We start from the raw sequence: 1,132,535 nt of genomic DNA on the forward strand, positions 1-1,132,535 counted from the left end.
GAGGGGAAGGGTCTGGGGTGGTCAGCGCAGAGGGCCTCCTGCTGAGATGTCCCACACAACCAGCGACATCCCATTCTCTCTGGGATTCAGGCCCCCCAGCCCCACGGTCCTGGGATCATCTGGGAAAGCTTTTGTTTGCTTTACTACTACTAATCCTGCCGGGGCGACCTAAAACAATGAGGCCAATCTCCCAAATTCCTCCAAGATGGCAAATTTCATGGTTTTTCTTTAGGATCTCAGCTTAAATGCCTTTTCATCAGGAAGCCTTTAAAAAAAAAAAAAAACAAACACCAATAAGTTAATTTGGCTGTATAGGGTCTTAGTTGCAACAGGCAGAATCTCTGTTGCAGCGCTTGGACTCTCCATGGGCTTAATTGTTTCATGGAATCTTACTTCCCTGATTAGGGATTGAACCCGTGTCCCTTGCATTGTGGATTCTTAACCACTGAACCACCAGGGAAGTCCCCAGGAAGTCTTTTCTGAAGAGACTGAAAGAGAGAGTGGAACAAACAGACCATTGGCAGGAAGAGAAATCCAGACAGCAAGGCTAACAAGGGACTGTCTGGCTGGGGCTGAGTGAGCCAGGAGAAGGAAGAGCTTAGTGAGCAGCCACAGACTGGGCCACACTGGGCCCCTGGACCATGGGGAGGACATCAGGTTTTATCCTAAGTGTTGTTAGGATTTGTTGGTGGCTTTTGAGTGAGAAAGTGACATGATCTGGCTGCCATGTGGAGAGAGGTGCCCCTTCGGCACACATCCCTCACTCCTCAGAGCTGTTTTCTCTGAATCCTATTTCATTGTCTTTGTCTAGCCACTGTATGTTTTCTGCCTTGGACTCTGGGAGATTTCTTCTGCTCATTACTTCCTGCCTAGAAGCAAAGCTTTTGGACAGAATCCTCCCTCCCACTTGCTTAGATCAGCATCATTTGTCCATGTGTTTGTTCCTCGCAGTTCAAATCTGTACTCTGCAGCAGTCGGACTATGTCTTATTCCTTTGTGATACATATACAAATACAGTGTGTGACACACAATTGATTCTTATTTAGCTCATTGTTCAGGATGAACAAGTGAGTTTTAGGTAAAGCAAAAGAAAAAGTCAAGAAGGTCATCCTACTCACAGGATGGATTCCAAGATCTAACAATACTTTAAGGTGATCTAATTTGGATCATCTGTGCCTAGCTTCCCCTCCACTGGGAAACTGTTCAATTGTTCTTGCAAGTGTATCTGTTGCCTCTAAGAAATCCCATGAGACAGGAAGGGCAGACCTGTACCTACTTTGTAGATGCAGACGGAGACCCAGGGAGGTTAAAGGTCAGGGCCACAGCCAGATGGCTAGTGGAACCGGGCTTAGCTTAGTCCAGCCCAGTACAGATTTACTGATACCTCTCATGGTTCAGGGTCTGAGTTTTCACATAGAGAAGTAAGGGGTCCTTGCCCTCAGGGGCTCACAGTCTTACAGCGGAGACTGATACTTGAACCCAGCATTTGCTCTCAGTGGGGAAATCCCTGACACACTTTTCTGATCCCATGAGCTGCCTCTGACCTGATTCAAGCAGTAAAAACAGTGTCAGGCCAGACCTGCTGCTGCTGCTAAGTTGCTTCAGTCGTGTCCGACTCTGTGTGACCCCATAGACGGCAGCCCACCAGGCTCCCCCGTCCCTGGGGTTCTCCAGGCAAGAACACTGGAGTGGGTTGCCATTTCCTTCTCCAATGCATGAAAGTGAAAAGTGAAAGTGAAGTCGCTCAGTCGTGTCCGACTCTTAGCTACCTCATGAACTGCAGCCCACCAGGCTCCTCTGTCCATGGGATTTTCCAGGCAAGAGTACTGGAGTGGGTTGCCATTGCCTTCTCCAGTGGACCCCAAACCTGATGGATCTTTGGAAACATCTGGACAGCTTTTAAAAAACACAGATTCTAATTTACGGGTCTAAAACGGAGCCCAGGAACCTGTGCTATTGAAAACCAGATAATAGGGGACTTCCCTGGTGGTCCAGTGGCTAAGACTCTGCGTTCCCAAAGCAGGGACCCCAGGTTTCCATCCCTGGTCAGGGAAGTAGATCCTGGATGCCGCAACTAAAGATCCTGCGTGACTCAAAAGACCGGGCACAGCCAAATAAATAAACGTTAGTGCCATTCAGTCGCTCAGTTGTGTCGGACTCTTTGGGACCCCACGAACTGCAGCATGCCAGGCTTCCCTGCCCTTCACTATTTTGAGGAGTTTGCTCAAACGCATGTACATTGAGTCAGTGGAAAAAAGAAAACAGGTCCTACTGATGGGCAGGCAGGTTTGAGGCCCTGTGGTGTAGTGGGTTTGGTTTCAGGACAACAATCATCAACACCCCCAGGTGTTCCGAGGGGGAAGAAGGTACATTTCCCACGGCCTCAGCTTGCTAAACCTCCCCGGGGACTTCTCTTTCCCGGACCGCCCCAGCCGTGGGATGCTCCTGCCGGCTCCCTCAGATGTCCCCTCCTCTGCTCTCTCGGGCCCCACTTACATGCTTTCCTCATATTACTGGTCACACCCACTAGTCTTAGGCTTCTCCCCCAGGTTTCAAGCAATGAAGTGCTTTTGGGGAGCCGTTCCAAGGATAGAGTCACGCCCCTTCTTGGGTGACAGCAGGTTCTAATCATTTCCTCCTCTGAATATCCACCACCCCTCTGTCTGGGGTTTCAAGAGGCTTCGGCTGTTAGGATGTTTGTGAACAAGTCTCTTCTCCCGTGGAGCCAGTAAACGCCTGGAAGGCACATCAGTTGGGGGTTTATGTTTGGACCCTTTACCTCCTTCAAGTCTTGGTTCCAGTGTTACCTTCCCAGAGAGGCTTTCCCTGACCACCTGCTTAAACCTCACCCCTGCCTCCTACACACTCCATCCCCCTGACTCTGCCCAAATTCCCCCATGGCACCTACCACCTTCTATGTCATTCCATCACTTGTTTATTCTGTTCCTCCTCTCTTTCCTGACAATCGGGGATAAGCTCCCAGGAGGCTTCCTAGCTCCTCTGTCTGGGGATGTAAACCTAGCACCAGCGCAGTACCTCACCCCAAGTAGGTGCTGCAGGAAGACGTGTGGGATGAATGGATCCTGAGTAGTCCCTAGCATGCAGTGGTGCTCTCTAAATGCTGTGTGGTTGGTTGGTCGGCTGATAAAGCCAGCCAAGTTAATAGAACAAATCCATCTCCTCTTCTGGAAGAGGCCCTGGACAGACAGCCGAGGCTGGCAGACACTCATTTCTCAAGGCTGATAGAGGGAGCCTTGTTGAGATTGTCGCAGCCTTCCCAACTGGACTGAAAAATGCCTTTGGAATCAGATGCTGGGGAGCAAGACTCCAGCTCCAAGACTTCCCAAGGAGCTGGAGTCAGAGCTGGCTCCCCAGCCCGTTCATCAGCCTCGGCGCACAGAGGAGAGGCCTTTGGCTGCCAAAGACTTTGTTTTATTGTCACTGCAGTTGGCTCCTGTCTTCGTGGGAGCTGCCAGGGCAGCAGCCATCAAGCCCAGGACGCCGGGCTGGGGTAATAATAGCAATTCCATAATTCTTGCTCGATCCGCAGCTGAAAGGAGGGATGGCTGGAAGTGGCTGGGAAAACAGGAGCCCAGCAGCAGCAGCAGGAAGGGAAGCTGGTACAGGCTGTTCCTCTCCCTTGCAGACCTGGCCTTGGGACGTGGCTCACGGACCTGCTTCCAACTCACTCTCAGTTCAGTTTTTCCAAAGCTTGTCACAGAAAGAGGGCTGGGATGTTATTCTTAAGTCTTGGGGACAGTGGTGGGCTCTCAGGCAGGAAATTCTAATATCATCTTGCAGACCCCATCGCAGACAGCCTGCATCCCAGGCAAGAGGGTTTGCTGCTGAGGATGCATCTGAAACCCTACTTCTCTTACATGTCCCTTTTGGCCATTGCTCTGAGAAATTCCCCCAGAACATTTCTTGCCACCCCTGGGCTCTGAGGCTCCCACATGTGTCTAAGATACCCCTGGGGTCTAGCTTTGGAGTTGGCAGGCCTATTACACCTCCTGGCTATCTGGGAGTTGCTGAGCTGTTACTCTAGCTCCTGGTTTAGGAAGAGGAAGTAATGTCCTAAAACCCGTCTTGTCAAAAAGCCTCCCTGAGGCACCTGCGGCTAAAGCCAGAATTGAGAGCCCAGAAGATTTTCCAGCTAAAGTGTCCGTCCCAGGTGCTGGACAGGAAGGCGCAGATGAGTGAAAACAGGTCTGCAGAGAACGAAGCAGGTGGCTCGAGTGAATATCAATTATGTCACTGTAGCCCTGCAAGCCCACATCTAAGGTGGAATAACATTCCAGGTCACTTCCTCAGCTTCTATGGGACAGAGAGACTGTCCTCCTATGCGAAGGGGGCAGATTTTTGTGACAAACATGTTTTTAATAGTTTATCACACAAGTGTGCACCCCTCACACTGTGGCTTAATTTTTCCTATGTCTTTGATACATCTTTTAGCTTCTCTTTTAATTTAAGCATTCCTCCCTGGTGCCCTCTTTTCCCTTGTCATGTATTTGTTGAAGAACCACGGTCATTTGCCCTGTAGGGCTTCCCACAGCCTGGATCTTTTTTTTTAATATTAACTTTTATTAGGATATAGTTGATTTATAATGTTGTGTTAGTTTCTGCTGTACAGCAAAGTGAACCAGTTATATATATATATGCACATACACATATATCCACTCTTTTTAAAAGTCTTTTCCCATATAGATCATTACAGACTATTGGGTAGAGTTTTCTGTGCTATGCAGTAGGTTCTTATTGGTTACCTGTTTTACATATGGTAGTGTGTATCTGCTAATCCCAATCACCCAATTAATCCCTCCCCCTCCCCCTTTGGCACCATCAATTTATTGTCTATATCCATGACTGTATTTCTGTTTTGCAAATTAGCTCATTTGTACGATTCTTTAGATTCCACATATAAATGATACCATATTGTATTTGTCTCTCTCTGTCTGACTTCACTCAGTATGACAATCTCTAGGCCCACTCATGTTGCTGCAAATGGCATTAATTTGTTCTTTTTTATGCCTGAGTCTTCTTGATTGCATCCTCATGGTGTCATTTAGCCTGTCCCTCCACCCTGTCTATTTCTGCCAAATTAGTAATTGGACCTAGAGGTTTGATCACATTCAGTTTTGATTTTTCTCCCTAGAGGAGAGGTGGCTGTATGCTCTTTCATCAGAAGCCTCACCATATCTGGTTGTCTCTTTTTTGTGATGTTAGTAGCTGTGGATCCTCAATGCCTAGATTGATTTATCCATTCATGCTTTGTTCTGATGTCTCCAGGCTCTGCTCCATGGCCTTGCATCTGCCTCTGTCTCTATGCTCCGCTCTCTGGAGTGACATGACTTTTCCTGCTCTCCCTAAGCAACACCCTCTCAGCCTACATGTCCAATCTCAGTCTCCTGTCCAGGAGACCGAGTTCAGGTCAGAAAAAGTTTGAGAAGTGAAACTTTCCTAAGGGAGAAGGAAGGAAGGCAACTCTATGAGGAGAAGATGCTGCTTAGACTAGCAGACATCCTCTCGTCACCACTTAGATGGGATCTGAGGTCAAGCTCTTAGAATCTTTTCTTGACTTTTGACCATGTTTGGGTATGTGCAGAATTCTTGCCTGATAGACTTGAACTCTTATGGAAAGGAAGGCTCTTGTCCAAACTCATCTCACTAGCTTGCAGATTTGCCTACGAGTCCCCTCTGCATGGATCTGGTCATAACTAATAAAGATGGTCAGGGAGACCATCCTGAGCTTACAGGAAGGAACACTGTAGGACAGCTGGGATGCTGCATAAAGATGCTATTGTGGGATGCTGCATAAAGATGTTGTTATTGTGGCCGCTAAATTCTGCATCTTCATAGTTGCTAACAGAGACTACCATGTGTTCAGCAAAACATTTTCTTTGTCTCCTGGCCACAGGAGGCCTTGTTCTTCCAGCCTCTTTTGAGTTAAGTGTGTCCCTGTGACTGAGTTATGGCCAATGGAATATGGCTAAATCATATCGCTCAGGTCTGGCCCCTAAATGTCACTGTGATTCCATAACCTTCCTTTCTTATCTGCTTGCTGGCTGGAAAGTGCCCAGGAGAGGACTTAGAGTCCTAAGAGTATGGCAGAGACACAAGGTGGCAGGACCTTGGGGTACTGGATGGCTGTGTAGAAGGCTGCCCACTGGCTAGGAGCATTTGCACTGGACTTTGTGGGAGAGAGAAATGACCTTTTATCTACTTATATTGATTATTTGCTGCATCAGGCCTTAGTTCTGGCACATGGAATTGTCACTGCAGCACGTGGGATCTTTTTTATAGTTGCAGTGTGTGGGATCTAGTTCTTCAACCAGGGATCGAACCGGTGCCTCCTGCATTGGGAGTGCGGAGTCTTAGCCATTGCACCACCAGGGAAATTTCTGAAATGACCTTTTATTGAGTTAAGCAATTTTAATTTGGGGGGTCGTTTGTTACAGCAACTAGTGTTATTTACCCTGACTTATATAAACCCTTCGGGGAGTGAGGAATTGGCTCATGATGAAAGTGGAAGAAAAGAAAGAAAACCCTACAGAAGTTCTTCAAGGGAGAATGATTGGAGCTTGACCGCTTCTAAGTGAGTTCCGTGTAGTCTTCCGTGTAGGAAGACCATATGACGTCTTCCTCATATGGTACTGCCCTGCCCCAAAGGAATCACTTCTGAAAGCCATGGCTCTCTGAGTTATCTGAGCACCCCTCATGTGTGAGGTGCTCATTTGATAGAAGAGGTAATGAATCACTAACTGGATAATGTCAGGGCTCCTTCTGAGGCTGAAGAGATGTTTATAAAGAGGGCAGAGTAATAGAATCACAGCTTCTCTATCCTGGGAGTGGCTAGGAAATGGGGACCCTAAGTCACTGATGGGACAGAATTTGGCACAGATAATGGGCAGGAAGTTATTACATTAAGAGCTGTGACAAAGATGGAAATAATGCTAAGATTTGAGAAGGACCTGATAGAATGTATCACAGGGTCTTCTCTGATGGTCCAGTGGTTAAGACTCCATGCTTCCAGTGAAGGGGACCTGGGTTTGATCCCTAGTCAGAGAACTATATCTCACATGCTGCAACTAAAAAGATCCCACATGCTGCACCCAAGAACCTGGTGTGATCAAATAAATTTTAAAAAGAGAGAAATCATTACAGATCTGAAGTCCCAGTCTCACTAACTGACTCTGTATGTTCATTCATCTGTGCCTTGGGCTGAGAACACTCGATCCCACACAAGAGGTGATCATAGGATGTCTGCTACTCTGGGTACCATCTTCTCATGGAGTTGTCTTTCTTCCTTCTTCCTTGGGAGAGCTTCATTTCTCAGACTCCTACTAAGACCCTCTCACCTTTCCAATGATATTTCAGCCTTTGGAGGACAGATGGATACTCTGGTTTTGGCCTTATTTAATCATCTTTACCCTTCAGACTTTCAACCATTTGATGATTTACAATCAGGAGAGACGAGCATTTTAGGTTACTGCTTTGAATAGTTCCTGCTGCTTTTTGTTATACACACATACATGCACACACACAGAGGTGTTCATCCTCTAAAATATTTCGATATAGTAGTTAAGAGAGAGTCCTCTGATTTGCAATAACTACTCAATGGAAGAAGAAATAGTGTTTTCAACAAATGATGCTGAGACAACTGGATACTTACATGCAAAAGAATAAATTTGGACCTCTAGCTCATGCCATATCAAGACCTAAATACATACAAAACCTAAAACTTTTAAACTCTTTAAACAAAACCAAAAGGCAAATCTTGATGTGCTTGGGTTGGGCAAAGCCTTCTTAGATACTATATCAAATGCACAAGCAACAAAAGAAAATAATAGATAAATTGGACTTTCTGAAATCTAAAACTTTTGTGCTTCAAAGCACAGCACCAAGAAAGTAAGGAGAAAACCTACAGAAGAGAAAATATTTTCAAATCATTTATCTGATAAGGGACTTGTATCCACAGAATGTATAAAGAACTCTTACAGCTCAACCCATTTTTTAAATGAGCAAAGCATTTGAATAGACATTTCCCCAAGGAAAAAATATATATACATGATCAATAAGCACATGAAAAGATGCTCAACATCATTAGTCTTTAGGGAAATGCAAACCAAAACCATAGTAAGGTGCCATTTCACATCTGCTATGATGGCTATAATCAAAACAGTGGAAAATAATAAATGTTAGTGAGGATATGTAGAAATTGTAATCATCATGCATAGCTAGCTAAATGGTTAAAAACTGTAAAATGGTACAGATACTTTGGAATTTGCAGTTCCTAAAAACAAACAAACAAAAACAAACCACCAGCACAGTTAACACATGACCCTATGGTTCCATTCCGAGGTATACCCAAGAGGAAAGAAAGCGTATGTCCACACAAAAACCTGTACACAAATGTCGATAGCAATACTATCTGTATCAGCCTCCAAATGGAACCCCAAGTCCATCAACTGGCGAATGGACAAACAAAAGCAGTGTATCTATACAATGGAACATTACTTGGTCATGAAAAAGGAATGGGGGCACTGATATATGCTAAAACATGCATGCATTCTGAAAACATGCTAAGAGAAAAAAGCCAGTCATAAAAGGTCATATTTCATGATTTCATTTATATAAAATGTACAGAACAGGTAAATCCATTGAGACATAGTATAGATTAATAGAGCCTGAGGGGCTAGGAGATGGAAGAAATTAGGAACCATCTGCTAATGAATACAGGGTTTCTTTGGGGGTGACAAAAATGTTCTGGAATTAGATAGTGATGATAGTCACACAACTCTGTAAATGTACCTGAAAAACACTGAATTATACACTATAAGAGGGTTAATTGTACAGCATATGAATTGCATTTCTTTAAAGCTATTTGGAAAAGAGAGAGGGGAGAAGTCTTTGGAGCCAGACTGCTTGAGTTCAAACCCTCGTTCCTCTGATCACTCCCTGATGAATGATCATTTATCCCTGCTGTGCTTCACTTTCCTCCTGTGTAAAATGAAAATAATAGCAATACCAGCCTCATAGCATTGTGAGGGTTACATGAATTAATGGAGCAACTCCTGGCACAGAGCAAGCACTCCATAAAGTGTTAACTGCTATTATTATTATTGCTATTTTATTATTATTATTTTTGGGCCACACCATGCAGCATCTGGGATCTTAGTTCCTTGACCAGGGATTGAATCTGTGCCCCCTGCCATGGAAGTGCAGAGTCTTAACCACGGGGCAGCCAAGGAAGTCAATGTTGTTTTTATTATTAATGACCTATGCCCTTATGTACAATGATGCTGGTCATTTGTACATAAATCAAGAGCCAAAGAAGACTTGTGAGCAGGGAAGGCTTGGTTCAGAGAGATGTCCACAAGCAGAACCAAGGCTTGGAGATCTGAGTAGCTCCCATGTTGAAAGAACCACTCATGAAACTCGTAGAGCACTTAGCACATCCAAATACACATAAATACAGAGTCTGGCTCCAGATTTTTGGCTGGAGTCCATTGAGAGTTATGAATCCCTCTTTGAACAATGGCAGCTATTATTAAAATCTAGAGGCTTTGAATTGGATGCTTTCTCCAGCCCAGACACTGATTCAGAGCTGCAGCATTCTAAATGGCGAGGCTAGAAATTGATGCTGCTTTTGAGCTGATTTATGGAGAGGTTTCTTGATCTGGGTCAAGTTCCTGCAACATTTGGAAAGTGACGACTATAGCATCATTATTTCCCCCAAATGACCAAAATTACAGCCGGTAACTTGAGGCCAGTAAATTTCCCTGCAGCAGATGTTAAACTCTTTTAAAAAGATGATTAACAATGGGAGACTTGGGCTGTATGGCAGAGCAACCAATGGGGTGGTGTGGCTGAAGTCGACGTGTGAGGTAAGAGGCACATCCAGACCCCCGTGGCGTGGTGGGGAGCCCAGGCTGGAGGCTGTAAGAGCCCACAGGTCGTGATGTAAATCAAGCCTGTGGTCCTGGGTGGCTGGACATGTGGTGCTGTGACAAGAGACCTAGGCTGGCTGTTGGGAGACCCCGGGCTCGAGGCTTCCTTCTGCCAGCAGTGTGACTCAGGGCTAACTATTTCCCTGCTCTGGGATAGAGTTTCCCCTTGCTTTAAAATGAGAAGGGACCACATTCAGTGATCTCTAAGGTATTTCGTGAGTTTAGACTGATTTGTTTGATTACTTAAGAAGAAAGCAAATAAATCATTTGTTAGCTGCTTAAGAATCTGTGCTTTTTTTAGATGACATGACTGCAAAAGAACCAAATGAGTTAGTTGTACAATTATGATGATGCTTGTTTCACATCACCACTGCCAGAAAGTATGGGAGTGAAAGTATGAGTGTACTCATATGTATACTCAGGAAGTATGAGTATACTCACTCGTACCACCAGTGACTTTGCCAGAAAGCATAGGGACGGGTTCCCCTGGTGGTCCCATAGTGAAGAATCTGCCTGCCAATGCAGGGGACATGGGTTTGATCCCTGGTCCGGGAAGATCCACATAATATGGAGCAACTAAGCCCATGTACCACAACTACAGAAGTCCCTGCACGGAGAGCTCCACAACAAGAGAAGCCCACTTACTTCAACTAGAGAAAGCCCTTGTTCACTGCAATGAGAGAAAGCCTGTCTGCAGCAACGAAGACCCAGCACAGCCCCCAAACAAATAAATTTTTTAAAAAGGCATAAGGATGGATCCAAAGAGGTTACCCTGGGATACCCAAACCAGGTTTCTGGATTCAGACACAAATGTTTGCTGCCTGAGGACAAGGCTCCATCCAAGTCTCCTTGAGAAATGTTATGTAGCTTTTACTCATCTTTCCAGTAGATAAGTTCTCTACCTGTTCATCTCTCCTCCCCTTTCCTGAAGGTTCGTCATCTACCCAGGAGATTTGTGGATCAACTACTTGATATGTATACCCATGCATATACACATTTGTTGGGGAGAGTTGAGTGGTCTTCTAATGAAATTCTCCAATGAGGGCACCTTGAGACCCCCTTCTTCAGCATTCCAAGCTCTCTAACCATGCTCCCAGCTTGAGTCCACCGGGGAATGAAAAGGAATGAACCCAATGGATAGGATCATTGAGACCCTTTAGAAAAGTTCCAGAGGGTCTTTGCTTTTTTATTCCTTTGTCTCTTCCCCCAGCACTAAGGGGGAAATGGCCCAGATCCTATACCTCATAGCATTTCAGCCACAGGGCTCTGGGGAGTAGATTTGAGTTGGTCCAAACTCCTACTTAAGCGTTAAGGAAAGGGCTTTGTTTGACTGAAGCTTCTGAAAAGCAAAAACACTTTTTTTTCAATCTTAGGACAGAAAATCCCAACAGAATTTATCAGCCCTGTCCCTGTCTCATAAGAGGACTTCTATAGAGAGGCAGCTTCAGAAGCAGCAAGGTCTTAGGCAGAAATCAGGTAGAATGCCACTGTCTCTTTCTGAAATTCATCTCTTGTCGATTTTTCATATAACCTAGTCCAACAAATGTCTGCTTTGTCATCATCAACTCCTTCTTGACATTTTTGTAAATGGTAAAACTTTATGATAATCGTTAGTCACTAGACACATGGAGTTCACTTTTTCTGTGGATCCTTGCTGCCTCCAAAGGGCTACATCTGCAGTTGCTTTAGCTTTGCCCTGGGTTTGCTTTCGCGTCTGACTAGAGTAACTCTGGGGGTGTGAAGTAAAGAGAGAGAGGGCGGAGCTCTGCTGAGTCCTGATTGGCTGAAACCTGGCTGCGCTTTGGAGGGCAAATGTCCATCAGCCTCACATTCAAGGCAGCTCATTGTGGGGTGACAGCTCCAGAAGGGAAATAAAGCTGTGCTTAATTTATCTTTTACATAGCGTAAAGAAGCTCTTAAAACTGTTCTAAGCACAGAGCCAAAAATGTCTGGTTCAATAGATTCTGCACTTGTTCATTCCGTAAAACACAATGGCTCTTCTTAAAAGAAGACAAAAATATAAAGGATACCTAGATCGTGCAGTCCGTGCAAACTGCCCTTTGTGAATGGCGTGGAGGATGATGCCCGCGAAGGGTGGACGCTCCCCATTCCGGTGCTGGTAGAGCTGGGACCGGGTTTACTAAGGCCTGAGGTCTGCAGTTGCCTTGCACACCTTACAAAGAGTATAGCCTCTGATAGTGAATACAGCTGAGTCTTTATTGAATGACTGAGTTACTTAGAGATAGAATTATGAACATAAATAATCCCTTAAAGGAATTATTGAATTTGGGCTGAAGGTGAACTGACCCCAGGGTTTATTCTGGAAGCTGAGCTTTTAAAGAAAATGCAGACCATTTCTCTGGAGAGTGGAGATGTCTATCATCTTGATTTCTGGCTACTTGAGGGTTTTATTACATTGAAGAGTTGGAATGGGTGGGAATGGGTGGTTGTAGAACTAGAAACACAGGCAAAAGTCAGGTGTAGACATAACTAAGAGTAGCCTTGAAAATGTATAATAGGGGATTTCTCTTGAGCTCCAGTGGTTAAGACTTTGCCTTCGAATGCAGGGAACTAAGATCTCACATGCCCTGTGGCCCAAAAACCAAAACATAAAGCAGAAACAATATTGTAACAAATTCAATAAAGACTTAAAAATAAATGAGAAGAGTGTTAGAATTATAGATTAATTTGCAGGGTAGGCTTACCATAATAACATAAACAATAAAACAAACAAAAAAAGATGTATGATAAACGCAGCCTCCTCTGGCATGGCCCTCTCCCTGCCACCCCATCCTTGGTTGCACTGGGGGGATGTAACATTCAGAAGAATTTACCAGCTGAATATACCACAGCGCCTACCCGAACCCCAAATACAGAAGAGAACTTCCTTCAGAGAAACTAAACAGGAAAGTGCCTCATATCCCATTAGGGTCCTATGTCTCTGAGACAGTTTCTGCATCTTGTTTTTTCTTTCCTTCTGGAACTCTGATTAGAAATGTTAGTCCTCTTTATTCTTTTGTTGTTGTTGCCCTGTGAGGCATGTGGGATCCTAGTTCCCTGACCAGGGATGGAACCACGTCCCTGTGTATTGGAAGCATGGAGTCTCCCAATACAGGGATCGCTAGGAAAGTCCCAGCCCTCTTCATTCTATCCTCCATGTCTCTTAATGTGCGCAAAGGTGATCCTCTGCTCTAGACTCCTACGCAACTTCTACTTTATGCTATGAAGTGGGGTACAGACATCATTTCTTCTGCCATTGCACGTTTTAGTCTTGACTCCCTAACTTGACTGCAAATCCCTTGAGGACAGAAAACCCGTCTTATGTGCCATTTGTATTCCCATAGCGTTTGGCTCAGTGCTTGATACAGTAAGTGCTCAATAAATGCCTTGTTGATACAGGCCCATTTGTTCATGCTCCCCAGCTGTCCCTAGCCTGGGCTGACGCATGTGACCTCATGGGATCCAGATGGGAGCACTGGATCAGGGCACACCCATCCTTTCTCCATCAGCCCTTGGAGGGTACAGTACTCTGCTCCACTGGCCTCAACTGACTTCATTTTTTTTTTAATATTTATTTGGCTGCGCCGGGTCTTAGTTGTGACACACGGGATATTCGATCTTTGTTGCAGCACGTGGAGCGTTTGGTTGTGGCATGTGAACTCCTAGTTGCAGCATGAGAGTTCTAGTGTTCCTGACCAGGAATCGAACCTGGGCCCCTGCATTGGGAGCATGGAGTCAGCCACTGGACCACCGGGGAAGTCCCAGCTGACTTCCTTTGGCTTGCACCTTTACCTGCACAATCTTTCCAGCCCAGGGAACTTACCTCATGGGAACTCAACCTCTTGTCTCCTCAAGCCAGCTCTGTTTGGCTGCCACCCAGAGTCTTAGAAATACGATCCCCAGGGCACACCTTAAAACTGTGAACAGCTGAGGCCTACTTCTGAACATCAAGTTAGAGTTTGACATGTGACTCTACTGGCTGTGAGACCCTGGGCTCAGAGCCTTAGTTTCCTTATCTGTAAAACAGGAATGATGTGGCGAAAAATAATAGAGGTAATGAAGATGAAAGTCCTTGTCAAATGTTGGGTACAATTATTGTCTGCAAAGCAACATTAAGTGATGGCTGTAACCATTAGACACAGGAAACAGAAACTAGTCTGTACTGCAGCTTTGGAAAAATAGAGTTAAACTGTATTGTTCAGTCTGTCTTTTAAGATTAGATAGAGTTTAAAAAACTCTATCAATCTGACTTTGATCAAAAAGTGCTGAAAGGAGAAAAACCAGATTTTTTTCTGAGCTGCAAAATAAAAATTTTTAAAAAGAGAATTGAGTGGTCTATTTAAAACTGAGCACCTTGAACCTATTTGAAGCCCCATGTTCCCTTTAAATCACGTTGCTCCCGAGTTAATAGGTAAGATTACAGTCAGGAAGAATAGAGTAACAGGAAATAAGGGAGAGGATTTAAAACATAAAAAGTGTCAGGCTTCAGAACTTCAAGAATGCTGAATTCCATCTCAGGTCCCAGCATCCTGCCCACTAAGCCTTTGGTGAGGCCACTGCCTTTGCGAGGATCATCTTCTCTCACAGGCTTGAAATCAAAGCCACATGCAGACCTTGCTGCTCCACCTCGTGCCCTCCTCCAGCTCTGCAAGCCAGTTCCCACTCTCCTTGGGGGCGGGGACACCCGAATCTCAAAGCTTTTATAAGAAACAAGTTCATCCTTGGACACTTAGACACTCTTATGGGAGCAGAGATACAAAGAGCGAGGACACTACAATGGATGCCCTTTGCCTTTTTTTTTTTTTTTTTAATGAGTCTTTGTTACAGACTTACGCTCATTTCTTCCCAACAAACTAGTGCTCTGGGAACTGAATAGGAGAGATTAAATTCCCATTTTACAGATGAGGACACAGAGACTTGCTGAGTCCCAGTGCTGGTAAGTAACTGATGTGGCATGATAGCTCAGGTTTCCATCTCTTACTCTCCTGGGATTATTTGGAGTGCAGTTGCAGCACCACCACCCATGAAAAAATGATCCTAAGAGCAAGGAGATCCAACCAGTCCATTCTGAAGGAGATCAGCCCTGGGTGTTCTTTGGAAGGAATGATGCTAAAGCTGAAACTCCAGTACTTTGGCCACCTCATGCAAAGAGTTGACTCATTGGAAAAGACTCTGATGCTGGGAGGGATTGGGGGCAGGAGGAGAAGGGGACGACAGAGGATGAGATGGCTGGATGGCATCACTGACTCGATGGACGTGAGTCTGAGTGAACTCTGGGAGTTGGTGATGGACAGGGAGGCCTGGCGTGCTGCGATTCATGGGGTCTCAAAGAGTTGGACACGACTGAGCGACTGATCTGATCTGATAAGAGAAGCAGCTGCAAATCCCATTTCATTGATAGGAACACTGAGGCCCAGGACTCCCTTGGTGGTCCAGTGGTTAAGACTCTGCTCTTCCAAAGCAGGGGGCCTGGGTTCGATCCCTGGGCGGGGGACTAGAATCCATATTCCGCAACTAAGAGTTTGCAGGCCCCACAACTAAGACCTGGTGCAGCAGAATAGATAAATAAATAAATATTTTTAAAAATGCCTGTAAGAGAACCACATGTATATTCCATTTCACTGATAGGAACTGAGGCCTAAGCACTAACTCACGGACCCACCCACAGAGCGTCGTTTTCAAATCTGGATTTTGTGACTTTTTTTCCACCCTCGAAATGGATTTAATGTTATGGATACCAATTCTTCTATAAAGTAGAAACCCATGCTTGATATTTCTGTTAACTAGAAGAGTTACTTAGCAACTGAAATTGTAGCTTTCAGTCACCGAGTTCTCCCCATTCTACAAAGCCCTTTCGAATCCTTTGTCTTATTTGGTCCAGACACTCCAGTGCCCATGGTATCAACTAACCAGGATGTCACCCATCTTCATGGAAACTGGGGATCTATGGTGTTTTCTACAAATGCTCACATTTCACAGACTGAGTGGCTGGAAATAACAGGAATTTATTCTCTCACAGTTCTGGATACCAGAAGTCAGAACTCGTGCTGGTTGGGCACTCTCCTCCTCCCCTGAAAGCTCTAATGGGAGAGTCCTTCCTGGCTTCTTCCAGCTTTTGGTGGCTCCAGCCACTCTTTGGCTCATGGCTGTATCACTCCAGCCTCTGTCTGTGTCTTCCCATGGCCCCTTCTCTGTATGTCTCTTAAGGATGCTTGTCATTGGCTTTAGAGTCCACTCTGATAATGCAGGATGGTCTCGAGATCCTTAACTTAATTTCATCTGCAAAGGCCCATTTTCTATACAAATCCACGTTCACAGATTCTGCCGATTAGCACGTAGGTACATCTTTCGGGAACCACCATTCAAACCCTTGCAGTGGTTTATATGTGTTACACCATCCAATCCTCAAAGGGTGGTTACCCTGTGGGATAAGTAATAGCAGTGTCCTGGTTTTACAGACAAGGAAGCAGGCTGAGAAAGGTCTGTAAGTGTCAGAGTTCTATGGCCAGTCAGATGCAGGGCTGGCATATGAAACCCAGTAGATGACCCAGGCTCTGCCTGCTACTCAGCACATTGCAATTAAAAAAAAATTATTTTCAGTTGGAGAATAATTGCTTTTCAATATTGTGTTGGTTTCTGCCACACACCAACATGAATCAGCCATAGGTACATATATATCCCCTCCCTCGTGAACCTCCCTTCCACCTCCCATCCCATCCCACCCCCTCTAGGTTGTTATAGAGCACTGACCACCATGAGATTCTGCCTCTTTGTGATGTCTGCCAGAAAATCACTCCTGATAAAGAAACCAGGAATTTGGAAACTGTCCTTGGCAGGTGGCGGTGGTGGTTGTCCTAGAAAGGAGAGACAATTTGGCCACGGAGGCAAGGCTCTGACAAAAGGGAGGACCAGGCCTTGGGGGGGATGATGCTTGTTCTGACAGTGTGAGTGTATGTGTGTGTGTGTGTGTGTGTGTGTGTGTTGGTGGCTGGCTGGGCACACACTGCCCTCTGGAGCAGTGAGGTCTCACCCTGGCTTTGGGTGGGTTCCTGGCTTGATCTTTTCCCTGCCATCTGCCACAAGAGCAGGTGTGGATCCGTGGTGCCCTGAGGAAGGGAGGGGAAGCCACGGGGGTCACACGGGGCACTGAAGAAGGACAGCAGCCAGGATGGGTGTCCTGGGGACAGGGCACTTCCCAGGAGTCCCTGGATCCCGGGGGCAAAGCTGCCCCCACCCTCCCACGCTCACACGGCATGAGACTGGAGCCCTCCGTGCGGCCTTTAGGGGAGGGCCCGGTGGTTCAGGCCCCAGGAGGTTGGAGGAGGTCACCTGGGATGTGGAGGGGCCCCTCTCCTGCGTGGCTGACTGAGGGGACCACCCTCCTGGGAGTGTGGGGAGGACGTGCCCACAGGAGAGGAAGCAGCCCTCGCAGCTGGCCGTCCTGGGGCCGCCGGCAGCTGCAGGGAGCCCGGGAGGATGCCCTTCTCTGCCCTTCTCTTTCCTTGCCCCCTGGGCTATTCTGGGAAGGAGAGGATGTGAGGACTGGAGCTGGGCAGGGAGAGAACTGGCTTTGGTTTTCTCGGCTTCATCTCCCTGACGTGCTGTCCTCCCATTTTTTACCCTGACTACCACGTTGGCCTCCAAATGGGAAAGTGACCTTCCCAGAGAAAGGTGAGGATGCCCCAAAGAAAGCCTCCCGGGCCCCTGAACCTCTCCTGGCTCCTCTGGGTTCTCACTAAAGGCTGCAGGAGGTCACCTACAACGGGATTTTGTGGAAAAGAGAATAAGTTTTGTGACAGCCCCTCGTAGACCCCACGGTCCTATGCACACGCCAAGTGTCGAGGTGTCCCTAATAGCTGGCCACCTGGTGCAGTTACCCTGGGAGCCGGGCTCAATAGTAGCAGGGGAAGTCAGGGGCAAAGGTCAAAGAGACCCAGTGGCTCCATCTCACTCTGGTCTCCACGATGTTGTCCCTGCGGACCTGGATCCTGGTGCCACTTGTCTGGCCATGTGGCTTTCCTCTCTGGTGGTGCCTTATCCTGGATAGAGCAAGCTAAGGGGCTCACCTGGCCCCATGCTAAGGGGAATCTTGACTGCTGCCCCCTCCCTGCTCACCCCAGCAAGGCTGCCTGGCTCCTGTGTGGGAGGTGGGTGGAGGAAAAGCAGCTAATGAGTTAACATCCTGAGAGTTGGCAAATAGGGCAGAGATGAGATGGTTTCTCCAAAGGCTATAGCAATTCTGGAGAGCACATAGTCCAGGTGGGCTAACTGTGAGATGGACAAAGACTGGCTAACTGGACTGGAATGTTCCTAGGGAGAAATAAGCCTTTTTTGTGCTAAGTCATTGAGAGTTGGAGGTCTACTTGGCTGCTAGCATTTAATGCCTTGATGAATATAATCATTTACATCAAAATAGCCCTTTCAGTTACATAATATCACTTGCTTTTCAGAAAAACCCTAGGAAGTTTAGTTTCCATTCTTCCCATTTTGCTGCTACTGCTGCTGCTAAGTCGCTTCAGTGTGTCCGACTCTGTGCAACCCCATAGATGGCAGCCCACCAGGCTCCCCCGTTCCTGGGATTCTCCAGGCAAGAACACTGGAGTGGGTTGCCATTTCTTTCTCCAGTGCATGAAAGTGAAAAGTGAAAGTGAAGTCACTCTGTCGTGCCCGACTCTTAGCGACCCCATGGACTGCAGCCTACCAGGCTCCTCCATCCACGGGATTTTCCAGGCAAGAGTACTGGAGTGGGGTGCCATCTTCCCATTTTACAGATAAGCAAACTGTAACAGAGACTTGCCCAAGGTAATAGAAAATAAGCAGACAGGACTGTTGAAAGTTAAGGGAACATGTGGAGGGGGTGATGAAGTTACCCACTTCTTAGAGATCTAGGTAGGGGGCCAGGTTGATGGTGAGGTAGAAGAAAGGAAAGAAGGGGGAGTTTCAAGGAGAATTTTGGCTTCTTCTTCCATAGCCTTAGCCTCATGGCCAACTTGGGACACTTGTAAGGCAAGGGTGAGCCTTGGGAAAGACCCCCAGCACCAGGGAGGTGGGACCATAAAAGTGAGTCTCTGGGAAGGCATACGCCTGGTTCTCCGGATAGGAAGATGAGTGGCAATAAAACCATTGAGACTTTGCACAAAATGAAACATGGCAGAACGAAGTGTGCAATGAATGCATTACCCTGATGGTGCTCCCAGTTCTCACCAGGCTGCCATTGCTCAACCTGCTTTGGGGCCCTCTTTGGGGTGTGCCTGTTTGCAGCCACATCCTTTATAGTGAAGCCACGTAAGTGCTGGTTCTGTTTTTCTCTTTCTGTACTGTTTTAAATTTATTTTTTAAATAGATTACATATATAAGGGTCAAACAGATGGCTCAGTGGTAAAGAATCTGCCTGTGCAATGCAGGAGATACAGGAAGATGCTGGTTCAATCCCTGGGTGGGGAAGATCCCCTGGAGAAGGAAATGGCAACCCACTCCTGCATTCTTGCCTGGGAAATCCCATGGACAGAGAAGCCTGCTGGGCTTCAGTCCATGGGGTCACAAAGAGTTGCACAAGACTGAGTGACAAAACAACAAAATAGGGTTTAAACATTAAGAGTATTTAAAGGTAGAGAATAAAAGGACATCTTCCACCCACGACCCCACCCTTCCCTCTGACAGGTCACCACCGTTGTTAGTTCATTATTCCCACTTAGATCTTATTTTGGAAACTTGTGGGATAATTGAAATACATATTATTTTTATCCTTGCTTTTCTTGTGAATACTGTGACACTATGCTACATCCTGCTTTTTTTCACTTCTTACATCTTGAAAGTATTTCCCATTCAATAACAAAGAGCGTAAAGATGGCTGCCTCTCTTTTCAACAGATGTATATGTTGTAAGAAGGCCATGGTTTGTTTAACTAGTTCCCTACTGATACACATTTAGGTTGCTTCCAATATTTGCTATTACAAATCTTCATGCAATGAATATCTTCCACATATGTCATCTTGCAGGTATTCAAGTACACTTGGAGGGTAAGTCCCTAAAAGTGGAATTGCTGTGTCAAAGGATATATGCATTTTGTATTTTGACAGATACTAAATTGCCCTCTCTCGAGGTTTATTGTGACAATTTTTATTCCCATCATCTGTAGGTGAGAGTGCCATTTTCTGCACAATTCTGCGAACAGAACGTGTGTTCAAACTTTCAGACTTTGGTCATTCTGATAGGACAAAAGTGAAATGGTGTTGATTATAATACATTTCTTTTTTTATGAGTGGGTTTTAATGTGTTTTCAAATGCTTAAGAGAGATTTGTAGTTCTTTAAAGAATTTTTTTTCTGTTTCTATCCTTTACTTATTTTTATACTGTGTTGTTTGTCTTTTTCTTAATAATTTGAAGGAGCTCTTTACTTATTAGAGATTAGCTCTTTGTCAATACTACCCGGGGATCGAACCCACATCTCCTGCATTGGCAGGAGGATTCTTTACCACTGAGCCACCATAGAAGTTCAGTTTATTCCTAGTTTGACTTAAAAACAGTCTTCTTGCTTAGAATCTGTTTTTTGTCTTTTTGCTGCACAGAAGCTTTGATTTTTATATAATCAAATCACACTTACTTTTTATAATATGGATATTCTAATAAAGTTAGAAAAGCCTTCTCTAACTCCCAGGTTTTTAAAGAATTCCCCCATGTCTCTTCCTCACAGTTTTATAGATTTATTATCTTTTAAGTTTTGGATCAATTTTGAAATTTTCTAATTGAGGGAGTCCAAGTTTACTTTTATCCAACTTATTAGCAAAATATTCCAATGCCATTTATTGAATAATCTAGCTTCTTCACCAATGATTTGAAATACCAGCTTTATCATAACAAATTCTGTTATTTGGACCCATTTGTGATCTTTCTATTCTGCTCTATTGGTTTATCTATTTATGTGCCAGTACCTCAGTCATTTGAAACACTGAATATGTTTTAACGTCTGATAGAGTAGAACCTTTTCATTTCTCTTCTTTTCAGCTATTTTGATATTATTCCTACTTATTTATTTCTTCACATGTAATTTAGAATCATATAATTGGTTCAAAAGATACACATCAGCATTTTCTTGGGGAATACATTAAATTAAAACAGTAATCGAGGAGAGATTGACATTGCATTTTGATACTGAGTCTTCCTCTCCGAGACTGTGCTGTGAGTCTCATTTGTTTGAGTCATCCTTTCGCCTCTCTCAGTTTTAGTCCTATTTACAGAGGGAAGGCCTTTAGGAGAGGAAAACATTTTCAAATCCACAAGTAGGTCTGATGGGTTCATCATGACAGCAATGGCTAAGGGCCTGGCTAAGTCTCCATTCATTTCTCTCTGGGCCAAAGCTCACTGGCTTCTCCCTCATGTGGTGTTGGGTTGGGGTTTTGTGGGGAGAGAGGAGGGTCTGTCAGCAACAGATAGAAAAAGACACAAGAGGGGGGGTGATGGAGGTGGGGAGAGAGACACCATCTGGGTATCCAGAACTGAAAGTCAGCAATGTCGGACAAAGATAGAAAGAAAGGGCAGGCGTGGGGGACTGCGGGTTACCGGTGATGTCTGCAGGAAGGTGGGGAGGAAGAGAAACTAGAAGGGCAGCAACAGCAAAGGATGGGTGAGGAGGGGGAAGAGGAGAGGGAGGAGGGGGCAGGAGAGGGGATGGAGGTGGGGAGAAGAAGAAAGGACATCTGGTCAGGAGCACACGCCTGTGAGGCCCTAAGTTCACCATAGCCCTTCCAGGACTGGGGTGGTGTCTTCATGTCAACATCTTTTCTTATATGCGGTAAATAACGTACATATAGAGAAGTGTATGGACTTCCCTGGTGGTCCGGTGGTTAAGAGTTCACCTAACAATGCATGAGGCACAGGTTCAATCCCTGGTCCAGGAAGATCTTACATGCAGCAGGGCAGGTAAGCCCATGAGCTCCAACTACTGAAGCACAAGCCTAGAGCCTGTGTTTTGCAACAAGGGAAGCCACTGCAATGAGAAGCCTGAGCACCGCAGTGAAGAGTGGCCCCCAGCACTGCAACTAGAGAAAGTCCATGTGCAGCAGCGAAGACCCAGCGCAGTCAGAAATAAGTACGTAAATAAAATTGAAAAATTAACCTTTATAAAAGGGTTTAAAACATATATACACTGTTTACTGAATGGATATGAAGTCAGCTTCCTTTCAGCTACCACCAGGTCAAGAAAGGGAGCATTTACCAGCATCCCAGAACCTCCGTTTATATGTGACCACTGTCCTGAATTTTTATGATCAGCAGACAACTGCTGTTATAATAAAGAAAAAAAATGTTGAAAAATTCAAGACCAAGACTGAAATGTGCTAGAGAGGGGACTGGAAGCCAGGCTCTGAAGGGATGCTGTTTCCAGGACATTTTCCAGCTCCGGATCCCTCATGTGTTCCAAGCCTTGTCTCCCTTCCCCAGAGAGAGATATCTGAGAGCTCTCCCTATGTGGGTTCCATTCCAGGCCACTGAGCAGTGCCCCTGGGCCCAGAAAGCCCACCTGATCCCCGGAGGCGGGGATTGCGAGTAGAGCTTTCGGCAAATTATCTGACACAAAGGGCACAGGCAAGGCCCCTGGTGTTTGTGGGCAGAACACTGGTGTGTGTGTGTGTGTGTGTGTGTGTGTGTTAGTCATGCAGTCGTGTCTGACTCTTTGCGACCCCATGGACTAGAGCCCACCAGGCTCCTCCGTCCATGGAATTCTCCAGGCAAGAGTACTGGAGTGGGTTGCCATTTCCTTCTCCAAGAGCATTGGTAGTTCTGAAGTTTGACTGGTCCCGGGAAGTAACTGGGAAATTGCTGAGGCTCAGTTTGAATCACTTCTGCCACAGGGAGCATGTGGGAGGGGGGCCACATGAGCAGCCAGCACCCCTGCTCTCCTCTCATGGATCTATCTTGGGACTTTGTTTCTTGTTGAAAGAAAACCTTCCAAAGAGAAAGCGTGGCTTGTAATCTACAAGGTAGTGACCTGGGAGTGGGAAATAGGTGCAGACAACTCCTGGTTCACAATGCCTGGGGCCTGTAAAGACACTTTTGCTTTTTTGGAGTTGGAGCATTTGTATCTGTGCTTGACTAGTCGGGGGAAAAAAAAGGATGTGGCCCCGCTGTTGGAGTTGTAGGAACCTAGACAGAGGCGCCAGGCCAGGTGAGGTCAAGGCAACAGAGACAGACTGAGGATGGCGAGAGTGCAGTCGGGCAGGGAGGCGGCTCTGGAACAAGAGTGTGCCCGGGGCCAGCCTGCCTGGGTGTAGCTGGCCTCATGGTGAAGGGTCTGGCCTCTTGCTTAAAGAAACCACCAGGGACAAGGTTGGGGCCCGTACTCTCCCGCACGAGGGCATTTAGGAAGGAACTCTCATTTCTTTTTAGGTAACGGAAGGACCAAAGTCATTCAGTTCCTTCACATTTCCATGCTGACCTGAACTGAGGACAGTCCGTGCCTATGTGGTGGTCTGTGAAGAATCTTTGTGGGGTTCCAAAAAGCGCCCCCTCCCAGGCTCCTTAACGTCTCCCATTACCCTTTCAAAATCTGAAAATGCCCACCCAAAGTGAAATCATTGGCTTGGCAATGTTTCTGGAAAGCCCGTAATCAATCAATCCCGTGTTCAAAGCCACATCGCAATGAGGTCCACCTGACTGCTGTGTTCAAAGCTGTGTCCAGTCACTGGAAACTTCCAATTCCCCTTATCCTGCCCTATTTTATTTTTATGCCCTTAACATATAATACGGGAGAAGGCAATGGCACCCCACTCCAGTACTCTTGCCTGGAAAATCCCATGGCCCGAGGAGCCTGGTAGCCTGCAGTCCATGGGGTCGTGAAGAGTTGGACACGACTGAGCGACTTCCCTTTCACTTTTCACTTTCATGCGTTGGATAAGGAAATGGCAACCCACTCCAGTGTTCTTTCTTGGAGACTCCCAGGGACGGGGGAGCCTGGTGGGCTGCCGTCTTTGGGGTCGCACAGAGTCGGACACGACTGAAGCGACTTAGCAGCAGCAACATACAATACCCTTTTCCTGTTCATTATTGTCTCTCTCCTCCTACCAGAATATATGCTTCAGGAAGGCAGAGGTTTTTGTCTACCATGTTCATGGATACCTCTGCAGCCCCTAGAAAAGAATCTGGCATGGGGTAGGCATCCAGCAAAACTCTGTTGAATGAGCTGAAGATCTAGAAACTGAGAATGTTGAAGTTGGGATGGAGCTTTTGTAGTATTTTAATCCACGACACCTAACCTTTTTTTAACGGGTTTCTGTGGTGGCTCAAACGGTAAAGAATCTGCCTGCAAAGCAGGAGACCCAGGTTCGATCACTGGGTTGGGAATATCCCCTGGAGAAGGGAATGGCAACTCACTCCAGTTTCTTGCCTGGAAAATTTCATGGATAGAGGGGCCTGGTGGGCTACAGCCCATGGGGTTGCAAAGAGTCGGACATGACTGAGCAACTAACACACACACACACACACACACACACACAAAACCTTTTTTAAGTAGGAAGGCTTCTTTTAAGCTCAAAACATTTCATAGATACCTGTGTAACAGAAGCTATGCTTGAAAAGTACAAAGTACTTTTAAATGAATTTCTCCTTTATTAATCTATAGACATTTGAGAAGTTGTATGTTATATTCTCTATTTATGTCCATTATGTGACATACCAACGTTACCTGACATATGGATTCACAAACTGTTTGCAACAACTCCGAGGGAGCAAAGGGTGTGTAACCCAGAGATAAGGCACATGTTTACAGAGGGAAGGCCTTGGGAGATGGAAACATCTCCAAATCCATGGTAGGTTTGATCTGTTCAACGTGACAGCAATAGCTAAGGGCCAGGCTTGGTGTCCATGCATCTCCCTCTGGACCAGAGCTCACTGGCTTCTCCCTCATATGGTGCTGGGCTTGGATCTGGGGGGAGAGGGGAGGGTCTGGCAGCAACAGATAAAGAGACCAGGGATGGGGTGGAGGTGGGGAGAGAGACACCATCTGGATATCCAGAACCGAAAGTCAGCTGTCTCTGACTAAGCTAGGAAGAAAGCGGCAGGCATTGAAACTGTCAGAAACTGTGAACAGTTGAGCACTTTCTGGCTCTTAAGCTATCAGAGAGCAAGACACCAAAGGTTTAGAAAGGCTGACAATTATGTTTTGAGTGGAGGGATGAGCCTGGGCTTTGGAGCTGTCAAGATTAGTTCAGATTTTCACTCTGACAAGGACATTTACGTGATCAGAGAGATACTTCTGTCTTTGCGTTTGGATCAGAGAGAGGAAATGTGATGGTGGTGTTAGGTGCCGAGCGGAATACCTGGGATGTCCAGATACTCAACAAGTATTCCTTCTCCCTAAATGGTCTGAGGGAGGAGCACTGTCCAGGGAGGCCCCCGCTGAAGCAGGGATGAGGAGGTGCTGAACGATGGGTGGAGGGTGTCTTTTCCCGGGCAGATGGGGTGACCTTCAGTGGTTCAGGGAATTGGGGCTCTCGGGGTGGGGGGTGCAGGAGAGAGTTTTTGCCTGGTTCTGGAAGTATCAACTTTGGGCGGAGAAGCCGAGTCCCTGGACACATTTGCAGTGGGTGAGGGACGCAGCAGTCCCCACAAGTGGGAACCATGTGTGCCATGCTGAGTAGCTGATGAGACTCAGTCCCCTAATTAGAGAGAGAGAGTCCTGTTTGAAGCCTCAAACTGAGACTCTAATTCTAATCAGTATTTTAATTCCAGTACATTTGGCAAAATAAAAACAGCTGTGAAGAGAGCCAGGGAAAAAAGACAAGCGAGCTCTCTTCCTTGCCTTTCAACCCTCCAGCTTTCGGAGTCATTTGGCCATTTGGGCTGCTTGCCTCTCCCCCCCTTCTCTTCTAGATTTGCCAGGGAACATGATACCTGCCCGCAGGCCTGTGCTCCCATCCCTTGACCTCCAAGAAACCCTCCAGATTCCCGATGGGGCCAGTCCTCTTACGTTGCTCTGTACGAGCGTCTGTCATTTCAGATGGGCTCTCTGTCAGGCCCAGTCACACAGATGTGAGCCACAGGGATGGCAGCAGGTCTATTTTCAAGAGCTTGGGCTGTGAGTGAGTCACAAACAAAACCAGAGAACACGGCCCATCGCCTCAGAGCACCACTTTCCAGCTACTGATGGGTTTGGCCTTGGTCCTCTCTGTTTTTGTGGGTCAGGCGAGAAGTGTCCACTTACAGAGGATGTGATTTTAAAGAGCTCAGAGATGTCCAGCTACGCCTTGGCCTGAAATAGTAATTCTCCTCCTAGGAGACATGACTTCAGGTCAAGAAGGCTCTTGTCGATTAGGGAACGAACTTATGGTTACGGGGGTCGGGGGAGGAGGGGGAAAAATGGGGGAAGTGATAGAGAGTTGAGGATGACATGTACACACTGCTATAGAAAAATAAAAGCATGAAAAACAACAACCAAAAAAAAGAAAAAAGAAGGCTCCTGTCGAAAAGGAACAGCTGTTTTACCATGAAGAGGAAGCAACCTCTGAGCAGGTTTTTATATTTTTGGAGGGGGAAGGTCCATGGTAAAGGGCAGGTAACACAGGACAGGAGCTTTTTGACATGCAGGCAAGCAGAGGAAAATCCCTGCCAGTGGAGGAAGTTTCTACTGAGAGGAGCAGCTTGGGTACCTGGTAACTAGCAAAAGTGTGTTGAGAATTACAATACACTTTTGGAAGAGAAGGGGACGACAGAGGATGAGATGGTTGGATGGCATCACTGAATCGATGCACATGAGTTTGGGTGGACTCCGGGAGTTGGTGATGGACAGGAAGGCCTGGTGTGTTGCCGTTCATGGGATCCCAAAGAGTCGGACACGACTGAATGACTGAACTGATACTGATTGAGAATTACAGAGAATTACAGAAAGTGCCAACTTCACCAGCTTCACTGTGTTGGTCGGCTGATTGGATTCAGGGCCATGCACTGGTCCAGAAGTTCATGAAGCCAATCCTTGATGACTCTGCCAAAGCTCTCCTATTGTTCTACTATGTTCTACCAGGGAAGTGGAAATCCCCCTTCCATCTCCCCCAGATTCAACCTAAACCCCGGGACTTAATCCTTTCTCAAGGCTCCATGTTAGAGGGAGGGAGATGACTTTCCCCTTGACCATCCCCGCAGGGTCGGGGCAAAAGTAGGGTGCGTGCCCCTTGGTGTGTTCTCAAGTGGGCAGAACCTGGTGGTCTACAGTCTATGGGGTCGCAAAAAGTCAAACACGACTGAACGACTAACATTTCCACTTTTTCAAGTCAGTGAATCTGCAACCTGGTTTTGCTCTACCAGGGAAATGGGGCTTCCCTGGGTGCTCAGGTGGTGAAGAATCTGCTTGTAGTGCAGGAGACCTGGGTTCAATCCTTGGGTCGGGAAGATCCCCTGGAGAAGGGAATGGCAACCCACTCCAATATTCTTACCTGGAGAATTCCATGGACAGAGGAGCTTGGAGGGCTACAGTCCATGGGGTTGAAAGAGTCGGACATGACTGAATGACTAACACACACCAGGGAAATTAATTCAGCACAGAGAGCTTGAGCTGGCTCCTGCTTCTTTGGTGATATAAAGTAGGACCCTCTCAAAACGAGGGCTTCTGTGGTGGCTCAGCCGGTAAAGAATCTGCCTGCAATGAGGGAGACCTGGGTTCAATTCCTGGGTTGGGAAGATCCCCTGGGGAAGGGAACAGCTACCCATTCCAGCATTCTGGCCTGGAGAATTCCGTGGACTGTATAGTCCACGGGTCGCAAAGAGTTGGACACAACTGAGAGACTTTCACTTCTCAAAACAAAGTGTGTACTTTTTCAGCTGCTAAGAGGAAAGTAAATCCATCAAGGAAAGAATATTTAAATATTCTCAGCATTTCTCCTGTGCAAAGTTCTGTTGTTGCAGCCCTGAGGGGGATATAGGAGGAATAGTAGTTGTGGGTGGGCGGAGCAGGGGGGCACACTTCCTATTGCTTGCAGTGGTCCTGGCTTATACCTGTAGTTCTGATGTAATTTTTTTTTTTTTCCTTTGGTTTTAAGTTTCTGTGTTTTGGGATAACTGGTCACATAGCAGTAGATAACTAATATAGGAAGTAAATGGGAAAAGGAGAAAAACATGTAACAGAATCTGATGTAATTATTTTTTAAAAAACTGATTGATTAATTTCTTTGGCTGTGCAGGGTCTTCCTTGCTGCACACGGGCTTTCTCTAGTTGCAGTGAGTGGGGGCTACTCTCTAGCTGCGGTGTGGGGGCTTCTCATTTCAGTGGCTTCTCTTGTGGAGCATGGACTCTAGAGCGTGGATTTCAGTGGTTGTGGTGTATGGGCTTAGTTGCCCCAAGCCATGTGGGCATGTGGAATTTTCCCTGACCAGGGATCGAACCCACGTCTCCTGCATTGGCAGGTGAATTTTTAACCACTGGACCACCAGGAGAGTCCTGATGTCATTCTTATTAGCTCCTCCTTTTAACATCAGGGGCTCCCTGGCTTGGACCATACACTGTATGTTCATCTGTAGTATGAATATGCTGCTGGGAGCTCACAATGTAGTGAGCTCATGTTCCTGGAATGAGTGAAGTGAGATAAAGCTGGACTGTGAGTGGGGAGTGGCTTATTGGGAATCCATGTGTGTCCAGAGAGGGTACCGGCATTCTGCCTTCATTAGCTACTCAGATTCCCGCAGGACCTCCAGGTGGCATGGCTGCAGGGCTTCCTAAGCATGTATTCCAGGTTGGTAGCACCCTCTGGAGACATGTCTAGCATATGTGGTGTGAAGGGTGCCCCCTACAGCTGTGCATCACGGTGCCCTGGGTCTTGGGTTTGAGAAATGCTGAGAGGGCATCGTCTTGTTCCAGCTGTTCACTCTCACCTGGGAGCCTGCCCTGTGCATCTTCACACATCATGACACAAGTTCATGCAACAGAGCAGTTTTCCATTAAAGGTGGATTGAATAGCGCCATATTTAACCCCTAACATGAGCCCTTGAAAGACCTTCATGGTCTGACCCAGTGGTTCTCAACTATGGCTGGGGAGACATTAAGGTGATTCCTGTTCCTTTTAAATTTATATTGAGTTATATTAGCTGTTTATATATTATGAATATTAACACACTATTGGTCATATCATTGGCTGATGTGATTTCTATCTATCTCTATCTATCTACTAGTCTATCCATCTATCATCTATCTATCTATTGGTCTATCTACAATGGAATACTTCATGCTCAGATGGTCAGTTGTTTCTGACTCTTTGTGATCCCATGGACTGTAGCCTGCCAGGCTCCCCTGTCCACGGAACTTTCCAGACAAGAATACTGGAGTAAGTTGCTATTTCCTACTCCTGGCGAGCTTCTTGATCCAGGGACTGAACCCACGTCTCTTTCATCTCCTGCACTGGCTGGTGAATTCTTTACCACTACACTGCCTGGGAAGCCTGACAATGGAATACTGCTGCTGCTGCTGCTGCTAAGTCGCTTCAGTCGTGTCCGACTCTGTGCGACCCCATAGACGGCAGCCCACCAGGCTCCCCTGTCCCTGGGATTCTCCAGGCAAGAACACTGGAGTGGGTTGCCATTGCTTTCTCCAATGCACGAAAGTGAAAAGTCAAAGTGAAGTCGCTCAGTCGTGCCGACTCTTGGCAACCCCATGAACTGCAGCCCACCAGGCTCCTCTGTCTATGGGATTCTCCAGGCAAGAACACTGGAGTGGGTTGCCATTGCCTTCTCCAATGCATGAAAGGGAAAAGTCAAAGTGAAGTCGCTCAGTCGTGTCGGACTCTTAGCGACCCCATGGACTACAGCATTACCAGGCTCCTCTGTCCATGGGATTTTCCAGGCAAGAGTACTACTCAGCCATATAAAGGAAGGAAATCCTGCCATTTGAACTCAAGCGGGCAGGCTCCAGAACCCATGCTTCGCTTCTGTCCAAAGGCAGAGTTTACATCAAGGCTAGAAAAGAACTGTACGACCTGGGACACGGACACGATTTGCCGTGGAGCCCGTCTTCTCCCCTCCGGGGGAGATGGTCCAGAGACCCAGGACTCTTCGACTTCTCCATGTTCCCACTCCTTGGCTCTGCTGTGGCTGGTGTGGTTATAGGCACTCTCAATACATCTTCTCATCAAATCCTCCTGACAACTCGTGAAGGTGAACATCCTCTCTCTCAATTTACAGATGAAAAACAGCACTTTTTGGGTCATGCAATATGACTTTCTTTTCCTCAATGGTCATGTTTTCTGGTGAGGGGTGGTGGCAAATGATGTTCTATGTCAGAGAGCAGTGTGAGCAGAAACTCAGGGGCATCACTGCCCTTTGGGGAATCTGCAAGTGTTACGAGGCTGGCGTGTGGTCAGAGAAGACCTTGGGGAGAGACATGGCCCAGCCTGTCCTCTCTTTGCTCAGTCCAAGCCCAGAAGGCTGTGGTGACCCTGCTGGTCCCTGTACCAGCTTCCCAATAGTACCTCATGTACCTGCCCTGCTTACACAGTCTTCCCATTTATCCCTGGGTCTGCAATCAGAGTGGGTTAGGGAGACTAGTGGGCCCGAGAGTGGCGATGGGGGTTTTCGAGGCCTGAATTTCCAGCCTTTCCTCTGGGCTACAGTGAGATGTCACCCAGTCTCTAGTGATGCTGTGTCACTAGAGGTGAGGGTGTGAAGGTACCTCTGGTGAAGAAGCAGCTCTTGGGAGGGGTTGTTAGATCCAGGTATCTTCTAGGAGGGGGCTGGGCTACCTGGGGGCAGCATGGGGGTGCTCGGAGACACATGGAGGCAGAAGATGGAGTAGTAGGTTGTCTCTAAGGGGGAGGAGGTTGGCGGAAAATGCAAGAGGTCACGGCTCCCTCCTCATTCCTGATCTAAAGGTTCTTAAGTTGAGTGAGGCCTAACCAGTCAGGCCATCCTTGCTAGCTCCTGTTTTTTTTCTTTTCTTCTTTTTTTAGTGTATATTTATTTATTTATTTGGCTGTGCCAGGTCTTAGGTGTAGCACATGGGATTTTCAATCTTTGCTGCATCACGCAGAATCTTTAGTTGCAGCACATGGGATCTAGTTCTCTGATCAGGGATCCAACCCAGGCCCCCTGCATTGGGAGCTCAGAGTCTTAGCCATCGGACCACCAGGGAAGTCCCCCTAGCTTCTCTTTGAACTCACTTCTGTGGGTTCCTTCCTGGCTCTCTAGGGAGAATCCACGTGATGGTTATGAGGCTCTTACCTTCCGGTTCTGAGTCTTTGCCTCCGTGATGCAGAACCTCATAACCCAAAGACCCAAAATTTCCAGCCGATTTCTGATCACCTGATCTCTGCTCTGAGGTGGAAAACGTACAAGTTTGATTATTTCCAAAATGTCCACGTTCTTCCTCCCTCTTTCCTAAAGAACACGAGAGTCACAGGTGGTGGCTCCGGTCCTTGCGTCTTGGTTGGGCCAAGCCTTCATCCTCGATTCAGAGGGATCCTGGGGCAGCCAGTCTTCATCCCAGAATTTCCAAGAAGTCTCAATTTCAAACAGTCTGCTGTGTTGGGAGGCCACATGTCAGGCCAGGGCCAGATGAATGTGTCCTGATTTATGTTTCAGAAAATATGCTCAGGATAACTGGGGAGAGAGAAATTGGAAAGGACAGTAGTTGGAGCCTGGTCCTGGGCATGAGGTCGAAACCACAGAGAGGCTCCATTTCAGTTTGCTTAAGCAACGGTAGCTATCACAGCCTATCAGGGTGGAGGGGCCGTCAACGTCAAGGTCGTCTGGTTCAGCCTGGGTCTTTCCATAAACACGTCCTGGTGGCTTTGAGCACCGTGTAGGCAAAGCTACACCTGGCTGTGCTACCTCCTGACTGTGACCTTGGACAGGACTCTTAGCTTCCAGGTCCACAGCATGTAGACCTGGAAGGATAACGACACCTATGCTGCAGGGTTGGTTTGAGGGCTAAACAAACAAAGGAATGGAAATGGGTTAGCCCGGCACCACCATCCTCCTCCTCTTTCTCGCTGTGTGCCCAGCACTGTGGAGACACCCGAGTGAGCAGGATGTGTGGTAAACACTGCTCATTGCCTGCTCTTTATCCACCCTTTCTCCCATTTCCCCTTCTCTCCTTCCCAGTCCTCACTCTCCATCCCTCTCTTTCTTCCTTCCATAATGGACCCTGGTTTATTCAGGGTGGCAAAGTATTCCTCTAAAGACCACTATGTTTCAATTTTTTTATTGACTCTTCCAGGTGGTCATGTGACATGTAGGTGGAAGTCAGTGGGATCTAGCAAGATTCTCTAAAAGGAGATCATGGAGTAGCCACAGGTGGAGTAGCCACCTGTGACAATGATGTGACAAGCATGATGACAAAAGCCACATGCTAAAGCAGAGCAGGAGGAGAGAGAAGGATTTGAGCCCTTAACAGCAGAGTTGGACAAGTAGGAACCATATGTCAAACCTGGCCTGCCATCTGTTTTTGTTAATAAAGCTTTATTAAAACACAGCCATGCCCATTCCTTTATGCATTATCTGTGGCTGTTTTCACATTACAATGCAGGATGGAGTAATGTGCCAGAGTCTGTGTGACTGGCAAAGCCTAAGTATTTATGGTCTGATTTTTTCAGAAAAAGTTCATTTTAATGGCACTAATGCATCTTGAGCCAATTCTGGATTGCTTATCTCCGAGTGTCTTATTGGTGGCAATATAAATCCTTGCATAAATCATTTTATTTAGTGGGTATTTTGCTTTCTGACTCTCAGATGAAATAGGAAAAAGTGTACCACCCACAGGATTGCTTTCAGTTCTGCCAAGATGTTGCAACCTTCTGCTAGAAGATTCAAAACAAGTGTATCTGTGAGGATACAAGTAACAGAAAGGTGGCAAGTAACAGAAACCCCCTCTAACTGATCAAAGCAGAAAAGATATTTTTAGACAGACTAGGAAAGGTTTGAGAACTAGTGTGAAAGAGGGCAGGTACTAGGCAGTTCAGGGCGGGTGGGGGGGGGGTACCAGGAATCACTCTCTCCCTGAGGCTGGAGGTAGAGTGATTGATGGAGCTCTTGGCTATGGCAGGGAAGCACCTCTGTTAATGGTCCCTTTGCATAGTTCCATGGGAGAAAAGTTCATTTCCCAAAAAGGAATTAGGATGCTACTGGAATGCCAAACCAGTGAGGGGCCAGCACAGGGAGGATAAATAATCTCTGCCTCCAAAATCACCCTGTCATCCTTAGGCAGAGCCAGTTGGTTCCCTCTTCTCTCCTCTCCCACGATCATAAAACCTCCAATTTCTCAGCAGGTTGCATGGCCACCCAGAATAGGGATGAATTTCCCAGTTTCTATTGTAGCCAGAAGAGGGCTTAAGACTATGTTGTTGACTCTGGGATGAGAGTGAAGGCGATATGTTCAGTTTCTAGGATGTGAACTGAAAGGTTGTGCCCTTCGCCCTTCCTGCAGCTGTTAATGTGGATTTGCTTCTCCATCTTGGACCATGGGGCCGAGCGCCTCAACCATGGGGAGGCAGTGCATCAGGAAACCTGGATCCATGATGTCATGGAGCCTTCAAACCAGTCCTGGACCACTCGCCTCCACTCACATTCACCATAACAGACAGACACTTCTCTCTTGTTTCAGCCACTGTTAGTTTTGGTCTCTGTTATCACTGATCATTGACTTCCAGGAAACAATTACTCAGACGGAGCTGAGTGATGAGTTTTGATAGCCTCCATCCAGTAGATCTCCCCTTGGGAATGTACACGTTTCTAAGTTCTCTTCCAAAAGACAGTCCATCAAGTATTTCCCAACAACCCCAATCCCCACAACACCGCTGTCTTTTCAGCCCTAGTTTCTCCACTGTTATCTTAGGACACATTAGTCTCCTTTGAAAGCACTCTGCTTGTCTTCACATTCCATATGCCTCACACAACATAAATGCAAGCCAAGCAGGGAGGATCCAGGAGACTGCCACCTACCTCACTTCAGATTCTCCACTTCAGTTTCCCAACCAGCTTTTATAAATTGTCAATGAGTCAACATGTACCCTAAAGGCTATCAATTTAAAAAAACTTTTTATTTTGTATTGGATTATAGCTATTTAACAGAGTTTTGATAGTTTCAGGAGGGCGGTGAAGGGACTCAGCCATACAAATACATGTATCCATTATCCCTCAAACTCCCTTCCCATCCAGGCTGCCACATAATATTGAGCAGAGTTCCCTACGCTATGCAGTAGGTCCTTATCCATTTTAAATATAAAAGCTATCATTTTAATCTTTCCTTTAGCCCCAGTAAAAACATAGTGCAGTATTAGTTTTCTATGGATGCTGTGACAAATTACTAGAAAATGTGACAAAACAAATTTATGCTTCTACAGGTCTGGAGGTTTGAAGTATGACATAGATCTTGTTGGGCTAAGATGAAGGTGACAGACAGCAAGATTGCATCCTGGAGGCTCCAGGGGAAAATCTATTCCTTGCTCCTTCCAGTTTTGGCCACATATCTTGCCACCCGCATTCCTTGGCTCGTGACCCTCTTCTTCCACCTTTAAAGCCAGCGACATTGGGCCAGGTCTTTTCATGCTGCCATTTCTCTGGTTCTGACTCTTCTGCCTCTCTCTTCCACCTTGAAGGATCCTTGTGATCACATAAGGAGCTAATCCAGGATAATCTTCCCATTTTAAGGTCAGCTGATTAGCAACCTTGATTCTGTCTGCAACCTTCACTTCTTTCTACCATGTAGCACAACATGGTCACAGGTCCCAAGGATGTCTTTGGGGGCGGGGGTCATTATTTTGCCTGCTGCACAGATTGATGGTGGTGACCATGGCAACCACTTGTAGAAGCTTTCTGCATGCCAGGTGCAGAGATGAACACTTGACATGAAGAGTCTTATTTAATCCCACACCACTTTGGTAGGTAGACTTCTAAGATGGCCCCAGAGATCTGCCTCCTTGTACACACATCCTACATCCCTCTTCTTTTATTTATTTGGCTGTGCTGGGTCTTGGTTGCATGAGGGATATTCACTGTTGAATGTGGAATCTTGTTCCCTGATCAGGGATCGAACCTAGGTCCCCAGCACTGGGGGTGCAGAGTCTTAGCCACTGGCCCACCAGGGAAGTCCCTCCCTCTTAACTGTGGGCAGAACTGTGAACAGGACAGAATGTTAGTCCTGTGATTAGGTTACATAATAAGGCAAAAGGGATGGGCTTGCTGATCCCATGACCAGGTTTTATAAGACTTTGACAGGGAGAGAGTCTCTCTTGCTGGCCTTGAAGCAGTGAGCTGTCATGTTGAGAAGGGACAGTGGGGAAGGCAACATTGGCAAGAAGCTGATGGCAACTTTTAGGAGCCAAGAGCAGTCAGGCCCGAGAGCCAGCAAGAATACAGGGACCTCAGCACATAGCTGCTGGGAGCTGGGTCTGCCAACACCTGAATGAGCTTGGAAGAACATTCTTCCTCAGAACCTGCAGAGCAGAACTCAGACTGGCCAACGCCTTCATGTCAGTCTTGAGACTCCCTGAGCAGAGGACCCTGCCTGGATCCTGATCTACAGAGACTGTGAGATAAGGATGTCTGTTTGAGGCCACTCTTTGTGGCCATTCCTTATGCACAGATATAGAATAAATACATCTCAGTTGGAGAGAACCAAAGCTCAGAGATAGTTGGATGCATCATTGACTCAATGGACATGAGTCTGAGCAAACTCCAGGAGATAGTGAAAGACAGGGAAGCCTGGCGTGCTGCAGTCCATGGAGTTGCAAAGAGGAAGACACAACTGAGTGACTAAACAATAACAACAAAGCCCAGAGAATTTAAGGAACTTGTCAAGGTCAGAGTGCTAATAAGATGCAGAGCTGGTATTCAAACTAAGGTCTATCCCCAAATCTGAATGTTTAACTTCTGCTGCTTCCCAACTGACAAACATGAGTAAGAGTTTTGGTGGGTTTTTTGTTTCTTTGTTTTTTCAGCTCTTCTGGCATGTGGGATCTTAGTTCCATGACCAAGGGATAGAACCTGTACCCCCTACATTGGAACCACAGACCACCAGGGAAGTCCCAAGTTGTTTAAAAAAAATTTTTTTTTTAATTCTACAATTTAATTGTTAAGCTCTTCACTTGTGCCTGATAGAAACAATTTCTTTTCTGGCTTTCGGAAATGAAATAATGACTTTTTAAAATTTTCTGTAATGAGATAGTTCACCCATTCTGTACCAGTTGAGCATTTCTGAGCTTCTGCTGGGCTTCCCATTGTAAAGTGATTCTCTTGTTTTGAACACCGTGGCACCAACATTTAAATCCTGAAACAAGCTGGATGTGTGGCCAGATTTAGGGTAGAGACTTTCATTCTTTCAACCAGACTTCAAATTGACAAAAGCTACAAAGATGTGCCAGTGAGTTCACTCAGTAAGTCCATAGAGTAGGCAAGCCAATGTCTTGATCTAGACTTAGAGCAATATTGACATTGCACAGAGTACATGACAGATGTGGGTCCTTCGGAAGGAGCCAGACACAAATCAGTTGAAAATGTCACTGAATTTTCAGTAATTTTTCATTGGGAGGAATTTTCTCTACCACAGATGGGAAAAACATGACCACTATCAACAACTTCTATGTTAAAAAGAGGCCCTCCTGTTGCAAAGTTGGGACTCCTACTCCTCAGGGGTGGGGGTCGTGGAAGCCCACCTCTGCCCTCGCAGCCAACAGCTGATTAGAAAAATACAGGTGTTCTCTTGTCCGGGATTCTTTGCTCTGTGGCCTAGGTCTTTCCTCTTTGCAAGATGTGCCCATCAGCCCTTCTGATATCAATACCACCTCACAGTTTTCTGGAAGGGAGGTTTGAACGAAGTCATTGGGTCCTCTTGAGTGATTTGTGGCTTACCTGTTGGGGTGATTGGGAAGCTTGTGAGAGAGCAAAGCTTCTCAGCTGATGGCTGTTAAGCCCTGTTAGGCACATAGTAAGTACTTGGTAACCTCCAACCTGGCTTCCCGAGTGACTCAGAGGTAAAGAATCTGCCTGCAATGCAAGAGATGCAGGTTTGATCTCTGGGTCGGGAAGATCCCTGGGAGGAGGGAACGGTAACCCACTCCAGTGTTCTTGGGATTACTCCTGGGAAATCTCATGGACAGAGGAGCCTGTCAGGTACAGTCCACAGGGTTGGAAAGAGCTGGACATGACTGAAGTGACTGAGCATGTAGGCAGGCATGCACAACCCCCAATCCAAGGGAGTGACTATAAGATGGATAACCCATCTGAAGCACAATAGGCCTGGTCTTTCCCCTACAATGACTTGTTCCTTTAGGGCTTGGAGACACTAATGATAATTAAGGGACCCACCCCAGCTGACTCCCTTTAAGTTCCTCTGTTTAGAAATACCACATTTGTGGCTTCAAATATATCAAGAGAACCTGAAAGATAGGCAATTTGGCCAGATTTCAAACCCACTTAAAACTCTGGCTCTAAATTTAGCTGTGATCTGGAAACTTGAGTTTCAAGTTCCCCTTGTGTTGGGCAAAGGTTGAATTTCAAGCTATTGAACATTTTATCTGTCCTCATCTTTTTGACGTGCCTAAACTTCGTGCTCCCTTTTCCAAACTGGTCCCCTGGCTGTTGCATCTTTCATTTGGCCACTGCTGTGACTTCTCTGGAATTCTTGCCAGTTTTTCATGACTCAGACCTTGTAGTGTGTGTCACACACAGTCACGCTTGTAGTGTGTATTGCTGAGTGTGTCACTCAGTCTTAACTCCTTGGCTAGGCGGCAGAGCCCTGTGGGCGGGAGCTGTCCTTAGGCCGCTTTCTTTCCCCTCAGTGAAGCTTGCCCAGGGTCCAGCCCATCGAGGTCCCAGTTAAGGCTGGAGGGTTGTCCTGTTGTAAAACTAGACACTTGGAGAAGGTGTGTTTCAATCAGATTTCCAGAACCTTGGTTTTCTGATTTGATTAGTTAAATCATCGAAAGTAAACAAGTACACAAGCAATGCCAAGCTCTGGAGAACAGTGGTTTGAATGAAGAAGTTTACACAATCTAACACAAGTTTGATGAAAACCAAGCCAAAATGCAATCCATTCAAAAAATGCCTTCCCTCAGTCCTGCCATGCCAGTACTGACTGACCTGTTTGTCTCCATTCGGTGGGAGGTAAGGGACTTATAGGTTAGAATTTGGCACATGGGCAGGTCTAGGGTTCAGTTCACACGTCCTTTTCACACCTTTAATCAGCTTTTACGTATTTATTTGGCTGCCCCAGGTCTTAGTTGCAGCACGTGTGTATTCTTGGGTCTTTGTTGCAGCGGGATATGTAGTTGCTGCATGGGAACTCCTAGTTGAGTTGCAGCATGTGGGATCCAGTTCCCTGACCAGGGACTGAACCTGGGCCCCCTGCATTCGGAGCGTGGAGTGTTAGCCTCTGGACCACCAGGGTAGACTTCTTCACTCTGCTTTTGAAGACAGAGAGGATATGCGTTTCCTACGGTTGCCATCACAAAGCACCACAAAGTGGGTGGTGGGGGGTGCTTTAACAACAGAAATGTATTGTCTCCCAGTCCTGAGGCTGGAGTGGACCAAGATGTCTGCAGGGTGGGCTCCTTCTGAGGCTGGGAGGGACCATCTGTCTCCTGTTTCCCCTCGCTGCTGGTGGTTTTCTGGTGATCACCCGCGTTTCTTGGCTTGCAGGGTGCTGCCTTAATCTTCACGTGGTGTCCTCCTTGTCCGTGTCCACATTTCCCCCTTTTCGTAAAGACACTAGTCGTATTCGATTAGGTTCATCTTAGCCCATCTCAACTGATCCTGTTCATAGCAAGCCTGTTTCCAAATAAGGCCACATTCTGAGGTACCCTTGCCATCACAGGAGCACTACTTGGAGTCCTATTTGCATGTATCCTCTGACCCACCTCAGAGGAGTCAGGTCTGGGTTCAGAAAGCAGCCTTGCCATTACCAACCCAAAGCCCCAGTGACTGCTCCTTTTTGAGCTTTGGTTTCTTCATTTGTAATGGAGCAAACACTAGAGCAGAGCCTGGCACCCAAAAGACCCTTGAAAAATGGTTATTAATGTTGTTACTTGTGAGTGAGGTGTGGAGAGAGGGAGAATGTGTGGAACTAAGACATGTCTGCTGACTTCCAGGAGCTCAACACGAGACACTCCCCAGGTGGGAGTCCAGACTGTCTAATAAACACCATGTCTTTTGATCTGTCCTCATGGCATCTGTGGTGCTAGCAAACACTCTGGAGAGTCCCTTGAACAGCAAGGAGATCAAACCAGTCAATCTTAAAGGAAATCAACTCTGAGTATTCATTGAAAGGACTGATGCTGAAGCTGAAGCTCCAATACTTGGGCCACTTGATGTGAAGAGTTGACTCACTGCAAAGACCCTGATGCTGGGAAAGACTGAAGGCAGGAGAAGGGGGTGACAGAGGATCAGATGGTTGGATGCAACATCAACTCAATGGATGCGAGTTTGAGCAAACCCCAGGAGATAATGAAGGACAGGGAAGGCTGGCATGCTGCAGTCCAAGGTGTTGCAAAGAACTGGACACAACTGAGCAACTGAACAAGAACAACACAGCAAGCTATGATTCTTGGAAACTGGATCCCTCTGAGAAGCTAATTGAAGCTGTGGACTCTCTTCCCCAAACAGCATATATACATGGACTGCATAAATTTAAAGATGATTTCAAAAGGTTTATGGCTCCTCTTCAGCTCATCCATGGAGGCTAAGACCCCCACTCGAGAGGCAGCAACCTTAGAAATACCTTTGTTCATTTAGTAAACATTTTCTGTGTGGTTGTCACACGCTGGGTGCTGTGGGAGGGGAGTCAGGGAAAGGGCAGGCAGGCAACCTTTCCCCAAGTTGCTCACGGGCATCCAGAACCATAATAAGAAGTAGAAACGATTCACCCTTTGGGGAGAAGTGTAGCTATACTTATGTGAGAGTTCAGAGCACAGAAATCGTTTCCAGCGTGGGGGCGTATGAAATAAACAAGTGTGTTCAGTGATGGGAGGGACATTGTATTGGAAAGTGAAAGAAGAATAAGAGGTTGACCTCAAATGATATGTTGGCTTTCCCAAGGTACATGCTCTGACAGTTCACACAAGGGCACACGTGTTGCTTGCTTTCACCTGGGTGTAACAAGTTGGCAGATTCTCTCTGATAGGAAGCCAGATACAATTCATGTTGGCTTCTTTGCATATAGTCTTCTAACTCAATGTCACCTCCATCACTGAAAGCACAGGTCATCTTCTTGCACAAAACACACAGGACACTGGAGTTCCTTCTGTCTTCAGGCTTCACCTCTGTTAGGAGGGAGTGTCTCACCAGCCCCTCCTCTCCCCAGGGTCAATGCCACGGAGGAGCAGAGAGCTCAGCTTTCTCTCTCCATCATAATCAAAGGTCTCAGATGCCCTTAGATGGCTTGGACCTGGGAAGGGCACTAACCCCAGTAGCTGAGAATCACCTTCCATTTCTCTCTACTGGGAGAGAGTTTTCTTCCTACCCTGACTGCCTCTCTTCTTTATCCACATCCCACGAGTGGCCCAGAGCTGGAACTTCTTGGGGTCAGAGATCATTCTGACATGCTGGGTTTTTGGAGGCCCATTCTGGTCTGGGTTTTACAGGGTGGTCGTTGGCAAGATCTGTATCTCAAGTCATCCCAGAGCGAAAGGGCAGGAGGATGTGGTCAGGGAACCCACTTCATGGAGAATTTGGAGACGAACACAGCAGCAGCAAGCTGGCTTTAAATAGAAACTACAGTGTTAGGTTCCCACTGTCAAAATGAGTTTGGGGCAGCAAGAAGTTAGGACAATGATTTCTGCTTCGGGCTTGGCCACAGATTTACAATGTGACCCTGGGTAGGTCAATTCCCCTCTCTGGGACTCAATGCCCTTATGTGTAAAATAAACCAGATGATGGCTAAGGTACCTTTCAGAGCTAAAACATTATGATGCTATGAAAAGGACTTTATTTTAAATTAACTACGAATCTAAGGAAAAGACTCAAAGTCTCCCTTCCCCAGGTACACTCAGTTCTTCTTTCACTAAATTTGATCTCTTCCGTGTCCCACTCCCAAACATGACGCTCATTAGAAAGCTGACTTAATGGCTCAAGCAGCCTTCCGGGATCCCATTTCTGTTTTAATGCAGGCCTTGGATATCATTACCCAAGGTCCCTTCAGTAACCGGGGTTGTGTAGCTGAGTTGCAGGCAGGCTCCTGGGTCACAGAACGGTCCTCCCTTCTCCCTCCTTTTTTGCCCCTTCTTTCCTTTCAGCAGATCTCGAATTGAAAGCTTCCTTTGCAGGAAGCCCTGTGTTATGCCTGGGCTTCCCAGGTGGCTCTAGTGGTAAAGAACCTGCCTACCAATGCAGACGATGACATAAGAGGGGTGGGTTAGATCCCTGGGTTGGGAAGGTCCCCTGGAGGAGGGCATGGCAACCCACTCCAGTATTCTTGCCTGGAGAATCCCATGGACAGAGGAGCCTGGAGGGTCACAGTCCATGGGGTCACAGAGTTGGACACGACTCAAGCGACTTAGCACAAACAGAAGGGAATGTACCCCTTCAAGGTGCTAGAAGGCAGGACCCCTTTCCAGCAGGAAACAGTGGAGCCCTCTGAGTCCTGCTGTGATCCTGCTGGGTGTGGGGGCTGGAGGAGTTCTAGAGAACTTCATCTGGAGTCCCCAGGTATTCCCTACCTAGCTACAAGGTATGCTAGGCAAGTGTTTCTCACACTTGAAACTCCCCCTTGAATGAATAAAAGGCTCTCATTCAATTTCGATATTTTAAATGAGAATCTATCTACTTTTGGTTTCTTGCTTCTAGACCTTCTTAGCTGGATATTGTGCACAGAATCAAACCTTCACCCTAATGCACATTAACTCTCATGCCTCAGGTTTTCAAGGGTAAACTGGGGAAAGGCAGAGCTCCCTCTCAAGGCCCACCTGAGGCCCAGTGATTTTTTTAAGTAAATGGTTTGCCTGGAAAGAGCTTAGTTAATAACAGTTATTATTCTATAAATCACCAATTGATTATATCATTGATATTTTCAAGGCGATTGATTTATGGAGAGCAATTGCCCTTCCAGGAAGTGGTGCCTAGACTGTCAGGCATGCTAATTTCCTGGATGTGAATTAAATAGTTTCTCTTCCTCTGGTTTATCACTGGTGGCAGGGCTTGCACCTGATTGGGGTGGCCTTCGCCCCGTCCTCCTACCCCCAACCTCCCTTGACTTTCTTCCTTCCTCTTTCCCTATTTATCTTTTTTGAAGTTTATTGGGAGTTATTTCAGTATTAAGAGACTACACACACATTACAGATAACTTTAAAGAAGAAAACAAAGTTTAAAAAAAGTAGAAATTAAAAAAAACAAACACCCATGGCATCCAAAGAAAAATGCATTTTGGAATACCCCATCTTTCTATTTTTTCATTGTTTTGAGTTTTGCCATTTCCTTCTCCAGGGAATATCATCTATCTTGGCTATAAATATAGCCAGTTGGAGGAGGGCATGGCAACCCACTCCAGTATTCTTGTCTGGAGAATCCCCATGGACAGAGGAGGCTGATGGGCTACAGTCCATGGGGTCGCAGAGAGTCTGACGTGACTGAGCGCCTAAGCACATAGCCAATTGACAGGGCACAATGCTATGGTTTAACATGCCTCCCTTTAAGGCTGATTTTACCTTCTTTCTGATAGGCGGTGGCTGGGCAAACACCCACCAGGCCTGTTAGAATTGCATGTAAAGTAAGAATTAATCGGACTTGCTATCTTTTGGGAAGGCCTGAGGGGCTTTCCTCAGGAACTTTGGGTTTGACTTCTGTGACACATTCTTCAGCCTCTCAGAGGTCCCCTTTACTTTTACATTTTCAGTTCTTGATTGAGGTCTGTATGGTTGAGATGATCAAATAATTGACCAATGGAATATTACTGTACTAGTAAAAATGCTAAAATCTGCCTTTCTCCCTTTAGAGAAATTTTTTTCCGTAGAGAGGTAGAAGAATGCAGTTATTAGGATCTGCCTGTGTCCAAAGCCCAGCTCTTCTGCATCCTGACCGGTTAACCTCAAGGACCGAAAGCAAGTTTCAGCCTCTTTGGGCCTTGGCCCCCCTCACATGGGATGGCAGTAGCGTCTATCTCACAGGATTCTGGGTGGTAAATGAATTAATCCAGGTAAAGCTCTGATGCTGGGAGGGATTGGCGGCAGGAAGAGAAAGGGCGCCAGAGGAGGAGATGGATGGATGGCATCACCTACTCGATGGACGTGAGTTTGAGTGAACACCGGGAGTTGGTGATGGACAGGGAGGCCTGGTGTGCTGTGATTCATGGGGTCGCAAAGAGTCGACACGACTGAGCGACTGAACTGAACTGACTGAACTGAAAACACTTAGGAGAATGCCCAGAGCTCAGTAAACTCCAGTAAGTGTTTGCTCTTCTTTTGTCTTTGTCTGTAGACAGCATTGTAAAGTTTCTTATTAACATCTCTGATCTTACATTTAGGTCTTTAATCCCAATGTTCACTGCAGCATTATTTACAACAGCCAAGACATGGAAGCAACCTAAATGTCCACTGATGGATGAATGGATAAAGAAGATCTATACACATATGCCTCTATACAATGGACTATTACTCGGCCATTAAAAAGAATGAAATACTGCCACTGGCAGTAACATGGGTGGATCTGCTGATTATCATACTAAGTGAAGTAAGTCAGACAGAGAAAGACAAAAATCATATGATATCGCTTATGTGGGAAATAGAACAGAAAAAAGTGATGTAAATGAACTTGTTTACAACACAGAAACAGATTCACAGACTTAGAGAATTATGCTTACTGGGGGGAGAAGTGGTGGGGAGGCATAGATTGGGAGTTCATGACTGACATTTATACACTGCTAGATTTGAAAAAGATAACCAACAAGATTTTTTAAAAACCCAAAGACAGAATATGAGTCATTTCTTCATAACATATTGTGACTTACTATGCTTATATACTATGTTAAGCATTTTCTATACACAAAAATTGAAAGAGACTAGTTTATAGAAAAGATACTTTTGAAGGTAGTTGTTCTTTCCCTTATTGTTTATATTCATATATTAAAAGAATACGTATTTTCAAAACATTTTTCCATTGTCTGTATAGGCTTTTTCTCTTTTTTAATATTTTTTCAATTGGGGTGTAATTGCTTTACAAAGTGGTGTTAGTTTCTGCTGTACCTCAGAGGGACCCAGCTATACGTATACACACATCCTCTCTGTTTGAACCTCCCTCCCACCGGCCCATCCCACCCCCTAGGTCATCACAGAGCACAGAGCTGAAGCCCCTGTGTTGAAGCAGGTTCCTACTAGCTATCTACTTTATATATGGTAATATATAATATCAGTGCCAATCTCCCAATACATCCCACCCTCCCCTTCCCCTCATGCATCCGTCTCTGTGTCTGTGACTCTATCCTTGCGGGTTTTTAAAAGAGTCTCAGCAGCAGAAGGAGGAGGCAGATTCAAGGGCAAGGCCTGCAGAGAGAAGGAGCAAGGTGGGGAGAGCAGGGCAGTGGGCCCAAGGTTGACATGGGGGCACATCAGCCTCCGAGGCCGGGGAATGGGTGGTGCTCTCAGGGCTCCCTAGACACCACCCAAATTGGGCCAGAAAGTGAGAGTCAAGGCCCAACAAGGGATAGGGGATGAGATCTGAAAGTCAGACTCTGAAGGAGGAAGGGGCTGGGATCTGCCCTCCCCCTACAGGGTCACAGCCTAGGAGGTTGGGCAGTGCAGCGTCTTAGGGGGGTGGGTGGGGGAAGTCTAACTATAGAATTTGCAGTTTTCCTTGCAAGAGATCCAGCACAGTTGCACTCTGGTAATGGAAGCAAAATTTAAAATATGAGCAGGAAATAAAATTAATTTAAAAATATCTGAAAACATGTATTCTGTGACTCCGTCCAACTGGCCGAGCTCAGCTGGCTTGTTTTTTCCCCAGACCGACTGATTAATAGGACAGAAATGAGGAGGTGTGAATTTATTTTGGACCCGGGTAGAGAGCCAGGGGGGCGCTGGCATCAGCCCACTCAAGCTAAATCTGCATTTTCAAGTCCAGGAGGGGTGCCCTGCCCACCTACTGGATATCCTGGGGAGGCGGGGGGTGGGGGAGTTGGAAGGGCAGCGTGTAGGACTGAGCTCCTTCTCAGCAAGCTTCTAGAAGCAGTCTGTTCTCTCCCTCTCTTCTGAAAGTAGAGTCGTGCAGGGCCAGAGGCAGCCGGGAGACCGGTGTACCCTGGGGGCCTTTCCCTGGCCAGGCCATGGACATGGAGCTGCCTCAGGAAGGGAGGCGCAGACTGTCGAGCCTAAAATGCTCCCTGGGATGAGGTAGGAGGACAGGCGGGCACTCAGGGAAATAAAATAAAATCCCTCTGGGCTGTTTTATTCACTGAGCATGGAGAATCATTTAGCAGCATGAAGGGTGGTTGGGAAAAAGTAAATTACCTTCCAATGGGGAAAGGCTGCTGTCTGGAAAGTGGAGAGTCAGGCTGCAGCACAGAGCATTTGATCTGAGTTGAATCTCTGAGGAGAGGTTGATTGCGCCGCAGCCCAGGACATGGATAATTAAAAACAAAGACATCTTTAAGACAGATCCAAGTCTGCCTCCCTGTCCCTCTCCTTCACTCTGCAAGTCCCCACGTCCATCACCCTCCCCTTTCTCCTTTTCCTGGAAAAGGCCAGGAAAACACCTTCCAAAGTGAAATCATTCTAATGAGAGAAGACCTGTTCTTCAAGAAGCCTTGGCTTAGAGTTCACAGCTCTATAAGACGTCCCACATTCAGGCACTAAGTTGAGGGCACATAGTTGCACTGTGAGCATGGTCTTCTGTGTGATTAGTTTTACAACATCCTCAACGAAATACAGATTTTCTGCTGCCTGCTTCTGACTGGACGAGGGGCTCTAGTGCTTCTGGATCTTTCGGCACACACACCCGGGTACAGGGAGGGATCACGATCGAGCAGGACACACCTCATCTGCAACACGTGCTGGAGTGGCTGCCGCACGGGGCACACGTGTGCCCCCAGGAGAGCTGCCTCTGCCAGAAACTTCTTCGTGAGAGACAGATCTGCTCTGCTTCTCTGTTACTTCTTTTTTAATATTACTTATTTAATTGGCTGCATCAGGCCTTAGCTGAAGTATGCAGGTGCTTTCATTGCAGCACTTGGCCTCTCTAGTTGCAGGGCACAGCCTCCATAGTTGCACAGTGGGGCTTAGTTGCCCCAGGACATGTGGGATCTTAGTTCTCTGACCAGGAATCGAACCCACACCCTCTGTTGCAAGGTGGATTCTTAACCACTGGACCACCAGGGAAGTGCCTGTTAACTTCATTTAGATGATTGAAATTTTCCTCAACCCAAAGGGTAGGGACAATGGTCTTTTTTTGGATATCCCAGAAATCTGGAAGAAAACATGATGATATAAGTTCATTTATTTTGGGCTCCAGAGAAACTGATTGTCGTGCATGTGTGTCTCTGTGTGTGAATATCTGGGTGCGTCTGTGTGTGCAGGCACGTGTAGGCATGTACGTTGGGAGGGTGCGGAATCCTGAGAACTTCCAGATGCTCCGTTGCCCTTTGTCCCAGAATGGCCAGGGCTGCCCAGCATTGATTGGGAGCCATTCGCAGGATAAAAGGGCTGGTTTTTCGGTCTGTAATGACCAGCCCCTGCCCCATCCAGCATACGGTGGGCTCCAATGAGGGGAGCTGTTATTTGCTTCCCCAGGTCAGTTTAAGAGGCAGTAAGGAAAGGCAGAGCTCACCTCACCTAAGCAGGCAAGCAGGGTAGGTAGCACAACAATCCAGGCCTCAAAGGTGTAAACCCAGACTTGAATCCCCCGGCCACTTTTCTGGCAGTGCAATCCTGGGAAAGTTCCTTGGCCTCTCTCAGCCTTAGTGTTCTCATCCATAAATTGGGCCAATGACTTCCATGCTATGAATTCATAGAAGTGCAGAGTAGGAGAGAGAGTGTGTGCTCAAGGGAGGAGAGGCACCACATTCTCCTCTTCCACCAAGTCCTCCAGGTTGCTGCTGCTAGAAATGGATTTGGCAGAAGGAAGGCTTAATTCCCTTTTAGGAAGCCTCTCTCCTAGACCCTGGCTGCCTCCCTGGCCTTCCACCCAGCACTGGGAGCTGGTGGAGTCTGTCACTCAGGTCCAGGAAGGATCTGGAGTAGGTGTCCAGTAGGACAAGAGGCGTGTGAAAGCTCCACCTGGCGGGGCACCCGGTAGGGCATCACCTCGCAGCCTGAGGGGGTGGGCTGCCTCAGAGACAGACTCCTGCCCACTTCTCAGCATTGCTCAGAGCCAGCCCTGGGTCAGTGGAGTTCGCCCACCTCCAACACAGATGTTCTCAGCCCTCCACACCCCCACGCGGACTCCCTCATCCTCTGGAGAGCTTCCTTTGCTCCAATCTGATGCTGTGACTGCCCAGAGCAGCCCCACGGGGACAGTTCTGACACTGTCCCTTAGCAGCCGGCAGTTTTAGATGCCAGCACTGGTTGTTCTTGGAACTGCCCTTTTGCGTTTTGTCTGATTTCCCCTGGAGCCCCTGGGACCTTGGCACCCAGGTAGGGCTGTGCCACCCTGGAAGAAGGAAGCCAAAAATAGGAGTCCCTAAACTCCAGTACTTTGGCCACCTCATGTGAAGAGTTGACTCATTGGAAAAGACCCTGATGCTGGGAGGGATTGGGGGCAGGAGGAGAAGGGGACGACAGAGGATGAGATGGCTGGATGGCATCACAGACTTGATGGACGTGAGTCTGAGCGAACTCCGGGAGTTGGTGATGGACAGGGAGGCCTGGCGTGCTGCAATTCATGGGGTTGCAAAGAGTCAACATGACTGAGAGACTGAACTGAACTGAACTGACCCAGGAATGGTGGAAAGGCACACATAGGTGCTCGGGAGGTCTGTGGGGTTAACGTCGATGGTTTGAAGTCCAAACCTGGACCTTCGGATATTGAAACTTAGTCCATTGTCAAGTATTTTCAACCCGTATTTCTCCACAGAAAACGAATTGGATGTAAAACTTCCCTCCCACCCTTCACCCAAACTTCTCTGAAGTTGGGCATTTGACACTGATTTTCCCAGCTCAGTATCAACTATAGCATCGCTGAAGAGCACGAAACTGCTATTTAGACATTTTAAAGATGCAATTTGAGTTCCAGGCAGGGGAAAGGGGTGGATAAAAAGAGATTATATGATAATGATATGGCGGTGGGAGCCTGTCAAATAAAGTGCATTTTCTCTGGTGGGCAGGCTATTTCTGGAGCTGGGCATGGGTCGCTCTGCTGAAGGATGTGTTTATCCTAATGGGAAGCAGGGCTGAGCTAGGCCGCAGCTCCCTGCACAGTTCTTAAAGTCTTAAGATACCGCAAAGACATCTGTGGTATCCAGAAGACGCATTTAGTCTGCCCTGGCCCTTTCAGTGTGTGCTGACTTGGCTCTGACAGGAGCCAGAGGAAGGCAGGGGAAAGTCTAACAGCAGAAGTGGGAGAACGCGGGTCTATTCAGACCTGCCGATTAAGGTGCTTTTGGTTACAAGGAACAATGCAGTTTCCTATAGGATCTAACAGGTGGCCCAGAGCCAGGGCTCCAGGTAGGGCTTTATCAGGGCACTAACTCCTGTAATGCTGCCTGCCCTGCCCTCTTGTGATTCTTTTCTTTAGGCTGACTCACCTCATGGCTGCAAGGTGGCTGCCGGCAGCAGCTCTGGCACTTGCTTCCTTGGTCATATCCAGACGAAAAAGACAGGAAACCTTTTTCCTTCAGTTTGTGATCAATTTAAGCCACACCTTGGACTAACAGCAGCTAGTTGGCTGACATCTTGGGTTAATCAGTCGGCGTTCCGAGCCCAATGCTAGCAAAGAGACTTAAGTCTTTGTTAACCCTAACTGCTGGGATCAGATTCCCCAGAGACTCAGGTACTGCATGAGGGTGGGGCAGGGATGGGGGAGGCTTAATTGGACTCTGTAAGGAAGGCAGGGGAAATGGTGAGTTGATAATGAAAGCAGTTAAGCAATGGACAGTATTCCCAAGCAGAGAGGCAGAAAACTTGTTCTAACAGAGACCTGGTCTGGTCGGGCCTTCTGTCTCACAGAGCTGTCAGAGTCAAGAAGATGATGGTGGGACGTCTCTGGCAGTCCAGTGGTTAAGACTCCATGCTTTCACTGCAGAGGTCTTGAGCTTGATCCTTGGTCAGGAAACTAAGATCCCGCATACGGCACAAAGTGGCCTAAAGAAAAAAAGAAAAAAATTCCAAATAAACTCTTTTCAAATTCTGTTAAAAAAAAAAGAAAGAAGACAGAAAATAAAAATGTGAAATAGATGTAAATAATGTGTTATATAGATAAGATACACTAAAGTATAAAATATATGTATATGAACTTCATGGATGAATCACCTCATACCTCAGTTTTCTGTTCTGTAAAATGGACACAGTAATACTGACTTATCATCCTTTGCAAAGGGTACAAAATTTCATGGATTAATTCCAGCCTTCCTAGGGACCTGCGAGATGACTCTGACCGAGGCTTGTTTTCCCCACAGTGGGATGGTGATCACTCCAGTCCCATGGTACCATCTCCCCATCCCACCCCAACCCAGTTGGTCTCAGCAACACTCCCTTCGAAACGTATGAAAATCAGACTTCTCAGTGTTGTCAATCCCTGTCCCAACTACCACACTGGGAGCTCTGCCTCCTGGATCTAAAACACAGAGGCCTTAGACTCACAGGGAGGACCCGCCTCTTCCCAAGAGTTCCAGGGGGGCATTGCTCAGAGCCAGTCACAGTGATGAAGCCTGGCTGTGAGCCCGAGATGCTATGGATGGGACGGGCTGGAGCCTGCTGGCTGAGTCCCAGGACAGACCAGCACAGGTGTCAGACAAAGGGATGGAGGAGGGGTGTTTTAGAGTGTGAGGCCCAGCGTTGGCTGGGGGGCCTGGGAAGACACAGGTGGGTGTTCCCGCCCTGCAGTAGGACACTCTGCTACTGTTGTCACAGGCAAGGCTCACCCCGAGCTGAAATAATGGCCACAAAGCTGCAGGCTTCCTGTCCCGAGGGCCACCCCTGGAAGTGGAACTGGTTGCTCTGCAAGGCACAGCCTCCATTCTCATGGGAGAAAGCCAGCGTTTTTGTTTCCCCAGATGCCAGCAGGCCAGCTCCTCTGCACCTTTCCTCTTCCTCCAGGTCTGGTCTCTTCTCAGAGGGGAGTAGGCACTATAACATGCACTCGCGTGTGTGCGCACACACACACACACACACCCTCTCCCAGGTCTTACCTGCTCTGCCCCCGGCCACCGCACATGGAGAGATTGCACTCTGCTGAGGACGTGGAGGGCAGACACAGAGGACACGCGTTCCCCTTCTCTGCCTACAAAGAGACACCGACCGTGGGAGTTCTCAAAAGGGAGAGCAGTAAGGCTCTTATGCCTCAGGCCCATTCAGGGTATAGTCTCTCTGCAGCTCCAGCCCGGGACTGAGGCCTTTGGGGGAGCTCTTAGAGCTTCCCGGCCCCCGTGGTGTCTGGTACAAAACAGTGACTGTAGAAACTGGAAGGAATCTGGGGGAGCCTGTGATGCCAGGACAACGGCGGCTCGGCAGAGAGGGAGGGGGCCCACACAGGAGTCTCCTCCTGCCACGTGGCCCGTCCCCTGGAGCCTGGTCCAGGGCGCGCTCTGGGGGTGGGGTAGGGTTGCTGAAGCCCGAGGGAAAGAGACAGTACCCGAGAGGAGCCTGGAGAAGCCCGAGGACTCCGAGCCCCACCTCTGCTCCCCACAAGGTGGCAACAGCCCTTTGTAGGAGCCCCGGCTTGGGGTGGGGGTGATGTCCAAGCTCACTCTGAGGACCAGGTCTCACCTCCTGTGTCCTGATGGTCTGAGGAGTCCTTCGAAATCTTCAGGTCATTTCACCTGGGCCTGGGTGTGCCTCTCCTTCCTGTTTTAGTGCCTTAACTCCTCGGACTGGCCCCTGCTGACGGGTTCTGACCTCCCCACTCCCCTTCAGCTCTTCCATAACCTCTGTGGGAGTGGGGGCAACACCAGGACACAGGTCTACTCTCGGGACTCTGAAAGGGCCAGTGGGAAGACGAGCCAGAGATCAGCTCCCCACTAGACCATAGATAAAAACATATAAGTTAGTACCTCTGGCTGGCCTGACCGTGTGTGCCCAGGACACAGCTGTTCACGGATGTCCAAGAAGTCGCCCCTGCAATGTGGCCAACAGCCATGAGGAGCCTTAGCATGACCTCTGCCTAGTGCTGTCTCTGTTCTATGGGGGTCCTGGCGAAAGGTGGGCTCTCTTATGTGAAAATGAGCATCTCTACCCATCAAAGGCATGGTGAGGGACCCTCTGCTTGCTGCCCATGAGATAGACTTTGCGGGCAGATCTGTGGTCAAAGGCAAACAGCAAACATGTTTTTTCTTTAACTTCAAAACAATACATATGTTGTTATTTTTCAGTCACTCTGCGTTGTGTCAACTCTTTGCCACCCCATTGACTGCAGCACGCCAGGCTCCTCTGTCCTCCACTATCTCCCAGAATTTGCTCAAATTTATGTCCATTGAATCAGTGACGCTATCTAATCATCTCATCCTTTTGCAGCATCAGAGTCTTTTCCAATGAGTCCAATGTGATCCCCTTCATGGATTGTAGTCTTGTGGCAAAGTGGCTTGTGTAAGTCAATGAAGCTATGAGCCATGCCGTGCATGGAGAGTTCTGACAAAATGTGGTTCACTGGAGGAGGAAATGGCAAACCACTCCAGTATTCTTGCCGCGAGAACCCCACAAACAGTATGAAATACATATGTGTGTGTGTGTGTGTGTGTGTGTGTATACACACATATCTAATTTTATTTATTCACCAATTCCATTATGTGAATTTGCCTACTCATTAAAATTTATTTGTAACCCACAAGTTAATAGACGTAGTATTTTTGCAGCCATTTGAGGACATGGGCAGAGGGGCAAAAAGATTTGAGTCACCCACGGACACGTCCCCAGCTGAGGTCAAATTAGGTGACATTTTATACTGTTAACAAGGATCCTCGTCCATTTAACATTTTTGCGTTTTTTTTTTTTTTTTTGGTTGGTGATTTTGTTGTTTAAAATGGCTCCCAAACATAGTGCTGAAAAATCTGCCTAGTGTTCCTAAGTCAAAGAGGGCTGTGATGTGCCTTTCTGGAGAAAAAAAAAATGTGTTAGGTTAGTTTCATTCAGGTCTGAGTTACAGAGCTGTTGGCTGTGAGTTCAGTGTTAATGAATCAACAAAATATGTTAAGTAGAGTGTCTTTATACAGAAACACACATAAAACAAGGTTATGGATTGATTGGTTGATGAAAATATTGTGACCAGAAACCTGACCCCACATTTCCCCTAGAAGCAATGGCTCAGTGTTCTGTATTTCAGTGTTTGCATTGATTTTGTAGAACATACCTACCGCAAATAATAAGAATTAATAAGAATTACCTGGAGATCAATTTATTCATACATATATTCAGTATAAAGATGAAAATAATATAAATGCATATATAAATATAAAGTCATAAAATACATAATCTCCCTTTATCCACTTTTCTTCTCTAATCCTGCTCCTGTCTCCTAGGAAACCATTATTAACCATTTGGGATATATCCTTCCATACCTTTCTTTATTAAATTATATGCTGAAATATATGTATTATATATAAATTTTATAAGTCTATTTTATGAAAGGAATTATGCATGTACATATGACTTGCCTTTTATCAATTAGGTGATGGTCAGCAAATTTTTTTTCTGTAAAAGGCCAGATAATAAATATCTTCTGCTTTGTGAACCAGATGATCTCTGACACCCGTCCTCAACTTTGCCACTGCATTTCAAGAAGTCAACTGTAGACAATATGAAAGTGAACAGGTGCGACTGTGTTCCCATAAAACTTTATTTATGGACACTGAAGTTTGAATTTCATATGATTTTTATGTATCATAAAATATTGCTCTTCTTTTGATTGTATTTCAACCATTTAAAACTGTAAAAACCATTCTTAGTTTGCAGGCAGTACAGTCACAGACGGGCTGGATTTGGTTTATGGGACTCACTTTACTGACCCCTGATGTAGATTACATGTTGAAGATCTCTTTCTGTTAATACATGGCTATATACCTCATTGTTTTAATGGCTGCCTTGTATTTCCATTCCATGAATGTACTTCAATGTATATAGCTATTTTCCTTATTGAAGAACATGCAGATTATCCTCAATATTTTGCTATAACAGAACATCCTTGTGCATACATCTTGAGGCCTTTGTGAGTGTTTCTATGCAGTAGAATTCTAGGATTGGAGCTCCCAGTCCATCCCTCTGCATTCTACCTCTCTCTTGGCAACTGCCCATCTGTGCTCTTTGTCTGAGAATCTATTTCTGTTTCATAGATAAGTCCATTGGCTACCCTAGTTTTAAGCAGGAGAGCGACATGGTTGAATCTGCTTCATTTGGCATAATTTTTTGTTACGAGAATAATTTTAGATTCAGAGAAAAGTTGCAAAGATAGTACAGAGGTTTCAGTTTAGCCAGTTCCTCCTATTATTAAGGACTTATACGGGTTTGTCAACACCGTGAGAATCACATAGATATATCATTATTAATTATGCTTCAGACTCTATTCAGACTCTCCCAGTTTTCTCTACTGATGTTCGTCTTTTTAAAAAAATGTCTTTAGTTTTGATTGTGCAGGGTCTTCATTTCTGCATGAGCTTTCTCTAGTCGCAGCAAGCGAAAGCTACTCTTCCTCGTGACACGTGGGCTTCTCATTGCAGTGGCTTCTCTTGTCGCAGAGCATGGGCTCTAGGCACACGGGTTTCAGTAGTTGCAGTTTGCAGGCTCTAGAGCAGTGGTACACGGAACTAGTTGCTCCGCGGCATGTGGGATTGTTCCAGACCTGGGATCGAACTCGTGTCCCCTGTGTTGGCAGGTAGATTCTTACCCACTGCAGCACCAGGGAAGTCCCCAGTGCTCTTTTTGTGTTCCAGGGTCCCATCCAGGATCCCACGTTTAGCAGGTCTGTTTTTAGGAAGATAAGCAGTAGTTGTGGTCTGCAGAGTGGACTGGAGAGGCCCAGGTTTGGAGGCCAGGGGACCTTGGGGGAAGTTGGCCAGGAGCCCGGTGTGGGGGCTGGTGGTTGAGGCCAGGCTTTCCAGTTGTTGCAGAAGGGAGCCGTGAGGGGAGATACAGACCTGAAAGGTTAGTGATTATGTTACGAGGTTGACCCAGTGGGACAATCGATCTAATAAAGTGAAGTTGAAATATCACCATGTGTGGCTTCCTGCTAAATCTCATCTGGCAGATGATCACTGAGCCCCTATCAGATGGCAGGTCCTGATGTTCTCCAGACACGGGGCTCTGGGTTCCACCTGCCACCCTCATCTTTAGCCTGGTTTTCCCATTTCACTGCCTAGGAGTACGCTAAAACCAAACTCTACTCCTTAAAAGAAGTCCAACACTGAAAAAATTTTCACAGCCTGTCCTTGCTGCTGCCAAGAATATATATTACCAATTTCCAGTGGAAGCTCAAATGTCCTTTTGCAATAACCTGGCCTCCAGGCACGAAGTTCAAGGGGTCACTACAAGTTGGGACTATGCCTGGGGGACTGATGGCCATGGTGCCTGGTGAGAGCTGTGGAGGGGAGGTAGGTACCAGGCAGGGATGGACCCTGAGACCCAGGGAGCCCTGGATGCTCACTGCCTTGGGCTGCAGCCCGGGGTTAAGGAAAAAAATCCAGAGAAATCCTGGTTGGCATGTTTCTAGCCCAGATGGAAGAGAAATAGGACAAACTGCTAAAAAGGTTCCAAAACCAACACATGAGAAGTGCCTGCTGCCAGCAAATTCGAGGTATGTTGGCACACACAGCAGAAGAGAAATGTATTCACCCCTTTGGAAAGGGGAAGACAAGAAGACGGAGGGCTGTTGAGAGAAGGCGGGTGCTCCTTGCCAACCGCCAAACGCCAGCTCTGGGAAAAAGCCGCTGCTTCCAAACGATCGAGCAGGACTGGGGCGAGCCAGAAGGAAGGGGCGCAGACAGCCAGGCGACAGGCATCTCGCGATGTGGGGCTCGTGGCTTGTCAGCCCCACTCCCCTCGGCAGTGCCCTCAGCCACTCAGTCCGTCTCTCCCCACAAGCTCAGGAGGCGTCCTGTTCCCACTTTCTTCCTGGCCTGGCCCTGCCCTTCCAGGGGGCGCTAATGGTAAAGAACCCGCCTGCCAATGCAGGAGACGCAGGAGACTCGGGTTTGATCCCTGAGTTGGGAAGATCTCCGGGAAGAGGAAATGGCATCCCGTTCCAGTGTTCTTGCCCAGAAAATTCCATGGACAGAGGAGCCCGGCGGGCTACAGCTACCATGGGGTAAAGAGCTGGACAAGGCTGAGCGGCTGAGAACGCACGCCCTTCCTCAAAAGGGCTACCTCTCTTCCGTCTTCTCCTGATTCACACTCTGCCCATCTTTGGGGGCACGTCTCTATGCACTATCCATACATGTAGGATATCTCCAGCATTACACATCCTATGTTATCAAGGGGACTTCCCTGATGGCTGAGATGGTAAAAGCGTCTGCCTACAATGCGGGAGACCCGGGTTCAATCCCTGGGTCGGGAAGATCCCCTGGAGAAGGAAATGGCAACCCACTCCAGTATTCTTGCTTGGAAAATCCATGGATGGAGGAGCCTGGTAGGCTACAGTCCATGGGGTTGCAAAGAGTTGGACACGACTGAGAGACTTCACTTCACATCAAGGGAGAAGCTAGAAGAACATCTCTAGATGCCAGTCCCTTGTGTTGTGCTAGACGGGTCCACACACACCCCAGTCCTAACCTTGACGTCACCCAGTGTCACTTCCACCGCACACTGTACCTCAGTGAGTTAGGAGTGAATTACAGAGCTGGCTGGATTCAAAGGGAGGGGAATGAGGCATCATCTCTTAATAGGAAGGGAGTAAAGAATGTAAGGATATGTTTTAGAATCACTGCAGACTCCAACTTCCAGAGAGTAAAGTGATTTCCCCAATTTACATGGCTAGTGGGTCAGTGAGCAGGACCAGGATTGGAGCAGGGCAGCCAGTGGCTCACTGCCTTCCTAATGCCCAGCGTTAAAATATTGAGAGAGCGACCTCTCTGGTAGTCTAGTGGTTAAGACTCCATGCTTCCTAGGTAGGGGACAAGAAGTTAGTTTCCTTCAGGTCAGGGAGCTGAGATCCCACGTGCCCCATGGTGTGGCTGGAAAAAAAAAAAAAAAGTTTGGTTAAAAAATATTTAAAAATATTGAGGGAGAGCCAGATAAGGGGGTCTGATTTGGAGGGTTTTCTTTAGAGGGTTACCTCATTTTTAAGCTACTATAGACCCTTTGGACAGGAAGATACCCAAGGATAGCTAAATAAATAAGCAAACGAATGAACAAACCAGGAGACAAACATACACTTAATGAATCATTGCTATTGATAACGCCTTTTTATATTTGCATAACACATGGTCTAGTCCCATGTTGAACGGCTTATCCACGATCCTAAAGCAAGTCAGTTCAAAAACAGAATTAGAGCTGGAACTAGGGGTCCCAATTCTTTTTTTAATTTTATTTTTGATTTATCTTTGCTCTGCTGTGTTGGCAACCCCCCTTGGGTAACCCACTTACTACTTTATGAGGATATTCTTACAAATATTGTGTCTTTTCTTGAAATAGCAGCAGAGGTGCCCATCGCTGACTCCTGGGCAACTGCAAACAGGATAAGCGCTGGGTAGCATGGCTCTGGCTGCTACCAGGCAGAGGAAGGGTTTGCAAGGTTAGGGGAACTGCAAGAAGCACTGGAGCTATTAATAGCTCCCCAATCTCATAGACTCAGAAACTAAGGCTGGGTGGGCTGATGGGCTATTGCTTAAGTCCTTTGATGAGTTAGAGAAGGCTAGCATTCAAATTCAGGTTTCTTAATGTAAAATCTAGATTCTACCCCACCCCCTCTGCCTGTATCTTGGATTCCTGTGTGTTTTTGAAATGAAAAGCAAACTGGTTTTGAAAAAGCTAATCATCATTGCTCCTTGCAGAGACCCTGGAGGGGGTATTACTTTGGACAACTTACCAAATCAATCAGTCAATATGTAATTGTTGACCACTGTCTTTGTTTTTTTGATGCTATGTGTAAAATAGATAGCTGGAGGAGGGCATGGCAACCCACTCCAGTATTCATGCCTGTAGAATTCCATGGACAGAGGAGCCTGACAGGTTGTGGTCCACACAGTCTCAAAGAGTTGAACACAACTGAAGCAACTTAGCACTCATGCACACACATAAAATAGATAACTAATGAGAACCTACTGCATAGCACAGGGCGCTCTGCTTAATGCTCTGTGGTGACCTAAATGGTAAGAAAATGCAAACAAGAGGGGATACGTGTATATGTACAGAGATTCACTCTGCTGTACAGGAGATACTAACACAGTAGTGTAAAGCAACTGTACTCCAATAAAAATTTTAAAAAATAAACACTATTTTATTCTTATTTATTTTATTTATTTAACAACTTTTTTTGGCCTTTCCGCATGGCATGTGGGATCGTAGTTCCCTGACCAGGGATCAAACCTGTACCCTTTGCAATGGAAGTATCGGATCACCAGGGAAGTCCCTGACCATTGTCTGCCGACCCAGTTTGTGCTAGGTATGGGTGATCCTGCATATAACATCTTGGTTTTTACCACTTTTATAGTGATGCTTCCTGGCTTCAAAGCACTTTATGAATCCAACCTCACAGAACATGGCATTCTGTATTGATCATGCGGATGACCCAAAATAGCCTAATTTCGCAGAAATCACACCTCCACCAGTACTTTCTAGGAAAAATAAATAATTAATAGCAGCTTGCATTTCTAAAAAACACACATACATATGACGGCAGTGAACTTAAGCACTATTGGAAAATCCGAAATGTGTGGAGGTTTTCTAATTAACAAGATTATTTCCTGCAAACTCAGATGGAATATCCTTTCCCCTGCTTCTTCTTTTTTTTTTCCCTGTAAAATAAACTCTCTGCAAGAAATGTGAAATTTATTATGAGAGGGAACGTGCTAACTATCCAAACATCCTCGTCAGTCTGAGGAAACGAGGCCATGATGACTTGGAAAACATCTCCCTTTACACACACACAGCCATTCACACGCGGCCAGGCTCAGCCCATCACCCTGGCCGGAGTCGGCCCCTCAGCAGACTCTGTCAGCAGGGGGCATGTCTGCTGAATCAGAGCAATGCCCATGCAAATCACCTCCTGGGTCTCTTGCTCCCACCACCAGACTAATCCAAACTGCAGCTCTGTCTATAGTACATCCTCCATGACTTTTCCCAGCCAAGGTTTCAGTGACTCAAGTTCCACCATGTTCCCTGGAGGGGTTACGCTGCAGCCAAATAGAACGAACTCACCATTTGGAATTTTTTCCCCTTTGATTGAATCTAATTTTTCCTTTCCTTCTTTTCCTACTGTCATGTTCTTGCTGGATCCCTCTGGACCACCCACTGTGCCTGCGCTTTAAATGTGTAGACTGGAATTTCCCAACGTTAGTTGGTCTCTGACACACTTTTTGAATTGTCAGCAGTTTATGGCTATGGCACTGCAGTCCCCTCCCTCAGATTCAGACAGGTTCCAGGTTCAGCCCTCTGTCTGCCCACACTCTTGATCCTCTAATATGTACACATGCAAACATTACCTCTTTGTGCCATCAGCTCTCCTCTCAATCCTTGAGCCAAATTTAGCGTGGCGGAGTAAAAAAAAAAAATGCAGAATGTGGCAAAACAGGAAGAATGTCTTTTGAAATCCAGAAATGGTTAGGCTGTCCCAGCTGAGAATCACTGTCAAATATGAATCTAAAGAAAGCTAAACTCTAATTTACCTAATTTTTCCCCTTAGGCATTTTTATTCTTTCTTTAGACATCCTGCTTAGCACATTTTGAGATTGAATGACAATTTTCTAAGTCTTCTTTTCAAACTTGAACCCAAAATTAACTCTGTCTGGGCTCAGATAGTAAAGAATCTGCCTGTAAGGCAGGAGACCCAGGTTCTCCCTTGGGTTGGGAAGATCCTTTGGAGAAGAGAATAGCAATCCACTCCAGTATTCTTGCCTGGAGAATTCCATGGACAGAGGAGCCTGGCAAGTTAGAGTCCATGAGGTTACAAAGAGTCAGACATGACTGAGCGACTAACACACACTATAATCATAGGAGAATACAATCTTTTGGCTGCTTAACTTAATCATAATATGGGAAATAAGCCCGATAAATGACCAAAATATAAATGTTTGCTGTTGTTGTTTAATCACTCAGTTGTGCCCAATTCTTTGTGACTCCACGGACTGTAGCCCACAAGGCTCCTCTGTCCATGGGATTTCCCATGCAAGCATACTGGAGTGGGTTGCTGTTTCCTCCTCCAAAACATATGTAGTCTGGTTTAATTCCAAGACATAACACAGAGCCCCTTGTACAGTTAAGAAAACTGATGCTTAAAGATGTTAAGTAACTGGTGACAATCATAGACTTAGAGTTCAGATAACTGGAAAACATAACTGCTACCAAGAGAAACAAAATCATCTTGGAATGGAGAAGGTAAAGATGGAGGTGGGGGAGGAACCAGACACACCCATGCAATTCAGCATGTCTGAGTTTCTGTCTGCTGTTCCACCACACTACACACAGAACCATATGACACATTTTCAGGTCCCAGGGACAGCTGTTAGGTCCAGATGTTCTCATGTGCACGTCACTCACATAATGTCAACACTGCATCACAATTGGCTGGTCCAAGTCATCAGGTGTAGGCGGTCATGGGTAATTAGAACTTTGTCTAAAGAGACGGCATCCAGACCTGAGCCCCAGAGTGGTTTTGACTTTGCTTTTAATTTTGAAAGTCTCATCAGGGCTGGAAAGGAGGCCAGTGGCTCCATCCATCACTGCACTTGATATATCAAACACATAGTGAGTATGAATGACTGGATGAGTTACCCAAGAGGTGCCTGCCCCGAGATAGACAGAAAGAGCTCCAATTCTGGGACTGCCACGTAACTTTTGCAAAACTCTGTTTTCAGAATCTGTTCTCTGTGCTTCAATCCCCCAATCTATACAATGGATCAGGATCAAAACTATCTCTTCTCTCCCTTTCTTAAAAGTATATTGCCCCCAAAGAACAAAATGGAGCTGTTCTGCTGTTTTTGCTACGTCATCTGGGAGCAGGCATGTTTCCCATTGATTCTCCATTGGAGGAATGATGAGGTTTTGGGCTTCAAAGCCCCCCTGAGGCTCTGAACCTCCTTTCAGTCCCAGGAGACTAGTGCTCAGGGTGCCTGCCCCATCAGCACACTCTGAGGTCTGGCTTCTTGTCACGTGCCTCATCTCTGAGCATCCAGATTCCTCACTTTTTATCTTTCCAGCTCAGCTCACATCCCGAATCTGTGGCTTGGTGTCAGTCCTAAGTTGTGGTCCATTCTCAGCCCTTACGCCCCTGCCCCATTTCCTCTTTCCCTACTTTTTGAGACTCTGATTAGACAAATCTGGGACCTTTTCACTCTATCTTCTATGGCTTTTAATTTCTTTTACACTTCCCACCTCTTTATCTCCTAGGGTTGCCTTCTGGATAATTTCTCCAGTTCACGTGGCCTTCCAGGTCACAAAGTTTCTCTGTGTGCTGGTCTGCTGTTTCATTGTCTCCACTGAGTTTTTGGTTTCTATTTTATTTCATTTCTAGACTTTTATTTTCTAGAAGTTCTCTTTTATTCTTTTACAAATCTAAGGACCCTGAACTTATATTTTAAAGGTTCTCTGCCATTTATTGAAAATCAGTTCTGTTTCGTTTGATATTTCTCAAACCAGAAGTGTTTGCAGCCTGATTCCACTGTCTGTTGCTGCTGGCTCTCCATCTTGGTACCTTGTTTCCTCATATTGGGGCTGAATTTTAGTTGCAAGCTTCTATTCTTCTGTAGAAACTGCTGGAAATACTTAGCAGCCTCGGGAAAAGGTGAACACCTTCAGATAGGATTTCTGTTTGCTTCCTCCTTAGTCGTCTAGTCTTGGATCCCCTGGAAAAGAAAATGACAATTCACTCCAGTATTCTTTGCCTGGAGAATCCCATGAACAGAGGAGCCTGGTGGGTCACAAAGATTTGGACACGACTTAACGACTAAACAACAGCAATGCAGAGTGAATTCAGGCTACACGAGATGTTTGGCTTGTAGTTCTCAGGAGAGATATTTCCTCCTTTGCTCCAATACTAAACTTCAAGATAAGCAATTTTCCTTGTAGGTATTTCCTGCTCCCCAAATCCGGGGAGGAGGTTGGATTTTTTTCCAGTCCTTCTTTACACTAAATGTATGGCCCTTGGCTGTTCTAATTCTATGAGACGTCTCCTACTAGACTGTCTACCTTGGACAGACCTGGTTTGGTCTCCTACCCACCAAACCTCATAAGGCTCCAAATGTCAACTTTCAGGTTCACTAGGTCCAGAAAATTCCTTCAAGGCAAATGCTGGCTTCAGTCCCCATCTCACCTTCTGAGTTTTGCCTTCATTTATTTATTTTTTTAAGCCAGAGTATTCTATACTTTCTTGCTAACTCATGGAGAATTTGAAAATAGTAAAAAGAAAAAAGAAAAAAAAAATTTTCCCCTGCCTGTGTTTTAAGCAGGAGGGCTAGCCTGAACATCTGGTCTACCTTATTGCTAGAAGCAGCAGTCTCAGTTTAAATCCTACCTTTTCTAGGAAGCATTCCACAACCCAGGATTTATCTCAAGGATTCAAGAGTGATTCAATATCCGCAAATCAATTAATATGGGTAGCACATTTCGATACTGACATGATAAGAATTGTGGTCAGAGTGGAGACTTCTGTGTTTAAGTACAAACCAATGCCAAATTCTAAATGTAAAGAAAGAAAAGTGAATTGAACGAATCTTAGCCCTCCATGACATGAATTACTGTGCTCTGTAAAAAGCTGCCATTTGATTAGACACGTGAAAGAGCTTTGTCTGATATCTTTCCAGGATCTTCAACATTTACTCACTTTAAAAAACCCATTGTGCACCCTCTACATGCCAGGCATTGTGCTAGTCAGGGGGTCCAGTGGTGAACAAACAGACATGATCTTTGCTCTTGTAGGGCATGCAGTGTGTGCATGTATTCATGATGGGATTGGGACATGAGACTGGACAAGGGCAGGGGATGGCCAGGGAGTGGGTATGGGGTGTGTGGCTGAGTCATCAGCAAGAATAGCAGGAAGCCAGTGCCTTCTCAAAAATACCTAAGCCAAGCCCCACTCTCAGAGAGTATGGGTGGCCTAGGCACAGGCATTTTTAAAAACTCCCCAGATGATTCTAGTGACTAGCCAAATTCAGGAACTACTGATGAATTGGTGATTTAGGGCAGACTTTCCAACAAGGGGTCCTGGGAATGGGTCACAGAGTTCCTGGTTCTTGGTCCTCTCGACCTCACTGCTGAGCCTGGTGTGGGGTTGCCAGAGTCCCCAGAGTCCACCTCAACAAGGAGCCTCATCTATTTGCCTCCCTGCGCCATGCCAATGTTGCACTTCCTATGTGTGCCATCACATGAAAAAGGTTGGGAGGGTTTGAGCTGGAATGTCTGTACTGTAGGATTTGGCTGAGATTGGCAGAATGATCTAGTGAAAAAAATTAAGAATTCTGGGTCAACCACCCAAGAACTGTGTGAGCTTGAACAAGTTATTCAGTTTCTCTTGGCCTCAATTTCCACATCTGTAAAATGCATCTGACACCTACTTTGCATGCTTCTTATAAGGATTAGAAATAATACCTGCAAAGCACTTAGCCCAGGAGCTGGTTCATACAGGCCTGTGTTTAATGTGGTAGCCACAATCATTGATATGGTTTCTATGGTTGGAGAGTTCTACCCAAACTTCCACCAAGGCCAGAGGGAAAATTCAGACTGAAAGAGGAAAAGATGGAGCTGGGCAGGCATATGGGAAATGGGTTCCTTGGATCGCACAGTTATAGACTGTCCCAGATGTGTCTCTCTAGGGTCTTTGTGGGGTCCAAGATGAATGCAACAACAGGAGTATTTGTGGGACATTTCTGCCCAAGCCTGCCACTCCTCTGCGGTTTCTAGCATGTTCTTATTTCAAAGACACTGGAGGAAACCTGAGAGTCGTTCTTTTCTCTGGGCTGAGCCTGGGGGTTGTGGAAGTCACCTAGGGTCTTCTGAGCCAGGCTTCCTAGCATCAGGAGAAGATGGTGAGAATCTGGGCAGAAGCTGCAGGTCCTGAACAGGGTCTGGTTCTCCTCTCTGGGACAGGAGAGAAGAAAGGAGACGTGGGCCTGGGGCTGAAGCTATGGGCTCCACAGCAGATCCAGCCGTGGGGCAATTTCTGGAGGAATGGCAGCAGTGAGACTGCAGGCTTCCCAGGTAATCAAGTCTCCCACCCAGACACTGACTGCAGTGTCCTAGGGCAATGACGGCCTGAAAAGCAGAGGTGATCCGGAATGCCAGGACACCTGCCCTGATTCTGAAGGACTACCAGGGGGCGTTCCCAAGGGGATGATGACTGCTTGCTTGGCAGAAGGAATTGGTCACATCACAACCAGATTCATGTCCATGGCAAGTTGGGCCTCTGCGGTTCATCTAGTTATTCATGGGGTTGTCTTTGTCTTCTTCCCATCCCTGATGAACCACCAATCTCCAAGGCCTCCGTTTCTTCTCTTGACACATCCTTTGCATCTTTCTTGGTCTCTTTTTTTAAGATTTTTTTTTTTTTTGATGTGGACCATTTTAAAAATCTTTATTGAAGTTATCACAATATTGCTTCCATTTTTCTTTTTGGTTTTTTAGCCATCAAGCATGTGGAATCTTAGCTCCCCGACCGGGGATTGAACCTGTAGCCCCTACATTAGAAGGCAAAGTCTTAACCACTGGACCACCAGAGAAGTCCCTTGGTCTGTTTCTTCACCTGTTATATGACGGAGATAATCATGACACGGTCTATGTAGGTGCTCACCCCATACAGGGTCCTGCTGAGGCTCCAGTCCACATTTGGACTCCCAGGCTGTGCTCCTTCCTAGACCAGACTTGTCTCTTCAGGAAGACCGTGAGCTTCTCGAGGGCAGAGACTACATCTCCCGTGTCCTGGGCGGCCCAGCACCATCTCCTGTTGGAAACAGAATCAGCCACGAGTGTTTCCTGTGCTCCTGCCAGAGACGACGGCCAGCAGCCTCCCCGCCTTCACAGAAACCTGCTCTTTCTCGAAATAAGTCTGCTGGACAGCGGGAGTCTCGCCAGCTGGGGGTGGCCAGGCTGGGGTCTCTTCTGGAGACACTGGTCAGGAGAGGGGACCACCATAGTTGGCCGAGATGAGCTAAGCCCCCTCCCGTGCTTGGGCGCGTCTTCCCGTTTCCATGGCACGTCCTTGGTGGGGTTCCTGGGAGCCCTCGGGTGGACAGTGTAATCGCATCCCAGCCTTGTCGAGGGCTTTCTCATCCCTTCTCCTCTTGCTCTTTGATAGTCCTGGGACCCATGAATGGTTTTTTTTTAATTAAAAAAAAAAATTTCCTGGCCAGAGCATTCTGTCTTCCAGGAAGGCTCTCCCATGGTGCGCAGGAGTGGGAAGCTGCCCGGGGGGCCTGCCTGTGGTCAGTCTGCTCTCTCTCCTCCTGGAAGCCATCGTCTTTGACTCACCTCTCCCTCCAGAGTGACTTATACTTGCCTTGACCAGCCAGACCCCATGGGAAGAAGTCTCGAAGAAGCCCATGGCTTCCAGTAAGCTGAAAAGATACCTCAAGAGGGTCTTGGCCAAGACTCCCTCCATCCCTGGCCTGGCCCCTCACCTGCTCAGACCTGGGAGTGGGACCAGGCTGGAACCTCCACGCTCCACCTGGAACCCATTTCTCCTTCTGATTAATATTAAAATCCCAGGGCTTCTCTCCGTACCCCGAAAGGGTATGCTGAACAGCTCTAGTTAAGAATGGAGATTTTTGTACATGGGTGGCTTCCTCTGGCCCAGCACTTGGGCCCCCTCTAGTCCAGGCCCATCAGCCAAGAAAAAGCTGTAGAGCTGCTCTTTCTGTGTCTGAGTTTGTGAAAACCATAGTCTCTTACTCTTCCTACAGGATGCCTAACAAGAATTTGGGAGAGGACAGTTGACCCTCTCTCCCTCCTGGAGAAATGCATGGAGGAGGCTGGGGCAGGGGCCCTGGGAGATGGGGCTCTAGGCAGGGAGGAGCCCCAGAACCTGAGGTTCCCCGGGGCTGCACTGGGAGAGGCCAGATTGGCTCTGGAAGGCCGAGCTTCGCTGGGGGGTCAGCTCACAGGATCCAAGTTCTGCCCCCCTCCTTGCCCTGTCCTCGGACCAGTGGGGCCAGAATGACCAGAGAGGGTTTGAGACCCCACATGGGAGGCCAGGAAAAGGAAGAGATGGGACCCTGGGGGAGAGAGAGCAAAGGGCCCAGGCACAGAGAGGCCGCAAAGGGAAGAAAGAGGGCCTCCCACAGCCCTGTGGACTCTTGATGCGACTGGAGCTGGAACTCAACCTTGGAGTCAAGATGGTGAGGTCCAATGAGGCTTCCAGTTCAAGCTTGACGAGCGGCAGCAAGGCTGTTACACTCCCTCGAACGTCGGATCCTGTGATTCCATGTCTGTGCCCCACGCTGTATTCCCCACTCCCGCCCTGGGGAGTCCAGCAGGCCTGCGTCCCCCTCCCCCAGAGAACACACAGTCTACAGCTCTGACAGACTTTGTTCTTTGATCCCTGAGAAAGTCTCAGGTTTCCACGGTGTCTTTCTCAACCTCACCGTGGCCTTGGTTTCCCCGGGATGTTATAGATGGGACGTGCCCTGACATTGCGCAGTTGGGACCCTTGTCTACATCCCACACCCTTGAAGCTCTCCCCCTCCCCAGTCACACTGGCAGTGGCTTTGCCACCAGCCACACAGCCTCTGTTCTTTCTGCTTTCCCACCGACCATGGCCTTCACGGAGGCCAATCTAAACCAAAGACCCTGCTCTGCGTCTGTAACTGGTGATCCATCTCCCTGTTGGCGCCCCTTGATCTACAAACCAGCACCCCCACCCCCACCCCCAACCCAATTCAGGGCTTCTCCACTGTTGAAAATGAAGTGGGTATTTGAACAACAAAATAAATATCACTGTATTAGATTACAAACCAAAGTCTAAAATAAATCTCCATGAGTCCATACTTGTATAAATAAATGACTGAGTAAGTAAATAGATGGGGCAAAGAGACAAATCTTCCTACAGAAAAACTCCAAATACAACATAGATGTTCCCTCCTCCTGGAGGAGGAGCTTAATCTGTCCCCTTTTGGGGTGTGGGTGGCGCAGAGCGTCAGTGAGGAGGGGGCCACTTTACAGTGGAAGAATGTAGCAGACACCACGGTGGTCGAGCTGAGGTCAGCCTCACCAGTGGCGGTCATGGTGGCAGTATGCGGCCCTGGGGTGATGGCTCGAGGAGGCCACCTCACCTCTGTGGTTTTCTCCCACACCCAGAGCCCCCGTCTAGTCATAAGAAAACATCAGACAGACCCAAATTAGGGGGCCTGCTATAAAAGGCCTCCCACCGCTCTTCAGAAGTGTGAAGGTCATGAAACAGAGACAAGACCGAGCAACCAGCACAGCCCAGAGGAGTCGAAGGAGACAGGATGACTAAACGCACTGTGCTGTCTTGGATGGGATCCTGGAACAGAAAAAGGACATTTGTAAAATATCTGGTGAAATCCAAGTGGCGTCTGGAGTTTGGTTAATAGGGATGCACCAGTGTTTCTCAGTTTTGACAATTGCACCATGGAAATGTAAGATGATAACCCAACGCCCAGTGAGAAGCGCGAGGGAACACTCTGTGCTATTTGGCAACCTTTTTTTTTCCCCCAGCAAGTCTAAAATAATTCCAAAATAAAAAGTTTATTTAAAAAGACGAGGTGGACTAAACAAGAGCATTTCTTTCTTTTGTGCGTGTGTTTGCTTTCTTACACAATTATAGAAACACAATCTCATTAGACAGGATTCAAACAGGCAGAAGTTTACAAAACAGAACCTGAAGGTCTCCCTCATCATTATCCAGCCTTCCAGTTACATCCTCAGAGCTGATGCTGTCGGCCGTGGCTCAAACCTGGGAGCTGCATCACCGTGTGCTTTAGTGACCGCACTGTCCTTACAACAGTCCTTTCAGGTAGGCACTGCAAGTCCCATTTTTAAAGATAGAGACGCTGAGGCACGTGTCCTGGAGATTAAGGACATTGGTCAGGGTAGGTAGTAGGTGATAGAACTGGGAACAGAGCACAGGTAATTGAGTACCAGTACCCATGCTTTAAGCACTTAGAGAGGAGACACCACTTCCACTGTTTGCACCCAACCCTTGGACACACACACACATCTTGTTATTGGGACTAACATCCATGTTGTTGACAACTTACTTTTTAAAAGTCATAACTCACTTCCATTGCTGTGCTCCTTCTGAGTACGTGTCCAGACCTACCACCATCTTCCCTAATTGCTCTATGCCAGTGGTTTTCAGCCAGGGCACTTGTGCCCCCAGGGCTCACCTGCCAAAGTCTGTTGACAGTTTGAGTGTGAATGCTACTGGCATGTAGAGGGATGCTGATGAGCATCCTGTAATGCACAGGACCGTCTCCACGTTGTTATTTTGGTCCTGGATTCAGATCAGATCAGTCGCTCAGTCGTGTCCAACTCTTTGTGACCCCATGAATCGCAGCACGCCAGGCCTCCCTGTCCATCACCAACTCCCGGAGTTCACTGAGACTCACGTCCATCGAGTCAGTGATGCCATCCAGCCATCTCATCCTCTGTCGTCCCCTTCTCCTCCTGCCCCCAATCCCTCCTGGATTATCTGGCCCCAAATGTCGATGTTGCTGAGGTTGAAAAACCCTGTTCTATGGCATTCTGTGGAAAAACCAGACAATTCCTAAGGTTCCTCCCAGCTCCAACGTGCCATGTGAATGCATATCCTCTCATATACACTCCAACTCTCTCTGCTTCCATCATTTTCTGTGGTGAACTCACCTGCTCAACATTCCTCACAGAACCAGGGCACTTCTCAAAACCACGCACCTCTTGCTATGCATCTCACTTTATCCTCAACTGAACTGCAAGCTCTTGAACAACACTCATGGTATCCATTCCTGGATCCATCTTTGGGGTCCAGCACGCTATGCATGGTGGGAGAATCAGGAACTTAAATCACTCTGCTTCTGAAAGAAATCTCACTATTAAAGGTAATATTTTAACGCAGGACCTCCCAGTCCTGGCTCCAAGGTAAAGTCACCTAGAGCTCGAAGTAAATAACAAAGATCCAAGCCCCTTCCCAGCCATCAGTAGAATTACCATCTCTTGGGTTGGGTCTGCACTTCCTCATTTTCAAAAAGTTCCCTCGGTGATTGTAAGGCACAGGAAGAGAACCAGTGGGCTGGTGAGTTACCATTGCAGTTATCACAAACCTCTGAACTGGATTCTTATGGTGCTTAAGATAATGCCTGGTGATAAATTTGTGTCAAGGAAGGGGTCATGCCCAGTGTCCTTTCTCTAATCCAGGGCTTCTCACTCTGTAATGTGCCCATGAATCACTTGGCATCATGTTAAAATGCAGACTTAGACTTCGAAGGTCTGGGGTGGGGCCCGAGACCCTGCATTTCTAACAAGTTCCCAGGGGAGGCTGATGCTGCTGGTCCAGGGACCACACTTTAAATAGCAAGACTTTCCTTGCAGTGTCAGTGGCTAGGAGGCCTTCAGGCTGCTTCCCAAACTTAGGCTATGAAATGTTTGCTCATTCCTTGGCCAAGCACCCGGCCACCCTCTTGGAAAACTCCACTCAAGCACAGCAGAACTGGAACAAGACTGAGGAGGAATGGCAAATGTTTACTGAGAGTTAGAAAATAAAACCGAGGAATAAAGCAGGAATGTGACAACTCCTAAAGCTTAAAAAAAAAAAAAAAAAAACAAAAAACAACAAACCCTGAACAACCCAACCAGAAACTTCAGGGCCCCTTCCAGTTTTAACAGCCTCGACTCCATGTCCATTAGAATGTCAGCTAAGATCCATCAAGAGCGCAATTTCCTCTCGCAGACCGGGGACCTCGTCTCTGCTGCCGCAGCCACACTCTGTTCTCCATCAGTGGGATTTACGCATATGGAACCGAGTGTGGAATTGGGCCCATTACATTTCACTTCCTACATCTGACATATTTAATACCTACTTTTCAAATAAATGAAATCCCTGTTTAGCGCTCGCCTGGAAAGGTACAACCGGTTAACGGGGTTTTCACAGGCAGTTCTGGCCGTACAAGGTAGTTCTGGCCGTACAAGGTGGTTCTGGCCATATGAGGTGGTTCTGCCAGACCCAGTGGTCTCTTGAAGAGTGAGCAGTAACCAGCCTTCTGGAAATCGAGGGATAAGGTTAGAGTGGAACAACTTTTATGGGCCAAGGACTTCCCAGGTGGTGCAGTGGTAAAGAATCTGCCTGTCAATGAAGGAGACACAGGAGATGTGGATTCTGTCCCTGGATCAGGAAGATCCCTGGAGGAGGGCATGGCAACCCACTCCAGTATTCTTGCCTGAAGAATCCCCTGGACAGAGGAGCCTGGCGGGCTACAGTCCGTGGGGTCATAAAGAGTCGGACACGACTGAACACACACGCCCATGCCGCACTTTAAAAAAATTATTTACTTATTTCATTTTTGGCTATGCTGGGTCTTTGTTTGCAGTGAGCGGGCGATACTCTCTAGTTGCGGTGCTCGGGCTTCTCACTGAGGTGGTTTCTCTTGTTGTGGGGCAAGGGCTTTAGAGCACTTGGGCTTCAGCAGTTGCAGCTCACAGCCTTAGTTGCTCTGGGGCACGTGGTTTCTTCCCGGAACAGGTATCGAACCTGTGTCTCCTGCATTGAAAGGCAGATTCTTAACCATTGGACCACCAGGGAAGTTCCACAAATGCATTATTTTAATAAAGTTTCACTATAAAAAGAGCTGCTTTGTGTCAGAAATACCATCACTTATGCTGAGACAGGTATGTGTTTCGAAATTGCTCTGAGGGAAGTTGCTAGAAGACACTGGGTGTACGCACCTACTTTCATGATTACTTGCCTTCAAGATCCAGAAAGACTCCAGGATCTTGAGTTTGCAGAATGTAATAGTGATGGCTTCCCTGGTGGCTCAGAGGTTAAAGCGTCTGCCCGGAATGCGGGAGACCCGGGTTCGATCCCTGGGTCGGGAAGATCCCCTGGAGAAGGAAATGGCAACCCACTCCAGTACTCTTGCCTGGAGAATCCCATGGAGGGAGGAGCCTGGTAGGCTACAGTCCATGGGGTCACAAAGAGTTGGACACGACTGAGCGACTTTACTTTCACTTTCATAGCTGGCTTAGCCTGAGTTGATCCTTCAGGTCTTCACAGCTGTTCTGAACTGATCATCAGTGAGTGACTTAGCTCAGGGGACTGGGGCTTGGATGTAGGTGCCCAAGGGTAGAGGTCATCACCCTCACTCATTCCACCCTTGCCGACAGGGGTTGAGGTAGGTGTTCCACAGGGTGTTGGGCTGGGCCAGCCTGGCGCTGCAGAAACTGGAGCTTTTGGGAAGAAGAGTGAGGCAACTCCACTCCCTGTCCTCCACCCCAAGGACCTGTGGGCAAGAGCTTATTTGTGTAGAGTCTCAGTTTGGGGCTGATAAGGAAGTGACATGTGGTCAAGTCAAGGAGGAGAGAAAAGTAAACAGTGGAGGGGATACCATGTGTTCCCTACTCTTGATTTCCTAGAGAAATCAAGGTTTCCTAGAGAAATCAAGGTTTCCTAGAGAAATCAAGGTTTCCTAGAGAAGCTGAGAAGCTCTTTTCCAGACCTGCTCTGTGAGCTCCCGGGGCTCAAGACCTGCTGCTTTTGAACCAGGAGACAGGACAGGAGAAGGCAGCATTCACCATACCTCCCTTTTATTTCTAATTCCAGAAATTTCTAGCCAGAGCCTTTCCTGCAGTGGCAGAGGCTATGTCCTGGCCAAGCCTGTCTTTAAACCCAGTGTCTGGGCTTTGGGTCCTGGAATGGGCCGAGTGAAGGTGAGGTGGTGGTGGGGTGTATCCCATGGGTGGGCAGGGGGAACTCTGTGCGAAGAATCTGGTTCTCTGCTTTGGAATATGTCCTTTTGGTGGTGCTTCTAGGCTAAGGACACACCAGAGTTTCTAAGAACAGCATACTTAGAAAAATCAAAAGAAAAACCTGGACAAAAAGTCATCGTTGTGATGTTGTTGCTGTAAATGTCCTCAAAACCTCATTTCAAGTTCAGGGCTCCCCTCACCCACCTGCAAGTTTCCCATCACCTGGCCGCACTGGTCCGGTTCCTATTCCTTCTGCAGCTGGAGGTGCTGGAACCATCGGAGCGGCTCCCGACTGGAAGACAGATGGATGGGCCGCCCCGCCCCATCCCAGCCCCGACACAATAACAAACAGCCCTGTAAAAAGCACTTACATTTATGAACTGTTTATAAATTTACCGACATTGATTTATGACCTTTGGCTGGACCTGACATTAGACTCTTTAGGGGTATTTCTTTCTTTCTGTCTTTCTCTTTGGGATTTTTTTTTTTAAGCGTTAATGTTACAGTTCACATTCTTAATATAGCCGCACGCCTGGAACTAGGCGGAAGACAGCTGGGAGCCCAACCAATGAGCCATGGGCAGGAACCGAGATGTGATTTATGCCCAGGGCTGGGGCTGGGGCAGAAAGCCGCTGCTGGTTGGTTCAGAGACCAGCCTCTGCTCCAGGAGAAGATGCCTGGGTTCAAGGGGTATTGAGAAAAGCAGGAAGGGGACAAACTGGATCTAGAGTTGTGTGGACCTCATCACTTCCTAGATATGTGACCGTAGGCAAGTGACCTGACTACCCTGAACCCCAACTTCCTCATCTATGTAATAGGGGAAGTAATTCTGACTGGCATAGTTGTTATAAAGGTACAGGAGGTGATGCCGGTCAAATTCCTGGCTATGCCTCCCCTATAAAGGGGCTCGGTAAATGGGGATGAGCATTATGGGGCAAAACTCATTTGAGCTGGGCACATTGGCCTCTGGAAAACTTTTCAAACAAGGCTTACTCCACAATGACTTACCTTATTATTTATTAGCCGGTTAGTGTAAAGTCGGGAGTGAAGCATGCCTTTAATCTCTCCAACGGAGATGTGATCAGAGTCACTACACACAGTTTGGGTTCCTCTTCCCAGACCTGCAAAGGCTGAGAAGCTTGGAGGAAAGTGAGAATGCAGACTTCCCTTCACCCCCACCCCCACTATAGCTCTGCCCATCCCCACACACACACTAAGAAAAAAACAAATATTACTTTCATTGTGTCCTAAACTGTATTACCTATGTAATCATCTCTATCTCCCTATGTCTGCTGAGGAAAGGAGGAAATGACATTTATTGAGCACCCTCAGTGATCAAGAACCTGGCAGGACTTTTGATTTTAAATCTCATGGACCCTCTTAAGTGGGTATGCTGCTGCTGCTGCTAAGTCTCTTCAGTCGTGTCCGACTCTGTGCGACCCCATAGATGGCAGCCCACCAGGCTCCCCCGTCCCTGGGATTTTCCAGGCAAGAACACTGGAGTGGGTTGCCATTTCCTTCTCCAATGCATGAAAGTGAAAAGTGAAAGTGAAGTCGCTCAGTCGTGTCCGACTCCCAGCGACCCCATGGACTGCAGCCCACCAGGCTCCTCTGTCCATGGGATTTTTCAGGCAAAAGTACTGGAGTGGGGTGCCATTGCCTTCTCCGCTTAAATAGGTATAGTTCTCCCTTTTTTCTCAGAAAGAAACTGAGGTTCGGAGAGGTGAGAATAACTTACTCATGATCACATAGCTAGTAAGTGGCTGAGATGAGAGGGAAACCCAGTCTGGCTCCTGTTGATCCTTTAGCCCCAGATTTCCTTTCTCTCTCTCTCTCTCTCCATATATATAATGTTTCTTTAAAACAAAAGAAAGCACTGACTAGAGGGGGAGAGTCTCTCGGCTTCCCAGGTGGCACTAATTGTAAAGAACCCACCTGCCAATGCAGGAGACTAAGAGACTCGGGTGTGATCCCTGGGTCGGGAAGATCCCCTGGAGGAGGGCATGGTAATCCACTCCAGTATTCTTGCCTGGAGAATCCCATGGACAGAGGAGCCTGGTGGGCTGCAGTCCATGGGGTCCCAAAGAGTCGGACACGACTGAAGCGACTTAGTACACACAGGGGGACTCTGAAAGTTCCGTCTGCCCTGTGAGAAGCAGCCCAGGGCACAGAGTGTCCGCTGGGGCAGGAATGTCCTGTGAACAGGCTGTGCCTGTTCCCCTGCTGTAATCCAGGCTGACTCCACCTCTCCCCACAGAACCTAAAAGAAGAGCAGGAAAAACAAAGACAAAAGCAAAAAGCGAAAACCTCCTGTTCTTTCTGCTCGGCCAGAACCCACCGGCAGTGAGGCTCTTGGACACCAGGTGGCGCCCAAGTAAGGCCGAACGAGGAGCTTCGGGACAGGCTCGCTCTGAGGGGAAACAGCGACCACAAACTCAGATGGAGAGGATTAAGGTGATGGACGGCCAAAGAGACGTGTCCTGGCTCTGGTAGGGTGATCCTTTGGTGAGGGACTACGTGAGAGAGCGCTGTCTCAGCATCAAGCCCCCGATGCCATTCTCCTGCTGCCCCAGGCGGAGTGACCAGGCAGGAGGTGTGGCCACAGGGTCCTCCAAGGCAGATGAGGGGGACGGGACACTGAAGGTGCGTGGTGCGAAGCAGTCCTATGGTTTACCTAAGACATCTCATTCCCGGTCCTTCTTCAGCTCTGGGTGACCCTCCGTGGTGCCCTGGGTAGACACCAGCAGATAGATGCATGTGGTTACATCCGAGAGGTCCTCCTTAGACCACAAGCCTCATTGCAGTCCAGGGAGGTCAGGAGAGGGGCTGCCCCTCTGGAGCAAGGCTTTTCTATCTGCCTCCCCCTCCCCTCTCCCATTGTCCACGGAGCCCTGATTCTTGACTTCCGCGTGGTACCATGTTTGGGTGCTAACATGGACATCTTGGGTCCAAGGGACATCATAGCCCTAAAACATAGCAACGTAGCTCAAGTGGAGAAAGGACAACTTGGTGTGTCCATATTCCCCCCTCTTTTCCCCATCACCCCATTACTGGCACTACTTCAGCCCTTCCAAGACATGTTAATTTCCGACATCCCAGTTTTTCGCATAAATCACTGAAAATAGTCTAGAAAACGTGATAGTCAAGATGATGTTTCCCAAACAACTTCTCCTGGCCAGAAATGGGACTGAGGTCCTCTGTCAGCCTACATGTTCTAGGGTTCGGTTTAGGTGATAAGATCGCCCCACGTGCATCTTACTTCCTAGGGGTTGGGGGCAGGGGTGGTGACTCTCTTCCACCATGGCATGCCCAGAAGGACAGGCCCCTGCCACCTAAGTGTCCCAGTCTGGAGACCCTTACGTTCCTCTCCATCTTCATGCTGTGGCTTCTAGAACCAGTCTTCTAGTCTCAAAGAGAGACTGAGTTCGTTTAGAGACTTGTTAATTACACAGCCAAGAGAAGGAAAGGGAAGGAGAAAAACTCATGAAAATGTTCATTTAAAGTTAATTGCTGCCCATACTGTTACTAATTGAAGTTGCTCCACCGGTTTTCACTTATGTACCTGTGTGTATTTAAGATGGGATATTGCACAGTATAAACTAAGCCACATCACAACCTAACGATCTGGAAAATCTCGGTTTAATAAACAAAGCTGGCTTTGAGTTACTCAGGAGAAACACCCGTGCGCGCACGCACACACACACTCACACACATACACACACACACTCACACTCCCAAAGCACCAGGATCTCAAACCTTCTGTGCACGTCTTTTCCTCCTTCGTTCAAATTACACACAGTCTCCATCCCTTGCTCGCTCTCTTCCACTCTCTTTCTCTTATTAAATTTATTTTTAACAGCACCTTAAAAAAATAAACACACCCCTCTGTGCCACTCCTATGCCAGGTGCAGCCAGGGGCAAATTTTTACAGCTGAATTACATGACCTGAAATATGGAGCACATAATGAGGACATTGAGGGATACCCATCCATAGCGCGGGACCAACGGCTGGTGTATTAACATTCCTGGATAGAGCAGTAGCCGGGGCAGCAGTGGAGTCAGGCCTGGAGCCCTTACTCAGCATGAGGAATTATATATATCTTGGAACTCTTTCCTGAACCTAAACATTATTGCTGAGAAAGGGATAACAGTGTGAGCAGCCACCGCTCTCCAGCCAGGGCTCGCTTACTGCCACAGATGCGAGTTTGCACGTGAGGCTGAAGGGAATCCACCAGACCCAGCTGTGGTCGGGACAGGGGCAAGGATGCAGAAGAAGTCCTTGGGAGGTCCTTGGCTCTGGAGTAGGGTTGACGTGGCAGTGGGGATGAAGCCTGGCCCCCTGCAAGCCCAGGCTCCGTTACCCAAGACCCCTTGAAAGTGTGACGGGCTTCTGGCATCTTGTGAGCCTGCTCACTGTAATGACCAGGCATTGCCCTGGAACCTCTCGTTATGTGGAGTTCAGATCAGAGGCCCCTAGAGCTCAGCCATCTGTGACCACCGCAAGAGCTGGGAGAGATAGGGAAACCATCAAGCTACAGGAATTACAGAAATAACAAAGATGGCTTTTAGCGTGTGGCTCTTCCTGCTGCTGCTGCATATAAGTCCCTTCAGGCGTGTCCGACTCTGTGCGACCCAATAGACGGCAGCCCACCAGGCTCCCACATCCTTGGGATTCTCCAGGCAAGAACACTGGAGTGGGTTGCCATTTCTTTCCCCAAAGCATGAAAGTGAAAAGTGAAAGTGAAGTTGCTCAGTCGTGCCTGACTCTTAGCGACCCCATGGACTGCAGCCTACCAGGCTCCTCCGTCTGCGGGATTTTCCAGGCAAGAGTGCTGGAGTGGGGTGCCATTGCCTTCTCCAGTCACCCTTCCTAGATAGACATTATTTATTTGAACTAAAATTCACAGGTGAGTGTGTCAGTCACTCAGTCATGTCAGACTCTTTGTGACCCCATCTGTCCGTGGAGTTTCCCAGGAAAGAATACTCAACTGAATTGCCATTTCTTACTCTGGGGGATCTTGCCAACCCAGGGATCAAACCCATGTCTTTTGTGTCTCCTGCACTGGCAGGCTGATTCATTACCACTATATCACCATAGCATAAAATTAATCACTAACCACTTTAAAATGAACAATTCAGTGGCATTTAGTACATTCAAAATATTGTACAACCATCACTTCTGTCTAGTTCCAAGACATTTTGATTACCCCAAAAGGAAACCTCTTACCCATTGAACAGTCACTCCTCACCCTCTGCTCCAGTCCCTGACAGCTTCTGGTCTACTTTCTGTCTCCAGACTTACCTGTGCCATATGTTGCTAACATATGGAATCATACACTGTGCAACTTCTTATGTAAGATACAGATTTTCAAAACTTTCTCTGGATGTATAACATGCATACAGCCATGGATTCTAACTATACAACTTGACAAATTTTCATAAATAGAGCACACGCAAGTAACCACCACCCAAATCAAGAAACAGAATATTATCAGCCCCCAGGAGCCCTTCATTCTACCTCCCAGCCCTAACTCCTCAGGGAGAACCATCCTCTTGACTTCTGTGTCCTGGATTACTCCTGCCAGTTTTTGTACTGATGTTTGGGGGTGTGGTGGAAGATTTTCCATCTTCATGGCTGTGTAGTATTCCACCATGTGGCTACATCAGGATTTATAGATCCATTCAATTGCTGATTAACATTTGGGTACTTTGAGCTTCCAAGCTATGTATTTTTTTTTTCTTGGCTACAGTGCACAGCATGTGGGAATCTTAGTTCCTGGATCAGGGATCAAACCTGTGTCCCCTGCAGTGGAAGCATGGAGTCCTAACCACTGGACAACCAGGGAATTCTCCCAAGCTGCGTATTTTTAATTGACATTCAAGTCCAAAAGCATGTTGAGTGGATTTCTCAGACAGTGGCAGTTGAAAAGCATCAAATCAGAGGAGGTGGGGATGTATTGGTAGAGGGGGTTGGACCAACTGGTCCCTGAGGTTTCCGTGGCTTGGACACAGTATGGTCTGAGATACAGTGAGAGAATGCAGAGTAGAACCGAAGCACCTCTGAGCATCCTCTCTCTCAGTAAACTGGGGACCTTTATGGGGAAAGGGTGGTGGAGTTAGAAAAGCCCAGACCAGTTTCCTGGCTTCAGTCACCGTCCTCCCAGCCCTTCTGGACCCCGGATAGACACTGCTTCCTCTGTCCACAAGGGCAGATCTCCAAGCCTGCCTGCCCGTCCTGTCCTCTGTAATCTATGTCATGCTAAGGGACAGAGAGCTGGGCACACAGTGGGGAGGAGCTCTGACTGATTGGATAAATAGCAGTCTGGGGGCTGCTAGGGCAGTGTGCTGTGAATCTGGGTCTGCCCCAGGCTCACAGTCCTTGGAGAGAAGACATGCTGTGAGTCTGTTGTCCATCTGGCCTTGGCCAGACCCAGGGAGACACAGAAGGTGATCTCCAATACATCCCCTTACAGTGTGGCTAAGGCACATTCTCAAATTACCCCACTTTAGAAATCAAGAGCACATCAATATACATATATTTATATATATGTCATATATAAACGGTCATATGGTCATATAAACCATATATATGTCATACATATATATGACATTGAATTGTGCCTTTTCCTGTTATATAGTCTGTTCCGTTAGCTGCACAGCTAAGGCAGGCTTTTCATTTGCAGGTTCTGCCTGGTCCAACTGTATTTCTGGAATGAAGGTTTGGGGCAGCCACTTTGAAAACAAACAAAAGATTCAGGTGAAAGAATTCTAGCCTGCAGGCATTCAGACCCCTCACCTCCCGTGTCTATGCAGTTTGGATCAGGGACCCCTGGCTCTTTCACGTCCATCCTCTGTACTAAGCACAGTATGTATGGGGAAGTGGATTAAATGCCCCCTGACCAGAAAATTTCTTCCCGGTATTATTCCCTTTGTGGGGAGGGAAGATGACTTTGGGTGTAGATTTCCCAAGACTAATTTCCTTTCCCATTATGGATGCTGTAGGATGACCTCACTGCCTACCATCCCTGCGGACATTACATCTTATCTCTCTAGGGAGCAGAGGGAGAGCCCAGAGCAGAGGCCCGATTTCTGGGTGACCTTGGCTCTTCCCACTGTTTTGTCTACTCTGCTCATCCTTCAAGGTACAACTTGTCTCCGTTTCCTGGGAAACCTGTTCCGCTCCACCTTCTGCAGCCTGGCTATCCCTGGTCACTCCCCTGGCCCTTGGAGTGCACTGTGGTTTGTCTTCCCTCTGTATTTCCTTTCTCCCTCCCCAAATCATAAGCCCCTTAAGTTGTAGGAGGAGGGGTGAGTGGGCCACGTCTTCTGCTGGTAACTCAGCTCCCATCACAACCCTCAGCAAGCCACAGGGCCTCAGTTAACCTTTCTTAAAAAAAATTAATTTTTAAATTTGGCTATACTGGGTCTTGGTTGCAACACTTGGGATCTTTAGATGCAACATGCAAACTCTTATTTGTGGCATGTGGGATCTAGTTCCCTGACCAGGGATTGAACCTGGGCCCTCTGCATTGGGAGCGTGGAATCTTAGCCACTGGACCACCAGGGAAGTCCCTCAGTAGACTTTTTGGTTGTTCATAACAACAGCACAAAGTAATGGTGTGCTTGGGGTTTTCTATGGTGATACGTTTTTTAAATTTATTTATTTTTAATTGAAGGATAATTGCTTTACAATATTGTGTTGGTTTCTGCCATACATCAACATGAATCAGCCATAGGTATACATATTGCTGATCGAGGCTTTTAAATTCAGCATTCCGGGAAACTGAAGGCCAGAGATGGTAAGGAGTTTTGAGGCCAGTATCATTTCCTCTGATGGTTTATGGGGGCCTGGGACCCTCTGTTGAGTACCCCTAGTATGGCTGTGTCCCAGTGGGGAAGGATGCTTGGATCAATTATCAATGTCTGCTGTGGGCAGAGTGGTAGGGAGTAGAAAGTATGCCACAAATTTGCCATGCTTGATCTCATCCAACTGCTTCATCTTACAGTGGAAGAGACGGAGGTGCAGAGAGGGGAAGTGACTTTATCCAAGGAAAATCAATTTCCTAAAAGGACTTTGCGCTCTGGGCGATGAGCTAACACGTTGGCACTGTTCACATGCGGCTGTCTTGAGCACGGTCTCCCTAAGACCGTCTTCCGCTTCCCTTTGAGGTGGTGGATTTTGACACGGGAAGACATATTAGGAAAAGGCATGACTCAGATCTTCTGAAGCCGCTAAAGAGCATATTAAGCCATCGACAGCTTTTTCTGATTTTCGGTTTTCTTGCAGTAGTCGAACTGATTTTTTTTTTCCTTTTTAATGTAAACAGATTTTCCCCTCTGTAGCCAGCCAAGCACCCCCCAGTGAATCTGTTGGAGTATGGCGGCTTTTATGACTTCAAAACCCAAAGACTTGAAAAAAGCAGCTAGATGTCATAAGAATTTGTGCTGCTTCTGCTGAGATCAGTCCCTAAGGTATCAGCTGGGACTTTGCTCCCTTCATTCCTCGAAATTGGCCATGCCCTGTCACCTTGCCTTGAGTCTACTTAGCCTTGACTTTATTCTGAATTATTTTCACAACGATTATCTGAACATCTCCTGCCCCAGTGGACAGTGAACTTCTCAAGAGCGTGGATCGTGACTTATTACCATGTTTTTCCCACAGCCCAGCAGACTGCCTTGAACTCTGCCCGTTCATGAATTTATTCATTCATCGATGCCCACATGCGGAAACCATTTATGGAGCGCCTACCTTGCACTGATTAGATTCTCTATGGAAAGAACTGCTGGGATGAGATGTGCCATGCAGACACCATTAACTGTTAAAATTCTCATGGGGCAAGGGCTCAGCTGAATGTGATGTCTCGTCACATAACTTGACGCCTTTTACGGTGGTGAGCGCATGAACACAGGGTCCCAGAGGGACCTGATTCAAGGGCAGATTTGGAAAAGCTGGGGAGAGAGCGACAGTAGTTCTTTGAGGCAAAAAAAAAAAGAAAAAAAAAATCCAGCTTCAGAGTCCCAGCTACTATTTGCCTTCTTTTTCTGTTTTTGTTTCTTTTATCTATTTTTATGGGAAAACTTTCAAACACACACAGAATAGAGGGAAGAGTGTAATGAACTCTGTGGCTCTATCAGACGTCAGTGAGTTTTGGCTTCCCAGGTGCTCCCACTGCAGGGGATGTGGGTTCAATCCCTGCCCAGGGAAGTTCTGCATGCCACGTGTGTGTGCTCAGCCACTCAGTCGTGTCTGACTCTTTGTGACCCCATGAACTGTAGCCTGCCAGGCTCCTTTGTCCATGGGATTTTGCTGGCAAGAGTACTGGACGGTGTCACCATTTCCTTCTCCAGGGGATCTTCCTGATCTAGGGATTGAATCAGGGTCTTCTGCACTGGCAGGCAGAGTCCTTCCCAGTGAACTACCAGGGAAGCCCTCTGTATGCTGTGAGGCAGGGCCAAAAAAAAAAAAAAAATTACTTAATTAAAAAAAAAAGAGAGATCAATGATCTTTAGCTCATGACGAATCCTATTTCATCTTTGTCCTACTGTCTGTCCCCTGCTCTGGATTATTTTGAAGCAAGGCCTGGACACCCTAGAATTTGATTAGTATGTTTCAATAAACATTGATAAAAGAAAAGGGATATTAAAGATACTTATAATTCTGTTACATGGAAAAATTAGCAATGATTCCTTAATAACCTCAAATATATAGTTCTGTACTGTCTCATGAATGTTTCCTTTTTATTTTTAAACAGTTGAATTTTTACTTGCTTGACTCGGTATCCAAATAAGGTCCATATATTGTGACTGGTCCGTATGTTTTTTAAGCCTCTTTTACTTCATAGCAATAGTTCTTAGCTAAGGGAAACTTCCACAACAAACTGGAAAATTCTTAAAGAGATGGGAATACCGGACCACCTGTCCTGCCTCCTAAAATATCTGTATGCAGATCAAGAAGCAACAGTTAGAACTGGACATGGAAAAACAGACTGGTTCCAAATCAGGAAAGGAGTATGTTAAGGCTGTATATTGTCACCCTGCTTATTTAACTTACATGCAGAGTACATCATGAGAAATGCTGGACTGGATGAAGCACAAGCTGGAATCAAGATTGCTGGGAAAAATATCAATAACCTCAGATATGCAGATGACACCACCCTTATGGCAGAAAGTGAAGAGGAACTAAAGAGCCTCTTGATGAAAGTGAAAGAGGAGAGTGGAAAAGTTGGCTTAAAACTCAACATTCAGGAAACTAAGATCATGGCATCTGGTCCCATCACTTCATGGCAAATAGATGGGGAAACAGTGGAAACAGTGACAGACTTTATTTTGGGGGACTCCAAAATCACTGAAGATGGTGACTGCAGCCATGAAATTAAAAGATGCTTGCTCCTCGGGAGAAAAGTTATGACCAACCTAGACGGCATATTCAAAAGCAGAGACATTACTTTGCCAACAAAGGTCCATCTAGTGAAAGCTTTGGTTTTTCCAGTAGTCATGTATGGATGTGAGAGTTGGACTATAAAGAAAGCTGAGCACTAAAGAATTGATGCTTTTTAACTGTGGTGTTGGAGAAGACTCTTGAGAGTTCCTTGGACTGCAAGGAGATCCAACCAGTCAATCCCAAAGGAAATCAGTCCTGAATATTCATTGGAAGGACTGATGCTAAAGCTGAAACTCCAATACTTTGGCCACCTGATGTGAAGAACTGACTCATTTGAAAAGACCCTGATGCTGGGAAAGATTGAAGGCAGGAGGAGAAGAGGATGACAGAGCATTAGATGGTTGGATGTTATCACTGACTCAATGGACATGAGTTTGAGTAAACTCTGGGAGTTGGTGATGGACAGGGAAGCCTGGCGTACTGCAGTCCATGGGGTCACAAAGAGTCGGGCACAACTGAGTGACTGAATGGAACTGAAGGGAAACTTTGCATCCAAGGGGTACTTGGCCATGTCTGGAGACATTGTCGGTTGTTGTCACTGGTTGGGGTTAGGGGGATGCTACTGGCCTCTAGTGGATGGAGGCCAGGGATGCCGCTCACATCCTACAATGCTCAGGACGGCTCCCGTGGCAAAGAATTATCTGGACCCAATGTCGAGAGCATTGATATTGAGAAACTCTGACCTGAAGGTTCCACCTCTCTTCCTCTTTTTTTCTTGTGATTTCTTTGTTGAGGAAACCAGTCTGTGGAGGCCTTGCAGAGACCCTTGCTCTGTATCTGCTTGATATAGTTCAATATATCCTTCTGAACTCTGAATGTCCTACAACTTGATTCAATTTCCCCACATGTTCTCAGGGTGGATTCTGTGCCCTGGCCCCTCCCACACAGAGACATGGTCCTCAGGGGTACCTCAGTGGTAGAACCCGTTGCCCACATTCTGCTGGGTCCTTGTGCTGTTGGCTGTCCTGCCTCACACACGGGGTCTGCCTGTGGATACCACCACAGGAACCCTCTGGTCACAGGAGATGCATTGGCAGAGGGCTCGGGCTCTCCTGGTGGCCCCATTTGACTTCCCTGTGCATCCTTCTCCCAAGAGGCCAAGTCATCCTCCAGCTTAAGCAAAACATCTGTCCTTTTGCGGTTTTGAATTTGACACTAAGAAACTTGACATTTCAAAGCAGGTTCCAGGAATTTAAGTTATTCTTCATTGAATTAGCCCTTAAAACAACCTGGAAACTGGTTTCTGCAGTGGGCACTCTGTTCCTCGGTCCCCAGATCTAAACCAGGTATTTCGCATACACCCCACCCTGCATCCCCACCACTTGTCCAAAGCTGGCTTCCAGTCACACCAACACTTGAGGACAAAGCCACGGAGACAAAAGAGGAGGACAAGACTCCTGCATTGTAAGCGAAGCAGCTCAGGGCTCCACAATTTAGTTTTTAAGATGGGAGAGGCCCTCACCCAATAATTGGACATGAAATAAGACAGTCAACAATAGCGAGAGGTGAGAACTAACAGCAGAAGAACAAACAGGACTATTTTAAAACCCCAATGGTCTGAGCCTATTGAGGGTGGAGATAAATAGCCTTACTCATGTAGCCCCAGGGCTGTAATTACTACCACCCATCATCAGAACTGAGGGCGCTTTTTCAGGTGAAAGAGTAAGAAAGGAAGGGAGATGGAGCTTACAGGATGGAGGGCTAACTGGTCTTCACTGTTCTGGGTGCTGAGGAGCAGAGAAAAAGAATAGCCTTGGCCCTTAAAAGGTTCCAGTGGGCACACAGGCAGAATTCTAGTAGATCGTGATGAATTTCCTTAATGAGGAAGCCCCCAAGCGGGTGAACCGAATGCAATCTCAGAAAGCTTCCTGGAGGAGGTTGAAGAGGAGTAGCCAATACTTTGGCCACCTGATGTGAAGAGCTGACTCGTTGGAAAAGACCCTGATGCTGGGAAAGACTGAAGGCAGGAGGAGAAGGGACAACAGAGGATGAGATGCTTAGATAGCATCACTGACTCAATGGATGTGTCCAGGTGAAGGACAGGGAAGCCTGGTGTGCTGCAGTCCAGGGGGTCACACAGAGTCAGACGCGACTGAGCAACTGAACAATAGCAACAAGCCAAGTCAAAGAGAGATGGAAAGACCCAGCCGCTCTGACCTGCTGGGAGTGTGGCCTGGAGGGAAGGGTCAAGGGGGAGGGGAGCTGAGCTAGGATGCTCTTTGCAACACATAAAGCACTCAAAATTGGTCCTCAGAGCGAGAGGGAACTGTGAAGACTTGAAGCAGGGGAGAGACGGAGGGTGATTTACATTTTGGAAAGGTTATTTTGGCGGAAAGCATCAAGGAGAGAAGAGGAACAAAACAGAGGTTTACTTAGCGGTTGGCGGTGACCCACGCCAGCAAGGGAGAGTGTGCTCGCAGCGGGTGGAGACCCAGTGGAGGGAGAGGGGATGACAGGATTGTCTCGTTTCATCCTCCCCACGCCCCCCGGAGGTCAGAACCTTCCCTCTGTGAGGAGGCAGACTCCTGGAACTGTCAAGGTCGGAGATATTAGGACACAGTCTGGATCTGAACCCAGCTCTGACTCCCAGCCCTAAGTCTGCCCCAGGCCACCAGGGCCATACTTCATTTTATGTCTTCAAGTTCAATTGTGCTCAACACAATCAGTATGCAGGAAATAAGGCAGAAACACAGTCTGTTTTAGAAAGATTTCCATAAAGCAAAATTTCTAAGGGCATCGTGAGAGGACTCAGGAAGCTGGTGTTTCCAGGCTCAGTGGGGATGGTAGAAGCTAGATTCCAGCCACTGGGAGCGCAGGTGGCAGGGGAATGACAAAGCCTGCCATTCCTGGGGCAGGAGGGGGGCACTTCACTGGGCAGTGAGCTGAGCCCCCGACTAGAAGGCCTGTCCCTGACCTAGAGACTCATGGAAAGCTGAGAATCCTTTGGGAGAGAAGGCCAGTGTGGGTGGCCTTCATGGAAAGCACAGACCTGGGTCCTGCTGTCCCAGAAGGGGTTTCCCTGGCAAAATCTGCCTCCATCAAACCCACCACCCAAGGGGCTCTTATTGGAAAGCATGGTGGTGCTGTGGGCAGAGAAGAATGGTATGTTTCAGCCTCTCTCTCTCTCTCTCTCACACACACGCACACACACAAGCACACACACACAATCTTTGAAAATGTAAAAAGCAAGGGGAAAATGTCTCTTTGCACCATCTGGCTTGTTCTTTAAATAGCTCATTCCAAGAAAGAACTATGCTCTCCTTGCCTTAATTTATGTTTCTACCTTTCCCTTCCAATAGGCCTGCAGGAGGGAAGGGGAGGCGGGGGCAGGTCTGATGCCGTGCGAGGATTCGGCAATGGCTTTGGTATGCTGCTGCCTACACAGCAGTATTTAACCCAATTACAGGATAATAAGGGCTCAGACAAATTATCTGCAAATAGATATGTCTATATGTAAACCCTCACATTTGGAACATGCGTCTGGGGCCAAAGAAAAGTTAAGCGCTTAGCCAGAGAGGGACTGAGCTGAGCTCACAGCTTCCCCCCTCCCAGCCCTGTATATGGAGATATTTGAGTTAGATAAATAAGAAATCCCAGGTACAGACTAGACGGTCCAGCCTTGACGCTGTCCAGATGAACAGTTTGGCTCTGAGACTGTTGGTATGGCGGGTGGAGGGGGTTGTCAGTGCCTGCCCAGTGACCCAGGGGATGGACGGGCTCTGCCGCTTGGCCCAGGGTGGCTCTCACATGGACTGCAAGTCCCCACCCCACCAAGGCTGCCCACCCCCTCCCAGAGCCACTACATGGACCTCTCCAGAGAAATGCTCACGAGCTGTCCCCAGTGGACTGGCTTCAAGCCTTATAAGCAAAGCAGCGGGCTGGACTGGGAGGGCACAGGGGCAAAAGTGGAAAGTGCAAAGCAGCTGAAGTTTGCATTTTATGGTTTTAAACAATCAACCAATGTTGCAAGAGCTTTAGAATTTCACTTTACAGTAGAGCAGGAAACTGAGGTCCAGAGAGAACTGACTCACTCAGGCCACCCAGCTGGCGAATGGGGAAGCTGAGACAGAACCCAGGCTCCTGGGCCCCAGTGCCAGGCCCTCTGCAGGACCCATGCTGCCCTCGAAACATGGTTGGGGTGCTTGAAAATGGTTCTGGGCAACATGACTCTGTTCTGAGAACACAATTTAAATTTGAAACCGGAATACACTTTCGTTTTTTTTTTTCCTAATCGTTTACACCTAGAGGAAAAAGATTTTAAATATGAAGTATATGATGTGCGGGCTTCCCTGGTGGCTCAGTGGTAATGAATATGACTGCCAGTGCAGGAGACGTGGGTTCAGTCCCTGGGATGGGAAGATCCCCTGGAGAAGAAAACAGCAACCCATTCCAGTATTCTTGCCTGAGAAATCCCATGGACAGGGGAGCCTGGTGGGCTACAGTCCAATGGGGTCACAAAAAGAGTTGGACACGACTTAGCGACCAAACAGCATATGTACAATAAAAGTGGAGATTGCATGAGGCAAAATTCCTTCGTTACCATGTCAGGGGCATGTTTGCATACGTGTGTGTGTGTGTGTGTGTGATTGCATGTGTGCGTGGCTGCATGTGTGTGTGTGTGTGTAGGTCTGTGTGTGTGTATGAATGGGTGTTCCCCTTCCACCCAGCGCTGTGATGTGTGAACCATCCTGTGGGTGTAGCAGTTCACACCTCCAGCGCGTGTCTCCATCTGCCCCACTGCGGCTTGCCTGCCCAGAGTTCTCTCCATTATGATATATTCTGCCGCACCTTGAAAACTGTTTTCTTTAGACGGGCTGTTTGCTGTTTTATGTGGGGCAATTGACACCAGCCCACATCTAGGCCTTGGAAAATAGTTTTGGTTCCCAGAGAGAGGGAGGCAGGACAGCTTTAACAGGCAGCCCAGCGGTCGGGCTTCTCCTGCTAAAGACACCTTGACAGTTTCCCCTGTCATTTCCAGGAATGTCTTAGATCAGTTTGAACATCTGTCAGGCTTTGAGGATGGTCGTGGCAGGGTCTGGGGGTAGGCTGGAGGAGGTGGGGGATGGTGGGGGAAAGGAGGAGAGGAGGGAACAAATCCAGAGGCCCAGGCTCAAAAGTCCCCCAACCTGAACTCTTGTAAGACGACCCCCCCCAAATCTGCCCAGGCCTCCTCTTGCTGGCTTCTACCACCTGCTTTTAGTCCCAGAGTTTTCAGTGCATTTCAGTTTCCAGAGAGCAGGCCCTCAGCAGAGCACGGAGCAGGCCGGAATGGTAGAAAGACCAGGGTGCTGTGTTTGTAGACAGGAGGCCTGGTTTTTGTCGGTCGTGAGGAGGTGCCCAGGTGTTTTTGTGTAGCCCCCAGTTCAGGCCTGGCTGGCTGGAGTGGATTTCAATTCTCCTTTGCCAAACTACACTTCTGAGAGGTGTCAGATATCGAAAACCTCTCCCCCAAGCCAAAGCAAGCATTTGGGGGAGGAGGGACTCAGGAAGGGGGCTAGGGACGGTAAGAGAAGATGCCGGTTTAAAAAAATAAAAAGGAAAAAGCAAAAGCAGAAAGAAAAGTCTCTTCACATAGTGTTCCAAGTTGGCTGTTTCTTTTTAAAATAATTGGTTAAGCCGTGCATAAAGCCAGGTAAGTCTGCTCTGCATTGCAAAGGAGCCTGGGCAGACCGTTCTTCCTGGCATGGCTGGGGTTTGGGGAACCAGAGCTCTGCAGGACAAGGGAAGGGGCTGTGTCTGGTGACCCAAGGTGACCCGTCCCTTAAGGGACAACCAGGGGGAGAGAAGTGGCAAGAGAGGGTGTAAGGAAAGTCCTGGGAGGGAGGGAAGGATGTAGAGGGGAGGAAAGGAAGGGGAGAAGGAGATAAAGGAGGAGGGGGTAAAGGCGAGGGTCTCAGGCCCATGCCTGCAGGATGGGACCCCAGCTAGATCTCGTGTGTGCAAGCCTCCTCCAAGCCTCAGTCCTTAAAAATCACTAACTGTTGACTGCTGCCCTTTCCATAGGGTTCAGAATTCTTCCCTCTAATGACTCATGAAAGCATAAAATTAAGACATTCTGGGAAGCCAAAGGAATCTGGTTTAAAATGTGTGTTTGGGGAATGGAAGGCATTAAAAGAATGCTCGTGTCTGGACCATTCTGTTGTTTTCTTCTCTTGTTTTCTCTTCAAATTAATGAATGAGTCACGGTCATCTTTAGGCCCGTAAAATGCTGCAAAAGGGAGCGTCGGGGAGGGCTGGGAAGCCGACAGTCTCATTTTCTCTGGCTTTTCCGACTCTTCAGACCCGCTGCTGTTTCCCTTTTCCTCTTTCTCTGTCTCCTGAGAAAGTCCCCTTCCCATTAATAAGCAACGCGACTCAAGCCCCTTTCTCCTCCCTCCTCCAGGCCCCAGGACCAGACCGCCCACCTTGAATAAAATCCAGCCAAGTTACAGGGATGTGCAGCCGGGTTCTCCCAGGCCAAACCCAGACCTCACCAGGGAGGGTCTCGCTGGAGCCCAGATTCTCACAACCAGCTCTGCTTCCTCCCCTGGGTTCTGCCTTCCAGCAGCTCCCCAAACCAAGGGCACCCCTTGGAGGGGGGCGGGAGCAGGACTGGCCCTATTCCACCAGAGGGTTAAAGAACAACCCCTTAGCTTCCAGTAAGTGCAGAAAATGTCTCTCTCCTGTATCTTAAAGACACCTCCATCCAAGCCCACTCTCTGGACCTCCCAGCTACCAAGACTGCCCCTTGCCCCCAGGCATCACTCAGCCACTGGGCAGTTCAGAAATAGTCCCCATGGACTGTAGCTTGCCAGGCTCCTCTGTCCATGGGATTTTCCAGGCAAGAATACTGGAGTGGGTTGTCATTTCCTTCTCCAGGGGATCTTCCTGACCCAGGGATCGAACTGGCATCATTGCATCTCTTGCATTGCACAGATTCTTTACCACTGAGCTACCAGGGAAGCCCCAGAAATACTCCACAGTCCATAATTATTTCTCGAGGGAGCCTCTTCTTTCCTCTGCCTCCACAAAAACACCTCTTCCCTTACGGCTGGCATCAGGAATGACTCTGATAACCCGAGGGGAAGAGGCAGGGCTCACACCTGAACAGCCCCATAGAGGACTCCTCAGTAGAGCTTCCCCAAAGCCCTGTGTCGTTACTGCTGATGACATCCTGGGCCTGCCTCCTGCCCGGTGGCCCTGATCTTGCTGATGGGCTTCTGCAGCCTCTTAGCTTCTCTGGGGATAGGAGGGTGAGGGGACCACAGGCTTATTTTATGGAACACCCACCATGCGCCCAGATTTACATCTTTTTTTTTTTTTTTAACATTAATATAATTTGGTAATGAGTTTGAGGTCCTTTTAATTTAATTTTTTGGCCATACCCTGTGGCATGCAGGATCTTAGTTCCCCGACCAGGGATCGAACCCATGCCCCCTGCCTCGGAAACTCAAGAGTTTTAAGCTCTGACTCATTGTCCTTCTTCAGAAGGCAGAACTGGTAGCATCCAGAGCCCACTGTCCTCAGGGACGTGGGCCACAGCCTTGGCCCAAGGAGCGTATCTTGGAGCTGAAATCGGGCCTCTGTACACTGGTACCAAACTGAATCTCGGAGACAGAGTTTTGGGTGAAGTAGAAGAGACCCCCACAGAAACCTGCTCAGTTTCAATCTTAGCTCAAGGCTAGGCAGCCTCCTTTGCCAGGATCAGACCTGCTGGGAAGGGATGTTGGGGGAGAGGACGTGGGGGGCCAAAACCCTCCCCCTTCTCTCTCCCACTCTCCCTATTCCAGCAGATCTCCAAAACCCTTTGTGTTGCTGTGCCCAACATTTACAAAGAACGTTTATGCCTTATTACCAAGTTGCCCTGCAACAACTATGTAAATGATTAAATATGTATCAGATTCCCCGTGCTGTAAGTTTGATCTAATTACAACACTGCAATTCTACATACGTCTATTCTGTTTTTGTAGGTTCTTGCCTGTTGAGTATAGTCATTTGCTCAAAATAAATTGAGGGAACACTGTTTACATATGCCAGTTGCAGAGCCAGGAGAGAAAAGCTGATGTTTATGCAAGTTGTGATTATAAAATAATGACTGTGTTTTTTCAGCAAACAGACTAGGACTCCAAAGACATTCCACTGGAAAGCTCCCTCCTGTTCCAGGGAGGCTGCCGTTGCTCAAGTACGGTGTGGCATTGCTTTTGGGAGGGCCTTCAGAGTCCATTTGTGTGGGCCACGCGGAAAAAAATAAACCGCTCCGCCCCACCTCGTTATTGACCGAAAAATTCTATTACCCTGTTTGATCACTCACCTAATTCCCTGGGATGGGCCTCAAATGGCTTTCAATTGCTTCTAAATATCAGATCAAGCCTCAAATAATGAGAACTAGCAATCTTTGGAGGACACTTCCAAGAATGCTGAGCAGACTCCGGGAGCCATTCCAAAGAACTGCAATCCTAGCAGCGGGGTTGGAGGGTGAGGCCAGCGTTGAGCTGAGCCTTGAAGGGCAGGGAAGCTTTGAGTGACGATGCAAGCCCTCAGCAATTTACCAAGTGCTTTTCCCACCTATTCGTTCTTGGCAGTCTCACAATCAGGGCAGGTGTTATGATGATCACTCTATGATAGATGAGGACTTTAAAGCCCAGGGGAAATCATATGTCTTAGTTACAAAACTTGCAAATAAATAATAGAATCATGAATTGAAGTCAAGGCTTTATGTGCCTGCATGCACAGCACCCACCATCCCCCTATGCCCACAGCATCTCAGGAAGCAGAAGCTAGTCATCTGGGCCACCTGGAGGAGAGGGTTCCTACAGGAGGAGAGCTAAAAGGCAGGCCAAGGGAGCAGGTTGAGCTGGCTTCTGGGAGGTCTTCAGAACAGATCAACAAGCATGGCAGACACTGATGCTGTAGCTACTGGCTAGAGACCAGTGCTGGGGACCACACAGGTCCTGCAGACTGACATGTTTTCTCCAGACTTGGATGCCAACCCTGCAGTCTGGCTCACTAAACATCTGCTCCCCGGCCTTCCTGAATCCTAGGATCTGACCTGTTATAGCCAGAGTTTCTGATGATGGCTGAGGTATGCCAAGTGGTGGTTCATATATAAGGCATGGAAGACAGCCGTGAATAAGGTGAGGTTGCTGCTGGATGTGGGGACATCAGATTCCCTGGAGGAGGCATTTTTTTTTTTCTGCAACCATCCTGAGTAGTCCCTAACATCACAGGTGTGGAGTTTCCACAGAAATTGTCCTGTGGCGTGGGTGAGTGTTGCCTCAGTCTGCACTGTTCCCAGCTTGGTTCCCTGGCCTTCCAACACATTTTAAAAACTCTCCAATGTTCTCTAATACATCCTTTTTCTTAAAAAATTTTTTTAATTAAAAAATTTCTTATTGGAGTATAGTTGATTTACCATGTTGTGTTAGTTTCAGATGCAATGCAAAGTAAACCAGTTATACATATTCATGTGCTGTGCATGCTCAGTCACTGAGTTGTGTCTAAATCTTTGCGACTCTAGGGACTGTAGCCCACCAGGCTCCTCTGTCCATGGGATTCTCCAGGCAAGAATACTGGAGTGGGTTGCCATGCTCTCCTCCAGGGAATCTTCCCAACCCAGGGATTGAACCTGTGTCTCCTGCATCTCTTGCATTGCAGGCAGATTCTTTATGCACTGAGCCACCTGAGAGGCCTATACATATTCATATATTCACTCTAATAAATCCTTTTTTGTGTGAATCAGCTAAAGTGGACTCTGTTGTCTGCAACCAAAACCAACTAAACCCTCAGATCAATCCATCCTCCTGTTCATGGCACAGATTTTTCTTCAAACGATTTATTCAGCATTTACTGCATTGGCAGGTGGATTCTTTACCACTGGCACCATGTGGGAAGCTTGTGCTTTGCTGTACATTTTTATTTGATATGACAATTGCCTTGTGATATAATTACTCTCACTTAGAGAAGAACAAACTGAAGCTCAGAGAGGTTAAGAAATAGGCCACACAGCCAGATGTGGACAAGATTTTTAATTTGCCTATCATGCCATGACCTAAAACTTGCAGGGTAGCTTTGAAGGACTGGTGGATTGGTGATGGAATGAAGGCATGTGTATCTTTTAGAGAGAAGAGGTCCAGTATGCCAGTCTGGGAGCATTTAAGGGGTCCTGGCTGCACAACGTTTAGAGGCCAAGGAGCTGAGGGAGGGACTGGAGAAGAGGCTAACTGAAGCCACTGTCCTGGGGAAGTCATTCGATATGTGCTATCTTTGGGTATGTGATCAATTTTGTAAAAAGGGGACCAGATTCCTGCGAATTGAGACCTATTTATTTTTTGGTGATGCTGAGTGGCATGTAGGATCTTAATTTCCCAACCAGGGATCAAACCTGTGCCCCTTGCAGTGGAAGCAAGGAGTCCTAACCACTGGACCACCAGGGATGTCCTGAGACCTATTTTAAAGACCCTGGGAGGGCTCATTATTCCCAGGACAGTTATATAACTTTTCTCTTTGTTACAGAGAGCCTTCTGTAATCATGCTGGCCCCTGAGTTCTCCTTTGCATTGATAATTCCAGATTTTCACAACCAGGGACCACACGGGGCCCCTTTCCTCCTCTGGAGTCTTGCCCAAGCCCTTTCCTTTGTTCTCTGGAAAAAAGACTGAGGCTAGAGGTGTGTTAGCATTTTCATTCCAAAACTTGCCTTCTCCCTGAAGAGGGTGAATTCTCATGTTTCTGGAACAAGGATCTTGAAAACCCAGGGCTTGCTTCTTCTGATTAAGTGACGAGGAACTGAAAATATGGAAAGCAAAGATTTACGTCAACAGGCGCTGTGTTCTCACTCCTGGTTTCTTCCCCCGAGCCCCTGCCCAGCAGGTGTGGGGCTGGCCGACAGTCAGAGGGGCACTTCCGGAAGCTGGCTGACCTGGGGTAGCCCTTGGGAAGGCACTTTTCCCGGTTCCTCACCTTCTTGGTTCCTCACCCTCTTCATTCCCTTGCCCCCTCACCTCTTTTGTGGGCTTTCCCTCCCTCTTTCCCTTACTCTCTCACCCCTCACTTTCTGAGTCTCTTTAGCTCTACTCTCTTGTCCCTCCCTCCCAAAATTCTCATCCCCATCACATCCCTTACTCTTCTAATGACTCCCTTACTCCTTGGGCCCTTCACCCCCTCAGCCTCCTCATCCTTCACCTCCCTCCCTCATCCTTCACTGCTCACACCAGCTCCCTTGGCCTCCCTGCACCTTGGGCCCTCCCCTGGGCTACTTCTCCCCTTCATCTGTAATCTTCTGTTAGAAACAATACACCAAAGCCAACTTCTTGAAGATTCTGGCTATGATCATTTCTACAGCAATTTTGAGAAAACCCATCTCAAAAATGACCTGTGAAAGTCTTTCAGTCAGGTCCGACTCTTTGCGACCCCATAGACTGTAGCCCGCCAGGCTCCTCTGTCCATGAAAATTCTCTGGGCAAGAACACTGGAGTGGGTTGCCATTCCCTTCTCCAGGGAATCTTCCCAACCCAGGGGTCGAACTCAGGTTTCCTGCATTGCAGGCAGACTCTTTACCATCTGAGCCAGCAAGGAAGTCCAAAAAATCACCTGAAGAGTAAGGAAATAGTACATTAAGGAGTGTAAGGCCTGAATTGGTCAGCCTTCATGAGTGGTGTGATCAGGATTATGTCTCCATTTCCCTGTGATCCTCTTGGCTTAGCTCTTTTGGATGGCTTGGTTTCACTGAAGCATGATTTTCCAGATGGTGGCAAAACAGCTGCAACAGTTCCAGGCTTCACATCCACATACCACACCATAGAGAGCAATAGATAGAGCTCTCCTGCCCCACCTCACCCCTAGGTATTCAACATGAGTCCTGTACTTCACTCTAATTGGGCCAACCTGAGCCAGTCACTGAGGCCAGGAGGAGAAGGTTGTGCTTTCATTGGCTTAGGCCTAGGTTTCTTCCCAGCCCTGAGCAAATCACTGTGGAGAGGAGAATGAGACTGTGCTGCTTGGTTTATGGATGTGGGAGATGGAATACTTCCCCAAACAGGGTTGCCCCATGTGGGAGAAGGCTGGAAGACCATCACATTGTCCACCTCCCCAGGGAGCTGATCTTAGATATAATCTGATCCAGAGAACGTGGGTTTTAGGTCCTGACAGACCTGATTTGAAGTTCAAATCACTGAAGCTTGAACCATTTGGTCAACTACTCTCAGGTTAAGGAAGATTTAATAAGTCATTTAACCACAATGAGCCTTAGTTTTTTCAGCTGTAAAATGGGTATAATTCTGCCTACCTTCCAGAGAAGTAATATATGCAGATCTGTATGATGTCTGGACACCACGGGCATCTGTAGATGGTAGTGATAACACAGATGTTTTAAGCTCCTGAGCTCAGGAGCAGTCTCTGTCCCCTGCCCACCCCGCTACTGCCCCCTGCTGGAAGGAAGAAGCCCTTTGAGTTGCATTTGAGCCAGTCAAAGTGAAAGTCACTCAGCTCTGTCCGACTCTTTGGGACCCCATGGACTGTAGCCCGCCAGGGTCCTCTGTCCATGGGGATTCTCCAGGCAAGAATACTGGAGTGAGTTATCATGCCCTCCACCAGGGGATCTTTCCAACCCAGAGATCGAACCCAGGTCTTCCGCATTGCAGGTGGATTCTTTACCAGCTGAACCAAGGAAGCCCAAGAATACTGGAGTGGGTACCCAATAGCGGATCTTCCGGATCCAGGAATTGAATCGAGGTCTTCGGCACTGCAGGCGAGTTCTTTACCAACTGAGCTACCATGGAAGCCAGATGCCAATACAAAAAGCTCCAGGGAACCCCCTGAGCCTTTCCAGTCCTTCTGGCATCCGGTGAGTCAGGGACTATGGAGACAGACCTGATCCCCTCATCTGGCACCTCAGGGAATCCAGAGAGAGGTTATTCCACGGGACACGCTCAGAACTGGCAGGCACGAGACTGTGAAAACCGTGCTTGCTTCCAAAGTACCAAGCTAGGTTCTGGGAAGAAATAAAGGAGCAGTCTTGAGCCTGGACATGGATGTCATGCTTCAGTAATGAGATGGGCTTTGGGCGTGGAGAACCCTGGTTCCAGTTCCTACATGGGTTTGTTGTGAAGACTGAGTACAGTAAAGCATGCAATTAACCTATGACTATGTTAAGGAATAAAAGATTACAGATAAATGTTATTTTTAATTATGAACAAGTGCAAACAAAATATTTGTATGTTAAGGGTCTCTTTTCATTACATCTCTAATATTCTAGGATCTTTTTTTTAAATTTTAGGATCTTTTTTTTCAAATTAAATCTGGAGTTCACTGAGATTTATAAAATGCTCATACTATCTTCTCAGTTCATTGGAGTTGCATCAATATATATTCATTCAACCAATATTTACTGAGCACTTACCAGTGACAGGTACTCTGCCAGGAGCTGGAAATACCATGAGCTGCCATGTACGGTTGTGTAAGCTGTGCACTGTTCCATTTCGCGTGTCCAGTCACACCCTAATGTTTGTAAGTGAGCCCCCGCTCCCGGAATTGTGCTGTGCACAACCTGTACAGCCACACAAAGTGCTCTACACTCTCTATTCAAATCGTCCACCATTATATAATGGAAAACTCAGATTCATGCAGCAATGGAAAAGTAAGGAGTACGATGAGATTTTTATCAAAGGAGGGCTTGGAGTGAGGGCCAAACCATGCAGGATCTATTGATTGGGTTAAAAAAACTGGGTTAAAAACTCAAAGCCTGAGTTTTTATTCCTGAAGCAATGAGAAACCATTGGAGGATTTTTTAAAGGGGAGCAACATGATCAGATTTGCATTAAAAAAAAAAAAAAAACCTGCTGATTGCCATGGAGAGAATGCATTATCAAAAGTGCAGAAACAGAATCGTCCGTGAGGCTTTTATGGGAGAGACATGGTCATGGCTTAGATTAGGATGGCAGGAAAAACAGAAAGGAGGGACACATTCAGAAGTCGACAAGTGCTAGGTTGGGAGGGGACAGGGAGGACTCAGTGGAGAATGGTGAGGAGCTTTTCTGAGAGGAGAAACCTGGGAGGAGGCTCATGATTGCCAGACTTCCTAATAAGATCTGTGAAGGTCTTTACGCCCATCGTTGTATTCCCATGCAGCTGAAGGTTGTCGTTCAGTCACTCAGTCTTGTCCAGCTCTTTGCAACCCATGGACTGCAGCACGCCAGGGATCCCTGTCCTTCACCATTTCCTGGAGCTTGCTCAGACTCACGTCCATTGAGTGGGTGATGCCATCCAAGCATCCGTCCTCTGTTGTCCCCTTCTCCTCCTGCCTTCAATCTTTCCCAGCATCAGGGTCTTTTCTAATGAGTTGGCTCTTCACATCAGGTGCCAAAGTATTGCAGCTTTAGCTTCAGCATCAGTCCTTCCAGTGAGTATTCAGGACTGATCTCCTTTAGGATTGACTGGTTTGATCTTCTTGCAGTCCAAGGGTCTCTTAAGAGTCTTCTCCAATACCATAGTTCAAAAGCATCAATTCTTAAGCATTCAACCTTTTTTATGGTCCAACTCTGACCTCCATACATGACTACTGGAAAAACGGTAGCTTTGACTATATGGACCTTTGTCGGCAACGTTAATGTCTCTGCTTTTTTATACACAGCTGAGAGACCTGAGGTCTAATGGGCGAGCAGACTGAGAGGAATATGGAAGGACGCTCGGGGGCAGAACCCCAACCCAACAGCCCTGCTTAGAAAGACGCTATGATCTCAGTGAGGTCAGGATCATGCTTCTGTCATGATCTGTGCTGAGAGCCTCAAACTGAGCAGCAATCCTCACCCACAGGAGACAACAAAGCCAGCATCTGAATTCCCCAAAGTGCCTTTATGGAATCCTGCCCAGGGTGATGGAAAGATGAGTCAACCCCAGGCACCAGAAGTCTGGGAGGATTGAACCAGCCTCAGGAGTTTACCTGTTGGAAAGCCTGTTATTAGACTCCTAAAAGGCCTTAATCCAGCCTGCAGAGGCGCACCCTACCTGTATGCAAATCTCCTTTCCATCCTTTACTCTGGGGCCATTAGTCACTCATGTCTCCTGGCTTCCAAATGTAGTTCTGCTCGGCAGAAATGACCTGCGGTGGAGCTGGCACCTCTGAGGACAAAGGTCACACACAGATCAACTGCTCTGCTTCTCTACCCACGAGCTTTGACAGAGGACCACTGCTCAGGACCTGGCAGACAGGCCACCTTCTCCTGGCCAAAGGCTGGATCTCTGAACACCTCTCTTTCTGAAGCACGGCTGTGGAGATGCTGACTTAAGCTTAAGAGCTGGGCTGGGTGGAGGGGGCCTGCTGGATGCTAGACAACCCAATGGATGATATTTCCAAAATGGCCTGCACTCTGGCACCTCCAGGGAAAAAAAGAACTCCAACTGTCAGAACCATGCTTTACCAACAAGTTCAATCTCTAGAAAAGAATGACAGTAAGATGTAGGCTTTTAATGAAAGAGTCCAAAGCACTTGCCTTTTACTGTGTATTATTTCTCAGTTCATTTGTTTGCTCATTCACTTACTTGATCATTCAGAAAACACGATGGAACACCAAGTGTGTGCCGCGTAGCGTGCTGGAGAGAATGGGTGAGTGGAGGCAGCAGGGTTTGTATCCCAGCACGCCAAAAGCAAACAGCCTCTCGGCCCAAGGTCTGTAAATTTCCACCTGCTGGCCATATATGTCCCTGTCCCTGTTCCCAGCCATGAGGAAAGGTGCTTTTTGATGTTTTAAATGAGCAGTACAGTCCTTAGTATAATAAATAGCCACCCAACAGGAATAAGAGGTGCTTTTGGAATATGTAGCCAAAGAAAATATCAACCACGAACTCCAGACCCTGCAGCTAGGGACTTCCCTGGTGGACCAGGGGTTAAGAATCCGCCTTCCAATGCCAGGGACATAGGTTCGATCCCTGGTCAGGAAACCAAGATCCCATATGCTGGAGGACAACTAAGCTGGTGCGTCACAACTACTGAAGCCAATACACCACAGCTAGAGAGTCCCTGAGCCGCATCAAAAGATCTGCACTATGCGATCAACACCCCACATGCTGCAGCTGACACCCAACACAGTGAAAGAAATGATATATTTTTAAAGAGACCCTGTGACCAGGTTTGTAGAATGGATTATTAAGGGAGGGCTTTTCCTATATGGCAACCCACTCCAGTACTCTTGCCTGGAAAATCCCATGGATGGAGAAGCCTGGTAGGCTGCAGTCCATGGGGTCGCTAAGAGAGGGGCACGACTGAGCGACTTCACTTTCACTTTCCACTTTCATGCATTGGAGATGGAAATGGCAACCCACTCCAGTGTTCTTGCCTGGAGAATCCCAGGGACAGAGGAGCCTGGTGGGCTGCCATCTATGGGGTCGCACAGAGTCGGACATGACTGAAGCGACTTAGCAGCAGCAGCAGCAGAGAAAGTGAAATGAAAGTGAAAGGGTTAGTCACTCAGTTGTGTCAGACTCTTTGTGACCCCCATGGGCTGTAGCCTGCCAGGCTCCTCTGTCCATGGGATTCTTCAGGCAAGAACGCTGGAGTGGATAGCCACGCCCTCCTCCAGGGGATCTTCTCAACCCAGGGAATGAACCCGTATTGCCCACATTGCAGGCAGACTCTTTACCATTTGAGCCCCCAGGGAAGTCCCATATCTAAAGAAGGAAGTAGTAAAAAGAATAGCTCATACTTGGGCTTTCCATGCTCCTTCAAGCCTCATAACCACCCTATGAAATGGGTACCATGGTTACTTCAACTCTGCAGGTGAGGTTTAGTGGGGCAGAGAGAGGTTAAACAGCTTGCCTGGTGAGTGATTAAAACACACAGCCCAACTCACTCTGAGGGGGCCCAGCAGCAGGGCCTGAGCCCTAACCACTGCACCACACTCTCTCCCCCCAAGTGCTTCCTGGAAGGAGCCTGACCGTCCAGGAGCAAGTATGTCAGTCCATCCATACTGTCTTCCTTGGCTGAGTTCCAGGATGAGCACATCAGTAGGAGAAGAGACTGCGTTTCAGGATGAGACTGAGAACTCTATCCACGTGCTGGTACAGTTGGGTGGGAGGGTGACTGTTTGAACCACTGTCTTCATGGGGATGCAGTGACCGGATGGGTGTCAACCCAGAGGGCACTTTCTGGAGGAGAGCCACACTCTAGAATGTTGGGAACAAGCATTCTGGCAAAGTTGCCCCCAGCTCTGTCCTACTGAGCGTTTCCATTGGTGGCTTGGATGACAAGTGGAGTGGCTGTCCCTATGAGCCAGTAGAGATCAGATAGAGAGCCAGTGGGCCACGGAGATCTCTGGTCTTACCAGTTGGTGGTCTTCCTGGAGGAGGAGGAAGAGAGGAGGTGGTTAGAAGCTTTTATGAGACAAGTTTTGGAAACAAAGTCAGTCACCACTCAGTATAAGGGGGCATTTACTGGAAGGTTGACCCTGGCTGGATCCAGTGAGGATGCTGGATTTGCGGTCTCCTGTCCAAGTCCTAGACACTCTGGAGCCTGGGTTCAAATCCCATAAGACCTGACTGAGTCAGCAGAAAGGGTGTCTCACTCAGCCTGTAGGCGATTTCCGGTAACTGGATCTCTCAGCAGTGATGCAGACGTGAGATCTGTAAGCAGAGGCGAGGCTGGGACAGGGGGTCAGCCCAGATGGCTTGCTTGCACCAGCACCCTGACTCCTGAGAACGCCTGCAAGTCTCCTGCTCAATCCGCTCCAAAGCCTCGGCCCAAAGACAACTGGGTCACTGCCATTTGCAGATTAGCAGGAATTAGTTTAGGCTGTAGAAATGTAGAATGGAGAGCGGGTAGTGTATTTTTTCTGTAAGGTTAAGGAACTAACCAGGGCGTTGGCTGCCATCAGGGTCCTGCAAGCCAGCTGGGAGGATGTATCAGTTCCCAGTGCTGCTGTGACCAAACACCATCCACCCTGTGGCTCGAAGCAACACCAGTGATTACCTCCAGTTCCCTAGGTCAGAGGTCCAACACATGGCTCATCTGAGGGCCTCAAAGACGAGGGCTCATCTTTGGCCTCAAGGCCAAAGTCAAGGTGTCTGTTGATCTAGGCTCTATGTGGACCTTGGGGGAGGTTCACTTCCAGGATCATTTAGGTTCTTGGCAGAATCCATGTCCTTGCTGGATGCCAGCTGGGAAACTTTCTCAGCTTCTTAAAGCCACAACTTCCCCATCGTCACGTCTCCTCCACCTACAGGTGACAAAAGTGGGTCAAGCTCTTTTCATGCTTCGAATCTTTGCCTTCTTCTGCCCCACTTCTTAGACTCCAGTCAGAGAAAGTTCTCTGCTTTTGAGAACTCGTGACTTAGAATGGGTCACTCTGATAATCCAGACTCATTTCTCTGTTTTAAGGTCCCTGACCTTAGTTACATCTGCAAAGTTCCTTTTGCTACGTAACAAAGCATATTCACACATGTAACATTAAGAATGAAGGTCATAGAGGCCAAAGTCCTGCTCCCCTGCTCTCCAAATTCTTACTTCTTTTGTGACCAGTTCATGGTTCAAGCCTTCTCAGAATGTAGGCTTCTTGCTTATTTAACAGTTGGGTATACTGTATCTGTTAAAATGCCCTTTAAAAATCCACCTCCTCCAGGAAGCCTTCCCTGATTGCCCCAGCTCTAGCTCGGTGCCCTATTGTTTGGTGTCCTTTAGCAGAGAGGCTTTCACTTTCTACCTGTGGGGTTGGTTGCTCTGTAAGCAGCCTCAGGTTAACTCACAGATGTGCAATCAGACTTGCCAACATAAGCTTCTCAAGGTCAGAGAGTACATCTCAATATAACTATTATTATTATCATTAGTATTTGTAGCTCTTTAAAAAGGATAAAATGAGGTTGGGCACTTGGTGACAAGACCTAAATCCTTAGTCAATTACTGTAAAGATGTGACAGTGAATTCTAAAAAGGAGGCAGAAGAGGGGTGGTGTGAACTTGGTTATTTTTATCTCCCTATCCAAAGTGAGGGCTTCCCTGGTGGCTCAGATGGTGAAGAATCTGCCTGCAATGCGGGAGACCTGGGTTCGATCCCCAGGTTGAAAAGATCCCCTGGAGAAGGGCATGGCAACCCCCTCCAGTATTCTTGCCTGGAGAATTTCCATGGACAGAGGTGCCTGGCGGGCTACAGTCCATGGGGTCGCAAAGAGTCAGACACGACTGAATGACTAAGCACAGCACATCCAAAGTGGGGATGCTGGGGACAGAGTTATTAAACTCAGGCCCAGTCTTGGCTTCCCAGATCTTTCAATGACCTGCTGTGTGGCCTTGAGCATTTTATCCTAATCTCTCTCTTCCTCTGAGCTTCATCTTTCTCTTCCCTGAATGAGGACACCAAGCCCACCTCAATTAAATGAGAGCACCCAGGGGTGGCACCCCGCAGGCACAAGGCTGCTCCGAGGCTCTGACTGCGGCCCTGTCTCCTCGCCCCCACATGAAGCCACATTGTTTGTTCTTGGACTTTGTTTTGCTCGTGGTTGCTTCCCCAACATCGAGACCAGGCTCTGCACACAGTAGGTGCTTAATTTTTGCTGAATGGAGAGACCTGTGGTGCATCCAGCTGTCAGAGAGTGATTTTCACAAAAGCAGTGAGTTTGCCGGGGGCCTGTCCCACCCCCTTTCTGCGCCTGCAGCCCCACATCCAGCCGGGGCCCTTCATTCATTCCCCAGCGTGGGCTCTGCCCCCCATGACCCAGGAGCTCCTGGGCATCCCCCCGGCCAGGATTTATGCCCCACTGCCTGGCCCCCCGCTGGGCAGGCTGCTCTTTCAAGTCCATGCGCATTCTCTGATCCAACTTGTCCCTGTGCTCTGCTCCCAGCGCTGTGGTCGCTGGGTCATCCTGTGGTTTGCTGAAGGTCAAGCCTGAAGCAGTCTACATTTTCTTAAGCAGAATCCAAATGCTACCAGCTGAGAGACCTCCTGGAGGTCACTGGCAGTGAGTCCTTCCTTCAACTGGGGCCCACCCCTACCCCACCCACATGCCCGCAGGCACCCAGTGTGGAAGGGGCTCCTCTCCTTTGATTTCTTACACTGCAACTCAATCGTGTGTCAGCTGCTATCCTGACTCCGGAGAGGCAGGCTGGGCCAGCAGACCTGGATTCACTGGGGGTCCTACATCTTTCTGGAGTCAGGCGGGGCACCTTCTAGTTCCCCAGGAGGACAAGGGGAGCCCTCAGCCGAGGTCGGCCCTTTCCTCACAAGCTTGATGGCAGCATCCTTGGTGGCTACCGCCAGCTCTGTCCATCCTGGGGAGATGACTGGGAGAGCTCCTTGGCCGGAAGTCAGCGACGCCCCCCACCCACAGCCTTCAGATCCACTGCGCCTCTGGGCTTGCCTCTCCAGCGGACAGCTGTCACCCCTCGAAGGCCATCGACAGCGGCTCCGGGGATGGGAGCCAAGAGGCCAGACCCAAGCTCTATCCAGGTTCCTGTGTGTCAGCTCCTGCCCCTCCGCCTTCTCGTCTCTCCCTCCCGCCCTCTGGCTTGTAGAGCCAGGGCTGGACTCCAGCCATGACAGACTTGTGACCGGAGGGCCAAGCAGCCGAGGTGAACTCCAGTCAGTGTGACATCACCCTTGGTCTAAAACCTCCGCTTTGGCTCCTCTGACGAGTTCACATCCACTTTAGGGTTTGGCTCCAGAGCCACTGGTCTTACTTACTCCATATTACCTAAAAAGAGCTACTTAAGTTCTGCAAACCTCCCCAGCCGCTGAGGTCAACTGCAGCTCGTGTAACGACCATTCCAGCATTCTGGGGGAAAGGACAGGGCCCGTGATGCTTTTGGCTCCTTGGAGCCCTTCTGCGGAAATCCCTGCAACCACCAACCAAGTATGTCTCAAATCTTCTTTAAATATGTTCGTATTTTCAAAACATAGAAAGCAACAGTGGAGCTTGGCTGCTCGCAGGCCGCACCAGGAGGAGAGAAGCAGAACTCACCCCTTGCCACTTTTATCCCTCCTGTCCACAGGATCTTGTTTTCTGCCTGGAGCCACTTATTGCTGTGCGTGTAATGAGCTTCATATGATCAGGTACTTGGCTGGTGGAAGGTTTGATTCTTATCTTTGGGGAGGGGCCAGTAAGGCTACAGTAATGGTAATAAAGTAATATTTCTGTAGCTCAGAACTGTGACAACCCAGTCCCAGGTCTCTCCCCTAGCTCCTCTATTGCAGTCATCCTGGCCATTCGGTGACATCTTTTTTCTTAGTTGCGGCATGTGGAATCTTTGATCTTCATTGCGCCATGCGGGATCTTTAGTAGTGGCATTCAGACTCTTAGTCACAGCCTGTGGGATCTAGATCTGTGATCGGGGATTGAACTCCGGCCCCCTGCATCGGGATCACAGCATCTTAGCCCCTAGACCACCAGGGAAGTCCCTCAGTGACATCTTGTGTCTTGGCCACGTGGGTCTCTGGCTCCAAGGCTGCTGGTTCAGGTGGAGACTGAGGTGACTCAGTGTCTTTTTCACTAGCGGCTCTTCTCGTGACATTAGCCAGGAGCTCCCAGATTGCTACCCTCTCTCCCAGCCCGGGCTCTGTCCTGAGTGCTGATGGACTAAAGTGAGCAAGCATCCTTTCCCCGCTTGACGGCCCCACGGTGACCAGTCTTGACCCAGTGACACCATCCTTTTTCTCTCCCAACCTCCTTTCTGTGGAACTCCGGTCTGGGGTGCAGGTAACTCGTGTAAGAGGGCTGTGTTGGAAGGCTTTGGGTAAAGGAGCATGAAAGGAGAGGACGGTCTGAGTTATACACATTCTAATTGTTTTAACAATTTCCCTGCTCCTCTGGACATAACCCATTGTCTTTGCACCAAGCACATATATTTGCATCTCACTTCCCTTGCAGAAATGAAGTGAAAGTTGCTCAGCTGTGTCCGACTCTTTGCGACCCCCATGGACTATATAGTCCATGGAATTCTCCAGGCCGGAATACTGGAGTGGGTAGCCATTCCCTTCTGCAGGGGATCTCCCCAACCCAGGAATCGAACCCAGGTCTCTCACATTGCAGGCAGATTCTTTACCAGCTGAGCTATCAGGGAATTTGTGGAAGTGACACTCAAAAGTGACCCGTAGTAAGAGCCCCTGGGGGGATTTTCAGCCCTCCCATGCTCACATGAGGTCTGCACTCTGGATGAGTGTGGCAAACAGTCCTCTTGCCTACAGTGCTAAATGAACTCTTGGTATTCAGCACCACTCAGGCCCACATCTCTGGAAGGCAGGGCTGGAAGCCTGTGAACTACATTTCCCAGAATCCACTGTCAGCAGGCATCCCATTTATACTCTGCAATGACACACTCATCTGAGAACTGGAAGAGAGAGGGGAGACACTGACCACATGTTTCCTCCAGCCGTGGTGGGCAGTCACATTGGTTTGGGCAGACGGGGTTTTGCAGCCACCTCTGGTTTTTTCCCTGTGAATCACCTGCCTGCCTGCTATGGCTAGTTCTAGTAGCCAGAGCTCTAGAATTAGTGGTGGTTTCCTGTGGTAGTAAATCTCTGATGTCCTAAAAGCTGGCAGTGGATGTACAGCCAGTGCCAGCCTTCCCTTCCCTGCTCATCTTTTCAACCGTCTTATACACACTCAGTTCCCTGTATCCCCGTATCAAATCCCTCTTTCTGCTTGAACTACATACATTGGATTCTGGTTTTCTGACAGATACACACATTCTATATCCTTCACACCTTCTTCTCTATGAATAGAGTCCCGATTTTAGCAGGGCAGACATGTCCAAATGTTATTCTGACCAATTGTTGTTGTTTAGTTGCTGAGTCATGTCCAACTTTTTTGCGACCCCATGGACTGCAGCCGGGCTCATCTGTCAGTGGGATTTCCCAGATAAGAATACTGAAGTGGATAGCCATTCCCTTCCCCAGGGGATCTTCCCAACCCAAGGATGGGACCCACATCTCCTGCACTGAGAATTCTTTCCCAACTGAGCTATCTAGGAAGCCCATTTGGACTGATGCTGCTAAGTTACTTCAGTCGTGTCCGACTCTGTGCGACCCCAGAGACGGCAGCCCACCAGGCTCCCCCGCCCCTGGGATTCTCCAGCAAAAGTCTGCTGGAGATTTGGAGGAAACATTTTGCTTTTCTGATACAAGTATTGCCTCTTTTTCTTTGATCTTCATTCCTATTTTCTACTTTCTGGTTATAATTTGAACTTAGTGGCTGTCGGTTCAGTAGCAATGTTGTGACCAGCAGGGAAAGGCCAAGGAAATTGCTGAGAACTCGGCCTTGGAATCCTTAACCCCTGAACTAATACTAGGAAATTTTTTTTCTGGACTTCTTGTTTAGAGAGGAAAAAAAGTTCTCCTTAGTTTATGTTAGTCACGGTTGACTCATGATTTCTGTTACTTTTAGCTAAGCTCAGTCCTCGCTAACACTAAGAGGTGCCCAGCTACTTCATCTCTTCGGGAATCCCTGTCAGACTGGGCCTTGTTACTTCAGGCGTGTTCAGATAGAACTTTACAGAGAATTCCTTCCAGAGGCTTCTTGGCTTCTCATCTGAATAAGCCCTCTCAAGCTGCTTCAACCCAGGCATGTCCAGGCAGGTTTGCATCCACAGGATGTGGGCTTCTTAGACAAACTTTCCAGCATTACAGCATGTATGGGATTTATCTAGAATCTCTTAATCAAACAAACTGAACTCTAAAATAGAACTTGTCTCTTTCGTTGCTCCAAGGCCAAGGTCTACCTAACAATCAGAATAATCTGTTATATATAAACCAGGGGCAGAAATCTATACAAATAGACAAAACAACAACAACAAACCAAATCCCCCCACCCTGCCCCCAAAAGCTACTCTTTCAGGTCTTATCATAAAAAAGAACCGGCTTACTTTGGAAAAAGTTCTAGTTTATATGGGTGATTAACATAGGAGTAATAATGACAGAGAAGTATGTATGCTTTTGCAAGTTGATGATTCTGCTCATTAAGGGAAAAAAAGTAATTTTGTCCTAAAATGCAGAGTTTGATGGTTCCAGACATGAAAGATGGTGAAAGGAGAAGACCTCTATGAATGGAGGAATTAGTAGAACCTTTGTGAAAAGAGAATTTTATTTGCCTTGCATTATAATACCTACAAATAATGAGTATCAAAATAGGCAATGAAAAGTAAAATGTAAAATTTTGCCAATACTGGCTAAGTTTTATGAGCTTATTCATAAGATATTTTTAAGAAACAGAAACCTGTTATGCATTTACTGCAAATATAATATTAATGCAAAAGTCAGAATTTTGTTTTCTTTCTACCGTGGTGACAAATTGGTCTTGGAGTATCCAGTCTGCTTTTAACATGTGATATAAAAGTTTTTTTCTTTACCTAGAGAGTAAAGATTTCATATTTCAGAATGGCTTTGTGTACTTAGTGCTTCCCTCCTCCCCACACTTTTGATTGTTTTTAAACAGAGTAAACTACAAGACTTTCTTATTTTTCGAAACAGCTAAATTCTCAAGACTATCTTCAAGTTTGCTGGTTTGTTAGAACTCACAAAACTAATAGCAGATTATAATCACAGCTAAGTTTTCTTACTGAAAAAAGGAAATAGAGGGTTTCCGTGGTGGTTCAGTGGTTGAGAGTCTGCCTGCCAATGCAGGGGACATAGGTTTGATCCCTGGTCCTGGACGATTTCACATGCCAAGGGGCGGCTTAGTCCGTGCAGCACAGCTCTTGAGCCCACACACCCTACAGCCCATGCTCCACAAGAGAAGCCAGCACAATGAGAAGCCCGTGCACCACACCTGGAGAACGCCTACACCCAGCAAACAAGGCCCAGCACAGCCAAAAATGAATAACAAACGAATACATAGTTTTAAAAAAGGAAATAGAGCAAGACAATAGGAAAAAGACTACTTACTGTCGATTTAGAATATTTTACAGACCCATAAAGACAAGCATTAACTTGTATAAAATTAAGATTGACACAAATGATTTTTGTCCAAAAGCAGTGTAAAAGATTTTGGTTCAGAGGAGATACAACTGTTTCTGTCTTGCAGAAAAGAAAACTCCAAAGGTTACAATGTTTTTTTGCTCTGTGGATTATTAAGCAGTTATGTTTCTAAATTAGTGGGTATAAATAGTTTGCTCACTCCAGTTCTCTTTGAATCAGTCTTACTGTCTTGCTGGTTCCGCTGATACGTGCTCACTTGAAAGCAAACAAAAGCCTGAAGACTCAGAATGAAAACACATCAAAGCTCAGATAAGTTTTCTAATGCTCCTTTGAAAAATATCATACATGTGAATCTTCTGACTCTGCAGGAAAAGAAAGAAGATAGGATATTAATCATCAGCTGTAACCTGGAACACCTCCCAACCCCATGCAACAAACCCAAACAGAATGTCTTATGAATACTGTTGAAATATTGATACAAAATCAACCAGATAATTTACATTGCTAGAGTGGGAAACAATTTACAATTTGTTTCAACAAAAATGTGACTAGCTTATTTTGCTAGTATTGGAAATGGGGGATGTAAACAGTGCTCAGAAGTTGCACCATTAAGAACTGAAAGTGCTAAACACTTAACCATATAATCAGAATGGCAATTCTCTTCCATTCAAGTTCAAGATCCCAATAAAGAAAATTTGAGATCATCAGGGAGGAAGAAAGTAAGAGATTATCAGGGGTCAATTTTATATTAAAAAAGCATTTGGAACCATCAAAATTTGTGGAAAAAAGTTTATCAATGACTGTCAATAAAGAAGCAAAAAATTAGGAATTACTATTAATTAGAGTTGGTAGCAATATCAAGTGGTTATTTAAAATATACCCAGAATTTTCAGATGTAAAATATCTAATAGACTTCAGAAACAGTATTTTCAATAAGATCATATTATTATAGTCTAGTTTACGGTCCTGCTTGTTATAAAACATTTGCCTACTAAAATATGTAATTGCTTTTTGGAAAACTTATGCATCAAAGCAGTAAAATGTCAATCATGGTTGACAAAGCTTTAGCTCTTTCACACTGAAGTATTGTTAAAAATTTACTTAAATATGTGAAATTTAAGACTTTGAAATTAGTTTAATAGATTTTGTCTGTCTTATGGAACTGAAAATAGTGATGTTTGAAGTAATATATCTAACCTTATCATCAGTGTTTGAGAAGAATGATTTTTCACTGAACAATAGTTATATAAAAATCTCATTGGATTTCGTACAGAGTACCAGTATAATGCTATGGAAAGTTTGTGATATTTCAACCAAGATTTTAGGAGAATTTCCAGTCTGATTTAAGTTGGTAAGTCACTGTGTTCAGTTATCTTTGAAAGATGCAATGGAAGATGTAAGTAAGATAAATCACTTTAAATCTTTCTACCATAAACTTTTATTCTTCAAAAAAAATACAGTTAGGGGTTTAATAATACATTCAAAGAGCTTAGAATTTAGAAAATAAAAACTGGAGGAGACCTCGAGGGGCCTCCTACAGTTTAAGAGCTACGAAAGGAGGTTGAAAATTGTGTCAAGATTTGGATTTTTTTGAAGAGAAATTATGGAGAGCAATAATCGAATATTTTGAAAATAATTTTTTAGAGATTCAGATTTAATAAGTGATATCCTAATAAAAAAGCCAACATTTGGCCTCTCTACATGGCTTGTAGGATCTTAGTTCACCAGCCAGGGATTGAACTCCTGCCCTCTACTGTGGAAGCCCAGAGTCCTAACCACTGGGCTGTGAAGAAATTCCCATACCAATTCTTTTTTGAACTTTATAAGAAAAAAAAAAGTTTCTGTGATGGTTAATTTGGGGACAGTATATTCAGATAAATACAAGAAACTAAGGGAGAAAAGCGGAAGCTGTCACAAAGTGGGTGACCCTCTGGTTTGTCCCCAGAGATCCTCCTTCCTTCTCTGCTCTGCTCTCTGTTTTGGCAAACCTGACCTGATGGGCTCATCCTGCTTCTGGGTACTCAGCCTGCCCCTGGGGTTTGGCAAGTTGGAGAATCAATAAGAGGTCTGAGAAAGGGAGGGTCTGAGTCCAGGGAATCATAGCTGGTTCCCTCCTGGCCTGGGGGTGGCAGGGGTTGGTGGTGGAGGGGGGAGTCTCACCAAGGCCAGCAGCTGCTACTCCTGCACAGTTCTCTCCAGAGATGCTGGCGTCTGCTCATGCCCCCTCTGGCCTGGGCTGGGTGTCTCCCCACTGTGACCAGCTCTTGGGTGCTGCACTCCTTCTTCCTGGCCACCCTTCTAAGAGTTGCTTCATTAAACTCTCCCCTATCAATCACCCAGTTTGCATGTGCCATCTGTTTCCTGCTGAGACCCTAACTGATTTGTATCCATTTGAAGCAACAAAAAAAGAGAGTATCTATTCCAAGGGAGAAAGAAAAACTACTAGATTTTAAAAAATTATTTATTTTTTCTTTGGAAGGAGTGATGCTGAAGCCCCAATACTTTGGCCACCTGGTATGAAGAGCTGTCTCATTGAAAAAGACCCTGATGCTGGGAAAGATAGAAGGCAGGAGAAGGGGTTGACAGAGGATGAGATGGTTGCATGGCATCACTGACTCAATGGACATGAGTTTGAGCAAGCTCCAGGAGTTGGTGATGGGCAAGGAAGCCTGGCGTGCTGCAGTCCATGGGGTTGCAGAGTTGGAAATGACTGAGCGACTGAACAACAACAATTAAAATTTTTACTTTTTATACCACTTGAAAGGTTACTTTCCCTTTACAGGTATTACAAATATTGGCTATATTCCCCATGTTATACATTACGTTCTTGAGCCTGTCTTACATCCCGTACTTTGTACCTCCCGCTCTCCCACCTCTTTATCTCCCCACGATGGTAATCACTGGGTTGTTCTCTGTGAGTCTGCTTCTTTTCAGTCATCTTCACTAGTTGGTTCTATTATTTTAGATTCCACAAATAAGTAACATCATAGTGTGTTTGTCTCTGTCTGACTTATTTCACTTAGCATAATGCCCTCAGAATCCATCCATGTTGCTTCAAATGGCAAAATTTTCTTTTTTTATGTCTGAGTAGTGTTCCATTGTATATGTATACCACATCTTCTTTATTTATTTATCTGTTTATGGACACTAAGGTTGTTTACCTATCTTGGCAATTGTAAATATTACTGCTATGAATGTTGGGGTGCAGGTATCTTTTTGAATTAGTGTTTTTGTTCTTCTCAGATATATACCCAGAAGTGGAATTGCTGGGTCATATGGTAGTTTTGATTTGAGCTTTTTGAGAAGCCTCCATACTGTTTTCCAAATGGCTGCACCAATGTACATTCTCAACAGTGTACAAGGGTTCCCTTTTCTCCACATCCTCACCAAGATTTGTTACTTGTGTTAGATTTTTTTTTAAAGTAAAACTGTTAGACTGTTTTTAAAAGGGAGAAAAATATCTATTGTTTGACAACAAAAAGTGAAAAATATAATGAATGTTTATGTTCTTTCAACTGATCGAATCCTGAAGTATGACCAAATAAAATTTGGGTTGATGGTGAGTAAAACTAAAAAGATGAGGCCAATTAATTAAATATGACATTCCAATGAATGATTTCATATGATTTTTTCAATAATAGAGATGTAAAATGCATAACAGTGAGCACTACAGTTATAATGTATAATGATTGGTTGTATATTTTTAATAGTGTCCAGGCATCTACCATAACCATCCCATCCCATATTAGAGGGTGTTCCTAATATAATAAACGATAGATGGTAGAAGCCAAGTTAAGTAAGGGAGTGCATGTTCTTAGTCCCTCAGTCGTGTCTGACTCTTCGTGACCCTATGGACTGTAGCCCACCAGGCTCCTCTATCCATGGGGATTCTCCAGACAAGAATGCTGGAGTGGGTTGCTATGTCTTCCTTCAGGGGATCTTCCCAACCCAGGGGTTGAATGCAATCTCCCACATTGCAGATGGATTCATTACCATCTGAACCACCAGGGAAGCTTAAATTAAATAATACAATCCATACTTTTTTTTTTTTTTTACAAAGCAATATTCCGGTTTCTTTTAGTCATTGTCTGGTGTTGACTCATAACCAGTTTTTCATAAAATGTAGGAAACAGTCAAGGGAACAGGATCCATGTTTTCTTCCAGGCATAGGTCCCAAGGGGTAAATGGACTCACCATCTTCTCTGGAAATGGAGACCCCGGACTTCAAGCCCAGGGTACCGTACATGGCTGTAGGGGCAGCAGGCCTCCTGGGATGGCAGAGAGTGGACCCGGAGAGAATCTGCTCCCTAGTTTTCCCTGGTGGCTCAGTTGGTAAAGAATCCACTTGCAATGCAGGAGACCCAGGTTCAACTGCCTGCAATGTGGGAGACCTGGGAAGATCCCCTGGAGAAGGGAACGGCTACCCACTCCAGTATTCTGGCCTGGAGAATTCCATGGACTGTATTGTCCATAAGGTCACCAAGAGTGAGACACAACTGAGCGTGTCCTGAGAGTGTGCATGGCTGTAGGGGCAGCAGGCCTCCTGGGATGGCAGAGAGAGGGCCCCTAAGAGAATCTGCTCCCTAGGTCTCTAGGAATGAAAACACCTTAAAATCGGTGATACTGCCTCACCACCTTGCTTCTCCTGGGAGACCCATGTTCCAAGTCTGGGAGAGTTGTCACGGGCCATGGGGATACCGCCTGCTCTGTCAGACAGGAACCTCACTCCAGCTTCTTGTTGGGTTCCACCAGCTCATGGGGAACACCCCACAATCCTGGAGTGCAACCTGGAGGGACATGGGCCCACCCCGTCCTCCCCGGGGGCAGTGCACACCGGAGGCTTGTCTGTAGCATAGACTCCACCAGACCTGCCAGGTCTGATGAAGTGTCTGAGTAATGGGGGCTCCCGACACATGGACGCTTCTGATGCACACACAGTGCAGGAGGCATGGGCAGAGCAGGGGGCACTAGGGCGGGGAGGGGGTGTGCCCGGGGGTGCAGGCACACTGGCTGTGCTGTGCCTGCGAGGCTGGTCTCCAGCTATTCCCTTCCTGATGGCCAGTCCTGGACCCCACAGGGATTCCCTTCATGCTGGAGTGTCGGGATCTTGAGAAATGAAAAGCTCATCACAGGCAGGACCAAGAGGAGAACAGGACCCTAAGGAGAGTTCGCACACTGCTTCAACTCTGTCTCCTACCCTGGGAGGCTGGACGGATGTATTCCATGTATTTATGACTTAGTCTCCCTCCTCCCTGCTCCCCCACCCCACACACACATCAGTCACGCTCCCATTTTGAGAATGTTGCTTACAAGTTGCTTTAATGTGGCTATGATGATGACATCCTCACATGCTGGGAAGGGATTCTCCGGGGGGCCCGGGCAGCTGGAGGGGGTAATAGGAGAGGGCCGACAGTTGTAATCCTCCCGTGACTCCCGAGCACGAAGAAGCTGTCGGCTCTTTAGGAACCGTGGTGACAGACAGCGGCTGCCCCACGAGGAGGCCCGGAGACAGTTCAGGCAGGGCGGCCCAGGCCCGTGGTTTGGAGATGCGTCTTGGCTGAGCCTGCTGTCGGCGTCCAGCCCTGGCGTCAAACCCCCTCAGAGGTGGGCCAGGGCTCCTCTCCTCAGGCTGCTAATTCTTACATCACCTCTGGAAAGAAAGGCAGACGTGGGCAGTGGGGCAGTGAGCTCCCCAGGGTGACTCTGCTGGGCACGCGTGACTCCTCTCTCAGGGGAGGGAAGTGGCTGGGGGGACAAGGCATCACCTCCACTCCCGGGTGACAACCACGGACACGAACGTGACTGCCTGGCTTGGTGGGCGTGGAGGACGGGAGTAGAGGAAAAAGCCGCCTTCTCTAGCCGTGGCCCCTGTTCCAGAAACCTGCCCCCGTTTGTGATAGCAGCTTGGCTGTCACACCCTCCCCCGCCTTCTCCAGGACCACAGTATCCTTTTCCTCACAATAAGGACCACAGCCTCCACCCTGCACCAGGAACCTCCAGGGACCACCGACTCACATCTCCCTCCTCAGCCTTGTCTGCTCTCCCTCCACCCACTCATTTATTCAGCATACTCTTTGAGCACCTACTGTGTACCAGACTCAGCACACTTATTGAGCACCTACTGCATACTAGACCCAGGAGGACTAAGCCTTGAAAACTCATGAATTCCGACTGATCTAGGTCCAGATTCCAGTTTGGCTGCTTACAAGATGTATGACTCTCAGCACTGCTTAACTTCCCTGAGCCTCGAATTTCATAAAAGGGGGACCATCACACGTGCCTTAGGATGCAGTTGGGAGAATCAAGAGAGATGATACTTGTGGGGTTCTTGGCACAGCCGGCAGCTACTCTTTCTTCCTCAGTTCTCTTTTTCTTCCTTGAAAGAGATGAGGTGAGACCTCAGATGATGCCTGGTGACAAACTGGGATAAAGGAACCTATGTGCCTCGTGCAGGGGGATCTCGCTGCACCTTGATTGTGAGCCTTAGGGTTGGAGATGTCTTTGGACACTGTCACTGTTTTTTTTCTTTTTCTTCTCTCTCTTATTTGCAAATGAGCCAGTCAGGACCCGGGGAGGTGGCAGCTTGCCAAGCAGTGGAGCAGGGAGCCTGTTGAATGAGGCCAGACAATCTGGTTCGAATCACTGATAGTGCATGGGTTGCAAGGGTGCTGGTTCTCAGGGTGTTACCCGCTCAGTGTTCACCCAACTCTTCTGAAGCCCGGTGCTCGTCCCTGTTCTGTCTGCTCAGTAAGATTGTTGGCAGGGGACAAGGCACCAAATGCACAGGACTGAAATGCCACGGAGCTTTGGCAGGGGGGTCTGTCATTGTGATTCCTCCTTATTAAGCCATGGGCACCTTTGTGCTGACCGAGACGACTGTCACATTGGAGAGAACAGGAAGCAGGATGTTGGCAAAACTACTAAGTCACTGAGTGACCCTGGGCACATCCTCTCCTGCTCTTGGAGCCCAGAAGCTGTGCCTGGCAGTCATCACGTTCCTCCAGGATTTGAAGGTGGATAATATTGAAAAAGCAAGAGAGTTCCAGAGAAACATCTATTTCTGCTTTATTGACTATGCCAAAGCCTTTGACTGTGTGGATCACAATAAACTGTAGAAAATTCTGAAAGAGACAGAAATACCAGACCACTTGACCTGCCTCTTGAGAAACCTGTATGCAGGTCAGGAAGCAATAGTTAGAACTGGACATGGAACAACAGACTGGTTCCAAATAGGAAAAGGAGTACGTCAAGGCTGTATATTGTCACCCTGCATATTTAATTTCTATGCAGTGTACATCATGAGAAACACTGGGCTGGAAGAAGCACAAGCTGGAATCAAGGTTGCCGGGAGAAATATCAATAACCTCAGATATGCAGATGACACCACCCTTATGGCAGAAAGTGAAGAGGAACTAAAAAGCCTCTTGATGAAAGTGAAAGAGGAGAGTGAAAAAGTTGGCTTAAAGCTCAACATTCAGAAAACGAAGATCATGGCATCTGGTCCCATTACTTCATGGGAAATAGATGGGGAAACAGTGTCAGACTTTAGTTTTTTGGGTTCCAAAATCACTGCAGCCATGCAATTAAATGGAATTAAATGCAGCCATGAAATTAAAAGACGCTTACTCCTTGGAAGGAAAGTTATGACCAACCTAGATAGCATATTGAAAAGCAGAGACATTACTTTGCCAACAAAGGTCCATCTAGTCAAGGCTATGGTTTTTCCAGTGGTCATGTATGGATGTGAGTGTTGGACTGTGAAGAACGCTGAGCACCGAAGAATTGATGCTTTTGAATTGTGGTGTTGGAGAAGACTCCTGAGAATCCCTTGGACTGCAAGGAGATCCAACCAGTCCATTCTAAAGATCAGCCCTGTGTGCTCTTTGGAAGGAATGATGCTAAAGCTGAAACTCCAGTACTTTGGCCACCTCATGCGAAGAGTTGACTCATTGGAAAAGACTCTGATGCTGGGAGGGATTGGGGGCAGGAGGAAAAGGGGACGACGGAGAATGAGATGGCTGGATGGCATCACCGACTCAATGGACGTGAGTCTGAGTGAACTCCGGGAGTTGGTGATGGACAGGGAGGCCTGGCGTGCTGCGATTCATGGGGTCTCAGAGAGTCGGACACGACTGAGCGACTGAACTGAATATAGAAACCAGGCAAACCCACTTCAACTGTAGACCATCTGTTGGCTTTGCGCTCCTTGGCTGCTTTAGGCCAGACTCTCTTGACGGTTACCCTAGGGGTGCCTGGCAGGTGAGGGGTGGCTCAGGCCCTTGGTACAGCCCACATGCAAGACAGCTGTGGGGGTTGAAAGCACATCTTTGAGAGGAAAATCATTTTCCTTCGACACAGTCTGGCAGCTGGAGGAGACAGAGGTCTCTGACCCAGGGGTTTTCCAAGCCGGGTCAGACTTCTGACTCCTACGCCTACTCCTACTCCTACATTTCTGCACCCGAAAGGCAGTGAGGGAAACCTAATTCACCCACTCACTGTTCTCAGTTGGGGCTCTTGACAAACCACCAAGTTACCCATCTTTCCGACCTCTTCCTGGTGTTTTATGCTGTTTTGCCTGTCAGTGGTCCCACATCACATCCCAACCCTATAAGGCATCACAGAAAATCAAGGGGCTAGCAAGCCTCTGCACTGGAAGAATCAAGAAGCTTGATTCCACTGGTCTTTAACATTTTTCAGTGGTTTTGTCAAAAGAAAATGAAATAACCAGAAATGGCACTTTTAAAGTTCAATTTTATAACATTGGTGTATTATACAGCCCATAAATGAGCACAGGGGTGCTGTTTTGATGGACTTGAGAATTGAAAATTCAGGATTACAGCTGACGGTTATAATCACATTGACATCAGCATTCAATTTAATTCCCAACTGTTGTTGTTGTAGGTGATTAAGAAGATAAGTAGTTGCAAATAGTAATTGTTTTTAATTGGCTTCAATCTTAGGGTACCCTTCAATTAAACAGAGATGGCTAAGAAGCATCATTTGAGGTGTGTTTAAAAACAAGTTCACCTGTCTCTCAGAGAGTTTGGGTGAATTGGCAAGTTTGGAAACCACAGACAAGTTTACTCAGAGTCATAAACATGCTTTTCATGTCTGTATATCTCAGTGCCCAGCACAGCACCTGGCTTGTAGTAGCAGCTCAATAAATGTTTGTTGAATGAATGAACAAATGGTCAGTTTGTTTGATGTTTTAATCCCTAGTCTGTCTTCCTACCAAGCTTTCCACTATATCCTCAGTGAAGATGATGATATTGATAGATAGATAAAAGACAGATAATTGATTGATAGAGAAAATAGAGGATAGACGGATTGATCGATGATAGGTAGATAGATGTTTGGTTGATAGGTGATAGGTAGATGATTGATAGATAAATAGGTGAGCGATGATTGACTGATGGTCGATAGGTAGACAGATGACTGATTGATGATGGACAGATAGATAGATAGGGATGGCAGGTGGTACTAGTGATAAAGAAACTGCCTGTCAATGCAGTTAGATGCCAGAGACAAGGGTTCAGAAAGATCCCCTGGAGGAGGGCATGGCAACCCACTGCAGTATTCTTCCCCAGAGAATCCAATGGACAGAGAAGCCTGACTGGCGGGCTATGGTCCATGGAGTCACAAAGAGTCAGACACGACTAAAGTGACTTTGCATGCACACACACTAGGAGTATCTCAGAGTCATCCTTGGAAGAACGAACTCTCACCATCTAGTGCTGTCAATGAAGAGCCCATATGTACATGTTCATACAAAACCTTAACCTCTGCAGTAGACCTTCATCTTACTAGAAACCACATTGCCCAGCCTCCCTTGCAGCTAGATGTGGCCACGTAACTAAGTTCTTTGGTAGAATATGAGCAGAACTGAGGTGTGTAACTTCTGCATCACTTGCTTACACGAAAATAAATTGTCCCCCCACTTCTACTATAACAATAAGTTGCCTTGTTCCCTGTGAGTAAGAGCTCTGACCACCTGGATGAAGACAACTCTCCAGAGGATGGCAGAGCAAAGCAACAAGACAGAAGGAACCTGGGAGCCAAGTGACTGTGTGGAGCAGAGCTTCCCTGCTGGCCTGGACCCTTCACCTCCAGGCTGTCACAAGACAAATAGCCTTCAGTCCAATTAGGCTCCTGGTTCCAGCAGCTTACACAGACTCCATCCTATCTACTACCCCAGTCTGGGATATACTCCTTAATTACAATTACTTTTGCAGAGGGTATATTTTGCTAAAACTATGAAAGGCAAAGTCAGGATATGGTATGTGGCACCCAAGTGGAAAGGGCTTCCCTCCTAGCTCAGTCGGTGAAGAATCTGCCTGCAATGCAGGAGACATGGGTTTGATTCCTGGATTGGGAAGATCCCCTGGAGAAGGAAATGGCAACCCACTCCAGTATTCTTGCCTGGGGAAATCCCATGGACAGAGAAACCTGGCGGGCTACAGTCCATGGGGTCGCAAGAGTCGGACACGAGTGAGTGACTTTTACTGCTACTACTACCTACTACCCAACCAGTCCCTCCTAAAGGAGACCAGTCCTGGGTGTTCATTGGAAGGACTGATGCTGAAGCTGAAACTCCAATACTTTGGCCACCTCATGCGAACAGTTGACTCGTTGGAAAAGACCCTGATGCTGGGAGGGATTGGGTGCAGGAGGAGAAGGGGACGACAGAGGATGAGATGGCTGGATGGCATCACCGACTCGATGGACATCAGTTTGAGTGAAGTCTGAGAAATGGTGATGGACAGGGAGGCCTGGCATGCTGTGATTCATGGGGTTGCAAAGAGTCGGACATGACTGAGCGACTGAACTGAACTGAAATGAACTACTACCCAAGAAGAAAAATTGGACCCCTCTCAACCAGGAATCACTCTTTCCAGAGATGTGTAGAAAGGACCAAGGTGGTGAAACACCAGCAGAAGAGCAGGTGGTCTTCAGGGATAAGGAAGAAGAACACCCTGGTGGGGGCGGTCCTCATGGGTCTTCCATAATCCACAGCTCTGACTACTCCCCTCAGTCCTAACCAAGTTCTAACCTCAGAAGGGACAGGACAGCCTTTCAAAGAAGCAGTATCTTTAAGTCCTTGTCATCCCAGAACTCCCCTCTGAATTTCCGAGCATTCTCTCTTTATGCAGAGACAGAGTGTGGGGGCATGTGTGCGTGTGTGTGTACATTGTGTGTGCATGTGAATTGGTACATGTGTGTTTGTGTATGTGTGGTGCTGTAAGCGCTTGCTAGAGAGAACTGAGGTAGAGGATCTAAGAGGCCGCCCTATGGAAGCTGTGTTCTAACTTCCGTTCTCTAAGTGTGCCAATGACCCAGCTATTCTGAATGGTGACTCTCACGCCAGACTTGGCTTTTCCTCAGACCTCAGCGGACAGCACCATTGGGTAATGCCCCTGGGGTGCAGGTCTGCTCTGCCCAGCAGGCAGCCCCTTCTTGGCTTCAATGTTCCATCTCCAACATACAAGACCATGGAGCTAGCCCAGTTCTCTCTCAGGTCCTCATGACTGTTCCTTTCCAAGGGCCTAACTTTCCCTTTTGATCTTTCTGAAGCTGACACAAAACCCTGGGACATCCATCAGGGTAATAGAATCAGGCAGAAGGAGACAGTAACAGAACATGCTGACAAGCCTTTTCGGCTGGCTTTGGGGTTGGATGTTTAATGAGAGCAAATGCTGGAAAAGCCAGGAAATAAAAATGGAAAGATGTAAATAGGCAGAGATTATCGCTGAATCCTTGTAATTGTCTTACAAGTCCCTCTGGAGGGGCAGACAGTGACTAAGGAGGGACCCTGCCATGGGATGACGATTAAGCCTTGGCAGGCGGAGGTGTGGTTTAGAGTTGGTCCTGAACGAATAAATGTTCCAATCCAGTTTTTTTTTTTTTCCTATCACTGGTTTTGTCAGTTTTCCTCCTCCAGCCCCCGCCCCACAAGCTTGTCAGGCGTGAGTCAGGAAGAGGGTGCTGTGGACCTGGGGAAGCGGGCTGGGTCCCTCCCGCTTGGCTGATCCCCAGGTGGAAGGGCTGAGTTGGTCCCAGATCTGCCCTAACCAGTCACAGGAAGGGACAGAGCTTTCCTTCCACCTCTGTAGGCCTCTGTCTCCTCGTGGGAAGGGTGATTCCAGTCACCTCTCACCATCCCTGTTTGCTCCTTTTTCCTTTTACACGTGTGCCTGCCCCGAGGTGGACCCCAGCTATGGAGCTCGCACAAAGGGTCATCTCAAGGGTCCTGCTGAGGCTATGAGACCTCCTGCAACCCAGGGAGCAGTGTCCGCCCTGTATCTGGGGTTGACCTGACTTATCCGTCTGGGTGAACTTGGACATGTTACTGAGCTTTAGTTTTTTAATCTGTAAAATGGGAGTTGTGAGTACTAACATTTATAGCAATGTGGATGGCCCTTGAGGACATCACGCTAAATGAATCGTCAGGCGGAGAAAGACAAATACTGCAAGGGATCACTTCCATGTGGAATTTTTAATTTTATTTTTGACGTGGACCATATTTAAAGTCTTTACTGAATTTATTACTATATTGCTTCTGTTTTATGTTTTGGTTTTTTGGCTGAGAGGCCTATGGGATCTTCAATCCCCGACCAGGGATGGAACCCATGCCCCCTGCATTGGATGGCCAAGTCTTAACCACTGGGCCACCAGGGAAGTTCCTGGAATTTTTTTTTTTTTTTTAAATTCAAATTCACAGAAACAGAGAGTAGAAGTGATCGCCAGGGAATGGGGTGAAGGAAATAGGGAAAGGTTGATAAAAGGGTACAAATGTTCAGCTGTATGATGAATAATGTGTGACATGGTGGCTGTAGCTGATAACACTGATTATATAATTGAAAGTTGCTTAGAGAGTAGAACTTAAATGTTCTCAACCCCTAAAAAAAAGAAAACCAGTGATGGATGTGTTAATTAACTAGATGGGAGGAATCCTTTCACAAGGTATATGTATATCAAATCATCTCAACGCACACTTTACATATCTCACAGTTTTATTATACCGCAATAAAGCTGAAAAAAGCGGGTTGTGAGAATTAAATAGAATGTTCCACATAAAATGTGTAGCATAGTGCTTGGTTCTGAGTGAGCACTCAATTCACACTTTATACTACAGCTATTTTCCCCTGACTTCTTCCCTCTTGACAACCAGATACGGCCTCTGGCTTCTTTAGCATCTCCTTGGCCTCTGACTCTGAAACTCAAAGTTGATTTTGGTAAAGATGGTGTCACACATTTTTAAAAGATTTCCCTCCCATGCGGAGCTACCGAGCATTGCAGAAGCTGCTTTGCATCCATATTCACAATTATTTCAGCATTCTTACAGGTAAGGCATTCAGTTCAGTTCAGTTCAATTCAGTTCAGTCGCTCAGTCATGTCCGACTCTTTGTGACCCCATGGACTGCAGCATGCCAGGCCTCCCTGTCCATCACCAACTCCCGGAGTTCACCCAAACTCATGTCCATTGAGTCAGTGATGCCATCCAACCATCTCATCCTCTGTCGTCCACTTCTCCTCCTGCCTTCAATCTTTCCCAGAATCAGGGTTTTTTCAAATGAGTCAACTCTTCACATCAGGTGGCCAAAGTACTGGCGTTCAGCTTCAATGTGAGTCCTTTCAATGTACACTCAGGACTGGTCTCCTTTATGATGGACTGGTTGGATCTCCTTGCAGTCAAGGGACTCTCAAAAGTCTTCTCCAACACCACAGTTCAAAAGCATCAATTCTTCGGCGCTCAGTAAGGCATTTATTTTTTCATTTTATAGAAAAGGAGACTGAGTATCAGTGAGAATAACTGAGCTGACCAAGGCCACACACTTAGAAAGTGCTGGAGCCAGGATTTGTGCCAGTTGGGTCTGGTGCCAAAGCGCACAGAACACCATTCCCCTCCATGGGTACCAGGTGGGCCCTTCCAACTTCACTATGCCCTCTGAGACCAAGTGTGCAATGGCTGACTTGGGTCAAGTGCACAGGACGGGGCTTATGAGTTTGAGGGGACCCAGCAGGCCAAATGCCTGACTCTGGGCCTATGGACCTCACGCTCCAGGCAACGGAGCCAGCCTGCAGGCTGGAGTCCTCCCAGGAACACTTGGAGAAGAAATAAAGACATGATTGGTGACATCAAGCCACAGACTCACAGAAAGATGATGGAGCTTCATTAAGGTGGAATTTTAAATTTGGACAGAGGCTGGCAAGGAACTGTATCTTATTGCTATCTAGAAAGAACTTGCCAAGCAAATTAACAATGTAAACAGGATTTCCCCAAAGAACCTTTAATCCATGTAATCCTTTCCAATTCAATAAACATTTCATAAGTGCGTTGGAGATACAACACCAAATGAATCTTTCCCTTTCAAAAGGAGCTCACAGTCCAGACCAGACACAAGCATCTAAGTGTTGATACACACTCCTCTCTCTCTCTCTCTCTCTCTCTCACACACACACAAACACTACATTAAAAAAATTTTTTTTAATGAAAAAAAATCAAGCTGTACATGAGCACGGTGATGAGAGGGATGAATTGGGTTTGGCAAGGTCGGAAAGAACACACTCCCTTAAAAAAATCCCTTTAATTTGAAAGATCAACTTAGCAATTAGAATTATTCCCATCAAGTTGGATATCAAAGCAGGAGATCAAAGGGCTGATACCACCTCAACTTTAGTAAGCTTAGTAGAAATTATTGCATGAGCTTCAAATAATAGGACTTCCCTCTCCTAGGGATATTCTAGAATGTAGATCCCTATTTAGTTCAAACACATGGTCCCCTCAGTCCAAGTTAGTGCAGCTTTTCTGTGGGCCATGAGTAAAAAGCTTCTGTTTTCCATTTCTTAGGGGGTCCCAGAGCACTCTTTTGCAATGAACATTTCCCAGGAAAATGTGGAGAATATGGTACAGAGGGATTCAGGGTTAAGATCAATTGGAGGGACTTCCTTCAGGTCCAGTGACTGAGACTCTGTGTTCCCAATGCAAGGGGGCTGAGTTCAATCCCTGGTCAGGGAACTAGATTTCACAGGCTGCAACTAAAGATCCTGTGTGTTGCAGCGAAGATGGGGGATCCTGCATGCCACAACTAAGACCTGGTGCAGCCAAATAAATAAATGTTTTTTAAAAGAAGGATCAAATGGAGAGCATATTGGATTGTACCGAAAGAATGGGAACTGGACCACGAACTTGGCATTTAACCAGATTTCCTGGAGGACAGAAGGGAAAGAAGCTGGGTGAGGATGTTAGTCAACAGATGTCCATGTCTGGAGGCAGAGTTGGCAAAAGGCAAGACCAACAGAGCAGGAAGAGGCTTTGGGTCTGAGGGATCTACTTTGGAAGGTTGTTGGGTGGCCATGAATCCTCCATGACAGGATATTGGAGCCACAGGAGGTCGGCACGACCAGTGGGCGCCCTCAGTGGTTACCACCCCCCAACTCCACCCCCCGCTCAGCCCCACATGTCTGCTCCACACGCCCCCTCTCTCAAAACCCAACATCCCTCCTTGAAAGTTCACCCGAACCCTACTCCACTGACTCAGCAGGCCACGAAGCACGGAGAAACCCTTTGGGGGAAATCCAAGGGCCAGAGCTTCTTATTCTGAGAACCTCCCACCACCGGACGGAAGCAGAGATCATGACACTCAGCACTTTCCAGCCACCATTCCTCTCTCCCGAGGTGGCATCCGTGGGGGTTGGCGACTCTGCAGCTATTTTTACCCTCAGATTTCCGGAATTGCCGACTAATCTTGGTTACAGGACACCACAGTCAATGCCACTCCATCCACAGCAATCACAAGAAACCTCAGGCACAACGTGCAGCTGTGCATGGCCACACTCATCCTTCCCCGGACACACGGCCCCGGCTGTGGAGCCAAGTGCCAAGGCCTCTGCTGGATGGAGAGTGGGAGTGGCGGGGGTGGGCAGCTCCCTCGGGGCAATCTAGCATCAGATGTGATATGACACACGTCGTAGCCAACAACTTCTGCCGGTCGGAGGAGGACCCCAGAGTCCAGGATTGATGTTTTCAGTTTTCAAAGGACCTCTAGGTTGAGTGTTCCCATGGTTTGTGGTGGAGCCAGTTCAGTACCCACAAAGAGCCACTTTCTTGCTCCAATCCTGTGTTAGTGATCACCAACTGGACAAAGGTTCCTTGCCCGCCTTGACCTCTCACCTGTGAACCTCCGAGCATATTACCTTTTGTTTTCCATCTTCGTGTGTCTTTCAGTCTACAGACCCTCTCAGAGGTCCCAGAGGCTGGTGTATTTTAAGAAAGAACTACTTTCTCGGTGTAGATGGAAAAATAATGTTAAAGCTGGAGAAAAGTTTGAAACCAAGATAGGATTTTCCTTTTGCCTGAAAGAATCCTATGAGTTATAAACTCCCACTCAAGGCGCATTGGGGCCAGCAGCGAGGAGGTGCTGAAGGATAATGAGAATCAACATTGTAATCTCTTCTCCAACGGCAGCTGAGTGCTAATGGCTAGAAAACAGGCAAAGAATAATTTCCTATAATTGTTAATAATGGCAATTATTACTGTAATAAGGATAATCCTGTCTGAGGCCAAAAGCTGGCCCTGCTGTGTTCTCAGCCTTCTCCTGGGAGGAGGGCCTCATACAGAAAATTTCTCTAACTCTTCATGATCAAAATATTGTCAACCAAAAGCCACTGAGTATCCAAACCACCATCTTCTCCTTCTGCTATTGACCAGTGTTGTTTGTTTAAGTCTCAAAACACCCCTAAATTACAAGGCCTTTCCCCATCGGATTTCCCACAGAAAATTAACTTGGATCAAGAAGGATTCAGAGTGGGTCGGACTCGAAATCCGCCTGGCTCGGACTCGAAATCCGCCTGGCTCAGGGAGCTCAGATGTTGGCCCATGGCCCCACTTTCGCAGGTCCACTTCCGGTGACCGTTCATTGCGGGATTTGCCGGGCAGACGTTCTCCGTTTCAGTTACTGAGCTGGGACACGCTGGCTACAGAGATATACCAACTCACCCAGCAAGGGCATCGCAGGGCTGAGAAGGCCTGGCCTAGGTGGGGAGCGAGGTGGAAGGAAGAGAGAAAAGAAAGTTACAAAAAAAAAAAAAAAAACGGACTTGTTAGACCCACTATTTCATCATGCAATATTCAAATATTAGAACCTTGGCCCAAAATAGCTGCTCACTTACTGCCTTTTCCCTTTGCCTTGGCTCCAAGAAACACGAAACGAGAGGTAGCTGAACAAAATGCCTCATTCATGAGAGTCTGGCGGATGCAAGCGAGTTCATGACTTGATAATCCCCGACAGCCCTCATTAAATCAGGGAGCCGCAGGTGTGAAGGCCACTGGGGGCGGGAGCTGGAATCCGGGCCAGAGCCGCAGGACGCTGTCAGTTGAGGGACCTTGTCAGGCTGGGGCAGCTTTCCAAGTTGATAAGGGAACAGTGCCAATTCGGAATGAATGCTTAAGGCAGAAGTCTCTTTCCACGGCAAGAAGTCAGAGGCTGTTCTCTTAATCTGATGTGTGTGCATAAAGGCTTGGTTTCTTCAGCAAAACTGAACTCCAGACACCCTAAAACTGGTAAAAAGGGGGAAAAAAAATCTCCTGGTGGGCAGGAGTTCGTAGCTCTTCCAGGCTTGACCCTCATCATTCAGAACTTACCTTCCTCTTAGGGATCAACGTCAACTGCTGTTTCCCGCACACCCGCTTCAGGAGACAGGCTTCTGCTTTGGCCAGCGAGAGAGCACCTCCACCCCGGGAGGAGAGCCTCCCGCAGGGACCCTCCCTCCTCATCCATCTCAGACAGAGTTTTATTAGGGAAGGGAGTGCACTTCAGGGCATGTTTGTCTGACAAAGGAACAGGTTTATGGGGTGAGTTGGGTGGACAGGATTAACTGCCACTATTGTCGTGTGATTTTAGGAATGCCTTTAGGAAAATTTGAGGTCAAAACCATTTCTCCCATACTGCCTTTTTGTCACGGATCCCTGAAATCCCTCAGCTGAGGATTTTGGTAAATTACAAGTACTAGTGAGAATTGAAACGCCCAAGGCTATTTCTAATATTACAAGGTACCAAGGGGGAACATCAAGGAGTGAAAGAAACCAGGTCCCCCACTGCAAGCTTTGATTGACAAGGCACAATCACAAAAGAGAACTGACGTCTAAGACAGCTTTTGACAACCTCTTTGAGCCTTAGTTTCTTTATCTGTAGAATGGGGATGACGACAACAAAAATAGGAACTAGCTCCAGAGCACTGTCAAGAAAATGTAATGATGTCCAGAAATCTGCACGATCGCTTCAACGTTATACTAGCCAAGTGGAAACTTCCTATGACACCATTTTCCAGGGCAGAACAACCTTCCAAGTGGTTTTGGTTATTGACCTATATTGACCCAGCAGAGGATGGGCCCCAAAGATTTGACTTTTGGGAGGTCTCAAAGTCAGTTGCTCCAGAGAGGAAATACTGGCCACTGGGTCTCTTGGTACACAAATTGTCTTGTATCTACGGGAACATCAGATTTGCAACTTCAAAATATACTTTTAAACCTATACTTAGTGAAAATGCCTATTACTAATTAACTCATTCACCTGGTTACCTAAGATAGCAACCAGTATTTGAGGAACTGGGAACAAAAACACAGGAGTCATTCAAAACAATCCAAACCATTGAAATTCAACCACCATGGCAACACACTTTGCAAGCAGACAAGAAAAATGTAAAACTGAAGCTCTTTCTAATGGCTTTAGCTAAACAAAATAAACCTAGAGGGGAAAATAAAATGATTTCTTCCAACTAGAGTTTTTACAAGGAGAGCAAAATCAAATGCTTTCCTAAAACTCTACAAAGCAAACACAACCCTTCAAAAGTCCATGAGAAATGGCAGGTATTTCACTGATTAAGTTTGAGTGGACAAGCAAGAAATGTTTCTGGAAAACTGTGGGGAAACGGGCATGGGCAGCCCTCGTCAGAATCATCAGGGTTTGACAGTATTAGAAATGCAAGCCTGGAGCTACAAACTTGAAACCCAGGACTTGAAAACGGAATCCATTCTTGCCCCTACTCTCACCTCCCAACAGAATAAAACCCTAATGTCCTCAGAAAGCTATAATGTTGAGAAATAACAGGCAAAATATTTGAAATCATTAACATTTACTGGGCTTTCCCTCTCTGTTTTTCTAATTGGCCTTTGTGTCTTTTGCTAGGGCTGCCATAACAAAATACCACAGACTGGGTGGCTTAAGCAACAAGAAGTTATTTATTTTTCTCACAATTCTGGAGGCCGGAAGTCCAAGATCAAGGTGTTGGCAGGTCTGGTTTCTCCTGAGGCCTCTCTCCTTGGCTTGCAGACAGTTGCCTTCTTCCTGTGTCTGCTGCTGCTGCTAAGTCACTTCAGTTGTGTCCGACTCTGTGCGACCCCATAGACAGCAGCCCACCAGGCTCCCCCATCCCTGGGATTCTCCAGGCAAGAACACTGGAGTAGGTTGCCATTTCCTTCTCCAATGCATGAAAGTGAAAAGAGAAAGTGAAGTCGCTCAGTCATGTGCGACTCTTCGTGACCGCATGGACTGCAGCCCACTTGGCTCCTCTGTCCATGGGATTTTCCAGTCAAGAGTACTGGAGTGGGTGCCATCGCCTTCTCCCTTCCTGTGTCTACATGTGGTCATCTTTCTGTGTATGCTCATCCCTGGAGTTTCTTTGTGTGTCCAAACTTCCTCTTACAATGGCACCAGTTAGATTGGACTAGGGCCAATCCCGACAGCCTCATTTGAACTTAATTACTTCTTTAAAGGCCCCATCTTCAAATACAGTCACATTCTGAGGGTAAGACTTTTAACACATGAACTCGGGGGGACACAATTCAGCCCCAAATACCCTATTCTTAATCTCTCTATACCTTTGCACTGGGAAAGTTCTGCTGGAGGCTCTCTTGCCTATTCTCAAATATCTAATAAATAATTTCTATGTGCCTGTTTTAAGCGATGGCAACAGAAGAATACTATTCTTGCCCTCAAGGGATTTTTATTCTAGAAGTTGGAAGGATCAGTTCAGTTCAGTTCAGTTCAGTCGCTCAGTCGTGTCTGACTCTTTGCGACCCCATGAATTGCAGCACGCCAGGCCTCCCTGTCCATCACCAACTCCCGGAGTTCACTCAGACTAACGTCCATCGAGTCAGTGATGCCATCCAGCCATCTCATCCTCTGTCGTCCCCTTCTCCTCCTGCCCCCAATCCCTCCCAGCATCAGAGTCTTTTCCAATGAGTCAACTCTTCCCATGAGGTGCCAAAGGACTGGAGTTTCAGCTTTAGCATCATTCGATATGTGACTTCAAATGCACATAATTTAAAGGCAGTCTGTGATAAACACCATGAAAGACTAGGGCAGAGACTGACAAACTTCAGCCTGAAGTCCTAATCTGGCCTGCCACCCGTTTTTATAAGTTTCTACTGAAACACAGCCATGCCCATTTATGCATATATTCTTTTTTCAAAGTTACGTAGAGGGTGTGATAACCCACTCCAATATTCTTGTCTGGAGAATCCCACGGACAGAGGAGCCTGGCGGCTACAGTCCATAGGATCTCACAGAGTCAGACACGACTGAAGTGACTTCATGCGTGTAGTTATGACACAAAGATTTTATTATCTGGCCCTTAACAGAAGCAATTTGCTGAGCCCTGGACTAGAGTAAAATTTGATCTGAGATGAGAGATAGAAGGAAGCCCATCTGACTGTTGTCCCCAGAATGTGTGATTTAAGCTGAGCTTGGATGGATGAATAAGTTCAAGCAGCTGAGGTGGGAAGGGGGTTCTAAGCAATGTGAAGAGCATGAGCGAACGTGTGAGGGGGTGGGAATTCAAGGCACGGTTGGTGTCTGAGGGTCTTCACCCTTAGACATCAAGATAGGAGCCTGGACCCCTCTCAGACGGCTCTGGAGCACCTTGGAGGGTTTTGGCCAAGGTGCTGACATGCAACTAGCCTACCGTGTGAGAGGCCTGACGTGAAGAATTAGACCCAGTTCCTGCAATAAAGTTATGACTCTAATAAAGGGAATAAGGCAAGCGTCGGAACAATGACAGGACTGGGCAGAATACTGCCTCCGTGGGGAGAGCTTACATTCAGAAAGCGAGGTTCAAGCAAAGTTGATGATCATGTTGAGGATGGATTATTGATGATAGTAATGATAGTTCAGGGACCTCCCTGGTGGTCCAGTGGCTAAGACTCTGTGCTCCCAATGCAGGGAGCTTGGGTTCGATCCCTGGTCAGGGAACTAGATTCCACATGTGGCAGCTTTAAAGAAAAAATCCTGCACGTCACAACTAAGACCTGGTGCAGCCAAATAAATTAATTTAAAAATCAATATTAAAACAATAACGATAGTCCAGGTTCACTCAGCCTGTCGTGTAAGTCAGGTCCTCTGTCACCTGGTCTGCACTCACTGCAAGGAGCTCCTCATATTATTCCAATTAAGTGATGAGGAAACAGAGGCTCAACTGAGAAGGATTCACACCCAAGGTAGCTGCTGCTGCTGCTGCTAAGTTGCTTCAGTCGTGTCCAACTCTGTGAGACCCCATAGACGGCAGCCCACCAGGCTCCTCCATCCCTGGGATTCTCCAGGCAAGCACATTGGAGTGGGTTGCCGTTTCCTTCTCCAATGCATGAAAGTGAAAAGTGAAAGTGAAGTCACTTAGTCGTGTCCAACTCTTCGCGATCCCATGGACCGCAGCCTACCAGGCTCCTCCACCCATGGGATTCTCCAGGCAAGAGTACTGGAGTGGAGTGCCATTGCCTTCTCCACCCAAGGCAGAGAGAGAGCCAAATCACTATGGTAAGAGGGGAGGAAGGGAGGCCCTGATAAAAGACTTTTACAAAAATCCATGTTTGCAGGGCTTCCCTGGTGGTTCACTGGTTTGGAATCCACTTGCCAATGCAAGGGACATAGGTTCGATCCCTTGTCCAGGAGGATATACCACATACTGCAGAGCAACCATGCCCAAGTGCTGCAGCTACTGAAGCCCGTGCTCTGGAGACTGCAAGCCACAACAACTGAAGCCCATGTGTCCTAGAGCCTTGCTGTGCAACAGCTAATGCCACGATAGTGAGAAACCTGAGCCCCACAATGGAGAATAGCCCCCACTCGCTGCGACTAGGGAAAGCCCTTGAGCAGCAACAAAGACCCAGCACAGCCAAAAATAAATATAAATTTAAAAAAAGTCTATGGTTTGCAGAGAAGCAAACAGAAAGATTTAGGATTCATGGTTTATAGTTAGTATTTGAGTAGTCTCCAGTTCTTGAAAAAATTTTTCAAAGCGTAGAAGGATGATCGATATGTCTCAGTGTGTGTCCTTGGCTCCAAAATGTGGTTTGTGAAGAACAGATTCCCTGCTGTTCCTGTGGGTGTGACATGTGCCTCTGCTTTACACAGGGCCACAGTGCTTCCGGGAGAGATGGGCAGAAGAAAAAGCTAGTCCTTCCAGGGAGAGTTCAAAAGAGATGTAGTCCTCAATTCCAGGCCAGCAGTGTGTGCTCAGGCCAAAATACCTTCTGCTTATGTTTAAATGGAAAAGTCCATCTGACCACTCCCATCATCCCTGGGGCTACCCTGGAGGCTGCCATGGCTCCTAGAGACGCTTCCAGAGGCTTGTGCTGGGGGTCAGCGCATCAGTGAGGAGGTCCCCCTCTGGGCAGCGACTGCAGTTGGCATTAGAATAGATGCCGCACAGTCCAGAAAAGAGCAGAAAGACAGCAGGGCCACTTGGCTCCACCACGGTCCTGATCGGACGGTCGGGAGCTCCCCCCATGGCCCTAAGGGACACAGAGAGAGGACCAAATGCGGGAACTGAGTAGCTCTTGGCTCTCCACCCCCCCTCCTGGGTTCCTCACATACCACCAGGTCCTAAATGACAAGCTACAATTACAGGAAAGCGCTGAAGTTACAAGTTGTTCTAAACACTCTTCAACAAAGAATATTCAGTGAAAAGGAACCCCAGGCAGTTATAAACCTTTTTAGCTGTGTTGAAACCATAAGGTTTGCATCCAAGAATGTGTTGTCTGTTTGAGGCCAGCCTTTATTCTTTCCGTCGGGTGCCAGTGGCATGCATTTCAAATGAGCGGTTGTCTGTGGCCCCAGAGTCTGTGGCCGAGGCATATCTAATCGGGTTGAGCAGCCGTTCATCCCAGCTGTCAGCTCGCTGGAAATCAGAACACTATCTGCAACCACACACAACTCGAGGAGAAGGTTGGAGCTCGGAGCCCTGAGCCTCCAACTCCCCCCTGGCCCGACTGGGGCGGCCCCTGGTTTTTCCTTTTCTTACATGACTATGTACAACAGTAGCAAAGCTATTTTAGGGATTAAAACAGCTAATTGCAGATTTCCATCAGGGCCAGCCGCTCAGAACCCAGGTTTGGAGAGCACGTTGGTGGTCTTTGCCTGTGGGATGGTTTTTTTGGTTTGTTTGCTCGAGAGGTCGTTGGTCCACACCCCAGACCCACAAAGCTGTTAATTGGAGGCTCTTCCATGTGAGCTGCTTGGTTCTGGGAGTGAGGAATTTGCTGGAATTTAGTGTGAAATAGCGTGTGATGTTTTTTTGGCCCTAAAAGCATGGCTGGAAGGGCCTTTAAAAGTCGTCTACTCAGCCTGCTTATTGGATAGATGAAGAAACAGCGGTTCAGAGAGGCCCACAGCCAGTCAGGGGGCAGAAGTGGGAGGAGACTCCAGCTTGGAGGACTTCCTTTCTGGTGCTCTCTCTTCTGAGATGTCTGCACAATTCTCTCAGGTCACTTAAAAGCTTCAGAAAGGTAGTGAAACAGGCTGGTTTACATCTCCAGGCCCTTCCATGTGCAGCAAACAGTACGACCTGGGGTGAGTTATTTAACCTTGCAGAGCTGTGCTTGCACCATCTATAAAAAGGGCATCATAGGTTTGCCTATCAGGTCGGCCAGTTACTTACATGAGATCTTGATACTTAGTGGTCCCTTGACAGTGCTCAGTGGCCATATTACACATGTTGCTCTACGTGGCTGCTTTTGCTGAGACTGACTGCAGATTCTTCTCCTGGAGAGGACGCACTGGGAGTTGGTTTTCCTGCCGTGACCCCCTCCAGCTTCCAAAGCTCTTCCTGTCTTTTCTGAGAGGTGATCTCCACAGGGTCAAGGAACCCAGTCCTGGGAAAGCTGGGGCCCTGGGGGTATCAGAAAAATTCAGGAGAAAAATATGTTATTTTCCACCAAGAGATGATGAAGGTCTCGTTTATTTTTTATTTTTTTAAAGTAATTAACTTTTAAAATTAATTATTATTATTATTATTTTTTGGCCATGCCATATGGCTTACAGGATCTTAGTTCCCCGACCAGGGATTGAACTCAGGCCCAAGGGGGTGAAAGCACAGAGTCCTAACCTTTCAACTGCCAGGGAATTGGCTGAACTGAAGGTCTCATATATATTCCAATGAAAGTTAGACCTGTGACTTCCGGGCCTGTCTTTTCTGTAGAGCAGCGTAGATGTGCAGGATAACGTGCTTACCTCCTGTTTAAAGTTCACGGCCTCTCAGAGGAAGCAGTTTGCATCTCTCCCTTATCAGCCTGGGGATATACTTCAGAGTGCAGCAGGCAGTGGCCTGGGAGGGCGTCCCTCTTCCAGAAAAAAGCATTGCTTTTTCAGGAAAGGTAAGAACAGCTTCCTGCTTTGCTCTCTCCATCCTCCCCCGCTGTCTGGGGACCCACAGCAGGTCCGAGGAGCCTGGAAAACCTGGGCAGGTACAGGACATGGTGGAGACCACTTGCCCCCTCCACTGCCTGAGGACAAGGTGAGAAGTCAGCCACCTGCAATCCGAAAGAAGGTCTTAACCAGAACCCGGTCGCTCTGGCACCCTATTGTTGAATTTCCAGCCTTCAGAACTGTGAGAAATATACTTCTGTTTTTCATAAGCCACCCAGTCTATGCTCTTCAGTTACAGTAGCCTGAAAAAATGAAGATAACCTCTTATAAACTAGAAAGAGATGGGTACTCCCTCAACCTGATAAATGTCACATACATCCAATAGCTATAGTAAACATCATATTTAATGAAGAAACTTTAGCGATCCCCTTTAATACTGGAACAAAACAGGGATCCCACTATTGGTGCTGTGACTTAGCAAAGTATGGAAAAAAACTGCAAGTACCCCCACCCACCCAAAAAATATGCACAGTGGAACAAGTCAACAGTAAGAAAAGGCATAAAGATTAGCAGTGAAGAAATAGCTATCCTTACGATAAAAAATAAAAATGAAAATCAGCACACAAAACTGATAAGGATGGTTCGCAAAGTTGCTAGATAAAAGTTTAACTTATAAAAAAAAATCAACTAAATAGCATTTTATGCTAATAGACAACTAAAATATAAGAGAAGATTAAACATGATTGTTACTAACAGAAAAATTGAAATATCTAAGACTTAATTTAAAAAATATGCCATGGAAGAAAGTTAAAGTTCTTTTAAGAGATACCAAAGAAAATCTAAATAACTGGGAACATCACTCCATACGCTTGGTTAGGATGGCATAATATTATAAGGCTGAAATATCTCTTCCAAATGATCTATAAATTAAATATGATCATAATATATAAACATTTGTTGTATTTTTTAAAAACTCAATATATGTATTCCAAAAATTTCTTGGAGACAGAGATGTCCACAGATAATTATGTCAACAAAGGATGAACAAAATAGAGACTTGCCTGACCCAGATCAATATGTATTACAAAGGAAACCCAAATAGAAAAAAAATAGACAAAAGACGTGAATGAGCAATTTACAGAAAAGGGAGACCCAAATGACTAAAGAAACATGGTGGGTAGGGAATGCTCAAACATCAGGAATTAGAGAAATTCAAATTGAATCAATAATAGTGTATCACTTTACACACCCTGGGATGTCAAAACTGAAGAGCTGGTTGATGCCAAAGTTGCATGGACTCCTGGTGGAAGTGTGGCTAGGCATACTCATGCTGGAAAACAACGAGCAACACTTAGCCCGTGAAGTGTGTTACGCCCCAGGTCTCAGCGGTCCCACTCCTGCCTGTGTCCCCAGGGAACTCATCCTCCAAATCCGTAAGGGAACACGTACGAGAATGTTTACCTCAGATTGTCATGGAAGCAGGAGGTGGAGGTAACCTTGGTGCTGACAAGAAAAATGGGTGGACACATGCTCTGAAGTACTGCATAGCAGATAAGCATAGTCTGGTGCGGCTATGTCTTAACAACATGGTGTTTAATGGGAACAAATGCTGGGAAACAGAATGAGGTTCTCAGACCACATTGTTTATATAAATAAATATTTGCACGCTTAAATACAGCACTGTGCATTTAGAAGTGTGCATACACATGCATGGACGCACACGAAACACGTTAGAGAGTTGCCTCTGCGGAGAATGAGTTGGGGGCAAGCAATGAGGAGTCAGTGGACCCAGGGCGAGACCGCGCATATGTGCCAATGACAGGTGCTGAGAATTGAGTGTGATGCTCTGCACCTGGAGTCTCTAACAAATTCTAAAACTACTTCTGTTCTTAGATCCTTGAGTGAGGGTCTCTGAGTTATAAAATTCTCCTAATCTCTGGATTATCGGAAAGATCTCTATTTTACTTCCTTGAATGATAGTTTTTCTGTACACAGAATTTTAGGTGGAGTTATTTCCCATTAACAGGTTTAGGATATTGTTGCATGTTTTCTAGCCTTTATTGTTGCTTAAGGAAGTCTACCATCAGTCTGTTATTTCTTTAAAGGTATTTCCTTTCTAGTTGCTTTTGTTTTATTTTCATTGTCTTTGGTGTTCTGGGTGGTAATTTATTTTTGGCTAGCTTGCTTGGAACTCTGGTCCATTTCAGGGACATAATACAGACACGCTAGTAAGACCTGGGACCTAAAACAAGATCCCCCCTCCTTGACCCAGGCTGGGACAATGCTGGATGGTGGGGGTCATGGCATGCATTGCATGCATGGCACCATGGTATAGTTGTGGTGTGGGTACCGAGGAAGGAGCTTCCATGCGAGAGTTGAGAACCGGGGTCATGTGAGTACCTGGATTAAACAGGCCTGGCGTGCTGCAATTCATGGGGTCGCAAAGAGTTGGACATGACTGAGCGACTCAACTGAACTGACCTGAAGGGGCAGACCTGTTTTGAATCCTGAAGACCTTTCACCTTGGGCCCATAGAAGCCATCCCATCTCAGGAAGCAGCATGTTGAGCTAAATTTAGAAGAGTGAATTTCCAGTTTGGGATACCTTGCAGGAGAAGTGGATCTTTAAGAGGGGAAACTCTTTTGGAAAGACAATTTAACTAGAAAGAGAAAGGCGGGAGCTGTGAGAGCAGGAGAAACACAGCAGACCCTCTGGACAATGGGCTGAACCAGGAGGACATTAGGGCTGAGCTGGGGCAAAGATCTCGGGAGACCATCTCCCTGCCCAGGGAAGCCAGCCGAAAGCTCCACCTGGTTTGTGCTGCTCGGACTTTTTCCAATCGCCATGTGGAACTGCCAACATTTTCCACATTAAGAACAAATCAAAAGAGATTTTTCACTAAGCGTGAGTTAGGGGGAGGGAACGAGAACAAATCAAATTCATGCAAAAATAGAGGAAATTAATTTTTAAAAAGTCCAACCAAACACCCTGTAATTTTTAGTGATTTCCTTTCAAGGAAACTGACCACTGTCACTATAAACAAAACAGAGAATAAATAAATAAAAAGGGAAAGAAGGTTGTGTTTTTTTTTTTTTTTTCCTCCTGGCCTCCCTGATGGATGGTTTATAGAGGCCTCAGGATAAAAGTCAGCCTCTAATTGTTCCCAGATGGTGCCCGCTTCTGCCTGCTTTGGTGTTTCCCCGAGTCTCAGCCCCAGCCTGGCAGACACGCTGGTGGTGACGGCTGCTGGACCCTCGTCCCCTTGGCGGTGACCACAGCCAGAGGCAGAGGGGCAGCAGAAGGTCGGGGCCCTTGGTGGGAGGGGCAGATGGCCACAAAAAACCCTATTAACATCATGGAAATGACAAGCCACGAGCCAGTGCCCTTCAGAGTGGCTGGGCTCCTGCCTCTGTCCCTCCCAGGGGCGGTGTGCCTCCTTCCTCGTGGGGTGGCCTTCCTCACTTGCTCTTCACCATGCTCTGGGGGCCCACGAGGTATGGCCACTGAGGAGGGGCATGGCCAGGCAGAGATCTTCTCCTGACTTGGGAGAATTTTGCCTTCTTTTTTAATGCTCAAAAAGTAATCTAACCTCCTAGAGCCTCAGTTTTCACGTCTGTAAAATGGGGATTAAAAACACCTACCCCTAGGGTTCCAAGGAAGAAGGAAGGTGAAGTGAGTAAACAGTGGTGGCCTCTGGACCGGTTATTATGAGCAGCCTCCAACCCTTTCTGAAATAAGGCAAGGTATTTGTCGTAATTCGAGGAACCATCTCATATCATCTTTGGTCCTGTGGGATGGGGGCTGGGGGTCTCCATGAATCACCCTCAGCTGGGACCACCCCACCTTCTAGGAGCCACCCCTGCACCTCTGCTGCTTTAGCACGTAACTCCTGGGTGGTCACTTGGGACGTGTCTGTGTCTCCCTCCTGCACTCCTGACCCTGCCTCCCAGGAATGCAGCCCGGAACCCCGCATGAGCTGGTCCCCTCCTGATTCCTCGATGAGTGGGACCTTAGTAAGACTGGGGGGTTAGGCACACAGTCAGGGTCTGAACCTCTATTCTCACCATGTCGGCTCCTCTCCTGACTCTGTTTTAGGGATTCAGGTGCTTTGACAAGATCAGACGCTCTTCTTTGCCTAGGAAGAATTTGAAAATAACTTCTTAGTTGTTGAATATCTCTTGCAAAACAAATAGCATGATGAGCTGGGGTAAATGAATCAGAAACAGATGGATAACATTTATCTGAAATACATAGAATTTCAACCCAGAGGGAAGGGGTGAGGAGGGGTAGCATTTGGGGTTTCCATGAGCCCAGATACAAGGAAAGGGGTTCGAGCCACATGAGGGATCTGACCGGCTCATCCGGGAGCCTCCAACCCAGGGTCTACAGAGGCTGTGCGTGCGGACCTCCGAGGAGCGTGGTTATCAAGGACCAGAACTGCTATCAAGTTTCTAAGACATGGCTTCTGAAAATAAGCTGTTCTAATTTACAGTATACCTTCTCCTAACAACGCCCCCGCAGCACATGGCCCCGTGGGAGATGGAAATCATTTTGGAGATAGCCAGTTGCTGAGTTTGGCATCCGATCTGCAGCCGTTACATGTGTGGAGAGAGGCCGTGATTGGTGGGACTGGGAGTGTGCTGGGGGGCGGGGGCGGGGGTGGACACATCAGTGGTTTCAGCAAGAATGCGAAAATACTATATTTTGTGACAAAGTTGCTCCAGGGCAGGCAGATTGCTCACAAATCGGTTACAGATTTCCCTGAAATATGTATGGACTTCCATGCAGAAGGAAGGGAGTTTGGGGCCCAAATGCATTTGGGGTTTTGTTGGGCTCAAAACTGGGAGTGGAGTCGGAGACAATGGCGTGGCCCAGCAGTGGTCCCTGGGCCTGCCCTCGCCCTTCCTACAAGCGGGGCCGTGCCGGTCCCATATCCTCAAGAGAAGCTATTGCCCTCTTGGGTCTCCAGTCCTCCAGGGTGTTGTTCAGTCACTCAGTCGTATCCAACTCTGCGATCCCATGGACTGCAGCACGCCAGGCTTCCCTGTCCTTCACCATATCCTGGAGTTTGCTCAAACTCATGTCCATTGAGTCAGTGATGCCATCCACCCATCTCATCCTCTGTCATCCCTTTCTCCTCCTGCCCTCAATCTTTCCCAGCATCAAGGTCTTTTCCAGTGAGTTGGCTCTTCCCATCAGGTGGCCAAAGTACTGGTGCTTCAGCTTCAGCATCAGTCCTTTCAGTGAATATTCAGGGTGAGTCTCTCCCAAACCCACCCGAGTCTGTGACTACTGCCACCATATGCCACCTTCATCAGAGGAGAAGCCTGCTTTCCAGTTTGGGATGTGATATTTTGGAAAGGATGGCAGAATGGAAAGTGCTTGGAGGATCACTCAGAATCTGTCCTGAAGTTAACGTTCTACTGAAAATTTTAGATACTCCTTCCCAGGCTCAAGTGTGGTCCTTCCTAGAATGTCAAACGTGAACGTGAACGTGACGTGAAGTCGCTCAGTCGTGTCCAACTCTTTTCGACCCCATGGACTGTAGCCTACCAGGCTCCTCTGTCCATGGGATTTTCCAGGCAATAGTACTGGAGTGGATTGTCATTTCCTTCTCCAAGGCATCTTCCCAACCCAGGGATCGAACCTGGGTCTCCCACTTCGTAGACAGACGCTTTACCGTCTGAGCCACCAGGGAAGTCTTAAGTGTTCATCAATTGATTGGTTCACACTGAACACATCTAAACTGGGACTCTGCTTTCTGCTACTGTCTTACCTTTTTATCTAAGAGTTGTTTTTTTTTTTTTTTTTCATAACCTACACATGTTCTCTCATATACTTTATTTTGTTTCATTTTTTTGGCTGCCCTAGGCCTTTGTTTCAGTGCTTGGGCTTAGTAGTTGCAGTCCAAGAGCTTAGTTTCCCCTTGATATGTGAGATCTCAGTTCCCCAGCCAGGGATTGAACCTACCTCTCCTGCATTGGAAGGTGGATTCTTAACCACTGAACTTCCAAGGAAGTCCCTCAGATTCCTCCTTGATTGTTCCCTCTTGCTCATTCCTCAGATCCAGTCTATCAAGGAAGCCCCAGAAGTGTAACTCCCAGACCCCCAGTGTTCTTGAATCCTCCAGGTCATCAGCATCTTCTGCCTGGACAATCTCGATCCCCTCCGAGATGGCCTCCACCATCTCCACCTGCTGTTCTGCCTGCCTTTCTGCCAATGCACCCTCCACACAGCTGCCCCAGGGGCTGCTTCTATTCTCAAAACATAATTCAGATCATGATGCATTTTATGCATTTCTCTGCACAAAATTGCTTAGTGGCTTCCTATTGTCATTAGAATTAAATCCAAACTTCTCACTGTGATGGTTAAACCTCGTATGTCCCAGCTTTTGCTGGGAAGAGTTCCCCTCTGTGCTTTACCCTGGCTTCCCTGGGACCCAGCTACACCCCTCTCCTTCCATCTGAAGCCCTCTCAGACACACAACACTGGTTCTTCCTACTTCCTTTGAGTCTCAGCTTAAAGGATTTCTCCTATTTGTTCATGGCAAATAATAATGATCCAAAGCCCCAAGACCTTGATGGAAGTCAGCCACTAATTAGAGTACAAAATAGGTAAGATTTCTGGCTGCTGATCTTAATTTCTGTTTAGTCTTTGATACTTCTTAGCACGAGGGTGTTTTTGCATGCACACCCATATGCATGAACACACAACATCAACTCATGACACATACATTAACTGCTGTCCCCGGTGAGGACAGCACTGCTGAAAAGGGGCTGATGAGAGCAGAGCTGGGGCTGGTGAACACCTACTCGCAATGGAAACAACTGTAACCCTGGACCCTTCTAGTCCAGGAACCCCTGCCATGGTGGTCTTATGAGTGAGGGCTTCTCTGCTCTTTCCTGATAGTGGATGATCAGGTCCTGGGGCCTGGCTGGTCACTGGTAAGTGAATTGGGAAGCATGTACACTCTGCTGCACCCAGGGGAACAGGACCATGTTGTCCAATCTGGATCAACCCTCTGGAGCATGAAGGGGAGAAAGACAGGACGGGAGGAAGGCTGACCTAGGACAGATGAGGAGCAGGGAGCCAACAGGGCATTTGACTCTTTCCTCTATGACTCTATACCCTAAAAAATGTTACTGTCACCAAGAATATCACGATTAAAGGGGTGGATTCAGCTTATCTTTCCCCTATGATTGTCAGTTTATCTCTCATAGTCAATTATCACACACCATTACACAGTGATTAACAAATTTTGCATGAAAGATTTAAGATTACTTTCTCAGGATAGATTAGATGGATTCTTTAGATTAGGCTAGTTATTTTAACCTGTAATTTCACATTTGTTTAGTTCATTGTGGTCAGTAATGATTTTTAAGCCTCTTTCTCTCGATCTCCTTTTGTTTTCCCTTGATTCTTTATAAAGCAACTTTCTAATGGTTGCAGGAGGTCTCAGCAAGATGTAGCTGCTCAGCAAAGTCCTTTCTCTCCTTCTTCCAGGACACAGCTAGACCCATTTCCCAGCTTGCCTCACAGGGGAGATGTGTCACTTGGTTGAGTTTTAGCCCATGCAATTCAGAGGAAGTGAGGCCTCACACTTCCGGGCCTGATGGTTAAAGTCTCCCATGTATGATTCACCATAGTTTTCTCCTTCCATGAGACAGAAGGAGCCTGGGCCCCTGAAGGACATGGAAGAGAATCACACTGCCTTTCTGAACAGTTGTGTTTAAGTGATCAAGAAATCAGCGTGGGGACTTGCCTGGTGGTTCAGCAGTTAAGACTTCGAGCTTCCATTGCAGAGGGTATGGTTCAATCTTGGCAAGATCCCATGTGCCAAGTGGCCAATAAATAAATAAATAAAGCAATGATGAGTCAAATTTAAGGAGAGAGAATTTTCATTTAAAAAAAGAAATAAGCTTGTATTGTGTTGAGACAGTATGTGTGAAAGAAGTGTTAGTCACTCAGTCATGTCTGACTCTTTGTGATCCCATGGACTACAGCCCACCAGGCTCCTCTGTCCATGAAGTTCTCCAGGCAAGAATACTAGAGTGGGTTGCTATTTCTTTCTCCAAGGGATTTTCCTGACCCAGGGATAGACTTGGGTCACCCACATTGCAGGCAGATTCTTTACCTTCTTAGCCACGTGGGAAGCCCTGAGGCAGTATGTGTTAGTCACTTAGTCATGTCTGACTCTTTGTGACCCTATGGACTGTGGCCTGCCAGGCCTCTCTGTCCACAGAATTCTCTAGGCAAGAATACTGGAGTGGGTTGACACTCCCTTCTCCAAGGATCGAACCTGGGTCTCCTGAACTACAGAAAGATTCTTTGCCACCTGAGCCACCAGTGAAGCATGATTTGTGTCTAATTGTTATAATTTAGCCCATACTCACCAATATAGACCCACCAATATTAATGTCCAATGTTCAATGGTTCCAAGCCCCTATTTATGTGAGCGGAGGACCTTACCCTCCTCACCCAGGTGTTTCTGGAAGTCTTGATCTCATGCACAGGAATGATTCTGCTCACCCTTAACCACCTACCTCTCCAAGGAATCCTCTCTCCTTCTTCAAGGTTAATAAAGCATACTTGTTATCAACCACCCAGGGGTGTGTGTGTGACCTTGAAGTTGAGAGAGTCTGGCACATGCTTTGATTTCTTCAGGGATGGATATTACTGGAGGCTCCACCTGGCCAAAGGTTTAGGCACCTCTCCTGAACTGCCCCCTGGGAGGGGCTCCATGGCCCAGAAAGGACCCAGAGACTGCTGGACAGAGCCAGGGAGTTCTCAAGAGCATTGCCCAAAGCAAACACCAGGCCTCCTTGGGCTTTCCTGATGGCTCAGCAGTAAAGAAACCACCTACCAATGCAGGAGACAAGGGTTCGATCCCTGGGTTGGGAAGATCCCCTGGAAGAAGAAATGGCAACCTACTCATATTCTTGCCTGAAAAACCCCATGGACAGAGGAGCCTGGTGGGCTATAGTCCACGGGGTCTCAAAGAACTGGACGCGACTGAGCAGGAGCCCTAAATAAAACCAAGCCTCCTTAAGCCTCCTTACAGAGAAGCAGGTGCAGGGGGGCAATGAGAGCCAGAGACGCAGCAGGGGAGGGCGATGAGCAGAGGAAGGCAGCGCCCTCAAGGTTTCCAGGAGCTCCAGAGTGGGGCCTGGGGCCTTGCTCACAGGAGCTGAGGGGTCTTCCAAGGTGCCAAATCTGTTTAAACATGTGCTACAAAATTATAAGCTGCTATTTCCTGAGCTGCCTCATTTAAAAGCCCACATCAATGAGTGGGTAATAAAAATATCATTTCATATTCCACATATGATGAAAGCGTCCTCAGTGCCAATGTTTCCGCTGAGAAGCCTCTTGCCCTGTCCGACTTATGCAGCTTCCCCATCCGCCCCTGTCACAGAGGGAGGTGCGCTGAGCTGTTGGATCCAGCTCTGGCGGCTCAACAAGTCACGGGAGACTTCATCTGTCACCTCCCGGCATCCCAGGTTCCTCTTCCATAAGATGGGGACGAAAGTGGAACCTGTCTCATAGATATTAGGAGGATGGAATGAATAAAATCATCCTAATCCCCTGAAAGACAGCTCCTATTCTAAGAAATAGGCTTTCTCTGGCTGAATTCTCCAGTTTAACACAGACTCTGACCTTATACTTACCAGATACCTGAACCAAGCAAAATAACCGTCCGATTTGGAGAGCACTTTTAGGCTTTGTTTTTGTTCCAGTTCAGGTTTTTAATTTTAAAAAATTTAGACAGGTCCAATTATTCTCTTTTTTTCAGAGTAGGTTTGCTGGGCTGCTGGAAAATCTTTGGTTTGGTTAGCGGGCAAACTCTGCAAACTAGCTTTCGGGTTTGGTTTGGCTTTCAGCTGAAGGGAGCAGCTTGGGTGGGTTCGGGGGTGCACAGTTTGGCTCGGCTTAAAGCCTGAACGTGGGATTTTTGATCCTCTTTCTCTGCTGCTCACCAGAGTGCGCCCAAGAAGAAGGCAAAGTGATGCTCTAGAGAGAGAGGTCGGCGTGTCTGCAGAGCCTGCTGGCTTTGCATCAGAAAGTTCCTTGAAAATCATGGCTCCTTTGCATCTTGAAACATGATAGCCTTAGAGGCCTCAGAATATCGCGTCCATGGCCATGGAAAGACCATGGCAGAGACAGTTTTGATTTTGCCGTTTATATATAGATGGAGCATAAAAGCTTTACTCCCAAACCCACAGGTATCTGGAAGAACTTGCAGCAGAACCAGGTCTTAACCTGAAAGTTCAGCAGATGTTTGCTCTGCATTCATGTCCATAGACGTATTTGAACTTCCAGCCTCACACTATGTGAAAACTGCTGAACTGATAGGAAATGTTGGCATTATCCACTAAAAAAATTGCTTCTAGACATATTTTCCCAACTACTTTGAACCAGAGAGATTATGTGAATTTCTAAGTCATCATGCAGCACATGAAGGCATGAGGCATACCTGCGGAATTCCTCCGGTCTGCTCTGACCTCCACCATTTCCTTGTCTTCAGGAGGGTGGATGCTGGTCTTCATAGGATCCCTTAGTTCCTTGGTAAGTCCATGATGACCGATCACTCAAGAGAGAGTTTTCAAACTTTCTTTTTGGGTTATCTCAAAAACTGAACAGAGATTTAGGTTCCCAGCAGAACAACAATTAGTAAATGAATGTGCTGTGGTTTTATTTACATCACGTTCCCAGGGCTAATTCTTCTCCCCCAGGGATTCCTGTGTCCCCCAGGCTATAAGCACAGAGGGAGGAAGGCCAATGAAAGGTAAGAGCCCAGTCCTACTGGCTCTCACCTCTGTTTGTCAGGAAGGACCCCCTCCTAAGTGTTTCTGGGAGTTGTCCCCACGGACACAGCCCGTGCCCTGCAGGGCAGCGGTTCCGTCTCCTATGGGACCATCGAAGGCTCCCCCTTGCTGTGCTGCCTCCAGGTTTTGTTGGTGATACATCTTCTGTTTGCCTTTAGCCTTCTATCTTCTTAGGTCCCAGAAGTGAGTCAGTGTGTATTTCACTGGCGACAAACCAGAGTCACAGATTTCACGCTCACGCTCTTTCAGAACCATGGCTTCCCTCCGACTCCAGTGGGTGTTTTGTTAACTGGGTCAGGTCGGTCCCCAGTAGCTGCCTTGTCTCTTGGGCTGTGTTCCTTCAGGTGTTCCCTGTGGCCACAACACCCAGACGACTCCCAGTTGCTCCTGAGGCCGCCTCTGTGTGTCCTGGTGAACGGCAGAGTGGAAGGTTAGTCGCTCAGTCATGTCCGACTCTTTGCGAACACACGGACTGTAGCCCGCCAGGCTCCTCTGTCCCCGGGATTCTCCAGGCGAGGATACTGGAGTGGGTTGCCAATCGTGCTTGTGGGTAAATAAAAATACCATGCACTTAGAGCCTGAGCTACCAGCTTATGAGCTGGATTTCAATCTACCGTATGAGATAAGTGATGATAGAGCATGGTGTAAACTAGCCATGTTCTGCCAGTTGCAGACTGATTGGCCAGAAACCCATCTGGCGCATACTCTCCTGGCCTGCATTTCCCACCTTGCTGCGGTCCTTATTTGGAAGGTGTTGGAGGGTCTCTGGCCCCTCATCTACTGACAAAAATCAGGTTTCTTTTAACTACTTATACATACATATGTTGCTCAGTCATGTCTGACTCTTTGTGACCCCATGGACTATACAGTCCGTGGAATTCTCCAGGCCAGAATACTGGAGCGGGCAGCCTTTCCCTTCAGGTTCTCTCCTGCCCCACAACTGCTCCTGTGTCCCACCCTCACCCACACCTGGGAGCAGCCCTCAAAGCCTCCTCTCATACTATCATGGATCCTGCCAGTTTGGGATGTAATTGTCATTTCCAGAATGTTGTCCAGGGGTGAGACTTATTCTTTTTTTAAAAAACTGTTAAATTGTATAAGAAAACACTAACACCAGTATTTTTAATATGTAGTTGTTTTACAAGAGCTTTGAAATTTTCAGTTGAAAAATGACTACAAAGTATGTCTATGTGTCTGTCTGAGTTATGAACTAATCTGGCCCTGGGGTGCACGTGGGGTCTTATAAGACTATAATCATCAGAAGTGGTCCTGAAGTGCATTCAGATCAGATCAGTCGCTCAGTCATGTCCAACTCTTTGCGACCCCATGAATCATAGCACACCAAGCCTCCCTGTCCATCATCAACTCCCGGAGTTCACTCAGACTCACATCCATCGAGTCAGTGATGCCACCCAGCCATCTCATCCTCTGTTGTCCCCTTCTCCTCCTGCCCCCAATCCCTCCTAGCATCAGAGTCTTTTCCAATGAGTCAACTCTTCTCATGAGGTGGCCAAAGTACTGGAGTTTCAGCTTTAGCATCATTTCTTCCAAAGAAATCCCAGGGCTGATCTCCTTCAGAATGGACTGGTTGGATCTCCTTGCAGTCCAAGGGACTCTCAGTTAGTTCGAGGATATTAAAGCCAAAACATGCAAATATTTGGATATTAGATTTCTTTTCCCTCTGTATTTCTTTTTAAAAAAAGATTTATTCTGATTGGGGTAGATTGTCTACAAATACAATCAATAACGACTCTTTCCATATGGATGGGCAGTGAACATGCATGCTCAGTTTCTTCAGTCATGTATGACTCTTTGCAACCCCATGGACTGTAGCCCACTAGGCTTCTCTGTCCATGGGATTCTCCAGGCAAGAATACTGGAGTGGTTTGCCATGCCCTCCTCCAGGTGATCTTCCCAACCCAGGGATTGAACCCACATCTCCTGAATCTCTTGCACTGCAGGAGGATTCTTTACCAGGGAAGCCTGTGGGTGGTGATAGGGAGGGTCTATTCTTTCTCCCTTGAATCTGGGCTGACCTTGTAGAAGTGCCATTCCGGGACTTCTGAGCTGAGGCTTCAAGCAGCCTGACAGCATCTGCTGTCCTGAAACTCTGGACCACCCATGTAAACTACCCTCCAGAGAGAAAGGTTCCATCAGCCCCGTGGCTGTTCCAGCTACAGTGCCTGAAGGGTCCGGCACGTGAATGAAACTTTCATGGTTTATTCAGCCTCAACTCAGCTTCTAAACTGTAGAGTCATGAGCAAATCAGTGCTTCTTGTTTTAAGCCACTAAAACATGGGGTAGCTTGTTTTGTAGTCAAAGATAACGGATACACTATCTGTAGCAGGCTGATTGCCCTGGCAGCTTGCCTATGACTTAAAATTTACCAGGATGATGTGAGAAAATTTGCATAAGGAATTCAGGGGCTTGCTGGGAGAAACTAGAAGGAAACCTCAGTCCCTCTACGCAGAGATGTCAAGTTGTGGACATTAGTCAGGATGGACTTAAACCCCAGGCTATAATCCAGGGACACAGGAGTGTGTAGCCTCCAGAAGTAAAACCAGTGGAGAAGCTGTGAACAGGGTGCAGGACCCTCATTAACAGCCACAGTGCTTCCTGCACGAAGGCAGTGGCCACAATCACAGGGAGTCTCTCAATCCCTACATAGCTAGGATGTGGCTATGGGAGCAGCCAGACTGACATACTGGAGTTGCCTTGACATACAGGGAAGGGAGGTGAGAGAGGGAGGGGCTTGAGAGGCAGACTTAACATGCTGCAGTCTCAAGCACTGCCTTGGAGACACTCCTGGGGGGGGGGGGTGGTTGTATTTTGACTCCTAAACTGTGAAGTCAGCTATTCCAGGTGTATTCCTATGACAATTTTCAGGTTAATTTTTCATCTTGAGATACTTCATCATGAGGAGGAAAAATCTATTGGAAAACAAAACAAAACAAAACAAAAAACAGAACAGTAGCAAGTTGTAAAGAAATATCCTCCTGTTCACAAACAATGTCAGTCTTTCTTTCCAAATACAGAGTGTGTGGAACAGAACACAAAGAAATAATTTTTACTATATGAGGAAAATTGTTTATACCATCCCACAGCCTAGTGTTTGAAAATTGCCCTCAAAGGATACATGAATGGTTAAATTATTAATTTTTTTTTAAAAAAACAAAGACTCCAAAAGATGAGTGATTTAGGCTTTTCCTCTTCTTTACTTTCTCCCCACCTCCCCACCCCCAACCCAAATCAGCAAATCAGAACACACCTCCACCTTGCTAAACTTGAACTCCAACATGCTTAAGGGAGACAGGGCTGACAGCCCAGGGACTTGAGGGTCCCATTAGCAGTCATCCACACCCATTACCCTGTCTCTCTGGATTTCCTTTTATGCCAGAGTTCCAACACTCCTTGCAAAGGCAGGATCTGAAATTTGAATGCAGATCCTTCTTGATAGTAAAAATGCTTCAAGATGTGGTTGGGAGGACTGAGTGGCTGACTTCTGAAGCTTTGAAAGGCCCTTCCTGGTCTGGGCCTCATTTCCCACAGTGGAGAGGTATCCGTGGTCTGTCCTTCAGAAGAGCAACCCTTCACCTCCTCTACAGTGAGGGATTCCCAGAAATGACCATGTGACCCGGAAGGTGATGTTCTCTGGAGCACTTGGAGGCCAAAACTCACAGCAGGGGGTGGGGAACAAGGGACAGCAGAGGGCGGAGTGTGCGAACCCTATAAATTCTGGTCTATGTCTCGCATCCCGGCTTGAGTTTATCCAATGACCAAAGATGGACTCAGGGTAATGGGGAGGACATCTACCTGCCACGTCATCAGCATGATCGGAAGGTTGACTCACATATGTTAGATCTTTTCCTTTAGCTTCAACTGGTCAAGCTTCTAGGATTCTCTCCAACAGGGATGTGTCTCCAGCACAGGGCTTCTTAACCTGCAGTTAAGATGTCAAGGGGCCCCCAGTTTGGATAAGAAGGAAAAAAACATTTTTTCCTTTTCTCACCTCAAATTGAAGTTTAGCATTCTTTTTCTGTTTTTAGTTGAGATATAATTGACACAACAGTATATTAGTTTCAGGTGCATAATCTGATAATTCCGTATTTGTATGGATCATTTGAAATGATCGCCACAGTAAGTCTAGTCAACATGCATCAAACACATATTAATACATGCAAAACTGTTTTCCTTGTGAGTAAGAAATGTTAAGATCTGATCTCTTAGCAACTTTCAAAAACACAATATAGTATTATTAACTATAGTCACTATACTGTCTATTACATCTCCAAGGACTGTCTAATCCAAAAACGAGGGTGTCCAATTTCTTCTGAAAGCATCCTATACAAGAGAAGGTCACTCCTGGGGTCAGCCTGGTTTATAAATTGGTCTAAAGCTACAGGACATGAGATGTTGGGGTGTTGGGGCTGGGGCAGAGGTGGAGGACCACCTGAGAGACAAAGGTGGCGGCAGGGACACGATCAGGTACCACTATGTCTGTTTCAGAAAGTCATAGTGATGTCCTGGCAAGTCCCATGGATCCTTAATCTTGTGATGCCCAGTGTCCCTACCTCCTCGCCTCCCAAAGTCAAGGACGAAGAAGAGACTTTCACTTCAGCTATTCTTTTTTTTTTTTTTTTAATACAGAGACTACAGGTTAGTGCAGCCAACCTCAAAGACTCATTGCTTCTTTTAAAAAGAAATTATTTTTTATTTTTTTGACTACACTGGGTCTTCACTGCTCTGTGTAGGCTTTCTCGAGTTGTGGTGCTCAGGCTTCTCATTGCGGAGGCTTCTCTTATTTCAGAGCTCGGGCTCTAGGGAGTGCAAGCTTCTGTACTTGAGGCGCTGCTGCACAGGCTTAGTTGCTCCATGGCACGTGGGATCTTCCTGGACCAGGGGTCAAACCTGGGATCGAACCCGTGTCCTCTTCGATGGCAGGTAGATTCTTTACCATTAGATCACCAGGGTTGTCTTACTTTGGCCATTCTGAATGGGGTGGTACTGCCGGCCTGTGGTTCATGACTGGCACTTAGCAGGTGGTGGCCAAAGAATGCCTGACGCCTGCCATTCCCGAGAGTGTCCCACAGAATGAATTGGTCCTTGGCCTGCACAACGGGCAAGTGTCCAGCTTGGATAGTCATTCCTGGAGGTGAAAAGCCTGCTTTTCTCATCTTATACCAGAACCCATTTTTGCATGGTTTCAGAGTACATTGAATGTTTTTCAGGAATGCGACAAGTACCTAAGATTGTACTTCAACAATGTTTAAGATTAATTAAAATTTGTCCCTGATAGAAATGCAGATGGGAGTTTTTGAACCTCAGGATGACCCACTCACATACCCGTGGCTCAGTGTGGTGGGGGTTTGAGAGACTAGTCACGAGTGCTGTTTGTGTGTCCTCTGGGCTTTCAGAACAGTCTTGCCTGGGCATTCACATGTGGCAACCCACAGTAATTTGTCATAAATTGCTTTCTTTCTTTCTTTTACAGTTGAGATGTTGACCTTTTGCAATTTTGTGTGTAGATACAATTACCTTTTCCCTTCCTTTTGGGGCAGTAAAGGAACATTATGAAATATTCGTAATAGAGAAGAAGCATTGCATCTGAGAAGGTTGAGAAGCCCTGCTCTGAGAAAATGGCAGTTTCCTTCTTTTCCTAAGAATTGCTGGATTGCAGGATTGGAAGTGAACTTGGTCACCTGGTCCTGCCCCGGCCTCCATCCAGTGCTCAAATCTGGACGGCTGGAGTGAGGAGTGGGAGCCTTCCCATCACCTCCGCTTCCTTCCTCTTGTGATGCGGCCAGGATAAAGCAGATCCTGAGATGCCCCAGAAGGACCAAGGACCCAAACTCCAAAAGTTTTACAGGGTCTCAGCAGGAGGTGTTATGGCTACTTGGGTCCAAGAGCCACTTCAGATGTCCACTGGAATCTCCAGGCACCAGTGGGAGAACCCAAGTCTGCTTGCCAAATGGAAATACTCAATTCTCCAAGGCTCAGTTCTTATCAAGGATCCCAGAAATCCAAGCTGTGGACAAAAACCCCATGGCTCAGCACAGCTCCAGGTAACCAAGTTCTAAACGACACTGAAGTCTGATTCTCAAGAAGCACTGGGCTGGGTGGAACTGAGTGAACAGATGGGCTGAGGTCAGTGCCAGCTAGAGAGCAACTAAGCAAAGTTGTCAACTCTCGGTAGTTTAATCTAGAGTCAAGCAACTCCAACTCCATATTCTAGGATAAGGGGACTGTGTCAGAAGGGGGGCTTCTGCCAAGGCTTAGCCCCATGTTCTGCTGACTCAGTGACCCCAAAGCTGCCTGGACAGGAGGAAGACACTGGAAGAAAACACACCTTCTGCAGTCTGACCGTGTCAGCTCGCTGCACCCTGGTCCACGCTCCGTCCTCCCCCATCCTTTCTCCCCTTGCCCCCTCCACCCCACGAGTTTGCAACTCTCTCGTCCTGCCCCACGCCCTGTGTGCTTTCCACGGAGGCTGGACAGCCTTCTTCCACCCCTTCCCACCGCCCCCGGGCTGACACAGAGCCCTCTGTCTTCCTGTGGAATGCAGTAGTGATTCCGAGCCTGGTGTCGAACAAGGAGTCCAGCTCCCGCTATAAACTTTTTATAGCTTAGGAAAATAAACATGTGGTTTAAGGTCTTTGCATAGGCAGTGCTCACCGAGTTTGAGCTTGCTTTACAGAACTACGAAAGAAAATATTGGTAGAGCTAGTAAATTTCCGAGCCAGCCAAGGGACAGTAGTCCAGAAATCTAGGGGAAGGTTGATGGTTTAAGAGATAAAAGGAAGAATTATCTCTGCAGCTGTTCATCTCTTCCACTCCTGCTCAGAATCTGCCTGCCTGAGTGATGGGACCAGGTTCCCATGTTTCCTGGGGCTGGGAGCCAGTGAAGGGATGGGGAATCACAGTATTTCCCGGCTGCTGCCAGAGCCCTGGGAGATAACTTTACAAATGGGGAAAGAGGCTCCAGAGAGGAAGCGGAGGAAGTGATCTGCGAGTCACACAGCTTATTAGAGCCTGGGACTGGCCTACTTCTCCCTCAAGCAGCTTTCCAGGCATCTGCTGTGTGTGTGTGTGTGTGTGAGAGAGAGCAGGTAGCACTCTGAATGCACATGCACGGAGCAGGGCAGCAGGGCTCTTTCTGAGGTTTACTTCCCAGGCGTGTGGAGGACCAGAGACCCTAGGAAGAGGATGAGTGACCAGGAGGTTTCCAATTCCAGCCTTGGGTAGTAAGGACAAAAATAATAATCAACCTTGCTCCTATTGCCATGTATTAAGCATTGACTCTGTGTCAGGATCCGAAGTCACTTCCCTGAATCCTCACAGCCCTGAGAGGCCAGGATGACCACCCCTATTCAGCAGCTGAGCAACCCTGGAAGTCACTTTCCCAGCATCATCTGGCTGGAAAATGGCAGAGCCAGGGGTCAAATCCAGGCTACCAGACTCCAATGTCTGGGCCTCAGGTTGCCCAGTCAGTAGGAGCAGCCCGAGGGGAAGACAAGGAGGTCAGGTTATCAGGTTAGACCCAAGACGATGCAGCCCTCTCTGGGACGGCCAGGCAGAGGTAAAGGTCCAGGTGGGAGATAGGCATCAAAGCTGGGCATGTGGATTTGGGTTTACCTGTTACGGAGTGAGAACGCCTGGTGTGTAGAGAGAGCTGCTGGAGGGTAAGGTGGAAACCTGGGCACATCAGCAGTCACAGGCAGGCAGAAGGCTCCTCGGGCTTTGGAGGGGACTTTGGCCTTGCTTACTTCCTGGGGGAGACGGGGAAGGCCACACCCAGAGGATACATGCAGAGGGTATCCAGGCTCTCAAGGCCAACACCATTGCTCTCCAGGAAGGATACCAGGCCATCCCTGTGGCCCATGAAGACATGGGAGGGCATATATTTGTCCCTCTGCTCCTGTGCCTTCTAGGGACACTCATTCTATGCAGGCCAGTCCAGGAACATCTGAACCTCTGTGTGTGTGCACACTTAGCTGCTTAGTTGTCTTCGACTTTTTGCGGCCCCATGGACTGTAGCCCGCCAGGTTCCTCTGTCCATGGAATTTTCCAGATAAGAATATTGGGAGTGGGTTGCCATTCCCTTCTCCATGGGATTGTCCCGACTCAGGGATCAAACCTGTGTTTCTTACACTGGCAGGAGGATTCTTTACCACTGAGCCAATTGGGAAGCGATATCTGAACAAACAACCCTAACACTGGGCCTGCCCTCTGCACCTGGCGTGCCCACTTCTAGGAGTTTATTCAGAGGATGTAATCAGGGACATGGTGAGGATATTCATCACAGGAGAAGAGACGCATGAAAACTTCCAAATCTTATAAACGTTTCATGATAAGGGATCCTTCAAAGAATGAAACACATGTAGCCTGTAAGATAAAATGGTAGAATGCATATGACCAACATTTTGGTCAGTGTTAAGTTTTATGGACAGACTGTGAACAGTATGAATAGCTTGAGACAATTTTTTGGGCAGAGGAGAATGGACATGTGTGGAATTTCAGTGCCCTTGCCAGACAGTTAATAGACTTCTCTTTGGATGTTGGGACTGTAGAGAGTGAGGTTTCTCTTTTTCTCTTTCTCAGATTTTGCAAGTTTCGTTCGTTTCTTTTTTTATATCCAGTAGATATTATTTTTTGTAGCTTCCCAGGTGGCTCACTTGTAAAGCAGGAGACATAAGTGGGGTGGGGAAGATCTCCTGGAGGAGGAAATGGCAACCCACTCCCGGATTTGTGTCTGGTAAATCCCATGGACAGAGGAGCCTGGTGGGTTACAGTACACTGGGTTGCAAAGAGTTGGATACAGTTGAGCAACTGAGCACTCACAACACATATATTATTTTTGTAAGTTGGAAAAAGATCTTTCTGGAGGATTCAACATAAATAATATTAGCACGTGCTTGCCTGGTGCTTATTTCTGACCAACGCTATTCTGAGTGCTGTACAGGGATTCAACCCTCAAGACAATTCAGATGGTGGACTTGGGGCTCAGGAAGCCCGGGCAGGTGCCTGGGCAAGTTCACAGAGCTGGTGCGTGGCAGAGCTGGAGACTGAAGCCAGGCCATTGGTCAGCCAGGTGCAGGCTCTTAAGCTCTGCACGATCCTCTAGCTTCCTAAGGACCACAGAGTGTGGGAGGAGCTGCACAGGCTGCTGGTGGTACTGCTTCTGAAAGCTCGGCCTCGCTGTACACCGGCACCAAATCAAGTCCTGGAGACAGAGTTTTGGGTGAAGTAGAAAAGGATAGCTTTATTGCTTTGCCAAGCAAAGGGAGATACACCAGGCTTCTGCCCCCACCAAAAAAACTGTGTGTCTCATCCCCAGAGAACTTGATGAGGGTTTTTATAACATGGGTCAAAGGTGGGGTCTCTGACAAGATTAGGGTGTGAGCAGGGTTTGCACCCCTTTATCGCATCTCAGATGATTGGTCTCCTAGTCTTGCTGAGCTTCTCTTTGTTCCTTTCAGAGGTAAAGAATCTGCCTGCAATGCAGGAGACCTGGGTTCGATCCCTGAGCAACTCAGAGATCACAAAAGCTCATGTCACTGTAGAGAGGATGGAATTGAGGCCCAGAGCTGAGAAGGGCTTGTTGGAGGGTACATGGGTTTTGGAATGCCTCATTACTGGGGCCAAGAAGCCTCAGTTCCCACCTCAGTCTCTTCCTGGCCCCCAGTGGGGCACTCCAGTTCAGAGCTGCTTTGGTGGCCAAGCCAAGCTGGGTGGAAGGGGACAGCTCCAAGCAGAACTAAGAAAATGCACATAGCTGAAGCAATGCTATAAACATTAATCTCTGCCTCAGAGGACACGCAGCCCGCTGCGTGAGTGTGGACATCAATCCCACTTGAAGCAAACCATGTAAAGCCATCCTAGGCTGGGTAGAGGAGGAGGGGAGTTCTTTCTGAAAGTAGTCAGCCCATCATTTCCTCTCCTTCTTAGTTGATTTTTAAATGTTTATTTATTTTGGGCTGTGCTGGATCTTCGTTCCTGCACCCCAGTTTCCTCTAGTTGCGAACAGCAGGGGCTACTCTCTAGCTGCAGTGCTCAGGCTTCTCATTGTGGTGGCTTCTCTTGTCATGGAGCACGGGCTCTAGGGAGCCAGGGCTTCAGTAGTTGTGGCTCACGGGCTCAGCGGTGGAGGCTGCTGGGCACTTGAGTTGCAGTTGCAGTTTTAAGTTGCACCTGAACAGCAGTTGAGTTGCTCCAGGGCATGTGGGATCTTTCTGGACCAGAGATCAAAACCCGTGTCTCCTGCATTGTCAGGCAAACACCAGGGAAGTCCTTCTAGGAGATTTTTAATCCGAGTATGTCTTCCAGGGAGCCTTCCCTTCAGCACACATTTGAGGAAATGTGTGTTGTGCACAGACTTACACATTTACAGGTGGCCTTTTCCCCACCTGGCCCAGCCAAACCTGAAGCAGGGAGAGGGACCCCCTGGCCTCTGGGACCTCACTGCAGACACTGGGCCCACATGTCCTCCCTGAACCCATCCATCAGTCACTTCTCTCCGTTTTCCAATTTCCTTCCTGGGACCGAGTGAGGACAGCCAAGATTGTGGGAAATCCTGTGAATCTAAGAAACATCTGGAACAGGCTGGGGGGCCTGGGAGGCCATGGAGCCCAGCATCATCATGTCACATGTGCGGGAGTGGAAGGGCAGGGTTTTCTCAAGGCCTGGAGCTGGTGGGCTCCCTGCCAGGAGATGCTCCTGGCAGGTGGGTGGGATGAGTCGGGTCCCGAGGTATTTCCCCCACACAAGGTTTCAGTTCTCAGGTTGGGATCTTGGCTCCCGAGGGGAAACTCTGGTCCAAGCTGCTAGAAAACCCTCAGCGGCTGCAGCCTCGCCCTCGGATCAGGCGTGGCTGGTAGGAAAGCAGGCTGCCAATAAATGATTTACAGCCTGTTCCCTCATGTTTTACAGTTTCATCATTTCATGTTGCAGCCCAGTCTCCAGTAATGGGATCTGCAGAGGCATCCGGCTCCCCAGACCGCTGCCCCAGGGAGAAGCCTGGGGGGATGTTCACTGTGGTCCTGTCATGTCTCAAAACTGTGTCCCAGAACTTTTATCATGACTGCCTTCCTATACCACCCTCCTACCTGGAGGGGGTAGAGGGAACCCCTGGCCTCTGGGACCTCACTGCAGACACTGGGCTCACATATCCTCCCTGAACCCGTCAGTCAGGGAGGCTTCCTTCTCACCTCGGACTCTGGGGGGCCTCTGAGCTCACACTGTTCTGGGCACTGAAGGCAAGGAGCTTGGGAGTCCTGGGAACACCACGCAGGAGCCCCATCTCAGGCTTTCACATATCATGCAAAACCCCCAGAGGAATCCTCCTCTACTGTCCATCTGAGGATTCTCAGAACCTTTCCATGGTGGGAACATAAATGATGCAGACCCTGTGGAAAACATTTCAGTACTCCTTCAGAAAGTTAAACATAATGACTCCCCTGGTGGCCCAGTGGCTAAGATGCTGCACTTCCAAAGCAGGGGGCACAGGTTCTATCCCTGGAGAGTAAACTAAGATTTTATATGCAGCATGGCACAGCCAAAAAAAAAAAGAGTTAAACGTAGAATTATTGTTGGACTTCCCTGGTAGTACGGTGGATAAGAATCTGCCTGCCAATGCAGGGGACATGGGTTCTATCCCTGGTCTGAGAAGATTCCATACGCCATTGGCAACAAAAGCCCATGAGCCGCAACTTCTGAAGCCCGTGTGCCTAGAGCCTGCGCTCTACAACAAGAGAAGCCACGGCAATGAGAAGCCTATGCACCACAGCAAAGGGGAGCCCCCGAGCACCCAACAACAGAAAACCTGTGCAGCAACAAAGACCCAGCACAAACACAAAAAACAAAGAAGTAATTTTTTTTTATTAAAAAAAAGAATTACTATGTGACCCAACAATTCCACTCCCAGGTATGTAAGAATTGAAAGCAGAGACTCAAACAAATACTTGTACAGGCATGCAGCATAATTCACAGCAGCCAAAGGTGGGGGGAAAATGTTCAACAGACAATGGATAAACAAAATCTGGTATCTACATACAATGAAATATGAATCAGCCATAAGAAGGGATGAAGTACTGACACGTGCTACCACATGGATGAACCTCAAAAACATTACGCTCAGTGAAAGAAGCCAGACACTAAAGCCCACGTATTGTAGGACTACATTTATATGAAATGTCCAGAATACGTAAGTCCACAGAGACAGAAAGCAGACCAGTGACCACTGGGGGCTGGGGGTCAGGGGGCAGGGGGTGACTGCTTAAAGGCTGCAGGGTTTCCTTTCGGGATGATGGAAATGTTGTTCTGGAACAACAGATAGTAGTCGACGCAGGATAGTGTGAATGCACTCAATGCCACTGAATTGTACCCTTTAAAATGGTTCATTTTATGTTATGTGAATTTCACCTTAAGAAATTTTTAATCAAAAAACTTCTCCCACTGCCTCCAAATTTCACTGCACCCTGGCGTATACATATGTCGTCATTCATACCTCCAGCTGCTCACCCAGAACTCCAGATTCACGATAGGAGGTGGCTGCGGAGGCTGTCAGGGAAGGTGTTCGGGATGGGCCCGTAATGAGGCTGGGGGAGGGGGCACAGGGCTGTTCTTAGCCAGTGAGGGCGCGGAGGCCGGCCCAGGGCAGCCCCCGCCTCGCTGGCTTCTCCTCTCTCCGTGTTCCGGGCCCACTGTCACCTGGCTCTGTTTTGGGTTTGTCGTTGTTGGTTTTTGCTGTGCCGGTGGTCGGCATGTAGGACTTTAGTTCCTTGACCGGGGATTGGCCCCGCGCCTCTTGCATTGGGAGTGCAGAGTCTTAACCGCTGGACCCCCAGGGAAGTCCATCACTGTGTTTTGAGGGAGAGTTAGCACATGTAACATTGGTGGCTGAGAACTAGCGGAACAGAGAAGGCCTCAGGCACATTCTTTGTGGCTCACAGGGGGACTATTTGAGGCTAGACATTTGGCTTGGGTTTCCAAGCTCAATGGCTGGGTCCCCTAACTCCCTAATATCACCCACCTCTTTCAGGAGGACACACTGCCCCTCCCCTTGTCACTCTTCTGAACTTTTAAGGGTTGTTACTACTCCCCTGGTGGAGTCTCCTCCTCCCTGACAGGCCCTTTCCTCATTTTCACAAAGAACCACCTCCTCTGGGAAGACCCCCTTTCAGCCTGGGCCTCCTTCTTGGTATTTACTCCACCCAGATGGGAATGGAGGTTGGTCATCTGATTTGAAAACTCCAGGATCAGACATGCTTTGCATTTGCTCCTTGAGAACGTCAACTTCATCTTTTGCATTTATTATATCTTTTGTGCTTGGTCAGTATTCAATAGATAATAGTTGGTATTTAAATGCAGACCTTCATGTCAATGTATGGCAAAAACTGCTACAATATTGTAAAGTAATTATCCTCCAATCAAAATAAATAAATTTTAAAAAATAATAAAAATAAATAAATACAGACCTGCAGTTTGCAGCTCACTCATCTGACAGGGTTTCACGTTGAGCTTGTCAAATGGGTGATATGACCTGGGCCTGTCCCTGAACTGGTGCATACCACATCTTTAGGAGGAAAGCATCTCCCTGCAGGGCCATGATGGCAAGAAAGATGGAGCAGGGAGGCTCCATGGGGCAGGGGATGTGCCAGGGACACCCCTATCCAATCTCGGGGTGAGCCCTTCTTGGCAGGGCTCTCAGACTCCCCAGAAGAAACCCCCAGAGAAAAGTACTGCTTTGGGGACTTTCCTGGCGGTCCAGTGGTGAAGAATCCACCTTGCAGTGTGGGGAACTCAGATTCGATCCCTATCAGGGAACTAAGATCCCACGTGCCAAGGAGCAACTAAGCCCACACGCCACAGCTAGGTCTATATGCTGCAACAAAAGATTCAAAATGCTGCAGCTAAGACCCAGCGCCCAGTGCAGCCAAATAAATAAATAGAAAGTACTGTTTTCCAGGAGGGCTGAGAGCAGAGGACTGAGCTGCGGGGGAAGGTTCCCATATTTCCCTCTTTAGATTCTTAGTTATGCTTCCTATGACATCAGACTTTGGATTTGGGAAAAGATGGCCTCCACGTGAAGATGAACGAGGAGGCAGATGGGCCTTGGCAGAAGGTGGCACACCAGAGCACTAGAGACAGCCAGCCTCTGGGATATCCTCTCTCACGCAGTGGTTTTGAAGTTGGTTTTCCACTTAGGAGGAAAAAGTCCTTTGGCTGCGCTTGAAACTAATGCAGAGAATTCATCTCGTGGGGAGAAAGGGTAAGACATGCAGCTCTGTCTCTCTTCAGCTTCCCGTGTTGGGGGAAGGGGTTTGGACTGGTGGGGGGCGGGGGGAGCAGGCAGGCGGAGGGGACAGAGCGGGTCGGCCCAGGCTTAAGGCTGTCACCAAAACAGGGGTTACTTCCTGGGGGAGAAACACGGAGATGCAGGGCATGGGGTGGGAGGGGAGGAGAGAAAAAGGAAGAGAATGGGGGAGGGGTGAGAACCAGGAGGCCTAGCCCCCCTCTCCCCCACTCTGCCCTCCAGACACTGACTCTTGGGCTTCCCTCTCACATATGGGCCTAATTCAGGTAGAGTGAAAACTTGCATTGCTCTGGTTAAAAATTATTGCTTCGGATAATGAAATCTTTGTCATTGGAAACTCCGAAAGAAAAAAAATAAAAAGGCCTTTGGAGCTGTGACTTATGGGCAGCGTGGTGATGGCAATGAATTCATCATCCCATTTTCCTGCATCTGAACTGGAGGACAAGCTTGATTCATACCCGGGCGGTGTGTGCGGGTCCCCGGGGGCAGGGTGGCGGCAGGGCTGGCAGGGAGCCGGCGTGGAGGAGCTCCCGGGACCACGCTGGGGGCCGGAGAGCCAGCGATAAGCATCACCTTGGCACGCTCAGGCCTCGGGTTTCCCTGAGGATTTGCCCAAGCTGTCAAAACATTTCAGGGCGGTGCAGAGGTTGTCTGCTCCTATGGAGAAAATTCCATAATAGCTCCATGAAATGGCTGTGTTTTCCCTTTAAACCGTCAACCTCACACCCACATAGAAATCTCCCAGACAAAGCAACGGTGACCTGCAGGGGCGAACAGTCCGACTGGGACTGGTCCTCTGACTGTGGCGCTTTTCATCTGAGATACACAAGTGCGTACAATTTCTTTTTTCTTTTTTCATTGATCTCCGCGTCCCTGCAGGCAGATGAAGGATCCCTGAGATGAGAAACTTGTGGAGAGTTAAGTTCTCCCTGCCAACCCTCCCAGGCCTGCTTGCTTCCTTCCTCCTGACTCCTCCACCCTGAATCCTGTTGCTTGGGGGCCATGCCTGGCCTTCTGTGCCAGCCCCCTCACCCCAGGACCGGGCCGGGCGGCCTTGGCCCAGATACCTGCCGTCAGTTCTGTAGATCTCAGGATTGCCTGCTCCCTCCCAGGTTCCCTGGGTCATGCAGACTGCTTCTAGGACCCACCTATTCCTCCTGCTGCCCTTTGTTCCTCCAGAGCAAAGCCTCAGCCAGGTTTGGGGTCAGCCCAGGAGGAAACGTAACTTTGTGTGAAGACAGATCCCCATAGGATCCCAGCTCTGTTTCTTGTCTGCTGTGTGACCTTGACTAAGTTGCTTAGCCTGTCTTAGCCAGCCCAAATGTCCTCATCTCTAAAGAATGGTATTTTCAGGGACTTCCCCGGTGGTCAAGAAGCTCAGACTCCATGCTCCCAATGCAGGGGGACTGGGTTCAATCCCTGGGTTCAATCCCTAGTTCCCACATGCTGCAACTAAGGCTTGGTGCAGCTCAATAAATAAGTAAATATTTTAAAAATTAGTAAAAAAAAAAAAATAGAACAGTACTTTCAGAGGAAGAAAAGAAGCATTTCACCACAACCTTCTTCAGTTTCACTTAGGAAAGGAACAATCTTAGTTTGGGAAGACGCAAAGATGGGGCATTAAGGGTGGGGGCTCCCCAGGGGAGGCTGAAGGAAGAGGAAGACTAGAGAACATCTCAGTCTATATAACAAAGGACCAGGAGGTGGTGATGGGCATAGGTGAGAGAGGGCTGCAGCCATGAGGACCTGAAGCTGAAGGGGAGGACAGATTCCAGGCACTTCTTAAGCACCTTAAATCCCACTGTTTATTTTCTCTGCAGTTTGGAGTGAGATATATGCTTCTTTCTAGTGCCCCTGAGTCTTCAGAAAAATCTTTACACCCAATTTCCATGCCTGATTGTATGCAGAGACTTGGGGTTCAGGGGAAAGGGTCTTTCTACTTCTGGGTCAGTGCTGGGGAGACATCCTGGGAAGAGCAACAAAATGCAGAGAGGAGGACATTGCAGCCAAAGCCCATAAGCAGAATCAGAGGAGGCAGAATAAACATGAATCTCCAAGAACTCCCAAAGGCTTGGGATGGACGGGGTGGTGGGGTGGCACCAGACAAACCTACCAGGTCTGCATCGTAAGGGGCCGGTGGCCCTAGGGGACACCAGGGTTATGCCACCCTGCAAATCTTGGGGGGATTCATGGGCAACTGGTCAGTCCTAAAGGAAATCAACCCTGAATATTCATTGGAAGGATTGATGCTCAAGCTGAAGCTCCAATACTTTGGTCACCTGATGCGAAAAGCTGACTCATTGGAAAAGACCCTGATGCTGGGAAAGGTTGAAGGTAGGAGGAGAAGGGGACAACAGAGGATGAGATGGTTGGATGGCATCACTGACTCAATGGACATGAGTCTGAGTAAGCTCCAGGAGTTGGTGATGGACAGGGAAACCTGGCGTGCTGCAGTCCATGGGGTCGCAAAGAGTCGGACATGACTGAGCGACTGAACTGAATAGAGGATGAGATGGTTGGATGACATCATTGACACAATGGACATGAGTTTGAGCAAACTCTGGGAAATAGTGAAGGATAGGGAAGCCTGGTGTGCTGCAGTCCATAGGGTCGCGAAGAGTCGGACTCGACTTAGCGACTGAATGACAGCATGGGGATTTGTATTTAACTGCACAGCCATTGTCCCACCTGGGACTCTGGGGGTCGAGTCCTTTCATTGTCTCCCTTGCCTGGCCTTGGCTGGACAGTGGGGTTCTGGCAACTTCTGTGAGGGACAGACAGCTGTGTGGGCAGCTTTCCCAGAGCTGGGGATTCTGGCTGGTGCATTAATGCCTCCTGACAGCTCAGTCCCCGCACTGCGGCTGGTGAGTGTCAGGCCGAGTCTCAGAAAACAAATGGAAGTGATTTCTGCTCATTCCTGCTGAGGGCTGGCACACTCCAGGACCTGCCGGTTATCTGAGCAAGTGAGAGCCGCCAAGGAATTCCCTCCTGTCCGAGTGTTTGTCAGGCAGGGCCCCTCTGAGGGGCTGAGCAGCCAGCTTCTGAGAGCGAGCTGAATCTCCCACTCCAGCTGCTATGGGGGGCAGGGGGCTTCCCCTTGCCCTGGAGGATGGGGTAGAGAGGGCAGCCCTTCATGGACACAAATATCCTGGGTCCAGGCTCGGTGCTAAGAGGGAAGCCAGGTGCTCAGGCCCTCCCCTCCCCCATGGCTCTGAGCCTCCAGGAGGTCTCATTTGGTCTACTGTGCAGACAGGACAGAGGGGAGGAAGGCTTGACACAGAGACAGAAAGAGACAGCAGACAGCTCTTGGCATAGAAGGACCATCAAACCCCATTTGATTTGCTGTAAATCAAATTGAGTCTGACCCCTAGTCTGCACTGTGACTTGGATAAGGGGGTGAGTTTCTATTGAGCTGACACAAGGATCACGGAGTTTATAGAGCAGAAAGTGGGGCAGGGTCCTCTGTAGCTCCTCTTGATTGTGGCTCAGAATAGGAGGCTCTCACGTCAGGGTCAGCTGGGACATCTGCTCCGCCCAGGGTGAATAGCTTGTCCTGGTTTACACAAGAATCCCCCAGTTTAAGCTGTGAAAGCCCTTTGTCCAGGGAATCCCTTCATCTCCGGCCAAACTGGGATGGTGGGTCACCCTCTGTCCATCTCCATCACCTAGATGCGCTGGGTGACTGTCTCTCTGGGCGGTCCTGTCACCTCCGTGGGGTGGGGGTGGCAGGCTGCAGGTCCTCCTGCCTAGACGAAATCCACAGGCTCCCTGTATGGGCCCCCCCTCCCACTGCCTGATCCCCTTAAGTTTCTCCAGCTTCTGGAAGGCAAAGGCTCAGAAGATGGATTGTTCCCAAACAACCTACACCCCCAGCCTGCATGGTCACCCTCTCCAGAGGGGCAGGAACAGAGAGGCTGCCTACCTGCCACCAAGAGGAATAAGCACAGCACATGTGAATGTCCCAGCAGCTTTCCCTTGCATAAACCGCTTCAAATGGCTCAGACCAGATTGTTCAGTTCAGTTCAGTTCAGTCGCTCAGTTGTGTCCGACTCTTTGTGACCCCATGGACTGTAGCACGCCAGGCCTCCCTGTCCATCAACAACTCCCGGAGTTCACTCAAACTCATGTCCATTGAGTTGGTGATGCCATCCAACCATCTCATCCTCTGTCATCTCCTTCTCCTCCTGTCTTCTATCTTTCCCAGTATCAGGGTCTTTTCCAATGAGTCAGTTCTTTGCAACAAGTGGCCAAAGTATTGGAGTTTCAGCTTCAGCATCAGTCCTTCCAATGAATATTCAGGATTTCCTTTAGGATGGACTGGTTGGATCTCCTTGCAATCCAAGGGACTCTCAAGAATCTTCTCCAACATCATGGTTCAAAAGCATCAATTCTTCGGCGCTCAGCTTTCTTCATAGTCCAACTCTCATATCCATACATGACTACTGGAAAAACCATAGCTTTGACTAGATGGACCTTTATTGGCAAAGTAATGTCTCTGCTTTTTAATATGCTGTCTATATTGGTCATAACTTTTCTTCCAAGGAGTAAGCATCTTTTAATTTCATGGCTGCAGTCAACATCTGCAGTGATTTTGGAGCCCCCCAAAATAAAGTCTTTCACTGTTTCTCCATCTATTTGCCATGAAGTGATGGGACCAGATGCCATGATCTTAGTTTTCTGAATATTGAGTTTTAAGCCAACTTTTTCACTCTCCTCTTTCACTTTCATCAAGAGGCTCTTTAGTTCTTCTTCGCTTTCTGCCATAAGGCATCTGCATATCTGAGGTTATTGATATTTCTCCCGGCAACCTTGATTCCAGCTTGTGCTTCTTCCAGCCCAGAGTTTCTCATGATGTACTCTGCATATAAGTTAAATAAGCAGGGTGACAATATACAGTCTTGACATACTACTTTCCCTATTTTGAACCAGTCTGTTGTTCCATGTCCAGTTCTAACTGTTGCTTCCTGACCTGTATACCGATTTCTCAAGAGGCAGGTCAGGTGGTCTGGTATTCCCATCTCTTTCAGAATTTTCCACAGTTTGTTGTGGTCCACACATTCAAAGGCTTTGGCATAGTCAATAAAGCAGAAGTAGTTGTTTTTCTGGAACTCTCTTGCTTTTTTGATGATCCAGTGGATGTCAGCAATTTTATCTCTGGTTCCTCTGCCTTTTCTAAATCCAGTTTGAACATCTGAAAGTTCAAGGTTCACGTACTGTTGAAGCCTGGTTTGAAGAATTTTGAGCATTACTTTACTAGTGTGTGAGATGAGTGCAATTGTGCGTTAGTTTGAGCATTCTTTGACATTGTCTTTCTTTGGGATTAGAGTGAAAACTGACCTTTCCCAGTCCTGTGGCCACTGCTGAGTTTTCCAAATTTGCTAGCATATTGAGTGCAGCATTTTCACAGCATCACCTTTTAGGTTTTGAAATAGCTCAGCTGGAATTCCCTCACCTCCACTAGCTTTTAGCGTAGCGATGCTTCCTAGGGCCCACTTGACTTCGCATTCCAGGATGTCTGGCTCTAGGTCAGTGATCACACCATCGTGATTATCTTGGTCGTGAAGATCTTTTTTGTATAGTTCTTCTGTGTATTCTTGCCACCTCTTCTTAATATCTTCTGCTTCTGTTAGGTCCATACCATTTCTGTCCTTTATTGAGCCCATCTTTGCATGAAATGTTCCCTTGGTATCTTTATTTATTTATTTTTTTTGAAGAGATCTCTACTCTTTCCCATTCTATTGTTTTCCTCTATTTCTTTGCACTGATCACTGAGGAAGGCTTTCTTATCTCTCCTTGCTATTCTTTGGACCTCTGCATCCAAATGGTTATATCTTCCTTTTCTCCTTTGCCTTCCACTTCTCTTCTATTCACAGCTATTTTTAAGGCCTCCTCAGACAACCATTTTGCCTTTTTGCATTTCTTTTCTTTGGGGATGGTCTTGAGCCCTGCCTCCTGTACAATGTCAGGAACCTCCATCCATAGTTCTTCAGGCACTCTGTCTATTAGATCTAATTCCTTGAATTTATTTCTCCCTTCCACTGTATAATCATAAGAGATTTGATTTAAGTCATACCTGAATGGTCTAGTGGTTTTCCCTACTTTCTTAATTATGTCTGAATTTGGCAATAAGGAGTCTGTGCCACAGTCAGCTCCCGGTCTTGTTTTTGTTGACTGTATAGAACTTCTCCATCTTTGGCTGCAAAGAATATAATCAATCTGATTTCAGTATTGACCATCCGGTGATGTCCATCTGTAGAGACTTCTCTTGTGTTATTGGAAGAGGATGTTTGCTATGACCAGTGCGTTCTCTTGGCAAAACTCTATTAGCCTCTGCCCTGCTTTATTCAGTACTCCAAGGCCAAACTTGCCTGTTACTCCAGGTATTTCTTGACTTCCTACTTTTGCATTCTAGTCCCCTATAATGAAAAGGATATCTTTTGGGGGTGTTAGTTCTATAAGGTCTTGTAGGTCTTCATAGAAGCATTCAACTTCAGCTTCTTCAGCATTACTGGTCGGGAGATAGACTTGGATTATTGTCTACAGACTAGATGGAGTGTGTGCTAAATCACTTCAGTCATGTCTGACTCTTTGCAGCTCCAAGGACTGGGGCCCACCAGGCTCCTCTGTCCATTGGATTCTCCAGGCAAGAACACTAGAGTGGGTTGCCATTTCCTCCTCCAGGGGATCTTCCCCACCTAGGGATTGAATCTGCATCTCTTATGTCTCCTGCATTGGCAGGTGGGTTCTTTACCACCAGCGCCACCTGGGATGGCTGCGATTTAGTGTTGTCACAAAAAGGTTTTTCTTGGGATCTGTAGGGGCACAGCTCTTTGAACCCAGGGCTTAGAGAAGGCTCTTAAGCTGCAAAAATGTCACCTCAGGGGACTCCAGCCTCCTCCCTCAACACTCCACCTACGAGTGGTGTTAACTCACTCTCTGCCTCTCCCCTGATCGCATGGACACAGTGCTTTAAAGCTCTCAGAATCAAGACCAGGAACCTCAGTCACGTGTGTTTTATTACTGATTAGAGGAATAATCCACGATATAAGACAGTTCTGGACAAGGTGCAGAAGCGAGCCCAGAGAGGATGATGCTTGTTAGCAGAGTAACATCACGGCTAGTGAGAGCCCACGGGGGGGCGGGGAAGGGGCAAGGCCTTGCCTGTCCACTGACAGCAGATGGATGTAAGGGGGAAAAGCTGGAGGGGAGCTGTTTAATGCACTTAAGAGAACAGATAGCTTTTAAGCCCTTTAGACATGTTGTTTCCATGTGACTAATGGATGTGTTCATTCCACCTTGGTCTTTATTGTTGCACCAAACGCAGCACTAGGCTGTCCTTTGGCCGAAGGCCTGTGTCAGGCTCCTTTCTGTCCTCGGAGCCAATAAGCTGTGTCTCTTTAGACAGTGTGTGATTGCTTTAAGAACAGTCTGCAATTGAGTGTCTTTACACATTCATTTCCAGTGGTTCACAGGCAGTAGGCCCATCACCATGGCCACCCAGAAGCCCCAGGGCCCCTCTGGTTTCCAGCAGCATGGAAGGGTGAGGGGGACATGCTGGAAGATGTGGTGACATCACCCTCAAAGGGTGAGGGATGTTTCTGCACACCTATAGCTTCCTGACTCTCGGGCTTGCAGGCATCACCTAAGAGGTGAAGGGATCCTTCACGAGTCCCCAGCCAGGAGAACCTGGTTCCCCTCCTCTGTGGAGGAGATGTCCTTCGTTTTACTTTCTGAACTCAACTCCGCAGTCCCCACTGCAGAACTTTTCATACTAGACTCTTGGGGGCACTGGAGGTGTGTAATGCAGGCTGGTCTGCCCTCCCTAGTCCTCACCCCACTCAGCATCATGTCTGGAGGAGCCGGGCCCCAGGCTTCCTGTCCTCTCCTCACTCTTCTCGCTCAGAGCTGCCCTTCTCTAAATGAACCACAGGCCAGTTCTCTGGAACCCGATAAAAATCACTCAGCACACTGGCTGGGATTCCCAATTCTCCTTCCAGTGCCTGGGAGGGTTACAGGTCCCGGCCCCGCAAAGCCAGACTCGGCCAGGTGATGCTGAGCGAACTCAAAAGGCACCTGTCACTTGGGGTAGAAGCATTAACAGCCAAGCCGTGTGATTTCCATGCCTGAGCGTCCCCTCTGCTGTGGTGACCACCACCATGAGAGCAGGAGCTGGGGAAAGTCGCTCAGCCCCCCAGGGGACAGAGTCTCTGAAGCTCACTCCTGACCTGGATGAAGAAAATAATGAGAGACAAAGAATCTTCCAGAGAGCGGATCCAGAGCTCTCAGAGAGCAAGGGGAGCTTCTCCAGAGAGTGAACTCCGGACCTAAAGGGGACATGACCCGTCAGAGGGTGGGTGCCCTCAGGCTGGGGCCCCAGCATCCGCTCGGGTCTCCCTTTGCTCCCATCAGGGTTGCAGTGCCATTGTGCCCCAGGCTCGTGGGTACCTTGGGGATGTGGGGCAGACAACTCATCAGGTTATCAGGAAAAGCCACAGAGCCCTGGCGAGGAGCTCCCATGCATCACCCAGAGCCATGGGCCTCCACCAGACGCCTGTAGGGGACCTTCCGTCTGTCTCCCCAGGGAGGAGGGGACTTGATTTCTCGTGCGATGAGGAGGGTGGGTCAAACATGCTGTGAGCATAAATCAGACTACCCATGACAAGTATTTCCCGACCTCCTTCTGAGCACCTCAGGGTTGTTCTCTCCTGGTAGTGCAGCCCCGTGGCTTGCACTGGTCAACAATGCGTGAACGGAGGTGAGGAGGGACCCTCCGGGGCAGCGCATGCTCACCATTCTCCAGCTCTTCCTGTGTGGTGATGGCAGGCGCTGGTCCAGATGATGGCTGCTCCATCAGCCTGAGTCCAGCATGGTGACAGTTTAGAGCTTCTGGCCCATTGTTTTATGAGCAAGAAACAGTTGTGCAGTACAGCTTGTGGGATTTTAGTTCCCTGACCAGGAATCTAAACCAGGGCCCTTGGCAGTGAAGGCATGGAGTCCTAACCACTGGACAACCAGGGAATTCCCTGGGTTTGTTCTAAGCCACTGAGATTTTGGTTTTATTGGTTACCATGGCATGATCTAATCCATTTCGACTAATACTAACACGTACATGTCGGAGAAGGCAATGGCACCCCACTCCAGTACTTACTGGAAAATCCCATGGACGGAGGAGCCTGGTAGGCTACAGTCCATGGGGTCGCTAAGAGTCGGACACGACTGAGCGACTTCACTTTCACTTTTCACTTTCATGCATTGGAGAAGGAAATGGAAGCCCACTCCAGTGTTCTTGCCTGGAGAATCCCAGGGACGGGGGAGCCTGGTGGGCTGCCGTCGTAGGGTTGGAGAGAGTCAGACACGACTGAAGCGACTTAGCAGCAGCAGCAGCAGCAACACGTACATGTACTGCTTCATTGAACAAGTGCTGACTTACTATGTGTCATCCTGAGTCCAGAGGACATGGAGATTAATCAAACACAGTCCACTGCCTTTCAGGTGTGCAATACACACACTCTCAGGGGCTCACCGTTTGGTAAAGGAAACAGAGCAGAAGACACATATTTTCCGTTATCCTTCCACCTGAGACATGTCTGCAGTAGACATTAGCACTCTTCGGCACTTTTCTGACTGTATTCTGGTCATCTCTGCACATCACCCTTCCATCCAGATGCAAAGATCCTGGAGGATGGGGAGAGGTTAGAGGATGCATAGATGGGTGGATGGAATCAGAAGGAGCTGGTCTGATTGAAGAGGCATCTTCTCAGGGCCCATTCTGTATCCTTTCTCCACCCTCTATCAAACTCCACAGCAATAGGGACAGTGGTGTGGTCTTTCTCAGGTATTAGCAAGCTTGATACTATTGGGGAAATGTGTGTTGTGCGTGGCCTTATGCATTCACAGGCGACCTGTTTCCCTCCCGGCCCAGACAACAAGGAGGGGGTGGCGGGACACCCGGCCTCAGGGCCCTCACTGCAGACACTGGCCCCACACATCCTCCCTGGGGCAGCTCCAGGGAGCCTTGACTCTCTCTTCTCTCCATAGTTGCTTCTGACAGGATGGGAAAGTCTTTTAGGTTGGACAAGCATATCAGCATGTAATTTTTAAATGTTTTGTTTGCTTCTGAACACAGTTTGAGTCCATTCACTATAACAGTATGTTCTGCGGTAGATGTTACAATAAGAACAAAATCTTGAGGGATTTTTGAGAGGCTGGTAGGATAATTTCAGGTGAGACTGAAAGAAAGTGAAAGTGTTAGTCATTTCAGTTATGTCCGACTCTTTGCGACCCCATGGACTGTATAGCCTGCCAGGCTCCTCTGTCTGTGGAATCCTCCAGGCAAGATCCCTTCTCCAGGGGATCTTCCAGACCCAGAGATCAAACCCTGGTCTCCCACATTGCAGACAGGTTCTTTACACTGTCTGAGCCACCAGGGAAGCCCTTGGGTGGGACTGGATCTCAGATAAATCGTGAAGTCTAAACCATGGTCTGCACTTTTTCTAATGGTTTCCCCAATCCATGCTGGGTGCTGGAAATGATATTGGGTGGGAGATCAGGAAGTCTGGATTCTTTTATCTAATGGTCTTTTTCATTTTTATCTAATGGTCTCCCCAGTCCATACTGAGTACTGGAAAGGATACTGGGTGGGAGATCAGGAAGTCTGGATTCTTCCAGGATCCACCAGGAATTAGCTGCGTGTCACCATGTGACCCTTGACCTTGATCTCCTCCTTTGTGGGAGTCCAGGGTCATAAGTGATGCCCTCTCATGGACAGGCCCAGAAGTCTAAAGTTTTGTGATTCATAACAAGAGTAATATTTTAAATTTCAAATTGAATGTTACTTAATGACTGAGCAGATAACACAGGCATGTGGTTCAAAACAGAATAATATTGGACTTGCCTGGTGGTCCAATGGTTAAGAATCCGACTGGCAATGCAGAGGACCTGGGTTCAATTCCTGGTCCAGGATGATTCCATATGCCATAAGGCAACTAAGCCTGAGAGCCACAATTACTGAGCTTGTGTGCCCTAGAGCCCATGATCCACAACAAGAGAAGCTACCGCAAATGAGAAGCCTGTGGACCGCAATGAAGACCAGCACAGCTACACGTAAACAAAGTCAATAAAATTCATCTATTAAAAAACCAGAATAAATGAAAAGATATGCCGTAAGAAGCCTCATCCTACTCCATCCTTATATACCACATTCCCTTCTTCCTCATCAAGAACTGTGGAGGGTCTTAGATTTTACTCTACTTGTGAGCTAACAAGTAACTCTGCCACTTTTTTTTTAAGACAAACCAAATTTATTTATTTATTCATTTATTTACTTGGCCACCCGGCACCCACATGGGATCCTAGTTCCCTGACCAGGGATCAAACCTGTGCCCCCTGCCTCGGAAGCAAGGAGTCTCAACCACTGGATTGCCAGGGAAGTCCCAACTCTGTCACTTTTCAATAGCAGAAGACCTGTGACAATTGGGGGAAGGAGGCAGTGAGCCTGCTGCTCACACTGGTCCTCCACACCCCCCAGGTGGATGCTGCACACGCTGTGGGTTTGCCTCACAGTTGAGGAATCCCAATCTCTGATTCTGGGCTGAGAATAACACACCTCCCAATCTTTGCCCTGCTGGGAGACTTTATCTTAATATTATTAATATCAGATAGCAAACGAACTTCTCTGGAGAGGGACACCACCTCTATCTTCTGAGGCTATTTCTACACAAACATCTTTGAAAAAATAATTCACAACGAAACTGCATCCAACCTCTGGTCAGAAGATGTGCAGAAATTTGTCTTTCAACACCTTCACTCCAACCATCTGGGTAACGGCTCTTCCTAGTTACTTTTGTAAAAGATATTTTTGATGTGGACCATTTCAAAAGTTTATTGAATTGGTTACAGTATTGTTCCTGTTTTATGTTTTGGGTTTTTTGGCCCTGAGGCATGTGGGATCTTAGCAATTGGACCAGGGATTGAACCTGAACGCTCAGCACTGGAAGGAGAAGTCTTAACCAAGGGCCCAGCAGGGAAGTCCCTCTTGCTAGTTTCTTGTGTATCTTCTCAGGGTTTCTATAGGCAACTGTAGGCAAATATGAATGTGTTTTTGAAGCTTAACCTGTTTGCTGCATAAAAGCAGGTCACTGTACCCATCATTATGCACTTGGCTTTTTTTAACTTACCAATCTAAGTTTTTCCTCATTCTTTTTTACTTCTGTAGAGTAGCCACTGTATGCATATTACTTAGCCAGTCCTCTATAAATGGACATTTTTTGCTGTTTCAAACGAGGCTACAAGAGGTGATCTTGAACACATGCCGTTTAGAATTAAAGAGGGGTTGACTAGTAGCCCAAATGGTCACTGTATTGTAATTTAGTTAGATATTTTTAAATTGCTCTACATAGGCATTGTTCCATCTTGTGCTTTCACCAGCTTTGTCAGTCAACAGCCAGGGCAGTCCTCTAGAGAACAATAAACAAGCAGGAAGCAACGGGGGGCAGAAGGAGCAGGGGACCACCGAGGATGAGATGGTTGGATGGCATCACCGACTCAATGGACATGAGTCTGAGCACACTGCCGGTGATAGTGATGGATGGGGAAGCCTGGCGTGCTGCAGCCCATGGGGTTGCAAAGAGTTGGCTGCGACTGAACAACAACAACAAGAGCTTCTCCTCCCTCTTCCAATCTTGCAGGCTTCTTCTAGTGCCCCTAATGGAAGAAGCTGAGAGGGAGCAGCTGGCAAAGCCCAGTGTCAACAAAGTGGAAGAGAGAGCTGAATAACTTAATAACTGGCTGACCTCAAGGCATGTTGTCAAACATTTGCCTCTTTGCCAACATGACAGGTGAGAAATGGTATCTCAATGGACATTTCTCTTACAATGAGTGAGACTGACCACTTCTTTATGTATGTTGTAGTTACTGTTTCAGTCGCTCAGTCCTGTCCAACTCTACAGCCCCATGAATTGCATGGGGTTGTAGGACAGGCTTGAAGCACAGGCTTCCTTGTCCTTCGCCGTCTCCCAAAGTTTGCTCTAATTCATGTCCATTGAGTCAATGATGCCATCCAACCATCTCCTCTGTCATCGCCTTCTGCTTCTGTCCTCAATCTTTCCCAGCATCAGGGGCTTTTCCAATAAATCGGCTCTTTGCATTAGGAGGCCAAAGTATTGGAGCTTCAGCTTCAGCATCAGTCCTTCCAATGAATATTCAAGGTTGATTTCCTTTAGGACTGACTGGTTGGATATCCTTGCTATCCAAGGGACTCTCAAGAGTCTTCTCCAGCAACACAGTTCGAAAGAATCAATTCTTCGGCACTTAGCCTTCTTTATACACATAGCGACTCTTTATATTCTCTTTCTGTGAATTTGCTGTTCATACTCTTTGGCCATGTTTCAGTTGAGTTGTTTCCGTTGGTAACCTCTTAGTTCAGGTAAGCATGGGTGGCTGAGCAATTCCCCACCTAGAGTATGTTCATGTCAAGAGGGAGAGGGGGACTTCTGTTGATGCAGTGGTTAAGACTTCACCTTCAAATACAGGGGGTGCAGGTTTGATCCCTGATCAGGGAGCTAGAATCCCCAAAGCCAAAACCTAAAACAGAAGCAATATTATAACAAATTCAATAAAGACTTTTAAAAATGTTACACATTAAAAAAAAAAAAAATACAGGGACAGGAACTCAGGGGAATGAAACACTTCTGGGGGAATTTTGGACATGGTGAAACCCAGCCTGGGAGACCATAAAGGCCTCCAAGTGGTCCCCACTGTTCACTCTCCTAGTTCAAGACTATGTTTCTTGTGTCAACAGGCCCTGACCTGGAAACTGCCTGTGACTGCCCCCTTCCCCCACTGGAGTGGTCCCTTACCACCTTGGTCTGTGGCTTGCATGGTGGTTTGCACGCCTGTGGTCTCCTAGGTGAGCCCTTCCAAGACACACGCCGGCTCCTTATTTGGATGTGAAATACAGGTGGTCTTGGCCAATGCCGCTTCCTCAACTGACTCACCAGGGTGGGAAATTCTTTCACAAAGCAGGTTTTTTTTTTTTAAACCTGGAAAGTCCTGGAGAGTTTTACTCAAATTCAGGGCTTGTGGCCTTGGAGGTGAAACACACTTTCCCAAGGGGAACAGAAACCTGCCCAAAACGGTTAAGTCACGCAACAAGCTGGGAACCCCCGGGACTACTCACAGCTGGGAACCAGGGAGGGGGCAGAGAGCCCATGAGCCTCTGAGAGTCCATGCATGTCCCTCACACAGGGAACCTCAGGCCTCCAGTCACAGCCTGCTCACTCTCCTGGAGAAGAGCTGCCCCTCACTGAGTGACTGCAGTGAGCACTATGCGTCACGGGTTCTGTTTCTCATGCCTGATGCCCCCGTGAGGTGGTGTGCTTATCCCCATTTTATGGATGAGAAATGGAGGCAGGCCCCGTAGAATCATGTGACCTGTGCAGGAAGCCTGCAGCCAGGTCCATTGCTTGGGATGAAGGCTGAGGGGTAATGAGTGTGCTGAGGGAGGAGTGGGGTGGTGCTCAGTGAAGGAAGAGACTGGGGCCTCACTCAGGCAACCCCAGGGGACTTCCCACAGGCAGTGAGGCTTAAGTGGGGTCTGCATCAGGGAACAGGGGAGAAGATGGACAGGTGAGCCCTTGGGGTGAAGGTGAGAAACTTCCGGATGAGGTGGTCACGTACCATCTGTGTGCGGTCAGGCCTGGTGCTGCCCATGGGGGCTCCAGCACGGCCGGAATTAGTGCTGCCTGGAGGGGCTCAGCACCACGCAGTCGGAACAGGAACCGAGGGGACGTGACCTCCCGACCCAGAGCTGGCCAGAGTTTCAGCCAGGGGTGGGTATCCTGAAGCCCTCTGACCTCGGGTGTGAGGAAGGGCCTTTTATTCCCATTTCACCAGTGGGGAAACTGAGGCTTTGAGAGAATAAGTTAGGCTGCCCAGGTGATGTTAATGTGGACTTTGAGCCCTTAGTCATTCTGATAGGCTGTTGTTGGTCAGACATAGATACAGCTCTGTGATCCATATATGATCTTTATCTGATGTGTCTCCCTTTATCACACCTTACTTTCTCATTTGACAATACAAGATGCCTATTTTCCTGTATCAGTAAGTTTTAATGTTAGCATTTGGATGCATGATTTACTAACCAGTTTCCTGTCATTTCAATCAAATCCCTTATGATTATACAGTGGAAGTGAGAAATAGATTTAAGGAACTAGATCTGATAGATAGAGTGCCTGATGAACTATGGATGGAGGTTCGTGACACTGTACAGGAGACAGGGATCAAGACGATCCCCATGGAAAAGAAATGCAAAAAAGCAAAATGGCTGTCTGGGGAGGCCTTACAAATAGCTGTGAAAAGAAGAGAAGTGAAAAGCAAAGGAGAAAAGGAAAGATATAAGCCATCTGAATGCAGAGTTCCAAAGAATAGCAAGAAGAGATAAGAAAGCCTTCCTCAGCAATCAATGCAAAGAAATAGAGGAAAACAACAGAACGGGAAAGACGAGAGATCTCTTCAAGAAAATTAGAGCTACCAAGGGAACATTTCATGCAAAGATGGACTCGATAAAGGACAGAAATGGTATGAACCTAACAGAAGCAGAAGACATTAAGAAGAGGTGGCAGGAATACACAGAAGAATTGTACAAAAGAGATCTTCATGACCAAGATAATCACGATGGTGTGATCACTCACCTAGAGCCAGACATCCTGGAATGTGAAGTCAAGTGGGCCTTAGAAAGCATCACTGTGAACAAAGCTAGTGGAAGTGATGGAATTCCTGAAAGGATATTTCAAATCCTGAAAGATGATGCTGTGAAAGTGCTGTACTCAATATGCCAGTAAATTTGGAAAATTCAGCAGTGGCCACAGGACTGGAAAAGGTCAGTTTTAATTTCAATCCCAAAGAAAGGCAATGCCAAAGAATGCTCAAACTACCGTACAATTGCACTCATCTCACACGCTAGTAAAGTAATGCTCAAAATTCTCCAAGCCAGGCTTCAGCAATACGTGAACCGTGAACTTCCAGACGTTCAAGCTGGTTTTAGAAAAGGCAGAGGAACCAATATTCACTGGATCACGGAAAAAAGCAAGAGAGTTCCAGAAAAACATCTATTTCTGCTTTATTGACTATTCCAAAGCCTTTGACTGTGTGGATCACAATAAACTGTGGAAAATTCTTCAAGAGCTGGGAATACCAGAACCACCTGACCTGCCTCTTGAGAAATTTGTATGCAGGTCAGGAAGCAACAGTTAGAACTGGACATGGAACAACAGACTGGTTCCAAATAGGAAAAGGAGTACGTCAAGGCTGTATACTGTCACCCTGCTTATTTAACTTCTATGCAGAGTACATCATGAGAAACGCTGGGCTGGAAGAAGCACAAGCTGGAATCAAGATTGCGAGGAGAAATATCAATAACCTCAGCTATGCAGATGACACCATCCTTATGGCAGAAAGTGAAGAGGAACTCAAAAGCCTCTTGATGAAAGTGAAAGAGGAGGGTGAAAAAATTGGCTTAAAGCTCAACATTCAGAAAATGAAGATCATGGCATCTGGTCCCATCACTTCATGGGAAATAGATGGGGAAACAGTGGAAACAGTGTCAGACTTTATTTTTTTGGGTTCCAAAATCACTGCAGATGCTGACTGCAGCCATGAAATTAAAAGACGCTTATTCCTTGGAAGGAAAGTTATGACCAACCTAGATAGCATGTTGAAAAGCAGAGACATTACTTTGCCAAAGGCCCATCTAGTCAAGACTATGGTTTTTCCAGTGGTCGTGTATGGATGTGAGAGTTGGACTGTGAAGAAAGCTGAGCACCGAAGAATTGATGCTTTTGAACTGTGGTGTTGGAGAAGACTCTTGAGAGTCCCTTGGACTGCAAGGAGATCCAACCAGTCCATTCTGAAGGAGATCAGCCCTGGGATTTCTTTGGAAGGACTGATGCTAAAGCTGAAACTCCAGTACTTTGTCCACCTCATTCGAAGAGCTGACTCATTGGAAAAGACTCTGATGCTGGGAGGGACTGGGGGCAGGAGGAGAAGGGGACGACAGAAGATGAGATGGCTGGATGGCATCACCGACTCAATGGACGTGAGTCTGAGTGAACTCCGGGAGTTGGTGATGGACAGGGAGGCCTGGCGTGATGTGATTCATGGGGTTGCAAAGAGTCAGACATGACTGAGCGACTAAACTGAACTGAACTTCCTGTCATTGTTTTCAACTGTTTTCTCATATAAATGAAGCTGCTGGAAACACACCTTTAGCCAAAGCCCTGTGCACATCCAGGACAATTTCTTTACAGCAGCCCTGTTCAAAGGCTATTGATATAAACTGCCAAACTGCTGGGGTTCCCTGGTAGCTCAGTTGGTAAAGAACCCACCTGCAATGCAGAAGACCCCTGTTCGATGCCTGGGTCAGGAAGATCCCCTAGAGAAGGGATAGGCTACCCACTCCAGTATTCTTGGGCTTCCCTGGTGGCTCCTACTAGGGCTGTAACAATTTATTTTCCTGCTTCCAGAGGAACAGCTATCTTACAACATCCTAGCCCATACTAGATTTATATTTCAAAATAAGCCCAATGATTTGCTGGGTGAAAATCGGTGACTTGTTTAAACTGGGTGTATTCTACTCCCAGTGAGGTGGGACATGGTCCCATAGATCTGTGGTCTGCACTTGGGTCGGGGTAGGGGGGTTCTCTCTGAGTCCCTGTGTTTCCTACTCAAAATGTGACACCAGATACCTTCCCGGGTCAACAGAAAACTCCAAGTCCCCACATTCTAAATGCCCCCAGAAAACTCTCCTAATTAGGCCCCAGGTGGAACCACTGAAATGTTCTTTGCTTGGCCCCTCTGAATTTTCTTTGTCTTTAATACAGGATGAAGCAAATTCACTGTTTCTCTTGGGGCTTATCCACAAATTGTCACCAGGCACATAAAGTATCCGTTGCATACTCACCCATAGGAAAGAAGGAAAAGAAAAAGAAAACGGAAAACAGGTTTTGCTCTCAAAACTCTATGAGATTCTTGAGCAAGGACAAAGTGAATGGGGAACGTTTGGAAATGAGGTCCTTTCCTCCTTAGGGAGGGCACTCGGAATTTTCCTCCTCCTTCTCAGGAACTGGATTGTGGCCTAGGAGGTGAGGATGGAAACTGAGTTAGAGTAGAAAATGCTGGGCTCCGCCTCCGCTGGCAGGCCCACTGTGGGCAGCTGCAGAAATTACTGTCCCAGGGCCCCCGCCGAATGGTCCAGGCTCCACGCTCAGTGTCTCCTAGGGTAGAGCTGGCCCTGGCGGCAGAATCCTAAAGTGGTGCTAACGTCCTCCGGCTGGAAAGGACGCAGCCTGGTGGCACAAGGGGGACAGTTCTCCCTTGACCTTCTCTCTGTGGTGGTGTTTGCCTCTCTGGAAGCTTCCACATCCGTCTGGCACACATTCATCACCATGCCCTAGATGGGTCCCAGGATAGCAGGGGCACAGGCAGTGAGTTAATGGAGGGGGGACTCTCCTGCTCTCCTCTCTGCCTCCCTGGGGCAGGGCTGAGCCAGCTACCCAGAGCAACGTGGGCATCTGCCAGCTGCTCTTAGTGAAGGATGTTGACAACTGATTCCATCTAGTAATATTCCTGGCTCAGTGGACAATAGTGTACAGTAGTTGAGGACGAGCTACATCACTTACTACCTGGGAGCTTTTCAGCAAGCAACTTAAACTTTCAAATCTCACTTTGTTCACTTGTAAAACATGATAGTAAAGATTCTCAAATTCTATGCAGGCTGGCCATCTTGGTCAGTGGTAACTTCATTCCTCCAGTTTGCCTGGATCAAAACCTTATTGATCCGGACTTCCCTGGTGGTCCAGTGGTTAACAATTCACCTTGCAATGTTAGGAGACTCGGGTTTTATCCCTCGACAGGGAACTAAGATCCCATAGGCTGTGGAGCAACTAGGCCCGCATGCCACAACCAGAGAGCCCGAGTGACGCAGCTACTGAGCTCATGCGCTACGACAAAACAGCATGCAAGACGCAACCAAGATCCTGCCTGCTGCAACTGATAGCTGACACAGCCAAATAAATAGATACATAATTTTAAAATCAGCTTAGAGACTTTATATACATATTCTAGACCCTTCTCTAGGATTCCTTATCCAATATATCAGTACTTCTTATCAATCCTCTTACCGAATGTAGCCAGGATCTGAGCATTTCCATGTCCACTGCTTCCTTTCTGGTCCAAGCCAACATCATCTCTTGCTCACATCACTTTATTAGCTTCCTAATAAGTCCCCCGTTTCTGCCCTTGGCTCCCCACACAACCAGAATGACCTCTGTTAAAGTGTAAGGTTAGCCTCTCTCTTGTGTCACTTGCTCCAGGGGAAGCCAGCTGCCATGTCAAGACGACATTTAAGCAGGCTGAGGCAAGAGCCAAGAGGTGAGGAAGGCAGACTCCTGCCAACACCCACGGAGGTGAGTCATCTTGGAGACAGGTCCTGCCATTCCAGGCACCCCTTCTAATGACTTCTACTTCTGCTAATATCCTGACAAAAACTACATGTGAGGTACTGAGCCAGAACCTCTCAGCTGAGCTCCTTCTGAATCCCTGAACCCCAGAAACTATGTGATAATAAATGTTGGACTCATGGAAAATCAATAATTAATACTGATTTGGGGTACCTGGAAGAGGGGGGTTGCTATAACAAATATGTACAAATCTGGGCATGGCTTTGGAACCAGGAGGTGAGGAGAAGCTAGAGGACATTGATGAGAGTGTAAACAAAAGCCTGAAGTGCTTGGAACAGTCTGGATGTTGAGGAGGATACTGGTGAGAGCTTAATGGGACATGAGGAGCATGTTAGTAGAAACTGGGTGAAGGAGAATCCCTGATACGTAGAGGCAGAAGCTCAGCAACAGTGTCACATGTAGTCATCTGTAATAGAGGATGCAGCTGATGAGCTGGGCGAGTGAACCATTTCCAGCTGGAGTGATAGAAGTTTCCCTGATTCTTCCTGTTTGTACTAAAATACACAAGGAAGCAGAGGCACCAGAGGAAAGATTAAACCAAAAGGAACTAAGATTTGCTGATTTAGAAGTTTCCAAGAAATTCCAGCAGGGAATTCCTGCTGTTAGGACCTGTGGTTAGGACCCCGCACTTTCATTGCTGAGGGTCCGGGTGCAATCTCTGGTCTGGAAGCTGAGATCCCACAGACTGTGTGGTGTGGCCAAAACAACAACAAAAACTTCAGCATCCAAATGATTATAAAATTAAGAAATATCTTTCAACTAAAGAGCAAATTGGACTTCCCTGGTGGCTCAGACGGTAAAGAATCTTCCTGCAGTGCAGGAGACCTGGGTTCGATCTCTAGGTCAGGAAGATCCCATGGAGAAGGGAATAGCAACCTGCTCCAGTATTCTCGCCTGGAGAATTTCATGGATGGAGGAACCTGTGGGTACAGTCCACCAAGTCGCAAAGAGCTGGACAAGACTGAGCAACTAACAAAGAGCAAAGTATGCCAGAAAAGCATGGTCAAAAAACAAAGCCGTGAATGTGGCTGTAAAATCCTTTGGCAAAACTTCAGGAAAATTGACGAGAGTGCCTTAGAGTACCATTCAGCTAGACCGAAGGTGTTCTAAAGTGTTTAAGGATCTGTCTCACAGATCCTTTCCATCCAACAATGGGGCTTCTAAGAAGCTTACGTGCAAACTTACTTATTGCAATAGAAGAAGCTAGAGAAGAGCTTATCTCAAAAGGATTTGTGTGTTTGGCTTTTGTCTATGGAGAAAAACCCCAAGATCATTCATAGGAAAGCCACAAATTTTAAAGGATAATTACACTCACAAAAATATCTTCAGGTTGGACTGAAATGGACAGAGAGTACAAAATAAATAGAGGTTTGGACCTTTAAAGTTCTACTGGCAGGAAAGAAAAAAAGATAAAGCATGACTCAGAAGACAAAGTGGAGACCTCCAGAGAGTAGAACTAAGAGCCCAGACAGTAAGAACTGTGGAGAATCATTTCCTGGCAGAACTTGGACTGAATTCTTATCAGGAAAATTTCTTTATTAATTTTTTTTTTTCTTTTTGGCCATGCTGTGCATGACCAGGAATAGAACCATCATCTTCTGTATTAGAAACTCAGGATCTCAAACACTGGAAGTCCCTCAGGAAATTTTCAAAAATTTCTCCACTGGATTTCAGAATTGCTATGGGCCACTGACTCCTCAGTACCTCCCATTTCCCCCCTTTTGAACAGGATTGCCTGTAGTTATTCCTACCATGTTCCAACATTGTATGTTGCAGGGAATAACTTGCCTATCCTGTTTGGAGATCTTCAAATAGAAAGGTATTGTGTTCAAGGAGCTTACCTAAGGAATTACATTCAGGAGTCTCATTTGTACTTAGCCCTCATTTAGATGATGGGATTCTAGACTTTAACCAGATGCTTTCTTGGGCTTGAGATGTGTAGGAATCTTGGGAGGGGATATGGATTTGGGGGGAGGGCAAAGGGAAGGTTGCAGTCACCAGTCTCAAAGATGCCCGCCCTGTTAGGAGGCACGTTGCCTGAAAACGCCTGGAGTTTGTTACACCTGCCCTAGTGGGACTCATAGTACCGCTGACTGATACTGTGATACAGAAAGATCATTTCTTTGCCTCTAAGAGGCATAGATAACCTTTTGGTGTCACTCATACTCCAGAGCTCTTCATGGGATCAGAGTGAGGTTGGACTTCAGCTGGACCCATCTTTTTGCTGAGCTTCTTCCCCTGTCCTAGCCTGCATTATTCATTCCCTCAAGAAAACACATCTGAATAGAATCCTTGTCTCATGCTTTGCTTTGACGAAATACAATTTACAATACCTAATAATTATGGCAGAAAGTGAAGAGAAACTAAAAAGCCTCTTGATGAAAGTGAAAGAGGAGAGTGAAAAAGTTGGCTTAAAGCCCAACATTCAGAAAACTAAGATCATGGCATCTGGTCCCATCACTTCATGGGAAATAGATGGGGAAACAGTGGCAGACTTTTTGGGGGCGGGCTCCAAAATCACTGCACATGGTGATTGCAGCCATGAAATTAAAAGACGCTTACTCCTTGGAAGGAAAGTTATGACCAACCTAGATAGCATATTCAAAAGCAGAGACATTACTTTGTCAACAAAGGTCCATCTAGTCAAGGCTATGGTTTTTCCAGTGGTCATGTATGGATGTGAGAGTTGGACTGTGAAGAAAGCTGAGCACCGAAGAATTGATGCTTTTGAACTGTGGTGTTGGAGAAGACTCTTGAGAGTCCCTTGGACTGCAAGGAGATCCAACCAGTGCATTCTAAAGAATATCAGTCCTGGGTTTTCATTGGAAGGACTGATGCTGAAGCTGAAACTCCAATACTTTGGCCACCTCATGTGAAGAGTTGACTCATTGGAAAAGACTCTGATGTTGGGAGGCATTGGGGGCAGGAGGAGAAGGGGACGACAGAGGATGAGATGGCTGGATGGCATCACCGACTCAATGGACATGAGTGAGTAAACTCCAGGAGTTTGTGATGGACAGGGAGGCCTGGCATGCTGCTATTCATGGGGTCGCAAAGAGTCGGACATGACTGAGCAACTGAACTGAACTGAATAATTATAAAATGGTGCTCATCAAGATATGTTCACTCTGTGATGGGATTTTGGGACATTTTGTGAAATCATCATGGATACTAAGAAGAAGAAGAATGAAACAGCCTTGAATGTCAAGTTCAGGGAATTCTCATTGAGGTAACATTGGCAGTCTTTGTTGGTTTTGTTTTCCTTGTTAGACTTCAGGAGTGGGACAGAGGTAATCACGAGCTCCAGTTCACGGTGCACCATCTTTACCAACCTGAGCAAGACCCTTCTCATTGTATTTTATTCCATGTCCACCTTCTCTCTGACTCACATTTTCATTCATTTCCAATATGTACTCACTCCAATGTGTTGGATCAGTTCAGTTCAGTCGCTCAGTCACGCTGGACTCTTTGCAACCCCATGGAATTGCAGCATGCCAGGCTTCCCAGTCCATCATCAACTCCCAGAGCTTGCTCAAACTCATGTCCATTGAGTCGGTGATGCCATCCAATCATCTCATCCTCTGTCGTCCCCTTCTCTTCCTGCCTTCAATCTTTCCCACCATCAGGGTCTTTTCCAATGAGCAGTTCTTCGCATCAGGTGGCCAAAGTATTGGAGTTTCAGCTTCAGCATCAGTCCTTCCAATGAATATTCAGGACTGATTTCTTGGATATCCTTAAATGTGTTTGTTTTTCTGATCTGAATGGGAGGGCTTCTGGGATTTCAAAGGGCACCTGGGACTTCTGCAGCTTCTTTGTAGATGTTCTTTGTCAGACTTAAGAGTTCTATTCCTAGTTTACAAAGAGCTGTTGCTTTCTCATTACGAATTTTTGAATTTTCCCTAATGCTTCATAAAGAGTTCATCTTCCTAGCCTCCTCAAAAAATTGGAGCAGAAGGAATAAATGTCTCTTACTCTATTCCTTGGTTTATACTGGAGAGGACTGACTCTTAAATGACTTACTGAACTCACCATAAAGCCTTCTGGACTGATGTTTCTTTTTGAAAATTAAACTAGTGATTCAGTTTCTTTACTAGTTAGAAGTTTACCCAGATTCTTAATCTCTAAGCCACTTTTATCCATTTCATCTGAATTTTAAAATTTGGACATGAAGTGCTTCCTGATACCTCCTATCTGTTTAATCTCTACACTATCTGCAGGTGTCTTGTTTTTCCCTCCCAAACAAGACTGGTGAGCTTTCAGGTAGCAACAGAATGCCTCCACGTTCTTTCCACTACACGATAATGGCATCTTCGTGGAGACAGGCTGATCCTGGGACCTGCCCCACAGCTGACTGCTGGCCCAGGCGCAAGGCCGGGATGGAGCAAGGATAGAGCAGCTTGAGCAGAGTCAGCTTCAAAATTGTGAATCCAAGCACGAGGCCACACAGTGTCTGCGGACAGCCTGCAGCCTCGGTTTGGGGGTGGGGAGGGCTTGTCTGGGGGCGAGAGGAAGCTCAAGTCCCAGGCTCAGGCCTCCAGCCTCTTGTCTGGTGCCACCTAGTATTCTGTGCAGCGCCTCATCTTCCCCTCTCATGGTCCCCCTTTTGCATCACTGACCCTCAACTGACTCATCTCATTCCCACCTCTGCCCGCCCTGCTCAGGCCCCCTCCAATTTCCCAACATCACTGATGACTCAGCTCATGCCCAGATGCCCCCTGTAGGGCCACCAGGGGTCCAGCATGAGCAGAGGGACGGGCAGGATGACAGGGCAGCCCCAGGGGCAGCTTCCTGGAAGATGTTTGAAAGACAGAGCCCGACTCCCAAGCTGGGTCTCCTGTGATCTTAATTTGTGGCTTTGTCTGATGGGATTCGCTTCCCTCTGCATCTTCGTCTGGTTTTTTATTTGGGTAAAGGATATTCTCTGCCCTTTCATGTCTGAGTGGTTTCCTCCTGCATATGTGTTCGCTGTGGGGTCTTCTGCATGCCTGGCCCTGGCAGGGAGGGGTTGGGTGGGTGCTTCTTCCGAGAAGGGAGCCCTCAGGGGGCGGAGAGGTCAGACAGACCTTCCCTGGGGCTGCCTCCTGGGGGGCCGCCCCTGCCCTGTGGACCAGCCCCACACATCTGAGTGAAACTCTCGCAGATTTCCTTGGACTTGGGCTAATAAGATTTTTCCTTTGAAAGGAACTTTCCATTGTTTGTTTTAAAAGTGAAATGAGCATTTTTTCCAACCACAGAGGCGATGCTGAAGGAGCCTGTAATTTCTAGGATCCAAGACTGGAACTTAAAAACAAGAAGAAGAAGAAAGGGAAAATTAAAAGAGTTTTCCAATTAAAATGGGTCTCTCCCTTCCCCGCTTCAGGCGCTCCCTCGTCTTCCGTCTCTTTCAGGACAGCAGCAGGGCTGGCGCTTCGCTCTTCCTGCCCCAAACTCTAATGAGCTCTGTCTTCCATTCCTTTGCAGTGCCATTCCCTTCTCCAGGGGATCTTCTCAACCCAGGGATTGAACCCGGGTCTCCTGCATTGCAGGCAGATTCTTTACCACGTGGGCCACCAGGGAAGCTCAATAAAGAGGCACCTGTGGCTAACTAGACATAGGGATGGACTTGAATCTGAAACTGACATACCAATGCCACCCAGTTCAATGCGCACCAACAAAGTCTGTTCGGCTCCCACTGGACACTTGTCCACCACAGGGCCCCTGCTCTCTGGCAATGTACAGCCTAGTAGGGTAGCTCAAGTCTCTTTTTTTATTTGCTAAAAAACTGTAGCAGATATTCACCACATGGAGCGACTAGAGCAACAGCACAGAATAGGAATAAATGGAGGAGCAGGAAGACAGCCCAGTAACAGTTGTTTGGTGTTTTTGTCTTTTTCCCTCCCAGAGCAAACCACTGGGTGCTCACTGGGCAGCATACCAGGGTGAGGAAGATGCAATCCCTGGCTTCAGGGGATGACAGGCTTTGGGGATCATAGATCCACCCACAAGTTTGGATCACAGCAGCCAATGAAGCTCTAAGCACCACGACAGAGATGAACACGGAGGCTGAGCAGGATTCGGAGGAGCCCAGGGGTCTCCTTTGTAGGGAGAGGGGCAGAGGACACAGAGTTGGGATCGGGAAGGCTGGCAGGGCATCAGGGTGGCTCGGTTGGGGAGAGAAGTGAGGACCCTCCCCAGAGCTGAGGGCGCTGCCAGTCACTGTTCAAAAGAGCCCCAAGCCGCCCTGAGCTGAGTGCTCAAGTTCATTACCAGGCTCGGTTCTACCTTCCAGAGTCTGCCGTTTGGCTGGAAAGTTTATGAGAACTGGCTTATTCTCTGGTGTCTTGGCACTTTCCCTTCATGTCCTGATTGGAACCAGGGAGGCTGTAAGTGCAAACGTTTTTGTACCTTAGAGTAAATTCTATCTGCTTTCCTGGAGGAGGCCGCGGTGAAAGTGTCTCTTGTTTCCAGTGGCCTGGCTCCCCTCCTCAGGAGACCTGAATTCCAGGCCGGCGCTACTATAAAGTTGATGAATGCGTGCCAGGCCCTCATCCAACCAGCAGCTCCCCATCTCTCCTCCTCTCCTTTCTTCAGGGAAAGGAAGCTGGATTTTTTTAATAAGGTAATAGCACCTCTTTTATATTTTCCTTTCATAAATTAGAAAGAATTGAAAGCAGAATAAGGCAGCAGCTTGGCATAATGGAAAGATTACTGAGCAGGGTGGGAGTGTAAATTGGTACAACCACTTTTGGAGAGCGAATTGGCGAAAGCTAGCAGAGTTGAAGCCATGCCTATCCCAGAGCCCAGAGCTTCTCCCAGGAGAAGTCCTGGGAGAAACTCTGGGCCATGTGTCCAGGAGATATTATAGCACTGGTGGGGATAGCAAGGCATTGGGAAAAAAGCATGGGTGGGGGATGGGAAAATTGTGTCCCCCGAATGCTTATTGCAACATTATTTATAACAGTAAAAAAAAAAAAGAGCTTAAATGTCCATCAACAAGGAGATAAATAAATCATGTGTCTGAGTAGTTATAGTGTTTGAACCAGCCCGGCATTTATCATCATGGTTCAATCTCAAGCCCATAACAGCAAGATGCAGGATGTGTGCAGTGTTACGCTGTTTATATCAAGTTTAAAAACATACAGCATGAATCTATGTACTGTTTATAGATCTACACGTGGGTTGCAAAAGTATAAAAACCCGTGGGAATGAGAACATCAAATTCAGGCCACGTGACTCCAGCCCTCCAACCACAGGTGTAGGTAGGCTCTTGACCAAAGCTGAACCAGTCGGACTGTCCACCCCGGGCCTGAGGACTCAATGCAGTGACTCAAGGTGATGGATCTGTCCATGCCTTTGGGTCCAGAGTGGCTGCTTTTGTCTAAGTGTAAGAGGGGTGTGTTTCATCATTGTCTTCACTTAGGGAAATCTCCTGGACCGTTCAGTCCCATGTAAAGGGAGGTATCGGGGGCCATTAGTCCAACGCCCTACCTTTGCTGTGTCACTTCTGTTTGGGGAACTCCTGCATGTCTGGCACCATTAGATCCACGTAGGATGTGGCTGAGCAGTGACTTGGAGCTGGAAAGCTGCTACCCACGGAGATACTTGACTTGAATGAGACTCCCCAGTGGGCTTCCGGGCAGGTGATGGGGACCCAGGCGTCTTGGGAGCTAGTTTGGCTGCCCCTAGGTAATGAGCTCGCCTCCATCTTTTCACTCTGGACCCTGCCAGCCTCCCCTTATTTGTCCCATCCGTTTCCCAGCCTGTGGATCAGCTGATCTCTGGGATCTGGTGGTCTCTCCCTCTCCTAATCATCTAGGCCATCCATATAGGCTTATAGCATAGGAGCTCTTCAGGATTTTGCCCTTTGTGTTTCCAAAATCTGGTTTTTGGAGCCCAGCAGACTCTTTTGCTCCCACAAGAGCTTGACTCTCACCAATCAAAAACCCCACCTTTCAGCACCAATGTTTTTGTTGTTAATGTTAGAAATCTCTCTCCCCCAAACGGGCGTTGATGATTTCTGTTTCCCTTCCTTTTGATGAACAGAGCCCCAGTACTTTCTGAGACAGTGGATGCCACCTACTGAATAGAATCCAGTCCAAGGACAGCAGTTTGTCCAGCATGTTATCACGCCACGCAAGGGAGAGAGTGCTGGGACTCTCCCTTGTGGACTGGCAGCAGGAACTTGCTGTGCTTTTCCAGTTAACTTGGTCCCGGCGGCGTCCCTCATGAGGTCTGTGCTGGTTACTGCCCTGACTCCTTATCCCCAAACTGCCCCTTTCCTTTCAGCCAGTTTGAGTGACTGGAGAAGGCAATGGCACCCCACTCCAGTACTCTTGCCTGGAAAATCCCATGGACGGAGGAGCCTGGTAGGCTGCAGTCCATGGGGTCGCTAAGAGTCAGGCACAACTGAAGCGACTCAGCAGCAGTTTGAGTGAATGTTTACTTTTTTCCCCCACCTGAGGTGGTGTGAAGGGTCCAGGTGGCTCAGTTGACTGGAATGGGTGCCAGCCAGGCTGGTGACCACACACTTTTCTTGGGGTGAGGTGCAGCCACTGCTGGATGGATACAGATTGTTCTCCCTCTCAGAGACAAGTCAGACCTCACAGTGACCTCCGCCACCAAAGGAATGTGTGATGTCAATGAGCAGGGCTTGAATTCCGCCATCTTTCTGCTGTTGTTTCTGTTTCTTTTGCCAAGAATACAAGGACTGGGGCTTCCCTGTCGGTTCAGCGGCAAAGACTCCGCACTCCTAATGCAGGTGGTCCGGGTTTGATCCCTGGTCAGGGAACTAGACCCCACATGCCACAACTAAGAGCCCACATTCTGCAAATAAAGATCTAAGATCCTGAGTGCTGCCACTAAGAAACAGCACAGCCAAATAAATAAATATTAAAAAGAAAAAGAACCCAAGAGCTGCATCTAGGGGTCAGTACCACGGTAGATGCTCAAGAACCATTCTGTCAGTGAGTGATTTATTTATTCTAGAGAGAGTCCTTCACTCCCGGTTTGGTCCATACAGAGAGCATTCAGCACCACCCTGGCGACTGAGCACTTCTCTAGTCCACGTAACGTGCCGCTCTTGGTGGCCTTTGGTCAGAGACCTCTGACCTCACGCTGTACCAGTAAACCACCCTGTCCTTGGAACTCTTCCTCCCCGCACCCACTCCCCACCCTTCAGTCATTTTTAAGAATCCTTTTATTGTGGAAATTTTCAAATGTAGAAATAAAATAGTATAGTGAATCTCAAAGTATCTGTCAATGTCAACAGTTATTATTATTTCTTTAACCTTTCATCTATTCTTCACCACCTTTTTTTTTCCTATAACATTTTAAAACAGATCTTATACACATATGTTTTCATTTACTGTTGCAACAAATGACCAAAACCTTAGGGTTTAAGACAAATTAATTGATTATTTCATAGATGTTGGCAGGGCTGCGTTTCTTTCTGGAGGCTTTTGGGGAAAATCTGTTTCCCCACCTTTTCTGGCTTCTAGAAGCTGTGCACATTCTCCAGTTCTGGCCTTCTTCCTCCATCACTTATGTGAGTAGACTGGACACACTCAGCCTATTCTTCTATCTAAGGATTCTTCAGTTAGTCGTCCCTGCAAAATCCCCTTTGCCAGGTAAAGGGATTAGAATCTAAACATTTTGGGGGACTACTATTCTACCTGTCAAATAGGGACATCATTTAATTTCATCCTAAATAATTCAATGTCCATCTCTAACTCTTAAAGTATATCTGTGTGACATCATCACATTTTAAAAGTTTTAAATTAATTCTTTAATATCAGTAACAGCCAGTCCATATTCAAAGTTCCTTGATTTGCTACAGTTGATTTGTTCAAATCCAACCAAGAGCTACACATTGCGCTTGGTTTTCATATCTCCCATTTTTTCATTCTCCATTCTTTAAAACCTCCACTATCACCACCCCACCTTTTAATTTTTATAATTACTGATGGGACTCCACCCATATTCATGTGAGCCAATATAGTATTATTTTTCAAAAATTCTGGCCATTGTTACTTCAAAAATATTTCTGTTCTGTTCTTGCTTTGTTCTCCTTCTTATATTCCAATCACGCATATGCTATTCCTCTTGAAGTTTCCCTCCAGTCCACGGATATTTTATTCACCTCTTCATTTTCTTTTTTTTCACTCAATTTAAAAAACCAAAAGTATAAACAAAAACAGTTCACCTCTTTCTCCCAGCCCCAGTCCCCACCTCTGGCAACCACAGATGTGTACCTTTGATGTCTACAAGTTTTTTTCATTTTGGCCATACTGCATGGCACGTGGGAACTTAGTTCTTCAACCAGGGATTGAATTTGTGCCCCCTGCAATGAAAGCTCAGAGTCTTAACCACTGGACCACAAGGGAAATCCTTCTATAAGCTTATTTTTAAGAATTCCATACAGATATAAGAGAGACCATATAGTATTTGTCTTACTAATCTTGTCTTCTCTGATTTATTATTATGCTTATTTCACTTAATGCCCTTGAGGTCCATCCATAATGTTACAAATGGCAAGATTCTGTATTTTCTTTGAATAGTATTTCTTTCTCTCTCTGTATCGCAGTTTCTTTATTCATTCATTCACCAAAGGCCACTTAGGTTGTCCCCCTCCCCGCCTTCTTAATGCCATCTGTTTGGTGGAGAAACCAGGTTGTTTGACCTGAAGCCCACATTTTCGATGTGGCTGATTACTCTAATTTTTCCCTCCGTCTCCTGAATTTCCTGTACATTGGTAATTAGAGCTACAGACTCAGAGTCTAATGTGTCTGGTGACTCTTCACAGGGGCACATCACATTGTGAAACCCACCATGTACAGCTGCTCCACCTTTAGGGATGTGAAGACTGACCAGGGGCTGGAGGTGGTGCCAGCCTGACTCTCCCATCATAGAGCTCCCCATCAGCCTTTATATGTGATGTACTTGATCTTTCTGACGTTCATATTATCCTTAGGCCAGCAGGCGCCCTTTCAAGTAGCCTCTCTTATGTTCTGTATTCTACTGAATAGACACATTAAGATTAGTCTTTGGTGGTTTCCTTGCTTTCTCATGCAAGATATCCAAAGCTCATCTTGTATATTCCTTGCCTGAGACCTGGAATTAACCATTTTGCCATGAATTTTTGGCTCCCTTATTGTGGGTCTCTAAATCAGATATAGAGACCACAAAAGTAGGAACTTATTGCTACTGGGTTATCAGCTTCTAAGCCTTTTCAATGGTCATGGTTAGTCGCTCAGTCGTGTCCAAGTCTTTGTGACCCCATGGACTGTAGCCCGCCGGGCTCCTCTGTCCATGGATTCTCCAGGCCAGAATACTGGAGTGGGTTGCCACACCCTCCTCCAGGGGATCTTCCCAACCCAGGGATCACACCCAGGTCTCCTGCACTGCAGATGGATTCTTTACTGTCTGAGCCACCACGGAAACCCTTTCAATGGTTAGAGCTAGGAAATATGTTATTTCTTAAGAGAAAAAAAGAATTAAGAACTCATTAATTTTCCAATGTAACTTTCAAATTATAAGAAACCTACTAAATAAACATTAAGATTTCTTTACAGTTCTTATTGTCCTGTGCATATATCTTACACGGGATGTATAATCAGAATGCTGCTAAGCTGCTAAGTCGCTTCAGTCGTGTTCGACTCTGTGCAACCCCATAGACGGCAGCCCACCAGGCTCCCCCATCCCTGGGATGCTCCAGGCAAGAACACTGGAGTGGGTTGCCATTTCCTTCTCCAATGCATGAAAGTGAAAAGTGAAAGTGAAGTTGCTCAGTCGTGTCCGACTCTTAGCTATTTAAAAAATGACCTGAAGCAATTCTTTTCTCTGCATGACTGTTTCACCATACAACATACAATTAAGTTTCTTTCTTTCAGTTTGAGTACTTTTAAGTATTCATTTATAGGTTCAATCATATATCTCCACAGCAGCTATTACTCTTGGGGACTTACCTACTTCATTGTTAGTTATTATTGATATTCCCCCTTTAGCAGGTAAGCTCCACAAGAGGAAGGTCTTCTGTCTGTTTGCTGCTTATATCCAGTACCTAGAATAATTCCTGGCACATAATGCACTGTCATAAGATGCCTACAGTGTAGTAATTGCTCACATGAGAGTACATCATCCCAACAACGAGAAGTAGGTACTTTTTTATTTTTAAAGTCTTCTGGCCACGTGCCAAATGTGATCTTAGTTCCCTAATCAGGGATCGAACGCTTGCAGTGGAAGCTAGGGGACTTAACCAGTGGACTGCCAGGGAAGTCTCACAGAAGTAGGTATTCATATCCCCAGTTCATTAAAAGATGAGGAAACGAAGGCTCAAACAGGGTAATCACTCATGCAAGCCTTCACATGAAGTAACAAGACTTTAGTGGGGCTGGGCTGGTGGATGAGATCTTGGACTTGCAGTGATTCCAGATGGGGATGAATTCCACTACTGAATATAGAAACAGAGGCACTAACTCTTTGTATTTCTGGAAAAGGAAGTGGTTGCAAGAGGCTTGCAAATGATTACAGGAAGCAAGGCAGCATTGCTGCCCCACTCCCATATCCTGGGCCAAAGTCAGAAACCTTCCCTCTTGGATTTGCTACCAGAAAGAGGAATTCTCCCAGAAGTTCCTTGCAGTAGAAGGAGCACTGATGTGGAGTTGGAGACCTGCTTTAGAGATCTGGCTTCATGGATCGGCTGTGCGCCCTGGGTGAGCCATGCAATCTCTGCACACCTTGGCTTGGTCATTTGTAAGATGGGGTGAGGGGTCTCAGCTCTGAGCACCTCCCAGGGCTTCTGGGGGCTGAGCTGAGGCTGCAGGTGAGGAAGCACTGCATCTGGGAAAAGGGAAAGGCTCTCTAGGTATATTGTCACTCCCTCCCTTCTCTTTCCTGCCAGCATTTAGTAGAAATATGGTCCTCTCTGCCAAAGGTTTTGAAAGAAGTTGGTGAGGGATACACTCACCTGGGAGAAAGGCAGAATACTTTCCTGGTGGAAATCATTAAACGAAAAACAAAAAAAACAAGAAACGGAGTGGAACAGAACATTTGCTTTTTGGTGATGACTTACTGCAGTGGGAAGAAAAGAATCTTCAGAATAAACCAGAGAGTTAGAGAGATGCTGATGAAAGCTGGAGGTGGGGTCACAGTGGCACCACCTCAAATCCTGCGAGGTAGGAATTATCACCTCCACTTGACAGGTGAGGAAACTGAAGCTCCAAGAGGTAATGAGATGTGCCCACGTGCGGAGAGTTGACCAGGACCAGAGCATAATGTAAAGCCTGGAGGGAGGGAGGCTCTCGCTACTTCACCTTGCTTCCACATCCAGGGACGTTCAGCCGACTCCGTTAGGTTGTAGGGCTGAGAGAGTCACAGAGCAGTCTACGTTGAGGTCAGCTTCACTTGACTTGACTGAGCAAACACTGGAGAAACTGCATCCTTCCTGTGCTGTGTGGCGTGGTACTTGGTGCATTGAGGGCTCAAGGAATAGAACAGAAAAGGTGTTTCAGAGGGGTTTGGATGATCTGCAGAAGATGGAGTGATGGCCATGCTTGCAGATACTGGGAACAGCCACAGGAGCTTGTCTTCGGCCAGTGGTTATATTTGGCTTCATGGCCTGAAGGCCAGAAAGGATTCACAGTCTCAGAGGAAAGAGGAGAAGCCTAGAGAGAGTCCATGAAAGGCTACATGGAAACACGCTGGGAGGTGTGGTAACAAATTTCACTTCCCCATCCTTGGACCAGGTGAAAGACTGATGCTCCTCCTCTTGGTTCCGTCACATCCAATTTCATGAGAGCCGGACCAGCTTGACAGGGGAGACTTGTTACAGGTTCAGCTTCAGCACAAATTTATGATAGTGCCCCCAGGCAAACCCACAACCCAGTGCAACTATAGCCAGATGCAAGATCACGGCTGAGTGCTTTCTAAGCTCCCTTGGAGAAGGCTGAGCTCTGTGGCCAGGTTCTATTATTTATTTGCTTTTTAGCCATCTGACAGTAGAGGGATTTGCTGTTGTTATTGTTTTTAACCTCTAGCTTTGCCTACATGATCCCTCGGACTCCCTTTTCTGTCTGAATCCCATAGGGATCTCCAACTTATTTCACAGTTCAATCTGTGTGGTCCAAAACCTCCCCCCACTGCTGCACCCCAGACTTCCATCTGTAAAGTAACTATCAATCTCAGAGGCTTGTTGTAAGGATCAAGATACAGATACATATATTTGTGTGGGTTGATATTTTAGATAACATTATGTATAATAGATGGAGAAGGTAATGGCACCCCACTCCAGTACTCTTGCCTGGAAAATCCCATGGACGGAGGAGCCTGGTAGGCTGCAGTCCCTGGGGTCGCTAAGAGTCAGACACGAATGAGCGACTTCACTTTCACTTTTCACTTTCATGCACTGGAGAAGGAAATGGCAACCCACTCCAGTGTTCTTGCCTGGAGAATCCCAGGGACGGGGGAGCCTGGTGGGCTGTCATCTCTGGGGTCGCACAGAGTCGGACATGACTGAAGCGACTTAGCAGCAGCAGCATGTATAATAGATGAGTTCTTTTAGATAGCCTTCTCTCTTCACTGGAGAAAATTCTGTCCCATTTTGATTCCCTCTTTCCCACTGTCATCAGAACGCAAGATGACAAGAGTCAGGTGGTACCTGGAACTTCTACATCAGAAATCTGAACCTGCAACCACAATAAGGAGAAATGTTTTCCTCTGCTTTGAGAGAAAAAGAACAATGAGTGCAAGTGACTGGGGTTTAATTATTATGTTTAAGTATCTATTCGTTACATAAAAATACTTGCATAACTTTAGTTTTGCCCTTGTTATTGTTCAGTTGCTCAGACGTGTCTGTTTATAACCCCACAGACTGCAGCAGGCCAGGCTTCCCTCTGGTTTGAGCAACCATCTCTTGGAGCTTGCTCAGACTCATGGCCACCGAGTCAGTGATGGCATCCAACCATCTCATCCTCTGTAGTCCCCTTTTCCTCCTGCCCTTAGTCTTTCCCAGAATCAGGGTCTTTCCAGTGAGTTGGCTCTTCACATCAGGTGGCCAAAGTTTTGGAGCTTCAGCTTCAGCATCAGTCCTTCCAACGAATATTCAGGGCTGATTTTCTTTAGGATTGACTGGTTTGATCTCCTTGCAGTCCAAGGGACTCTCAAGGGTCTTCTCCAACACCACAGTTCAAAGGCATCAATTCTTCATTGCTCAGTCTTCTTAAGGTCCAACTCTTACATCCATACCTGACTACTGGAAAAACCATAGCTTTGACTAGACGGACCTTTGTCGGCAAAGTCATGTCTCTGCTTTTGAATATGCTCTCTAGGTTTGTCCATAGCTTTTCTTCCAAGGAGCAAGGGAGGGCAAGGAAGTTTTGCCTTAGAGGAGAATAAGTGACTTGCCTCTCTTTCCATCTTTTTCCTGATTGAGAGTTTTGCTCAGTTGACCTCCCTGTATATTTCTCTCTTACATATCTCAGGCGATGAAACCTGGGGGTGGAGTGAACAGCTTGGGGAAGTTTGGGGCTTCTGCGGAGAGCAGCAAGCTGTTGCTAGGGAGGCTGGAGGGAGTGTATTTGTTTAACATCGTTCCTCCTACCTTGTCGTGTCCAATGGCATGTTATTTCCACTGGGTGGGAGCCAACGCCGAGTTCCTCCCTGTTGTGTCCAGCCTTGAACACTGCTCTGTGATTATGTTTCATCCAGGGATTAGCAAAACGCAGAGGGGAAAAAACCTGAGAAGGTGTTTGGCACGGGGCTCCATGCTGTGTTAGCACAATCCTCGGGCATCCTCGGCTAATTGCAGAATGGCAACAAGCAGACCGGCTCCGACGCTTGCAGGAGCGCTTCGTCTTGGATTACCATCAGTGGTTTATTTATCCAGTGTCAGGCTTTTGTGTGTGTGTTTTTGTTGTTTGTTTTTTATAACCCCCTGAGGAAATGCCAAATAAACAAGCAGTTTGCACCGCCTCACCCTGTCTGCACCATTTCTGAGTGACCAGAAAATCTGGGAGCAGGGAGCAGGCTGCTAAGGATTCTTCCTTTCTGACTTGCCAAGGGTCATTATTCAGTCTTCAGCGAATCTGGAAGCAGTATTTTCTTCTTTTTAAGGGGATACCGCTTTGCTTAGCTGGTAAAAGCAGAAGACACAGCAATTTGTAGAGACTCCTGAAAGATCAAGTTCTGCTACCAGAGACCTGCTTTTTTTCTGGCGAAAGAAGTGCAAAGGGAACATTGCTTCTTCTTCTTATTATTTATACATATTTTTAAGTCTTTATTGAACTTGTTACAATATTGCTCCTGTTTCCTGTTTTGGTCCTCTGGCCAGGAGGCATGTGGGATCTTAGGTCCCTGATCAGGGATTGAACCTGCACCTCCTGCATTGGAAGGTGAAATCTTAACTACAGGACTGCCAAGAAATCCTAAAGGGGACGCTTCTGAATCAGCCTTGGTCTGCCCGAGGCCATCTCTTCACAGCTTCAGACAGCTGGGCTGAGGGCAGCGGATGATGTATGAGGGGATGGGCAGCGCGCAGGGCAACTGAAGATGCTTCAGATTATTGGCAGAGGAGAGCCTGCAGACCCCTCCTCCTGTGGGCCTTGATTCTTGGTAGGGACGCAAAGTAAGGCCTTACCCATAGCAAGAACGTTTATTAATGATAAGGGAAGAAAGAAGAGAGAGATCACCTCAAGAGAGAGGTGGGCCACATCAAGGGAGGCAATGGCCCTGGAGGGCTGTGGTACAGTTTTTAAGGCAAGGTCATTTGCATAATCCATAACTACTGACTGACAATCCAGATTCACAGCTGCACGTTATGTAACAGGTTGCTCTACTGTGCATGTCTTTCCCATAATTCAGTCTATCATAATTAGATACGTATTCATGGAATCTTTATGCACAGTTAATGAGTCTAATTAAGAAGAGGTGGCAAGAATACACAGAAGAACTATACAAAAAAGATCTTCATGACCCAGATAACCATAATGGTGTGATCTCTCACCTAGAGCCAGACATCCTGAGAGCAAACGTCAAGTGGGCCTTAGGAAGTATCACTACGATAAAAGCTAGTGGAGGGGATGGAATTCCAGTTGAGCTATTTCAAATCCTGAAAGATGATGCTGTGAAAATGCTGCACTCAATATGCCAGCAAATCTGGAAAACTCAGCAGTGGCCACAGGACTGGAAAAGGTCAGTTTTCACTCTAATCCCAAAGAAAGGCAATGCCAAAGAATGTTCAAACTACTGTGCAATTGCACTCATCTTACATGCTAGCAAGTAATGCTGAAAATTCTCCAAGCGAGGCTTCAGCAGTATGTGAACCAGAACTTCCAGAAGTTCAAGCTGGATTTAGAGAAGGCAGAGGAACCAGGTCAAACTGCCAACATCCACTGGATCACAGAAAAAGCAAGAGAGTTCCAGAAAAACATCTACTTCTGCTTCATTGACTACACTAAAGCCACTGACTGTATGGATCACAATGAACTGTGGAAAATTCTTAAGAGATGGGAATACCAGACCACCTTACCTTCCTCCTGAGAAATCTGTATGCAGGTCAAGAAGCAACAGTTAGAACTGGACATGAAACAACAGACTGGTTCCAAATTGGGAAAGGAGTACATCAAGGCTGTATACTGTCACCCTGCTTATTTAACTTTTATGCAGAGTTTATCGAAATGCCAGGCTGGACGAAGCACAAGCTGGAATCAAGATTGCCTGGAGAAATATCAATAACCTCAGATATGCAGATGACACCACACTTATGGCAGAAAGCGAAGAAGGACTAAAGATCCTCTTGATGAAAGTGAAAGAGGAGAGTGAAAAAGCTGGCTTAAAACTCAACGTTCAAAAAACCTAAGATCATGGCATCTGGTCCCATCACTTCATGGCAAATAGATGGAGAAACAAAGAAACAGTGAGAGACTTTATTCTGGGGGGCTCCAAAATCACTGCAGATGGTGACTGCAGCCATGAGATTAAAAGACGCTTGCTCCTTGGAAGAAAAGTTATGACCAACCTAGACAACATATTAAAAAGCAGAGACATTACTTTGCCAACAAAGGTCCATATAGTCAAAGCTATGGTTTTTTCAGTAGTCATGTATGGATGTGAGAGTTGGCTATCAAGAAAGCTGAGTGCCAAAGAACTGATGTTTTTGAACTGTGGTGTTGGAGAAGACTCTTGAGAGCCCCTTGGACTGCAAGGAGATCCAACCAGTCCATCCTAAAGGAAATCAGTACTGAATATTCATTGGAAGGACTGATGCTGAAGCTGAAACTCCAATACTTTGGCTACCTGATGCAAAGAACTGACTCATTGGAAAAGACTCTGATGCTGGGAAGGATAGAAGGCAGGAGGAGAAGGGGACGACAGAAGATGAGATGGTTGGATTGTATCACTGACTCAATGGACATGAGTTTGAGTAAACTCCGGGAGTTGGTGATGGACAGGGAGGCCTGGCATGCAGCAGTCCGTGGGGTCGCAAAGAGTCAGACATGACTGAGCGACTGAACTGAACTGGACTGAATGGGTCCCATGGCCATCAAAAGTTACTTTAGCGCACGATGGTAGGTGCGCATGTGCTAGACTAGGGAAGTCCCAACAGTCAGCGGTGGGAATTTTTCCCATTCCCTGACTATTTTGGAGTACTGATGGGAGGGGTGTTACAAGTGGGGCTGGTAAATTGCTTGCTGGGATTAGGCAGCCTTGGGACCTTTAGCAGAGGGGGCTGCCTCTCAGTGCTCTCAGCTAACCTCCTGCCTAATAAGACTCTTCTCCTCACCCCAGACCTGGCCCCGCTTGCTGCGTGGCTGCTGGTCTTACACGCACATTCACACACGGTGCTTAGGGAAGGAGGCTTCAGAACAAACACGTGGCAGGGAGGAGGAGGGAGGGGGCCGTCCCCTGTGGGCCCAGGAACCTGTGTGCAACCGTCTCTGCCCACCTCTCAGAACTCTAACCTTTTACAGCCCTTCTGCGGGGCATGGGTGGGGTGGAGGAAACGACACTTTAGCAGGTACTCAGCTGCCCCCAAGCTGCTCCAGACCCAGGAGCTCCAGGGCAAATTCTCATTAAAGCTCCGAGGCTGGTGGTTGTGTTGAAATGGTTTGCAGCACGGCTGAGGGGTGTGTGAGGTCACCAGCTGGTCCCGTAAACACTGGATGGGGGTCACGGGCCTGAGAAAACACACCGACAACCCTGAGAGGCCGACACGACACGAGGAGAAGTGGGGAAGCCTTCGAGGTGCCCGGGGCCGGTCTGGGATTGGAATGTGTAGCCGGAGGTGGGAAATGTGACTGTGGAAGGGTTTTGTTGTTTGTCTTTGCAAGAAGGATGTGAGTTTGGCAGGTTAATTTGGTAAATCTATAAATCAAGAATGGGATTTTGACTTGGAACCATTCTATTTACTGCATGTTAGTTTAACAGATTCCACAGAAAGAATTCACCTGTTACAATGATGTTTTTATAAACATCAAAGACACATCGGCTTTCCTTTCAGAGGCCACCTCTCATGCACTAATATTTTATTATTCTTGTAATATTACAAACTCACTGAAGACAGAACCAGGGCACCATCCGATGTGCCATGGTGTCCTCTGCCCCAGAGTGTGGCACAGGATTCAAACTGGGTGACAAGGAGGTCTGACCACTCTCTTGTCCTGACAGACTTCTCTGAACTTCTTGTCACTTGCTAAGTAAGTGACTGAGGGGATGCAAGGGAACCCCCCTGTCTTTTGCCAACAACTGAACAAGGTGGTTATTTCCTAAGACAAATATGGGTAATGAACAGAGAAAGGCCAGTGGGCCAATCGAGTTCTATAAGAACCGCATGCCAAGAGCACACCCTTCCATGACACACACTCACGGGGAAGACAAACTGAGTGTGTGAGATGTGTCCTGGGTGGGGGACTCTGTGACCCTTGGAACGCCGGCGGGAGGCGCAGTTTGGCACAAACCGCATCTCAGATGAGTTTCATTTCCCTCCGGTGCATCTCCAGTGTGCTGGTGAACTAGCCTGTCTACTTGTTTCTTGCTTCTCAGCACCAGTGACATCACCACTTAGTAAGTCAGGGACTCACAGCCACATTTCAAAGAATCATTCAGTTTTCTCATTAAGTTTCTATAGGATTCCCCCCGTGCTCCCCCACCCACCCGCAGCAAAAGCCTTGTCAAAACAATGTTAAAAATAGACCTGGTAATACATTTCACATTTGTAGGCAGTCATGAATGTTTAACAGTGTATATGTCCAGCAGATGTACATAACTTTAGAATTAAGCACTGAATTTTACAGAGTAATACAGAGGACATATACTTGTGAAAAGGATTTTTCAGAAAATGAAGCAAAAGACAAACCTTAGGCTTGGTTTACCTAAGGGAAGCAAAACTTGTTAGCCGCTTGATTTTCTTGTAGGAAAGTGTTTGTTCAATGCATAGAGCATTTAGGGATAAATATATATGTAAAATGGAGAAGGGCATGGCAATGCACTCTAGTATTCTTGCCTGGAGAGTCCCATGGACAGAGGAGCCTGGTGGGCTAGAGTCATAGGGTTGCAAAGAGTCAGACGTGACTGAAGTGACTTAGCATGCATGCACGCAAGCACTATGGTAATTTTCTGACCAGCCTTGGCTAGAACTTTTTAATCTCTAGGAGTCTATCTACCAGTGAAAGTTTTCTTGCTTTTGGGGTAACCATAGAGATGGAGATTAACCCTCTTCATCCCCCAGGCTCTAAAAATTATTTTGACCAAAATGTTTAAGTCAGGGGTTTTCTGTAGCTTAAATGAGTCATTAAGAATTTTATTGGTTAAAGTAGGCATATTTTCCCCTAGTAGACATAATGACATAACAGTAATAAAAATGTAATATTCAAGTAATTGCTGTAATGTAATTATAGTTTGGGTTATAAAGTAAGATTAGAGGTCTAGGATGGCTATTTTGTGGGTGTGTGTTTTAATGTCTGAATGTTGTCTTCGAGGGGCCTGTCCCGTCTCCCTGGAATGCTGGTGCAGTCCATCACAGAACCAGGTGGCCAGGAGCCTGGCTGAGCCAGCAACATCTAGGGGTTCTGACACCCCGCCTGCCCTCTCTGGACATCAGCCTCCTGCCTGTCGCAAACCCCTAACCATCATAGTAACTGAAAGCAGTGTTTCTGGTCTTATGTAGACAGCAAAAGGGGAAGTAAAGAAGGGCAGGATCCTCACTAGGGGGACCAGATGCAGTTCAGGGGCCAACCTGGAACAGCCACCACTCTGCCCAGCCAGTGCTGTAGCTCTCGGGTTCCCTTTCTTATCCAAGAGTTTGGTGGGGTTGGTTCTGCTTCTCTATGTCTCTGCTGTGCTGCAGGGTTAGCCTGATCTGGCTGTTGGATGGGAGAACAGTTTCATTAGGTCTCAACAAAAAGAGCTTGATTAGGTGTTTACCCAAAGTATATCTTACCAAAGGATTTGTCATCGTTGGAAGCAGTCTTTGAATGGTTATAAGTGAATTTCTGTCTGCATTTCTTATTTGATGGCATGACCTTGAGAAAGATAAAACTCCAGACAATGAAGTGCTTAACTATTTGTGAATCAAAACAATGAAAAATTTAATTAACAATATTTACACTGAACCATTGAAAGAACATCAGATTTTGTTGTTGTTACTAGTTTTCCTTTGTAACTAATAAGGAATTTGTGGGAAAATAACCTGAGACATTACTTTGCTGACAAGGGTCCATATGGTCAAAGCTATGGTTTCTCCAGTAGTCATGTAAAAAGAGTTGGACCATAAAGAAAGCTGAGCGCCGAAGAATTGATGCTTTCAAACTGTGGTGTTGGAGAAGACTCTTTTGAGTCCCTTGGACGGCAAAGACATCAGATCAGTCAATCCTAAAGGAAATCAACCCTGAATATTCATTGGAAGAACTGATGCTAAAGCTAAAGCTCTAATACTTTGGCCACCTGATGTGAAGAGCTGACTCACTGGAAAAGACCCTAATGCTGGGAAAGATCGAAGGCAGGAGGAGAAGGGGACGACAGAGGATGAGATGGTTGGTTGAATGGCATCACCAACTCAATGGACGTGGGCGACTGAACAACTTGAGACTATGCAAATTTCTACTCATCAGTCTTTCTCCCTCAATGACGATCTTTTAATGTTATGATTCCACCTATACTTATTAGTTGGCGATTGATGGCAAAAAAGAGCTTTCACTTTCTCCTCTACTTATTTATTTACATTGTATGGACTCAAAACTATTTCTTTTATTCTATGGGTGATAACTCATTATTATAATCAGATTTTCCCAGATTCAGCCAGTGGTAGCCTCTTGATGTTCCCATTTTTGACATGTCCCTCTGGTTCTTTGAGCAATTCTTTGTCTTCTGGTGAGTTAAGATGTTTCAGGCTAATTTTTCAAGGCATCTTTCCCTGCCTCACTCCTGGAATCAGTTGTTTCTCCAAAAAGCTTCAATATCAATGGAGAATGCTTAGAAACTAAGATCTGGGTCCTAGACATGAAAGAACATCACTTGTGCAATGTGTGAAATTTACTCCTCAGTCTCGAAGAATTTAGGGTGCCTATAAAAAACCAAGTATCCAGAGGTAAATGCTATTTTAGGATCTTGAAAGTTGGAATTCTAAAAGGAAACTAGCCCCTCATCTTCATATTACAGACCTGTCACCGGGATGCCAATCAGTCTCAGCAAACTGATAACATCTTTAAGCTTTTCTCCCTCTGAGCAAATGCTGTTCTCTTGGGACTTCCTAGGTGGTGCCAGTGGTAAAGAATCCACCTGCAAACGCAGGAGACACGAGAGACTGTGGGTTTGATCCCTGGGCCAGGAAGATCTCCTGGAGAAGGGCATGGCAACCCACTCCAATATTCTTGCCTGGAGAATCTGGTGGACAGGAGTCTGGTGTGTTACAGTCCATGGGGTTGCAGAGTCAGACACGACTGAAGCGAATGAAGCAAGCTTCTAATAGCTCTAGACATGTGTTAACTCACGGCTGAATCACAAATCAGCTATGTAGACCATTTCACAAATTTAACATCTTGACAATATCTGTGACTTTAAATACCCGTGTCTCTAAATGTTCTCTTTTTTAGACATAAATCTCACACCGACAAAGGCTGACTGTGAACACAGGTAGCTACCTGCGCATGCTCCTGCCTCTCGGCACTGCGTGGTGTCCTCTCAGTAAACAGTGCGGAGAGTCCCGTTCTGCACCTTGAGTCTGTGGCCCTGTTTTCTGCAGTGGTGACCCCTGAGCTGGGGCCTCGGGCAAAGAGGAGGGCCAGAGAGTTGGGTGTACAGCATTTCCTCTTTAACTCCTTTGAGGGAAGTCGAGGGAGGGCAAAGCGTGGGATTTGACTGATCCAGGAGAGTTGCTGGCTTTTACTTGGCATCTATACCCTCAGTGCTTGAAAAATGTTATTTTTTCCCTAAACTTCTATCTCATTAATCTTGCCTTAGGAGTGGTCTAACCCTGTTAGTTTGGTAGGTTGCTTCTATTCCAATTAGCATATATTTCCATAAGTGTTGAGAGGAGAAGGGGATGGAAGAGGCAGAATTTCTAAACTATTGACCTTGGAAGGACTTGTAGGAAGGTGTGTCTGACATGAGTGTAATACAACTGAAAAGTGTAATACAACTGAAAAAGCTCTCGTAAATGGTAAGTTATGGTTGGCTCTGATGATTTATGCTAAGCAGAATAAACTATGATGGAAACATAAAATATTTCTAAGCTTACACTTTAGTCACTCAATACACATAACACTCAATTTTCCTCCGTAAAAAATAGACACTTAGAGCACCGAGAATCTCCAGAGGAAACAGGGTTATTTACTATCTCTGTGTTTGCCCATGTCACACATTCCAAGTTGAAGAGTTGGAAATGCTTTCATATTCTCAAATGAAAGGGCCTGTGTGATGCCCCCATTTAAATATAAATCCTACTATTATTAATATATGATCCCTACCATTACATTAAGTGACTTTCCACTGACAATTTGAAGGGGGAATGTCAGAACAGGGCTTCAGCAGCCAAACTGTTTCATTGTTCAAGTATTGACAGGCCAGTTGCCTAACCAGAAAATGCAGAATTAAACCAAGGAAGCTTATTTTGAGAGCAGGTCTGTCGCCATCTACAATATAGGACCAGGAGGTAAACAGGAAGTACTGAGCTGTCTTGGTTTACTTCTACAGGCACAGATTAAATAAAATCAGTGTTTACCGAATGGGAAAGCACAAAGCTGGTACAGAGAGAAATGCTATTTTCATGCTTCTAAAAAGGTATTACAAATAACACAAAGTTTCAAACCTATAATTAAAAACTTATTTTTAAAAAGCTTTGATTAGGCTCCTTTCAAAAATAGAATTCTAGGTGGAAATAAATTTCTTAAAGGTTGACTTCCACGCTCGTTTCCCCTAATCCATTCTAATGCCCTCTTTCAACGACAGACTTCAAGGGTAAAAAGTATGTCTCAGAGTCACTGAGTAGAAGTTCAGTGCTCCCACTTAATAGATGGGGAATCCAAGGCGCCAAAGTTAAAGTCATTTATAAAGTGTCGAACAGCCAAGTAGGGGCAGGGGGAATTTAGGATCTGAGTTATTCATGAGAAAAATTATGGATAGATTTAATTGCTTAGTGTCAGACACAAGGACACGATCCTGTGGTAAAGGGGCTAAATGTATTTATTGTTGGTGTCCTTTTGGCCAGAAGACAAAACAGTGGTCCTGTGGATTCAAACTGCGCAGGCACTCCCACCCACCTTCAGGAAGGACAAGACCCTTTCTTCTTTTGGTGTCAAAAGCCTCAACTGAAAAATGAGGTGATTCTGCAGTTCTAATATTGTGAAGTTGAGAAAACAAAGAACTGGAAAAGGTGATATGACTCAGGGAAACAGAGAATAAACGAATGAAAATTAAGATACATTATTTTGGGTGAGAGTAATTCATGATATTTAAAAGTCTAGCAGGGTTGTTTGAGGTCAACTAAACTTTTAATAAGCCAGTTTGCAGACAAACATCAACACGCAAACCAGGAAGAGCCTAAGAGAGAATGGGTAAAGTACAAGGTCAGGCAACTCAAAGAACACAGATGCATGGCCAATCAGCTCAGTTCAGCTGCTCAGTCGTGTCCAACTCCTTGTGATCCCATGAACTGCAGCACGCCAAGCTTCCCTGTCCATCACCAACTCCTGGAGCTTGCCATCCAACCATCTCATCCTCTGTTGTCCCCTTCTTCTACCTTTGATCTTTCCCAGCATCAGGGTCTTTTCCAATGAGTCAGCTCTTTGCATCAGGTGGCCAAAGTACTGGAGCTTAAGCGTCAGCATCAGTCCTTCCAATGAATATTCAGGACTGATTTCCTTTAGGATGGACTGGTTGGATCTCCTTGCAGTCCAAGGGACTCTCAAGAGTCTTCTCCATCACCACAGTTCAAAAGCATCAATTCTTTGGCACTCAGCTTTCTTGATAGTCCAACTCTCACATCCATACATGACTACTGGAAAAACCACAGCTTTGACTATATGGACCTTTGTTGGCAAAGTAATGTCTCTGCTTTTTAATATGCTGTCTAGGTTGGTCATTGCTTTTCTTCCAAAGAGCAAGTGTCTTTTAATTTCATGGCTGCAGTCACCATCCGGAGTGATTATAGAGCTGAAGAAAATAAAGTCTGTCACTGTTTCCATTGTTTCCTCATCATTTGCCATAACGTGATGGGACCGGATGCCATGATCTCAGTTTTTTGAATGTTGAGTTTTAAATCAACTTTTTCACTCTCGTCTTTCACTTTCTTGAACAGTATGAAAAGCCATGGCCAATAAACACATTCAAAATGTTCAACCTCAGTGGTACTAAAAATGCAAATAAATGCAGTGGTCTTCAAATTAGAAAATTAGAAAAGATTATAAACGGTAATGATATCCAGTGGTGGTGCAGGCACAAGGAAACTGACTTTCAAACATTGTTAATGAGAATATAAACTGGGAAAACCTGACTGGAAGACCATTTGGCAAGCCACAAAGTCAGGAAGTTCTACAAACTGCAAGAAAGATAAATTGAGAAAACAAAAACACTAATTCAAAAAAATACATACACCTCAGTGATAATTTTGCAATGTAAATACACATCAAATCACTATGTTATACACTTGAAACTAATATAATGTTGTATGTCAGTTATAGTAAATAAAAAATCAATGCAATGTATCACCCCCCCAACCCTGGATTATCTCCAAGTATGCAGAAACTCCAGTTGATAAAATTTAATATCCATTCATTATAAAACACTCAGGAAACGGAACTTCACTCAATATGATAAAGAGCAAAGAAAATCTTAGAGCTAATTTAATGGTTAAAGACTGAAAGTTTTTCCCATAAATTCAGGAAAATGTAAGGATGTCTGTTCTCACCATGCCTATTCAACAGTATACTGAAGATCCTAGCCACTGCAATAAGGCAAGAGGAAAAAATAAAAAGTGTATTGATTAGAGGGCTTCCCAGGTGGCGCTAGTGATAAAGAACCCACCTATCAATGCGGGAGACATAAAAGACAAAAATTCAATCCCTGGGTTGGGAAGATCCCCTGGAGGAGAGCATGGCAACTCACTCCAGTATTCTTGCCTAGAGAATGCCATGGACAGAGGAGCCTGGCGGGCTACAGTCCATGGGGTCAAAGAGTTGGGCACAATGGAAGTGACTTAGCGCACACACACACACACACATACAGATTAGGAAGAAATAAAGCTGTCTTTATTCGCAAATAACATAATCATCTATGTAGAAAATTCCAAATAATATACAAACAGAAACCAAAACAACCCTCCTCCCCCAACTATTATAGTTAATAAGTGAGATCAATAAGGTTATAGAATAAAAGGTTCACATAAAAAATTGATTTTATTTCTATATATTAGTAATGAACCAGAAACTAAAAAAATTTTAATCTTTCTTATAGCATCATATATGAAATATCTATAGATAAATCTAATAAAGTAAGTACTGGATTTACATTCTGAAAAACTATAAAACATTGATGAGAGAAATTAGAAAAGACCTAAGTAAATGAAAAGCTATTCCATATTCACTGATTAGAAGACCTAGCATTAGAAAGCTGAAGGATTCATAAGACCCGATTACATGACTTAGTAATCAAGACAGTAAGGTACTATTTAAGGATAAGCATACAGATTAAAGGAACAAAAGAGAATCCAAATGGACCCACACATATATGGACAATTGGTTTCAGACAAAGGTGTCAAGATAATTCAGTGAAGAAGGAATAGTCTTCAAACAAATGGTGTTGGAAAAATCAGATATCCATGTGCAGGGAGAAAGAAAAAATCTTAAACCTTACTTTGTACCATATACAAAAATAAACTCAAAATGAATCAGATACCTAAAAGTAAAAGCTGAAATTTAAAATATCAAGAAGAAAACATCAGAGAAAATCTTTGTGAGCCTGGGTTAGATCAAGATTTCTTAGATAAGACACAAAAAAGTATGATCCACAAAAGGATAAAAACTGATAAATCAAACTTCTTCAAAATTAAAAATTTCAAATCTTCCAAAGATACTTGTAAGAAAAGTCAAGACCCATATAAAACATGTGAAAACCACATTTCTATATCTAGACTATATGAAGAACTCTAATGCTGTAATAAGGAAACAAACAACCAGTTTTTTAAAAAATGGACAAAAGATTTGAACAAACAGTTCAACAAGGAAAAGATACAGATGATAAATGAATACACGCAAATGCTTAGTATCATTAGTCATCAGAGAAAAGCAAAGTAAAGCCCCAGTGAGTTACCACTCTTTGCTTATTAGGATGGCTAAAATGGAAACAAAACAACAGAATAGATCACACCAAACGCTGGCAAAGACAGGGAGCAACTAACCAAGTCAAGGGAAGGCAAACGGTTGAGGCACGGAGTCAGACAACAAGCCGAGACAGAGGTGAGACGAACCAGAGGACGATGGCATGGGCATATTGCTGCAAGAATCTGCAGAGTTAAGGACTGATCAATCATTCATGCGTGTTGGAAAACACTGACGGGACATGCACTGGTGTCGGCCCCTGCTCCAAGTGCTGAGCACGCAACAGTGGGAAACCCTGGACAGTTTACACTCGGAGGGAGAAGATAATGAGCAAAACAATAAGTCTGTCAAACGGGTATGGAAATATTAGTGAAAAAAGAAAGCAAGGAAGCGGGATACGGTATGTAAGGTGAGGCTGGGGCTTCAGTATTTAAAAGAGGTGGGGGTCAGAAAAGGCCTTACTGAGAAAGCGGTGCTTGATGCGGGGGAGGGAGCCAAGAGGAGAGCTTTTACAGGCGAGTGCTATTAACACTGAGTTCTCACAGGGTGCTCAGCTAACACCCATCCACTTTGTTGAGATCCATTTAGTTTCCACAATAATGACATAAAAAGATACCATTTAATGTGATAACTGGTTATGACAGTTTATAAAAATGATTTATGGGATAAATATAATCTTCATTTCAACTGAACAAGAAACATTAGAAATTCAACTGAAAGAAAACCACACACTTCAATTTACTCTGAACTATTACTTACCCCTCCTGTCTCAAACCTGCCCCTCTTTCAATTTTCATTTATATGTGATTCAGAGAAAGCTGAGTGGCACAGTTTAATATTAATAAATTTTGGAGTATTAGCTGGGAAAGTGGGTTAGAAAAAAAACAGGAGGAAATAGCCTATTCATATGAAAATAATAATCACATAATATTTATTGTCTGGGATTGAAATGTTTCAAACATGCAAAGCAATAAAATGTCAGGAAAAGCAAAACTTCCTAATGTTAAAAAGATCATAAATTTTCCCCAAAATAAGACATGTGAAAAAAAGTTCAGGTGATACTTTATGTCAAAAAAAAAAAATACCCTCAAATCCAAGCTGCTGCTGCTACTGCTGCTAAGTCACTTCAGTTGTGTCCCACTGTTAGCGACCCCATGGACTGCAGCCCACCAGGCTCCTCCATCCATGGGATTTTCCAGGCAAGACAAGCTTAAAACCTTCAGAAGCACAACTTACCACTGAAGGGCTATGGAGACAATGGCAGTTACTGTAAAAGCACAGAAAGCAACAGTTATCTTTTTTTTCTTTTTGAGCTTGAGAATCACTTTATAACAGGAACAAATTCCCTGACCTAGGCATTCTGTAACATGTACTTTTGCTATGTCTTGAGTGAAAAAAAGACACGTAATGTCAAAAAGCTACCAGGATTTCAGTGTCATTTAAAAATAAAAATTTTTTAAACATTTATTTACTTGTCTACACTGGGTATTTGTTGCAGCACTCGGGAATCTGATCTATGTTTCCGTAGTGGCAGCCCGTGGGGTCTAATTCCCTGACCAGGGATTGAACACAGGCCCCAGGATTAGGGGCATGGAGTCTTAGCCACTGGACCAGCAGCGAAGTCCCAGTGTCAATTTTAAATGAATTTGTATTGTATAGATCACAGTGGCATGTATGCAAATGTCTAAAGTAGAGTCATACTTACGTTGGCAAAACATGTAACATACTTAGTCTATGGATAATTTAATCCACGTGTCTCTTGCTTCCTTAAATCCCTTTGGTAATTCCTTGGTTTCCCCCATATCCTTGTCTTACTGTTTGGGAACTGTCAATCCATGTTGATTGCTTTGGATTTCATAGGTGCTAAAATTTGTTTTTGAATCAATGAATGAATGAATAGGGATAAAGAAAGCAGACATTCTAACTGTCAGCTCCTTTTGAAAAACTGTTGCTTCCTGTTCACAAAATCCCATTATTTCCAATCTAAATAGATCTTCGCATTTACTTTAAGTTCAGTGGACACATTACCTTAGGGAAACCTCATCCTAAAACAGCTCACTGTCTTTGCAGTAAACCAGTGGGAGACCCAGCAGGTTTTTAAGGACAGTGCTACAGACAAAAATGGCAAGTGAGTCTGTAAGTCTAGACTCAAGCAGGCGCGAAGGTTCTGAGGTCTTTAGTGGTATGTAAGTGTAAAAGGTTCCCTCCCTCTCTGAGGTCATTAACCCCTTCAGATCAGACTGCAGTCAGAGTGTGTGCTCAGTCGATCAGTCACGTGCAACTCTTTGCAACTGCATGGACCATACATAGCCCACCAGGATTTTTCCAGGCAAGAATACTGGAGTGGGTTGCCATTTCCTTCTTCAGGAGATCTTTCCGACTCAGGGATTGAACCCACATGTCTTTCGTGTTCTGCATTGGCAGGAAGATTCTTTACCAGTGAGCCACTTGGGAAGCCTGTAGTCAGATCCGAAAAGCCACAAGAAACCTGACCCGTGGCCTGCTTTGAAGTGATTTCTCTTGAGATACTATATGACTGTCATTACGAAAAAGGCTGGGATCATCTATAGTTCTTGAGATTTGAAGCCAAAGGCAAACAAGTATCCATAGAAGATTAAACATAGACTTAACCAAAAAAAGAAAAAAACGATGTTTAAATGCCCATTTTCTTTTCTGTCAACCAACCAATAGATGTTTATTGAATACCCAATATGTGCACGTGGTGATTACAAACAGGTATAGATTTAAGACTTTCCCTCAAGAAATTCTTAATCTGGGGCAGGCTACAAAGTACATGGACAGACGATTAGGGACAGAAAACAGAAACTACCGAGACCAATAGGAGCATAAAAAGCTCGGAAGACGCAGAAGGCACCCTGCCCTGAGACAGGCAGGAAGCTTTAGGGGAAAGAGCTGGGGAGGAGGCCACCTTGCAAACGGCAGACGGATTTTCCACAGGTTCACGGACACGACTCTACACATTTCAGGGGAAGGCACCCTAAGACCTTTCATGTTTCAACATGGGCCACTTGGCAAGGTTCCACCTCGCTCGGCGATGGTCCCACCTCCCTCGGCGATGGTCCCAGGGACATGACAGGACAGCCAGTCTAGGGAGGGGCTGCCACAAGGAATCATCTGCCTCCCTGGTTCTGGAGACACATGACATTTTCCATCTTGACCTCCTTCTGGGTACGGATAAAGCTGGAAAACTGCTTGGTGGTTTAATTAGAGTTGGCATTCCATGACTCGGTGACCCACCACTCTAATTTTCTGTCATCTGGCCCCTAGATTTGGTATCTTCCTGTGGGAATAGGAGCATGGAAAGTCTTGTTTGTTTTTTTTGCTGTGCCAGGTCTTAGCTGTGGCACATGGGATCCAGTTCCCTGACCAGGGATCGAACCTGAGCCCCCTGCATTGGGAGCATGGAGTTTTAACCACTGGACCACCAGGGAAGTCCCAGGACAGTGAAAAGCTGACACCATGCTGATCTTGCTTAGGCTGCCACGTAAGTCCCAACTTCCAGCACCACCTGGGCTCACTGTCTCTTTCCAGGCCAAACCTATGAAGTGTGGCCAGCCAACCTGCAGGAGTCACTGCTGCTTAAGCACTGCTCAACGGATTGGCACACACAGTCTGGAAGGAGTGATGGGAAGAGGCCAATGTACTGGCAGGTGAACTGACTTCTCCCAAGTAAAGTGGTTGGCAGAAGGAAATCAACGTCGTTCGCAAAAGAAACCTGTAGGTATGTAATGCCACAGGCTGAGGCACTGCTAGTCGACACCTTAACAAATATAAATTTGAAAGTGACTTGTTCTGAGGCAGAACAGACCTCGGGCTGAATTAAAGAAGCTGCTAACGAGAGAGGAAAACCATCATTTATAATGCAAATTGTGTTCAGCAACTTTTGTTCCACTTCCTTCCTTATCTCTGTCCACCACTATCCCACGTACACAATTGCACATCCTGGGCTGGGAGAAACAAAAGACTGCATCACAATTAACAGGCAAATACCTAAAAGGGGCATTTGTATAAAGTTACAGGGGGTTGCTGCATGTACTTCTGGATCGGCCACTGCAAACACATGTAAACACGATGGGGACTGTTTTATAACATGAAATAGCTTGTATGAAAGCATAAAATAGTAGCCTGTGTAATGAGAGCCTTCTAGAGAAATCTGGTCCCACAAAGGAGAGGCTTTGTACACATGGATCTTGGGGAAGTTTTCCTCATAATTTGTACAGGGATTCTTAGTATGTGCATTGATCCTATGTATTTATCTTAAGGTTCAAGACATTACAGAGGACTTGGCATCATGCTATATAATTATAGTCTGTTACACATTATATGATATTCTATTATATACATAATACTTGGCCTCAGGGAAGGAATGTGAAGTTAAAATTTTCTTGTAATCAAGTTTTTTGGTATTGAGAAATACTTCTAGGTTCAGGGCAGCAATTCTGTTATCAGAAATCTTTAGCACAGTACAAGTGGTATAACACTGGTTTAGAGCATGAGCTTTGGGGTCAAAGTGTTGTGTACTAACAGTAGCTCCATCTCGGGCACTTCTGCATCAGGCACGGGACCATCCTCTCTTTTTTTCACTTATCTATTTCTGGTTGCACGGGGTCTTTGTTGCTATGCGTGGCCTTCTCTAGCTGTGTATGTGGGCTTCTCATGTTGCAGAGCACGGGCTCAGGAGTTGTGACACACGGGCTTAGCATGTGGAATCTCCCCGGACCAGGGTTCAAATCTGTGTCTCCTGCACTGGCAGGCAGGCTCTTAACCATGAGACCGCCAGGGAAGTTCGAACCTTCTGTTCTTAAATTTGCTTTCTACCATCTACGGGCAACACAGAGAATGACAACGCATCTCTCATAGTGGGGTTGTGAGGATTTAATCAGATAATCACATAAAGTGCTTAGGGTACAGGGTGGCACATGGTGTCCTACGATTATTATGTGAAACTATGATTATTATGTGAAACATTATTAAAATGCTGATATAATAAATTATTTTGATAGCAAGTAAACTGTTCAACAGTTATATAAGTAAACATCTTGCTTCTTGAGTTTTCCTATATCTTTTTCTAGTTTTATACTCTTTGGGGAAAAAAAAAGGAATAGTAAAGATTGGGTGGTGATGAGCAGAAAAGAGAACATGAATATAATACCCTATACAGAGTTACAGTGGTTTCCAACAATGAAATATTGTATCTGGGTTTCTCATGACTTTGTAGGAATTGATTGTTTTAAAATATGCTTCAATTGCCAAAACTCTCATGACTTACGACAGCCTGAATATTTGATATTTTCTTCCAGAAAAAAAATGTCTCTTTTTTTTTCTTAAGTGCTATGGTATCACTATCCTAGTCCTGACACTAGAAACTTACTTTAAGAGATATGACTTTTTAATATTTGAGCTTTTAAAGCCATCTGGCCCTTATTTAACCATCACATTTACATCCAATTCCTGCAGGCAGAGACTTGTTGTTTAAGCTTGGCTTGACGCCCTCTGCAGAAAGCCTTTCCTTTAATGAACTCGACTCCACTAAACCTGCTAGCTAGAGTCCCCTGGTCTGCCCGTGTTCCCCACTCCCACCAACTATACAATAAGCACAGAACGTTTCATCTTGTCTTCCAAACAAGAACATAAAAATAAGAAAATAAATCGATGAAGAATCAGCTTAATGTGGCCGCCACTGCTATGACATATTCAACTCAATGCCCTTATATTATTTGCAGAAGTGTTTATGTACTATGAAATGTTCAGCCAGAGCACACAGGAAACTGTAAAATATTTTATAAGATGTATACATGGTTGATGGTAGAATTTTAAATGCAACTTGGGAAGGTTCTATCTAAATTCCAGGAGAGCAGATGAGGGAGTATTTTCTCTGTAGTGACTCAGTTTTACATAAGGGGTTATATGAACTGGAAAGAAATGCCTGATTTGGGAACTATATAAATTTTTTTCATAAAACTAAATTTTATAATTTCTAGACAAGTAAACTTGTTTACTCTCAGACCAAGAATTACCAGTTATGTTTATCTGTCTTCTACATGGTAAAAGCATTAAAAGCGGATTGTTTACTATTTTATAGGAACAAAGAACATAGAGTAATAAATGAGGAATTCATCCCAAACACAGAAATTATATACACCATTAAAAATAGTTATGCTTAAATAACAACTCTTGCCTCTAAAACTGGAACATTATTTTTGAATCTCAACTATTGCAATATGTGCAGACAGAAGGTTAATGACATATCCTCAAAATGGCATGTTTAGAAAGGTGCATTTGCAAATTCAGGTGAAGGGAGAAATATTTTTTTTTTTAATTTATTTTTAGTTGTGGGATACCTGCTCCACAATACTGTGTTGGTCTCTGCCATACATCAGCATGAGTCAGCCATAGGTACACATGTGTCTCCTCCCTCCTGAACCTCCCTTCCGCCTGCCACCCAATCCCACTCTTCCAGGTTGTGAGAGAGCCCTGGTGGAGTGCCCTGAATTATTCCGCACATTCACACTGGCTATCTGTGTTGCACAGTAGTGAACATGTTTCCACGTTACTCTCTCCATTGGTCCCACCCTGTCCTTCCTCCCTGCACCCTCCCCCGGGTCCGTAAGTCTGTCTTCTATGTTTACATTCCACTGAAGTCAAGTGAGGTCGCTCAGTTGTATCCGACTTTTTGTGACCCCATGGACTATAGCCTGCCAGGCTCCTCCGTCCATGGGATTTTCCAGGCAAGAATACTGGAGTGGGTTGCCATGCCCTTCGCCCTTCTCCAGGGGATCTTCCCAACCCAGGGATCAAACCCGGGTCTCCCACATTGCAGGCAGACTCTTTACCCTCTGAGCCACCAGGGAAGTCCTTAATTGCTGCCCTGCATATAGGTTCATCAGTAGGTCTTTCTAGATTTCATATATATGTGTTATTATACAATATGTTTTTCTCTAACTTCACTTTGTATAACAGGCTCTAAGTTCATCCACCTCATTAGAACTGACTCAAACATGTTTCTTTTCATGGCTGAGTAATATTCCATTGTGTATATGTACCACAGTTTCTTTATCCATTCATCTGTTGGTGGACATCTAGGTTGCTTCCATGTCCTGGCTACTGTGAATGGTGCTACAGTGAACACTGGGGTACATACGTCTGTTTCAATTTTGGTTTCCTTGGGGTATATGCCTAGTAATAAGATTGCTGGGTTATATGGTAGCTTTATTCCTAGTTTTCTAAGGGATCAAAGGGAGAAATATTTCTATTTCTTTTATCCTCATGTCTATAAAGCAGCATCAATTTCTCATAAGAGACGTTATTTATTTACTTACCTGATTTATTTATTTTCAAATTCCATCTCCTAAACACAGAGCTACAAAAATAGAAACTATTTTGATTTACAATTGAGCCTGACTTTTTATATTGTTTAGCTATAACTTTTCATTTTATGTTGGAGTATAGTTAATTTACAATATTGTGTTAATTTCAGGTATATAGCAAAGTTAATTAGTTGTACATATACATATATCTATTCTTTCTCAGGTTCTTTTCCCACATAGGTCATTAGAGAGTGTTGAGTAGAGTTTCCTGTGCTATACGGTAGGTTCTTGCTGATTATATTATTTTGTATACTGGAGTGTGTATGTGTTAATCCCAATCTCCTCATTTATCCACTGCCCTCCATCTTTCCCTGTTGGTAACCATAAGTTTGTTTTTCTGAGAGTCTGTTTCTGTTTTGCAAACACAATCATTTGTATGATTTTTTAACTTCCACATATAAATGATACCATATGATATTTGTCTACTAAGTGACTTATTTCACTTAGCATCCTCCTGCAATGCGCGAGTCCTGGGTTTGATCCCTGGGCTGGGAAGATCCCCTGGAGGAGGGCATGGCAGCCCACTTCAGTATTCCTTCCTGGAGAATGCCCATGGACAGAGGAGCCTGGCAGGACACAGCCAGGCGACTAAGTGCAGCACACAGGATAATCTCTGGGTCCATCCAATGTTGCTGCAAATGGCATCACTGTTCTTTTTTATGGTGAGTAATACTCCATTGTATATACGCACCACGTCTCTATCCATTCATCTGTTGATGGACATTTAGATTGCTTCCATGTCCTGTTTATTGTAAACAGAGCTGCAATGAACACTGGGCTGCAGGCACCTTTCTGAAGTATGGTTTTCTTCAGATACAGGCCCCAGAGTCGGATTGATGGGTCATACGGTAGCTCTGTTTTTAGTTTTTTAAGGAACCTCCAGAGTGTTCTCCCTAGTGGCTGCACTAATTTACATTCCCACCAACAGTGTACGAAGGTTCTCTTTTCTCCACATCCTCTCCAGCACTTACTGTCTGTAGACATTTTGATGATGGCCGTTCTGACCAGTGTGAGGTGATACCTCATTGTGGTTCTGATTTGTATTTCTCCAATAATTAGTGATGCTGAACGTCTTTTCATGTGCCTGACTTCTTTTTAAAAATTGAGGTACAACTGACATATAACACATTAGTTAATTAATATCACAGCCCATCTGAAGATTTTAATCTAATGCTTGTGCTTTAGAATATGTCCATAATTAGAATCATTTAAAAAATAAGAGTTTGGGGGCTTCTCTGATGACTCAGAATCTGCTTGAGATGCAAAAGACAGATCACAGGTTCAATCCCTGAGTTAGGAAGATCCTAATGGCAACGCACTCCAGTATTCTTCCCTGGGAAATTCCATGGACAGAGGAGCCTGGTGGGCTACAGTTTATGGGATTGCAGAGTCAGACACGGCTGAGTGACTAACATTTTCACTTTCACAAAATAAGTTTAGGTTATTGTCTAAGATAAACATGCCATAAAACCCTGACATGTCTTGGTGACATCTAAGGCAGATCCAGAATGGCAAAGTATAAGACTAAGCTGAGAATTAGGGACAATGAGTCTGGTCTCTGGTCTGTCACAGCCACTGTTGAGTGACCTTGGGAAAGTCAGTTTCCCTCTCCAAGCCACCATTTTCCATCTGTAAAATGAGTGGATGTAGTCAATGATCTTTAAGACCATCTTCTACTCTTGACATTTTATGATTCCACATAATATTTTAATCTTGAAAGAACAATTTATTTAAGTCCCCATTTCTGAAACTTTCCTTTTATAAATCTTTTTCCCCCCATACTCACTGCTTAAGGAAATTTTATTTCACTTCAAATTTAGCGCTGTGGAAAGAGTCAGAAAAAGAACCTAAGTGTAGACAAGAAAAAAAAAGAATTACAAATATTAATATTGAGCAATTACGGGGACATCTAGGCTGGTTCAGGACAGACATAAATGACCTTGTTTTATTCTAAATTCAGCTCACTGGCTTATGATGAAAAGTGAAAGGTTATTATATGGACTTACTGGGCAAAACCAGATTTTATAAATAATTACCTGTCAGACTGTTCAAGATAGACAAACATACGCCAGACCAACAAAAACATAGACCTGTCATATTTTTGAGAGAAATGTACGTTGAGTCTTCCTTCTCTGGGACTATAAGGAGATCAGGTAGAATAAAATGAAGGGGAAAAAACCTAAACCTTATATTTTCTGCCTTGTGCATACTTTAAAATGTATAATGTGGGACAGGAGGAATTTTGATGTGAAAAATCAGCTCCTGAAGATTTTATACATCTATGAGCCTGGCACAGAAACCAAATACAATAAATGCTGTCATTTAAAAAAGTTAGGATGTTTACTGCAAGCTTATAATTTTCTGTGATTAGGGACGCCAAGAAAAATAAGAATGATGATAAAAAGAAAAGTTTAATCATCCATTTCACCAATCACAGATGGAACATCAAAACCCTTCGGCAATTTTTTGATATTATATATCTGTACTTTGTTGTTGTTGTTGTTGTTCTTGACACGAAGATTTCTTCCAGAAGGACTAACACAAAACAGGTAAATGACAGTTCACAAATGTGAATGAAAAAGTGAAAGTGAAGTCGCTCAGTCGTGTCCGACTCTTTGTGACCCCATGGACTGGAGCCTATCAGGCTCCTCCGTCCATGGGATTGTCCAGGCAAGAGTGCTGGAGTGGATTGCCATTGCCTTCTCCAGGGGATCTTCCAGACCCAGGAATCGAACCCAGGTCTCCTGCATTGCAGGCAGACGCTTTACCGTCTGAGCCACCAGGGAAGCTATTGTGGCACAATCCCATTAGCTGAGCCTCGCTGTGATCTGGTCACAGCAGGAAAATCCTTCACGCTTCTCATTTCTATTTTTATTAATTCTTGACAAAGGCTGTCTCAGTGTGCGTAGAAACCACAATAAAAGCAAAATTATGCAAAACTCATCAAGTGTGAAAGAGATAACTTCCTTTTTTTGCAATTCAAGTTGAATCAAGATAGGTATATTACTGCTATATTCGAGTTTGTTTCCAAGAGTGACAGTTCCTCATTTGCTGGAGAAAGTACAGATGTCAGAAGGATAACTCAGCTGCTAGAGCAGGGAAGGGCCCAGCCCACACGCAGGCTAGGTGCTAGCACTTTGGAGTGAGAAAACCGATCACTCAGCTGCCCTTCCACTGATTCTAACTGCTTGGCTTCTAAATGGGTATGGTGTGTGTGAGGGGTGGGCCTGGGGATCCAAGGGACAGGGGAAGGCGAGAAATAAAGACGGGAAGAGTTCTGTGAGGGAAAAAACACACCACAGGCAGATACTTGGAAAGTAGGGAAGACGCCATAAGAATGACAGATGTACAATACGTGGGGTGAAGGGAAGAAAAGATAGGAACAGACAGTTCATCGGGCCTATTAGGTCTTTGATTAGTCTGAGTTCATAAGGTGGACATGTGTCTGTAAAATACATGAAGATCTAGTCACCAAATGTCAGAAAGTAGAGTTGGTGGGACAGTGCAAGGGGAAATGTGACTGTCCTTTTAATTGTGTGTCCTTTGTCCCAAACCTGGATTACAAAATGCATCAAATAAAACACAGACTAAACACTGAGAAAAAAAAAAAAAAAGACACTGCTTTTAAGTTATGTGAGCTGAGAGCAGCTCTACTCCAAATTCAAATTGCAAAATTGCATTCTTGTCCACCTACACACCACCCTGAACATCCTGCCATTAATTGGCTAAATGGCCCATCCAGTAAACAAGACTAAGCGCTGAGGGGGCTGGAAAAGGGCTGGAGTCAGTCAGTTGATAGTCACAACAAACCAACCCACTCCCAAGGCTGTGGAGAGGGTAAACTTGTATTTTATTTTGCCCAAGGAGGGGAACAGAAATCACCTTAATATAACATTGCCTTTCCTGTTGTCGCAGTCCCAGTCACATCAGCAGGCCAGAAAAGCCATCCCGTTCCTGCGGTAGGCACTCTGTCAAAGAAGAAGAAATCTGCAGTGAATTATCACATCAAGTCAAAGCAGGAAAGGGGGCAAAAGAGCAAGCAGCACTTTCTTCCTGTTTTGGGGCTTGGCTGGCTACAGTCTAGTAGGGTGCTTCATCTGAACATTGCTGGTGGCCAAGCATTAGCAACTGCTCTGTTAAAAAGTCAGTGTGGTTAACAAGTGGTTAGTGATTCTATTTCGGGGCAGTGGGAGAAATGTAAAATAAGACATCCCATTTTGTTAATTGATTGGGCTTGGTTAGGCCAAAGACATGTTGTGTTGAATCTGTTTGTCCTTTAGAAACATGTGTTCTCTATTGGACATGCCCAGGAATCACTTCTAACTAAGTATCTTAATAGTCTATAAATTACTGACTCATTATATCCTTCCCAGGCCTAATTTATAGTCTCAGTAAAAAGCTATGGGAACAGATAGTAATAGAGGCCCCCTTGCCCAATACGGTGCTAGAGTTCTGTACATTATAGGCATTACATAAAACGTGAATCTTACACAATTTTATTATGCATAGATAGATAGATAGATATTCATGATGGGATAAAAATACACCCATAAAAGAAAAATGGGAAAATAAATACTAATTGTAATAATGTAATATACTCCAGCAAAGAAAGTAACACGGCATAATAATGTAATATACTCCATAAAGAAAGCAACATTTCATCCCAAGAGACATATTTTGCGTTTCAGAATTGGGAGAATTGGGCCACACAGGGCCTTCCACAATGAGACTCAGAGTGAAGCAGAACTGAAATCCAGGATTTAGGAATAAAATTCCTCTTTTCACCACCATAGTTTTCATTAGTTAAACTTGGACCAGCCACCTTCAGAGGATTTGTAACCCTCAATTAGATGAAATTTTTATATAATGTATTTTCAGAAAAATGTGAAAAAGACAAATCCTCATAACATTATGAATTTTTTGTTCTTTTAAGCTAATAATTCTGGGGCTGTTCTGGAGTATATAAACTTTCAGTCCAATAAATTTACCTTCAACAGCCATCTTACAGGAAATACAAAATAAGCTTTTATGATTAAGATAATGTTAGGAATGTGCAGAAGAGTTTAATTCTAAAAAATGATTATTTTTAATTATACAGAAAAAAAAAAGAAAAGTAAAACCCAAGTTTTTTTTTTTTTTTTTTTTTTTGTGTAATAAAGTTTTATTAAAGTATAAAGGAGATAGAGAAAGCTTCTGACATAGGCATCAGAAGGGGGTAGAAAGAGTACCCCAAAACCCAAGTTTTTGACAAAGACTTCTACCAACATTAGGTGAAACAAAAATGGTTTTCCAAATAACTTTCTCTTAATCATAAAATTCAACTAGCTTCAAAACCTTCCCTCCAAATCTCCTGCTTACACAGGATTTACTATGGTTGTCAGGCTTGGGAGCCCTGGTTGAAATTTCATTAGTGGGCTGTTACACAGTTCACTCTGGATCAGCGTATCAAGGATGAGAAAACAGGCAGATCCAATAGAGCCCTTCTTTGGGGCTCGCTCTGTGAGCTCCATCTTACCAATGGACTTTCTGTGTCATAGGGCACTTCTGGACGGAAGCACACGTGCGAACAAAGGCTAGAAAATTCCAACTTGAGCTCCTAAGACCGTGCACAGGAGAACAGTGGAAAATGAGCTCCTTGGAGAGCCACAAATAACTTGCAGGAACGGATAGGGTGTCTTCCCACAACCACAGGCAGGGGAGCCTCAGGCCCTGAAATAGCCCCTTCCACCACGGCTGCCTTCGAGAGGCTCACACCAAAGTAATACTTTCTGCTTCTTACCCTTGATATTTCACGTTTTACAACCACTGTGACAACCTTCAACATAACATAATATTTAAAGCCCAGGGATGGTTTACATGGAGATAAACAGACCTGGGAGTAAAGCTGGATTCCTCTTCAACATAAATGGTTGAGGTGAGCCTTGCTTGAAAAAGTAACCTTGGCTCAGGAGAAGACCAAAGTTTTGGCTGAGCCCACCTGAGAAATTACCAAATTTAATCTTTCCAGGGTGGGTGATATGAGATGGTTTACTCCAGTGTTGAAAAGGTCTCTTTTCACCTTCATAGGTGAGTTGATTAATGCTGTTTGCAAACAACTAAAAGATGACAGGCTTACTGAATAACAGAGGCCCTCAAGTTTAGTAAGAAAACCAAAGTTTAGAGCTGACCCGGATTTCTGGAATAAGTTCTTCCTATTCTAATTCTAAAATAAAGAAGGAACAAACAAGCATGTGTAATTAGTGAAGAGCAATTTCAGCAAACCAATCCCCTAGGGTCCTCCACCCTGAGTCACTGCTCTTTCCTTTTGATGTATAAAGGATGTATGTTGTCTGTCTGTGTAGGGCAATTATGGGAACGTCCCAAATTTGGCATCCCTTCCAGAGTAAGCAACTTGAAAGGAAGATGGATGGAGACAACTCATCTTTGTGTCAACTGTGAATTTCTCTCTATTTGTGCTGCGAATGCTGAAACTAAATTTAAACATTGCTTGGTGTGAGGGCCTTCCAGAGGCCACGTTCTCATGAAGCACTCTGCATCCCACTCACTCTCTATTGTTAGATATTGTGAACAATTCACAGACACTCTTAGTACAACCCAGACCTTGAGCAGAAAAAGCCAGGACCTCCCCAACTACTGAAAAGTATAAATTAATTAATAACACAGACTCCCTCTCCTCAAACCAGCTCTGACTTGCTATATACCACTTAAGCTTCATTTCTGACTTAACAGAGCTCTGTTCTCAACTACTGTTTGCTTCCATGTAAATGTATTGAAAAGTTCAGATATTTTAGTATCTCTCAAAGTACCAGCAAAGAATATATGTATACATATACATGTGTGTATGTGTGTGTGTGTATGTATGTGGCTTCCCTGGTGGCTCAGATGGTCAAGAATCTGCCAGCAATGCAGGAGACCCCGGGTTTAATCCCTCAGTCAGGAAGATCCCCTGCAGAAGGGAACAGCAACCCCCTCCAGTATTCTTGCCTGCAGAATTCCATGGACAGGAGCCTGGCAGGCTGTAGTCCATGGGGACACAAAGAGCTGGACACAATGGAGCGACTAACACTTCCACACACACACACACACACATATATATATATATATAATATGTATTTTTATTTTTTTTAAGGACCAATTGTAGTTCTTAGGTATTTTTTTCTAAAATTGAGTATCAAGTTAGTCCCCCTGTTTTTGACATTCTTTTTTATTGATTCAGCTCCAAATTATGACCTGTTACTGGAAGCTCAATCTACCTGGATAAGCAGACACAGACTCTACCTGCTGCACTGGGCACTGGTGGGATGTTAACTCATAAGTGTGACCTTTACAATGGGAAATTAACAAGTCTGTGTGTGCACGGGCAATGAACAAACTAGGGAAAACATTTAAATCCCAAACTGGTTTACTTCTGCTTTTATGGTTCATCATAATTGGACATTTTAAGGAATACAAATTAACATTAAAAAGGCAAAAGTTAGTAAGTATCTTAAGCAAAAAGAAGATAAATATGCTACAAAGCATACCCTGCAGTTCCAAGTTGAATATGATTGTGTGTATATGTGTTGTTTCGGAGAAGGCGATGGCACCCACTCCAGTACTTTTCCCTAGAAAATCCCATGGACAGAGGAGCCTGGTGGGCTGCAGTCCATGGGGTCGCTAAGAGTCGGACACGACTGAGCGACTTCACTTTCACTTTTCACTTTCACGCATTGGAGAAGGAAATGGCAACCCACTGCAGTGTTCTTGCCTGGAGAATCCCAGGGACGGGAAGCCTGGTGGGCTGCCGTCTATGGGGTCGCACAGAGTCGGACACGACTGAAGTGACTTAGCAGCAGCAGCAGCAGCATGTGTTGTTTGTGCCAGTAGCCTAATTAGTAAGACTTTAATTACAGATAAAGCTATCGCCTTCAGTTCAGACCTACACATATTCTCACTACTACACTTCCTGATTTACTCGCTTTTTAAAGTAAAATAAAACAAGAATTTCATTGTAGGGACTAACCTCAGCAAGATGGCAAACTAGGAGGTCCCAAAGCTTGTCTCCCCAACAAAACAATAAACAACTACAAACAGTCAAAAAATAGCTCCGAATTACAACAAAAAAGTATGACTATACAGAAGAGTGTAGGAAGCATTTTATTTGCATTATTCACCCATGCCAGTCCAGAGCAGCTCAGTACAAAGAGTGACCCTACCTTGGAGGCATATCATCCCAGAGGAAAAGGAAAGCAGGAGATTCCCTGCAAACCTCCCCTCCCCAATGCTGTGGACGTTTGCTACCAAGCACCCCCACAGTCTTTACCAACAAAGAACCCAGTCATCAAGCTGCATGGAGTCCCCACTGCTGTGTTTCCTTGCTGGGGCTGGAGCTGTCTCCCCTGTGCCTCACTCTCTGGGATCATGATGCCATAGCATCTCACCATTGATGGGAGTGAAGCTACTGCTGCTCTCTGTGCCCTGCCTCCAGGGTTCTGCAGCTACTATCAGCGGGGCCCAGATGCTGCTTTCTGTTCCACTCCTGGATTCTAAGTCATGGCATTGCTTGCCATCACTGGGCTACACTGATACAGCTCTGCGTTCTACTCTTTGGGTCCTGAGTCATGGCTTTGACCTGGCACTGCTGAGGCTACGCTGCTGCTGCTCTGTGCCCTGTGCCCTGGAGCCAGAGGCAGGACTTTGACCCACCATCCCCAGGGTGTGCCGTTGCTGCACCCCCCAGTTGGTGCCACTACTGTATCTCCCCATCCTGGGGCCACAAATCACTGTGCTGAGTCCCAAGGACTCAGACCCTGGCTCCATGAAGACGTGCACACGCCTGCACCTCAGGCACTGGTGCACCAGGACCAAGGTACTTCCCCATGCGCCTGACTCCAAAACCCCGGCTCCACCGCCACTGAGCACCAGCGCACTAAATCTGGCACCAAAAAGGATCCCTTTGGCTAGAAATTCCTCCAACAGGCAAAAAAGGAAGACCCCCGGCAGCCTCTGTCATTGAAGACCCCAACAGCTGTAGATTCTACTGCCACTGGCAGGACCTCTGTGGTCTGGGCCACTGCAGAGCCCTGCAGTCTTTGCCAAAGTTGACCTCAGCTGCTGATGGAGCTGCCTGGAGACTGTGCCACTGTGCTTTCCCCAGAATCAGAGCTGCTGAACTCCAGCCAACCAGAGATCTCACAGACACTTTCAGGTGAAAACCCTCCTCTTCCAGAGTCAGTCTGAAAAGGCGGAAAAGAGATGACTGCTCCCTCAAATGTGCAAACATCAACGCAAAGCTCCTAGAAACAGGAAAAAGCAAGGAAACATAACACCACCAAAGGAGCTCAGAAATTTTCCTGTGACTAAGGCCAAAGAAACAGTTATCTGTGAGGTACTTGCAAAAGAATTAAAAATGATTATCTCAAGAAATCATTTGTCTGTCAGAAAGCTGACAGACTGAGTTGTCTGAGTTCAATTCAATGAACTCAAGGAAACAATGCATGAACAAAATGAGAAGTTCAACAAAGAGACAGAAATCATAAAAAAGAGTGAAACAAAAATTTGGGAGCCGAAGGATGAAAAATGCAAGAGAGAGCTTCAAAAACAGACTCAATCAAACAGAAGAAAGAATGTGCCAACTTGAAGAGAGATTTTTTGATATTATCCATTAAGAGGAGAAAAGAAATAAGAATGAAAAAAGTGTGATAAAAGTCTGTGTAAATTAGGGGATATTATTTAAGTGAAACAATATAGTCAGCTCCCATATGTTAGTCACAGAGCAAGGTTTAACAAACTTAAGAACACTGAAATCCTATCAAGCGTATTTCCCAAACACAATGAAACTAGAAATCAATGATAGGAGGAAAGCCAGAAAATTCACAAATATGTAGAAATTAAAAAAGCCCACCCACATGGACAAACAATGGGTCAACAAAAAGTCAAAGGGAAATACAAAAATTTCAATATAAACAACAAAAAAAGCCCTATAATATACCAAAACTTATGGGATGCAGCAGAAGAAGTTCTAAGGGGCAAGTTTATAGTGATAAATGCCTACATTAAGACAAAAGGAAGATTTTAAATAAACCTAGCCTTATATGTTATATAACCTTATATGATTCAATTATCCCTCAATAAGGCTGGAAAAAAATGGGGAAAAAAATCTCATTATAGCAGGTCTCAAATTCACTTTTAAATACTTCATTTCTCAAAGGTCTAAGACAGAAGATTTTTGTCCTATTATTTGAATTCTTATAGATTTGCAGAATTTGATTTTAACAACTCTACTGAGTTCCAACTCCGCGTAAGCCACTATGTGCTTGGTGGTACGAAGGCCTCAAAGACGAGTGACACGGCTCCTGCAGCCACTGAAGCTTCCAACTGAATGTTAACAGTTTAACCGCCACAATTAAAATGCATTGACAGGTCATTTTCAAGGGTGGGGAAAAAAATAAGGCAGGCTTTTTGTTTGCTCTTCTACTTTTAATCACAATATTTAATTTCAGATAAAAGGCATGAGATTTGTATATTTCTTAAAGCAGGGGTTCAGTTCAGTTCAGTTCAGTTGCTCAGTCGTGTCCGACTCTTTGCGACCCCATGAATCGCAGCACGCCAAGCCTCCCTGTCCATCACCAACTCCCGGAATTCACTGAGACTCGTGTCCATCGAGTCAGTGATGCCATCCAGCCATCTCATCCTCTGTCGTCCCCTTCTCCTCCTGCCCCCAATTCCTCCCAGCATCAGAGTCTTTTCCAATGAGTCAACTCTTTGCATGAGGTGGACAAAGTACTGCAGTTTCAGCTTTAGCATCAGTCCTTCCAAAGAAATCCCAGGGCTGATCTCCTTCAGAATGGACTGGTTGGATCTCCTTGCAGTCCAAGGGACTCTCAAGAGTCTTCTCCAACACCACAGTTCAAAAGCATCAATTCTTTGCTGCTCAGCCTTCTTCACAGTCCAACTCTCACATCCATACATGACCACAGGAAAAACCATAGCCTTGACTAGACGGACCTTTGTTGGCAAAGTAATATCTCTGCTTTTGAATATGCTATCTAGGTTGGTCATAACTTTCCTTCCAAGGAGTAAGCGTCTTTAATTTCATGGCTGCAGTCACCATCTGCAGTGATTTTGGAGCCCCCAAAAATAAAGTCTGACACTGTTTCCACTGTTTCCCCATCTATTTCCCATGAAGTGATGGGACTGGATGCCATGATCTTCGTTTTCTGAATGTTGAGCTTTAAACCAACTTTTTCACTCTCCACTGCAGGGGTGGCAAATATTAAAAAAAAAAATACTATACTTTTTAAGATTGGATTATGAAGTATTCAATACTTTCATGTCCATATCTAATTTAGCCATTGCCACAACTATTAAAAATAAAGGCCTTATTATTCTCCTTTTTAAAGTGATATGTTTAATGAGTGATCAGTAAATTTAGGATTCAAAATTCAAGACCTGTATTCTTTTCATTATACCATTGTCTTACACTAAACAAAAGAAAACAACTCCCCACCCCCCAAAGTCTACCTTAATTTATCCCATCTAGATTAGTGTAGACATATCTGTTCTCCTAGTCCTAACAAACTCAAGTCTTGCTAAAGGTCACTTAAATTAAAACTGTACTTCAAAGATTTAAACTAGATTAGCTTGGCACAATCCCTGGAGTGCAGAGATGGGACCTTAATCTAAATCATCTTCAGTTTGGAGGCACTCTCAACTAGTGCTTATTTCCAGAGTAATTTAAAGGTTAGTATATAATAATAATAATAATAAAACACTGTGCGTCCAAATAACTTGGGGGAGCTTTACAAAAATAACAGATACTCTGGCTTCACTTCTTCCAAGTCTATTGGTCTGAGTGGAGTTCGGGTTTGGAACGTTTTAAAAGCAATCCAGGGACTTTCCTGGTGGTCCAGTGGTTAAGAATCTACCTTGCGATGCAGGGGAACGTGGGTTCAATCCCTGGTCGAGGAACAAAGATCCCACATGCCCTGGTGCAACTAAGGCCACAGGCCCCAACTACGGAGCCTGTACACCACCACAAAGATCCACATGCCGCAACTAAGGCCTGAGGCAACCAAGTAAATAGATACATTTTGAAAAAAAATTCTTCCCTATGACCTGGATGCACAACAAGGGCTGAGAACGATGGTGGAGTAGGTGAGTGCACCATGAATAGGACTCCAAAATGGTTTTGTCAACAAATAGAGAATTGTTTCAGTCTGTCACGATCAGACAGTATTTCATAATGGGAATCCTAATCTTAGCATTTAATACAGAAGAAATAGAAACTAAGGTTTTCAACTGCTACATTTAACATGGATAACCAACATGGACCTACTGCACAGCACAGGGAACTCTGCTTAGTGTGATGTGGCAGCCTGGATGGGAGGGGAGTTTGGAGGAGAATGGGTCAAGTACAGGTGTGGCCGAGTCCCTTCACTGTTCACCTGAAACTATCACAGCCTTGTTTGTTAATCAATTCCACCGCAACACAAAATACAGTTTTAAAAACTGAGGTTTTCAGACGTGCCTCTTACGAAGACAGCAGATGGGCTACCTGCGGCTCTCTCACTTCTGACTGGGGCCACGTGCAGACCAGTCACTGTTCTCCTTCCCAGGAGCTGGGATGCTGCTGTGACGGAGCACAGCCCTGCAGCCCGCCACACCACGTTTAATTCCATAACGGCAGAGGGATTTGGAAGCTAAGCCTACTAAACCACGTTGAACAAGTCTTTTGCTTACATCTAAAATCAAGGAACAATAAAACTTTGGAATTGGGAAGTGTCTTTGAGAACTCCTCTAGTCCTATTCCTAATCTAACAGATGAAAAAACTGCTGCCCAGAGAGAGACACACAGACCTGTGGGCACGTGGCGGATAACCCAGGACGGTTCTCATTCTGCCCAAAGCTGTATGTTCAGCTTCTCCGACCTTAATGGGGAAAACAGATGTCGGGGGAAAAATTGTTTTTCCAGATAAAGAATCCTTGGGAGCAGAAAAGTTAAGGGGCTGGAGGGAGGGAAGGACTTCATTGCCCAAAACAGGACAGCTGAGTAGTTAGAACAAGACACGCCATGATGAGCTTTCAGTGCTATGCTTGCCTCTTTGGCATTCTGATTACCTCTCCCTTGGAAAATCACTTAATATCCCCGAGTGCCCCCAATAATAGTTTTGATAAATAGATGAACTCTGTAAATAATTAAGATCAACCTGGCTGAAAGGTTCTGTGGCAAAAGCACGCACCTTTAGAAGCTTCACAGGAATGACACACCATTTATTTGCGCTCAAGTCTTTCTAATAAGTCTGTGTTCAGTGTCTGATTTAGGGTCAAGCATACAATGTGGCCTGCCTGGGTCAGCTTGGAGTTGGCCAATTTGGGCTAAATCCAGGAGAGAAAGGACAATAAAAAGATTTGGAGCCTACATTCACCCTTTCCCAAACTACTGTTAACTCCCAATTAACTAAATGTAGGGTAGACTCTGCGTTTTGGATGATGTGCGGGCCACAGGAGCCACCCTGGTTACCAAGGGCCTGGTGGTTTCTCAAGAGCTCTCTTCTGCTCCATGGGGATGCGAGGGTACCGAGGGCAGAGGTTCTATGACTACTGGCTTGGCTTTGCTGGAGGATGTGGTGGGGGAGGCAGGGGGGTGAACTGAAAGCAACAGGCTTTCCCTGCATGTGTGTGCCAAGTTGCTTCAGTCGTGTCCGACTCTCTGTGATTCTATGGGCTGTAGCCCACCAGGCTCCTCTGTCCATGGGATTCTCCAGGCAAGGATACTGGAGTGGGTTGCCATTTCCTCCTCCAGGGGATCTTCCCCACCCAGGGATCGAACCTGTGTCTCCTGAGGCTCCTGCATTACAGGTGGATTCTTTATCACTCAGCCACCGGGGAAGCCCACAGGCTTTCCCTAGTCTTTATTAATGAGGTTAACCTAAGTGTTCCATTTATTGGACTATTCAGTTGAGTAGGGGCTGAGGGTATGTACCTCTCTGAATTTCATGTATAAAAATGTTAATTTCATGTATAAAAATGCTGTTTCACAAGACAGCCACATTAGCCCACCTCACTCCCCAGTTACTGTCAAGACCAACGGTGCTTTTATCTCCCTTTTTCTATCTCTCTTCTGGCAGCAACACTGGAGACTACACCAGTTTGTTTCAAATTCCACGACCCCCATCAGCCCCAATTCAGCCCTGCCCTCTGTGGGGTCACTGGATTCAGAGTCCAAGCCCCCTCCCAGCTCCTTCACTTGCTGAAGGAGGTGACTGTGCCCTGAGAGGCATCTTGTTTTGCTTTAATACTATAAATCTTTGAACCCCTGGAGCTTCATATCAAAGCTATGTAATAGCTCTTTAAAAGATAAAATATGCCCCCTTTTCTTGCTGCCCTTGTGTCTGCGTGTGGGCAAGAGATTTAATTACAATGAATAAAACTGAATGGTGGTCTGAGACTCTTAAAATCAAAGTGGGGATCATGGCTGAATTTCATTAGCAAACATAAATACAAATAGGCACATCTTGTTTGTACCAATGCCATGTGACTTTCCCCCTTTTGATAATTTCAATCTAACTCTGATAAATTTCAGAAAATCTAAACTGAACCATATGATGTATAGCACTGTAATATGCAAAGCTCTTCATTAAACATTTTCCTTTTTTGGGTACTTCCCCATGTTATAAATATCCTGTGAAAATCATGGAGGACAGTTTGTCAGACAGCAGAGCCTTGATTTAAGACAGTGGAGGGAGCCCTGCCCTCTAAATAAGAGGTCTTCTCTGGCTGGCAGAATGGGAAAAAGACATAGCATTAACTTCCATTCTATTCCAAGTAACTGTGAGCCTATAAATCTTACGGAATGTGTCATTTTATGCATGTTTTTGTCTAAGTCTGTATCATATTCTTCTTAAAAGTTATTTCAGCATTCTGGATATAAACATCTCTCAATTAAAATTAATTATTAAAAATTACCATTTCTAATTGCCCAAGTCATCTCAATCAAATTATATGAGAGATGTGTTAATTTCTTTGCTGTCATTGAGCAAAGTAATTACATGGTTGATGCAAACAGCACAGTATTTTAGAGAAAAGTTTTTTGTGAATGTTATTTTTAGCAATTTTATATGAGTCTAAATAGAAGTGTACCATTTCTATGCTTAAACTATTCTTTCCATGATACTGTATGCACTTAAATACACTTATGGTAGTAATAATTTAATGGCAATAATATTAAGCTTTTTTTCCCCTTACACCTAAATTATAAACAATTAAAACACAAATTTCCAAACTATTCCAAGCTGCAGACACATGTTATGTATAAACAGTACCAAATTGGCAGAAGTTAGTCATCAAAATCCCCATGGCAGGAAGGGTTGGGGAGAGAGGTGCTCAGTATAACAACAGTTAATTCTTATTTTTCTTGTTTGATTCAAAGCTCTCCAGGAGGCAGGAAGTTACTATTTTATTTGTCTCTGTATGTCCAGGGTACAATCCAATGCATAACATATAAGTAGGTGCTCAATAGACAATCATCTAATGAATGAATGCATTTGATTTGCAAATAGCTTAGTTTCCTCTGGACAATGAGAAATGCTAACATGTATTCACCATGACAGTAGGGGCTGAGATATTGTCAGCTCCGAAAAAATCAGGTTTAGACTAAATACTTATCATTTCACCAGATAATCGTCAGCAGCAATTAGTAGGAAAAATAAATTAGTGACCTTGATAATTCAGTCATAAACAATGCTGCAAAGAGTCACTCTGATGTTAGTTCTCAGTTCCCACTGGGAGTGTTTCTGGGCTTCTCATTACTGTTATCTGCCAGGAGTAAACACTTTTGCATCAATGGAGCCAACTGCCTTGTGTGCCAGAAAGAAAGAATCCAAGTCATCTAAAACAACACTATTGAATTGTTTTGTTGCATCGAAACACTTTAAGTTCCAACATTCTTTTATGGAAAAGCTTACAGTAGTATAAAATAATGTTCTAAAAGTCTTGGTTGGGTGGCAGTATTACTCAATTGTATTTTCCATTTTCAAAGTTGTCAACAATGATATAATAAAAATTAAAAGAAAACACTGCCTCAGTGGCCTTTGCTATGTCAAAAAATACAACATGAGGGATAAGTACATGAATAGCAACAGCTGTTTACCAATGGTCAAGGCACCAATTTAGAACAGTAAACAAATTATAATTAAAATTCTCAAGAATTTTTAGAAGAAAATGAATAATAAAATTACAACACAGAACTATCAGGACACAGTCACTAATAATGAAAATCACTGTGGTAGCCACCTGAGAAGGTATACTTTTGTATGAACCTATTGTCATTCATTCATTTAATAACATAGGTTGCGAGATGCAGTGGCTACAGCTGTGATCAGAGAAGTGGTTCCTGCCCTTCACGTTGAACAGCCTAACGGGGGAGACATATTGAATGAAAAATGACAAAGGTAATGGGAATCACAAAATGAGAGTAGAGTATAACGGGAGCAATAAGAGCACAGAGAGGTGGGTGGTGATCAACAGTGTTTCTCGAAGGAAAAGACACTCAGCTGAGGCCAAGCTGGGGATGGGGGTGAGTGGTGAAAGGGCAGGACAGAAAAATGTTCTAGGTTAAGACCCAGAGGACAGATAGCCTGACTTATTCCAAATGCCAGTCTATAGGCTATGCTTGTCACAATAAATAGCAAGTCTAAGACACTAACCCACACCACCTACCACTGACGGGTTTATCAACATTCAGGTAAAAAACGATCATGTTATATTACTGTTCAACTAATTCTTTTCAATCACTGCTTTAGAGCCTGATATAAACTCTTTACATCAAACTGGAAGAACTGGAGGACTTCTGGTTTCTGATCCAGCATGGAAGAAGTCTGGAAGTTGCTACTCTGTCCTTGTTTACTCAAGTGAAAGTTGAACAAAGTGAAAAATCAAGAACTCTTAGATCCAAAGGAGAAGTGAAGTCACAGGGCAAACCACTGTCCTTAAAACAGAGAGACAGACAAAGAGTCACGACTTAATGGAACAGAGATCTATAAGCAAAAACCGCTGTGGGAACCAGTGCTGGGGTGGGGGACACTGAACTGTAACTGACAGACTGCTAAAGCTCAGTGTGGACAAACCTGGGGCTAAAACCCAGGGGGACTCAGACACGGGTGGTGGGGTGGGGATGGGGAAGGGAGCCACGCTTTTGTGAGTTTTAGCTCCTGGAGGTTAACTAGGTTCTCACAGTGACTATCACAGAAAAACCTCTTCATGCTTCCACTTTGAAATACACCAAAGCATTATGTTCTTCTTAATAAGGTCTAAGTACAAGAGAAATAATTTAATCAGAGCTTAACCTGAGTAAGTTTTTAAGCGCGTAACTGACCTGGGCAAAGGGAAACACCCGACTGTCAGTCCACTGCAGTCATTCTGTCTAATAGTTTGGTGGGTGGGTGGACACTACAAAGCACTCGTGTGCTTCACAGTTCAGAGGCACAGGCTCACCGTAAGACTGAGACCTACTCACGGTTGCATACAATGTCTCCCCTCTGCCCACATTTTACCATCACAATAATAAAGGCCTATTTTTACAGCAGTTCCTTTAACCCAGTACATCATGTCTGGCTACTAAGACAAAATTACAAGGTATAATAAAAGGCAGAAAAAAAACAGTTTGAAGAACACAGCAAGCATCAGAACCAGACCCATTTATGACTGGCATGTTGGAATTAACAGACTGGGAACTTTTAACAACTATGATTGAGACGGTTGGATGGCACCACTGACTCAGTGGGCATAAATCTGAGCAAACTTCAGGAGACAGTGAAGGACAGGGAAGCCTAGTGTGCTGTAGTCCATGGGGTTGCAAACAGCTGGACATGACTCTTAGCAACTGAACAACAGCAGCAACAATGATTAGGATGCTAGAGGCGCTAACGGATAAGGTAGACACCAGGTAAGAACAGAAGAGCAATGCAAGCAAAGTGATGGAAATTTTAAGAAAAAGTAAAAAAGAAATGCTAGATATAAAAACTCCATTGTAACAGAAATGATGAATGCCTCTGATGGGTTTATTAGTAGACTGAATAAGACTGAGGAAATAAGCTCTGAATTTGAGGGTACTGTACGAGAAACCTCCAAAACTGAAAAAGCAGAGTGAAAAAAACCCAGAAAACACAGAAAAAAATATCCAAAAACTATAAGACAGCTACAAATGGCATAACATATGCATAGCAGGAATATTAGAAGAAGAAGAAAAAAGAAAAGAACAGAAGAAATATTTTTAAAAATGACGACTTAGAATTTTCCCAAATTAATGTTAGACATCAGACCATAGACCCAGGGAGCTTAGGGAACACCAAGAAGGATAAATAAAGACAAATAAAGGAGAAATAAAGATCTTTTCACACAAAGAAAAACCGAGGGGATTATTTTCTAGTAGTTCCTTGCTTATAGGAAAATGTTAAGAGGAAGTTTCCAGATACAGTTCAGAAACTTGGGTATAAAGAAAGAAAGAACAATGGAGAAGGAGTAAGTAAATCGGTGCAGTCACTATGGAGAACAGCATGGAGGTTCCTTAAAAACTAAAAACACAGTTACCATGTCATCTAGCAACCCTACCCCAGGGCATATATCCGCAAAAGATAAAAACTCTAACTGGAAAAGATCCATGCTCCCCAGTGTTCACAGCAGCTCTGTTCACAGCAAACAAGACAGGGAAGCAACCTAAACGTCCAGCAACAGATGAACAGATAAAAAAGACGTGTGTGTACCAGTTCAGTTCATTGCTCAGTTGTGTCCGACTCTTTGCGACCCCATGAATCGCAGCACGCCAGGCCCCCCTGTCCATCACCAACTCCCGGAGTTCACTCAGACTTACGTCCATCGAGTCAGTGATGCCATCCAGCCATCTCATCCTCTGTCGTCCCCTTCTCCTCCTGCCCCCAATCCCTCCCAGCATCAGAGTCTTTTCCAGTGAGTCAACTCTTCACGTGAGGTGGCCAAAGTACTGGAGTTTCAGCTTTAGCATCATTCCTTCCAAAGAAATCCCAGGGCTGATCTCCTTCAGAATGGACTGGTTGGATCTCCTTGCAGTCCAAGGGACTCTCAAGAGTCTTCTCCAACACCACAGTTCAAAAGCATCAATTCTTTGGCGCTCAGCCTTCTTCACAGTCCAACTCTCACATCCATACATGACCACAGGAAAAACCATAGCCTTGACTAGACGGACCTTTGTTGGCAAAGTAATGTCTCTGCTTTTGAGTATGCTGTCTAGGTTGGTCATAACTTTCCTTCCAAGGAGTAAGCGTCTTTTAATTTCATGGCTGCAGTCACCATCTGCAGTGATTTTGGAGCCCCCAAAAATAAAGTCTGACACTGTTTCCACTGTTTCCCCATCTATTTCCCATGAAGTGATGGGACTGGATGCCATGATCTTCATTTTCTGAATACTGAGCTCACACAATGGAATACTACTTAGTCATAAAAAGAATGAAATAATGCCATTTGTAGCAATATGGATGAACCTAGAGATTATCAGAGTATGTGAAACAAGCCAGACAAAGACAAGTATCATATATTACTTATATGTAGAATCTAAAGAAATGATACAAATGAACTTACTTACAAAGCAGAAATGGACTCACAGGCATAGGCATAACTTATGGTTACCAAAGGAGAAACTGGGGAGGGTTCAACTAGGAATTTGAGAGTAATGGATATAGCACTATATATAAGATAAACAATAAGGATACACTGAATAGCACAGGGAAATATATTCAAATATCTTAACCTATAGTGGAAAAGAATCTGAAAAAGAATATAACTGAGTCACTTTGTTGTACACTTGAAAACACTGTAAATCAACTATACATCAAAAAATAGAAAAAAAAACTTGGACCGTTGGGTACTGACTGGACAGTGACAGGCATGCCTTCTCCATGCCTTTGTGTCTCCTTCCCTAATTAAGTGTGTAAGGCACTACGAACATACTTTTGAACATATTAATTGCCATATTTCTATAATGGAATTGTGTTAATGGAATTTCCCACAGACATTTACAATCTACCTCAGCCATTAAAAAAAAAATCACCTTCAAGTATCATAAATAACCAAAGTGTGTTCTCTAGTGAGAAAGATTAATTTGAAAAGAGCTAGCATATTAAATGATTAAATCCCTGAGGTATGGAATCATTCCAAGTCAGATACATAATCTCTATAGCAGCGACAGTGCTCATGTTAGTAGGCATTATTCTAATAAACCCTAAAAGTAAGCTATCTGGGGATTCCCAGGACGCACTAGTGGTAAAGAACCTGCCTGCCAATGCAGGAGACATGAGATGCAGGTTTGGTTCCTGGCTCAGAAAGATCCCCTGGAGGAGGAAATGGCAACCCACCCCAGTGTTCTGGCCTGGAAAATTCCAAGGACAGAGTAGCCTGGCAGGCTACAATCCATAGAGCCACAAAGAGTCAGACATAGCTGAGTGCCATAAAGGGCAGGCTATCTGGGTCACAGTAACTGGAATACTGCGCTGGCCCAGACTGGCCTTGTTCCATCCTTGTTCGACTCTGCTGTTTACTGGTCCTATTGTTACAAATACTGAGAGCGTGCAGGTTTAGCACAGTAAAAAAATGTTCTTAATTTTACTTTAAACAGTTATTACCATAAAAAGATACTTTATCATAGAATATTTTGTTTTATTAGTCACCAGATAAATTAAAAAACAGGCCTTCAGAAGGCCTATGAAAAATTTAGCACCAATCCTGGACCAGGGAATGAAGACATTAGTTGACACTCCTGTTGGCGAAAACTGAGATCAGAGACATCCTTCCAAAAGACTGTGGCTGTCATTATTTCAAGAACTCTTAACCGTGATTTCTTTAGGAAAGGCTGAATGAATTCTACCTTTATGTATTCTATTCGTCGAGCGCTCCAATGTAAGCAGGCATTCTATAAAGTAAAGCCTTGGGATATATAATCTTTACATTGAAATTAATTCAATGAATCATTTCAACCAGGATTTAGGAGAAGGAAGGGAAAGCTCTTTTGCACATGAGTTTTTGTCTGTCTGTCTAGCGCATGTGGTGATATCAGGGACCGAATGGGCAGGTCCCACCACTCCCAGGGTCCACTGGCCTCCAGTGCGTGCGGCTGGCCTCTTCTTGTTCCCCATAGCCGAGGGAGGTGAGGGGAGGTAAGCTAATGCATGAATAGCTGCCAGGAGAAAAGATGGGAGGGAAAAAAAGCTAAAGAAATATAGTATTTCAATCAAAGTCTGAAATTTGTAGAAGTGGTTTTGGTCTCCATATAGTAAAAATATTTATCCAAGAAACTCCTACTCGGGTGTGAACATCCTACTTCTAGTGGGATTTTGCTTGGCAAAGGGCTGTGAAAGAGTGGAAGCTAATACAGAACATGTCTATAAACAAATTTATTTAGTTAGTACAGACTGACACATTCGCTAGAGGATTTCAGCAATTACATGTGTAAAACTATTTCCTACAGTGGTTTCCTTTTGTGATTTTGCTAATTTATTCAATCTAGGCCATTTTCATGCACTGACTGTTATAAGCCATTTAGCCACACAGGCCGAAATGAACATATGGAGACTATGCCTTCTTTCCAATTCTTCATGTAAACATAATTACATGGTGATATTAAAGAGTCAAACTTATAATGAAAAAAGTGTCAAGCAAGGTTGTAATATCTTAAAACATAATGTTGTAATCTACCTTTGGAGAAGAGAATCTTGGAAATTTTGGCTATGGTAATATATATCAAAGTGTTTGGTAAAATGTGAAGCCTTATGTAAGGGTAAGGGTGTTTACATTTATATTCAACATGTATTATTATTCTGATTATAGCTATCAGTTCAGTTCACTTCAGTTGCTCAGTCGTGTCCGACTCTTTGTGACCCCATGAACCGCAGCACACCAGGCCTCCCTGTCCATCACCAACTCCCGGAGTTTACTCAAACTCAATGGCAACCCACTCCAGTATTCTTGCCTAGAGAATCCTGTGGACAGTGGAGCCTGGTGGGCTGCTGTCCATAGGGTCGCACAGAGTCGGACAACAACAGAAATGACTTATCATGCATGCATGCACTGGAGAAGCAAATGGCAACCCACTCCAGTATTCTTGCCTGGAGAATCCCAGGGACAGAGAAGCCTGATGGGCTGCCATCTATGGGGTTGCAGAGTCGGCAATGACTGAAGTGACTTAGCAGGGGCAGCAACAGCAGCATGTCCATTGAGTCAGTGAAGCCATCCAACCATCTCATGCTCTGTCATACCTTTCTCTTCCCACCTTCAATCTTTCCCAGTATTAGGGTCTTTTTAAATGATTCAGTTCTTTGCATCAGGTGGCCAAAGGATTGGAGTGTCAGCTTCAGCATCAGTCCTTCCAATGAATATTCAGGACTGATTTCCTTTAGGATGGACTGGTTGGATCTCCTTGCAGTCCAAGGGACTCTCAAGAGTCTTCTCCAACACCACAGTTCAAAAGCATCAATTCTTTGGCACTCAGCTTTCTTTATAGTCCAACTCTCACATCCATACATGACTATTGGAAAAACCATAGCTTTGACTAGACGGACCTAACTGTTGACAAAGTAAAAAGGCAAAAAAATAGGTCACTGAAAGATGAACTCTCCAGGTTGGTAGGTGCCCAACATGCTACTGGAGATCAGTGGAGAAATAACTCCAGAAAGAATGAAGAGACGGAGCCAAAGCAAAAATAATACCCAGTTGTGGATGTGACTGGTGATAAAAGCAAAGTCCAATGCTGTAAAGAGCCATATTGCATAGGAACCTGGAATGTTAGGTCCATGAATCAAGGCAAACTGGAAGTAGTCAAACCAGAGATGGCAAGAGTGAACGTCGACATTTTAGGAATCAGCGAACTAAAATGGACTGGAATGGGTGAATTTAACTCAGATGACCATTATATCTACTACTGTGGACAAGTATCCCTTAGAAGATATGGGAGTAGCCATCAGAGTCAACAAAAGAATCCAAAATGCAGTACTTGGATAAAATCTCAAAAATGACAGAATGATCTCTGTTTGTTTCCAAGGCAAACCATTCAATATCACAGTAATCCAAGTCTATGCCCCAACCAGTAATGCTGAAGAAGCTGAAGTTGAATGGTTCTATGAAGACCTACAAGACCTTCTAGAACTAACACCCCAAAAAGATGTCCTTTTCAATATAGGGGACTGGAATGCAAAAGTAGAAAGTCAAGAAACACCTGGAGTAACAGGCAAATTTGGCCTTGGAGTACAGAATGAAGCAGGGCAAAGGCTAACAGAATTTTGCCAAGAGAATGCACTGGTCATAGCAAACACCCTCTTCCAACAACACAAGAGAAGACTCTACACATGCACATCACCAGATGGTCAACACCGAAATCAGACTGATTATATTCTTTGCAGCCAAAGATGGAGAAGCTCTATACAGTCAGCAAAAACAAGACCAGGAGCTGACTATGGCTCAGATCATGAACTCCTTATTGCCAAAGTCAGACTTAAATTGAACAAAATAGGGAAAACCAGTAGCCCATTCAGGTATGACCTAAATCAAATCCCTTACAATTATATAGTGGAAGTGAGAAACAGATTTAGATCTGATAGACAGAGTGCCTGAAGAACTATGGACGAAGGTTTGTGACATTATACAGGAGACCATCCCCAAGAAAAAGTTATAGCTATAACAACATGAAATCATATGCTTGGAGAATTTTAACTTTAACAAATGTATGTTCATTGAAATGCATATTCTCAACTCTAGAAGCACTTGGATTATAATTCTCTAATTATACATATTTCTATTTGAGAATGTTAATTTAATTCATTATATGAATTAATAACTCCTACCTTTCAAACTGTGTTTTGGTCATTATTATTGTAGATCCCACAATGTCTTACATTTAGAAGCTCAATAAATATTTGGTAAATAAGTAAACTCCATGTAAACTTGGGTAGTCCTCATGTAAAGAAAACCAATACAGATGGACACTTAGGAATTAATTTATTTCACACTAATTATCTTACAGATTGAGAATTTTTATTTCTCATATATATATTTGTGATTAATAAGAAAAAAAGGCAGAGTAAATTTTCTTAACTAAAGGAAGGATACCATGTGAAGGCAGACACGAGACTGGAGACATCTACAAACCAAAGAGTACCAAGGATGACTGGCCATCACACAAAGCCAGGAGACGCGGGGAACAGACACCCCTCTGAGGGAACCTGCCCTGCTGACTCCTTGATTCCAGACTTCTAGCCTGGAGAACTGGGAGATGACTCACATCTGTTGTTTCAAGCCGCCCAGTTTGTGGTACTTTGTTAACAGCAGTCTTAAAAAACTAAGGCAACTCTCTTACATTAACTATTTCCTTTTATCGATCTGTATGGTTTTCACCAAATGGCCTGGGAACTAAGGTCCTCGCTGAAATCTTTAAAAACCTGTCAGTCTAGTTAGTAGGAAAACAGCTGCTTTTGTGGGAAAAAACCCACTACTTTTCTGGCCTGAGAGGGTCAAATGAGATGAGCTCTGCTTCTACTTGGACAGAACTTTTCCCTTCTGGTTTTCACAGCAGGTATGGAGTGGGAGTGCTGTAGTCACTTGAAACAAAGTATATTCTTAAGCAAGGCTTTCCTAAATGATAGATCTAGGGCAGAAAGAACTTAGTAATATTTTTCAAGACAGTGGCATTTTCACTTCAAACCCTGCATAAAAGTATACGACGAGAGAATATTAAGGTACTGGCCCTCAAAGGAAAAAGTTGAGATATTTTAAAAGTGAAGTTCCTGATAATGGCCATCCATCACACCACAGTCCTTTGCGTCAAGGCTAACCTAATAACTGAGATCAAGTTACTTTATTTTTGGCCTACTGAAGCCTAGGATCAGTAATTCTCATCTTTATAATGTGTAAGGGAATACTAAACACATATATTATGGCAAAAAAATTTGTGTATGGGGAGATACTTGAAAAAATTTAAAACACATATGGAAATTCTCCTTCTGGTAGCCACTGACTGAGAAAACAGGTACTGATCAAACTCCTGCAATGATGGGTTTAGATGAATGTTATTTACCAGAACAGTACCTACAACAGTTGAACACATTACGACGTATCAGTTATCCTTTCTACAGACAGTGCTTATGTGTCTTGGGGTCTGGGGATGTGCCATTCTAACTGTAAGGCTCTTGGGGAATGCAGGTTCGCAGGTTTGAAAATGCCTCCCCCACCCCCTCCCCCAAAGAGGGGAGGATGAGCTGAGAGAGTAGCGTTGACATATATGTACTACCACATGTAAAACAGATAGCTAGTGGGAAGCTGCTGTAGAGCACAGGGAGCTCAGCTCTCAGGGCTCTGTGATGGCCAAGAGGGGCGGGAGGGAGACTCAAGAGGGAGGGGCTATATGTGTACTTATTACATATAGGGGATGTATGTATACTTATGATAAACGTTGTTGTACAGCAGAAACCAATGCACACTTAAAGCATTATCCTCCATTAAAAACAAATTAAAAAAAAAAAAAAGAAAATGCCCCCAGCTTACATCTGTTTATTCATTAGCTCACAAGTATTTACTGAGTGCCTATGATGGCTCAAGTAGTTACTGTTCTATGTGCTGGGGGCTCATCATGAAGATAGTAAATCTGACTTTCTTGTGAGTAAGACAGTCCATAAGTAAATAAATACATAAACATAATGCCAGTCGTGTTGAGTACTATGAGAACAAACAAGCCGGGGTCGGGGGACAGACAGCAATGGGGTGGGAGCAACGTCCCCCTAGCTGGTGACATTCAGATGCAGGAGTGAAGCAGAGGAGGGAAGCCGTGCAGACACGGAAGTTGGACAGCTTATGGATTGCAGCAGCAGTGAGGGGTCGGGCAGAACTGAAATCGTATTTGGAAGGGAAACCCCTGTAAGACAGTGGCAACACTGAGAATATCTTATCTTCTTTTCAGCATTTTCTGTGCATGTGCTGAGTGAAAGGTACCCAGTAGGCTCTGAGGACCTGAAGCAGTGATCCACTCACAGTTCTCGTCACCAGGATCTTGCTTTGGGTCAGGGGGAGGGAGTGGGGAAGAGTCACTTACGACGTATACACGTACGCATGCGCATGCGCACACATAAACTATCAAACGTGACCTTTTCTAGAAGGATGGTCACAGCCCAGCTTAGTCCCAGGTGAGTGATAGATCCATAGTTTACAAAAAAAATAAAAGCTGTTTTCTGGAGTCTGTTCTAATGCTCATGCAAGGGCTGACTGTGAGCTCGCTAATAACACATTTGCAAATAAAAAAGACACCATCTCCCAACGAATTTCCAATTAAAAAAAAAGTCCCTCAATACAAATCAATCCGTTAACATATCTTTCTTCAGAGAAGTTCAGATTTTGGTGATGCATTTTCCTCACAAAGTCCCTTAAACCAACCAGTGCCACGTGGCATGGGAACATCTACACACCAAGAGGGAAAACGTGCATTGATCTCATCTCCATGGTGAAATCATTCGGGAGGAAGAGATGGTGTACATCTGGGGCACTTATTTGAAACTCTGACTTAGAGCAGCATACAAAACTCATTTTATGAGGAACTCAAAGTACATCACACATTGTGCAAGACCTGCCACTTTAACTGAGGTCTCAGAGCACGCACTGATCCACAGCAACTGAGACAAACTCAGCAAGAGGCGCTGCGCGCTTCAGCAACTGTTGAGCATGCCAAAGCATCTGAGTTAGCAAGTCCTATCTAAAGTAGCTTTCCTTAAGTAATAAACGTGAAAGTTCTGCTTCTAGGAAAATGGGTAACTGGTATCAGTTTAATAAGAAACCTGTGAGGACATGAGATCACGAGGCTGCTCAATGCTCCCCAACAGGAACTATTTCAATATAAGGAAATGACTGGACAGAGAGTGAGAGAGAGATCACCAGCCATAAATCAACCAAAGGCTTCTCATGCTTTCATATACCTGTTTAAAAATTATATATATGCGTACGTAGATTAGAAAAAATTTTAAGTGTTAAAAATGCTAGCCATATAAGAGCAGTCTGATGGTCAAGGAGATTTGATTACCGTGTGGTGACAGACGGGCCTGCTTATCCAGTTTCCTCTAAGATACGAGGGGCCCATGTATCACATTTCCACACAGCAACAAGAAAGGCTATTATGGTAGTGACTATGAATAAATGCTCACAGCAGAATGAATCATAATAAATGCACAATGATGTCACTTGCTTTCGGTGTGATCAGAGAGACAAAGCTCAATGAAAAAGACCCAAGTTCACTGACTTTTGAAAAGAAACATGCTTGTTGTGGAAGAATATTGTTACCTGGGCACATTGTGGCCACTGAGATGACAAGATGAGATGACAAGATGAATTAGATAAGAAAGTACCCAATATTGCTAGAAACTTTAGAAATATTAACAAATAAAAGTCTGGTTTCTGGACCGTTATACTTTGGCATGGTAACAAAATACTTCTTGGTGGCAGAAATTATTCTAAGTTAGCATCCTAATGATACACACAGAAAGCCTTAGAAATTCCAAGAAGGCATATACACATAAACAGAAATAGAATAAAAACAATAGTGTTTCTTAATCTGATAAAGGACATCTTACAGCTAACATCAAAGAAAAATCCACAGCTAACATCAATTTTAATTGTGTAAATTTGAACACATTTCTCGTAAGACCAAAAACAAAGCATGATATCTACATTCCTATTCACAATCAATACCAGTGAAATAAGAGACATACAAACTGGAAATGCTTCAATAAAGCTGCCTCTATTTACAGACAGCACGACTGTCTATGCAGAGAACAGCAAAGAACCTAAAAAAAAAAAAACATAGATACTAGAACTACTGATTTTAGCAGGATTTCAGAATATAAGGTCAATATAAAAATGAATTTTATTTATGTATGTTAGCTATGAACAAGTAGAAACTGAAATCAAAAACAGTGAAAAAACATGAAATACACAGGAAAAATTTTAATAAAATACATGCAAGACCTGTACAATGAAAATTACCAAATACTGATAAGAAAAATTAAAAAAAACACTAAATAAATGAAGAGCTATGCCATGTTCATGGATCACAAGGCAAGGCAGTATTGTTAAGATACTCTCCACAAAGGTATCTACAGATTCAGTATAATTTGCTTCTGAACTCCACCAGGCTTTTCTGTAGAAAGTGATAAGCTGATTCTAAATGAAAAAGCAAGGGACTTTAAACAGCCAAAAAATCTTGAAAAAGAATGAAATTGGAAGACATATACTACCTGATCTCAAAACAAGTAGAAAGCTAAATTAGTTAAGTCAGTGTGGTAACAGCACATATACAAAGATGCAGGTAGAACAGATACAGGCGTGTCAGATATAGTCTATGTATGTGGTGCATTTATTTTCATCCAAGATAACTCAGTGAAGGAAAGGATAATCTTTCAAAGCTCAAACAACTGAACATTCATATGCAACGCCCCCCGCCCCAAACCCTTGATCCTTACATTATACTAAATACAAATAGTCATCCCTTGATATAAGTGGGAGATTTACCAGGAACCCTGCTGCTGCTGCTGCTAAGTCACTTCAGTCGTGTCCGACTCTGTGAGACCCCATAGAGGGCAGCCCACCAGGCCCCCCCGTCCCTGGGATCCTCCAGGCAAGAACACTGGAGTGGGTTGCCATTTCCTTCTCCAATGCATGAAAGTGAAAAGTGAAAGGGAAGTTGCTCAGTCGTGTCTGACTCTTAGCGACCTCATGGACTGCAGCCTACCAAGCTCCTGTGTTCATGGGATTTTCCAGGCAAGAGTACTGGAGTGGGGTGCCATTGCCTTCTCCAGGAACCCCTAAGTATGCCCAAATTCGAAAATGCTCAAGTCCTGTAGCTGAACCTCAGTGTCCATCGGCAGATTCAAGCAACCTCAGATGGAAATTTAGATCTTTGGTACGTTGACTCCTCAGATATGAAAAATACACAAGGACCAACTGTATACTATTGAAAAAAACTGCATATAAATGGACCCACACAGTTCAAAACCTATTGTCCAAAGGTCAAATGTATTAACCAGGAATGAATCACAGACCTAAGCATTAGAAACTATAAAACTTCCAGAAGAACAAAGGGAAAAATCTCTATGACCTTATGATAAGCCAAGATTTTTTAGCTAACACACTTACACACAAAGACAAAAACGGACAACTTGAACTTATAACAAGTTTTGAACTTCAAAACTTAGAGACACAAGAGAACTGAGAACATGCCCACATAAAGACTTATAGTGTATGCTTATATATCTTAATGTAAACTTTATTTATAATTGCCTCAAATTGGAATTATCCAAAATATCTATTAACATAGATAAATAATGATTATGGATTCACAAACAACACGGATGGGTTTTAAATGCATTGTGACAAATGAAATAAGTCAGACTCAAACTGGTACAAATGTAGGATTCCATATTTATACGACATTCTAAAGGCAAAACTATAGGGTCAGAAAACACACCAGTAGTTGACAGGGCTGGGGATGGGAGCGGAAAAGATTAAGACTTTTTTTTTCTGCAGCAGTGGAAATTCTCTATATCTTAATTGTGATGGTTATATGAATATATATATAGTTGTCAAAACACATCAAACTATATACTTTTAAACAATGAATTTTATTGTATGTAAATTATACTTCAGTAAAATAAACAAACAAAAAACCCCAAATAAATATGGCTTTTCTGGGGATGGTCAGGATTTCTACATCACAGGCAGGAGGAATATTTGAACTTGAACAGTGTCAGGAAATGAAAGATGACACTTAGTAAGTTTCCAAGTTTTTGACATGGCAGCATTCTATGTTTTCATTAGAAGGGTGTAGTTGAACAGAAAAAAATATGTGGCTACAATTATTAAAACCAAAGTTAAATGTGTACATATTTATAAAGTCAATTCAATTTGGCAAACACTAATTGAATGCCTACCATGTATCAGGTACTGGCTGAGGCACCAGATGGGAGGAAAACAGATGTGGCATAAAACAGCATGTCCAGGGACACCAACGTGGTAGATTGAAGCCATCCATTCACATTCTGCCACTGGAAATTATTAACAGCCAGTAAAAAGCCCTGAAACTGTATCGCTTGGTGGAATGCCTGAAATCTAATTCTGGATAACTGTCCTTTGATACAAAGTGCATGAAACACCAGGTTTTGAAAAATTGTTCTGGACCATCTCTGACTCTTGGTGCTTTTCACCAATCTGCTCTCCAACTTTGCTCCTTTCTGCACGATAATTTTTGACATGACAATCATGAACTTTTCCTCAACTTAATGCTAAAGGCTAGTTATTAATAAAAATACGGCAGCTGGGTTCACTGATCTCTTCAAGAGGCAGACTTAAATATTCCAACAAGTGAACCACAGATGACAGTGACAAGATGCTCAATAGTTTAGACACTGGTGAGGAGCTTTAGAGCCCAACCATAAACCATGTGGAGCAGACAGCAAAAGAAACAAAGAGAGCTTTCAGAATCCAAGAAAACTGGGGAAAGGAGGTAGGAAGACGGACAGAAGCATATATACACTGCTGGGAAACGAGAAAGGTCTCTGCAGAGAACAGGGGAGGCCTGGCTTTTCTGAATATTTTGGTCTTTCCCCAATCGAGAATATTTTTCAAAGAGTAAAGAAAGAATAACTTTACATACCAGGAATGGAGTTTTTAGCATTACAGTTTCTTTGACTTTCTTGGCTTTTTCTGTGTTGTTTAAAAACACATAAATGTGACTTTTTCTGGTAACTGATGTTAAGGATCAGACTGAACCTCTGGGCATAAATCAGGACAATGCTCTGGGCACTGGACCCTGAGCACAATGAAAGGCAAATACTTTGTTTCTTGTATCTTATTTTGGGACTGTGCTAACTACTATATACTTTTCCAAATGCTGATACAGTTATTTTGCTAAGCATAAAATGCCACTGTCTTTCTTGCGGAAAGATTTTTTTTTGGCATTTCTGTAAATGACCTGAGACTACAAGTCTGGTCACAATCATAGTGTCTGCACAATAAAGGGAAACCGGCCATGATTAGTTCTAACAACTCAGATTAGCCGTTAGATAAATATTTACTAGAGGGAACAAGAATTGTGAAAATAACACTTAATGCTCATGTTTATGTATACCTATTGCCACTTGACTCACTCGATAGCTATCGTATTACTGGCTGAAAACTCACTTTTCAAGTGGAAACTTAATCTGAGAAGAGTTTTGTCACTCCCCTCTGCTTTTTCTTCTCCTGCTCTGATTTTCCACCTGGTGAGCTGTCAGCTAAGCTCCTATAAGATGATGCTTGGAGGCCTGTCGGCCCCACCCATTTTCATTAGACACATAGACTCTTCTACTGTTGATAGTTATCTCTTTGGGTCCATAAATTCCACCTTTGTACCTAGACTTTTGGAGACCTTCTTTTTTAATCTCTCTAGCACAGTGATTTTTCTCACTAGCAGCTGATGGTGCCTTAGAACCACCCGGGAATCTTGTAAAATCCTATGGCCCAGATGGCACCCCTAGATAACAGATTTCTGGAAGTGAGGGCGGGGCATCAATTTCAACATTGAATCTGAATGGAGAACCACTGATACAGGAGGGGGAAACAAATCAAACCCTCTTATGTCTTTCAGGATCATTCTGAGTTTTAACTCCTGCTACCTGCATCCCTTGTGATTCAACAAAAATATTAAAACATTACAGTTATATTCTGTGTACACGGGGGCTTCCCTAGTAGCTCAGTTGGTAAAGAATCTGCCTGCAATGCAGGAGACCTGGGTTCAATCCCTGGGTTGGGAAGATCCTCTGGAGAAGGGAATGGCAACCCACTCCACCACTCTTGCCTGGAGAATTCCATGGACAGAGGACCTGATGGGCTACAGTCGACGGGATCGCAACGAGTTGGACACGACTGTGCGACTAACTTTCCTTTCCTTTCCTTCTGTGTATACTGTCGTGTGAATATCTGCAACTGGCTTTTTCTCACCAGGGTTTTTCTGTCAGTTGGCTAATAAGAGAACCTTTTCCATTATATATTAAAGCAGTCCAAACTGCTTGCTCGAGAGACGTTTTCCTTGACCGACGCTCATCATTTAGTTTGAACTGGCACCAGCGTGTTTTATGTGCCTCTTTGCACAGTGGTTTATGACTGACAAGGTTCTCCTAGAAGCATTTGCTCATGTGCACCCCACCACAATTGTGGATAGCCGGTGGGACTATTAAGCCCATTTTAGATGAGATAACTGGTGGAGGGAGGTTAAATGACTTGTCTAAGCCTCAGAGTTCAGGAAGGACTAGGACACAGACACAGGCAGGACTAGAAGCCAGCACATTTAACTCCCCGCCTGGTACAACTTCTGCTTTCACTCCACTCGGCCTTCCTCTGAAGAAGAACAGAGGTGAGTCAGAGACAGCTTTCTTGTTATCCTCTGACTCATTTCAATTCAAATGTGACATCAGAAGCCAAGTTACAGCTGAAGCACTGGGTGCCATATATGGAATCAGTCTAACATAATTTAGTGAGGTGCCCGGAATACAGTATGTGGTCAACAAATATCTGTTGAGTAAATAAATACACAAAATCCTACTTACTTGTGGCAAGGTATATCACCTTTCTATAGAGAACAGCTCTGGAGATAAACACTCCAAATGAATCCCAGTTTTCATCTTGGTTTGATCTGCCTATAACCCTAAAGATCTGGAGACAGGCTTAGAAAAAGGAATTCAGCAGGTTGAATTAGTCTTGGAGGAAGACAGAGGCCGACTAATGGACAATAAGACACACAGACACGGTTCTCTACTCTTCCTGTCTGGAAGAATAATCTCAGGAAGTAACTAAATGTATGCAGGAGGAAATATTAACTGACAACAGCTTATAAAAAGCTACAATCAAACTCACTGTGCAGGAAGAGTCAGGGAGAACTATTACGGCAGGTCAACCAGATACACGACGTGAAGCACAGCTGCAGAGGCTGCATGCTCATATATTTACAAAAGGTATTTCACAGTGCTGGTGATGTATTTAACAGGGGAGAAAATAGTATATATTTGTAATAATGCCCCCAACACACCTGGCCAGAGGACCACCACTGACTGACATCTAGAGGCATGCCCAGATGCCACTTCCTCTTCAGACATTTCCACTGAGAAGTTGAAAAGTGGATATGAGGCTAAGAACTGGCCAGAGATGATGTGAGTATCAAAATGCTAGTAATGATGGGGCAACTTCTAAGAAACTCAGTCAACAATTTTGAAAAATTATTATAGTAAGATGTATGAGTTTCCCAGGCCAGGTGGCGCTAATGGTAAAAAACACGCCTGCCAATGCAGGAGTCTTAAGAGACTTGGGTTTGATCCCTGGGTCAGGAAGATCCCTTGGAGGTGGGCACGGAAACGCACTTCAGTATTCTTGCCTGGAGAATCCCATAGACAGAGGAGCCTGACGGATTACAGTCCATGGGGCTGCAAAGCGACCATGGACACAACTAAAGTGACTTAGCATGCAAGATGTATGAATGTTCAGATTGGATAGTAACAAGGCAAAAAGTGACTTAAAGGGGCCTAAGGATTGATCTCATTACTGAAAAATAAAACAAACTAAACAGAAAATTGTTTGACTCATGTCTCCCCACGTCTCCTTGCTCGTTTTTCTTGCTTCTTTTCAGTTTTTTTTTTTTTTTTTTAGTCTTTCAGAGTTTCTGGTGGGGCTTTGGAGAGACACACACTTCTTGACATATATTAGGCAGGTCCAATCCAGATGTATGTTTTTTGAATTAAGACGGCTTATTTAAAGCAATAAGAAGCTGCCACAGAGTAGCCAAAATTATAGATATTAGGGATGGAAAGGACCTATTAGGTCATCACATCTGTCTCCAAGGGCCAGTGCCAGAGAAGCAATCAAAAGAAAATGACCCAGTTGCTCCAACTGCTCTCTGTGGTTAGCAAGACAAAAAAACATTTTCAAATAGAAATGAGTCTTGGAAATTTATGACTGAAATATAGACTGCTCTGTCTTTTTTTAAAAATTATCTTCATTGTCAATCAAAGTCTGGGGAAGCTGGGCTTTTTTGTTACTGGTTTTATATACTATCCATCCATTTATCTAAATGCATCTGTATTTGTGTGTATACAGAACACATACAGGCACTGTGGAGTCACCACTTATGGCTTTCAGTAACCTCTTGCATAGTCACATATATATTCCTAATAAGCTACTGACTCATCTAGAGGTACAGATTCAGATTATGTTCCAGATTTGCTAGTCCAGGAATCACTTCCGTAGACTAAGTCTTCTCTTTTCTGGGAACTCAAGATTTAAGGAGGGCTCTGACCACTGGCAGGTGATGCACACAAATCCTGAACACAGATCCTGGTATAGAATTCTAATAGATACCAGCGTCAAGGTCATGAGGATTTCTTCCTTGGGCAGAGACCGGAGCAAGGAAGAGCTGTTAGCTTTCCTTGCTGGAACACTTCCAATCATTTTGAATGACACCTTTCCATGGGACTTTTTAGATATAATATTTTTGAAGAATTTGCATAAAAATTTACATAAATACAAGAGTAGGATAAAGCAACATCAGTATATAGGGATTAAAGAGAGTCTCCCACACTGGCTGGGATGAGTAGAATGTGGGGACACATGAGATTCTTTTTCACTGGGAAACAGGAAGTCTTGAAAGAACCCAGATGTGACTCAGGGCATTGAGTAGGCCTGTGTTAGTATCTACCCCAGTTATGGCTGGCAGCACAGAAAGAGGTAAGGCAATTATGGGGAAATGAATCCAACCTCAAACTGTTCTACCAAAACACTCATTCTCTAAAACCTGTGCCGGCTATAACTGAATTATCAGTGAGAAAAGTGTGATTTCTTTATTAAGGAGCCATTGCTAAGTGGCTCAACATCTCATCGAGGAAACTTGTCAAAATATTCTCTAAACAGTCTTTTAAATTTCCATCCTAAGGTAGACATATTGTCGCCTTCTAGGTCCTTAAAATAAAAATGTGATAGAAATAATTTTTTTAAAAGATTCCATATGGTTTACTATGCCCTTGTAGTAAAAATACATAAAAGTCTTGAGTTATGAAACACTACAGCCCCTTCTCTAATTGATTCAGTTGGTGAAATCTTGGTGTCTGGAGTTATTTCTATAAAAAGCTGGGCATCAAGCCCTTGGTCAAGAATATAAACTCCTACTGAACACTTTCTATGGGAAAGTTTAATACTGACTCACACCATTTTGACTTGTCAGGTCTTTTCCAGGAACTTAACCTGCCAAAGGGATGTAGACTGACTCCTGTTTAAAGAAGAGGGGCGCACAGGCATTTCCTGTGAATCTGATGCCAAAGGAAATGGAAAATTCATTATCCTTGGACATTTGAAGACCAATCCATGGTAATGATACCATATCTTCTATTTTCTAGCCTTGGGAAACTCAATAGACCTTTGCTTCTAGTTCTTATTGTAGTCAAGTGAGGAAGGAAGAGGCTCAGAATCAACTATTTAGAAGCAGTTAAGCCAGAAGAGGAAAATGGGCACCTGAGGAAAAGTAGTTATTGGTGACACCAAACTCCCCACTACAGTCACTCTTTCCATTTTGATTTATTTTACCTGTCGACTAGTTCCACTCTTCTATTTTCCCCCTAATTATGCACAACGCATGGCTGTGACATGCTCAGACTCTGGTCAGCTTCATTAACCTTCCTGAAAGCTACACTGTGGAGCTGAGAGTCTATAACACGGCAGCCATCTTAAAATGGCTTTAGAGGTCGAGTTTTAGCAAGGCTTCAATTTTGCATTTTGAACTTAACTTTTGATTGTAAGGTTATTGAAGGACTGAATCCTTTGAAAAAAACTGAATGGAGAAGGAACCCTCTCGTCTCCCATGCCTCGGCTTCCTCTCTCTACACTCCCCTTCTACAAGAAATAGTATTTATGAACATCAGAAGAGAATAAAGACATTTTAAAAGTGATGTTATGTTTACCCATTTTTCTGGTTTGGAGAACTTTATTTTCACAGAAGAACAGTTATGATAAATTCTCTATTTTTTTTTTTTTACCTTTTAGTGTTTTATTAAACAAAAGGACGATTAGCACACAAATAGTCTTGTGCACCCACAAAATTCACAATTAATTTGCATAAAGTAAATGCTGCCTCCTAGAATTTTCCTTCGTGAGCTGACCTTCAAGGAGCTAGAGGGAACGGATGCTGGAGCACTACTGCTCTGCCCAACAATGGGATTTCAACCCTTTATCTTTGGGAGGTTCCCTTCCACTACCTGGTTCAAATTATCCTGAACAGAAAGCTTTAAGTTGATATCCTAAATATTTCTAAATAATGTCCCAGTGGCTGTAGAAAGTATTTTACCCAGTGGTTGCCTTGCTCTTCTGGAGACAAGAGAAATATGCTTTGTTTCTTTATGATAATTATAAAGGCTAGCATACTGCGTTTCCTCTGTGCCAGGCACTGCTCTGAGCACCTTACTCATATGAACACACTTGATTCTGACAATAATCCTATGCAGTGGGTGCCACCAGGAAGACTATATAATGTGCCCAAGGTCACTTATCCACTGAGCAGGGGAGCCATGATGTGAACCTAGGCAGCTGCTCCAGAGTCCATATTCTCAAACTGGATGTCATCCTGGCCTTGAATCACTGACACCTCGGGAAGCTCTAAAATAATCACAGAAACACGTACTCACTGAATGCACGCATGTAACGAACACATGCTGAGTGCTGATTCCGTCCCTAACCTTGGGCTGCGCTCTAGAGACAGAAGCGTGAACACGACTCAGACACCACTGGCATGGTGCCGGTCATTTCAACCAGTGAACAGGTACACCGTGCTTGGGGCTGGGATCTGCATGTAGGGTTGGCCAAAAGGCTCACTTGGTTTTTCTATAAGATGTTATGGAAAAACACGAATGAACTTTTTGGTCAACTCAAAACAAAAGTCAAAACAGAGGCAGCCCCAAGTAGGGGAATAAAAATGAATGCAGAGATGGCAATAACAGGCCAAAAAAGAACTGGCTGCAATCAACTTTCCCAAAGCAAAATACACTGTACCAACAACTCTCTGCAGACTCTTAGAGTAACCTCTGAACTTGTCTCCCTTGTTTGCTTGTTTCTGGCTTAGGGGACATTCTCTTCACAGCAGTCATCCATCCTTTATCATCTACTTGGAGCAGGTGAGAGTCAGTGAGTGATTACTCACTGACTTGACTGATTCCAGTCGTGAGTCAGGAAAAGCTCACACCAAACAGTAGATACCATGAGTCATTCGGTTTCTCGGCTGAACCTGGTTACTACGTGGTGGGACTGTGCAGGGGGTTTGACGTCATCGAACAGCTTCCCCTGCAGAGGGTCTTCCCCCTCCCCATCTGCTACCTCCCCTGGCCAGGGGCCGCCTTTCTTCTCTTTCTACCTCTGTAGATCTGGCTCCAACTGCCAGTCTCTCTCTGCACCCTGTCCCTACCCCTGTACAGGACCAAAAACTGCAAGTGTAGGCATTTAAAATACACCTAAAGAGTGATTTAGAAAAATATTATTTATAGAAAAGATAAAAAGAAACATTTACCATTTAGATAATTCTTTTATCTCTTAGAGATTTTTCTAACAGAATCTGGGAACAGGATCAGTTCAGTTCAGTTCAGTCGCTCAGGATAGCTCTCTTTGAATACCTGAAGGTCTAGCTTAGGAAACAGGATTAGCTATCTCCCTGAAGTTCCAAGAACCACCTCCCTGCCCCACCGCCCTGCCCCGAGATAAAAACAGTATTTCCTTATCTGAAAGATAAAAAATGAACTCGAGGAAGCACAAAATGTGTTCTTAATGAGGAACGTGTTAGAATGAAAACAACCACGGAGTGCATTCTCTTCCATTCAGCTCCACAACCCGCAGTTCTTGGGCTATCAAAGCACACTCAGGCCTGAAGGAGAAACTCAGGCTTTGTGATTTCAGCACTGAAGCTCCTCCCATCACGTGGAGTTGCGCATAAACATGCTGCACTTTCTTGAGGGGTCAGAGGACACTGCATGCTGAACCCTGCCCCCTTTGGCCTGGATCGCTCTACCCTGGAGGAGGGAGCCGGGTGGGCTGCAGCCCCATCTCTCGGGCTGGCCAGTTCTGATTGGCAGATGCTTCTTTCTATCGAGACGGTAGTTTTTCACCTCCTGGGCTTGATGGCCCACACTGTAACAGATAAGGGGCAGCAGACATCCTGTCTCTGGGCACTCAGAAATGAATGCAAACTAATGCAAAACAGAATCAGAAGGCTCTTTTTTTTCCCCCTTATTTTGCTCTCCTAATGAAACTGTCACTTTTAGTCATAGAATGGTTTCTTCATATCTTTCCACTACTCCTACTGTGCAGCCATAGGTACTGACTTGAAATGTGTTGTATTTGACTCTTCGTCAGTTCCAGTTTCTCAACTATTGCAGGGAATCAAAAATTAATGTACAGCAAAGGCCACTATGACAGAGATGGTGTGTGTATGATTTTGTGAGCATATGTACATAAGGCAAATAGATGTCAAATATTTTCATACATCATACACACCCCTTATATAAGTGTTCACATCCCCGCCCCCCCCCCCCCCCCCATTTTGGTTTAAGGACTGCCTTTAGGTCCCTACCCACTGCGTTTCCTCTGATCAGGGACATTTCTGATTGTCTAAAAGGCAGCCATTTACATGACCATGATACTTAATAAAGACTGAAGAGCGTCCTCCTGTCTGTCACTTGGCCTACTCAAGCTGACCGTCTTTTTAATAGTTTCAGTGAAAGTTGTGTGAGGAAATAATATTCTACGGTTCGTGGGTCCCTGGGGAGGAATATGGTCATTCCCAGAAGAGTTTCAGACTTTGCTGAATCTGCTACTTTAAGAGTAAAACAGGAAGTTCAGTCCTCTTTTATTGTACCTTTTTCGTTTTTGAAAAGCTGCCCAAATAGTTCCAAGTCAACTTGAAGCAAAGTTATTCATGTCAAGAAGCCAAGATCTTTCTCCATGGTTTGCTGAATGAGGAAGGAAGAAAATGGTTTGCACTCAGCTGTCCTTGGCTTCTTCGGCTTGGGCCAAAGCACCAGGAAGGAGAAGGAATGAATAAGTGAAAGAGCTGGTGTTTATCTTTTAACGAAATCATGATGTTCTGCGCTCAGCTCCGGCAGTCAGATGTGGCCGTTGCATCTTTAAGACAGGGAGTCTCTCCTCAGAGAGACAACACCCTAATTATAGTGCTGCTGCCGGAGGGAGCTCACACATGCAAACCATTATGTAAAATATAATTTCTTTTTCTTTAGGAACACTCAAGATCATTAGACATGGTTTCTTCAATGCTAGAAAATCAGGCCAAAAATGAAAACAAACAGTTTCAAGTATTTGCAACATAATTCCCGCATGTATTTATGGAAATAGAGTAAAAGTGCCCTAAAATGTGGTTTGACATTTCATGCTGCCCTGTTATTTCTATTTTTCCAATTCCTTAACATGTGTCCTCTTATCCTATATCACTTTAGTTTCACTGTATTTCAAATATTCACTGAGCAATAGCCACAGTTATTACCAAATAGCTGTGCTTCGAGGGAGCTAGTGAACAACAGGAAGCAGCCCAGAAGCTTGTTGTAAATTAAACAAACTCCTTGTAAATTAAACACAGTAACATATGAACACAAATGCAGGGCATGACAACATGACATAACTTTTAAAAACAGCAATTAAATGCATAGCACTGCTTTCCCTAATGATGTGCTATGCTAATTCAAGGCTAAGGTGATGATTCTGTTGATTTAACAGTTTAACATGGAACTCATAAATGAGAATAAAATCTGTAATAAAGAAATCTTGGAGACTATAGCATTTATGAGGATAGAATTAGGTATGTTATTATATAGGAGAAAGATATACATTTCAATTCAATCCATTTTCTATATCATAAACTAACCCGAAACATTTCAATTTTCTGTATCATAAAGTATCCCAAAACATTTAGGCTGAACAGTAAGCAGTCTTTTCAGACTGAAACAAATATATCCCTTTCTTAAATATTCAGGTTCTCAATGGGATATTGATTGGCAAATGATCTTTTTCATTTTTCTTGTCTGTTTGCTTCTTTCACAATATTTACCTTTTTAATCTTTTAAAAATAGATATTCTGAAAATACAATAGAAAAGACATCATTTATAACATTAGTATCAAACATAAAGTACCTAAGGCACATGCAAGTTTGAGCTCAGTAAGAGGACACAAGCGGAAAGAAAAACATATTCTCTGAACATAGATGGGTTTGCTGAAAGAAAAGAAGGTTCTGTTTGGGGGAACAGCCTTGCTGGAAGGGACCTGCCTACAGCAATCTTTTGCATTCAGTGGTTTACTCTGCCCTAGAGGAAAAAAATATCCAGATCAGTCGGGTTGATGTCCATGTTTTTAAAGTCCATGTTCAGCTCAATGTTAACTGCCTTTGTTTTTTTTTTAATGTGCCTGTTGATTTATTCAGATAAATAGGTCATCCAGCTTCTACAATCACAATGCTATAGCTATTATGATGTGGCATTCTGAACAGATTTTCTTTCCAAGTCCTTTTCTTTATTCCACAGGTCAGTTTTCTTTAGTTCATTTTTCCTACCTAGGACCTTTGATGTATAAAAACACCTTTACACATGAAGCCACTTCTGTACAGGACAAAAGCATTATATTTAGAATTCCTTGATAAGAACTCTCAAACTAGCTGAAATGGCAATTGGCAATAAGCTCCTATAAGATGGGTAGAAATCAAATGAGTTTCTGCTGTGGTGGCAACAGATGAAACGTGCTATGGATGGGGTAATAGGTAAAACAAGGGAGGGAATCAGTGACTTTGCTTTCTGTTCCCTGCTTGGGCCACATTTAACTACTGGCAGGTCTCAGAACACAGGCCACTGTCTCTTCCTCAGGCCTCGATGCTTGATAATCATGCTGATGAGGATGATCCTTCTGGTTTCCCTTGACTAACTTCCACTAGTCCTTTGGGTTTCAGCTTGGATGGTTACTTCCTCCAAGAAGCTTCTCTGACCATTAAGACAGAGATCTGCTTCACCTATGTGGGTCTCCAGTCCCTGATGACCCTACAGTACCATTAACCACATTCCATAAGAATGGCCACAGACATTCCTCTAAGCTCCTTAGGGGAGGGAATACGGATGGCCTTTTCGGAAATTTGGTTCCAGCAACAGACACTCAGCCGCCCATGTAGTCAGATACCAATAAATATTTGTTGAACAAATGAGTAAGATGCTGATAAAGACGACAATGCTTTATGATGTCTTCATTTACTGGGTGCTCATCATATGCCAGGCACTGTTCTACTAGGAGCTTTACATTTAATGCTCACAGTGATCCCAAAAGGCAGGCACCGTGACCACCCCCAATTCATGGATGAAGAAACAGAGAACCCTCTGCATCTTTTTGAGCTGCTTTGTTTGGAAATGCCTTGTCAATTTAGGTGTATTTAGCTAACATGCCAGGGAAAAAAGCTGAACTGAAAGATAATGGCTGATAACAGACCAAAATAATTATTAGATTGAACCATATGAAACAGTTGACATTCAATTTCAATTGGTTTTGACTTACAAATACAGCAGTATCATACGGTTCAACCTCATACATAGAGTTCAGCTACAGCTCAGTCTTCATCCACACGCCCCATCCCATTTACCCACAGCTGGGAAAAACACCACACCCCTCCGTACTGTCATGCTCAAGAGTGACAGGTATATGGACAGGGACCACAGAAAGCATTTACGCACAGGATTCTTTTTAACTGTGCCAACGAAGCCTTGTATCTATGGTTGTCTGAGACGTAATGATCTCTTTGCCGTATATAACCCTCTGTGAACAGTGACACTGGTCGTAACACATTCTGCCTATGTAGACAAAGTCAAGGGCCCCAAAAGAGGTAAACTCAGTGGCATGTTTTTCCCTAGTTTTAGGTCATATATGATGACATAAACCCAAAGGTAAAAGAACAGAAAATAGAATCTGGAGTTGAAAATGATTTAAATTTGCTAGTTTCCAGCACTTTTGGAATATAGCCAGGGTTAATTTGGATTAGGTCTGCATTGCTCTAACCTGAAGTGGCCTAAAAAAATAGACTTGATAGAAAGAGGTTAAAAAAAAAAAAGGAAAAAGTGCACCTTTTTTTGAGTTGTGTGTAACTCAACACAACTGACAGTCTGTTCTCCAGTGGCCCAGCCCTGCATCCGAATGTTTTATTTGTGTCACTCTAGAAAAGCGTGATACTGTGTCTCAGTGAAAGGTATTTGTGATGAAAATAACTTATAGGCTAATCCTAGACTCCGTAAGGCAAATGCTCACAGGAGGGAATAGACCTGTTTTCAGGGGAGAAACATTTTTAGAGTTTGCTGGAGATTTTTATTTCAAAATCTCCAAATTCAACAATTCTTCAGCCTCTGTAAACTTTCAGATGGAAAGCTCCAATATTTAGAGTAAATAATGTCTAAGCTTCCCCTTCACAGCAAGCTTTCTTTTTCTCCCCTGTCATAAGAGTGTTATATCCTGGCAACTGAAATACAGAACCCCTTTGTAGTAAAGCTATCACACTATACCACTCAGAATGTGTTGCTAATGAGGTTATTGCTTAATAGAACCATAGAAGGACATTGAAAAAAAAATACCCTGACAAATGTGTTGACCAAAGGATGCCAACAACTCTCCCAGGGTTCTGTCCGAAATTCAGGGATTTTTTTTTTTTTTTAAGTAAAAATGAACTTTAGTGTATGTGAAAAATCATAACATTGAAACATAAGTCCATTTATCTTTTAACTATTTTTCTAGTTCTCTTCCAAAATTTTACTGGTTATTAAAACACTGCTGTGTAAATAAAAATGTTCTGCTTTATAACTCACCCCCTATTTCTTGTCCTTACAATATAATAATGTCATTGTTTGTTATATCACACTTCTCCTTAAAGTAGTAAGGCTTGATGTGAAGGGCTTTAAATAGCAAGCTGAGGAAGGGCTCGTGTAGGAAAATGAGACTGGGGGATCAGATACAGAAGTGGAGTTCAGAGAAGGACTCTGAAAGACTTGTACAATTCTGAGCCTGGGAAGAGTTTCTATATCACGATTTTCACAGAGATGAGCAGAGCTCTTCGTAAACGTCCTCCTATCTGCTAGGTGGGCTGTCCAAGGCTGAGCTGTCCATTCATAAGGTCATGGGGAATGCATTACCAGAATTTCAGTGAAGCCATTCCAATTTCCAAATTGGGAATATAGCTGCAAATAATTTAACCCATTTCATTAGCATATATCCTTTGCCTAGATGAGTAAAAATGCCCACTTCTCTTTTGAGAGATTCACAATCAGTTTCTTCCTGTACCCAACTTGAGTCTTTAGGACCACCAAAAATGAGAGCTCGTGGCAGTCTATAAAATGTCAACACTCTCCAAGATAAAACACAGGCGTTGTAATTAGAATCACAGACTGGAGGAGTCGGAATGGGCCTTGGAGGTAATTTAGTTCAATCTTCTCATTGTACAGTTGAGCTTGAGTGACTTTTCCAAATGTTATCCAGCCAGTTAATGGCTGGACTGGGAGTAGAACCAGGTCTCCTGACTCCTACTCCACCGCTTTTGCCATTAGGACAGGCTGCAGCCATGATATACGATTTAGACAAGTCAGTAAACCCAGGCACTATCAAGACTTAATGGGAAGGGATTCTAGTAACAAGGGGCCTAACAGAAAACTCCCTGTATCTAATTCCTACATGTTTAAGTTGAGGGCTAACTTGGTACTCTTTCAGCATGAAAAAGCAAAGGGAACTGTATAAACTGGATCCAGTTTTAAAAGAATCTGAAATGTTAAAAAAAAAAACTTGCATAAAAATTAATTTAGCATGTATTAAATGTAGAAATGATGCTAAAGCTGAAATTCCAGTACTTTGGTCACCTCATTCGAAGAGTTGACTCATTGGAAAAGACTCTGATGCTGGGAGGGATTGAGGGCAGGAGGAGAAGGGGACGACAGAGGATGAGATGGCTGGATGGCATCACTGACTCGATGGACATGAGTCTGAGTGAGCTCCGGGAGTTGGTGATGGACAGGGAGGCCTGGCGTGCTGCAATTCATGGGGTCGCAAGGAGTCGGACACGACTGAGTGACTGAACTGAACTGAAATGTAGAAAATTGACTCTACCTTGGACATTTTCTTTGTCTCATATATTGCACCTGTGTTAACAGGAGTGAGGAATTTCTGTTGCATGAGATAGTTTTTCTCCAGTGAATGTATGTTATAAACTAAACTCTCTCCACTGAAGGCTAACTTTGGAATCAAGAGACTTGGTTCTGTTCTGGGCTTTTCCATGAATTAGTTTAGATACTCTTACTTCCTGAGTCCCAGTTTTCCAGTCCATAGACTGAAAAGGTTGTTTTTTTATTTAAGTGTATTCAGAAATGGAGGTTCTATGACACTGCCTCAGGAGTTGACAAGCAGCCAGGGGAAGAGTGTGGGGGAGGCCAAGCAGGGAAGTTCTGAGTTTTCCACCCCAACCTCAACTGGGCAGTTCTGCTTTGATCTGCTCTTGATATTAAGTTAATACGGAAGATTTTGTTTGAAGAACAAATTAAGTGGTAAAGTTTCAAAACTATCAAAAAGTTGAGTACTACAATATTCCTTCTAACTCTGTTGGCCACTCCCCAGCTTAAAAGTCCTGCAACTGCACCCCATCAAAGATTAAGTCCAAGTTCCCAAACACAGCATTTCTCCCTGCCTCAGTCCCCACCTCCCCTCTCCTCCTCATCTCCAGTCATTCCCACATATGCTTCATGTGTTAATGTTTTCAAGTTGCTGGTCATTTTCTGACCAGGCAGTGCTGTTTCACACCTCCTGGGATCTCTGTTTTTGCTCATGTTCCTTCTGCATCTCTTCCTTCTGCTTGACTAAACTCCTCTTACCCTTCAAATCTCAGCTCAGGTAAATCTTCCTTTATGAAGGCTTCTCTGAAATGGGACCAAGCTTGCTTCTGAAATGGGACCAAACTTGCTCCCATTTGGTCTTATGAAAGATTATCAGAGCAACTAAACATTATAAAGAAATTATATAATTCTACCCTGTCTCTTTCAACTGGGCTGTAAACACCTCATGAGCAAGGCCTTTCTCTTGTACATTTATTAAAACTGGAAGAAGAAATAAAATAACTTGAACTTGATCAAAAATTTTACTTTCAGAAATTCTGAAAAAGGCTTTGATGATGCATAGCTTATTCTCTTGTTAAAAAACCTATCCAAGCTAATGAAGAACTGAGTCTCCACAAGGATATGACTGGTATTGATAAGAAGCAGTAGGAAGGTTCAGCCAGAGATAACAGCACTCTATTTACTAATAAAAACTGTTTTAAAAACTTTCCTCAACGGAAAAAAAAAACACTGGAAAAATCACTAATTAAAAACAAAACTTCCCTGGTTAGAAAGCCTACTTGATCTTACATCTCTTTCATTTTTCCTTTTAAATCAAAACAGATCACCCACCTGAGATTGTGAGGGCAATCTGGAGCTTGGTAAGAGCTGTCAGTTTGGTACAGCTCCCACTGAAGATGCTAATGACACATAAACTTTCGTATGTCCTCACTTCCTCACCCCCAATGTAAGGGGTGTGTGGTGTGCTTAGTTGCTCAGTTATGTCTGACTCTTTGCTACCTCATGGACTGTAGTCCACCAGGCTCCTCTGTCCATGGGGATTCTTCAGGCAAGAATACTGGAATGGGTTGTCATGCTCTCCTCAAGGGGATCTTCCCAACTCAGGGATCGAACCCAGGTCTCCTACATTGCAAGGGGATTCTTTACCATCTGAGCCACAAGGGAAGCCCAAGAATGCTGGAGTGGGTAGCCTATCCCTTCTCCAGGGGACCTCCTGACCCAGGAATCGAGCTAGGGTCTCCTGCATTGTAGGTGGATTCTTTACCAGCTGAGCTACCAGGGAAGCCTGATTTAAGGGGAGATGGCATAAAAGTCTACATGAGTCATGTTTTATTGTTGAACTGGGCAGTTAGCAAGAAAGAAAAGATTAACAATGATGAAAGCAGAAGGTTTTAGTGTGAATCACAGGAAGTTCAGTCTTTGTCTGCACCAGCTGAGCTGACAACTCCATTTATGGTCCAGAGGAAGCGCGAGAAGACTTGAAACCATCTGCTCGACTCCTGTCCTGAACAGTGCTCTGGCCGCATGTACTGACTATTCCCCACAGCCTTCAGAGGTTGCTTGAGTGGAAGTTCTAAATTATTCCCCAGTTGGTAAAACATTAGCTCCTCGTCAGGCAAGTAGGAAGGAGTGATTAAAATCAGTATAGACACAAATCATTACCTGGGGCTGCTCCTAAGTCAGAGGAATAACACGTTCAGTCAAGAGAAATTCCTCAGTTACAAAGAATATCCAAATACCTAGATATTCTTAGGTATTATGGAGAAGACAGTCAAAGGAAGCGTTATCACGGTCCTTTAACCACAGTCATTAAATAGTAGCAACTTGAAGATTCTATTTCTCAAATAAAATAAATTAAAAGTCACTATAATTACTGAAATTCAGGCCACAGATGATTAATCTTCAAAGAACCTTTTAGCTTGTTTCTTATAAAGGAAGATGCAACTTTTATTTTTAGTAAAATATACAAGATAAGTATTTACTAAATGGCCCATCTTCAGTTCAGAAAAAATTAAACCTCTTCCATTACAAGAAGATCCAGCTAGTCTGAATTCTAACCTCCCTTGCTATCTCTTCTCACAAGTACTTTTTTTTTTATTTTTTAAGAGGTAATAAGCAATCCCACCCCAATGCTGATCTGTAGTCTCAGCTTGCCTGTGCAAGCCTGTGTCACACACGTGTGTGACACATGGTGGAATCTCATTGGTTCACAGTCCTGCAAAAACCACAACCCCCCAACTTTCGAGAAAGCAAAGGCCTCTTAACCTAAGTGCACATTAGCTGCTGGCTCGGGCAGGCTGGATGATATGGAGGCCTCTGCAGCGGGCAGGCGCACCACGGCCAGGCCCTCATTAAGCTATTGAGTTTCATTCCAGTAACTGTTAAGTACATTCTTCGTTGTACCAGAAAGTGTGTTTGTTTGATACTGGTACTTTGATGTCCCCCCATCTACTCTTCCTCCATACTCCCTCATCCCTGCACCCCTGTTTTGGTACTTTTTCCTATGCTAACACGCAAAATATCAGTAATTCTCAATGGGTCTCCTGGTCATTAGTGCAAATTAGTGAGGTTTTACTGAATATGGTCAGGTTTGATTTGCCAAGTTCTTTTCCCGTTAAGGTTTTAAACCCATGTGTATTTCAAGGGAAATCTAATTTGTAGGTTTCGGATTCATTTACACTCAACTCACAAACGTGGTTCTGTGAGTGCCTCCATAGCCAGTGGACAAGAAGCCACAGGAGCTGGTTTCCCTTCCTTTTAACAAGTTCTTGTTAGAATGTTTGCTTTGAAGTAGGTATTTGGACCATGCTGGAAGCAAATAGAACTAAACCCCAAGAAAATGTAAAGTAAAATTTAAAAACCAAGTTCAAAACGGGTGTTTCTTGCCCCCAATAATTACACGTTTTAAAGACAAAATTCTTAAGCATGGAACCATCCATTTCAGCCTTTTAAGGATGATGTCACCACCTGCCTGCCCAGAGGAGGCCACGCTTCATGATGCTTCTGTCTTACAGGATGACAAGGGAATCATCTGTGAGTAGGTGACTTTCTCTGCTCAGCCTCTGCCCCATGAACTCTGGGCAGGCCCTGCACAGCTGCTGGGCCACCTGCTCTGCTCCACCGTCCCACTGGGACTTCACTGGTGGCATCTTCTCAGCCGCCATTTCTGCCCATGGGCGTTCCCACACCTACTGACTCCTGCCTGTCTCCCCTTCATCTTAGCTAGCTCCTTAGTTCCTTCTTAGCTCCTTAGTCGGAGAAGGCAATGGCACCCCACTCCAGTACTCTTGCTTGGAAAATCCCATGGACGGAGGAGCCTGTTAGGCTGCAATCCATGGGGTCGCTAAGAGTCGGACACGACTGAGCGACTTCACTTTCACTTTTCACTTTCATGCATTGGAGAAGGAAATGGCAGCCCACTCCAGTGTTCTTGCCTGGAGAATCCCAGGGACGGGGGAGCCTGGTGGGCTGCTGTCTGTGGGGCCGCACAGAGTCGGACACGACTGAAGCGACTTAGCATAGCTCCTTAGTTGTTGGACTTCACCCCAGCCACAGCTTCCTGTGCCCCACCTCCCAACAGGACAGAGTCCTTGTCATCCAGTCATAGATCCCTAATCTGCTTTTTGTCTGAGGTCCTCAACTGCGGACCAACTGCTGCAATCCTTGGCCCTGGTTCTTTGGCTTCCCGGCTGGGCTTCTGTGATGACGGCCTCCTTCGTATCCACCTATACCACCCCACATGGCAGACCACTGCTGGCTTGGCTTCCTGTGTGTCACTCTGGTTTGCTCTGAATAAAAGGGCCAAATCTCACTGATGTTTCTACTACCCATTTCCATCAGCAGTAGGATGGGAGTCTTCAGGAGACTTCTTATCCTTGCAGATGGCAAGAACAGTGCTTAAAAAGGCAGACCCTCTCTAGCTGTGTCAGCTCTTGTCCAAACATCAAAAGTAAACAATTCTCCACACTGAGAATATGTTGGTTTGCCTCCCCACCACCCCACTCCAAGAGTGTCTGCCTGGAATAGCGTATCACACCCCAAGAAGTGCGGCAATTCCAAACATCCTCTACCAGCTGTCTCCTGTACAAACAATTCCTTCCAGGCCTTGGGAGTTCACTTCAAGTGACTTTGGAGAAAAATTGCCCTGGATGCTGCTAAATACTGGCATGACTCATTAAGACAGTGGTGAGCTCTGAGTGGTGAACAAAGAGCTGAGATATGAACCACTAAGAGCAACTAAGACTCCAGCAGATTCAGACAGACTTTAAATTGCAACTGCTCTGAGAAATCTACAAATAATTCAGGGACTAGCAAACAAGGCCCGTGGCTATATAACTACAAATATATATATATATATATATATATATATATATATATATATATATAAAACATTTAGCTGTATTATATAGTTGTGTTATATTATTACTATAAATAAAAGCAAAAAAAAAAAAAAAAACCCAAAAAACTAAGCCAATTATGGATGCCTACCTATGAATGAGCAGTCATGTATGGATGTGAGAGTTGGACTGTGAAGAAGGGTGAGCGCCAAAGAATTGATGCTTTTGAACTGCGGTGTTGGAGAAGACTCTTGAGAGTCCCTTGGACTGCAAGGAGATCCAACCAGTCCATTCTGAAGGAGATCAGCCCTGGGATTTCTTTGGAAGGAATGATGCTAAAGCTGAAACTCCAGTACTTTGGCCACCTCATGCGAAGAGTTGACTCATTGGAAAAGACTCTGATGCTGGGAGGGATTGGGGGCAGGAGGAGAAGGGGACGACAGAGGATGAGATGGCTGGATGGCATCACCGACTCAATGGACGTGAGTCTGAGTGAACTCCGGGAGTTGGTGATGGACAGGGAGGCCTGGCGTGCTGCGATTCATGGGATCGCAAAGAACTGGACACAACTGAGCGACTGATCTGATCTGACCTGATGAATGAGCAGGGCTTCCCCAGGTGTCTCAGTGGGTAAAGAATCTGCTTGCAATGCAGGAGACACCGGAGATGCAGGTTTGATCCCTGGGTTGGGAAGATCCCTGGAGGAGGGCATGGCAACCCACTCCAGTATTCTTGCCTGGAGAATCTGATGGACAGAGGAACCTGGTGGGCTACAGGCCATAGGGTCGCAGAGTCAGACGTCACTGAAGCTATTGAGTACACAGGCACACATGAATGAACAAGTCCTTTACGAATCTGCCTGGAATCCTTTACTCTCACACTTTTAGAGAAGGCAGTGCATGATCCATCAGAAGACAATCATTATCTCACAGGCACCAGGTAAAGAGTCTCCAGAAAGGACTTTCTGATGCTAATGCTAGTCATTCACTCATCTTCACTCATTCACTTCCTTATTTATCCATGTTTACAAGGTGACAACCACATGTTAGGAGACACTTGAGATTCTCTCTCTTGGTTGAGAAAGAATTTCTAGGGATAAGAGTACAGAAGAGAAATATCTTTTTCCATTTCCCAACCCTCACATTTACAAATCAAAGCAAAAGTGGAAAGCAAATTATTTTGAAGTCCATATATGTATATAAAAGTACTCAAATGCCTATAACCTGTTTTTTTCTAATCTTCTGCTAAATTTGCTTTTTAAAAAAGAATTGTGACATTTTTCATTCTCTTATTTCTCAACTCTTTTTAGTGATTTAAATAATGATGCTTTCACAAACTAGTATATGTTATAACTAGCTTCTACTAATGGAGCAATGCCCCTTTTTTCACAACAAAACTCTTTCAATTTAACATATACAGAACATACTGCTAAGTCGCTTCAGTCATGTCCGACTCTGTGCGACCCCATAGACGGCAGCCCACCAGGCTTCCCCATCCCTGGGATTTTCCAGGCAAGAACACTGGAGTGGGTTGCCATTTCCTTCTCCAATGCATGAAAGTGAAAAGTGAAAGTGAAGTTGCTCAGTCGTGTCCGACTCTTAGTGACCCCATGGACTGCAGCCTACCAGGCTCCTCCACCCATGGGATTTTCCAGCCAAGAGTACTGGAGTGGGGTGCCATTGCCTTCTCCATACAGAACATAGCATGATTTAAAATGATGATCTAAAAGAAAAAACATTAAACATCAGTAAATAAGATGAATGCTTAGGTAGTGGTGTTTGGAACTTAGTTTGAAAAGCTTCAAACAAAAAAGAGGTGGTTGATGAATGGAGAGTGGACAGATCTGTAAGAAAATAAGAAGAGTAAAAATATTAATTGTGGATACAGGTGGTGGGTATACGGGTGCTCACCATAAACTTCTGTCAACTTTTCTGTAAGCCTGTGTGTTTTATGCTACAGTTTCCATAATAAAATAATAGGAAAAAGGTTCATCAAGAAGTCATTTCCACTTCTATTTCTTTTACACATTTGTTGAGGGTACATTTATTATTTCTCTAATTTTGGAAGCTCGTGAAATTTAACATTGTTTTCTTTATAACCTACAAAGGAGGATAGTGAGTACAGAGCACTTGAAATGAAGAGAGGTTCTAGAGTGAAATATCCAGAGGAACTGCTATGGATTAAATTGTGTTTCCCTCTCAGAAATCCTATGTTGAAGCCCTAATGCCCAGTGTGACTGTTTTTGGAGGCAGAACTTTTAGGAAGTAATTAAAGTTAAATGAGGTCATAAGGGTGGGGTCCTAACCCCTAGGATGGGTGGTTTATAAGAGGAGGGGAGTGCGAAAGACCATGTGAGGTTATAACCAGAGAGTAGCTACATGCAAGCCAGAAAGAGAGCTCTCACCAGGGGCCAAGCTGGCCAGCACTTGGATCTTGGACTCCAGAACTGTCAGAAAAGAAACATCTGTTATTTAAGCCACTCAGTCTATGGTATTCTGTAACGGCAGTCTGAGTTGACTAATACAGAGCCTGGAAGTTAAACATCTGTGGATGTTTAAGAAGTCTGCATGCAGTTAACACAGAGGGAGAAGAAGATCTGAATCAGTTCATTCAGAACTAGAATGATGGAATGTTAGAGCTGGAAGAGGTTTTAGCAACCATGTCATCAAAATGCTCATACAGATGAGGGAACAGAAGCTCACAGAGGTCAAGTGATTTGTCTGAGATCCTTCAGGGAGATTAGTGGCACAGCCAAAGACTTTAAGCCCAAGCCTCTTGACTCTTGCTCTTTTCGCCACATGACACAGCTTCAGTAAATCAACCCCCCTTGAGCCAACTGTTAGCAGCCAAAAATCTAATTTCTTTTCTCCTAGTGAAATCTACTTCAAGAATTCAGCCCCATTTTTTTTTGACTTTGTACTTTTCTCTCTACTCTTACATTACAAATTCCCTGGTGGCTCGGATGATAACGAATCTGCTTGCAGTGAAGGAGACCTGGGTTTGATCCTGGGGTTGGGAAGATCCCCTGAGAAGGGAATGGCAACCTACTCCAGTAATCTTGCTTGGATAATTCCATGGACTGAGGAGCCTGGCGGGCTACAGTCCATGAGGTCGAAAAGGGTCAGACACAGCTGAGCAGCTAACTCAATATACCCTACAGTAGTCCACATCAATTTACTCATACAGACTTCTACAGAGAAGTCTTCTGAACAAATACAAAATGTGTATGGTTTTCCAGGAGTCACATATAGATGTGAGAGTTGGACCATAAGGAAGGCTGAGCACCAAAGAATTGATGCTTTCAAATTGTGGTGCTAGAGAAGACTCTTGAGAGTCTTTTGGACAGCAAGGAGATCAAACCAGTCAATCCTAAAGGAAATCAACCCTGAATATTCATTGAAGGATTGATGCTGATGCTGAAGCTCCGATACTTTGGCCATCTGATGCAAAGAGCCAATTCACCAGAAAAGACTCTGATGCTGGGAAAGACTGAGGGCAGGAGGAGAAGAGGGTGACAGAGGATGAGATGGTTAGACAGCATCACCGAGTCAATGGACATGAATTTGAGCAAACTCTGGGAGATACTGAAGGACAGGGGAGCGGGGCATGCTGCAGTCCACAGGGTACAGCAAATAGTCAGACACAACTTAGCGGAAGAACAACAACAAATACAAAAGAAAAGTACACACACAAAAACCAACATTTAAATTGAGAAGATGGTGACTCAATTATTCATCTGCAGGAGAGGCCTGTGTGCCCAAAGATAGCGTAGGTGTACACTGGAAGGAATCTGACTTCCTAATGGTCGCCTATTGTAACACATCAAGACATTCTACAAAATAATAAAAATGTATTTGTTTTCCAAATTAATCATTTATAGTCTAATTTAGCACAGTATTACATCTTTATAACATTTAAAATATCCATTTTGATAAAACATTCTCATAAACAGGCCAAGAAAACCAGGTTAATAAGCCTGTGTGTTTTATAGGGCAATAAAATAATACATTTTTATAACATTTAAAAATAATATAAAATATAAAATTGAACAATATAATAGTTGAACATTATTTTGTTAAAAAAGTTATTATAGAACATTTTATTTAACTTTCCACTAGGTAAATGAGAGTATGTGAAGATAAATACTCTTAATGATGTGGATACAATGGAAATATGCCAATGACGTCCAGAAATGGTAATAACCTATTAGTACCAGTTGATATTTAAAATTTTTAAGCAATTTTTTAATTTTCTGCATCAACTTAGCTTCAGCTACTGAACTGGGCCACAAAACAATCCATTCCATAATTTTTCTTTTTATATTTATGTGTACAACTATATGGTGTGTTTGTGAAGTAACTTGATTCATCGCCACTGAATCTTTTCAAAAGAATGTGTTGCAAGCTCTGAAGATAATTACCAGAGAGTAATTTCAAAAATATTTTGAGTGAAGACAGCATTGTTTAAAATTGGAGAGCTACTCAAGGACATTTTGTTTTGAAAGACACAGCCTTTGAGAAATAACGCCTTGGTTATATTTGAAAACAAAACAGGAAGAATAATAAAACTGGTCAAATTGCTTCTAGTTTCCCCTGTCTTTTTAACATGGCTGAGATGATGCTGGCACTGTTTGGGAGTGTGGTGTATTCCTAATGCAGTAACTGCATAGAAGACAATGAGATCTTGCTTTTCAAGCATTCACCCAAAGCAGAACAACACTTAGTGGAAAAGACTGGAGAACAAAGACTTGATTGTAATCTTTGCACTGTGCAGCATGTGGAATCTTAGTTCTCTGACCAGGGATCGAACCTGCGGCCCCTGCATTGGAAGCACTGAGTCTTAACCACTGGACCACCAGGGAAGTCCCCAAAGAATCTATTTTAAAACCAAACCATTACTTACTGCTTTAACAGCCTGTACAATAAAAAATGGAATTCATGCCTCCTATCCAAATAAGTAAGAAATGAGAAGATGTAACTGAGGTAGGGTAAAGTGAGTGAGTATCACACAGGCAGTGTCAGCGGAAGTGAGGTAGCTCAAAGAGTTCCTGGGAATTAAGTAGGATTCTCTTCCACCCTCCTAGGTGGTGACACCCTGGTGGGACCTAGTTTTGAAGGAGGTGTTGCTGTATGTCCCACAGACTCAAAATCCTAGGGGAAAATACCATCCCATCTTTCTCATTCCTCACTTTTTTCTGTAAGACAGTCTTGGCAGCGCTGTTTAGATGCTGTGAGAATCAACTCTATATTTAAAAAATAGACAAGGTCTGAAAGATATATGCACAAACAATGTGGTTTAGTAGAAGACCTGAATTCAAGCTTCAGCTCTCCTACTGTGTTATCTCAAGAAAAAAATGAAGACCTTTGATGAATCACAGCTTCCTCATCAGCAAAATCATCATCATAAACATCGTCATTGCCATTGCTAAGACTTACGGAGTTCTGACTGCATTCCAGGCAATGCTGAAAGGGCTTTCACATATTTTAACTCACTTAATCCCTAACAAGTCCATGAGAAGGTACTGTTACTAGTCACATTTTCTACATGAGGAAGCTGAGTCATGGAAGTAAACTGCCCAAAGAGAATTCTTGTTCCCTAGGGTGGCTGTGAGATCAAATACAAAATTACTAAGATGATGATGGATGAGAGGGATCTTTAAGATCATCTAGCCTTAAAAAGAAAAAGGGGGTGACAGAGGATGAGATGGTTGCATGGCATCACTGACTCAATGGACATGAATTTGAGCAAACTCCAGGAGATAGTGAGGACAGGGAAGCCTGGTGTGCTGCAATCCATGGGGTCACAAAGAGTTAGACATGACTGAGTGACTAAACAACAAAAAGCCTTAAACTCTAACATGAGGCCTCTGAGGTTCACAAAAGAGCTGGTTAACTGAAGCCATTGAGCCTCTTCCAGATCTTATTCTAATGGCCTTTTAAAAGCACTTCTCTCCTTTTTTCTAAATAATTTTCATGTATTCTTTCACTTACATGTATAACATTTCTCTAGAGTAGAAAAGTCAGAACGAGTTGTCTTCTGCTTTTTAAAAAACAGGTTAGAAAACTCAGCATGCCTCAAAGTCAGCGTGGAGTACAGCTGGACAGGTCAAGGTCAGATGTGAACAGTGATAATGACAGCACAATCAGGATGACTCTGATTACCACCTCATTAATTGCACCCTGATTCTCGTTAGGTCACTGTCCAAAGCCTCTTATGCACACTCTCTCATTTACTGCTAAGTGGGCCTTTGAATGCAGAACTTGAAATGTTACTAGTTTTAAAATCAGAGAATGGCTGAGCCTGAGGTTGAAAAAACACAGACTTTCTGGAGTCAGGATTCCAAATCCCAGTTGTGCTGACTCAACCCAAGGTCCTACTACAGAGGAGAAACTGAAGGCTAGGCCGATGACGTGGTGTGGGGTTTGGGCTGGACGTGGAGAACAGAAACCTCCTCTCTGTGGAGGAGACACACACAGGTCCTAACTCTTTAAGCAGCATATCAGCTTTATTTGTCAAAATGGATTTTTAAAAACAATGGCTGGATTACCCTACAGTTCATTAGTCATCATACAGAAATCCACTGTGATAAAAATGTTCACTTAAGATTTAGTGGAGGGGAAACGGAACTTGTTCAGCAATTCTTGGCTGTGGTGCTTTACTCAACAGAAATGCCCTCCTTTAATAGCACCAGCTATTGGAAGTAATGTGCCCTCATCTTCAGTGTTCATACGTTTGGAGATGAGATGAAGTTTCTGACTTGGTGTCCTGTTTTTGTTGTTGTTTGTTTTGTTTTTAACTGAGTCCAAATTGCTCTTTTCCCAAAGACTGTATCCTGCATGGGTTGCTGTGCAGCCAGCTTCCAAGACAGTCCCTGGTAATTCTTGCCCCTTGGTATTCCTGCCCTTGCATGGCTCCTCCCACACTGAATCAGGATTGGTAAAGCTATCAGCATGACCCTTAGGTAGGGTGCAGAAGGCCCTTATGATTTTCTCCATGCTCTCTTGGGTTTCCAGCTCTGGAATAAGCCAGTTGCCATGCAATGAGGACACGTAATCTCACAGAGAACTGAGGTCTCCAGGAAATGGCCAGCACTAACCGTGACAGCCATGTAATAAGTGAGGCACCTTAGAAGGAACCATCTGACTTCAGTCGGCACCTGGCTGACAGTTGACTATAATCTCATGGGAAATCACAAAAGGCAGGCTCAACCCTACTGCTCCCAAATTCTGGGCCCACAGTAATTATGTGACATCAAATGATAACTGTTGTTTTAAGACACTAAGTTCTGGGATTGTTACAGACATCACAGATATGACACAGTAGATAATGAGTACTGTTGCCAACCTTGAGAGCAAGCAATGGCTTACTGTGATTCTCTTATCATCCATAAAACCACCATCATTCCATCAGTTATTACAGACCCGACTATTATTAACAATTGCAGCTGGCCAAAAGGTCAGCAGTTACATCATTACATTCTGATCTATATTTGGTGTAACAGGCATTATTATTTGGGGAGGTGGTATTTTTCAAGATGATCATATACACGATATGGCTGTCTCCATTTTCTGAGATGCTGACTTCACGGGCTTGCAAAATCCCCAGTCTGATACAATTACTGGTGATATATGTTTACTGTGCTTTCTCCAATGTTAAGTTTTAAAAAAAGAGAAAAATTGCTTAGTTTCTACCTTTTTTGAAGATAAACTCTGACATAGCGGCTCTGACTGTAGGCAGTGAGGAAGGACTGAAAAGAAGAGACTTGGAAAGAGCAGCAAGAAACAAAACTCTGCCATAATGCGTTCAGCAGTGACTTCCCAAAGCAAGACCTTAAACAACTCCCCATGTGTTCAAAGGGCTTCATTTCAACCGGTGCAGAAAGGTAGCAAGAATTTCAGAAAGATAATTTAAAACGAAGCACTGGGCACTGGATCTCAATTCTAGACAGTAAAGAAATGCCACACATGAATTCACGGAACTCACCTGGCTGCCCAAAGTTTGATATTTCACCTTGGTACTATGGGGAAAGTATTTAAGAGGACTGCCAACTCGGCCATCCTGCATCTTAAATTAGACCCATGTGATAGTCAAGGAAAGCTACCTTCACACTCCAGAAACTCTTCACTACAAGCCAGTTCTGTGCCTGGGACTGGGCAAAGAATTGCATTGCAAAAAGGTAGGTTTATACAACTCCTGATACATTAGATACCAGTGCACTAAAATACCTGAGTGAAACCTTAAAAAATCATCAAGATACTTTATTCGTAAAAGTTCCCACTGGCCTGGCTTTTACTCTGAGCTTCTATTTTCTTTAAAATATTTTAAAACAGGTAATACTTGAAATTGGTCTAAAACCTCAAACTATGGCAAACGTTGACATTAGCTAGTATGCCTCTCTCTTATCACTGACCTTGTCAACAACTGTGGCCACCTTCCAGATGATTCTCTGCATACAGAAGCATCCAGTCCAGTCTCGTGTTAGTCGCTCACTTGTGTCTGACTCTTTCTGACCCCATGGACTGTGTAGCCTGGCAGGCTCCTCTGTCCATGGAATTCTCCAGACAAGAATACTGGAGTGGGTTGCCATTTCCTTCTCCAGGGCATCTTCCTGACCCAGGGATCAAACCCAGGTCTCTGGCACTTCAGGCAGATTCTTTACCATCTGAGCCACCAGGGAAGCCTATTATATATAACCATATGCATACATAAACATGTATAGATAGAGACAGATACTTTCCTCGATTACTCCTTTTAAATAATAACAGAATATACCTTCTTGTTGCTTTATATATTAGGTGTTTTTGGTGGTTGTTTTGGTTTGGTTACAAACATAATTTTGGAGACTATTTTTCTATTTTTATTGTATGTTAAATTCACCATCCATATTTGGGTATATTTTTGTTCTTTTGAGGTTTCTCAATCTATTTATATATCAATATTGAATTGTGAGTTTCTAAAGCTTTGTACTACGTTTTAATACTTGTCCTACCTAATTAATACTCCCTCTCCCAATTATAACGGGCTTCTCTGGTGGTTCAAAGGTAAAAGAATCCAACTGCAATACAGGAGATGGAGGTTCGATCCCTGGGTCAATAAGATCCCTGGAGAAGGAAAGGGCAACCCACTCTGGTATTCTTGCATGGGAAATGCCATGGGCAGAGGAGCCCGGCAGGGCTCTAGTCCCTGGGCATGGGGTCGCGAAGAGTTGGTCATGACTGAGGGACACAACAACAATAACAACCCCAATTAAATTTTTTGAGAATTTTCCTGACTATTCTTAGATATTTCACTTCTAACCCCAGTTATAGCACTTCTAGCTCCAGTTTTTAAAACCGATATTTGAAGTAGGATTGGTTATTTAGTCCACTCCCTACTTCAAATTTCGATTTTAAAAACTGGGGTTAGAAGTGATATGGCTTTATTTAAGCCTCACACAATCTTATGAGGTAGGTACTCAGGTTATGTCTTACCATGTGAGTTAATATATAGGCCAATTATCTTAAAATTTACATTTATCTAGCTTACAGTTATAAATGTTCACTTTTATCATCTCCTTTATTCTTCTTAACCTCTCTGGGACCCAGAAGGTCCTGTATTGTGACTCACATTACGGATGGAGAGAGGCTCATGGACTTGTCACGGTGGGGGCAAGACCAAAGGCAGACAGCACTGGGATTCTCCAAGGAATATTTTACAAACAGGGATGGTTTTCGTTTTAGTGCCATGCCACATTTTAGAAATGTTGGCAGACCATCAAATTATTAAACTTTTAATGATGTTTAAAACTTAATAACACTGGCATGAACACAGCAAAATCTGAACTCTCACGAACTGCTGGTGGTAGAGTAACCTGGCACAGCCCTTTGAGAGTGCACCTGGGCGACACATACTAGAGGTCTTCAAAGTGTTACAGAGGAAGGAGAGGACTGCGGCTGCGCTTCTGGGCCAAAGCCCACCCCGCCCTCCACTGTGAACACGGATCCTTTCTGCAGCTGGGCCTGCTTCCCCATTGGCTTCTGAGTGCCTGTGGCCACGGCTCATCTCTCCCGTCTGCTGAACCTCTCTCCTCTCCTCCCTCCTGGCTCTTTTCTCCTAGACCCTGACCTCAGTGAAGTCTCACTTCTCCTCTTTCCCAACCTTTCACATCAGTTTCTAATTTTTACGTGCTTCTCTCCCTGCTTCCCAATCTGATAGATTCTTCCAAAGTTTCTCCACTACATGTCCTGCTGGAGACAACTGCTTACTTCGTGTAGTTTATATGTCAAATGAATAAACACTGTTCCCCAAGTTCAAATTAAGTGAGAAGCTTTTTCAGACAATGCCTATCCCCTTCCTCACTCCATAGAATTTACCTAACTTTTCTAGAAATAACAACAAAACAAATAAGAGATTCATTGAAATGATTTTCTTGTAATAATAACCCTGATCTATAATAAACAGAAAATATTTTCTATAGAAATCAGTTTTAAAATGATTTGTGAAAATTCTCCTTTGTAATTAGGCGAGTATTTTCATTCCTTTGTTCAAATTTGCTTTTGATTCAGAAAACAATTTTCTCTTAAAAAAACAACTTTTTTTAATAAGTGAATTAGCCAAATTTAGATATAACTTTTGGATAAGCTTTGGCTAGCATTATTCAACAGTTCATACCGAGTAACTTGGGGACAGTGCAATTTAAAATTGATTTTATTTTCCTTCACAGACCTTGATTTATTCTTGATCTGAGAAACTTGTGTTGGTCTCTTTATGGTTCATCTTATACCTTCTCAAAACTAAATCAAATCACTTCATCTGTTCTTAGTCAGCATTCCCACCATATGTTTGACAGTGATTGCAAGGTCAAATTTGATATCTATTTCATCAAGATGTTCTTTCTTTGGGTATATCCAGAAAAAATAATAAGTAACCTTCAAATTGTTCCAAAGAATGTCACTGTTATTGACAGAGTTGTGACCACAACTTCTAGTAACAAATTTGAAAAACTTTGCATTGTACAAAGCACAAAAAAACACCACTGGCATTTCCCCCAAATTCTAGCCTTGTATATCTTTTCCTTTACCAGTTGTGTGAATACCATTATGATGGGCCTTGCCCTTGATATGTTTTTAAAGTATTTAAATCAAATTAAAATTTATATTTTAGCTTTTTGAAAATTTAATGGAATCATATTATATATTTTATTAAAATAAATACATTTGCAATTTGAATATTTAATGCCCATCTAATTAGTTGCTAATATACAGAAAAAACTATTATGTTTCATGTATTCATTATCTGGATCTATAATACATATATACCAACAAATTTAAGAGTAATATGAGTCATACTGTTTTTTAAGTTTATTTATTTGTACAGGCTCTAGGGCACTAGGCTTCAGTAGCTGCAGCTTCCAGGCTCTAGAGCAGGAAGTTCCAGGCTCGACAGTTGTGGTGCAAGGGCTTAGTTGTGCCACGGCATGTGGGTCTTCCCAGACCAGGGATGGAACCGATGCCTCCTGTGTTGGCAGGTGAACTCTTCACCACAAGCTACCAGGGAAGCCCCAGTCATACTCTCAGCCAGCACATGCACCCACCGTGGACACTGTGTCAGTTCATGAGTGTATACTGAATTTTGAATTAGAACGTGAAGAGAAGAAGGATTTGATGAGCGAATCTACCTTTTCTCTTACTTAAAAACTTATGCAGCTCAAATCCTCCGCTAACTCAGACTTATATAACACCCACCTAAGACTCTGGCTACAGCACAATCCATAGACCTTCGTGTCATTTGGCAGCAGCTGCTTTTTTTTTGGGGTGAGGACAATGAAAAAGAAATATATATATATAACAAAATATTTGCCACTGTAACCATTTTAAATGCATAATTCAGTGGCATTATGTTTACAAAACTAAACAACTATCACCACTGTTTCCCCAAAGTTTTCATCACTCCAAACAAAAGGTCTGTACCCATTAAACAACAATTCTCCCTCTCCTCCACCCCTGGAAACTTCAAATCCACTTTCTGTCTCTGTGAATTTGTCTTTTTTAGCTATTTCACAAAAGTGAAGCCATGTAATATCTGTCCTTTTGTGTCTGGTTTATTTCACTTAGCGTGTTTCCAAGGTTCGTCCATGTGGTAGCAAGGATCAGCACTTCGTTCCTTCATGGGCTGAACAACAGTCCATTGTCTGCATAGACCACATCTGCTTACTCATCCATTAGTGCCTGCCTTTTGGTTCAGGGCGTGGCGGTGAAGGGGGCCTGAGCAGTGTTTGTGATAGGAGGTTCTGCACACAACGCGGGGTCGAGGGCAGGAGGCCTTCCCACCAGGCCTTGGAGAGCACAGAGACGCACAAGAATCCCTGAGGGAGACTCTTGATTAATCCAGCCGTACAGTTCCCTCTGAATTCCAAAAGCAATGAATGAGGTAAAGTTAACACTTATCTAAAGAGGGAGTCACTGTTGCCCTCCCCACAACTGAACGTCAAGCTCTCTTTCTAGTCTCAGGCACTGGTGCTGGGAGTTAACAGAGGTGCAGATAAAGACTGGCTCTCGGTGTGCCCGTTCTTGTGAGAGGTGCTGGCACCCAGCAGATGTTCATTTTTTTCCTTCCTCTCTTCTCCTGTGTCTAACATGGCACTAACCACATACCAGGAATTCAAAACTACAGCTGCTTAATTAATTAACTGGAAAATGATTTCTTCTGAACAAAATATGAGAATTACTCATCATCTTTATTCTTCCTTGTTCATCAGGGGAATTGATTTCCCTGCCCAGTGAGAAGAGTCAAACCAAACACACCCCTCGGGAAAAAGACAGAGGCTGCAGAGAAGTGGGTTTCCTAATTACACACGGGAGGGGTGATTTCTTCTGTCTTCCTTCCCAAGTCTTATCTCCATCTGCCTATGGAGAGGAACCTCCATTCCTTTAGCTGGCAGCAGTACATCAGGACATATTCCTTTGTTACTATCTTGCTGTTGTTTAGTTGCTAAGTCGTATCTGATTCTTTGCAACCCCATGATCTACAGCTGGCCAGGCTCCTCTGTCCATGGGATTTCCCAGGCAAGAATACTTCAGTGGGTTGCCATTTCCTCCTCCAGAGGATCTTCTCAACCCACGGATCAAACCTGTTGATTGGCTCGATCGGCAGGCAGATTTTTTACCACTGAGCCACCAAAGAAGTCCAATCCTGAGAATTCTTTTATTTCTCTCAAAGCAGAATTGCAGCATCCCTGTGGATATCTGCTTTTCTTTGGCATAAAAAGAAAGACGACTTCTCCTTCAGTGAGGAAATATGAAGCTGCATCTTTATACTGCAGGTGACCAGTGATTTTATTTAGCCTTACAGCACAAAATACTATCTGCTGGGAATGAATTTCTTAATGGGGCAAGAGAAAGGTTCCCCACTAAGAATGCAGACAACTACAGTCTGTGTGGGAACCTGACATTTTTCATGACAGCATGTGAAGCTGTTATCCAATGAGAAAACAGTTCTTCCAAATTTGAAAACAAGATGTCTAGACTCTTTTCCTAATTGATGGCCATGCATAAAAATGTATCATAAAAATGTGTCTGAAACTGTACAGCAGCATACCACTAACAAAGGGACTTTTATCAGAAAAGTTAGGCTGTGTCTCTGGGAATTCATAATCATCTCAGTAATAGCCGTTCTTAATATCCAAATAATTCGGCTATTTTGGGTTCTTCAAATCTTGTTTTCTAAGTGGTTATTTCTGGTGCCTATAATTTTTCAGTCAAAAGCTTCCTGAATGGATAGTGATGATTCAGTGCCACCTCTATCAGGGGATAGTTTCATATTTATAATTGCTGTCATTAAAAAACCTATCTATTGACTATCAACTGTAGCCTGCCTTAAATGTTATCAGTTTAATCGCTCATAAAATAGCCATACCAGTAAAATCTGACTTCACCCATGAAGAAGGATTTTCTATAACAAGGTCAACTCCAGAGCCCAATAATTAGACAATGCTTTCTTGGATTTAAACAAAACAAAACCCCCCCAAAGCAAGAACCCTGGAGGTCCAGTGGTTAAAAATCTGCTTTTCAATGCAGGGGATGAAAGTTTGATCCCTGGTTGGGGAACTAAGATCCCACACGCCACTGAGCAACTAAGACCATATGCTGCAACTCCTGACCTCACGCACCACGAGGACAGAGTCTGTGCGCTACAACAAAAGCTTCAGAGTCAGCTCCATTATGGCTCCAGCATGATGCGAGGAGCTAAGCTCCATACTTTCTCAGTGCCCAAGGATTCTTCAAAACATCTGGTATGTAAGTACCCACTGAAAATATTCATTTTAAAATAGATACTGCTCATGAGGTAACTTGGGCATGATTTTGCCTGAGATTCCAGGGGAATCAGTGATTAATGCTGGACACTAATAATGAAGCAGCCATATCATTTTTATGGCTCTGCAGTGATCTATATACTGTTTAATCAAAAGTAGTGGAGTATCCATGTTTTTCCAGTGGTCATGTATGGACGTGAGAGTTGGACTATAAAGAAAGCTGAGTGCCGAAGAATTGATGCTTTTGAACTGTGGTGTTGGAGAAGACTCTTGAGAGTCCCTTGGACTGCAAGGAGATCCAACCAGTCCATCCTAAAGGAAATCAGTCCTGGGTGTTCAATGGAAGGACTGACGTTGAAACTGAAACCCCAATACTTTGGCCACCTGATGCAGAGAGCTGACTCATTTGAAAAGACCCTGATGCTGGGAAAGATTGAGTGCAGGAGGAGAAGGGGACGACAGAGGATGAGACGGTTGGATGGCATCACCGACTCGATGGACATGGGTTTGGGTGGACTCCGGGAGTTGGTGATGGACAGGGAGGCCTGGCGTGCTGAGGTTCATGGGGTCGCAAAGAGTCGGATACAACTGAGTGACTGAAATGAACTGATCCAGATCAGGATATACTAAGTTGACCACCTAAAGCTGACCACGGAGATGAAGATTAGACTTTGTCCATTGGAGGGTTGTTCTCTCTTCAGACCATCATTTCGCTCATCTGTCCGTTCACTCATCCATCTTTTATGATGAGCTCCAAATAAGCAAAGGCCAATGTAATTCACTGAGGGAGATACAAAATGATTAAAACACAGTCTCTTGGTCTATCTGGGGGTAGGGAGACCAGGAAATACAAAATATCTCGGGGAAAGTGGGTCAAGGTTCAAAATTTGTCTCTGAAGAAGAAAACAGTTCAGAGAGAGTCAAAGAAATAAGGAAGAGGAGGGATTTGACACTTCCTACCATACCCTGAATCACCAGGAGCTCCCTGGGCCTAGCTCTATCCAAGTGTGAAGAGGTTTCCTTCTCTAGACCTTGACCCCTAAAGGAAGTATGGGCGTACACAGAAGCTGTCTCGAGATTAAAGTGGAGACAGTGACAAACTTCTTCCAAGCAAGTGTGAGAAACACAGCTACCAAAATTAGAAAGGACCTCAGAGAGTTTGTTCATATCATATTATAGGATTTTTCTTTCCACAAAGGAGAAATAGAGAAAAATTCTCAGTTTAGGTTGGAAGAAAAGAGTGTAAGGATTGGATGCTGAAATAACTTGGGAACAGTGATTTCACAGTTAAATCCTTAGGAGGTTTTAGAAAAACAGTATAAATTCTCATTTATCTTGAAAAACTAAAGGGAGGCAGGTCCTACTAAGATGGACTGAGAGAACGGACAAGGACTACAACTTAAAGTATCATCACCAAATGATTTTGTTGAATTATGAATCCTTTCACCCAGATACTTGAAATTAAATTTTCACATGGGTACAAGACATACTTTAAGAGAGGTCAGTGACTGCTAGCTGGAGGTTAGGGTTTAGGGATCAGTGAAAGCAGGAATAGGAACCTTTCTAGGTAAAGGTCCTTTCTTGATCCTCAAGCTGGAAACTTGAAATTAAAGCCAGTTTGCGATGTACCATATCTTTCATTCTTTCAATCTAAAGCTTCCAACTTCTCTAAGCTCTCATTCCTGGAAAAGCTTTTGGCAGTCACTTTTTGCAACCCACAATTTCTGTAGCTTTTCATCTTTTTACCATACCCTTTTTGCGTCTAAGCCTCACTTCCCATATGTGGTCAGTAATGCCACCACCACCGGAAGTACAATGGTCCTCAACATGGGCCTGTTTGCCCACACGGGGGCAGAAATGTGGGGCAGGAAAGGAGTCCAGCGGTCATGGAGCTCAAGATACTCTGAAACTATAAAGAACACATTATTACCCACTTTGTACACGTGAATGTAGACATGAAAACAGCAGGGAATTCTCTGAAGACTACAGAGAAACAATCAGTGGGTCTGGGTCTCTGCCCCATAGTCACATGTCAGACTGGATCTCCTCTGCACTTTTCAGAAGGGCATACTAGCCATGCCATTTCTACTTCTGTGTTCTACGAGGATGACAATGATTTAAACAAAAAAAAACTGTGTTTGCTTTGGGGAGCACGTTCTCTATTTTAGGCATAGTGCTAGGAACTTTCAAGTGTTACTACTAAATATTTGCTAAAAAACAGTTATTTTCATAACTGATTAAACTGGGGTTCAGGCCAGTCATCTGACTCCAACCATCAAAGACAGTAGAATGTCAAATGGTGACTTACATGAAATAGTGTCAGTGAAATTTTTGGTTCATTTAAGATAATCTTTTAATGTTTATTTATTTAGGATAGTCATAATTCTACTATCTTTTAGGCTGTTGGAATGATGAAATGGTATTATACATTTAAGACCCTTAGAAGACAAGTTCTAAAATGAGGCTACTTATGTGTATACATGCACAAACACACATAAATTCTACCTGTCTAAAAGACTACACAGATACACATATACATTTTGAATAAAAGTGACAGTTTAAGGCAAATACTGCGCTCACATACCTGGCGCTGATTTCCCATGCAGTCCCCCACATCTCTGAAAAGCACACCAGGAGGAGGACTGACTAGGCTGTGCCAACGTGACTGACTGCTGAGCTCCTGAGATGTCTTTCGCCTCGGCAGGACAGAGGGAGTGCCACATAAACTCTCAGGAGGATAAATGAAGCCTCTTGAGTATTTTGGAATAAACTCCTCCAGGCTTGCTGGGACCACAAGTAAAGCTGCCTAGAAGCTTGATCCTTTGCTTCCAACACTTTGTGAGCTATGACACTGAGATCCGTGTAATCCAAGCATCTGAAATGCTTCCATGCCATTTCAAGTGTAATCGTGAAATTTAAAAATACTCCCCTATCACCATATAGAACAGAAAAAAGTCATTCTTTGCAAAGCTTTTTTAATTTAGATATTTGCATATCTAAAAGCTATTTTAAAATTCTATCAGTATTGCTTTACGCTGTCAGCATACTAACCTTCCCAGTTATTAAATATTAAGTGATTAAGAGTACCCTCTAAAGTATTAAGATTACCCCCATGGAGAGAGCTGGTAACCTGCAAGATCAAGTTAAATGGCATATTCAGTGACCAGTGAACTCCTAGAAAATTAGTTTAAAATGATGCATCACTTTGTCAAACCCTTTTAAGAACTAGCTTTTTAGGATCTCTCTTTAGAAATATGAAACCCCTCAAAACCATTACCACAAATAGCCAATATCTAAAATAACTGCCAAGCCACCTGCTTTTCTCCAGGAAACACCATAAAACTCACAAGTTAGTAAAGCTTTGTAGAGCCTACAAAGTCTCGATCTTTCTGATGAAGTTTACTTATTCTTTGAGAGACTTTATTTCCCCTTTTCTGAGCCATGAAAAGTCCCCACACCAGGTTCAGTTCAAGACACAGGCTTATGTGTACAAGAAGGTCTCTGGGCAGAAGGGGATGCTGAAGAACACCTCTTTGTCACTTTGGTCTTGGCACAGTGTTTCAGATGGTATTCATCTGGAATAAAGAGATCGATGACATAACACCCTCCTCTCTAAGTGGCTTTACTAGAAGTGGGTAAGGGCAAAAAGATATAAATTCATCTGTCTGTAGGCAACCCAAAACATATCAGCTCGTCTTGGAGTAATTTAACCAATAAGATGATTTAGAGGACAGTTCAGTGGCACCATTTTTGGAAAGTAAAAGCTTAGCAGAAGGAACATAAATCAAAGGTGACTGGCAGGTAAAGGATATATGCAGCAATCAGCCAAACCATGTGCACACTGGCACCAATTCAATAAGATCATTTATAAAATTTTTAAGGCAGGAGTATACAAAAGGGGGTCTGGTGCTAACTAAATCCACAGATAGCTTACATGCCACTGAAATAAACACTTCCAGATGCGGGTGTACAAAAACCTTTCACAGAAAGCAATGTTTTCTTTCATAAAGCTGAAGGAGGGACTCGTAGTGGGGAAGGGCAGAAAGTCTGAGACTGAGCTTCTTACAGATGGTCGTGTCGGTGAGCAGGGAGTGCAGGGTGAGGATGAACTGAGCATAGTGCGTCTCCACTGAGAAGCATCGCTATCATCGCTAAGACTGGATTTCTGTTAAAACAAGGTAAAAAGGCTAACGGTACACCATTCCTTCATCCTCCAAAATCTGCTGTCCAAGTCAGCGTTGTTCCCATTACTTCCCTGAGACTTTATTTTGGGGGAGGTGATGGAGATAACAGGTTCACACAGAGATGAACGCCACTAATCAACGTTTAGAAAAAAGATGCTCTGGTTATTTGTACCAGCGCAAAGCTATTGGGGGCATGGCTTTAATGATGAAAACATTTCCAAAATCTGGCCAGATTATAGTCATCTTTCAGGAATGCACGACCAAATTCATTAATGGCTTAGAAAGTCAATTTGTTCACCCAAACTGCATAATAATACATGGGACTTTCTGGTTATACATCTAAACACTCCCAGAAGTTCAAACAGAAAGTTAGAATGCCTGTTTTTTTTTTTAAAGGTTCAGGTGAGCCATGCATTGAGCTGTCCCTCCTTCCCCCAAGGAAAACCCCTTGAAATTAGTTTTCTTGTTGAATCTTTAAGCTAATGCAAATTTTCTGTAAGCATCTGGGTAGAGAGTTTATTCTTGGGACTATTTCTAATTATCTGCTTTATGCACTGACCTAAATCACAAACTTGTCATCTATCATTCTTTCATTCAGGATCTTGTTCTACTTGTTCTTTATGGCAAATGTCTCTTGAATAGAGCCCCATCTTCTCTGCTCTCAGTGTCACTGCCTCGGCAGAGGCTGTTCTGTCTTCTGGCCTGTAATACTGCGGTGGCCACCTGATCAGTCTCTTGGCCAATTACATCTCCTAACCCCAAACCCTCCTCCATCCCATTAGCTGGGTTACTTTTTTTTTTCTTCCCAGAATTCATGTTTGTTCATATGAATGCCTTGCTCAAAAACTCTAAAATTGCTCCCTGCTAACCGTACCTGTTGTTTACAAACAAATTTTCCAAATAAAATCTTCCTGAAAACTCAATATATATGACAGAGAAAAGCTGATCTGTACTATTTAGGGAAAACGCTTTATTATTCTGCAGAAGACATGTAAAATAATCTGGGGTTTCTGTAAAGCATGATTAGATAACCGCTGGCCTGCGTGATGAAGTCCATATAAACTGGCCTGGGATTCAAAATCCCTCTCAAACTGTCATCAGCCGACCTTCGACGCTTCGCCTGCTCAGTGCACTCCAGACTCAGTCCCTTCAGTTCAGTTCAGTTCAGTTCAGTTCACTCAGTCGTGTCCGACTCTTTGCAACTCCATGAATCACAGCACACCAGGCCTCCCTGTCCATCGCCATTTCCTGGAGTTCACTCAAACTCACGTCCATTGAGTCGGTGATGCCATCCAGCCAACTCATCCTCTGTTGTCCCCTTCTCCTCCTGCCCCCAATCCCTCCCAGCATCAGAGTTTTTTCCAACGAGTCAACTCTTTGCATGAGGTGGCCAAAGTACTGGAGTTTCAGCTTTAGCATCATTCCTTCCAAAGAACACGCTTACCCTGGTCCAAACAGCCATTCTATCTTCCTACATTTTATTTTCCCTCATTTTATTCCTGCTCTTCTTTCTGCCCGAGCTGTCTTTTCACAGTTCTCACTCATTTCCTTTACCTCCATCTCATAAACTCCGTTTAAATGTTAGTGGCTCAGCAGCCAGTGGCCTCTTTTGTGTGTTCCTCCCCCCTGCCCCCACCCCCGCAACACCAACCACAGGGCACGGCTTACACGCGCAGCTGAGCATCTCCTTCACTGTATGGAACATCCAGCTCCTCATCTCCATACAGTATAGCCCCCTTTCAACAGATTTTTAATACACGTTTAGCAACTTTTACTGAACTATTAAATGGAGACACCAGAGCTGTAAGGATCTCAGGCCATGTTGGGATGGTACCCAGCAGCACTTCCACTTCTAAATCATGTCTAGTTCAATCGTACCAATAAGGATTCTATCAGATGAACTGCTACCATCTAAACCAAACTAAGAAAGCAAGTGCTGTCCTTTGCATGTGAAGGGTACCTCATGCTATCAGGAAGGCATATACTTCAAGTTGTTTTTCCAGCACTGGCACATGGCAGACTGACTTGGAGCAGTGCAGTATTGTCCTACCTCCTTATTCATTTTGCCTTTAACCACTCGTGAACTGGTTGTGTGGGTGCAAGATGCTGCTGTCACCAAAACCGGAAGTGAGGTTCATTCACTCACGTGAGAATCAATTCCCAATACCGTCATCTTTAGACAGTGGCTTCAGAGAAAAGCTCAGTGTGCAGCTCGGGACTGCTTTTTCCTCCTCTCCTCTCCCTTCTTTTTCCTCCTCTTCTCCACACCCCGTCTTTGCGTTAAACACCAAAAGCTTGCTTCAAGGAGGAATGCTTGTCAACTACAACTTATTTACTTATTAGGCTCTTAACCTAATTAGTCCAGCATATGGGAATGGGTGGTTCAGGTTAGATCAGGAATGCAGAATTAAATCAGGGCCAGAAGAACAGTCCTTAACTTCTCTCCTGGAAACTATAAAATCTGCACAAGTGTTTGAATTGGAATTGACAGGAACCTGCAGTCCGGGCTGTGAACTTCTGAAGCCAGAGAGGCAACTCAGATACTCCTCCCCTGGTCTCTCCAGCAGGGGCACAGTTGCCCAACTGTCACCTTGAATGCACCTAGGCAAATTCAGAACCTGACCCTGGGCTCTGCCCTCGTGCCCTCTGCCAACTCATCAGCCAAAATACTTCCAGATCTGGAGAGCCTACTCCATATCTTGGGTATACGCCCAGAACTGTGAACGCACTCCAGTCAGGTGGGAGAGCCTCTCCAGGTGCCAGGGCAAGAATTAACATCTGACTGACATATGGGCTATGAATTTTCTCTTCTCACAGCTTGGGGTCATACAGAGGCGGTGTGTGGGAGTGGAATATTTGATCTGTGCATACACAGCCTGGGGGATTTGGTTTAAATCAAATCATAATTAAAACACCAGTCAAGAAAACAAGGCATAATTATTTTTTTCCTGCATTTTTTTCCCTACCTTGCATACAGTCTTAAATATATGTTGGGCACAATAAGACCCAGGTATCAGTTTCATTTTTGGAAGGTGTAAATTTTCCACTAAAAACAATCCACTTATTATGTTGTAGGAATTAACTCTACAACGACATCAGTAAATTAAGTGACAGTTCAATGATTGTATTTGGGTGACTAAAGTATGTAACCCTATTTAAGAAATCATCAAAAAGTAAATCATCTCCACTTCAACAGGCTCTCATCATGGTTGTCTGGAGGGAATTTTTGTCACACTATCAATAAAACAGTACACGAATGTTTTACTTAAACCAAACACGCTATGACTATTAGATGTTTCTGGCAATGGTTAATAAAGAATCTATCCCAATAAAATTAATGTGTTCTTCTCTAATATTCAACTACTTTAGATATGAAATATTAACTGAAAAATTTAAATGATATTTTTGCTAGGTGAACCTTGGCAATTTAATATATTGAGTTTATGTCTAACTCAATGTTTACAATCTTATTTATAGACTTAAAAGGAAAATTTCTTGCCATTTTTAGGCCATACTTTTTAAGCTCAGAAATATCTCAGCTTAGTTTGGTTCCTCCCAACTAATATTTTTGCTGCTTTCATGAATTTATGAGTTGAAAGAATCCTGTGAATTTTTAAAAGAAAAAATAATTTCCTGTCGGGAGTCACTCAAAATATTTTTCTATTCTCTCTCCATTCTCTCAGAAGATTGCAAAAACCTAGGAAGTACAATAACACATTCAAATTTCAAGATGTGGTCCTTTTAGAATATTCTGCTCAAAAAGCTTCTCAGTTGTCAATTACTGCTTCTTCCGTGCACTCACGTTCAAATTCTTCCTCTATTCTCCACCACACAGCCTGCCTTTTACGATGAATAGAGATAAGTTAACTTCTTAAACTACTTCAAGTCCACGACCCCCACTAGAGGACTCTGACTGTCTCTTTTTCAAATTATTTTCCTGAAAATTCTAGGATTCTCTGCAGGATTTCTAGGGGCCTCTTAGATGTCTGATGTGGATGCCCATTTACAATTTTTTGTGCTACTCAAAATAAGGGTTCTGTCATCTTGTGTTTTATATTTGAACTTCTTGTAAATATTTTGTTGTTTAGGAAGTTATGTCTTGGAATTCTGGCCTTTCAGGTTCTTGTTTGTTTTGATATTTAAAGCAGTCCAAATAAACACTCTAAAACTGCAAGGCAGTATGTCACCTTTGGGTGTATACAGCTCACGCTGAACTAAGTGTGAGGTTATTACTGCTGATATTAAGGCAGAAACAAAGCAAAATGTCCCTGTTTACTGAAGAGACAAACCAGCTGTTAATAACACCAGAATTTTTCAAAACGGAACTGGGTAACTCTTTGTAGACAAATTCATGGGCTGTCCCAATGTAAGCTGTTACTGCAGAATGCTCAGATGACATAAGATCTCTTGTCCCTTCTCCCTGAATTCTGTCTGATGATTAAGAAACATTAAGTAAACATATAACATGATTATGCCAACTCTACTTAGCAATATAGAATAAGACGTTGTGCTTACAACAGTAGAAAAAGTACCGGTAATGAATTCACCAAACCTGGCTTCAAGAGGCAAAGCCAAACAAATCCGACACTGAAACTCTGAACTCCTGGAGAAGAGAAAGGTGTCCCACTCCAGTATTCTGGGCTAGAGAATTCCATGGATTGTACAGTCTATGGGGTTACAAAGAGTCAGACACAACTGAGTGACTTTCATTTTCACTTTAAATAGCTTATAGAGTTTTAAGACACCTTAAAAATATTTCCAGAAAACCATGAAGAGTTATGCTTGAATAAGAAATCCATATATTGATCCCCTTTAAACATAATCAGTTTAAAAATGTCAGCACTTATTAGATACTGTTAGTGAAACAATTTTTGAGCAAAAATTTCTTAGTATTTCTCCTTTGAGGCAAGACTATTACAGGTTTGTGTTGATCATTATTAAAAACTGTTATATTTGTGAACTGAAATTTCTTAATGCTTAAATAAAATAAAATGTGGAAATAAAGTAGATACTGTGATGAATATAATGTTACAACATAACTTTGATTTTGAAACATCTTCTCTATTCCTACTGAATGAGATTTTCAGAGTGGATCTTCTACATATAACAATCAGATTTCTGGAATATTTGATAAAGAAACCCTTCTCTTATGGAGCATCTTTAAATTCCTCTTAGAACACTTGTCTTCTATGCAATGTAGTTTAGGAAATGCTATTTCACATTTTCACAATAAGACCACTTAAACAGTTAAGAATAGAGGCCAATCTGCAAAGAGGGAGTTAATGAGGAAGATTAGTGAGGATTCATTGAAGCCTGTGGTCCCTGTGAGCCACAGAGTATTTCTATTTAGCTCTTGTCATGATGTAATCTTAAACTGGTTTCCTGATTTTTCTCTAAATATCAATTTTCTTACCTATAAAGTGGGGAAAACAACACTCATCTTGCTGTGTTGTAAGAATAACACAAAATAAATGAAAAGTTCCTATACAAATATTGTATGTTATTAATCAACTAATACTTTTCTGATTCTAATGACTCTCTCTCAAGAAGTCTTCTAGTATTTTTACTACTACATTTCAAACGTTCTCTCCCGAAGTAATCCGCAAGTGAATACTGTGTTAGTTGGATCATTAGATTTCTAATATTCAACTGCTTATGACCTAAAGAAACCATTATTTCACATAATTTGACACAATAAATCTTGTAATTAACATTTCTGCCCCACCTTATTTGAAAATTAAAAACTAAATTAAAAATTTTACCCCTTTTCTAAACAATGCTCAATTTTAGGTTATTCTTATATGATAAATATGTGTGTGTGTGTGCTCAGATGCTCAGTCATGTCCAACTCTTTGTGACCCCATGGACTGTAGCCCTCCAGGCTCCTCTGTCCATGGAATTTTCCAGGCAAGAAGACTGGAGTGGGTTGCCATTTCCTCCTCCAGGGGATCTTTCCAACCCAGGGATCGAACCTGCTTCTTCTGCGTTAACAGGCAGATTCTTTATTTACCACTAGTGCCACCTGGGAAGCCCCATGTGATAATAAATATGCCACACATCAAATTTGTTTTCTGAGAACCAGTGGCCCATACCTATGAAAAGGTACTTGGCTCCAACCTACATGATAGATTTAGTACTTACAAAAAATAGACTGAGAAATTTTTACTTCCAGTTAAAAAATATTCTTAAAAATATTTATGAATTCATCCACAATTTCTACTTGGTATTTACATTTTAAAATTAATATTTTATAACATTTTATTTTCCAGGTTGAACACATAAGATGCAGACAAATTTTATGTGCTCAAGACATAAGAATTATTCATGAATGTGAAATTCTATATTAAAATAGTCAAAGCAATATGCTATGCCACTTCTGTTTTTAAAAGTTTAACATGAGGATTTCTTAAAGGAAATTTCTTATTTTTGACTCTTATTTGTCTATCGTGAATATTTATGAAGAGCCAATGATATGAGAGCGTCTCCAGCATCCCTAATAGACATAACATATCAAAGTAAATGGCCACAGGGAAGAGTAGTCAGCCTAGAGTCCAGAGGCTGGATTCCAGAGCCCGCCGGGTCATTCACTTACAAGGTGCCACTGGGTACAAGGCAAAGCTTCTCTGAGACGGAATCAAACAACTTTCTCAAGTCTTTGTTGCTGTTCAGTCACTAAGTCATCTCTGACTCTTCTGTGACTCAATGGACTATAGCTCGCCAGGCTCCTCTGTCCATGGGCTTTCTCAGGCAAGAACACTGGAGTGGGTTTGCCAATGACTTCTCCAGAGCATCTTCCCGATCCAGGGACTGAACCCTCGTCTCCTGCATTGGCTGGCAGGTTCTTTACCACTGAGCCACCTGGGGAGCCCTTCTCAAGTCTTAGCCAGTTTTAAAATGCTCAGCCAGATGTCTCACAATTTAAGACAGCCGAGTGGGTTTTGAAGCCGCTCACTTCTAGGGACACACTTAGGTACCATTCAGATAAATGACCATGCTTAAATGAGAAATTTTAGTTTTACTATTCTGCTTCAATGGAGAGCCACCTGGTAACATGTAAGTTCAGGAGGATGAGATAGCTTTCCACTGTGAATATCATTCAGGAGAAACTAATATATTTAGGCATTACACATGGGATTATGTCACCCCCTTGGTGTACACAGTTTGCTTTCTCTGGCTTTCAAAATTACAGACCCGGTTTTCTGTCAGCCATTTCCAGCACTTCTCACTGAGCATGGGACTGCGCTTCAGAGGAGGCAACCAGGGGCACCACCCACTGCTTGTACACAGCCGGGGTCTAGAGGAAACACATGTCTGACCATCTTTTTCGTGATAGATAACACAGCCCGCTGAGTTATTCTTTGCAGGTGTTTTCTTCAAGAGAAAAAAACAAAATGCTCTAATTGTAAAATCTACTTCATTCACATTTTAAAATGCTTTCTTGTCCTTTGACCTGAACAAGAATATTCCATGATTTTTTTTTTTTGAAAACAAACCATTACCAAAAGCATCTGAATCTTTAGGCTGCAACGAAATACTCTTCTGTTACACAATTAAATTCAATTAAAACAATTAAGTACCAATTAATTGTCTGATAGAAAAACTCATTTAAAGCTTTTGCTATACTGTCTTTTTAAGGCCCTAAAAGTTTCTTAATATAAGTTTTATTTTATCCTTTACTTTTTTATATTTTAATTTTCTAACATACTAGCATTATTTTCATAATTGGTAAAATGAGGAAATTTTAAAAACTGAGAAAAATGAGACTAGTAATAATTTATGCTTAAAAATCATACCAACTTTGATACATACAACAGTCTCTGAAAACCTTTTTACAATAACTTACACAAATATATAAATTCATATAAACTGAATTTGATGAAGCTTTATAAATCTGAGGCTGTGCCATTTGTTCCATAGATTTCTGTTTCACAGGAGCTAGTAAGCAAAACCTAAATAGTAAGCAAAAATCAAGTGGAAACTATGTACACTCAGTTGCTGAGACCTTGTTTTTTAATATGACAGTGGTGGTAAAAAAAAAAATCCATTAATGTTCTTCAGTTCAGTTCAGTCGCTCAGTCGTGTCTGACTCTTTGCGACCCCATGAATCGCAGCACGCCAGGCCTCCCTGTCCATCACCAACTCCTGGAGTTCACTCAGACTCATGTCCATCGAGTCAGTGATGCCATCCAGCCATCTCATCCTCTGTCGTCCCCTTCTCCTCCTGCCCCCAATCCCTCCCAGCATTAGAGTCTTTTCCAATGAGTCAACTCTTCACATGAGGTGGCCAAAGTATTGGAGTTTCAGCTTTAGCATAATTCCTTCCAAAGAGCACCCGGGATTGATCTCCTTTAGAACTGGTTGGATCTCCTTGCAGTCCAAGGGACTCACAAGAGTCTTCTCCAACACCACAGTTCAAAAGCATCAATTCTTCGGCACTCAGCTTTCTTCACAGTCCAACTCTCACATCCATACATGACCACTGGAAAAACCACAGCCTTGACTAGACGGACCTTTGTTGGCAAAGTAATGTCTCTACTTTTTAATATGCTATCTAGGTTAGTCATAACTTTCCTTCCAAGGAGTAAGTGTCATTTAATTTCATAGCTGCCATCACCATCTGCCGTGATTTTGGAGCCCCCCAAAATAAATTCTGCCACTGTTTCCCCATCTATTTCCCATGAAGTGATGGGACCAGATGCCATGATCTTAGTTTTCTGAATGTTGAGCTTTAAGCCAACTTTTTCACTCTCCTCTTTCACTTTTATCAAGAGGCTTTTTAGTTCCTCTTTAACCACGATCAACTTAAAAAGTGAAAATGAACATTAATTTATTCTCAGGGATAATAATCTTTAAGTAGCATTTATATCTTAATGGTATAAACTATAAGTCTGTAAAGAAGTCACATTATAATTCAAATTTTAGTTTTTTCTAGGATTACAAAGTGAGGCTTCTGTGTGTGTGTATCTGTGTGTTTGGTGGTGGGGGAAATGGTTTCTACTTTATTCCATTTGTATTTTTACCTGATTTTTTTTAGAAAATACACTCCAGCTATTACTGCTACTTCCAATACTATTACTTCTACTATTATTAATGAAATACATTAAGAGCTCATCACTTGTCAAGTTCACAGTACCCCTTAGATTCTATCATGAAGTATGTTCTATTATTATGCCCATTTTACAGATGAGGTAACTGATCAATAGAGAGGTTAAGGAACTTCCTTAAGGCTACTTTGCTAGTAGGTGCGGAGCTGGGATCTTAATCTTGGCCATTTGGTTCTAAGGTCAATCACCATGCAATATAATTTTATATAATGCCAACTACAATGCATAAAAGGATAAGATGACAAGCATCAAAATGTCTCAGGATACCCCAGTTTGCTAAGTACTGTAATGACTACAAGTCACAGGCTCTGAAGTGATTTTCAGAATTATTTAGGAAAAATCAATAGTTAAAAAAAGGTAAACTAGTCTTTTTAAATGTTCTTAAGTATTTAAGATAGATACAGAAGCTAAGTCTCCACCACAGAAGATCAGGTATACAGCCATGGGAAAAGTTGCAAAAAAAAAAAAAATCTAACTTAAATTAACCTCAGCTTAATCTCAGTTAATCTTTTAACTTCTAGGTACGATACTCTCTTCTGATCTTCTGCAAAGGATTGAGAATAAATGAAAACACTGAAAAGAAAGAAGTCACCGAGTAAAACCAACATGCCAAAGGCAATATAGTTGTAATTGGCTGAGTGGGGACTGGAGGTTTGTAAGTGTCTCCACAGCCTTGTATGAATGGCAGGAAACTGCTGTTCCGTCACACTGTCCTCTCCCTCTCCAACACAGCAGCTCCTCAGTGCAAAGCGCTGCTTGTACTCCTTTCTCCCCTCCACCTTCCATGGCTTTAATCACTCCTTTCTTCTACCATTTCAACTTATTATTCCAAGGGGAAGAACTCACTTTCAATTCTTCATATAATGAACCGCATTCCTGAAATCTATAATGGTGTAAATTTGTACAATCATTTCACAAGTCATACAGTAGAAGGCAGAATGATGCCACATCAAAAGCACAATTTTTTGGCTTTACTGGTTGACGCTGGAATTCAGTTTCCAAGTAACCTACTGGTTGTCATTTTAATTCTCCAAATTAGTCTCATAGTTTTAGGAATAAACTATGTATCAGTCAAGTTATGGGTAATCTAAATGAGATATCTCATTTATATACACCATTAGACAAGCACTTTATGTTCAGAATGACATGCTGCAAAGACAGAATCTCTATGTTTCATAAATATAAACTAGCTGCTAATGGCGATTTTAGTTTACAAAGGAAATTTCATACTGGAGGTAAGTTAGCTCAGCCTTTCTGCATAATTTAGTTCCAGTCTAAGGTTGCTAGAAAAGCAGCCCACATGCCTCCTCTCCTTTTAGGAGCCACAGCCCAAAGCCCAGGAAGCAAAGTGTGCCTAGAGCAGCATCATATATCACCTCAGGGAGTGGACATCAGGGAACTTAGCATCAGCATCCTCCCAGCATCAGGAGCGTCTCCTCTTAACACTGAAGGTACGAGGGAACCAGGATCGGTGCTCACACTGTTAGCATATGTAGTCTGCAAATCTATTCTACTTTAAAGAGAAATTTAACTTTAAAAGGCAGATTTCTGTATTGTAATACGTAACACTGCCTGATCCTACTACTCATGACAGACATTGGAGTGGGCGTCTACAGCCCTGTGGGCCGGGCAGATCCTTAGGCAGATCCTTACAGTCCCGGGTAATGGAGTAGACCATTCAAGGCCTGAGGCGTGAAGAAGACTCAGTGTCCGCCCATGCTGGCCTTCTTTCCCATCTGCTGTTGACGCTGTTCATCTGCTCTGGCAGTGGTTAAGCGGGCCTTCAAGATCGTGGCTTATTTGTTCTATTTTCCAGATCTATTTACACTAAGCATTTTTAAATTGAATTATTAGTTTAAAAAACCATATTGGTTATATGTTTATTAGACAAAAATCATCTTAAACTATATTTGAATACACACACACACACACTGAATATTTCAAGTATATTTCCTGCCACATACTACAATCTTGGATTATAAAAGCAACAATACATGACTATCAGGTTAGACACGGAGGAATGAATATATAAGTATACACAGACACACAGTGTCATCAGCCAAGATGGTTCTCAGGTGATCTGACCAGTGTTTTTAAAAACAAAAAACTTGAAGAATTAATGAGCTTACCACCACCACCACTTCTGTGTGAAGAAACATCACAGACCTTGTGATTAGGAGATTTCCCCTTATAGTAGATACCTTTTCCTTTATGTAATTTTACCCATTACTTTTAGTAACCATTTTAGGTTATTTCTCAAAACCCCTGTCTCTCTTTGCTACCCTTTAATTAGTTCTAGATTATTATCAACTCTGCCCTTTTCTTCTCTCTCTATTCCATTGCCTCAGACTATTAGTCATTATTTGGCTCTTATCTATGGATCTGAAAATTTTAATCCTTTGTTATAAATTGGTTCTTTCAATTTCAGTTGGTTTTTAAACTCTTCCAATCAACTCATATTTCTCTAAATCTCATCTTCCTTTTGGCTAATCACATAAAATAGTCTCACTTGTCATGTAGGAGAAAAATACAACAAGAGATACAGACTTCATTCTTTCAATTGTAATAACCTAAAAACACTCATGCAAAAGGATACACTGCTTAATCAGTAACATATGATTAATATAAATATGATGAATCATATATATGACAAATTTAATACATTAACCAGAAGTGAAAATAATTGTCACCATTATAGAAAGCTTCTAGAGACAAAGAAGCTCTGACACATTCTCGTGGTCATATTGATAATGCATATGATTAACAATAACCAATGAAAACAAAGAATGCTAAGAAAGCATTCTCTTTAACTGAAACACAAGAAAAAAGATGATGAGATAATTTTGAAGAAATTATGACTTCTATCAACAGATAACAGCAAAATCCACTCAGGAAAAAACATATGCTATGTACGTACGTATGTGTAATGTTACACATACATATTCTGCTTTAGTATGTTAAAGTAGATGTGAATACGAAAAAATGAAACAAATGGTGAATTATACTGTGCTTTAGTCATAAATCAAACCTAGCTTTCTGAAAATCAAACCAATCCCTTATAAACAGAGAAGGACTTGGAGAAAGTTATATTAACATGAATAAAGATTTTTCTTAAAAGAGCCATAAGATGAGCATTTAATTAACACACATACACACACTCTTTCTTTAGGCTGTTGAAATATAAAGTCTTTAATTCTCCATTAAAAAAAAAAACAAACCTTGATTATAAGCTTTAAAACCATTTGAAGATGTGGAAGACTGTCTGCCTTTCAGCCTACTTCAAAGCCAGTAGAGAAATCATTTCTTCTTCTTCCAACTCAAAGTATGTTTAGGAGCAGAACATCTGATAGAAGTGGTATTGCCAATCTAACCAGTTTTAAAATATAAAGTGCTTCTAGCAATATTTGGATACATATAATTTGACAAAAAAAGTTTTATAAACCTAAGCTTTGAAAAATAGAAAATATAAGCCCCAAGGAAAAAAAAAAGCATAATTTGTAATTGAAAGAAAATAATATTTTGTAGAGAAAAAAACTGTTCTTCCAAAAAGAGACAAAAATGACTAACTCTTATTTCCCAAGAGAATTATGCCACTTTTATACAACAAAATTACAGCTACCACAAATTGCTTTCAACAATTCCACTGCTGCTTCATTTGACCACTTGAAAATCAAAATTCTTTCAGATTATAAATATAACTTTTTATAACTCTGTTATTACGTACTGTGAATGGGGAAAGGGGGCCAATCTTGTGGCCGTAGCGTCGGATGGCCTCTCTGATGTGGCTGGGCTGGATGGCATCGCTGTGAGCCTCAACACCACAGGCCGCAGTGCTCTGCGACAGAAAAACACATAAATTGTTACTAAATCAAAAACACACAACACAACTACAGTGTATAAAATATGAAAATAAACTTTTATAAAATGGACGGTTTTTCCCTTAGGATGCACATCAGTGCTGCCATATACTACATCTAACAACAACAAAAAAATTCCATTAGCAAATCAAAGATGACTTTTACATGACCCCTTCCAAGCAGACCAACCAAATGCAATTTTTATGCCCCCAATATTTCACCTAGGCCTGCATGTCAAGGTACAGGAGAATAGAGCCGGTTGTGAACGGTTGAAAAGTGTCATGTGAGCTTGCTGAAAGAACTACAGGAAGCTATTTTTTTAAAAAAAAACATTTAAACATTTATTACTATAAATGTGTCTTGGGAGCTTGTTGGATGTATTTCTGAAATAACCTGAGAGTCATCAATTTTAAAATAAAAAATGTAAAACTGCTATATATTTATTTATAATACAGGGGATGGCCATAGAAGATCATTTCAACCTGGTTCCTAGTTTTCTAAGTGTCCTCTGTGATTCACTTTGATATTTGGCAAAACTAATACAATTATGTAAAGTTTAAAAATAAAATAATTTTTAAAAAAATAAAAGAAAAAGAAAAAAAACAAAAAAAAACAAAATAAAACAGAAACTATTACTTTAATCTGCCTCATCTGTAAAAGACAAGTTTGAAAGTACACAAAGACACAAGAATGAAAAAGATTATTTGCAATAAGAGTATGGATCTCAACTCAAGAAATGTATGTAACATGATTTTAAAAAAATGAAATAGAGGTATTATATGTTTGTGATTTAGTTGTAGGCTCTGGCTTCTCAAATACCTTGGTCTAGATCCCAGCCATCTCAGTTACCAGTTCTGTCAAGTCATGTAAGATACCTGTATTTTAGTTTCCTTATCTGTAAACAGGATAATAATTTTAACTGCTCTATAGGGTTGCTGTGAAAATTAAATGAGTTGATATGTTTAAACTCTTAGAACAATGCCTGACATATGTTAGCTATCAACAGCAGTAGGTTATTATTTAAATTAAAAACAGCACATCCATGTTCTTGAAATGATAAGCTAATTTACTTAAAAGTGCAGTAGGTACCAGATGCCAAGTCATCAACATTAAAGAATCAAGAGAAAGAAATAGTAGCCCATGTATTACTTATCACTCTCATTGCAGAAGTACCATGCTCAGAATTCCTTATAGAGGTATATCTAGCATGACCTCTACTGAGAGTGAAATGGCAAATCTTATCAAAATGAAAAAATACAACCATGTTTGATCCAACAATTTCATGATTTCTAAGGATTTATCCTGCAGATATATTATTATACAGGCAAAAAATAATACAGATAGCTAGACAGTCACTGCTGTACTATCTGAATTAATGAAGCAAATGTTCATCAAGGAGAGAACCATAAAATCAATTATGATACATTCATTCAATGCAATAGAAACCACAGCAACCACCATAATGAAGGAGGCAGCTCCATATAGATTCCTATGGAGCTATCTATAAGACACTGTTTGAGAAAATGCCAGGTGTACAACTGGATAACCATGTTATCAGCTTTTGTTTTTTTTTTTAAAGGCTGAACAGTACATGCTCATTTAAGCATAGGTTATTTCTGCAAAGACACCCTGAAAATTAGTAACAGTGCAGAATTTCTTTCTCTTGGAGTACAGATGGGTGTCTGGAGCATACGGGTTAGAAGAAACATTTTTCACTGTACATCTTTCTGTGCCTTTTAAATATATTTTTTGTGCCCTTTGCATTTTTTTTTTATTATTATGAACTAGTAAAATAATTAAAACATTCCTACAAAGAGCATCTGCTAATTATTCAAGTTGAACCTGAAATAAGACTAAAATATAAAACGAGAGCTTGATTATTTTTAATTATTTTTAACAAGACCTGAAATAAGCCAAATAGGAATATACTCTAGAGTATCATTCTCAATTTCATTCCAACAATACCCTAAATAACATAACTGCTGTGCCCACAATAACAAGGATTAAATTATCTTAACCCCTCACTTTGGCACTCATATAAAAGTGCACACATAGTTTTTCTTTAAAAAGAAAAAATGCTTTCTTGATTCTTATCCCAAGTACTTTGTTCCAGTTGGATTATATTAGAATAAATGCAATTATCAAGTACCTGGTGAGGCTAAAGACTCTTTTGTGAGTTGGGCTGGCCAAAAAGTTTGATCAGGATCTCATAGACAAGTGAGAACAGACATTTTGGCCAACCCCATACAACATGGGGACATTCAGTTCAGTTCAGTCGCTCAGTCATGTCCGACTCTTTGCGACCCCATGAATCGCAGCATGCCAGGCCTCCCTGTCCATCACCAACTACCAGAGTTCACTCAGACTCACGTCCATTGAGTCAGTGATGCCATCCAGCCATCTCATCCTATGTCGTCCCCTCCTCCTCCTGCCCCCAATCCCTCCCAGCATCAGAGTCTTTTCTAATGAGTCCACTCTTGCATGAGGTCGCCAAAGTACTGGAGTTTCAGCTTTAGCATCATTCCTTCCAAAGAAAGCCCAGGGCTGATCTCCTTCAGAATGGACTGGTTGGATCTCCTTGCAGTCCAAGGGACTCTCAAAAGAGTCTCCTCCAACACCACAGTTCAAAAGCATCAATTCTTCGGTGCTCAGTTTTCTTCACAGTCCAACTCTCACATCCATACATGACCACTGGAAAAACCATAGCCTTGACTAGACGGACCTTTGTTGGCAAAGTAATGTCTCTGCTTTTCAATTTGCTATCTAGGTTGGTCATAACTTTCCTTCCAAGGAGTAAGCGTCTTTTAATTTCATGGCTGCAATCACCATCTGCAGTGATTTTGGAGCCCAAAAAAATAAAGTCTGCCACTGTTTCCCCATCTATTTCCCATGAAGTGATGGGACCGGATGCCATGATCTTCGTTTTCTGAATGTTGAGCTTTAAGCCAACTTTTTCACTCTCCACTTTCACTTTCATCAAGAGGCTTTTTAGTTCCTCTTCACTTTCTGCCATAAGGGTGGTGTCATCTGCATATCTGAGGTTATTGATATTTCTCCCGGCAATCTTGATTCCAGCTTGTTAAGAAGGCAATATCCTGCAGACAAAGAGGGTAAGGGGTTTTCCAGCGCTTTCCTCTGTGAAAGCTACTTTCTATCTGAAAAGTGGATTTATTTCTTTGCTACATGGCCATTGCAGAGGGACTCTTCCTTTACTTTCCCAAATAAGTTCTATTTTGGTATAGAATATGTTGGTCAAAATCTCCCAGAACTTCTGGCATGGAGATCCAATAGACTTCAGAACACTGAAGAAGGAAGTGTAAGTTAGAAACCACTTGTGGCCACTATTTGTAAGATGGCAGCAAGTAAGCCATCCTGTTTGAATCATGTTATCATTGCTAAAAATAAGAAGTTACCTTATATAAAAATAAGAATATTTAGTTTTGTGAAAAATGTCATTAAAATTTCTCTTTTGCCCATTTCTGGTTTATCTGCTATAATTATGCCATTGCAAACACCAGCATAAGTTACCACATGTGCTTCTTCACCCTCTTGATTTGCCCACTGAGTTCTTTGCAAGGAAATCTTTAAATCTCAAATGTGTCTGCAGTATTGTTTTCATCTCAAAAAATACCTTCTCATTTCTGTAAACATCCCTTCCCTCACCAAAGTACTAGTAATCTGTTTAAGTTCAAAATTCATATCAAGTTTAGAATTTTTACTTCAGCAGTGACTTCATAAATTTTCTAACAGTCTTCAAAACTGTTACAGAAGGATTAGTATTAAATTTATGTATTTGCTACACTAATAAAAATATTGTGTTATAAATACATATGAAGACTGTTAGATTTATATACCAATTTAGCTTTCTCATTCTGCTTGAGCCCACATCTTGGAATATTCTTTAAATTTTCAAAAATGAAACCCACATGTTTGACAAAATACTGAGTCTTGTTGTCTATAGTGTATTTATCAGAATTTCTGTGGGGACTAAACTCCTAATTTCCTAAAGTCAAGAACAAGGTGCTTGATAAAATTCTTCTTCATGTGTCAGCTGCCCTTCCCCCGGCTGTATTCATATCCCATTCTTGGATTCTTCCATTTCGTTTTTAGTTATGTCTTTTTATTCAGAAGCTGCTGCTCAACACTGGAAGTGGAAGTATCACACGGAGTTCTCCATACTTCCTGGATCTGGGCATTGTCTCTCTTCTGTCCTTGCTGGCTTGAACTGAATAAAATTCTTCAACAGTTTCAACTCTCAACTGCAGTACAAGAAGTTACCCTGAAACTTCGGTTGCACCAGGATCTCTTATCTGACTCTTTTCTTCCCAACATAAAAGCTGTTGGGAAGAAACAACTTTTTTAATCCTTTCTCAGCTTTCCCCTTGCCAGGTAATCTAATATTTAAGAAGGACCTGGAATCTCAGATAACCCTCTTACTCTTTTCACGACTACATCTTCTGTTAAACTTGATACTTTAGATTCTACAGAGGTGTAACAGAGGAGTAATATGTATCTCTGATCAGAGCAAGGGAAAGGTTAGTAGCCTTAATACTGACTTCTGTCCCTCACTGACCACATGGATTGATGTATGACCAGAGTGGGCAGGCAAGTGTCTTTTTTCTTCTCACTCTTGTACACAGAGCTCTCTCAGTTCTTTGAGTTTATAGAGGATTTCCCTTCAGATGAAGTTGGGCCACTCCTTGGCTAAAGGCTATAGTATAATACAGTTAAATACAGTTAATTTTCTCATTCCAAAATTTAACTGAGATGTTGTGTAATCTGTCATTCTATGTAAGTAGGAAGTGATTTTTTTTTAAACTAAAGAAATTAACTAGAAAAGGTATTTGAAAAGAAGATAATAAAGAATCACCAAATTCAAAGATTCATATATTATAAAATTTGGAAAAAACACAAGATATTATCTATTCTAAACTTTCCCAACTCCCCACATTATAGGTGATACAGTGAAGATAAGGGACACTCCCAAGATTAAAATGACAGTATTAAGATATGATTATACATCAAGTTCCTTGGCTTTCAGTACCATCACAGCTGAGGTTTCCAGTGAGTAAAAAATCAAAATATAGCAAGAGCTTGAATATGGAGTAAGAAATGGTAACCCACTCTAGTATTCTTGCCTGGAGAATTCCATGGACAGAGAAGCCTGGCGGGCTATAGTCCACGCAGTCTCAAAGAGTTGGATACAACCAAGCAACTAACACTTTCAGTTTCCTGAATGTAGAAGATGCGAATAAGTAAATAAAAATAAATAAATTACTTTACATATGCATAATTACCACGTTAATTATAAATTTCTACGTAGTTTGTAAAGCAAATCCACTGAGGAGGTCCTTAAGTAATATTTTACACTCTAGTTTTAGTTACTGAATGAGTTGGAAAGCACTATAGCCAAAATTCTTTAGAACTACTTTACAATACAGAAGTTCTTTATTGTTCGGAGTTTCCCTTAATAAAGAAGCACTGAGCTCTGTCACTTTGAAAATAGAAGGGGGAATCCAGATACGAGGATGAAATTTAAATGTGCTCACCATCAGTTATAAGATGATATCTTGGCACAGCTCCACTACTAGTAGTGGCAAACAGTTTCTCTTGTGCCAACCAACGTGTAGAGAAAAGTATACATTTTGGACAAATTATAAAAAACAAGTACCTGAAAGCAAAAGAGTGATCTCACCCGGACAAAAACTGAAAGGGCGAGTACTATATATAGGAGGAGGGAATGGCTGTGGGTTGGTTTTCTGTTTTTCTGTTTTAGCCTAAGGGTAGGCCCTAGTCAGTACAGGGTCACGGGGCCTTAGAAGCATGAAGAACTGTAGCTCAGAGTTCAGGGCAACCACAGTAGGTGTAAAGAGAAAAAGAAAATCCCAAAAAAGGACAGAATCAAAGAAAGGAAGACAAATATTCAGTGTATAAATTTTACCCAAATCTTTGACTAACTTCTAAGCTATTCCTTCGTGGGACTGAATCCAAGAAACCAAGGTAAAACTAAATAAAGGAAGAGAGCGTCTAGCTGCTGAAGAGGCATTTGAGTTTGAAGTTTATAGAGTTCCATCTAGAAGAGTAAACAGTCTGCTTAACATACATATGAACATACCACCAACACCACCTCTTCTCATAGGAATACTACAGAACCTGAAATCTCTACAATATATTACTCACAATGTCCAGCATATAATTTAAAATTACTAGACATGCAACAACACAAGAAAGTGTGACTTATACTCAATGGAGATCAAAATAATCCAGATAGTTAATTTATCATATGAGAGTTTTAAAACAGCTATTATGAAATAAAAGAAGTTAAAAAATAACAATAAACTATAAAAAGAAATCAAAAGGAAATTATAAAACTGTAAAACAAAATATCAGAAACAAGACATTAATGGATGAGTGTTAAGACTGAACGGACAGTAGATAGAGTTTGGAACATAAGGGAAGATCAACAGAAGTTATTCAACCTGAAGAACAGGAAGAAAAGATTGAAAAGGAAATTCAACAGAGCTTCGGGCACACGTTGAACAATATCAAAGTAACTAACGAAAATATACCTGGAATCTCGGAAGGGGAGAAGAGAGAACATGAGGCAGATAATAGAAATAATAAGAAATAATAGCTGATAATTCCCCCCTCAATTTAAAAGTATTCAATTTTCAAGAGGCTCAGAGGATTCTAAACAGAAAAAATGCAAAAGAAAACCATATCTATGGATATCATGGTCAAACTGCTTAAAATCAAAAATAAAGATATGATTTGGAAAACATCCAAAGAAAAATAGAACATTACAAACACACAAAAAAGCTACAAAATCTTCTGACATGTGATTAAAAGCAGTGGCTCTAATATTTTCTTCCATTCTGTGGGCTGTCTTTTCATTTTGTTCATGGTTTCCTTCGTTGTGCAAAAGCTTTTATGTTTAAGTGGGTCCCATTTGTTTATTTTGATTTTCATTACCCTATGAGGTAGATCAAAATAGATCTTGTTTATATCAGGCAGCGTTCTACCTAGTGTTTCCCCCTAAGAATTTTATATATCTTGTCTTACATTTAGTTCTTTAATCCATTTTGAGTTTTTGTGTATAGTGTTAGAGAGTGTTCTAATTTCATGCTTTTACACATAGCTTTCCAGTTTCCCCAACATCACTTATTAAAGAGACTGTCTTTTCCCCATTGTATTATATACTTTTGCCTCCTTTGTCATAGATTAGTTAAGCATAGGCACGTGGGTTTATCTCTGGGCTTTCTATCTTGTTCCATTGACCTATATTTCTGTTTTTGGGCCAATACCATTCTGTTGTGATTACTGTAGCTTTGGATAAAATGATATAATCATTTGGGAAAAAAGTTCTTGTAGTTTCTTTAAAAACTGAGCACATAGCTACTCTATGATCCAATAATTTCATTTCTAGCTAGTAATTTCATTTCATTTACCTATGAAAAATGAAAGCATTTGTCCATAAAGATTTGTACTATAATGTTCATAACAGGTTTATTCATAATACCCTCCAAACTGGACATAGCCTAACTATCAAAATGAGAATGAGTAAACTGATATACAAGCAACTTACTCATCAATAAAGAAGAATAAATTACACTTGTACTTAAAAACATAAACTTTAAAAATACCCTGAGTGAAAGAAATTTCACACAAAAGAGTATACATATTATATTCTCTTTGTATGAGGCTCCAGAAGAGAGAAAACTAAAAAGTCAGAACTGTGTTTGCTTTTCTGGGGATGGTGACGGGATTGCCTGGAAGAGGTGTGAAAGAATTTTTGGAACTGATAGTAATGTTTTTTGTAATCTTGAGAGGGTATCAGAAAACAATGTATTTATATATCTGTCAAAACTCAGCAAATGGTATACTTAAGAATTGAGTGGTACACTGTATATAAACTTTACCTTTTTTAAAAAAGTATAATGTATACATTATAAACTTCTTTATAATGTATACATTATACAAAATTATGTGTTCTGGCACAAATTATACTGATGCCTGCTGCTTACCTTTTAATGTATCAAAAAAAAAAAGAACTGGTGGATGGATAAAAGAATAATCAGATATACATATAAAGTAAATGTAAATATAGTAAATATATTAAACATAGTAAAATTTTAATTGCAGAATCAGATGATAGATATATGGTATTCACTCTACAATTCTTTTAACTTTTTTGTATGTTTGAAAATTTTTATAATAAAGTATTAGAAAACATCAATATCTTGCTGTAAATTGGCTGTTTCTAAAATCTGATTAATGAGAAAAACAGAACACATGTTCCGTCCCTGTGAACTCAGTAAGCTCTCCCTGTGCTGTGCTGAGTCACGTCTGTCTCTTTGTGACCCCAAGGACTGTAGCCTGCCAGGCTCCTCTGTCCATGCGGATTCTCTAGGCGAGAATAATGGAGTGGATTGCCATGCCCTCGGGGATTTCCTGACCCAGGGATCAAACTCAAGTCACTCACATTGCAGGTGGATTCTTTACCATCTGAGCCATCCAGGGAAGCTCCACTCCACTGGAGTGGGTAGTCTATCCCTTCTCTAGGTGATCTTCTCAATCTAGGAATTGAACCAGGATATCCTACATTGCAGGCTGATTCTCTACCAGCTGAGCTACCAGGGAAGCCCCAAGATCTCTTTTCTTTGCACCAAAAAGAAAGAAAAAGAAATAGAAGAATATATTAACCTTTTTTCTTTTCCTTTGCTTGGTCTTAGCCGAGTCTTGTCCAGCACTCCCATTCCCTAGGGATCCTGATGTGGTCTTCCCCGAGTGCTGTGAGCCTGCTGATGGAGCTGTTGGTGTAGGAGGAGGTGTGTTCTCAGGAGACTCTGGATAGGGCTTCATGCAAGACCCCTGTTCAAAGACATGTGGCTCTGAAATTAGGCAACCAGAACTTCTACTAACATTTTATTTAGATAGTTCATTAATTCAGTAATATTTGAAAGTTACAAATATAAAAACCCCATTTATTATTATCCAGTCCACAGAAATGATGCCATCATCTTGCCCCTAAGGGTCTAAATATATTAATTTCTAATCTGTCTGATCATTCAGATAAAAACTAGGATTCCTCAGATACAGCTTCCAAAATATCTGCTGATTCAGTCAGATAGATATTTTTACTGAGAAGTTTTGTCAGTATTTCAAAAGCACTCAAAAGGAAGTTCTAAACTTTCCCCCCCGAACAGGATGCCTTTCAGACATTCTCTGTATCATGGTGACCGGCCTTCACTTCAGGGTGAAATAACTCACACTCAGTGCTTTAGGGTCACTGCAGCTTTATCCCTAGCTCCTCCAACACCTAGTCTCTTCCTTCCTTCAGAACATCCCTCACATCTACCTGCTTTCTTTGACTATGCCTGCAAGTCTGTTCTCTCTCCCTGGTGGAGGTCCTTCAAATATTTGAAGACTGTCTATCTCACAGCCTCTTCTCTTCTACAGGTCAAGCACCTTAAGTCCCTTCTACCACTTATTATGAGACGTGCCTTCGGGGTCCTCCTCCCACCCCTATTACTCTCCTTTAGATGGCCTCCACTTTGTCAATGTCCATCCTCTCAGATGGTGCCTAGACACTGAAACAAAACAAAAGATATTGTGATGTTTCCTTTTCAGTACCGTCACAATATTTATTATTTATCATTATAAGAAACTTATAGGCAAATAAGTCTTTTTCATATATGGTATTATAAATCTATATTTTCCCGATCCTATCAACTGTAATAACTATGCTATCTACTGACCTATTTAAAAAATTATGCTAAACTTTGTAAAACATTTTGCTGAAATTCAGATACTGTTTTCAAGAATATTTCTTTGATCTGCTTGCCTAGAAACATCAAACAAGAAGGAATAAAGCTAATGTGGCATGAGTTGCTCTTAGGAAAAACAAGGTAATTCTTAGAGATCATTACTTCCAGAATATAAACCATGTGTTTGAAAAAAAAACTCTGGAAAATTAATTCAAATTAATATTAACCTTGATAATCTGAGAAACCTAAGTTTAACTAGCTCACTTCTTTATATGGCTAGTGTTCAAGAATGACAATTATTAAAATAGAATGCATGTGATTAATTCCATGCCTTGTGTTTCCAATTCAATTGACTGTACATAGCACCTCCATTTGGATCTTCTTAAAATACCCTTTTGAACTCATCACTCTTTAGCCAAGAAACTTTCAATTCTTCCTTCCCGAAGTGTCTAAGGCCTTTATTTTCTAATTTCCTACTTCCCTTCTCAATGAATCCTTGGCTTGAATATTTTAATCAGGTTTTTTCCTCCCTGTACAACTGCACTTATGCTGCCTCCAAAGCCTACAGTATTTTCCCCACTTTTATCATCTCATCAAAGTTTTATCTTTTCTTCAACACTCAACTTCTTTTCTGAAGTCTTCTTTCATTATAATTAGGGAGCTGCTTTTATCTCTGAACTTTCTGTCTATGACATTCATTTGGAAATCAGTACATAAAATCTTGAACTGTCTGTTTGTTCATTTACCGCTTTGCTTGTTTTGCAGAATGTTCTGTCTCCCTGAATACAGATCATATTAGTCTCCAGAGCCCCCACTGGTTCCTAACCTGGTAAAGTCCCTAAAGCAGCCCCTTAATTGTGCTTGCTGACCTGCAATGCTGATGAACAGGAATTCCTGGCCTAGAGTGGTCATTGTGTGTTGAGTTAGGTAATAAAGGGCAGAAAGACTTCGAGTCCCTCCAAATGTTCATTTTGACCACTAGTCATATTGGAGGAGGGGTGTCTGGCCGGCCAGGGAAATGCTGGAGGCCTGTATCAACATATTTAGCCAGGATGCTTTCTGACACTCCTGCTCCCATCTCCCAGAGAGCCCAGGAAGTTCAACACATACAAGCCATCTTTCTTAACTGCTGGGTAGCTGGGAGCAGCAGCTGTGGTTGTTGAGCACTGTCCAGGGCAGCTTGGCCACCCTGGAGAATCAAGAAAGTGCGGGGTGGAAATACAGTTTTCCTAGCCACGTAAGCAATCCCTTGAATGTTATGGGAAAACTAGGCTTGTTATGTTCACTGTAAATTTCTTTAATTAGAAATGTTACAACAAATTTGTCTGATGTTAATGAAAAGCATACTTCTACACATATTCATAAAGTGAACACGTACCAAAGACAGTTTAAAGGGTGTTCTTTGACATCATAATTTGGGTTTGTAACATAAAGAAAACAAATACTGTTTAATCAACTGGGTGTGCTTTAGGGACTTTTGAAGCATGTTCACTGATAATGATGTATAACCTTTTTCAAGACAAAAATGGATTTTTAATGGGCATAAACATTTTAATTCCTACTTTAGTTCTAAGCCAATTTGGTTCCACAAGGGGCATAAAAAAGATGTCATACTTTTGGCTTGTAATAAGATACAGGCATATATCTTTATATATCTCATAAGTATCTCAGAGCAGAGACACTTAAACTTGGAGTCCAGTGGGTTCACAGATCCTTTATATTCATGGAATGGTTTCAGAGAGTCTCTGAATGCCCTGAAGTTGTATACAAAATGTGCAAATGTATTTATGGAGAAAGGATTTACAGTTTTCTTCGGATTCTCAAAGGGGCTTAGTAGCCATTTTCAGGTTATAGGTTTCACCTAACTTGATCTGAGGCTCACTTCATATTATACATGTGAATGTTAACCAGACCTCCTTGCTGCCCTCTTTATGGTCATTAGGTTGAATTATATGAAACTGATGTTTATGTTAGTGTAAAAAAAAAGTCAGATTATTTGCAAATTCATTAACTAGATGTTACATTTATGGTTTTTAGGCACATGCTGTTTACAGGAATTATTTTTTATGCCAAAAATGATACACACTTATTATACAAAGCCTTAAAGTTGGAAAGAAGACTCCACAGTCCCCACAGGTGGGGATCCCAGCAACAGAAACTGAATATAGAAAGGATCTGATTTTTGCATGATTGGATCAATCAAACCCCAAAGGATACATGGAGCCGTATTTCTTTAGATCATGTTTAGAGATGGATCCATAACTGGAAAGTCCAACCATCAATAATGCCAGGAATTATCATTACATGAATAAAATAATCCTTTCATCTTTGAAGCAAAAATTAAATACATAACTTTTCTCCATGTTATTCAGTTAACTAAACCAAGTGTTCATCTCCCATGGAAATGAGAGGTACTCTTTCACTGAAGGGCCAGGAATACTAAATAAGGCTAAGAGAAGGTGATAAAATCACTGCATTAAGTGGACTGTTAGGGCCTGAAACATAGTAGGTATTTGTTTGAATGTTGAATGTATTAAGATTCTGTGACTGAAGGCTATATATTCCTACATAATCTTTTTCTTAGAACTACTAATGTAAACACCAAACATGAGGGGAAAAAAAAAATCCCACAGATGTGTCAAAGCCAGATTTTTTAATACTCACCTCAGCAGAGTTGTGGTACTGAATGAAGGTGGCAGAAATGGCATGGCTGAAGGGGTCTCCTGCCTTGGTTACCATGTCCTGCCTCACAAGAAGAGCCAGATCCACCAACTAGAAGATCAGAATAAGAAAGTTACAGAGCTGGAAACAGTCACCAAGGTGACTGAAACGGTAACTACATACAAGCAATTATATCCCAAATGTTATTAGTAAGATGGTCTGCCTAAAACATCTGTATTGTGGACATAAAGGTATGCTTTCATGGCTGGTAAGTGGACCTACTCATGAACACAAAGGATAAAGTCTGACTTCCTAGTGGAGTGGTTCTCAAAGTTTATAATCTCCAGGAAAACATTTTTAAATACAGATTTCTGGGTTCCATGCTCTGAGAGTCAATAATAATTCAGTACAGCTGCTCTAGGATGTAGCTTAGAAATTTACATTTTAGACAAGAACCAAGGTGAAGCGGATGCTTGCAGTCTGAGAACCAGGCTCTGAGAAACTACTAGAGGACAGTGATTCCAGACTCAGGTTTTGGGAAGCACTCAGTGGATTGTACATTTCTAGAGAGGTATTTTTCAAAGTCCAAAAATAATCTCTAAGCAAGAGAGATGTGTACTTGGAATTCAGTGTTGACGAAAACTAGGCAAGGATAGTTTCTGGTTTGGCTAAAGTTGCAAGAAACAGTCACTTTTGCCTAATACCCACTGGAGCTGAGGATGCAGAGAAACATAATTGGCCTGCTGCTGCTGCTGCTAAGTCACTTCCGACTCTGTGCGACCCCATAGACGGCAGCCCACCAGGCTCCCCCGTCCCTGGGATTCTCCTGGCAAGAACACTGGGAGTGGGTTGCCATTTCCTTCTCCAATGCATGAAAGTGAAAAGTGAAAGTGAAGTCGCTCAGTCGTGTCTGACACTTAGCGACCCCATGGACTGCAGCCCACCAGGCTCCTTTGTCCATGGGATTTTCCAGGCAAGAGCACTGGAACGGGGTGCCATTGCCTTCTCCATAATTGGCCTAAATTTCAGCAAATACTGAGATTATCATAGAAGAGAACTCATGGCTGTTTTCAGTCCTGGTAGAGCAGCAGGTGGAAGGGGAAAGCAGCTACATGCAGCTTGATACGACAGATTCAAGTTCTTACCTGTGCCACAGTTTCATATGCTAAATATGCTAAAATTTCCATAGCAATAACATTGGGCTTTATCTCCATACTACCGCAGTCCAACCAGTCTCGAAATTTGGACCCTTTTTTGGCTAGTCATTAAAAAAAAAGTAGAGAATATTTAGTTTTTGAAGTGTTTTAATACTGCATATTACTATCACAAAGTGAAAAATATATCTATTGAAAACAATGTGCATAAAATGTAATTTTTAAAAAATCTTATTAGTGTCTAGATATATTCTAGTCCCAAGAATGCCTTTACACATTTGCATCTTTCATATCTTTGCTGCCTAAAAGTATGTTAAACCACTGAATGCTTAGCACTTCTTACAGTGTGTTAGAATAGCTTATCACTGACCATAGATTCTGTTCTAACAACAGTCAGAAGAATCACTTGCTTGATGTAACTTTATTCTTATGGAAAGAAAATCCTGGAAGAAAGAACCTGTGATGAAAAAAGGAACACACGAAAATGTATTTTTCAATTCAGTTCAGTCGCCCAGTCGTGTCCGACTCTTTGCGACCCTGTGAATTGCAGCACGCCAGGCCTCCCTGTCCATCACCAACTCCCAGAGTTCACTCAAACTCATGTCCATCAAGTCAGTGATGCCATCCAGCCATCTCATCCTCTGTCATCCCCTTCTCCTCCTGCCCCCAATCCCTCCCAGCATCAGAGTCTTTTTCAATGAGTCAACACTTCGCATGAGGTGGCCAAAGTACTGGAGTTTCAGCTTTAGCATCATTCCTTCCAAAGAACACCCAGGGCTGATCTTCTTTAGAATGGACTGGTTGGATCTCCTTGCAGTCCAAGGGACTCTCAAGAGTCTTCTCCAACACCACAGTTCAAAAGCATCAATTCTTCTGCACTCAGCTTACTACCTTTCAAAATAGGTCTGTTTCTTGAGTAGGCTCGAAGTTGTGAATTTAGAATTAAATGGAACAAACTGATATCTGGCCTGATCTAAGTCTGTGCTTACATTTTCCTGATGAAAAATGTGTCCATATTCTTAAGTGTGATTCTCAAAACCACCCAGAATGATTCCAACCTTCCTTTATATTATTCCCTAATTAAAATGTCACCTGGGCTTGAATTAATCTTCTTTGTGTTGACCCCTGCATGGGATACTCTCCTATCACTTGGCTTCATTCATATGAATCTTGCCCAGGGCCACAGACACACGTTCCCCATTCCAATCATTTACTGAACACTTATCAGAGATCCTTCTGTGTCTGCTCGTGATTTCACAAGCCACATTACAAGTTTTGTGGGTCGACACCACGCATCTCATCTCTCTGCATACCTACCAGTACTGAAAACACAAGGAATCTTCTGTTAGGTATCTCGAAACTGCCACAGCACTACGCAGTCTAATGTGACATAGGGCCACAGTAATAAGATATCACCTATTACTATTAATATATTATTAATAAACTATAAATTATATAAATAAATTATAATTAATAATTATAAATTAATAAATAAGTTATTATTAATATATTGTTACTTATTAATAGTAATAAGATATTACTAACTTAACTAGTAATCTAGAGGAAAAGATTGATAGTCAAGATTTTATCACATCTATAACATAATCATCTTTAAAAAATCCACTGATTATTCTTTTGGTTAATCTGGTCCTACAAGTCTGTGAAACACTTAATGGTAACTCCAAGCATGATGTTTTGATCCTGATAGATACAGTCCTCCTGGATTTCACATACAGAGAGTTTTCTGTGAAATAAATCACAGGAGACATTAAGTCCTGCTATTGAAGCACGTATCCAAAGCTGTCAGCCGTGGCCGAGTTACGGTGATCCCCACTGAAGCTATCTCCCTAAAGGAACCTATCTTCCCAGTGCTCTCTGACATGTAACATTCCATCTAACTAGGAAGCTGTAATAGCTCACCAACACTTGGTTCACATCTGCGGAATACTTCTGAAGTTAACAGGCAGCAATTTGGCAAGATCAATAAAATGCACCTTATTCATTTCTCCCTTTGACAGACAGTTACAGGGAAACTGGTTGGGCCACAGACTTGGATTACCATGATACTGAATGGTTTGCCTTAGAAATGAACAGAGATCATTCTTTTGTTTTTGAGATTGCATCCAAGTACTGCATTTCAGACTCTTTTGTTGACTATGATGGCTACTCCATTTCTTCTAAGGGATTCTTGCCCACAATAGTAGATATAATGGTCATCTGAGTTAAATTCACCCATTCCAGTCCATTTTAGTTTGCTGATTCCTAGAATGTTGACATTCACTCTTGCCATCTCCTGTTTGACCACTTCCAATCTGCCTTGACTCATGGACCTGACATTCTGGGTTCCTATGCAGTATTGCTCTTTACAACATCAGACCTTGCTTCCATCACCAGTCACATCCACAACTGGGTGCTGTTTTGCTTTGGCTCTGTCTCTATATTCTTTCTGGAATTATTTCTCCACTGATCTCCAGTAGCATACTGGGCACCTACTGACCTGGGGAGTTTATCTTTTGGTGTCCTATCTTTTTGCCTTTTCATACTGTTCATAGCGTTCTCAAGGCAAGAATACTGAAGTGGCTTGCCATTCCCTTCTCCAGTGGACCACATTTTGTCAGAACTCTCCACCATGACCCATCTGTCTTGGGTGGCCCTACATAGCACGGCTCAAAGTTTCATTGAGTTAGACAAGGCTGTGGTCCATGTGATTAGATTGGTTAGTTTTCTGTGATTCTGGTTTTCAGTCTGTCTGCCCTCTGATGGATGATGGTGAAGGAAAAGACCCTGATGCTGGGAAAGATAGAAGGCGGGAGGAGAAGGGGACGACAGAGGATGAGATGGTTGGATAGCATCACTGACTCAATGGACATGAGTTTGAGTAAACTTTGGGAGCTGGTGATGGACAGGGAGGCCTGGCGTGCTGCAGTCCACGGTGTCGCAAAGAGTCAGATATGACTGAGTGACTGAACTGAACAGTGACTTTGCTCTGAACACTTGATTTTAAAAGTGAGGGAAAGGAGAGCTCTTGGTCAGATCTGTGCATCTACGCAATAGAATGGGCACCTTCCTCATTAGCTCTTCCACACTGAGAAGGCAGAGGTGAGGACCCTGGGTGTGTCGTGGTATCCTAGCACCCAGAATAGTGCCCGGCATTAGTGCACTCACCATAAATATTTCTAGAAGAAATGAGTGAGTGAATGAATGAAAGAACAAACAAATGATAGATAGTTCTTTAGTAAAAGGACAGGATCCAAACTGCTCCATACATCAGAAAAGATGCACAGAGGTCCCATAAGACTACTTGGTGTCACTAAGTTGCATCTGACTCTTGCGACCCCATGGACCGTATAGTGCACCAGGCTCCTCTGTCCATGGGATTTTCCAGGCAAGAATACTGGAGTGGGGTGCCATTTCTTTCTCCCAAACCGCTTGGGTTACTCCTATTCCTGCAACAGGTGAAGATTCTTAGGTAATTCTGTCCCTGACACATGGGAAGGACTGTTTTAGAGATGGATCCTGCCAGGGTAAAAGTGGGTCCAACACAAGATGCATAGAGACCTCCAGTCATGATGGTGTGTTTTTACCAGATCTGAGGAGGGCATCAGACTCAATGAGTTCCTTTTCCTTCATCCCTTTTCTCACTGTATCAGGATTAATCCTAGAAATTTATCAACTTATTCAGAATAATAATGATCGATAATAATGATCAATAAATTTATCAATTTATTCAGAACCTTGACCAAAGGTCAAAAGTTCCTAGGATCATCCTCCTTCTGATACTCCTTGGTTTTTAGCCTGTGCTGGAAATAAACTTTATATAATAATTTCATATGGAAATGTAAGGTTAGTTAATTCTCATATACTTTGTCTTTCTCGTCAGTAACCGGGGCAAAAGTCATTCCATTCTCACCTCTCACCCCTCCATGTTATTTCATTATTTTTTCCATATCCCTTTTCACCAGCCCTGCCAGTCCTGACCCTTCCCTCAGGGCCCTCTGTGATGCTCACTGTACTCTGAAGAAAGCCTTCTGCAACTTCTCTCTCTGCAAAATCACTGTTATTTGGGTGAATCAAAAATAGCCTTCCTAAGAGGGCATGGTTTTCTCTGGAATTTTTTCTTTCCCTAAGATTTTTTTTTTTTTTTTTGATGTGGACCATTTTTAAACTCTTTAGTGAATTTGTTACAATACTGCTTTTGTTTTATGCTTGTTTTTTTGGCTATGAGGCATGTGGGATCTCAGCTCCCTGACCAGGGATCAAACCCACACCCTTTGTGTTGGAAGGTGAAGTCTTAACCACTGGACTGCCAGGGAAGTTCCCTCCCTGGAAGCTTTTATAGTAGGGGTTCCTTCTTTCTTTCTTTTTATACCTATTTATTGATCAGCTATAAATAGGGATGGTGGTCATAGCTCAGTTGGTAAAAAATCTGCCGGCAATGCAGGAGACCCGGGTTCGATACCTGGGTCAGGAAGATCCCCTGGAGAAGGAAATGGCAACCCACTCCAGTATTCTTGCCTGGAGAATCCCATGGACAGAGGAGCCTGGTAGGCTACAGTCTACGGGGTTACAAGAGTCGGACACGACTTAGTGACTAAAGAGAGAGAGAGACTGATCAGCTGCTGCTTGCCAGCCTGTTAATTTCCCCATATACTGTAGGGCCTGGCAGCAACATCTTCATTCTTTTCTTTTCTCCCACAGGGAAACCATAAAACAAACAGACATCAGATTTCTCACCAACAACAGAGGCAAAAAGACAATGGAATCATGTTTTAACCAATAACTATTAGTCTACAATTTCCTACTTAACTAAACTATCAGTTAAATATGAGGACAAAGTAAAGCCATTTTTTTTTTTAAGACAAAAAGGAGTGCTTTAAAGTACTTTCAGAGGCTTGGGAAAAACAAAATTAGGCTGAGATGGAAAGTTCAGATACAAGTATACCTTGGAGATACTGTGGGTTTGATTCCAGACCACCACAATAAATCATATATTGCAACAAGACACATTACATGAAATTTTTGGTTTTCCAGTGCATATAAAAAGCTATGTTTAAAGTATACTGTAGTCTATTAAGTGTAAAATAACATTATGTCTAAAAAAATGTACACAGCTTAATTAAAAATAATCTTGTTTGAAAAATGGCACCGATAAGACTTGCTTGACACAGGGCAGGGCTGCCACAAACATTCAACTTGTTAAAAAAACACACTATCTATGAAGCACAATAAAGCAAAGATCAATACAAGGTATGCCTGTACTTACCAACTTAAAGAAATTTTAGGCCAGGAATGTGCTTTAGAAAATTTAAGGATAGCAACTAAAATAATAGCAATAGAATAAGTAATACACAAACTGGTTTGTGAAAAATGGATCAAGAAAAGACCATCAATCCAAATAAAAGGAGGAAAACCAAATAAAAAAGCACAGTAAATTCAAAACATAAAATAAGATAGCATATATAAACCCCAATGTATAAGTAATTAAATACATATAAATTAAACTCATCAATTACAATACAATACTCAGATTGATTAAAACGAAAATTTAGGTATTTGTTTACAAAAACCACACATGAAACAATGGGGTTGAAAAGACTGGAAACAGGTTTATCAAATTATAACTAAATTACAGCTTTGTGAATTAATATCAGATTTTAAAAGACTTTTAAAGGGAAATGATGATCTGACTTGTATAAATATAAAACCAAAATACTGGTGAACGGGATCAGTGTCCTAATTGTAAAGCTCACCCTCAGCCTTTATAAGTTATAGACAGGTCATTTTTAAATGCACCAGCAGTCTCAGCTAGTGAGTACTATGATTAAATATTTAAAAAGACACAAATGGCTGGATCGCAATTCCTGTACCTTGGTCATGTATCAGCAAAGGCATGAAGAGTCTAGTTCTGGAACTGCTGAGCCCCTTGGACTGAGCATTCCCAAAGACAGTACTGTGGCACAGAAAACAGATTCTCCCACTAAGGTTTCATGATGAAGTACTGTGGCACTATATGAAGAAATATTTTTCAATGCCAAGTCCCTCTTCTTTAAAGAAAAAAAAAACTGAGCATAAGATACTGTTTATACTATAATTATTTTATACAGAAATGGAAAATATTAATTTTTAATCTACTACAGTTTATTATTGTTATGAACCAAAAAACTCACTTACGAAAAATCAGATTTTTAAACAAAAGAGGTATCAGGACACTACATGTTTTAGTGTGAAATAGCACTTGTTTCTTTAAGTAAATTAAGAATGATTCAAAAAAATAGTTCAATAGCACTGAATGTTACTTTATAAAATGGAGATTTATACTTATAAAAGACTTGAATGCCATTTTTAAACCTAAAATTTACAATACAAAAACCTCTCATTTGCTGAAATTGCCATGATCTGAAGTGTCATTTACTTAATGCTTCACAGATGTATGATGCCAAATTGTTAGTCAGACTGCAAAGTATATTTAGTCAGGAGAAAAAAAAAACCTCCCCAAACATGTTGTCCTATATTTTCCTGACATTTACATGGGGTGCTGTTTGAAATGTGTCATTTATTTGCACTTTATGATCTATAAATGAAGCTCTCATTTTCTTTTTCCAAATTGAATACGCTGTTATTGTGACCACATAATAGCTTGTTGTTTAAAGACACCATTGTGTCTATGATTTCTCAGACAAGGGTCATGTGCTACTTTGTCATATTTTTTAACTGGACTTTTCATCACACTTACTCTTTGACCTTTACCCTGCAAGTCTTAGTCATCCCTGAACTGTTGCTGTAAGGATGTTTTTCCTACACAGTCTGGCCCACTGTTTATCACAAGCCTTTATGTACTCTTGATGAGCTGTGTGCAGGGGCGGGGCGGCACTTGTTTTACCAAAGGTACAAGGTGGGGACTAATGACCTTGGCTAACAGGGAACACAGCCTACAGCAGGGGGTTACAGACGAAGACAGAAGAGACTGCTGACACATTCTGTTGTGGCAATATGAGTATGCACGCGCGAAGGGAAAGTTCGGTATTTATTAACATTGCGGGCTTTTAAATGTCATGAGTGTGCTACCACAGCCCACTACGGTCAAGCACAACCAGCAGTACTAGTGCAAACATGACTAAGAAACCGAAAAAGAAAGTTAGATGGGAATATTAAGAAAAATGGAATTTTTCTGACTAAAAGTAACGTGAATAATTAACATGGCTCTTTGTGTATTACCAGCATCCTTTAAAACCTCTTAATACTTAGAACTGCAAAAAAGCAGAGTGGGTTAAAACCTTTTATGGGTTCCCCTACAATGCAGAGGTTGTTTCCATAACAGTTATAACTATGCATACATGTATTAAATTCACCAATTTCTAAGGAACAGAGATCGTGTTGTACTTTAGTGTATCTGTAACACATAATCTCTTAAACATATAATGAAGCCAAGTTAAATGCTTACTTACAGAAACTTAAGTGTCGACTTTCACAGAATTCTGCATATTGAGCTGAATCCATAACTCGAGTTTGTCTTTCTGCTCTCTGATAGATGAAAATAAAAAGACACACACCCAAATTTAAATCAAGCGGAGTATTATATGTTTTCACAGCTAAAACTCAAGAGCATAAATTCCATTTCCTTTCCTTACTTTAGGTGAATACTTTAGTACCACCTTAAACACCATGATACACAAAATTTTGTAAGTAACAGTAGTTTTGAAGCTTGCGTGTTTTATAAGTAAAGTTTAAAAAACCATTTTCCAGTCCTCTGTTAATTTTACTATATTGGAAGAAAAAAAAACTAAAGGACCTTACTTAGACTGTGCACTTCTGAATTTTCTTTAACTGTACCGTCCTCTTAAAGAAAAAGATAACTGTGAGGTGATAACAAATTAAACAGAAAATCTGTTATTAACTTTTACTATCCATCTGCCTTAAAGCTAAGGTTTTTCAACATTAACATAGGAGTCAACAAATGGAACCCATATATTTCCCCATAGAACATGGAGCCAGAGCTAAAAAATCCATATTTTAAATGGCAAAGAAAATCAAGAAAAAGGTAAACACAACACAAATCCTTTAATCTGCGTCCAGGTATGATTCACAGTTTGGTATAGTTTCATTCGTGGGGTTTTGGATTCAGTATAGCAGATGTTTGCTGCTTCACTGTCCCACCAGAGGTAGGATAATTATAATTCATCCATAGTTTGGTGGGAAAGAATATGACCGCTTCCGCTTCCTTGGCAAAGGAAGCATTTTGAAATGAGACAGGCTGGTACTTCTTGGAATGAGTTTCTGGCCAGTAAAGGAAAAAAATTCCCTGAGATTTAAAAAAAATTTTTTCTGCTTTGGAAGGACTTTTAGCAAGTTTTCTTTATCACAGTTGGTAGAGTACATTAAGTACCACTTCTAATGTCTGTGGGTATTTTTATATTTTTTAGGAACTGAAATTATTCTTTTTTGCATTTTGTTAGATTTGGGTGGGCGGACAACTTAATTCCAACAATCTAGCTGCAGCGCCATACAGAAAAGATTGTGTGTGTGTGTGTGCGTTTGCGGGGGGGGGGGGCGGTGTTAAGGCAAAATTTACTGACTACTGTGGTTCCTTCTAAGACCACCGATTATTTTTTCCCTTCCTTCTCTTCCTCTTCTCCTTCCTTCTCGTCTTTCCTTCCTAATCTCCTTGATACATACTCACAAACATATATATGTACTGACACAAACCCAGGCTTCTCTATCCTCTCGGTTCAAGTATTCTTTTCTGACACTTACAAGTAAATATTACACCCACAGCCATGCATGTATGTGTACATGTATCCTGGTGTGCATGTATCTGATCATGTTTCTGGAAGGGTATATTACTGAATTTTTATGTACTCAGAAGTATTTTTTTGATGCAATTTAGTTTTGTCCTTTTTAATGTATCTGATACATGACTCAATATACATTTACTAATGGAAAATGGGAAGCAAGGAAAGGATAATTATGTGCTTTGAACATTTCAAATTATTTACCAATGTGTTTTTTTACAAAAAACCCTCCCTCTGAGACTGATATCTTTAATGCATGTATATATTATGTATGCAAGTCGGTATGTACATCTGACTGTCTGTGTCTGACTATAGCAGGAACTTCTCAGGTTTGAATTTATAGCTCCTAGAAAATATCTGACACGTGGTAAATGAGAATAAAACACTTGTGGAATAAACAAATGCTACCATAATTGGTCTACCTTGTGGGCAAATTACCATAATGCCGCCAGTCCTTGATTATCCATGTGTTCTCCAGGTCTCCTCTGCTACCCTCCAGCTAGACAGCCTCACCCACCAAACACACACTAGACAGAAAGGACTCAGACAACTACATAAAAAGCTCCTAATGAGATTTTTAATATTAACTTTTCTTCTAGAAGTTGAACATTCAAGACCTGTCACCTACATACAGGCAGGCCTAGACAGTGACAGTTGATGTATTTTTTTTAACAATTCCTTTAGCATCAATGCAGAAACTTTCGGTTGGGAGCCCATGAAGCTACTAGACCATGTATAGAAATTACTCACCAAGCGCTTAGCATACAGCAAACACTCAATGCGAAGCAGTGGACTCCACAGCAAAGATTTATAGGCAGTATAAAATCATGGCATATTAGAGCTAGAGAGCAGCTTAAAATTCTTGTTCAGTCTCCCTCATTTTATACTTGATCTTAGCCAAGAAGTTAAGAAAGCTCTCTCATTTCAAAGATAAGGAAATTGAGGTTCAGAGAGCAATGATTTGCCAAAGGTGATCAAGTGAGAATTGAAGTCCAGGACTCTCAATTCCTTGAAGCAGCCGATTTTTTTTTATTATAAAGAGTTGCCTCAAACCTACAGTAGTTTTTAATCCAGTATTTTTCTTTGGGATCATCCTCTATACATTATCTTCCTAAAATGTATCATGGAGTCACTGCCACCAACATGCCCAAACTGTTCTTAAGAAAATGAAATCATGAGGCCCTGAGCGGCTAAACCACCACCACAGTCACTCAGTCGTGTCCAGCTCTCTGTGACCCCATGGACTGTAGCCCGCCAGGCTGCTCTGTCCATGGGATTCTCCAGGCAAAAATCCTGGAGTGATTGGCTGCTTCCTTCTCCAAGGGATCTTCCCAACCCAGGGATGGAACCCGCGTCTCCTGCATCACAGGCAGCTTCTTTACCGCTGAGCCACCAAGGAAACCTGTACTTACCTTGGTGTGGCATATCGCTTTAAAATGTTATCACTTTCTACGTGCCTCACAACATGAAAGGGGTTGGGAAGCACTCCTACTAACACCCTCGGAATACACGTGATGAGACACCGAAACTCATGCTTTTCACAGCGTGGTCAAGTGTGATCAACAGGAAATTAGAGATGTTTACTGGGAGCTGAGGATGAAGAAGATGATTCAGATTCGCCCCTCACGCTAATTTTTCTTTACTTGTCTCTCTTCCCAAGGAATTGTTTCAAATAACCAAAAAAGGGGGACAAATGTGACCTCATGAAAGCATCCAAATGGTTTAGCATCTGATTATACTATCTCCTAATCTGACACCATCACCTTAAACACTGGGAAGTCAGAAGGTATCTAACCTTCATGGACTACATATTCTTTGCTTCCTTAATCTCAGTGTTGGCCACTGCTTAGCTTGGACTCACCTGGGCCTCAGTAAGCATTTGCTGGCTGGCTAAACAGCTGGGCAGATGGACAGGTGAACTGAGGCAAAAGAAATGCATATAAATCCTTGCTGGCTGATCTACAATCAGGAACTGTAATATCTGTGATCCAACTGTACAAATTTCCGAAAGAGTAGGCAACTTTTTTGAAGCCAAAGACCCATAAAAAACAAGATGTTGGCCAACAATGAACTAAGGCTGGCTCTTGTTTTCTGTGTTATCTTAATTCCACTTTCCCTTCTGCTTCTCTTCAGAGCACTCTCTGTAGTCCACACTAAAGTGCACATTGGCAGTCCCTTTTCTATTCCTGGAACTTTAAGAAATCTCTGCAAAAACATGCAAGGGGGGAAAAATCATAAGCCTAATAAGTAACATGATCAAAAAAAACAATGCCTGCTCTTTACATAGAGCAGCACAATAACCTTTAGGATAAACAGTTTTCATAGCTCCATTTTACAAGCTGAGCACACTGAGATGTAGACAAGTTAAAAAAAATTAAAGCATAATGTTAATAAAGAGGCAAAGTGAGAGGTAAATCTTGGGGGGGGGGGCGGTCCTGAATGTCCTACTCTGGGGTGTTATCACTAAATAATCTTAGCAGATTAATCACAGCTTTTTTTCATCCTGAACATCCTCAAATGACACACGTTCTCCTGATCTCAAGACTCTCACATGAATGTCAGGTCACGTCTGCATTACTCATGCTTCTGTATCTACAAGTCCAGTTCATCTTCCACTTAATCTGGCTCTTGTTCCCACTCCTCCCTTTCTCTAGGAATCATCAGTGCTCCGAACATTCATAACAACATGCTTCATACTCAGAGGCTTTTCTGAAATTGAACCTTACTAGTACTACAACATTGGAGAAGGCAATGGCACCCCACTCCAGTACTCTTGGCTGGAGAATCCCATGGACGGAGGAGCCTGGTAGGCTGCAGTCCATGGGGTCACAAAGAGTCGGACACGACTGAGTGACTTCACTTTCACTTTTCACTTTCATGCATCGGAGAAGGAAATGGCAACCCACTCCAGTGTTCTTGCCTGGAGAATCCCAGGGATGGCGGAGCCTGGTGGGCTGCTGTCTATGGGGTCGCGCAGAGTCGGACACGACTGAAGTGACTCAGCAGCAGTACTACAACACAGCAAAGCATTACCAGGTAGGGGCATACGTTTGAAAGAATTATTACCTTGAAAGAATTACTTCTAAACTCTTCAAATGCCCAACAATGCTTTAAAATCTAAATGAAATCACTTTTTAAAAAGGTAAAAGAGAATAGTCATGCTAACAATCATTCACCTCATTATCAAGCTTACTGGTCTTTCTGGTTATTGTAAAGCAGAAGGCAGAATTGCAAGGCAGGTGAATTTACTTTCTGGGTCCTACTTGAATGAAAACAGGGGAGCAAATATCCCTACAAATGTAGTATGTAGTATAATTTGTTCAGTACCTGAACGCAACAGACTCTCAGTATATATTTGTTAATGCAGTTTCAGTGAAAAGTTTTTACTTCAGTTGATGAGAAATTGCTTGCATCTTTGAAAAACACTTTCAATGACAGCAATGACAATCACCATTTGCCCCTGCATGTTTCAGTTTGAGGTATGAGGCTGGATTCCTTCTGTAGCACGCAGTTCCATTCAAATTCTCTCATGCTTTCACTGACGCATACGTAAAGGTTATAGAAGCTAGGCACTGGCATATCTCTTGGCGGCTTCTCAAGACACGTGACTTTCTTCAGCAGCACAGAATCACAGAACATAACATTTAAACCAAGATGAAAGCTTATCTGCTTTCACTTCTACCTTGAATTTTTAAAAAAAATCTTATTTTGATGACACTTAGAAGTCTTAACATCACTCATTATCAGAGAAATGCAAATCAAAACCACTATGAGGTACCATTTCATGCCAGTCAGAATGGCTGCAATCCGTAAGTCTACAAGCAATAAATGCTGGAGAGGGTGTGGAGAGAAGGGAACTCTCTTGCACTGTTGGTGGGAATGCAAACTAGTACAGCCACTATGGAGAACAGTGTGGAGATTCCTTAAAAAGCTGGAAATAGAACTGCCTTATGATCCAGCAATCCCACTGCTGGGCATACACACTGAGGAAACCAGAAGGGAAAGAGACACGTGTACCCCAATGTTCATCGCAGCACTGTTTATAATAGCCAGGACATGGAAGCAACCTAGATGCCCATCAGCAGATGAATGGATAAGAAAGCTGTGGTACCTATACACAATGGAGTATTACTCAGCCATTAAAAAAAATACATTTGAATCAGTTCTAATGAGATGGATGAAACTGGAACCTATTATACAGAGTGAAGTAAGCCAGAAAGAAAAACACCAATACAGTATACTAACGCATATATATGGAATTTAGAAAAATGGAAACAATAACCCTGTGTACGAGACAGCAAAAGAGACACCAATGTATAGATCAGTCTTATGGACTCTGTGGGAGAGGGAGAGGGTGGGGAGATTTGGGAAAATAGCATTGAAACATGTATAATATCATGTATGAAATGAGTCGCCAGTCCAGGTTCCATGCATGGTACTGGATGCTTGGGGCTGGTGCACTGGGACGACCCAGAGGGAGGGGAGGGGAGGGAGGAGGGTGGAGGGTTCAGGATGGGGAAAGCGGGTATACCTGTGGTGGATTCATTTCGATATTTGGCAAAACTAATACAATATTGTAAAGTTTAAAAATAAAACAAAAAAAAAATAAAAAAAATATAAGACAGAATAAAAAAAAAAAGAAGTCTTACAAGTGAATTGCAAAGTCCTTTCTGGATGGAAAACGCTAAATGCCAATGGTAACCAACCAAATACCTTATGTTAGACAGGAATTAGTTGCTGAACTTGAAAGCTACATACAGAGAGATTGCAGCAGCATCCAGCAACATGATAACACATGAACTGTGGATGCTGACGGTGCTCATGTTTGTCCACAGCAGAAGGGGACTCAAAGATCAGTAAACACCATGGCATCCTGAAGAATTTCAGAAACCACATACATCCCCAACTCACTGTAAACAAGAAATCTGAGGTCCAGAAAGGTTATGGGGCTTTATCTGGATTACTGCAGAGGCAACCTGGTGACCAGGTGAGTGCTGGCTCTGCTTGCTGGGTCAGTTTGTAATTTACTGGATTCCCTTCCCAAGAGTTTAGCATGTTTCCTGCAAAACATCTGGTAGATTCCCCTGCTTTTAATTGCCCACTGCAGTGCTCATCAGTTTGGGCCTGGAGGACTGCAAGAGGGTTCTGCTGGTGCCTTCCAAATATTTTAACTCTCCCAACCCATCCGGATACAATCACTTTAAATAAAAACAAAGAGAAAAGACCTGGGCACAGAGGTCACCCTTCGTCACATCTGCCATGTTCAGCTATCCCCTGCCCCTCCCTCATGACTGTGCTGGACATCCCCTCTCCCATCCTCATGGCACCTTAGCTCCTTTCCTTTCAGCATAATCCTCTGCCAAATTTGCCAACAAGATCTACCACCTGCTTTAGCAAGTTTTCCCTCAAGATCCCAGGTCACGTGGATTCCTCTCCTCTAAACCGTACATGCTCTTCTGGTATCATACCCCATGTACTTCTCTGTGTGCTGCTTCTGTCTCCCCTCAGGGATTATAGCTGCAAGAATGTATCATTAACTGAAAAAAATCAAGTTCAGAATTAGAATGCTGTGTGTCTTGATCCCATTTATGTTGAAACACAAAAGTGTCTGCACACAACATACATAAAATGTTTGCAAACATCTGGAAGTATACACATTATGCTTTTAATAGTATTCATCTCTGGGAGCAACATTAGAGGGAACTTTTACTTTTTCAGATACACATTTCAGTAATTAAAAAATTTTTTTCTTAACTGAATTACAATTAGGAAAAAAAATTTTTGGAAAGTAGTGAAATCTTGACTTACAGAGGGTCATTAAATAAATGTCCATGTGCTAAAAAATTATCAAAGCGGTGACTCAAGAGGCAGAAAGTCACAGAGAGACAGCATTAGTTGGGGTATATGTTCTCAGAGAAAGTGAAGGAGGATGAGAAAGGAAATGTCACTGTGATGTTAAGGGAGCCAGTTCAGAATCCTGGTTGATATAACCTTGAAATCAAAAGTTCATTTAAGCTTGACCCAAAACTTTCTCTGAATTATATAACTAGTAAAGTGAAAGTGAAGTGACTCAATCATGTCCAGCTCTTTGTGACCCTTTGGACTGTACAGTCCATGGAATTCTCCAGGCCAGAATACTGGAGTGGGTAGCCCTTCCCTTCTCCAGGTGATCTTCCCAACCCATGGATCAAACACAGGTCTCCCACAATGCAGGCAGATTCTTTACCAGCTGAGCCACAACGAAAGCCCAAGAAGAACTGATTAAAGATACAATATATTTCCTAGCCTAAAAATAAAGGTTTCCATTGATATTGATTTCTTCCCCCAGAGTGATTTTTATAATCCACCAATTTTATATGCCCAAGGTATTAAGAATGTATTATACTAGTCAAATGAAGTTTCCTGAAGAAACAGCTGTAGATTCTAGGAGAACATTCAAGGAATTTAAAAAGAATTTTAGTGCTAAAAATAAGTCAGTAATTCTAAGTATAAAGCATCAGTGATTGAGAAATACATACTCAGAAGGATATTTGTGATATTAGTTCATAATAGAGTTGTTTCAAAATATTGGATTTTTTGGTCTGTACTCTGGGTCTAAATATATTACTGTTAATATAGGAGTTTTTTCTTTTTTCTGTATTTTAAACTATGAAGAATGAGCATGAATGATTATATAAGGAAAATATAGTTGTTATCAAAATCAAAATACTACATTTTAAATTGGGGTAATGCCTGCTTCACATTTTAAAATCTGAATTTATTAGCTAGTAGTGGAGAAAATTATTCTCAATAAAACATTTCCTGTCTTGGGATAAAATGTGTGCTAGGAAGAGTATCACTTTTTAAAAAAAAATGGAATATAATTGCTTTACAATGTTGTGTTAGTTTCTGCCGTGCAACAACGGTATCATTTTTTCCCATTAACTTAATACCAAACCACCTAAGCCCACGTGTAGTTGTAGACTCTCATGCAGTATTAGTACTAATGCTCACTGATGTTTCCCTGAAATTGTAAACAGCTTTGTAATAACTGAGCTGGCAAATAATATAAAAAGCTATGTGAATTTCCACCCAAACTAGCTCTTTAAAGTGACAGAAGATGGACCTCTTTTTTATTTTCCTGATTGAGAATTCTATAACCTTTTTTGTGGTTTCTATTTGGCTGTATACCCAAAAGTGAGCATATTAGATTAATATATGTAAGCTCTTTAGGTATTCTGAATAATTCTTCTAGCAATTCTCATAGGTTTATGTAATATCCAGATGAGTCGACATGACTTTTTAGAGTCTAGCAAATACACGAGGACATAGTGAAATATGTTGGTTGTTTCACAACTGGAAAATACGTATGTTTTTTCCAACTATTGCACAAAATTTACTTCATGCTTTCTCTTTAACCTTGAGTTAGATCAAATTCTTGAGCAGTACAACATATGTACTGAACTCAGGCCAGCTTCACTTACATATTTTTAAAAATAAAATCCTGTGAAGCAGGGAGACTGTCATTGCAGCAAAGGCCTCACATCCTTGTCAAGGATATATGGAATTCTATATAGAGCAAGAGAGCCTTCCTTGGAATTTCCCGGTTGTTACTATGTGATACATCTGAGTATTTTCAATGAAGATTTTTTTAATATGTAAAAAATTTTTTTAGCTACTTAAACCCTTCTAAGTTCCAGGAGTTTTGCCTTCAAAATATACCTGGAACGACTTTTCATCACCTTCCACTTTCACTCCTACTACTCTCGTCCAAGCCATCGTCCTCATCTCTCCCTTGGACTATTGCAATAATCCCCTTGTGGGTCTTCCTGCTTCCACTCTTCCTCTGCTCCTATCCCCAACTCTGAGTCTTTTGACTGAGCACTAGCCAGAGTGATCGTTCAAAAACTGAAAATCAGATCATGCTATTTGTGATCAGAACTTCCATGCGGCTATTCTTCCCAATATAAAGTAAAATTTAAAACAAAAACTTCCAACAGCTTCTCATCACATACAAAATAAAAACCAAAATCCTCAGAATGGCCCATAAGCCCCTACACAATCTGGTTCCCTATTACTCTCCGACCTCACCTCCTACCACTCTCCTCACTCCAGTTACTCTGGCCTATCCTGAAGTTTCTTGAAACCGTCAAATAACATTCCCATACCAGGGTTTTTGCACTTACTACACTCTGTCCAGAATGTCTTAACCCCGTATCATTGTCCGGCTTGCTCCCTCAATTCCTTCGGTCTCTGTTCCAAAGTCACTTTATACAAACTGTTTATGGCCACTTAATCTAAAATAGCAGCTCCCTCAGGTCACTCTCTGTCCATTACTATGCTTCATGTTTCTTCATAGCTCTTACCGCCATCTGCCACAGTAATATTACTCTCTTATTTTATTGTCTATTTCTTTCCAACTAGAATGTGAGGTACCTGATGGCAGAGATGACGTCCACTTAACTCAGTACTGAATTCCCAGTCTCTACAGAGCTTGACGTACAGTAGTGTTGCATAAATACTGGTGGAACAAACCCATATATACTTTTTTCTATATTCTTCTATAATTATTTTTTTAAAAAATGTTGGCTGTGCCATGAAGCATGTGGGATCTTAGTTCCCCAAACCAGGAACGGAACCTGAGCCCCCTGCAGTGAAGATGTGGCGTCTCAACCACTGGACTGCCACGGAAGTTCCTTTCTACAGTCTTTATAGAGAAAAGTTAATACTAAGGCAAGGCTTCTCAGTCTTGGTAGTACTGACATTCTGAGCTGAGTAATTCTTTGTTGTGAGTCTGTTCTGTGCCCTGAAGGGTGTTTAGCGGCATCCTTGACCTCTGCCCACTAGATGCTGATACCATCGGCCCACCACTTTGTGGGCCGTGAAAACTAAAAACCAAACATTGCCAAGTGTCCCGCTGGGAGCAAAATCCCACCAGCTGAGAGCCACTGGTCTAAGGCAAAGAGGACTAACGCTGGTTGGCTCACCACTATGTGTGTGTGGGTGGCACACTGGTCTTTTCATTATCTCTTTTAATTTTTCCAATAATCGCAATGGGCAGATATGATTCCTGTTTTTAAAATGAAGCATCTATGATCAGATACATTAGGTAACCTCGTCTAAGCTTGCTAAGCAGGAAAGAGGCGTGTACACTCTGAAGCCAGGTCTGTCTTAATCCAAAGTCTATGCTGGTTTTTTTCCTACCTTAAAAAATTTTTTTATTGGAGTATGGCTGCATTACAAAGTTGTGTTAGTGTCTGGTGGGCAGCAAAGTGCATCAGTTATACTTATACACAAATTCCCTCATTTTGGGATTTCGTTCCCATTTAGGTTACCACAGAGCTCCGGGTAGAGTTTCCTGAGCTATATGGTAGGTTCTCTTAGTTGTCTCTTTTATATATACCAATAATTGGACTATAGGCTTTTAGTATTGCTCTGTTCCATTAATTTGGTTCTCCTCTTTGAGGGGTTCAGTATACAGCTGTAGGAATTTCTCTGACTGTCTTCTATGCCTGTCACTTTCTCTTAAATCTTTTTCATGTCTTTCATTTCTTTTGGAATTTTGACATTTCCGCCTTTTAATATTCTATTCCTGTCAAGACAGTTCTTTTACTCTGAAGCCTCAGTAATGAAACTGCTAAAGCGGAGGTGACGGAGGGGAGGAAGGAGTCTTAAGGGTCTTCAAGTTCCTTCTCCTCTACAAGGTATGTTTCAATCAAACACCAAAACCCACAGGGCAGAACCTGGAAAGCACTGGGCTCTCCCACGCTGCCTGCCCTTCACGGGACGAGCACTGTGCCTCCACCCTATGGTTTCAAAACAGGGGCCACACCACGCCTGAGACTCACAGGATGGCCACCATACTAAAGGAACAACTCACCCCACACATCAGTCAGTGACCTTTCAAAAATGTATTCATGTGCCGTTTCTATCTAACTCCTCTTTAGTTCTGACATCACTGTGAGGTACTGCATGCTAAGACGCTTCATTCATGTCCGACTCTTTGTGACCCTATGGACAGTAGCCCAGCAGGCTCCTCTGTTCAAGGGATTCTCCAGGCAAGAATACTGGAGTGGATTACCATGCCCTCCTCCAGGGATCTTCCTAACCCAGAAATCAAACCCAAGTCTCCTGTGTCTCCCGGATTAGCAGGCAGGTCCTTTACCACTAGCACTCTGTTGGAAAAACGGCAGGCTTTCTTGTAGAGCACAGACAACACAGAGCTCCCAAAGCAAGGGCGAGAACAAATGCTGCCCCTTTCAATCCTTCTGAACGAAAACTCCAGGACCTACCCTTGCCCCTCATCACTACTCCCTATTGCAAAGCTCCACTATTGCTGCCAGAAACGTTGAAAAGTAGCAGAGAAAACTGGCTCAGTGGTGGATCAGAATAACCAGTTCAGTCTCTGCTTCCTACAATTTATGCTGATGCTTTCAATCTCTTAGTTTATAAAATAATTTAAAAATTGGCACTTCATATAGTAAACCTTAAGTACTCTAGCTAAGAAGGTATTCTAATAAAATGGTTAAAATTTTCATTTAGTAATTTTCATCTGAAGGAAAACAGTGCTGTAAAAAACTGTGACAAATAGGGGTGTAAAAAACCATGTACAACAATAAATTTGAATCACACATGCTTTAAAAAAATCCAAAAGAAGAAACTATGAAAAGATGAATAATGAAGTCTATTAGGCACCAGTGAAGAAACAAAGTCATCAGTCTAGGAAAAATTCTCAAGGGACTATGTGACAGAAGAAAAAATAGGCTTTTACAACTGGACGCCATCTGAGTTAAGATTAGAAACAAGACAAACCAAATTAAATTGTTTATTTCCCTAAAGAGAATGCTCTTAACCATTTTCAAGCTGACGTTTCTTTTCTCATAATTGGCTGAGCTGTTTTCGTGAGTCAGAAATGAGCAAGTTCATCAACAGAAATCTGCCACAAAGACTGATGTAGCTGCAAGCATGAGTTAACCCCAAACAAAAAGAAGAAAAGGATTTCCTGACTATGCCAAGATTTAATCACTGAAGAAACCCAGAAACAGACTTGACCAAATATGACTCTGATGAGAATACAAGAGCAATCTTGGCTATCCCAACTGCTTTGGTTTCAAACGTGATAAATGAAAAATTCTTACATTATTAACAGGAAAAAGCAGAAATATCTACACATTCAAAAAATTAATGTCTATTTTTACTCCTACCTTAAAAACTCTTACCTAATAAAAAAAAACTAAACAAAAACAGAAATCACCTTTAAAATAACTGCAGGTTCAAAATCTTGGAAAGATAGAGTCCCGTAGGGTCTTATCTTCTGAAGAAGCCTTGGATGTACTTAAATTAGTATTTCAAGCAGCCTGAAAACTATGATAGCCTCTTGGGCTTCAAAGAATGCAGAACAGCAAAATCCCCTAGAATCATAAATGTAAAACCTATAATTATGGTTATTTAACAAAATGGTTTCTATTAAGATATTTGATGATGAAATTCCCATACTCAGATGTCGGTGCCCAAATTTTAATCAGCCTTTACTCATGAGTAAATGTATCGTAACTGTTATTTGATTAAATGTCAGTGGCCATTAGGCTGGGTTTTTCAGAAAGAAGGCTTAAAGAAGGCATGTCACAGAGGGTGTGGAACGGATTACAAAGGAAGGAAGAAAGAAGAATTGTTTTTGTAACTGGTCATGTTCGGCAGTGCTTTACCTTATGAGAAGTAACCACAAAGACTTTAAGAAGCAAAGACAACCTTGGCAGCAAGAAGAACGGGAAGACCGGAGGTGGTAAAACGGTGATGTCAAGTAAGGAAGACTCAGCACAGAAGAGCAGCATTTTTGAGTTTTATGTGTATTGCTTTACTTGTTGATTCTCTTGAGAACTGTCTGGGGTCAGAAGGTCAGCTATTATTACCATCTCCATTTGACCGATGAAGACACTGATGTCACTGAACCTCTGTGGCTTCAAAAAAAACAACAACCAACTAACTTCATATTTTGAAATCATTTTAATTTACAGAATACTTACAAAAACAGGACAGAAAATTTCTGTGTACTTTTACCCCAGCCTCACCAGCCCAAAGACTCCTTGTCCCTTCCGACCTCAGAAGCCAAGTGGGGTTAGGGTGCGTTCACTACTTGGATGAGAGTATTGTGGCTTTTCCTTAAGGTAAGGCATACTGCTAGGGAGTTAAGACTCCTTCTTTAAACCAGGACTTTTTCCACTATGATACTGATTGCTAGAACAAAACTTGTCCCTCAAACATTTTCTGTCCAAATATAGATAGAATTCTCCAAGTAAATTTTACCCAAGTAACATCACCCAAAGAATTCAACTGGACATTAGTGCTGCTCAAACTTGAGCTATGTGTAGCTCTGAGAAGACTTAGAAAAGCATTCTAATGTGAGCAAGACATTTAACAAGATACAAGTGGACAAATATTATGGAATTGTCTCATATAGTCCCTTCTGAAGATACATGCTACATCTTTAGAGTCATTCTAGTGGGTGAGAGCAGTCACTGTCAGAAAACAGCCCAATAATTTGATCTTTCATATATGCTGTAAACTCTTTGACTGGTTCTGTCTCTGGTCACTATGAAAGGAAGACTGTGCCTAAACTATATTCCATTTGTATGCATATGCACAGGAATTTAGCCTTACTGTACATTTTTATAAAGATTTTGTCAAAGACAGATACTATTTTTTAGACACACATGTGCTGGGCACTGAACTAGGTACTTTACATGTGTTTTCACAAATCCTCCTCAACAGTTCTAAGATGTGGCTTCAGTTAAGGAATCTGAGAGTCAGAAACATTAAGCAACTCATCTAGGATACTAACAAAGATACCTGGGACAAGATAAGGCATGGAACCGTGACTTGAGTGCCAAGGTCTGTCTGACCTCAGAGCTGATGCTCTGGTCATAATACCATGCAGTATGAAGAGAACCTCAGAAGGAAGACAGGCGCGCTGCAAACAGCTTGGTAAAAGATTTTTAAAACATTGTCATTCTGTGATAAAGGCTTTTTACTTGTTGGTGATGACTGACATCACTGATTCGGAAAATGATGCCAAGGAAAGAAACACATTGATAAGCACTTTGAGAATATACTGTGTGTGTGTGTGTTTAGTTTGTAGGTTTTAAGTGAGAAACACACTACAGTGACCTAAGCATGTTCTCATCTGTCTTGGAAGGTCAACCCTCTTCCAAAGAGTAAGAAGCAACAAGAAAGCTCAGGGTGAAGGTGAGGAGGGGAGAACAGAATTTAATTAGCTGGTCAGAGAAGTCCAATAACCCTGATGGTTACTGGGGCAACAAGTTTCATAACCAGATTGCTCAAATGTTAGAGGTGAATTAAAAACACAACCAACAACACACAGACAAAGTGGAAATGAATGATGACAATCCACACAATGAAAATATGACCTTAACGAAATAACATTAAGGTTCTTCACAGGACAAAAGTGTCCTCTAGGGTTGTTTATATTGTTGCTTTCTTGGTACATTTACAATATGATGAGATAATCTGATTTGTATACAATTTTTTTCTTTTAATTTTATTGAAGTATATGGCCAATTTACAATGTTGATTTCTTCTGTACAGCAAAGTGACACAGTTTAAAAACAAGTATATTCACGCATACATTCTCTTCCATTATACTGTGTCACAGGATATTGAATACAGTTCCCTATGCTGTATGGTTGGAGAAGGCAATGGCACCCCACTCCAGTACTCTTGCCTGGAAAATCCCACGGACGGAGGAGCCTGGTAGGCTGTAGTCCATGGGGTTGCTAAGAGTCAGACACGACTGAGCGACTTCACCTTCACTTTTCACTTTCATGCATTGGAGAAAGAAACGGCAACCCACTCCAGTGTTCTTGCCTGGAGAATCCCAGGGACGGGGGAGCCTGGTGGGCTGCTGTCTCTGGGGTCGCACAGAGTCGGACATGACTGAAGCGACTTACCAGCATGCTGTACGGTTGGACCTTGTTGTTCATAAATTTTTATGGGGGCTTCCCTGCTGGCTCAGTGGTAAAAAATCCGTCTGCCAATGCAGGAGATGTGGGTTCAATCCATGGGTCGGGAAGATACTCTGGAGAAGGATGTGGCAACCCTCTCCAGGATTCTTGGCTGGGAAATCCCATGGATAGAGAAGTCTGGCAGGCTACCATGAGGCTGCAAACCAGTCAGACACGACGAGTGACTAAAGAACAACAATACCAATTTCTAAGTAATACTCCTATCATACCACCTCAGGTATCCTGTAAACATAGTTAAATGAAGTGTGCCTTTGCATAACCTCTTTTGCATAATGTTCTTTAGAGGACGTAGAAAAACACACAACCCAGATGGTACTTATTTTCTATAGCACAGTATTTTAATTAAAGTAGCAGGATTGATATTTTGATTAACAAACAAAAAATCTAAAATCAAATCTTTTCCCATATTTTCCTCTGGAATTTCAGCAGCAGGAAACATAGTACTAAATGCTGAATGACTTCTTCGATCTTTTGATGTTGATAAGTTTTGATAAACAAAACTTTTAATTAACATGAGACTTATGCTGAAACACTTGTCATGGTATTAAAGTATTAACACTCGTTGCATGGCTATGACAATTCTTTGAAAATCACAGGCCGCATGACAGAATATTCCTTCAATATGAAAAACAGATTTAATCACTTTCTAGATATCCTCAATTTTATCAAAGTCTCATTCACAGGTACTACTAAGTGTTTTATAATATAATACAATTACAAATTATAGATGTTTAAACAAAATAGAAATTTATTTTTCCTCACATAAGTGAATTCTGGAGACAAGTAATTCAGGCTTAACATAACTGCTTGCTGATGCTGTGAGAGCCCCAGTTACTTCCAACATTGGTTCTGACATTTTCAAGCTGTAGCTTTTTATTTTTTTCCACGCTTTAAAAGTTATTTATGTATTTATGCATTCAGTCATTTGTACATTCATTTCTTGCCACCTCATCCCTGCTTCACTGAGATATAATTGATGTATAAAATTGTGCAGGCTTTAGCTTTATCTTCATGATACAGAATAAGCCCTGAAGCTCCAGATAATCACATCTGGATCAAGTAATCTAACATAGGAAAATAAGAGGTATACCCCTATAGCCCTTCTATTTAAGAAAACCAAGAGAAGTCCAAATAGAAATTTATGCTTACATTTCACTTGCCACAGCCCAATGGTACGACCCAACCTAGCTGCAAAGTAAGAAGAGGGGTGTGGTACTCTGTATGCCAACAGCTACAAACCAGGTCCATAGAGGAGGATGGAGAGCAGGGATACGGCATGGTGAGCAGCTGTCTCCATTGTGCTGGTGTATATAGTTATTACACATTTATGTGATCTATTATATGATTTCTAGACCTGCTTTTTAGCAGTCATAGTGGCCATGAATGAGCTTAAGAGTCAGTATTCTCTCTCATCACAATACTCCCCAACATTTTTTTGTAAATGCAATTTATATTTTTTTAACTTCAGGGAATGCTTTCGAGGATAAGGAGAGGACAACACGGAGTCAAACAAATAACTAATAATATTATCCTAACTCCAAAAAGACTGAGATACTCCAGTCTAAAAAGAAAAAGATTTACTTGCATTTATCTACTTGCACATGACAGATAGCATAAAACAACTCAAATGAAGGTGAATGACTTAACAAGGGGCTTGACAAACGATTCACTACAATGGGTGCTTCTTCAATACTTACCATTTTTAATCTACACATTCTACATAAATGTTGACTGGCAGGATAAGGACATTGTTTTTTTACCTGTCTTGTTCTAACAATTTACTGGAATCTTAGCTACAGCCAATGAAAAGCCATCCATCTCAAACTTCATCAATGAGAGAAAAGACAACTGAAGCAGACTTGGGTGTGGGATGCAGATGGCTGAAGTGACCTTGAGAACAGTGAAACTTGAAAGTAATAAAGAGTATCTTGAGATGGATATAAGCAAATGTAGGATGGATTTTAATGAAGACATGGACCATGGTAACTGAAAAATACTGCTTTGCATCTTAAATGAAAAACTTAAAATTGAAAAAAAATAGTGCATACTTCTTAGGAAGTTCTCCATTTATGCACTGTTTTATTTTGATGATAAAGATATAAACAGAAAGCAAATAAGATGACATTCGAGGAGATGTATTTGAAAAGGAATGGATAGGGTATATTATAGGGTTAATACAATTCCAATCTAATCTCTATATCCTCTAAATCAGTAATTCTGAGTGGTAACAGCTTTTAATCATAATCTAAAGCTCTGATATATCTTCTTATACGACCTGAGATACATTCTATTCCATCGGAAAAATACTGGAGCGGCCATAGAAGAGAATGCTGACCCATGAATCAGAAGACCTGTATTTCAGTTCTTGTTTTGTCTCGAACACAAAATGGGAATCTCCAGGTTAAGCTGCTTCATCTCACTGTGACTGAGTTCTGTCTCCTCTGTATTGTGCTGATGTTCTGTGATTCTATGTGTATCCTGTACCTTGGTGAAGTCCTGAAATCTTCAGAAATACTTCAGAGCTATAGATTCTAAGATTCAAGAGATCAGACAACTTGTGCAAGTCCAGACTAGAAAATAGCCTCAGTGTATTTGCAGTGATTCTTATATAGAAGAAATATCACTGGAAGAAGCCACGAGGTTCCTAACTCCTGGGAAATAGCCAGGCATTTCAAAATGGAAAACGTGTGTGAATCACTTCTCCTGCAGCACTGATGTAGCTATTTACTGCATCAAGTTTTGCTATGCCTCCCCTGACTCAAACAGAGGGGCTTAGGAAGTCAGCAGGTCTCGTGATATGGATAGTTGAAGACAGACTGTGGCATTCATAATGATCTGCACTTTCATTATAGATGGAGAAAAGAAAAAGAATTCAAGGTACATTTTTTCAGGGAAGTTAAAGGTTAGGAAGATCACTAGCACTATGGCTTCAAATACCTCCCCCTCAAGATGCTCCTTACTGTAGTGAATCAGGTCTAATACAAGAAACCTAACTTATATGCAGAGTACATCATGAGAAACGCTGGACTGGAAGAAGCACAAGCTGGAATCAAGATTGCTGGGAGAAATATCAATAACCTCAGATACGCACATGACACCACCCTTATGACAGAATGTGAAGAGGAACTAAAAAGCCTCTTAATGAAACTGAAAGAGGAGAGTGAAAAGTTGGCTTAAAGCTCAACGTTCAGAAAACGAAGATCATGGCATCTGGTCCCATCACTTCATGGGAAATAGATGGGGAAACAGTGGAAACAGTGTCAGACTTTATTTTTTTGGGCTCCAAAATTACTGCAGATGGTGACTGCAGCCATGAAATTAAAGACGCTTACTCCTTGGAGGGAAAGTTATGACCAACCTAGATAGCATACTCAAAAGCAGAGACATTACTTTGCCAACAAAGGTTCGTCTAGTCAAGGCTATGGTTTTTCCTGTGGTCATGGTATGGATGTGAGAGTTGGACTGTGAAGAAGGCTGAGCGCCAAAGAATTGATGCTTTTGAACTGTGGTGTTGGAGAAGACTCTTGAGAGTCCCTTGGACTGCAAGGAGATCCAACCAGTCCATTCTGAAGGAGATCAGCCCTGGGATTTCTTTGGAAGGAATGATGCTAAAGCTGAAACTCCAGTACTTTGGCCACCTCATGCGAAGAGTTGACTCACTGGAAAAGACTCTGATGCTGGGAGGGATTGGGGGCAGGAGGAGAAGGGGACGACAGAGGATGAGATGGCTGGATGGCATCATTGACTCGATGGACATGAGTCTGGGTGAAATCCGGGAGCTGGTGATGGACAGGGAGCCCTGGAGTGCTGTGATTCATGGGATTGCAAAGAGTCGGACACGACTGAGCGACTGAACTGAACTGAAGGTGTACTCATGAAATTTGCAAAAAGTACAAACCGCTATGCAATTCATGTGGAATTCATATGCCTGTAAATTAAAGAATAAGTAAGTACATAGTGAAAGCTATTAGTTCTTTTAAGAAAAGTATGTCTAAAAGACTATAATATTCAAAGATATATACATGTTCTTTGAAAATAAGAACCACATTTTCAAATGGATGTCTGATCACATAAACATAGATGAGCATAAAGGGAAACCCCGTGATCGAATAAATTAGTGTAGTGTGATACTTTGTCCTTGTACTAGTCTATACAGCGTCGCTTGTTAAACTGGACACTCTATGAGAAAGGTCATTGATAATTTGATTATAAGGAAATAACAGTGAGGCTTCAAAAACGTAGGCAAATGCAATGGACACGTTTTAAACTTCCTTTAAGAAAGTTAATGTCTACTTCCCAACACTAACAAAGGCAGTAGATACCTTCTGTAGACAGGGAATGTGAATATACCTTTGCATATTCCTTAAGAGAAGCATATCCTTTACCATTAACTGAAGAAAGAATAAAATCCCTAACAAGTCCCTATTAAAAAGAAGTCAGATTTGGTACGTCTGTGACAGTTTAAAGACCATATTATGTGGGAAAACAAAATCAACATTTAACCTGGCCAGTGAAAATGGTTTTGGAGTTTCAACATTTGGCAGACAGGTGGAATTAAATTCAAGTCAAGTATTCAGAGAAACTAATATAGTATTTAAATATTTGCTTAAGTAATATAGTATTTAAAATAACATATTTGAAGAAATGTTTTTGTTGAAATGTTTTACAGTTTTAAGTGAGGATATTTTTAAGAGAAAAGGCTTGACTGAAGAATATTTTACTTTCTTTGTCATTCTGGGAACTTGAGTGGGATTTTTATATTTACTCTTTTATTAGCCATGTTCTTTTAAGTCTAAGATAACTGGAGAGTATCCCTTGTAGCTTTTAGAAGGAAATTATATTTAGATTAAGATTATATAATCATTTTTGAAGGAAGACACCGAGAGTCTCAAAGTTGGATCTAGCGGATGTGTGTGCAGGCTAGATATGACGAGTGGACGAGTGGAGGGCTGCCTGGAGGCAGTGAGCGTACAGGGCACTGGCTGCCTCCATTGCTGCCAGCTTGCCCTACAAGCCTGCACAGCAGAGTGGTTACTGTGCGGCCCTGTCTTCCGCCATGTGGCCAGGCCCCTGCCTGGACACCCAAAAAGAACCAGATCAATCAGAGGCCATGTACTGAGATTTGAGATTCTTATCCCAGAGGGTTGGGTCTGTCTCTTTCCAGGTGAAGAAGCTAACTTGGGAGCACCTGCTGGCAGAGCGTTACCCAGGTGGTAAAAAATGTCAATCAACTCGAAAAGAAAAATGAAGCCTATGCAGAGAGAGAAGCAGGAGGTCAGAAACTGTGAACAGAACGCTGATTTCGTTGGTGTCTGCTTTAAGCTCCCGAGGCCCAGCTGTATTTCCGTTGTTGGGTTGCTTAGAAGATACAGATCCTCTCATGATAAAATTTGTCTGTATGCAGAGCTCAACATTTTTTTAAGCAACATATCAAATGGGTTATAAGTGAATTTATAAATTTAGCTTGTCATTGCTTGCCTCTGAATGAATCCATGATGTCTATACACTCTGTACACCAATTACAGAAAGAAGAGTGGCAACTCTTATTGACGTGTAACTCCCAGGATAACTTTGTACTGTCATCCTGAAAAAAAGTGATCTCTTTGCTGTATGTAACCAACACTTCTTTTATTTAATAGCACAGTAAATTAATATACATCTTTAATTTACCATCAGAACATTGCCAGTAGCTTGGACATAAATTATGTAAAGTCTTAAATTAATTATGAAGTCCTTTACTCAGTAGGGAATATGATCATCCTAAATAATCTTATAAAAAAATCAGGTAGAGGTGCCAAAATTTTTTACTGGCCTCTAATACCAGCAGTTTTATTACCAGAGAAAACAAGCTGGATAAAACAGTTTCTAGAGATGATAAGCAGTTCTATTGCACTGAAAATTCGTGAACACGTAAAACTTAACTTTTAAAACTAAAATACAAAATCCTCCAACTTAAATCCTAAAAGTGTGTTCTGAATTCAGGCTGCACCTTCTCATAGAAATATTGTCTTAAATGGTGGGTAGGTTCTTAAGTAATCTTACAAAAGCCTCTTTAACCCATATGTATCTGGACTGTATCCAGTTTATGGAAGGATCAGAAGAGGCATAATTAATTAAGAGAATTTGGTCCTTGTCCAGAATTATGCAAAATTATAAAAACACAAAGCTGACGTCTTATTTTATTTCTGAAATATCAACCTCCTAGAATCTCTCTAGAATCTTCTTTCCCAAAGACACAGAACACAGCACGTCACGTACTGTCCTCTACCCTTAAATTTCTCTGAAATTCAAACTGCTTTACCTTTACCCCTTGCTGACCAGAAGTCTTTAAAGAAAGTCCCTTTCAGCAGATGATTAAGAGGTAAGCAATGTCATTCACATCCATATGTAAATAAGCAAGTGTCCTTGGCCCTGCAAGTATTTTTAAGCATTTTGAAAGAAGAAACAGTGATCTCTCATATCAACCACGGTTTTGAAAATCATGGATTTAAGATAACAAAGGTTCACATTTGTAACACAAATATGATAAATCTCTTATCTTTTAAAATGTGTGATTTTTTTCAGCCATTACCTGAAATAGCCAAAGAAAAGCAAAAGTAAAGCAAATAACCTTCTTTGCCTTGATGCTCGGGAGGCGAGTAACTATATACAACTCAAGGAACTGCTTTCAGATCAATTTTTCCAAGTTGGAAGAAATATGACACTTTTCTGCTATTTTTCTTTTCCAGAATAGTGCTTGCACCCATGAGTTTTCCTTCCTAGCATTTTTGCCTTTTAACTGTGATCTTCAGCAAGTGCTTTAGGGTCCTCATTTGCAAACAGAGGATAATAACAGAACTGACTCCAAGGGTAGACATGAGCTGATGTCTGTGTCAAGGTTTAGAACAGTGTTTTGTGTGTACTAAGTCTACACAGGATTCTGTAGTTATTACTACTATACTATTTCTCTGGTATATTACATGTTTTGTCAAGGAAACAACTGTATTGTGAATACCATGTCCCCACGATCTAGTACAGGAGCTGGCACAGACACACACAAATAAAATTAAAAAATACTACTTCACTTTTATGGGTCATAAACTGAGACGTACAGATTTATGATTCCTCAGAATTTAAAAATAACCACTGAAAGAATTACGTATAAGTTAACTCTGAAATTACAAATAAAAAAGAATTAATGAAAACAGGTGAGGAAGAATAAAAAAAGATAAAAATGCATGTGCTATGGAAATACGGGTAATGTCATCAATTGAAAGAAATTAAAGGAAAAAACATTAATATACTGTTAAAGACAATTATACCCAAACTAATTGGTTCAGAAAGACTAACAGTAAAGACAGGCAAAGTTGTAACAAACTTAGGTATTCACTGGAACAAGAGGCCCAGACCTGGACCTGATGAAGGCTCTATCGACAAGACGTGACAGAGCAAAGATGGAGATGCGAGATTTCCATGCCGCAAGAAAGTCAACAGTAACTTAAAAGGCATCTACAAATTCAAACTGTTTTCTAAGTGGAAATCAGCCAATAACTAACAGAACTGTCCAGAGAAGTATTTAATGGATCAGAGAAGTGAACAAGTATGTTATTATTTGAAGATGCTAAATTGTAAAATCTTATAATAGCAAATACACAAGAAGTGCATAACATTTATTGCCGAATGTTCTGAACTGACAACTAGAGGCAATGAACCAGTGGTCACAGATGCTACTGGTCCATTTGAAAAAAAATCTGGTCATTAACATTAGAACTGATGCTTAGTATCAGCCTGTAGACATATCTGAACACTGCGGGTAAATATTGAAGCAGTGTGGTTAGGAGAACTTCTACAGCTAGAACTGTGGAAAAGCCACCACTCTGATTTAAACAGGAAATTATTCAAACAATGAAAATTATTTGCAACTGGAAGGCACCTTAAAAGGTGTGTTGAAGAATTCCTGGTATAAAACCTTCATAAAGGTATATATAGCTTCTTTTGTAATCCTATGTGAATGAGAAGAAAAGACTAATTTTATATACCTGGAAACTGCATTCTTTAAGCAGAAGAGAAAAAAATTCAGGTTGTCCAAAGGATAGATTAATAGTATTTGCGTATATCACCTATTACTTCCCCTTATGTGGACAAACAGTTAATGAAAGTTTATAATGTTCAAGGCACTGTGCTGGGTAAAGACGATATGAAAGTACAGTATGTCCATGCTCTCAAGGACCTTATTTAGTAAGTCAAACTAAGCAAAAAACATCTAGTTATAATCTTTCACATACTAAAATATCAGAACTGAGATGCGGCCAGATGGAGAAAGATTAACGGAAGGGAAGAAAAGACGAATGCCTATTTAGGGAACTGCAAGTTCAAGGGACTCCTTAAATAGTGTGGGGTGGTGATGGCGGTGTGTGTGTGTGTGTGTGTGTGTACATGTGTGTTTCGGGAAGTAATATGGGTAAAGAGGGGGAGCAGGAATGATGGGAGATGAACATGAAAAAGTTTGTTGGGGCCAGATTATAAAAGATGCATGAATAATGTGCTAGGGAGTTAAGACTTCTACAGAAAACGGAGAGTCAGGAACAGCAGAAGCCTGGCAGGATCTGATCTGCCCTTTGAACCAATCCTTAATAAACAGGAGAGTTCCCAACAGCCATCCACATGCAACAGATTACATTGATCACTAAATGTTTACAGCTTACTCCAAAATTCCTATTCTAAATGAGGAATACAATGATCTAAGAATAAGTCTAATTGCATTAAACAGCTTGATTTGCATGATTTACCATAAGGTGGTGGCAACAATAAGAACTGATCTTAAGGCAGCTCCTTAGCAAGGATGCAAATAAAGGAACAGAAGGAAATTACCTAACCACACAATCAATGATAGGCTAATTCCACTCAATAAATGATGGCATTGAGAAGACAAAACTCTTTCCACAGAATACATTTATTTTCATATTTAGAAGGACTGACTTGTTGAGATTAAACCAGTAAAGATAAATAAAAGCCAGGCTACGTAACAACAATCTGCCCACCTACTGTGGGGAATTTGGGTGAAGGAGAAAGAATAGGGAAACATAATCTACAAAATATTCAGGACAAAAATATTTTGGTTATTACAACAGCCACAATTTGAGAACTATAAACATTAAATGTAAATTAGTGGTAAGTCCTGTGGTGTTCTTAAACTCGATGATATTTTAAAACTCTTCTCTGCCAAGGTGTTTTATAAACAAGCTAGCGGACTGATCTCTAAGGAAACCCTTGAAATGTATCTTTTAAAAGTAAAGGATTTCATTTTCAAAAGGTTATGGTGAAATTCTTTGAGAAAGAAAATACTGATTGATTCTATTAAAAACTTAATTGGACAGAGTCATTAGATGTGTTAGAGGAAAATCCGCTTAACAAGACTGAACAGTGCGGTGCAGCAAAGCCAGGGAGATACGGATGGTCAGTGTGCATCACTGGTGTGCATCTTTCCCCCTGGCAAATGATGCTCTGCTTTACTGAAGCTGACACTTCTGGTGAGGAAGGTGGAAGTGGATGGCAATCACTGTTTCTATATTTTACTACCAAGGCCAGATTTAAAATACATACGCTGTCTCCGAAACGAAAGATACCAATGGACGTCGGATTGCAAGTCCTGATTTGGGTTAAGGGAAATATGACTACTATGAATACTGCTTCAGTTCTGTCACCGTGTATCTTGCTCCTTAATAGACTAGGCAGGGAAGAGAATTTTTTTTTTTTTTTCAATTTCACCCAGACATTAAATAGTAAAAAATCTTCAACGACTCTGAAGTTAGAAGATGATACTTGGAATGTGATACTAAATTTTTTTATCATAGAGACGGTAGTTGTTTATTTGATTTTGCTCTAAAATTTTTCTACAGCAAAGCATAATCCAAGAGATTAAGCATCTTAAATGCGAGAGAATGATCAAAACACTGCTACCATCACCCAATCACTTCTGGTTTCACACCTGGTACATGGAGCACTCTGAGGAAAACAGAAGTCTGACTTTATACCCTCAGTTCACAGCTCATAGTTCACATGGATAAGAAAGCCTGAAAGAATTCCTTGAGGAACATCTGTCAAATATGATGTATTAACCTACAGGATGATAAGGACGTGGGTAAGAGTTAGGGAATATTCTATTGTTATAAGATTTGTAACTTACTCTTCATGTCATTGATTGAAATGTGTCTTCTCCAGATGTTTTACTGCAATGAATACACAGGTCTCTACCATTCCATAATCAGTGTTAGTCCCTCAGTTGTGTCCAACTCTTTGTGACCCTGTGGACTATAGCCACCAGGCTCTTCTGTCCCTGGGATTCTCCAGGCAAGGATATTGGAGTGGGTTGCTGTTTCCTTCTCCACGGGATCTTCCCGACCCAGGGATCAAGCCCAGGTCCTGCATTGCAGGAATATTCTTTACTGTCTGAGCCACGAGGGAAGCCCAATAATCAGAGGTGGGGATAAAAAGTAGTTTGACAGAGCTGGAAATCAGTTTCAGAGTTATATATCATATCAACCTTTGGGTTCTCCTGAAGTCAAGTAACACTCCCTGGTCTGCAGTTTCTAGGCCAGAAAAATATACACTAAGTTACATTAATTCTTCTCTGTGCCAGCTAGAATTACCAAAGATTTTGGGGGGTATTTCTATTAGTATTCCCCGAAGAACAATTTCACAGAGTACTTTTAAATTGAACAAAAGTTACCTTGAAAAGAATAAAAAAGACACGGTGATGTGTTCTTTTGATGAATCTCTTTCAGAAACGAATCCTGACTATCACACTATTTTATGTTTTAAAATGGACCCTAGTTCTTTTATTCTGTTTTGTGTCCTCTTCAACAAACCACACTGAAGCTAGTTCTATAAACCACTCTGAAGTTAATCATAAAATATTTCTTGAAGAAGACATGCAGTTTACTTCAGAATAAACAAAATCTCAAATAAAATAACAAGTGAAATAGAATATACATGTCTTCATCACACAACCAATAATCTACTAAGAAGGTTCAAAATTCAAGACAAATATTAGTCATAAAAATGGCAACCATTTATTGAGCCTGTATTCCCCTACCAGTGTACTCGGCTAGCTTTTGATTTGCCAGTTATTACTAAAGGCCTGTGAGGGCAGAAACCATACTTTGTCTTTTTTATAGTTGTAACTTCAGGACCTAGTACAGTGACTGATTTACAAAAGAAGCTCAGACAAATGCTGAATGAATTAAAGAGTGGAAGGACAGATGGATGGATGGTTTGCTTGAATCCAAAGAAAATGATTTCCACTCGTTCTAACACGCTGTCTCTATGGGAAAAAATCCCAGAGATCTGAGCAGAGTTGAGATGATGATGCACTTCCTCTGCCAATTCTTACACATAAGGAGAGGTCCTTTATCCTAAGGACCTTTGTGTCTGCCTTTTCAGCACCTATTCCTTCTTCTTAACGCTGCAGGGACTCACGCTTTTACAGAGGTTAACTGCTTCCTCTTTGGAGATGGAGCATATGACTTAAGCTAAGCCAATCAGAGAATGGTCATCCTATCAGTACAATTCAGATGGCACATGAGGTCTTATTCAACTTTCAGTCAATTTTAAACAATCTTTAAGCTGTCTTAAATTTTATGTATTCCATTCTACTTTCTTTCTAGATTCCAGGATTAGGCCTCTGACTTAAAAACAAACAATAAACAGTCACTGGGGATTTTCAGCACCCTAAGCTGTTTAAAGGCTGCCCTTTGGTGAGCTCTGAACTTTGGTCCCTGTTTATTTTACCTGTTTGAGGATTAGTCAGAAAGTAGAGAATTCACTCAATTTTCTTTTTAGTGTTCCTTATTTACACCTCCTTCACAAACCGTAGCAGCTCATTAGACAGGATATTTTACTTGGTTAATGAGTAGAGCAGCAGGGTCTTAGGTGAGGCTCTTATGTGAGTGATGACAGGTCCTTTGTTAAGAAAATACAAAGCTACCTGCAGGCTTTAGTGACCCTTTCTTGGCCTTGGTTGACAGTCACATTTAGTTGATTAGATCTCAAAAGATTGGGATGTAAGAAACAGGATCAACAGTCAAACACACCTGGTTCTTTCTGGTGGTGGGTAGAGGGGGTCTGAAAGGTGCTTGGAGGGCAGTTGTAAATATTTAGATGTATTATGCTTATCATTTCCCTGCTTCTCTTTCCCAGTCTCTCAAATATACTAAAGCAATTCTGAACATTGTTTAATCTACACTTGATAATTTAAGAAGGATCTTCAGAGGTCATGGATCATAGATCTCTACTATTCATACACCAAAGTGTTGGTGATGGGGAAAGATAAATGGAGTAAGAGTTAGTTAATATGATGATGGACTAGCAAGTAGATATAAAAAATGGACATAAAAATTCAGACTTTTTTATATTTCAAATATATAATATCTAACGAAGCAAATTATGAGTAAAACACAAAGCCAGGCACACACACAAATCAGCTGAAAACAACAGGAAAGAACTCAGTTTTTCATATGCTTCCTCAATGTTTTGAGAAAAAGCTAGGATCCCAAGAGAGCTTTTATGTCTATAAATTTCTTTTTCTCTTCTAAATTACATTTAAATGAAACAAAAAAACAAAGAAAAAACAATAATAAGCTTTGTTGGTAGGTCTATACCATTTTCATACGTTCGAGGGGAGAAGGGAGTAAACAAAGTTTCTACAACTGTAAGTGATGCTTAGAGGAAAATTCAATCATTGAGTGATGCCAGGACTGATTATTCTACTGCACTTTAAAAGCCAGGGATTGCAGTCTGTGAGTCCAAAGTGGTTTCATATGGACTGCCACAGTTGTGGTTTACGCTTGAAACTATAACCTGTCAAATTAGAAGCAGGCAAGACTATGCTCTTAACGGTTCCACTTTCTACTGTCTACAGTTTTGTCTACAAGTTCAGCGTTTTTTATCCAGTTTAAGTTCTGTTATTTGGATGAACAGAATCTCAAAACTACTCTTTGTTATTTTGGTTAGAGATTTTAGTTATGATTCAAGGCTTAGAGAAGCTGGCAATCTTAACTTTTCTTGTATAGATGAAGCTGACTTTCACTGCAATTCCTTCTATCAACTATTGATATTTTATTATCCTGGTCACCACTATGCAATATATAATATAACTATAGGGAAGAGAAATTTAAACCGTATGAGCTCCCAAGCTTTTTCTGCCCTACATTTCCAAATATTTGATTCATTTGAACATCTACCTTACTGACTCATCAGTTTTCCAGGCCCACAGTAGCCTGCTATTATGAGCTTACTGTTACAACATGCTCCATTTCTCTTCTTCTCCTTGATTATGGAATGCCCTTCTGGGCAATAGGCTTGGTTGACAGAGACTTTCCTGTCAAAATTGAAAGAGCTACTTGTTCAATTTCACTAATGTTTTCTGTAGAGTCCTTCATTAATAAATTTTTCTTAATGCCCATTTGTATAAGGTAAAAATGTTTAAAAAATAAAGCATAAACAATATTTGCTCTCTGCATAATGCATCATAAGTAAAACCATGCCACTAAACAATCATATCCTGTTTAGGCCATAATGACATCAGAAATATATGTTTATCATCTGCTTTGGACAACTGAGCATGTTTTTGGCCCAAGGCAAAGTTGAACTAAAATCATTTGCAGTTGCCCCAAACCAAGATAACCACACATTTCTAAGGTAATTGATACCTAAGAAGAACACTGCCTTTAGATCACAGCTCATGATCTAAGCATACTAATTCTTGAAAGAAGGCTGTTAAATTTTATAAAGCATGGATGTCTACTGGACTTCCTCCAAAATTTAACATGAAATAATTATATTTTTAGCATGCATAGAGACTATGATAAAGTCAGCACTTAGCACAATCTTTCAGAACTCTGGAATTACCTCTCTTGCCCAATTTAAAGAGAAGGGGAAAAATGGAGTTTAAAAAAAAAAAAACAAAACCATGTAAAAGTATTATAAGAATACAAATGATAAGAATAACGCCTTATATTTTGAAAGGCACTCAAATGAAATCAGTCACTACTTTTGTTTTTCCGAAGTACAATATTTAAGGAAACAATTTTATGAATAAATAGCTAGGGTAAATAGAAGGCATACAATTTTTCTTATCCATTGTTAAAACATGCCCAGGGAATCCAAGCGCTTGTCACTGACATTGTTTTACAGCAATATAAAGCATGTAATTGCCCTGGATACTACCTTAGCTGGTGAGGCCAACCATAGCCTGTAACTACAGGCTGAAAAATATAGCTCTTCATACCATAAGTCAACACAAAAGCAGTAAGAATTAGTTTTGCCCACAAAGATAACTGGACAGTTTGGTACAAAAACTAAGTAAATTATTTAATTATAAACTAGCTTTTATTGAAGAAAATAATATCAGTAGAAGTAAAATCCAGAAGGAAGCTTAGGGAAATCTACCCATATTCAAAGGTGGAAACAAAGAAACGGGGGACTGAAGCTGTCTCCCAAAGTCAGCTATGAAGGCAGAGCTGGACATCCTTTCCAGGACTACCTCACTGCACAGCGCTGCTGCAGACATGTCCACTGATGTGGACAATTCAGACAAACTTTTAAAGGACATAAGAATAGACTACTCCAATATTATACACACGGCAATGGTTCTTCTGTTACTCTAACAAGGGAAGCATGTACTATACCTCCATTCTTTCTTGTTTAACTTCATCAATTTCATCATCTTCAAACATTGCCAACAGTTCTCCTGTTTGGTCAATAGAGTTGAGAAAGTCTTGAGCGATTTTTTGTCTTTTGTTTACATTATTGCTGCCACTCAATTTGTCTTCATGAAGATAAAGGAAGGAAAAACAAAATATTCTTAAATAGGTTTACATCAGTCCTAACCATTGTTAAGTATGGAATACTGCATGTAAAATTCAAAACTGGAATTCTCTCAAAATAATCTTCAAAAGGAGAACCCTTGTATCCAAAATAAAGCATAATGTCTTACAGAATTGAATCACCTACTTATGTCATGAATAAGATTAAGTGAATAAAACCAAATAATCAATTACTACAGTAAGTATTTATAGACTGATTAAAATTTCTTACCAAAAAAAAAAAAAAAGAAGGGCTATCAGATTTGGAAAAAGAATCCTGCTATGGCAAGCCCAATTGAGAAAATAAAAACAAAGACATAAATAAAGGCATTAAGATTGCAACTTGAAATTAAAAGAAGAAAATACTAGGTACATTACTATGACAATATATGTAAAATCTATGGGATGAGATTTTACTCTTTTTCTCATAAGATATAAAACTATCACTCTTACTTAAAAGCAAAACAAAACTCTAAGAAAAGTTACTGCAAAAAGTCAGGAAGGAATGTAACATACAATACATAATTAGTACAGTTTATTACACAAAAGTATCAGTGTGACTTAGTAAGAACTGGATTATTTTTTAATGTGACAAATTACATACTCATATACCAAATAAAGACAACCCTAACATTTTAGAGTGAGAATAAAAACTGTCATTCCCTGTTCCAATACAACTTTGTTATCATCCACCTCATTTGTGTTGCTACTGTCAAATATACTACATATCTGTATGCTACAGACTCAACAGTACAATTATATATACTAATACAATTACTAACACAGTTATATTTTCTTTTATATTTACCTACATAATTACATTTATAGATACCCTCTGGGAGGTGTGTGGGTGTGTGTGTGTATGCATGTGGATTTAATTTCTACTTGTTTCTATTAATATAATTTCTATTTCTTAATTGGTATTCTCTATTTTGTGAGACACTGTAACCATACTTTTGTTATATTTACTATGGTTTCTTTAAGTTTTTTGAACGTATTTATCAGTTCAGTTCAGTTCAGTCACTCAGTCATGTCTGACTCTTTGTGACCCCATGGACTGCAGCATGCCAGGCTTCCCTGTCCATCACGAACTCTCAGAGCTTACTCAAACTCATGTCCATTGAGTTGGTGATGCCATCCAACCATCTCATCCTCTGTTGTCCCCTTCTTCTCCTGCCTTCAATCTTTCCCAGCATCAGGGTCTTTTCCAATAAGTCAGTTCTTTGCATCAGGTGGCCAAAGTATTGGAGTTTTTTATACTCCAAAATATTTAATGTATTTATAACAGCTATTTAAAGTTTTCATCTGTGAAGCCCAACATCTGGCCCTCCTCAAAGGTACTTTGTCTTATCTGCTTATTCTTGTCCTTTTTATGGATCATATATATCTGTTTTTTTGCATGTCTAGTATTTTGTTGTTATTGATGAAAATGGATATTTTAGGAAATATACTAGAGCAACTGTAGATAATTCCCTTTCCTTCCTGGGGCTTGTTGTCATCATTCGCTTGTTTTTTTTTGTTTGTTTGTTTGGTTAGTGACTTGGCTGGACTAGTTCAAATAAGTCTCTTTCCCTCTCAGTGTGTAGCCTTCGATGTTGCTCTTCAGACAGCACAGCCTTGAGCGTGTGAAGAGCTTACTCCACCACCAGGAATGATTGTGGTTTTTAAGTCAGGTTCTTTTTTGCTGTCACTTTTCTCTCCATTAAGTTTCTGGCTGGTCTGACTCTATTTGTATCATACACAGCTGTTAGCTTCCACTAATTGCTGGCTCAGAGTTCTGCTGTTTGAATAATACTATTGAGCACAAATTGCTCCACGGACTGATCTAAATAATTTGGGTCACTCTGCAGAGTCAAGGTTGACCAGCCTGTAAGTTTTGCTCTGACCCCAGGAGGGGGGTCTTCTTAGCTATTGCTCTTCTTAGCTACTGCTTTCTTTTGTTAAAACTTTAAGCTGGTGCACTGTTTTCTGTGTTGTTATTAGTATTAGAGTAACCAGCTTCCTCTTAATGGCTCACCACCAGGGTCTCCATTGTTTTAAAACACTCTTAGTCAAGAACTTCCAAATGCTCTTTTCCAAAGAGTCAGTCCCTGCAGGAAGAGCTGTAGAGCTCTCTGCTATTAAGGCTCTCTCTTACTGGCTGAATCTTTGTACTTCTGTACTAGAGCTGGAGTTGGGAAGAGCAATCAGTAGTCCAAGAAAGCCTGTCCTGGATCTAAGAGGGGGGACCTCATTAGAGATGGCAGACTCCTGTCTTCAAGGCTTGTCTCTTCTGGTGTGAAGCTTTATTCCCTGTGAGCAAGTCAAGATGTGGAGAAGGCAATGGAACCCCCCTCCAGTATTCTTGCCTGGAAAATCCCATGGACAGAGGAGCCTAGTAGGCTGCAGTCCCTGGGGTCACTGTGAGTTGGGCACAACTGAGCGGCTTCGTTTTCATTTTTCACTTTCATGCACTGGAGAAGGAAATGGCAACCCACTCCAGTGTTCTTGCCTGGAGAATCCCAGGGATGGCGGAGCCTGGTGGGCTGTCATCTATGGGTTTGCACAGAGTCGGACACGACTGAAGAGACTTAGCAGCAGCAGCAAGTCAAGATGGGGCAACCTGAGAGCTTGCCTATTACTAGAGGATGAGTGACAGTCACAGTCCTTTTAGCTGTGCTTGCCTAGCTCTGAAGTTCTGCAACACAGAGCTGAAGAAGATGAGAGATGCTGACCTCCTGCCCTTCCTGGGTGAAACTGTCACCCTAGATTAGCGGGTAGAGAAGCAGGTGTCCAGTGTTCTTGGACACATTTACCCAGAGTGAAGCTTGTATCATTTTGAGCTGGGGCACTCTGAGCTGGAAGGGAGGAGACAGGTGATGAGAGCAGACTGTGGCTCAAATGCAACAGGTTCTCACTGTTTTTAGTGAGATTTAGTAGACTGTCTGAATATGTTTTTCCATTTGTTCTCTGCCCTTAAGAATAGTTTCTAGAGATTTTAAACTATTATTTTTCTTAATGCTCATGAATTAAATGTGTTTCTCTGGGCAAAGAGTCTACCACAGTCCTCACACAGCCATTCCAGAAGACCCACTTCAGTATTAAATGTATTTTACCTGAGTATTTTATTTTATAAATTGTATGAACTACAGTGCACCCTTGAAGAACACAAGTTTGAAACACGTGTATCCACTTAAACCTGGATTTTTTTTTTTTTTTTCACTAAATGCATACTACATGACTCTACGTGGTTGGAGAATATGGGGACACAGAACAGTGTATATGAGGGCCAATTGTAAAGTTTTTGGCAAATTTAACTGTACAGACAGCTAGCACCTCTAACCTCCATGTTGCTCAAGGGTCAACTGTATTTTAGAAGTTTATATAAGGCACACAAAATTAGAAAATTTAAATGATGAAGTGGAGAGGTTTGAGATAAACTAAGGAGGAGAGGGCATCAAACTGACACATGACAGTGTGAGTGAAACTGAGTACTAGTCTGAGCTGCCCGGGGCTCAAAGCATCCTAACAGCCACCACTGATGCAGTGGCAGCAGTGTATCCGCTGCCCTTCATATGTCATAGTGAACTGCAAAGGCCAGTAATATAATTTCTGACTTTCAAATGAGAAAAGTGACCCTCAATGATGCTTCCAGAAAGAAAGCAGAGAACCGGGATTAATAGGAATTTAGGTCTGTTTGCTCCAAGTCTTTGTTTTTTATGCTCTCCATAAATGAAAGCATTTAAATTCATTTGGAGAACTATTTTGCAGGAGTTAAATTGTATGAGAACTGTAGGAATATGAAATAGACAATACTGATTAAATGTTTGATCAGTATTTTTTTTTTTGACACAGCTATTACTCTTGCGGATCTGTTGAGGATCAATGAAAGTAACTGGTTCTCTTTCAAAGTCAGTTAACTCTTTAGTTGGTTCTGAGCAATTTTCTGGAATTGTCCTTAGTACAGTAGAGTTTGTTTAGCTACTTTATCACTAGCAAAGGATACCACTATACAGTGACCATATTCAATAGAAAGTAGATGTGTTATTTCTAAAAACACAAACATTTATTTTGATTAGTAATATTATTTAGTAATTATCTGTTTTCAGCTTATCAGTATTTGATTTTTGCAACATAAATATTTTTTCTAAATATCCTAAAATAGGGAATTAAGTTGGAAAATCAGCTAAGGAAAAATTCCCACTTTGTGTCAGATTTTTTGTTAAGATTTCAAACAGCCCAGAAATAATACATTAAAATGATGTGACTTTACATTATAAAATATATCAGATACTTTCTATAATAAATTAACAAAAAACCATACGTGTCAATTTCAAAGATACAATAGTTCAGGCTCCCTATATTCACAACAGAAAAATTATGTTTTCTAAAATCAATTATGTTTTAAGTTGGCACAATTTTCTCAGTTTCATGATATTCTGATGTAAAGCAGGTTATTTTATTAAAAGAAGAATTAAAATAACAGATTACTCTGAAGTCACACAATTGGAAAATCACAAGATTTAAGTACCAACTATATAAATATTTGGACAGTTACTAAACTACATATTTAATAGAAGGACATATATTGAACTCTGATGGGAGTTATCTACCTTGATTCTATATAAATGTGTCATCAGCAAACAGGAGTCACATAAGTTTTAGTTTAGTGCTTTAAGTTACCTTCCAGAAGATCATCCTCGTCAATGCCTTTGACAATCTTTGATTTGTAGTCTCGGAAAAACATGTATTTTAGCAGTCTTCTAAGTTTTTTCTATTAAAAATATGAAATAAGTAAAGAAGAAACCTTACACATACATTCATTTTAATGATTAAAAACTACTATGATAACTAAATCCCCTTCATGGGTCACAGCCTTGTCGTAGTGAAAGGGCTTGTGTAACTCCAAGAAGCCATGCCATGTAGGGCCATACAAGATGTAGAGGTCATGGTGGAGAATTCTGACAAAACGCGGTCCACTGGAGGAGGGAACAGCCAACCCATCTCTTGGCAGTATTCTTGCCAAGAGAACCCCATGAACAGTATGAAAAGGCAAAAAGATCTGACACCGGGAGATCAGCCTCCCAGGTTAGAAGGTATCCAATATGCTACTGGGGAAGAATGAAGGGCAATTACTAATAGTTTCAGAAAGAATGAAGCAGCTGGGTCAAAGTGGAAATGATGTTCAGTTGTGGATGTGTCTGGGGGCAAAAGTAAAATCCGATGCTGTAAAGAAAAGGTCAGGGGAGCATGGCGTGCTGCAAGTCAATGGGGTTGCAAAGAGTCAGACACAACTTAGTGAATAAACAGCAGCAACAAGAAGAGTGATAACTAAACAGAATAAACTTGTACCCCAGGACCACTGGAGAAATACAGCAATTCTCAGCATAGTACTATGAATACAAAACTTAGTCATCAAATTAAAGATAAAGGCTAAAACACAAGCATTTTTAAAAGCACATTTGAAAGTATTCAGATACTCCAGAATCACAATTAATTTTGTTTTTTTCTGGGTTTTTTTTTTTTGGGGGTTAAATTCCTTCTGAAGATTGCAATAAATATCACACTCTCCACACTAAGCTGACAATACCGTCTTTGCGGAATTTTGTACACCTTCAAGACCAAATTTCATTTTTTAAAATGATTTATAAACACCTATACAAAAGTTTGCAACAACTGTTTTAAGAAGTCAAGCACTTTCCTTTTTTATTTTTTTTAATTCCCTGAGAATCTTTTATTTAGAAGAGTTGGTTTATGTTTTATATTTCTGGAAAACATCCTGTAATCTGAGAAACGTTATTTTTTATGAAACTCAAAGCTGATGAATGATAGCTGAGGCTTTTTTAGGTTTATTAGAAGACTACAATACCGCTTAACTTTAAAAGTAACTGATGTGTGTGCTCAGTCGTGTCTGACTATTTGCGACCCCATGGACTGCAGCCTGCCAGGCTCCTCTATCCATGGGATTTTCCAGGCAAGAATACAGAATTGGTTGCCAGTTGTATGCTTACACTTAGAGTAGATGATTACTGGTTTCTGGTCTTCAGGTTTAAGATTCCTAATGACAGCTGAAACATATTTTACAAAGCTCTTTTACATGCATTTTGATATTTTTGATAGCCCTGAGATACAGACAAACATTATCATCTTTTTTCATATATAGGGAAACTGAGGTTCAAGATAGTCTCACAATTAGAGCCAAGCAGGGCCAGAAGGAACACATAACCTTTGAACCTCAGTCTCCTTATTTACAAGGTAAGTAAAGTACTTACCTTAGAGGAACATTGTGAGAAATAAATCAGAAAATGAGCGAAGCTGTCTAGTGCAGTATGTAAAATACAGTGGGCAGTCAACAACTTCTACTTGAATATAAACCGGAATTATTAAGAGGAAAAAACATATACTTGCATCCAGGTCTTTGCTATCCCTCCTTTCTCTTTGTTCTGATTCCATTCAGTACTTTAGATTTGATTTTGTCTTATATTACAGTTGTGTAAACTACTTTAAATTCTGTTTGGAACATGTCAGCATATAAATAAAATTATTATTTTGAGGAGAAAGATGAGAACACTGGCAACTATCCTATTACAGCTATGTTCCTGGTTGCTTAAAAGATTCTGATTAAGAGTCCTCTGGCCAGTAGAAGGGCTTTGACAATCGGTGTATGTTCCTGAAGGGTCCATAGGATTTAAAACATTGACTCCTCCAAGAGGCAGGAAAAAGTGTCAACGCAGACTACTTTTTGTGCTGGCCTGTTTACCTCTGTTGATGAAAAAGAAAAAACGACTGGAGGTATTCTGCTAACTCCAGTTACCCAGCTGTCTCGGTCCCTGCTTCTCCAAGGGCACATTCAGGCTCCTTCCTCTCAGCACCATTTGCTGTATGGTGCCTACTTCTCCTTTGTCTTCCTAGTGAAGTCACTAGCTCCTGAATAGCCTTACTCTTCACTATCTTGCTAAAACCTTCCTTCGTATTCACTTCGAGAGCCATCACACTAATCATGATTTGCCTTGATTACTAAGCCTGAACCCTGGTTGCTGCTGCTGCTGCCAAGTCGCTTCAGTCATGTCCGACTCTGTGCGACCCCAAAGACGGCAGCCCACCAGGCTCCCCCGTCCCTGGGATTCTCCAGGCAAGAACACCAGAGTGGGTTGCCATTTCCTTCTCCAATGCATGGAAGTGAAAAGTGAAAGTGAAGTCGCTCAGTCGTCTCTGACTCTTCACGACCCCATGGACTGCAGCCCACCAGGCTCCTCCGTCCATGGGATTTTCCAGGCAAGAGTACTGGAGTGGGGTGCCATTGCCTTCTCCGGCACCCTGGCTAGTTCCATTCTAATATAACTGCATGAGTTTCAACCTAGGCAGAAAACCTCCATTCCACCACATTCTACAGACTCTCCATCTAACCACACAACCTTAAAATAATCAAAAGGCTCAAAATGCTTCTTCACTCAATGATACAGATTTCTTAAACCAGATTATAGCTTCTTGATAGTAAAGACATTTCTTTTCTCTTTATAGTCCTCATAGCACGTAAGAGTCAATGAACTAAAAATTCATAAAATTTCATGGTAGACTGGTGGAGGTGCAGTTTGTATATCCCATGGCATAAAGAAGAGAAAATCCTTCATCCAAGTTTAGTCAATCTTCAATCAATCAGAAGGAAAGGTTTTTATGAATACAAAGTAATGGGTATCAGAAAGCTATGTTCACAGGATATCCTGAGGGTCAGATGGGATGCCTTCTGATAAAAACTTGAGCCACAAACATACAAAAATGGTGAAAGAAAAACAGGTAAGTGTAATTAAAAGACCAGGGGAAAAGAATAGAGAAATGAAAGCTGGAGCATTAGGAACTAAGCCCTGGGTGCTCATCTGGGTTAGCAGCTACCATAACATGCTCTGGTTACTCAGCTCGTTTCTCCACATATAACAATCTTTTAGATGAAAACTACTAAAAACACACAGAAAGTCACAAAATGTTTTCAACTAGCTACTCATGGAAGATAGTTATGACAAAATTATATGCTTAAATAGTTTAATATCAGAGTTCAAAGACAGATTTCTAGCAAATAAAAAAAACTCTAAGTAATAGAGTGTATATTTTGTGCTATTGCAATATTCATCTTGATTGATTTGCCTTTTCCTATTAACCAGTGTCACAGAAAAACTTTGTATTTCAAGAGAAAAACTACTCTATGAACGTCTACAATCCTGTATAAAATTAGAAAAATAAATATGCCATTTAGTTATATCCCAGTTACCAGAACAAAGTACCCAGTCAAGATCTAGTGAATTTTATGTAGCAATGAAAATGTCTAAATAGATATGTTAAGGATAAGTGAGAATTAGTTGTCAGCAGTTTTACATAAGTGCCCTTGTCCATGTAAAAATAAAAATAAAAAAAATCAATTCTGTTGTAGTAAACCACTTTGTTGTGCAAACTATGAGGACCCAAACATGAGTTCAACACTTATGATTCCAATATGAAAGCCATATAACAAGGGTAGCTTCCTTACATAAGTGTAATTAAACACAAAGTATGGCATTTCAATACAGTGAAATTCTTTTACATTACCTTATCCTTGCGCATCAGAAACAGAAGATCTTCAGCAGAGATTACTCTTGCTCCCCGAAGCTGAGAAACTTCAGCAGCTTGCTGTAACTAACAACAAAGGAAATTTTTCTTAATAATCTAAATTAAATATACTACAGTCACGGTGTCTCAAGAGAGATAAATACACTAAGAGTTAAAAATCTTTGGGGATAACCCAGCAATCACATTACTGCTTTAAAAAGCAAAATGTCTTATGTTTAATGGTATAAAAAAATGCAATTAACTTATATGCCCACCTGTAACTGATACAATAAACAGAAATCCTTGATTTCTTTCATGCAAAAGAAAAATCAAGTGCAGCTTCCAGAAATGCATTAATGCACCTGAAAATAATTTTATGAAATTTTATCCTTATATCCATGTGAGCAATGGTTTTGCTCAGTATCACTGGTTGAATAACTATATTATTAATCTGAGTTCCCATGCTGGTATGATTTGAAATAGACCCATTCAGAACTTTAAAAGATCAACAAAAACAGTAGCTGTTTCTAATATCCAAAGGAAAAAAAAATAGTTTTAGTTTTGGCAAGTCTTCAGTGGGCAAAGGATTCAGTCCATAAATCATAATACTGGACTGCATTAATTTCTTTCCACACTAATCACATACACACAAAAAGTTAACTGTATCTGGAATGCACAACACAAAACATACTGCATGAAAAGTTAGATTCCCCTTGAAATGTTCATCTGGGCCCTTCTATCTACAAAGTTGAGAGTTTTCTGGAATTCAGAAGTCCCAGAAACACAATCTTACTTGAAAATGACCTGGAAAATAAAAGAATGTGAAAAATGATAGTTCTATTTTTTTGGCACAGGCAAAACCAGTTTCTTATTTTGATTAGTTAGAAGGAATATAAAATACATCCAGCTGAAAAAAATAAAGATGCTGGAGAAAACAGTACAAAAATGTGCCTGTAAGTTCTTCCAAATTTGATCAATGGTGATTGCAGCAAACCAACTCTATCCAATATTATAAAAATATTTACATACAAAAGCTGTTCCTGAATGCATCCTTCTTTGAAAGGAATAAATCTAACACATATTCCTAAGAACTAATCTTTTAAAAGTGACACACTGTTATCTTAACAATTACAAAGAAATCAAATAGTGCATTTGTACTAAAGAAATTCTGGATGTTCAAGCAATTTTGCTAAGTAAGCTTCAAACCTCGTCTAAATACACAGACTATGAAACAGACTATAAACTCCCTATGTGTCAGCCTTACCGCTGAATTTCCTGGATACTGGTGGTTGGTATATAAACATAATTCACCTAAATATAGAAATTTAAATTTAACTGTGAACCATTTAAAAAGAAATCTTGGGGGAGAGGTTTTTAAAAAGATGATATATCTGCCCAGAAAGAAACTAAGTTTTCAGTAGGAAAAACGTGAACATATTTTTCTAAAAATTGGAAGAATGTCAGGGAAATACGTGTGCATGTGTTTTTTCCAAAGAAAAACATTTCTGTCACAGCATAAAACACACACAATCAATGTGGAGCAGAATATGGACTCAGTATCCACTTGTCTGGACACATACAGAGAACTAGAAGGCCACACCATCAGGTAACGTTTTTATTTTCTCAGACGAAGGATGGTATTGATTTGAAAACTTGAAAATACGACACAGATATAAGCAATTTTTTCTCATGTTGAGGAAAGATCATGATAAGTATACATCCCTAAGTAGTCTTCCCAATAAATCAACTGTTTATCAACCCTACATATAAATAATCTGTATTTATAACACTCTCCAAAATGTTAGTTTACAAACACACTCAACTAGGGAAAATGAAAATGGAAAATAAAGACTTGGAAGAGTCAGCCATTTAAACACCCTTTCAATACCAGTACACAACTATCATGGGATCTGGAATTTATGTCTCAGTTATGTTGTCATAATTAGCAGGAAAACTTTATCTTTAGGTTTTGTCTATCTTATTTACTGATTTCCCTCACCTAACCTGTACCCTCACTAGCACTGGCTCTGCTGGGCACCTAACCTAGTACCCTCACTAGCACTGGTTCTTCTGGTCACCTAACCTAGTATCCTTACTAGCCCTGGCTCTGCTGGGCACCTAACCTAGTATCCTCACTAGCACTGGCAATGCTGGGCACCTAAACTAGTATCCTCACTAGCACTGGCTCTGCTGGGTACCTAAACTAGTATCCTCACTAGCACTGGCTCTGCTGGGCACCTAAACTAGTATCCTCACTAGCACTGACTCTGCTGGGCACCTAACCTAGTATCCTCACTAGCACTGGCTCTGCTGGGCACCTAACCTAGTACCCTCACTAGCACTGGTTCTTCTGGTCACCTAACCTAGTATCCTTACTAGCCCTGGCTCTGCTGGGCACCTAACCTAGTATCCTCACTAGCACTGGCAATGCTGGTCACCTAACCTAGTATCCTCACTAGCACTGGCTCTGCTGGGCACCTAAACTAGTATCCTCACTAGCACTGGCTCTGCTGGGCACCTAAACTAGTATCCTCACTAGCACTGGCTCTGCTGGTCATCTAAACTAGTATCCTCACTAGCACTGGCTCTGCTGGGTACCTAAACTAGTATCCTCACTAGCACTGGCAATGCTGGTCACCTAACCTAGTACCCTCACTAGCACTGGTTCTGCTGGGCACCTAAACTAGTATCCTTACTAGCACTGGCAATGCTGGTCACCTAACCTAGTATCCTCACTAGCACTGGCAATGCTGGTCACCTAACCTAGTATCCTCACTAGCACTGGCTCTGCTGGACACCTAACCTAGTATTCTCACTAGCACTGGCTCTGCTGGTCACCTAAACTAGTATCCTCACTAGCACTGGCTCTGCTGGGCACCTAAACTAGTACCCTCACTAGCACTGGCAATGCAGGTCACCTAACCTAGTACCCTCACTAGCACTGGCTCTGCTGGGCACCTAAACGAGTACCCTCACTAGCACTGGCTCTACTGGTCACCTAACCTAGTACCCTCACTAGACTGGCTCTGCTGGTCACCTAACCTAGTACCCTCACTAGCACTGGCTCTGTTGGTTACCTAACCTAGTACCCTCACTGGCACTGGCAATGCTGGTCACCTAACCTAGTATCCTCACTAGCACTGGCTCTGCTGGACACCTAACCTAGTATTCTCACTAGCACTGGCTCTGCTGGTCACCTAAACTAGTATCCTCACTTGCACTGGCTCTGCTGGGTACCTAAACTAGTATCCTCACTTGCACTGGCTCTGCTGGGCACCTAAATTAGTATCCTCACTAGCACTGGCTCTGCTGGGCACCTAAACTAGTACCCTCACTAGCACTGGCTCTACTGGTCACCTAACCTAGTACCCTCACTAGACTGGCTCTGCTGGTCACCTAACCTAGTACCCTCACTAGCACTGGCTCTGTTGGTCACCTAACCTAGTACCCTCACTAGCACTGGCTCTGCTGGGCACCTAACCTAGTACCCTCACTGGCACTGGCTCTGCTGGTCACCTAACCTAGTACCCTCACTAGACTGGCTCTGCTGGTCACCTAACCTAGTACCCTCACTGGCACTGGCTCTGCTGGGCACCTAACCTAGCACCTTCACTAGCACTTGCACTGCTGGAGCTCCACAAGAAGCCTTGAACCTCATGAAGTGAGTCCTCCAGATGAAAGTTATCACTGTTAGTGCAACAAGCCCAGCTGACCCCGACATGTCCCATGCTCCAAAACAACCTTGGCCACAGTCTCACCTCCTTTTCTCTGCCGACTAAGGAGGGCAAGCTTGTTAACTAATGACAGTGTTTGCACTCAAGTGTGTACTGCCCATTGGCTAACTTCAAGAAATTTTACGAGAGAGTAAAGCTCCTCTTCGACAACACAGGCTTAAAAAGCAAGTCAGCAGGAGGCTGGTTCAGTTCCACCGGACACTGAGCTCAGGATCAAGTGCATTCAGTGTGAAAACAATACTAGAAACAGGAAACCAAATCACAAAATATTTCTAATACCTTCAGTGTCAAAAAAAAAAAAAAAAAAGCTGATTCTATATGGTAAGAATCCCTTAATTTTTTTCCTTGAAAATAAATGGAAGTTGTACTTCATCATTCACTGTGGCAAGTCAAATATTTCTGGCAGTATTGAAAATGACATGATAGTCCATTTTATGATTTTTTATTACAATGGAAGTAGCATACATTTAACTGCATTATAAAATATATAAGAATTGACAGAACATGGGAATATTTTAAGACCAGTAACTAGTTGAATGAGTATACAGAATAAACTTTCTTAACTATACAGATAAAGGGATGGTGACAGGAACCTTACAGAGATTTACTTGTAACTCAGTAAAATATTTTGCTAAAAGATATTATTCTGCAATAGCAACTCATTTAAAGCATTGATTTTTTTCCTGATAAATATTATTTCCATTCTTTCAGTTCAGTTCAGTCACTCAGTTGTGTCCAACTCTTGGCAACCCCATGAATCACACCACGCCAGGCCTCCCTGTCCATCACCAACTCCCAGAGTTCACTCAAACTCATGTCCATCGAGTTGGTGATACCATCCAACCATCTCATCCTCTATCGTCCCCTTCTCCTCCTGCCCCTAATCCCTCCCAGCATCAGGGTCTTTTCCAATGAGTCAACTCTTCACATGAGGTGGCCAAAGTACTGGAGTTTCAGCCTCAGCATCAGTCCTAGCAATGAACACCCAGGAGTGATCTCCTTTAGGATGGACTGGTTGGATCTCCTTGCAGTCCAAGGGACTCTCAAGAGTCTTCTCCAACACCACAGTTCAAAAGCATCAGTTCTTCAGCGCTCAGCCTTCTTCACAGTCCAACTCTCACATCCATACATGACTACAGGAAAAACCATAGCCTTGACTAGACGGACCTTTGTTGACAAAGTAATATCTCTGCTTTTCAATATGCTATCTAGGTTGGTCATAACTTTCTTTCCAAGGAGGAAGCGTCTTTTAATTTCATGGCTGCAGTCACCATCTGCAGTGATTTTGGAGCCCAAAAAAATAAAGTCTGACACTGTTTCCACTGTTTCCCCATCTATTTCCCATTCTATTCTTTAGTGTAAACTAAAAATACTATATTTAACTGTTTAAAAGAAAAATATTTCCCCTAGCATATTAACACTTATCATGTTTGCATTTTAAATATTTTGCAATAGTTTATTTATAGGCTGAGGATAAAGTTTAAACTTTATATGACATCTTAAATGCCTCATCTTTGATCCCACAAATAAATCTCTTCTCAACTTCTCATTGCCATCAATGATGCTAACATTGGAAGATTCTTTCTCACTCTCTTTTATTTTCACTAACTTCCATTGATTTTATTGTTTTAATTGGCTTGGGGTCTTGAATTTGCTGTCTGCTTCCACAGTATTCATTTGAACCTAGGCCTCTGGGGTTTTTGCTTTGTTGTTATCAAGTCATGTTCAACTCTTTGCGACCCCACGGAATGTAGCCTTACAGGGTCCTCTGTCCATAGGATTTCCCAAGCAAGAAGACTGGAGTACATTGCCATTTCCTTCTCCAGGGGATCTTCCTGACCCATGTCTCCTGTGCTGCAGGCAAATTCTTTACCGTGAGCCACCAGGAAAACCCTGGAGTTTTTGCTTATTGCTTTCTAAACTTCAATGTCTCCAAATGGTGATGTATCTTAGATTAAGTGTTAACATGATCTTCCTCAAATATAATGCCCACAACTTGTGTTCCGGGATCTGTGATAATCCACTGTTATCTGACTTCAATGTGGTTTATAAAGATCAACTCATAGATATTCCCTATACTTCATTCTTATTAAATTTGTTTTTCTGTCGTATTTTTCTACATTTATTCTCCGGTAAGTTCCATTCTGTGTTTATGCCTTTGTGCACTTATGACAGTTCATTTTATGTGTCACCCTAACTGGGCTACCGCGTGTCCAGACGTTTGGGCAAACATTCTGAGTGTGACTGTGAGGGTATTTCTGGATGAGATTAATATCTGAATTCCTAGGCTAAGGAAAGCAGATTGCCACTCCTCTCCACCAGCCCCTGCTAATGTTAGTGAGCCTCAACCAATCAGCTGAAGAGGGATCTCCTTCTGCTTAACTGCCTTAAATGGGGACTTAGATCTTTTCTAGCCTTTGGACTTGGACTAAAATATCTCCTATTTCTCAGGCTTTTGGACTTGAACTGCAGTCTGCCTCCCCTGGGTCTCTGGCTTGCCAACAATGGAAATTGGGATTCTTAGCCTCCACAGTCATGTGAGCCAATTCCTTATAATAAATCTATGTACACACACATACACACACGTGTACACACACACATACATGTAACCTATTGGTTCTGTTTTTTCTGGAGAATCCTAGTATAATACTATACTCAAGTTATAAGAAATTCTTGATTATTTATGGGATACAATTTCATTGTTTTTGTTTTTCCTCAGAGACTCATCAGGAGTCTGCCAGATTCTCTTTAACAGTTACATTCTGGATTTTTGTTCTCTTGATCTCTTTTGTTTTCACTTAATTTATTTTCTTTCTTTCGGTAGAGCACATTCCCTGGAAGTTTCTCTCTTTTGTTTTTAAGCATAATCATAATAGCTGCTTTATAAAATCCCTGTCTGCTGTTTCAGCATCTGGGCCATCTTATAGTCAGTCACCCTGTTGTTTTTACTCTTGGCTATGGATCATGTTTCCTTGTTACTTTGTATTTTAAGAATACTCTGATTTTATCTGAGCTATTGTAAATGATACATTGTGAGGACTCTGGGTTCTGTTATATTCCTCTAAAGAATAATGATAACTTTTTTTTTTGTAATGATACATTGTAAGGACTCTGCATTCTGTTGTGTTTCTCTAAACAATACTGATAACTTTTTTAAACAGGCAGCTAACTAAAATGAATTCAATTTGTAGTATTTACAGTCTTCCTCCAGTGGTGGGATACAGCTGAAAAATACCTCTCATACCTTCCTGAGAAAAGATGTGTGGAAAACAAAAGTTTTAAAGATTCTATATGTCCAAAAAATCATTTATGCTACCCCGAGATTCAATTTATAGTCTACCCAGGTATAAGATTTGAGATTTAAAATAATTTTTTTTCTCAGAAATTTAAAAACACTGTTCTATCATCTTCAAACTTAAAATGTTACTGCTGAGAAATTCAGTTTGTTTGTTTGATTCTGAAACTTCTGTGATTCCCCCACCAGCCCCCTTCCTAAGAAACTTTTACTATTTTTCTCTTTGTACCAGAATTTATTGCTGGTACCAGAATTTCATGCTGTTATGCCTTGATGAGGCTCTTTCTTCATATATTTTCCTGGACACAGGGATATTTTAACTCATATATTCTTGTCCTCCAAGTCTGGGAAATTTTCTTAGATTACTGTGAAAATTTCCTGTTTTCTGGATTCTTTCCAGAATATCTATTAATTGAATGCTGGTGGTCTTTGTGTGTGGGGTCTCTGAGTTCTTTCTGTTCAGTCTCTCTGGAACCTACACTGTTTTGTCAGAATGGCAAAGGGGAAGCTGGCTGCCTGCGTGGTTGTGGCAGGGCATGGGAATAAAACTGCTCCATGACTTTTTAGTGATGATGCTCTCGTGTTTCCAGAGGTATCCTGAATCCTGATTTGTGCCCCCCTGTTCCAAGCTTTCATCTTCTTCAAATCTGTTAAACTTTTAGCATTTCTATCCACTTTTAAGAGTCCATAATTACTTGACATATCTCATCTGCTATTTAATATCCCATTTTTTTGATCTTGATAGATTTATGCTTTTAAAAATTATTTTGCTGGCATTCAGTGGGTTTCTGAGAAGGTTTGAAGACAAGCAATGTCTTACCCATGTTTAAATGAAAGCTGATGTTCTCTTTACATGCTGACATTTACTAAATGTACTATCCCATGCTTCCTGCCTTCTACATATCATCTCATTTAACCCTCACAACAAACCTAAGAGAGATGTCAAGGTACATAAAACTTGGACTAAATAATAAATGCTCAACATTAAGCCATTCATCTTTCTCTCCAAGATTAATTTCTTATTCAGAACACAGGAAGGTATGATCACTAAACAGTCTTACATTGCATAGAAAATCTACCCACAAAAACATTAATTTGCCTTTGAAAACATTTTCACTGCTGGCAAATAAATGATGGCAAAAAGAGGTTTGGATCAAAACATTCACATCAGTTGCTTCATGGAGACACAGCTTAAGGACTGAGAACTCAGCAAGTGTTAGAAAGGAAATAGATTTGTAACTAAATGCAGTCAACATTCAGACTATTATAAATGTAAGATATTTGACTTAATCCGTTCCTATCATATGATCTCCTTGTTCTATTTTGGTAACTAGTCTTCCACTGTCTTAGACATTTGAAACATAAACAAGTGCATAAACTGGTTAAAAGATGTGCCAAATTTTTTAGAATTTCATTTTAACTCTTCTTTTTAGAAGACTAAGTCAAACACAGTCAAGTGTTTAAAAAATATGATAAGGCTATAATTACCAGTATCTCATGATTCAAAGAATTCATTTTTATTTATATATGCATTTGAAAGAATGACCAATGAAAATCAATATAAGCTTGGAAAGCTTAAAAAAATGTCCAATAAGAACAGCAATCCCGACAAGAAACTAATTCATTGGTTATTCTTATTTAAATGTGAAAGTGGCAGAACAACAACCATTTGAAAGTTTTCTTTTAAACTATTTTGCATGTAAGTTATTTGTAAGTAAATTTCAAGTTTAAACAAATCAAATTTTGAAGGCAAAAAGATATTTTGAAAAATTTTTAAAGTTGAAATTAAACTAATAAACTAGACTATACTTTAAATATATGATGAAAAATTATACTATACTCACAATTGCACTCATCTCACACGCTAGTAAAGTAATGCTCAAAATTCTCCAAGCCAGGCTTCAGCAATATGTGAACCGTGAATTTCCTGATGTTCAAGCTGGTTTTAGAAAAGGCAGAGGAACCAGAGATCATATTGCCAACATCCGCTGGATCATGGAAAAAGCAAGAGAGTTCCAGAAAAACATCTACTTCTGCTTTATTGACTATGCCAAAGCCTTTGACTGTGTGGATCACAATAAACTGTGGGAAATTCTGAAAGAGATGGGAATACCAGACCACCTGACCTGCCTCTTGAGAAATCTGTATGCATGTCAGGAAGCAACAGTCAGAACTGTACCTGGAACAACAGACTGGTTCCAAATAGGAAAAGGAGTACGTCAAGGCTGTATACTGTCACCCTGCTTATTTAACTTATATGCAGAGTACATCATGAGAAATGCTGGACTGGAAGAAACACAAGCTGGAATCAAGATTGCCGGGAGAAATATCAATAACCTCAGATATGCAGATGACACCACCCTTCTGGCAGAAAGTGAAGAGGAACTCAAAAGCCTCTTGATGAAACTGAAAGTGGAGAGTGAAAAAGTTGGCTTAAAGCTCAACATTCAGAAAACAAAGATCATGGCATCCGGTCCCATCACTTCATGGGAAATAGATGGGGAAACAGTGGAAACAGTGTCAGACTTTATTTTTCTAGGCTCCAAAATCACTGCAAATGGTGACTGCAGCCATGAAATTAAAAGATGCTTACTCTTTGGAAGGAAAGTTATGACCAACCTAGATGGCATATTCAAAAGCAGAGACATTACTTTGCCAACAAAGGTCCGTCTAGTCAAGGCCATGGTTTTTCCAGTAGTCATGTATGGATGTGAGAGTTGGACTGTGAAGAAGGCTGAGCGCCAAAGAATTGATGCTTCTGAACTGTCGTGTTGGATAAGACTCTTGAAAAGTCCCTTGGATTGCAAGGAGATCCAACCAGTCCATTCTGAAAGAAATCACTCCTGGGTGTTCTTTGGAAGGAATGATGCTGAAGCTGAAATTGCAGTACTTTGGCCACCTCATGCAAAGAGTTGACTCATTGGAAAAGACTCTGAAGCTGGGAGGGATTGGGGGCAGGAGGAGAAGGGGACGACAGAGGATGAGATGGCTGGATGGCGTCACTGACTCGATGGACGTGAGTCTGAGTCAACTCCGGGAGTTGGTGATGGACAGGGAGGCCTGGCGTGTTGTGATTCATGGGGTTGCAAAGAGTCGAAGACAACTGAGCGACTGAACTGAACTGATACTTTAAATACTATAGTATGCTAGATTATAGTTAAATACTATACTATTAACTAACTACAGTTAATGTTATTTAAAATTTAACTATTTACTATTTAACTATTAAAACTAAAATACTCTCTACTTAAACTAAAATATGATTAAAATTGTACAAATGTGGCAGCAGATCTTGAAGCTGTTCAGTATTACATACAGCTATCTTTCCATTAGTTGATAACTGAAAAACGGTACTGGTACAAATATGTACGTTTCATTTGCATTTCTTAAAATTATAGATGCATAAAGCTTTTTGGCAGCCTATAAAATGTATACCTTCCTGGTCTACATTTCATGCCTTGTTTTTTCCCTCTGCTTATTTCCTGCCATCTTAGTGCCTCCTTCTGTTCACACTTCTGAAAAAGGCATCTACTGAAAGAACTATAGTCATTACTTATTTCTCCAAAGGACAAAATAATAACAGATATAAGACTCAGTTAATTACTTTTCTGCAGAACACTAGCTAATTTTTCCACATGATAACTTGGTTTCATTTCACCCTAGAATGTTTAGGAATAAACATAGGTCTTGTCCTAAATCTTCATGTTTAGGTCAGGGTATTAAAAGCACTGAATTACACCAGACCACACACAGGCCAATGTAATGACTGGAAAAACTACCAAATGGAAAGAATAATGCTAAAGAATAATCATGAGGAAATGAGAAAAACTATTTTCTAATTTTATCTCTATTGCTATCACCATTGTTTTTACAAAAGCAATTTTATCATTTTGTCTTTTTGTTGAGAAAATATAGGGACAAAGTGCCAACTTTACAATTTCAGAACTGCAGCTTTTCACACTGGGTCTCAGAACTCGAGCAATGAACAAGGAGGGCAAGGGTCTGCTATGAAATTCAGTTAAAGTTTGGTTTTCTCTGTCAGTACGGTGTATCTTGAAGAGAGTTCCAGAGAATTCCGATTACTCCCTCCATTTTAAAGTCTCACTCAGTCAGCAGATTGTCTCCACGCAAGGCACTACACCACTGACTCCACAAGCAGTTCAATGAAGAAGCTGTAGAAAATCATTACTTTAAAGAAGTTTCCAAAGCCACCTTCAGTTCTTTCCTCTCAATGATGTTTAAGGGAGGTAATAACGTGCAGTATACAGTAATCCCGTAGTCACGGCTATCTCCACTTAGAAAGGAGAAATTACATTTTGGTGTCAGCATAAGAAAATTTGTAACTTTCAGGCTACCACTGGACTATAACTTAGCACTTATGACTTATTTTACTGTAAACAAATTTAGGATGTAAATATTTATGTGGATAAATTACATGTATATTATTTATATACATGTAATTTATATATACACATGCATATACACATAGATGTATATTTGTATGTATTTACACTCTCATATATATGTGTGTATATATCATTAGAACCACTTCTTTACAAGTTTTAAGAAAATAATTTTACCTAGAGTTCAAGTGGAAAACTAGATGGACTTCTTTTGATAGAGAACTAATAGTTTCTCTAATAAATTCTCTTGAATCAACTTGCCATGAAACACACTGCACGTGTCAGTGTGCATACATTCTGAAGCTACAGTTTTGAACGGAATAGCTGATCATTCTAATTCTCAAGTTCTTCAAGTGGGAACTGAACAGATGTGAACAACAAACGAGCTCCAAAGAGCCTCTGGCCTTTCCTTTCTCATTTTAGTATTTAACACTAGGTATACTGTACTTCTGGCTGCATAATTAGCACTTGCATCAATGAGAGAAGAAATAAAAAAGAAGAATCACAAGGAGAAATAGTACAACTTAGTGAGAGGCACATGGGAGTCGGTTTTCAAAGCAAAGTCCTCTTAGTTATACCAGTGGAAAGGACAACCCATCCAATTAACTGAGTGTGGCAGGAAGCAGGAGGTTGGACTATTATTTAGCATTAATGACTTATTTTACCATAATGTTTGCCATGGTACACAAATAAGCAGGTGATATAATTATTCCAGCATCCTACTCAATAGTTCCAGATACATTTGAAAGCCAAAGCCAGTTGCAAAATGGGATTAAAGCAATGCAATTACTAATGTGTAGAAGAGACTCCTCTCTTTCCATTTCCAGTGTGCGCTATGCTTTTATCATGTGATGAGCAGAGGTAATTTGTATATGCTTCCCCCTTGGTCTGTCAGAGAAAGTAGCTCTTATTCAAATTTTGTATCCGTACACTGCTTGCATAGGAAAACCAATCAAGGTTGTATATAGTATTTATCAAATTAGCTGTAGGACATGCAAACTAAATGAAAAGTCAAGTTTCCTAGGCTCAGATATCAGTCCTGTGTTCCACTCAAGAATTTTAGGAGTTACTAAAAAGGGCTTGAGAAGGTGATACACTACAGATCTTGTTACACTCCCAGACCACTGTGAAGGTTAGATGAAAAGAGGTGGAGCACATGCTTAGAGAGGGCTTCCCAGGTGGTGACTTGGGAAGATCCCCTGGAGGAGGGCACAGCAGCCCACTCCAGTATTCTGCAATGGAGAACCCCATGGACAGAGAAGCCTCGTGGACTATGGTCAGTCCACAGGGTCACAAAGAGTCGGACACAACTGAAGCAACTTGGCACACATGCGCATTCTTAGAGACCAATTAAGCACTCTACCACCACAAGATACGGTGTGGGGATGGATAATGTGGAATAGCAGCCTACACAAGAAAAGAAAAAATTTCACTGTTAATTCAGCAGGCAGAGAACATGTTTCAGATTTGCGGCAAAAAACCAAACCAAGATATTCTCAAAGGAGTCATTCATATCAGACATAAAATGGTACAAACTTCAACAATACTCACACCATCACATCCTGAGAAAGCAGATAGCATAGAGAAGACAGAACCCTCGTCCTTCAAAAATGCAACCCACCCTGGAGCAAAGACCTAACCACTCCCTTCCCACTGTGCTTCCTGGGGTCCTTGTAGGACTTCAGCCCGCTTACTCCTTATCATCATCCTACTTTGTAAAGATCTCTTCACAAGAAAAAGGCTTTCCTTCCAGAAATGGAAGGAAACGTTCCATTAAAAGGTAAACTCTCCATTAAGACGTATTAGAAATAAGTGAAAGAAACTGGCACGGGGACTAGAAGGCTGAAGACCGCTGATCCTAAGGTGAGCTCTAAGTGAACGTGGCCGATAACCAAACACCACGGAGACTGCGCTAACCAAAACAAACACACCCAGGAATAATACCTGTTCTCTTGCAGGGATGTTAAAAGGAACGAGTGAGGAAGACAAAGTAAATGTAGAAAAGATAATGCCTAAAACAATTATCAGGCCCCCAAATACTAGTCTTTTATTTCCTTCTGTGGACTCACAGGGCAGTGATTTTACTAAAAGAGAAGTCATGGAAGGGTAACTCTTCAAACTGCAGTCACACAGAATGAGGTTAAAATGAAGTAAGCATGGTTAAAAACCTATGAGTTAATTGAATACTAGGCCCTGGTTTGTTCAAGATGTATTTATTGAGCACCTGAAAGTGAAAGTCATTCAGTCGTGTCTGACTCTTTGCGATCCCATGGACTATCAGTCCATGGAATTCTCCAGGCCAGAATACTGGAGTGGGTAGCCCAGCCCTTTCTCCAGTGTACTTCTTGACCAGGCATTGAATTGAGGTCTTCTGCATTGCGGGGGGATTCTTTACCAACTGAGCTATCAGAGAAGCCATTAAGCACCTAGTGTATGCCAACCACTGGGCTTGGAAGTGGATATTATGCTAATTAGAAGTAAAGCAAGCAAGCAAACAAGAAAAAAAATCAAAACATGGTTCCTAAACTCATGGATTTACAGATCATGCTTATTTTTTTAGTAAAGATGCATAATAAATAAGAGCAGATGTTACACAATTTTGATTTAAACGAAGTTAAACAAGTTAATGCTGAAAATCAGAGCTGAGTGGTAAGTGCCATAACTCGTACCCTGTGTTGAAAAGCACAGGGTCCAGCTAACACCTTGGCGAATGCTGCACAAGGAAGCCACACACTACACTGAGGTTACTCATCTGGAAGGAGTCCCAGGACAGTGCTACGGATTATGGAAAATATAAGGAAGAAACCTAAAGAAAATATCCCGAATAGTTCTGTCAGATATTAGCCATGATTAGTTTCCAGCCTAAAGGCAAATCAAATCGCCTCCCAGTCTCTAAATCAGGACTTGGAGAAAAGCTCATATTTCAGAACTTACCTGGCGGAGTCTCAGCTAACATATGCGTGCCTGCAGCATCTCTGGGGATGACCCATATGGGATCATTGATATTTACTTGAATACGCGTTTGTCAGTCAGGGGGTTGGAATGAAAAGATTAGCAAGTTAAACTGGGTAACTAGAGAAGAGAGGAACTGCTATGAAGTAATTTTTAGCAAGAGAAACAAGATGGAGCAATGTATAATATAGACCAATTTTTTATTTTAAAAAAAGCAACAATAGGGACAAGCCTTGTATGTGTTAAAGTTTCTATATATTTATACATACGTAACTTAAGCATACATAAGTATATGCTATAATATACATGTATAACTTAAATAAGTGAAAGTAGCATCTAAGATAAAAATATAATTTGAAGAGGAGGTATGATTTTTAAAAGTTTTAAGAATCTGTTTCTCTTGTTATAAAAGCTGAAACTTACTTGATAAGGATTAAGTTGGCAACTAAATTACACCTCACTGTAATTTTTTCAATGTTATTTTTAACATTTTTAAATGTTATTAAAAATCTTAGCATTATTTTCAGTGTAGCTTTTAACTTAGATTTAACCACTAGGTATTTCCAGAAAAAATTATGTTTCTGTTCTTTAAAGTGCATTTTAATTAACATTCATTTTCCAAGAACACTGATTTGAAAAGGCTATTTCACTTCCCTCTAGTGCAGAGAAAGGATCCCATTTAAACTTTTGAAGGGCACAGAAAAAAATAAACAAGTCTGCTGAACATAATTTCCCTTTTATTCCTTCTGAAAAGTTATGAAATAAAATCTATTATTTAATTACACTGGATCAAGAAACAGGAAGAAAAGGATGCATTTAAGTCACAACACTCCTAAAAGAATAAATTACTATACTTCCTCTGGGAAGAAAAGTGTTTTAATATATGGATAGGCATTGCCTAAATATTTCAAATCTACTTTCCTAAGGTGTGAAAGGCTTTCAACAAAAATCAACAATAAAACAGCCATGTAAAAATTGAACAAAGAAATAAAAAAAAACAAAACTGCTTGCTAGGATTGATTTATAAGTGTCCTGTAGTATTAAAGAATTTAGGTTTTGCTCTGAAATGTTTCTATCAGTTTACTTTAAAATAAAAAAACCCCTCTGATATGCACAGCTAGGAAAATTTTATTAGACAAGTAGGGTTTATCTTTGCTGTGCTTAAGTAAAATTTACAAGAGGTACCAAATTTACTACAATGGCTATGGAAATAAGAATAAAGGCGTTCAGTTTTTTTTTTTAACATGCAGTAGGATTCTGGAGTTGATCAGACTCCAGCAGGGCACCAGGCATAATGAGCAGATCAGACAGGATCACTGCCTTCATATGATCTGCAGCAGAGGTCAACAAGCTCTTTGTGTAAAGTGTCAAACAGTAAATATTTTCAGCTTTGAAGGCCACTCTGTTGCATCTACCCAACTTTACCCAACTTAGCACACATCTAGCTACATGTTCTATGAATGAGCATGGCTGTGTTCCATGGAAATACCATTTATAAAAACAGGCAAAGGGCCAATTTCATCCATGTATCTTGGTTTGCTGGCCCCTGGTCTAAATTATTATGGAGAAAATATAAAAATGATACTGTGTTACAAAAACAACGCTATTCTATAAAGTAAAACAAAATAAAAGTAGCACTCAAAACCCAACAAAAACTTAAAAGAGTTTAAATACGTGCTTCATATATGGAAATGCAGATACAGAATAGTTGGAAAAACACATGATTAGTTATATTAGCTATTCACAAGTTTCGATGTGATCTTATAAAGTATTTTATTAAAATAGCATTTGGAGCTTTTTTTTTTTTTTCCTTTTTTTAATTTATTTTATTTTAAACTTTACATAATTGTATTAGTTTTGCCAAATATCAAAATGAATCCGCCACAGGTATACATGTGTTCCCCATCCTGACCCCTCCTCCTTCCTCCCTCCCCATACCATCCCTCTGGGTCGTCCCAGTGCACTAGCCCCAAGCATCCAGTATCGTGCATCGAACCTGGACTGGCAACTCGTTTCTTACATGATATACATGTTTCAATGCCATTCTCCCAAATCTTCCCACCCTCTCCCTCTCCCACAGAGTCCATAAGACTGTTCTATACATCAGTGTCTCTCTTGCTGTCTCATACACTGGGTTATTGTCACCATCTTTCTAAATTCCATATATATGCGTTAGTATACTGTATTTATGTTTTTCCTTCTGGCTTACTTCACTCTGTATAATAGGCTCCAGTTTCATCCACCTCATTAGAACTGATTCAAATGTATTCTTTTTAATGGCTGAGTAATACTCCATTGTGTATATGTACCACAGCTTTCTTATCCATTCATCTGCTGATGGGCATCTAGGTTGCTTCCATGTCCTGGCTATTATAAACAGTGCTGCGATGAACATTGGGGTACACGTGTCTCTTTCCCTTCTGGTTTCCTCAGTGTGTATGCCCAGCAGTGGGATTGCTTTTGATCTTTACTTGCAAAGTGTATACCTGTAAAATCCTATCTTCTAACACTTTTACACAGGCTATAAGCACCTAAAACAAAAACCTTTTTCAAATAGATATTTGTACTCTTGAGCAACACACTAAATGTTGTATTTCTACTATATTCTCCTGATATGATCAATAATTCTGCTGAATTATGGAGAATCACAACTTTAAGATGCATAATTAATTAAATATATTGACAGTGAGAAGGAATCCAGAACACAAACCCATAAAGAGCCAACAGCTTTGGATTTGTTACAATGAAATTAATTAGCCCTCCTCCCTTGAGAGATTTTCCCTTCCTTTGTATGTGTGGTCAAAAAGTTGGATGTCAATCTCTTGATGTGTAATTTATTTCTTCCATTTCAAAAGTGAGTTAATTTTAGCCAAGTCAATTTTAGCCAAGAAATCTCAACAGAGAACAGGTAGCTATTTCGTGCCATGTCTTACAGAAGCAAGACTAAAGCAAGCTCTGGCCTTCAATTTGTCTTCAATTTGTCATTCATTCTCTCAACAAATATTTATTGAGCGCCTCCTGTACACTGTACTCTGTGCTAGGAACTAGGTGGCCATATTGAAAAAAATAGCCATGGTCTGTCTTCAAGGAACTTCCATTATGACCAGGAATGAATAAATCTATATGTTAAAGATTTATAAGTCATAATGAATGATATAAGGAAAAACTGGATTGTTGACACAGGAGACACCTATGTTACACAGGGGTGTCAAGGAATGCCTCTCAAACATTTTAGACGTTCAAGCTGCGAACTGAGACCTCAAGGATGATAGGAATCTAGTCATTCACAGAGCACTCACTGGTGAGAGTGGTGAAGAGCAGCATACAGGCAGGGAAAAACATGTTGAAAGACCCTTCGACAGCAAAGAACTTGGCTTGAATGAGACGCTGAGACATGACGACAGTGAGCTAAAGAAGAATAAAAATGAACAAATGAGGACATGAAAGGGCAGTAGTCAACTCATGCGGGCCATTAGAAGATGTGTGAATTTATTCTAAGTATAATGGACGCCACTCAAGAACTTTATGCTGGTTGACCACATTGATTTATCCAAATTGGGACCTTTTGTTACCATGAGGGTGTTATGAATAATTGCACCTGGATAACTGACTCAAATGAGATTGTCCTAAACAGAACAGCTACCAGGTCTGCCTGCATCTGAAGAACTCTTGCTGCTGTGAGGAGAGGGATGGCGGGGGGCAGAGGTGAAGCCGGGAGGCCCTGGCTCCGGGCAGTCAGGAGAAGGGATGGCGGGGGGCAGAGGTGAAGCTGGGAGGCCCAGGCTCCACACAGTCCTCTAAGGGAGGGTGGGGAGTGACTGACGGCACTGGGAATGGAAGCAGCAGATGGGTATTTTGGAGGAAGACTCAACAGAACTTCTTGATGTTTCATCAATAAGTTTATTCAAGGATAAAACTGTAAAGTGTGAAGTACTACTGATAGGGATGAAGGAATATGTGGGGTATACCAATGACTAGACAATACTTTAGAACTTTTAAAGATACAATGATTCTACCACATAATATAAAACATTATAAAACTATAAACCAATATGTGCATACCATCTTCAGTAATTTTCCTTTTAACTAACCCCTTGTATACCCAAAGTAAACATTTATGCCAAGTACTAGCAAATGTTGATATTAAAAACAATTTTAAGGAAAAGTGATATCCTTATGTAAAGCTAAACTCAGGTTTCCGGATATCTATTTCCTTAATCTACAAAGATAAATGTCCTCAAAAACAGATAAGGTTTTCTTAGATTTGCAATACTTCATTAATTTACAAGTCTGTAAGTTCAAAGTTTAACTCAGACGCATTTCTTTATAAAACTTAAAAGTTAATAAATTAAAAATGGCAAAATTTAAATCAGAAAGATGCTTATGAAATGGAAATTTCAGAGAACACAAAATGCAAAGAGAAAACATTGTCCTTTCACTATTAAAAGACTTTTAAAAAGTCAAACTTACTTAAAAATTCATTTAGTCTAAGTCACCCTTATGGTGGTAAACACAAGTAGAACGCCTAGGACATGGTTTAAGACTGCTTACTATCTGCCTAGAATAGGGAGGGCACTCTATGTAAGGTATTATTAGGGAAAACTAGCCTTTAGTGCTTAAGAAACTACTAGTACTAAGTTATATACATGTAACTATTTTTATTAAAGAATTATCCCATATTCAACATTTTGTGCTAAAAAGGACTTTACGAAATGGCATTATCCACCTTATCCTCTTATGTATCTCTACCATCTAATATTAGAATATACCTTCAAAATATTTTTGCTGAATGAATGAATGAATGTATACAGCATTATTCTAGAATTATTTCAACATGGTATATTAATGCTTCAACATTTTACAAGTAATTTCAAAGTTGGAAAATAACTTGATTAAAGTCTCACAGTTACTAGGTGATGGCATCAGTAATAAATCCAGGCCTGCTGCTGGGTTGTAGGCCAGATTATCCTACACTGTCAACTGAAAGTATTAGCTTAGGTTCTCAGATGTGATTTTTCCAGTATGAAAACAGAGGCACCACCCTCTAGCCAGATGAAGAATTCTTTTTTTTTTTTTTGAAGAATTCTTATAAAGCATGCAAATCAGCATTTCACTTAAAAAAATTATTTTAGTGTTTCAAATGGCTAGTGAAGGCTTTCTCAAAGCTTTAGTAATCACACAGCTTGCTATCTCTAAGGCAGCCATGCTCAGTTTCACTCTGGATTATTTCATGAGAGGAAAAAAGAATGCATGGACCACCAACCCTACCTATACTCACTTGCCACTGAAAAAAACCTCATCATTACTCATGGGAAGAATGGCATCTGAGAAAATACTTTAGAAATATCATTAAGCAAATTATTAATCCAGGCCATAAAACAGACTAGAGACACTGTCATATTACAAGCCTTAGAAGAAACCAGCTGGCAGACCACCCAGAGACTCCGAGGAGCCCATCAGCGGTCTGTGGGGACCACACTTTGAGGACCAGTGTTACAAGAAATGAAACTGCTTCCTCTTCAGTAATTCAGGAACTCAATTTTTCCCCTCTTAGGGGAACACACTGTCCTTGTACGCCAAAAACATCAAAGTATTAAAGACCTCTAAATTCTTCTAAAATACTGTCATAACCCCAAACTACCTTGTTTATGGGATGTAGTTTTACAGTTGTAATTAATAAGGCAGTGAACTTCTAATACATGTGAACATGTATATCTGTATAGAACACAGACACATAAATGCAGTTCTTACTTAGCTTTTTAAATTTCTGCTTTAACAGTGCAACCATCATTATTCTGGAAAAACAGAACTTACTATATAATAAATGAATTTTATTAGATATACCTAACAGAGTCATTGGCAGGATATACTGCTAAATACTAAAAAACAACAACAAAAAGGGGCCAAAAGTATGTAAGAATACTATCTTTGTGAAGATATCTATATTATTTATATAATATACATACATATATATGTGTGTATATATACACACATATATATATCCGTCTATGAATATGTGCATATGCATGCGTTATACAGGCTTCTCAGGTGGCTCAGTGGTAAAGAATCTGCCTGCCAATGCAGGAGACACAGGTTCCATCCCTGGGTTGGAAAGATCCCCTGGAGGACAAAACAGCAACCCACTTCAGTATTCTTGCCTGGAGAATCCCATGGACAGAGGCGCCTGGCAGGCTACAGTCCAGGGGGTCACAAAGAGTTACAACTGAGCGACTGACGACACGCATACAATAGAGATATATCAGCATCGCATTATATTTGTAATTTGCATTTCCCTAATGACTAATGATGTTGAGTATCTTTGCGTGCACAAACACAAGTGCTCTTTCATGAAGTGTCTTCATGAGTTTTCTGGCCCATTTTTCATTGGATTGTCTGAATTTGTTTGAAGAAAAGGAAAATGTCTTAGGTAGAACACAAAGGGGAATTAACAGACATGCAAGGAAATGATTACCATGAAATCTAAAAACAGTCAGGGATAAAGGCAGGTGTTGACTGGAGAGCAGAAGAGTTTAAAGTGAAATCGTAGAGGGGGTTCAGTCATTGTTGTCAAGGTCCCAGGTATGACCATGGGGATTCTGGCTGAAGCAGGCTGGAGGACAGTATCATCAGAGGAGAGGAAATCAAAGTGAAGGACAGGGTATTGGAAGGATCGTGTATATAACTACTAAAAAGACCAAGAACTGTCAAAGGAGTATGGTGGACAGAAGGAAAATGAACCAGATCTTTTAATATATCAGAGGGAAGAACCTAGGTACTTTTTATGGAATAATATTTTAGTCATAATAAGGAGGTGAAAAAAAAAAAGGTTTTTTGAGGTGAGTCAGTGAGAGAAGATTTAAAACACATTTTCTGAAATGGGATAATTAATAGGGTGGGAGAATTATGTCATTGTGGAATTCTGAGTTTAAAAAAGTGTACTTAAAATAAGGTTGTTATGTTTGCTTTGTCATACTTGATTCATTCAGAAATTTAAATTAATATTTTAAAAGATTTTATTTCTCAGAGGTGTTAAGAGCTAAGAAAGATTGTTAAACAGATAGATGTTCATACCAAGTTTCCCTGAAAGGTTGTTTAGAAACATGCTGAATATAATTCCCAAATTATGGCATGAATATCGTTCAGTGGCTCTGCAAAAATTCAGTCATCCAAATGGCAGAATTCTGTACAGACTGCATTTCTCAGGAGATGATGACCGTCAATATAATTAAACACCGTTGACGCAGACACTCTTATTTAACCAAGTTTAAAGCAATAGCAAAACAAAAACCTCTACATAAATACAGCTCTTAGAAAATGCCCCGTTATTACTAACAGACATTACCTTAGTCCTACTGTCAGGAGAAACAGACCCATAGACGACTGTACTTACCTCATGCTCCTGAGAAGGTCTCCAGGGTACTGGACACTACACCAGAGGCTGGGAATGCAAAGGCGATTAAAATGTGGTCCTCATCCTTAGGGAGGTCATGTTTTGATGTGCAAGACAGACCAGAAAAAGAGGGGTGGGAGAAGAGTATGAAGAAGGAGAAGAGCGCTCTAGGCAGAAGAAAGTATAAGTAAGGCACAAGACCTAAGTGTGTGTGTGTGAGTGAGTGAGTGAGTGAGGTGCAGGCAGAGAAAGTTGGGAGTAGGAGGGAGGGGAATGGGGAGAGAGAAGCAGAGAAAATAAGAAGTCGAGGATGACTTTATGGTTTGCAGTTTTATTGACGTGGTAAGAGGCAGTATCCTCACATGAGAAATTAAACATCTATAGGCAAAGAGGAATTTGAAGGATAAGCTAAGGAATTTGGTTTCAGATGCATATGTGAAGTGCTCACAAGCGTCTAAGAGTAGAGAGCGGACTCAGACACATCATAACATAGATGGTAGTAAGAGCAGTGCCTGACATTAAGCATTTAGAGCCTATACAGTGTTTGACCTCAGGGAGCAAATATATCTGAAAGGCCATGTTAGAAGCACCTGCGGAGATCTTTGAAACCTCACACATACATATACATTTCTTTTATTTAATCCTAAGGTCCAACCCCTTCGGACTAAAAGAAGGGCATAACTGTCATTGAGAAACATGGAGAAGCGTAGAGCATGACTCCAGCTGCTCTCCAGTGTCTTTACCCTTTCCCCCCTCATTGTTCTTAGCTCCAGCCAAACTCATTATTCACTGCTTACTAATTTGTAAAGTTGTTCAAATGCACATATTCACACCTATCTATTTCTCTTGGCCTTGAATGTCTGCCCTCTTCACTTATCCATCTTTTCACTCGAAATCTTATTTAAAACTCACCTCCGATTTCTTACACATTGTAAAGATGTTTTTGATCTTTTAAGAACATCTGATCTCTCCCTTTGCTGAGTATCTAGGTACCTTGAATTCTTCTATTCTACTTATATTTATTGCTATAGTGTTTCATAGAAATGAGACAAGAACCATCAGGAAGGTAGGATCTGTGTGTGCTCATCTGTGCTTTGTTTTCCTTCAACATTTAGCACAAGTTATAGGAGATTGAACTGGAACACATTCTATTCAGAAATTAGAAATTAGTGATACTTTTAAAACTAGAATTTATTACAATGTAGATCCATAATTTTTATTATTTTAAGTTTTTGCAATGTCGTATGTGCAGAGCACTTTAAAAATCCAATATATATGAGTCTACAAATCAATATTAGACAAATATTTTAAATAATATTCACATTTAAAAGAATTCTAGCCACGCTATTACTCACTATTCTGAGTTGTTAAATTCTGAGTTACATTTCAAAATCAATTGTGGTACAGTAAGCTTTTTATCCTGGAGGTGCTTTTTTGGCAAGGATTCAAATTCTAACTGAAGGGGATTCAACTGGGTGATATTATGTTGTATGAACATCTATACACTGTTAAAATGAAAGTGCTACTGCATATCTAAATTTTCTTAAAACAATTTAAACCCACAATTTAAACCCAATTTAAACAGTACTCAGAATCAATCTTCTTCCAAATACAAAGCATGCAAATTTTCATGTGAATATACACTATACCCTGTGTTTGCCCTGAAGTCTGACAGGGCAAAGGACACGGATGGATCGTTTAACCTAATCATTCAATCCAGCCCATGACAAACTCAAGGTCACTGCAGCACTTTTTTAAAAAGTTGAAACATGTATCTTACAAAGTAATTTATAAAGTACGTACAATATAAAGTAACACACACCATACTGCAAAAATTAAAATGATACAATGAGTACACTGTAATAAGTGCAACTTAAAAAAAAATAAACTAGAGCATGATGTAAATATTATAAAATAATCATTCTTAGATAAATATCTCAGTGCTATGAGATAGTAACCAACATTACAGCCAACAAACTTTAAAAGGGAGAACTGAAATAGTGCAGGCTTCTTAGGAGCGGACTTTACTGCTTTTGCTGTGATTCCTCTATGTAATTCCCAGTGCCCGGAGCAAAGCAGAGGGTCAATAAATACAGAATATATGAATATAAAACACTGAATTAGAAACTGTGGAGATAAAGACAATTACGGATCCTGTCACCAAAAACATTACAGAGACAGTAAAACAAGGCAGCAAATTGTGAATATCCACAATAGCAACACAAACAAAGGTGTTACACATAGTAAAGCAGAAAGTGTTAAACAACAGTATTACATTCTGAGCAGGGGGAGAGGGTGGATGGGGTGACATGTTAAAGGCTGTGTTTATATATTAACAGCATGCGTTAGAAGGGGAGCTAGAATTGAAATCCAGGTATCATCACCACATGGACTAATTTTAAAACAGTTGTAGGAAGGGAGTGAGAAAGAAGGATGGATCTGTGGTCATAATACTACTTAGATTTATAGACCTTGTAAATTGGCACAGCATATTTGGCTTGGTTTAGGAAGCTTGGGAGGCAGAAAATGTAAGTATGATTCATATAAGTATATGTAAACTATTGGAAGGAAACAGTATACTTGAAGCTGCCTCTGTATTTCCTAGAAAGTTCCTGTTAATTTTTTTTAAGAGTAACTGCTTCAGCATTATACCAAAAGAATCTGAGATATACGAGTAGAGTGGGAGGAAACCACAATAAAATCCACAGTTTAACAAAATTATATTTTGTAGAGAACCCTGGAAAAAAGTCACCGAATTGGTTTTATTTTTTGAACAATATCTGAACAGTAATATTGAGCTACCTTCTCCTCTGAAGGTTTTAGGTAACTTTGTTTTCGTTGTTTAGTCGCTAAGTCCTGTCCAACACTTCGTGACCCCATGGACTGCAGCCAGCCAGGCTCCGCTGTCCATGGGATTTCCCAGGCAAGAATACTGGATTGGGCTGCCATTTCCTTCTCCAGGGGATCTTCTTGACCCAGGGATAGAACCTGGTTCTTGTGCATTGGCAGGCTGATCCTTTACCACTGAGCCACCAGGGAAGCTCTACTCCGACACAGGAACAACACAGTATCTCCATTCCCCCTGCTTAATCATGCCTAGAGAGGAGACTACCAGTAGCTGCTGCTGCTGCTACCAAGTCGCTTCAGTCGTGTCCGACTCCGTGCGACCCCACAGACGGCAGCCCATGAGGCTCCCCCGTCCCTGGGACTCTCCAGGCAAGAACACTGGAGTGGGTTGCCATTTCCTTCTCCAATGCATGAGAGTGAAAGTGAAGTCGCTGAGTCCTGTCTGACTCCCAGCAACCCCATGGACTGCAGCCCACCAGGCTCCTCAGTCCATGGGATTTCCAGGCAAGAGTGCTGGAGTGGGGCGCCATTGCTTCTCCACCAGTAGCTACTGGCAGCAGTATTTGTTAACTGCTGGGAGAGGGAACTTGTTCAGTTTCCTTCAGCAAAGTTATTCAACAAAGTAGTCACATGTCAAAGAGCCATCAGATCAATGCCATGTATCAATACACCATGTTCCGCTGGTACTAACAGTTTCCAAGAAAGGACCTCTAACAGATTTTCAGGTTACTGAATACATAGAAGAAAATCTGCTCATTTTCCTTGGCTATGAATATACTAGCATATCATTATTTATTTCATATAATCTGGAAATTTAAGAGGAAAAAGATCACTGCTTATCCAACAAACCCATGTTATCCAAGAACAGTCAGTATCCAGACAGGAGTTAAAACATGTTGAAATGTATGAGAATATATAGAGCCTCCAGATCAAAAAGTAGATTGCTCATCTTTTCAGACCACCCCAAAGCCAGTCTGTAAACTACAGGATCAATCTATTCTAATTCAGTGTTCAGAGACATAAGTTTCTGCTGAAGGGGTTGCATGCATGGATAACAGCTGGGAAAACGAAATCCTTTCATCTCAAAATGGAAGCAATTTCTTTTTACAAACTGGAGTGATGACACGGAAGCAACTGTCACATCCAGTGTGCAGCAGGACGCCGTAAGTTCAAAACCACCAATGAAATCACAGGAAACGAAGCAGATGTATAAACAGCAGACATCTGAGCCACACAACAAACCTCCTATTCCTATGTCTTCTCTTGCCATTTATTCTTAACGTAATTAGTATGTTCACTATACTTAAAATAAATATGATAAAGAGTAATAAACCCATGATTGAAAAAGAAGTTCTCAGTATTTTATTTCTGCCCACTCTTCTAGAAAATGAAATGAAGAAAAGTGGATAAAGTAATAGAAAGATATGTATCTTTATTTCAGGCAGGTTCTTATTTGGCAAGAGTTTCAAGTTTTATTGAATGACAGGAATAACAAAGCCCTGGTTAGAAGATATATGGGAAATCCACATTTTTCTTTATTCTGTAGGACAGTGAACTGAGGATTCTGAAGGTCAACATCAAGAAGCTCTAATCTACATTTTAAAATTTTTGTTCAGGAACACTTAGAAAAAGCTGCAAATGTCACAAGTGAGGAAGCTACCTAACCAAATAACTTATTATTTGCTGTTTTTGCTTTGCCCCATGATATCCATCAAAGACTGTTAACCTGCAAACTCAGTCCTTCCTAGGCATGGAGCCAATGCTATCTTCTTAGGCATAAGCCAGAAAGGGTAAAAGAGAGGTAAAAGAGATTATCTCTCTTTATAGAGCTGGCTATCAAGCACCAATAAATTCAGGTTTAATTCAGGAAATACCAACAGCCTCTGAATTTCTTCTGTAGGTCTAGGCATCAGGCATCTTTGTCTGATTAAGCAATATATACTAAATATTAAGCAATATATACCAAATTAAGCAATATATGCCAAACATCTAACACTGCAAGTAAGATCACCATTATTTGAGCACTAAGAAAAAATACATACTGCCAATTAAACTGATACAATGCTCTCTTATCTGTGCTACTCAAAATTCGGGCCCTGATCAGCACCAGACCACAAACTGCTGTCAGTATTCAGCAAAATAAGAAGAGAAAATGAGTGTTTAGAAACTTTTATAATATTGTGACATCACTATGATTTTTTTAGTGTATTTTATAAATGTGGGAAAGGTAAAAAATACCAACAATAAAAATAAAAACCAGACTTTTACTCCAAATAGTTTAAGAAGCACGGACTTAGAACTTTGACTCTTCTGAATCTATTTTTGACGCAGAGTCATCTGGACTCATGTTCCTCTGTTATCAAGGCTGCACCACAATCAGCTCCTGGGTTTTAATCTCAGACAGGGACAAGCACTCTTCAAACTTGGATCCCCTCTCCATCTTACCAGAAGGATTCAGACAATGACAGCTGTGTCACTATACATCACCATACATTCAAACATCAGAAAGCTCAAAGTTAAAGAAAATAATCTCAGAGTTCAGAAAACAATGGTATCAATTATTACTCTGTCATCTTTAAAATTTCTTGATGCTCTCAACTCTATTTTTCCCAATATAAGTTTGAAAAAAAATTACTTTGCCCCTATGTCTGTTTTTGTCCCTTGTAAACAACATTCTGGCGGACACCTCAGCAGACCTCTTCATTATGTACATAGAAGATGTGTGGGGAGTCCACAAGCAGCATTATTTAAATATACAGATCTCTGGAGCCCAAACAATGTAATTAATCACATGAACTCAATGCATTCTAGAAGCTCCATTTTCTCCATCTTCTACTTATACTGATTTGAAAAATTCATTAACCAAATTATCCTAATATCTAAATATGTCCTATTCATTAATTAGGCATTGCCAAAAGTTTAGAGGACATAGTCTACTCTTGGACATTATTAATGGCTACTTTTTGTTTCCAAGTTATATATAAAAGCCATACACATTTATCATGGAACATTTGGAAACTATAGAGAAGAACAATAAGGATAAAAATCACCCTTAATCTGAAGATCAAATTAATTATAATTAGGTTATAAATAGGGTAAGTCTAGGGTGAAAATAGACTACTCAATAAAACAATTATTTTATTTGAAAAACTAGAAATCAATGTTTTCCTAACTTCACTTATGAGAGTCATCAAAATGTTTCTAAAATGAACACAGAATTCTAAGAAATCTTATAAAAGAAAAGCAATTGGGCTTCAATCATCACATTATACTCCCACACCTAAAATACATCGGGGCAGCATGTTATATAACAACTCAGCTAAATAATTTTAGAAAATACCTAAGATCTTACAGCTTGTGGGGTTTGTGTCTTTACACTTCATTTTGAGAAACGCAGGAAAAACAGATTAACTGAGACTCTGAGGAGAACTTTAAGATAGCAGTTAGATACAAATTCACCAAAAGTCACTCCATATTGACAAACAGGAGTAACTGGTCTAAGAGTACACAGATGGAAGAGAACAGAAAAGTTGGATGCACGATGACACCAGCTTGCTGAAATGTTACGGGCAGGTACAGTTTAATGAATTCACTAGCAGACAAAGTGCAATTAAATTCAAAGGAGCGAACAGAAATGCATATTGATGAATTACACAAATTAATTTAAAAATCATATGGTCTTTTATCCAGTACCCAAAATGTTGCTGAAATAATGGGTAACAAATGTGGATGAGAAAAGCAAGCTCCAATATCTACCTTATTCCACAAATAAAAATCAATTCAATGTACATCACAGATTTAAGCATAAAGTCAATAACCGTAGAAATATCAGAAGAAAAACCTGAGAGAGAATTGTTATGACCATGGGATACACAAAGATTCATCGGACAAAGCATAAGAAGTACAAATAATCCAATAAAAACAGGCAGAAAACTGAACAGATATGTCACAAAGTGAGACACATGAATGGCCAATAAACATATTAAAAGATGCTGAATATCATTCATCATTAAGGAATTAGAAATAAAAATCACAGTGAGATAACATTACATATCCACTAGAACATATAAAATAAAAAGACTAACAAACCCCAAAAAAGCTAGATACAAGGGTACATTCTGTATAATTCCATTTATATGAAATTTAAGAAAACACAAGTTAATCTGTGGTGATAGAAATTGCCTGGAGGCAGCAGGCAGGTTGTGACTGGAAATGAGAATTTCCTGAAGGAATGCAAATGTTAGTCGTAGTTTGGGGTAACAGTTACATGGTAATGTAGAATTGCCTAAGTTCCCTGACTGAGGAACTAAAATGTGCATTGCCTTGTGCTAATTTTATATGCACAATTATGTATATTAACATATGACATACATATATGCATTTATATACACTATCTCTCTACATATATATATAGTCTAAGAGAAAGACTGAATTTAATTAAGTCTTCTTTGCATAACGACTAATTTAATCGACAAACATACACTGAGTTCCTAGCAGATGCGACATCACTTGTTTTTGTGTTAAACATGAACATATCTTAATCTGACTTAAATGTTCCAATACAAATACTATGTTGAAAGTAAAACACTCTGTAAATCTCCCTCCTAAGGAATGGTAACTTGTCAGTTCTCTGATGACAACACTGTTCAGTGGTTTTTCTGCATCCAAGATATCCCCTATCTTTTAAAAACAGAATAAACTCCTATCTGCAAACATGAAAACTACAAATACAATACTTTAATAATTATGAATGCTTGCTGTCAATTACTCTGTATTTATGTGCTTATATATTTTCAAATACTTTTCTAAAGCTAGATAGTTAACCAAGGTCTGAGAAAAGATCTTGTATAACAGATTGTCAAATCTTGGTCACAATTGAAATGGTGGTATACTTGGATGGTCAGAATTGACCTTGGCTTCTCTGCCTAAATGATGTTTGTGAGCAATACTTAGGTTTCCACAGACTAGAACATTTTCAACAAAACAGTGCTAATCACTTGCAAAAGAACCACTGAATTTCAACATTTTTCTTTGGTAGAGAAATGCTTACTGTCTCCCACCTAGATTGTAATGCTTGAGTCATTTCATTATCTGCTGCATTTTCTTGATAGGAAATTCCATTTCATGATAGCAAAAATCCTCAATGCTGTTGTTAAAGATATTTCAAAATTATGTGCTATGACAAACTCATGTGCTTCTTTGTGATTTCGAAATATCTATGTGTAAAACAAGTGCAAGTTCCAGGCAGAAGAAAATATTACTAAACATACACGACATACCAAAAGTAGGCAAAATATGGTCCAGAATGTTCTCATTTTTCTAAATTTCTTAGTTCTTCAGAATTTAATTAAAGGAAAAAGTCATCTTGATTTAAAGTTCTCTGAATCATTTCTTATCATAAATAATAATGATCTAAAGTTACTGTGCTTGCATATATCTAGAATTATAATAAATGCCATGTGTCAAAGAGAGTATTACTAGAGTAATTTTCATTATCTATAGAATTAGTTCCTATAATACATTTAATGGCCTGTTATATGTTTAGCCGGCAAGTTTCTACATCTACTAACCCCATAATTTTATATTAGAAAATTATATATCAACCTACTGTATTTATTTTGACTACATCCAAAATATATTAATTGTGGCACATACAGTCAATAAATGAGCCATTATTCTCCAAGGTGTATAAAATACATGCATAATGATGCCAACTGCATTAAATTTCCCTGCCAAACAGGAAAACAATTAAAGTTGTGTTAACTATAAAATCAGGATTACATTTATTTTAATAAAAGGAAAAGATTTACCTTATTATTTTTTTTCAACTTCAGATATGCAGTTATGTGAATGGTAACCTAATGCTGACTGTATAAAATATGAACTATGCAAAGGTTTTACAGCTGGTTTTGATCAGCTTCCTTTGTTTAACATTAAAAGTTAACTTCCAGAAGATACATACAAGCTACAGGTAATAGTTACCAGATGGAGATGTTGTTCCTGTTACTGTGTCTGATATCATAAAGAATACGCCGTAAGAAGGGGAAAAAAAAACAACGTGGGCAGAGATTCTGATGTTTTCTGTGATAAAAATAGGCTCTTCCCAACTAACGCTGGCCAGCAAAGTCAAAGACCCTTTACCATCAGAATGCTGTTGTACTTTTTTATAAGAGTACAATAAGGTTACATTCAGCATACATGGCAAAACTTTTACAAAATTTACATAAACACTGTTAATTATTAGCTCTTCTTTCCTGTCAAAATAATTAAGTTGCAGGCTATTGAGTAACATTAATGTTTTATTACTCACAATCAGTTCAGAACAAAAGGTTTGCTCCCCACTGCATATGCCAGGCACCCATGCCATGTCCTGCAACCAGCTAACTTATCGTCAAGCCCTGGGAGTCGAAATGCCCTGTTTCCTACCAGGGGCCCCAGCAAGAGTCTCTTGGTCCCAAACTATTGCATGTACTGATATTAGGCTATTATCTGAAAACAGCATGAAAAATAAGGTCAAAACTTGAAGAGACTCTCAATTTCTTTTAAATGTGATCTCATAGTTTAGATTTTTAAATTTCATTTCCTTTCGCTTCAAGGATGATATTATTTTCTTCAAAATGAAATACTCATTTTTCTCGAACTATTCTATCTATAACTTCTACTATCTAACGCCAAAATTATTTCCAGTCTCTATGAGATCAGATATCACTAATTCCTAAGCCAGCACAAAAATTATTTCCTTCATAAGGCTTTTCCTGATTCTTAGAGGAAGAATTAATTTTTCCCTCATTGAACAACTATAACATCTCATATATTACATCTTCATTAGTAGTATATTCATTTCATAATTTATCATATCCACTGCTGGACTATATATAACCTCTCTAGTAAGGCAGAAGGCATCAGATATGGTACTTTTTGAAGGTTTTAGCCCTCACTGTACCCCTAAAGTTCAATATAAGACATTCTGATGAACTCAATACAGTTGAGCAAAGGAAAGACTTAAAATAAGGTATTACTTGGCTTTTTGAGAATGTCTAAATTATAAAATGAAATAAAAATTAAATCATTTTGTAGTATACCAACATACAATGAGTATCAGAAAAGTAAATCATACTATATTAAAATTCTCATCCTAAGTATATCCAACAAAAATATGCTCATCAAAATACCTGTACAAAAGTAATAATAATAGCTCTAATTGGATTAACCATAATATTTACTAAAATTAAAACTGGTAAGTTAATTGTGCTGAATTTGTACAATGGATGCAGCACTATTTTACAATAGCTAGGACGTGGAAGCAAGCAACCTAGATACCCATCAACAGATGAATGGATAAAGAAGTTGTGGTACATAATACACAATGGGATATTACTCAGCTATAAAAAGGAGTGCATTTGAGTCGGTTCTAATGAGGTGGATGAACCTAGAGCCTATTATACAAAGTGAAGTAAGTCAGAAAAAGAAAAACAAATACTGTATATTAACCCATGTACATGGAATCTAGAAAGATGGACTGATGAGCCTATTTGCAGGGCAGCAGTGGAGACGCAGACAGAGAGCATGGACTCACGGACAAAGAGGAGGGTGGGATGAATGCAAAGAGTAGAACGGAAACACACGCGTTCAGTTCAGTTCAGTCGCTCAGTCATGTCCAACTCTTTGCAACCCCATGGACTGCAGCAATGCCAGGCTTCCCTGTCCACCACCAACTCCTGGAGCTTGCGCACACTCATGTCCATTGAGTTGGTGATGTCATCCATTATAATATGCAAAATAGATAGCCGATGGGAATTTGCTGTTTGAGTCAGAGCTCAAACCAGAGCTCTGTGACAACCTAGAAGGGTGGGATAGGGGTGGCTGGAGGGAGGTTCAGGAGGGAAGGGACATATGTACACCTATGGCTGATTCATACTGATGTATGGCAGAAACCAACACAGGAGGGTAAAGCAATTATCCTACCATTAAAATAAATTTAAAAAAGTATACAATGGAATGCCATTGAGCACAAGAATAAATAACAATTCATCACAACAATTGTGATGAATCTCACATGATGAGTAAAAGCAGCTAGATTCAGAAGAAAATACACTGTAAGCTTTCATTTATATTATTAGATCCATTAGAATAATACTTATCAGGTTCAATAAACTCCTCCCTTGATCCCAAACCCTCTCTCAGTCTTTGACAGTGAACAGAATGCTGATAACAGTTATGCCGGGATGACAGGCACCAACTAGGACTTCCTGAGCAAGCCAGGACGCATTCACATTTTACAACAAAAATCCTCTCTAGCTTGAGTATCACATCTGCCTTCACTTTCTCATCTCCAATTCTCTGGGTAATTATTTTGAAAAAGACTTTTTTTCTCCCACCATTGAACTGGACCTATTCTTGCCACATCTTATCAAATGTAATAATCAAGTTTCCAGTTGGTTCAAGGAGTAAAGAATCAGCCTGCAATGCAAGGGACACAAGACACTTGGGTTCGATCCCTAAGTCAGGAACATTCCCAGGAGAAGGAAATGGCAACCCACTCCAGTTATTCCTGCTGGGAAAATCCCATGAACAGAGAAGGCTTGAGGGCTACAGTCCACTGGGTCGCCAAGAGTCGGACAGACGCATGACTAAGCAGACGCACGCATTTACGATTTAGACTTAAGTCTTCATTTTAGTCAACTTCTCAGCAGGATCTGAAACATCCTCCTCATTTGGCTACTAGCTCGTATGGATGGGCCACCTGGCTCTGCCCTTATGGCTTTAACCTGTGAATCTTAGGATATCTTCTGCAGCTACTCTCCAGTCCTCTGTCTTTTCTCTTCTCTTCCTAAGTGATCTCATACTATGTTATGACTTTAAATATCATTTATATGCCAATGACTCCAAAATTCTTATCTTTAGTGCCAATCTCTCTCATGAATTCAAGTCCTCTATTAAACTGCCTACTGCACTCCTTCACTTAACTGTCAACTACACTACTATACAAAGGTTCATATACTCAAACCTATGTTTTTTCTAGTAGTCATGTATGGATATGAGAGTACGATCATAAAGAAGGCTGAGCACTGAGAATTGATGCTTTTGAATTGTGGTGTTGGAAAAGACTCTTGAGAGTCCCTTGGATGGCAAGGAGATCAAACTAGTCAATGCTAAAGGAAATCAACCCTGAATATTCACTGGAAGGACTGAAGCTGAAATTCCTATACTTTGGCCACCAGATATGAAGAACTGATTCATTAGAAGACTCTGATGCTGGAAAAGATTGAAGGCAGGAGGAGAAGGAACAATAGAGGATGAGATGGTTGGATGGCATCACAGACTCAACAGACATGAGTTTGAGCAAGCTCTGGGAGAAGGTGAAGGAAAGGGAAGCCTGGCGTGCTGCAGTCACCAAGAGTTGGACACGACTGAGCGACTGAAGAGCAGCTACTTAACTTTAACACAATCAGTGAATTTAACATATAAATGCTAAATTTTGGCCCCAAACCACTATTCACCTAGCTGCTCAGACAAACATTCTAGACGTCACTTTGATTTCTTCCTTATCTTCACATCTAATAATCCTGTCTGTGAACAAGTCCTGCTGATGACACCTTCAAAATAAAGCCAGACTGGATCACTTTTCACCACCAGTGCGAGCTACCACAAACCACCTGAGAAGCTTCTTAAAACTAGTTAGTCTCCCTGCTTCCACTTTGAAACTCCTACAGCCAGCTGCTGCTGCTAAGTCACTTCAGTCGTGTCCGACTCTGTGTGATCCCATAGACGGCAGCCCACCAGGCTCCACCGTCTCTGGGATTCTCCAGGCCAGCTAGAGTGATCTTTTAAAAACCTTAAATCATCAAGAAAGTTCTGGGGATCCATTGTACAACAATGTACCTGTGATTAAAAATACTGTACTTCAAATTCAGAAATTGTTGGAATGATGAAACAATTAGTGAATTTTCTTCCCTGGATAAAAATACTTTTGAAACCCATGTGCTTAGTTTCAAATTCTAGAAGATAAAAAAAATACCTGTAACTGAGAGCACAAATCCATTCCCTATTTATAAACTTCAGTAGTTTCCTATTAGACTTTGAACAAAATGCAACTCTTTAGCAAGATTTATCAAAGTAAATCAAACCTTTTAAAAGCTTCTGCCCTATACAAAGTTGAAAAGGGAAAGTGACACAGAGAAACACAATGCCTACAGAATCATGACCTTGCTTACATTTTACACCTCCTCATCTAGCATTTGACCCCACTTCCTCCACTCCAAACACCCTGAGATTTGTTTCTGAAACACATTTCAGTCTTAGGAACTTTATACCTCCTGATCACTGTGTCTGGAATGACCTTCTCCTAAAAGGCTATGGTTTTTCCAGTGGTTATATATGGATGTGAGAGTTGGACTGTGAAAAAAGCTGAGCGCACAAGAATTGATGCTTTTGAACTGTGGTGTTGGAGAAGACTCTTGCAAGTCCCTTGGACTACAAGGAGGTCCAACCAGTCCATTCTGAAGGAGATCAGCCCTGGGATTTCTTTGAAAGGAATGATGCTAAAGCTGAAACTCCAGTACTTTGGGCACCTCATGCGAAGAGTTGACTCACTGGAAAAGACTCTGATGCTGGGAGGGATTGGGGGGCAGGAGGAGAAGGGGATGACAGAGGATGAGACGGCTGGATGGCATCACTGACTTGATGGACGTGAGTCTCAGTGAACTCCGGGAGTTGGTGATGGACAGGGAGGCCTGGCGTGCTATGATTCAAGGGGTCACAAAGAGAGTCGGACACAACTGAGCGACTAAACTGAAATGAACTGAAACTGCTGTATGGTACTCTATTTAACATTATGTACTTTTTTGCTCAAATTTCACCTCCTTCAAAGTAATATAACTTTCCCTTTCCCTTTCCTTATCCTTCATGATTTTCTTTATAGCAGTTAATATTAGCTATTCATTTATTGACATTACTTATTCATTTATTATCTTTCTTGAACACCAAATTATCTTTATTATTTATTCATTTATTATTTTATATTATTTATTCATGTATTATCTTTCTTGAATACCAAAATACAAGCTCTATGAGGGCAGAGGCTTTGTGTGCCATTATATCCCCAATGCCTGAAACAGCGCTTCTGCAAGTTTCATCAGTAAACCTTTGACGAATCAATGAATGATGGAATCCCTGTGAAGCCAACAATTCCATCCAGTCTACGTCTACCTTGTTATACACAGCATAATTGAGGAGACCAGATTTTACTTATTTCAGAATCCACATAATTATACACTATTTTTAACAGAGTTCTACCTTAGGAGTAGCAATATAAAATTGCAGTAGTTGTAGAATATTTTACTCTTGGGCCTGATAAAACATTAAACCAGAAAGTATTCTAACATAACTGCCTGTCCCAGCCGTTTCAGCCAATTTTTGCACCTGGAACAGAAAGGGAAAAAAGCCAGGTGAACTTTCACTCAGTTACATGTAAGTGTGGTGCCTTTCTTTAATTTTATTGGGTTTCTGAATGAAGCAAGTGATTTGAATAAAAGTGGTGCCAACGAGCTTACAAAGTAGAAAAGTACAACATGCACTGTCTTAAAGCTTCTGTGAAAAAATGTAATTTGAAACTTTACTGTCCTGATTTAAAAAAGAAAAACTGAAATATTTCATTAAACATTCTGAAATATCTCTACACAGAGAATCAATATATTTATGGACATAATATACTACTGCTCCAGTTTTCATTCAACATTAATGTATGCTAATATTCTGAATTAAAATTTTCAACCCATTTAAATCAATGGAAAACTATGTACTCCACAATGGTTACCGACTTCATTACTCATTTTTGTTTTATCTGACAAGGTCCTTTCATGTCACACGTGTTAGAGTAAAATTAAAGGGACTGGGCACCACTTTTCTAAGAACCTGGGTGATCTGGAGCTGAACTTGATAATCCTGAAAACACAACTTGAGAAATGTACTGAAATTCAACCCCTAAAATAATGTGAGAAATTTACTGGAAATTATCAAAAATTTAGAAATGGTAATAAAAATTCTTTCCTAGTTTTTTTCTGTATTTCTCTAGTCTTATCATTTCTGTTAACCAAAACATTACGAAGACCTCATTAAACACCTTTTTCCTGCATCAAAAATAGTGTCCATCAAATAGCAGACAATAAATTTAAGTTATGAATATTAATTATATAATAAAGATGTGTTGTGCTATGTATAAAAAATAGCTTATGAGACAGAGTTCCCCTTTCAAAGTTCTTCAGTTCAGTTCAGTTCAGTTGCTCAGTTGTGTCCGACTTTTTGCGATCCCATGAACCACAGCACGCCAGGCCTCCCTGTCCATCACCAACTCCCGGAGCAAAGTTCTTAGATTACCTAAAAACATAATTATTATTAACAATAAATCTAATTCAATTATGATTACCTCCTATGTTTAAAATGTTTGATTTTTACTTATGAGAAAAATCACAGTTCACTGAAAGATACATTTTGTTACTCAAACACTCTGAAATCTGTAGCAAATTAGGAATGACTTGAAATTTACTCTTTGTCACTGACTTTGTAGATACTTAAGCAAATTAAATGTTCAAACTTATTTAAAATTTTCAACTTAACCAATAATATCATTCCCTACATTCATGAAATATATAAAAAACAAAATGAATAAATTTCATTATGTGCACTGACCACCTGGATTTCTGGTTTAACCATTGCTTACTACATAAATAAATTTTCCCCAACTTATATACATGTTTACTTAACTGCAGATAATTTGATACTAATCTTCTAGATCTTTAAACTTTATTACCAGAAAGATTGGAGTATTTAAAGCATCCTTAGGACTTCATAGGAAATAGTAAACATATAATATCACAAGGTCACTCATTCCCAAAATTAGAGACTATACAGCGTGGTAACTATAGTTAATAATACTGTATTGCAAGCTGGAAAGTTGCTAATAGAGTAGATCTTAAAAGTTCTCATCACGAGAAATAGAAAAAAAATTGTTTTAACTATGTATGGTGACAAATGTTAACTGGACTTAACTGTAGTGATCATTTTGCTATTATTATGTTGTACATGTGAAGCTAATATAATGTATGCCAAATATACCTCAATAAAAAAATCAGAAACAACTCAATCTTGCTTCATTCCTGTCCAATGAATAATATCAAATCTTCAATGCTTACATAATTAAATGTGATTTGTTACCTCTATTGCCTAGGAACCAAACTCACATAAACAAAATCATCTCCTTGGACTTGAAGGAACTGTGTACATAGCAAAGCACTGGGGTCTTAAGAATTTTGGTTTTAAAATCCACCTAAGTTCCTCTCACCTTTAAAACTCTATCCTTCATTGAGTTTTGCTGTGGTCAAAACAGCCTCAGCAATTGAGTCATGTATATAACTAGGAAAAACTATCTCACTGGTGTTGGAAATAGGAGTTATTGATTTGTGAACAGGTGCACTGCTTAAAAACATGTTTTTTTATAATTCTAGTTCCAGAGCTATTAATAATTAAATAGTTCCAGAGCTATTAATAACTACATTTTGATATTTAAGATATCAGGAAGAGTGAACACTAGGTGTCAGTGTAAGAAATGGAAAAATATTTTAAAAAACTTGTTTCCAATCAGGTGTATAACAAAGAAATCAAAAACAGCTGTGACCACATTTACTTATAATTGCATAATTCATTTAACAAGCCAATCTTTCTTTCAAACAAAAATTCCTGTTCCAAAACTATCAAGAGTTTAATATCAGATTAAGCTGATTATTAGAAGTTACAAGTCTTTTTGTAACTTCAGTTACATAAAGCACAGAAAGTAATTTTACTTTTACGGATACATATTTTGAAAAATGGTGTTAAATACAGGTATAAGCCTAGAAGTATTATGTTGCACGATTTCAGTTGGTGGAAAAACTATTTTAAAAATAATAAAGCTGGATGATTATTTTTAAAATATTGAATTTTAACTTTTTCTCTGAAACCTCCTACATAAATGCCAAGGTGTTAGAAGGTAAAACGCATAAGGGTTGATTCACAGAAAATAGAACATGGGAAGGATGTTTGACTCTCCCCTAATCTTGGCACCTGGAGGTTATAACTTAACTCCGAAGGCAAATTTGTTGCTACTGTTTAGTCCCACAGTCGTGCCCTCCTCTTTTGAGACCCTGTGGGCTGTAGCCTGTCTGGCTCTTCCTGGCAAGAATGCTGGAGAGGGTTGCCATTTCCTTCTCCAGAGGATCTTCCCTACCCAGGGATTGAACCCACATCTCCTGCATTAGCAGGTAGATTCTTTACCACTGTGGTACCCAGGAAGCCCATGAATGCTAATACTGATAATAAAAATTGCATCTATTAACTCTAACAATATTTCAGATAAAAAGCTTTATATTTGGTAAAAAGCTTTATTTTCAGAGTAAAGACTTTCAAAACAGGTTTTGAAAGATCATTATTAGCAACAATAATAAATATAGTGCCTCATATTTTAAAAGGTATATTCATAGTAAATAACTGATTCTGGCCGAATAATAATTATATAATAAATTAGCACAGTGCTCATTTTGGGGCCTTGGACTTTCGTTTCTGTCCTCTGAACCCTCTCTCACTGACCCATTTATGCATTTCTCTGCACTATCTCTCCAGCTCCATGGTACAACCTACTTCGTAAATCTTTCCATGTGTTTTTCAGGCATGTTGGGTAAATTTTTCATACAATATTTTGCAAGTTATTCATTTGTGGGAAAGGGAAAAAACTAAACATAGTAGTCACAATAAAATACAAAATGCTGGGACTTGAAAAAGCATTTAGGAGAGCATTCAAAGATTTGATGGAGAAAAATAAATGCTTTCAGTCAACATCATGCTCCTGTTTTTACTTCTAGTTAAGTTACGATTTCGAATTGCAGTCATTAGATGAGAAAGCATGAAGTTTATGGAAGTCTTCTATGCCCCAGGATTCAAACAAAGGCAATTTAGACCACTTTGTATCTAACAATTTCTTCTCAGGGATATAATGTTAGATGGGAATAGACAAGGAAGGAACAGGGAAATCCACATATAACAAATTATCAAAACTGATACCTAAGAATTTTAAGATATCCAAGCATACCAGAGTGAGAGGTAGGAGAAATCAAGACAGAAGAACTGTATGTAGTGTGATATTCAAAGTCAGGAAAGTGGCCCCAGAAATACATACAAGCTCTCTTTTGGCTCTTTAGTGTCTCTGCCTTCAACATTGTTATTCCAATTGTACAGATTTATGATTAAATTTATGGCTGGCATTAATGAAATCATGTTTTCATCAACAGTATCAAGAGCTAAATCATTTATATACATCATCTTATATAATGCCTATCAGGTAGGTACATTCCTACAGATGAGTAAACCAAGTTTCAGAAAGATTAATAATGCTCAAGGTTGCACAACTAGCAAGTTATGAAGCCAAAATTCAAACTGAGGGCTATGTCTCCAAAAGCTTTCCACTCTACCAGTATTTCCCAACTGAAGGTTCAAAAACTCTTGTGGGTTTTGCAAAAGTAACCAGGAGAGTCACACTTAAAACAGTGATTAGTAAGTGAGAATATGTCAAATTGGTACATCTGAATGTACTAAGAACTCATACTTCTATTAATTTTTTATTCAGATAAACACTGATATCCGTCATAACAGATTTGATTGATATTTTGTTTTGAATGTATTTATTCTTAAAGATATGGGATTTAATTTACAGACAAAATAGATTACTGTTTACAGATAGCAAATATAGTACAGAAACCTGTAACCATCCAACTCAGAGGTGGTAACATTCCTGCCTAAATATTAATATTTCAACATTCTCCAAACAAACCCTTCTGGAAGTAGCATCTTGAGTCCTTCACTGTCCTATATAAAACAGCCTGGTTATTCTTCCACTTTCCCGACTGCTGCTTTCTAAAATTTTCAATGGCCCCAGCAACCAAGAGAGTTATATAAAAATTTCTGAGTTTGAAATTTAATGACCTTGAATATTTAGTCCCAACCTTCTTTTTCTTTTTTTTTTTAATTTTTTTTTCCAACCTTCTTTTTCATTCCTTTCTCATTTCTTACACATTTAAGAAACATTTATATTCCAACTAAAAATCCACATAGCTTGATCAAGGAGATTTCATATAAAGCAATGGCTAAATTTGAGTTCTGGGCAATTTATCTGACATTTAAAAATTGGAATCCTACTCCTGACAACATCTAGAACTTAGTTTCTTAAAGCCAATGATCAACAAGCAGCAAATGGTAAATTCCCAGAAAAGTTCACATTTTAAATATTTTTTTGAGTATGTTTTAATCTCTTCTTTCTTAACATTTAATTACCTTTGTCCAGAGATCTATCAAATGATGCCACTTTAATGTTATAAAATTATTCATTGTGCTGAGAATTTTTTACTGATTATATGACCATTTCTCACGTTGAAGAATGCTACTTTTTCTCTTTATAGATTTAAAATATGAGATATCTTTAATGGAGACTTGATACTAAAGTTTTATTTTCCACAAGAAAAGAAGACTCTGCTTTTTTATCTTGGGGCTCCTCTCTGCTAACCATTTCTTTTTGTTCACTATTCTCTGCAAACCTTCTGCAGAATATGAATCTATTCTGGAAACAATACTCTTCACTGCAGAGAATCACAGAATACTTAAAATTAGAAGGGACCTTAGAGACAGACAGTAAATTCAACCACTAAGTATCCATAAAAGAATTAGAATTTTTCATCGTCCCCAAACTCTCTGAAGACGAAATCATTTGAATTTCACATTTCCTACTTTATAACCTATGTGACTTTTGTCAAGTTGCTTAATCTTTCTGTTCTTCAGTTTCCATGCCTACAAAATGAAGATATTTTTTAACTCCCCAGGTTTACTGTAAATATTAAGTAAAATGTTGATTTTTAAGAGATGTCATTCTGTCAATGTGTGCACAGATTGAAACTTTAAAAAGAAAATATATTTTAAAAATTTCATTAAGGAATTGCTAAATCAAGGAATTCTTATACAAAGTTTTGGGGGGAAAGGTTTTCGATCTTTTAAGAAATCTATGCTATATTATACATAACTAGATTTCCAGATTAAAAAAAATAAACTTTTTGTATTGAGAGACATCTTTCTAAGTGTATCACATGCTATCTTTACTTTCTAAAGAGTATTGTGAATGCATCAACTTTTTCTACTTGTTTCAAGCCTTCATTTTGAGTATTAATCATCACACTTGTTATATGTAAGAGTGGTTGTCTCTGCAACCGATGAACTTTATTAGGAGATGTTAGGTATTTCAATACATACTTTCTGGAACATAATTTATAAACTGTATTCTTAGACCAATTAGATTCCTATAATTTTGTTTTTAAAGCAATCATTTTCTCTTAGCTCCGACACTTTCACGACCTCTTGCTGCTGCTTATCGGCACCTGTCTTAGTAACTACTTGCCTTGATCCTCACCATTTCTGCTGCATCTACTCTACTGGAAAAAAGAAAAATCGATAAACTTTTAGATTAAAACCACTAAAGATTCAGTGTGATTGATTTTAGTGAAGTGAAGTCAGATTTTTAGCTGGATTAGAAGTGCAAAGTCAGTAAGATTTTATTGATAATAACACATTATTTTCAAAATTAGCCTCAAAACATTCTTAATATGTTCTCTAAAGCCTTTTCTAATTGAAACATTTATTTGGAAGACCTTATTTCTCTTTCCATTCTTTTTAAAAATTTAAAATCAATTTTATATCAATCTTCAAACAGAACTAACATCTTTTGAGTTTCACATTATCTATGTGACTTAGAATCTCAACTTACTCTAGAGAAGTATCTAAAGATAGTGCATTCTTAAGAAACAGAATGTGATTTATAAATTCATCAAGAGACATAAAAATGACTAGAAACATTTGAAGCTATCAGCATAAGCAAACTGTTCCCTATCACAATCAGTAAAATAATATCCCTAATAAAAATGAGGATGAATGTGAGTATCTGAAGGGATAAAAACATTTTAAAAAATGAACTATAATATATTTTTAAGTGTAGACTAATATATAATACTGGGATCTGAGAAATAAAAGTGTCTAATTATATCTATATAACACATAAGGCAGAGTTAAATTGTGTTAAACTAAGTTAAAAAGCTATACAGAAATTATAATGTGATTTTTTTTTAACCCTGGAAAATGGACTATATATTTACAACAAAATAATACATAAAAAAATTTTTAGGGCATTGGTTGGCACACAGTAGATGTTAACTAATTTTTATTTCCTTTTTCTCTGGGTAATTTTCCATTTATCAAGAGAAACAGCAACTCCATTAAAAGATCTAGGGTTACAAATAAATAAAAGACTTTCAAAGACCTTGGGAAAGATACTAGAGGATAGGATTTCTTGGTTCAGATACAGAAGAGAACACAAAATCTGATGGATGAGAATAGAGCAGCTGGGAGATATTTGCCAACGTAAAAGGCATTACAAGTAGAAACAGATACAGAAGGAGAGCTCACTGTCTGCTCATCTAGATGGGAGGTTAGTCAGTCACTCATCATACAGGCAAAGCTTATTCTTATCTAATTTACATAATTAAAGATTATTAGAATAACTCTGTGGAGAAGGCAATGGCACCCCACTCCAGTACTCCTGCCTGGAAAATCCCATGGATGGAGGAGCCTGGTGGACTGCAGTCCATGGGGTTGCTAAGAGTCAGACACGACTGAGCAACTTCACTTTCAGTTTTCATTTTCATGCACTGGAGAAGGAAATGGCAACAAACTCCAGTGTTCTTGCCTGGAGAATCCCAGGGACGGTGGAGCCTGGTGGGCTGCCGCCTATGGGGTCGCACAGAGTTAGACATGACTGAAGTGACTTAGCAGCAGAATAACTCTGAAAACCAATTCATATATTGAAACAAATTTCAACAGACTACATGGTTTACTAGTTGGCTGATAAATTTATATAGTGAAAACATAGTATGACTTTTAAATGGAATGCTAATAATTATATTCTATGTATAAAACAAAAAGACCTTTATGATATTTAACTGTGAGTAAATAGGGAATTAAAAGTAGCGATACAGTCATAAAAAAACATGTTTTTTTTTTAAATGCACTAAAAATGGATACTATCAAAAGCATAGTATTGACAGCATAAAATATCAAGTCAGTCACACAATTTCTAGTTGGCACCAATCTGTACCTATTTTAATTCAGTGATGCAAATCAATCTGTAGAGAGGATATTTTATGAAGGGGCTGCCTGTGTTTGGTAAATCTGAAATTCTTGGAAACTATGCACTAGGCATTTAATAGGAATTTCAGCCAGAACTGAAACTTTAAGCACAGGTCAGAAATCCAAACTTGGCACAGGAGCCAAGTAGCCAAGTAGAGCTTTGCCTGAGTTAGATAATAGGATTCTAGCTGACCAGCAGGAAATAAATGAAGAACACTAAAGGAAAAGCCTTGACACTCATGGAAAGGAGGCAAGGTACTGTTTTATAACTCTGCTAAGAAAACCATGTAATATGAAACAGTGCTTTAAACTTACTGGAACTGTAAACAGTGTATACTCTGAGATTCTCTTACCTTGAATTCAATAATTGACTATCAGCAGAATAATATTCTAGTAGTAGAATGAATACGTCAAGGCTGTATATGGTGACCCTGCTTATTTAACTTATATGCAGAGTACACCATGCAAAATGCTGGGCTAGATGAATCACAAGCTGGAATCAAGATTATGGGGAGAAATATCAACAACCTTAGATATGCAGATGACACCACCCTAATGGAAGAAAGCCAAGAGGAACTAAAGAGCCTCTTGATGAAGCTGAAAGAGGAGAGTGAAAAGCCTGGCTTAAAACTCAACATTCAAAAAACTAAGATCATGGCACCTGGTCCCGTCACTTCAGGGCAAACAGATGAGGCAACAATGGAAACAGTGACAGACTTTATTTTCTTGGGCTCCAAAAATCACTATGGGTGGTGACTGCAGCCATGAAATTAAAAGATGCTTGCTCCTTGGAAGAAAAGCTATGACAAATATAGACAGCGTATTAAAAGGCAGAGACATCACTTTGCCAACAAATGTCCAAATATTCATAGCTATGGTTTTTACAATAGTCATGTATGGATGTGAGAGCTGGACAGTAAAGAAGGCTGAGCGCTGAAGACTATGTTTTCGAACTGAGGTGTCAGAAAAGACTCTTGAGAGTCTCTTGGACAGGAAGGAAATGAAATCAGTCAATCCTAAAGGAAATTGACCCTGATTATTGAACTGACTATTATTGAATGATTTATTATTGAAAGGACTGAAGCTGAAATTCCAATACTTTAGTGACCTGATGAGAAGAGCCAACTCATTGGAAAAGACCTTGATGCTGGGAAAGATCGAGGGCAGGAGGAGAAGGGGACAACAGAGGATGAGATGGCTGGACGGCATCATCGACTCGATGGATTGAATCTGAGCAAGCTCCAGGAGATGGTGAAGGCCAGGGAAGACCGGTGTGCTGCAGTCCATGTGGTGTCAAAGAGTAGGACACAATGGAACGACTGAACAACAACAAGTAGAACGAACATACTACAGCAGGAGAAAGGAGATATGCTGAGAGTAGAGAAAGGACTGGAAATTCTTTCCTTGTTGGTGCTCCTCTAGGTTATGCTGCAGCAACTACCCGGGGGAACTGATGGGAAAGTATAGCTAAATAGGCAGTCCACTGAGAATATGCCCATTTTGTGTAGCAGATTAAATATCTGTCAACTGCAATACAAACGTTCTTTTTTTAAAAAGAGGAAATATAATACTATATCTGAAGGCATGAGGTAGTAATACATGAGAGAAAATGACTCATTAAATAGAAAACATTAAGAACAATCAGAAACAAGTATTGTTCAAAACAATTAGTAAATTTTCCACAGTACATTCTTTAAAAAGAAAACAAGGAGGAAGTCGATCACGTTTTCACGGCATACTGTGCTCTGTGTTGTGAGCCGCTCCGTGTGTACGAAGTCGATCACGTTTTCACGGCATACTATGCTCTGTGTTGTGAGCCACTCCGTGTGTACGAAGTTGATCACATTTTCACAGCATACTGTGTTCTGTGTTGTGAGCCACTCCGTGTATACGTGTGCACGTTATGTGTGTCCCACAAAAGAGGTGTACTTTCAGAAAGTTTATGCTAAAGAAGTGGTACTTCATTTCCTCAACAGTAGAAACAGACAAATAAGCCAAGAATTTTTTTCCCAGAGGGTATTTGTGAACTTCTCTGTCCCATCCATGTAAACACAGATGGTGTTCCAGTGTGCTGAGCTACAGCTCCACACTCTGACTTAGCACAAAGTCTGAATGTTTAGTCAGCGAGAAGACTGTTTCCATTTTGTGATTCATTAGGTCCCCATGGTACCTCTACTTCCTTTATTTTATGCAATCACAAATTATATTAGTTTGTCTTATTTTGATAACCCTAATAATTGAAGTTCTGCACAGGAAACTCTTACTACTATTTTAAAACATACTCATAAACCATGGCTGAGGTGACGTAAGTGACAGCCCCACAGAAGTGGTGATGAGAACTGAACAAGTGCCCTGCATTTATCCTCCAGGAAGATAAAGTGTCCAGTGAAAAAGCATTACAAGTAAGTGGAGTCGGGAAGGCACGACTCGGTGAATGCTAATACAGATGGGAGATGTAAGCAATCACTTTGGACACACACAAACTTGCTATTAGTTTTTGTAACTAAAGACCTTTAGAATAACCCTGAGAAACTGGTTCTGATATGAAAACACAGTACAACAGACGGAAGAGCTTACTAGTTGCCTGGTAGATTATATAGTGGAAATCCAATGTGATTTTGAAGTGGAATGGTAGATAGTTATACTTTATGCATAAAATGAAAAGGGTCCCCTGATATTTAACTTTGAATGAATTAAAAAAAATGAAAGCAGCTACATAGTCATCAGACATCATGACAGTTTGGGAACTTGAAAAAATGTTATTATTGACAGCAATCATAAGAGCAAGTCTGTCGCACAATTTCAAGTTGGCATAAATCTCTACCTACTTCAAACAGAAGTGTAGCTCACCCTGTGGAGTGGGAGAAGATGGAAGATTAGGATATGAAAATGTCTGCATCTTTCTGGAAAATCTAGAAGAACATTTCAATGAATTTTTCAATTCATTTCTAATCTAAATCCTGATATTAAACAGCCCTGTTACCTTATCATATCCATTATAGTAGCAACCATTTACTAACTTACAGAAAGTTAGTAATAGGAATAATAAAATTACGAACACCACTGAGTGACTAAGCACACATGTATAAAATCTATAACTAATTGAGAAACTACTGCACAGCACAGGGAGCTCTGCTCTCTGCGGTGACCTAAACCAGGAGGAAATCTAACAAAGAGTGGGCGTATGGATACGTAGGACTGATTCACTTTGCTGTACAGCAAGAAACTAACAAAACACTGTAAAGCGACTGTGTGTGCACGAGCGTGTGATCAGTCATGTCTGACTCTTTGAGATCCATGGGCTGTAGCCTGCCAGGCTCCTCTGTCAATGTGATTTTCCAGACAAGAATACTGGAGGGGGTTGCATTCCAGGAGATCTTCCGGACTCAGGGATCAAACCCACATCCTCTTGAATCTCCTGCATTGGGAGGCGGGTTCTTTACGACTGTGCCATTCCATTCCAATAAAAATTAATAGCGAAAAATCCTGTGGCTTTAATAATCTAACATGCTCTCGAATATAGTCAGAAGTTGTATACAGATTTTAAACTATATGTTTTGGATTTTCTTCCCCTTTAAGTTTCAGGTATGACCTAAATCAAATCCCTTACGATTATACCATGGAAGTGACAAATAGATTCAACGGATTAGATCTGACAAATAGATTCAACGGATTAGATCTGATAGAGTGCCTGAAGAACTATGGACAGAGGTTCGTGACGGAGGCAGTGATCAAGACCATCCCCGAGAAAAAAATGCAAAAAGGCAAAACAGTTGTCTGATGAGGCCTTACAAATAGCTGAGAAAAGAAGAGAAGTTAAAGGCAAAAGAGAAAATGAAAGATATACCCATTTGAACGCAGAGGTCCAAAGAATAGCAAGGAGAGATAATAAAGCCTTCCTCAGTGATCAATGCAAAGAAATAGAGGAAAACAACAGAATGGGAAAGACTAGACATCTCTTCAAGAAAATTAGAGATACCAAGGGAACATTTCATGCAAAGATGGGCACAGTAAAGTACATAAATGGTATGGACCTAACAAAACCAGAAGATATTAAGAAGAGTGGCAAGAATACATAGAACTATACAAAAAAGATCTTCACAACCCAGAAAACCATGATGGTGTGATTACTCACCTAGAGCCAGAAATCCTGGAATGTGAAGTCAAGTGGGCCTTAGGAAGCATTACTACAAACAAAGCTAGTGGATGTGGATCAGAGAAGGCAATGGCAACCCACTCCAGTGTTCTTGCCTGGAGAATCCCAGGGACGGGGGAGCCTGGTGGGCTGCTGTCTATGGGGTCACACAGAGTGGGATACGACTGAAGCGACTTAGCAGCAGCAGCAGTAGTGGAGATGATGGAATTCCAGTTGACCTATTTCAAATCCTAAAAGATGAAGCTGTGAAAGTGCCGCACTCAATATGCCAGCTAATCTGGAAAACTCAGCAGTGGCCACAGGACTGGAAAAGGTCAGCTTTCATCCCAATCCCAAAGAAAGGCAATGCCAAAGAACGTTCAAACTACCACACAATTGCACTCATCTCACATGCTAGCAAAGTAACGCTCAAAATTCTTCAACCTAGGCTTCAACAGTATGTGAACCGTGAACTTCCAGATGTTCAAGCTGGATTTAGAAAGGCAGAGGAACCAGAGATCAAAGCGCCAACATCCACTAGATCATCAAAAAAGCAAGAGAGTTCCAGAAAAACATCTGCTTTATTGACTACACCAAAGCCTTTGACTGTGTGGATCACAACAAACTGTGGAAAATTCTTAAAGAGATGGGAATACCAAACCATCTGACTTGCCTCCTGAGAAATCTGTATGCAGGTCAAGAAGTAACAGTTAATACTGGACATGGACAACAGACTGGTTCCAAATTGGGAAAGGAGTGTGTCAAGGGTGTATATTGTTACCCTGCTTATTAAACTTATATGCAGAGTACATCATGTGAAATGCCGGGCTGGATGAAGCACAAACTAGAATTAAGTTTGCAGGGAGAAATATTAATGACTTCAGATATGCAGATGACAACACCCTTATGGCAGAAAGCAAAGAAGAACTAAAGAGCCTCTTGATGAAAATTAAAGAGGAGAGTGCAAAAGTTGGCTTAAAACTCAATATTCAGAAAACTAAGATCATGGCATCTGGTCCCATCACTTCATGGCAAATAGATAGGGAAACAATGGAAACAGTGACAGACTTTATTTTGGGGGGCTCCAAAATCACTGCAGACCATGACTGCGGCCATGAAATTAAAAGACGCTTGCTTGTTGGAAGAAAATTATGACCAATCTAGACAGCATGTTAAAAAGCAGAGACATTACTTTGCCAACAAAGGTCCATCTAGTCAAAGCTATGATTTTTCCAGTACTCATGTATGGATGTGACAGATGGACTATAATGAAAACTGAGCACCAAAGAATTGATGCTTTTGAACTGTAGTGTTGAGAATCCCTTGGACTGCAAGGAGATCCAACCAGTCAATCCTAAAGGAAATCAGTCCTGAATATTCACTAGAACGACTGATGCTGAAGCTGAAACTCCAATACTTTGGCCACCTGATTTGCAGAACCGACTCATTGGAAAAGACCCTGATGCTGGGAAAGATTGAAGGCAGGAGGAAAAGGGGATGACAGAGGATGAGATGGTTGGATGGCATCACTGACTCAATGGACATGAGTTTGAGTAGGCTCCAGGAGTTGGTGATGGACAGGGAAGCCTGGTGTGCTGCAGTCCATGGGGATGCAAAGAGTCAGATAGGACTAAGCAACTGAACTGAACTCAAAGTTTCAGATTAAGGCATTAAGTAAGGGCCTTCAGGAAAGGAGAACAAGTTTCTTCTGGTTTCTTCTATATTATGTATTACCTTTGACAGTACACTATCAAAGCATTTTGATAGATCACTCTTGCATTAACAATGCTAAGTCATGGGAGAAAAAAAGCATATAACATAAAAAACTTCTTTATTATTTTTGTCTATGAACATCAGAGATGTATATAATACTCTTCTCACAGTTTTTCAAAAAAATTCCTTTAAAAAATGTCATTTTCTTCCAAAATTAAAAAGTATGTTTTTCCTTTTGAAAAACTGAAACTGGAGATGGGGAATATGACAACAATATGTTGTATAACTCCATCAATGCTGAATACTTTTCTGGTTAAGTATTTTCTGGTTTTCACTGGTTAAAAAGCAGTCTGTGAAAAGACTTCAGGTAGCAGTGGCTCCTAAGCTCAGATTTCCATTTCAAAATTCATACCTATGTTGTCAAACATTTCAATTTTAATGTTTCAAGAGAAGCCAGAAATCCTAAGTTTTTGTATAAAGGTGATCTAATTTTAAAATGTTGGCAACTAAATTTGTATCTTAATATACTGCAAATGAAATTTGTAGATTCTACCCTACATCTTTGTATAGCTCAAGAGCTTATTACCTCTATCCTGATGCTTACTTTCCTGAGTTAGGTTTAATAAATATATGTTGACTCTTATGAAAGATTTAAAGTATGTTTTTTATAGAGATGAGTATATACAAAAGCATGAAGAACTCTAGACTAGAGTTGTGCAAACCTGTATCTATGTGAATACTACCATTATCAGTTATGATAATATTTTAAAAATTAGTTTATTTTTAAAATAAAAAAACATCAGTTTATTTAAACTAAAACAAAAACTGTTCATTCCATTCCACTCCCTGACACTGTCAGCCACCAATCTGTTTCTCTGTATCTATGAGCTTGATTTATTTTTATTTTAGATTCCAGCTAGGAGAGAGCTCTTATGGTACTTGTCTTTCTCTGTCTGCCTTATTTCACTTAGCATAACAACCATGGGGTCCATTAATAGTACTGCAATGACAAGATTTCATTATTTTTTGTGGCTCAATAATATTCCATTGTGTAGCTAAACAATTTCTTTACACATTCATCCACCTATGAATACACACCTTGTTTCCATATCCTGGCTACTACAAATAAACTTGGATGTGCATATGTCTTTTTGAGTTAGTGTTTTCAGTCCTTGGATAAATACCCAGAACTGGAATTGCTGGATGATATGGTATTTCTGTTTTAAATTTTCTGAGTAACCTCCACACTGTTTTCCATAGTGGCTGCACCAAGTTACAGTCCCACCAACAACGCACAAGGCTTCCCTTTTCTCCACCTCCTCATCAACATTTGTTGTTTACAGTCTTTTTGACAACAGCCATTCTAACAGCTATAAGGTGATATGTCATTGCTTTAGATTTGCATTGCCCTGATGGTTAATAATGGTGAGCATCTTTTCAGGTACATGTTGGCCGTTTTGATGTCTTCTTTGGAAAAATGTCTATTTAGATTTCTTCCCATTTTATTAATTGGATTGTTTTTTTTTTCTTTTCCCACTGAATTGCATAAGTTCTTTATATTTTTTGAATATTAGTCCCTTATTAGATATATGATTTGCAAACATTTTCTCCCATTTAGTAGGTTATCTTTTCATTTTATTGAGAGTTTCCTTTCCTGTGCACAAGCTTTTTAGTTTGATGTAGTCCCACTTGCCTTTATTTTTGCTTTTGTTGTCAGATTAAAAAGATCATCACCAAGGCCTATGTCAAGGTTTTGGTCTGTTTTCTTCTAGGCATTTCATGGTTTCAGGTCTTTCATTAATTCTTTAATCCATTTTGAGTTAACTTTTATGTATAGTATAAGGGCATCCAATTTCATTCTTTTGCATGCAGCTCTCCAATTTTGGCTTTTTGTTAGTTTGTTTTCATCACTAAGTTGTGCCCAACTCTTCCAACTCCATGGACTATAGCCCGCCAGGCTCCTCTATCCATGGGATTTTCCAGGCAAGAATACTGGAGTGGGTTGTCATTTCCTTCTCTAAGGGATCCTCCTGACCCAGGGATCAAACTCGAGGCTGCTGCATGTCTCCTGTACTGCAGGCAGATTCTTTACCACTGAGCCACCAGAGAAGCCCCAAAGAAAACAAACAAAAACTCCAATTTTGTTTACTTTTCTTGTACATTAATTGACTATGTACATGTAGAATATTTCAGGGCTCTAATTCTGTTCCACTGATCTGTGTCTGTTTTATGTCAATACCTGGGTAGGGCTATTATGAAAAAGGTATGAAATAACAAGTGCTGGTGAGGATGTGGAGAAAAGGGAACCCAGTACTTTAAATCTGTTGTGCTATTTCCTCCTAGTCTTTGTATTTTCATAAAAATTCTGTGGTCCTTCAAATCATTGTTCCTCTATAGTAATAAATCTGGGTGCTTTTAAGATTTATATTATTTCTCTCATAGTCAGCAGTTTGAACATTCAATCTTTGGGCTTATCCATTTTCGGAGTTTGCTCAGCTCCTTGAGACTACAGATTTATGTATTTCAGTAAATTCCAGATGCTTTCAGCCATTATGTAATTATAGATAAAGCCTATTTCCAATAGCAAATAAGAAGATTAAATACTTAGGAATATATCTAATAAGAAATACATGAAGCCTATAGAAGAAAACTATCAAAACACTCATGAAAGACACAAAAATAGCCTTGGCAAAATGTAGACATTCCCTTTCCTTAGAATGAGTCAACATTAAGATACAGTTCTCTTTAACTTGATTTAAAAGTTCACACAATCTCTATAAAAATACCAACAAGCTATTTTACAGAGCTAGAAATTTTAAAACTGAAGTTCATATGGAAAAATAAACATATAAGAATAAACAAGAACATACTGAGGTAACATTAAAAGGGGTGTCTAGTCATGAGAATCTTTAAGATATACCACAAAACTTCTGCAATTAAAAATGTTTATTAGCACATGCACAGACAAATAAGCCACTGGTATGGCTCAGTTGGTAAAGAATCTGCCTGCAGTGCAGGAGATCTGGGTTCGATTGCTGGGCAGGGAAGATCCCCTGGAAAAGGAAATAGCAACCCACTCCAGTATTCTTGCCTGGAGAATCCCATAGACAGAGGCGCCAGGTGGGCTGCAGTCCATGGGGTCGCAAAGAGTCGGGCATGACTGAGCTACTAACACTTCAACACACAGAACATGAAATCAGAAATAGACCCCAAAATACATGCCAATCTAATAAAGACAGTTCAGTTCAGTTCAGTTCAGTCGCTCAGTCATGTCCGACTCTTTGCGACCCCATGAATCGCAGCATGCCAGGCCTCCCTGTCCATCACCAACTCCCGGAGTTCACTCAGACTCACGTCCATTGAGTCAGTGATGCCATCCAGCCATCTCATCCTCTGTCGTCCCCTTCTCCTCCTGCCCCCAATCCCTCCCAGCATCAGAGTCTTTTCCAGTGAGTCAACTCTTCACATGAGGTGGCCAAAGTACTGGAGTTTCAGCCCCAGCATCATTTCTTCCAAGCAAATCCCAGGCTGATCTCCTTCAGAATGGACTGGTTGGATCTCCTTGCAGTCCAAGGGACTCTCAAGAGTCTTCTCCAACACCACAGTTCAAAAGCATCAGTTCTTCAGTGCTCAGCCTTCTTCACAGTCCAACTCTCACATCCATACCTGACCACAGGAAAAATCATAGCCTTGACTAGACGGACCTTTGTTGGCAAAGTAATGTCTCTGCTTTTGAATATGCCATCTAGGTTGGTCATAACTTTCCTTCCAAGGAGTAAGCATCTTTTAATTTCATGGCTGCAATCACCATGTGCAGTGATTTTGGAGCCCCAAAAAATAAAGTCTGCCACTGTTTCCCCATCTATTTCCCATGAAGTGATGGGACCGGATGCCATGATCTTCTTTTTCTGAATGTCGAGCTTTAAGCCAACTTTTTCACTCTCCACTTTTGCTTTCATCAAGAGGCTTTTTAGTTCCTCTTCACTTTCTGCCAGAAGGGTGGTGTCATCTGCATATCTGAGGTTATTAATATTTCTCCCGGCAATCTTGATTCCAGCTTGTGTTTCTTCCAGTCCAGCGTTTCTCATGATGTACTCTACATATAAGTTAAATAAGCAGGGTGACAATATACAGCCTTGATGTACTCCTTTTCCTATTTGGAACCAATCTGTTGTTCCATGTCCAGTTCTAGACAGAGGCATTTCAGATCACAAAAGTAGGTACTTTCTAATAAATGATGGTTAGGAAACTAAATGTTAAAAATGAAACCACACAGGTACTACAAGACAGTATGGATGAATTTCTCTTTAAACTCAGCATAAGAAAGATGTCACTAACTATAATTCAAAATACAAAGGAAATAAAAGATTGATGCATTTGACTAAATTAAAATAAAAATACTTTATGCCCCCCAAAAACACGTTTTATGTTTTTTGTCATAAAAACAAAGTCAAAAGAAAACTACACAGCAGAAGAATATACCTGTAGCATATGCCTCAAGCAAAGGACTGACATGCATAACATTTATGAGATACGGGACCAAAGATTTGATAGGAAAATGAGGAGAGGACATGAAATCAATTCTAATGGCCAATGCTGGAACGAACTGAGCAATAAAAATAAATTAAAATATTACATAATGATTATAAGAGTAAAACTTAAATATACATTAGTCCATACATATGTACATTAAACATTTATTAAGTAATGGTGATAAAGGATAGCTATTCCTTTCAGAACAATTGCAACTTAAAAAGATAAAAGGAATGAAGGAAAAGAAAAGCATATACTCACTGATGAATGTTAAATAAGCAATTTTTTTCAGAGAAAGAGTGTTTGCATAGTCACAAAATATCTCCGACAAGACACTTATTAACAAAAAAAGGAAAAAAAAAAAGTAATCTCATCATAGCGGAAGAACTCAGCATATAACACCTTATCCAAGTTATCAAGGTTAAAATTGTAAAAAAACATCAACAACATGAATCCATTAACATGATACACAGAGAAGTCCATCATTTCTGTGGTATTACCACCAAAAAGGCACAGTCACATTCTAACCTTAAGAAAGTATCAGAACAATTGATAAAGAAGAGCATTCTACAAAATAACTGTTTTGCAATTTTCAAAAATATATATGTCACGAAATACTCTAAGAAAAGACCGACCACAGACAGAAGACCACAAAGACCCAACAGATCACTGCAGTGAGTTACCCTGGACTGGATCCTGGAACAGAAAAGGGCCATTAATGGGAAAACTGAATAAGGCTGGTATTTTTATTACAGTATGATACCAATGTTATTCCTGGTTTTGAGAACTGTAGTACAGTTATGCAAGTTGTTAACAGAGGAAGCTGAATGCTACCTGAGAATTACCTGTACTATTTGTGCAATTCTTCATACATCTCAAATACAGAGAGAAAGATCATTTTTAAGTTCTTAAAAAACTATACTGATATAATGATTTAAAAACAGACCAGCGTTATCAGGAGTGGGAGAAAAGACTGATGACACAGGGGTACAAAGAAATGTTTCTGGATGATGGAAATATTTCTATATAATGACTGCACTGCTAGTCACATGACAATCAATACTCAGTTGACAAAACTCATTGAATCATGCATTGGTGAAATTTTGTTACATGAAAATTATATCTCAATAGAGATGACAAGAAAGAATTTGAAATGTTTTTTTAAAAAAGATATTTAAAAAAATGTTGGGTTGCAATGCCAGTATAAGCAGAACACAGAGCAGAGCTACCAACTAAGAGTACATGCTCTTACCAGATTAATTAACTGTGTGTGCACTACATCTTCTACCAAAACTGCTGTTTCATGAAGAGGCCTCCGAGCATCACCTAAAGAAAACCTGCAAAGAAAATCAATATGCCAAACATTAAGAACTGTAAAACTGAAAAATATCAATTATAATACTCTGCTTAATAAAGTACAGATTGGTCTCTCAAATGACAGAGTAGGCATATAATTTTCTATGACAAAGAACTGCAACTTTCCTACGTAAGCTGAAACTTCCAGAGAAAAGAACAGTGTCATCAATGTTATTTCTTGATTCGTGTGGGCATCTTTGAGGGCGTTTACTATTTCAAAATGTAAAATTTTAACAACCAATTCATTATATTGGTAACCAGAAAATCATGTTACCATACTCAAATAACCAACACAGTTGGCCCTTCATATCTTCACGTTCTGTATCCTCAACTAAACATGAATCAAAAATACTTGAATTTAAAGAAACAATTCCAGAAAGTTCCAAATAGCAAAGCTTGATTTTGCCATGTATTGGCAACTATTCACATATCATTTACACTGTATTTACAATTATTTACATGACATCTACTTTGTACTAGGTATTGTAAGTCATCTAGAGATGATTCAAAGTATACAGGAAGATATCTCAGGTTAAATGGAACTCGTTATTGTTAACAAGGGCTTCTCAAGTGGAACAGTTGGTAAAGAACCTGCCTGCGGGTGTAAGAGATGCAGGATCGATACCTGAGTTGGGAAAATCCCCTGGAGTAGGAAATGACAACCTATCCCAGTATTCTTGCCTGGAAAATTCCATGGACAGAGGAGCCTGGGGAGTTACAGTCCATGGGGGTCTCTAAGAGTCGGACATGTCTGAACACACGTGAGCGCGTGCACACACACATACACACACGTTCTTAACATGTTCCCCACCATTATGGAACAGATGGTCTGACGGAATGATGAAATGACCTTTTGAAGGCTGAGCGACAGTGCCAGTAAGGTGGTAACACCTTGTAGAGCAGGGGTAAGGTTTTCCAGAAGACTATACAGCCTATGAATCAGCATCCAATACATGGTGTGGTTTCTCCCACGCACAGAATTCACAGGTCTAGGAATTAAGGGATGGAAAGGGAGAGGCACCATTCATCGTTACTTCTAAAGACCCACTAGCAAAATTGTTGCTTCCTGTTCCCATGGTCTTATGAGTTGCTAGCCTAGAGGTCTTAATTCCAGAGGGAGGAACGCTTTCACATTTATTCCATTGACACAACAATTATTCCATTGAATGAAACTTAAGACTGCAGCTGAGTCACCCTGGGTTCCACATGCTTCTGAATCAACAGGCAAAGAAGGAGTTACTGGGTCGGCAGGGGTGAGCGATACTGACTCCCCAGTGGAAACTCTACTGGTACTCCACAGTGGAGGTAAGAAAGAGTATGTCTGGAATACAGGAGATCATTCAGGGTGTCTCATAGAATTTCCATGCCCTGTGATTAATGTCAATGGAAAACTACAACCCAATCCTGGAAGGGCTACTAATACCTCAGATCCTTCAAGAATGACGGTTTGGGTCTGTCCACCAGTTAAAGAACCACAACCAGCTGAGGTGCTTGCTAAAGGCAGGGGAATACAGAATAGGAAGTGGGAGAAGGTAGTCATTAATGCAAGCTACAGTCATCTAACCAGTTACATAAAGGGCATTGTAATGGTCATTTTGTTATGAATACTTTTTTGTGTGTGAATACTTCTTTGTGGGGTTGTTAGGGAAATATCTTGTTTCCTTCCCTCTCTTACTCCCTCATCATGTAACATAAAATGTGTTGGACTTACAGCATTTATATCATAGTATTTAAGCTAGGAATATTAAGGAGAAGTATAAATGTCACTCATGGACTTAACCTCATCTTCTAGGAAAGGGATTAGTGCAATTTCAACTGTGTGCTGGATAACTGTATCATCTTAGGCACAATTGTGACCCTGTTACTATCTTTATTTGGAGACTAAGTATATTTTAAGGAGATATGGGTGCCAAGTTGATACGGGTGATGGTTAATTTTACGTTTCAGTGTAACTGGACCATTAAGTGCCCAGATATTTGGTTAACATTCGTTTGATATGTATTTGAAGTTATTTATGCATGAGGTTAATTAACATATGAGTCAGTAAACTGAGTAAGGCAGATAGCTTCTCCAATGTGGGTAGGCATCATCCAATCTGTTGAAGGCCTGAATACAACAAGAGAGGAGTAAAGAAGAGTTCAACTTCTCTACCTTCAAGCTGAGACACTGGTCTTTGACTGCCTTTGAACACATTTTGGGACACCATCAGTTCTACTGTTTCTCAGGTTTTTATACTGCAGTTTTACCCTCCCCTCATCAAATTCTTCCCCAGCGGCTTAGATGGTAAAAAATCTGCCTGCAATGTAGGAGACTCAGGTTCATTAGATCCCTAGGTCGGGAAGATCCCCTGGAGAAGGGAACAGCTACCCACTCCAGTATTCTTGCCTGGAGAATTCCATGGACAGAGGAGCGTGGCAGGCTATAGTCCATGGGGTCACAAAGAGTGGGACACAACTTAGTGACTAACACTTTCACACTTTCATCACATTTTTTATTTCACAGTATACATTTTTTTACTTTGTGTATCATTAACAAATTATTGTAGTTATTATTTCTACTACTTTGGTCTTATAACCTTCATACTAGATGTATAACTGATTTACCCACCATTAAAACATTTGTGTATTCTGAATTTAACCAGTAGAATTTGTACTTTTATATATTTTACTACTACTAACTAGTATCCTTTCATTTACTATCAATGAAGTTGCTTTAACATTTCTTATAGGCTAGTCTAGTGGTTATGAACTCCTTCAACTTTTACGTCCCTGGAAATTCTTCATCTTTCCTTCAATTCTGAAGGATTACTTTGTTGAGCAGACTTCTTTTGGTTGTCAGGAAAACAAGAGTAAACCACAAATTTATTAATACAATTAACTACATAAAATCTGAAAAAAGAAAATCTAAATGATCATCTCAATATATGTGGGAAAATCACTAAACAATTCTTCACTGGGACGACCCAGAGGGATGGTATGGGGAGGGAGGAGGGAGGATGGTTCAGGATGGGGAACACATGTATACCTGTGGTGGATTCATTTTGATATTTGGCAAAACTAATACAATTATGTAAAGTTTAAAAATAAAATAAAAAAAAAGAAACTTCATGCTAAAAAAAAAAAAATGAGGAATAAAAAGAATTTTCTCAATCAGATGAAGAGAATCTACCAAAAACCAGATAGGAAATAACTTACTCAGAAGCATTCAAACCTTCTGAAATCCAAACCAATATAAGGATTCCCCCTATCACCACTTTTAGTCTATATAATACTAAGATTACAATTACAACTTAAGGCAAGAAAAAAATTTAAACTATATGAGCACTGCAAAGGAAAAACTAAATTGTTTTTATTCATATAATCTGAATATCTACAAAGAAAACTCAAAATAATGGGGAGACAAATTATTTCAATTAATACTAGTCAGAAAGTTTTTCAATTGTAAGAGCATCTAAATAGCTCTTTAACACAAAGAGCTATTTGTTAACACATCATTAACACAAAGGCAGAATGAACTCACTGAAACAAATAATGGAGTGTTGGGAGCGAGGGAGATAGGAAATGATCCTTAAAGGGTATAAACCTCCAGTTATAAGATGAATAAGTTCTTGGAATGTAACATACAACATGTGACCCAGTATTGTATTACATGCTTCAAAGTTAAAAGAGAGTAAGTCTTACATATTCTTACCACAAAAATGAAATAGTAATTGTGTGATGTGATGGAGGTGTGAGCTAAAGCTATGGTGGTAATCGTTTTGTAATAAACAAGTGTATCAAATCAACATAGACTCAAGCCTACATAATATATCAATCATATCTTAATAAAGCTGAGGGAAACAGCACACAAAAGCACAAAATGCAATTAAAATATATATAAATTGACTCTAAACTTTCTGTGAGAGAGTCAAGAGCCAAGAATAGTTAAGATATCTATATATCTATTTTATGTGGACTATTTTTAAGTCTTTATTGAGTTTATTAAAATATTGCTTGTTTCATGTTTTTTGTTTTTTTGGCCACGAGGCATGTGCAATCTTAGCCCCCCAACCAGGTATCAAACCTACAACCCCTCTACTGGAAAGTGAAGTCTTAACCACTGGACCACCAGGGAAGTCCCAAGACACTTTTGAAGTATAAAGTGGGAGGAGATATCCTACAAGACTTACTATAAAGCCAGAATAATTAAAGATACTGTGTTACTGGTAAAAGGACAAACAAATCAACAGAAGAGAAAGAGCATAAAAAGTCCCCATCAGAGGATAAACGCCACAAAGGCAAAAATCTTCTGTTATGTTCACTGACATATTCAATATTTAATTCTTTGGACTGCCTAAACAAAGTTTCCCTTTGGTTATTTTAAGGTAATTGAAATCTCACACAAAAGAACAAAGTTATCAAAACATCCACTTCTGCTTTATTGACTATGCCAAAACTTCTGACTGTGTGGATCACAGAAAACAGTGGAAAATTCTTAAAGAGATGGGAGTACCAGACCACCTTACCTGCCTCCTGAGAAATCCGTATGCAGGTCAAGAAGCAACAGTTAGAACCAGACATGGAACAACAGACTGGTTCCAAATTGGGAAAGGAGTACGTCAAGGGTGTATATTGTCACCCTGATTATTTAGCTTCTAAGCAGAGAACATCATGAGAAATGCCAGGCCGGATGAAGCACAAGCTGGAATCAAGTTTGCAGGGAGAAATATCAATAACCTCAGATATGCAGATGACACCACCCTTATGGCAGAAGCGAAGAACTAAAGAGCCTCTTGCTGAAAGTGAAAGAGGAGAGTGAAAAAGTTGGCTTAAAACTCAACATTCAGAAAACCAACATCATGGCATCCTGTTCCATCACTCGTGTAAATAGATGGGGAAACAATGAAAACAGTGACAGACTTTATTCTCTTGGGCTCCAAAATCACTGCAGGTGGTGACTGCAGCCATGAAATTAAAAGACGCTTACTCCTTGGAAGGAGGGTTATGACCAACCTAGATCGCATATTGAAAAGCAGAGACATTACTTTGCCAACAAAGGTCCATCTAGTCAAGGCCATAGTTTTTCCAGTAGTCATGTATGGATGTGACAGTTGGAATATAAAGAAAGCTGAGCACCAAACAACTGATGCTTTTGAACTGTGGTGTTGGAGAAGACTCTTGAGAGTCCCTTGGACTGCAAGGAGATCCAACCAGTCCATCCTAAAGGAAATAGGTCCTGAATATTCATTGGAAAGACTGATGCTTGAGCTGAAACTCCAATACTTTGGCCACCTGATGCAAAGGACTGAATCACTGGAAAAACCCTGATGCTGGGAAAGATTGAAGGCAGGAGGAGAAGGGGATGACAGAGGATGAGATGGCTGGATGGACTTGATGGACAGGAGTTTGGATAAACACCAAGAGTTGGTGATGGACAGGGAAGGCTGGCATGCTGCATCATGGAGTTGCAAAGAGCTGGACATGACTGAGCAACTGAACTATCAAAAGGAAATAATTAACTCAAAGATAAAATAATGAATTCAATTCACATCTCTAGTAAAAAGAATATTTTTAAACTACTTTTTATATTATTAAAATGTACAAATAATTACCAAGTTTTATCTCATGATTTTATAAACTTTTCTTCTAAAAATGATCGTCATTAGTATAAACATGTGAAGTATCAAATCAGCTAAAGATATAACTAGGGATGTGACTTTGATGAGTATATTAATTTTCAGGGTTTTTAGTTCTCCAGCTTTAATTTACATGTTTTCTCCTATTACTTCTGCCAACTTCTTTTCCCCACATATAGAAAGCTAGATATTGTCCTAATGGTTTTTGTAAGACAGAAATGAAAGCCACTGTACCTAGCTATGCTGCTGCTGCTGCTGCTGCTAAGTCACTTCAGTCGTGTCCAACTCTTCTCGACCCCAAGGACTGTAGCCTACCAGGTTCCCCATCCATGGGATTTTCCAGGCAAGAGTACTGGAGTGGGTTGCTCCATTACCTAGCCATAGTCACCTCTTTTTGCTCTGCAGCACATATAATATTTTTCAATCACTTAACGACAAAATCCAAGTAACTGGTCAGTCAGTCAGTTCAGTCGCTCAGTCGTGTCTGACTCTTTGCAACCCCATGAATCGCAGCATGCCAGGCTTCCCTGTCCATCACTAACTCCCGGAGTTCACCCAAACTCACGTCCATCAAGTCAGTGATGCCATCCAGCCATCTCATCCTCTGTTGTCCCCTTCTCCTCCTGCCCCCAATTCCTCCCAGCATCAGAGTCTTTTCCAATGAGTCAACTCTTCGCATGAGGTGGCCAAAGTACTGGAGTTTCAGCTTCAGCATCATTCCCTCCAAAGAAATCCCAGGGCCAATCTCTTTCAGAATGGATTGGTTGGATCTCCTTGCAGTCCAAGGGACTCTCAAGAGTCTTCTCCAACACCACAGTTCAAAAGCATCAATTCTTCGGCGCTCAGCTTTCTTAACAGTCCAAGTCTCACATCCATACATGACCACTGGAAAAACCATAGCAAGTAACTGGTAAACTTACACAAATCTTTTTATTTTCTACCCCCATTATATCGTACTACTCACTGATGCCTTGACTGACTTGTCTTGGGACTATTCCCAAGCAAAAGGGTCTGATGTTCAATTTCTTCACATACTGCCTAGATGCCTATAACACCATCAATGTTGCTGGTGCAGCTTCCACTAAAGGTCTTTCAGGAAACTTTCCTGAAAAAGTTGTCTCTCCCTTCGTCTTCTACAGTAGCTTCACTGCTGTAACACACAAGTTTCTATTTTAGTTTTCATGTAACTTTGATAACTATGGTCACAACAAGCAAGACAGTGGGCTTGCCTTCTCACCCAAACAGGTCTGGTTTTTATTCAATCCCAGAATACAGTGTCTCAGTGGGCAGCTGGACTTGAGCAGCAGATTCTGCAATTCCCAGTGTACAATGGAAGTATGAAAGAAGCATGACTATCCATAAGGTGAATTTATTCTTCTTATTCTGTACACTTAGACAGAAGAAAGCATATGCTGAACAAAACCATGGGACACCTTTCCAAAAAGTCTGCAGAACTTACCACTAAGCCTTTCAGTACTTTTGTGTGTCATGTGTAACCCTAACACAGTCTAAAATGGGAGATATTCTTTATATAGACATCTATTAAAGTAAAAAAAAAAAAAAAAAAAAAAAAACTATTATTAGACAGTGCCGAGTAAAATAAAGTAAGAACTAGTTACAGAAACAGTTCCAAAATACAGAAAACAAAGGTTTAAAAATATACACTGAGTATTACTCCAGTCAGTATGTGTTTCCAAAAATACAACAAAACCTTATTTCGGTAGTTTCTAACCTCAGTTTAAAAAAAAATTGTTTTTTTAAAAAGGAAGGAAGATGCCAGATATTTGCTATCTTACTCTATGTTAACCCCTATTGACATCTTTGATTAGTAACTTATGCCAACATGTTTCCCAAGCATGGTGATACACTTTCAATGTCTCGGAAATTTCTAATACATTATTATTAATCATAATCTTGGGCTAACTTCCAGATCCTATGTAAATGTGTATATCTGATGATGTATCTATCTACTGACCCATTCTCCTAACATCCACTTATTACCAACTGCTGAAAACAAATCAACTCTAAATTCTGTTTTTTAAAATAATTATAGCAGACTTCAGCTTTTAGAGCAGCTAAAGAAAAACAAACTGGAAACTACAGAGAGTTTTCTTATATCCCCTCATCTCTGCCTGCATCCAGTTTCCCCTATTATTCACATTTTGTATTAGTGAGCCAGTATTGATTGTTAAGTTGTTATTGAGTCTATAGTTTACCTTAGGGGTAACTCTGCGTGAGATTCTCTATTAGTTTTGACAGATGTATAATGATATGTATCCACTATTACACTATCATATAAATGGTTTCACTACAAAGCCACTGAGGTTGGCCTATTCATCCCTTTGTCTTTTGTAATCCCTGGCGATAACTGATCTTTTCACCGTTTCCGTCGTTTTGTCTTTTCCAAAACGTCATATAGTTGCAAACACAGAGTATGTGATCCCTCAGATTGGCTTCTTTCACGCAGCATTATGCATTTAACATTCCTTCATGTCTTCGTGGCCTGATAACTCCTTATTTATTACTAAATAATATTTCATTGTTTGGATATAGCATGGTTTGTTTATACACTTATCTACTAAAGGACATCTTAGTAGCTTCCAAGTTTTAGCAATTCTGAATAAAACTGCTATAAACACTCATTCAAGTTTTGTGTCGGTGTAAGTTTTCAAGGTCTTTGGGTAAATAACAAAGAGTGTGTTTACTGGACCATGTGATCAGAGCGTGTTTAGTTTTGTAAGAAACCGCCAAGCTGTCTTCCAAAGTGTCTGTACCATTTTGCATTCCTATCAGCAATGAATAAGAGTTCCTGTTGCTCCAGATCCTGTCTGGTATTTGGTGTTTTGGATTTCTGTCATGCTAATAGCTATCTAGTGGTGTTTCATTATTGTTTTAAGTTGTAATTAATTTATTAACAATGTACGATGTGGAACATTAACACCAAATTCTTTTAACAGCTGTAACTGTAAGAAAAACAAATTTTTTCAGCAAGCATATACAATGCGTATATTTATCTCTTTTTAAGTCATATAAATATACATGTAATATAAGTACAATGACATAGCATAAAACAAACACAAAAGAGAAATTTCAAAGAGGTAAAAAAGGATCAAACAATATTTTTTAAATAAGTATTATTTTATTTGGGCTTCTCTTGTGCCTCAGTAGTAAAGAATCTGCCTGCCAATGCTGGAGACGCAAGAGACATGGGTTCAATTTCTGGGTCAGGAAGATCCCCTGGAGAAGAAAATGGCAACACACTCCAGTAGTCTTGCCTGGCAAATCCCACTGATAGAGGAGCCTGGCAGACTACAGTCCATGGGGTTGCAAAAGAGTAACAACTTAGCAACTAAACAACAACAAGTATTTTATTTATTAAAATGAGAAAAACAATTTTGCTCTGATTAAAAACAGATATAAATAGAGAATGAAGTTATGGTTGCTGATATGAAGTATGAGGGTAAAAGATAGTTACGGAGTTTGGGATGGACATGTACACACTGCTATATTTAAAATGGATAACCAACAAGGACCTACTATATAGCACAGGGAACTCTCCTCGATGTTATGTGGCAGCCTGGATAGGAGGGGGCTTTGGGGGAGATTGGATACATGTATACCTATGGTCGAGTCCCTCTGCTGTTCACTTGAAACTACCACAACACTGTTAATCGGCTATACCTCAATACAAAATGAAAGGCTAAAAAAAACCATGTAGATTATTAGCTTTACCAACACTTCCAGTTTGCCTGAGACAGGGATTTTGCAAATTATTTTCTACCAAATAAATCAGGTTAATTAATACTAAAAGCCAGAAAATTTTATTTTTTAAGGCAATGAATGAATAATACATAAAGTTTGTATACTATTTACTTTCAAACAATTATCCTATTATTTTAGTTCTAGAGTCCCAAAAAAAGCACGTGGGGAATTTACCCCTTCATTTGGAGATTAAGTTTTTCCATGTTGTGGAGTTGAAGACTAAGTTCATGGTAGTCAGTGGGGGAGGAGTAGAGACCCAGATGAATGTCACTGTAGTCACTGCCTCCACTCAAAGAAGAAACAGCACCCAGCTGAATGAGGCGCCAGAGACGTGAGCCGAGAAAAAAACAGATACAATTCATATGGCCAGTACCCAATTAGGAAGATTACAATAATGCAGCTAAAAGTCCCACTACATCCTGGTCATCAGCTACAAAGAAGAGGCAATCAGTTATGATGAAAAGAAATTAGACTGAAAGTTAGATGACCTGGTTCTGGTTCCTACTCTGTGGCTAAGAAGTACTGTAACCTCGGGCAAGTAACATTTCTGGGGACCTCGGTTCCTCAACAATGAAAGGAGGGGACTGGATTCAATGATTTTTAAGATGCGTTTTCATATATTTACCTCGGACTATGAAAGCAGCTATAATCCTTCAATAACTCAAACTTCTATCTTCAAGAATTGCAAGAAAATTATATTTTAAGAAAATCACTTTTATAACTCTTGTAAGAAAATTAAATCTTACTAAACTGAGTAAACTGGGCAAAAATCATGAAATTAAGAAAAAAGAAAAAAATTTTAATGGGTAACAGAATGAAATAAACAAATAAAAACAATTGGAGGAAGAGCAATAAAGCTACAGTTTATTCCTGTACTATAAGTGGAAATATTTCCAAGAAGCATTCCACTGCCCCCTTAAAAGACCTATACTGAGGGAAAGTACCACAGAGTTTTATATTATTCTTTTTTAGTATATTTGACAGGGTCAGCTTTTGAGTCTAAAATATTTGTTTTCAAATTTTCAAGCCCTGATTAAGAACAGGACTGAGTAAGTTCTAATTAAAGACATTCTTCGATTAAAGAGATCCTTTCCCAATTTGTATGTCTGTCAAGGCATTACACTGGACACTTTAGCTTACAATTTTGTCAATTATACTTCAGTAAAGCTGGGGGTTGGGAGGAGAGTCTGAAAAAGAAGCCAAGGAGGTAAGTTTAGCAAAAATCTGTGACAGAGAGCCTGCTAGAGCAGTCCAGAAGGACACCAGGCCCACAGGCAAATCTGCTCTTAAAGACCCAGGAACCAGACTTACAAGGACAAAGAGGCACTTCTTTACCGCCTTGTGTGCGTCTTTTTGGACGCTGAGTTGCTTTCAGTACTTACCACTGGCTACAAACTCTAATGTGGTTAAATTATTCTGGATACTGTGGTTAAGTAATTGCTGTGGTCTTGGGAGCTAGATGCTTTTTTTTTTTTTAATTACTTCTGGTTTTCTGAACATTTTCTACCTCAGGTAATCGACATTACGTTGGAATGGACCACTGTGACTACTGCATGGTATTAGAAGGCCCTGGGTGACGTTCTGTCCCCCAAAGAAAGTTTCCTTTTTCTCTTCAAACCACTTATTTGATTATACTTTTATAGGCTAGGTATTACTATAATACCCAGGAATTTCTCCTAACTGGAATTAGTGAATAGCAGGCTAGAGCGTGAGCACACACTCAGTCAGCCAACCTGGCACTAGACGGCACATGCAAACATGGACGTCACGCCGTTTGTGTCATTCCTACCCAGTATTTGCTGAGACTGATTTACCCTCTGTCCAAACGGCGAAAAAAAAGTACACAAGTTTGACCATGAGCAGTCATTTAAGGCAATCAGACAGTCATAAACACATGCAAATTGTCCTTACTCTTCAATTTTTAACACCACTAACCTTTATAACTCTATGATTTTATCTACCTGTTTTCCAACAGAAGAAATGAATTCAATTAGCAATGGCTCTGAGAAAGCCAAAGTGACAAGTAAATTAAAATAATCAAACAGCTAAGACAACAGTTTTTCTAGATATGATGTTTTTTTCATTGCTTGCTTGATTTTCAATATCCATGCTCTTGTCCTTTACTTTAGCATATATTCACATGTAACTAAAATGAACTTTGAGAATTATTTTTAGCATTTTATAACCTTCCATGAAGTAAATATAAATATCTTAAGATAAATGGGCTTCTCTGGTAGCTCAGTGGTAAAGAGCTAATGTAGGAGACCTGGGTTTGATCTCTAGGTTGAGAAGATCCCCTGGAGAGGGAAATGGCAACCCACTCCAGGATTCTTGCCTGGGAAATTCCATGGACAGAGGAGCCTGGTGGGCTATACAGTCCAAGGCATTGCGAAGGGTCAGACATGACTTAGCAACTAAACAACTACTTCTTAAGAAATAAGAAAAGCAAAGATTTTGAAATTATCGTTATGATGTGAAATTTACAATACTGATGGGGAAAAAGATATAAAAATACATACATTTGTTTAAAGTAAAAGTTAATACAGGCTAAAATTCTGAAAAAGCATTTAAATAACCTACAAGTATTCACTACTGTAGGTATTAACACCCAATCAACAAGTATTTACTGAGGGCCTTGAATGTGACAGGCACTATTCTACCTGCTGAGGATACATCGATGAACAAAACAGGTTAAAAAAAAATGAGTAGAGTTTGCATTCCAATGAGGAAAGGATACAACAAACAATATACATGATAAATTACTAAGTAAATGGCTTATATGATAAAAAAATGACAAAGGAAAGAAGAAAGCATAGAACAGAATGAGGAAATGGGACATGTGGGACACCAGAAGGGAGACAGTAAATATCAAAGTGGACATTTATTAGTTTCTGACATGTGAAAGAAATGGCTTTTAAGAAATAGGAAAGAGAAAAAAATCAGAAAACTAGGTAAAAACCAAAACCCACCTAGGAAAGCTCCTCTAGAGTTATGAGAGCATGAGATATAGAACTATGCCTCTGAGGAAGTTTATGAAAATGGCCTCATATCTGTATGAATTTCTTCTAACAATTCACAGAGCAATTTCTCTCACGTATGCTGCATTCTGAAGAAGCAAATAGCCCTGTATTCAAACTCTAATGCACAACAGCATAAAGCAACAGATTATAAGCACTCTTTATTTCAGGACAAAAAAGAGAATGAATGAGAAGCATACCAATCTCTGCATGTTAGGTCAGGGAAGGACCTAAAAGATTGAGTCCATCTTTTCTAAAGAGAGGGAAAATAAAGGTCAGAGAGGTCAAATAACCATCTCAGGGTCACAAATCCACTTACAGGTTATTTCACCCAAAATTCTTTTTCTGCAATACCATGTTAAATGTATAAAAACTGTAACAAATTAGACAACTTAACCTTCAATGCTCATTAATCAAAGATTATGATTAACAAAAATGATATAAAGGAAATTTAGTTCAATTACTTTATAAAACTGATTTTTTGAAGCTTTTAGAGAGATATGTAGTAACTTCAAGCAAGTTATTTTTAGTCCCTTAGGCTCTCAAAACATTAAATCACACAAGGATTTAACTATCTTATTATTGCCGAAATTTAACAGTAAAAATTAACTTTCTATAAGATTGGATATAGACACAGCTTAATAACAAATTTCACCCAAATTTTCAAGCATATTTCATGGACTGGGTATCAGAGATTTAAGAAAGTTAGAGATTTTGCCTATGGCATTAGCCATAGTAAACTTGAGAATTACATGCTGTAAGATGGTCACTTAAAGATAAGAGAATTTTGCACTATACAGATATTAAAATAACTAGCAAAATGTGGCATACTATTTCTAGCATCTCCCTAATTGATGTTGCCCATAAAAATAGTAATCTGTAGTTAAATAAATTTATGAAATAACTTGTATTTTATTCTTTTCTAGATTTGCAATGCATGTTCCTATTTTAGATACTCTGAAGAGTTCTGGAGGAAAGAAACTTTTGGTTTTTAATGTATTTACTGTGTATGTAATCATTTTTCTAAGCCCACTTAGTAATAAAGCATTGAAAATCAATTTAGGCAACACTGACATAAGCAGAAAGAATCTAATATGACTTAAGAACTTTAGTGATGGGATCCAAATATGCTGCAGGCTAAGGTGCTAGAACTTCAAGGCTGCTCAATTTCAAACAAGGAAGTGATGGTGCTGATAATAACAAGTAGTTGGTTTCTCTGATTTAATCCCTTATTTGACAGATGCTCATTGCAGTTCTCTACATTAGGCACTGTGTGGTACACAACTGTGGTGCTGGAGAAGACTCTTGAGAGTCCCTTGGGCTGCAAGGATTTCAAACCAGACAATCCTAAAGGAAATCAACCCTGAATATTCATTGGAAGGATTGTTGCTGAAGCTCCAATACTTTGGTCACCTAAGGCGAAGAGCCGACTGGAAAAAACATTGATGCTGGGAAAGATCCAGCAAAAGGAGAAGGGCCGGCAGAGGATGAGGTGCTTAGATATAATCACCAACTCAATGGACGACAGGGGAGGACAGAGGAGCCTGGTGTGCTACAGTTCATGAGGTCACAAAGATTAGGACATGACTTAGCGACTGAATAACAACAACATTAGGCACTGAAATTTACACTAGCTGAGAATTTTTAAAGTTACCACAAACTAAGGATTTCTCTGTAGCTATGGTAAGGAGCCACCAGAATCAGATTAAAACTCATCAGATCACCTAACAGTGGCAGGTCCTCACTTCTGAAAGTCAATTAGGAATAGACTTAACTTGCCTTTAATGTGCCAACCAATGCACATCAGTCTCATCTGAGCAACCTCGTCTACAGATGACGTCAGCCTCCAGAACAACACTGATCCCTGAACTCCGTGCGTCCCCAAAACTCTACGTAAGGTCAGTCATCTTCCCTGCTGTGGCACTGTGCTGGACCGGCATATATACCTCTCTCCTCTGTGGTCATAAAAATAAATCTAGTTTTCTCGATTTCAGATACTGAATTTGAACAATGGTCTCATAACACTATCACATAGTGTTGAGAAAGACTGCTTTCATGACCATGTGAGCCTAACCCCTTATGCTCTCATTTTCCTCCTTTTTATTTGGAAAGATTTCAAGTCAACAGCAAAATTGAAATGAAAGTTCAATGGATACCTAAAAATCCTTCAGCTAGTAGTATCACTGTTAACACATTAGCACATTTGCTTTCTCACACATGGTTATACAAATGCACACAAATGCACATTACACACTATACACATAACGTACTTGAATCTATTTTTCTTTGAACAGTAAACACCTCCTGAGTGCTTTACCTGTGCCTGACATATATTATGCCATTTAAGCCTCTTAAAGATGCAACAACCCCGTATCACTATGCCAGTCCCTTCCCATCTTGGAGAGACATTTCTTACAGTAAGTGAGGTTCTATTTGCTCACTTCCATACACTGGGCTTACTTTTGCAATCAAGACCTAGATAAAATATCCAATCTATCTTTTACATAACAGATTTTTCAAAAATATGACAAAAGCTTACTTAAAAATTTTTTCAGGTAAGTAGAATTTTTTAATAGTTTGAGATATCATTTTTATACCATAAAATTCACATATAAAGTGTACGATTCAATGATTTTTAGTAAATCTGCACAGTTGTACTACCATCACCATAATTCAGTCTTAGAACATTTGCATCATTCCAAAAAGATGCTTCCTGCTGAATTACAGCTAGTCCCCACTCCCATCCCTGGCCCCAGGCAACCACTAATCTACCCAAAGAAACCTTGCACCTCCCTCTACTGTTCTTCAAGGTTAAGGATTCCCCATTTCTTATCATTTAGGTCTCTACTTAAGGGTCATATCCTTGGAAAGACTTTTCCCAATTACCATCACTTCCAATCCTCACTTGAATCAGAGCAATTAGGCATTTATGTGACTGATACATGGAGGTCCTATCCACGATGATTTCATCTGATGAAAAGGTTCCAAAATTTTTCAATAAACAAAAGGAATGAAAACCTCTAAGTTAAGTGTTTAACAAGTTATAAGCCAAATATTAAGTCCTGTAATCTAAAAGATATCCTGAGACAAAAGATTCACTAAAGAACCCCTTGTGAGCCAGCAAGAGTTGAACCAACTATCAAGCTGCCTTTGTCTGGACTATAATTCTCCATCTTATCCATAAGAACATCTTGAAATTTTGTACTCTACTGCCATGGCATTACTCTATCAGGAAGGGAAATTATTTTTACTCCAGTATGAATTGTTAATTCATGTAGGTTCCTACTCATTACAGATCCCAGAATTTTATTGAGATTGATGTCAAATTCACTAGGGTGTAATGACTAGAAATCTCCCTTCCCCCCTCATATTTTTAAATGAAGCAAACTTGTGCCAAAATTATAACTTAATTACACTTCCTTAAATAGCATTCTAGAAAAACCACCTGGTAATAATTAATACCACTGTTGTAAATAATCTCACTCCTAATGTACTTTTATTTCCAGGATTTAATTTATCGTCCCAAACAATAGCTTCAGTCTCATATACTATAATACTGACTAAATAAATCTGTAAATTAAAAAATATGGAAAACAGTACAAAATTGTTATATTACCAATTAAGCAACTCAGAAATTAATTGTGCAAATATTCATGACTGCCAACAGGAAAATACATAATATATTCCAGTTGCAGTGCATAATACATTCCATTTGCTCCCTCACAAAGGGCTTCAGTTTCAATCAGGAAGTGTACAAGACAATTGTCTTTCTTGAATATGTAAACTGGCCAATGATCAGTCACTTTTGTTCTGACAAAACTAAGAAAAAATTTATCTCTACTTTCCACAATTTTCCTCAAATCAAAATCAAACTTAGTATGCCCAGAAAAAACATATTTTAAGTCTGTTTTCAAGAATATGGATAAAAAAGTGATAGTGAAAAATGTCAAGACAATTATATATAACAATTCTAGCAGGAATAAATGTATAGGATATAATAAATGATCTTCTGGCTTCACCTTAACATTTGGCATGTATAAAGAAGATCCTTTTTTATAGATATTTACACACGTTATCAGTGAAAGTTGTTATTCTTTAAATAAATAACATTATGAAAATCTTAGTCCATATTTCTAGTAGCTTACAACAAATAATGTGCAGTCTTCTAAATGTGCTAAAAATATTAATGAAAACGTACATGATGTACCAGCTACCAGCTGATATATTATTAAGTATCTTCACAAGGAGTAGTTCCATAAAAGCAAATAAAAATAGTTAAGGCTTCTCTGATGCCTCAGAAGGTAAAGAATCTGCCTGCAATGCAGAAGACCTGGGTTCAGTCCCTGGGTTGGAAAGATCCCTTGGAGAAGGTTATGGCAACCCACTCCAGTACTCTTGCCTGGAGAATCCTATGGACAGAGGTGCCCAGCAGGTTACAGTCATGGGGTCACAAAAAGTCAGACACAACTGAGCGACTAACACACACAGACACACAATAACAATATCAATAAAATACAACTTAACACCTAGGGTGAGAACCATCACAGAATCCCACAACTTTAAAACTCTTTGCTTTGTATATAAAAACCTTTGAAACGTGACTCTGCCTTTTGTTCTGGCCTTACTTCCAGCCATGCATTCTTTGTTCCCATGTGATATATCAAAACTATTTGAAGACAGCTGACCATACAATGAGTGTCACATCTTCTGGCCTCTGATTCTTCTTTCATTAAAATAATTATTCCAGAATGTAGTTCAAGGGGTACCATCCTTGGAAAGTTCTTCCTAATCCCCATGTAATTTAGGTGCTTCTCTGTGGTATATTGCATTGGTAGCCCTACCTTTACCACACACTATATCCATTCCCATTGCAAGAAACTTCAAGTACTTTTATACTATAACTCTGAGCTCAATCACGTTGTATGCTTTGGCCAATAGGATGTTAGCCACCAGAGGTTAAGGAGCATTAAACATTTCAAGTTGTGCTCTTTGTACTCTGCCAGTGCTATGAACATGTACCCAGGCTAGTTAGTGTGCTGGTAGACTAGAGACACAGGGAGCAGAGCTGAGTCAGTCCAGGTCTCCCAGCAGAGGCACCTAAGACCAGTGAGATGGCAGGAACCAGTCAAGACTGGGCGAGCTGCAGAATCTACTGTCCGAGACATAAACATGTGTGCTGAGGTTTTACTACTGACGTACTATGGCTTTTTGTCATGCAGCACTACTGTGGCAGTAAATAACAGGTCCACCCTCCTAAATGCTGCCACAGCTCTTATCATAGCATATATGATATCACACGTTCATAGTGACTCACTTACCTTTCTCCTCTAGACTTTAGAGGAGAGTAAGTCTTAGTTAAATCTGTATTCTCAGTACCTAACACAATGCCAGATGCATGTGGACATGAAATACTAGTTTGGGAAAATAGGGGGGGGAAAGCAAAGTAAAAGGAGGGAAGCAAAAAGGAAGGAAGAGAGGGTAAGAAGGAGAAAGAAATAATCAAAAGGATTATTGTGTTGAAGAGGAAAAGCTTCTTATGGAAAAGCATAGAGGTAATGAAGAAGGACAGCTGTTGAGATAGGGTTTACCTCCCATCTGATTACACTGGGATCTCAGATTCCCAAGAATCTTCTTCTCCATTCTCCACACTAAACACTGGTCAGTTCAGTTCAGTTCAGTCACTCAGTCATGTCTGACTCTTTGTGTCCCCATGGACTGCAGCACACCAGACTTCCCTGTCCATCACCAACTCCCGGAGACTACTCAAACTCATGTCCATTGAGCCGGTGATGCCATCCAATCGTCTCATCCTCTGTCATCCCCTTTTCCTCCCACCTTCAATCATTCCCAACATTGGGGTCTCTTCAAATGAGTCAGTTCTTTGCATCAGGTGGCCAAAGTATTGGAGTTTCAACTTCAGCATCAGTCCTTCAAATGAATATTCAGGACTGATCTCCTTTAGGATTGACCGGTTGGATCTCCTTGCTGTCCAAGGGACTCTCAAGAGTCTTCTCCAACACCACAGTTCAAAAGCATCTATTCTTCGGTGCTCAGTTTTCTTTATAGTCCAACTCTCACATCCATACATGACCATTGGAAAAAACCAAAGCTTTGACTAAAAGACCTTTGTTGGCAAAGTAATGTCTCCTCTGCTTTTGATATGTTGTCTAGGTTGGTCATAACTTTTCTTCCAAGGAGCAAGCGTCTTTTAATTTCATGGCTGCAGTCACCATCTGCGGTGATTTTGGAGCCCAAGAAAATAAAGTCTGTCACTGTTTCCACTGTTTCCCCATCTATTTGCCATGAAGTGATAGGACCAGATGTCATGATCTTAATTTTCTAAATATTGAGCTTTAAGCCAACTCTTTCACTCTCCTCTTTCACTTTCGTCAAGAGGCTCTTTAGTTCTTATTTGCTGGTAGAGCAGATCAAAACTGGAAGGCACATAGGTAGCTCCCTCTTAGATGAAATAACTACAATTCATGTGACTTGTGAATATGATGTTGGCAGGAAAGAGCCAATAACTGTAGTATTCTGGCCAAGAGCATGGAGTGGTTTTACATATGTAGTAAAAGATTCCAGGGCAGAGAATCAAAGGGTGTATGTTTGAAATCTTAACGTTTTCACATGTAGACGTAGTAGGCAGAACCGCAAAGATGCCAAAGGAAAAGGGCCCCCACTTTTCATTTTCTCCTGTAAACCCACATACTATGACTTCCACAGCTTTGTCTCTAGGTTTGGTTGTACTCCCTCAATTTGCCAGCACTTTTTATCACCTGTTTAATACCATTGTATCTTTTAAGGTCTTGATCAAATGTTTCCCCTTCTATGAAATTATTTCTAACACCTACCCAAGGAACAACTAATTATACTATTTGAATTTATACATGCCTATTTATAGCATAAGAACATTATACTAGTGGTAATGGCAAGATAATGGAGACTTGATCTTTCTCATCAGTATGAAATGAAAGAGCATATACTGGAAACTCAATAATGTTTACTGAATAAATTAGCACAAAGAAAAAACATTAAAAATTGCATTATAGTTGGTATGCTTTGAGAAATAGGTAAAAATTATTCAAAAAAGTGTTCAGTTCAGTTCAGTTCAGTTGTTGTCGTGTCCGACTCTTTGTGACCCCCATGAATCGAGCACGCCAGACCTCCCTGTCCATCACCAACTCCCAGAGTTCACTCAGACTCACGTCCACTGAGTCAGTGATGCCATCCAGCCATCTCATCCTCTGTCATCCCCTTCTCCTCCTGCCCCCAATCCCTCCCAGCATCAGAGTCTTTTCCAATGAGTCAACTCTTCGCGTGAGGTGGCCAAAGTACTGGAGTTTCAGCTTTAGCATCATTCCTTCCATAGAAATCCCAGGGCTGATCGCCTTCAGAATGGACTGGTTGGATCTCCTTGCAGTCCAAGGGACTCTCAAGAGTCTTCTCCAACACCACAGTTCAAAAGCATCAATTCTTCGGAAACTCAGCTTTCTTCACAGTCCAACTCTCACATCCATACATGACCACCGGAAAAACCATAGCCTTGATTAGATAGACCTTTGTTGGCAAAGTAATGTCTCTGCTTTTCAATATGTTATCTAGGTTGATCATAACTTTTCTTCCAAGGAGTAAGCGTCTTTTAATTTTCTCACAGCAACAGATACAAAAAAGAAAAAAATCAATGCATCTGAAAGGACATAAGATTTATAATTACCATAATAATAGAAATGAGGAAAAGAACAGTGAAAGGTATTTATAATACATACTGAGGATTTACTATTTGTTAGACATTATTAAGGGCTTTCTAGTGGCTCAGTGGTAAAGAATCCACCTGCAATACAGGAGACTCAGGTTAGATCTCTGGGTTGGGATGATGCCCTGGAGAAGGAAATGGCAACCTACTTCAGTATTCTTGTTTCAGGCTTCTCTGGTGGCTCAGATGCTAAAGAATCCACTTGCAATATGGAAGACCTGGGTTCGATCCCTGGGTTGGGAAGAATCCCTGGAGAAGGGTACGGCTAACCACTCCAATATTCTTGCCTGGAGAATTCCATGGACAGAGGAGTCTGGCAGGCTACAGTCCATGGGGTCACAAAGAGCCAAGACACGACTGAGCTACTTTCACTTCAGACACTACTGAACTGACTTATATGTCAAAAAGGCCCATGGAGTAGGTACTATTATTTATATTTCTATACTTTTAGAATTTAACTAGGTTATCCAAGGTCACACATTTAATATATGACAAAAATAGGATTCCAATTCTTACCAGTCTAACTGCAAACTTTAAAAATCAACCCATGGACCGTAACACTGTCTTTCACAGGAACTGAAGGGACCTCATATGTCATTTATTTAGGGCTTCTATAACAATAAAAAACAAAATAAATAATTTTAGATGATGTAAGCATATACCCAATTAGGGTGCTTGAAGTAGGTTGCTGGATGACATGTACATAAATTATGAATGACTTTTTTGATAATTAAGTGTGGAACATGCACAAAAATAAACATATAAAAGGCTGTAACAGTAGTCAGTTTAGAGGATTAAGAGGAAAAATGGAAAACTGGAACATCAAATGCTTTTTATATCAAGATTAAGAAAAAGAAATCTAGAGGATGATTAAAAACAAACATACAAACAAACTTCTAAGTCAAATGCAAACCAATGGCTTTTTTTTTTAATTTTATTTTTAAACTTTACATAATTGTATTAGTTTTGCCAAATATCAAAATGAATCCGCCACAGGTATACATGTGTTCCCCATTCTGAACCCTCCTCCCCCCTCCCAACCCCATACCATCCCTCTGGGTCGTCCCAGTGCACTAGCCCCAAGCATCCAGTATCGTGCATCGAACCTGGACTGGCAACTCGTTTCATACATGATATTTTACATGTTTCAATGCCATTCTCCCAAATCTTCCCACCCTCTCCCTCTCCCACAGAGTCCATAAGGCTGTTCTCAAACCAATGGCTTTCTATTCAAATTGTTTATGACATGAAATTCATCTTTTACATCTCAAGATATTATAGTGAATATTGTGACTGCATAACTAAGAAAATCCATGGCCATCTTTATGCATAAATCACGAACATATAAATCACCAGAGTTCTGGAACAAAGTTTAGAAGTCATTGTACCAATTAATGCAACATTTTCCCAAGGCTAAAACCTGATGAAAATTACGATTTAATACAGAAATACTAAAACAGTAAGAGTAAGGTTAATTTCATCATACTAGATTTGTCATAATAAAATTACAGAGAATAAAAGTGATATTTAGAACAGAATGATTAATTCAGTTTGGTTCAGTCGCTCAATTGTGTCCAACTCTTTGCGACCCCATGAATCACAGCACGCCAGGCCTCCCTGTCCATCACAAACTCCCGGAGATCACTCAAACCCACGTCCATCGAGTCGGTGATGCCATCCAGCCATCTCATCCTCTGTTGTCCCCTTTTCCTCCTGCCCCCAATTAATTAGGTATATAATTATTATTATACTCACAGTGAAATTTTCCTTGAAGCTTAAAGATATTCAGTTTAGTCGCTCAGTCGTGTCCGACTCTTTGTGATCCCATTGACGGCAGCACACCAGGCTCCCCTGTCCATCACCAACTCCCAGAGCCTATTCAAACTCATATCCATTGAGTTGGTGATGCCACCCAACCATCTCATGCTCTGTCATCCCCTTCTCCTCCTGCCTTCAATCTTTCCCAACCTCAGGGTCTTTTCCAATGAGTCAGTTCTTTGCATCAGGTGGCCAAAGTATTGGAGTTTCAGCTTCAGGATCGGTCCTTCAAATGAATATTCAGGACTGATTTCCTTTTGGATGGATGGGTTGGATCTCCTTGCAGTCCATGAGATGCTCAAGAATATTCTCCAACATCACAGTTCAAAAGCATCAATTCTTTGGTGCTCAGCTTTCTTTATAGTTCAACTTTCACATCCATACATAGTTCCCCCCATCAGATCTTACAACATGCTCTCTTTGTAATCAGATCAGATCAGAACAGTTGCTCAGTCGTGTCTGACTCTTTGCGACCCCATGAATCGCAGCACGCCAGGCCTCCCTGTCCATCACCAACTCCCGGATTTCACTCAGACTCATGTCCATCGAGTCAGTGATGCCATCCAGCCATCTCATCCTCCGTCGTCCCCTTCTCCTCTTGCCCCCAGTCCCTCCCAGCATCAGAGTCTTTTCCAGTGAGTCAACTCTTCACATGAGGTGGCCAAAGTACTGGAGTTTCAGCCCCAGCATCATTCCTTCCAAACAAATCCCAGGGCTGATCTCCTTCAGAATGGACTGGTTGGATCTCCTTGCAGTCCAAGGGACTCACAAGAGTCTTCTCCAACACCACAGTTCAAAAGCATCAATTCTTCAGCACTCAGCCTTCTTCACAGTCTAACTCTCACATCCCTACATGACCACAGGAAAAACCATAGCCTTGACTAGACGAACTTTTATTGGCAAAGTAATGTCTCTGCTTTTGAATATGCTATCTAGGTTGGTCATAACTTTCCTTCCAAGGAGTAAGTGTCTTTTAATTTCATGGCTGCAGTCATCATCTGTAGTGATTTTGGAGCCCAGAAAAATAAAGTCTGGCACTGTTTTCACTGCTTCCCCATCTATTTCCCATGAAGTGATGGGACCGGATGCCATGATCTTAGTTTTCTGAATGTTGAGCTTTAAGCCAACTTTTTCATTATCCACTTTCACTTTCATCTTTCCACTTTCACCAAGAGGCTTTTGAGTTCCTCTTCACTTTCTGCCATAAGGGTGGTGTTATCTGCATGTCTGAGGTTATTGATATTTCTCCCAGCAATCTTGATTCCAGCTTGTGCTTCTTCCAGTCCAGCGTTTCTCATGATGTACTCTGCACAGAAGTAAAATAAACAGGGTGACAATATACAGCCTTGACGAACTCCTTTTCCTATTTGGAACCAGTCTGTTGTTCCATGTTCAGTTCTAACTGTTGCTTCCTGACCTGCATACAAATTTCTCAAGAAGCAGATCAGGTGGCCTGGTATTCCCATCTCTTTCAGAATTTTCCACAGTTTATTGTGATCCACACAGTCAAAGGCTTTGGCATAGTCTGAAAACAACAAGTTACAAAGCCCTTGGTGAAATGGAAGGACCTCCTCTCCAGACAATGGAAGGGTCCTGACCCACTATTAACTAGCGGTCGAGGATTTGCTTGTATTTTTCCACAGGATGCAGATTCTCCAATTTAGATCCCAGACAAGCTGATTCACCATGTTGCAGTCCCCCAGACATCCGGTTCCCCCATTGCTTCGATCACAAAAGACGAGGGGCATTCCTCCACCTCTGCCGCCATAGCACAGAACAGCCGCACGTCAGGAGCCGCTGGCCGGACCAGCCTGGCTGTCAGGGCCCAGCACACAGTGCTCGCAGCTGGTCGCCCTGCCAGTGTCTGTCTGTGCTCGCTTGGTTGCCGCTGAGCCCAAGGCTGGTTCAGCAAGGGAGCGGGGGCGGCACCCGCCAGCAGGGGAGGCAAGATAAACATCAAGATCCCAGCAAGACTGACGAGGCTGCTGCAGCGCGAACTCCAACCAGAAAATAATTCTACTTATTCTGTTTTGGCTTGTCTACCCTCTCCTTATGTTTTTCTCTTTATCAACGATTCTGGAAAACTTAATGTACATATGACTTTCACTGGTGGACCCAGTGTAGTGACTTGTGAACAATGTATGCTCTCATCTTGTTTAAACCCTCAATATAACGTTTGCTCCTTTGTAGTGTTACAACGTCCACCTTATCTTATGATGTAACCACTTACTAATATGATAATTATGGTTTCACTGTGTTACAACAACTACAAGATTTAATGTGACAACGGCGATTTGTGGGCTTACTTATTTTAGGAATATCAGCTTTAATAGCAGCAATCACTTCTTTTACTGTGGCAGCAATATCATTGACTCAACAAGTACATACTGCACAATTTGTTGATACCATGTCTAAAAATGTTTCTGTAACTCTAGCAACCCAAGAAGCTATAGATAGGAAATTAGAGGTGAGAGTAGACACCTTAGAAGAGACAATAATGCATACTGGGACTGAGTTACAGGCTTTAAAAGTGAAAATGGCTCTGTCATGCCACGCTGATTACCGGTGGATATGTGTGACATCTTTGAAGGTAAATGAGACAGATTATGAATGGGAGAAAATTAAAAATCATACTCAGGTGTTTGGAACAGCTCTGACATTGGCCTGGACCTAGGGAAACTTCATAATCAAATACAGACCTTGGAACACTCTCGACTGGATTTTACCACCGCTGGAGCAGCTAATGACTTTTTTCACACCTTCTCTAACTTCATTTCACAAAAAAACATTCTGTCTAATATCTGTAGTTATGCTGCTGTTGGTGCTCTAATTTTGCTTCTCATAATCATTCTTCCTTGTATTGTCAGGATTCTTTTGCAGAACATTCAGAGGCTCGCGACTGAGCTGCATCTGGCTGTTTTAAGAAATAAAAAAGGGGGAGACGCCAGAAGCCAGCGTGAGGAACTCCGCCCGTGGCAAAGGTAATGAGGAAGGAGGCTCGGCATACACAAAGGCGGGATCGAGCCTCAGGAGTCCCCCTGGAAATTCTCGAGCACCTACCCCAAAAACCAGAGTCTGCCTACTTTACTGCTTTGTGCTCTCACCTACACCTCTGACTTTATGTCCCCCACCACCTCTGAAAAAGAGTTAACTTACAGCTCCAGTTGATAAAGTTCCTGGGCATGACAAGAGTGTTTCAACCTACAAACTCCTTTGGAAGTCGTCTAGCCTGCCTGAACAGGTTCTTCTGGCCACATGTGATTGTTCACAGCCTCCCAACTGTGAGAGGCATGAAATGTTCTAAACTGTCTAAATACAGATTCCTTTGAGCAGTTAAAAGATTGATTAGAAATTGTATTGGTGAAGGGTTTTTCACTTGTTGGGCCAATGTTTGCTGCTAAGTTTCTATATCCCTTACCTACTGTGTCCCTGGCAGTGTATTGATTAATATAATTAGTATATAGGAATGTAAGTAGTAGCTTTAATGTTTGTAACCTTGGACCCTTGAGTTAATTCTTTTTCTTATTATAGCCCACCACACCTTTGCCCTATAGGAATGCAACTTTATCTAATGCTTTCAGAGGGTGGTGCCTGACTTTAGAATAATCATCTTTAGAGAAAAATAACTTTTCTGAAGAAAGGGTCATAAAATGTTAACAGGCCTCTTGGCCAGAAGATGATGTAAATCACCTAAACTTTTGCATATGATAAGTTTGCAGGAAGAAAGCCTGGCTTACCGCTGACTCTACCCCTTCCCCCATTATACCCTATGCACAACTTAAGGTATGAAAACTACTTTGGAAAATACAAGTGCGGGCCTTGTTCACTGAAACTTGGTCTCCCCATGTCGTTCTTTCTCTCACCTGCTGGCTGAATTCCCATCTGGAGCATGGAGGCTCGTCAAGCCTACTAATTATGCCTGGGCTTCTAAGATCTGACAGGGGAGGCCTTAGTGTCTCCTCTCCTTCGGGAGAACGGGAGGATGCCTGCAGCCTACATAGGTGATGTAAATTCCTTGCCTTGGAATTTTACTAGCTTTCCACGTAAACCAAGTTATTCAGCCTCTTTTCTCCACTGAATTTTCCTGCTGAGTTATCCTTACTCTATTACTCTTTATATCTCTAATTAATATTTAATTAAAGCTACTGTATCCAGTTCGCCGACACCGTCCCCACTTCGAATTCCCTGGATCCACCAGGGCTGGACCCTGGCACATACACGACTACTGGAAAAACCATAGCTTTGATTATATGGACCTTTGTTGGCACAGTAATGTCTGCTTTTTAATATGCAGTCTAAATTGGTCATAGCTTTTCTTCCAAGAAGCAAGCGTCTTTTAATTTCATAGCTGCAGTCATCATCTGCAGTGATTTTGGAGCCCAAGAGAATAAAGTCCGTTACTGTTTCCATTATTTCCCCATCTGTTTGCCATGAAGTGATGGGACCAGATGCCATGATTTTAGTTTTCTGAATGTTGAGCTCTAAGCCAACTCTTTCACTATCCTCTTTCACTTTCATCAAGAGGCTCTTCAGCTTCTTTGCTTTCTGCCATAAGGGTGGTGTCATCTGCATATCTGAGGTTATTGATATTTCTCCCAGCAATCTTGATTCCAGCTTGTGCTTCATCCAACCCAGCATTTCGTATGATGTACTCTGCATATAAGTTAAATAAGCAGGGTGACAATATACAGCCTTGACGTACTCCTTTCCCTATTTGGAACCAGTCTGTTATACCACTCATGTAACAAACACAGAGAGTTTGACAAACAGAGTAATATCCCAAAAAACCTCAAACCATAAGAACTTGGCTTCCCCAAATAACTTGAGGTTCCCACAGAAGAATTCGCGCTTCTTTTGTCGTACACAAATTTCGTATCTCAAACGCCTTGGCAAATCTCTGCTTAGCCTTTACAGACAGAGTTCTTAGGCAACTCTGAGAGGGAAAAAGGGAAAGTGTTATGCTCTAGGGGCTCCCCAGTGACTCAGTGATACAGAATCCACCTGTAATGAAGAAGACACAGGAGACTCAGTTTGATTCCTGGGTCAAGAAGATCCCCTGGAGTAGGAAATGGCAACCCATTCCAGTATTATTGCCTAGAGAATCCCACGGACAGAGGAACCTGGTGAGCTACAGTCCATGAAGTCGCACAGAGGTCAGACAAAACTGAGTGACTGAGCACACACACGTGATGCTCTACGCCCTGGAGCCCAGAGGTTCCCAAGATTGAAACAAGTGTAACATCTGTCTCCCTCAGCAGTAATAAGGAATCAGAATATTGGATGACACAATCTAAATTCTCTCAGGTTCAGGAAGTTCCCCTCCACATTCAAAAGATAAAAGCTAAGAAATTATGGCTAGGTGATTGTCAAAATGTATTTCACATGTGGGTGACTCAAAATAATACTAAACATTTCAAATTAAATTCTTCATACTGTACTATTCAATTTTTCATTAAATTCAGGGAGCTTGTTTCTACTTAGGGATCTGTTCTTAAAACCTTAAGTGGAAAAAGTTAAGTGAAAAAGAGAGATTTCATTTTTTAAAGATGAAAGAGATTTCATTTTTTAAAGATGAAAGAGTGCCAGAGTACGAAAACACTATTTTCTGTATATATAAACTTTAAAAGGAAAATGCCAAATTAATCTGGTTACTCTTACTACATTTTCATATAGGTATATTCACTATACTTTACATCTTTATTATGCTGTTAAAATGCAATCGCCTACAACAATCTGTTCCAGATTGGGGTGAAAGATGGGAATTGGTGAGGAAGTAGCAAACGAACAAGGTTGTCTGTAGCACTTTTAGTAAATGTTACAGAAATAACATATAACAGAAAAAACCATGGTTCAATTTAGTATAACTACCTCAATTTTCTTAAACTGACATACACTTTACAGCTAAAGGTCTTACACATTTTCTCTCTAAAACACTTAATTTAAGAACAATTTGGCCACACTTCTGGAGTAAAAATAATATTTATATTTATAAAAATATGTATGTATTTAAATGTATAAAATACTGATATTTAAAATGTCTCTTTTTAATCTATTTGCTAAGAAAACAAAAAATTTCAAAAGGGCACTAAAAAAACCATCATTAATTTTATGCTGGCAACTAAACTTCCTCCTAATGTCCTAAGGCTAAATCACCACATAGATAATTAAAACAGCAAAGATAGAGGAGACAGTTGCTCTTATCCTCATAGAGGAGTTTTGCTTTTAATTTTTGTGAAAAAGAAACAAAATGGGTGTAATGTTGGAGAGGAGTCCCATCAAAAGGAGGTATTTTTCAAATTTAGACGAGCAGGAGCACTTCGTGTGTACTTTCTAAGTTTAAATCACATTGAATACTAAACTCCCAGATCCAGTCGACAGAATAACAATCATGAGAACTTCACTAAATTCTTTCATTCTGGATTGTGTACTGAAGACGAAAAGAGGAAATTTAAGGGCCTATATGTGCTCTTCTTTCAGCTTTATCATTAATATGTTGGAAGACCTGGTGTAAATTTATTTCTATCAGCAAAATATTCTAGGTATGCTACTTAGTTGTTCAACACACACACACACACAGAAACATCTTCATTTACAGATAAATTTAATTGCTTAACAATATTCAATGAACTATAATCATTCTCCCACTAAAAGCAGAGAAATAAATGTGAATAACACCGAGTCCTTACGAACTCTAAAAATATATATAGCAACTGGCATATGAACATAAAAATATACAACTGTCCCTTTTAGTCAAACATAAAATTATTTTATCTTTTTCTTTCATATGTGAAATAGACTAATAAACTATTGAGAATAAAGCACTGGTAAACAGAGGGTCAGCGAAGTTTTTCTATATAAGGCCAGACTGTAAATATTTTCACCTTTGTGAGCCACGAGGTCCCTCTTGCAATTACACACCTGCCACTGTAGCACCAAAGCAGCCACCGACAATCCAGTAAAACTTAACAGTCATTAAAATTTGAATTTCACATAATTGTTAACATGTCACAAGATACTATTATTCTTCAGACTTTTTCCCAACGGTTTAAAAATGTAAACGGCATTCTTAGGTATACATGATATACAAAAACAAGCAGCTGCCAGCATGTGGCCCTCAGGCTTAGTCTGCCAACTCTTGTATAATCAAGTGCCAATACCAAATATTAATAATATATGATTCTAGAGTGACTCCAGTAGGTACTGACTATAATTGTTACTGGTGTTGAGAGAGGAGAAAGGAATACAATTGAACAATGAAGAAATACTCCTTTGAGTAAGAACTTGAGCTAGGACTTGAGCTGATCTAATGGTGAGAATTCATTTACTGCAGCTCCAATCTAGTTTACATGTGTAAGAAAGCTGTTTCACTCTCTGGGGAAAAAAAATAACTGTTTACTCAAAACATGCAGAAAACAACAAGCAATTAAGCACAATACTGTTCAAGCTGTATTTAGAGCTTACCAACTTTTAAAATATTGTACATTCACATTTAAAATGACAAAAAAACAAATGGTCAGGGGTTATCAAAAAAGATATGTGGAAAAAAAGAAAATTAAAAAGATATGTGTAGGTCCTCAATCCCAGCACCTCAGGATATGATCTTTCTTTGAAATAGGGTTTTTACAGAGGTGATGAAGTTAGAATAAGTTCACTAGGTAGGCCCTAATTCAGAATCCTTATAAAAGGGAAAAATCTGGACAGAGAAACAGATACACCGAGGGAAGACCATGTGAAGACACAGGGAAAAGAACACTGTGACCGGATTACTATGTCTGCATCCTAAGGCATGCCCAGGGCTGTGGGCCAACACCAGCAGCTACAAGGGACAAGGAGAGATCCTCCCCGAGAACCTCCAGAGAGAGTGCACGGTCTAATTGACACCTTAATTTTGGAGTTTTAGCCTCCAGAACTGTGGAACAATGAGCTTCTGTGCTTTTCAGCCCCCCAGTTTCTGATATTTGTTAAAGAAGCTCTACAAAACTAAAATACAAACATAACGAAGTATTAAGGACATTTTTCATTTTTTAAGACTATCATTACAGTACTCAAAACACATCATCACATAATGAACAAATAAAATATTAAGTCTGAAATAAAATAAATGCTGCATTAAAACTGTCATGTTAAAAGTAAATCGACTTTCTACTATACAGCACCTGGAACTCTGCTTAATGTTATGTTACAGCCTGAACAAGAAGGGAGTTGGGGGAGAATGGATATATGTATGTGTATGGCTGAGTCCCTTCACCGTTCACTTGAAACTATCACAACATTGTTAATCAGCTACACCCCAAACAAAATAAAAAGTTAAAAAAAAATAAAATGGACTTTCTTTGCATGATGCAGATACCAAACAAGGCATTCCTTATTTTGTTTTTTACCTCAATACCTCAAACCAGATGTTCTTTGGCTAAGGTGGACAGCTAACAAGCAGACAGAAAATCAGAGTCATACTTATTTAGCTTGCTGCCTCCAGATGTCAGGTGAAAGCTTCCTGAATGAAGCAGCTGAGTAATTTAGCTGCTGCAATTAAGAGCCTTGGTGTCCTCAATGTCCAAATGGTATATTTCTCATTAGGCATGGGGTACTCCTGAGTAATTAAAGAAATGACCACTAATACCACCTTCTTTTCAAATGGGGATAACATAAGCAACCAGGAAATTCATTTGGATCCAAGTCAATATTTCTCTTTTTCAAGATGGGGCTTCACATTAATGAATAAAAGAAACCTTTTCCTCAAGCAAATAAAAGCATAGCTACCTTGCCCAGGAGCTCTTTCTTGCATAAGTTATGCCATAACATTTTCATTAAATGGTCTGTTACTGCTTTAAACATGAGCACCACCATACTTCTTTAGGAAAAAAATAATAATAATCAGGGTATTGTCTTGGATCAAGGCCACTCAGTAAAAATAAAGTCGGTCAGCAACATCAAGGCTACCACAGAGTTCTTAGACTGCCTTTTTGTTATTTAAGAGTGTACATTAATCATTTAACTTTGGCTTATACAATGTAGAATATTTTAAGAGTATTAACAAGAACTCAAATTGTAAGATACCACTTATCATCTTCACCCTATGTTTTAACAGAACATCTCTGAAAATATGAGTTTATGAAGAATGTTAAAGAGAAAGCTGATGGATCTAGGCCAGATTTAGCTGTTAAAACTCCTCATGCTGTTTTTCCTTCTCAGGTTTCCCATTTATACCAACACTTTATGAGGAATCTTTTCTAATCTGTTTTCCCAATGTACTATTTTCTATAATGTGTAGAATTAAAACAATGTGGTAGGTTCTCTCCAAGCCATTAACCATGGTCCCAAGATTGTAATGACCTGTAATGTACTAAGATAAGAAAAACTTCTCAGGGCAAATATTAGAGTTGGGAAAATATACAGAAAGACCCTAGTGGTGGTAAATTGTAGAGGGATACAAATTCGGAGACACAGATTCTGTTTCTATTTAAAGTAGAAGTGAGGGTTTCTATAATCCATCAATAAAACTTATACTTGAGTTCAACAGGATTATCTTAAGATGTGGTCAGGGAGAACTCTACCCTGAGACTCAATGTCACAAACACAACTACATCAATACTCATCACAGGCCCATAACCCAAATCACCCACTCTCCTGAATAACACCATTCAGCCCTGAGGGGAAAACTTCTCCACATTTCTGAAAACAAAAGACTACTGCAACAGAATGCCACGCAAGTCTGTGGGTTGTGTTACTACTGACATGGGAAATGCACACTGCTCTGGGGAGTCAGGGAGATCAATTGGTAGAAATGCTGAAGTTCTCAAATCTTCTTAGACAGCGTGAATGCAAAAGATTCTGGCACTACAACATACTATTTTCACAAAGTGCCAAGGATTCATTTTCTCGCTTCTCTTCCTGTTCTGATTTGTGATTTTAGGTATATTTATGATGACACGTGGTACATGGGCCTTCATTTAAATTCTTACACTATGCCCTACACATTTTGGGGGGCAAGTTTGAACAAAACCTGAATCAGACACATGATGGTTCAAATAAGGTACAATTTCTATCTCATTTCTAGCACAGATTCACTGTCTGGTAAGTAAAAAGAATGAAGTATGTTTAGAAATTTGGGGTGAAAAACATTAAGAACTATTGACCCTAATTTATTCCAAAAAAAAAGGATATCTTTCCTGTTTTTAAAGATTTCCAGTAAAAGGTAGTCCAAAGCTGTATTATTATTTATGATAAAGTTTTCATTTCTAGTTTATTTGTATTTCATCCATTTTAAAACATGTTTGAAAAAGCAGATTCGCACAGAATGTTGGCCAAATTTTCAAAGAGACCCAAACATGATCTCCCAAATATGATCTTACAAACTTTCTTAATGTCTCTGAAGTCAGATTTATGCATTTCAATGTCATTTAGGAGACCAAATTTAAATTTCTGGAATGCTTATCAAGCATAGTAACTGAAAACTTGAACTAAATTCACAAGTGTGCAAAGAAGTAAATATCCATTGGAAAAAAAATCCTGATTTACAGGGTGGCCCATTTAAAACAGTTCCTATTTAATAATGTGGCTGTGTACAGGGCCTCTTTTAAATGGGCCACCCTGTATGAAGCTTAAGTCCAAGATAAAAAATGTCCTCCCTTGAGAATTTTTAAAAACCAAAAACACTGTAGGTTTAGTGGTTATTTTTAAGGTTTTAGATGGTTTCTTTGGACTCCTTTAGAACTGAAAAAAGATGGATACACATTTTAAAAATGAAATGTTACAACCACACATCTGTAATGAGAACCAGTGCCAGTGGATATTTTTAAAGCAAATTAAAATGGTCAACTTTTTTTTTTTTAACTTAGGCAAACAGCTGCTACACATACAGCGCACAGTAACTACTTTTCAGCAAAAGTTCAGAAGGAATTTCCTAATGAAGATTTATGGGATGTTCTGGGATTGATAATTAAAGGTTCCCCAAAAAAGATATGAATGACAGCATCAGAAATGTGAGGGTTAAGGGCACCGAACACGCCTGTCCTCTAAGGGAAGGGCCTGGATAAAAAATGCACGGTAGTCGGCACAAAGGTAAATTAGGATGAAACAGACGTGGAACAAATTTGTACTGAATGCTTTTCTCTACTGAATTCAAAATGTTTCTGGAAATTCTACAGTGATTTCTAGTGTTTAAATACCTCTGTAATTTAATTTTGTCTCTTAAAAAGGGGAGAGAAGAAAGAAAAGGCTTGCCTGAAAAAAATTAGGTAAAAGAAGTTGTGGGCTCTAAAGATTCTGACTTCCATCCTGTACCTGATTTTAATAATGCTTTTCCCTCCAAATCAATAATAATAATAATAATAATAACAACCATGAAGCCTGCCATCATACTAAGTGCCAAGCACTCTTCCTACACACCTGACATCATTAAGTTCTTTGATGCCTACAAGAATATTGTGCTATGAGGTTAATACTACTATCTCCGTTTACAGGTAATCTCACTAAGCAATTAAGTGATTTGCTCAGAGTCACGCACACAGTAAAACTGCCTGTTATGACTCAGGTTCCAGGGTCAGTGTTAAGTATCAGGCTATTCTAGATCTTCAAAAAGAACAGAAGTTGCACAGTTCCTTGAAACTATCATTTTGGCAGAATCGTATTCTGAACATGACATACTATGCCTCCTTTGAAGGAAAGCAGCCACCACATTCAATTTCATTCTCAGAGGCAGCTCATTTATTCAACAAAGATTTAGTGAGCATCCTATTGTCACAAGTCATAGGGCAGAAAACAATGAATGAATGAAACAGGAACTCACCCTGATAATCATAAGAGTACTCAGGTTGTACCTAACTGGGACGAATGCTTAACCTTAAAGGCAGGTATCTATCGACAAGTCAGCAGATAATAAGGTGGATGCACGTTATCAGCTTTGCCATACATAATAAAGTACTACCCGATTATATTTATTCTCTTGGAAAGTTGACAAAGTCAACAGGAAGTAGAATAGGCAAAGTAAAGAAACACAAGAGTGAAAGCAATTCAACCCAAGTAAGCAAAAAACTGCAAGACAGAAAAGAAGACAGTGAAGTGGAGGACTGCAGCAAGAGAGAAACCACAGCAAGCACGCAGAGAACCAGAGCGCTAAGAATCTCAAGAATCCTGAGGAACTGTGCAACCTCTGCTACAAGGTGTACACAGTGGTTCCCCGTTATAGTTTCAATTGACATTTTCCTGAAGATTAATGGTGTTCAGTAGTTTTCATGTGCTAATTGGCATGCCTTCCTTTGTACAATGACAAGTCTTTCGCCAATTTTTTATTGGTTTGCTTAATTTTTTTTAATTGAAGTGTGATAATTAGATACTCTGAATACAATTCCTTTGTCAGACAAAAGAACTGCAAGTCTACATCTCCTCTCAGTCAGTGGCCCACCTATTCATTTTCTTCAGAATGTGTTTTCAACAGATCCAGCACAATTTGTTAAAAGGGTATCCTTTCATGGTTGAATTACCCTGGAATCTGCAGAAAGTCAACTGGCCATCTACGTGCCACTATTTCTGGACTCTCCATTCTGTACCACTGAGGTACATATCTATCTTTCTGCCACTACACACTGTCTGGATTACTCTAGCATTTCACTTTTTAGTGAGTCTAGAATTAGAGAGTGGAAGGCCGCCAACATTATTGTTTTCAAAAACTATCCTGGCTATCTTTTGCAGACATAGAAATTTTAGAATAGTCACGTCAATTTCTATTTGTAACAAAGCCAACTGTGATTTTGATTGAGATAACATTCAACTATAAATCAATTTGGGGAGAAGTGACAATAAATTGAAGGGGTGTAAGTCTTCATTACTTTGCCTTTTTTCGCTCAGAAATATTTTGTAATTGTAACTATATAAATCTGTCATATTTTGAATTTATTTCTATTGTATGATCTTAATGCTATTATAAATGGGCTATATTTTGAACTTTACTTTTAAAACCACTTTACTGAGATATGACTTATATTAAAAAATCTATACATATTTAATTCATTCAACTTGATGAACTAGAGATAAGTATATATCCATGTTAGGGAAACCATTCCTGCAATCTATGCCATAAACACACACATCATGTCTGAAAGTTTCCTCCAGTCTTTTTCTTACTTTTTTTGATGACAAGAACACATAAAACAAGATCTATCCTTTTAGAAAAAATTTAAGCATACAATGCAGTATTATTAACTATAGGCACTATGCTCTATAGTAGATCTCTAAAAATTATTTTTATAATAAAAATTCTGTACTATTTGATAATACCTCCATGTTTTTCTCTCCTGCCAGTCCCTGGCAATCACTTTCAACTTTCTAGGTCTATGAGTCCAGCTGTTCTAGATTCTTCATATAAGTAGTATAATGTAGTATTTGTCTTTCTGTGCCTGGATTATTTCACACAGCATAATGTCCTCCAGATTCAACCATATTGTTGCAAATGGAAGGATTTCCTTTATTTTTAAGACTGAATACTAGTATAACTGTATGTATGTCTTTATCCATTCATCTATCAGTGGTCATTCAGATTGCTTCCACATTTTGGCTATTATAAATAATAAATCTCATTTACTGATTCTATACTGCTTGGTTATAAAAATATATGAATTTTCATTTCTGAACTGTATACCCTGTGATCTTAATACATTCTTTTCTTAGTTTCCAGTAGTCTTTAAACTATTATTACAATCATTCTTTAGCATTTTCTATATATAAGATTATATAATTTGTGAATAAAAGCAACTTTACTTTCTTCTCAATTAGAATGTTTCTTTTATCTTCAGGTGCCTTCCTGCACTAAAACATTGAGTATTACATCAAATAGAAGTAGCAAGAGAAAAACATCATGCTTGTGCTCTTGATGCTACAGGGAAAATGTTCTAATATATTAACTATGATACATGCAGTTTTCATAGATAATCTTTATCAGTTTAAGCATATTTCCACTTATATTTTTTCTATATCAATTAAAATGATTATAGTTTTTACCGTATGTAGTATTAATATAGAGAAATATACCAATATATTTTCTTAATGTTGCAACAAATACGCATTTATAGTCTTTACATATATATTGCTGGATTAGATATGCTGACATTTACCTAATAATCTTTGCATCTTATGTTCAGGAGAGACAGTAATTTCTAGTTTTCTTAACATATTTTGGTTTGGGTATCAGGATAATGGAGTAGGCAACAAAAACAATGCTAAAAGGCAAATTTATAGCTAAAAATACCTATACTAAAAACAAGAAAGAACTCAAATCAATAGCCTCCCTTTACAACTTCAGTAACTAGAAAAAGGACAAACTAAACCTCAAACCAGCAGAAAGAGGGAAATAATAATATTTAAAGCAGAGAATAATAAAACAGAGAACTCAAGGGGGGGTTCCCTGGTGGCTCCATTTGCCAATGCAGGAGATGTGGGTTCGATCCCTGATCCTGGAAGATCTCACATGTTGTGGAGCAACTAAACCTGTGTGCCACAACTACTGAGCATATGCTCTAGAGCCCATGAGCCACCACTACTGAGTCACACGTGCCACAACGACTGAAGCCCACGTGCCCCAGAGCCCGCGCTCCACAAGAGAAGCCACTGCAGTGAGAAGTCCACACACCGCAATAGAGAATAGGACCTGCTCCCATAACTACAAAAAAGCCCTGCAGCAATGAAGACTCAGCATTCCCAAAAATAAAATAAAAATTTTTAAAAAGTCAATGAAACCAAAAGTTGGTTCTTAAAAAAAGAGAAAAAAATCAAGAAAACTGAAAGCCCTGAAAGTAGACAGAAGAGAAAGAGAGAGAGAAAAGACTGAAATTACTAAAATCAAACGAAAAAAGTAGAGACACTGCTACAAATTCCAAAGAAATAACAGGGATTATAAGAAAGTACTAAGAATAGTATGCCAATAAATTGGGTAGCGTAAATGAAATGAAAAACTTCCGAAAAACATAAAACCTATGCAGGGTAAATCATGATGAAAAAGAAAATGTGAATAGGCCTGTAACTAGTAAGGATATTGAAAATTAATCAAAAATCTTCCAACAAAGGAAAGTCCTAATGAGTTCTACCAAACATATAAAGAACTAATGCTAAACCTTATCACAACTTTTCCAGAACTTTAAAGAAAAAGAAACACTTTTAACTTGTTTTATGAGGCCAGCATTATCCTGATAAAGACACTACAAAAAAAAAAGGAAACTACAGACCAATATCCCATATGAACATTGTTTGCAAAAATCTTCCTCCCCAAAATAGAAGCAAACAGATTTCAGCAGCATATAAAGAATTATATGCATCATGACCAAGTGGGATTTATTCCTGGAATACAATAAAGTTCAACAAAGAAAAATCAATCAATGTAATATGCTATATTGACAGTATGAAAGGAAAAATAAAAACATATGACAATCTCAACTGACGCAAAAAGAAAAAAAGTACTTGACAAAAGTCACTAACAGGATAAAAACACTCAACATAATAAAATCCAATACAAAAAAAACGCACAACAAGCATCATACTCAATGGTGAAAGACTGAAAGCATTTAATCAAAGACCAAGAATAAGGCAAGGATGTCACTTTCACCATTTCTATTCAACATAGTACTAGAAGTTCTAGTAAGAGCTACAAAGCAAGAAAAAGGCAGGAAAGGCATGCTAATTGGAAAGGAAGAAATAAAACTGTATTTCTTTTACAAATGGTATGAGTTTATATGTAGAAAACCCTAAAGAATTCAAAAAGAACCTGTTAGAACTAATAAATGAATTCAGTGAAGTAACAAGACACAAAGTCAGTGTACAAAAATCAGGTGCATTTCCGTATGTGTGTGTGTGTTTCTCTGTGTGTGTGTCTGTGTGTGTTTCCGTGTGTGTGTGTGTGTGTATGTGTGTGTGTGTTAGCTGCTCAGTCATATCTGACTCTTTGTGACCCCATTGAGTGTAGCCCGCCAGGCTCCTCTCTCCATTGAATTCTTCAGGTGAGAATACTGGAGAGGTAGTCACTTACTTCCCAAGGGGATCTTCCTGACTCAGGGATCAAACCTGGGCCTCCTAAGTTATAGGCAGATTCTTTACCATCTGAACCATGAGGGCATTTCTATACATAAAGAAAAATAATCTGAAAAGGAAATTATAAAATCATTTCCATTTATAACAGTCTCAAAAAGAATAAAATACTTAGGAATTATCTTAAGGAAGCAAATTAAAGACTTGCACAATGAAAACTCTCTTCTTGCCTGTTCACTTGATACCAGTCCCTGTATGCCAGCTGTTGCACTACACTACTATACTTTTCAAGGTACTGTACTATAAGATTTAAAATGTTTTTGTTTTTATGCATTATTGTGTGAAAAGTATTATAAACTCATTACAGTATAGTACTATATAGCCAATTGTGTTACTTTGGTACCTAGGCTAACTTTGTTGGAATTAGGAACAAATTGGACTTACGAACACCCTCTTAGAATGGAACTCATTACTTACTGTATTATTGAAATGTCAATAACACCTAAAATGACCTACTTTAAATACAATCCCTATAAAGTTCTAATGTTTTTACGCAGAAATAGAAAAACCCATTCTAAAAATTGTATGGAATCTCCAGAGGCCCTGAACCGTCAAAATAATCTTGAAAAAGAATAACAGGGGAGGATTCCTGATCTCAAAACTTACTGCAAAGCTACAGTAATCAAAGCAGTGTGGAACTAGCATAGGAAAAAACACATTAGACCAATGGAATAGACAATCTAGAAATAAACCCTCACATATACAGTAAATTCAATAAAGGTACCAAGACCACTCTATGGGGAAAGAGCAGTCTTTCAACAAGCGATACTGGAAAAGCTGGATATTCATATGGTAAAGCATAAAGGCAGATCCTTAAACTATATACAAAAAATTAATTAAAAATGGTCAAGAACATAAGATTTAAAACAATGTACACCATTGGCAGATATGTAAAATGGAAAACACTATGGAAAACAGAATCGTGTTCCTCAAAAAACTAAAAACAGAATTATTACATAATTGAGCAATTCCACTTCTGGGTATAATCCCAAAAAAACTGAAAGCAGAGTCTCAAACAGATATTTGTAAGCCTATATTCATAAAAGCATTATCCACGATAACTGAAATATAGAAACAAACCAACTGTTCATCTACAAATGAATGGATAAGTGAAATACGGTATATACGTACAATGGAATGCTATTTAACTTTTAAAAAAGGCAGGGAAATTCTATAGTAAGCTAACATGAATTAACTTTAAGGACATTATGCTAATGAAATAAGCCAGATGTAAAAAAGACAAATACTACAGATATTTTTATGAACAACTTAGTAGTCAAAATCCTCATAAACACAGAAGGTATAATGGTAGGTAGCAGGGTCGGGGGAGGGGAGAATGGAGCTGTCACTTTGTGGGTACAGAGTTACAGTTTTACAAAACGAAGAGAGTCATGTGGGTAGATGGTGGTGATGGTTACACAACAATGTGAATGTATTTAATACCACTGAACTGCATACTTAAAAATGGCTAAAATGGCAAACTTTATGTTATATGTATTTTACCATAGTAAAGATACACATACAGGAAAATAGGAGAAATGCAAAATACATACTTTCAGATATAAAGGCTATTTATTATAAAGATGTTGATTTTCATAAAGTTAATACATGAATTCAATATAATTTCAAACGGAAGCAAAATGTATACAACTACCATAGAAGACTTTGAAATAGATTAATGAGGAAAGGACTATCTTACACAAAAATACAGTATACTTAAAACAGTATAATATTCAGAAATATATAAATGTTTTGTAGTAACCTTTCATGGCATTAAACATCTCTCTCCTTTGCGGCACTTGTAACACTGGCAACTTTACATTTATTGAATGGCTGTCTCAACTGCAAAGGTATTCCTACTTTGCAACATATCATCTGATACACAGTAGGTACTCAAGACCTATTTGCTCAGTGAATGAATGAATAAATAAATGAAAGGTAATGGAATACAACAATATCACCATGTGTATATAAGAACAATACATGTATCCTCAAATGAACGAGGCAAGAATGCACTATTCAATTAGTGGTACTGATGAACTGACTAGCAACTTGGGAGAAAAAAAGAGCTCATAACCATACATCATTTATAAAAATATTTTCAGATTGTTGGAAGATCTAAATGTCAAGATAAAACTATGGGCAAAGAACAAAGTCAAATACCATTCTTAACTCATTACTTTTTAACAATTGTAATTTAGCTAAACATACAGAATAAATATAATTCCCAAGAAGCAATGTGAAATAGAGAAGAACAAGTAAATTACAGCTTTAGTTAAGTATTATTTCATCGTAATTACAGTGACCAGACATTTCAGGCTGGTTGGAACAATGTTGGATTTATTTTCCAGTCCTAGGTACTGGCAATTTCAAATCTCCTCTAAAATTGGATCTCTGTATTCTATGGAAGCAGCCCAAACTGAGAGGTAGGAAGTTTTGCCTCTTCAGACTGTTTGCAAACCTCTCATTAACTGTGATACACAAACAGACTGTCAGATAATAGTAAGGCCTTTTTCATTTCTATTTTCCCCTTCAAAATTGCTTCAAAAGATGACTTCAAATGGCTCCATGTCTGTCTCCATACTAAACAGGAACAAAAGCAGGAAAAAAGCCATAGAGCTCATCTACTTCAAATGTTTTCCCTAATGCCTGATAGCCTACTCCAAAGTCCAACCAAGGAAGGAAGTGACAGAACAGAACAGGACAGAAAAAGAACCCTCTTTTTTTCTTCTTTCTTTCTTACATTTCTCTTTGACCACTGGACCTTTCCTGAGACCAATGGACTTTATATATTACATTATCGGAAAAAAAGTGCTGATTGAAAATTGCTGTAATTCTACAAAAGACTTATCAGATTAGCATTTCGTCATTGGTGACTGTTCATGCGGGAAAAAGAAAACAAATCCAAATGTACTGGCACCCTATGCTTTGGAACACCCTGATACCTGATGCAGCCAACTCATTGCAAAAGTCCCTGATGCTGGGAAAGATTGAGGGCAGAAGGAGAAGAGGGCATCAGGGGATGAGATGGTTGGATGACAGTACCGATGCAATGGACATGAACTTGGGCAAACTCTAGGAGATGGTGAGGGACAGGGAGGCCTGGTGTGCTGCAATCTATGGAGTCCCTAAGAGTCGGGCATGACAGGGCAGCTGAGCAACAACAATGCACAGTGAATTATCTGAATTCACAAAAATAAACTTTAGGATGGAATTTAAATAATGCACCTGAATCCATACAAGTAAATTTAGGAAACAATTCCTTTCTTACAGGACTTCTGTTTGCTTTTCAAAATTATTCAACACTGCCTAGAGAAGTATCAGTCAAGAAATTAATAAAATTGTAGCAATAGAAACACTATAATTCAATCTTAAGAAAATATGAAAAAAAAAATGGTATGACTGTTATCATCTCTTTTCAAAAAAGAAAAGTAAGACTTAGAAACAGAAGTCTCATGAATAATAGAATGGTGAGGGGGAGCAGTCTCCTAAAAGTAAACACATACACACAGTTAGTGGTTATAATCTTCATCTGCTTACTTTCAGCCCCATTCTACTTCACTGCTCAGCCTGCAAGACTCGCTTAAATTGAGGAGGCAGTGCAGAAGTTCTAAACCTGAGGAACAAACGATTTGAAATAAATTCTGTTTTTTCTTGCTAATACTCCATATAACTTCTTCAGATCCTCAATCCAGATAGTCTCCTGCAGTCCTAACTTCAAAAAGTGTTTTGAAATGTAAATTAATAGTCTTTCCCTTCCCTAGTGGAAATTTTCTTCCAGTATAGAATATTCAGAGAGCAGGAGAGGATAGCCACACAAACCTGAATTTCTGATTATCTATCATATTTGAATCATTTTCAGTCTGAAAATGAACTGCACCATATACTTAGTTAAAATGCTAATGGGGATTCACTCCTGTATGATAGGAGAGCAACAAGTCTTCTGCCATCTCCACCAACTATACAGCTTAACAGAAGTGTCAAAACAACCATTTCAGCATTCAGAAAATAAACCACAGGCTTACAACAGACTGAGAAGTGGCTGTTCATAAAAATCACTGCACTATGAGTAAGAAAAGCACAAGAAAAGCACAAGGTGATCTTCCTGAGGCTTCTGACAAGCTCTCAGCTCTGTATATGCAGTAATTCAACTAGGGCAAAACAAGGTAAGTAATTGGAAATTCAGCTGCTGCTATTGAAGAGGATCTAAAACATTGTCAATGAAAATGGTGATCTTAGTGACACACGAAGGCCACTCTCCCCTAGTCAAGGTATTGTTGTTTTTCAGGTAATCAGTCAACAGACTGGCAGACAAGCAAGGAATTTAATAGGTAAGTCTGGGAGGTGAGACAGCCACAAGGGGCTGGATGAGATCAGTAAGTATCCTGCACTGCACAGCAGAGAGTGGAGGGGGGTAAGCCACTCATACATCTTTAGTAAACAGAACCTGAGGTAAGGCACAGAGAAGACACAAAAGAACCCAACAGAATGTAAGAGCCAGGAGAAACTTAAAAACGCAAGAACACTGAATGTACCCTCCAAACAACGCAAAGATCCAAAACTAGACAGGAAGCCTTACTAGCTCAAACTATTTGAGCACAATTTCTGACCAGGAGCTGACTGAAGAAGCAGCTACGTAGAAACAGAGGAAAACATTTAGGCAGCCAGGCTTAAAAATAAAGAGAGTTGGGGGAAAAAAGTTAAACAGAGATCAGTGGCCACACAGTTTGGGTGGAGATTGAAGAAGAAGCTACGTAGAAACAGAAGAAAACATTTAGGCAGCCAGGCTTAAAAATAAAGACAGTTGGGGGAAAAAAGTTAAACAGAGAGATCAGTGGCCACACAGTTTGGGTGGAGATTCAGTCTAAATAATTACCAGACACACAAGCAAAGAGAACAACAAATCTCAGGAGAAAACCCAGGTTATAAAACTGCTACGAAATATTATCTAAAATGTCCAGTATTCAACAAAAAGAAATTATAAGGCACACAAAGAAACAAGGAAGTATAACCTACTGACTCAGGAAAAAAAAAAAAATCAATTGAAGCTACCTCTAAACGCTGGGTTTAAGAAATAAAGATTTCAAAGCACCTCTTTTAAATATAGTCACAGAACTAAACATGTTGTCACCATGTTTAAAGAAATAAAGAAAAGTATGACAACAATGATTTACTAAATAGAAATTATAAGAAAATATTACTTAATAAACAATGGAAATTCTGGTGCAGCTAAGTACAATAACCGAAATGAAGAATACACTAGAAGGATTCAATAGCAGATCTGAGCATTCAAAAGAAAAAAATGGGTGACTTTGAACTGGTCCTACATAAATTACCCATTCTGAAAAACAAAGATTGATAAAAAATTAACAGAACCTCAGAGAACATAAAGTATACTAGTACAAGCATTAAAAAAAGTACCAGAAGTTGTTAGAGAAAAAGAAAACAAAAATATCTAAAGAAATAATGGCTGAAAACAAAATTTGATGAAAAACATTAAGCAATACAACCAATCTCAACAAACTCCACACAGGATAAACCCAGAGATTCATAGCTATACATTTTGTATGTCAAAGACAGAGAAAATCTTAAAATACCAAAAGAGACATGACTAGTTCCATATGATATTAAGAGCTGATTTCTCATTAAAAACAAAAGAAACAAACAAACAAAAGAATGATGCCAGAAAGCAATGGAATGCCATGCTGAAAGTTTTAAAAGAAAAAAAAAATCAATCAAGAATTCTATAGCCAGTAAAACCATTTTTCATAAATAAATCTCTAGATAAACAAAAACTAAGAGAATGTGTTGCTACCAAATCTGTCTTATAAGAAATAATAAAAGTAAAAAAGTGAAAAGGAAACCTACAGAATGAAAGAAAATACTTACAAATCATATATCACATAAGGGGTTAATATCCAGATATACTGATACAAAGAATGTGTACAATTCAAAAAAAAAAACAAAACCATGCTGGTTTTTATAAAAAACAAAGAAACTTAATAAATATTTTGCCCTAGAGAAGACACACAAATGGCCAACAGGTACACACCAAGATGCTTAACATTAGTAATGATCAAAGACTTGCAAATCAAAGCCATGAGATATCACCTCACACCTGTTAGAATGGCATCATCAAGTGGACAAGAGATAAAAAGTGTTGGCCAAAGTATACAGAAAGAAGAATCCTAGTGCACTGTTGGTGAGAATGTAAATTGGTACAGCCATCGTGGAATATAGTATAAAGATTCCTCCAAAGTCAAAACCAGAACCAGTACATGATCCATTAATCTCATGTTTAGATATACATCCAAAGGAAATGAAGACAGGATCTTGAAGAGATTTCTGTACTCCTGTGTTTACTCTTTATTATTCATAACAGACAAGACATGAAAAAAAACTGTCTTTTAATGGATGAATAAATGAAGATATAGTACATATATCACAAAGGAATATTATCCAGCTATGAGAAAGCAAGAAATCTTGTCATTTGTGGTTCTGGATGGGCCTTCAGAGTATTAGGCTAATGGAAGTAAGTTTGATGAAGAAAAACAAACATTACATATTATCAATATGTGGAATATTAGAAGGCCAAACTTATAAAAAATAGAGTAGAAGGTGATTCCCAGGGGCTTGGGTCTGGGAACTGGCAGGATGTTCTTTAAGCATATAGGGTAGGGGAACTGGGGCGATACTGTTTAAGGGTACAAACTTGCAATCAGTAGATAGCATCAAATGCACAGTATGTGATTACAGGCAACAGTATTGTATCATAGATATCAAACTTGCTAAGAAATTAGACCTTAATATTATTACTCACACACACACACAAAAAATAATAATAATTATTCAAGGTGATAAGTGTTAGCTAACACTACAATGATAATCATATTCCCATGTATCAAAGCAAAAGACAGGGAGGAAAGATGCTCTCCAGTGAAAAGAGGGAAAAAGAACTTGAATCTTAACAGCAAATTAGGAACCTTGGCTAAGACAAGAGCTGGTGAAAAGCCTGCCAGAGCTTGTCTTAAAGTCTTAGAAAAGCCAGAAAATAACACGTCTTGAGGAACCTAGTACTTAAGGAGGGAAGGGGAAGGAGCAATGTTCTCAGGACAGTTCATGGTAATTGAGAACTGTAAGAATGGCTTCCATTTATTGAGTATTTACTCTGTGCCAGGTACAATTCTAAACACTTGACAATTACCACTTCCTTTAATCATCACAATATGCCTATGAGGTAAATGCTATTATTCTTCTCATTTTACAGATCAAGACACTATGGCACTGAGAAGTTTGGTAAACTGCCTAAGGTCACCAGGCTAATCAGTGGCTGAGCCAGGAATCCAACCAAAGCAGTCTGGCTAGAGATCTGGTGCTCTTAACCACTACATTATACTGCTAGGATATTTAAAAGACTTTGCCCTGGTTGTAGAAAAGAAAGGAATCAGAAGTTAAGTTAGACAATGAAAGATAAAGGCTGAAGTGAATTACTTACTGACAAGGAACCCAGGTGTTCAAGTTTTAAAATCCTAATTTACATTTGGCTACATGTTTGTTTCCTCTTTCCTTCATTTTAATTCCCTGCTGCTGCTGCTGCTAAGTCGCTTCAGTCGTGTCCGACTCTGTGTGACCCCATAGACGCCAGCCCACCAGGCTCCCCCATCCCTGGGATTCTCCAAGCAAGAACACTGGAGTGGGTTGCCATTTCCTTCTCCAATACATGAAAGTGAAAAGTGAAAGGGAAGTTGCTCAGTCGTGTCCGACTCTTAGCGACCCCATGGAGTGCAGCTTACCAGGCTCCTCCGCCCATGGGATTTTCCAGGCAAGAGTACTGAGTGGGGTGCCATCGCCCTCTCCATTTAATTCCCTAATACTTATCAAACATCTAGTATGTGCTAGACCCAAGAGATAACAAAAAATCAAAATCTCTGAGAACAAAAGGCTTAGTTAGACTTCTATGAGGCCATAAACTGGAAAAAATTAAACAGTGTAATTGCTGTATGAGGGACACACGTAAGACTGGATGGGAACGGAACAGATACATTCCAGAACCTCCAGCAAAACGGGCCAAGAACTAGATCTTCCAGGATGTCTGCAGTATATGGTGTCACAGAGGCAGATGGCTTGAAGGTGAGCAGAGAATTCTGAGCAAGCCAATGGTCTAATCATTTTGTTGCTTTGTCAGCTAAATGGACGATGGATAAACCACGGCAATGTAGGAAGAAGTACATCTCAGTACCAGGGACAGGGCAAGAGGCAGAAGACAAAAGAATCCAATCCCATATGGTAACACTATAGATGAAAGATTAAGGCTCAACCAAGACAATGGAAGTAAAGGACAAAAGAAGATGAAATAAATAATGTCAGTTAGCTAACAGAAAGATATGCTATTTTAATGAAGAAATTTATCATTATAAAGAAAATTAAGCAATAATCCACCTACAATGAGGGAGACCTGGGTTCGATCCCTGGGTTGGGAAGATCCCCTGTAGGAGGGCATGGCAACCCACTCCAGTATTCTTTCCCGGACAATCCCCATGGATAAAGGAGCCGGGTGGGCTACAGTCCATGGGGTCACAAAGTGTCAGACACGACTGAATGTCTAAGCACAATACAGCAAGCAATAATCACACACAAACTTTCTACCATGTAGTCCCACAGGAAAGCAAGGCACTACTATTGATAACAACTGGAATTACCAGCATAGGCTTAAATCACCTTGCTTGCTTGTCCTTCTGCTCAGTTGAGACTCCATGGACTGCAGGCCGCCAGGTTCTTTTGTCCATGGAACTTTCCCAGGCAAGAATACTGGAGGGGGTTACCATTTCCTACTTCAGGAGATCTTCTGGACCCAGGGATTGAATCAGCATCTCTTACATCTCCTTCATTGACAGACGGATCCTTTACCACTGCCCTTGAGTCACCTATAAACAGCTAAATCTATACTCCTACAGCTATATGTAACTAGACAAAAACATGAATTTGCATATTTTCAGTTTCCTCAGGGCAATTTCTGCAGAGGATATAGGAAAGTGCTTCATTTTTAACAAACATATATCATATTCTAAACTTAGATGTACACATTCACTTAATCCTCTCCCAAACCCTGTAAAAGTTCAACACTATTATCCCCTATTTTGAGCTAAGCCACTTCAGTTGTGTCTGACTCTTGTGACCCCATGGACTATATAGCCCACAAGGCTCCTCTATCCATGGGATTCTCCAGGCAAGGATACTGGAGTGGACTGCTATGCCCTCCTCTGGGGGATCTTTCCAACTCAGGGATCAAACTTAGGTCTCATGTCTCCTGCACTGGCAGTTGGGTTCTTTACCACTAGCGCCACCTAGGAAGCCCACAGGAAATCAAGGCTCTGAAAGGTTATGCCACGAGTCAAAGGTCATTAGACAATACAGTCCGTTCTGCTTTAACCCTTATTTTGAGAATGTAAATGTGTTTCAGTGAAACTGAAATAGCAAGGAACAATGTGAGCATAACTCACATTTCGTATTTGCTTACAAGCAAGTTCATTCAGAAGAAATATACAGTAAATACAGAAAACTGCACCCCATTTTCTTTGCCCCATGGCACAGAGCCATGCTGGAATACACCAAAAGCACACACCACAAACATCTACGTACCAGCTACCAGCCCACCATGTGAGATGTGAATCACATCCACTCACATCTGGTGTTACCTCTCCTTTAGATTTCAGTCAGCTTCCTTCCATTACTCACAGGAACTCACAATCCTGCAACCGCTTCCACAAGGGAGTAACGTATTTTGCAATATTAAGTGTCAAATGTATTGCAATATTTATTTGTTAATCTTTTAACATTTATAACTTTTTCACTATATCACTGACAAGTCTCTGAGTGTTGAGCTATAATCTCATTTTCTTATAAATCCTATGGCTTTCCGTGTGTGATTTTGCATAGCACGATGATTCCTTTTAGCAACGAATATGTTGCATTATGGCAAAACTCTGCATTATAGCAGAAACTCAGTGGCATCTAAGTTTGCTCATATCAAAGTCAATGATCTTAAGTTACAGGGGTCACCCACCTTTATTTATACACTCACCCCAAACTGTTAACACATGATGCGCTTTGTGAACATCTTAAACGTCCGATTCTCTTTTACATGAACTTCTGTGACTATACACATTCCTTCATCCAATTCTTCAATCCAAAGGCCTTAGAATCAATTCTGACTTTTTTCTTATGGTCCACATCTGATATGTTAGTAAATATTGCCAAATACCTTCAAAACATTTCTAGAAATTGATCACTTTTCACATCTCCAAATGCTACTGCCCTAGTCCAAGCTACCATCATCTCCAGCCTTGGCTCCTACAATAGCCTCCGATCTGGCTTTTCTGCTTACACCTTTGTCCCAGCTCATGTCTTTCCTTCACAGCTGTGTGTGCTTAGTCACTCAGTCATGTCTGATTCTTTGTGGTCCTATGGACCTGCCAGGCTCCTCTGTCCATGGGGATTCTTCAGGCCAGAATACTGGAGTGGGTTGCCATGCCTTCCTCCAGGGAACCTTCCCAACCCAGGGATCAAACCCAGGTCTCTCTCAACGCAGGCAGATTCTCTACCATCTCAGCCACCAGGGAAGCCCTCCTCCACAGCTAGAGTGAGCCTTTTAAGAACAAACACATTCCTCCCCTAATCAAAGTCCTCCAATTAAAAAATAATAATAATAATATATATATATATAAAATCATATATATATATATAAATAAAATCACTACTCCTGGCCATGGTCCACAAGGTCTGGCTTCTTGGCTCTTATCCACTTTATTCCTTCTCTCTTACCAAACAGTCTTCTTACTGTTCCTTGAACAGTCAAAACATGTTCCTACCTAAAGGCTTTTATATTCACTATTCCCTCAGACGGGAGCTGCTCCTTCCCTAAATATTGGCATAACTTCATTCAGATCTCTGCTCAAATAATCACCTTTCAAATTGGTCTTCCTTGGGTGGCCACCATACTGAAAGCAGTCACTTCTATCATATTGTATCCCTTTGGCCTGCTTCATTATTCTTCCTAGGACTCAGCACTATCAGATGTATCATATATATACTTATTTGCTATCTACCTCTATGACTAGAAGGTAAGCTTCATGAAGACAGAAACTTCATCGTGCTCACAACTATAGCCCCAGTGGCATGGAAGGTATACAGTAAAATTTATTGAATGCATTAGCTCTTAATTAGGACATTAATAGAAACAGACTAGTCAGAACTGGTCACTTAACAGGGACCAAGAGATAGACATCACACTATATTTCTCACATTCATTAAACAACTTTAATAAAGCATACTAAGTAATAGAATATAGAGAAACTGGTGATTAAACCTTCATAGGAACTATATCTATATTATTCATTATTAAATGGAAAATGTGCATATTCGTATTACAATAAAGACAGGTCAAAATTCACTGATAAATATTTAGAAAGTACCCTATTGTGTGAATTGCCAAGTCCTTACTTTCATAATTACAACAGTTTCAAAAATTCACTTACTCCATTAGATTTAGTTTTTTCCTTACTAACATGAGACGGGGATTTTTTATAACCCCACCCTGTCTAACCATGTAGTTCCATGAATCATCCTTCAGCATACAAAATGTACTCAGACAATGACTGGTAAACATGAATATCCTTTATATAATTCATCTACTTGTTGTTGACATGATATAGAAGAGTATATCCATCACATAATTGCAATTTCTAGAAAATTCAATTTGATTTCATTTTCATATTTAGAGTCATCTTCGAATAACAGACTCTTTATTATGAGGAAATTATGAAAAAGAGAGGAAAAGAAAAGACTATAAAGATTATCTAGCCCAGTGATTTTTCCTTTTTAAGCAGCTGGAATCCTGTCCTTAACTGGAATCTTACATGAAAAGCCCAGTATGTAAAACTTAAACAGATACATTTCAGGCATGGGGATGGAGGGAAAAGGATGAGTCGAGAATGCAGAGGGACTCTGAAATCTTGACTGTTTATTCCCCTAGGATTCAATATCCATCCTATTTACTATGAGTATCTCTAGGAAACTCCACAGGACAAAACACCTCTTCTACTCAAAGTGCTGGTTTACAGGTGGATAAGGAAAAGGAGGTTCAAAGATGAGGAGAGGAAATTAATTTCTCATAAAGAGTAAGTAGATTTTCTATTACAAACAAGTGATTGAGAATGTTGTTTTTCAATGAATAAAACAAAAGAAAGACTAATGGACAAAACTGAGATCCCAGGATCAACCACGCATTAGGGCAATGAAGTTAGCTAGTAGCTAGTATGAGGCATTCTGCTGAGGAGCATCAGGAAAAACTGCCTTCAGTACCCATCAGAGGCCATTCTACCCTGAAGTGGTCAATTTGCAATTTTAAAATATTCATTATAGCAAATAATTCATCTCCCATTGAAACACAATAAAAATAAAACCAAACAATACTTCTGAGAGTAAACAAAATATTTCTAATTCTTCAGCATGACCTAGCTACACTCTAGCCGAAAAAGCAAAACAGAACATAGCTTGTCACAAAATGGTCAAGAGAACAGACCTCATGGCCAATAATTATACTACCAAGCTACATGGACCATAAAAAAACCAGCTCCTTTTGCATATGTAACTTGTTTCCCTCAGTGCTCCAGACTAGCTCAGCCGAAGAAACCCACATCCTAAGCCACAGAATAGAGCCACCTGGCCTTGTTCTTATCACAGGATGACAAAATGATTTCAATCCCCTAACGTCACGCAGACATCCTCAACATTTGTATAGAGTTTTTTAACTAACAAAACTGTTGCATCCTTCCTGAGTTCAAGAATGGTCAAAAGGCTCGATGCAAACACTTCTTTGGACAACATTTATTACCACATTTAAAGGCACAGGCTCAACGACTGACATACATTTCAAAACACTATCTCCATTTTTTTTCCCCTTTTCTGTTCGGCTTCTTGCATGAGAAAGCATGAGTTCAGAAAGTTTCTGGGATCTCTGCTTCTAAAAATGTTTAAATCAATGCAGCTTTACCTTACTCATTCATCAATCCAAATAAAATATTAACAATTTTATGAGCATGACAAGAAGCAAGTTTTTTTTTAATGTTCCAATTCCATGATAGGATCAGAAACAAGTATGAGAAAATACACAACATAAAAAAGTATCCAGGACTTTTCTAATATATGTAATAGAATGTGAATTTTTTGACTTTTGATGAGAAAGATTTTTGGAATAGCTAACTTGAAAGAATAATATGCAATTTTCTTGGTTAAAAAGTGTAAGTAATTCTGTGGCTTTCTTTTTTAGCTACTCCACATGGTTTGCAACATCTTAGTTTCCTGACCAAGGAGTGAACCTGGGCCCATGGCAGTGAAAGCACTGAGTCCTAACCACTGGACTTCCAGAGAATTCCCCACTGTGACTTTGTAATACCCTAATTTCTACAGTACTATGAAAAGAAAACACAGGATTCAAAATGTGTACAAGTTGAGATACAAATACAAAGAATTTAATAGCCATCATCATATATCCTGGCCTCTGCTGTCTTGGCCAGAGAATACTAATAAGTAAATGGAATTCCATTTCTAATCATTTTCAATGAAAATGCAATTAGCTGGTGAAAGTAAGAGATTTTTTTCTGTTAAAAATAACAAGGGGGACTTCTTTAGTGGTCCAGTGCCTAGGTTCGATCCCTAGTCAGGGAATTAGATCGTGAGAGTGTGTGTGTGTGTGTGTGTGTGTGTGTGTGTGTGTGTGTTAGTCACTCAGTCATGTCCGACTCTTTGCGACCTCACAGACTGTAGACCATCAGGCTTTTCGTCCATGAAATGCTCCAGGCAAGAGTACTGAAGTGGGTTGCCATTCCCTCCTCCAGAGGATCTTCCCAACCCAGGGATCCAATCCTTGTTTCCTGCACTGCAGGCAGATACTTTACCATCTGAGCTATCAAATCCTGGGGGCCTAGGTTCTATCCCTGGTCAAGGAACTAGATCCTACATGTTGCACTTAAAGATCCTGCATGGCCAAATAAATAAATAAAATATTTTTTTTAAATGATGAAAATTACATTTTTCCTTCTTTCAACTTCAAAGCATTATTATTCACTTCTATTACATTTATAGATAACCATTGTTTTTAGAAAGGAGTTTTAGTAATGTCATAATAATTTAAAAGGCTTTACAATTAATACAACTCAAAGTGTGGAAGTCGCTCTAAGTGTGGAACTCTTTGCAGTCCCATGGACCGTAGCCCGCCAGGCTCCCCTGTCCATGGGATTCTCCAGGCAAGAATACTGGTGTAGTTTGCCATTTCCTTCTTCATGGATCTTCCCGACCCAGGGATCACACCTGAGTCTCCTGCATTGCAGGCAGATTTAGCAACCTACTCCAGTACTCTTGCTTGGAAAATCCCATGGATAGAGAAGCCTGGTAGGCTACGGTCCATGGGGTTGCAAAGAGCCGGAGATGACTAAGCGGCTTCACTTCACTTCTTTACCATCTGAGCTTCCCAGGAAGCCTTGGAAGCCTTAACTCAGAAAAAGGAATGTCAATTTTTATGTTTTAAGATGTCATACTATTTTAAAATGCAGTAATTAAAATCAGTTTCCAAAAATAAATATATGATTGAACATTTAACTTATAATGTAAGTAAAATTTTCTCATTCTGGATGAGTCATTCTCAAACCTTACTGCACATCAGAATCACCTAAAGATCCAGAAACACACAAGTGCCAGAACTCCAACCCTAGGACATGCTGATTCAGTTGGTCTGGGTAGAGTTCAGGCATCAGTATGCTTAAAAAACTTTTTAGGTAAATCTAATATTTAGTCAATCATGAGAATCACTGTTCTAGATCCTGACCAGCATTCTAAGATTTAGCTTTCTAAAATTATAACTTTTGAAAACTACTTAATATATTTATTTTATAATCTCAATCTGTAACGCCATCACACTTCCCAAACTTTGATCTACGTTCATTTCTTAACCTCTACATTCTTTGTTATCAAATAAAGTAAAATGGATTATTTAATAAGAATCTTCAAATATCCTTTTTTGATTATACAGTGTACACATTTATGTATCTAAAGCGGTTCTGTAACTGTTACACAAAATTCTTTCTAAAAAATTATCTAAGTCATAATACCGTTAAAACTTTCATTACTAATTCTTCCTTTTAAAATTGAAGTACAGTTGATTTATAATATTGTGTTAGTTGCAGGTGTAGAGCAAAGTGATTCTGTTATATATCTATTTTTTTCAGATTGTTTTCCATTTTACATTATTATAAAATGTTGAATATATTTCCCTGTGCTATACAGTAAATCCTTGTTTATCTGTTTTATGTATGCTGCTGCTACTGCTAAGTCGCTTCAGTTGTGTCCGACTCTGTGCGACCCATAGACGGCAGCCCACCAGGCTCCCCCGTCCCTGGGATTCTCCAGGCAAGAACACTGGAGCGGGTTGCCATTTCCTTCTCCAATGCATGAAAGTGAAAAGTGAAAGGGAAGTCGCTCAGTCGTGTCCAACTCTTCGCAACCCCATGGACAGCAGCCCACCAGGCTCCTCCGTCCACGGGATTTTCCAGGCAAGGGTACTGGAATGGGGTGCCATATAGTAGTTTTTTAATCCCATACTCCTAATTTAGCTCAGCCCCCTCTTCCTCTTCAGTAGTAATAAGTTTGTTTTCTGTATCTCTGAGTATATTTCTATTTTGTATGTAGGTTCATTTGTATTCCTTTTTTATATTCCACCTATAAGTGATATAACATCTGTATTTCTCTGTCTCACTTAGTACAGTATTCCGTACTAAGCAACTAGGTCAATCCATGTTGCTGCAAATGGCAATATTTCATTCTTTTTTATGGCTCAATATGAATCCATTTTGTGTGTGTGTGTATCTCATATCTTCTTAAACCAATTGTCTGTTGTTGGACTTGCAGTTATTTCCATGCTCTGGCTATGATAAATAGGGGCAAAAGGCCTAAAGAGACATTTTTCCAGTGACTGCCAGCATCACTAGAAGCTAGAATAGAAGCATGGGACAGATTCTCCCTCCCAAAGCTTGCAGAAAAAAAAAAAAAAAAAACAAGCCTGCTGACACCTTGATTTAAGACTTCAAGCCTCAAGAACTATGAGACAATAAATTAATCTTCTTTTAAGCCACCCAGTTTCTGGTACTTTGTTACCAGCTGCCCTAGGAAACAAACACAGTACAATTACAGCTTATGAAACAAAGTAGTATAAGAAGTATTTCATATTTACAAAAAGAGGGAATTTTTTTTTAATTAAGAAAAAGAGACAAAAAGGCAAATAATAGGGATCCTGATGAAGTTCCAAGATATACTTGTTGATTCCGTTTCTGCAGCTATAAAACAACAACTTCTTTCAGGGTAGCTCAGAGTTGTGAGAGCTGCTGTGAGGACAATTTGATTCTCACACACAACACATACAGTTATTCGGTGTAGTTATCATAATGTTGAGAACTGCTCTTAAATTATTCCGTGTGAGTCTATCACTCCAAAAAGAAGTATAAATTTCCCAAAGACAAGAATTATATTTGTAATCCCTACAGAAACCCAACATAAGGCTGAGTAAAGACTCGATATAAAATAAATACTTGATTTAAATTAAACAATCAAGTCAGAGCTCTTACATAACTTATCCAGCAAACTATATATGGTGGTGGTTTAGATGCTAAGTCATGTGTGACTCTTGTGACCCCATGAACTGTAGCCCGCCAGGCTCCTCTGTCCATGGGATTCTCCAGGCAAGAATACTGGAGTGGGCTGCCATCTCCTTCTCCAGAGAATCTTCCCGACCCAGGAATCAAACCCAAGTCTCCCACACTGCAGGCAGACTCTTTACCAACTGAGCTACTAGGGAAGCCCCAAGTGTGTGTGTGTGTGTGTGTGTGTGTGTGTGTGTGTACACACAAGGGAAGCCCCAACTGTGTGTGTGTATACACACAGTGAAAAACAGCTCTCACAATACTGTCTCAATAAACTCACAGTGTTCTATCTGCATTGCATCTTTTTGATCTTGCAATAATGTTCAAGTTTATCTGACACACACACTTAACAAAAACATACACACGTTTTACCATGAAGTTAATGAAATTAAGCTTCATGTTGCCTCATTTGTATTGACTCTTTGCATGGGCCTGGTGAGATCTAAAAAACATGGTTATATGGTTTCATTTAAAAATCAACATAAGTAAAGCACTTTCATGATAGTCAGTTAAGAAAGTTGTCACCTTCCATATTAACTTCCCTCCATCACAGTTCCCTCTTGTTAGTGACTCTGAAGTGGCCACAGGCAGTTTTAAGAAGCTAGCTAAGGGAAGGATGAAATGGGGGTACCCTTTGTTTGGGTTAGTGTGATACATTTAGTGGTTAACAGTCACTTCCTTGCATGGTTACTGTAGTTGTCAGTGTACAGCAATGGCTTCTATAAACAGTGCTGTATCCCACTGTACTGATTCCTGTGTGAAGGTATGAAGCCAGAGGTCATATCATGATATAACCACACTGAATAGCTCCTGGCACCACGATGTAGACAGTGTGAGAACAACAACACACACCCCACCACAATCAGTCACCCAGAGGCAGACCCTACTAGTTACTGGGTTCTCTCACTGGGGACAGTGGCTTCAATCTCAAAGAAGTAAGAGCATGCAAAGGGTTCAAATCCAAGTGGTAAGTAGTGTGGCTCTCAACTTGACTTGGTGTCCATCTCTAATGCCACATTTCACAATCCATAATGGAGTATGTAAAAAACTCTATGCAACTGTGCTGAAGTCCTGCTTCCACATCCTTACCCTCCCATTCCCATTGAAGGGTAGACCAAGCTGTCCAGTTCTCCAGTCTTCTGGCAGGTGGCCAAGCCTCTAGCATTGAAGGTCAGTATGCCATCTAATATGACAGCATGCCAGATTGGCTCAAGCTTGTTGGCACAGTAACAGGCCCATTTTCCTATGATGCACGGCAGTACTGAACCTGGTGAAGCCGCCCTTCCTTGTGGTGAAAGATTACTGGGACTGTTTGAAGGTACTGGCTCACAGTATGTCTTATGAAGTCACGATCAAATACCTAACTGGCTGCCAGTGGAGCACCTAAAGCTCCGTAGTCAATGATAACTTTCAGATATCTGCAGATCAAAACTGTCATCCCACGGAAGGGATCTACAGAGAGGCTGTCACCATCCCTGGATCTACCGTCATCTATAGCCTCACCCAACGTCTAAACATCAAACCTTCTTCAGAGACAGGTGTCACGGAGACTAGTGAGACCCATAGAGATTCTCCCATAAACCCACAATTCCCACACTTTCCAATCAGCTAGCAATTCCATGTTTGTTTAAACAGACAAAAAATGTTTAGTTTCCACATAACTCTATCAGAAATTTACAATTTTTAATTGAAAGTATTTTAATTCTTCTCTTTGTTTCACTAATAACACTGAGATCTATATTTACTTGTTGTTGTTCAGTCACTCAGTCATGTCTGACTCTTTGTGACCCCGTGGACTACAGCAAGCCAGGCTTCCCTGTCCTTCACTATCTCCTGGAGTTTGCTGAAACTCATGTCCATTGAGTCAGTGATGCCATCCAACCATCTCATCCTCTGTCACCTTCTTGTTTTGCCTTTGATCTTTCCAAGCATCAGGGTCTTTTCTAACCAGTTGGCTCTTTGCATCAGGTTGCCAAAGTTTTTGGGCTTCAGCTTCAGCATCAGTTCTTTCAATGAATATTCAGGGTTGATTTCCTTTATGACTGACTGGTTAGCTTCTTCCGAATATTTTTTATTGGCTGCTGGTCTTGTTCTTAAACAATTTTACTCTAAGCTTGCTTCAGAAATGTAAGATAGAAATATTCATACATTTCAGTTTGGTTCAGAAAAGTCAGGAATTTTTTAAAAACAATGATTACTCTAAGCCTGTTCCTTGAAAGTAGAAACAGTAGCAGCAGTTTAAAACACACATAGGCACACAAAGTATAAGAAGATGGTCCAGTTCAGTTCAGTCGCTCAGTCATGTCCGACTCTTCACGACCCCATGAATCGCACCACACCAGGCCTCCCTGTCCATCACCAACTCCCGGAGTTCACCCAAACTCACGTCCATCAAGTCAGTGATGCCATCCAGCCATCTCATCCTCTGTCGTGCCCTTCTCCTCCTGCCCCCAATCCCTCCCAGCATCAGGGTCTTTTCCAATGAGTCAACTCTTCGCATGAGGTGGCCAAAGTACTGGAGTTTCAGACTCAGCATCAGTCCTTCCAATGAACACCTAGGACTGGTCTCCTTCAGGATGGACTGGCTGGATCTCCTTGCAGTCCAAGGGACTTTCAAGAGTCTTCTCCAACACCACAGTTCAAAAGCATCAATTCTTCGGCGCTCAGCTTTCTTCACAGTCCAACTCTCACATCCATACATGACCACTGGAAAAACCATAGTCTTGACTAGACGGACCTTTGTTGGCAAAGTAATGTCTCTGCTTTTTAACATGCTATCTAGGTTGGTCATAACTTTCCTTTCAAGAAGTAAGTGCCTTTCAATTCCATGGCTGCAATAACAATCTGCAGTGATTTTGGAGCCCCAAAAAATAAAGTCTGACACTGTTTCCCCATCTATTTCCCATGAAGTGATGGGACCCGATACCATGATCTTAGTTTTCTGAATGTTGAGCTCTAAGCCAACTTTTTCACTCTCCTCTTTCACTTTCATCAAGAGGCTTTTTTAGTTCCTCTTCACTTTTTGCCATAAGGGTGGTGTCATCTACATATCTGAGGTTATTGATATTTCTCCCAGCAATCTTGATTCCAGCTTGTGCTTCTTCCAGCCCAGCGTTTCTCATGATGTACTCTGCATGTAAGTTAAATAAACAGGGTGACAATATACAGCCTTGACGTACTCTTTTTCCTATTTGGAACCAGTCTGTTGTTCCATGTCCAGTTCTAACTACTGCTTCCTGACCTGCATATAGGTTTCTCAAGAGGCAGGTCAGGTGATCTGGTATTCCCATGTCTTGCAGAATTTTCCACAGTTTATTGTGATCCACGCAGTCAAGGGCTTTGGCATAGTCAATAAAGCAGAAATAGATGTTTTTCTGGAACTCTCTTGCTTTTTCGATGATCCAGCAGATGTTGGCAATTTGATCTCTGGTTCCTCTGCCTTTTCTGAAACCAGCTTGAACATATGGAAGTTCACAGCTCATGTATTGCTGAAGCCTGGCTTGGAGAATTTTGAGCATTACTTTATTAGCGTATGGAATGAAAACTGACCTTTTCCAGTCCTATGGCCACTGCTGAGTTTTCCAAATTTGCTGGCATATTGAGTGCAGCACTTGCATAGTATCATCTTTCAGGATTTGAAATAGCTCAACTGGAATTCCATCACCTCCACTAGCTTTGTTCATAGTGATGCTTTCTAAGGCCCACTTGACTTCACATTTCAGGATGTCTGGCTCTAGGTGAGTGATCACACCATCATGATTATCTGGGTCGTGAAGCTCTTTTTTGTACAGTTCTGTGTATTCTTGCCACCTCTTCTTAATATTGGAAGACAGTCCAGCATCCCTCAAATTAGTTATAGGTTTATAAGTAACAAAAGAAATTTGGGTCCGAATGATTCATTTATGTTCCAGTCATCAGAGAAATGAAATAGAATTGGAAAATATTCTTTGAAATGTAGGGGCTCTAACAGCTATTATCAAGCATAGCAGGTTACTTCTTAAATAGTTAAAACCAAGGTCATTAATGAAGACACTTAATGTGTTTCTCTTAAACAACCATCTGGCAGGCTGAGATGTGTCCTTTATGTTCTTGTCAAGTAAGATACAAACTTACTAACTGCTGATTTTGAAAAATTGTTAATATTTTAGAGGTAGGTCTCCAAACAAGGGAATTAAAACTTTCTGGAATGTTAAAAGGGGCTTTAACAGAAAGATAGATCTGTGGCAAGTATTTGAAGGAATAGCACAACAGTAGGGCTTTGGAGCAGAAGAGAAAACATTTTAAATGCATGACCAAATGTTTTCTTGAAAATTGGTCTAAAATTAGATGACCAAAAATATAAGTACTATGTCTACAGTCTAGAGATATAAAGATTTTCCATAAAAATGAATGAGCACAACACACATAGATTCTGCAAGCCTAGCAAAATCTGAAACTAAAAATATTGTTTTAGCTGGTAAAAACATTTTTTATATGTAAGTGAATTATGGTGCGTTTCCTAACTGCCTGAAATGAATACCGAATTGAAACAAAAATAAAATTCTGTAAAATTTGTATGTTTAAATGAGAAGAGTAGAATAAGAAATTCAAGTAACTACAAAAGAAAAAAAATGAAGACAGTAAAACTATTCACATACACAAAGAAGGTATAATTCATAGGAGAGACAATGCTTTCGTTATACACGGAAAAATCTAGATAACTAAAGATTCTAGTCTAAGTCTTGATGAGAAACACTTTATACAAACAAAATCCTTTAACCAGTCCACAAATTTTCCTCCCTCTGAAATAGGGTCATGTTTAACTGATAAGTTATGGAGTCAAGAAGGAAGCATTACCTGGGCCTGGCTTGATAAACATGACTCTTGGGCCACAGAAAAGGAACCCTGGTTCATAACCACATTATAAATTCTGCATTAGCTCCACCCAGCTCAGGAGACCTGACAACCAAGCAGGGCGGTGCTTTTCTGCAAGCTCACACACCAGTGATCTCTCCCTGCTGTGAGGATGGGGTCAGCTGCTCACCAGGGATCACCTTAAAGTTTTGCTCTTCAGCCCCATGCTTGTCACCAAGTTGTCAGAGGACTACTGCCACACTCTGCAACTCAGGGCAACACTCACCTCAGAAGAAAAAGAGGCATGTGGCACTGGACACTGTGCTACCTTTATCGAATACAACAAAAGCCCTACAGGAGACTTTCACTTACTACTTATTAGCTAGAACTCAGTCACCTACCCGCCTCTGACTATTAGAGTAATTGGAAAAGTAAACACAGTTGATCCTCATATTTCACGGATTCTGTATTTGTGAATTCATCTACTCACTGAAATCTGTTTATAATTCCAAAATCAATACTTGCCGTGTTTTCATAATCATTCACGGACATGTGCAGAAAAATCTGAGCTGCCGATACATGAAACCCCGGCCGAGGTCTAACAAGGTGAACCTGTGCCTTCTCTTTCAGCTCGTGCAGAGGTGACCAGAGGATGGGGACAGAGCGGGGTAGAGGAAAGCAGGGCGAGCTGGGGAGGGTGTGAATCTTAACTCTAGGGACCTTCAGTGGGGAAGCCTCAGGGAACTGAGTTAACACTCGGAGGCTCATTTTCTTTTTTATAAAATAAAGAAATTCGACTCTACTAAGATCAGTAGTTTTTAGGACTTACGATTACAGTCTGTGTGAGGGGTGTGCGTTCACGTGTGTATTTCGCTAGGAGCAACAGCTGAAGGTTTCTGACAAATTTATAGAACCCACCTTTTGCCAATAACAAGAATCAACTGCATTTTTCCAGCCACTTCTCTATTGAGGTAGGCACGGAAGGGGTTTGGAAACGAGTGCAACCTAAAAGTGTCTACGTCACTGATGACTCAAGAATGCTTTAAGGTAAATTTTTCTGCCTCTGTTGTTTGCTCGGCTTATGATTCACTGCTTCTCAAACTTTCCACAGAAGCCCCCTCCCACCTCCTCCGTCAGAGGAGAAGAACATGCATGCTGGGCAGTTTGAGGAGTATGCCACAAAACAGCTTGCCATCAACAGATTATTTCTCTGGAGATTCATATTTTATCATAAAAATTCACCCCAACATATAAAATTTATTTTGGAATTCTGCTTCTGCTTTAGGATGCAGGGAACCACAAGAGAATGTTATTCCAAACTGAAGAATGAGAAATCTCCAAATAACCTATAAAATCATAACTTTTCTTGAGCCCATTAGAGAACTGAGGTTACAAGGCACCAAGTAAACAAATTCCAAAGAGTAACCAGAGCCTCTCAGGAGAGACAGGATGCACACTGTCTCAGCCCTGATGGAGCACAGGAGAAAGAGGCAGCCCCATAAAAGTCAGTAGAAAGAAAACAGGTAAAATTTTAATCCATTTTAAAGGGTGAGTATGGGCCTCAGGCTATGGCCTCAGCCCATAGCCCCACCAGGGCTTCCCAGGTGGCGCTACTGGTAAAGAACCTGCCTGCCAATGAGGAGACCTAAAGAGACCTAGGTTCGATCCCTAGCTGTGGAAGCTCTCCTGGAGGAGGGCATTCTCCTGAAGAATCCCCATGGATAGAGGAGCCTGGCAGGCCATAGTCCCTAGAGTCACAAAGAGTCGGACACAACTAAAGTGACTTGGCACACACGCACGCACACACATGGGCCTCAGTGGTACACACAGAAAATCCCATTCACCTCCTCAGACCATTATCTTAAACCAAACAAAAACTCACACTACTAGGGAGAAGCAGAAAACCCTCTTGGGCCCAGACTTCAGTGTCTGCTAAAGCCCAACACCGCACAGATACAAACAATGCCAAGTCTGAGTCCACAGGAGGGTGTGCCGGTACACAGAGAAGGCCACATCCTCAGGTCGATGTGCACAGGGCCACCTAAGATTAAGGTTGCGCAAGAAGAACTGAGAAACTTCCATCCTGTCCCCACCACAAGCCCCACAGCCAGTAACAAGAAAAGGCATTCTACTGCAGGGAGAAGAGAAGAGACAGAGAGAGATGTCTTCTCTGTGATGCAGGCATCTCTGTGTTGAAAGAAAAACCCAGCAGCACCACCAGCCCCACAATAAGCACAAGGGAACACCAGCTCCCAGTGGAGGAAATCGAAGGCTGGGGACCTAAAGGTGGGTATGCTCACTTATGTCCGACTCTTCTCTGCTTCTCTCTCTGATTTCAATTCATTCAATCAGTCGTGTGATTCGAGAATCTTACTGTGGTCTGTAAGCCATTTTTTGTTGTTGTTTAGTCGCTAAGTTGTGTCTGACTCTTTTGCGACCCCACGAACTGCAGCCCATCAGATTCTTTTGTCCATGGAATTTTTCTCTGCAAGAGTACTGGAGTGGGTTGCCATTTCCTCCTCCAGGGGATCTTCCTGACCCAGGGATCTAACCCACATCTCCTATGCCTCCTGCACTGCAGGCAGATTCTTTACTGCTGATCCAATGCGGAAGCCCAAAGGTGGCACAGCCACAACAAAATCCAAACTCTGTTTGATGGCTGGTTGACTCAAGCACCCATTCGTAACAGGAGAAGAGGTGTGCCCATTTCTAGGAGCAAATACCTAGTTAGCAAACTACTACTGTTCTTCTACAAGCAGTATACGGTATTCAATCACAATTATGAAACACACAGTAAAGCAATTACACAATAACCAACTGTCAAATAATAAAGCAGACAACAAACCCAGGATCAGAGATGATACAGATATGGGAAACACTACACAGAAACTTTAAAATACCTATAGTTGTATGTTAAAGGTTCTGGTGGAAAAGAGCACAACATGCATGAACAGATGGGGAATTGTAAGAGAGAGATGGAACCTACAAAAAAAAGAGTCAGGTTGGAGAGCTAAAAATAGAATAGCACAGATTAATTCCTTAGTTGCGTTCATCAGCAGTAAGGACAAGAAGAATAGCTAAGGTAAGAATCAATAAACTTGAAAAGGTGAACAGAAACTAGCCAAGCTGGAAGACAAAGTGGGGGGGAAAAAAAAAAAAGAGAACAGAGAACCCTAGAGCAGTGGGATACTATTCTATGGTCTCACATACATAGAAGTGGAGTGAGAGAGAAGAAGCAAGTTTGATACTGAGGGGAAACAGTTGCAAAACACATACATGATAAAGAAAGAAAACTTGTATCTGGAATATATAAAGAAATCTTACAATTCAACAACAAAAAGACCACCTTCTCCTCAAACACACACACAAATAAAAAGAAAACCAATAAAAACTGACCAAAGGATGTGAACAGACACTTCACGGAAAAAGATTTTCAAATGGCCAGTAAGCACAAAAAATGATGCACAGTATCATTACTCATTAGAGAAATGCAGATGAATACCATGATTATATGCCATTACATATCCACTAGAATGGCTAAAATTCAAAAGCCATAATACCAAGCACTGGCAAGAATGTGAAATAAGTAGAACTCTCATGTCCTGTTGGTGGGGAAGTGAAATTATATGACCCCTTCCTTTGGAAACTACGTTGGCAGATTTTTTTATATAGTTAAACACACACTGCTTGACCAAGCAATGCCACTCCTAGGTTATTTAACCAATAGGATAACAAAGGCTGTTAAAAAACAGCCTTAAATTTGAATTGTCAAGAGTACACTAAGATCTCTGAGAAGAAACAACCCTGTCACCTAAGACAGCTCCTGGGCAAGATTTTCCAAATGGGTTAAAAGCTTTGAATGAATAGGAATTGCAGGCACTCTTGAAAGTTATGACCAACCTAGATAGCATATTCAAAAGCAGAGACATTACTTTGCCAACAAAGGTCGATCTAGTCAAGGCTATGGTTTTTCCAGTAGTCATGTATAGATGTGAGAGTTGGACTATAAAGAAAGCTGAGTACCGAAGAATTGATGCTTTTGAACTGTGGTGTTGGAGAAGACTCTTGAGAGTCCCTTGGACTGCAAGAAGATCCAAACAGTCCATCCTAAAGGAAATCAGTCCTGAATATTCATTGGAAGGACTAATGTTGAAGCTGAAACCCCAATACTCTGGCCACCTGATGTGAAGAACTGACTTACTGGAAAAGACCCTGATGCTGGGAAAGATTGAAGGCGGGGGGAGAAGGGGACGACAGAGGATGAGATGGTTGGATGGCATCACCAACTCAATGGACATGAGTTTGAGTAAAGTCCAGGAGTTGATGATGCACAGGGAGGCCTATTGTGCTGCAGTCCATGGGGTCACAAAGAGTCGGACATGACTGAGTGACTGAACTGAATTGAAACCTAGCCAAAGACACTCCTTCCTTTCCACCTTTAACCTCACGCTATGGCAGGGAAGGAGAGAGAACGAAGTGATGAACACAAAAAGTGTGTGTTTCAGATATACCAAAGTGTGATACTCTCTTGGAATTTCCCTTGAAGTGTGTGTTTCAGATATACCAAAGTGTGATGCTCTCTTGGAATTTCCCTTGGACCTTTACATCTGGCCCCACTGCTTGCAGTGGGCTTGCTAAGTGATAACTAAGCACCTGTCTTCCCTGCCAAGCTGCTAAAATCTATTAAGAAACTTTATAAGGGTCAGTTTTGGTAATGTGGCCAAAAAAGCAGCAGGTAGGTGAGGAGGGGTGGAGAAGGCAATGGCACCCCACTCCAGCACTCTTGCCTGGAAAATCCCATGGACGGAGGAGCCTGGTTGGCCACAGTCCATGGGGTCGCAAAAAGTCGGACACGACTGAGCGACTTCACTTTCACTTTTCACTTTCATGCATTGGAAAAGGAAATGGCAACCCACTCCAGTGTTCTTGCCTGGAGAATCCCAGGGATAGGGGAGCCTGGTGGGCTGCCGTCTATGAGGTCGCACAGAGTTGGACACAACTGAAGCGATTTAGCAGTAGCAGTAGCAGCAAGGGAGGAGGGGAAGGCTTGATGAATTTTGTTTTACTAATCTTTTCTGCCTGTGCTCATGTGCTAAATTAGCTGCTTTATATTTCTAAAGTCTTAATCATTTGCATCTTTTGGTCAAACTCAACATTTATTACTTTAGGGATTTTGGCATAGAATTTAAAATCCTAGGAAGGAAGAGACTGGTGATTTTGGCTGATTTTTTTTCCTTTCTGGCTGGAATAAGGAAAATTTAGAAGATGGTGAAAACACTGAGAAATGTGTACTGAACTTTTTGATGAAACATAGCAATAGCCTGACTCAGGTCTTGATTCTGACACAATTAAAGCTCCCTTCTCCCATCATATGAAACTGCATCCCTGATCATAGTATTAACAATACCTTTTGGTATTAGTTTGTGATTAGAGCATTGTTTCCCTGTGTTCCTCAAGAAACTACTGCTTTCTAGGACTTCCACAATTTATGCTAAGAAGTACTTCAGTAGAGCTGAAATTGTTCATAACTTTGCTATCATAAGTATTTACAGCATGATTAACTATCTGAGAATTTTCTTAGCCCCATGCTTCTCAAACTGGAACAGAGGTACTTCTATCTCCCATGACAACAGAAATTCATAAAACAGCAATGGCATACCTTCAGTGGGCCTCAGGTTTACTCGTTATGTAATTTACAAGGAAGTTTCTAAAGCCAGATTTAGTGAGGTATAATTTCCATGCAGTAAAATTCACCTTTTTAAATGTACAGATTGAGTTCTGACAACTGAATATTGATGTGTAAATGCCACCACAATCAAGACAGAAAACATTTCCATCATTCCCACAAGCTTTTTGTGCCTTTTATAGAAAATTCTTGCCCCTATCTCTGCTGACCCCTGATCTGTTCTCTGTTCCTAGAGTTTTGCCTTTTCTAGAATGTCATAATAACAAAATCACAAAGTATTCTTCTATGGCTACATTTTTTCATGGAGCATAATGTCTTTGAGATATATTCATGTTGTGGTTATCCATAATTGGTTGCTAACCTGTATACAGATTCCACTGTACACAGGTACTTTGTTTATTCTTTTATCAGTTGATGAACATTGAACTGTTTCCAGTCTGACAAATTATGAATGAAGTTGTTATAAAGATACACTTCCCTCTGCCCCTAGGATATCCTTATGTCTCACTCCCGTACTCTTTTCAGAACTTTGCTCTAGTGTCATCTATTCAAAAAGGTTTCCTTCGACTCCTCTATTTGAAATAGCACTTCTCACTTCTCACTCTCTGGTCCCTTATCTCCTGTTTCACCACATGTAAGTACTCAGCATTACCATCATTTGCATTATACTTCTTACAAAAAAGAAAGACAGAGATCATATTAGTCAGGGGTCTCTGGAGAAACAGAGACAATAGGATATGTCTTTACACAGATATAGAGAAACAGAGCCAACAGAATACAGTTACATAATTTTAGACCTGAAATCTAGCCTAATTCATTCATTTACAGACAGAGAAAACCTAAGCCTAAGACAGTGATGTCACCTAACATTAAGTCCACTACCCTTTTAACTACACAAAGGTGATCTTACTATATGAAACAACAACTATGCACAAAAAGCAAAACATTTATTCTGAGAAGACAAAAATCATTCTAAATTATAAAATTATTCTAAGTTATGCAGAAATTATGTGGAAAAGGATATTCATAGCTAATATTGTAAGAAAACTCCCTGAAGACTGATTTTTATTCAATAAATATTCTTGAACAGTAGCTAGAACCAAAGGTGTTACATATTACAATGTTTAGAGTGTAACTGGATGTTACATTATTCCAAATACTAAGCATTTATAATTAATTAAGTGAATCACTAGTCATTTAATAGGCACCTATCAAGTGCTTATAATTGCTCAGAGGTTAAAAAAAATGTTACTATCTTCAGTCTCTATCTTGAAGTTACTTAAAAGTTTTTGATATTGGAGCAAAAATCTTTAAGCATTTGACATGACCACAATCTCACAAGTTTGAAACAAGTGAGAAGAAAAGAGAATTTTCCAGTATTAGTGTAAACATCCAAACTGGGAAGTGACTATGATAAAGTAGGGAGAAAAAAAAAAACCCATGGGGCCTGAGGCAGGAGACCATGTCTGGGCCTTGCTTAAAACAATTAAATAAAGTAGTTCTTTACTATGAGTGTTGATCACAATCATCTCAGAAGCTTTATAACAATGTGCCATGTGCAGGAGCCACCTCAAAACCACTCAATCAAATGACCTGGAGAAATCTGTGGAAAAGTCCTTCAGATTATTCTGCTATGGCTCTCTGGTCAGCAACCTACGGTTCTTTCCACCCTCTAACAGACTCATTCTGTGAAACAGGGTTTTAATATTTTCTAGCCAGAACAAGAATATATTTGAAATCTCTTTGCTTCTTTCACAGTAAATAAGACTCATCCTAGTATATGAAAGTCAAAGTATATGAAAACTGACAAAAATCATTTAAGAAGAGAATCATTTAGATACCCTACAGTGGAACTTATTTTAATTTACAAAGTTAAATTTCAAGCCAGTATATAAAGTAGATGCTAAATAGAATTATTTACTTTGAGTCTGGCAACTCAAAATAGATCCCTAGGGCACAGTCCCAGGAGGTGGGAACAGGAAACCGACCCCTGGTATGCTTTGAAACTTCCCACTCCTATCTTTCAACACAGAAGTATCACCAGTTGCCTCATTGTGATTAAGGAAAGGCTATGATTTGGAAAACAACTCTTGGTAGACCGTTAGGGAAGAAATATACCCTTTCATAGGGCATAGTGGCAATAACGTATTTGCTACAAAAGATGGATTAGTGGAAAAAGAAAAAAAATCATTTTGAACAATATTTACGAACAGTCCTACACTGGGCACAAACTGAGCCACATGGACCAGCAATGAATGACTTTAGGCAGGATCTGTGTTTCCTTACATTCTTCCCGACTAGAACAAATCAGGGGGCTTCCCTAGTAGCTCAGCTGGTAAAGAACCCACCTGCAATGCAGGAGACCCCAGTTCAATTCCTGGGTCAGGAAGATCTGCTGGAGAAAGGACAGGCTACCCACTCCAGTATTCTTGGGCTTCCCTACTGGTTCAGCTGGTAAAGAATCCCCTGCAATGCACGAGACCTGGGTATGATCCCTGGGTTGGAAGATTCCCTGGAGAAGGCGACAGCTACCCACTCCAGTATTCTGGCCTGGAGAATTCCATGGACTATACAGAAAAAAATCATAGCCTATGAAATTTTCTTCAGTCTCCATATGTAGAGCACTTCTCCTCTACAGAAAAACCTTTTTGACATCTCTACCCAAATGAAATGTTCACGTTCATTGACTAAGTCCACAAATCTTTTATAGGTGAAAGGAGTTCAAGGAAACTCTGAACTATTTTTTCTGGAAATTAAAGCAAATCTGTGCAATTTATCATAATCTTTAAAAAGTTTATTAGTATAGCATCACTGTCTTTAAAAGCATATTAGTATAGCATCACTACTCAGAAAACTGGTGATTTGGTTTGGTTAAGTTTTCTTTTCCTTTAAAATGCTGACTATGAAATTCTCACTTAGTTTTCTGTCCAGAATGTGAAAATAATTTTCTTTTACTTAAGGTGGATCCTACAATTAGTTATATTTCCACAGGGCCTCACACTTCCCCAGCACCTCTACAGTTGTCACTTCCAACTAGTAACATAAGAAAAATGGGGAACCTTTTGTTAATTTTTTTTTCCAAAATGCAATGGAAGATCATACAAAATAATTCTAAGATATCACGAGCTCAATATTCATTAAGATTAATTTTTAAAATAAAGACATGTTCTTAGAGAATGTAGACAACAACATGGAACTTGGAGCCTAACATCTTGTTGGTATCACTTACTAGGTGTTCCACTCATACGCAAGTTAATTAAGATAATAACACTCCTGCATCAAACTGATGGTAGGATCAAGAGGACACTCTACATCGCCACTGCTGTTCTGTTGCTCAGTCATATCTGACTCTCTGAGACCACATGGACTGTAGCCCGCCATCCTCTGTCCATGGGGTTTTCCAGGCAAGAAGACTGGAGTGGGTCTCCTGAATATCAGAAATCCTCATATCTTAGGGGAAGTCGCTAAGGCATGTCAAACTGTTTTGCAACCCCATGGACTACAGCCCTCCAGGCTCCTCTGTCCATGGGATTTCCCACACAAGAAGACTGGAGTGGGTTGCCATTTCCCCCTCCAGGGTATCTTCCCAATCCAGAGGCTGAACTCACGTCTCCTGCACTGGCAGGCAGATCCTTTACCACTGAGCCACCAGAGAAGCCTATCCTGCACACACAAGGCTCTACAAATAGTAAGCTATTACATACATGTTAGCTGCTGGTAGTTTTTAATTTTATTTCGAAATGAATCTTTAATAGTCTCTGTCCAATGAGGATTATCAATAGTAGGTTCTTACAGGTTTTCTTCAAATCTCAATATACCCAAATAAGCCCACTCCTGTAACATCTGATTGCACTATGAACCCTGAGTACTGTGATCTCCAGGAGAACTGTTCACATGTATAATCTCTATTTAAATTTTTTAAAAACATTCAGTTTTTGTGCCTATATTAGTTTTAAGCATCAGCTTTAAGGCAATCAAAACTGCAACAGATTTTAATTAATCTCAGGACTCTATCAGCAGTTCAGAGGCACAGAAAACAAAACCAAAAAAAAAGGCAACTTCTCTGATACTATTAGCAAAAACAAATACCTTATTTAACATGTTATAAAACGTGTATGAATTCATACCTTTAGTTTTGCTCTTTCTGTTTTATAACACAAACAAGGCAAAATACACTTAAGAAATATTTTCTAGAAATAAAAGCAATACTAACATTGAGTAAATGTAAACAAATATGGCAAGCAAGCCTACAGAGAAATCAGCACACTCTATTTTTAATCAAAACCCCAAACCACCATGGCATTTTTACAGCTTAAAAATGAAGAGGACCTTTCAAACCAGTGCCCCCAACTCGAACAGTGAGGCACTTCAAGACTGATAAAAGATCACAATCTCCGGTAAGCTCAACACATTGCTCTTATGAAGTGTAGACAACTCTTTGAAATTATCCCTTCCTTGTAAGGCATGCACAAAAATGCCACTTGCTTTTTTTTTTAAGTGATGGGATGGGATTCCAACAGAATATGGTCATTTATTTTCTTATTTTTATTATGTACAAAATATTATTCTTAAGTTACCCTGTATATATCTGTACTACTCTTCTTCATCTCAGATTTTAAACTGCTTTAAGCCAAGGGTTCACAACTTTCTTTTGATTAACAATGGACTCAATATATTAAAAAAAAAATTCTGAAGATATTTTTAAAAATTTAGTTGTTGAGCAATTGTACTGGGAATCCTTCAACTCTGATGAAAGAAGCTATCTAAAATTATTAATGAGACAAGTTTATCAAAAACTTTCTGATCCAAAGACGTGATGAAATAAAAATATGCACAAAGCATACAGATTTCCAGCTGTTGGAGAGGGCGCACACGAACAATCACATGTTAAACACCCGGATGCTGCACACTCAACTCTAGGGGTAAATTCTTCATGGTTTTCTCAGAAAAACACTGTTTAATATCTATTTACCAAAATAGGACTCCTCTTAATTCTCATTTCTTCACGTGTCTAAATTTATGGTTGCTACTGGAAATACTATAAGTCTACATGAACTTAAGTAAAACATCTTCCCAGCTATTTTGAGCACAAATTTAGCACCATTGTAACATGTACTAATATAATATTTTGATAATTACAAACATAGTTAGGTAAGGCTCATTTATTAGTAAAAACAGCTAACCACCCCACAGTACTCAGTATATGCCAAGCACTATGCTAAGAGCTTTGTAAGCATAACCTCATTTAATCTATAAACAGTAGTGTCCCTGTTTTACAAAGGTTTATCCACTTTATCGACGGTCACATAACTGCAGGATCCAGGTTCCATTAGCTCGGTTCTACCTAATTCCAGACCTGGACTCTTACCACCACAAGACAAGCTGTTTTTCACTCAATGTCACCCCCTGTAGGGTATGACTCTTCTTAATGGTTCTAAACCAACTGTAAACCGTGCTTTCTCAGTGGGGGCTTAGAATCTTGGTAGTTTGGGGAGAACTACTGTCAGTGTCCGAGGCAGAAAGGACCACAAATATATTTCAAAAGTCCTACAGATAAATGCTTTAGAGACGATAACACACCTTAATGACGCCAAGAGAAAATTCAGCTTAGCTGTCTCTTTCGCGGGGCAGGGGTCGCTGACGCCCTACTCGTATCACTACCACAGGCTCCGTCGTGCTGCACTGCCACCATCTACTTTACTGTTCTCATCACCCCCTGCCTTCTGCCGTTCTATCTTTGCACTTCCCATACCTTCACAGTTTACTAGAAAACAGAACATCTGTATCAGACCTTCCTGGCCCAAGTATCAGACAGTCAAGATTCCACAGTTTTAATCTCTTATCCTACGCCATCACAGGCAAAACTATCCGGCGATAGCAGACTGCCTTAAGGTTGGTTGCGCCTTAAGATCATAAGGGTATTCTAATTCTAAGTACATTACCTCAAAAAGTTTGACCCCTTTCTTGCTAAACTGTAATACATGCTCTAACCCTAAGAAGATAGAGACCATGATGCATTTTAAGAAACGCTGGGCATAAAAAGGGAGGTGAGTAAGTGGAAAACAGACCCAGCATGAACATCAACTGCCATCATGGTGCATAATATAATCTGCTTAAATGGGTTTTCACTTTTATAAGCTAGCAAACAAAATACCACCCTTGCAAAACACTCTAAAAGAAGAACACATGAATAGTTTGTAGTAACAGGCTCTATTTAAAATAAACATTTATAAAAATGGGTTTTACATTATATTTCACCTTCCTAACGTTCTGAAACTGAATTATATTCTCCAAACGTTTTGACAAACTAACTTTAAAAATATATATGTATAGGATGCAAATTTCATATTATATCTGTTTTACCACAAATTAAAAGGATTAGAGACACTCCTTGTCTGATGAGAAAATAATTCAGTGATTCCAGGGGAAAAAATGCTAGTAAACGAATCATAATCCAATGCAGAAGTCGGTGAAATTCTTACCGGAAAATATTTTCAGGAGATACTACTCCACTATAATAAGAACAGTAAATTTTAAGTGTTGCCGTGTTGACAAAAGCAGTATCTCAAGGGACTCCGGTTCTGTCATGAAGGGAAGCTCCATACCTCCCAAGTCTTTCCTCTCACAACTAAAAAACCAGAGATGTCACACACACAGCAGCATAGCAAGTGTTCCAACGGTGGAAAGAAGGCGGCTGCCTAGAGACCTCGCCCCTGGAGGAAAAACATGGCGGTGTGTGCCCGGGGCCTTCTGCTGGCCCCGGTGTCGCAGGCAGGGCACGGCAGGAGACAGCCTGTGGGACCTCCAAGAAAGCTTCTCCTCCACCCAACACCTGGCCAAGGACCAAGAAAAGGGCGGGCCAACAAGAGAACCAATCACCCTCCTCTTACCAATGGAGAAACCGCTTTCCCCTTCCAGCAGACCAAATGAGCGGTGCAAGCTGCAAACCCCACCCAGTCTACCCTTGTCACCAGAAGCAGTCACCCCGTCACCCACCAGTGGTCAGTCAGACAGCTGGACAGGCAGGCGGACCGTCATCGTCCCCCAGGGAGAACCAGGGGTGCAGCAACCGCCCTTCTGGCAAACGGTCAGTGTTGATCCTTCTCCTTAGGCCCTAGAATGCCTCCAAGGAAGGAACATCTGCAAGGAGGAGCAAAAAGCTGAGCCTCCTCCCCTCCCCAGCAGCAATGAGATGTACTAAGAAGGCAGCCTGAACAGAGCTAGTCACCAAGATTAATGCAGTCCAAGAAAAAGCAGAGCCTCGCCCCGCACAACTGATGAAATTGACCAAGACCGCACAAGGGGGGACCCACCCCTGCTCCACCTTCCCCGGGCTCCCAGGGTCACTGAGGCCCAGTGGGGAGCTGAATCTCCACACTCACTCCGCAGTACCGAGCAGGGCTGGTCAACATTCCTACTCCCCACTCACCTAGGGTCAGCAGTGCCCGGGGGAAGCAGAGCCCCAGCGCTACCGTGAATTCACAAGGCCAAAGGAAGCAGTGGATGCAGACCTGGTTGGCACGCCACTCCCTCCGGCTCTGCCCTGGTGGTGGCAGCAGGCTCAGCAGGAAACTGACACTCAAATCTCCAGAAGGAGAAGGTGAATATCCAACCTACCCACTGCTTCTACTTTTGCTACAGGGGTCCTGGAGTATGGAGTCGGGGGGAACCTAGTGGGCACGTGAACATACACAAACATCCAACCCTCGTCCACGTCAACAGGAAGCCTAGCTGATTTAAAAATAATAATAATAATAATTAAACAGGTTCAAGAGTCTCATAATACAAAACCAGGATATAATTTTAGAAATCACTGCCATACCAAGAACCAGGAAAGCACAACAGGAACAGGGACAACAACAGCAGTTACAGCCGAGATGAATCACATGTTGAAACTGTCTGACAGGATTTTAAAGCAGCTGCAACACAGGCTTCAACAAGCAGTTAAAGTTTTGTTAACACAAATTAATACGATTTTGAAAATAATGAAACACAAAGTATAGAACTGAAAAAAAATGATAAAAATAAACTTATTGGATGAACTCAATGCTACAGTTAACATGACAGAGAACATCTTTAAGCCCAGATGGTTTCACAGAAGAATTTTATCAAACATTTAGAGCAGAATTCATATAGATTTTACATAATCTGTTCCAGAAAATTAAAAAGGAGGGAAAATGTGCACATTTATTTTAAACTATTATTCTGATACTGAAACAAAAGGAGTCTAAAGCACAACCAAAACACAGTATTAAAAACGGAGGGGGAACTATAAACCAGTATTTCTCATAAATTTAGATATAAAAATTCTCAACAAAAGATGCGCAAACCAAGTCCAGCAATATATAAAATGAATTTTACACAATGACCACTGGAGTCTATTCCAGGTACACAAAGCTGGTTCAATATTTGTAAATCAATCAATGTAATCCACCATGGACTTCCCTGGTGACTCAGTAGTAAAGACTCCGCCTGCCAATGCAGGAGATGTGGATCAATCCCTGGGTTGGGAAGATCCTCTAGAGAAGGAAATGCCAACCCACTCCAGTTTTCTTGCCTGGGAAATCCCATGGACAGAGAAGCCTGGTGGGCTACAGTCCATGGGGTGGCAAAGGAGTCGGACACAACTTAGCAACTAAACAACAAACAATTCACCATATCAAAAGACTAAATAAGAGAAATTAGAAGATCATGTAAATTGATGCAGACAAAGCATCTGACATAATTCAATATCACTTCATACTAAAAATTTTCGTGAAATGCTTTCCTCCTAAAGTGAGGAACAAGGCAAGAATGTCTGCTCTTATCTGTCTGATTCAACATAGCATTGCAAGTGTTAGCTACTGCAATAAGACAATAAAAAGAAAGAAAAGGAATACAAATAAGAAACAAAGTATCTTTAATTGGAAATGATCCTTTACATAGAAAACACCAGTGGATTTGCTGATAAACTCTTACAACTGTTCTAAGTTATTTCAGCAAAGGATACAAAACTAACACAAAAAAATTAAATTTCTATTTGCCAAAAAGGAACATGTGGAAACTAACATTAAAATATTATGTATAATCACACAAAGAAAAGGAACTATTTTTCTATAGGGTTAACAAGAATGGCATCTATATGCAGAAAATTAGAAAATGCTGAGGAAAGAAATCAAAGAATACTTAAATGAAATGGAGAAACACATCATTTTCATGTATGAAAAGATACCATACAGCAAAGATGTCAATTCTCAAATTAATCTTTAAGTTCAATGCAATTGCCATCAAAATCCCAACAATGTTACTTGTAGGCATACAATACAAGCTAATTCTAAAATTTATATAGAAAGGAATATGCCCTAGAATAAACCATTTAAAAAACTAATAGAGTGAAAAAAAAATCACTCTCTCTGCTCTTCATGCCTACCACATGAAGCAAAGCAGTATGGAATTGTCAAAGAAATACATGTGCTAGGCAATGGAACAGAATCTAAACCTAGGAGTAAACACACAAAAATATGCCCAACTAATTTTTGAAAATGTTGCAAATACAATCCAATGGAGAACAGACAAATAGCCTTTTCAACAAATGGTGCAGGAACATTAGAGAATCCGTTGGCCAAAAAAAAAAGAAAGAAATTTCAAACTACACCTCATGAAACTTAACTCAAAGGGGGCCATGGACCTTAATCTAAAACCTAAAACTATAAAGCTTTTAGAAAAATAAATATAGGAGAAAATCTTCAGAATAAAGGACTAGTCAAAGAGTTCTTAAACTTCACACCAAAAACACAATTCATACAAGGAAAGTTTCATAAACTGGACTTCATTCAAAATTCAAAACTTTCTCTGCAAAAGGCTCTGGTAAGAGGATGAAAAGACAAGTTACAGAACTGAGAGAAAAATATTTGTGAAGTGCATATCTAATAAAGGATGACTATCTATGAAGAACTCTTAAAAATTCAACATAAACAATAAATAATCTAATAATAAAATGAAGCAATCATTCAACAAAGAGGAAATATGGGGAAAACAAGCACAAGAAAAATGCTCTGCATCCTTAGTCATTAGTGAAATGCAGATGAAAGTCATAAAGCGATGCCACTACACACCTATTAGAATGCCTAAAACAAACAAACAAAACAAGAGCAGCACTCATTGTAGGAAAAGCTGCCAAGAAACGAAATCCTGGTCATCAGCACCTGCATCACTCACACATTACTGACTGGAGCGAAGAGCGGTACAGCCACTCTGGCTAACAATCTGGCAGTCCCTAGTAAAACTAATCATCCAATTATTATGACTCAGCAACTGTATTTCTAGGCATTTACCTCAGAGAAATGAAAACTTGTGTTCACACACAAAAAAATCTGTACACAAATGTTTTCAGCCATTTTATATGACAGTCTCAAACTGGAAACAATCTGGATGTTTTTCAGTAGATGAGTGATTAAATTAACTGGTGCAATGAAATACTATTCTGCAATAAAAATGGACAAATACTGACAGATGCAACTTCAGCTGCTCCAGGAAATTATAGTGAGTGGGGAAAAAAAAAATCCCCAAAGATCTCATATTGTATGTTTCTGTTTATATACAATTCTTGAGCTGAAAAAACTGTAGAAATGGAAAAGACCAGTTGCTGGGCGTAGAGCAGATGAAGGGTGGGAGCTGAGGCAGTGGGTATGCCTCTGAAAGGATAACTAGAGGGGTCTTTGTGGTAAACCTTGGTTCTGGACCTTATTTTGCTAGTATCAGTATGTTGAACTACAATTTTGTAAGATTTACCACTGGGGAAAATGGGTAGAGGGTGCCAAGGATCTCTCTGTACTATTTCTTTAAACTGAATGTGAATCTATTATCTCAAAATTAAAAGTTTAATTTTAAAGCTCCAATATAAGTTTTAAAGCCATAATAAGATCTTAACATATAATGTTCCATTATTAGCTTCACTAGAAGATACTTATAAAATGGGACACGCACTGTTATTTTGGGTAGGAGAGTATTCTCATTCTTTTTTTTCCTTTTTTTTTTTTACTAAAAAAAGTGGGGAGGGAAAAATGGAGAACATTTTAGAGCTACAAACAGAGCCAAATCATGCATTTGCATAAGTCTTCAAAAATTTCAAAGGTCTTGAAAACATATAATCTATGAAGAGCTTTATTAAAACATTTGGGTCTTAAAATTAGAGGGCAGATAATTTAATTCTAATCAAAAAAATTAACAGAAAAGAAGCAACTTGACCAAAGTTGGTGGCAAAGCCAAAATTAGATTCAAAGTTTACAAACAAGGCTATTTCTAGTTTTTTTTCTACCACATCAATTTCTTACTTTTAATTCAAGAGCAATATTGTTCCATAAAATACATGTTTCAAGTATATATTTTGTTAATAGTTGATTCATTTAAACAAAAAAAGAGTGTCTTATTTGTATTACCACATGTTCTCTAGGCAGCTGCTGCTGCTGCTAAGTCGCTTCAGACGTGTCTGACTCTATGCGACCCCATAGACAGCAGCCCACCAGACTCCCCTGTCCCTGGGATTCTCCAGGCAAGAATACTGGAGTGGGTTGCTATTTCCTTCTCCAATGCATGAAAGTGAAAAGTGAAAGTGAAGTCGCTCAGTCATGTCTAACTCTTAGTGAGCCTACCAGGCTCCTCCATCCATGGGATTTTCCAGGCAAGAGTACTGGAGTGAGGGTGCCATTGCCTTCTCTGAAATTATTCCTGAGTAAACTATAAATAGAAAATAACTACAATGTAACAACACTTTATAATGACTTAAAAGGGCTATTTACATTTAGAGTATGTATTTTAAATATTATCAAAACGGAACTTAAAAATAATATATCAACTTTATTAATTATATGTACATAATTTATACAAAAATGTTAAGGATTTTCCCCCCCATGATTATAAGGACACCTCTGATCAACTTTTTTATAATTAGCTGATACACATTCATATAATACTAATTAATTTTATTAGCCTAAAAAACTAAGTGAAATATAACCCCAAATAATCACCATCCACTTAGAAAAACAATTAAAATACTATCTAGGCAGAGACATTCATAAACATCACAGAAAATACATGTGCATGCAAAATGTGGAACTCCACAACTAAATTTTACTCTAAGATTGTTAAATGTTACTTTTAAACACACCACTAAAAAAGATAAGTCATATTTCTCCTAAAATAGAGGCATTGTTGATTAATAGAAACCATTGATTAATAAAAGTTACTAACGTGAAATACAAACAAATAGCACTTTAAATAGATTTAAGGGGCATTTTACCTTTAATAAGTTAAAACAGATGTCTTAGAATCAAGGATATATGATATTTTACAGAATCCTCTAATTCTGGAGTTGAAAAAAATTAGTGTTCTTTATTCTAGGCAAACGTGAAACACACATCTCAAATAGGTTAGACAATCTGCCCAGTCACAATCACAAATCAATTAGAAATTAGAAACCAAGGCTCTTGACTCCTAGCACCCAGTGGAAAATTTTTTTGTATGAAACAAATACTTTAAAAGATACATCTTTTAAATGGTTGAACCAATGTCTTAAAGTACTTCCTATAAAGTATTCTTAGTGTCTCAGTTCTATTAAACACTCTGGGACATTTTCTCCAGTGAGTTCTTTTTAGCAGACTGCCAAGAATGATGTCAAGGAACTTATAAACTATGTGTTTTCTTTAGGGGTTTTATGGCTTAGGTCTTATGTTTTAAGTCTTTAATCTGTAACAAAAACCTATGGTAGATATAAAAAAGATTCAGAGATGAAGCAAAGAACAAAATACTGGGCCTGTACTCTTAGCTTACGTTCTAACAGAGATAACAAAACAAGTGAAGAACAAACAAATGTATTAAGATAATGACAGGCAGGAATAAGTGCAATGAAATAAAATAAAACAGAGTTATGGGCACACACACTGAGGAAATCAGAATTGAAAGAGATATATGTACCCCAGTGTTCACTGCAGCACTGTTTACAATAAATAGGACATGGAAGCAATCTAGATGTCCACAGGCAGACCAATGGATAAGGAAGTTGTGGCACATACACACAATGTAATATTACTGAGCTATAAAAAGGAACGCACATAAGTCAGTTCTAATGATGTGGATGAAACTGGAGCCTATTATACAGAGTGAAGTAAGTCAGAAAGACAAACACCAATACTGTATATTAACGCATATATATGGAATTTATAAAGATGGTAGCAACAATCTTACATGCAAGACAGCAAGAGACAGAGATGTAAAGAAAAGACTTTTGGACTCTGTGGGAGAAGGTGAGGGTAGGATGATTTAAGAGAACAGCATTGAAATATGTATAGTACACATGTAGAACAGATGACCAGTGCAAGTCTGATGTATGAAGCAGGGCACTCAAAGCCGGAGCTCTGGGACAACCCAGAGGGACAGGGTGGGGAAGGAGGTGGGAGCGGAGTTCAGGATCGGGGGGGACACATGTGCACCCGTGGCTGATTCATGTTGATGTATGGCAAAACCAATACAATATTGTAAAGTAATTAGCCTCCAATTAAAGGAAATAAATTTAAATTTAAGAAAAACAACAAAAAAATCACAATATTGTAATTATCCTCCAATTAAAATAAATTAATTAATTTAAAAATTTTTTAAGGAAATAAAGTGAAAACCTTCCTGGGAATTAAAAAAAATGAGAATAAAAAGTGATGAGTATTATATTAAATAAGATGGTGGTTAGGGTAGTAATTTCAGAAGGGGAAATACTAGGGAGAAACCTGAGTATAATATCACAAATATTGGAAAGGATCGACTAGGAAAATTCCAGGAGAAAGAAGCAGTAAGTACAAATGTCTTTGGTGGAAAGTATGCTAGATGTATTTTAGAATCTAAAAACCAATTTTATTGTACTCGTTCATATCTCTTTCCACTGTGGCACAGCATATACTTCAGAGCTTACCACTATTAAACCACGTTACTCATTCTTACAAGAAATTTGAATTCATCTTGTAGCAGTCTTTTTATTCTGTTTTATGGGTGGGAAAAAAAATTCACTGTATAATAAATCCTCTAAGTGGCTAATTACATTGGGACTTTCTTAGAAGGAACTCTTAAAGAAAGGTCAAAGGTCATTTGCCTTTTTTTTTTCCCAAACAAAATAAATTATATTAAACAAAAGCAATTTGTATGTTAAAAACACTGAGAAGAAAAATACAATCCTTTAGATAATTTACTGTATCACTTAAGGCTTTGGTGGCTCAGACGGTAAAGAATCCTCATGCAATGTAGGAGACCCATGTGCGATACCTGGGTCAGGAAGATCCCTAAAGAAGGGAATGGCAACCCATTCCAGTATTCTTGCTTGGAGAATTCCATGAACAGAGGAGCCTAGTGTGCTGTAGTCCCTGGAGTTGCAAAGAGTCGGACATGACTGAGCTATTAACACTAACTTAAGGCTCTTACCTAGCTCTAATACCCATTTGATAAAAGGTTGAAATAAATAAAGGTTTCTATTTCGTCCTTTAAGAAGCAATTTTTAAAAACCAATAAAACATAAACTCAAAATGGATTAAAGATCTAAACATAAGACCAGAAACTATAAAACTCCTAGAGGAAAACATAGGCAAAACACTCTCTGACATAAATCACAGCAGGATCCTCTATGTCCCACACCTCTCAGAGTAATAGAAATAAAAGCAAAAATAAACAAATGGGACCTAATTAAACTTAAAAGCTTTTGCACAACAAAGGAAAATATAAGCAAGGTGAAAAAAACAGCCTTCAGAATGGGAGAAAATAATAGCAAATGAAGCAACTGACAAAGAATTAATCTCAAAAATATATAAGCAACTCCTGCAGCTCAATTCCAAAAAAATAAATGACCCAATCAAAAAAATGAGCCAAAGAACTACACATTTTTCCAAAGAAGACATACAGATGGCTAACAAACACATGAAAAGATGCTCAACATCACTCATTATCAGAGAAATGCAAATCAAAACCACAATGAGGTACCATCTCACGCCGGTCAGAACGGCTGCTATCTAAAAGTCTACAAACAATAAATGCTGGAGAGGGTGTGGAAAAAAGGGAACCCTCTTACACTGTTGGTGGGAATGCAAACTAATACAGCCACTATGGAGAACAGTGTGGAGATTCCTTAAAAAACTGGAAATAGAACTGTCTTATGACCCAGCAATCCCACTGCTGGGCATACACACCAAGGAAATCAGAACTGAAAGACACACGTGTATCCCAATGTTCATTGCAGCACTGTTTATAATAGCCAGGACATGGAAGCAACCTAGACATCCACTGGCAGACGAATGGATAAGAAAGCTGTGGTACACATACATAATGGAGTATTACTCAGCCATTAAAAAGAAGACATTTGAATCAGTTTTAATGAGGTGGATGAAACTGGAGCCTGTTATATGGAGTGAAGTAAGCCAGAAAGAAAAACACCAGTACAGTATACTAATGCATATATATGGAATTTAGAAAGATGGTAACGATGACTCTATATGTGAGACAGCAAAAGAGACACAGATGTATAGAACAGTCTTTTGGACTCTATGGGAGAAGGTGAGGGTGGGATGATTTGAGAGAATAGCATTGAAACATGTATATTATCGTATGTGAAACAGATCGCCAGTCCAGGTTCGATGCATTGAGACAGGGTGCTCAGGGCTGGTGCACTGGGATGACCCCGAGGGATGAGATGGGGAGGGAGATGGGAGGGGGGTTCAGGATGGGGAATACATGTACACCCATGGTGAATTCATGTCAATGTATGGCAAAACCACTACAATACTGTAAAGTAATTAGCCTCCAAATAAAAGAAAAAAAAAAAAAACAATCATTTTCAAACCATCCTCAACTAGCTACTACAACATGAAAATAAGTCCAGTCCAGGTTCAATGCATGATACTGGATGCTTGGGGCTAGTGCACTGGGACGACCCAGAGGGATGGTATGGGGAGGGAGGAGGGTTCAGGATGGGGAGCACATGTATACCTGTGATGGATTCATTTTGATATTTGGCAAAACTAATACAATTATGTAAGGTTTAAAAATAAAATAAAATTAAAAAAAAAACACATAATGTATATACTATAAAAATTTATATATGCAGTAAAGGCAAAATACTCAAAGAGAATATGCATATGAAGAAATGCAAAGAATATTAGATATAAATTAAATATTTAAGTTTCAAAAGCATAAAATGCTCTAAGAGATAATTAAAAACCAAAAGAAAGATGTTCTAGTTTTTCCTCACCATGTTCATAAATCGTAACTTGGCATTACAGGCTCAGAGTCTTCAATCAGAAACAAAACCTTTGAAATATCAGTCTCTAAAGTAAAAAATATAAATTTTAATGTGGTTATATTTCAGGTTCATTTCAGTTCAACTAATGAAAAATGTTAAATTTCTCATCAGTCCAAGATTTCAGAGAAACATGGTTCCTGTTTTTCAAAGAAACCCTCAGAAAAGCTCACGTGCCAATTCTACTCATTTCAGCAGATCTATAGAGGAAACCATAAGATGGGGTTTAAATAAGAGAACTGCAGTTAACTACTTATCAGAAAAGGTAAATTAATATTTCTGTATCAATCCCCCAGGCTAAAAGACCACCCAAAGACATTTTCACTGGACAAAACTTATAAAATCAAAGAGGAAGTCCTCACCACCAAAGAAAACAATACTCTTTCAAGGAGAATTTATTTGTGAGACAAATCAAAACCTTTAAGCTTCAGACTCTTTTTTTAAACAAGAATAGCAAATGATTTTATTTTGATTGGAAAGCCATTAAATACTATGTTCCTTGATATCAAAAGCTATATGTAACACAACTAAACACGGACAATAATAACAGAATTTTAAAATTCCTGTATTCTCATACTAAAAATTACACATTTTAACTTTTTATCTTCCCTTTGGCACTAGGCCAAAAGAATTTTCCAGTGCATGCAACCTAAGGGCATCATTTTCCTCACTACTCTTCTGGTAGCATTGTGAAAGCTGAAGCAAATGTTCTCCCAGAAAGGTTCCATCATGGAAAACTGCTGGGATCACTGCAGTAAACAAATAAAATATGTTTCTTTACTATAAAAACTTGCTTTTAAAGATTTAATATGCATTGCTAATCAAGTTCTAAGATAAAGTATGAAATGTATTTCCCAAAATATATGACAAAGGAATAAAAATTTAGTATGTAAAAAAATCTCTATATATCTTCAAAAATATTCAAGTTTCCTGGAATATAGTTTGAGAAATGCTATCAAAAGTGCAAACTAAGAAGGATGAAAAATTCTAACTGGCCCACAGAAATTGGTAGGTTCAATGTAGGGCTTCCCAAAGTAAGACACAACAAATGGCTTTCGCTGTCAAACTTTTAAGAATGTTTGACATACGTAAACTCTGTAAATAGGCCAATTCTTTGTGCTAATCTTTGTGAAAATATACTTCATAGTTAAGTAGCAGACTTTCTTGGGTCATTCTTAACAAGTTAAGAGTAGATACTTTAGAGAGAGAGATTTTAAAAATATGTAGACTGTGTGAGTGAAAATTTTTAAAATGTTGAAAGGCAAAGAAGAGACAAGCCCCATTCTGTGAGAAAATCTTTGAATGATACGTATGTGCTAAAGGACTGGTAAGCACAAAATACAAAGAATTCTTAATACTCAATATTAAGAAAACAAAGATTTCAACTTAACAATGAGCACAAAGACCTAAACAGAGAACTCAACAAAGAAGACATCCAGATGTCACACAAGCATGTGTTACCAGGGAAACGCAAATCAGAATGAGATACCACCACGCACCCATTAGATTGAACAAAGTTCCAACCCGAGTGCTGTCAAACACCAAATGCTATTAAGGACGAGGAACAAGGAGAATTTTCATTCACTGTGGGTGAGAACGCAGTACGACAGAGCCACTGCAGAAGTCCATTTGACAGCGCTTCACCAAACTAAACATACTCCCAGCACGGGATTTAGCGATAGGTTCCTTAGTATTTAACCAGTAAGGTGAATACTTACATCCAGAAGCTTTATTCATAACTACCAAAACATCAAGGTAACTAAAGTGTTCTTCACTAAGTGCCTGGATAAACAAACTGTGGTACATCCAGAGAATGAAATATTATTCAACAATAAAAAGAACGAGCAATGGCGCCACAAAAAGACATGGAAGAAACTTCAATGCGTATTACTAGGTGAAGAAGCCAAACCAGAAAGTCTACATACTATATAATTCCAACTACATGATATTCTGGAAAAAGGTAAAACTATGGAAACAGCCAAAAGGTCAGTGGTTGCCAGAGGTTCAGGGGAAGTGAAGGGATGAACAGGTAGAACACAGAAAACTTTCAGGGTGGTGAAACTACTCGGTAATGATAGATAGCTGCCATTATCTGTGCAATATAAGTTAAGGACTTTAGTTTATAATTGTGTTCTTTGGAAGAATGATGCTAAAGCTGAAACTCCAGTACTTTGGCCACCTCATGCGAAGAGCTGACTCATTGGAAAAGACTGATGCTGGGAGGGACTGGGGGCAGGAGAAGGGGACAACAGAGGATGAGATGGCTGGATGGCATCACTGACGCAATGGACGTGAGTCTGAGTGAACTCCAGGAGTTGGTGATGGACAGGGAGGCCTGGCGTGCTGCAATTCTTGGGGTCGCAAAGAGTCAGACACAACTGAGCGACTGAACTGAACTGACTATCTATCCGGGCTTCCCTCGTGGCTCAGTGGTAAAGAATCCACCTGCCAATGCAGGAGACACGAGTTCAATCCCTGATCCAGAAAATTCCTCTTGCTACGGAGCAACTTAGCCCGTGCACCACAACTATTGAGCCTGTGCTCTAGAGCCTGGAAGCCACAACTACTGAGCCCACGTGCCCTAGAGCCCATGCTCTGCAGGAAGAGAAGCCACCGCAGTGAGAGCCCACACAGTACAAGGAAGAGGAGACCCCGCCCGCTTCCACTAGAGAACGTCTGTGCAGCAACAAAGACCCAGCCCAGTCTAAAATAAAATAAATAGATAGAATTATATATATATATATAAAAATATATATATATATATATATATATATATATATATATATATATATATATATATATAAAACTGCCCTTTCAATTTTAAATGAAATGGGGGTCAGGGAAGCAGTGGTGGTAGAGGAGTATATGGCAATCCTCTATACTTTCAGCTTAATTTTTCTCTAAACCTAAAACTGTTCTTAAAAAATAAAGACTATAAATTATTAAATAACACAACAAAATAAAAGCAAGCAATTCAAGTGAGAAAAAGTTATTTCTTTTCAAATTTTATGAAATTATTACTTTTAATGAATCACAAATTCTACAATAAGAGTAATTTTTAAATATTTTTGTCATCTACTCTAGCAGAGTAAGAAAGAATATCATCCTAGTGTCCAAGGATCAAAACAACTCAGGTCATGAAAGTAAAACAATAAAATAAAATAAAATAAAATACCTAGTGTCTTAATTAGTGTCATCAAATCATTTTACACCTGCTGTATGTCTCTGACACTTTTACTGCAGTCGCCTCATCTTCACTTAATTTACTAAGTAAACAGATGTCAGAGACACTGCTACATTCAAAAGGGTAACATCAATTCAAAGGAAAAGCTACGACACAGTAATAAATTCACTTGTCTCTTAATCCAGCACTCCCATTCTTTAAATCATTTCTATTTAGATTTTTTATAAACATTTTTCCCAGGGTCCTTCCAATAACTTCTGCAGACAGACATTTGAACTCTTACTCAATTTAAATGAGTCAATTTAATTCTCTTGGTCTTCTGATAAAGGGAGAAATCAATGTTCTAATTATAGCATTATAGAACACAGTTCTATAATAATATTAACTTGGGTCAACAGGATTTTGCCATCCAAGTGCTTATTGTATCGGTGATAACCTATTTACCACCAAAAAGAACAGAGCAAAATTTTCAAACACGTTACAATAAAAATGGTTTACTTTCTAATGCCTTTATAGGTACATGCAGCAAAATATTTTAGTTAAATACACACATATATACACAATCAAAATCAGTTATCTAAACTGACATCAAAGCTACTATAAATACATATTTGGTTCTAGTAAAAATATATCATGGTTGTATGCAACAAAACTAATGAATTGCAATACAAAGTTAAGCTGATTCTGCAGCAGTGCTTTTATTACAGTGACTTAACCCCATTTAAACCCAATCTCATCCTGAGTAGTATTCATCTAATTTCACACTACTTCATAATTTTTACTCCAAAAGAGGTTGACTACTCATTTAGGAAATTTATGTGTCCATGATATCAAGTCACAACAGATATACATTAAAAGGTTTAAACTACTGTGGAAAGACCTGTAAATAGCTGAATAGTGTTTAATGGAAGACAATGGACCTAATTCTTGGAAACTTGCAAGTTCCAGTAATTTTCCTGCATGATTAAATTTTTGTGTCAATAAAAAATAATGAAGTGGCAGCCAAAACCTGTTTAACTGTAGTGTGATAATGGGAAGTTGGAAAAGGGAATGTGGGATGATACTAACTCAATATGCAAATAATGGTCAAACAGGTTCAAGATACAACTCTAGACAGACTTCATAATAACTGGAATAGAGAAAAGTCACAGGAAATTGGGTTATCACAAGGGAAAAGACAGCAATGATCAGAGCCTTCCAACCATGTCCTTTGTATCTCTTATGCAACTGGGTGTAAGTGCATAGATTTCAATCCCCTCAGCCTGTGGAATGGTTGGCTAGGGCCAGGGGTACTCAGGCTCCCCACCGCCTGTCGTCACCTGTCAGGACCAACCTTGTGCTTTTACATTCCATGGCCCTATGAATACTAATATTTTTACTTGTGGTGTGATGTGCAAAAATCACTGCAAATGCCTGAAATAATGTAACCAACTCTTACACCACAGCAGTCACACTGAGGAAGGGGGTTTTTCCAAGAGTGAAAAATCTGTCACATTAAATTAAGACCAGTAATTTGACTGTTATTGGTATTATGGATTTAGTTTTAATCTCTCAATTTGTTTAAAATGTATCATTGTGTAAGATTTAAACACAGTAAGAAGTTGCTGTGTATATATGTTTATCTGTATATGTTTGTATGTATTTCAGGAATGTTAGCCTAACAATGCTTCACATTAATAGTGGGGTTGGGGAGGATTTCCTTCCCCGTTTTAATGGGATCTGGACTAAACACAAGGTTGAAAAGCACTTGGTTAGTGGGTCTGGAGTTAAACAGCTTGAAGCTCTGGCCTAAGCTAAGCTAAGCTGTCACTTCAGTTGTGTCCGACTGTGCGACCCCATAGATGTCAGCTCACCAGGCTCCCCCGTCCCTGGGATTCTCCAGGCAAGAACACTGGAGTGGGTTGCCATTTCCTTCTCCAATGCATGAAAGTGAAAAGTCAAAGTGAAGTCGCTCAGTTGTGTCCGACTCTTAGTGACCCCATGGACCGCAACCTACCAGGCTCCTCCATCCACGGGATTTTCCAGGCAAGAGTACTGGAGTGGGGTGCCATTGCCTTCTCCAAAGCTCCGGCCTACCACTTACAAACTTTGTGATTCTAGGAAAGCTATTTACCTTCTCTTTGAGCCTCAGTTTCTCTATTTGTAAGATAATGATAATTCTTATCCACAGAAGGGTCTTTGTGAGGATTCAAGTCTAAAACGTGATTAGCCTGGTATATTCTTTAATTAATTTATTTATTATTTAAGGATACTTGCTTTACAGAATTTTGCTGTTTTCTGTCAAACCTCAACATGAATCAGCCATAGGTATACATATATCCCCTCCCTTTTGAAACTCCCTCCCATCTCACTCCCCAGCCCACCCCTCTTGCTTGATACAGAGCCCGTTTGAGTGTATATTCTTGACAAACATATGCTGGTTAGCAAGGAGAGCTGACTTTAGAATGCTAAAAGTACGTTTCACATATAACGAAAGCATAATTTTAATTTAATTTATCCATCTTAGATAAAATACAATGGAAACCTGACTATATATATGTGACCATATTCCGTCTTTAAAGGGGATAGGGGACAGCAATATTGCTTTAGAAGGACTCCTACCATTCTAAAAATACTGTCCCCGCAGCTGTTTAAAATTTATTTTTTTAGACCATAGCACCACTGTTTGGTTGTTTCCAATTTCTAAAACCACAAATAGTAAAAGTGTACTCAGTCTACTGCAAACATAAATAGCAAATGCACGCTTCAGCACTTTTTAAAGGATATGGAAATTGGCAACAAAAATGCAGTTCATGTTGAAAATTTATGACAGCCCTGCCATATTTCTTCAGAAATACAATCAGGTAAAAATTAGGAAGATCTCTACCAGCTGGGTGGTATTTTTATGTTTTTTTACTTATATTTTCACTAACTGAAAGACTTTCATTATGCAACTTCTGGCACTTGATAAAATAGAGCAATAGTACCTTTGCTAAAACCACAGTTTCTTTGGTTATGTTTAGCATTACACAAACATCTTTCACCTTAGATATCCTTTTGCATTAGAGTGTTTAATTTTAAATTGACTAAAGGGAATTTCTTTTTTCAGAATATTATGCTTTCTGGATATCATTAGCACAAGAATTGTATTTTTATAACTTCTCGAAAGATTATGTGTGTGTTACAATTATTAGGCATTTGGTTCCATAAAAATATTGTGAGAACTACTGCTAAAAGATGAAAATATGAAAGTGATTCAGGGAAACACAGACAGGGCTGATTTACTGTGATACTATAAATCACAAGAGAAAAAAGTCTGTTTCAGAAAATATGTAAAAAAAGAACAACATGGATTCAGTGTCTCTTCCCTGATACGGTTTATCTAATATAACATATCCTCAAGCTTCTGAGACAGAGAAAGAAAAGAAAATCATTCTTGTACCAAAGGTTGAAATAAATAATATTTACTGTGAAACTCAACAATGGAGAAAAGAGTTTTGTCATTAGGACAAATTCTTCACTACTCTATTTCTCATCACAGTATTTAAATTCCTGCTGCTACATACTAAAACTGGTTTTTAAATACCAGGGCTAGGAAGAGTAAAAGATCATGTGTTAATCTTTTGATAAAATTTTTTAAAAAGCTGAATTAGTACTGAGTGAACAAATGATTAAGTAGAGGAGAAAATGGCACTTGGTCATTTCAGATAACGTTTCCTTTTAATGAGATTTTTTTAAAAGATCAATTCAAAAGTTGATGACCAGTTACTCTACACTTTCTTCTTAATTGAAAGAAAAAAAAAAACTGCCAAGGAACTTTTTAAATGGCTCTTCTTTTTCATGGTGGTCCCTCTTTATATGCATTTTTACTAAAAATACTATGAAATATTTTTAAAGAGTCACTGAATATATGGCTTATTCAATTGGATGAAAACTACATATCTGTTTTATATGTTTTATAAAGCCAAAAAAAAATAAGGAAAAATTTAGATTAAAATAGGCACTGTAACAAAACTACAAACTGAATGAGAAAAACAAAAGTTCTGTGATATTTGCAGAAAACGAAACTATTATATTTCTTAGTTTACTGAAAAAAAATAAGAAAGTTAAGACTATAAAACTATTATGCTTTGAATTTTTAAGTCCCTATGTGTTATGTAAACATTGCTCTTTCCCCCTGTCTTGTAAAGGGCATCTGATTTTTGCGAGACAATTGCTTTTCTTTAAATTTACACACTGGGAAGTGAACCTAACTGCTAACCAAATCTAAAAAATACTCAAATTACATCATAAATTAAGAAACTTACTATATTTTTCTCATCTACAATCAGAACTTACTGAAACTGTGAACTTAAAAAAGCATTCAGACTGAATTTCTTACTTTGAATGCTATTTAAATACTATGAACTTTATAATACTATATCATTACATTTCTAGATATCATCTAAAAACATTTCAAAGTTGTCAACTTATCTAATATCTTTTCTGCTGAATAAGGTATTATCTGAAAGGTTAGTGACTTTGAATTGTCCATTATTACTTTAAGATGATACTTAATCATATTTTCCTAAAATAAGAGATGGTTAAATCAATATGAAAGCTACAAAGAAAATAATATTTTTAAAAATAGCTTTTCAAAATAGGAATACATATTCTACTGATGCAATTTTCTGATTTGAAATCGGATCACTTTTACAAAAAATTTTAAAAAACTGATTGTCATTTTTTCTTCACCAAAAGTAGAAAAAAGACAATAAAAGAACAAATGTCCACCTCAGTTGCTACAGCCGCGAGTTCTGAAATGGAAAGAAGTTAAGAATCAAACAGTAGCAGCTTCTGGAACATATAAACACTGCAATTTAAAACTACAAAGTCTCCTAATGTAACAGTTTTTTATTAAAAAACATTTTTACAAAATTGACCAAAAGACAACAGAGAGAAAAAAGAATGAGTCTTTACATTGCAATAATTTGCTGAAATTTTCATTTCTGAAACAAATCAAATTTTAGAACTTGGGAGTAACCACATACAATGAATCAATGTGTCATCTATAATAATACTGATACACTGAAAAAAACTTTCATTCTTAAGTTGTGAAATAACTTAAGATTTTGAGGAAAATTTGGTTGATCTTATGTTAATTACAACAGCCTACATGACTGTTTTTTAACTACATAAAGAGCTATAACTTTTTAAATTCTATAGATACAGTCCTTGAGTTACTCTGAGTGAAATCATACTATCTTAAATGATAATGTTTGGAACATTATCTTAAACATATCATTTAAGATATGTTTCAGTTATTGCAACAGTTCACGTATTCTTTTTTGAGTAGACACATTAATTTCTAATCAAATCTTTTATTCTAAGCTCTAAATAATATGGAATTAAATAATAGAATAATCCAAGGGAATCACAACAGACAGACATTACAACAGTTTATTTTCTGTACTGTTACTTTTTTTACAAATATTTGTGGTATTTTGTAACATTAAAATCAATCATAAGAAAAGAAATATTAAGTGCTTATTAAGGCTGCTGTCATGGGATATTAAGGGATGGAATATCCTAAAAATCAGAAATACAAATAATTTTATATTTCAAAATTTATTAACTAAGGATAATAAGATGCATTTATTAAAAAAAATATTTTAAATGTTGTTATATTGGATTAGAGTACGTATATAGTTAATGAATACCTCTAATACAGAGTTAAGTCTATTTTTCCTTGTCAGAAAAAAAAAAAAAGACTTCAACTTAATTTTAAACAATTTTATCACACTATTACACAAACTTAAAGCGTGTACCAATAATGTAACCTGAAACCTACTCTGACATCTGAGGAATTACTAATTAAAGCATGAATCTTCACAATTCAGCAGCACTTTAAATATTTTTATGAAAAAAAAACATTATTTGCACATTTACTCTTTAACCACATGAAAAACATTTCCTGGGCTTCTTATAGCGAAAAAAGTCACTTGTTTTGGAATAAAGTATATACCCAAAATACTTGGTAATCCAATAGACTATTTTTCCTACATTATGGTCAGGCAAGAAACCCCACCAAATATTGAAGATTGACATTCGTAGGTAATTCAATAGTCAGATGATGATTCTCCAGTAGTTTCACAGTAGCATAATTTTTCACATTACTTGAAACCACTGTTAAACCTATAACACATTTTCTGTTTCGCTATGGGTATTTTTTCTATCTTTAACTCTAGAAGAAATATCTTTTATCTGTCTACAGTACAAAAAGCATTCATAATTCAGAAATGTTTTCCTCTTTTGCAATGCATGACTTTGAACTCAAGATTTCTCAAAGATCAGTTAAACATTAAAAAAAAAAAATGTTTCTTTAAGACCAGAGCCTTATTTATGTGAGTCTGTGGCTTAACTGACAAAAATTTTTCTGTTCCAAGCAAAGTCAGTCAGTTTACATCTTAAAACACCGTAATCTAGCTTCAATTCATAGAGATATCTGTGAGGGAAGACAATAAAATGTTGCATACCCTTCTATCAAATCACAGACTGTAACAAACATTAATTACTCTGTGTGACAGACAAGAGATAAAAATAAAACAAATTGACGAGAGGAAATAAATACTTATAGTTTTAAAAAGTAATCAGCAATAATACATCTATATATTTATATAACACATTTATGCAACAGTTTCTATTTAACTCAGCAAATATTAATGAATCTCTAATATGTGAACATGGTGAGTGCCATGTTTGATCAAATGCCATAGGTGATCATTAATAAGCATCTAGAAATTTGTTCTCTAATTAGATTATTATACAAAATACTGTCCATATAATTGTCATGTATATTTTATTGCCTTCTTAGAAATTAAAGTGACCAATATTAAGTGATAGCTAAGCCACCCAATGTTAAATGAAAACAAGTATAAATTAATACATTAATGAAGAACATCCACAATCAAAATGTCCAGTAAAATAGCTGAAGCAGATCTAATTTTGACTTATAATTTTTAAAATTTACAAATTTTCAAGATTCCAAAATCACATATTTAAATGCAGCTAATATAACAATCCCACATTTTTGTTGATAGCACTTATTACATGCAAGGTACAGATGTTAAACACTTTGTATTTTTGCACTTAGTTAATGCTCAGAACACCCCTTCATTTTATAGATGATGAAAAGTAAGTTGCTCACCTAGAAGTGAGTAACTTACTAAAGGTCACACAGTTATTAATTGACAGACTATTGGTTTAGAAGTCCATGCTCTTGAGGTCTATCCTAATAAGTAAGTATCACAGGAAAATTTGACTTTTTAAAGTTGGAAGAAAAAATGTGATATTCATTTACTTAATGCCTGAGTCCAATATCTAATAGATTATTACATGAGCATACATACACAGCTTAAGTCTGATATAAAATTATTGTACAGTTCTTGTAACAAATGGACATTCTATACATTATTTATTTTCTATATTTATTTATTTTTTAATTTTATTTTATTTTTAAACTTTACATAATTGTATTAGTTTTGCCAAATATCAAAATTCTTAAATTTGAATAGTTCTGATCTAAACAATCATATATGCCCATATACACACAAGCACATATATACTAACTTCCTTAACAGAATATAAGGATTTCAATATAATTTTAATAAACTTATTAAATTCAAGAATAAAAACATTTTCTGATTAGTAATTTAAATAAAATGATTAAATATATATTAAATTGCATTTTGTTTACTGAAATTCTAATATGTACATTTAAATGAATAATAACAGATAACACAGTAATCATTCACTTTATTTTTTAAATTTTATTTTATCTATTTATTTATTATTTATTTATTGGCCCCACAGTTTGCAATGTGGGATCTTAATTCCCCGACCAGGGATCGAACCCACGACCCCTACACTGGAAGCACAGAATTTTAACCACTCTCCACCAGGGAAGTCCTTCAGTATAGTTTTAATGTGAACTATAAGTTACCCTTTTCAACTCAGTTATCCTGCAGTTAGAATTAGAATTTAAAACAAGAATTGCTAAATGCAAATACTCTTGTTCAGCAATTCCCCTGAACATCTTATTCAGCAAGAATTCATTTCTAATTGCTTCACTTAGGTAAGGCACTTACTTTTCTTTGCAGTGAACAATGTTTCGTGTCTGGCTAAATATAGGAAGTTACACCACCAATGGAATGTGATTATCTATAATGAGAGTAAGTTACTCCATATTCCCATTTTGAAAAATAAATTAATGTATCAACACACTCTATAACATTTATATAAACTTTAAAATACTAGCTAGCTAAAAGTGAAAAGAACATATAATCGGGCTAATTTCATACCATGCATAATCATTCCTCACAGAATTTTTATTACACAGTATGGAATGGATTATAGTAAATGTATTTCACACATGCTATTTCTTATTCAAAAGGAAATACAGAATAGGATATAGAAAAGTTCTAGCCAAATCTTCATTCAGATCCAACATTCACGGACGCCACTGTAATTGAAAGACATTTCCAAACAGATAGCTGTGGACCTCATTTTCCTTTAAAATAATATGTCTTTCACATCTGTTCCAACTAAAACATTCATGTTCTTAAACTTCACCAAACTGCCTTATGCTTAGTTTTTAAAATATTGTAGTTTTATTTTGTTTTACTTTAATTTACAACTAGTTAAGCTCATAAAATAGAGTTCAAATTTTCAAATTATGTTAACATGTTAAAAAATAGTATCATATGCATACCTAATCAACGTTTTACATCAGTTATTTCCAATGTTTCTGAAACTCCACTTGATTTTAACTGACCTTCATACAACTTCCTAAAATGGGATACATTATATATTTTAAGATCAATGTGAATTCACTTTTAATTTCCCTTTGAATATATCTTCTCAAATAGAGACAAAGTTTGCAAATAAAGAGGCAAAAATGAATTCGATCAGTTTTCAAAATTTTACTTTTCTTTTGACCTACTCAATAATTATAAATTAAAAATAAATATGCAGTATTAAAACATGGCGTAGGCATCTTTGAATTAACGATGATACTATCTCTGGAATGTCTACAAAATTATCATATTTCAGATAATTAAGAAATGAGTTCAAAGAAGTTTCAGATTGAAGGTGTATTAAAATCAAAGTAATTATTATGAGAGAAAGGATAAAGAGAAGAAAGGAAAATAGTGAAGGCCTTATGCACTTCTTGATGAAATATTTTAAAAAGCAAAAATCTACAATAACAAAAATTTAAGATTACTGTTTATCTAATAGTAAATTCAAAAGTTTTTACAACATTAATGGAAACTTACTCAGATTGATTTTAAACAATTACCTTTTCCAGAAAGCAGTCAAATGACCAGTTTAAGAAAACTGACTAAATACCTTTGTCCATAAGCCTTTCTTAACAGCTAACTTCATAAAGTCTTGTATGCTATCACCTCTCCTCTCAACAAAATCCCTATTTTGAAATACTTTTCTATTCAATTTAGAGTATTTACCTAGATAAGGAAATTAGTGGTTCTCAACAACATAAATACAACATTTATAAACCAGATAAAATTGTATGTAATGTACTGAAGAATGAATTGTTATAGCAGAGGGGTATTTGTACTTTTTACTCTGATTTTCAGATGCAAATATTCATAAAGCAGAAGGAAATTACAATGCAAACTGGGGACACCCTACAAACATATACATGTGCATATAATAACAGAGAATCTTACAGAGTAACATCAAATATAAGACAGTAAGATAGAGAATACACAAATACTGATAACATCATCAAGGATGGTAGACTCCAAGATGGAAGTTTTGTACCATGGTGTGGAGAAGGTTTCAATTTGAATTAAAACCCAGGAAAAACAGTCATTTTAAGTGTGTAGAAAGTGAAAGTATTAATTGCTCAGTCATGTCTGACTCTTTGCCACCCTATGAACTGTAGCCCTCCAGGCTCCTCTGTCCATGGAATTCTCCAGGAGTGGGTACCTTCAGGGGGTCTTCCCAATGCAGGAATTGAACTCAGGTTTCCCACAGTGCAAGCAGATTCTTTGTTGAGCCACCAGGCAGAGAAGGTCATAAAGGTATGGAGGAGATGGTGATGAACAAAGGTACGGAGCAGAGAGAAGGAACAGAAAAATGACATGTGAAAGCAACATGAGAAACAAAAAAGGAGGCACAGGCAATGAAGTTAGTAAATGACATTAACATTTATCCACCTATTCAGATCAAAATCTAAGGTGTCATCAATGACATGTTCTTTCTCTTACAATCTGCAGCTGAACTGTTACCAATTCCTGTTAACTCTGCCTCCCAAATAGATCTTAAACCGGTGCTCATCACTAGTTCCCCAGTACCAGCCCCATGGCTCAGACACAGCATCTCTCAGCTGAACTGCTTCTGTGGTCTCCCAGGTGGTCTCCCTGTATCTCCTGGTCCCCATTTCCATCTCACCCTCACAAGAAACCAATTCTCTGCCAGGCTGGTCCGTTTAAAACATAAATCAGGTCATTGTACCCCCTCACTGAAAAACCTTTCAGCGGATTACCAGCACTCTCAGAATGAAGCCTACAATCTTCAACATGACAAGCACTGATTTGGTGCTTATCTGTATTTTCAGTTTGACCTTGTTCCTCTCCAGCCTTACGTGAGCTCCTGCCCTCCCATGAAGGACTCCTCTGAGTTCCTCAGACAAAACCTGCTCTCTTGTCTATCTCCAACAAGCCCCACTGTAACATTCACAAAGAAGTCCTCCCTGATCACCCCTCACCTGAGTCCCTCAACAAAGCGAGATATTCTTACAAGCTCAGATTGACTGGTACTTCTCTGTCACAACACTCTATGGATTACACTTAAGAGTTATTTGATGGCTTTTTATTATCTTTTAAGTGGTGGCTTGCTATAACAAACTGCAAGGTTTCATTGAGAAGGGACTCTAGTATTCTACCATTCCCCAGGGATGACACAAAAGTGGGAAATAATAAAGATTTGCTAAATGCTAAGTCAAAGAGACACAGGAAGATGTTGCCAACCAGAAGATTCAGAGGATATAACAGACTCTCAGGTCACCAAATATTCAATCTAGAAGAACATTTACAGATGATTTACTTCAATGGTTCCTGACTCTACTCATCAGAGTCCTCAGATTCAACAAGATGCCTCAAAGACCAGGAGGAGGACCAGCCAGCAAGGTACTGGTGTCATCTATCACCAACTTCTGCCTTGGCTCAAACCAAATCAGATTCACTTTCATGCGTTTTTACATATTGTGTCTTTATATAACACTTCCTTTGGGAGGGGGGGAGAAAAGCTTGAAATCCTCTGCCCTAAATAACTTCTGAATCTTAACCCATATACTCCATCCATTCATATTAGAGTCCTTCCTCCAGCCACTGCTTCTAATATCATAATATCCTGATAGAAAGTGCCCTGGTAACCCTGGTTAAAACCTCAGATCATCTTAATTCTCTGCTTCCTTCATTCTTCTACATCCAATCAACCACCAGATCCTGGGATTCTTCCCTCCTCTCATCTACCCCTTCTCCCCCATTACCACTGCTGCCAGACTAAAACAGACCTAGATCCTTTCTGTTCCTGGAATTACTACAACAACATCTTATGCAGCTTATGCTCAACTGCTCAGTCATGTTCGACTCTGTGACCCCATGGACTGTAGCCCGCCAGGCTCCTCTGCCCATGGAATTCTCTAGGCAAGAATGCTGGAGTGGGTTGCCACTTCTCTTCCAAGGGACCTTCCTGACCCAGGGATTGAATGTACATCTCTTATGTCTCCTTCATTGGCAGGCAGGTTCGTCACCTGCTGAGCCATCTGGGAAGCCCTCCTATGCAGTTTACTTAACTCCAATTTCCCCTTCCTCAAAAACACCCATGTTGGACTCTCTTCCACATAGTACTTTCATTATATCCGTAACAGAAAATTCCCCTCCCTGATTTTAAAATCCTCCTTACCTGTCCAAACCATCTATTTAACCTTCTAGACTTCCTATTTCTTATCTCGGTTTTCTCAAAAGTCCATCGTCATCACTCAAGCAGGATGCTGACAACTCTCCTGTCCGCCTATCTAAACCAGAGCTCCAAAGCTGCATGGCCTAAGTGACCAAGGTGCATTCGACACACTGAAGCAGAATTTTGTGTTCTTAGTTTGACTAATGTAAACTATAGGAGCAATCTTTATATTGGATGCATTCTTTGTACTTCTTAGGTACATTAAACCTTGGCAGAAAACCTCACAATTACACAACGAAAAATTACTAAGGTTATGAAAGAATTAGATAACATAGAGCCTACAGTCTGCATTTTACGGATGAGGAAATGAAACTCAAAAGAGTAAGCCATTTGTTCAAGGTCACACAGCAAAGTTAAGGGTAGGCCAGGAACTAGACCACTAGCAGCTCTGCTCATCCCTTTTTCTTCTAGTCTGGCTCTATCCCAACTATCTTCACAGGAAACTTCAGAGTGCACACTTAGATCTATATAACTGGGCTCTAGACTTGGGCTGCAGGAATTTTAATATAGGTCATATCATTTACTAGGAAAGAAAAAAAGCAAAAAACCCTGATTCTCCATTATAGTAATTTTTAGCTATTGTCTTCCTACCTGTGTGGAATGGTAACATTCATTTAACAAAGAGTTACTTTGCTCCTAACAGGTGCCGGGGATAGAGCAGGGGACAGAACTAACCATTCACTTCATGAAGAAAATACTTCAGTAGGGTAAACCAATATGAATGAATAAGTTAAATATTTACAGTGTCAGACAGTGATGAATAAGAAAAATAGGTGAGGAATAAGGAAGGGAAGGGTATATACTTCATAATCATTCAGGGGATCAGGAGATGAGAAGCAACCAACAACCAAGCGATGAGCAGGAAGTGACTAAACAAGGTAAAAGAAACACCAGAAGAGTGAGGTTCTTCCGGATAATGAATAATGTCTTTCAACAAGAAAGGTGATCAACTATGTCAAATGTTATAGGTCAATGAAGGTAAGCACTAAAAACTGACCACTAGATTTAGTAATGCAGAGGTCATTGGTGACCCTCAGAAGCACAGTCTGAGTGGAGTGATAGAAGCAAAAATTTGAATGAAGTGGCTTCAAGAGAAAGAGAAGGTAACTGGAGACTGTGAGAACAGACAACTCTGAAAAGTTCTGCTAAAAGGGGAGCAGAGCAATGAGAATATTAGGAACGATGCACGATCAATATGTTGTGGTTGCTACTGTTGTTTATTGTTTGAGAGTAGAGGAAATTTATGCAACTCCAAATGCTGTTGATTAGCAAAATAAAAACTACAAATTCTGGTGTAATGTCTTTGAGGAGGTGAGAGAAGACAGAATCAAATGCATATGTGCAGGGCGTTGGCCTTAGATAGGAGCACAGATAGTTCATCCATAGTAACAGTCCAGGTCGTGGGCATAGACAGAGATGAAGATGTATATTTGGTGTTGGGAACTTATTTAAATTTTCCAGTAAATAGTTTTATCATCTCAGTGAAACAGAGAGTAAAAGTTAGCAACTGACAGTTATGCTAAAGAAGAGGTGCTGAATGTTTAGAAAGAAAGGAGAATGTATAAGAGGGCTATTAAAAAAAAAAAAAACAGAATAGGGAATGAACTGGGAGAATCAAAAAGTTTGCAAAGTACAAGCTGAAATTAGTGGTCATGATATAAATCAGAAAAGTCAGTATCAAGTATTTTCTTCAGACACACTGACTTGTGCCTATGTAGAGCCAGCCTAAACACAGAGTAGGCAGGAAGGTGAAGTTAATTCAAGGAAGGAGGGAAAGAGGAGCAAAACAACTGAGGAGGAAGAAAGCAGAATGAGCAAAAAAGAGTTGCAGGTACTTGCATTGTGATGATTATAATGACAGTGGAGACTAGAGGTACGTAAAGGAGGAAGACAAGAATTCAAGAAGGGTAAGAGAATAAAAAAGTTTACAGAGTAATGGGTTTTTTAAGTTGGGATAGTAAAGAGGTGTGCTATGAAGAGAAACAGTGCTGATCAAAGAGGGCAAGTCTTGAAACTGAGTTTATAAAATGGTTGCCAATATTGACAATAACAAGATTAATAATGGGACCAGAGAAACTGGTAGCTAGGCAAAGGACAAGATGTTTGGACCTAGAAAGCATCCACTTGTTTTCTCAAAGTTCTAACCAATTCTTCACATCTCTAATGTCACTGTTTGAACCTACACAACCAGGGACCTATCCTGAACCATATGTTTTAAAGAATCTGCTCTGGCCCTCTTCCGGTTAAGTCTATGGGAACCAAGAAGACTTGCTTGACCCAAGCCTTCATCCCCCTTTCTAGAATATGTTCCAGATACCAGGACCCTCAAACACCTTGATCAATGTCCAAAGTCCAGATTCAGAACCTATGCAAGTGTCCTGCCCAGATCCACCTTCCTGAATACTCTCTGTACCGCTCCTTGATGCACCATTAAATCTGAGGGACAGCCAAGCGGAGACACAGGGCTGGGCAGAATACGAACATGTCAGCTGGAGTACTCGTATCCATGCAAGCAAGGTGCTCCAGGACTGGGAGGGAGAACGGAGCAGAGTGGGCTACAACATGAACTCTTGTCCTGGAACCCACAGATATTTCTGTTAGACTCACACACCTTAGTCCATTCTGGCTTATACTCCCATCACTCCATAAAGTATTCTCTCCAAAGCCACAAGTAACCTTTTTTTTCTCCCAAACACAAGGTGACTTACCACCTTTTATTTTATTTGATACTACTGACAACTTCCACTCAGAAAATCTTTCTTGCTGGGGTTTTGGGACCTCTCTTCTGATATTATTTTCTACTCTCTAGCTATTTCATTTTGATTACTTTATTGACTTCTCTTTCCCCAAATGATTCTTAAACATTGGTGGGCCTTTGGAGACTTCTTTCAGTTTTCTTTTCTCCCTCTACATGTTGTCACTGAGAAAACCAACCGTGGCCATGGCTTCAACTGCTATCCATAAACTGATGATTCTGAAACATTTATCTTCAGTCCCTAAATATCCTTGATCCATATTTTGACTGACTACCAGACTTTTGGAAGTCCTAACACATATTAAATTTTGCTTGCCTCAAACAGAAGACACCAACTTACCCTGTAAATGGGCAATGACTTTTACATTACCTATTAAGGCTGATAGCATCACCACCTCCCAAGTCTAAAACTCATTCTAAACTTCTGAGTTCACAGCCACTCACCAGTCCCATGAATTCTTCTTCTTCAGTATGTTTCAAATTGGTGCATTTTTCTTCAATCCAGGTGATGCCAACTCGATACAAGCCCTTGGCATGTCTCACCTGGGCTTTTTAGATACGGTCTCATAACTGGTTTCCCTGCCTCAAAACCCATATGGAGCTGCCAAAGCAATTATTCTGGAAACTCAGATCTTGAGCATGTCCATTCCTCTAATAAAACTCCTTCGATCCTTTTTCTTACCTCTAACAGTGCTTCCCTATCTTTATGGCGTTCCTGGGTATTTCACTAACAGTTGAAATAATCAGTCCCTGGCACTACTATTATCACTCACACGCTCCAGGGTGATGGGGCAAACTGTTTGGGAAGCTCTGACCTACAAATGAAATCCAAATTTAAAAAAATTTTTAAGTTTTTAATAAAGTTATAACAATTTTAAAAACTTAATTTAAAAAAGAGTTTACATAAGGTTGATCAAGAAAAAGGAAGATACAATATTAGCAATGAAAAGGGCAACATTACCACACAGAGAGAAAATACCATAAATACCTTTAGTAAGATGTATCTAAAACCAAGACAAACTGGACAGTTTCCCAGAAAATAGCAATTTTAAAAAATAAATAAAAAACAAATAGGAAAACAGACCCACGGCTGTTCAAGACACTCGAGCTGCAGTTAAAAAATAAAATCAAACCAAACCCTTACTCCTCTAATAAACACAAACATACAGACACACACACAAAAGCCGTAGACAATTTTATAGCTGAGTTCAATAGAACTGTCTACAAATAATCTCGACCTGATATCAAAAGTTCTAGAGAGGCGCTGAACGGGGAAATTTCCCTTATCTACTAGAACTGTATGTGGCTGTCTAAAAGGGAGACTTGCACACATAAGGGTTTTGTTTGGTTTGTTTTGTGTAATGAGAAGTCCAGAGGTGGGTGACTGCTGATATTGATTAATGGCTATATTATTCTCCTACTGTTGCTGAAATAAACGGGGAGGCTTAAAATAACACAAACATAGTATCTTAACAGCTGTAGAGATCAGAAGTTTAAAATGAGTTTCAATGGGATAAAATCAAAGTGACAACAGGCCTGCATTCCTTCTAGAGCTTCTAGCTGCCATTCACCAATTCTAACGCTTCCTGTGTGCAGTGCTATGGAAAACAGTATGGCAGCTCCTTAAAAAATTTGAAAGAGAATTATCACATGACCCAGTAATTCCACTTCTGGGGATACATCCAAAATGATTGAAAGCAGAGTCTCAAAGAGATATTTGTACACTCATATTCACAGATGCACTGGTCATAGCAAACACCCTCTTCCAACAACACAAGAGAAGACTCTACACATGGACATCACCAGATGGTCAACACCAAAATCAGATTGATTATATTCTTTGCAGCTAAAGATGGAGAAGCTCTATACAGTCAGCAAAAACAAGACCAGGAGCTGACTGTGGCTCAGACCATGAACTCCTTATTGCCAAATTCAGACTAAATTGAAGAAAGTAGGGAAAACCACTAGACCATTCAGGTATGACCTAAATCAAATCCCTTATGATTATACAGTGGAAGTGAGAAATAGATTTAAGGGCCTAGATCTGATAGATAAAGTGCCTGATGAACTATGGAATGAGGTTCGTGACACTGTACAGGAGACAAGGATCAAGACCATTCCCACAGAAAAGAAATGCAAAAAAGCAAAATGGCTGTCTGGGGAGGCCTTACAAATAGCTGTGAAAAGAAGAGAAGCGAAAAGCAAAGGAGAAAAGGAAAGGTATAAACATCTGAATGCAGAATTCCAAAAAATAGCAAGAAGAGATAAGAAAGCCTTCTTCAGCGATCAGTGCAAAGAAATAGAGGAAAACAACAGAATGGGAAAGACTAGAGATCTCTTCAAGAAAATCAGAGATACCAAAGGAACATTTCATGCAAAGATGGGCTCGATAAAGGACAGAAATGGTGTATGGACCTAACAGAAGCAGAAGATATTAAGAAGAGATGGCAAGAATACACAGAAGAACTGTACAAAAAAGATCTTCACGACCCAGATAATCACGATGGTGTGATCACTCACCTAGAGCCAGACATCCTGGAACGTGAAGTCAAGTGGGCCTTAGAAAGCATCACTATGAACAAAGCTAGTGGAGGTGATGGAATTCCAGTTGAGCTATTCCAAATCCTGAAAGATGATGCTGTGCAAGTGCTGCACTCAATGTGACAGCAAATTTGGAAAACTCAGCAGTGGCCACAGGACTGGAAAAGGTCAGTTTTCATTCCAATCCCAAAGAAAGGCAATGCCAAAGAATGCTCAAACTACTGCACAATTGCACTCATCTCACACGCTAGTAAAGTAATGCTCAAAATTCTCCAAGCCAGGCTTCAGCAATATGTGAACCATGAACTTCCAGATGTTCAAGCTGGTTTTAGAAAAGGCAGAGGAACCAGAGATCAAATTGCCAACATCCGCTGGATCATGGAAAAAGCAAGAGAGTTCCAGAAAAACATCTATGTCTGCTTTATTGACTATGCCAAAGCCTTTGACTGTGTGGATCACAATAAACTGGAAAATTCTGAAAGAGATGGGACTACCAGACCACCTGATCTGCCTCCTGAGAAATCTGTATGCAGGTCAGGAAGCAACAGGAAGCTACTGGACATGGAACAACAGACTGGTTCCAAATAGGAAAAGGAGTACGTCAAAGCTGTATATTGTCACCCTGTTTATTTAACTTATACGCAGAGTACATCATGAGAAACGCTGGACTGGAGAAACACAAGCTGGAATCAAGATTGCCGGGAGAAATATCAATAACTTCAGATATGCAGATGACACCACCCTTATGGCAGAAAGTGAAGAGGAACTCAAAAGCCTATTGATCAAGGTGAAAGTGGAGAGTGAAAAAGTTGGCTTAAAGCTCAACATTCAGAAAACGAAGATCATGGCATCGGGTCCCATCACTTCATGGGAAACAGATGGGGAAACAGTGGAAACAGTGTCAGACTTTATTTTTCTGGCCTCCAAAATCACTGCAGATGGTGACTGCAGCCATGAAATTAAAAGATGCTTACTCCTTGGAAGGAAAGTTATGACCAACCTAGATAGCATATTCAAAAGCAGAGACATTACTTTGCCAACAAAGGACCGTCTAGTCAAGGCTATGGTTTTTCCTGTGGTCATGGTATGGATGTGAGAGTTGGACTGTGAAGAAGGCTGAGCGCCGAGGAATTGATGCTTTTGAACTGTGGTGTTGGAGAAGACTCTTGAGAGTCCCTTGGACTGCAAGGAGATCCAACCAGTCCATTCTGAAGGAGATCAGCCCTGGGATTTCTTTGGAAGGAATGATGCTAAAGCTGAAACTCCAGTATTTTGGCCACCTCATGGAAAGAGTTGAGTCACTGGAAAAGACTCTGATGCTGGGAGGGATTGGGGACAGGAGGAGAAGGGGACGACAGAGGATGAGATGGCTGGATGGCATCACTAACTCGATGGACGTGAGTCTGGGTGAACTCCGGGAGTTGGTGATGGACAGGGAGGCCTGGCGTGCTGCGATTCATGGGGTCGCAAAGAGTTGGACACGACTGAACGACTGATCTGATCTGATCTGATTCACAGATGAGTCATTTGTAATAGATAAATCATGGAAACCACTCAACTACCCATCTAGAACAACAGAATAACATTCAGCATTAAAAAGGAAAATTCTGACACATGCTACAACACAGATGAACTCTGAGGCCATTGCTGCTGCTGTGTCACTTCAGTCGTGTCTGACTCTGTGCGACCCCGTAGACAGCAGCTTCCCCGTCCCTGGGATTCTCCAGGCAATTAAGCTAAGTTAAATAAGTCAGTCAGAAAAAGACACATACTGTTATCACTTCACTTATATAAAGTACTTAAAGGAGTCAGAATCATAGATATGCAAATAGAATGGTGGCTACCCTCCTCTGGGGGAGGGAGAGGATTGGAAATTATTGTTTAATGGGTTTCAGTTTTACAAGATGAACAGTTATAAAGATGTATGGTGGTGACAGCTGAGCAAGATGATGAATGTACTTAATAACACTGAACTATATACACTTAAAGATGATTATGGTGAAATTTTATGCTATGTGCACTGTCACGATAAAAAAATTGAAGAAAAAAATTAAAAAAAATTCATACACACATAAACCAATTTAGTCATACAAATGCCATTCTCCTCAATATTGGAAAATAGAAGAAGAGTCAGAAAGAGAAAGAATTCTGTTTGCCACGTAATTCGATTATGTACAGTCAGAATATGCTCAGCTGGATTCAGTCCTCTCATGTTTCAATTAGCTTGAGAATCTCACCACACAACTTGTCTATAGATTATCCTTTTTTCAAACAATAGGAGCCCTCAACACAAGCATTCTGGTGTTCAACTGAATCTAAAGCAAAGTGCTAGAGAAGACTAAAACAAACATATATTACAAAATGGGTTACTGTCTATAACATACAAAAAGTCATTTAAATTTAATATGAAAAAGATCAATGCCTTGAAAGAATAATGAACTGTTTGGAATTCACAGAAGAGAAAACATAAATAGCCAAAACCTTTGAAAAAATGTTGAAGTTCACTAAAAAATTTGTAAATTAAACACACAATTATTCTACACCGGTGATAATAAAACAGATAAACACTTGTGCTGGTAAAGCTGTTGCAGAAACAAGTTTTCATAGCCACTATTTTAATGAATATAAACCGATACATTCATAAAGCAATTTGGTAGCATTAACCACAACATTAAATGATCAATCTTGTAGAAACAGTGGTTTCACTTCCAGGTATATACCCTATGATAGTAAGTTGAACAAATTATTAGGAACAAAGAAGCCTATTAAGTGTTAGCTAAATATTTAAAAGCTGGAAACAATCCAAATGTCCAAGAGACTGCCAAGAATAAATAACAGAACTATGTAGACATAAAAATAACAAAGGAGAGTTGTAAGTAATGACAAGGAAAGATGTCCACAACCAACACATGATTTTAAAAGGTTTTTTGCTTTATGTTTTTGCTTCCAAAATTAAGTTTATTTACCTTTCAGATTATAAAGATAATTTTGAAATTATACTGAATACTGTGTACAGAAAAGAGTAAAAGAAAAAACCATCCAGAATTCTTTTTAGCAAATAATCTTCCTGGATCACTAGGAAGATTTTAAGTCATACAAAAATTACTCCAAATCGAGAATTAAAATAAAACTTGCCTTTATTACAAAATCACTAGCGTTTTAACCTAAAGATCTCTTAAATTCTCATACAAATTAATATACTATGGAGAACACTGAAAGCTGGTACTAAACAGGATTTATCTCAAAGTTCTAAAATTCACCTAAATTTACAAAATTTACCAAAGATAAAAATCCCATCAATAACGTGAATAACTATGTCAATACAACAGCATTCAAAAGACTTTTGAGATTGTGAAACTTTAAAAAAAAAGTCAATGGACTGAAAGCAATTAACTCCAGGAAGAGATTTTAAACAATAAAGCAATGTATAAATGAGCAAGCATAGCTCACAGCTACAGTATCAAACGGTTCAGTGACCACCCAAGGACATAACAGCTCAGAAGAAAGAAGCGGGTTTTCTACAACACCTTATGAAAAAAATTTAAATATCTGACCACACACATTCCCAACCCATGTAGTTATAGAGGAGCGAAAATAACAGGAAAAATGATATAAAAATGAATAAAAGTATAAATTAAACCAAATGGGAGAATGATTTGATAGATGACAATCAGAAAATTGATGATTAAAAAAAAACTAATGAAAGGAAATCAGCATTAACTGAAAGAAATACAGAAACTTTTGTCTAGACATGAATTTATTAATTTAAAATATTAAAAATACAGAAATTTTGATCATAAAGACACTCTGAAACAGAGAATGCTATCGCACTCCAGACATTTGTGAAAACTCAGAAAAAACACATGTGTGAGAACATTAAGAATAATCAATACTATCTGTTTATAAAACTGAACGGAAATCAAATGCTTTCATGACATGAATATCAACAATTTATATAATCATAACTTACTACCAGGTACCAAAATTCACAGTTAACTATTTACAAAGTTAACAGCCATCACCTTACATAGATATATTGTCAAAGAAACAGAGCACCAGTTAATTTAAGAAACTCCAAAACAAGAAAGACCTTTAAAAATCACACTATTTTTTGACATCTCAACTGGAAAATATTACTCTTTCACTTATACGACAATTGGTGGAGAAACATTATAGATTAAGTATAAACTGTGTTTATTATTAAGAAGAATCTATTAGTTGAGATCAGCACAGATGAACATACTAATTTGCAGTCTGATTACAACACTTTGATCTTCCCTTAGTGTTAAAAAATGTATGGAAAATAGCTATTACTCATTCTTGCCATCATTATTTCATCATTATTATTAGAACTGTGTAATCAGATGTGTTCTTCCGGCACTTTCCTACAACCCGAAAATATTTTTGTTCATTGTCATCAAGTACAAAATATCTCATTTGTCTAAGAATATGTTTTAATATTCCTCATACCACTAAAGCATATAATGTCTTTAGTATATACTACATTTACTTTAAAAACTTAATCTCATATTTAAAAACAATAAATGAAGGAATGTGTCCTTGATAATTGACTAAAGAAAGTCTGTCAAAAATAAAAATGAAAAAGAAGGAACATTAGAGTACAAGTAAGGAAAAAACAGAAAAAGCAAAACTACAGGCACATACAGTAGGCCATCACCCCCCCAAGTTTTATAAATCATACTTGATTTACAACAAAATCTTTACCACCGTCTGATACTAAATTTAAAAAGGAGAAAGGTAAAGGGGCCTAAATAGAAATAAGGCTTCTACATGTCACTTGAAGTAAAAAAAAATGTTGTTAACAGTAACTTAACACAGCTCATGTAAGTATTATCATACTCTGAGCAACTGCTGTGAAAATCATAAAAGTTATGCAAAATACACTCAAATACACTCAAAAACACTATCTAAAAACCAAGATGGAGTCCCCAGAAATGTTCCAGTACATACAGGAAAGTCAGAAAAGAAAACAGAGAAATGAGAATAAGGAAAATAAACAAAAGTAAGAAGAAAGAAAAGCTATTACACATTAATAATTAACTTAAATGGAAATGGTAACAATTCACCAAAATAGCACAATGTCTAAAAACATGAAAGTAATTCTTTGAAAGCAGAAGCTTGAAAAAAGACATACCAAGTAAACATGAGTCAATAAAAAGGAGGAGTAACTGTATTAATATCAGATAAACTAGATTTTAGAGCAAAGAAAATGGCAAGAGGCAAAGGAAGATACTACATAATGACAAAAGGATCAATCCGTAAGGAAGACAGAACAGTCCTACAGAAGTTCTCACATCGAAAAACAAGTGTCTCAGAACATTTTGAGGAATCTTATTTTATACTGTAGCACTGAAGTAGATAAAACAATCTTTAAAAAGAGGAAACAAATTGTATGAAGACTCATTCTACATGATATTAAGGACTATTTTTAGCTACAGTAATTAAGACACTAGGATACTGGTACACAGAGAAACACAGAACAATGGGCTGGATTGAAACAGGTAACATGGAAATAGACACAAACAAATATAGCCTATAGTGAAGTGAAGTCGCTCAGTCGTGTCCAACTCTTTGTGACCCCGTGGACTGGAGCCTACCAGGCTTCTCCGTTCATGGGATTCTCCAGGCAAGAATACTGGAGTGGGTTACCATTTCCTTCTCCAGGGGATCTTCCCAACCCAGGGATGGAACCTGGGTCTCCTGCACTGGAGGCAGATGCTTTAACCTCTGAGCCACCAAATACAAATCATATCACGGAGAAATTACAGCCATTTTAACCATTTTAACAACTGCTGAGAGAGCATTTGGACACAGCAGGCAAAACAAATATACCTCAACCTCATGCCTTAAACAAAAGTTAACTCAAGCCCAATCACAGTACTAAACAGAAAACATCAAAATGTAAAGAAAAAAAAAATAGGAGAAAATCTCTGGGATGCAGGGCAGACTTGATATCAAAAACATGATTCACAAAAGGCAATATGATAAGCTGGACATCATAAAAACTAAATCTCTTGCTTTATAAAAGACTCTACTAACAGGATAAAAAGACAAGCACAAAAAAATAAAAAGGGGGGAGGGAGAAAAATATTTGTGAACCACATATCTGACAAAAGAACTAGTATGTACATCTGAAAAGAACTCTAGTAAAACCACAAATAACGCAATTAGAAAACAGCAAAGGGTATCACTTCACAGAAAAGGATATACATAGGGCAAATCAGCCCAAGAAAAGATGTTCAACACATTATCCATCAGGAAAACACAAATGAAACCCCAAGATTATCACTGAATGTGTATTAGAATCTCTAAAATAAAAAGCAGTGTCAATACCAAAGGCCGGCAAGGATACAGATACATCACAATGTGTCACTCACATACTGTTGATGGATGGTGGCTGCAGCCATGAAACTGAAAGACGCTTGCTCCTTGGAAGAAAAGATATGACAAACCTAGACAGAGTATTAAAAAGGAAAGAGATCACTTTGCCGACAAAGGTTTATATAGTCAAAAGCTATGGTTTTCCCAGTAGTCATGTATGGATGTAAGAGCTGAGCCATAAAGAAGGCTGAGCACTGAAGAACTGATGTTTTTGAACTGTGGTGTTGGAGAAGACTCTTGAGAGTCCCGTGGACTGCAAGGAGATCCAACCAGTCAATCCTAAAGGAAAACAACCCTGAGTATTCATTGGAATACTGAATTCATTGGAAGGACTGATACTGAAGCTGAATCTCCAATACTTGGCCACCTGATAACAAGAGCCAATTCACTGGGAAGGCTCTGATGCTGGGAAAGATTGATGGCAAGAGAAGTGGGTAACAGAGGATGAGATGGTTGGATGGCATCATCAACTCAATGGACATGAGTTTGAGCAAACTCCGGAAGATAGCAAAGGACAGGGAAGCTTGGTGTGCTATAGTCCATGGGGTTGCAAAGAGTCGGACACGACTGAGTGACTGAACAACAACGATTTACAGAAAAATAGTATAGATACTCTGGAAAACAGCTTAGCAATTTCTTTAAAAAACAAAATATGCAGTTCCCATATGATCTAGCAATGCTTTTAACATAATTGCTAGATTATATGGTAAGTCACAAAGTAGCAAATATTTTAAGCTTAACTTTAAGAATGCATTTACTATACTTGCTGCACAAAAATATTAATAAAATCAAATCTAGCATTCTATTTAAGAACTTACTATGAAGCTCAAAATTCCAAGTTTATTTTAAATCTCTTAACCAAAAACATTACTATAATTTTAATGATGCTAAATGAAAAGTTACAATTTTATGAATATCACATATTTATCAAGATTAAATTACACTGAAAATCATAAAATAAGCCTAAATATCTGAATTGAAAAATATATACTATATACATACTGAGTTTAGGAGATATAACTGATAATCTACCAAAAACAAAATTCTTGAACCAAATTGCACAAAGAATCAAAGTTAGATTCTTTAGTTAATTTAGTTAGAATTCATCATAGGATTCAAACATAATATACTCACATAAAACATAAATATGTCATCTTAAAATTAATCAACAGCATTCTAACCATACACTATTTCTGAAGCTTTCCCCTTTCCACTGTATAGCCTAATTAAAAATGTTGTCGTTACCCATATGTAAGCATTCCCCTTAAACAGCATGAAATTCTCTCAGTAGGATTATTAAAGGATCTACACTACTTCATGGTTTGAGTAGAACAAACTATGACATGGTAAAAAAAAAAAAAGTTTCTCCCTGTGTGGTTCTGCCACCACCCACATACAAAATTTACTATTAAAAAAGAAAAAAGCACTGACACTTCACACTACATAGCATCTTGGCACAATTAATCTCAAACAAATTAAATCTCTATATGTTATTGTCATTTCACAAAAGGACAAATAGGGCTACAACAGTCAATTAAAGCTATACCAGATTTTACAGAATATGAATAAAAGCAACAAAATTTGCTTACTATAATGTCTATCATATACATTATAATAAATTTTGAATGAGGAAAGAGCAAAAAGTTATTCATAATTATGTATCTTTTTGAACATATACAACTTTCCAACTGTCTGATTCATTTTTAAACAATTTTTAATAATCTACACTGTGTAAAGGGATGTTTATGTTCTTTACTACTAGGCCAAAAGAACATTTAGGCAAAAATAGCTACCTTATTTAATCTACATGGTATGAAATTTCTTATATGCCTTAATTTTCAAGGCTGGGGTTCAATACCAAAGCACGCTAAGAGCTATTCAGTCATACTGTCAAAACTAATCCCAACTGTGATCACTACTGTTTTACCATTTATTACAATTAAAACTTAAAAACTTTTGTATGCATTTCAAACATGGCGAGAAATGAGCTGGTTGGAATTTACCACTATCTTTTCCCCTCTATCTTCCTCTTCCTCATCACTTAATAGGTACTCAGCTAGTATTTATTTTTTAACCCTGATAATTACCAATCTTGAAAGTTTGTCTCAGGTCATTTATTAAGAATGCATAGTACAATTCCACTTCTTCACAGAAACTGCAACATGGTTTTAATATACTTTATCTTCATCATACTCTTAAATATGCATGAAAACCTGACTATACCCACATGTCAGATACGTCCCCAAAAGACACACAGACATACAGCCTGCCCTCCCCCTCTTTCCACACAGCCATGGTGGTTTACTAGTGAAACTAAAATATACAACTAAAAAACTTCCTGTTTTACATAACCGGTAACCACTGCAAAGTACTTAGCACCATTGGAGGGAGTGTAAATTCATTCCGGGGTGGGGGGGCGGCCGGAATGAAAGACTATCACCTTCATGAGACTTCAACATAACAAAGTACTCATCAGATATGTGACAGTAGCACTAGGTTTATTGAGCACTTACAACTACCTAGACCCACACCCTTTACTTGTATTAACTGACTTTATTCTATCAATAAGCCTATATACTATTGCTATCATTTCACAACAGATATATCAAATCCAGGAAACAGTGAACTCTTTTGAGTTGAGTGTATTAAAACTACAAATTCTGCTGCGAAAAATATTTGTTTTAAGGCAGTGAAATTATTTTAGCTTTCTGTCATCATTGAGTAGACACTATGACTTTATGTAAAGTCATAGTTTTTTTATATATATATATATATATATACACACATATACACATATATATGTCAGACATGACTGAAGCGATTTTTCACTTTTCACTTTCATGCATTGGAGAAGGAAATGGCAACCCACTCCAGTGTTCTTGCCTGGAGAATCCCAGGGACAGGGGAGCCTGGTAGGCTTCCGTCTACGGGGTCACACAGAGTCGGACGTGACTGAAGCGACTTAGCAGCAGCAGCAGTGGAGAAGGAAATGGCAACCCACTCCAATGTTCCTGCCTGGAGAATCCCCGTGACAGGGGAGCCTGGTGGGCTTCCATCTATGGGGTTGCACAGAGTCAGACACGACTGAAGCAACTTAGCAGCAGTAGCAGCATACACACATATATATATATATATGTATATGACTCATTTACTCAAATACAGGGAAAAATAAGAAAAAGTTTAAACTGCATGATGATTGAATCTCTTTAATGGTTTTTAGTTTATGAAATGAAAAAATACTTAAAATACTCTCCAGCTATACTATTATAAGCCTATTTAATTAAATGAAAAGGAAACAGTGAAAGAAAATACCTATTAAAAGCAGAGCGATACAAGGACAGTTCTACATACTATATCCATACAGTTGCTCCAAGAAGCCAAAATTTTTACATTTTAAAAACAGGTTGACTTTAATCCATTGTATATTCTTGCCTCCTTTGTTGAAGATAAGGTGTCCATATGTGCGTGGATTTATCTCTGGGCTTTCTATTTTATTCCATTGATCAATATTTCTGTCTTTGTGCCAGTACCATACTGTCTTGATAACTGTGGCTTTGTAGTAGAGCCTGAAGTCAGGTAGGTTGATTCCTCCAGTTCCATTCTTCTTTCTCAAGATTGCTTTGGCTATTCGAGGTTTTTTGTATTTCCATACAAATTGTGAAATTATTTGTTCTAGCTCTGTGAAGAATACTGTTGGTAGCTTGATAGGGATTGCGTTGAATCTATAAATTGCTTTGGGTAGTATACTCATTTTCACTATATTGATTCTTCCAATCCATGAACATGGTATATTTCTCCATCTATTAGTGTCCTCTTTGATTTCTTTCACCAGTGTTTTATAGTTTTCTATATATAGGTCTTTAGTTTCTTTAGGTAGATATATTCCTAAGTATTTTATTCTTTCCGTTGCAATGGTGAATGGAATTGTTTCCTTAATTTCTCTTTCTGTTTTCTCATTATTAGTGTATAGGAATGCAAGGGATCTCTGTGTGTTGATTTTATATCCTGCAACTTTACTGTAGTCATTGATTATTTCTAGTAATTTTCTGGTGGACTCTTTAGGGTTTTCTATGTAGAGGATCATGTCATCTGCAAATAGTGAGAGTTTTACTTCTTCTTTTCCAATTTGGATTCCTTTTATTTCTTTTTCTGCTCTGATTGCTGTGGCCAAAACTTCCAAAACTGTGTTGAATAGTAATGGTGAAAGTGGGCACCCTTGTCTTGTTCCTGACTTTAGAGGAAATGCTTTCAATTTTTCACCATTGAGGATAATGTTTGCTGTGGGTTTGTCATATATAGCTTTTATTATGTTGAGGTATGTTCCTTCTATTCCTGCTTTCTGGAGAGTTTTTATCATAAATGGATGTTGAATTTTGTCAAAGGCTTTCTCTGCATCTATTGAGATAATCATATGGTTTTTATTTTTCAATTTGTTAATGTGGTGTATTACATTGATTGATTTGCGGATATTGAAGAATCCTTGCATCCCTGGGATAAAGCCCACTTGATCATGGGACCACTTTCTAACACCATACACAAAAATAAACTCAAAATGGATTAAAGATCTAAACGTAAGACCAGAAACTATAAAACTCCTAGAGGAGAACATAGGCAAAACACTCTCCGACATACATCACAGCAGGATCCTCTATGACCCACCTCCCAGAATATTGGAAATAAAAGCAAAAATAAACAAATGGGACCTAATTAAACTTAAAAGCTTCTGCACATCAAAGGAAACTATTAGCAAGGTGAAAAGACAGCCTTCAGAATGGGAGAAAATAATAGCAAATGAAGCAACCGACAAACAACTAATCTCAAAAATATACAAGCAACTCCTACAGCTCAACTCCAGAAAAATAAACGACCCAATCAAAAAATGGGCCAAAGAACTAAATAGACATTTCTCCAAAAAAGACATACAGATGGCTAACAAACACATGAAAAGATGCTCAACATCACTCATTATCAGAGAAATGCAAATCAAAACCACCATGAGGTACCATTTCACACCAGTCAGAATGGCTGCGATCCAAAAGTCTACAAATAATAAATGCTGGAGAGGGTGTGGAGAAAAGGGAACCCTCTTACACTGTTGGTGGGAATGCAAACTAGTACAGCCACTATGGAGAACAGTGTGGAGATTCCTTAAAAAACTGGAAATAGAACTGCCTTATGATCCAGCAACCCCACTGCTGGGCATACACACTGAGGAAACCAGAAGGGAAAGAGACACGTGTACCCCAATGTTCATCGCAGCACTGTTTATAATAGCCAGGACATGGAAGCAACCTAGATGTCCATCAGCAGATGAATGGATAAGAAAGCAGTGGTACATATACACAATGGAGTATTACTCAGCCATTAAAAAGAATACATTTGAATCAGTTCTAATGAGGTGGATGAAACTGGAGCCTATTATACAGAGTGAAGTAAGCCAGAAGGAAAAACATAAATACAGTATACTAACGCATATATATGGAATTTAGAAAGATGGTAACAATAACCCGGTGTACGAGACAGCAAAAGAGACACTGATGTATAGAACAGTCTTATGGACTCTGTAGGAGAGGGAGAGGGTGGGAAGATTTGGGAGAATGGCAATGAAACATGTAAAATATCATGTAGGAAACGAGTTGCCAGTCAAGGTTCGATGCATGATGCTGGATGCTTGGGGCTGGTGCACCGGGACGGCCCAGAGGGATGGTATGGGGAGGGAGGAGGGAGGAGGGTTCGGGATGGGGAACACATGTATACCTGTGGCGGATTCATTTTGATATTTGGCAAAACTAATACAATTATGTAAAGTTTAAAAATAAAATTAGAGAAAAAAAAAATAAATAAAACCTATTTGACAAAAAAAAAAATAAAAACAGGTTGATACTCAAGTTACATTTAAAAGGCAATTCAACGACTGAAGGAGACTACAATGATGTCTTCAAAACAGAAGAATTCTTAGAATTAAAATAGTTACAAGATTTTATTTGTATTATATATCCTAGAAAAAAATTCTCCTTCCTCTTAATATTTATAAGATGTTAATTAAGTTCATGTTTTCTTTAATCCTATTAAGTTCATGTGCTAGTCCCTTCAGAACTATGTTAGGCTATTTAACTCAGTTTAGATCTCAGCCTTAAAAACATACAAATGATTATCAGGAAACAAGATACTTCTCATTAAAAAAAAATAAAATTTGTGGGATTTCAACTACTACGTTTTTCTGCTAGTTTTAGACTGATTCCAAGAAAAAAATTATATTTTGCTTTCAGTTTTCATTTTGCCTTTCACATTTAAAACTTAAATATTAGGGTAAGGGAAAGATGGACCAGCCACTTGTTGCATTCCCAGATCACAATTGGATTTTTAGCGAGATAAGATACCCAGAGCCACCTGGCAGATTTATGCTATGAATAGATGAAGGTAAGAAATAAAAAGACAAAAACACAGGTAACTGGTTACATTACTAAATAGCGCAATGTAACTATTCCTTAATTTACCATTTTGTCTGCCAAGACTAATTTCTAAAAAACACACTGAAGTTATATTATAGATCACTTTAGGTAGGGTAGTACAGCTAATGTTTTCAGATGGGACGGTGGAAATTTGGTGGGTGGAAGGAATATATTCCAAAAAAATAAAAAATCTTATTTTTAATCAAATAAGATGGATGAGGAAGAAAAACTAAAGCAGAACAAAATATCTACACTTTAAGTACATCTTAAGCCTCTGACAACTTGAAACACAATTTGAAAACACACAGTAACAACGACGCCACGGCAACAGCACATGTGAAGGAGCGACCTCTACAACTGAAGCACCTTCAGCTGTTCCTCAAGCAAAAGCAGCAAGTCAGTAACTTGCTTTTACTATTTTCTGCTTATCTTCTATGATGGTTAATTTTGTGTGTCCATTTGAAGGTGCCAGGAGGTGCCCAGATATTAAATTGAACATTATTCTGGGTGTTTCTGTGAGGATATTGTCAAATGAGATTAACATTTAAATTGGTAGACTGTAAAAAGCAGAATGCGCTCCATAATGTGGGTGGGCTCCTGCAATCAGGTGATGGTCCCAACAGAACAAAAGGCTGACCCTCCTGCAAATAACAAAAGCTTCTCCCATCTGATGGCCTTTGACTTGGGCCTACCCTCTCCCTTCCAGAGAGCCTTCCAACTGAAACATCTGCTGTTCCCAGTTGTCCTGCAGCTTCCAACCTTACTTGCTAGCCCCCAACAATAACATGAATTCCTTATAATAAATCTCTTCCTACACATACATGGACTATTGGTTCCAATTCTCTATAGAACCCTAACACATCTTCCAAAAATAAATTCTTTACAATCAGCTTATCAACAGGATTATTGAAGCTTCTGACACTGTGAGAAGAAATAATTCTACACAAAAGTATTTCACTTGAGTCAATGAATTAATAAGCACTCTTAAATGTGCTAGGATGAATACTAACATTTAAAAAAAAGTAACATTAAAAAAAATCAAAATTATTGCCTTTTGTTATATAAAAAGTCATGAATTTTAAAAAGAGTAAGTTTTTAAAGATATTACTGATTTTAATTTTTACTTATTATTATTGCAGTAACTATTTTCACTGAAGTAACTACTTGTTTAATAAACTTCTTGAGACTCTGTTATGTATCACAGCAGGGGCTACAAACCTTTAAAATCATTATTTCTCCTAGGAGAACTATAAATCCACTTACACTGAGAAAGCAGTTTTCTGATTTAGGTGAGGGTTTCATTGAGAAGTGATATTGCCTCCTGAGCAGGTATACACAGAATGAGGAATATATACATAAGTCACGCATTTGGCTACAACAAAATAATATTTGACACATACCTAAGCACTTACTAGAAGTCCCTCCAGATACAGATGGTGTTCTAAAAACTTCATACTTATTATGTCATCTATCTTCTTCAACAGCCTCCAACCTTGATGACATCATCAGCCACATTTTCAATATTAAAAAACTGAATTCAAACACCTCTTTTCCAAAAATACACAGCTACTAACTGGCTAAACCGCCATTCAAATTTCAGATTGACTTTAAGCTTACATTGTTCACACTACACTACACCAACAATTACCCCAGAGAGAAATATGTTACTTTCCAGTAAATCTTTTAGAACAGTATGACTGAAATTATAAGTTACTTTCAAAATTGCCTCCCTTTATTTTGTACTCAGGGACATCACTTTAAAAAAAAAAGAGACACAATCTCAAATATGTCTTACTGTTCAAAAAAATGGTTTGGCACTCCTTGAAAGATAGTCAGTATATCTGTACCAAATTCTAAAACAGCTATGAAGTTATAACAAGTATTCTCTTCGTTGTAAAAAGTTACAAAAACTCTATAAACATTTTCCTTTAAAATGGTCCTATGTATTTTCAACTCTTGGATAAAATACATTACTGAGTAAATGGTGATGTACTGTTCAATTATTTAAAATTCTTTAATCCTCTGGTAAACTATACCAAAGTTGTTGAATAAAAGTAGATATAAGATGCCAAGTTTCTTATTTTTTACGGAACTGAATACTTATTTTCAAATTTAACAATTACCGAGACTTCCTTAATCTTTGGTAGAAATACTATATATTTGTTTTCCTTGTTCGCCTAGCTTAGTCACTATCTCTACAGCGAAACAATGTGATATTATTACACTTGAAGATTTTAAAAGTGTAAACAAATTATAACTGGGTAGCAAGTTACTACCTTACTATCGAATTTATAATATTCTTCATTTAAATGACAAGTTTTCTAAGGAGATCTCCACTGACTGGAAGCTTTTCTAGGGTACAACAGATTTGTATAAAACTGAATAGCTGCATGTTTTTAAAACCCTTAAAAGCAGTTCAGTATAATACAAAGGCCTTCTTAATTAACTATAACAGCCAAATAAACCAGACATCTTGCAAAATTCTGCCTTAATATCCTCAATGGGAAAAATATCTCCCTTGGGAATTATTTTTCAAATTTAAACAAAGGAAACAAACACTTTCTTATAAAGTGAGAAAGGGGTGAAAAGGTCCTAGGAAAAAAGCCGCAACAGAGACCAACTAAATGGCTAAAAACCAAAAATTTCTCCTTATAAATACTTACAAATACTTGTAATACCTGCAAAGTTTAAATTATTAGTAAAGGACAAACTACATCACATCCTCTATACGTATTTTCACTTGATGAACCAAAATCCAGAATAAATTCTCTACTGAAACCTGAAAGGCTCAAAAAGCATCACTTCTGAGAAAAAAGTCTGTAGATCCTAATTTAAATATTATTAGGGAAAAAAAAAAACAACTTCTCAGAAACAGTAATATATTTTTGGTTTTCGAGGAACTACCACACCATTTTCAACAACTGCACCATTTTACATTCCTACCAGTAATGCACAAGCGTTACAATTTCTTCACATCCTTGCCATGGCTTCTCTTCTCTTTCTCTTTTTGCCTTTTTTTGTTGTTGTTGTTAATAGCTATCCTAGTGGACGCAAATGGTATCTCGTTGTGGTTTTGATTTGCATTTCTCTGATGATGTGTAACGTGGAGCATTTTTTCATACTCTTACTGGCCATCTGTATATCTCTTTGGGAGAAACGTCTATTCAAGGTTTTTGCCCAGTTTTTAACTGGGTTGTTTTATGTTTTTTGAGTTTTATTAATGGGAATTCTTGATATTTACTTCTGCATATTTACTTCTTCGCATATATATGACTTGTAAATCTTTTCTTCTACTCTGTGGGTTGTCTTTTCATTCTATTGATAGTATGCCTTGGTATACAAAAGTTTTTAATTTTAATGAAGCCCAATTTGCCTCTTTTTTCTTTTATTACTTTTGGTGTAATAACCAAGAAAACACTGCAATAAATTATGATTCATCTCAGGAATGCTACTTTGGTTTAACATTTAAGTATCGGTTAGGGTTGGAAGACTCACTATCAGTTCTGTTCAATTCAGTCGCTCAGTCGTGTCTGACTCTTTGCGACCCCATGAATCGCAGCACGCCAGGGCTCCCTGTCCATCACCAGCTCCCGGAGTACACTCAGACTCACATCCATCGAGTCAGTGATGCCATCCAGCCATCTCATCCTCTGCCGTCCCCTTCTCCTCCTGCCCCCAATCCCTCCCAGCATCAGAGTCTTTTCCAATGAGTCAACTCTTTGCATGAGGTGGCTAAAGTACTGGAGTTTCAGCCGCAGCATCATTCCTTCCAAAGAAATCCCAGGGCTGATCTCCTTCAGAATGGACTGGTTGGATCTCCTTGCAGTCCAAGGGACTCTCAAGAGTCTTTTCCAACACCACAGTTCAAAAGTATCAATTCTTCGGCGCTCAGCCTTCTTCACAGTCCAACTCTCACATCCATACATGACCACTGGAAAAACCATAGCCTTGACTAGATGGACCTTTGTTGGCAAAGTAATGTCTCTGCTTTTGAATATGCTATCTAGGTTGGTCATAACTTTCCTTCCAAGGAGCAAACATCTTTTAATTTCATGGCTGCAGTCACCATCTGCAATTATTCCCAGATTAATCCATAGATTTAAGGCAAACTCAATCAAAATCTCAGTAGGAATTTTTACACAAAAAATAGAAATAGATAAGCCACTTTTAAATTTCATACAGAAAGGTAAGGAAACTAGAATAGCCAAAAAAAATTGTTAAAAAAAAAAGACAATAAAACTGGAGAATTCATCTTAAGAGGTTTTTGAACTTATTATAAATCTACAGTAATCAAGATGGTACAATAATGGAGAAAGGATAGCTCAAATATCAATTGAGCAGAAAAAAATCTAGAAATATACCCACACAGCTATGGTCAATTGGTTACTTACAAAGGTGTAAAGGCAATCCCATTTAAACAATAACAGACTTGTCAACAGTGTTAGAACAAATAAATATCCACAAGCAGAAAATAAGCAAACCTTATTTCATACTTAACTCATATAAAATTAATTCAAAATACACTTAAACATATAACAAGTGTTTTATCAAATTATTAGACAAAACAGTTAAAAATGCTTGTAATCTTCAGATAGGCAAAGAGTTCCTGTATATAATATCAAAAGCATAATACGTAACAGGAAAAAGTGACAAAAGCTGGACTTAGTTGAAATTAAAAACTCTGTTCTGTAGAAGTTACTGTAAAAGACAAGAAAGACAAACTCAAACTCGGAGAAAATATTTTCAAATCACATTTTAGGCAAAAGACTTGTAAAGGACTGATATTCAGGATATATGCTCAAAACTCAAAAATAAGAAAAGCCTCTAACATAAAAGAAGGTAACCAGAACAAAGAGGATAAAAAGGAAAGCAAATGAAGCAGAGAAAATAAAGGCTCTAAAAGAATGTTTTACATAATCATAAATATTTTTGTGGAGATACGATATCACACCCACCCATTAAGAGGAAAAGGAGGGCTTTTTTTTTTTAATAAGTAAAAGAAACATTCAGGGAATCAAAAAAGCTCTTGGAAATTAAAATTATGACCAAAACTTTTTAACTGAATAAAAAGTTTAGAAGATGAAGTTAAGGATAAACTCCTAGAAAGTAGACCAAAAGGGTAAATAGGATATAAAAAAGGAAGAAAACTGAAGGACCAGTTCAAGAGACCCAACAGTTGAATAACAGCAATTCAAGAAAAGAGGGAAATAAAGCCTGAAAGTTGAGGAACAGGTAGAGAGAAGGAAGGAAGAAAGAAAGAGAAACAGAGACAGAACACTAAGCAGGGAGGGAGAGAGAGAAATTATCAAAACAATAATTTAAGAAAATTTCTAAGAACTGAAAGAGTACCCAGCTAAGTGGATGAAAAAAGATCCATACTATACCAACATTATCATAAAATACTGGAACACAAAAGTTAAAGAAAAGATACTAGAAATATTGAGAGTAAGAGGAAAAAATGGTCAGATACAAAGGCTCCCAGGGCTGAATGACATGAGACTTGTCAGTAGCAACAACAGCTGGAAAATAGTGGGAGAAAGGCTACAGGATTTTAAGGCAGAACGGTTTGCAACTCAAAACCTACATCAGAAGATCTGAAAACTATATGCAATGATCCGAAAGGTATGTGTGTGTGTTCCATTCTCACTTGGCTTTAGAATTCATGTTTATCTTTCAACAACAGTTAACATCTAAATCATGTTTTTCTAAAACCAATGCTGAAATTAGTCTCTTCTTTAAGTGGATTCTAAATGACTACGAAGGAAAGCTGCCAAGAAAAGTGCTCAATGCCAGCTGAAAGACACAGTAAGATTAAAAATTTGTTGTTGAGTAATCCCCATGTACAGTTCATTACGGAGAAATTTATGCCTGTCAGATTCCATCAGAACATCAAGCCAGTGACAGAATTTTCAAGTCCCTCAAAATCCTCTTTATAATAAAGGCTACCATGGATAGATTTGATAGAAAAGATGAGCTTTTCAAGTACAACAGAAAAGGATATGCTTCATAAAATATGACCATCTGATATTCATAAAACTTAACAATTATTTCTTTAAGAAGATCAAAGTAGTTCTACATACCTCACACAGGTATGTGAAGCCAGAAGGCTTCATATTACCATTGACATAAGTCAGGTTAATTGAATGAATGGCCATGATGATAAACTATAGTGTTTCTTACACTGCTATATGGCTTCCAAAGGTTTAGATATTAACTTTTCTTAAGCATAAAAGACAGGGCCTTAAGATAATAAAGACCATCTAAAACAGAAGATAATCAGACCATTATCTCAAGTAATCTACTTCAATAAATTATATAAATAAACATTGTATAGGGGAGAGGAATAGGGAGTGGAAGTGAGAGAAGAAAAGAAAAGAAAAAAACCACTAAGTGACTGGTGGTTTTAATAAAGGTTTAATAAAGGGACATGCCTAAATTTAACTCTAGGTCCCAAATTAAAAGGAGATTGGTTACAACAACATGTAAATATTTACTTGTTCTCACCTGTGTGCCAAATACTGTACTACAGACATCTCCCTCAATCCTCATCAACAGCCATTAGTTCCATTTTAGACAGGAAATTATAATGAGACAGGCTAAGAAATTTGTCCAAGATCACAGTTAATAGGGAGAGGAAGCTTCTGATTTAATTCTACAGCTGATGTTCTTCTGATCTGAAGCAAATTTATACACAATGTCTAAATGAAATTTTATACTTGCACGTGAATATATGTTTATATTGCTGTGAAAACAGTAATACGTCTACCAAAATAATGAAATAACAAAGATGGAAGGAAAGTGGTATTGCTGGTTGTCTCTATGCTGTCTTTCACTCAATTATCAGTTGAGTTCAGTATCTACGCATTTCCTGCTAAATGATAAACACTGCTCTGGTGCTCAAAGTTTTCTCCAGAGGAATTTCAGACCTGGAAATGGCAGAGTAAAACTTAAAACATGTAAACGGAAGGACTAAAAATTCTAAGTACAAACTGGCACCTAAGCGGGAGCGGGGGGTTTTCCTCTCAGAAAAGGGATACCAAAAGATATGACTCTTAAACCAGTTCATGACATTTATTTATCCATTCAAAAGCATTTCCTACCACCCTATTTTATGTCAGTCACGCTTAGTGGTAAGTAACAAGATGGATACTAGTGAATAAGTAGCATTGGGATTATGAACAAGAGAACAAAATCAAGAATAATGTATCAGAACGTAAGAAAATAAGCCAGGAAAGAAAATATTCTAAATCTTATAAATTATTCCTGGGAGAACTGAGTTCAAGGTCTAATGAGCATTAAAGGAGACCAAAAATGCAACATGTGAGCCCACCATCTTCAATGAGATATTCCTATCAGCTATGAGGCGACTGAAACTAATGCCATCCAAAGTATTCACCAACCAGGAACCAAAGTCAGAAAACCACGAATGATCATGTTATATGTGACATAAAGATTTTAAAACTTCTGAATGACTATCGTACTATAAACATGCAAACGTTATTTCAAATAATAAACTTAAAAAAGCGTTGAAATACAAAATGGAGAGAGTTAAAAACCTTCCCTTAATACACGGGGTTCTTATAACTCAATAAGGAAATATAAACATCTCTATCTCTTTAAAATGAGTAAGAAATAACAAATAACTCACAAAGAAAATAGTCTGTTTGAAGCAAGTGCTGGAATCTCTGTCTTTCTCTCCCTCTCTTTATATATGTATGTGTGTTTAACACACATACATACCCATACATAGATACACATACATGCACACACACACACATTTATATCTATACCTATATCAATATTTGAGCAATATACACCAAACAATAAAAATTATTTTAAAATGCTGAGCTCATTAGTATTTTGTACTTAAAAAAAATATTTTAGATCTGCCTTTTCTCTATAAATATATATGGACTACTTTTATAATCAGGAAACCATAATGACTCCCTCTCTATACAGCAACTGAGGGAAAGGACTGAAGCAGGTAGAGAATAGCATTCTAAACATTTTTCTACTTCAAACAGAATCTACAGAAACCCAGGTTGTAGCAAATCTACAAAGAGAGGCTTCAATCGCAAAGCACTGACAAGCACAAGACAGAAGCAGAGGAAACGAGCATCAAAAGTCAGTCAGTTTTATTGCTGTTACTGAAATTGTACATTAATCAGAAAATCAAGAGTACAAACAGAGACATACCAGAACAGAATCATGATGGAGCATCTGTAAGTTGCTATACACAGTTTTTGATACAGATTTACAGCTTAGTTTTAACAGATCAATACATTATTCTGTTTGCAACTGAAACTGCTTATTTTTATTTTTTTATCTTTATTAAACTTTTATTAGATTATAGATAATATAATCTTGCCAAACAAGTTGAAAATTACAGTTTTTAAAAAAGGAAAATTGAATGTATTTTTTTAATTTAATTTTATTTTTAAACTTTACAATATTGTATTAGTTTTGCCAAATATCAAAATGAATCCGCCACAGGTATACATGTGTTCCCCATCCTGAACCCTCCTCCCTCCTCCCTCCCCATACCATCCCTCTGGGTCGTCCTAGTGCACTAGCCCCAAGCATCCAGTATCGTGCATCGAACCTGGACTGGCGACTCGTTTCATACATGATATTATACATGTTTCAATGCCATTCTTCCAAATCATCCCACCCTCTCCCTCTCCCATAGAGTCCATAAGACTGTTCTATACATCAGTGTCTCTTTTGCTGTCTCGTACACAGGGTTATTGTTACCATCTTTCTAAACTCCATATATATGCGTTAGTATACTGTATTGGTGTTTTTCTTTCTGGCTTACTTCACTCTGTATAATAGGCTCCAGTTTCATCCACCTCATTAGAACTGATTCAAATGTATTCTTTTTAATGGCTGAGTAATACTCCATTGTGTATATGTACCATAGCTTTCTTATCCATTCATCTGCTGATGGACATCTAGGTTGCTTCCATGTCCTGGCTATTATAAACAGTGCTGCGATGAACAAGTATGAGAAAGCATTCAAAATAAAGTACCTTACTCTACAAAAATAAAACATCAATTAAGATTATTTCAAGAAACCTAAATCACTTCCTTCTCTAATTAACGAATGATTAACCACAAACTATTAGCAACCACAGTCCTGTTCTCAGCAGTATAAATGACATTAAAATTTAAAACACAGCCCAAGCTATAAGCAAAGAATTTTTAATTCCATGATTACATACAAACCCAAATGAGACATACAGATATTAGCATACACAAAGGCCAAAGGTAGTCAAGTCTCTAAGTATAAACAGAAGATGACAGCTAACATGCAATGAGACAGAGCAAGTAGATCATTGTGTGCCTAGTCACTCAGTGGGGCCAACTCTTTGCCACCCCATAGCCACCAGGCTCCACCATCCATGGGGATTCTCTAGGCTAGAATACTGGAGTAGGTTGCCATACCCTCCTCCAGGGGATCTTCCTAACCCAGGGACCAAACCCAGGTCTCTCGCACTGCGGGTGGATTCTTCACTTTCTAAGCCACTAGGGACGCCCAAGAACATTGGAGTTGGTAGTCTATCCCTTCTCCAAGGGATCTTCCCAACACAGGAATCAAACTGGAGTCTCCTATATTACAGGTGGATTCTTTACCAGCTGAGCTACCAGGGAAGCCCCTAGTAAGATCAAAGAAGGTGTTATATCAATAAGATGACTTCAGCTTCAAGAGACAGATTAGAATAACACAACTTATTTTATCACATAAGTAGCCCCAAAGCAAGGTAGCCCGAGTTCTTTCCAACTCTAGAATCTTCTCTCTTCTGAACAGTGTCTCCCTCCTGACTAGCTACAGCTCAGGGCTATAATTAAATTTTAGCATACTCTTCATTATTTGAACTCTTGCTATAAGCCAAGCACTATTTTAAGAACTTTAGCTCATTAATTTTATTTCTTACAACATCCTATAAGGTAGCCTCATTTGCACCAGTTCTACTGAAATATAACTCACATATCATACAATTTTCACTGATTTAAAGTATACAATTCAACGGCAGTCATCATTATAGTCAATTGTAGAAAAAGAACCCTATAACCTTCTTAACAGGAAAAACTGTGGACAATTCTTAAAAAGATGGGAATACCAGACTACCTAACCTGCCTCCTGAGTAATCAGTATGCAGGTCAAGAAGCAACAGTTAGAACCAGACATGGAACAACAGACTGGTTCCAAATAGGAAAGGAGTACGTCAAGGCTGTATAATGTCACCCTGCTTATTTAACTTATATGCAGAGTACATCCTGCAAAATGCTGGGCTGGATGAAGCACAAGCTGGAATCAAGATTGCCAGGACAAATATCAATAACTTCAGATATAAAGACGACTCCACCCCTATGGCAGAAAGCAAAGAGGAACTAAAGAGCCTCTTGATGAAAGTGAAAGAGGAGAGTGAAAGAGTTGGCTTGAAACTCAGCACTCATGGCATACCGTCCCATCACTTCATGGCAAATAAATGCAGAAACAATGGAAAATAAGAGACTTTATTTTCTTGGGCTCCAAAATCACTGCAGATGCTGACTGCAGCCATGAAAAGACACTTCCTCCTTGGAAGAAAAGCTATGACAAACCTAGACCACATATTAAAAAGCAGAGACATTACTTTGCTGACAAAGGTCTGTATCATCAAAGCTATGGCTTTTCCAGTGGTCATGTATGGATGTGAGACTTGGACTATAAAGAAAGCTGAGCACTGAAAAACTGATGCTTTTGAACTGTGGCGTTGGAGAAGACTCTTGAGAATCCCTTGGACTGCAAGGAGATCAAACCAGTCAATCCTAAAGGAAATCAGTTCTGAATATTCATTGGAAGGACTGATGCTGAGGCTGAAGCTCTATTTTGGCCACCTGATGCAAAGAAGTGACTCATTGGGAAAGACCCTAATGCTGGGAGAGATAGAAGGCAGGAGGAGAAGGGGACGACAGAGGATGAGATGGTTGGATGGCAGCACTGACTCGATGCACATGAGTTTGAGTAAGCTTTGGGAGCTGGTGATGGACAGGGAAGCCTGGTGTGCTGCAGTCCATGAGGTCACAAAGAGTTGGACACGACTAAGCGACTAAACTGAACTGAACCTTTTTTATTACCTGGAAACGAAACTTTCTGTAACCTTTAGCTACCACTTCCCATCCCCTGTCTTATTCTACCCACAACTCTAAGCAACCACTAACCTATTTTCCATCTCTGTAAATTTCCCTTCGTATGAGCGGAATAGCACAGCATGTGGTCCTTGGTGACTGGCTTCTTTCATTTTCCACGTTTTCAAGGTACAGCCATGTTGTGGCATATATCAGTACTTTGGTCCTTTTGTGGCCAAATAATATGTTGCACTGATACACTGTGTTTTGTTTATCCATTCATCCTCTTTGCTATTATGAACAATGCTGCTATAAACATCTGTATAAAGGTTTCTGTGCTGATGTCTGTCCTCAGTTCTCTTGGGTATATACTTAGGATTGGAACTGCAAGGTCATTTGGTTAACACTACATTTAATAATTTAAAGAATTACCATACTATTTCCTAAAGCAGTTAAACCATTTCACATTCCCATCAACAGTGTATGAGGGTTCTCATTTCTCTGTATCTTCACCAATATTTGCTGTTGTCTGACTTTTTTGTTTCAGCCATCCTAGTGGGTGATGAAGTGGTATCTTGAGGATTTACATTTCTCTAATTACTAGTGATAATGATTTTTCCCTAATGAATGATGTTCCATGTGTATTAGCCCCATTTTTACAATAAGAAAAACTGAGATACAGAGAGAGAAAATACACTTCTCATGGCACAAAGCTAGGAAGGGAAAAGCTGGGGTTCAAATACAGGCAGCGTGGTTCCACAGCCCAATGTCTTACACTATAACGCTGTATAATTTCATGCTTTCGTAGACTATGTTTTGGTCATACAATTCTTCCTCAACCAATTACTGTAAGAAAAGAGTCATCATTACTGGTTTAGATTATTCAGGATTTTTGTGTGAAATCAGAACTCTTTAAGAAAGAAAGAAAGAAAGAATGGCTCTTAATCAATCAAATCAAAAATATCTGCTACAAGTATATATGGAAAGAAACAAAACTTCTGATTTTCTTGTTTATACAACCTCAGAAATGAGTGAAGTTACCAGGTTTACAAGCTGGAATCAAGATTGCCGGGAGAAATATCAATAACCTCAGATATGCAGATGACACCACCCTTCTGGCAGAAAGTGAAGAGGAACTCAAAAGCCTATTGATCAAGGTGAAAGTAGAGAGTGAAAAAGTTGGCTTAAAGCTCAACATTCAGAAACGAAGATCATGGCATCCAGTCCCATCACTTCATGGGAAACAGATGGGGAAACAGTGGAAACAGTGTCAGACTTTATTTTTCTGGGCTCCAAAATCACTACAGATGGTGACTGCAGCCATGAAATTAAAAGACGCTTACTCCTTGGAAGGAAAGTTATGACCAACCTAGATAGCATATTCAAAAGCAGAGACATTACTTTGCCAACAAAGGACCGTCTAGTCAAGGCTATGGTTCTTCCTGTAGTCATGTATGGATGTGAGAGTTGGACTGTGAAGAAGGCTGAGCGCTGAGGAATTGATGCTTTTGAACTGTGGTGTTGGAGAAGACTCTTGAGAGTCCCTTGGACTGCAAGGAGATCCAACCAGTCCATTCTGAAGGAGATCAGCCCTGGGCTTTCTTTGGAAGGAATGATGTTAAAGCTGAAACTCCAGTACTTTGGGCACCTCATGCGAAGAGTTGACTCACTGGAAAAGACTCTGATGCTGGGAGGGATTGGGGGCAGGAGGAGAAGGGGACGACAGAGGATGAGATGGCTGGATGGCATCATTGACTCGATGGACATGAGTCTGGGTGAAATCCGGGAGCTGGTGATGGACAGGGAGCCCTGGCGTGCTGCGATTCATGGGGTCGCAAAGAGTCGGACACGACTGAGCAACTGATCTGATCTGATCTGACCAGGTTTAAAAAGTTACGACTTAGCTACTACTGTGCCAGTGTTATCTGTATGAGTGAATGGATAATTATAATGTCAGTCACTGAGTAAAAGACTTCAATAACAAAGAAAGCAAAGAAACCAAGACTTGCATTAGGCTGAAATCTGACTATGGAAAATTAAGTCTTAACTATAGAACCAAAGGATTAAATATGAAACATTTATTTGTACATTTTCAAACAGCCAAAAACTAAATTAACTACAGTTTAAAGCTGGAAAATTGCAAACAATCATTAATAAAATGTAACATTTTAAATTATAAGGCTTCTAAGTCTCTCTTCCAATAAAATGCCACTATAAAAAAGTTTTCATTAACTTTAAGGTTCTGGGAGGCTCAGATAAGCTTTCCTCAAGAATATAAAGTTTAACTTCAAATAATTTTAAGTAGTATTTTATATTACTTTAGCAACTATATTAGCAAATAGATTTCATAAATCATATTTTAAATGTAGTATTAATTCCTAATGGACAAATGGTTTTCATTTTCCATACTTTTTATAATGTATTACTTATAAATTAGAATGTATGTTCCAAAAATGATATTATACATATTAGCATTTGCTCCTTGGGAAGAGATCAGAAAATAAGATGAGTTTACCAGATCATACAAACATATATTAGAAATACTTTCAAAGTATTTATGTTGATCCCTCACCAAAAACAAAAAAACATTTAAAGTTGGGGGAGAAGCTGAATAAATAATTACAAGCCATGGCTGCCTTTAGATAGAAGGTTTATCATTTAACTATAATGCTGATCATTTAAAAGTATCCAAAATGTCTCCAGCATTTTAAAGAGCTAAGCAGAGTTATTTTTAAAATCAAACATATGTGCTTTTTCTGTTTATGTCTTTGGAAAGAACATTCTGTATAATGAAAAACACGACCAGATTTTTCACAGTACATCACTATAAAACCCTGTAATTGACTTTTGGGGTTGGTTTACTCTATATCTATTTTTGACCACATAGAAAACAGCAATGATGTGGTGAAAAGCCCAAAATGTAAGTCCCATTGCAGGATAAGACTCCATCCTGATTAGTACAGAAGTATCATATTTATGCTGGGAAATGTGCCCATTTGAAAAGAGAAAATTTCAGTGCATAGGAGCCTCCTCTTTTTTAATCAAGCCATGTAAAAACTAGTAACTCTGAGGCCTGGTCTGGGTCTTAGCTGGATGCTGCTGTACACACCAATACTTCCACTGAAGACAGCTTAATATTGATGCTCAAAACTGACACCGGAAATAACAGGTTCATTTCTACTGGCTAATCTAATGGAAGATAACACTGTAAATTAACTATTAAAACTATAAATTAACATTGGAGAGTTACTTTTCCCCTGTCTTAATAGAGATTATATGAAGAATCTTAATAGAGATTATATGAAGAAGTAATCCCCTCCTAAAAACTCTGCACTTACTCAGTGACAAAACTAATTTGTCATTCCTAACAAAAGCACTGTTTTCCTTCACTGAAAAGAAGTCTAAAATATCTCTAAATGAGCTCTCCTAGCTTCGTTAATAAAATTTACATATTAGCAAGTAAAATAAACTAAAAGAGGGAGATGGTGTGTGGCTTAAAAATCAGCCTGTAACACCTACCACAGATTTATCTCCTGTGAGTTGACTCAACCATTCCTTTTCTCAGTAAATAAACTACATTCTATGCAGGGTACTGCGGGAGAGGTTTTCAAGAGCCAAGTAAAGGAATATGTTTTAGATGGAATCTTCCAAATTGACATCCTGCCCACTTTTGGTAGGTATTAAAGGGTCCACAGCACTTTATGAATTAGTTGTGGTTTACCTAAAAATCATGGCCAAAGCCAGCATGGTCACTGCACGTTCAATCTATTCCTATCAGAAATCAGTGTGCCTTAAAAAAAAAAAAAAAGGCTTAGCCTATTTAGAAAAAAGTCAAGCTAAGTGACAGCATTCTAGCAGCACTGTTGACTGAATGGCAATGTACCATTGTAACGTATAGAAGTATACTGAATGATAAGTCAAATTTGTATTAATTTTTATTGTTATATTTAGGTCTTTTATAATATAGATTATTTGCCTTTTATTCTACATTTTAATTGAACCAATAAAACAATGAATTAACACTAACTGTGTATGAATATTTAATAGCTTTTGCCAACTTCTTGGGGAGCGGTGGCACAAAGATGTTCACAGAATTGTCACTAATTTATGAAGAACAGAAAACCCCTGAAAAATCCTTCAATTAATTACCTATACAAAAGATCACCTGAACAACAGAAGAATTTCTTACCAAGCTGACTAAATAGCCAAACAAAAATATCACAATCTGACATCTGATTTTCCAGAAAGAAATATGTGAAAGGCTTAACTGAGCCACACGGGAAGTCACCCAGATGAGAACTGGTGGCAAAGCCCTGACCCAGTCTGTTCAGTCCTGGTCCAATTCCTTTCAATAAATCCCTCATCTGAACAAATGAAATTGTCCACCACTACATTACCTGCATTACCAGATAACCCAGCTTTTGTTTAAAGTGCTTTATGCACATTTTTAAACTGTTGTGGTGAAGGAAAATGGCAGAAAGCTCACCAGTCAACTTTTCTCTTTCATTTGCTAACTTTCTCAAGAAAATCAAGCTAATACTAAGGAAGGAAAAAGAAAGTATCTTCTCAATAAATGACTTAAGAAGAGTAATAAGTTGGACTAAATAGTTTCTTCAAAATCACTGCACTGGGCCTTTTACTGGAAAACCTTCCCACTATATTAGCATTATATTTTATAACTAAAATTTGATTATTATAAAATTATTATGACATTATTAAGTCTAAACCAGGAGCCTGGAAATGCCTAAATTTCAACTGAAAGAAAACTCAATCTAACTGCTACAAACTTGTAATGTTACCAAGACATTTTTACTTTCTCCATGTACACACTACTGTGTATAAAGCAGATGAACTACAAGGACCTACTGCATACACAGGGAACTATGGTTAGTTAGTGTCTTACAAAAACCTATAAATAAAAAGAACCTGGAAAAGAATATAGATACATAACTGAATCACTTTGCTATATACGTGAAGTTAACACAACACTACAAATTAACTATATTTCAATTTTAAAAATGGCTAAGAAAAGTCCTCTTACAATGTAAGACAGAAGTAGAAAGAAGAAACTATAAGACTTTTAACAACATTATAAACCAACCAGACCTACAGATACCTATAGACCAATCCAACCAACAACTGAATGCACTTTCTTCTTCTCAAGACTAACAGAACATTCTCCAAAACAAACAAAATGCTAGCAACAACACAAAATAAGTCAATATATTTTAAACAGGTAACATCATACACAACCACAATGAAGTAAAAATGGAAATCACTAAAATCAGTAAAAGACAGAAGCTTGGAAAATACATAAATATGTCAAAACTAATCAACACGCTTCTAAAGAGCCAATTGGTCAAATTTATAATTTACAATAAAATGATAATGTTAGGTGTCTGTTGTGTGCTCTTTTGTATTGTACGTATTCACTTACAGAATACAACATTAATCAAAAATAAAAATTCTCTTGAGGAAATCTTAAAATAACTGTATATATGTCAAGGAAAACTTGAATTACAGCAACTGTCTTCTCAGTCAAACACATCATAGGGGAAATTTCAATTCAAATTAATTTTTCTGTTAATAGATAAGTTCATTCTATTTTCATTTATCATTCTGATATAAGCAAATCAGGTCTTCTCTCACTTAAAAATATATTTTTTTAAACTGGTTTTTATATTTTCTAAATTCCCACCCCTTTCCCCTTTCTCTCTTTTTAAATTTCCCTGGAGAATATTTCTTGCAGAATAGGTCTGCTGGTGATGAAATTGCTTAGTTTTCCTTTGTCTGAGAAAGTCTATATAGTATTCCCTTTTTACTTGGGAAGGAAATTTTTCTGGATATAGAATTCTACAATGGTGGGTTTTTTCAACACTTCAAATCTTTCACTTCTTTCTCTTGCTTGCATGATTTCTGATAAGAACCCTGTCCATTCCTATCCTTGTACCTCTATGTATTTTTTTCTCCTTGCCTTTTTCAAGATTTTCCCTTTGTTTTTTTTTACACACTGATTTTTGTGTTGTTTCGGTGTGACATACCAAGAGGTGTGTGTACGTGCATTTTATTCTTCTAGATACACTCTGGGCTTCCTGGATCTGTAGCGTGTTGTCTGTCACTAGTTTTGGAACATTCTGGCTATTATCACTCGAAATATTTCCCTGTTCTCTCTCCACCTTCCAGTGTTTCAATAAGGTGTGTGTTCTGCCTCTTGATATTATGTCACATTTCTTGGATGTGGTGTTCTGTTTTTGCTTTCATGCTTTTTTTTCCCCCTCTTTGCATATCAGTTTAGAGAAATTCTATAGACCAATCTTCAAGTTCACTGATTCCTTTTTTGTCTCTGTTGCATCTACACGAGTCCATCACAAGATTTTTCATTTCCTTTACAAAAGTGAATTTCAGTTTCTTTACCATTGCATTTTGATTCTTTCTTAGAATTTACAGGTCTGCTTGTGTTACCCATCTGTTCTTACAAATTGTCTACTTTTTCCATTAGAGTCCTTAACATGTTTGTCATAGTTATTTTAAATTATTTAAATACCCTGTTTCATAATTCCAATATCTATGTCATATACAAATTTGTTTCTGATGATGGCTTTTTTTCCTCTGTGTTTGTTTTGCTTTGGCATGCCTTGTAAATTTTTCTTGACAACAAGACATGTCATATTTGGTAATAGTTACTGAAATGAATCAGAGAAGGCAATGGCACCCCACTCTAGCACTCTTGCCTGGAAAATCCCATGGACGGAGGAGCCTGGTAGGCCGCAGTCCATGGGGTTGCTAAGAGTCGGACACGACTGAGCGACTTCACTTTCACTTTTCACTTTCATGCATTGGAGAAGGAAATGGCAACCCACTCCAGTGTTCTTGCCTGGAGAATCCCAGGGACAGGGGAGCCTCGTGGGCTGCTGTCTATGGGGTCGCACAGAGTCGGACACGACTGAAGCAACTTAGCAGCAGCAGTAGCAACTGAAATGAATACCAATACATCCTTAATATAAGAGTTTGACTTTGCTTGCTTTATTAGTAGGTGCAAGAGACTTCAAATTATTCTAATGTTCATGATTTTGTCTCATCTTGAATTTGGGCTTCCCTTGTGGCTCAGCTGGTAAAGAATCCACCTGCAATGTGGGAGACCTGGGTTTGATCCCTGGGTTGGAAAGATCCCCTGGAGAAGGTTAAGGCTAGCCACTCCAGTATTCTGGCTTAGAGAATTCCATGGAATATATAGTCCATGGCTTTGCAAAGAGTCAGACACAACTCAGTGACTTCACTTTCAGTGCTGCCCCTTATATGTCTGTTTCTTGGAGCTGTTTTACCTATAGTCTACTGTTGTGATATTGGTTATTGATTTGAGATCTTTCTTCCTTTTTAATGTATTTACAACTGTGAATTTCTCTCTGAGCACTGCTTTTGCTTTATCTCAAAAGTTTGATACTGAGTTTTCATTCTTGTTCCTCTAACACAAACTTCTCTTTGTTTTTGTTTTGAACAAACTTCACTCTGTTCACCTAATTTCTCTTGTTGTAAGCACCTATTTATTCTTTCTCATTTTAAAGTAGTACTCCCAGGAACAATGACTAAACTTGTACTGAATTTCCTTTTTGATTCTAAATATAATATTTTGGTAGAGAAGGGAGACATAAGGATACAAGTCTTCTTAGCAATCATAACTTTCAAGTAAGCAAGAAAAGACACTGAGCAATACTGATATCTTTAAGTGCATTAAGGTTAAAGTCAAGTAATTTTTAAAAACCGTTAACTATACAAAGCACACCAAATTACGGTTTCTACCTCCTGTCTTTGCAAATAATTTTTCAGAAAAAGTACAAATGATGTCACACGGTCATGAAAAACCACATAAAATTTGTGTGGTCCTTGCAGCAATCCAATGAAAATTATAACCATTTCTTTTAGTGGACATTTTGAATGTATTATACATGCAGCAATATTATGTTTGATCAATTAATACCTTGAAAGTAGTTAAAAACAACACTACACCAAAGGAAAAAGAACAATGTGTATGTCAAGAAGACGGAAATAAGTTAAAATCTACCTTCTCAAGGTGATCAAAAATGAACTTATGTATGTCTTTTGCCCAAATATAAATCAAACTTCTTTTCTTCACAAAATTATCCTTTAGAAAAACAGAGTTGTAGCATCTTAGAATCCTAACAAAGGGTCTCCTGCTGCAGATATTTTATTTAGAATCAAGAAGTATAATTTGGGAATCATACAGAAGCCTGAATCAATCTCACTCAACACTAGTTCTGGAAGCTTATAAAAGCCACCTAACAAAATTAAGATTTAAAAAATAAAGAGAGAGAAGCAACAAAGAAATTCAATATGAGTTTAGTCATTATTTCTGGGAGTATTACTTTAAAATTAGAAATGCTAAATGTTACTGTAAAAGAAAAAAAACTAATGCTAAAAAATGTGAAAGTACTTATCATGTAAATATCACAAAGAATAAATAGGTACTATGACACAGTAAAAATTTCTAATTATTACATTAAATTATGCTGTACCTCAATCAACAATGAATAAAGATCATATACACTGTGTGTGAAATCTTAAAAACATCTCTAGCACTGATGAAAACATTAAAGCAGGTGCATGTGAACAATTTGAAGATTTGTAAAATTTAAATGGGAAAAATTACATTTTTAATTACTTTTATTTATATATTAATTTAAATTCTTTTCAGTCTTCTCACACAGTGAAAAGGAAATCTGCCTTATATCCAAAAACACTATACTCAGCTATACGCACTAATTTAAAAGCGTAAGATAAAAAGTATATTTTCAAACATAACCGATAGCCATCATGTAAATCCTCTTTACCAAAACTGTTAATAAATTTAATACAATAGTATTAATGAAAAGGCTGACTATGTCACACATATTTCAGATTCTAATTTATAAAACAGATCTAGAATGAAAAAAAATTTTTCTTTAATTCTCTACCATATTCATACATAAATATTAATACATATATGCAAGTTTTTACACATGCATGTAAGTGTAATGCTTTTATTTTAAAATGATCCCAACATAAATTTGACAGTGTCAGGGTAGTTAATTGATATTTATTCAATTAAAAATATAAATTAAAAAACTGAGATATTAAGGGATGGTGACTAGGGGAATTTAGTTAATATTCAAATCACTAAAGAGTCTAATTAATTTATCTCCCTTAAACTCTCAAACTGTGGTAGTTTACATAACAGGTTCCATGTTTCCATCCACAACACTGACATGGCCTCACTATGGGTGGAGTGTACTTCCCTGCCTCTAGACTTTTAATCGGCCATGTGAACTTTTTTTGCCAGTTGATAAATGGGCAGAAGTGACAAAATGTGCCAATTATTAACCAAGGCCTTAAAAGGCCCTTTTGACACTCTGCCATCACCAAAATAAGAACATTCCTGAGGTACCTCATAAAATAAAGAGGAAAGTGAAGGGGACTACAGCCATCACCCCCAACCCACACATCTACAGTCAGAATCAGAGCTGCCTAAGCCCAGTCAAAAGACCCAAACAAACAGGCAGTAATAAATAATTGCTGTCACTGAGTTTTGGCATGTTTGTGCAATAGCAAAATGATTTATAGGTAGAGTCCTTATACTCTTTGGTGCCAAGTGAAACATCAATATAAAATTATTCTCCTTCCATAGAATCAAATACCTTGATTTCCAAAGTTATAACCAAACGGGAATAAAATCATTAAACACACCACTGAAAAAAATGGACTTTTCCTTTCTCTATCTCTCATAATTGGACGAAGTCATAATCCTGCTACTGTGACAAACAGATTCAGAAACCCAAATAATTTATTTCTTATGACTCCAATAAGGGCTTCCCTAGAAGCTCAGATGGTAAAGAACCTGCCTGCAACGTGCGAGCCTCTGGTTCGATCCCTGCGTAGTCAAGATCCCCTGGAGAAAAGAATGGCTACCCACCCCAGTATTCTTGCCTAGAGAAATCCAAGGACAAAGGAGCCCGGTGGGTACAGTCCTGAGGCTGCAATGAGTCTGACACAAGTGAACAACTAACACACACACACAATTCCAGTAAAAACTTTTAGAAGAAAATCAGAGGTATGCAAGCAGCACTGTAATTAATAACTGTACACCATCTGAATTATGAAAATCCAAGCAAACTTTAACAGTATGTGATGTGTTTTTCCATTGCTTAGCATCCAAGTAAACACATGGTTTGTAAATCTGCCTAACCTGGTAAAGGAAAAAGCACCTCATCCCACGTAAAAGAATATTTTTAAATGAATGATTAAGGCAAACTGGAGATCATTTGAAATATAATTTCTCAAACATAACCACCACACATTCTTATAGAAGACAACTGACATAGGAATTTTTCTCTCATTCTAGCAATGAGCAATTATAGAAATGTGCAGTTCACCTACTTTCAAAAAAGTATTTAAACTATTAGAAACAGATAAAACCCCAAACTATTCAACAAAACTAAAAAGCTAGATAACTAAGAAAATAGTTGTGATAGTTTCAGAAGGAAAATTCTTTCTGATAACCTAGTCTGGGTTTATTAACTGAACACAGATCTTTCTTTTGAAAGTTATGTCAGCTAAAGTTAAGAGAAAAGCATACTGGCTCCCATTGTTTTACCTAATAAAATGAAGCAGAACAGTCAGGAAATATAACTTTTTTCCAAATCTTCAAAAGGGCAGTGTCATGCAGGCCTTTTTGACAGAGAAATGGGAGCATTATAACTAAAGGTCGTGTGCTGTAAAGTCATTCATCTAAGGACCCAAATAAGTAAAGCCTGGGTATGTCCTACTACCATCAATATACCTGAGGAAAAGATAAAGAATGAGAGTAGCATTTACCCTAACGTGCTTCAGGGTGCATAAATGCAAAACACATTAGTAGGTATAGAGAAAACAAAAGATAACTAAGGTTGGGAAACCCAGAATTAAAAGTCTCTTTACTGCAGGACTGCTCAGAGCCTTTAACAGAGTACATACAGTGGCAAGCACCAAAAATACCACCTTCCTCCAACTTACTTAACTTGAACAACTTTTCTTCAAGAAGCACTTGAAGGGACGCTTTACTCAGGGCACATTTAAGAAAAAATTAATGTAGAGGAAAGACTAGTTCCTCAGACTATGCCACTTTAATAATTAAAGTCAACATTATTTACTACTTTAACATTAATACTTTGGTTGTCAGGAAATTATATTTTAATTATAATACCTCTAAAGATAAAAAGCTTTTCCATTTTCCATCAGTTTTTCTTATCTTTATATTAAACTTGTAATCCAATGTGACATTATTTAATAATCGTTCATTCTCATCTTATGGTTCTTACAGTAAATTTTTAAAAGCAATTGAATCTAGTTTGGGACTCTCCATTTATCCCATGGTTTATTTTCAGATTATTATTACGTAAAGATAAATTCTAATACCTCATAGAATTTTCACTACTAGAAATACCTTCCTACATTATATATAACTTTTTATATTACTGCGTAACAACACTATACTAATTATTTTTCCTTTACAAGAAAAGGACAATTGGATCAGTCACCCAATATCTAGAATTAGCCCTTCTCATCTGTCTGGATGATGAGGCTAAAATAAATGTAGAGACTTCCCTGGTGGTCCAAGGGCTAAGACTCCACTCTGCCAATGCAAGGGCCTGAGTTCAATCCCTGGTCAGGGAACTAGATCCCACACACCCCAACTAAGACCCGGCACAGTCAAATAAATAAATAAATATTTAAAAAAAAAATTTTAATAAAATAAAAAAAATTTAAATAAACATACAGTTTATGAGCTACAACCCTGAAGAAGAAACAATTCAGGCATCAGTAAAAAGTAGATGGGAATGACTGGGAGAGTTGCTTCATACCTCTGCTACCTATTAATTTTCATCACAAGTGGATCTGGAGGGGCAGACACCAGAAGAGAATTTAAAGTGATATATAGTGATGCAACAGGAATTCAACCAGACAGAGATTACATGGATCTGATTAGCTTATCAGCTTACAGGGACTTGGGAATACAGTTCTTGGTAGAATTCAAATTCTGTGTGCTGAGATTTATGTACACAATACTGTACACTACTTGGGCTCTCTTATTAGTATATAAAATTAATAATATTTCAAGTCTATAGAGGTATTTTTCTAACTATGATATAAAATACAAATCAAATATTGACCATATTAAGTATGAACTGTTGCCCTTTAAAAGTTCCATCATTTAATTCCATGAAGGTATTATCAACTATGAAAATAAGTAGGTGGGAATGTATAATTTGAAAATATTTGGTCAAAGAAAAAGCCCAGTATGACTAAAACAAGATGGCAAATGACTTCATCTTCTTTTGGAAAATGACCTCATAATGACAACTAGCTAACCAATACTAGCTTCCAAAGCCACTAAGAGTAGCTTACAAAGTCACAGCTGTTACTTTTTCTAACAACTAGAAGTTGATTTCATTTTAAATGTCATTTCAAAAGAACTGAATGATTTCTTCAAAGCACTACAACTCATGAGCAAGAATTATATTGAGAAGAGGACAATGATAAGTCTGTGACTTGTTCAATAAAGATGATTGTAACAAATGACAGAACAATCCGTTAAAAAACACTTGGCTGTGGCATTCTTGGACAACAAGCAGCCATACTGAGGACTGTAAGTCACTCATGAGTAAGACAGTAAACACACAAAGTGCTTATTCTGACCTTTAAGCAATAGAAAAATAATTGAACTGACAGATAAAAATTTTTGATAACTAGTTTATTTCGTAAGTAAAACTGATGAAGATTTGAGTAATTTTTCTGGAAAAATGATTAAAATAATTCTTGAAATTTAAAACGTTCAGACCCCAAGTACAACTGTCACTGATTAAAATTCTGTGGAATTCGGTTTCTCAATTATTTAAAAGCCCGACCTAATGAAGCTCCTAATATGTCTGTAATTCATCTTCGACTACTTGCCCACCCTGCCTCTACTCCCTCCATTCAGAGAGATGCAAATGAAGGTAGGTGTGGGGATAAATTGTGACTTAAATGTAGACCAAGGCAACAAACACAGAAAGATTACCATCCTTAAAACAACAGAAGATTTCAGGGTAATGCAAGCACAGTACACGAAGTCTTTCAGTATCTAAAACTATCTGCTTCTCAGTCTCATCGCCCACCAACCTTTCACATTTATCAGTCAAGTGCCCAGTGTAGATCCTGCAGTTCCCTTAGAGTGGCTGTGCTCTGTCAAGCCTCTACAACTGCATATGACATTCTATCTAGACAATGCATCTCTCTGGAGTTCCCAAACTTATCTCCCTGAAAGACCCCACAGTGACCCCACGTCCCCACATGTGTCACAACTCTGTCTCTTATCTCAACCCTGGGACCCCAAGAGTCCTCAGATACAATCCAGCACAATGTTTAAGAGCACACAGACTTGGGGGCCAACTACCTGAGTCTGAATCTTTATCACAAACTGCACTAAATCCTGTATCATTCTGGCAAAGTCCTCATCTCTCTGTGTCATGGTGTGTTTATATGTAAATCTTGATAATGACAGCTTTCATATAGAGTTGAGATGTAAATAAGTTAATGCATATAAAGCCTTAACAAGTATGGAGCCATTCAAGAAACACTTCAAGTGTTAGCTAGAATTACTCTCTTAAAATTCAGTTTAAGTATCGCATCCAGCCCAACTGTTACCCCATGAAGCTAAGTCAAGTACCCCATCTCTGTCATCCTTATAATGTTTTGCTCATCCATGTATCAGCACTACCTAGTCGACTTTAATGTGCTTTATCCACTCTATATCTCCATCACTGAGCACAATTACTACCATATACTGTAATCAGTACAATGAATGAATGAAAAAAAATTAAGCAACAGAATATAAGGCACATGGTTTTAAAGATAGGAAATACAGAAACAAGCAGGACTATCAAGCATGGTTAGAGGATTTATACCCTGCACAAAGCACTGGCTAAGAGAGTAGGTACAGGCTGAACCACCAGGGGTGTATCCTTGTGCAAGGCAATGAACACAGGATAAGAGAGTGGTGGTGGTTTTTGCTTTTTAATACAAAGATGTCATCTTCTTGTCAGTCTGTACAGTCAAGCGTTTTTAGCCCAGAATGGGACTCTTTCTAATTAATTTGCCCCAAAAGAACACATTTCCTAATTCACAGAAAGGATGAACGGACAAACAAAATATAGTACATACATATCATGGAACTCAGCCTTTAAAAAAACACTTGTGAAACACACTACAACATGAATGAATCTTGAGGACATTACACTCAGGGAAATAAGGCAGTCACAAAAAGGTAAATATTGTATGGTTATACTTATATGAAGTACCTAGAACAGTCAAATTCATAGAGAAAACAGAACGGTGGTTGCCGAGGGAGGGAGGAAGGAGAAGTTACTGTTTAATAGGTACTGAATTTCAATTTGAGAAGATGAAAAAGTTCTGCAGATGGATGACAGTAATGGTTAGACAACAATTCAAATGTACTTAAGACCACTGCACTATACACTTTAAAATGGCAAAAATTATGTATAGAGAGAGAGAGAGAGAAAGAAAGAGAGGTTTGCTGCAATTTTTAACAGTTTATGATCATTAATAAAAACTTTTGTTGTGCTGAGAATGTTTTTTTCTTATATTATTTTTTGGTTAAATGACCAATGCACAACAGAGATGAGTGTTTCTTTCATCAGAAAGAACAAAGTTATGACATACTAGTCTCAATGGAGGGGGGTGAGAGAGTTAGCGTTTGTCACTATTTTTTCTCAATTTTTAAATTTTTAATTGGAGGATAATTAGTTTATAATATTGTGTTGGTTTCTGTCACACATCAACAAGAATCAGCCATAGATATACATTATGTCCCCTCCCTTCGACCTCGTACCCCATCCCACCACTCTAGGTTGTCACAGAGCACTGGATTTGGGCTCCCTGTGAACATTAATAAAATTTAAGTCAAATTTTTCTTATTTCCAAAATTAAACTACATCTTCCCAACTTAAACTGATTTATTCTATTACCTGTGGCAAATTTGCCACAAGTAATTAGTTATTACTTGTGTATCTTGTAACTTTTTAATAAGCATTAATTTTGTACATTAAAATAACACACTATTCAGAGTTAGATATGCTGCACAAAGCTTTCCTATAATTTTATCTTTTTATGGCTGAGAAAGACTGTTACATCTGCCTTAAAAAGTTTCCAGGTTAATATTACAATGGTCATACATTTATTATACAAAATTGCGGGGCCTCAAGTACTTGTTTCCTACTAGAATTTATGTAATACTATTTTCTAAAGAAAATCCCTGTGCTGCCATCAGGTCATTCCTAAGCTCACCTCCCTTATCTGGCACATCTAACCTCCGCTCCTCAACCTTCATGATATGATGTCAAATGTATTTCACCTTAACCTCAAGGTGCGAGTCACTACTCAACCAGCCACCAAGGCCTGAAACCTATATACCTTTTAGGAATCATGCCTGAGATCTGAAAGTAACAATACCTATTTGTACTCAGTTTTCTAGTCCTATGCGAGAGGTTCTCAGGTTTACTGATGGCAAACTGTAACAAGAGCTAAACTTCTATGTTTTGTATGCATTTCACATACAAACCTAACTCCCAAACCCCATCCTCTTTTCCTACTTTATATTCCTTTTGCCTCATTTTATTACTCATTCTTAATGTATTCTATCTTGCAAGGCTGTTTCCACTTTTAAAAGTCATTTAAAGTTCTTTTTGGAACAATGAAGGATATAAATAAATAACGCAGCTTTCATGAAAATATAAACTAAAATCTGAGATCTGGTCCTGGCTCTGGGAATTACATACACAAAGGGACTTGAGTCACTTAAGTCTGAGGGGGTGAACATGGAGGATCTCACCAAATGTAATATTTTGCTCTTATGATGACTATGTACATTCTAAGAATGTAATCTATGAAATACTACCTAATCATTGTGTGCATGCTAAGTCGCTTCAGTCATGTCTGATTCCCTGTGACCCCGTAGATGTAGCCCACCAGGCTCCTCTGTCCATGGGATTCTCCAGGCAAGAATACTGGAGTGGGTTGCCATGCCCTCCTCCAGGGGATCTTTCCAACCAGAGATCAAACTGCATCTCTTACATCTGCTTCCGACTGGCAGGTAGGTTCTTTACCACTAGCACCACCCAGGAAGCCCATCTAATCATTAATGGTATTATATCCAAAGGAAAATTTATTGAGAAGTCAGATAATATATTAACATAGAAATCTTAGAAAATATTTATGCATACTTACCTTATGCATATAATTACCTTATCTTTAGTTCCAAAAAAAGAGGTAACTTTGAGAAAATATCCATCAGTAATACCCAAATTGTGTTATGTGTGGTGAGTCTAACTGCTGAGGGGGATATAATAACTAAATATGCTTGCTGAAAATTTTTAAAGAAAAACTATACAAGTCAGTTGTTAACACCAGCACCAAGACTGAAGTATGAATTTTTAACAGTAACAATTTCTTACTTAAATATTAAAATACAATTGTCTTTCTTTGGACAAATTCTATCTCAATTTTAAAATTATTTGGGAAGTAAGAAGGACTCTTGTTTTCAATTGTAGATAAAAAGGAAGACAATGACTGAGCTAATATGACCTGTAACTAGCCCAGAAGGAGTGAGACAGACTGTCCACCAGGCACAGACTGTACTACATCTACAGCAGTGTAGGCAGTCCTGAACTGCAACATCCTAGAACCAACAGAACCACTTCTAGACAAGGATAGGACGCTGAAGATTTCATAAAAAGGCAGGAGTGGGAAGCAGAATGAGAGAAAAGGCTCACATTTATTTTCCATGTATTCTCTTAGCTGCTGTTTTAAATAAAATTATCCAATAAACATCAACAAAAATACTGCGGTAGGTCTTCTCTCTTTTGAAAGATAAGGATAAGCAAACAACTAAGTTTCCAAAAACTTAATTCATTCAAAGCTGAAAAGTATGAAGAATTATACCAGACTTCAAGTCTATCCAATTCCAAACTCTCTGCATACTACTGATTCTAATGTCAAATCCTAACAGTGGCTAACACTAACTGAGGGCTTATTCTACATCCCTAACCACCCCACAGTATGATATCACAAAACCCCACTGAGAAAGAGGCCATGCTACTCCCAGTTGACAAATGAGGAACTAGAAGGTCAGGAAAGTGAAGTACCCAGCATTCAGTCCCACAGACTTCCCCCAAAAGTCTTATTTAACCTCTACACTGCCAGCAAAAGAGAGAAACGGCAAAGACTGGCCTTCAGAAAATAAAATCTATGAGAGATATCAGAAACGCTTTCTGGTCTAAATTCCACCTAAAACATTATACAGAATTCTAGTTAGCAAAGAAGGTGGATGGATCTGGGTTCCAATCCTAGACCCACTACCTATTGGCTGTATGAGCTGGGTCAATTCTGGGCTTCTGCATCCTCATTTGCAAAACGGAGATAAAATGAGAAGCTTCACAGCTGACAAAGCAATGATATAATGAATGAATGCCACATCTACTACGAGCTAAGCATTATGTTAGGGGGTATTAAACTTAATCTCATTTTAGCCTTACAATAATCTTTCATGATGCATTATCATCACTTTTAATGATTTCAGATAGCAGCTCAGAGGTTATGTGGTTTATCCAAAGTCATAGTTATTAAGTGATAGAAAAAAAATGTAAATGATACCCTTCAGAATTCAAAGATAATACAGCTTTCCTTATATCAATGGTATCACCAAGTAGAACAAAGAGTTCTCAAAATATTACTTGTTCTCTTAGAAGTCAATCTAAACCACAATTAGATTATCAATCTTATGACCTTTCAGCAATCTAATAGTAATTCTGGATATACAGTATTTCACCAGACTCTCTAGACTCTTGAGGATCAGCAAGTATTACTGATAGGCCAATTCCTCTCAACTGCCAAGGAAAATTCACTATGATTCTCTCCCCTTGCCTATTCTTCCATGTAACAAACATCTGCAGTAAAAACAACATGGATAAAACTTTGGTGATACCAGAAACCACAAACTCAAAGAAGGCAGTGAGAGAGGTAGGTGACAATGGCAGCTGCTTTTGCTGCCATTACCAACTCCTAACTGCAAAACTGTGGATTAGTCACTTAGCATTCATGTACTTCCATTTCTTTATCTCTTGTGGTGTTACTATTGAGGACCTACAAGAGCACTGTGGCCCTGTGCTAACTGGCTTACATACATTACCTATTCACATTCTTAAGATTGAGGCCAGGAGGAGAAGGGAACGACAGAGGATGAGATGGTTGAATGGCATCAACAACTTGATGGACATGAGTTTGAGCAAGCTCCGGGAGTTGATGGACAGGGAAGCCTGGCATGCTGCAGCCCGTGGGATCGCAAAGAGTCAGACACGACTGAGCAACTGAACTGAACTGAGAGGAAGTACTCTTAACCCTATCTTATAGATGAAAACAGTGAGGTTGAGGTTTATCAACCTAAATCACACCATCCTAAAGCTGCTGCTTCTACTAAGTCGCTTCAGTCGTGTCCGACTCTGTGCGACCCCATAGACGGCAGCCCACCAGGCTCCCCCGTCCCTGGGATTCTCCAGGCAAGAACACTGGAGTGGGTTGCCATCTCCTTCTCCAATGCATGAAAGTGAAAAGTGAAAGTGAAGTCGCTTGGTCGTGTCAGATTCTTAGTGACCCCATGGACTGCAGCCTACCAGGCTCCTCCATCCATGGGATTTTCCAGGCAAGGGTACTGGAGTGGGGTGCCATTGCCTTCTCCAATCCTAAAGCTACCCTGGTTTAAAAAAATCTAAAGATTCGTTCATAAACATTCTATATAGAGTCTCTTTAGCTGCAGTAGGAACAGGCCTTTTTGCTGTTCAAGCACAGGTACTTTTGCTTTTATTACTGAAAATATAAAAGACAGTCCTACTTTCTATCACCTTCATAACCCCTCTCACTTAAATTATTAATGATACATATAATTTTAAAATTTCAACATCTACTTCCCTGTGTAGCTCGTCACCTAGAGAAGACCCAGCACATCCAGACATCCCATACATACTGAACGAGTGACACAGCACAATTTACTTAACCAGTTCCTTGTATTAGGCACTTTAGAAATATTATCTAATTTAATTTTCACAATATTCATAAAATGATTATGCCCACTGTAGAGATGAAGCAGCAGAAAATTCCAGAGGTTGAATCACAGAGTTGATCATCAGCAGAGCTGGAGCTAGAACACAGTTTTGACAAAGTCCAGATCGGTTAGGTTTCTATAGCCTCATGCGGCTCTCATTCCGAAATTCACTCAACAGTTTTACAAAAAGGTAGGGTTTATGAAAACTTGAAGGATGACCAGGACTTCAGAAAGTGGAGACAAGGAAGCCAATGAAATAAAAGGAAGCACAGACAGCAAGAAACAACTTCAGGATATAATGTTTAGTGCTGTTACCTAGAACAAGCATGTAACCTAACTATATATAAGTATATAAGCGGTCTGTAGTAATAAAAGTTTAAAAGTACTAGAGTGCATAAATTTAGAGACAGAGGAATGAGGTCATAATTCATAAGACCAAAGTAGGGAAGTTCTGAGTCTAAACCAAGTTGGAAAACTGGAAGGAAAAGAAAGGATACAGAAAAACAAGGGATAAGGATTAAAAAAACAGAGTCAAAGACAAAACAGCAAACTGAATGACTGGAAGAATGATGGTGCCAATGAAAAATTTTGTTTTCTACACTTCAACAAAGTACATGTGTAAGTTTCATAATCAGGAAAAACTAAAATTCTTTATTTAATTTTAGTTACTTAAATGAAGGAAAAATGGATTGAAGAGAAGAATTAAAGATGTTTCACAGTTAATTTCCACACATCTGTGACTTGATCTATCTGTAAAATATCAAATCATTTACAAAAACCAGAAACAAATCTTACAAGATATGCCTAACATATCTAAAGAATATTTATTAAAATGTAATCTAATTCTTCGGAGAAGGCAATGGCACCCCACTCCAGTACTCTTGCCTAGAAAATTCCATGGATGGAGGAGCTTGGTAAGCTGCAGTCCATGGGGTCGCTAAGAGTTGGACACAACTGAGCTACTTCACTTTCACTTTTCACTTTCATGCATTGGAGAAGGAGATGGCAACCCACTCCAGTGTTCTTGCCTGGAGAATCCCAGGGACGGGGGAGCCTGGTGGGCTGCCGTCTATGGGGTCACAGAGTTGGACACAACTGAAGCGACTTAGCAGCAGCAGCAGCAATGTAATTCTTAATGACAAATAACTCAAAAGTCCAAAATAATACATAGTAAAACACACACAGCTACTTGGTCTGCTCAAATGAGAAAAATACATGACTGAAGATTAACAGCATACTCATTATTTTATGAACTAAATGATAAATTTTGAAAATCTTATATATTGCAAACTAAACCAATTTATTTCTCAAAACTCCCTACCAAAATGTCAGAATTTATCAAAATTTTTTGAAATCTCCAGTTCTGTATTTAAATTTCCTAACTTTACCTTGATCTCATAACACATCCACATTATAATTATATTTTTAAAGTTACTTACTCAAACTTAAAAATGATGCTTCCAAAATATGGTTCATTTTAATCTTATGGCTTTTGATTATCCCCGGTAAAAAGCCATAAAAACCACAGAAGTTTCCAGTTTTAAAAGCATCAAAATAAGTAAAGATGCTTCATTGAATTATACAAAGTAATGATATTAAACTGGTGACTATTTAAAACAAAAGCAGTAACAGGTTCTAAAACAGGTAGCCCCTGAAATAAAAGAAACCTTAAAATAATTGAAGATCCCAAACACCAAAAAAAAAAGGTGTTAAATATACAAACTAGAAAAATAATACTTCAACCATATGAAAATGCTATAACACCTACAAGAAGGAATACTATGTAGCAACTAAAATGGTATTACAGAGATTTCTTATATTTAGAAAACATACCACAATGTTAACTTAAAAATTAAATTAAAGCATCACATATATATATACATACGTATGTATCAAATACATACAAAAAGAAAAAAGACTGATTTAAAATTTTATCTCTAGGAAAAAGAATTACAAGTGCCTATGTTCTTCATATTATGCAACATTCTGCCATTTTTCTAAATTAATATAAACATGATTTACAACAAAGCCTACCAATGGCAAATTTTAGTGAATGCAGCCCTTCAGCCAACAAACAGGCACTGAAAATGAAATAGATTCTCAGCCATCTTATACAGAAACTGTTATCAAGAATAGTATATTTTAAAAGTAAAAAGGGACAACCAAAAACTTAATACTGTAGGCTTCAATTAGTTTTCCCAATGGTTGATCATAATCTAGTTTTATGATTCCCTTTCTATACACGTCTTGTAAAAACTAAGAAACATACCCATGATTTGAATCCAATTTCAGTTTGAACTGCACATCACAACATAAAAAGTAAAGATAAATGTATGATACTCTGTAATATGCCAAATATTTTATCTGCCAAGTTATTTAAATGATCCTTACAATCTTAGGATGAGTGTTAGTTCAATTTTAAAGAACACTGTGGTTCACAACCACAAGGCTGGCCACAATCAAAGAAAAGAAAGGAAAAGAACAACATTCACTGGATCATGCAGAAAGCAACAGAATTCCAGAAAAACATCTACTTCTGCTAAAACCTAAGACCGTGTGGATCACAACATACTGTGGAAAATTCTTAGAGACAGGAGTACCAGACCACCTGACCGGTCTCTTGGGGAAACCTGCATGCAGGTAAAGAAGCAACACTTAGAACTGGACATGGAACAAATGACTGGCTGAAAATTGGGAAAGAACTACAACAACGCTGTATACGGTCACCTTGTTTATTTCACTTAAATTCAGAGTACATCCTGTAAAATGCTGGGCTGGATGAATCACAAGCTGGAATGAAGATTGCCGAGGGAAACATCAACAACCTCAGACATGCAGATGATACCACTCTAATGGCAGAAAGTGAAGAGGAACTAAACAGCCTCTTGATGTGGGTGAAAGATGAGAGTGAAACGCTGACTTAAAACTCAACATTCAAAAAGCTAAGATCATGGCATCCAGTCCCATCACTTCATGTCAAATAGAAGGGGAAAAAGTGGAAGCAATGACAGATTTTTTTTTTTTCTTGGGCTCCAAAATCAGTGCAGACAGTGACTACAGCCATGAAATTAAGATGCTTGTTCCCTGGAAGGAAAGCTATGACAAAACTAGATAACATATTAAAAAGCAGAGACATCACTTTGCAAACAAAAGTCCATATACTCAAAACTATGTTTTTTCAGTAGTCAGGTACAGATGTGAGAGTCGGACCATAAAGAAGGCTGACTGCTAAAGAACTGATGCTTTTGAACTGTGCTGCTGGAGAAGACTTTTAAGAGGCCCTTGGACTGCAAGATCAAATCAGTCAATACTAAAGGAAATCAACCCTGGATATTCATTGAAGGACTGATGTTGAAGCTGCATCTCCAATATTTGGACTACCTAATGCAAAGAGCTGATTCATTGGAAAGACCCTGATGCTGGGAAAGACTGAAGGCAAAAGGAGAAGCGAGTGGTACAGGATGAGATGGTTAGGCAGTATCACCAACTCAATGGACACGACTCTGAGCAAACTCCAGGAGTTAGTGAAGGACAGCCGAGCCTGGCGTGCTACAGTCAACAGGGATGCAAAGAGTCAGACACAACTTCACAACTGAACAACAAAAACAAATCAGAAAAAGCACTCTTCATTTCTTCTACAGTGGTGGCTTCTTGTTACCTTATTCTCTTCCTTAAATTTTTTTATATAAAAGCATGCCCTCAGTCACCTGCAAAGAATTCTCATCTTAGACTACTATCAATTCCTTGAAAGACATAGGTTACCAAAACTTACACAATGAAAAATAGATCATCTGAATAGGACAATATCTATTTTAAAAATTGAATGAGTAATTAATAATTTTCCAAAACAGAAAGAGCCAGACCCACATGGTTGCACTGGTGAATTCTAGCAAATTTAAGGAAGAAATTACCTGCAATTCTCTACAATCTGATCCAGAGGGAATACTTCCTAACTCATTCTATGAGATCACCATTCTCTATTACCAAAGACATTATAAGTAAGGAAAAATACATAACAACATCTTCCGTGAATATAAATGAAAAAAAAAAAAAACCTCCATAAAATTCAATAATGTATAAAAAGAAGTATTCACCACAACCAAATGGGAATTATTTGAGAATCAACATATCTAATCCATCATACCAAAAGACTAAAGACCATATGCTCCTATAGATAGATAAAATTTCACAAAATTCAACACCTTATTAATGATAAAAATTCTCAGCAAATTAAAGTTCTTCAACTTGATAACAAATATATGCAAAATATTCCACAGCTAATGTCATACTTGATGGTGAGAAACTAAGCTTTCCTCCCTAAGATCAGCAACAAGGCAATGATATTACCTTTCATCACTCCTATTCAGCATCACATGAGAAGTTCTAGCTAATGCAATAAACCAAGGAAAGAACATGAAGGTATAGAATGTTCAATTACAGCATTATTCACGATGACCTAAAGGTAGAGATAATTCAAGTGTCCATCAACAAATGAATGTATAAACAAAATGTGGTATATACAAAAAACTCTTAAAAGTCAATTTAAAAATTTTTAATTTAAAATTGGGGAAAGATCTGAACAGATACCTCCCTAAGAGATATAAATGGCAAATAAACACATGAAAAGTTGCTTAACACCATTTGCCATTAAGGAATTACAAATTAAAACAGTGATGAGGTATCACTACACACCTAGCAGAGGAGCTAAAATCTACAACACTGCGAACAGCAACAGCTGACAAGCAGGGAGCAACGGAAGCTACTACCTTTACTACTATGAATACAAAGTGATACAGCCACTCTGGATGACCATTTGTCAGTTTCCTACAAAGTTAAACATGATCCAGCAGACAATCTAGAAACTGCGTTCCTAAGTATTTACTCCAATGATTTGAAACTTACATCCATAAAAACCCAGCACTCACATTTATAGCAGCTTTATTCGTAACTGCCAGAAACTGGAAGGAGCCAACATTTCCTTCAGTACGTAAATTGATAAACTGTGGTATGTCCATACAATGAAATATTTTTCAGAAGTAAAAAGAAGTCAGCTTTTAAGTCACAAAAAAACCACAGAAGAAGCTAAAATGAACACTGCTAATTCAGCCTGAAAAGGCTTAATTTTGTATGATTCCAACTTTATGACATTCTGAAAAAGCCCTATAGAGAGAATAAAACACCAGTTGCTAAAATAGTTAAGACGTTAAATTTTGTTATGCATATTTAACCAAAATTTTGTGGCAATTTCTAGAAAAAATATTCTGTACCATACTATAATAATGGATACATAACATGAGACATTGGATCAAGCCTCAGAACTGCACAATATAAAGAGTGATGCCTAATATAAACTACTGACTTCAGGAGATAACGTATCAACACCGGTTCATCAACTGTAACAAACACAAGGCCCCGTGAAACTCCAATACTTTGGCCACCAGATGCAAAGAGCTGACTCATCTGAAAAGACCCTGATGCTGGGAAAGATTGAGGGCAGGAGGAGAAGGGGATGACAGAGGACGAGATGGTTGGATGGCATCATTGACACAATGGACATGGGTTTGGGTGGACTCCGGGAGTTGGTGATGGACAGGGAGGCCTGGCATGCCGCAATTCATGGGGTCGCAAAGAGTCGGACACGACTGAGCGACTGAACTGAACTGAATATTAGCAATGGAAATTGAGGGCTGATGGAAGCATATTAGGAACTCTATACCTTCTGCTCAAATTTCAGTAAAAATAAAAATGGCTCTAAAAAATAAAACCTATCAAGTTTTTAAGTGGTTCTTTCTCACATTTCCAGTGTTAAGCTTTATAAAGATTTCATGCAGTAAATACAGATCAATGCTGTCATATATACCAATTACATGGAATAATCTCTATGCTCTTCCAGAAACATGCAACCTTTAGGAGTTCTAATATTTTAAAAAATATTAGTTGATAGCTAAAAGGACAAGAACTCCAGAAATTTAAAATTGTACAAAGAGAAAGCAAAACATAATAAATAAATCTGTATATGATCATTAAATTTTAGGTCAGGTTTTATTCCTCAAAAGTTAATCTTCCTATTAATGAACATTATAACTTTAAATGCCAAAACTGTTACGAATTTTGGATAAAAATCTTCTCTAAATAATTCTTTAACTTTTAAAACAAAGTAAGGTTAATAAACTGTTCCTCCTGTTTAACTACTTTCAAAACAATGACACCTTTTAAAAACTATTAAAGTAGATAAGGGAGTTTGAATCCATTTAAATGACCTTGGAGGATGCTTTTTGAGGCTTCTGTTTACCTCCCAGACAGGCTAGTCTCATGACTTGCCATGATTTATGTGTCTGTCTTTTAATTAAATATTGGGGAAAAGGGAGTAGTGTAAAAACAATCATGTTAGAACTTTATAATAAATGAGGATAAATAGGCAAAGACCAAGAGCTTACAGAGCAGAAAAAAGGGAGGGAGACTGCTCCTTTACAATAAAATTTTATGAGATTTATATAGTACTAATTTTTCAACTGTCTGATCCTTAGTTAGGTATGTAATAACTGGAATTGCTTAAAATAATCGTGGCTAAAATAAGGTGTTTAAGAATATGAACTGTAAACTTTTCCTTAAAACTATATCATCTTGGGACTTCCTTGGTGGTCCAGTGGCTAAGACTCCACGCTCCCAGTGCAAGGGGGCAAGGTTGGATCCCTGGCCAGGGAACTAGATCCCACATGCCACAACTAAGACCTGGGGCATCCAAATAAATAAACAAAAATAAATACTTAAAAAAAAAAAAAGACACTCATTTTATATATACTTCATTTATTTTAAAGTATTAACACATATTTTAAGTATTTATATACTAAGTATTAACACATGTATTTTAAAGTATTAATACACTATTAATTTGATACACTATCAAGTTCAGATCAAAATATGGGTTCAACTGGTCTTTACCAATGAAAAACAAATAATGGGTCCTTTTCCTGCTCATTTGTTGTAATCATCATCATCACCCAATAGTCAGTCTAGCTAATGTAGATGAATCCTCAGAAAACTAGTTTACTTTGGACATTATATACAGTGATGGGTAAAATGAATGTTTTAGAGATTAAGTAATATCAAAATTAATTATTCCTTTACTCATATTTAAATTCAAATATAAATGAAAAAGAAAAAATAGTTCATAATCTCTAACAAGATTTTTTAAATATTTTATGCTTGGGCATTAAATCCAGAACAATCTGAAAAGAAAATAAATCTGTGGATAAAAGTCACAGGAATATTATCATTACTTTTAAAGGCATTTTACATAGTTTAGAAGCATCCAATTAATAAACAATGACATAGTAACAACATGTTTATTTTAAGGCTCAAAAACCTCTAGTTTATTGGTCTAGACTTGAGTTACTGCCAACTGCCAAGTCACTTCAGTCATGTCAGATTCTGTGTGACCCCACAGATGGCAGCCCACCAGGCTCCCCCGTCCCTGGGATTCTCCAGGCAAGAACACTGGAGTAGATTGCTATTTCCTTCTCCAATGCATGAAAGTGAAAAGCAAAAGTGAAGTCGCTCAGTCATATCCAACTCCTAGCGATCCCATGGACCGCAGCCCACCAGGCTCCTCCATCCATGGGGTTCTCCAGGCAAGAGTACTGGAGTGGGGTGCCATTGCCTTCTGCAGACTTGAGTTACTATAATACAAAAGTGTAATTTTTTAGTTGGCTATTTTCAAATTTAACTTATCTGAAGAGTATATCATGCAAAATGCTAGGCTGGATGAAGCACAAACTGGAATCAAGATTGCAGGGAGAAATATCAATAACCTCAGATATGCAGATAACACCACCCTTATGGCAGAAAGCGAAGAAGAACTAAAGAGCCTCTTGATGAAGGTGAAACAGGAGAGTGAAAAAGTTGTCTTAAAGCTCAACATTCAGAAAACGAAGATCATGGCATCCGGTCCCATCACTTCATGGCAAACAGATGAGGAAATAATTGAAAGAGAGAAAGACTTTATTTTGGGGGGCTCCAAAATCACTGCAGATGGTGACTGCAGCCATGAAATGAAAAGACACTTGCTCCTTGGAAGAAAAGCTATGACAAACCTAGACCGTATATTAAAAAGCAGAGACATTACCAACAAAAGTCCATCTAATCAAAGCTATGATTTTTCCAATAATCATGTATGGATGTGAGAGTTGGACTATAAAGAAAGCTGAGCGCTGAAGAACTGATGCTTTTGAACTGTGGTACTGGAGAAAACTCTTGAGTCCCTTGGACAGCAAAGAGATCCAACCAGTCAATCCTAAAGGAAATCAGTCCTGAAAATTCATTGGAAGGACTGATGCTGACACTGAAACTCCAATATTTTGGCCACCTGATGCGAAGAACTGACTCAGTGGAAAAGACCCTGATGCTGGGAAAGACTGAAGGTGGGAGGAAAAGGAGACGACAGAGGATGAGATGGCTGGATGACATCACTGACTCGATGGACATGAGTCTGAGTAAGCTCCAGAAGTTTGTGATGGACAGGGAAGTCTGGCGTGCTGCGGTCCTTGGATTGCAGAGAGTCAGATATGACTAAACTACTGAACTGAACTGATTTTCAAAAATAATTTACCATTTCCAATTTACATTTGCCACATATAAATTTGTGAAAATTATTTAATATGAACAGAATTCCAAAGTAAAAACAAAACTATAAACTAAAACCTAAAATTGCTATATATACCCCAAGCTATCCATATTCATTAAAAAAAAAAAACTTACTATTATACAAATAAATTAATTTTCCCCATCTATCTGATTTCAATTTGAAATCAAATCCCCATATACTTTTCCTATAAAATGTTTCACCTTTCAGAAGTTATTGTTTAAGATGAAAAAGAGTAAATTTGTGCTCAGTTGTGTCTGACTCTTTGCAACTCTTTGGACTGTAGCCCACTAGACTCCTTTATCCATGGGATTTTTCAGGCAAGAATACTGGAGTGGGTTGCCATTTTCTCCTCCAGAGGCTCTTCCCAAACCAGGGAGCAAACTCGAGTCTCTTGCATTGGCAGGCAGATTTTTTACCCACTGAGCCATCCGGGAAGCCTAAAATAAACAGCAAAAAAAAAAAAAAAAAGTCCTTCACCTGGACTCACCAATTGTTAACATTTTGCCACATCTGTTTTCTGTATGAATTTGATTAAGTATAGTACTGACTTCATGAAAATAACTCATCACGTACCTTGTTAAGAGTAAAGATATTTTCCTTTGAATGTGCACAGCATGATCATGCTTAATTAACATTCCATGGTATCATCAATATCAAGTCACATTCCAGTTTCCTCAAATATCCTAAATATGACTTACAAAGCTTTTTTTAAAATCTAGCATCCAATCAAGGTTCACATACATGACCAGTTTCTGAGTGACAAGGACCAAATTTTTCTTTAAATAGTCTTTTGGGGTATACTATCTTCTCTCTTCTTTCCAAAAACTTGTTCTCTAGAAAAGCTGTAGGAACACAACTTCCCCAGACCTTTCCTGCCAGAACCATTAGAAATGAAAAGGTATTGGGATAATGATGGGAAGGAAACTGAATTTCCAATTATCTCAGTAGATTCTGTTTTCACTATGAAAATATTTAGAATGAAACCACAGTCTTATCATAGTTGATTATATTTTTTATAAATATATACGTAGCCAACATCCACTGATCAAGTGAAAAGTCTTGTCACCAAGACATGCCAGGACTTAAGAAATTACGTTTTAATACCACTATCAGGAATAATAGGAAATCATGAATAACTAACTATCCAAATACTGTATCATCTTATAAAAAGAAGCAATATTTTATAAAAGCCTAAAACATGCTCTTTACCGGTCACTGAAAAAGCCAGTTTTAGAAGACAAAACATGCTTTTTTAAAAAACATATGGTGAATTTTTAGAGTTCACCAAGTTAAATAAAGTTTTAATCATCCCATAAAAAGACTGAATAGCTTGCATATTATGCCTATGCACTAAGAAACTGACTTCTTTGGCAATTTGTTTCAAAGTTTGCAAGCTTTTATTTAAGCACAGAACTTGTATTTTGAACAATGCTTTATTATACCAATATTATAGAAATACGTACTCCTGAATAGCACGGACCACAAGTTTTTTCTTATTATGAATACAAGTCAAGTTTATAAATATTTTCAAATTCTTTCATAATTTATTTAATCTTAAAGTACAAATTGAAGCAATTTTTGACTATAAACTGACTGGGAAATTGAGATTTCCAAGGGGAATACCATCAAATTTATAAAAACAAAAAGATCAGTATTCTAGTGATTCATTTTCAATATATTCTCTGCATTGTTAATTATGGCTGAACTCAAAGTATTTTCCAGTGTAAATTATACACAAGACTTAACAAATAGAGAGACCTAAATCTGCAACTCCCTTTACAGAAACCAATGAAAAATCTATACACAGCGATAAAATTGGCATACAAATAAAAGAACTGTCAAGACATGTATCCCTAAAAATAAGCCTACAATAACTATTTTAAAGGCTGTGTGTGGTCTCACCCATATACTTTGGCAAGATGCACTTTCTCCAACCACAGCTAGATTCATCCGAATGCAGTGGCACTGGAGAGCCTCTGTCTCACCTGTCAAAGCTGAAGAACGTGGTTCCAAAGACCACCATGAGTCCATGGAGAAAAGCCACAGCGCTACAGCTGTTATTGATAAGCAGTCTCTACAGGAGAAAACACTTCAAACAATTAAGCAACCCATCCTTAACAAAGATACAGACAGACAGACAATATACTAACGTTTAAATGGTGAGATGACAAATACCATGGCAGGTCTGAAACAGCAGCATTTACGTAACTGGGAATACTAAGAATCTTTCAAAACTAACACTAACTTCATAGTCTCTTCTGTTCTTTATCTCACACAATCTCTATACATTATTTACCAATTTGAAACCTCTCTCATCTTCCCTTATTTAAATATTTGAAAATCTCCCTTATAAAATCTCAAAATTCACCTAAATTACTAATGTACTAAATTCATCCAGATTACTAAAGTCTGACAGTTAAGAGCATAAGAAATTAAGACTTAAAACAGAAACTCTAAGGATATTAAAACCTGTTTTTCTTTTACAGAAGATATCTTCGTATCTTTTTCAATGACATTATAGAAGCAGTTTTTCTGCTTCAGACTAACCTCCCTTTAGTAAAGCATATAGACTGGCCAGGTAAGCTATAGGTAGGTTACGATAAATAAATAGCAAGAAAAACAATTACTTTGGAAAGAAAACTGCCTCCAATGAACACTTAGAATCCCATGTCAAATCTGGCAATAAAAACCAACTTAAAATGCAAAGAAATATACCTTGCTGGGTAAAGAGTTTATACAAATATGATGAACATCTCATAATTTACTTTTCTTACTAGATGACGATGTTCTCGAACCTTGTATAATACTGCAACGATTCAATCAAAAAAGAAAAAAAGGTGCCCTTTTGTGCCTTTTCCAGGAAAGTGAATATCCAAAAAGTTCACATTATAGGAGGGTTTCACCTACAAGCAAGACCCATAGCACAAAGGCTCCAATGTGCTATGATGCCCCAGTTTCATTTACTACATTCTCTAAGTACAAAGGTTCCAAAAAGATTAGTTTCACTTTTCCCTAGATATATTTAGTACGTTAACTAGTATCGCAGGGATATTATTTTTCTTTGGTTTTGTCAGTAGCATGTTTGATATAAATTTTATTAAGTGGTAGTATATGTAACATTGCATTGTGGGTAGGAGTTTCCTGCTTTACCCTAGCCACATCCTCAGCTGTCATATGAGCATGTTTCCCATATTTTCTGCAAGTTCTCGCCTTTTTTTCTCCTTAGAAAAGTGACAGCAATAGAAGATGAATTGTTTTAATAATTATAAGAAACATGATTTATACAGTAACATTAAACAAGTATGGATCACTATGTACTTTGAAAAACTGTCCAAGGGAGAAAAAAGTAATCCTCACAATTAAAGTCCTAAATTCGTGTGAAATAATGTTAAAGTAAATTAACACTGAGGAAGGACTTAAAATTGTTAAAAGAAAGAAAATCTCTGTAATCAGATGCCAATACCACCTAACAAATGAGGTGTACTATATCAAGCTATAACGATAATTCGCCTTGAATGTTAGAAGCTGCAGACCTCCTACATATTCATTAGTGAAGATTAATGTCAATATCGCCTACAAGGACCTTAAGAATCTACTCTGAGATTTTACAGAAATGTCAAAACAGAGAAAGAGAAACCAAAAAAGCCTGGAGGAGAAAGGGAAGAAAGTGGGAGGAGTGGAAAGGGAAAGAGAAGGGGAGAGAGAGAGAGAGACAGAAGTTAACTACTTTCTCTTTTGGCATCCAATTTCCACATCATCTCAAGGTCAGCCAGAAAGCTGCTTATACCAACCAAATGAAGTTGTTCAAACAATCATGGATATGGCAGTGTTTTGGGTTTTCACAAAACTGAAAGACACTGCAGAGGAAAACAAACAGTACTCCCATTACAAAAAAATATCACATTTTATACAATACATATATATACACACACCACATAAATGTTTTAAAGTACCACAAAATAATACCTTGCACATACATACAACTGCACATATGTGTGCAGTTAACATGGATATATATTCCATTAAAATAAGTAGAATTAAATCTCTCATAATCATAATTTAAAATATTAATAAAATTATATGTATTTTACTAATATAAACATTTTTCAAAGCATCAATATAAGATCCAATAAATTCTATATATGTCTCAATAGCTATACATTAAATCCAAAAAAAACTGTCCAAAAAATTGCCACATACCACGCTGAAACAATAAGAAAATTCCCTGCTAAAACCTCGTAATCAATGAGAACATTTTAAGCCAAAATAGGATTTCTACAATTTATACAACTCCTACATCAAACCTATTTTGCTGCTTCTACTGTTCTCAACTAAAAGAAAAAATAGAGTAGCAACAAAGAGAAGTTTAAAACAATTTAAAAAAAACATAGAAATGGGCACAAGACTGATAGTGATAAAATGATTGTATTATAAAAGGATCATTAATTCAGAAAATTTTTAAAATGATTCAAAAGGTAACAATGAAGCTATATGTAGTATTTAAAACATTACAGTGTTATATCATCTAACAATATACAATATAAAAAGTTCAACCAATGTTGACAAACTTATTAAATATAAGGTAATGGGAAGCAAAATTACTTTTGTGAAACTGTTTTCAAGTTCAAAGCTATAATTTCCATGGCATTATAATACATAATTTATACAGCAGAGTTAAATTCATTACTTACTTCAACATAACAAATACTCATATATCCCCCGAAAAAATGAAGTTTTGAGGGTCTTTAAAAACCAGACAACAACAAAAAAAACCCTGTGGCTTTCACTTCTGATGCGAAGCATAATCAAGGGCTTTATCTGCAATGACTCTGCTGAGTCAGTCCCTCTTCATCATATGTGGTAAGCTATTTCTAATGAAACAAACTGTCAATTATCAAATGTGTACCCGTTATCACTATTGTTTTTAAATTTTTACCCCAAAGTAATAGTTACTCCAAAGAGGATAGATTTTCAATTTAGAAAAAGAAAAAAAATATATGTATGTGTTTTTGTGTATGCAGATAATGAATATGCAAACTTTAAAGCTCATGACCTCATATGTTCTCCAGTCAGAATGAGATGGGCCTCACCCAGAGCAGAAAGGTCATAGTCAACAATATCTACTAAGCTATTAAGCAGTAAGAGTGCTTTACTCTGACCTAAAAATTATGTGCAGAAGGGTTACCTGCAAAAGAGAACAAGCAGTTAAGAGACACATAGATGTTAGAAATTATTCAAATACATACACAGTTAATTTAGAGGATCATAGTACACTTAATTAAAAAAAATATTTTAAGGGAGAAAACATTTAGCAAAAAGTTGGGGTTACAAGATGTCACGGAATCATAACTGGAAAAAATCTGAAAAGAAAAAAAGTTTATACTTATCAGACTACTACATTTTTCTCAATTGCCTAATTCTGTGCTATTGCATGAGCATATGGAATTATGCTTGAAAATTCCACAAATTATATGGACAAAGTTGTCCTTTAACTTACTTTAGATATTAATTATAGCTACGGATCCCACTGCACGCCTTATTTAAGAAAGAGAATCAATGAATGACTTTTCTCTTTTTGCACGAATAACTGCACGATAAATGAAATCTTTTAGTTTTCAATGTAAAATCTGTTTACATACATGATGAGGCACGACAAATCTGTATTTTGAATAAAACACTAAAATGTATTTCTTTTATCACTAAAAGTTTATTATGGAAAAGTTCTAGACATTTGAATAATAAAGAATTAAAGCCATTTCAATGTCCTCCCAGTGTATTTTGGGGAAATTATTTTTTTCTAAGAAGCTTACGAACATATTAGTACATTTATCTTTACCGAATATAAACCAAAAGCAGATATTGAAGTAGGCTAGGATGACCACACGAAGGGACATTTTGGCTCTAATATCTTCCTTACTATTTCCCAGCCCTACCCCATTATATACCCTGAATAATGTTGTGTAATTCACTGTCTCCGCCCACCCTCCCAGTCATTTACTTCATGCCACTCCTGGTTACTATCACACCAGGAAGAAGTCTAACATGCAAATTCAGAGTGGCGTGGATAACTGGCCAAAAAATGCCTAGAAATTGGTCTGTTCAGCTTGATAATTTTTGTTGAAAAATACCCCATCGCTCTCAACTGATGAAAACAGGAAGCTCTATTCATAAATATGAAATTCTCTGCCTATGATATATAATCATCCTAATAAGAAAATGAGTTCTATACATACATGTCCAAAGGGGCAAAAAAGGAGATAGTTTCCCAAAGATGTTTCCAATTTTCTTCTGAATCAGAATTAGCAAATCGAGACGACTCACATACTCTGTGTGCATTATTCCTTACTACACACAGCATTTTGTAATTTATTTCAAAGCTTCTATTATAAACAAAAAATACAACTTCTGTTAACCCACTCCATTCTGAGCTCAGAAAAATCAATAACATTTAACAATCTACGTTACAACATAAGAATTTTACTTTATATTTGTATAAGATTTGCTATCAAAGGCTCTGTTAAAACTAATATCCAAAGAAACTATTTAAAGGATTATACAAAATGAGTATATTTCCTTGAAAAATAAAAAATTATTACAGGCATAAAGAAAACTAAGATCCATCCAATAAACTATGCTATAATTCTTGCTATTCATTTTTATAAGATACTCAAACTAGCCATGAGATAAAGGTAAATGTAATACAAAATGTACTAATTATATTTCATCTTTATTGTAGGAGCCGGCATCCAGTATTGATCATACATAAACTAGACAGACATGATTTAATATTTGTAAAGGAATTCCCAGACTAACACTTTCATGACAGCCAATTTACAGTCAAGCCCAGCAAGCAGTTTGCAACCAGACCTTAAAAAAGGTAAACTTTTTTACAATGAGTTACAGATTCACGAGTTTAAGAAGACAAGAAAAAGAAAAACAGGACTCCAATCACCCAGCAAATATGAAGCAGACCCCAGAATGTGATACAGTCCAAAGATGTAAATTACTGTAAATCATCACTGTTGTTCAGGACTTCACACACCGCCTCTTGAGCCAATTTTGCTCACTTCTCCACAGACACAATAATGAACTAAATAAAAGGAGGAGGCACCAAAAATATAGGGGTGGGGGATAGAAAAGAAAGCCCCCAACTGCAGAGCTCTGCTCCACAGACGCTTAACCTTACAGGAGTTTGGGCTCCTTCAGCATTTGTATTCTATCCAAATCCTCATGAGTCACAAAAATTAAAAAGCTATATCCTTCTGGATGCCAGGAAGGGCCTTACCACAAGCCTTTTGTCAGAGGGAGAGAGAGAAAGAAAGAGAGAGCATGAGCAAGGGGGGGAAGCCACAGTGGTAGGCAGTCCCACTTGACTGTGAGTACTGTGAGGTCACAAACCACATGATTCTGTCTCTCCAGTAATAGTGCTTGCAAAAAAAAGGAGTTTGAAAGCTTTTGCTTTTTTGGATTGTGTGAATGCTTCATTCGCCTCACAAACAACCACAGAACCACAAGTGCGGTGCAAACTTTCTCCAGGAGGACAGCAAGAAGTCTCTGGTTTTTAAATGGTTAATCTCCGCAGGTCCCTACCAGCCACCGAGACCAACAGAGTCAGTGAGTGCTCTCTAAACCACAGTCTATGCAGTAATAGTAGGTCCTTCCAATATTTGCTCATTCTCTTTTTTGTTTTGTTTCCTTGCTTTTCCCATGCTACCAGCTACATAATTTCTTGACAGAAAAAAAATAAATATCAAGTCTATGTACTGCAGGCATACTGTAAAACTAAAACAAGGTTTGGGTATGGTTTGTGTTTTCAGTTTAAGGCTGCAAGCAGAATTTACAACAGAGGGTACAAGTTCTATCTGAAAAAAAAGGAGGGACTATGGCATCAAACAGCCTCTTCAGCACAGTGACACCATGTCAGCAAAACTTCTTTTGGGGTAAGTGTTATCATATTTTAAAATCCTATCAGAGATGAACCTGTTAAACAGAAAGGTATGTTGCTCGGATAAACTTGCTAGCTTCGCCGGCTAACATTATATGAAAGGTCATAATGATGCTGTTTTGTTGCACTGAAAGCTGAAAAATGAAATTGCAGTACAAATGTGCTTCTGGCATCTGTAACTTATCTACTTCTCGGGCTAATGACTTGAAATAGAAAAAATTAAATTATCTCACATTAGTCTAAATGTTTTCTAGGGTTATAGAAATGAGGTAGCCGAAACAGTAAAGCAAAGTTTAATATTCTCATTAACCCTCACTGAAATAAAATTAGACACTAAATTAGTCAAAGTATTGTGAAAAGTATTCATTCCGGCAGCTCCCAATATTTGAGCAAACTTTAAAAAGGAAGCAATTTTACAAAATAACAGACCACAGAAGTATCTTGACATTATACTCAAGCATGCAAAACAGAGAAAGAAACCTGCAGTATAACTAACATTTTAACCAGCTCAACTAAAAGATATCTATTTATAATTTTAAACTGCATCATAAGCTATCTGCACAAGCTTGTTTCTAAACAATTTTACAGAACTAAAGCATATATTCAACAGAAAAAAATTATGATAAGTATTTAACAGCCATTTTTAAAAACTCTTTATAGTTGCCCAGGAATCCAAGATATTAAAAAGCTCACAGAAGTCTTCAAAAACTTACAAGCAATCATAACTTTCTATACAATTTTCATTTACATCTATACACTATTACCCACATGTAGAACTTGTTATAAACACACAACAAACATCAAAACGTCTAGGATTCTTTTAATCATACTCTTGAACCTACCAAATGAGTTATCGTTTAGTATCATAAAAAAGAAAATTCTGTAAGGATACTCTGCATGATTTAAAAGAGCCAGACCAATTAAGTCATGCTGGACTTCAAATAAAACAGGCATAATATAGTATTAATATTTAATTTCCAGTTAGTGTTGATACAAAAAGTAAACTACTTTAACATTCATCAGCTAAAGTGGTAATATAGTAAAACAGCTAAACACTTACAAGATTCTCTTTATGATGTCCAACATGTTCTATAAGACAAGTTTATAAAATTTTCTTTTATCCCTTAAAATAAATCCTTTTGCTGCGTATACCTGTATTAACTTTGCTTTATCACTTACAACTAACGATTGGAGTTTCCTTTACTCCTCCTACTTCACACATTTTAACTGGCTACCAGAGGATCAGTCTTAGTTTCGGTCAAAGAGAAATAATTAAACCTGAAGGAGAAAAAAGGTTTCTCTTAAAAGGGTGAGGAAATGTACTATGTATTTTACCAAAAAATGTAAAACTGCTGTAGTGACTCCTCAACAGCTCTAAGTGGGCCCCCTCAGATATAGCACATCCAATATAATAATCACAGATTATTTTTTAATGTAATGGAAGGTAATAAGCATTACTGTAAAAACTTCTGCATTAAGGAAGCAGAACATATACACAACTAGACTGCATTAACAACTCTTGTAATTATAGTTTCTACATGGAAACTTTTGCTGTTCCTACTCAAAAAGAGGGGTAAAAATGCTTAAAACAATTGTTGTATGGAGGGATAACTTGAAACAGGCACCTCAAGAAGTTAAGTTACTCTTCACAATATTACTCTGCTTTAAGAAAATAATGACTTTTCAAACCAGATCAGGAACACAAATTTCAAGCACTATTTCAGCATTAGATTTAAAGTTATTAATATAGTCACAAAAAATATGTTAAAATGTTCTTTATTCTATCATGTCAGGGAGTCTTATATTTCTGAAACATCTTTAATAACTATTTCTACAGTAAAATTTTCAAAACTTGATCAAGTTAGAAACAAGGCATGTAACAGTGAATTAGATAATCTTCTATCACATGTCATATATGCTTATACATCATAACTTAAGTCTTCCTCTTCTGCAAAGTGGAATTTACCCCTTCCCACACCCAAACAGTATTGGAGAGCCTGGATAGAGAACATAAAATGCACCCACTTCACCGGACTAATTACAGGTGGGCGGTGGACAGAAGGTACAAGGGTATCATCACACTACAAACATTCCCCTTCTGGGATCCATCTGAAGCCTGAAACCTCACTTCAGGCTTTACATTTTTACCTAATTGACCACCAAAATAACCTAATGAAATGTCAAAAGTATGTACTCCGATTTTGTAAAATACTTTTAAAAGTTCGGGCTCTTCCTAGGTGAGGGACAAAGCTGACCAACTGCTTCACCTCAAAATAATGAGGGAAAACAATGTGAGTGTATGTGTGAGTATGTGAGAGAGTGTGTGTGTATGAATTTTCAATCTGTGCTACTCAAAATCTGTTCATTATTTATCATAAATGAAGTCTGTTAAAATAAATAGATGTAACTCATGGAGGATCTTACCATTAAAAACTTACTTATGAAAATATATCAGCTGACAATTTCTACATAAAACTTTGCAACTGATCACAGTGCCCAACAGAACGTGATGTGTGAACACTGACTTCCAAAACAATACTTGTGGTTCATACCAATGATAGTGACTTTATAGTTTCAAGACTGACTAGCAACAAAGTGTCACAACTTGCTTCTAAAATAAGAGAGCTAAACTCCAAAATCCAGGGAGATGATTTAAAAAGAACATACATAGAGGATCACTCCTATTAAAAACTAACAAGGTTGATGCAATTTCCAAACATACTTATTATGAATTATTTTACATAAGAGTAAATAAACATAATTTTACATGAAAACTGGTAAAGATTTCACATTTAAACATTATAATATTTTAGAACATAAAAGATTTAAAAGAAATCAGAAAAAAATTTTTGTTAGTCTATATAAACCTGATAGTCTTTAAATCACAAGAAAGCATGAAATACACATGGTTATATTATGATATATTCTAGTCATTTTAAAAGAAGAAAAAATTAATCTATTCGATTACACCCTTCAAGCTAATCACTGATAGTTTGACTTATTTAAATCAGTCATGCTAATGCTAAATTCAGTAAGATAGAAATGTTCCAGTTTGTTAAAAGAACACTGAAATATTTGATGGTTAAATAAACTGCAGAGGGGGGAAGAAACTAACTCATTGAAGGCAGTAAGATTTTATCAAACACACAGAATTAATCTTTATTGAATAGAACCATTCACAAATCAAAACTCACTGTACTTCAATACTTCCAAGCAGCGCTAATCAATTACAAACCTTTTCTAGCTCATGTGCTTTCAATTTTATACACTGGTGGTCCTCAAGTACTGTATTGGGCCTGAGTTAAGACATTCTGTATCACAACTTTTTTTCCCCAACAAATATTCATCTAGAGGGCTTTTTTTCCCTTCTCAAGAGCTGCTCACATGAAAACTGTGGTGATATTTTTATACTGTACTTCTTTGTTGAAGCAAAAGGTTAGGGGTTACCTAAATACCTCAACTGTATATACAAAAAAGGGAAAAGGTAAGTATTCATATAAAAAAATCCAATGGGACTGGATTATTTATTTTTGCATTTCCTATGATTAATGATGCACCCATGCATACTTGAAAACTAATGGCAAAACAGGGTAACATCTCAAACTCCTCTCCAAAGCATGCAAAAAAAAAACCTTGCATGCTGTTCTAACCTTTGTTCCAAGAAACTTAAATGGGACAACTCTAAGTCAACAGTGAGGTCATACGAAGCTCCTCAAAAGAATTAAGATTGCAAACGCAATTAATTACCTAACAAAAGTCTTTAGAGATAATTTCACATTAAGGTTCACTGGACAGTCTACCTCTACACTGTGCCTCTGTAAAAATAATAGACGTGGTCAAACAGGCAAATACCTTCAATATGAAGAAATCCTTCCCACGAACAAAAAACTATAATATGACTAAAGCATAACTATTTTTCCTAGCTATTTGCCATGCAAAATTTATTAGTAAATGGGTGCTAGCAAAATCAATGCTAATTTACGCAGTCTTCCTATGAGGTAACCAAAATGCACTACCTTTTTCTCCTAGACCAGTGAATCCACTGAATACAAATTTTTATCCCCCCCGCAAAAAAAGTCATTAGTCTCCCATAATAAGGATAACAACAAACTCCATACTCAAGTATTTTCTAAGGAGCAAAATACTTTAAGTTGTCTAAAGTACATGGAAATGCTTCAAGAAATATGAAACAGTTTTAAAACAAATTTTCAGAGAAGGAAGTCTCACATAATGAAAATATACACCTTGATACAATCTATTGCCATTTCAAAGTTTATGGAATTCAGTCAATACGTATTTTGTTTAATGTGTTACAATTCAAAAAATAACGGGGAAATTCTATACCTTATTCAAAGGGAGCCTCCTTACAATCTTAACCACAGCTGACCACAAGCTTTTGTCCATTTAACAGCAAGCACACATACATTCCCACATAATTTTTTAAAGATCTGAATAGCAACTGAGATTAAATGCTCTTTTATTACATTGTATACAAAAATCTTCATCTTCTGTTGAATTCTTCGGAATGTCTCTCCTTTATATTATTTACTGAAGACGTAGGATTCAACCTTGGTGCAGGGCTGAATGTAAGCGACACGGTCTCAATCATTCGGGTGTTTACTGTTGTTGTTGAACAGGATGTTGACTCTAAGGTATATTTTTTCATAAATATGCTGTCTTACATAAATAAAAACCTCATCATTCATCAGGATATCTAAGATAATTCAAAAATAAAATGAGCTGTAGAACTGAGTCCTATATAAGCATTTAATACATGCAGCGAAAAAAAATTCATTATTTATACATCTCCACTAAATACTCTGTGTTCTTGTTACTACTCATAAGTCCAACATCCAATATGCAGTTCAGGACTAAAACTCATACCAAGTGTGATTTTAGCTCTAAGTGATTTTCAATTTTCCAATCAACTGTCCACAAAATAAGGATTTCTGCACTACACAGACATACACTAAGTGAATGCAATTTTAATGATATTTAAGATACCTTAAAATTAGATGTAGTGATGTCAGAAAATTTAAAAAGCTGCATTATTCCCAGACGTGTACTTAAGACTATGGTGGCCATTAGTTTAAAGTCTGTTCTCTGCATGACTTCTATTACCATCCCTTAAGAAATTATACATAAGAGTTACATTAGAGAAGTGACAGTCCTAACAAGGCACACCTAAATAGCCTGTGCAAGGTCAATAACTTCTACCACAAAACCAAACAATTTTACTTTACTTTTCAATTTTATTATCAGTGGTATCTACTGAAATTATTATACCCTCACCTATAAAAATATATTTACATAAAAGACTTAAAAGTTTAAAACTCAAAATTTCAATACACATTTACAGGTTTGTGAAAATTATATGGCCCACGAGCATGCCAAACTTTGTTTATACACTCCTTATTGTTAGATACATCTTGCAGTCAGGTATCTAGCAACTAAATCCATTGTATGGTTTGGTAAAAGCACAAGCTGAAAAAGGAAATAAAGGAAAAACGCAAGCCAAATCACAATAACAGTAAGGTTTAAAAAATGTATATGCACTCTTTCTTTAGAAAAATTCTAATAATGATGTTGCAGTATTCCACAGAACTTTCCATTGATATGGACATAGTTCTATAGCGAGGCGTGTATTTGCCATGTATATAAAACTTCAATTTCTTTCAATTATGAAAATTTTAATATGTAGTATATGAATTTGCCTGGGCATATACATAAGTGACTAGAGAAACTTGGGATAATAACTGTAAACCAGGAAGAAAATAATTATAAATTAGTTAGTTAAGGTATGGTTTGAGGTTCATTTGGAAAGACAATCAATTACTTTTTGCATGTACACTAACAGAGAAATGTTAATCTGTAAAACCAACAATAGAGATTAGGCATCTATCAGGCAATACAAGATTAAAATACACTTGTAAAACACAAGGATGTTATTTCCCAGTTATAAATTTACATTAAAAACTGGTATCAGTTAAACAAATTACTATATTTCACAAGGGAAAATATGAAATGCAATTAATCTGTTAACAAATACCCATTTACACACATTATATCAAAGAATAATTCTGGCCTGGTGCTAAACAGGCATATTTTCTACATATTTACTCACTGACAATATAATCTAGGTAAACAATTTGGCACTATATTAATTTGGTTATTTTGATAGTAATAATTATAATTAATTTTATTTCTAATTTTTCTACTGAAGTTCCCAATTTAAACTTCAAATTTCCAGGACAATCTTCAAGTGAAAAGGTATCATCATTTCTACCAAATGATTAAAAACTACTTAAATGGATCTAAATAAAGTGAATTCATTCACTATGAAACTGAAAAAAAAAAAAGCTGTATTTTATAATTAATATTTTTTATCCCATTGGTTTTACTGTATTAGCGTAATCTGATCCCAGAATTAGACACAAGGGTATCCAAAAGTTACAGTGTGCATGTTCCTTTTAATCAATAAAAATTTTATTATAAGAGTTTTTTGTAAATACAGCTCAAAGAAACCCTATTTTTTGAAAAGTGAATTCTCAGTTTATTTTATAAATTTCTATCAGATTACAGAAATCTGCATTATACTAGCACAGAAAGAAAAGTTCTTTATGCTAAGAATCTACATTATCAATCACTGTGCTTTCCATAAAACATATAAATGTAAAACTATACAAGCACTTCTTACAAGGACCTTAGCACCCAATTCAAAAATAATAAGACATCATAAGAAGATGTCTACAAGAAATTTCCATTAAGGCAGTAGCATCCAATATCAGGCAAGATAGCTGGTTACAAAAGGTAATCTAGCAAGATTAATTCTTTACTTCTCATGAAATTTGTAAAGCGTTTCAGGTAATTCAGCTTTTGACAAAATGCAGAAAAAACTGCTACTTCTCTTACAGAGTTCAACACTAAAATAAAAAGATTTAAGAAGGGAATCCATAAAACAGATAGACTGACAAAGACAATGCCCTACAGAACATCTGTAAAGCAATATAAACCTGAAAGTCAATGTAATCCAAACCTTTGATCACTAATCCAACCTTCTCTCCATAAGTAGAAACTCCTCTTTCTCATATTATTAAAACTCCAGTGTTCACACAGAATTCTTTACATTCCCTCACTTGTTAAAACTAAACACATATAATATGTTCTCTATTTTAGGAGGAAAACATATAACCTTTTTAAAACTTTTTACCACAAGTGTCCACCTTATTTTTAAAATGCCATTATCTAACCTAGATAGAGATAATCAGTATTGTCAGAAGATCATCACCCTTAATTTAACAATAAAGATTTAACAATATATTTCCCTTATAATATGTGCGAGCGGATTGCAGAATATTTTAGTGTCCCAACAGGACCAAGGAAAACACCTAAGGAGATTTTTTTAAAATTATCATACACAAGTATCTAGAGAGAAAACTGAGTTATGTGATTATTAGCTTATTTTATTTTCATAAATATTCTTATTTTTAATATAATGATAAATCAGAATATATCAAGAGATAATAACTTTTTAAGAAAGCAAAATATTTGGCTTAAATTGCTAAATTATTTCATTATTAAGTGGTTAACCATTCTATATAAATTTATATAGATAAAAAAATTTTACTGAGACACGTTCAAACTATTTTCTTAGCTACGAAATGAAATCATGTGTTCCAACAAATAACAGTATTTTCGATAAAGCAGTTATGCACAAAGTAAATATATGTTAACATGTACAAGATTAGAAATTTTGTATAACGAAACTACATTACTATATGTAACTCAAATTCTCCACTTTGATTTAAACCTTATTCTGCCAAACACATGGTCAATTCATTGTGCTTCCATGATCAGAAAACATCCAATATCCTGAATGCTGTTTTAAAGGAAACTTTAAGAAAAATTACCTTATTATTATAAGCTGACAGTTATTTTTTGAAAAGCAGCTGTGAAAAGAGTATGATCTGAAAACTTACATATGAACTTAAAACTTACACACTCAAACATGAAATGAACAAGAGAGCAGGAAGCAAACGCATAAAATAAAACCCTAGCAACAATACCACACTAAGAAGTCAACACTGAGCAAAGGAGAAGCACATACGCTTTTTAAAATAAATGCTCAAATGTAAGCTTGCCTTCTGAACTGCTCAAATGAACAGATAACATCCCAGTGACTACGGAATTTTCTTCTAAACTGGCAAGACTAAAAAGAATCACATCTCGTTCCTAATTTTGCAATTATAATGTGCGAATCTTTCTTTACTCATAAGACTACCATTTATTCTAAACTGGCTGGAAAGGCTCGCCCATTGCATTTTTCCTGTACGTACCTCTTCCTTATCAATTATGGTGTATCTTCAGCATTCGGAGAAGAGGGAAAAAAAAAAAAAAAAACGCTTCGAACTTGGAGTTTAAAACATATCATTAAATCAATATTCACAGGGCTACCCTAAAAATATTCATTTCTAGAAGGTCAGAAAATCTTGCTTTTTTTAAGCTGATGCATCTACACATAGAAAGCAACTTTTAGTAAGTTCTTTTGCTACGCCATAATGATCTGCTCCAGAAACTCAAGGGTACCTAAAACAACGGGCTACCTGTTCTAGCCATGCTTAGGAATGTGTCCAAATCATTTTTATTGATTTAACCTTTATAGGAATGCTACATATCCTCAGAGAAAAACATTTTGAATGTATTTATAATATGATACACTTCTGAGAAACCATGAAAAAGAAAGCTAAAAACAAATCTAGATACTCCTCCACCCTTGGTTGTTATGGGTTTATTTTTGTTTACTTTAAACACTATCAACAGACCTAAATATTACATAATTTTATTCAGTAAAACTTACTTTGGCACCCCTGTAAGTAGAAATAAAAATTTATTTTGGAAAAAAAAAGTGCATTTAAATAAATTCTGACTTTAAGAAATAAAATGCCTGATGACAATGATGTCACATCTACAAATTTTAACAGATTCTAAATACACCTTTTATACTCGAGTTACACATTAATCATGGAACCTACAAACATATCAAACTTAAAGAATTTAGTCCTTATTGAATAAGCTAGGTTGTACTCTAGTTTACATTCTGAGAGTTTACAGAGAAAGTTCTGTGTTGCCTATCTCTCTAGCTTTCTGCAAGTAGTACTTTATTAATGGCTTCAGCAGCTAATGCCTGCATTAGTTATGTTTGCCAAATAATAATTCACAATATTATGCTTCCTCACATTATGGTTCATCATTCGTTAACTTGAACCTCACCTCTAAAGGAGTTATACTTTCACTGCAAACTGTTCTCTTAAAAAGGCAAACAACTTTTGAGCATTTCCAGATGTAGCACTCAAAAAAGAAAAAAAAAGAAAAATCATAGGCAAATTCTCAAAGAATTCTAAAATTATTAACAGAAATACAGTAAAACTGAAGTTACTACTTATTACTTCAATAATCATCCATAAGTTTAAGAGCTGAATGTACTCCTTATCAAATTAAGAAACTTTTGATAGAGGACTAATGGTTTCAAATAGCTGCCAGTAGATAAAATAAGCACAGTTCAGTTTGAGACAAGATTCAACTGAACTGGAATTTCTGAAACTCTGACAATCACTGAACATGCAAGAATAAAATCATAATGTTATCTTTTTCCAACAGTGAACGGATTTTTTGTGGATAATATAAATTTGGGTTTGGCTACACTACTTTCATTGTGATTATTTTTATGAAACATTCAAGCATGCATAAGATTATGCTAAACTGAAATTAAAATAATTTATATGCAGTCTACTTCTCTGGAGCAGGGCTGGAAGAGAGTGAGGCAAGCAGGCAGGCGCCTGGGGTTCAGAATTTTAGGAGATCCTAACACACAGCCCTGGAATGAGTGCTTCCTCAAACACTGTGCCCTGGGCACCGTGCTTGCCTCACTCTAAGCCCAGGTCTGCTCTGGAGCCACACGAGCATAAACCGTTTCATGACATATGTTCTAAGCAAGGTGTCATAAACAGAAATTTGGTAATATAAGAGTAATAAAATTATAAATAAGATTCTATCTTTATCTGATTTACATGTTTCTAAAAAAAGAAAAAAGGAACCACTCCAACTTAAATGTAAATACTTTTTAAATGATCATATTATAATGAGTAGTTACAGTTCTGAGATGGCACAGATTTTCTTCAAAGGAGACTTGTATTTGCCATAAAAACCTTTCAAAGTAAACTAAGCTGCCTTATTGCTTAATTTAAAAAAAAAAGACTAAGTATGTTCCATTTAGGAGCTCATAGTGCTACACTTGAGTTGGTGCAGCCCAGTGACACCCAGGTCTGACTGATCAACAGAATCACTTGAGGAACAGGTCTTGGGAAGGGGAGAGGGGAAGAGAAGGTCTTGGAAAACTTTTTTAAGCCAAGCTTCCAGGTAAATTAGCCAAGTCTGGGAGCCAACAGTCAACTTATAATAAGCTTAAGACACAAATAAGTTATTAAGACAAGTGGTACATATATAAATTTCCAAACTGTCTCCCCTGTAAACATTTGTAAAGTTTATTTCACAAATCAGGTAATATTCAAATTTCAGTTTGTTACTTTCCTGCCTTTCCTTCAAGTAGAGATATTAGTCAACACTGATGTGTCCAACAGGTAACATCAAAAAGGAAAATGAAGTCAGAAGCACAGACAATTCAATGAGATGAACAGCCCCCCAAATTAGTATTTATTTTTAGGTTTAAATAAATATTCTAAGTATATAATTTCAATCTATTGTGAAAATCTAATATTTTAAACTTTAAATTCATTTAAGTTCACAGTAACATATTTTAAGAATATGTATGTGCCCAACATACCTTCATGATTTTTAATTGAAACTCTATTTTGCTTTTATGTTAGCTTTTCTTTCTTGAGTGTTTATTGTGCAGGGCACTACGCCCCTTTATAAACATTATTTCCTTTAATTCTCTCAACTCTCTTAGATAAGATGGGTATTGTAATTATTTACAGATGAGGAAACAGAAAATGAGGTAATAAAATCTGCCCAAGTCACACTATTGAAGACCCGGGATTCAAACCCAAGCTTCTCACTCTTAATTACCACCTTATAATGTTATTCACAACCTTAATGAAGTCAATTCATAATCCCCTGTTTCATCTGTAAAGGTGTTACTTCTCAGTAACATGAAGTTTTATTAAATCGACAAAATACAAAGAGAGAATCTTTGCATCTCTGAAGTCTCCGAAAGTGTAAGTTTTAGTAATACTGATCAGTGAGGATCAGATATCAAGAACAAATAAAACTGAAGAGGATACCAAGTGATAAGGTTAGGTCAGGTTTAATCAGAAGATGAAAATTCCAAGGCAATAAAGAATTCTTAACCTATTATTAGAATCAAAAATCTTATTTAATGTCCATACCACACAGTATATACTTCACGTGATATGAACATACCATTTTAGGAGTTAAAAATTAAGCTGTTAAATTGAATATAAGGAATTTACAATCTTTCTTCTTTATAAAATTTAAACAATAATAATTTTAATCACAGGCTTTGGTGTCTGTCAGATCTGGAGTCAAATCCTAGTTCCTGTAACTATCCACAACATTCCCTTTACCAGACCTCGCTGTCCAACCTAAAAAGGCCTATATGACCACAGTTAGGCTAAGTGACCAAGGTAACTTTAATTTCTAAGTCTTAATTTCTAACCGTAATTTCTTAAACTCTTCCTTGATCTCTTACTTGAATCTTTGATGCTCCCAAACATCCACTCTTAAGGGTACATTTTTCTTTACCTATCAAAGAGATTATGTACATGATTCTAGGAAGTAAATCTTTTGACATGCACTGTTCATCCCAATTAGATCCACAACCATTTCTCCATTATTATTTAAGACAAAAAAATCTTAGAGAAGCCACAAGAGAGCTCTAGCTGCTTTTTTTCCTGGCAGAGGGTAGGAATAAAGCTGTGAGACTACATTTCTCAATCTATATGGCTCCACTGAGAAAAGATGCATTGACCAGAAGCCATAGGTGATGACAGGTAGATGAGACATTTTTGAGAATAACAAACCAAGAAGAGAAAGCTGTTTGAGCATTTACAAATGTCAAGAGACTTCTCCAATCTTCTGCAAACCAACAACTTCACAAAGCCTAAATAAGGCACGAATCACTTAGTAAAATTAAATAAACACATGCAAGTATAAAATCATAGATACTACATTAAAAAGGAAACATGCAAACTGGTACCCTATCTCGCAATGGTGCCAAGTTAAAAAAATTTTTTTTTAGTTAGAAATAAAAGCTAACAGGGTCAGATAACTTTATTGACTTTAAACTGCACAAGTATTCACACTGATTTCATTAAAGTTACTAAAAAGATGTAAGAAAAGACAAAAGGTTTTATGTGCAGTCAAAACAGTCAACCAAGGAAGCAGAAGAGAATGAATTGAAGAATTACATGGTGATTTAGTCACTATTGACTAGTAGAAAGAAATCGAGCCTGGATGTGAAAAACACGGGCAAGTTAAAGAGAGAACACAAAGAAACCAGCAGAATTTGGCAGCAATTATTGGGAGGGGCAAAGAATAAGGACAATGTGACTGTAGCTGAAGAGAGAGTGGTGAAGTTGTCAATGATTAAGAGAAAAAATGGAAAAGGGTAAATTAGAGTTTCGCTATGTCATGATTAAAGTTGCAGTTAGTAGGAAAAAAATAGGTGTACACAACACAATTTCCATTTTTAAAAAATTATACATGGGTGCGCATGTATATCAGAGGAACTCAAAATTATGTTTAGATAATAGAATTATGAAAAACTTTGTTTTTTTACACTTGTCAATATTTTTCCACTAAAAAATGAATAAATATTATCATTTTTAAAATTTAGTTGACAGTATGCTTTAACGTTTAAAAAGCTTATTTTCCTGAACCCACAGAACAAATTTGCTACTGGGAACAATGTTGGGTTGGTTTTTTTTATCCCATGCTCAAGCTGTTTAAGAAATGAAGTAAATTCCCACAATTTAAAACTCTTTTTATGTGCGAAAAAATAAGTTTTACAAAAACAATAGAATCTCATGGAAACATGACAGATTTAGCAAAGGTTCTGATTCTTTTAAGTTTAAATCCCAGTCACACCAATTACAAAACCATGAGCAAGCTACTTAAGCTCCCTGTGCCTCAGTCTCTTCATCCTAAAAATATTACCACCTACCTTGAACGTTTTCTGTGAAAAGTAAGACAACACATGGAAAGTACCTACAGCCAATTAGAAAAAAAAAATCACTGCAGTTATTACACATAATCAACTTTCCAATTCTTAAATCCTCTTCAAAGTCTAAATCTGACTACTCAGTCTAAAGGGGTGGGCTGAGGGGAGGGAAGGGAGACTCAAGAGGGAGGTGATAAATGTATAATTATGGCTGATTTGTGTTGTTGTATGGCAGAAACCAATACAACACTTATGTAAAGCAATTTTTCCCCAATTAAAAAATTTTTTTTAATTTTTTAATAAATAAATTTGACTACTCAAGAGTGTGGTCCACAGATCAGCAGCATCAGCATATATAAATATGCAGAACTTCAGGCCTCAATCTTCTGAATCAGAACCTGTATTTTCACAAGATCCCCAGAAAAAACAGAATGTGATAAGCCCCATTCAAAATAACATTCAATGAAGGTGTTACCAGCTCCCTGAAGTTGTCCACTCCATTTCTGTTCCACAGTTTGTCTGATGCTGAGCGAAGAGCACCTCCTTGTTCACTCCTAATTACTAATTCTGAGAGACTTGCAAGAAACTGACAGAAAGACTAATCATTTCCACTTGTAAACATAACTTTTCAAACCTAAAGATAACTCTCGTGTTCACCCTTCAATTAATCCACCTTGCCTGAACATGAAGCGGACCTGTGGTACAGAACTCTCTCTTGTAAAACAAGGTCTTTATGAATTCGACAAATTCAAATTGTTTAATAACTCAATAATTACACTGTATAAATTATTAAGCTGCACAACTGTATTAACTAGATTTCAGGCTGTATTTACCCATGCTGTACACGAAGTATCACCACAAACTTCTCAGTTCCTTACTGAAGATTAAAAACACTATCTGGCCCATGTTCCTGAGATGGCTCCCCAGCACCCTAGCTGCGCAGAGCTCGTGAGGCATGGCTATTGCTGAGGGCAACTGTTGGGCTTCTAGTATTCACCTGCTAGGCGGCTCCTCAGTCCGGTTTTTAAGAACCCATTATAAAATCTCAGAGGCCTCAAACTGACAGGGCTTTAGACTCTCATTTTGAAAACTAATTACTCTCTTGATATTTTTATACTAATATTTACTGTTAAGTATTTTAAAATTGCAGGTGCCCAGTAGGGTTTTTTTTTCCATTTCCAATCAGCTGAATGAAACAGGCAATACAGAAGACAAATTGTCAGATGAAATAGCAACTGAAGGTCCTCAATTTAGAGAAATAAAAGGCAGTAAGAAGTAGACATGAAAAAGGACGTCTGCAAGGTCTGGGGCATCTCCTAGATTCAGCAGCACACTAACAGGAGTTAGACTCTTACAGAGCTCCTAGAAATTCATCTTCTCTGAAGGATTTCTTAGGCTACTTTGAATAGAATTGTCAACTCTTTTACTTCTTATACAGTTGAGAACTCCCTCAGTGACTCAGACTCAATTTCCCCTTAACTACACACTTATCCTTATTCTCCACCCTTAGAAATGACGTGCCCTTAGTTGCCCATTCAGGTCCTGCTTATTTCTTCTCATTCTCCTATCTGAATCCTCTTTTCATTCATGTCCACATGAGCACTGGCTCAGATTTCAAGCTTCCAGTGGAAGGTCCATACATGTACATAAATTTCCTAGAGTGGCAACACTAGGCTCGGCACGCCAGTAGTGATAGAGCCCACAAAGAGATACGCTTACCACAAATTTAAAATCCATTAAAAATTAAGAACAGACAAAAGCATGTCAACTTTTCAGGTAAGGAAGTGGTGTAAGATTCAGCATTTTACTCTTGGCTGGAAAGAATTAGAGAAAAGAAACCTGCATACGAAAGGTGAATTGGCCTTAAAGACAACAAGAGGAATATACCAAGTGAATAGAGAAAGGAAGCTCATTTAAGAAATGAAGAATGTGATGACCTAGACAAGGGAGACAATAAAACAAGCGGAAGTTGAGAATTTTTAAATTTGAAGTGTAAGGGACTGTTTGTAAGCAGGGTAGTTTAGCAGTTGCCACATAGTATTCTCTAAAGCAGGCTTCATTCTTAGGAGTATCAGAACATCTCCACTGAACCTAATAGAATCAAAATCAAACTGATCAATGCTAGTAAGAGGGCAGTATATTAAAATGTTCCTCATGATCAGTATCTACTTCCTCAGCATACCTGTATATCTAATAGGTAGCCCCACAAAACTGGAGAAGGAAATGGCAACCCACTCCAGTGTTCTTGCCTGGAGAATCCCAGGGACGGGGGAGCCTGTTGGGCTGCCATCTATGGGGTCACACAGAGTCGGACACGACTGAAGAGACTTAGCAGCAGCAGCCCCACAAGGAAACAAACTTAAAAATACAAAGCATGATACCCAGCCAGGATATCAGAAGTTCACAGTGAAAGATTAATTACAGTCACAGGACATAGTCTTAATAAATTTTTCCGTTTGATTTCTTTACAGGGTTCAGTTTTCCTGGTTTTTTTTCCAAGCTTCCAACCTCACCCCCAATTTTTCTAGTATGATAGGATTTTTAAAGGACTAAGCCACAAATGTAAAATCTACTTACAGAGTCGTAATGATATAAAACAAAACAGTTTTTCAGAGTTTCAGTTTCATCACTTATCATACTGAACTGTATATGGCTTTTCCAAACTCTCTATGGCTTTTCCAAATTCTGTGTCTGCCATATTTATTACATTCTGGAGAGAAGATTATTTTTAACAGTACTTCCTGGCTAGCAGAAGGCTGTTCACAGCAGACATTATGGTAGAAGGCATTTTTTTTCCCACTGAGACCCTGCATAACCACAATCCTTCTCAATTCTGGTCTTTAGGGAGCCACTAATAAACAATAGGAATCTGTACAAGCTTTTCCACCATTCCATGCCTGAAGGTTTATCCTTCCATTTAAAATTCAATTTCTTCTTCCTAACTTTCATCTAACTATGCTCATTGCTACTGAATCCTGACATCTATCTTTTGAGTTTTTCCTTCTCCAGCCCTAGATGTATGTTTTAATAAGGCACTAACAGAGGGCAGTGATAAGAAGTAGAAAAAGTAATGAAAAAGACAAGCAGATGGAAGAACTTAATTCTAGAGCATTCTACTCTCCTGTATGGCTTTAAGAAAACTAAATGGTTTTTAGACAATACCTCCTCATGCCTTAGTTTCCCCATCTGTGAAATAAGAGGAAAAATCCATCTTACCTGCCCTGCCCTCCATGGATATTTTGAGATTTTAATGAGATAAATATGTCAAAGCTCAAATAAATATCTCAAGAATATCATATGAAGTCACTATGATTTAGTACTATTAAAAAAAGATAAGGTCAAACCTGAATATGCCACACACACACAAAAAAGCTTGTGCCTTTAAATGGCAATAGAGGACATATGAGGGCTTCCAGGTTGGCCAGTTTGTTGTTGTTGTTGTTGTTTTTTAACTAAAGAATTAAAATTTAAAACTTTCAACAAACCAAGCAGTTTTGAAGACTAAATTTTGTGATACAATATTATCTCAAAGTTACTCTATACATTCCCCTAGCTCAGTGGGTCTCCTCCCTTTTACAATATAACCATCAATAAAATATACATGAAATGACTACCATTGTACATTTGTTTATAAATTATATACATATAACCTTTTATTTACCTTATAAATTAGTCACAAAAAGAGAAAATTTAAGACATGAAAAAAACACATAAACAGAAGTCACTTAGTATTTTTTCTCTGAACTCTACTTTAGATATCACTGCCCTATGTCAGTAGTTTCAAATTTCTTTAAGCTATGGACCTCTCTGTTCCAACATCAGATTTTAAAATGCAAATCCAATCTATGAGACAAATAAAGGCAGAGCTACTCTGACTGAAGTGGGAATAAGGGAACAGGAACCTGGAGGTCCGTGATGAAGCACCTACAGTTCAAGAAAGCACAATTTGAAACAACTAATCTTGAGATCAGACTTTCCATTAGCCTCTTTAAAAATAAATAAATACGCCTTTACTTAATAGTGCTGTTTCCTTAGCTGAAAGTCAAAGATGTTATGAAGAATCAACTGGATACTCGATATTATATTTACTGTTGGTATCATGTGTTATATCATGGACTGTGAATCTAGTTTCTTTTGAGACGGTATAGTACACTAACGTTATGCTTTCCTATTTTCTAGGAAGCTTAACAGTAAAACTTTTGCCCCAACTCAGCAAACAGAGAGGGACTTTATTATACATATCTCACTGCATTTTTACCACCGGTACTAATTTTGCATCTCTTCTCCATTTAGGTTTAATCTTGATTCTCGTTTCTTCTATTCTATTATAAACAATTATGACAAACTCCTCTAATTGTTTTGGGATCAGCTAAGATACAAATGATAAAACTCAACACTCAAACTTGCCAGCTGGCACCATCAGTTTCTAATTCTTCCCGAATAGAAACCCTGGAATTATCTTTGGTATCTGATGCACTAATTCCATCAGCCCTCAATACCTGCAATCTAGCCTCTGCATTATCACTTAAAATCATGTCCTATTCTTCAATCCACTGCCATTACCACTGAATTATACTATTACAATGCTATTTCCATCATGCTGTTTTCCTTACTCATAGTGTTCTCTACCTATCCTCACTGCCAGCCTCCCTCCAGATTCCCACAATGCCAAACATTAGCCACCCTTGACGACAGAACACAGATGACATTATTTTAACAAACTCCAAACTGAAAATCCCCTTAACCTACCTCTGTATTCCCAAACTCTAGTATACCTGTCATTTTTCACATATTCATCTATCATTACCTGTTTCTGTCTATGAGACTGCTTCTCTACGCACACATACGTGTAAATATACAATTCTTCTCGACCAGTGACCCTGAAGTTTTTTTTTTTAGCTGTAAAGTCCATTTTTCACATAAGATGGTATGGGAAGGCCTAGTAAGGAAAATGGACTTTTTTAAAGGTGCTTTTCTGGTTGCAAGGGAGAAAGGCTAAGAAGATAGCTAAACCTCACACTCTGCAGACATCTTCACAAAGCACAGAGACCACAGCACACCAAACCATAGCCTCTGTGAAGACCAGGAGTATACTCAATTTATTCACCATCTCCCATGTAGGAAGGCAACACTGTGTAAGATCAGATAGTTCTGGGATCAAATCAGAGCTCTGTTCTCTATGCAAACCCTGAACCTCTCTGAACCTCTTCTGTAAAATGGAAAACCTATCTCATGTGACAAGAGATAAGACACATAAAAGTCACACTTCATACCAAACACATACATCAGTGCAGAAAAATTCCCATTCTGTTTCCTCCCCATACTTTCCTTCCATATCATGTACCCAAATGTCTGTTATATAATGGGAATTAAATAATCATTTCTTGAGTGAATTCATGAATAAGTGGATGACTTAATGAATGAATTGAGTAAGTGGAATAGGTGAATAAATGAAAAGTTGTCTTAACAAAACATAAAAAGACTTGGAAAAGGGATTTGATAATAAGAACAGAAAAAATACTATATAAAATACTACATAAATAGAAAAATACTATATAAATACTGTAAATACTGCATAAAATATATATAAATACTATACAAAAAAGGAAAATACCTCACAAATAACTTTGAAGTCTAGAAAAGAAAAAAAGCAGTATTTTATATATTTAAAACTAGAGACTTTTCAATAAATATTTGCTATCAAGGAAAGAAGCTAAGATTTTTAAGGCTCATGTGTGGGTAATACAATATCTAGCTAATACCTAAACTCAATTTACATCCAAGAGCTTAGAAATAAGAGTTATACTACGTTAAACTATAGTGAACAAATATCATGTTTTTTAATGAATTTTATCTCAATGATTTATGTATGACTGTTATGGAATGATGTTCCGATTTTTTTTTTTAATGTGTTTCCTCCTTTCTCAAGTTACAAATCTAAGGTTCTGCAATTGTATTTAAAATCTTTTGGAGGTAGATACACACAAAAGAAATACCTCAACACAAATCACCATGACACACAACGAACCCAAAAGGAATAGGCATATATCACTAACGGCAAGATGTTCAGTTTGATAAAACAAAATCTGACCTTTAATATTTTTTAAAAGTGGTTAATAAACATAAAATGTGGCAAGGCTTAAGTCCACATATTTTTAAACTCTTCTGGCATCCTTGGGGGTCTGTCCACAAAAACCAAGCAGTATATACAAGCTAGAGACAAAAAAAAAGTCAAACAAAAAGAAACATAAGCCTGTGGGACTGTCGTTTAAATATATGGCTGAAATCTAAATGATTTTTCCGTATTCACAAAACACTCCCAAGAAATTTCATGCAATGTATAAAAATCAATAAATGAAAAGTAATAGTGTAAAAAAAAAAATAGGGACACTATTAGCACAAAACTCTTAAGGATAAGCTACAAATCAAGATTTCATCTTCTTCCTTAAAATTGAAAAAAACAGATCAGCAATTAGATTATAAGTCTCTCTTATAAAAACTTCACTCCATCAGAGCAACAAGGTTAAAGAATGATTTACCAAATTTGACTCCCAAAGATGACTCTAACAGAATGCTTTTAATCTGATTTCATGAAATATGTAAAACCTTCTCACTACTTACATAAAGTCTAAAGTCAATACATTATGAAATGAAACTATAATAAAATTACTAGCATTCCAAAAACAGATGTAGATATCACTTGAACATTGTAGGTCTATTTATCAGTAAGTAATTTTGTATACAAAGTATGATTACAATTTTTAAAAAAATAACAAATGCCTAAATACTGAAATAAACATAACAAAATTGTCAAAATGGTTATCTCTGAATGATGAGATTATTTCTTTTTTCTTCTAAAGATTTCAAAATCTCTCCGAAGTGTTATCTTTACAATAAAAAGTAATAGAAATATAAATACCTATACATATCTGAACATATGTGTCTGTAAATGTCCCAGTCTAATTTATAGAAACAGCAGGGCCCTGGTGCAAAATGAGAAAAAATAAAATAAGAAAGTAGCTCATGTAATCTGGTAATTTAGAAAATATCCTCAAGTCTCCCTAATGTAACATGGTAGTTAAGAGTCTGGCTGTAGAATCAGAAAGACCTACTGAAATCCCAGCTCCACCACATAATAATTGCGAAACTGTGGCAAAGTTATTTAACTTCTTTGATCCTCAGTTTCTTCATCTGAAACTTGGGAAAAATATTATCCAACTAACAGGGCTAGTAAATGAAGTAATATATGGAAAGATATGAGTGCATAATACCCATTAAGTGATTCAGTGATGATAGTAATATTTCCTCTTTCTATAATCTTTGTGGAGCCCAAACTCCTACCAGTCCTTCAGAGTGCAGCTTATATGAACTTGCTTAGAGAGGCTTTCCCCGAATTAAGTTCCCACATTTCACAATTTCAGAGTGACCTGTGCATTTTCTTTAATAATCGTCAAAATTTGTAATTACTTATTTATGCAAATGAATCTATCATGCATAGCATACCATATATATTTAGTAAATTATAAACTAAGTTATGAATAAAAAAGTTTAAATTTGTAATCTTCCCACTGATACCATAAAACTGTGTCTCTATATAATCAGTGGGATCTTGATTACAAGTATTATTGATTGTAATATGGATGGGGGATATACATTTGAGTTTAGTACTTCTGCACGACTACAGGTAGGAAAGAAAAGAACATCCCATCACCAGGATTTCAGTCTATCTCTACACACTTAATCACAATGACAGAGTCACAGTAACCCTCTACATTTTATCCTTTATCTTCCATTATTCAGTCTACTAAAATAAGGGTTAAGAAAAGTGCTAAGTTTCTTTGCTGGCTTTTAGTTTATACACAGTTTTCTTTTAGTCCTCACCTGCTAGAACTGTGATTAAATCAACTAGTCACTGTAAGTCAGAGAGCACTGAGAGAGAGTGTGCTGGCTCTCAAAGTGTGGTTTCCAGACCATCCATACCTGCATCACCTCAGAATTTACCAGAAAGGCAAATTATTGGGCTCACTCTAGATTCACTGAAATAAAAAGCCTGGAAGTGAAGCCCAGCAGTCTTATAGTTAAGCAAGGCTTTGAGGTGATTCTAATGCACACTGAAGCTTGAGAGTCATCACATTAGAAGATCTAGTCTTTGTAAGCAATAGACTGTTTCACTGATTTTCATCAATTTAATTTGCCAGGCTTTATAGTTCATTATTAAAATTCTAATATTGGAGTATAATCTCTAAAATCTGAGAAACAGGACATGTGTCAGAAATATAAGACAGGTAATCAAAGAAAGATTGCTTAATACACTGTTCTGTCCACATAAGTTGCATAGTCAATTCATGATGTACCTGTTCCTTTTCATTAGAAAGTAACTCCCTCTACATGTCCTCCTAAAAAGATTCTTCCTTCAGAACCACTAATTTCAAATAAAGTCAGAAGGTGACAAAAAATACAAACTGTTGTCAAAGGTTTTGTAAGTCACAGGAAAGAGACAATGAGCTAAGCAAAAAATGTGATTATTATTCTACAGTATTACTTCTGTATGTAAAAATAGACACAATGAAGTCAAAGCTTCAAGTGGGTTCTAGATTAATCTTTATTTTAGAGATATAATTAATGATAATAAACTTCCATAACAAGATTATAAACATGGTTTAATGATAGAAAACTTGCCAACATATTAGTAGGTCAAATGTGAAAAAGGCATACAATCATCTCAAAGATAACCTTTCTGGCATCTGATAAAACTCAATGCCCTTTCATTTTCTTTTTTAAATTCAGAAATATAAAACTACTTCCTCAAAGTGATTTAAACCATTTTAAACCAAAAGTCAACATTATGCTTACCAATGAACAAGAAAAACATTTCCATTAAAATCAGGAATAAAAAGATCCATTATCCTCACTCTTAATTATTGATGTTTTGGAAGTTCTGACTTAAACCCGTGAGCGCATGCTCAGTTGCTCAATCGTGTCCAACTCTTTTGTGACCCCATGGACTGTAGCCCACCAGGCTCTTCTGTCCATGGGATTTCTCAGGCAAGAATACTAGCTACGGTTGCCATTTCCTCCTTCAAGGGATCTTCCCAACCCAAGGACGGAACCCACGTCTCCTGCATCTCCTGCACTGCAGGCAGATACTTTACCACTGAGCCATCAGGAAAGCCTGTCTTAAACCCTTATTTGTGGATAATACAATTCTCTTCCTAAAAAGCTCAGGAGAATCAAATAAAAAATTAAGTTGATTAAACTTTAAGAATTTCTTCATAGCAGTATTACCACATATGTAAACATACACAGAACGAAGTCACAGGTTCAAGTACATAAGACTGTAAACTGAAAAAATACAGTTTTAATACAAAAACAACAGAACGTCTGAGAAAAAAAAAAAAGAAATAACAATGGTATTTCTAACAGAACTGGAACATAAACTCTAAAGAGATTGGGGGTGAGGAGTAGGGGTGGGGGTTATTGCTGTTGCTTTATTCACTGCTATATCTTCAGCCCCTAGAAGTCTGCTAGGAAATAGTAGACACTCAAAAGAAATTTGCTGAATGAATAAATGAAAAGCATTAGCATTCAATAATCCTTTATATCAAATGAGTTCTTCCTATAAGTGACAGAACTGCTTATTAGGAGTCCACAATGAGACCAAGAGTTTGCACCAGAATGTACATTACTGTGCACATCTTTTAATTTTGCCAGTATCACAAGAAAACTATCTCAATGAAGAAAGCAGGGGACTGGTTTACAGTCTGGATCAGGCTACTTACCTTATAAAAGACAACAAGGAACAGTTCTCATACTGGTTACACTGAGTGGCAGGCACCTCTTTGGACTAAATGTTGGGAGTTGAAAGGGGGAAAAAAAAAAAACTAACTTCAAACCAAAGAATAATTTGTAAAAAATCATGTCTGGCTGCTGAAATGTGGTTATAATTAGGTCACTGTGTCTCTTAAAGGATACTTATGAAACATGAAAGCAACAAAAAATTTTAAGGATAATTTTTTGTCAACTGAATGTCAGGTTCTAAGCAGGAAATTCAGGCATCCCAGTAGTGTCTAAATGAATGAAGCCTTTACACTTTCAGAGCAGTTTATAAAAATGATCACAGGAATTAAGGCACATGAGAAGATATGCTCTAAATCAATATAAACACTTCAAGTATATGCCTCACTCCTCACTTTAGAGTGGGTCCAAGATTGTAGTGTCATCTCAAATAAACAAGTAAAACAAAAACTGAGTCAGTGCTGGTGGTTTAAAAAATGAAGAACAAGTGAAGAAAACAAGTGAAGAATAGTCAACTTAACACTGACTTACAGCAGACAGGCTCTGGAAAAGTAAACTGGACTGATATTCAGAAGACCAGCTATATAGCCCTTGAACACCAAACTAACCTACTGCACAGTCTAGGGCTAATCACCTCACCTCGCTGTTCTTCAGTTTCTTCAGGAGTAAATAAAAAAAGACTCTAAATAAAAAAAGACTCTCGGATCTTCCATTCAGTCTAAGTAATGGATACTAGCCAGATTCCCTTCTTCCTGAATAAAGGCACATAAGCGATCCTACAAAAATATGGTGAGGTTCAATTCTATCTATAAACCTACAAAATCAAACTAATTTAAAAAGTATAGACATTTTATATAGAGATCTGCACTGAACACCTTTCTATCTTCTCTGTAAATGATTTATACAATCTGGTTCAAGTCACAAAAGACATCTTGAGAGATGTATATGTTTATTTGAGTTTTACAAATAAAATTCTCAGCAATATAAGAAGTAGAATTCATGGTACTTACTCAAATTTATATGACTCCACAACATCATCCTTTCTTCATCAAACCAGATGTGACACATAGCCATAATTTTCTAAGGAAGCAGCAGAGGTTTCAAGCAAATCAGACACTCAAAATACAGAATTCTACACACACACACAAAAAATGTTTTTCATGCAATGAAGATGAAGAAGAAACTCAAGGTAATGTAGGAAGAGAATAAAGGGAATAATATAACTTCCGCTCTAAAGTTAGTAAGAAAGCAAAACAGACAAGGGATGAGGGACATAAAAATATAAATTCAGCAAGTTATAATCTCCAAGACCCATGAAGATTGTCCTCCTAAATTATACTATCCCACCCTGAGCACAATTTCCTATTCATTCTATTAAATATAACACCTATTAGGTACCTAACATATACCAGGTACTGTAAAATAGGAAAGTTAAAACAAGCTCTGGATTCATGAAGCTTACAGTGGGGAGAGAAACAGACAAGTAAACAGATCCCTGGAATATACTAAAGTAAGGACTTCCTTAAAGAGTATACTATTAATACAAGGTGCCATGGCACACAGAAAGGAATTAACAAGACTGGACAAGCCAGTGATGTCTTCTTGGGGGATGAGCTGTCCAAGCTGATATTTTCCATTTTATTGTATTTCCTATTCCTCCAGTTCTCTCAATTAATCTTATATTTTTCTGACTTTTAGATTTCATTGAACTCTCCAAACCCTTCTCCCATTGTTCAACAAATTAATCAACTTCACTCCTTTCTATTCCATCCCTCCCCACTAGCCTAGGCTCAGTGATTAGAACCTCTAACACCTTGAATTTCAATATTCTTCTGTTTTATCTGCCTTTCAAATTCCTAAATCAACCCAATCACCTTTCTTTTCCAGTCCTATGCCCAGCAGTTGAGCACCGCCACAGAGAAGTATACAACCTTGCTGTTAGAGCCCTTCTATGATTCAATGGACATGAGCTTGAGCAAACTCAGGGAAATAGTGGGCAGGGAAGCCACGCGTGCTGCAGTCCGTGGGACCACAAAGAGCTGGACACGACATAGCAACTGAACAACAACAAAATGAGCTCTGCAGAGCCCTGGACAACTTAGGCAACACTAAGCATATTCCTGATGAGCTTTCTCTCCCTAACTCCCCTGCTGCCATTACAAACCTTCACCACTCTCGAGCTTCCCTACCTCCCCCTCCCTTCCATGCCAACTCCAGTCACTGGCCCTGCCTGCTTCTTCAAAATGGTATGAATGATAATTACGCATAGCTGAAAATATGACTTTACACTACTTTTAAGGGTTAAAAAAGTTATGTGTATTGAACTAACCCAGCAATCTAACATTCTTAACATTGTTTCATTATGAAAACAGATTTGGTCCCAACAAAGGACTTGCAAATAAACTCTGACCTGCTACCTGAACAATTTCAGCTACTAAAATACAACCAAAACACAAAAGTAATAAGTATACCAACTCTCAAAATTGATAATTAAGTTTACACACCAAAGATCAAGTGACTTTTCTCGGCAGAGAACATGTATCAGGCTTTCCTAGAGTATGACGTATTTTAGGCACAAATCTGATAAATTTAATTTCTAGTCCATAGTAGCCAGAAGCAGCATTCAAGCGTGGGGGTGGGGAGGGGGACGGGGTGGCAAGGTGAAACCCTGCCAGAGTACAGCACAACAGCAGCAAAATTAGCTGATGCAAATGAGAGAGAAACCATAAAACTCAACCCCCCAAAATTATAAATTCAAATAGCAGATCAAAGTAGGACTATTGATCACAGGAGCAAACTACACTTTATGCCTCATGGTATCCTAGGGCATCACAATGGTACAAGTGGGCTATAACACCTGACATATTTTATAATGAAATTTCAGTTAAAAAAAAAAAGTTCAAATTGTACCTGGTATTCCATCTGTACATAGTCATAAACATGCTATAATAACCTTACTATAGAAATATTTTCATTAAAATGGTCAAAATAAAATCCATTTTATCACTTAGATTACCTCATGTATTTATAAAATAAATATATTAAATATATTTATTCACTATGATATATATGGCATAGATGCCCTGGTTTTTAATTCTAATAGAATACAGTTGTAAGCTAGTCTTTATTACAAAAATTAAGCTAGTTTTTTGTTTCCAATCATGCTCTTCACTCAAAAATAAGACAATAATTGTATAATTGAAAATTGAGACAATAGTCTGGCTGATTTTTATACACTGCAGGCACAGCACAATTCTACATTCAAGCAAGTAAAACAAACACTAAAGAAAACTGAGTTCTCAGCATCTCTAATCACACAATAGTTAACCAAGTCACTCGTTAGTCAGTTTCTATCCAGCACTGTTTCAAATAAAATTTCTAAAAGTAAAATTATTTCATTAATTGACTTTAAAATAAATCACACAGACCAATGTCTGAAATTTGAGTATACAGCAGAAAGCATAAAAAGAAAAGAAAAATGAAACTGCTTAAAATTTGCACTTAGAATTTGCTTTGGAACTTGATAAAATGATCCCTTAAAATTCATGTGGAAGAATAAAAATAGGAAGAGAGACAAGAAATATTTTAAAAAGAGAAGTTATGCAGGTGACCCTGAACTGTAATACCAAACATTAAAACATATTAAGAAGCTATAATAACTAAAGTAATGTAGTACTGGCAAAAGAAGAGACAATTCGATAGACAAAGCAGAAAACTCAAAAATAATAATTCATTATCTGATAAAGGTAGCATTTCAATTCTGAGAGAAAAGGGAGGTTTATATATTTGTGGTGGTGAGACCACTGGCAAGCGAACTTAAAGTAAAAACTGTTTTGACTCAGAACCCTCCCTGGCACTATATGACAAAATAGTGGATTAAATATTAAACTGTAGAAACTAAATGCCTGAAATATGAAAAGTACATGATGATTTGTGCAAAAGTTGTGGGTAAGACTTTCTGTCAAAGCGAAGTAATAAAACAAAGGCAGATTTAACTACATTGAAAATGAAAACAAACGTTAAAAAGAAATAAACCTTATGGAAACCAAAAGATGAAGGGTATGAGGGGTTGTGCGGAGACTTCTATATTATGATCAATAATGGCTTTATGTCTTTAATATATTAAAAGCCCATAATAATAAACAATGGGAGGAAAATGAGAACTCGGTAAAACTGTGCTCAGAATGTGAACAGACACCCACAAATGAAGAAATACAAATGGCCCAAATAATTCCAAACTCAGTAGTCAAAGAAAAGTTATTATGTAAAATAGTTAAAGAAAAGCACAATGTTTTTCCTGTTAAAATGTCAGAGATGGAAAGGGGTACTCTCACAACTGTTGGTAGGCATGTAAAAAGTCCAGTTTCCCTGGGGGATAAATTAAGAAACTACTATCAAAAAAGCTTTTAGACTCAGAAAAAATCTTCTTCTAAGACTTTTATATAAGATATTAAGCTTTCATTACATCATTTTCAATTGCTGTGTAAAAACTGGAAATAACCAAATGATCCAATAACAGAGGATTAAAAACATAATAGATATCCATATAATGAGTTGTTTACATTCTGTATCAACAGAATTTCTTGTAAGGAGGAAACATATAATCATAGGTAAAAAATTGTAATTTCCTACCCAAAATTAGTAACCACTCTCTAATACATTTTCAGCATTTATGAATCCATTTTTATTGAGTATCTTTTTCAAAGATTAATTTTGACCTTCATATATTTAAAAATAAGTTTTCAAAATCTCAGCATATTTACAATAAAAATAATGAACTGACAGAATGCTATGCGACATACTGCTAAATTTTATATAGCTACCAAAAGTTTTGCAAATCCAGCTACGTGAAAACAAGCACCCAAAACTCACAATGCTGTTATACATTCAGTTACACAACTGGTGTGATAATTAAGTGCAATATAATATACCCAGAGCAATAATCACAGAATTTTCAGAAAGACTAAATATAAATATGGTAAGTAAATTCACAGAACATTTTTAATATTCAGTATTATCCAGACTGCCTACGAAATGGAATATGAAAATAATATTAAACCTCCCCATCAAATTTGACCTGTCAAAGTAACCAAAAATTAACATCCCCAAATCACTGAAAAACTGTGAGACAATGACAACCCAAAAAAGGAGAAATAAAAAGTTAATGGATGACAGTGTTAAGAATAAATATAAAACAAAATCATGTAACATGTAAAATGTATCTTTCCAATTTCAACAATATAAGCATACCAGAAAAGAAGTATTTCATGTATATATTTTCCATATTTCTTTTGTATTGTCCAAAATGGGAGCCATTTACTACATGTAATTATTTAAATTTAAACTAATTAAAACAAAGAGCAGAATTCAGTTGTTCAGTTGCCTCACTCAGTTAATGTACTCAAAAGGTACCTGTGGTTAGTGGCTATCTACTGGCGAGTACAGAAACAGAAATTTCCATCACTACAGAAAGGTCTCCTGGACGGCATGGTATAATATAGACAAATTAATTTTTCTCTATAATTATAAAAATTTTCTCCACAAAACTGCAAACTTTTCTCCCTACATCTGAAAAATTTTTATAACCTTCCTAAATCAACAGGTTGATGATTATAATCATTCTTTTAAGTACAATGATGATAAGTACTAACAGCACATCGTTTATCATGTGCCAGGAACAATAAACATGGGCCAGTGTTTTTCATGTGCTCTCAGTACCTCACTTAATTTTCATATAAACCGTATAAGGTAGATACAAGTCTACAATGCCTTATCTGAAAGAAGTATTCCAGAATTCAGAAGTTTTCAGATTTTACAAAGCTACTACTACACAAAAGCCATATACTACATAACTCTTGAGGGAAGCACTCAAGAGCACAGTAGAATGTATGAATATTAACATGAAAGGTAAGTCAGCCAGTAAATAACCATCAGTTAGGTCCTGGTGCTGCCATCAAAGTAGTTCAGAACAGGTGTTCCCACTGACCAGCATTAGCAACTCGCACTGACACAGTACTACAATCTCAGAATGACAAATCCATGAATTCTTCCCCACAGGCCCAAGGATTTTCATCACAGAATTATTAAATGACTCTTATCTCCCTGAATTTCAAGAATTCATTTCTAAGACTGAACAGAATTTTTTCCCTCTAGTAATTATGTATCTTAAAATAAAAGGCCTAGCTATCTTCTTTTCATGAAATAATTGATAGAGATATTTAAATACAAATTCAAAACTGTATTTTGTCACATTTATAAAACAATATGCTTTTTCAGTGCAAGTACTTAATTCAAATGGATAACCATTACCTTACTTCATTTCTAAAAGGAAGAAAAGTATAAACCTTCAGCTTCACAGTGCTTTTATGTTCTAAATCAACTTTTGCACATTTTCTCACTTTCAGGAAAGATTATGACCAATTTTATGTTACAATTTGAAAATGTTCATTATTCTTATATTTATAAACTAGTGTATATCTTAAAGCATTCCAAACTGATGAATTTCACAGAAAGTACTACGTGTAATTTAATGAAATTTAAATATCAAGAATTAAAATAAATCATTTAATAGTGACAAAATACAAAAGTAGGACAGATATTTAACTATTCAACAGTGTGGCCATGTTTATTTCAAAATTATGAAATATCACACATATAACCATCCAGTAAGGAGTATATAAGTATTAAGTTTCTATGAAAAATTATACTTTTTATTGGTTCTGATATGGCCTTGCTTAAGAAGATCTGGTGGTTAGACATAAGAAATTGAAACAAATGCTATGATAATATGAAAATACAAATTAATCCAATATTTATTATAAAAATTAGACCTCATCACAAATAACAGTAATTAACCAATTATTCACCTTTCCCATTATTACTTCCTTATACCACACTAGTGACACATAAGTTGGTAAAATTTCATTTGTAAACTAAATTTTGTAAATCAAAATAAGTTTTATTAGTTGAAATGTAGTTTAGCATAATTTGTTAAGAGCACGGACTCTGGAGTTAGACTTCCTGTTTCAAAGCAAGATTTTACCACTTGCTACAATGGCAATTTTTGGTGTTACAAACACCTGTGTCTCAAGTTTCTTCATCTATAAAAGGGAACAAACAACACTACCCTCAAAGGGTTGTGTGAGGAGTAAATGATAATGGTATGTGGAAGTGCTCAGGAGAATGCCTGGTACACACGACAGCATTTGCTATTATCATTGGCCTTATTAAAGCATCTCTGAAACTGTAATAATAATATTAATGTTACCACTTATCACGGTTAAGAATGTCTTTGCTCCAGCCTCCTGAAAAACTTAAATACACCAGGGAAACTCAGTGTTTGAAGGAACCCTGTGGCCATTTAATACATATCAATTATCAATTCATATATTTTTCCGTTAGATCCCTTGATAGTCAGATTAAGATATGGATAGAACTAGGAACACATGCTTTCACAACTCATTTCTTAATGTTATATAATAGCCAAATGATACCATTTCACATACACAACTGTGCCCGTACTCTACTGTAGCAATGTATATATGGTTATTGCCATTTATCCCAAAATTCCCAAGAGAAGAAGCAAATCTTACTGAGAAAATTACACGTTCATTTTTGGACACACTAAGTTTGAGCTGCTAACAGAATACTTAATGGATGTTCCAGAAAGCAGTCAGGAGTACAGACCTAGTTCAGGGAGACCACACTCAGATCATCACTCCGCACCTTGTACTACCATGGGATTTTTCACATCCTACCATGTGACGTTCATTCACCTCCACAACCCTTCTCCACTGCTAGACTATCTCGAAAGCATTCAGGTTTTGCCATACAAGGGCTCAATAATGTTGCTTTTTTTAAAAAAAATGTAAAACTTGCAGAATAGTACAACTAAAAGAGTGAATTTCATTGTCTATAAAGAAAACTCTGATTTAGAAAACACTTTTTTCACCCTGTGGATTTTAGAAAAGGATGAAATTTCATTTGGAAGAGTTCTTAGAAAATATAAGGAGCATTCAAACAAAATCCTTTTTTTTTTTAATTTGGTCACATGAGAATTACTAAATGCTACCAAGCAGTGAAACCTGACATTATCACCAGGCCTATAAACCTGCATGAGTACAATATAACCAGGCAAAGAAATTTATAAGAGAGTAAAATAAGGAAGAAAAAACTCAATGAAGATTCCTTGATGTGTGTTTAAATTAATTTAATAAATCATTCAAAATACCTGCAATGTGGGTTGAAAAGATTTTACTTTCTAATTTACAGGCTACTTGAGTTCAATAACTTTAAATGAAAAGCCTCTGGACCCTTCTTAGAATATATTATTCAAAAAGCTATGATAAGGAGCATAGAGCAAAAGTGTTAAGTTACAAGCATGGTAAGGTAAAGCTGCTGTCATTTCCAACCCCGCCAGGAACTGTTTGACCGCCAATCCTTTAGTTTAAAATCAGTAGAAGCATGTCCTAGAGAATGCTGCATTCAAAGTATTTCTCACCCAAACCTAAAATATGGTCAGTCCTATCAAGCCTCTCTAATAGGAAGACAGACCAGCTGCCAGCTCTGTATTTAATAGCAGATCCTGACAATTCCATTTGTGCCTGACAACTAGTCACCTTTCAGTGAAGCCATTCCCTGGAAATGACACTACAACATTGTTACTTATTTAGAGGTCATGGAGTCAAGAAAAAACAGCTCATTTGTGGTGAATGGCTGGGGAAGACAGTAGCTGGAGAGGATTAAAAGAAGCAACACAATACACACTGGCTTAGAAGAACTGTGAAAATGCAGAGGAAAAAGAGTAAAGATTCACAGAATCAAATTCCTACAACATGAAATAAACACAGAGACTTAAGGCTGCATTTTCTCATTTAAAATCATATAAGCAAGGATCAAATGCATATTGATTCTAATTTTATATAATCAAAAGCCTGAAAACATTATGCTATCAGAAAATATTGATAAATTAAAAAAGGATTCCCCTAATCTTGGCCCCATTTTTCTGTTCTATGAAGCAATTCATAAGAAGAAAAAAATAACTTCAGACTATAATGATGAATGTAACTATTAGAGGTAGCCTCTCTATGAGGTCTGAAATAGAAGGAAAATGTACATTTCTTCCAAAGCTGTGGCCAACAATAACTTTTGCATTCTGAATCCAGCTTAAGCACATTAGTTGGGAAGATGTTTGCAAAAGTATTTAATAAGAAAGTGCTGAATTTAGCTTTTATTTTCTTTTTTTCCTCAGTTTTCTTAAGTGGCATACAGTCTATCCAATGCACTAAGTAGAACCTCTTTTAAGTATAAATGACAAAAGGAAATACAGCTTTCTTCTTACAGAAAGCTGTTTTTATAGATCAGGGGTCGTCAAACTTTCTGTAAAGGGCCACAGAGTAAATATTTTCAGCTTTACAGGCCATGTGGTCTCTGTCACAAATACTCAACTCTGCCATGAAGCATGAAAGAAGCAATAGATAATAGATAAACAATGCCTCTGACTGTGGTCCAATAAAATCTCATTTTTTAAAATAAGCAGCCAGTCTATGGCTATAGTTTGCTGATCTCAGCTATGAAGCATGTTTTTTCACCTAATAATAAATATACTATTTTAATAAATAATACCAAATTTGAAATATGATAGCTTAGAGTTGCTTTAAAATAATTTCATTTTTAAAAAGTGAGGACTAGGGGAAAAGGTTAAAGAAGACTGGCAAAACAATTACCGTTAGTCTGAGGATGGATGTATGGAGTTCACTATACTATTCCAATGATTTTATGAGTTTGAAATTTTCAAAATTAAAAGATTTTAAAATGACAAAGTAAATTAATGAACTGGCTCTACAGGAAAATGAATTTCCTTGCTTTATATTATAAACATTCTAAAACACGTTTAGTAGTTTTTAAACATAATTAACAGTACAACATAAAATTTTAGCGTACAGCTACTATACTACAGCTAAAATCTTTAAATATACAAAGTGTATACAAGCATAAACCCTTAAAAGTTTCCATAATTTAAAAGACAGCCTAACTTCATACAACTCCTAAATTAACACATTTAATTTAGTCTTATCTTTCCTAACAAAATGTGTTACCAATTATTGGTTTTAGAATATAATTATTTTATAGGGTATATATTACTTATGTTAACATATCATAGGCTTATTATTTTTCACATGAATCATTTTTATTAGTTTTAAACTCTAAGCAATGAATAATAATAGAAACAATTCACATAAACAAACACTGCTTAAGGTCTTCAATAACTGAGAGTTTAAAGGCATCCCAAGACCAAAGTTTGAGAACCTGTGACTTAAATGTTTCCAATGCTGTTTAAAGTATGTTTACCAAGCAACTATTAAATACATGCTCAAACTCATTTTTCCATTTTTCCTCTGAACGATAATCATCTCACAAGGGAGTTAATCCACTATGAAGACTATCAATATACACCCACTTAAAACTTCAACAGAAACATTCTTTTAAAATTGCTGGGTATGTCATGAATAATGTAGCCACAGGAAAAGAAGAGCTCTAATGTGCTGTCCCCCATATGCAGAAAATTGTCTCCTGAACCAATAATAAAGAAAAACTAATATGTGCCAGCAGACATTTCTAATAAATCTGCTACCTCTCATCAGATCAAGTTATGCAGTCTCAATGAAAGAAGCCAGAAATCAAGCTGAAAAGAGCCTTAGGAAAGAAATCTTAATGAATACACAATTTCTCAAAAAAGAAATAAATGTGTTTTTTAAATGTCCTAAGTTTTTTCTCCAGTTCTGAAACACAGAAGTATTATAAAAACTGAAAACCAAATGAGGTTCATGGAATTATTATGACGGACATTTGAGAAAAACTTGAGAACTCTGTGAAAATATTTCCAAGTATTCAAGAATAAAATCAATGTCAAAATTTTCTAGATCTAAAGTACAATAAACAATCCGTAATACAGATCTAGGTAAACGGTAGCTAGGCACACATGTCTACATGAGTACGCATTCTTTTATGAAGATGAGCCATACTTTTGGAACAGCGGTATCACCGCTGCATTTTTAACCAATCTGCCCCTTCTGTACTTGGCTATTTAAAATGTTATCAGACTATTTCATTCTTTTACTTAAGTACAAATTTGCAAGTTAAGTTTTATAAATCTGGTTATTTCTGCTGTCTTCTGTCAACATGAACAAACTTAAAGAGTAGTAAGTGAGACATACAGCCATACTCACATCATACTCTGCAGTTCTGCAGTGAAACTTATAGACTTCCCTGTGCTTCTTCCACTGCTTGAAGTGGCAGCAGACATGGGGCTGGCTGCAGTATTATTCATCTAAATAAAAAAGAGAACCCAGCTTACAAAATGTATTTAGCTATAAGTAAATGCATAGAAAAGGGAAGCAATTATAAATTACTTCAAAAATGACAGAAATTTTTTAAATTCTGATTTGTCTTATGTAAAAATCTGATTTATCTATACTTGTTCTTTATTAAAATCAAATAAAGGCAAGGTAGAAAACTGCTTCGTCAAATATGATATCAAAAAACTGCTGTGTGATAAACTTTTCATTACATATTTTACAGTAAGTATTGGGAGAAATATACTCATTAAAGTATTTTAACAGAGCTCAGTGGTTTTCAAAATGTGTTCCAGGGAGCCCTAAGATTCCCTGGCAATATTTCAGCAAGTTCCCAGTTTCAGTGAGCTCCCACTGGCCATCCTGAACACAAGAACTCTGATTTTTCTATTTTATATATTGGGGTTTCAAGTAACACTTTATTTAAAGAAAAAGTTGCACAGCTATAAGATACAAAATTACAAAACCAAAACATGACCTAATTCCCATTTGAACCACAGCCAAAAATACGAATAATAGAAATAAAGCCAATCAGTAGATCAGAAGTTAGCACTGTGATATGTTATAGTCTTATGGTTAAATAATACCAATTTAAAATGTGATTTCTTTTCCCAATAAAAATAAGCTGATGCATAATGGGGAAACTAGATGCCAATCCTAATATACACCATTTTATTTACTGTATGTGGCAGTCCATTAAATAAGAATTAGTGAAAATAACATTTAAGTAATAAAAGTAGATAAAAGCCTTGGCTTTTATCTCAAGGACACAGTAAGTGCTCAACAAATGTTAGTTACTATTTTATGTTTATATAAATTTTTCAATACTATGACTTTCTTTACAAAGTAGTTTTCAGAGTTAAAGAAGAATGAACAAATCTAAAATATATAATAAAATTAAGCAGTACTAAGAAATGTAAGTATAATAAAAATAATGAGGAGTCAAGAGTCAGACCGCTAAGGTTAGAAGCCTAGCTCCACTAATTTACTAGCACTTGGGGCAAGTTCCTTAATTTCTTTATACCTCAGTTACCTCATCTGTAAAATGGTAATGATGGGTTGTTGTAAGGATTAAATGAACTAACATGAACAAAGCATCCAGAACAGTTCTGAGCAGTCAGTATACAATGTTAACTATTATAAACAGAAAGAACTCAAGAATTCTCCCTTTCTTGATGTGCTAAGAACTTTTTTATCTTTTTTTTTCTTTTTTTTTTTCACTTTACAATATTGTATTGGTTTTGCCATACATCAACAAGCATCCACCACGGGTGTACACGTGTTCCCCATCCTGAACCCCCCTCCCACCTCCCTCCCCATACCATCCCTCTGGGTCATCCCAGTGCACCAGCCCCAAGCTTCCTGTATCCTGCATCGAACCTGGACTGGCGGTTCGTTTCTTATATGATATTATACCTGTTTCAATGCCATTCTCCCAAATCATCCCCCCCTCCCTCTCCCACAGAGTCCAAAAGACTGTTCTATACATCTGTGTCTCTTTTGCTGTCTCGCATACAGGGTTGTCGTTACCATCTTTCTAAATCCCATATATATGCATTAGTATACTGTACTGGTGTTTTTCCTTCTGGCTTACTTCACTCTGTATAATAGGCTCCAGTTTCATCCACCTCATTAGAACTGATTTAAATGTATTCTTTCTAATGGCTGAGTAATACTCCATTGTGTATATGTACCACAGCTTTCTTATCCATTCATCTGCTGATGGACCTCTAGGTGGCTTCCATGTCCTGGCTATTATAAACAGTGCTGCGATGAACATTGGGGTACACGTGTCTCTTTCCCTTCTGGTTTCCTCAGTGTGTATGCCCAGCAGTGGGATTGCTGGGTCGTATGGCAGTTCTATTTCCAGGTTTTTAAGGAATCTCCACACTGTTCTCCATAGTGGATGTACTAGTTTGCATTCCCACCAACAGTGTAAGAGGGTTCCGTTTTCTCCACACCCTCTCCAGAACTTATTGCTTGTAGACTTTTGGATCACAGTCATTCTGACTGGTGTGAAATGGTACCTCATTGTGGTTTTGATTTGCATTTATTTGATAATGAGTGATGTTGAGCATCTTTTCATGTGTTTGTTAACCACATCTGTATGTATTCTTTGGAGAAATGTCTATTTAGTTCTTTGGCTCATTTTTTGATTGGGTCGTTTATTTTTTGAGCTGCAGGAATTGAGCTGCAGGAGTTGCTTGTATATTTTTGAGATTAGTTGTTTGTCAGTTGCTTCATTTGTTATTATTTTCTCCCATTCTGAAGGCTGTCTTTTCACCTTGCTTATAGTTTCTTTTGTTGTGCAGAAGCTTTTAATTTTAATTAGATCCCATTTGTTTATTTTTGCTTTTATTTCCAATATTCTGGGAGGTGGGTCATAGAGGATCGATCCTGCTGTGATGTATGTTGGAGAGTGTTTTGCCTTTGTTCACCTCTAAAAGTTTTATAGTTTCTGGTCTTATGTTTAGATCTTTAATCCATTTTGAGTTTATTTTTGTGTATTGTGTTAGAAAGTGTTCTAGTTTCATTCTTTTACAAGTGGTTGACCAGTTTTCCCAGCACCACTTGTTAAAGAGACTGTCTTTTTTCCACTGTATATTCTTGCCTCCTTTGTCAAAGATAAGGTGTCCATAGGTGTGTGGGTTTATCTCTGGGCTTTCTATTTTGTTCCATTGATCTATATTTCTGTCTTTGTGCCAGTACCATACTGTCTTGATGACTGTGGCTTTGTAGTAGAGCCTGAAGTCAGGCAGGTTGATTCCTCCAGTTCCATTCTTCTTTCTCAAGATTGCTTTGGCTATTCGAGGTTTTTGGTATTTCCATACAAATTGTGAAATTATTTGTTCTAGCTTTGTGAAAAATACCATTGGTAGCTTGATAGTGATTGCATTGAATCTATAGATTGCTTTGGGTAGTATACTCATTTTCACTATATTGATTCTTCCGATCCATGAACATGGTATATTTCTCCATCTATTAGTGTCCTCTTTGATTTCTTTCATCAGTGTTTTATAGTTTTCTATATATAGGTCTTTAGTTTCTTTAGGTAGATATATTCCTAAGTATTTTATTCTTTTCATTGCAATGGTGAATGGAATTGTTTCCTTAATTTCTCTATTTTCTCATTATTAGTGTATAGGAATGCAAGGGATCTCTGTGTGTTGATTTTATATCCTGCAACTTTACTATATTCATTGATTAGCTCTAGTAATTTTCTGGTGGAGTCTTTAGGGTTTTCTATGTAGAGATGATTATCTCAATAGATGCAGAGAAAGCCTTTGATAAAATTCAATATCCATTTATGATTAAAAAAAACTCTCCAGGAAGCAGGAATAGAAGGAACATATCTCAACATAATAAAAGCTATATATGACAAACCCACAGCAAACATTATCCTCAATGGTGAAAAATTGAAAGCATTTCCCCTAAAGTCAGGAACAAGACAAGGGTGCCCACTCTCACCACTACTATTCAACATAGTTTTGGAAGTTTTGGCCACAGCAATCAGAGCAGAAAAAGAAATAAAAGGAATCCAAATTGGAAAAGAAGAAGTAAAACTCTCACTGTTTGCAGATGACATGATCCTCTACATAGAAAACACTAAGAACTTTTATATGACAAATTTAGATTATCCTTACTTCACCATCACAAAGTTTAAGTAACTTGAATATTTTCACTAGAAGACCTCAATATAATTCAACAAATATTAATCAGTTTCCTTATAAAATAAGTTCTGTTTTCACACTGACATCAGTGCTGCTACTAGTCAGCCTGGCTCAAAATCTCAAGTCATCATCTTTGATTCCTTCTCCTGCACCCTTAAATTTGCTAAGAAGTCAAATAAATTCTACTTTATGTTTCTACCTCCTCCCTTTCTTGTTGAGTTCTATTTATAGCTTCTTTCTTGCATCTCAGTGTACTCTCCACACTGCTTTCAAACGTATTTCTTAATACATCCTCTAACCTGACCACTTTGGTGGGCAATGGAGACTAAAATTGATAAAGGAAACCTGAACCAGTCATTCACTGACGGCTGAGATAGAAAGGCGGAGCTCCATGAGTGAAAGAGAGTGGGCTTCCCTGGTGGTTCAGAAGGTAAAGAATCTGCCTGCAATGCAGGAGACCTGGGTTCAATCCCTGGGCTGGGGAGATGCTGCCAAGAAGGGAACGGCTATCCACTCCAGTATTCTGGCCTGGAGAATTCCATGGACTGTATAGTCCATGGGGGTCACAAAAAGTTGGATGCGACTGAGCAATCTTCACTTTCACTTCCATGAGTGAAAGCTCAAAAAATTAACTACTACAAACTACTGTCTGAGATGGGCCACATATGAAGCTTCTGATAAGGCAAAAGGACAGAGACCTAAGGCAAGCAGCATTCTAGCTGGGTGGCTAGATCTGGAACATCCCAATAGCATTCTGTGGCAGGACCAACTCTATGCCAACAAAACCCCTCTCTAATCTGAGGGGCCTAAGGGCCAGGCAAAATTCATTCAACAGAGAATGTAAGAGCAGAGAAAGAAGAAGGTTTCACTCAAACTGAGCCTGAAAACCAAAATTCTAAAGAAGTTATGAAAAATCATCGATCTTTTTAAGCCTGAATTTGTCCTGTTTGTTCACAAAGACTTTTGGTGGGGGTGGGGGAGGGGGAGATAAGTACTTTTTTCTACAAATATTAGAGAGAAAGAGGAAACACCATTTGGAACTCAGTTTAAAAAAAAAAAATTATTTTATCATCAGTCCAAGACGGGAAAAATAAGACAGGAAAGCAAGTACTTCCAGGAACAGTCCTACAGAATCAGAATACATTGATTAAAAAAGGAACTTGGCTATCCCATTGAATTTAGAAAATGTTTCACTTGTCCCAAGAGAAACTGACAAGAGATATGACATCCTGGAGAAGATGTTAAACTTAAAGATTACATGTTAACCCCATTCTCCAAAAGCAGTCATGATTTAGGCTGACTCATGTCAGATCTGAGGGCATGCCATTCTGTGGGACTCTTCTGAGAGACTGCCAGAGTAATTTTCATTTTGCAAATCCAGTCACCTTGCTTTAACACTCTCTGAAGAGACATTTCAGAAAGTAACTTCATAGCAAAACTCCAGCTTTCTTAGATTGTGCCCCTGCTGCAAATGTTTCATATCAAGAGTATTTATTAGTAAGAGGGAAAAGGTCCCAATTCTAGTTTATTATAACCATGATCATCCTTTCACAGTCAAGTTATTTAATTCTTAAATCAAACAGGTGGATAACATTTTTCTTGACATGATGAGCTGATAGTGCATTAGAATCTTTAAAATTATTTCCTGTGCCCACATTTTGTTTGATGATGGGGATAATTAACTTCTTTAGACATTAACTTTTTTACACATCAAAGTCCTATCATTCCAATGCTTTATTTCCTATCTCCCAGACATTAAAAAAAATAAATGTCGGTTAAAAGCAGAAGCACTCAAGTCAATTTTCTCTAATAAATATAGTTAACATGGAACTGAAAACCTACTGTAATCTTCTCAATGGGTTAATGTCCTACAGTTGTTTTAGCTTTCAATTGAAATGCAGCTGTTTGCCATATTTTACAAAATGAATTCAGATGTGCAGATGGAGACCTAGATTATTTCAACATGCCACAGTTTAAATGTGAACTCAAGGAATAAGTTCATCACTGATTAATACTTATATTTAAACCTGATCATTCAGCCAATAGCCAATATTACATCACATCTGTAAAATTCTGTGCCAGAGTATAAAGACTGGTATCTTTTAATAAAAATAATGGAATTTGAGGATATACCCCTTTTCTTAGAAAATATGACCAAAAAAAATGTTTTAATGTAATAAAGTTATACATCACAAATGTGAATTAAGGAAAAATGTAATGAACCTGTTACTCGGTTTCTGTTTATAGCTCCTATTTTTAGTGACTTAATGACCAAAGAAATACCATGCAACATCTTTAGCCTAAAATACCTCAGAGTTGAAAACTTTATTACTAGTTAAAACACCTTCAAAACAATGTCAAAATCTGGATTGTGAAATCCATCAGTCTACCCATTTATTAAAAGATAGCAGAATTTTTTGTTTCATTCTTGAGAAAAATTAATTCAGCAGACCTCTGTACTGATTCTGAGCATCTAAGAGTCTCAATTTCAATCATTTATAATCTGAGCATCCTACATAATATAAAGTAATAATCCCAAATAATATAAAGTATAATGTTCTGTTATAATCAGAACATTTTCATTTTTATAGAACTCCAAAGGCAGGAAGAGATTATGGTTAAACCAACACTATTACACACATTTCAGCTTTACTGCCTAAAAAAAAAAGCTCAAGTTATATCATGATATAAATTTCCTCCTGCTGTGAAAAATACCACCAAATGATCAATCACTGAGAATATAAAAAATAAAAAAAAACAAATTAAAATGTGCAAAATTTTAAAACTTCTATGTCTAGTTGGGGATAACACAATAGTAATTCCAATATATTTATATACACCCCAATTCAAGTTAATACCTACTATAACTTGGTAGTAACAGTCAACTAATCTCTCGTTTAGTTTCTTGATATGTCAAGAATAATTTATCTCAGAGGTGTATTGTAAAGAAGGCAGTGGCTACAACATATGAGCACTCAAAAAATACACTTGAATTGAAAATATCAAAACACTTGTAAAACACGAAAATTCCCTCTAGATAGATTATAAACTACACTTACATATCTCAGTTGGCTACATGAGCAATTTTTTTTTACCTACTGACAAAGAAGCTGTGACACAATGGTCAGAGACACGTGAAGTTCTATCTTTTCTTTAGTTTCATATTAATGTAGGTTTCTACTCTATGTGCTTTCTTTTTTTTCCCCATGTGTTTTCATATACAGTACTCTCCTTAAGAAATACTGAGTTTCCTAAGTATTAACTCTTAAACGAGTTTCAAACAAATTTTTATTCTTTGCAAAAATGTTTCTTACACACAGCCAATTTGCCTGTCAGATCATCCTAAAATACATGACATCCAAAACCCTGAGAAAATGGCAAGCTCACTTTTCCAATATCAAAAACACTTGTTTCTATATAAAATAATACACAATTGAGTGACAATGGTTAACTTTCCAGATATTTGGAATCAATTATACTTCTAATAATAAGAAGTAAGTATATTTGACAAGGATGTCAAAAAAGGAGATCTCTTAAACATCAAGATTCTCTTCTAGTCCAGACTCACATTTTAAAAATATTAACTGTTATGAGAAGTCCATATTAAGTACAAACAATTCAATAAAATATCTCATGTGGTTAAAAACACACTTAACGTGACTAAACAGAAAAAGGAGGGGGACATTTTCTGGAGGCATGTATAAAAGAGATGAGTTTGCATAAGCATTTCAGAATTTATAAAGGATCTTTCACCTGTATTAGCTCACATTTGTTCAAAACCATCCTATTAGGCATGTGTTCCCCCCAACTAACAAAGAAGAGTGAAAACACTGGGTGAAGGCCACAAATCTAACACACAAAAACGCGCTCTGATCTTAGATAACCCACAATAGCCAGTCCACCTACACACATACAAAAATTCACCCATCTTCTACCTTAGTGCCTAGTTTTAACACACTAAAATATGAATTACTGAGAAGTAGTACCAGGGAACTTGTCATTACGTTTTCTTAGAGACTGATAACTTTAAAAATTAAGTTCAGGAATTCTTTGCTTAAAAGTAAATCTCAGGCAAACAGATAAACAACTATAACTATAACGGGCAAAGTATAACTATGCACGCTGGCAGGCGGAAAAAAAAAGTGAAAGTGTTAGGCGTTCAGTCGAGTCCGACTCTTGGCAACCCCATGGACTGTCGGGAGGGGGGACCAAAGACATCTGAAGTTCAGAACTACAGTTTGAAAATCACTAATTTCATCCAAATCCCTCATTTTTCAGGTGAGGATACTGAAGTCCAGAGGGGTTTCTTGAACTGCCCAAGGACACATCACTATTTAGCGATACAGCTGGGATTAAAACTGAGGTCCCCTGACTTCTGGTCCAGAGTTCTTTCTACTATCCCACAAGGAACACACAAATAAAAGTTGGTTATAATTAACTCACAAGTCCTCCACAATGTGTTTGTCATAGTGAACTTTGTTGTGAATTATCTGTCTATGCCAACTCACGGTTTAGCAGGTAAAGAGCTAGGCTCTGGAGTTCAAATACAGGCTCTAACACTTACCAGGTGACCTTGGGCAAGTCACATCACCTCCCTGCCTCAGTTCCCTCATCTTTAAAAAGGAGATTAAAAGTACTCCTCTCATAGGCGACATCAAGTAATGTACACAAAGCACCAAGGACAGTGCCTGGTACCTAGAAATACTCAGTTCGTCATGATGATGACGATGATGATGAACCCAACAAAAGTACAGTTTCTTGAAAACATATCCCAAAGTACTACTATTAAACATGCATATCCTCAGAGAAAGAATACTATGCTTAGGAGTAGTCTTTTAAAGATTCAGAAACAAATTAATATGAAAAAAAAAGTGAAATATAAAGGATCCAGTCAAAAAACCTCTACAGCATTTGAAATAGCAAAAGTATACTTTAAGCTTTGTAAGTAATGTATATTTGTATATTTTATAATTTTAGAAGTTCACATATTTACTGCCCTGTGAAAATTCAAGGAACACAACAGTTTTTCAGCAACTAATACATACTATATGCCAGACAGAATGTTATTTTCATATTCATAAACTTAAACTTCAATATCCACTATTAGATATTATCAGAGGCAGCAATGTAAACAAGAATCTTACATATCCATTCCAGAAAGTAAAGACTCATCAGTACCACCTATTAAGGGGGAATGACATCTTTGGATAAATAAGATCGAGCATTAGTTTGGAACACATGAAGTGCCCATGAAAACATTGGTTTTTCCCTTAGCAGTTAGTATAGAGTTGTTTGGGGCAGGGAATATACTGGAAACAGATCAATTAAGCACCATTGCTGGGACTTACAGTATTATTTGTAAAAGAGAATGATCTTACGTATGTGCTGATTCACAAATTAAAATACATGCAGTTTTTGCATATTTAAGGCCAGTCTTTACTGAAGGTAGGAGGTAGACCAGTTGAGACTCAACCAGTTAAATTAACGTCTGAAAGACAATTTACGCAGTTCTCATCTGAAGCCTCCAGTAATCCTGTGAGGAGGTAGGTTAAGGTTAGGTCCTAATCCTATTTTACTGATGAGGAAATTGAGACTCAGAAAAGTTAAACATCTCAACTGAAATCATAGGGCAGAAAACGTGTACACCTGAATTTTGGAATTAGTTAAAACTAATGCAAAATGCATCTCCAGATCCATTACTTGATAAACTTAAGGCTAGAGCAGCTAATACTTGCTGAGTACTTCTGTGCTTTACTGCACCCAGCACTGCACCCAACACATCACAGGGGTTACTGCATTTAACCCTCAGCAGTGAGGAATCAAACCAAATGTGTTTGACTCTCAATAAAGTATTTTAATCCACTACACTATAAATTCAATTAACACAATAATGCATTAGATTGAACTATTATTCTTTACTATTTAAGTGAAACCAGTCTTTAACGTGGTAAGCAGATTTCTAACTAATTTCATCGCTCAATTTCACCATACAGTAAAACAGGTATTATTTTCAACAAGAATACTCAGTGTTCTGATTTGACTGGCATGGTCCAACTTTCTTTGCAGATTTTACAACAAAATATTTTTTTAGAGAAAACCAACAATCAAAGTACCCAAGATTGCTAGCCAATTATACTGAGAAAAGTAGAAATTTTTAATTATCAGTGGCTTAAGTGGACAGGTCACTTGCTGGCCTTACTCCAGACAGCTCATGTGTTATTTATGCACATAAGCAATATCTGTCACTACTTCAAAGTGAGTACATTTCTGAGACCACAGTACATTTACTCCTCCTAAAATTATATACTCCAGATTTCAACAAGCTTAAAAGGAGGGTGACCATATTATTATGTGGACCCAACTGGAACATTTTTTAAAATGAAAGGGTCCCTATTAATAATTATGCAGAGACAAACAGGCTCTAAACCATGACTGACCCAAAAAAGCAGGGTATACAGTCACCCTACACAAGAGCAATCCATTTGATTTGTATGTTATGGGGTATTCTCTGTATATGCTTTATTTATGAGCTTCCAGTTTTTGTTCCAGATCCAAGGATTATCATCAGCCTTGAGACAAAGGGTACCACTCTACAGACACCAGACCAGAGTTAAGGGTGTGTTATCTATAAATAAAGTGGGGTTTTTTTTAAGGTTTTCTTCAAAACTTAACTTTATAAACATTTGCTTAAAAAAAAAAAAAAAACTATATTTCAAAGAAAGCATCCTTGCAAAATACTGCCAAATTTCAGGCTTCTCTCTTCAAGAGTTTTGAATACCAATAACTACAAAACTATTGCAATGGCCCAATGCTCAAAGTTTACTATTATAGTTAATGAAAAACACCATCTTTCAAACTGAAAAAACTTTAGGAATAAAAGAGTTGAAAGGTTTTCACTGAAAACTAACTAAAGTGATAAAAGATAGTGGACACCCAGTCACAGTACAATAATGGTTAAAGGAAACTCCACTTCGTATTATTACAACTCTCCAGATGAATCTGGCATTAGCTGTACAACCTAGGAGTCAAAAGAATGCTTTACTTTAATTTGCAAGCTGTAAATAAGTATTAACAGACCCAAGCTTTGAACTACAGTATTTGAATGAAAGGTATTATTTGAATATAATTATGATTCCCTAAGGCAACAAATGTTCTAAGAACTGGCTTCTCCAACTTAAAATTCAACCAAATCAAGAATTGGAAAAGGTCTCAGGGCCTAGATTCTAGACCTATGCTGTCCAACAAGGCAGCCACTAGCCACAAGCCGCTATTTATATTTCAATTAATTTTGTTTGCTTAGTTGCTAGGTCCTGTTGGCTTCTTTTGCAAACCATGGACTGCAGCCTTCCAGACTCCTCTGTCCATGGGATTTTCCAAAGAATACTGCAGTGGGTTCCTTCTCCAGGGGATCTTCCCGACATCAATTAATTTAAATAAAATTAAAAATTAAATTCCTAAGTGCACTAGCCATACTTCAAATGCTTAAGAGCAACTTGTGTCTAGTGGGTACCATATTAGGAAAGCAGAGATTACAGAATATTTCCGTAACGACAGGAAGTTCCACTGGACAGGGCTGCTCTAGATCTTTTCTTAAATGTTCCCAGAGACAAGAAACGTGCAATAGCACACTAAAGGGCACTTTATTTTTGCAAAATAGTAACTATCAGGAAATTTATTCATAACAGTCAAATCCATCCTCTCTCAAACATCCACCAGAAATTCCACGAGTTCCGTACTCAATTTGGTCTTCAAGTAAATCTTCATAGACAAATTTAATTCTACTTCCAAAGTTCTATCCCTCACATACACTAAGACTCTAGATCTTCCCCTCCCAGATAAATTCATCATCATTTCTTTGCAAGGAAATATTGGTAGCTAAAGTCTTATAACCTCAGGGAGTTAAGCTCATTTATCCCCGTGTACATTAATAACACATTTCCAGGAACGCCTCTGAGCGCCACATATTACATTCCACTGCCCCCTATAAATTGAGGCCAGTTTCATTTTCTCACTTAGAAAGCCAGGTCACAGTCATTCTGAATTCCTTAAAACAGAGAGATAAAAATGACAGGTAATTAATCAGTGCTCAGAGCTTGCAATAAGCATTTAACCTGTATTATCTCATCTAATCCTCACATTTCTGAGATAGGCTACTACTACCCCCATTTGACAGACCAAAACACCCAGCCAAAAACACGCTAAATAATTTCCCCAGGGATAAGAGATGTGGGGAGAGTCAATCTTTTCCCTTTCCAGGATGCTATACCTCTTCTAACACTACCTAACTCTTCTTTCACCTCGCCCATAAAGCAACAATTTCCTTCTTTAAGAATTATTTCCCCCTAAACACGGCCTAGATGACAGGCGGAAGGTGCTTCTTAACACACCCAGCGGTACCCGCTCTCACCCGCCCGCCCAACTCCCCTGGCCCCACGCCCACCCGCCAACGGGGAGGAGTCAAGGCCAACTCCACACTCCGCGGGCGAACCCGGGCGCCTCGCGGGGCCGGCGGCTCCGGAGACGCTGCTTCGGTTCTCCCCTCGGCCTCCGGCGCGAACGCCCGGGACCCACCGCGGCCGTCCCCCGGGGACAGGGGCCGGGGCGGGGCCCAGACACGTGGGTTCGGCGCCCCTCTCGACCCCAGCCCTCTCCCCCGTCCTCCCCCGTCCCGCCCCCGATACCCCCTACAACCTCTGCTCTAAGAACACTTGTAGACACAGCTGGGCGTCCCGCGTGGAGAATGTGGGGTTAGAGATGGTGCGGTTTCTGCGGCGGCGGCCCGGGACACGCTTGGAAAAGGGCGGGGTGGGGGGCTGAAAGTGTCGAAAGGGAAAGGGTGGTTCAGCGGGGACGTAGTTGGGGTGGGGGTGGGGGGGCAAGATGGCGTGAGCCCGATTCTCACTGTGGGGCGGGGGTGGCGGAGGTGGAGGAGGGAGGGCTACGATCGCCCCCACCACTCTCGGCGCGGGCGCTGGCGCATGCGCGCTCGGCCAGGTGGCGCGCGGTCTCCTTTCCTGAGCCAGCCACTTCCGCCACACTCGCTGGGGGCGGGGCTTCGCGGCGCGCGCCTGCTGCCGCTTTCCCTGAGGCCGTGGTGCTTTGATCGCCTGGCCGGCGGGCGGGCGACCCCGAGCCACGCCGCGGCCTTTCTAGGACGAGGGCTGCTGGGAGAGGGGTGGGGATGAACAGAACTGGAGGATGTTCAGGGCCATTCCTTTAAGAATGAGCTGAGAGGGCTGGCGTTTTCGAGGGACGGAGGAAGTTTATTTTCAATTTCAGGGCAGAGATTGGCCTCTAACGGTTTCCTTCAGAATTGAGATGAACCGGAGTCCCAGCGGGACTGTGCCTTTAGGATGGTGCAGGGAAATGGAAAGATCAGAAAGGCTTGCTTCCCCAGAGGACCGCTCACGGTGCCGGTGTGAGGACAGGGGACAATTTCTGAGACAGTGAAACATCCGGTCTTCCGCCGGCTCCCGCGTATCACCACTCCATCCTTCCCGTACAGGCAGTGGAAGATGATACCCCGCAGCGACTTTTCCCCCATTCCTCATTTTAACATTTAACGACTACGTTTTGATTGAAACCTTTTTGCTATTTCAAGGCTTCTTGATGCGTGATCCTATATTTATTTTTCCTTAGAATTTTAGCCTGCTTCTCCTTATTTTTAAATCTTGACTCCCACTTTTGAGCTGTACATCCTGTCCTCAGGATTGATACAGATATATTCCTTTAAATAATACAGTCATAAGAGTGACTTGAGTTGCTTTCTTTATTTTTCAAAGATTTAACTACTAACCTTCCAGTTTTTTAAGCGTTGCTACTTCGGTTAGTTTCTTGCCGGTGAATATTTGTGTTCTGAAATAATCCCTTCCTTCTTCCTATTTGCTTACATTGTTTAAAATAGCAACTTATTTGATTATTTCCTCTGTGGATTGTAGTTGAGTTCTCTGTTAATTTCGTGTTTAGGTCTCTTCAACCTCCCCAATGCTTAAATACTTGCCAAATAATTAAAGTTTCAAAAGAATAAATATGTTTAGGATGTAAAAGCTCACCATAATGTGTAAATCAAGGCTCAGTTCATTGGTAGAAAAAGTGTAGACTTTAAGGGAAAGTAACAGAGAAAATTGTCATAATTTCTTACGAAGGAAGACTGGTTTATAAAATTGTTGAAAAACCCTTTCAAGTACATTAGCAAGAAAATAGAGAATTAAGAGAAATATTAATATTAGATCTACAGAAATATAACCCAAAGGAGATCATTTCAATTAAAATTATGTTCCATCAGTGTTGCCATACTCATATTTTCATGGGAGTTTTACCTGCATCACATGGGGACCAGATATAACCTAGTTTTCAGAACAGTACCCAGACTTTACTCTCAAGCCACTGGTATCTGACCTACAATATGATCACACACAATAGGAAAGGTGTCATGGAGAAAAGAAACTAAGTTAAACAAGGTTCTGGTAGAGGGAGCTCAAAATTTCACTCTTAGGAAATTGTGACATGCTGTTCACAAAGATCTTACCTTTGAAGTCACATGAATTATCTTAATGTTCCTACCTCCTGGAATCTGTTAAAATCTATTTTAAAAATTTGGCTTAGCTATAATTTTGTTTGTAGTTTGAGAGCATTCCTGTCCACAGAGTCAAAAATACTTTCCATTCAATTAATACCAAAGATCCTCAGTTATCAATACTACTAAAGTATCTTCATTATAACAATGCTAAAACAATGACACCAGTGCCGATAAGAAAATGTTGATGACTACCAGCTTTCAGAAAAATATGTGATTTCCAAACATGTGGAGAAGACACACCAGGAGACCAAACTGAATTCATCACACCACAAAAAAGTCTTCATCCCTTGAACAAAGCCAGCTGCTACTGTAGACTTTTACATTCCTCTGGCATATTAACCTTAATATAGACTCACTAATGCAAACAGAAAGGAATATATATCTAAGCAAAAATACCTCTTGGCATCTTAAAAGATGACTAGATTAGATAGGTAAGAAAAGAAGCCCTAATCCTCCAAATAATAGCAGAGGCCATGCATACTATGGAACCATCTCTGTGAGAAAGTAACTTCTCCTCCTGTGAATGCCATAGAACAATTCACTTCAGGTGACCTGCAAATTCTTAACTCTTTTGTGACCCATGACTCTTAATTATTTATTAGGATGCTTGTGGAGCCATTTTATCATTTTATCAATTATTTTATCCTTTGCTTAATTTGCTTTTCTAGTGTTTATGTAGTCACCATGGAAACTGCGTAAGACTGCATATTGTTTAGAATCCCATATTGTAATTTTTGCTATAGTCAATTAATTTCCTTATACTAAGAACAGGTTTTCAGTGGCAATCTCACAGTTACCTTGTTTTAATCTTAGAAGAAGTTCTGACCAAAACAGTTATTCAGTTCCGTGGTACCTGGTAAAGTCATTTTGTATCTTGGAGGCTCAGTTTTCATAAGTGTAAAATAAGGCAATCAAGCCAAGTAAAATACAATCTTGTAGCCCTAAAATTCTGTGCTTCTTTTAAATAGGCATGACCAAAAGATGGATCTTAAAGGTGTGCAGAATAGTTTTAGCTTTCATATTTATGCTTCCAAAAATTAAATACGATAATTAGCACCTGTTACTAATTCTCAACTCTTACTAACGTTGTCAGACTCTTGCTTTAGGCCAGTTTGGATGTTCAACTATGTGCATTTTAAAAGACCAACAGGGAAAGGTATATATTAATCAAATTTATTGATACACTGGAGGTGTAGCACATAATTATTCATAGTGTAATCAAATTGGCTTCCCAAACCTTCCAATTATATTCATATATTTCAAAGTAGGAAGAGTAGCAAAGTGATGAGAGAAGAAATACTAAAATCAGCTTGTAGAACTGTAATCATGATCCATCCTCTTAGGAAACTCTCATTGCAGGTTTAACATTCCAGGATCTTTTAAAATTAGTGCTTGGCTGCTAGAAAATGATCATGTTTTCAAGATTCCGATGGGAAGAGAATCAGAGAATATCAGGGTTTCATCAGGCCCCTGACCTCTCTAGACTTATGGAAACTTAAGTTGTTCCATTCCCATAGAATCTACTATATAATACCTCTTGTATTGGAAACAAACAACTTTTACATTTCTACCTTTGAAAAATAGGGTCTATTTGTTGAGAGTTAGTAATAGATGCTAATTATCATATTTACTCAGCAATTATTTATGATGGGCCTACCTGGGGTCGATAGAGTCGGACACGACTGAGCGACTTCACTTTCACTTTTCACTTTCATGCATTGGAGAAGGAAATGGCAACCCACTCCAGTGTTCTTGCCTGGAGAATCCCAGGACGGGAAGCCTGGTGGGCTGCCGTCTATGGGTCGCACAGAGTCGGACACAACTGAAGCAACTTAGCAGCAGCAGCAGCATAGTGTGCCTGGCACTATTCTAGGAGCCACAGATATAGCAGTGGACAAAACAAAACTCCATGCCATCATCAAACTCACATTCTAGAAGGAGTTGGACAATAAGCAAAATGAATACTCAAATTATATATTAAAAGGCCATTAGTGTTAGAGGTGGAAAAATTATACAACAGAAAAGAGATTATGGAATGAGATAAAGCACAAAAGGAATAAGAGAATTGTGATTTTTATATTCGACTAGCAGGGTAGGGCTCACTAAGGAAGTGTTATTTGAATAATGACTTGAAGAACGTGAAGGCGGTACCTGTAGTTGTTTAAAGAAAGAGAATTCCAGACCATGAGGACAATGCACGCGAAGGCCCTGAAGTGGGAACAGGGTTGGTAAGTTGCAGGAATGTCCAGAAGGCCATTTTAACTGAAGAAGAGTGACCCAGAAAGAAGAATAACATAATGTGAGGTCATAAAGGAACCAATGCATGACTCTCAAGTGTTCTGAAACACTGGAAAAATGACTTTGCCGTTAACTGAGATGGAAAGGACTGGGGAGAGAGTATCTTGAGTGTATGTACGAGACCAAGAATCCAATTTTAGGCATAAATAAGTAATGAAGTACAGAGTTTGTATTATCTTTAGCATTTTTGCCATCCTAAGTTCTTATGAAAGTGAAGGAAAGTTTGTACCTCTTTTAATAATAATTCAATTTTTAACCCTGCTCACATAATAGAAGCCCATCTAGACCTGTCTAATATATGTCAAAGAATATTTTATTTTTGCTTTAAGATGTGAGGAAGAATTCCCTGGCAGTCCAGTGCTTAGGACTCTGTGCTTCCACTACAGGGGTCACAGGTTCGATCCCTGGTCAGAGAATCAAGATCCTGAAAGCACATGGCATGGCCAAAATAAAGGAATAAAAGAAAACAATACTTGTTTTTCAGGGGATGAGGAGAGAGGGTCTATCAATACCTGAAAATAAAGTAGAGAATTCAGTTGAGACAAATATACAGAAACATTCAGTTCGACAAAGTATTTTCATGGAGATATTTAGATGTAAGTAAAACTGGATCTAATTCAGGGAATTGTTTGAGTAACTGTCTCCATTTTCTATTATGCATATGCATTTATTTTTCTACGAAATGTGGAAAGAGGGAGGAAAATTAATCTGTACCATGAGTGAAGTAAACCATGGTATAGATAATGCAACCTGCTGTTCCTAGTTCACATTCTGAAGCTGGATGCAAACCTGTATTGACTAAAGAATGCTCAGATCAATTGCTAGTGACCAGGAGTGAAAACTGAAAGTGTTACCTGCTCAGCCATGTCCGACTTTCTGCAACCCTGTGGACCGTAGCCCACCAGGCACCTCTGTCCATGGAATTCTCCAAAGAGAATACTAGAGTGTGTGGCCATTTCCTTCTCCAGGGGCTCTTCCTGACCCAAGGATAGAACCCAGGTCTCCTGCATTGCAGGCAGATTCTACCATCTGAGCTATCAGGGAAGCCCAGTGACCAGGGGTTTATATCAAAAATTTAATCAAGTTAATTTACTTTTATTTTTAGTCTTTCATGGATGCAGCAGAAGCTATATCCTCTTTCCAGAGTATACTTAAACTCATTAACCCAAAAAATACGGGCTTCTATGCCACCCTAATCCTAACACTAAACTTTCCCACTGGCTCAGCTGTAAAGAATCTGCCTGAGGGAGACCTGGGTTCAGTCCCTGGGTTGGGAAGATCCCCTGGGGGAGGGCATGGCAACCCACTTCAGTATTCATGTCTGGAGAATCCCATGGACAGAGGAGTCTGGCGGGCTACAGTACATACGGTCCCAAAGAGTCAGGCAATACTAAAGCAACTGAGCACACATATGCCACTTATTAGTATAATAATTTGTATTGAGAATGATATAAACTTCAGAGTTTTGTTGTGATGATTGCCTGAAAATGTACATAAGATGTCTGGCACATAAAAAGCCCTTAATATGTCTTCTTTTTCATTATTACTATTAAGAAGATGGATGACTCAAAAAACCCAGTTTTGAAAAGTGAATAATAGTTGAACAAAATGAAAAAGGGTAATTTAGGCAAAGGGAGTAACATAAGCAAAGCCAATGTGTTAGAGGGAATTGCAACCCGTCCAGCACACTGGGATCACAGTGTGTAAAAATGGGAGCCAGAAACTTGGGAGGGGACAAATCAGAGAAAGTCTTGGGCGTTGTTTTATGGAATTTGGACTTTATCTGATAAAAAATGGGGAAACTTGGAAATATGTATTTTAATGACATTATTAAATTTGCCTGTTACGAGGTTGGCAGTGATGTGCAAGAAATATTGGAAGGGTGAAAAATTGGAAGAAGTTAACTCAAGAAAGAGATGATATAGGCTAGAGCTATGTCAGTGGACTAGGAAATGATAGAACATGACGGATGGAAGAAATACTAAGGAAGTAGAATATAGAGGACCAAAATATAACTAACTGGTAAGATATCAGGATGGAGGTAAGCCCCAAGAAATAGAATGATTCCAAATTTCCTCAAGTTACCGAGAGGCAAGTTAGTCATGTTAAGTGTAAGGTGACCATATGAAATCGCAGGTAGCTATAAAGCAGTAGCCAACTGGACACTTCAGACAGAGTGGTGGAGATAGAAGCCAAAATCAAGTCTGGAGTTCAAGAGGGTAGATGCCCATTGGGAAACAGTAGCACACAGTACGTAGCATTCCACACATGTCACTTAGATGTGGAATTTAGCCCTGTACCAGCTTTGGCCTGAAAACGTTCTCCTAAAGGATCTGTGGACACAACTGAAGCCAAGAGAGACAATGAAATGCCCAGAAGAGTACGCATAGAACAAAGACTGGATTCTACACACCCACATTCAGTAGGACAGGGAGAGGAAGAACTCGTGAAGTACACTAAGGAAGCAGTGTTGTCATGGAAACCAGGAGGGCCAGGAGTTTTAAAGAGAGATGAACAGTACTAAAATGAGTTAGTTGGATTTAGCCCGTTCAAAACGACGTTTGGCAAAGCAGCTCCAATACAGTGGTAGGATTCATAATTTGTGCTCTCTCAGTCATGTCCGACTCTTTGCAACCCCTGGACTGTAGCCCTCCAGGCTCAGCAGCTCTAGGCAATAAGACAGGAGCAGTTTGCCATTTCCTCTTCCAAGGGATCTTCCTGACCCAAGGATCAAACTCTTAGTCTCCTGGGTCTCCTACAGTGGCAGATGGATTCTTTACCACTAGTGCCACCTAGGAAGCCCCTAGTAGGATATGTGGGAAGTCTCTGACAGGATTAGAAATTTGATTGTGGTGACTTGAAAAAGGAAGAGTAGATAAGGAAGTTGAGAATTCAACTGTGTTATTCTTTCCAAGAACTTGGACAGTGAAAGAAGCAAGAGAGTAGAGAAATATTCGAGGTCACAGAATAGATTTTTTTTAAGTTCAAGACCTTGAGTTTGCTCAAAAACTTTGGAGAAGATATCAGTAAAGAGGTTGAACACTTGATGTAGAGGAGGGACAATGGCAAAAATATCTGGGACATAAAGATGACAGTAGAACCTGGAAGAAATGGGAAGGTTTTTTTTTTTTTTAACTTTTTATTTTATATTGGAGTATAGTCAATTAATAATGTTGCCATGGTTTCAGGTGCACAGCAAGGGGACTCAGCCATACATATACATGTGTCCGTTCTCCCCCACACTCTCCTCTAAACAGGAAGGTGTTTTTCTTTTTTCTTTTTTTTTTTTTACCTTTTTATTTTGTACTGCGGTATAGCTGATTAACAATGTTGTGATAGTTTTCAGGTGAACAGCTAAGGGATTTAGCCATACATATACACGTATCCATTCTCCCCCAAACTCCCCTCCCATCCAGGTTGCCACATTCAGCAGAGTTCCATGTGCTATGCAATAGGTCTTGGTTTGTTATACATTTTAAATAACAGTGTGTACATGTCTATCCCAAACTGCATTAACTGTCCCTTCCTCCAAGAAACCATAAATTCCAAACAGGAAGTTTTTTTTTTTAATTTATTTTTTTACTGAAGGATAATTGCTTTACAGGATTGTCTTCTTTTCTGTCAAACCTCAACATGAATCAGACATCAGTTCAATTCAGTTCAGTCACTCAGTCATATCTAACTCTGCGAACGCATGCACTGCAGCACGCCAGGCCTCCCCGTCCATCACCAAATCCTGGAGTCCACCCAAACCCACGTCCATTGTATTGGTGATGCCATCCAACCATCTCCTTCTCCTCCTGCCCTCAATCTTTCCCAGCATCAGGGTCTTTTCCAATGAGTCAGCTTTTCTCATCAGGTGGCCAAAGTATTGGAGTTTCAGCTTCTACATCAGTCTTTCCAATGAACACCCAGGACTGATCTCCTTTAGGATGGACTGGTTGGATCTCCTTGCAGTCCAAGGGACTCTCAAGAGTCTTCTTCAACACCACAGTTCAAAAGCATCAATTCTTTGGCGCTCAGCTTTCTTTATAGTCTAATTCTCACATCCATACATGACTACTGGAAAAACCATTGCCTTGACTAGACAGACCTTTGTTGGCAAAGTAATGTCTCTGCTTTTTCATATGCTGTCCAAGTTGGTCATAACTTTCCATCCAAGGAGTAAGTGTCTTTTAATTTCATGGCTGCAGTCACCATCTGCAGTGATTTTGGAGCCCCAAAAAATAAAGTCAGCCACTGTTTCCCCATCTATTTGCCATGAAGTGATGGGACCAGATGACATGATCTTAGTTTTCTGAATGTTGAGCTTTAGGCCAACTTTTTCACTCTCCACTTTCACTTTCATCAAGAGGCTCTTTAGTTCTTCTTCACTTTCTGTCATAAGGGTGGTATCATCTGCATATCTGAGGTTATTGATATTTCTCCTGGCAATCTTGATTCCAGCTTGTGCTTCATCCAGCCCAGCATTTCTCATGATGTACTCTGCACAGAAGTTAAACAAGCAGGGTGACAATATGCAGCCTTGACGTACTCCTTTTCCTATTTGGAACCAGTCTGTTGTTCCATGTCCAGTTCTAACTGTTGCTTCCTGACCTGCATATAGGTTTCTCAAGAGGCAGGTCAGGTGGTCTGGTATTCCCATCTCTTTCAGAATTTTCCACACAGTAATCATACATCCCCTCCGTTCTGAACCTCCCTCCTTCTCCCTTTCCATATCACCCCTCTAGGTTGATACAGAGCCCCTGTTTCCTGAGCCATACAGCAAATTCCCGTTGCCTGTCTATTTTACATATGGTAATGTCAGTTTCCATGTTACTCTTCCCATACATCTCACCCTCTCCTCCCTTCTCCCAATGTCCATAAGTCTATTCTCTATGTCTGTTTCTCCACTGCTGCCGTGTAAATAAATTCTTCAGTACCATTTTTCTAGATTCCATATATATATGTTCAGTTCAGTTCAGTTCAGTCACTCAGTCATGTCTGACTCTTTGCAACCCCATGAATAGCAGCACACCAGGCCTCCCTGTCTATCACCAACTCCCGGAGTTCACCCAAACTCATGTGCCTCAAGTCAGTGATGCCATCCAGCCAAAATATATGTTAGAATACAATATTTATCTTTCTCTTTCTGACTTGCATCACTCTGTATAATAGGTTCTAGGTTCATCCACCTCATTAGAACTGACTCCAATGTGTTCCTTTTTATGGCTGAGTAATATTCCATTTAAGGGCCTAGATCTGATAGATAGAGTGCCTGATGAACTATGGAATGAGGTTTGTGACATTGTACAGGAGACAGGGATCAAGACCATTCCCATGGAAAAGAAATGCAAAAAAGCAAAATGGCTGTCTGGGAAGGCCTTACAAATAGCTGTGAAAAGAAGAGAAGCAAAAAGCAAAGGAGAAAAGGAAAGATATATATAAAAAAAAAGGAAAGATATAAACATCTGAATGCAGAGTTCCAAAGAATAGCAAAAAGATTGGGGCTGGTGCACTGGACGGCCCAGAGGGATGGTATGGGGAGGGAGGAGGGAGGAGGGTTCGGGATGGGGAACACATGTATACCTGTGGCGGATTCATTTTGATATTTGGCAAAACTAATACAATTATGTAAAGTTTAAAAATAAAATAAAATTAGAAAAAAAAAAAAAAGAATAGCAAAAAGAGATAAGAAAGCCTTCTTCAGTGATCAATGTAAAGAAATAGAGGAAAACAACAGAATGGAAAAGACTACGGATCTCTTCAAGAAAATCAGAGATACCAAAGGAACATTTCATGCAAAGATGGGCTAGATAAAGGACAGAAATGGTATGGACCTAACAGAAGCAGAAGATATCAAGAAGAGATGGCAAGAATACACAGAAGAACTGTACAAAAAAGATCTTCACGACCCAGATAATCACGATGGTGTGATCACTCACCTAGAGCCAGATATCCTGGAACGTGAAGTCAAGGGGGCCTTAGAAAGCATCACTACAAACAAAGCTAGTGGAGGCGATGGAATTCCAGTTGAGCTATTCCAAATCCTGAAAGATGATGCTGTGAAAGTGCTGCACTCAATATGCCAGCAAATTTGGAAAACTCAGCAGTGGCCACAGGACTGGAAAAGGTCAGTTTTCATTCCAATCCCAAAGAAAGGCAATGCCAAAGAATGCTCAAACTACCGCACAATTGCACTCATCTCACGCGCTAGTAAAGTAATGCTCAAAATTCTCCAAGCCAGGCTTCAGCAATATGTGAACCGTGAATTTCCTGATGTTCAAGCTGGTTTAGAAAAGGCAGAGGAACCAGACATCAAATTGCCAACATCTGCTAGATCATGGAAAAAGCAAGAGAGTTCCAGAAAAGCATCTATTTCTGCTTTATTGACTATGCCAAAGCCTTTGACTGTGTGGATCACAATAAACTGTGGAAAATTCTGAAAGAGATGGGAATACCAGACCACCTGACCTGCCTCTTGAGAAATTTGTATGCAGGTCAGGAATGGACATGGAACAACAGACTGGTTCCAAATAGGAAAAGGAGTTCGTCAAGGCTGTATATTGTCACCCTGCTTATTTAACTTATATGCAGAGTACATCATGAGAAATGCTGGACTGGAAGAAACACAAGCTGGAATCAAGATTGCCGGGAGAAATATCAATAACCTCAGATATGCAGATGACACCACCCTTATGGAAGAAAGTGAAGAGGAACTAAAAAGCCTCTTGATGAAAGTGAAAGTGGAGAGTGAAAAAGTTGGCTTAAAGCTCAACATTCAGAAAACGAAGATCATGGCATCTGGTCCCATCACTTCATGGGAAACATATGGGGAAACAGTGGAAACAGTGTCAGACTTTATTTTTCTGGGCTCCAAAATCACTACAGATGGTGACTGCAGCCATGAAATTAAAAAATGCTTACTCCTTGGAAGGAAAGTTATGACCAACCTAGATAGCATATTCAAAAGCAGAGACATTACTTTGCCAACAAAGGTCCGTCTAGTCAAGGCTATGGTTTTTCCTGTGGTCATGTATGGATGTGAGAGTTGGACTGTGAAGAAGGCTGAGTGCCGAAGAATTGATGCTTTTGAACTGTGGTGTTGGAGAAGACTCTTGAGAGTCCCTTGGACTGCAAAGAGATCCAACCAGTCCATTCTGAAGGAGATCAGCCCTGGGATTTCTTTGGAAGGAATGATGCTAAAGCTGAAATTCCAGTACTTTGGGCACCTCATGCGAAGAGTTGACTCATTGGAAAAGACTCTATGCTGGGAGGGATTGGGGGCAGGAGGAGAAGGGGACGACAGAGGATGAGATGACTGGATGGCATCACTGACTCGATGGACGTGAGTCTGGGTGAACCCTGGGAGTTGGTGATGGACAGGGAGGCCTGGCGTGCTGCGATTCATGGGGTTGCAAAGAGTCGGACACAACTGAGCGATTGAACTGAACTGAACTGAACTGAGGGTTAGTTTTCTGGTAGTCTAGGGTCTTGGAGGCAGTGCTCCCACTCCAAAGGCTCAGGGCTTAATCTCCATTTCAGCACTGAGGGAATCTGGAAATAATTTCTGTCCTTTTGGTTTTGTAGTCCATGAATTGGGCCAAAGTGTCAGTTCTTAAGTTGAATTTCCATTTCTATGGTTATTTTCTCTTTCGGCATTGCTGCGTAAATGTAATTTTGCTGCAATGGAAGCACTGGTTTAAGTAGTTGGGGAGTCCTGTGGGATTAAGTTAGAGCTGGCATTGTGGTACACTTCTCAGATATAAGAGTTGATAGCCTTGGAGCATCCCAGTGAATGGCTTGTATATGAGTGCCTATTAGGGGCAGCTCTTAGTTTTCGTTACTTTGTCAAAAATCTCGTTACTCTCCTTAAGACTGTCTCTTTGACAGCAAGGTATCACTCACTTGTCTGTCCACACCTCCTCATTCCCCAAGCCTCTGCACCTTGCATTCTCACCTCCACAGCCGAATCCCCGCTGCAAGCTCCACTCCTAAACAGGAAGTTTTTGATCAAAAGTCCAGGAAGTGGAATGAACCTTAAAATAGAAAAGGATTAACTGGAAGAAAAGAACAAGAACTTGAGGCAGTTCATACCAATGACCCCAATTTTGAGATTCCCTAATATTTGAAAATAACTTCTACAGAACTTGTGACTTCCCCCAACTAGAAAGCAAGTGATAAAGCAAAAACTAGGCTACTCAACCATATTCTAGTCATTTTTTAGTTACATTTTTCATATCATAGTGTAATATATTTATTCAGAACAATATCCTTCAAGATTTAAAAACTCTGCTGGTTTCTCTCTGGAAATGGATGTCATATGTGATTAAAAAATCTGAACCAAGAGAATATTTTGTTTCAAGTTTTACCAAGAGAATTCTGTTAAAAATTTTTGCTTCTCTACTCAATTTCTACTTTTATATTAGAAATAAAATTGTTCTTAACTCAGTCAAAAGTATTCAGTAACTCACTGTATAGCAGCAGTTCTCAAGTATGCTCCTGCAATAATCATCCCATTCTAATTAATGGTAGATGGGAAGAAAGCATACAAATTGAATTTTCTCAATTTTAAGTTATTCTTCCATAAATTTTTCTTAACCTTTTGGCCCTTGTAACTGATTATTTTGCAAAAACAAGTGCTAATAGGTTACAAAATAAGTGAACAAATAGTAAAGTAATATTAATAGAACTTGAAGTTAGCCAGTCATACTTCATTCAATAATTTGTCTATAATTGGACACATGTTCATGGTTATAATTTTTATACTGCATACCAAAAATACAGTCCATTTCTACTACCATTGTTCCAACAGTGTTGCCTTTGCTCAAATACTTGGAACCTAACTTAGAACTACTTTTGGGATCTGGAGAGATGTTCTTTTGAATACCTTAAACAATGGGAAAGCCAACAGTCACAATCTGGAAGAATCTTAAAAACTTATTTTATAGCCAAGTAGGTAGGTGGGTGATAAGGCTGATTTATCCAGATGTGCCTTGCTTTAAGAAATATGAGGCTCCCCTGGTGGCTCAGTGGTAAAGAATCTGCCTCTCAATGCAGGAGACGCAGGTTTGATTCCTGGGTCAGGAAGATACCATGTGTCATGGGGCAACTAAATCCATGCACCACAACTACTGAGACTGTGCTCTAGAGCCTGGGAGTTGAAACTACTGAGCTCACTCCCCCTAGAGCCAGTGCTCAGCAACAAGAAAAGCCACTGCAATGAGAAACCCACTCACCAGAGCTAGAGAAAAGCCCTCTCAGCAATGAAGACCTAGCACAGCCAAAAATAAATACATACATAAATAAAACATTTTAAAAAGAAATATGACATCATATGTGGAAATCCATATGTACAATCTATAGGTGCACAGAGCAGATGACAATGAGGTGTTTCTGTAAGTACTGATAAGACTAATCTCTGAAAGTTAGTTTGTACAATAAACAAGTAGCAGATCACAGAAGGGATATAGATCAACACAAGCCTTAATTGTAACCTGACTACAATACCAGATCCGAAAATAGGTTAGTAAGTTTCAAAGCACAGAAAAAGCAGAATTAGAATTAGAAATTGGCATAGCATATTTTTATATGGTGGAGGTGAATGGGAAAAGAGAAACGAGTTAGGCTATCAGAGTCCTAACATCATTCAAGGAAACAAATTAGGTAGCTAACTCCTCTTATCCTGATTCTGTTATGATCAGCAATCTTTGGATATTGTTCCAAATAATATTATGATCAAGCTGATTGTTGTTGTTCAGTCGCTCAGTTGTGTTCAACTCTTTGCGACCCTGCGGACTGGAGCATACCAGGCTTACCTGTCCTTCACCATCACTGCTCAAACTCATGTCCACGGAGTTGGTGATGTCATCCAACCATCTCAGTCTCTGTCGTCCCCTTCTCCTCCTGTCTTCTATCTTTCCCATCATAAGGGTCTTTTCCAATGAGTCGGCTCTTCCCATCAGGTGGCCAAAGTATTGGAGCTTCAGCTTCAGCTAATAGGATCAAGCCGATAGTATGGTTCATTCCAACCAGCAGTTATATTTCCTCACTACAAATTGATAACTCAGCATTTCAGTTTTAATGCTGGTCTTATTTGAGTCAGGGTGAGTCAGCTTGGAAACAGGGATAATGTTACCTGGTAAGGGTCGGGACCAAACCCCAAACTCCACAACTCTACAGTGAGAGGCTCAGACAGCCCTCCTTGGCAGCACCCCAACCTGGAACCCTGCCTTCCTTCTGAACAACTTCAGGAAACAGATAAATTAGCATGTGCTTATTCACTTCATAAAAGGATCAGTTGCTTTATGAAAATATTTTAAAGCCCAAGGAACTTAAAGTGGATGTTATTCAGTCACTGAGAAATGACTTCTGAGTTCACTCAGAAATTCTTTAACCTTCACATAACTAGTCTTGATGGTGCAGTGGGATTGAAATGAGAATGTATTCAACAGTCGCACATTTGAGAAGTTCAGCCGTTAAAGAAAGGAAGGAAACAAGATGGAAGACGGAAACGGTTATGGTGCAAGTGGAAAGAGTTTTGGTTCTTTTTTTTGGGGGGGGTCTCCCCCTCATGTAAAGGACATTAGATTAGGAAAAAAGAAAGAAGGAGCTGACAGAAACCTGTGAGATAGCCATTGAGTAGATGAAGTGGAATTCAGGCTCCCTAAGAAGATTGGGTTTGTGTGGCAAAGGATGCAGGCATATCTCTTCTCTGGGAATAACTCCTTCAAAATTCCTCTGAAATATTAATATAATATTTAGGCACTTCTTCTAAATGCGTAGCTTTATTACTAGAGAATGGCTTTAGACTCTCTTTTCTCTGATCAGGTATCTCTCAGCTTTTTATTTACCAAATATGATTTAAGTTTCTCTCACAGTTAAAAGAGGAAGAAAGGTGTGATTCCTGTCCTAGAGGAACTTACCCCCTAACAGGAGAAATGGATTTGTAAACAAATCATTTGGGGTTTCATAAAGGTGGAGCATACTATGGGACCAATGAGTTTTACTTTTTAAATATATAAAGAATACTTTAAAACTATTTAATCCACTCGATTAGAGGCTTTTGTCTTTCCCAGCTTCCAGTCTTAACCTGCAGGTCTCAGTGTAGTTAATAGTTAAGCTTTTACAGATAAGTCCAATCAGTTAAACAGCAAGCAAGTCATTTGCTTCAACAGGATAAACAGAACTACACACTCTAGTGAAAGTCGCTCAGTCGTGTCCGACTCTTTGCCACCCCGTGTACTGTATGTAGCCTACCAGGCTCTTCTGTCCATGGCATTCTCCAGAGAATAATGGAGATTGAACTCAGGGATTCAGGGATTGAACCCTGGTCTCCCGCACTGCAAGTAGATTCTTTACCATTTAAGCCACCAAGGAAGCCCACATACACTAAGGGATTCAGAATTATGTTATTGGGCTTTCCCTAGAGATCAGTTGGTAAAGAAGCTGCCTGCAATGCAGGAGACCTGGGTTCGATCCCTGGGTCAGGAAGATCCCCTGGAGAAGGAAATGGCAACCCACTCCAGTATTCTCGCCTGGAGAATCCCACGGACAGAGGAGCCTAGCAGGCTACAGTCCATGGGGTCACAAGAGTCGGACAGGACTTAACTACTAAACCACCACCACAATCCCTGTCTTCAAGAAATCTGCAGTTCATTTGGAGAGCTAAAGCTAATAGAGCATTTTATTTTTTGTTGTTTATATTTAAATATAATTTCCTTATTAAAGGGGGAAATAATTTGGCTGTACAGCCCCCTGCGACAATTCTAACATATTCTCCAGACAGGAGAGATTTTAGGTCAGTGGAGGGGAAGTCGGAAGAAAAAGAAGGGAAACCAAGTAGTTGTCGTATTAATTAGAAAAAACAAAACAAAAAAATCCTTTACACTTTGGATCCATGCTCCAATCTCCCTTTGATTATCTGCAGTGTGATTACAATATACCTAGGTGTAGATTTGGGGATGGGGTGCTAATTCTTCTGCTTGGTGTCCTCTGAGATTGCTCTGGTTGGTCTGTGGTTGGTGTCTGTCATTAATTTTAGAAACTGCTCAGCTATTATTCAAGTATTTCTTTAGTCTCTCTCCTTGATCCTTCTTTTTCTGGTTTTCCCATCACAGTTATGTCACATCTTTTCTCCTTGTCCCACAGTTCTTGGATACTCTGTCTTAATTTTTTCATTCTTTTTTTTCTCTTTGTTTTTCAGTTTTGCAAGTTCCTAGTGACATATTTTCAAGCTTACTGAAATCTTTGTCTGTTCTGCTGAGCCCATTAAGGGCAGTTTTCATTTTGATTGCAGTGTTTTTTAATTTTTTTTTATTTCTAACAATTCTTTTTTAATCTTTCTTAGCATTTCCATTTTCCGACTTACATTAACTATCGGAACTTACATTGTAGTCCACTTTTTCCGTTATAGCCCTTAGTGTATTAATCATAGTTATTTTAAATTCCCAGTCTAATAATACCAAAAATATCTTCGTCATATCCAGATGCCATATCTTTGTCTGGTTCTGATCCTTCAGATCTCTTCAGATTGAATTTTTAGCCTTTTAGTGCTCCTTGGAATTTTCTGCTGAAAGCCAGACATGATGTACTGGGTAAAAGTAAGTGAGGGCATTCAGTGTATGAAGTTTTCTGTTTAGCTAGGAGTTAGGTTGTGTTCACTGGTGCTGCAACCGTAGTGTTAGAGGCTAAAATTCCTCTAGGGTCTTTATTTTTGGATCCCCAAGAGATGCCTTCTTCAGCAGGGTCTGAGGCTTGCAGTTCTTTGAGTTGTAATTGTTTGACTGTATGTTTGTGTGTGGTCAGTCATGTCCGACTCCTTCTGTCCATGGGATTCTCTTGAGCCCATGTCTCCTGCACTGGCAAGTGGCTTCTTTACCACTTGAGCCACCTAGGAAGTCCTATAGCCTATGATTACATTTCAGGTTTTCAGTGAGCCTGTGTCCCTAGGCTGTGACCTTCCAGAGAACTCATCTTTTCCTCCCCAGCTTTGCTGCTGTTCAGTTGCTCAGTCGTGTCCGACTCTTTGCAACCCCATGGATTGCAGCGCTCCAGGCTTCCCTGTCCTTCAGCATCTGCTAGAGTTTGCTTAAGCTTCTGTTCATTGAGTCAGCAATGCCACCCAGCCATTGCACTCTCTGTTGTCCCCTTCTCCCCTTGCCTTCGGTCCTTCCCAGCATCAGGGTCTTTTTCAATGAGTCAGCTCTTTGCATCAGGTGGCCAAAGTACTGGAGCTTCAACTTCAGCATCAGTCCTTGCAATGAATATTCAGGGTTGATTTCCTTTAGGACTGACTTGTTTGATCCCCTTGCAGTCCAAGGGACTCTCAAGAGTCTTCTCCAGCACCCTACTAAGTAGCTTAGAAGGACTAGAGGGATCTGGAATTGGGTATTTCCCTTCCTCCAGATACACAGCTAGAGGAGGCTGGAATTAGGTATTTCCTTTCCCTCAGGATTTCCCTGGTGGCTAAACTGGTAAAGAATCCACCCGCAATGCTGGATACCTGGGTTCAATCTCTGGGTTGGGAAGATCCTCTGGAGAAGGGGAAGGCTACCTACTCCAGTATTCTTGCCTGGAGAATTTCATGGACTATAGTCTATGGGGTTGCAAAAAGTCGGACATGACTGAGCGACTTTCACTTTCACTTTCCCTCAGGTCAATTAGGCTTTGGTAAAACATTTTATCTTGGGGATAAGCTAAACCATCTGTCTCTCCAGTGTTTGGGGCAGTGGTTTGACCTGCAACCTCAGTTCTCTGATGGATCTGTGAAGAAGTGTTGATTTTCAATTATGTTCAGCTTTTTTCTATTGTTGTGAGGATGGGAGTGACAACTTCCCAGCTCTTTATGTGTCAGACTAGAGACTGGAAGCCTACTGCAATTTCATATATAGAAATAATCTATGAACTGATGTTGCTGTTGTTGTTTAATCACTAAGTCATGTCCGACTCTTTTGGGACCCCCAAGGACTGTAACCAGCCAGGCCCATCTGTCCATGGATTTCCCAGGCAAGAATACTGGAGTGGGTTGCCATTTCCTTCTCTAGAGGATCTTCCCCACCCAGGGATGGAACCCGTCTCTCCTGCATTGGCAGGTGGATTCTTTACCACTGAGGCACCAGGGAAGTCGAGCTTATGAACATTAGCCCCTAATTTCTATCAGTTGAAGCCACTCTAGTATCCAGTGGTAGAAAGACACACTGTTTTATGCTCGGATATAATTTTTAACCTGAATGCTGAGTCTCCCAATCCACTTGAGCTCTATTTACTCAATTGTAAAATGAGGGTAATATTCACTCTTCCTAAATCTTAGGCTTGCTGGAGAGTAAAGGAAGACTATATGAGAAAACCTTTGGACAAGAAGGATATGTCACAAAAATTCAATGAAAAAGGAGACAGTTTCTATGGTTCTTTATACTATAGCCTATAAAGGTAAATATTTCAAAAGTCACACACTATTTAACCCAAGAAATTTTTAACCACTATATTAATTATAAAAAGATTATTTGCTTTATGAAACAACTTCTTAATTCAATAATTGCTTTGAAATTAAGATAGAGTTTAAAGCTGAGTAGATATGATCAACTGATGGGTAATTATAAAGCTTTAGTACAGGAAACTCCCATATTCTAATTTATTCCATAATTACATATATGATAATATAAACTTTAATAATATGTATAATTATTATGTTATTGAATACATTTGTTTAAATATTATATAAAACAAAAAATAGAGTCCATATTAATAAATAAAATATCTGAGATTATCGGTTACATATTCATCTAGGATTTTTTCTTAATGTTTTTAAAAATTTGTTTTTTGTTTTGTTTTATTTTGATTAGGATTTTAAAATAAATCTTATTGAGGCATAATTTGCATATCATAAAATACACTTATTTTTATTGTATAATTCAATGGTTTTAAGTAAATTTACCATGTTGTGCAACTACCACCATAATTGAGTTTTAGAACATTTCATCACCCCAATAAAATCCTTTATGTGCATTTATAGTTAATCTCTAACCTTAACCCAACTCTGATCCCTACCTGTACCTTGTGCAAAACTTATGCTGTCCCCAAAATGCCTGCACGGTCCAGGAAGTTGATAGTCTTGTGCTCACCTCTAGTTCTGACTTCCCAATTCCACCAGATTTGACTCCTCCCCTTTGGCCTGTATATTCCTTTATCTCAGTTTCTGCATCTATTTACCCTTGGAAGTCAGCCGCTTTTTTGGACTTCTATTATCTAAAAACACCATTCTTACAAGGCCTCTTTGTGTAGAGTGAGCTCTACTAAAGTTAAGGAGACATGAGGAATTACAGGGCTACAACACAGATAACTTAAAATTGAATACAATACATCCCTGTTTTGAAAATGCCTGCAGCTGTATGGTCTGCAATTTACTTTGAAATTCTTTTTTTTTAGAAAGATGAACTGCTGGAGAGATAGAAGGATGACAGAAGTACAGATGTGTGATAAAACACATGTAATAAAATATTAATATAGAACAGAGAACATAGGTGGGTAATTAAATGGGTGTTTGCTATAAATATTCTTTCAACTTTGCTATTTAAAAAAAATTTTTTTTCATAATCAAATATTAGGCAAAACAAAATCCCTTAAGTCTCTCTGCCAAGTCATTCAGCCATTCATCCTACTCTCTCTGATTCTGGACTATCTCTTCAGTGGGAAAACCCTGCCAAAATTTCTGTTTACTTCTAATGGAAAGAAGTTTAGCCTTCTTTGTTGAGTTATCTCTTACCATTCGTACTCTTAATGTCTTTTCACCCAGACTGCTTAAGATCTTCTCCTCAACAGTGACCTCCTTAAGAATTCTTTAAGAGTAAGAACCATCTTATATATATTTACATAATCTCTGTGTGTGTGTATATATATATATATATATATGGGCTCCTCTGATGGCTTAGATGGTAAAGCATCTGCCTACAATGCAGGAGACCCGGCTTTGATCTGTGGGTCATGAAGATCGCTTGGAGAAGGGAATAGTACCCACTCCAGTATTCTTGCCTGGAGAATTCCATGGACAGAGGAGCCTGGCAGGCTAAAAACCTGGAGTTGCAAAGAGCAGGACATGACAGAACAACTAAACAATGAAAAAACAACAATATGTATATATGTAAAGCACTGTGTAATTTTTTTTGATGTGGACCATTTTTAAAGTCTTTATTGAATTTGTTACAATATGCTTCTGCTTTATGTTTGGTGTTTTTGTTATGAGGCATGTGGGATCTTAGTTCCTCAACCAGGGATTGAACCCACAGCCCCTGCATTGGAAGGCAAAGTCTAACCACTGGACCTCCAAGGAAGTCCCTGTGTTTATATACTCTCGAACACATCTAACAATTGCTTATCTAAAAGGGATCTTGAAAACATTAAATAAGGACACACATTAAATTAGCCTAAAAATGTTGGTTTAAGCCCTGACTGTCTCACTAACTGTGTGACCTAGACTCACTGCATAACTTCTCTGAATCCATTTCCAAGTTTTCTAATCTGAAAAAGAGGTGTGGTTTTTTTTTTGTTTTTTTTTTTTGATGCCTAGCTCACAGAATTGCCCTAAGAACTGAATTGGATAATGTGGGCTTTTAAAAACTAGAGCCAATAATTGAACAACTGGATAATTAAAAGAGGGCAGAACCTGTTTATGTGTCTGACTGTTGAGGGTCCCTGCCTTTCTGGCTAATGAACAACAGGAATTCAGAAACCAGTATATGTTCCTCCTGTGACAGCTCAACCTCTTCCGGGGCTTTCCTTCTCCCTTTCCCATTTCCAAGACTGGTGACAGCTGTCTTCAATGAGCTACTGTCCGGATGGTTCTAGTACTGTTACTGTCCACAGTGCCCACTTGGCACAAACAAATGTCATACATCCTTATCAGTCCAAACAGTGGTAATGTGGATACCCAACTTCCCTTTTTCTTCAGCTTCAGGTCCTAGTGCCTTGGGTTCTAGTAGTTACTTCTGGAGCATCAAAAAATATCCAACTCAACATTTTGAAGCATTATGAGAAATAACTAGGTGATATAAGGTATTGGTTAAAGTGAAAACAATTTAAAGCATCCCTTATCCTCTTTTAACTTGGCTACTTCCTTAGCTGATTTGTATACAAATGGGAATTTTAAAATAATTGTTCCCACAGCAACCAGCAAATTTTGCAAATTGCCTTTACTGATCTTGGAGTTGCCAGAATCATGTATCACAAGCTGAATTATGAAAGACCAGTCAATATCAGGATGTCTCCCAGAGACAGTCATTTGAAACCAACATTTTAAAAGAAGAATGTAAAAGAGGTTAAAGGGCCCTGAAATGACTTTACCTAAGTTAGTTAATACATACTAACATTTTATGTATTTCTCTGTGAATATTTTAGAAATTATAAACCTTCTTAGAAAATGTCAAAAGACAGTAATCGGATATATATAGCATGCTTTTAAAATATGGCATATAAAAATCAATACTTAAATATCAATTTAGGAGTCTTTTTTGCTAAGTCACTTCAGTTGTGTCCGACTGCATCAATATGGATTGTAGGCTGCCAGGCTCCTCTGCCTGTGGGATTCTCCAGGCAAGAATACTGGAGTGGGTTGCCATGCCCTCCTCCAGAGGATCTTCCCAACCCAGAGATCGAACCCATGTCTCTTCTGTCTCTTTTTTGGAAAGGCATAAATGTAGATTTTTTTAAAAAAAGGACCTCTACCACAATGTCTGTAAAACATTTTGGTGGACCTATGAGATTTTAAAAAGTGGCCCACGAACTGACAGGACATTTTTCTTCTTAGGGTTATAAAATAAAAGGATATAATCATGACAAATGTATAGTATGGATCTAAGTTCGTTGCACTACCTGTGTCATTAACACAAAAATGGGATTGAAGAGCTTCTTAGTTTTTCTTCAGTGACTGGCAGTAGGCTCAAGCTGTCTTCTTCCATACTTATTAATTTTGATTTTCCTTATAATCAATAGAGGTGTTGCATCTAGCTGATCAGTGTTAGAGATGTAGTCTATTCAAGGAACCAGAGATGTGACATCTCTGCCACATTTGATCATCCATATTTGAATACTTGTATTCAAACGAGTATTTATTGGGTGCCTGCTGTGTGTCAGGCACTGTAACAGATGCTGTGGATTCAAAACAGACAAGACACTCTCATGGAGCTGATGTTCTGATTTACACATTTGAGTTGGGGAAAGAGGGAAGATGGATTATAAGGAAATAAACAGGTAAACCAAGTGCTGAACTAGTTGTTGTTGTTCAGATGCCCAGTCAAGTCTTATTCTTTGTGACCCCACAGACTGCAGCACACCAGGCCACCCTGTCCCTCACCATCTCCCAAAGCTTGCCTGAGTTCATGTTCATTGCATCGGTGATTCTGTCCAGCCATTTCTTCCTCTGATGGCCTCTTCTCCTTCTGTCCTCAATCTTTCCCAGCATCAGAGATTTTTCCAGTTTTTCATCTGTTTGCATCAGATGACCAAAATGCTGGAGCTTAAGCTTCAGCATCAGTCCTTCCAGGGAATATACAGGGTTGATCTCCCTTAAGATTGTCTGGTTTGATCTCCTTGCAGTCCAAGGAACTGTCAGGAGAGAAATGGATAAAAATAACCCAGGAGAATGGATATAAGAGCCAGCTGGTGAGGTAAGGGGTGGGGAAAGAATTGCTATTAATACATACAGTTCTGGGGAAGCCTCTCCGAGAAGTGACATCTAAAAGGATGAAAGAGGGAATTCCTCAGTGACCCAGGGGTTAGGTCTCCTATCCTTCACTGCTGAGGGTGTGGGTTCAATCCTTGGTCCAGGAGCTAAGATCCCACAAGCTTCCCAGTGTGGCCAAAAAATAACAAAGGACAAGGGAGTGATCCATGTAGATATTCTGGAGAAAAGTGCTCTGAGCATAAAGAAATACAAGTGCAAAGGACTCACTTTCTTCAGATTGTCTCTGACTCTGAGAGATCTACATCCTCAGTCTCTGACTCAGCTTCCTCTGCACATTTCTGTGGTGTTTCTCCTTCTCCCTGTTTAGAAAAACAGCCTGTATGCTGAATATTTTTTGCTTCTCGCTCTTAAAGAGATCATCCATTCTTTTAAATGTCAATTAATAAATTGACATTTATTAATTCATTCTTTAAAATATCCATGCAATGGAACAGAATTTCCAATTCTTAGGGTATCTGTCAACATGCTAGACAATCAACATAACAGACCAACTTGATTAATTATTCACTGCATAAAAAAAAGGATGTGCAATTCATATCTTAGCCAGAGGAAGATTCTCTGCATTCCAGAACCAGAACATAGCATTTTGAAAGATTAGATTTCAATACTTCTTTCATTAATGTATTTTAAGATCAAGAAGGCTAAAGAGTTACAACTATAAGAACTAGCAAACTTGGAAAAGATTTCAAAAGGTCATCCAGTTCATCCCCCTGCCTCTTGGTGGATCAATGTTGAAGCTGATCCGGTCACTGAAAAACTTTTCATTGAGAGGTTCTACAATTTCCTTTTGTAGTCTGATTTAGCGAACTGAGCTGATTTCGAAAAACATTAATTCACTTACTAGCACTTTTTATTCATGTCCACACCCCTCTTTAGAATGCGTTTCTCTTCATCCACACAAATTCTGCAATGATTTAATATTAACTCTCCATAAAATCTTACTGGCCCATAGAGTCCACTGCTATTTTTTCCACCTCTAATCTATACTATTTATTTGATAATTAAATGTGAACTGTCATTTCTTTTATAAAGTTACATGAAGTGAAGTGAAGTCACTCAGTTGTGTCCGACTCTTTGCAACCCCATGGACTGTAGCCTACTACGCTCCTCTGTCCATGTGATTTTCCATGCAAGAGTACTGGAGTGGGTTGCCATTTCCTTCTCCAGAGGATCTTCCTGACCCAGGGATCAAACCCAGGTCTCCTGCACTGTAGGCAGATGCTTTACCATCTGAGCCACCAGGGATGTTGTTTTATTCAGCATTTCACTACTGTAAATATTGTCTCTCCATTCATCCTATAACTACCAGAAAGGCAAGAATTGGAACCTAAACAATTGTCTCGCTTTAGCACAGTACTTCTTGTAGACAATAAGCACTGATAAATCATTGTTCAACTTTGCACTAGAGCTGGTTTGCATCATTTCATTCTGCTAGAGCCGATTGTGCAGATCCCTTTCCAGCCCAGTGTTGGTAACATCATGTTTGTAGCTTAAGGCCAGTTGTGATGGAAGTATTTACAGTATAGAAATTGGCAGATGCTACAAATCAATGGCTTGGGTTTGCATCCGGCTTTACACTTACTAGTCGTATGACATCAGGTGAACTATCATTCTGCCTCTCAGTCATCTCTCACTACTCTCAGTTTCCTTCATCTGAAAAATAAGGATGTTGAATTATCTACATATTTCATATGAATTATCTACATATTTCATAAAGTTGTTGTAAGGAGTGTATGAGTTCTGCATGTATACTGCTGCTAAGTCACTTCAGCTGTGTCCGACTCTGTGCGACCCCATAGATGGCAGCCCACCAGGCTCCCCCGTCCCTGGGATTCTCCAGGCAAGAACACTGGAGTGGGTTTCCATTTCCTTCTCCAATGCATGAAAGTGAAAAGTGAAAGTGAAGTCGCTCAGTCGTGTCCGACTCTTAGCGACCCCATGGACTGCAGCCCACCAGGCACCTCCGTTCATGGGATTTTCCAGGCAAGAGTACTGGAGTGGGGTGCCATTGCCTTCTCCAGCATGTACACTACTTGGGAAAAATCATGGTACATGGTAACTATTCAGTAGTTGATAGCTTAATTTTTATTAGATCGTCTAACGACCTATCTCATAAATTCTCAACTGCTCTGTGAAGCTTTCCAGGAATTCTACAATATAACCATGCTCTATTTATGCAATATCATTTCCCACAGTGTCTCTGCTGTATAGAGTAGGACACACTCTTTGCTGCCTCAGTGAAATCTTCTTCACTTACTGCCTCGATCAGGGAACCTGACATGGGATGAAAATGTTGCTCCCTAGATACTTACAGGAGAAGGATCACTGATTGAGAGACTGGGGCTAAAGCAGTAGCTGGTTATGTTCTAGCATCCTGACTTCTCAGGCAAAAGTTAAGCCTCATTTACCACAGAATCAGTGGAAGAATATAAGACTCAGTATTATATTTAGTTATACTGCAGGTTAAATAGGCTTTCCTGGGCCTGATGAGAATTCGACCAATATTTATAATATTGTTTTATGAGAAAAAGTGGTCCCAACTCCCCAGAATCCTTTTGCAAATAAAATTTGGGAACACAGTTCTTTTGAATTGTAAACTTGGAAACTAATAAGTTGATTTTTCTGGGTTAACTGGTTCATGTAGGATTTGACTAAAACCTTTCCTTTTCTAAGGTACTGAATCAACTAATAGAATAACTAATAGTATTTAAAGATAGGAAAAATAATGACAGATTTTCCAAACCAATCTGCAGCCCAACCCAACAACTGGGAAGTATACATGCTTTAAGTTATAGACTTTGGCACTCAGAACCATAGAATTTTTTTAAATAACTTTGACTTCATTTTTATAAAATATTATGGCATATACAGAATAGCAATACAATGAACAGTTGTGTACCTACCACCCCGCATATGAAATAAACTGTTACTGATATCTATGAAACCCTGATCTGGTCACTGATCCACTTCGGAGATAACCACAAGCTTGAATTTGGGACTTATTGTTTTCTTGATTATAATTGTAACAAATGTTAGTTTCTCCAATATATTATTTAATTTTGTGTGTTATTGAATTTCATATAAATAGTATCATACTTAATAATTCTTTAGCAGATGACTGCTGCTTTCTTTTTGAACTTAATTTTGATACATGATATATATACAGAAAAGTGTGCACATCGTGTGTGTGCTGGTTGTAGAATTTCTGCAAGTTATTATATCCATTTGACCTTCCCTGAGATAGAGAAACAGAGTGTTATCAGCATCCCAGAAAGCCTACAGACAATACCATCATTTCTGCCTGGGGTAACCAGTATCCTAACTTCTAATCTTGCAGATTAGTTTGGCCTGGTTTTGAGTTTTTTATAAAGAAAAACATATAATATGTACTCTGTCACTTTTTTTCCCATTCAATATTTTTTATGAGATTAACCCTATTTGTTACATATAGATTGAACTTAATTCATTCTCATTGCTCATAGTATTTCACTGTATCAGTAAATATACTTTATTCATTCTACTGTTGGTGTTGGTTGAGTAGTTTTCTTTCTGTTTATTATGAAGAGCATGGCTATGATTATTCTCCTCTGTCTTTATACTCAAGCAATTTGTTGTTTTAGTTCAATATTGGTTTCCTGAGTCTCATCTATATGTCCTTTTTGTGCTCAGTCACATGTGACTCTTTGCAACCCCATGGACTGTAGCCCTTCAGACTCCTTTGTCCATAGAATTTTTCATGCAAGAATACTGGGGCGGGTTGTCATTCCCTCCTCCAGGGGATCTTCCCAACCCAGGGATCAAGCTTGCATCTCTTGCATCTCCTGCGTTGGCAGATGGATTCTTTACCACGGCACAACCTGGGAAGCCCCATTATTGTGTGTAGTTGTTGTCTGTTCTTTTTCACTGTAGACGGTTCTACGGCATAAATATTCTATTATATGTTTATCCTTTTACTGTTAATGTTCCTAGTGCTGCTATGAATATTCATTCATCCTCCTAGAGCACATAAGCACAGGTTTCTTTCAGGAATAATTTACAAACTGAAGTACTCTAGTTCCTTTCCCCCAGTATATTTCGAGTCCCAAACTTTTGTGATTTTTTTTTTTTTTTGGCTGCCCAGCATGACATGAGGGATCTTACTTCCCCAGCCAGGGATTGAACTCACGCCCCCTGCATTAGAAGGTAGAGTCTTAGCCACTGGACAGCCAGGAAAGTCCTCAGTCATTCATTTTGTAAAAACTTTAATTTAATTAAAAACTGAGATAAAATTCTATTACATAAAATTCACCATTACAATACAATTCAATGGCTTTTTAGTATATTCACAAGGTTGTGTTATGATCACCACTATCTAATTCTAGAATATTTTCATCACTCCATAAAGAAATACCATACTCATTGACAGTCACTCTCTTTACCCCTCCCTCCAGCCCCTGGCAACATCTAACATACTTTCTGAACTCTGGACATTTCCTATAAACAAAAGCTTACAAGAAGTAGTCTTTTGTGCCTGGCGTCTTTCACTTAGCATTATGCTTTCGAAGTTCATCCATGCTTGAGCACGGATCGTTGCTTCATTTCTTTTTATAACTGACTAATATTCCATTGAATGGATATACCACATTTATGTATTTATTCAACCGTCAGTAGACATTTAAGAACTTTCCACATCTTGACTATTATAAATAATGCTACTACGGATATGTGTACAATTTCTGTGTGATTGTATGCTTTCTTTTCTCCTGGGTATAATTGCTGTGTTTTATGGCAATTTTATGTTTAACCTTTAAAGAAACTACCAAGCTGTTTTCCACAGTGGCTACACTGCTTTACATTCCCATCAATGTTCTAATCTCTCCACATTTTCTCCAAAATTTGTTGTTGTTCATTTTTTCTATCAAAGTCATCCTACTGGATGTGAAGCAGTATCTCACTGTGGTCTGGATTTGCATTTCCTAATGACTAATGGTGTTGAGCCTCTTTTCATATGCTTATTGGCCATTTGCATTTCTTCTTTGGAGAAATGTTTCTCAGGATACGTTGCCTATTTTTAAATTGAGTTGTTTTGCCTTTTCTGTTGCTTTGTTGTGGAGTTATGAGTTCTGTGTATATGCTAGATTCTAGACTCTTATCAGATATATGATTCAGAAATATTTGTTCTCAATTTGTTAGTTATCTTTTCATTTTCTTAATAGTGTTCTTCAAAGTGCACAAGTTTTTAATTTTGATCAAGTCCAATTGTGCTAGTTTTTCCTTGGCTGCTTGTCTTTTGGGTGTCATATCTAACAAACCACTGAAATCCACAGTTACAAATACTGATACCTGAAGTTTCTTCAAGAAGCTTATGGTTTTAGCTTTGACACATAAACCTTTGACCAAATTTGAGTTGCTTTTTGTATACAGTGTGAGATAGGGATCTAACTTCACTTTTCTACATACTGCTTACTCAGTTTTAGGTTCACACCTGTGCTGGGCACTGACCTGTCTTTCCTTTCCATATTCTGCTGTGTATTTAAGGGAATTACTTTTCCCAGGCTCTCTAACCATTCTAACCACCTGGCTCCCAGTAGGGTCAGCCACTGGAGGCACTAGTGGGATTAGAGAGCTTCCCACTAGCACTGCTCATAAAGAATCCACCTGTCAAGGCAGAAGATGCAAGAAATGAGGGTTCAATCCTTAGGTCAGGAAGATCCCCTGGAGAACAAAATGGCAAGCCACTACTGTATTCCTGCCTGGGGAATCCCAAAGAGTTGGATGCAACTGAGCATGCACACACGCATGCGGAGGACAAATAGGAAGGGAAGAAGCCAGAAACTTCTCTCCTTCTCATTCAGCCTCAGGTAGTACCTCTAGCAGTCGCTGCATTGCCCCTGTGACTCCATCGTACACTAAACAAGTCTTCCCTTTGGGTTCTACATCCTCAACGTGGTCCCTCCATGCTTCTGACTGCTAGGTGGCCCTGCATGCTGTTAACAAAACCTACTCTTGCTGTTGCTATAGTTTTGGGTTAGAAGGAACTCCTGCTGTTGCTAACCTCTGAACTGCTTCATATTCCCTGTTGACTTCTCAGCTCTTCCACAGCCTGTAAATACCTTTATTAAATTCTCTCTGTTGAAAGAAATACCTGGGAATGTTTCTGTTTTCTTCACTGGACTTTGATAAAACATCTAACATTTTCTATTACAGGCTTAAATAGCTGTCAAAGATGCTATTTCCAGTCTATTGTGATTTTTTACTTTGAAAAGAAAACCTATACATATAGGAATATATCTTTCAGATATATTCAGTGCAAGATAAATGTCATAGTGATCTGAGACCATTTATATGAAAAGGATCCTTGTCAGTCAAAAGTTTTACACAGTTTCTTTCATCCCACTTCTATTACACATCCTATACAGAAAATGTCTTAATGTAATATATTTTATGCTTTTAAGTCTTCAACCAGTCATGCTGGACTATTTTCAGCAGCAAAAACAGGTACATAATTAATAGGTACATAAATTAGAAATTGTTAGCTTCCTAGGATCTCCACAAACTGTGGAAAATTCTGAAAGAGATGGGAATACCAGACCACCTGACCTGCCTCCTGAGAAACCTGTATGCAGGTCAGGAAGCAACAGTTAGAACTGGACATGGAACAACAGACTGGTTCCAAATAGGAAAAGGAGTACGTCAAGGCTGCATATTGTCACCCTGCTTATTTAACTTACATGCATCATGAGAAATGCTGGGCTGGATGAAGCACAAGCTGGAATCAGGATTGCCAGGAGAAATATCAATAACCTCAGATACGCAGATGACACAACCCTTATGGCAGAAAGTGAAGAAGAACTAAAGAGACTCTGATGAAAGTGAAAGAGGAGAGTGAAAAAGTTGGCTTAAAGCTCGACATTCAGAAAATGAAGATCATGGCATCCGTTCCCATCACTTCATGGCAAGTAGATGGGGAAACAGTGGAAACAGTGACAGACTATTTTCTTGGGCTCCAAAATTACTGCAGATGGTGACTGCAGCCATGAAATTAAAAGATCTTACTCCTTGGAAGAAAAGTCATGACCAGCCTAGATAGCATATTAAAAAGCAGAGACGTTACTTTGCCAACAAAGGTCCGTCTAGTCAAGGCTATGGTTTTTCCAGTGGTCATGTATGGATGTGAGAGTTGGACTATAAAGAAAGCTGAGCACCGAAGAATTGATGCTTTTGTACTGTGGTGTTGGAGAAGACTCTTGAGAGTCCCTTGGACTGCAAGGAGATCCAACCAGTCCATCCTAAGGGAAATCAGTCCTGAATATGCAGTGGAAGGACTGGTGCTGAAGCTGAAACTCCAATACTTTGGACACCTGATATGAAGAACTGACTCATTTGAAAAGACCCTGTTGCTGGGAAAGATTGAGGGCAGGAGGAGAAGGGGACGACAGAGGATGAGATGGTTGGATGGCATCACTGACTCAATGGACATGAGTTTGAGCAAGCTCCAGGAGTTGGCGATGGACAGGGAGGCCTGGCATGCTGCAGTCGATGGGGTCCCAAAGAGTCGGACACAACTGAGCAGCTGAACTGAACTGAACTAGGTCCATGCGTTTCTAATTGTTAAAATACTTCTGGTTTGAGTTATTATACTATTAGTATTCTCCTAGTATACATTGATGAAAACAACATAAATATATTATACTCTTTTACAAATAATTATTGAACATGGCTTCCCTGGTAGCTCAGTGATAAACAATCCACCTGGCAATGCAGGAGATGCAGATTTGATCCCTGGGTCAGGAAAGTCCCCTGGAGAAGATAATGGCAACCCACTTCAGTATTCTTGCCTGGGAAATCCCTTGGACAGAGCAGCCTGGTGGGCTATAGTCCATGGGGTCGAAAATTAAGCAATGACTTGGTGACTAATGGAATGCATTGCTTATGTCAAATGAAGTGTTGCTTTTGGTGTCTTGATTAATGAAAGTGCCGTGTGGCAGCCAGGAGATTTTTAATATGCCCTGGAGCAAAACACAGTGGGAAGGGAAGATGGCCAGAATGTGTCTTTTCATTTGTGAAGTAGGGAAAGGGAAATATAAAGAGAGAAAATGGGAAGCACAGGCAAGTTCCCAGGCAGATTGCTTTTAGGAAGAAATACATATTTAAAATCCTAAAACATGATGCTGTTAAAGGAATGCACTCAATATGTCAACAAATTTGGAAAACTCAGCAGTGACCACAGGACTGGAAAAGGTTAGTTTTCATTCCAATCACGAAGAGGGGCAGAGACAAAGAATGTGCAAACTATCATACAATTTCTTTGCTAGGAAAGATTGAAGGAAGGAGCAGAAGGGGACGACAGAGGATGAGATGGTTGGATGGTGTCACCAACTTGATGGATATGAGTCTGAGCAAGCTATGGGGGTTGGTGATGGACAGAGAAGCCTGGCATGCTGCAGTTCATGGAGTCGCAAAGAGTTGGACAGGACTGAGTGACTGAACTAATCATACAATTGCTCTCATTTCACATACTAGTAAGGTTATGCTTAAAATCCTTTAAGGTAGGCTTCAGCAGTATGTAAACCAAGAATTTCCAGATGTACAAGCTGGGTTTAGAAAAGGCAGAGGAACCAGAGATCAAATTGCCAATATCTGTTGGATCATAGAGAATGTAAGGGAATTCCAGAAAAACATCTACTTTTGCTTAATTGACAATGCTAAAGCTTTTGACTGTGTGGATCACAACAAACTGTGGAAAATTCTTAAAGAGATGGGAATACCAGACCACCTCACCTACCTCCCGAGAAACCTGTATGCAGGTCAAGAAGCAACAGTTAGAACTGGGCGTGGAACAACGGACTGGTTATAAAAATTGGGAAAGGAGTATGACAAGCCTGTATACTGTCATCTTGTTTATTGAACTTATATGCAGAGTACATCATGCAAAATGCTGGGCTGGACAAATCACAAGCTGGGATCAAGATTGCTGGGAGAAATATCAACAACCTCAGATATGCAGATGATACCACTCTAATGGCAGAAAATAAAGAGGAACTAAGGACTTCCCTGGTAGCTCTGATGGGAAAGAATCTGCCTGCAATGCGGGAGACCTGGGTTCAGTCCCTGGGTTGGGAAGATCCCCTGGAGGAGGGCATGGCAACCCACTCCACTATTCTTATCTGGAGAATCCCATGGACAGAGGAGTCTGGTGGGCTACAGTCCATAGGGTTGCAAAAAATTGGACAAGACTGAGCAACTAAGCACAGCACAAAGAGAAACTAAAGAGCCTCGTGATGTGGGTGAAAGAGGAGAGTGAAAAAGATCCCTTGAAAGTCAGCATTCAAAAAACAAAGATCATAGCATTGGGTCCCATCACTTCATGGCAAACAGAAGGGGAAAAATTGGAAGCAGTGATAGACTTTATTTTTTGGGCTCCAAAATCAGTGCAGATGGTGACTGCAGCCATGAAGTTAAAAGACATTTGCTCCTTGGAAGAAAAGCTGTGACAAACCTAGATAGTGTATTAAAAAGCAAAACATCACTTTGCCAGAAAAGGTCAGTATGGTCAAGCTATGGTTTTTCCAGTAGTCATGTATGGATGTTAGAGTTGGACCATAAAGAAGGCTGAGCGTTGAAGAACTCATGCCTTTGAACTGCGGTGCTGGAGAAGAATTCCCAAAAGTCCCTTGGACTGTGAGATCAAACCAGTCATTCCTAAAGGAAACCAACCCTGAATATTCATTGAAAGGACTGATGCTGAAGCTGAAGTTCCAATACTTTGGCCACCTGATATGAAGAGCTGACTCATTGGAAAAGACCCTGATGATGGGAAAGACTGAAGGTAAAAGGAGAAGAGGGCAACAGAGGATGAGATAGTTAATAAGCATCACCGACTCAACGGATATGAATCTGAGCAAACTCTGGGAGATAGTTGAAGGACAGGGAAATGTGGCATGCTGCATGCTGTGTATGGTGTTGAAAAGAGTTGGGTGCGACTTAGCGACTAAACAACAACAATAATATATGACTTTGAGGATATTGAAATTAATTCTTAAGACAATTTGTGTTCTTGGAAAGTTCTCATTTCCTGCAGGGGCACATGTAACCCAACATTATATGGGAGATTACCTTGATGCAATGGTAGCCTCTAAGAACAATAAGAGAAACTATTTATCACTAAACTAAAGGCTTGTGCTGTGCTTAGTCAGTCATTCATGTCCGACTCTTTGTGACCCCATGGACTGTAGCCCACCAGGGTCCTCTGTCCTTGGGGATTCTCCAGGCAAGAATACTGGAATGGGTTGCCATGCCCTCCTCCAGGGGGTCTTCCCAACCCAGGGATTGAACCCAGGTCTCCCGAACATCTTGTGGACTTTTTACCTCCTGAGCCACCAGGGAAGCCCAAACTAAAGGCTTACAGACCACAATAAGATTCTTGAATCACGCAATTGTTTGAATTAATTGAAATCGGAAGGAGAAGCAAGAGGACAGAGACGGTGTGGATTGTTACACTTTAGGGTAGGGTGCATTGTTTGAAATTATGCAAAGCTTGTGTATTCCATCTCTTTTTCTAATGCTATAACATTCTGCCAACCATATGATTACCAGTCAGAGTTGAGGTCTGTGCAAGAGTGTTCTGCAAGAAGGAAGGTAGCTAGAATCAGTACCCACTTGCTTATTGGTACTTATTGGTACTCCTGGCCATTGTTGTAGCTCACCAGTTAGATTGATGGGCAGCTGCTGAGTTTATTGGGCAGAGGACACATGGGCCAGAATGAATGTCATCAATGGGATGTCCGTTTAAGATCTTGAGAATATTGAGTGCCTCATATTTATTTAGCGTGTTATGAAAATTTGATGCTGTTGATCATTCTACCCCTTCCAGTGGATGTTAAGCATGTTAAGCTCTGTTTCCTTTATGTCTTACATAAAGAAACATGTCTTTGTTACATGTCTTACAAATGACTAACTTCTATATTGTTTCATCTATCCTTATTTGTTTCTCTTATTTTCTAAAGCAGGATGAGTATTTTTAAATATTACAGCAAACAGCATTACACTGCTAGTTTGAAGACCACCACTACAGCAGAAAGTATTGATCCCTGAGCACTCAGGACACAGGGCAGTGTGAGGTGGCGGAAGCTCTGCTTCCTTACCTCTGAGCACAAGCCTTTCATTTCCTTACTCCAGAATAACATGCAACATATCATTATTTACTATGTGTCTTCTAACTAAGGTAGATATTTAGGTGTGGGGTTGCAAAGTTATGGAACATATGTGCAGTTTCAGCTTTACTAGACAATGCCAAACTGTGATTCCCAAGTCTTTCCCCGAAATTTATGTTCTCAGTAAAGTATCTGAATGAGCTGTTCCACATCCTGATCAGTATTTGATCATTTCAGACAGAACCATAGGATTTAATAACACAAAAGTTCCTATTTTATTTACTTTGTTAAATTAATTTTTATTGGAGTGTAGTTGCTTTACAATGTTGTATTAGTTTCTACTGTACAACAAAGTGAATCAGGTATATGTATATACACATCCCCTCTTTTTTGGATTTCCTTCCCATTTAGGTCGCCACACAGTGCTGAGTAGAGTTCCCTGTGCTATACAGTAGGTTCTCATTAGTTATCTATTTTATACACAGAAGTATGTATATGTCAATCCCAGTCTCCCAATTCATCCCACCCACTTTCCCCCTTTGGTGTCAATTTGTTCAAAATGTTCCTATTTTATTTATTATTTTTTATCTATAAAAGGTTCCTATTTTAAAGGACAGAAAACTCAGGTCTAAATAGAAATTTCAAATAAGTTTATTCACTGACTCATGTAAGCAAATAGTTATAGGCACTTATTGTATTCTGGACATTACGCTAAGTGCTGGGGATGAAGAATGAACAAAGCCAAGCCCTGCCCTCAACAGCAAAGGAGAGTAGGAGATGTATGGAATGGGGTTTTTCATAAGATATGTTTATTTTCAAATTTGGGTTTCACCTTTTACCCCTGTGCTTGTGGCCAGATGGTACAGTGTTTTATCCCTTGTCCCATATAATAGCTGATATAGAACCACTGAAGGGTTTCAAGCCAGGAAATGACATGGTTGAAATTGTATTATAAAAAGAGACTTCTTTGGGAGGGAGGTCCAAAAGGAAGGGAATATCTGTATATGTTTGGTCGGTTCATTTTGCTGTACAGTAGAAACTAACACACCACTGTAAAGCAACTATAATCAAAATTAATTAAAAACATTTTTTTAATTAAAAAAAGAGTCCTCTAATAGGAACATAGAGGATGATTTGGGATTGAGGTGGGTATGAATGGCACCAGGAAGCTAGAAATCTCTTGCAGTTGAGATTCAAGGTGATAGAGGCTTGAACTAAGGTACTGGTTATGGAGATGGAAAGAAAGTAGATAAAATCATACTTAGAAAGTAGTATTAATAGAATTAGGTGAAAGAGTAGAAGTGGAAAATGATGGAGAAGACTAGCTTATCTTGATACCCAAGTTTCTGCCTAATGGGGAATATTCATTCATTCAGTCAACTCATGTATACTGGTCACATACTACTAATATAAGCCAGGCTTTATGCTCGCTGCCATATGCTACCATATTATATCACTCCAGGGAACATTATTCACATTGTTATACATGGACTACAGTAGGAATGGAATTCCCTGGATTTCTTCAGTGGTGTGGTTCCGGATTATTTGTGAGCCAAACATAGTCGCTATCATTATGGAATTCACAATCCTGTGTGGAGTGGGAATATTAATAAAGATGGAGAAAATATAAGGACTGTGTACAGTGGGCTTTGGCAGCATAAATGTCCCTTGTTTCCCTTTCTGCTTGGAACAATGAGCTAGGTATACTGGACATATTGACCTTGACTGCTTGCAGAATGAATCTTCAAATGGAAATTTCTGTGAGGTCATAGGACATGTTGTTCTGGAGCCCTTGTTACAGGTTTTATGGGGAGTTAGCTAAAAAGATGTGCCAAGTACACTTCCCATTTTGCACTGCTACCCTCTCTTCTAAAATACGCTGAGAAGAAATATACTTACATGTGGTCCTGTTGCTCTGCCCCTGGAAGGGAGTTCAGAGGGAAGAGACCAAATCTCCACTCCAATATAAACCTTCTGAAAGTTTTTTTTTTTCTTTCAGTGGCTCCAAATTTCATGCTCCCTGACCAAGAAGAAAAGAAAGTTGAGCAACTTGTATTAAAATTATCAAGGCCACATAGATTCTCACATAATACAATGATTTTAAGGGAGAAGTGAATGAATTAAAACAAATCTCTTTTTCTTTTCATATATGTGTAATAAAAATCACTGATGGACTGTTTAGACTTTAATTTATTTAGATATAAGCCATCCCCCTTTTTCAGTGACAAATGCAAAGCAAATTTCCAACTATTTTTTCTTCCAGTTTTTAAAATTTTTAACACTGACAGTTGGAAATATTCTATAGAAACTTTAGCTCTGAATGGAAATGTTTTTGCTGGATCTCTGATGAGAGAGAAATTCTATGACTGAGTTTATAAAAGTTTGTAAAACAAAGTTGAAAACTGAAAAACTTTCAAATTTTAAGGCTGACTTTAAGATGAGTTATGGTTCTTATGTATCATACCTCTTGTAATTCTCTCCTTATTAATATTTTTTCACAGTTCAAGTTTTATCATAGATACTTTTGAAAAAGGTATTTTTTTTCTGTGAATAATACTATCAGTAGTAGAGAAACCATGATTAAATCTCAAATGACAATACATAATAAACTGTAACACCTCAAGTCATTTCCATGTTTACAGTTATGGGCACACTATAATAAAATGCCCTTTAATAAGGATAAACTGCTGTGAAGAAGTTAAAAACAGAACAAAGGTGATGTTCAATGAAACTACTGGATGCAACCCGCATTTTCAGCAATCTTAGAGAAGAATAAGCTTTAAACGAAGTAAATCAGATAAATATCTGAAACAATTCATCAGTTTCTTTTTTACTTGACAGTAATGAGAATAGTGTCATCTAATAGGACTTTTAGATTTGTTGATTAGCCAGGTTCATATAAATCTGACCTAAAGGCAAAAGTCAACATCTTAATTAAGATCTGCCAGGAATAGTCAAGTAGAAAGTTTTAAAGCATATGGAAAACTGCTATTTCAGAATGCTTAAGAGTCAACAAGCCATGGTTAAGTCTTAAATCTGGTCATAAAAAACTAAAGAAAAGTTAGAGATTTTACTTAGGAAGTAGAAATAAATATATTCTCTGGGCAAAGATGTAAATGAACAGAAAAAGAACTGTATTGAGAGAGGAAAGAACAGTAGCCAAGTAAGCTTTTTTTTAAAATGTCTTAACTCTCCCACCCCACTACCGCTTTGCGGAAAGTTTATCTCCACCACGTTGGCACTAGTAGGAAATGTCTTTAATACAATTCTTATAAAGATTTGATAATGGAATCCATTTATTAAAAGAATCCAATGAATGTAACACCAACACAATACTTACAGAAATGAAAAATAACAGGCTTTAACTGTATTGTGTTTGCAACATATTTAAGTAAAATTGAAGATAGTTCTAAAAACAGAGTTAAACCCCAAAGTAGGCATATTTTTGCCTTTTTTAAAATTGCATAATAAAAAGCAGATGATTTGTATTTTTGTTGCCACAGAGTGATAACCAGGTATACACAGATTTACCCTTACATATTATTATATTTTTGAAGGTCAAACTCTTCTGTTTTATCTGCTATTGAAACCTCAGTTAGGTACTGAAAGTTATAATGTGTGTTCTTTTCTGGGAGAATGTGGAATTATTGCAATTTGTATTTGCCTTTAGAAATAGATTTTAAAAAAGGAAAGATGGTGACAAAGCAGGAAGGTCAGGAATCGCTCTGTAAGTTTCATATCCAAAAGAGCTGGGCTAGGATTAGGATGAAAGAAATTGAGGCCCTGGCCTTGAATAGAAAATTTGAGGGCATTCCAAGAAACCATTATTCACGATAATATTTTCATGCAGTATTCTTAAAAATCAAATTTAATACCACAAAATCCACAATAAGCAAAGTAAGAATCAAACTTTAAATAAACATAGGATGGGGACCACCCTGGAGGTCCAGTGGTTAAGAGTCCATGCTCCCACTGTAGGGGGCACAGGTTGAATCCCTGGTGGGGGAACTAAGATCCCACATGCCACACAGCATGGCCAAAAAATAAAATAAAACGGGATTGGACCCTGTTTTGCAGGCTCTTCTGTCTCATCCTCCTACTGGCCTTGCTCAGAGAAATTTCCATTTAACTCTTCTGTTTGGACCGAGAAGGATGAATGGTCTAGAATAGCAGGATGAGGGACCGAGAGCAAGGCTTCTAGAAGCAGCTCAAATATTCTCCTTCCTGTATATGTGTACAAAGGCAGGCATCACGGTACCAAGGCCCTTTGTGACCTAGCTGTAAGTAGTTTAGCCAACTTTATTTCCCTGCTACGTTACAATATTCCCTTCTAGACAGGATAGCCCCTTTAACGTTGCAACAATTTTTTTCCACTTTGACTTAACACTGGATATTCTAAAAATACATCAAAGACCTCTAAATCTGCTCAGAAGCAATAATTAAGTGAATTTGGGAAATAGTATGTTCTGGTTTCTTTTCATGGAGTTTCAAGATGCATATAACATATTAAAAGCTGGGAGAAAATTGGCAATACCATGTCTATTTATTTTGCTTCATCCAGTGTTTGTTGGTTATTTTACAGTAGAAAGATAGCATTGCCTAGTCTCTGACTTCAAGTACAATAAGTCAGCATCATCTAATCCGGCTCCCTGGCTTTCTTGGGTTGGTAGCATTTCGCTCTCCACATCTTGCAAGATACCTATCCACCTACCCTAACGCCAGCTTTTTATCAGATGTGGGCATGGGGCAGCTCTGGAATTTTTGTGTGTGATTTTATTTATGTATATCTTTTTCACATGAGTTTTTATTTGAGTGTGGTTGCCTTACAATGTTGTATTAATTTCTGCTGTACAGTAAAGTGAATCAGTCACACATACACATATATTCCCTCTTCCTTGGATTTCCTTCCCATTTAAGTCACCACCGAGCACTGACTGGAGTTCCTGTGCCCTACAGTTGGTCCCCATTAGTTATCTCTTCCATTCATAATAGTGTACATATGCCAATCCTAATTTCCCAGTCCATCTCATCCCCTACTTATTCCTTCAGTATCCATACACTTGTTCCCTATGCCAGTGCCTCAATTTCTGCTTTGCAAATAAGTTTATCTATACCATTCTTCTGGATTACACATATATGTGTTCATATAGGATATTTACTTTCTCTTCCTGACTTCACTCTGTGTGACAGGAAGTCTCTAGGTCTATCTGTGTGTGTGCTAAGTTACTTCAGTTATGTCTGATTCTTTGTGACCCTATGGACTATAGTCCACCAGGCTCCTCTGTCCATGGGATTCTCCAGGCAAGAATGCTAGAGTGGCTTGCCATGCCCTCTTCCAGGGGATCTTCCCTACCTAGGGATCGAACTTGAATCTCTTATGTCTCTTGCATTGGTAGGCGGGTTCTTTACCACTGGTACCACCTGGAAGCCCCTAGGTCCATCTACACCTCTGTAAATGGCACAATTCCATTCCTTTTAATGGCTGAGTAATATTCTGCTATATATATGTGTACCACATTGTGGACTATGGGATTTCATGAGAGACAGCAAGAGGACTCTGGGTAGAAAATATAGACCCATTTAACCTATACTCTCTTTCCATTCCATACCTTCTCTTAAAAATATACATCGTTTTTTTTTTTTTTTTTTGCAATCTCTTAAAAATATACACCTTTTTTTTTTTTTTTTTGCCTCTCTGTGCAGCTTGCAGGATCTTAGTTCCCCAACCAGGGATTGAACCTGGCCCTAGCAGTGAAAGAGCCAAATCCTAACCCTCGGATCACCAGGGAATTCCTAATGGCTTCTAAGTGTAGCTTTATCATACCTCTTAGGTAGAGATAAATTAAATAGATGTAATGTAATGTTGGAAATGCTCATCTTATAATGACCCAAATGGAATGACCCAAAATGGAAACCACTGTGAAGAAGTACATTTTGGAGGATAGAAAATGTAACCCCTACTCTATCAGTCTGGAAAAATTGAGGAAAGCAAGACCACAAAGCACTTTTTAAGAAATTCAAATATTTTGTATTTTGCAATAAGCTCTTTTAAATTATGTTCACATAGTAATTTGAACAAGGAAAGTTTACTATAAGGAACTATTGACTATAACAATGGATTGGAGTCACAAGAAATTGGCTAGGAACAAGTCAAGAGAATTCTTAAGACTATAGGAAGAAGAGCATCCACCACCCTCAGGACTGAAAGAGCGTAACCAAGAAAGAGCCGCCCCTCCCCACCTCCCCAGGGGCTGAGATACCGATCTCATTGGGAAAGCACAGCCTTGACTCACTGTGGGGCACAGAAGTTGCATTGGTGGAACTTGCTGGAAATCCACCCTCTAGGGTGCTAGGGAAAGCTGTTTCCAAGTAGGTGTCTTGCCAGGGGCATGCCATTACAAAACAAAGGTGGAGGATGCTGGGAGAAAATGCTGGGTGCTGCTGGCATCTGGCTGTGCACAACAGGAGCCTGGCCCTGGAGAAACCAACTTTGCTAGGGCAGCTGAGCCCCGGGGAAGTGGGTATCGCAGGAGCTGTGAGCTGAAGAAGCTATACTTGCTGGGTTGTGGCAATCTGCTCTGTTGAGCATGAGAGAACCAGGAAGCAAAACCATTTCCCTCTGTAACATTTCTCCAATGCCCTCTACTGACAACATGTTGATGCCAGTGGGTAAGAAGAAATATTTAAAGGGCCCAGATCCATTTTCACAGAGCAGGTAAAAAAGTTGAATTTGGACCTGAGAGGCAATACGTTGATTATTGGCACCCTCAGGGAAGGAAAATGATCTAGAGAAAAATCGTGACTTATAGGAGTGTGATGAACAGATCTCACCCAACAGCTTCCTTGGTGGCTTAGACCTTAAGGCATCCACCTGCAATGCAGGAGACCTGGGTTCAATCCCTGGGTAGGGAAGATCCCCTGAAGAAGGAAATGGCTACCCACTCCAGCATTCTTGCCATGGAGAATTCCAAGGACAGAGAAGCCTGGCAGGCTACAGTCCACGGGGTCTCAAAGAGTCACACACGACTGAGCAACTAACACACACACACACACACACACACAACAACAACAACAACAACAGGATAATTTAGGTGAATCATGTGAAATGAAACGAAAAGAATCATCGAGTACTGATCATGGCTAGATGGGAAAAAGAAAGTGCTTTTTCTGAGAAAAGTCTAGTTCAGAAAATCCTGGGGGAAAACACTGGAGCAAGAGTTTCTGGGTATGAAATAAAGAGGAAAAAAATAATTAGGATGGTGACCCAGAACTGGCATCCCCTAGACTGCAGCTAAGAGAACCAAGTTGGATCATTTCTATTCTGCTCTTTTTTCCTCTTCTATTTTTCTTGACTCTCTTGTTGGGAATTCAAATTTCTCAGACTGTGCAAAGGCTCATTTTGTACTTCTTTATACAGACTAAGACTGTTTCGATTTATATTTCTTACCCTGATGGAAAGTTGGAGAGAGGGGACAAATAGTTCAGGCTACCATCCCAAAATCTAGAGTGAAATTCAGAATTGTAGGCAGTGGATTAGAGTTGGATAGCAACATGCCTTGGTGTCCAGAAGGTAAAATGCAAGCATGTCAATAAAGACATAGATTACTATGGGAAACCTTTTTTTACGGTGTTTTTAGGTGCTTCATCACAGAGTTTTATAAGGTTTTACATATAATTTTCCACTACTTCTTGGAGACCACTGCCACTGACACAGGACAAGTGCCAACATCAAAATACTAAAGGGCTGATTTAAGAAAATAAGTTTTATTTCTCTGACTTCTAGGTAATAAATGAGACTCTTCTTACAAATTATGTTGTCACCTCAGGTAGAGAGGGTGTCATTTAAGAAGCTGATCTTTTTGTCAAACATAACATGTACCAACCGCTCTAGTCCGTGTCGCTCCTGGCATACAATTAGGCAGGTGCTCTATAAATGTGGAAGATCACATGGCAAGCATAAGCCTTTTTATGACGATGCTGCACTCTCTTATAAATGCCTGAAAATGGCCCATGGGAATGCTAACTGGAGCAACAAGGAAAAGTTTACGATGCTAAGCCCCCCAACTACAAAACACTTCATCTCTTGTTACAGCCATGCAAATTTTTATAGGTTCATTGACAAAGGGAAAAACTGAGTGAGTTTACAACAAATCAGACAGTACTGAACTGTATAAAACTTAAAATTTAAAAAGTCAGAAAGCTTTGGGATCACATAAGTTATAAAGCTAACTGTCTTAAAAATATAAACGTTCTGGGCTTAGTCACGTCCGACTCTTTGCTACCCCATGGACTGTAGCCCACCAGGCTCCTCTGTCCATGGGGATTCTCCAGGCAAGAATACTGGAGTGGGTTGCCATGCCCTCCTCCAGGGGACCTTCCCAACCCAGGGATTGAACCCAGGCCTCCCGCACTGCAGGCTGATTCTTTATCATTTGAGCCATCAGGGAAACCCAAGAATACTGGCGTGGGTAGCCTATCCCTTCTCCAAGGGAACTTCCCGACTCAGGAATGGAACCAGGGTTTCCTGCATTTCAGGCCCTGTGAAAATTCTAGTATACCAGAAAATTCTTGGTAAGCTCATTTATGTTTCTTGTGTAATCATCTGTAAAACAGATGGAATAAACCTATGCAAGCCTTATGTAATTTTTTCATGTTCAGATGACATGTAAATTTCTTTACCCCTTGCTCATCTATGCAGTTAATGTACTCCCACTATGAAGGACAGTTGAAGATGCTGACATATAGAGGTGTGCCAGAAGAGGGTGCTTAAACAGCTAGGGAAAAATTATTAACTCCTCATTCCCTGTTTTAGCACATCCAAAATGATTAAGTGAAAAATATTAGTCTAACTAACAATTTATACAGAAAAGAGTAAGCTACTCTAAAAAGTAGCTTACTCCTTTCAGCTGCTGTATCCTTCTCAGGGCAGGGATTGGCAAACGTTCTCTGTAAAAACAAAACAAAACAGATATTAAATATTTTAGGCTTTGCAGGCCACGTAGTCCTTTCCATAACTACACAATTGTATGAATAGAGCTGTGGACACTGAAATTTGAATTTATATCAGATTCATATGTCACGAGTATTATTCTTCTCCAAATTGTTTTCTATCTGAAAATTCAAAAACCGTCCTTAACTTGTGGATTATACAAAAATAGGCATTGGACCAGATTTGGCCTATGGACGGTAATGTGACAATTTCCGGCCTAGTGGCAGTGCTACTTCTACAAGATCTGAGTGAATTTCATTCTCACAGTCCAAAGGATAACTCTGTAAAGATGGTTCTGTGTATAAGGTTTTCCCATCCAACCATTCAACACTTTAGCGATCATCAATATGTCATGATTTTTCACTGCATGTCTGAAAGGTTGTCCCACTTCATCAGCTGACCCACTGAAAACTAGTTTACGATTTTACAGTGACTTTTTCACTTTTTATCAAGAAAAAGCATATATAAAATGATTTAGCAATTAGAAGAGAAAACCTGAATGAAAGAAGCACAGCTTCTGGTCTTGGTTTTGAAAACTCAGTTATTTGACTAGATAAGTAACTTGACTGTTTCACATCTCATTTTCTTTGTCTGGAAAGTCAGGATTTCCAGGTGTTGTTACTAAGCAGTTATATTAAATGTTAAAGGAGATGGAGGGGAAAATTATGCCTGTATTTTCTGGAATAGCTACATGTTCAGAAAAATGTGTGTGTGTGTTTTAAATGCCATAATGTACAACAGAAGAGAGGCATATTTCTGGAGAGGAATCTAGTGGGTGATTTCTTCTGAACATTTTGAGGTAGAAAAAAAAAATTAAGCCCAAGAGTGAGCTCATGCAAACTATAGCATAAAATACACACATGTAAAATTTCACAGTTTCCCTCTGTGCCTACTATTACCAGGAGAGGTTCAGTTTAGGGGTCTGTAAAAATGTTTTCTTCCTTTAAGAGTAACTCTCTGAGCCAAGACATCATCAGTTCCAGGCTCAGTCAGCTCCAGTTGAAAGTGTGAATGTTCAGCAAGAGGATATTTTTGAAACGAGACTGAAAATCCGCTGTGCCAGATACCTGAAACGTTGTTAGGGTATTCAGTGGAAAATTTCATTTCCACATTATAAATAACTGTAGGATATTTTAAGGGATCCAAGACTAGTAACTTCCAAGAGTTGCTTATATTAGCTCCACTGAAATGTGAAAAGAAGGGAGGATGTCCAAGGACAGGCTATAAAGCTGAATTACGGATATGATTAATTAAAATAAATAATTCAACATTGATTAAATCACCCTTAAAATCCCCAGTCAAAGCACCCAAACATTGAGGCCTGCATATTTTGCCATCCACTAAGTAAAACAAAACAGCAATGAAGAAAGAGGAAAAGCCCCCAAAATGATTACTTAAGTTCAACTGCCCTAGAAGTTCTTATTCAAAAAAGAACCCGTCTGGTCGCCCATATTCGAAATACTGACTGTTACTTAGCGTCACACTTTCTGGTAGTCACTGGTTCTGCGAATTTCCAGGGAGAAGGACAACCCCAGAGAAGGCGGCATAACACCGACTGTGGTATTAATAGTTACTGAAATTTTATCTCCCTTGACCACAGAAATAATCAGCTTCCGGTAACTTCTCTCTTCCTTTGCAGCCCCTACACATTAAAAAAGGCAACAAACCAAATCAGAGATCTTTGATAGACTGAGGTACAACGTGCCCGAAATAAAGCTGTCCCGCTGAAAGGCAAAAAAAAAAAAAAAAAAAAGAAAGAAAGAAAGAAAGAAAAAAAGCCTTGTGTATGAGTTGTGTATGTGTCTTTCTGTATTGGCATGGAGATGTGTGAGCGTGTGCCCCAGTGCATGTGACTAAGTGGAGGCAGCGGTGGGGGGAATAAGGTAGAAAATTAATGCAAGCAGTCTGGTCTCTCTTCTGTCTTTCTGAAGGGTAAGCCTGGCTTCCCTTTGCTGGTCCGCTGCGTGCGGCTGGGGAAGACCCGACCCTCGTGCGCGCAGGCGGCGCGGCGGTGCCCAGGGTTAGAGCTCTCCCCTGTGACCGAAAAGATAATTAGAAATCGCACGCGCCGGAGACAGCACCGTTCCTCGCTGCGCATCAAGTCCGTAGTGATAAGTGGGTTCTCTCATCCCGCTGGCGCCCGGGCTCGGAGCCAGTAGTTTGGGGTCGAGGAGTAGGTTGGGCAGGGGGGTGTCCTAGCAGGTAATGCAGAATGAGTTACGCAGGGGCGCGGCGGCTAGGCTCGGGGTTTGGGGAGGAGAGGCGGGAACGCGGAGAGAAAATTGGGGAAGAAGTCGGACGAGGGAGGCGTGGAGTTGTCGATGGGGAAAGGGAAGGTAAAAATAAGCCCCAAAGAGGAAAGACGGAGCAGTGTCCCTTGAACCCCATCCTTACCCCCATGAGGGAGCTCGCCTAGCCTAGCCATCCCCGCCCCCGCCTCCGCTGCCACGGTTGGAAGCCCCTTAGTCGAAGGAGCATCTTTTTAGAGGGCATCCCTTCAGTGGTCCCCAAGCAGGCAACTACAGCCCTTGATGTTCATCTTGCTCTTGAAATAGGCTCCAGAGTCCTGGACAGGCACCGGGTCTCCTCTGCCGCGGCCCCCACGCTCTCTCTTCCAGGCCCTTTCAAAGGCGCAGACCACCCCCCGCCCCCACCAAGCGCCGGCTGGGCGCGTGGAAGCGATGTTTTAAAAACCAGGAGGGAGGGTCGTGGCAGGTCGCTACCAGCGTGAGAGAGGCGTTTGCGCAGAGCAATAAAAACGCCGATTAATGGGTATGTGAATTGGTTTAAATAAGATGGAGGGGGGTGAGGATGAGTGATGACTCAACTATCTTCCTGAATACTCCGAAGAGGAGGCACTGTAACTTTTCATTTCTTTTACAACGTCGCTTATTACTGTGTAGTGTCAGTTACCCTGTTAGGCATCTTTGAAACGTTGGCAACGGATGATTCTTACAGACACGTTTTCAAGCTTTGCGAGGTTTAAAGGAGATTGACAGCCAGGAACTTAGAAGTACAGTTCGAGGAGGGGAAACAGCCCGGTGCCCCCTTCTTAGGGGTGCAATAGCCTCAAGCGGATTTCCCGGCTTCTGCGGGCGCCGCACATTGTTTTATTTGTTTTGAAGGCTCAGAGTTTGAGGCTGGTCGGAGACACCCACGTGCTTCTGACTCTCATCAGCGTAATGATCGCCTTAGCCAGAGTCGTGTCTATATAAACCACAAAAACCTAATCATTAGAAATCCCAGCCTCCAAAAACCACATTTTAGGTAAAACTGCTGCTTTTTTTCTGCGCTCCTTCATCCTCTCGACCACAACTTTTTGGGGGATCCAAAGTCGCTTTTTAAACCCACATTGGGAAATAAATACATAAATAAATAGCCATTGAAACATTTTGAATATTTTATTTTGTACTTTTAATTTTTTTCCCCCGGGAGTGGTGGGGGAGAAATTAAGACCTTAGACCTAGTTTTAGATGCAGAATAGACAATAAAAGTTTGAAATTCATGGAAAACTGCTAGGGTTTTCCCCCAGCGAGGGTTTTTGCAACTTATTTTAATCATCAAGCTGACAGTTTCCAGTGCTTAAAAAAACTCATCCTTGTTCTCTAGGAACGACTAGTTTGAATATAGAAGAAAAAAGTGTCCAACACCCACTTGAGTTTCTAAAACTATTTTGACAAGTGTCCCCTCCATCCCAATTTTTTGTGTCACTTAAGTGAAAAAAAAAAGAAAGAAAAAGAAACACACCCAAACCCTGCAAAATCTTTTTTTTCCCTCGGGAGCCGCTCCGGCAGAGGTGGGGGGGGGGGGGGGTAGGGTGGGGGAAGGGTGAAGAGTGCTGAGAAGTCAGCACAGACGCTCAAGAATTTTCCTTCCTCCTCTCCTGAAGTTAAAACGAAAAATAACGACAGTCAGATCAGCCAGCGGCTCTCTGGCATCTCAGCTTCAATCTCCCTGGACCAAGAAGGGGGTTCCTTGTCCTGGGAGGAGAGGGCGAGAAGCAAGAAGACGCGACCCGGCGAGATCCCGCTAGCCCGGGGCCGCCTCTCTCGGCTTCCGAAGCTGCGCGCGGCGTCCCGGGGGCTCCTTCTCGCGGCCGGCGGGCGGCGGCAGCGGCTGCGATTCGTAGCCTCGAGATCCGTTGCCCCGAGATCCGCTGCCCGCGACTTACCTCCTGGCACCTCGAAGCGCGAGGGTCAGGGGAGCTTTGCAAGTAGCAGGAGGGAGTGGATGCGAGGAGGTGGCGGTGAGAGGGCGAGAAGAGGAGAAGGGAAAGGAAAGAGCCGGACCGGGGAGCCGGACTGGCAGCCGCCGCGGGAGGAATCTGAGTGCGCAGCCGGCGCGGGGGGAGCGACGGCCGCCGCGGAGGAGGAGGCGGCGGCGGCGGCGGCAGCGGCGCGGGCGGGCGGGCGGCGGCGCGGACGCCTGCAGCCGGGTCGCTGCGCGCGGCGCGGAGCGGCGGTGGCGGGCAGCGCGCGGCGATCCTGGCCTCGGGGCTGGACTGCTGAACCCACTGGGCTCCACCGCTGGACTCGAACTGGGAGGGGGCGCCAGCGCACCCAGGACGCGGTTCCCCAGGGGGCCCCACTCCAAGTTGCTGCAGACTGAAGCCTCCCGCCTGCCCGGGCCAGACACGTCCCGGTGCCCGTTCGCAGCTGCCACCCCGGGTGTTCCAAAGGCTCCACCAAGATCTGCGCCTCTCGGGTCTCCCCAACCGCCAAGCCGATTGCTCCGCAACGCCGCCGCTGGCTCCCGTCAGACTCCGCCCGGCAGTCGGCTTCATCGAACTTGATTTCTCACCTCCTCAGCCCCATCACCTCCAGCCCCTTTTCCCCCGTCTCGCCTCCACCCCCCCAATTTCCTCCTCCTCGCCCCTCATTTCCACCCTCCTCCCCCTCCCCCGGCCACTTCGCTAACTTGTGGCTGTTGTGATGCGTATTCCCGTAGATCCGAGCACCAGCCGGCGCTTCAGCCCCCCCTCCAGCAGCCTGCAGCCCGGCAAGATGAGCGACGTGAGCCCGGTGGTGGCTGCGCAGCAGCAGCAACAACAGCAGCAGCAACAGCAGCAGCAGCAGCAACAGCAGCAGCAACAGCAGGAGGCAGCGGCGGCGGCAGCGGCGGCGGCGGCGGCGGCAGCGGCGGCCGCGGTGCCCCGGTTGCGGCCGCCGCACGACAACCGCACCATGGTGGAGATCATCGCTGACCACCCGGCCGAACTCGTCCGCACCGACAGCCCCAACTTCCTGTGCTCCGTGCTGCCCTCGCACTGGCGCTGCAACAAGACCCTGCCCGTGGCCTTCAAGGTAAGAAACTGCGGCTGCCCCCGGCCCCCCCTCCCCCGCCCCCGGCTCAGCGCCGCCGGACCTGCCCGCAGGCGTCTCCGAGCCTGCGGGGACCCGGGTCCCGACCCGGGAGACCTCCAAGGCTCCGACCTGAGGGACCCCCGTCTGGCCCTCTTCCTCGGGATCCCCCAGCTGGGCTCGCCGCGTTAGTGGTCCCGCACGGATCCTTCCCTCTCCCACTTGTGCCCGCAGCCACCACCTCCGCCCGTGTCCCCTCTATCCGTTCATCACCCCTCGAGCCTCTCGGCCAAAGTCCCGACCCACTCCTCTGAGCCGATCTCCCCTCCCACAGGAATCCCCCGGTGCCCACTCTCGGAGCCGCCGCCGGGACGAGCTCCACCCCGCCCCCTACTCCACCCGGGCGAGGATCCGCGGCGTTCTCCCCTGAGACTCCCGCGCCCCGGTCCCCGGCATCCCGGCCCAGCCCGTACTGCGGGCCGCTGCGCCGCCCCTTCTCGGGATTCCGCGGGCTCCTACCCTCTCCTCCCCTCCCACCCAGACGCCCTTCGCCCGTCTTGGCGCCCCCTTCTCTGACCGGCTTGCGCCTTGGCTGTCCCGGCCTCTCCCGGGCTCGGGGGCCAGTGTTCGTGGGGTGCCGGCGCCGGGCGTTCGCGCCCGGGGCGGGGCGCCGGGTGCCGGTTGCTGGCGGCGGCGCGTGGGCCGCATTACGGGTGTCCGAGAGGGTCCGGGCAAATTTAGGGACTCGAGGAGCAAGTGATGGGAAGGCGGGACGGGGGCGTCCTCAGCCTGCAGACCCGCGCCGATTCCCGCTACGGAGGAAGGCGGGGCCGCCGGGGTCGCCGCGCGCCCGGAGGCGGGGGAGCCCGGGAGTCCTGGGAGCCAGACCCTCGAATGCGAGGCGGCGCGGGACAGTGGAGGGGCGGGGGCTCGCCGCGCCGCGAGGCTGAAGGGAAACCTGCGAAATGCCTTCGGTTCGTCCGCCTTGAAAACTGAGGTGACACTGTGAGATTTGCCTTATTCTTTCTTTTAAGAACTCAGACCCCAAAGGTCCCTCCCGCTTCTGAAAGGTCGTGGGAGGCTCGGGTCAGCGACCTGGGCGCCGAGGCAGTGACCACCCCCCTAGGCTGTAGAGCCCCCCCGCGCGTCCCTCAGCGGCCTCCTCGGTCCGCCTGGCCCGTTAGTTTGAGGGCGGATGTCAGCAGCCGGAGTCGCGGGCAGCGGCTCGGCAGGTTGAGGGTTTGAGGGTCCGGAGTCTCTGTGATGCAGTTGGGGTCCCCCAGCCCCTGGCAGCCCTCGCCCCCTCTCAGAGCGCCCCGGGTTGCTGGAGAGACAGGGTACCCAGGCCCTTCCTCCTCGAGGGATTAGGCGCTTGGGATGGAGGGGGCGGTGAGCCAGACGCGGAGGAGAGGGCTCGCAGAAAGATGCTTCCGGTCCAGTCTAGCCTCTGAACCCGCGAAGGTGGACCTGGGTCCCATGGGTTCTGGGATTGTGGAGAGCAGGGTAAACCAGGTCTTGGGGTTGGGTGGAGGGGGGGAGGGAGGAATCCCGCCAGTTCCTCCCTTGTGGACCCTGGGGCCAAACTCCCACGGGCCACTGGCAGTTCCCTGTTGTTGACCACCCCCCTGCGCCATGCACCAATTCAGATTCCGTGTGTGGGTGGGGTGGAAGGAAAGAGGAGTCCAGGTCAGTTAGAGCTGGTTATCTCGCTAGGTCTTCTATCACAGCAGGAATCAGAATGAATTATTATGGAAAGGGGATGTTGCATTCTGGGGCAAGTTTCATTTTGCACTTGGCTCAAGAAACGTGTGTGTGTGTTAACCGTCCCATTTCTCCTTTTATAAACCACCCATTTTGTAGGTTAAGCGTTCCTTCCTTGAAATACGGAAAGCTCAGAAAATAGGTGAATCGTAGAAATGTGGATTGTCACATTTGAGAGAGATCTTTTACAATTCATCGTCCAAGGGTCCAGAATTTTCTAATTAGGCTTATGTGAGAGTGGAAATTTGTTCCCACCTACCTTTCCCTCCTCCCTAAATCCCCTCAAAACACAAACAAAAAGCCCTGGATGAAAACAGCAAATAATAAAAATAAATAGATATTATATATGTAAAATGCCAGAAGTCAGGATATGAAAAAATGAAGGCTCTAGACGTTTGATATTCTGCATTCCGTTAGTTTTGCTAAACATGGTTTTAAGGTATAAATGTCTTGAACTATACTCTTGCATTTATGGTGCTGAATTGATTCTGAGCATGAATACTTTGACTAGAAAGGCTCTTTTTGGCACAAAGATAGAATGCAATTTAGTTTGAGCTGTTCTCAGATGTTTTGGCTATCTTTTCTCATTACCACCCTTTTAAAATTATTTTGAAAATAAATTGCTTTCTCTGTTATTCATCATACTTATTTTTAATTATAGAGTAATTTTACTTTTAACCAGTAAACAAAACCATAGATAACACATGGCCATATTAAATTGAATGTTTTAATTTGTATTAACTGAAAGATAAATTGAATTAACATACATCTTGACTTTCATGTTTTCCCACCTCCCTAAACTTGTGTTTAACAAAATTCAAATAGTGGCGGACAGCTGACATCCACTCAATATAGAACTTTTGTCTCTATTGAAAAAAGATGTGTAGATACTCGGAACATCCAGATTTTGACAATATTTTTGTTTGTTTTCATCTGAATGTTAGTAAAATCAACCTCTTTTTACCTTACTTTCGAGATAAAAGCCTGTGAGCGGTAGACTTTCTAGACTCTTGCAACATAATCAAATACATCTGCAAAGAAGAAGTAATATGAAGAAGTCTCAGTTTTAAAAGTGGTGACAGCAATTTGGCTATCATATTCAGAGCTATGTACAAAGTAAATTATAGTGTTGTTGGGTAGATAGCAGACAGGTAAATGTATTTAATATAGAACTTAATTGTTGAGAAGTCTGGTATTCAAATCAATATAATATTTATTGAGCCCATATTTTATGCCTGTGACACTGAGCTCTGCAAAGTAGAAGATCAGAAATGAATTCAGTAGACTGTGTTTTGATATGTTAACTTAAAACAGTGCTTCAAAATGATATTGGTGGTGTATTGCATTAAGACATGTCATGTACTAGCGTTGCTCATCTGATCGTGTTTTGGAATTATACGAGAGTACTTAATTCATTTATACGCTGACGTGAAAAAGGGCAAAAACAACTTGTATGCTTTAAACTACACCAAGTTGTTTATTACGTTATATTTTTAACAAAGTTCTGCAGTTTTGAAATGTTCAGTCCTCCCAGGTGTCAAGGAAATGGAAATAAATATTTTTAACGTTTTTCTCAGGTGTATGTCACTGAAAGCTTAAAATAGTTAAGGCATACTATTAGAGGATCCCAGGCCCTTTCTGTCTTGGGTAGCTGCAGTGATGAGAAAGCGATATGCAAATTCATTGCATTAGTTAATGGTCAGGTAGAAACAGTGGGGAGAACATGTTAGCCCTGTAGCCAGTAGCACCCTTGTAAGTTAGGAGTCTGTCAGCATTTTCATCCTGAAGCTTGGTGTTCAGGGTTCGTAGCTCAGTTGCTTTAAATAGCTTCAAGCTGAAACACTATGTAGAAATTTTAAGTCCAGATGTGTATTTTAAAGTTAAAAGTAGTGTAAGACTATTGCACTGCTTTTAGTGAACACTGCTCTGTATATTTATCAGGATCATATGTTTTTCTGGCAGTGTTAAAGAAAGAAAACACATTTTTTGATATATGATCTATTGCTCATAGTTAATTCTGCATGTTTAATAATACCTTTCAGTATTTGTCACAAGTAGGGTTTCAAAATGATGGAGCAATTTCTATTTGAAAATAATTTTTTTGACATCATTGGCCATTTTTCTCTTCATAAGCAAATATGTAGCTAATACCTATTTGACATAGTGAGTTGTATTTTCCTTACGTAATTAGCGATCAGATTTTATGTTTGTGTCATTTTAATGTAATTATACCTAAACAAAGAAAACAGGTTATTAAGCCTGTTAAAACTTTGCTAAACCTACTCTGAGTTGCTGTGCAAAACTATGTACATCATAATAGATCTCAAGTTGTTTGAAGACAGACTTATTTTTGTGTTATGCCTTTAGATGCAAGAAAAATTATTTAAAATTCAAAATTTTAGGATTGAGTAAATATAAAACTTACTGGTAAGACAATGGAAACAAATAGTTTTAGATGGAAAATAAATAAACAAAAAATTTAAAAAACTTATATTTGAAAACAGGCATGGTAAAATGTCATTAATTATTTTTGCCCCTTTGGGATTGCTGTTTTTATCTTTTTAGAAGTCCAGAATATCCATTGTTAGATGCTCTAAATTGGTTTGATACATGGCTTGTGAATTTCTGGCTTAAACTGAAATAATGCCCATCAAATTTCTCTGACATATAGTATAAAAATTAAGAAATGCTATTTTATATTTACTCTTCTCTGTACAGTTCAATCAGGTTTTTCTAAGTTCTAGGTTAGAGTCTAAAAGTAACTAATATTTGTGAAACTTTGTGATAGTTTATTTAAAGTTATCTTTACATAATTACCATAGGAATAAAACTTTTCCTTTTTGCAATTACTCCCTGACCTTTCTTTTTATTCCAAAGATAGATTTGGTCAGATTCTATCTTGAAAAATAATTGTATTTCAATTTTGCTGCAAGTACAATGTGCCCAAGTGATATTGGTCTTTAAGAGTAATTGATTAGTGAAGACTTGACTTCTGTCTATGGAAATGTCATAAGCAATTTAAATTTCCATATAATAAGACCACAAAAACAATTTTAAGGGCCTGAGTTAATTCTCTATTGCTCCGGTTTCAGAGTAGCTCACAGATTTAGTCAGAGGAAGCCTCATAAAAATTTTCAATAGTGTTTTTAGAGTTAAATATCCTTTTACTTTATTTTTCACAAGCTCTGTATCATGTGATTTAAATGCTAGTTATCGTGAGGTGCGCTAAATAAAGGAACTTCTTTCTCTGTTCTGAAATGTCAGGACACAAAATTACTTCCCTCTTCCCCATGAAGTTTCTTGAATTGGTAGATTTTATATTTGAAAAACACCTAGAAAAGTAACTGTTAAAGTTTCATCACAAGTTATTCTTTGCAGAACAGAACTTTTGTATTGGGTGGTGTGCAAACAAAATTTTGAGTGCTAAACTAATTAAAAAGTGATTTTTGAGTGCTCTCTACCCCTTAAAATGTTTTGCATTGCTTGGCTTTGGTGCAGATGAAATGTGTAAAAATTTCTTGATTCTTTTGGTTTTCTTTTAGATAAACACAGTTGAGTATCTCCAAGGGAAACTTTTTAGCTTCAGAGATCTACTTCTTTTTTTTTTTTTTTTTAAATCCTCAAACATATAATTATACTTGTGATTGATATAAAGTCAAATATATTCTCTGTATCTCCCTTTTTTTCCTCAGAAAAACATTAGTCAATCTGATTTGGTAGAGTGAATAGCAGGAAAAAAAAAAAAAACAAACAACCCAATAGATTTAGCTACTAAAATAGAATTCAGCCAAAACAGGAAAAGTTATCACTATATCTTGTTAGTTAGCACTTTTTTTCCAGGCCAAGTTGTAAGCCTCATAGAAGACTCACACAATTTGTGATGACCTATATGTTTTGTTATTAAATGTGATACATAAAACATACCATTATTTAATATAGCCATTATTATACTGCTTAAGCAAAGAAAAATGGATTTATGTATTTCACTCTTAGGGATCTTTTCTTTCATATTTTCCCATATTGAATCAATTTTCCTTTTCTTCTAACTAAAAAAAATCCATTATATTAAAAATATGCAGTAAAATAATAATGTCCCAGAGCTCTAAAAAACCTTTATATTGGGGCAGATTTCTTCACTTTTTTTCCGAAAATTTTGCCAGCCTGGAGTGAAACCCATCAGCAGTCCTATATCTCTCAACAACACCAAAAAACATCTCAGGACATGAAGTAAAGAATTACATATTGAATTGAACCCTTTAAGGATGCTTATAAGGAAAAGCCTGTGTTTAGCACACAGCCGACTTGGAACAGAAGTTAGCCTGCTCATCTTACTAAAAGCACATCATTATAATTATACTCTATACTTATGGTATATCTTCTACATTTTACAGACTTTAAAAAAATTGTCTCCAATTTATATTGGAAAACTGTAGTTTCAGGAGATGAAGTTACTTGCGATCATGGCAGAGGGGTAATAGAGGTGGGGGGAAAGACGAGGGTCTCTTGATTTTTGGTGCATTAATTCTCTTCTAAAGAGTTCAACTTTTCTGCCTTCATTAATACACTTACTGGTTCCATATTTACTTTGACATAGAAAGCCACACAGCAGGTGTTAAAACACAATATGCTGAGTGTAAAAAATGTCAAGCATTCAAATGAATACTGGCAAACACAGTTATTTCAGTATTTTTCAGATGTGCACATTTTGGCCTTGTGAATTTGAAAAGTTGATGAGTACTTTGCCCCCGTCAGGGGTACAGCATTACCTGGGTTCAGTAGCTGCTTGAGGCACTAGATCAAGTATGCAGGAAGGAAGTCATGCTCTCATGGGATTTACCCTTGACCTGGGAGACTTCTCAGATTGAATAGAGTAACCGTATGTTCCGGGTAAAGGACAGTGGGCATGATTCCCTCTCCTCTGGGATGGAAAAAGTTGTCAGAAAACTAGTTTGGAGCAAGGGCATATTGCCTCTAGCTGGGAGTGCTGACTCAAACTTTAACTGGTTCTCTCATGGACTGTTGGCGGTGGGACATGATGCTCTTTATGGAGCTGTTTCATTTATTCATTTCAAAAATATTTATCAAACACTTACTCTGTGCCAGGCACTGCTTTGGGAGCTGAGCATAGAGTGGTGAACAAGGCAGAGGAAGGCCCCTGCCTCTTGTAATTTCTAGTCTCAAATAATCTGGGCCGCTAGAGAGAGTCTCTTAGCTTTGGGCTAGCATATCAAAGGGAGTAAGATGGTCATTCCTATATGTACATTGAAATGAGGATTATTTGAGTACAATGGGATACTATAGAAGTGGGTTCTATAATTTGAGGACAGCTTTAAGATTTTAAACCAAAAGGAGGCATGGATTTCCTTGGTGGCTCAGATGGTAAAGCGTCTGCCTACAATGTGGGACACCCGGGTTCAAGATCTGAGTCAGGAAGATCCTCTGGAGAAGGAAATGGCACCCCACTCCAGTACTCTTGCCTGGAAAATCCCATGGATGGAAGAGCCTGGTATGCTACAGTCCACGGGGTCGCAAAGAGTTGGACACGACTGACTGACTTCACTTTAAAGGAGGCATAGAACTGAGAAACAGCCTAAAAGAACAGTAAAGGTGAAAAAAATATTGACCTTTTTTTTTTTTTTGCTTTTTGTTTGTTGAGTTGTTTCCCTGGCTGGAGCCAAGGGCAGAGTGGAGGGGTGTTGGAGCAGGCTTCCTCGGTGGGGGAAAGGAAGTTCTAAAGTATAGTGATCATGTCTGTTTCATCATGCTGTAAGAAATCTGCTTTAATGAGAGTTATGTACGAATTGTATTGGGGGCACGGAATTAAATGCTTTGGTTTGCTTTATGGACATCTTGACAAAAGAGGGAGGAACAGAAGGGTGAGGGTAATATTTGCCAGACGGCAAGCACACATGGGTATTGTCATTGGAGGGTGGTGGGGTTACTGTAGTTGGAGCCATGGCTTAGTCACCGCAAGGGCATCTGGAAGCGGAATGAGCAAGAGATGGAAATCATCTGAATATTATAGGATCCTGGAAGTTAGCTGCGAGAAAGGATATTATTAAGAGGCAGGCCCTTGGTAATAGGTTTAAGAATAGTGTGTTTTATGTATGACAGCAAAGACTCTGCACCGACAGTCCCTTCCGGGCTCCATGTTAATCAGAGGCACCTATCTGCAAGTTAGCTGACCCTGGTTAAAAGTGTGTTCCCTGGCAGCAGTGAAAAATGTTTATTAGCCTCAAAGGCTGATTATTCTGGATCCTGACTTCCCCGAGTTAGTCGGCTGCAGGTTAACTGCTGAAGATTAAGGAGGCAAGTGTGACATTCCAAGATGGCAGATAGGATGAGACAGAAGTTTGGCTAAAGGTGCATTTTCTGTCTGTACCACTCATGTGTCAGTGATCATTTTCAGCTGGTTACATGTCTTTATTCCTGTACCTAGACTTTAAGCTCATGATGGCTTTGTATATTCCACTGGGTCCCACTCCAGAGTGGGCACTCTGTCATGATTTGCAGTGTGATTGAATGCTGAATATCTAGCTCCGAGTAAGTTGATGAAATGTAGTTCTGGATACCATACCACATTTAGACTTCCCTGTAATCAGGAACTGTAAGGTTTCCCCTAAATGTCTTATCCCATAGAGCTGACCACACTTCCTTTTTTTGGGGGGGGGGTGGGTGGGGGGATGGGGGCTGTGATCTGGCTGAGACCACACCTCAGGGAGCTCCAGGCTGCAGACAGGCAGTGCTTAATACATATGATGCAGTCTGCACATGGGCCGTCAGCTTTCCTTCTGTGGTATAATTCCTATGGACAACTTAACATGGGGATTTAATAAAAATGTACATATATTCTGTGAAGAGTCCAACAACAAATGAAGGAAACTTTTGCATGCCTTTGAAATGGGTGGGCCCTGAAACGTTGGTCTGTTTGAAGTGGCATCCGAACCCGTATGCAGATGCCTCCGTCCTGTCTGCCATTCCTGGACTAGAGCACTAAGTCCTGATACAGTGCATCCTTTATGATGAGACTATATTCTCAGTTCTTCAGCTTTTCTGAGATGCCATTATTGCTGCTATCTTTCCTGTTTTATGTAGGTGGTAGCCCTTGGAGAGGTACCAGATGGGACTGTGGTTACTGTCATGGCGGGTAACGATGAAAATTATTCTGCTGAGCTCCGAAATGCCTCTGCTGTTATGAAAAACCAAGTAGCCAGGTTCAACGATCTGAGATTTGTCGGCCGGAGTGGAAGAGGTAGGTCTCTGGTTTTTCATATGGATAATGGAATAAACACTTTAGGATCCTCTGATGAAATGTAGGCTAAGTCTGTATACAAATCAGCACCTTCTACCGAATAGAATTACTGAAAGTTTTCTTTAAATACGTCCAGATGAGGTTGAGTGTTTTAGTGAGTACTCAGGCCTTTTTCATTTGTTTTATGATACTGAAAATTCAAACAATGTTTTCAGAAGGACCAGTTCCTAATTTCACTGGGTGTGAGCATATGAGGTGGAAGGAAGAACAGTTGGAGATTCAAGTTCTGAGTTATGAGGAGCCAAATAACTGAGTACATTCAGTGGCAAAGGGCAAAGAAAAGGGAGTGCATTGGATCAATTTCCTGGTAATATCAATTTTGCCCTAAGTTGTAGCAAGGACAGCTAGCATAATGCTCTTCACTTGTCACATATGTTACCTCTGTAGGATTTAATTTACTCCTATAGGAACTTATTTAAAAATCATAGGCTTTTATAGAAGGCTTTTCATTTGAATAAGTGAATAATGTATTACTTATGTTAGAATGACTATGTGGAATTGCCTAGACAGATGAATGACTGGGACTCTAAATATTTCCACATTATTTAAGACTTTCCACCATCCATACCCCCCATTCAAATATTAGGAATCCTTAAAAAGATCATAAAAGAGAAAATAATCCTTTTTAGGGTTTTCATAGCTGTTTCATAAATGCCGTTAATATTTTTTTTAAAAAGTCTCAAAGAAAACCAGTATTTTGGCTTTTATTTACTTATTCTATGGCAAGACTTTTAATCATCATTCATTAGAAGTTTTATGTTCATTTACTGATTGATTGAATCTGACATTTCCATTTTAAGTATTTTGATGAGAAGAGGGAAAATAGACCACTTTAGGACTGGAGTGAAATAAATTATAAATAAATTATAAAGACCTGTGGAATGACTTCAACCCAGGTTTGTGTTAGGAAATGAGAAGCATCAATTTTTAAACCATGTCCAATAATTGCCCTTTAGTTTGGATCAGATGTCAAATTATTACCATTGTAAAAACTTGATAAGGGAAATTCATGCAAGACTGTTTCCGGTGAGTAGTTTTAGTTTACTTTCTAGGAACAGGGCCAAGAAGTTGTACTTTTTAACTTAAAAAAAAAATGATGCATGCTAATGAGATACTGTCACTGAAGATTTGAAATAAAATGAGAGCCTCTGGTAGAATCAAAACTCAAGGGGTTATCTCTGCATCAGGTATAGTTCACTTTCATTAAAAGAAAAAGAAAGATACATCTTAGTCTCACTCTTGACTGATTAGGTGTAAAGTGTTTATGAGTGTGTATTCATTTTTCCCCGCAGTTACTGTGTAGGCCCACTGTACAATTCAAATTTCTTTTTTTCTAGTAAGAATCAAGAGAAATTTGAACATGATGTATCTTCTGAACCTGTATCTTCTGAAGGGCATCTTTCTTCTAATGTAATATTACTTTGTTAAATTTTAGTATTTAAAAGACCAGGCGCTATACATCATTTTACAGACACAAACTAGAGTTTTCATTTATCTTGCTTATGTATGATATGGATGCTGCATAACTTTTCTCTGATCAGTTTGAGTAGAAACTATGGCAAAGTGATAGTGTACTTTGTAAACCCTCAACATATTTATTTAAGAAACTTCAAAGAGAAACAAAGGGTGTGCACTGTTTTACTATATTGGCTTTCTGAGTTTTGGCTGGTTTCCCAAATAGCAATTTTTATATTTAAAAAAAAAAAGACAGACTTAACTGCTTGCAGACTTTTCACGCATGGAAGATGAAGAAAGCTTCTTTTGATGAAGTGTAATTATGTCCAAACAGAGCTGACCCCCTCCCCCTATATTTCTTATGATCTTAACTGAAGAAAGTAGGATTTTTCCTTTGAAGCAGCCGGGACTTGGTGGAGGATCTGAAATGCCACAGTCTGCTGCCAGAGGCAGGATGGAGAAATTGGTCCAGACTTGTCTTCGAGACTTAGATTGGGGGTGAGGGGAGTGAGTGGAGAGAGAAAGAAAAATTGATGTATCACTAATAATAGATTTTTAAATCAGGGCATTAATATTATATGAAAGGAAACAGTAATATCAAGCTGAAATGAAGAGGGGAAAAAGGACAGAGAATATTGATGAGATACTACCCTTTGAAAAAAAAAAATGGGTCAGTTCTTCAGTGGCAGGAAACCCTTTAACCTGCCTGTGTACCTGACCTGCTTCTAACAGTCCCTTTCCAGCTTCCTCTTTGATTTTCACACTTCTATATTTCTCTCAAGTTTTTAAGTCTGGGTCAACAAGATGCTGCCATTGTATCTTCTGCCCAGCTATTTACATTTTCTATTTTCAGTAGCATTAAAAAATGAAAAAAACAGCAAGTTCCTCAAATGCTACATTTTTTCATGGGTAGAAAGATACACTCTCAGGAATTAAAAAAACAGTTTTCCATTTGTAAAGCAGTAACATTGCTACTTACTCTGGCCTTATGGGTTATCTGAGGACCACAGCTTTTGGAAGTGCTTTGGAATACGAGTAGAGCTTCGGTGAAACTTGCATTCAGTGGAGAGTGGCTTACATTTTTAAATTGTCTTTTCTCTTTTTCTTCTTTATATGTTAAGCCAAGTATTGAAAGTGACTTTGGTCTTTAAGTTTTCTTGGTGTGCTTCCTCACTTTTGACGTCAAGCGAGTTGCTTGTAATTTACAAGCACTTCTAAACACCTGTAGTGTGCAGAGCGTGGTACTTTGTCAATTCCGGATACAATCTGTGCTTATAGTCTTAACTTTCCCCACTATTTCTGACAGCCCTTCGGGCTAGGTTAGAATTGCCTTTCAATGACAGGTCCTATGTGTATCTCAGAAAATATATGACTTGAGGACATATTGCAGAACTAGTTCCTAGATGAAGCTGAGGATGCTACAATTAGGTGTCTAACGAGTGCTAGCTCCCTAAGTAAGAGCTTGCATTTTTTTATCACTTATGGAGAGTAGTAAACAATGGGATTTGGGAAAGTTTTTTTTTTATTTAAGGGAGTAAGTCACAAATACTCATATAAACATTTGACTTCAGAAATGTATCACTGTCTATAGGGACGAGAGCAAATGACCTAGTTGGATGATAGTTTCTGGAACCGTTAGGTTCGTGTTCCTTCTGAAGGGGCAGTAAGAAGTGGGAGGAACCTCCTTGTCTTTTGTTTTAGTTGTTAAAGTACATCTTGATTCTTAGGATTTGATTTTAGAAGACTTCAGTCAGACTTTCATATTGGTTTCCTTTCTCTCAGACCCAACTCTTTTTAAAATGAAGTCTTTATAGAAAATTGGTTCTGTTGTGAACATTGGATGGTGAGTTTTATATTTCACCTTCTTTTGTTCCTATGTGAGGTGTTTCTATGAATTTGGAGAAGCATCAATGCATTTTAATATCCAGACTACGTTGTGAAAGTCTCAAACAGCAATATTCTCAGAAATGGTTTAGGTAAATTCATGGGCACTGTCTCTTGCGGTTATTAAGAGTTATTAAAGACAATTGACGGAGAAGGCGACGGCACCCCACTCCAGCACTCTTGCCTGGAAAATCCTATGGACGGAGGAGCCTGGTAGGCTCCAGTCCATGGGGTCGCTAAGAGTCAGGCACGACTGAGCGACTTCATTTTCACTTTTCACTTTCATGTATTGGAGAAGGAAATGGCAACCCACTCCAGTATTCTTGCCTGGAGAATCCCAGGGACAGGGGAGCCTGGTGGGCTGCCATCTATGGGGTCGCACAGAGTCGGACACGACTGAAACGACTTAGCAGCAGCAGAAGCAGCAAAGACAATTGAGATGTGTACCTCCTTGGTTTATCAAGATTCGTGCCATGGATGACAACTGTCTTCTAAGCACCACTCTTGAAGCACTGTTAGAAACCCAGTCCTGGCTCACAGGCCATTGATCCAACCCAGAATGGATCTTTTTTTTTTTAATGGTTTAATGCAAATTAACTTTCAATCTGGGAGTTCAGCCAGTTCACTCCTCCAGATCTTCCCATTGTTTTAAGGTCCTGATGTGGATCCAGTGGCTTCCTATTCAACTTTCTAATCTCCATTTCTGTAGACTTTCAGTTTTCTGTGAGTAGTTCCGACTCCTGGCTGCCTTATTCTTCTGGTTAGTCTTAATGTTTTTAATAAATCCTTTGTTCCCTAACCAGATAATTAAATTTCTTAAATCCATATAACATTCAATATATAATGGATAAAATATAGAATATCAGTGACACTTTAAAGATAGATGATTTCATCATTCTGGTTGACATACTTAATTAGTAGATTTATATTTGTTTCTTGGTCTGATAGAGCTGTTTGGGACACATGTAGCAATAAATTACCTATTAGTTTCTAAAAATGTTCTCTAACAAAGTCAAAAAGAACATTAATTTTAGGGTCTGGAAGACTTGGTTTCAGATCCTGATTTTTTTCCACTTATTAGTTGTGTGGTTAAATTAGTAAGATTCTCTGAGCTTCAGTTTCCTTATTTGTGAGATGAGGGTGATAAACCTGAGTGGGTAGGATTAAATGAGATAATGTGTATGAAGTGACTGGCACTTCACAGGTTTCTAATCAATATTCATTTTCCTCATATTTCCCTCCCCCTGCCTTTCTCTCTTTCCTCCCCATCCCCTCCCCACCTTCTTAGCCACAGGGTAGCCAAAGAGACTTAAAACTATATATGCCTAGTAACAAATGATATGTGTCTTAAACATATTTTAGTAACTTAACATGGTCTGGGTTGAAAAGAAAACCCATTCACTAGACTTGACAGCCAAAGACCTGTTCTATATTAAGCCTCCTCTACAACCTGTTCCATATTAAGCTTTGAAAAGATTGCATTAAACTCTGTGTTGCTACATATTGTTTAAGATTTGTGTTTTGATTTCATACCCTCTGCTTTCAGTAAAGGGAAAAACAGTCTTTGACCAAAAAAAAAAAAAGAAAAAGGCAAAAGGAAAGGATCTTTTCAAAGCTCTGTCCCAGGAGCAGGCTAAATGAATTCTCTGGCCTGAGATTGCTGAATGTTTTATTGAGTCACTGCTTCACGCCCACCTTTTCCTGTCTTGTAACAGTTTGCAGTTTTGACTATCTGACATGACTAACCGTCGCAAATCTAACTGATTACAACTGTCAGTGAGTCTGGGTAGCAGAGTCTGGTATCTTCTTCTGGAGAAAGCAAACAGCCAGATCTGCACCCAAACTTTTCCCCATCATTTTTGCCACCCTTCCCCCTTCCACCTCCCCACCCCCCCATCACCTTTTTTTAGCTCATTAATTTGAAACATCAAATGCACTTTTTCAGTGAATCACACCCTCTGCTGAAAGCAAGCGTTCATATTTACATTGGGAGATGTCATGTACATTTAGCCAAAAATAAGTTACTGTCAGGGAGTCATTTCAAGATGGCTCTTAGACGAGGAGGTATGTTAGGGAAGGGGTGGGCAGGGAGGAGAAAAACTTTGTTCCAGTAATGATGAAATCATCATACCACAGGCACATTAAGGCCAGGACGGGAGACACTGGCTCCTGTTAAAATGATTCCCATAAGAATCTTACTCTTTCATCTTCTCATTGTAGTGCAGTTAAGCAAATGAAATACTAAAGCCATGTGAAGTCAATAGCATAATCAACAGTGATTTAGTATTGTTCTCTCACGGGGTCATGACCTAATCCTAAATAAAGACTTCTAAAATTGTCTGCTTGGATGTGTTCCTGATGTTGTAGAAAAACTGAAAGCAAAGAGAACCCTCTTCAAGTGGTCAAGAGTTTTTGTTTGCATTAGAGCTGTTGCTACTGAGCAACTCTTTTTTGAAATTGGAGCCTCCCTGTACAAGACTGCCATGAAGATGAGGATTTTAGTGCTCATGAGCTTAGTAACTCCCTAAAGTAGCCATCAGAGGGTTTCTCATTAGAATAAGGAGTCTTGACCCTTGTTTGTGTTTGGTTACTTCTTCAGAGATGCTTAAATGCAATGTAGACATTAGCACTGCCATTTTATCAATACCGTCTTTTTATATTCACTGTGGATTTTCCGTTTTCTATCTGCAGGCAAGAGTTTCACCTTGACCATAACTGTCTTCACAAATCCTCCCCAAGTTGCCACCTATCACAGAGCTATTAAAGTCACAGTGGATGGACCCCGGGAACCCAGAAGTAAGTGCTTGCCTTTCTATTGGAAATGGGAATAGAATTTGTGGAGACCCTGTGAGGAATTTATCCAAGATAAGTTAGTGCTCCTTTCACGTGAAGAGTTTCTTTGCCGAGTTTGCTATCTGCGTATATTTTTACGAGGGGCAATTAGATCTTCACAGTTAGTGGAAAATCAAATTACACTTTTCACCTTTGCCTCAAAATTGCTAAGCCCAACATAACTTTATGAATTTCCGTTACTGTAAATTTTTTTGCTAAAAAATTCTGCTCATCCACTGGACACAATAGATGAGGCAGAACAGACCCACGAGAGCTGAGGAAGAAAACAATAAACTGCAAAATCCTGAGCTTAGTCAAAAAGCTTTTGCGTGTGTTTCCCATGGTCTAAGAATGTGTTTTAACTTTTTAACTCGCCCACTCAATTCCCTTTATAGAGAGCACACTGCTTAATTACAAAGAATTTATTTGCAAATGATAACTTGCTTGATTGTTACAACACTGTTGTTTGCTCATGTTCTAGTAATTGCCATAGATAGTTTCTTTAGCAGATAGAGTCAAGCCAGACTTAAATCCAACTTGGTTTATTTGTCTCCTGGGACATCTGAAAGGTTGAACCAGCATCATTTGAAGGCAGTGCCCATCATCCATTTGGGCTAATATGCATTTTCCTCTTAAATCTAAATTAAAACAGGTTTGCTCCCCCCTCCACCCCTAAAACTGATTTGAACATACTTACCAGAGCTGAATTTAAATATGTTTAAAGATTAAATATTATTTAATACATACAACCTTAAAAATTCCGTGCCAATGGAAACATCACACAGAACTCCGCCTTTGATGAGTGAATCCACTGGAGATGTAGCCATTGTGTTTGGAGAGTTTAATTTGGCTTGTGGTGGAGGGACAGCTGGCAGAAATCTTTGTTATATAATGATACACCTGCCAAGACAATGGCATAGCTCTTCTTCTCCTAAAATCGAGAGCAAAGGGCTGGTGAAGTTTTGCCTCCCCTCTGCCCCTGGGGCTGCCTGTCCTTGAGCCATGGGAAGACGTGTTGCCTTCCACTCCTCTTGCACTGTCTCTTCTCACGAAGGCTGACTGCTTGCCCAAACGAGGGAGGTTTCCTGCCTGACAAGTTGGTCTTTGAGGTTTTTCTTTTCTCCGTCTTTCATGTGTATGGCGTTCTTCTAGGTTTCCCAACAATGGGAGCGCTGGCTCTGTCTGCTCAGGTTAAGAGTGTCCTGTTAGGCGGTGGCCACACACACGTCTCTGGTTGCCCCGTCTCTGGTCCTCAGGGCCAGCAATCATGCAGTGCAGGTGAATGGATCAGCCTAGGGCTATCTGGCCTGATTTCAGATTTTTGCCTGACTTTTCTGGACCACTGTCCATCTGGAACGATGGCTTAGGATGGAAGACATCTAGCATTTTATCTGATTAGCCCCCGAGTTCCTGAAAAGGCAGGGACATCCCTCAATAATGCACCAAGCAGGATGGTAGTCTTTTCACGTTTAACACAACTAATACTTATCTTGTAAAGATGTTTCCTGCTGATCTCAGCTGCTTTTCTCAGTTCTTGGAAAAACCATCACTGTGTGTGTGTGTGTATGTCTCTCTTTCTCTGTGTATATCTCCAGATGCTCACAAGTTGATGCTCAGACTTGAGGGTTGGGAGAGGAAGCAGGGGAAGGTGGGTGCTGCCTCATTCTGAAAGTGGTGACAGAAAGAAGGAGGTAGAACAGCTTTGGGAGAGTCACTTCTCTTTCAAGCAAGGGCAGTATCACCTCATTCCCAGGAGGCCATTGGCAGAATGAACAGTTGCTAGGCTCAGTCCCTGTAAAGACAGAGAAGTGCTCTGAAAGCAGTGAGAGTTAGGGATAGAGCAGATAGTATGCATGTGACCTGAGTTTAGGCTTTTGATGCTGCTGAAGGTGCTGGGGAGAAGCAGATACAGAAATCGAGTGGCGGACCTCTGCCCTAGATCTGCTCACAAACCAAAATATCTGTGGAAATGCAATGTCATTTCTCTGACATCACAAGGTGACTGGCCAAACTCAGTGTCTGGCTGTGTCTGGTATCAGTAACATTTTAATCCTACAACCTGAATTCTCAGTACGGGGTTATTTCCTTCTGCCCTGCTCTTGGCCGTCTGAGCATTGGATGTTTGTAAGTAAAACCCTCTTCTCAATATTGTTCTTTAATTTTGAGACTCCCAGGTGTGGAAAATGCCCAAGATTTTCAATTTCCTTCAACTGTGAGTTGAAGGCTTTTAACTGATAGGTGTGTATATAATGTTAAATGAAGAATCCTCTAGAACATGAATTGGCAGCCTTTTTTTGTAATGTGCCAGATAGGAACTGATTTCAACTCTCTGGGTCCTATGATATCTGCCACAGGGACTCAACTCTGCCAGTGTAGCTCAGAAGCAGCCTTCAACAATACATAAACAAATGGTAGTGGCTGCATATCAATAAAACTTTATTTACAAAAATAGGTTGGGGGGTGGTCAGATTTGGCACACAAGTTGTGGTTTGCCAACCACTGCTCTAGACTTCTTCAAAGTGGCTTATTTTCTCAACCGTTAACAGAGAAGAGATTTAGGAAAATTCTGAGGGAAGAAAAAAAAGACAGTGAGTGCAATTGTTTTAGCATCTTCTCCCACAACATTTTAATTCTGTAAGTAATGGTTGTTATGGAAAGACTGTACGTCTGTTTCTTACTGTGAAAGTTTGAAGGGATTGAGTATTTTTGCTCTCTTGGTCCTGTTAATGGAATTTCACTCCTTCTTCAGAAGATCACAGTATAAGTTGAAAAGACTACTTCTGGCAGATGAGCTGTTTGAACAAGGACAGGTTCCAGGTTAACTGGTTGGGTCTTTACTCAGCAACAGGACAGTGATTAAGGGTGTGGGCTTTTGCATCAGGCTGTCTGGATTGAAAGCCCGGGATGCCACCATTCACCAGTTGTGTGGTGATAGGCAAGTTACCTAAGTTGTCTTGGCCTCAGTTTCCTCCTCTGCTAAAGTGAGAAAAATAATTAATAATAAAGTGAGAAGACTAATAATAGTATCTTCCTCATCCGTTGCTGCAAAGATGTTAAGTGATGTCATGTATCTAAAATGCACAGCCCAGGGACTGTCGGGCAGTAAGTGCTCAGTAAGCATGAGCTATTATTACATCAGTTTCAGCGTCAGAAGTTTGCTGTAGTTTTTGCTTAGAGTACACTTCCAGGAAATAGATACCATCTAGCTTCTGTTCTCTCGGGTAATATTTTTTTTTATTTTCTTGCAGATGGCTTTACTAATTTCTGCTCATTAGTAAATGACACTAATAAGTGTTATAAATTGTGCTAGAGCAGGTATTCATGCTGCCTGGGGACAGCTGGGCAGAACTGATGATAAACAGCTTGTTCACAGCAAAGTCCAAGAGAGGATGCTAGGGCACCGATGCCGCCCTCGGAGGCCCCACTTATCAGCCCATCTGCCAAGGCTTGCTTTTCACTCAGAAAATCAGAAAGGTTTCATCCTTCCATGTTTTCTGTCTCTGGCAGCTGAACGGGTACTGTCACATCACAAACAACTCCTTCTCTTAATATACACATCTGGCGCTGGCAGTTGGACGAACTTCATAAGAGCACATGATCATCACTCATTACAAGATTAAAAAGTACCCCATGGCATCATTGATGTTTTTTAACTTTGATCTTTTGCAGTTGTGATTCATCTTAGTTATAAAACTTCCCTTTAAAGGAACACAGCCGATGACTTATTAGAACCTTCGTCTTAAGTAGCGTAAACATGAGAATGGTACACATCTTTACAAAATGCCATTTATTTTCTCCGCCAGCTTATCAGTTTAAGACATGACATCATGCTTAAGATCCCAAATTTGTCAGCCTTGTGTTTAGGCAAGGCATTTTGACCTTCTGTTGGCAAGTTAGCTCTGAAGAGGTACTGCCGTACGTTCACCAGCAGAAGTCAGTGGAGCAGCAGCAGCTATAGTAATGCATTTGGATGCCTGACTCTTTCAAACATCAGATTCTATTAGGATCTTTTGTTCCACATATGCAGTTGCTTCCAACTGCAGTCCTTTTGAAAGAACTTCTCCAGGAAGATGAAATCTTGCTCAGTGGTGTCATATTCTACTGTTGTATTTCTGAGTTAAGGAGGAAGAGTGATGGAAGGGTATTATTGGCTGTGCAGAGGATGGAAAAAGTAAATCACCTTACACAGTCAGAAGTCTTTTTATTCTCTTGCTGCTCTGTCAGTTATCTCTTGCTAAATAACAAACCATCCCCAAACACAGTGGCTTAAAATAGCAACCAGGGAATTCCGTGGTGGTTCAGCGGTTAGCACTCTGTGCCTCTACTGCAGGAAGCTTAGGTTTGATCCCTGGTCAAGGAACTAAGATCCCAAAAGCTTCCTGATGCAGAAAAAAGTAAAAAAAAAATAAATAAATAAAGACCAAAAAAAAAAGAAAAGAAACAGCCACTAGTTTATTATTTCTCACGACTCTGTGGGTTGACTGGGGTTCATCTGGATGGGTTTTCTATGGTCTTTCTTGCGGTAAGATGGCAGCTGGTGCTGGAACATGCCTGATGGTCTCAGTCCCTTGTCTGGTGCCTTCATGGGGTGACTGGAAGGTTAGGCTCAGCAGGAAGGGGGTGACAGCTGGGCCTTTCTCTCTCTCCTATAGTTCCAGAACCTCCCCTCTCCGTGTGGCCTTTTCTGTTGGAGTCTGACTTCCTATGTGGCAGCTCAGGGTTCCTTTGGGTGCAAAAGTGGGAACTTTCTGGCCTTTGTAAAGCTTCTTAAGGCTCAGAATTGGAGTAGAGTCACTTCTTACATATTCTATTGGTGAAAACAAGAGACATGTGCAGCCTGGCCTTGAGGGGAAACAAATCTTGCAAGATGAATGATGGGGATGGTGGTTCACTGGACCATCAATGTCACCTACTTCCATCAGTGCTTATATCGGAAATATCATTGCTGCCACAGGAGAAATGATTTTTTGAGGTACCATTTCCTGAAAAGTCTTCTGACTTTTTATTCTGGAAGACATCTAGAGTTCTTCAAGGTCACTCCAAGTTCCAGTGCTAGTAGCTTCACTTTGAATTAGACCAGTTTGGTAATTACCAGATGAATGAGGGGTGGGTGATAGCTTGTGGTGCCTGGTATCAGCAGGTCAATAGCAAGTCAAGCCAGATCAGTCCTCTTATGGGAGAAGAATATTAGATATTTGAACATAAAGAGGTTATTTGCCTTGCTTGGCAGCTGGGCAAATCTGTAGCCAAAGTATCTTATGGATCCTCAAATGAACAAGCCTGGTGGTTTTATGCTGTCTACCACTCAGCTTTACAAATTCTCCCTTGTCAGTACACCTGCAAATCTGATACCTAATGCACATGAATGGGTTTCTAAGAGCTTCCGTGTGCTGTGCCCCAGGGAAGGAAATCATAGTTACCCTTCAGGAGAGACCAAAGCCATCATCTGTATCTTTGCTACTGGGACACTTTTGGTCAGTGCTGGCCACCTACCTGTCCTGAGCTGGGGGGGAGAAGGGGAAAGCCCTGCCTTTTCTTTCCCATGATCTGGCTCCTTTCCTGCAGGCTTGGTGCATGGCTACAGCACTGCTCTGCTTAACTCCTTCTGTGACTTCAGTAGGGCTAGCTTAGGTGATGGAGAACCTCTCTGGGTGTGCAGGGTACCCTGTGTGTTTCAGGGCCGTCTCAGCACTCGGCTTCACCAGCTTGTCAGGGTCATGTCCGGCAGCCAAACTGTTTTCTTTTCCTGCTTGCTTCTTGTCACCTGTGCCCAGTTCATTGCACGTTTTTAATTCTTTAGAGAACATTTTATTACTCTACATTCTTGTGCACCTCTGATTGCAGAGGTTTTACCTTATAAACTGAACATTTAAGACAGACTTAAATAAAACAGTGGTCTGTGACCTGAAGCATCTCATTTTTCTCCCATCCTGTTCCACCCAGTTCTTTAAAAAATTTTGTTTTTAATGAATATTAAAAATTTCCATAAAGACTATTTTTGTTCAAGTTTAAAATATTGTTGTTGTTCACTGTTCTTTAGTTGCTCAGTTGTGTGTGACTCTTTGTGACCCTGTGGACTGCAGCTTACCAGGCTTCCCTGTCCTTCACCATCTTCCAGATTTTGTTCAAACTCATGTCCGTTGAGTCAGTGATGCCATCCAACTATCTCATCCTCTGTTGCCCCCTTCTCCTTCTTCTGTCAATGTTTCCCAGCATCAGGGTCTTTTCTAAAGAGTCTGCTGTTCACATCAGGTGACTGAAGTATTAGAGTTTCAGCTTCAGCATCAGTCCTTCCAATGAATGTTCAGTTTAAAATATATCTTTTATTTATGTGTTTAATTTTTGTCCACACCCTGCAGCATGTGGGCTCTTACTTCCCTGACCGGGGGTCAAAAGCATACCCCCTGCATTGGAAGGTGAAGTCTTAACCACTGGACCACCAGGCTAGTCGCTCTATCCAGTTCTCCAGCCCCAGAAAGGGTGGCAAGAATCATGGTCTTGGCATTCGCTATTCCTCATTGCAGATGGTGTCAGTGGCAGCTGGCTTTTCTCCTCCACTGCTCTTCACCCTGGTTGGGTGTAGGAATAGACTTTAATGGTGCCTGGCCCCTGATCTTTGCTTATTTATCAGTGGTGGATGCTGATATAGAGCTTGGTCAGATGTGAAAAAGGACGGGAAACATGTAAAGTGTGTTGGATGAAAGGACAGCAAAATTGTTTTAAAGCTGTTTGATTTGTCTGGACACAGTTCGTATGTTCACATTCTTGCTGTTTGTGAAGACAATTTGAGAAATGCTTGATAAGCCTCGTACCACATCCCTGATGCCACAGGCCTGAATTTTAGTCTCTGGTTGGAAGTGTTAGTAAAAAAAAAACAAAAAACAAAAAACCCTCAAGTTTTTTTTTAAATGGGAAAACATTTTTTTTTTTTTGGAGTGAAAGACTCTTTAAATTCTATAGGGCTTTACGATTTTTAAACGTTTCACACACATGATATTTTTTAAAGTTTTTTTTTTTTTTTAATGTGGACCACTTTTTAAAGTCTTTGTTGCATTTGCTACACCATTACTTCTGTTTTATGCTTTGATATTTTGGCCACCAGGCATATGGGATCTTAGATCCCCGGCTAAGGATTGAACACACACCCCCTGCATTGGAAGGTGAAGTCTTAACCACAGGACCACCAGGGGAGTCCCTACACATGGTTTTTTATTGTCCCATAATAACCCCTTTTATGCCCCCCTTACTCCTGCATGGCACCCACCTTCCTTCTTCCCACTGGTAACCACTAGTTTGTTTTGTATATCTGTGAGTCTGCTTCTTTTTTGTTTTATCCACTAGTCTGTCGTATTGTTTAGATTCCACATATAAGTGATATCACATAGTATCTGTCTCTCTGTGTCTGGCTGACTTCACGTTGCATAATGCCCTCCAAGTCCCATCTACTGCAAAAACGCCCTCCACTTCTTGACTTGCAGACTTCCCGTGGCTCTTCCTTGGCACGGTGCTCAAGGAGTGGCAGTGAGGGGTCCATGCCACATTTTGATACTCACAAGGCAGCAACCACAAGCAGCAGTTTGATGGTCATAAATATGTACCCTCTGGTCACTAAGATCCAAACCATCATTGACCACCTTTGACTTAAGAGAATAATCACAGTTGAAAAAAACTGTTCCCTTTCCTGTTTTCCTTAAGGAGGATGGTGAGGGAGTCAGAAGCGCTGGTGGAAGTTAAGTCTGGTGGTTGGTGGAATGTACTCTTGAGAGGAGCAGTTTTAAATCTCTTGCAGTACTTTTTTTTTTTTTCTGTTGACTGACTGTCAGGAGCTGGGAAGATGGCCAAGAAGGAAATGACACATCGAGAGGCATTTTGTGTTGTGCAATATTCTGTGGAACTGATGCAAGGCTATATGGCCTGTTTACACATTCCTTCGCTCGCAGACAGCATGGCAGTAATTGAATTCAGCAGCACATGGCATGCTGCAGCAAGGAGCCGGGCCTTCACATCCTTTCATGGCAAATTATCGCAGCCGTTAAAACACGCTCATGTCCCTCCTTTGCACTCTCCCCTGGCTTCTCAGTTCTGAATGTGCTTTCTGACTGTATGGGACGTGTGTTCACAAGCAGCGTGGCTTTCCCAGGTAGAGCTCCCTGTCCACAGACACAGTTCCCATTGATATATTTACTTCTCACTAAATATAGCAAGCAGCGTGGCAGGTTTTCAAGCTCTCTGTGCTCTCAAAACACACCGACTGGACCCAAGTGTGTCACCGGCTTATATCTCACTGGAAGTCAGAAGTCATTCATTCTTCAAACAGTGCTAAATACTTGAGAGAGAGAAAAAAATACATTTTTGGGGCTTTATTTTATAAAAAATAAATTTTCCTTCCCGAGAGAAAGAATTTCCAATAGATCACTGAACTACTTCTATTTTGTTTGTACTATAGCATTTGCTTCAGGAAGGGCTGGACCAGGGCAAAATAGGAGATACTTGAGAATAACAGAGAAAAAAGATTCGTTATGTTGCTCTTCATATTCAGACTTGTCCCTACCTAGCATGTTATAGGATACCTTTATAATGTCAGCTAACATCATAGTCTTATCATAGACCTGTCTTTGGTCTTCATATAAAATCTCTGAAGTTTTTATTTAGGCAAGCGTGGAAAATAATTGCTCACTTTTTCGAGAAACTCTTGGAAATTAAGCCAGTGCATAAAAAGTACATAAATCAATGGTATTAATTCAAGGTCATATGCAGAAGACTGTATTTGGGATGTGGTGCTTAAGTATTAATAGCAAAGGAAGAGCTCCCTGTTCCTCTCGAAATTTCTCTGCTGCTGTGCTCTGGTGGTGGGACTCTGCTTGCAGACGAAAGTACTTCATTAAAATTCAGGATTATGGCTTATGTCCAGACTCCTCTAAGAAAGGTAACTCAGATTTAAACTCATACTAAGATAAAAAATAAGTCATCTCGAATCCTTTATTGGGAGGAGGCTTGGGAAGATGAAGGGAGAATGATCAACCAAGTCCTTGTACTAAATGTAAACACAGAGTCAGGTGGGCAGGCCGGGCCTTTGCTGGCCTTAAGGCAGTCATCGCCAAGTTTAAGGGTTGCAATTTTGCAGCAGGTCAGCCCTAGCAGTGTGGATTCCTGATGTCAGGTCTGATGTAGGATTCTGTAGTCTCATGGTATGAAGTTTTGGTTTTTATATTTTCATATTTACCCCCTTTGCAGATATTTCCCTTTTATAGAGTAGTTCTCAGCTAGTTTTGTTCTAGGTATGTGCTGACTCTTTCCTCTCTGGTTAGCAAATTATCATTCAATTTCTGTTTTTCTTTTAATTATCATTATTACTATTTTAATGTGTCTGTTTGTCTCAATGAGATTCATTATAATCTCTGTCCACCTCAGATAATAGAACCTTACTATACTTTTTTTAAAAAAAGATAATTTTTATTGGAGTATTGTTGCTTTATCAGTTTCTGCTGTACAGCAAGGTGAATCAGTAAAGTATCAGTGAAGTATTAGGACTGTAGCCCGCCAGGCTCCTCTGTTCATGGAATTCTCCAGGCAGGAATACTGGAGTGGGTTGCCATTCCCTTCTCCAGGGGATCTTCCTGGCCCAGGGACTGAACCCAGATCTCCTGCATTGCAAGCAGATTCTTTACCATCTGAGCTGCTAGAGGAGAGATAGAATCAAACTTATGGTTACCAAAGGGGAAGGGGAAGGGATAAATTAGGAGTTTGGGATTAGCTTGTGCACACTACTATATATAAAATAGATTAAACAGCAAGGACTGACTGTATAGCACAGGGAACTATACTCAATGTATTGAAAGGTTACTTTGAATAACTTATAATGGAAAAGAATCTGAAAAAGAATAGATATTGATCTCTCTATATCTGTTATACATAGATCTATATTATATAGATTATATTATTATATATAGGTTATATATTATATTAATAATATTATTATAAATACCAATGTATTAATATATTATATATTAATATATATTACTAATAATATATACATTATATTATTATATAGATCTATACTATATCTATACCTATTATATATCTATAGATCCATATCTATTACATATCTATATATAAATATATCATAATATATAATATAAATCTATATAAAACTATATTATATATCTAATGTATCTGTTGCATGATATATATATATGTATTCTTTTTCAGATTCTTTTCCATTATACATTATTGCAAGATACTGAGTATAGTTCCCTCTGCTATACAGTAGGTCCTTGTTGTTTAATCTATTTTATATGTGTAGTAGTGTGCACAAGTTAATCCCAGACTCATCCCTTTCCCTTTTGGTAACCGTAAGTTTGATTCTGTCTCTTCTCTTGTTGTTGTCTGATATTTTTATCTTTGTTTTATGCTTCCTGAATTAGTCATCATCAGTATTTAAACTGTTTATTTCATATTTGCCTGTATGTTTATCAGTTTATTGGCTCACCATTCCTTCCTACACGTGGGTCCTTCCTTCTGGATTTAGTTTTCTTGATGTATGTTCTTTAGTAGTTCTTTCAGTGAGAACCTGTTCCGGGTAGACCCAGTTTTTGTTCCTGAAAAATGTTGGCAGTTGTGGCCACTGGCTGCCAGTGTGGTGTGGTGTGAGAGGGGACCTGTGGAGAGTCCAGCTGCTCAGGGGGCTGGGGAGCCACACTCCCGGCCATTCTTTGGGCTGAGACTTTCAGGTGGTCGTGATCAAACTAGTGGAGTGGCACTTAAGGGAATGGGACCCAGGACTTCCATGGATGATGGATGAGGGAAAGAGGGATGCTCTGAAAAGTTTGGGGCCAGTGAGGGGAGGGGTGGTGGGAAGAAATGTTCCTGCAGACAGAAGGGGAGAAGACAAAGGCAGGGGTATTTAGGGAGAGGAAACTCAACTTTCGGCTTCACTGTTTCCTCATGGTCAGACCCTATGGTGCTTTGTAACTTTCTATCCAAATTTATGGTAACAAGCTCTGTCATTGCACTTGACTCTCTGAGGTTATCTGGCTGCTGCTCATTGAACAACCAGAGCAGCACTTCTTAGATGTTGTATCCACACGTTTTCTGTCATTTTAGTGAGAGTATAGGATTCAGAACCAAAAGATGCTTCATTTACCAAAAGATGGTAAACCAGTCATTAAATGAAGCAGGGGAGAAAACAGGTGTGAGGACTAGAGGGGCATGGTTTGAGAGCTGGGTTCACACCCTTGGGTAGAACTCTCTGTAGGCAAAGTGGACGGAGGGCCTCCAGTGTTGGCTCTGTGCAACTCTCATCAAAGTGGCTGGTGGGGAAGAGGTCAGATGACACGCAAGCAAGCTGGTACTTTCCACCTTTCCGTGAACTCTCGCACTCTTTATGTACCCTGTGTGGCATGCATCTTCTCGTCCCTTGCCTTCTTGGTGTTAATTCTCATGAGCTACAGCTTGTGTGGCAATGCTAGCGTGCATTTTGCTAGGCAGAACTCAGGGTGATTTAACCTGGACTCTATGCCTTCTTAGGGTTGGCCCTGAAAATTATTCATAGAAAAATATGAGCCCTTTAGAGAGATTATGAAGGTCCCGAAACACTGTTATACCGGAAGTGAAAAGAAATATAGATGTGTTAAAAAAAAAGTGATTGTGAAGTCTAGGTTACTAATTCTAGAGCTTTGGTTTCTGTTTCATCTCCTCACCATTCACTCTATTCTACAAAAACAAGTTACAGTGTTTTTTGCTCCATGAGGGCTGTTTCAGAGCAGCGTAATGGGGAATTCATCTGTAGGTATCGTTTGTGTGGAAGATGTGGATTCGGTTATGGTTGAGGGAGTGGGAGGACTTGAAAAGTCCTCTTCTGAGATCTCAATGCCATCTTAGTGACCCTAGGAAAATCCCTACACTTCTCTCCAGTTCAGTTTCTTCGTCCTTTGAGTGGAAGTAGACATGAAGACAACTTCAGAGTAGCTGGGAGTAACTTGCAAGGAATGATCATAAACTGCTTGGCACACATGAAGGGCAACTTAAGTACCAAATAGTAATTATATAGCGCCTTTCTGCCAAGGAGTTCCAGAGGCTTAGACATTACCTCACTGGTTCTCTTTATATCCCTTTGAGGAATATATTATGCCTTTTACAGGTGGGTAAACTGAGGCATGGGCACTTGAAAACTCATTTGCTGCATGTCGGTCTACAAGTCAGCAGATGATTTATGGAGGTGGGCAAAGAGCCCAGGTCTCTTCCTGTTCAGTTATTCACTGCTCAGACTCCCTGATGCTTTGTCATTAAAGTTGTGGAGCTCCTGGTATCGTGCCCAGGATATTCTTGATTGATGTTCTGAAGTAGTGTTACCTGAGAGGCAAGCCTGGTGATGTGGCAGCCTTGCTATATAGTAAAAAAGTCCCCAGGTATAGCCTCATATATATGTCCAGAAGACATATATATGAAATCTCTGTGTGTGTATATAGTCTCTATATATGTTTGTGAAATGAATCTTGAATTCATTAAGATGAAACTTCATCAGAGCTTAAAACATCGAAGTCTATGAGATGAACACAAATTTTGTAGGTTAACCCTCAGTAGAATCTCACTTTGAATACCACCAAAATAAAGCTCATTAAATCTTAAAAAAAAAAAAGTGGGGGGTTCCCTGGTGGATCAGATGGTAAAGAATCTGCCTGCAGTGCAGGAGACCTGGGTTCTGTCCCTGCGTCAGGAAGATCCCCTGGAGAAGGGAATAGCTACCTACTCTAGTATTCTGACCCGGAGAATTCCATGGACAGAGGAGCCTGGTGGGTTATAGTCTATGGGGTTGCAAAGAGTCAGACACGACTTAGTGACTAACACACAAACACACAACCTTAAAAAAAAAATCACTCAACTAGAAAATACAGACAAGGCCTTGGAGGAAAAGTTAGAGAATAAAAATTAATCAAAAGAAGAAAATGTAAAAAATGTCCATAATCCCATCTCCAAAGATTTCCACTGCCAATGATAGCCTGAATATTAATAAATAATATTCATCATTCATTAAATTTCATAGAAATGAAATGCTAGTGCTTCTGTGAAGGGATCAGCCATGAAGATGTAGCACCAGAAAGATGATGGAATGCTACAAGAGGTGTGAGTGTGTTGACGCTGAAAGGAGAAAGAATGACTGGAAATGAGATTAATTACTTTAAGGAGCAGAAGGAAGATGGTGGCACAGACCACAGTTTCCAGTTTTTTAATGTCTTGGAAGAGGCAGCAGCTTTCTCTCTGTTGGGGGGCGGTGGTCCTGGCTTTGTCTGAATGATTAACTCGATGGACATGAGAAGGGCCCCTTCCTCCCACCACCCTGTCTCATCACTACATGCACCACTCCTCAAATACCACCCCCATTTGTAACAGCTGACAGAGCCTTTTAAATGACAATTAGAGATATTTGTTCCTGCCGGTTTTATTGAGATATAATGGACACCCAGCACTGAATGCCTAGAAGGTCTACAGCATAATGGTTTGACTTACCTATGTCATGAAATGATTACTGCAATAAGTTCAGTCAACATCCATTATCTCTTGTTGTTATTGTTCAGTTGCTCAGTCCTGTCCAACTCTTTGCGATCCCATGGACTGCAGCACGCCAGGCTTCCCTGTCCTTCACCATCTCCCAGAGCTTGCTCAAACTCATGTCCATTGAGTCGGAGATGCCATACAACCATCTCATCCTCTGTCGTCCCCTTCTCCTTTTGCCTTAAATCTTTCCCAGCATCAGGGTCTTTTCCAATTAAAAAGTCAAGAAATAGAAAAAAGTTTTTTCCTTGTGATGAGATCTCTTAGGCTTTACTCTCTCAACCACTTTCATAGATCACATATAACGATGTTAATTATCACTCATGTTGTACACTACATCCTTAGTACATATTTCTCTTATAACTGGATGTCTCTACCTTTGTAAAACATTTTTTTCCCCAGTTTTTTAAAGAGAGCTTGGGGATAGGCTGTCTTATTTAATTTGCTTTTTTATTTTTGGCTACACCCTACACGATCTTAGTTCCTCGACCAGGGATCGAACTCACATCCCCTGCATTGGAAGCATAGAGTCTTAACCATTGGACCGTCAGGGAAGTCCCCTGGAAGTCTGTACCTTTTACTACCGTCGTGCAATCCCCCTCCCCCCAGATATATTTTAAAATGTAAATATTTCCAGCAGTGGAGACATTAATTCCTTCAAAAATCAAATGCGTACCATTAGCCAGGTTCCAGGCATACAAAGCAGAGCAGATGTGACCCCACCTTTGAGGAGCCTCCATTCTATGGGCCAGACAGACAAGAAATGGGCAAATGAACTTTCATCTGTAATTGCATCTAATTGCAAGTTGTGACAGTTCTGTAAAGGGAACTGATCTAGTAGTAAAGAAGGATCGGGAGCCTATTCTCGAGTGTTCTGGAAAGGACACAGCCTCAGAGCAGATACGTGAGGGTGAAACAAAGCCAGCTATAGGAAGAGTGGAGAAGAGGCTTCAAGGCAAAGGGTGCCGGAGATTCTTTTCTGAGTTAAGACTTTGAGGACAGGACCTTCATAGATGTTATCAGTAAAGCATAGCATATTTTAAGACATTTTTCGGTTAACAACTTGGTTTAAATAAGCGTATCTGATTAGGTAGATACTCATTGTGTAACAGGATTGTTGGGGGAAAGTGGGTTGAAAAAGGCCGTGAAGAGCTCTGGTGAGGAAGAAAGGGTGGGAATAAACACTGGTTCCCAAAGAACACGTTTTCTTTAAAGAAGGAACTGTAAGAGCAGGTTTTCACCAAAAAGAACCCAAACAAAGCAGTACGTTTCCTATTCGAGTACATCCTGTGGGGTGTGTGTGATGCACAAAAGTCCTGGGGTTTTGGGGACGGCGAGAAGCAATTCCAAAGGTGAACTGGGTTTCAAAACATAAGAGCAACATGGAAAACGTAAGAATGTTTAGTGAAAAGCATTGATGATGATTAAAGGATTGTAAAATTGAACCTATAAGGATAAGTTGAAAGACTTGGGATTATTTAGCTTCAAGAAGAGGAGACTAAAAAATGACTTAATAACAGACTTCGAAATTATGAGGAGTTATTAAGCTGTGTATGGTGACCAGCTGTTTTGTTTCTGGCACAGAGACAGCATAGGTTTTCACTGAAGCATAATAGATTTAGGTTAGATTTAAAGAAGAACTTCTGGACTCTAAGAACTGTTAAATAGGACAGGTCGCTGAAGGCTGAGGATTTTGACTGGAGGGCTTCTCCTTCAAATCCCTTCCCTCTTCGTGATTCTCTGTGTGTTTATCAAGTGCAACAAAGTGCCACCTTTCTGCTTTTAAAATCAAAGTCATGATTTCTGTTTCCCATTATAATTCTGAAGCTCAGAGTCACAGAGGTTTGTAGACATAAATGATGAGGGTAATTTGTCTTGCTTCAATGGCCATTAGAATCTTTAATTGAGAAAAATATGACGAAAAAGAGGAACAGATCTGCCACATGGCAAAAAAAAAAAAAAAATTGTTCTTGATAATCACAAGAGATGCATGATTAAGAATTTGGGGCCGCGTGAGGGTGAGATCGTTTTATCCTTAGAAAAACTCAGGTTTGTTTGACTTGTATATGCCAGATTCAGAAGGTAGAGTTCTAGGAAGTCGACTCATTTTCCTCTGTTCCTTCCCTACTGGGAGAAGTTAAAAACATTTCCAGGTGACCCCGAAGTTCATATAACCTGTAGCTCAAGAGACGCAATCCAAAAATCACCCTCAAGGAATTTATCGGCGCGGAGAAGGAAGGAGAGGGGAAATAGGCAGGATTTATTTCTGAAAACAGAAACCTTCATGCATTTAAAAGCTGGCAGAGCAGGGGAGAAGTCGAGCAGAGCGAATCTGAGAAGGGCTGACTGTGTACGCCGTTGCTTTCCACGGTGGAGCTGGGGCTGCAGGGAAGCCAAGAGTCCCGCTTCCTGGGTTAAGCTTTCTCAAGGAAGCCAAGTGTCAGGGTTTTCATTTTAAAATGTATTTCTGAATCCACTCTTTCACTGATTAAATACCTGTCTGAGCAACTTTTGTAATAATAAATTAGCCCACCTGCAGATGGTTGGCTTCAAGCACTGATGCAACGGTGAAAAAACAAAGCTCACACACATAGTGTTCTCAGATGGGTTCTTTGTTTTGAGCTAAGTGGATATAATTTTCTCTAAAGGAAAAGAAATAATCAAAGAGACCAAAGAAACAGACTTTGAGACAGGTGACGCGACTGGGAAGAAGGTTAGGTGGGTGTGGTGCTAAGCTAGAGGAAAGGAAAAATACTCAGAAAACATATTTTTCTTTCCTCCCAAAATAACTTGCGCTCCTTGGTTCATTAAGTACTTTTAGACCCTTGAACCACTACACTTGACCTTTCCAAGGCATCGCTGCCCATTGGAGAGCCACCCACAGCCCGCAGTTGGGTCAGAAGTCACAACCCGTTTCCTTTTACTGGCTTCTTTTCTTCCTTGTCTGTGATATTTTCTTAGTGGCTTTGGCACTTTGGGACTTAATTGAGTTATTTTTGTGATTTCTACATTTGGGTGTCCCTCACGCCCTGATAATTTATTTTCAAAACCCTATTCTGAGGGTTCTTAAAACTACAGCTGTCTTTTCCATAGGAAAAGGAGACCTAAAGGGAGTCAGTGGCCCTTCTTTTCTGCTCTCGAAGCCGAGAGATGGATAGTGGGAAGGAAAAGCAACTGACAAGAGGTTTGGTATACTCCTATTGTGAGAAAGAGTGCTCTTCTGAATCCTTCTTTGTTAGGGGAAAAGTCTCCATTATACGTATGTGGGCAGTGGAAGGGCATTTGTTCTTTATTTTCTGTGATACTTTTGAAATACTGTGAACTGGGGCTGACTGTATTTCCCCAGGGATTAAGCTGATTGTGCTGGTTTAGCTGAAGCAGCAGAAGACCCATTGGTGTGTCCACAGAAACTGTGTGGTTATCTGTTCTTTCGTGAGTTCCTTTCTTCCCTGAGGACTTGACTTAACACTTGTGAACCAACCTCCCCTTCCTTTAGGAAAGCTGTGATAAGAGACAGACTGAGAGCTTTCAGTGGTCAGCGCTTCATAGAAGGTTGGCCACACTGCCGTGGTAATGTCTAAAACATAACCAAGAAGGACAAAGGTTTTTGTAAAGGTTCGAAGATGTTAAGGGAGCAAAAGTGGATGATTTGGATAGTCTATCAGTGGAAGGTCTGGTGCTTTGCTCACTTCTTGGGGTTGGGGGAAGTTCGCACATGGGTGTCTCCTTGGGTATTTTTAGAACTCTACATTGCTGGTACAGATCAGACATAGCAAGGGAATTTTTCTAGGACCAGGGATATAGGAGTTTCAGGATTCTATAATTAGGAAAGCATAGACGGACCAAAATGTAGGATATATACTGGTTTTATGATTTACAGAGTGTATTTTGGGCATCCCACCCGCTTGCTGCATGTGGGATCTTAGTACCCAGACGTGATTGCACCTGTGCCCCCTGTAATGGAAGCACAGAGTCTTAACCAAAGGACTGCCAGGGAAGTCCCCTGGCCTCCTTTTACTCTATGCTGTGTTGATTCTATGTACTGTGAGCTCTGAGGCCACAGTTCCTTGGTGGAGCCAAGTCGCTGGAAAACCCCAAATAGGACATGTGCCTTTGCTCTTTGCTCTCATCCAGTCCATCTAGGAGTTGTACTGGGGATTCAGTTTGACTATAGTTGGTCTGTCACGTACTGGCCCAGTGCTGGCATGTGAACAGAAGTTAGTACTAGAATAGGACACGAGGTAGCTGCACCGACCATCCGGATTTTGCTGCGGGTCCACCTTCTACCATCAGCGACAGCTCAGGAGAAGCTCTTATGTGGTGGGGACTCACCACTTCTGCATTCTCTTTTGTTGGGGGAACTGAAATAGAATAGAAGTTTGCAACGGAATTGGAAGAAATCTGACACTGAAAGATGAGATGTCGCTTTTGCAGCATGAGATTTGTGGCACACACTGACCAGAGGAAGGAAATCTGATGATCTAGATAGATGCCTCTGGTTGTTATCACTTTTGCTGTGAGCCTCTCAGCTAGGCACTCAACAGGATGAGCCAAATACATCAGTAAATAAAAACTTTTACGGGGGATGGGGGAGAGCCTTGAGTTTGAAGGAATAGGTGGCATTTCTGGCTCATTTATATACCTCTCCTTTCATTCTTTTTGAAAAGGTAATAATTTGCACCAAAAATATATTGGATGCCAACTTTTTTTTGCTACTACAAAGAGCTTCTGAAGGCAAACTAGAGGCAAACACTGTTTCTAGTTCTGTCCCTGATACTGTCTGACCAGTTCTGGGAATGGATTTTGGTGGTTTTCACCCTGTGTAGTCACACTAGTCTCCTCTACATTGAGTCAGACTATTGGATGCCTCATGGTTTGTAAATTATAGAAAAGAACTGCTTTTTAAAATATTATTATTTGTACAGTAGAATCTGAAATCCCAAGACCTCTACACACTTAACGAGGTACCTCTAGCAATGCAATGGAATTCTAATGTTGATACTTAGACCCTTTTGTTCATGATTACTTTGGTAGTTTAAATACGTTAACCTTAGGAAGAAAAGTCAGCATTTATATATACATATATCCTTTATTTCTACATTAATTAGGCAATCATTAATAGCCAGACTGCTCTGTGTCAGAGCCTCTGAATGCTGGGGTGCTGAAGGAATAACTGAGAACCTAACTTGAAAGAGCCACAGCAAGATCGGGAATCGAGCCAAGGGTAGTCACAGTATTTTTTGAACACGTCAGGAAGTAAAGCCGTTATTTGTAAGGAAGACGAGCAGGGTCCCAGCTTTTATTTTAGTGACTTAGAAGTTTGTGATTTACTTGTGCTTTGTTGTCGGCTGTCCCCTCTCTGGCCACATGTGCATCTCCTTAGAGCTTTCAGGGCCCTCCTTGAGGATTCAGTCCCTGCATCTCTGACGTTACCTCAGTTTATCCCATCGTTCCCTTCTCTTCCCTTCTTCGTCCAGCACCAGACCTGCTTCCTGCCCTACACCTTTGTGCTCCCTTGCTCTACATCACTTCATCTGACTGGAACACAGAAGCGCGGCTCTGCCTTAGGAAATAGCCTTCCAAGTTCATTTGATTTAAAGAAAGGTTTCCAAAGCTGAATGATTTTTGTTATTCAGTCACTAATTCATGTCCGACTTTTGTGACCCCATGGACTGGGGCCCTCCAGGCTCCTCTGTCCCTGGAATTCTTCAGGCACGAATACTGGAGTGGGTTGTCATTTTCTTCTCCAGGGGATCTTTCTGACCCAGAGATCGAACCCTGGTCTCCTGCATTGCAGGCAGATAGCTTACCCATTGAACCACCAAAGCTGAATGGCGTGTAATAAAGCTCATCTAATTTAAATTATGTGCCCGTCCTTGAGGGAGGGCTGGGGAGGACAAAAACTAATGCTCATTAGTTCATGAGGCTCTGTGCTGGATGCCTTATGTCTATTAACTTCTCTTTTACAAATGAGGAAACAGGCCTCATGGGGGTCGCATTAACTGACCCACGTCCTTCATGCTAAGAAAGTCAACTCTGTTTTATGACTTCAGGTCCATACTTCTTCTGCTGCTTTTTTAAAAAAATTTTTTATTTTTGGTTGCATGGTAAGGCTTGTGGAGTCTTGGCTCCCCAACCAGGGATTGAACCCAGGCCCCAGCAGTGAAACCACAGAGTCCTCACCACAGGGCTGCCAAGGAAGCTCCCTTTTCTGCTTGATAATAAAGGCTTTGACTATCTGTGCGTAATTTGGAAGGGAAACTTTACAGAAATTTCTATCAGAGGTTAAGACAAAGCTAGATGCACGTATTTGTTGTAGTTGTTTGAGGTGTCCTTAGCTCATGGTGACGTGTGAAGGACTAGGGTGTGAAGCGGAGGAGGCCATGGCACCCACTCCAGTACTCTTGCCTGGAAAATCCCATGGGCAGAGAAGCCTGGTGGGCTGCAGTCCATGGGGTCGCGAAGAGTCGGACATGACTGAGCGACTTCACTTTCACTTTTCACTTTCATGCATTGGAGAAGGAAATGGCAACCCACCCCAGTGTTCTTGCCTGGAGAATCCCAGGGACGGGAGAGCCTGGTGGGCTGCTGTCTATGGGGTCGCACAGGGTCGGAAACGACTGAAGTGACTTAGCAGTAGCAGCAGGGTGTGGAGAGTTTCTTGTGACCACCAGCATACAACCTGGGACTCCTCTGAGCCTTGCTGAGCTTTGCCTCACCATCTTATCTTCTTAGAGAAATTGGAATTATTAATAGTCGCAGGAGATGAATATTCTCATGGACTATAGCAGACTTGTCTTTTCCTGTTAGTTGTGAATGCCACCATGGATAAATGCTCTGCCATGGTAGAGAAATATTAATACTTTTATTTCTTGGTAGTTTAGATTTTGTGGAAAGTATGTTGATTTGATGAGAACACATGGGAATGTTGTGGGAATATGATGTTCAGTGCTACCCACTGTTTCTTCTTACGTTTTATTTAAATGTTTATTTATTTGACTGTGCTGAGTCTTAGTTGTGGCATGTGGAATCTAGTTCCCCAACCAGGGATCAAATCTGGGCCCCCTGCATTGGGAGCAGAGTCTGAGCCCCTGGACCACCAGGGATGTCCCATTTTTAAATTTTAAATGATTTTTCTTTTTTTTTTTTTTTGAGCAGAGGAAGGTTTATCGCAGGGCCAAGCAAGGAGAATGAGTAGCTTGTGCTCAAAAACCCTGAACTGAAATAACATTTATTTTTAAGATTTATTTTTTTAGAGCAGTTTTAGGTTCAGAGCAAAATTGAGAGGAAGGTACAGAGGTTTCCTGTATACCCTCTGCTGCCACACATGCGCTGCAGCCCCTCCACCAGAGTGGAGCTGGTTACAGTGGATGAACCTATGTTGATTAACATGTTGTTATCACCCAAAGTCCTTACTTTACATTAGAGTTCACGCAGGGTTGTACATTCTGTAGATTTTCTCAATGTATGACATGTGTCTACCATTATAATTTCATCCTGAGTAGTTTGACTGCCCTAAAAATCTGAGCTCTACCTGGGCATCCCTCCCCTCCTCTCCTCAAACCCTGTAATCTCTGACCTGTTCACTGCCTCCACAGCTTTATCTTTTTCTTAATATCTTTAGCTTTTTCTTTTTCTTAGTGGTTTCTATAGTTGAAACCACACAATATGTAGCCTTTTCAGATTGACCTCTTTCTCTTAGTAATATTCATTTAAGATTCCTCCCTGTCTTTTCATGGCTTGATATCTCATTTCTTGTAACGCCAAATACCACAGTCTGGATATACCACAGCTTATTTATCCACTCACAGTAATATTGGTTTTAATTTAATTACTATATAAGCACATTTGTTGTAAATTTCAGGAAACGCAAACAGTATAAGAAGGAAGTAAAAGTCACTTGAAATTCAGTACCAAAGACGACTCCAGTTTATACTGTGACGTCTTTACTTTTAATATTTTCCTAAGTGTATATTTTTTGTATATGCATAGTTGTTTGCCCTCTTTATTTTAAAATTTTGCTCATATCCTCTAAGCTGATTTTATTTTTTTACTTATTAGAAGGAATTGGGCTGCACTTTGATTTTTAATATAAGAATGGTAAATCTTCTGTTTACTAAAGATAAAAGTTGTGAAATTAGCTTATAAAATTAGTGTAAAATTTCCTATTCTGGTTCCTTTAAAAATTTTATAGCTCATGGGATTATTTAATCTCCAAATATAGTTGCCTGTCTCAGAAAAGAGCTTGCATTAATTGTACTTTCTCTTCCTTGCTTTTGCTTTTCTTCTTGTCTCTTTCTCCTTTCATCTTCACTTTGTTTTATAGGTGCTCATGTGACGCCCTGTATGCTAAATGACCAAGCTGTGCTACGCTGGGCGCCACAATCATGCTTTGAGGGTCTCTTGAGTCTCTTTTCAAACGTCTTGGAGGCTCCATCTCCATGTGTCTTCCTTCCAAGTGGTTCTGTGTGCCTTAGCTTAGGATCTCATATGCTATATTTGTGTTTTTTCCAAAGTGTATGTTAACTTAGGGGCTTCCCACGTGGCTCAGTGGTAAAGAATCCACTTGTAATGCAGGTGACTCAGGAGACGCTGGTTTGATCCCCGAGTCAGGAATATCCCCTGGAAAAGGAAATGGTAACCCACTCCAGTATTCTTGATGGAAAAATCCCATGGGCAGAGGAGCCTGGTGGGCTGTCCATAGGGTCACAAATTGTCAGACACGATTGAGCAACTGAGTGCACACACACACGCATACACACAAACACGTTAACTTCTGATTTCATAATAACCCTGTGAAGTAGGCTGAGAAAATGTCATTTTGCAGGTGAGTAAGAAGCCTTGAGACATTAAGGGACTTGCCCAGGGTCACACATCTCAGTTGAACATTTAATGTTTAAAAACAGCTTAGTCTGACTCAAACAAAATTCAAGAAAAGTTTCCTGCTGAGAATTGAAAAGGAAAGTGCAGAAAACATTATCACAGTCAAAATAAGTTTAGGTTACTCTAACTAGAAAAATTAACTATTTTTTATGAGCCTTTCCCCCCCTCCCCCCCAAAGTAAGTAGGAATCAAGTACAAGTAAAAAAAAAGCCAATTTAAACCAATTAATGAAGGAAAACAAATGTAGGGAAAGCAACGGTCTCTTCAGTGTAGCAGCTCACGCATTATCAGGACTGGAAGGGAAAGACAGTAGTTTGTCTTCCCCAACAGAAAAAGCCTACAGGGAGAGCTCAGACAGCAGGTAGAATAGTTGTTCATTCTCTCCTGGCCCATCTCCTTTGGAGTGAGGGTGTCTGGTGAAGGGCAAGTGGAAGGAAGGTCAGTATCTTCCTTTGAGGAAGTAGTAGGTACTGGAGTAGGTTACCAGTGGCTTTTCCTATTTCTGAAGTTCTAGAAGTGTGAATATGATACCACGTAGATTCAAACTTCTTAGAAATCTCTGAAATCTAACACATCCTCAGTTCATAAGGATATCTGAGAAAGGAAGAAGCATCCTTCACAGATGTTCTGTGTTAAGCTACTTTATCTACCTGGAAATATCATTTGAATTATTATTATTTTTTATTCAGAGCTTGTGAGAAGGAAACCAGCCTGTTTAGTGTCTGACTTCTTATGTAAGTTGGGAGTCTGTCCCACAGAACCAAGCAGAAGAAATAAGCCAGGTTGATGATGCCTTGGCCGAGGAGGGCCTGTGACGGAGGGGAAAAAATAAGAGGCTCAGTCAGTCTTTGTGGTCCAGAGCTCTGGGGAAGTTTGCAGAGGTCATTCGAAAGTGTGTTTTCCCTATTAATAAAACAAGGAAGCTTATAGGCCTGCTGCTGCTGCTGCTGCTGCTGCTAAGTCACTTCAGTCATGTCAGACTCTGTGCGACCCCATAGACGGCAGCCCACCAGGCTCCCCTGTCCCTGGGGTTCTCCAGGCAAGAACACTGGAGTGGGTTGCCATTTCCTTCAATGCATGAAAGTGAAAAGTGAAAGTGAAGTCACTCAGTCGTGCCCGACTCTTAGCAACCCCATGGACTGCAGCCTACCAGGCTCCTTCGTCCATGGGATTTTCCAGGCAAGAGTACTGGAGTGGAGTGCCATCGCCTTTTCCAGCTTATAGGCCTGGACTAGGACAAATAAAGATGCTCTGATCAAATGACGGACGCAATGATGTGTTCTGGGGTAGGAAATTACAGTCAATCCAAAGACTTCCCACTGGTGGTCCAGGAGTTAAAACTCCGTGCTTCCAAGGCATGAGTTGCAGATTCTAGACTTGGTTGAGGAAGTAAGATTCCACGTGCTGGGCAGTACAGTCAAAAAACAAACAAGAAACAAGAAAACAATCCCCCTCCTCCCCGCAAACAACAAACAATAAAAACAGTCTAGTGCTAACTCAGAGGCAGTGTACCTTAAAGATGTTAAGCATCTTGAATTCTTGATGAAACTAATACAGAGAATTCTTACCTCACTTTTGTAATGTTGAAAAACCACAAAGAAATACTGAGTTACTAAGGAACCAGCTATGATAACCTCCACAAATTATACCTTTGTTCACTGCCAACTATGTGTTCAATGGCAGATACAGTACGCCCTTCTTCGGTTTCCAGTCCTTCTTGCCATGTAAATTAAGTCAACAAAAATAATTTCTTGTTGTTTTTCCTCTCTGATATAAAAAAAAAATTCCATTAAAAGTATGTGAATAGCCGACTGCTAGCAGAATCTTCTAGTAGTTAGCTTAATGAACCTGTCAGGTGTCACATATTCCTTTTGTTGATAAAACTGATTGGTAGTGATCTGTGGCAGGACAGAGTGGCTAGTTTGAGGAAAGATCTGGAAACATCACCAAACCTCCCAAAGCCTTGAAATTCCAGAGCAGCTGCTCTCTTGTTAACGATTCTGAGTCTGAAGTCAGTGGCGCCACTGATGCAAAGCCTCGTATTCCTTTTCTTTTTTGTGTGTGTGTAATAAAGTTTTATTAAAGTATAAAGGAGATAGAGAAAGCTTCTGACACAGGCATCAGAAGGGGGCAGAAAGAGTACCCGCTTGCTAGTGTTAATAATGAGGTTATATAATCCAAAGAATGTCTGGAGGTTGTAAAGACCTCCTCGTATTCCTTTTCTCAGAGCAAACTTGTCCACAGGGATGTGGGGCTGCATTCTTTGGTTCTGAACCCTGACAGGTACCTGTAGCTTTTTTTCGGTTAATGTCTGTTTTTTTTATTTGGTGGCTCCGGGTCTTAGTTACGGCATGCAGGGTCCTCCTTTTCATTCCACTGGAAGTGTGGAGTCTTGGCCAGTGGGCCACCAGGGAAGTGCCAGCACCTGTAGCTTTGAACTGCTACCTACTCCTTCTCTCTGGGTTAATTCCCCTCCCTCTTTTGTATGGATCATTCTTCAGTTCATATTTCTTTCTAGATTTCTTTAGTTAAAATCCCACATTTCCTCTTTAACCTTAACCACTGTCCTCCTATCTTTTAGCTGAATTTCTTTCAGCTTGGGTGCATTTACATTCTTTTTTTAAAAATTCTACATGCATTATGGTTTTTCATTTTCAGTATCATACCACTATATTCCCCCAGGGCAGGGGTCTGTCAGTTCATTTTCTTCATAAAAATCTGCACACACAGAATTACCTAAAGATAATGACTTGCTGAATATCCTTGAAATTCTGGTCCTGCTTTTCTCTGCATTGCTCAAATCAGTCAGACAGCCACAGTCTTTACTGAGCACCTGCTGTGTAACCCACAACTATACCAACGACATACACATTGCAATGTAAGGCAGGAGGTTCTGCTCTTAAGAAATTGAAATATGGTTCAGATGATAACACTTGTAATTACTAAATGACTGGATGGTCTATACTTATTCATTTATGTGATGTTATCATATGTTCATTTCTTCAACAAGTATTTATTAAGTCCTGCTATATGCCAGAAGCTTCTTCTAGATGTTAGGGGGAATGTGTGCTCAGTCGTGTCCAACTCTTTGCAACCCCGTGGACTGTAGCCTCCCAGGCTCCTCTGTCCGTGGAATTCTCCAGGCGAGATTACTGGAGTGGGTTGCTATTTGCTACTCCATGGGATCTTCCTGATCCAGGGATCAAACCTACGTCTCTTGCATCTCCTGCATTGGCAGGCAGATTTTTTTCTACTGTGCCACCTGGGAACCCCGATTAGGGAGATAGTCTTGAAGAAAAGAGACAAATTTCTTTCCCTCATGGAGCTTGCTTCCTATTGGAGGAAGGAGATAGTAAGCAAACACATACATATATAGTATGCAAATATGCAGGGTGGTGATAATCACTTTAAAGGAAATGGAGGCAGGGTCAGGGGATGGAGATCACCCTGGGAGGTGGGTCCTCTTTTGTGCAAGTCAGGCAGGCCTTGCTGATGGATAACATTTGAACAGAGACCTGAATCAAGTTATACATTTGGGGAGGGATCCAGGCAGTGGAATATGAAGAGCAAAAGCATCAAGAAGCTACTCGGCATGTTGGTTTTTTATTTTTTTTTAATAAAATTTTATTTATTTATTTGGCTGCACCAGGTCTTAATTGTGACACGTGGGATCTTCAGTCTTTGTTGTGGCATGTGGGATCTTTATTTGAGTTAGGGTTAGGGTTAGTTGTGCTCCTGGAGAAGGAAATGGCAATCCACTCCAGCACTCTTGCCTGGAAAATCCCATGGACGGAGGAGCCTGATAGGCTATAGTCCATGGGGTCGCAAAGAGTTGGACACGACTGAGCGACTTCACTTCTTCTTCTTCTTCTTCTTCTTCTAGGGTTAGTTGTGGCATGCAGACTCTCAGTTGGGGCATCTGAGATCAGGTTCCCTGACCAGGGATCAAACCGGGACCCCTACATTGGGAATGTGAAGTCTTAGCCACTGGACCACCAGAGAAGCAACTCCTTGGCATGTTTATGGAGGGCCAAGACGGCCAATGTGGCTGTAGCAGAGAGAAGGGGGAAGGGTCAGGCCATGAGGCCAAAGAGGGAGTTGTGGGCAGAGGCTGGTGCTGGAAGGCCCAGATCATCTGGGTGTCGACTGTGGATCTGGAGTTCAGGCAACAGAATGGATCTGGAGTCCTATTTGGAGCTGTGAGACTGAAATAAATATTTTTAGATAGAGAAGGGAAGAGGGCCAAGGACATAGCCCTGGGGTGGCTTCCAACATTTGAAAATTGCAACTGGGAGAAGGGACCAATGAATGAAACTGAGAGGGTGCAGTCAGCGAGTAGGTGGAGCCCCGAGGAGTGTGGTGTCCAGGAAGCTGGGGACTCAGTTCCGGAATAACGTCACTGACCGTGTCGGATACTGTTGATTAGGTTTGGCCATACGGAAGCCATCGGTGATCTTGGCAAAAGAAATGTCTGTGGAAGGATAGGTTCACAAGATGCTTTGATAAAGTTTAAGAGGAAACAGAGGACAGGAGGTAGGGAGAAGGAATTTTAAAAGTTCACAGCCTTTCTAAAAAGATTTTATGTATTTATTTTTTGGCTGTGCTGGATCTTGGTTTCTGCAATGCAGGCTTTCTCCAGTTGTGGCTGGTGGGGGCTTCTCCTGCTGCGGAGCACGGGCTCTAGAGCGTGGGCTCGGTAGCTGTGGCCCATGGGCTTAGCTGCCCCACAGCATGTGGAATCTTCCCTGTCCGGGGACTGAACCTGGGTCCCCTGCATTGGCAGGAGGATTCTTAACCCCTGATCCTCTAGGGAAATCCTGAAAGGTTCACAGCCTTTGAGAGTGTTCTCCAGAAGGGGATCGTGGAAGTGGGGAGGACCCAGAAGGGGAGGTGGCACAATCAGGAAGCTCCAGGGCCCCTCTTTCAGGGGAGAGTGTCCTTAACAAACTCTTGTCTCTTGGGGCCTTGGCATCGTCAGCGGAAAAATGAGGATAATGCAACCCACCTCTAACGGTGATCATAGGGAATCTTGTCTAATAAGTTTGTTACTGTAAGCTGCAACATAAATGTGAGAGTCTTGGATCTTTAGTGTGTGGTAGAAATCCTAAAGAAAGATGAAATGACTTGGAGGAAGCTGAGTCCTGAAGACAGTGAGTATGCACGACTGGGTGAGCTGAAGACCTTCACTGAAGGCACCGGGAAGGAGGGACCATGTGGTGTGAAGAGGGAGCCAGCAGAAAGGCCCAAGTGGAGCAGAGCATGCATGGAGGGGAGGAGAGGAACATCAGCTGGATGGGGAGACTTGGGTGGAGGATCTGGGGCCGGGCGGGCTCCAGAAGAGTCTGAGCTGATGGGGCAGCAGGAGGGTGGCTCTGGGGGTTTGCCAGCAGGAGAGGTTGGAAGAGGAAGGCTTGAGATTTCTACATGCAAGGATGGCAGTAAATTTTGCCTGTCTATGGAAGAGCTTCAACATCGGGAGGCAAGGGGGATGTTTGAGTTTGGTGGGGGAAGCAGGAGGAACCAAAGGCAAAGAGGAAACAGGAGGTGAGGAATATAGGGGGCCAAGGAGGCCAGCTGGAAAGGTCCTTCCACGACCCAAGTGTGATGAGAGTCAGCGTTGATTAAAATTTCTTGTTTGGGAGTTTCTGTGCCGTTCACGTCAGCATGAGCACTGTGGAGAAGGACCGTGCAGAAGGAAGGCGTCTCCATACAGGCGACAGGTGTTTACTGGGCACCTACTATGTGCTGCTGCTGTTCTCGGCCTTGCTCTGGGCCCTCTTCCAGGCGCCCTTCTCAGCATGGACTGCATACCCTTGGTGGCAGGAAGTATGTGGGAGGAAGCCAAGCTGTGAGAGCACTGGGCTTAAATTTCCTTTTCTTTTCATCTTGTGTTTTGTGAGGGATTATATCTTACCAGGATCCTGTGTATTCTTCTGTGCCTGTCATATAGTTTGCTCCATCAGTCTGTAAGATCTGTTAAATGAATTAGCCATATTAATCTCTTGGTGCAGTTTAAAATAAAAAAAAACCCAAAACATGATGTGTCAGTAGACATTAATTACGAGTCTTAAAAATGTTCCCATGGCAGCTGCGATTAGAATGCATGATCTGAGTTGGCTTGTCAAACTAGAATACTATTAAATTCAACCCCCACTCCGCCATTCGTTTGACATTCATACAAGTAAACGTTATAAATAGTAGATATTAATTAAGATACATAAAACACACAGAGACACACGGATTCAACATAAAGGGGAAAAAAGGTTCCATTTCTGACAGTCTGTCTTAAGGAAATTCGTTTTAATACATGAAAGGTTTTAGGGCTCAATGAAGGGCACTACAGAGTTATTTATATCAGTGAAGTAAGCTGTTTTCTATTTCTAATCCTGTGGGAAGTGCTGGTTTGATCCTTACAAAGCGAACAGGAAGGCAGGGGGCCTGGTCCACCGTCATTCATTGCTCCTCCTTGGTACTGGTGAGCCTATCAGATGACCACATAACAGTGGTCATAGTAGAAGATGGTCATAGTAGAAGACCATCGAATAGTGCACCTGGAGATCAGGTGAGAATGTACAGACACATGAATAAGAGAACCCTTAAATTGGCTAAAAACTAGCATTAAGCATGAGATAATGAACACTCCCTAATTTGTGAACTATAGTTTTAAGTAATTCATCAAGACTGGGGCGCTGGTTTTAATGGCTTGTTTGGTGACAACACGCAACTATTCACAGTAGAATTTTATAGACAGTATCCTTCTAATTGATGTCATTAAAATGAGGGACCTGGGTTTGGGTTCTAAAGCAGACATTCAGTGGTTCAGACTAACTTCAAGCAATGGTTTCAGAGGTTGAAACCAAATGTGTACAAGAGTAAACATTTCCCTTTCAGAGCAAAATAATTTGAACGCAAGTGAGTAGGCATCAACTACAGGTTAACTTTGACATTGATGTCCGGAAAGCATCACCCATGAGCACACTTTTTATGAGCCGTAGTCTAATATCGTGTCTCTGTGGTCATGTCGGAAAGAACCAAGTTACTTACTTGCTTGAGCCCAGACTTGTACTGAGTGGCCAGAACCTGAGGCTGAAGTCAGCCGCATCTGGAACTGTGTGAAGGATGCACTGAAACAGGGAGCTTCTCAGAACTGCGGTCACTGTGGATCTGAGCCAAAACAGGAGCGTATCATAGCCAATTTCTCTTTCTATCAAGTATTGATCAGTGCCTTTTAAAAGAGGAGGAAGGTGAAGGTGAAGTCGCTCAGTCGTGTCCGACTCTCTGCGACCCTGTCTCCAGGGGATCTTTCCGACCCAGGGATCAAACCCGGGTCTCCCGCATTGGAGGCAGACACTTTAACCTCTGAGCCACCAGGGAAGCCCGAAAGAGGAGGGGTCCTCACCAAATGGTTTAGTTCCTGGGTCACTTCTCTGTCTTCCTGTCTGGTTTTATGAGCATAGGAAACAAAATACAGGGTGATACCTTCTACTGGAAAGAGAACGCATGCCCTTGCTCTCCATTAAAAGTAAAATCTTCTGACCCAGAAGCAAGAGGAAAAGTCTATACAGGGAAGTATTTGTATCGTCCTCAGGCATATTAAAGATTGAGTGAATTGACTAAGTCAGTGAAAAACACTCTAAGGTGGGTTGTATGTTAAACAGGCTGACCTGAAGGCATTTTACGTTCCCATACTATTCCAAAAGGATGGAGGTATTTCTTTTCTAGCTGGGGAGAAAAAAAAAAATCTTTCCCACGTTAGTCTTTATTTCATTTAGCATATTGGGTATTTTTTTTCCCCTTTTGTCTTGCCAGTAGAGTTAAAACTGATGGATTCCCTCAGCATGTGTCATAGTAGTAAGGCAAAGAAATGGATACAGTGATGCTCACATTTATTCAAGTACCTTTTGTTTCTTTTCTGCTGTATCTTGTGGCATGCAGAATCTTAGTTCCCCAACCAGGGATCGAACTTGTGCCCTTTGTAGTGGAAGTGCGTAGTCCTAACCACTGGATCTCCAGGGAGTCCAGTGCTTTTCTTAAAACACTAATTTTCTCTCCTCTTAACTTTTGTTCTTTTTTTTTTCTTTCAGTGTAATTATTCCCTGGCAAGAAGAGGTAGCTCAGTTTGTTATTCTTCAGCCAGAAAAATACAGTGAAACATTTGCATCCAAATCTTTATTTTATCCTGAAAATTAATTAATTAATAGAAATGTTTTTATCTTTATTAACTTATGGGATAAGACCCACTGGACAACAAATTGGACTCATGGTGAATTGTGTTAAAAATTAGAAAAATGTTCTCAACAACAGAGATAGCTGAGCTCCCAAACGAACTTCTATAGGTTGTTTATCGGGGACTAGGTCTTTTTATCCTAATGTACAGGTACCCGGCTCAGTACCTGGCAGGTGGTAGTTAACTCTAATGTTTAGAAGGAGTAAATGAACTGTGAAGTGATTGCTTAACCCAAGAAAGCACCCCACATATAAGCATTTAATTTTTCCCTTTAAAGTACTTGGATGATGACCTGAGAATAATGTGAAATGAAATGCAAATCCTTTGCTTCATTTTGATCAGTGTCAGCCTCCCCAGGCTGTATCTCCAAGTGGCCCCTGGTTGGCATGAGCTGCCTCAAACCAGACTTGTGTGTCCTTTCCTTTGCTCTTTACAGAGCTGGAAGAACCAGCTGAGACCAGTGTCACAGCATTATCCAGCACTTACTCTTACCGAAAGTAGAGGGATCTCTTCCCTGAGAACCTGTAGAGGATTGAACAGATAGATAGAGCCTCTTGCTTCAGTTTGCTCATTTCACCCTAATGAATTCTATCATATCCTTGGTGACAACAGACGTCATTTTGATAACTTGAGGCAGCTGACTGTGTCTCAGTTGGATTTACAGTTTTTTAAATTTGTCTGGACACGGCCTCTGCAGGGCGTGAATCACAGTCTCTCTCATTGCACGTGGAGACCCGTCAGCCTCTTACATATCTGGGACGTTTGTCTGTAACATAGCTGCACCGCTGCTTTTAGACACGAGGGGAGTCTAAGGAGGGCCTCGTTGATGCTTAGTGTGCAAGCCCTGCTCTCTTTTGTACGTATAAGAGGTTTATGAACTCGAAAGAGTTTATATGTGACACTTTTTCTTTTGTCTCTGCTGTGGTTTCTTATTTACCCAGTGGCTTTGGGGCCTGTTTTTGAACTAAGATCACCTGTGCTGTGACATGTTTATAAGCCTTGGCCAGGCCATTCCTTATGGGCATTACATAGGTACTCTGAAAGCTCCAAGTTCCTATGGTGATTCTAGTTGGGGTCCTAGTCCTGAGAAAAACACACTGGGGACAGTGAGTCCCCAGAGACGCTGGAGGTGTCCCCTGGTCACATGGAACACTTTCAGATGGGCCCAGTGCCTAGCCAGCTGGGCTCCCCTGGACACCAGATCCTGGAAGTCCTTCTCTCCCTGAACCCCGTACTAGTCTGGTGGGTAAGGTGGGTCAGGCTTCCAAGATCAGAAGAGGCTGGTGGAATGGAAATGTTGCTTATTATTATGATTCTTATTAATCTATTTAAATGATTGTGCCAGGTCTTAGTTGCAACACATGGGATATAGTTCCCTGACCAGGGATTGAACCTGGGACCCCTGCCCTGGGAGCTTGGAAGCCCCAAAATACTGCATCTTTTTAATCCTTTCTTTTGAAATATTCCTCTCTCATGGTTGATTACATGTCCTTTAGGGGTTTAAGGGGCTTCCCAGCTGGCTCAAGGAGTAAAGACTTCACCTGCCAATGCAGAAGCTACAGGAGACATAGGTTCAAGCCCTGGGTCAGGAAGATCCCCTAGAAGAGAGCACGGCAACCCACTCCAGTATTCTTACCTGGAGAATCCCATGAACAGAGGAGCCTGGATGGGCTATAATCCATAGGGTTGCAAAGAGTCCGACAAGACTGAAGTGACTGAACACATTTAGGGGTTTTAGGCGATGCATTTAGCAAGAGAATAAATATCGCTGGTCACAAGAGTCTTATTCTTCAAGGGCTCTAATTTTGATACCACACTTACCTTGTGGATCATTATCAATACTTTGTTGATCTGAGCTGGGGCAGACTATTCAGTTAATTAAGAAGGAACTTGGACTTGCTGGTGTGGTCACTGTGTTGCTAGCTTTGAAATTTGTGCTCCATTCTGCATCTGTTGCAGCTTAGGAAAGCCACTGCATCTTTCCATGCCTCAGTTTCGTACCTCTTAAACTACAGCAGGAACACTAATCCTGAGATATTAAGAATGCCAATAACAATACCTTATGTTATATAACATTATAGTTCTGTGACTGAATATTGGTGTGATCTCAGTTTAAATGTGGGACTTCCTGGCGGTCCAGTGGTTAAGACTCCACACTTCAATGCAGGGGGTGTGGGTTCGATCCCTGGTAGGGGAACTAAGATCCCACAGGCTGCAGGGTGTGGCCAAAATTTGCATAGATAAATAAATACACTTGTAAATGTGAAAGAAGAGGAAAGGGCTTAGAAAAGTTAAGGAACACGACCAAGTCCTCAAACCCAGGGGGTTGCAAAGCCAGGACTGGAATCCAGCACCAGCGTCAGGGCCTGAGCTCCCGCCAGGCTGGGACGTCGTTGTGCAGCGGGCTGTCAGGTCTCTTGAGAAGGTGGCCAGTCTGACTTTTGGTACCTCTTCATGGGTGGGCGTGGGCATGGGCTTCCCTCATGACTCAGATGGTAAAGAATCTGCCTGCAATGCAGGAGACCTGAGTTCCATCCCTGGGTCAGGAAGAGCCCCTGGAGAAGGACATGGCAGCCCGCTCCAATATTCTTGCCTGGAGGATCCCATGGCCAGAGGAGCCTGGTGGGCTACAGTCTATGGGGTCACAAAGAGTTGGACACTGGTGGGTGTGGGAGCCCTTCAAGTATTACAGTGCCTTTTAGTCTGTAGAAGGAGCCTCCTAGGAGTGGACATTTGTTTTTCTGTCTTTCAATTTCAGGGAGAGATAAATCCCGTTTCCACGAAACAAGACTTTTGTTTCGAGGCTTCATTTCCGACCCAATGCGATTTGTCTCAGCGGCTCATCAGAGAATCTTAAAGTCTTACCTAAGGCCACTGAGGCTCACTTCATTTATTTAACAGATAAAGAAACTGAAAACCAGTCCCTGCCACATTTTTTGTTTATCAGGTCAGATTTACCTTCCTAAGACATCCTTTTCTTTCCTCCTTCTTTGAGCGAATACCTTCTTTCTCTTCTCTCTTGCCACCCAGCTTCTGGAAAGAGCCTCTTAGGCTTGTAACCTCCGCTTCCTCACGTGCACTCACCCCTGGCCGCCGGTAGGCCGGCCTCCGCTCAGCTGCTGGGAGGACCCGCGCCTCCCTCTGGCCGCCTCCTCCCTGTTTCCAGCCTCGGCCTCTCCAGGCACTGACCCTCTCAATTACGTCCTCTGCCCCTGTCCTTGGCTTCTGCTGGATCCTACTCAGGCTTCCTCCCGCCTGTCTGACTGCTCCTCTTCCTCTGGCGACTTATCTTTTAAACTCCCACCTCCTCCCACAAGTTGAAGTCACCCAGAGCCCTGAACTTGGCTCTCCTCTCTCTGTTTCCTTGCCCGCTCATCTAAGCAATCACATTGATTTTGTGATAAGCCCCTAAATCTCTCTCTCATGTTTCAAGTTTTTATTGAACCTGCCTCAATATTGCTTCTGTTGTTTATATTCTGGGATTTTTTTTTTTTTTTTTTGGCCTTGAGGCATGTGGGATCCTAGCTTCCTGACCAGGGGTTGAACCCATGTACCCTGCATTGAAAGGCAGAGTCTCAACCGCTGGATCATCAGAGAAGTCCTCCTCTCCCAATCTTTTATCTTTCTTCCTAACCATCTTCAATTTCCCCATCTTTTTATCCCTGAAACGAATGCCGCAAAATCCGTTTATAAAAACCATCCCTTCCTTGTGTTGGCATAGGAATGGGAGTGACATGCCAGGGTCACTCACTGTTCTTGTTGCCGTCAGTCTCTTTCCCCTTAAAGTCCTCTTCGCCCAGAGGCTTTGATCATCGCACCACGACGGCTTTCCGTTGTGTCATCCTTGTGGGGCTCTAGTCGTTACCCCGTCACTTGCAGGTTTCTCAAAGCCATGAGCATCTTATCTTTATGTGTCCCATCTTGGCCCTGTCTTATCTTTACGTCTCCCTTCACTTTCTTACACACTTTCTAGTCTAGTAGTTCTCAGATGTATTAAAGCCGGCACCCCCTTTTTTTTTTCTGTAACAAAACTCCAATAATCTCCCTTTACTATTCTGAAAAGAAATCATAGATTTTCTGTATCTATCTAGATCTATCTATCACTTCCAAAAAATTAATACAATATTAGGATTGAAGTATAAAGGAAAGGGAAAAATCAAGGAACTTAATTTAAAACAAAGTTATGTTTATATATTTTAGTATCTAAATACTTGGGAAAGAGTAGGCTAGAAAACTAATGAACTAACCAGCTGCTTGAACGTTGTATAGAACCATCTCACGTGTGGCAGCTACAAATTAAGATCGATCCAGATCGTGTGTTAAGAGACTCGGACACCCAGAATGACATCCCTGTTAAAGATTTTCTAAAATGTACAGCTCTTGGTAAAATTCCTAACCAAAGTGTGTTCTCTTCCCTTGACTTCTGGGTAGTTTTATTCCTGGAAAATCCAGTGTGTTAAAACTTGAGGAAAAAAAAAATCTTTATGTTTATAAAGTAGAGTTAGGTTGTAGGGTCAGGTAACTATAACCAGATTTTTTCACCTACTTGAATGCCTAATGGATTTTCCAAAAGTCCTGAGGGATGTGGGGAAACTGCATTGTGTAGGACTATCCCCATGCACTGCAGGACTGCTGACATCCAAAGTCCAGGAGTGCATCTTCAATGATGTGACCGTCAAAACCAAGCTTCCCCCGGGGCTGGCGCTCCCTGTGAGAAGCACGGCTATAGCCCAGCTGTTCTTACTGCTGCCTGAATGGGCCTGGTCCTTGGCTGATTATGCATCTCTTTTCATGCTGTGCCTTTGCTTTCAGTATGCATCTTCCATTTCCATCTTTTGAAACCTCACCCACCTCTCTAGCTCAAATGGCACCTACTTCATTAAGCTTTCCTTTAGGAGGAATGTCTGGCATTTAAAATCTTGTAACACTCTGACTGCAACACTTTGCTGTTTTTAAAATATATTGCTTTGGGTTAGTTACTTATGTCTAGGGCTTCCCTCCTTGCTCAGCTGGTAAAGAATCTATCTGCAATGCAGGAGAGCCCAGTTTGATTCCTGGGTTGGGAAGATCCCCTGGAGGAGGGATGGGCTACCCATTCCAGTATTCTTGCCTGGAGAATCGCTATGGACAGAGGAGCCTGGCAGACTACAGCCCATGGGGTTGCAAAGAGTTGGACACAACTGAGCGACTAAGTACACACTTATGTCTAGGTATTATCTCACCTACCAGCTTGTAAGATCCTTGAAGATATAGACCATATATATATTCTTCAGTGTTTGTAGCAAAGTGCCTTATACATAGTACATACCCAACTAATGTTTATTGGGTAAATGAATGGATAGTTTGTAAAGAATATTTGTAAGAGAAAAACAAAATGAGAGATTGGTTCTGATTCTAGTATTTAAAACTTACTTTTTAAGTGATATTTACATTTTACCTTCAGGCCATAAATTTCCCACAGTACAAGTTAATGTCAGAAAAGCACACCAGTCGTCTATGGGTCTATAAGTTTGATCTGCATAAATATTTGTGATAATTTACGGTGTGTGTTTGTTGGGATTATTATTAAAGATAAGACCATTCTCTATCCAGAGTGAGAGTTTGGAGCAGAATTAAACCAGCATTCAAATATTGTAGAGAAAATGTGGATAAAGTGCCTCTTTTTCATTCAGTTCTGAAATGTGCAGATAAAATCAACTTTTGAAGTCGATCAGGATGCTCGTGCAATTTCCCTCGTTTTCCCTCTTTACTCAGAAACCTCAAAACCACTATGGGTAATTCCCTCAAGATCGACTTCTAACACATACGCTCTAAAGAGTAAGCAAGATTTCCAAGAACTGAATGCCTTCAGCCTTTTCTCTTCATACTCCATTTTTGAGCATCTGTCTCCAAGGACATGAGCTTGGAAAGCCCAGGGCTCACTCCCCACCCACCTTTCATCTCTAACTAGAGGCGCATGAAGCATTTGTGCAGTCTCTCCCGCCACGGCTTCATTTTCTGTCATCTTAACTCCATCACCAATCCTCGGCCCCCTAACAATATCCGTATGAAAGAAATCAGACCCCTTCGACAATGAAAAACACATTTAAGCTACTGCACACCACCGTTGCCACTGGAAAGTAGATATTACTTTTTTCTGTCAATCCAGCTACAGCACTCTGGCAAACTGTAGTTTTGATGGCTGTGTTTTCATGTGTAAAATTATGAGTCAAGCCATAACACTCATCAACACAGGCATTGTTACTATGGAGGATGGTGAGAAAATGAACAACTCTTTGTTAACATATTTTTTTGAAGTAGAAAGTATTTGTCTTTGAATGTAAAGGCCATGTAAAGTGATCCAAGAAAGTGATACGGCCAAATGACATGATCAATTTTCATTCTTTCCTTTCCATCTCTTGACTCATACGCATTTGAGCATATGATAGAAAAAGCTTCGACTTTGTCCAAACCAGTCAATGAAACACCAGCTCTTCTTGTAGGTTTGGGAGATATAATGGAGAATAAAGGTGAGCTCTGTCTTCAGGGACCTCATGTAGAGTTGGAAAGTTGAGAAATACTTGCTAGCAGAGATTACAAAGAAATGTATACATGTCAGAGGAGTGACACTGATCAGAGTTCTTCAGATTCTGGGAACAAGATCACCGTGGACGCTGATACTCAGAAAAAACACTGTGATCTCTTTCTGAGTCCACGATGGTCCTTTGATCAGATTGTCTTTCTTTGGTGCCTGGAATACATCTCTTGGTCACTAGGCGCTTCCGTTGGTGCTCAGACACTGTGTCGTCTGTGACGTGGAAGTAGGGCATTAAACATTTGTCACTTCCAGGCCTGTTCCTTTTCCTAACACACCTCTTTGAAGGCATGCCCCAAACTCACTGTCCTTTTTACATTTCTTAGCTCAGGACTCTGGCAGGTACCATGGCTTTTGGGAGGGCAGAAGTTTCCATAGAAATGAAACGGATTCAAATTAACTTCCTACCTCTACCACCCAGGGAAATTTTTATACGTTTTGTGGATTCAAGTCCCCAAAATAGGGACCTAACAAAAACTTAAATAATAATGGTATTGTGGGAATTAAAATGGTATAGTTCTTCAGTTCTGCCAGTTAGAACCTGAGGAAAATCGAAAACCAACCCAGGAGCTGTCTTAGGAGGGGGGACACTGGACTGTCGGGAGTAGGGGTGGGAGAATACTCTGCCTTCCCATTCTTTTTTCATTTTTTGGTTGTGCTGGGTCTTCATTGTCTGCATGGGCTCCTCTCTAGTTATGGTGTAAACCTGCGGTATGTGGGATCTTGGTTCCCTGACCAGGGGCTGAACCTGTGTACCCTGTATTGGAAGGTGGATTCTTGAATGCTGTACCACCAGGGAAATCCACATACCCTCCCATTCTTTTTTAGCAAAAGTGTCTCAGTTTTTAAATTGGGGTAGAGTGATTCCTAGGCATTGGCTTCACCAAATTTGTTATATCAAAAAGTAGATCCAGATTAGAGGAATTCCTGACTATTAGAAGTATGTATGGCTTTTGTACAAAATTGCTACTGTCTGGGTGATGTTTATGGATATAAATCAGAGTATTATTCTATTTTAAAATTCCTATTAAGTAAGGTTTGTGTAATGTGCTTTTTTTTTTTTTCCCTCTCTGGAACTCAAGCAATACCTATACACCTGGTACAAGCATCTTCAAAGCTAATTGAGTGGACTAGGCAAGAAGGTTGTGTCGTATTATTCCATGCAAGAATAGTGGAGTGGGTTTCCATTTCCCATTTCCTTCTACAGGGAATTTCCTGAACCGGGGATCAAATCAGAGTGTCCTGGACTGCAGGCAGATTGTTTACCCACTGAGCCATTCTTAAAACACTGAACTACAAGGAGATCCAACCAGTCAATCCTAAAGGAAGAATCCTAAATGGAAGCTGGCTGCTACTCTCTGTCAATGGTTAATTTTCCAGGCTAGCCTTCTTTTTCTCTATTGAGCTCTGGCCTTTTACTCTGAAAGACACACAGTAGAGGCTGGCTTTATTTATTAGGCTCTGTTCTTGCTCTGTTGTTTCAGCCAGTATACTGTCAAAGTAAAACTTGGGTCAGTTCAGTTCAGTCGCTCAGTCATGTCCAACTCTTTGCCATCCCATGGACTGCAGCACACCAGGCTTCCCTGTCCATCACCGACTCCCGGAGCCTACTCAAACTCACGTCCACCCAGTCGGTAATGCCATCCAACCATCTCATCCTCTGTCGTCCCCTTTTCCTCCCACCTTCAATCTTTCCCAGCATCAGGGTCTTTTCCAATGAGTCTGTTTTTCGCATCAGGTGGCCAAAGTATTGGAGTTTCAGCTTCAGCATCAGTCCTTCCAGTGAATATTCAGGACTGATTTCCTTTAGGATTGACTGGTTGGATCTCCTTGTAGTTCAGTGTTTTAAGAATGGCTCAGTAGGTAAAGAATCTGTCTGCAGTCCAGGACACTCTGATTTGATCCCCGGTCCGGGAAATTCCCCGTAGAAGGAAATGGGAAATGGAAACCCACTCCACTATTCTTGCCTGGGAAATCCTATGGACAAAGGAGACTGGCGAGCTCCAGTCCATGGGGTCAGACATGACTGAGCAACTCAGAGAGAGAGATAAAGAGGCAGAGAGACACACAGAGAGTTAAGGAAATAAATCTGATCAAGGAAAGTAAATCATATATATATATTAATTTAAGAAGACTCAACCAAAACCTGTTTGGCAACATAGTTTTCAGGCATGGTGAGGCTGTTTCCTGTTGTTTCTGTTTTTAAGGAATTTCAAGATTTCCAGTTTGTTTAACATTCCCTTGGATTGTTCGAAACGAAAAATGCCTTAGTGTTGGTTGGCGCAAAAAAAAGAGATGTAAAAGTCTTGTTGGAAATGAAAGTGAGTGGAGAGATTTGTCTGCCCAATCCATCAGTAGACAGCAGACCCAGGGTCAAAAATGAGAAACAAAATCTAGGTCTGGGGTGTCGGCAACAGAGGCAAAGTTTCACTCCGGTGTGTGTGATGTTGGAATTTCATTTCGTCTCCCCGCAAAAAAGAACAGCCTTAGGTTTTTCTCCTGTTGTGCCAAGAACTCCCTCCCAAGCTTTCGATATATTCTACAGACCACACACAGGAGCAGGGCTGTCTGTCATAGAACCCAGATGCCCAGCTGTGGAAGATATTCTTTCAGCAGCATCCGTCTGTTTCTTGGCACGACGTAGAGGCAGTCTAAAGAAAACAGTCCTGGCCTGCCTGGTGCTGAATACTGTGCTGCTTCTATCTGCTTCCCGGCCTCTGGGTCTGGACACTGCCTGCTGTACACAGCGCTCTGTCTCTGTCTTTCTGTCTCTCTCTGGTTCAATTTTGTAAAATTCCTGTGGACATCTCCAGAAATTTTACTTTATTTTTTTTTTTTTTGGTTGTTTCTCAGCTGATTCAAAGAGAGGTGGTAGGTATTGGAAGGCAAAGCGCGCTAATATAGGGGAAAGAGGCTCTTTCTACAAAGCGCCAGGAATGCTGGCAAAATGAAAGGTAGTTTTCCTGGGTTCCTGTTCAAACTCAGTGATCTTTAATTGCCTGAAAGGGAGAAATGAGTTCATTTCCTAGCCAACCACTTTAATAAAATTCAGATTCAGGGGCAACCTGGCATATTCTGTTCTTAGGGGAATATTCTTAGGCTTAAAGGGTGGTCTCCTTTGAGATCGCTATATTTTAATGGTTGTGTTCTTTGGTTGAAGTCTTTATTTTTACAGCATTTGTGTTGTTCGTCTCCGGCACTGGAAGGATTTTATTTTCCTATGATTTTGATTTTATTTTTAAGGTTAGCAGTTGAATGTTGTGAACATTTACTTAAGAGAGTGGTCCCCCTTTCCTCCCCGCCTCCCCCCAGCAACTGCCCTCCGCCAGCCCTCCTACCTGCCAATTGTGTCTGAAGTAATTTCCCAGAAGTTCTGCTGTTGACTTTGGGAGATGCAGGATTTCAGGTTCTCAGTGTCTGTGTGTGTCTGTCTGTGTGTGTATTTGCCCTCCTATCTGACTGATAATTAGCTGTTACTTGCAAGCTCTGTTCATCTCTCCTGCCTTTTTCCTGACCTGCTCAGAGTATTAACACATGAGAGTCAAAGTGGGGGAGCCTTATGCATGGCGACAGGTGCTAATCTTCAGGGAAATTTCCCTTGCATTCTACCCATTAAAGGTACGGTACATAAAAATGGCTTAATGTCTCTTTGAAGGTGTCAGCAGGCATGTGTGGACCACACAGAATGGGTTTCACTGAGAGTAATAGAGTGAAATTGTCTGCATAATTATTTTCCTTGGATTGAGAATCAGCAGCCCTCTTTGGGTTCAGGAAATAAACCTCTGTTAAAACCATATGGCACTATTCTCAGAAGAGATGTTATTACAGGGCCACTTCCCTCTGAAATTTTGAGTCAGGAGTTCTTGAAAGGAGTCACATATGTCTGAGAACCAATGTCAAGTTTTCCGCCTCCAGCTCAGTTGTGAAAATGTCAGAAGGTCTCTTGCCTTTTTCACAAATGCCATCATGGCCAACAGGTATAAGGTCTTAGGACGAGGCCCCCCAAGCTGCAGCGGGTCCAAACATCTCAGGTATAGATGCTTTGAATTATTATCTGGGCCAAGGGATTTTGTTCTTATAAGAAGGAAAAAAATGCTCTTAATCCAGTGAAACGTGTGATTTGTCAACCCCAAAAGCGCATCTTTTTTTTTTTTTAATGTTGATTTTATTTTTTTGCCTGCACTGGCTAACCACTCCAGTATTCTTGCCTGGAGAATGCCATGGACAGAGGAGGCTGATGGGCTACAGTCCATGGGGTCGCAAAGAGTCGGAACCGGCTGATCGACTAACACTTTCACTTTCGTGCTGCATGTGGAATCTTAGTTCCCTGACCAGGGATGGAACCTGGTGGAGGTGCAGAGTCTTATCCACTGGATCGCTGGCAAAGTCCCCTAGAAGCACATCTTAAGAACAGGATAATTTCATCCTGTCTGCCCAAACCTTTAATGCAGATTCGGTTGCTTTGCTATTTTTTTTTCCCCTTGTCCAGCATCAGTGGCTGTAACATTTTCCTCTGAACTACTTGCCACAGTACTGATATGCCCTGGAGGTCACTGTCTTGGAGGGAAAGGTAAAGTGAATTAGAGTATGGTTTGCATAATGGCTAAGGGAATATTTAGGTGGAGAACTAGGTTGGTAAATATATTAAATAATGCTCGTAACACTTTTACATTATACATGTATGTGTATTTCAGTGTTTAAGGACACAGTACAATGTGTACATTGTGATGAATCATTGTGCATTTTATCTTTTTTGAGGAGGGCAGGCTTCCTGTCTAGTGTTTGCTATAAGAGGAAGAAAAGTTGATATTTGTTCGTTTTTGTTAGTAAGTCTGAAATAGGATAAGAATCTGTAGAGCTTTTATCTGGCTCTTGGAAATACTAAGAAGTTTGGAAGTCTCTTTACGTGTCAGACGCCCAGCGAGTGCTTCATAGATATTAAGTCCAAATTTTCATTTCTTATCCAGAAAAAGAAGGCAAGATACGTGAGTTTACAGGGCTTTCCTATTGCCTTGAGTGTTTTTGTAATGAGGACTGTTTTTTACTGTAGAGAATGGTTGTTAGCATATAGATTCTCTCGGGCGCTGGGCCATTTATTTATTCAACAGACACTGATTGGGTACTTTTTATTGGTGTATAGTTGCTTTGTAATGTTGTGTGAGTTTCTGCTGTGCAGGAAAAGGAATCAGTTATACATATATCCCCTCTTTTTTAGATTTCTTTCCATTTAGGTCACCATCGGGCTCTGAGTAGAGTTCCCTGGGCTACACGATAGGTTCTCATCAGTTGTCTATTTTATATATGATATTGTTAGTGTGTGTATGTCAGTCCTAATCTCCTAGTTCATCCTCTCCTTCCCTCCTTGGCATCCATAAGTTTGTTCTCTACATCTGTGTCTCTATTTCTGATTTGCAAATAAGTTCACCTGTACTGTTTTTCTAGATTCCACATATAATGATATTGGTTTTTCTCTTTCTGACTTACTTCACTTTCTTTGACGGTCCCTAGTTCTTTGCATGCTGCAAATGGCACTATTTTGTTCCTCTTTATGGCTGAGTTACAATCCATTGTATGTATGTACCCCTTCTTCTTTACCCATTCCTCCGCTGGTTGCTTCCATGTCCTGGCTATTATTCAAGCATGGTTTTGGAAGTCCTAGCTACCTATATGTACTTTTAAAAGGCCTGTGGGAAAGCACAGATGACTTAGTCATATAGATTGCCCAGAAGGCAGCTCAATCTGATAAGGGGAAAAAGCATGGGTGTTAAATGGCTGTGCCTGTGTGATAGAAAATGGTAGGAAATGAGAAAGTGGCATAAGATAAGCATAAGAAGGTGGCAGCCAAAGTGAAGGGAACTTCAGGAGCAGCTTCAGCTTGGGGGGCGTGGAGGGAAGGTTTTATGCATGTGAAGGCCTGTGAGCTGGATTTTTTTTTACTATTATAAAGTTATTTATTTTTGGCTGTGCTGGGTCTTCCGTGCTGTGTGTGGGTTTCTCATTGTGGTGACTTCTCTTGTTGCTGAACGGGGGCACTAGGTGCCCAGGCTTCAGGAGGTTGGCACATGAGCTTAGTTGCCTCACGACATGGGGGATCCTCCCAGACCAGGGATCAAACCCATGTCCCCTGCATTAGCAGGCAGATTCTTAATCACTGGACCACCAGAGAAGCCTGTGAGCTGGATCTTGACTATCAGTAATTAAACTTATTGGCAGAAATTCTTGAATATTAAATTCTAGGTAGATAGATAGTGACTTTCAGAAGACTTAACACTAAATCTCTTCTATTTTTATAATTGATTAGTACCTCCCCCCTGCTAAACTGCCCCCACCCCCCAATCCAAAAGCAGATATCTCTCTGTCTTGACTCTTTGCAGACCTACTGAGGGACGTTACGGCCTGGTACTTTGGCTGGGGTGGTATTTTTCAGTTTTAATTCCCTTCTACATTCCTCTTTATTAATCCTTGACATTAGGGCTAAGTTCAAATAGCGCTTTGCCCCTGTAGATACTCAGTTGAAGGTAATTCAGTGGGACAAAGTAGATCAGGTAATTGAATTACCTTTTAAAATACACAGTGAAGTTTGTTTTTTCAGATTAGTATTAAGGAATGAAAATTTGTGCTGTGAACTGGTACTTAAAACTATTGACCAGTCTAAGGCCTCCTTTCAAATTAACAGAAACAAAGCCCATTGCAGAATCGTAGAGATGACCATCATGTTTTCTCAAGGGACATGATAAATTGCTCTAGAATTTAGCAACCTCTGGAGTTCAGTGTCCATGTAGGGAAAAGGAAAAGGCCTTAAGATCTGCAGGCCAACTTGGTGGCTCCGACTTTCCTTTCAAAGCCCTTTGATATATGTTTATTAGTTAAGTTTGCAGTTCTCTAAATGCTATCACTCGCGCTGTTTGTACTGGACCCCTGCCATGCCTCCATCCATAACAGATGGATTCTTTCCTTCCATCCCCATATACATTCTTCAGGGTTGGTTACGTTCTGATTGACACCGGGAGTGAGACTGCAGAAAGGGGGAAGGTGCAGAAGAAAGACTGGGTTTATTTGATTTTGTTCCTGTATTTCTCTTAAGCTTATTGGAGTGCCAATGGTAGGCTAAGAAGTGGTCAGATATACTGCTCCATGAGATTTGGGAAGGCTTTTTCTCCAAAGTCATGCTGGGAAAGATGGTTAGTTTTAGAGATTTTTGCTGTTGCTTCCTGTTTTGTCTTGTTCTCACTCCTCTGGGATGCTGATTTAGATGTTCCCAGTGTGATATTTAGACTGGACCACGTTTTGGTTACTCTCTTGACCTGTGCCCATGACAGGTACAGAGTCGCAGATCAGCTTGTGACTTGGCCCAGAGGTGGCTGATTGCCATGCAGCAGGGAGGTTTGAAAGTATTCCTTTAAAAAAGGAATATTAAATTTTTCCATTTTATAAAAGCATGACCAAGATTGCACTCAGAAGACCCTGTGTACACTCGCACAGTGTGAAGCTGGTGAAGGTATTTTTATTAAAAAGATGCCCTGGAGGCATCTAGAAGTGTGAATCTCAGGTTCAGGAGAGTCTAGAGATGCACTTGAAGCCGTAGGAGTGGGTAATGTTGCTTGGGGAATGGATGGGTACAGAGGACATGGAAGAGAGTTATCTTTTTTTTTTACCATTGTGGCTGAATTAACTTTGTGCCTTTGGCCCTGGAGCAGGAGGAGAGGTTGCTTTCCTGCCAGGCTTCCTTGGGCCCCTGAAGTAGCTGCAAGAGAGTGGCTCCTGGCTTGTGTCCCTCCAGGAGGAGGGCTATCTCCACTTTGGTTTCCATGGCACCACTGACCCCCTCATCCTCCTCTAACTCCACCTCTTTACCTGCTCCTTTTGCATGCTGACCCCTTAAATGTTTGGCCTTCTTAGATTCCATTTTAGATACCCTCCTCTATTCATTCTCTGGGTGACCCTGTCATTTACACGGGTGGCTTCAGGTTCCTGTGACCCCTGAAAATGCATCTCCATCCTCTTTGAAATCTCAGACTCATATTTCTGGTTTGCTTCCTGGGCATCTCCACCTGAGTATGTCCCCTGGGTGCTTCAGGGGATGTCTCCCCAAATATTCGGGATTCCCCCACCTCCACTTTAAGCAGACTCCTCCACCCGAATAGGAATCCCCTCCGTTTTTTCCAGTTTCAGGTTCTCCACAGTTCACCTGTTTGACCAAACCAGAAACCAGAGGCTGAGCCTCTCTGCCTTACCTCTTACACCTTCTTGTTCTGCTGTGTTGTCTGTTTCTCTGTTCTATGTCTGAAATGCTTTCCTGCTATAATTGACACTCATCCGTGTTTATTTTCTGGTCTATAATATAAAAAGAATTCCCTAACTGGTTTCATGCCTCAAACTGCACTGTTTTTTAGTTCTGTTTTCTTCTGTAAGTAAAGTGGTCCTCTGAAACTATAAATCAGCCCGTGGAACTCCCTTGCCTAAAATATCTCAGTGGTCCCCTGTTATTTACAAGATGAAGTTCTGATGTTGTGACATTGTGGACAAGGCTATTCAGCATCTGACCTGCCCCACCGCCTCCCTCCCGTACCCTTGTGGTTGAACCCCAGCTCCGCCAAGTTGCTTCACTCTGTGCTTTTTAAGCCCTGTGTATTTGCACCTGCTGTTCCTTCTGTTTGGAATGTCTTTTTCATCTTCATTTGCTTGACTGAATTCTACTCATCCTTTTAAGTTTGTACTCAAGTGCTGTCTCCTCTGCAAGCCCTTCCTGTCTGCTCTTGAAAGTTAAGCATTTGTTTATTTTTATTTTTTGTCTTTCTTAAAAATTAGGGTATAATTACTTTACAATGTTGTCTTAGTTTCTGCTCTGCAGCAACACGCATCAGCTATAAGTGAAGTCACTCAGTCGTGTCCGACTCTTCGGGACCCCATGGACTGTAGCCTATCGGGCTCCTCCGTCCATGGGATTTTCCAGGCAAGAGTGCTGGAGTGGATTGCCATTTCCTTCTCCAAGGGATCTTCCTGACCCAGGAATTGAACCTGGGTCTCCCACATTGCAGGCAGATGCTTTACCGTCTGAGCCACCAGGGAAGACTCACGCATCAGCTATAAGTGTACCTATATCCCTTTCCTCTTGAAAGGATACCTATATCCCTTCCTCTCCCCAACCCTATCCCAGCCCTCTAGGTTGTCAGAAAGTACCAGGCTATACAGCAAGGAAGTTAAGCATTTCCTTTTCGACTCCCCCTTGCTGATTGAGACCTCAGTTGTGCCATTTGTCACACTGTTGTCATTATTTGTTGATCTGACACCTCCCCGAGTGTGCGTCTCCCTGTGTAGGACACTCTCACCTTTATTACGTTTCGTCCTGATGACATCCCTATGATGCAGATACTTTGATCCTCATTTTATAGATGAGGAAGTTGAGTCATAGGAGGAAATTGAGTCATAGAAATGATAAATTATTTGCCTATAGCTCTGCAATCGAGTTCGTGGCAAAGCCAGGAACACACTCCCCATGTTCTGGTCCTTGTCAAGTCTGGCCCAGATTTAGATACGGGATTCTGCTTTTTAGTCAGACAGCAGCTTGATCTTTTCACCATTCCATTATGTTACATTCACTGATTGTGTGTGTATGTAACCCATGGTGACAGGTAAGGCGTCCGTGGCATCACTGATTCTCAGAATTAGAAGTTAGGTTGTCTGTTATCTGACAGATGAGAAAATTCTGTACCCGAGAAGTTCACAAGTTACTCTTAGCGTAGAATCCAAATCTCCTGACGAATAGTCACGGGTTATCTTTCTTAATATGCATTGGGCAATCCTCAGTAACACTGGACAGAGCTTTATTGAATCTCTTGGACTTGTTTAGCCGTTAGGCCAGTGGGCTCTTAGGAAGAGCCTTCCCTTGGCACAGAAAGGATATCATTTCTGTGACCATTAAGGGCCCTGAAAGCAGTAGCACCCAGAAGAGGAAGAATCAAATGATGATGTTCTTTCGTTGCTTTTACTCTACTTTCTAGACTATTCCTCCTTTTCCAGTGCCTGGAATTCTTGAGTATGTGCCATACTGAAATAAAACCAAGGCATCTACTTAGGCCGATGATGTGTTCAGTAATCAAAAGAGCCATGGTGTCCTGGTATAAGCAGAGTATATAGCAGGTTGAGCCTCAAGAGGACAGCATCCTACTTCTCTGGAAAGGGACATGGAACTGACATTGGTAGTGACTCTGTCCCTTCACTGGCTCTCCCTCTCTGTATACATATATGTATGCATATAATAGACAGAATATCAGTTTAAAACCACATACATGCATGTATGGAAATGCTGATACTTTACACATTTTATGCAGACCAAAGAAAAATCTTCATATGTCCTTACTGACTAGATAATTCAGCATGAAGCCAGCAAACCAAAATCCTTAAAACTTTACCTCTGCTTTGGGGGAAGAAAAAATGTTTGATTTTAATCACCTGAAGGCATTTTTAAAAATATTTTTAAAAATATATTGAACTGGTGCCTCTATCGTAGTCTTTCATTGAGAAGGTACTGATGATGAATTCTGAAAAATGGAAACCAACCCACTTCCTTGGATTTGAAAAGCCTGCACTTTTGTAGTCTGCTGTGCCTTGAAAAAAAAAGGTAAAACTTGCTATCTCCTAACTCCATTTAACACTACTTTAGATTCCTTTTTATATAACAATAACTTGATCCTACTCAAAATACTTGGCACCTTTTGTGACAGAGTGGAATGTAAGAACACTTTAGCAGATCTGAAAGCAAGTAAACGCTGGTTGTTTTGGAATGAAGAGGTAGAGTTTTCAGCTCTTTATTCCAAGTTTGCAGAAAATAAGAATCCTGAGATTAACACAATAGACTCCCTTCATTACACACGACTGAACAAAGCAATTATCTGTCTATCAAGACTGTACTACATTGTGCAACAGCATTTAGGAAGGGTGGATGGATGGGTGGATCAACGCGCTTCCATTGGAAAAGGCTGCTGATCCACGAGGGAATTTTTCTGAGTTTAACTTGTAAACGGTTTTATTTTGGAGTTTATATCATGTTACCCTTGCAGTTTAGAGAGAAATGAGGTTGTTATTTTTTAATGTTGTTGATGGCATTTTTTAGTTCCTTACCCATCTGACTTTTATTAGGGGGGTTATTTCAAAGACATCTCCTGTTTAATCATGTTTAAACAATCTGTTTAAGACCTGTTGTGTAGATATAAACACAATAGTCCTTTAATGTAGTAAAACAGACTTCTGACAGACACAGCACGTAACAGGCACCCATCCATTATTGCTTAAGCCGCTGTTCCTTCCACGCCTGACCTGAGAGGGTAACCACAGAGCTCAGCTGACAGCATTGGCCGCTCCGAACACTGACATACCCTGTATTCATGTCTAGGGAGCAGAGAATTGCAGAGCGGCAGACAATTGGAGAAGCCTTAGACCAGATTAAAACTAAGTACCTTAAATCTGTCTTAATGGCTGTGTTTACATCTCTTTCTTCTTCATTCCTTTAAAAAACTAATCAGGTTTCGCAAGCGTTAAGAAAACCACCTCTTCTTGCCAGCTGGACTGGGTCCAGTTTAAGCAAGAAATTCTGCCCCCCTCCCCTCTTTTTTTTTTTTTTTTCTGCTTTGTCTTTTTCTTTTTTCTTCTTCTATGATCTTCACTGCCATTCAGCACAGCAAGACCAGGCTGCAGGAGCTGGCTGACTTTTTCCTTGGGTTATTACTTTTTAACATTTTCTTCCTGTTACAGAAATGGGAAAATTGAAAATGATGTTCCTTGGCTGTAGCAGCAAATGTCAAGAGAGGAGCCCTTTGCACTTTTTAATTGCTTCTATGTAGTGCCTTTTTTTTTTTTTTTTCTTTGCTTGAAACACACACACAGTCACACAGCACATGCCCCAAAACTATAATAATGAAAGAGAAACAGGGAAGATCGCATGCAAAGGAAACTCAGCCAGGATCCAGGAATTGCGTGACAGTCTGTAGGCTAGTTGTCACTAGACTCTTTGAAGAATAATGCCATCCATGTTTAGCTGGATTATTGGCAAATAAACAGTGATGCTTTTTGTTCAACTATGGAAACTACCATTTCCATTGCCTGCAACGTTACTGTAAAAAAAAAATCGTTACATCTCTCAGTGGGGGTCTCTATAAAGGCCAGTAACACAAAACTGTGGTGTGTGAGAATATATTATAGTCAAAGAAGGCAAAAGAAATGTTTTCAGAACTAACACACTTAAGTTTTACCAAGTTTGGGGAGTAATGTGTAGGCATAGAGAAAGAGATCTTTTGTTCATTTCCCAGAAACTGAAGGGAACGTTGCAGATTCTGATGGCCCAAGGACAGTTGTGGACATTGGGTTGTAATTAGTAGAACAAGATATGTTGCCATAAAACTGAGTCAATAAGACAGGGTATAATGTAATAAAATATCTGAATTATGGGTCTCACTGCTTTTTCTTCTTTGGTTCTTTCTAGGTCTCTTTTCCTTAGCTTTTTTTTTTCCTTCTTCTTCCCTTGTGTGGCAGCCTGGTGTATCAAAAAGAGGACCAAGGCAGGTCAGGGTCACTACCTGCTTCCTTGACTTCAGACAAGTCACTGGGGTTTTCTGGGCAACAATTCCTTCTTTTTTCTCTTCTCTCTCACTCTTTTTTTTTTTTTTTTTCTGGCTGCACCTTTCGACTTGTGGGATCTTAGTTCCCTGACCAGGGACTGAACTGGTGTCCCCTGTGGTAGAAGCCTGAAGTCCTCACCCCCGGACCACTAGGAAAGTCCCCCAATTCCTTTTCTAAAATAAAAAGTGTGATCTGGTGAAACCCACATTCTCTGCCAGCTCTGCAAAATTCAAATTCTTATCATCTGACTTTGAATGGGAATACAAGTGGAGATCATTCCTTGGAAGCAACAGGCAAAGTCAAGGATAGCAGGGGTGGAAGTGGAAAGAAAGTGCCAGAGAACTGAGAGGTGAAGAGGCAGCAGTAGACTGGAGACTCTTGGGACAGAGCAGAGGGGCTGTGCTGAAGTCAGCCAGGCTCCCTGTAGAGTTCTGTCTCCCCCGCCCTCAAAAATATTACATCCCCTCTTATATATTTCCATTTTGTTTTCATCTGGTCTTTCTTTACATTTTTAAAGTTCTTTTTTCTCCTTCCCTCCCACAAATTTCTCTTTCTTTAGGTATTTCAACTTATTTGACTCCTTTATTTCAAGAAAAAGGATTGTACGCCAAGCATATGTTGTTTAGAGGCTGTTCCCTGGTGGGTGACTGTCTTTTCTTCCAGATACATTATTCTTTGATCATGGGAATTTGCCTCAAATCTACAGTTATAAAGGAACTTGCATTTATATCCACGCAAATTAATATCTCACAGTTCTTTCATTTGTGTGTTTATCGAAAGATCTTGATTCTTTAACCTTTAGAAGCCTTCAATTTTGAAAGAGGCTGTCCTTCAATGATCTCTCTCATGCATCTACTTATATTTAAAAAAATGACTCAATGCGAGTTTGGGAGAGTGAACTTTTTACTCACTGATCTAAACTGGCGCCTCTTATTATTAAAATAAAGCAAATTCAGCTTTTAACATTTTTTTCTATGAACTGAAGTTCCTAGAATATTTCTATGTAGTCTATGGCTTAACTATGTAATTATGTCTCTTGAGTAGATTATGTTTTTCTTCCCATAATTATGTTTTTACCCAAGAGACTTGGAAGGCTTCAGACCTCTCTTGGGTGAAATTGTTCTTCTTCTCTTCTTTCCTGATGAACTCTGAATTCTACATGCCTGACTATGTTCAAGGGCTTGAAAGCGGGCCCTTGAAGATATGTGGTAGTGATTATGATTTTTTTTTTTTCCTTTAGAAATTGGTTTATAGATTAAGAAGGGCCCTCAGAGGGAAGCTCTGTTAGTTCATTTTTGAAATGCCATCAGAGAAGAATCTCCTGGAAGGGGATTTGTTTATGATCTGTGGTCCTCTGTCTGAAGCCAAACACTAACAGTAGTCCAGGGCTGTCTTGTCTCATAGGCCATCCTGTGTGCACTCTGGGGCCCCATGCACACATCGCATGGCACAGTTGCTCATTTCCAGCGGCTCAGAGGAGCTCCAGGCCTTAAACCCGAACAGTTTCTTAGTCTGTTTCATTATTCTGGTCCCAAAATAGTTTTTGACCTGAACCAGACAGCATAGTCTTAGGAAAAAAGATGACTCAGCAGCCTTTCCCAGCAAAGATTAGAGACTCATCAATTTAACTGTGGGAAATGTTTCCCAATAACCAGCCTTTTTTTCCCCTCTCCTCTCTGACTTTTACTGAACAAAAGGAGAGAGAATTCTAAATACATCAGTGTTCCCATTTATGAATTAATTCAACAAGTATCTGTTCTGTGCTAGAGTGCTAGATGTAAGACATGATACTCATCTTCAGGTTCATAGTCAAGTCCAGGAGAACCTAAGATATGAGGGTTTTAAATTTTAGATAAATTCATGGAAGAGTGAAAGTGTTAGTCGTTCAGTTGTGTCTGACTCTTTTGCAACCCCATGGACTGTAGCCTACCAGACTCCTCTGTCTCTGGAACGCTCCAGGCAGAAATACCAGAGTGGGTTGCCATTTCCTTCTCCAGGAGATCTTCCCAACCCAGAGATCGAACCTGGGTCTCCTGCACTGCAGGCGGATTCTTTACCGTCTGAGGCACCAGGGAGTTAATGCTTACTGAATGCCTACGACACTTAAGCATAACCACATGCAGTGGACAAAAAGCAGTTGTAGCTGATTTCAGTTTGCCATGATAGAAACCAGAAGACTCACCAAAGCCCTCGAGACAGAAAAGACCGGAACAGCGTGATGACCAGGTTGAGGCTGGGAAGGGATTTGGCCAATGTAGATGCTGAGGAGAGCCAGTTCTAAGTGGAGGAGGAAGCTTGGGCAAAGGCACGGGGACTCTCTGAAGAACTGTGAGGACTCCAGTGTGAACAGAGCTTAGGTTGGGAGCAGTACAGTTGGAGCCTTGGAAGAGAGCTTAATAGGTTACCTAGAGACCATCTTCTCCAGGCCAGGTCCTTGTTTGCTAGGCTTAGGGGCTCAGCTTAATTCAGTAGACACTTTAAGACGGTGGAAAGGGTTGGAGCAGGTAAGTAATGTCACTGTTAGGATTCAGGCACTAAAAGGACTTTAGGAATTATGAAAACTATCTCTTCATTTTTAGTCGGCTCAGAGAGTTCCATTAAACCCTTTCTGTGGTCATACAGGGTCTTCCCTGGTGGCTCAGTGGTAAAGAATCCTCCTGCCAATGCAGGAGATCCAGGTTTGACCCCTAGGTTGAGAAGATCCCCTGGAGACGGGAATGGCAACAACCAGTCCTTGCTGTTTTGTCTTAGCCACAAGTGAGAGGTTAGGCGTGGTCCTAGTAGAAACGAAACCTAGGGGCGCATCCCTGTAGATGGACTTGAGCTGCAGATATTATAGGCATGGGCTTGACTGGATGGATGCTGGGGTCAAGGAAAGAGAGTTGGGAAAGACCTCAGCTGGATTTTGAACCTGGGAGACTGGGAAATGGTGATATTAATGGAAACAGGGAAATTTGGTTGGGACTGTTTGCAGTGGCGTGGGCAGAGGGTGGGGAGGTGTGTAAGGGAGAGGTGAAGAGCTTGTCTAAACATTACAAGCGTGACAAGGCTACAGGTCTTCAATTTTTAGACTTTCACAAACCACCAGTGAAATGTAGTCATCTGAATGTAAACAGAGAAGAGTTTCACTTTTCTCAATAGTATTTTCATTTTCACATGTATGTAGGAATGCAGAAATTCAAGGTTTTTAATCTAGAGCCTCAGTAAAGTGTTTGGACCCAAACTTGGCATGGCTTCCCTAAGAACTGCCTGGAGTCTGTCTCATCGTCTCTGTTACGGTGCTTTTGTGGAAAAGCATCTAAACCAAACTCTCTCAGACAGAGTAAGGCTTATCCTTTGAGGTAAAGTTCCATTTCATCTGGAATTGAACTGTGGCTTTAGAATTAGTTCACCTGATTTGTAGCAGCATGGACGGACCTAGAGATTGTCGTACTGAGTGAAGTAAGTCAGACACAGAAGGAGAAACACCATATGGCATTCCTTATATGTGGAATCCAAAAAGAAATGATACAAATGAATGTGAAAAACAGAAAGAGACTCACAGATTCAGAGAAGGAACTTATGGTTGTGGAAGGGAGATGGTTAAGAAGTTTGGGATGGTCATATACACACTGCTGTATTTAAAACGGATAACCAACAAGGACCTGCTGTATAGCACCTGGAGCTCTGCTCAGTGTTACATGGCAGCCTGGATGGGAGGGGACTTTGGGAGAGAATGGATACATGTATCTGTATGACTGAGTAGCTTTGCTGTCCACCTGAAACTATCACAGCATTGTTAATTGGCCTCAATATAGCATAAAAAGTTAAGAGTTAAAAAAATTAGTAAACTTAGTCAACCTGTCCCCTAACCCCTCTCTGCAAACACTCCATCATGTATCACTTTCAGGGTAGAGAGATTAGGATTGAAGGCATCATTTTTGTCCCCCCTCCTCAGAACTGCTGTGGAATAGCATCCCTATTGCATATAACCTATTAACTCTGAAAAATGGTAATTCTCTCCCCTCTGCAAGTCCTCTCCCAACTTCCTTTTTGCTCTCTAAGTCATTGTCTCAAAATTCTTAGATGATTCTATCCTGTGGCTTGAGCCCTGGGATATTGGACCAGATCTCATTCAGTCACTTATCTATTGGCAGCGAAATTAGCTCACATCTCCCCAGACCCCCTCTCCTCCAGGGAAGCCTAATGCATGGCCGGGGAGGCTCACAGATTCTGAAGTGTCACTTTATTGGTCAAAGGGTAGAATAATCTGTTTACAAGGACAGATTAACATATATAAATATATATTGCATCATTGAAAAGGATGTATAGCTGTGAAACGAGAGATGTCAAGTGATTTGAAGGTGGTTTGCCTCTGTTTGGGTTAATATCACATATATGTTCAGCACCGTCTTGATCACAGGACAGTTATTATCAGGGTCAGTTTTTAGACATACTATATGTATTATATATAATATTTTATATAATATATATTATATATAATTAATATATATATAATGAACATATGTAATATAATGTATTATATATAATATATATTATATGTAATATATAATCTATAATAACTGTTCAGACAGTTTTTATCATTTGTCCTCCAGCTAGCTTTTCTCCTTTCTCTGCTTATCGAAATCCTCCTCCACTTTTGAGGACATAATGAGCTCATCGGTGAGGGTTTCCCCTTTCCTTTAACACCAGTTGCTCCACTGCTCTTGCAATGGCATTTTGTTATTTTTTTACCATGAAAAATTAAAAGAAATTATATTTCATAAAACCCCAGATACCCGTCACCTTGTTTTATAATGAATAGCATTTTGCCATATTTGCTTCATTTGTTATTTTACTGAAATACTTTACAGGAAACACCAAACATCAGGACATTTAACCCATAATTATTTGTTCTAAAAGCCAAAGGTATATTCTTACTTAGTTACCAAAAGCACCTCTTCCTTAATATTTTGAAATGGTCCATACTTACAATTCTTCAATAGATCCCCAAACTGTAGTGTTTCAGTGATTGCCTCACAGTCCTTTGCAGTTATATGTTATTGTTCTGCTTTCTTCCCTACTAGACTATGCTCTGCTTGAGGGCGAGGACATTTTCTTACACGTTTACTTCCCCCTCCTCTTACTATGCCCAGTGAGATTTGCATGGTAGACGATCAGGACACACTGGCTGGACTAACTGACCTGAATAAGGATGTGCACTGGTTCCTGATTGATGCTTTAGTGCAGATCTGCCTGTTAACATTTATTTATAAATTGTGTCTTCCTGATACCCAGGATGCAAGTAGATAGATATTTAATAAAAGAAGTGAGTGCTTTTATTTGGAAAAAGAATTTATTTGGCTGTGCCAGATCTCAGTTGGGGCACATGTGATTTCCATTTTCACTGCAGCATGCTGGTTTCTCAGTTGTGGCATGTGGGATCTAGTTCCCTGACCAGGGATTGAACCCGGGCCCCCTGAATTGGAAGCACAGAGTTTCAGCCACTGGGCCACCAGGGAAGTCCCAAGCAAGGAGTACTTAAAACCGATTTCAAGTATTTCTGTAAAGAGAGGAGCATCACGCCCCAGTGACCAGCAAAATGAACCCTGTGGTGCCACGTGAGGATGGGTGGGCTGTGACGTGGCACGCCCCTTGTGAAAGGGGCACTCTTTTGTCAGTACACTTGGGCATCCTTCAAGACGGCGCTGTAGCCCAGGCAGCGCATCATGCTGTGGATACAGTGCAGAGAGCATGAGGTTCTGACCGGGCTCAATCGACTTTTATAAAAATGGGCAGAATGGGTCACATCAGAATGGCGTGTTCGCTTTCATAGTTCACATACCACATTTTCAGAGTCTTCATGGACCAGTTTCAGATGCATGATTTTTAAAGCAGAAGTTCTAATGGCAACATTACCAACTTTCGCTGGGGGTGAGCCACGCCCTTGGACTGAAAGAGCCAGGCGGGGAAGAATGGGGCCGTTAGACTATTGGTTGATGACTTATCGTTCCTCATGCATCTCTAGAGATGTGTGAATGCTGTGACCTTTCCATCACGCTTTCTTCTTGTGCTCCTGCGTTTGTTGCAACAAAAGTCACATTCAGCCAAACACACTAAACTTTTTGAAAGAAATTTGTTCTGAAAACTCCTTTTTTTCCCATTTGATATTAATTTTTGACCTTGATTTCCCTTGAGTCAATGATGATGTGCCATTTTAATCTAAAATAAGCTGGTTGGCCATGAGAGGGAAAAGAGCCCTGCTCCAGCAGTCAGAAGACCTGAGTTCTCATCCTGACACTAACTATGCGATTTTGGGCAGGTCATCTCCCCTCTCAGGGACTCAGTCCTCATCCATTAAAGAAGTGCATTGCTCCAAAATTGAGTCTAAATGATCTCTCTTGTCCTTTTCAGCTCTGTGATTGTAAATGACTTGCAGCAATGCTTAAGAATTATAGTGACGAGTGGGTGTAACGGGGAGTGGGGTGGGGGAGAGGAGGGTGAGACAAACTGAGAGAGTAGTATTGACGCATATACACTGCCATGTGTAAAACAGAGAGCTACTGGGAAGCTGCTCTATAGCACAGAGAGCTCAGCTTGATGCTCTGTGATGACCTAGAGGGGTGGGATGTGGGGAATGGGATGGAGATCCAAGAGAGAGGTGATGCACACACACACACACACACACACACACACACACACACAGCTGATTCACTTCGTTGTACGGCAGGAACTAACACAACATTGTAAAGCAATTATGTGCCAATAAAAAGAAACAGAATTATAGTAAGAGCAAATGGGACATTTTCAGAAAGTGAGGAAGCTTTCACTTAAATGAATGTTCTTCAGGGAAATGTCTTAGGAAGCACCAATAAAGGCTGGTCTCTAAAAAAGGAGCCTAGCCCACTGGATTCATGCGATTTCCAAATAAAAAAGGAAGACTTTTTTTTGAGGGCGGTGGGGGGGAGGAAGATAGTGTTGTAATATAATACCTGAGACAGAAAAAGTTCTCTAAACCAAGACATTTATCTAAAAGAGGAGACCATTCATTCATTGGATAAACATTTATTGAGCACCTACTATATGATGGGGATTAAACTGGATTGTGAGAATATAGTTGTAAACAAGCCAGAGCACTTGTCTTCATGAGACTCAGTCTCGAGATGAATCAGTGCTTGAGATGATTACGGATTGTGATGACAGCCATCAAGGGAATTGAACAGGGTGTCCTCTAGCAGGAGGGAGCCTACTCTGGGTATAGCCAGGCACCCTTCATAGGAGGTGGTGTTCACCTTGAGGTCTAAGAGATGAGAAAGAGTGGGCTGTGTAGAGAATCAAGGGAGAGCATTTCAGATGCATGATTTCTTTAAGCAGAAAATGGAAAGGTCCTGGGATGGGACACTGGAAGGAGACGATGGCAGATGCCCAGAGAGACCTGATGGGGTCCTGAGCCAGGGCTGTGCTGGTGGAAATGAGAGAACTGAATAGATTCAAGGTAGACTCTCAAGATGGGAATGGCGACTCGATGATGGACTGAATGCGGGGAGTGAGGGGTAAGGGGAAGTCCAGGAAGGTGTCAAGGTTTTTGGCTTAAGGGACGGAGTGGCTGGTGCCATTTACTGAGATGGGGGCTCTTAGGGAGGAACAGGATTTCTTGGAGAAAATAATCAAGATTCTTGTCTTAAATACACTGCATTTAAGATACCTTTGAAATGCTTCAGGGGAGAGTCAAGTAGACAGAGGGATGCACAAACCTGCATCTTTGGATAGAGTCCAAGGTTCACCCCAGCAATGGGGGAAGGCATTGGAGTGAGTTGGTGGTCTTGAGCTCGTGGGGCTGTGGGATCATCCTGGGCTGTGGCTTTCTACATCGGCTGCACGATGGACTACGTGATGAGCTTTTAAAGAATAACTTCCCCAGGCTCCTCTTCCAGAGCCCTGCATGTAATTGAGCTGATATGGACATCCATATTTTTCAAAGCTTCCTGTTGCTGCTATTGCTGTTCAGTCTCTCAGTTGTATGTGACTCTTTGTGACCCCATGGACTATAGCCTGCCAGGCTCCCCTGTCCATTGAATTTTCCAGGCAAGAATATTGGACTGGGTTGCCATTTCCTTCTCAAGGGGATCTTCCTGACCCAGGGATCAGATCCAAGTCTCCTATGTTGCAGGCAGATTCTTTACCACTGAGCCACTACCAGCAGCAATAGCAACAGATACAAGACAGCAGTTATCCATTCTTCATAGCTTCCTCCTGCTTGGAAGATCCACTCTTTGGTCCTTTATCTTTTTAAAAATAATTTTTATTATTTTTTGGCCATACCATGTGGCATGTGGGATCTTCGTTCTCCAACCAGGAATCCAGCTCACACCCGCTGCAGTGTAAGTGCAGAGTCTTAACCACTAGACCACCAGGGAAGCCTTCCTTTGGCCCTTCAGATGACATTTGGTTCTCTCAGTACCATGGCAGAGTATCTGTCCTTGATTTAAGTCAGTGTACCCTTTTTCCTCTGAGTCCTCGATTTCTGAAGGGATGTCTTGGGTGCTGAGGATTTAAGTACCTCTTCTTTCAGCCTGTCATTCAAGTGTCGCCCTGATGTGGTTTGGTGGTAACAGGTACTTGTCATGGTTGAAAGATGAAGCACCATTTGGCTTCTGCTCTTCATTCTCCTGCAAGGATTCTGTTGTGGTCGTGGTGGTGGCTGTGAGGGGGCAGACATTCTAGAAGGAAAAATGCAGGGTTTTCTGTACAGATGCAACTACAGATAGACGTTCTCCAAATTACTATAGGGTGTCTGCAGATACTTGGTCACTCCTCTTTGAGGATCATTTCCAAAAGGTCATTGAGGCTTTTCAGATAGCACCTGCTCTTAAACTTCTCACACACGCTTGTGCTCCTCAAAGTCCTTGATTCTTGCTTACGACCCCCTATCACTGCCCTGAAGCGCCAGAGGAAATAAATGTGTCCTCACACACCTGTGTACTGAGTTCATGTCTTATACAGTCTCCATGCATGGCATGCATGCTCAGTCGTGTCTGACTCTCTGCAACCCTGTGGATTGTAACTCTCCAGGCTCTTCTGTCTATGGAATTCTCCAGGCAAGAACACTGGAGCAAGTTGCCATTTCCTTCTCCAGAGGATCTTCCTGACCCAGGGATTGATCCCTTGTCTTTGGCCTTTCCTGCATTGGCAGGCAGGTTCTTTACCATCTGAGCCACTGGGAAAGCCCCCACATATGGTCTCCATGAAAACCTAATGAAAGGTCTGTAGAAAGCAGAGGCAGAGCTCATTAACTTTTCTTGTGACTGTGGCCCCCATAAAGCCCCACTATATAGAGGAACCGTGTGAGATCATGGAGCCCTCCCTTCAACCCTCAGGGAATCTGCTATTCCCAAAATATCCTATTAAAAAAATAACTTCCAGAGACAATTCCATAAGCTTTCTTGTTAATGTTTACAGCTGTATCGACACCACACCAATACTTTTTTTTGGATATGTGTATGAACAACAGAATCCATGGATCTAAGTGTGATGAGTACTATGTAATTCTCGAATCATGAACCTTGTAAGACACAGCAAAGTGTACTGATGGAAGTTTATTTAGGGTAATGGGTGAGCTATTAACTTTGTAAATGAATCCGTGCTTCTGCTTGTCTTGAAAACCAGCCTGACGCCTTGCAGGGCTTAGTCCTCAGGTCCTTTATACGGGCAATCTGAATTTTTTTCAGTCCTTTGTAGCAGCTGAGAGAGGAAGGGAGATGCTGGGATCCAACATGGATGGTGCCATGCAATGTATAGAAAACTTGGTCTGCTAGGACCTGAACTGCATCCTGATCCAGCAGGAGGTGGTCAATAGCTGAGATCCACGGGCTAGTTGTTTTATCTCTGTAGGCCTCGGTCACTTCATCTGTGAGCACTTTTCTTTCTGGGGCCTGGGAGTGATTTTGGATAGTCTTTGAAGGTCCTTTGGCTCACACGGTAAAGAATCCACCTGCAATGCAGGAGACCCAGGTTCAATCTCTAGACTGGAAAGATTCCCTGGAGAAGGAAATGGCAACCTACTCCAGTATTCTTGCCTGGGAAATCCCATGGACAGAGGATTTCTGGCAGGCTACCGTCCGTGGGGTCACAAAGACTCGGACATGACTGAGCGACTGACACACACGGAGGTCCTTTAGATTTCTACTATCTATTTGTAATCTGGATAAAATGTCATAAATGGTGGGGAAAACAGCCATCAGTAAACAATGAGCTTTCCTAGTTTGTCCTCATCATTTTTCTCCCAGTCTCGGCCCCTCAGTTGTAGCTCGCCCCAGACTTAACACTGGCAGGACATAGGGTGGTGGGTGCATTTCAGTTAATGGGCCTTAGTTGGAACATGTTTGGCTGTGGAGGCAGCTACACTCCTATTACCAGGCCTTGGCTTTCTGTCTGTTTTCTTTGGGCTGGGTAGGCAATGAAAAAGGAGACAGGAAAATACATTTGGGGGCAAATAAAATAAGGAATTTGTCTTAGGAGGACAGCTTATAGTTGGGAAATTCTAATGCTGGGCTTAACCCTGTCCTGATATATCTCTCTTGTCCTATACTAAGTGGGTGAGGAGGTGTTCTTGCTACTTGTAGAATCGACCTTCCCATTCTCAATGGCTCCTTCAAGGTTTATTTTATTATGGATAGTACTCCTAATGCCCTTGATTGTTTCCTGCAAATTCTTATTCTAGTCATCATCTTAAATGGCTCTTCTTTGAATTAGCTTCAGTTACTTAACATTTTACTAAACTATTGGGGCAACATACTAGGGCTTCGCTGGTGCAGAATATGAAATGTATTTCTGTTTAGCCAGTAGACATAATGGTACTTGTTCACCACAGTCCCACTCTACGGATTTATACTAAACTAATATTGCACCAAGATTCAGATGTTTTCCTGTTAATACCTGCACCAAGGCAATACTATACTCTTTGCTAAGAATGATTGGATGATTTTTTAAAAGTCTTAGTATCTTGGTTGTATTTCAGTTTGCATAGCTCTTTAATATCTAGAATTCCCTTGGATTTTATACTGGAATAAACTAGAAGAGAGGCAAAGCAAAGTTTTTTTTGTTGTTGTTTTTTCAAAATAATGGATTCTCACATTCCCATGGTAACCCAAAGGCTATTTTTCAATTTCTCTTACAGAACCACAGTACTCGATTTAAAATAAAAAACCATTCTCTCTGATTAAACATAGTTTATTATACGCTTTCAGGCTTTGGCATATCACAAAATAGCCACATTCCTCTTGAGAATTTGAGTTTCCCTGCCTGTTTTTGTTTCCCTCTTAAAGGGGTTCTCAGTTTGAGTTTTCATTTTTCAGAAGGGAGTCACCATAAGGTATAGTTGTAACATAAAAAAGGCAAAGTCACTTATGGTCATCACGGAAATGTCCCTTTGACAAATGTGTTTGTCTCTGTCTCTGCCCCAAGTGCGGCCCAGTATGTGTTCCATGCATAGACTCAACTTTCTGGGATGTTTCCTCCTTCTTGAAATGAGCAAACACAGTCCCGGACACAGTCACCCTTCTCAGCCTCACCAAGAGGCCAGAGGGGGCGCCCAGAGAGTCCCTTTGGGCTCTGGTGTCCAGACCTCACCACTGACACTTAGCCCCGAGTCACCCCTCTGGACCCCTCAGCTCTCCATTCAGAACCAAGCCAGGGACACTAACCACGGAATGATGTTTACAAAGCCCTTTGAAATGGAAGACATTATACAGATGCTTCATTATAAAGATCAGTATTGCAAATTCCTTGGCTTACCCCTCCCTCCCCCCAGTATGTATGTTCACGTATCTATTTAGCATGGTCAATTGTTCAGCTAATTAATATGCTTTTATTTTATGATTTGCTATTTCCAGGGCACAGACAGAAGCTTGATGACTCTAAACCTAGTTTGTTCTCTGATCGCCTCAGTGATTTAGGGCGCATTCCTCATCCCAGTATGAGAGTAGGTGTCCCGCCTCAGAACCCACGGCCCTCCCTGAACTCTGCACCAAGTCCTTTTAATCCACAAGGACAGAGTCAGATTACAGGTAAGACAGACTCCTAGGTCTCACTTGCGCAGACTCCGGCAGGCTGGGGGTGAGGGGCTTCCAGATGAGACGCGTTCACTTCACAACTCCTGGAGCTGGGAAATGGCTTACGATGAAAGAGATCGACACTTGAAGATACTGACCTTCTTCTTCTTTTTTTTTTTTTTTTCTTTTTCATAAAAAGCAAATACCAATATTCACTAACTTGGGGATAAAGCTTGGGGGAAGTCTCTACGGATGCTGTTCTCCATAGTGATGTCAGTCTGAGCAGAGGTGGGATGGTTATACCATGCTCTCTGGGAGAATGTGTGTTGTAAGTTTCTCTATATTGTGTCCAGGTGGTGTGGGGGATAACATCACACCCTCACTATTAGAAAATTAGTGTTACCGGCTCAAATTTGGGCTTAAGTTTCTTACATGTATAACTATTTCATTAAGTGTGCTTGAAAACTGCCCAGGGCTAACAGGAAGTCTTGATTGGTGGTTACAAGGCAAGACCAAGGAGCGGCTCCTTGGGCAGACAGAATCCCACCCCCACCCCCGCCCATTCCCGTTGAGCTCCTGGTCTTCATGTGACATTTCTCTTCATGCATTCCAGTGTGCTTCTTGCTTTACTTTTCTTCTTAAAAATGAACATCAGCATCGCATTACAGACTAATCATTCACATTTGGTGCATTAAGACTCCCAACTCTTTTTCTTTTTTTGATCCTATCTGGCTTGGGCAGATCTTACTGTAGGACTAGTCTGATTGCTTTTATGTCATGGTGATGATAAAGTGTGCTAATCATTGTACATCTTTAATTTGCTATCACAGTATTGAGAGCAGCAAGGAACTCATAGATCATCTAGTTACTATTGTTGGCAGAGGGACCAGATGAGAGGGAAAATGATTCAGAACAAAAAGTATGATAAACTCGGATCATTTCAAAGGGTTAGTTTCTGTCTGTAGCAGTTAGGTTTTGAGTGTCCTTAATGGTTTGTAAGCATAATTGTTTATAAACAAAATGACCTGCCTCTGCTTCTCTCCTGCTTATATTAGATATATATCTTCTTGGATATTTACTTATGTTTCCGTGGGTCTATATTAGTCTGAAAATTTGGGTATGCCTGAGTATATATGTTTAATATAATATAGAACTATAAAAATAAAATATCTAAGCACTGAAGAGAAACAGATACCTGTATTAGGGAAGATCCTTAGAACTCTGTGAAGAAGAGTCATGTGTTAGATTTAAATAAATCTCCAAATGTTGAAATGTAGGAGTCAGGTTAGTGTATTCACTAGACATGGGTCCTTGATAAAAATGCCAGCGTGAAATTCACACTAACTTGTGAATTTGAAGCTTGTGGCTATAGGTGCTGATGCATTTAAAGTAGTGGACTTCTTAATTTTTTATTGATTTAAATTTTTATTGATGTATAGTTGATTTATAGTATTAATTTCAGATGTATAATATAGGGATTTAAAAATTTTATAGATTATACTCTGTTTATAGTTATTATAAAATATTGGCTGCACTGTGCGGTACAATATATCTTCATAGCTTATTTTTTATTTGCAGTAGTTTGTTTAAGTGGTGGATTTTATATTAGTGATTAAGGGTCATAATAGCTGTCCTTTTGTCTTTATAGGAACCTTTAGATTCCGTGTGTGTGTGTGTAGAACCATATGTACACATATATAAATGTGTTAATATGTGATTTGGAAGGACTATGATGGCTAATACGATACATATAAGAAAAATAGATGTTCTATGAGTTGGCAATCCCTGGGTTCTTTAAATGTGTGATTTTTGTATTCTGATCCTTGGTAGTGGTTTAGTTGCTAAGGCATGTCTGACTCTCGTGACCCCATTGACTGTAGCCCACCAGGCTCTTTTGTCCATGGGATTTTCCAAACAAGAATACTGTGTTGGGTTTTCATTTCCTTCTCTAGGGGATTTTCCCAACCCTGGGATCGAACCTGTGTGTCCTGCATTGCAGGTAGACTCTTTACCACTAAGCCATCAGGGAAGCCCAATTTGATCCTTAACTGTTTACTAATGATATTTTGCTAACGACTGATGCCTTTAAAATGGCCTTCGGAGCTTGTGTGTTGTTAGAGTCTTTTAAGAAGAATCTATTTTCTTAATAGTGATCATGGTTGTATAATCACTATGAGTTCTCCCACTTGTCAGCATAAAAGGCAAATTGAACTCCCAGAAGAGCGACATGAAATTAGGAATTATAGATTGAGGAAGTCCTAAGCCTTCAGTGTTTCATGTTAGTGTCTCTTACGGTTCCTGGGGCTCAGGGTCCTACCGTGCAGTGGGCCGGCTTCTTTGCAGCGCTGGTCTGGCCTGTCCCTGTCCAGGTCTTAAATGGCTGTCGTTCTGCCTGAGGGCCCAGGGCCTCCCCATGGTTTCCTGAGGAAGTTGCTTCCTCTGCACCTCTTTTTTTGTTTGTTTTTTAAAATCTTTCAGACATAGGTTGCCTGTCTCTGGGTGCTAGGAAACACCTAGTCTGTCAAAAATATCCACTTCTTTTGATTCAGAATGTGGTGATAATGGTGGTGATAACCGTGTCAGGAGATATTGCTCATGATAAGCACTATTTTTTATTTATTTGTTTATTTCTGCCACGCCATGCAGCTTGTGGGATCTTAGTTCCCTGACCAGGGATTGAACCCAGGCCCTTGGCAGTGAAAGCGCCAAGTCCTAACCACTGGACCACCAGGGAATTCCCCATAAGCACTGTTTTTAAGCTCAAAATGCTCTCTGGATGGGTAAACTGCATCTAGAAGGAATAAAAAGCTGACTCAGCCCCTGGTGGACTGGGAAATCCATCTAACCTTTGAGGTGGGCATTCTGCCATGCTGTTCTTCATTCCTCCAAAAAGTAGTTATTGAGTGCTTTCTGTTTGCAAGACAGGGATGTAAGGGAACAAGATAGTCTAGTTTCTCTTCACCAGGGGCTTGTGTTTTGGTGACATATAGTCAGCAATTGGGTCAAGCATTCATGCAAGATAATTTCAGATAATAGTAAAAGCTTTGGGAAAATGAAAGGAGGATGAGAGAGAGACCAGGGCAGAAGCTAATTTTGATTGGAAAGTGGGGAAAAGGCTCTTTGGAGAGCTTTGAGGACGGAATTTCTGGCCAAGGGGAACTCAGGCCAAATCTCTCAGGGAGCTGCAAGTGTGGTGCGTTCAGGGGACAGGAAGGTCCCGGCAGGTGGATGGAGTGAACGAGGGGAGTGGGCAGTGGCTGGATAACGGAGAGTCTTCCAGGCCCTGTTCAGGAAAGTGGGTTCTGTTCTGAGCACAGAAGGGCATTATTGAAAGATGTGAAGCAGGCAAATGACATTATCTAATTCACATTAAAAACAATTTGTTGGCGTATAATTGCTTTACAAAATGTTGCGTTAGTTTCTATTGTACAGCACAGTGAATCAGCTATATGTATACATGTATCTCTTTTTTGGATTCCCTTCCCATTTGGGTCACCACAGAACACTGAGCAGAGTTCCCAGTAGGTTCTCATTAGTCATCTGTTTTATTCACCTGTGTTTCAGAGCTCACTTTGGCTGCTGTGAGAAGCACGGGCCCTAAGGGAGCAGAGGCAGGAGCAGGGTCATCATTCAGGAAACAGCAGCAGGAGCCTGGGAGGGAATTAAGACTGGTTGCCCTTCTCCTCTTTCTTCAGAACTCAGATCAAACGCTGGCACCTCTGTCAGGCCTCTTCCACCCTACCCAAGTCAAGTCCAATGCTCCAGACCACTGTTGGACATGGTGACGATTCTTTGTGTACATGTCCATCTCCTCCATCAGACTTTGAATTTCCCAAGTGCAGCGCTATGTTTTACTGATCTCTGTGTCCCCACTGTCTTTGGTGGTGCCCACTGCTTGGCGACTTTAGGTTTGGTGAAGAATGAATGAGCAGGTGTTTGACTTCTTCAGGAAGGGTGACCTGTTACTATTCTGGCCCAGATCTTTTTTCTAGTACCTATTTGAGTGGCTTGCTATTAGCTGCTGTGTACTGACAGTACTGCCGTGACTACTGTAGCAGGCATTTCTCACAACGGGTCTATGAGCTAGGTGGTGATGTGAAAACTGAGGGTCTGAGAGGCTAAATAACTTGCTCAGAGTCCCATTTACACTCTAGTGAGTCGTTAATACAGGAATTAGGGCAAGATCCACATGGCTGGACGGTCCTACGCACTCAACCTCCAGCATCTTTGGGAGGCTGAAGTGAACTTCTCTCCTGTCCCTGTTTCCTCCCATTTCAGGCTTTTATTTGTGCAGCTGTTTACCATTTACAGACTAGTTTTACACAAAGTTCTTACTGAAGCCTTAAGGCAGTTGTGAAAAGTAGGATTTTTTGCAGGTAGAGGAAAAGGACTCTTCAAGAAATGTGTTTCTCTAGGCTTTTGGAGCTAGTTTAGTTGACTTTGAGTTCCAGACTCTTAGTGGGCAACCAGCATCATGGCCATTGAGTTGGGCAAGCTGCTGACAATCTGACACATGTCCTAAGGGACCAACGTCTTTTTCTTTCCCCCTAGGATATTTTTTAGGACCCTCAGGGACAAAACATTCATAAAAATGATGCATTATGAGTATCTGAATTATGCTTTTAAAAGACAGCATAATTGTTTTTGATAGTTAATGGACAGTTATATATGAACCTATACTCAAGGTAACCTTTTTAGGAGTATCTGGAAAAAAATGACGTGGCAGACATCATGTAGAATGATGTGGTCTTATTGATGGTTACCTTGACTGAAGTGAAGTCATTTCTGCCCAACTTCAGTCTGATTCTGTGTTCCCCTCCTTGGCAAACACGCTCCTTTAAGCATTAAGAGGATCCAAGAAATAGAGACAGATGAAGAGAACGAACATACGGATACCAAGGCGGAGAGATGGGGATGGGATGGATTGGGGGATTGGGATTGACATATATACACTACGGGTCCTAAGTATAAAACAGATGACTCATGAGAACCTACTGTAGAGCAAGGGAGATCTACTCAGTGCTCTGTGGTAACCTAGAGGGGAAGGGAATCCACAAAAAGAGGGGATATGTGTATACGTAGCACTGATCCACTGTGTCGTACAGCAGAAACTAACACAACATTGTAAAGCAACTATCCTCCAATAAAAGTAGAAGTAAAATAAATTTTATTAATTAAAAAAATGAAGGAGAATCCCCGCCAGCTGGGTTTTGCCTGTGTTGATATTTGGCTGTCTTAGCCCTCAGCCTGCTGGGCTTGCACTGGAACATTTATTAGCGGGCCTTTTAGACACTGGGGAGCACAGTGTCCTAGTCGAGTGCTCAGTGGCCCCGCGATTCTTTGGCGTGAAAGGAGGTGGAGGTGAAGTGGGTGGGGCTGTGGCTCTGAGTGTGAGGAGGGCGAGCCCACGGTGGGCACAGTGACCGTAGCCGAGCAGGAAGCGTGACTGCGGGTGAGAACTGTAGGATGTGGGGAGTGGGAGTCCTCTGAGGTCTCGCTCCTGCTTTTCGACCGCTGTGGTCCTGCTCACCTAGAGGCTTCTTTTGTCTTAAGGAACTGAAATCACCACACTCAACACAGGTGGTTGGAAGTACCATGCTTTCACTTGGGTGGTGCTGAGCTTTCATTTCTGAGGTTACTGTGGAGTCTTGTCCTGCCTCCTTCCTTGGAGATCTTGTGGGCAGAATAGCCAGGAAAATTTGCTGTGACCATGCACACGTGTGAGCAGGAAAGCTCTTTAGAGGAGGTTGCCCATTACAATCATCATGAAGAAACAGCATAAGTCCTGTGAGTGAACACGAGTATTAGGAAAAGTGGAGTTCAGGTCCAGCTTGTGCTGGCTTTGAAGGATAAGGCTCAGTATGACCCTGTGAGGGGCTGGCCATCAGTGTGCCATGTTGTCCCCACAGCTGTTGACATCATCCATAGATGAGCTGCTTAAAAGTCCCTGGATTTCTGTTGGTTGAAATTCCCTTTTTAAATGAAGATGCTCTGGCTTTATTATGCTTTTACAAAAAGATGAGAGGGGTAATGTTCCAAGAAAAATCAAGTTTTTGCGTTCCAGAATCTTGTCATTGTAATTTCCTCCTGTCTGGAATACATGATGCTCAGTTACTACCTAGTTGTGATAAGGAGAACCCATCTCTGATAAGACCTCACTCTCTCCTTCCCTAAGACTGTTCCATCTCTAGCCTGACTTCAGGACTGTGCCCAGAGGAAGTCTGGGTTTCTTTCTCTCCTTTGTTCCCAAAGCACCATCTTTCTCTTTTTAGCTTGAGCTTTACATATATGTCCATATGTGTACATACATGTATTGGTGTTACTCGTTGCCTAGGGACCCTTCTTTCCCCTTTTTGCCTTTTGCAATGGATTCTGGGCAGAATGATCAGAACAGGAGTCTAATAATGACATATTCAACTTCCTGGACTAACCCAGGAGAGGGGCAAGTCATGTATGCAGTTATAGGACGCTCTGATGGTATATTTTGATGTTGAATTGTGGATGGGTACCCAGGGCTTCAGAGTCAGAGTATACTGTACTGTGTAATATTAATAGCAACAACATATTACAGATGTTATCAGTTTGAAAAGTATTTTCATTCCATTGTTTTTTATTTTAATATATGCAGAAGTATTCCAGGAATAAAATTGTATGGCACTATTCCCAGGGAAGACCATCAGATTCTTTCCAAGGCTTTGTTTATTTTGATAAGGACTTGCTTTTTTAGCTGTTTGAAAACAGTTGGCTGTAATAGTCTTTAAATGACAGATTTCACTGCAGACTCAGTATTGTGAACCCTCTTTCACACATAAGAAAACTGAGGCATCACGAGGTTCTGGAACTCTCAGGGCTGAAATTATAAGTCAGTGTCCTGGGAGGGTGAAGTCTGACAAGGTGGTTTCAGGTGGGGAGGATGTAGGGAAAAGGTTAGGAGAACAGTGCACCTTTGGGGCTGTCAGCAAGGTGAGTGGGCGGGGAAAGGAAAATGGCTTTGAGCATGGCTGAGGACCCAAGTAAGGACAGAGATGCGAGGAAGAGCCAGTCAGCAAAGTTATGATTGTCTCCTGCAGGGGTTGCAGTTTGTGAATAGAAGTGGGCTCTGCCGTGGTGGATGGTCGGTGGGAATGGCAATTTCTCGTGAAACTCCGTAGGACTTGGTGCAAGTCAGGGAAACAAGAAAGATGTGGGACCTCTTACCAATGTCTGGGAAGGTTCTGGAGGTTGGTAGGTTAGAGGAAAGACAGAAGAATTTCTGAAGGGGATTTGGGTCATCTTGTGGCCTTGGAGAATGAGCAGCGGCCCAGGGGAGAGGTTAGGAGGAAGGATGGGAAGAAAACCAAGCTTCAGTTCAGGTGGGAAGTAGACGTCCCAGGGAGAGGCTGAGGGTAGATGGGAGCTGTTGGCTGTCCCTTAACCATTCCTCCTGTGACAGATGGAGGTCCTACAGCTTGCTCTGTCTCCTCCAGGGTTCTGGGCTGACTCCACCTTGAAAAAGCACAACTCTCTAGCACTGTCTTATCTGGGGGTAGGGGTTCACGTGTGCTCTGTTAATACATCCCAGGACCGTGTTGGCTCTTCATCACCCCATCACAGTGTGGTTTGCAGGCCGTGGAGAAGGCTTGCTGCGTTCGAGGCAGCTCCCTCGGGCCTGTCTGGGAGTTGACCGACTGTAGCACCGTACGTTTGTTCTCTGAGGGTTTCACTGTGTCACTTTCACCTCCTCTTTCCGTCTCGAAGAGTTATGTTATAGCTCTGATTCTTCATCCACTATGTTGACTCTTCCTCCCAATTTCATCTCATCGTGAAGCTTAGGAAAGTTGCTTTTCACCCTTCAAGACTTTGCTAAAGATGCTGAATGTAACTAGGATTGTCAAGCCCTCGAATATACTACTGTGTTCCTCTTTCAAGGCTGACTGTGACCCATGTCAATGATCACTTTCTGGTGGGCCTTTTAAGTACCTGTACATCCCATTAGAGGTAAGGTATGTATCTTGCTGAGGTCAAGATGCACAGCAGACAGAGGACCTTTCTCTTAACCTATTGCTCAAGTAATCCTGGGAAACAAGTTTTTAGTGAACCCATCCCGCTTTCTGATACTCACTTTGGGGATCAAGTGTGAAGCGCTGATTGTACACAGGCTGTCAAAAGTGACTCCAGTGTTTTTAGTGGGCTGCAAGCAATGATTCCAAAATGCTAGTTGCAATTTAGATTTTACCAATAGCAATGCCATCTCCAGAAAAGGTCGATGGGGTGAAATAATGTAAAAGTACAATTATGTAGTAAACTTTAAAGGCATTATCTTCAAATAATTTAATAACTGTCATATGGACAAGGAATCCCAGGTAGTGAACCTAAGATTAGGAGTGAACAGAGTTCCAGGAAAACATGCTTTCCTTAATATAAAGAACTTTGCAGACCCTGCTCTGTCACATAAGGCCCTTTATCTGCCAGTCTCCATACATTCTTGCAATACTGTGGGGCATAATTCATCTTGGAGCAGACACTTGAATTCATTTAAAGCAGTAGGTTGCTCTCTCTTATCTCCTCACCTGTCTTGGGCCTTCATTTCCTCTTAAGCATGTTTGTTCTGCTCGTTCTGTTTGGAGATTGTTCTTCTTGATAGGGAAGATTAAATCAAGTAGTGTTGGGTAATTTTCCTTTCTAACTGTCATCAGTAAAAATCATGCCCATTGTTCTCCAACTCTGGCATCTGTTAGCATCTCCTGTGGAACTTGTTACAGGTACAGAGGCCCAGGCTTTACCCCTGAACCAGAAGGTATGAGGTGGAGCCTGCCCAGATCACAGCTGCAGGCCCCAGGCCCTTGACCTGGGGCTCCCCTCGCCCACCCAGAGCCAACCTGCTCCAACCCAGGCCTTTCAGGGGTTCATCCCTCTGGTTGGGCCACGTGCAGAGGCAGCTGTGTGCCTCTGGCTGCTTCCTGGTTCCCGGGATGCAGCTCCTGAACTCCACCCTGGCCTCCATTTCAGCTGCTGTTTTCCCTACACGCCCTTCCCAGTCCTGGGCTGGACTTCTGCCCTGTTTCTATTGTGATGTTGTGAGAGGGAGATTTAAAAAGGTACGTATCTGATGATGTCACCTTGTACTTAAAAACACCCCCATGACCTTCCACCGCTCTTAGTATAAAGACCAACCAACACCTCTTGCGTGGTCCGACAGGTTCTGCATAGCCTGGGTCCTTCCTGCCTGTTTTCCACCCTCTTCTCAAACTGTTTTGAACCTTTTGTCAGTCATCCAACCACACTGGCTTTCTCACCTCTTCAAAAAAGAAACTGTACTACCTCTGTCTCCGGAACTGGGTATATGCTGTTTGCTTAGCCTGCAGCCCTTTTAACCCCACCTGAGTATCCTCTGGACTTCTGCTTGCCCTTCAGTTCTTGGCTTAATCATTGCATCATTAGAGAAGCCTTTCCTGGCTCCCAGGCATGGCTGGAGTCCCTCATGGCACATTCTTACAATGCCAAGAACATCTCCTTTTTAGCACTTTATCACAGTTATATGATTAGTTGATTAATGTCAGTTTCTCCCACCAGATTGTAAACTCTGTTGAGGGCATGCAGACTCTTTATTCACCATTCATGTCTCTAGAACCTAGCAGAGTACCAGAGTAGGTGCTCAATAAACATTTTCTGAATGAATGAATGAGTGAGTGATGGGAGACAGTTCTTAGAACCACAGATAATAGCATCATCTATCCGGCAAAAGGATCCACCATGCCTGGGGACCTTCTATGACACCCCAACTGCTATAAGCTCACCCCCCCTGGATGTTAATAGCCCGAATTGAACTTGAATTTACTGCATTCACTTCAATATTGTGATTTGAACTAAGGTCACGTCCCCTGGCCAATACCACATCCCTGTCATTTCTCAGATTCTGGTCCTACCTGTTTGTGACTAGTTCCCTTTCCTCTATTGCCTTTACTCTGAGGCCCTAGATATGCTGAGGCTGAGACCAGGTTAGCTGTGACATGTGGTATGCCCTCTCATTTCTTCTATTAGGTTTTTCTTTGAAGTAAGGAAATTCCCTCATTTTCTGTAGGACAGTGATGAGTTCCTTCCAGCCCCAGATTGGTGATTCTGAAAAAACACCTCTTTTTGCCTTGTCTTAGCTTCCTTCTGGTTTTTCTTTTAATATTTTGTTAGAGGTGGTGATGTCTTAGACTGTATCATTTCTCATTCTCTCTTCCACTATCGTCTCTTAAGATTCGTGGAGATTCATGGAGCCCCTCTCCTTGCATTGTGTGTATTAACTCCTAGTGGCTGGTGTACCCTGTGAGGCATCTGGTTTTATCCAAACAGATTGCTGCTTTTTTGGTCAAATTTCAGTCTTTTTTTTTTTAATTGGTGTGTAGTGTTTTTACAGTGTTGTGTTAGTGTCTGCCTCACAGCAAAGTGAATCAGCTATACGTATATCTCCTCTTTTCCAGATAGCCTTCCCATTTAGGTCACCATCAGAGCATTGAGTGGAGTTTCAAATTTCAGTCTTAAGCTCTGTGAATCGGTTGGGTTGGTTTTCTGCCAAGTGATTCTGGCCACCTTGGTCAGTTGGAGAGAACCCCGACTGGGGACAAGGAGGGAGGTCAGAATCCTCCTTTTGAGGTCTTCTTTGCTGACATGGGTCACAAGCTGCGCTATGAGAAGCACCCTGAGTGTCAGCTCCCCTCTCCCAGCTGCCCCGGATCAGCCCAGCAGGGCTTCAGTAATTTCTGGTGAGCTACCATCTCCAGCAAGGACTGAGTGTAGTAGGGTACCCAATTTTTCAAGTGGTTAGAATCATAGCATTTTATCTTCGGAAAACATCTTAGAGACCATCCATTCTCATGTTACACCTGACCACAGCGACAGTCAGAGAGGAGGAATCATTGGTGTTTGATTGCACAGTTAGCGCCAGAGCCCCCCCGTCCAGGGTTCCTTTTGCACCCCAAGAAGCCTGTTTTTGGACCATGTTTCTTCTTGGTCAAGAGAACCGGAAGTGAGTGGGAAAGTACATTCTAAATGTCCACTTAGTTATTGGCAGGGTTATTAGAGAAGACAGGGAACTTAACATTTAGCATTTAGTATAAATGTTAGGAAGTGTGAATGAATGAATGTGAATATGCATCTATTTGTATTATGAATGATAGTAATACGACAGAAACAGTCTAGGATAGGAAATTGTAAATCTGCCTCCCTCCATTGAGATTATTGACTTTGGTTGCAACGGAGAGGCAAAATCTTCAGGAGAACTGTCTATGCAATTCATGTTAAATACCCCAGTTTTCTGAAGAAATATTTGGGGGTTTTCCAGCCTAATTTGAGTGCCGTTGAGGGGGAAGTGGGTAGAGGAGAAGGGGTGGGAATATGATGCTCTTCTAGTGATGCCCCCTAGTATAGCAGGTGCTCCCTGGGGGCGCATGGCTTGGGCAGAAACCACTGGCCACTGTCCTGCCACATCACCCAGCAGCCCGCTGGCAGCACAGACAGGAAGGAGCCACTTGTGTGCTGGTTTGGGCTTGGCCCCATTGGCTGGTTTCCTCCCATCTCTGCGTGAAGTTGAACACCGTATCCAAGGTGTGCCCTGTTGCGAGCAGTTCTCCGGAAGCAGTCCCCGTTTCACACCCGAAAGGTGCGAAAGGTGTCTAACCAGAGTGTTTACCAAAGGGGACCTGTTCACAGCAACTCCTGAGTTTCCATATGTACCTTTCCCTGTTCTTTTTTTCTTTTTCTTTTTCTAAATTTGTTTTATTTTTTGGCTCAGTGGCATGCAGGATCTTAGTTCCTCAACCGGAGATGGAATTCGCATCCTTGCAGTGGAAGCACAGAGCTGCAATCACTAGATCCCCAGGGAATTTCCTCCCTGGGCTTTTCTAAAGCTCTCTGCCCACTCTCCTCTCCCCATTTATCTTATTCATTAAGGAAAGACTTCTACCTGCTCTCCTAGAGTCACTTGTTTTTCCTCTGGTGCTTTTTTAATTGACCTACAATGCCTTTTTTTTTTTTTTCTAACCATCTGCCTCCCCCTTCCTCTTATTATGACCCTAAGTGTTCAGAGTTCAAGTGTGTAGACATGAAATGTAGTTTCTCAGTCATTTGAAAAGTCTGAGTACTCTTAGATCCCATGACTCTTTACAAATCATTTCAGGAAATGCATGATGCTGCTTCATTTTCCCCACACCCATTATTAAATTTCAGAAACTATGGTCTAACTCAAAGGAGAGATCTTGCTTTTCTCACACCCACGGTTTAAATAAATGCCAGTCTCCATTTCTGCCTGATACAGAGACCACATGAGATGCATGAGCCACTTCTCCCCCAGGTAGCATCAATTTCTGAGCATCTCCTGGGGATGTTTTCTTAGGTACTTTTATGTTCTGAGGTCTGTAGGATGTAAGGCAGATATGCCCAGTCTCCAGGTAGCCTAAGCCAAAGGAGCACCACTCTAGAAGGAGATCTTATAAGATCCACAATGATATCAGGGCACCATGGTTCATGTCTATCTTTAGAGCTTTTAAAGAAACACAGGTGCATGCTTTGACAGTTTTTGAATTAACTTGTCGTTTTATATGTTAGTCTTACTCTCCCCACCTGCTTGTGTAAGCTTTTGCACAGCAAGAAATGTCTTTAGGTTTTTTTTTTTTTTTTATCTATTCCTTAGACCATCTCACTGCTGTGTAGGTTACAGAAGCTGTTCATGACAAGAAAAATGGATAGTTTGCTGACTCACCAGAACACCATGTAAAAACTTCTCTCCCCACCCCATCCAGAAAGCCCTTTTAAGGGTGGCAGTTATGACCATTGGTACTTTGGAGGTGAGAAAGGGACAGCTAAATAAGAACCTTGCGCTCAACTTGAGTTGAGAGAGAAAGTGCAAAGTGTTGGGAGAGAAAGTGCAAAGTGTATGCAGGTCCCTGGATTTTGGTGTCTTTTTATTTATTAACTTGTTTTATTTTTTATATCTTCACTCTGTATTTAATTACTTTCGGCTGTGCTTTGAGGCATGTGGGGAGTTGGGAGAGAAAGTGCAAAGTGTTGGGAGAGAAAGCACAAAGTGTTGGGAGAGAAAGTGCAAAGTGTATGCAGGTCCCTGGATTTTGGTGTCTTTTTATTTATTTACTTCTTTTATTTTTTATATCTTCACTCTGTATTTAATTACTTTTGGCTGTGCTTTGAGGCATGTGGGGTCTTAGTTCCCCAACCAGGGATCGAACCTGTGCTCCCTCCAATGGAAGCAGAGTCTTAACCACTGGACCACTGGGGAAGTCCTGTCTTTTTTTTTTTTTTTAATTAAAAAATTTTATACAATTTTTAAAGGTTACTTTCTGTTTACAGTTATTACAGAATATTGGCTGTATTACCCCTTTGCTACAAAACATCCTTGAGCCTGTCTTATACCCAATAGTTTGTGCCTTTCTGGTGTCTATTTTTAAAGTTCATCCAACAGATGTTGCTTCAGCTAGAAGCTGAAGGGATTCCTTTTGTCAAGTGACGTGACTGGCTCCTTTTTATTTACCTGGCACTCTTCGTAGCTAGACTTGGTCTGCTGACACAGAGGAGACCACGATTTCTTCTGAAAGCATGCAGCTGTAGATCTGAGGTGTCCAGTCAGCATGACCTCAGAAGCCAGGTGCTAGTTGCAAGTGTGCGTCCCCAGTTAGACTGGGGGCTCTTCTCTCCTCAGTCATCCCCAGCACCTCCAGGAGCTCAGCCCTAGGTTTTCTCTGCCATTTAGTCGTTGTGATTAGTTACATCCTGCTGTGAGCACGGCTGCCCATTGTATAAGGAAGACCTGACTTTCTCTCTCCCCCCACACACCTTTTAGGTGATAGGAGAGAAACTTGGGGAAAAATAGGGGCGGAGACCTATTAAAATGTTCATGTGTGATTTCATATTTCAGGTTTCTCAAGCACGAAAGAGTATGTGCCCATAAAAAAACCAGCACCCAAGGTCTTGTTTTGCAGTGATCATATCCATTTAAAAACATCTGTCAGTGTTTTGAATGTCCAGAATATAGTAATAAAAATAATATTGAGGCTGTTTCCGTAGATTGCCATAGAGAAGTACTCAATTACTGTTCTTAAAGCACCCTAAAACTAAAGTGTAGCAGCAGTTTTGGCTATGAAATAGAGTTCAGTTATTTTCTGAAAACTCATGGGTGTTCATAGGTAATTTCAGATCACCCAGGATGTGCTACCAAGACAGTGATTGGTACCTTGAGCCTCTGAGGCCCCCAAATCAAGGATATTCTTATTTGTGTTGGATTGGAAGGACAAGGTGCTTCCTTCCATGTGTCTGTAGACTTGACAAGAGTTTTAGTGTAACTCTGGATGGAGCAGAGGGAAGGAATGCATTATACTAGCCCTGTGGGGCCCAAGGTAGATGAAGATCGTTTCTTGTTAATGGTTAATTTGTAGGTTTGTCTTAGACCTAGGTCCTGCACTCACTATTCCCTATTAGTAATCTTAGGATTGATGCCTAAAAACATCCGTCACCTGCTCTGAGTCATCCAAGTTCAGAGTCAATCTCAGAAGTCTCAGGTTTCTTCAGGAAGTTGAGTTCAGAAATCACTGGTGAGATCGGGTTAAGGTGACTTTTCTCTATTGTCAGCCTTAATAACTGTCCACAACAAAGCAAATGTGCTGTAATCATATGTTTATAAGATTACATTTTCTTAGTGGTTGGGCATTTAGGAAGTCAAGATCTTTTATAGCCATTTTTTCCCCCACTAACAGTTTGAAAATGTTGACGCATACAGTATTAGAAAAGACACTGAAGTGATTAGGATTTCTTGGTCTGGGAGAAGCTAGGATGAGGAAGGAACGTGACTCAGGTTAAATGATTGTCAAGGCTATCGAAGCGACCAGACATAGTCTCAGGTGTAGTCTCCAAACAGCAGACTTCAGAACTGCAGGAAGCTTTCTTAAAATGGCCTTTTGCTAGAATAAGAGGTTAAGCGCTGGAAACATAAATACAGAACGAAGGCTCAGTAAAGGAGATGCTTTAATAGTGGTGAACGTTTACTGGGTTCTTTCCATATGCTAAGCTCTTTCCTACATGACCTCATTTAATCTTTAAAACAACTTTAGGAGGGAGGTCTTCTTATTTATCCCCATTATTAGGAACCTTGAAGTCAGATAGGTTATAAAATTTGTCCAAGATCCCACAGGCCAGAAATGAGGAGCTGGGGTTGATGAGGCCTCATTCACAGGGTGTTAGAGAAAGACTGGGGTGTTTGGAAACCAATCCTTTTTTTTTAAGGTTGCAGTTCCTTTTCAAAATTCCGTAGACTAGATCTAGTAAGCCCCATATGGCGGTTCTTGTGTTTTGTTTTTCTTTAGTAACTCTCCCTGTGGTTGTTCGGTTGCCAAGCCCTGTCCTATTCTCCTTAAGTAGGTCTTTATCATAGAATCTTAGGATGGTGACCTTGAAAGAGAGATTGGCCAGCCTGCAGCCTGTTCTTTGAGAGACAGAAAGCAAAGAGAGAGCTTCTCGCTTGTTTAGGGATAGTGAGAAGTTCTTTTTGCTAACACTGGGAATCTTCAGAAAGGCCTCTACTTAAAGGATAGTGATCCTTTGCTAGTTCAAGTGTGTATGCCAGCAGTCAGGAAGTTTATGTCAAAGCTAAAACCTCATCTGATACGAGTTCTTTTATAGCCTAAGGGGGAGTTAGAGAAAGACTAATTACTACTTCCTTATAAAATCCCATTATTCACTCCAGCCACCTCGGGAGGTTCCTGCAGTAGTTGTTTCTTGAGCACCTACTATGTGCTAGCCATTATATTGAATTGTGATGAGTCTGCTCTGGAACATCTTTAAGACTAACCGTAGACAACCCAGCCACGCTGGATAGTTTAGAGTCAGATTTTTTTTTGTTTTTTAAGATTTTTTGATGTGGACCATTTTTATAGTCTATTGAATTTGTTACAGTATTTCTTCTGTTTTATGTTCTGGTTTTTTTTTGCCTCTAGAGTCCGATTTTTAGTTTTTTTGAATAATGCTTAGCCATTCGCTCTGTTATTTAATCCTTATGATACTCTCTGAGACTGTATTATCATGCCCATTTTACAGATGAGGAAATTAAAATACAGCCACATTAAGAAACACACCCCAAGTCACACAGCAGGGCCTTGGCCATGTGATGTGAGCTCCCACATCACAGGAGAATAATGATCATTTTCATATAGTACTTTAGAGTTATCAAAAGGCTTTTCTTGTGTTATTTCATGTAGTTCTGTAAACAAAAATGATAGTAGTTACAATTATACTCATTTTACAGATAGCAATGACCATTTCTATTTACTGTATTCTTTGTATGTGCCAAGGGTGGCAGACAACCTACTAGACAAGGTCTAGTCCGTGTAAATGCTCACAGAGCCCTGATAAGCATCCTGGTTCCCATTTTCCAGGTGAGCCACTGAGGCCCTCAGAATGCTCAACAAAGTGGGGAGCTGTGATTCAAACCCCAAATTGGCTGTCCACATGGCACAATGAACTCTTGGCTATGTTTGCTTCACCATGCTATGCTGCCTCATTTTCTAGACGAGGAAACTGAGGTTCAGAGAGTTTGCTAGTACAGCCAAGGTATCCAGCTCACACATGGCAGAGCTGGGACCCCAACTCAGATCCTCTCATCAGAAAGGCCCCTTGTTTCCCCTTGTACTGAGCTGCCTCTCAGCTTGAGGAGAAATGCAAAGCTGTATCTTCCATTCCAGCTAAGTCCCCTGATTCCTTTGTGACATGTCTAAATGTCAGTGATTTTAGTCATTCTTTAGATTTCTTTGTATTTCCCCCACTTTTAGGCAGAGAGCCCTATACTGCTGGTAACGTGCTACAGTATGGGAGTGGAGATACAGATGAAACTGCTTGCTCAGGAAGTCATCTGGTGATGTTAGATTACCTGAGTCCCCTGTGCCCTGCTCATTTTGCTGTGTGGTTCTTATCCTTTGTATCTGTTAAAAATGGTGCTTGAGGGAAGGCCTTGTCTTTGTGAGATTGCTTTCTGATGTTGTAAGGAATGAATCTTTTTCCATCTGAAGATCATTTACCATTTATCTGAATAGCAAATGACATTAATGGTTAAAACAAGGAAGTATATCTGTATCAGATATATAACAGGATCAGGTTTGAAATGTTGCCGATCTATTACAGTCTCAGCCTTGAACATTTTAAAGCACAAAATTTCATTACTTGAATGATTAAATATCCATCCAATTTCTAAAGGAAACGTCTCTGTGAACCATTTACAATAGTTCTTTAATTCAAATTGCAAACTCAGGTAAATGTTCCTTAAAACAGAATTGGATGAAATTTTTCTGTATATCTGTGGATACAGTAAACATTCGATAAATATCCAGATGGATTTAATTATTTTGAGTCAAAGAAAGTATGTCCCATTTAGATAGTCTTTAAATAAATTGTTTCTGAATTGAACAAATAAACAAGAAATAGCTGAAACTAAATGGCTTTGTACAGAAAGACTGAGAGGCTTTAAAGGAGGAATGATATCAGAAAAAAACCCACATCTTGTTATCCACTTTTTTTGGGTAGAGATAAACCTGAATTGACTCAAATGTATTTATTGTTTTCAAAAATCGAGCTTTTCATTTTCAGAGGCTGATAGGTAATATGGGAATAATTTAAAAATTAAACCTATTCTAAATGGATTAGCTCCAATTCAGGTGTGTTTTAATCATGAAACAATTCCTGTGTCACCGAAAGTTTTTTTTAAAAGGCAAGAATTAGTATCACTGAGCATCTCCTGTGCTAGCCCTCTCTGCATGGTCTTCTCATGCAGTGTCCACATATTATTACTTCCCATCCCCTTTTACAGATGAGGAAACTGAGGTTCAGAGTCACTGAGTGATTAACCCAAAAGCACACAGCTTAGAAATATAAGTCTCAGAACTTGAACCTAATTCGACATGTTCCAAAATCCATGGCTATTCTGATATACAAAGCTGTTTTGAGAACAGCCTGGTGTATTGGAATTTTTTAAAATTAAGAAAAAGTGAACTTCGCAAAAAACAAAAAATGTTAAGAGAACTTAGCTTATGATTCTCTGTGTATCTCCAAGAAACTCTGTTAGAGATACATTGAAAGATATTACTAATTCTCAGCGGTTCACTCTAACCAGTCAGTTGCCCATTATTTTTATTATTGTAGTGACTGTAGGTAACTCCGGGCCACATTCCAAACATGTGACATCGTTTAAACAGATTCCAATAGGATTAAAGACATTTCCCTGTTGTGTTTGGGTTTTTTTCTTCCTGTCAGAAACTCATGTGCTTTACATCGAAACTAGATGGTGATAAAGCTTTCTGTTCTTGGTTAGTTTTGAAATTAAGTTTTGTTTTTTTCTTAACGGTTATTTTCTGGGGTAGCTTTAGCATCAGAATAACATAACTGTGCATGCTCACTTGCTCAGTCGTGTCCGACTCTTTGAGACCCCATGGACTGTAGCCCTCCAGTCTTCTCTGTCCATGGGGATTCTCCAGGCAAGAATACTGGAGTGGGTTGCCATTTCCTTCTCCAGGGGATCTTCCTGACCCAGGGATCGATCCTGTGACCACTGAGCCATCTGGGAAGCCCAACATAACTGGCTCCTTTCTTTCCTGTTGTACTTACATGCTGTCCCCTTTGTGCTCATCTCTGCCCCAAACTCCTCATCCCCATTGACCTGCCTGGGATGTGAACTGGGCTAAAATCACAGAATCATGCATTTTTAGAACCAGAAAGCACGTCTGAAGGATACTGACTGGATGCACAGCAGCAAAAGGCACCATCTCCCTGCTCTTTGATCAAGTAAATTGTTCCAAACATTTCTTTTTAAAAAAGAAATAAGTAATACATGTTCATTGGAGTAATAAATTAAAAAAAAAAAACACAGAAAATAAAGAAAATAGAGTTCAACTTTGTGAAGATACCCAAAACAGATTGTTTTCTAAATGACTGTTAGTCTTTCCAAATAGAAATATTTACGTGTGAGGGAGACAAATAGTCCTTATGCATGATGCATTTTGTTACTTTCATAGAGACTCGGAGTCTAGAAAGCTGTGTGCTCCACAGGGCCTGCAAGGGTGGGGTTGTGGGAAATTCGTCGTCCTTGTATAGTCTGATTTTTTTTTTTCCCTTGCTTTATCCTTTCTAAGTTTGGGGTTGTGTGTGTAGGCCAGAGTGGCTGGTGTGCTAAGGATTTTCTTCTTCTTCCCAGACCCCAGGCAGGCGCAGTCCTCCCCGCCCTGGTCCTATGACCAGTCCTATCCCTCGTACCTGAGCCAGATGACTCCTCCGTCCATCCACTCCACCACCCCGCTGTCCTCCACGCGGGGCACCGGGCTGCCCGCCATCACCGACGTGCCCAGGCGCATTTCAGGTAAAGACCACACTTGATCTCAGAGCCCACTCTGGTGCAGGGGTGGGCCTGGGGCTGCAGGGTGGGCCTAGCTGTCTCAGCTACGCTCACAGTAAACTCTCCGTCAGAGGCTTGTGGACAGGGGTCCCACAGCTGCAAACCAGGTCTTCTGAATTACGGGGCTAGTGAGGGCTTGAACTTAAATTGAGGTCAAGAGCCTGAATCTCCACCAGACATGGCATCCTTTGCTAAGAGGACACTCAGTGTCCCCAAGGTCAATTGCATCCCCTTCGGTTGGCGCTGTCTCCCAACTGGGGCCTTCTCCTGAGGGTCTTGTGCCCGGCCGCCCAGCTTTCCTCTGCTTGCGTTCCTTTCTGTTCCTAACATCTGCCTGAAAGCCAAACTACAGCCTGAAGGCACAGCCCTCCGTTTCTAGAGGCTCTTAAACACCCAGGAGTTCCAGGTAGCCAGTTCAGAGAGAGAGAAACCACACACTTCAGATCCCCGTCAGACAGACACGAGTCACTCCAAGGACAGTGAGGCTGCAAGAGGCTTAAAGGGCCACGTGTTGTGGCCTCTGAGCAGCCAACTCAAGACCCAGGCAGCGCCATGAATCACACAGCTCACTGCTGTTGCTCGCAACGTGGCAGCCCCCAGGGCTCACCGTCCTCTCTTCCCAAGGCACCACGAAATTCTGTGACTCATGGTGGGGGTGTGTGTGATCAACATCCTGGCCGCACTTCCCCCCTCTCATAGACTAGCGTTTGTCCCTGGGAACCAGAGAGTATCCACGAAGATGTCAGATTGACAAGTGGAGGAAAGTTAAAGGCTCTCGGCCAACCCTCTGAGTCCTGTGAATAAGAAAAAAAAATCTGTCATACCCCCTGCCTCCGGACTGCAGCCCTGCCCCCATCAGTTCAGAAGCAGCCCTCCCCCACCCCCCCACCCCCTCCGTAAGAAGCACGCACGGTTGGACCCTCTGTGTGTGTCCGACACTGCTCTTGGCGTTCGGGCTCCATGCACCTGTTTGACTCCTGGCCAGGTTAATGCCTTTCTTTCTTTCTCTTTGTGTTTCTGTCTCTGTTTTCTCTCCCTCTCTCCTTTTCTGCAAAGCTCGAAGCCGGTACTCGCTCCGCTGGGTTGCACCACTGGCAAGCTGATGGGCCGCCCGCAGGCTTGCAGGTTGCGATTAGCTCAGACTCCTTTATTTCTTTCAACTTGGGAGGAGGGAAGGCTTTGTTTCTCAAGCGAATGGCAGGAAAGGGCTCTCGGGTCCTAAGGCCTTCACCTTTTCTGCCACAGACGGACTCCCGTAGGGGTGAGTAGGGAAAGCAGGGGTGGGGTGCGGGGGACGGGAACCTCCAGAGTCTTGGGAAAACCACGTGACCCTTTCTCATTCCGACTGCTGTTATTATTGTCATGAATCACATGGTATTTATTGGGGAATCTGCAGAGTGTAGAATTGTAGTGATCACTTCCCTTTACTGGAACGACTCCCTCCTTTAGGCAAACGTCAAGTGAGGACACGGGATAGATAGGATGAGGCAAGCACAGAGGGTAACCAGGGCTGTTGCAGGGTCACAGGGACAGTGTTGGATGGTGCTGAGTTAGTTCTGGTCCTCCCTTATGTATTTTAGACTGAGTCTGTTTTTGTCTTACATGGGGCCAAGGTGACACTTTGCCAGGACAGATTTGTGCAACTTTGCCTCTGTTTAGGGTTCTTTGGGGCTTCTGTCTGTCCAACCCTCTGTGGCTGAAGCTGTTCGTCCTCTGGCTTTACCTGGAGGGAAAAAAAACCTCAGGGAGAGATGGCAGCTTTAGAGACATTTATCTCCAGCATTTTCTTTCTGAAGTGTATTCATTGGGAAAACGTTGACAATAACACTGGAAAACAAAAGCTGCCTAAATGGCATTTTATCATTTATCATGTGTAATATGGAGCAGCCAGGTTATTTGGAGGCAGTTTAATGATATCTACTGAAAGCATTTCCATGAACAAATATGACACAGCTTTCTCATTTCACGGAGGAGGCAGAAACTGGTTTATTATCCAGCCGTGTATTAATCTGAGGCCAAAGGTAGGAACGGGCTTCTGCTTGAAACTAGTTTAAACCTGAGTTTAGTCCAGTTTCTTCCTCCCACCCCAAACATCTCTATGAGTTGTTCCTGGCAGAGTAACATGGTGCCAGGGTGGGAGGGTCTGAGTAAACATGAGAGCGAAGAGAACAGAAAATCCCTCTTGTCAGCATGTAGCGAATCAGGAAGAAAGAACTAGATGTCAGCTGTCAGGGAACCAGAGGAGCCCTGCTTCCTCTGACCTTGCTCCTGGGTGTGGGGCTGCATCCACGCCCCGAGCACTGCTTGGTGGACTACGGGACCGAGTCTTCAGGAGTGAGCCCCGTCTCCAGTGCCCTTGGGACTGGTCCTAGGACACTGCTTGGATAGGAGTCTGTCTCATAGATTCTCAGGTGCCACACTGCATACTTTGTCTTGTTATTATCCCCCTCAATATCGAAAGGTGTCCCTAAGTTCCAGGACGCTATGTCTCTATAACATGGACAGCTAAAATATTAACCTCTGTTGCCATCTCCACGCAGTCCTGTGTTCACTTTTTGAGATGCTTTCCAGAATAGTTCCTGTTTTCTTTTACTGTAGAGCAATCCGTTCTCATCTCCCTAATCAAAACATTCTCATATGAGCTTGGGTGAGAAAGAATACAATTCATCACTTACACAGTAAGGGTGGAGATCCAGGCCCAGGTTTGAATCCCAACTCATACTCATATTAGGCAAGTTTCTCACTTCTTGGAAACTTTTATTATTTGTAAAACGGGGATATAATATTTAGCTGTTAGGGTTACTATGAGGATTAAATGAGATGCATAGGTGTAAAGTGTTTGGGCAGGCCTGACACACCATATGTGTGTCACACAGATTGTAGCTGACATTAAGGAGATAAAAGTGTTTTGTAAAAATTGTATGTCTATATATAATTTGTAGGCAAGCCCTGGCTTAAATGAATCAGTTGATAAAAGTCTAAACTTTTAAAGGAGTTATTTGCTTTTTGAAATGGATGGTCACAGAGTATATTTAAAACAAACAAAAAAAAACTCATGAAATATTTAAATAAGTTATTACTATATAGCATTCATAAAGCACTTAACACAGTGCCTGACACAAAGAGTACTCAATAAATATTTGTCAGTACTATGATTATTCTGTAGACTATGAATTTTTATAGAGCTAAAAGGAACTGGGAGGCATTCACAAAAAGTCAGTAAAGCACTAAGAGAAAATAACTATTCACTTATGATGTCAGAAGATAGAAAATGTTAAATTACACTTACACGTAATTAGGCATGCTAATGTTCTTTTCCAAGGGATCACAAGCGTAAAAGTCACCAGAAATATCTTTCAGAAAGGAATATTCCTAAGGAAATTCCATTTTATCTGAGAAGACCATTGCAAAGAAATACCACAATTTAATCTATTTAAAGACCTTCAGAGAATCCAGTTTTACAACTTCCTTTTTTGTTGTTCTTTCTTCGGAGTCATTTATCAAGTGTGGCTGCAAATGCTCACTTAATGAATCACAATGATGACAGTGACACTATACCATGTATACCCTGTTGTTGTTTAGGCACTAAGTCGTAGCCAACTCTTTTGTGACCCATTGGACTATAGCCCGCCAGGCTCCTCTGTCCATGGAGTTTCCCAGTCAAGAATACTGGAGTGGGTTGCCATTTCCTTCTCCAGGGGATCTTCCAACCCAGGGATTGAACCCACTTCTCCTGCATTGACTGGTGGATTCTTTACCACTGAGCCACCAGGGAAGCCTGTATATATGTCCTGTTCATGGTGGTGGTATTGTTCGGTCGCTAAGTCACGCCCGACTCTTTGTGATCCCATGGCTGTGGCACTCCAGGCTCCAGGCTCCCCTCTTCTTCACTATCTCCCAGAGTTTGCTCAAATTATATATTCTGTAGTTTCCCCCACATCCTTTATGGAAGCAAGGAGTAAATAAAATAAGATGATAAAGATATATTACATGCAATCCCTACTTTATTGCAAAGAAAGATAAAAAACCAGACATCTCAAAGTTTACAGGGGGCAGTTCCAAGATTCAGGAAATATGTCTTTAACCTTGAGTAGTCTTTGGTATTATAAGAAGAACAATAGCAGCAGTTATAAGTTTGCTGCTGCTAAGTCACTTCAGTCGTGTCCGACTCTGTGCAACCCCATAGATGGAAGCCCACCAGGCTTCCCCATCCCTGGGATTCTCCAGGCAAGAACACTGGAGGGGGTTGCCATTTCCTTCTCCAATGCATGAAAGTGAAAAGTGAAAGTGAAGTTGCTCAATTGTGTCCGACCCTCAGCGACCCCATGGACTGCAGCCTTCCAGGCTCCTCCATCCATGGGATTTTCCAGGCAAGAGTACTGTAGTGGGGTGCCATTGTCTTCTCTGGTTATAAGTTTATGGCTGAACAATAAAGTGTTGTCATGTAACTAACTAATAGGGTCGACCTTATTGTATTGAGTTTAGATTCTATCCAGCTGAATTATAGAAATCAAGCAGAAACCAGTCTAGAGAGATCTAATGCCAAGAAAGCTCTTGAGGGTTGGTTCCTCTCCCCACCATACTTACAGTGATAAATATGGCCTTATCACATAATAATTGGGATTTAAGTAGTGACCCCATGTAACAGTCCATGTAATTCTCCAAGCCAGAATACTGGAGTGCATAGCTGTTTCCTCCTCCAGGGGATCTTCCCAGCCCAGGGATTGAACCCAGGTCTCCCACATTGCAGGTGGATTCTTTACCAGCTGAGCTACCAGGGAAGCCCTATAACTGACTGATACGGTTGACCTTATTGTACTGAGTTTAGTTCATATCCAGCTGAATTATGAAAATCAAACAGAAACCAGTCTAGAGGGATCTAGTGCAGAGGAAGCCCTTGAGGGATTGGTTCCTCTCCCCACCATACTTATAATGATAAATATGGCTTTATCACCTAATAGTTGGGATTTAAGTAGCACCCCTGAACACCCAGTGATTTTATATATTATCTCATTTCATCTTCAGTTCAGTTCAGTTCAGTTGTTCAGTCATGTCCGACTCTTTGCGACCCCATGAACTGCAGCACGCCAGGCCTCCCTGTCCATCACCAACTATCGGAGTTCACTCAAACTCACGTGCATCGAGTCGGTGATGCCATCCAGCCATCTCATCCTGTCATCCCCTTCTCCTCCTGCCCCCAATCCCTCCCAGCATCAGAGTCTTTTCCAAGGAGTCAACTCTTTGCATGAGGTGGCCAAAGTACTGGAGTTTCAGCTTTAGCATCATTCCTTCCAAAGAAATCCCAGGGCTGATCTCCTTTAGAATGGACTGGTTGGATCTCCTTGCAGTCCATGGGACTCTCAAGAGTCTTCTCCAACACCACAGTGCAAAAGCATCAATACATGATTATAAAAGAACCTTTACTCTACAGGGGTAGCCAAAGTTGTTTCTCACTGATTCTATTAAAGAGCAAGGTGTGTGGGAAGGCAGGGAGACTTGACAACAAACCAGACCTTGCATGGCTTCATCATTGTAATATTGTTATCACTCATGGCATTTTTGATGTTCAAAGCACTTGTGAGGCTTAACACAAAGATTATAATTACTTTTCTGGAGCTCGTTAAAAAATAGTATGTAGACACATAATTACTGACTTTCAAAATGTATTTTATGTAATTATACTCTTACGAAAAGATGTCTAGCTATTTATTGAATCTTATTCTTTGACTTATGAGTCAGAGTATGAGCTATTGTTAGCCTTCTAACGGAGACTTTACATAGGTTTATTCATTGCAAATAACTCCTCCCATCTCACCCATATAAGTTAAGTAACTTGTTTGGGTGGGTGGGTGAAACAGAAAAGAATACCTTTATTACTTTGCCAGGCAAAGGGGGCCACAGTGGGCTAATGCCCTCGAGACTGTGTGACCTGCCCTGGGGTGGGTAGTGAGGAATCTTATAGCATTCAAGGAACAGGGCATGAGTAGCTCATGGATGTTCTTCTGATTGGTTGAAGGTGAGGTAACAGGGAGTCAGCATCATCAACCTCCTGGTTCCAACCAGTTTAGGGTACATAGACCCTAGAAGTATCTTGTGTGCGTGCATGCTGAGTCCCTTCAGTCGTATCTTGAAAGTCACAACTCTTTGTGACCCTGTAGATGTAGCTGGCCAGGTTCCTCAGTCCATGGGATTCTCTAGTCAAGAATACTGGAGTGGGTTGCCATGCCCTCCTCCAGGGGATCATCCCAATCCAGGATCGCACGTGCATCTCCTGCGTTGCAGGCAGGTTCTTCACTGCTGAGCCACCAGGGAAGCCCTGAAGTATCTTAGATTAGCCTAAGTCTGTATTGCTCTTTGGCATTTTTTTCTGTGGTCTTGGTCATTGTACCCGTGGGCCTCTGTGATCCTTTTAGGAGGTTTCTTAGAGACGTAAGATACATGCATTAGATATACAGGATCATATATGTTGTCTGCCTTGGAGACCCTGGGAGAGGCCAATACAGGTTATGTGGATGCTTTTTCTCTACAATTGTAGGGTTATTTTTACATAAGACAGCATTAAGAACTATAATCTTTTTGAAGATCTTTTCTTTCTGTTTAAGCAAGCAGTCTTGAATTTATTCTTTCAAAATACTTAAATGTCAACAAATGCCACTTAATCAACTGTACAGGACCACTAAGTTGTCTCCATTTTTGTGACTGTTAGTTGCTAAACTATAATATTCCCAAAAGTCAGCAGAATAGGGCTTAGTCTGATAAAGTTCCTAAAAACTATTTTATTACTTCCACAAAATCTAGAAATTGCAGAGGAAAAACTCCATTTGATCACTCAAGGTCAATCGGCAGGATGGTTCATGTCATTTCAAAGCCAGCAGTGTTTGATATCATTCATTTTTAAATATCCCTTCTATAGCTGAGTTTCTGTCTGTTCCTCTGGTTTGAGGGTTTGAAACCAGCAGCTTCAGTAATGTGCCAAGTATGTGTGGACATTAATTTTAGCAGGGCCACTCTTAACTCACAGGAGGGAGTGATGCCTTCAGAGAGGTTAAAAGGAAAACTCCAGCAATTAAATCAGAAAGGTAAAACAACTATAATAAAACACTAGACCATCTACTTTTTACTACAGAACTATTCCTTTATTAAGACCTACCTGTTTGGTAGACACACCTCTGCCATCTCAGCCACGGGCAAGTAATTAAGTTTAATAGGAGCCACTCTTATTTTGAAGAAGTTCTCTGTTTAAAGCCACAGAGGGGGAAGTTATTAAATTTAATGGACCCTAAACAAAGGCAAGCCCTGTGTTACCAAGTGAATATTCAATATTCTTCCCTATAATACTGACTGTGATTGGTTGGGTTATTTTTGCATTCTGTGAGTTAAAACTCATCTTGCTTTCTTTAGAAATAGGATATTTTCTGACACAAGCAGAGGGTATTTTTATCTTATTGCTGTAGACCCAGTTTCAAGGGCATCCTTGGACCTCAGCTGAGCATAATTTTTGAGTTTCTGATGCTGAGGATACAAGAATGATTTCCATTCCTACGAGATTGATTAGGGATAGTTGGCCCAGCTCACAAAGTTGACAAAACTTGGTTGTGTGACTAGTCACTGTTATTTGTAGCTAGAATGAGCTACCAAAGCACAGGATGAAACCTGGGTTCAAGGTTCAACTGTGGCCGTGTACGTGGTTCTTGTTGGTTGTTTTCGTTGAGGATTTATTTTTGATAACATGTACAGCCGCCCACACATGGAGAAAAGACTCAGTAATGAAAGCGATCTTGCTTAGGCGGGAATGGCAAAAACGTGGTTATGTATTTTAGTGAAAGATTTGCTGTAATCCCTTTCTTTTCATAGAAGTTTGGGTGCTTGAACCTAACTCGAGCAAAAGTATTAAAGTTAATTTTCGAATGACGCCGTGGCTTCTGTGGTTCACCGGGATCCACGTGAGGGTGGAGACAATTGAACTTGAGGAAACCTGAGTTTTGGTTTCATTGTCACTAAAGAGTCTTTGCATCTTTCTCAGATATGTCAGTTAATTTACTACACCTCCATGGTCTCGTGTAAGTGAGTTACTCAAGACTGTCCAGCCGCTTGTCTCAGAGGTTCTTCAGGGAGTATGATTGTGTCTGTCCAGGGATTTGTTGTTCTTAGGACTTTTGGTAAAGAAAGCTTGTCTGACCTGATAAATGTTAGTGGAAGAACTAAGTTATGTCATTCCCTTCAAAAGAGTAGAAACATACTATCATATATATTTGTTTTTAAACTAATGCTTATTTTTTAGAGCAGTTTTAGATTTCCAAAAAGTTGACCATAAGGTACAGAGTTACTATATCCCTCCCCAGCACCATCTGCACCAGCCCTTTTTTCTTGTCATTAACATTTTGCTTTTGTTTGGTACATTTGTTAACAGTTGACGAACCAGTATTTGGACATTATTATTAACTAAAGTCCATAGTTTACAATAGGGTTCACTCTCCGTGTTGTATGCACCTGTGGGTTTTGCCAAATGCTTAGTACCATGTATCCACCATTACAGAGTCGCACAGAATAGTTTCATTGCCCTAAAAAATCTCTGGTGTTCTACCTGCTTATCCCTCCCTACCTGCCCTCTTAACCCCTGGCAGCCACTAATCTTTTTCCTATCAGGATATATTTTTAGAATTTATTTTATTTTTGTGTGCTCTGGGTCTTTGTTGCTGCATGCTGGCTTTCTCTGGTTGTGGAGAGTGGGGGCTCTCTTTAATTGTGGTGCACGGGCTTCTCAGTACGGTGGCTTTTCTTATTGTGAAGCCTGAGCTCTAGGGCCCACAGATTTCAGTAGTTGCTGCATGCAGGCTTAGGAGGTGTGGCTCACGGGCTCAGTTGCCCCTGTGCATATGGAATCTTCCTGGACCAGGGGTCAAACCAGTGTCCCCTACATTGCAAGGTGGATTCTTAACTACTAAACCACCAGGGGAGCTCAATGTCTGTAGAGTTTTGTTTTTTCCAGAATATCATATAATTGGCATTACAGTATGTAGCCTTTTCAGACTGGATTATTTCACTGAGCGTTATGCATTTAAGGTTCCTCTGTATCTTTTCATGGCTAGATAGCTCATTTCGTTTTGCCACTGAATGATATTCCATTGTAAGGATGTTATTAAATTTTTAAAAGCATTCAGGCCATTCTCCCTGCACCTCTGAATACTACCACACTGTTTCCTTTTCCACTAATATTTTTTCCATTTAACACTTACTGAGCACCTACTATATGCCATAACTGTGCTAGGTTGTAAGAATACTCAAGAACATGTAAGACACAGGCTTGTCCTTGAAGAAGCTGACTTAGTGATATTTCTTTTTAGAAAGCATTTCATGCATTCCTGCCTGGGGGAACACTTCCTCTGTCTTAGCCATTGTCACCAAATGGCCCAGATTATGGCTTTCCTTATCTTTGGCTCATTTTTGAATGAAAACTTTCTTCTCATAGGAATGGTTTTGCTCATAGGAACGTTTACTATTTAGGTGGTTGTTCCTGTTGACTCAAGTACTGAACTGGCCCAGCTAAAAATAACAATCCATTTATGTGGCTACTTAGCTGCCTCCCCAAATACCCAACTCTCCTAGGTAACTGTGTTAGTCACTCAGTCGTGTCTGACTCCTTGAGACCCCACAGACTGTCGCCCGCCAGGCTTCTCTGTCCATGGAATTCTCCAGGCAAGAATACTGGAGTGGGTTGCCATTCCCTTCTCCAGAGGAACTTCCCAACCCAGGGATTGAACCCTGGTCTCCTGCCTCACAGGCAGATTCTTTACCATTTGAGCCTCAGGGAAGTCTGTCCTAGGTAAAGGATGCTGTTTATGTCCCAGGAATGCCTGGTGTTCTTCAAGTGTGTTGTGCTATTCCAGTTTGAGGCCAGCCCACTTTTCTGCACTGCTCAGACAGGGCCAGGCTGATCCTTCTCAGGCATCTTCTTCCCAACCATCCACTTTCCTCCAAACGAATCACTCTTTCATCCATTTCTCGTCTTTGTACGGACACACCTCTAATGTGTATGTATATTCCTTTAATAATAATTAGATTACATGCTTTCACCCTCTCATAGGAGATCGGCGTCTTCAAGGACAAGCCTATGCCATATATGTTCTTAAGTATTCTTATAACCTAGCACAGTTATGGCATATAGTAGGTGCTCAGTAAATGTTTAATGGAACAAATATTCGTGGAAAAGATGACAGGGGAAAAAAGAAAGAAGAAGATAGGGAACTTCCCTGGCAGTCCGGTGGTTAAGACTTTGCCTTCCAATGCAGGGGCTGAGGGTTTGACCCCTGGTCAGAGATCTGAGATCACACATGTCACATGGCCTGGTTAAATTTAAAAAGAAAAAAGCAAACAAAATAAAAGGAAGATGGGCATGTGGGAGAAAATTAGAAGAAAGGGAAAAAGGAAAAAGAAGAAAAAAAGTTTTTATTCACCTAGGACAACAAATAAAGGGCAAAACAAGAGAAACTTTTATGACTGATAAGACAGGAAATAGCACAGTAAGAGTGTGCATGAGCAGTGTATATTTTTATCTCCAAGTCTCTCTGCAATGTGTTTCACATTTAGAACACATATCAAGACTGCATCTGTTTCCAGAACTCGCTGCTAACAGTTAGTAATCATGCCAAAACATACTTTAGGTCCAGCTTGAAACCAAATGATCAAATAGAGTTTTTGATTTCTAATTTAGAGTCTGACATTAATTATAGCTGTCATGTAATAAAGTGTCAAAGTCTTTTCTGAGAAAACGATAGAAATTGTATTAACTAAGCCATAAACTGAAGCAAAACTCTTTCTCAAAAACAGAGCAACAGATCTGGTTTGGACAACTATCATTTCTCATAAAGTCTTATCTTCTGAATTTTTTCTGTTCTCCCCTCTTCTTCCGGAGAAGGCAATGGCACCCCACTCTAGTACTCTTGCCTGGAAAATCCATGGACGGAGGAGCCTGGTAGGCTGCAGTCCATGGGTCGCAAAGAGTCGGACACGACTGAGCGACTTCCCTTTCACTTTTCACTTTGATCATTGGAGAAGGAAATGGCAACCAACTCCAGTGTTCTTGCCTGGAGAATCCCAGGGACGGCGGAGCCCGGTGGGCTTCCGTCTATGGGGTTGCATGGAGTCAGACCCGACTGAAGCAACTTAGCAGCAGCAGCAGCCTCTCTTCTTCTCCCCTTTTTAAACTCTTGTTGTATGATGAGATTTTGTGACATAAGACCTCACTGTCCTGGTCAGTGGTCTTTGGGCAAAACACACTTCCTCAGTGGCCCTCTTGAGGCCTGGCATCCAGAACCAAACTCTTTCATTCTCAGCCCCTGTTGGTGCTGGCTAAAGTGGCCTTGGTTCTTTGGTGACCATGTTACACTGTTTTCTTATATGTGCCTCTTTCTGTCAAGCTGCATTTCTTCCATTTTTTAACTTTTGCAGGTTTTTTTTTTTTTTTAGATCCAAGTATGGAAATTTATGGTTATTCCTGTTGTGTGTGTTAATTGCCCAGTCATGTCTAACTCTTTGTGACCCCATGATCTGTAGCTCACCTGGCTTCTCATGTCCATTTCCAGGCAAGAGTACTGGAGTGGGTTGCCATTTCCTTCTCCAGGGGATCTTCCTGACCCAGGGATCGAACCCAGGTCTCCTGCATTGCAGGCAGATTCTTTACCATTTGAGTCACCAGGGAAGCCCACTTATTCCTGTTAAGTTTTGTGTTCTTTAATTCAGGTAATAGCTTCTGCCTGACAAGAACTTTGAATTTTTATTAATTTCATCCAATATATTAGTAGTAGCCTTTTGCTTTCTTTCCTACCTGAGATGTCTTTCCTCAGTTCATTTCAGCCATTTCAAGTCAGTTCAACAAATACTTGGTACATGACTTAAAATGTGCTTAGGCAGGCAGTGGATGAAAAGACATTGTCTCTGGCTTCAGGAAGACTTCAGTCTCATTCAGAAGACAGGATGGGAATATGACATGGTTATATGATGATACCAGCCCACATGGATGCCAGAATACGCAAAAAATGCTCAGGATTTTAGTGAATGGGGATCTCTTTTGACCCCTGCATAAACTTAAAGTCTTCTCTTTGAGGAAATTAAAAAGCATTTCCATTCTGCTCAGATGATATTTTTATTCCGAATTGCTTCGACAATTACATTTTCAGCTGAAAAAAAGATGACACTTGTTGACATGTGTGGTTTCATAATGTTTCTTAAGACAAGAATGTACAAGATCTTGTCTTTTCCCAGCTAGATTGAAGGCTCCCATAGGCCAAGGGCCTGGCCTCCTAATCCTTTGCTATCTGTCCAAGACTTCAACTAGATTGAAGGCTCCCCTTAGGCCAAGGAACTGGCCTTCTTACCCTTCTCTGTCTCTGTTACTGTCTCTCTGCTGTGCATGGAGGTGCTCATGGGAAGTTCTTGCCTGCAGAAGAGAGGTCAACCCCGTAGTCCAGGCTGCGTGCCTCAGGGTTGATTCTGCTCCGACCGTAGTTGTTGTTCAGTTGCGGAGTCATGTTCTTCGGGACTCCATGGACTATAACCTGGCCAGGCTCCTCTATCCATGAGATTTCTCAGGCAAGAACACTGGAGTGGGCTGCCATTTCCTTCTCCAGGGGATCCTCCTGACTCCGGGACCACACCCAGGTCTCCTGTGTTGGCTGGTAGTCTTTGCCACTGGGCCACCAGGGAAGCCCATAGTTAGGAATTGGCCAATAGATCTAGAAGTGGGTTTATATAGGAGACTGAGGACAATTGTCATTTACCCTGATTTCATATTCCATATACACAGATATGGTCCTTGCACATGATTATATTATAGAATTTTCCACTATCATCTTTTAAAGTGAAGGAATACAGTTAGCTATGTGCTGTAACATATATATGCACATATGCATGTAGTCATCTGTTCCCTACATTTAGATGAAGATACATGTAAATATCCTTGACTGGGTCTATTATTTGGGATATTAAAACATATCAGCAAGGCTACTACTTAATTTTTTCAGGAAAAATAGGACCATTGAAACCCCCATGTTTCAGTATTACTTTGTTACTTTGTTGAGCATTGACTTCTCTGTGCTGTGCTTACTCACTCAGTCATGTCTGACTCTTTGCTACCCCATGGACTGTAGCCTGCCAGGCTCCTCTGTCTGTGGGGATTCTCCAGGCAAGAATACTGGAGTGGGTTGCCATGCCCTCCTCCAGGGAATCTTCCCAACCTAGGGATTGAACCCAGGTCTCCCACATTTTGGGTGAATTCTTCACCGTCTGAGCCACCAGGAAAGCCCATGAATACTGGAGTAGGTAGCCTATCCCTTCTTCAGGGGATTTTCCCAACCCTGAAATCGAACCAGGGTCTCCTGCATTGCAGGCGGATTCTTTACCAGCTGAGCTAGCAGAGAAGCCCTTTGACTTTTTAGGAAGTATTAATTGATCACTGCTTGTAGAAAAAGGAAAAGAGAAATTGTGTGATAATATTAAGTTAGTTTTTAGATTTGTTAATACATAGAAACAGTTGTAAGGGGAACTTAGAAAGATGCATTTAAAGAGGTAACTAAACAGGTAAAAAGCTTTTTTATCATTTAAATTTTATATGATAAAATGCAGATGATGGTACTTTAGCTTGAGTTGTTCAAAGTCATTTTGGGGTAGTATTTTGTTTTGAACAATTTGTTTTCAGAAACAAACAAACAAACATATATTATTAAACTAGGTCAGAATATAAGTGAGTCGGTCTGAAGCAATGGCACTTCAGCTTGAGTTGTTCAAAGTCATTTTGGGGTAGTATTTTGTTTTGAACAGTTTGTTTTCAGAAACAAACAAATAAACATATATATATATATTTTTTGATGTGGCTCTCAAGAAATTCAGGAATGTCTAGTTTATGAAAGTCATGTAAATTAAAAGTCTGCTCAAGTGACATTGTCCCTGAATATCTCAAAGGATTTCTTCACCAGGAAGGTGTCATATCTTTTCTAGAGAGACTTTGACCTTCAGCGACCAACTTAGAACCAGCCAAGCATGGTGGACTGGAGAAGCCCAATGTTTCTGTAGCCAAACATTGGCTACAGCTCTCTCCAACCCAAACGGTCACCATTCCAGCTCCCTGTTGTCATTAACAATAATGCTATCATTAATGGAATAATGATAACAAATATGAAGATGGTTATAAACACTCCACCCTATGGCAAGGAGAGCAGTGATTCATGATAAATCAACAATAAACCCACTGATGTGGTCACATCCACATGTAATTAAAAAGCACCCTTTCTAAATAACAACTACAAAGGAAATAAAACCAGGCTTGGAGAAAACAAAAAAGTCCGATAATACTGTTGTGGTACTCATTATTAAAAATAGCAAACTTGTCAGCTCCCATACGATACCTTGGGAAAACAGTGATTCTCAGTATTACATAAAGGTATGTTGGAGAATTGACCTTAAAGATTCTGAAAAGGAGAGTTTGACCTCCTCCTGGGTGGTTAGCAGAACAAGTTCCATTTTTTTCTGACCTTAGAATAGGTTGTCAAGGGTATCCTACCTTTGAAGCGTTAACTGGGTCTTGGTTTTTGGTCCACTCTGACAATCTCTTTTAATTGGTGCATTTAGACTGATGACATTTAAAGTGACTACTGATGTAGTTGGATTCACATCTACCTGTTCGTTACTCTTTTCTTTGTATTAGTGTCGTTCTTTATTCGATTTTTTCTTCCACTCTTTTTCCGCCTTTTGTGGTTTTGAGTGTTTTATTTGATTCCCTCTTCTCTCCTTTCTTAGCGTATCAGTTCTGCTTCTTTTTTAACCTTTTTTTTTTGGTCATTGCCCTAGAGTTTGCAATGTACATTTGTGACTGCTCCAGCTCCACTTTCAATAACATTATACCACTTCATGGGTATTGTGAGTACCTTGCAATCTATAAACATTTGCGTGTAGGATTTGTGTAAACATAAGTTTTCAACTTCTTTGGGTAAATGCCAATGAGTCCAAATACTGGATGGCGTAGTAAAGTATGCTTAGTTTTGAAAGAAACCACCAAATTGTCTTCCACAGTGGCTGAACATTTTGCATTCCCACTAGCAGTGAATGAGATTTCTCATTGCTCACATAATTTCTGTGTGCCTTTATATTTAAAGTGAGTTTCTTGTAGATAATGTCCAATTGGGTCTTATTTTCTGATCCACTCTAACCATCTCTGTCTTAACTGATGCCTTTAAACTACTGACATTTATTGTGATTATTGATATACTTGGATTGGTCTCTCTTTGAAGGGTGAGTAAAGTCTCAAATACCCTATTTAATCTAGCAAATGATTGAAACTTTTAGATTTGGGACATGCACCTCCAAAGAGAGTAGAACCCAACAGTGATAAAAGTAGCAGTTGTTGAGTAAAATTGTGTTGAATTGACTTGGCTTATCAGAAAAACATTTCTTGAAAGGCCCAGGCATATGGCATAGTGATTAAACTCTCAGAGCATCATTGGAAGTGTGTTGGAAACAGCGCTTGGCTGGGAATTGAGGAAACTGGCGTTTAATCTTGGATGTACCTCTGAGTTCTTAAGCAAGTCAGTTAATTTCCGTGGGTTTTAGTGTCCTCAGGTGTAAGGTGAGTTAGTTGGGCTAGATATTCATAAAGCTTTGAATGTCTGTGATACTAAAATAAAATAACTAAACTGGATATTGCCACCCATAATAAGAATAAAGGCTTGGATAATACTTGATTTATGAACTAAATTTATAGAAATAACTGCTGCAGATGTCAAGGAAAGCTTTGTCTTGTACTTCACTTGATTCTGATGAGAAGCAACATGAGATAGGTTAATTAATGCCAAAGTGCATTCAGCCCTTACCCACAGCTGAGCTTCTGTGCGAGGTGCAGCCTCAGATATGTGCATGTGTGTCAGGGTCTGCAGACAGATTCTGAAGCCCTAGCTTCAATTGAGAATTAAGGAACTTTATTTCATTGACGTTTTACACATCCTTGCATGGCTGTATGCAGTGTATCTGTGCTACACCTCTTTACTTGATGATGGTTATAATGAAGTGCACTTTCTCTCATTGGAGAAATGAGAATCTTGTAAGCTAAAGGTTATTAAAACAAAAGAGCAGGTGAATTCTGTTAATAAGTGAATACATGGACTCAGAAGACCAGACCTTCTATATTGAAGAAATTAGATATATTTAGAGATTATATATTTATGATTTATTTAGACATTTATATTTATGACAAATATATTTATATTTATGACATATATATTTATAACAAAATTCTGTTTAGTGAAATATTGCTATCACAGTTTCTTATGTCCATGTGATAAAAACTTTACTAATATGGTGATAAATAAGAGAAAAGCTCAGAAGGCTTTTTCTACTGGTATATGATGTGGTGATTAAACATTCAGTTTTTGGAGCCAGGCCTCTTCACTCACTAGCTGTGTGACCTTGGGGTTATTACTTAGCTGTCTGTGCCACAATTTTTCCATATGTAAAATGGGCTAATAATAATTATACTACCACCAACCTCAAAAGGTTGAGGACTAAAAGGTAGCTAATATATGTAAAGCCCTTAGAATAATGTCTGGCACACAATACATGTTAGCTATTACTAGGTAAGGGTAGGCAGTTGAAAATAAGAAAATATTATCTACGGACTGTGCTATGAAAAAAATAAAGTAGGGTGACCTGATGAGTAGGGTGACATTTAAGCTGAGACCCAAATAGCCAGGAAGCGTAGCCCTGCGTGATCCCCCCAGGCAGTGGGGAAGGCTAGTGCTCCTGCCCTCACGGGGGAGCAGAGTGCCCAGTGGCTGCAGATGTAGCAGATAAGATGTGTCAGAGAGATGGGCTTTGAGTCATGCGGGGTCTTGATGATCGGGATTAGAAGTTTGGATTTGCAGGGACCTGCAGTGATGAGCCACCAATAGATTTTAAGCACGGTCAAAATATAAACGTGTTTCTATCTTCCAAAGGTCACTTTGGCCTTGTGGGGGAGAATTGTGTAGGAAGATGAGGGACAGAGCAAGAGCGTGGCTGGGAGGCTGGGCAGTCGCTATGGCAACAAGATTGTGGCGTGTGCTCAGCCTGGAAGGGTGGGGATGGAGAGACTATGGATTCGGGGTGGTGGGGGGGAGTGGTATCTGCCTGTATCATCAACATGTTTTAATCATACTTCCCCCCGCCCCCATCATTCATTTACTTTGAAAGGAAGAATATTGCATCCTCTAAAACCTAAATGTTTATACACTGTTCCTATACCCTGGAGTGAATCGGTCATTCAGGAATTGCTTGATTTATTAGGTGAATACAGAACCACCCACCTGGAAAATTCAGGCCAGCAATCCACTCTGAGAGCTGAAATGTTTGGTTTGGTTGTTTTCATTGACACATTAATCTGATTATTTCCAGTAGCTCCCTTTCCTTGGCACCGTGCAAACCCTGATTGCAGTGCAATGAAGTGCAATGATGAGATTAATTGGGGGGACTGACCAGCATTGTATTTTGTCCTCTTAAAATGTAGATAGTGTGTTTATCTTTCATTGCCTTTATCTACTGCTAAGTCACTTCAGTCATGTCCGACTCTTTGCGACCCTATGGAATGTCGTCAGCCAGACTCCTCTGTCTATCGGATTCTCCAGGCTCTGTCCATGGAATTCTCCAGGCAAGAATACTAGAGTGGGTTGCCATGCCCTCCTCCAGGGGATCTTCTCGACCCAGGGATTGAAATCCAGTCTTCTGAGTCTCCTGCATTGGCAGGCAGGTTCTTTACCGCTAGCACCACCTGAGAAGCTCTATCCATTGCTATATATGGCTTTTAAAGATGGAATAAAATGCTATACTGGGGTTATTAGATGACCATATAGAAAGCGTGTGGCAACAACCCTGAAGGGAGGAGACCCCTGAGCGAGGGGCTGGGGCTTGTTACATCAGGCTTGCAAGCCCAGCTCCTGTATCTGAGACAAAGAAAGCTGGGTAAGACACCAGCATTTGTCCTCCCTGGGAATGGAGTCAACCACCCCACACAGCTGCTTCCCAGAAGACTGAGAAATAAAGACATGGCTTAAATTGGGAATAACTTGAGTTGATAAGAGGTGAGGGATTTGTTCTAAGCAGAATCTCAAGCACAAGCTAACGTTAACAGAGGAATCTTCAAATAGCTGAGACGCTTATATTGCCATTGTAGTCAGTGATCACTCCCTTCTCAGATATCTTCTAACTGAACCTTAAAGAAAGAGTCTTCTCTCCCTCTGCCCCCAAACCTTCCATCTGTGGTTCTAGAAATTAGCTTCCAGATCTTACAAAGATAAGAGCACTTCTTACATTTCCTGTTTGAAGTCACAAAAATCCTGCTGTCTGTGGATACCAGTGACCTCTTCTTCCTGCCATGCCAAAGGACAGAGGGAAGCATCCTAAAACCGTTACCACAATTTATTAGCTTATTATTATTATTTTTTTAATTATTTTCTAAGAGAACTTATTTTAATTTTATTTATTTGGCCACGCCATTACAAGGCATGTGGAATATTAGTTCCCTGACCAGGGATTGAACCTGAGCCCTCTGCCTTAAAAGCACACAGTCCAAACCACGGGACCTCCAGGGAAGTCCCTTGTCAGCTGGTTTTAAAGGAAAGGAGTGCAGTAAAATCAGAATCTGGGGAGCATATTTCTCAGTGACCTAATTACTTAGAATTTCTTTGATGGATTTATATGGAGTTTTGGAAGGTCAAAGAACTCAAAATACAGTACAATTCAAAGGGCATCAGCATTGCATAGGATGGGATGATAGAATCATTCCAAGGGCTCTGAAAACATGATGGATTGGAATTCCGGATAACAGGTGGGCTCTTCCGTTAGCTTTGGAACCTAGTTCTTACCTTCCTCTCTGGCTTTGTCTAGACATGGCCCAAGGAGAATGGAAGCCGAAAGACAGTGTAAGGAGGATGCAAGACCAGAGGGAGGAACAGCAAATAACAGGCCACTGGGAAAAAAATAGTCACTTTTTAAAAAGAATAAAACTTAGAGACAACATGGTTTAGAGTGAGGGCTGTTTTCACCCCAGAAGCCAGGAGGTCTGACTACTGATGGTGCGGCTTGCTTCCTCATCAGATGAGGGGTGGTCTTGACCAGGCTCACGGTTCCCTCCAGTTTCACGGCTTTGGCCCTGTTCTTTTTTGCTACAACTCTGCAGTATTATGTTGAAAATCACTGGGGCTTCTCTGGTGGTCCGGTGGTTGGAGACTCCATGTGCCAATGCAGAGGACATGGGTCAATCCCTGGTCTGGAAAGATCCCACATGCCCCAGGGCACTTAAGCCCATGCTCCTAGATCCTGTGCTCTGCAACAAGACAATAGCCGCCACTCGCCGCAACTAAAGAAAGCCTACATGCAGCAATGAAGATACAGCACAGCCAAAAATAAATAAACTGATAAATTAATGTAAATGAATCACTACAAAAGTGGGTAAGGAGATATATAACTAGACCTCTATTTAGGGACATTGATTGGCACTAGAAAGTTGGTGATTGATCTGGTTGTATTTCAGCCCCAACTCAGATCCTCTCAACTAGTATGTAAAATGTCAGCTTGAAGCCATAGCTTCTGCCCTGGGTCCCTGCAGGTGGCCACCTGGCATTGCCCTGCTATGTGCCATGTCCTTCGGTGCCTAAAAGAGGAAAAAAAAAAAAAACACAATTTTACCAAAGCAAACCCCACCCAAGGGTCTTCCTTCTAACATTTTAATAGAGATAACATTTCAAATTGCAAATAACAGAACTTCTAGTTAGAAGGTGGGAAAAAAATCTGAAAGTTTGTGAAAGTCGAAAAAGCAAGGACCAAGTAAGGTTATGCAGATGGCAAATTGCAGCCATTCACACAGAGGTAAAACTTCGGATACTGAAAAATATGGCAAGTATGCTCTAACAAAAAGAACAAATAGGCAGGTTAGTACTGAGGGAATCGGGAAGAACAAAGAGATCTGTACAAATAACCCTGCAGGTTGGGACTGTAGATTTCAGCGGCATCACTCTGGGTATGACGAGTACCGTGGCCCACTGCAGTCTGAGGACGAAGAGACTCTAGCAGCTCATCTGGCTCAGGGGATGGTGGCCTGAAGGCTGGGTTGACCAGTAGACACGGAGACCCTGAAACCAGGAGATGCAGGCGCCCTGAATGATGAAGAAAAACTGAAGACACCACCAGGAAGAAGGAATCGTCCTCGTGATGGGGAAGCTTGAAATCTTCTGCCGCTCTCGTTCAGCAACTGGAGGAACAAGAGAAAACTGAAAAGACCCAGGATGCTCACGTCATCAATAACCGTGGCTTTTCCAGTGGCAGAAATGAAAGCCTGTGGATAAGGACCTCCCTGGTGGTCCAGTGGCTAAGACTCTGTGCTCCCAATGCAGGGGGCCTGGGTTCAGTCCCTTGTCAAACACCGCAACTAAGAGTTGACACGGTGCAACTCTAAAATCCTGCATGCTGCAAGGAAGATCGGAGATCCCTCGTGCCGCAACTGAGACCTGGCACAGCCACATAAGTAAATATTGAAAATAAATAAATAAAGCCTACAGTTAAAGAACACCGTGTTACAACAAATTAGGTGCAGAGGCAAACGGGAAGGGTTATAGCAACTATATCCAAAGGTGACAGTAAAAATAAGGGTACAAAACCCTCAGGATTAATAGTGATAATATTTAGACAGCGTTTTAAATCTATAGAAAAGACTTTCACAGACATCCTCATGTAACCTCACAGCAGCTCACCAGGGTACAGATGTTGTTGTAGTCCCTGTTTTGCAGCAACTAGGGGTTCAGGGGCATTCAGAGACTTGATCTCTAGGTCACACGGGGAAAAAGGGGGAGATGAAGCCTCAACCCCGAGTTTCTGGGCTCCAAGTGTGCTTTCCCCACCGTGCATGGTCATAGGAGTCTCTATGTCAAAGCCAGATTTTGCTACAAAAGCCTGTTGAGTGTCCTCAGGGATTATTTTTTTTTTTTAAATCACATCCAGTGTATTCTCAGGGAACATAACACCAGTCTTCCTTACTAAGTAGGCAATATCCATGCTGGAAACAGATCAGATAACCCAAAATAAGGTAAAATTTACCAGATTCCTACCAGAAGCAACAGTGAAAATAATCTACCTTCTGATTTTTGTAAATCTACCTTTTATTGTAGAGATTTAAAAATGCATATATTAATGAAATTTTAAAACCTGAAAAGTATATATTTTTATATGTGGGCAAAGAAACTTAAGCTACTTAAATCATGCAATATATCCTACCCTGCAAGAGCTGGAAAGATGGATATAAATATTGTTATTTTAATTTCAGATAGGTCAGGTCAAAACAATTCTCTGAGAGTCTAGAGCAAAGAAGAAAAAGAAATAGCTTACATCATATCTCTCATTGAACGTATGACCTTAAAGTGAAGTTGCTCAGTCGTGTCCGACTCTTTGCGACCCCATGGACTGTGGCCTTCCAGGCTCCTCTGTTCATGGGATTTTCCAGGCAAGAGTACTGGAGTGGATTGCCATTTCCTTCTCCAGGGGATCTTCCCAACCCAGGGATTGAACCCGGGTCTCCCGCATTGTAGACAGACACTTTACCGTCTGAGCCACGACCCTAAAGTGAATTTTAAACCCCTTTCCTGCTAAATTTAATGGTGAAAAACTCTTAAAAAGCTAATAGTGTTCGCATTTTCTTTTGGCTTTCTTGCAAACTATTGTCAACAATTATACTTTTTTTTTTTTTTTTACTACATTTTCTAATCAGCACATTGTATCTAGAGGGGAACCAGGTATTTTTCACACAGTAGACATACCTCATTAAAAGAACCGTAATACTCTTTTCCACCTTTCTTTAGAACAGTATTTCTAATAGAATTTTTTAAGGTACTTTTGGAATTCTCAAGGTTTTGTAATGTGTAGCTGAATCAAAATTTTAGAGCTGGGGAACAACAGAGACAGTTGAGTCAACTGAGGTCATTTTACGATGAATGTGGGGTCGGGGAGGAGAAGGGGCTCCACCACCACCACCCCGCCCATTAGGTGCAGTGCTGTCTCCAGAACCTCAGCCCGACTGCTCCAGGGCTCTAGAATCCTGTTCTCCTTCGATGTTTTTTTGTTTTTGTTTTTTTTTTTTTTGTGGCTGTACTGGATCTTCGTTGCAGTGTGTGGGCTATCCAGTTGTGGAGCTCGGTTTACCCCTCGGCATGTGGGATCTTAATTCACCAAGCAGGGATCAAACCTGCACCCCCTTCATTGGAAGGTGGATTCTTAACCACAAGCCCAGCTGGGAGGTCCCTCCTGCTACATTTCTAGTAGGCCACTGACCCTTGTTTGATGTTGTTGCTGTACCTGGCCATTTTGATCTGAAAAAGATATCCATGAATTATCTCCTTTGCCCCCTTCATCTTTTCACCCTCAAATTAAATCCTTATGAAGAGACTCAGTAGACTTAGCCCGACATCTGTGACAGCACCGTCTCTCTTGACCAGTTATCAGTTGTCTTCGACCACATCTAGCGGGGACTCGGTGGACAGTATTCCCAGGCTGGGGAAAACAGGGCTCAGGTTTGGGGCAGGCAGAGAAATTCCGCTGTTGGAGGAGCTACCGTTGGACTATTTGTTGTGTTTTTGTGTGTTTCTCTCAAGGATACTGAGCTGACCAGGCCCTCTCTCTCTCTCTCTCTTTTTTTTTTTTTTTTGGTCATCAAAACAAGTAGCTCCTCTCAGACACCTTAATACATAATTAGGTGTGTCTGTTTACACTTGGGAGACAGCGGGCTTCATGTCCTAAAGAAATACAAGGAGTCTGGGAGCAGCCACAAACAGATGTTGACATTATCCATTTGTGGCGAGTTTATTACTATAGCACCAGGAGTAAACATTGAGGATGAAACCCCTCTGCAGGGGTGGGTGTGTGTGTTGAGAGGGTAATGTTATCGAGCAGAGTAGAAAGTGAAAGGAAGTCCTTTTTTTTTTTCTTTTTCTTTTTTTTTTCCGATCTGCTCTAGTATTTGTTTATCTCCTACAACAAGGAAAATTTCACTATTTGGCTTTGGCTGTTTGAAGGCTTTTGCCAAATGCTTGACAATCTGTAAGTTTTGATTTGTGTCAAAAAACCCACTTTGAGAACAAGGTTCTATGTAACTAAGATGTGTTTGTTTTTGTTTAAATCACTCAGAAGAGAAATCATCTCTTGTCTATTGTGAAAAGAGAGTTTTCAATCAAAGGAAAATTCTCCATATTCTAAAATATACAAACGGCTCTTTGAAATGGATGCCAAATCAAACTCTGAAAGGGACATTTCTCTTGCAGAAGTTTTGAGTTAATTCCGTGTGCAGGGCTTGAGTGGGAAAGCTCAGACTGGTGGGGGAACCAGTTACGGCAACACTATGTGTGGAGTAGGAAGTTACATAAGGAGCATTGTATCAAGACAGCAGGAAGACTCTTGTACATGGTTTTAGGCTAAATCCTAGCAACAAAGTTCTTTTCAAAGTGAGTCAGATTTTCAGTTAAATAAAAGGTAGTACTTTGGTTCCTGATATTGGTTCCTCCAATGTGGGAAGGCATGTTGGTCATCACTTTTTAAAAAAATTTCAACCCAAACGATCCCTGTTGTTAAAGAAACACCATCTTTCCGCCTGTCAGGACTTCTCTTAGGATAAAAAGTGGTAGATGCTAATGAGACAAGTCTACTGGAGAAAAGGGACACAAATTAGGAAACCTGACAATTTCACTCTGGCTCTGCCACTAATTGGTTGCATCCACGAGTCACTGATTTTTTCCCTTGGCTAAGTTTCCTTATCCATTGGTACCTGTCAGTTGGGCTTAAACCAGATGTATGTAAAAACAGTGACAACCTGAAAAGCATTGTATACATTTGAGGTGTGCTTTTTAAATACAGTTATTACTTTTGAGACAGGAGAGTTGGCTTGGGGCTGAAAAAGAATAGCTCTTAGGATAAGGGAGCAAATCCAGGGGACAGGTTAGAACGAGAGATGCACCCCAAAAGTGGTGGGCAAAGCAGAGTTGTGAATCTAGAACTGACCTGAACCCTTTAGGTGCAGGTAAACCATAGGTGTAGTAGGTCAGGTTTTCCTACTTCAGGTGGCTGAAGACGGACAGGCAGAAATCAGAAGGCACAGGCAAACTACAGTTAGAGATGAGGACTTGGGACAAACCCGGCATCACCATCTCTTTTTTCTTACACACAACGCATTTAAAAACTTTCCAAATGTCACTCTGAGAGGAGCTACAGTGCCTTTACAGATACTTGCAGATAGGCAGGATGGAGTTGTCATTCTCAAGGAATTTACAGGCTGGTAGAGTGGTGAGGCGGAGAAGGCAATGGCACCCCACTCCAGTACTCTTGCCTGGAAAATCCCATGGACGGAAGAGCCTGGAAGGCTGCAGTCCATGGGGTTGCGAAGAGTCGGACACGACTGAGCGACTTCACTTTCACTTTTCACTTTCATGCATTGGAGAAGGAAATGGCAACCCACTCCAGTGTTCTTGCCTGGAGGATCCCAGGGACGGGAGAGCCTGGTGGGCTGCCATCTATGGGGTCCCACAGAGTCGGACACAACTGAAGGGACTTAGCAGCAGCAGCAGCAGCAGAGTGGTGAGGTGACTGTAGGCCCTCTGCACGTGCATGCCTGCCTGGAAGAGACAGATGAAGAACAGGGCGGGGGGGTGGGGTGGGCGGTGTGCCGAGGAGGGAGGGGTCACTCTGGGCTAAAGCAAGGACACGAGCAGATGACTCTTGGACGCCGGGGGGATTGTGAGGTAGATTTTGCAGGCGCTTAGAATCTCAAGGAATTGAGATAGAGTGAGCGTGGGTACACTGAGGGCTGATCACCTCATCTGTGATTGAGGGAAGATAGAAGAGGGTGGACAGGACAGAACCCAGACAGGGGTCCAGTTTGACTGGATAGTAGAGTTCCCGAAGGACAGTGAGACGAGCCTGGAAAGGCAAGTTGGGACAGGACTGTTACTCCGGCAAGTGTTTGCTGTGTGCCTAATGGAGAGATCTAGACATGTACACAAACCGGAGGAAAAAGCGTGACATGAAGTCACAGAACTCGTAGGCAGTCACCAACAAGGAAAGCCTGAGGAGCCAGAAAGTCGGAGGAGGCAAGGCTTCAGGAGCCCAGATGAGCCATCTGGGCAGCAGATACAGCACACACACGAGTGGCTCCTGATCCTAGGGCAACCTTCTGGTCACAACCAGGAAGCCTCTTACAGGGTCTCCGTGGACACAGACCCATCCCAGGGCCTGGGCAGAGGGGCAGGCCAGCGGATGCATGTGAGTGGAGCGCGAGCAGGGGCACGGCTAAGGCTGGGTCCCGGCAGGACCTCTAGCCAGCCTGGGCAGTGGCCAGCCCTTGCCATCACCAGAGGTGACAAGTGAGGTGACCCAAGAGGGGTGTCCGAAGCCTGTGGTTTTGATCTCAGGTTAACGTGGGTCGTGTGAGGCCTGGGAGAGCCGGTGGAGCTGACTTAGAAACTGAACCAGGGCATTTTGGTCTTCTGGTTCGCGTTCCAGGTCTTGGGGCATCGGGTGGTTTGAGTCACAGGTATTAGGGTTCAAGATGGCTTCGGGGCTGTTGGACCGCACCAGGGCGCTTAGCCTTTTGAACGGAATTTTATTTGAAGAAAAACTGTGCCCCAAGCTTGTCAACATTTTAAAGGATGCTGCCTCCGAGGTGGCTGCTGCCTGGAGACTTCCTGGATCAGCACTCGAGTCAGTCACAGGGAGAGTCAGGCTGCGCTGAGGCCGGATTTAGACGGGCAGATCTATTCTGACTTTCAGAAGGGGAGAATCGAGCCGGATCTGAAAACACAGTCTGTGCATTTAGGGGATGGTGGAATGTGGTCGCTATGGTGATTATTTGCTCTCCTAGCCTCCTTTTCCCACTGCAAGAGGCATGTTTATTTTTACAGAAGAGTTTGGTTGGGTCTGGCGCTGGGTGTGTGGAGTTTAATCGGGAGCTTCCAGGACTCTGATTCTCAACTCACGTTTTTCCTAGCTTGGACCCTAGTTTTTACGTATTCCTTCTTCTCTAGCTCTTCTAATTCAAATAATACCGTATGAAGGGATACCCTCATGAGATGGAGATGTTTACCATTTGCTGTGTACTTTTGCCAGTTCTCACTTACAAGAGTCTTATCCAGGGAGAGAACCTGAGGAATAGAAAGTGTGACCTGCTTACAATCACTCAGAACATCAGCGGTAAAGACCATGTGGGAATTCAGAGTCTGAGTGAAGCCCTCAAGATAGGGATGAGGAACCAGTCTCCCAGTTCCATATCCCATCTCTGCCTCCACCCCCAGGACTGGTAGTTGATCAGAACTCTTTTCATCATTGCCCTACAGGTAGGCATGGCCGCCAATATGTTAGAACTCTCATAAAAATGACACTGAATCTCTGCATACTGCTATATTTAAAACGAATAACCAACAAGGTCCTACTGTGTAGCACAGGGAAGTCTGCTCAATGTTATGTGTCAGCCTAGATGTGAGGGGAATTTGGGGGAGAATGGATACATGTATATGTATGGCCAAGTCCCTTTGCTGTCCAGTGGAAACTATCCCAGCATTGTTAATTGACTCTGGTCCAACACAAAATAAAAAATTTTTAAAAAATGACACTGAATTTCTGAACAGTGGAAGGGACTGTGGCAGCGGAGCCCCCCAGGTCTGGGGCCAGGTTCTGGGCCACCATTTACTGGTCTGTAACCTTGAAGAAATCATTGAGCTTCAGTCTGTCATTCATAAAGTGGGGTCAGTGACACCATCTCCCTTCCAGGGCTGGGTTGAGGATTTAATGCTCTAATGTGAATAGACGTCTTTCATGGATGCTCTGCAGGTGGGATCCTCAAATCTCTTCCCCATTAGTAAAATCTGTGACACCACGAGATGCTGGGACTACAGAAACACCTGGAAGATCCCTATGGTTGGAGCAAAGACTGGGCTATTAAGCACCAGTCCATGCTGGTCCCCAGCCCATCCTCACGACATTCCTAAACAACATACCGCGCTTGAAAGATTCTCCCATTGAAGCACCTCAAGGGGCAGAGGGAACTCTGGAGCTCCTCCTGCACACTCTGTTCCCCCATCTGCTGACATAACCCCAAACCACCCGGCTCCTGCCTGGAGAGCATTTTCATGTCATGTGAATTTTCCTCCATGATATGCCTACTTTGGTTTTAATATAAAAATAACATCTTAATTTACTAATATCAGTAATATGTCCTTTAAAAAAAGAAAGAAAAAAACTCCCCCATGTATTCCCTTCTTTATTTCATGCCCTCCTATCAGCTAGGCTTGGGTGTCTAATATATAACATCTCAGCCAGTTCATAAACTTTTTGCATTTAATATAGTCCTGAGTTACCACTAGCACAGGCCACGGGAAAATACCATCCTGTCCCTTCTAAATTCAGGCTTTTTGGAAAGATTAACTTAGGAACAATTTATCATTTAGTTGCAATTTTTAAAATAATCTTAATTGGCCACATATGTTATCAAATAAGAGCGGGTCTTCCTAGCCTCTGCCTCTGTCCACATGTCCCCCACCCCACACGTGCGCATGCGCACTCCACGTTGCCAGGATGTCAGAAAATTAATTATATCACCCTAGGCAGATACCGTCACAGGAAAGCCGCCCCCTGATCGAAGATAAGATTACTGATACCGAAGCTGTTATTTTTAGGAGGGAAAGGCTATTGCTTTCCAACCTCCGTCCCTCTTTTTCCTAGTCCCTCCTCTCTTAATTGTGGCTCTATGTTTTGGTAGCCATAAGTCATTAGCGGTTTTTAATTTCTCTGAAACTGAAATAAGGTCTGAAAGGGTGGATTTGTCCCTTTTTTCCTCCTTTTTTCCTCTTCTTTTTTTTCTGGCTAATCGGAGGAACGCAACCACATCTGAAGCCACTTGGCTCATTATGAATTTCATGGAAACTGATTCTCTGAAAGTGTTTCCATATGTGTGTTCCCAATATATCCCATCCTCTCTAAATGGGAGCACAGACGTGTGCATGGGCTGGAAATGGCTTCAGGATGTGACAGAGCAATCATATGACCGCCGCGGCACCGTGGGTGGCCCCTTCTGAAAGACACGGTGTCCTGGGTGCTGGCCTCCTTCCTGCTGCGGATCTGGTTTCAAAGACTATCCACCCTTCCTAGCCTTTAAAAAGTTCTTCATCAAGGCCTAGCGAGAAGAGCCCTCTCGTGTTCTTTTTTTTTTAACTCCGTTTCTCTCCCCCCACCACCCCATCCTTTGGTTTCTTCCTCCACTTAGCCTCCCGCCCTGTGCACGCAGGATCACACACACACTGCACATCTAACCACCTCCCTCCTCCCCCTCACCAAGAGGAAATGTATTATTCCAACAATATCCTCAAAATTTGGGTGGGTTAAAGGGATGGTTGAAGTTTTTGAAAATTGTCAGGTTGTACTTTTTTTTCTCCCCCCTGTTCTCTCTTTCCTTCAACGTAGCATACTTTCTTAGCCTTGGGATCAGCTGGTCTCAGAATTTGTGAGCGTGCAGTGGAAAAGTACAATTCATTACAACACGGAAAATAAATATTTATACTGGATAGTCGAGGCACTTTCCTCTCTTTTGCACAACTATGGAGCTTGCTGGTCTGACCTTTTATTATCTTCAAAAAATCGATTTCAGATTCTCATTTTTCTGCTTTCTTTCCCATCAGCCTGACCCATCACATTTCTTCCACGTGGGGTATAGTTTTCTGACTGATTTAATGAAATTAAAAGTAAAATTAATTGAGTGATCAATACTTGATCATTTTAGTGTGAAGGAATAAATTCAGGGAAAGAAAGAAAGTTGATGTAAAATCTCTTAAAGCCTCAGTGTGGAAAATGCAAAGTAATCTTCTGGGTAGAGAGGAAAATTGATTTTTAGATAATGTTTATACAGCCTTTCTGCTTCTGTCATGTTATCTGCTTGGGACTATGCTAGTAGTTCATTCATTTAGCAGATTTTTTGGAAGTACCCAACTTTTCCCAGCACCATACTGTGGAAATAGGGAGGATCTCAAAGGAGGATACATGATTCTTCTTCATTTGCTCTCCCATTAGTTGGGAAATGAAAATACTTCTCTAAATACTAAGTACTTCTAATACTCTAACACTAAATATTCTAAGTACTTCTTTAAAATACCTTAGTTGGAAAATGAAAATACTTCTCTAAAGCCAGTGACAAAACTTTTACCACAGACTGGTAAAATTTACATATGTACATATCCTGGATGTATAGGGTAAAGAAAAGATGATAAGGATTTGTATACCTGAAAGTCCTTGTGTGGTGGTGAGTTTTGAAGGCCCTGCTTACCGTACCCGGGTCTGGCAGACAGCAGGGAGGTAGCTGTAAGTTTGAGCATGCACAGAGCCGCAGTGAGGTGAGGGTCCTGAGTGAATGGCCTACCACAAACAGGAAGGTTCATCCTGAGCAGCAAGAGAGGTGACCTTGGAAGGGTAGAACAGGAAGCTCTGACGATGCCAGTAGTTTTCCCATTATCTTTTTTTGCAGAGCTGTTGGGTCACACCTGGTAAAGGGTAGCCATGACCTGTGCTGGGTCAGGGTGATACCCTCTGGTTTTTCAAGGCCTTGCATCAGCATGGCCTGAAAAGGTGGAAGATTTTCCCGCTCTGTGTGTGTTTTCAGAGAACTCAGATCTAAGGAAACTCAAGGCTGAGGCTCTGCGTTTTCCTGCTGGCATGCACTGTCAGGGCAGCCAAGGGGGAGATGTTCATGCGGGCCTGGGACAGAACTGCATTTGCATCTCAGGGTCATGAAGATCCACCTGTCTCCAGGCTGCCACTTCTTCATCTATAAAGGCCATCCTCAGTTCTGGGTGACGCTGACATACTGGCTCTATCTACTGTCCAGAAATTCAAACAGGATGTGAGCTTTACTACTACCTACTCCAAATAAATGACACAACCTTAGTGGCAGCAGTTACCCTGGGGTCCTGGGGACAGGAATGTGCCCATCCACTGTGCATTTGTAGCCTGGCCCTCTTTCTCCTTTCTGTCTTCTCCGCCTGACTCCCCAGTGCAGACTTAACATAGATATGGGCTCTCAGGATACTGGACACAGCACGGTGGCATCTGTTCACTAGTGGCAACTACCATTGGTCAGCCTCTGTCTGAAACGTGAAGTCAAGTGATGTAGTGATGTTTGGTGAGAGCTTTGAACACCCTTTAAAGAGAGTTTTATGAGATTTCATAAGTTAGGAATTGTATTTGAGTTACATTTAGGTCTGATGCCACCATTACTGAATGCTTATTATAATATCTATTTTCTTAATGCATCAAAAAATATACCAGCTGTTGTGCAGAGTTCTTGAATCCCTAGCCCATTTGCCTTGTTCATTGATTTATTCATCCATTCATATGCTTACATTAAAAAAATTTAAGCTCTTACCCTATAGACTGTTCTGAGGGATATGAGAGGAAAATAAATCATAATCCTTACCATCCAAAGTTTACTTTGTAGTTGGAGAGCACAGGCTAAGAAACAGCTAATAATTCAGTAAAGCAGTGGCTGAGGGCCCAAAAGAGTGATATGGAAAATAAATGCTATTAGAACAGGAGTGAAATAGGAAATTATATAATAGAGCAGTTGGGAAGGCGGCAGCCAAAATGTAGAAGGGGAAGAAGCTGTTTAGAGGAGAGAGGCGCTGCTTCTTATTCCAATAGAGAGGATGCTGCAAGGGGGTTAATGAAAAGTGTTATTGTTTAGTTGCTAAATCATGTCCAACTCTTTGTGACCCCATGAACTATAGCCTACCAGGCTCCTCAGTCCCTGGGATTTCCCAGGTAAGAATACTGGAGTGGGTTGCCATTTCCTTCTCCAGGGAATCTTCCCAACCCAGGGATTAAACCCACGTGTCTCCTTCATTGGCAGGTGGATTCTTTACCACTAAGCCATCAGGGAAGCCCTTAATAAAAAGTACCTGGATCTTATTTGAGATTTGGTGAAGTGATAACTCCTACCATTTAAAATGTTTTCTTGAAGCTTTGAAGTTAATACCTTATTGCTGAGAAGTCTGATGGCTTTTCATACTGTATATTTTTGCCCTTGCATTAAAAAAGGACAGAGAAGTCTGCATTTGCCAACCTGTGTTCCACCTGGACTCAAGGTCCCTGGTCCTTTTCTGTGTCCCGACCTGCCCTCCACAGTTGGGATGTGTAAATTCCACTCCCTAGTGGAGATGGTCCCTGGGTGTGATGTTTCCTAGCTGACAGCCCTGAATGGCAAGTACCCCAGTCCAATATTCTTTTCAAGCTCTTATCTCCAGTCTTTTTAGCACTATCTTGGCCCATCTTCAACCAATCAAGCCATAATGGTTTGAGTGTCTATTGAATGAGAAAATGTATGTGAAGGTACTAGGGAAAGAAACATCAAGCATGGTTGTTATTAAACCCAAAAGGGGAAGATGAATGAGTATTAGATCACTGCTGCTGTAGCTTCCTCTAGTTAGGAGTCCAGCACAAGTCAAGATAACCAGCATTAGACAGCAGCATGTGGAAGGCGCTGAGTGGAGGTTTGCAGGCCACAGGAACCAGAGATCAGAGTTTCTCTTTTATTCTCCCTTATCTTGGTTTCACTCCTTCCCCACCGCACTTTCCACTTGCTCAGAAGACCCAAGAGACCTGGTTGGGTAAAAGCAGGCTATTTCCTTTTTCTCCATAGACTTTGAGGTGGGGGGGCAAGAAATTTTTACTTTTTAAAAAATGGTTTTCACAATGATTAGACTCTGCATTCACTGAAGAATAATCAGTGCTTCCTTTTCTTTCCTTTTGGCTGTGCTGGGTCTTCGTTGGGGTGCGTGGGCTTTCTCTGGTCTAGCATGAGAGATTAGTTGCCCCACAGCATGAGGGATCTTAGTTCCCTGACCAGTGGATTCTTAACCACTGCACCACCAGGGAATTCCCAAGGACTTTTTACTTTTAACTTCGATTTTATTTTTATTGGAGCTTTATGGGCATTTTATCAATATATTCTTCCCCAGGTATATTAGATTGTGAAAAACTTCTGCTGCCGCCGCCGCTGCTGCTGCTATTTCAATGAGCAAGTTTCCTGCAGCTCTCTTTCTGATAAGGACAGAAATCTGCAGGTCTCTGACTTTGGCAGGGGGTGCAGAGGGTCATTCTGGAATGAAATGCATCTGTAGGGAATCAGCAGGTCCTAAGGGAATCAAGCCCTTGACCTTGGTCTCACTCAGGTTACGCCATGAATAACTAAATTAATTGCTCACTGCTTAGCAAATTAGGTCAGCAAGTGCTGAAAGAGTTTTTAAATAGTTTCCCAAGAACAGTAACTCTCTTTGGGGGCAACACGTGGGCACCAGAAGAACCTGCTTAAATATTTTTAAGCAAATTTATTTCAGCATATAGAACTTTTAAGGCAGATTACATATAATATATCTGCAATTGTGTCAACCTAATTCTTAAGGGTGACTAAGATTAAAAAGAGGTTAGAAGTCTGAGAGGTCTTGTCTAACTGTGGTTCTGCCTCTCTTGTGCTGGGTGATTTTGTAGAGTAAATGGTTCCCCTTCTCTGTTTAGCTTCCCTATTTGTCAGTGGGTTAGATTAGGATTATCTAGACAGTAAAAGAGGGGTTTGGATTTTTGTCACCAGAATACCCCAAACCAGCACAGGAGGATAAATGGGTACCTTAGGGAACCTGGGGGCATAGTCTAAAGCCTCCCAAGTGCAAAATTTTGTTGAAATCAGTTTTCATTTGTCTAAAAATTCATCTAAGTTTTCATTTGTCTAAAAATTCATCTAAAGCTTTACAAATGGAAATTTTTGTTGAAATAATTTTTTCGTTTGCCTGAAAACTCACCCAAATGTTGCGTGCTAGTCCATATCATATTCATGTTTACTGTACAGCATCCGCTTGTCTCCAGACTGAGTAAAGCCAGCCTTTTGGGAAGATGTACCGTGTTTATCTTGGGCTTCAAGTAACTCCTGGCAGTATTGGCTTTATTTAATCTGTAGGTTGGGATCTGGTGTTTTAAACCGGCTCTGGGGAGCTCTCAGGCTACAAGGCAGATCACTGGGGCAGTTACTGAGCTTTGGCTTTATGTTTCTAAAATTAGATTGGGGTAAGAGTGCTTCTAGAACTCTCCAGGCATTTGTCCTTATCCTTGCAATAAGTAGATATGACATTTTCTTTAGTTGATACAATATCTAGGTCTGTAGATGGTTTGTAGTTGTATGTATTGTGGTTGGTGATGTGGGTATGAATAGTTTAGGACACAAAGATCAGAACAACCTGAGAAGATGTTCTAAAAGAAAAACTGAGTTCTTGTACAGAAAAAAGATTAGAAGTATAGAAAGAAATGTAGTTATAGCATTTGTTTCTGTAATAATTATTATAGAAAATAATTGAAAATGAGGAAGGAGTTTAAGTTCTTTTTAAGTTGAGGATTCTTTCAGTCTCCCCACCACTGATTATTATATAAGAGATCTCACGTGAAACTGTGACAAGTTGTTAAAATTTCTTCCTACAGTGTGTTCTGTAGGAACACACTAAGCAAGTTCTAGAGAATCATCTTTTTTTAAGTTATAAAAATGGCCATATAATCCCTTTAAAGTCCACGTCAGCTCTCTCTGCTCAGAAGGAGTTAAATCCTCAAGACCTGACAGTCTTAAGTGACTGGAAGCCACTGGTGAAAATTCTATAAACCTAGCGGAAACTTGTCGCATGGTGTTCTATAAACCACAACCAGAGCTCATTAATTGAAAAATGAATGTCAATTTGCGTTAGCCGGCATCTCTAAACCCAAAAGGTACAGTGATCCCGGCATGTGATGGATAATAAAAACATCAGCCAAACATATCAGGTAAAATCAAGAAGTTGGGGGTAGGGGGCGGAGAGATAAATTCAAAGCCACATTGGAGTTTACTGGCAGGGTCCCACATAAAGGGTTTTAATAGGGCTTCATAGGGCTTCTGCATTAAAATAAGGGAAACCACATGGAATTTTAATTATAAGGACAGGATATTTTAAGTATAAATACTCACGAGAAGCATTTTTTACATCGATGAGCCTATTTGTGTGAGCTCTGTGCTTCTGTGGAGCAAATGCTGCTGTTTTAAGTGTGACTTCTTTCCTTTTGAAATTGCTCACGTTATTCTGGTTTCTCTCACACGAGCTGAGTGTTGAACTTAATGCATACAGAAGTGGCCTGCCTACACCTATTAACTCTGCCGACTCAAGTTCACCTAGATGCCCCATGATGAAAATGGGCTGGCCGAGAACATCTGTGGTCTCCATGCCGGGCCTGTATCGTGTCAGGCGCTACAGAAGCCCGGGGCAGGGAGATGGCAGATCTCATCTGCACCACCGTGGGCAGTTCTGTCCGCGTCCCTCCTTGCACCTTTTCACACTTGAACTTGTCAGCATTTTGTACTTGGGAGGGGTTAGGGAGAGGCCAGCAGAGGATGGAAGAATTTATCAAAAGCAGAGAGCAACTGCCCAGACTGTGCGAGTTTTGGTTTGTCATCTTGAAAGTGTTTGCTTCCGGTATTAGAAGCTAGCTGCTCACCAGCTTTTCCCCCTCTGCTTATGGGGCCTGTGGATTCCGGGAAGGTTTACTGTGAGGGGTGGGAACTTCCCAGCCTCCCCTCCCCCTCCCCCAAGGCAGTAGCTTCTCCTGCTGTCTTGGGATTCACGGTGATAGAATGGTAGAACCAGAAGGGAACTTAGAGCTCATCCCCTCATTTTACAGATGATGACACTGCCACCTCTGACTTCTGCCTCTGGCCTTCCACTCTCAGTAAGAAGAGCCAGGCAGGTGAGACTTTTCACAATTGCTGGGTTGGGCTGGGTGGGGTTGTCTGACTGAGACTGCCCGATGAGTGAGAAACACTTTTATTAACGACATATTGCTTTGAAGTAGACACTTCTAGTTATTAGTGCCCACTAAGGCACTTAACCTGAGCATTTTACAAAGAACACAAGGCAGTGTGCATTTTAAGAGAAATGAACAACTCTCGATCAGCACCTTGAAAGAAGAAGATTGAGATGCTTCCTTTAGGATCCCAGAACGGGGGCTAAATAAAAAGGAAGCTGAGGAAGTACCTGCTCACTAAGGCCTTCAGGAATTACCGAGGGAGACTTCACTGGCGGTCCAGTCGTTAACGTGGCCCACTTAGCCTTCTAGTGCAGGGAACAGAGGTTCGATCCCTGATGGGGGAACTAAGATCCCACATGCCACGCATGGTGTGGCCAAAAATTTAAAAAGAATACTGAGTGTTTTCCCTTATAGATAAAAGTGGTAGGAAAAGCAAATATATGAGAGCCAAAGGATTGGAAGAGTTCAGATGTGAACAAAATCTTTAAGAACACTGGTGTAATCGAAGAGCTTGTCACAATTCTGTCAGTGTTAGAAATTCATAACCCAGTCTTTAAAGATCACAACTATAAGTTTTTGGCATTTCCGAAAACTAATTTCCACATGAAGTGGTTTCTAACTGTGGTTTCATAAGTTGAGTGCCAGAAATACCTATTAAGAAGGCATCTTGTTAGTTTTAGAAGTTAAAGGACCTCATGTTTTAGGGGAAAACTGTCTTTGCTTCAGGTTCCCAGTTCAAAGTGGCCAGCAGCTAACTCTGTAGGATGTGGTATATGGGCCCGGTGGGTGGATGGTGAGACGCCCTCCTGTTCTTTCTCCTTTTCTAGGGAGCTTTTCCCCAGAGCTGCTGTTGGCATGTGGCCTTAATCAGGTCTTGCTTCTCCCGTCAAGGCTTGAAGCGCAGTGATTGCTAGGTGCCACCCACTTTCAATCCTGCTAGCTTATGACCCTCAGCAGAATTTCTAAGGGTCAGACTCTCCTATATGACCCCAGATACATAAGCTAGTTCCAGAAAACATTGAAATCTAGTTTGGTTATCTTTTTCAAATCAGTTACTAAGATGAGGAAAAAATACATAAATTGGTTACCAAGATGAGGATTTTACCTTATTTTACAAGTTCAAGTGATAGGCGTGTGTTAGGGTATCTTTTTTTATATTCCTTCACTGATGAAAGGGCCCTGCTAAGAGTATCAATACCAAAATGGATCATTTTGAAATTTCTTTATTATTGGGTGAGAAAAAGAAATGTGTCAGACTTAGTATGAAGGTCACTTCCAAATATCTGAGGTGCCACAAGAAACAGAAAGGGAAGAGAAAAAAAATCAATGAGGATTCAGTCTTAAAGTCTGGTGAGTGAAATCTGTCTCATGGAGTATGGGGTTTACATGTATAACCTAGCACATATATGGGTTTTTTAAAGCCCTTTGGGATTCTCTGGGGAGGTGGGGGGTGGGGTGTGTGTGAAGAACTTGAGGCTAAAAGACTGTAAAATGAAAAAAAAAAAAAACCCAAAAGACTGTGTAGTGACTGGTGCATTTGAAAGTCTGTTTGTGGCTTGCTGTTCCATTGGGGAAAAGCTAAAGTTTTCTTTTTTTTTTTTTTCCTTGTAAAAAAAAATTCTTTCATGATTTTAACTGATATTTACAGATGTTTCCCCCCCATCTTCTGTTGTAATTTTTAGGTGCTTCAGAACTGGGCCCTTTTTCAGACCCCAGGCAGTTCCCAAGCATTTCATCCCTCACTGAGAGCCGCTTCTCCAACCCACGAATGCACTATCCAGCCACCTTTACTTACACCCCGCCAGTCACCTCAGGCATGTCCCTCGGTATGTCCGCCACCACCCACTACCACACCTACCTGCCACCACCCTACCCCGGCTCCTCCCAAAGCCAGAGCGGACCCTTCCAGACCAGCAGCACGCCATATCTCTACTATGGCACCTCGTCAGGATCCTATCAGTTCCCCATGGTGCCCGGGGGAGATCGGTCTCCTTCCAGAATGCTACCGCCGTGCACCACCACCTCGAATGGCAGCACGCTATTAAACCCAAACCTGCCCACCCAGAACGATGGCGTTGACGCCGACGGAAGCCACAGCAGTTCCCCCACCGTTTTGAATTCTAGTGGCAGAATGGATGAATCTGTTTGGAGACCCTATTGAAACTTCCTCAGCAGTGGCCCCAGCGGTCTCGGTGGGGAGCCACATCCCCAGTGTATCGACATATACATATATAGAGAGTGCATATATATGTATATCAACTCGCTATCTACAAAGTGCCTGTTTTTTTAGAAAATTTTCTTTTCTTCTTCTTCTTTTTTTTTTTTTTTGCATTCAGCCACTCTGTCACGATCTTGCAACCCTAAGAGGGTAAATCTTGTAAAGCAAAAGGCCCAAGAGAGAGACAGTCCTAACCAGGTTTCAGATAATTTTCTATTTAAACATGTACCTTTGCAAACAAACAAAGGGAAAAAAAAAAAGGTATTTTTTGTTTGCTGTTGTCGTTTGGTCTCTTATCCTCAATCATCTGTTCAGATGCCAGTTCAGAGAGGTGGACTCCAAGTCCGGGAGGAAGAGCAAAGCCGCTTCCTCCCCGTGTTTTGAAACCACACGTCCTCACGGTTCACGGCGCCGCAACACGTGAACCAGTGCCCTGGGCAGACCCGCTTACAAAGCCGGTCCAGGTGCCTGTGAAGGGAAAAGAGGCAGAAAGGAATGCTTCCACTCCCCTGCCATCCATTCAGAGTAACTGTTCCAAACTTTTGCTTTCATACTTTCTGCAAGTACTCATTTGAACTGTTTGGTTCAGTTGTTTTTATTATTATTATGTTTTTCCTACTTTAAGAAAGTGACTTCAAAAAAATACTGATCAGGATAGATTATTTTATTTTACTTTTTCATACTTCCTTTTTCCTTTTCCCATTGAACCAAAAGGAAATCCGATCCCGAAGCACCTGCCCCCTCCAACCCACTCCTTCTCCTGTTATGCAAAACTGAAAATGGCAATACCTTATTATAGCCATAATGGTAGAGATAGTGTTTGCGTTTGGCTGTGTGTTATTTGTCTTCTTTTTTTTTTTTTAAATTATGAATATGTGTAAAATCTGAGGTAACTTGCTAACGTGAATGGTCATATAACTTTAAAGATATATTTATAATTATTTAATGACATTTGGACCCTTGAAACATTTCTTAGTGTATTGATATGTTGACTTCGGTCTCTAAAAGTGCTCTTTATTAAATAACAAATTTCTTCAGTGGGCTAGAGCCATATCTGAAATATTGCTAAGCAATTTCAGTTCATCCAGGCACAATGTGATTTTTTAAAAAATACTTCCATCTCCAAATATTTTAGATGTAGCTTGTTTTTGCAATGTATGAAGGAATTGATATGTTTCATTCTTTTCAGATCTTTGATTGCCTCTAAAACAGCTTTGCCTTTTTTAAAAAATAGCAATAATTAGAGATTTAAAAAGCACCCTGAGTCCTTTATCACTTATGTTGCCCTTTATCAGCATAAAATGCTGGAGTGATGTGGTTTCCTAATTTCTTTGAAATAGTGATGACTCTCGTCATATTAAAAGACAAGCACAAGTGAATCCTTGAACTGCAGAATGGCGTTCTGTGGTTTCATAGTTAAAGCAAAACTTAAAAATTGCCAGGCTTCACGCTGAAGACGCAGTCAGCTTAAAGCCACACACGTAACTGAAGGATCAGTCACGATACGCAAGGTACAGGAGAACAGAACTGTGCCAGGGAGCCTTACCCAACCCGCCTTACCCAGACAGTAAGTCAGGGGAACCCAAATCTGCCTTAGCCTGGGCCCCACTGGCAGCTCTCCACAGAATTTGCATTTAAAGGAGCAGAATTAAGTCATTGTCTTCTGAGAGCAGGGTCATCTGAAGGAGCAGGCAAGTTCCAACAGGCAGCTGATCTGAGAACACACAGGCTGTGGGGACCCATACACAGCCTCTGATACTCATTGTATTTCTCACCGTGGAGGGTGTCAGGAAGGCAAGGCTAGGTGGAATCTGGTATCTACTACTGCGTGTGAACTTGAGCTGAAGCCCTCCTGTCGGATGTACTCTGAGCTCTCCTGGTCCTTAATCCAAGCCAGGACCGCGTCATGACACCACCAGGCAGATCCCCACCCGCCTCCCCCACAGGTCAGGGGTCTTTCGTTCAAAGTCTGTGCCCCTCTCCAGCCCCCCACCCTAGGCAGAACCTGTTAGAGATTTGCCTCCAGCCCCCAGAAGCCCCTTGCTCCCTGGTCATCCTCCAGCCCACTTCATAGACCCCCCAAGCATCTCGGGACAGCTCAAGGGGCATTGGACCTGTGCTTCTCACCTGGGAATTCACCCTGACTCCCCGTAATAAAAATCAAGGGGAACACCAAACCAAACCAAGACACTTTGCCTTCTAAAGGTTGTATACCAAGTATGCCTAGATAAATAAGCCACTTTTCTATTCCTAAAGATGGAAGTAGTAATGGATACTATTTATTGTTTGTGTGTGGTGGCTTGAAGCACACCACCATCCATTTATTTTTAAGTGTAAAATATGTGTGTTTGTTTCAGCAGCACTTAAAAAAGCCAGTGTCTGGTTACACATTTCAATCTTAATTAATTGACATAAAAATGTTCTCTCCAGTGCCAGCTGTACCCTATTTAATAAAATGGTACTATATCTATACATTCTTTTTTAATGTTAAAAGGGCTTTTTTAAGTTTACAGTACACATACTAAGTGACTTGAGGGACGCTTTTGTGTTGAAATGTTAGTAATGGCTGCAGGCAGCAACCCAGAAACACTTTAAAAGTTTTTTTTTCTTGGGAAAAATTCAAGCAGTTCTTCCTTCTCTCTTCACTCTAACCATTTCAATGGGGCAATTTACATTTCTTAGATCAAATTTGGCCCTTTTTCAGCCTGGGGATTAAATTTTGCTTTAAAAAAAAAAAAAACAAGTCCTTAATTTGCACTGAGTCACGTGCATGATTTGTGATTTCAAGATTAAAACAAAGCCTTACTGCTACTATGGAACCATGAACTAGCCAGCACTGTACCTTCTTCAGGTTAAAATGACATGGTTTACAACGTCACCAATACGGCCACTTTTTTAAAGACCAAAACAACATTAAAAAACCTGTTTTAACCTGTGTCAGAGTTCCAGATTAGGTTCCAAAGATTTTTAGATTTTTTGTGAAATGGCATCCAGTTTAGAACTCAAAGATTCAACAGATTAGCTGTGGTTCACTCTTCAGGCCGTCCTACCCCGACCAGGACCTTTTAAAAGTGAGCAGAGAACTGCACACCATTAGGCCCCATTCATTGTGGAATCAGAGGGGAGGAGATGGGTGTGCTGGCTCAGAGTTCCCTCCATTCCCAGGAAAGCGACTGACTCAGAGTCTAGGGGAATATGTGAAAACACAAAGCATTAGCAAAAACAATAATTATACCTATGACATTCGAAGGAACCATAAGAAATAAATAAAAGATGACTTTTTCCAAACCTTGAATTTGTTGTTCTTAAAAAAGATAATGCCTTTGAAACGTATTTTCTATGTGAGAAGTTTTTAGATGTTTGTTTACTTCATGTTTACAAATAACTGTTTGCCTTTTCATGCAGTACTTTGAAATATTATCAGCCAAAACCATAACTTACAGTCATTTCTTAGGTATTCTGAATAAAATTCCATTTTTTTTTGGATATGCTTTACCATTCTTAGATTTCTGTGGAACAAAAATATTTGTAGCATTTTGTGTAAATACAAGCTTTCAATTTTTATTTTTTTTTCAATTGCTGTTGCCCAAGACTTGCTTTCGTGCACATATTGTACAAATTCTGCTTTGTGCCACAGGTCATGATTGTGGATGAGTTTACTCATAACTTCAAAGGGACTATTTGTATTGTATGTTGCAACTGTAAATTGAATTATTTGGCATTTTTCTCATGATTGTAATATTAATTTGAAGTTTGAATTTAATTTTCAATAAAATGGCTTTTTTGGTTTTGTTATGTGTGTACACTGGGTTTTTTCTCATCCGCGGCTTCTTCTCTTGTCTGACGCCTGCTCCTGTCTACACCTGGGCACTTATTGGTCATAGGACTTGCCAGGGCTGGATGAGAGCAGAGATCCTATATTATTGGTGAGAGGAAAAGCATCTTGGTAAGCGCTGGATTCTGCTTTGGACCTAGGTTCAACCCCTGGGTCTGGAAGATCCCCTGGAGAAGGGAATGGCTACCCACTCCAGTATTCTTGCCTGGAGAATCCCATGGATAGAGGAGCCTGGCAAGCTATAGTCCATAAAGTCACAGAGTCGGACACGACTGAGCGATTGACACAGAGATGGGTGGGTGAAGAATCTAGGAGTGCGCTCACTTCCTTATCAGACTGTTGTCTGAAGGAAGGAGTGCTCACCCCACTCTTGGGTAAAGCTCCTTATTCCAACCAGGGGAGCAGTCAGGGTGGAAAGACAGCAGCCTCGATGGTTCCATGATCCTCATCTCCAGGCACATATATAGGGCCAGCAGTGAACCCTTGACTGTAAGCACAAGAGCCACCACCCATAGAGGGGCGATCTATTTTCCTCTTCACATCTCTTTGGGGTTCCTAAAAAGAAAGTCAACCAAAGACGAGGATGAGTAAAAACGGACCTTGGCCTGGGGAGCTCTAGCTTCAGAAAAATTCTACTAGTTGTGAGACTTTTATTCTGGGCCGCTGTTTATTTTTGGTAAGTCCCTCCTCTGCAAGAAGGTCGAGGGCCTGGGTTAGCGTGGTTGCTTTCTTTCTGTCCTGTGCTGTCTATGCCTGGGCTTATCACACTTTTAGGGAGGGACAAGAAAACCTCCGTACCTATGAGCACGACCACTGGCTAGGGGCCCACGTCACACTACGAATTAGAGGCTGCCTTTCAGATCTGCTCATTCTTACCTCTTTGGCTCTGTTTTCTAAAAGAGCTTAGCAACCGCTCATTTCTAAGCCTAGGAGACATCCTAAAAGCACTTGGGGTGAACTTAGGCAGGGGAACTTGTTTGCGACTCTTTGAGGATGCATATTTATTTATCCTTGTAAGTTAAACATCTGTGTGACTTTAAAAGGCATTGCACGGGAGGTGGGCATGGTGGCTCTCTTAGCCATTCCAGCCTTGTCCAGTGGCAGCAGGGTTTAGGGTGCATCACTGTCCTCCTCGGGGGTCTCAGCTTCTTGGTTTATGGAAAGGTGATGGGCTAGACTTTGGTGCTATTGACATTTCAGGCTGGATAATTCTTTGGCGTGTGTGCGGGGAGCTGTTCTGTGCAATGAAGGATGTTTAGCAGCATCCCTGGCTTCTACCGGCCATACACCACGAGCAGCTACCCACTCCTGATGGTGAAAAATGTCTCCAGACGTTGTCAGATGTCCCCTGGGCGGGGCAGGGCCAGGGTGGGGCTCAAAATTGCCCCGATTGAGAACCATTGGGCCAAAGCCTCCAACTTCTTAGGCTTTCTGTACAGAACCAGTGTAAGAAGACATTGCTTATTCAAACAGGAGAATCAGGCAGGACACCTAGGGACTTCCCAGGGAGGCAGGCCCATCACCCTCTCTCACCACCTCACCTGATGGCACCCTGAGGTCTGCATGTGTCGGGAGGCGGCTGCTGGCTCTCCCTTCTGCACTGCCTCCCTCTTCCCCGCTTCATGGGCCACGTAGCCCTTGATCAGCACAGCTGTGGGGCTTTGCTGGGACTGGCCGGCTTGGCTGCGTTCATCAGGGCTCTCTGTTTCTCACTGGAAACAACCGGCGGAAGAAGAAAGCAATTTCTCCAGTGTTTTTGACCCTTCGTGCCCCCTGCCCCCCAAATATTGAATCATCAGACATTTCTTAGAGAGTGGGTGTTTCCTGTTAACTCAATCCCAGCCGAGACCGGCCCCATAAACACCTCAGCTCTCTGTCGCAGAGTTTATTTGGCTGGGAAATGGGTATTGCCATGTAAACAGGAAGCCCCCTGAAGTTATTATCTGCAGATGCGGTTGAAGAGCCACATGTTTATATTTATGGGATTTGAGAACAGTCTGGAAAGGCCAGGAAGGAGGTAGAGGAAGCGCTCCTCGTTCGCTGGGAGGCGGGGCCCGCAGATCTTCACGAGCTGATTTTTCAGCCCCTTTGGAAGCGGGTGGTTAATTGCAGTCACCCAGCCAAGAGCCAGGGTAGAAATGGAGGTACCGGCTGGTCTGATGTAAGCAAACAACCCTACCTAGATGATCAGGGTAATGGGGGCACAATCCAGTTTCAGTGTCTGTCGCAATCATTTAAAGCTAGTTTAGAGACGTGCCCTAGGAAACAAGGGTTTTGTTTTTTTTTTTTGGTTGTGGGGTGGTTTGTGATAAGATTGCTGTTTTGTAGTCTCTGAGTTTTTCTGGGGGAAGTCAACTGACCACCTCTGTCTCAGTGAGCGCAGGCCAGCTGCCCTGTGAGACCCCAGGCAGACTCATGCATTAGCTCCTCAAGTCAGTTGAAAGGGCCTGGGAAGGATCCTTCATGGGAAGGTCTGCACCACCTGAGCTCTCCGGGTGTTGGTGCAGAGAATGTGGGGTGGCAGGGCAGCTGGCTTCTCCCTTGCCCTGGGTGACCTGGCCACTTCCATCCCTTCTCCACCACCTCTGCTCTTCCTTCCTGGGCTCTCTCCTCGGTCCTGGAGAAGATACTGAAGGAAGGCCAGGTAGTAACCAATACGTGGATAGGTCCTTATTTAAATTATGAGCTCTGAGCAAAGACAAGGGCATTTCCTTGCTCCTTACCAGCCTTTTTCTGTAGCTCCCCCAGGGCTTCATAGCAGTAGCCATTCAATTGCGAGGCTTTGAAAATGAAATTTAAAAAAATAATAATTCATCAAAATTTAGCCTAGGATCCACTGAAGATGTAAAGGGTAATACACTAAGCGGGTGTGTGTGTGTGTGTGTGTGTGTGTGTGTGTGTGTGTGTGTGTGTGTTGGGTGTGTGTGTATGATGGGTACATGCACGCCTGAAGAGAGGGAGAGGGAGGGAGAAGGGGGAAGGGATGGGAAGAGGTACCAGAGCAACCTCTCAGGGAAAGATGAGGCTCAGTGCACACACAGATGCCCCTTGACACAACATTTATTTGCCTCAGATGTTCTTTCTCCTGCAAATTCTGCAAAAAAAAAGCACACCTTCCTCCCACAAGCAATTATTCTTCCTCAAATAGGTTATTTAGAAGGGACCGGGGACACCGGCCGCCTCCCTGAGATGTGAGGAGCACAGTGATGTGGACGACTAAGAAGGGCTATTATTCATTTTTGTAAAGCATTTTTATTCACAAGCGTTCCGTGATTCAGCCGGCCCTGCTGTCCTGACAGACATGCTCAACCAGTTGGAAAGCAGAAAGATCAAGTTTCTAGAAACCCACTAAACGTTTACTAAAACTTACTTTAATTTTGTTTTTTTTATGATCTTGTTGCGACGATGTCTGACCACTCAGTGGGGTTTTCTGAAAAACCTACTTTATGTCTTAGCATCACAAGGGTAGCTCACTTCGTGATTGCCACGCTTTGTTCCCGGTTCTGTGTCACTCCACAGCCAATAGGAAGGGAGAAATACCACCCCTGCCCCGCCCCCACTCCCCCCAGAGATACCATCCTTATGGAGAAACCAAGACCATCTAGCAGAATGCTAGGAAAAAATGGGGGCCGGGGAGGGCCAGGGACAAGCTAAAGAACTTCCACACAAGCCCCTCAAGAACAAGTTTTGTCTTCACCACACAGAAGAGGTCAGAACACAGAATTGCAGCCAGGTCTCGTGTGGCCCTGTTCTCCTACTGCCTTGCGGCATTTCTCTCTGAGAACCCAAAGTCCCAGGGTAAACCAGTGCAGGGAGGAAGATGGAGTAGGATCCATGGAGTCAGGAGATACAGGGTACAGTGGCAGAGCCGGAGCGGGGTTTTGAGAGATGAGGGTACCAGCAACTCCCAAAACACAATCAGACAATGCTTTGGTATAAAAAGTGCAAGTGTATTATTTAAAAATAGCAAAAGGCCAACACACAAAACCATGTGATGTGTGTAATCGTGAGGGCCTTGATACAATGGCTTTATGATTTAAAGCTCCTTGGGCATCCTTTCCTTCTTAAATTAGGTCATTTATTTATTTATTTTTTAATAACTGCTTCCATCTCTGACAGTGCTGCAACTCTGGCCAGTTTCACTTTCTGTTTCTCTGTGAGTTTCTCTCTATTCTTCTGCCCTAAAATGAGAGGAACCTTTTGTGGGACTTGTGACAGACCCCAGTAATATCTTAGCCCAATTCTCTTTTTCCCTCACAGTCATTTAATATTGAAATCTTGAAAATCACAGTGACCTTTCTCCTTTTTAGCCGTGTGCCCGGAGAGTCTTCCTGGGTGTGGCTGTGAGGGTGTAGAAAATCCAACTCCTTATCAAGATCTTATTAGTGGTTTTACAGATGAGAAAGGCAGAGATTATTACTGACTGTAATTCTCTACCACAACTTCTGGGGCACACTGGGAACTCAAACTGTGGAGGAGAGACTTCTGGACTGACTTTCACTCTTCTCGAGCATCCAAGGGAGGGAAGGATCCAGGAGGGATGCAAGGCGGAACTTTAGCAAGGAGTTAAGTGGTTAATAGGAACTCAGTTTTGTTTTGTTTTTTTTATTGGCTAATAAAACCTCTCAGGGTTTTTCATATTATATGGTTCCTTCAGGCTTCTAGCCCAATGCTTAAAATAAAAAGCAAAAGATGAAAACAACAACAAAAAAGCTGGAGTCTGAATACCCATGCAGCCCCAGTCTTGTTTACTTTTTCATTTCCGCAGTTGTAAAAAAAAAAAAAAAATTTTCCTCTGGTAGTTCAACTTTATCACACTGAAGGAGCCGGGCAGTATTTGAACAACTCCAGCGATTCTTGCCTCCCAGTGAAAGGAAAAATTACGCTCTGTCTCTCTGTTTCGGGCAAGAGGAGACCACGATGCGAATGACAGATGCATGGGGAAATTTCAAAATGAAAGCCTGGGATGGGGGTGGGGGGTGGGTTGGGGAGAGCAGATATTGAACCGAAACCAGCTCTGGAATCCTGAATGCAAATATCTCTGTCCATTTCTTGCCAGTGGTGCTGTTCTCCCAAAGGAGCAGGATGTTCTTGTTTTTAATAATAGCCAGACCAGATGCTAAATTCTCCCCGGCAACATGCTGGAGAAGTGAGAAGGCAAGCAGCTGATTCCTGTTAAGATGAACACCAGGCGAATAAGCCAGAAAGTATGAGAATGCTCTGGAGGTTTTCGCTTTGTAAACCCCCGTTTGGCAGAAAGATCACAGAATCTGAGTTGAAAACACAGAGTGTCCTCCTGCCCCGGTGCCTCCTCCACTCGTGCTGCCTGCTGGGGGCCTTTCTGCCTTCTGGCCATCCTGCCCTTTTCTGAGTTCTCCAGAGCACCGGCTCCCAGGTCCCCCGTGAGGGAAAAATCGGAAGCCCCGTGCCCTCCGGCTTTCACTGACTGTAAAAAATAAAAAACAACAACTCATCAACAGGAGGGATTTTTTTTTTTTTTTTACTTGCTCCTTGCCATAGAAAATAGTGAAATCCTGAACCTGAGCCAATGATTTTAAAATGGCATCTTTGTTCCATCTTTTTCGCTCTCTTCTTCCCCCTGTCAGAGTCCATCAAATCTCGCAGTTCTTATTTTGTTTTAGGGTCTGCTACACATGGAAGATGCTGCTTTCTTCTTTCCCAGGGAGCTGCCAGAGCCACTGTGGGGCTCTGCAGGGCTGGGCTGACCACAGCAGACATTGACCCAGCTGCACGCTGAGGTCTGCTCTCGCCACCCAGGAGTTCTTTCCCGGAGAGCAAGGGTGCCTGGTGCTCCCTGACTGCCTCTCCTTGGGGCTTTGTGCCCAAAGTCTGCAGGAGTGAGAGAAGGAATGGATGTTAGGAGCAGGTAGAGAGGTTCATACTGGTAATCAGGTCCCTAGAGTTCTCCTGGGGCTTCCCTGGTGGCTCAGTGGTAAAGAATCTGCCTGCCAATGCAGGAGATACAGGTTCAATCCCTGGGTCGGGAAGATCCCCTGGAGAAGAGAATGGCTACCCACTCCAGTGTCCTTGCCTGGAGAATTCCATGGACAGAGGAGCCTGGCAGACTACAGTCCATGGAGTAGTAAAGAGTCAGACATGACTGAGCCCCTAAACAACACCAATTAAGTCCTCCTTACGGCTTTTCTTCTTTGTCCCCATCATCCTCCTAAGCCCTGGTACTTCCTTTTCCTGGTTGCTGCTCCCTTCCCTGCAATGCGGACAGGACAGCCTAGCTACTGTTTTCTCACTGTTTTCTTCCTCGTTAGCTGTCTTTGAAGTTTGTTAGGCCCAGACCTCACTAGCATGACCATTCCAGGGAGAAGGCAATGGAGACAGAAGATGGTTTACCTCTTTCCCCTCTTGGGATGGCACTGAGGCCATTGTTTTAATTTCTTCTTGGGGAAAAGTCATATTTGGTACTATAACCTGATCAAATAAGAATACTTAAAACATTTAATTTTCATCACACACTTGACTATGCCCTTGGCACTTGGCTGAATGTTTCATGAGACTATCTCAATCTTCCCAGCAACCTAGGAAGAAGGTAGTACTGTCTTTATCCCCATTTTACTGATGAGGAAACAGGTTTAGACTTGCCCAAGTTACACAGCCATTAAGACTCAAGCCTAGATCTGTATAATTCTAAAGACTATGTCCCTAAGCTAAAACTTTAGACACACTCTCCTTTATCATCAGTGAAGAAAGTAAATGATTTAATGAGATATGAGGAAGCCTAGCAAAGTGTCTGTAGCATAATAAATATAAAATAGATGGACTCTCTTATAGTTACTCTTTGTGCCCCATGGACTGTAGCCCTCCCGGCTCCTCTGTCCATGGAATTTTACATGTAAGAATGCTGAAGTGGGTTGCCTTTTCCTACTCCAGGGGATCTTCCTGACTCGGGGATCAAAACTACATATTTTGTATCTCCTGTACTGGCAAGCAGATTCTTTTTGGCTCAGTGGGTAAAGAATCCACCTGCAATGCAAGAGATGAGGATTTGATCCCTGGGTTGGGAAGATCCCCTGGAGTAGGACATGGCAATCCACTCCAGTATTTTTGCCTGGATAATCCCATGGACAGAGGAGCGTGGTGGGCTACAGTCCATGGGGTTGCAAAGAGTCAGACATGGCTGAAGCAACTGAGCATGCACAAGCATTATTGTTACGCCTGGACGACAGAGGATGAGATGGCTGGATGGCATCACTGACTCGATGGATGTGAGTCTGAGTGAACTCCGGGAGTTGGTGACGGACAGGGAGGCCTGGCGTGCTGCGATTCATGGGGTCACAAAGAGTCGAACACGACTGAGTGACTGAACTGAACTGAACTGAATGACTAAATTGATTCTCTTAAAATGTGTCTATAAAGATTCCAAATAGTTTGACTCTCAATACAGCTAGAGCCCCAAGTGGAATGCCTTTTTTAAAAATATTCTTTGGACATTTAAAAGAATATTGCTCTTTCAAAGTAATCTTTTTTAACTTATTTCGTAGACTAATTTTCTACTGAACATCATGTCTAACTTTGGCAATTGGCTTATCATGGCCTCTTCCCTGAAGGAACTCAGAGACATCACATAGCATAAAGGATAAATTTAAAATGCATGGGCACATTCAAAACAGAAATGTTGACTCTGCCCCAACCTCAACCCTCAATATGTGATTTCTTCCAAGGTCTTCCATTTAGGTATGTTGAGTTTCATGTTAATGTTGCTGCTGAAAAAGGTATTAATGAACCCAATTTGGCAGCATTGCCCTCATTTAACAAGAGAAAGGCCCAGACCAAGAAATTCCTGTCAACTTCAACTCTTGCCTTTCCAAGAGTGGCTCTGGGGTCCTTCTCGCCACCTGACAAAGGGGCAGGTGACGAGTCCTGCCCCCGGGTCCCCCGTTTCTGAACTGGCATCACTGAGGCGGAACTGATCTTGGAGGCCCCAGGTCTGAGTTGGGATACCTGATGTGTACATGGCTTTGAGTACTTGTACAGGGGCCTGGAGGAGCCTGGGAATGGAATCTCAGTGTTTTCTGCCCTAAATCATCTAAATCTCTTTAACTGAATAAGTAGGTTTCTCTCCAACTGTCTTAAAGCATTTTACAGACTATTTCCTTACATCTATTTTATATGGAATTAATATCCCATTTTCCCAAATTCCCAGAGAATAGAACGACCTCTTTCCCTCTCATTCTCTCTGCCTTATTTTCTTTTTTCTTTCTGGAAATATTTCTTGAACATCTACTATAAGCAGAGCAATATAGTGGAAGGCTCACCACCATTAAAAAGCGTGTTGGCAAGCATCTCTGTTCAATTCATCCATCCCAATAAGAGATGTCTGTCATGCCATTCTCTATTTAAGCAAATTCATGAATGTTTCACGTGGCCAAAAACAGAGATTAAAAAGTTAATGATTCGTTTCTAGAGAGAATTTAGATAGTTTTGATTTCTGCTTACAGCCAATTTCATTTCCCACTTCCTAAAATACTCAAGTATTTGTAAGGTACTCGACATCTATATTTAGTCATACAAGCCTTTCATTTCCACCATAATATATGGGAGGGTTGGTGTTGAAAAAGTGGATGATTTTCATATAATCAGAGGGGGAAATCTGCTCTTCCATTTTCTCTTTCCTATTGTCACAGTCATGCGGCTGCATGAAGGGGCTGAGCGACGTATTGAAAGGGGGAAGTGGAGGGACTTCCCTGGTGGCCCAGTGGTCTGGATTCTGCACTTCTGCTGCAAGGGGTACCGGTTCAATCCCTGGTCAGGGAACTAAGATCCCATGTGCCCTGCAGCGCAGCCAAATAAATAAATAAATAATAATAAAAACAAAAGAAAGGGGAAAGCAGTAAGTGGCAAAAAAAGATCTGAGTTCCAGATCCCTACTAACCAAACGTGTGACCTTGAACAAGCCACTTAACCTCTCTTGACCTTCCCCTGAAGTGTAGGCTATGATATATTACCTTCCAGATGGTCTGCTAAGGTTCCATGCAGCAACTCTTACCTATCTATAGATGTGGAGTGGCTTTCAGAATGGAGAAATTGTGGGGAGTTTTAAGAGGCAGCTAGAGTCTGCCTAGCATTAAGAGAGATAACGAGGTCCACTGTTCCTCACAGAATTGGCCAAAGTGGCCCTTTTGTAGAGGATTAGGAAATGAAATCCCAGAGAGGTCAAATCACTTTTGCAGGATCACGCTGTAGACGGATGAGGGGACGTCAAGGGTTGGAATCTATTTCTAAGTAGTTCTCAAGCTCATTCCCTGGAAGGGGCATTTCCTTCCTTTATGAGAGTAGCATCTTCTGCGTTATCCTTTCATTAAGCATTCGTTTACTTTTTTACTTTTTATGAACCTATTTCCATTTGTTATTAACTTAAACTGATTCTGTTAAAAATTTCTTATACACATGTGAATTAATTTCCAACATACGAATTCCATACCATACTCCAGCTGTTGTTCAGTCGCTAAGTAGTGTCCAACTCTTTGTGACCACATGGACTGCAGCGTGCTACTCTCCCCTATCTGTCACCATCCCCTAGAGATTGCTCAGATTCATGTCCATTGAGTCCGTGATCCTATCTAACCATCTCATTCTCTGCCACCCTTTTCTCCTTCTGCCTTCAATCTTTCCCAACATCAGGATCTTTTCCAGCTAACCTTATTGAAAAAGACCCATTATACATGACTTCATTACAATCATAGGTAAAGATACCAGGTCTGACCTAGTAAGAAATTTGGTGTAAGAGGATGAATGTCATTCCTTCCTGAACAAAGGTGATCTGTCTGTTGGCAACATGCTTCAAACTGATTGTTCCTTAGTGGACAAGAGGTCCGCTTGTCCTCAGTACTAAAGGTAGATGTCATGACCTTGCTGTGATCCAAGGTCTTTCTATTTGCTGTTTTATGCTCTGACTATAGACAGGAGGCCACATTCTGGATTTCATTCGCGTGATATCCTAGCCATCTAAAGAAATGGTACATGACAGCTAATCTTGAAAAAAGACAGATTTTTCATCTCAATTTTACCTTTTATCTGCTTACCATCTGAGTTACATTACAACCAACACATATCTTCAATTTTAAAGATGTAAGCAGAAAACCATGCTAGTGGTGCAAAGATGGGAGACACAGGTACCAGGTGTAGTGTTATTAGACAAAACTTAGAATGTGATTAATCATCTAATGCTTGTTTAATGATAGGCACTGCCTTCTTATGTCTTGTGATTGTGAGACACAAGTGCAAAGCCATTTACAGGGCAGAAGGAAGTGGAAGGCTAAGAAGAGGGAAAATCTGTAGCTTTGCCCTATCCCTTGCTTGACAGAACAGTTGTCATTGTTTTGCTTCACAACCCCCGACTCTCATCTGGCCTGGAGGGAGGGGCCATTCATTCAATAAACACTGATTGAACACTCACTAGAAATGATGGAAAGGAAAGGACAGTGAATGAGATATACTCTGTGCCCCCCAAAAATTCACCATCTACTCAGAGAGACAGAAAAGTAAGCCTGTAAGTGACAACACGGCACAGCAGCGCCACAAGAGAGCTGTGGACCAAGGGTTGTTGCTGTTTGGTTGCAAAGTTGTGTCCAAATCTTTGCAACCCCATGAACTGCAGCACGCTAAGCCCTATTAGGCTTCCCTGATATCTCAATTGGTAAAGAATCCACCTGCAATGCAGGAGACCCTGGTTCAATTTCTGGGTTGGGAAGATCTGCTGGAGAAGGGGTAGTCTACCCACTCCAGTATTCTTGGACTTCCCTTGTGGCTCAGCTGGTAAAGAATCTGCCTGCAGTGTGGGAGACCTGGGTTTGATCCCTGGATTGGGAAGATCCCCTGGAGAAGGGAAAGTCTCCCCACTCCAGTATTCTGGTCTGGAGAATTCCATGGACTGTATAGTCCTCGGGGTTGCAAAGAGTCGGACACAACTGAGCAACTTTCACTCACTAAGCTTCCCTGTCCTTCAGTATCTCCTAGAGTTTGCTCAAACTCATGTCCATTGAGTCGGTGATGCCATGCAACCATCTCCTCCTCTGTCGCCCCTTTCTCAATGGTAGAGAACCAAGGGTAGAGGAACCCCATACAGGCAGCAGCCCCTGGAGCAACAGGAAGATGACGCTTGAGCTGGATCTGGAAGAACGAGTAATCCATTCCTTGCTGTTCTGGGTCTGCCGCTGAGCTTGAGTGTCAGCCCCAGTCCACCTTGCAGTGTGGTACCTGGGAGCAGGCAGGCCCCCACATACAGCTCTCCAGAAGGAAAAAGAGGTGATACGGCCATCCCAGGCTTGTGACGATCTGTAGTGTTCCAGATCACATATCCATACATAGGACGGGAAAGAGGACTTCTCAGAGGCTTTAGAGTGAGGTGGTTGGGTAAGCAGTATCAGAATCTCTGTGTGATACGAGTCTCATTTCAGAAACCATGTTCAATACCAGAATAATTAAAGACCCGTGCTATCAAACTATACAGTATGAAGATAAAAATGTGCGATCTTGATGTTTAACAGAAGAAACACCACTGTAAGAAACATTGAGGGATGACAGCACAAAATATCAAAATTTCAGGACCAAGTATAGATATGCTTTATCTGATTGCTCAGATAAAATTGATTGTTCAACCTCTGCTACCAAGTGGATTGAAGTCTTTTACTTTTGGGGCCATACCAGGGCACGAAGAATCTTAGTTCCCCAACCAGTGATTGAACCTGGGCCCCCTGCATTGGAAGCACAGAGTCTTAACCACTAGACCACCAGGGAAGTCCTGGACTGGAGTCTTGATGAGAAAGTGAGAGATGATCTGGCACCTGAGACATTTCAGCGTTCAGTAGAGTGACCAGTATAAATGGTTGGGACACGTTTATGCTCTGGATGAGACCTATTCAAAGAATGTCACGCAAGTTATGCTCATGACTGACCCTATGTAAAACTTTAAAGCAGGATTTTGGGATCTTCTCTACCTACCCCTCCAGACCCCTCCTTTGGAGGCCTGCCATGCCCCTGAAGGACCCCCATGGACCCTGTGTCTCTCCGTGAGCCCACACCATTTACCCCTGCACTGTGGATCTCTTCTTTTATAAGGCGAAAATGTCCCGACACTCACCTTTGAGGAGTCAGTGTATTTGCATTTCAAGAAAGGTTTTTTTGGAACCACTGAAACCTCACTTCCAAAGTCACATACCCAGCTCAAAGGGCAGGAAAGTTGCTTGGGATGGTTTTTTTGACATCTCCTGGAGCTGCTGCCTTCCTACAGGCTAATCCCTGCCTTGCCCCGTTGAAAGCCAACCCTCATTCTTCTTTCTCTCTCCCTCTTGCCCCAGAACCCTGCCCAGATGCCTTGAGGTGATAGGGGACCCATGTTCTTAGCCACTGTGGGCTGGAGTGAAAATGAGGGAGAGAGTCCTGGTTCTACCTGAAGCTCACATCAGGGGGCCTTGCATTTTATTCCTGTCTCTGCAAGAGGTGGTTTATTGATTAATGGAACTTTATTAGACTTATTAGAGCAAATAAAACACATGCACACACACATAAATCCTTCTGTACCCCTCCCAAACCACTGGCTGGTGGAACGAGTTCTATTTCCAGCCCTGACATCTTGCCCGTCTGTCATTCTCCGTCCTGGCTGCATCAAGTTCCATTGGGTTTGAGTTTATTGGCGACCCAGTGAAGTTTATGTTGTCATAGAAATTAGCCTTGATGGACAGGGATACGGCCAGGGGATCAGGAGAGCTGGGCAGCCTCGTGGTGTTGGCATGACTGAGATGTTAGGGTGCCTGGAACCTTCTCCAAGAAAAATCAAAGCTGGCTCTTTTGCAGCAGCAAACGAGAGCAACAAGACACTCCCCAGGGACGGACGCTGGGACGTGATTGTGAGCCATCCAGCTCCCATTCCCCCCAACCCTCCCGGTGCCCCCCTGGTGCCAAAAATCCTTCCCCGAGCAATGGAGGCAGGGCTGGGAGGCCTGAGGTTAATCCGCCCTTCTGCAGTTCGTGGTTAGCTTTCGTAGGCTCTTGGCTGTTTGACAAAGTTGGATAATAATTCAATATTTCTTTCTGAAATACTTGACCTTATTGTTAGTTTTTGTGACAAGGGGAATTTAAAGGAGCTGCAAAAAATGCAAGTGAGTGTGGCTGAGAAAGGCCAGGGTACGCCCCTGACTAGCGCACAGTTTCTTTTCCTGACGTCTATAAAATGTAGGTGAAAACAGGTCAACATTGATGTTGGCAAATGGGAAAACCAGTTCTATTGTTAGCCAACGAGCTTCAGATATAAATGTAAGTCTGGTTCAATCAAAACCACGTTTGTGTTAGACCCTAGTGATGTGCTTTCTATTAAAAAAAAAAAGCCTATTTATATAGACACACGAAATAAAAATATTCTTTGACCAGAAGGATTCTTTTCTGAGTATCACAAGGACTTGTTGGAATACAAGACTGCTTTCATTTTCTTTTTTAAAATTTGCAGGGGACACACTCCCAGTATCTTCCCTTCTCTTTATTTTGAACCAGCCAGAGCTGTTGAAGATTAAAATCATATATAAAGAAAAATTCTGCGTTGCCTGATGTGGGGGCTTCTTGGAGATGGCTGGCTGGGGGCTGAAAAAGAAATGAAGTTATTAGGAGGTCAAACATACAGCCTGCCCCCCAAGATTTGGCCTGAGTCTATCATTGCTTTTATGAGCTCCTCTCAAGAGGCTCATAAGACACGTTTGAGCTTACAAAGGAGGAACAGGAGAGAAGTTTAGCCACTTGCCAAATCCAGATTGTGGAGGGTCGGTTAATTTTAGCCTACTGGGCAGCTCGCTGATTTTACTTTCTCTCTGTACTAGGAGCCTCTCAAGTCCTGTCCTGCAAGGAACTAGGAACAATCATATAATGTTGAATATGGGCTGGTTAATAAAATTCTAGAAGGATTTACTTTTTCTTGTGAGATCATTTTTTTTTTTCCAACTTGGGGTGAAATTCACATGGCATAAAATGAAACTTTCTCTAAAAAATATCTATTTATCTGGCCATGTTGGGTCTTAGTTACAGTGTGCAAATATGTCATACAGGATCTTTCATTGTGGAGCTCGACTCTCTAGTTGTGGCATGGGGAGTTGAGTAGTTGTGGTGTGGAGGCTTAGTTGCCCTTTGGCATGTGGGATCTTCCCAGACCAGGGCTCGAACCCATGTCTTCTGCATTGGCAGATGGATTCTTAACCACTGGGCCACTAGGGAAGGCCCCGAATGAACCATTTTTAAAGTGAACCATTCAGGGGCGTTTAGTCCACTCTTCACATTGTGTGACTGCTGCATTCCCATCACCCCAAACAGATACCATTAAACCCTGGCCACCTCTAGATCCACTTTTGAACACAAGTTGGTTAGCTGTGTTCTCACACAGAGTGCCGTCTTAGAGCCTCATGATTTTAAACAAGGCTTGACTGTATTTCCAGAAAGGACCCAAGAGGAGAGAGGATTTGCTGTAGGAAGGACTGGAGGCCCTGGGCAGGGCAGGGCAGGGGGAAGGCGGGGAGGAGGGATGTGGGCACAGGAGAGATTGCCTCTGTAATCACCGGGTAACCCAGAACCAGAGACCTTCCGAACTGGAGAAGGTGACCATCTGTTGGAGTAGCTGCTCCTTCTGAGGCTTATTTTTTGTCTCCTACTGAGGTGATGAGCCCTTTAAAATTCTCAGCATTCTCACTCTCCTGCATCCCGAGTCCCGTCTAGGAGGCCGTTTATTCCTTTAATTTGTGTTGGTCGGCATCCAAGTCTGGCACTAGGCAGTCCCCAGTGGAGAAGCTGGGAGGTGGTGCAGGCTCACCCAGGTTAGGGAGGGAGTGCTCCCCGGGATGCTAACTGTGGCTTGTCTCCTTCAATACACATCATCCTGCTGGATAATCATTTTCAAATGGCAAACAATAATAAAAGCTTTCCTCTCTATTGCTTCCAAGTGTCAACGTATCTACACAGGCTGTAGACATGAGTGTGTGTGTGTGTGGGTGGGTGTGTGTGAATTCTCTAAGAAAAAGAAGTTTGAGGGAGCATTTGAGCGTGTTGGAAAGGCTGAGAATCACCTCAGGTTGCTTTCCAAACACTCTACTGGTGGCTGACCTGGAACCTGGATCAGAGATAGAAGAACAAAAGTGTCGGGTGACTGTCATTTTTAATCCACATCTGAAGGGAGTCGGCGGGTTCTCTCCTGAGCTGGGCCCCTTGTGAACCTAGGGGGAGCTTCAAGCTGGGAATGAAACAGGATGAGGGGATGCCAGAGGCTAGATATGGCTGCTAAGGATGTGTGACTGGATCTTGAAAGGAAAACCCCAAAGTCTGTGGCCACAGACGGAGAGTGAAGCTGATGCCCCCCCTCAGGGTGCACGTGTGTTTTGGGTCTACACAGTCTCCTGTCTCATTGTGACCCTTTTCCCTGGAGTATCTATTTTCCTTGAAGTGGTTGAGGTAACTTAACTGCTAAGAAATTTCAAACATTTTTTAATGTTAAGATATAGATGAATAAAGTATGGAATGCAATATGAAATTCATAGGAGTTGGAGAGATAAAACAGAACTCTGGAGAAATCTCCTACTTATAATGGGCTGCTGCTGCTGCTAAGTTGCTTCAGTTGTGTCCAACTCTGTGCGACCCCATAGACGGCAGCCCACCAGGCTCTCCCGTCCCTGGGATTCTCCAGGCAAGAACACTGGAGTGGGTTGCCATTTCCTTCTCCAATGCATGAAAGTGAAAAGTGAAAGTGAAGTCGCTCAGTCGTATCCGACTCTTCGTGACCCCATGGACTGAAGCCCACCAGGCTCCTCCGTACATGGGATTTTCCAGGCAAGAGTACTGGAGTGGGGTGCCATTGCCTTCTCCGTATAATGGGCTACTTTGGGTCAAATTCAGGCTGATGCCCCAGGGTTAACGGTTTGCTCTGCAGTCAAGCCGCTGAAGTGAAAATAAAAGAGGAGTCTGATGGGTGTTCAGGGCATTTCCCCAGAGGCCTGTGGAGTAGCTGTATCTTGTAGAATTTCCTCCCCGACACCCTGTCCTTGCATGCATCCAACTCCATCTCCTCTTACAAACCTTCAGGTCTCCTTCTGTGCAGACTTCCTAGCCATTCTGACTCAATTGCTCAATGACACTGTATGTCGTCTGAACCCCATGGGTTTGGTGCTCTAATCCTCTTACATTATTTCGGTTATCTATGTTTCTGCTTAACCAACAGCATCGCAATTTAGTGGTTTAGAACAATAGCTGTTGTATTGCTCATGATTCCGTGGGTCAAGAATGCTGGCAGGGCTCAGCCCAGCGGTTTTGCAGGGCTAGCTTGAGCTTCCTCATGGCATGGTGGTCCCAGGGTGGTCAGCATTCTTCCAGTCAGGGCTTCTAAGGGGCACAGAAGTGGAAGCTGCATCTCTCTTAATGAAGAGGAGATGGGCAAGGTCACTCTTCCACTGTGTTCTGTTGGTCAAAGGCAATCACAGGGGCCAGCCTCGGGCCAAGGGGAGGGGAAGTAGACCCCACAACTCTTCACGGGAAGAGAGGCAAAGCCTATGAGTGTAACCCCTCTGTAGCTACATCCTTAGATATTACAGTTCCCAATGACCACTCTCAGGGTCCCCTGCAGTGGGACTTGGTCAGCATTTGGTGATTGTTTCAGGATTCAGACACCAGGTGTGAGAGAAGAGATCTCAGGTGTGAGGCATCTGGATAAGGGGCATTGTGGCCATAGAGAATGGGTTTGTTTATCAAGAGGAGTCCCTAATATTTTGTCAAAAGGGTCATGATATGCTTTTCTGAGTCCTGTAATGGATCAAATATATGCCAAATATACTAGGGTTGGGGGACTCTCTTTATGGGGTGAGTAGAAGCTCACACCACTTAACAGTTCTTCGGGGAAGAGCTGGGTGGCAGGATCCCTCTAGACTTGCCCAGGGCCCCTGGGGGCAGTCAGGCTGGAAAGTCTGCCCTGGTTGTCACTCAGAGACTCAGCAAGGGTCCAGGAGCCACCCTTCCAGGAGAGCAGAGAAAGAGGCTATTGTTTCTTGCCACTTTAAGTAGCTGATGACAGTAGAAAAGAATGTAGTTAGAACCTTCCCTGTTAACTACGGAGGATTAGAACCAACTGCAGAACTAGACTCTTGAAGCCTCTGGGCACAAGGTGTGGGAACCACTGTGGGGGCAGAAAGGGAGGGAGCATCCCCTGGGGGTGGCCCTGTTGATTCTAAAATTCCATCCCTCCACGTCCCAGTGACTGAAACCTTCATCCCACTCGGCCTTGGTTTCCCGATAGGCAAAATGGGGACACTGCTTCTTAGGAATTTTTTTTTTTTTTTGGAAGAGTAAATAAAATAACCTAAATAGAGGGCCTAGCAAAAGTATTAAATATTAACACAGAATAAATAAATATTAACGTCTTTCTCTCCAAAATGTTAGAAAAGGAAACTTGGATCACTGAGTCCAATTTGTGAATGACCAGACTGAGGCCTGGACTTGTTAACATGCCTTGCCCAGGTTTAAGGATCACACTAGGGTTCACCCAGGGGCTCAGGGGTAAAGAATCCACAGGCAGTGCAGCAGACACAGGTGATGCGGGTTAGATCCCTAGGTCGGGAAGATCCCCCGGAGAAAGAAATGGCAACCTGGCCCAGAATTCTTGCCTGGAGAATCCCATGAACAGAGGAGCCTGGTGGGCTGTGATCTACGGGGTTGCGAAGACTTGGACACGACTGAAGCGACTCTGCACGCGTGCACACGTCACGCTGGTGCGTCCTCATTTCCTCCTCTCAGCCCAAGGCTCTTCCTTGACATCTGAGTCCTTCTAAGGACACGCAGTATTTCAGTTGCAAAAGCACACTGCAACTCAAAGTGGCCACTTTGGCCTTTGTTCTTGGTAGCTCACCCCATAGGACCCCAAAGAACATTGGGGTAACCGGGAGAGAAAATGCTGGAGAAACATTGAAACTAAATGAGACAAAATACGACCTCCAACACTGGCAAATTTCAACACGAAAATCTTATAATTTTATTTTTTATTTTAATTAAAATATTTTAAAATATCAAAACCATTTTGGATTGGGGTCTAGCCGATTAACAAAGTTGGGGTAGTTTCAGGTGAGCAGTGAAGGGACTCAGCCATCATATGCATGTATCCATTCTTCCTCAAAACCCCCTCCCATCCAGGCTGGCACATAACATTGAGCAGAGTCCCATGTGACAGGGTTTCACTGATAGCTCAGTTGGTAAAGAATCCACCTGCAATGCGGGAGACCCCAGTTTGATTCCTGGGTCCGGACGATCCTCTGGAGAAGGGATAGGCTACCCACTCCAGTATTCTGGCCTGGAGAATTCCATGGACTGTGTATAGTCCATGGGGTTGCCAAGAGTAGGACATGACTGAGTGACTTTCACTTTCACTTTCTTTCCAGGCAACACGAAAATCTTTGAATAAAGCCATCTATTGAAATCACATTAGTCTTTGTTTCTCTATCAATTTCTTTTTATTAAAAAAAATTATTTGCAAGATCAGCCCAGAATTACAATAAAGTAAAAAAGATGTCTCTTTTTGTCTATCTCTCCTCTCCTGCTAATTCTACTCCAGACAACTCTTATGTGGGTCCAACTTTGCCTCTTCTTCCATCAACAACTCCTAGTGGACTTGTTGCATAGCCACCCCCCGCCCATCCTTCCCCATCCCCTCCTGAGTTAGGGCATTCAGTCTGTATAATTAAGTTTTGCAGAATCCCAGGTTTAGAGACATGGTACTTGGGCCTCATCATCTGTTACTGAACAATGCTGCTGCTGCTGCTGCTAAGTCGCTTCAGTCATGTCCAACTCTGCGACCCAATAGACGGCAGCCCACCAGGCTCCCCCGTCCCTGGGATTCTCCAGGCAAGAACTCTGGAGTGGGTTGTCATTTCCTTTGCCAATGCATGAAAGTGAAAAGTGGAAGTGAAGTCGCTCAGTTGTGTTCGACTCTTAGCCGGCCCATGGACTGCAGCCTTCCAGGCTCCTCCGTCCATGGGATTTTCCAGGCAAGGGTACTGAACAATAAATCACCCCAAAATATGGTGGCACAGGAGGTTGATATTTAATGACATGGATCAGAAATTAGAATAGGCTTGTCTCCATGGTACGCAAGTGGCCTCAGCTGGGAAGATTGAAAGACTGAGGGATATCTTCATTCACTTGTTGGTGCCTAGATTGGGCTGGATGAAGGGTTGTCTGAGCCAGGACCCCCTCTGGGTGTGGGGGCCTCAGGGTCGTTGGACTTCTCTTGTTCTTGCTTGGCCCTGAGGACAAGTGTCCAGTCAACCTGGGATGGGGGTGCTGCACGGCCTTTAATGCTGGGGCCTCAGAATCACATGGTATCACTTTCTCTGTACCCATTGGTCCACGCGGTCCCAAGTCCACCCAGATTCCAGGAGAGGAGACCCTGTCTCTCAAGGGAGGTGCATCGAAGACCCGGTACCCAGGGAGTTTAAACCATAATGGACAAACGGTGATCCTGCTTTCTGAATAATGAGAGCTCACCAGCTAACAAAGGATTTTGGTGCTGTTTTAGGGAAGAAAGGCAGTCTTAAAGAGATGAGACTTGGACACCTGGTCTCTGGGGCATTTTAAAAGATTACAGAGACAGAATAAGTAAAAATGGGACTACCTTGGGTAATCTTGGGGGAAAGCATGGCTTTTAAGCAGTTGACTGGACATTTTCATTCTCCACCCGTGAGAAGCAGGGCCACCACCTGTTGCTTTTTAGAGAGTAAGACCGTTCCAGGCCCAAGCCCTCACCCCAGAGCCTATGTGGTGATGAACTGGACTTTGTGTTTTTTTCCACTGACAGCAGAGGAAATAGTGAAAGTGAAAGTGAATTCGCTCAGTCGTGTCTGACTCTGTGACCCTATGGACTGTAGCCTAACGGGCTCCTCCGTCCATGGGATTTTCCTTGCAAGCGTACTAGAGTGGGTTGTCCAGGGGATCTTCCCAATCTAGGAACAGAACCCGGGTCTCCCATATTGCAGGCAGATGCTTTACCCTCTGAGCCATCAGGGAAGCCCCGAGGAAATAGTAGTGCAGGAAAGTCTTCTTAAAAGCAGAGCAGAGGGAGTGTGGCTTCATTTTGAGGGATGGTTGGGCCCCACCCTCTAGCCTTGCCCCCACCTGTGTACATACCCAGAAGGAACATCCTCTGTATTGAATCTGAAGAGGAGTCTTTGAAGCCCTCAGAGATCTTCAGAGTGAAGTGCTGGGTGAGGTCAGGGCATTCAGGAGATCTGAATGGAGGGAGGAAGGGAGGCTGGGTGTGTGCCAGGCAGGTGACCTTGAGGTGGATGCAGCTAGGGGGGTGCCCCACTCATGGCCAGGCAGCCCAGCAGCCGTGTGGTCCAGGACAAGACACCTGATGTGCCACTCCCATCTCCTTCCACACCTGGAGTGAAGGTACAGTTGACAAGCTCACAGCCTGCTTTGTACAGGGCGCTGTTAGGCACTGTGTGTCATTCATCTGTTTCATTTACTCTATGAATCCAGTTTATGCCTATGAAGTGGGCTTTATGGTTTCTATTTTATTTTATTTCAGTTAAAAGACTGAAGCCCATGAAAAACTGTTATTGTGTAATTGAGAAGTTGTGTCCAACTCTTTTGTGACCTTACGCACGGTAGCCCACCAGGCTCCCCTGTCCATGGGATTTCCCAGGCAAGAATACTGGAGTGGGTTGCCATTTCCTTCTCCAGGAGATCTTCTACACCCAGGGATCAAATCTGTGTCTCCTGCATCGCAGGCAGATTCTTTACCACCGAGTCACCTGGGAAGCTCTGACTATCACTGAGACAACTGGGAAACAAACAAACAGAAAGAATCAATTAACAAAAAGGTAACTTTCCAAAACTAAGTGTGATGGAAGATACTTGGACAAGGTAAACAGCAATAGGCAGTCAGGTATGCGTTCATGATAAGTTGCTTCAGTCGTGTCTGATTCTTTGTGATGCTATGGACTGTAGCCCTCCAGGCTCCTTGGTCCATGGGATTCTCCAGGCAGAAATACCAGAGTGGGTTGCCATGACCTCCTCTAGGGGATCTTCCTGACCCAAGGATCTAACCCCCATTTCTTACATCTCCTGCCTTGGCAGACAAGTTCCTTACCACTAGAGCCACCTGGGAAGCCCAGTCAGGCATAGTTATGTGTCAAATTAATATATAAACAATTCAGTTATCCACTTGTTTCTTTATATAGTTTAAAATATGTGTCATCTGCTGTTCTAGACACTGCAGATAATGACAAAGGCAGATAAACAATAAATGAATAATAAAATAAATAACATAATGTCAAGTTGTGCTAAGTGTTTTGCATAAACAAGAAACAAAGAAAGGGGATAGAGAATAATGAGGTAAGTGAGGATTTTGTTTCACATAGGATTGCCAGGACTGATCGTTCTGAAGAGGTCATACTTGAATAGAATCCCGAAGAAAGTGAGTGACTAAGCTCTAACCCCAGGGGAAACTGTTTCAAGCAACAGGAGCCATAAGTGCAAAGGCCCTGAGGCAGGCATACGCGTTGTTTTTCTTCTTGCACTCACACAAGTCGATCTTTATCAGATAATATGTGTATTGTCTGCTTCTCTAGTTATAATACCCACGCTTGGCTCTAGAAACAGTGAGAAGGCTTATGAGCATCGAGAGTGGTAAGAGAACTGCGAGGTGGAAGAGATGGAGCCAGGACCAGTTCATGGACCCCAGTCGTAGGCTGCGATGGACTTTGGACCGGAGGAGCTGGTAGTGATGGCCGATAGAGGCCACAAGCTACTTTAGGCTTTGGTATTTTCTTTTCAAACCAACTTTTAATTTTGAACATTTTCCAATCTTTAGAAACATTAAGAGAATTTTACAATAATACTCTTCACTTAGTTTGTTAATCAATTCATATTTCACCATATTTACTCCCTCTGTTTTTCTCTCAGTCATTTTAAAGTCAAGTTGCAGATATCATGATACTTCACACCTAAACATTTCATCATGTTTTCCAAAATACAATGATCATACCCATGAGACTTTGACCTATTGTATCATATGATATATGATCATTTAAATATAAAGATATATTATTTAAATATGTTACTATATTACAAATAGTGAGCCATTAAATTTCTCAAATTGTCCCAATGATTTACAGCTACTTAAGAAAAACTCTAGGACTCAATCAAGGATGACATTTTGCATTAGTGTCTATGCCTCTTGTCTCTTCTCATTTAGAATCAGCTCAGTTCAGTTCAGTCCTCAGTCATGTCTGACTGTTTGTGACCCCATTGACTGCATGCCAGGCTTCCCTGTCCGTCACCAACTCCTGGAGCTTGATCAAACTCATGTCCATTGAGTTAGTGATGTCATCCAACCATCTCATCTGTCATCCCCTTCTCCTCCTGCCTTCAATCTTTCCCAGCATCAAGGTCTTTTCTAAGGAGTCAGTTCTTTGCATCAGGTGGCCAAAGTATTGGAGTTTCAGCTTCATCATCAGACCTTCCAATGAATATTCAGGACTGATTTTATTTAGAATGGACTGGTTTGATCTCCTTGCAGTCCAGGGGACTGTGAAGGGTCTTCTCCAACACAGTTCAAAAGCATCAATTCTTTGGTGCTTAGTTTTCTTCACAGTTAAACTCTCACATCATACATGACCACTGGAAAAACTATAGCTTTGACTGCTCCTGCTGCTGCTAAGTCGCTTCAGTCGTGTCCGACTCTGTACGACCCCATAGACGGCAGCCCTCCAGGCTCCGCCGTCCCTGGGATTCTCCAGGCAAGAACTCTGGAGTGGGTTGCCATTTCCTTCTCCAATGCATGCAAGTGAAAAGTGAAAGTGAAGTCGCTCAGTCGTGTCCGACTCTTAGCGACCCCATGGACTGCAGCCTACCAGGCTCCTCTGTCCATGGAGTTTTCCAGGCAAGAGTACTGGAGTGGGGTGCCATTGCCTTGACTAGATGGACCTTTATCAACAAGGTAATGTCTCTTCTTTTTAATATGCTTTCTACGTTGGTCATAGCTTTTCTTCCAAGGAGCAAGCAAGGAAGATTATAATTTAGAATAATCCTCTATAAACAGCTCAGTGGGAGATGAGTTTGAGAAAGCAGATTGGGACCAGATAATGGAGACTTTAGGTGCAAAGCTAGTGATTTGGGGCCACAAGAAGCCATTGAAAATTTTGACCTAGTAGTATTGTAGGATGGTTCATGCAGCTGCTGGCTACAGAACGGATTTGTCCTGAGAAAGGCCTTGTGGAAGGAACAAGTAAGATGGTGACATTGGCCTGCGTCCGCATCCTCTCCAGGCCCCACCCTCTCCTCTTTCCTGTTCTGGTTTCCAGTGCAAAAGTGTTGCCTCTGACGCTTCTCCTCTGCCTCTGGCTTTACTTTTATCCTCTGTTTCCTCTCCTCCATTCTCCTTTCTGACTCCCTTCTGCCGCTCTTTCCTTCAGAGGCTTCATCTAAAATGTGGAGCCAAGTGCGGGGGCACTTGGGGTCCTTCTCAGGAAGGAGGAGGGTCCACGGCACACCTGCCTGAATGTTCTCAAATCAGAGCAGTTCTTGGGACTTCTCTGGTGGCCCACTGCTCAGCACTTCCACTTCAGGGGTCATAGGTTCAATCCCTGGTCAGGGAACTAGCATCCCACATGCCGTGCAGTATGGCCAAAAAACTAACTGAAAAAATAAATATCACTCCAGTCATATTTTTTTTTTTTAAGGACAGTTCTTTTCCAGAACTTGGAGGGTAAAAAGGGAAATGCCCAAACGTAGGAACTTCACAGTCTGCAGTTTTAACCCAGCTTCCTGCCTCTGCAACATCATTTCTTCCTTTTCCCAAGTACTCCTGTAGCTCCTTCCCACAACCAGGAATCTGGAGAGTAAGAAGGCTTCAGACTTAGACACTGTGCTCCTCAGCATGGACCTGTGGTCCTCTTGGGTCCTTGCCAGTCATGCCTGTGCTTCCCAGTGGCGGTTTCCTCCTGGGGTAAAAGGGGTGCTGGCCGCTGTATTTGAGGGCAGTGAAAGTGAAGTGAAGTCGCTCAGTCGTGTCCGACTCTTAGCAACCCCATGGACTGCAGCCCACCAGAGCAGGGGGTGAAGTCTGGACTACAGTGGGATCCTAGGTGGGCACAGTGACCAGGACTTCCAGGAGAGCCCTTGACTCTGCAGTCTGGTCCTGAGAAGTGACCCAGGCTGGAAGTGTGGCCCTTGTTGGTGGAGGGACAACCTGGCAAATGAGTCTTGAGCAGGTGGGGGTTTGTGGGAGCCCTTCAAAGCCTGCCATAGGTAAACTGGCTACTCCATTGCTTCTCATTATTCTACCTGTCCTTTTAAAAGTTGGTAAGTTTCATCACTGTCTTGCCCAGAGCAAAAGCAAAAGCCCTTATGTGTAGTTTGCCAATTTCTGTGGTGTAAATACTTCCTCTCTGGCCAAGTTCAAACACCAGTGTGATGTCACCATAGCCAGAACTGAGAAGTGATGGGCACAGCTGGTTCTCAGGGGCTGGTGAGAATTGGCTCAGGGCACTTTTTCTTTCTGCCTCTGCAAAAATGCTTGGGAAACTTTTCTTTAGGGATCTCTGGAAGTCCTGGACTTATCATGTTTGAGCACACGTAGAAACCACAGATGCAGCTTCTAAGTGACACCTGGGAATGGCTTGTGCCTTGGGGTTACGTTGCTAAAGTTGGAGGGCTCACTATTTCAGGTTTGGTGCCGCCACCCCATGTGGTGTCTGTTCACTGGAGTGTGTGTGCAGGTCGCCATTATACACAGTCACTAGGTCTGTGTTCCTGAAAGGAGAGTCCTGGTTGTCACCTTCAGCAATCTGATGAGAATTAGCTAAATATGAAGGTCTTCCCTGCTACACGTGGGCTTTCTTTAGCTGTGGCGAGCGGGGGCTACTCTCTAGTGGTAGCACGTGGGCTTCTCCTTGTGATAGCTTCTCTTGTTGCAGAGCATTTACTTTACTGGGCCCTAAAGCATGGGCTCAGTAGTTGTTGCACATGGGCTTTTTTGTCCTGAGGCATGTGGGATCTTAGTTCCCAGACCAGGGTTCAAACCATTGGCAAGGAGATTCTTAAGCACTGGACCACCAGGGTGGTCCCAGGAAGCTATGATTTAAATCTTGCCTGGACTTTGGGTAATAGTTACCCTCTTTGAGTTCAGTTCCCATATGTCCTGTGTAAGATCATGGTGCCGATTTCGGGAGATAATGTCCACAAGGTATGCAACGTGTCCAGCATGGTGTTTGGCCCAGAATCGGTGCTTCATTCTTGATAACCTCAATGTAAAGAGCAACAGCCATGGGTATCTGAGGAAGCAACCACTAAGTTACCCTCAACCAGGAACCCAAGAGGAAAAAGACTGGAAAAGGTGGATTGAGGAAGGCCGATAGATGCTATGAGGGCAGAGGATGAGCTGGAACTGGGCAGAGAGACCATAACAGGCGTGAAGTCGGGGTCTCGTTGGTCACCGCTGCTCTGCGTGGTGGCCTTGTTTCCCCCTTAACTTGGTGACAGTAGCACCATTAGATGGTTAGTTTCTGAGAGGAAACTGAGGAGGAAAAGTCCCCATAAATTGCTTTGCTTTCCAAGCAAAATGTGAATGGAGAGCCCTACATATGGCACGTATGCAGTAGGATACTGGATGTACCAGCTGGGATGCACTGGATGGAATTTCCTGCAACCTTAGAGTCTAGAGAAGCCAACTGTGATTTGGGCCCCCTCCACAGTGCTCTGAGACCGAAACAGACTTGCCGTAGGAGCAGCTTGTTGGCTTAGAATGAAAAATGACATTTCATAAGCCAAGCAAAACAGAAAGAGCAGACGAAGAACTAGAGAAAGCCAAGAGGGTAGTCAGGAAAACATCCCTTGAAGCATGAGCCCGGGAGGGTTAGGTCTGAAAGGACACAAGATCTGAGCCCCGTGGAGTCCGGATGTTCCATTATGAGCCATTCAGTAAGACAAGCAGCGAGGCTGAGGACCTGCTGAGGGACACCCATGAATAATGGAAGCAGGTGCTAGAAACAAAAGCACCTTTCCTCTCAGAGCATTCCAGAGTGATCTGTCCTGTCTGGGAACAGCTCTTAGGACAGATCCCCAAGGGCACCCCTCCAGGCATGGCAGCTGGATGCCAACCATGCACCCGTTGAGTTACATCATCTTGCTGCTTCACACCACCTCCAAGTGCTTCTAGTACAACCTGCCGATCAGGGAGTTTTGCTCTCTTATAATGAAAGATGTGGAAATGATGCAGGATGGGGGGATGGGGCATGGGGAAACCATACATGTAGAAGGATACCCTCCTCTTAACTCAGATAAACTGGTGAGTCCAACTGCAGACCAGTAACAGTGGGGAGCCAAGGGGCTAAGAAAGGAGAAGAAAAGTCAGGAAGGGTGAGTCAGGAGAGTCTCTGTTTCTATATGGGAGGCTGAGTTAAGAGCCACATTCTCCATTAGGGTCCTTGGTACCACTCTGCCCTGGCTTGCCCTGCCAACTATGGCAAATTCCTCCTCAATCTTTAGGCTTTATCAATAGCTTCCTTATTAATAAAATGGTGATAGTGGTAGCCCCAGATGGCTTCCAAGTTCCTATAGAGCCCTTCATTCCCTTATTTAACCAAGGCCAGTGCTAAGGATGGCTTTTGAGGAGTGCAGTGGTGGGTTGGCATTCAAATCGGACAACTGGCTAGTGTGGATGGAGTACACCAGTATCTCCACCACCATCATCTAGTGCTTACCATTCTCTTGTTAGTCCCAATGGAGAATGGCGCTGGTTTGGGAACAGTACATGACATTCATATTCTGTTGACCACACCATATGCCGTTGGCATGTGTTGCTAATTAAGCCTTGGTTTCCCACTGCATCTGGGTTAGGTGTCGGGATGCTAAACTGCATCAAAGGAAGCCTTGAGATAAGCACTATGCCTGGGCCTGGTGGCCTTCATCTTATATTTTGATGGGGCAAAGGGGATCTTGGAAAGAGTTTAACTTGGAAGGGACTTCTGATCTTCTGCTACTGCTGCTGCTGCTAAGTCACTTCAGTCGTGTCCGACTCTGTGCGACCCCATAGACGGTAGCCCACCAGGCTCTCCCGTCCCTGGGATTCTCCAGGCAAGAACACTGGAGTGGGTTGCCATTTCCTTCTCCAATGTATGAAAGTGAAAAGTGAAAGTGAAGTCGCTCAGTCGTATCCGACTCTTCTCGACTCCATGGACTGCAGCCCACCAGGCTCCTCTATCCATGGGATTTTCCAGGCAAGAGTACTGGAGTGGGGTGCCATTGCCTTCTGATCTTCAGTTCAGTTCAGTTCAGTTGCTCAGTCGTGTCCGAATCTTTGCGACCCCATGAATCACAGCACACCAGGCCTCCCTGTCCATCACCAACTCCCGGAGTTCACTCAGACCCACGTCCATTGAGTCAGTGATGCCATCCAGCCATCTCATCCTCTGTCGTCCCCTTTTCCTTCTGCCCCCAATTCCTCCCAGCATCAGATTCTTTTCCAATGAGTCAACTCTTCGCATGAGGTGGCCAAAGTACTGGAGTTTCAGCTTTAGCATCATTACTTCCAAAGGAATCCCAGGTCTGATCTCCTTCAGAATGGACTGGTTGGATCTCCTTGCAGTCCAAGGGACTCTCAAGAGTCTTCTGCAACACCACAGTTCAAAGCATCAACTCTTCGGTGCTCAGCTTTCTTCACATTCAAACTCACATCCATACATGCTGCTGCTGCAGCTAAGTCGCTTCAGTCGTGTCCGACTCTGTGCGACCCCATGGACTGCAGCCCACCAGGCCCCTCCGTCCATGGGATTCTCCAGGCAAGAGTCCTGGAGTGGGTTGCCATTGCCTTCTTCCATCCATACATGACCACTGGAAAAACCATAGCCTTGACTAGATGGACCTTTGTTGGCAAAGTAATGTCTCTGTTTTTTAATATGCTATCTAGGTTGGTCATAACTTTCCTTCCAAGGAGTAAGTGTCTTTTAATTTCATGGCTGCAGTCACCATCTGCACTGGTTTCTGATCTTCAGAGGTGCCCAAAGATGGATTTTCACACCTGCTAAAAAGTATCTTTCTCATGGGACATGGACCTGCTTATCAGCTAACTCCTTGCTCACCAGACCAGTCAATCCTGTTACAACGTTGCTTAACTTGTAATATGGAAGTAATAATATTCCAAGGAAGTGTTTGAAAAAAATACCTAGCACAATGCAACTATGGGGTTATTAATAATGTTGTTGTTATACATTTTGATTGATGAGAGTTTAATAAAGGAAAAGGCTGCCCTCCCTCCCCCATCCCCGGCCACAAGACTCGTTCCCAAAAGTACATCTCAGTCCACACTCCAAAGACATTTCTTGGAATCACATCTTAGTGCGGTTCACCCAATAAAAAGCTCCTCTGGCTCCAAGTGGGCATGAAAGTTCATCACAACATTTGCCATCAATAAAAAACCAATTCTTTCCATATGCAAAGCATTACTGCTGTCGAATGGTTATTGAGTGATGATACCTGAATGATGGGAATACAGGAATGGGGAAATGTACAAAGGGAAACTTCACAGGGACGCCAAATTGTAAAGATAGAAACACTGATATCAGAGGGAATTAGTTAAGCTGAGCAGAGGATGTTTGCATTCGCCAAGTGGGAAAGATGAGGGCAGCAGGAGAGACAGGAGGTGGAGAAAAACACGGTGACATGACAGAAGCAGCGCTGCCTGTCTGATGAGTCACCGAGGAGGGTGACATACAGCCCCTGCAACAGCCCACAGCTGCATGTGGCCAGCCCTCTTGGCCAGGAGGTGGCCAAATATTATCTCCTGGAAAATTCTTACACAACAGCCATTGCTTTAGAGCTCCCTTGGCCACACAGGAGCCCTGGAGTTCGTCTGACCACATCCATGTCCGAGGGGTGGGATGTGGGGCTGGAACCTCAGAGCAGCCATCTCTGAGGCTCCTGGAGAAAGTCAGCCTCTTTCAGAAACCCAGCCTGCCGTCCACCAGTCTTCCTGGCCGGAGTCTCCTGCCAGCTCCTTAATGCGGCTCTTCTTTCCACCACCTTCCCGTCCATCTTCCTGTTCTGCCACACACGTTCACATGTACCACTCACCCCACCCGCGTGGTGGCCACTCCTGACTGACCGAAAGGAATGTGGGTCAAAGTGGTGGACGAAGAATACGGCTCTGAGGAAGAGCTCAGTTGAGCGTGGTTTCTTCCACTACCGGGGGCAAGTGGTTTAGCTTTGCAGCCTCAGTTGTTTCATCTGTTAAACGGGAACAAACCCTCCCTCCCAGTGAGAGCAGATGAGGTCAAATAGTGAATGTCCTGTGTAATGAGCTATACACATGTGGGGTAGGGGGACCATAGTCCTGGTTTACCCAGTACTGTTTAGGGCTGTGGTCCTGTTGAAATCAGCAATGGGGCCCCATTTCATTCTCAAAAGTGTCCTGGTTTGGGTGCAAAGTCATATCACCCTGGGAATTGTAATTCCTGATAGATGGGAGTCTGGAGGGCCTAAGTGAGCCTGGGAACTCTCCCTCAAAGACCCCCAGACCCCAGCCCCTTGTCCATTCCTCCTCTGTTGCAGAACTGAAATTCATGTCTGCCAGTCCTGATTCATTTTCAAAATAAAAATTCTTCTTCAGTTAGTTCGCTAAAAGAAATAACAGCCCCAATTTAATTTCAACAACGGCCTTGGAATGAAAAGACTACTAATTACCCTAATTAACCAAGCACATTAAGTGCACATGTTCAAACGAATATTAAAATGCCATCAATCTTGGTCCTCAAGTCCTCAAGATGCTGGAATGTGTAAACATTTAGTGGAAGAAATTGTGACTTTGGAGAAAACACAAACAAAGCTGCCCGTTTGTTTGCACGACTGCCTGCTCGTGGAGAAACAATCAAGAGATTCGGAAAGACATGAGGGTGTCTCTGCTACCCCTCCTCCCCAATTTTATGTTTCCAATTATTGCCCAGAGGAGACAGAACAAAGAAGCTCCTATTTATAGCAAAAGTCTAAAGGGGCGGGAGGAAAAGATGCTTAATCATGAGAAAATACACTCCAGCATTGGCATTAATAAAATCAGACTGTAGTTTATCAGAACAAGCCGTCTGCAGGGAAAAGAAATATCTCCTTCCGTGTTCTGACTACATGCACAAGGTGGTCTGAAACCACTTTACTTACCAGCCAGGATGGCGGTGGCTGATCCCTCTCGGGAAGACTGGTTTTGTGGTGGGAGCCAGGTCTGAGCAGCACGGTGGGCTAGCTCTAAGCTTCAGGCTAGCCCCTGCCTCTGTACCTGTGACCAGCAAGGCCAGTGATGACCATGTTTCTTGGACTGCACCCTTGGGTCATTTCTTAGGGCTCAGACCTCTGGAGATGCTATGAGGGAGGAGGGAACAATGCTCAGGGCCAGTGCTAGCTTCTTGGAAAAGATTCTGCATAATAGTGTCCAAACGGAGGACTTCCCTGGTGGTCCAGTGGCTAAGACTCCATGCTCCCAATGCAGGGGGCCCGGGTTCGATCCCTGGTTAGGGAACTAGATCCCACATGCTGCAACTGAAGATCCTGTATGCCGCAACTAAGACTTGGTACAGCCAAATTAATTAATTAATTAAAAAATCAGGACCAAATGACCTCAAGGTTCAGAATCCCATCTCGTTTTGGAATAGATAACATGGCAGCACCCTCCTTGGCATGCTGCCGCTGCTGCTAAGTCGCTTCAGTCGTGTCAGGCTCTGTGTGACTCCATAGATGGCAGCCTGCTAGGCTCCCCCGTCCCTGGGATTCTCCAGGCAAGAACACTGGAGTGGGTTGCCATTTCCTTCTCCAATGCATGAAAGTGAAAAGTGAAAGTGAAGTCACTCAGTCCTGTCTGACTCTTAGCAACCCCATGGACTGCAGCCCACCAGGCTCCTCCATCCATGGGATTTTCCAGGCAAGAGTACTGGATTGGGGTGCCATTGCTGTCTCCCTCCTCGGCATGAGACAGCTGCTATCTCAGCCTTAGGAGAGGGCGCTTGCCTTGTGTTACAATTTGTTCTCTTTCCTTCCCTCCCTCTACAGCCTTTTCCTTCTCATTCATTCACTCCCTTATTCTTTATTTACTCAACAGATACTTTGAGTTTTTTAGAACTAAAATAGTGTTCAAATTGTGCTCAATACTGTGATGAAGAAGCACAGTTTCCTGTCTCAAACATCCTATGATCTCATTGCAGAGACAAGACTTCCCCTCCTGACATCTTTATTTTGATCACTGATAACACACTTTCCATAATAACCGAGGCGTTATTATGAAAGACTCCCATCTCTTTCGTTTCTGTTATTCAGTTCTATTGGTTTTACCCTTTCTCTATTTTTCCTGTCTCTTCTTGCCTTTATATTTCTACTGGCACGTCTTCAGAAATAGAAGGGCTCTCCCTGTTAAACAGAGTGAAATAAGTCTGAAAGAGAAAAATATTGTATATTAATGCATATATATGGAATGTAGAAAAATGGTATACATAAACCTATTTGCAGGACAGAAATAGAGACACAGATGTAGAGAACAGATTTGTGAACATAGTGAGGGAAGGAGAGGGTGGGGCAAATTGAGAGAGTAGCTTTGACATATATATATACAACCATGTGTAAAACAGATAGCTAGTGGGAAGCTGTATAGCACAGGGAGCTCAGCTTGGTGCTCTGTGATCACTCAGAGGAATAGGATGAGGGGTGGAAGGGAGGTTCAAAAGGGAGAGAATATATGTGTATTTCTGACTGATTCACATTGTTGTACAGCAGAAATCAACAGTACATTGTAAAGCAATTATCCTTCAATTGAAAATAATTTTAAAACAAATTTTTAAAAGTAATAGGACTCTTTAAAAACATAATTAAAAAATAAGTATCTAGTTAGTACTTAGGTCAAGCCTTCTATGATTTCTATGTCACTGACTCATTTAACCCTCATAACAAACCTTTAGACATGTGTTACTGCCATGCCCATTTACAGGTGGGGAAACCAGGGCTCAGAGAGAGTCACTGGCTTGCTCAGCTCACACCAGTGAAGTTCTAGAGGGTCTGGGAAATGGCCAGTTTGGATACTGTTCTGGAGGCACCAAAAATCATGATAAAGGTACTTTCAGGTAATTGGCTCCCTGCTTTTGGGTGGTTAGAGTCTCCTGTCCAATCACTGGATAAGGTGGCTCCAGGAAGAACCTGGCTTAGGGCACAGAGCATGGACCTGCCCGTCCTATGTCAGTACCCATGGCAGGGTTGAGGCACTGCCCTCTCCTTTTTTATAATGTATCTGAAATTCCAAGATCCTTCCAGATCCTCCAGAGCTGTGGACTGGGAGTAGGGGAGGTTTTAGAAGAATAGCAAATGAGGATCTTTTTTCCCCATTATAATCAATTTGGCTTGTATTTTGGAGGTGCTGAGGGCTACAGTAGCGTTTGGTCCTCTGCTATGCCAGATTATTTCCAAGAAAGATACCAAGCAGGAGGTTACATTATAACTTGGGGTTGTTGCAAACACTCCAGAATGTCCAAATAGAGAGTTTCTGCGGCTGGCTTAGGGTAGAAGTGACTCCTGCGAGGGCAGACTAGAACAAGCATTGTCATCATCATTCATTCATTTTTGCCTCTTCCTTCATCTTCAGGAACTCAATTGCTCTGACTACCCCTGACCTGCAGAAACAAGAAGAGTCAATGAATACCATCATTTCTTTCAGATTTTTCCTTCTCTTCCATCCCACATTTATCTCATTGATCCAGACAATCATTTTAGTTGTTGCAATTTGTGTCTCTGACTCTAGGTTTTGTCTTCTGACCTCTCAATCCATCTTGCGATCTGCTTCCTGAATAATAATATCTCATTCTCAAGTGCCCCTGACTCAAAATTCTACAGTATCCCATTACCTATTTTTGAGTTTTTTTTAAATCACAAAAATAACACTGTCCCAAATTCAAATAATATTGAGGTGTATCAAGGAAAATACCTCATATCTATCTATTATCATCTATCTTTCCATCTATCATCAAACCAAAGGATGGATCTTTTGAGATTCTTTCTTTTAGTCTTTTTAAACTTTAAAATATTTATCAATATAATTCATGCATATAAAAACAAAAATTATGTAAATAACAATAGAAGAAATCTTATGATGAAAACAACAGTCTCCTGCCCCCTGCTTCACACTAGCAAGCCCTGTTGAATCAAGGTCACGCGCTAAGCTTTAACGTCACTGTGTGACATGATGCTGCTTGTATCACCTTAATCGTATTTCTACCCTTCCTCAACTTGGACCGACTTCTTCCTCCATGTCAGTCTCTAACAGTCTTTGTCTTTCAATTAGAGTCTAAACCATTTAAATCATTCGCAATAACTGAATTCTTTGTATTCATTTCTACCATCTTATGCTGCACTTTCTGGTAATATTTATCCTGCTTTTCCTGTATTCCTTTTTCTTTTCCCTCCTTTGCTTCCTTGTTTTGAATTGATTGGTTTCATTCACCCCCAAAATCATTTCCAGTTCTTTTATGCTACGTTAAAGAATGTCTAGGTTACCCTAGATATTTCAATATGTATATTTAACATAATAAAGTTGAAAATGAATATAGTTAAGCTCTTTCCAAAAGGTAAAAGAAGCAAAGAACTCTTGAATTCTAATTGCTCTCTTCCAAATGTTACATGCGGTTGTTTAGGATTTTAATTTTCTTTTAATTAAAAAAAAACCCTTAAATGTTACATTATTGCTCATTATACCGTCAATATTTATTTAGGTTTAGCACATTTCAACCCTTTCCTTTGCTCACTAAACTGTTTGCATTTTAGACCCGCATTCTAGGATCATTTTCCTTCTTTCTAAAATGTATGTCCTTTAGAAGTTCCTACAATGAGAGTGTTCTGGTAAATTCTTTCAGTTTGTGATACTTTGAAAAAATTTTGCCCCTCCCCCAGGCTCTGGGAAAATAGCTTTCCTCGTTCAGAATTCTAAGTTGTTGATTACTGGATACTAGTTGGTTGATATTAATGCATCTAATTTTCCCTGCTGTTCTTGAGAATTCAGCTGTCAACATGTCATTCTTTCCCAGATTATCAGCTTTTTCTCTCTGATTGCTTTAAAATCTTCTGTTTGTTTTCGCTGTTGTGTAGGTTCACTGCGATATGTCCAGGAATGGATTTCTTTTTATTTATCCTGCTCGGGATTCTCTGGGCTTTCTTAATCCATGCACTGGCAACTTTCCATTGAATCTGGAGCATTCTCAGGCATTATTTCTTTCAATATTGCCTTTCTTCATTGTCTTTATTGTTTCCTATAGAATATGCTCACACTTTCATATTTCCCATATTTTATTGATCACATTTTTCATTTCTAGAATTTCTATCTGATCTTTTATCAAATCTGGCCAGTTACGATAGTCTGTTTTTTCCTTTGCTATATCAATGTCTCTGTGTATTTCTGAACCTGTTCAGCATACTAATTTTATAGTCTGTGTTTGATTAGTCCCAGTATCTGTGGTCTCTGAAGATCTGATTGTAGACTTTCTCTAGCCGACTCTCACTTAGTGTGGCTTATTTCCTTGTGTGTTTAGTGACTTTTTAAAGGAAAGAGTTCCTTCTTCTTGTAACTTGATGTGTAAGGATTCATTGAGGCCCCATTTAAGAGCATTTTTCTTCCAGTGAAAACTGGAATTTGCTGCCGTCAGGTACCTGAGGATATCAGCAAGTTAGAACCAGTTGAAACTAACATTTCACAGTTTTCTTCCACCCGCAATGGTTGTGTATATTCAGAACCCAAATTCATGGAAGTCCAGGCCTGTGATTAGAAATAGGGAAGGAGGATCTTTTTCTTTTTCTGCTCCACTCAGAGCTGAGGCCAAGAGGTCATGATCTCCACCTTCCTGTTCTGTGGGATTTGGGTTTCTCTGGTTCACTCACTGAGAGCGTTCCCTGCAATATTTTTGGTCTCTGTTCTGATCTTTCACTCTGCTTGGGCTTTAGAATTTGTTCCTGAAGTGTGGGAAATGCTGACTCCAGCACTCGTTGATGCTGTTGGATTTTGCCTTGCTGGTCATTTCTGAAACACAAAGTATTTCGCTTTCTAGCCAAATCTGTCATGCACTAAAAATAAAGAATTTATATTTTACCTAGTACTCTTAGGAATTCTCTGAAAAATCTGGTTGACCTTAATGTCAAAAATAGAAGATTTGGGACTTGCCTGGTGGTCCAGTGACTAAAAGTCCACGCTCCCAGTGCTGGTGGCCTGGGCTCGATCCCTGGTTGGGGAACTAGATCCCTCATGCCCCAACTAAGAGTTCATATGCCACCACTAAAGATCCTGCAGGTTACTAGTAAAAGAGCGTGCATGCTGAAACTAAGACGTGGTACAGCCAAACTAAAAAAAAAAATAATAGAAGAATTTACCTTTTTTGTGTTGGGCAGATTACTTCTCTGAGCTTTAGTTTGTTTCATTCAAAAAGTGGCATAATACCTGCATCATTAAGATTTTTGTGAGGATTATATAAGATACTGGATATAAATGCCTCCAATGTTGGAGTTTAATAAATGATGATAATCACTCTTACATTTATTACATTTAACAAATGATGGTAGTCGCTGCTATTTTACTGCTAGTACAACAACAAGTACTAAAAACACAAAAGGGCCTGTCATTCCTTGGAGAGTCAAAGAACTAGGAGAAAAATAAGTAATTTTAAAAGCTGTTACAACATTAGCTTTCTAAATATAATTCTCGTGTATATGATGTGTGAGAGCTTTTTTTTAAAACACCACCCTGAAGTGGTGAATCACATATCTTCCTGCAGGACCTGAGCCCTGTCCTGTGAGCTGTACCTTTGATAGGCGTATGTGTGTGGGCTGGAGGCGAGGTTCAGTCAATAACCAGTGTCAGAGTCCACAGTGGAAGCTCTTCCGCTCCCTGCAGCACGGGTGGGCAAGCTGAAAGAACACCATTTATTGGAAGAAAGGAGCTACACATATACAACGAGGTGTTATATTTATTATTATTTCTATTTTAAATTATCCATTGAAGAAAGAAGACATGGCAAGAATTTTTAATGAGGCCCAGGGTCAAACTGGGTTCAGAAGCCCACAGGGACACATGGCAATTTTCTGACTGGGAGGCGTGTGACCTTGGGCAGGTCCAGTAACCTCTCAGCCTCACTCCCCTTGTGTGTGAAGCAGAGTTATGGAACTGTGGTTTGGGGGGACGCCGACATCTCAAATACTATGATTCTCATCTCTCTCAACCCACATCCCCTGGACTCCCTAGTTCACTGGCTTCTAAGACCCACCATCACAGCTTTGCCAAAGAACACTGTTTACCGGGTGATGTCTACACAGCGGCCCCCTTTCTCTAAAGTGAGAACCAGAAATAAGAGCCACAGTAGACACAATCCTTCACGTGGCTTTGGCCGCTCCTGTTTTACGAGATGCTCATCTGTAGGATCGGAGCAGCTCTTGCCACAGCCACCATTGCCATCGAAGGAAGGAGGTATTAATAGTTGAACCCGGTAGCCTGGGAGCGGGGTGAGCCACACGCAGAAGTAGGCCCCACCTAGAGCCACCTTATACTTGTGCTTCTAAGAAGCCTTGAAAACCAGCTTGATCCTTCCAAGGGGACAAGGCTGTATCCCCCAGCCTAGCAAGAAACTCCAGGGAAAGAAACCACAGCCATGGTACATGACCTCTTAGAAGAAGAGGATGTCTGATGGGCAGTGGTCTCTCTGGGGTCTGAAAATGGGTATCTGTAAAGCAAAGACATATGTCTGTTGGTAGTGCATACTGAGGAGCACATGTAGGTGCCCAAGGGAGGCAGAATACCACCCCCCACACACACATACACACTTCAAGCTTCAGCTTGGCTTGCTGGCTCTTAAGCTTTTGGGCTCTCATCTCTAACTGGAGATTGGAAGTTGTGACATGGGTGCTTCTCTATCCTTGTCTCCCAAACTTCCATCATTCAAATGTCACAGTCAAGATGTTGGTCATATCCACTTACTATCTGTCTTTTTGGCCTTCCCATGTCATGCTAGTGGTAAAAAACCCACCTGCCAAAGCAGGATACTCAAGAGATGTGAGTTCAATCCTTGGGTTGGGAAGATCTCCTGGAGGAGGGCCTGGCAACCCACTCTAGTGTTCTTGCCTGGAGAATCTCATGGACAGAGGAGCCTGGCAGGATACAGTTCATAGGCTCACAAAGAGTCAGATGTGACTCAAGTGACTTAGCACACACCTGTCCTTTTATTTCCTTAATATTTGCATTTAAGTTGATTTCTTTTTAAATTAAAAGATGTTTATTTTAAAAGGAAGCTTTCTGTGACTAGCAAAAGTGAAAAACCAGTATCACTCAATACAATTAGAAGTTAATCTTTCTTTCATATAACACACACCACAATGAAAAAAAACAGCGAGGTTGTGAAGTCCTGCTAGGCACTGTTGTCTGTGGAACTCTGAGCCTGCGGTTTGCTCTCTTTTTGTTAGAGGTCAGATAAACTTAGCAGCACAGACGACTAAGACACTATTTGGTCCATTAAAGAAGATTGACAGAAAACAACAGAAATGGATTAAGTTTGTTGAGCCCTCCCCCTCCCTTGCTGATCCTCTCCTCCCTTTTATTTTGTTTGTAGATTTTTTAAAAAATTGGAGTATAGTTGCTTCACATTGGGCTTCCCTGGTGGCTCAGAGGGTAAAGCGTCTGCCTGCAATGCAGGAGACCTGGGTTTGATCCATGGGTCAGGAAGATCCCCTGGAGAAGGAAATGGCACCCCACTCCAGTACTCTTGCCTGGAAAATCCCATGGACAGAGGAGCCTGGTAGACTACGGTCCATGCAGTTGCGAAGAGTTGGACACGACTGAGCGACTTCAGTTTTCACTTGCTTCACATTACTGTATTAGTTTCTGTAAAGTGAATCAGCCATATTCTATCTCCTCTGTTTTGGATTTCCTTCCCATTTAGGTCACTACAGAGCACTGAGTCGAGTTCCCTGTGCTATACAGTAGGTTGTTATTAGTTACCTATTTTATACATAGTAGTGTATATATAGGGCTTCCCAGGTTGGGGCTAGTGGTGAAGAACACACCTGCCAATTCAGGAGAGATGTGTGTTCTATCCTTGGGTTGGAAAGATCCCCTGGAAGGGGGCATCGCAACTCACACCAGTGTTCTTGCCTGGAGAATCCTGGGGACAGAGGATCCAGGAGGGCTACAGTCCACAGAGTTGCAGAGTCTGACATGACTGAAGTGACTTAGCATTCACGCATACAGTGTATATATGTCAATTCCAGTCCCAATTCATCCCATCCCTCCTTTCCCGCTTGGTATCCATATATTTGTTTTCTACATCTGTGTCTCTACTTCTGCTTTGCAGGTCATCTGTGCCATTTTTTTAGATTCCACATCTATGCTTTAATATATATTTGTTTTTGTTCAGCCTCTTTTTACACGTATTTCACCATCCTATGAGACAGCTAGTCCTATTATTTCCATCTCTTGTCCAGCTAAAGACACTCAGGCTGAGACAGAATAAATCACTTGCTCAAAGCACACAGCTAGTTTGGGCTGCAGACACAGTGGGAATCAAAGTGATTGGTCACCAGGGTGTTATTTCTTCTCTGGTACTGCGAGTCAATGTTATTTAATGCTCTGACTTAATGACACCCAGAGCATTTCAGGTCCTGCCGACAAGCATTTCCTGCATCCTGAGTTATAGGGAGAAAGTGCCTTGCAGGAAAGCAAACAGCCTTGTGCCTGACACCCAGGAAGTGCTCCGTAAAGCTTAATTCTTTCTCTCCCCAATGTCTCCTCCATGTGACAGGCCATCCTGAAGCCTGGCTCCAAAGATGCTTGTAGGGAAGGGACCACTTCAAGCCGTCACAACTTGAATACACCTGCCATCATTCTCTGATGATCCACAACTTGCAGGTAGCCTTCCCATGGTGACTTGCTTTGCAGAGTGGACTTTCCAACTGGGGAGAGAATGAGCTTTTTTTTTTATTTTAATGCTATCTCAGTGACTGATGTAGGACCCTCTATAAATATTCACTGAACGAGTGAGAAAATGTTTGCTGGTTGTTATATTTCTGATAATAATACCATTGACAATAGAATGGTTACATTATGGAGCTCTTACTAGGCGCTTGACCCTGTAGTAAACATTTCCCCTGAGCTGTACTACTTTATTTCTGCAACAACCCTATGAAGTAGGTACTGTTGTCCTAGTTTACAGATGAGGAAGTTGAGGTTTGAATAGTCGAGTGAGTGTTTGATTCCAAAACCTGTGGGTGCTTCCAACTCTAGCTTATACTGTTTCTCTCTGGAGCCACCAAGTGGCTCTGAATTCTGGTGAATTTGGTGAAAGATGGTTGGGCTCTTTGAGCACCACCTCTGACTTTACTGATGACTTGGGTCCCTAGCCTACAAAATTCTCAGCGTGATGTGATGGTTTCTCTGGCTTTGGTTTCAGACAGGCCTGAGTTCCAATCGTCCTCTGCGGATGATGTGGTTACTGGTTATGCGATGTGAGGCAAGCTGCCTGATTTCCCTGGGCCCCTGTTTCTTCTTCTCAGCACGGAATGTTACAGAAGAGTATACCCGGAAAGCACTCAGCACTCTGCCCTGGGTACTAGCTAGCATGTGATTGAAGGTATTTATTGTTATGGAGATGAAGCAAAGTCTACCTTGGCTGGGAAAGAGAGGTCCTTTGGACAGGAAAATGGAGACGGAAGCAGAGTTCTTTCTGTCTCTGTAACTTTGGTGAAAGTGTCCGTGGAGGCCTGGGAAATCTGATCTCCTTCTTTTTGGAAACACCTCTGGTGAGCAAACCATCCAACCCCAGGGGCCCCCAGAATGAGTCTTGGCACCTCTGGTTGGTGGAGACACAGCCTCCTGAGCCAGGTGGCCAACTCTCCTGGCTATTCCCTAAATGGCTCGCCCGCCGAGGCTCTGGCATTTTAGGAAATGAATTCCCTCACACTGGCAGCAAGAGGCAGATGGAACACCCAAGAAGCATAGGCGGTGATGAAGTGCATGTGTGTGTGTGTGTGTGTGTGTGCACGCACGCGTGTGTGTGTGTGTATAAGGAGCCACACAGAGGAGCCAGGGGGCAGCCTGGGTCTGCGGGGAGGGTGGGCAGGAACTCCTGGGGCTGGTCTGGATTCAGCCAAGGCTCAGTCCTCTCCTCAGCCTGGGCACTGATGCCACGGTCCTTCCCCCTGACCCTGAAAGATCATTTCCTCCATGGAATGTCCATTCTGACCTTGAGGAAAGAGAAAGTGAAGTCGCTCAGTCGTGCCCGACTCTTTGTGACCCCATGGATAGTAGCCTGCACCAAGCTCCTCTGTCTATAGGATTTTCAAGGCAAGAGTACTGGAGTGGGTTGCCATTTCCTTCTCCAGGGAATCTTCCCAACCCAGGGATCGAACCCAGGTCTCTCACATTGTAGACAGACGTTTTACCATCTGAGCCACCAGGGAAGTCCTTGGGAAGACCTTGAGGAAGACTCTGTCAATCAAACATGGCCTCCCTTCCTCATCCATCCTCCCCACCCCACCACTCCCCCTTCCTTCCAATCACGGCATCAGCCCTCGTTTGCCTGTTTACTTGATTTTGTGGGTTTTAGCTTAGATGTGGTTAGAGAGAGGTGGGGTCGGAGGACAGGCTCTCCACCCTACTCCTCCCCCTCTCTAGACAGACAGACAGGTTCCGCTCGGGCTCAGAGACCCAGCATGATACCGTTGGCACAGCGAATGGGGAAATTCTGATGTAGTTTCTCTGGGGTGGGGCCTCAGTATTGGTATTTGCTGAGAGCCAGGTGATTGAGAGCCACGTCTAGTTTCTGAAAGAACTGGGATGACTAACTGCACTTAGAGAGGGCAAATCACTGGGGAAAGTTGGGCCTGGCCCTAGTGAGAAGTAGCATAGCTTATTCCTGCATAAACATGAGCTAAGGATGGTTTGATTATCTAGAGCCCTTTGGCAAGTTTTTCAAAAGCTTCTTCCCCACATTTCATGACTGTGGACAAAGAGGATCTGTTTGCTGGGTTCTTTTGACTTCTGCCAAAATGGCGCTTGTTTTCAGCAAAGCCCTCGGCAAACTAGGTCGTTGTGACACCCATGAAATGATTTAGCCCAGGTGGTGGTGGTGGTAAGAGGCACCAGCCAAGACCTGAAATCTCAGGGGTTACTCAGATCATTCCAGAGTCCTCCAGATGTTATTGAACCAGTGGGAGCTCCCTGGAATAATAAGCTCCACCCAATAGGATGTGATGGATTCTAGAGCCCCTTTGACCTACTGGGATAGCTGGAGGGTGTAAAGGGAAAGATGTCAGTGCTGCTTTTTTTTTTTTTCCTTTTTTTAATATTTATTTTATTTATTTATTTAGGCTGCAACCCATTTTTATGGGTTTCAGCACATGGGATCTTCACATGTGGCCTGTTGGCTTAGGTGCTCCGTAGCACTTGGGATTTTAGTTCCCCAACCAGGGATGGAGCCCATGTCCCCTGCATTGCAAGGTGGAGTCTTAGTCACCGGACCACCAGGGAAGTCCCAGTGCTGCTTCTTGTCCACAGATTTATAGCAGAAAGGATGGGCTTAGAGCCTTGGTAAAACTCTGTAGGGGATTTTTAAGGAAAGGATGGGTTGTTCAGTGGGTGTGTATAGATGACGAGATTGGATAAAGTCAGGGTGGCGGTGATGTGGTGTCAGGAAATGCCAGATGCACGCAGCAGGCCTCCAGGGGTCTCAGTTATGAGAAGCATGAGATGCACTGATGAGAGACAAAGATACAGGCGACTCCCCTGCCCCACCCCATCCCACCCCAGGCTCTTAGACCCCAGGTGCAGACTCAGCTCTGTAGTTTGTGGCCCAGTGATCTGTCAGAGGCTCTTCCGCATTTTACTGACTTTCCCCTTCTCCAGCAAGGTTACCAGTACAAGATCCATGACCCATCGGCAATGACCAACTAGAAAAGAATATGGGAAATGAGACCCTATTCACAAGACCAGCTAAGCCCACAATAAATTTGGGAATGAAGCTAACAGAAGATTGTCCGAAACCTTTTGGGGGATTTTTAATAACTCTTTCAAAGAATGTAAAAGTTAAAGGATGATATTATACCAGAATATCTTTAATGTAAATGAAAACACATATATTCCATTTTTAAAAAGGATAGAGACATACTCAAGGACTTCTGGTAAATAAGTGGAGGACCCTGGCAGGGGAGATGGATAAAACAGAGGCTGATAGTCACGTATATGTCATCTCATAACAAACCAGTTTCCTCAGCAAATGATTGTTGCTCTCTCGAATTGTCAAACAAAGCAGGCAAAGCTGGCATATTGTCATCATCATTACGCATGTCCTTTTTTGTAAACTACCAGCTTTTAGATTTTCTTGAGGGCATGGATTATTTCCATAGCACTTAATTCAGTGCCTTGCATATAAAAGATGCCCGATACATATTTTTATAAAAGTCCAATTAGAATTAACATTTAAGCACAATAGAACATATGTTCTAGGAAACTTAGAACATGTATATCATAGAGAAAATTTAGCAGATGTATACTATAAAAATTTAGAAAATACAGATAAGTCAAACTGTGTTAAATTCATCTAAAATATCACCCTTTGTAGATAACTAATATGGACATTTTGATTATGTGATTCCAGTTTTCAAGTAGGGTATTTTTACATTTTAACTAAAAACTTTTCCTTTATTTATTTATTATTGAAGTATAGTTGATTTACAATGTGTAAATTTCTGCTGTACAGCAGAGTGATTCAGTTATACATATATACATACATTTAAAAAATATTCTTTTCCATTATGATTTATCATAGGATACTGAGTTCAATTCTCTGTGAGACAGTAGGACCTTGTTGTTTAGTAGGGTTTTTTTGTTTGTTTGTTTTTCTTTTTAATGACCGCTGTATGACTTTAAAATTTTTTCATGCAGTAGTTTTGCCGTTTTGTAGTTTGAGTGAGAAAGCATTTAGAAATGAATTCAACATACGACATATTCACTCTGCAAGGCTCTGTTCAGAGCTTTTGAGAAGGGAAGCACCAGCCTGAGGGCTAGTCTGCAGGCAGCTCTGGAGGAACAGGAAGGGGCCGGCCAGGCCCAGCGTGGGTGTGCGTGGTTGACAAGGGAAGTGGTGCAGAGGGCAGCGAGCTTGTTCTGGAAAGAGCCAGATGTAAATATTTGCAGGTCACACGATCTCTGTCACAACGACCCAACTATGCTGTTCTACCATGAAAGCCGCCATAGACAATCTGTGAGCAGATGAACGCGGCTGTGTCCCCATAAAACTTGATTTATGGACATAGAAGTCCAAATTTCATATACTTTTTGCAGTTTTCAGAGGGGAAAGGACCGGAGGCAAGTGAGAGCCCAGCAAATGGAAAGAACTAACAGAAGGTGGTCACAGACCACTGAGTGGGAGCGGGAGGGGAGGGATGTGGTTGCAGAGGCTTTAGCCCCTGGAAGCTGGGCTCTGGGTATTGCTAAAGGGTTTGAAGACATGGAGCCGGATCAGCTGGAAGGAATGTTAGAAGTGGGTCCATGTAGTCATGGCACCGAGCTTTGAGTTATGGCTCAAAGTGCTTTGGTCCAGAAAGTCTGCTTTCAGATTCTTCTGTACTCTCTCAAGAATACAAAGCCTCCAGGAAAATAATGTCCCACCTTGGAATGCCCAAGAACTTTTTAAAAATTTTTATTGATTTATTTACTTATTTATTGTTTTTGGCCGTGCTGGGTCTTTGTTGCTGCACAGGCTTTTCCTCTAGCTGCGACGAGCAGAGGGGCTAACTCTCTAGTTGTGGTGTTTGGGCTTCACATTGTGGTGGCTTCTCTTCTTGCAGAGCATGGGCTCTGGGACGTACGGGCTTCAGTAGTTGTGGCACATGGATCTCAGCAGTTGTGGCTCTGGAGCCCTAGAGCACAGGTGCAGTAGTTGTGGTGCACGGGTTTAGCTGCTCTGTGGCATGTGGGATCCTCCCCGACCAGGATCAAACCCATGTCTTCTGCATTGGCAGATGGATTCTTTACCACTGAGCCACCAGGGAAGTCCAACACCCAAAATGTAAAGCAACTAACGACTTGGGGTTGGATGGGAGCTGTGTACATCAGCCACTGCACACGCAGGACGGATGGGGTTCATGCAAAGTCAGCCCAGGGTATGTCTTCCCCACTACGACACTCTGCTACACACCTGTCATTTCCTCCTCCAGGATCCATGACATTCTTATCAGTCCCATCCACCTCGTGCCCAGGTTCCCGATTCAAAAATCAGATCTCATTGTCTACATGGCCTGTTACCTTCCTGATCAGTCTCATGCTGTTTTCAATGCAGTGTTGAAATCTTCATAACTAGAGACTCCCTGTTTCCTTAGTAATTTCTCCTCTGCCTTTTCACACCTCCTTGCCAACCCTGATGGCAAGTCTAGGCAATGACCTGGATGAAGCCGGGGACGTATTACATTTATTCTCATTTCACCCTATTCCACTGAAAATTGACGCGTACCTCGATGAAATGTGACACATCACAAAATCTGCATGGGGTTGTTTTTCCGCCCCGAGTGCCTGATTTCAGCCTGGTTCCTTGCACCTTTCCCCAGATTTCCTGGACGTGGTGTTTTGGTGCAAATACCTGCTGATTTAACTCCATCACTCTTCCTACTACAAGGAAGTTCTCGGCATTAGGACCGTGAGACTGGATTCCTCGATGGGGGGAGATACGAAGAAGTGACCTCAGAGGCAAGGTCTGCACCTTGCAAACTTGTTTAAACTTTTAAGCCGGGGGTTTTCCGAGAGGACTTGGTTTGCCGGCCTCAGTGATGAAGCAATTAATACACAGCACATAAAACTGTCCAGTCTGTTTGTTCTTGCTGTCATATCATCCGTCATGATGGCAGGAACTGACCTAACGAAGCAACCCAAGTATCTGTGTACACAGAGAAAGAGAGGGAGAACGGGGCGAGGGAGACAGGCACGCCTCGCCAATATAACTCACATTTCTCCAAGAACACAACTCTTCCTAATGCTTTTCTCATGAATAGTTCAGGTCTTTCTGGAAAAAAAGAAAAAAAAAGGAAAAAAAAATCTTTATGAAATTTTAGCCCCGTTTCTCATTTCATTGAAAAACCTTTCAGAAAAGCCATTTTTCATACTTAAGACTTTTTCAAATCTCTCCTAACCAGTTACACTCCGTATTGTATCTTTCAGAGCTGGTAACCATCCAGCGACAATCCTTAAAAATCCCTTTACAGTTTTAAAGGAAAATACAGGCTCTCATTTACCACTGGATGGAGTCAGAAAATAAAAGCTTAATGCCTTGACAGGCCTGGATATTTTTTTGAGGCCTAAGTCTGATTTATGGCGGTAGCCGGCAAACCAGGCTGGTGAAATATTTGCTGCTGCTCCCAGGGATATGGAAAAATGAAGTGTGAAGTTCTGGGGAGAGCAGGCCACAGCCTTCCAGTCACTAAACACTCCCACCAAGTTGGCAGAGGAACAGAGCCCCGGGCTGCAAGATGAACCTCAAAGGAATAGAGGGGGAGAGAGGGACCACGCATCGTGTCAAAATACTGCCAAGGCTTAACGCGCGCCATACATTTTGCGACACGGGGTAGGATGTTTATGAGGAGGGTTTAGGGAGGAAAGAGGAGAGAAACAGTTTCTTCCTCCTTTCTTTCTTTTATTTTCTTTACGGCTTCCCTGGAGGGGTTTCACTCCAAGTCGAAGAAATTAAGAGTAACCACGGGACTGTAGGAAGTTGCTTAAGCCCCCATCGTAAAACCGTTCAGATCGAAAAATATGATCTGGTTAGGGAGAAAGCACTGCCTTGCCCTAGGGCTCGGAGCTCCAGGGCAGGAAGACGGAGCCACCTCCCCAGGTCCCCAGAATCCGAGCGCGTGGGAGCCGGGATTTTCATTCCCATGAAAAGGGAATTTCCTAGAGGTAAAAGTGAAGTGGGTTTTCTCCCCCTCGAATGTTCTTGAAGTGAGTCATCACAAAACGCATGCCAGGTAAAACACTGGGGGTTTTGGTTTTGTTTTGTCTTTCTTTTATTTCAAAATAAAAAGAAATAGATGTGGACAGCCACTGCGGAGACGTGTTTTTAACTTCGGGTTTCTGAGGTAAAGTCTTAGAAACCCAGGCTTGTTGCAGAGGGCTTCATCTGCGCTTGGTGCTATTCAGAGGGAGGTGGGCGGGGGCCTGTGGAGAAGCAGGAGTTGATTTTTGTTGTGTTTTGAAGTGAAAAAGCTATCTCTTCGAGGTGATAGTTTTGGATAAATCAAAGCAAGGAAGGGCAAAAACGGAAAACATGCAATTCATCTCTTCTCCCCACATGAACTTATCTTTGGAAGATCAGTGTCGAAATCTGATTCATTTGAGAGCTACAATGTGCTTCTTTATTATTATTATTATTTTAGAATTTTAATAACAGCATCTCTATCTACTGGCCCAGAGATTTATGCAACTGTGAATTTAGTAGTAGGTCAGTGAAAACAGGCTCAGTAATTACAGAAATGCTCATACCAGTGAGCAACTGCCCCTCCACCTCCTCTCTAAATCACTAATAAACACACCTACTCTCGCTCACACAGGCTCTCCCAGACGCACTTGAACACCCCCACAGAAACGGCCTCGCTGCTTTGCTTATCACAAAGGTAAACTTAGAGACACTTCAAGTCCACGAATGTGTATAGATGGCTGCCCACCCTGTATAAGGTATTGATGGGCAATGGAAGGGTGCTGGGGATCTTGGAGTAGAATTCAAAAGCAAGATTCTGACCTGGACCTCAAGACATTTGCAATTTAATGGAGGGAGAAACTGCTTTTCGATCCATTTACCTTGCAGTAAAACTTTATTGTGGTAAAGCCATAAAATGTGCTTTTCTTCCTCCCCACATTGGCAGAAGAAAACTCGGTGACTTGCCTAATGCCATCGGCAGTGGCGGCAGACAGGACCGAGCCTGTGGTCTATGCCTGTACCAGGCTAAGCAGTCCTTACACCCTATCTCCTTGAATCCTCGCCAACCCACTCAGAGGCTCCTCACTCTACAGAGAAGGAGACTGAGGCAGAGGGTAGTTAAGTAACTTCCCCAAGATCACTTTGCAAGGGAGTGTGGCGTGGAGATTCAGAGTCTCCTTGGTCTCTCCACAGACCTGAGACTACGCCCTTCGGTCTCCTGCCTCCTGATGCACTGTTTTTCCTACCTGTCTCTAGTCCCCAAATTAGTAATGATGAGGTGGAATTGAAAAACAAAAGAAAACAACATTTTACTCTCCTGTTTATTTTGAATGGATTTGGAGTGAAGAGACGAGGGAGTGCTTTATAAAAATGAACAAATTACTTTTTGGCTGTGCTGGGTCTTCACTGCTGTGCACAGGCTTTCTCTAGTTGAAGTAAGCAGGGGCTACTCTTCGTTGCAGTGCCCAGGCTTCTCACTATGGCGGCTTCCCTTGTTGTGGCTCAAGGACTGTAGAGCGCTGGCTTCAGTAGTTGGAGTGCCCGGATTTGGTTGCCCCATGGCATGTGGGATCCTCCCAGAACAGGGATCAAACCCGTGTCCTCTGCATTGGCAGGCAGATTCTTAACCACTGGACCACCAGGGAAGTCCCTAAGGAGTGCTTTGTAAACTATTTTTGTTTATTTGGAAGCACCTAGATTTCAGCCTGAAGGAGGTTTGGAAATACTTGAAATTTTGGAATATAGTCATTTCTAAGCCATACTTAAAAAAAAAAAGAAAGAAATTCTGTGTTGGGAAACTGAGAAATCCAGGGCATGTACAAGGTGCCTGGACCTCCACAGTGGCTGCCCTGGTGTTTGGTAAGCGACATGCTGAAAGCAATCATGGAACTCTGAATTTCCTCCGTGGCGACTGCCACACACAGACAGGCCTTAAAACACACACCCACAGTTCAAATATTTTAGCAAATGTCCTGGCTTTCCTCCACCACTAAAATGAAAGTGAAGGTGAAATCATTTGGGGGCCACTGCAGCAGACTTCTCACCCTTGATAGCTGCCCATAGATTTAAATGCCTCACAGGAGACCCAATTAAACATGAGTGAGATCCCAACCCACCAAAGGATCGTATTTTCTGGCCATTTTCATCACTCACACTTCCCAGCAATTTAACAATGAGTTTAGGATATGACTTCTTCCCTCAGGCACCCCCCCCCCACCCTTTTTATTTTATTTTTATTTGGGATCTGGAATTCTAGATGGCCCCAGTGTCTGGAAATACCAAAGGCAGGTTTTTCTTCCCAAGTAACCAGTGGCTCTCTGCACTCCCCCTGGTTTAATTATGATCTGAATCACAAATGAGGGTTGATGGGAGTCTCCGGATTTGGTTGACAATGATCATTCAAGAGGATCCCTGGGATACAATGCCAAAGGTTCCTACAGAGCACTGTGGCTCATACAGACAAGGTGTTTGTTGAATGAACCAATGAGTGAGTGAAGAGTCTTGCTCTTGGTCTTGCTCACGATCACTGGAGGAACAGAGGCAGGCGGTGGTACATCAGGTGTTTCTCACTGCTGGTCTCAGAATGACCCCTGTCTGGTGGGCTTTTTCAAGAACAGCATCTTCACTCTGTAGTATGCATCCTTCTGGGGGTTCTCCAGAGGCTATGCAGATGCACATGGCTTTAAAGGCATGGGTTTTGAGTTTCTTCACTTCCATCTTTTCTAAAACTCACCAGCCTGAGAACATTATCCCTTTATGATTGCACTTCTCACACTTTTACAATAAAAAATTATTGTACGGGACAGTCCATATTCTTTTGGATTCTGGGTGGGGCTATATTGAAAATGGCAAATACCTTATTTTGCATATTTTTGCTGTTTCTATAGCCTTAAACATTGTTATCAATAGTAACAAAGAACCAATAAAGAGAAGACTGTGTTGAAGAAAAAAGCATTCTCTCACCAACCCCAATCTCACTCCAGAGCATCACCCCAGGCTCTAATATCCTCTGGGTCCCTAAATAAAGGGACAATTTGGGCAGGCATGTTTGAAAGCAAACCTTTTCCATAAGTGGGATCACCTGAACCTGTTGCAGTAAGGGTTTGCTGAAACAGAGCTGAAGTACCAGTGAAGAACACCCACTGCCAGATGGTATGTGTGTGTGTGTGTGTGTGTGTGTGTGTGCAATTCTTTGCAGCCCCATGAACTGCAGACTACCAGGCTCCTCAGTCCATGGAATTTTCCAAGCAAGGATACTGGAGCGGGTTCCCATTTCCTCGTCCAGGGGATCCTCGCAACTCAAGGATCAAACCCTCGTCTCTTGCATCTCCTGCTCTGGTGGGCGGATTCCTTACCTCTGTGCCACCCGGGAAGCCTACGTCCTTTATAACTATCTACGTATATGACGATGAAATGTAGATGTCATCTGAAAAGAGGAGTCTTAAAAGTCTCTTTTGAGGGTGCACACACTTGATGATCCCTGATTTAGAGAAAGCTTGGGAACATAGACAAGGAGGACTACTCATTAAGAGACAGAAGGGAGCCGGGATCAGAAAAATGCTCTCAACACTGCAGACATCTAAGTGGAGATGGAAACAAGTGAAAAAGATTAGGAGGCCTGGGGATGAAGACTGGCTGCGTGTACTTAAACATAAATTTGATCTGAGGTCTTGGTGAGCGATCCTATACAGAATGAGGACATCTGTAGCACTCAGGTCTGTTTGTTTAAACCCTCAGAACACTTTAAAATTTAACTTTCTTCTTACCCAATTTGACTTTCAGAGAATCAGTAATCAGAACTTACGTAAAAAATGATGATTTGTTTGGATATTTTTTTGTTTTTTAGCTCGTCAGGTAGAGTATTTCTGAGTCCTACTAAGAAGTCATTGTTGTCATGCATACATGTGACTATTCATCCCATAATAGGCCATAATGATATACTGTGTGTATTAAGTAGGTGATTCTGAAGTAGTTGGGTCAGTGGAGTGGTGAATTCCAGTAGGAAAAATTCCCCATAAAAGTATTTATGCTGACGTACCTTCAAAAGAAAACCCCTCCTAAAACAGATACACTTTGAAGAGGCCTTACAAAAGTCATGCAATTTGGCGTTGACGTTACTCCAGAGTCTGCAGTGTTTTCCTGCTTAATTTACTGCTATCTGGCCTCCACTGCACCCCCATCAATCTGTCAGCCGAATGAGTTCTAATTATGCATCTTGTAACCCGGTGTGCTATAGCACGCTGCGTTCAAGTGGGGATAGACCTTCAAGATTTACTGCATGCATGCTGATAAAATCCCTGGGTCTCCAAGTCGGGGAGAGGGAGGGAGGGGGTGAAATCTCCAGCCAGGCCATCACAGGCAAAGGGGAGCAGTCGGGCACGGCAGAAGAAGGCGAAGGTTCAGCCAGCGACTCAGTGCACTCTTAGCCTGACATAATACAAAGTACATTTGAGTCTGTGCTTTATCAGAGGTCCCTAACCTCCAGGCCACAGACTGGTACCTTCTATCAGGTCAGTGGTAGCATAAACGATTAAAAAGAAAGGGCACAATAAATATAATGCCCTTGAATCATCCCCAAACCATCACCCACTCCTGTCCATGGAAAAACTGTGTTCCATGAAACTAGACCCTGGTGTCACAAAGGTTGGGGGCTGCTGCTTGGACAGTGTATTAGCCCAGAATATACAGAATTTATAGTCAGTTTGTTTGAGGGGTTGTTAGAAGCTTCACTCCTCCTGCTGCCGATCTGGCTGCTTTGTACATTCTGCCCTCTTCTGAGGCCCATTTCTAGATGGATATGGCAGTGAGAAGAGCAAGGGAAGGGTTTGGGAGGGAACTGCCCTTTATTATGGATCTTTTTTTTTTTTTTTTTGCCTTGGTCATTTCCTTGTTCACTTCAGTTGCTCAGTCGTGTCCGACTCTTTGTGACCCCATGAACCGCAGCACGCCAGGCCTCCCTGTCCATCACCAACTCCCGGACTCTACCCAAACCCATGTCTACTGAGTTGGTGATGCCATCCAACCATCTCTGTCATCCCCTTCTCCTCCTGCCCTCAATCTTTCCCAGCATCAGGGTCTTTTCAAATGAGTCAGCTCTTTGCATCAGGTGGCCACAGTATTGGAGTTTCAGCTTCAACATAAGTCCTTCCAATGAACACCCAGGACTGATCTCCTTTAGGATGGACTGGTTGGATCTCCTTGCAGTCCAAGGGACTCTCAAAAGAGTCTCCTCCAATACCACAGTTCGAAAGCATCAATTCTTTGGCACTCAGCTTTCTTTATAGTCCAACTCTCACATCCATACATGACCACTGGAAAAACCATAGCCTTGACTAGACGGAGACCTTTGTTGTCAAACTAATGTCTCTGCTTTTCAATATGCTATCTAGGTTGGTCATAACTTTCCTTGCAAGGAGTAAGCGTCTTTTAATTTCATGGCTGCAATCACCATCTGCAGTGATTTTGGACCCCAGAAAAATAAAGTCAGCCACTGTTTCCCCATCTACTTGCCATGAAGTGATGGGACCGGATGCCATGATCTTAGTTTTCTGAATGTTGAGCTTTAAGCCAACTTTTTCACTCTCCTCTTTCACTTTCATCAAGAGGCTTTTTAGTTCCTCTTCACTTTCTGCCATAAGGGTGGTGTCATCTGCATATCTGAGGTTCTTGATGTTTCTCCTGGCAATCTTGATTCCAGCTTGTGCTTCCTCCAGCCCAGTGTTTCTCATGATATACTCTGTATATAAGTTAAATAAGTAGAGTGACAATATACAGCCTTGATGTACTCCTTTTCCTATTTGGAACCAGTCTGTTGTTCCATGTCCAGTTCTAACTGTTGCTTCCTGACCTTCATACAGATTTCTCAAGAGGCAGGTCAGGTGGTCTGGTATTCCCATCTCTTTGAGGATTTTCCACAGTTTATTGTGATCCACACAGTCAAAGGCTTTGGCATAGTCAATAAAATAGAAATAGATGTTTTTATGGAACTCTCTTGCTTTTTTGATGATCCAGCAGATGTTGGCGATTTGATGTCTGATTCCTCTGCCTTTTCTAAAACCAGCTTGAACATCTGGAGGTTTATAGTTCACATATTGCTGAAGCCTGGCTTGGAGAATTTTGAGCATTACTTTACTAGCGTGTGAGATGAGTACAATTGTCCTGCAAAGTGTACACTGTAATCTTGAGTTCCAGGGAGGCCCTGTGTGTGTGTGTGTGTGGCATGTGGCATGCAATCCTTCAACCCCTGTCTCCTTGGGAAAGCGAATGCCATTGATTTGTTTTTCTACCAGCTTGCTTTCTCTTGGGCAAGTCACTGATACCTCTTCTTTTTAATGCTGGGGTATTTTTCTTTTCTTTTTGGCTGCGCTGGGGTTTCTATAGTTGTGGTGCGTGGGCTCTCACTGTGGTGGCTTTTTGTTGCAGAGCACAGGGTCTAGGCACATGGGCTTTAGTAGTTGCGGTGCATGGGCTTAGGTGCCCGGCGGCACGTGGGATCTTCTTGGGCCAGGGATCAAACTTGTGTCCCCTTCATTGGCAGGCAGATTCTTAACCATTGGACCACCAGGGAAGTTCACTGATAACCTCTTAAAGCAGGCTTTGTGGATTTCTGATTGGTGTGCCACTCTGTACTGCTGGCTTCCTCTCCCTTCCCTCCATCTACCAGGAGATTGGGGAGGATAAGTCAGATAATGCCTATAAAGGCTTTTAACCCCTTAGGAAAAATTTGTCTATGCACAAACACTGCATCCTATAAAAATTCCATGAGTGTTCATATCCCCATCCATCCTCAAGGAGCCAGAGAGTGCCGGATGAGAAGGAATCCCGCCTGGCTACTGCTGTGTCCACTGCTTCTGAGACAGACAGGTCCTGGAGAGACTTTGCATGAACACCTCCCCCACTGCCCCGATACAGATCTCTGTGAGGGGCGAGAAAAAACTTATTTGCTTCACAAACTCATTGACTAACTTTTTTTTCTTTTCTTGCTGTTTATCCCTAACTTAACCAGAGTCATAGCAGGGACTTTAGATGGTGTGAGTTTGACCTTTGAAAAAGGCCATAGTGCAGGTTTATTTTCAATTTTAGTATTACATCTCATTTGGTTTCAGTCTAATTTCTTTAGGCTCATCTTGGCTTTGCTGGCTTAGAAAGCAAAAGATTTCACCTCTTTGCAATTCCATGAACTAAATATTAAGGCCCTGGAGTCTGTTTGAGACCCCAGGACAGGCCCCCAGGCCCTGGTGGAAAGAAATCTTTAAATGACCCCAAATATATAAGACCTTAGGTTTCACGGGCTACCCTCAAACTCTGCCAGCTGCCCCCGAGCTCCTTTCAACCACGTCGGAAAGCAAATTCTCTAAACAGAAAATGTAACCACAAAAAGTTGTGTCACTTTGGTGATATATCTCTCAGAATATTATAAACTGGGTAGCTGAATTTTTCATTGCCTTAGAGATGTCCACAGCCAGAGATCTGAGGATAGAAAGTTTATGTCTCTCTCCATTAAGAAATTTAATTCACATTTTACTTGGTCCCAGCCTTTGATTAATACTTTGGATACGTCATGCGGCCGTCCTTAGGATTATGAAAAGTGATTTGTCTAATCTGTGTGTCAGTCTCCTCTGGGGTCTGCCTAGCGGAAAAAAAAAGAAAAACAAGAAAGCAACACTCTGTAGCTATTGATTTCATAGCATTTGCTCAGCATTTGCCTTTACATTCCGGCCAAGTCAAGTGGATACAGAGCAATTTGATCCATGGAGTGTGGCGAGAGTGTTGTCACCATCTACAGACCCAATTCATCTGGAGGATTTCACGTTGCACATATCAACACTGGAAGTGGGTTTTAATGAAATCTCTAGCAAAACGAAGTTCATAGAAAAGTGAATGGAAAAACATATGCTTATGATTCCAGCTGGCTGGGAGAGGTACAATCAACGATGCACAGCATTTAGGTCTTTAGTGCAGACTCTCGGCCTTGAATAGATGTTGCATGACCCGAGTCAAAGCTGAGCTGAAGGACAGTTGTGAAGGACAAGTATGTTTCAGATCTGCACTGGTGTTTTCTGAATGTCAGCTAGCTCTTATCTCTCATTGGTTTTTCCTTTCTCAGCCCCCTTTGACTCATTTCTCCAGCAAGGCAAAATCTCAACCTCTCTATCTACCTTCCTGTCCACAAACTGAGTTTCTCCTGACCTAAGCTGTTATTATCTCAGAATCATTGTTCTTCCCAGGAGACGGTTAACCAGTTGAAGGTACCCATCTACTCAAACAGATGTGCCCAAGGTGATGCATGGTCCTTACCTCAAAGTATTAAATCAAATGGGGAGGGTTTTCATGGCAGTTGGTCAGGGGGATTAGCTAGAACAAGTGGGGCTTTTATATGTCTCTGCATTAGAACTTGTAGGGTGGCCTGTTTTTTTTTTCAAGAGAGGTTTGGCTCTGCCTGGAGGGGTGTTTCATGCAAGAGTCTTGCTTTAATTAGTTACGTGAACCAGAGGGAGATGCAGAGGCTCTAGAAGTGAGCAGCATATGGAGCTCAGACTCTGGTGGGTGTGGATGGGGAGCTTGTCATTCTAACTAGAGCAGTGCAGGCAGGGCTGAAAGAGTCTTGGGAAGTCACCCTTGCCTTCACCTAAGCTATATACTGAGGAGACTTGAAAAGCAGTGACTTACTGCAGAATGAGATCACACAACCTTTTGGGCAACACATTTTGACATCTCATGAATCCTTGAAAAGAACAAGATTTTCCCGATGAAACAGAAATGTGCTTTCTATTGTTCGGTTTTGCTTTCCCCCCTTCAGTGAAAACAATAATCTAGTACTTAACAGCAAACATGGATATCACTTTATATATTGTTATTTCAGCTCCTTTCTAGGCCAAATAATCCCCAATATTTAAGTTTTCTACTCCTAAATCTTGCATTATTGTTATCAGTTTCCCCAGGGTTCCTCCCATGTTACTTTATTTCAGCTGACACCCCAGGATGTTCAGATGACATCCCAGTTGAAGACCATTGAACTACGTTCAACATTAAGTCATAGAGCCTAAGGTCAGTGTTTGAATCACATCTCTACCACTTAAAGACTGAGATGTTTCTAAGCCTCAGATCCCACCTCTGCACAATGGGCATGACTAGGCTTCACCCTCTCTCAGCATCGCAATGAGGATTAAATTTGAAATACAGTAGGACATTGCTTGGCACTTGGATGATGGGTTGTACATAATAAAAACAATTTGTATCTGCATCATGTATGATCAATCCAAAGTAGACGAAGTTTCTTGAACTACCAAAGACCATAGTGACCATCTAGATAGATCATAGTACAACTATTGAAAGACAGAGACAAAGAGAAAACTTAAAAGTAGTAAGAGAAAACAATGGAATGCATACCTAGGAATAACAATATGATTAAAGTTGACTTTTCATTAGAAATATTGAAATAAAGTGATGGATGACATATTCAAAGAACTGAAAGAAAAAGAATCAGTCAAGAGTATTATTATCCAACAAAATTGTCCTTCAAAAGTGACAGTGATGAAACATCTTTCCAGGCCAACTGAAAATTGCTAGCAGAACTACCTTATAAGAAATGACATCAAAGAGTAACTTGAATTCACATGAAGAAATAAAGACCACTGGAAAAGGTAATTACATATGTAAATATAACAGACTACATTACATATTTTCTCTTTTCTTCTCATATCAGATTTAAAATATGATTATATAAAACAATATTTGTAAAACTGTATTTTGGGGCTTACAGAAAGACATAATATATATGCCAAAAATAGCAAAAAGGAGGGTTATGTATGTAACAGTTATATTGAAGTAAACTCAATATTGTACTGGAATTAAGTTAGTGTTAATCCAAAGAGAATTGTGATAAATTAAGATATAAACTATAATCCCTAGACTAACCAGTCAGACAATAATTTAAAAATCCAACAAAGGACTTAAAATGGCATACTAGAAAATATCTATTTGACACAAAAGAAGGTAGTAAAGGAGGAAGAGATAAATTAAAAAGAGCATGAAACATATCGAAAACAAGAACATGACAGACACAAATCCAGGCATTTCAGTAATTGCATTAAAGGTAAATGGATTAAACCACTCCAATCAAAAGGCAGTTTTCAATAAAAAGTCCAAATATGTGCTATCTACAAAGAGATGCACTTTAGATTCAAAGACACAGATAGGTTGAAAATAAAAGGATGGAAAAGATATACTTTATAAAAAGTAAATGTAAGAGAGCTACACTGTCAAACAAAATAGATTCTAAGACCAAAAAAAAATGTTATTAGGTACATAGAGGGACATCTTATAATGATAACTGATCAATTTACCAGGAAGATATAAAAGTTATAAACTTATGCACACCTAAGGACAAAGTCCCAAATATATGGAGTAAAAACTGATGAAATTAAAGGGATAAATAGATAATTCAACAAAAATATTTGGGAGCTTTAATGCCACACTGTCAATAATTGATAGGTAACTAGACAGAAAATTGGAAATGATATAAGACTTGAATAACACTACCAACCAACTTGTTTTGCTCTATGGAACATTCCACTCAACATCAGCAGAATACATTCTTTTCAAGCATACATGGAACATTCTCCAGGACAGGTTCTATGCCAGGTCATAAAGCAAACTGTTAATAAATTTAGATGCTTTAAATGATACAAAGTATTTTTCTGAACACAGTGGAATTACATTAGAAATTAGCAACAGAAATACATATGGATAACCTCCAAATATTTGAAAATTAAATGACACATGTCTCAGTAACCCGTGGGTCAAATGAGAAATCACAAGGGAAATTAGAAAATACTTTTAACTAAGTGAAAACAAAAACACCATCAAAATTTATATGAAGCAGCTAATGTGCTTAGGAAGAAAATTTGGTTAAATAACAGCTTTGTTGAGGTACATGTCACATTCCATAAAATGTGCCCTTTTAGGGTATATAGTTCAGTGGTTTTCAGTATAACTGTGAGAGTTTTGCAACTCTTACCATTAATTTCAGAACATTTCATCACTCCAGAGAGAAACTCCATATCCATTACTAGTCACTCTGTATTATTCCCTTCCCCGTTCCCATGCAAACACTAATGTAATTTCTATCTCTATAGACTGCCTATGTTGGATGTTTCATATAAATAGAATCATGTGCTCTGTGATCTTTTGTGTTTGCCTTTTTTCACTTTGCATATTTTAAAGATTCACCCATGTTGTAGTTTGTATCTTTATCTTACTCCTTTTTATGAATGAATCGTACATTGTATGGATGTACCACATTTTGTTTATCCATTCATCACTTAATGGACATCAGGATATTTCCACCTTTTGGCTATTATGAATAACCCTTCTATGAACATTCATGTACAGGTTTTTGTGTAGACATGAGTTTTCCGTTATTTGGGGTATATACCTAAGAGGAGAGTTGTTGGGTTATATAGTCACTCTGTGTTTAAATTTTTTAGAAACTGTCAGAGAGTGTTTCAAAGCAGCTCCACTAGTTTACCTTCCCATCAGGGATAAAGAGGATCTATGGAAAACCCAGAGCTAAAATAAATCTTATTGGTGAGAGACTGGAAACTTTACCCCTAAAGTCAGGAACAAGACAAGGATGTCTGTTCTCATGACTTCTGTTCAATGTTATACTGGAAGTTCTAGCCAGGACAATTAGGCAAGAAAAAGAAATAAAAGGCAACCAAGTTGAAAAGGAAGAAATGTAACTGTATTTGCAGATGACATGCTCTTAAATATAGAAAGTTCTAAGGAATCCACAGAAAATCTTTTAGAGCTAATAAACTAGTCTAACATGGTTGCAGGAAAAATATCAATATAGAAGAATTAATTATATTTCTAAAACACTAGCCATGAATAATCCAAGAAGATATTTCCACTTACAATAGAATCAAAAAGAAGAAAGTACTTAAGAATAAATTTAAACAAGGAAATGTAAGACTTATCTATGGAAAACTATAAAACATTGTTGAAGGAAATTAAATAAGACACAAATAAATGGAAAGAAAAAAATGGAAAGATATTCTGTGTTTGTGGATTGGAAAACTTAATATTGTTAAGTCTGTAATATTTCCTAAATTGATCTGCAGATTCAATGCAGTCTCTTTTAAAATTCCAACTGCCTTTCTTGCAGAAATGGAAAAGTTGATTTTAAAAGTCATAATGTTCCTTGGATTGTTATAAATTATGAAAAAAATGATTTTAACATTTTTGACAGAGTTCTTGTTGCATTTATGGAGGAGTTGATTTTCAGAAGTTCTTACTCCGTTATTCCATAACTGTTTCTAGAGGGAAAATATAAATGGATAATTTCCTAGTAAAATAAATTTAACAAAATTGACTCTGAACAAATAAAAAATTAATAGATCTATAACCATTGAAGAAATAAAAAAAAATAAAAAGCTAGTAGTTTGACCTGGCTTATTCTAAGGGGATGTCTTTCAGCCCAAGTGGCCTGTGAGACTCTCCCTCTCTCTGTTTCTCTCTTTGCATGAGTTTTTGAACATGCAGAATCAATGCTAGAATTCTTTCCACTTGGGTGACAACTCCTGGGTGGGTGAATTCGAAGATATGTGTCCAGTGGGAGGCTGGTGGTCTAATGCCCTCTAAAGGGTAGGCATGGGGAGGGGCATCATTTCTATTTTAAAATTGGTGCTCTAGGAGGGTGTGATTGTAGGAGTCATGGCCACCCTTGGGTTTGCACTTGAGGGGCTGGACTCCAGTTAGTTCCTAACTCCTAGATGTGGTGTAGAGAGGAGTAGTGGAAGGGGCTGTGAGGACCAAGTTCTAAGTACGTCTCTCCAAGGGGAGCACCTAGAACCTCCTGGGTGCTACGGAGGGCTCCAAGAGGGTAGACACAGCCTGAAACCTCCCAACCTCTATTCCAGGGCTGCAGGCTCAGCAAGGATGAATACATTCTGTGCCTTGCCTTAGGCGGTGTGGCCTGCTGAAGTCCTTCTGTGGAAGAGCATCTTCGGGAAGCTTTGTGTGGGGTTAAGATGCTGCAGTGGGGCCAAGCGGCCATTGTGTAGGTCTCGTCCTCTCCAGACTTTCTGTTCTGTGCAGGCTGGAAAGGGGTGGTGGGAGGTATCTCTCTTAGCGATGAACTGCAGGCTCTTCTTGAGGAACTGGAGAGGATACACATCCCCTTCGCCTCCCCTCACCCTGGTTCTAAGAGCTTGTTGTTACTGCTAAGTCATGTCTGACTCTTTGCAATCCCATGGACTACAGCATGCCAGTCTCCTCTGTCTTCCACTGTCTCCCGGAGTTTGCTCAAATTCATCTCCATTGAGTCAATGATACCATCTAACCAGCTCATCCTCTGCTGGCCCTTTTTCCTTTTGCCTCCAATCTTTTCTAGCATCAGGGTCTTTTCCAAGGAATCAGCTGTTCACATCAGGTGGCCACAGTATTGGAGCTTCGGGTGCCCAGAAGCCTGAAATGAACATTTCTGGTTTTACTCCCTATGAAAAAAAGAGAGCTATTTTTCTGAAAACATATTTTATAGGAAAGAAGAAAGTTTAGTTAATCAGATGTTGGGGTCCTTAAGCGAGGATGGGGCCAATTTGGGAAGGATAGTCATGGAAGGGAACGTGGGTACAGGTGGCAGGGAACATTTCTTCATTTGATGGTGGTTGGAGGGTAGCTGGCCTGAAAAAGTGTTCTGCTAGCTGAAATGTTCCCAGAAAGGAGACTCACTAAAAATGGATCATAGACAGTGTTCTAATCCAACTGCCGTTTTTCAGGTTGGGCAAGATAGATTTCATTTGATTGCTTTTGCATTTTCTTTTTATCTTAGATAAAGGGTGTGCCTGGTTTCTCTGCACTGAACAATGACCCGATTGTTAGAAACCTTGCTTACATGTATATATGTGTGTGTGTTTTGCCATGACTCCTGTGTTTTGGAAGTCTCTGGGGACAGATGATATTTATGAATGATGTCCCAAGGGTATAATCAGGATGACTCATTCTTGGAACCAGTTTTATCCGTTAAGAGATGCCAGCTGCACCCAGTTCACAACAGAACATACTTGAGATAGCTTCTCGCTCTAACCTGCTCCTTGCTTGGGGTCAGAAGGGCATATTTTCGAGGCCTTTCTACTTTTCCAGAGATTTAATTTCCCATGATGGAGTCCTGGGGACTTTCTGTTAAGTGTTTTAATAAGGTGAAGACGGTTACATAGTAGAGAAAAAATTGTGTTTTGGGATTTCAGAAAACATATCCCCATAGACAGTTTTATGAGTTTCAGCATAATGGCAGTAACAAAGTCTTATATTTATTCTCTGTCATTCTTGAGGTAATACAGAAGAAGTTCCTGATGCTATTGTCTCTGTATTTATAAGACATCAGTTAGGCAGGCAGAGTGGGGATTATTAATCATCTCTTTTCTTGCCTTTCCAAGAGTCACCACTGAAGGGGAGAAAGGGAGATGATCATTTGTTACATGATGTTCAAAAGCCCCTCCAGTAAGGCAGCATCAGAATGGGAGACCACATTCTTGGGGTCTAAGTTAGTAAGCTTTCATTGGAAGTTCCACCCGATCCAGGCACGCTGAAGTTGCTGAAGGCTTCTGAGACCTGATTCTATACACAGAGGTGTGTCTCAGACCCCAGACAAACCCACGATGACCTCTGCAGAGGGCTGGCCTCTGAATCTGACTGGGGTCACCTCATCTCCAAGGCATTTGCACTCATTGCCACCTGTGCTTTCCTGAATTTTCCTGTGGACGACCATCCTGGAGCACTTGGATCTGACAGAGGTCTCTCTGTCTCCCCTATCCCATTTTCTGGGGTTCTTCATGACCACGGATTCATTTATCCTGGGGAATTTCCCTGTGTTTACTTTTTCCACCCACTTCGCCAAGTCGGACATGCTACCAGCACAAGAATTAGGTAAGCACTCCCTCCTTTTTCTCTGGACTCATCCTCGAAATAGCTGTCTGATCCCGTCTCTTGGAGAGAAGGCAGGCGGAGCGTCGAAACACACTTCAACCTGCACATCTGGCCGGCGGACTGGCGGGCAGGCGAGACTGGAATTCCTGGACGGGTTCCTTGGTCTGTGGTCTCTAGGGATTGCTTGTTGAATAGCTCCGCAACACATCACTTCACAGATAAGGAAGATGTCATCCCCACGGCATCTCTGATTTCGGCACAAGCTTCAGAAAACCCCAAGCAGCTAATCTAGAACATGATGTTTTAAGCCGCTATAATCACCAGCCAACTTTGAACATGTGCCACGCACATGCCTGCCTGCGCATCCTAACTGCAGCTCTCAGCCGCGGGAGTACCTGGGTGCACTGTCTCCCGGTACCTATGGGAGGCGCTAGAGCTGCACACGGGGAGGCAGAGGATGTCACCATGCCCGCCCGTTGGAGTCTTCCGCAGGCACCGGGATGCGACCCTCCTGGAGAGGGCACTGCGTGGAGGTCGAGGCCCTCGATTCATTCCTCCCCACCTGCACGAATCACTTGTGAGCTCTTTGGCAAGTCTCCTCGCTGGGTGTCAATCTCCTTATCTACCAAATGGAAATCTCTTGACTGGGAAACAGCCAGGAGTCAACTGAGGCAGGCTGGACCAATGGGTCAAACAGACTAACAAGGAAAAATTTAATGGGGAGAGATTTAACATCCTGGACACCGGTTCAAAGCAACTGTGCCAGGAAGTAACAAGAGAGCTGAACAACAGAAGCAGGTGGGAATGGATGTTGGGTGTTTTAGTTAATAGCAAGCGGAGAGATGAGGATTCCTGAATAGCAAGTGTAAACACTGGTTGCCTTAGTAGTTCTCAAAACAAGAGAGTTGATAGTCATACTGGCTGGACCAGTTCTGGAGACTTGGGTTCTATTTGGGGCCTCATTTTAAGAGGACAGTGACATCCTGGAGTGTATTTGGAGGAGGATGGACCAGCATGGTGAAGGATATGAAAGCCCAGGGCATCTAGGAAACAGCAGAAAATCAAGAATGTCCTTTTCTGTCTCTGGAAAAGGATCCATTTAGTAGGACCTAGGCACCCCACTCCAGCACTCTTGCCTGGAAAATCCTATGGACGGAGGAGCCTGGTAGGCTGCAGTCCACGGGGTCGCTAAGAGTCGGACACGACTGAGCAACTTCACTTTCACTTTTCACTTTCATGCATTGGAGAAGGAAATAGCAACCCACTCCAGTGTTCTTGCCTGGAGAATCCCAGGGATGGGGGAGCCTGCTGGGCTGCCATCTATGGGGTCACACAGAGTTGGACACGACTGAGGCAACTAGCAGCAGTAGCAGCAGTGGCTCAAATGGTAAAGAATCTGCCTGCAATGCAGGAGACCTGGGTTCAATCGGTTCTGGGTCAGGAAGATCCCCTGGAGAAGGGAATGGCAACCCACTCCAGTATTCTTGCTTAGAGAATCACTGGGGACAGAGGAAACTTGCGATCTATAGTCCACGGGGTCACAAAGAGTTGGGCTTGACTGAGCATCCAACACTTTCACTTTCAGCAGGAACTGGTAGTTGCCCAGAGAACCAACCAAGGACAAAAAAGCCAAAAAACGTCAGGATAGTAGTTGTGTTGGTTTTTTTTTTCTCAGCTTATGGGAGAACTTTTTCATTTTTCTCTTTTTTCCTTTCTTTTCAAACTTTCCCCCACCCACTGCTTGTAATATTGTTCCTTCACAGCAACCAGAGAAAATTTTATTTAGCGCAATGTAATACATTCATGTGGTTAAAAAAGTAACTAGCCAACTCATTAACCAATCAACCGACCAACCAAGTTAATACAAAGTCTAAAAACAAACACAAGCACAGGGAAAATCTCCTTGTCACCCTTATACTCTGGAAGGGACAGTTTGGCAGGGTCCTTAGAGCAGGGACTCTGAAGCCAGGCTGCCTGGATTTGCATCCCATCCCTGCTGCTGACTAGCTGTGTGGCCTTAGGGAAGTTCCTTAACATCTCTGAGCCTTAGTATCCTCATCTGACAAATAGGAATAATGATGCAGGATTGTAGTGATGACGAAAGGGGTTCGTGCATGTAAAGCGCTTAAGAGTAGCTCTTGGCTTGCAGTAAGTAAATTGCACATATGTGTTAGCTTTCATTATCCTTGGCTTCATTTTCCCCTGTTCCCCCTTAAGTAACTTAAACATTTAGTTGTGGCATGTGAGATCTTTTCGTTTCAGCATGTGAACTCTCGTTATAGCATGTGGGATCTAGTTCCCTGACCAGGGATGGACCAGGGAGCTCCCTGCAGTGGGACAGAGTCTCAGCCACTGGACCACCAGGGAAGTCCCAGGGCACCTTTATTTTTTAAGTTTCTCATATATTCTTTCAGAGTTTCTTGATGCACATATAAGCATATATGAATATCATTTTTGTTTATCTCATTAAAAAAAAATTCCAAAGTTAGTATATGGTACACATTGTTCAACACTAGGTTTTGTTTTGTTTTTTGTTTTTTTTTTCTTTCCTTTCACTTGATAGTATATCTTGGAGATTTTTCCACATCAGTACAAAGAGAACTTCCTCATTCTTCTTCACAGCTGCACATATAAGGAAGAACTTTCTAACAATTAGGGCTTGTTTTTAAAATAGAACTCTGTCACTGGGAGCATTCAGGCGAAGAGCAGACAGGGATGATGGAGCTGAGATTTATGTGTCGGCGAGGTAGTCAGGCTAGAATACGGCTACTGTTCCTCCAACTGAGATTTCCTGATCCTGTGTGTTAAGTTGTCCACAGAATTAAAGAGCAGTTAAAAAAACTCCAGAAACAACATTGTTGTTCTGTGTCTCTGACGGGGTTCTGACCTGGGGGTCAGCCAGCCCTGGGGTGGGTCGGACTCCAGAGGGCTGAATGGGCCATCTCAAAACCCAGGGGCTCCCAGTCAAGGTCCCAGCTCATCCTCTAGCCCCACTGGGAGCTAACCTGGTCCGTCGTGATTACCTGGAAGGAAGAAGAATTCCATTCCAGAAGATTCCAAGCCATTCTTTGGTAGGCACGGTCTCATCGGGAGGTGTCCTTCATGGTGACCCTGATCAGGGTTCTTGGCCTTCCCCAACCAATACAAATGGACTAGAGGTCAGACAAGAAATTCAGGTAAGGCTTTACTGGGGCTCCTGCCGCAGCAGGAGGGAGCAAAAACAAGTAACAGGTTTCCCTGCTTGTTCCCCAGGGAGAGGGGACGAGCTGGTTCCTTCTATGGGGTGAGGGTATCCAGGGGTCGTTGGGCTGGAAGAGTGATTTAGGTGGTTTGCCCACCCCTTGGGGGGTGTTGTGTGCAGGGGGCACTCTGCTTTTGCTCCCAACACCCTACTCCTGGCCCTTCAGAAGTAGCAATTCTTTTTGTTATTTGGTATCTCATTGTCCAGAATTTGGCCCAACTGCACGTGCACAGTTACTTTTAGTCCCTTACAGTTTCTTTGTTTTGAAGGCACTGCCGCAAGGAGTCCAGGTCCCAGGTCTCAGCCTGTCTCAACAGGACGCTAGTTTTGTGCCCCATTTCTCAGCCTGCAACTCGCCATCTCCGGTAGAACTTTGCTGGCCAGTATGACTGAGTTCCCAACAGGCATCAAAAGCTCCAGGCCTTTCCTCCCTCCTGCTCTTTGCTGGGTGTTCAGTTTGAAAGGAAACAAGAGATTAGGTCACCTTCCTTCTACCAGCAGCTCCCAAAACTGAAGAGTATAGGTCTCCTGACTTGTGATTGCAGAAGGTGAAAAGGAACTCAGGGTGATTGCCCAGGTGATGCAAAGATCCCTCAGGTCTCAGGAGAGTCCGACATATCCCCTCATAGAAATGAAGCCTTTTTGCTCCACTGATCTATAAAAATGCAGGTCCCATTGGGAGAAACCACATAAACATTTTTCAGGCACTAATTCCTTGGTGGACGGGAATAGCTGAGAACAGAGCTCCCCACAGGGCACTCAGACCTGGTGAGACTGCTAGAAGATGCTAGAAACAGATGGGAAGGCTTCTGGGAGTTGGCCCTGTGCTGGGACTTTATGGATACAGATCCTAAAAGGAATCAATCTGGTCTACTTGTTAGGATTCTTAGCAGAGAATTAACTGCAGCAATGGTTAACCTTGCCTAACTCAAATAAATATTTTCCCCCATGTTTACTTCAAAAGTTTTATCGCTTTAAGTTTTAGGGCTAGGATCAATTTTGAGTTAATTTTTGTATGGAATATGAAATATGGTTCAAGGTTCTTTTTAAAAAAATACTGTATATTAAAAAAAAAACATTTATTTATACATTTGGCTGCATCTTGCCTTAATTGCAGCACGAGGCATCGTTGTTGCATCATGCAGGGTTTTTCATTGTGGTACGAGAGCTTTCTCTAGTTGGGGTGCATGGGCTTAATTGCCCCACAGCATGGGGGATCTTAGTTACCTGACCAGGGATGGAACCTGTGTCCCTTGCATTGCGAGGTTACTTTTAACCAGAGGGCCACCAGGGAAGTCCCAAGTTTCATTGTTCTGACATATGAATATCTAGGTATTTCAGCAACATTTATTGAAGAGAATTTCCTTTCTCTCCTGAAATGTCTTTGCACCTATGTCAGAAATCAAATGGCCATATATCTGTGGGTCCACATCTTTTGGGGCTTCTTAGGTGACTCAGGGAACGGATGCAGGTTTGATCCCTGGGTGGGGAATATCCCCTGGAGGATGGCACAGTATTCTTGCCTCCAGCATTCTTGCCTGGAGAATCCTACGGACAGAGGAGCCTGGCGGGCTGCAGCCCACAGGGTCGCAGAGAGTCGGACACGACTGAAGCGACTGAGCACACATGCCATGTCGTTTGTATTCCTGAGCCCCACTCTGTTATAGGTGATAACTGCTTGGGGATATAACTTGACTGCAGGCGTTCAGAGTTTTCTCATTAGATCCAGTTGAATGTGGCTGGGCTTGGAGACAGTAGGGCAGTAAGGAAGTCAGATGGTGTGAAGGTGCAGGAGTGTGCTGTTGTTCACGTTGCTGGCTCTTGTTCACATTGACTTTAAAGGTTGGCACTAAATAAGTCCAGGTCAATCTGAGTTCCTGAAAGATGCTATAGGAATCAGCTTTCTCACCAAGCCAGTAGGTTTCAGAGACCATGCCTCCAGTTTGTGAAACTTAGGGCTAAAACACTCAAAACAACTGTCAACAGAGGTTATCGTTGACTCCTGATAACTCCCTGTAGCAGTGATGTCCAATAGGAAGATAACACAAGTTATAGATATAACTTGACATTTTCTAGTGGATGTCTTTTAAAAAGTGAAAAGATACAGGTAAATCAATTTTGTAACATAATTTAACTTGACAGATACAAAACATCATCCAACATATAATGAATATGAAATCATCAATGGGATATTTTATGTTTTTTGAACTAAACCTTCCAAATCTGGTGTGTATTTTACAACTATAGAACATCTCAATCCCAACCTAGCAGCACATTTCAAATCTCAGTGGCCACATATGGCCAGTGGCTACTGTGCTGGACAGCAAGGCTTCTGAACTTGCCTTCCACTCTTGCTTTAGTTCACTCCCTTTCTTCTAATCTTTATTCCATAGAAAAGCTCTTCTCTCTGGAGTCCAGCTTCCATTCCCCATCCTGTTGCCGGAAGGCAAAATCAAAGAAGGATAAGAATATCCTGAGGATGGAAAATAGAAAAAGAAAACCTAAATCCATATCAAACAAAAGTTCATGAATCACATTTTACTTACACAAAGTGGGGAAGGGTTGGTGCGGAAGGCTTTGTGGTGTGTGGGCTCACCAGAACCAATCTATTGCTTTTCAGGGATTTTGCAAGCCAGCTTGCAAAACACAGCCATTAATGAAAATTAAGATATATAAACTTTCCATTGACTAGAGTATATTAAAAACGTAAGTAATAAATATACGATACACGCTACTCACCACTTCCTAATTACATGACTCTACTTTGCCCTCACCTCTGATGACTGACATCTCAGTAGCAGAACCACGGTATGATGCTGCGCTCCTCCTTCCAACTCTGAGTCATAACTTGAAACAGATAGGAGTATTTACACCACAGAAAATGGCAACTCTACAAGGCAGGGCTCCACCCCAAGATTTGCTGGTTTTTAAACTTTACCATCATGTCCCTGGGAAGGCCCTAGAACATGTCCATTCAATGAGATGAAGGATGCTCAGCAATTTTACATGTTCAGTAAGTGAGGTTGCTCTATTGATAATGAATGGAAATCTGAATAATTTCCAAGAGGGAGAGGATGTTTGGTTTGAAACAGCCTGTATCATTTCTGTAACTTTTTTCCACATACCCCTAATGTTGGCTTTTCCCAGTGTCCAAGAGTGAGGTTGACCTAGAAGTTTCAGCTTACACTCAGTGGAGCCTGGATAATAAAGTTATTCTCTAAGTACTACCCTCATTCCCATTGCTCTAGAGCAGTGGTCCCCAACCTCCAGGGTCTAATGCCTGATGACCTGAGGTGGAGCTGATGTATTAATAACAGTACATAATGCTCTTCAATCATCCTGAGACCATCCCTGCTGTCAAAAAGGTAGGGGACTGCTGCTCTAAAGGATGGAGACAGAGAAAGAAGGCTTGACAGCCTACCTACTAGATATTCATAGCCATTCTCTCCAGGAGGTTTTCTTTTGTTTACCTACATTTTCTAACTTTTCTACAATGACATTCCAAGTTTTAACTAAGTTAATTTTAAAAACAACACATAAGAATGTTTCAGCGTCTTCAAAGACCTATTTCAGTCTAAGAGCGCTAAGAGTGGGGAGAGGCATTTTAACATGAGAGGGTTTCCGCTGGACTAGATGAGTCTCCCTGGATTCCCAGCGTTTGAGATGAATCAATTAAAAGGAGGCGAAACAGGAAGACTGCAGACAGGTCTCTGTGAGTCCCAGAGTATTTGTGTTGAAGTATCCTTCCTCCCACACGAAAGCCCCCATTCATCCTCACAGATGACATATGGGATGTCGATTAATGAATATGGATTTGATGTGACTTCATCTCTCTGCCAAACCAACTCACAGAACTAATTCCACTTTCGACTATGTTAAATGAGGTTTTAAAAAGTGTATTAGAGGATCACTTTTGAAGTCTTTTACATAGATCAAGGGGTGCATTTGGGAGAAAACTTTGGGGACAACCCTTTCCCCATACACCCACAGTTGGAGCCATATTTTGATGTCTTTGATTTATAAGGGGAGAGGCTAGGGGGATCTGTCTTGAGAGGGCTTTGACTTTTAAGGGATTCAACTAGTTGAAACCTTATGTGCATTTGGAAATACAGCTCTTTTATATCATAAAAGCTTGAAGGTAGGATGGGACCCCAGAGGTCAGAACTCTCAACTTAAACTGGGTGCCTGAGCCCCCTCATTATGGTGCAACCCGGTTTCCATCTTTGCCTGACACACCTCCCATGACAGCCCAGTCCACATAGTACTGTCTATAGAAAGCTTGGTTCACGTTGATCCTGTGATGTGCGCACATTGCTCCTCGGTCCAGAAGATGGGCGTAGGGACACATTTGGATGTAAGCTACTGAGATCTGTATAAGAAAGAAAGACCATTTCTTAGTAACTTAATGCCACATGACCAGCACTCACTAAGAGATCCTCTATGAGCAAGGCTCTGATTTAGGCACTGTGGGTGATATAAAAATAAATAAAATAGAGGCTCCATTCCCATGAAGTTCACAAGCCACAATCCCGTGTGTGTGTTTATGTGTGTGCACGTGCATATGCTCAGTCATGCCTGACTCTTCGCAGCCCCATGGACTGTAGCGTGCCAGACTCCTTTGTCCATGGAATTTCCCAGGCAAGAATACTGAAGTGGGTTGCTGTCCCCTACTCCAGGGGATCTTCCTGACCTAGGGATCGAACCAGTGTCTCTTGCGTCTTCTTCATTGGCAGGAGGATTCTTTATCTACTAGCGCCACCTGTGAAGCCCCCTGATGTGTGCATACAACAGCTCAACTACAAGGTACAAGATGAGCTGATGAAGGCAATGGGACCAATATTTGTCAAGTACCTCTGAAGGGCTGTCCTCGTCATGGGTCTCATGTAATCCTTGTGGCTTGTGCATTAAACTCCCTAAACTGTATTTCCCTTATTTGTGAAATCAGATGTTGGACGAGATGTCCTCTGAAGTCGCTTCTAGCCTTCACATCCCATGGTTCATCCTGCCTTTCCCAGCGACCCTAGTCTTCCTCTCCTGGGTCGGGCTGGCTGGGGGAACGGAGAGGCAAGAGACATGTTGTTCTTTTTCTCACTCCCTGTGGGATGCACTGTTGACTTCAAACCAGTTTGAACAAAGCACTCAGGAATAAACCACAGAGAACCACCTAGAATTGGCAGAGGATAACCCTATGACCCCAGAGGCCTTTTCCAGCTCTAATTTTTATGATTCACTAATTTGCTGCACCACACTCTGTCCGGGAATTCAGAGTTCAAAAAAGATGCAATGTAAATTGCTGGAGGTAATGAGAAGGTTGCTGGCACCGTGGGGCCAAAAGCGTGGTTTTCAGCGAAATTAAATACAGGGAGATATTTAAAGAAGCCAGAGACTTTTTTTTTCCCCTGAGAGACTCCCATTTTAAGGTTGGTAGGGTAAATTTCGGGTTTTCGTTTGCAGTGGTGTGACTAGGTTTTTGCTCTGTTATGACTCCAATAGAGCTGCTTATCTGTTTTATAACCTCCCTGAAGCTCTCGGATACAGACATGGTTGTTTAGCAATGAGTTCTGCTATAATTAAAAGACAATCAGTTTTGAAGTGGGAGATGCTGTAGGAAGACAAGTGTGCTATAAATATGTATGACTTCTTTGAGGAAATTGCTTATGGCCAGGAGCAGTAACTTGGTATTCGAATAGTCTCATGACTTTTGGCGCTTGCTACATTTCCCCAACTCTGGGGACTCTTTATGCCTCTTTGCAGCTTTGCATTGACATGATGTCATGGAGATAAGAGACAAGTAGGATGATTGTTCCAGAACTACGATATGGCCAGAAGACCAGTAAGCCAGTAGCCTTTGGTGCCTATGGGAGTTCAGTGAGGCTTGGTTTAGTGGGAGGATGGAAGGAGAGGGCCGGCCAGCCAAGTGCATACCTGTGTGGGAGGATAATGAGTAGTCAGTACAACGGAAGCATTTCTTTCCTGGGTCCACATTCTAATGTAGCTATAAAGCGTACACCATGCATGCTTAATAATAACGTCTTAAATCCCATAGAAAAAAAATTCCCGTAGAAAGGCACCACTTTGGAGAGTGGCCGGCATCCCAGTGATTTTCCCTCTTGGTTGGATTGTGTTGCTGTTTTGGAGTTAGGCATCAGATGAAGACGTGCACCTGTGTTTAGGGACCATGTTCTCTAACAACACGTATCTTTAAATGTTGGGTTTGTGGGATTTCCCTGATGGTCTAATGACTAAGACTCCTCGCTCCTAATGCAGGGGGCCTGGGCTGGATCCCTGGTCAGGGAACTAGATCCCACATAATGCAACTAAAGGTCCCACATGCCACAGTGAAATACCCAGCACTGCCAAATAAATAAATAAATATTTTTTTTTAAAGTTGGGTTTGTACCCAGAACCTGCACTCAACAGAAGCACCTGAGGCTGGATGCCATAGAAGGAAGAGTAGATTCATATCCTTCATCTCAAACGCTCTTTGCAACAAATGACTATGGAGAAAAACACCAGGCTTAATGACTAGTATGATTTAAATAGTTATTTTCTGCTATTACTATCTATCTTTCATTTTTGTTTCCCCCCACATGTGGAAAGTTGAAAGTGCAAGATAAATGGGTACATGATGCAAACTGTGTAAAGATGAACATGTATTATTGCCTTTGTTTTTCACAAGAATCCTACATAATAAGTGGTGTTAGCCTCATTTTGCAGATGTGAAAACTGAGGTTCATGACTAGCATAAGTTCATGACTAGTGGTGGAATTTGAGCTAAGTTTCCAAAGCCTGTGCTCCTTTTTCTATGTCTAACAAACTGGGTATATTTTTTATTTATTTATTTTTAAGCATGTATTTGGCTGTGTCGGGTCTTAGTTGCAGCATGCAAGATCTTCAATCTTCATTGCAGCATTCGGGATCTTAGTTGTGGTGTGTGAACTCTTAGTTGCAACACATTGGATCTAGTTCCCTGACCAGGGATCAAACCCAGGCCCCCTGCATTGGGAGCATGCAGTGTTAGCCAAGGTACCACTATGGAAGTCCCTGGATATATATTTTTAAAAGGAGGATAAGAACATAGAAAGCACATGAAGGAAGGAAGGGATAGAGAAAGACTTGGAAATAAGAAACAGACATTTATGGAGTGTCTGTTACATACCACTTACTGCATTTTGCATATCTCGTGTTCCAGGCTGTTAGTTTCTTATGGCTACTGTAAGGAATTATCACAAACTTAGTGGCCTAAACAACAGAAGGGCATTCTGTCACAGTTCTGGAGGCCAGGAGTATGTAATCAATATTGCTGGACTAGGGGCTTCCCTGCTGTTCTAGTGGTTAAGTCTCCATGCTAACAATGCCAGGGGCACTGGTTCAAACCCTGGTCGGGGAACTAAGATCCCACATGCAATGCAGCGTGGCCAAAAAGGGGGAAAAGTATTGCTGTGCTGAAATTAAGGTGTGAGCAGGGCCATACTCTCCCTGGAGGCTTGAGGGGAGAACCTGCTTCTTGCCTCTTCAGCTGCTGGTGACTGCTGACATTCCTTGGCTTTAACCACATCCCTCCAACCTCTGCCCTGTGGTCACACTGCCTTCTCCTCCTCTCTGTGTGGCAAATCTCTCTCAGCCTCTCTCTTTATAAGGACACTTGTGATTATGTTTAAAACCCACTTGAATAACTCAGGATACTCTCTTCATCTCAAGAATCTTTAACATCTGCGAAGTCATTTTTGCCATATAAGGTCACATTCCCAGGTCTTGGGAACTGTGATATGGATTTCTCTAGGAGGACCATTATTCAACTGACCACACATCCTAATCATGTATATTCAGGAATGCCCTAAGCGAACAGCTTAGCCATTTGTATATTTTGTTGTTGTTGTTTATTTTTCTGAGTAGAGATCATTAATTCTGTGCCTCACCTTTGAGGTTCACCTAGACTGAGAAAAGAGAAGAATCATTTACCACCTGAGTTTGCCTCACATCTATATTTGTGAAAAAAATTTTTAAATATGTTATATGTGGTCGACCCCCATTCGATATATGAAGCTTAATTTTTGCTTTGGCATGAGGGTAAAGTTCAGTTTAGATACTGAATGTATGGTTGCCTTGGGTCATGGTTTTTTCCAGAAGGCTACAACCTGGCCGGTGCCCACATCTTCTGAAAGCAACAGGCTCACAATTGCAGCAAGAGAGACTGGGCGAGCTCTGCAGAAGGGCTGACCGCAGAGGCACGGGAGAGGTTCGATGAATGCTTCTTAGTCTGATGGGGGTGAAGTTAGAGGAGCTTTGAGAGGCCCTCAGAGACTGATGCTACAGAACAGGAAGTGACTCGAGCATGTTCTATGAGCTCTGAGTGGAGGACTACAATTTAGAGGGGTGAGGAGGTGTGCACACAGGGAAGTGCTGATGGTTCTCTGAAGATGTCAGTAGGATACTGGCACCATGATGAGGCCATGAGGAAAATTCACAAGGGCCAGACAGCTCTTCTAGGCTATAAGAGGTGCTCCCTTTCACGGAGGGGACAGGTGCTGGCTCTGACTGGTAGATGTGTAAACCCGAATCCCAGTGATCTTTACCAAAGGCTTGAAGTTCTCTTTTGACTTAAAAATGAAGCACTTGGATGTCCCTCCATCTGAGGCACATGAAAAACTTTAAATTCAGGTCGTTCCCACTCTCCTCCCAAACCAGTCCTCTCTGCTGATGTGTCCATTTTGGAGATTTGTACAAGGATTCTCTCAACCACTTGGGACTCAGTAATGATGCTGCATTCCCTTAGCTTTCTCCCTCAGACCCTTTCTTGAAGAGGCAGATAGCCTAGTCATAGGACTGTAGGATCTGGAGTAGACAGAGAAACCAAGAACACAAATTGTATTAGAATCAGGCTCTTCTGCTTATTTGCTGTGTGACTTAAGATCTATTCAGTCTCTGAAAAATCAGGATAACACAATAAATCCAACCCCACAGGGTTATTGGGAGGGTAAGATAATAGTAATAGTTATTATTGTTTTGTTATTCTTTCTCTTATAGCTTCCACTTCAAATCAGGCCTTAATCACCCCAAATCAGGACTATAATAGATTCCTTTAAATCAGTAATTTTCAAGTCTCTTAACCATGACCCAGAGTGAAAATTTTATTTTTATCTCATGACATTAAAAAACCTGTCACAAAGTGGAAATACATGTTTCATGAAATACTCTGGTATTTTCCATTCTTTTCTCACTAATTGCAGAAAGATTTTTGTTTCAGTCTATTACATTGATTTCATGACCACTAGTGAGTCAGAAAAGGGGTGGTTCATGTTGAAGCCTGGAGAAGGCAATGGCACCCCACTCAAGGAAATGGCAACACACTCCAGTGTTCTTGCCTGGAGAATCCCAGGGACGGGGAGCCTGGTGGGCTGCCATCTATGGGGTCACACAGAGTCGGACACGACTGAAGTGACTTAGCAGCAGCAGTGTGTAGAAGCCATTGTGAAGACTTTGGATTTTATTTAGTTCCTTATTCAGAAAAGAACTCTATGCCTTATATATGTCTTAATCATGCTGTTAGATACATTTTCTTTTACATTCAATACTGAATGGCATGTAGGATCTTAGTTCCCCGACCAGGCATCAAACCTGTGACCCTTGCATTGGAAGCTTGGAGTCTTAGCCACTGTACCACCAGGGAGGTTCCTACACTCAAACCCTGTTAGCTCACTCTGCTCTCCTAACTGTGAATCCACATCATTATCCTCAGTGAAAAAAAATCCCAAGTTGTACTTTCAGAAGAAGACACCCCCAGGATCCCATCCTCACTTCCTCCAAGCAGTGTGGTGCCCCCAGGCCCCAGCCAACCTGATCTCTGGATAACCTTTTAATTTATGAAGAGCTTTATAGTCTCTCTCTGTTCATTCTCAGCTAAAAATAACTCACTGGTCAAGATCCATCACATTTCTGAATGCAGCTGGGGGATCGCGTCTCCAGGCTGGGGTGAATCTCACTCTCTGAGCAGTCTGACCTGACCTTTAACCTGTGATGCACTCAGGGCACCAGGTAACGTGGCACCTGTGGGTTACCCGGGCTTTATAGGTCGGCCTCATGCATGTCCTTAAAGGAGCTCACCATGTACAGCTCATTTTCCCATTTCATAGGCTCCAACTCAAGAGGCCTTGCAAACCTCACTGCCTTTGTCCTATTTAAGAAATACTTCCTCCTCTAGACGCCTGTCTGGAGTGCAGGACATTGTGTTCCTCCCAAATACTAACTGGAGTGGGGTGCCATTGCCTTCTCCGCAAATACTAACAGAACCTACGAATAGCGAGTCTTGAGTGGTTAGCTGCATTAGCATGGCAGTGATTAACAGGCATCACTACTCTTAGTCCTCCAAACAGCCATGGAGGTAGCTACTAATGTTGACCTCCTTTTACAGAGGAGACGATCAAGGCATAGAAAGCCTAAATATGCTCTTTCTCTCTTTCTTTCCTTTTAGTATGCTTCCACACGGACAGAAGAGCCTGGCAGGCTACAGTCCACGGGGTCACAAAAGTGTTGGTCACGACTTAGGGACTAAACACACACACAATATTTTAATAGGGCTTCCCAGGTGGCGTAAGTGGTGAAGGATCCGCCTGCCAATGCAGGAGACGCAGGAGACTCAGGTTTGATCCCTGGGTTGGGAGGATCCCCTGGAGGAGGAAATGGCAAACCACTCTAGTATTCTTGCCTGGAAAATTCCACTGACAGAGGAGCCTGGTGGGCTACAGTCCATGGGTTCACAAAGAGTTGGACATAACTGAGCACAACAACCAATATTTTAATAGTTAATATTGTCTGTGTCATGTGGAGATAACTTATGGACTTCATATATATACAATTCATTTTTTGGTTATATTACATATATACTTCACTCATCATGTCACAGATGGAGGATAGATTTTTTTGTTGGCCTTAAAGCAACACCCATTTATTAATTCACAGTTTGTTAACTCACAGAAGTCTGGGGACTCTGTAGGCTCTGGGGGAAGAATTTACTTCCAAGGTCATTCGGGGGTTGGCAGAACTGAGTTCCTTACAGGTATAACACTGAGCTCCCCATTTCCTTGCTGAATTTCCAACTGCTTTATGTGGTCTCCTCCAACTTCAGCCAGCGGGACAGATTTTTCAATAACAAAAATAGGCTGCTGGCAAATTTGAGCCTTATGTATATCAGTAGCATATTTTTATTAAGTTTATTAAATTTTATACATTCAGCAATTACTTATTAAGTAAAACCCGTTAATGTCTAAAATTTCCCAGTGTTCACATTTTATAAAATCTTATTTTTTAAAAGAGTGCAACATAATATTCCCAGAACCTCTTCCTTGAAAGTAATCAAGGAATACTTGGTCATACCTCTTCTAAAAACGAGACATAGAGTCTCGTTCAGATTCAGAACATTCTCTCAGCTTAACTCCTGGGCTGCATGCCCTCTGGTGCATCTGAACTGGTTACCAGAAAGGGAAGCAGGGTTGAGTGAAGTTGTGAAGGACGGTCATTTCCTCCTCAGTGTGGCTAACCTTTGCTCTCCCTTTCTGTTTTCTTTCTCTCTTCCTGATGGCCTGTTTTATGTTTTGGCTCATTTTCTCCATGTCGCTCTCCCTTTTTTCTCATTTTCTCCGTCTCCCTCCCTCCACTAAAGAAAACCCAATATTGGGAAAGAATCTCATGAGCATACAAGTATACATAAATGGCTAGTCTATGGCCCGGCACGTTTGTTCATCCAGTATTTAGAGAGCGCCCCCTACAGGCAGAACTCGGGGCTGCGTGAGTTTATTGAACCACCAAATTGCCATTTTTCTCCTAACTTTCCTGGAGTTTTTGTACCTAAAGAGAGAGCTGTAGTGAGTGCCTAGGATCTCACAACTCGTTAATGGCAGAGCCGCAAGATAGACAGAAGTCCCCGATTCTTAGTGGCGTTGTTGCCCCATATAGCATACGGGCTCTCTGATTTGCTTATTCATAACCATCATGGTCCCATCACTTCATGGGAAATAGATGGGGAAACAGTGGAAACAGTGTCAGACTTTATTTCTTGGGGCTCCAAAATCACTGTAGATGGTGATTGCAGCCATGAAATTAAAAGACGCTTACTGCTTGGAAGGAAAGTTATGATCAACCTAGATAGCATATTTAAAAGCAGAGACATTACTTTGCCAACAAAGGTCTGTCTAGTCAAGGCTATGGTTTTTCCAGTAGTCATGTATGGATGTGAGAGTTGGACTGTGAAGAAGGCTAAGTGCCGAAGAATTGATGCTTTTTAACTGTGGTGTTGGAGAAGACTCTTGAGAGTCCCATGGACTGCAGGAGATCCAACCAGTCCATTCTAAAGGAGATCAGTCCTGGGTGTTGTTTGGAAGGAATGATGCTATAGCTGAAACTCCAGTATTTGGCCAGCTGATGCGAAGAGTTGACTCATTGGAAAGGACTCTGATGCTGGGAGGGATTTGGGGCAGGAGGAAAAGGGGACAACAGAGGATGAGATGGCTGGATGGCATCACCGACTCGATGGACGTGAGTTTGAGTGAACTCCAGGAATTGGTGATGGACAGGGAGGCCTGGCGTGCTACAATTCATGGGGTCGCAAAGAGTCGGACACGACTGAGTGACTGAACTGAACTGAACTGAACCATCACGGATGAACATCATGGTGAACCTCTACATGGTCTTGAATCAAGTGGAGAGTTCTTGGGATGAAGGAAGCAAACAACTGGTGCTTTTAAATTCCCATCATACAGTAAGTGTCTTGCTTCAGTTATTTTTAAGGGTTACCCTGGAAAATGTATTAACAGAGGTGAATGATCACATCCTATAATCAATGTAGGGACCCAGGACAGGCGAGTTTTGATGAGTGGGGAAAATAAGAGGTAAAAGTTTGGAAAGGGAAACATATTTCTCAATCAGCAAAGCCATTGTATTGAGAATTCCTGGGCTTCTCAGACACAGAGTGGGCCCAGAGAGCCCAGTGGGAGAGGAAGGTCTTAGAACACTGTAGAGTAAGGCTCACTTCACAGTTGCCCATCCCACATCAGTCCTAACTTACCCTTTCACTAACTGGGTTATTCTGAGAACTTTCCAGTTGCTATTTCATCTCTGAGACCATGGGTCAGAATGCTGCAGGACTGAGCTAACTGACCCCCAAGGTCCACATACTATCATCCCTTCCCGGCCCCGACAACCCAAGTGCTTTTAACTCTCCAGGCAAAATTCACTTTGCTTCTGGGCTGAAGCACACTGAGCACATTCTTGAACAGAGTTCAATCTAACAGATTTCCCTAAAATGAGCAACTCCCTGGATGCCCTGGGAAGCCCTGTGACTACTGGGGGGATTAACATAGCCAGAGCAACGTGGCTCTGGTCCAGAAGGAAAATGTATGTGCTTTAAAAAAAAAAAAAAAAAAGCTGGCTCAGAGTCTTGGGAACCCCATAATCAGAAGCATACTCATTCTGACGGTTTCAAAAGACCCAACACCCACCTCCATGCGACCTGGCGAGGGTTCAGAGAAATCCACCCACTCTTTTGTCTTTGGGATGGAATGCAAGAGCCATATAAGACTTCCTGCCTAGAAGGGAGAGAGGGGGCTGGCCTCTGCCACCTTGTCTTAGCCAAGTGGGGAGTGTTTAGAGATGGCTAGTTTGGGGGCTGTGATCTCAACTTATGGCATGAGCCATTCTGTGTTAATTCTGCATGGCGTCCAGGTCACAGTGGATCTGCCATCTAATCTTCATCCAGGGCTTTTATTGATTTATATTTTATTTGGCTTGTCTCCTGAGGCAGTGGTACTAGGAGTTTTGGGGTGTGGGTGGCTTCTGTCGGGACCGGACACGCAGAAATGGATCAGGAATCAAGAGCGGTCTAGGGGAGGACGGGGGCTCAAGAGGGAGGGGATATATAATTATGACTGATTCGCATTGATGTATGGCAGAGACCACCACAACACTGTAAGGCAATTATCCTGCCCCCTCAAAGAAGAATAGGGGTCTGCAGGCCAAAAAATGTGAACTTGCTGCCCTCCAAGGTCAACCCTGAGGCCTAGCTAGTGGATCTGTCATGGCAGGACAGGACAAACAAGTCTTGGAGGTCCAGGCAAGCAAGATCAGGAACCCAGATGGTTGGGTACCTCAAAACAATAGCAGTGGCTGGTAGAAAAGTCATTTTGAGTCTGAAGTAGGTGCTGAGTCATCTCTGGCTTCCTGAATATTTCTAGTAGGCTGGGCACAAGTCTGGGCCCCTGGGGAGTCTACCTTCTATCTTTAACAAGCTAGAGACCAAAGTTCAAAGTCTGGGGAAAGGGAGAGTCTTGCAGCTACTAACAGACATCTCCCTATAGTTTCTAACTCATCCTCTGCAGAGAGAGGGCTTTGTCTGGGGGTGTTGGGTTTGCAGGTCACTTTGGCAAAGGAAAATGAAGGAGCCATCTGCCTGTAGTCTGTTGTGATCCATATTTTCTATCACTGAAAATGCCAGGGGAAGATTTTAAAATATTGGATCCACACTGAGCCAGCTTCATGGGGGAACTCTGGGAAATGAATGCTTCAAACTTTTCCTTAGAAATCTTGATTTCTTCAGAATTGGCTGAATCTTAGGATGAAATCTTGATTTCTTCAGAATTGGCTGAATCTTAGGATGAAACTAGTTTTGCAGTCTGGTCACAGGTTTGCAGATCTGGTCACTTCTGCATACCCTGGTCCTGCTCTGTGCTCAGGGATGGGGTTTCAGCATTGCTCCTTGTAAGTCTTATTTCTGGCGTTCAACTCTAATGATGATCAAGGGTTACCATATTTAAATGTGTTACCATATTTAAAGCAGAATTTCTAGTCCAGTGTTTTGCAGCCAGCTCCTGGGGAATCCATCTGTGATTGCTTCCCACTCCAAACCAATCATCCATGTACCCATTCAGTCATTTGTTCAACAAGCAGGGACTCATGAAAGGACTTCCATGTGTCGGAAACTACCAGATGCTGAAGACACACAGCTGATTAAGAAGGAAGAGGTGGAGCCGTGATCTGCAGGGACCAGAAGAGTGGTAGGGTCAGTGTCTGGCTTGGGGAAGGAGAAAGAGGGAAGATAAGCTCTTTTGAACATGTGAGACCAGGCAAGCCTCGAAAGTTTCGTCAGTAGGACTGATACATAGTCAGAGCACACAGGGCAGTGAAAGGGGAGTCTGGAATGTCCAATCCTGGAAGAGACTGGACTCTGAACTTTGAGAGGAAGCCTATAGTTTCCTTCCTGAGGGTGCATGTTGCTGCCTTTCCTATATGAATGGCTTTGCTGATGGGCATTGCCATGAGGTTGAACTTGAACAGCCCAGCCTTATCTTTACGAGCACCTCTACCCAGCTGATTTCAAAGGTTTAAGTCTATGATGAATTTATCTGGCTGGTGTGATTAGAGCTGGTCATTTTAAGCTAGAACCACAAACTCAGTCCAGTGGGTCCAGTTGAATTCCCTTTGTTTTAATGTTAAGGGCGGTTTTTATGTTAATGGCTAGAATAAATACACACATGATCACATTCGGCTACTAGACTGGAAGTTCCTTGAGGTCAGTAACGTTATTGCCTATTACACCTCTCTGGGGCCTGGCAGGTCATATCATATGCTGGTGATTATATGAAAGCTGTGAATACTTTGGGTAAGACAGTGTGGAAACCCATTACTATGAGTAGAAACCCACTGCAATCATCTGAGAAACTCCTCTAACATAGGTCTCTTCTTGTTGGGTTTCTAGGAAGACTTGAATCAATTCTATACATCTTTACCCACAAAAGCTGGGTGCACTTATCTGTAAATTTTCCTCTTCTACAACACTTTGCGTGTCGTTGACTATAAGTAATTTTAAAAACTAATACTGGTTCAGGGGACTTAGAAATCTTGGAAAGCAGTCAGTTTTTGGCAAATTCTGATCCCCAGGTTGAAAGCATCTGTATCAGCCAGGGTCTCTTGAGCAAAAACCAAACTCATGCAGAGCGTTTCATAGAAGAAATTTAATATGGGAAATTAGTTACAAAGTTTTTAGAAGAATTTCAAGAGCAACCCTGAAAGGCAAGGCAACACTAAGATCAGCAATTACAGCTCACTGTTTCTTTCTAGGGCTGGGGATGTAGAGGTGTTACCTGAGCTCAAGAGCCTGGATTACCTGTTGGAATCTGGTTTCAGGGGAAGTTTATGCCGAATAGGGAAGACTCAGCCAGAAGCATGGGGTGGGGTCGAGTGGGAGTGTTCACTGTCCACCTGCCCACCCTGCAGTCTCTTTCTTGCCTGTGCTTCGCTTCGCCCAAACCAAGCAGGTAGCAGTGGGCAAGGGAGCCTCGCTAGTTTCCTGGGGTCACCTTCTCTGAATACAGAGAACAGGTATTCTCTGTATGGTAGGGACCGGATTTGAGGATAAATAGACAAATGACCAGCATCCATCCATCCTTGTGGCTTAGTCGCTCAGTCATGTCCAGCTCTTTGCGACCCCATAGTCTGTAGCCACCCAGGATCCTCTGTCCATGGGATTTTCCAGGCAAGAATATTGGAATGGGTAGCCATTTCCTTCTCTGGGGGGTCTTCCCCACCCAGGGATCGAACCTGGGTCTCCTGTACTGCAAGAGGATTCTTTACCACCTGAGCCACCTAAGAAACCCTCATTCATCCATAGATGCCCCCAATGCTCCTTGTAGTGTGGCTTTGAGGGAATATGGCTATACTCATCTTGGATAAATGGTGGCCCTTTGGGAAGGTTGTACTGAACCCTTTCTCTCTTTCTTCCCTATTTGGCCTTTCAAATTAGCCTCACCCTTGTTGCTGAAATGTGCATGGATGGAGCTCCTTTTAGGCAGCTCCTCATTAAATAAACACTCTCCTTCTAAGAGCACAAGCTGCGGTCACCACATTGCCCACACCAGTGGGATGGGAGTCCTTGGGAGAAGAGAGGAGTGGGGATGTGCTTTGGGGTTAGAATTCCTATTCATAGGTCTTCTGAGTCCTCATTCACAGGGACGCAGGCCAAGCAGACCTATCAGAGAGAAATGGGGAAACTGGAGTTCCATCCTGACTGGACACTGTTGTACATACCTTGGAGACATCCTGTGGGGGCCCACTGGGTTTGGAGGCTCTGTGATTGTATATGTAGTCAATGCTCTGCGTCAGTTAGGGTTTGATCAAGGAAGCGAAATCACTATGGGTGATATGGTCAATAAGAGATTTTCTATAAAAATGACCACTTACCCACCTGTAGCTGGTGAAGAAATGGATGGAAAGCTCTTACCTCTGTGTCTGATGGTGGCCTGACATCACTGCTGGTCCATGTTAGCAATTGGAAAGGAAAGCTTGGATGTGAAGTGGGGCAGAGCCTCCTAGAACCTGGGTGCGTCACTCATCACCTCTCACCTTAGCCTTATGGATGCCTTGTAGCAACCCGTGTCTGTCTCCATGACACTCTATGCATGCCTGGCCTGGGACTCAGAGCAGCGGAAGGAGCCAATCCTGCAAGCTCTCCTCCAACAAGACGGGCTAGTGGACCAGAGGCAACAGGCGCGGGCCACAGAAGCACTTGGTGCTTGACACCGGCCTCCTATTGTGATAGAGGCTGCTTCTGCTCCAGCCCTCAGACCCCACTCCAAGTCCTCTGGTGGCCAACCCTCATCTGGAACCATAGTGGGAAGGGAGTTCTGGGAATCCCAGTTACAGCTTAGCTGAATTGACAGTGGACAAAGGCAGTATGTGTTGCAGGAAGACTGAAAACTAATGGTTGGAGCTGAGTTCTCTGTTTGGATCCAGAAATGAGCTTTCCTCACCCCAAGGGAGAGGAACTATGTCTGTCCTTGGGGACTAGCAGCTGTAAGTTGGTGGCCTTCTCTCTGGGTGGCTCCTACACCAGAGGAAGTCTGGAAAGTCCTTGGAGACCAGGGGAGCCCTAGAGGACCAGCGTCTGCCAAGGAATTGGACGTGCAGGATGCCTCTCTGTCAGGCCTGGGAGAGCCTTCTTCAGGCTACCTTATTCCCTCTCTCCAAGATAAGTTATAATCACACCTCCCCTCCCAGGGTGTTGGGAGGGTTCCTAAGTTAATGCTGGCAAAAGGGCTTTGAAGGTGAAGGGTGTGTTGTAAATGCTGTCATAATTGCACCCAGACGCCTGAATCCAGATTTGCAGTCGCTCTGCTGACTAACAGTAGAATTTGTTGGAGTCGGTGGTGACCTTTTCTCCCCCATGACATTTCTAAATATTTTGGTAGTCAGTTGTAAACAAGCCCATTCTGAAACACACACACACACAAATCAGACTTTCTGTTGGTGTTTTTTAAATGATCCTGATTCCACTGAGCCCTTTTGGTTCCCCTCTGTCACCCTCATCTCTCTTCTGTTGGGGATGGCCAGACGAGGCTTGCTTTCCTTACACCTGCACCTGGAGAAGAGCCAGGAGCCGGTGTAAGACTTGTAAGACTCGAACATACCCTTTCAAGCAGCCTGCCTTCTTACCAGGTGGCTAGGATGTTAAAGTTTTTAGTCAAGACTGTCAGGATGGCAAACCTGTTAGTCAAGCACTCAGATTCTTTTCTGTTTGTTTGTTTTGTTTTCAATGATGAGAAATAATTGGTCCTTTCTACTAAACTTTTGACATCATGTCGCAATGCTACTGCAGCATTTGCGTTTGTCTGTTTGACCTTCACTGTTTTCTTTCTTGTCCCAGTTGCTTCTACGTTATCGTCTTTTTTTTTTTTCCCCTATGTTATCATCTTAAAGTCTGTAACAAGGGCAGCAGATTGTGATAATCCCCATAGCCTCTCTCCCTCTCTCTGAGAAAGCCTTTTAATTTTCTGGAATCTCGGATACTGGGCAGGATAAGATGGGCAAAGGCTAAGATGGCGAGGGTGGCCCATCTGATATACGTAATAAAGAGCTGAACCACAGAGGTTAGCAGGAAGAGAGAAGCGAAAGCAGGTGTGAAATGGGCATTCGGGAAAGTCTGGGGGCTGTAGAGAGAGAGGGAGTAAGTGGATTTTTTGTGGAGGGAGCTCTGATGCGAGAGAACAAGCATGAATGACATCTAAAGAGGCTGATTTTTGTTTGCTCCGGTTGCCATAACAAAATGCCACAGACTGGGTGGCTTGAAAGACCAAAATTTATTTTCTCACAGTTCTGACGGCTGGACATCCAAGATCAAGGTGCTGGCGGGGCTGGTTCCTCCTGAGCTCTTTCTCCTTGGCTTGCAGGTGGCTGTCTCCTGGCAGTGTCCTCACATGGCTTATTCTCTGTCTGTGCACCGGAATGTCTCTTCCTCTTCTTTTAAGGACACCAGTCATGTTGGATTAGGGCCCAACTCATGATCTCATTTAACCTTAATTACCTCTTTAAAGGCCCCATTCCCCAAATACAGTCATTTTGGGGGTTATGGCTTCAAAATAGGATTTTTAGGGGGAACACAGTTCAGTCCATACAAGGGTCTTAAAGTTGATTTATTATATTAAACATGTTTCTTCCCCACCCCTAATTTGGTGTTTTCTAAAAAGAACAAAAGCACATTTAAAATTGCTTTCAAGTGTATTTGTTTTCTATTGACTTGCTTTTAATAGAGCCCTTACCAGGCCTGGGTCACAGGGGCTGTGCGTTTGTAGGGGTTTTTCCTGTTGTTTAGTTGCTCAGTCGTGTCTGACTCTTTTGTGACCCCGTGGACTGTAACCTGCCAGGCTCCTCTGTCCATGGAATTCTCCAGGCAAGAATACTGGAGTGGGTTGCCATTTCCTTCTCCAAGGGATCTTCCCAACCCAGGGATTGAACTCACGTCTCCTGCTTGTCAGGTGAGTTCTTTACCACTGAGCCACCTGGGTTTGTGTAGTTTTAGGCAATTCCGTTACTCAGTTTTCAAAGAATCAGAAGGTAATAAAATAAATTTGATAAGAAAATCAGAAGGAACATAGTTGAATCATTTGTAATATGAAAGACTTCATAGGAGTGAACTCACTCCCAACTATGAAAATTACATCTGTGAAAAATATCTGGATATGGTTATGCTGTTGCAAAAACTAATGCCACAGAACAGTTTTGGTTTTCATAGGTATAAATAAGTGTGGATAAGCACATGAGGTCTGTAGAATTAGAGCACAGGTTTTCTTTTGCTATTAAGAAAACGAACGATGGCCTCAAATGCTGTGAGTTTCATTTTTGATAATCGTCTAAATGAAACCTGTCATTTAGTGACTGCCATTTGGAAGTATCAATAACTGTTTGAAAATAAGCAAACCACAAGCTGGCTGGAACAAAAAAAGCCCATGCTACAGTATAGTATTGGGCTTCTCTGATTACCGCTGGGAGCTGCTGCAGAGGCACTGAAGGGCCCCTTTTCCAGGGCTTGGTGGGATGACTGCGAAATCTGGAGCAAATTTTGCCCAGGCTGCGGAGCCACGTTGCATGTCAGACCCATGGTGCTTGTCAAGGTGCTGTTCTCAAGGATCGGTGGCCTCCTGTCTTCAATGAGATGTGTGTCGAGAGTATGGAGAAACGCATTTTCCAGGGAGAGTGAGCCTGTCTGTAGCCACCAGACACACCTGAGTGACTGCGTTGCCTTGAGGCAGTTAACTGCAGGGTCTGACCCTAGATCCTCTGCTGAGCCGAGGAATGTCTCAGAGCAAATGTTAGTGGTGGGGCTGGGGTGGGGGTGGAGGTCGGAAGGTGTGGTCAGAATAAGAGGAGGAAGGGAGGAGGAGAAAGAGAGAGAAATGAGAGTCCTGTGTAGGGTGTGGATGGGAGAAGATACAGATCTTTTTTCAAGATCTTTATTCAAGGGCAATTTCTAGGTCAATCAAATCAACACTGTCATAAGGCTAATCTAGTGCCTACTTATGCCGTTGGACGCTAGTCAGATGTGGGTCCAATTTTATGAAGTCTGTATAAGTGTGTCTGCGTTTCCCTGGTACAGGCTTAGTTGTTTTTTTTTTTTTGTAAAGTCCTTATTATTTCTAATCCTTTTATATATGGAAGATGACGGTTCTTTATGGTTCAGGTGATTTAAATCTGGGCCTTTAGAGTCATGCATGATTTATTTGCACAAGGAAATCATATTTTCTTTGGAGCTTTTCAATGGAGGCATAATTACAGTGTTGCAAATACAGTGCTCTATTTAAGGGTCTGTCAGCATTTCCATAATAAACCTCTATTTTCAGGAGTCCAGAATATTGCCAGAGAGAGGGACACACACATTGGAGGGACAGAGAGAGAAAGAAAATTCATCTAAAATACGTTTGGTGGGGTCCGTCAGGGACTTGATTTTTCATCTAGATCTGTACACGTCTGCAACCACACGTTCTTCTGTGTTTGTGTGGTGATTCCAGTTATGTGCCAGGCGTCTCTGGACCCTGCCCAGTGGGGCTTCGGCTTTAAAGCAGGATGTTCTGTGTTCCCGGGAAGCAAGCAGCAGCGCGCTGGGTGGCTGGCAGGCTCCCTTTCCAGACCCCAGCTGACTGCCAAGTTGCATCTCGGCTTTAAGAAAAGAAAATATTTTTTGCCCTTACTTCTGGTTTGGTTGTGTGTCTGTTTGTTTTGGTTAACTTAGATATATGCTAAGTAGAATCTCAAATAATAGTACTAATGTCATGCATAATCATAATAGCATTACTGAATATCATTTACCATTATTTAATATTGATATTATTATGAATAATATCAATATTATTATTATTGAATGATATTACTGAATTGTTAGCTTGAATAATAATAATGATGATGGTGATATTATTTATTATGAATACTAGCAATAAAAAGCCCTTAATATTGCTAGTACTTGTAGTAAATAATATCACCATCATTATTATTCAAAGCTAATAATTCATGTTAGTGTTAGTGTTAATTGCTCAGTCATGACCAACTCTCTGTGATCCCATGGACTACAGCCCACCAGGTTCCTCTGTCCATGGGATTTTCCAGGCAAGGATACTGGAGTCGTTTGCCATTTCCTTCTCCAATAATTCAGTAACATTATTCAATAATGATATCGATATTCATAATATCAATATTCAATAATAGTAAATAATATTCAGTAATATTATACATTCAATACTATTATTATTATGCATATCATTAATATTTATTATTTGAGATTCAACTTAGCATGTGCCTGAGTTAACCAAAACAAACTTAAGTGCCCAATATATGCCTGGCACTTAACAAATATTATTTAATTTTCCTACCTTATAACAGTCCTGCAAAGGAGCAATTATTTTCCCTGATGTTCAGAGGGTGCAAAGAAGCTGAAGGAAGATGACTTGCCTGGCAGAGTCACTTCAGGGTGACTACGGCAGTCACCAAGTCAGGTCCTGGGTTCCACAAAAGTTGTAGGAAGCATCTTTCAAGCGGGAGGAGCCCCTTTAGAGAGTGAGACTAGGAGAGATGGGTGGACTCAGAGACAACACAGGCAGGACCAGAGAGGGCTGGGGGAACTGGCCAATCAGGAAGAAAGGTCTCGAAGGCCATTTAACAACTCCTGATGCATAAGCTTAATTGGTAATAGTGTCTCTGGTTGAGCCTGGACAAAAATATCTGAAGTTTTTTCGAAGCTTACTTTGTGACAAGCTTGCGCTTTCACATGGGTTGTCTCGTTTCCTTCCCAGTTTGAGCAAGGCAGAGAGTGAGTTTTATGGAGATTTGGATAAGATGCCAGGATTATATAACCAGGAAGTGGCAGAGTTCCCGGGTCTGGAATCCTGGTTCTTGATGTGATGCTTTATGGCCCCGCGGGAACCAGTCTCTCTCTCTCTCTCCATTTGGAAGGTACATTGTGAATGGAGACAGGAAGCTGAAACTCAGGATCCTCTTGCTTTATGTGGGAGATCCTGTCTTGGAATCGCTGATGGACCCTTTCCAGGAGTCTGTGTGTTGGCATTTAACAGAGAGAAAGGTAATATACAGCCCTGGCGCATGGGGAGGACGCGGGGAACAGCAACAGAGGCAGAGACCACCCTCCACACCATGTTCGCAGCCAACCACTGGGAAACTGTTTTGTAAACTCCCGATCCCTGGTGGGTGGTGTGATTTAATTCTTTTTCCTTCTCCTTTTCTGGGGCAGCTTTGGGGTTGTTAGTTCCAGCTGAGGCTAGAAGTGGTAACACAGCCCAAGGAGCAGCAAGAATGGGAAGATTTCTCACTGAGAAAAATGTTCTTCCTTCTTCTGGAAGCAAAATCAGGAAAGTGTATGGGTGGGTATTAGTTACTGAGATGTTTTCCTGCTCTCAAAGCTGAGGATGAAGCTCACACTTCTGAAGAAAGGATTCAAACAGCCTTTGGAAAGCAGAATGCATTTATTTTATTGGAAACAACTCTGGGAGGCTGCAAATTCTGTCCAACAAGTCTTTACTGAGGGTCTTCTAAGGGGTCAGTGTTGTGTGTTATCTCCACAGGGGACGTGGTTCAACTGGCATAAAAATCGGACTCTAGTGAGCGTTGGAAGTAAAATGGTGGAAAGGCCCCTCACGTTGCCAGAACCTAAACACTCATTAGGGCAAATGCCACATTAGTGCTACTGGGATTAAAAAGTGAAGTGACCAGTGTCCATTCAGAACCAGAGCTATTTACTTAACCAACCAATATTTACTGAGCAACTTCTATATGCTGGACCCTGATCTAGGAGCTGAGGGTTTGGCAATGAACAGGCAAAGGTGGTTCCTGCTTTCGTAGACTTAAGTCCAGATGGGGACTAAGACACTGGGTAGATAATTATGTGCTTAGTCAAAGCTGACTCTGTGATCCCATGGACTGTAGCCCACCAGGCTCCTCTGTCCATGGGGATTCTCCAGGCAAGAATACTGGAGTGGGTTGCCATTTCCTCCTCCAAGGGATCTTCCTGACCCAGGGATCAAACCCACATCTCCTGTGGCTCCTGCATGGGTGGGCAGATTCTTTACCACTGAGCCACCTGGGAAGCCCCCATTGATAATTATAAAAGAAATATATGTATGTAGATAATTATACTAAGAATTAAATAATTTATTTCAGTAATTTAACTAGATATATTGAAATATTTAGAAATAAATTCAGTCCAAGTTGTGAATGTAACTAAACTTCTGAACTTAAGAAATACTTTATTAAGTGATTTTAACTGTGATAAGCTCTTCAGAGGAAAATATGAGGTCCTATGAAAACGGCTAACAGAGGGACTAGATCTGTTAGAAGGCATTCAGCTGCAAGGAACAGAAAGCCAACAGTGATTTATATAAGTAGGGCATATTCTTTTTCACATAGCAAGAAGTCCCAAAGAGGGATTTGTTGGCATTGACTCTGTGATGTCATCAAGGATCCAGGTCCTTTTCATGCCTTCTCCCACCTTCAACATAATGGAGTTTTTATTCTTGGGTTTGTGGTCTCATGACGACAGAATGGCTGCTGCAGCTCTGCTTTCAAAGTCAGGAAGCACAGGGATGGGAGTATACCAGAGAGCTCTTTTGTTTAGCATCAGTGTATTTCAGCAGCAGCAAAATTTCTTTCCCAGAAATCTTTCAGCAGACTTTCTGTTAATTCATTAGCCAGAACTGGTTTTTTTTTTTTTTTTTTTTTTTTTAGGGAAGACTATAGAAAAGACAAAGAGGTCAGCAGTTACGTAGGTATAACTGGAAGTAACACTTGTGGAATGTCTTGCAGACCACATTCATGTATATTAAGTTGCGTGAGTCTCCCATCAAGTCTGGGAGAAGCAGAGCAATGTCTCAGATGAAGATATTGAGGCTTAAGTGGGGGACTTGCCCAAGTACACACAGTTAGCCCTGCTATGGCCAGGGGTCCTCAGCTCATTCCTGGGTGCTTGCACTGCCCTGTGTCCAGGTTTTAGGACAATCCTGAGCCCTAGATACATTCTGAAGAGAAATGCAAGAGTGTGGGGGTTTGCAAAAAAAGCAAGGGTTTGTTTTCTGAGATGTTTGCTTGGGAACTCAAAGTGTAGATGGCTTCTCAGATGTTCTCTTATGGCTGTCTCCAGGGTTGACAGTCACATGGTGGGAACTCAGTCCAGCAGGGATGCAAGAAGCCGTCTTCTGATAGCAAAGTCAGAGTCTCACGGTGGAGCCTTCGGGGTTCATTCTTGCCAGGATATAAAAACAGGTATAACAAATAGCATCTGCGGATGGGGCTGTGACCTCATTTCCAGACAACTTTGGAAATATTGATTTTCAATGTTTTTGAGTAACCCTCAACCCCTGGCATCCAACTCAGGCCAAAGGTGGGCTGTTTAACAACTGGGATAAATGACTAAATGTTAAAGACACAGATTCTCATGGTATTTTAAAAGCACCCAGGAAGTCACCGTGCCCGTCACTTGCAGCATCCTGATCTGTGTCCCCTCCCCAATCTCCCGGCATGCCACGTGCGCCTGTCACAGCAGCGATGACGTCCTCGGCGGCTTCCACTCTCCCTGCCATCTCTCTCGCCTCCTGTGTCTGGGTTCTGAGGTTTTCTGTTGTCTGTTGCTGGCCTGGTGGAAGGAGAGACAGATCTGCTGGCTTGGGACCATCCCATGAAAATCAGGATGGGCGGGATGCCCGGAGACGCACCAGCGTCCTTGAGTTACGCCAGTGGAAACACGAGTCATGTACCCTGTGTTGGAGGACGTGTAAAACTGACACCGTTTACCAGATGTTCCAGGGTTTTACGAGCTCTACAAGACCTTCTGTTAAGTAACACTTATTTGAAAAAAAGCAAAGCTTGCCTGCTCTGAGTGGAAAGTTTTTGTTTTGAGTCTTTTTTAAAAAAATCTTTTGGATGAACTCGGCTGCACCTGTTTTCACAGCAGAGTTCCAGCCTGCAAGGGGCCGCTTCTGGTGAGTGACAGGCAGAAGAGAAGTATGTGGCAGGCAACCTGGTCCTGATTTAAGAGGCCAGAGACCAGAAGTCCAGGCTTATGGATGCAGACACACAACTTACAGACAGGCACCCAGATGTGCACCCTCCTTTAAGGCAACAAACACGCTCCTGAAATGTTGGCTGTGAATCATGCATTTTTGTAGCCTCACTTAAGATAGCCCTTTCTTGTGCAATAATTTGATTCTTCAACAAATAACTACCATTAAACTCACACTTAGTGTTTATCTGAATTTTCAAAAAGTAAAGTTGAGTAAAATGACATCCATCTTTATCACATGCCGTGAAAAGCAGTGCATCAGGAAGCGGCCATTGATTATAGCTGGTGTCTTGAGAATGTTGTACCAGACGGTGAATGATTTTAGATAATTAGAAGTGAGAGAGAGCAAGAAGGTGCTCTGTAGGCGCAGAGGGGAATTCTGTGTGGTAGGGTACCAGCCGGGCCAGAACACGACTACACACAGAGAACAGACTGGAAGTACCACCTAAAGGGGCTTTGGGGTGTGTTGAAATCCACATAGACACTACCCCCCTACACCCCACCCTATCCAGCTTCGTTTTGGGAGGAAGAGGAGGAGGATGTCTGGGGTGGTTCTGTTTGTCCTACCCGTCAGTATATTTTGAACAGAACTCAGTTATAGCCCAGCAGCAATCTTTAAAATTATAGATAGCACCACATCCACAAGATAGAAGTCTTCTGACTTTTTATTTTATTTTTTAGATAATTTTTTTTCTCAAGGATTTTTTTTTAAGTTGATCATAGGAACATTTCAATAGCAGCTTTTGTCTTATTTTTATTTTATTTTGTTTTGGCTGCATGCTACGGCATGCTGGGCCCTAGTTCCCTGACCAGGCATCAAACTAGCATCCTCTGCACTGGAAGTGCTGAGTCTTAACTGCTGGACCACAAGAAAGTCCCCGTCTTCTGACTTCTAATCAGAGATTACTTAATTGCATGTCTGTATCTGTCTTTGTCTCTTTGTCCAATGTTCATTGTCAAAATCTAGACTTTCCCCAGGAGTGGAGGCTTTTATCACCCTCTGCCCTTGGGCTTCCCTTGTGGCTCAGCTAGTAAAGAATCTGCCTGCAAGGCAGAAGACCTGAGTTTGATCCCTGGGTTGGGAAGATCCCCTGGAGAAGGGTACGGCTATCCACTCCAGTATTCTGACCTGGAGAATTCCATGGGCTGTACAGTCCATGGGGTCGCAAAGAGATGGACACGAGTGAGTGACTTTCACTTTCACTGCTGTGTGGAGAAAGGTGAGTGGAGATCAGGGTGGGAATATGAGGCAGTGCTGGTGCCCTGCAGGGGAAGTGTTGAAGAGGCGGAGACTGGAGATAAGAAAAATGACCGTGAAAGAGAAAAAGGTGTGCATTATAAAAGAACACCAATACGTATGATCTCCCACTTATACAGAAGGCATATGTATGCTCACAGACAGATATATAGAGAGATGGGTTACCAAAGTGTTAGTGGTAATTAACAGACTAGTGGATTTCAGGTTAGTTTTAGTTTCTTATATTCTTCTAGAGTTTGAGTTAAACTGTTTATTCTTTCTGAATCAGAAAAAATGACTGTTTTTAATGTAAACATTAAAAATAACCACAACAAGACAAAATCAACACATACATTTCAGATCTCAAGGTGTCCCTCTGCTCATTTCCCCTCTCGGAATCCTAGATGCAAACTGGAGATGTGGCCTCCAGGAGAGACGAGAAGAAGAAACGGAGCCCTTTACCCCATGGTTGGGGCCTGTATCCTCTCTCTCTGGAGAACCAGGTGTTGATAACAAGGTGATATCTCAGCATCAGTATCATCCCTGAGGAAGCTGGGTTTGCAGAGGCCATGGTCAGATGCAAGGCTTAGCCTCAGCTACTTCCCCCTACATTGCTCTTTTCAACTGATAAGAACCACCAAGAATGCATGTCACCACATAAAGCCAAGTTCACTAACTTGCTGCAGCGAGGGGAACAGGCCCTGAAGAACCATGGGCATCTCAGGAGGAAGGGCTGGGGAGAGGCTTATTGTAAGATCTGGGCTCAGACTGAGTGATGGGCAGGGAGGAACCGGGGAAAACGAGGGCTATTCTGGATTGCAGGTGAACACGAAGTGGGGCCCATTTAGTAAGTTAGATCTCAGCCATCTCCCAGGCAGGAGGAAAGAAGCAGGGTTGAGCATGTCATCAACAAGGCAATCACTAAAAGGTAGTCACTTTGTTTATGGCATGGCCCGGAAAGAAACACTGAATTCTGTTGGCCTTGCCATGGGCTTGTCTGAGACTTTTGGGGAGGTCTCCATGTGATGAGGGGCAAGGCAGACTTTCATGTTTCCACTCTCGGGGGTCCAGGGCCAGCTGTCATTCCTGGAGAGGGGCACTTGGAGGCTGGGGTCCGATGGAGCCTGCTCTGTCCACAGGTCTGGCTTGGGGAGGCGGGTAAGGATGGAATGATGCTTTTGGACACAGGTGTTTAGCACACAAGTACAGATTCCTCCAAACCTGAAAGATCTTCAGGGTCCTTCCTTATAAGCCTGAGGAATCCTGCCTGGATTCCTCCTGATCCTGCACCTCTCTGTACCTCTGTCTTCTCACCTGTGGAGACGGGAAATTATACCACCTTCTCTAACTAAGGGAGAAGGAAATGGCAACCCACTCCAGTATTCTTGCCTGGAGAATCCCATGGATAGAGGAGCCTGGTGGGCTGCCGTCTATGGGGTCGCACAGAGTCAGACACTACTAAAGCGACTTGGCAGGAGCAGCAGCTCTAAGACCAAAATGGCATTGAGTGAATCGCACATTGTAAGCTCTAAGAACTTCTAACTTCAAAGAGAAAGATGTCAATATATCAATGTCTTTTATTTTTGTAAAGTTTTTTTTTTTTTTGATGTGGACCATTTTTAAAGTCTTTACTGAGTTTGTTATAATATTACTTCCATTGTATCTTTTGGTTTTTTGGCCTCGAGTCATGCTGGAGCCCAGCTCCCTGACCAATCTGCATTGGAAGGTGAAGTCTTTAACCACTGGACTGCCAGAGAAGTCCCATGTCAACGTCTTAATATGGGGTGAAATCTTACTCTGTGGTCAGAAGCAAACAGCGGCCACACGGCTGATGGCATCTACCTGCTTGGCATCCCTGGGCTCCTGGAGGCATTGCCAAGGCAGCTGCTTCCTGTTTCTCTTCTCTTCTCTGCTCACCCTACCTCGTCCCCTTCCAGTGCATCCCTCTGACCCTTGACTCCCCTGTGGCTGCTCTCCCCTACGGCTTCCCAACCGGGACTTGGCCTTGGTCTCCTTCTCCAGGCAGGAGGGTGGAGGGCCTGTGGCCAAAGGGCTGGAAAGGGAAGGTCTGAGTCTTGATCTTCTGACTCAGGCCGCCAGACTGCCGTGTGAATGAAAACAAGAGAGGTCAAGTCAACAGTGAGAGCAAGAGCCACGCACACCAAGTGGAGACCTTCCCTTCACTTAGAGGGTGGTGGGCAGGCATGGGAAGGAGGACACATTTTCCTACCATATTAGAATAAGATGAGCGGTGGCCGTTTGGGCTGGGCTCTGACGGACTCTTGGAGAGCACCTCAGAGCTGCAGATGAGGCCCCAGGTTGATGTCACTGGGGCAATTTCAGCGCTGCCAAGTATTTGTAGTGTCAAGAAATTATAAAACGTGCCGGTGGTCTGGGAGCTGGATGGGGTGGATGGGGTGCATGTGTTTGAGATGGCTTTGTGACTTGGTGACAGGCCTTTCTGATTCCCTTCACATAGAAATCTGTTAGGATCTGTTAGAGGAAGAAATGAAATGTAGATGGCCCTGAATCCATTTCCTCCATTTCTTCTGCTGCTCCCTTTCCCCCTTATCTGGAGAAGGCAAGGATTTTTTTTTTTGCCCCCTGGCGTGATTTGTATTTAATTATCACAGCTCAGATTTTTCTCTACCGCATTGGAAGCCTGAATCAGCTTCCTCTTCATCCCTGGACTCTGGAATAACATGGCTCCCTGTTAACGATTATCCCTGCCATTTGGGAAGTCTGCAGCCAGCCCAGTGTAAGGCCTGATCAGTTTGCTTTAATTAAGCTTCAAAGGAGAACCGGAGTCTCCATCTTATCTGCAGTTTGCTCCTTTAATTCCTTTTCCACGGTGCCTGCTGTAGGTGGGAAGTGCCGCCTGGTCTCCGAATGGCGGGGGTGGGGTGGGGGGACCCTCCTGGTCTGGCCCAGCCTTGCCTGGTGAATGAATTTCTCTGAACCTCTTCCAAGGGCCTCCTTTCGATTTTCCCCGATTTCTACAGGGAACTAATTGCTAATGATCTTGAAAAAAAAAAAAAAAAAACCCCTTGAGCATTTCTGACTACTACCAGCTCAGAAGGAAGAAGTAGGGGGGCGCGGCGAGCGGGCCTAGCAGGAAGAAAGGGGGTGCAAGGCCGCTGCTAAGCCCACCACCAGAGAGCTTCCAGCAGGAGGCCTGTTTCCAGCCCTAGGGAAAGCATTTCACCCTCAGCAAGATACTCTCTCGCTGCCTCCCCATCCTTTTGTAGAATTTTCCTTGTGAAACTAACCGCGGTGTGTGTGTGTGGGTGTGTGTGTGTGGTGTGTACACCCACAGTGGCAGCTTTTTGTCCACCGGATGGAATTTTCAGTTTTTTACCTCCAGCCACCAGCTACTGCGCTCCTGAGAAGGAACATTTGTAACCCAGCATTCTTGATGTGGTCCTCGATTAATAAACAGGAACCCACCTTTCGAGGCCGACGGGGGGAAACAATTTTTTTCCTGTTCACCGCCCCTGCGCGTCAGGTCCATGAATGGGGGCTTTCAGAACTCGCCCTTCAGCGCAGCCACATGTCAAAGTGCTGCTCACACCTCCGCCCGACCCTCCCCGAGGTGCGGCCGAGCCTCCGCCCGGGGCCGCCCTGGTCCTGCGGTTCCGCGCTGGCCGCCCCGTCGGGCCACCGCGCCAGGGCTGAGAGCGCCCAGGCTCCTCCCTGGGACCAGCGCCCGACCCACCAGGAAGAAACCGGGGACCACCAGCGTCCATTCCCCCCTCCCCACAGCCCGAAAATAACCGTATTTATATTTACTTGTCTGTGTGCCCTTTTGCGGCCTTCCTCCCTAGTCACGTCGCTCCTTTGGGAAAGGTTTTGTGGTGAAATGTTTCTCCCTTCTTCTTTTTCCTTTCCTCTGTCTCCTCCTCTCTCATCTTGGATTAGTGGGTCTTCACCCTCCCACGTTACAGCTTGGGGCTCCTCTGGCCTCTTCCCTGTCCTGCCCCCAAGCTCTGAGATCTGCTGGTTTTGCTGGGACTTCAGGGAAGTCGGAGGCTGAGAACAATGACTTCCATCAGCTCCCTGGAGATGGATAGGGTGTGTAAAGGGCTAGGACTCCCATCTACAGATCCCGGAGTCTGAGACAGGGGCTGATGGAGGCTTTGTGAGTTACAATCAGGAGGATAAAGGAGCCGCAGCACAGAAACAGGAAAGGGCTTATCCTGAGCGCTTCGTGGCTGCCCCGCAGGGCTCTTCTGTCTGGGCCAAGGCACCTTCTCATCATCCTGGGCGTCTTCCAGTTGACTTATGCTGGGAACCGGTTTTAGAGCCTCTGTAACTGGAAGCACTGACCTGGCAGCTGGCTGGGGGAAGTCGGGAGGGGGCAGAAATGAAGCCGTTTCGCTCTTTCCTCCTCCCAGTGGTCCTGCCCTCCCGCTCCAAATGGACCAGCTGGGAAGACGGAGGTAGTGTCACTTGCCTTCATTCCTGTTAGGATCAAAGGCATACTTGCTCGGCCACAGTCTCTGAGTTCTTCCTAGGAGAGGGCTTTGCAGAGGGGAAGGGACACTCGGGTCTAGTTAGAGCAGATGGGTGGTAAGTGGGTGGGGGCTGTCTTTTCTGTGATACAATTTGCAGCCCAGGTAAGGCAGCTCAGGGGCTCTCACCCTGTAATTCTGTGATTGGAATCAAATGAGGTGGGATCTTTGGTCTCCTGTGGCCTCGTGTGTTGGCAGAGAGGGAGTCCGGATGTGATCTTCATGTGGGGAGAGAGGCTGAAGAACAGGAATGGAAAGCTTTGGGGAAATGGAAGACTCATTTTTAGTTCTCTCTCTGCTGTGAATCTGAGAGGCCTCCCCTGCTCCATGAGACAGGCAGGAGGGGACCACTGTGCTCATGTCACAGATGGACACACGGAAGCTCCAAGGTGCACAGCGAACACACCAAAGCACAGAGCGTGGGTGTCCCCTGAATTGTGCTTCTTCACCGCCCCAGCGGGTACTCAGGCCCATGGAGAGGAAGAGGAAGAAACAGGAGCTGGCTGGCAGGTGCTTGGCATGCTTCTTAGAAACCCTGAACATTGTCCAGGGGATGTCATCTGCTTGCTTCCCACCGGATTCCCACCCTTCTTTGTAGGGACAGTGTGGGGGAAAATGAGGGGGACGTGATGGGCAGAAGCTCTGTCAGCAGAGATCCTGCCCTGGATGGCAGTGGCCACACAGATCCTTTGCAAGTGAGCTCTGTTTATAAAGCTTTCATGTCGGTGACCTGTGGGAACTGGCCTGGCTTCTCCAAATGCCCTGGCCCCATCTGTTGGCTTGGCCCTGATAGTTCTCCCCACTCCCGGCCACTCTCTGACATCACCAGCATTCCCAGGAAGCTAGCAGACCACCACTCTCTTCCCCCTGACTTGAAGAAAGCAACACAGGATGGATGTGTGTCCAGGCCATAGAGTGGTTGGGAGACATCCAGGACAAGGGCACAGGTCCCATAGCTTGTCACACTGACACTGTGGTGACCCCCGACCCCTATGGCATGAGGAGGTGAGAGCTGATTCATGAGGGGCTTCACAGAAGTTAGACCAGGTCTAAGAAGGCAGTCAGCAGGAGGGTGAGGGTTGTAATTAAAAGAGTCGTCCCAGCCCCAGTGCTGGGTCTGGACTTTTCTGGGCTTTGCAGTGGTTTTATTGCCCTGATGCTGGTACTGCTGGGGATGGGCAACTGAGGGGTCTGGCTTTTCACAAGGACCCATGGTGGAAAGAACAGCTTTGGGTATCCCCTCACTATCCCAGGGCGAAACACACCCTGGCAAAGACCAGAGGGACGCTCTCCTTGGCCAAAGGGCTTCTTCCTCCTGAGACAGTTAAGAGTTCCGGAGGATGACGCATTTCTATTCTTCTGGCCTGAGGAAGGCAGAGGTGTTGGTCTTTAATGAGCGTTGGCTGGGCACCATCCTTGCTGGGTGCGGTACATCATTCGTGAGAAGAGCTGACGTCTACTGAAGCATTGATGGAAGCGATGTCACTCCTTGAAATAGCCTTCCAAAAGAGGGGGTTTCGAGGTTCAGCAAATTTGGAAGACCCCAAATTCTGCATCCCTCTCATGGTGATTATGACAGCCTTTATTAAGTTGGAGAAGCGAATAGCACCCCACTCCAGTATTCTTGCCTGGAGAATCCTGTGGACGGAGGAGCCTGGTGGGCTGCTGTCCATGGGGTCACACAGAGTCGGACACGACTGAAGCGGCTTAGCATTACTAAGTTAAGGTGCCGAGAAGTCCTGTCGTACTTTGTTCAGCTCTGAACGTTTCAGCATTTCTCCACTGAAGTTTCATGGTACTCCATTTAACAGCCTCTGGGAACAGCGAAGTAAAACACAATGAAAGAGAGTAAAACATAGATAAGGAAGCCACAGTAAGTAAGTTTCTTCCCAAAGCGCATGGGATTGGAAGAGGAGATTTCACATGTGATGTTTTTCTGATTTGGTTTTGATTTCTGTAGGGGTGAATGCATCATTGTTGGCAGCGGGTGAGGGGTGGGGGTGCTCTGTGACTGTAGACAACGTGGCCCTTACTCTTGTCCTTTTTTGTTCTTAAGTGTTTTTTTTTGTTTTTGACATGAACCATTTTTAAAGTCTTTATTGAATTTGTTACAGTATTGCTTCTGTTGTCTATGTTCTGGGTTTTTGGCCATGAGGCACGTGGGATTTTAACTTCCCGACCAGGGATTGAACCCACACCCCTCCTGCATTGGAAAGTGAAGTCTTGACCATCGGACCACCAGGGAAGTCCCAACCTACTCTTCTCTTGTTGAGGAGGCAAAATACACACACACACACCCTAAGGTAACTAACTGTCCGAGAGGAGTATGGACTCTGGGAGGGGAGACTCTGAGGCCGGTGTGGGAGAGAAAGGCAGGAGGGGATGCCAGAGGGGCCCAGGCTCAGGCAGTGTGGGGAGGCAGCCCGTCTGGGTCCTGCCGGCCAGTGCAGGGTCAGCCGTGCCGTCTCTGGAGACGCCCCCTCCCCTGTAGTGAGGCTGTGAGTGGCCATCATGTGTCCAGTGGGCCTCACGCTGAAGGCAAAGTTCGGAGGAAACGTGACCAGCTGCTTTCTGTCACTTTGGGACTGTCCTGTGCCCGCAGCCTCCGAGGCCTCAGGACGGGCAGGGGGAGTGGATAGAGGCCATGTTGGTGGCCCCAAGGGAGATGTTTGTGTGTGTCCAGAGGAGGAGGTGACACACGCAGGCGTGCCCAGAGACCAGGCCGCACCTGTTGAGGCCACAGCTGCAGCCAGGGCCGGGGGCATTCTTGGCCGCTGTCTCACGGCCGCCCCAGCAGCTGCCTGGGTGTTTTCCCACATTCCACGCAGGACACTGATGTCAGAAAGCCCCAAGCGGGGAAGCGCCTCCTTGGGGACAGCAGGGGCCTGCTGCAGTGGCCCACACCCCAGAGGAGGCTCCAGGCTCCTTTCAGAGAGTGCCTGTCCGGGAGGCAGAAGCAAATTTACCAACAAGGGTTCCGAGTCAAGTTTGATTTAAGTTATCAAAACATCTGGCATGTTCAAAACAAGGGGTGCGATGGGGAGCACAGGCCGAGGAGAGGCAGGCATCAGAGACAGGAGGAAATAGCACGTTGTGAGGGGACCTGGGTCCAACCAGCTGGCTCCTCATCTGATAATTCACATGAGCAGGGAGAAGGTTTTGGCTGTTTGAAGAAGAAAAAAAAAAAAAAAAGCAGGAGTAGAGTTATTAATAGAATTTATTAAAAGATAAAGAAGAGCAGGCCAAGAAATGACTTAGAGGATTTCTGAAGCCCTTTTAGCTCACAGTCCTTGTTCTAAGTCATGTAAGACACAGGGATGGAGGGGGTGGGGAAGAGGAAAGTGGAAGTGTTAGTTGCTCAGTCATGTCCGACTCTTTGACGCTCCATGACTGTAGTCCGCCAGGCTCCATTGTCCATGGAGTTTTCCAGGCAAGAATCCTGGAGTGGGTTGCCATTTCCTTCTCCAGGGGATCTGCCCGACCCAGGGATTGAACCCGGGTCTCCTGCATTGCAGACAGATTCTTTACCTGCAAAGGGAAGAAGAGACAGAGACAGAACTTATGACCACGGAGCAGGATCCCACTCTGGAGCTGAATTTTCTTCTCTCATGTAAATTCCTTAGTCCCAGGACTTTAAAACACTGGACACATTTGCAAAAATTCAACCTCATCGCCTGCCCATGGGAGGTGCTCATTTTATATATGGGGGAACCACAGCATGGCCCAGGGTTCTGGGGGTGAGCTTGAAAGAAAATGTTTCCAGGGCCTGCCAGTAAGAGAGACCAGCTCAGGCTCAGAGAAACCCTGGCTGCCCCCAGTGCCCTCCCCAGGGTTGCATCTCAGCAAGAAAACTGCAAAACAGATGATAGATGGCCAAGAAAAGGGAAGGTTCTGTTAGTTTAAAATATATGTATGTGTGTGTGTGTATATGTATGTATGTATATACATATAAAACGGAGAAGGCAATGGCAAGCCACTCCAGTACTCTTACCTAGAAAATCTCATGGACGGAGGAGTTTGGTAGGCTGCAGTCCATGGGATCGCTACTAGTTGGACACGACTGAGCGACTTCACTTTCACTTTTCACTTTCACGCATTGGAGAAGGCAATGGCAACCCACTCCAGTGTTCTTGCCTGGAGAATCCCAGGAATGGTGGAGCCTGGTGGGCTGCTGTCTATGGGGTCGCACAGAGTTGGACACGACTGAGTGACTTCACTTTCACTTTTCACTTTCATGCATTGGAGAAGGAAATGGCAACCCACTCCAGTGTTCTTGCCTGGAGAATCCCAGGGACGGTGGAGCCTGGTGGGCTGCCGTCTATGGGGTCACACAGAGTCGGACACGACTGAAGCGGCTTAGCAACAGCAGCAGCATATATATATAGTTATAATGAAAATAATTTCAAGTAAATCTATGTATTACATTTTAGAATTTATAAACAGCAAGGTCCTACTGCATAGCACAGGGAACTATATTCAATATCCTGTGATAAACCATCGTGGGAAAGAATATTAAAAAAAGAATGTAAAATAAATCTATAAAATAAAATCTACAATATATAACATTTTTTAAAATTTAGAAATCATAGTTCACTAAGATTCAATTCCTTCTTACCCAACGGCCTCCTTTAATTCTCTTGTTTCGCCTTCACAAGTCAGTGAAGAAGCAGCAATTCAGAAAAACGTTTTTTTTTTTCCCAGAATGAGACGAAAACTGAAGAGCTGTCTCTTTGGATGGTGGTGAGAAGATGGGAAGAGAAGGGAGGGGATTTAGGGGAAGGAGAAGAAAGGGAAGGCAATGGCACCCCAATCCAGTACTCTTGCCTGGAAAATCCCATGGACCGAGGAGCCTGGAAGGCTGCAGTCCATGGGGTCGCTGAGCGTCGGACGTGACTGAGCGACTTCCCTTTCACTTTTCACTTTCATGCATTGGAGAAGGAAATGGCAACCCACTCCAGTGTTCTTGCCTGGAGAATCCCAGGGACTGGGGAGCCTGGTGGGCTGCCGTCTATGGGGTCACACAGAGTCAGACACGACTGAAGCGGCTTAGCAGCAGCAGCAGCAGAAGAAAGGGAGATGGGGTGAGGGGAAGAGGAAAATTATCTTCTTCACCTTGGTTGAAAGAGGCCCAGAAAATATTCATCTTATGTTTGCCTCAGAATGGCAGAAGGTGTAGGAGCTCTGAGACCTTTGCTTCAGACTGGAATTTTCCTTCCCAAGTTTGACTTTTTATAGCTGAGAATGCTCTGGTCTTCCCAGCTGGGGGAGGTCTGAGGTGGGGAAGGGACTGCATAGGTGGGGTCGGGGGTGACTTCAGGGCATGGGGTGCCTCATTTTACGCAGTGTCTAGGTGACTCCCTTAGTGTCTGCCCTGCGTTTTCTGCATTTGAAAGGGCAGCATAAAAACATTGGCCTCGCAACTCACTCAGTTCAGTCGCTCAGTCATGTCTGACTCTTTGCCACCCCGTGGACTGCAGCACGCCAGCCTTCCTTGTCCATCACCAACTCCTGGAGCTTGCTCAAACTCATGTCCATCAAGTCGGTGATGCCATCCCACTATCTCATCCTCTGTCGTCCCCTTCTCCTCCTGCCTTCAATCATTGCCAGCATCAGGGTCTTTTACAATGAGTCTGCTCTTTGGCCAGAGTATTGGAGTTTCAGGTTCAGCATCAGTCCTTCCAGTGATTATGCAGGACTGATTTCCTTTAGGATGGACTGGTTGGATCTCCTTGCTGTCTAAGGCACTCTCAACTCACTGGAATGTTTAGAAATTCTCTGCTCTATTTATAAAGGCTCCATCCTCTGTGGCCCCGTGGCAGGGTGTTAACACACTATAAGAATGCTGATTCCTTGCTCTTTGCATAATGTATGACAGTTTGCAGAATGCTTCCACACCCCTTCCCAAGAACCCCGAGTGAGGCCAGGCTCCACATACAGTTTCGTAGTCACGTTTAAACATTCCGTGTGTGTTAATTAATTAAAGCATAGTTGATTTACATTATTACATGAGTTTCAGGTGTACAGCATAGTCATTCAATGACTATTTAAAACTTTATTTATTATTTGTGTATTTTTGGCTGCGATTCATCTTCATTGCTATGCGTGGGCTTTCTCTAGTTCCTGCTCTTGAGCTACTCTCTGGCTGCGGTGCGCAGGCCTCTCATTGAGGCGGCTTCTCTTGCTGCAGAACAGAGGGCTCTAGAGTGCAGGCTCAGTGGTCGTGGTGCATGGGCTTAGTTGCCCAGGGGCATGCGCAGTCTTCCTGGACAAGGGAGTGAACCTATGTCCCCGGCACTGGCAGGCAGATTCTTTACCACTGGGCCACCAGGGAAGTCCCAGTCACTCAATATTTTTATAGATTATACTTCATTAAAACTTATTATAAGATAATGGCTGAAATTCTTTGTGACAATATGAGCTTATTGTTTATCTGTTTTATACAGAGTAGCTTGCATCTCTTAATCCCACACCCCTATTTTGCCCCTCTCCCTTCTCTCTCCCTTCGGATAAGCACTAATTCGTCTTTTATATCTGTGAGTCTGTTTTGCATATACACTCATCTGTATTATAGCTTAGATCGCACATGTAAGTGCTGTCATAGGGTATTTGTCTTTCTCTGGCTGACTCATTTCATTTAGTTGATCCTCTCCAACTCCATCCATGATGCTACAGAGGGCAAAATTCCATTCTTTTTCATGGCTGAGCAGTGTTCCCTTCATTTTAATTTCCAGGATCTTGTGAAAGATGTCATCGATCCAAGTGCTCCCCCCCTCCCCAAACTCTGGAGGGAAATATAAACCATCACTAGTAGAGACTGGTTGTGGCTGGTCTTCACTAGCAAGCCATCTCTAGTCCTGGCAGTCATAAGTCACACACGAAATTGTAATTAATCTGCTGTATTTGGCTATTTCAGATTGCTTGTTAACATCAGTAAAATGGAACCCATAAATCTACCTGCCTACCTAGTCTGGCTCACCTGGACCTTACAGGGCTGTTCTAGGATCTTGTCAGGAACATTGTAAATCTAAGAAATCATCTCTGTCCTCCACGCCTCTTCTCATCCTCATCCCTCCTCCCGCCATTCTCTCCGCCAAACCCCCAAACATCAAGACCAACAGACATCATACAAGAGAGCTTAATTCTGCAAAGGAAAGCAACTGCATCAATACCAATCTTTCTGTCTGTCTGAAGAATATGAATTTCCTGATGAAACTGAGTTTCTTATCTCCTCTAATTTGGCGACAATGGGGGAGGAAAGTTGGGGGAAGGCAAGAGGAGGCTTATGGGTTTTCGTCCTCAGTTACTCAGCCAAGAGGTGCTTTTCAGGGTGTTCCAGAAGGGAGGGGGGGCCCTGCAAGTCACACCATGTGTCACAGTGCCTCACACTGACTCACGGCCAGATCTTGAGAAAAATTCACAGAAGTCAGTAAATTCCCGGCAAATGGTCTCATTTCACCCTCTGCTGACCCTGCAGTTAGAGCGTAGGTAGGGTCAGGCTGGAGGGCGTTTCTTTAAAAAGGCGAAAAAAATCAAAGCACTCCTGTTGATTCTGCATGCCCAGGGGCAGGGCAGGGTCCTAACAGGCCTAGCTGAAGACAGAGCATCAGCCTCCAGTCCCAGTGCCCTGGGGCAGCCAGCGCTGGTCTGTTTCTGCATTCGAGACTTTTTATTTGTGCAGAAGATTCCCTCCCCCGCTCTCCCTCTCCCTCCGCCCATCCTTGGCTTTGTTTCCCCCTTCGGGAACAGCATCTTTCTTTCTGGGCAGACCAAGATGCCCAAGATCCACCCCTCTCCAACCCATTCCAATGGACAGGGCCAAGTTTAGAGTTGGGGCTGCTCATTTGAGCTTTGTGTGTAATTGAACCTGGCACAAAGGGTTATCATTAGGAGGGATGGCATGGGATGAAGAAAAGGGAAAGCTCAGACCCAAATTAGAAAAGCTTTCCCAAGGAGACACACAGTGGCATGGCTTGGGGGGGGGGGTTCGATCTCTGAGGAATTCTCCAAGAAAGGACTAGGTGTTAAACATGCTGAGGAAACTCATATGGCCAGCTTCTTGGAATCATTTGTGTCTGAGTTCGAGGGTTGGGCAACAGACACCAGATGCATCAGATGTTAAGACTGAGGCTCTGCTCCCAAGGCTGCATGGAATCCTGAGCAAAACGGGGTGATTTGTGTTAATAGATGTTTACCAAGTGTGTCCAGAGCTGGGCACCACCATTTTGGTCCAGAGGACAACGAAGGTCCTGGAGGGTGCTGAGCCTTTTCCTCTGCTCGGCTACTGACCCAGGGACACCCCTGTCCAGAATCTTGCTGCTTCAGGCCTCGGGAAATGGGACCCTCCCTCCCCTACCCGCTCTGTGGGTGGGATGCTCCACCGCTTCCTCACTCCCTGTGGGTCCACAGTTTGTAGAGGGGGCATCGTAACAAGGCAAGGAGGTTTCCTCCCTGAAGTGCTGTCCCTGCTGAGCTGGTGAGTGGATGCATGAGGCCACCTGCCCGACCTCAGGGGTCCCGGAGCCTGGCCACGTGAAGAGGGCTGGCCAGCCCCTTGCTAGGGGGACAGCGCCGCACCCGCCCAGCTGTCCTGGCTTCTCCCTCCGCCTGTTGACTCGCATCAGGGAGCTGGCAGCACGGGGCCCCAGTGATCCCCAGCAACACCCCCCAGCCCCGCCAGACTGTCTCTCCTCCCCGCATTCCTGGTGGCGTCCCAGCTCCGGGTGACCCCGGGCTCTAATATTCTTGGGTTGGTTCAGACTACCCAGCTGGCCGTGCTCCGGGCTGCGGGCCTTGTTAAAGCCAAAATGCCGTCTTTTACAGCCTGGCTCTTTCCATCAAGTTCATCAAGCAGCCCGCTTTTTCTTTTCTTTTCTTTTTTTTACAAGCGAGATGGCCCCTTTGGTGAGCTCTCTTGTTGTTGGGGAGGGAAGGGAAGCCGGCAGGAGCCTGAGCTGCAGCAGGGTCTGGTCTGGGCCCATGTTATTGTTATTTTTTTAAATGATAGTTTACAAAAAAATGAAGTTCAAAGGTGAGTGCCCTTCCAGGAGGAAGGATTAAGCGGGTGGATTTGGAAATTGTTCAACCCTGGAGGCATTGCTAGGGAACATAATCTATTTTGAATTTTTCTTTGGGAGCCAAAGTTGGTTATGGTGTGGGAATAGCTTTTTGCCTTCTGTCTCTCCCTTCCTCTATGCTACAAACACGGGCATGCCAAGGAATATACAGGTTGTACAAACAGCTCTTCCCCAAAATCACATAAAGACATTATATATAGTCACATGTCTCCTTCCAAATGGATGTGCTCGTAAAGACACATAGAGATATCCCTCACACCCTATATGTAAAGAACAGCCAATTTAGAAGTTGGCAGAGGAGTCCTGTCTGAGTGAGTAGAAAAGCCTGGCTCAAGGCTTAACAAACAATCCCATAAAACCCACGCCTGCTTTTATTGAATGGCGACACATGAAAGATCCAGGGTGGCCAACTTGAACCAGACAGGAGCCAGCCTTCATAGCATTGTCCATAAAGGGTGGCAGGAAGGTATCTTTTTGTGGAAATTTAATCCATTCCTAGAAAAAAAAATTTTTTTTTTTTTGCTTCTAACACTGGTTGGCTGGGCTTCACGTTTGTGTCTCTTTCTTCTCTAATATTATTTTAGCTCCTTGAATGGTCTAGAGGTTCCTTTTACATTTGGTCTTCCTACCTCCAGCCTCACCCCCTCTGTTCAGCCTCCACAAGGCTGGCTGCCAGAGTAATCTTTTAAAAACGCAAATCAAATCAATCACTCTCCTACTTAAAACCCTTCAGTGGCTTCCCTTTGCTCAAATTCAAATTCCTTAGCCTTCAGACAAGCCCCTCATTCCTTGTTGCCTTGTAAAGTCATTTCCTGCAAATCTCGCAACTCTGGGTACCCTATGCTTCTGCTCTGTCAAATTGTCTTTCAAGTCACAATCCTCGAGCCGCATATTAATTTGACTCCCTCCACGTGGAATGACTCCCCGGCTATGAGTGGGACAGTGAGAGCATCTTGTGGACAGGATGTGCATGCATGCATGCTAAGTCACTTTAGTTGTGTCCAACTCTGCGACCCTGTGGACTCTAGCCCACCAGGATCCTCTGTCCATGGGATTCTTTTAATGCTGAAAACTGGCAAGAATACTGGAGTGGGTTGTCATGCCCTCCTCTAAGTGTAGGGGGATGGGGATAGTCCTTTCAACCGGGGATTCCAGAAAAGATCTCTGGAGAAGGTGACTTTAAGTGAAGACGGAAGGTGGGAATGGAATGAACCATGTTGATTTTTGAGCGGGGAGCATGGCAGGCAGGACAGCAAGTGCAAAGGCCCTGAGGTTGGAACACGTCTGATACCTTCAAGGAATTATTGCAGCAGACTGAACAAGGAGGGGGTGCAGTGGCTAGGAGCCTGGCTGAGAACCTTGAGGCTCTTGAACTGAAACAACTCTTACCTTTTTTGGTGGCCAGCAGTGCTAGTGAGAAATGGGGACCCCGAGGAGCCAGCAGTTTGGCTGTGAAGTGCTTGGAGGGGTGACGTAACTGTTTATAAAAGCACAATGCGTCTAAAAGTGGATCTAAATGTGTCAGACTCCAGACTTCACTTTCTTAGAACCTATGTCCATGGTCTCAACAAAGCTACTTTACAACTTTTCACCATGCTGATTGAAAATGGAGTGGTCTGTGATGCACCAACGTTTATGTCCAGGTCTGCGGAAAGGGTCTTCACCCTTAGGGGACTTTGTGGGGTATTGAACCTACATTGAACATTGATCTGTAATGTTCTCAACAATAAATAAAAAAAAAAACTTATGTCCTTCTCATTGCGCTTTTACAAACAGTCCCAGAAAGGTCATCCATCAAGCATGTGGATAAAATTGTGAATTAGGATGTTACCCACCGTTTTTCTTTTTTTATTATTGTGGTAAAATATATAGAGAGTACATTTACCGTGTTACCCATTTTGAAGTGCACAGTTCTATGGCATTAAGTACCTGCCCACTGTTAGGTAACACTCACCATTATGCATCTCTGGAATATTCTCATCCTCCCCAGCTGAAAGTCTGCACCTGTTAAACACTAACTGCCCAATCCCCTCTCCTCCTACCCTGCGGCAACACCCTCCTCTTCTCTGCCTCTATGAACTTGACTATCCCAAGAACCTCAGCCAACAGAAATCATCTAATATTTTCTGTATCAGCTTTTGTTAATGGTTTATTTCACTCAGCATAATGTCTCAAGGTTTACCCACAAGTGCGTATCAAAATTTCCTTCTCTTTTAAGATTGAGTAAAATGGTCCATTATGCTACCTAGGTGGCTTATTGGTAAAGAATCTGCCTGCAATGCAGAAGATGTGGGTTTGATCCATGGGTCAGGAAGATCCCCTGGAGAAGGAAATGACAACCCACTCCAGTATTCTTGCCTAGGGAATCCCACGGACAAATCCTACAGTCCATGGGGTCGCAAAGAGTTGGACACGACCAAGCACAAGAATGAGTATTCCATTATGCAGAGATCACATTTGGTTTACCCATCCATCCGTGGACACATGGGCTCTTCTACATTTTCAGTTCAGTTCAATTCAGTTCAGTTCAGTCACTCAGTCGTGTCCGACTCTGCAACCCCATGAACCGCAGCACACCAGGCCTCCCTGTCCATCACCAACTCCCGTAGTCCACCCAAACCCATGTCCATTGAGTCGGTGACGCCATCCAACCATCTCATCCTCTGTCGTCCCCTTCTCCTCCTGCCCTCAATCTTTCCCAGCATCAGGGTCTTTTCCAATGAATCAACTTCGCATGATGTGGCCAAAGTACTGGAGTTTCAGCTTCAACATTAGTCCTTCCAATGAACACCCAAGACTGATCTCCTTTAGGACAGACTAGTTGGATCTCCTTGCAGTCCAAGGGACTCTCAAGAGTCTTCTCCATCACCACAGTTCAAAAGCATCAATTCTTTGGTGTTCAGCTTTCTTTATAGTCCAACTCTCACATCCATACATGATCACTGGAAAAACCATCGCCTTGACTAGACAGACCTTTGTTGACAAAGTAATGTCTCTGCTTTTCAATATGCTGTCTAGGTTGGTCATAACTTTCCTTCCAAGGAGTAAGCGTCTTTTAATTTCATGGCTGCAATCACCATCTGCAGTGATTTTGGAGCCCAGAATATTTAAATAAAGTCAGCCACTGTTTTCACTGTTTCCCCATCTATTTGCCATAAAGTGATGGGACTGGATGCCATGATCTTGGTTTTCTGAATGTTGAGCTTTAAGCCCACTTTTTCACTCTCCTCTTTCACTTTCATCAAGAGGCTTTTTAGTTCCTCTTCACTTTCTGCCATAATGGTGGTGTCATCTGCATATCTGAGGTTATTGATATTTCTCCCAGCAATCTTGATTCCAGCTTGTGCTTCTTCCAGCCCAGCGTTTCTCATGATGTACTCTGCACATAAGTTAAATAAGCAGGGTGACAATATACAGCCTTGACGTACTCCTTTTCCTATTTGGAACCAGTCTGTTGTTCCATGTTCTATATTTTGACCATTGTGAATAACGCTGTCATGAACGTGGGCAGATAGACACCTCTGTCACTACTTCCCCCGCCCCGTCCCTCTTTAAAGGTAGTCTTTGGGCAGAAGCACCTTTTGGCTGGTCAAATCAGTCTCTGCCTGCCCTTCTGCCTTCCCAACTACTTTTTTACTAAGTTGATTGATGATGAACACCTTTTCTCGTTAGCCTAGCCTTCTGCCGTTAGGAAATTGGAGGCTGGATAATTCACACGGAAGTAAAGGGTGATGACTTATCTCATGTCACCCTTGGGAAGTCACTCATGTTGCTGGAAACAGAGACCAAAGATCTCCCCTGGGCTCGGCCTTCTGATCCTCAGAGGGTGGCCCTTCAGAGGCCCGGCACTCCAGTGGGTGGGCGGGGTTCTCCTGGGAGAGTTTGTGAGTACATCCTGGTCAGGGCTACTGGGCATCTCTTCAGAGGTCCTGACCCACTGGCAGTAGCAGAGCCTGGATGAAGCTCTGCCATGGCTTCAGAGGCCTCTAGGCCAGCCCGTTCTCCTCAACAGCTCCAGACTATACCGCTGCTCTCCAATAGCTGGCCTAAACAGTATTTCCAAATGAACACAAAATATGCAAATCAAAACAAGAAATCTACATAAAGAAAGTTCACATACTTTCAAAATGGAGAAGGCCCTGATATAAGCGAGAATGGAATCAACATGAGTGGTGTGGGAGTCAGACAGACACAGACCGAGTCTTGGCGGCTGTGGGCTTGGTCCAAGCTACCCAAATTCTGTGAACCCGTTTCTCCATTTGCAAATGGCAAGAGGGTCACTGTCAGGGTTAAATAGGAAAACGTATGTGGAACACATGTACACCTGTGGCGGATTCATTTCGATATTTGGCAAAACCAATAAAATATTGTAAAGTTTAAAAATAAAAATAAAATTAAAAAAAACATATAAAAATTGCTTTTGTCGACTAATCCTAGCTATGTATTAGTATTATGTTACAGAAGCGGTCCTTTTGGGGACCTTTGGGGTTAAGACTTCACCTTCCAAGGCAGGACGTGCTGGTTCCATCCCTGGTTGGGGAGCTAAAATCCTACATGCCTTGCGGCCAAAAAAAACAAAACATAAAACACAAGTGATATCGTAACAAATTGAATATCAAGACTTTAAAAATGGAGACAGCAGGCATAGAGAACAGACTTGTAGACACAGTGTCGGGAGGAGAAGGAGGGATGAATGAGACAGTAACGTTGAAACATACAAATTACCATATGCAAAACAGATAGCCAGTGGGATTTGCTATATGGTGCAGGGAGCTCAAACCTGTGTTCTCTGACTACCTAGAGGGGGGGATAGCGTGGGGCGCAGGAGAGAGGTTCAAGAGGAGGGGACACATGTATACCTATGGCTGATTCATGTTGGTGTATGGCAGAAACGAGCACGGTATTATAAAGCAATTGCCTTCCAATTAAAAGTAAATAAAAATAAATAAATAACACATAAAAGTTAATAAATCTTCCCTGGTGGCTCAGCTCGTAAAGAATATGCCTGCAATGCAGGAGACCTATATAATTATTTGATTTATGCAATTTATTTGATTATTTTCTGCCCTGACAATGACGTCAGGGTTTAGATCTGGGTTTGTACCCCATGGAGCATTCTACTCAAAATATTGTAGGTGCTTACTAAATATCTGTTGAATGGATATATTTATTGAATAAATATAGCTATTATCTTACATTAAAAAAAGAGGCTAGGACACACGCAACAAAAAATTTTCCTGGGAAAATGTCGGAAAATGGCCAGAAGGGCCAGGGGAGAATTCTAAATGATGCATTTGAATGGAGTAAGATTTGGGGTTGGGGCTTCCCTGGTGGCTCAGATGGTAAAGAATCTACCTGAAATGCAGGAGACTGGGGTTTGATCCCTGGGTTGGGAAGATCCCCTGGAGAAGGGAATGGCAACCCTCTCCAGTATTCTTGCCTGGAGAATTCCATGGACAGAGGAGCCTGGCGGCCTAAATCAATGGGATCACAAAGAGTCAGACACAAATCAGCGACTAACACACTTTTAAAATGTAGGATGGCTGAACACCATCCTCACAGATCATGATTGAATTGGCTGAGGCATCGATAGTATTTACAAAGTTCCCTGAGTGATTTTAATAAGCAGTCAAGGTGGCAAATCATCAACCCAGAGTGTGGCCAACCTTGCACAAACGTAGGCTGTCCTCAGCCCTTGTCTCATCCTTGCAACCCCATAAAGCACGTGCCCTCCTTCACATGTGATGACCGTGAGCAGGGTACTGAACATAGTAAAGCCTCAGTTTTCTCCACAGTGAAATGGGATAGAGAGCAGAATCCAACTCATAATATTCCGCGGAGACTAGAAGAGAGAACTCAGCACACGGCTTAAAGAGAGCGAGCACTCTGTGAATGTCAGCTCTTACTGGGGGCACGGTTAGTGTCAAGTCAGCAATCCCACGGTCTGCACTGCAACTGGCCCTTCTCACCCCCTCCAGAGACACCAGCCCTGCTATCCCCTGCCCAGCTACCCCGCTCCAGCTCTCTTGCTGATCCACGTTCCTGGGAGATGGCTGGTGAGAACTTGAGATCACACTGAGTCAGAGGTACTTGTAGGCGTGACTCACCAGGTCTTAAAACCAGAAGATTGCCCTGTGGGCCTCATGACGTTTCTGGAAAATAAAAGCAGTGAATATTATTGAGTTGAGTTCATCAGACACTCACCCTCCCTTTTGTATGCTGGGGTTTCTGAAAGCAGCAGGCGGCGGCCCAGCCAAGTCTGAACCATCAAAGGCCAGGGCCCGACTGTAGTGCTGAGAGATGTTGCTTCTCCTCCAGAAAGGTTTCATCCTCTTCCCACAGACTTCTGCTTCTCTGGTTCCCCGCCCAAAGCTACCCCGTTTCTCCTCCCTCCAGGCTCCTGAGAAAATGTTCCCACGGGCTGCCTCTACTGAGGTGTGTCAGAGCTGAGCTGTGCTGCAGGGCTGGGTATGGATTGGGAAGGGCCACCCAGACTCCAGAGAACAAGAAAGGGAAAGTTGCCTACAGGAGTCAGAATTTCTGGGACCTGGCACTGAAGCACCAGCCAGGAGGGCACCCATTTCTCTGATGCCTTTTTCACCACCTCCTGGATCTCTGCCGATAGTAAATCCTAAGGTTTCTGGGTCCCAGCTGCCTCTTGAATCTGTCTACTTCTCTGCATCTCTAGCAAAAACCACTGTCATTTTCTAATTTCTCACCTGCAACTGCAACCTCCTGACTTGTGTCCCCAACTTCTAATCTGTCTACTTCTTGCCCAACATAGCCAGGTGGACTTTTCAAAATACGAAACTGATCATCTCTCTTTCTTTCTCTCTCTCTCACACATACACGTTTAAAACTTGTCCAGGGTTTTCCATTCCTCATAGGATAAAGAAAAAACCCCTTAACAAGTTCAACAAGGCCATGTTTATCAGGATTTGGTTTGACTGTCAGTGACAGAAAACCCAATTTAACAGAATTTGAATAGATAAGGTTTTATTTTCTCATGAAAAAAGCTGCAGTTGAACTAACTAGGACTGACATAGCAGTTCCTCTAAATTATCAAGGATTCAGTCTTCTGCTCTTTCATCCTCAGCATGTGATCTCTACCTCATGGTCCAAGGGGACTGCTTGAGCACCAGCCATTGCAACCAAAACCTAGGCACAGGAACAAAGAATTGTACATAGCACTTCTACTGACATTTTTTCCTGCCCAGAACTTAGTGACATGGCTAGAGTTAGTTGGAAGAGAGGCTAGAAAATATAATTTTTATTCTAAAAGGCCATGAACCAGCTCAAAAGAAGGAAGAAGAGAATAGATATTGAACAACACTGGCAGTGCTTATCGTATACTATGTCTCCTGACACCTACTCTCCTTCTGAGCTTCTTCTCACTTCACACTTCCTTCCCTGGCTCTATCCACTCCCAGCACATTGGCTTTCTCTGGGAGTTCCACGTACACTCCCTTCTGCCTCAGGCCCTTGATCATTCAGCAACATTTTCCCCTCTTCCTACTTAACTACTCATCTTTCAGAACTCCATTCCAACAGCATTTCCTCAGGGAATCCTCCTCAATTGAGTCAAACTCTGTCTCTTATTTCAGATGCTTATAGCATGTAGATTGTATAACTGATGCAATTATATGTTTGTTTATGCAATTATTTGATTATTTTCTGCCCTGACAATGATGTCAGGGTTTAGATCTGGCTTTGTACACCATGGAGCATTCTGCTCAGAATATTGTAGGTGCTTACTAAATATCTGTTGAATGGTATATTTATTGAATAAATATAGCTATTATCTTACATTAAAAAAAGAGGCTAGGACACACACAACAAAAAATTTTCCTGGGAAAATGTTGGAAAATGGCCAGAAGGGCCAGGGATACACAGTAGAGCCAGGGGAGAATTCTAAATGATGCATTTGAATGGAGTAAGATTTGGGGTTGGGGCTTCCCTGGTGGCTCAGATGGTAAAGAATCTACCTGAAATGCAGGAGACCGGGGTTTGATCCCTGGGTTGGGATGGTCCCCTGGAGAAGGGAATGGCTACCCACACCAGTATTCTTGCCTGGAGAATTCCATGGACAGAGGAGCCTCACGGGCTACAGTCCATGGGGTCTACAAAGAGTAGGACGTGACTGAGTGACTTTTACTTTTTCAAGCTTTGGAGTGTGTGGTGGAGGAAACACTGACCTGGAACTCAGGAGCCCTGGTTTCTGGTCTCAGCTCAGCCACCGATAGCTGGGCCACTGCCTGGAGCCAGTGAGAGTTGATCAGATGCTGGATATGGTTTGAAGGCAGAGCCTGCAATCACTACTGGCAGATTGGATGTGGGGAGTAGAGGAAAGAGATGGGTGGTCTTGGGTGTTTGGCTAAACTAAGGGAAGGTCACTTACTGAGAAGGGGAAGGCAGCAAGAGGAACGTGCTTTAGGGGACCACCAGAAGAGTTTATTTGCAAATGAATCATGGGTTCCAGTGGCCAGCTGAACATTCTACCTCATCTGCAGGCTTCCCCCAGGGAAAGCCTATGCCCTAGGCTGGTGGGTCTAAGTGGTGGAGACAGGGGACGCCAAGTGAGTGTAAAAAAGATAGAAAAGGTCCACGTTCAAGGTGCATAGCTACCAGCCAAGAAATGATTCAGTCTGACTCAGCATAAGATGGAACAGAAATTACTCAGAAGACCTTGACTTACAGGCTTAGGAGGAAGAAGTCCCTTTCTGCTAAAGGTCAGTGACAAGAGAAGGCATGTCCATGCGTGGTCATTGCAGAAAACTTTGACGTTTTAGTTGAAACAATGGTGAAGGGCTTTCTTCCTTAAGCGAACTTCATGGTTCCCTCCCTAAGCCAGTGCTCACTGGTTCAAAGTTTTGCCAGAAAACCATCAAACTAACAGCAGGAGACAGTTGCTCTTCCTTAGTGATCAGTGCAAAGAAACAGAGGAAAATAATAGAATGGGAAAGGCTAGAGATCTCTTCAAGAAAATGAGAGATACCAAAGGAACATTTCATGCAAAGATGAGCACAATAAAGGACAGAAATGGTATGGACCTAACAGAAGAAGAAGATATTAAGAAGAAGTGATAAGAATACACAGAAGAACTGTACAAAAAAGATCTTCATGACCCAGATAACCACGATGGTGTGATCACTCACCTAGAGCCAGATATCCTGGAATGTGAAGTCAAGTGGGCCTTAGGAAGCATCACTATGAACAAAGCTAGTGGAGGTGATGGAATTCAAGTTGACCTATATCAAATCCTGAAAGATAATGCTGTGAAAGTGCTGCACTCAATATGCCAGCAAACTTGGAAAACTCAGCAGTGGCCACAGGACTGGAAAAGATCGGTTTTCATTCCAATCTCAAAGAAAGGCAATGCCAAAGAATGTTCTTAAAATTCTCCAAGCAAGACTTCAACAGTATATGGACCATGAACTTCCAGATGTTCAAGCTGGATTTAGAAAAGGCAGAGGAACCAGAGATCAAATTGCCAACATCCATTGGATCATCGAAAAGCAAGTAGTTCCAGAAAAACATCTATTTCTGCTTTATTGATTATGCCAAAGCCTTTGACTGTGTGGATCACAACAAACTATGGGAAATTCTTAAAGAGATGGGAATACCAGGCCACCTTACCTGCCTCCTGAGAAATCTCTATGCAGGTCAGGAAGCAACAGTTAGAACTGGACATGGAACAACAGACTGGTTCCAAATCAGGAAAGGAATACATCAAAGCTGTATATAGTCACCCTGCTTGTTTAACTTATATGCAGAGTACATCATGCGAAATGTTGGGCTGGGTGAAACGACAAGCTGGAATCAAAATTGCAGGGAGAAAATCAGTAACCTCAGATACGCAGATGATACCTCCCTTGTGGCAGAAAGCAAAGACGTGAAGAGCCTCTTGATGAAAGTGAAAGAGGATAGTGGAGTGAAAAAGTTGGCTTAAAACTCAACGTTCAAAAAACGAAGATCATGGCATCTGGTCCCATCACTTGATGGCAAATGATGGGGAAACAATGGAAACAGTGAGAGACTTTATTTATTTATTTTTTTTGGTACCAAAACCACTGCAGATGGTGATTGCAGCCATGAAATTAAAAGATGCTTGCTCCTTAGAAGAAAAGCTATGACTAACCTAGCTGCTGCTACTGCTGCTAAGTCGCTTCAGTCGTGTCCGACTCTGTGCGACCCCATAGATGGAAGCCCACCAGGCAACGCCATCCCTGGGATTCTCCAGGCAAGAACACTGGAGTGGGTTTCCATTTCCTTCTCCAATGCATGAAAGTGAAAAGTGAAAGTGAAGTCGCTCAGTCGTGTCCGACTCTTCGCGACCCCATGGACTGCAGCCTACCAGGCTCCACCCATGAGATTTTCTAGGCAAGAGTACTGGAGTGGGGTGCCATTGCCTTCTCCGATGACTAAGCATATTAAAAAACAGAGACATTACTTTGCCAACAAAGGTCCATCTAGTCAGAGCAATGGTTTTTCCAGTAGTCATGTATGAAATGTGGGAGTTGGACTATAATGATAGCTGAGCGCCAAAGAATTGATGCTTTTGAAGACCCTTGAGAGTCTGCAAGGAGATCAAACCAGTCAATCCTGAAGGAAATCAGTCTTGAATATTCCTTGGAAGGACTGATGCTACAGCTGAAACTCCAATACTTTGGCCACCTGATGTGAAGGACTGACTCATTGGAAAAGACCATGATTCTGGGAAAGATTGAAGAAAGGAGGAGAAGGGGATGATTGGATAGTATCACTGACTCGATGGACATGAGTTTGAGCAAGCTCTGCGAGCTGGTGATGGACAGGAAAGCCTGGCGTGCTGCAGTCCATGGGGTCACAAATAGTGAGATATGACTGAGTGACTGAACTGAACAGCAGGAGAGACCACCTCTCTTATTCCCCTGATAGCCAAATGAGGTCATCAGCGTTATTACTATCTTCATGATCATATAAGGCTTCCAGGTTTCTCCTCTACCCCTGATGACTCTAATTTCTATGATTGTGAACCCTAAGCTTTATTGTCAACTTTGTATATTTGGTCTACACCTTTGCTATGCAAGGTGTGGTCCCCAGACCAGCAGCACCCATGTCTCCTGGGAGCTGGCTAGACATGCAGAGTCTCAGGTCCCCACCCCTGACCTGCCGAATCACAAACTGCCCTTTAACAATGTCTCAGGGGAGTGGTCTGCACATTAAAATTCAGGAAACACGGTGCTAGGTCATTCAGTGTGCTTGCCTCTATCTCATTTTACACGTGAGACTTCTATTTGATTAAATATAAAGGCCTCCTGCCTGCTGTAATGTTGGATGTATGAAGCTTATTAACATCTTTTGCAAGTAAAAGCAGAGCCAAGAGTTTGTAGGGCTTCACTTTGATCATTTTCAACTCGCAGGAGGTAACATGCGCAGAAGTGTCTTCATTCTTGGTTTACAAAAGAAGATCATCACAGAGACTGGAGGAAATTAAGTTTCAAAGGAGGAGAGGCAGTTCTGTGATAGCCAGGAGCAGAGAGTACCCACGCAGCTTCCAGCAGAGGTATTTGCAGGCACATGGGTGTTTCTCGTCAACTGTGGTCCCCAAGGAGCCATTGCTTCTCTGCTCCCATCCGACCAGATTCCCAACCACACAGACTGGACCTCGGACCATCTGGGGTCTATGAGTCCTGGAAGGACGTGGTTGGGCGCTGATGTCAGGATGAGGGAATAAGCTCTCACCAGATGATTAGTGCTGTTCTGAGTCTCTGCCAGACCCAGATCCCACATGAAGCAACAGCTCATCCATGACGGGCGGCGAGAGCACACATGTTCATAGGCAACACAGAACGTGTTTACTCACGGGCTCTGTCATCATACCGCTCCTCCCCCTCCCCCCAAGATAACAGGCTGGGGTAATCAAAGTGAGGTCTGCCTTGGAAAGCCCTGGAACCCCCTCAAGGGGTTCCCCTCAAGGGCAGGGCAGAAAGCTGGGTACCAGAGCTGCCAAGGAGGAGAGCCAAGAGTAGACACTCCAGCTGGAATTGGGGAGCAAGACCTCAGAGGCTTGGCTCCACTAAAACTCAGAACTGTTTCCAGGGTGATCACTAGCCATCTACCCAAAGGCAGGAAAGGGGTGGCTGAAACAGCTGAGTTAAGGTTGTTGGCATGGAGGTGGGTCCTTTGATCTGCGGTTGGTAAACCTTGTTGCCATACCCAGTTGCAAAGAGCTGCCACCCACTTTCTACCTGGGAATTCAGGGGATTAGGGGAGAACTAGCAATAAAAGCCTTGTAGACTCTTTGCATGCAGCCCTCTATGAACTGAGCCCTGTGCTTCGAGCCAAAGACTTTTGAAGGCAAGTTGATCAGTCCTGGTAGGGACCTGGGGGTCGGGGGGAGTCACTGGGCCCACCTTCCCTGTACAAAGGAGGAAATAAAACCAAGTTCTCCAGGGCAATGGGCCTGGCCCATGGTTCCATGGCATTTTCTGGCAGAGTAGGAACCAGCAGTAAGATCTAGCTCCTGGCCCCAAACTCTTTCAGTTCCCCCTTGAGAGCTTGGCTTTGTTGGGACAGTGGACCAAGCCCTCTGCCTAACACACATCCTCTGAGGAGAGTGAGGAGGGGGCCCTCCTTTTACAGCCTTGACCTATTGTCCTTGGCAAGACTACTCCCTCCCACCCCTGCCTGGAGCTCCCTCTTGACTTCCCAGCAGTGCAAGGTCTAGACCTCAGAGGGAGAACCTTACTCACCAAGATGCTTGCTGGACTCCATGGTCTCCCCTGCCTCCAGCTTCCTGTGTTCCCGAAACCCACTCTTCCTTACTCCATCCTAGGTCTGGGGGTTAGGAAATACGTTTCCACCTTCTAACTCAGCTCTTTTATCCCTAGCACGGAGCTGGGGATATGGTTGACAGTCAGTAAAAGCCCCAGTGACCCTTTCTCGTTTCTTCCTTGCCAGATTCAGAGCCCAGCACCTTGGACTCCCAGTCTTCGACCACCCTGTTCCTCTCCTCCGAGGAGCCAGGCCCCTCCACCGCTGCACTGCCGTCCCCCTCGTCGTCCTGCGAGCCCTCGGCGTTCTCCCCGGGTCCCCCGGCGCTGCCTCACCTGCTGCCTTCGCTGCCCACGGCGCCCGCACCCGCGGCCTCGGGTTCCGGCGCCCCTAGGCGCGCTGGCCTCTACTCGGTGGTTGCCGCGTCCCCGGAGGCAGCCTCGCGCCTCCTGGACTGGCTCCCTGGCGGCCCCTCAGCCACCCCTCCCAGCACCCGCGGGGATGAGCGCGATCGGCCAGGGCCCCGCGCCCCGCGCCCTGGCACAGTGGGCAGGGAGGAGGGCGCTGAGGACCTGGGCGCCTCCCCGCAGCCCTGCGCCCGGCCTGCCACCTCTGCCAGTTTGGAAGCCAATGTTGGGGACATCCTGGTGGAGCTGAGGACAATGAACGGCCACCTGGATGTCATCGCGAGGGCCCTCACCAAACTGGCCTCGTCCCTGGGGCCGCAGCCGCAGACTCCGCCCGATGCCCCAGATGCCAAGTGATGGGGCTGCCCCGCGACTGTGCATCCGAGCCACACAGTAAAGGGATCCCGAATGCACCAGGCATCGCTGCCTGAGTCACCTTTGAGCCCAGCAAACCCAGCAGAGGACAGGATTACTCTGCTCAACCTGCTTACGGGAAGGCATGGACCTCCCCTGGCATTTCAACCTGAAATGATGGTGCATCTCACACTCTCTGCCTTGTGAGGCTTTCTCAGCTCTCTTATGCCCACCTGGGTCCTCGGAGCTCTCCTGGCCCTTCAAATGTCCTTCTCTTGTTTTGGTAAAGGCTTTGAGCTCCTGGCAGGACAAGTTCCCTAAGACAGTGGTGGGACCCTGGAAAGGCTCAGAGAACCACCCCTTCCCATCCCCATTGGTGACTTTTGAGAATTGTGGGAGAAAGGCAAGTGCACAGCACGTTACATAAGCAGTAGTTCAAGGGCAGACCCAATGCTCTTCTCTTGAGTTGCTGATGCTGTATCTGATCTCTTGTGATTTTTTCACATTTAAAAAAAAAATTATTTTGGGAAAAATAAGTTTACTTTTTTCTCATAATAACCACATTTTGAGAGGTTTGGAAAACAGAGAAGTGAGAAAAATCTGATGTATTTGGAGAAGGGGGGTATTTAAGTCTTTCTTATGAATAAGAAAGAATTTTGTGTAATAAACAAGATTTTTGTATGTACTCTCTGGGTGTTGGCTTTTCTGGGCCACATTTCTTCCTTTCCCTGCTCTTTCTGTTCTCAGTTACCTGTACCAGCCCTCCTTTACTCCTTGGGGCTTATTTCAACTTTTCTCACACTTGTGAAGAACAAGCTTTTAAAGGTTCTCATGATTTTTTTCTAAAACTCCCAGACCTCCCTACATTTGGCAAATCCACCCCTTTGCTTTGTGATTGGAGCAGAAACTGAGTCCCTGGCCATCAGGGAGGAAGCCAGCACCCTTGGCCTCTCCTCCTAGATGCCCATAACACCACCTGCCCCAGTTGTGATGAACAAACATCTCTCCAGACTTTGCCAATGTGCCCTGGTGGAGACCTGGCTGGAATTTCAGCAATCTGGAGGAACCTGTGCCCTCCAGGATCTGACTTCCCATAAGGAGGAGGGCTCTTCTCGCCTCCCTGCTTGGATTAGAATTTTAATGAAGTGCGCTCATCTGCCAGAAGCAAATTGACTGCTCTTTTCCCAGAAACAAACCAGACATTGGAAACCACACTGCACAGAGCAAAACTCCGTCCCAAGCATTTGTAGGGCTCACAACTGGTGAGCTGCCTGGTGTCTGCCGTTTCTGGCACCCCCAGAGCCTCTCAGACTTGTGTACGGAGAGCTTACAATGCAAGTTCTGCTTTGGTAGCTCCGAGGTGGGGCCCGAGACTCAGCGTTTCTAATCAGCGCCTGGGGATGCTGATGCTGCTTGCCGGAAGACACACTTTGCGTAGTTGTGAATAGGGGGTGTCTACTCTGGGGTTCCTGCTGGTTCCATCACTAGTCGCCAGAAACTGCTGTTTGTCTTTGTCCCTGCAGGGACCTGGATTCCTCTAAATGTTCAAAGCAGCTCTTTGGGGAGACTTCTCTATTTGAAAGCAAGCGTGTATTAGGTCTAACCACCCAGTTCTAAAAAAGTTTCAGTGGAGTTTAAATTGATTCAACAAGCATTTATTGGGTGTCTACAATGCCAGTGCCCTGGGGCACCCAAAGATGAATAGAATAAGGGCCCTGCCCTTCACCGTCCTGCACGGAGAGGGATTATCAGTTCCAGTGTGGAAGCAACTTGCAGGGGCTCTGGAATCAGCAGGGAGGGTGAGCATGATGGTCACAGGAGGCTGGGCTTCTTGATGTTTGATGTTGGTAGACTTATTTAATCCCTCCAAGCCTCAGTCTCCGGATCTGTGTCAAATGGCGATGATGACATCTGCCAATCAGAATCAGACACAGACGTGATGGCAGCTTTGCAGCCCCCAAAGTGCTGTCCAAATGCCTTTTTTTGGTTGGTGGGCATCGTTACTCCCTCTCTCCCGGGTCTTGTGTCAGGAAGGCGGGTAGAGTGAGAATCACACACCGAGGTCTGAGCTGCCCTCTGGCTCTAGGGACTAACCCTCTCTCCCCCTTCATTTTTTCAGGAAGAGAATTCCTGACTCAAAGGGACCAGTCTCTGTTCTACTCTTTAGCTGAAGAAACAGCTAAACTGGAATGCCAGCATCACACCTGGGAGCATCACCTTCTGGTCTTTACTCATATGAACTGTCTTTTCATTTTAACTGAATTCTTTTGCATGAGATTAGAAACAACAGCAACAAAATAAGTCTTTCCAAAATGAAGAGGGGCTGGCATATAAATCCTAAATTTAGATCAATTTAGATATAATGACTGAATCATTTGATCAGAATCGCCACATATATGATTTAGGCTATCAGAGGAAGGAGCTGACATAACACTGACTCCATGGGGACACACTAGAGAAGTCTGAGCTCCCATCTTAGGTGAGTGGGACTTTAGAAACTGAAAGAGTCCTTAGATCCCTGAGTTCCCCAGAGTAAGAGCTGTAGGGTTTTGGGAAATGGAGCAAGAGGGTTAGAAGAGCAGGATGGCCTTCATCTTGCAGAAGATATAACCAGGGAAATTTGATAGTTTGTGGGGCAGAGGCACGGGGAGGGGAATGGAATTGAGTTCAAACAAAATATCAGTTTGAAGGAGCTGAGCAGAAAAAAGGAAATCTAGTTTTGTAGCTTCTAGATTGGAACTTACCCTCTGGAGAGCACGAACTTGTCCTGATATCTGCTTTTCCCCAGGTGTAGGGTGTTGTTCAGGTGGGGACAGCCTGAGACAAGCACACGATGGTTCACGGTGGCAAGCTGAAGGCAAGCATAAAACCTATGGCAGAGGATAGCAGGTTTAAGCCGAGGAAGGATCTGCCAGCAGTTACCAGGCTCATCTGTGTAAGGTAGTGAGGAACCTGTTCCTGGAGGCATTCAAGCAGAGGCCAGATGGTGAACTGGTGGTGCATCAGCTGAAGGGATTCTCCACCGGGTGGAGCAGTGATCTAAGGACTCTTTAACTTGGAGTAATCCTCGGTTCTTCCCTATCTCTCATGCCTACATCCAATCCAAGACCATATCACCTTGGTTCTACCTTCTAGAGAGCTCCATTACCCAGCCACTTCTTACCACCTCTACAGCTACTACCTGGTACAAACCACACTGTCCCTTCTCACCTAAGTTACTGCAATGGCCTCCTAAATAGGTTCCCTTCTCCTTCCCCATTCTTACAGAGCAGCCAGAACGGTCTTTTAAACATATTTCTGGCCAGGTTATTCCTCCACACAAGACTCTTGGTGGCTTTCATCTCAGAGGAAGAGCCATAGTTTTACATAATCTGATCTCCTGTTACCTGCCTGATCTCATCTCCTATGATGCTCCTCCACTCAGATCACCCAGTCCTCCTTGCTGCTTCTCCCACGCACCGGGCACATTCCTACCTCAGGGCCTTCGCACTGCCTATTTCTTCAGCCTCGACCAGATACATCACATGGCTTGCTCCCTCACCTCCTTCAGGTTTTTGCTCAGACATCATTATCCTTTTAAAAGTAACCTTCTCCCAACCCTAAGCCTCCAATCTGTAGATGCATTTCTTTTCCTCCTTTCTCGCTTCAAACCAATTTCTACCCCACCCACTCTAGGTCTCCCTGTATTTATTGTCTTTAGAATGTCAGCAGAGAAGAAATTTGTTGTCTGTTTTGTTCACTGCTGTCTTCCCAGCATACTGCCTTTTAAACAACAAAAAAAGTGTGTTGTAAAAGGGACCCATCAATTGCAACAATTCAGACAACACAGAAGAGAACAAAGAAGAATATAAAACTCACCCCAAATTCCACCCCCAAGAGATAACTGCTGTCAGTCTTCTGGCAACGACCATATGAAACATCTGTGTTTCAACAGAAACACATCCATGTGTGTCCAATTCTGCAGATCATAGTCTGTCTGCTGCTGTGTAGTCTGCTGTTTTGTTTGTTAACTTGATAATAGATGAAGAAAATCTCTCTATTTAAAAAAAATAGACATTATATATGAAGAAAAATTTACTTAGTCCATCTTCTATTTGAGCTTCGAGATTCTCACGGCCATGAGCAGTCCTGTAGGGACCGTGTCTGGGACACACGTGCTGGCTTTTCTATGACTGTGTTGTTCCCATCAATTCCTAGAGCTGTGATTGTGGGGTCAGAGGCTCCTACTTCTTGTTTGAGATTGTTGCTGCCAAGGCAGGAGATGCAGGTTTGATCCCTGGGTCGGGAAGATGTCCTAGAGAAGGAAATGGCAACTCTCTCCAATATACTTGCCTGAAAAAATCCTGTGTACAGGGGAGCCTGGTGGTCTACAGTCTGTGGGGTTCAAAGAGTTGGACACAACTTAGCAACTAAACAAGTAGTTTCACCAAGATTCCAAAAGGGGAGGGGAGTGGATGGTGGGTGGAACACAGGGCCTTGGGGTGGTTCCATCCAGTATGCTGGAAAAAGGGGGAAATAGAAACAAATCTGCCTTCTGGAGGTTGAACTTTAAAGTCAGCAGATGGGGGAGCATACGGAGGTGTGTCACCACCCTGGAGGTGGTGAATCTTTGAATGGTCACTCAAATGGTGTATTAGTCCGGGTGTGGTCAGGAGATGGAAACCATCTGGGTTTTGCGCGCAAAGGGGACTTATTCAGGAACCGGGAGCAAGGGTGTTGGAAGGCTGGAGGAGTGTGGAGGGGAAGGAAGGTCCCCAAAGACGAGTGATTGCAGGCAAGTGAGTGCTACCAGCCTTGGGCTGGAGGTGCCAAGGGGACCCAGGATCCTGAATCAGTGTGATGCCACGGACCTGGCTACAGAGCTGAGCTGCTTCAGCAGGAACCCAGGAGCCATGCTGCCAGGCTGCACCCCCTGCCACGGTCACCCTCGGCTGTCACTAGGGCTGTTGCTGCTGCCTGTCACCCTCCTCCCCTCCGAACAAGAACCACAGGGAGGAAGGGAAAGAGTTGCTTCTCCCCGCCTCCCACCTTCCCTGCCAGCGCCTCCTCTTCTGGGAACCTAGAGGGAAGCCCTTTGGAGGAAGTCTAGGAAACTCAGTGTGGGGCCTCAGCCCTTAGGACACAGGACAGAGCAAAGAAGAGCAGGAACGTGGCTGACAACTAACAAGCCAGTGACAGTCTCAGCAGGGACTCGAGTCGCTCAGTCGTGTCTGATTCTCTGGGACCCCCTGTACTGCAGCCCTCCAGGCTCCTCTGTCCATGGGATTTTCCAGCCAAGCGTACTGGAGTGGGGTGCCATTGCCTTCTCCGCCTCTTACACTAGACTTCCCCTTTTCAGAAGTGGGTCAAAGATCCAGGACCAATGAATACCTTTTGGCTGATGATTCTTCCCGAGGATGGCAACAGTATTGCTCTCTGGAAGTAATAGGTCCCTGAACAATATCACAAAATGTTGGAAAATTGGAACAATAAATCATAAAACAAAAGGGGACTCCCCACCACTACCCGCACCCCCCGTCCCCCCCCCCCCCCCCCCGTTATAGCACCAATGATGTTGTGTGCATGGGGACTGGAGGATGAGACAAGGTACAGGAAGGAATAGAGGAGGTGAGTTTGGGAGGGCTGTGCCCCCTCCACAGTTCTGAAATACTAGTAACCCTAAGGTTACTAGTCACCTTAAGGTCACTAGTAACCTTAAGGTCAGCGTCATTAGCCACATCACGTGTACAGGGAGACTCAGCCATAATTGTGTTCTGTTTCCCTCACTTCTTATCCCCTCAAGCTACCTGGCTTCCAACAGCCAACTCTGCTTGAAGAACCAGAAAATGGGAGATATTTCTGCAGGTCTCATAGCACCTGCACTAGAATCCTGTATCCCGGGGCATTTGCTAAGCCTCTTGCAAAGTAGGGCTTCCCTGGTAGCTCAGTTGGTAAAGAATCCGCCTAAGGACCGCCGCAAATGACAAGCAGGCTGACTAACCTTGGCTTTCATGCATGAGGCTGGCCATGTACCTGGCAGCTCAAACCATTTCCATAAAACAAATATGCAAAGCCTCTGATGAGGGGCCACCAGGGCATCACCCAAGGTTCCCAGCTCAGCTTCTTCCTCCAAAGTGCACCAAGGGGTATGTCTCTTGCCCACACCCTCTCCGGAGGGCACTGACTCTCCAGCCTGGCCATCTCTCCCTGGTCCCCTCGGTGCCTGGCAGGATTCAGGCAAGGAGTTGATGCTCAGAAATGTTGATGGAGGGAGCAGTCCCAGGGCATCCAGCTTGGCAGCGGTGGGCACCACCTCCTGCCACCTGAGGGTTGCCCGGGGTCGCCTGGATGGAGATGAAGACCTGTCGGCTGGCCAGTCTGGTGTTGGCCTGGGAGGGAAGGTCATGACGACCTGCCTCTGCTGCAGCTTCCAGGCCTCGCCTTTGCTTGTTTTCTGGGAGCCTCAGTGTCTGCCCACAATGGCATGGCTCCTTCAGCTGCCCGGATTCTTGGCGCGGTGTGCGGGCCGCATGGCCTGTTTCCGTGGTGAGCATGGCAGGGAAGGCTGGCGCTCGGGGCTCAGCATTCCTTCAGGGTCTCCCCAGCAGGGCTACTGCCCGGGGCGGGGGGAGGGGTTCCGCTCCCAAAGTGGGATATTCCGATGGTGGGGGGGCGTGATGACCTCAAGTCACCTCAGACTTCGTTGTGCTTTGTGCTGGCGTGAACAGATTCAACAAATTTTATCCAGCCCTTTTTCTTGCCTCCCACTTGGTTTCCAAAAATGTTTGAGATGGCCAAATGGAATAGCGCATCCAGGAAGGAGATTGGATGACATCCGACCTGACCCCTGTCGCTTTGCAGATAGTATAGGAAGGATCGCAAAGGTGGAGTGGCTTGCTCAGGGGTGCCGGGCAGATGTCCTCCATGTCCTGTGTTCTCTCAGCTGGCAGTCTTCCTGGCTCCCCAGAGTGAATCTTTCCATCGCTATATGAGCCGCTGGTCCGCCTCCTCCAGCACAGAGGGGGCACACGTATGCTCAGCACACACATGTACACACACGGAAGAGGCATCAAAATTTTAAGATGGAAAGGACGCTTTTCAGTTTTCTAAACCAGGGATCAGGCAATCCTGGCTTGTAACTTTGTTCTTGTTTAGTTTGCGAACTGAGAGTGATTTTTACATTTTGCATTTACATTTAGACTGTATGTGGCCCACAAAGCCAAGAATATTTACTCTCTGACTGCAGAAAAATTAAAAAGGCCTGCTGATTGCTGGTCTGGACAATCCATTTGACTGCTCATCCAGGGATGGTAAACAGTCTTCCCAGGATGCTAAAAATTCTCTTTACAGATTGATCTGGTCATCTTTACAGGACTCGGACTCTGAAATTTAGAATTTGCAGCTTCTCCCTTCGTCCCCAGAGATTTGTGTCTTTGCTGAGTAGTGTCTTGCTGTTGCTCGATTTTCTCTTCTGAGGGTAAACCATGAGGTGACCCCCTTGTCTGGAAGACTTCCAACAGGGAAATAGGGGGTCAAGGCTGGCAAGACATTGACTGTGGGTACCCACCATGGGGCTGTGCCTGGAGGTACCTTGAGAATGACGAGCTGGGGATGACCCGGAAGTGGGGGCCGGGAACAGAAAACTGCCCAGAGAATGGCAAGGGAAATTTCTTTCCCATCGAAGGGAAACACAGAGGTGTATGCTCGGTGAGCCTATTTCCTCTTCACCACGGCAGGCAGGCTACTCCACCAGTTCCTGTCTCTCCACGTTGCTCATTTCTTTATAGTCACTGAACCAGAATAACCGCAAGTCGAACCGGAAGCCCACGATAACCTGATGAACTTTCCGTGGCCTTGGCCGGGCGTCTCTGTGCGCACATTCAAATCCTGCCCTGGCCTCTCTCTGCAGCTGTGAGATCTCCAGCCAGCACCCAGCAGTGTCTGCAGCTCCAGCCTCGGGCTAGTAACTTCCACAGTCAGAGAAAGAAAGAGGGTGGGAGAGGGAAAGTGACAGGCAGTCGGAACCAGGAACGTTCCCAACTGTCGGAGCCACTCACAGTCGTTAAAGATTTATGGGCAGGCAGTTTGGAGTTTAAATATAAGATGACACCAGAAGCCTTTAATGTACAGGGGAGCTTTAAGCATGATCTGGGAGCAGAAAATGGTCTGTGAACTCCCCTCTCTGAGATTTTAGAAGTTCTTTTCTATTGACTCCAGGCAGGGCTGCAGCCCCAGTGCACTTCACGGGCTCATAAATATAACATTATTGGACCAAAAAAAACCAATCCTTCTCCAACTGATTAGGCCCAGATTGGTCAACTCATAAATCAAGGCTGAATAAGAACTATAAAGTTGTGAATCAATGTGTCCCAGATCTCCAAACTGGAATGAAAAAGTTGGAATGAAATAGCTGGAGTCCTTCCAAGATCCTTCTTTTCATCCTTTCCTCCCACCAGCTCCGTATCTTAGAACCTTAATTTTAAAAGACCTCTTTTTTTTTTTTTTGGCTTCTTGGGCTGCCTGCGGACAGCATTTCAGAGCAGGAAATTCAGTCTAGAAGGGAGGCTGGGGGAACAGAGGCTGTCCTGTTGTGTTTCCGGTCAAGACTGATCTGCAGTTCCGTGGTGTCTCCCTGGCTGGGGTCTCCACCCGTGGCTGAGAGGTGATGGCGTTTGTCACCCATGGCCTGAAGGCAGGAAGAGAGCAAGACACCCCCCGAGTCACTGGCACACAGTGGGTGATCAGGTCATGTTTGGTTAATGACTGGGTGTTTAGATCTAATTCCTTCAAGGGCTCTGAGCCCCTACATTGCATTACTAGATGTAATAATCCATTCTCCTCTTAGAACTGCACGTCAGGTTCAGAAATGCCATCTACTCTCCCTGTGGGACATGGTCACCCTTTTGGATCTGGGAGCAAAAGCTGTATGCTATGAAGGCTGCCCACACACACGCAGAGAGAATCCCATCACAGTTCTTCTGAGTTCTAAAGCAAAGTTTGTTTTCCAAAACTCCCTTCTCCAAAACCTTCCTGCCCCCCAGTTTGATGGCCCCAATTGGGGGACACCATGCACATCCTTCTGCCCTCCTAAGGTCTGATTGTTAGTGGTCTACTCTCCGTGCTGAGGTCGCTTACTCTGCCTCGGTCATGCCAATGTCCAGCGAGCCTGCCGTCCTCTCCCCACTGGGGAGGACACGCGCATGGTACCATACACATCCCTTGAGGGATGGCCTCCAAACACAGACTCTAAGGGCTGGAAGGGACTTGAGTCACACCCTGTTTCATCTGCATGTTTGGGAAAACTGAGACCCAGAGAGGAGTACTCACTCATCTAAAGTAGAACTCAGTCCTTCTGCAAACCAGTTCACTTCATCCTGGTGCAAGCCTTATGCTAACAACATTCTTGTCTTTCTCTCTGAGGGGAAAGACAGTCCTTGTCACTTTCTCCTAAAAGCTATGCTGTGAAAGCAACATTTCTATACAAGTTGACTGTTTCCTTCAGCCAGTTTCATTTCCCCCGTGTTTTCCTCTCTCCTTACAAGGCCATGAGCAGACAAGCCCAAGGCCCCAGAAGAGAAATTCTCTCCTCCAGCATGTGCCCCTAGGAGGAATGGGGCCGGATGACAGCGCTCTTTGACGAATGAGCTCCATGTTGGTGTTTTAGCACCGGTGGCCGCAGAAACCTTGCAGGATGTGTCCAGGGAAATGGATTTTGTAGGGTTAGCTGAGTCTGTACCACCCACCGCACAATAGCAGCTCTGTGCAGAAAGGCGGCTTTGAAACAGGCTTAGTTTTCCACCGGTTCCAAGTTTAGGCAAAGAGTCAAGTTCAGGTGAAGGAATTATTTCTGCCTCTGGAAGATCTGTATCCCCCCTCCTCACCCTGATGCCCCTGATGCCCGGCTCTCCCACCTTTTGCAAGTTCTGACATTCTCTCTCTGCTTTCTGGAAAGACATTTAACTCCCCAAACAGAATGTAAGGAATAACATGATTGTGCTGTTCGGATGTATTCTTCTATCAGCAGACCTAAGAGTGAGTGTGAATGTGATGGATCCTATTGACTAGAGAACACTTTTTAGCCACTTAGTTCCGCTTTTAGCCCTAGGTCTGAGGGCCCATGTCCATGGAGGCAGATGGGAAGGATTGTAAAAATGGTCCTAATTCTTCATCCCTCCTGTATCCATGCCTTTGCCATGCAACTTTGCATTGACCTCCAAGGCTGCATCTGAGCTCAGCCAGTAGACTGTTTTGGCCAATAGGATCAAATGAAAGTGATGTGCATTGGTTCTGAATCTAGATCCCAAGAAGTCAGGTGTATTTCCTTTCGTTCTCTTGTGCCTCTCATTGCCATGGCAACATGTTCAAGCTAGCCTATTGAAGGAATTGACATCAGGGAGCAGAGCTAGGTCATCCCAGTTGTTCCAGATGAAGCCAGTCTAGATTAGCCAAGGGCCAGCCTATCACTAAGCCTCAGTGACACGGAAGAGTCAATATCTAGGGTCAGCCGAAGGTCAGCTATGAGGTTCTGCTAATCTAGGCTGGACTAACATGTCTGGGAGTTTGCTACCAGCAGTCCATGGGGTCGCACAGAGCCGGACACGACCGAATCGACTTGGCAGCAGCAACAGCAGCAGCCAACTCCCAGACATGTTAGTCCAGCCTAGATTAGCAGAACCTCATAGCTGACCTTCGGCTGACCCTAGATATTGACTCTTCCGTGTCCCTGAGGCTTAGTGATGGTAAAGACTGGGACCTGGGACCCTTTACTGTAGTCCTTGAACTTAGATAAACATCTCCTCAAGCAACAGAATACAAATAAAGGGCCAAAAATAAATGCATGCCTGCACAGTTGAGGCAAATTATGAACAATAAGATACAAAAAGGCCCCAATGCAGCTGCCACTTCTGAGGTGCTAGAAACAAAAGCAGGGTACTGTGTGTGATCCCTGAACACAGCACCCCCAAGGGGGTGGGCAGACCACCTCAGCTACCTCTCAGGCCCAACCTGCCGATCAAGGAGAGTGAGGGATCAGCTCACCTGCCCTCGCTGAGCAAGCAAGAGCACTTGCTGCTTGTTTTCCCTTTCATGCTGTAGCACAAACCACAAGCCCCAGTAAAGCCATGCATGAATTTCTCATCTGTCCCCCTATCAATTTCTATTGATTAAGGAGACCAAGGACCCTCATCAGTAACAGCAGAATTACTGTGGATGTAGATGATTGATGTGGGGAGTTACCTCTTAACACTTTTTATCCCTCCCTTTAACCCTTTTGTGAATCAGCTGGTTACATATACCATCTGGTCTACACTGCTAGGTGTCCATCCAGTATCCATTCATCCCTTCTTCCTTACTGTCAGAACCATGTGCTAAAAACCTACATTTACCAGCTTCCCCAGGTAGGAGTTGTCATGTGACGCTCTTTTGGCCAATGAGAAGCAAATGAGTGGTGCTCCTTGAAGGGGTGTGGGGGTGGGGAAACCCTTTGGCCTAATCATTCTTGCAGTCTCGAGTGACAATGCGAAGCTGAAGAGACAGCACAAGCTGCGAGTGGCTGAGGGGGGAGACAGAAAGGGCCTGGAACTCTGAGAGTGTGGCCACAGGATCTGTGCTGAGAAAGCCCTCGTTGTGGATTTCTAATTACATGGGGGAAAATAAGACTTCTAAGTTATTTTATGCTCCTGTTTCTTAGGCTTCTCTTCAACTTGTAGCTTACTGCAATTCTTTTTATGAACAAAACTGAAGTATAGTGGATTTACAACATTGTATTAGTTTCAGGTGTACAGCAAAATGATTCAGTTATACATATATATTCACATATACCTACATATATATCAGTTTATTTTCCATTATGTGTTATTGCAAAGTGTTGAATTTGTAATTCTCAATAGCACTCACGTTGTCTTTGTTTAAAGAATTCTTAGGAAAAAATGAGTAAAGATACATTCTAAAAATATATTAGACCTACTGTATAGCACAGGGAACTATATTTGATGTCTTATAATAACCTATATTGGAAAAGAATCTGAAAAAGAATATATATAATATAATAATATATACTACATATAATACACACACACACACACACACATATGGCTAAATCATTTTGCTGATGAGGAAACTGAGGTTCTGAAAAGTTAAGCAAACTAGTTCATACAGATAGTGAGCAACAAAGCCTGGATTTGGATCCAGCTGGCCTGGTTCTAGGAGAAGGCAATGGCACCCCACTCCAGTACTCTTGCCTGGAAAATCCCATGGATGGAGGGGCCTGGTAGGCTGCAATCCATGGGGTCGCTATGAGTCAGACACGACTGAGCGACTTCACTTTCACTTTTCACCTTCATGCATTGGAGAAGGAAATGGCAACACACTCTGGTGTTTTTGCCTGAAGAATCCCAGGGACGGGGGAGCCTGGTGGGCTGCTGTCTATGGGGTCGCACAGAGTCGGACACGACTGAAGCGACTTAGCAGCAGTAGCAGTAGCAGGCCTGATTCTAAGGGTTTTGTACTTTGTCCTGCATGTTCCTAAACATGTGAAATCATTGTTATTAGTGCAGATGTAGCTGAGATAGTGGTATTTGCCCACTGGTTCATGGGTTCCCCTAAATTTCTCACTCTCATGTCCAATTAGGTTGGGGCCATATGATTGGTTTCTGACAACAGGGTGTGGGCAGAAGTGATGTACAACTAACCCAAGCATGGCCTGCAACAACATCCTGGCTAAATCACCATCCGTTTCTTCCTCTTCCATAATCCAGGAAGCCGGATGTTGAAGTGTTGGCATCTCAAGATGCAGGCAGCCTGGATCCCTGAATCACTGCATGGAGGAGCATTACCCTCAAGAGCCACCCAATCCACATTTAACTTTAAATAAGAAATGACTCTTAGTTGTATTCTTGGAGCATGGTGTTGCCTAACCTAGCTAATATAGCAGAAATGACCATTTCATATATTTATTTTATATAATTGCTTATACTGCACAAAATATTTTCTTGATCCTCCTAACCTTTTGAGATAAATAGGGATTAGAAGCCTCGTTTTATAGGCTAGGAAACTGAGGCTTAGAGAAGTGAAATGATTAGCTCAGGACCACAGAGTTGGTAGGTGGTCAAACCAAGGTTAGGCCCTTGGTATTTTTCCCACATTCTGAAAATTTTATAACTTCCAAGTCTGATGTTATAAAAGCAAGCAGTAACCTCAGAGGGAATGATGGTCCCACTGTATAGAGTTCTGCAGATTAAATTAAACACCTTGAAGGACTAAAAGGCTAGGTAGCCAGTCCAGACAGGTGTAGTGCATTCCGATGGCTCATATTCTTAAGTCAACAAGCTGCAGGCATCCTGTGGCTGCTCGGACTCCTGGGTGGTCCGGGAGTGGGGGTTCTGAGCCCAGCCCTTGAGCAGCCTGGTGTGCAGATCCCTGATCTGAATCACAGGTCTTGAATGAAAGACATAACGTTGCTCTCTCTGGATGAAAATCCTCACTATCTGCAGGTGGATTGAGGGCCTGATTTTCCTTCCTCATCCCCACACAACAATCATTTTTTCCTTGAGCAAATTCTTCCCAGAGTACAAAAGACTCCATTATTTCATTGAATTCTCTCAAAACCTGGTCATGCCTTTTTGGTGGGAAATTCAGAAAGGTTGATCTGTTCTGAGTTAAAGACGGGGTTCTGTCTCTAAGAATAAACTCTTCACATTTATTGAGCACATACTACGTGCAGGATCTTATTCAACCCTAAGTCTTCCAAGGTTGATATTACAGTGATTGTTCTACTGGAAGGAATCTGAAGAATGAGAGATGGAAAGCTTGTTCAAGGACACTCAGCTAGGAAGGTTCCTAGTGGGGATCCATAAAGCCCGTACAGGAGTCCTCAACCAAGACAAAAAGGGAGGAGATGGAGGGCAAATCACTCATCTTCCCACCCTGTACAAGGGACGTGCCACAAAACCCAATACTTCTGGTGAGTCTATCAGCCACCATCAATTGAGCACTTATCATATTCTATTGTGGTCTTTGATCTTTCCTCTCCTCAACAATTCTATGTGCTTCCTTTACAGGGACTAGAGTTTCCATTTAGCTGACCTCTAATAACCCTGGTGGTTCAGACGGTAAAGAATCTGCCTTCAGTGCAAAAGACCTGGGTTTGATCCCTGGGTCGGGAGGATCCCTTGGAGAAGGGAATGACAACCCACTCAAGTACTCTTGCCTGGAGAATTCCATGGACAGAGGAGCCTAGCAGGCTACAGTCCATGGGGTCGCTTAGGTATCCTCTGCATGACTTTGTAAGCATGGATCTTATCCACGTTCAGGTCCTTTTGCTGACTAAAGTCTCCAGAAACTTCCCTGTCTCTAGCTCCTGGAGTTCTTCTGCCATTGACCTGATAAGCTATCAATAGCTTGAAAGTGACAAGGATCTAAGCTACCTCCATTTATGGTTATTTGGCTTCTTCCGTTCCTTGCCATAGTCAGGTCCATTTTTAGCACTTTTCCCTGTGACACTCAGGCTATTGTGACAGGGAACCATCCCCAAGCCAAGGGTCTCCAGCTGCCCAGTGCCAGGGCACTGACCACTTTGCACTCTGTGTCAATGTCCCCTTGGAGTTGGACATGGAGATAAGACTCTGGCCCCACTCTTGACTGGTGCATTCATTCATTCAGAAATAATTTTATGCACTGGCTATATCTCAGACCTTTTATTGGCCTCTGAGGATGGAAAGGTGAGTAAGACAAGCTTGTCCTGGTTGATGGTGACAGACCATCCACACTCGAGCCACTTTGGAAACCTGGCCGTCACTGTCAACTCTCCCTCCTCTTTGCCCCCACACTACAGTCAATCCCTGAGTCTCATGAATTTTGCCTTCAAAACATCTGTCATACTCATCTCTCCCTCTGCATCCCAGCCAAGAATCCCCTAGTTTAGGCCCTTCATACCTCTTTTGTTGATTGTTGGAATGTCCTCTTGGCCAGTCTGTTTATCTGGTTTCATCCTTCTGCAACACTCTCCCACACTGTTTCTTGAGTGATTTGCCTAAAATATACATCGTACTAAGTCACTTAGACGAACTTTCAAGTGGCTCCCTTTGGCCCACTTACCATGGAGTACAGAGTCCTGGCTGCCCTTGCTTGCACCTGTCTCTCCAGCTTTGTCCCTTAGTAGATGCTCCTGACCTCCAGGCTGACTGTTCCACCCTTTGCACTGGCCTCTGGTCCTCCTGGTGGGTAGGGGTTTTGACTCTTCCTTCTGCACCCACCTCCCACCCCCCTCCCCACCTCTCTGCCTTTGCTCCCTGTCCCCTGCTTCATTTATCACCCTGGATAACTGCTTTTATGAGTTGATGAAGAGGATGACTCTTATATTCATTCTTCAAGGCTTATTTTAGCGCCCAGCTCCTCCAGAAAGCTGTAGTTACTTCCCCCTCCACCCTCTGACAGGTGTTCTTCCTCAGCAGCCTGTGGTACCCCTTGCACATCTCCATCATTGCTCCTGACACATGGATGGGTAAGTTGCTTCCAATGTCTTCTGGCTTCCCTAGACTCTGGATTCCATATGGCGAAGGGTCAGGGTGCTTGGCACACAGGAGGCTCCCAATAAACTCACTGAATGAATAAACAAGTCATTTGAATAAAATGGAAAACAAGGGAATTCAGAAGTGGGTTTTAAGAGAAGACACGTGGCTGTGTGTTGAAGGAAGCAGAGGAGCTTGTAGGAGGGGAGTAGGGAGAAGGCTACAGTCCTGGTGGTGGTGTTCAGTTGCTCAGTCGTGTCTGGATCTTTGGGACCCCATGGACTGCAGCACACCAGGCTTCCCTGTCCTTCATTGTCTCCCAGAGTTTGCTTAAACTCATGTCCATTGAGTCAGTGATGTTATCTAACCATCTTATCCTCTGCCATCCCCTTCTCCTCTTGCCCTCAATCTTTCCCAGCATCAGCATCCATCGCAGATTTTGCTTCCTGTTCCTGTGACTTTATGTTCTGCTGGCTTAGAGGTCTTAGCTCCAGAGGGAGGAAGGCTTCCGCCAGCAAATGCAGTAATGATTCTATTAAACTGGAAGCTAAGGTGGCCACCAGCCACTCTGGCCTCCTCTTTCCTCTGAACCAACAGGTACAGAAGGGAGTTACAGCATTAACTGGGGTGATGGAACCTGACTCCCAAGGGGAAACAGCATTGCTCCTCCATAGCAGAGGTAAGAGTGTGTCTGAAATACAGGAGCTCCTTAGGGCATGTCTTAATATCTCCATGCCCTGTGGTTAAGGTCAGTGGAAAACTACAACACCCCAACCCAGGCAGGACTGCTAATGACTCAGACCTTTCGGGAAAGAAGGTTTGGGTCGTCCCACCAGGTAAAGAACCACAACCAGCGGAGGTTCTTGCTGATGGCAAAGGGAATACAGAGTAAGTAGTGGGAGAAGGGAATTATAAACACCAGCTATCACGTGATCAGTTATAGAAATGAAAACTGCAATTGTCATGAGTGTTCCTCCAGATTTTGTTATGAGCACATTAGTGTGTGACCCATGGAATGAACTATATCACAGCTACTCACACATTCATTGTCTTCTGAAGGACATAGCCTCCCTGATCGTAGCAGCCCACAGCCCACAGCCCCTAGCCCCTAGCTGGTCTGTCCTGTGGTCACCTGATTTCTCTCTCATGGTGCTGGGCAGGGGCTGAGCTATTTCAAACAGCACGTCATCAACAGCATTTGAGAAAGTGTACTGAGAATTTACCAGAGTGAGAGGCTGTGGAGAAGGATGAGTCAGCCACAAATTCTACCCCGCAGTGGTTTTACAGTCTAGTAGCAAAGCAAATACGGTGTGTTTGTTTGTTTTCTGGCTTTTTTTGCTGTTTTATAGTTACATTTGCCTGTATCAATACAATGTTAGTACATGGTTATAAGAAGAGCAGAGGTGCCCCGCACACACTTGTTGGAATGGGCTGCATGGTCCCCGTACCCTGCTCAGGGATTGCTCATGACTGCCAGCGATCAGAAGCTGAGTTACTGCAGGTTCCTGCCAGCAATGCAGCATCCAAGAAATGAGTCCCTTCTGGGCTTGGAGGGCTGAGGTGTGAACAAACCATCAGGACCCCAAGGACCCTCTGCTGCCCACCCCCATCCTTCTGCTCTTACAGTTAATCTTGGTCATTTTTATTTGTTCCTGGTAATTTGTGTTAGAGGCCAAGCAATTCAGGAGACAGAATGGTGTTCTTGGGACAAGCAGCATTTCAATCCTAGCTTTTCAGGGGTTGTTATTCAGCCGCTCAGTCATGTCCAACTCTTTGTGAACCCATGGACTCTAGCACACCAGGCTTCCCTGTCCTTGACTGTCTCCCAGAGTTTACTCAAACTCATGTCCATTGAGTTGGTGATGCTGTCCAACCATCTCATCCTCTGTCATCCCCGTCTCCTCCCACCTTCAATCTTTCCCAGCATCAGGGTCTTTTCCAATGAGTCAGCTCTTCATATCAGGCGGCCAAAGTATTGGAGCTCCAGCTTCAGCATCAGTTCTTCCAATGAATATTCAGAGCTGTACTTCCTTTAGGATCGACTGATTTGATCCCCTTGCTGTCCAAGCAACTCTCAAGAGTCTTCTCCAACACCACAGTTTGAAAGCATCAATTCTTTGGCACTCAGCCTTCTTTGTAGACCACCTCTCACATCCATACATGATTACTGCTCTGAATCACTTTGCTGTTATGATGGAGGGCTTTGAGAAACCCTCGCCCACAAACCTTTGGTAGTATTCATCAAGAATGTTAAAAATGTGTGTGGAATACTACTTAGCAATAAAAAGGAAGGATCTATTGATATGTGCAATAATGTGAATGAATTGCAAAGTCATTATGCTAAGTAAGAAAGCCAGAGGGAAAAGAGTCCATACTGTCTGATCCGTGTACATAAAATGCTAATTAATGCTAACCGGTCTGCTAACTGGACAGAAAGCAGGACAGCGGTACCAGGAAGCGGGAGAGTGGAGAGGGCAAGAGAAGACAAAGGGACTCAGAGAGACTCACGGGGATGATGGACACATTCCTTACCTTGATTATGGCGATGGTTTCATGGGTGTGAACCCATGTCAAAAATCACAAAACTGTGCACTTTAGATACATGTAACTTATCGTGTGTTAGTTATACCTTAAAAGTGAAAGTGAAGTTGCTCAGTTGTGTCCAACTCTTTGCGACCCCATGGACTGTAGCCTACCAGGCTCCTCCATCCATGGGATTTTCCAGGTGAGAGTTCTGGACTGGGTTGCCATTTCCCTCTCCAAGGGATCTTCCCAACCCAGGGATTAAACCTGCTGCTAAGTTGCTTCAGGCGTGTCCAACTCTGTGCGACCCCATAGACAGCAGCCCACCAGGCTCCTCCGTCCCTGAGATTCTCCAGGCAAGAACACTGGAGTGGGTTGCCATTTCCTTCTCCAAAGCATGAAAGTGAAAAGTGAAAGTGAAGTCGCTCAGTCGTGTCCGACCCTCAGCAACCCCATGGACTGCAGCCCACCAGGCTCCTCTGTCCATGGGATTTTCCAGGCAAGAGTACTGGAGTGGGGTGCCATTGGTCTCCCAAATTGCAGGCAGACACTTTATTGTCTGAGCCACCTGGGAAGCCTTATACCTTAATGCATCTGTTAAAAAAACATAAAGGTGTGCGTACATTTTGACCCAATAATTCCATTCTAGTCAAAGTCCTAAGGCAATCATTGAAGTGCCCAATTTAAGATCTTCAGCACATGGTTTAGAAAAGTGATAAAGTTCAATAATAAGAGGGCAGAGGTAAAAAAAACAATGAATGCCTCAATAAATTCCAGATGATGATAAATAGTATACAGTAGTTGGAGTAGTAGTAGTCTATGTAGTCGGAGAAGGCCCTGGCACCCCACTCCAGTACTCCTGCCTGGAAAATCCCATGGACCGAGGAGCCTGGTAGGCTGCGGTTCATGGGGTCGCTGAGGGTCGGACACGACTGAGCGACTTCACTTTCACTTTTCATTTTCATGCATTGGAGAAGGAAATGGCAACCCACTCCAGTGTTCTTGCCTGGAGAATCCCAGAGACGGGGGAGCCTGGTGGGCTGCCATCTATGGGGTCGCACAGGGTCGGACACGACTGAAGTGACTTAGCATACTATGTAGTAGTATAATATACTGTACAATAGCATATAGTAGCATGCTACTCTGTATGCTTTTTTTTTTCTTTTTTAATTTTTTTTTCTTTTTTTTTTAAATTTTATTTTATTTTTAATCTTTACATAATTGTATTAGTTTTGCCAAATATCAAAATGAATCTGCCACAGGTAGCACCATCTTATTTACTGTGATAAAGAAAACATTCACCCCGCAGAGCTTGGTAGAAAACTGGTTATAGAACAGTGTGAACATTATGAGATCGAATGAATGAGACTCAGGAATCGAATGGTCTCCTGCGTTGCAGGTAGATTCTTTACCAACTAAGCAGTCAGGGAAGCCCGTTATGAGATCGTAATGTTACAAAAATTAAGGTATGTGTCCAGGAAGGAAATGGAAGGTTTGTGGACAGGTTTACAGGTGATTTTAGTTTTCTTCTTAGGGCTTTTATGTATTAGTCAAATTTTCTCCTTTTAAAATGTATCACTTTTAAAGTTGCAAAGCAAGAAAAAAATTTTGTAGGGGGGTGACCACACCCCAGCCACTTCGTTCTCTGAGGTGGTTGCAGGAGAAGGGCCTGGCCCTCTTGTGTCTCTTCTTCAATCGATCGTTAAGTAGGTACTGTTCTTTGACCACAATGAACACCAGAGGTCTTGGGGACACCCAGGCCCAGGCCTTCCAATCCCATCTGGGTCCCTGGTGCTTCTTCTCTGATCCACAGTCAGCTCATATACACAAGGGCCCACTTGCTCCCTGTACTGCTGGTGGCAATAACTGAGCAAAGGATGCTTATGGCCAGCCCCTGGAGGGGCCTGGGTGCTGGGGAGAGAGGCCGATCTTGGCCTTCCTGGCTCTGTTTCCTCTGGTTAAGTGCAGCTCTTAGAAGCCGTCAGAAAGTAAAGCGTGAGCTAACCTAGGCTTGGCCAGGTCACGTGTCTATAGCCTTCCAGCAAAAACAGTAGCCGCAGGTGGGGAGACTGGGCGCATTTTGTGTGTACAGGTCAGTCTGCCTTTCCCCGACCTCCTGCTTCACTCCTCCTCCCCCAGTAGCGGAAGCTGAGGAGGACTGAAAGAAGGGCCCTTAGCTTCATGCTCGTTGCAAGTGGGACAGCTTCCTGCTTGCTGCTCTCTGCACTGTGAGCTGGTCCTCCAGCTCTTAGTCGCTGCTCTGGACCAACCAGCTGAGATCAAGAAGGTTCATGCCAGGGGTTTAGCACACTTTGAAAGCACACCTGCTTGTTGTGCCGAGGACGGCAGGGTTGGGAGCTCCAAGGTGCCTTGTCTCAGGTGGCTGCCACCCAGAGATTTGTTCCTGAATGAACAGTGGGACGAGCCAAGACTGGAGGGTCTGTGGTTGAAAACTGAGTGGCTAGCAGGGAGAGAGGCTTGGGGGCCAAACGAAGGTGTATACCATTGGCGCCCTGAATATGTGAAGGGAGAATCACACAATGGACGGGTTGCCTACCCTTGAGGAGGCTCAGTTTGCTCATCTGTAAAATGGGATGGGACTCAATCATCAATCCACATAGTCTCTAAATACTGTTTGAGCACATTCTGTGTACCAGGCACTATGCTAGGGGATGGAGACACAACAAATTCATTAGAAATGGCACTTGGTTTCTTTGGGTTCTCCTTTATTAGGTTGTGGGAAGGACTGGGGAGGTTAAATATATATTTGATACATAGTAGATGCTCAAGAAATGCTACTGTTACCACTGAGGCAAGGACTCCTGTAAGGGATCAATGCCTGGACCTGTGGCCACAAGGCAGAGGCTGGGAGACTAGCTCTGGTACAAGTGCCAGTGAGGGTCAGCCAGCGAACCTTCAGGACGGGTAGAGCTAAATGTGTGAGATCCAGGCTGTACTGGAGAAAGGTTTTGATTGGAGGCTAGAAACACTCTTCCGAGTATTTCTATATATAAGCTTATTGGTGTGAAAGGATGTTCATCCTGCATATCATTTGTTCACGTAAAAGGCATTTATTTACTTCAGAGGTGTTTCTTCAGTGCTGGGCTTCAAGCCGTGGAAGAGATAGGGGATCATGATGTGAGACTGGGGTCTCGGAGGCTGGTGGAAGGGCAAGCGGGTACACACAGATAAGGCGAGGGGTGGCCTTGGGGTCATGATGAGTGAGATGGGTCAGTGGAGGAGGGGTTCAGAATGGTATAGTGGGGCAAGAGTGGTTTGCTTAGAAGATGGCAGGAAGCTGGAAAATATTTTACAGCAGATGCAAGGGTATCAGGCCTCAGCTTGGTCTTATGGATCGTGCCGCAGAGATGTTCAGAGAAGCGAGGCTATGGTTGGATGTTGTTCATTCATTTAACAGATCTTTACTGAGTGCCTCCTGAGGCACTTTTCTAACCTGTGGGACAGTGAACACGACAGACAACAGCCCCTGCCTTCACGTAGTTTGCATTCTAAAAGAGGAAGACAAAAAATAACCCATGTTTTATATAGTAGCTGTTCTCAAACTCTGGTCTCAGAAACTCGCTCTATTCTTAAAAATGACTGAGGAACTCAGAGCTTTTTTTCTACATAGGTTATCACTATTGAAGATTACAACCCTAGAAATCAAAACTGAGCAATTGAAAATATTCATACATGAACATTTAAAAGCAACAATATGCTCATGACATTTTAGTATAAATAACGTATATCCAGTGAAAAATCGCTATTTTTTCCAAAATGAAAATTTAGATGAAGAGTAGCATGTTTGATATTTTGGCAGAGCTCTTTATTTTTCTGACTGAAGTGGGAAACAGCTGAATTCTCATCTGTTTCTGCATTCAGCCTGTGCCGATATATTGTTTTGTCTGAAGTGGATGGAGAAAATCTGACCTTACGTGGGTAGGTAGTTAGAAATTCCTACAGGAATATTTGAATAGCCTTTTAATTGTGTATATTCTTCTCTTATACTACATCAGAACTCAACAAGGAGTCTTTTCTTAAAGATTGATTACATTGAATCTGTAAAGTAATTAGCCTCCAATGAAAATAAATAAATTTAAATTAAAAAAATAAAAAAATAACGGTTGATTGCAATGTTGAATCTGAAACCATGTCAATATTCTATTTCCTTAAAATCCCTTGGTCTACCTTGTACTTTCAATGGGTCTTTTACCCATGCCTTACAAATGGTCATTTGTAAAGAACTGATTCGCCATGTTATGCAGATTCTTTCAAAAGTTCACGCTTTTCATGATTCAATACCAAAATCACATTTATTCATGTCATCTCCAATTTCATCAGAAAACTCTTAAAGTTTTGGGAAGTAACAGATCCAAGTCTTCCAAAAATTTAAATTTTTGCTTGAAAGCCAGTATTTTATCTTTGGCAGCAAACACCATCAGTTATTTTCTAGAAAATATCTGCCAAATACCCAAGTTGGAATGATCATGATTTGCCAGTCATTCTTTTAAGTAAAACATAGTCCATGAAGAAAGCAGTCTATTCAGCCTACAACTCAAACCATCACACAAGTACAAAAATTAAACCTTCTTGGTAGGTGATAGAAGAGCTTGGTGCATATTCCTCAGAATATTAGAGGGACTTCCCTGGTGATCCAATGAGTAAGACTCTGCACTCACAATTCAGGGGACCTGGGTTCCCTCTCAGGGAACTAGATCCTACGTGCTGTAACTAAGAGTTTGCATCCCACAACTAAAGATCCCACGTGTCCAAACCAAGACCTGGCACAGCCAAATAAATATTTTTAATAAAGAATATTAGAAAGACATGTGCTCAAGGGTCAAAATTTAATAAAATGAATAGTCTACACTCATTTCTCAGGGACATTCTTATGTGAAACTAGCACCTTCTCTATTGTGAGTGTGGCAGCGAGAGACACAGTAACCAGTAGTAGTTTGATGTGCCTGATCTGATTCATGCCAAGGTCCTGGCAGTTTTACTCAACTCTGCCTTTGTACCATTGGTGCAAATGTCAACACATGCAAAAGGCCAAATAGCATTTTTGTGTTGTGAAAATAGTTTGACTGAGTCTTGGAGAGCTTCAGGGTTGGTGCACCATGCTCTGAGAACTCCTTAGATGGTGATATACACAACGGAGAGAGTTGTAGCAAGGAAGGAGGATGAGAGCGCAAAGGAAGAAGGTTCAGTTCAAACTAGTGGTCAAGGCAGGCTTCTAGGAAGAGGTGACACTTGAGCAAAGACTGAAAGGAGGGGAGGGAATGAGCTTTAGGTCAAGGAAAAAAGGACAGCAAGTGCAAAAGCCCTGAGGCAGGAGCACATCTGGCATATTTTGGGAACAGCAAGAAAGCCAGGGTGGCAGCAGGAACAGGCGATAACAGTGGTAGCAAATGAGGTCACAGAGAAGACAAGAGCCAGGCCCTGAGGGGCCCTCCAGGCCATCATAAAGGACTTGGGCTTTAATTTTAAATTGGCTGAAGGGGACTTCCCTGGTGGTCCAGTGGTTAGGACGCCATGCTTCCACTGCAAGGGGCATAGGTTCAACCCCTGGTCATGGAACCAAGATCCTACATGCCACTCAGTCAAAAAAATAAATAAATAAATAGAATAAAAATAAATAAATAAACAGGCTGGAGAACCAGTGAAGGGCTCTGAGTGGAAGAGTGACATGATTTGTTTCTATAGCAGAAGGGGATACTGCTGAATGGTAAGGGATGGCCAGATGGTATATTTGTAAAGTTTGTACATTTATCCTTGAACACCACCTTACACAGAGTAGGCATTAAAGAAGTATATTGGGTAAAAGAATATCCCACATTCCTGTGTCTATCAAGGCGCAGAGCTGTGTCTGTCAAGCAGCTTTTTGCCCCAGTAAGAAGCACCCCCAATAGCTCAATGGTTTAAAACAGCAAACATTTCTTTCTTGCTTATGCTCTATTTCTTGGTTGCAGTTCTGGTGGAATGAGAAGAGGGGAATAAACATCTGGGGGATGATAACGTGATCAATAAAGGTCACTCTGAGGGGGTGGTGTGGCCCCAGTCGGCTAGCTGAGTCAGTGTATTTGACTATCTCTTTGGCTTATGTGGCCCCCAAAGGCCATCTTACAAGAATGCTGCTGCCAGAATTGAGTCACTGGCTTGTACACGCAGAGAATAAGTGCAGAGTCTTCCTTCTGTGATTCATTCCAAAAGAAGGGCCAAGAATTCATGGCCTTTTCACCCCAGGAGCACAGAGCTTATCTGAGAGTTACTCAATGCTGCAAGTGTTACGTTTGGGGCCCCTGAATGGAGCCATGCTTGGGGCTCCGGGGGCGTCTTGGTTACAACAGGTCCTTCAACCACCGATACTGGAATCGCGTGATGGGCACGGGGCCTCTTAACATCACAGACTCCTGGACCTACATGAAGACCTTTGGCGAGTGGGTCTGGGATTTCCAGCCTTTCTTACCCACTCTAAAAAGAAAGGGTATCTTAATGAAAAAAAGTTAGAAAATCAGCTTTTTCACAAGCGCTTACTTCCACTACTCTGCCCTGGCCTCTGTTCTCCTTGTGAATGCTAGAGATTGGACCTTGGGGTGGGTTCTTTGTACCAGGCCATGCCTCAGCCTGAGAATCACTGGAGACTTGGTGAGACGACTTCAAACTCTAGCGAACTTTCTTTCTCTAAAATGACACCATGACCCAACCAGGTCCCCACCTCACGGACCAGCCTCTCAACTTCTCTATCTGAATCCAGCTGACCTGCTTGTCTAATATTAAAAGGAAGCCTCTCCCAGACAACTGCATATGGCCCTTCCCTGACCCCGTCCCTTTAACCTTGAGGCACAGCTTCTGAGTCTCAGCACATCTTATTTTTGAGAAATCCTCCTTAAAAATCTCTTGACTACCAGAACATGACACCCACCAGTTTCACGCTTGTAGGGTGATTCTGTGGGACCAGAACCATAGCCTCTTAACCACATCAGCTGATTCACACTGGCCTGTAGTCTGGCTCCCTCCACGCCTCCCAATGTGGGTAGAAGTGTCTTCTTTTCAGGTCTCACCAAGTTCAGGCAGCTCAAGGATACCTCCAGTGGAGGCTGTTTGTGATCTGGAGTGATTTATAGCAGCACTAAAACCCCTCACAACAGACAAATTAATACCCAGACACCTTTCCAGCGCCTCCTCTGAGAGAGTGGTTTTGACGCAGGGCCAGGGCAGGACGCTTCCCTCCAACCCCATTGGGTGGCAGCCCCTGGGATCACACCCACCTTGGCCTGAAGTTCTGCACGCTCCAAAATTGGCCTCTGCTAAATATGTGTATATATATATATATATGTATTTTTTTAAAACTTTATTTAAAAAATTTTTACAATCGTGTGTTGGCTTCTGCAAATAGGCCATAATTACACATACACCTCCTTCCTCAGGAGTCTCCCTCCCCTCCCCTCGGAATTTCTCTCCCCTCCCCCGATCCCACCCTTCCAGGACATCCCAGAGCTCCAGACTGGGCTCCCTGTGCTATGCAGCAACTAGTCACCAGCTTTCCATCTTATACCTGAAATAGTGTATCCGTTTTGATGCTGCTTTCTCCATTCATTCACTCTCCCTCCCCCACTGCATCCACAAGCCCAATCTCTATCTACATCTGCATCTCCATTCCTTCCCTAAAAATTGGTTCATCGATATCATTTTTCTAGATTCCATATATATGCATTAATAGGCTCTTTGGGTCGGTTCTAGCGAGGTGGTTGAGCCTAGAGCCTGTTATACAGAGTGAAAAGTCAGAAAGAGAAAAACAAATATGGTCTCTGCTTTTTGACTCAGTTTCTGACTCCGTCTTTACTTCTCAGCTTTGATTTGTGTGAAGTCATTGTTCCTAATTAAAGGAACACCAGGAGAAGGAAATGGCAACCCATTCCAGTGTTCTTACCTGGAGAATCCCAGGGACGGGGGAGCCTGGTGGGCTGCCATCTATGGGGTCACACAGAGTCAGACGTGACTGAAGTGATGCAGCAGCAGCAGCAGCAGCAGCAGGGAAGCCTGGCATGCTGTAGTCTATGGGGTCGCAAAATGGAGCAACTGAACTGAACTGAATTTGCAAAACTTCCTGTGAATAGTTGAGACTCATCCAGCATTAGAATATGCCACTATGTTTGAGGCTGATCTCTTAGTATCCTTTTACTATGGCAGTATTTTATTTGCTACTTGGTTCTATTTGCTATGCTTTTTGTATTACTCAGTTTCTCCCATTAAAGAAGTACTATTCCTGCAGATGGCAAAAGCTTATAAAAAATGACACTGCCTATGTAAATAAAGCTGTAGGTTATATATTTTGTTATCTTTGGCTCTGCCACTTAAAATTTTCTCTAATTGAAGTATACTTTTCAGTTGAGATTCTGCTAATACCCTCTAGTTTATCAAGAAATACATTCCAGTGTATCCAAAAAATAAATTCATATATTTCAAAAAAAAAAAAAAATAAAGGAACACCAAGGCAGCAGGCCTGGGTTCAGGGAGGCGGAAGAGTTTTGAGTGTTCTGTGCACTTCTTGGGTTTGAGCCCGGTTTGCATTTCCTTCTTGGAGGATCCCACCAGTGACTCCCAATCGCTTTTCCTCTGGTGGACGTGTGATGTTCTGTGATGCAAATTGCAGCTACCTCTTCTAGGGTCGTGATGAAAACTGTTGAGACCCTCTCTGTGTCTCCCAGTAAAAAGACTCCAGAATCCTGGCAGTGGAAATTGTAGATAGACTCAGCAAGGGAAATACTGAATAGAGGAATAAAAGTCTGAATGAGTTATCTAATGAGGACCCACTGTGTAGCACAGGGACCTCCATATTCTGTGTTGACCCAAATGGGAAGGAAATCCAGAAAAGAGGGGATATACGTATACATATAGCTGATTCATTTTGCTAGACAGTAGAAACTAACACAACATTGTAAAGCAACTATCAGTTCAGTTCAGTTCAGTCGCTCAGTCGTGTCCGACTCTTTGCGACCCCATGAATCACAGCACGCCAGGCCTCCCTGTCCATCACCAACTCCCGGAGTTCACCCAGACTCACGTCCATCGAGTCGGTGATGCCATCCATCCATCTCATCCTCTGTCATCCCCTTCTCCTCCTGCCCCCAATCCCTCCCAGCATCACAGTCTTTTTCCAGTGAGTCAACTCTTCTCATGAGGTGGCCAAAGTAATATACTCCTATTAAAAAAAAAAGTCCGCATGAGAAAGGGCTAAGTTTCAGAGATTTTATAAGGTAAAGGCATACCTTTTAATCAGTGGGACTTCAATTTCCATATCTCTATGTGGGATGATTAAAAAATTTTAAGTGAATACTTCAAAAAAGGAGCTAGAAAATGAACCCATTGCTGTTATGAGTTTTTTTCCCCCCTACCAAGAGGCTGGGGTGAAGAATAGGCCTGTTGTCTGCAGGGTTTTTGTTTTGTTTTGTTTTGCCATGCCATGAAGCATGTGGGCTCTTAATTTGCCAACTAGGGGTGGAACCCCCCACCTACTCCCGCCACAGTAGAGTAGTGGAGTCTTAACTACTGGACTTCCAGGGAAGTCCCTGTTATCTGTAGTTTTAATCTGTTGCTGTGTAGTTGCTAAGTTGTGTCCAACTCTTGCAACCCCATAGACTATAGGCTGCCAGACTCCTCTTTCCGTGGGATTTCCCAAGCAAGAATACTGGAGTGGGTTGCCATTTCCTTCTCCAGGGGATCTTCCTGACCCCAGGATTGAGCCCTCCTCTCCTGCATTGGCAGGCAGATTCTTTACCACTGAGCCACATTTTCAGTAGCAACAGGTAAACAGAAAACTCACATTCTTCAAAATGTGTTCCCGCCTGGAGCTCTTATTGGTCACAAGCAGTGATTAGCAAGAAACCACCTAGCGATCTGGTAATCCCAGGTTGCTGGTAATGCCCTGGTAATGCCCAGTAATCCTGTAGCTGTATGTCTTGTGTTTGGGAGCTGGAACACCAAGAAGGTCAAGATTATTGGTTCATAAGCTTGGCTCTGGTCCACTCTGGACCTTGGCTCCCTGTTCCTGACCCTAGCCTCAGAAATTCCTCTTCCATGAGTCCATCCTGAGGAGAGTTTCCCCAAAAGTGGCGTGTATTGGGGGCAAGCCTTTGCACACAGAGCCATCTGCTATCATAATTTAGAAATGCGCAGTCCTGGGAAAAATTGTGTTTCAAGAGGGGAATGAGTAAGCAGATATGATAGTTTGATAGCTCCTATAACGCAATACTCTGTGGGCATTACAAATGATGTTTGCCAAATCTGTATGATTACAAGGGAAAAGCTCGCGATGGAGCAAAAAGCCAAGACTCTGATTATAACATGTTTGTAACTAGGTCAAGAGGGGAAACTCTCAACTCAAAGAGAAACGACAGGCAAGAAACAATCAAATGGCATCTCAGGTTGCCTTTGGGTGAGAGTCTTACGATGTTTTTGCTTACGCATTTTTTTTTTTTTTTTACATTTTCTTTAATGATCAGTTACTGATTTTATATATTTATTTTAAATATTTATTTATGGCTGCACTGGGTCTTCCTTGCAATGCCCGGGCTCCTCACTGTGGTGACTTCTCTCGTTGCGGAGCACAGGCTCTAGCACACGCACTTTTGTGGTTGTGGTGTACGGATCTAGTTGTCCCATGGCATGTGGGATCTTCTGTGACCAGGGATCAAATGCATGTCCACTGTATTGGCAGGTGGATTCTTAACCACCGGACCACCAGGGGAGTCCCAGTTATTGCTTTTATATTCTGTTAAATAGACACATGAATATTTATCTATACATATCTTTATTTCAAAAACTAAAGAATCGCATAGACTTGGTGCTGAAACAGGACCTGGTGCCTCAGTGTGGGTGGCTGAGATCAGAGCTGTTGCTTTCACTAGGAGCTGATTGCTGTGCTAGCTGGTGGCGAGTACCTACAGGTCACAGACAAGCAACATTGTCCTTGGCCGGGAAAGAGGTATGTGTGTGTCAGCATCCAGAACCGTAGCTCTCTCTCCCTGCAGAGATGGACAGATGCCATTTCTGAACACAGTAGACCTTGAATGTGGTGTAGGATTCTTGAGGTCTAACTTGCTGAGGTTGTTGGAGCTTCAGGGAATACCTGGGACAAAGATGTAAAGGATGGATGGACTCCCTCCAGCCAGCTGAGCCACCCCTATCCTACTCAGAAAGCCAGCAAGTCCCCCCTCAGGACACAGACACCTTGGAAGACCCAGTATCTACTCAGATAATAGATCCTGAAGCTTCCCAGGGACATTAGAACGATCCTCGCCTCTTAGGATACAAATAGAGAAGAGCACTGATGCCTATTCTGGTTGCTTGAAGCCTTGTGTTGGAAAAGATCATGAGCAAGCATGGGGATTAAAAAAAGCCTGAGGACCCTCATCAGCATACTATCATCATCCAGGCTGGTGCCACGTGTGTGCGCTGTGCCCAAGGGGACTCTGAGCTGGTCCTGGGGGTCTCAGGTGGTTCTGCCTGCCCTGCTCTCGGCCCTGAGTGACCAGGATGGAAGGAATCCCTGAAAAAAGCAGCTCTTCTCTCCAGACTCGCCTGGACTTGGACGCACCCCTGACCAAGCTTCCCTGCTTCTCACCTGCAGTCACCTTTGCCCTCCATTGGTTATTATGAAAACTGAACTGTCCTCCTTGAGCCAAATCATTGTCCAGCTCCCCTTCAGTGCCTGGGTTTCCTGGAAGGCCTTTCAATCAGCTTCCTTATTCACTCATATCAGGGCAGAAATAAATTAGAAAAAAAAAAAAACTGCTGAATTTTCAAAATATTCATACCCGGACTTTCAGACAAGTCCTTACTGACTCTTATTTAGCATCTTGTTCAAGACCTGTGTTGTCCAGGCCAGTAGCCACCAGCCACACATGGTTATTTAAATTTAATTTAAACTAATTAGAATTACTGGAAAATCCCATGGACCGAGGAGTCTGGTGGGCTGCAGTCCATGGGGTCGCTAAGAGTCGGACATGACTGAGCGACTTCACTTTCACTTTTCACTTTCATGCATTGGAGAAGGAAATGGCAACCCACTCCAGTGTTCTTGCCTGGAGAATCCCAGGGACGGTGGGGCCTGGTGGGCTGCCGTCTATGGGGTCGCACAGAGTCGGACACGACTGAAGCGACTTAGCAGCAGCAGAAGCAGAATTAGATAAAATAAGTAAAACTCATTTCCTTAGCTAACTAGCCATATTTCAATGACTCAGTAGTGGTAAGTTGATAGCACACTGAGGAATTTCCATCATTGCACAAATTTCTAAAAGTTGTATGAAGTTATATCACGATGTCTTCTATCTATCTATGTATCTATTTTAGTTTCCCAACTCCAAGTAGATTAGGAATAGCAAATTAAGGGCCAAGGGAATGATGTCAACACATGACTTGATATAGAAGGAGGAGATGAAATCACTAGAAAGTAAAACACTCATCTGTTGACTCAATCATTAAATACGTGTTCATTGAGCAACTGCTACGTGTCAGGATTAGTCTAGGTCCTTGAACTACGTTATTGAGCAAAAAGGACTAACGTCCCTGTCCTCAAGGGCTGTATGGAACCCGTGACACACACCACTTTGAGGACGTTGAGTGGAGAGACCACAAGCCTTGCTTTCTTCAGCATTCTCTGAAGGCACCCTCTGTCCACAATCCAGTTTAAAAACTGATGTTTATCTGGAGTCACCAGGAATGGTTAATATACTTTAAGAGGGTGACCTGTACGTACATTTTAGAAAGGTGCCTTTAGAAAGTAGCTAAAAGAGCTAGTTTCAATGATTTGAACCTGAATTGCCTATGCTTTTTTTCCCCCTTTCTAAGCTGGGTTACTGTCATTTTATATGTAAAGGGTGAGAAAGAAAGAAAGAAAGAAACCCCTGTCATTTTAAAAGCTCCTTCTTGCAGATGAATTTGCACTGACCTTTCTTTTCGTATTCCTTTTCAGGCTGATATAATTTGCTTTTCAGTTCCGTCACTTGCTACATATGATGCTGGATAAGTCATTTGAACTTTCTTATGCCTCAATCAGAAGGTGAAAAAGAAGCAGAACTAACCCAGGCAAAACCGTGGGTGGCATACATTTTATCCACAAAGTGCCTGAGAACCAGCACAAAGCTTCTGAGAGCTTACTGAAGGCAGCAAAGGCCAGGCTGGACTTGACGAATCCATACGGGTTCTCTTTTCCCGCCATTTTCTTTCCCCATGCAAAACCCCAAATGAATTCTCTTCTCGCCCTTCCCAACTGGTAGAAAACACAGAAGCCAAGCAGTATTAAGTTTAAATATTTCCTTAGAGAAATAATTTAATTCTGGTGGTATAAAAAAGAAGGTGTCAAGGCAGGCGAGAAAGAAATTAAGTTCTTTGTAGAACACTCCAGGGTTTGGCATCTGTAACTCTTCCAGCTGATAGAAGGAGTTCTGTGAAGGGAAGGGGAGGCATGCGTCTAAGCTGCTTTTTTAAAAGAGTAGGTCAGAAACCTTTAATGTAAAAATGATGTCAGAGACAGAGTCCAAGGTCATTGATGGTTGGGAGACAGGACAAGGCAGAGAGGGAAAACCCGGCATTTGAAACAGGCAAACCTAAGTTAAATTCCATCTCTGGCACTTATTAGCTTGGACACCTTATCTAAGTAATGTGTTAGTGTACTCAATTGGAAAATACAAGGAGAGCTGGTGAGTGTACCCACCATGAAGGCTATTACAAGCATTTAGTGAAATAATTAAGGTAACCCTAGCTGTTGGAACAGTTCAGCGCCAAATTCCAGTGGTTTCGTATAATTAAAGTTTATTTCTGGTAATAGACTCAACAGGGAAAGCAGGAGGCGTTCCTCCACGCGGTGACTCGGGGATCCAGGCTTCCATCCTGTAACTCCCCCATCTTCTGGAACCTTCGAGTCCTCTGCTTTCAGGAGGTGAAGGAGAGTGGGAAAGCCCTATTTGTTTTTCAGTAACCTTAGAGGTGAGAGGCACCCACTTTGATCACATGACATGATGAGAACTGCAACCTCAGTTGGGCGTAAGGAGAGCTGAGAAACACAGTCCCAGCTTAGCAGGCTCTCTGAGCAGTAACTCTGCACTCAGCAAGGGGTGCCCAATGTTTCTGGCCAACGCCCATCAGTTTTGCCACAAGGCTCGACAAATGGGAGCCAAATGGTTTCGTATGACACATGGAGGCCGGTAAGCAGTGAGTGATCTTGGATAAGTACACTGTGTGCTGTAAAATGCTAAAGGATAAGAAAGAAAATGCAAAACTCAGATGATAAAACTAGATGCGTGAACTAGGTTATAAAGTTCAGTAGTATCTCAGACCATGTTTTATTTGATCCTATTGGAAACCAAGGAGTGTCATGTTTTCATAATCCATCAAACAAATATTTATTAGAGTGGCTCGAGGCAAAGCATTGGGCTAGGCTTTGGGTGTAGGCTGGGAAAGGGGTACAAAGATGAGTAAGGTCTGGACTTGCCTTCAAAGAGTTGATATTAGGGGAGGGATGAGGGATGTGCACATTTGAAGAAATACAAAGACAGGCAATGTGGGCAGCACCCCAGGAAGTGTAAAGTGCCCCTTGAAAAAGGGCAGGATGGGTCTCCATGCAACCTGATTGAGAGAACATGCCATCATCTCTGCTGGCTCCAGAGACCTGCCCCCTACCACTTTGTTCTCAGATGTCCCATCTGCTCCATCTCTGCCTCATAGCTCAGAGTCCTGCTTTGCTCTGGGACCTTGGTGTGTCCCTCGTCCCAGGCAGGACCTGGGTGTCCAGACTCCATAACCTGCACTGGCTCCCTCCCCCTGGCAGCTCTCCAGAGCTCCATCCAGGGAGCAGTATCTCCTACGTATGGCCAGGTGCCCCGATGCTAACTGACTTCCTCGACTCTTTTCTATCTTAGGGTTGAGAAGTGGGCCACTTGTGGGTTAAACTGCATTTGAATTAGGTTTTAAAGGATGCATGGAAGTTTGTTAAGTAGAGATGAGGCTTTTGTGTCTGTCATGCTTGATTCAACCAAAAGGTCTTCTGTTATTACTTTCTCAATGGATTAATAACTACAATCTTTTTGGTGTCATGTATGTTTTTGGAAAGGCTGTTATACATCAGGCAAGGGCCAAAGACATTGAGATTAATAAGATACAGCAACTCTGTGACGTAGGCAGGGCAGCTTGTATTGATGGCCAAAGACACTGAGATTAATAAGATACAGCAACTCCTGTGGTGTTGGCAGGAGTGTTATCGCACCCATACTATGGATAAGAGAGACTGAGGCTGGGGTGGGAGAGGTCATGTGACTTTCCCACTGTTAAGCAGGAAAGACAGGATTCCTCTCCAGTTCTCCTTAGCCCTAGTCCAGTGCTCTTTAACTGCACTGCAAAATACCATGGAGGGTCACATGAAGGAGCTGCATTTTATCAAATTCAAGTGCATTCTGTCAGATACAATATGTTGTGAAAAGATCTGCAGTTTAGGACACGCTTAAAGTTAGACGGTAAAACCTTCAGCAATCAAACAACTAAACTTCCCCATCACTATTTGCTACGTAACTGAAGGATGACGTTGATGAATTAATGGACGCATGATGCCCTGCTCGTTCTTATAATAGAAATGTGTAGACAAGTCCATACCCTGTCCGGTGCGAAGCAGGTGCTGACTCTGACAGTCTAGGCTGTAGTCTTGGGGACAAAAGGTCCTCAGCCTTTGCTCTTTTGATCCTCATCTGCCCCAGGAGGCGAGATCTGAAACACCTGGTGAAAGTGTGCCTGGCTCAGGTTAACTGAAACTGACATTTTATTTCAGTTCTGCTATTACTCCTGCCTCTCCAGATTCTCAGGGTTGGGTGGCAAGAGGGAGGGACCTTCCTTGTGAGACCACGGAGAGGGTTTCACTCAAGAGGGAGGGATCTGAAACAGGGTGGTTTGGTGGAGCAGGAGAAACAAGTTGTCCTAAGTACAGGGGACAACTTTGAAAACGACAGAGCTGTGAAGCCAGTGGCAGGAATGAGGGTAGGAAGCGGGGCACGAGCATGTTTGGGGTATTTATTGAGCAATAACTCTGTGGTCTTAAACATGAGCCAAACATTTGGAGCAACTAATAGCGATGCTGAGCTGTCATGGGCTGGGGAAAGAAATCAGAGATGTGGCAACCCAGCTGAAAAATGATCAAGCTCACTGCTACTCCAGGACTCAGAACCTGTCCTGTGTGTGGAAACACAGCCCTTGTCTGGTTAAAAAAATGTTGCGTTTTCCTATTTGGGACCAAGCTGCAGCCCTTTCGCCCTTGGAGGCTGGGCCCACGAGGTATGAAAGAAGTGCTCTCAGTTCTAGCCCCAAGCACTTTTTGAAAAGACTGCTTTTCTTAAAGGCACCATATTTTGAAAGGTAACACAAATCTATATTTGAGATTAGAAAAATAAATGAGCAGGAAAACAGTGCAACAGAAAGACGCTCACAAGCCCGCTGAGATGCTTCCCAGCTTCTCAACCCTGGGTCCCCTCACCAAGGGCAGGGCCTCCACCATCAGAGCAAGTGCTGGGTTTCGGCTGAGACAGCCAACAAACGCGCGAACTGATGGGGAAGGAAACGCGTCTTCTGGCTCCACTGAAGAAATGGGAAGTTGAAAGGGGCGCCTGTCTCAGATCACGCTTTGGGGGCTGCGGTGCACACGGATGTCTGGAGGCCGGGTTTCCTGGTCTCTTCTCTTCCCCCAGAGGCTGCAGTGGCAGGGGTAGCCTCATCAGACCCAAGTGGCCAGGAAGGTGTTGGGGTGACAGGTGTTTTGGGTGGAGCTGATATTTGGGGAGACCCTCCTGTTGCACCTCAATTCTCACTGTGTAGCAGCTTGACCAGTTGGATGCTACAGGAGGCCACCCAACCGGTCGGGAGCCCAGTCTGGTCCCTGATCCAGGCCCCTCTCCAGGCTCAGCCAGAGTGATTAAATGGCAGTCTGAGGAGGTCACTGTCTCCAGGAAAGCCCTTTAGCACCACCTGTTGCACTCAGCATAAAGACCCTCCTTTCCTCCTGATGTGTCCTCTGGATGAACATCAGGAGGAAGGAGAGGCTTCACTGGTGGAGTTGCTGTGTGCTGAGCTCCTCGTCTGTGCCGGGCAGGAGGGCACAGCCATGAGCTAAACAGGCAACCCCCCAACCCTTATGGTGCTTCCATTCCAAGGGGGTAAGAGAGGCAATAAAAAAACAGATACATGGCAGCTAACAGAACATCTGGGACTTACCAAGTGGCTCAGTGGTAAAGAATCTGCCTCCCAATGCGGGAAACTCAGGTTCGATCCTTGGATCAGGAAGATCCCCTAGAGGAGGAAATGCCAGCCCATTCCGGTATTCTTGCCTGGGAAATCCCATGGACAGAGGATCCTGGTGGGCTACAGTCTATGGGGTGGCAAAAGAATTGGACACAGTGACTAAATAATAACAACAGAACATCTAACATTATAGTATGTTAGATGGTGGTACCTGCTGGAGGGAAATGTAGTAACAAAGGCTGGAGGGAATACAGGATGGGAGTTAGGGAGGCTCAGAGAGCAGGCGACGTTTAAAGTAGATGCTAGAGCCGTGGCTCTCTCAGGGGAAGAGGGGTCCCTGCAGAGGGACGAGCAGGTGCACAGGCCCTGGGGGCTTCCCTGTTGGAAGTGTTCTAGGAGATCGGTGTGGCTGGAGTTGAGTGAGAGGGGCAGAGAGTCCCAGGGATGAGGTCAGAGAGAAGCCAAGCATCTGGGCCTTGTGGGCCGGGCCTCCGATGGGGGCTTTTACTGTAAGTGAGATGGAGCCTCGGGAGGCGAACACAGCCAGGGCAGGATCCGACGTAAGTGAAACGGGATCATGCTGTGTGGACTTAGGTTGAATGAAAATCTCTTAACACACTGGTGAGAACATAGCACTTAATAAATGTTCGATGCTATTGCTGTTAGGCTTATTAAAACTTGGTGGGGAGAGAGGATCACCAGGTGGTGAGCGGTTTCCTATGACAGGGGTGCTACAGGCTGCCTCCTCTGGCTCCTCAACTCAAGGAAATCAGACTGTAAGTGTGACTGGGGCTTCCTGGGCCCTGGGCCTGAAACTAGATGAGCAAGTGTCTAGTTTTGTGATGACCTGCCTCCTAGGGGGAAAGGGCATGTTTTGAGCATCTCCTATATGTCAAGTGCTGAAGCAGATGCTGGGGATACAGTAATGAACAAGACGGATGGCTCCCTGACTCGTGAGTGTCACTGAAGTCAGATCTCCCTCCAGGGGGCGGATATAGGATGGCATTCAACACAGTGTCACACACGTAACTGTGGCAGTCTTTCAGTGATAAGTTAAATAAAAGATCAGGGCACTGTGCCCTGGGATGCATTGCAGGGGGCCTGAACTGTTCATCAAGAAGTCAGAAAGAGAAATATAAATATCATATACTGACACATATATGGGAAAGATGGTACTGATGAATTTATTTCAGGGCAGCAGTGGAGAAACAGACATAGAAAACAGGCCTAAGGACACGGTGGGAGGTGAGAAGGGAGAGGCTGAGGTGTATGGAGAGAGCAATGTGGAAATTTACAACAACATATGTAAAATAGATAGTCAATGGGAATTTGCTATATGACTCAGGGAACTCAAACAGGGGTTCTGTGACAATCTAGAGGGGTGGGATGGGGAGGGTGATGGGAGGGAAGGTCAAGATGGAGGGGACATGGGTGCACCTATGGCTGATTCTTGATGTTTGACAGAAAACCGCAAAATTCTGTAAAGCAAATATCCTTTAATTAAAAAATAAAAAGGAAAAAAAATTATAAGGAAAACTTAAAAAAAAACAATAAAGGGATGAGTATTTGTTTAAAAAAAAAAACAAAAAAAAGAGTGACTTCTCTGAGCAAGGGACATTTACGCTGAGAGAGGAAAAGTGGGAAGAAGGTGGCCTGGTAGAAAGCAAGGTGGGTTGCGGCCCTGAAGGAGGGGGATACCCTTGCAAAGGCCCTGTGGCAGGAAGGAGGAAGTGAATGCCCGGGGTCTGGAGAGCAGAGAGCTCGGGCAGAAGGAGGGGATGAGCCGGAAGAGGCAGGTGGGGCTGGTCAGGGGGACCTTCTGGCAGGTGAGGATTGGGGTCTTCATTCTGAGTGCAACAGGTGGTGCTAAAGGGCTTTGTATGACACAGTGACCTCACCGGATTGCCATTTAATCACTCTGGCTGAGCCTGGAGGGAGGCCTGGATTGGGGACCAGACTGGGCTCCTGGCTGGTGGGGAGGCCCCTGTAGCATTTGACTGGTCAGCTTGCTACACAGTGAGAACTGAGGTGCAACAAGAAGGTCTCCTAAATATCAGGCCTAAAGGCTCTCTCATTTGGCTCTAGCCTGTGTTAGGATGCTGGTTTCCACCCTCCTCCATTTGAACTAATGCTGTTAGCACTTGATGTAACTCTCGGGGGCCCTGGACTCAGCCTGACTTAGAATCCTAATTCTGTCTCTTCCTATCTTGGTGGCTTGGATAAATCTCTCTGCTCACAATTCCTCATCTCCTAAAATGGGCAAAACTACACTTGCAAGGATTAAATGAAATAACACTTAAGGGTCTGTCCCAATGTCTGTAGAAGCGGGCATTTCACCAGATACTAGTTTCAGACTATTTGAATGAATCATCTAATGAGAACTAGTCTCTTAGTTAATAGAGTAGTTTCTATTCCACAAAGGCCCCCAAGAGAGAGAGTGAAAAACGTGATGGTGTGAGATATTGGAGACTGTGACCTTTGCCTGAATGGCCTGCTGGTGCTCTGAGAATTGAAAATATGGACAGTGTCAATGAGACCTGAGGGAAAGGGGGTGAACAAATGCAAGATATGAAGTAGTTTCTCTTTCTGTATAAACTAGTTTCTGAGATTAATAAACTCACTTTAAAGGGAACAAACCAGCAAAATCTTAGAGGGAAACGGTCCCAAAGCATGGGAAGATTGTATGTCAATTTGTGCTGTTGTTCAGTTGCTAAGTCACGTCCGACTCTTTGCACGAATCCCATGAAATGCAGCACACCAGGCTTCCCTGTTCCTCACCATCTCCCAGAGTTTGCCCAAGTTCATGTCCACTGAATCGGTGATGCCATCCAACCATCTCATCCTCTGTCACCCTCTTCTCCTTCTGCCTTCATTCTTTCCCAGCATCAGTATCTTTTCCAATGAGTCAGCTGTTCTCATCAGGTGGCCAAAGTATTGGAGCTTCAACTTGTACAGACTACATATATGAGTGTTTGCATAAATGCATTTATCATTCATTCATTCAACAAATAAGTGATTATCTCTTCTATTTCTTTTTTTTTTATCTCTTCTATTTCTGACAAGATGCTGGGCGTCATCTAATGGTGACAAAACTTGTCTACTTCTTCCCGTGGTCCCCCAGGTCTATTTTTTCCACAGGAGACCATAAACTTTCTGACGTGATTCCTCAGTTAAAAACCAAAGGGCAGAACTCTGTTTTTTCAGTTTCACTTGGTATTTTAATTGTGCCTTTAAAGTGTCAAGATTTAATTGTGCATATCATCACCTCTTAAATTAGATTATCTTGAAAACTTCTACTCAAACTCTTACCATTTAAACATTCAAATTTCAAATCCATTCCAATTTTAAACCCTGTTAATGATGAGTCCCAAGTAATTCCTCTGGTGAAGTTACAGAGGATGAAATGTGTCTCACAGCTGATTAAAAGGAAACCAAACACACACACGGTAGATATGTCAAGATTTGTATCCCTAGGGCCACTGAGTCCCATAACCCACATAAATGTGTAGCTCTGATCTTGAACATGAGACATGAGGGGAGTTTATGGGTGTCCCTCCACGATCACATACCTCTTCTGCCAAAATCTCTCTTTTGACATCCCCCCCACCCCGCCCCGAAGAACATGTGATGGTCAGAATTGTGATAGTACAGTAAATTTGCCAAGCAAATTGTGAAGTATGAGTCACGCTGCTATTTGTTCTGCAATTTTGAAAATTGCAAAATTCTTTATCAAGATAGAAACTGAAAACTCTTGAGTGTCACCTTATGAGGAGCCCTGACACTCACGTCAGGCTGCTCTTCTCATTCACTCCCCACAACTCTAGTCACGCTATGCTTCAGCTAGGAGGTACCCCCTGTTTTGTACTCAGCAACCAGAAGACTGCCCACCCTAAGGCCCTTTCCAAAGGCCCTCACAGGCACCTCGCTCTTGGCCTGATCCCCGGCTCGCCTGCCAGGCAGGAGCATGTGGTCTTGGAGACGCCATTTCTCCACCAGCAGCCCCTCCTACTACTCAGACTCTGGAGTCCGGCTCCCCCTCAACCCAGCTCTGTCCTCGCCAGATGCCTGTCCTGAGGCTGGGATCTCCCTGGCCTGAGATCCAGGTTTTAAAAACTGATTCTTTATAATGCACTAATACCTCAGTTCTTCCAAGGAGGTGTTATCTTAAAGTGACCCTTGGTAGATAACACCTCAATCCAATGATTTTAAGAGTTGTGTTTCATGAAATCCTTCCATAAATGTACCCAAGGATCACCCCACGGAGCCTAGAAACCCTGGAAATCCACCACATGGGCTCTGATAGTATTTGCCTTCTACTTTGGGGCCACCCAGTGGGGGTCAGTAATGGGTGGGCTCTGGAGTCAGACCACCCCGATTTGAACCCCAGCTCTACTACCGACCAGCTGTGTAACGTTGGGCAGGTCATTTAACCTCAGTTTTGTCATTTGGGGAAAACTGAAGAGTATCAGTACACTGTATCTGTCTTATGGAGTTGCCGTTGGAGTAAATGAGTTAAAAATCTGGCACATAATAAATACTATTGAAGAATCTGCTATTATGATTTTACACAGGGCACTTTGCAGGATTTCATGTGGAGGAAGGTTTCCATTGCTTTAAAAAAAAAAAAAGGAAAAACAAACAAACAAAGCCCCAAACTCTCGCTACCTTCACTCAAAATATGAATAACTTATTGGAATTCTGCCACCAAGGGTAGGTTTCTTGGCGCCTCTGAAATCCTACCTAAGTGTGGGGCCGAGCTGGCTTTGGGTCTGCACATAGACTGGATCAACCAGCTCACACCCAGCGTTCACATTCGGAGCTGCTGACTTAGAGAGAGGGCTTAAGTGTATGGTCTGGGACGTTTCATTCATTCTAACACTCTATGAGGTTTTTTTTTTTTTAAGTTATATTAAATGAATAATATTAAGCTTTATTCATGATGCATGCTGAAGCTGTTTCTGCAGTGCAGCGGTTTACACGTTCGCCTCACAATGCATGCTGAGTAATAGTCAACTGACTTACAATGTGACAAGGGGCCAAGTGAAAAAATGTTTCCTGATCTTCCGGGAGGGGGGTCAGACATTATTATCAAAGATCTCTGAGACATGCACGCTTCGTTAGAGAGCTTTGAACCCTCACGCGTGGCTGTCACTCAGTGTTTGAGGGTTAGGGTCGTAAATTTCCAAGGATATCTGCAAATCTCTCCTGGTTCCAGAATAAACATATATGTTGTGTTCTTTCAAGTTCAGTGCTAATTGTGCCATGACTTTGTGTATTTGGAATCTGAGTGCAACTATCATTCAGAGAAACTGTGGGAGAAACGTGGGCTGAAGAATTAGGCTCCTCCACCCCCATCTGGTAGGCTATTGTCTATGGGGTCACAAAGAGTTGGACACGACTGAGCGATTTCACTTCACTTCACCCCGATCTGGGCTTTCCCAATGGCTCAGTGGCAAAGGATCCATCTGCAATGCAGGAGACGTAGGAGACTTGGTTCAATCACTGGTGGGGAAGATTCCCTGAAGGGAGGGCATGGCAACCCTCTCCAGTATTCTTACCTGGGAACTCCCATGGACAGAGGAACCTGGTGGGCTATATATAGTTCATGAGGTTGCAAAGAGTCAGACATGAGTGAAGTGACTGAGCACATGGGCATGCACCCTCATACAGGTTGCCATGACTGTCATAGGCTCCTACCTCAGAGCTTTTGCATCTGATCCCTGTGGACTTTTTTGGCCTCAAAGTCTCCTCCTCCACACCCCCAGGAGGACTTCCGTGCATGCCGGCTCTCCCATCTCAGGACCTTGATCTCCTGGCTCAAGGTAGAGTTATATACAACTAACAGTCTCTCCCTCTTGTAGACTCCACAGTGCACTGTGCTTACCCTACCTGGCACTTGTCACTAGGCATGGTCAGTTTCTCATACACCCTTGTGAGATCTTTGAAGACTGACTCTGTGTCCAGTTCACTCTTGACTCTGCAGGGTCTGGCACTGGGCATGCCACTGTGCTTAATAAAAGTTTGTGAGATGAATGAATAAACCAGTCCACTTTTCCATTGTGAGTGGCAACATGTTATTGATTGCTTGGCACACGTGTCATAGCTAATTTCTTTTTAGAAAATCTTGAGGTCTTCAAACTTGGAAACCACGCCCTGTCTTCCCTCCCTTTTAAGCATTTGTGCAAGCTCAAGGTTTTTATCCCACGATAATGTAACTCTCACATGCAGGATTTAGACTTGGGCTGGGGTTAAAACCGTCAGGAATTGCGCTTCCACTGAGTTGCTCCAAGAACATCTACCTGACCTTGACTGAAGAACAAGAATGGGAACCACACACATGCTGTTTAACACAATCGGGGCAATGCTTTCCCACCCTGGGGGCTGTTGGCACATGCCCCACACACACCCCCCCATACACCCCACACACTCTTCTATGATGCTTTAAGTGGGGTCCAAAATATTCCATGCAAGCATGCTCAGTCACTTTAGTCATGTCAGACTCTGCACACCAGGCTCCTTTGTTCATGGGATTCTCTAGGCAAGGATACTGGAGTGGGTTGTCACACCTTCCTCCAGGGTACCCTTCCAACCCAGCGATCAAACCCACACCTCCCACAGCTCCTGCATTGCAGGCGGATTCTTTACTGCTGAGCCACCAGGGAAGCCCAAAATAGTCCATAGGGTCATTTTATTATAGTTAGGGCTAGAATGATGATGGACCCAATCTCTCTGTTTCTGATTTTAATTTAGGAGTCAGGGCATGGTCTTTTCACAGGATTTCACTGGATCTGAGAAATATATGGTTTTTTGGTGACTCCTCTACCATTTACACTGACCAAGTGACTTCAGTGACAGAACTCCAGACTCACAAGTGCTATCAGAGAGAACAGGAAGCAAATTTTAGGGAAAGTGAAAGTGAAGTTGCTCAGACGTGTCCTACTCTTTGCAACCCCATGGACTGTAGCCTACCAGGTTCCTCCATCCATGGGATTTTTCCAGGCAAGAATACTAGAGTGGGTTGCCATTTCCTTCTCCAGGAGATCTTCCCGATCCAGGGATTGAACCTGGGGTCTCCTGCATTGTAAGCAGACACTTTACTATCTGAGCCACCAGGGAGAGCAGCAAATTTTAGGGAGCTGGTATCAAATGCCCCTGTGACTTTCTCTGGGGGGTCAGTCTTAAATCACATGATTGTTAACCCTAAAGACATTCATGTAGCTTTCAGAAAGAGACAATGTTCTCATTTGTCTCTGCTTAACTTAGAAGGGCATTGTGGTGGTATTTTATTTGCCAAATAAGACCGTAGCTAACATGTGGGTGCTCACTGCATGCCAGACCCAGAGGTGAGTGCCTTCAAACAGGGTGTTTCATTGATTACCGGCAATAATCTACAAAAGGTGAGAAAATGAAGACTCAGAGGGTCTAAATGGCTTGTCTGAAGTTACCCAAGGAGCTTCTCTGGTGGTCCAGTGGTTAAGGATCTACTTGCCAATGAGATCCCTGGTCAAGGAAGATCCCACACACCTCGGGGCACCTAAGCCCACACGCCACAACTGCTGAAGTCCGCACGCTCTAGGGCCCCTCCGTGTTCCACAGCAAGAGAAGCTACCGCAGTGAGGAGCCACTTGCCGCAGCTAGAGAAAGCCTGAGTATAGCAACAAAGACCCAGCATAGCCCAAAACAAGCAAACAAACAAACAAAACAAATAAATTTGAAAATTTGAACAGTTATCCAAGCAGAAGCTCGTGAGGCTGGGATTTGAACCAACATCCAGCCCCAAAGCCTGACTCTTTCTTCCTTTTATACACATAGGCTCTCCTAATGAACACAGGGCATTTACCTCATTATACTATGATAGCCTTCTCCAGACAGATCAGAGCTTTAGAAAATATTTTAAGAGTTCTCACTCAGATCATCAAATACTGATGTGAATTATTCTGCTTGAGAATTTTCCCCATTTCTTACTCCTTTGTCGATTCAGCTTGGAAACCAATCTCAGGGAACGAAATCTCCCTATACCTATCGCACACATTCTCATCCATCACTTTAAGAGAGCAACAGAGCTGCATACACATCTTCAACTTACCAGGACAGGTGCCTCCGCTTTCAGCAGAAGGGGCCCCTGCCAGACTGTCACCATCCTCTGCGTCCCTCCCCCCTTTCCTCCCAGCCCTGGAAAGTCTGGGGCCCAGTGATGCTAGTGAGGCTGAATTCAGGGACCCTCTTGAACCTTAAGCCTTAAATGGGCCATTTACAGGAAAAGAGCCCTTCTATAGAAGTCTCATGGTGAAGGTGCAAAAGCTGCGTGCCCTTCTGGCCCCCAAAACCCTCACCGTGGGCATGCACAGCCAGGGGCCTTCTCAACATCTTTTGCTCTCATCTTTACCTCTGAAGGACTGAAGGGAGAAATCTGAGGAGCTGGAAATTCCGATGAGCGCTTTGTCTCTCGGTTGTGGTGTTGAGGCTGGGTGAGTCTTATTCTCAGAAAACGGTGAGAGATTGTGGATCAAGGCTGCCAATCAACCTTCATCTAGGGAGAGGGACTGAGTCCCATGGTCAAAGTGGGAAGGAAAATGAGGCAATTAGGAAAAAGTGAAAGGAGGGAGGAGGATGCACTTTTATTTTTTAAAAAGTGCTCTGTATGGAAAGAGGCATATACAGCCAGGGTCTTACGCAACAGCAGTGGACTTTGCAAGTTTGCTCTGAGAAAAGAGCAGGAGGGCAGAGCTGGGGAAAACCCACCTGGAACAGGAGTGAATTCTGAGCTGGCAAAAAGTCGTTGATCTTGCCAGGTTCCAACTTTTGACAGCAGCTAAGAAAAAGACACCTGAGAAAATAGCTTCGATTTTATAATTGGGAAAAGGGAACACTCCTCGGGGCTAAAGGCACAGAAAGGGCACGAGGGGCTTTCCTGGGTCTTCTGGAGGTGACTCATTAAGTCTGGGTGTCTGGAGACATTTGGGGTCCCACAAGGACGAAAAAGACACATTTCCTGCCCCGCGAGCTTGGGCACCCACTTTGACACGCTTAAGGCAAAAACCTGTCAGAAAATCGCCTCTAGGCAACAGCGCCCTCTACTGGATTCTTGACTGGAAAACAGTAGCCCAAAGTCCCTCTAATCCCATAGCATCTTCAGACGTTTTTCTGTACGTTAATACCTATCCTGATGTCGGCCTGGACACACACCCAAGAAAGATGAGACACAGTCCCAAGATTGATGAACGAATGGGGGATGGGGCAGCATGAAATTTTCAGACTTCAGAAGACAGAGTCGTTTCCCGGTGTGGGGTTGAGGACTAGAGAAGAGGAGTCATTTGCTGAAGACACACACGGCTGGCAAAAGGCAGCCCTGGGATTGAACCCCTGTCTTGGACACCCATTTTAGTGCTGCCTCACCTGTGACAAAGTGGCCTGTAAATATTCAGGGTGGTTGCCTCTCGAGAGAGGTTCTGGTCATAGAAACCCAGGATCAGTCTAGGAGGGAGGTGGTCCCTTATGCCGTTTCTCTCTCAAAGTCTCCAGGTCCTTGATGACCCACAGACCTGATGTGTGAAGCAGTTCTAAGCCCTGCCCAGCCACAGGTTCTGGACTCTTCTCTGTCAGAGTCACTCCTAGACCAGTGCTGCCCAGTAGAACTTCCTATAATGATATATTGGGTTGGCCAAAAAGTTCGTTTGAATTTCCCCATAAGATCTTATGGAAAATCCATAAGAACTTTTTGGCCAACTCAATAAATGGTTTATATCCAGATGATCCAATATGGTAGACACCAGCCACATGTGACTACTTAGCACTTGAAATGTGGCGAATATGAATGAAAAAACTGAAGTTTAATTGCAATTAATTAGAAATTAAATATCCACATGCATCTTACTTAATGGACAGTACAGTTTTAGAAGGGTCTGTTGACATGTGTCCATCACCTGGAAAACAAGATATAGTTTCCTTGTTTGGTGTCAACTGGTAATTATCAAGGCTGTCTGAAGGGCATGGGACCCAAGAGGCAGAGCAGCTTGTACAAACAGCACTGAAAGCAAAACTCCTGGGGTTGTAATCTGTAATCTTGCTTCTACCCCAGAGAAGCTGCTCGGGTTTGGGAGAGATCTAACTCCCGCGATTTTATATCCTCACCAGTGAAATGGGGCAGGTTGGTGGTTTTTGTCCCTTTGCCACTAAGGAGGCTTTTCATTATTTTTTACCCCCCATGGATTTCCTGTTTAGAAAAAATAAGAGTCAATACTACAAGCAGCATTCATTAAGTAGTCATTGTTACACTTAAAAATTATATACTATTGATTAAAACTTTTATCAGCATGAGCTAACCAGAGTGATCACATTGAATGGATACAATTCCATCCAAAAGAGACAGAGACATAATTAACCTGCCTAGTCTCACAGGGGACACTTGTATGTGTTATGAACAGCTTTGAAAAATAGTTACAGAATCTCTAGCACCCCGTTATTGCCTGTCAGCACATTTAGGGGGCTTAGGGACCCAAATCAGAACCTAGAAGGGATGCTCTCTGCGTCCCACTGGGTCCCAGAGTTCTGAAGCTAAGGAGGCTTGGACACGAGGACCTGGGGCCGGCGTGAGCTGGGGCAGCACCGCTTGTGCAGATCCGGCCTTGTTTGGGGAGGGTGGTAAAACGCATATGGGAAAGCCACGCAAGAGGATCCCACCTGCTTCCGCCCTCTGCTTGTGTGCTCAGTCGCTCAGTTGTGTCTGACTCTGAGACCCCATGGATTGTAGCCTGCCAGGCTCTTCTGTCCCTAGGACTTTCCAGGTAAGAATACTGGAGTGGGTTGCCATTTCCTACTCCAGGGGATCTTCCCGACCCAGGGATCAAACCCAAGTCTGGTGCATCTCCTGCATTGGCAGGTGGATTCTTTACCACTGCGCCACCTGGAAAGCTCCCTTCTGCTTTAGGGCACTGCTTGGGGGCTTCTGGGAGATGCTGAAGTCATTGGTTTAGAGCTGCCCCCAGTGACCCCATCAGGCTGCCTCCCTCCCCTCTGGGCACCGCCTCCACCAGCAGGAGACAGAGCATAAGGTGAAGGGCCATTTGCTTCCCAGCATGCGACCCTCCAAGGCTCGTGGAAGTGCCACAGAGAGGGTGGTGGGAGGAAACCCAGAGCAATGAGGCAGAACTTGAGACAAATTTACACAAGCAATTCCAAGGAAGCTCCTCCTCCCATCCAAGGGTCTCTGAGAGTCAAATGGTTTCTTTGAAGGACAAGCTTGCAGGTTGGGCTCACATCTGGGCAGCACGTCTGCATGCTGGTCTCTGTTCCTCCATGTTCCCTCTGCATCCCTACAGAACATCCTAGCTGTTTTCTATGAGGGAAAAGATATTAGTCTGCTCTGTACGGAAGGAGGCGAAGAGCCCGTGAGGCCAAGGGAACAGGTGAGATTATAAGGTTATTTAGCTGGTGGATGACAGCTCTGGGATCCACACCAGGACAGCTGGGTGACCTGAACCTGGATGATGTGACAGAGCCCTCTAAGGAAGAACACAACCTGTGATGATCTAAGCATCCTTGCTTCTGTCACCTGATACCATGTTGGCAAGGAGCTCCCTCTTCAGCTCTCTTTGGTACCCATATCATCAGCACTTCACTGGTGGTAGCCGATTTGTACATATAAGTTTCCATTCTTGAAAATTCTTTTTTTATCCTATGTAATTTTATTCTCCAAGAATGCCAGCCAGGAGATGGAGCCAATCTCTTTGTTCCCATTTTATAGATGTAGTAAACTGAGACCCAGGGAATGACAGGACTTGGGCATTGATTTCAGTGGTTAAGTAAAAAGAGAGCTTTTCTGACTGATATACTGGCCCTTTTGACCAAACGGGCCAAGATATCCATCTTACAATGTCAGTATCCTTCTGACACATTTTGGTGTTGGAGTTTAAGAGGTTTTTATCCAGTCTAGTTTTGATAAGGAATCAGTGCTCTGATCTCAGCAATTTCTGTGGTGCTGACAGAGATCCCCAAATCTTGAGATGCTTCCAAATTCTTGAGAGAACCAGAGTTTCCCAGTGTTGGTATGTGTCAGTGGGCAGCATCTGCATTAATCCTGTCTTTCAGGGACCTGGAAGAGGCCCCCTTCTCTGGAGACCAGGTGCAAGCTTTGATACCCTGCCTTAATCAAAGCAGCTAGGAAGCATGAAGGTGCTTTGAAAAATCATGGCACCCTGGTCTGGGTGGGGACTGTAGTAACAATCACCCATCTTGTCTGTTCAGGCTGGGGCGTGACAGAGGGCAGTCCACGGGGCTGTTTGTATGGACGTTCCTATTTATTTTTAGATAAACATTAACCGAGCACCTACTATTTGCCAAACCTTGTCTTAGACACTTGCATGCTTATCATCCCTTTGAATAAGGCTCATGTTTAATTTGGGTTTTGTTTGGGGAGCCTACTTGAGCATCTGGAAAAGGATTAAAATAATCATAGCCCTCTCTTTTTCCCCTTCTTAACTTTTCAGATTTTATTTCCCAGGAGATGGTGTTCAGTCGTTTGATTTTACGATTGAAGATGATGAAGGACTCTTTTCTTCTTTTTTTAAACATTAAATGCTTGCCAAGGAGGTGTGTTCTATGGAGGGTGTACATCAGACTGGAATGAGAGTCTGCGGTGAGGGCAGCTTAACCAGGGGAGGGGGCGGCCACATTAATAAACTGAGATCATAGAGGAACAGGGGGGTGGGGAGCTCAGGGCTTTTGTTGGAAAGATATTAATGGGAATCATTCTTACATTCTTAGCTGAAGAAACTATTTGATCTCCTGAGCATAGCTCTGATGTCTCTTATGATATGTATTAAATGTAAAACCCCTTTCCACTCAGAAAGTCATTTGTCAAATCAAGCATTTGGAAGTTTCTACAAAGTTCCAGAGCCTCAGAAAGAAAGATGGACATGGCTGGTCCATCAGCAGCTGTAGTGAGACTGGGACGTTATGATTGGGCTGGAGAAGGTCCTGGAGGAGGGGGGACCTTTCCAGCCAGTTCAGAGCCTCAGCACACGGTCTTTTGGGGTCTGGACTTCGTGGGGTTGGTGGGCAAACAGGAATGGTAGGGTAAAAATAGTTAACCTGACAGTGATAAAGGGCCCGTTAGGTGCCAGGAACAGAGCAGGGGGGTTAAAATCCACTTTCGCATCTAATGAGGACAGTGGTCTCATTGAATTTGGGTTTTGTTTGAGGAGGGTACTTGAGCATCTGGAATAGGATTAAACAATCATATCCCTCTATTTTTCCCTTCTTAACGTTTCAGATTTTACTTCGCAGGAGATGGAGTTCACTTGACCATGGGTGATGACTCCTCTTTAAGGGCATGGTGGGGTCGGGAAGGAGGAGGAAGAGGGCAGGAGGGTAGAGAAGGATGGCCTTACGCTGCCCTTGCTGTTTTAGTCACTAAGTCCTGTCTGACTCTTTTGCAACCCCATGGACTGTAGCCCACCAGATTTCTCTGTCTGTGGGATTTCCCAGGCAAGAATACTGGAGTGGGCTGCCATTTCCTTCTCTGGGGATCTTCCCAACTTAAGGATCGCACCCACGCCTCTTGCATTGGCAGGCAGATTCTTTACCACTGAGCTACCTGGGAAGCCCCATTTTGCCCTTAGGGGCATGCTATCTCATGGACAGACAGAGAAAAATGGGCCTTCATTCACTGTCTTTTTGGGGTGCTCATGAAAGATATGTCTCTTCCATTGGGCTAAGATTCCAAACTGTCTCCTCCACTGGGCTAAGATTCCAAACAGCTAGGTCACTAGGGTATCAAATCTGAAGCAGGAGCCACACATGACCTCCTGAAGCCCCCGTTAAAACGCCCCTAAAATTCCCTTTGAGAGAAGAAATATTTGCCTGGCATTGGCATGTAATTATTTCTCAGGTTCATGGAATACTTGGGGGTTGATTTAAATGAAAGGTATGGGGACCTAAAGTTTTACTGAGATCTCACCTCTCTCCCTGGGCATCCAGGGATCAGCAAAGACCAAGCTTCTCACCCGGAGCCTGTAAACTCTTCATTCTTCTCTGCAAGTGTGGTACAGGTGTGCTTTGCCTCTGTATTCTGTCACTCATGAAGGCAGCAGGCTAGACTGATGATTTATAGGATGTTGGCGTGGCAGGGCTGTTGCCTCAGAGGAGAGAGGCGAGGGGTCGGGGGTGTAGGAGAAGACCATGGCTCACCCACCTGATCCCCACAACCTACTGGACAGCCAGTGACTCAAGGGGAATTGTAGGAAAACCAGACAAGAATCAAAACCAAGCAATGCAATCTCTTGGAGCCTAAAAGGAGTAAATTCTTTGGGGGGAAAAAATAAGGTGAGCAGTGGTCTGGTAAACATGATCCTGCGTATGGATCAAGGTTAATACACTTTCTCAAGAGTTTCTTAGGCATCGAGTGAAGTGCTTTATATGAAATGTCCGATTTTCTCCTCAAAACAACCCTAAGAAGATACAATGAGCACTCATATTTTACAGCTGAGCAAACTAGATCCAGAAGATTTTCTTTCTTTTTTTTTAAAGTTTATTCTTATTTAGATTTAATAACATATTATCAACTTTTTGTTTATTGTTACTTAATGCATTCATTTCTTCTGTTTCCAATTTCATCTTTCATACTTTCTTTTCTATGAAGATTTTTGAAAACATTTTTATTGGCGTACAGTTGCTTGACAGTGTTATGTTAGTTTCTGCTTTATGTTGCAGACAAAGGAGCAAGATAAAAACCCACAACTCCGAGAATGGAGTTGCTCGTTGGAGGAGATGTGGAGAGAAACAAGGGGTGGGGAAGGATGAGATTGGGTAATACTTCCACCCATGGAAGTTAAGCTAATGCATCGACTCTGGCCCACAGCTTTCAGGATCTTATATTTCAATGGGAAAATCAAGACACACAAGATATCACAACTGATTACTTCTGATATATATGAAATGAAGAGAAAATAGGCAGATTTTCTAGTCTGTGGAATGAAGGAAGAAATATGACCAGCAACATCTTCACTAGGACCATATAATATCAACAGTCTAGAAGCTTAAGAGAAACATGAATATGCCTGATATTGAAACCAGAGAAAAACATCTCTTGTGAAATACATGGATGGAGTCACCATCATCAGGCAGCACAGTATTAGACCATATTACACCCAAATCTATACATCCAGATGAAGACTGGGCTATTAGACCTCTGCTCTATGTTAATGGTATCATAACTGGAGCTCCTAAAGGGAGGTGGCACTCACCTCCACTGGAGGGGATACATTTGTGTGCAGAAGGAAATTCTTCCTTCCTGGAGATGGTGGCTGACTTTTCCAGTGACACGGTCACAACTGAGAGGTGACTGTCCTCCCTGGAGGCCAGTTGTCACCTTAGGAAAATGATTTTAATTCTTTGGAGGTCGAATCAGGTCTGGTGAATAAAGTAAACATTCAAACTGAACGTCTGAGGGAGAAAAGCAAGGCTGATTTCTCTGTACAGCTCAGAAGTCAATCCAGCTCCTAGACAGGAATTCCAAGGACGTTTTGGCAGCAGCCTTGGAATAAATGTGCATGGCTTCCCGAGATGACAGCTTTGGGGTTAGTGTTCACTTATTGGAGTAAGTTCTGATATATCAGAAGTAATCAGTTGTGATATCTTGTGTGTCTTGATTTTCCCATTGAAATATAAGATCCTGAAAGCTGCGAGCCAAAGTAGATTCATTAGCTTAACTTCCGTGGGTGGAAGTATTACCCAATCTCATCCCTCCCCACCCCTTGTTTCTCTCCACATCTTCTCCTCCAAAGAGTAAGTCCATTCTTGGAAGAGAATGGATTTCTCCAAAATTCTTGGAATCACACCACTTCTCTACCTGCTTCCCTCCACATCCAGTCGGTCAGACAATCCTATTGGCTTTAAATTTAAAATATACTCAGGGAAAAAAGGCCACCTCCGTGGCTCTGATCCATGTCTCCCTTCCCTAGTCCCCCTCCCTTACCTCTGCCTTCTGTGGTCTGTTCACGGCCAAGCAGCCATTCAGAAATCAGGTCACTCTTCTACCAGAATCCTCTGGTGATTGTGGTGGTTGGCAGACTCAGGGCCCCCAAACATCCATGGCCTTATGCCTGGAGCCTGTGTGCTTCCTCACTGGGTGAAAGGGACCCTGAAGATGTGATCAAGAGGATGGGTCTTCATGGAGAAGGCACCTTGAGCCACCCGAGTGGGTTCAACTCTAATCCCATAAGTACCCCTGCTGGGCTGAGGTCAGAGAAGTGGAGGTGTGGGCCTGGAAGGATGCTCAGAGGAATGTCAGGTGAGAAGGACCTGACCCCCAGCAGCTGGCTTTGAAGGTGAAGGAGGGTTCATGAGTCAGGAAATGATGCAGCCTCTGCAAAGTGGGGGGCAAGGGCTTCTCCCCTGAGCCCCCAGGAAAGAGCCCAGCCTCGCTGACACTTCGATTTCTGCCCAGTGAGACCCATGTCTGGCTGTTGTCCTCCAGGACTGCAAGATTAAACATTTGAAATGGTTGAATCCAGGAAGTTTGTGTTGCGGTAGCAGCGATCAGAAACTGAATAGACTTAAACGGAAGTGATGCGGTCCTGCCGTCTTTCTGGCTTAATTTCCTTCTGAAGGGAACTGACCCTCCATAGGCCTCATTACAAACAGCGCCCCCTTCTGGCTGGTTATTTTCTGTCTCTCTCACCTGGCTTTGTTCTTCATAGTGGTCACTACCATCTGACAAGCGCACAGACACACACACGCTGATATTTCTATGTGTTTGTTGGTTTTTTGTGTCTTTTGATTTGTTATTGTCTGTTATCATCCCTAGAAAGTAAGCTCAAAGAAGGCAGGGATTTTCACCTGTTTTTTCCCATTCTGATATAGTGCCTAGAATATGGCTCATAGTAGTAGCTGTTCAATAAAAACTTTTTGAATGAATGAAGGTATGAACAAGATGTTTATTGTTCTATACTATATATAAAAAAAACTTTTGCTATGATGCATTGATAATTGTCACCTTTGGTTGGACATAAAATTAGCCCTCAACCATACATTCTTCAAATAGGTGGCTTATTTTGGACAACTTAAATTTTTTTCTTTAATGAGATTCACTGTTTGTATCTAACGCTCAGAGGTAGAGTAATGTCACCCTTGTCCCTACAAACCGCCAGGATGGCAACTTCAGGTCTTAGGGTTCCAGCCCAGCGGCCCCTCACTGACTTGAGGAGCTTGAGCAAAAGCACGTTCTTCATTTCCTCCTATGGAAAAGGGAGAGGAGATGACAACTGCTCCCTCTCCTGCCTTGAAGATTTTCAGGGCCCAACGATTCTACCCCTGCTTGGATCCTTCATGGCGGTTAACAGAAGGGAGCTTGCAGCACCATCTCTCCCCGTGCCTTTGAGAGACAAATACTCTTTTGTGCTCTGCCCCTAGAAGCACAACAGACTCCTGGAGCGCAGGCAGGATGTGGGTGTGTGTCAGCCAGCCAGCCTGTGTCATCAGAGGAAAGGTGGGGAGAAGGGATGGTAAGGAGGAGATGAAGGGGGCAGGGAAGAGAAACAGGTCATGCCACAAAAGATTCTTACACTCTTGAAGAGAGAACACTTTAAATCTGATTGAAGAATGTTAATGGGAAGCATGAGGAAGGCATGGCAACCCACTTCAGCATTCTTGGCTGGAGAATCTCATGGACAGAGGAACCTGGGGGACTATGGTCCATGGGGTCGCAAAAAGTTGGATATGACTGAAGAGACTTAGCACGCAGGCCACGAGAGGCATATTGAAGGAGGCAGGTAGCCGAGTTAGGAAGCTAGCCAGGAGCATGGAGGTTGAACTGACTTCTTCAGAAAATGGTTTGATAATATCTAGTAAAGCTGAAGATAGGTGTAAGCTATGACCCAGCAATTTCACTCTGCTCTGAACTGAACTGTGCTCCCCTTCCCAATTCAAGTATTGAATCCCTAATCCTCAATAGGATATATTTGAAAATGGAGCTCTGAGACATAGTTAGAGCTAGATGAGACGATGATGGTGGAGTCTTCATAATGGGGTTAGTGCCCTCATAAGAGAGCTTGCTGTCTCTGCCATGTGAAGACACAGTGAGAAAGTAGCTGTCTACAAGTCAGGAAGAGAGTTCTCACCAGATAATGACCATGCTGGCACCTTATTTTAGACTTTTAGCCTCTAGAACTTTGAGAAATATTTTTTTTTCTGTTTAAGCTACCCAGTCTATGGTTTTTTTTTTAAAAAATTGCAGCCCAAGCTAAGGCTTACCCCTAATACTTATACTCTAGAGAAACTTTTGCACATGTACACCAAGAAATAGGTATATTCACAGCACTATTGTTTAGCAAAAGGTAAAAACAAACTATACATTCATCAGCAGTAGAAGAAAGAAAGAAAGAACTATATATATATATATATATATATATATATATATATACACACACACACACACACACACATACACACACACACACACATAAAATGGAAGGGCTTCCTTGGTGGCTTAACTGGTAAAGAATCCACCTGTAATGTGGGAAACCTGGGTTCCATCCCTGGGTTGGGACGATCCTCTGGAGAAGAGGAATGGCTACCCACTCCAGTATTCTGGCCTGGACACTTCCATGAATAGTATAGCCCATGGGGTCTGTAAAGAGTTAGATACAATGGAGTGATTCCCCTTTCATACAATGGAATGTGATACAGCAGGGAAGATGAATATATCTCATTAGTCATATTAATAAAGATGGATCTCTTAAGTTGTAGAAGAATATGTGTAGTATGAGCCCATTTAAATGAAGTTCAGCCTTATGTACAACTCAATAAAATGTCATTACACATATCAATATCTATATCTATCTATCTATATAGATATACATATATAGTGAAAGCGTTGTCGTGTCCAACTCTTTGCAACCCCGTGGACTGTAGCTCACCAGGCTCTTCCGTCCATGGGATTCTCCGGGCAAGAATACTGGAGTGGGTTGCCATTTCCTTCTGCAGGGGATCTTCCTGACCCAGGGATCGAACCCAGGTCTCCTGCATTGCAGGCAGACGCTTTAACCTCTGAGCCACCAGGGAAGCCTATACAGATATACATATATATGTACACTATGTATATATATTTATATAAATACATAGTAACACTATCAAGGAACAAGCAAGGTGAAGAAAAGAGAGGAGAGTGGGTACCCCAGAGGAAAGGGTGGAGGGGATGAGAATGGGGTGGACACACAGGTGAGTTCGAAAGCAGCCAGAATGTACTGTGTTTATGGCTTGCATGGTGGGGATTATTCTCCATACTTTCTATATAGTGCTATGTATATGATTATATATACATATGAAATATTTCATCATTAGAAAAACAATTTAAGCAATGAAACAAAACATAATAAAAGCCTAGGTTTTGGAGGCAGGCCAACCTGGGCTCTGCTCCAGGCTCCGCTGCTTTATTAACTTGGGATCTGAGCATGGCTCTTCCCTCCGCGACTAATGACACATCCTTGCAGGCATTGGAGGGGAAACCAGGAATGAAATGAACAGAGCCCACATACAGTTTGTGTTCAGCCATGGAAGGGATGCTGAGAAAGGTGGGAAGAAGCCCTGTTAGAACTAAAAGGCTTTTCTTTGGACTTCCCTGGTGGTCCAGTGATTAAGAATCTGCCTGCCAATGCAGGGTACGTGAATTCAGTGTCTGCTCTAGGGAGATCCCACATGCTGCGGAATCACTGAGCCCCTGCATCACAACTTCTGAAGCTCACATGCTCTGGGGCCTGTGCTCCACAACAAGTCGAGAAGCCACTGAAATGAGAAGCCCTAGCTCTGAAACTCAGACGGTAAAGAACCTGCCTACAACGTGGGAGACCTGGGTTCGATCCCTGAGTTGGGAAGATCCTCTGGAGGAGGGCATGGCAACCCACTCCAGTATTCTGGCCTGGGAAAATCCCCATGGACAGAGGAGCCTGGTGGGCTACAGTCCACAGGGTCGAAGAGAGTTGGACACGACTGAGTGACTAAGCACAGCCCAGCACCGAAACTAGAGAGTGATCCCTGCTTGCCGCAACTTGAGAAAGCCTGAATCCAGTCACGAAGACTCAGCACAACCAAAAAACACATAAATAAAATTGAGAATTTTTAAAAAGGCTTTTATTTGTCTCAAGATGATGAGAGCTATTGGAAAATGCTCGACAGGAATAATTAACCTGCGTGGGAAGCTTCGTAGTTCGCAAACCCTTTCTTCCCTGGATCTGACAGCTGTGTGAGGCAAGTGAGAGCAGACACATTATACAGAGAGAGAAGGAGCAGCAGCTGTGACCTGCACCATCGCAGCGACAGATGTTGCACACAGTGGCCTCAGGACCAAGCTGACCGTGAGTTAGCACAGCTGTCGAGGGTTTGGACGGCTCACTGAACAAGCTTGACTCGGTGGACATCCAAAGGAGCCCTGCACCCCATGGTTGGGGCTTACGTAGTTTTTCCTGTGTAAATGTTTATAGCAATTGGCCATGTATCAGGCAATAAAGGTTACTACGTTTCAAAAACACAGGAACACACAGGCCATGTTTTCTGACTACAGTGCTGTTAAATTAGAAACCAAGGACAGAAAAATAACCCACATGTACTTGGAAATGTAAACATGGGAATCCAGATGAAATGACATAGACGCTGGCAGAGAGGTTCTAGACACGGTTAAGTCTCTAGCACTCTTTGCTAAGCTTGGGCTGACCTGGAGACCAGGTCTTCATTTTGGAAAGATTTATTTTGTTGTTGTTGTTGTGATGAAGGTCTTGGGTTCTTACCTTTCATGGTGCTTTTCCTTCATCCAGTCTTCAAGTGACAGCTTCATATCTTCAGACCAAAATGCATGTGTGCATTCTAAGCCACTTCAGTGGTGTCCAACTCTCTGCGACCCTGTGGGCTCTAGCCCGCCAGGCTCCTCTGTCCATGGGATTCTCCAGGCAAGAATACTGGAGTGGGTTGCCATGCCTTCCTTCAGGGGATCTTCCCAGGGATTGAATCTGCGTCTTCTGTGCCTCTTGCTTATGTGGGTTTTTAACACCAGCGCCACCTGGGAAGCCCCAAGTATGTACCGCTTTTACCTGCCTCTGTCCCATGACTTCTTTTCCCCATGTCAGAATCTCCTGGCTGATTGTCAGGGGTGGAAGAGAATGCATATTGGTTGAAGGCTGGCTGTCTACTGGGGCTGGGATTTGGGGCACATAGACGAATAAAACAAAGTTCTGATCCACAAAGAGTTCACAATCGAAGAAATGCTAGTATATCTATTGTATTCATATATATATATATGAAAGAATATACTCTATTTTCTACATTATATTTAATAGATTCATACATAATCATGGGAAACTCAGTCCAACCAGGATACAATTTCAAGTGCATCTCAATTCAGGAGGAAGGGAGGAGAAAAGACCAATGGAACACCACAAAGAGATTCAAAAGAGACTGATTCCCTTGGTAAACAAATGCTCAGGGTGTGGGTGATGGAGACCCTCCATCTCCATACAGGGGCTAAAACCTGAGAGACTGAACTCTAAGAAGTTTGAATTAGATTCTGTAGGAGAAGGGGAGTTCACAGAGGTTTTTTAAGGCAGTAAAGTGACAAGACTGATTTTTTTTTTAAGTAATCACTGGCAGAAGAGGAGAAGATGAGTGGGATGGAGGAGAGAACAGAGCAAGCAGCCAGTAAAGGGGGCCTCTGTGAAGGTCGGGGTGGGGTGCTGAAAGCATGATGAATGGGTTCTAAGATGCTGGAGACCGATACTCAGTGTGTTATCCTCCCAGGAATTTTATACTTTGACAGGGGACACTATCTTAACCCAAAGGAATGAAACCATAAAGATGACAATTCCTTAGATGACAAGCCAGTTAGAGAGAGGTTTTGGGGATGAGGGGCCTTAGGGGTCCTTTAAGTAGATACTATGTAGGGGAAGGGTCACAGCATTGTCTTCTATGAGATTCTTATTTGTCAACACGAATCTTTGTCCATGTTACATTGTAAGTGTGATAAAAATAGTTGTAGCAGAAATGGTATGGAAACATAATTCAACCAAATTTGAAACGGAAAGCTCTTTCTTCACGTACATCATCCAACCTTAGCCAACTGATTCTGAGAGCATCCGCTTCCTCCAGGTGGTCAGTGCAATGACATGTTGAGTGCAAACCTGGGTTCAGCCCAGACCGGAGGCAGGAGGCTCTTCTGCCAAATCAGTCCTGTCACAGAAACTGCTGTAGGGCTGCCATGCCTGGAGCACAGGACCAGAGCGGGAAGAGGCTTTGGGGAGGAGGGCCTTGCGCTCGTGGAATTCCCTATGTTGCTTTCAGGTCTGGGATCAGGACTCCCACTAACATGGTTTCTCCAGCCCTGAACAATCATGAACCATCCCTGCCACCACTTGAGTGGGTGGAGACGGTGTTGGGTACCCACAGTGACGGAGATGCTAAGAAGAGTGGTCCTTTCTATTTAAAGATGATGCTAGCCTATCTCTGCCCCCAGTGCTGGTTGGGTCCTTCTGTGGCCATGGGGACTGCTTTCCAAGAGCCATCCACACTCTCACCTGGCTTTTTTGTTGTCTACACACAGGTATTATAAAGACAGCTGGGCATGACCTACCTGGCTATCCACACTTGGTTTTGTAAACATGGTATCTTGTATACATTTACAGATTTTCCAGGCTCCTCCCCAGACTGGCTTGGGGCATCTCCTCTCCATTCCCACGTGCTTCTCTCAAGGCACCTATGTGAATAAGACAGGTGTACCCAGCATCAACACAGCTCCCGAAAGGTGGAAGCCCAGATTTCCCTGGACCCTATTTTCATCAGAGGCCAGCTGATCATCATGGATGCCCAATCAGGGTCTACTCATTTCTAGGACCAGAGTGAACTGGTAGCCCAGTTGGAGATCTGCAAGCAGTTTGCTTCTTTCTGCTGCTTTCTTGGCTCTGGCCTTAACCTACCTTTGCAAAAACGGTCTGCAGTCCATCAGGTTAAGCAGATGTAACAGAAGATGGCTACTCTGGGCAGGGAAAGGGAGGGCTGGGGTCCAGCTACTTTCTAATCTCTATAATTGTCATATCCCAACAGAGACCAGGATGCCCCTATGCAGTCCAGCCAGGGCATGTGGTGGTGACTGGCCTCTGGCTCTCCAGAAAGCTAAAACTTGATGTGAAAGATACAGAAGCTACCCAGAATCCTCCGTGTGCTTGGCTCAAGTGGCAGGGGACAGGGGAGGTAGGTTTCAAAGATGAGTGAGGTGACTGGCAGCATGCACCCTGGAAGCAAAAGATGCCTTTTTTTCCCCTCCTTCTTCTAAGTGTTGAGAGACTACTTGGCTAATAACTTGAGAACTTCCAGGAAGGAGAGTGCTGGACTACAGAGTCTTTTGGACTCTGGTATTTGTCCTTTGTTATAAAAGGGCTCACAGAAAGCGTTCTGCTTCTAAACATGCTACAGCTCCTCCAGTCCTATACCCCATTCCAAGGAGGACGAGAAAGACAAGTCCTGTGACAGTCACTCCTCATTCCCTGACCTCATCAGGCTTGGAGGATAGCATTCTCTCTTCTGCTTCTCCCACCCTTCTCCAAATGAGACTTAGAATCCTGTAGCTAGAGGGACCCTGAGGAGACCCTTGAGTCCAAGATTTTCAACCTTAAAGACCCTTGCTCCCTAATGAGAGCATGATAATTCTATGCTGACCAAACCCTGGTCCCTGCTATGGACAGGTCTGGGTCTTTTTTCAATTGGCATCTTTACTGGCTAAGGTTTTGTTGAACTTTGTGTCTTGTGGTGTGTAGTATGACAACAATTTAAAAAAAATCAATTTCTGAATGTAAAATTAAATTACGGCAATGGGTATGTTTGTATGAAGGTTCCTAGGCATGGAGTGAGGGGTTGATCCTGAGGTTGGTGGAGAATGCAACTCAGAACACAGCCAGGCTCAGATCTCAGTGATTCACAAACATCTTGACAATCGTCTCATCAACCCAGTTGAGATGGATACCCACAGTCCCATTTTTCAGATTAGTAAACTGAGGCTTGGGAAGTTGAGAGGCTTTCTCCAGGTGCCATAAGTCAGAAGGGCAGGGGCAGGATCAGAACTCATGACTCTTTGACTTCAAAACGCATGTGTTTCCCAAGATTCCAGGTGGCCTGGGGATCTGTCACAGCCCCGGGTGGAACCTTGGGGTCTGTCTCACCACTACGAGGTTGGTGCAATGCTCCTCAGTCCCTTTCCAGATGGTTCAGATTTTCTCAGCAGGCCATCTCCTCCAGGTGAGACAGGCAGCGTAACAACATGCCAGGTAATGGGGCAGGGGACATGGTGGTGAACAAGACCCAAGTGGTCTCCTTTTCTCAAGATGCTCACTAGCTACCTGTGTGACATTAGCATCTTAGTGTGTCTGAACCATGGTTGTTCATCTGTCTGTTAAATTAAGTAACTTTCCCAAAGTCACACATGCATGAATGAAAAAGTGGGACTTGAATTCAGTGTGTGTGCACTCAAAGACTAGGTTAACCTGCTCCATCTGGGAGCAGGGCTGAGTGAGGAAACAGCCTAACCATACACAGTCCCTTCAATGATTTTGGAGGGCCAAGGTTTTATTCTGAGAAACTGCACCAAAAGGTCAAAACTAGGACCTAGGTTCAGGATATTTACCAAGAGAAACCTCACATAAACTCCACTGCACTTCAAACGGCTTTCACTTATTTATTTCCATCAACAAAGTAGACGGCAATCATGGGTAGACAAGAGGGCCTGGGGGCACGTGCCGTCTTATCTGGGATGGACCAGTTTCCTCTCACGGCCTCGGCTACCCTCATCTCAGCTCAGCTGGTCTGCTGCTGGCTGTGTTCCTCTCCTGGAGCTCTCGGTCCTGATCAGTACAAGGGGCTGGAGCCACTGACTGGTCAGTATGCAGTGCTGGTTACTAGTTCACTGCGCTCCGGAGAGATCCAGGAAGCTGACTCTTCCAGGGACCTGGGGGTCTGGGCTTGGCACAATGAAAGGAAATGCTGATGTGATGGTTACATTTATTGGGCAAAAGCAAGGCATGCTTATGGAGGAGTTGGGTGTCATCTCTGTTACAAAGGACTGACTTGAAGATCAGAGGGGCTCATGCTTGCTTGAGGTCACAGATGAAGAAAGTAGCACCAAGACTTGAATCTGAGTATCCCTAATACCTTGTCTTCCAAATGAGACTTGGATTCTGAAATCTTGGGGCTGAAAACATGCATGCTTTGAAATGCATGGCTTTTCTTATGAAGAATGCAACTTTGGTTTAACACAGAAGATACAACGATTTCTCTTTTGGGTCTGGGGGCTGTGTGTATCATCCTCCAGAATGCAGGTCTGTGGGAGTAGGGGCTTCGTTCCTACATGCAGGATGGGTTTTTTGGCATGAGTCAAGTGCTCAGTCCCTGCAGGTCCACAGAAATAAGCCAGGCAATTCGTGGTCTCCAGTGAATATATAGTCTGCTTAACCCAGGGTTTCCAAAAGAACATTGTAATAGCCTGGGGCTCAGGAAAAACTATTCTGTTTCACAGAATACTTAGACGAAACAGAGATTCAGATGTAGAGAATGGACACAGTGTCCACAGAGCTGGACACAGTGGAGGAGAGGGTAGGACAAACTGAGAGAGTGGCAAATAGACATTGTCATATGTAAAAGAGATAACCAGTGGGAGGTGGTGTGTGACACAGGGAGCCCATAGGCAACACAGGCAGCTCCTGTGTGCACAGGGGGCCTGTGTGTAACGTAGAGGGGTGGGGTGGGGGTAGGGAGGCTCAAGAGGGAGGGGATATGTATGTATATATATAATGATGACTGATTCAAGTTGATGTAGAGCAGAGGCCACCACAGCATTGTAAAACAATCATCCTCCAATTAAAAAAACATATAGTTTCTTTATAAGCGTTGTTGTGAACAGAAAACTTGGAAACAGAAGCTGATAGGAGGTGGTGGAAAAGTCAGGACAGAAGTGACACAAAATGCAGACAGGAAGGCGAAACAGCCAAGAATTCAGCTTTCAAAAGATCTGCGTGTATGTTCATTTATTCATATTATGCATTGCCTTCTCTGGAAAACGTTTTAGAGGACTGAACTGCCCAGAGATGCAGCAGAGGTGTGTGCCATGTGGTCGGGAGGTAACTACAGACCAAGGCTGTCTGCCTTTTATTAGGGCTGTGACCTCAGGCCAGCTACTTACCAGCCCGAGTCTCCATTTCCCAACTAGAACATATGGGTCATCAAAGATTGAACACAGTGTGTGCAAAGTGGCCAAGAGGGTGACTTCCTGGCTCACAGTAGACCTCAAGTGATTGGACTCTATTATTATTGTTATTTTATCGAAAAGGAGAGAGAAGCCTCCTGTTGTCATGATCATCACCACCACCACCATCATCACCTCCATCGTTATGATCATGACCATCCTTAGCATCATTGTTGTTAATACCTGTGGAGTGCTCACTATGGATTAGGCACCAAGGTCTTCATGTGCACTGACATTTAATTCTAACAACTCCACAAGCAGAGATGTGAGGAAAGAGATGCAGAGAGAGTCAAGTGATCTGTGGTCCCAAGACCGCACAGCTGGGATGTGTCATCAGTTAAGTTAGGCGATGGCTCTTGCTAGTGTCAGGCTGTACATATAACCTGAGACGCCCTGGGGTGTAACCAGACCAGTAGCCTTCCTGCTGCCCAGTGACATACAGCACGCATGTGAAGGAATTCTAACTTCAAAGCTATATCCAAACATTGCATGGATGGCTTGGATAAAATATAGCATCAGCAAGCACCCTGGCCTTCGGGATACAAGTAGCCCCTTCCTCTCCCTGGTTGCTAGACAATGGGGGCACAGAGGAACCCCTCTGATTTCCAATTCACTCCTTGTAGCCCATCATTCAACTTCCTCAGGCAGGCCAGTCATCTTGTCCCAACAACCACAGATGAGAGGCAGCAAACTTAGCACCCTTTGGCACTTCTACTATTGGAAATAAACACACAGCGGAAATCTCTGGTTAAAATGCATGCAATGTTCCTTTAAAATACACAGGCGCTTTCTAAGACAGCCATTTCGCTTGGCAGTTGCACGTTCAAGGCTCCAAATTAAACAAGAGTGTTAGTGAATTGAGCCAATTCATCTGCTCGGTCCCAGTGTAAATGTATACACCAGTGTGGCCATGGGTGTCTGTGTGCAGCCAGGGAGTGTTTACATGGTGAGAGTTGAGCCTGGATAGTTAGGATTTGATCCCTCCTTCCTGCTTCTCCTCTGGTGTTCAGCAAAGTCTACTCTTCCCTGTTCAGAGGTAGAAATGCTCTGCATGGGGTGAAGTTAACAGCCTAGAGTTCTGGCCCCTAGCTGAGAAACCAATGTACCTCTTATGATGTCCTTTTCCTTTAAGGTTTTGGGCCATTGTAACAGGTGTGGACACCAGAACTTCAGGAACCGAAGGAAGAAGAGACTTGAAATCTCCTTCAAACCAAGTGCAGGATTGGCCCGGTGCTTCAGAAAGATAATGGAGAGACTTGAAAGTGAAACTTCTAGTATTTGAGCAAAATATTGTCGAGAATCTTTCAACCTTCCTCACCTTCTAACCTTATTCCATCTCCATTTTACAGACGATGAAGCTGAGGCAAAAAAGGTTAAATCACTTTTCTAGAGTTGCACATGATGTAGTGGTAGATCTTGGATTCACACTTTGGAAGCCTGGCCGCAGTTAAAATCACTGTCTGCTGTTTTACCATCTGGAGATGGCACGGTCAGGATTTCAGCTTCAAGGTGTCTTCCCTAAGGGCCGACTTTTTTTGGAACAACTGTGAACTTGGTCAGATTAATTCGTGTTCCTGGGTCTCAGTTTCCTCCTCTGTTAGATGGGGTGACATTACTCACGTGACTCATCCTGCTGGATTGTAATAAGAAACAAAGGACATTGAAAAAGTGTGAGAGAGGGTTATGGAGAATATAAAGAGCAGTTAAGAATTATACCAGCTTCCCAGGTGTCTCAGATGGTAAAGAATCTGCCTGCAACGCGGGAGACCTGAGCTCAATCCCTGGGTCGGGAAGATCCCCTGGAGGAGGACATGGCAACCCACTCCAGTATTCTTGCCTGGAGAATCCCATCAGAGGAGCCTGGCAGGCTACGGTCCATACGGTCACAAAGAGTCAGACACGACTGAGTGACTAAGCACAGCACGTGGTTTGAGGGCTTTTTGATCAATGGTGTGTTACCCTACTTAATCTGAATGCCAATGCTTCGATCGAAGTCTAATCAATCCCAACTCAAATATGAGGTTATTGACACTCAAAGAAGAAAAGTGACTTTCTTAAGGTCTAGGACATAAGCCAAGATCTTCTGAACTCAAGCCAAAGACTTTTATATGATTCTTTTATGCTGAGACTTCATAGGCTTAGGGGATGAACAATGTTCTTAGTTTATTTTATTAAGTCTCTCTGATCAAGGAACATAGTGACTTGAATGTAGAAAGGATTTAGTTAGGTTGTTCTTGACTGAATGAATCATGACTAGATGGAGAAGAGGATTTGATTTACCAGAAACTTGGGGAAATACAAGTTCTGACTGAGTTTCTGATGAATCTAGAATCAGTCTGTAACAAAGGGGTTGAAAGTTTCCAGCTCACTCTCTTTCTCTCAGGAAGAGCTGTGATACACATCACTGAATCTTCATTGGTTGCCTGAGGATCTTACAATGTCTCCTAGTCATGCAATTATGGAAATTTTAGATCTACAATGCATCTTGGAAATCATCTGATTCAGCTTTCTGCTCGTGGATAAATTCCCCACCACTATGAACCTCAGCTGGCGGCTGAAAACCTGGGCCAACCATTTCCTTCTCTCTCACTTTCCAGAGTTGAAGTCAGACAATTTGAATTCAAGTATCAAACTACAAGCCTGTTCTGGCTCAGTGGTAAAGAACCTGCCTGTCAATGCAGGAGACACAAGAGATGTAGGTTAAATCCCTAGGTCTGGAAGATCCCCTGGAGGAGCAAATGGCAACCCACTCTGTCTTGCTTGGAAAATTCCATGGACAGGGGAGCCTGGCAGGCCACAGTCCATGGGGTCGCAAAGAATTGGACATGACTGAGCAACTGAGCATATCAGACTATAAGAAATGCAACACTGAACAAGTTCCCAAAGTACTCTATGCCAGTTTCCTGATTGGTAAAAGCATACTTTAATAGTTTGCTTTTTTTCACTTAACAACACACCTAGGAGATTGTCCATTTCAATATATAGAGCTGCATAACACACACATACACATTCACACAAGTCCGCTCAATCAGTTCCCTATCCTATACTTTACTTCCTTTTTTGTCATTGCAAACATTCTTATGGTAAACATCTTTGCTGCTGCTGCTGCTATGTCACTTCAGTTGTTTCCGACTCTGTGCGACCCCATAGACGGCAGCCCACCAGGCTCCCCCGTACCTGGGATTCTCCAGGCAAGAACACTGGAGTGGGTAGCCATTTCCTTCTCCAATGCATGAAAGTGAAAAGTGAAAGGGAAGTCGCTCAGTCGTGTCTGACTCTTAGCAACCCCATGGAGCAGCCTACCAGGCTCCTCCGTCCATGGGATTTGCCGGCAAGAGTACTGGAGTAGGGTACCATCGCCTTCTCCGAAACATCTTTAAATAGGGGTGGAAAAAAAAGCAGGGCCTGCTTCATAGGTTGTTGTGACAAACAAATAAATTCCTATAAAACATTTAAAACAGCGCATGGCACATAACAAGTACTCCATAAATGCCAGGTATGATTATTTTAATTTTTGTTAACTCAATGATTGGAACAGGAAGAGGCCTAAGTTTGGAATAAAGGAAGAGGAAAACAAAGCAAGCAAACATGCAGCCTGTTAAGGGAATGTATCACTTACGAATAAGTTTAAGAGTGAGCAACCTTGCAAACCAAGTAGAAATTTACTCATGCTTTACATTCAGTAAGTTTGGAGGCAAGCGGTTCAGAGCATTCCTGGACTCTGTGGCCACAGGGATTCAGGCATCTTTAATCTGTATCCTCTGTCATGCATGGCTTCTCTAGAATGTCCTCATCCCAGTTTGCTGCTGGGGCTCTAGCTATGATAGCCACATTCCAGCCAGTGGGAAGGAAAAAGACTGGGGAGAGAAGTGGGGACAAACGGCATAATTTGCTTTTAAAGCCATCCCCTGCAAGTTACACACACTGCCTTAACCTCCTTGGCCAGGACTGAATTATGAAATCACATAACAGCAAAGAAGCCTGGGAACTATAGTCTTTAGTTGGGTGCCCCACAAAAAATCATGCATCAAAGGACTACAGACAGGCAGAATATGTATTAGGGGACAGTCAGTAATCATTGCTACAAGGAGTTTTTGGATTTGGGGGAAAGGCTGTTCAGCCATCTTTGCCTTGGTAACAGGATGCCTTTGGGTTCAAGCTAAGAGTTTTGGATTCATACCTCGAGGATTTTCATTAAAAGTACCTCCATCCCCCCAAACCATTGCCTCTCTGAGTCACAGTCCAGCAAACCACTGCACAGGGTAGAGCTGTCCCCCTGCCCACAGTGGGTGTCTATGCTTTGGCCGTTGGCCCATGGGTTGACGTTGCAGGAGCCTGACTTGTGCCCACGAAATCCTGAGTATTATAAGTCACAGGAATCAGGTCCTGTGATTTCTATTGTCAAAGATGAACTTGATACAATACTAAAGCCCAGGTCGGACCTGGAACCTTTGAGCTGCTTTTCTTCTAGAGAGAAACCCATCCCCTTATTGGATCTCCTTAAGGTTTTTTCCTCTAACCATGTAATACAGACCTTCTGGTCACTTGAAACATCTAGCAAATCACATTCTTGCTGTCTGTGGCCTGTCTGTATTCATTAGAGTTCCTCCTCTTACTCTGGACCTGATCTTTCCTTATCATTCCAATAAGTGATCCCTATCTAAAGTGGTTCCACGTGCTGCAGGAATTTTGTCAGGATGCACACTAATTAATTTCTGGAAATCAGAGTAACCCTGGAAGCAGTGCCTCCCTGTACATGGAGGAAAATCTCTCTTTTTCACTCTCTGTCTCCCCACCTCGCTCCTTCCTTCTATTTGGAAATACCACAGAACACGGGGCAGGAGTGTTGGCTACCCTGTGACCCATTTCCTCAGCAGAGACCTCAGAGGGGACAGGATGTCGTTTGGAAAGAAAGATGGCCTCAGTCAGACCCAGGGTGGCCTTGTGAGAGCCTCCTGTACTCACAGCCTTCAGTGACTGGCTATTTGTTTTTTGGGGGGAGCCTAGCACATTGGTATGAGACTAACTCCTCTCATTAGAAAAGACCCTGATGCTGGGAAAGATTGAGGGCAAGAGAAGGGGGTGACAGAGGATGAGATGGTTGGATGGCATCACTGACTCAATGGACATGAGTTTGAGTAAACAGGGAGATAGTGAAGGACAAGGAAGCCTGCAATACTATAGTTCATGGAGTTGCAAAGAGTTGGACACAACTTAACGACTGAACAACAACAACTCCTCTCTGTGACCAAATTGTGGAGCAAGTGGAGTTGGCTTCGGTGCCCACCAGCTCCACTTCATAGACCTCCTTCTCCCTCCTGGGCTTCCTGTGTTCAGAGTTCTGGCTGCTTCTTATGCAGCCTGTCTTTGTCCCTCTCAAGTGTCTAACAAGTTTCCCATTCTCCTAAACATTTCTTAACCGCTTCCTTACTAACTTCTCCCCAAACCACTTAGCACTTTTAGGGGAATGGGCCAGTCACAGATGGAGGGGTCCTTTACTAAATACATCAACAAACTGAACCAAACTTGGAGTGCCAACGTGATTTTTGAGGTGGTCAGACAAATGTTAGGAATTTTTAAAAATCATTAACATTTGCATCAAGAGTTTTGTGATTAACAACACCCCAAGATCATATAGATAATAGGTTGTGGAGGTGGGGTTCCAACCCAGATTCTCCACTGATCACCATCCCAGGCCTCAAGTGGGATTTCAGAAAGGTTAACAGAATGACATTTGGAGACAGGTGGGTCTTTCAGGGTAGGTCTTGCCCCTCCCTCCGTGACTGGCTCTCTCCCCCAGAATGGGCTTGGACTTGGGGACTGGGGCTCCAGGACAAGCTAAATAAATGGGAATTTTGGTTGCCAATTCATTTGAATCAGCTAGAAGGAGAGCTGACCAGGAATCACAGAACTCTGGAGGTGAACCAGGGGCAAGTTTTTGTAGGAGACATTGGAATGAAGCTGGGGCGACCTTTCCACCTCTTTCTCCTCCTCGACTCAACCTGAAAGTACGTCAAATAATGTGGTTTAGGCTCCGTTTAACTTCTTTCAACCTGAAAGTCAAAATTTCTCTCCAAAGGAGGGAAACCTGCATGAACTGAAACCGAAAGAAGTGAGCTCAGAGCCCTGTGAACGGAAACTGTCAAATTTCACACAGCTCCAGTTCATTTTTCTCCTCTCCCACCCACCCCCACACCCCCGATCACATTCATTCAGGGAACAAGTCCGAGGTAGATATTTTTCCAATTGCCAGGCTCGAAAAACCATTGATACACCAAGCTTATATTCTATAGTTATAATAGCTAAACATGGCAATGCATTCCGCTTGCTTTATCTACCACAGAGTTTGACACGCTGGACGTGTCAAAAAGATGATTCTTTTCAGGGTAGAAAGCCCGTTGCATAGATAACTGAGCAAATTCCCAGTCTACCTGGGCTGTTGGAAGGAATAATGCTTTCAGAAATTGCAAGAAAGTGTGTGCCTTCCTTTCTGTCCTCTTTGAATCATCAGTCTCTTCCCTCTCCTGAAAAGACTGAAACATTAGATTTACCCAAAGATGCTACTCAGAGGGCCTGACCCACATGCAATGAAAGGCAGTTGCTGAGACCAGTCGGGCTCATCTAACACTGAAATAACCAGTGGGTGACCGTGGAATGTGATTCGGAGGTTTCCATCCAGGGCTTGCCTCCAAAATGTCTCTCCCGTAGCCCCAAATGCCCACCATTGGTGTCCCCAAGGGGGTCATCTACTCCAGGAAGCACACTGGACGTTGAAGGACCGCTGCCAGCATGAGCAATGCCCTGTCTCTTTTAGGCTACCTGGAGAGAAAAGAGTAATTTATTAGACCAAAAGAAAAATAGTCCCAAGTAGAAATTCCTTCATCATTCAGGTGGGTTTCTGAACCCCTTTTTGTATTTTACTTGAGTCTTCTGTCAACTCAGGAAGGGGCCTGAGGGGAGGAAGGGAACCCAATGGAATGGAAATGAATATTTGTGTCTTTTGCAAAAGTGTTTCATGCCTGCCATCTCAATTCATTTTCCCAGGACATGTTTAGCAATGGCTGTTCTGAAACAGAGACAACGTCTCGGAAGAGATTGAACTGGATTCACACTCCCATCTTTCTGACTCCTTCCATAATTTCCATGCCTTCTTTCTGAAGGAAGAGATTTTCAAGATCTCCTAGGATAATCTGCCCATTTTATTGAGGAGCAAGCTGAGGCCAGAGAGGTCTCACCTGAAATCACACAGCTAGTTGATGTCAAAGGAGGGGACGACCATGTTCCTAAGCACAATTCTCTCAACTTTACCCACAACTGCAACAAGAGGAATCCAAAGGCCTCTGCAAAGGCCACTGAAAAATATCAGAGTATGACTATGGGGTAGAGAGGGGAATGATTTATATTTTAAACATTATCGGGGGAAAATTACATATGAGCCTTCGTGCCAGAAGTTTTCATTGTTATAGGCAGAACATTTCATTCTGTTGCAAAAGATGAGCCTAGCATAGTGAACACTGAAATTGGCTGTAAACAGATTCTCTACAGGTACGGATTAAAAATACCAGGGTCCAGATGATTCTAATGTGTACCCAGAGATGAAAACCACCACTAAAACTCAGTAAGTGTGGTCCAGTGGCTAATGGACCAGTATTCTTGCCTGGGAAATCCCATGGACAGAGGGAGGAGCCTGGCGGGCTACAGTCCATGGGGTCGCAGAGAGTTGGACATGACTTAATGACCAAACAACAACAGGGGTGAGGACCCCGTGTTCCCAATGCAGGGGACCAGGATTCCGTCCCTGGTTGGGGCACTAGACCCCACAGGCTGCCACTAAGAGTTCATGTGCCACAGCTAAAGATCTCGTATGCCACAGCTAAGACCCAGTGTAACCAAGTAAATAAATAAATAAAAATAGTTTTAAAAACTCAATGAATCCTTATATTAACTTCTTTGCCTTTAAACTCAGCTTACATTAAATGAAAATATTTTGAAATTGTCATAACCCAGGCTATAAATTAAGATCCTACCTTTGGTCAGTGCCATCTGCAGAATTGCAACAGACTGGCTAGACTGCAGAAGGGTAGCTGTGTCTCCTTGGCTGTATTATACTCAAGCAGGCATCATTCACAACACACAACAGAGAGTGAAGGGCTTCTGCTAGACGTACCCTCCTGACCCTCAGATTACATGATTTAACGTGTGTATGTGTGTATTATGTCAGACATGCACATATATTTAAACATACAATATAGATTTCTGCCTATACCTAACTGAAATGATTATAGTTTTTTTTTTTTTTTCCAGAGTCCATGATTTTGAAGAAATGTGACATTATTTCTAGGGAGGTGAGGAGGGGAGGTTTCTTGCCTCTTTCACTGTCCCAGTGAAAATCTCGCTCGGAACAATACATCTTCTGTGAAACACTCGGCACAGAAAGTCGTGGGAATAAATCTTTCCTCTCACCACTCGAGCTGAAGTCAAACCTAGTATAGTACAGAGGCTTTGGGAGGATTGACACTCCACGGAAGAGGGAAAAAGGTCCTGAAAACTGAATGGGTGGGGTGAGGGGCCAATGTAGAATTCCCTTCTAGCAACTGTGCTGTGGGACTGAAAGCCTGTGAGTTAAGGCAGAAAAGAATATAAAGACTCCTCTTAATAAATCTCCAGCTCTCCTACCTTTCATGCCCATTTAGTGGAGAATCCTAAAGGGGACCCTGGGCTCTATCTGTCTTAACCTCTATTTTACAAAAGGGAGAAACACAGGCGAACTCCACCAACTCCTGGAGCAACTCCTGGTCAAGTCCGGGGTGATGAGCCCAGCAGACTGGGGGGCTGGGTCTTAAATGGGGGGGTTCTCTGAGGCACCCCCAGGCTTCCCTGGTGGCTTAGCGGTTAAGAATCCGCCTCCCAATACAGCAGACTCAGGCTCAGTCCTTCAGTAGAGAAGATCCCCTGGAGGAGGAAATGGCAACCCACTCTAGTACTCTTGCCTGGGAAATCCCATGGACAGAGGAGCCTGGCAGGCTACAGTCCATGGGGTCACAAAAAACTCAGACACAACTTAACAACTAAACAACAACAAAAAACAACAGAGATGCTCCCACATTCTCCACATGCTCACATTCATTCAGAGGAAGTCCCTTGTTCTCAAAGGTTAGGACTAGGAATTCTGTGGAATTGATAGATGTCCTTTGTGAATTAAGAGGTTGATAGATGTCCTTTATGAATTTAGATAAGATTGCATATCACATTTTTTTATTGAATGAATTTTATTCTACTTTTTAAGATTTTCTTTTTTTTTGATGTGGGCCATTTTTAAAGTCTTCATTGACTTTGTTACAATATTGCTTCTGTTTTATGTTTTGGGTTTTTGGCCTCAAGGTATGTGGGATCTTAGCTTCCTGACCAGGGGTTAAACCCACACCTTCTGCATGGGAAGGCAAAATCTTAACCACTGGACCACCAGGGAAGCCCCTACTGAATGAACTTTAAAATCAGCTTCTCCATGGGGCCTGCCCTTAACATCCAGTCCCCTTTTCCAGGCTTTCTGTTCCCTTTGGCATAACACATGTTGCCTACTTTGCAGACATAAATTTGTTCACTTATGATGTTGGCTCTGCTGACCCCCCAGAAGTAAGGTCCTTACAGTGGCCAGAATCTTTGTTTGATTCACAGATGTCCCCAAGCCTCTAGCACCAATGGCCTGCCAGCATTTTTGGACTCAAGAATGAATCAGAACCCTCATATGTGACGGGCACTATGGTAAGTGCTTTCACAGTGATTCCATCAAATCCTGAAAATACCCTTCAAGGCGGGTTCTATTAATATCCCCACTTTATACAGGAAGAAACCGAGGCTTAACCAATTGAACTGATTGCCAGCAGCTTGCCGAGCAGCCTGATGGGTTAGTCCCCCCAAAGGTCACTGGCAGAGACTCACCAGGCAGGCGGCTGCCCTCTGGCTGCCCATCCCTGCCCCTCTGTGGTGAAGGCCTGGGCTTCCAGAAATTTCTCTGAAGGAGAAGCCCTGTTCTCTGTGGTTCTTGAGGCACTGCTGGCCTTGCTGTGGGTTCCTGCCACCTGACGTTCCAAACAGAGGCATTTGCTAATTTCCTGGGGAAAGCTCCAGGCAGGCTTGTCCTCGGGTAAAAGCTGTTCCCAGTAGGTGAAAAAAAAAAAAAAGGAAGTTTCCAGACCACCACACACTTGGAGGTTTCACTTTCAGGGCTGTGTGGAGCTGACCAATAAACTTCTGAGTTGGCGTTCTTTCCCCTGCAGCCCCTCCCGCTGCCTCTCTGCTTTTCCAGATTCATGTGAATGTTTCGGTTAACTTTGGCCCCTCCTGTGTGACTGTTGTTCCACCACAGGTTAATGCGGGGCTTCTGGAGCCAAGAGGACGAATCTGAGTCACAGGATGGAGCTTCAAGCCCGAATGAGGCGCTGAAGCTTTTGGCTGGTCCCATCTCAGATATACACCCACACATCTGGACGGGAGATCATGTGACAGCTTGAAAAGCCAGCAACATATCCTGGATACCGTAAAAACTAGGTTCTGTTAAATTAAAAAGGCTTTAAATACTGGCTCAGTTGGTTTGGGGAGGGAAGGGGTCTTTATTTCCCTTTCTCTCTTTTTTCATTGTTCTGGAATGCGTTGTAAGATTTGTGATTGCTGAAAATTTCATTTAATATTGTGAACCCATCAGATTGTGAACTCATTGTAAGGTTTTTGGGTAAGTTCAGCCAACCCTTCTCCACTTGCATTACTTTGGGCATGGCTTGTCAATTTGGGGATTGGTGATTGGGACTTGGTATCTTGGTAAAAAAATACAAACACACACTTGAATAAAAAAAGAAACTCTCCCCTTTCTCACTTGCCAGCCCCTCACTCAGATTTCCCCAAGAAAAGTATCAAAACCATTGACCAAACCTATCTCGTTTTAGAATCTTTAAGAAAGCTCCTGTAGCGTATTATGCTGTAAGACATTACTGGTAAAAAGAAGTGTCATAGTTCTCTTTGGATACAATCCAGAACAGACTGGAAATAAAGACTTTCCCGAGATGAATGGATGTAAAACACCAAAGTATGGTCAAGACTCGATTCATGCAACTCAGGAAAAAAAAAAAATCTCTATTTTTTTTTTCCTTAAGCAAATAAAACATTCTTGTGTTGCCCACTGGACATATCTTTCTCCCTAATTTACCAAGATTGCAGAAACCAGAATTAAACCAGTCACCCATTCCAAAACCAAAAATCCATTTTCTGAAATTATCAAAGAGAGCATGACTTTGGTAGTGAGCTGGTGATTAAAAGACAAGATAGGAAAATCGTGCTTCATTTCTTTTTGGAGAATGGACAGAAGGCTCTCTCTTGGCATTTGTATCATCTTCTGGTGATGGCTTATCTTCTAATTGAAGTAAAAGTAGATGAAACAATATTGGTAAAATACCACCAGCTTTGGGTTTTCTAAAATATATGAAATCATCTTATTTTCACCTATTTATTAGCTTTGTACTTCTTTTCCCATCATTGGGCTGTCAGCGTCCTGTGAGTGAGGACCTTGTCCGCCTCATCCTCTGTTGAGTCCTCTGCATCACCAACACTGCCAGCCGGTTTTGATCTGGGTGTCTTTGTTTGCCCCTCCAGACACTATGCCTCTCGTCTGTACCCTTCCTCACCTGCTCTGTGCCCCGGGGCTGTCTCCTACCAACCGCGTCCACAGGCTCTGTGATGGTTAAGTTTATGGACAAGCTTGACTGGGTCAACAGGTCCCCAGATAGCTGGTAAAGTATTATTTCCAGAGGAGTGGTTCTGAGGGTGTTTCTAGAAGAGATTAGCATTTTATTTTGATAGACCAAGTAATGTGGGTTGGCATCATTCAACTCATTGGGGGCCCAAATGTAACAAAAAGGTCAAGGGAGAGTGAATTCTCTTTCTCTCTTCTTGAGCTGGTATGTCCATCTCTTCCTGTCTTCAGATATCAGAGACCCTGGTTCTTGGGCCATTGGATTACAGGATTTACACCAGTGGCCCCTGATTCTCTTACCCCACTTGCTTTCCCAGTTCTACAGCCAACAGACTGCAGACAGTGGGACTTACCAACCTCCAAAACCATATGAGCCAATGCCCATTGTCAAGCTCACACACGTCTGTATATACCATATTGGTTCTGTTTCTCTGGACAACAATGGCTGACATTGGATCCAGCCAGTGAAGGCAGCAGAGAGCATTAGCCTGGAGCTGGCTGAGTCCCTGGGCTGTAGCCATAGCCCCTGTCGGCCTAGGGATAGTAACACCTCTCTCCTTCTAGTCCCAGGGCCCCGTACTGTCCCTTGTAATAGTCTCTTCATTAAACTCAGAAAATGACTCCACTTGAGTTTATCTGTTTTCACCATTATCTGTGTCCTGCTGGGGTCATGACTGAGGATACTAAGATTTATTGAATGAGCAAATGAGTGAGGCTTCACTGTAGTGAGCCACGCTTCTGAATAATTGCAACAAGCTGATTCGAGAGCCATTCCCTCCCATGTTCAGTTTTTGTTTTTGTTTTTAATTCTATTTGTTTGTTTGGCTGAGCCAGGTCTCAGTTGCAGCTTGAGGGATTTTTCACTGTGGTGTGTGGCTTCTCTCTGGTTGTGGTGCACAGGCTCCAGAGCACACAGACTCAGTAGTCGTGGCACTCAGGCTTAGTTGCCCCAAAGCATGTAGAATCTGCTTCCTGACCAGGGATTGAACCTGCATTCCCTGCATTGGAAGGCAAATTCTTAACCACTGGACTGCCAGGGAAGTACCCCATGCTCACTTCTTCAGAGATGTAGTCATTACCATTAATTCAAGGCTCCAAGGATATGCCAGAGTTCTTTTCCTCCAGTAAAGTTGCCTAATCTGTTCTAATCACCCCCTTACTGGCGTCTCTTATAATCAATGATATGAACAAGCAAAGCAGTTTACAGCACTTAGGAAGATCCATTATTGAGTCACCCACCTATTCATCCATTCATTTATTTATTCACCATTCAAGAGAATTTTAATAATCATTAACCATGTGCTATGCGTATAGGGATGGCAATTTTATTTCATGTTGCACACACTGAAGAGAATTCTGAAGCAGTCTGAGCACAGTATGAGCTCGGGAAACTGTACCAAGATCCATTAGTAATGTCTGCCATGGATAGAGGAATAGAAGCACCCAGGGTCAATATTTACAAGATCAGTACTTGCCATCCCTGTGTTAGATTCCACTGAGTAAGCAATAAATAAATAAAGCGATATAAACCTCAGTAACAAGATTATTTTCGTCTCCAGCTTTGCTACTTCATGCTAAAACTGCATGCTTGGGATTTCCCTGGTTATCCAGTGGTTAAGACTCTGCACTTCCATTGCAAGGGGCACAGATTCAATAACTGGTCAGGGAACTAAGATCCTGCATGTCTCATGGTGCAACCAAAAAAAAAAAAAAAGGTAACTATATGCTTGCTCAAGAGTTTCTCATAGACAATAACTGCCTCCCCTCAAATGCACCCAAGTAGTTATTTGATTGTACAAAGGCATCATTGAGCCGACAGGGTCTGTTTTCATTATTTACTGTCTTGATTGTGTTTGACGGGTTACAGCACACGATTAAATGAAAAGTTTTTCAATCTACTTGCCTGAAATGGAAATCATAGACTGCAGTGACCAGCCAGTCCCCAAACTTAGTTAAGATGAAGATTTTCTAGCTGATCTCATCACTTTTGGGTAATGTGTCACAGCCATCGCTTGGGAGTGAAAGGCAACCTTCATGAAAACTTTTTTGTCCAGCCCTCTCTTCCTGGATTTTCTTAATGAGGGAACACACATGAGGAAAGTTACTCCCCTTAGCTTTTCCTTCTTGATTATAGTCAATTTTGTTTTATATCCAGCCCAACTCATAAGACACTGGATCTGACAAGCAGACTTCTTGAACTGAACTTCCTGTGTCCTGGGTATGCATTCCCCTGGGTGCGGGGGGAGGTTTCCTGATTGCCCTGTTTGGCACTTGATCCTCTTTCTTGATCGTGTTTCTTTAATACAATCTACTCAGCAGCCCTGGGAAAAATCACCCTCTCTGGGCCTTCCTCTGACAGGAGGGGATTCCATAATAAGAATTAATAATTATGAAGCACTTACTTTGTGCCAGACTGTGTATTAAATATATTTAAATGTATACAGAGTCAGAACTAAATTATTACATTAAACATGTAATAGATGCTTTACATCAAGGATCAGGGGTTTCCCTGGTGGTACAGTGGATAAGAATCCTCCTGCCAATGTCGGGAATGTGGGTTCTATCCGTGGTCTGGGAAGATCCCATGTGCCACAGAGTAACTAAAGCCTGTGCACCACAGTTACTGAGCCTGCACTCCAGAGCCAGAGGGCCACAACTACTGAGTCCGCACGCCCCAGCTAGCGAAGCCAGTGGGCTTAGAGCCTGTGCCCTGCAACGAAAGAAGCCACCATAATGAAAAGCCCATGCACCGCAACTAGAGAGCAGCCCCCACTCTCCACAACTAGAGCAAGCCAGCGTGCAGCAGCGAAGATCCAGTGCAACCAATAAATAAGTCATTTTTTTAAAAGAATCAGTAACACTTTCTATAGAGGACCCTACAGCAAGTATTTTCAGCTTGTAGGCCATATGATATCTGCTGTGTTTGCTTAACTCTGCCACTGCAGTATGAAAACAGCCACAGGCAATATGTAAACAAATGAGTATAACTGTGTTTCAATAAAACTTTATTTACAAAAACAGAGGATGGGTTGGTGGGAATGTAAATTGATACTATGGAGAATAGTATGGAGATTCCTTAAAAAACTAAGGCTAGAACTACCATATGACACATTAATCTCAGTACTGGGTGTGTGCCCTGAGAAAAACATAATTGAAAGAGACACATGGACCCCAGTGTTCATTGCAGCACTTTTCACAATAGCTAGGACATAATAGCAACCTAGAGGTCCATTGCCAGATGAAAGAATACAGAAATCGTAGTACATGTATGCAATGGAATATTACTTAGCTATAAAAAATGCATTTGAGTCAGACCTGATGAAGTGGATGAATCTAGAGGCTACTGTACAGAGTGAAGTAAGTCAGAAAGAGAAAGACAAATATTGTATATTAATGCATGTGTATGGAATCTACAAAGATGGTACTGATGAATCTATTTGCAGGGCAGCAAGGGAGATGCAGACATAGAGAACAGACTTGCAGACACAGTGTGGGAGGGAGAGGTTGGGGCGAATTGAGAGAGTGGCATGGAAACCTGTGCATTACCCTATGTAAAACAGCCAGTGGGAATTAGCTGTGTGACACAGGGAGCTCAACCCAGTGCTCTGTGACAGCCTGGAGGGGTGGAGGTGGAGTTCAGGAAGGAGGGAACACATGTATACCTGTGGCTGATTCATGTTGCTGTGTGGCAGAAACCAGTATAATATTGTAAAGCAATTATCCTTCAATAAAAATTTTAAATAAGAGTGGGCTAAGTTTGGCCCACAGACTATACTTTGCACTCTGACTTGATAAATCAGAATTTTCCCTTTTAATTTGTATTATAATCTCATAAGATAGGTACTAGTTAACTAAACTAAGTCACTTTTCTGCAGTTCCTAAGAAAGGAAGAGACAGGATGCAGAGCCAGCCTAGTGGCTCCATGATTAAACCACCCTTCTGTGTTTCTAAAAATACTGGACATTGACCCATTCCTGCTCAGGTACCTCCTAGGGCCCCCAGCATCCCAACCTGAATCCTTATCAACTCTCTCCCATCCCCCTTAACCTCTCTGAAAAAGGCCACACTTCTCAGGCATTCATTTCCTCTTAACTCACTGTCTGTCCTCAGTCCAGTATTTGGCATCAACCCCAGCAAATTCTAAATCCTCTTACTTTCTGAATACTAAGTCCTCTGCCAGACTGGGGTTTCGCTCCGTCTACATACAATTGGAATGAAATCACCAGATGAAACCAAAGAGCTCACATGTGAATCATGCCTGTTCAGTCAATATGTGGACTATCTCATGGTTTTGAGTTTAAACTGTTAGTTCCACTGTCAGCTTGCCATGTGACCCCAGGCGTACCAAAATCTCTTGATTTCTTATCTATTGAGGGGTGAATTTAAGAAAACAACCCATAAGTTTGTGGTAAGCACTTGCCAATAAAAGCATGATGTAGTCATGGAGATATGGTGTGCAGGGATAGCAAACCGGCCGGATCCCTTTCGCCTTTCTTCTTTCCGTCTTTCGAGGGATGGCAGTAGAGGTGTTTACTTGCTGCCGGCTAGAGGTGTGTGTTTGTGTCCGGTGGCAAGTCTGTCCTGAGCGGGTGAGCACTGACTGGTAGGAATGTCAGTTTCAAGCTTTGGTTCCTGTCATCTATGTTGGGTTACCCTCCAGCTGAGGGTGGACCCATGGATCCACCCACTCATCAAGTCAATATTTATTGCATGTCAGCTCTGTGCCAGGCATGACGCAGCCTGGGGATGTGGTGGTGGACAACACAGACTAGGTTCCTGGAGTCTAGCTAGACCTGCAGACACTCAACAACTCACCCAGGGCTGTAATAACAGTGATGATAAGTGCTGTAAGCTGCGGATGCCATGAGCACACAGGATAAAGGATTCCAAACGGAGGTGAAGAGAGTCCAGGGAAACCCTGCCTAGAGCTTCCCTTCATTCTCCTCCATCTGCCAACACTAGCTGTGTAAAGGACCAGAGTGTTCTGAGGAAATGAGTCCAGGATGCTAGGGATCTTGGGGATATGAACTGAGGCCAGAAAACTAGGCAGAGGCAAGATGGAGCAGTGCCTTATAGATCTTGGGAGAAAGTGTTAACTTTATCCCAAAGATAACAGGAAAGTATTAAAAGGTGTTGAATAGGGAGTGACATGATTGTGGATAGGCAAAGGACGTATGAGCTCAAAAGGATACTGATTGATCCTGAAGCTTTTGAAGGAAAAATTTGCCTTCAACCAACTTTCTCATCCTTATCTTCCTGTGTTTCTTTACATTCTCCTTCTCTTCTCTCTAACAGATGGGTCTTCTCTATGTCTTTTAACCCCCCACTCCATTACCACATCCTGCTCTTCACAGGAAGGTTCTCTTTGCTTCTAGGTGCTCATCTAGGTGTAAAGTGAAAGTGAAAGTAGCTCTGCTGCTGCTGCTGCTGCTGCTGCTAAGTCACTTCAGTCGTGTCCGACTCTGTGAGACCCCATAGACGGCAGCCCACCAGGCTCCCCCGTCCCTGGGATTCTCCAGGCAAGAACACTGGAGTGGGTTGCCATTTCCTTCTCCAATGCATGAAAGTGAAAAGTGAAAGTGAAGTCGCTCAGTCGTGTCCGACTCTTCTCGAACCCATGGACTGCAGCCTTCCAGGCTCCTCTGTCCATAGGATTCTCTGGGCAAGAGTACTGGAGTGGGGTGCCATTGCCTTCTCCGGAAAGTAGCTCAGTCGTGTCCAACTCTTTGAGACCCCATGGACTATACAGTTCATGGAATTCTCCAGGCCAGAATAATGGAGTGGATAGCCTTTCCTTTTCCCAGGGGATCTTCCCAACCCAGAGATCAAATCCAGGTCTCCCACATTGCAGGCAGATTCTTTACCAGCTGAGCCACAGGGAAACCCAAGAATACTGGAGTGGGTAGCCTATCCCTGCTCCAGTGGATCTTCCAGACCCAGGAACAAAACTGGGGTCTCCTGCCTTGCAGGCAGATTTTTTACCAACTGAGCCGTCAGGGAAGCCCAGGTGTTAAAAGTGGCTCATTTAATGGGAAACGATCATTCATCTAAAATGGAGGTTGGCAACCTTTTTGTTCTTATACTCCCTAAATAAATTTTGAAAAGTTATTTACCCTTCCTGTCAGATGTTTTTGAGTTGATACTTACATTTAATCAGCTTTCTTTTAAATTTGTATTTAAATTTTTAAATTTTATAATTGGAGTATACAATTGAGTATATAATATGATTCACAATGTTGTGTTAGTCTCAGTTTACAGCAAAGTGATTAAGCTATACATATACATATATCTAGAGCTTTTCCGGTGGCTCAGGTGGTAAGGAATCCACCTGCAAAGCAGGAGACCAAGATCCCCTGGAGAAGGGAATGGTTACCCACTCCAGTATTCTTGCTTGGGAAATCCCACGGACAGAGGAGCCTGACAGGCTATAGTCCATGGGGTCAAAAAGAGTTGGACATGACTGAGCGACTAACACACACGTACATCTATTCTTTTTCAGATCATTTTCACATACAGGTTATTACAGAGTATTGACTAGAATTTCCTGTGCTATACAGTAGGTCTTTTGTTGATTATCTACTTTATATATTGTTGCTATTGTTCAGTTGCTAAGTTGTGTCCAACTCTGCCACCCTAAGGACTGTAGCCCTCCAGGCTCCTCTGTCCATGGGATTTCCCAGGCAAGAATGCTGGAGTGGGTTGCCATTTCCTCCTCCAGGGGCTCTTCCTGACCCAGGGACTGAACGTGCGTCTCCTACATTGGCAGGCAGATTCTTTCCCACTGAGCCACTGGGGAAGCTTTCATTTCATATATAATAGTGTGCATACATTAATCTCAACCTCCTAATTTATCTCTCCTCCTGACCTTTACCCTTTGGTAATCTCAAGTCTGTTCTTTGAGTCTGTGAGTCCATTTCTATTTTGTAAATAAGTCCATTTGTATTTTTTTTTTTTTTTTTAGATTCCACATATGAGTGGTATGGTGTGATATTTGTCTTTGTCTAACTTCACTTAGTATGATAATCTCTAGGCCCACCCATGTTGCTGTAAATGGCATTCTTTAATTCTTCTTTTCTGGCTGAGTATTATTCCATTGTATATATGTACCACATCTTCTTTATCCATTCAGGTATCTATGGACATTTAGATTTCTTCCATATGTTGGTTATTGCAAGTATTGCTGCAATGAATACAAGGGTGTATGTATCTCTTTGAATTATGGTTTTCTCCAGATATTTACCCAGAAGTGGAATTGCTGGATCATATGTTACTCTCTACTTAGATTTTATTAGGTTATGCTGCTTTGACAAACATACCCAAATCGTAGTGGCTTGTTATAACAAGGTCTTATTTCTGGCTTACCTGATACATTGGCTGCAGGTTGTTTATGGCTCTGTTCCATGTCTTCTCTTTTCCAGGACCTGGGCTGAAGCAAGCAGCACCTGCTGTTTGGAACATGACATTCTTGTGGCAGAGGGAAAAAAGAGCTCTGGCAGAACCGCTTGATGACTTTTAAAGCTGCTGTGCAGCTATGGTATACAATGCTTCTGCTCGCATTCCATGAGCCAAAGTAAGTCATACAGCCAAGCCTGACCCAAGTATCAGTATATTCCTTTTATAAGAATGGGACAGCAAAAGTTGGAGATAAAAATGCAATCTATCTCAACTTCTAAATTCTTTTAATCATAAGCTTAATAGTTGCAAATGTTATCATTTCTGGCATAGTGCATATGTACTTTAAATATATTTTGTCATGGCCTTAGAACTCCTTCAGTTTGTGAAAATTTCCACTCACATAAAAACCCCTTGGCAAAGGTGGTTCTCATGTTAAAATAAATCAGTCAGAGCGGTCTCGTTTTTTGTCAGAAAAAAAAAAAATCTAACTTAAAATTTCAATTCAAAAACACTTTTTGATATGTTCCTATGGCAACTATTGATTTCTAATTTGTAGATGGGTAGATATTTCCACAGTTAAAGTCACAGAGTCATGTCATTAATTGGTTTCCGGGAAGAAAAAAGGTTCTGCCCTTTTAATAATTCTTAGTCAAGTTCTCCAGAGAAGGCAATGGCAACCCACTCCAGTACTCTTGCCTGGAAAATCCCATGGATGGAGGAGCCTGGTAGGCTGCAGTCCATGGGGTTGCAAAGGGTTGGACACGACTGAGCGACTTCACTTTCACTTTTCACTTTCATGCACTGGAGAAGGAAATGGCAACCCACTGCAGTGTTCTTGCCTGGAGAATCCCAGGGGTGGGGGAGCCTGGTGGGCTGCCATCTATGGGGTCGCACAGAGTTGGACATGACTGAAGTGACTTAGCAGCAGCAGCAGCAGCAATCAAGTTCTCAAGTCTTTGCTGTCAAGGAGTTCCTTTTGGAACAATGCATTATCGAATTGTCCCTTGTCTGGTGTCCCAAAGGATTTTACTCACCAAGTCATACCCCAAAGAAAGATCTGGATGAGCAAGAAATACGCTATGTTTTGTCAAGCAGGAAAACGGTGACCATGAAAGGAAAAGTGAAAGCAGATGCCACAGACTGGAGGTGCTGATTTAAAGAGCATTTGTGGATGTTCAGGATCTGAAACATTATTTTCTTATTGTTCTTGCAAGCGTACACTATTCTCCCCACCCCCTGAAAGTCATAATACCTCATAGGAGTATACACATCCAGTTTGAAGATTGTTTCCATAAGACACAAGATGCTCTAGGTGAAGGTGAAGTGAATGGAAAGACCTCAGTGAAAAAGAGAACCAGGGACTTCTCTGCTGGTCCAGTGCTTAAGAATCCACCTTCCAATGCAAGGGGACGTGGGTTCGATCCTTGGTTGGGGAACTATGATCCCACATACCGCAGGGCAGCTGAGCCCTGGCGCAGAAACTCCTGAGCCTGCATGCCGCAGCGAAGAGCCCATGTGCCACAACTAAGACCCGATGGAGCCAAAAATAAACACATAAGTAAATATTTAAAAAAGAGAAAAAAGCAGAAAGAAAAAACTGGAGTGAAAGTCTCAAAGCATATAGAAAATGTGTGAAAGTTGGGGAGTAAAACTCCCCAGCTCCGTGGCTGAAGCTGGCTAGGGAGATATTACAAACTTTCCCCTTCCAGGAGAGAAGGCTAAACCAGTGCTGGGGCTGGAGGAGAGTGAGAGCTTGGGCTGCATCTGAGTGAGGGGCAAGCCTACGCGGAAAGGGTCCTGGACCCCAGCCCATGAAGGATGACTCGACTGGTGCCAGTTTCAGGAAACATCACGTACGTGGTCTCTCAAGTTGATTTCAGAGGAAGATTCAGGAATCATTGATTTCATCTGCTCGTCACCAGCATGATTAATACATGTTTCAGGACACACACAAACACACACTCACACTTTCTTATTAATGAAGCCCGTATGCCTTATACAAGAAACAGATCACAAAACTCTGGAAATACGTTCCAGGACACTTCCTGTCCCTGCCCCCACCCTCCATCACCCACCCCCCACCCACCCCTTCTTCTCCCTCCTTCCCTCACCTCCTGTTGCTCTTTCTTCTCCTTTTCTTGTTTTCTGCCCCTTTCCTGTTGTTTCTTTCCATCCTCATCCTCATCCCCAAAGGCTTAATCCTGTCTCAGTGTTTTAGTCAGGAACTGACACTGATTTAGGGGAAAAAATGAACAATCTCTGCACCTCTCCTCTCATCAAGGCTCAGGAATTTTTTAGTTTTGGATGAGCCTCTTTGTTAAGAAAATGAATCAAGGCGGTGATAAGGTATTGTTGAAAGTCTCTAGCCAGGTATGGTTAGCATAGCACCAAAGGGCTTACTTAGGACCTTATCTGTGTTTATTATTTAAAAAAATACATGTTTGTATAGAATTGTGAGATATCAGGAGGGGAAAGAAACTTAGAGACCATCTAATTCAAATTGTTCATTTTACAAAAGAGGAAACTGAGGCCAGAGAGGGGACAAGATTTATCCAAAATCACATAGGACTGGCAGCTTTCCAATTTAGAATCTGTTATCTAGGGGGAAAACTGGGACCCAACAGTCAAAAGTCCAGAAGACATCCATTTATTAACATGCAGAGGTGAGCAAGTCCACAAACATGTATGCAGTTGTTACAGCAAATATAGTAGGCATAGGGTGCTCTCCGGAGAAGGTGATGGCACCCCACTCCAGTACTCTTGCCTGGAAAATCCCATGGACGGAAGAGCCTGGTGGGCTGCAGTCTATGGGGTCGCTCAGAGTCGGACACGACTGAGCGACTTCATTTTCACTTTTCACTTTCATGCATTGGAGAAGGAAATGGCAACCCACTCCAGTGTTCTTGCCTGGAGAATCCCAGGGACAGGGGAGCCTGGTGGGCTGCCGTCTCAGGGGTCGCACAGAGTCAGACATGACTGAAGTGACTTAGCAGGGTGCTCTCTGCTCCTAACCTCTTTTTGGAGGGTTTCTGATTGAATATATTCAGCTCTTATGCATTGAAGAGTGGAATGTTGTTGGTGTTCAGTCACTAAGTTGCATCTGGCTCTTTGCAACCCTATGAACTGTAGTCCACCAGGCTCCTCTGTCCATGGGATTTCCCAGGTAAGAATATTGGAGTGGGTTGCCAATTTCCTTGACCCATGGATCAAACTGGTGTCTTTTGCATCTCTTACATTGGCAGGGAGATTTTTTTTTTTTTACCACTGACCCACCAGGGAATAAGAGTGGCATACCTATGGTGATTCAGGGACTCATTTGCCAGTTTGTAATCATGTATCTATGGTTTAGGTCCAGGTGGAAAGGGATTGAGGCTGCACACATACATGGGCATATGTCTGGAGTGTGCATCTCTGATTGAAGTCTTTTTTAAAAAACACACGTATTTATTTATTTGGCTCTGTTGGGTCTTGTCTCATTATGCATGATCTAGTTCCCTGACGAGGGATCAAACTCTGGCCCCCTGCATTGGGAGTGTGGATACTTAGCTACTGGACCACCTGGGAAGGGAAGTCTCTCTGACTGAAGACTTCAGTTCAGTTCAGTTGCTCAGTTGTGTCTGACTCTTTGTGACCCCATGGACTGCAGCACACCAGGAGTTTTCTCAAACTCATGTCCGTTGAGTCGGTGATGCCATCCAGCGATCTCATCCTCTGTCATCTCCTTCTTCTCCTGCCTTCAATCTTTCCCAGGTTCAAGGTCTTTTCCAATGAGTCAGTTCTTCGCATCAGGTGGCCAAATTATTGGAGCTTCAGCATCAGTCCTTCCAATGAATATCAGGACTGATTTCCTTTAAATTTGACTGGTGTGATCACCGTGCAGTCCATGGGATTCTCAAGAGTCTTCTCCAATACCACAGTTCAAAAGCATCAATTGTTTGGAGCTCAGTTTTCTTTACAGTCCAGCTCTCACATTCATACATGACTACTGGAAAAACCATAGCTTTGACTAGAAGGACCTTTGTTGGCAAAGTAATGTCTCTACTTTTTACTATGCTGTCTAGGTTGGTCATAACTTTCCTTCCAAGGAGCAAGTGTCTTTTAATTTCATGGCTGCAATCACCATCTGCAGTGATTTTGGAGCTCCCCCAAATAAAGTCTCTTGCTGTTTCCATTGTTTCCCCATCTATTTGCCATGAAGTGATGGGACCATATGCCATGATCTTTGCTTTTTGAATGTTGAGTTTTAAGCCAACTTTTTCACATCCCTCTTTCACTTTCATCAAGAGGCTCTTTAGTTCTTTGCTTTCTGCCATAAGGGTGGTGTCATATGCATATCTGAGGGTGGTGTCATATGCATATCTGAGGTTATTGATATTTCTTCCAGCAATCTTGATTCCAGCTTGTGCTTCATTCAGCCTGGCATTTTGCATGATGTACTCTCCATATAAGTTAAATAAGCAGGCTGAGACAATATACAGCCTTGACGTACTCCTTTCCCAATTTGGAACCAGTCTGTTGTTCCATGTCTGGTTCTAACTGTTGCTTCTTGACCTGCATACAGATTTCTCAGGAGGCAGGTAAGGTGGTCTGGTATTCCCATCTCTTGAAAAATTTTCCACAGTTTTGTTGTGATCCACACAGTCAAAGGCTTTGGCATAGCAGAAGTTTTGGCAATAAAGCAGAAGTAGATATTTTTCTGGAACCCTCTTGCTTTTTTGATGATCCAACGGATATTGTAAATTTGATCTCTGGTTCCTCTATCTTTCTAAATCCAGCTTGAACATCTGGAAGTTCATGGTTCACATACTGTTGAAGCCTGGCTTGGAGAATTTTGAGCATTACTTTGCTAGCAAGTGAGATGAGTACAATTTGTGCAGTAGTTTGAACATTCTTTGGCATTGCCCTTCTTTGGGTTTGGAATGAAAACTGGCCATTCCAGTCTTGTGGCCACTGCTGAGTTTTGCAAGTTTGATGGCATATTGAGTGCAGCACTTTAACAACAGCATCTTTTTGGATTTGAAATACTCAATTGGAATTCCATCACCTCCACTAGTTTTGTTTGTAGTGAAACTTTCTAAGGCACTTGACTTCGAATTCCAGGATGTCTGGCTCTGGGTGAGGGACTCACACCATTGTGGTTATCTGGATCATGAAGATCTTTTTTGCATAGTTATTTTGTGTATTCTTGCTACTTCTTAATATCTTAAGCTTCTGTTAGGTCCTTACCATTTCTGTCCTTTATTGTGCTCATCTTTGCTTAAAATGTTCCCTTAGTATCTCTGACTGAAAACTTAAGTATACTATGCCTAATAGTAGGATCACCCACCATGTTCTGGGAGAAGGCAGTGGCACCCCACTCCAGTACTCTTGCCTGGAAAATCCCATGGACGGAGGAGCCTGGTAAGCTGCAATCCATGGGGTCGCTAAGAGTCGGACAAGACTCAGCGACTTCACTTTCACTTCTCACTTTCATGCACTGGAGAAGGAAATGGCAACCCACTCCAGTGTTCTTGCCTGGAGAATCCCAGGGACAGGGGAGCCCGGTGGGCTGCCGTCTATGGGGTCGCACAGAGTCGGACACGACAGAAGCGACTTAGCAGCAGCAGCAGCAGCCACCATTTTCTATTCTCCCAAAGAGCATTTGAGTGGGAATTAGGATATCTCGAGTGGACCCTGCTCTGAGCTGATTTTCAGAGTGCTGGGCTGATAGAACTGGCCCCTGCCAGAAAGTCTGTCTCAAAGATCTTGACCTCTGTGCTGATCCCAAGGATCTATTGCATTGTATTACATTATGTTATGGTTCTAATCCTGCCATGTCACTGGTTTTTTTCTGAATGGCCTTGAGAAAGTCCTTTTCCCTCTCTGAGACTCTGTTTCAGCTTTTTTACAGTGCAAATAACACCTCAGAGAGTTGTGAGAAGCAAATGAAGCAGTGAGTGTAAAGTGCATGCGTGATAAGTGATTAAGTGCTGCTGTAACAGAAGGGACTCTAATTTTCATCACCACCTTCCATGGCCATGGGGAATTCAGGGTTTTTTAACAAGTGGAAGATGTCCCCCTGCACACTCTCTGCTTGCACTTCAGTTCCTGCCACATGACTCCCCTTCAGAGAGGCTCCCCTAAACAGCACCTCGCCATCAGCTATGCTACCCAATCCCTCGAACCAGTTCACTCTCAATCCTCTTAAGCAGGTCTGTTTTCAACGCTAGACCTTACCACTCCCTGCCATGTTATGAAATATTTATTTTCTTTCTCTTTTTTTTCCCCTTGGGGTATAGTCACTTTACAATGTCATGTTAGTTTCTGCTGTACAATGAAGTGAATCAGCTGTATGTGTACATATATGTACAGCTATATATATCCCCTCCCTCTTGGAACTCCTTTCCACCCAGCCCCATCCACCCTTCTAAGTCTTCACAGAGCACCAAGCTGAGCTCCCTGTGCTATACAGCAGATTTCCACTAGCTACCTGTTTTACACATGGCATATTTATTTCCTTTTTCCACTGACTGTAAGACCCATGAGGGCAGGGACTTTGGCCATTTCTCCTACCACCTTATCCCAGGGTCTAGAACCGATGGTACTGGCATGTAACGCTTCTTCAATAAACATTTGCTGATGCACAAATGAGTGCAGGACCCGTTAAGGGAATTTGAAGCAGGCATCTTTAGCCAGAGATGAAGTAGCTCCAGGAAGAGTAGGAGGTGACTCTGGGCGGTGGTGACAGCTTGGGAGATGCACAAATTCAGATTTCATGGCCTCAGTGGATGTTTTGAATGCCCAGAGATATTGGAGCACTTGTCTCAGAATTTTATCTCTACATGTCTGGTGATATAGAAGACCGAAAGGATGAGGCATCAGCAACTTAAGAGAGTGAGGGGTGTGCCTGCCGCTATCTGTCTAGAGACATGGGTAGAGCTGGGACAGTGCGTAGGTGGGGCGTTGGCTCGTTCTCCAAACACTGTGGGCCAGCAGAAGAGGTGAGGTGAGGAGGGAGTCAGGAACAGAGGCAGACAGGTCTGCGGTGCTTAGAGGAGACCTTCCCCATCTTCCAGTGCAACCAGCTGTTGGCCCCACCTTGGACACTTGTTGATGTGACTGTCATGGAAGCTTCTGATTTCATGAACTGAGTAGAAGAGTCTACTCTTAGACAGCCCTTCCCTTCCTTTGCAGGGAAATGCACCTGGTTTCTCCACTGAAAACAGTGGTGGACCAGAGATCTTGAGTGGACTCTGCTCTGAGCTGATTTCCAGAGTGCTGGGCTGATAAAACTGGCCCTTTCCAGAAAGTCTGTCTCAAGGATCTTGACCTCTGTGCTGATCCCAAGGATCTATTGCATTGTATTACATTATGTTATATTTCATATATTTTACGGTATTTATCTGGGTCTCTTGCATTGCAGGCAGATTCTTTACCATCTGAACCAGTAGGGACCTATTCTATATGTACACACACCTATATATATATATATGTACAAGTATATACACATATGCTGCTGCTGCTGCTGCTAGGTCGCTTCAGTCGTGTCCGACTCTGTGTGACCCCATAGACGGCAGCCCACCAGGCTCCTCTGTCCCTGGGATTCTCCAGGCAAGAACACTGGAGTGGGTTGCCATTTCCTTCTCCAATGCATGAAAGTGAAAAGTGAAAGTGAAGTCGCTCAGTCGTGTCTGACTCTTAGCAACCCCATGGACTGTAGCCCACCAGGCTCCTCCGTCCACAGGATTTCCCAGGCAAGAGTACTGGAGTGGAGTGCCATTGCCTTCTCCGACATACATATACATGTATGATCAAACCAGCCAATCTAAAGGGAGATCAACCCTGAATATTCACTGGAAGGACTGATGCTAAAGCTGAAGCTCCAGTATTTTGGTCATCTGACCTGAACAGACGACTCATTGGAAAAGTCCCTGATGCTGGAAAAGATTGAGGGCAGAAGGAGAAGAGGGTGTCAGAGGATGAGCTGACTGGATGGCATCACCGATGCAATGAACAGTGAACTTGGGCAAGCTCCAGGAGACGGGGAGGGACGGGGAGGTCTGGTGTGCTGCAGTCATGGGGTTGCAAACAGTCAGATATGACTGGACGGCTGAACAACAGCAACAACACACACGCATCTTCTGTGTGTGAAAAAGACAGCAGAGAGAAAGCAGCAGGAGACAGGAAGTCAAGGACGTACAGTTCATCACAAAGAGTGGTGCTGACCACAGGCAAGGGGTTTCTCTGCATCCTCTTCTCCTGAATTTACAGCACACTGAATGCCCCGGCAGTGCTCTGCAGTCCCACGCAAAGCCCTGATCTCAAGATGGTCCGAGCAGCATTTGCAACAATGACAGAAAAAAACTAAATGCAGCTAATCCCTACCATCCTGGTGGCCATGCTGGTGGGATGACAGCCAGCCAGAAGCCGGCTCTGGTGGCCACATGGCTTGTGTCTGCACATTCCCCCCAAATATTTGCAGTCCGCAGACGAGGGGCTACCTGTCAACAATTCCGAGTCATTTTCTTTTCCATTCTGGTTTCATGCCTGGGGCCTCCAGGGGGCCCCAGGCACATCCATTAGGGGTCTGCCCCGGGTTGGGAAAGCACAGGAGGGGATGCTGTGGGGTCAGCTGGGCTTTGCCTGGGCTGCTCTCCCCCTCCCTGAGGGAGACTTCCGCGTGTGTCAAGCGTGGTGGATAGGGGAGGGGAGCAGCAAACGTGCTCCCTAGTGCTCCCTAGGGCCCCTGGGGGGTGTGCAGGAGAGCCAGCCAGCCATGCTGCGCCCCGCACCCCATCTCCCTCCTGCAGTCAAGCAGGAGGGAAAAGTCTCCTTTGGTATGGCTGTGGGGTCCCTGACCTCTATCTGGCCCTCCTGCCTTAAAGCTGGGGGACCCATCTTGGGATCTTTTCAGCTTTCTGTGAAGATCCGGGCAAGCTGTTTTTCCTCCTCAGGAGGCTCTGCCCCGCCAGCCAAGTCATGTTCATTGAGGTCATGGGAGATGGATTATTTTACACAGGCATTTGCAAATGATGGCTCAAACTCGAATCTACAAGTAGGTGTTGATGGCTGAAACTCCCAGGCATCTGTTCCCATCCCCTTGGCAACCCTCACCCCCGGCATCTGCTTCACACCTTTCCTGCCTCGCAGAAGATTTCTGCTCTCCTTCGAGCTTCTGTCTTCCCTGGCGGTCAGTAAAAGCTATGACGTGGGAAACCCAGAGTTGGGGGTCTCTTGGAACCTCAGGATAGTGTGGGGCTGTCTGCCCCGAGCAGTTGACTAGAGACCCGGGGCTGGGAGGCACTCAAAGGAGCCTGTGATACAGAAACTCACCCATCAATTGCCAGCGTTTGGAGGAGGACCACACATGGCTGTTTTCTTTTGCAATCCTCTCCCGCTCCTTGCCCTCCACCTCATGTTAGGCTCAAAGTTGTGCTACATCCAGGGGAGTTGTTCTTGGCACTATCCTGGATTTTCTTCTCTTTTTGATGTAGGTCATAGAACAATTGTTCTCAAAGACAATGAAAAGGAAAATGGAAGATTTTTGACTGGGTCCCTTCTTCCACCTGCTCTTTTATCTCCTGCCTCTGAAGAGGTTGAGTTAGTACCATGGCTGTCTCTCCCTCTCCTCATTCTGCCCCTTGTTCTCTAAACTCCTTCAGACATTCTAGGATTAGATAAGGAGAATTTTAGAAGAGCCCACAATCAAGTTTGGATAGTTGGAGTATGTTTTATTCTGATTTCCTCCTCCCTAGTCAGTTCTGAAAAATTGTTCACTTGGAACAAGATTCTTTAAACTCTAAAGATGCTGAGACTGTGAATTGCAAAGATGCAGGATTTTGAAACACCATGACTTTTCTTCTCCACACCCAAATTGTAATTGGTGGTCAGTTATTTCATGGAATTGGTGATGCCCGGTTCTAAAACTCTTCAAGTTGAGTGCAGTGTCCTCAACAACATATCTAGAAATCAGAGCCTGATATTTTATTCCAAAATCTTCAGTGCCTCACAGCTATCTTCAGGATGAAGTCCAAAGATTTAGCCAGACTGCTAAGTACAGTCGTTCAGGTTGTACACTGTACAACGCTAAGGTGACTCGTACTCGGCACAATCACAGGTTTCCGTAATAAGCAAAGCATTCAAAGTTCTTCCGAGTACATGCTCAAGTGGCTCTTCTAATCTTATGTTCCCTTAGTCTACAGGTGTACCTTTGACTTTAGCCAGACTGATTTCACTGCCTTCAAACAGCATGAAATTCCAACATCAGGGGCTTCATACAGACTCTTCCTTTAATATAAAGGAATACATCTTCCCTCATCTCCACCTAGCTGAGTCTTCCTGGTCTTTCAAAACCTACTTTATCTTATTTTATTTTTTATTTTTCTATAAATTTAAAGGTTGCTTTCTATTTACAGTTACTGCAAAATATTGGTTATATTCCCAGTGTTGTACAATACGTCCTTGTGGTCTGTCTCACACCCAGCAGCTTGTACCTGCCACCCCCCACCTCTGATCTTGCCCTATCCCCCTTCCTTTCCCTGCTGGTAGCCACTAGTTTGTTCTCCATGAGTCTGTTTCTTTTTTGCTATATTCACTAGTTCATTGTATTTTTAAATTCCACATATAAGTGATGTCATCAAGTCTGTGTGACTTATTTCACTTAGCATAATGCCTTCCAATCCATCCATGTTGCTGCAAATGGCAAAATTTCAAAGCCTACTTTAAGTTTCACCTTCTCTGTGACATTTTTCCTGCCTGTACCACCTGGAAGACATCACCGCTTCTCTGGAACTTCTGTAGTATTTGTGATCAACAGACTCCTCAAGACAGACTGGAATTTTAGTTTTATGCCCACAAATTCTAGGTCTCCAAGTAGATTTTGAGCGTTTGAGGACAGACCCCAAGTTTAACATGGCCTAAATTTCCTACAGCACCAGACACAGTGCCTGACACACAGAGGGGGGCTCATTTGATTAGTGACCTCCTGGCTGGTTGGTTTCAGTTGCTTTGTGAACGATCCATTCACCCTCTCTCCCACCCCCTTGTTATTTTATTCCAGTTCCTGGAATTTCATAATAACAGAGATGGTTCCAAAAAGCTGATACAGACCATTTCCTCCAAATAAACCCATGTTTCATATGACAAATGCTATAAAAGAAACCCTCTGTTTGGGCTCCATCAAACATGCCAAATAATCATGATAATAAAACAAAATCCATTTATTTAGTGCATCTTAACAATAGATACATGGACTAAATACATACATTATCTCCTTTAGTCCTCAGCAAACTGTGTTTTCTCAACTTTGCATGTGAATATTTGTGGTTGTACAGGTGCTCAGTCATGTCCAACTCTTTGCGACCTCATGAACTGTAGGCCACCAGGCTCCTCTGTCCATGGAATTCTCCAGGCCAGAGTACTGGAGTGGGTGAGTAACTGAAGTCTAAAATAGATAAAGCAATTTGTCTTAGGTGCCAGAGCTAGTGCGTGATGGCCTCAGTATATGAACTCAGTCTTTCTGAATCAAGGGTCTTAACCGCTGTGTGGCTATACAAGGTCTCCCGGGTCTGGTCTGAAGCACTTTTGAAGAATATCCTGGCCGTAAGGATGAGATGGCTGGATGGCATCACTAATACAATGGACATGAACTTGGGCAAATTTTGGGAGATGGTGAGGGACAGAGTGGCCTGGCGTGCTGCAGTCCATGAAGTCGCAAAGAATCAGACAAGACTGGGCAACTGAGCAGCAGCAACAACTGGCCATCAGGCAAACTGTGGGCTTAGGACTGACCTGGATGTGGCCAGAGCCCTCAGTCCTCAGCGGTGTCCGCCAGAAACTAGTTAATAGGCCTTATCTTTAAATCAAAGCGATTGGCCCTGGTCCCTTCCTGTTCTAAGAATTTATGAAGCTACAAAAAAGTAAAGACACGGCCCTTGCTCTCAGGAATTTACAGTCTCCTGTGTTTGGGGAGAAGGGATTGGGGGAGGGGGTGGCAAATAGAAATCTCAGTAGAGAAAAACCCAGCTAAGGTAAACTATGTCCCAGCCAGGTGATTGGTTGAGGTCCATGGGTTCAAGTACATCAGCGCTGCTGCTTTGCAAGCAGAGAGAGCTTGGATCCGCCATCAGCAGGCTGCTTTTTTCCCAAGGACAATGAACTTGACCTAAGGCCGGGGGGTGGGGTGATGGTGCTGCCGGAGAAGAGGTGCGTATCACTAACCCCAGGATGTTTATCAGCCAGGCCAGTTTGACCCTTCGACAAGCTGTTTCTTGAGCAAATTTTTTGGAATTTTGGTGGGCTCTGACCTGCAGTTTTCACTTCCAAAATAACTTGACTTTTCTAAAGTGGTAATTTCATTTTCATGATAATACTAAACTGAAGCCACATGATCCCTAATTGGAAGCAGGTCTTGGGCCGCAGAGTTGCCAAGAAGCAGTAAGAAACATGCTTATTCTACTACTTTGCTTGAGGCACTCAGCATTTTTGAATGCCTGGGCAGAAATATAGTTTTTTAAATAGAGCCAATCCCTGAGAGAGGAGGGGGCGAGGGGAGGGGAAAGAGTGGGGGTGGTTAGAAATGGGAGAAGGGATTTTTTTTTTTCTTAATCCAAAAAGAGGAAAATAAGACTCTTTATTTTTGTATTTAAATTGTCCCATCTGTCTCTACCATCTTTTGATATGAGTGAAATCGGGGTGTGTCCTGTGGGTCTTGGGGTGGTGGTGGGAGGGTGGCTGCTGTTCTTTCAACATTCAGATTTGCTGTTCTGACTTCCATCAGTCCAGCAGGGAGTACAGGGCCAGCCTCACGAGGGACACTGGGAGCGTTGCCTTTTTCTATTTTCTTTCCCACATCACTTCATTTGTTCTATTAATTGTATCCTGATGAGAGACGCAGAAACTCCTCCTCCAGTGGCAGTTGCGAGATCGTTTGAATAAGTCCCCCTGGAGGAGGAGAAGAAAGCAATCCCAGCCTTTCTTTGCAGAGTGGCAAAAAATCTCCCAGGCAAGGAGACCCCAGAAAAGACGGACCCAAGGGAAATCTTTTAATGATTTCTTTCTTTTTTTTAAAATGAAACAAAACAGATCCCCTTTCTGAAAACAAAAATTAGATCACGGATTAAATGCATCTCGGAACTTTCTGATCTGACGGAAGCCAAAGCTGTTTTCTAAATACAGTTGGGAGCCCGTAATCACATGGTGGTTGGTGAGACTCTTTGCTTTCTGCTGCCCTCAGTTTCCTGCGAGGCACTGTTTTAGACAAGTTTGCTGGAGGGGACACCAGCTTCCGTGGCTCTGTCCCACCCTGTCAGTTAATAGCTGCCTGCGTGCTGCTGGAGCCTCTGCTGGCTGGCTGGCTGGCAGCCATGTGGGTCTTTTTCTTTCTGGAGGCAGCAACCCTCAGCATCCTTCTACCTCCATCCCTCTGCTCGCCCTGCCAGCTCTGGTATGGAGCCTTTTCCCCAGGGCTACCCATGGCTGGGCTGTACCAGAAGAACCCCTGGCTTGATTCTGATGCTTGCAATTCCTGCTTTGCACACTGCTGTAAAGAAAGAAAAGATAGAACAGGAACGATGAAGAAGAGATCAAGGGAGGGACAAAATGATGGGGGAAAAGTGAGTGTTGTAGATTTTAACTGTTGCCTGTAAAACAACCCTCTGCCCCCTGCGTTGGGCAAGGGTTGCCCAGAGCTTGGGTTGAAAGAGAGAGTCTGTAGGGGGAGAATATTTAGACATGCGGCCACAATGCCTCCAGATAGCTGTGACTCAATGACTTCCCAAAACATGGATTTCAGATAAATATCGTATTACGTCCTTTTTTGTTCTTTTCGCTGGATTTTGCTACAGCAGTTGTTGACCATTTTAATTGAAACCCTGCCATTACACACCCACTTCAGTTTCCAAGGAAGGCACGCAGGTGGTGAAGGCCCAGAGGGGACACTGGCTGGTGTCTGCTCGTGTCCCCAGGGACCCCTAGGCCCTGAAGCCAGAGCATCTGGCCCATTTCAGCAGTTTATTTGCAAGTTCAGCCAGTCATCTGGATGTTTTGTCTGTACAGTGCCAAACATCTGGATTGACTTTTTTTTTTTTTTTAAACCAGACTTACTAGATGTTTTGGCATTGTGTAGACAAGAATTCAATTTTTTAATAATTATTCCTCTACTACATCTGAGATTCTTAGGAACTGGTGCTCTTGTACAATGGAGGAGAGAGATACAAAAGAAGGCTTTTTTTTTTTTTTTTTGCTGATTTTTTTACTTTTTTGGAGGTGTCTACACCATTCAAAGTCGGTGGTTTGACTGCTTTTTCACTAGTAGATGAAATTGACCAAAATAATATGGTGTGTTGATTTAACAAAATACAACCTTAAATGCCCCCAATTCATTTGAAAAGAATTACAGTTTTAAGGTTTTTCTGCAAGAGTTTAAAAACATAGAGAATTGAGTGCTCTAGAATATGACTTATGAGGTTAGGTTACCTCTGGATTGTCATACTTATCCTTTTGAGTAAGAGATCCTCTGCGTCAGGGTGGAGAGCTTCTTCCTATAGTTACATATGGTCTGTTCTTAGGACTTTCATTTTCCCCTGGGGAAATGTTAGCTTCACTGTTAGGGGTTATTACTATCAAGCAGGCCAATGCCACAAAAAGTGCAGGATTTTGCCCCATGTTCAAGTTTCCTGTCCATCTTGATGGGTAATGTACTCTCATATTTTATTGTGTGGCCATACTGAAAACAATTTTTGTGTCTTATATAAAACTCAAGATGAGGAAATCCATTATAGTTTCAAGGTCTCAGCTTGAGGGCTCTGTGTAATATTTCAATTGTATTTCAGCACTGGGGAAAGGCTTTGTCTCATTAGAATCTATGTTTCCCTTTTTGCCAAGGCTGCAAGGGAGCTTCAAGCTAAATTTAGTTTTCAAATGTGTTTACTCTTACATTGCAGGCATTTAACAAAACAATATTCCCCAACTAAAACTTTTAGAGCCTCTCTCTTTTTTAAAGTTTTTTTTTAATGGGGATCAGTTTTAAAGTCTTTATTGAATTTGTTACAATACTGCTTCTGTTTCATGGTTTTGGTTTTTTGGCAACAAGCTATGTGGGATCTTAACTCCCAGACCAGGGATTGAACCCACACCCTCTGTGTTGGAAGGCGTGGTCTTAATCACTGGACCACCGGGAAAGTCCCTAGAACCTCTCTTTTTGATTTTCTATTCTGAGTCACTTTGTTGCATTATAACTTTGCAACCTCAGTGCCTAAAGTTCTAAAGTATGTAATTATATATGCAAAACCAAATTAAATATGTAAGGGATATCTACCACTAAGAAAAAAGAAGCATACAGGATATTATCCAAATTGAAAATTTATTGAAATATGCATAAAAATATAAATTAAACATTATATAACTAAATACTAAAAAAGTCCTATCAGTAAAATAAAATGTATGTTACGAGATATTAGTGGGCAGTATTCCCAGTTTATATTCTTTTGCATTTATTTTTTTAAAAAATCCATAGAGGCAGTTAAGCTTCACATAGAAGCTACACTCTTCACAAAACTGGATTGCAGGAGGAGACTGTAGAAATAAAGCTCTACCTGGATGACAAACAATTATTCTCTAGGGCCACGTGACAAATGGAAAATTTCAAAACATAGCAGGTTCTCACAGGATGACATTTTCCCAAGTTGAGTTGCATGAATAGAGTTCTGATGATACAGCTTTCAGTATCTCTTTTGGTATGTCTTAAGACATAGACGGGCTTCCCAGGTGGCTCAATGATAAAGAACCCGCCTACCAATGCCGGAGATGTAAGAGACGCAGGTGCAATCCCTGGGTTGGGAAGATCCCCTGGAGAGGGCATGTCAACCCACTCCAGTATTATTGCTCGGAGAATCCCATGGACAAAGGAGCCTGGAGGGCTACAGTCCATAGGGTCTCAAAGAGTCAGACACAAGTGAAGTGTCTTAGCATGCATGCAAGACATAGGCAAAGGATGAGTTTAGAGATATCTTTTTTATTTGTTTGTTTCTTTCCTCATGTCCATTTCTTAAAATTCCTCAAGGGATGTCCCCTAAAAGTTAAAGTCTTGGACCAACCTAGCTATGGGACATCAGCCCTAAATTAGCTCTCTCTGCTCCTTTCCCAAGTTCTTATTCAATACTTTATGATAGTGTGAAATGAACATTGTTATGAGTGTGAAATCAGGTTAAAACAAGTCAAGAAAGGTCAACCTCAAACTCAACAACAATGACCTCTTTATTCCCCCTTCACTGCCCAGCCAGTTGGTCCCTGGGGTCCCCAAGGTTGAGAAGGTAGCTAGGGAAGATTCCAACAATCTGCCTTTCCCTCATCTCTGGGGTTTGTCTTCCAGTGGGCTTCCCTTCCCTATAATGTGAGCATGATTGTTTCCGTCACTCAGGTCTCTCCCATCTTTGAAGACTCTTCTCTCCCAATTATTATGATACAAGTGATATTACAGAGTCTCCATGTAATTTTTCTGCATTAAAATTGCTCCTTTGCTATGGAAACGATGGGCTATAAGTTAACAGTGAGCTTTAGGCTAATTCTCTGTGGTTTGACCTTCACTCCCTCGTCCAGAGTCCTGCAGGATCTTCAGTCAGCTGAGCTTTTCCATATGCCCATATCACATTTTCCATGCACATATCACAAAGGCACTGGGGTGTACAAGGTGATCAGGAAGCAAGAGAGAGGAGAACCAGAGTGTTGGCTAACTCAGGCAAGGGCGATAAATTCAGCTGGTTGTCTGAATGAAGTAAGATGGAAATTCATTAATTTCTATTCTTTCCGGCAATATCTTCAGTTTAGGGTGCCTTGGGCTGGTGGATTCCATTCAGTGTGTTGAATTAAACCCTTACTATTAAACTTCATTGAATTACTTAAAATGATAGCAAGGCTATGACGGTTCACAGAGCCCCCATACTAAGAACGTTCTCTTTATGAGCTTTCAAGCCCAAGGATAAGCAGAGTTAACTTCTTGCCCTACAGCAGTTAAAAGAAGGCAAAAGGGAATGACTGCATTTTTTTTCCCCTCAGAGAATTACCTCCAACAATAATGAGAATTTCCAAATTATGAAGTGATTAAGTCTTTTAGGAAAGAACTTCAAATTCTCCCAGAGATAACTGGGTCACATAATCTAAGAATTTAGGGAGATACATAAGAATATGTTACCCAAACTTTTCATCAGACGCAGAGCCATGCACTGACTTGTGCTGACACCCCACAGACCCCTTGGTTTTGTCTCATAGCCCACAGGCCTTTGGCTGTCATTCTCCCTCCTAAATGACTCTAACTCCTGGAAATTCAATTTGTCTGGAATAATTAAAGTGGCTGCTGGAGCCCTCTAAGCCTTTAAAATCCATTCCATTCAAAGGGTGAGGAACAACTGGGGAAAAATAAACTCAGAGAGAAATATGGGCTGCCCCTGCTACCCCCAGTGCCCTGAAAAGCACAGCTACCTGAGTTCAGTAGTCAGAGCGTCATGAGCTCTAGCTATAAAATAAAGTTAAAAATAAAATTAATTTTAGGGAACACTTTAGTAAGGAATTTCTCAAGCCTATGATTTGAGAAAGAGGTATCCAATTATCCTCATTAGGCATAACTAGTATCTGAGCTTTCAGATCTGGCTCTTAGAAGAGCAGTCGTCTGCCAAAGCCAGCAGAATGGACCAGAACCATGGAGCTCTGTCTTTACACTGGTCGGGACAGAGGCTGTGACACCTGCTCTCTTTCGTCCAGTTCTGAAGCCCATTCCTTGTCCAAGTACATTATAAACACCATGAATATATAAAATGCTCCACTATTTTGAATCATTTCAAGTCTTTTACTTTTTCAGTTTCCCAAGAAAATACACAAGTTCTGTCTTCTAATCAAAAGCCAGTTTATGATTTCAATCAAATTTCTGTAAACCTGGGGCGTTCCTGTGGCCTCAGTGGTGAAGAGTCTTCCTGCCAATGGAGGGGACATGGGTTCTCTCCCTGGTCCAGGAGGATCCCGCATACTGCAGAGCAGCTAAGCTGGTGCACCACAACCACTGAGCCTGTGCTTTAGAGCCCGTGAGCCACAACTACTGAACTCACATGCCCCAACTACTGAAGCCTGCACACCTTAGAAGCCCGTGCTCCTCAACAAGAAAAGCCACTGCGATGAGAACCCATGCACCACACCTAGAGAGTAGCCCCCATTCTTGCCTCAACTAGAGAAACAGTTGTACAGCAACCAAGACCCAACACAACTTTGTTAATCAACTCTCTCTCTCTCTCTCTCTCTTTAGTTGCTAAGTCGTGTCTGACTTTTTTGTGACCCCATGGACTATAGCCCGCCAGGCTCCTCTGTCCATGGGATTCTCCAGGCAAGAATACTGGAGTGGGTCGCCATTTCCTTCTCCAGAGGATCTTCCTGACCCAGGAAACAAAGCCGGTTCTCCTGCATTGCAGGCAAATTCTTTACTGATTGAACTATGAGGGAAGCCCAACTATACTATACTATGCTATATATTATAGTAATCAACTATATGCCAACATAAAATAAAAATAAAGAGATTTTAAACAATTATATTATTTAATGAGCAAGTAATTAAGTTTAATTTTCCTAAGATGTTTTTACTGGGAATGTCACTTCCTTTTTTTAAGGGGAAATTATGTACCAAGCTCTTTCAGAACAAGTTATAGATAAGATCATTTTATATATTTGAAAATTGGGTAGTGGTTTTGCTACTTCTGGTAAAACTCAGTGTTACGTACTTCTTGGATCTTTTCAGAAGGAGGGTATTCTTGGTCTCTGCATTTACTTGATTAAAATAAGCTAAGAATTATTTGGCAATTCAGTTTATGGAAATAAACTGCTATTTAAGATATGGAAAAGATGAAAGAAAAAAAGAAGTAAGGGGAAAAGCAAGGTCTTGAAACTTAAAAGTCAAATTGCAGGAGGCTGGTTAGATTTCATGTTTTAACCACCCAGTGGAATAATACATAGCCATTTTTAATTATTTGCATATATATCTATTGATGTGAAATGATTTTCACACCAGTTAAGTGAAAAAATATTGCAAGACAGGAGACCTGTTCTTTTTAGGTTTTTATGATTGATTGTAAGGCATAGACACCCAATGGAGGAGTACTATTAAGGAAAATCATTTTGCTATAAGGCACATCCTTCCTGTTGGATTTAACCTTCCCCACTTCACCTTTATCCTCCCTTCCCGGCTGATGGCAGGCAAAAGATTTATAGAAGCCTAGTAACCCAATTTCTCCATGGGAAGACCTACCCTCAGAAGGCATCCTGTCCATCATGACATTCACAGAGGCTGTGCTTCTCAGACTGATACGGGATTTGGCTCATTGATATAATACTGTGCTGGGTAAAAGGAACCAGGAGGAAATACAAACAGTGGGGAGGAAACAGTTCAGCATCATGAGAGCAGATGGTCATGTTCCAGCATCCTTACCGCTTCTGGGTGGGATCCTTTCTTGGCCAACTCACCTAATCCAGCTGAACCTGCAAAGTGGGTATTCACACCCCTCTCCTTGCTTGCTGGACTCCCAAGGGCCATATAAAGTGTCAGTTGTGATAGTAATTCCTTCCTTTCTCTCCCCCTGGGAGTGTTGTCTTAGGCAACCCCAGGACTGGGAGTGGGTGGCTAGGTGTTTCCTGATCTGTATTTGGATCCTCTCAAGAAATTTCAGTGAGAGGAAGAAAAAGTGAAAATAGAGACTAAATGGAAAAAGAAGGATCTCAAGGAAACAGGAAACTTGATGTGCTGTGGGATTTCATTTCTCATGTGCAAAGCACATTTTCTCCAACCTATCATTTCTGAAATAAATGATCCCCAATCATTTAATGTGAATGCATCCCAGACCTGGGCTGGGCCGTGTAATTTGGAATCAGAAATGACTGACGGGTTGACAGCAAAAGTTCTGCCAATAAATTACATACATCCTGTTAGTACAGTCTCATACCTAAAAATATCTTCAGAGACTAAAGAGAAACTGGCAATGGCTATGGATTGACTGGGGAAAAAACCACCATAAAACTAAGCAACATTATGTTCATATCCCCCAAGCTGTAGTTAAAATTAATTTGCTTTTAGACCAAAGTCAACCATGCCCCAGCAATAGATCATTCATTGAATCCATTCAGAGAAGTGTTCACTCAAACTAGATTTTGGGTGCTATGTAGACTCAGATAGGATCGATGTTTTCTTATCAGAACTGCAGGTCACCCTCCTGTTGATGTGGGTTGCTTGTAACTTCGTGAAGTGTTTCCATTTCAGGAAGAAGAGCTGGATCACAGCAATAAAGTTAACGGGACTCTTAAGTTTGTTTTTTTTATGGGAGTATAGCTGCTTTGGGCTTCCCCAGTGGCTCAACAGTAAGGAAAATGAAAGTCACTCAGTCATGTCTGACTCTTTGCCACCTCATAGACTATAGCCCATGGAATTCTCCAGGCCAGAATACTGGAGTGGGTAACATTTCCTTTCTCCAGGAGATCTTTCCAACCCAGGGATCGAACCCAGGACCCCCACATTGCAGGTGGATTCTTTACCAGCTGAGCTACCATGGAAGCCAGCAGTAAAGAACCTGTCTGCAATGCAGAAGCTGCAGGAAACACGGGTTCAATACGTGGGTTGGGAAGCTCCCCTGGAGGAGGGCATGGCAACCCACTCCAGTGTTCTTGCCTGGGAAATTTCATGAACAGAAGAGTCTGGTGGGCTACAGTCCATGGAGTTGCAAAGAGTTGGACATGACTGAAGGAACACCCATAGCACGCACACACATAGCCGCTTTACAGTGTTGTGTTAGTTTCTACTGTACAGCAAAGTGAATCAGCTATACGTATGCACATACTCCCTCTCTTTTGGATTTCCTTCCTATTTAGGTCACAGAGCATTGAGCAGCATTCCTTGACCTATACAGTAGGTTCTCACTAGTTATCTATTTAATACATAGCGTCAATAGTGTATATACATCAATCCCAATCTCCCAATTTATCCCATCTCCCCTTTACCCGTTGGTATGCATACTTTGGCTCTCTGCATCTGTCTCTATTTCTGCTTTGTAAATAAAATCTTCTATACCGATTTTTCAGATTCCACATATATGCATTAATATTTGTTTTTCCCTTTCTGACTTAATTTAGGATTTAATTTCTAGGGAATCAGATTTGCTTACTTGCTTCACTTTTTCCTTCCAAAAAGCAGGACCAGTCACTTGCTGTCTAGTAGCTGAAAGTCACTTCTATACAACTGGATAAAGTACTGTTTGCCTAGTGGAAACAATTCGGGGCTTTATCCCCTTCCATGATGGAAGACCAGCATCTGGTTGCAGAGGAACTCAAGGTGAGCATAATCCAGGCAGGATTGGGAAGGCCATTCCTCAGCTCCTACTCCCCATCGTTGTTGCCAGCTCAGGTCAGGAAAAGCTAAATAATTTGTTTAACCTGATCCCCTTTCCCTACCTTGAGGGAAAACTCCTATAAGCTCACTGTAAACACAATTATGCCATGTGGGGCTTTCATTAATCTCACACAAACCACAGCCTGACATCCACTGGGCAGGATTTACTTTATTTTTTAATTTTTTTGCTTAGCTCATTTTCAGCACCAGTTTATCCTTACACTTCCTACCCAGAGGTGGTTATTTGCAGAGTGTGAGTTTGGGGGAAGAAAGATGTTACCAGAACCAAACTTTGTCATGACAAACATATTTTCCAGGACCCAGAGATGGTCATGGATGCTTTGGGTAGGGTTTGAGGGGACTCAAAGTTCTCTAAGAAGTGTTGAAAACTCATTTTATAAATGAAGGGATGGAGTCCCAGAGGTCACCCAGCCAGGGAGTGGTTTTCATTTATTTAGCGAATATTTGTTAATATTAGACTCCGACTTCATGGAGATACTGAGCGAAGACGCCAAGGTGAGTAAGATAGATGTGGTGTCTAACTTCAGAATCCATCTTTTTATTACATAACCCTTACCTGGGGACAGCCACAGCTTTGAGCTGGTAGAAAACTGCATTTATCAAATTCTTTTTTTCTGATTTATCTATTTTTTTGAAGTATAGTTGATTTACAATGTTATTAATTCCTAATATACTGCAAAGTGACTTGGTCATAAGTATATACATATTCTTTTAAAAATATTTTTTCCATTGTGGTTTATCATAGGATACTTTTTTAAATTGGAGGATGATTGCTTTACAATGTTGTGTACAGTTTCTGCTGTACAACAATGTGAATCGGCTATAATCCCTCAAGAGCCTCCCTCGGATCCCCATCCCACCCATCTAGGTCATCACAGAGCACCCTGCCGAGCTCCCTGTGTTATACAACGGTTTCCCACTGTGAAAGTGGCCCAGTTGTGTCCGACTCTTTGCGACCCATGGACTATACAGTCCAAGGAATTCTCCAGGATTGAGGCCAGAATACTGGAGTGGGTAGCCTTTCCCTTCTCCAGGGGATCTTCCCAACCCGGGGATCGAATCCAGGACTCCACATTGCAGGCAATTCTTAACCAGCTGATCTGCAAAGGAAGCCCATTCCCACTGGCTATGTATTTTATACATGGTAGTGCATATACATCATATATTCTATATATGTGTGTCAATATATACAAAACTGTTTATCAAATTCTTTTGACCAAAATCCACAATACAAAGGCATTTAACATTGAAGTGCCTGAAGAATATTTATATAGATAAATGTAGAATATATTTGTATATAACTAAAAAATTATTAATGCATATAAACCCTCCAAATTCTAGAAATATATTTATGTTTATTAAGTATGATGAACTCGAGTGTTTTCTGTTTTGCTTTTTAGAAATGTTGACTGTGATCCTCTGCTTGAGAAGGTTAAATGTTGGTTTGTAGCCTAGCATTCCCTGAAGCTTAGGGGTGTGGTGACATTGGTGGAATTGTGATTTAATGATGGCTTTCTAGGATTCGAAGGATTATGGTATGGAGGATGAGGAACCAGCTGCTTCTGCTTGCTTGAGGCGCTGGGGACCAAGCTGGAGGAAGTGGGCTTAAATGGTAATGGCTGTGATTTAGAGTAGACAGGCTAGTGTAAGAGCTGCCAGTGGGATGATGAGAAAGCTCCTTCCTGGAAAGATGCCATTTGATGGAAATGGAAGCAGTGGGAGGGTGACAGGTCACACAGACCCCACAGCATGGGAAGTTTGGGAGCTTGGAGTGGAGGGAAATCATGTACGGATGTGAGAGTTGGACTGTAAAGGAGGCTAAGTGCCAAAGAATTGATGCTTTTGAGCTGTGGTGCTAGAGAAGACTCTTGAGAGTCCCTTGGACAGCAAGGAGATCAAACTAGTCAATCCTAAAGGAAATCAACCCTGAATATTCATGGGAAGGACTGATGCTGAAGCTCCAATACCTTGGCCACCTGATGAGAAGAGCTGACTCATTGGAAGAGACCCGGATGCTGGGAAAGATTGAGGGCAGGAAGAGAAGGCAGTGACAGAGGATGAGATGGTTCGATGGCATCATCAACTCAATGGACATGAGTCTGAGCAGACTCTGGGGGGTAGTGAAGGACAGGGAAGCCTGGCATGCTGTAGTTCATGGAGTTGCAAAGAACTGGACATGACTGAGTGACTGAACAGCAGCAACAGTCGGGGGAAGAGAAAGGGTCCGATCTTCTGAAAAAATGGCCAAGTGGTGTCAGCTGTAGTGGAGACAGAACACAGACCCCAGGGAAGCATGGCAAAAGTTCAAGCATTCACTGATGTAGCCTCTGGGTGACACCTCCCCCTAGAATCTATAACCCAACCCCTTTAGCAGCCCATCTTTCTCAATGAATTAAAAGAGACACAAGAGAATCTAGCATTATTTACAAGTTGGTTACTTTGAGCTCTAAGGAGGAACTGGAGATGCTTAATTGAAGATGAAAAGACTAAGACTCAACAAATGTCTCCAAATATTAAAAGAGCAGGGGCATGGGAAAATGAGTAAACTTCTTATGTTTCTTTGGATGACAGAATAGAGCCCATGGGTGGCAGAAATAGGAGGACACAATTTAACTCAAAGGAAGAAAGAACTCTAAGAAATAAATGCTGCCCAATCCTGCAAGTGAAACTCAAATGCCCAAGGTTAACAAGTGGTGCTGGGAAATCTGGTCAACCACTTGTAAAAGAATGAAACTAGAACACTTTCTAACACCATACACAAAAATAAACTCAAAATGGATTAAAGATCTCAACGTAAGACCAGAAACTATAAAACTCCTAGAGGAGAACATAGGCAAAACACTCTCTGACATACATCACAGCAGTATCCTCTATGACCCACCTCCCAGAATATTAGAAATAAAAGCAAAAATAAACAAATGGGACCTAATTAACCTTAAAAGCTTCTGCACATCAAAGGAAACTATTAGCAAGGTGAAAAGGCAGCCTTCAGAATGGGAGAAAATAATAGCAAATGAAGCAACTGACAAACAACTAATCTCAAAAATATACAAGCAACTCCTACAGCTCAACTCCAGAAAAATAAATGACCCAATCAAAAAATGGGCCAAAGAACTAAATAGACATTTCTCCAAAGAAGACATACAGAGGGCTAACAAACACATGAAAAGATGCTCAACATCACTCATTATCAGAGAAATGCAAATCAAAACCACTATGAGGTACTATTTCACACCACACAGAATGGCTGAGATCCAAAAGTCTACAAACAATAAATGCTGGAGAGGGTGTGGAGAAAAGGGAACCCTCTTACACTGTTGGAGGGAATGCAAACTAGTACAGCCACTATGGAGAACAGGGTGGAGATTCCTTAAAAAACTGGAAATAGAACTGCCTTATGATCCAGCAATCCCACTTCTGGGCATACACACTGAGGAAACCAGAAGGGAAAGAGACATGTGTACCCCAATGTTCATCGCAGCACTGTTTATAATAGCCAGGACATGGAAGCAACCTAGATGTCCATCAGCAGATGAATGGATAAGAAAGCAGTGGTACATATACACAATGGAGTATTACTCAGCCATTAAAAAGAATACATTTGAATCAGTTCTAATGAGGTGGATGAAACTGGAGCCTATTATACAGAGTGAAGTAAGCCAGAAGGAAAAACACCAATACAGTATACTAACGCATATATATGGAATTTAGAAAGATGGTAACAATAACCCGGTGTACGAGACAGCAAAAGAGACACTGATGTATAGAACAGTCTTATGGACTCTGTGGGAGAGGGAGAGGGTGGGAAGATTTGGGAGAATGGCATTGAAACATGTAAAATATCATGTAAGAAACGAGATGCCAGTCCAGGTTCGATGCACGATACTGGATGCTTGAGGCTGGTGCACTGGGACGACCCAGAGGGATGGTACGGGGAGGGAGGAGGGAGGAGGGTTCAGGATGGGGAACACATGTATACCTGTGGCGGATTCATTTTGATATTTGGCAAAACTAATACAATTATGTAAAGTTTAAAAATAAAATAAAATAAAAAAAAAAAGAAGTGATTGAATTCATTGGCTTACTCCTCAGTCTTTCCTGAGTTCCTCCTATGTTCAGTGTATTCTGTCAGCCTGGGGAATACATTGCTCTTGAGAGTCTAGTAGGAAAAATGTCTGCATTAATGAGAAACTTATTTGGCAACTTCTTAGACTTCTTCCAATTCTAGGATCCTCTTCAAGTTTGCAAGGGTGCCTGTAACTTAGGAAGAAAATTTGTTGAAACTACATGTGATGTGAGGAACTTTGAATAGTGCTTCTATGGTTACAAAGAGCAGAGACTCAATGGAGCAAGGAGCAATGATCGAAAAACTTCCCTGGTGGCTCAGAGGGTAAAGCATCTGCCTACAATGTGGGAGACCTGGGTTCGATCCCTGGGTAGGGAAGATCACCTGGAGAAGGAAATGGCAACCCGCTCCAGTACTCTTACCTGGAGAATCCCATGGACAGAGGAGCCTGGAGGGCTACAGTCCACAGGGTCACAAAGAGTCAGACACGACAGAGCGACTTCACTTTCACTTTCTTTCACTTAAGGAACGTGGATAAAGTCAGAGTTGCTTAGTCTAGCCAACTGATCAGCCCAGTCATTGTAGAGTCATATGTTATTGTCACCAAGTATGTTCTCCACGTTATCCTGCCTGAGCTGCTCATCCTTCCCCAGTGTTCGTGCCTAGCTATATTTACTTTTCCAGTTTCTTGGAAGTCTCTTTGTTTGTCTCCACTGTGTCCTCCGTGCCCACAGTTCAAAGCTCTTCTCCGGGAAAACGTCCCTGACCTTCTTATATCCATATCCTTCTTGCTCATCACATTCTGTCTGTACTAGTCATTTGCTCTTTCTTATATTGTCTGAGGGCGTCTCTTGGATACATGTTTAACTTTGGGCACGTGCATCATTTACCTCACCCACTGGATTGCTGTGTTCTTGTAGGCAGAGTCCTTATTGTCTATTTTGTTATATTCCTTGTCATCACAGAGCAAAGCATGCCTCCAGTTCCTACAAAGTTGGCTGCAAGTACACCAGACCTTTCACCATCCATTCTTGTTACGACACAGTCACAGCTCAGGCCTGCTGTTTATATGAATGGAGAAATCTTGTAGATAACATTGCTGAAAGCATTCCAAGATGTCTGTGGCAGTCTCTATTTCATGTAGGTTTTGAACAACAAGAGCTTTTATTTCTATTTTATTTATTTACAAACACTCTTCATAGTGTTCGTCAGGAGCCAATCATTAGCCATGCTGACCCATGAACCTTTGAAAAGAATGCCCTTTGCTGTCGTTTTCTTTATCTTGGCCATTAGTAAAGTGCTGCATGGCATGATATTTACCAATGTCTATTCTATATGCTGGTAAAGAACTGGAATTCTGGGATGATTGTAGAATCTTCTGGGGTGGGCTTCTGTCTTCTTGTGGGTTTGCAGCTGTTGAGAATGAGCCTCACCTCTCTGACTCACTTCTCCAGCAAGACTTCTAGTCCTTCTCCACGGCCAGCTTCTTTTCAAAGCTCTCTTAGACCCATTCTTTTCACACAGGACTCCTCTTTTCCACTTATTGAACCATTTCAGGACTGTGGCCTAAAGGCTCCACTCTCTAGGAGTTTTTCATCCTAGAGTGCAGTAGAATATGGACCTTAAGAAGATTCTCAGAAAAAATGTTTCTTCTTGGAGGATTGTCTCCTTGATAAATATATAAATGGAAATACATGAAGTGTGGTCACATCACAGAGAAAAAAATAGTTTTCATCTAGAACCCAAGGAGTTTATTCTCAATCTCTTGCCCTATACAACCCTTCCCACTTTCCCCACCACATACGCACATGCATCCATGCTCACACGTGCGTGCACACACACATACATACAGTCTTTTCCAGGCTTCCAAATATGTTATGGATCTGTGATTAAGTTAAAGTAAGTTAGAGAATCTGTATTCTCAAACATAGAGATCAAAATATCATTTTATGGAAACAGTGTTTTCCTTAACTAAGAAGGATCAAATTCTGGGATTTGGGTGTTATGATCTGAGTCAGTGACCTCTGCATTTTACAGATGATGAAAATGAGGCCCAGGGGGGATAAATCATTCACCTGAAGCCATAGGTGCTTTCATGATATGACTGGGCTTAGACCTGCATCTCTTACATCCAGGTTGTTGCTTCAGTAGTTAAGTCGTGTCCAACTGTTTTGCGACCCCATGGCCTGACAGACTCTTCTGTCCACGGGAGTTTCTAGGCAAGAATACTTGAGTGGGTTGCCATTTCCTTCTCCAGTGGATCTTCCTGATCTAGGGATCAAACCCATGTCTCTTGCATTGGCAGGTGGATTCTTTACCCCTGAACCCCCAAGGAAGCCCCACATCTGGGTTGAATGCTCCTCCAAGAACATGATGACAAACTCTGAGAGCTCACAGATATCCCTCTCCCTTCACAGGCTCAGCACTAATAGTCATGCTCCGAAGAAAACTGCTGATTGCCATTGTGTTTGGACGCACTAACCCTGAGGTTTGTTTTGAAAGTGATTGACACTGGCTATTTCCTAGCACCGCAATAGACTAAGGCTGCATCTATTCTGATGTTATGCAAATTGCATACTTTTATAAAAAGAAGTATTAGATGGAATGCTTGGGAAACCCAGTAAGTTGGAACTTCCAAAGAAATTTTAAAAACATACAAAATGAGTATTTTCCAAATGACAAGAAATGTAATGATTATTAGGGATTGATCTTATGGATCCAGGGAACATTGAAATTACCAAGAAGGCTTGTAGAGAGATATTTACCAGCTCTTGCAAAGAGACAATGCAATTAAGTCTGTTTCAGCAAATATAAATGATTGCTGACTCTGTACAAGGTAGCGTGATTGACAGGAGCTTTAGAGGGACATGAAGGAGTATAAGAACTGGTCCTTACCCCTAGGGACTAGAAAACTAATGGGGAAATGTGGAAACACTTGAGCAGTATTCTCCAGAATCATGCTCCAGGTTGAAGACATAACACATTCTATAAAAAATGGTCTGTTCTTTGGCCAAAGATATATGAAGAGCTACATTCCGCTTAAATCAAATTCTCAAATTTAGCTATATCTTTTTTCTAAGCTTTCTTGAATTCTTTATAACATCTGTTGAATTCTCCTGGTGAAATAACCAGTTCCAAATATTTCCTGTGGGTAAATGTGAGCACTATACCTGTGAGATATCCTTTAAATATACATTGCTTTATTGGATAGAGTATGCTTTTTGTTAGTCCCCATGCTTCTTTCTCTAAGGCTCTACGTATGGCGGGGGAGGGGAAGGTAAAGACCATGGCCACCTTGTTTTCTCTTTTGTAACTTTGTAGGTAGAATGTGGATATTGGTAACATCCCTTCCAAATAGTCTCTATTGAAGAATCTTTTATCACTGTAAACCCACTCTGAAATGCTTCAGTCTGTTTTCTCCCTCCCTCCCTCCCTCTCTTCCTCTTCTTCTTTTGGTCTATTTTATCTCTCTTTGTTTCCTGAGTTCCTTGCTCAGCTCAGTATGTCTTTCTGAGGTGGAAGAATGAGAGCAATGTGAATTACCTTAATTGAGTTGCACCATGCTTTTATTCAGGGGTTGGGTAACGTATTTATGTATTTTTGAAAAAGCAATCATGCTGATGATGTGCCTGGAATTTTATTGGTCATTTTGGCCCTGAATACACATTGGGATCATGTCTTCAGAGGATAACCACTGGAGTCTTCTGCATTCCTTTCCTGTAACCAGTTTCTTGCAGAGGCCCCAGTTGGGGTCTACTGGATGCCAAGTGTTCTTTTGCCATTGTTGTTGCTGTTAGGCTTCCAGGACTCATGCAAAAATGCTTACATATTTTGGCTTATTTTCCATCCACTTCCCACACCTGTTGGTTGTCTGATTAGGTGTGCAAATAAATTGCCCCAATTTCCTCTTATGGATTCTCTCCAAATCTCTCTAATAAGAATCCTGGAGCCAATGCTTACAGTCTTCTGGTTGGAATCCCATTCTGTAGAGTGAAAAGCACTTCAGCATCTAATCTAGTGGTGTCAGTTATGTTCTTTATAACTTAGCAAACCTTTATACAAACCAAATTATAAATCTTATAGGGAAGTCCATTGCAATAGCTTTAGTTCATACATGTATTTAACCATATGGATGTGTGTGTGAGAGAGAGAGAGAGAAAGAGAACTCGCTTGCCTCTTGGCTCAACGATGGCAAACCCGAGTGAGCATGAGATAGAAGATGTGACTTTGCTTTTCTTCACTTGGTTTTGGTTCCTTTGAAATTATCACAGTATACATTGGAGTGATTAGGGGTTTTGTAAAGAGTGATTTTGGCCCTATGCAATTTTTCTTTATGAGCCAATTTAGGAACTTAGAAGGGGAGCTACTTGGATTGAATTAGGGGCAAGGACTAGTATCCTATCTTCATTCCTATCTCTCTTCCTTAATACAGGTTCTAAGGAACAGGGTTTCTAAGTCAGTGAACTAAACTGATTCCATTCTGTGCACAAGGGAACCTAGACTTAGAGATAGCTTTGAATTACAGTCATCCAGACTGTTAATAAGACCTAGAAATTGAATTTCTGTTCTGCGAGACACACAGGCCATTGATTTGGAAAGAGCCTATTGGCTTCCCCTACCTTCTTTGGTTTAAAATATCCTCTATCCCTTGTCCATGTTGATTGTCCATGATCAGATACCACTTTAGTTCAAACTGAGATCACATCTCCTCTTTATCTGTTGCCAAAGATCTCCCTGCAAACTCTACCCACTTGGACGTGTCCAGCACATCACTTCCCACCCATGCTTTTCATCATCTCATGCACTGAAGCTTAGATTATTCTTCATCAACCACTTATTTAGGCCCTGCTCTTGGTATGAGCCATGATTCTAGAACACCTTGCCCATTAAATTCTATCTAGTCATGGCATCCATTAATGATCACCAAACCAACCACTAGATTTGGGGAGATGTTTACAATGTCCCTGGCTTTGCATTGAGCACATTCCAAAAATTATATTAGTCAGCTCTACAACAACTTCTGTTGTAGGGACTATTTTCTCTTTTCCAGGTGAGGAAATGGGGTTCAGAGAGACCACACGGCAAATAGCAGAGCTGGAATCAGAGGCTAGGTTTGTCTGACTCTGGAGCCCAAGCTTTAGGCCTCCAGGCTCTCCCGACTCTCAGCCATTTGAAGCTAAGGCTTTCTTACAGCATCAGCACCTACATTTAATTTGTATAAGTAATTATCACGATTTGGGGAATGGTATAGGATGGCCTGCTGCTTTATGAAGCAGCCCAAAATGATTTTAACTCCAGTTTATAAAGCAAATACTATGGATGAACTTTTTCACCTAATTCTGAAATACCTGGGCAAGCAGGCAGCTTGGAAGCTTGAGGTAAGTTAGGGAAAACAAGGAAATAATACTCTCCTAGCACGCAATAAAGTTATGGAACTCATTACCCTGAGAGGCAGTACAGACAGGAAATGTAAATGGATTAAAAAAGAGTTTGGACAAATTTATGAATGACAGAGTCATAAAAGGCTTCTAACAGAAGCTGGAATATACGAGGTGTGACGATAAAGCAATAAAAATCTTTTTTTTTTTAACAAACACCAGAACTTGTATATCCAAATAAATATATTTTTCCTTCAAAGTAGTCGCCTTAGGAGAATGTATGCTTATTCTAATATGGCTTGCTTGCTCAGAACATATTTGAAAACCATAGAAATTCAGAGGTTTAAATCCACCCCCCTCCCTTTTTACAGATGAGAAAATTAAACCCTAAGGTCATTAAATAAGTTGCCCACGGTCATACAGAAGCAGTCTTGGAGTTAGAATCCAGTTGTCTGACTTCTGGTTTAATTGCCCCTTTCGTTCTCACATGCTGTCTCCTGCTATAGCTTTTCTTTTTTTTTAAAGAGTCTGTGACTAATTCTTTATGCTATACTAATGGGGATAAATCTTTATCCTTTGTGAATGGATTTCTGGGACAGCCAAAACTGATTTAGATTTAAGGTTGATGATTAAGATGTGTGTTCAAGCTTTATATGAATATTAGTTGTTCAAAGCCCAAGAAGCATTTCTTTAAAGAAAGAGGCAATAAAACTGTGTTTCTTTTGCTGTAAACCAGCTTCCTGCTGGCCACCTTCAGCTGGCCCTGAGGAATGTGTAACACATCTTCACTTTTAGGCCACTTTTCATAACCATGTCTTTGAGCCAAACTGCTCTGACTCCTCCTTGCCCACAGCAGCTAATCAAAGCACCCTCAAAGGAAATTACTCTCTCAAGGACAAAAGGAAGTGAGCAGAGAAGCAGGTCCCCTGGGCAAAGGGAAATGGCTTTGGAGCTCTCAAAACTCCTGGAAGAAATGTTGCAGGTACCCTGGAGTCTGACTTCAAAAAGATCAAAGATCTCTTGAATAATGACCAAGGAGAGAAGAGACTTGACAAAGCAGGGTTAAAACCTCACCATAGACCACTGTTGTCATTGAAAAGATTTAAAAAAAAAGAAGAACTGTAGCTCTCAGATGAAAAGCAGGAGACACGGCTGTGATCCCCTCAGCGGCAGCAAACGTGGGTACCGAGGATGGATCTCATCAAGTTCCAACCAAAGACAGAGGTCACAGGGAGCTCATTGGTTTGTTTCCTTCATGCCCTGCCAGTTGAATTCCCTTTGATCACCAAATATTCTTTTCACTTGGATTTCTAAGAAAAATAAGAGGGGAGGGAGGCCGATGGAAGGAGGAGGGGAGGCATGGAGAAACCCCAAAATCCATGAAGCAGATCAGAAGACTTCTGCTTAGGCTTGGAAATGTCACTTCTCCAAATGGATTCACGGCCTTGGACCAAAGCTAACAAAGAAAAGACAAACACGTCACTGAAAGTAACATGTTGACATGTGTCAACGTCTCAGCCAAAATTTATAACACAACCCAGAAGGAGCGCTTGAGATGCCTGGCCGAATATCCCGGTCGATGGCATGTGTCTGGGGGATTCTGGTGGGAGATAGCCCAGCGAGGTCAAGGGTGGCCAGGAAGCGGAAACAACAGCTCTAGGTCCTATGACGGAGGCTGTTAAAAAAGTTAACCTTTGTTTTGTGGTATTTGAAGCAGACAAACCAGAAAACCTGGTGTAGATAGGAATGGAAAAGAATGGTTATCAGATTTCATGAAATCTTGGGAAGAGAATCAATAAAGAGAGAAAGGATATATATATATATATATATATATATATATACATACATATATATATACACATATATATATACACACACACGTATATATATATCTGTATTTATACACACATACATACACACACACAGAAAGCACTTACACAGACATCCAAAATGCATGTTTTCTTTGGGACTTGGCCAACTCTGCAGTGCAGGGAGCGTGAGGATATGGCCATGCAGTTCTTATGTAGAGAGGTGCAGACACATATGTGGCCTGCTACACACACATACACGCACGCACTATTTATCTCACACAACAGAATTATTACATACACTTCTTGGCTAAGAAAGGGAGTGGGGGGAAGTTGAGCCTTCACTGTAGGTGCGAAGTTGCTAATAGTAGGAAACTGCTTATTTGGAAAACTTCTACAATTCCACTTAATCCCACCTTGGCTCCAACCCAACTCCATGGAGCCTTGCAGATCTAGCAGAGATACAGAGGTTTAAAGGGACCACAAAATGCTATGTGGAAAAAGCCCTCACTTCTTGGGGCCCCCACTGGTTTCCTGGAGAGACAGTCCCTGTTTGGGAGCCTCAGGGAGGGGCTGCTGATGGGGGGCTGCTTTCCAGGGATGGCATTGGGAATGGGGTGTGAACACACTGTTGGGGAGCTTGATTTATTCTGCGGTGTGGGGAAGGTGTAGACATGCGTGTGGAATCCTTGCTGCCTTTACTTAGGAGCAGGGCTGTTTTCTGGCTTAAAACTGTATTTTTTGTATCTGTTTTTATTTGGCTGTTTTTTGTCTTTGCCTGTCTCTGTCTTGCTGATCACCAGGGTGGGTGAGGACTTCAGCTTCCTCCAGACTCTTGGGCAGATGTGTCTCTGGATGACAAAACCCATAAGCCTGTGTCACAGTCAGAGCACAGTAGACCCAAAGATGCTCTGAATTCAGAGAAGGGGCTTCACTCAGCTCATTTCCCCAAATTTCCTCCAAACCTCTGGCTTTGTTGCTGTTGTTCAGGCACCCAGTTATAACTCTTTGCGATACCTTGAACTGCAGCAATCCAGGCCTCCCTGTCTCCCATCATCTCCCAGAGTTCAGCCAAGTTCATGTCCATTGAATTGATGATGCCATCCAAGCATCTCATCCTCTGCTGCCCTCTTCTCCTTTTGTCTTCAATCTTTCCCAACATCATGGTGTTTTCCAATGAGTCTGCTGTTTGCATCAGGTGGCCAAAACATTGAGCTTCAGCATCAGTCCTTTCAATGAATATTCAGGGTTGATTTCCTGGCTACTTGGGTCTTAACATAGGACAGACGAGACCTTTGTAAATGGTGGCCAATGTTATTTCTTTCCAAAAAAACTCATTCATTTTCCAATTAGGACACATGTTTCAAATAAAAAAATCTCTTGACAGACACTGAGAAATGGGAGACAATCAATGTTTGTCAGACTTGAAGGGGTAGAGAAAGCACTAGAAGAATCATTTTGTCTCTGAGTAACCTCAGGGCTAGAACAAAGAGATATCTACCCACTCTGTTCAGTCTCTTGCATGTGCATCAAATGAGAAAATGACTAATCATGGAAGCTTGATGTCCTTTGACAAAATAAGATAAAAGTTCTTGCCACCTCTTTTCCATTTCTAAAAAGTTGAAAAGAGAGTCAGCTCTAGTTCATTATGGCCCTCTTCTTGAGTTTGGTTGGAAGGATCTGTTGCTTCATGCATTTAGGTTTCAAAGGAAAACTTCATCAACAAGCAGCAAGGGAAACAAATAGTACTTTAGCGGGAATCTGAGTCCAACAAGCCCTCATGAAAACTACAGCCCGAGGATGTTCTCAAGGTCCCGTTCAGGCCCTTGGCAGACATTCCTCGCCAGATCTTGCTGTCCAAAAGATCCACAGCTTCGTCAACCTCTGAACACCTGACCCTGCTCACATTATTTAAACACTTCCAAAGTAAGCAAAAAATAGAAACTGGCACCACGGATCCGTTCACCTGATCCCTGTGTTATTCTGAAAGAAGCAGCCTTGGGTCCACTTTATTTTTTATAATTTTATTTCTTCATTCATTAATACTCATGGCTGTGCTGGGCCTTTATTGCTTTGTGTGGGCTTTCTCTAGTTGCGGTAAGCATGGGCTACTCTAGTCGCAGTGTGTGGACTTGTCATTCTGCTGACTTCTCTTGTTGTGAAGCACAGGGTCTAGGGTGCATGGGCTTCAGTAGCTGCAGAACATGGGCTCAGTAGTTGTGGCTCCCCAGCTCTGGAGCACAGGCTGAATAGTTTTGGTGCACGGGTTTAGTTGCTCCGTGACACGTGGGATCTTCCCAGATCAGGGATCAATCTCATGTTTCCTGCATTGGCAAGTGGATTATTTATCACTGAGCCACCAGGGAGGCCCCTCAGTTCAGTTCAGTTCAGTTCAGTCGCTCAGTTGTGTCCGACTCTTTGTGACCCCATGAATCGCAGCATGCCAGGCCTCCCTGTCCATCACCAACTCCCAGAGTTCACTCAGATTCACTTCCATCGAGTCAGTGATGCCATCCAGCCATCTCATCCTCTGTTGTCCCCTTCTCCTCCTGCCCCCAATCCCTCCCAGCATCAGAGTCTTTTCTGCTGGGGTCCAGCCCCGGCTGATCCAGGGTATTCGAAGCGGGGACAGCGTCGGCGAGGATCAGGATACAATAGATTCAATTAGATGTTAATTAGACATGTAAAGAGTAATAGAATGAGGATAGTTCAGTAGGAAAATTCAGTGGAGAAAAGAGGCTGAGTAGCTTGGTTTATGCAGGAGACCAATAAAACTTCAAGACAAGAAGTTTGCACCACTTACATAGGCCGCAGGCGTCCTTCCGTTCTCCCGAAGGAGAGGAGACACTGAGGCCTCCCCGGTCGGATCTTAGAAGCCCAGGCATAATTAGTAAGCATGGCGGGTTCCGCGCTCCAGATGGAGACTCAACCAGAGTGAGAGAGAGAGCGACATGGGGAGACCAGTATTTTGAGAAACTGATCCCAATTCTTTATTTTCCATGGTCTACTTTTATACACTGAGATGTTATGCAAAAGTCACACGGGGTCAGCAGTCCTGACTTTTATCAAAGTCAGGTGCTTCATACAAATGTATACAGAGGTCTTAGGGGTGTTACATCATCTTCTGGCCGGGGGGGGGGGCCTGCTGACAATTTATGACCCTCTCCTTGTGACAGTGGTCAGTCAACCAGGACACTTATTTCTCCAGGGGTGATTATTAAAACAGATGCCACCCAAATAAAGTTACATTCCTATAGGGTGAGGGTGTAGTGGGTTTTAGTTAAGGAAAAAATTTACTTAGCCTAAGGTCTAATGTGATTAATATCAAAGGTTAATACTTATTTCTTCTATATATTCATTAATGTGTGTAAGGGCAGGGGATATGGAGACTTAGCAACAAACATTGGCTCAACAAATGAAAAACCCTTCACCAATACAATTTCTAATCAGCCCATTATATTTATACTAATAGTTTTCTAACTTTTCTAAGGAACCTGTTTTTAGAAGGTTTAAAGCATCTCGTGCCTCTCACGGTTGGGAGGCTGTGAGCAATCACATGTGGCTGGACAAGCCTGTCAGGCAGGCTAGAGAACCTTCAGAGGAGTTTGTAGGTTAAAACACTCTTGTCATGCCCAGGAGTTTTTATTAACTGGAGCTCTAGGTTAACTCCTTCTCCGAAAGAGGTGGTGGGGGACAGCCCCCCGTAAAGTCAGAGGTGTAGGTGGGAGCACAAAGTAGTAAAGCAGGCAGGCTCTGGTTATGGGGGTAGATGCTCGAGGATTTCCAGGGGGACTCCTGAGGCTCGATTCCACCTTTGCGTATGTTGAGCCTCCTTCCTCATGACCTTTGCCACGGGCAGAGTGCCTCACTCTGGCCCCCAACACTTTTCCAATGAGTCAACTCTTTGCATGAGGTGGCCAAAGTATTGGAGTTTCAGCTTTAGCATCATTCCTTCCAAAGAACACCCAGGGCTGATCTCCTTCAGAATGGACTGGTTGGATCTCCTTGCAGTTCAAAGGACTCTCAAGAGTCTTCTCCAACACCACAGTTCAAAAGCATCAATTCTATGGTGCTCAGCTTTCTTCACAGTCCAACTTTCACATCCATACGTGACCACTGGAAAAACCATAGCCTTGACTAGACGAACCTTCGTTGGCAAAGTAATGTCTCTGCTTTTGAATATGTTATCTAGGTTGAACATAACTTTCCTTCCAAGGAGTAAGCGTCTTTTAATTTCATGGCTCAAAGCCCCTGCTGCTGCTGCTGCTGCTGCTAAGTAGATTCAGTCCTGTCTGACTCTGTGCCACCCTATAGACGGCAGCCTATCAAGCTTCCCCATCCCTGGGATTCTCCAGGCAAGAACACTGGACTGGGTTGCCATTTCCTTCTCCAATGCATGAAAGTGAAGAGTGAAAGTGAAGTCACTCAGTCGTGTCCGACTCCTAGCGATCCCATGGACTGTAGCCTACCAGGCTCCTCCGTCCATGGGATTATCCAGGTAAGAGTATTGGAGTGGGGTGCCATTGCCTTTTGGTCCACCTTAAATCCATGGGAGTTTGAGAAAAATGGCACCTGTCAGAAAAAGAAGCTTTTTCTTATAGCATCTTTTTTGAATTTTTTTTCTCATTTCTCAAGATTAATTTTTTGAACAGGCATATAAACCAGTGCCATACAATAAGCTAGTAGCCATTCACAGTTAAGGCAGGAGGTGCTAAGGGACTGATTCCAGCTGGTTCATGATTCTGGACATGAAAGAGAATCTGCATCCTGACGCAGGCTGTGGGCGCAGAGATGGATGAGGGGTGCCTCTGGGATGGGGGGATGCGAGGCAGTGTGGTGGAGTGGGAGACCACGTACTCAAACAAATCAACTCATATTACTTTGAAGCCCTGGCTCCAGCACTGTGTAGCTCAGTAAGTGGACCAGACAGTGAAGCTCTCTGGGCCCTCATCTGTATAAGAGGGATGATGGTGGGTGACATGGCTAATTGACTCAGCGCTTTGATGGCTGAAAGGCTTCCCTTATCAGGGAAACTATTGCTCAGTTGGTAAAGAATCCTCTTGCAAGTGCAGGAGACCCCAATTCAATTCCTGGGTCAGGAAGATCCCCTGGAGAAGGGAAAGGCTACCCACTCCAGTATTCTGGCCTGGAGAATTCCATGGACTGTATAGTTCATGGGGTCGCAAAGAGTCGGACAGGACTGAGCGAATTTCACTTTCACTCTGATGGCCGAGGTAGAGATTTTGATATTCACACTACATTTTACCACACTCAACGAAAATCCCCAAATGATTAGCTTTTAAAAATGATCAAGTAACTTAGAAGGAAGACACTTGCTTGCCTCCTGTCCATCTCTGAGCCTCATCTTAGGAGTGAAACGGAATTTGAGAATGGAATATGCTCAGAGGTAGGGGTGAGGGTCCCAGATGGGTGGAGGGTTACAGATAAAAATGAAACATTTAATGACATAGCTTCTGAGCTTTACTGAGAGGGCTCTCTTTAAAATGCCCTTCTTCAGATGGTCAGTTCCATAGGTTCCATAGGAAGAGGCTTACGTGAGACAATGTCTTTAAAAGCACGTTCCATAGAACTGGAGGCAGCACTTTCCCCTCATTCTTTCTCCCTTCTTCCTGTCGCCTACTTTCAGAACTGATGCTCATTTTTCTGCATCTTCAATAGCTAAACATTATATTTTAGTGTATCCTTTCAGAACTTTAAGTGAGAAAGAGGGAAAACAAATATCGTATATTAAAGCATATATTTGGAATTTAGAAAACTGGTACAGATTAATCTATTTGCAGGTCAGAAAGAGAGACGCAGAAGTAGATGTAGAGATGACATGTAGACATGGAAGGGGCCCAGGGAGGGGCTGGGGTGAATTGGGAGATTGGGATTGACAGATACACGCTACTGAGCATAAAATGGGCAGTTAGCGGGAACTTGCAGAACTGATGCTCTTAACCCCAAGCTATACTGCCTCTTAAACTTAGTATCTCAAAACCTGAGCCCTGTCATGGCATAAGAGAGATTGCGACTGGCTTTCTTTGTATCTGCAAGGCATGCAGCCCTACTCCTAGGTCAATTACAAGATTGTTGGGTCTCTCCATCACTGCAAGCCCACTGTTCTAAGGGAGCCTTAGATCTATCGATGCTTCCCCATTCTGGGTTATTAGCTACCCTTTACCATCCCAGCTTGATGAAAGGAGCCTGTAAGGTACAGCCCATGGTCCAGAAACGCACACTGAAGAGGAGCTGGGCTTGGGGGGAAAAGTTGGCAAACAGTGCGGCCTTGAGGGTCACATTGTGTGCGAGGGACCAGGAAAACAGGAGTGGAGGAAGGAGGAGGAGAAGGAAGCCGAGCTGACTGAGAATCCCACGTCCCTCCCTGTCACGCTCAGAACCACACTTCTCTGGGTCCTTCCAGTCCCCTAGGAAGAGGGTGCTGGGAGAAGATCACATCCTGTGATTATGTTAATATTTTAACTTTTCAGTTACCTGAGTATAGCAGGAATTTTCTCCCCCATACCCTTCTTCCTTTCAAGCCTTCATCTCTGTTGGGGAAGAGATCTTTGAGAAAGACATCCAAAAAAGACATTCTGCTTTCTTTTTCTCCCCACATCCCTCCACCCCAGAAAAGAATATCAAAGTTACAGTGCCCAAGGGGGCCAACATGGGCAAGAGAGAGCTAGGCTGTGTTTGTAGATACCCCTTTCTGAGGATCCCAAGGACATACAGCCCCCTCAGCTATGCAGGGGTCTCAGAGTCCCCCGTGCAGAGGGTTGGGGGCAGGTGAGGGAGCCATGCTGGGATGATCCCAGAGGTTTGATGCTGGGTTGTGGATGGACAAGCCAGGTGGCTACATCCACATTGACATAGACCATCATGCAGCTGTTTTTTTTTTTTTTTCCCCTTATAATTTCAATCACCTTCCTATACTCAGAAATATACTTCTCCAGCATCATTCTTAACTGGATTCCACGGGATGAAGGCACACTTTTTAATTTTACTTTCTAACTTCATAGCTTATCTTTCTAGGATGCTTGCAGTAGAATCCTCAGACTCTCTCTGCATGGTTTGCTGAGCTGGGAAACATCCCTCAAGAAGGAAGAAAAGGCAGTTCTATTTCCAGTTTTTTAAGGAATCTCCACACTGTTCTCCATAGTGGCTGTACTAGTTTGCATTCCCACCAACAGTGTAAGAGAGTTCCCTTTTCTCCACACCCTCTCCAGCATTTATTGCTTGTAGACTTATGGATTGCAGCCATTCTGACTAGTGTGAAATGGTACCTCATAGTGGTTTTGATTTGCATTTCTCTGATAATGAGTGATGTTGAGCATCTTTTCATGAGTTTGTTAGCCATCTGTATGTCTTCTTTGGAGAAATGTCTATTTAGTTCTTTGGCCCATTTTTTGATTGGGTCATTTATTTTTCTGGAGTTGAGCTGTAGGAATTTAGAAAGATGGTAACAATAACCCTGTGTACGAGACAGCAAAAGAGACACTGATGTATAGATCAGTCTTATGGACTCTGTGGGAGAGGGAGAGGGAGAGGGTGGGGAGATTTGGGAGAATAGCATTGAAACATGTATAATATCATATATGAAATGAGTCGCCAGTCCAGGTTCGATGCATGATACTGGATGCTTGGGGCTGGTGCAATGGGATGACCCAGAGGGAGGGTATGGGGAGGGAGGAGGGAAGAGGGTTCAAGATGGGGAACACAGGTATACCTGTGGCGGATTCATTTTGATATTTGGCAAAACTAATACACTTATGGACTCTGTGGGAGAGGGAGAGGGTGGGAAGATTTGGGAGAATGGCATTAAAACATGTAAAATATCATGTATGAAACGAGATGCCAGTCCAGGTTCAATGCACGATACTGGATGCTTGGGGCTAGTGCACTAGGACGACCCAGAGGGATGGTATGGGGAGGGAGGAGGGAGGAGGGTTCAGGATGGGGAACACAGGTATACCTGTGGTGGATTCATTTTGATATTTGGCAAAACTAATACAATTATGTAAAGTTTAAAAATAAAATAAAATTTAAAAAACAAAATAAAATTAAATTAAATTAAAAAAATATATATATATAAAATAACCAAAAAAAAAAAAAAAGAAGGAAGAAAAGGCTGACTGGGCTGATGTGAGGTCTTGCTTCCTGGGGTCAATGTTGGCCCCAGCCCCAGGTCCCCACGGTGGGTCAGGTCCGAGGCCCCCATGTGTGCAGCCAGGGTACACACGCAGTATTTCAGCCAACATACACAATTAGATTATCCTTTAATTAGAACCCTCTTTATACCAGGGAAAGCCTCAGCTGCTTGTCAATGAAAACATATTTGTACCATGGCCTTAAACACACACACACACACACATAAATTGCCAATTATTCCCTGTTCATAGACTCTCTGGCAAGACACAGGGGCGAACTGTTTGCTTTCCCTTAGGCCAAATTAAGACTTGCCTTTCATGGCAACTTGTTTGCAGGAGTAATTTTCCACCTCATTTAATTAGACTAATTGATTCAGCCATTCTATTGAGGGGCAACCAGAGCTGGGGGCTTGGGGCAAATGAGTTACGTGCTCTTTGGACTCCCTTGGGGCAATGACTTGATTAGCTTTCCTGTTTGCAAGCCCAGGTCAACCCAGGCCCTGTGGATCTGACTCTGTGGCACATAGATGGGTACACGTAGAGAGCCCTTTGAAGACAGCTGGGTGCTGAGCCCAGGGCTGAGCCTATCCAAGGAACAGGAGCCCACTAGATCATGAGAGAGAGTTGCCACAGCTGTATATTCAGAGACAGTGAATTGGGTGGATCTCAGTTTTCCAGTAGTCATATATGGATGTGAGAGTTGGACTATAAAGAAAGCTGAGTGCAGAAGAATTGAGGCTTTGAACTGTGGTGTTGGAGAAGACTCTTGAGAGTCCTTGGACAACAAGGAGATCCAACTAGTCCATCCTAAAGGAAATCAGTCCTGATTATTCACTGGAAGGACTGATGCTGAAGCTGAAACTCCAACATTTTGGCCACCTGATGCGGAGAACTGACTCGTTTGAAAAGACCCTGATGCTGGGAGGGATTGAGGGCAGGAGGAGAAGGGGACAACAGAGGATGAGATGGTTGGATAGCATCACCGACTCAATGAACATGAGTTTGAGTAAACTCTGGGAGTTGGTGATGGACAGGGAGGCCTAGGGTGCTGTAGTCCATGGGGTCTCAAAGAGTTGGACAGGACAGACTAAACTCAACTCAACAGTGCAAAGAAGTATTGTCATTCTCGTCCACTATCCGTTTGGATTTTGTAGGAGCCATTCTGTTGGCTGTGTCCTAGAACAACCAGTCATGGATTGTTGTGAATGATTCTAAGAAAAGAAAAAAAAAATAAGTAAGGAGTAGGAACTTAGATCTAGCTAAATTGCCAATGGGTGGGAACTTCCCTGGTAGTCCAGTGGTTAAGACTTTGCTTTCCAATGTAGGGGACATAATTCTATCCCTGATCAGGCATATAAGATCCCACATGCCTTGGAGCCAAAGAACCAAAATGCAAAACAGAAGCAATATTGTAACAAATTCAATAAAGACTTTAAAAATGGTCCACATTAAGAAAAAATCTTTAAAAAAATAAATAAATTTCCAGTGGGTAACTACCTCTTTTCCATGTTTTCTTATTTCCCCTTTTCTGAGAAATGGGTGTCTCATGGACTTTGGATGTTCAGGGATGACTCAACAATAAAAAGGGACTGACTCAAGAGCTGATGTGGACGGAGGCTACATGATGGCCAGGCACTATCCTTGACTTGTCTGGACATGAATACAAAAGGTGTGTTCCTTCACAGTGGCTTCTCTGGTAGCTCACACGGTAAAGAATCCGCCTACACATTGAAACATGTATAATATCATGTATGAAACAAGTCGCCAGTCCAGGTTCAATGCACGATACTGGATGCTTGGGGCTGGTGCACTGGGACGACCCAGAGGGATGGTATGGGGAGGGAGGAGGGAGGAGGGTTCAGGATGGGGAACACAGGTATACCTGTGGCGGATTCATTTCGATATTTGGCAAAACCAATACAATATTGTAAAGTTAAAAATAAAATTTAAAAAATTAAAAATTAAAAAAAAAATCTGCCTACAATGCAGGAGACCTGGATTCAATTCCTGGGTCAGAAATATCCCTTGGAGAAGGGAATGGCAACCCATTCCAGTATTCTTGGCTAGAATATCCCATGGACATGAGCCTGGAGGGCTATAGTCCACGGGATTGCAAAGAGTCGAATACAACTGAGCAACTAACATGTTCATGTTTACATTCTTTCACATAATTTCGTTATAATCTTATGAGCAAGGTCCAATTGCCATTCCCCCACACAGATGAGAAAACAGGCATGCAGGAACTTAAAGGATTGGCCCAAAGTCTCACACCTGGCGAGCATGGAGGGGAGATGCTTCTCTTCACACCCACATTCACATTGCAGAAAATCAATGACATGATCATAAGTTAGGAGGGAGGATCCTAGGTTCTAGTTTGCATTGATATATAAATGTCCTCCTGTTAAATTAGGAAAGTGAGACTGTACTTCCATATTGGTCTAAATCAAGAGTTGGTAAATTTTTTCTGTAAAGGGCCAGATAGTAAATATTTTAGCCTTTGTGGATGCATATGGACACATATGGTCTCTTCATAATCAACTCAGCCTTGCAGCATAAGAGCAGTCATAGCAAAATGTAAATAAGTGCATGTGGCTGTGTTTCAATAAAACTTTATTTATAAAAACAGATGGCTAGGATCCAAAAGGGAGCAGATATATGTATATGTATGGCTGATTCACTTTGCTATAGAAGAGAAAATTACACAATATTGTAAATGAACCGTACTCCAATAAAAAATTAAAAAATAAATTAAAAAAAGAAAAGTGTGGACCATAAAAAGCAAAGCGAAACAGATGACTGGCCAGATCTAGCCCACAGGCCAGGGTTGGTCAACCTGTGATCTAAAACGTGACATCAAGTCAGCATAAACCATCACAAAACATTCTGAAAACTTAAAAACACAAGAAAACCTGTAACCCTTCTATTTCCCTTATGTTATACATGCATTCACATTCTCATTCCCAGATTAACTGATTTCTTGAGGCTCACTTTCTCTCTGTTCTCTTCCTACAAGTGATGATTCAGGGCAGTGCATAAATGTGGCCCTCAATTTGCCATTTTCCAACCTGGAAGCAAGGGTGGTCAGGCCACCCACTGCAATGGTGAGAGATCGGGGAGAGGCAGAGCCCCTCTCCAGTAAACAGCCTGGACTGTTTACTGGGTTTTTGAGACAACCAGGCCTCAGGGAAATTCCAGGAGCCTGAAGTTGGCAGTGACAGAGTGAGGTATACCATGTTGTCACTGACCAATAGCAAATGGGCTTTCATTCTGGACGCCATCAAGAACACCTCTGCAATACTTTTCCTGTCCTCATTAAGTTCAAGCTTGCAAGGAGACTCTCTAAAGCCAAGTTAAATACTCTGAGGCTTTTTGTCTGTGATTCAGCCACCCAGAGAGGGGAAATGCCTGGCGTTAGAGCTTCTCCCACAGAACAAGATTGGAGGGTGAAGGTGGGGGGCTTTCCTCCCAAAGAAATGGACATTACTTAGTCAATGGCTTAATTAAAAGTATATAGTCTTGTTCTTCCCAGGTGGCGCAGTGGTAAAGAATCCGCCTGACAATGCAGAGATGCAGGAGATTCGAGTTCTATCCCTGGGTCAGGAAGATCCCCTGGAGTAGGAAATGGCAACCAGTATTCTTGCCTGGAAAATCCCATGGACGGAGGAACCTGGTGGGTTACATTCCATGGAGTCACAAAGAGTCAGACATGACTGAGCTCACATGCACACATAGAGTTTTAAAAGGAAAAAAGATAAAACAACTTAAACATTTATAAGGACAAAAAATCAACAAAATATAGTATCTATGATAATTTAAATAGATTTGTAGTGTCAGAATATGAAAGGAGAGATGAAGAGGTGGAGTAGTATTTTTGAGTAGTTTTTTTTCCTTTATCTCTTCTCTTTCTCTTGTTACACAAGTCACTTCTCATTTTTGTTGTTGTTGTTCGGTCACTACACTTCACTTGTTCAGTCACTAACTTGGGCCCAACTCCTTACATCCCCATGGACTGCAGCATGCCAGTCTTCCCTGTCCTCCACCATCTCCCAGAGTATACTCAAGCTCATGTCCATTGAGTTGGTGATGCCACCCAACCATCTCATCCTCTGTTGCCCGCTTCTTCTCCTGCCCTCATTCTTTCCCAGTATCAGGGTCTTTTCCTTTTAGGGACTTCCTGGTGGTCCAGTGGTTAAGACCCTGGGCTTCCAAGGCAGAGAGATGCGAGTTTGATTCCTGTTTGGGGAACTAAGGTCCCTCTTGTGATGCGGCACAGCTAAAAAATAGGAAAAAATCTACAATCATTCAATATAAACTCATCTAAAACAAAATAATAAGATAATGGTCTTCAGTTCAGTTCAGTCACTCAGTTGTGTCTGACTCCCTGCGACCCCATGAATCGCAGCACGCCAGGCCTCCCTGTCCATCACCAACTCCTGGAGTTCACTCAGACTCATGTCCATCGAGTCATCCAGCCATCTCATCCTCTGTCGTCCCCTTCTCCTCTTGCCCCCAATCCCTCCCAGCATCAGAGTCTTTTCCAATGAGTCAACTCTTCGCATGAGGTGGCCAAAGTACTGGAGTTTCAGTTTTAGCATCATTCCTTCCAAAGAACACCCAGGGCTGATCTCCTTCAGAATGGACTGGTTGGAACTCCTAGCAGTCCAAGGGACTCTCAAGAGTCTTCTCCAACACCACAGTTCAAAAGCATCAATTCTTCGGCGCTCAGCCTTCTTCACAGTCCAACTCTCACATCCATACAGTGACCACTGGAAAAACCATAGCCTTGACTAGATGGACCTTTGTTGGCAAAGTAATATCTCTGCTTTTCAATATGCTATGTAGGTTGGTCATAACTTTTCTTCCAAGGAGTAAGCGTCTTTTAATTTCATGGCTGCAGTCAACATCTGCAGTGATTTTGGAGCGCAAAAAATTAAGTCTGACACTGTTTCCACTGTTTCCCCATCTATTTCCCATGAAGTGATGGGACCGGATGCCATGATCTTCGTTTTCTGAATGTTGAGTTTTAAGCCAACTTTTCACTCTCCTCTTTCACCTTCATCAGGAGACTTTGAGTTCCTCTTCACTTTCTGCCATAAGGGTGGTATCATCTGCATATCTGAGGTTATTGATATTTCTCCCAGCAATCTTGATTCCAGCTTGTGCTTCATCCAGCCCAGCCTTTCTCATGATGTACTCTGCATATAAGTTAAATAAGCAGGGTGACAATATACAGCCTTGACGTACTCCTTTTCCTATTTGGAACCAGTCTGTTGTTCCATGTCCAGACAATGATCTTACTCTGCAATAAGGTTTCTTTTCACAAAGTTGATAGGTATTATTTTTGTTAGCATCTCCAGACTCAGAGATGCCTTCTAAAACAGAGCTAGAGGACCAAGGCCATATTAACAGAGACGTAAGGAAAGTGCCCTCTAATTTTTTGGTGCAGAAGGGGCAGGGTGGTCAGTCCCGCTGCTTGTGGGTGCCTCTGCTGGTTCCAAAGATGTTGTTCTTGGAGATGGCTTTAGATGGGTGTATGGATGGGCTGCAGATGCCTAAAGAAGTTCTACATGGCAGAGGAGCTGAGAGTTCCTGAGAAGGAAGGTAACTGGGAGTTGGTGAGTTTTCAGAGGCACTGGGAGGTGCCACTTACCTGGCACTGACCAGAGATGATGTACAGAACTTGTTCCCAGTTCTCTCTGGTCTATGGGTATCTTTATTCCCTTTTACTCTCTTCTCTTTTCTGGATCTTTCACTCCACCAACCCAGCCATATTCCATCTTCCTGCTTTGCTTTATTATCCTGCAGCTGGGAGTGTCCAACCATGATGGAGGGAAACTGCATTTCTGCCTAAATTCCTGAAGTAAGATTGCCAATATAACCCAATATAAGGGTTGAAATTCCGAAGAGACTTGAGAATCACAAATGTTGTAAATGAAAGAAAAGATGCTGCTTTGGTGCAGGTTATGTTTTAGGCTAAATTCCAAGAAGGTCAATGTCCCATGCTTCAAAATTCTCCATCATTATATGGGCAACTTGATCAACAAGACTATAAAATTATCTCTTAGAATAATTTGAACATTTTCCCTCTTGTAGGAAAAAAGATTCCATGTTCATGTGTTAAAATTAGCTATATTTTTTCATGGAGATATTGGAGCTTGTTAAATCTTCATTTATGCTACAGATATTCATTATGTGTCTCCTATCTGACAGATACCTTGTTAGACTCCAATGTATAAAATGTACAAGACACACTTTCTTCCCTCAAGGAGATGGTTGACTACTCTGTGGCTTCACTACATCAGAAATGTGCCTGGGACACCTGTCTATCCACTATTCCTTCTTTGAAATTTCCTCTGGGGAGGATGAGTGCATTTATTGGTTTGCTCTGTATAATCGCAATGTACATTGTCAACGGAGAACTGTTGGTCCCATCTCTTGCTCTTCAGGATGTCTCAGTTCGGTTGATGTGATGACATCGTAATTCCAACCTAGACCTGATGAATGAGTAGGACTATGAAGATGTGTTTTGACCCATTCTTTTGTTCACCTTAGGTTGAACCAGTAGTGAACATCTGTCCAAGGCAGAACCAGACTCCCTCTTTTGAAAATATGCTCTGAAACTCAGAGACTGAGGTAGTTGGAACTGAGCAATAGAGTTGAAGTCAGGTGGCCAAATCTGTTAGCATAGCAACCCAAAGCCATATTTGCAAGCTATCACTGTGGAGGGAAAAAACCTGAGAGACTTGGAAAGAAGCCATGTAGTGCGGGAGTGAGACTCTGTTTTCACATCACTAATGGACCAGACACTCCCACTGGGCTTGCCCAAGAGGCATGGCCTCTGCTGCTGTCCATCTGTCTCTCCTCCCAGTAGAAGAGGGAAACTGGGGGTGGAATGAGACTTCCTACTTGAGTGAGTGCTGTGACCCTCTCAAACCATCCTCCATTTCCCTTCCCAAGGAGGTTTAACTTTCTGAAGTCAAAGAGTGGAGATCTCAAGAGAATCGCTCATAAGTTTTCCTGTAGTCCCATGAAAGTAAGTCCAGCAAGCAGAAGAAGTTGCTGTGAAATATCACTGCAAGTAGGTGAATCCATTGGCTGGAGAACAAGTGAAAGAGGTGGTTTAGTCTCCCAAGAGATCACCTATGCCTAGAGGAGCATCTCTAAATTGAGCCTCTAAATTGAGCAAGGCTGTTGGAACCACCAACCTGACCATTTTGAATTCATAGATAATGAGCCAAATCAACAGCAAGGACCAAAAAAGCTGAAGTCAGGGACAGTGTGAAAGCTCACTATGAGTGGTCACAGAAGAAGATACATACCTTCTAACCCTCTGCTCTCCACCTCCAAATGAGAGTGTAGGGGAAGAAGGAGAAAGGGTATGAGAGCAGACTGCATCTCACTCTCCCTCCCTCTGGCTAAGCCAGTTGAGCTCCCAGCATAGCCCACTCTGAAGTCCAGAAGGTGGAAAGAGAAATGTTCCCCTTGAATATGGAATTGGAGATTTTAAATTGACAGCACTGACTCTCAAGAGCCGAAAAGAGATTGCTTTGATCATTAAAGGTAATGAGAAAGGCATGCTGCCATCTCAGCTATGGTTATCAGTGAGGCATCCAGAGGAAAGGGCAGGTCCACAGAGCCCAATTGGTAGCAGATACTCAACTAAGCAAACTGTTTCAGGTTTATCTCCCAGTGAGTTGAGACTTCTAATTGGACCAGTTTGTGGAGAGATTGTTAGAAGGCCCTCAAACCCAGCAACTGTCTTCCCTGGCAAACCTTGCTACCCTGGGATGCCGAGCGGCTTCCACACAGCTTCAGATTTCCTGCTACCTGACATCGTTGTTATGGTTGTTCAAGTCCAGTAGAAATGAATCAAAGAAGCCTTTAATGTGGGTAAATCAGATACCCAACTTCATTACTGCATTGCAGTCACCACCCTTGATAAATATGTCACGGTTCATGTACCAAAAATCTGTTGGACTCTAAGACATGCTAGTTTTTCTATAATGTCTTAAATTAAGCTGGTCCACTTAAACATTGCATCTGACTCTGGCCATCAGATATTGCAGCAAATGGTGCCATATAACTCACCCTCCATTATCCCTTGTCCTTAACGTAACAATGAAGGGACATTGGATGTTTGTGTGGATGAAGGATCTAGGCATCTGGATTTTGCATGAGACAGAGCACTGGGCAAAAGCAGATGAGAGTCCCTACCTAGAATCTAGTAGGTGAAGGGGAAGATAGCTGCCTGATGGTGACTTTCTCAGTCTTTTAGGACTTCCTGAAACTGACTTCCCTGACAGCCCCTTAATTATAATAAATCTCTTTTTACTTGATTCTGGACTAAAGTATCTATATGTGAAACCAGATAAAGGAGAATAACTGTCATCGTAATTCTGAGGACAGGATATGGGAGCAACTTTAAAAATGGTTTAAGAATATTCCTTTCTGGGGGTTTCCCTGGTGGCTCAGTGTTAAAACATCTGCCTGCCAATGCAGGATACACGAGTTCAATCCCTGGTCAGGGAAGATCCCACATGCTGTGGGGCAATGAAGCCCGTGTGCCACAGCATACAAGCTGCAACTACTGAAGTCCACATGCCTAAAGCCTGTGCTCCTCAACAACAGAAAGCACCGCAGTGAGAAGCCACACACCGCAATGAGGAGTACCCCCACCTGTCACAACTGGAGAAAGCCCTCGCACCGCAAGGAAGATCCAGCACAGCCCAAAATGAAATAAATAAATGAAATTTCCATTTAAGAAAGAATATTCCTTTCTTCTGCTTTGGTGAAGAATCTAGATACTCCTGTATCTAAATAAGCATCTTTATCAAGGCAAAATTGCTCCTTAGGGGGAAGAATTGGTTGGGAGAGAATTAGATATTATGATGATTTTGGCCCCCCTAAACTCAATCTGACCCATCAGAGTAAACAGATACACTCTATATCTGTGGTATTCACTTTTCATGTGAGCAAGGGGACAATTAGAAATGTCTTACAAGACACCTTAGAGGAAGATATAATGAAACATGTTTGTGAAACATAGACCAAAATGGAGCCCTTTCAGTCTAAAATGCTGGACTGTGTTTTTCCACTTTGACTAGACATATAAATTCCTCTCTAGATGACTCACATGAAAGAAGGGGATTTATACATGGCCTCTGTTTCTAAATGGAGATTTGCCTGTGTTTTCTGGCTTCCCTGGGGGGTCCGAGGAGCAGAGAGCAATCCTCCACACACAAAATCTTGCCTGTTTTCTCCAGGCAGCTTAACTGTTATACAGACTTTGAAGGAATAGTCTCTGCATTTCATCTCTTACAGATGCACTACTCTAGTCTATGAGCAATGTTCAAGGTCTGTGGGTGTTTTTATGACTGAGCATTAGATGAATGTGACAAAGTCTGGGATTTGTTGAGGGTGATTTGTTGAGGGCAATTTTTTCCACACAAATAAAAATGCAGAATATATTCTTAGAACGATAGCAAGGCAAAGTAAGCTGACCTGAGGGTCTTAGTACAAGTACGGCATTCCACTGGTAGCTGGAAGTATACTCCCTTCACGCTTTGCATGTTTATGGGCAAAGTTAATCAGAATTAATTAGCCACATTGCTCGCAAGTAGGAATTGTTGGCCAGCTGAAGGCTGATAGCTCACTGGGCTCTGCAGGTGGCAAACTTGGCATGCTGGGCATTCTTCCTTACTCCTCCCTGATTCAGTCTGATGCACCCACAATATTCTCTTCTTTGGCATGCCAGCTGCCCTGTGAGACTTGCTAGCTCCAAGGCCTGGTGATCTTTGCCTGGATCGGTGTCTGCTGCAGCCAGCCTTGACCACCTCTCCAGCAGGTGAGAAAGCGTGGCCGAGCTCAGAGAAAGAACACCTTAGATGAGGCTCAAAGATACCACAACTGATTTGCATTATTAATCCTTGTCATGGGTACCTCCCAGGAATACAAAGCTGTTTCGATACTCAGAACAAAATCAATGTAATTCACCACATTTAACAGGCTAAAGAAGAAAAATCACATGTTCACATCCATTGATCCAGAAAGTGCACTTGACAAAATTCAACACTCATGCACGATAAAAAACTCTCAGAGGGACTTCCCTGGTGGTCCAGGGGTTGAGAATCCACCTGCCAACGCAGAGGACACAGGTTCAATCCTGGTCTGGGGAGATCCCCCGTGCCTCCAGGCAACTAAGCCCATGTGCTGCAACTAGAGAGCCTGAGCCCTGCAACAAAGAGCCTGCACAGTCTAAGCAAAACAAAGACAAACAAAACTCTCAGAAAAATAGAAATAGAGGGAACTTCCTCAACTTAATAAGGACCTCAGCTACAGCTGACATTATATTTAATGGTGAAAGACTGCTTTCCTCCTAAGAAGGACAACAAGACAAGAACAGTACCATGGAAATTATTCAGCTCTAAGAAGCAACAAACGATTGATAAACATTCACTAACCTGGATGAATCTGCAGATAACTATGCCAGCAAAAAAGCCAATTCAAAGAGGCTAGTTGCATAATATGGGGTTCTGTTTGTGTGACATTCTTGAAACGTCCATGAGTGGCTGCTAGGGGCTCAGGAGGGATTGTGGGTGAGAGAGAAGTGGACGTGGCTGTAAAGCAGCAGCATGAGGCATCCTGTGGTGATGAAAATGTTCTCTGTCTTGACTGTATCACTAGCCATATTCCAGCTGTGATAATGTACTAGAGTTTTGCAAATTGTTACCACTGGGGGACCCTGGGTAAAGGATATAAGGAATCTCTGTATTATTTCTGTATTATTTTGTAAAACTGCTTATGAACCTATGAAAGTGAAAGTCACTCAGTCGTGTCCAACTCTTTGCGACCCCACGGACTATACAGTCCATGGAATTCTCCAGGCCAGAATACTGGAGCGGGTAGTCATTCTCTTCTCCACGGGATCTTCCTGACTCGGGGATTGAACCCAGGTCTCCTGCATTGTGGGTGGATTCTTTATCAGCTGAGCCACCAGGGAAGCCTATATAATTACCTCAAACTACAATGTTTAGGCCTCCCCTGGTAGTCCAGTGGTTAAGAATATGCCTGCCAATGGAGGGGACACGGGTTTGATCCCTGATCCAGGAAGATCCCACATATTGTGGATAAACTCAGCCTAAGTACCGCAACTACTGAGCCTGTGCTCTAAGGCTTGGGAGCAGCAGCCACTGAGAGCCTAGAGCTGATGCTTAGCAACAAGAGAAGCCACCACCATGAGAAGCCGGCGCTCTACAATGAAGAGTAAGAAGAGCAGGCCCTGCTTATGCAACTGGAGAAAGCCTGTGTGCAGCCATGAACAGAGCCACCTAAATAAATAAATAAATAAAATAATTAAGTGATTTTTTTAAAGTAACTGTTTTTTTTTTCAAGTTTAATTTATAAAGGGAAGTACGCAATGAAAAGTAAATGTTCCATCCATCATTGTTTCTTAGTCATCCACTTCCTCCCTCCAGGGGAAATTTTCCTACTTATCTGTCCAGAATATTTAATGAATATACGAGCTTGAACAGCAATATATCTATATATCTGCATATCTAGACCTACATGGTATTTTGGGCCTTCCCTAGTAGCTTAGACCGAAAGCATCTGCTTGCAATGCAGGAGACCTGGGTTCGATCTCTCGGTTGGGAAGATTCCCTAAAGATGGAAGTGGCAACCCACCCTAGTATTCTTGCCTGGAGAATTCCATGGACAGAGGAGCCTGGCAGGCTACAGTCCATGGGTTGCAAAGAGTCAGACATGACTGAGTGACTGACACACACACACGGTATTTCACCAGAGTTTTAGTTTACATTGGTCTTTATGACGGAGAAGGCGATGGCACCCCACTCCAGGACTCTTGCCTGGAAAATCCCATGGACGGAGGAGCCTGGTGGGCCACAGTCCATGGGGTCGCGAAGAGTCTGACATGACTGAGCGACTTCGCTTTCACTTTTCACTTTCATGCATTGGAGAAGGAAATGGCAACCCAGTCCAGTGTTCTTGCCTGGAGAATCCCAGGGACGGGGGAGCCTGGTGGGCTGCCGTCTATGGGGTAGCACAGAGTCGGACATGACTGAAGCGACTTAGCAGCAGCAGCAGCAGCAGCATTCTTTATGAGTTGAACATCTTTTCATATAAGTGTGATAGTGTTATTTTACCTGTGAACTGTTCTTATCTTTAGAGTATTTTTCTCTTTGAGTCAAGTCTTTGTTTGTAGGAATTTCATTACACATTGTAGAGATTTCGTTATATATTGAAGATATGATCTTTTTTAGGATGAATTGCAGCTATGTTATTTTCAGTTTCTCTTTGATTATTTGATTTTGGTGGGATTCTTTTCCCCATACTGTAATTTTAAAGTTTTAATTTATTAAGTATACTGATCTTTATTTTTATGGCTTCTGCATCTTGTCACACACTTAGAATGGTCCTCTCTCCTCCAATACTATTTAAAAATTTTTCCCACATTTCTCTTAATACTTTTATGATTTTATTTTTCATGAAGGATCCAGGCTCCTTCTCCCCTTCTTTGTGTAGACTGGGATCCTTTTGGTCACAAGATGGTTGTGAACTTTCAAGCATCAAGTCCAGATTCTTAGAAGCAGGCAGGGATAACAGCAAAAGGAAAAATGGACCAAAACTCAGGTTATTGACTCTGTTTCCCTGGAAAAATCCATCCAGGATGTTCCAATTATCAGCTTCTGCTTATACTCATTGGTCAGAATTGGATCCTGTGCTCATTCTTAGCATCACGAGAGTCTAGTGATGTAAATAATTTTATCTGGGTACATTGATATAGACTCTAAAATCTCTGCAGACAGTCACTACAGCCATGACATTAAAAGATGTTTTCTCCTTCGAAGGGAAGCTATGACAAATCTAGATAGCATACTAAAAAGCAGTGACATCACTTTGCCGACAAACGTCTGTCTAGTCAAAGCTATGGTTTTTCCAGTAGTCATGTACGGATGTGAGAGTTGGACCAAAAAGAAGGCTGAGCGCTAAAGAATTGATGCTTTTGAACTGTGGGCTTGCAGAAGACTCTTGAGAGTTCCTTGGACTGCAAAGAGATCAAACCAGTCAATTCTAAAGGAAATCAGTCCTAAATATTCATTGGAAGGACTGATGCTGAAGCTGAAGCTCCAATATTTTGGCTACCTGGTGTGAAGAGCCTACTCATTAGAAAAGACCTTGATGCTGGGGCTGGAAAAGATTGAAGGCAGGAGGAGAAGGGGACGACAGAGGATGAGATTGCTGGATGGCATCACCTACTCAATGGACATGAGTTTGAGCAAACTCCAGGAGACAGTGGAGGACAGAAGAGGCTTGCATGTTGCAGTCCATGGAATCGCAAAGAGTTGGACATGACTTAGTGACTGAACAACGGCAGCAACAACGTTGATATCCCCCTTCCTAAGAAAATGGATTTCTGTCAGCAAAGAAGATACCACTAATATTAGGCAAGAAACTAACAGTGTCAGCCATCAGACTACTTGATAATACCCAGGGTCATTTTCTGGGTCCCCTCTTGTCTCCAAACTGTGTGTTTCTGGCTTTATTGACTTCCAGCATCTACTGTAGTGTAATGTCACTCTGATTCAAATCCCCCTTATAAAAGCTACTTTTGCTCTCAGAAGCCTTTAAGCCTTTCTCTTTATTTTGCAAAGTCCCGGAATCTCTCGTACCCTTAGGTGGGATCTCTTCAGGCATTCTTCTAAGATTTTACGGGCACCTTCCATCTGGAGATTCTTATCATTCCTCTGCTCAGGGAGCATTTATCCCTCCCTCCTGTCTTTGATTGTTTTCTCTTTTCCCTTGTCTCTGTTCTCTCCTTCTAAGACCCTTACTGGACATAGACTAGATTTAGTAGATTTTTCTTTCATGTCTCTTAATTTTCCTATCACATTTTCCATCTCTTTGTCATATTGCCCTATATTATGGAATGTTTGCCAGTTACAAATTCCAGGCAACCACCTTGGTTTTTAACCTCCTCTACTCTGTTCATATGACTGCCTTATTTTGAAAAAAATTTTTTAAATTTCCAAGAATTTTGTTCTTTGTTTTTCTTTCTTCCTTCTTCTTCTTTGAAGGCTTATTTTTTTTTTTTTGCTGCACTCTGTTTTTCCATTTCCAAATGCATCATCATCTTAAAAGTCTCTGCAAATATTAATCACACTTTTTTAAAAAAATGTCACTTCTGCTCTGTTAATAACAATAGATCGCTTTATTCACCTGATCCTTGCCTGTTACGGAATCAACTTTTCTTCCATATTGGATGACCTTTGGTTTTAGGGTTCCCCTGCTTTTGCACAGGGCTGTTTGCCTAACAGTCCTCTCCCATAAATTGGAGAACAGCCTTCTTTGCTTACTTGGGCATGGCATGTGCTTCCATATGGGGTACCCTGCACGGAGCAGGCTAGACAGCCCACAGAAGAGCAAAATAAAGAGGACTTCTGTTTGGGGATATTAACTTTCCGTGTGTTTTACTCCTGGGTAGAGCTGCTTTTTTATTTCCCTAAGAATTGAATGCGGGACTTCCCTGGTGGTCCAGAGGTCCGCCTGCCAATGCAGGGGTCACCAGTTCGATCCTTGGTCCAGGAAGATCCCACATGCCACAGAGCAATGAAGCCTGTACACGACAACTATTGAACCTGTGCTCTAGAGCCCAGGAGCCACTACTTCTGAGCCCAAGCACCCTAGAGCCCATGCTCCACAACAAGAGAAGCCACAGCTCTGAGAAGCAGGTATACCACAGCCAGACCGTCGCCCCCACTCTCTGCAACTAGAAAAAGCCCTTGACGAAGACCCAGCATAGCCAAAAAAGAGAATTGAATGGGAGAGATGGCTAGTGTCACCAAATGATTTATTTTAATACAATCACAAACTCACCCCTACACCTGAATCCTTCCCAAGCAGAACATCGATTGTCGTCAGAGATCAGTGCTCAGGTTTTATTCAGAAGGCAAAGTCTGCCACCAGATGCCTGGCACTGAAGAAGGTGGAGAGGCCTCCCTGTCTCAGCTGCTTAGAACGCAATTTAGAAATAATAAATAACGTGAGGATTGCTACAAGGTCCTCCACAGAGTCTGAGGGCCCAGCGAAGTGACTGATGTTCATAATTACAACCATCATGACTCATTGTTTACAGTTTATATTATGTTGAGAATTTCATGTTTAAGAAGTTTGAGTAGTGCATATTTTCTTTCAGAGGGTTTTTTGATCCCAATTAAAATATATAACTTTCAGTGGGTAAGCTTTATTTATTTGGGAATTGTACTAATAATGTCAGATAAATGAGGCTTTAATTAAACCACAGATGTGAGGGTCTCTGTTGCATGTGTGTGCGAGCGTGTACATGAAAGAAACTCAGGTAAAGTCTTAACTTGGCTGAACTTAAATTGGTTAACAGTCAAATCTTTTCTTCAATTACCTGCTAAGACACTGAGCTCTGAGCTCCATGCTGTAAGCAATTAATTCCAAAGGAACAGGAGATGTGGACAGAGGCTCTGGGCCCTACACTTTTTATAATCAGATTGCACATGCATTATTTAGAGTTCTATTTGTAGTTCTATTATGAAATTTTTAGCTTGAGTATGATTACTTCTCAATGTGATTTTAAGAGTATCTTTTAAGGAATAAATCTATAAAGTGGTTTAAACTATGGAATCATTCAGTTCAGTTCAGTCACAGTCGTGTCCAACTCTTTGCAACTCCATGGACTGCAGCACGCCAGGCTTCCCTGTCCATCACCAACTCCTAGAGCTTACTCAATCTCATGTCCATTGAGTCAGTGATGCCATCCAACCATCTCATCCTGTCATCCCCTTCTCCTCTCTCCTTCAATCTCTCCCAGCATCAGGGTCTTTTCAATTAAGTCAGTTCTTCACATCAGGTGGCCAAAGTATTGGAGTTCCAGCTTTAGCATCAGTCCATCCAATGAATATTCAGGGCTGATTTTCTTCAGGATGGACCAGTTGGATCATCACTATCCAAAATAATGATTCAAACAATGAGCAGACATGAATGCATGCCTCTAATTAATTAAATCTACAAATACTTGTTCCTTCTTTAATACCATTAGCCCAAGTAAATCTTGTTATATAAATAGATATATAGCATAAATCACTGTATTTCTTCAGTGGGGGTGGACTTGTGTGTGTGTGTATATGTAAGTGTGGGCATATATGTGTATATATATGTACATTTTTGTATGTACATATATGTATATATACATATATTTTTAAAATTTGTCTTTAATTAGAGGATAATTGCTTTACAGGGTTGTACAGGTTTCTGCTATACAACAATGTGTGTACATATATTTTTAATAGAGATTATATTAGCCACATTTCATAAGGAATGTGCTCTGATCATATTAGTCACATTCCATAAGGAATTCACAAATTTATAAAAATTAATGAGAGTTTATTGATAAATTTTTATTCAAACTTTTGTCCCATTTCAAGAACTGATATTTATTTCACTCTTTTATCACTAAGTTTAGCTTTGTTTATTTTTCCCCATCTCCATTTATCTATCTATATCAGTAAAAGACAAAAACTCTTCTCTTGCACAAAATAAATGTCTGTTTATATACACACTGCTATGTATAAAATAGATAACCAGCAAGTACCTACTGTATAGCACAGGGAACTATGTGTAAAAACCTATAACCTATAACCATTTGTAAAAACCTATACAAGAAAAGGTATGGACCTAACAGAAGCATAAGATACTAAGAAAAGGTAGCAAGAATACACAGAAGAACAATACAAAAAAGATCTTCATGACCCAGATAACCACAATGGTGTGATCACTCACCTAGAGCCAGACATCCTGGAGCCTAAAGGCAAGTGGGTCTTAGGAAGCATCGCGATGAACAAAGCTAGTGGAGGTGATGGAATTCCAGTTGAGCTATTTCAAGATGATGATGTTAAAATGATGCACTCAATATGCCAGCAAACTTGGAAAACTTAGCATGGCCACAGGACTGGAAAAGATCAGTTTTCATTCCAATCCCAAAGAAAGGCAATGCCAAAGAATGTTCAAACTATCACACAATTGCACTCATCTCACAGGCTAGCAAAGTAATGCTTAAAATTCTCCAAGCAAGGCTTCAACAGTACGTGAACTGAGGAATTCCAGATGTTCAAGCTGGATTTAGAAAAGGCCGAGGAACCAGAGATCAAATTGCCAACATCAGTTGGATCACAGAAAAAGCAAGAAAGTTCCAGGAAAACATCTATTTCTGCTTTATTGACTATACCAAAGCCTTTGACTGTATGGATCACAACAAACTGTGAAAAATTCTTAAAGAGATGGGACTACCAGACCACCTTACCTGCCTCCTGAGAAATCTGTATGCAGGTCAAGAAGCAACAGTTAGAACTGGACATGGAACAATAGATGGTTCCAAGTTGGGAAAGGAGTACGTCTAGACTGTATATTGTCAGCCTGCTTATTTAGCTTATATGGAGAGTACATCATGCGAAATGCCAGGCTGGATGAAACACAAGCTGGAATCAAGATTGCCAGGAGAAATATCAATAACCTCAGATATGCAGATGACACCACCCTTATGGCAGAAAGTGAAGAGGAACTAAAGAGCCTCTTGATGAAAGTGAAAGAGGAGAGTGAAAAACCTGGCTTAAAACTCAACATTCATAAAACTAAGATCATGGCATCCAGTCCCACCATTTTATGGCAAATAGATGGGGAAACAACTGAAACAGTGACAGATTTTATTTTCTTGGGCTCCAAAATCACTGCAGACGGCGTCTACAGCCATGAGCTTAAAAGATGCTTGCTCCTTAGAAGAAAAGCTATGACCAACCTAGACAGCATATTAAAAGGCAGAGATATTACTTTGCTGACAAAGGTCCATCTAGTTAAAGCTATAGTTTTTCCAGTAGTCACGTATGGATGTGAGAGTTGGACCATAAACAAGGCTGAGCGCTGAAGAATTGATGCTTTTGAACTGTGCTATTGTGAGAAGACTCTTGAGAGTCCCTTGGAGTGCAAGGAGATCAAACCAGCCTATCCGAAAAGAAATCAGTCCTAAATATTCATTGGAAGGACTGATGCTGAAGCTGAAGCTCCGATACTTTGGCCACCTGATGCAAAGAACTGACTCATTGGAAAAGACCCCGAAGCTGGGAAAGATTTAAGGCAGGAGGAGAAGGGGACAACAGAGGATGAGATTGTTGGATGGCATCACCGACTTGATGGACATGAGTTTGAGCAAGCTCTGGGAGTTGGTGATAGGGAAGCCTGATGGGCTGCAGTGCATGGGATCACAGAGTCAGATATGACTGAGTGTCTGAACTGAACTGAGCTGATGAAAGAAAAGAATCTGAAAAAAATATATGTATAAAACTGAATCATTGTGTTATATACCTGAAACTAACACAACATTGTAAATCAACTATACTTCAATTTTTTAAAAAGTCTGTTTAAAATTTTCTAACTGTTGGCATTTATTTATCTTTTAGTTTTATTGAGATACAGTTAACATCTGGCACTGTATAAGTTTAAACTGTACAGTGTAATGTCTCGACTTACATATATTGCAAAATGATTACCACAATAAATTTAGTTAACATCCGTCATCTCATGTAGATACAAAAAGAAGGAAGAAAGCTTTTTTTGTGATGAGAACTTTCAGGATCTAGTCACTCAGCAACTTTCTAGGACAGCGTAGAGCAGTACTCATTGTAGTAATCACATTGTACATCACGTCTCCAGTACTCTGTATCTTATAACTGCTATTGTGTACCTTTTGACCACCTTCATCCAATTCCCCCACCTGCTACCTCCCACCTCCGGTAACGACAAATCTGATCTCTTTTTCTATGAGTTTGGTGGAGTTTGTTTGTTTTTTAGATTCCACATATAAGTAACATCATACCATATTTGTTTTTCCCTGTCTCATTTTACTTAACATAATGCCCTCAAGTTCCACTCATGTTGTCACAAATGGCAGGGTTTTCTTTTTTAGGGCTAATTAGTACTTCGGTGTGTGTGTGTGTGTGTGTACATATGTATGTGTGTGTACATTTTTAAAGTTTAATATAATGACTCTTTTAATTTCATCTTTAAAAATGGCATCTTTCTCCAAATGAAGATCAAAGGACTTTTGAGCTTTTATATACATACAGGCTTCTTCCCAGGTGGCACAGTGGTAGAGAATCCATCTGCCAGTGAAGGAGACCAAAGAGATGTGGATTCTATCCCTGGGTCGAGAAGATCCCCTAGAGAAGGAAATGGCAACCCACTCCAATATTCTTGCCTGGAAAGATCCCATGGACGGAGGAGCCTGGCAGGCAACAGCCCATAGGGTTGCAAAGAGTCAGACTCTTACTGAGAGAGTCTGAACACACACACAGTATGTCAAGAGAAAAGACAATAGTTGGAACTGCAAAATGACTTTACTAGGTATCTTCTATGTGCCTTTCTCCTCATGTCATTCCCTCCTTGCTCTGTCAATTCCTTCTTTTGCTTTGCAAAGTATGAATATGGTTCTTCTTCCCTATCCCTTTAGGTCTGTAGGCCCACTGAGTTTTGTTGATAGACATTCATTCAACATATATATATATTTGGACAGTTATTGTGTGCTAGTTATTGCTGCCAGACTATACAGTTTGCTCCTTCACCAGAGAGAATTCATAAACTCATCTCTCTAGTGTACCATGTGTCCAGTGGCCCGTGTCTGGACGCTGCCCAAAGAGAAACAAACATGGAGAAAGATCAGAGTCTCTGTGCTTGTGAGGGCTTCTCAAGATCTGTCTTAATTCCAAATGGCAGGAATCAAATCCATCTGGGCAGGGTGTCTTGGGAAGCTACAGTAAACCAGAAGCAGTGTATTTGTGTAGATTTTATGGGATTCCAGAGCGAAACCATGAATGAGTATTTATTTTTCATCCTCCTTACAAGGGTCATTTCAATTAAAGTCTTAAGCTAAAGAGAGTTGGTCAGTTTATCAGCCTAAATCTGATCTAACGTATCTTCTGTTTCTTTGCAGGGCCATGAAATTCTTCATGCTTCAGGATTTTTGTTTTACTGAAACCTTTGACACAGAGCTTTCATTGAGAGGGGGAAACGCAGAAAGAGGCAGTGGTTCCAAGCACCGTGAGTAGCTCGACTCTAGGGGAGAGCACCCCAGGGTGAGTCAAGGAGCTGCCATTTAGCTGACAAGAGGCTTACTGTAAACCATGGAGGTAACGGGAATTTCAAGAGAGGGAAAATGAGCCGACAGAAAAACATCCTTTCTGAACGCATCCTATTTTCTGGTTCAAATCCATCTCAAAGGCGATCCTGGACCAGCAATGCTGCCTAATCCAGGCATTTTCCCTCTGTCCAACACTAAAGTCAGAGGTGAAAAATCACCTAGGGGAGAAAGGTTCTTAGGAATAATGAGAAAGCATCAGGCCAAATTTGGCCCAAACTTTACCATTTCTTAGTTTCAAGTCAAATTTAAACCTTTGGGGGCTCAGCCTTTTTTTCTCTTGGCAAACCACAACATCCTATTTCTAAGAAAGGAGCTTTAAGAATGACTTCTTGGCCATCAAATAGCTGTTCGAAAACAACATTTTGATGAGTTAAGTGTAAATGAATCGGAAACATGTGGATTAGATTTACCTCAAAGTCCATGTGGGTTTGAAGGGAAAGGAGGAGAAAGCTTAGGCAGAGTCACACTTGGGGTTTTTCTGATCATTATATGAGTGAGAAATAGGTTTGAGGGGTCATCACCCGCCAACACCAGGAGGATGTGGTTGGTGTGGCATGAGTTGTCATCACTGTTCTTGTTCTTAGGATTATTGATTGTGTACGTGGGCATTTACATTTTGTAGTCTCTTTTCTCTCTCGTGCTCGTTACTTAGACCATGCCTGTGAAGGGAACTGCCCAGCATGATGAAGACTAATAGCAGGACTGGACTTGGGACACAGAACTTAACACTTACTTTATCATCCATTGATGCTGTATCTCTTCAAATATATGAGAAGAGAATCTGTTCAAAAGTCCTTACATTGTTTAAAAAGAAATTTGTAAAAGATACGATGGAGATGTTCCCAGGTCAAAACTAACTACCTCCTATGGCTCCCAAAGTCACATGGGAGACAAAGGGAGTTTTAAGGAAGGAGATACCTTAACTATTACTCCTTCGAGAAGGATCCCATGACTCCCATAGTCTAAATTAGTCCTCCCTACACCCCTTGATCCTCTCCCATGGTGCTTTCTGCATTTTCTTCATAGCACATCTCTGCTGGTCCTAAGTCACTTCAGTCGTGTCTGACTCTGTGTGACCCTATAGACAGCAGCCCACCAGGCTCCCCCATCCCTGGGATTCTTAGCACATCTCACAGTTATACAATTATGTGCCATGTCTCTTGCATTCCAAGAAACTTCTCTGCCTTTCCAATATTCTAAGGCATTGGGCTGCATCTTACAGCCCATGTATACCTGTGATGAAGAACTTTCTTACAATCGATAATATCATAAAGACAAAGAAACATGGCATTTTTCTGTGTGTGTTAATATCTATTTCCTCCACTTGTAGTGCCATCTGGGCAGGGGCTATGTCCCCTTGGTTCTCCATCTGAGGTCCCCAGGTGCCAGGGATCTGTATGGATTTGGCACATACAGGAGGTATTGTGTGACTATTTGTGGGGAAAATAGATTGAATGAAGGAAGGAGGGAGGATGGGCCATGGATAGTGACCACTGCAGCTTTCCGATCTCTCCAAGCTTGTCTCCCAGACCTTGTACTCACAGGCCTTGAACTCAAGACGGACACATCTGCTCCACATCCGCCTCTCTTGATTCTGCCTTTCCAATTCCAACACATATATGAAAACTGAACATGATTTCCAGACACCCCAGGAAGATATCTCCCAGAATAATGACCTTTGCTCAAACCCCTGGGTCAGAAACCAATGATATATACTTTGGAGGTAGATTCAACATGCCAGGCCAGTGGATTGGAGGTGGGGGGGATAGGAGTCATTTCTTGAGATGGTGAATGCTCAAGGATTTCAATGTGGGTCAGATAAACTATGAATATGTTAGCCTGAAGTTCAGTAAAGAAGTCGGAAGCTAGAGATGTACACGTTAGAGTCATCAGTGTATAGATGGATTTAGAGCCAGGTGAGAAATTCTAGGAAAGAAGAATAGAACTGAGAAGAGGGCTCAGGAAAAAGAAAAGAAAACAAAACAAAAAAAACCCCTGATGTTGAGAGTGTAGTAGGAGGAGTGGAACCAGTGAAGGGACTTGGGAAAGGAATGGCCAGAGAGGTAGAAGGAAAAGCCGGGGAGGGTGGGTTTCACAGGATCTAGGAGGGGGCAGTATTTTAAGACTCAGAGACCTGTCCACTGTATCAAATGCCACTACCAAAGTGATGAAGATGAACCCAAAAAAGTGTCTATAGAATCTGACTCCATGAAGACTGTTGGTCACTGATAAGCGATGTTTGAGCAGAAAGAGAGGGGAGGATAGGTGATACTTTTAAGAATTTTGTTTTAAAAGTATAGCAAAGACTCTGGGGCCAAGAAAGGCACCTTTTTATAGATGGGAAATAATAGAGCTTGTTTGCTTGCTGATGGGAATTGTACAGAAGAAGCAGAGGAATAACTGAGGCAGGAGAGTAAGACCTGTGTTTAATCCTCCCTGAAAACCAGTACTTTAACATCTATTTGGAGAGTGACACTCCCCTTTGACCTGAGTCATTGCCCACTCCTCTTTTATCTTGAAGTCAGCTTTGGAGACGTACATTGATTTCTCCAGGTCAAATAAAAGTCTTTTGGGGTTACTCCTTGCCTGGACTTCTGTGTGACCTCTGCAGATAAGCAACAGTCAGAGCCACCCTGCACCAAGCAGGGACGTTTTGGTCTGATGAAACCTACTCCACAAATGAGCTCAGAACCTGCAACTTTCCCTTTGAACACAATATAAATGCTACTGTGGACCTCAGAGGTTAATCCATTACAACGAAGCAATTAAATGTAGGAACCGTTTGGAAGATAAAAAGCAGCAAGTAATAACCAGTTCAGAAAACTCAGCCATGATGGATTTCAATAATTTCCTCTGACTTCACGAAGCCATGTCTGGTGACCCGAGGCAGGATGATGTGACTGGCCGGTGGTGTCAGAAATGCGAGAGGGAGATGACTTTTATTAAATACGTTACTTCTGAAGCATTGGCCTCTCTTGCTTCCCCTTTCTCTCTCCAGAAGGTCTTTTGCTAGCTGGTAATGCATTTAACCCTTAAGCATAGCCAACCTTGTGTTAGCCAGGGGATCGTTTTACAAAGGGAAATGATCTATGTTTTGTTTTGTTTTGTTTTTCTGCTAGCTAGGATGCTCGGTTTTGAATTTGGACTACCTCCCTTCTGTTGCTAAATTGTTTTAACTGTTTTGCTTGCTTACCAACCTCTGGCAGGTTTTATATGGATTATCGAAAAGCAAGATGTTTAACTTGTCCTTATCTTCACTAAAGAACTTTATCCGTGAGAAAGAAGAATAAAATGCTCTTACAGGCTAGAGCTGGGATGAAAACCTTCAGACCTTAATTTATTATTCTTTGGCTCTATTCTCTGCACCTCTTTCTAGCTCACAAATCACATATCCATCCTGAAGAGTCCATCTCATAGACATCTCTAGACACCCACTCAGTCTATGGCACTGTGTTCAGTACCAGGGAGCATATAAATGTGTAACCACATGGCCTCTGCCCTCTGGGAACGGATCCCTGCTCTGTTTCGAGGGGGGAGTCCAATGAGGTTGCTAACATAGTCATTTTAGAAGATTGTTTTCTCTGTGCCAAATTGCCCTGTCTCATTAATGACAGGCTCAATTTCCATCAGGTTCTTTGATGGGTCTTGCAAGGCGTCCAAGAGGGAGCTTCCTTTCAGCCCAGAATTGTAATTCCCTGCAGATAAACGTGTTGGCATCCACCACTCAGGAACATAATGAAGTTAATTTTAAGGAAAAGCAAACACAAATGTAATGGTGAGCCTGAGAGTAGCCATGACTGTCTGAGCCATTTCTTCAATGGAAGAATTAGCTCATTAAGTAATCTGCACCCCTCCTTTTTTCCCTGAAGGATTTAAGGGGATGATTGTCTGGTTCAGAGAGCTGTGGTTTCAAATTTGCAATCAGGAGACTGAATAGAGTCTCAGTTCTGATTATTTGAGCTCTGCCCCTTCTCAGCTGGAAGACCTAGGTGTTACTAAACCCTCTGTCTGACCTACCTCAAGGGGCTGATGGGAGGATAAAGAGATGATATCACACACAATATATTAATTCAAAAGGACTTTGTTAAAGAATAAAGCATGAGGCGTGTGTGTGTGTCTATGTACACATGCTCACTCAGTCATGTCCAGCTCTTTGTGACTCCATGGACTGTAGCCTGCCAGGCTCCTCTGTCCACTGATTTTTCTAGGCAAGAATACTAGAGCAGGTTTGCCATTTCCTACTCCAGGGGTTCTTCCCCACCCAGGGACTGAACGTACATCTCTTGTGCCTCCTGCATTGGCAAGTAGATTCTTTACCACTGTGTACCCTGGGATACACATATTAGTTATTATTTCAGAAACCAAAGTTAAGAAGAGATACAAATCTTAATTTGGGGGGAAATTTCTTTTTATAATTGACGTATAGTCGATGCACAATATTATATATGTTACAGGTGTACAATATAGTGATTCACAATTTTTAAAGGTTATACCCCATTCATAGTTATTGTAAAATATTGCTCATGTTCCCTGTGTTGTACAATCCATCCTTGTAACTTACTTTATATAATAGTTTGTACCTCTTATCCCCCCACCCCTATCTTATCCTTTTCCACTTCCCTCTTCCCACTGGTAACTATTAATTTGTTCTCTGTATCAATGAGTCTGTTTCTTTTTTGTTATATTCACTAATTTAGTTTGTTGTATTTTCTAGATTCTGCATATAAGTGATATCATACAGTATTCATCTTTCTCTGTCTGACTTATTTCACTTAGTAGCAGGCATTTTTCCATAAAGCTAGCTGGCAGATCATTTCTTTCTTTTCTTTTTTTTTTCTCATTTCTTCTTTGTTTGCATCTCAGAGAATTAGTGACCAGACAGGCAGGAAATGCCATTATTAGAATATAGATTGTCTGGGTAGAGGGGAGGTTCCAGCCCTGGCGTCTTCAGTGATGCCTGATTTGCATACCTGTAACTGTCTAGCCCACTGATGACAAAAATATACCCAAATGACATATATTAAGCTTTGACTGGTCAGGGTGTCTTCAATTTTTAACCTGAAGCTCATTCCTTTGGGTGGAGGCATTGACTCCAAATAGATGTTTCTAAAGCGTGCTCAGCTCAAAAGTCTCTAGAGAGTCTGGACATGAGAGAATGGAGTATATCTTCTGCCGCCACCAACTGCATTGTCCTCCCAAGAGGCATCGCCTTGGCCTGCATCTGATAGGATCTGGCAAGTAGCTCATTAAACTATGTATTGTGAAACCCATCTTGGAAATTTCTGACCTGAAACTTAAACATGTCTATGTGCATACACAGGCATATAGACATATCCATGTATGATTTGTTCCTTTTTTAAATCCCTAATCTTTTTGTTTGTTCATTCACCAATTGTTGGGGTTGACCAATTGCTCAGTAATTGGTTGCTCACCCATGTTCTTTTAAAAAGTATATTTCAAGGAGTAGACCACAAAAGCCCACTTTTAAGGGAATGACTTGATGTGTTCATTGAGACTGCAGATCCCCACTTTTGAGACCCATTGGATAAGACTATCTGAAGGTGGGGCCCTGGATCCTGCAACTTTAACAAGCTTCCCAGGAGGACATGAAGCACACTTATGTTCAAGAACTCTAAATACTGTCCACAGAGGTTTGGTAGTTGCTATGGCTGTTTCTTTCAGGTTCAAAGTCCCTGAGTTAGTACTCATGATTACATTTGAAGCAGCTGGATGAACTCTTATTAGCTCTACATTCATCTTGAGCACTGATAGACCCTTCACCAATCTTGCTTTTATTCTTTGTGGCCTGAAGATTTTTCTTCTTTCCAGAGAGAACAAGCAAAGCAGGAGTCTGAGTGCTCTGCTTTCATTGTATCATCCTTCAAATCTATAGCATTGAGATTGGCCCCTGGACTTCTCTCTGATTCTGCAGTTAGTCCATGCTGGCCACAAAAAAGAAATCTCTTTTGACACTTGCATCATCACTAACCTCACTTATTGTAGACCAAGGTGACCAAGTGTTCTGATTTATTTAGAACTCCCTCAGTTTTAGCACTGAACTCTCCACATCCTGGGAACGCTCATTCTCAGAAAAAGCTGGTTACCCTGTCAGGTAGAGGTGTCGTTTGACTTCTATTGAATGAACTGCTACTTGGGACTTTCCCATTGAGCATCCTGGGTGTGGCGTCAGAGCTGCCCCAGGAATTGGCTTGCTACTTGGGTTCTTTCCTGACTTTCAGATGAATTCTAAATCATCCTACACTTGACTAAGAGAATGACACCAAGGATCTGAAACACCAAGAGGCTGATCTTACTTCACAGATAAAGGAAGCATGCCAGGTGACCTGTAACTCAATACAGAAAGGCAGGAGGCTACAGCACAGCCAATTCCTGGAGCTTAACAAGCAACCAAGGGCTCACAACGATGCCCAAGTATCTCCAAGCTGACCCCATGCTTCCCGCTAATATCCCCCTTCTTACACAGCTTGCTTCCACCCTCTGACTTGGGTGGTTCTAATGTTATTTGGGGAAGGAGCTGAAACCACAAGAAGGCTGTGTTGTATTGAGTTAAGAGAGGAGATTTCTTGAGATCTGTATTAGGCTTAGTCAGAAGGCACACATTTGCAACCAGCTTGGGACATTGTACTTTCTCTTTTGTGATTCTTTGGCTTTTTTAAATGGATACTAAAGTTCTCAAAAATGACATCAAGCCAGACCAACTTTTAATTTTCTTGAAAGTTACATCAGGTTCCCTGCTATTAGAAAGGGATATAGGAATCAGCACCATGAGCTAAAGGAAATAAAACCCCAAAATTAAATCATTCCACCAAACTTGAGGCATTTCCCTCTTTCCTTGCACTTGAGATCAAAGGATCTCAGTTTTCCACCACAGGAAAAACTGTTCTCCACTCCTTTTTAAGATCTTCCCAACGTTTGAGAGACAAGTTTCCGGCCTGACTCACAAGGCCATGGAATAATGCCTTCACATTCTAGCATTAGTCAGGCACTCTGCTCTCAGCATCTCCCAGATCGGTCTGGTGGCACCGTCAATGCCCTCTAGCTGACCACAGTCTTCTCTGACCACAGCACATCCTCTCCCCTGTCCTGGTCCCCTCACTCACATGCTTTTCAGAAAACTTTCCATAGCGGGTCTGGGAATTTTAACATAGCCGTCTATCTCCTTGACTTGTGTGACTCAGCATGCATGCATACTCAATCACTCAGTCATGTCCAACTCTTTGTGATCCCATGAACTGCAGCCCACCAGGCTCCTCTGTCCATGAAGTTTTCCTGGCAAGAATACTGGAGTGGGTTGTCATTTCCTACTCTAGGGGATCTTCCCCGCCCAGGGATCAAACCCACATCTCACCAACTATGCCACTGGGGAAGCCTTTTCAGCTTCCCTTTCCAGAAAAATGTCTTCTTCTTTTGAATTCCAGTTTTAAGATCCATCCCACTAAGACACGGGGATGCCTGGGAGAACACAGTCCACGAGATCATCTTAATTTCTCTTCATTTATGCATCACACCAAATGCTTGTTTGCAGGTAAGTTCTCCTCGTCTCCTCTCAAGGATACCTTTAAACGCCACCTGGAAATGCTTAAGAAAACCTTCCCTGACAGTCCAGTGATTAAGACTTCAACTTCCAATGCAGAGGGTGTGAGGAAGACAGACCTTGTATTAAACAGGGAGCTGCTCTTTTTTAAAGAAAGCATTTTAATGAGCTTTTGATTATACATCATGTTTTAACTATATGGATGCCTTTGAGTCAAAGAGAGGCCTAAAATGACTCTTCATAATTTTTATGAAAATTTCAGTGTCCTTTGGATGAGTCTAAGTGTTCACCATTGGAGAAAAGAGGTAATGGCAAGCAGTGGCTTGGGGAAGAAAGGTGATCAGAAAGGAAACCCAGCTTGCGACTTTCCTCTGGGTGTGAAGAGTCTGGAGTTGCCATTTTGGATGGTAGATATCTAAGCCCTCATGAAGGGCTACGATAACCAACTTTCTTAGCGTTGGTATTGGATATCCAATTTTAAGTTGTTTCCTGTCCTCTGCTGTAATCTTTCAAAGTCTATTCCACACAGGCAAGTGTTGGTTTTGCCTTGAGGAATAAAAGGAGGCTGATTGGCCCCTGGGGGCAGTGATGAGGGTGAGAGGAGCATGCGCTGACATCAGAGATGACTGGGGGAACCAGGAACAAGTGTTTAGGGCTGGCGGGTAGAGACAAGCTTCCAAAGATTGTAAATATCTTACCAAAATCCTGAGAAATACTGGAAAAGCATTGGATTCCCCACAGTTACAGAAGATAAAGGTGAATTATTTTATATGAATATTAGACTGACAATAGTACCCAAAGCCTGTGGATCTGTGATCAGTTGGGTTATATTATTTATGAGAATCCTTCTTTTTGAATAGCAGAGAAGCTAAAACCGTCAGGGAAGATATCAAGTCTCTCAACAGACTTTCACAAACACTATTGCTTGGACTCTCATCCACTGAGAATTAAACTTGAATAACAATTTTCTCATGTTTTGCTACTTTTCTCTGACACAATCACAGATACATAGCAGTGTTCAGAGACAACAGTTAAACTTTTGGACACACACCAAGCACTTCTATTACTATAGCTGCAAAGTGATCTGAAACTTCTGAGATAGGATTACAGAAGAGGGGAGTGTGTCAGAAAGTGTGCAACGGACTCAAGACTGGTCCTGAAGGAGGAGAGCTGCATTTGCATACAGAATCAGTGCCTGGGGACTTCCCTGAGGGTCCAGTGGTTAAGATACTGCCTTCTAATGTCTCACATCACTCACAGGTAATGTGAGTTTGATCCCTGCTCAGGGAGCTATGATTCCACATTCTTTGGGGCCAAAAAACAAAAACATAAAACAAAAGCAATAGTGTAACAAATTCAAAAAAGACTTTAAAAAATGGTCCACATCAAAACAGTCTTAAATTAAAAAAAAAAAAAAAAGAATCAATGCTTGAACTTGAGTTGCATGTGTGGTGATGAAAACATCCTAGGATGCCAACATGGTGGGTAGGACTTAACAGCAAGAGTGTTTGGGCAGGGGTGATATTTTTTGTCTGGAGGGTCGCTGACTTGTGTATCCAGGAGCTTCTTTTTTAAAAATTAAAAAACAATTTTTTGAAAGTCTTTTCTGAACTTGTTGGGAGAAGGCAATGGCACCCGACTCCAGTACTCTTGCCTGGCAAATCCCATGGATGGAGGAGCCTGGAAGGCTGCAGTCCATGGGGTCGCTAGGAGTCGGACACGACTGAGCATCTTCACTTTCACTTTTTACTTTCATGCATTGGAGAAGGAAATGGCAACCCACTCCAGTGTTCTTGCCTGGAGAATCCCAGGGACGGGGGAGCCTGGTGGGCTGCCGTCTATGGGGTCGCACAGAGTCAGACACGACTGAAATGACTTAGCACTGAACTTGTTACAGTATTGCTTCTGCTTTACGTTTTGTTTTTTTGGCTGCAAGGCAAGTGGGGTCTCAACTCCCTGACCAGGGTCGGAATTGACACTCCCTGTGCTGGAAGGTGAAGTTTTAACCACTGGACTTCCAGAGATGTCCCATCCAGGGACTTCTGTCTGTGAGAAGCAGGACCCCAGGAGGTGGTGAAGAGTTTGGTAAATAAGCTTCAAACCTAGAGAAAGATGCCTGGCTAAAACCATATATTTATTGAAATGAATCTAAAATTATGAATCTCTAGTATCTGATCAACTGCTTATCATTGCCACAGATCCCTAAGGGAGAGGGACAAAGGGAGCATCCTTTATTTCTGGTGTATACTTAGGCCCCAAATCCTTATCTGATGTCTTGCCTGAGGCCCTGGGATGGATCATATGTGAACTGTAAGGACTCATTTTTCCCTCTAATCCAAGACTAGGGTCATATCTCTGTGGTCTCTTCCACCTATATATATATATATATATGAGTCTGTATCTGGTTCTACTCTCACCCTTTCTTTAGTGAGGATGCACATAAAATTATGAACTCAAAATAAAAAGAACGCTGGCCAAGTTCAGGCCCATGTCATCTCTTCCCATCTCCAAGCTCACTACCCAGAGTGGAGATCTAATTGTCCCAAGACTCTGTGATTTCAGAACTCTTCCTCTTGGACGTGGCTGAGGGATGAGAGGATTGGGGAAGCCACCTGGGGAGAAGCAGGAGGCTTTGGGCTGCTTGTGGAGGTGAGAAGGTGTCACTATTATTATGTTAGTGTGGAGACTGCACATCAGTTGACTGTGATGAAGAGCAGGGCGTCCATCACTGTGGAAATGATGGGATGCAGGGGGAGGATGCCTGTGAAGACGAGGCTAAGGTTAGAGAGCGGTGGACAGGACACAGAACAGTTGCTTCATTTCCATCAACTTCCAAGATTAATTGTAGACTAGTACCAAACATACCCATTGCTTGGAATGGGGCTTCTGGCTTGCTGCCTGGCTTGGTTAGGGCTGACTTGGGGCCACAGTGGGTCTGGAGTGGTAATGAAGAGTTCAGTTCCTGTCAGATGAGAGGTTGGGACAAGACAGGGGGATCAAAGAGTCGTTCATAAGATGCTACAGGATTGATCTTTCTTGACCATGGAGACCCATGTTAGTCCTCTTTGAGCTTTACTGTTCAGGCAGGTTTGGGAAAAGAAATTCATCTATAGCAATTCTGCAACGTCATCTCTGATAGACCTAGGAGAGGGTCATATTTTCACACAGCAGCAGGAAATTCTAAGATGAACTGCTCATTGCAGACCCAGCCATGTCTTTGGTGACATGTCACCCAGCTATTGTGATATATTGTTTGAACATATTGGTTTCTTGGCTAGATTTATGGCATTTAATACACTTACAATATGGACAAATCAGTTCAGCACTGGCTCAAGCAATCAGAAGAGGTGCCAGAACCAGTTGGATGGATGCCACACCCAATCAGAAGGGATGCCACGACCCATCAAAACTGATAGCACCACACCTGTGCAGACCAGCCGAGGGGCAGCCCGGTTCCCAGGAGGGCTTGAAATAATGAATTCCAACAGGAGCCTTCTACGAGTGAGAATTTCAGAAAGTATGAGTGGCTTGTGGAGTTTGCGGTTCTTTGAATTCTTGCAAGTGGTGCCTCGAGGCAAGGCTGGTCTTCTTAGCACATTGCATGGCAAACGCAGTGAAACTTCTCTGTGAGGGTAAAGCGGCAGCCAGAGCTTGGCCACGGGCCACCTCTCTTTTGTTGAGAACTTTCAAGCAAGCATGTGTCGGGGGCGGAGGCAGAAAGACAGATGCTAAGTTTAGCTTGAATTCCATCGAGTCGGCTCAGAGGCTGATATACACACTCAGGCACACACGCCAGCGCTCACGTGTGGGCACTCACAGGCACTCCATGCTGGCTGGGGCTGTTGGGGTTCAGGGGAGCTGGGTCCAGGCAGAGCCAGCAGCTGGCAAAGGCATTGTTCATTGTATTGTGAGTGACATGCAATCCACCGCTTGCCAGCCAGTCTACATAGCTGTGGCGATGCGAGAGGCTCGCTTTAGATCACACATTCCACTGCTGTGCATGGATTAATATGGCTTTGAAAGGGCTTTTCTTTCTTTCTTTCAAATTTAATATGAGAGGATATGAGGAAGAACATGGTGGCAATTAGCTGCTGCCATGAATTTTATGAGCAGTTTGCAAGAAACCACATTAATGACTCCATGGGTAGAGCTGAGATCAATTTTGCTATGTTATTTTTTCTCTTTCCCCCCCTTTCCCTCTTTAAAGGCCAGCCCAAAGCTCCAGGATGGTATCAGGTGGGTGGTCCTAATGGTAAAGTTTCTCTCTTCCAAGACAGGTATCCTGGCTCATCCCAACCTTGGATCCCACACAGAGTCTGCCAGGTGGGTCTAGCCTTGTTCTGGAACCTGGAGCAGCCGTTAGGATGGGAAATAGTCTGGCCACGGTTCTGACAGGTGGAGAAAAATCTTTGCAAGAAGTGTCCACAGTGAAGTTGCTACCAAAAAGAAATCAAACACCCTGCATGTTTCTTACTTTTAGCAAAGGGAGTTAGAATAAAACATGGGCATTAGCCCGGGGAAAAAAAAATGGAAGCGGACAGTCTTTATAAATTCTCAGCGAGCGTGGCGATGGTTTAAAACTATTTAACCTGAAGCCAAGGGAAGGTTGGTGTTGGATAAAGAGACTGGATGCAGGAAGCCAGCCTCCACACAGCTTTGTGGGAATGTGTTCTGAAGCCAACCGAGGTCTGCGTTCAAAACGGATCCGGAATCTTGAAAGAAACAAAAATAAGTTTGTTGCCAAGTCACAACTTGATCTAGTCATGAAAGGAGGACCTGTAAACACAAAACAAGTGAGATAATATAGTCCAAACCATTGTAGTGAATCAGTGGGCAGCAGAGGTCAATTAAAAAAAAAATCCAACAGCAACAATAAAAATAACAAAAAGCAAAAAATGCTTTCTTTGGTCTGCTTGAGGAAAAGTCGATATGAAAGTGGTGAGAACAGAGCTTTGACTTCTGCTCCTTTTCTAGGACAGGAAAAGTTAGCAATGGAGAACTCTAGAAAAAGCACAGCCAAGGTGGAAAAATCAAGGTAGATTCTGCGATGAAGAAGAGATAGATATATGTCTAGCAGTGGATTGCAGGACATATGTTGCAGGTGGTTCTATTTTTTCGTTTTCTGAAAAGCCTCCATACTGTTTTCCACAGTTACTGAACCAATTTGCATTCCCACCAACAGTGTAGGAGGGTTTCCTTTTTCCATCTGTAAAAAAATATAATTTAAAAAGATACATGTACACCAATGTTCATAGCAGCACTATTTACAGTAGCCAAGACACAGAAGCAACCTAAATGTTGATTGACAGATGAATATACAAAAAAGATGTGGTACGTATATACAGTGGAATATTACTCAGTCATAAAAAAGAATGAAATAATGCCATTTGCAGCAACATGGATGGGCCTAGAGATTATCACACTAAGTGAAGTAAATCAGAAGAAGACAAACACCATATGATATCACCTATATGTGGAATCTAAAATATGACACAGTGAACTTATCTATGAAACAGAAACAGAACTTCACACATAGAGAACAGATTGGTGGTTGCCCAGGAGGAGGGGGTTGGGGAAGGGATGGAGTGGGAGTTTGGGGTTAGCAGATGTAAGCTTTTGTATATAGAATGGATAAACAGCAAGGTCCTACTATAGCAGAGAACCATATTTATATCCTATGATAAATCATAATAGAAAAGAACATAAAGGAATGTGTATATATATTAATGAATCACTGCTGTACAGCAATAAATAACACGACATTGTAAATCAACCATACTTCAATAAAACAATAAAGAAGAGGGGCCACCTATGGGTGGGAGAGGTGATTACAGCTACCTCTGGCCAACAAGCACAGGCTCGTGGTTTCACATCAGCTAAACTGAGAATTGTGGCTTAATGTCCAGGAAGCCTTCTGGCTTTTGACTCAAGCAGAGATTCGGGATGACCATAAAGGAAGATCTGATTCACACATTTTTTTTTTCCCCTTAAATAAACAAAATGATAGTGGTTTGTTCATGTTGCTTCATCTCAATTGGTTTCGTGAAGCAACATCTTTGGCTGATAGGAAGTAGAAAATCCATGATGTTACATCCACAGGGGCTTGCATCTCTAACTCAACCAAAGCTGGGCACATCTGATTCTTAGCAGTTTGCTAGGATGATGGAAACAATACAATCAAATATCATAAATGGCCTGTTTCCTGACATTTATTGATGAAAACATTGTATTTTAGCTCAGACATGAGTATTTCAATAAGAGAGAACTATACTGTTAGTAAACTTGGCTCATTGAAAACACTCCAGTTTAAAGTTTTTTTTTTTTTGATTCAGCTTTTTTTTTCTTTTTAGAATGGGCCATCTTATAAATCTTCTGATGCCTTAGCTGAATATTGTCAGATTTGACAGAGGCTATAATAAACGTGTGTGAAGGAGTTAAAATAGCATCACTGGATGGCTACTCTTCATCCCCTACAAAAGCAGTCATTGACCCAAATGTCAACTTATGCTTTTTGCTAAAAACAAACAAGACTGCTTTTGGTATTAAAAAAAAAAAATAGCATCACTGGGTTTAATACAAAGCATGATTTCAATGTAAATGTAACTTAAAATACAGACAATGGTGAAATAACTCTCAGCCTTCTCTCTCAAATAAGGCAAATCCAACACAAGGTCACTGTTAATAGAAAAAATAACTTGTGCTGGGTGTGTGAGTTCTGACTGTATTTTGTTTTTTAAATTGTGCATGTATGTTACATAAACTCTTTTTACTATTTTTCACAACAGAAGAGTTTGCAAAACTAACTCATTGGCACTGTGAATTAACTTTCCTCCTATACATGCATGCACACATGAACACGTTTATTATGAGGCAAATTCTCACAAAACGTCTAGCTTGGGCCTTGATGATTTGAGTGACACAGAAAGTCAGGAAAATAATAAGAAACGAACACAGAGAACTCTGAAGGCACTGGCATCCATCGCGTAACCTAGAGAAGACAAAGACCCGGTTGATTTAGTAATGGTCTCCTGGTTTATGGAGGGTTTTTATGCAGAAGATGGTGTCCAGCTGTTTTTCATTTCTAGTGAAGACAGAAAAAAAAAAAAAAAATAACCTGGAGGGGCTGGAATTGCATCAGGGGAGATTAGGGTTGGAGATGGAGGAGCAGGTCCTGGTTGAAGGGTTGTAAGACATTGGAACGAATAACCGAGGGAGATTATGAAATCCACATCTTTTGAATTCTTAAATGAATGTGATCGGCGTGAATCAACGTGGTGGATTGGTTTAGTTATCTGCCTGGGATGGCTGAGCCGAGGGTTTTCTGCGGGCCAAGTCCCCCTGGGGCGCCCCGACGCCGCTGCGTTGAGTGTATTGCATGTGGCAGCGAACCCAGTGCGTGGAGCCAGAGCCTGCTGCCTCGTGGCGAAGCTCCTGGTCTGTGTGCCGAGTAAGCCGACACTTCGCGATCCTTTCGACTCGAACGGCTCCAGAGTCATTTAGGACCGTTCTGACTGCCAACTGCCACCTTGAAATAGGAAAAGTATTTTAAACAAACCCTCCAGGACGTGCAGGCGGAGGGGTGTATTTGCCGTGCTCAGAATACATGGTCACCGGACACCTCATAGAGGCAACTGTAAGCTATTAGCAGCAGGAAACCCCGTGGAAATGAGATGTGGGAAGCTGGGAAGATTTGGATATTAACTTTTCTTTCTTTTTTTAAAACTTTTTCTTTTTTAACATAGAAGCTAAATGTTCTTGATGACCAGATCTCTCTCTCTTTCTCTCTTTCATTTTCCTTTCTTGAGTTCTTTCAAGTTTTTTTTAACTTAAAAACAAAGTATTTAAAGTATGACAATTAGGTTTCATGGATGCTGAGAGGCAAACCCAGAGAATTTGAAGGAGGCAATTACATTTTTTTGTTGTTGTTGTTTAAAAAATAAAAGCTCAGAGCTTTGCTTTCCTTATAAAAGGATACTTTTACTTGTATCTGTTTTAAATATATTTCTTTAGGTGATGAAACATCCCCGGGAACAGAGCTGTATGCGACGAGATTTGTGTGGAAAGGAGGATTTTTGAAACTTTTTTTCATCTTCCCGAAGCAGCCTAGCCTCATACTTCAAAGGAGCTGAGCAGAACTCCTACCTAAGGGACCGCTTGCCTCCCCCGGCAGGCTTGGTTTCCATACCATGGTTTTTATGGAAATGTCCTCTTTCCATAGGCTACCTCCGCGTCACGCCTCATTAAGAGTGATGATTATGACCTCCTCTGGACGTTCGGATGCTGCTAAGAATCGGGAGGATATTTTGAGCCCTGGAATTCGGGCTCTGCCACATGTTTGGATTAACAACCAGTTAAACCTTGCTAAGGCAATATTTTTCTATGCAGTTAGTTTTTATACCAAACAAGGTTTGTAGTAATTGGATGCCCTACTTGAGCAAAACTGTTTACCAGAAAATAAATCACTCCTGGCATTAAGAAAACACGAGCCCAGGGATTCGCCAGCCCAGCCTCATCCCGTTCATTTCTCATAAACCTAAGCCCCAGACATGTGCATTCTCATCTACGATGACTTATGCTTTGAATTGTGGTCTCTTTATTTCCATGCCCATTATAATGCTTACCTAAACATTTCCCTCTGTTTAGCTGCGGTGCTTCTGGTAATGACTTCTATTTGGCTGCCGGGAAGCATTTGCCAGGCCTTAGCAAGCCCTATGGAAAAAAGAGAGAGGGGGAGAGAAAAAGAGAGGGAGAGAGGGAAGGAAGAAGGAAGGAGGGAAGGGGCGGGAGGCAGAGGGAGAAAGAAAGAGAGAGATGGGTTGAGGAAGGAGGGGGAGAAAGGGAAGGAGCAAGGGCAGAGGAGAGGAACGCTTTTTTCCCTAAGTGGCCATGGAATTATAGAGAATTAGACCTTGAAGCAATTTCCGGTTTAATTACCTCTGTAATGGACACGTGGCTGGCTATGTGTACCATAGGAAGCAGAAAGGTGGGATGCAGAAGATGTAAGAGACTCAGGTCCAATCCCTGGATCAGGAAGATCCCCTGGAGGAGGGCATGGCAACCCACTCCAGTATTTTTGCCTGGAGAATCCTATGAACAGAGGAACCTGACAACTCCTGTTGACCTTTGCCCTGCACTGAGATTTCTTCTGTGCTCTGGCAGTTTCCTTTTCCACTGGAGAGCCTGTGTTCCTAAATCAGAGGTCAGGAAAGCAAGATTTGCTCTGTCAGGTGCTCCTGGAAAGAAATACCTGGACTAAACGGAAATTGCCAGTCTTTCCATCATGGTAAACAAGAGAGAGTCAGTGGGTTTTGGGGGGCAGTCACATGCTGCTGATAGGGGGCTGGGCCTTCTACAAATGGTCCTGTCCAAATTCTGGAAGTCAGTCCACACCAGTCAAAGCCATGTTGGATGGAGCTGTTAGTTATGCAAATGTCAAGGCAAAACAGGAAAATGATCCAAACATAGGAGTTTGTCAGATTTTGAGGACTTTGTTGAACTTCTTGTAAAAAATGTGAGAATGTTCATCCCTGAATGAATGATTCATTTATTCTACTGACCTCAAGTCAGAGCTAGTAGCCCTAATCATTTGGAATAAATCTAGTTGGTTTTCTATGACTCAGAAGACCTGATCCTAGTCAATTCTGTTCATAAACTATAAACGCTCTAAAAGGGAAAAAGCACCTCAAAAATAATCAGAAAGATTTTGTATGAATTCCTCATCATTGTTTCAATCTGACTTTTGCATATTGGAATCTTTTCGGAGCCTTTGCGTATTTTTGATGACGGGCAAACTCCTGGGTTTTGAGAATCCAAAAATGAGTTGGTGAGCATGAGAAGATTTGGTCATTAATGAAGTGAACATTTGTTTTTTCTCTTCCAAGTAGACTTTTTCCTTTGCTTTAACTGGGTACTGTCATTTGTCAGAGAGACTGGGGTCATAAATGTAACTTCAAGGGAGTTCCCCGGGTTCACTTGCTTTAATGATGAAACCATTCACATGGAACACACTGAACTTGGATTCTAGCATGGAAACCACTTCTTTAGGCCTAATTTGCATGGGCTAGAAATATCTTGAGAGCTGGGGCAAGATTTTTGATCAGACCACGTGAAATAACATTTTTCTTTGCAAGTTTAGGTAATAAATATAGTGGATGGAGGAACCCATACATGAGGGAAGGCCTGAATGAATCATTTCATAGCACAATATGATTTAGATATTCCTATGCACGTAAACATTCAGCAGTGATTACCAGGTCCTTGCTGTGTGTAACACAGAGTGAGAGGCACAGAATGAGGCATACAGATGCATCTACTAGCAGATGGCTTCTGTCGTCAGGGAGCTTACACTCTGCACAGGACAGAATCGCGATACTTAACCTGTTTTGGTGAAATCGTGGATCAGGTCAGTTGGGGGACAACCATCATCCCCAGGGGTCCTCCATCACTCGTAAGAGGCCTAGCTTCCTCTGTCTTCTCCTTCTAGGCTTTTACTCTACCACCTACCCTTTCTACCCACTTCTCATGTCAAAGTACTTGACTGGAGGACCAGTGTTGATAAGCAGGATTCATCTATTTGACACTTCCTGGAATTATCAGGGGAAACCCATATAAGATTGCAGCTTTTGTATGTCAGAAACAGTCAGCTATCAGTAAGTTTATGTGATTTCTTCAAATATTTAGCACATTTGTATGAAATGAATAATCCATGAGCTTTGGCAGTCTGTGTTTTAGAACCCTCCCTCAGCCAGACAATCCCAGTATCAGAGGCTGAGGGTTTGGGGTGGACTGTGCTTCTGAGAGGGGCTTCCCAGGTGGCCCTAATGGTAAAGAACCTGCCTGCCAATGCAGGAGATGGAAGAGACTCAGATTCGATCCCTGGGTCAGGAAGATCCCCTGGAGGAGGGCATGGCAACCCACTCTAGTATTCTTGCCTGGAGAATCCCATGAACAGAGGAGATTGATGGGCTACAGTCCTGGAGTTCACTAAGATCGGACCCGATTGAAGCAACTTAGCATGCACACACGTGCTTCTGAGAGGGGAGAGTTAATGAGGTTTTGTTCATTCTAGCTGAGGGACCCTGAATGGGAAGGATGCTTTTGGTATGAGAAGTACTTTGAAAAATCTTGTTTGCTTGCCAGAATAATCTGATTCAGATAATATATCATAAAAATTTCAAAGTAAATACAGTTATATGAAAAGGTATGAGAACTCAGAATGAGGTGACTTTAGTGAGGCCCTATTTTTCCTGTAATCTCTCCTGTTTCACTCATAGTGTTGGCTTGAAAACCTGCTGATTTCATCTGGATTTTAAAACATCCAATTAAAAAATAACTCAGATAACACAAGATTATGTTGATATTAACCACCCCTCCAAAAAAAAAAAAAAAATGAAGAGGAAGAATAGGGGTAGGAAGAGAAAGAAAAGAAGAAAAGAAAAAAAAAATTAAACCTCTACTAACATAGCCTAGAGAGAGCTGTTTTTAATGTTTTAGTGAAGATGCTTCTAGACTTTTTTTCCAAATAGGTAATACTTTGAAAATGCAAATATTCTAGGGAGGTGAAGTGGAAACGATTAATCACTTCTAATTTACTGGGGGTTAATGATAGTGAATCCCAGGAATGGCGGAGCCTGGTGGGCTGCCGTCTATGGGGTCGCACAGAGTCGGACACGACTGAAGCGACTTAACAGCAGCAGCAGCAGCAGCAGCAGCAATGAAAGTGAAAGGGCTTCCCTAGTGGCTCAGATGGTAAAGAGTCTGTCTGCAATGCAAAAGACCCAGGTTCTATCCCTGGGCTTGGAAGATCCCCTGGAAGTGGACAGGGCAACCCACTCCAGTACTCTTGCCTGGAGAATCCCATGGACGGAAGAGCCTGGTGGGCGACAGTCCATAGGGTCACAAAGAATCGGACATGACTGATCGACCATCACTCACTCACTCAATGATAGCAAGTGCTTTCAGAACTGAAAGTGACTTGGAAAATATTTTAGAGCAGTCTTCAACCTGGGGTGATTTTACTCCCCAGGGGACATTTGGAGTGTCTGAAAACATGTTTGGTTGTCACAACTTCGGGCTTCTCCTGGCATCTAGAGAGCCGAGGTCAAGGATGCATCTAACCATCATATTAATATGAGACAAGGATAGATTTTAACAACAAAGACTAATCAGGCCCAGAAATCAATAGTGTCAGTAGGTGAGAAAGCCTGTTTTTGACCAGTTACCTTGTTTTCAGACTAACTGTCCAGAGTTGGAAAATCATTTACACCAAGTCACTCAACCAACAGCAGGAGCGGGATGTGAACCCTTGTTTCCTGATTCTGAGTCCAGGGCTTTTTTTTTTCACTGCACTGGAATGAAAAGTTTTTCTCTGAATACCTTGTTGAAATCAGCATTGTGAGCTGAGAAAATGGAAATTTTGATAGCTAATGCGGAGCTCAGGACAGTGTGAGGGGATAGTTCTAAAGCAGAGGAAAGAGAAACAGATCCAGTTAGTGAGAGGCGAGAGCCTGCAAGCAGGAGAAATGGAATGGAACAGAGAAATGGAGAGCACAGAAGGGGTGACGGAAACCAGTTCTAGAAGAACAGGAAGAGCAGCAGGGATCCAAAACATTGCTTGCCTAGCACATTAATATGGATATTTTTAGGGTGACTAACTTGTCTCTGTTGGCTTGGGGCTGTCCTGGTTTTAAATCTAAAGATCCCATATTCTGGGAAACCCCCCTTCCCACACATACTAGGCAAACCAGGAAGGGCAGTCACTCTATTTCCCATTCCTTCACGTAAAAAGGCCTGATGAAAGTGATTCTGACAAATTGCATAACACTGGAGTGGGTTGCCATTTCCTCCTCCAGTGCATGAAAGTGAAAAGTGAAAGTGAAGTTGCTCAGTCGTGTCCGACTCTTAGCGACCCCATGGACTGTAGCTCACCAAGCTCCTCCATCCATGGGATTTTCCAGGCAAGAGTACTGGAGTGGGGTGCCATTGCCTTCTCCGAAATTGCATATTAGTTTGGTGAATTGGAAAAATTTGGTGAAGAGTACCTGGGCCCTCTCTGTACATTTTTTTGCAACTTCCTATGACATACCAACCAGTCCATCCTAAAGGAGACCAGTCCTGGGTGTTCATTGGAAGGACTGATGCTGAAGCTGAAACTCTAGTACTTTGGCCACCTCATGTAAAGAGTTGACTCATTGGAAAAGACCCTGATGCTGGGAGGGATTGGGAGCAGGAGGAGAAGGGGAAGACAGGATGAGATGGCTGGATGGCATCACCGACTCGACGCACATGAGTTTGGGTGAACTCCGGGAGTTGGTGATGGACAGGGAGGCCTGGCATGCTGCGATTCATGGGGTCGCAGAGAGCTGGACACGACTGAGTGACTGAACTGAACTGAACTGATGACCATACAAGTATTTCAAAATACAAAGCTAAAAATAGATTATTAAATGGGATATGAATGAATACATAACCTCTCAGCTGAAACTTCAAGGCAGCTTCATGGGGCCAGATGGCACACCCAGAGCAGAAAGTTCTTTCTGAGTATCTGAGTGGTGCCACACCACCACTGTGGGTGACTTCATGAGGTACATGAGAAGGGCAGCGAAGGGGACGTTTGGTCGCCGGGCAGATGGTGTGGTGTGGGCAGCATTTAGGCATTGTCGCTTCATCTTGGAATAGTCGGTCTAAATCTTGTGATGGCAAGTAGTGTCATTTGCAGAATAAGCAAAAGAGAATGGTCGATACAAGAGAAAAATTGCAGGAGAAGTTTCCATTGAGAGAGTTGTTCATTCATTCATTCATTCATCCTGGTACCAAAACCTCTGCTAAGTGATAAAAATTGAATTGGGAGTTCTCTTCTCATCGCTCCAAAGGGTTTTGGTTTGGGGTTCAAAAGAAAGGCATTGAGCAAAAAGGTCCCATGTTAACTTTCATAGTGTAAATTTTACTTTTTTCATAAGAAGAAGGGAACATCTGTTGAATACCCTCTATGTTCAACCCATTGCTTGTCTTTAAGCAGATGAAACAACTGTTTCATCTACAGGGGCCCCTTGGGGTTTTCAGTGTATAGATATCTTTAAAAACATGTTTTAATTTAATGGCACTTTCATTTTTAAAAGGGGAACACCCACAAATGGAAACACATCTAGTAAAGTCACTTTCACAGGCTTGGAAGCCTGAGCGTGGGGCTGAAATGTTTGACCAATAGACTTCCCAATTCACTTTCAATATTTTAGCTTTTTGGGTTAAATCCTGGAGAAATTCCATCTAATTTTCTTTTCTTTTCATTTATTTTATTTATTTATTTTTTGGCTGTACTGAACAGCATGTAGGATCTTAGTTCCCTGAGCAGGGATTGAACCTGCACCTCCTGCATTGTAAGTGCAGAGTTCTAACTGCTAGACTGCCAGGGAAGTCCAATTGTGTCTAATTTTCCACTGATTGAAAGTCATATGCTCTTCTGCATAATCAGGGAAGGTACTATTTTACAGGGTTTGATTTTAGCTTTGCTCCTGACTCTTAGAAATGTCCTGCCCTATTTTCTTGAGAACTATAATTGTATTCCCAGGGTTAGAGGGCCTTTCATTTTCCTATTACAGGTCATCCTTCCTGAGAGCAGGAACTCCTGAGATGAATTCTTTCTTAGCTTCAAATGAATACCACTATGTGTGCTTACTGTACCCAGCTGTGCCTGACTCTCTGCGACCCCACGGACTGTAGCCCATCAGGCTCCTCTGTCCATGGGATTTTTCAGGCAAGGATACTGGTGTGGGTTGCCATTTCCTCCTCCAGAGGATCTTCCTGACCCAGGGATTGAAACTGTGTCTTTTACATCTCCTGTATTGGCAGGCAGATTCTTTATTACTGAGCCGCCTGAGAAGCCCCAGATACTGCTGTACAGTTTACCAAAAGCAGAAGGGAAGTACAGCAGGCACTAGGCCATAGCAAGTGGCTCGGGGGAGAAAGGGAGTTGGGAAACAGGTGGTAACAGGGGTGGAAAGGAGGAAGGAAAGCATAATGTGCTAAAACCGGAAGTGGAAGGAGAAGAGGCAAGCCGTGACCTCTTCATTAAGAATTGCGGTGCTCAGGAAGTCAGAGCTGCCACTTGATTTTAGGTGGACCCCACGCTCTGGCATTTTGTCTTTAGTCTTTAGCAAAGAGGATAGAACCAGAAGAACCACTGTGATTGGGCAGGGAGAGCTTTCCAAGAAAAACCTGCTCCCAAGCCCCAACTTCAGAGATCCTGAGACCGCTGGTCTCGAATGCTGCTGCTGCTAAGTCACTTCAGTCATGTCCGATGCCTAGCGACTCCGTGAACTGTAACCTACCAGGCTCCTCCATCCATGGGATTCTCCAGGCAAGAATACTGGAGTGGGTTGCCATTTCCTTCTCCAGTGGTCTCAAATAGGATACAAGAATTGATATATCCTTGAAACTCCGCTGGTGAAAGCCATCATTGAGAACCACTAGCATGTTGCTGCTGCTGCTGCTAAGTCACTTCAGTCATGTCTGACTCTGTGCGACCACATAGACGGCAGCTCACCAGGCTTCCCCATTCCTGGGATTTGTCCCAGAGATGTTAAGTAACTGATTGAGGTCCACACAACTAGACCCAGAAGTGGATCTTGCACTCAGGTCTTCTGCACCCCATGGAACAATGTTTCTAATAATGTAAATTGGATCCCCCACACACCAAGAACAAGGACAGGCAGGCTACACATGCCAGAGAAGTACTTCTTTCCCTAACTGACATCCATTTTTAAAGACGCCTGACATGGTGCCTGGCATGTAGCAGCACTAAATAAATATTTGCTGAATGAAGGAGAGATGTTTAATTCCACCCCAACCCCACCTCCACCAGAACCATTACATGTCAAAAGGTGGTAAAGCCAAATGGAAATGCTTTTCACAATTCAATGCCTTTCTTCCTGACCACTGGTTACCTTTTTGTGACTCAATCTAGGAGCCTAGGATTGAGTAGATCATAGAATTCAAGGGGATTTCCATTCAAGTAATGAAGTAGCAGTTGGCTTTTCAGCTTCAAATTCTTTCCCTTGCTAAAGTGAAACATTAACTCAAGTAGGGTCCGCTACTTAAATCCTGCTGAATGACTTTTTAATAGAAGTGACTGAACAAAAAAAAAAATTTTTTTAATAAATTTTTAGAGGAATTTGTTCCATTCTGTCTTGTGTTTCATTCTAAACAATTTTTTTAAGCAAAAATTATTCTCCATGCCATAAATGTGTGGTGAGTTCCTCTCAGCCATATTTCCACACAGACCACGGGTCTTTGCCAATTTTTGTGTGTATAGAGCCCCCACGGATGATGGCTCAGAACTGAAACCCTATCTGATGCTACTAAAAGTCTTGGGTTGAGAAGGGTCTTAAAAATCTCCTTTAGTGGTTTAGGCGGAAATTAACACAGGGCCCCTGGTTTCTTTCTTTACTAGGATGGTTGATGATGCAAGAAAAAACCTTCTTCATATCTGGACTGAAAGTTTTTGAGGGCAGGGATCAGGTCTGTTTTCCACTTAAGTTTTTTTTTTTTTTTACTTTTAAATTAGTTAGTTTATTTGTTTTTGGCTGGACTGGGTCTTCGCTGTAGCTCATGGGCTCTCACTAGTTGTGGCTCTTGGGCTTAGTTGCCCTGCAGGCATCTAGGATCTTAATTCCCCGACCAGGGATCAAACCCATGAACTCTTCAGTGAAAGCATGTGTCTTAACCACTCGACCACCAGGGAAACCCCCAGAAACACTTTCTCAGTGACCCCATGTTTGGTAGACTGCTGCTCTCATAGTAGAGCTGGTGATTCAAGTATTAACAAGGAGCAGTGTTGGTTGCTGCTGCTGCTACTGCTAAGTCTCGTCAGTTGTGTCCAACTCTGTGCGACCCCACCAGGCTCCCCCGTCCCTGGGATTCTCCAGGCAAGAACACTGGAGTGGGTTGCCATTTCCTTCTCCAATGCATGAAAGTGAAAAGTGAAAGTGTTGGTTGGCTGGTTGTTTTTTTCATTCTTCTTTGACTTTTAAAAGGACTCCAAACCTTCTGAGGATAAGAAATGTGAAACATTGGAATCAATATTTGCAACCTTTATAGTTCAATTCATAGTCAAATACCCTCCTCCCCACCCCCATCCCAATCCCTGAAGAGGGTAGGAAACATGTCATTCTTTCACTTCAGACTTCCAGGATGCTTCATCATCCTGTCACGCTTTCCAAGCCTCAGTGCCTTTGCCTATCCCAGTCAGTTCCCCTGACAAGGAAGACCCTTTGAATATTTTTTTCCCCACTGTTTAAGACTCAACTTAAGTCTCATTTTCTCTGTAAAATGTTCCTTGGCTTCTCTGGCCCACACTGTCCTATTACTCTGGCCTTCTGTTACATTCCACCACATTGAAGAAATAATCAGTCCTTGTATTTTTTTCCTCTTTTGCCAGTGTTGTGTTCACAGATACACATCAGTGCTTTATGCATATTTATTGCTGAAGGAATGTCAGCAAATGGCTAGAAGTAAGAGAAAAATTCTGGGTGATTGATGAAAAGACGGTTTTCTTAAAACTCTTTGGGAGCAAGAAATTGATCATATGGTTTCTTTATTTTCACTAGTTGGGCAACCTTGAGCAACTTGCCCAAGTTCTCAAAGTCTCAGTTTGTCAATATGCCAACTGAAAAAAATGCACAACCTTAGAGTTTCAAGTTAAGTTTTATGTGGGGCAAAATAAGGACTATAGCCTGGGAGATAGCACCTCATACAGCTCTGAGAAACTGCTCCAAAGAGGTGGGAGTCAAGGTCAGTATATATGTGATTTTGGTGAAGGGAGAGTACATGCAATCAAAAACATATTTTTGGCAAAAGCCACAAGGAGCGGTCGCCACCATGAAGGATTTTAGTGCCTGTCTAGATATGTGGAAATATAAGAATTGGGCTCATAAAATTCGTTCCTGAAAATATCTAACTATATAAAGGCCTGTACTGCTGGTTTTCCCAGAGCACAGAATGTGCCTCATTTCTACTCTCTACTCTAAACTCCTTTCAGGGGGTATTGAAAATCAGCAGCTGCAACAGCACGTGATTTAATCCTTATGGAGGTAGGTGGCAAGCACCAGTGGCAAGTGCCTACTTCTAGTGGACAAGCACATAAAACATGCAATGACACCCACTTGATCCATTTTTTTCAGAAGCATCAGAAATAAGATAGGAAGAGTGGCCAGCTCAGCAAGTAAGCCGCCATCGCTACTATTATTGCTGTTGTTGTTAATTTCCACAGTCCCTGGTACAGTGATGGTAAGTTGAATGCCTATTTAATCCTGAACATTGAGGCTGTGTCCTGTTAATGTCCTTGTTTGCTTTGACCACTTCTGTATGATTAGTTCAGGGGGCAACAAATTAATGGAGGGGAAACAAGAAGACCCGGTAAAAGGGCCACATCTGAGCTCGGGTAGCCCAAGATGCGAAGAAGTGAAAAGGTTCACACTGCGTTTCCTGGACTGGTGTGCAGTGTGGCACCCATACCACGCTCAGACTACGTGAGGAGTGTGATAAACCAGGACTCTGAATAGAGCCTTTCATGAGGCAGCTCAGATAAAAATCTTACCATTCAATTTTTTATTTACAACTTAGAAATTCTAGATTGGTTGACATTGGCTCAAACCTTGAAACCAACTGATGGGAAGGAAAATCTGCTATTGATTTACTGGCTTTCTCTCTCTCTCTCTTTCCTCTGAGCACAGACTAAAATTCTCTCCAAAGCAAGTACTGGGGGCCTCACCATCCTCGGGAACTAACGGGGGAGGTGTGGGATGGGAGGCATTTACATCTCATCACTGGCTCCTAGGGCTGTATCCCCTCTTTAAACATTCACTTTCTGGCACACCACACTTCTTCCCCATCCCCAGGGAAGCCCTTGCCCAGCAGAGGGTCCTATAAATAGGACTCAGCAAAATTGGATTCTGTCCTGGTTGGGCTCTCTCCATAATGACTCCCATCGTGTATACACATCTCAGCAGACGCCTTTCCTGGACAGTCTCCTGCCTTTCAAAATCCCTTCCCAGATGGGAGGGTCTAAAGGTAGAATAGTCCAATCAAGTAAAGTCACAAGGAGAAAGAAAAGCTTTAATCTAGGCATATAGGAAGCCTCACACATGTTAGGGCTAAGCCTGACACAGGATATGACAAAGAAATGATGGTAGTTTTTAAATTAATTTTTATTGGAGTATAGTTGATTCACAATGTTGTGTTAGTTTCTGCTGTACAGCAAGGTGACATAGTTATACCTTCACGTATAGCCACTCTTTTTTAGATTCTTTTCCCATGGAGGTCATTACAGGGTACTGAGCAGAGTTCCCTGTGCTGTGTAGTGAGTTCTCATTAGTCAGCTATTTCATACATAGTAGTGTGTATGGGGCTTCCCAGGGGGCTCAGTGGTAAAGAATCTGCATGCTGCTGCAGGAGACACAGGTTCGATCCCTGGATCAGGAAGATTCCCTGGAGTAGGATACGGCAACCCACTCCAGTATTCTTGCCTGGAAAACTCCATGGGCAGAAGAGCCTGGCCAGCTACAGTCCATGGGGTCTCAAAGAGTCGGACACGACTAAGTGACTGAGCACACACCACGTGTATACGTCAATCCCAATCTCCCAGTTTATTCCTGCCTGCCTCTTTCCCTCTTGGTAACCATAAGTTTGTTTTCTACATTTGTGAGGAACTGATGGTGATTAAATGAATGCCAGATACTGAACCAGTCCATTCCGAAGGAGATCAGCCCTGGGATTTCTTTGGAAGGACTGATGCTAAAGCTGAAACTCCAGTACTTTGGCCACCTCATGCGAAGAGTTGACTCATTGGAAAAGACTCTGATGCTGGGAGGGATTGGGGGCAGGAGGAGAAGGGGTTGGCAGAGGATGAGATGGCTGGATGGCATCACCTACTCGATGGACATGAGTTTGGATGAACTCTGGGAGTTGGTGATGGACAGGGAGGCCTGGCGTGCTGCAATTCATGGGGTTGCAAAGAGCTGGACTCGACTGAGCGACTGAACTGAACTGAACTGAGATACCGAACTAGGTACAAATGTATTCTCATTGATTTTTCATAGCGATCCTGGATAGTGGAATTTTTATTCTGAATTAACTAAGCTTGGACAGCCTAAGCGACTCATACAGTCTCATAAGGCTGATAAGTAGTGGGGCCAAGTGAAATATTTCCCCTAGAGCTTCACCATCCCTCATAGGAAGGTGTTTCTGGGGCTCCCTGGCCTCACTGGGGGCTTACAGATCACAGGGGAGGATTATGCTCAGAGAAGCTGATGATGGAACAATGGCCTGGAAGGTGGAGCCCTGTGTCCTGCTTCTGTATTGCTGGACCTTTAAAAAATACCTGGCATCAATCCCACTGCATCTTATTTGATAAGTCATTGCAGGCCCAACGAGACTGAAGGGAAGAGGCATGTTCTCCCCTTCTCAAAAGGGAAAGTGACAGTGATTTTGTGTGGTTATATCTCATCCACACCAGGTCTCCAGAACTACAGAGAGCTGAGGTTCTCCTGTACTTCATCTTCCTGTCATGCTTTGTGTTTTTGAAAACACTTGCAAATATTTTCTCAATGGATTCTCTTTTCTAAACACAGCAGCCGGAGAGATTCTTTGCAAACTCAAGTCAGATTATGTCACTCCTCTGCTCCAAGCCCTCCAGTGACTCCCATCTCGCTCAGAGTCCAAGTCAAAAGTCTCCCAAGGCCCTGCCTTGTCTGGTCCCACTTCCCTGGGACCTCAGAGTGATCTCTCATCCCAGGCACTCTGCTTCAGCCACCCTGGCCTCACCATCTTTGAACACCATCTTTACCCCTTGCTCCAGGGCCTTTGTACCTGCTGTTCCACTACCTGTAATATTTTTCCCCCAAACGTTCTCTGGGCTACTTCCCTACCTCCTCTGGGTCCCAGTCCTACAACCTCTTGGAGATGCCCTCCTGATCACTGCTCGGCACTTCCCACCTCCCTCTTCTGCTTTTCCTTTCATCAAAGTGCTAAGCACCACTAGAAATTCTGTATGTTTGGCTTATTCCCTTATTTCTGTGTTTTCCTCAGTGGAGCTGCAGGAGGAGAGAGATTTTTGTTCGCCTTTTTCATGATTAAGGACTTCCCTGGTAGCTCAGTTAGTAAAGAATCTGCCTGCAGTGCAGGAGACCCCACTTGGATTCTTAGGTCTGAAAGATCTCCTGGAGAAGAGATAGGCTACCTGCCCCAGTATTCTTGGGCTTCCCTGGTGGCTCAGATGGTAAAGAATCCACCTGAAATGTGGGAGACCAGGGTTTGATCCCTGGGTTGGGAAGATCCCCTGGAGGAGGGCATGACTCCAATATTCTTGCTTGGAGAATCCCTATGGAGAGAGGAGCCTGGTGGGCTTCAGTCCATGGGGTTGCAAAGAGTTGGACATGACTGAATGACTAACCATAGCAGTTTTCATCATTGCATCTTCCTCTCCCCATGGACCACAAAGGGCCTGGCCCCCCGGCCGTTAGCGAGGATCTATAAGGATTTAGAATGAAATATTGGATAAAAGCATGAATTCTCCTAGCAATGATATTTACTGGTCAGGGTGATTACTGTGTTCTCAGCTTTGCAGGTGAAGACACAGAAGCCCAGGAGGTTCCATGACTGTCTGAAGTCACGCACACAGTGGCACAGTCAGCTTTAGGACCAGCTATCATGACCTGCAGCCTCGGCTCTTTGGGGCCGCAATGCATGAGTTCTCATATGGCTATTTTCATGCAGAGACGTGAGTGGCTCTGATGCGAGTTCAGGACAGGTCCAATCCACAGACATAAAGGCTTTCATCACGCTAAGAGGGTACCACACTGCCGTCATTTCCTGGACAAAGAACTAGGCCTCTCTGCCAGCTGCGTTCAGGGCAGTAGTAATTACGAAAGTCTAGAGGGAAGTGAGCAAAAGCATCAGGGACATATAACAACCTTCACTGACCTGCAAATTATTATTTACAGTAACACAGAGAATTTCCTCTGTGGAGGCAGCGACACAGAACATATGATACATGTGTTTCGGTTGTTTGTTTTTTTAAAAAATAAACCTGGATCCCCATAGGGTTCTCAGGAATCAGAGAACAGAGAGAGTGACTGGGCAGGTCAGAAGGGACTTATTCTTAGGAGACAAAAGGAATGAACGTTCGCTGTTTTTATTAAATTCCTCCCAGAAACTTTTTGAAGATGATGTTTGAAAATCTGAGGATCACACTGCAAACTCTTGGGAGCTGAGGCGGGTCTGGTTCATCTGCCACCTCCTGCTGATTGAGCCTTTCTTGGAAATGGCAAATCTGGAGAAACCTGTTGAGATTGACTGCCAGGGCTTGGGGGCGAGGGGCAAGGGGCTTTCATGCTGGTCTCTTCCCACCTTGTCCCTGGGGCATAGACCATCATGTCCTGCAGCTACCTGAGCTGTACCACTTCTGCTGACAGGGAGCTCATTATCTACCACAGCAACTCTTTTTTCTTATTACTTAGCCTCTGTTGAGCCACTGTCTGCCTCCCGTACATCCCCCTTTCAGTGTTAGTTCCATACTTCTGAGTGACAGAGAATTAATTACCATGTTAATATCAAATAAGTGCTCTTACACACAACCAGCAAGTTCTTATTGTCTCACTGACTCTAAAAGGCAGAACTTGGCAACTAGCAGTTCTTGAATGCAGGAGTTCCTTGACAATCATCCCAGGGTGTGTATGTACGTGTGCATGCTAAGTCACTTCAGTCGTGTCCAACTCTTTGCAACACCATGGACTGTAGCCCACTAGGCTTCTCTGTCCATGTGATTCTCCAGGCAAGAAAACTGGAGTGGGTTACCATGCCCTCCTCCAGGGGATCTTCCCGACCCATGTCTCTTCCATCTCCTGCACTGGTAGACGAGTTCCTTACCACTAGCCCCACCTGGGAAGCCCCTGTGTGTGTAGGACAGCCTATTTATTCCCAGGATCCCTGTGATGCTAGCACCATGGGGCCCCAGGAGGACAGGGCCCTGGTCTGTCTCATGCACTGCCAAGTCCCTGCTCCTGGTTGGTCCCTGGCCTTTCACAGGGACTCCTTATTTTTTATAGAATGAGGGAGTACTCAGCTGAGGCCAGCACTCACGGTGTCTGGCTGGCGGGCTTCAGCATGGGACTGTCCTTACTGCTACTGTCATTTGGGATGATGACTGTCTTGACTAGAGGAGACCAGTGGAAGATAAGGAGCGTGCTCTGGATCTTGGATGGAATGAATGAGGAAGATGGAGCAAGAGGGCATTTCCAGTGTCACTGAGGGTGGAAGGCATGATGCGGAAGCAAGAAGGAGCAAGGTATGTCTGGGGAAGCGAGGAGACAGGAGGGCTGGGGGAGGGGAGCTTTGGTCCTTCCAAACCTCCCTCCTCTAGTTTTCCTGAAAGTCTTCAGAAGACATCATCCGTGTGCTTGCGTGTGTGGCTGTCACTTCCCTTGTGGCACTTGTCAGTTCCTTTCTCTGATGAGTGGGAGCGGGCTCCTGGGTCCCCGCAGCTGCTGCCAGCATGCTCTGGGGTGAGAGCGACCCCGGTCCTGTCCTCTGCTCCTACCTGCAGAAGCCTGTGCTTTCTGTCCTGCATCTTAATAAGTGCTGGTCTGGCTCATAGCTCTGTGCTGCAGAACAAGACCCAGTGGGAGACAAGGAGAGAATCACACTCATACGAATAGACCCTGAAGCATGTCCACTCTTCTTGCTTTTCCTGTGCCACCAGACACGAGGCCAAACACTTCTGTGGATTCTACATTTTAATCCTCAAAATTACCCTGGAAGCTAATATAGTTATTATTCCCATTTTACAACAGCAGAGGCTCAGGCAGACGAGGTAGCTGACTTGAGTCCTCGCAGCTGGTAAAGAGTGGCTATGACTTTAACCTGGGTCATCTGGCTCCAGGGTCCACAACCTTGACCTTCAGGGGATGTAGCCTCCCACTTGGTTTGCACACCAGCTCCTGTGAGATGGAGAGATGGCCAGTGCCCTCAGCAATCTATCACCTGGAACTCTAGATGCTACCCCGTATCATGCCTGACAGCTTGTAGGAGCTCAACAAAGAGGAAATGAATAAAGGAATAAACGCATAAGCAGAATCTCATAATCATCTGACCCTCTCACCCCTAACTGATGGATCTAAGGTTGCCATGTAGTTCCTCAACCTTCAAAATCAGAGCAATAATATTTCCTGGATAGGGATCTTATAAAAAGTAGGCTGAGGGACTTCCCTGGTGGTGTAGAGGTTAAGACTTTGCCTTCCAATGCAGGGGATGGAGGTTCCATCCCTGGTCAGGGAGCTAAGATCCCACATGCCTCAAGGCCAAAAACATAAAACAGAAACAACATTGTAACAAATTCAATAGAAACTTTAAAAAATGGTCCACACCAAAAATCTTAATAAATAAATAAATACAATCCATCCATTAAAAAAAAAAAAAGTTCTTAAAAAAAAGGCTGAGATGTTAGTGTCCATGACATGGAACTCCCATCTTGCCAGGCCTCAAGGACAACCATGCAATCTGAGTGTGGTTTTGCCCCTACCTGCGCACCAGGGCCTGCAGAGCCCACCCAATCACTGTGGGGATCCTGGGAGGATGTGTCACGTGTGCCAGGGGTGATCAGCGTCCTCCACCTCCCTCCTCTCCCACTTGAGGCCCTCCTGATGAAGCACTTGCTGTCCCTTAGTCTCTGGAGCCACCTCTCCTGGCTGCCTGCAACCCCACAGTAGTATTGCCGTCCACGTTCGGGGCCATCTTCCCAGACAGTGGCGGGTCCTAAAGGTACCAGAGCCCTGCTGGGTTCTCTTTGAATGGGGAAGGGCTGCTCCCTCACTCTGCATCACTCAGTCACCCAGGGCTTGAGCAGGTAGTGATCAGAGTGCCCGTAACTCACCAAGTCCTTCAGCAGCCCTCTCCCCCAGCCCTGGGCCCTGAACATTTGGACTGGCAGGTATGAGTGTGAGTGTGTGTGTGTATGTGAGAGAGAGACCCCACGTTGTCCCTCTTCCCCAGCCCCAGCTTCCCACACTCCAGCCAGGCTGCTCCCTGGTCTCCTTCCCTCACGATGCTAATCAACCCATGAATATAGATGTTTGCTGGTTTTGGTTCCTCACCCTCCTTCCCACTCATCTGACAAATCCAGCCACATATGGATTCGTTTTAAGGATTATCTGGGATGCCCCCCACCCCCATGCACGAGCTGCAGACCTAGAAGATCAGTTCCTCAGCCCAGACATCAGGTGAGCCATCTGGGGGGAGAAGGGGTGCACTGAGCTTTATCAACAGGTCTGGCATGTCCAGATTTAAGGCCTGGATTTACTATGAAGCTGATGAGGCTTAAGTTTCAGGACCTCCCTCCCCTGCTTGCATGCAAGAGGCCCTAGTGCTCATAAGTCTTTGTAAAATTGGCAAACGCAAGCTATTTTAAGGTAGTCAAGATTTCTGTCTTTTCTCCCGCGCCTTCCCTCCAATACCTCCCTTCCTGTCAGGTGGCACTGGAGTGGCTGTGGGCACTTTGGCGATCTGGATAAAGGGCAGTTGAGTTGGGGATACGTAAGTTCAGGTTTCTTGGGGTATCTTAGTATGCTTTGTCATCATACTCATGCACGATTAAGTTATTGCAAACCCTCCTGGTATAGGAGCAGCAGAAATAATCCTACTACCTGGTGGGTGGCCTTGACCTCCATCCTGGCCTAAAGGCACAGGGTCAAAATCAAAATCATCTCATTTTGACTGTGTCCTAAGGCACCTGGCCCTGGTCGGGTGAGACTGTGGAGGAGAAGCCAAGTATAAAGGTGTGGAGCCAGAAGCCAGTCTCTGGAAAGTTCTTCCCAACATCACATGTCTAAAACTGTAAGTAGAAGACTTAGACATCTCATTTCTGGAGGATCATTCGAGACAGGGACGGGAGGAGAGAGAGAAATGCCAGATGCACACTAGCCCAGATCCATCTAGATGGATACTAGCATCAGCTCCTTGTGTGTCTGGTTATCAAACACCTGCCTGTAAGAAATTTCACCTATCATCTCCGGGTCCGTGTGGGCTAACTCTAACTGCTGCAGCTGCAAGAGTGAGGACCAGTGTGTGGACTGCGGGAGCTTCATCTAGCTACTGCTTCCCTGGGAGCCGGCCAGCCTGCCCCCAATGACACCCTCCCTCTCACCAAACTTCCTCTTCAGGGTAACGGATTTCAGAACATTTTGCAAAGAAGTTAGTGCCACCACTGCACTTTGGAATATACTACTCAGCCAAGGCAAACAGGCTTTTCCTTTCCTTTTTTTTTTTTCCTGTAACCAAATTTGGTAGTCTGGCTTATCACTCCCTCCTGCCCTCTGGCAGCTGCAGCGTGTGCTGTGGGTTTGCTGCAGAGCGCTGGCTCTTGGGGGCTGATGATTTGTCGCTTGGGTCTATGTGGCAATAGAGGTGGATTCCAAGAAACACATGTTTAAGAAATTCAGGAAGGAGCAAGGAAGTGGATATGATCATTGGCTAATTGGTCTGTTAGGCCAAAAATGCCCTTCGGTGCTCACCACAGCACCGTTGCCAATTCTTAAGTAGCGGGTGACCTCCCTTGAGGTCGTTGTGTGAATGACTGTGATAAATGGTTGGTTTGGGAAGGTTAGGGATATTTCTCCCTTTGCTTGCTCTTTTTTTTTTTTTTTTTTCTCCTTCCTTTTGGTTGTTTGAGATCTTATTGAAAATCACAAACCAGAGAACAAACATCTGCCAAGGTCAGTGGTGAACATTTTGAGAATCAGGTTACGGTGGCCTGTGGCTCTCTGCTCAACTTGAGTTCACATTGCTTGGGTGATCAGTCAGTACATTCTCCTTAAAATATCCACTTACCCTTGGTTTACCAGTAAGCAAGGGGTGAAAACAGGCAGAAGGGTCAGGCTCAATAATGTGGCAGGATCTCTTTATAAGTATCTGTCTCCTCTACCCTCCCCACCTCCACCCAAACAACAACGTGTCTCTATGGGCCGGCCACTGAATCAGATGCCTTCAGTTCAGTTCAGTTCAGTTCAGTCGCTCAGTCGTGTCCGACTCTTTGCGACCCCATGAATCACAGCACGCCAGGCCTCCCTGTCCATCACCAACTCCCGGAGTTCACTCAGACTCACGTCCATCAAGTCAGTGATGCCATCCAGCCATCTCATCCTCTGTCATCCCCTTTTCCTCCTGCCCCCAATCCCTCCCAGCATCAGAGTCTTTTCCAGCGAGTCAACTCTTCGCATGAGGTGGCCAAAGTACTGGAGTTTCAGCTTTAGCATCATTCCTTCCAAAGAACACCAAGGGCTAATCTCCTTTAGAATGCACTGGTTGGATCTCCTTGCAGTCCAAGGGACTCTCAAGAGTCTTCTCCAACACCACAGTTCAAAAGCATCAATTCTTCGGCACTCAGCCTTCTTCACAGTCCAACTCTCACATCCATACATGACCACTGGAAAAACCATAGCCTTGACTAGATGGATCTTTGTTGGCAAAGTAATGTCTCTGCTTTTCAATATGCTGTCTAGGTTGGTCATAACTTTCCTTCCAAGGAGTAAGCATCTTTTAATTTCATGGCTGCAGTCACCATCTGCAGTGATTTTGGAGCCCACAAAAATAAAGTCTGACACTGTTTCCACTGTTTCCCCATCTATTTCCCATGAAGTGATGGGACCAGATGCCTTGGAACAAAGCAAATCCTAGAGGCTAAGTAAATGGTTTCGGGGGGAAATTGAACAGTTTTGTAGGCACGCTCTCAGTGTACCTCCAGTAAAGGGTTCTGTGGCTGTTTGGTGTGAAGGCGCTGGATCAGCATAAGAGCGTTTATGGCAGAGCAGGGTGGCACCAGTGAGGTTTCCCCCTTTCATCAAGTGAAGAATGGGGAGTGAAAAAGCCTGAACCCAAAGTCAAGAGTCATGCTTTCTATGTTTTGCTCCACTTCTTGCTAAACTGAAGAAACTCAGGCAAAACAGTTTGTTTCTCTGGGCCTCCCTTTCTCATCATAAGGTGATTGGGTCAATTCTTTGATGACAGGCTTTCCTTCTGTGTGTACCCAAACTCAAATCAAATATTCTTGCCACCACAGATGCTTTCAGCATTACCCTGGGGTGAGTCATAGAAAGCAAATTTCACACTGTGATCAAACACATCACATTTTCCAACATAGCATATTCTGTAGCAACTAGGTTATTAATTTCTACTAAGTTGCGGTACCAGTACACCCAAACCAAAAAGGAAAAAGCAAGAGCTGCAGAATGGATTTAAAAAAATGACTTCTACTCTAAACTGTATCACAAATAACGGCTAAAAATATATTGTGCAAAGAGGGGCTACTGTGTTAACTTGGGAGATTAACTTAGGATCATTTATATGTAGCACCTTTTAAATTTTTTAAATTTAATTTTTATTTTTTTAATACCAAAAAACATTGTATTGGTGTATAGCCAATTAACAATGTTGTGATAGCTTCAGGTGATCGGTGAAGGGACTCAGCCATACATATACATGTATCCATTCTCCCCCAGAGCCCTCTCCCATCCAGGCTGACACATAACATTGAGCAGAGTTCCCATAAGCACCTTTTTTTATTTTAACGCAAGCATTCTTTAAATGCACTTAAAACAATGCCTTCTTAAGAACGTTAAAATTTTCCTAAATGTCATTTACACTAACTGGCTTTGGCTTGCCTATCTGCACCTCCAAGGTGCATAAATTCTAAACTAGTGAGGTCTGAATTAATGAAATATTATCAGATTTTTTTTTGGAATGTGTTGAATCAATTGATAACTAACTCTTGGAACATCACAAGTGAGAGAAATAAATCTGATATGATGTAGGAGACTACATCTGAAGCAGAGATCCCTTTATCTAGCAAATGCTGGGATATATAGAGTTAAATTTAAAACAAAATGAGATTTCCTGAGGTCTTGAATGCTAATATGTACTGCATTAGCCTTGAGATGGGTAGTGTCCTTCATAACAAAATAGAATCCTTGCCAAATCTGGTATCTTAAAACAGTAATGTAGACTCCAGCTTTCTGATTAAATTCTTTGGATATTAAAATTTGGTTTGACCTAGATTTGAAGTGACTAGATATTTTTTTCCCCTGTAAATTTCAGGGAACTCCATATTGAGGCCGAAGGGCTGAATCTAAATCTCTCTTCTAAAGACACTCATAAAAATACGCCCAGAATTAAAAGTTTTCACCCGAGGCAACGAACAAAACAAGTTGGATTCAAGCAGCAACAACAACAGTAAAAAAAAAAAAAAAATTAGGAAATTCTGTAATTAGACCTCAACATGGAAATATGTTCTAAATAATTTAAGTGACTGTGGTTAAAAAAAGAACAGAAACGGCAAAGCTGTTCCATTTTTGCAAGAGCTAGTTTTCAGTTACTTTCCCTGCACTCACCAGCATCATAAAATGTTAGTGTTGGAAAGGTCACTAATGACCATCTTTTCCAACCCCTCTTATAGAGAAAGACGTCCAGAGAGGCAACGGAATTGAAATTGACCAGTGTCAGGAATCAATTAGCGATGGAATGCCAACTAGAACCCAGCTCTTTCTGAGCTAGCACATGGCATGGCAGTGTGTCTAACAGGCACTTACTAAATGTTTGTGGGATTGAATGAAGTTACCCTTCAAGTTTTCACTGGAAACCAAATCAGTCAAAAATCACCCATTTTTTTCTCATAGGTGTCTCTTCTCCAAGACATGTTCTCCAGGTCTGATTTCCTGAATTCAAGGAAAGATTTGTGGAGAAGGGAATTACGTTGGGGCCATTGAAGGAAGAAATTTTTCTCCACACTGAAGTTTGGGCCAGGAGAAGAGAGAAGATAAAGAGGAAAAGGTTATGCAAATACAATGATTTTGCATCTTTTTTTTTTTTTAAATAGGATTGGTAGTTTGGTCTGCATTCTCATATTTCCGAGGGAGTTAAAAGTTATCCTGGCATAGAACAAAGTGTGTGTGTGTGTGTGTATGTCTGTATTAGTTGCTCAGTTGTATCTGACTCTTTGCAACCTCGTGAACTGTAGCCCACCAGGCTCCTCTGTCCATGGGATTTCCCAGGCAAGAACACAGGAGTGGGTAGTTATTCCCTTCTCCAGGGGATCTTCCCAACCCAGGGATCAAACCCAAGGCCCCTGCATTGCAGGTGGGTTCTTTACCATCTGAACCACCAAGGAAGCCCCATGGAACAAAGTAGGCACTTATTAACTGTTGAATGAATGGACATATGTTTTATTTGAAATCCCTCAGCTTTCTGGTTGCTGCTACCAATTCCTCTTTTCTGAAGGAGGAGACTGAGGCTCACAGAACATCACGGTTGTCCAAAAGTGTTAAATAACTTCTTTGAATACTTTATACTTTTCCTCTTGGCTCTCAGTGAAAGAGTTCCAGTCTTCTCATCAACTTCGTGTTCTATTATGAATTTTTTTATGTGGGCATAAAGGCAAAATACAGGCCTCTAATGGATGGCTGAAACCACAGTGAATATGAAAAATCAAAATGCCTCTGGGTTGGCAGATGCCAAATGCCATTGAACAAAGGAAATTGCATGCTCATTTGGAAGGAGAGAAGGGTGAAAATAAATGACAGCTCAAGTGCCTTGTGATTTGCAACTGCCTTGCTTAATCCTGTTTCCAATTTAACAGCATGTTCTAAGTCAGCAGAGTCCTATATTCAAAGAGACTTTGTGGGGTCTATGTAATGAGAATGGTATTGAGTTCCTGGGTTCCCTTTTCTGAAGAACTCAGTATAACTCCATTGGCATGGTCTCTTTCAATGGGAGGAGAAGAGTGACTTTGTTTATCCCTGTATGTCTAGCCTGTGTCTCAGGGGATGACATCACCTCTCAGCAAGTAATTTAGCTAATGGAAGAGGTCAGGAAAAATGACCAGTATGGCCTTTTTCTGAACACCACTCCATCCCCCAAATGAGCTTTTTATGAGGGAAATGATTTGCTTATTAGGTAAAGTAAACAGAGACACAATGTCATGTTCAAAATGAGCAAGTTTAGATTCAGAGTGACACTGAACAAAGAGCCAGGCTGGACCGCTCAGGCTCTTGTGGGATGCGGAGTCGGGGGAGAGGAGAATGATTCCAATTAACCTCACTGGGGAAGGGCTTGCAATGGGGCAAGTTTGAGCCACTGACAGCCAGGCTGTGCAGCCCTGGAGAGCAGAAAGGCTGAGACGGGGAGATGGCAAGTCATCTGATGGCAGCATAACTTCACTTTTTAAATCCTGGAAACCAGACTCTGATGAAGATCTGAGAGTCTCCAGGTGAATTCTGTCTTTCTAACCACAGGGAAACTGAGGCTCAGGGAGGTATAGATGCTCGCTCAGGTCCCAGAATAATTAGCCTCTGGGAGAAGTCTTATATCCAGGCTTCTTTGTTACCACGAGAGGGGTGTGAAGGTGTCTACCTTCACTCATTCTGAGCAAAACTCACCCGGCTTGCAGGAAACACATCTGTCTTGGTCACTGAAGTTCTGGGCACCTAGCAAATGATCAAGAAATATTTGAAGAATAAAAGAAAGAAACTCATAATATTGATCAGGACCAAAGATTGAAAGAAACAAAATTTCCAGATTATAATCAGCTTGGGCCTCGAGCTGGTTCCCAGGATGTAGGTTGAAAATTCTATTCTGGGCCTGGACAAGGGACATACCAAACAGAATCTGGAATCAAAATGTTGTGATGATCAAGGGTAAAAGTCAGCCACTTCCCTCTAGCTTATAGTGTGACAAGGAATAAAGGAGTCTAAATCAAACGTTTGATGGAGTGCTCAGTAATTGTTAGTGGAAATAATGATGATGGATGATGATGACAATGACGACAAAGTTTGTACTGTGCCAGATCGAGGTCCTCAGCTTGAGGTTTCTTCCAATTTTTAGGACCTTGTGTGACCAGACCATGGTCATTGTTTTTCATAACTAGAACTAATACAGGTATATTGTTCATTAAAAGCATTTAAAAAAATATGTTGGGACTCCATCTCGGCTTCCTTATAATTCGTGATGAGTGTAGATGAGTGAAAAATGAGCTTCACAGAACATTCAGGATTTCCAACTGTGATGAAGTTAAAGCCTGTGACCTGTACACTTCCCTTTCCCACAGAATGATCAGATTAACCTTTCTAAACGTTGTGTTTGCCACATCACTCCTCTGCCCAAGAACCTTCAAGAGCTCGCTATCACCCACACAGGAGCGTACAAAGAGTACCCATTCATTAGCCTGGTGCTCACAGGTAATATCAGCCTCCCCGTGATTGGTCCCTATGATCTGTACGGAGCCTAGATTCCGTTCCCCGTCCTCTGAACTCATCTGGCAACTTCTGCCTTCACATGTTTATCCCTACTCCCTTCCTCTTTCCCATGCTTCCATTTTCAGCTTGTCCCTAAAACCAGTAGGAAGGACTCCCCTTCTGAACTTGGGCTGTGCCTTGTTTTCACGCACTTCATAAAACCTTTATGTCCTTCTGCTGCCTTGTTTTGTGGTCTTTGAGATTATTTTTCACACCAAACAGTAACCTTGATGTGCAATACTATTTTGTATCCGTTTTTTCGTCCTCTTGAGTATTTTTCAGTAGCCATGGTTAATATTTTCCTATTGAAGGAATGATGGAATGAAACGTCGATTGGAAAAAAGCTCCAGCTTCTCACAGATCGAGGAGACTACCTGTGCATACTGTTTTAATAATAAGGATTCCAGCTGCAGTTTTTCCTCTGCAGTTTCCTAGCAGAAGAAGACTGCAGTTCTCCCAAAGACTATACGAGTTTGATGTTTCCTCCTGTATCTGATGCACTAAAAATGGCAGAAGGATCTGCATCGCCAGGTATAACACGGGTGAGAGAAGGAGAGTGATCCAACCTACTGATGCAACCACATTATCCTGGATGATCTGTCCCGACCCCTCATTGACTTTAAACGCTGCAAAGTCCATAGTCCTCCCAGCAAGATGCTCTTTCTATTCATTGTCACATGACTGAGCAACCATTGCAACAGCTCTGAGGGAGTATGTTCTGTATGTGCTTGTGTGAAGGATGGTGGAAACTGAGACCTTTTAACTGGAACCTGGCTGTGTGAAGAGAACAGGAATGGCATGAACATGGAGCAGGATTATACAGACATATTTAGGCTCAGGGAGTAATCCAGGTTGATTGGAGCTTCAAGTGGAAGAAGAGTGGAAATTTGAAATGGAAGAGTGAGGTCACAGTAAAGAGGGCTTCAAAGCCAGGTTTTAGGCTATGAATTCCAGGCAGGGGAAGGCAGGACATGGTGGCGGGAGGGTTTGAACTAGAGATACGGACAGGAGGATCAACTCTTGCTCTAGAATTTAACCTGTTCAATTTTTTAAAAAATAAAGTGGAGCTATTTCTGATAAAACCATCATGCAGATTAAATTACATAGCATACGTGAAACAACTCTGTGACATGTGAATGGTAAATGAATTTGGCAAATTATCGGTCCCATTTCCATAAAAGCTAAGAGGATAGATTCTACTAACTGTAGAATAATTGACACGGTAGGGTTCTTGGGTGAGATTCTAGATCAAGCGATTGGGAACTGGGTTTGTGGTTTACAAGCATGAAATATAAAGAAGCTGTCATGTCCAGGAAGCAGCTTGGGTTCCCTGAGCACCCTTCATGCAGGCACAATACCATTCCCTTGGTTGTAAGGGTTGTTCAGAAAATGCAGCAGAAGTAGCATATCAGAATTTCAGAGAGGCAACTTTGCAAGATCCTTCCTCATAATAGGCTGATGAACAAGATTGAAGGGGCGAGGAGGAGAGCACCCTGGCTGGTTTGAAAACAGGCCCTCCGAAGTGATGAAACCCATCAAAGTGATGTCAAACTGCAGATGGTTTCTAAGCGCCATGCTACCCATTGAGCCCAACATTTTCAGAAAAAAACTTAGAAGAACATATAAAAGGTTTGCTTATCAAATACACAAATGGAAAAGGCCCTGGAAGGAATATAAATGTTAAGTAATAAGACTTAGGACTTTTAAAAACTCTAATATTTAGAGACTGCTACAGTATTTCATTTATTTTGACAATAAACACTGGTTATTTCATCATGAGCTTTCAGAACAATATTATCCATGCATCCAAATTACAAACACACTCCTCTCTCTCTCTGCTTCCTAAACTTCTATGAATATTCTGTTCCCCTGGCACAGAACCAGCCCCATAGGAATGGAACAAAGACAGAGCGCTCCTTCTAAAAGACCAAGCTGTAAAATTAGCAAAGGAATAAAAAACAGCTGGCGAAATATGATAGCTGTTATTCTGAGCCCATGAACCTGAAAAGATAGTTTATTTTAGAAGACAAACAAAATCTGCCTTCTGTTTGATCTGGGACAGCATCCACCGTCAGAAGCCGTCCGTTCGCATTTAGTTACTCAGGAGGTTTAGGACAAGCCGTACAGGCCCTGTAAACAAAGAACAGAAAGGATCGGTTTCCATCTTAATTGGACAGTAAACAGTACTAATTTGACTCTGCAGCTGTTTATCGATACCCAGGGAAAAAAAGAAGTTGCAATTCAATAGAGAGAACAGTAGCCAGTGTGTTGGGGCCGAATTGTTCCTAAGATGGCAGGAGCCAGGCTGTCTTGAATCTCTCCGTGTTAGGAGAACACAATGTAAATTGCCATGTGGTGTGCTTTTCATCTGGCAGCAGGGCCAGCAGTGGGGACGTGTAGTTTTTAGCCTTCAGAGAAGGCTCTCGCTTGTGGCTTCATCTTGACTTGTCTTAGCAGCTACCAGTGGATCCCCTGTCAATCACTTAATATTGTATAGAAAAGAGTTCTGACCCCAGGGAAAATTCTTCATTCACTCACTCACTTATTTGACAAATGTTTATTAAGTGCTTACTATGTGCCAAACTCTGGGCTATGTATTGGTGTTAAAAAGATGAAAGAGCTATACAGAAAATTGCAAACAAATAACGAAGACACTATAAGGAAAGCACAGTAATTAGCGTGCACACTGATTAATCAAAGAATCTGGTTAGTTGAGTTCTTGTTATGTGTCATCTTCAATTGGTCATACAGAAGTAGGCTTTGATATCATAGGTTGGATTTGAAAGCTATCACCGACATAGCTCATGTTGCCTTCCTTCCTTCACTCATTCATTTGTTGTATTTTGGGTGATTCTGACAAAGATGAATACACCAGACACCTTGTGAGTAATTTTCACACATTAGCTCAGTTAATCCTCAAAACCACACAATAAGGTAGACTGCTTTCATCATCCGTTTGGCCAATAAACAAACCGTGGTGCAGCCACTGTGGAGAACAGTATGGAAGTTCCTTTAAAAATGAAAAATAGAGTTACCATATGATCCTAGAGCCCTACTTCTGGGCATATAGCTAGAAAAGTTGAAAATCTAATTTTGAAAAATCCATACACCCCAAAGTTCAATCTAAATGTGCATTGACGAATGGATAAAGAAGATATGGTGTGTGTATATATATGTATACATATTTGCATATGTACATATATATACAAATGTAATGGAATATTGTTTTTGTTTAGTCACTAAGCTGTGTCTGCCTCTTTTGTGACCTCCTGGACTCTAGCCCACCCCTTCACTTTTTAAAAAGTTGAAGTAGTTTGCCATTTCCTTTTCCAGGGGATCTTCCAGACCTAGGGCCCAATGGTTTGCTGCATTGCAGATGGATTCTCTACTGTTGAGCCACCAGGGAAGCCCCAGTGGAATATTGAAAGTGAAAATGTTAGTTGCTCAGTTATGTCCAACTCTTTGCAACCCCATGGACTGTAACTTGCCAGGCTCCTCTGTCCATGGAATTCTTCAGGCAAGTATACTGGAGTGGATAGTCATTCCCTTCTCCAGGGGATCTTCTGACCCAAGGATTAAACTCAGGTCTCCTGCATTGCAGGCAGATTCTTTACCATCTGAGCCAGCAGGGAAGCCCCAATAGACTATGTCAGCCATAAAAAAGAATGAAATAATGCCATTTGCAGCAACATGGATGAATCTAGAGATGATTATACTAAGTCATACAGAGAAAGACAAATATGATGTGATATTATTTATATGGGGAATCTTAAAAAAATGATACAAATGAACTTATTTACAAAACAGAAATAGAGTCACAAATATAGAAAACAAATTTATGGCAACCAAAGGGGAAAGGTGGAGAAGCAATAAATTAGGAGTGTGAGATTGCAAGGTCCTACTGTTTAGCACAAGGAATTATATTCAATATCTTGTAATAATCTATAATGGACAAGAAGTTGAAATATATATATGTATATACATACATATAACTGAATCACTTTGCTGTAAACCTGAAACTAATACAAGGTTATACATCAACTATACTTGAATAAAAAGTTGTTTGTTTTGGGGAAAAAAAGAAGCTATGATGCAGATGTTGGGTTTCTTGTCTGTGGTCAAGCAACTAGTACATGGAGAAGCCAGGCACAGAATCCTAGTTCTGTGAACTCTAAATTTCATGATCTTTATGATAATGCTCCCCCTTAAGGTACTCAGAGGTTATGAATCCCACTGGCTCATCAGGTTCATCAATTACCATTGTCATAGATTTTTGGAAAATCATAGGTTTTCCAATAAAGACAATATTTATTCTAGTACTCTATGACAATTTACATCTCAGACCTGTTCGTAGAACATTAAACTGCCTCCTTGAGAGGATGCTCAGGGTCTCCTGCTTAGAATAAACAGGGTATTGGGCTTGAAAAATATATTTGTTGACCACTTACTATGCACCAGGAATGAACGTGGGTTTTGTCATTACAGAGAGTCACAAATCTAGTCAAGACTGTGACATTATCCTGGGTCTTTACCAGGAAGTTTCCTGCCTTCCCATACCAAATTTAAAACAAACAAAATCCCACAGGATTTCAAATAATTCAGAAGATATTGGCCACTTACTGTCAACCCAGGGAAAATGAACAGCTATTAGAAGAAAAGAAATCCCGTGATAGGCTCAGTTTAGTAAGAATATGCAATTTTACCACTTATATCTTAATTTATGTTCCTTTCAGATGCAACTGAATCTCTGTCATTAGGTCATAGCTGGTCTGGCCAAATAAAGCATTCTATTTAGAAAATGGAACACTTGCTGCTGCCAGCATCTCTCTATTTCACTTTTTTAAAAGCTGAAGCAATGAACTTGTGACTTCTGGACAATTTCATGCAGTTGGTTTGCCTCTGTCCTGATGCACAGTAATTGTCAGTTTTGGAAATCCGGATGGCAAAGGAGAGGGCATGTGAAGTTTATAAAGTAGCAGCTTGGCTCCTTTATCTTACGTGATTTGTCTAGGACACCCATTTGCTCATTTTAGTTTTATTATTTGACCTGCAGGATCTTAATTCCCTGACCAGGGATTGAACCCAAGACCTAGGTAGTGGAAGGGGTGAGCCCCAACCACTGGACCACCGGGGAAGTTCCAAGACACCCATTTGTTGAACACAAAGTGAATACACAGAGTGTATTTCTGAACGTCATTATAGGGAAATAGGCTGTGAAACTCATTAGGCTGATTTTGTACCAAGATTCTCTTCTACATCACTGATCTATACTTTGTTACCTGAGTGCTATGACCCACTGGGGTTTTTCTGGGTCATTTGTTGTCATTCTCCCCTTTTTGCAGAGAGTTTGGAGCATTCAGTGCAAGTAATAGTTCCATCGATACATAAAACAGAATTTTATAGTGATCTATAACCTAGGAGACACTCAGGCTGTCTCAGTGCCAGCAGCCCAGCACTGTGACTCCACTGCCCTTAAAGAATTTCAGAGATGAGACCTCTTAGGACTGGCTAATTAAGTGGTTCAGAGAAACCAGCAGAGACCCACATGCTTCCCATCTCTCTGCTCTGCCATCCCACAAGAGTTAGCATCATGCTCAAGCATATCCCCCTATGATAGCAAGGTATTTTCAGGGGTAGGACCCATATCATATCCCAACACGCCATGTCCAGAGGAATAAAATATCAGTTTTTCCTTATGCCTCTTTTTAAAATCAAGGAAATCTTTTCCCCAAGCCCCCAGAGGACCTGATCTCACATCTCAGAGGTCTGAATTGTGTTACATGCCCTGACCAGGCAGGCATTGTATTATAGGTCCTGACTTTCACCAGTCACAGGCAGAAAGAATGGAGCTGCCTTTGTGAGCTCAGACCAACCAGAGCACATCCCCTAAACGACAGGACTGTGGGAAAGAGGCAAAACCTGAACAAAGTTGGGGTTTTATTATCAAGAAGTTTGGGTGAGTGGCTATTAGTTAGGCAACAAAGACTGTCTGCTAGAAGGGTCATGGCTGCTCTGTCTGACCTTCAACAGCCTTGTGTAGAAAGCAAGGCATGACATGGGACTTCCCTGGTGGCCCAGTGGCTAAGACTCTGCACTCCCAATGCAAGAGGCCTGGGTTCGATCCCTGGTGAGGGAACTAGATCTCACATGCTGTAAGGAAAGATCCCGTGTGCCACAACTAACAACCAGCACAGCTAAATTTAATTAATTAAGAAAAAAGAAAGCTAGGCATGACAGTCCCCAACAAACAAAATAGAAAATTGAACATTTTAGTTTTTTGCTCAAGACACTTGGAATGAAATTGGCAAACTTAAGATTCCAGCCAAAGTCTTCAGTCCCAAGTCTATTGTTCTTTGTATTACTGGTTTCCTTGGTCTCGAGATAGTCCATGAATTTTCATCCCTCTGGTGCTTACTACTACCTTTCCTGGTGCCTGAACTCAGCTAAGATTTGTCTTCTCACAATGATGGATGAGCAACCAACATTCAGAGAGCACTTACTATGTCAGGCACTGTGCTAAAAACCTTACTCTGTTAGCTCCACAAAACCCCAAATTATACAACCAGTGTGAGGAACTGAGGCTTGACCCTGACCAGTCAGTTCTGGAATCAAGTTTTCAGTCGTTACACTACCAGGGAACGGACTTTGTATTGTCAAGGCTTCCGTGGGCTGGTGTGAAGTTCACCCAACACTGCACAAACCAGAGAGAACTTGTGAATGGAAACTGACTTAGAAGGGTAGATCACCTGCTCTTGGAGACCACTGTCACCTGGGACAGTGGAAGAGTCCTTGCATCTAATCCACTTACTCCCACTTGCAGAGTATTAGACCTTGGGGGAAAAAATTCCACCTGAGCCTCAGTTTTCTTATTGGCAAAATGGGAATAAAAGGTAATTCCTATATCAAAACTTTGTTATTGCCAAGATTAAGGAAGAATCTAAACAGAAATACTCTGTAAATTGTAGAACATTCTGATGATTATTGGCTAGTAATCATGATTCTTGGTATCACTGCTTTCAGAGGGCAGGGTGTTCCATGCACACGACTCATCTCTGCCCTCTGAGATGGATGAGGGGTTAAGAGATGAGAACTGTGATATGTATGGTTGAGTCTCTTTGCTGTCCACCTGAAATTATCACAACATTGTTAATTAACAATACTCCAATATAAAGTAAAAAGTTAAAATAAAACATGTGTGCCTGCTCAGTTGCTCAGTCGTGTCCCACTCTTTGTGACCACATGGACAGAGGAGCCTGGCAGGGACCCGCCATGGGATTATCCAAAGCAAGTACACTGGAGTGGGTTGCCACTTCCTACTCCAGGAGATCTTCCAGAACTGGGGATCGAACCCACATCTCCTGCATTTGCAGGCAGATTCTTTACCACTATCATCACCTGGGAAGCCCTAAAATAAGATAACTTGGAAAAAAGAGAACTGTGGCGAGCTACTGGCAGTCTTGCAGATAGCTGGGGACAGTCAGCTTCATCTTTCCCCAGGGCTGCGCTCTTCTCTGTAAGTCACCCTCCACCACCCTTCCCGTCCTCCTGGGATGTCTTCCACACCTCTCCTGCTGTTCCCCACATGCCTCACCTCTTGCCCTCAGAATTATTTAATGCCCCTCTCCATCATGTGGTTTTTCAAGTAGGTGGCAGAGACGGGTAAGATTGTAAATGACACTAACAAAATTACTGAATGCACATAAATCATAATGTAGATAAACTGCTGTAGATGGCCCAGGTCCTGTATAAGCCAAGCGTTTGCTTATTGGAGCTGATTTTATTCGTGCTGCAGCAGATATGGGCCAGACCAGAGACAGCCAGCCTCCCTGGAGCAGGATGATATAGACCCACAATATATTGTATTTGGAAAAGACCCTGGCAGTCTCCTAAACCTTTATATTCCCGATGTTAATGGACGTGATGACTAAGAAAGAGGTTTGTTTGTTTTTAGCCACTAAGTCATGTACGACTCTTTTGTGACCCCATGGACTGCAGCCTATCATGTTCCTCTGTCCTTGGGATTTCCCAGGCAAGAATACTGAAGTGGGTTGCCATTTCTTTCTCCAGGGGATCTTCCCAACCCAGAGATTGAACCTGTGTCTTCTGCATTGGCAGGCAGATTCTTTACCACTGAGTCATCAGTTCAGTTCAGTTCAATTCAGTTGTGTCCAATTCAGTCGCTCAGTTGTGTCCGACTCTTTGAGACCCCATGAATCGCAGCACACCAGGCCTCCCTGTCCATCACCAACTCCCGGAGTTTACCCAAACTCATGTCTATCGAGTTGGTTATGCCATCCAGCCATCTCATCCTCTGTCCTCCCCTTCTCCTCCTGCCCCAAATCCCTACCAGCATCAGGGTCTTTTCCAATGAGTCAACTCTTCTCATGAGGCAAAGGATTGGAGTTTCAGCTCAGCATCAGTCCTTCCAATGAATACCCAGGACTGATCTCCTTTAGGATGGACTGTTTGGATCTCCTTGCTGTCCAAGGGACTCTCAAGAGTCTTATCCAACACCACAGTTCAAAAGCATCAGTTCTTTGGCGCTCAGCTTTCTTTATAGTCCAACTCTCACATCCATACATGACCACTGGAAAAACCATAGCCTTGACTAGATGGACCTTTGTTGGCAAAGTAATGTCTCTGCTTTTGAATATGCTATCTAGGTTGGTCATAACTTTCCTTCCAAGGAGTTAGCGTCTTTTAATTTCATGGCTGCAGTCACCATCTGCAGTGATTTTGGAGCCCCCCAAAATAAAGTCAGCCACTGTTTCCCCATCTATTTCCCATGAAATGATGGGACCAGATGCCATGATCTTAGTTTTCTGAATCATCAGGGAAGCCCAAAATGGTACCTAGTATTTGCTGATTCACACTCAATCCATACTCAAATATGGTCCCCAAACATGGAGGTAAACAAGCTTCTTTATTCATGGTTGGATTTTTGAAGTCTTTAGTAGACTAATACATATTATGGATGTCTAAGGTGTGATTTCCCAGAATAAGGTGTGATTTCCTGGCTATACATTTTTTTTTCATGGAGCATTTGATGAAATCAGTTTTCCCTTGTTGTTGTTGTTGTTTAGTCACTAAGTCATGTCCTATTCTTTGTGACCCCACAGACTGCAGCACACCAGGCTTCCCTGTCCTTCACTATCTCCCAGAGTTTGCTCAAACTCACGTCCCAGGAGTTGGTGATGCCATCCAACTGTCTCATACTCTGTCGCCCCCTTCTCCTCCTGCTCTCAATCTTTCCCAACATCAGGGTCTTTTCCAATGAGTAGGCTCCTCCCATCAGGTGGCCAAAGTATTGACGCTTTAGCATCAGTCCTTCCAATGAATATTCAGGGTTGATTTCCTTTAGGATTGATTGGTTTGATCTCCTTGCAGCTCCAGAGACTCTCAAGAGCCTTCTCCAACACCACAGTTTGAAAGCATCACTTCTTTGGGGCTCAGCCTTCCTTATGGTCCAACTCTTGTATCCATACATGACTACTGGAAAAACCATAGCTTTGACTCTAAGGACCTTTGTACGCAGAGTGATGTAACTGCTTTTCAATATACTGTCTAGGTTTGAGATAGCTTTTTTTCCCTAGGACACTTATTAAAACACATCGTATTATTTTATATTGGAGGCAACTGAGGTTTCCAGAAGTTCAGTGAGTTACTTAGGGTTTCAGACTGGTTGGAGGAAGACATAGGCTCCTGGTTTATCATACTCCATAGAAGGCTCTCAAACTTGAGGTACATCAGCTTTCCCTAGAGGGCTTGTAGAAACAGATTCCGGGGTCCCACCCCAGAGTTTTTGATTCAGTAGGTCTAGGGAGGGGCCTGATAATTTGCATTTCTCATAGAATCCTAGGTGATGCCCACATTGTTGGTGTGGGGATCTCACTTGAAGAACCTCTACTTCATACTCCCTGGCTGTGTTAGATGCTACGACAGAAAACAGATGTACCTGCTTTCTCATCTGAGGAGAGGTGTGACTTTCTGGATGTTGAAGCAGCTTTTGACCTAGATAGAGCAAACATTTGCCCTTGTGACTTGTGGCTTAGAGGCCCTGGCAGACCAGCTCATGCGTCCACAAAGACTCCACTTTCCCTGAACTTCATCCTTCCCTTCACCCGCCCCTTCAACCCTACCAATGGGAGATTCATCACCACGGTTCTTTGCTTCTTTTTGTCATAAATTGCTTTTTGATATTGTAAATGCTCCAGGAAAGATTGAGGAAGATCATCAGTCACTCAGACATAAGATGTAATTAATTCAGGCTCTGCTTTGACTTGGTGGGGAATACTTTCATCAGAGTAAGGGGATTTTTTATTCGTTTGGAGAAATTACAGGAGGAAGCCCTATTTTAAAGGAGGGAAGGTGAACTTTAAAATGGGTTGCTGGTGCCTGGTTAGTGAACATGCCCCGGGGGCCATGTGCAGTTTTGGGCAGAGCTGTTCCTTCTTGGAGGAGGGCATGGCAACCCACTCCAGTATTCTTGCCTGAAGAGTCCCATGGACAAAGGAGCCTGGCAGGCAACAGCCCATAGGGTTGCAAAGAGTCAGACTCTCACTGAAATGACTCAGTATGCTCCTTCTTGCAGTGAGGAGCTACTGAACCTGGGTTGGGGGAGGGAGGGGGAAAGACGCAGATTTTCCTTTTGAATCACAAAGGCATGTCCTCATTCAAATATGGGAGTCTAAGGTCTAGGGGTAGATAGGATTGACTGCTAGGGCCCTTGTAGAGAAAGACACTCATTCAGAGCAACACCCCAGGATCTGGTGAAGGAGTCTGAGTGCTGGGTGGTCTGTGCCCTGTGTTCGTGGGGATGTCTGTTGGCTTTGCTGAATTCTATTTACTGAAGAGCCTTGGCTTTATTTCCTTGGACTGTATCAAAGGCCACGCAGCCTCTGCTCCAGTTTCCTCGCTCTGTGTCTCCCTCTGAAACGCCTCTTTTTCTTCTGGTCCTCCTCTCCCTTTCTCTCTGTTTCTAATCTCATGAAGGGAGATGTGAAGAAACTTCTCTGGACTGAAGATATAAATTGCCAGCATCTGGACTACAACCGGGCCCATTTCCAGGAGGTGCCATTTGCAGAGAATTCTGCCAAAATGGTGCCTTCTCAGAGTCGAGATACTATGGGGACTCTGGTCAGAGCCTTCCAGAGTCCCTGCACCTAATTAGCTAGGGACAATGAGGATGGGGTGAGCATAGGGGTGGGCCAAGGAAGAGTAGAGACCCCCTTCAACAGGCCCAATACCAGGGACAGTTCCAGTTCCTTTTCATCTCATTTTCTGCTTCTTCAGGGCAACAGGCAGCTATTCTAAATAGCAGACGGGATTTCGGACCCTGGCACGCTGGTTGGGGAAATAGTCGAGGTCAAAGATTTGGGGCTACCCATGGCTTCCCTGGTGGCTTAGATGTAAAGAATCTGCCAGATTCTATCCCCGGGTTAGGAAGATCCCCTGGAAAAGGGAATGGCTATCCACTCCAGTATTCTTGACTGGAGAATCCCGTGGACAGAGGAGCCTGGCAGTCTACAGTCTATGGAGTCATAAAGAGTCGGATACAACTGAGCAACTAACACACTCATAGTTTTGGGGGGACCTCTCTTACACTATATCTAGGACAGTGATCTCTGGAGGACAATTAGCATCTGCCACCCCAGTCGCTGAGCCTTCTGAATCCCTTAAAAGGGTCTTAAACCCGTCTTCTCTCTGCATTCCTGTCTTTTGTTCCTGAGACACAGGGCCGTGCACAGCAAGGACCAACAGCCGTGGAGAAGTGTGGAAATCATTTACTACAAGTCTCCCAGAGGAATGCAGAACTTTGGATCAAAGTTAGAATGGACCCGTCAGGCAGTATTTATCCTCCCCTTTCTGAGTTCTGATGACTGACATTGTTCTGTTTTTATTACTGGCCCTTGGAAGCAATTGTTTTAGAAAAATATTGTCTAGACCTGAAATTGAGTGAATATGACATTAATTACAGAGGCTTTCCTCTGTGTGTCTCTTTGCCAGCTGTGTTCGCTGCTCGGGAGCCACTGGGGGCTTCCAGAGAGATGTTGATGGTGAAGGGAAGTAGCCGCTGAGTGGAGGACCTGCTGTTGGCCAGGTTTTGAGTTGCATCTTTAATACTGGTTCCTTCATTTCACCTTCGTGAGGACCCTATGAAGTTGGCACCAATTTCCCTGTTTGACAGATTAAAAAAAAAAAAAAAAAACTGAATCTCAGGGACATTCAGTATTCTGTTCAGGAGCACACAGGGCAAAATAGTGATGTCAGGATTCAGATCCAGGTCAAGCAAACTCTGCAATTTATGTCCTTCCATCCATAGCTCAGTTGGTAAAGAATCCGCCTGCAATGCAGGAGACCCTAGTTTGATTCCTGGGTTGGGAAGATCCCCTGGAGAAGGGATAGGCTACCCACTCCAGTATTCTTGGGCTTCCCTTGTGGCTCAGTTGGTAAAGAATCCACCCACAATGCAAGAGACTTGGGTTTGATCCCTGGGTTAGGAAGATCCCCTGGTGAAGGGAAAGGCTACCCACTCCAGTATTCTGGCTTAGAGCAATCCATGGACTGTGTAGTCCATCGGATTGCAAAGAGTTGGATATGACTGAGTGACCTTCACTTTCATCCCATTTAGACCATTGCAGCAAGGTAGCTTGAGATGAGACATGCGGCATCCATAACGTAACAATCAGAGATTCACTTGAAGTGATTATTTGTATAGATTTTAAAGGAAATTTTTTTCACCTGAGAATCATAATGTATTAATAGCTCATGCCGTCAATGTAGTGTGTTATAATGACTGGCATTAAGAGAGAAATGAAAGAAAATCTGTGTTTTAGCTACACACAAGTGTGTATTTATGGGCCTAAAGCAGAATTGATTTAGAGGCCCCTATATATGAAAAAGGATATACAATTTATTAAGAATGAGTTACTAATTTTAAAAAGCTGATCACAAGCATCACAAAATCTAGAAGACAACATGGTATTTTTGTTAATTAATTGTTTGATGTGTTTTTTAATACGAATTTTCCTATATGTGTTGGCTGCATGCTCTTTGATCATTTCTTTATATAATTGTTTTGTTGTAATATTATTTTCTACAAAAAGAGATATTTTCCTTCTTTCTTTTGAAGTATAATTTACAATGCTGTATAAACCTCAGCAGGCTTTCCAGGTGGCCCAGTGGTAAAGAATCTGCCTGCCAATGCCCAAGACACAAGAAATGCAGGTTCAATCCCTGGGTTGTGAAGATCCCGTAGAGAAGAAAACAGCAACCCATAGCAATCCAGTCTAGTATTCTTGCCTGGAAAATTCCATGGATAGGGAAGCCTGGCAGACTAAAGTCCATGGGGTCACAAAGAGTTGAACACAGCTGAGCACACATACACATAAATTTCAAGTGTACAGCAAAGTGATTCCATTACATATACATACATTATTTTCAAATTATTTTCCATTATAGGTTATTATAAGAGAAATAGATATTTTGCCCTTTTTTAGTGTGGTTGATTATAAAAAATTAATATTGACAGAAATTTTTTTTGCAGCATCACAACTTGTAACTGTCATTTGATATTTGATCAAATTGTCATTTGATATTAAGACTGTTTTCATATATGTACTGTAAGCCTGGGTAACTTTCCCATAGACTAGTTTCTGGTTTCACTCATTTCAAAACTTTTTCTCCCCTACAACCACACACTTTCAATGATGGGGGCCATAGGACGCATCTGTACTGTCCTAGAACAGCTAAGGCAGTACTTTTATGTCATGCCAACAATGAGCTGGTGCTATGGGCAGCTGGAAAAATCCTGAGAGTTATATCTGTCTTGGGAGGACTGACTGGCAAACACTTAACCTAAAGAGAAGCAGCTATGAGGTAGCATCTGTCTGTCTCTCTATCCATGTTCTCATTAAACAGAACTAACTATATCCCCAACCCTGTATCTCAGCTTTTACTTAATTTGATCCATAAGATGCCCACTTGCCTTCCATCACTACCCAAGATATGGAGATTAGAAAGAAGGAAAGCTGGAATGGAAAGACACAATAGCTTCTATCTCTTATTTTTACAAATGTTATAAAAACATCTAGCCATGTGAACACAGCACTAGGGCCCCTCCGAAGGTCTTGTGCAAGTGACTGACATGCGGCTTAAGTGGCACTAGCTTCATGGACAATCTTTCCTCCGTAGAGGAGGAGAATGTTATTACTGATGGATATATGCTTTTCCCCCTAAGATGTGCTAAGGTTACAGAAAGATTGAGAACTAGAGTTTGGGACTTGATAAAATACCAATCTTGGTGCTCTGTAGCTGGTGTTCTTTTTAGTACAAGAGTTGTCTAACCTTTTCTGTAAAGGTAGTAAATATTTTACTCTTTGTGGGCCATGCAATCTCAACAACAACAACTTAACTCTGTCTTCCTAGTGTAAAAGCAGTCCTCTATAATATATATGTAATAGTATGGCTTTGTTCCAATAAAACTTTATTAAAAAAAAAAAAAAGGAGCAGTTTGCTGACCCTTAGTAGGGCAGCACCCTTAAGGCACACATGTGCCTTACCACGCTGCTATGTCTTCATGGTGTTCGCATCTTCTGGTGACTTTAGGACAGGAAGCATTGGAAGGAAGAAAGAAAGATGACTGGTTAGAGGGACAAGATTAAGCACATTTTAGGGACACAGATTTGATTTTCTGCTTCCTCCTGCCATTTTAAAGTCAAACATACTCTTAACTCACAGAGGCAGACTTGTAGTTCTCAAGGTTAACTTGGGTCGCCTCTCCAGATTTAACTGAAATACTTGGTTAAATATGGTTTTGTCTTTTTTTTTTTTTTTTGAGGTTTAAAGGGCCCCAAGAACCCTCCGGCACAGAACCTTATCACCCAGACCCACCGCTGTTGGTCTGTGTCTATTTCCACAGCATCTGTGTCAACATTGCATGGGTGTGTGTTAGTCCCTCAGTCGTCTGACTCTTCGTGACCCCATGGATTGTAGCCCACCAGGCTCAGAGAATTTGTCCATGGAACTCTCCAGGCAAAAATACTGGAGTGGGTTGCCATGATATCCTTCAGGGGATCATCCCAACCCAGGGATTGAACCCTGGTCTCCTGCATTGCAGGCAGATTTTTTTATGATCTAAACCCCTGTGCAAGTGAGGGAAGCCCCTGTGTTAACATTGAAGTGAAGTGAAGTGAAGTGAAGAAGTCGCTCAGTCGTGTCCGACTCTGTGCGACCCCATGGACTGTAGCCCACCAGGCTCCTCCATCCATGGATTTTTCTAGGCAAGAGTACTGGAGTGGGTTGCCATTTCCTTCTCCAGGGGATCTTCCCAACCCAGGGATTGAACCTGGGTCTCCCACATTGTGGGCAGATGCTTTACTGTCTGAGCCAAAATTAAATTGATCAGAATATTAGAATGATTAAAGTAAAGTTTCTGTAATTATCTTCTTGAGGAGACTCCTTAAAGGAAAAACACAGAACTATTCTTCTTCTTTTTTTTTTTTTTGCTTTGGAAACTTCAAACTATTTCACCAAATCACTATGATTATTGTATACTTCAGAGTTAAAATTAGGAATAAATTTTAGTATTACTTTCCCGCTTTCTTCTCTTCCTTCTCATTTTAACCAAGTTATAAGAAAGGACTTGATTAAATAAAGTGAAAGGCATCATGTTGTAATCTGAAGCATTTTGGAATTCAGTTTCCTCATATATACATTCTCCTTATTATATTATATTTCCACTCCCCCAATTAGATGTTTAGCATCAATAACAGATGCCTATGCTACATCTAATGTACATTTATGGGATAATATCCAATATTAGCCCAGAGAGTTAACTAATTTTCAATATGAATAGTATAAAATATTTTATTTAACCCTTCAGATATGAGTGGTTCTGTTTACCAGCCCCACTAAGAAGAAATGAATGACATTTCATTTATGGCAAAAACAGCAAGTCTTGGCTAATGGTAAGTTAGTTCATTAGAGAAAGTTAACGGTGATAATTTTCACAATTGCAAAGTACTTTGATTTGGGTTGTTTTTTTTTTTAATCACTTCCTGGAAATTATTTGAGAAGATACTATATTTCGTATATGAATGGTACAGAATCTATCAAAAGAAATGGGTCCGCAGTTACACTTTTGATAAATGATCAGTGTTGTGTTAGTCGCTCAGTCATGTCTGAGTCTTTGAAACTCCACGGGCTGTAACTTGGCAAGCCTCCGTCCCTGGGATTTTCCAGGCAAGAATCCTGGAGTGGGCTGCCATTTCCTCCTCCAAGTGATCTTCCCGACCCAGGGATCAAACCTAGGTCTCCCGCATTACAGACAGATTCTTTAGTGTCTGAGCCACCAAGGAAGACTGATAAATGGTCAAGTTGGGACTATTTCTCCAAGTTGGTACCCTGTCCAAAATATTCCCCCATGGTGAGTGAGTTAGGCTTCAGTGTTGACTTTCTGATAGCGTGGGGTAGTGATGGGTAAAGAGCAGGGTTTCTGAGTCACCCTGAAATATATTAGCATCCTGACCTTGCCACTCTGATGGTGTGCATTTGGGCAATAATTCAGTCACTAGAACCTCTGTATTTCATGTGTGATTGGGAACAGTAAAATTCATCTTTTTTAGACTTAAATGAGATGGTTATATCAGAGCATTTGATAAGCTGCAACTTAGGTTCAGTTCAGTTCAGTCACTGAGTCAAGTCTGACTCTTTGTGACCCCATGGACTGCAGCACATCAGGCTTCCCTGTCCATCACAAATTCCCAGAGCTTACTCAAACTCATCTCCATCGAGTCATTAGTTAGGTTAGGTTATCTTTTTTTCTCTTCCCCAGTTTCTGTAAACAGTGGTTATTGACCTTGGATACATGTTTGAATTACCCAGATAGCTCTTGATGCCTTGACAAACCCCAGATAATAAAAATCTAATAAATAATTGAAAATCAGACTGCTTGTCTCTGAGATCATTTAATTGTCCCCACACCAAAAGTGGGCACAAGGGAGCCAGAAATCTTAGCTATCAACCCAACAATGTTTCATTTGTGTGGGGAAATTTGGTAGAAGGGAGGTGTCTTGTAACAATAGATTATATTTTCACAGCTCTTTTATATTATGTTTTAAAGAGCTCTTCATATATATTACAGATTTTATTCTCTTGGCAACTCTGAAAGTTTTTTCAGCTTCAGAATTATTACACCACTTGCAAAAGTTCACAGCTTTCAAGTGGAGGGACCAAGACTCACTCCCAGGTATTCAAACTCCAACTCATATCCAGTCTCCAAACTTCATGTTAAATCACTGTAGAAGACACTCCGTTGTCCGCTTTGTCCAGTGTTTCTGCCCTCTATGCAGACAGGTGATGGGAGGAACAGAAGGGCTCCCATGTCTGGAAAAAGGGTATCTACTCCCATGCTGCCAGCCCCAGGAATCAAAGGCTGACTTTCCAGAAAGATGGAAGAAGGGACTCAATTATTCAGGGCTCTCCCATCTGTAGTCTGAGAGCACCAGTTGAGTGGTTCTTTGGTGGATAGGTTGGCAGAGCAGGGTAATTTCCCCCCAAATTGGAGGACTAACATGGGATTGCCAACGTTTAAATTTTACTGAACATGGACATAAAAAACAAAAGTAAAAACAAAACAACTCAAAATCAGTCATCTACTGCAAGTATCATCTCAGTGAAAATATCTAACATGACCTCCAAAAAGATAAAGCAAACATACTCTCAGAATGAAGGACAGCTCTTTCATGGAATAAATCTAGGTTTGTGAGCAATTCCCTCCCTCCTCTCCTCCCTGGCTTCCTTCCTTCTTCTCTCCCCTTCCTCCTCCTCCTCCTCCTCCCTTGTCTCTCTCTCTCTCCTTCTCATCACAGTACACTGCAGTCCACGAGCAGGTCTTTGAGCTGTAGAAATGAAGCTTTCCATTTTCTCTGGGAACAGATCCTTCTTTGGTTTGGTAGAGGCCCTGGGGTAAGAGTGAACTAAACCAGTTGTGTGTTTCTTGGAGTCTCCGAGATCTTTGTGTTTCCAAGAAATGTACAGGATTAAAAATATGAGTGCACCATGATGTAAGAGTGTGTAGCAGAGTGGAGGCGGGCCACCAACGAATTGAAATGTGCCCACTGAAAACAAAAGGGACCCACCTCTCCTCTTCCCAAAGGAGGTACAAACAGCTCAACTGCCATGGAAAACACAAAGCCTGAGCACTGCCTCGGGGCTCCTTGGGGAAGAGGCTGGGTGGGTCTGTCAGGAGAGGGAGGAGGCTGTATTGCTTGGAGAGCCGTACTCCAAGTTGGACGTTGCCCTTTGCATTGGGGAGATTGGGTTTCCCTCTGATTGTATTTAATGCTCATGCAATCACAGTTGAACATGAATAACATCATTTCCTTTTAGTGGCCCCACCCTCCTACCCACTCCCCTCTATACAACACTTGGATATCCCCCCCAAAGTTTCCAGAAATCCTCCACCAGGCCCAGGTCTTTGCAACTGGGGCTGTCTCTTGGTTGGTTCAGCTGTGACTTTCACAGGGCAGAGGCAGTGGTGTAAGTTGGGAAGAGGGGGACACAGATTTACAGATCCAGCTAGTCATTAGTGAAGACTGCTTACCTTCTACAGCCTCACTGATGTTTTGTCCATGGACCAGCATAGCAGGCATCGCTGGGAGGCTTGTAAGAAGTGCCCTGCTCCTGAACCATCAAATCAGGATCTGCATCCTAAAAGGTTCCCAGGTGATTCGTGTGTCCACTAGAGTCTGAGAAGTGCTACCTTACAGCTCTCTGGGTCTTAAAATACCTCTGACATTGGCCTCTGCCCACAGCTGAAATGTAGCTGGTCAGTTCAGTTCAGTCACTCAGTCGTGTCTGACTCTTTGCGACCCCATGGACTGCAGCACGTCAGGCTTCCCTGTCCATCACTAACTCCTGGAGCTTGCTCAAACACTTATCCATCGAGTCAGTGATGTCATCCAAGCATCTCATTCTCTGTCATTCCCTTCTCCTCCCGCCTTCAGTCTTTCCCCGCATCAGGATCTTTTTGAATGAGTTGGTTCTTCACATTGGGTGGCCAAAGTATTGGAGTTTCAGCTTCAGCATCAGTCCTTCCAATGAATATTCAGGACTGATCTCCTTTAGGATTGACTGGTTGGATCTCCTTGCAGTCCAAGGGACTCTCAAGAGTCTTCTCCTACGCCACAGTTCAAAAGCATCAATTCTTTGGCGCTCAGCTTTCTTTATAATCCAACTCTCACATCCATACATGACTACTGGGAAAACCATAGCTTTGACTAGATGGACCTTTGTTGGCAAAATAATGTCTCTGCTTTTTAATATGCTGTCTAGGTTGATCATAGCTTTTCTTCCAAGGAGCAAGTGTCTTTTAATTTCATGGGTGCAGTCACCATCTGCAGTGATTTTGGAGCCCAAGAAAATAAAGTCTGTCACTGTTTCCATTGTTTCCCCATCTATTTGCCACGAAGTGATGGGACCAGATGCCATGATCTTCGTTTTTTGAATGCTGAGTTTTAAGCCAGGTTTTTCACTCTCTTCTTTCACTTTCATCAAGAGGCTCTTTAGTTCTTCTTCGCTTTCTGCCATAAGGGTGGTGTCGTCTGCATATTTGAGGTTATTGAGAAGATAGTCTACAAAAAATTAAACTCTAAATTCCCATACAACTTTAGAGTGAGTTCATAGATTCACTGAACTCATTAATCAAGAAAGTTACAGGATGCTAAAACTATTTTCCAAGAGAATGAAAGAGATTGCAGTATATATAGTCAATAAAAGACAGATCAATGGAATAAGATAGAAACTTTAAATACAAAATTCGGTAATGTCCTCCAGGACCATAAAACCATATCCTTTGAAGTTACCTTTTCTATTAGACTTTACTTACAACTTTACCAGATAAAAATTATATGTCATTTATCAATCTTCTATAAGTTAACATCTAACTTTACAAAGTCTGGCTCTTAATATTAAATAAGTCAATATTAAATAATAAGTCCTGATCCCCAGGACAAAATCAGCTCACTCTTAAAAAGGCTGTGGGGAAGTGTTCTGGTATGACTCCAAAAGGGAACTCAGTTGTCTTTTGTGTTATTTCCAAATTTTGGATCATCTTTCTTTCCTTTTTTTTTTTTTTTTTCAAGGTCTGTTCAAAAAAACAGCTCACTGGGCTTCTGACTCCTCTCACTGGGCTTCCAGCAGGATAAATTAAAGTCAATCTCTATCTCGGGGATGGTTTAGTCAAAGCATCTTAACCTGGGTTTCATAAAGAGGCTTCTGGAAACCTCTGCAATTACAAGCATCATTTGGTGTTTATGTGAATTTTTCTAAGGAGACAGCACATAACTTTTGTTAGAATCCCAAGGTGCTTGTGTCCCAAACGGCCAGAATTGAATAACTAGGCTGACACTAGATTTTAAGAAGAGGCTGAAACTCATAAAATTCGCATTATTAGCACCAGAGTCCAACAAAGTGAGCACATTAGTCCATCTAGAATATAGTCCATCTAGAATAAATACATCTAGAATATAACTTAGACAGTGTTCTTATGAGACGTCCCACCAGCCTTCCCAAGTTGGATTGGGAAGCATGAGTGGCTGACTTTAAGGTTTACAGCCTCTCCTGTTTGAAAAGTTCTGTAACTTCTCACCACGTTTCCCCATCCATCCTTCAGGGCTCAGCTATTACATAGAGCCTTCCTTGAACCCTCCAGCCCGCAAAGGGCCCTCATCTTCTGAACTGTTATGGCCCTTGACCTGTCTGGCCTTATTGAGGGTTCATATCTTTCATTTCTGTGCACTGCAGATACTTTTAGAACAAGGAATGGACCAGAGAAGGGTATTATTCCTCGTTGCCCCGATAGCACTCGACTCAGTGTTTGGCTCCCCAGGTAGCACTGGTGGTAAAGAATCCATCCGCCTGCCAATGCAGGAGACGTGGGCTCAACCCCTGGGTCAGGAAGATCCCCTGGAGAAGGAACTGGCAACCCACTCCAGTATTCTTGTCTGGAAAATTCCATGGGCAGAGGAGCCTGGTGGGCTATAGTCCATGGGGTCACAAAGAGTCAGACATGACTGAGTGACGCCACACACACACACACACACACACACAGAGTGCTCTGCAATATTGCCTGTGAATGGTATTATGACTTAATTTTTCCATGTTTTGACTTTTAGACCACCCCCACCCCCCGGCTAGAAGAGGTGGAGGCATCCTGCTGGGATCCTACTGACAGAAACAGAAAATCAAGAAAGATACAGATGCAAACGAAAGGAAATGAAGGGGTCACCACCCGAATCCTACATTGGTGATTACAGCCTCCATTTTACTCCATTTAAACTTGAACCATTTCCTTTGCAAATTGTTTGGTACAGAAACATTGCGATGCCCCTCAGGGGAGGTGGGAAAGAAGGTAAGGCCAAGAAACAGGGAGATCAAAGGGGCAGAAACTGAAAAAAGGAATACAAAGGATGGATTCCAGAGACAGGCGGAAGGCTGTGTGAATGAACAAAGGCAGGGAGAGAAGACTTCTCTGGACAGCACAGGCTCATCGCTGGGCAGGCCTCTCCCACAGCTATGTTTGCGCAAATATATCAGGGGTATCAAGAATGTTATAATGATACTCCATCACCCATGGTTCTCATTTTAACCACTGTAATAAGCAAAACATACAGAGCACATTGCTGGCTTTCAAGACTATAATTTTCTCTGAGGAGAAATATTGCAAAAAGGGGAAAAAAAAAAGAGAGAGAGAGAAAACATGATATTTTGTCCTGTTCCTAAAAAAAGCATTCCCCCCCCCACCACCACCTTCTTTGCTGCTCTTTCCTTTCATTAAACTGTCCTTAAGTGCTTTCAGAGAAAACTAAGTAGGCCACAATTCTGGGCTGCTGACTGAATAATTATAAGTCTGGAAGGTTGCTGGGATGACCAGAGAGAAAGAGGCCCAGGTCCATTTTCCTGAAATCCAGAGACCCAGGGGGATTGTGCCCACTGTGGCTGGACTCCTCACGTTGAGATGATTTCTCATTTTGAAGGAAAATCAGGGACATTCTTATCCTTATTAGTCCTCTGAGAACTTGGGCCCTGGCCAGATTTTATTGGAAAATTGCAACAAAAGAAATTAAAGATAGGGGGTTCTGCAAGGGTCTTATATTTTTTAAGGGTTACGTGAGAGGCATATCGAAACCAGATTATTTCCAGAACAGCCCTGCTGTATGAGCTGAAAGATATTCTTTGCTTTTTAAATATTCACTTATCCCTTGACTGAGATTCCGCTTGTTAACCATTGTTCATTTCTGTGTAAGTAGTACTAAGATTGTGTGTGTGAGTGTTTAGTTGCTGTGCCTGACTCTTTGCGACACTGTGGACCCTAGCCCGCCAGGCTTCTCTGTCCATGGGATTTGCCAGGCAAGAATATTGGAGTGGGTTGCTGCTTCCTTCTCCAGGGCTTCTTCCCGATCCAGGGATCAAACCTACATCTCCTACGTTGGCAGGCGGATTCCTTACCACTGAGCCACAGGGAAGATCTTATGATAAAATTAGCCTCAAGGAATTTACAAAAGAGAGGTGGGTAGATCCTTGGCCACCATGGTGTTCAATTCAACTGGACAAGCCTCTTCTGTGTACTGGGGTCCAGAGAATGACTGGATATGTGAGGCGGGGGTTGGAGGTGGGGTGAACACCAGGGAAGAGACACAACAATTCCTCATTTTCTAATAACTTTTCTGCCAGTCTGATAGATTTGCTCCAACTCATAAGTAGGACCAATCCTGCCCGCATTGCTGGAGGGCCAGCACCCTCCAGGGGGCAAAAGCTGCTCCCAGATCAGTTTCGAAAGTGTGATGTGACTCTTGTGATTTTCATGTGGCATAAAGTATTACTCTTTGTGTACTTTTTTTCCCAACCATTTGAAGGTAAACCCATTCTAGCCCAGGCCTGGTGGGCAGAGCTACCCAGCCCAGGGTCTCCAGCTTGTCCCCTTCAAGGGAGCAGGAGAGACTTGACATGGGTGAGAATCCCTTTCCATCTTCGCTTCCCTGTTCTCCCTCCTGGCACTCACATATCACAGCTTACCACCCTGGTGATTCTTTTTTCTTAAACTTATTTTATTGACGTATAGTTGATTTACAACGTTGTGTTAATTTCTGCTGTACAGCACAGTGATTCAGTTACCCATATACATATTTTTTTTCATATTCCTTTCCATTATATTTTAATCAGGATATTGAGTATACTTCCCTGTACTGTATAGTAGGATCTTGCTGTTTATCCAGGCTCTGTATAATAGTTTGCACCTGCTAATCCCAAACTCCCAGCCCACCCCTCTCCCACGCTTTCTCCCCCTTGGTAACCACAGTCTCTTCTCTATGTCTGTGACTCTGTTTCTGTTTCATAAATAAGTTCGTTTGTACCATATTTTAGATTCCACACATCAGTGATATCATATGGTATTTGTCTTTCTCTGTCTGACTTAACTTCATTTAGTACGATCATCTCTAGGTCCATTCATATTGCTCCAGATGGAATTATTTCATTCTTTTGTATGGCTGAGTAGGATTCCACTGTGTGTTTAAGTAAATACATATATAAGTGTATATAAGTGAATATATACATACATGTGTTTGGCGGTGGTGTGTGTGTGTGCAGTCGCTTGGTCGTGTTCGACTCTTGCGACCCTGTGGACTATAGTCCTCCAGGCTCCTCTGTCTGATATTCCCCAGGTAAGAAGACTGCAGTGGGTTGTTGTTTCCTTCTCCAGGGGATCTTCCTGAACCAGGAATCGAACGCAGGTCTCCTGCCTTGCAGGCAGATTCTTTACCAATAGAATATGCTATGGTTTTTCTAGAAGTAATGTATGGATGTGAGAGTTGGACTGTAAAGAAAGCTGAGTGCCGAAGAATTGGTGCTTTCAAACTGTGGTGTTGGAGAAGACTCTTGAGAATCCCTTGGACTGCAAGGAGATCCAACCAGTCCATCCTAAAAGAGATCAGTCCTGGGTGTTCATTGGAAGGTCTGATGTTAAAGCTGAAACTCCAATACTTTGGCCACCTGATGCAAAGAGCTGACTCATTTGAAAAGACCCTGATGCTGGGAAAGATTGAGGGCAGGAGGAGAAGGGGACGACAGAGGATGAGATGGTTGGATGGCATCACCGACTCAATGGACATGAGTTTGGGTGGGCTCCAGGAGTTGGTGTTGGATAGGGAGGCCTGGCGTGCTGCAGCTCATGGGGTCGCAAAGAGCCGGACACGCCTGAGCGGCTGAACTGAACTGATATTTATGTCTCACATCTTCTTATCCACTCATCTGTCAGTGGATATTTAGGTTGTTTCCATGCCTTGGCTATTGTGAATAGTGTTGCTATGAAAAATAGGGGTACGTATCTTTTTGAATTATAGTTTTGTTCAGATATGTGTCACCCTGGAGATTCTTAATGTATTGTCCTCATGCATTAGAAGAAAAACAATTGGGAGGAAAGGAGTAAATGTTAGAAGTAAATGCGAATGTTAGGAGTAAATGCGAAAGAAGCAAATCATAATATTATATAAACTCAACATAGTAAATTGTGATGATTTTATGTACTTCTCTGTTCTCTGACAGTATAAAGATCACACATATTAAAATCAGGAGAGAAACTAAAATATAAAGGAAGGCCATGAACACAGTCTCAGGAAAGACCTACCACCAATTTAGATTGTCTGTCCTCTCCAGCTGCCATGCATTTTTCTCACTCAGCATCTATGGAAGATGGTAAGATGTGTTCTAAAAGAGACAAGTTATTCTGTTGCTAACAGAGAAACACCCTCTTACCTCATTTGGCCCTGAGTTTCATTTTGTGGTTAGAGTCTCAAGGTTTCTAAGCTCTGTTGAAGTTTCCAATTCTTCCCTCTAGAGCCCTTGGGCTTAGATGTCCATTCTAGATGCCAAAGCTTCTAAATGTCCGTCTTTGAGAAGCTTCCCTATGCCTGCTGCACAGAATGAGCTGAATGTCAAGAGCCCTTGAACACCGAGACAATGGCCCCAAACTCGTAAAGCTAGACTAGGTCAGAGACATTGGTTCCAGCACTTTTCTTTGACATGAGGGGTTTCCATGAGCTGTCATGAACTTGAGGGCCCAGGATCAGTTTAGTTCAGTTCAGTTCAGTCGCTCAATCGTGTCCGACTCTTTGCGACCCCATGAATTGCAGCACGCCAGGCCTCCCTGTCCACCACAAACTCTCGGAGTTCACTCAAACTCAAGTCCATTGAGTCAGTCATGCCATCCAGCCATCTCTTCCTCTGTCGTCCCCTTTTCTTCCTGCCCCCAGTCCCTCCCAGCATCAGAGTCTTTTCCAATGAGTCAACTCTTCGCATGAGGTGGCCAAAGTACTGGAGTTTTAGCTTTAGCATCATTCCTTCCAAAGAACACCCAGGACTGATCTCCTTTAGAATGGACTTGTTGGATCTCCTTGTAGTCCAAGGGACTCTCAAGAGTCTTCTCCAACACTACAGTTCACTAGGCAAGGTTAAAACATGACTGGGGACTTTCCTGGCAGTCCAGTGGTTAAACTTTCACCGTCCAACACAGGAGGTGTAAATTCGATCCCTGGTCGGGAAGCTAAGATCCCACATGTCTTAGGGCCAAAAAAGCGAAAGATGAAGCAGAAACAGTATTGTAACAAATTCAATAAAGACTTAAAAAAAATTGTCCACATTTAGTTTAAAAAAAGTCTTTAAAAATAAAAGCAAAACAGAAACATGATTAGGTAGGCGGTATGTATCTTGAAGTGTTAACAAAGAAATTCAGACATATAATAGAACAAGAATCAAGTGTTTGCATTGCAAATAGTCTCTTCTCTCTTCCTCCAACAGTGATTTTTGATCACAAAGCAGTGGACTCTGCTCAGGAGCCTTGGCTGGAGACCTGCCCCTCTTGCCGCTCTGGCCTGGAGTGAGCCTGATACCCTGTCCCTGGCCTGGCTTTGGGCCTCCTTCCAATAGACAGTTCATTCATGTCTTCATCCCAGTATCTCCGCCTGCCACTAGAGTTGAGCGCACATGTGAAAATCCCTCAAAAGATGCCCTTTTGCCATTGTTATCAAACACCATCTCCAAACTTCTGTGCCCCTGTCTTCCTGCTGTCTTTCCAAGACACGCTTTTCACTTGAGGCTCCCACCTTATAAATGTCAGGCTGGCTTCTCTCATCGTTCTCTCCTGGAGAGCTTCATGAAAGGAGGGCTGAGGTCATATTTTATCCTGCTTGGCAAGACTCCCATGGGAGCCATAGAGTAACTCTCCCTGTCTATTACCATGAACCACGGAGTTATCTAACTTGTGGTCCCACAAAAAAGTTGCATGGGAGCAGAGACAAGGCCCCATGCTTTGCCCAGAGAAAGAATTCAGTACAATGATATTGGGTGTAGGACTTCCCTGGTGGTCTAGTGGTTAAGAATCCACCTGCCAATGCAGGGAACACGAGTTTGATCCCTGGTCTGGGAAGATCCCATGTGCTTCAGAGCAACTAAGCCTGTAGGCCACAACTACTGAAGTTAGTTCAGTAGTTTTAGGTTCAAGCTCCCTAGAACCCATGCTCCACAGTAAGAGAAGCCACTGCAATGAGAAGCCCATGTACCACAATGATGAATAGCCCCCGCTGGCAACTAGAGAAAGTCCACACTCAGGAGCAAAGATTCCACTCAGCCAAAAATAAATAAAATGAAATAAAATGCATGAAAGTAATGAATGACCCTATTTTTATCCTTCCTTTCACATTAATAATTCTTGGAAGCGGAGAGTATTGGTTAAATGATTTTACATTTTACCAAGCACCTTTCTTTGCTAACTTTTTGTTGGCTGAAACTGGAGTCGACTGCTAACAGAACTGTCAGTGAAGAATGTCCCTTTGGTAGTGCCTGCCTACACCTTTCCAGGGTTTGCTACCACAGCCCCCTCCCCAGTCAAGAAGGGGGCCCTTCTGTAGCCCCCAAGGCCTGACCCTCATCAGTCTGTCACCATGTCTGAGCTGGTGTTTCTGCTTCCACCTGTTCTGTGACTGTCAGCCAAATCTCGCTGAAATATATCACTTGTGTTCTCTGTCTGGGGATAATATATTTGCATTTAATAGGAACCTTTAGAAGGTCCTGTGCTCCCACTCCCTGAAGTGGCTTCAGAGTGAGGATTTCAGCAAGAAGAATTTTAACAACAGGTATTATAATAATTTATCTCTCCTCTTGGATTAAAGTCCTCTTGGGGGAAGGCCCCTGTTTTATACATTGAGTTTGCCTGGAAACACCTACCTCTAGACTGTCATCAATAATATTTCATGAATAAGTATGAGGTGACTAGCGAATATAGCAAGTAACTTGAGAGATGATATATATAGGGATTAATATAATCCTGCCCACATCATGATTTGCATTATCCATGATTCTCTACAGTGGTTTCACCCACTTTGGTTGAGAGAGAAAATTTTCAATATGGTGGTTCCAATGCTCCCCAAGAGATCAATATCCCTTGATATTCAGAGCCTTCCATAATCCCCTTCCCTTGAGTGAACTGCTTCAGGTCAATAGAATAGAGCAATGTTGATTAGATTATATGATCTCAGTGTATTTCTATAATTAGATCACAAAGATTGTCATTTCTTGGTAGCAGACACTTTTGTGGGCTTTGCTGAAGTAAGCTGTTCATATGATCAGAAATTCTTGTAAGTCTTCCACTAATAGCTGACAAGGAACGAAGATCCTCATCCAACAAGTTGTAAGGAACTAAATGTTGTCAACAACGACATAAGCTTGGAAGCAGATTCTTCTCCAGTTAAACCTTCAGATTAGACCACAGCCCCAGATGACATCTTACCTGCAGCCTTGTGAGAATTTCTGAAGCAGAGGATCCAACTGAGCTGTGACCAGCCTCCCGACCCACAGGAGCCATGAAATAATAAATGTTTGATTTTTTTAAGCTTCAAACTTTTGGTAATTTATTATGCATCAGTGAAAACAAATAAAGGGTCTTTAGCCCATTTGTCCTCCAAATTATCAGACTTCCCCAGTGACATTTTCAATGGAATTAATCTTGAAAACAATGCCCAAGACTGAGAGATGAGTATAAGCCAAGTCTCAGGAAAGTGGTTCCTTCTCACTTTATCTCCTTCCCCAACATGACCCCTTTGAGAAAATTCACAACGTTGAACAAATTTCTCAACCTCTACAATCCTTCAGAGCTCTGACTATCAGGGATTAAACAGATCCAAGAGGTTCTTACCCTGTGCTTCCTGTCTGTTCTCCTGTCCTCATGGAGGTCTGCTTGGGTCTTTAGTGAATCCTTCTCCCTGCCCTAGAGCTTGCCCATGTGAGCCTTCTCTGGAGGAAATGCCAACCCCTCTGGCAGCAGGTACCAATCTTTGGTTCATAAAACATCTGGACAGTTTGTTCAAATAGCAGACGTGGTCCTAACTCAGAGAGATTCTTATTCAGGGAATCTGAAATGGGGTCCAGGAATCATAACTTTTAAGCACCCAGGAGATTCTGATGCAGATTTTGAAGGTGGTGAAGTCCCAGGCTTTGAGAAACCCAGGTCCATAGGTTCCAAAACATTTTACAAAGTTTCCCAAAGAGCACCCTTGGCACCAAAATGTCTATATGTCAATTACCTGCCAGCAGTATGTAATTGCTCTTGTGACCTTGAAAATATCAGTTAGTGTTAGGTTATTTCATTTAGTTAGAAATGAAAAAGCACCAGCTTTGGAGTTAGAGGGCCTAGGTATGACTTCCTGCTCCATCTAGAAGCCCTGATGGGGGGAAAAAGCATCTTCTTGAGCCTCAGCTTCCTCACCTGTAAAATGTGCAAAAGAATACTGGCATGGTCAGGTGTGAGGATGAAGTGAAGTAGTATTTTCATGGCATCCAGCTCAGCTTCCAACACTAAGTACATCTAGAAAGGAGACAGATTAATGATGGTAACAATGGCCAATAATTACTGAATTCCTACAGCATGCCCACCTCAGTATTAAGAACTTGAGGTGTATTGTTTTATGAAATCCTCTTGGAGATGGGTATTGTTAAAAGCTCACTTCCACTTATTCCTAATCTCCTGAACCCTTTAAGGAGAGCAGGTACATCTTCATTCTTTCCATTCTGGATTGAGGAGGTGGCATGGTGAGAAGTAGCTTGCTGAGGGTCATGTGATGGCAGAACCAGGAGTAGCTCTGTGTCCCTCCATCTGAATCCTAGATCTGGGACTTCCCTGGTAGTCCAGTGGTTAAGAATGTGCCTGCCAATGCAAGGGACACGGGTTTGATCCCTGGTCCGAGAAGATTCCACATTCACTGAGGCAAGCCCATGAGCCACAGCTACTGAGCCCGCTTGTTCTAGAGCCCATGCTACACAATAAGAGAAGCCACCAAAATGAGAAGCCCATGCTCTGCAGCCAGAGAGTAACCCTTACTCGCCACAACTAGAGAGACCATGCATAGCAACGAAGACCCAGCACAGCCAAAAATAAATAAATCTTAAGTCTGAATCATGATGCATCAGTGACCTGTCCCAGCATCCTGGGGTCTCGTGTCTACAGGTGACGATTTGTCTTTTGCTGGCCTTGCTTGCTAATCAATGTGGTACCATCTGTGATTGTCATTAACAATATCCACCACCACAGATTCAGAAGGAGGGGAAATCGCAATGCCTTCTGTGTCTCGGGAGAGGCCTGTGGCTTCTACCTGATGTGCCCAGAGCATCCATCTGAAGGCCTGGACAAACCCAGTCTAATGAGGTTGTTAACAAGGGTGGTCACAAGGGACCTTGTTAGGAGAAATTTCCCGTCCCTGGGGAGCTCTTTGCCAGGTGATGGACCACGTTACCAGCAGTGGGCGGTCAGGAGAAAAATCTAGGGCTCCTCTTATATGGGAAAAAAAAAAACAACCCTCTGAGCAGGTACACGATCTTTTCCACTTCCTTGTGGAGACCACCCACGTGGTGTGTGTGCCCTGGAAACAGGCAGGGAAGCGGCCATGTGTTTTCACTTAGGTGTGAGGTGCTCGGTTGTGCAAGTGTCACTGCCTACATGGTTTCGGCCCCATGTGGCCCCGGGGTTCTGAACAGTGGCTCTGGCTCCCTCGCTCTGGTTTTGATCATGTAAGTTGAGAAAGAATCATAGGAGGACTGAGTCATGAGTGTACCTGACTTACTGACCAGAGGGTCACTTTCCAAGTTCACGCAGCTGGATAGCAACATAGCCAGGCCCAGGATCTGCAGCAGCCACAAGTCAGAGCAGAAATAAACAGACTCACCAAGGAGCACCAGGGACCACGTTCTGCCTTCTTTAGAAAAATCAGCCTGGCAGAGCTGCCTGGTAAGTTCTGGAGAGCAATCAGCATTGTGTTTGCATTATCTCGTTTGGTCCTCACATCAGCCCACAAGGCGCATGCTGCTGCTGTATCTGCTGTATTGATGGTCGTGACCCAAGGTCACAGGGGCAGTAGGGAACAGGGTATTTTCACCCTGCTCGAGACTGGAGTGGGGACTTCCCTGGTGACTCAGTGGTAAAGAATTCGCCTGCTGATGTAGGAGACGAAGGAGACTCAGGTTCATTCCCTGGGTCAGGAAGGTCCCCTGGAGGAAGTCATGGCAACCCACTCCAGTATTCTTATCTGGACAATCCCATGGACGGAGGAGCCTGGTGGGCTACAATTCATGGGTTTGCAAAGAGTAGGACACGACTGAACTGCTGAGCATGCATGCAAGACTAGTCTGCTATGTGAATGGATCCCAAGAGTCCTGGGCTATCCTCCCCTCTTCCTTTCCAGTAGTGGGGTTGACTGTGGTGGGACAATGCTTTTTCCTAGCTGTATAAAGACCTCAGGGATCCTGGAGCATCCTCGCAGGGGTCCCCACCACTGTTCAGATTTTCCCATGCCCCTCTCCTCACCCCCTCATGCACTCTTTGGAGGCAGCTCTGTGCAGACATGACGTGTGGGCTGCGTGCAGTGATGTGATTTGAGGGCTGCTGGAAACCCCCAGCCCTGAGTCCCCTCCCTGGGGTCTGACCGCTGAGAGCTAAAATGTGAAGCCGGGCTCTGGATTCCAGCCCCCTGTGAATGCATCCCTATCTTACTGAGACAGTGCACCCCATAATTCTTGATTGTTCAGCCTCCCTAGTTTGTATCTGGAGGTTTCCAACTCCCAGTCTGGAAGATGAACTATATGGGAATGTTTGGCTCTCAGAGATGAGGGGGCACCGACCCGTGGTGGGGAAAGAGGGATAAACAGGGAGGCTGAACTTGGACCTGAACCACAGCCATATTGGATGAATATGGTGGAATTCAGCTATCTGCTTGAATCTGAACCCAGAACTTCTCAGCCTCCAGTCTGGCCGAGGCCACAGCAGGGCTCTCAGCCATCAGTCCTCGGGGAGGAAGGACCCAGATAAGTCAAGGGACCCACCGTGCGTGGATGTTTGCCGAGGGCTCCGGGAAAGGGTGCAGTGGGTGGCACGAGAGCCTGGCTCTAGTACTGCCGCCTGACGAGGCCAAGGGAGCCTGGTCTTCCCAGGGCAATTCCAGCACAGCTCATTTGTGCATGTTTTACAATAGT

At 42.1% G+C, this 1,132,535-nt stretch overlaps 2 protein-coding genes, 1 long non-coding RNA gene and 1 other non-coding gene across 14 annotated transcripts; 1 reads left to right on the top strand and 3 right to left on the bottom strand.

Moving 5' to 3' along the window:
* Window positions 1-48,932: 48,932 nt before the first annotated feature.
* On the bottom strand, window positions 48,933-50,439 carry LOC113882053. Its single transcript, XR_003508267.1, has 2 exons — window positions 50,173-50,439; window positions 48,933-49,126 (listed from the first exon to the last, which is right to left on the bottom strand). It is a non-coding gene; the product is annotated as an uncharacterized LOC113882053 (long non-coding RNA).
* A 150,980-nt stretch (window positions 50,440-201,419) lies between these two features.
* On the bottom strand, window positions 201,420-615,466 carry SUPT3H (SPT3 homolog, SAGA and STAGA complex component). 5 transcript variants are annotated; one of them, XM_027524850.1, is made up of 13 exons: window positions 615,174-615,466; window positions 602,686-602,786; window positions 406,532-406,616; window positions 351,030-351,116; window positions 347,136-347,226; window positions 342,297-342,436; window positions 312,269-312,344; window positions 304,815-304,927; window positions 303,673-303,780; window positions 299,945-300,112; window positions 291,109-291,219; window positions 214,643-214,728; window positions 201,420-201,595 (listed from the first exon to the last, which is right to left on the bottom strand). In XM_027524850.1, the coding sequence occupies exons 2-12, from the start codon at window positions 602,784-602,786 to the stop codon at window positions 214,687-214,689; spliced, it is 1,122 nt and encodes a 373-aa protein (XP_027380651.1). In that variant the 5' UTR covers window positions 615,174-615,466; the 3' UTR covers window positions 201,420-201,595; window positions 214,643-214,686. The 5 variants fall into 5 exon arrangements, with proteins under 5 accessions (XP_027380651.1, XP_027380652.1, XP_027380653.1 ...); XM_027524851.1 differs by lacking the exon at window positions 201,420-201,595 and adding an exon at window positions 206,037-207,108; XM_027524852.1 differs by lacking the exon at window positions 201,420-201,595 and adding an exon at window positions 206,037-207,153.
* RUNX2 (runt related transcription factor 2) lies at window positions 568,042-920,037 on the top strand. 7 transcript variants are annotated; one of them, XM_027524843.1, is made up of 8 exons: window positions 568,042-568,133; window positions 568,337-568,459; window positions 663,143-663,498; window positions 672,352-672,508; window positions 678,599-678,703; window positions 740,460-740,633; window positions 759,826-759,987; window positions 918,777-920,037. In XM_027524843.1, exons 2-8 carry the CDS (start codon window positions 568,402-568,404, stop codon window positions 919,352-919,354), a joined length of 1,590 nt encoding a protein of 529 aa, XP_027380644.1. In that variant the 5' UTR covers window positions 568,042-568,133; window positions 568,337-568,401; the 3' UTR covers window positions 919,355-920,037. The 7 variants fall into 7 exon arrangements, with proteins under 7 accessions (XP_027380644.1, XP_027380646.1, XP_027380647.1 ...); XM_027524845.1 differs by lacking the exon at window positions 918,777-920,037 and adding an exon at window positions 796,605-800,933; XM_027524844.1 differs by having other exon boundaries at window positions 568,097-568,169.
* On the bottom strand, window positions 743,280-743,352 carry TRNAE-UUC. Its single transcript has one exon. It is a non-coding gene; the product is annotated as a tRNA-Glu (tRNA).
* Window positions 920,038-1,132,535: the final 212,498 nt, after the last annotated feature.

This window comes from Bos indicus x Bos taurus, chromosome 23 (assembly GCF_003369695.1).
Source record: "Bos indicus x Bos taurus breed Angus x Brahman F1 hybrid chromosome 23, Bos_hybrid_MaternalHap_v2.0, whole genome shotgun sequence".
Lineage (NCBI taxonomy): Eukaryota > Metazoa > Chordata > Mammalia > Artiodactyla > Bovidae > Bos > Bos indicus x Bos taurus.

What these genes read in the sequence shown, in the direction of transcription:
- RUNX2 (XM_027524843.1), top strand. Translation starts at nt 568,402, where the DNA reads ATGGCATCAAACAGCCTCTTCAGCACAGTGACACCATGTCAGCAAAAC. An exon ending in CCCTGCCCGTGGCCTTCAAG is followed by an intron (nt 663,499 to 672,351) that starts GTAAGAAACTGC and finishes TGTTTTATGTAG; the next exon opens with GTGGTAGCCCTTGGAGAGGT. An exon ending in TGTCGGCCGGAGTGGAAGAG is followed by an intron (nt 672,509 to 678,598) that starts GTAGGTCTCTGG and finishes TTCTATCTGCAG; the next exon opens with GCAAGAGTTTCACCTTGACC.
- SUPT3H (XM_027524850.1), bottom strand. Translation starts at nt 602,786, where the DNA reads ATGAATAATACTGCAGCCAGCCCCATGTCTGCTGCCACTTCAAGCAGT. An exon ending in AGCAAAGGAAAAGAAAAAAG is followed by an intron (nt 291,220 to 299,944) that starts GTTAATATATTC and finishes TTTCTGTCGCAG; the next exon opens with AGCACTGCGGCCTGTGGTGT. An exon ending in GCCCCCTTTCCCCATTCACA is followed by an intron (nt 214,729 to 291,108) that starts GTACGTAATAAC and finishes CTTCTTTGACAG; the next exon opens with AGTGCCTACCGCAGGAACGG.